This window comes from Cervus elaphus, chromosome 5 (genome assembly GCF_910594005.1).
Source record: "Cervus elaphus chromosome 5, mCerEla1.1, whole genome shotgun sequence".
Lineage (NCBI taxonomy): Eukaryota > Metazoa > Chordata > Mammalia > Artiodactyla > Cervidae > Cervus > Cervus elaphus.
The window spans coordinates 100,797,233-101,879,181 of record NC_057819.1 but is presented as its reverse complement, the minus strand read 5'-3'; the positions used below and the strand labels follow the sequence as shown (position 1 = coordinate 101,879,181).

Sequence of the window (1,081,949 nt, the reverse complement as noted above, 5' to 3'; positions counted from 1 at the left end):
TTTAAAGAACCAAAATAAGACAAACATTTCACTAAAGAAGATATACAGAGAGCAGACAGGCACATGAAAAATGCCCAACATCATCGGTCATCAGGAGAATAATAATTAAAACATAATGAGATATCACCGATACACCTATTACAATGGCTAAAAATCCAAGTGTTAACCAAGGGGTGGAGGAACTGGACCTCTCACACCTGCTAGTGATCATGTAAAACAGCACAATCACTTTGGAAAACAGTTTGCCAGTCTCTTAAAAAGTTAAGAAATTATCCATTTGTTCCAATAATTTCACTTTGATGTATTTACTCAAGAGAAATGAAAACATATGTCCACACAAAAACCTGAACACAAATATTCACAGCATATTTATCTGTAACAGCCCCAAACTGGAAACAATCCAAATAAGCATCAACAGGTGAATGGGCTAACACATCATGGTAAATTCACATAATGTACAGTAGCTAAGTTGTGTCTGACTCTGTGACCCCATGGACTATAGCAAGCTAGGCTCTTCTCTCCATGGGATTTCCTAGGCAAGAATACCGAAGTGGGTTGCCATTTCCTTCCTGTTCTAAAGAACAGGTGGGGTTCTTTAGCACTGAGCTACCAGGGAAGATTAAAATAAACTATTAACAAACACACACACACCACACACAAATGGATGGATTTCAAAATAATTTTGCTGAGTGAAAGCAGTCAGACCACAAAGTGTGTGGACTCCATTATTCCATTCATACAAAATTCTAGAAGCTAAAAATGAATCTATAATGGCTGAAAGCTGACCAATACAGAGATAGGGATAGGGAGGCAGGATTTATGGGAGGTACAGAAGGACAGTAGGACATATTACAAAGGCCCAGGAGAAAACTTTGGAAGACAAGGCACATGTCCATCATCTTGATTCAGATGATGGTGTCACAGTGTACACATATGTCAAGACTCTTTAAATATATATAATTTGTTATACATCAATTATAAACCCATAAGGTGTTTAAAATTTTTTACTGTGGGGGAATTCCCTGGCAATCCAGTGGTTAGGACTCCACTCTCTCACCGCCGAGGGCTCCAGTTTAATCCCTAGTCAGGGAACTAAACTCCCTAACATGTGAGGTAGGGATGGAGGGGAGCAAAAGAAGGAAATTTCATTATGGAAATACTGCAATTACAGTGCTTTGCAAAAATAACAATTAGGACACTCTATGTCTAACTTTAAAGCCAGGGTTAAAATTTTGGATAGGAATTGCATGTATTTACCAGTTTGGGGAAAACTGACTTATTTACTATGTTGATTCTGCCAATTCATGAATAAGTTCTGTTTTTCCATCTATTTATTCTTTGATTTCTTTCTTTCTTGTTTTATAGTTTCCAGTATACAAGTCCTGTACATGTTTTGTTAGATTTACATCTAAATTTTTCTTTAACTTTCTTTTTGTTTTTAAGCAATTGTAAATGGTATTGTACTTCCAATTTGGGGGCTCACATGCTTATTGCTAGCTTAAAGAAATAAAACTGATATTTGTGTGTGTATCTTATATCCGGAAACCCTACTGAACTCACTTCATAGTTCTGAGTTTGGGGGGAAGGAAGTTCTTTGGGATTTTCTACATAGACAATCACGTGCCTCAGAAAACAACCACTTAAAGTGAATCTAAATGAAAACTAAGTCCAAAATTACACAGTAAATTATGAGGAAAAAGTCTGATTGGGGTTTTATCTTAAAATCAAGACAAGACTTCACTGGTGGCGCAGCGGATAAGAATCTGCCTGCCAATGCAGGGAACATGGGCTCCATCTATGGTCTGTGAAGATTATACATGCCTCGAAGCAACTAAGCCTGTTCGCCACAATGCCTGAAGCCCACAAGCCTAGAGCCTCTGCAATAAGAGAATCCATCATGGTGAGAAAGCCAAGCAAAGCAATGGAGACCCAGCAAACCCAAAAATATATAATAAAAATAAAGTCAGAAGTATTGAAATAAATTTATTTGCTCTTGTACTTCACAGGATTTCTCCTGTAACTGCATCTCTGCTAACTCTTATAACAGAGTGAACCAGTGTTGGAGTCAGGAGGAAAGGGACATAGTTCCCACAATCTTGTATGATATGGCACCCTTTATGTTTGATTTTTGCAATCCATCATAAAGAATGTCTTTTGCAGCAACAACAACAACAAAAAGTGTGATGCCTTCATTGCCTTCCTAATCCTTTGACCCTAAACTTACTCTCTCCTGAAACACTTATTGGATCATCACCTTTGTCCATTTTCAGATCTTTAATCATTAACTAGTTCAACGCTGCTGCAACACACTGGAATTGTTTTGCAAAATTCAAGCAGATTTCTAATACCACTTTTATCAACTTCAGGAAATTCTGTAAGTTTTGCCGTATTTGTCATTTTATTTTGCAATCATGCTGCATTGACTATTGTATGTTTCCAACACCTGATGATCAGCATGATCACATACCACAATGAGGAACACAAATCTGACTCTATATTAGATCTGTTTCTTTTACTTCAACATTTTGTATTCTATAGGTTTTGCTACAAGATAAGAATGTTTCCTGTAGCTTGAAATATATAAGATAGCCCACTCTCAAGGCTCTGACCTTCAAGGGTATAATACTTTTCCTTTTGTATAGAGATGAAAAGTTGCAAAACAGAGAATAACATTTGTCTTTTGGAGGTTGACAGGAACATCATGACCTGACCTACGTGGACAGCTGCAAGAACAAAGAATTCCAACACCAAGAAGTTTGCAGCAACCAACACACTCCCTCCCCTTTTAGTATAAAAGAAGCCCAAATTCTAACTCAGGTAAGATTGTTCTTTGCAGTACTAGTCCACTACCTTCTCAGTTTGCTGACTTTCTGAATAAAGTCACTATTCGTTGCCCCAACAACTGTCTCTCAATTTATGGGCCTGTCACGTGACAAGTAATATGAGCTTGGACTTGGGACAATCATTAATGAATACATTTTATCTATGCAATATCATTACAGTGGAGATAGTAATGACAGGCACTGCACTACAACAAGCCTGAAAACATCCAGAGCCTTTGCTCAGGAAGTCTATTATATGAATTTCATAAACACATGTGCACAAGTTTACTAGAATACTATGATGTAGAACAAGAGTTAATATCATGATAAGAATTTCCATAATCTAATAAGCTGTAAAGTCAGAACACAAAACCATGCTTACAGGCTGATATCCCAACTGTGTATTTATTTAAAAACATGTTTTTTTAATCTAAAAAAATGTTTGTGTTTACAAACATAGGGGGAAGAAGTGTAAAAGGACTTACACCCAATCTAGGTAGAGATTACCTCTATGTTAAAATCTTAGGAGTGATTTAAATTTTTCCTTCAGTAAATTTGATTATATTTTTCCATCATTCTACAATATGTACCTTAGTTTTGAAATTGTTTTAAAGGTTCTTTAAAAAAAATACAATAAATAAAAGGAACTTGCTTCTTAAGATGTCTTCATATCAAGTTCTCATCAAAGACATGGGTATAACTGACAAAAGAAAGGTGAAGAGGAGTGGGTCATTTGATGGATGAGACCATTAACACAACTGCTAAAAGCTGCTGCCTTTCATCCACACTCTCGCTGAGGATTAACATTCCAGGGCTAACACAACAGCTGTCAGTGAGCAAACTTAAATTCTACCTCCTGGCTGTGACAGAGGTTTGGATGCATGTTACACACACCAGTGTCCCCAGGCACCTTCACTGTGGACTTAAGTGGGTCACATTTTCCTAAGTAGGAAGCAGAAGAATCAACTGTGGGCAGATGGAAAGAACCTTACTTAAGGGTGGAATTTACCAGCCTGATTCCTCCCTCCTGGCTCCAAGCCCCACCAAGATGCTGCTTCCGGAGCCCACAGAGAGAAAAAGAAAACCTCTTTGCTGATGAAGAAGAAAAATATCCCCCTTGGGGAACACACACCAAACATGACTTTTCTTAGATTACAGTAGCCTGACCTTCACAAGAGGTTGCACTACTTTCTCAGCTCCTCACAGAAACTATGGCTTATGGCTTTCACTCTGGGAAACTGAGGAACAACACAGTGGGAGCCCTCAAATTATTAAAAAAAAAAAAATCATTAAGAGCTTGGATGGGAAAGGTGGTACCTTCTGAGAAACAGATTCAAAAGTTTTTTTCTAGCATATTCAGAAAAGTAATTCAATTGACACCCACAATATTTAGTACCCCAAAATGGATTTAGCTTATCCTAGGTATATGGATAAGCAATGTAATAACATGCCTATAAATTCACTGAAAAACTTCAAATGGAATTTGACGATTTGAGAATGTTCAAAAATCTCCTTGAGTCCCAGTCACCAAGATCCAGGAGTTCGAATTCCCTCGCTACGTCTGATTTCACACCCTCCTCTTACCACACACAGTTACTCTCTGGAATCACAGAGAGAATGATGAAGGCCTACTCTCTCACATACTCGCAAATACAACACTCACCAGCCAAGTTCCACCACAGGTTCCAGGCTGGTTCCAACAATGGCAGCATTGCTTCAGCCTTTCCAGAAGACGTCCTGGAATGCGAAGTCAAGTGGGCCTTAGGAAGCATCACTACAAACAAAACCAGTGGAGGTAAAGGAATTCCAGTTGAGCTATTTCAAATCCTAAAAGATGATTGGATGGCATCACAGACTCAATGGACATGAGTTTGAGTAAACTCCGAGAGTTGGAGATGGACAGGGAGGCCTGGCATGCTGCAATTCATGGGGTCGCAAAGAGTCAGACACGAATAAGCAACTGAACTGAACTTCAGCCTTTCCTTCCTCCCAGGATGCCCTCGTGCGCACTGGAAATGAACTCCTCACTTCTCTGGGAAATTGAAACCTGATTTCTCCCCAGATATTATTGAGGGCTTCTCTCCAAGTCCAGGGCTGCTGATTTTTTCATGTGTTTTCAATGCTGTGTTCCACTCACCTACCCCTCACTAGATCTTAAGCTTTCTGAGAGAACAAAGTGTTAATCCCTGATGCCTGGAGCAGCGTCTTTATAAGCCATTTGTTAAATGAAGAGCAGGTGTTAAATTGTTGTTTGAAAGAATGAAGCAAAGCTGAGTAGAAAAGGAGCAGATGAGAAAGAATAAAGAGATGGAGCCAAAGCAAAATCAATACCCAGTTGTGGATGAGACTGGTGATGGCAGCAAGGTCTGATGCTGTAAAGAGAGCAATATCGCAAAGGAACCTGGAATATTAGGTTCATGAATCAAAGCAAATGGAGTGAACATTGACATTTTAGGAATCAGTGAAATAAAATGGACTGGAATTTAACTCAGATGACCATTATATCTACTACTGTGAGCAAGAACCCCTTAGAAGAAATGGAGTAGCCCTCATAGTCAATAAAAGACTCTGAAATGCAGTACTTGGATGCATTCTCAAAAGTGATAGAATGCTGTTTATTTCCAAGGCAAACCGTTCAACATCGCAGTAAACCAAGGCTATGCGCCGACCAGTAATGCTGAAGAATCTGAAGTTGAACAGGTCTATGAAGACCTACAAGACCTTCTAGAACTAACACCCAAAAAAGATGTTCTTTTCATTATAGGGGACTGGAATGCAAAAGTAGGAAGTCAAGAAACAACTGGAGTAACAGGCAAATTTGGCCTTGGAGTACAGAATGAAGCAGGGCAAAGGCTAAAAGAGTTTCGCCAAGAGAACACACTAGTCATAGGAAACACCCTCTTCCAACAACACAAGAGAAGACTCTAAACATGGACATCACCAGTCAATTCTGAAATCAGATTGATTATATTCTTTGCAGCCAAAGATAGAGAAGTTCTATACAGTCAGAAAAAACAAGAATGGGAGCTGACTGTGGCTCAGATCATGAACTCCTTATTGCCAAATTCAGACTTAAATTGAAGACAGTAGGGAACACCACTAGACCATTCAGGTATGATCTAAATCAAATCCCTTACGATTTTACAGTAGAAGTAAGAAATAGATTTAAGGGACTAGATCTGATAGACAGAGTGCCTGATGAACTATGGACAGAGGTTCATGACATTGTACAGGAGACAGGGATCAAGACCATCCCCAAGAAAAAGAAATGCAAAAAAGCAAAATGGCTGTCTGAGGAGGCCTTACAAATAGCTGTGGAAAGAAGAGAAGCGAAAGGCAAAGGAGAAAAGGAAAGATATACCTATTTGAATGCAGAGTTCCAAAGAATAGCAAGGAGAGATAAGAAAGCCTTCCTCAGTGATCAGTGCAAAGAAATAGAGGAAAACAATAGAATGGGAAAGACTAGAGATTTCTCCAAGAAAATGAGAGATACCAAGGGAACATTTCATGCAAAGATGGGCTCAATAAAGGACAGAAATGGTATGGACCTAGTAAAAGCAGAAGATATTAAGAAGAGGTGGCAAGAATACACAGAAGAGCTATACAAAAAAATCTTCATGACCCAGATAATCCTGATGGTGTGATCACTCACCTAGAGGCAGACATCCTGAAATGTGAAATCAAGTGGGCATTAGGAAGCATCACTATGAATAAAGCTAGTGGAGGTGATAGAATTCCAGTTGAACTATTTCAAATCCTAAAAGATGATGCTGTGAAAGTGCTGCACTCAATATGCCAGCAAATTTGGAAAACTCAGCAGTGGCCACAGGACTGGAAAAGGTCAGTTTTCATTCCAATCCCTAAGAAAGGCAATGCCAAAGAATGCTCAAACTACCTCACAGTTGCACTCATCTCACACACTAGTAAAGCAATGCTCAAAATTCTCCAAGCCAGGCTTCAACAGTACGTGAACCATGAACTTCCAGATGTTCAAGCTGGTTTTAGAAAAGGCAGAGGAAGCAGAGATCAAATTGCCAACATCCAATGGATCATCGAAAAAGCAAGAGAGTTCCAGAAAAACATCTACTTCTGCTTTGTTGACTATGCCAAAGCCTTTGACTGTGTGGATCACAACAAACTGTGGAAAATTCTGAAAGAGATGGGAATACCAGGCCACCTAACCTGCCTCTTGAGAAATCTGTATGCAGGTCAGGAAGCAACAGTTAGAACTGGACATGAAACAACAGACTGGTTCCAAATAGGGACAGGAGTACGTCAAGGCTGTGTATTGTCACCCTGCTAATTTAACTTATATGCAGAGCACATCATGAGAAACGCTGGGCTGGATAAAGCACAAGCTAGAGTCAAGATTGCCAGGAGAAATATCAATAACCTCAGATGTGCAGATAACACCACCCTTATGGCAGAAAGTGAAGAAGAACTAAAGAGCCTCTTGATGAAAGTGAAAGAGGAGAGTGAAGAAGTTGGCTTAAAACTCAACATTCAGAAAACTAAGATCACGGCATCTGGTCACATAAGATCATCCCATCACTTCATGGCAAGTAGACACAGCAACCCTGACAGACTATTTTTGGGGGCTCTAAAATGACTGCAGATGGTGACTGCAGCCATGAAATTAAAAAACACTTGCTTCTTGGAAGAAAAGTTATGACCACACTAGAGAGCATATTAAAAAGCAGAGACATTACTTTGCCAGCAAAGGTCCATCTAGTCAAAGCTCTGATTTTTTCTAGTAGTCATGTATGGATGTGAGAGTTGGACTATAAAGAAAGTTGAGCACCAAAGAATTGATGCTTTTGAACTGTGGTGTTGGAGAAGGCTCTTGAGAGTCCCTTGGACTGCAAGGAGATCCAACCAATCCATCCTAAAGGAAATCAGTCCTGAATGTTCATTGGGAGGACTGATGCTGAAGCTGAAACTCCAATACTTTGGCCACCTGATGCGAAGAATTGATTCATTTGAAAAGACCCTGATGGGACTTCCCTGGTGGCCCAGTGGTTAAGAATCTGCCTTGCAATGCAGAGGATGTGGGTTCAATCCCTGGTTGGGGAAGTAAGATCCTACATGCCCCAGGGCAAGGAAGTCCATGTACTATGAGGAGCAACAAAAGAGCCCATGTGCTGCAAGCAAGACCCTACACAGCCAAATAAATAAATTAAAAAAAAAAAAATTCTTTAAAAAAATAAAAAAAATAAAAAAAAAGAAAAGACCCTGATGCTGGGAAAGATTGAAGGCAGGAGAAGGGGACAACAGAGGATGAGATGGTTGGATGGCATCACCAACTCAATGGACATGAGCTTGAGTAAACTCCGGGAGTTGGTGATAGACAGGGAGGCCTGGCGTGCTGCAGTCCATGGGGTCACAAAGAGTCGGACACAAATGAGCGACTGAACTGAACTGAACTGAGAGGGCCAGCCCTCAACAGAGAATAAGGAAGAATGCATGGGTGCATGCTTAATCACTCAGTTGTGTGCAATTATTTATCACTGCATGGACTGTAGCCTGCCATGCTCACTATCCATGGGATCTTCCAGGTAAGATACCTGAGGAAATGGTTGCCATTTCCTTCTTCAGGAAATCTTCCTGACCCAGGGATTGAACCCACATCTCCTGCATTTGCAGGTGGATTCTTTACCACTAAGGCACTTGAGAAGCCCTATAGGAAGAATAAAGCTAGCTTCATAGTAACAGCTGGCATTTAAAACCCTATATCCTTAACTGCATTTGCAAGACTAACTATCTGGCCCCTAGCCACTTCTGCCACTTCCTTCCTTACTACAGTATCCCTGGTTCCTTTCCTTCCTTCCCCACTGACCTTTATTCTGTTCCTGTGCAGCCCAGCTCCCTTCCCACAGAGCTTGCATTTGTTTCCTCTGCCTGAAATACTGTGCCTGGTTGAAATTCTCCTGGCCTGCTCCTTCAATAAGTGTCTGCTCAAATATCACATCTTCAGAGAAACCTTCCCTGATTGATCTATTTAGACACCACACAGCTACTGTTTCCTTATCCTAATTTTTCTTTCCTTCAGAGATTTTATCACTAATTGACACTTGATAGCTGTTGTCCCCACATACACACACTAGAATAGAATTTCGAGGAGGGCAGACTTTGCCTGTTCTGTTCCCTAGCACTTAAAATCTTCTCAGCGTGTGGTAAGTCCTCAGTGATGGTTTGAGGAATAAACAATTGAATGAGCATGTTATAGTTTTAAAATTAGCAGTTCCACATGTGATTTTTATCACTATCCTGGCTTGGTGACAGATCTCAGCTGGTTTCATTCAACCTCATCTTTAGTATCATACCCTCAACAACCTTTTGGGTAGGGTGATAAATTTATCTGAGTTTGCCAAGGACTGTCCTGATTTTAAAACTGAAAGTCTCAGGAATCTCTTCAAATCCAAGCAAATTAGGAGAGAGGGTCACCCTGCTTGGAGGTATCCAGGCTTCATCTTCCTTCTTTTGATTTATTGTTGTATGTGGTGTTGAGGGGGAAGGGGTAATTTAAGAATGTTCTGAGGGGATTCCTTGATGGTCCAGTGGCTAGGATTCTGCACTTCCATTGAAGGGGATGTGGGTTTGATCCTTGGTCGGGTAACTAAGATCCCGCATGCTGCACAGAAGAGAGAAAAAAAAAAAAAAAGATGTTCTGTGCCATATGAAGAGGAAATTGGGTGGGATTGGAGGACTGAGCTAATGAATGCATCATAGGCTACTTTTTGGAAGTGACACAGAGTGGGTGAAACCATGTCAACAGGCAAGCCTGAGACTCAGAAGCCAGGAGCTTTCTATAGAGAATGTACCCAGTCAGCCCTGGAAGTCAGGACAAGGTCTTCTATGTTGTTCTTTCATGTCTTTTTTGTTGTTGTCTGGTAAGGCTCACCAGCTGTGGTCAGCTGTGTCACTTCCAAAAAGTAGCCTATGATGCATTCATTAACTCAGCTGTCACAAGAAGCCCATGAGTTAGGTATTATTATTAGCCCCATTTTATAGATGAAGAAACTGAGGCCCAGAAAAGTAGAATAAGTTTTGCCTTATTGCCCAAATGCACACAGTTTAAATGGTGAAGTCAGGATGTGAACCCCAGCATTCTGACTCTCAAAGTCCACTCTAAGTCACTAAATTATCATGCAGATTTTAACAATGTAAATATACATTTGGGCTATGCCCAGCAAAGTTTTTGATCATGGTTTAGAAAAATGTTTTTATTATAGAATAAAATGGTATGAATTTTTAAGAAAAAAAGTTATTAATCATGAACAACAAGGTTCTACTGTATAGCACAGGGAACTATATTCAATCCTGTGATAAACAATAACAGAAAAGAACATGAAAAAGAATGTATGTGTAACTGAATCGTGTTACTGTACAGCAGAAATTAACACACTGTAAGTCAAGTACAATTTTAATCAAATAAAAATTTTAAAAAGTAATCAATCATGCTTTCCTTTGTTCTAATGAGGCTGTAAGCAACTGAAGTAATCAAAGCACAACTAATAGACATAAAAGGTCAAATGGTGGAGACCCTAAACTCTCACAGCCATCAGTCAAGGTTATGAGGCCAGACTGAGGGAGGTCTTCAGTTTACTGAGCTGACTAATTGGTAGAATTTCTTCTCTGGACACAATGTTCCCAGGCCATGAACACATGCTCTCCAGGATGTTTTTGGAGAAGGATGCCTGGTTTGTGTGTAATTCTGAGAAGTGTGCATAATTCTGAGAATGTTCGTGTCTTACAGGATCTTGCAAAGCCAGAAGCAGCTGTCTTGTAGTGAAAACACAAACTGGACTTGTTCTAGTTCCCACTCTGCCACTTACTAGCTGTATGACTAGTCACTTAATCTTGCCAAGCCTCAGTTTTCCCACCTGTAGAACTGATAAATCTATGTCCTCATTGACTAAAGGAAAATCAATTTAAACAATTCTCTGGATAATCTCCTATCAACTTTTTGTTTTGCAAAATTGAAGTGCGTAAATGCTAGCAGGCAGAAGGTAATGTATTACACTGGGCTTCCCGGGCGGCACTAGTGGTAACGAACCTGACTGCCAATGCAGCAGACCTGAGAGATGTGGGTTTGATCCCTGAGTCAGGAAGATACCCTGGAGAAGGAAATGGCAACCCGCTATAATATTCTTGCCTGGAAAATTCCATGGACAGAGGAGCCTGGTGGGCTACAGTCCTTGGAGTTGCAAAGAGTTGGGCACAACTGAGCACACATACACACACTGGATAATCTCCTATCAACTTTTTGCTTTGCAAAATTGAAGTGCATAAATTCTAGCAGTGCGGAAGATTATGTGTTGCACTTGAAAGTGTTCTGAACTAGCACTCTTGAATCTGAGAGTTGAATGGGAAAAGTTCTGTTTAGTTAATTAAGATTAATTAGGTAACCTGTCCGGAACCTCAGTTTCTGAATCTGTAATGTCAGGGTTCAATTAGGTAATATTCAAGGCCCCCTCTAGGTCTGCAAGCTAATATTCTCACTCAGTGTTTTTAATTAGGTGATTAAATATAAATTTGTATCCTTCACAAATGTACCTGTACTGTGACTTTTGCCCAGAAATTTCTGTTCCCGGCGGCAGGGGATCTTCTCACTGCTTTGTGAAATTTCATCTGTTACATAAGCTTTTAGATGGTTGTGAGGGGTGAGGGTGATCCTCATATTAGGACAATTAATTGCCCTTTCTTCTCAAGTAGCCCTCCAAGCAACGACCTTGATTACACTTGCTTCCTGGGCCTCTCTAATTGGCCCTGCTACTGCTTTCTCCATCCAAATCTGCTTTCCTCTGAATGCACCTCCTATAGTGATTGGTGGAGAGATTTGCTCCCAGGGAAATCAGGAAAACTTTTTCCTCCTCCTTGACACCTGTCATTCCTTAATCCTAGCCTTCAGAGCTTCCACCCCCACCATCCTGCTGACATTCATGTCAGGATCACCTCTGTGACCAACCCAATGCCCTTTTCATGATCCTCCTTTTCACCATCTTGCCTGTAGAGCTTTTTATTATATCCTCTCTCTTGAAAACACCACTTCCCTTGAGTTATTTTGACACAAATAAAGTCCCTGTCACTTTAGAGTTGACAAAATGATTTTGTAACAAGACTAGAGAAAACCCTCATGGACAGAAGAGTCTTGAAGTTGGGAGAGATGGAATGATGCTGTGGGTGTGAGCTATGGACTGCTCCAATTTAAAAAATAAATTCGTATTTCCCCCCTTCAGTGGTTTGCCATTTCCTTCTCAAGGCAAATAGATATTACTTGTATGTTTAATATGGACTTCCCAGGTGGCACTAGTGACAAAGAACCCACCTGCCAATGCAGGAGACATAAGGGACGTGGGTTCCATCCCTGGGTCAGGAAGATCCCCTAAAGAAGGAAATGGCAGCCCACTCCAGTATTCTGGCCTGGAGAATCCCATGGACAGAGGAACCTGGCAGGCTACAGTCCATAGGATCACAAAGAGTCAGACACAACTGAAATAACCTAACAGATAGGCATGTTTAATAAATATATTGAGTGGATTTTAAGATATTAATATAATGTGGGGTAGGGCCTCAAGAAATAAGTCTTGAGCTCAGAGAGGTCTTATATTGGCAAACATATTCCTTTCACCTCCTAGGGTTCTCTTTTATTATTTTTTTTGGCCTGGCCTACGTGTACGTGTGTGTGTGTGTGTGTGTGTGTGTGTATTTACTTTCCTGCTTAAAAACCTTGAAACATTCTCCAGTCATCTCAGAATAATACCCTGGTTCCTTCCAGGGGCATCAGAAACCCATCACAGACAAGCCCAGCGCACTTCTCCAGCCTCACCTCCGTGTTACCCCCAACACTTCCCTCTAGGCTTGCCCAGTCCACCTTCCTGAAACACCTTTCCTGAAACCTTGTTTCTAACCACAGTCCCTGCAATCCCCCACGATCCCTAAGCCTGCAACCTCCTCCCTGTGCTCTAAAATCTCCCTCCTCTAAGAGAGTAGAGGATAGAAGAAAAAGTCAGGCCTTGGAATCAGCCACCAGGGATGCCACTTCTGGCTCCATTGTGTACAAGCTGTGGGGCCTTTTGGTCAATCGCTTAACCCCCTTAGGCCTCAGTTTTCCATGTGGACAATGGGAATAATAATGATTATTAGTAGTACTTAATAATATAAGTAATATAACACCGTAAGGCTTACAGAGAAAAATAAACATAATAAAGCATACAAAATTTGTGACCCTATGGACTATAGCCCACCAAGCTCCTCTGTCCCTGGGATTCTCCAGGCAAGAATATTGGAATGGGTAGCCATTCCCTTCTCCAGGAGATCTTCCTGACCCAGGGATTGAAGCCGGGTCTCCAGCATTACAGGCAGATTCTTTACCATCTGAGTTACCAGGGAAGCCACTGTAAATTGGAAATAATTATAAAAAGTATTATTATCATCATCTCCACAGTCACCAGCCCCTTCGGATCTCTCTCCTCTTCCAAAGTGGTATCGTATCATTAGTAACAACTCTGATAATATTTTACATACACAACACACCTTATGGATTTCAAACACCTTGTCCATACATCTAATCCACTGGGCAGCCCACTCATCTTGGCTCTAAAGTTTACCTTGGAAAAATAAATTGTCCTTTTGTGTCTCTGTCCTCTCTTCCCATGTCCGTTACCAACCATCTCCTTTGGGCAGAGTCCCCGTTTCATGTCTCCATTCCTCAGTACGCCAGCACTCAAAAGTGCTGGGCTTGCAAAAGTGAAAGGTTATAGGCATTGGCTCTACAGCCGGAGAGGATTTGAATCCCATTTCTGCCACTTGCTAGTTGCATGGCCTCAGGCAGGTTACTGAAACTCTCAATGGCCCAATTTCTTCAGCCATAAAATGGGGATGATGTTAGCACCTACCCCCCAAAACTATTACGAAGCGTAAGTGAACCAATATGGATAAAGCCTGGGTGCGTAGTGAGTTCTTAATAAATATAAACTCTTACTCTTAAGTGAGACTCAGTCTGATTCCATTCTTTTCCACTTTATCACTCCAGCCCTCTTTCAACACAGATTCCCCATGAATTGTCTTGATTGGTTTATTCACAGGAACATTTACTGAGCATCTGCTACATACAAAAGAGGCTGTCCCTTGAATAAAAGCAGCTGTGTTTTTGCCTGATCGCTCTCTGTTGCTTTGTTCTGGGCTAAATGTTGCTAAGAAACAGAGACAACTCTATGGACTGCAGTCTTCAGCCTTCTGTTCTCGTTTTCTTGAGCAGGGAGTAAGAAGGTGTTCCAACAGTACATCACTAGTTAGAAGGTTCTTCATGATTCTTTACTGGTAGGCCTCTCAGATTTCTTACCATGCTAATATTTATGGTGAATTTCCAATAGCAGGGAATAGAGTTGGCCACATTTCCCAAACTCATTTAGCCATAGAACCTTTTATTTCACAGTTTCTCTCAGAATCAGCATTCTGTCAAATCTGCTTTAGAAAATGCTTTGTGGAAGTTTTATTCCTATCTGCTTCTTCCTCTGCCTACAGTTTCATTTTCATTAATGCACACTGTCATTTGGAAATGCCTTACTTACATGAGACTACCCACTGGAAAACTCGGAGAAGGTGATGGCACCCCACTCCAGTTCTCTTGCCTGGAAAATCCCATGGATGGAGGAGCCTGGTAGGCTGCAGTCCATGGGGTAGCAAAGAGTCAGACATGACTGAGCGACTTCACTTTCACTTTTCACTTTCCTACATTGGAGAAGGAAATGGCAACCCACTCCAGTACTCTTGCCTGGAGAATCCCAGAGACGGGGGATCCTGGTGGGCTGCCATCTATGGGGTCGCACAGAGTCGGACACGACTGAAGCGACTTAGCAGCAGAAGCAGCAACCCACTGGAAAACTAGATAATTTTTTTTTTTAATTTAAGTATAGTCGATTTGGGCTTCCCCAGTGGCTCAGGGGTAAAGAATACGCCTGCAATGTAGGAGTCACAGAAGATGCAGGTTCAATCCATGGGTTGGAAAGATCCCCTGGAGGAGGGCATGGCAACTCACTCCAATATTCTTGCCTGGAGAATCCCATGGACAGAGGAGACTGGCCAGCTACAGTTCACAGAGTCGCAAAAAGTCGGACACAACTGAAGCAACTTAGCACACAGGCACGCATAGTTGATTTACAATATTGTTTTAGTTTGGGCTATATGGCAAAGTGATTCAGTTATTTTATTTCAGATTACATTACAGTATAGGTTATTACAAAATATTGAATATAATTCAATACACATTGATCATATACAACATAAACAAGTCAGACTGTATTACTGCAAATGGCTCTAACTTCTAAAATGTATGGTTATTCCTACATATTCAAGCATCACTTCTGTTTCAGCCAAAAAAAAAACCCATGCAAACATAAGAGTTGTCACATAGACTACACATTTTCATTAGAACTTTACAACTTTTTTTTTTTAATTTAAGCCTGCTCTTAATTTTGTAATGGGGGGCTTCCCAGGTGGCTCAGTGGTAAAGAATCCGCCTGCCAATGCAGGAGCCACAGGAGATGCAGGCTCAATTCCCAGGTCGGGAAGATCCTCTTAAGAAGGAAATGGCAACTCCCTCCAGAATGCTTGCCTTGGAAATCCTATGGACAGAGGAGTCTGATGGGCTACAGTTCATGGAGTCACAGAGTTGGATATGACTGAGAGGCTAAGCACAGCACAGCAGAAATCATCACATTAAGTTGGAGTAAGCCAGACAAACATCATGTGATATGGCATGTACGTGAGATCTAAAAAAAAAAAAATGGATACATACGAACTTATACACAAAACAGAAATAGACCCACAGACCTAGGAAACAAATTTATGGCTACCAAAGAGGGGAATGGAGGGAGAAAAGAATAAATTAGGAATTTGGGATTAACAGATATACACTACTATATAGAAAATAGATAAACAAGGATCTACTATACAGCACAAGGAACTATACTCAATATTTTGTGATATAAGGGAAACAAATTTGAAATATAAATACACATATGTGTGTATATATGTATGTGTGTATGTATATATATATATAAAACTGAAACACTTTGCTATATACCTGAAACTAACACAATATTGTAAATCAACTATACCTCAATTGTTTTAATGTTAAAAAAAAAAAAAAAAAAGAATGGATGTGTTAAATGGCCAATATTATGTTTTGTGGAAATTTCTGAGAAGAGATACACACTATCTCATTTACAGTCCTTGGTAAAGGAGACGTAGTTAGTATCCATGCTATCGATCACCCATTGCTTGACAAATCATCCTGTATCTTTGCCCTTCACTGACCTTCTCAGCACACTCTGCCCCAGTTCTACTCAGCCCCTAGTACTCTCTAAGTCTCAAAGATCTGTGTCCAACGTCAAAATCCCTACGCAGCTGACTTGGCATTACACAGCCTCCGCTGGTCATTTATCCAAGTAACTTAACAAGAGTGAGAGATCAGTGCTACGACGCATTTACATCTAACGAGTAAATGGTGATCCCCAAATATAGCCAAGCTAGAGCGCTGGGCTTGCAGATTTGGGGGTATAAAGGGAGCCTGGGGGGGTCACGCTTCTGAAACCACTTTGACCACAGCATCGCGAGGTAAGTGCTCGCAAGTGCCCACTTTTTTACTCTATGTCACTCTGATTATACCTGATTAGGTTACCTGGAGAGAAGAAGAGAAAGCAACACAGTAGCCTTTGCTGAGGACCTAGTAAGTGCAAGGAACTGTGTTAAGGGCAGTACAGAAGACAAGATGACAAAGCCTTTCGAGAAGTTCTACAAGGAGTAAAAAGACAAGAATATAAGCAATTATGAGACCAAAAAAATTAACTTTCAGGATATGAAGCTTAACACAATGCGTACTTACCCCTCTAATTGTTTAGGTCAATATTATAACATGCAGTCAGCAAATAAACATGCTTATTTGTGATATCTCTTCTGCAATTGCCTTGAACTATTATTTGAAATTTTTTTGATCATTTAAATGTTTTTCTTATGTCAGGATTTCTGGCAGATAATTGTGGGAAGAAATCCTCTCATGCATTTTACCCATCTCAGAATGCATACTTAGTCTGCTTATGAATGACTGGTTTCCAGATTGCTCTTGCACGGTGTGCCGGTGGACTTTGGGCTGGGTCATGTCTGACCCTGCAGGAGCATCCCTCAGAAGAGACTTGTGAGGCTTTGATTTCTGGTCACCATCTTCACCAGAAAGCCTCCTGTCATACATTCACAGAGCTAAGAGGAATCTTGAGATTTTCTGGTCTGTCTCATTTGACAGAAGGAAACCAAAGCCCAAAGAAATTACAACAGCTACTTTACAGAACTGGCATTAGAAACCTAAGGTTCTGCCTCCAAGTCTGGTTTCTTTTGAACTGAGGATTCAAAATAAAATACTTAATCATTTAATTGTTTCCGGGAAAATGTGGGAGAATTTTAGGACATAGCTGGAAATCTTTAAAGACTCATAAAAGAAAAAGATAAAAGGAGGCAACCAAAGTAGTAAAGCAAGTGTTGAAATGTCTCTTTCTACCTAAATGGTATTTCATGACATGATTCCCTGATTCTATAGAAGCACTCTATGGTAAATGGGAAGTGGAAGTCAGATTTTATATGGAAAATTATTCAGACTCTTAACGATACCTTGAGATCTTCATGTAGGTTATAAACTTGTGGACTGAGATTCCTTAGTCCCAAATAAGTTATCAGCTGATGTACCTGCATCTTCTTCAAGGGAATATAGGATATTTAAGAGAGTGCCCTTCCTAGACCTCTTAAAGAAGTCTTGCCTATAATTCACAACTTTTCTCCCATTGATAAAGAACTCAACTAACTGATCTAAAGATTCAGGTAACAATCTGGATGATTCTTCCTCTTCCTTTCTTCACTGATCCCTCACAGGCCCCTATTCTCAGCCAGAAGCATCATCTCTGTAAATCCTCTAACATTTCATTTAGACTCTTACAGAATTTGCATTATTCTTCCTTGTTCAAGGATTTATTTAATCACTTCTCTTACTCCTTACCATATTTTGCATTCTTTTAGAGTAGAGACTGTCTTTATCCTTTTTTATACCTGCTTAAGGTGCTAACTCCTGGAGAAAGAAATGGCAACCCACTCCAGTATTCTTGCCTGGGAAATCCCATGGACAGAGGAGCCTGGGTGGGCTACATTCCCTGGACTTGCAAGAGTCAGACATGACTTAGTGATTAAACCACCAAGGAGCTAACATGGTACTTGGCACACAGAAACGATACTCAAAAAAATTGTTAATCAATATTGTAATTAACCAATTATTTAAAGAATGATGACTTAACCAAAAGGAAAATGGAAAATTTATTTCCATCCAACACCATCCACTGTGTACCTACTTAAAAGTAGCTAAACTTAGAACAAGTACAGTTTCTAGATTTATTTAAACTCTTTGTAGTTCATTTTTCTTTGTTTTTGTTTGGTTTTGATTTCTGGAACCACTCCCCAAGAAGATACTGCATTCCTGAAGGACACTGACCATTACTTTGGGAACCAAGAAGGTAAGAGTTACTTTCATCTCAATTGGGAATACAATAATTGATTGAAATTAGCAAATGTTTTATACATTCTCATCCTTGTCACACTCATAAGAAGCTAAAAATGGTGGTGAAATTAAAATCAGTTACTTAAGTATTTCTAAACGCAGATTACAAATGTGTAAATTGTATCTAAGGATGAATGGCTTCCCAAATTTGCCCATCACACTGAGAATAATAAAATACACTGCAGAACTCTGACATGTAAGCTCCAGGCCAATATACTTAGTTGGCCCTGAGCATGATGTTCATAGGCTCAAGATTCAGACTTCACACAAGTCTAACTTTGCTGTTTTTTGAGCAGGGTCCACACCCCTGAGTCCACTCAGCTATGCCTTTACTCACAAATAATGCAGAGAGAATAAGGAGAAATAGATTCAACCTTATGTTCACTATAGTAATAAAAACACTTCCCCCTTCAAAATCTGCATTTTTTGGAGGTAACTCTAGATGAATCAGGACCAAGGAAAGCAAAGCATAATTAAGTCATGATCACACCGCTGTTGACAAGATACAGTAGCTGAGAAATCCCCAGGAGAAGGATGAAAGTTGAGATCACTGTCATGTACACTGACAGCAGAAAGAGGGGGTGGGGAGCAGTAAAAAGGTGGTGACAGAGGTTAGGTAGACCGGAATGACTATCTCCATTGGAAGACTGAAGGCTGGAACAGAGTGGATGGTTGAAGGGACACAGCTGTGTAGGCTTGGAAGTAGGTCAAGATCTTAAAACTGAGGAGAAGCTAATTAGGAGACTTTCTGGGGGTAGAGCCTCCAGGGACACCACAAGTCATGCCAAGGGAGTCGGATCAGACCTAACAAGGATAAGTTTATCAGCCAAGCATAAATGGTTTTAGCCCTGGGCCCCAGAGTACAGTTGTATAAATATGGGGACAAGATCTGACTTAGCAACCACACGTAGGCAGCGGATTGAGGGGCTTTGCTGGACAGTGACTAGTGAGTCAGCGGTGCGATGAGACTGCCAGAAGGCAGTCACCACCTCGGGCATGACACCTAGGTCAGGAGAGGTGAGCGCACATGCTGACGGAGAATGACACGTGGTCTGGATGCCGCACCTCAAGAGATTAACAGGAGTGAGTTCACCGTGACTGTAAACGAGGTGCCAAAGCAACAGAGGAAGATGGAGATGGTCCTGGGGTTATTTAGCCTGGAAAAGAAAAAGCTAAGGGGAACCCAGAGTAGCCATCAGATTGGTGTAGAGTTGTCTCCTAGGAAGAAGATTTGAATTCTTTTTGTTTTTACCAAGAACGGGAATGAGGATGGAATATCCTGAAGTCACAGAAACCCAGATTTTAGTTTAAAGCAAGAAGAATCTTTGGCCTGAGAAACCTCTCCCAAATAATTTTCAAAAATTTCCAAAATTTTTCCAAAATGGAAAATAGTCATCCTGGAAGGTGTTCGAGTAGCCTGGACAACACATTTGCCAGAATATCACTGAGACGATTCATGCATCATCTACGCAGTGAAATGAAAAGATACTGGATTTTCAGTCACAGTTGGAGTTGTGGATGGAAAAAGAGAAATCTCCACCTTAACACTGGTCATGACCTGAATCCCAGATGGAAAGTCTTATTTTTCTAGGAGGCCTAAAGACATAGCTTGACCATGAACTAAGCTTGACCACACACCTTCAGACTTCATTCTTATACAATCATCACAAAGTTTGTAATATTCACGTAATACCAGTACTATCAATTCATTTAGTATTTTGACTTGTTTCCTTTTTTTTCTTAGATGTGTTTTTCAAAGCTACCTTATATGCTTGCTATGAAAGTGTGAACTATCTATATGAGTGTCAGCTGAGATATTTAGATATTCACAGTCTCAAACTGTACTCCATACCTGCTGAATCACAATATCCATTTCAACAAGACTCCCAGTTGGATTCCTACACACCAAAGAAGAGAAGCACTGCTTTCTATCACTGTATAAACAGATACTTCACAGTCATATTACCCTATGTTTTTTCTTTAGTGTCGTATCTTTTTGCCTTTTCATACTGTTCATGGGGTTCTCAAGGCAAGAATACTGAAGTGGTTTGCCATTCCCTTTGCCAGTGGACCACATTTTGTCAGAACTCTCCACCATGACCTGTCCATCTTAGGTGGCCCTACACAGCATGGCTCATAGTTTCATTGAGTTAGACAAGGCTGTAGTCCATGTAAGGAGTCAGTTCTTCTGATACAAAGAACTGACTCATTGGAAAAGACCCTGATGCTAGGAAAGATTAAAGGCAGGGGGGATAAGGGGGAGGCAGAGGGTGAGATGGCTGGATGGCATCACTGACTTGATAGACATGAGTTTGAGCAAGCTCCGGGAGTTAGTGATGGACAGGGAAGCCTGGCATGCTACAGTCCATGGGGTCACAAAGAGTCGGCCATGACTAAACTGACTGACTAACTGACTGACCCTATTCTATCAGTTCTAATTTTCTTCATATTTTTCACAGAATATTATCTCTACACTTGGGATGCATCTTAGAAGCAATGAAAAAAGTATCATAATAGACAAGGTTTTATCCTGTATTTATGGGATGTAAAATCATTCATGGCATTGTAGATTTTGATAGAATAAGGTAATAAACTTTAAAATAAACATATCACTATTAAAATTAAGAAATAGTTGCCTAAATCACTTTGTGTATGACCATTGGGACTATGCCATGGTTTTAGAAAAGCAAAATAATGTTCCCAAACATCACTGTGTTTGAGGCCCCTGGGAAAAATTCGGTTTCCTCAGTGCCAACCACAGAGATTCTGTGGCAGGTGATTTTGATATGGATCAGCTTTCAACACTTTGGGTACCAGGCTGAAGTCAAGCAGCCTGATGAGATTTCTTCATGCTCTGGTGCAACCATTCTCAAAATGTGACCCATGGGGACTTCCCTGGTGGCCCAGTGGTTAAGAGTCTGCCTGCCAATGTAGTAGACATGGCTTAGATCCCTGGTCCAGGAAGGTCCCACAACTGCAGAACAACTAAACCCACACACCGCAACTACCGAGTCGAGCTCTAGGGTCCATGTGCTGCAACTACTGAAGCCCAAGCACCCAGAGCCTGTGCTCCACAACAAGGGAAGCCACCGCAATGAGAATGGCAGCTAGGGAAAAGCACTCACACAGCAACAAAGACACATCATGGCCAATTAATTAATTTTTTAAAAAGAAAAAAATGTGACCCATGGATCCTTGGAGATCCCTAAGAACTTTTCAAGAGGTACATGAGGTCAAAAAAATTTTAATATAATACCCAGACACCATTTGTCTTCTTCACTGTGTGGACTTAATGAAGCAAAAGCAAGGATGTATAAAAGTTCTAGTGCTTTATTACAAATCAAGACATGGCACCAAGCTGTGCTAGTAGTCATAGCAATCTTCACTGCCATATACTGACACTAAAAGAAAAATTTTTTTTAATTTAAAAAGCCAACTTCATTGAAAAAATGACAGATTTTGCAGTGGAAATGTATTGGTTTTGTTACATCTCAACTTTATCCACGTCTTTATAATATTCTACGTAATAGAACAGGAAGTCCGCATGAAAAGCTCTCCAGCTGCACACTGGACTCTGAGGGTTGTCTTGAGGAAAAGCACATGTGCAGTTGTCTCAGTTGCAAGATGAACCAGCCACTTGATTCATGAAGCATCATTTTTACTGGAAAGAATGACTAGTGGACAAACTATGGTTTCCCAGACTGGGATATTTGGTAGACATTTTCTCAAAGAACAATGAAGTGTGCTTATCCTTTCAAGGAAAACAAGAGACAGTATTTGTTACTAATGATAGAACTGAACTTTCAAGCAAAAATTAAAATTTTGGAAGATTTGTGTCTACCACTATTAGTTTGACAATGTCCTAATATCTGAATTTCCTAATAAGATCAGTGCTGATACTAATGATTGTGATTTTTTTATATTGTGTAATGAAATATGTTGATATTTGGAAGTGTTGTAGAATTCAGTGGACAAGATTTCTCAAATGATCAATGTATGATGTTTATACATAGGTAAAAGTTTCATTCAAAGTTCAACACAGACTAACAGATTATAAGGTAACAGGTATCAACTGTTTGTTGATGTGGTTTCAGATTCTATGCTGCAACTAGCCTTTAAGAAACTACCACAGAAACTATCATGTGTAAGTTTTAGTACAGTATCTAAAAAGAATATCCACAATCATTTGAAAGGACAATTAAAATACTCTTTCCTTTTCCAAATTACATAATTGTGATAATTTTCGCCAGGAATTATCAACATTCCAGTCATTCTTCTCAGACACCTTTAAGATTTGGGAATGACACAGAGATCATGAGGCTCAAATATGATGAGGAATTAAGGAAGCATTTTCTGAGTTCTCTTTTATTGGGCTCAGCTTAGATTCCTCTAATTGGTTCAGACTTCCACACCTGGAGCTGGACTTAGAGCTGCTCCAAAATCAACACTCAGAGTTGAAAGCAACCCCTCAAAATTTTTTCTTGGAGTAAAATATCCCCTTTAGCTTACCCCCACTTGCCTGCTCTAGGCCCCTAAACCTGGGCCTAGATTCCGCAGGAACTGGGTTAATCCCAGGAGCATTTGAATCTGGCCCCTGTTTGAATGGAGATAATAGGCTGGGCCCCTCAGAGTCAAGAGCCCCTTAGCCCCCACCTCAGCAGCCCTGGTCTCCCCAGCCCCTGCAGCCATGAGTTCTGATGCGGAGATGGCCATTTTTGGAGAAGCAGCTCCCTACCTGCGGAAATCAGAGAAGGAAAGAATCGAGGCTCAGAACCGCCCATTTGACTCCAAGAAAGCCTGCTTTGCAGTGGATGATAAGGAATTGTACGTGAAGGGTATGATCCAGGGCAGGGAAAACGACAAAGTCACAGTCAAGACTCTCGATGACCGGGTAAGTGTTGATCTCAGACGTTCTTGCTAACGTGGGCATCCTCCTTTATCCTCTGGAGTAGAATATTAGAAATTGCATGCTGATCCATAGCAACCTGATAACAGAACAAGACTTCCATTGATCTACTTTATGGTGACATCACAGGTGAAAACTGCCTTGGCACGCACCTTTGCTCCTGTCTCTTTCTTTCTCCAAGGACTGGAGCTTTGAGAGTTTTTGTGATGTTTGCTCTGGGGAATGGGGAAGGTGGTGGTGAAAGAGGTTGGACTATTGAAGGGAGAGATGGATGAAGACTGCTGCTGGATGGGTGAATATTCCACACAGAACTCTCTAGGCTTCAGTGTGACTTAAGGAGCTCCAGAGGCAACGCCTGGTTTACTACAGAGAATTACAGAGCACCATCAGGGTGGCTCAGAGGGTAAAGAATCTGCCTGCAGTACAGGAGACCCAGGTTCAATCCCTGGACTGAGAAGATCCCCTGGAGAAGGGAATGGCTACCCACTCAGTATTCTTGCCTGGAGAATTCCATAAAGAAGAGCCTGGCAAGCACATGTGTCCATGGGGTTACACAGAGTCAGACATGACTGAGTGACTAACACTTTCACTATTCAGTTCAGTACTTACTGGACACCTACCACATCTAGGTCACAGCGTCCATCACTTTGCAAAGATGAGAAAATCTCAGTAACCATTTCCCCAAAGTTTATCATCTAGGATAGGTATCAAGAGTACATGATGGGTACGAATCACAGTTCACAAATTACTATTATTGTTGTTATCATTGTTGTTGTTTGACTTAGCCTCTGATGTTAGTCTCTTTAAATAGGGCCAGAAATAAATTTTCTTGAGCTACTACTGGGGTCCACTTCCGAGAGTTGTGCCACATTTTCAGTAATACCATACTGGGTCTCACTGTCCCCCTAAAGGATCTGCTAAGAAGCAAGCCCTGAATCTTCAAGACTCACAGACTTTTCCATCTCCCTTGTGCTACTTTGGGTGTCTCTCTCTTTGGTGTAGGGCAGTAGGGCAGAAGGGCCTCATTTCCTCTAGAGATGTGGCCTTTACCAGCAAATCTCCTTTTGTCGGTAAAACCCTCAAAGCTTTCTAAGGATACAGGCTTATGGCAAAGACTAGAAAGGCTTACTGGTTGTTTCCCTTTTACGCACTAGTTTCTACCTCTTCTGAGTAATGGAGTGCCAGCTATATGCTTAAAAGGAGGGAGAAACAGAGACGGGAAAGTTAGGCATTAGTCTCAAAATACTGCTTGGCCATGGACCATACTCCGAGTCCAAATGTTTGAACTATTAGAGCAGAGGTGCAAGGAACTCTGGAAGCCTTGAAAAGACAGGGGAAAGCAGACAGGTCATGGATAAGGTAGCACCTAAGAAGAGCTTTGATGGAGAAGGCAATGGCACCCCACTCCAATACGCCTGGAAGGCTGCAGTCCATGGGGTCGCTGAGTCAGACACAACTGAACAACTTCACTTTCACTTTTCACTTTCATGCATTGGAGAAGGAAACGGCAACCCACTCCACTGTTCTTGCCTGGAGAATCCCAGGCATGGGGGAGCCTGGTGGGCTGCCATCTATGGTGTCGCAGAGAGTCAGACTGAAGTGAGTTAGCAGCAGCAGCAGCAGCAAGAAGAGCTTTGAAGGTAGCTAGACATAATTTCAATGCAGATATTCCAGACAAAGGGACCCATGTGAATAGAGATACTGAGGTGGAGATGCACAAAATATGCTGGAAGAGTTCTTTCCAGTATTCCAAGCTTGATTTCACTGTAGCATTCACAGCAAACGGGGTACACAGAGACAAGCTGCTCTGGCCTTGGCCATCCTGAGTACCCCCTGGCGACCCTGAGGTTGCAGGGCTCTACAGCTTTGCATAGGTGTAACCCACTCCTGGCGCAGAATGGTACACTGACTTGGGGGCATCAGACCAGAGCTGGTTACACAGTTTGACCAGACTTAGATTCAACAAGAACAGGTATTTATAGACCATCTCTGGGCACAGACATGATCCATGATGTTATCCATGGTAATGGGGTCATCACACCACAATACCTCACCATTTTCTCCACACTGGTAGCATGGATACTGAGCATCAGCTCTCCCACTCATCACCTGCCTTTCCTCTCAATATCCAGACACTCACTCTCAACAGTGAACAGGTGTTCCCCATGAACCCTCCCAAGTTTGACAAGATCGAGGACATGGCCATGATGACCCACCTGCACGAGCCTGCTGTGCTGTACAACCTCAAAGAACGTTATGCAGCCTGGATGATCTACGTGAGTTTGTTCTCATGGCCCCTGTTCATGCAGGCAGTTAACATTCTGAAAACCAGTATTAGTGTCCTCATGAAACAATTATATTCCTTTTTTTTATGGTGCAGACTTACTCAGGCCTCTTCTGTGTCACCGTCAACCCCTACAAGTGGCTGCCCGTGTACAACCCCGAGGTGGTGGCGGCCTACAGGGGCAAAAAGCGCCAGGAAGCCCCGCCCCACATCTTCTCCATCTCTGACAACGCCTATCAGTTCATGCTGACTGGTAATTTCTTTTTTATTATGTATTTATTTTTGCCTGTGCTGGGTCTTCATTGCTGCACACTGGCTTTCCCTAGTTGCTGCGAGCAGGGGTCATTCTCTAGTTGTGGTGCTCAGGCTTCTCATTACAGAGGTTTCTCACCTACTCCAGTATGATTGCATCTTTAAAGACATCTGCAATGACCCCATTTCCAAATAAGGTCACATTTTGAGGTATTAAGGGTTAGGACCTCAACCTGTGAATTTTGCAATTCAACCTATTATAAATGGAAAACCATTGTCACTTTCCACAAGTAAAAGGGAAAGGTAAAAGAAAAATGCAGTGACAACAAATAAGCATCCATAAATCTAATTATTAATAAAAGCTATGGCTTCTTACAAGTTCTGGGTCTGAGACTTGTATTTTTGCTGTTGCTATTGTTGTTAAAAAGGGAGATAAGAAAGTGCTAGCGAGGAGATAAAGATCTGTGAACGTGAAGAACTTTCACATCATGGGGCTCACTGTTCACATCCCATGCTGCCCACATTACACATCTTATGTTTGGGAAATCTGCACAAATTGTCTCAAAGAAGATTCTGTATGTTTAGTCGCTCAGACATGTCTGACTTTTTGCAACCCCATGGACTGTAGCCCACCAGGCTCCTCTGTCCATGGGATTTCCCTGGCAAGAATACTGGAGTGGGTTGTCAACCCAAGGATCAAACCCACATCTCCTGCTTGGCAGGTGGATTCTTTACTGCTGAGCCACTGGGGAAGCCCTAAAGATTAGATATACCCAAATCATCACACCGCTAGTTATGGCAAACTCAGAACTGGAACTCAGGGGCTCTACCCACCCCTACCCACCCCCACCCAGTGTTGCCTTATTTGTACATCCTGCCTATTGGTTGGTCATTGATTCTGTTCTGCTTCCCTCTGTATTTCTAGATCGAGACAACCAGTCCATCCTCATCACGTGAGTAACCCATGTCTGCTCTAGGATGACTTGGGAAGAGGGCCATCCATCCCTTCCACTCTCCTTTATCTCACTTATTTTTTTAAAAAATATATTTTATTCGAGTATAGTTGATTTACAATGTTGTGTTAACTTCTCCTGTACATCAATGTGATTCAGGTATATATGTGTATATATTCTTATATATACAATAAGAATATATACAATATATGTGTATATATTCTTATATATACAATTCTTATACATGCAGTTGTGTATATACAATATATTTTCATATTCTTTTCCATCATGGTTCATCACATATTGAATATGGTCCCCTGTGCTACACAGTAGGACCCAGTTGCTTATCCAATCTACATATAATAGCTTGCGTCTTCTAATCCAAAGCTTCCAGTGCATCCATCTTTCATCTCCCCTCTCCTGTTGGGCCTCTTTCCACCCATGGGTCTGTTCCCTATGTCTGCATATCTCCCTTTTAAATCAACAGTGGAGAATCTGGGGCTGGGAAGACGGTGAACACCAAGCGTGTCATCCAGTACTTTGCAACAATTGCAGTCACTGGGGACAAGAGGAAGGAGCAGCAGCCAGGCAAGATGCAGGTGAGCAGCCTCCTGTGCCTGGGAGGCTTCTGCAATCAGTACAACTGCAATCTTGGGTGAGCACTAGGTGTTTGCAGGGCTCTGTGCTCAGCAGAGATGCACAGTAAGAGGTCTTGCCTGGGAGTACTTAGGGGACAAGACAAGAAATGGCTCCACCTCGTGGACTCAGGCTCTAGCACAGGCCCCATCAGCAACAGCCCAGTGACCTTGACCATCTCCACATCCTCCTCTGGAGCAGGAGTGGTTTAGGCCAGAGGTTGTCAAAGAATTGCTAGGCTCCCAGTCCAGAATTTCTGCTTGAAATTCCTATCTCACCTTCACAGTCCTAACAGGTTGCATTTCTCTCACGTTCCCACTCTTCATACTGCTGGTCTAGGGACCACACTTTGAGAACCACAGGGCTGGACAATAGTTTCCAGAGAGCCAGAAAGATAAGCAATCATGTATGGAAGGGGGAGAGTGAAAACTCTGTTTTCCATAAGAGGATTTTTTAGTAATAATTCTCATGAAATATTTTATGCAACTTAAAAATATTTTCGAGAACCACTGTTTCTATCATATGGGTCACTTTTGTTGCTCACAGTCTAAATTCTACTTCTGAACCCAGATATCTATATAAATGGGTCCTGGTGCAAGCAGTAACACAGATACATACTCTAAAAATCTGTATTTTATAATGAAATGTTGTCAGAGAAAAAAGGCAGTCTGGGAAATCAAGATGGAGTGGATAGTACCCCAAACAGGAATCTGGTGTGGGCCAGAAGTCACTGTGATGCTATGCTAAGACCCCCTCTAGGATGAGACCTTGAAGCTTCCTTCAGTAGAGTAGAGATGGGCTTCTGGGTACTTCCACATTCTGCACCGGCCACCATCCTGGACTGTGTGACATCTCTCCCAGAGATGTCTTAATATCTTCCCAGAGCAAGCATACTTTTGAGTCACCAAGAAATTACTTCAGAAGATGTCCAAAGTCCTCCCTTTTCCTCTTCTCCTATTTTTAGGGCACCCTGGAAGATCAGATCATCCAGGCCAATCCCCTCCTGGAGGCTTTTGGAAATGCCAAGACTGTGAGGAATGACAACTCCTCGAGATTTGTAAGACTCATTCCAACTGTCAACAGCCCCCAGAAACCAAACCCTCTCCTCCAGTGCTGGATGTGAAAAAATGGCCACACAAACTAGGATATTCCTGGTCTCACCTACCGGGGCTTCCCAGGTGGCACTAGTGGTAAAGAATCCACCTGACAATGCAGAAGACACAAGAGAAGTGGGTTCGATCCCTGGGTTGGCAAGATCCCCTGGAGGAAGGCAGAGCGACCCACTCCAGTGTGCTTTCCTGGAGAATCCCATGAACAGAGGAGCAGGCAGGCTACAGTCCATGGGGGTCACAAACAGTCAGACACAGCTGAAGCTACTTAGCACACAAATACATGCACAAGAGCATCCTGAAGTCACAATGATTCAAATTCCACAAGTACAGAGCAATTTCTTTATGCAAAAATTGGTCTTTTGGAGTGGAATCATTTTAAAATGCAGAAGTCTGTTGAGCAACATCCACTGACTTACTAGCCATGAAAACCTTAGTGTGAAGTTAGTTAGCAGAACTGACCTCCTCTGAGTCAAGAGGAGGAAAAACCTGGTGAAGGCAGCAGAGCTCAAAAATTGGGAAAAAGTTTAAGTTGAAAGCTATGTCCCATCCTTCAACATTTCACTTAGGATTAGCTCAACCAAAGAGGCATTTACCTCTGACATTGGCAAATAAACAAATATACAGTCTTCTACCTAATTTCACTGGCCAGTAGAGCAAGTGCCCAGAAGCACTTCCATTAAGGGACTAAAACTCCTGAGAACCCAACACATAATTCACATAAACCTTGGCTGATCCTTCATTAGCTCTGCTTTAGGCTTCATTCAGAAAATACTGAGAATATCACTGAGTACAGTAGATTCCAGAGTCTGTGGGTGAACAAGCAAGACAGTATTTTTGCCCTCGAATCTGCTCACAGAATGGTAGACACAAATTAAATGAACAGTGTAAGGAGGGAATATACACACACATACACATACATACATACACACACACATATATATACTATATGTAATTTCACTGCTGACTACCGCAAACTGAGTGAACCCAGGTGATGAGTGGGTCTTTAGGGAGCCAGCTCCTCCTGAGAGCTAGGTTTGCCTGTAGTAAACAGTAAGGGGATATGAGGCAAGAAATCTCAGAAGTAGCACCCAGAGGCAAAAAAGAAGTCAGTTAGTCCAACCAGGTTATCAGTGCAAAGATGCTATGGAGAGTTTGAGCAAGACAGAGACCAAGGAGACAGTCAGGTGAGAGGTGGTCCCAAGTGAGAGTTGAGAGGGAGCTCACAGGCATCCTCAGAGCTAAAGGGACAGAGCCGTGGGCTTTGGGCAGAGCTATCTGAGACTTGGCTGAGCTGGTGTGGGGACCGGATGCCAAGCAAATGGAGAGAAGGAAGTCCTCAGGCTTCTGGCGTCACTCTTGTTGACCCTACATGCCCCACCCTCCATAGTCACACCTAACAGAGGCCGCGACAGTACCATGCAAATAGAATAGCCACATGTCAGTCGCTCAGCCATTCTCTTTGTGACCCCTTGGACTGTAGCCTATCAGGCTCCTCTGTCCATGGAATTCTCCAGGCAAGAATACTGGAGTGGGTAGCCCTTCCCTTCTACAAGGGATCTTCCCGACCCAAGGATCGAGCCCAGGTCTCCCGCATTGCAGACAGATTCTTTACTGTCTGAGCCACAGGGAAGCCCAGAATAACCATGGTGTTCGTCAATCTGTCGTTGGACAGGGGAAGTTCATTCGGATTCACTTTGGAGCCACAGGAAAGCTGGCGTCAGCAGACATTGAAACCTGTGAGTCCAAACACACACCTTGAATTTGGCCCCAAGGTCATCTCCTGGGGAACATAAAAATCACATTGCTTTTTGTTACCTTAGATCTCTTAGAAAAATCCAGGGTGACATTTCAATTATCCAGTGAGAGAAGCTATCATATTTTTTACCAAATCATGTCCAACAAGAAGCCAGAACTCATTGGTAAGTTTCCTTGGTTACCATTCTCATCTTCCAAACCAGTCTCATTGGAAAAATCCCAGAGTCAATTTTGCATAAGATGCTAAAGGGATCTTCCTGCTCCACAGACCTGCTTCTCATTTCAACCAACCCCTTTGACTTCCCCTTCGTGAGCCAGGGAGAGGTCACCGTGGCCAGTATTGATGACAGTGAGGAGCTGTTGGCCACTGATGTAAGTATTCTGTGTGTTTATTTACTTTAAATGAGGAATTGTTGAATTTATGCACTGGGAGGCATCCATGATCTCCCAAAGAAGCTGGGACAGAAAGATGTTCAGTGATTAGACCCAAGATCTTGGAGAATTTGTACAGATGGCACCCCGCCCCCACTCCAGAAAACTCCAGAAATGGGAATAACAGAAAGTTCTCCAAAACAGGCCTTCAGTTCCATTCTGCAGCCTTTCAAGGTATAACATTTGCAAGGATAATGGATAAGATATTGGTCAAAGTCTTCAGAATACAAGACCATCTACATGGTTCTTTAAGAAAATCTAGAAAACACAGAAAAGTCTAAAGCAGGAAAATTAAGCCCCACTCTGCAGTAGCTGCCCCATTTCCCCGTCTACCTGCCCTCAGGCTCACAGGAAGCACCTCTGGCCTCTGGCCTTTAGCCCTGGGGAGCATCTTCAGAGTCAATTATAACTAAGTGCATTGAGCACTTACATGTGCTAGGAACTGAAAAAAGAGCTTTGCCTGCATCATCTCCTTTAAGCATCAACAAAATCTCTAGGATTGGCCCCACTGTTGCCCCCATTTCATAAAGATAGAAGCTGAGTCTTGGGGAAAAAACTCACAATTTGCCTGAAGACAGTTTGTAAACAACTGTCTGAACCCAGATCTGCCTAGCCCTGAACTTACATTTTTAACTAAAATATATCTCAGTGCAGTTCATCTCTACCCCTGGGTGGCTCCACCCTCTCAGAAGCTGTAAGAGCTTTTGGAGAAGGGTCTCATCTAATACCCCCAGGGGCCCTGTCCAGGGCCCAGCTCCCTGGCCTTCATTTTCTGCTATTTCCAGGTGATGCTGATTGTTTTAAGGCAAGGAGAAAATGCTCATGATCAAATAAACTTCAGTTAATGTCAGTCTGGCTATCGTATATTTTTAACCAGGTTTCCTCCCCAGGTTTCTCCAGCCTTTACCACTTGGGGAGGAAGGTTAGTGACTGACGCAAGGCCTCTCGGCACCCCGCCACCTCCCGAAAGTCCCTCCTGTTGGTGTTGGTCACTCAGTCTTGTCCTCTTTGTGATCCCATGAACTGTAGCCCGCCAGGCTCCTCTATCCATATGATTTTCCAGGCAAGAATACTGGAGTGGGTGGCCATTCCCTTTTTCAGGTGATCTTCCTGACCCAGGGATCAAACCTGGGGCTTCTGCGTTGCAGGTGGATTCTTTACCGTCTGAGCCACCAGAGAAGCCAAGGCCCTCCTAAGGAATTCTAAAAATTCCCAAAGTAATATCTTGGGTCCCACAGGCGACCCTAGCTGTCAGGGGCTGCTGTTTCTCCCCCCTCCCAAGGAGAGTCTTCAGGGCAGTGGTTTACCTATGGTCAGAACAGAGGGGGACAGGTGTCTCCAAGAGACTACATTCTCCAGTAATGCTTTCACCGGCATCCTTTTAGCTTTTAGCAAAAGTTCCTTCTCTCTTTATCTGTAGCCACCCACTCCTAGGCCACAGACATGCGCCAGCTGGGGTGGGACACAGATTCCAGGGCCGCAGACTCTCCCCTCCCTCAGTTTCTGATGCAGACTCTCCCTCCTCACAAGGGGGTGCCACCCCGGAGCGCCTCCCTCTGCAATACCATCCTACTGACACAGACCTACCTGGTCTGTACCATCAGCTCCCCAGACACATCCAGCCCTGTTTCAAATCCATCCCTGCACATTGCTGCAAACTCTCTTAGAATCTCAGTTCTTCACCTGGTTCAGTTCAGTTCAGTTCAGTCGCTCAGTCGTGTCCTTCTCTTTGCAACCCCATGGACTGCAGCATGCCAGGCCTCCCTCTCTGTCACCAACTCCCAGAGCTTACTCAAACTCATGTCTATTGAGTCGGTGATGCCATCCAGCTATCTCATCCTCTGTCGACCCCTTCTTCTCTTGCCTTCAATTTTTCCCAGCATCAGGGTCTTTTCAAATGAGTCAGGTGGCCAATATTGGAGCTTCAGCTTCAACATCAGTTGTTCCAATGAACATTCAGAACTGATTTCCTTTAGGACTAACTGGTTGGATCCCCTGTAGTCCAAAGGACTCTCAAGAGTCTTCTCCAACACCACAGTTCAGAAGCATCAATTCTTCAGCACTCAGCTTTCTTTGTAGTCCAACTCTCACATCCAAACATGACTACTGGAAAAACCATAGCTTTGACTAGATGAACCTTTGTTGGCAAAGTAATGTCTCTGCTTTTTAACAAGCTATAGTCTAGGTTGGTCATAACTTTTCTTTGAAGGGGCAAGTGTCTTTTAATTTCATGGCTGCAGTCACCATCTGCAGTGATTTTGGAGCCCCAAAAAATAAAGTCTGACACTGTTTCCATTGTTTCCTCTCTATTTGCCATGAAGTGATGGGACCAGATGCCATGATCTTAGTTTTCTGAATGTTGAGCCAACTTTTTCACTCTCCTCTTTCATTTTTATTAAGAGGCTCTTTAGTTCTTCACCTTCTGCCATAAGGGTGATGTCATCTGCATATCTGAGGTTGTTGATACTTCTCCCAGTAATCTTGATTCCAGCTTGTGCTTCACCCAGCCCAGTGTTTCTCATGATGTTCTCTGCAAATAAGTTAAATAAGCAAGGTGACGATGTACAGCCTTGACATAATCCCTTCCCAATTTGGAACCAGTCTGTTGTTCCATGTCCAGTTCTAACTGTTGCTTCCTGACCTGCATACAGTTTTCTCAGGAGATAGGTCAGGTGGTTTGGTATATCCATCTCTTGAAGAATTTTCCAGTTTGTTGTGATCCACACAGTCAAAGGCTTTGGCATAGTCAATAAAGCAGAATAGATGTTTTCTGGAACTCTCTCGCTTTTTCGATGATCCAATGGATATTAGCAATTTGATCTCTGCTTCCTCTGCCTTTTCTAAAACCAACTTGAACATCTGGAAGTTCACAGTTCATGCACTGTTGAAGCCTGGCTTGGAGAATTTTGAGCATTACTTTACTAGCATGTGAGATGAGTGTAATTGTGTGGTAGTTTGAGCATTCTTTGGCATTGCCTTTCTTAGGGATTTGAATGAAAACTGACCTTTTCCAGTCCTGTTCTCAGCCACTGCTGAGTTTTCCAAATTTGCTGACATATTGGGTGCAGTACTTTCACAGCATCATCTTTTAGGATTTGAAATAGCTCAACTAGAATTCTATCACCTCCACTAGCTTTGTTCATAGTGATGCTTCCTAATGCCCACTTGATTTCGCATGTCAGGATGTCTGCCTCTAGGTGAGTGATCACACCATCATGATTATCTGGGTCATGAAGAGGGCTGCAATCTCTGATGGCTATGATATCTTTTGCTTACTGATACCACAGGAAATATTCCATTTATCGGTGCCTAGTGCCCTCCCTAGCTTCTTTCGCATTTGAAAAATTGTATCCTCCCTTCCAGTTCTAATATTCTATGATGCCATGTCATTGCTATTCTGAACAACAGTTGAATTCCTAGATGGCAACGCCAAGCTCACAAGCTCTTGGATAGCGTCCATGAGCCTGCCTCCTCCCAGAGTCACACAATCATTCCCAATGGCCTCATCCAGAAAACAGCCCCAAATCTATGCACACTGGAACAGGACTCAAATCAGTGCTCACTGGATGGAAGCAAACAGATAATTCACATTTTCTTCCCATAATCTCCACCCACACACACAAACACGTTCAATGAAAGAAATGGTTTTTAACCCCTAACTTACCATACGCCACCTGTCATCCACTTATTGGGGTAATGCCATCTCTTGTGCTCTACAAAATGCCAGGAAAGAGCTGCATTAGGATCCCTGAGGTCTTCTGTGACAGCTGTCCTTCTCTCTAATTCCCAGAATGCCATTGACATCCTGGGCTTCAGCTCAGAGGAGAAGGTCGGGATCTACAAGCTGACGGGCGCCGTGATGCACTACGGGAACATGAAGTTCAAGCAGAAGCAGCGGGAGGAGCAGGCAGAGCCGGATGGCACGGAAGGTATCACACATGGGAAGGGGGTGAGGTTCAACTCTCCACCTGGTTCACATGTGGACTAGGTCATTGGAGATAAACGTGGTATTCATCTCAAGAGCTGCTCTTGGAAAACTGTACAGACTGAATTTGGGTTGTCCATGTGGTTACTGTCACTGTCCCCCGCTTGACAAATGAAAAGACTGAGGCATAAAGAGGGATTCCCAGGTGGTGCAGTGGTAAAAGAATCCATCTGCTAATGAGGCAAAAGAGAAGCAGGTTCGATCCCTGGGTCGGGAAGATCTCCTGGAGAAGGAAATGGCACCCACTCCAATATTCTTGCCCGGAAAATTCGATGGACAGAGGAGCCTGGAGGGCTACAGTTCATGGGTCTCAGAGTCGGACACAACTGAGCATGGGCACACAAAAGAGCAAAGCCCGAATTTGAACCCAGGCTCTTTGCCGTCAAACTATTCCACATCTCTTGGAAACGAGACACGTGAACCATTTTGAAGGTAAAACAAGCAGGACTTGGTGCCTGTCTCAACACAGCATGTCAGGGGTGAAAAAAATAATGTATCATCCCAAGCTTTAACTGAAGAATAATGGTAGGATCCATGTAAATGAGCAAAAGGAGAAGGGATAATTTGAGCAAAGAGTAAAACACGCAGTTGGTCTTTTAGTAAGTCCTTAACACTGCCCTGAGTTTTTATTAATGTGACTCCCCAACCAGCCCCAAGCAAGGAGGAGCTTGGGAAGCAGCATGCCTCTACTTCTCAATGAGCTCAAGGCAAGCGGCCAGGCCCATTCCAAAGTCCACCAAACTAGTGAACTTTGTGAAATTGCCAGTATTCAACTGAACTTGACCATCTCCAAATACTTGCAGGCAAGGTTTTGTACTTCTCTCTCAAGTATCTGCATGGCACCTTGAGCTTCCCTAGTGGCTCAGACAGTGAAGAATCTGCCTGCAATGCAGGAGGCCCGGGTTCGATACCTGGGTTGGGAAGATCACCTGGAGAAGAGAATGGCAACCCACTCCAGTATTCTTGCCCGAAGAATTCCATGGACAGAGGAGCCTGATGGGCTACAGTCTATGAGGCTGTAAAGAGTCAGACACAACTGATGATTAACACTTGTAGAAATTAGGAATGTGTTCAACTTAAATTAATTATCCAGATGATGCTTCCTTTACTTATATACCATGTTGTTGTATTATCAGATTCCAACAGTATTAAGTAGCTATATGTTTTCTAATGAAATTTAAATTTCAAGTTTGTCAAAACTGACCTATTACTAAAGACTATCTATTATAGAAAGCAAAATGAAAGTTCTTGAAAACCCAGGACCCTGGATTATGGGGTCAAAACTCCATGAGATGAGTGCAGGCCTGGGGCTTGTAGGAAAATATAAAAACATCCAAAAGGATCATAAACAATACTTCTGGGAGGACCCAAGGCCCGACTGGATGTTTTAGCAGCTGCTATCTGTGTGACACCAATTCTTCTTTTCCTTCAGTGGCTGATAAGGCTGGGTACCTGATGGGTCTGAATTCCGCAGAAATGCTGAAAGGCCTATGCTGTCCAAGGGTGAAGGTTGGGAACGAATATGTCACGAAGGGGCAAAACGTCCAGCAGGTATATGGAAATACTCTGAATCCAATCAACTCGAGTGTTTTTCTATTTTCAGTCTCATCCTGAAGTTCTTTCAGTTGCAGGGATCAGAAAAACATATGCAACTGTCTACAGCATGGAAAAGGAATTCATTCTTCAGGCTCAGGGTAACTCACTGAGCACCTTGGTGCTATGAGGGCCTGGAATCAGGGAGTGAAAAGCCCTCTGGAGCCAGGCAGCCTCCTTCTCAGGGACTCTAGACTGTCTTCTCTCTCCTGCTCTGTGTTCTCACTAGGCAGATAAGCTTGACTTACCTCCCCTACCCGTGACCACCCCAGAACTCCCAAGTTTACATCTTCGTGATTCCATCCTCATCCTGAGACCAACATCTTTTTGATCCCAATACCAAATTCTCAGGAGAGACACTCTGTGTCTGGTTCAATTAGGTGTGGCCAGGGCTAGAGTTATGTGTTATATCCATGCTTGGCAGAAAATGAGCTTTGTAAATGGAATTGACCTCGTGAACTGAGAAGATGCCTTGAGATAGATTTAATGTCAGGTTAAACTGTATGAAATTGCCAGTATCCTGCTGCCTTTGACTTTCAAGGCCTCCACTTTGTAGGTTTCAAAAAAAATACTAATCTGAGGGTTGAGTGGCTGATCCTTTTTCAAGGTGACCAATTCGGTGGGTGCTCTGGCCAAAGCCGTCTATGAGAAGATGTTCCTGTGGATGGTCACCCGCATCAACCAGCAGCTAGACACCAAGCAGCCCAGGCAGTACTTCATCGGGGTCTTGGACATTGCTGGCTTTGAGATCTTTGACGTGAGTTGTTTGGATAAATGACAGACCTCAAATGGCCCTTCTGCTTTGTGTCTGCTTTGTTGAATCACCCCAGGATTTTCCAGACTCATTTAAATTATTTGGTATCTAAAATACCCAGTTCAACAGCCTGGAGCAGCTGTGCATCAACTTCACCAATGAGAAACTGCAACAGTTTTTCAACCACCACATGTTCGTGCTGGAGCAGGAGGAGTACAAGAAGGAAGGCATCGAGTGGGAGTTCATCGACTTCGGGATGGACCTGGCCGCCTGCATCGAGCTCATCGAGAAGGTAAGAAACACTGCTCCCCGGGGCAGCTCCTCATCGGCTGGGCCACCCCCTCTTTGCTCTAACACTTCTCTGCTAACATACTGGCTCCCTAAACCTATGTCCCCAGGCTCTGAACCTTCAGAGAGCTGAATTCCCAGTGCAGAAAGGGTAAATGTTTGGAAAGCTCCCAGAATCTGTTCAGACAATTGATGTATGTGAGTGATTAAGATCCAAGGGCTCAGTGATCCCCAAGAATGTGAATGAAGCCCAGGGGTGACTGGGCAGTTCACACATACCTGACTTGTCCAAAGGCCCAAGGAGAAGGGACCATGGAGCAGTGGGCTTCTTCGAGAAATGTTACTATGAAAAGAGAGGATGATATTAACTTTTTAAAAAAGAATTCTCATCACATTTTGAGCACTGGTTGTGTTGGAAGCCTGTCTTCCTAAGGCGGCTACTGAAAAACCCAGATTTTATTGCTTAAAATATTACTCATATGATTTTTATGCCTATGTGTGGAAGGAAATGGCAACCCACTCCAGTATTCTTGCCTGGAGAATTCCATGGACAAAGGAGCCTGGCAGGCCACAATCCATGAGGTTGCAAAGAGTTGGACATGACTCAGCAACTATCACTCACTCACTCATGCAACTTTACATTTTTTGTAAATTTGTTCCTAAAAGGGAGTAAGTTAGGGAAACAAAGCTTTTTTTTTTTTTCCTTCCTATGTAGGGAAAAACTTAGTTCTTCCCTACTGTATGTTTCTCTTCTATGAATTTGCTTTACTACTCACACAGAGCACTTCATTTCTTATGTTTCTGGTCACCAAACATATGGAGGTTTTTCCTCATGACAGCAAGCAATCCTCTGCAACATTAACTGGTCGTCCTACAATTTAACTCAATTCTGGCACTCTCTACTCAGAGATGCCAAGTTCAAGCAGTAGGCCCCCAGGTGTCCTACAACTTCTGACCTAGTTGGCTATAAATCAACGTTTCTCACAACCCTGTCCTCAGGTTTAATTAATTTACTAGAGGGGTTCACAGAGCTCAGGAAAACAGTTACATTTACCAGTTTATTAAAGGATTTGATAAAGAAAACAGATGAGGGACTTCCCTCGTGGTCCAGGGGTTAAGACTCTGTGCTTCCAATCCTGGGTACCCGGATTTGATCCCTGGTTGGGGAACTAAGATCCCACATGCCACATATTGTGGCCAAAAAAATAAAATAAAATAAAAAGTAAATTAAAAAAAATTTTTTAAGTGTACAGATGAACAGCCAGATGAAGAGACATATGGAACAAGATCTGGGAGAGTCCCAAATGCAAGCGCTTCTGTCCCCAAAGCTTGGATTGTGTCACCCTCCCAGTGTGGACATGTTTGCCAACCTGGAAGTTCTCAAAATCACCTACAACTAGGATTTTATGGAGGCTTCCTCATGTAGGGACAATCGATCATTTGCTGCATTTCCAGCCCCTCTCCCCTCTCTGGTGGATGGGGGAGGGGATGAAAATCCCAAGCTTCTCATCATGGCTTAGTCTTTCTGGTGACCAGCCCTCAGCCAGGGGCCCCCAGCCCAGAGTCACCTCAAGACAATAGATGCTCTAGTACTCTTATCACTAGGACATTACAAAGGCTTTAGAAGCTCTTTGCCAGGAACCAGGGACAGAGACCGGTATATATATTTTCTATTATCTCACGAAGAGCTGCACTTACATATGTGCAATCTCATCCCATGCTTTTTTGTTCAGCAAACATTAAATAAGCACCTACTGTGCTGCCGTGCTTAACGTCAAGCACTATTCTGCCATGGCACCGAGCGGACCGGCAGCCTTGCTCTCGCAGCACTGACATCCCAGTGTTCCTAGTTACAGCGCAGCACCAAAGTTGCCCCTGGCTCCTTCAGAAGACGGAGTCACTGGGGATGTACTACTGAACACTGAGGACAGTCTATTATCCTCCCTCCAGCCTATGGGCATCTTCTCCATACTGGAAGAGGAGTGCATGTTCCCCAAGGCCACGGACACCTCCTTCAAGAACAAGCTGTATGACCAGCACCTGGGCAAGTCCAACAACTTCCAGAAGCCCAAACCTGCCAAGGGCAAGGCTGAGGCCCACTTCTCCCTGGTGCACTATGCGGGCACCGTGGACTACAACATTGCCGGCTGGCTGGACAAGAACAAGGACCCCCTGAATGAGACGGTGGTCGGGCTGTACCAGAAGTCTTCGCTGAAGCTGCTGTCCTTTCTTTTTTCCAACTATGCTGGTGCAGAAGCAGGTGACATCCTTTTTTAAAATCCCCCCTTGTGGAAACTATGTAATCACTCACAGCTCATGAAGAACCAATAATTGGACATGAGCTTCAGGATGACTTTGATTTGTCCATTTCTGTTCTTCTTTCTCCTACTTCTATTCTTCCTCTTCCTTAAGAGATTGAGTTCTAATCATATGACCCACAATTCTACTCCTGGGTATACATCCCCCCCAAAAAACCCACTAATTTGAAACGCTATATGCACCCCAATATTTATAGCAGCATTATTAGAATTACCAAGGTATGGAAGCAACCTGTGTCTATCACCAGATAAATAGATAAAGAAGATGTGGTAATATCTTGTATATGTGTATACACACACATATAATGGAATATTACTAAGCCATATACAAGAATGAAATGCTGCCATTGCAACAACAAGGATGGAGTTGGAGGGTCTTAAGCTAAGAGAAATAAGTCAGACAGAGAAAGACAAATGCTGTATGATATCACTGATTTGTGGAATCTTAAAAAACCAAAATCATAGAAACAGAGATCTGATTTGTGGTTGCCAGAGGTAGGAGGTGAGAGCTGGGGAAGAATTGGGTGAAGGGGGTTAAAAGGTGCATACTTATGATTATAACATAAATAAGTTCTGTGGTTGTAATGTACAGTGTGGCAATGATAGTTAATAATGCTGTATTGTATATTTGAAAGCTGCTAAGATAGTAGATTTTAAAAGCGCTCAACACAAGAAAAAAAACTAATTATGGAGGTGATAGACGTTAAGTAGCAGTGATCATTTTGCAGTATATACAAATATCAAATCATCCCTTTGTACACTTTAAATTTATACAATGTTATATGTCAGTTACAGCTCAATAAAATGGGTGGGGGATGGGTAGGAAGGCCACCACTGTGTCCTCAGGACTCACCAGACATACCCTCTGTGTCTGTCTCCAGGCGACTCCGGGGCAAGCAAGAAGGGTGGGAAGAAGAAGGGCTCCTCTTTCCAGACCGTGTCTGCTGTGTTCAGGGTTTGTTTTTTCACACCTTCCACATTCAATTGTTTTTCTGCCCAGTGAAACAGCATTTGGAAAGGTAAATGTGCTTCTTCTGGTTTGTGCCCCAGGAAAATTTAAACAAGTTGATGACCAACTTAAGAAGCACTCACCCTCACTTTGTGCGATGTCTGATTCCCAATGAGACTAAGACACCTGGTGAGTAAGAATCCACCAGAACAGGACTCCCTGAAACATGAGCAAAATTCTGTGGGAGGTGTGCACACATGTGTGTATGCATGTGTCGGCGAGTCTGTGTGCATGTGCGTGTGTGCTTCCCTGAAGACGGGGTCATGATAGCCTTTATCTCTTTTCAGTCTATGAAATAGGGCTCCCAGATTTAACAGATTAAAAATATGAGACCCCTCCCCATTAAATTCAAATTTCAGATAAGACAGTGAAAATTTTCTTAGTATAACCATGACCCGTGCAATATTTGGGATATACTTACACTGAAATAATTATTTTACTATTTCTCTGAAATTCAAGTTCAACTGGGCATCTTTTATTTCACCTATATCCCTACTATGAGATTATTTCCAAAATATTATGTATTGGGTTGGCCAAAAAGTTTGTTCAAGTATTCCATAAGATGTTATATACGAACTCTTTGGCCAGCCCATCATCAACTCAGTGGACATAAATTTGAGCAAACTCTGGGAGATAGTGAAGGACAGAGAAGCCTGGCATGCTGCAGTCCGTGGGGTCACAAAGAGTTGGACATGACTGGGTGACTGAACAACGACAACACATATATAGGTACACTAGATTCATGACTTTCATAAGGTTATGAAAAAAAAAACTCCCCCCTCCCCCAAAAAATTAGGAGCCACTATATTTGGCAAATAATCAACTTAGGTCTTCCATAATATAAACAGAATCAATAACAACTGTTTTCTGAGCCCACTACAGTCACATTATTATGTTATGTGTTGTAACATTATTATGTTGCTGCTTATAACAGTTCACTGCAAGATGAGGGTGCTTATCTCCATTTCATAAGTGAGGAAATCGAGACTCAGACACCAGATATACAGACATAGCACACTGCAGTACAGTAGACCTTTAACCATCCCCAGTCTTGGATTCACAAATATTCTTGGAGTAGGGCTGAGATTCAGGGCTCACAAAGAAAAGAACAGACCATCACATACACTGTGGCTACGAGGCAGCTCATTGATCAGCCAAGCTGTTCCATCCCAAAGACTGGGCTTCTGGCATCAAGCCCTGCTTCAGCAGCGCTACAGGAGAGCAGATGATGCAGGAAAACAGCCCAGCTCCACCTGTGACTGCTCAAGGGACCGCAGCCGAGTCCTTTAGCTTTCTAGTCTATAAAAGGAGGATCAGATGTCATTTTATTGATTCATTCACTTAGTTATTTACTCATTTATTTACTGAGTGAAAGTGATAGTCACTCAGTCGTGTCCAACTCTTTACAGTCCCATGGACTATTGCCTGCCAGGCTCCTCTGTCCATGGGATTCTCCAGGCAAGAATACTGGAGTGGGTAGCCATTCCCTTCTCCAGGGGATCTTCCCGACCCAGGGATCAAATCCAGGTCTCCTACCTTGCAGGCAAATTCTTTACCCTATGAGCCACCAGAGAAACCCTATTAGTGAGTACTTACAAATGTTGACTCATCTTGTAAATATTAACCCCCTTCACCCTCCTTAGAGGGTTGTTGTGAGAATTAAATAAGCTAGTACATGCATAGCATTTAAAACAGCACCAATCATAAGAGAAAAAATTGTAACTGTGTATGGTGATGGGGGTTAACTGGACTTCTTGCAGCAATCATTTCATAATATATACAAATATGGTTGTACACCTGAAACTAATAAAATGTTATATGTGAATGATACCTCAATTTTTAAAAAATGCTAGTAGATAGCACTACAACAGTAGTTGTAGGTGAATTTAAATAAACTCTGTCAGTTCATGATTGATGATGCAGACAAAAATATGTAAGAGTGCATGCAATATAATAAATTATATGGTCAACTTCGTCAAAATATCAAACACAGTAATGACAGAGGAGGCTTCTTCTTTGCATATTCTCATGAAACCCTTGCACCTGATTATTTACTAGGCCACCAAGGAAAATAATAAAAACAAAACAATATAGGGCCAAACACATTATGAACACTCTGCAAATGTTGGCTGTCAATTATAGTAATAATAAAAACTGTTGTTATTATGAGAATAATAATGATGAGAGACATTTCTAGATCAAGACAACTATTCTGTCCTCATCAGAGTCAAGAGCAATGAACAGGGCAAAGATTAATATTTTGGCTTTTAGTCCCATGGTTGTGGGGTGCTAGAGTCTCCCCAGAATGTTGAGATTATTTCTACTGGCACCAAACCTTCCCATTCGAGTCTGGGTATCCAGGGGTCTCACGGTGCCCAGAACATCAGAGAAAACAGCGGAAAGGCCGCCAACAGGCCCCGGCCTCCCCTCTCTCCAGGCGTGATGGACCACCAGCTGGTCCTGCACCAGCTGCGCTGTAACGGGGTGCTGGAGGGCATTCGCATCTGCAGGAAGGGCTTCCCCAGCCGGATCCTCTACGGGGACTTCAAACAGCGGTAGGTCGCCTGCCGTTCCATCTCTCTCCTTTGGAGGTACCTTCTGCATCCCCCAAAGGCACTCCTGCAGCTGGGTGTTGGGTGAGCTCCCAAGGTTTCCATAGGATTCTTCTGCTGGGGCGACGAGCCTTTGCACAGAGCAAGGGCTGGACCACCCCAAAGCAATCCCAAGATCAGAGCCCAGACCACTCGAGCCTGACTGTGACTCCAGACCAGGGTTTCTCAACCCCTGCGCTGTGGACATTTAGGGCTAGATAATTCTTTATTGTGAGGACTGTCCTGTGTGTTACATGATTTTAGCAGCACCCCTGGCCTCAACCCACAGTTGCTGGTAGCAACCACACCACCTCAGTCTCAGACATTGCCCAGTGTCCCCCAGTTGAGATTCCCTGCTCTAGACCAATGCTCTCCTCCCGACTGCCATCTGGGCCCACAAGTCCGGGCCTTGCCCAGGGGGACAGGTGGGAAGAGGACACTCTAGAATGACCACTAGCCTGCAGGTCACAGCTGATTTCAAGGTTCTTTAAAGTCAGATAAGAGTCATCTCCTCTGAAAGCACCATCCCAGCCATGCACTCAGCTGGCCTTGCTTCCATATGTTTCTCTCCCTCCTGTCACAGCCCGCTTGCCTAAAATCAACCCCTAGATTCCCCTCTGCCAGACCAGTCACTGTATAATATTCCATTTCCTTCTATGGCTAGAGCAGGAAAAGGTTCTAGAAGGCCTGGCCTCAGGCACAGAGCCTTTTGTAGGAGTTGAATCCATTGGGAAATTTTGCCCCTCAACTGAAACCTCCACCCTCCCCAGAACTGCCCAGTTGGTGGGGGGATGTAGGTAGGTGCCCGTCCTGACCTGGCCTCCAGCACAGGTGAGGCGTCTCCTGGGCTCACGTGTGCTGGGCCAGCTGCTGGCATGGCCTTGTCCCCTCAGCAGCAGTGGTTCCCTGGATTCTGCCTCCCAGACTCCACCCTGGGTACGGGGGACACCACCTCTTCCTGTCCCAGAGAAACCGGGCTGGGACCCCACTGGGCTCCGTGGCCCCGGGGCCTGAGCAGGGAGGGGCAGGAAACAGCAGCCCCTCAGGAAGCAGCAGGGCCCAGCACCCTCCCGGCTCCACCCAGGGCTGTGTCACCAGAGGCCCTTCTCCAGACCATTCACACCCAGGCCCCACGCTGACCCCTCACTCTCCCTCATCAGGTACCGGATCCTCAATGCCAGTGCCATCCCAGAGGGGCAGTTCATTGACAGCAAAAATGCTTCCGAGAAGCTTCTGAACTCCATCGACGTGGACCGGGAGCAGTATAGGTTCGGCCACACCAAGGTGAGCACAGGTGGGGCAGGGATGACCCCCACCCTAGGTAACCCCCAGGCCAATGGGGTTAACCCCCACCCCCTTTTGAACTGTGGTGTTAGAGAAGACTCTCGAGAGTCCTTTGGACTGCAAAGAGATCCTACCAGTCAATCATAAAGGAAATCAGTCCTAAATATTCATTGGAAGGACTGATGCTGAAGCTGAAACTCCAGTACTAAACTCCAGCGAAGAACTAACTCATTGGAAGAGACCCTGATGCTGGGAAAGATTAAAGTCAGGAGGAGAAGGGGATGACAGAGGATGGGATGTTTGGATGGCATCACCAACTTGGACATGAGTTTGAGCAAGCTCCGGGACTTGGTGATGGGCAGGAAGGCCTGGCGTGCCATGGAATCACAAAGAATCAGACACAACTGAGCGACTGAACTGAACTGGGCTGCTTGTGAGCTGATGGGAGGAAAGGTGTCTCTTTCCCCTTCCGGGCAGCCTGACCGTCCCTTGCCCAGAAGCCCAGGCCAAGGGAACTCTGCCCAGGTATAGGAAGGTCTCTCTATGCTGATTTTAAGTGTCTAGAGGCTTAATTGGAAGCCCCAGCCCCAGCAGCAATAGAAGAAATCGACAGGAGCAGAGAATGAGTGCCCCTAAAGGGGAGGAGCCAAAGAGATCAGAGAACACAGAATTCCAGGGACCGTGAGGCCCTGAGAAGAATTATAACCAATAAAAATGATCACCATTATTGAGCACATGTGCATTGAGACCTGTGACATGCCTTCTATACACATTTTACCGAATCTTCCAGATCACCTGATGGTGATAAGGGTGGTACTTACCTCATGGGGTTATTGGGAGGCTCCCAGAGGACAAAAGACTTGTTCGAGGTCGCGTGGGGAGTGGGTGACAAAGGCCAGCTGCAGATCCTGGCCTGACTCCAAAGTTCTGTGTCCTGAAAGGGGCCAGGGGACCATCAACCCGATTAGGGAAAAGCCCGTGGCCCCCACAGGTACCCTGCTTCCTGGGAACATCACAGGGGCAGAGGAAGCCCTGCAGGTGTGGGCAGTGCTGGGAGGGGCCCCCAGGGTGGGACCCACCTCCTCAGCTGGGCAGAGAGATAGGAGGATGAGGATGGGAGGCGGGGCAGAGGCGTCTGTGAGTCCCTCCTGGTCTGCATCTGTGATTCTATTTCTGCCCCATCCTTGCTTCCTGCACGTGAACTCCATCAGAATCTGTCCACCTGAGCTGGCGGGGCCTGGAACATACCTTGGAACAGGACACAGAGCGGCTCCTGCAGAGAATACAGCCCCCAAAAACAGAGTCTTGGGAGGCAGATGGCTGCTGGTCCCAAGCCAGGGCTCCAAGTCCAGGGCTAGGGCTAGACAGAGACAGCCCCCGTTGAGTGCACAGGCTGTGGATGAAGCAGGACCCATCTCTCCTTTCACACAGGTATTCTTCAAAGCTGGGCTCCTGGGCCTCTTGGAGGAGATGAGGGACGAGAAGCTGGTGACCCTGATGACACGCACGCAGGCCTTATGCCGGGGCTACCTGATGCGGGTGGAGTTCAAGAAGATGATGGAGAGGAGGTGATGCAAGCCCTCGCCTCCCCGCCCTCCTCCCTGGAGCTGATCATCGCTTTGTGTTTTAGTCTTAAGATGTTCACTTATTTGTCCCACATTTACTGAGCCACAGTTCTGTGCTGGGGCCTCTGCTTGACACTGGGGATGCAGAAAAAAAGTCCTGGCCCCCAGGAGCCCACAGAAGAGTGGGAAGCAGACAACTGCTTGGCTAGTTTTCATGTTTGCGACGAGCGTAGTGTCAGTTGTATTCAGGGCCAGGTGGACGGATTGGGGGCTGGAGTTGGCATGAAAGGGCAGCAAAAAAGAAAGAGCTTTCCAAAGGAGGCCTTGCACAGCTGGAGGAAGGGTGGCCTGGGGGTTGGGGGGAGCAAAGGCAGGTCACTTGACTGGAGCGAGGAGAGGTTGGCAGTGGAGCTCCCCACCTGCCACCTTGAGGAGCCCAGGTTAACTCTTCCACTTGATGGGGGGCCATGGAGGAGACGAGTGAGAGGATTGGCTTTGTTTCAATATCTCAGACAGGTCACCTGGGGGACCTTCCTGGCAGGCCAGTGGTTAAGACACCACGCTTCCACTGCAGAAGGCACAGGTTTGATCCCTGTTCCAGGAAGTAAGATCCCACTTGCCACACAGCGTGGCCATAAACCAAAAAGCACACACACTCAAAGAGGTCACTGGCAGCCGCAAGAAGAGCAGGCCTGAAGGCACAGGACGGGCCAAGGCCAGGCTGTAGCAGAAGTCCAAGTAGAAGATGACAGGACCTGAATTAGGAAACAGATGATGGGGGAGAGAGGACGGAAGGGAGTGAATGAAGCTTGAAGGGCCTTAGTCCTTCAGTAATGCAATAGGAGGCATAGCAGCACTGTGGCCAGTCCTGTGTGGGGATTCCCTGGAAGCCCTTCTCCCTGGTTCCCTGTCCTTCACTGCCTCCCGGAGTTTGCTCAGACTGACCACCTGAGGGTGAGCATTTTCAGGAGGGTGGTGGAGGTGGAAGCCAGCTGGATGGAGCCTCTCTCACCTCCCAAATTTGCACATGCTGTTTCCTCTCCTCTTCATTTGCAGAACAGACTCTGGAGCTCATGGGATGGGTACGGCCAAGCTGTACCTCCTTCCCTCCCACCTGACCGATAAGGGTGAAGGTCTTGGGGCTCATGGGGGCAGGGGGTGGAGACTGCCCCTTGCTGTGGTCCATTAACCCTCATCCTAACAATACACAGGGACTCTATCTTCTGTATCCAGTACAACATCCGATCTTTCATGAACGTCAAGCACTGGCCCTGGATGAACCTGTTCTTCAAGATCAAGCCCCTGCTGAAGAGCGCGGAGGCCGAGAAGGAGATAGCCACCATGAAGGAAGACTTTGAGAGAGCCAAGGAAGAACTGGCCAGATCTGAGGCTCGCCGAAAGGAGCTGGAGGAGAAAATGGTGTCCCTGCTGCAGGAGAAGAATGACCTCCAGTTGCAGGTCCAGTCTGTAAGTATCTCCCGGAGGCCAGAAGGAGCCATCAGAGTTTAATCAAGAGATAGTGGTGCCACCCAGTGGGCTCGTGGGGTATTACATCACTACCCTGCTAGTTAAAGGAGGCCAGCCCGGGCTTGTGGACTCAATACACTGCAAAATACATCTGCAAAGTGAATTTTGGCTCACTTTATTTCTCCCTGATTCTACAGCAGAGTCAGATGTATTTTGCTGTGGGCATGAGGGGGATGTGTTTGTCATAATAAAAGATCTGTCAGTGATGTACCAAGTCTTTTTAAAAATCATGTAACTAAATCACTGGGAGTTCCCTGGTGACCTAGTGGTTAGGATTCCAGATTTTCACTGCCATGGCCTAGGTTCAATTCCTGGTCAGGGAACTAAGGTCCTGTAGGCTGAGTGGTTCAACCAACAAGTTTAAAGAGAAAAACATTTTTAAAAATTAAAGATATGCATATTTTCAAAGATATAGGGAAAATGAAGCTGTATATCTAGTACATAACACTCTAGCAGCGTAATGGTCTCATTTCAGAGTCAAGACATTTAGTGTTTGCTCTTTTTAATAAACTCCCAATACATTTACCCTTTGCCTTAAGTGCACAGCACATCCTCCTCCCCTTCACTTTCCCAAGCACAGTGAACACAAGAACAAGTTTTGGAACCAGATATCTGGGTTTACAGCCCAGATCCTCCACTTGGCAGTTGTGTGACCTCAGGCAGCTGACTTATCTTCTTTGTGCCTCAGTTTTCTCAACTGTGAAATGGGCACAGCAATAGCCCCTCACCTCTTAGGGTAGGGTAGCTGGGAGGCTCAGATGAATTCATGCATGTAACAGGACATGTTCAGTAAACACAGAAGGCTATTCTTGCCAGACTCTTTTTATCCATTACCTTGAAATGCGTGTCCAGTTCTCACAACACTGAGAAGTAAGTAAGAGAGGGTATAATCTGTTTACATTTAACAACATAATCAGCTAATCATGGCCATTCCAAGAGACTCACTGCAGAGCCTTCTGGGGAATGTACATATTTAATCACTTGTTTCTGTCTATTTGGGGTTTTCTGTTCTGTGGCTTAAGCAGGCCTCAGGAGTCGTAAGAAGCACTTTGCTGTGGAGAGTTTTAAAAGGTGGTCAAGTTTGGGAAATATTAGTTAGCATGTAAAAGCACAGAGTGGATGAGTTGATCTTCAACTTGTGTAGGAGGAAGAGGGAGATAGCTGGGTGTCCAAATGTGGCAAATTTGCAGAGGCTTTATGCATGCTACACGTGCCTTGGCTTGAGAATTTCTCTTAAGTAGCTGACACCATTAGTGGCTAAAAAAAAGTATTTGGATGATATACATGAGTATGTGCATGCATGTGTGCACACATGTGCACATATGCGTGTGTATGTGTGTGTTTGTGGCGATGACCCATTCCTTGACTTGGGTCCAGATAATGGGCTTCTGGAGGGTAAAGCCCTTCCCTCTGGGGTTGGTCAAGAGGCTGATTAAAAGACAACAGTCTGTAAATAACACGGTCCTACTGTATAGCACAAGGAACTCTACTTCACATCCTGTGATAAACTGTAATGGAAAAGAATATGAAAAAGAATGTGAATCTGTGTATAAATGAATCACTTGGCTGCACAGCAGAGATTAACACAACACTGTAAATCAACTATTCTTCAAAAAATAAATTAGAAAAAACAATGATCTGCTTGGTTTGTTTTTGTTTTTGTTTTTTAAGGAAACAGAAAACCTGATGGATGCCGAGGAGCGGTGTGAGGGACTCATCAAAAGCAAGATTCAGCTGGAGGCCAAAGTGAAGGAGCTGAACGAGAGGCTGGAAGAGGAGGAGGAGATGAATTCTGAAATGGTTGCCAAGAAGAGGAACCTGGAAGATAAATGCTCCTCCCTCAAAAGAGACATTGACGACCTGGAGCTGACCCTGACCAAGGTGGAAAAGGAGAAGCATGCCACGGAGAATAAGGTGGGCATCCCCAACCCTCCTCCCAGGAGGAGACATGTGGGGAAGGAATTGCCTGGAAGCAGGAGGGGAATGAATCTGCCTCCGCCCTGTTCTTAAACCCATGGGCTTTTCCCCGGCCCCTGCTACCTGCGTGGTCCCACCACAAGCTTCTAGCCCCAACCCTTCCTCCACAAAGCAAGAGATCCTTCAGGAGAAGCACTTGGCACAGGGAAGCCAAGAATCGTGCCCACAGAGCCAGGCAGATGATCAGGGAGGCAGGTGGTGAAGGAAACAGAAAACTGAACCACACCAAGGACTGGCAGGAAGGTTAGAGGTACAGGGACCCTCGTGCATTACTGGTAAAATGTAGACTAATGCAGCCTACGGGAAAGCCATCTGGAAATTCTTAGCCGAGTTAAGAATCCATGCATCCTTCAACCCAGTGATTCTGCTTCTGGGTATACAGACCAAGGAGTTCTTCTGCCAGGTCCACAAGGGGACGTGTATGAGGAGGCTCATGGCAGCATTTCTTGTGGTGGGGGGGGATGGATGCTGGAGGCAGGATCAGGGTCCATCTGGGGGGATGGAGAGGTGAGATGTGGAGGACATACAACAGGGTGTACCACACAGCCACTGGGACAACGAGATGGATGTAAAAGACCTAGTGCTGAGTGTGGGGACAAAGGAAGAAAATGAAATATACAGCATGAAACCATTTATGTAGACTAAAATTACATGCACACAAAATAACACATACTTCACAAAAATACATGGAAAGTACAATCCATGATTCACATCATCTTTGTTCCCAGGGAGGTAGAGATGACTCAAGGCAGTGTTGAATGGACAACTGGGCATCGATAGGGAGGTGATAGGCAGGGATGGGGACTGGCAAACTGGAGAGCACTTGCCCTGCCCCCAGGTGGCAGCCAGGACCCAGTGCCAGCCAATTGTTGCCAGGTGGGGATGTGAACACCACATGGCCAAAGTTTCTGATTTTCCTTGAGAAATCAGACATCCAGATTTCAGGTGAAATCTCAATTTTTCCCCCAATGTTTACAACTTATTCAAAAGTTGTAAACTATTATGTGGCCAGATTTGGCCCACAGGTCAGGAATTAACAACCTCTGACCTGGATGAGTGTTGCACATGGGAAACAGTCAATTTAACGCTTTAAAGCTCCATGGTTGGTGCTTTAAATGCTTGCACCCCCTGACACAGGGGACTTCCCATTCTGGATTTTCTTATATAGCACCTCCTGCCTATTCCTCTTCCCCTTCCTGACTCATTCTAAACCCTGGCCAGCTAATAAACAAATTCCCATGGGTATAATCTGATGAGTATAAGTTGATGTGTGGTTTTTTGGAGGCAGCATATTTGCATTGACAATGTCCTTCTGTGTACCATATGATGTCCTCTTTAAAAAAAAATTATCCTAAAGGGCCCTGTGATAGGCCAGTGAGGACTGAAAAACACTAGAGGCTGCCAATTTCAGGATGATGCAGCCAACACCATGGGCACCTGCTGGAGAGGCAAAGAAGCAGTAACCAAAACAGAGAAAGTCAAAGAAAAAAAAAGAATCAATAGCCTTTGCTGGGAGCTTCTGGTTTAATTGTTTGAACTGGTTTCAACTGGTGATGATACTCTCTTAGGTAAAGAATCTTTCAGAAGAAATGACAGCGCTTGAAGAAAACATTTCCAAACTGACCAGAGAGAAGAAATCTCTGCAGGAAGCCCACCAGCAAACACTGGATGATCTTCAGGTTGAAGAAGACAAAGTCAATGGTCTGATCAAAATAAACGCCAAGCTGGAGCAGCAAATAGATGACGTGAGGATATTTCATTACTATGCCCTAACATTGATGACTTGCAGAAGCAAAGACAAGATGAGGTCTACACAGGATGCAGGGGTTGAGGGTTCTGACTCTGGGGTCAGAATCTCAGCCCCTTCCAAATAAATGTGGAATGCTGAATGAGCCACTTAAACTTGTGAAGCCTCAGTTTCTGCCTTGTGAAATGGGGATTCAATTAGCTTTATCTCCAAGAGTTTTCATGGAAAGCTTAGCACACAGAGCATGTTCAGTAAAATGTTAGCTGCTAATATCACCACCACCATCATCATCACTATCATCCTCACCACCACCATCACCACAATCATCACCATCAACACCATCATCACCATCATCGTCACTGTCACCATCATCACCACCATCATCACCATCATCACCACTATTATCCCATCACCATCACTATCAGCATCACCAACAGCATCATCACCACCACCATCACCATCAGCATCACCACCACCATCACCACCATCATTATCACCAGCATCATCACCATCAGCAGCAGCATCACTATCATCATCATTATTAGCATCCACTTGTAGGTCCTTGGGTTCCAACAGCTCCAATCCTGTTCTAACTTTGTTAAAAATTAGTTTCATTGGTGGCCTGAAAAATTACCATCCATCCCCTCCCTACCCCCACACCAGGTTACACTTTGTTCTTGATATAAGAGCCAGGTTTGAAGATTTAAGGTTTCACTCCCAGTCGTGGTTAGAATGTTTCCAGATTGCTGCAACTGTCCTGAGGCCAGAGCGGGTGTCCTCCTCCCCAACAACTCCTTTCCCTCACCGCCATCGTCCCCCCAAACACACACATTCTTTGCCTAAATCTCCCCACAGCTGCATGGTGCAGATAGGGGAGAAGATTGATAGTATATAATCTAGACCTTCACAGGCACAGCTGGTGCAGTGCCCTCCCACAGATGCCCCATTTGTTCTGTCTGGGTAAGAGTATGCATCCCCCAGCACCATGTTTCCATCATGGTGCATGGGATAGGCCAAATGGGCATCGACTGAAAGAGGCACTGGGAGGCCTCTGAGGGGATCCAGCCTTTGCCAGAGGAGAGAAGAGGGAGGAGGCAGGGGACCATGCTCCCTCCTGGGGCAGAGGTGAAGGCTCACGCCTGCAGGATCCCAGGGACACTGCGCTTGGCTAAGAGGCAAGCTCAGTTCCCAGGAAATCTCAACCCTCCCCCACCATGTCTTCTCAGCTGGAGGGCTGCTTAGAGCAGGAGAAGAAACTGCGGGCTGACCTGGAGCGAGCCAAGCGGAAGCTGGAAGGAGACCTGAAGATGTGCCAGGAGTCCATCATGGACCTAGAAAACAACAAGCAGCAAGTGGAAGAGAAACTGAAGAAGTAGCTCTTTCATGTTCAACTCTGTGTTTGAGCCCGAAAGCCAACTTCTGCCTTTGAAGGGCTCATAATTCAGGTATTTAAATATATTTATGTATCTATTTGCAGGAAGGAGTTTGATATCAGTCAGTTACAGACCAAAATTGAAGACGAACAAGTTCACAGTCTGCAGTTACAAAAGAAGATTAAAGAACTGCAGGTAATGTGTGGACACCTTTCCCCGACTGGAAATCCCTGTATCAGGGACCTCCTTGCTCTTTCCCCTAGGTTTCTCTTTTGTTAGTATTTATATATTTGGCTGCACTGGGTGTTAGTTGCAGCAAATGAAATCTTGTGTTGCGTCGTGTGGGCTTAGTTGCCCCACAGCATGTGGGATCTTAGTTCCCAGACCAGGGATTGAACCTGAGCCCTCTGCATTGCAAGGCACATTCTTAACCATTGGACCACCGAGGAAGTCTCATCCCCAGGTTTCTTTTGCTGCTTTTTTGTCTTAGTCCTGTTGGAGCTGGAGAGAATCTCCTTCCATTTTTTTTGAAGTTAATATTCAAATTGCTTAAGTTGAATATAAATAGATTTTCTTGAAGATAATTAAAAATATTACCCATAGACTAAATATTATTGATAAGTGTGCTCTAAGCACCACCCTTAAGTCCAGGGTCCTCCCATTTTCTCAGAAATCCAATGCATCCTCTGAATCTTTTGTACACAAGGATCTATGTACATAGACACAAAGCAAAATATATAGGAGATGCGTGCATGCATGCTAAGTCACTTCAGTCATGTCAACTCTTTGCAACCCCATAGACTGTAGCCTGCCAGGTTCCTATATCCATGGGATTCTCCAGGCAGAATACTGGAATGGATCTGCAATGCCCTTCTCCAGGGGATCTCCCTAAAGGGAACAAGAATATTAAATAAATATGTATATATATATGTATATATATATATATATATATATAAACTTCTACATAATATATATGTATATGGGGACTTCCCTAGCAGTCCAGTGGTTACAACTCAGTGCTTCTACTGCTGTGGGCCCATGTTTGATGCCTGGTCAGGGAACTAAGATTATCCAAGCCGTGTAGCATGGCCAAATATATATATACACACACACACACATATATATATATACAAAAAATATATACACTTAAAATATTATATAGAGACTATCATTATGCAAGTCACTCTCTTCATGTAGCAATGCATTCTGCAGAGCTGTCCATGGTAGACAAGAGTGGACATCTTACTACTTTGTGGTCTCCTGGACCATGGGATCCATCACGGTTGATCTGACCATTCCCCTACTGATGGGCACTTAGATTGTGGCCAAGTTTTCTTCCGAGGATTTAATGTTATAATGTATTCTTGACTTAATGAAGCCCACCCCCATTCCTCCCCACCATGTCCTCCCCAAAGTGGGGCTGTTGCCCAACCCCCCGTGATCTTCCTGACCCAGTGACCCTTCCAGGCCCGCACTGAAGAACTGGAGGAGGAGGTGGAAGCAGAACACACGCTCAGAGGCAAGATCGAGAAGCAGCGCGCAGACCTCTCCCGGGAACTGGAGGAGATCAGCGAGCGACTGGAAGAAGCCAGCGGGGCCACTTCAGTCCAGATCGAGATGAACAAGAAGTGGGAGGCTGAGTTCCAGAAGATGCGCCGGGACCTGGAGGAGGCCACGCTGCAGCACGAGGCCACGGCGGCCGCTCTTCGCAAGAAGCACGCGGACAGTGTGGCCGAGCTGGGGGAGCAGATCGACAACCTGCAGAGGGTCAAGCAGAAGCTGGAGAAGGAGAAGAGCGAGATGAAGATGGAGATCGACGACATGGCCAGTAACATCGAGACCGTCTCCAAGTCAAAGGTACCTGATGCTTCTGCTCTCTGCAAAGGCGAGGCAGCATCCACCTTCTGGGTGAGCGGGTACAGTTCCATGCCTGCAACTCACTGCATGTTCTGAATGGTAACACTCTCTCCACTTCCATCTGCTCCTGGCTCCCCAAATTCATTCAGGTCACCAGAACCCTGATCCAAAGATCTGCTACAATTCAAGATCTCACCATTCATCCAGTCTTTCCCAAATGCTTCCAATCCATCTCCCATTTTCTTCTTTATTTGTGCATTCATGCCTGCTAAGTCATTCAGTTGCATCTGACTCTTTGTGACCCTTTGGACTATAGCCTGCCAGGCTCCTCTGTCCATGGGATTCTCTAGGCAAGAATACTGGAGTGGGCTGCCATGTCCTCCTCCAGGGGATCTTCCCAACCCAGGCATCGAACCCAGGTCTCTTATGTCTCCTGTAGATGGGTTCTTTACTACTAGTGCCACCTGGGAAGCCCATTTATTTATTCACTTATTATTTATTTGACTGTGTTGAGTCTTAGCTGTGATGCACAAAGTCTTGTTGTGATGCTCAGACTCCAGTTGCAGCACACGGGCTTAATTTCCCCACAGCATGTAAGAGCTTAGTTCCCCAACCAGGGATCAAACCCGAGTCCCTTCCATTGCAAGGCAGATTCTTCAAAGTGGCAACCCCACTTTGAAGCTAAACTATCAAATGATTTGATACTGGGAACCCAGGATCCATTTTTCCCGTTCATGTTGGCTTTTTTTTTTTTTCCAAGAGTAATGTGGAAAGGATGTGCCGGACTGTGGAAGACCAGTTTAATGAGATCAAGGCCAAGGATGACCAACAGACACAGTTAATCCATGACCTGAACATGCAGAAGGCGAGGCTGCAGACCCAAAATGGTGAGGATGGGCAGGGTCCCAGGGTCCCACTGCACCATGGGAGAGGGTGGTCCAAACCTTGACGTGGGCCCACATCTGTTTGCTAGGGGAGCTGAGCCACCAAGTGGAAGAGAAGGCCGCTCTGATCTCACAGCTAACCAAAGGCAAGCAGGTCCTCACCCAGCAGCTGGAGGATCTTAAGAGGCAGCTGGAGGAAGAAACCAAGGTAAGGATGGATGCCTCCATCTAGAAAGGTAGAGTCGGGTAGGACCTGAGAGGCCATGGAGCTGGCTGAGGGCAGTGCTGTGTCATGAAGTCTGATGCTGCTCCTCTCTTCCTTGTAGTAGGACAGGAACATGTTCTTGGAGGTTCCAGAACCTTGGCATTGGATCTTCTTCTTCAGAGCTAGAAAACTCTATCAGGGCGCTCCATCCTCGGAGCCCCTCTGTTCCCCAGTGGAGGGGCTGATAAACTCCCCTCCCCTACCACTATACTAGCTGGGCCATCTCTGCCTCTGTGCATCTTCCCACTCTGCCCAGCAATCATTCCACCCCCTTGAAACGCCCTCCTTTCCTCCATCACTCTTTGTGTATCACCAGCTACAGCACCTACATTTAAGAACCCCCCTCCTCCAAAAGGCTGGGTGGTTTGGGGGCACCCTTGGGACATTTGCATAAACACAAACACCATCATCATGTTCTTGAAATCAATATCAAGATATTTATAATTCACATCCCCCAACTAATCTGTCAACTCCTAGAGGGCAAAAATTATTTTTCCCCACTGTAGCAGTTAGCATTAGTTACAGCACACAGTAGAACAGTGCACACAGTAGGTGCTTAGTAAATGTTGTCGATGCGTGTTCAAAAACTAAAAGAGAAAACCAAGAGTCCCCAAAACTGCATATATGTAGTTCTGAGGTTGCCATGTGCCAGCTAAAACTTACAGGGCACTTTTCTGGAATTCCAGCAAACTCCATCCGCCTCTCCTAAAAAGCAAGAAAAGTGCTGTATTTGTCTCCCATCTTTCTAGTATATGGTTGGGGTCCCTGGGGAACTTGCGGGGCAGAGGGAGTGGAGAGAATCAGAGCCTGAGAAGGTCCCTTCCAGGAGCAAGGCTGTCCTTCGGCCAGGATACAGAAAGAGCTAAGCTTTCCTTCCTGGGAAAAGTTTGTTGTTTATTTGTGTCTTTGTTGTTGTTGTTCAGCCGCTAAGTTGTGTCCTACTCTCTGTGAACCCACGGACTGTAGTCCATCAGGCTCCACTGTCCATGGGGTTCTCCTGGCAAGAACACTGGAGTGGTTGCCATCTCCTTCTCCAATTTGTGCCTTTAAAAGCATGCAAATATATGAGTTACTGCACTGGGCCAACCAGAAAGTGTTCTGTGACCATTATGATGAGAGCTCCAATGTCCTCCCAACCAGGTGGAAGTGAGTGATGGAGGCCTCAGACATGTCCCCCTTCTGCTTGGGAAGAGGTGGCAGAGCTGTGGAAACCACACAGCTCACGTCAGAATTCTCGGGTGGGGACACAACCCCCTGATGACACCAGAATATACTTTTGGGGTTTTCAAGGTCATGGTATTCCGAAACACTGCATTAAGTAGTGAGAAGATTAATCCCTTTCTGATTCTCCTCCAATTATTCTGATTAAATAAGGAAAAGGTCTCAATTTGGATGCTGTTGTTTAGTCACTGAGTCGTGTCTGATTACTTCGTAACCCCATGTGACCCCGCCAGGCTGCTTAGTCCATGGGATTTCCCAGGCAAGAATACTGGAGGGGGCTGCCATTTCCTCTTCCAGGGGATCTTCCCAACTCAGGGATCAAACCCAAGGCTCCTGAATTGGCAGGCGGGTTCTTTACCACTGAACCACCAGGGAAGCCCCTCAATTTGGATACCATCTCTCTAACACTGGTGCATCCTCCTCATCAAAACACAAGAGAGTAGGACTAGGACACAGGGCCACAGATGCAAATTACTTAGCTAGAAGGTGGTAACATTGTCTTACCTCCACTGCATTTATTCGGTTACCTTCTGTTTATGGCAAATGTTAATGACTTTTCACTTCAATATAATAGTCTACTTTTTAAAAAGTGAAGTAAATAAAACAGGAGCTGCGCTGCTCCAGCTAAGTTTGTGAAGGCAGCAAGTGAATGATTCAAGTTGGGAAACACTGGTTGAAACAAAATTACTTACCCTGGAAAATGACCAAACGGTTCTGCAATTTGTCATCACGGTGATTCCGCAGGCCAAGAACGCCCTGGCCCACGCCCTGCAGTCCTCCCGCCACAACTGTGACCTGCTGCGGGAACAGTACGAGGAGGAGCAGGAGGGCAAGGCCGAGCTGCAGAGGGCGCTGTCCAAGGCCAACAGCGAGGTGGCCCAGTGGAGGACCAAGTACGAGACAGACGCCATCCAGCGCACGGAGGAGCTGGAGGAGGCCAAGTAGGGGCTCCCAGGTTACGGTAGGAGAGATGGCCTTAAGACACAAGGAAGAGACAGGGGACAGGCCCTGTCTTCCTCCCTAGGCCTTCGAGTTTTCTTAAGCACACAGACCCGGTCTCCATGACCTTCCCCCTGGGTCCTGTCCATTCATTCCACCTGGTCCCCTTGGCACCTCCTAGGTAACTGCTTTGCCACCAAACATTTTGGGATTCTTCAGGTGATACTTAGATCCTATCCAATCATCAAACTCTAGGCCTTGGTCTTGTCAAAGTCCAGTCCTTTATAGATGGCTCCACTCCCTCCTGATCTGACAGTTACTTCTGAAAGAGTCCACCCTTCCCAGCAACAGTAGGTCTGATCCTCTTAGGAAAAAACTGGCCCAGAGGCTCCAGGAAGCAGAGGAGAACACAGAGGCCGTGAGCTCCAAGTGTGCGTCCTTGGAGAAAACCAAGCAGAGGCTCCAGGGAGAGGTGGACGACCTGATGCTGGACTTGCAGCGGGCCAACACCGCCTGTGCCTGCCTGGACAAGAAGCAGAGGAACTTCGATAAGGTCCTTCCTCATCTCTCGATGCAAGAGACGTGTGAACGCACATACCTTGGGGGAGGGGGAGGTGTGCAGAGCATCAAGTCCAGAGTGGAGAGTCTGGGGCTTTGCACTGTCTCTGGATTTTGTGACAGTGCCTCTGAAAGGAATTTTATTCTTCATCAAAGTTAATTCAGATTACTTTGAGACCAGCATATCTTTCAGAATACAGCAGATCTCTGTAGAGATATCAGAGTTTGGAACCCCTGAGTTTGGGGAGTCCCGCTGTTTCTTTGGTCTCTAAAGATGGGAGGGTCCCACTTTGGCATTGCTGACATGACTCACTGTTAACAAGACTCAGTTCCTGGCCTTCTCGGCTCCTCACAGGTCCCTCTGTCACCTCCTAGGTCTTCTCAGAGTGGAAACAAAAACTGGATGAGAGTCAAGCTGAGTTGGAAGCGGCTCAGAAAGAGTCCAGGTCTCATAGTACTGAAGTCTTCAAAATGCGCAACGCCTACGAGGAGGTGGTAGATCAGTTAGAGACAATGAGACGGGAGAATAAAAATCTGCAAGGTGAGCACTGCCCATCGCAGGGGTAAGAGAGCCCCCGCTCTCTCCCCCACTCACAGGGCTGTGACAGTCCCCCTTCTCTTCCAGCCATCTCTCCCCCACTTAGCCACAGCCTCCTCCTTCTCACTGCCCCACAAAATCCTCACAGCTACTCAGTGACCCCAAGACCCAAACTCCCCCAATGGGAGGCATAGTGGCAGCCAAGCCTCGTTCTCAAGAACAGAGGGCTCATGGGCTGCCAAGCTCCCTACACTGCTAGAAAACAGATCTTTCGTGGATTCTGTCTCTACGTGGCTTTGTGTCCTCGGGTCTGACACTAAATCCCTTAGGGTTTCAGACTCCTGATCTACAAAATCAGACCAGACCCAATGCCCCCGAAAGCCCCTTCTATTTCCAAGGCTCTGATTCTATGCATACTCTCCATGATTTCCTCCCTGGTCCTTTCCATGACCACTTTGTAGACCCTGTGAAGGTGCAGGGTCACAGTGTTCTGCTGTTCCTCCCTCTGCCCCTCCAGGTGAGGCCACACACCTGTGTCTTACCAACACCTCCCCCAAAAGGCTACACTGTATTTGTTCTCTCCTGTATGAATGTCATGAATGAATTGCCAGTCCCTCAGTTCCCTGGCAAAATTTGATCCTGTGTGATCAAACAGAACCTGCAGAAATAGCCTAAATCAAGCCTGTCCTTTGCAGAAGAGATTTCCGACTTAACCATGCAGATTGCGGAAACAAACAAGAATCTTCAGGAAATGGAGAAGACCAAGAAGCAGGTGGAGCAAGAAAAGTCAGACCTCCAGGCTGCCCTAGAAGAGGTGGAGGTAAGTGCCTGGGATGTGATGGAGAAGCACAGAGCACTGCGGAAGGGGGGCTAGACCATGTTCCCTGGGCGCCCTTCCTGCCAGGAGGCACTGGAGCTTTGCTGGAAAGAACAATCAGCTGCCCCCACCCCACGGTGGGGCTGGGGAGGGCAGCCGTGTCCTGCAGCTTCATCTCCTCCATGTCCTTGTATAATATTTTCCCTCTTGAATAAATAAACGTGTTCTTTATGTCTTCAACATCTCAGAAAGCAAGAACTCCATCACCAAACATCCTGAAAGCCAGCTCAGAATGCCTTAGCTTCAGCAAAGAGATATGTATAGTCATATTTGGCCACTGGGAATTCCATGTGGCCCATAGAGTGCAACGTCCTGATTTAATCATCCATGGTGGCCAGTGCAGGCCAGATGGTTGAGACGTTCCCAGGGAAATTTCCATTACTCAAGGTAACAGGAGAGCAATTTCTCTTTCTCTGTCTTTTTAGAGACAAGGTAGGCTCCTGATTTATGGTCACTATTTTTTTACAAAGACACAGTTATCAAATTTTTACTAATTCAAAGCGATGCTCTGTCCTCAAGACATAAGGCTGTTTTGTTCATAACAAAGTTTCAGTTCCAGTTTCAGCACTCATCACAATTTGGGAGTGAACCGTTTGACCTCTTTGAGCATGGTTCTAGTCATTTGTAAAACGAGCCTAATAGCACCCATTTTATCACGATGGGGATGAAAAACCTCATTCCAGAAGGTGGCTGCCCCAGCACTCCCAATCTCTCCTTTGCTTTTATCAGGGTTCCTTGGAGCATGAAGAGAGCAAGATTTTGCGTGTCCAGCTAGAGCTGAACCAGGTGAAATCTGAACTCGACCGCAGGCTCACTGAGAAGGATGAAGAAATCGAGCAGCTGAAAAGAAACAGTCAGCGGGCAGCAGAGGCCACGCAGAGCATACTGGATGCTGAGATCCGGAGCAGGAATGATGCTCTGAGGCTGAAGAAGAAGATGGAGGGAGACCTCAATGAGATGGAGATTCAGCTGGGCCACTCCAACCGCCAGGTGGCCGAGACCCAGAAACACCTGCGCTCAGTCCAGGGCCAGCTCAAGGTGAGTGGGCGGCCCATGGGGGACCTGGCGGGACCTCAGCCTGCCCTGGGCTCCCGTCTCACCTGTGGCTTCCCGTGAAGGACTCCCAGCTGCACCTGGATGATGCCCTGAGGAGCAACGAGGACCTCAAGGAGCAGCTGGCCATGGTGGAGCGCAGGAACAGCCTCTTGCAGGAGGAGCTGGAGGAGATGAAGGTGGCCTTGGAGCAGACGGAGCGGACCCGCAAGCTGTCGGAGCAGGAGCTTCTGGATGCCAGTGACCGCGTGCAGCTTCTTCACTCCCAAGTGAGTCCATTCTCGCTGCACTCAGGGTCCACCCTGGGGGTCAGGAGGGATCCAGGCTCTGTGGAATGGAGTTCCCACCGCTCCTCCCAGGCTAGTGGTCAAGACCAACTTTCATAAGGCTTAGTTCTTGGGATAACATTGCCTCTAGATGGAAGATGGCTGAGCTTTCTTTTATCCAAAGATAAAGAAGGACAAATTATTGCATAAAGGGGCTGGAGAAGGCTGCACAGATGCAGTAACAATTAAGCTGCAAGCTTAGATAATTAGGGCTTCCGTGTGGCTCAGACAGTAAAATATCTGCCTGCAATGCAGGAGACCTGGGTTCGATCCTTCGGTCAGGAAGATCCCCCGGAGGAGGGAATGGCAACCCACTCCAGTATTCTTGCTTGGAGAATTCAACAGACACAGGAGCCTGGTGGGCTACAGTTCACGGGATTACAAACAGTCGGACATGACTGAGCAACTAACACTTACACACACTTAGATAACTAGGATCGTCTTTTGAAATAATTATTTTTAAGAAAGTTACAAAATTCTTGTTTTATTTATTTATTTTTGTCCATACCACACGGCATGTGGGTTCTTAGTTCCCCAAGAAAGTGAAAGTGAAAGTGAAAGTCGCTCGGTTGTGTCTGACTCTTTGCCACCCAATGGACTATGCAGTCCATGGAATTCTCCAGGCCCGAATACCAGAGTGGGTAGCCGTTCCCGTCTCCAGTGGATCTTCCCAACCCAGGGAAGGAACCAGGTCTCACACATGGCAGGCAGATTCTTTACCAGTTGAGCCATCAGGGAAGCCCCAAGCAGGGATCAAACCCTTGCCCCCTACAGTGGAAGCTCGAAGCCCTAATCATTGGACCATCAGGGAATTCCAAAAAAAAATTCCTTGCTTTGAAAACTAGAGAATACAAGCCAAAAAACAGAAAAATACCAACCATATTGTTAGCACTTGGGGATCTTTTATTCTAGACTCTTGTTTCTATACATAAATATGATTTTTTTTTGGTAAATGTCATCAATCCTTTTGCAACTTTTTTTCATTTAACAATGTCATAAGCACATTTCTATATTTTAAAATAATTTTCTATGATACGTTTTTTTTAATGGCAGAAAAGTAGTCTATTTTAGTTGTGTATTATGACACTTTTATATAATCAGTCTTCTATGGTTTGGTATTTTTAGATTGCTCTCAATAAAAATTTTTATGATTAGAAGATTGCTATGACAAACTTCTTCATATACATCCATGATTACTATTTCCTTAATATTCCTAGAAGTAAATAAACTCCTGAAAGCCCAATTTCATGGTCAAAACAGTAAAAGCATTTATATGCTATAAACTGCTCTTTAACAAAGTTGTCCCAATTTTTATTCCCATTGGGAAAATATGTGAGAGTGCTTAGTTATTATTTGTTTTAATCTTCACTAATGTTTATGGTTGAAAATGCCTCACTTTAAAATTTCATATTTCTTTGATTACTAATGAGGTAGAACATTTTGTCATATTTGTGGGTTATTTGTATTTCGTCTGATGTGTCTTAGCTATTTGTACTTTTGCCCTTTTTTCTTAATGGTTTATCTTATTTACATATTAAGGAAGGAAATTTTTTTTAGCAATGCACACTGCAAATGCTTTCTCATTTGTCATCACATTTACAACCCTATGTATAATGTTTGGATCATCGGAATTATTTTTCATTTCATATAGTGAAATCAACCATTTCCTTGTTCCAACACCATTAATTAAATAATCTATCCTTCCTCAAATATTTGAAAACCTACCTTCATTGTTTATTCAGTTCTTTTACCAACACTTCTTGAATCTGATTTGGGCCTTTCCGTCTGATCAAGAGTCTTTTTAAATATTTTTCACCCTCATGAAAAATAAGAACCGGAATATCCTCAACATTAGACTTCCTTCCCCACCCAGCTCTCTCCCTTCCAATCACTGTAAGTGTCCATATGTAGCCTGAACTTCTGGTATCTAATTTTTCTTGTAGAACACGAGCCTGATAAATACCAAGAAAAAACTGGAAGCTGACATAGCCCAATGCCAGGCAGAGGTGGAGAACTCTATCCAGGAGTCCAAAAATGCAGAGGAGAAGGCCAAGAAAGCCATCACAGATGTGAGCGCCATTCTTTCCTCTCAGAGATGCTGTCTGGAGATAAGAAAGGGGCTTCTAAGCCAGGGCCTGGCGAGTAGGTCTCCTCTCCTCAGCCCTGCAGTCAGTCAGTGGTTTCCTGGAGAGATGGAGGAGATGGGAGGCTCAGCAGAGGCAAAGTGGGAGGGGAGCTGAGGGAGGGAGGAGAGCAGCTCGCCCAGAACCAGCCTCGCAGAATCCTCTGTGTGCCCGGGGAGGAGGGCGGGGTCCCACAGACGCTTCCTGTGAACTCAACCAGGCGGCCATGATGGCCGAGGAGCTGAAGAAGGAGCAGGACACCAGCGCCCACCTGGAGCGGATGAAGAAGAACCTGGAGCAGACGGTGAAGGACCTGCAGCACCGCCTGGACGAGGCTGAGCAGCTGGCCCTGAAGGGCGGGAAGAAGCAGATCCAGAAGCTGGAGAACCGGGTAGGGTGGCCAGAGGGGACTCTCCTTCCCAGAGTGACAGAGGTTCGGCTGCCTCTGGCAGAACCATAGTCCCGAAACTTAGGTGGCGGGGAAGTGGGCACTGAGTCAACTGCAGGTGCAGTTTGAGGACCACATGTGAAACTCCCTGTGAGCCAGATGTCCCCCCAACTCCTCCCCCTCTGGTCCCTACACCCCAAGACATATACAGACCCACTTCAGAAAGGGTATCCCTCAATACTTACAGTGTAACGACATATCACATGTTCTCATTCTATCTTTATTTAGATTCAGATCTATATAACTGGGGGTGGGGGAAACATACTTTGCAGCCATAAGGTTATACACTTGGGTGTAATTCATCAGGCTGCACTTTGATAAGGGGCTTCTCTGGCTGCTCAGTGGTAAAGAATCCACCTGCCAGTGCAGGAGACTCAGATTCAATCCCTGGGTTGGGAAGATCCCCTGGAGAAGGAAATGGCAACCCACTCCAGTATTCTTGCCTGGAGAACCCCATGGACAGAGGAGCCTGGCAGACTACAGTCCATGGGGTCGCAAAGAGTTGGACATGATTTGGTGACTAAACAACAATAAGCACTTTCATAAACAACGGCCCATCTTACGTAAAATCTGCTGCTTTGTCTTCCATTCCCAGGTCTCATTCCCTTCCTGGATTTCCTAAGGTCAATTTCCGACTGTCAAAATACAACTTGCGATTCTGGTGTCTTTCTCTCTCCATCCAAAATGCAGGGTGATTGGCACTTCCCCCAAGCTAACTCTCCAGCAACTTGCAATTCACACACAGAACAATCCTGCTTTTCTTGATCTGGGAGCATATTTTGTAGTTTTCAGTTTCTTTCCTGATGATTCCCTTTGTTTCCTGTACCCTTTGCTTTTCCCTTTCGAACTGAGATGGTTCATTTTATTTGCTTTTTAAACCGGGCTGCATTACCTGTTGGCAGTTTGGAGGAGGGCTTGGAGAAGGATGTGAAACTGTCTCTGTTGTCCTCGAGAGAAGGGACATGAAAGAGGCTGACAGGATGAAGAGGCGGCGAAGAGAAGGAAACCACTTCTCCCACAGGAAAGACCCAAACGCATTCTTGATGCCAGCCTCCCAAAGATGTGGTCACTACACTTGTACACTATAAATGTGAAGCCATTTTTTTAGCTAAAAACTACAAGGCCACAGACACACGAGTAACAAAAGTAAACACCAGGGAACTTAGAGCTCCCCGCTCCCCCGCCAGAATTCTTGAAATGCTTATTTTTAATTATTCCCACTCCTCTTCTATTAAAACAAACTTGGGCTTGGCCTTCCCATGGACCCCCTCCCTGGTGGGAGGAATTAGATCCCATGCCACCCTCCCCTGGTTCTTTGATTCTGGGCTGGCAGGAAACCCTCTACAAGCCTCCCCAGGGCATGGTAAGGCACCTGGCCTGTCCTCCAATCCAGTGCTGCCCAGTTACTCAGCTCCATGAACCTTATAGCAGCCCAGAGGGAATTCCTATAGAAGCAAATGTTTTATAGAACCTGATGGGAGACAGCTTCCCGGGGTCTTTTCTTTTCCAGTGTTCAGAGTTGCCGGTTTCACAGGTGGATTTCGAGGTTGACTCAGGGAGCCTGCAGGCCCAGAGCTGCCCTCTCTATGGCCACTGGGATTCCCAGGGATTGGCTGCCACCGCCACCACGGGAACCCCTCTGGGTTGAGGAATCAGGCCACAAGCGGTGACCTGCATTCTCAGTGGCTACACTACTCCCTCACAGCTTCAGGAAAGGCAGACACAGCTATGAAATCGATCATACCTGTGTAGTGCTATATCATCAAAAGATACTTTCATAGACTTTGTCTCATTTGATCCCCACATTCGAGATAGGTTGACAGGAATTATCTCTATTCTGAATACACAGAAATTCAAGAATTTCCCTAGCAGTCCAATGGTTAGGACTCCACACTTCCAATGCAAGGGCCATGCATTCAATCTTTGATTGGGGAACAAAGATCCCACAGGTCATGCAGTACAGCCAAAAAATTTTTTTAAATAAATAAATAAGTAGAAACTCATTTGAGTTTCTACTCAGTGACGACAACTGACCTGCTCTGGATTCATCAGCTGGACCTGGGGCTTAAACACACCTTCGATTCTCCCTGGCCCACTGCCTTCCTCAATCAGGAATCCAGGCCCACATGATAGCCCTCACCCAGCTGCTTAGCCCCCGAGGAAGGGGGCATCTTTTGCAAAGCTCCGTCCGCTAGCCAAGCCACCTGCACCTGGGGCTGCTTCTGCCCAAAGAAGGCATCTTGCCATTTGTACAAAGCCACAGCATGGACTAGTGGCGGCCTTGAGAATAAAATGTGTTCTGAGCCTGAGAAGACAGCTTTGCAAAAATAAACTTAGAGGATCTTGAGTTCACCCTAAAAACAACCAGCACACGAGTGGTGGGAAAGGCCTGGGAAATGTGGCCTGACCCCTGTGCTCTCTTCTGGGTGCAGGTAAGGGAGTTAGAAAGCGAGCTGGATGCTGAGCAGAAGAGGGGGGCCGAGGCTCTGAAGGGTGCCCACAGATACGAGCGAAAGGTCAAGGAGATGACTTACCAGGTAGGCAGTGACTCTCCTGAAACCCCAGCGGGCGCCCCCTGGATCCCACCTGCAGATGCAGCAGAGAATGGGTCTGGCATGGACCCTGTGTTTGCAGGCAGAGGAGGACCGCAAGAACATCCTCAGGCTCCAGGACTTGGTGGACAAGCTGCAGGCCAAAGTGAAGGCTTACAAGAGGCAGGCGGAGGAGGCTGTGAGTATGGGGTCCATCCTGGTCCATAGGGTCCATGGCAGCTGAGGCCTGCGTTTTCATTTGCAGGCTATAAACGCGAGCTCAGGAAGCCTGCCCTCTCCCTCCCCTATTCTCCTCTCCCTCCCGCATTCTCCTCCCCTTCTCCCTATTCTCCTCCCCCTCCCCCAGGAACCACCAGTCCTGGCCCATACCCCTCCATCCCTCCACTCTGCCTCAACCCACCTGACTTTATCCCACCCACCCTGACTCACTCAGAACTCCCTGTCCCTGTGAGCTGACCTCAAATACCTGGTCTTAATTCATGTCATCCCATCTTACCCCTGGCCCTGGCCCCCACCACCTCCATCCTTCCTCGGCCTCCCTAACTCCCCAGTTCATGCTTTTGGATCTACTCTTGAACAAACAGTGGAACCAACAGAGAGGAAATGGTTTGGGCTGAATGAGAACTTTCCAAATACCTTCTGGGGACCCTAGGTCTGAAGGACTTTAATAGCAGGAAGCTGGGGTGGCAGGGAGGAAAGGGGTGGAGTCTTTTTCTTTGATAGATGAGAAATCCTTTAGGAAATTCTGGGTTCCATAAAGTTGGAGGGTTGCTTTATTTCAAGGGTTTCTCAGATTTTGCAGGTAACGTGGGATGGACCTCATAGTGGAAGAGATGTTCTGAGTTGCAGCATTTCTCACCCTTGATGGAACGTGGCATCTCTTTTTTGTAAACAGAGCATCTCATAGGACTTGCATCCTGAGAGACAAAATCTGGGGGAGCCTGCTCCAGATAAATGATTGAATATGAGGCTTCTCTCCCTGCCCTTTGTCCGCCCTGTTCAAGAGGCTGTGGCTTCTGTCCTGACCTCTGGGAAGCAGGTCTGGACTGGTTAAATGGGGGAGGATTAGCACAGCTGCAGCAGGACTAGCCAGGGCCCAGCAGGCCACCTTCATTAGAAACCCTTGGATGGTCCTCAACCAGACCCAGCCTGGCCATGGGCAGACGGCATTGGGAGCAGGCAAGGGGCAGGGGGCATGGACCATGGGTCTCTGACACCTCCATGTGCCTTGGGAGACTTAGTTTCCTCTAAGAGCTCTGAGGGATGGAGATGGCATAGAGGAGGGGCACAGGGGAACAGGCAAGCATCCTAGGGGCAAAGTGATGTGTTAGTCACTCAGTCATGTCTGACTCTGCAATCCCACAGACTGTAGCCCGCTAGGCTCCTCTGTCTATGGGATTCTCCAGGCAACAATACTGGAGTGAGTTGCCATTCCCTTCTCCAGGGTATCTTCCCCACCCAGGGATTGAGCCTAGGTCTCCTGCATTACAGGCAGATTCTTTATCATCTGATCCACCGGGGAAGCCCAGGAAACCCTGTCCTGGGGGCAGCGGACCTCCCAGTTGACTGGGCGGTGCACATGGTCAGGAGCCGGGGGCATTGTCCTCACTGCTGGAGAGCTTAGCTCTCCCTCCTCTGACCTCAGGGAATTGGGGCCCAAGCTCTCCTGGTTCCCCAGTTCCCACAGAGGCCGTCAGGGACCCAGGGCCTCAGAGCCAGAGGGAGGGACTTCCTCAGCCTCCTGCCCCCTCGGCCTTCCCTTCAGGAGCAGCAGGCCAACACTCAGTTGTCCAGATGCCGGAGGGTCCAGCACGAGCTGGAGGAGGCTGAGGAACGCGCCGACATCGCCGAATCCCAGGTCAACAAGCTGCGGGCCAAGAGCCGAGATGTGGGAGCCCAGGTGAGAGCAGACTCCCCGCTCCAGACACCCTGAGACTCAGGACCAGGCGGCAGCCGCAGGGCTCAGAGCGCGCTTGTCAGTGTCCCTCCCGGCTGCCGGCCATGCCTTCACTGAGGGACTGCTTTAGCCAGGTCCCCGGGGGCTCCAGGCTCACAGGAGTAGTGAGGGGCCAGGAGCCAGGCGCCCTACTATCCCTGCTCCTCCCTCCCTGTTGCAAAAGGCGGTGTCCAAGAAGTCCCTGCTTTTGGGGGGATTCGCCCCAACTCCAGGGGCTCGACTGGTTTGCTTTTACAATATACAAAGGGAGACAAAGCCACATCTTAATGTTTTTCTGAGACTCCAGCCTCTCCAGTTGCCCCACTTGAACACGAGGCCCGGCCTCACCTTTGCTTTGACTCATTTCCTGACTCATTTCCTGTGTACGATTCTTTTTCTCCCCCAGAAGATGGAAGAATGAGCCCCTCCCGATACCTGTTGCCATGGGACATCTTGGGAGAGCAGAGGGAAGGTGTCCTGAGAAATAAATTCTCCTGGCAACTCAGATCTCCGGCTCTGCTATGTTTATTATCGCTGTCTGTTCTTCCTCCGTGGGGTGGTTCTCAGATTCTTGCCAGGTCTATTGTATAAACCATAAAGAAAGAGATGTGAAAGTGGACCCTCCTGGCCCTGAGTAGGAAAGGAGGAAAATCAACTCACTGCAAGATAGACCACCAGCTCCCCAGCAGTTAAAAATAACTTTCAGATACCTGTGGGCCATTTTCTACTAAGAATTCATTACTTTTTCCAGCTCAGTTCCCCTGAATTTACAGACAGGGAAACTGGACCCAGATGGATTAAGCACTCTGTAGTTATCCAGGTTGGAGGAGCCCAGACCTCCGAGATCCCAGACCCCCCAGGCTAGACCCGCCCCCCCCACCCCCCGGCCGACGACCTCAGGGCTCTTTTCCCCAAGCACCTCTGCTTTTCCATCCCATCTCTCCTGGAGCGGTGTCTCCACTCCTCTCACACCACCCAAGCTCCCAGAACATCTTCAGAGGTAGTAGGCGCTCCTGAACACAGGATTCATTCCTAGGAGGACAGTTCCTTTGGGAAGGACTGCCCATAAGCTGGTCTGCCAGCCCTGCTTGTTCCTCCTTCCCATTTTCCTCCACATGCACGGATCCTCTTACGGTGCTCTGACCAAGGATGAAGAGTGTGGCTAGTCTTATGGTCGCTCCCAAAGCCCCCTGACTCTGATTAAGTTGGATTTCTTGCCCTGAAAGGATAGAAATGGAGCAGCATGAACAAGGACAGGATCAGGAGCCAAGACTAAACCTGAGCCTCAGATTGAGCACTTAGTAGCAACAGCTGCGTGGCCTGGGTTGGCCATGTACTTTCTCTGAACCTGAGTTGCTCAATGGTCAGACTGAGCTGTGTGGCCAGGGGCATGGACTTTGGATTCCATCAAACCTGGATGGAATCCCAATATTATCACATACCAACTGTGTGGCCTTAAGCAACTTAAGACTAACTCCTTGGGCCTCATTTTCCTTATTCTGTAAGGCAGAGATAACAATAAAAATCATAGCTTCTCTGGGACAGATGGAGGGTTGGGGTGATGGCAAGGGGTGCAGGGTTTCTGGCTTACTATGTACCAGGCACTACAACGCACTCTCCTCTAACATCTTAGACAGTCCCTTCTCTCTGGCCTCTAGATCCCTCTTTGCATCTCATCACCAGCTCACCCCTCATGCCTTTGACACAGGGATTGGCAGCATTGGTGGTGGCAGGAAATGATTCTGAGGTCAGGTGACCTCAGATGTCTGACATCACCATCCCCACCATCATCATCACCATCCTCAATATCATTATCACCATCACCACCATCACTGTCCTCACCATCATCATCACCATCATCTTCACCATCTTCACCATCACCATCATCCTCACCATCCTCACCATCACCATCCTCACCATCACCATCATCATCCTCACCACCCTCACCATCATCATCAGTATCATCACCATCCTTGGCACCATAATGCCTAAACTTAAGGACTGAAAAGGTCCATAAAAAATTATCTACTTCAATCTTCTCAATACCATACACAAGGAAACTGAGGCCATTCTCAAAGTCCCCAGACACCAGATCGTAGTCCTACACTCCTGCCACCCCACTGCACCACCCTCCCAATTAGAATGATAATACAATTTCAACTCTGCAGAACTATTCTGTAAGATGCTGAGGATCCATGTGCCCCATTTTCGTCTTTTCCACAAGGGTCTCCCAACAATCCTGTCGGGAGGTCAGGCAGGTACTAACACCCCCATTTTCTAGCAGATGGGCTGTGGCTTTTCTGATGTTGATAAGGAGCTGAGCTGGAAGCCCTTCAGACTCACCATACAGCAGAGTCTCACACGGCGGCCTTTCCCTGTGTGTGTTGAAAGCCCTGGGGCTGACCTTCTGGGTCCCAGTCCCACCCTACCACTCACAGCTGTGCGATTTGGAACAAGTTACTTCATGACTTTGAGCCTTTGCTGCCACGTGTAAAATGGGATGTAACGATGTGCTTTAGAGGGTTATTCCGAGAAGTAACTAAGAATGTGCAAGAAATGCCCTTGGTCTGGAGCCAGACACATAGTTTATACTCTGGTAATGTGTCATCACAGTGGGCAGGGGTGACACATGACCTCAGAGGGCAGGTGGAATGTAAGACAGGTTCAGAGGGGGCTGGGGTTTGGCTGTGTCTCCATGGGGATTCCTCTGGTTTAAGGAGCTAACATACCATGCTCTTGAGGGGCATCAAAAAAATTTCCTGTGGAATCACTTCTTTCTGACATTCCAAAAAAAAGCAGATATGAATTCCATCTGCTCCAACACTCCCCAGTTCACCTGGAGCTGCCTGGCATCTCTGCATTCGCCCCACCCTGGTTCCCCAGATCTCTAGCACGTCACACTTTCCAGAAGGCCTTGGGAAAGTCAGGGAGTGTCTCTGAGCCTCAATGTGGAGCAGGAAGTCCTGGAATTTCCTACATCAGGACAGAACTGTTGAAAGATTCACACCTGATGCATGTAAGAGATTTTCCTAGCAACTACCCAAATTGGAGATGTTTTACTAACAAGAATGATAATAATAACGATTTTGTTGGCTGCTGCTGCTGCTGCTGTTGTTAGTTTAAAACCTAGCCACCAAACCTGGGCTTCAAGTTCTGGGGGGCCTTGGACAACAGAGCCTACCCTGACCTACTGGCCTCTTCAAAACAGAGCTTTGCTGCCACCTCCTGGCGGTGGAAAGACAGGCTTTTCATTATACAAATGACCCAGAGATCTAGTCTCGACACTAGACATTCAGAGTCGGAGGTGTCCTTGGGAAACAGGATCATCCCATCCAGGGATGGGTGTCTCTGAGATGAAGGTGGCCTGTGGAGGTTCCAAAGGTAAGTCTGTTGGTCCTTCTCCTAGGCCCCAGACAAAGGGAACACCCAGGTCCACAGTGAGATACTCAGGTCAAGACCTTTGCCATCTGACCCTTCAGACCCCTCCCACTTTTCTCCTGTCCCAAAAGAGGTCAAAGAAACAATGCTTTTCCTTGCCCTCTGGACTTTGGGTGGGTCCAGCCAACAGGGAGCTGAGACAGAAAAGCAGAGAGAAGAACATGAAGAGGGCATTTATTCCCTGCATCCTCCCTGTAGGCAAAGGCCCCACTCTACCTGGTAGCCCACTCCCTAGCCTGCTCTGTCGCCATCTTCAGTGACCAGTCCCCTCCCCCTGTTTGCACCTGGAGCACTGCCTCATCCCCGTGGCCTCCCTGAACCTGCCTACATCTCCGGGCAGAGTCTCTTCCTCAACACCCCACATGATATGCTGATCTGGGTGTGGCATCTGCTTCCAGCCAGAGCCCAGCTGGCACACGCCCCGCCCTGCTCCACGGCCCTTCTATGCGGTGGGGTCAGCTGACCACACAAAGCACTGCTTCACTGCGCTGTGTGTACCTCTCCAGGTCATAAATCCCATTCCGATCGCTAATGACCCATTCAGTTTCATTGCACACTTCAACTATGGCACAGGCCTCCTGCCAGATCAAGCTTTTAGGGGCTCATCCAGGTCCCTCTTTTCATTTAAACCTGGGCTCACACCAATAGCTCTTGAACCCAGGAAGACGCAGTCGTTTCCTGCTGAGATCTAAGTGGCATCAGTGGTATCCTGGAAACAGCTTGCACCAGCTCACAAGAGCCAGTTATGAAACTTTTAGGAATTTTGTGAGCCAGTTCTTAAAATTTAAATTTTATAATTTACTTATTATTAAACTTAAATTTTATAATTTTACAATGAGATAAATTACAGCTCTTCCTCAACTTTCATCATAAATTGGAAATACCGTTTATTTAGAAATGCAGTTGTTACATCAAACCTACCAAACCATTATCATTTAGTTCAGCCTACCTTGAATGTGCTCAGAACACTTACATTAGTCTACAGCTAGGCAAAATCATCTAACACCGAGCCCATTTGAGAGTAAAGTGTTGGCTATCTCATGTAATGTATTGAATACGCTACTGAAAGTGAAAAACAGAATGACTGTCTGGGTGCAGAAAGGCTGTAAGTATATCAGTTGTTTCCCCTCATGACTGCATTGCTGACGGGAGCTGTGGCTGGCTGCCCTGCCCAGCATCAACAGAGGATCAGACTGCATATCTCTAGGCCAGGGAAAAGATCCAAATGCAAAATTCAAAGCACAGTTTCTACTAAATGCATATTGCTTTTCTAAAGTTGAAAAATTGTGAATCGAACCATCAAAAGCCCAGGAGTATCTGTATATTAAAAAAAAAAAAAGGTAATAAAAAATCAACATGGAGACTTCCCTGGCAGTCCAGTGGTTATGACTCTGTGCTTCCAATGTAGGAGGCGTGAGTTTGATCCCTGGTAGGGGAACTAAGATCCTGCATGAAGCTCAGTGTAGCCAAAAAAAAAATTAAAAATCAATACATAATACTGCAAAAGATTGAAGGAGGAAAGGATGGCAGAGGATGAAATGCCCATCACTTACTCAATGGGCATGAATATGAGCAAACTCCAGGAGATAGTGAAGGACAGGGAAGCCTGGTATGGTGCAGTCCATGAGGTTGCAAAGAGTCGGACACGACTTAGCACCTGAACAACAACATAACTATTGCATTTTATTACGATCTGTGATTTACAACTAATAAATCTGCATAATGGACATACTCTCCAGTGGTTTGCTACTTACATCTCTTTCTATCTCCACATTTAGGGACATCATGGGGGATTCCAAAACCGGCCGAGGTGGAAATATTTACACCATAGAAACTGGCAAACACTTTAGTGCAGGGCTTTTTATCTCTTTGCTTGTTAAAGTTACCAGCACACCACTATGTGGAACCAATGAACCCAAGTAAAGACAAAGCTGGAATTTGTATATAGAGATACTGGAGGATGTAGTGGGTGGGCCAAGCCCACCCTCTGTGTTTCCACCAGTCCTACCAGGCCAGCTGATTCAAGGCAGCAGATTGAGAGAATTTCTCAAAGCCAAGAATTTCCTCCTTCAGAGAATGGGAAGGTGGGGAAGACAGGAAGGAAATGTGGGCCAGGCCATCCTAGTCCCAATTCCACAGCTATACCCTGGGTGTAGGAACTCATTCATCTGTGACAGAGTCAGCTTCAATGTCTAGGCAAGAAGGAAGATTTACTGGTTCACCTAAATGAACATTTCAAGGGTAGTCAATCTTCAGGCTGACTGGGCCCACAGAAGTGTCATTGGATCTAGGATTTCAGACAGTTTCTTATTTTTCTCTTTCTTTCCCTCTCTCCATTCTGCTTTCCTCAAAATTAACTTTATTCCCCGGGAAGCCTGCTCCTTTGTGATTACAACATGGCCAGGGTTGTATCCTGTATCTTCCCATCTTATGCTAGTGGCCTAGGAGCATCTTTTTTTCCAGGAGTTCCTGCAAAAGCCGAAGGGCTGGGCTTCCCTGCTGGCTCAGTGGTAAAGAATCTGCCTACCAATGCAAGAGCCACGGGTTCGATCCCTGCTCCGGAAGATCCGACATGCCTCGGAGCAACTAAACCCATGTGCCACAGCCATTGAGCCTGTGTTCTAGAGCCTGGGAGCTGAAACTAGTGAGCCCACATGCCACAACTACTGAAGCCCTTGTACCCTAGAGCCTGTGCTCCACGACAAGAGAAGCCACTGCAATGAGAAGCCAGTGCCCCGCGACTAGAGAATAGCGCCTGCTCACTGAAACTAGAGAAAAAGCCAGCACAGCAACTAGGACACAGCACAGACAAAAAATAAAAATAAAAACAAATAAATAAATATATATTTTTTAAGCTGAAGGGCTGGTTCTCATTGGCCTGGATGGTCAGGCCTGACGTCAGGAGATGGCAGGAGGATGGAGGGTTTTGACTGGTCAGTTCTAAGTCATGATGGTCCAGCTATACCCAAATCCAAAGTCAAGAGGGATGTCTCCTATTCCTCCTACGAGGTCAAGTTCCTACTCCCAGAAGAAGCAGTATAGATCACCTCAATTTGCTACTCATGACCAGGGCTCACAAGCAAGGGGCCATGGGCTTTGCTGAGTCTGATTTCGGTTTTAGAATTGGACTGCCTTCCCACACGGTCACTGTGAGGACAAATCCATACACAGCAGTCAACCCCCTGGCACAAAGCAGGCTTCTGAATGCCAGTTGGCATTTCCCTTTCTTCTTTGTTTGTCCCCACGAAAGAGGCACCATGGCCGACAAAAGGTTCTCCATCTCAGAGTCTAAACAGGAGATCTCTCTTGGACCCAGCCGGCACACAGACCCAGCAGACATCCCTCGTCCTTCAACACTCCTGCTAAGAGTGTAACTTCTCATAACATCACATCATTTCCTCCCCCGCCAGTGACCTGAATTCCACGGTGGGCCTCTCACCACTGTCAGGAGGAGGAAGAGACTGTAGCTCAGAGGCACTGCCCCGAGGCCAGGGGCTTCCTGTCCCATGAGTCAGGAGGGAGAGGTCTGAGTGGGGCCAGACAAAACATCTGGACCCCGATCAGGACCCGGCTGGGATCTGGACCAGGCTGGTGGCCCTGCCGGGGCGTAACTCCCAGAGAGCAAGCAGACGAGGCTTCCAGCCAACAGTGGACGGACGGATGGAGGGACTCTCACACACTGGGAGCTGTTATAAGCTTTGGGAGTAAGTTACAGTAATAAATAATAAGGCTTACAAGTGCCTTTCTCTCATCTCAGATCTCAACCACTCCACTGAGCGCCTCCCAACATTCGCCTGCCTCACGGCCCTCGACTGTTCCTCTCCGGGGCCCTTGGGTTTTCATAATCACCCACTTCCTGTTTCTCTCCATCACTAAACTGCCACCTCTTCAAGAGCCAGCACCCTCTTCATCATCTTAGAATCCTCCAGGGCAGGTGACGCAGTCCACAGAGGTTGCCAGAATGGATCAATGTTCATAACAGCATTTTCATAACAATAAAATACTTGCAGGGCTTGTCAGAATTCTCTTATTGTCTTTATTAAGCTTGTTCTTTTATGGTATTCTCTGATAAAAGCTTTATTAGATGAATTTTCATTATACCTCAAAAAAAAAAAAAAAATTGCAGGCCTTCCCTGGTGGTTCAGTGATGAAGAATCCACCTGCCAATGCAGGAACCATGGGTTTGAGCCCTGATCTGGAAAGATCTCACATGCCATAGAGCAACTAAGCCTGTATGCCACAGCCTGTGCTCTAGAGCCCAGGAACCACAACTACTGAAGCCCACACACCCTGGAGCCTGTGCTCTGCAACAAGAGAAGCCACCACAGGGAGCAGCCCAAACACTACAACTAGAGAGTAGCCCCCACTCACAACTGGAGAAAAAAGCCGGCACAGCAACGAAGACCCAGCACAGCCAAAAATTAATTAATTAATTAATTAATTTTAAAAAATCTTTTTACATGACTATTTTTAAAATTAAACAATCACAAATAACCTAAAATGCTTAGTAACTGAGGGCTATCTGAATACCTTATGTCATAGTTATAAGAGCAGCTGATGTTGACTGAGCACTCTTCATGCGCTAGCTACTGTTTTAAGAACTTAACACGCAGCATCTCATTTAATATTCACAAAACTTCTCTACTGTAGGCTCCTATTTTCTCATTTTACAAGGGTGGCTCAGAGAGGTTAAGAATTTGCTTAATAACATAAATAAAAAAAAAAAAAAAAAAGAATTTGCTTAATGTCACACAGCCAGTGAATGGTAGGGCTCGAGCTTGCAGTCACCATGCTAGTCTAGGATTACTCGGAGGGTTATGTATCCTTTAAGAGAGAACAGCACAAACAACATTTGAATCCATCAAGATGCAGATATTAATGTACTTACTAAAAGAAGTTAAATGAAAGAAGTTTAAGTTAATATATACATGCCGATGACAGCCCTGTGTCAGACAAGCCTACAATCAGGATGATGAAATACAGTTTCTCATCTCTTTGAGGTTTCATTTCTCTATAAAGCTGTGCATAATTTTCTAAAGTTATCTTTAAACTTTAAGATAAGATTTATGCCCTGGGGGCTGGGCAAACTACTTCCTAATTTGATAGAAGAATCCTGGCTGAGATGTTAGGACTTGAGGCTGACTCAATTCTGCTCCTTCTCAGCAAACACATTTTACAGGGATCTTTCAAAACGAAGCCTTGACTGACGCCTGGTTTTGGGGGAGTCCTGAGAAATGGAGGAGGGGGCTTCAGGGTGGTGGGGATAGGGGATCCTTGTAAAGAGGGTCACAAAAGTGTCAACGTAGTCACAGAAGCTCCTGTGTCTTGGTGTGGTCAGAGAGTCCCCTGTCCCCAGCAAAAGGAAAGCCCCCCTGTTATCTCCTCGCGGCCCTTCAAGTGAACTCAGTGCTTCAAGGGGCGATGCAGACAGGAAAGCCCAGGTCACCAGTGTTGAATTGAGGTGACTCTGGAGGGCAGACAGGAGACCCTGGAGAGGGCAGGGGTCAGGAGGCTCACCAGGGCATCAGTCCAGGGGGGCAGATGGACACTGCACTTCCCGGCTCTAGTGCAACTTCCTTCCTCCAGCCTGAAGAGCTTCCCAGAAGCATGAGAGATCCAAAAATCCCCCCAGGCCTGGAGCCAACCTAGGAATGACTGAAGGAAATAACTTCCCTGGTGGCTCAGACAGTGAAGAATCTGCCTGCAATGCAGGGAACCCAGGTTGGATCCCTGGGTTGGGAAGATCTCCTGGAGAAGGGAATGGTTACCCACTCCAGTATTCTTGCCTGGAGAATTCCATGGACAGAGAAGTCTGGCAGGCTACAGTCCATGGAGTCACAGGAAGTCGGACATAACTGAATGACTAACACAAGGTGCTCTACACAAGATGTCAGGAGGACAGGAAGAGAAAAGAGGAGGCAGGGGCTGAGGGGTGGGGGTGGGGGGGATGGATGCCATCCACAGGTGCAGCCCGAATGGGGGTAGGAGTACGGGGGTGTGCAAACTGCTGCCTGAATAGCAGTTGGGGGAACTAGTCCTCTTTAGTCCAGAGAAGAAGCTCGGGGGATGGAAGCACAGTTGTCAGTTTCAAATATTTGCGTAGCTGCTCATGACAAAAGAGACAGAACATGCCGTAGTCCAGAGCCTTGTTACTCTGAAGTGTGATGCAGCAGCAGCAGCAGCCCCGGGCGTTTAGAAACACAGACTCCAGGCCCCTCCCAGACACAGCGAATTCAAACATGGCCCTGAACCTGAGCTCCAGGCCGTCTGTGAGCACATCCAGTTCAAGAAGCACAGATCTGGAGTGATGCTATTCACACCGTGGTTCAGAGGCCAGTGCCCGTCTCTGGATGGCTTGTTAATGGTCTCCCGCAGATAAGTACAGACACTGAGAGTGTTTGGAAGCTTTTACAGCCATACGGTGCAGTGGTAAGGAATCTGCCGTGCATGAGACTCAAGAGATGCGGGTTCGATCCCTGGGTCAAGAAGATCCCCTGGATGAGAGCCTGGCACTCCACTCCAGTATTCTTGCCTGAAGAATCCCATGGACAGAGAAGGTTGGCGGGCTACAATCCATGGGGTCGCAAAGAGTTGGATGCAATTTAGTGACTAAACAACAACAGCAAACATCCTGGATTGGATTCTGGAACCAAAAAAGGGACACTATTAGATCTAAATACAGTGTGGAGTTTAACTAGTAATGCACAATGTTGGTTTTAGTTTTGAGAAGTGTACCATGGTTATGTGAGACATAAACAGTAGGGAGAACTGGGGAACTCCCTGGCAGTCCAGTGGTTAGGATTTGGTGTTCTCCCTGCCAGGACCTGAGTTGGATCCTTGGTCAGGGAATTAAGATCCTGCAAGCCTTGTAGCATGGCCAAAAATAACAAAACAACTTTCAGTTCAGTTCAGTTCAGTTGCTCAGTCGTGTCCGACTCTTTACGACCCCTTGAACCGCAGCACACCAGGCCTCCCCTGTCCATCACCAACTAGGGAAAACTGAACGAGGGATGTACTGGAACTCTGTCCTATCTTTGCAACCTTTCTATATGTCTAAAATTAATCCAAAATTTAAAATTTATTTATAAAAATTTAAAAATCAACATGCAAAGATAAATTATACTTGTTTATTCCAGCACTGAACAGGTAGAAAATGATTTTTTTAATTACGCTGCTTATAATTGAATTTTTAAAAATCAATTTCCTAACAGTGAATAAAACACATACAAGACCTCTAGAGAAAATTACAGAACTATTAAATTTTAGATCCTTAAGAACTACTAAAAAAAATTTCATAAAACAAAGATACAGCATGTGAATTGATAGAAGATGTTACAAAATAAAGGCATGATTTCTTCTCAAATCTGTTTACAGACTCAGTACAATCCAGATCAAACATTTCTACAGTCCCCTATCTTCCTTCCCCCTCACACACCCTTCCCCTCTCTCCCTTTTTCTCTCTTTCTTTCTTTTGGCAAAAGTTAACAAGTTAATCCTACATTTTATAAGAAAATGCAAAAGATGAAGCATCATTAAAGCATTCTTGAAGAAGAAAAACAAGGTGGGAAGAAGGAGAGAGAAAAAAAGTTTTTTAAAAAAGAAAAACAAGATGGAAAGATTTGCTTGTATGTGTTCAGTCGCTCAGTCATGTCCAACTCTCTGTGGCATCATGCATTATAGCCAGCTAGGCTTGGCTAGCTGTCCATGGAGTTTTCCAGGCCCTGGAGTGGGTTGCCATTTCCTACTGCAAGGGATCTTCCCAACCCAAGGATCAAACCTGCATCTCTTTTATCTACCTGCATTGGCAGGTAGATTATTTACCACTAGCACCACCTGGGAAGCCCCTAAGATTTGCTTGCTATACCGAAAAGAATCTCTGGGGCGTAGAAAAGGATGGATTAGTGTTTTCTATCTATTCATTCTATTAATTTTTGAGAGCTTGGTATTGAAACTCCAGTTTAAAATCTTAATTTAGCTACTTAAAAATAACTAATATAGAGTAGAACTATATTTAACTTTGTTTGTATTTTCCAAGTCTCCTGTAAATGTTAATATCATACTTTCATAATTCAAAAAATTAAAAAAAATAAAAAGAAAAAGGTGGACTATTTTCAAAAAGAATCAATTTACTTTTAGCAAATACTATGCTACAGAAAATAGCTTAAGATTTGAGGACTCTTCTGTGCCAGGTGCTATTCTAAGCTTTTTTTGTATATATGCTCATTTAATACCCACAATAGTTCAAACAGGTGATTACTGTCCTTACCCCAGGTACCATCTGGCTACCAACACAGTTCCAAGAGATCTGGACACACATGGAGCTGCCCATCTGAGTACATCTGCCCAACTCACATTATCTCCAGCGGTGAACCCACAGGTACCACCTGGGACCTCTAGAAAAAGACTTGTTTCAGCCTCCAACCAGCCCCAGGTACTTACTCACAAAGCTCCTGAAAGTGTTAGGAGGAAGAGGGGGAAGGGGTACTAGGGTGCCAGAAAAACTTCCCAGAGAACTAAGATTCCTACTGATGCCAAGAACTAACTGGGAATTCCCAGAATGTTTCCTTTTGTTTTTTCCTCTTTAGCCTCTGTGCCCTTCACAGGACCCCTGGCATCTAATAAAAGCTGCCACAATTCTGTTTTCAAATGTTATGCAAATCACCCTCCCCCAGGGTCAAGGAGAAACTTAAGCAGAGAGCCAGAAAAAGAGGTGAGGGCTGCCCTGGTAGGGCTGTCTATTAATAGAAGGCCGTGTGGTGGGGGCAGGGGCCCCAGAACAATCACAATGTCTCCTTAAGACAGTACAACCTTGGGTGGCGGGGGGAAGCTGAAGTTCAGATCGTTCGGCTCCTATCATCAGCTATCAGAACTTCTGGGGAGGACTGATGACCGGGCTTGTGTGTGTTTCCAGGCTGGCTTCCCGGCTGTTCTTAAGCCGAGGTCACACCACCCTGGAAGGCTTCATCACCACTGCCTACTGCTCTGGGCAGAGCAGAGAAGTAACAGCTAAGGGGTCTGGGACCTCATTTAAAGTTTGTCTTTAGACTTCACCTTGGACTGAAAAATGCTGGTTGCCCTTGAAGCTAAGGACCAAGGAGAAGTGGTATATTCCAAAAAGTATGTGCCTTTCCATTGCCAAACTCCCAAAGGCAATAAATAAAACAACAGCAACAATTTTTTATAGAGTGCCTACTAGGGGCTTTTCAGATGGCGCAGTGGTAAAGAGTCCACCTGCCAAGGCAGGAGGGGTTCAGTTCCTGAGGTGGGAAGAGCCCCTGGAGAAGGAAGTGGCAACCAGCTCCAGTATTCTTGCCTATGAAATCCCACGGACAGAGGAGCCTGGGGGCTACCGTCCACGGGGTCACAGAGAGTCGGACCTGACTGAGCGACGGAGCTCAGTGTGAGTGCCTGCTATGTCCTACGCACTTTCTAAGCTTTCACTCCCCTTTAGCCCCTGAGGGAGGAACCACTGTGCCCATTTTGTAGATGCAAAAACAGGTTAAAATTTGCCCAAAGCCACCCTGGAGCCGGGATTTAACCCTGAGGGTGACCCCGGAGCCCACACTCTCCTACATCTCAGTGCATGGCTCCTCTGATGTAAGGAAGGCAGAAAATTCCAGCCTGGGGTTCTCTGCAGGCCTCTGGTCACTCTCCAGACTCAGTTGGAGGCAGACTCTGAGCCAGACAATAGGACCCACCTAACCCTTGGGGTCACAGCGGGCGCTCCTTCGAGGGCAGCTGTGATCCTGCATTGACGGGTTCTCTGTCTCACCCAGAGGCCCTGGGGGCAGGTTCTCAGGGCTGCAGTCAGTCCCACAGCGGAGTCATGCTGATTCACAGAAAGTCATGTGCTCTGACTCCGACACACAGCAACATCTCTGTCTTCCTACCCCAGGGCCTGACTGCATCGCATCTCCATGGGGATAGCTCTAGCCCTCCTCTCAGGCAGGTGTAAGATACTGAATAGCCACTGACAGTCACTGTGCATTTGGGGTTAGAGACTGCCCCTCAACCCCCCGTCTCAGCCACACACACACCAGAGCACCTCACTTCCTACGAACCACAATAGCGCTCCTTGTGCCACAGAAGAACAAAACCTTTTTAAGCCGTCATCTGTACAGTCCTCGGCAGCCTATTTCCAGGCACTTATGAGAATCCCTTTCATTACTCCTCTGTCTGCCCTGACAGAGTTTCAAGGGTTTTCTTTAACCACCTCTTCTCTGCCTGCAGCTGGATACGAGCCCCTCAGACCCCCACGGCTTCTCTGCTTTGCTCTCCCTCGTTCGTTCTCTCTTTCATGAAGATTGATCTCTGCCCTGTAGGTGTTGTGAAGCTCCCTGCTACGGCTCTTTCATCTTTAGCCTGCCTCGTCTGCGGTATTTTAACAGGAGCACCCTATAGGAGTGTATACCCCTTCTCCCTCCTCAGACCTGGAAATTTCTTTTCTGATTCGCTGGGCCTGCTCATTTTCGGTCAATATTGGTCCAACCATTTCTGTTCTTCTTTGTTGATTTTACCCTCCCTGGGACCAGGCTGTCAAGCTTGTGAGGACAGGCATCCACCGTTTCATGTTTGAAACTACATCCCTGGGACCTGGGATAGCATCAGGCAAACAGTGCTCAGTCGATCAGTCATTTCGAGCTCTTTTATGACCCCATGGACTGTAGCCCACCAGGTTCCTCTGTCCGTGGGATTCTCCAGGCAAGAATACTGGAATGGGTAGTCATTCCCTTCTCCAAAGGATCTTCCTGACCCAGGGATCAAACCTGTGTCACCTGCATTGGCAAGCAGATTCTTTACCAATGAGCCACCAGTCAGGCACACAGTGGAGGTTCAGAAGTATCTGCAGAATTTGTTCAGCCCACCAATCCAACTTCCTTAACTGTTCAAGTCATATCTCAACATAAATGCATTCAAGATGGGGAAAAGGAGAGAAAGGTGACATCCCAGAGCATCTCAGCTTGTCTTTCCTATAAGGAAGAAAAATTTTCCCAGAAGCCCCAGCTAGACTTCTTCTTCTTCTCACAGGCCCAAATCAGATTACATGGCCACATGTGGGAAATTCTGTACTTGGTTTTCCAGCTTCTGTAATTGGAGGCAGCTGGAGGGAAAAGGGGGGCCAGAAATGACTTGTGTAGTTAAACAACAGTGTCTTCCAGAAAAGCCTTCACAGAGAAACCACAAGACATCTGAATGAAGGCTGCTCAAGCCATCTTAGGCTGAGAAATTTTTAAAAACTGAGAAGAAAGGCACATTTCAGATTGAGTCCAAACATTCTGACTTAGACTACAGCTAGACCTATCCTAGGAAAAACCCTCGGCTGGAAAGCACCTCTGCTGGAGGAAAAGCCCCTGTGTCCAATGTCCCCTTGGCTCTGGTGTGCAGCCAGAAATTCCGTACCAGGAACCCAGATGATGGGTTATACTGTGGAGCAGGCAGAAATGTGGCCATATTATGCTAGTAATGTGGCTTCATCAGTAGTTAGGGATCAAAAGCTAGTGGAGAGGGCAACTCTCATCTCAAGTTAATCACATAAGCCCATCAACCTTGGATGTGATTACATCAGGAGTAAGGATGGAACAAAGGGACCAAGCCTACTTTCCCATCAAAAATATCCTTTTCCCAAACAAGCTGAACTGTATCCTTTACCCAAGTTATGTAAACACTTGCTACCACCATTATTATGGGTCCAAGTGTCTCATTTATGCTGACTCATGGGGCTTTGGGCTCCCACACACGGGAAGTTGGAAAGTGACAATTCAGTCAAAACAAAAATTTGGCATAATGCAGTAAAAAGGAAAAGAAAAATCTCAAACAAAGTCTTGTGTGTGTCTCCACACATGTGTTTGGAGAAAACACACCCATGCATAATGTTAAAAGGCTATCCTAGCCTGATGACATCCTAAGCCCAGGCCCATCCGTGTACCTCTGACCCCATTCAAATATTTCAAATCAGCAAGTGATTTTGGACACCCACAGTGTCTTTCTTTCATCTGGACGAGTTAAACCAAGTTACTTTGGGGTTTTGTTTGTTTGTTTTTGGTCACACTGCACGGCATGCAAGATCTTAGTTTTCCAACCAGGGATCAAACCTGTGCCCACTGCAGTGGAAGCACAGAGTTTTAACCACTGGACTGCCAGGGAAGGCCCTAGACCAAGTTACTTTGTGAAGAGAACAGAATTCCTCATCGTGCTGCTGTGTTTGGAGACATTTTCTGCAAAATGAGGGCCAGCCTCTGCGACCTGAAATTTCATCCATCTATTCATCCAGTCATACACTCAGCCACCCAGCCACCTATCTACCTATCTTTCCAAGCTGTGTATCTATCTATTCATCCATCCATACACCCATCCATTCATCCATCCATTCATTCAACAAACCTTCATCCATTTCCATGGGACTTTCACTACCTGCTCTTCTTCCTTGCCTCCTAAAGACGTACTTTCTCCGTGTTAGCCTTCCCTTTCAACAGCGAATGCCTTTCCCCTTCCTCATTTTGTGAAATCCCACTGATCCCGACAGTCCAGGTACAATCTCTTTTGGAAGATGCTTCAAGGACTTTCACTGTAAGCCCCAGAGTTATCTTAATTCTTATGGTTCAGTTCAGTCACTCAGTCGTGTTCAGCTCTTTTCCACCCCATGGACTGCAGCACACCAGGCTTCCCTGTCCTTCACGAACTCCTGGAGCTTGCTCAAACTCATGTCCATCGAATCAGTGATGCCATCCAAACATCTAATCCTCTGTTGTCCCCTTATCCTCCTGCCTTCAATCTTTCCCAGCATCAGGGTCTTTTCTAACGAGTCAATTCTTCATATCAGGTGGCCAAGATATTGGCGCTTCAGCTTCAGCATCAGTCCTCCCAATGAATATTCAGGACTGATCTCCTTCAGGATTGCCTGGTTTGCTCTCCTTGCAGTCCAAGGGACTATCAAAAGTCCTATCCAACACCACAGTTCAAAAACATCAATTCTTGGCGTTTAACTTTCTTTATGGTCCAACTCTCACATCCATACAGGACTACTGGAAAAACCATAGCTTTGACTAGACAGACTTTTGTTGGCAAAGTAATGTCTCTGCTTTTTAATGTGCTGTCTAGGTTGGTCACAGCCTTTCTTCCAAGGAGCAAGCATCTTTTAATTTCAAGACTGCAGTCACCATCTGCAGTGATTTTAGAGCTCAAGAAAATAATGTCACTGTTTCCATTGTTTCCCCATCTGTTTGCCATGAAGTGATGGGACCAGATGCCATGATCTTAGTTTTTTGGATGTTGAGTTTTAAGCCAACTTTTTCACTCTCCTCTTTCACTTTCATCAAGAGGCTCTTCCGTTCCTCTTCACTTTCCGCCATAAGGGTGGTGTCATCTGCATAACAGAGGTTATTGATATTTCTCCCAGCAATCTTGATTCCATCTTGTGCTTCATCTGGCCCAGCATTTTGCATGATATACTCTACATATAAGTTAAATAAGCAAGGCAACAATATACAGCCTTGACGTACTCCTTTCCCAATTTGGAACCAGCCCGTTGTTCCATGTCTGGTTCTAACTGATGCTTCTTGACCTGCATCAGATTTCTCAGGAGGCAGGTAAGGTGGTCTGGAGTTTCTGTCTCTTTAAGAATTTTCCACAGTTTGTTGTGATCCACATAGTCAAAGGATTTAGTGTAGTCAATGACGCAGAAGTAGATGTTTTTCTGAAAGTCTTTTGCTTCTTCTATGATCCAGCAGATGTTGGTAATTTGATCTCCGGTTCCTCTGCCTTTTCTAAATCCAGCTTGAATATCTGGAAGTTTTCAGTTCACGTATTATTGAAGCCCAGCTTGGAGAATTTTCAACATTACTTTGCTAGCATGTGAGATGAGTGCAATTGTGCAGTAGTTTGAACATTCTTTGACATTGCCTTTCTTTGGGATTGGAATGAAAACTAACCTTTTCCAGTCCTGTGGCCACTGCTGAGTTTTCCAAATTTGCTGACATAGTGAGTACAGTACTTGCATAGCATCATCTTTTAGGATTTGAAATAGCTCAGCTGGAATTCCATCACCTCCACTAGCTTTGTTCATAGTGATGCTTCCTAAGGCCCACTTGACTTCACATTCCAGGATGTCTGGCTCTAGGTGAATGATCACATCATCATGATTATCTGGGTCATGAAGATCTTTTTTGTATAGTTCTTCTGTGTATTCTTGCCATCTCTTCTTAATATCTTTTGCTTCTGTTAGGTCCATACCATTTCTGTCCTTTATTGTGCCCATCTGTGCATGAAATGCTCCCTTGGTATCTCTAATTTTCTTGAAGAGATCTCTAGTCTTTCCCATTCTATTGTTTTCCTCTATTTCTTTGCACTGATCACTGAGGAAGGCTTTCTTATCTCTCCTTGCTATTCTTTGGAACTCTGCATTCAGATGGATATATCTTTCCTATTCTCCTTTCTTATGCTAATTCTTGTGGTACTTATGTCTTATATTCCTCTCTTACTAGGTAATAAATTATTGCCTTCAACATTTTTGCACTGTGGGATGGGGCTGGGTGGGAGGGAGGTTCCAGAGGGAGGGAATATGTGTACACATATAGCTGATTCACTCTGTTGTACAGCATAAACTAATACAACATTGTAAAGCAATTATCCTCCAATTAAAAATAAATGGAAAAAAATTTCTGCACTGCTGTATTGCAGTGCCCTTGTCCCTTGTGATTGACACATTTGTTTTATTTTTTTATCTCCCCGAGTAAATTGTAAACCCTGTGAGAAGAGAGACCATGGTTTTTACTTCTCTGCCACCTCCCTCCACAGCTGGCTTTTTGCATAGCATTATGCAAATTGTAGGCACTCAACAAATATACTTTGATTGGTTACGCAGTTTCATCTGTGAAGTGGGGATAATGTTTGTGTTACAGGAATTCTGGGAGGGTTAATTGAGACAGTGTGTATTAAAGAGCTTCTTAAACTGCAAAGTCCAAAAGACATTATTACTGATAATAATCACTTTATTTTTAATAAAATAGTAAGTTAATAGCCATATGCTAGGTTATCTACAATCTGAATGACCAAGGATGTACTCTGTAAACATTTCGTTAGTACTTATAGAATCATTAGGTCCTACGCAAGATACAAGAGCTACAAGGAGGATGGAACATAGTAGTAGCCTTCAAGAAATTCTTATTTTAGCAAAGGAGCAAAAACAGAAGCGCCTGCCATTGTGTGTGAGGCTACAGAAAGCTCTATAATACAGACACAAAGTGTTTGGAGGCACTTAAAGGAATCATTTATCCTGCCTGGGGCATTAAGAAAAACTTCGAAGATGAGCCGTCACTTGAGCTGACCCTGGGAGGTGAATAAAAGTCCAGTAGATGGAGAAAGAGGACAAGAACATCCTAGGGAAGAAAAAGAGTAGAAGTGTGGGGTGTTTGTGGAAGAGGACACAAGATTATCTGATTACAACCTAAGAACTTTGTGAACCGTGTTAAGGAACATGAACTTGATTTCAAAGGCAATGCAAAAACCACAGAGAAGGGAAATGATTAGGCTTGTATCCTGGCTAAATGACTATCAGGGACAATGCTTTCCACTGCAAATAACAGACATTCAATGAAAACTAACTTAAACAATAAGGACATTGATCATCTTACTGGAAATAAAGGGCAGGCAAGCTACAGGCCTGGTACAACCAGCCCCACAAACACCCCAGAATCTCTCCAAGTCTCCACTGTGCAAACACTAGTTATTGCCTTTCCCTGGGGTGGCTGCAAAAAGGCAATGCCAGTAACACATTCAGGCACAAACAAACCCTAAAGCATCTTCCCTACAGGTACCCCTCCCCTCATCTCCTTGGGTCACATGGCCCTGTCAGAGGAGAGAGGCACATGCCATGCCTGGCTTGGACCAATCATCTGAGCTGGAATGATACTGGAGCACCCACCATGATGTCCACCACAAAGAGCCTTGCTGCCAGCTTGCAGATAAGCTCCAAGTGGAGACTGAAAACAGCGAGACCCATTGAGGAGCAGTGCAAGATGGAAATTATACTATTTTATAATAACCTATGAGGAAAAAGAATCTGAAAAATAATACATACATGTATATATATACATATAGATACATAACTGAATCACTATACTATACACCTGAAACTAACATGACGCTGCAAATCAACTTAAACTTCAAGAAAAAGGGAGACAGAAAGAAAGGAAGGAAAAAAAATATGTCAAATGCTAAAGTGGACTTTGGTGTTTTTTGGCTGCTCAAATGTGAGGCAGAGTCCTACAGTAACTAGGTAAGTAGAAAATTCTGGATCTTCCTCTCCCAGCCTCCCATGAAGCTCAAGCGTGGCTGGTGACCTAGACTGTCAATCAGATACACATGCTCCTAGGCTTTGAAATGAGGGGAGGGAGGGGAGTTGAAGCTAGGAAAGAGGAACGGAGTGGGGCAGGGGTGTCAGTCTTGACTTCCAGTGTCCAGGCCAGAGGGCTCAGCAGTACAGGCTCTGATCTCAGGAATTTAGGGGTGCTGACAGCATTCTGTTTTTACTGAATTAGTTCTGTGTCATGATCCACTTTTGCTGTTCTCTGACTGCAATGGCTTGCTTTATTCCTGTCTATTTGTCTATATATTTAATTAAAACTAATTTTTAAAAATCATTGCTTCTCCACCATACAAGCAACACATAACCTTGGAAAATGAGAAAATACAAATAAACAAAAGATAAATTTAAAAACTCTCACAACCCACCACCCAGTCATAATCATTGTAAACATATTCTTCCAGACTATTTTATCTGCTTATTATACTGTCTTTTCTATCAGTTGTTTAATAGTCCACGTATGGTATATATCTAGCCAGTACCGCCGGATGGGTTCTGTACAGCTGTGTTTTGTTTTGCTATTATAAACAATGCTTTGATAAACCTCCTTATACATCTGTCTCTGCACATTCCTCTGATGGTTTCTTTTATTTCCAGCTTTATTGAGATATAAATAGACATATAACATTGTGTGAGTCTAAGGTGTTCAACATGTTGATTTTCATTTGCTACACTTAAATATTGCAAAATGATGATCACCATAGTATTGACTGACACCTCCATCCCATCACATAGTTACCATTTCTTTTTTGTGGGGAGAGAATTTCCAATCTGCTTTTCTTGGCAACTTTCAAGTATGTGACACAGTATCACCAGCTATAATCACCATGCTGTTTATGAGATCCCCAGAACTTGGTAATCTTATAACTGGATGTTTGTACCCTTTAATCAATATCTTCCTGTTCCCCACACCTCCCACCAGCCCCTGGGAACCACCACTCTACTCTGATTCCCTGAGTTCAGTTTTCTTAGGTTCTCTGTGTCAGTGAGATCAAGCAGTATTTGTCTTTCTCTATCTGACTTATTTCACTTAGCATATTTGATGATTTCTTAATAATTCCTAGAGGTTGAACTGCTGGATCAAAAGACATGCATTTCCTTGTGAGGCTTTTCATCACTTATCACCAACTTACCCTCCAGAACCCATGTATGCTCCTATTGGCAGATTACAAAAGGTTTTAAGGCTCCTGGAATTTTCACATGCGATCCTGACAAGCCAGGTGGCTACAAGTAGTCATTGGTTTTAAGCTCAATGAAGTACTGTCTTTATATTTCTATAACTGTGTTTCATTGACTCTAGTTTCTCTTTTCCACCTGTTGAGATGATTACGTTAGAGATCCCATCTTGACTCCTGAGCATCAGGGATCTTGAGATTGAGTCAAGTTCGGGATCTCTCATGAATCCTGCTTTCACATCACCTGCAAATCTGACTGTGTCCCTGCTGTGTTTTCACCTGAGTTATAGATAACATTGTTGGGTAGGACAGAGCCAAGAGCTGGCAGTCTGCTGATGTGCCTCCAGCCCAAGATAATCATCTACAAACCTCCCCAAAAGCTCTGGTGACAGCTTGTATCATGCCTGGTCTTTCTCAAGGACCCGCCCACAATCCAGCAACAGACAAGGTATAATGGCTCACACAGAAGGATGAGACCCAGCCCTGCAGGTAGAGTCTCTTCTGGTCAGACCCCAGGTGTGTCAGTAGTTAAATGTTATTAATACCATTCTTGCATCCATGTTCTCACTACCATGATGAAACGGATGTTTGCCATATTTGTCTCAGAAAATTTTCTTGAGGAAACAAGGTGTCTCAAACACAGCTGAAACCCCACTTCCATCCCCAGAAGAAGGAGCAATATAATTCCTTTGCATTATGTATTTTTAGTACACTTATATGTATCCATAGACAATACACATTACTGACTCTTTTTTAATCTGAAAATTTTGTAAATCGGTGCAGCCACGATGGAAGTCAGTATAGAGATTCCTTTAAAAAGATTAAGAATAGAACTACTGCATGATACAACTATCCCACTTCTGGGTATTTATCCCAAGGATGCAGAAACACTAATTTGAAAAGATATATGTGCACCAATGTTCATCGAAGCATTGTTTACTATAGTCAAGATAAGGAAACAATTTAAGTGTCCATCACATGAATGGAGGAAGAAGATACACATACACTTCCTCCATCACATGAATGGAGGAAGAAGAGTGGTACACATACACTATGGAATACTACTGGGCCATAAAAAAGATAAAAATTTTAAAAAAAGATAAAAATCCTGCCAGTTGTGACAACACAAGTGGACCTTGAGGTATTATACTAAGTAAACTAAGTCAGATGGAGAAAGACAAATACCATATGATTTCACTTTTATATGGAATATAGCAAAGAAAAAAAACAAAGTGAACAAACCAAACAAAAGCAAACAGATAAATTCAGAGAACAGAGTAGCCCTTATCAGAGGGGAAGGGGCAGCAGGGAGGGAAAAGTGCATAAAGAAAGTTAACTGTATGGAAACTAAAGTTTTGGTGGTAAGCATGCTGTAGGGTATAAAGAACTAAAAACATAATGTTGGACACTTGAAACATACAATGTTACCTCAATAAAGAAAATTAATTGTACAGCAGAAACCAACACAACATTGTAAAGCAATTATCTCCCAATTAAAAATAAATTTTAATAATTTTAAAATGCTAAAAAAAATTTAAAAGAGAATTTGTTGTGCATTTTTCAGTTTGAAGACTTTGTTCTTGTTCCTGACAAAGGCCGGGGGAAAATGATCATCAATACTGCTGACACAATGACCTTATCCCTAAATGCCTCTTTGATTGCTCTAAATGTTGGAATAGGACGTAGACACCAGTCATTCCTCTGGGTGGGTCAGCATCTGGACCATTTCTCTAGGTCTTGAGAACCCCACAGCCCCATAAATCAGCACAGAGCTGATCACTGCTGACATCCACTCCCCAGCCTCCTCTGAAGCAAGGATATAGGCACGTGACCCAGAGCCTGCCGATCAGACACATGCCTCTTAGACTTCGGATGCAAAGAATCACCACCAACTACTGAGAGTGCTTCTCAAATCTTAGTCTCTTCAAGAATTACCCTGAAGTCCTGCTGAGATGCAGATGGCTGGGTCCCACCCTGAGAGAGTCTGACTCAGTAGGTCTGGCATAGAACCTAGGAATCTGCATTTCTAACGCTCCCAGGAACACAGCAGTGTCTTGAGTTTGAGCACCCTCTGTAATGAGGGCTGTGGTTCCCAGGGGAGAGTTCAGGTCCCAGGGCAGGAGAATGGACCCTGCACCCAGCATCAGCAGGGAAAACTGGGCTAGTTCTGCAGTGGAATTCGAGCATTGTTTCTCTCTGGGGGACTGCTGCCACGGTCCTCCAGTCCTCCTGGCAATTCTATGAGCTGCTCTGGTCCCTTTAAATAGACTGTCTTGCTGCTCAAACTGGCCAGAGTTAGTTTCTGGTTAGCTGCAACTAAGACCGTTAACTGATCTAGTAGCCATTTTATTGTCTTTTAAAATTTTCTTTGAACCCTAAACCAGGGGTTCCCAACCTCTAGGATCTAATGTTTGATGACCTGAGGTAGAACTCATGTGATAATAATGGAAATAAAGTGCACAATAAATGTAATGCTCTTGAATCATCCCCAAAATACTCCCCCGCCTCAGTTTGTGGAAAAATTGTCTTTCATGGGACCAGTCCCTCATGCCAGAAAGGTTGGGGACCACTGCCCTAAACCACTCCCAGCTTTAGCCTTCCTGACGTTATTGTTCCGGATCTGTACTAACATCCCCGGGATCTATGCCACTTAATGCATCTTTGGTACACATCTGTTAAAAATTACAATTTTCTTATTTCCAGAATAATGTATGTTTATTATAAACATATTTGGAAAACACCGAGAAGCTCAAAGAAGCAAATTCACAATTATCTTTAATCCCACCACCAGAGACAACCATTATGAGTGTTTTGTTATATTACTTTCAGTTTTTTTCTATATACACACAGTTTTTATACATTTGAGATTATACAGTACACACAGTTTTTTGTAATTTTTTCATTCCAACAATATAAGTAAACATTTCCCCAGTCAAAAAATATTGCACAATATAATTTGCAATAGCAACATAGCATTCCAGCATATGATGTGCTGTAATTTATTCAACTAACCCTTGCTGTTTGACCTACATATATAGGTTGATACAAATTTTTCACTAATATAAGTAACACTGCCAACTTCTGATTCAAAATAGCACATGGTGAGCAATTCTGACTATAACCTCTCCAAATTCTCAAAATTTCATTCATCCAACAAATATTTCTTGGGTGTGTACCATGTGTCATGCACTGTTCTAGTTGCTAAGGATAAAGAAATGAACAAAAATGGACAAAATTATCTTACCTTTACTGTAGCTTTCATTCCAGTAGGATGAATAGTAATGATACTACATGTCAATAATATACACACAAATATACAATACACTAGTAATATGCCAACAATAAAATATGAGGGCAGCTACCACTTATTAAATGTTTCCCATCTGTCAAACACAATGCTAAGTCCTTTCTGTGTAATAAATTCACAGATGCTATTATCATCTCCATTTTTCAGAAAAGTCCATGGGCATTCTAACTTTCTCCTGCCTGCCCCCTCCCTTAACCTAGGAAGACCTGGTATTAAATCAGTTAAATCGGACCCCCTCCTCAAAGGGGAGCGAGAGGAAGATGCCACCCCACAGAGCTGTGAAATCCCAAGTGAAAGCCTGTTTTAATCAAAGAGATGCACCAGTATCTGCATTGATCAAGCCTCACTTCAGCTATAGCTGGGGTAGGAAAAGGGACCAGCATCTCCCATGAGACCACAGGTGATTTGCCTTCTAACTGCTGACAAGTATTAGATCATGTGTTATTCACAGCAACAAAACCAGAGACTTCCCTAGTGGTCCATTGGTTAACAATTCACCTTCCAATTCAGGGGACGCAGGTTTGATACCTGGTCAGGGAACTAAGATCCCACTTCCAGCTCTTCTACTGAGCCCACGTCACAACAAAAGATCCCGCATGCATGCCACAACTAAGACCCAACACAGCCAGATATTTTAAAAAAAGAGAGCGAGAACAAAATCAGCATGGGGTCCACGAAAAAATCCAGTGGGGAACAACAATGACAAAGAAACCAGATGCATTATTAGAAGGCCTAGAGGAAGAGCAAGCCACTGATAACCATCCACTGCTGCATCAGTAGGAAAATGCCAGGAAATTTTTTGTATCCACCAGAGGATACAAGAAGACATGACCTTTCTAAAATATAAGATTACAAGGAAAAACAGACTCAGGTGAAAAGAACAGAGCAAGATAAATAAAAGTAGCATTAAAGGATTGATAAAGGAGGAATATAAGGAAACTAAAAACAATAGCAGATTAAAACTCATATCCCCACTCCCATTGCAAATGGTAGAATTGATGCTACCAAAAATGTTCATTAATCAGACAATACCACATACTGATGAAAACCTGAAGTGATTGGAATTTTCCCACATTCCTCATTAGAAAATCTGTAGGACAGAAGATGCACATAGCCTACAACCTGGCAATTCCACTGCCAGGCAGACACACGAGGGTAATGGTTCCAAACCCGCTTTCTAACACCCAGATGCCAGTCAGACCCTATACCAGTTAAGCCAGAATGCCTTGGGTGGTGGTGAGGGGCAATGAGCCACACATCAACAGGCTGTTATTGTGTTAATTCCCACGTGATTCCAATGTGCAGTCAAGTTTGGGAAAGACTGTTCTAGAGAAATCCTTATATGTGTGTGCAGAGGATGGCATATACCAGAATGTGCACTGCAGCATTCTTTGTAATCACAAGAATCCAGAAATTTCCCACTGTCCATGGGCAGAATTGATACAATGGGGTGCATTCACACAAGGAAACACTACAGCACCATAAAAACTAATTACAGCCAAATCCATAAGCGTGGATGACTCTCACAGACGTGGACATGGGAAGGGAGGAGAAGCAATGCACAGAAGAGCATGTGTAACTTGACTGCATTTGCATAAGAAAAAATGCATTAACTGGACATGTAAAAAGATACGCACGTTCATTGTGTCAATAAGACTACAAAGAAATGCAAGGGAATGATAACCATAGGCTTCAGGATAGAGGTGCCCAGGGAGGAGCATCTAAGATACTGTTCAATTTTAAACTGATGATGGTAGCCTATATGTTATATGTATGTTGTGAGTATTATTTTGTCTGCTTTAATTATTTAGTTAATTTTTTTATTTTAAAAATTAAAAAAGGGGAATATTCATGTGTAGGGACCAACCTGAAAATTTTTTTCAAAATTCAGAGAAAAAGGACAAAGAAACAAAAAAATGATGAGAGAAAAGTGTATCTGTGGAGGACACTGGATGGTCATAATTATACCTTTTTTATTATTATTATTTTGTAACATTCCCAGGTGGCTCAGCAGTAAAGAACCTGCCTACCAATGCAGGAGATGCAGGTTCAATTCCTGGGTCAGGAAGATACCTTGGAGAAAGAAATGGGAACCCACTCCAGTATTCTTGCTTGGAAAATCCCATGGACAGAGGAACCTGGAGGGCGACAGTCCATGGGTTTGCAAAGAGTCAGACATGACTGAGCCATGGAGCACACATGAATGCACAGCATCTTACATAAAAGCAGGAATTTTTTGGTGAACCCAACATAATGCAAAGAAAGTGGAAACATTTTCTTAAGATCTCACCACTCAAAAATGAGATTTTCATAAACAGATGAGGATAAGAACTCCCAGAATCAGAAACTATGAAGAAAAAGATTTTCCTAAGTACAAATACAAGTACAAACATAAAACAACATTAAGATTATTGGGTAAATGTGTTGGAATAAGTTGACTGTATCTAACTCTTTGCTCCTGGCCTTGAATTCTTCCTTAGGTAAACTCCTGGAAGTACAATTACTGACACATAAATAGATGTTCAAAAAATAGTTGTTAAAAGCATAAATGGACAGAGAAGATTCCATAAAAGTAACACTCATACAGAAGAAAATTCTGTAAAACCATAGTGTCAAAGTTTAATTTTGAAGGGTGGACTAAGAGATGCCTTTTATATGACTTTTCACTTAGTCTGTGTTTTTTTTTCCTTTCCAACAATGAATACATGTTACTTATATAATAAAAACAAAATGTGATTTTATAAGCAGGTGTATCAAGGGTAATTGCAGCAAGGACCTTTCCTGGGTCTTTCCCGGAAAAGCTCATGTGGTAAAAGCAACCTGCCTAATTTTAAAAGACTAAGATAAAAGAGAGCTTGATTTTCAGCCAGATCCTCACAGTGGATAAACCTCATCATAGTAACCAGCCTCCCTCCATCCTAACATCCATGTCTCTGGGTATTCTCGCCCTTAGGTAGTTCCCCTCCCAATTATATGAGAGTTGGTCTATGAAACCCACAGAATATGACAGAAGAGATGTTACTAGGTTTTAAAAGACACTTCCATCTTGGTCATTCTCTCTCTTTTGAATCAGTTGGTCTGGGGGAACCAGCTGCCAGGTCATGAGCAGCCCTGTGGAGAGGCCCATGTGGCAAAGAACTGAGCCTCTTGCCAATGGGTATGCAGGCACACCATCTTGGAAGTGGCGCCCCAGCCCCAGTCAAGCCTTCAGGTGATGAAGCTCAGCTGAGATTCTGACAGGGCCCACACGAGACACCTGGAGTCAGAACCACCCAGTTAACCCTCAAAAACGATGTGGAATAATAATGGTTTATTGTTTTCAGCCACTGCATTTTGGGGTCATTTGATCTGCAGCAATGGATAAGCAATGTACCCTTTATAAACGGAGTTAGTAACTTTCAGCACCAGGGAGAAGTAAGGGAGAGGGTGTGGGGTGGAGAAAGGGAGGTGAACGGGCCTCGGCTGCACCAAGCCTCAAGGCCGAATCCTACCTGGTACCCCATGTTGGTGGGGCCAGCCAAGTACACAGGCGCCAGTGGACGTGAGGGCTAGTCAAGCAGAGAAGCATAGCCTGACAGAGAAAGGAGGGGTCCTCCTTCTCCACTTTCCACGGGAGACCCTCAGAGCTGGCACGAGGGGCTGCAGGGAGGAGGGAAAGAGGCGTTAATAAACAAAGTCATCTTCTGCTCCCCGAACCCAGGGCAAGGAAGCTCTCAACTGACATGTGATGAAAAATGACAACATCTGAACATGATGGCACATTTCCTCGAAATGAAACTATTTTAAACTGGAAGTGGCTGGGCAGAGCTGATATTTATAAGATTGGGCTAACTTCAGTTTTTCCACTACTGAGTATGAATAGGGTTTGGTTCTTTTGTTTGTTTGCTTTTTTGAGAAAAAGGGAAGTAAGTTATAAAAATAAAACCAACCTCACTGGTACATGGCTAAGTGGTTCAATCAGAGCAGGGAAGTAAATGAATGATGAGACCTGAGATACATATGCTGCTTCCTCTTGAGTGATATAAGCTGGTCAAGGTCCCCATGCAGATGTGCGGCACACTTTCAAGACCTTCCACCATTACCAATGCAGATATTTTTTAATTGCTTAGATTCTCCTGCCCTTATAAATAATGTTCCTTCCTAGACTAGCTGCCCAACAAAACTTTCTGTGATGATGGACAAAGTCCTCTATCCACACTATCCAATAAGAAGGCCACTAACCACACAGTTATCTATAGAACCAGTTATCTTAATAGCCACTACCACATCTGTGCTCAGTTGTGTCTGACTCTTTGCAAACACATGAACTGTAGTTCACCAGGCTCCTTTCTCCATGGGATTTTCCAGGCAAGAATACTGGAGTGGGTTGCCATTTACCTCCTCCAGGAGATCTTCCTGACCCAGGGATCAAACCCATGTCTCCTGCATTAGCAGGCAGATTCTTTATCATTGAGCCACCTGGGAAGCTCCTTGATAGCCACTAACCAAGGGCTATCAACCGCTTGAAAGGTGGCCATCAACTGAGGGAGGGACATCCAAATTGTATTTAATTTTAATGAATGTAAATATAAATAGCCACAAGGGCTTAGTGGTCCTTCACTGACAATGCAGTTTGAGATGATGCAAACAATTTTTTTTTTTTTTAACTTTTTGGTTGCATTGGGTCTTCATCGCTGTGCACAGGATTTCTCTAGTTGCAGTGAGTGGGGGCTACTCTTCATTGTGGTGCTCAGGCTTCTCGCTGCCATGGCTTCTCTTGTAGCAGAACATGGGCTCTAGGTGCATGTGTTTCAGTAGTTGCAGCACGAAGGCTCAGTAGTTTGGCTGACCCAGGTCTTAGTTGCAGCATGCGCAGGATCTTCAGTCCTGGTTGGGGCATGTGGGATCTAGCTCCCTGACCAGAGACTGAACGTAGGCCCACTGCATTGGGAGCTCAAATCTCAGCCACTGGACCACCAGGGACGTCCCAGAATCAAATTTACAAAGTATTTACAATAATATTTACACCAGGAAATTTTGAGCATAAACTGGATATCTGATACTCCTTAGGAATTACTAAAATTTCATACTGAAGTATTTACAGATAAAATAATGTGATTCTAATTTTGGAGAAGGAGATAGCAACCCACTCCAGTATTCTTGCCTGGGAAATCCCATGGACAGAGGAGCCTGACAGGCTACAATTCATGGGGTCACAGAGTCGGATACAACTTAATGATTAAACAACAACAACATCTGCAACTTGCTTTAGATAAGGGAGTGGGGAGTGGATGGAGGAAACAAGGTGGGTTAAAAATTGGGGTGTTTTTTAGTTTAAGGAGGGTTGGTGTTTGGTTGATATTAACAACTGTAGAAGCTGGGCAATGGGTGTACAGACCTCCCTTAGATTAGTCTCATTACTTTTTTTTTTTAATTTTGAAAACTTTAAGAGTTTTCACTAATAAACACTGAATTGTGCACTTAAAAAAGAAGTTTTTAACAAAATGGGAAAGTGCTCTCATCATAATATCCAGTGGAAGGAAAAAAGCAATCTACAAAAGGATAAATATACCATCAAATGGAGAATTTATACCTATGGAATGAAAGATGCAGCACAGTGCAGTGGCTAGGATCCCGATGGCCGAGTTCAGATTCTATGATACCCACTTGGCTTAGCAAATTTTTTTAGTTTTGATAAACCTCAGTCTCCTCATCTACAAAAATGAGGCTCATGCAAGAATGGATCTCTTAAAACTGCTGCAGAGATTAAATGAGCCTATTGATGAGATAATTAGCCAGTATCTGGCACACAAGTCCCATCATTACATCTGGAAATAGATTGATCAGCCGTTGCCATTAGACCCCTGTATTATCCAATTTTCCATAAAAGGGACACCTTCCCTTTATAGTCAAGGGGGAAAATACTTTAACAGAACAGCTTCTTCTGTTATTACGCCTGTGTTCTGAGAAACTGTTAGCAAGTGTAAGCTGATAATTTATCAGATGCTCTAAACAACAGCAAAAGGAGAATTCCGGTTTATGTTTCAATAAGTGGAATTCCCTGTGAACACTGTTTTGTGGCCTTTACCACAAGACTAATTAGCAAAAGCATATTATGGAAGTTTCCTCTGGTCTAGGGTGGGGGTGGAAAGAGGAGTGTGGACTTGTTTCTGTGGTTCTCCTCATTCTTGACCACAAAGCTCTCCACACTGGTGGAAAGACCTTCTTTGCTAATAATGTATACATAATTTTCCCTTTCTATTAGATTTGCATTTTTAAAGCAGTATATATCCTTCCGTTGTCACTTTCTAGTTAGGAATCCCCTCCAAACCGAGAGTGCTTCTTATGAAATTTTATTTATCTTCTTCCGGTAACATGAAAATCTTGCCTTTATCCATTGCCTGTACCCTTCACATTGGGAGATAGACAAGCAAGGCCATAAATAAAGTCTGGACCAGCTGTCTTTATTTTTGCTCAAGAATAATAGCACTGTCTCTGTTACCCTGTTTCTATCTATATCACAAAGGCTGTTTTCCATTTTCTCCTATCAGTGGTAACAAGTTCACAGAAATATACTAAACCGGAGACAGAGCAGGAGAGAGAATATTGGCTCATATAACTGAGAAGTCCAAGGGGTAGGGTTAGCTGCAAACATGGTTAAATCCAGGGGTTCTAATGTTTTCAGGAATTTCTCTCCATCATGAGGCTCCACTTTCTGCTATATTGACTTCCCTCTCAGATTCATTAAGATAGGTAGCATTCAGCAGCTCCAAGTTTATAATCTATCATCTCAGCCACTCTAAGCAAGAAAGACTTCCCTGGTGGTGCAGTGGTTAAGACGCCATGCTTCCAATGCAGGGGAAAGCTCTCCACACTGGTCAATCCCTCGTCAGGGAACCAAGATCCCACAAGCTGTGCAGCAAGACTAAAATTTTTTTAAAAAAAAGAAAATGTAAAGTCAAAGTGTCAGCCGCTCAGTCCTGTCCAACTGTTTGCGACCCCGTGGACTGTAGCTTTCCAGCCTCCTCTGTCCATGAGATTCTCCAGGCAAGAATACTGTAGTGGGTTGCCATTCCTTCTCCAGGGGATCTTCCTGACCCAGGGACTGAATCTGGGTCTCCTGCATTGCAGGCAGATTCCTTACTGTCTGACCCACCAGGAAAGCCCTAAAAAAAGAAGGCCTACCCCATTCCCAATCATTTGAGTGAAGTCCTGGTGACAACTCTCATTGATCCAGATCCGGTGACATAGCCAAGCTCCAAAACAGTCTAAGATTTTGATTGACTATTTCTGGAAGCAAAGGAAGGAATCAACCCCCTTTAGCCAAATGGACTACGAGTTGAAGATGGAAGGTTTCCCTTTAAGATAAAGAAGCTGGTAAGAGAAGATGGCAAATGGATGCTGAGCAGACAAAAACAGCAGCTGTCCACTCCATATCCCATAACAATATTTTTAAATGGCCTTTGATGGCACTGGGAAATCTCCTGCCAAACACATTCTTCCCTGTCTCTGCGACTCTCTGTCCTTTGCCAGGAGCCTTCTGTTCCAATATCTTGGGCTTTTTGCCCAGGAAATGAAACCCTCATCAACACCATCAACATCACCAGCTGTTCACTCCCAGAATCCTCTCCTTTCTCTTCCAAAGTCCAGTCATCAGCTGGATGAAAAGATGCAATACCACCCATAGCCTCAAATCCTTCCAAGTCCTCAGAACTTTAAACTTCCAGAGACATAATTCAGATTTCTTGTGACCGCATCATTCATCTACATATGAATCAGAAGAGGTAGGTAATGGTTGGAGATCCTAAGCAAATACTCCATCGTATCTTCTTATCTGTGCTCCAGATTAAATCCTGTATCTTGGAAATTCCCTGGTGGTCCAATGGTTAGGACTTGGTGCTCTCTGGGAACACACAAGTTTTGTCTGTTTCTTCAATACATGTACTACAGGACAGTACTTGACAGGATGCTGAGGACACACTAGATGATACATGTCCTGTTTCTACTCTTGCCCTTTCCAAGTGCCCTTAAAAAAAAGAAATACTAAGCTGAAGATAGCAGTAGGAAGGGAACACCGAGGACTTTGTCTGTGATATATTTTTCGAGCTCAGATGCGGGTATGTGAGTGCTCATTGTATGACTGGCTGGTCTTCTGAAGTACTTCATAAATTTAAAAATTTGTAGGTTCCAGCTCAAGCTGACAGATTGAAAAGCTAACCTGATCATATCACTCCCCAGTTTGGCTCCCCACAGTCCACAGGATGGCATCCAAGTTTCTCTCAAGGCACACAAGGTCCAAGCTGTGGCCCAGTCTTCCTTCCTTCCACCTGTGATGGTCTGAATGTTTGTGCCCCCTTCCCCCATTCATGAAGATCTAACTCCCAATAAGATAGTATTTGGAGGTGGGGCCTTTGGGAAATGACTAGGGTTAGATGAGGTCATGAGGGTGGAGCCCCTATGATGGGATGAGTGTCATTATGAGAGGAGGAGGAGAGACCAGAGCTCCCTCTCCACACCATGTGAAACCACAACAAGAAGGCAACCTTCTGCAAGCCAGGGAGAGCTCTCACCAGGCACTGAATCTACAGGCCCCTTGCTCTTAGACTTCCCTGCCTCCAGAACTGTGAGAAATAAATGTCTGAGATATCATATTATTATAGCAGCCCTTTCACAGCCACTGCTTCATGCATCTCGAAGTGCAATGCTCTCTCTTGACTGGATGCTTTGAAATCTGTCTCTTTCCATTTCTCCATGTGGCTAACTCCTATAAACTCACTGTATTTGGTAGAGTAGGCTAACATAGATCCCAGAATGCAATGGCTTAAAGAATATATTTCTTTCTGTTCATGTAGCAGTTGTGAGATGAACAGTCCAGGTGAATGAAGCTTTGCTCCTCATAGTTATTCAGAAACTCAGGTTCCTTCCAGTCTCTGTTCTGCCGACCTCCTGGTCCTCAAGATCATCTGCATGATGGAAGCTGGGTCACCATCACGTGCAGATTCCATCTGCAGGGAGGAGGAAGAGAGGTTGGAGAAGGCACACTGAGATGTTTTTTGCAGCCCAGACCCTGAAGTGGTCCACTTCATTTTCACTCATGCTATTGGTGATAATGTAGTCACATGACAACAACTAACTGCCAGGGATGCTGGGAAATGTAGTCCTTCGTTAAGCAGCCATGTCTCTGACTACAGTTCTCTTATAATAGAAGAATGATTTTCAACAAACAACAGAAGTTCAGAGCTTGAGTCCTCTGAAGAGGCTTCTCTGTTTCCAACCTCTCTGTCTGGGTGATGTTCCCTCTTACAGTGTGCTCCACAGGAGCTATCGCAGCAGTTTCTTACCACTCAGCTTTTCCCATCCCCCTGCTCCCAAGTGGACTATGAACACAGTGGGTGTTGCTCTATATCCTCATTGCCTGGCATTTGCTAGACAATGAACACATTTTGAGTAAAAGTATGGAGGACCAGCTACTTAATTTGCAGGGCCCAGTTCAATGTAGGGTCCCTTGTTCCAAAAGGATTAGAATTTTAAGGAAAAGGCATCAGGAACTTCTCTGGCAGTTCAGTGGCTAAGATATTGTCTTTCAAGGCAGGGACCACTGGTTTGATCCCTGGTTGTGGAGCTAATATCCCACATGCCTCTGGCCAAAAGTCCAAAACACAAAACAGAAGGCATACTGTAACAAATTCAATGAGGACTTCAAAAATGGTCCACATCAAAAAAAATCTTTGAAAAAAGATTGTTTGGCCCAGGCAAGACCACAATCATAGGGTCCTCCTGAATGCAGGTCCCTATACACCTACATAGGTCACATGCCCATAAAGCCAGCACTGAAAATTTGAATAAATAAATAGAATTGAATAGCCTGAATCATCCTCTGTAAGAAAAGCCACATATCTATTGTATACCGTGCAATGAGTGGAGATGAATCACGCTTGTCCATATTTGGGAAGCCAACCTTTGCTCTCTCTATGGGGAAAACTGACTAGAGGCCATCTTGATGGAGAGGGCATATTCCTTGTCATTGAGGGGGTGGGGACACAGCAGCTGGGGGGCTGCAAGCTCCCTGACAATCCAGATGCAGAACCTCTCGCCTTCTTTTTGTCTCCTTTCAAACAAGTCACTGCAGCAGCAGTAATCATCATGGAAATTTTCAGAGACTCCTGGGGCTGGGGAGACCTTAGAAGTCATTGCCAAGCAGTTCTCCAGCATCTGCTCAAACACCTCCAACGACAGGGAACTTCCTACCTCCCCAGGCAGCTCCTTCTGTTTCTGACAGCTCTGCGGATGGAGCTCTTCCTAACAGGGGAGACAAAACCTCCTAGCTCGTGACTTCCATGCACTGGCTCAGAGCCACACAGAGGAAGTGTAATCCAGCTCCCATGCCCTTCAGGTGTTTAAAGGGCTCTGACATTCACCAGAAAGCAGGGGTTGCCAACAAGCAAAAGAGAGATGGGATATGGGCCACAGATGTATTGTGTTTGGCCCAGGCAAGATTAAATATTGGTTTTGGCTGGTTGCCAACATTGAAAAATCTGGAGGGCTCATATAAAATGGAGAATCTAAGCATCTAAAACTTGGAAGCTCCAGCAATACTGAGCTCATCCCTCAATCCTACTTGCCACTAAGGATGTTGAAGAATAGATATTGGGTAGGTGACTGCCAGTCTCCACCATGGCCTGTTGCTTGGGCTACTTGATATCGGTGCATATGCTCTTGACCTACTTTCAGAATCCTTGATATTAATGTGCCCAGACTCGCTACTCTAGGAATCAACAATGAGATGTAAAACCAAGCTTTTTAATTGGTTTTAGGTAAAGTTACTTGAAGAGGCTTTCATGCCTTTTTTTTTCCTTCCTCCTCAGAATGTAGAGGTGTACCTTGTGACCATGAGGTAATATTGAAGATGGAGACCACATATAGCAATGTTTGTTGAAACAAACAGATAAAGCAGAACCTTGGTTCAACAATGATTATAGAACAGCCATGTCAGCACTATCTACTTCTGAACTTTTTTATTAACCAAAAATGAATAATTTTAAAAAACCAAACCAAAACCAAAAAGCCAATTAAAAAAAAAAACAAAACCAAAAAGTCAATTTAAAAAAAATTGGCTTTTTTCAAATTAAGCTTTTATTGTGGCAAACTCTCTATATATACCAACATAGACTAATATCTACATGTAAAAGAATTAATTGAGACCTCTTACCTCACATCATATCTAAAAATTAACTCAAAATAGATCATACACCTAAACTTAAGGCTGAAACTATAAAACTCGTAGGCGAAAACATAACAGTGAATCTTCATGAAGTTGGCTCAAGCGATGATTTCTTAAATATCACACAAAAAGGCATAAGCAAAAGGAGAAAAAATAAACTGGACTTCATCAAAATTTTAAAACTTTTTGCTTCAAACAACACCTTCAAGAAAGTTAAAAGACAGCCCACAGTATGGGGGAAAATATTTGCCAATCCTTTTTCTGACAAGAGACTTATATATAAAGAAGTATTACAACCAGAATATATAAAGAGGTATAAAATTTAAAATATTTTTTAAACATGATTTTAAAATGTGCAAAGGATTTGGAGAGACATTTCTCCCAAAGGAGATATACAAATGGCCAATAAGCACATGAAAAGATGCTCAACATCATTAGCCATCAGGGAAATGCAAATCAAAACCACAATAAGATACCCACTTCACACCCACTAGGATGGCTAGAATAAAAAATAACAAGTGTTGGCAAGGATGTGGAGAAATTGGAACCCTTGTACATTGCTGGTGGGAATGTAAAATGGTGCAGCTGCTGTGGAAAACAGTTTGGCAGCCCCTCAAAAAGTTAAACATAGAATTACCATATGATCCAGCAATTCCACTCCTAGGTATATATCCAAAAGAAAGCAGAAACACAGGTATTTTTATACCAATATTCAAAGCAGCATTATTAACAATAGCCAAATGGTGAAAAATAACCCAAGTGCCCATCAACAGATGAATGCATAAACAAAATGTAATGTATACATACAATGGAATATTATTCACAATAAAAAAAGAATGAAGAACTGGACTTCCCCAGTGGTCTAGCAATTAAGAATCCACCTGCCAATGCCAGGGACACAGGTCCCTGGTCCAGGGAGATGCCACATGCCTCGGAGCACCACTAAGCCAGTGCTAAGCCCGTGCCCCCAAGTAGAGCCCTTGTGTCACAACTACTGAAGCCCATGTGCTCTAGGGCCCATGAGCCACAACAAGAGAAGTCACCACAGTGAGAAGCCCAAGCATCACAACTAGAGAAAGCCCATGCACAGCAAGACCCAGCACAGCCAAGAGATATATAAATAGTTTTTTAAAATGAAGTACTGATACATGCTACAAACAGATGAACCTAGAAAACGCTATGTTAGGTGAAAGAAGCCAAATTAAGGATCACATATTATATGAATCCATTTATATAAAATGTCCAGAACATGCAAATCTATGGAGACAGAATGGAAACTGCAGGTTGCCAGGAGCTGCGAAGAGGAAGAAAGGGGAGTGACAGTTAATGGTAAGGGACTTCTTTGGGAGTTGATAAGAATGTTCTAAATTTATTTATTTATTTATTTATTTATTTTTTAGAATGTTCTAAATTTAGATTGTGGTGATGATTACTCAACTCTCCAAACTAAAAATCACCGCACTGTACATTCAAAACAGGTGAATTTTATGGTATGTAGATTATGTCTGATTCTTGTTAACTTCATGTTCTTCAGCAACATATTGGATCTTTCTGACTCTCTTTTACTTCACCTCTGAAATGGGAATAATAACCCATCAGTTATGTGAATTGAAAAGATGGCATAAAGATAGATTTATAAGGTACCTCACTCAATGTCTGACATGGAATAGCCACTCCACAGCTCCACAGTGGTTCCCATCCTACCGGCCATGCTTTATTAGTAAATATGAAATTGTGTTAATCTTGAATCAGCATCTTCTTAATCATAAAAGATTCAGCTCTTTTCGTTATTATTGTTTTGATTTTAAGGAATGGACTCATTTCCCTAAGTGTACTATCTTTATATAGTAGTGATAATAACAATCACTAACATAAATAATAACATTTCACACAAAGATGGGCTCAGTAAAGGACAGAAATGGTATGAACCTAACAGAAGCAAAAGATATTAAGAAGAGGTGGCAAGAATACACAGAAGAACTATACAAAAAAGACCTTCATGACCAAGATGATCACGATGGTGTGCTCACTCACCTAGAACCAGACATCATGGAATGTGAAGTCAAGTGGGCCTTAGGAAGCATCACTACGAACAAAGCTAGTGGAGGTGATGGAATTCCAGTTGAGCTATTTCAAATCCTAAAAGATGATGCTGTGAAAGTGCTGCACTCTATATGCCATCAAATTTGGAAAACTCAGCAGTGGCCACAGGACTGGAAAAGGTCAGTTTTCATTCCAATCCGTAAGAAAGGCAATGCCAAAAATGCTCAAACTACCGCACAATTGCACTCATCTCACACGCTAGTGAAGTAATGCTCAAAATTCTCCAAGCCAGGCTTCAATAATATGTGAACCATGAACTTCCAGATGTTCAAGCTGGTTTTAGAAAAGGCAGAGGAACCAGAGATCAAGTTGCCAACATCTACTGAATCATGGAAAAAGCAAGAGAGTTCCAGAAAAACATCTATTTCTGCTTTATTGACTATACCAAAGCCTTTGACTGTGTGGATCTCAATAAACTGTGGGAAATTCTTCAAGAGAAGGGAAGACCAGACCATCTGACCCGCCTCTTGAGAAATCTGTATGCAGGTCAGAAAGCAACAGTTAGAACTGGACATGGAACAACAGATTGGTTCCAAATAGGAAAAGGAGTACGTCAAGGCTGTATATTGTCACCCTGCTTATTTAACTTATATGCAGAGTACATCATGAGAAACACTGGGCTGGAGGAAGCACACGTTGGAATCAAGATTGCCGGGAGAAATATCAATAACCTCAGATATGCAGATGACATCACCCTTATGGCAGAAAGTGAAGAACTAAAGAGCCTCTTGATAAAAGTGAAAGAGAAGACTGAAAAAGTTGGCTTAAAGCTCAACATTCAGAAAACAAAGATCATGGCATCTGGTCCCATCACTTCATGGCAAATAGATGGGGAAACAGTAGAAACATTGGCAGACTTTATTTTTTTAGGCCCCAAAATCACTGCAGATAGTGACTGCAGCCATGAAATTAAAAGACGCTTACTCCTTGGAAGAAAAGTTATGACCAACCTAGACAGCATATTAAAAAGCAGAGACATAACTTTGCCAACAAAGGTCCGTCTAGTCAAGGTTATGGTTTTTCCAGTAGTCATGTATAGATGTGAGAGCTGGACTATAAAGAAAGCTGAGCGCTGAAGAATTGATGCTTTTGAACTGTGGTGTTGGAGAAGACTCTTGAGAGTCCCTTGGACTGCAAGGAGATCCCAACCAGTCAATCCTAAAGGAAATCAGTCCTGAATATTCATTGGAAGGACTGATGCTGAAGCTGAAACTCCAATACTTTGGCCACCTGATGTGAAGAACTGACTCATTTGAAAATACCCTGATGCTGGGAAAAATTGAAGGCGAGAGGAGAAGGGGACGATAGAGGATGAGATGGTTGGATGGCATCACCGACTCAGTGGACAGGAATTTGAGTAATCTCCGGGAGTTGGTGATGGAGGCCTGCCGTGCTGCAGTCCATGGGGTCGCAGAGTCGGACACAACTGAGCGACTGAGCTGAACTGAACTGATGATAACAATAATGAACATTTATTGAGTGCTAATAACAATAATGAACATTTATTGAATGCTAACTCTGCAACAGATACTGTACTAAGTGTTTTTAGTATCTCATTTCATCTTCTCAGCCTCATTGTGTGTTAGGGATTATCTTAGAGAAGAGAAAACTCAGGTTGACGTCAATTTACTCCCTACAAGGTCCCACAACAAGCAAATGGCTGGGCTGGGATGCTAGGCCCACAGGCTTAGTTCCAGAGCCTTTCCTGTCTGCCTTCCCTATCTACTCGATGCTCTGCCTCTAGCCCACCTAGTCCCTCTCTTTCCTAAAGAGCACCACTGCCCCGCCTTCAGGGCAGCTTGTAACTTGGGAGGCAGGGGTTAGGGGTGGGGCAAGAGAGGAAGGGGGCAGGGGGAGGAACAGAGAGAGTTGGGGAGAGGGCAAGCAAGAGAGAGGGTAGAAGCAGAACAGAAGTCACAGTCTTCTGTAACCTGATCTCAGGAGTGAGGACCTTCACTCCCCCTCTTTTTCTTTAGAGTCATCCGGTGGGGCTTAGGAGGCAGGAGATGCAAGAGACAAGGGTTTGACCCCTGGGTCGAGAAGATCCCCTGGAGAAGGAGATGGCAACCACTTCCAGTATTTTTTGTCTGGAGAATCCCATGGACAGAGAGAGGAGCCTAGCGGGCTGCAGCCCAGGGGGTCACAAAAGCATCGGACATGACAGAGCACACACATCGCACACAGTGAGCTTGGGAACAGACCCTTCCCCGGTTGAGCCTGAAATGACTGGCCTGAGCCAGGGAACCTTGCTAAGTCTCACCAGGATTCCTAATTCACAGAAGCTGAAAAATAATGTGTGTCTTGAGTTGCTTCATTTCAGAGTAATTATTATGGAAAAACAGATAACTAATCCAACCACTGACTATAGAGAGTTCCCTAAATATACCCTTCATCTGTGCCTTTAACTTCCAGCACCAGATTAAAGAGCTCTTCCAGTAAACACCCCTCAGGGAAGACCAAAGGGCTTCAGGCAAGATACCCTGGAGCAGAGCCAAGGACCATTGTATTGCCAATCCGTGGGAAGGAGGCTTATTCTTTGAGGAAGTATGTTCTCAACCAGGGTCAAAAACTGGTTCTCAGGAGGTAGAAGAATCTTACCCTCTGTACATATAAAGCACAGATATGTGTACAATACATAAGCAGACATACAATATATCCATGGTATTAACATTTCACGGGATTGGGGAGGGGTGGATAATGGTAATAAAAAGTTGAGAAAACACTGCTTTGGGATGACAAATCTGGCTGCCCTGTGCAGGCTGGTATACTGCGGTGAAAAATAGGACAGCAGAAGCAGGAGGAAGCAGGACAGGAGATCTAGAAAGCCCTAATAAGAAGACTTCTAGAAGGCTGCTTGGGGCCTGCCCCTGCCGGGGTGCTTATGACATCCTGACCTTCTCCATCGTGGAATTTAGAACACTGTTTTAATTTCCTTTTCACTTGTCGGTAAATCTGTAGAAGATATGGACTGAGCCAGCCCGGGCCTGGCATGTAAGAGGAGGTCAAAGAAAGACTGTCCACAGCTGGTGGTGCCCTGGGCTGTATCTTCCCAGGCTCAGGACTCCCCACAAGGCACCTGCATCCCCCCAACCCCCACCCCCAGTGGGGGTTGCTGACCTCACAGACCCAGCAAATCTGACCACCACAATGTAAATTCTGCAATTTCTGGACAATGTGAAAGATCCCATTGCTTTATGGTAATACTTCATGAACAGGATCAACTCAAAGGTAAATAGATAATCAAACAACCACATGACAACTCAAATCCACTTAAACTTGGGGTGAGAACCAGGTTAGAGGTGAGTTGAGCATCCATCTTGGTCTTCCTCTGAAGATTCAACCTGCTATGACTCAGATCAATATCTTGGCCCCAACACTCATGGGTTGGGGAGCCTTAAGAAAGTTTATTAACTTCGCTATGCCTCAGTTTTCATATTTATAAAACAAGAGTAATTATAATTCATCCTCATAGGATTGTTGAGAAACAAAATGAAGTGATGCATGTAAAACACTTTGAATGCTGCCTAGTATACAGTAAGTGAAAGTGAAAGTGAAGTCGCTCAGTCATGTCTGACTCTTTGCGACCCCATGGGCTGTAGCCTACCAGGCTCCTCCCTCCATGGGATTCTCCAGGCAAGAGTACTGGAGTGGATTACCAATTCCTTCTCCAGGGGATCTTCCAAACTCAGGGATCAAACCCAGGTATCCCGCACTCCAGGCAGACACTTTAACCTCTGAGCCACCAGGGAAGTATACAGTAAGTGCTCCATAAATGTTACCTCCAGGCTTCCCTGGTGGCTCAGCAGTAAAGAAGCTGCCTGCCAATGCAGAAGACATGGGTTCAATCCCTGATCCAGGAAGATCCCACATGTCACGGAGCAACTAAGTTTGTGAGCTGCAACTACTGACGCTCGTGTGCCCTAGAGCCTGTGCTCCACAAAAAAAGAAAAGCTAGCGCAATGGGACACCCTTGCAACACAACTAGAGAGTAGCCTTCACAGCAACAAAGACCGAGCATAACCAAAAATAAAAAGAAATAAAATTTTATTTTAAAAAGATCAGATTATTTTCAAAAAAAATGTTACCTCCATTGATTAATGGGTCCCCTCATAGTAAGTGCTCTCACATGTTATGGTGGCAGGCTTAGAGTGTATATTTCCTACCCCAAAGTTATTCTTTCCTTTCTTCCTTGCTGGTAGAAATGGCTTCCCATGTTAGCTTTCGGAAATGCTGGACACTCATTTCCCCAGATTCCCTTCTAGCAAGAGACAGCCATGGGTCAGTTCTAACCAATGAGATATGAAGGGAATCTATTAGAAGTGTCTGAGAAATGTTTCCTCCTTGATAAGAGAGACATTTGAAAATATTCCTCTTCTTTCATGCTTTGAATGATCTGGTATAAAGATGTGATGCTTGGCACTGAAGCAGTCATTTTGTCACCATGAGGGGAGAGTCACATGAATAGCAAAGACTTGGACTCATGCTGATATTATTGATCCTACCCTGGAACTACCTACCTCCCACCTTCTGTTTAACTAGGACAATTCAAAACCTTTCATTTTAAAGCTGCTATGTCTCACTTTCTGTTATTTATAACCAAAAGTGTCTTACATGTCTTGCAAGTTTCTTACTTGTCTTACAAGTAGCTTAAGTAATATCGCAAGTTAAGGAATCCTTATAACATAACTCGACCCTGTGACAGACGTATTGTTCCTATGTCATAGGTGAAGGAGCTAAAAGCAACATGGCAGGAGTCTCAAAGATAAATTACTTAACTTAATCCTTATAAAAACGCTGTGAGGTAAGTCTTATTTCTATTGATAGATTTCTTCACAGATTCAGAATGTTTGAAAAGTGCCAATTTCACACAATTAATAATGAAGAGTCAAGACTTAAAAACCCAAATGTAAATACAACATTCTTCCCAATGTTCCTTGGGGCTACTGCTCAGCACCCACATCTTTTTGGACATTGTATTCCACTGCCAGTGCTGAATAAGTAAAAATTCAGTAACACTAATTCAGGTCATGTCAACCTGAACATAATTATGTTCATCGCTTAGAAAAGAGTGTTTGCTAACTAAATATTAGCCATAATAAAGAAATATGGTGGTGACAGCTAGATGAAATTCACAGTCTGAAGACCCATGTGCCAATGTATATTTCTGTCGTTAGGCTCTTGGAGAATTTATATTCCTGATCCACACTTCAATTGGTAATTGCCCAGCGTCTGTTCTTTTTAAATCTTTATTATTTTTTATTCTCTCCCAGATGTTGATTTGAGCGGTAGTGATTTCAGAATTTCAGTGAGAGGTCCAGCTGCTGGGTTTGGGAAGTGTCCATGTTTTGTTTCTTTTCAATCCTTCAACTTGAATTTATGATGAGGTTTTGATGAATAGTACCCTTCTCTAGCCCTGCCCTCTTTGCATGTGTCTGAGTCTGCGATATCGTTGGTCTAATTATGCGGATGTGTCTCTTGCTGGAAAATTTATGTGATGACTGTTGCCAAGAACTAGAAGCCAGAACCAGGGATTTGTGGTCTAAACATCCTTGATTCTACTCTTGGCAGTATATTCAAAGTCAAGTCAGGGAGACCAGGTAGCTAGTTAATTGAGGGCGCTAGCAGCTGAGAGTTTGAGAAAGTGTCAGCCCTTCAGGGAACTGCAAACTTATGATAGAAATCAAGGATCTGGAAGGTCAATCAAGATAGGAGCAAAGGAAGGGACTGGGTATAGGAATGGAGGGAGAGAAAAGGTGGGATGTGTGGGTGTGGGTGTGTGCTCAGTTGGGTCCAACTCTTTGCAGTGCCTCTGTCCATAGGATATTCCAGGCAAGAATACTGGAGTGGATTGCCATTTCCTCCTCCAGGGGATCTTTCCAATCCAGGGATCGATCCCTTGCCTCTTGCATCTCCTGCATTGGTAGGCAGATTCTTTACCACTGTGCCACCTGGGAAGCCCCAGTGGGTGGGCATATTTACTATATTTACATAGATAGTGCTTTACAGTTTGGGCCTTGGTCACCCTGAGACAGCTGGCACTATCTAATAAACTTGGCTAGGTTCACTCACTTCTTGGCTTTCCAACTCATTTTTAAGTTCCTTGAAGTCAGAATCTATTCTAGTGATCTCTTGCTGTATAACAAATCACTCCAATATTCAGTGGCTTAAAATAAAGACAGTCATTTCTATGAGTCAGGAATTCAGGATGTTCTCAGTTGGGTAGATCTGGCTTCACCCCTTCCTCCACTATCCTTGCGGTCCAAGGGACTCTCAAGAGTCTTCTGTAGCACCACTATTTGAAAGCATCAATTTTTGGCTTCATTAAGAGCTGTTTTGGCCACCTGATGCGAAGAACTGACTCACTGGAAAAGACCCTGATGCTGGGAAAGATGGAAGGCAGGAAGAGAAGGGGACGACAGATGATGAGATGGTTGGATGGCATCATCGACTCGATGGACATGAGTCTGAGCAAGCTCTGGGAGCTGGTGATGGACAGGGAAGCCTGGCATGCTGCAGTCCATGGGGTCACAAAGAGTTGGACGGGACTGAACTGAACTGAACTGTTCCTCTCTCCCCTCCCCCACCAGGCAATAAACTCCATGAGGGCAGGGATTTTTGCTTCTTTTGTAAACTGTCCTCACCATTGTTGCCAGGCAGAAGCCCAAGTTCAGTGTTGCCAATGCTTCTGATTTTTCAAGAGAAATTACGTAGCGGATTTTTATGTCAAATATGATCCGTAGCGGATTTTTATGTCAAATATGATGTTTCGGTATTGGTATGTAATAAATATTTTCAACAATACTGCACTGGCCAAGTAAATTAGAACCATGAATCTCTAGTTTATAGTCTCTGGCCTTGTGTAAAGAGGCAGTAGCCAGGTTTGGAAAGCAGGCTCAGACAGGACAAAGCTCTTGTCCTTTCTGAAGGTGGGATGGGATGGGGCTCGGTGGGCCCCCCGCCCCCCCACCCGCGAAGGCCCCGGGTTGACAAGTTTAATGATGGCCACTAGGGGGAGCTCCCCACTACCTCCTTCAGATCACACCCGCCCTGTCTCCACTCCCAGGGAGGAAACCCTTTGATGGAACCCAAGCAGGAAAACATTGGCAGGAGGTCCCCAAAGGGAGGCACATCTGGTGTGACAAGCAAAGTGGTCCAAGGTTCTGGGGTCCACGTGGCTGGATCTGTTCAGTCTTCTCTTGGGACCTCTCTTGCGCCCTCCCTGTTTTAGAATTTTTCTGGCTCTTCAGGTTGGATTCCAGCTTCTCAAGCGCTAAGTGCCCAGATGTGCCTGGGCAGTGTCCACCTGCAACACTGCGCAGGGGTAAGGTGAGGCCAGTTATGGAAGAGACAGGAAGGCCCAAGCTGGCACTGGACACAAGCTTCAGTGAGCAAACTAGAGGGACTGAATAGCTTCTTCATGAACCACCATCAAGGGCACAGGCTGCTGGTCAAGAAGAGCTGGACTCAGGGACTTGGCCTAAGGTCCTTCTGTCTCGTAATTACCAACAACCTCATGAGGGACATGCTATCTCCATTTTTACAGACAGGACAAGTGACCAGAGAAGTGACAAACCCAAGACCACACAGCTGTAGTGGTGGGCTTTGATTCAAACCCAGTGCTGTCTGACACCAGAGCCCAGCTTCTGTCCATCCCACACCTCTGCCCAGGAGAGAGGTGTGAGTGGTTCAGGAAGCAATCAGACTCCAAGGACCAGAGGGACCTATAAAGCCCCTGAGTCCATCACTCCACTGGGCTTGGGACTTTTTTTTTTAATATTCTAAGACAGAAAATCAATTTATTTTATTTAACTATTGCTTGTTATAAACATGATAGTTTAGGGAACATTTAGCAAAAAAATTGAGGCAAATTCTATATGCTTCCAGTGGTGCTGAGTAAGTTGGACAGCTGTATGTAGATCAATGAAGTTAGGCTACACCCTCACACCATATTCAAAAGTAAACTCTTAATGGCTTAAAGATTTCAAAGCAAGACATGACACCATAAAACTCCTAGACAAGAACATAGACAAAACATTCCCTGACATAAATCGTACCTAGGTTTTCTTAGGTCAGTCTCCCAAGGCAATAGAAATAAAAGCAGAAATAAACAAATGAGACCTAATCAAACGTACAAGCTTTTGTACAGCAGAAGAAACCATAAACAAAATGAAAAGACAACCTACAGATCAGGAGAAAATATTTGCAAATGATGCAACCAACAAAGGCTTAATTTCCAAAATATACAAGCAGCTCCTAAAATTCAATAACAAAAAAAAAAACCACTCAATCGAAAAATGGGCAGAAGACCTACATAGACATTTCTCCAAAGAAAACATTGAGCTTAGTCAGCTCAGTCATATCCGACTCCTCTTTGTGACCCTTTGGACTGCAGCCCGCCAGGCTCCTCTGTAGATGGGATTTTTCAGGCAAGAATACTAGAGTAGGTTGCTATTTCCGCCTCCAGGGGATCTTCCTGACTCAGGGATCAAACCTGTGTCTCCTGCATTGCAGGCGGATTCTTTACTCACTGAACCAGTGGGGAAGCCCCAAAGAAAGCATACAAACAGCCAAAAGTCACATGAAAAGATGCTCAACATCACTAATTATCAGGAAATGTACATTAAAGCTACAGTGAGGTACTATTTCACACCATTCAAAAGGCCATCATTAAAAAGTCTACAAACTAAAAATGCTGGCAAAGGCGTGGTGAGAAGGGAACCCTCCTACACCGTTGGTGGGTATGTAAGTAGGTGCAGCCACTGTGGAGAACATATGGAGGTTCCTTAAAAACTAAAAATAGAACTACCATATGATTCAGCAATGCCATTCCTGGGCATATATCTAGGCAAAATTATAACTCAAAATGATACATGCATCCCTATGTTCACAGCCACACTATGTGCAATAGCCAAGACATGGAAGCAACCTAAAAGATTGTCGATAGATGAATGGATAAAGAAGACATAAATAAATAAAGAAGATACATATATATACAATGGAATACTACTCAGCCATAAAAAAGAATGAAATCATGCCATTTTCAGCAACATAGATAGGCCTAGAGATTATCATACTAAAAAAGTAAGTCAGAAAGAGACATTTAAATACCGTATGATATTACTTATATGTGAAATCTAAAATACGCCACAAGTGAACCTATGTTTGAAACAGACACAAACTCACAGACATAGAGAACAGACTGCCAAGCAGAGGGGGTCTGGATTGGGAGTTTAGGATTAGCAGATGCAAACTATTATATATAGAATGAATAAAACAGGGTCCTACTGTATAGCACAAGGAACTATAGTCAAAGTCCTGTGACAAACCATAATGGAGAAGAATATGAAAAAGGGTGTGTATACATGTTATTACTGAGTCACTTTGCTGTGCGGCAGAAATTAACACAACACTGCAAATCAACTATAGTTTAATAAGAAGTTCTATATGCTTCTTGCATAATATATAGTGAGATCAATCCCACTTATCATATGTAAATGTATATAATGTTCAAGCTTCTTTTTTATTTTATCTTTTGAGACCAATCTTTATTGTTTCTAACTACTGGTCACCAGTGAAAGGTCCTGGAATAAATCCAGCATGATATCCCTCCCCACGTGTCTCTGACCAGCTCTGATCAGAACTTTGTCTCCCTGTAAGCTCACACACCAGCTTCTGCACCACTTAATCCTCTTTCCCTGAGGAGGTCTCCTGCGTTTGACTGAAGTCCTCAGTGCAGGAACCAAGCCCTCCTATCTTCCTAAACAGCACATCTTTCACTTAAAAGCACCGGGGTGTAGAGAAAGGAGTTTCCCAGGTGGTGCTAGTGGTAAAGAACCTGCTTACCAATGCAGGAGACATTAGAGATGGGTGTTCAATCCCTGAGTCAGGAAGATCCCCCGGAAGAGGACATGGCAACCCACTCCAGTATTCTTGCCTGGAGAATCCCATGAACAGAGGAGCCTGGTGGACTACAGTCTATGGGGTCTCAAAGGAGTCAGACACAACTGAAGCAATATAGTATGCATGCATTATAGAGAAAAGACTGGGACTTAAATCAGGATCAGTGGGCGCCAGGAGGTGAGCGGGAAATGGGGGGGGGGCGGTTTGTCCAGTGCCAGCATCTCTCACCTGGTGAGCCCCAAGAAGATCAAGGTCAAAGAAAGTTCTTCAGGGGAGTTCCCTGGTAGCCTAGTGGCCAGGATTCCGTGCTTTCACTGCTATGACACAGGTTCAATCTCTGGTTGGAGACCTGAGATCCTGTAAGCCTTGGGGCTAGGCCAGAAAAAAAGAAAAAGGAAAGGTCATCAAGCCTCATCTTTGCAGGCATTTTGAACAAGCTTGCCTGCCAAGGTTCTCAGCCTTTGCTCTGGAGCAAGAGCTAACACTGGTCTGGCTTCCTTCAGGCCAGCTGCAGACCATCAGGCAGGCCTCTCCTCCAGAGCTCCCTAGCTCCTCTGGTCTGCTCTTGTCCGCTCGGCCAAAGGAGACATCACTTGCTGGTGCCACTGGAATCAGAGCAATTACAGGCCCTTGCAGATGTGCTGGGGGTGCGGTGGGCGTGGGGGTGGGGAGCAGGCCGGATGGGATCAAAGCTGATGGAGACAGAGTCTGTCTCGCCCACTCACCCCGCCTGCACACTTTCACTCCCTCGCGGAGTTACACGAGTTCAGTTGACAAACCCTCCTTCCAGAAAGTCTCCCAAGAGAACGCACTAATCAGATCCCAAGAGAAGTTGTTCCAGCACCTTTCTTCCCTGAAACGCCATCATCCTGGGTCTAATGTACTGATTATGCAATAAGAAAATGTCTTCATTAATTTCGTAAGGAAAGCACATTAGCCTACTTTGGAACTCATGCTTCCTTGTGAAATCATGAATAATATCAGTTCCTGTTCCTAAATGGAACCCATAAGGAAAATCAAGAATAATTACTGTGTTTATTAACATTCGGTGATTAACATTTCAAAAGCAATTTAAATAAATACAGTGCAAATCTGAGAGGGGACCCGGTGGTAGGGATCTGTGTGGAGTAGAACAACGTTCATTGGAACCTGGGAAATTTAAAATTAGTGTTTTTCAAGGTGGCTGTCACTGACCTAGGCATCAAGGAATCTGTCCAAGGATCTCAGGTTGTGGCGGATAAGATGGGTCCAGGGTGGCTCCCAGCCGTTTCTTCTCCAAACGCGACGGGAGCCTGGAGACAACAGTCCTTCCCCCACATGTCCCCCTCCTCTGTATCCTTAGTGAGAGGCAGACGCAGCAGACGGCAACAGCGACTGCAGCAGGGGGAGTCCCTCATGTGGGTGTATAAAAAGGCTGCAGGTAGGAAGTTTCATTTCTCAACTGGCTCTGTCCCAAATTTCCTATGCCACTGTGATAGCCTGAATAACAGTCCCTTCTTCCTAAAGATAACCACACCCTGATCCCTGATGCTTGTGAATATGTTGCCTTGTGTGGGGGAGTGGGGGTGGAAAAAAAGAAGACGACTTTTTTTTCTGGTCTTGCCACATGACTTGTGGGTTCTTAGTTCCCTGACCAGTGATCAAGCCTCCGGCAGCCCTAACCACTAGAACACCAGGGAATTCCCAAAAGAAAACTCTGTAGATGTGATTAAACTCAAGATTTATTTTCAATTGAGGTATAGTTGATTTATAATGTCTTAGTTTCTTGTGTACAGAAAAGTGATTCGATTATACATACCTCTTTTTCATATTCTCTTCCATTATGTTATTTTTTCTTTTTTTTGGCTGCACTGGGTCTTAGTTGCGGCACGTGAGGTCTTCCTTGCATTGCACAGGCTACAGAGCACACAGGCTCTCTAGTTGAAGGGTTTGGGCTCAGTTGCACCTAGGCATGTGGGATCTTAGTTCCCTGACCAGGGATCGAACTCTCATACCCTGCATTGCAAGACAGATTTTTAACTATCGGATCACCATAATAAAACGTTATGTTTTATTGCAGGATGTTGAATATAGTTCCCTGTGCTATACAGCAGGGCCTTATTGTCGATCCTAAACTCAGGATCTGGAGATGGGGAGAGTATCCTGGATTAGCCAGGTGGGTCCTCAAGGCCATCACATGCATCCTCATAAAGGAGAGGCAAAGGGAGATATACTACATGCAGAAGACAAAGAGGTGATGTGACCAGAGAGGCAGAGACTGCAGTGATGAGGCCACAAGCCAGGGAGTATCCACAGCCACCAGAGAGGCCAGGAACAAAACCTCCCCTACAGCCCTTGAGGCTGCAGAGCTGGGCCAGTGAAACTGATTCCGGACTTCTAGCCTCCACAACAGTGAGAGAATAAAGGTATGTTCTTGTAAGCCACCAGGTTTGTAGTAATTTGTTACAGCAGCCATGGGAACTAATAGAGTCACCTTCATGACTTCTGCCAAGTCTGCACACGTACAGGTTAATTGTTTACTAACATTTGTCTTCAAATCAATTCTGAACTAATAATAGAACTTTCTACCTTTACTTTGTGTTAGAAAAAATTTCATGAAATTCTAAGCTTGAATATTCATAAAATTTCAACAACATCATTTTAAATGCTCACTCTTGTGCTCCCTACAATTACCTGTTAAATCAGCAGACCACCAATAGAAGTGCCCCTCACTTAGGAAACACTGACCTAGCTCTGCACAGCATAGGAAGGATCCACGGTGCAGCTGGGCTTTCAAAACTGCTCGGTTAAGTTCAAATTTCACTTGAAAATAATCAGAAAAAAAGAAGGAATCAGCCCCTTTAAAAATAGAAGCCACTTCTCCAGCAAATTTTCGCAGAGTCAGATTTTAAAATGCAGAATTTAGCAGAATCTTAAATCATCCTTTGTAGAGTTACGAACATATAGACAAGGACCCTTAAAGGAGGGAGCCATAGAATGTGCTAGCAGGAGGCTGGATCTGATAGCAGCATCTGGCTAACAGGAATCTTGTTTCCCCAGCTCAAACCGGAACTGCAGATCTCCTTGTGTTTCCCTGTCTTCTCTGCCTCAGGACAGACGGATATGTAGTAAACCAGGAATTGCTGTGCAAGGGAAGGGACTAGGATTTTTAAGGCTGAGGGAGGGTGAGGTGGTAGAATTGATAAGGTTCCCAACTAGAGAAGAATATGCCAATTACTGAAGTTTCCTACGACTCAAGCAGGAGAATGGGCAAAGAAGGAACTTTATTTTTTAAAAATTTATTATTATTATTATTATTATCTGGCTGCACAGGTTCCTCATTGCAGCACATGGGCTTAGCTGCCCCGTGAGGGCTTCCCTGGTGGCTCAGAGGTAAAGAATCCACCTGCAATGCAGGAGACTTGGGTCTGATCCCTGGGTTGGGAAGATCCCCTGGAGAAAGAAATGGCTACCCACTCGAATATTTTTGCCTGGGAAATCCCATGGACAGAGAAGCCCAGCAGGCTGCGGACCATGGGGTCGCTAGAGGTGGACACAATTTAGTGACTAAACCACCACCACGTGGAATCTCAGTTCCCTGACCAGGGATTGAACCAAGATCCCCTGCATTGCAAGGTGGATTCTTAACCACTAGACCACCAGGGAAGTCTCCAAAGCAGGAAACTTTCATCCACAGAGTTGGAACTGCCCAGCTGGGCATACCTGGGGAGGTCTCAATCTCCAAAAGGAGAGTCAGGTTAGTGTAGCTCATGCCTGGGAATAGATACGAATAAGTAGTGAATACTGACAGTTAAGGGCTTCCCAGGTGGTAAAGAACCCACCCGCCTGCCAATGAAGGAGACATAAGAGATGAGGGTTCAGTCCCTGGGTTGGGAAGATCCCCTGCAGGACGGCATGGCAACCCTCTCCAGTATTCTTGTCTAGAGAATACCACAGACAGAGGAGGCTGGCAGGCTATGGTCCATAGGGTCGCAAAGAGTTGGACGCAACTGAAGTGTCTTAGCACATACATGCACGCACTGACAGTTAAATTCTAAAAGTGGTCAGTACTGGATCTGCATCTGTATTTCCCCAATTTTTTTTTTTTAAACATTGTTTCATCACAAGGCATCATGGCAAGGAGGAAGTACTTCAAACGTGTTTGATGGGAAAACAGATAAGTGAATAGATTCTCTCTTTTAGTTTATACATTACTGCTGAGAAAAGTAATCTGAAAACAAAATTCTGCTTTTTAGTTCAAAAAGGTCTGTAGCTTAGGTTATCCAGGCTTCCACCAACCAAGCCTGGAAGAAACCGGGGCCTCTGGCCTCACTTAAATGAACAGTCACATGTTTCCTCCTTTGCCCCTGAAACTCAGCACTGATCTGGCCCATCCTCTGATCACTAGCATCACTCCAGGGCTCCAGGAGGAACTCTCTCCCTTCAGATCCAGTCAAATACTGCCTTGGAGCTATGGAGGACCTTCCCAGCATTATCCCTCCTTTTTCTGACACAGCATCCAGGACCTCTCCTTGGGAAGGTTTCTTTGAGATTACTGGATGGAGCTGAGCCAGCCCCCTTAGTTTCTTGGGGTGGCCCTAAATCAGATTAAGCCAATCACCATATCCCATCTCTTTGCCCCCAGAGAATGTTCAAGGGAGGGGTCAAAGAACGTCAGGGTCAGAAATTTTATTTCAGATGCTAGAAGAATCGCCATACCTAGGCTGAATCTGAGAGCCAGTAGGACTGGAGATGCTGTCTGCCATGATAATGAAAAGGCTTTAAAGAATAAAGTTGATGAGGTTACATCAAATCAAAAGAAAGCAGAGCTAAGATACAGAGAGGTCAGGACATTGTTTGAGACCCTGGATCCAGCCATTCCTGAAACATCATATCCCTGCATCCTTCACTTATAGAAATAATACGGGACTTCCCTGTGGCCCACTGATAAAGAATCTGGAACACACAGGCTTGATCACTGGTCCGGGAAGACCCCACATGCCACGGACCAGTGCAACGAAGCCAGTGCACCACAACTATTGAGGCTGTGCTCTAGAGCCCAAGAACCACAACTATCAAACCCACGTGCCCTAGAACCTGTGTTCCACAACAAAAGAAGCCACTGCAATGAGAAGCCTGAGCACTGCAACAAAGATTAACCCCCTGTCACTGCAACTAGAGAAAAGCCTACACAGCAACGAAGACCCAGCCAAGCCAAAAATGAATTAAAAGAAATAATGCAATACATTCTTTTTTTTTCTCTTTGGTTGGATTTTCTATTATTTACATTTTAAAGTGTCCTGAGGCACAAGCTATACCTTTGTACAAACAGGGCATGTTCCTCTTCTAGAGAGGCACATCACAAACAGGTGTACCTGTTTTCTCAGGCTGGGGCATGGCCAGCCTACCTGAGTTCAGCCTGGACTGTAATCCCCACTTGTCCCATATGCCTGGTGTTCTTGCAAAGCGATTAACCTGCCCACCATACTCCATGACAACACAGACATGACTCAGAGGCATTTCCTCCTGGTTGTAGCCAGCCTCCAACATGGCCTCCAGTGAGCCTCACTGCCTGGTATTCACGCTCTTATATAATCCCTCTGAGCTCCATGTAAGGCTGTGTAACCACTAAGACATTGTGGAAATAAGATGAATCACTTTTAAAGCTAGGTCACAAAAATGACTGCAGCTCTGTCTTGCTGGCTCTTGAATCACTGTCTCTGGGGAAACAAGCTGCCATGCCAGGAAGACACTCAAGCAGCCCTTTGGAGAGGCTCCATGTGTTGAGAACAGAGGCCTCCTACCAATAGCCACCACCAGCTGACCAATCACGTGAGTGAGCCATCTTGGAAGTAAGTCCTCCAGCCCCAGTCAAGCCTTCAGATGATGCAGCCCCTGCTGGTATCGCAATTGCAATCTCATGAGCAACCCCAAGCCAGAAGCACCCAGCTCAGTCACTCCTGAATGACCCACACAAACTGCGAGATAATAGACATTTAACGTTGTTTTAAGATGCTACATTTTGCAGGAATTGTCCCAGAACAACAGGTAGTTAGAGCATGCTTCTTCATCCAACTTCTCTTCCCTGATCCATCTCTTCCTCCTGGCTAAAGCCCCTGATTTCCTTACCAGGCTACCCACCCCTGCTCCATGCAGCCCTTCAATCTCATCCTTTTTCCTCAGTTGTGGTTTTCTCTCCAAAGATCACCGTTCAGTACAGCCTCATGACCCCTCTCCTCTCCCTCCGACCCTGCCTTCCTCCTCCACCTGAAGAAACGGCTCTTTCTCCTTCCTACATGCCCACTCACTCTCCTCTCGACAAACTTCTCAACAGCAATTATGGTTGACAATACTTGCTATAAGAAAGTAGATTTCTTCATGTGTCCCAACAGACTGGGTAACTTGAGGGGACTGTTTTGAGACTGCTGTCCCCTCTTTCACCCCATCTCCCCAAAGCTCAGAGAGGAAAAATCTCCCACATCCCCTTCCGGTGGACAAGTCCAGGCAGATTGAAAAGCCCTGTGAATTCTGATTTTCACGGGGCTTTTGCAGTGGCAGAAGGGGGTTGGGAAGAAGTATGCCACGATTGTCATGGCAACACACTCCCTGGTGGGTCCTGGGCTGCACTCCCAGGCAGGGGAAGCAGTCCCAAGTGTGCCTCTCGCTATGGGCATCAGACGACGAGCTGCCCAGGAACAGAGGGGGCTGAGGCTTAGCAGGTGTCCCATCTCCAGAGGCAGCCAGCCAGGTAACAGAGCCAGCAAGTCTGGCACTAGAGGAACAGGTAAGCTCGACCTGGGGTCTCACCAGAGCCCCACATAGACAGGTTTCTGTCCTCCCTGTGCTGTTTTTACTCCTTGAGGAGTGGTCAGTTCTGGGCTGCGGGTGACTCTTGCCTCTGGAAATAAAGGTCAGCAAAATCCATCCTTCAGTGTCAGTGGTTCCCAAACTTAGGTGTTCATTGGCATCTCCTGGAGGTCTTTACAAAATGCTGACACCTAGTTCCCAGGCCCAGGTACTGGCTTACTGAGTATGGAGTACTGCCTGGCCATCAGGATATTTTTAGATCTCCAGGTGAATCTAATGCATAGCAAAGGGTGGGAAGTCTTGCACTAAGCCGAGTCTCAGCCAGGTCTGTGCTGAAAATTTAAGCATGCACACATCCAACAACTCCTCAATCAAATTTTCCATGGTTAATCCCAGGTATTGGAACTTGTCACAAGCTCACTATTGGTGTTTCATATCATGAATCCAGCATAACATTAGGCAGAGCTTTGTAGAATGGCTGGTCAACAAGGAATGTGAGAGGAATGGGGTGGGTTGGAGACTTCTGAGGGCCTCTTGAAGGTAGATCTGGATGGGGATGTTGCATCAAAACTGTGATGTTAAAACTGTTATTTGTATAGACCAAAAATGGTCTGTGGTTATTGTTTTTGTATGGTTCAATCTAATACCAACTCACTAGGAGGCAGCTGTTTCCAGAGGCTTCTGTAAGAAGGCAGGCGTGGTGGGGAATTAGGGAGAGGGTCAGAGTTCAAGGTTCCAATAGCTCTACAGGGTTATTGGCATGTGATATACATGCAATTATGGCATCAGCTGGCGTTATCTTCCCGATATCAATTGTTGATCCCCTACCCTGACCTGCATTGACCTGATTCCCCACCTCAACAGCTGTTTTCTCAAAACATCAAGGCCTGATGCCCCTGCTCAGGAGGCTACCAATTCCCATTCTATAAGGACAGTGTTGCTGGAAGGTGGGACTCACCATGGGCTAAAGTGTCCCGATCCCCGACCTGACTTGGTGAAGGGCCACAGGTACAAAATTTCTTTTCATTATTACCTTGCTTATTATGCATATTTAATTTTTTACTTTTTTTTTTTTAGCTTTAGTTTATAGAAGTTTAGAGTTTATGTGCTCATTTTAACTAAAGAAATGATTCCAAGATTTATAAAGGGTCATCTCCTCCCACCCTCACCTCCATTTCCACTGCTTTTTCCTCCAAGTGACCAATGCTGGCAGCCACCTCATTTATTTTTGTTGTTAGGAAATGAGTTGTTCCACATCAATGAATTTGCCCACAAATCGAAAGTGTCCCTTTCTGTGAACCCTCCTACACTGTTGGTGGGAATGTAAATTGGTGCAGCCACTATGAAAAACAGTATGGAGGTTCCTTAAAAGACTAAAAATGGAGTTACCATATGATCCAGCAATCCCACTCTTGGGCTTATGTCTGGAAAAGATGAAAATGCTAATTCAAAAAGATACATGCTCCCCAATGTTTCATGGAAACACTATTTACAATATCCAAGATATGGAAGCAACCTAAATGTCTATTCACAGATGAATAGATTAAAAAGATGCAGTGCACATACATAATGGAATATTACTCAGCCATACAAAAGAATGAAATATTTCCATTTGCAGCAACATGGATGAAGCTAGAGATTAATATACGAAGTGAAGTAAGTCAAATAAAAAAAGACAAATATTATGTGACATCACTGCTGTGTTCAATCTAAAAAAAATAAAATAAAAATGAACTTATTTGCAAACCAGAAACAGACTTACAAACCTAGGAAAAAACACCTTATGGTTACCAAAAGAGAAAGGGTGGTAGGGGGAGGGATAAATTAAGAGTATGGGATTAATAGATACACACTATTAGATATAAACCAAGAAGGATTAAACATGTAGTACAGGGAACTATACTCAATATCTTGTAATAACCTATAACAGAAAAGAACCAGGAAAAAGAATGTATGAATATCTGAATCACTTGGCTGTATACCTGAAACTACCACAATATTGTGGATCAACTATACTTCAATAAAAAAAAAAAACAAAAAACCTGTCCCTTATACTTGCAAATACTTGAAAACTTGGGGGTAGTTTAAGCACTGTGGATGAAGCTGGCCATAGATTGAACGTGTTCCCTCCCCCCAAATTCATATGTTGTAACCTGCCCCCCAGTGTGATGGTGTTAGGAGGCAGGACCTTGGGGAGGTGAGACAGGAGGATGGAGCTCTCACCAAAGGGATTAGTGCACTTACCAGAGAGACCCCACAGAGCTGTCTTGTCCATTATGTCCTGTGAGGAATATGGTGAGAAGACAGCCATCTATGAACAAAGAAGCAGGTCCTCACCAGACACTGAACCTGCTGGCACCTTGATCTTGGACCTCAGCCTCTAGAACTGTGAGAAATAAATTTCTGATTACAAGCCACCCAGTCTAGAGTATTCTGTTATAGCAGCCCAAGTGAACTAAGATAAAGATCATTCTGAAAGGTATTACCCAGTGCCTTGGCTTTTAAAATGGAGGGGCACAGAGTCATTGTCACTCTTATAAAACTTTACATTGGACAATGTTTAATAGTTCACAAGCCATCATTCAATGCATGAAACCTACTTTGGTTTTTCCAGTGGGCCTGTAGAATAAGGCAGACACGTTAGCTCCTGTTGCACAAATGAGGAAACTGAGGCTCTGGATAGAAGAGCAAAACCCCAGGCTGGCATCCACACAGCCTCCTTTTCAAGGCTTAGTTCAGGATCGGTTTACTCAGCTCTGCCCCCAGGTCAGTGCTGCTCTGTGTGTTAATGAACGTCCATAACCAACCTCTGGGTAAGACTATTTTATTTTCTTGTGTCTTTTTTAGTGATCCTCCCATATTCCTCTCCTCACCAGTGTCAACTGTCAGCTGGCTCTTCCTCCTGCTTCAAGATACCTTGCCCCACATAGTTTGGACTGAAAAATAAGCTAAGGAAAATTAGTTTGTTAGAATGGTTTGAAAGCAGAGTGAATAGGCTTTCAGTGAGATTCTGAAGGACTTTCCTAGGTATATGGAAGAGGCTCAGGGGCACATACTTCCTTTTTTACTATGGAAAATTTGAGTCCTGTGAAAAAGGAAGACTGATGCTGAAGCGGAAACTTCAATACTTTGGCCACCTGCTGCAAAAAACTGACTCCTTAGGAAAAACCCTGATGCTGGGAAAGACTGAAGGCAGGAGGAGAAGGGGATGACAGAGAATGAGATGGTTGGATGGCATCACTGACTCAATGGACATGAGTCTGAGCAATCTCTGGGAGCTGGTGATGCACAGGGAAGCCTGCATGCTGCAGTCCATCAGGTAGCAAAGAGTCAGACACCACTGAGTGACTGAACTGAACTGAAAAAAGGAGAGAGAATAGAATAATGAATCCTTCCGTGCAACCCCTGGTTGAAGTAGACCACCTTCAACAATTAACATGGTTACACATTTCTTGTTCAAAATGCATTTTTGCTCAGCTCTTATTGAATTCCAGATCCCTGAGGGGTGTGGATATTCCTGCACCATTACTATCAAGTTTGAATACCCAGGAAGGACTCCCCCCATCATGCACCCTTTTCTTTCTTGTGAGTGAGTGAAAGTCGCTCAGTCTTGTCCAACTCTTTGCGACCTTGACTATATAGTCCATGGAATTCTTTAGGCCAGAATACTAAAGTGGGTAGCCGTCCCTTTCTCCAGGGAATCTTCCCAACCCAGGGATTGAACCCAGGTCTCCAGCATTGCAGGCAGATTCTTTACCAGCTGAGCCACAAGGGAAGTGGTCACTCAAGATGCCGGCATGGGCGAATCCGAAGGGCAGTTTGCTACAAAGTTATCAGGAAGCACCTAGTGTTCAGCCCCATCTCCAGGACCCACAGTGAGTAGCTCATGCTTCTCAAACTCTGACCTTCAGGTGACCGAGGAAGAGCATTTGCCTGACCCGGGAGATCCTGCTGGGGAAGTCAGGGGGAATGTAAACCTGTGTTGTTTCCTCGCCAAGGTTGTTCTGGAAGGCTCTGGAAGGAATTTTTATTAGTCCAGAGAGTAAATAAGGATAAATTCCACCCGTTTATGACACCAAGCCTGGAAGTTTCCACATACCACTCTTGGGCTTCTCAAATCCCAGATTTGAGTCAAGTCTCTTCCATTATGATAGCAGCCCAGGGCACAGTCACTAGAGCTGGATTCTTGACCAAGAGGATTCGGGAGATGACCCCCGGTGAGCCAATCCTTCCCATGGTCTCTTCTGAAACAGGTGCACCACCGTCCCCCACCCTCAAACCCCTGTTTCTGAAGATGAGGAAGTAGAGCTTCCAGGAGGTGAAGCCACTTGTCCCACACGTGTAATTAGTAAGCAGAAAAGTTGGGACTCAGATGAGCCTAATAATTTGAGTCTTCATTAATAAATGGAGAGCTAATTATAGTCATTGAAGAGCCTGTTCCTTTTCTGTTGTGATTAATTATGAATTTATTTTTAGTCTTCAGAAGAACGGAGACTCGTGGTGGGGTTTTGTTCTGAGCCAGAAACGTGCTATTCCTGACAGTTCTCCCTGGCTGGCCCCCTTTCCCTCGGGGACAACAATGACCTGCAGCAAGGTTGCCTGTGTGCATTTTTTTCAAGGCTCAAGATTCCCCAGGGATCTGGGTCCACTTAAGCAACTTTGGAGAACTATTTGCACACCTTGATAAGAGGGGTGCCACCTCAGCCACACTGTTGGGAATAGGAATGAGGGTCTGATTTGTATTGAGGGTAAGAGAAGCAGGCTGGATGGTAATCAAAAACCCATCTTGTGTGTCTGTGTGGACTTCAAAAACAGCAGGGACCAGGAGCATTGGCAGTTCTCTGAAATTTGTAAACTTCCATGGAAAGATTGAGGAGAAGGGGGTGACGGAGGATGAGATGGTTGGATGGCATCACCAACTCAATGGACATGAGTTTGAGCAAACTCCAGGAGATGGTGAAGGACCAGGAAGCCTGGCGCTCTGTACTCCTTGGGGTCACAAAGAGTTAGGCCTGACTTAGCAACTGAACAACTAAGCTTCCAGACAGCCCAGCCCTGACAGAGAGGATTTTTCCAGGCTTTATATATGTTAACAGCCGCCATCAAGCTAGAGGTGGGGGTTGGCCCTGGAGACTTGCTGTCTCTTTAATGTGGCTTTGTCTATCTTTGTTGGGTTTCTCAATGGCTATTTTGTTGCTAGTTACTCCCAAAGGGGAATCTCACTTCCTTACTTCCTGTTGCTGCCAGGGTTGGAGTGGGAATGGGGCAGACACTCCTCTGCTACCCACTGCCAAGGACCCTTGTAAAGATACAGTTCTATTTCTAAATGCTATTTTTGGTGCCACAACTGACAATTTCTCCAAGGCCATTCTTTTCTTTTCTGTTCCTCTTTCTCTTCTCTTCTTGCTTCTTTTGCAAATGAATTTCACTGGGGAAGTGAGGATCTGGCAGGATTCTGCTCTGGCTTCAGAGCCTGGTGGGTGGCTAGGAGGGTGAATGGGATGGGAGAAAGAAGGGCTGTCTTTTCTCTTTCCTCCTCCCACCCCGGTTTCTCATCTCCTTCCCTTTTCACTCTATCCCATCTCCACTCTCTTCTTCTATAGTCTCTGTCTCTCTTACTCCCCACGATGGCTTCCTCTCCATATTTAACTATTCCATCTTTGCCTCCCACTTTCTGCCTGCCTCGGGCTCTTCTGCTTCCCTCAATAACATCTTTTTAAGCTGTGGTGGCCTGGCCAAATAGGATGCAAATTCAAACTCTTGCTACTTATAACATACAACATTCTGTGATGGTACAAAGATTACCTGAAAATGTCTGGCAATCTTAGTGTTGAGGGTGGTGTTTCTCAAAGTATGGTGCAAGGACTCCAGTAGAATAATCCAGACGTTTTATTCAAAACACAGAGTCCTGGGCCCTATTGTAGACCCACGAAATCTGAATCTCCAGGAAGAGGCATCATTTTATTTTTTTTAATGGCTGTGCTGGGTCCTTGTTGCACAGGTTTTTCCTAGTTGCGGTGAGAGGAGCTACTCTTCTGGTGGTGTGAGGGCTTCTCATAGCGGTGGCTTCTCTTGAGGAGCAGAGGCTCTAGGCGCTTAGGCTCAGTAGTTGCAGCTCACAGGCTCTGGAACACGGGCTCAGTAGTTGGGGTACACATGCTTAGCTGCTCCAAGGTATGTGGGATCTTCCCAGACCAGGGATCAAGCCCGTGACCCCTGCATCAGCAGGCAGAGTCTTAACTATTGGATCACCAGGGAAGCGCCTCCATGATTCTTACACACTGAAGCTTCAGGATCTTTGGCTGCACCTCTAGCTCAGATTCTAGATGGGAGAAGAGGGGAGAGGGTGGATGGAGCTCTGAATGTTATCTCTTCCTTGGAGGCCCAAATGCCAGGCTTTCCCCAGACTCCAAGAGAACTGGACCCAAAGTCCAGGCTTATTTTCAGTACACTAACTTCTTTTTCCTTCCCACTGTCTTCTTAAAGCTGACTCTCAAGATCACTGATTTCCCAGAAATCCACAAAATATCCACAAGACAATGCAGGGAGACAGTGTTAGAACCTCTAGTTAATATAACCCTTTTAAAATTTTAATCTTGTGTATTTTAAGATACTTATTAGCTTAGTGGTTCATGTATCTAATTTATAAATAATAGAAATATATATATATATTGGGGAGTTTTACTGATAGAGGTGCACAGTCAAGGTTTGGAGAACATAACTCTAGAATCAATATATTATATATTCTTTGAGGTCAGGGACTATATTATTTTCTTTAACACACTATATTGAAGCATAGCATTTATACAGAAAAGTGCCCAAGGACGTATACAGCCTGGAGAATAGCCCTTGTAACTTGCATCCAGATCAAAAAGTAGATTATTACCAGGATCCCAGATCCTCGGCCCCCTGCTCTCAATACCCTTTCCTCAAATAACGATTCTCCTCACTTCTAGGAATTTCATAAAACGGAGTCATGCTATATATGTACTCTTTAGTGCTTTGTTGTTGTTGTTTTGCTGTTATTTTGTTTGCTTGTTTGTTTGCCCAAAAGTACATCCGTGGGATGTTCATTCTTTTTTAGGGGAGGGGATGTTCATTCTTAAAGTGTAAAATTTTCCATTGTATAAATGTCATCATTTTATCCATTCTCCTGTAGATGAACTCATAATAGTGTGGGGCTATTATGAATAGTAATAGTTTCCCTGGTAGCTCAGTTGGTAAAGAATCTGCTTGCAGTGCAGGAGACCTGGGTTTGATCCCTTGGTGGGGAAGATCCCCTGGAGAAGGAACACTCCAGTATTCTTGCCTGGAAAAGCCCATGGACAGAGGGGCCTGGTGGGCTACAGTCCATGGGGTTGTAAGAGTCAGACACAACTTAGCGACTAAACCACCAACCATTATGAACAGTGCTGCTGTGCACACTTTATATATCTTTCTTTGAGTATATGAACACACCTCAGGCAGCTCTACACCTAGACAGGGAATGGATGGGCCACACAGCTTTGCTAAATATCATGTTTTCCAACAGGTTCCTCTCAGCCATGGACGAGTGCTCCAGCACCTCAAAATATCAATACCTGGTATTTTCTGTTTTGCTTTTATACTTACCACCTGATGAGTATATATTGTTACCTCTTTATGATTAAAATAAAAGTATTTGGTTGTGTTGGGTCCTCATTATGGCATGTGGAGTATTTTGCTGCAGTGCATGAGCTCTCTAGTTGTGGCACATGGGCTTTTAGTTGCTCCATAGCATGTGGGGTCCTAGTTCCCTGACAAGGGATCAAACCTGAGTCCCCTGCATTGCAAGGTGGATGCTTAATCACTGGACCACTAGGGAAGTCCCCCTCCCTTCGATTTTGATTTGCTCTTCTGATGGTTGATGAGGCTGAACACTTTTTAATGTTATTGGCTATTTGACTATCTTCTTTCATGAAATGCCTGTTCAAATCTTTTGCCCTTTTTTCTATTGTGTCATCTGTCTTTTTCATCTCGATCAATAGGAATGCTCTATATATTCTCCACACTTCTCTCCCTATTCCAGGCCCAACACACTGTCCGTTTTATAGCGTGGGCTTAATAGCTTTTCAGGTTGGTGCTGAATCAACTAGCACATGGGTGGGGAAGAGCACCCTTGTTGAGTGAATGAGGCCTTTATACATTTTTGTGTGTTTTTTGGCTTATGTTAGCAGCTTTCCTGAAATGTAGTTTACATACCAAAATATTTACTTGTTTTAAGTGTACAATTCAATGATTTCTGGAATTGTGCAGAGCCAATTGCCACAACTCAATTTCAGAATGTTGTCATTACCCCCAAAAGAAACCTCCTGCCTCTTTGTTTATCCCCTATTCCGACTTTCAGCTTTAGGAAACTGCATATATATAAACTGTCTCTATAGATTCTGGATATTTCTGGATATTTTATATAAATGCAATCATACAACACTGGCTTCTTTCACTTAGCACAATGGATATCTTTGAGGTGCATCCATGTTGCAGCATGTATCAGTACTCTGTTCCTTTTTGCAGGTGAATGAGTAATCCATTGCATGGGTGTACCACATCATCTCTATCTGTTCATCAGTTGATGATTGCTGTTGTTTAGTCGCTAAGTTGTGTTTGACTCTGTGATCCCATGGCCTGTAGCACACCTGGCTCCTTTGTCCGTGGAATTGCCCAGGCAAAGATACTGGAGTGGGCTGCCATTTCCATCTCCAGGGAATCTTCCTGAACCAGGGATCAAATCTGCCTCTCCTGCAGTGGCAGATGCTTTTTTTTTTTTAAACCACTGAGCCACCCAGGAGCCTCAAGATGTACCACATCTTCTCTATCTATTCATCAACTGATGATGGGCATTTGGATTATTTCCACCTTTTGGCTCTTAGAAATAGTGCTGCTGTGGATATTCACTGCAAGTTTTGTGTGGCTGTTTGTCTTCATTTCTTTAACCTAGGAGTACTGTTGGGTCCTATGGCAAATTTATGTTTAATTTTTTAAGAAACTGAAACTCATATTTCTCTGCCATCCATAGGCTGATGATGGAAAGGCATATGAGGCTGTCTCAAGTAGAAAAGAAATACCTGCCAGCACACAGCTATCAAGTGCATAGTGTTGAGAGAAAAGCTACAAAAGATGGAGTGGAGCCTGCTCTTAGGAGTTTATAGGCTAATCCAGATGTTCTAACACATGTGTTTATAGAGTAACTTGGCAGTATGGAAAATCTGAATCTGAACAGAGGTCCCAACAATCTGTGCAAAATGAATTCAGGAAATACTGGATGCTTACTTTTTGCAAGTTAGGCTTTAGGAAAGATAGATAGAAATTTAAAACAAACACATTATCCCTCCCCTGAGTTACCAAGCAACTAATTAGTAAAATAAGACCTAGTTATCAAAGAAGTTAAATAATTAGAGATTTAAATACAAATTCAAGATAATACTAGAAGATGTGGGGTGTGGTGGGAATGGAGGGAGGAAGGTAAGAAGGAAAATAGATAAACTTGTCTGTCCTTTGAGATCTTGTGAGAAAACAGAAACCCAGAGTGTGTTCCTTTAAAATTGTTGCCTTTCCAAAGATGTAAGGGTTTCCAGTTCTATCACTGCCCTGGAAATCTTAGTTCAAAAAGAAGTGTTGGATAACAAATAATCAGAACCATTGAGCTAGATCAATAATAATGACTGCTAATATTTGAGTAATTAATGTGCCAGGGAGAAATATCAATAACCTCAGATATGCAGATGACACCACCCTTATGGCAGAAAGTGAAGAAGAACTAAAGAGCCTCTTGATGAAAGTGAAAGAGGACAGTGAGAAAGTTGGCTTAGAGCTCAACATGCAGAAAACTAAGATCATGGCTTCCGGTCCCATCACTTCATGGCAAATAGATGGGGAAACAGTGGAAACAGTGGCAGACTTTATTTTTCTGGGCTCCAAAATCACTGCAGATGGTGACTGCAGCCATGAAATTAAAAGACACTTGCCCCCTGGAAGAAAAGTTATGACCAACCTAGACAGCATATTAAAAAGCAGAGACATTACTTTGCCAATAAAGGCCCATCTAGTCCAGGCTACGCTTTTTCCAGTGGTCATGTATGGATGTGAGAGTTGGACTACAAAGAAAGCTGAACACCGAAGAATTGATGCTTTTGAACTATAGTGTTGGAGAAGATTCTTGAGAGTCCTTTGGACTGCAAGGAGATCCAACCAGTTCATCCTAAAGGAGATCAGTCCTGTGTGTTCATTGGAAGGACTGATGTTGAAGCTGAAACTCCAATGCTTTGGCCACCTGATGCGAAGAGCTGACTCATTTGAAAAGACCCTGATGCTGGGAAAGATTGAGGGCAGGAGGAGAAGGGGATGACAGAGGATGAGATGGTTGGATGGCACCACCAACTCGATGGACATGGGGGTTTGGGTGGACTCCGGGAGTTGGTGATGGATAGGGAGGCCTGGTGTGCTGTGGTTCATGGGGTCGCAAAGAGTCGGACACAACTGAGCGACTGAACTGAACTGAATGTGCCAGGTGTTGCTCTCAACAGTTTACATTTTTACTCATTTAATCCTCTTAATAACTTTATGAAAGAAATACTACTATCATCCTCTAATGATAAGGAAAATGAGACTCAGAGAGGTTAAGTACATTGCCCAAGGGCACACAGCTAGAAAACAGCAAAACTGGAGTTTGGATACAGGGAATCCAGAGCCAACATAGTTAATCACCTCAAGTCCTGTAGTACAGTTATAGGACTCAGTCTCCAAATGCAGATGGGGAAGTAGATCCAGAGGTGTCTGGAGATTTATCTGAGATCAGGAATAGGAGTTGCACTCACTGCTAGTCCAGTCTTACTTCTATCAAGAGTGACACTGGGTATCACCAGAGAGCCCTTTATTAAGATGCCATTTGTGGATGAGCCACAGGACGCACAGGTTTCCTGACTTTAGTAGAGTGGACCCGAGAAAGCAGTGCTTCATGTACAATATGCCAGGTCTGACCTCTGCTGTTGACCCGCCACATGAGGGTGGGCAAGTTACACCCTCAGAGCCCAGCTTTTCTACTTGTAAACTGGGGGTAGTAGCCATACTAGCTCATAGGATTACAGGAATGAAATGAAAGAATGGAAGAAATTGACAGCCATTGCCAATTTTGGTGCTGCAGAACTGTTTGGGGCAGGTCATTTGGAACTGAAGAGTATAGGATGCTGTATAGGCTGATATTTCTCAAGTCCAAACTGGATAACAGGTTGTTTTTAGGTATCCCACAGGATTCTGTGTTGCAGGAAGGCTCTGGACCAGTTGTCCTGACTTGATCTGGGTTATATCATCAGATGTCATATCTTTTTGCCTTTTCATACTGTTCAACTGCTACATTTTTTTTAGTAGTCATGTATGGATGTGAGAGTTGGACCATAAAGAAGGCTGAATGCTGAAGAACTGATGCTTTTGAACTGTTGTGCTGGAGAAGACTCTTGAGGTAGCAAGTCTCTTAGACAGCAAGAAGATCAAACCAGTCAATCCTAAAGGAAATCAACCCTGAATATTCATTAGAGGAACTGATGCTGAAGTTGATACTTTGGCCACCTGATGCGAAGAGCCAACTCATTGAAAAAGACACTGATGATGGGAAAGATTGAAGGCAGGAGGAGAAGGGGGAGACAGAGGATGATATAGTTGGATGGTATCATCAACTCAATGGACATGAGCTTGAGCAAACTCCGGGAGATGGTGAAGGGCAGGAAGGCAGCGAGGTGTGCTGCAGTCCATAGGTCATAAAGAGTCAGACACGGGCTGAGCAACTGAACAACAACATATCATCAGATATGAAACCTGAGGTCAGTCTGCACTTATACCCCTGATACAACATTTTAGTCCCTTTTATGACTCGCTTAGGTCAATTTCTTTTAGTGACTGTTTTCTGCACCAAATTTTGCAGCTCTGCTTCAAGGGACTCTTAGTGGTAGCCACAGTCAAGAGTTTGTTTCCCCACGATTGTAGACATGCAAGGGTTGGTAAATTTGCAATCGATGGAATATTGTAAACCATCTGCATTTGTCAACCTGCCCTGGCCAGAGGCCAGGCTGAGGCTGCTCTTCCAGGGAGATAGCTTTAATGCAGAATTTGGCTCTACACCGATTTTCAAAGCTAGGGTGGGCCTGGACCTGAGCATTTAAAAGTAGCTCGGGTGACTCTAAAGAGAACCACTGATTCTCTCTAGAAAAATGTGTGAGATCTCAAGGTTCTTATAGCCCAGCTGGACAGGTTTTGTAAAGGGTATCTAGGCAAGCATGAGTTTCCCTGGTGGCTCAGACGATCTGCCTGCAAGGTGGGAGACCTGGGTTCGATCCCTGGGTTGGGAAGATCCCCTGGAGGAGGGCATGGCAACCTACTCTAGTATTCTTGCTTGGAGAATCCCCATGGACAGAGGAGCTTGGCAGGTGAGATGGGGTCACAAAAAGTCGGACACGACTAAGCGACTAAGCACACAGGCAAGCATAGTGAGTGATGAGGCTGGGGGAGGTATTGTGTAGAGGGCCAGAAATGCACAGGCTGAGACTATCGGCACTCAATATAAAAGGTTACTGAGTAGGATGCAAGGGTGGGTAATTAGAAGTATACATAGAGATGAAGGGGTTCAGCTATTCACAGTTTAGGAAATGGAATTTAATTTTCCTATAGAGTAGGCTAATGAAGCTTTCTTTTACTTCTATACCTCTCAGTTCAAACAAAGCTCAGCTTCCTTCAGCACCCAGGTCCATTGGTCCCAGCAGAGCAGAGCCTGTCCAAACGAATTTTGTATGTCCCTGGCACATTGCTTGGATCGTAGTAGTTCTCCCACTAATGTCTGTTGACTGAGTAAACGAGTGTAGACTTCTCGGCTTGGCGCATCTCGGTTTCAGGAGAGGTGGTACGGTGGGCCAGCCTCGCTTAGGCATGTAAAGCGATAGGGGCTTATCGGTAATGACCTGATTCCAATTCTACTTAAACTCCGTCGCCGCCTCACTCGGTCCTACCCGCTGCTACCTCGCTCAGGCGTCGGGCTTCAAATCTGCCTCTCACCCCTTGTCCAGTTTCCGGTGAGTCAAGTTCAACCCCAGGTTCAACCCTGACAGTGACGACCACAAACACATTCCCTCACCGGCACCTCGGAGGAGGCGCACGCCCACCACCGGCCAACAGGCCGTGCAAAGAGGGGCGTTTCTAACCCCGCGGCTTTCCGGGTTGGGGGTGTGAGCCGGGATACCCCTCCCCAGTAACCCGCCTGCTTTGCGAGGGAGCGCCCGGGCCTCAGCGGGCGTGGCCGCCCTGGCCCAGCCCCCGCCCAGTCCCGCCCCCGCGCGCCGAGAGGGCCCCCGCCCGGCCGCCAGCCCCTCTCCACGTCCGCGGCCCCTCCCTCGCCGCGGAGCCGGGCCGAGGGGGATGCTCCGGGTCCCACCTCCCCTGGGAGCTGCGCATTTCCGCGCGCCAGGGCGGCCTCGGCTGCGGCCGGCCCTCGCGGCGGCTGCCCGCGTTCCGCGTCCCCGGGAAGTTGTCTCCGGAGCCCGCGGCGCCTGGGTCTCCTCCCCCTGAGCCCCGCCCCCCCGCCCCGAGCTGGGAGCCGCGAGCCGCCCGGCCGGGGGCGTCGCCGCTCGCTCTCCGAAGCCAGCGAGTCTCCGTTTCCCTGCGCGGGGTGCACGTCCCTCGCCTGCCCGGGGACCCCCGCTCACCCCCGAGACGGCGCGCGCCCAGAGCGCGGGAGCCCGGAGCGCCGGGCGCCTCGGACCCCGCGGAGCCGCTGCCCAGCCCGCGGGGCTCGGCAGGGATGCAGGCTGCTGTGTGAGCCCCGGCGCCAAGGCCATGTCCGGCGCCCGCTGCCGGACCCTGTACCCCTTTTCCGGGGAGCGGCATGGCCAGGGGCTGCGCTTCGCCGCGGGCGAGCTCATCACGCTGCTGCAGGTCCCGGACGGCGGCTGGTGGGAAGGCGAGAAGGAGGACGGACTCCGCGGCTGGTTCCCGGCGAGCTACGTGCAGTTGTTGGAGGTAAGCGGTGAGGGCGGGGGCTGGGAGGCCGGCGCGCTCGCGTACCTGTTGCCTGCCCCGGGGAGGCCGGAGCCGCCCCTGCTGGAGGGGAGTCCTGGGGCCCGCCTCTGTGTGCTGGACCCAGAGCCGCGCTCTCCTGAGGGCGGGGGAGGCGGCGGGCGCCCTCGGGGCGTGGGCAGTGCGGGGTTCGCCCCCCGAGCGCTCCCCGTGCCGGGCCTCCCGAGCACATCGTGGCCGCCCTGAGGAAGCGAGAACTTGTTGCCAGTGTAAGCTCGGGAGCGGGCGGGCGCGTTCCGGCGGTGGCCGGGGCCGCCTGAGGGCTGCGGAGTCCGGCGGTCTAGGGAAGACGTGAGGACGATCGGGGTGTGAAAAGTGGCCCCGGCACCCCGAGCCTGCCGAGCGGTGGACAGTCGTGCTGCGGCGGGTCAGCTCCCCGGCCGCCTCCGGGCCGTCCACTAACTGGTCAGCTGAGCCCTGCTGGCTATCAGCCCGAGCCCCGTCAGCAGGCTTGATCCCGGGGTGCCGCAGCCCCCAGCCAGCGCCCCCTCCCCTGGCCCAGCTCCCCCAGGTCAAGGTTCAGAACCTGGAAAGTGGCTTGTCCTGCGGTTCTGGCCTGGCCCCAGGTTTCACAGGACCTGCTGAGCCAAGTCGACTGGCTGTTTATTGTCTGGGTGACAGTTGGGAGACCTCGCTGTCCTCTAATCGCTGAGCTCATGGTCACAGCCTGAGTGGGATCCGAAGTTTCTAAAGTCCTTTGCTGGGGGGTGGGAGGTGGTTTTACAGGACGTCCCCTTCGGCCTGACCCCAGGATTGCTGCAAAGACTAACTGTGAGTCATCGGAAATATTCTGGCAAAATACTGTCCAAATCATAGAGATTGTATTGATTAATAATTTAACCCCCCCTCCCCCGACCTAGTTCACAAAGAACAAAGTAGCAAATTTTGACTGAAAATGCTCTGTGCAACTCAAAAAAGACAAAAAGCCAGATTGGTGTGGAATAGTTATGGGTGAGTTTGCCTGAGAAAAACCCTCTGGAAACATTATCAGAAATCAAGCCTGGCCTCATAGAGAGATAGTGATGTTTCTTTCAGATCCAGAGAACAAAATCCCTCCTATGTGGATTTAGTAGCCTTTGAGCAAAGTTGAGGCTGGAAGGAGCTTTCATGGGCTGTCCACAGAGGCTATTTGGAAATCTTGGTTGTGTAATTTGAGAGCCCAGCAGCATAGGGGAGGCGCAGGTGTTTCTCAGCTTTCCTAACTCCCTTCCTGAGATTCAGGTGTGAAAGAAAGCAAGTGAATGTCTCCTTATGAAGATCGGGAGCCTCCTTGTTTCTATTCCAGAAGCCCTGGGAGAGCCTTCTGTGGTAGAGTCCTCTGGTGGCCACACTTTTCCAGGAAACACTGATGTGGAAATCTGGCTGTTGGATGTCCGGTGAGGAGCGTCCTGGCTGGACTGAGCCAGCTGTGTGCTGGGTGGGGAGTGAGGTTGGAGGGTTTGTCCACTGTGTTAGCAAGAGTGAAGTGGCTCTGCTTTTCCTTCCTGGGAGGAAAGGGAGGGTGAATCAGACCCAGGGGACAAACAGAACGATAGGATGGGACAGTTGTGGGTGTGTTGGTCACAGTTTGTGTATATACATTGAGACTCTCCTATCTCCTAAAGGGCTTTCAGACCGGTACCCATCTGAGGGAGCAGTAACCCCGAGAGGGGCTCCCGTTTGTTAAGCACCTGCTAGGCGCCAGGCATGATCCATGCCTTGTCACCAATTCCCCTGTCAGGCCTGGGACGGGGAAGGAGCTATCCCCATTTTTGTAGGCAGGCAAACTGAATGAAATAGGTGAAGGCAGTCAGCCAAGGAGTAGTTGGTTAGCAGCTTAGCTGGCTGAATATTACCCTTTGGGCCTCTGTCTCTTTTAAACTCAATATCCTGGGTCACACTGTACCAGAAGACAAGTGAAGGGTCTAGATCCTTGTGGGAAAGGGACTGTGTAGCTCCTGAGGTCAGCCTGCTAGAGACAGCGTCCCTAAGGGGAGGCAGAGATGCTGGGGCTACAATGAGGGCAGCTGCTCCTACCCACTTGAGCATCTCTTCTGCAAACCCTGATGTTTGATTTCACTCCGAGCCACCTGTGTTTGCCACAGGTGGAGGTAGGAGTGGGCCTGAGTCCTAGGACTCTTTTCAGGGAAAAACAGATGCAGCTTTGACAGGGAGGGTCTTTGTATCTGGGAACCTCATACATGAGCAGGCTGGACCTCGAGGCTGAGGTTAGTAGGGATGGAGGATATGCAGGTAGGTTCCCCTTGGTTGCGGTGAGTCCCCAAAGATAGGCTGGGGTAGGGAATGCAGAACTCGCAAGGGGGTCGCAGGTGGTGGACTGGCCAGCATAGGGAATCATGGATCTGGAGGACTGCCAGCCAGGTGTTGGTGCTGAAACCAGGTGGCCAGAGAAGGAGCCTATAGGTACTAGAGGTGGTAAACCTCTGCTAGAGGGATGCCTGGCACTGAGCTTGCAGAGGGGCATGGAGTTCAGAAGGCCAGGGGAGCTGTTGGGAATATAAGTACAGACAGAAGGGGCTACACTAGGCTCCTTAGGCAGCAGTCAGATGGGGGGATGCACAGCATAGCCCCCACCCCAGTGCATCATTTGTTTCTGATAGAGTGATGTCAGGAAACCCCATCTTGACAAAAATGTGTCAAAGATCGAGAGCCGTCTGTGCAAGATAGACACGCCTCAAGGATTTCCGCCTTGTTCATGTGAAAAAAAAGGGGAAGCATACCCTGTTGAGAGGAGTTGAGAGCTGACAGGGAGGTCAAAAGACCCACCCTGGTGGCCAGCGAGCCCCTGAGCAGAGGCCAGTTTGACAGAGGTCCTGGTTCCTGGGGAAATCCTTTTGATCAAGACCCCAAGGAAATGAGGGGACGGGCTGCACATACTTGGCTTCCAAAGGGTGGCTTCCAGGAAAACCTCTGCCAAGCAGAGATGGGGGGCCCTGGTAGGCAGGGACTGGTCACAGGGATCCTGCTCTTCAGTGGATGGGGCAGCCTTCCAGAGGGTGACAGGCAGAGGGAGCCAATTTTCCCAGAAAAGGGAGGAGGCCTAAAAGATAAGACCCACAGCTGCCTAGGAATTATCAAGGCCCTTAGATAAAAGCAAGCAGAAACATCTTTCTTGAGGGTCTGATCCACCACAAAGAGGTCGAGGAGCTTAGAGAGACATGGTTGAGGAGGAGCTGAGATGATGCTCTTACCTCCAATGCAGAGATTAAGGATCTGGAAGGTACTGTAAGGCATCTGCAGAAACCTCTAGAGGTTTGGGGGATTAATTCTAGGGGTTGGGGGGATGGTAATAAGATTGGAATGCACACACAGTAGAGCTTTACTTCAGCGAGGTGCTGTTTTCAGCATCCACAATCTGGCTGCAAGGCCTGGACTTCATAGATAGTAACGGAATATGAGACTTTGCTGGCCAAACTAGTTGGCTGCAGAGGGTCACCCTTGCACCTCCTTCTCTCCAAGTCCTGTTCTCCCATTTTGGGTTCAGGTGATTGTATTGCAGAAGTTTACAGAATGTCGCTGGGGGAGAGAGATGCTGGGCTGGGGAAGCGGGCTGTGCTGTGGATCTTGAGGGATATTTTATCCATTGCTGTGAAATAAGCCCCCTCAAAACTTAGTGTCATAAAACAGCTATTTGTTACTATGGCACATGTTTCTGTGGATTGACGGGCTCAGCTGGGTGGTTCTTCTGCTGGTCTCTCTTGGCATCTCACATGCATTTGCAGTCAGATGGTGGCCAGAGTTGGGCTCCTGGAGGCTCCACTGGGCTGGAACCTCCAGAAGGGCATATTCACTCACGCATCTGGTGCCTTTCATGTGGCTTCTCATGTGGTGTCTCATCCTCTGGTGCCTTTCTGCATGGCCGTTCTCTGCAGCAGAGCAGCTGGAGTTTTAATATATGACTTCCAAGAAAGCAAAAGTGCAAACTTCCAGGCCTTCTTAAGACTCAGGTTCAGACCTGGTGCATCGTTTCTGCCAGGTTCCATGGGCAAAGTGAGTCCCTGATTCAGTGTGGGAGGGAGGCTCATACAGGTGTGGGTCCCAGTGTGACACTGAAGCAAGGTTCATTGAGGGCCCTTTTGCAGACTGGCTACCTCACAAGGCTAGGGAGATGATCCATTAGAGGGGAAGGTGTACCAGGCCATATGGATGAGAGAGCTTCAGGGAGGTAAAATGAACAGATTTGGTCATTCTGCTAGGAAATTCTCCATCTTCATCCTTTTATGTTTTGTTTTGTTTTGTTTTTTTTTTTCTTTAAAGATGCCAGGGATTTCTTTGTAATGGTGATTAATGATGCAGCAGAATTTGAAACCAGAGTTTTCAGTGCCTGGAGCCTGGGTCTGTCCCCTGAGCCACAGACAAACCAACTTTTTCAAGTTGGGGCTATTTGGTGCTGGTTGTTAATGGACATCATGCATCCGAACTGCCTGACATCTAGTAGATGCTCCATATGTTACACAGATTGGATTTAATACAGGGCCTTTCTTTTTGTAACATGGAGATTACCTAAAATGGGTGTGACCTTGTTCCTCGTGCCTGTATTTTTCAAGGCAGTCATAAGCTCTGTCCACAAAAGAAATAATTAGGGCTGGTGGTTTGCGGAGCATGTAATTGTGACTGAAAAGATTAAGGTGCTTTCTGCCATCTTCACAAAGTCATCCTGCCCTTTGATTTGGGGGCTGTGGCCAGCATTTGTGGCTCCCGCTGTGTGAAACTCTACCTACGGCCCACCCTCCGTCTGCCTCTGCTCCTGAGCAGCGTCCCCCCCTTCACTGCTGTGTGCGGGTCTGGTCAAGTGGCCACTCCCTCAGGACTTCAAAGCAGTGGGCAGGGTTTGTGGAGTCTCTGAATTCGGGGCATCTTCACAAAAGTTCCCTTAGCAACAAGTCGGCAGGAATCCCTGACATCTGTTAACCAACACATGAATCCCCGCAGTCCATTACCAGTTAGAAACATGAATGAGATACTGACCTGCTTGTACTCTTCCCAGCCTGAAAAAGCCCAGCTTTTATCTCACAGCCAGGTTGACCTTGTCTACGAGCACGGATGCTGGGCCCTACCTGGCTGGTGAAAGAAAAGGTTTGGTAAACCAGGAAGGCTTGGATGTAAGTTAGGTGTTAGGATTTTTATCCGGAGGTTGGGGTTCTCCCAGCTTGCCCTCTTATTACTCCCAGCAGCCACATGACAAGCTAACAGAATGTCAGCGCGGGTCCCCAGCACTGAATTGCAGAATAAGTAGATTCTGCTCTGCCTGCAATGGCAAGGCTGCTGGATAGTGTTCCCTGCCCCCACCTGTTTGTGGTTGAACTGTATATGGGATCTGAGTACCTCAACCAGGGATCGAACCCATGGCCCCTGCATTGAAAGCGTGGAATCTTAACCACTGGACCACCAGGGAAGTGCCTGGGTGGTGCTTATTCCCATGGAGAGAAGTAGAAATGGTAGCCAGCTGATCGGTTTGGCTTGTCCCTTGGAGCATCAAAGCATGGGTGACACTGTGATGGTTCAGCTACTACACGTTTGTGGTACCAGGTTTGCATGGATTCCTCAGAGGACTCACCCACCTCCTGCCTTCGCATTTAGTGTTTCTCCTGTCTCCCATCTGATAAAGATCAATTTTGTTAGGTTAACTTCCTGGTTCACTGCATTCCCCTCATTTCTTGAGCTGGTAGCCAGACTCAGTCCCCAGGGACTCACATGTCACGTGTCCGTACTACACTTTTAATCTCTCTCCTCCTTTAAGTGCCTTATCCCCCCGCCCTCTGAACCCATGTGCATGTCACCGTCATCTCTCCAGTGTCACCTGACTCTACCCCCTCTTACCTTTTCTCTCCTGTTCGGTTGAGTGCAAGCCTGGTCTGATCTCCCTTAGAAACGTTCCTCAGAGCCTTCTCCTTCTTCACTTGTGTTGGCAGACTTTTTCTGAAAAGGGCCAGGAAACATTTTCGGCTTTGTGGGCCAAGCGGCACCAAGTTATAGCTGCAGCACTGTGATGTGCAGTGCGCCGGAGACAGCGAGAAGCTGTGAGAGCACCCATATGGTCCCTGTCACCGCCACTCAGCCCTGTCTGTGCAGCACGAAGCAGCTCAAGAGAGGAGCCCTGAACCAGCAGGTGTGGCTGTGTGCCGATAAAACTTTATTTATGGACGCTGGGATTTCAATTTGTGCCATGCAGTATTTTTCTTCTTTTGCTTCGTTTTCAACTATTTAAAGATGGATAGGCCAGGGACTTCCCTGGTGGTCTGGTGGTTCCCCTGGTTGAGGAACTAAGATCCCACATGCCAAGGAGCAACTAAGCCCTCATGCCACAGCTACTGATCCCTTGAGCCACAGCTAGAGAGTCTGTGCGCTGCAGTGAAGATTCCCTGTGCTGTAACTAAGACCTACACAGGAAAAAAAAGATGGATAGGCCCTTCCTTAGCTCATGGATTGTGTGTGGTTTGCCAATCCCTGTTCAGAAGTTGATCATTCATTCAACAATCCCTAACAATAGGCTGTGAATGCTACTGTAGGTGAAGCAATGAAAGGCATAGAAAAGAAACTTACCTTTTAGTTGGGGAGATGGTAAACTAGCTATATATATATATATATATATGATTTTAAAGTAGCATGGGGCCAAAAAAGCAGGGTACTGTGATAAGTTAGGGGTGCAGGATATAGGAAGAGGGGTTCCAGAAACTGTCAGAGAAAGCTTCTGCAAGGAGGGGATATCTGAGCAGAGAGCTGAGTGTGAGCCAGCCACATGAGGATCTGGAGCGTGAGTGTTTGTTCTACAAATTCAGATAACCTTAAAGAGGGGAGTATGTTTGATAGATATGAGAGAACCAGAATATTCCAGAATGGTTAGAGAGCAAGAACAAGCTTGATATGTGGCAGAAAGGGAGGCAGGTAAGTTGGATAGTTACTTTCCTTTCCCCTACAGTATATGAAACTTGATTTTTCTCTATGAATTTATATTTTAAGTTCCTATTCTGCACAGTGAAAGAAAGGTACTGTCAAGTATTTGAGGTTTCTTGCCTTTCCCTAGGTTTGCATTTATGTTCTGGGGAACTTAGCTGCAAACAGCGTCATTCCAAGGGCCCAGCTGTTCCTCCATGTCCTTTGGGCCTCTGCTGACCTGTGCTTTCCTGTGTGGTTCCCTGTTTGTCCATCCATACTCTTTTTGCCAGAGACAGTCTCCTGTCTGAAGGGTCCCTCTATCTGGAGCCCCCCTCCCCTCCTTCTCATCAGTTTTTGGGTGGACCAAATTGGAGTATCATTCTGTGACACTCTCTGAAGCTTCTTCTGCCTCCAGTGATGTGCTGGTAAATGTTTATTGATCAACTTTGGGAGATGGAGGGTGGGAAGTTCTGATTTGTAGCATCTGCCAACTTCTGTGATGTAAACACTCCTGCCATGGCCGATTTCAAGCTACAGATGGTTTCTTTTCATTGAATATATTGGACCTATCATCTTGTGTAAAATTAAGGTATACAGCCTGTTCATCTGATACATGTAGATATTGTAATATGATAGCAACATTTAGCACCTCTATCACATTCCCTAATTATCCTTTCTTTTTCAATGGTTGGTAGCTTTCATTTGATTGACAGGTTAGTATGCTCTGATTTGTTTTGGAAAGCTCACCTGGGCTGTAGTGTGGAGGATGGATTTTAAAGGGCAGGAACAGGAGCAAGCAGATGAGTTCAAAAGCTGGAAGCAGGTTGGTGGGAGTGGAGGTTCTGAGAGAGAAGGGGATGGATTTGGAATATGTCTTGCAGGTTGAGTCAGAATTTGCCAGTGGATTGACTGGGGAGGGTGAGGGGCCTTACCTCTGCAGGCCAATTGTGATGTACTCTATGGCATTTTCCTCATCCGTGAACCGTCTGCTCTGTCACCAGAGACCTCTTCCTTCAAAAATGAGCTAAAAGGCAAATAAAAATTGGGGGAAAGTTAATGTCCTTAATGCAGGAAGTACTTTTATAATTTTTTTTCAAAAAGCAGAAACAGGAACACATCAGTGTGCAAATGGGCAGGGAACTTGGATAGACACTTCATAATAAAAGATGTGCACAGTCATCAGCATATTCAGTCTCAAGTAATCAAAGAATTGTAATTTTTTTTGGAAAAGGTAGCTTTAACGAAAAGCATCTACATAAAAACATAATGAGTCTTCGCAAGAGTGTAGGAAGATTGTCATATGCTTCCCAGAGTGTAATTTGGCAATATATCTTAAAACCGTAACAATGTATGTGCCCTCTGTCCCAGAAATTCCACATATAGAAATTTGGACTCAGGAAGAATCAAGCCATAAGCCTCAGAATACCCGTTGCAGCCTGTTTCTGTTATAGCTCAATTGGCCACACCCGACCTGCCCACCTGGAGGAACTGGTTAAAACAAGGTTCACCTGTGCTTCACACAGGCCACCCATGCAAAAGGGGTTCAGCTGAATTTGAAAAATAAAACATTTTTGTCAGTGATGTAAGTGTTTTTAATGGAGTTAGCGTGGTTCAGATTTCACCTGATGACAAGGCAAAATGAGCTGGTGTTTCCAAGAATGAATTGCTTTTTAAAAGCAGAGACTATTCTCTGACATATCCTTTTGTGCAAAGATCCAGCTGAAGGAGTACTTGCCTGGCCCAAGTTTCTTTTAGATACCCTTAGTAACAGCAAATCTTTGTCTTTCAAGGGGTGCGTTTGATTTTTTTGGCAACAGCCAGATTTTATTTGGAGCCAAGTCTGGTGTGTCTGTATGTGTGACTGTCTGTCTGTCACCTTGTTGAAAAAAGGATGTAAAGCAGCTTACCAAAAAGCATACGGTACAGTAAGATAGAAGCATAAATACATGGGGAAATCTGGGGAAAGGAGAAAATAAGATGATGGAGTGAAGTCTAAAGAGTGTAGAAGGTGACTGAGTTAAGTAATGCTCTTCAGGGTTTAAAAAGAGGTCCTCAAGTCACGATGTGTTTGAACTGTTCTCAACAGGGAGAAACAGATGTTCTGAAGATGGCAGCATTGGGGGCTTAGGTGCTGTGTCAGTCAGGATGGGTTAGGAAGTGCTGCCATTAACAAACAGTCCCCAAATCTCAGTGCTTAAAAACAATATAGGTTCGCCTCTTCTCACACTGCCAGTCTATAGCAAGTCAGTTGGTGGCAGTGAGACCCTCCAGGAAGGACCCAGGATGAGGGAGCAACCACGGTCTGGAATCTTGCTGGGTGACCAGCAGCACCTGGTTCTTAAAGCTTCTTCCCAGAAGTGACACATGGCATTGGTGCTCAGATGCCATTGACGAAAGCCCAGCCACACCTAACGTCACGTGGGTGGGGTGGTATAGTCCTGCCATGTGCGCAGAAGGAGAGGAGTGAGCTGAATGTATATGGATGGCTCTGGTGACCATCGGGTGTGTCCTCACTCAGGGGGATACCTGTTTCTGTTCCAGTTCAGTCTCCGTATTTTATGGCCATACCTAGAGTGGTGCTTCTCAGGTTGATTTTGATACCTCTAGAGCAAAGTTTCTGGATGTTGTTGGATGCAGATTCTGACTCAGTAGGTCTGGGGTTAGGCTGGGGACTCTGCATGTCTGACAAGCTCCCTTGGAGTTCAGCCCCAGCAGGTGCCCATAGCTCCTGAGACCAGGATGAACTCTTACTGTTCTTTCAAATCAGCTCCCCCTCCACCAAGCTCTCCTGGCATCTGCCATGCTCCTGGGCACACCAGTGATACTTGGCCTGATCCCAGACTTCTGTGATTTTTTTTTTCCTTTGCGGTAAATACATCTGTCAACGTTTGGTTCAACAAAAACAAATATTTATATTTGAGCACCTACTGTGTATGCCATGCTCTCCCCAAGGCTCGGTGGATACAGTCGAGGCCTGGAGCCAAGGTCTTCTCTGGGAGCCCTCAGGGGTGTGCCAGCCCCCCTAGGTGACTCTGGCAGGTGATTTCTCTAAAAAACTTCAGTTTCATACTTGTTCTACTGGAACGAAAGCCTTTCCAGAAGTTTTGCATCCATTGTTCTTTCTCAAATGCCTTCATTTCTCCACCCTTCTTATTTGCTTGTCAGATGCACAGAGAACTCCCAGATTCATCAACAAAAAAACTAAGTTGTAAAAACTCTTCAGAGATGATATTTTTAAAATTCTACAGAAATGAATCCTTGTCCTAATTTAAACATGACAGAGGCTCCTTATTTTAGCGATGGCGCATGGAAGAGTGTCATTTGTTTTTGATTCATAATATAAAGTAGAAATAGGAATAGGAAGTTGGAGGCCACTCTTCTCATTTAGCAAGTGTTTTACTGATAAATAGCTACAAGCTTTTGTTGTGTTTGAAGTGAAAAATGAAACTGTTGAGTTCTGGATAATCAAGGACATACTTCACAGAAAATCTGCTAATCTGATGATGGTGGTGTTCAGTCCTTAAATTGTGTCTGATTCTTTGTACCTCATGGACTGCAGCATGCCAAGCTTCTCTGTCCCTCACTATCTCCCGGAGTTTGCCCAAGTTCATGTTCATTGACTCGGTGATGCTATCCAACCATCTCATCCTCTGCTGCCCCCTTCTTCTTTTGCCTTCAGTCTTCCCCAGCACTTCTACCAGCTAATATGGTACTCAGACTAATATTTTCATATTTATAAGAAGGTTTTGGATGCCTGGGGCCTCCTACTTGCTGTGGGCACATGGAATCCACCTGTGCAACATACCATGTAGAACATTAAGCCAGCACTTATATTAATGTGCATGAAAATCACAGGGGGCTTTTGTTCACATGCAGATCTGGCTTCAGTAAGCCTGGGGTGGGGCCTGAGAATCTGCATTGTCTAACAAGCTTCCAGGTGCTGCTGGCCTCTGAGCTTCAATTTGAGTAGGAAAACATTTGAGTACCCTAAGGGGTTTTTAAGTATGCAAGCCATGATTAAATTCTGGAATTAGATTGGATTTAGTTTACTTTCTTTTTTCTTCATGGGTTATGTAAGACTACACAGGGTCATGAAAAGAACACAGGTTTTGGAATTAGACCTCAATTTGAGTCTGTTTAATCTGAGAGGTTTGGAGATGGTAAAAAGGTAGGATGGTGGTAGCTGGTGTTCCTGTTTGCCCAGAGTGGTCTCTTGATCACTATCACGGGTTGGAGGTGGGGTTTGGGAATGTTTCACTGGGCTAGATAAGAAAGAGAGGTGGCTGGGGGCTGAATGGCAGGTCCAGGGTCTTAACTACAGTATGAATGAACCTGACAGCAGAGAGCCCAGGGTGGTCTTGCCAGATACCTATGTGTTAGAAAAAACATGCCCCCACATCTCAAGGCACTTGATCCTGTTCCCAGGCATTGTGTGGTTTGGTTTGTGGGCTGGAATGTGAGTCCTGTGGCTACCACCAGTGTGGACACTCTGCTCAGGGGCAGGGACAGAACCTCCTCCAGCTGGCTGAAGAGTGCAGGGTAAAGGTCTGGCAGCTCTGGGTTCAAATCCTGCCTGTGAGACCCTGGGCCAGTTGCAGAATCTACGTTAAGTTTCACCCTGCCTAAGTTTTCTGCGTAAGTTTTCCTAGGGCTCCTGTGAGGGTAGCCAGGCATCTTGTACACACTGTTAGTGGAGTCTACACCCCACATGTTCTGGGGATCATGCCAAGACCAATACTGAGAGCTACCGCTTCACCGGACTTCCATTGATGAGGATGCTGCTCGGGTGAGAGGAAACTCCCCTTTCCCTGGGCTCCTCTGAGATCAAGTACAGGGCTCCCTGGTTGCAGCCCTGTGGTCAGGGCCTTCTGACCGACAGGCACAAGTCACCAGAGCCTCTTACTGAATGCAGATTTGGATTCTGAGGGTCTGGGGTGGGACCTGAGAGTCTGCATTTTTAAAAAGGTCTAACAAGGAGATGTTGCTCGTCTGGGACCCACACTCTTAGAAGCACTGCTGGAGAGCACTTCGGATTTTTCAGGACCCAGATCCTACTATTTAAAGCAAGTGAGGCTGCAGGCGCTGGCCAGTTCTGGTTTATTGGAAACTGCTGCATGATGGTTGTTGCTGCTCAGGCTGGGTTAATTAGTCTTAATTGCTTCTTACCTGGGTCTGATGGGCCTCTGGCTGCCCAGACGTTCCCCGAAGAGGCTCTTATAATGAGAAAAATGTCAGGAGAGGTGACGTGTAGGAGTTTGCTAAAGGATTTAGGCATTCCTTTTCATCTTTGCTGGTCCTGGGCCCACAGAAAGATTTGTTTCAAGGGCCTGGATGGGAAATTCTCTTCTGAAGGTGTTGCTGTGGGGCTTAGAACAACTGGTGTTCTCAGGCTCAGAACTGGAGATGGAGTTAGTGCCGCAAAGCTGGCGTCTCCCGCAGCCCCTGGATGCGGCCCTCAGGTCTACGTGGCTCTGCACTTGGCCTGCCTCATCTTGCTTGGATTACTGCCCTTGCCCCTAACCGCAGTGGCTCTGCCTTTGGTCCCTTGGTGATGTCCAGTCTCTGTAGAAATGCCGTGGTGATTTTTCTAGCCATTTTGGCCAAGGAACGCTCCTGCTTAAGACTTTCCTTGGGTTTTTTTGTCTTCATGATATAATATGACTTATCTTTGCTTATGCGTCCCCTCACTACCTGGCTTCTGCCTCCCTGCCTAGTCACGTTTTTAGCCACTTCTCCGTATAGGCAAAGCTGGGAAATAGGGTTGTCACCTTATATGTAATGCACAGCAAGCCATACCAGGCCCTCCTGACAGGAGGGAAGAGGGCAGGCACAGTCTTTAAAAGAGTGATATAGCCGTTGAGGATGTGAGGTAGAAGAGTCAGAACCTACTAGACCCAAGATGGCGGAGGATTCCACTTCCGGTACAAGATGGTGGATGACTTGACTTCCGGGTCAGAGACCTCAAGCCTTATTATATGCTCATTGTAATATATTAGCCTCTTAATAACATGCCGTCAGACGCCATGACAGTTCTGAGGCAGACCATAAAAAGCCAAGGTGGGCAGTGCCCCAGTGCCTGGAAATCCCTGCCCCTTCTCCAAGATAGTTAGAATATTCTTCCCACTCGTTAGCATACTAAATTATCCAGCCCATAAAAACTAACAACCCCCGTACTCTGGGGCCTGTTTCACTTTCCAAGACAACCCTATTTTCCTGCAGCAGTTCTGGAATCTTAGAATGGGAGTGTCCTCAGTTTGTAGACAGTCTGGTGTGTTGGTGTTCAGGGCTGATCTGACCTGTGTTTGGGTACTGGCTGTGCGAAACTTTGGGCCAGTCGCTTTCCTGTCCTTGGACCTTAGTTTCTATGTCTTTAAGACCCATGTCAGGCTTCCCTGGTGGCTCAGTGGTAAAGAATCCGTCTGCCAATGCAGGAGAGGTAGGTTCAATCCCTGGGTTGGGAAGACCCCCTGGAGAAGGAAATGGCAACCTACTCCAGTATTCTTGCTTGGGAAATCCCATGGACAGAGGAGCCTGGCAGGCTACAGTACAGATCGCAAAGAAGTCAGACACGGCTAGCGAATGAACAACAGCAAGACCGATATCAGAGGATCCTTGTGAAAGTTAGAATTGTCTGCTTTGATGTCAGTGCTCTGCAGAGAGCCTGGTGTTAGGGAGCCGGATGTGCTTGTGGCCATCTATCACTCAGGGTTCTGGCCATTATTTTCTTAGTAAAAGAAACCTGCTTCCCTGAGCATCAGTTCAAACCACTTGGTCACCATTTCTGGTGGAGACCTTGTGTCTCTGGCTCTTATCACCTTAACTCAGTTTCCATCTTGGTTCTTCCAAATAAGTCTCTCTCCGTCAGATTTCAGGTCATCATTGAAGATGTGTTTACAGGAGGATCACTGCCCTTCTGTGGATGGACCCTTTGTCATGGTGCATTTCCACCACAAACTTAAGCCAGAAATTCCTTTCTTGAAATGTCAGTTGTCTGAATATCCTCCCATCCGGATTCTCTCTGAATGTGATAAACCTGCCTGGGAGTGACCAAGATTAGAATCTTAGCTGGAGGTCAGCAGTAGAGGGGAATTTTATCTTAGAGCCTGTAGCAGATAAACCCACTTATAAGGGCAGGTTTTTTTTGCAGAAGATTGCCTCCTGAGGCCTGTGGGTAGGGTCCTGCTCAGAGTGAGGGGGTCACAGGACCCGTGGATGTTTTCAAGTTGATGTGTTTGCTATGTGGCCCTCGATTTCTTCTTTCAGCCAGCCAGCTGCCGAACTTCTAAGCATGGCTGCTGTAGGTTCTTTGGGGGTAGAAGGGAAGCAAAGTAGTGGGAAATTCTGCCTGTGCCCTGTACCCCTCCACCCTGACTCCATAATATGATTTTTGGCAGCACTTGTAGGGCTTTCTGCTCATCTTTGTCCCCTCTTTGCATTCCCCCATTAACACAGGGAAAGCCTGCTTTCTGGGCTCACAACAGCTCCCTCCCCCCCACCTGCCGCAGAGGTGAGGGCAGGGAGGGTTTGTTTTTTTTTTTAACCTTTATTTATTTATTTATTTTTGACCACTCTGAGCAGCATACAAGATCTTAGTTCCCTGACCAGGAATTGAACCTGTGCTCCCTGCAGTTGGAAGCACAGAGTCTTAACCGCTGGACCACTAGGGAAATCCCTGTCTTCCCACTTCTGACTTTTCTTTTGAAAAGAGGAGGTAATCTGATCTTCAGGGGAAAAAGGAGTATCAGTGTGGATCTTTTAATTGTTCACTTGCCACTCGGGCCAGATGACTGATGCACACCAATTGGGAATTTGGGATCAGAGAGATAGGGAGCTAAGGTTTGTGGGGGTTCATACGGACAGCTGTGGGTTGAGACCTGATCTGTGCGTGCCCTCAAGGAGCCCTGTGGTGGGCGTGGCTGTGGAGAGCCTGGTTATGTTGAGAATTTCACACCCACCTCCTCTACCTCCCCCAAGAGAAAACAGTCCGAATTAAATTGTAGCCAGGCCTCTTCCTCTTCTGTGTAGGGTCCTCTGTGGAGCCATTTCGAGTGTGTTCAGAAGGTGGGGAGGGACTAGCCTGGCCAAAGCAATATCAGACATTCCAGGGAGATTGTGGAGCCAGCTCTGGCCTGAGCCCTTTGCCCTTTGCCCCGGCTATGCCCCTGGTCCAAGAAGATGGCTGTGCTGGTGCATGAATGGAGGCAGGGGAGCTGGAGCTGGCCTGAAGTCTCCCAGTCTCCCAGACCTGGGGTTCTGTGGTGCTGGGTCCTGGGCACATCTGACACTGTGCTGCTCTTCGAGGACTCTGGCTTGATCACTCTCCTGTTCAAGTGACTCCCAGGATTCCTCCAAGAAACCTGAGCACTCTGAGGGACACAGTTTAAAAGCCCAGTCTCTTGGTCCACTAAATGCCAACCCTCTTCTCTGCCCATCAGGATCACTTTCAGTTCAGTTCAGCTGCTCAGTCATGTCTGACTCTTTGCGACCCCATGGAATGCAGCACGCCAGGGCTCCCTGTCCATTGCCAACTCCCAGAGTTTACTCAAACTCATGTCCATTCAGTGGGTGATGCCATCCAGCCATCTCATCCTCTGTTGTCCCCTTCTCCTCCTGCCTTCAATCTTTCCCAGCATCAGGGTTTTTTCAAATGAGTCAGTTCTTCACATCAGGTGGCCAAAGTATTATAGGATCACTTTAGAGGATGCCAACTCGAGTGCCATTCTGCTGTGCTTCTGAATTGAGTGCCAGGGCGTGGTCATGGTGCTCTGTTACTCTAGGTGGCTGGTCTGCTTTTTTATCAGTCCTGGGGAGATGATTTCTCAAGGAAGCAGCAGAAGGTGTAAATTACGTTTCACTGAAAATCATCAAGACTACATATATATATTCAGCTACAGCAGCAAGTCTCTTGCAAATAAGGACTGATGTGAGATGCAGGCAGGTTGAAAAGAGTCACAGTGAGGACCTGCAGCTGGCTTGGTTGATGGTCACAGAGGCACCTGCACTTGGCTTTCTCCTGGTTTATAGGGGAGGGGGATGGAAGAGCAACAGTTATTCTCAGCTGTACCCCAAGGGGGACGGTTTTAAAGTGACTGACATCCACCTGGGAGTGGACGAGTTTTCTGTTAACCTGCTTCTTAGTAAATATTCCTTGTATTTCCACTGAGCCAGGAACCCCAGGCTTAGGACCGGTGTCCCCACTCTGCCCTAGCCTTTTGTTGCCGTCCACAATGTCCTTCTGAGTCCAACAGAACCCTCTCCACTGGCTCCCTGCCATCCTTGTGTGAGGGTGCTCCTTGTGGGGATGAGCACGGGGCTTCATAAACCTACCCCCGCCTCCTCACTTGCCCTCTCCTGGCACACAACTCTGCACCCCCCTGCCTTTGCATGGCTGGGGTCTCTCTGGGGTCCCTTCCCCCTCCCGCCTGTCTGGGGAATGATAATCCCCCTCCAGACCCAGCCCAAGTGTGGCCTTTGACCTCTCCCCAGGCGAGCAGGTCATTCTTCCCTGGCTTCCGAAGGGCTTCCTGCTGTGGTGGCCCTGACCACACTAGGTTGCAGTCACTCCCGTCCTGCACTCTGAGCTCCTCCGGTGCAGGAAACCTGCGCCTCCATTGTCCTGAATCTCTGTGATGCCCAGCTTGACACAGTGCTTGGCATCTGTGAGGTCTGGCTGGGTGACTGTTGGATGACTAGCTGGGTAGACAGATGAACTAAAGAGTTTGAAGAGAGAGTTTGCCAAATAACAATTTTTTTTTTTTAAAAAAAAGGTGATGAGTTAAGTGAAGTCAGTAGAGTGACTTTAGAAGAAGAGGAGGTCGGGACACAGACACAAAGAGGAAGGCCCAGGAAGGAGATAGCTGTCTGCAAGCCAAGGAGACAGGCCTTAGGAGAAACCAGCCCTGCTGACACCTTGATCTTGAACTTCAACCCTCCAGAACAGTAGATTTCTGCTGTTTGAGGCTCTCGGCCTACAGTTCTGGCCACCATAGCTGACTCTTTTTTTTTTTTTACTTTTTTTTTTTTTATTAGTTGGAGGCTAATTACTTCACAACATTTCAGTGGGTTTTGTCATACATTGATATGAATCAGCCATAGATTTACACGTATTCCCCATCCCGATCCCCCCTCCCACCTCCCTCTCCACCCGATTCCTCTGGGTCTTCCCAGTGCCATAGCTGACTCTTATAAGGGTCCTAAACCTGTATTTGGGTGGGAGATTTATTTATGTAATTCTGTGTGGGATTGACATATAACAAGGCTGAGCACCAAAGAATTGTTGCCTTTGAACTGTGGTGCTGGAGAAGACTCTTGAGAGTTTCTTGGACCGCAAGGAGGTCAAACCAGTCAATCCTAAAGGAAGTCAACCCTGAATATTCATTGGAAGGACTGATGCTGAAACTGAAGCTCCAATACTTTGGCCACCTGATGTGAAGAGCTGACTCACTGGAAAAGACCGTGATGCTGGGGAATATTGAAGGCAGGAGGAGAAGGGGACGACAGAGGATGAGATGGTTGGATGGCATCACTGACTCAATGGATGTGAGTTTGAACAAGCTCCAGGAAGTGGTGAAGGACGGGGAAGCCTGATGTGCTGCAATCCATGGGGTTGCAAAGAGTCAGATACAACTGAGCAACTGAACAATAACATATGGGATCAACACTTTGGACGTGGCGGTTGTCCTGGTTTTCTCCTTCACACGTGTCCCCTTGTGAACACATGATATGTTTCAGATCCTACACTAGAATATGAGCCCCACGAGGACAGAGCTGTGCATCAGGTTTGTTCGCTGTAGGGTCCCTAAAACCCAGAACACATGAGGGCTCGTATAGAAGCTGGAATGTCTTTTGGATGAATTTTGTCTGAACCAATGGCCTGAAAGTCAAATACCTCACTCTGGGTCTAAATCCAGAGTTTTTAATTAAACTTGCTGGTTTTCTGTGTTCAGCTCTCTGCTTCAGGCTCATGCCGCAAGGTGGCTTCCTGCGCTGTGCCCTCTGTCTCTCTAATCTCTACCCAGCCACCAAAGGTGATTAAAATGTATTACAAATCAGAGAAGAGTTCATTTATTAGTTCTTTACTCTCGGTGGGCTGAGCCACAGATTATATTAAGCTGGGTCGTATCAGTCAATGAGTTTGAGTGCTGCGACCTTCCCAAGGGTTAACTCAGTGAGGCCAGGGATTTGCTTACATGCCTGACACCGGTGACAGTGGCTGGTCCAGACATGGGGACCTACTCATATTTAGGAAATCAGCGATTCCATCAGTATCAAGGTGAAGTGAAGGTGTTAGTCTCTCAGTCGTATCTGACTCTTGCACGTGCCTCATGGACTGTAGCCCACCAGGCTCCTCTGTCCATGGGACTTCCCAGGCAAGAATACTAGAGTGGGTTGCCATTCCCTTCTCCAGGTGATCTTCCTGACCCAGGGATTGAACCTAGGTCTCCTGCCTTGCAGGCAGATTCTTTACCATCTGAGCCACCAATATAAAGGGCAGATAGGTAAATGCTTGGCATTTCCTGGTGAGGTCAGCTGGGGTCTTTTCTGCAGGAAAGCCACCCCGTGCCTCAAAGCTCCCATTGTCCCTGATTACTGGCCTGTTTTCCTCTTCAGGCTACTGCTGGTGGCCCCTTGTCTGCAGCCCCTTGATGAAGGCACCCTTACCTCCTCAGAGTAAGAGGAGAGGTCTGCTTCTATACAGCACAGCTTGGTTGGTTTGATGTGTGGAGAGGGTCCCTGATTTGGAGAAACTCATGACTTGCCTGGGAATTTTTGACTCCTTTATCTTCTTCCTCTGCATCTGGTTTTCTCATTTTTCTTTTTATCCCTGACTGCCTTTAAAAAAGTGTGGTTAAAGTCACATACCACATCACAGTTTACCATTTTAAAGTATACAGTTCAGTGGCATTTAATACATCTGCAGTGTTGTGCAGCCACTGCTGTCCTGTTCCAGAACATTCTCATAATCCCCTAAAGAAACCCTGTACCCATTAAGCGGTCATTTCCCATCCCCCTACACTCGCCAGTCCCTGCCAACCACCCACCTATCTCTTTTCTGTCTATGGATTTGCCTATTCTAGGCATTTCATATCAATGGAATCAAACAATGTGTGATCTTCTTGTGTCTCGTCTATTTCACTTATCATGATGTCTTTGTGGTTCATACATGTTTCAGCATGTGTCAGGACTTCATTCCTTTTCATGGCTGAATAATATTACATCGTAAGGATTCACCACATTTGCATATCATCAGCTGATGGTCGTGTGGGTTGTTTCCACATTTTGGCTGTCATGACTACTACCATTCACTACTACTTTCTCTGGTTCTGCTTCCAAATGCTCTTTAATTTTATGTCCAGAATGCATAAGTTACCTCTGGTGGCAAAAGCTTTGTAAAATGAGAAGGCAGAGTCCTGGTGCTCTGTTCTTGCTCCATCTCTGAGATTTTGTCAAGCCTCTGTTTGCTCATTTCCAAAATGGGTATAGGATTCTCAGCCTTCCTTACTCAGCCAGAATGTTGTATGAGGCACACGTCGTAGAATGTGAGTTTAAGCCTTTTCCAAGCTGGGAAGTCAGATGTCAAATGAGAGTCACTGATGTTCCTCATTTTTTCCTATGCTTTTTCTCACTTTCTGTTTTTCCCTCTGCTTCCTCTTTTTTCTTCTTTTTTTTTTTTTTTTTGCTAATGGCTGCCCTTGGATTCCCTCTTCCTTTCTTCTCATTTCCTCTTTCTTCAGCTGGCTAGGGATGTAGGAGGTGGTCTTCTGTCCAGTGATGTGCTGGAGATGAACAAGATGATGGATGTAATATGGGCATCCTTGGAAAGTGAGGGTGGTGGGTGGCAGAAGCTGGCAATTAGCAGAACTGGCTGGGTGATGGGGCGAAGTCAGCCACGGCTGGACCCAGTGGTAGAACATGGGCTGAGACATCCCTGCCAGTCCCTTGGCCATGGCTTTAGAGACTCCATTTAGAGGCAGTTTTGAGGCCTTTTGCAGTCCAGAAAGTAGCCGGTTTGATGGATACTTGGGCAGATATTAGAATCCAAATAAGCAGACTCAAGGGACACTTGGAGGAAAGCTGCAGATGGAGGTTGTGCTTTTCATGGTGTTTTACTTTGCAAATACTACATCTTCTGCAGTCCTGCATGTGTTGTTTTCCCCACTGAAGTTTAAGCTTCTTGAAGGCAAGGGTGATGGTCCTTTTTTATTTCTATCCCCTGCGCTTGCACATGGTGTCCTTCAGAGATTCTGGACATAAGTGGTGTTGAATGTATGTGATAAGAACTTTGTTTAGTCCTACAATGGTTGCAGGGGGTTTCTACACAAAAATTTTCGTGTATGTTTTCTCAACAGCCTGGCAAGGTGAAATCTGTTTCTTAAATCTACAAACTTAAGGCTCAGAGAGGTTATGGAACTTGCTCTGGATACACAGCCAGCTGGAGAGGCAGTTGGCTCCCTGCTTGCAGCAGCAGGGAGGTTTTACATCGGATAAGAACCATGTGGCAGCCCTTATTTGGGGAGATGGGAAATCAAATCCTTGTGCAGTTAGACCCCATTCATTTTGGAGATCTTTTTTTTTTTTTAATATCTTAGAATTTCCAAGTCCAGAAGAAGTTCTGTTAGAGTTGCAGGTGGCCTCCTCTATCACTCAGTCAGTACGGATTCCTCTTTTCTCAACAAACTTTAGAGACACCTCAAGGAAAGCTGATATCTTGCTACCTTGGTGTGTTCCTCATTTGCTACCAGCGGGGCTGATTTAAGGAACTGTTGTCATTCCTGGTGACAGCCGTGGAGCCAGCTCTCGATGACGTTGTCATTTGGAACAGGGTTCCGAGGTCACTGTCGGCATGCTGGGTTGGATGAAGTCGCTGAGAAGTCTGGCTCCGATGGGGTCTTGCAAGAGGGATGAGTGTTTTGGAGTGAGAGAGCCCATGGGGAGAGCGTGCCTGGAGGAAATTGGGTCAAGATGTTCGGTTTTAACACCTCTGATTTTCTTCCAAATTGGAGAAGGAAAAGATTCTGACTTAAGGGATGAAGGGAGATTTAGGGTTTTCTGTGAATAGAGCTCAGAGCTACATGAAGCCTAGGTTCTTCATGGCTCAGGCGAAGCTGCAAAGGGAAAAACCATACCTGGCATTTAGGGGAGCCGTGCGCTTGGCTGGGCAAATTGCTGAGCTTAGAAACCACATGAACTGGTAGGGTTCATGCTCAGCCACAGAAAGTGCCACTGCCTTTGAGTTGTTCAGGAGCCTGTGTGTATGTATTGTTGGGGAAGTGGAATTTTTAAGCTTAGAGATCTTCCCCAAGGTGACAGAAGAACTGGGTATAATTAAAGGGGACTTCCTGCCCATTGGAATCCTTAGGCATGTTAACACGATAAATTCATTCAGTGAGTGAGAGCTGAACACCTACAGTGTTCAAGGTGCCATCCTTGAAGCTGGAAGTACAGTAGTAAACAAGGCAGCAGAGAGTCTGCATTCTAGTTGAAGGCAACAGGCCATAAACAAAACTAAGCTGTGTAGTGACTAAGAAGATTTAAACGGGATGCGCAAGGAAGGTCTTATTAGGAGAGGACATTTGAGCAAAAGGCTCTAGAAGAGGGAGTAAGACTTTGGATTTCTGGGAGAAGACTGTTCTAGCCAGAAGGCAGAGGGGAACAGCCAGTGCAAAGGCCCTGTGGCCTGAGCATACTTTGAGTTCGGAGCAGCAAGGTCAGTGTGGCTGGGCCAGGTGAGGAGCTGGGTGTGGGGTAGAGAGTATTGAAGGGGGAGGACACTAGGGCAGGCGGACCTTGGAGACCCTCAGGAGGTCCTAATTTTTACTTTGAGTTGTTCAAAGTAAAAGGGGGTACTGTTAAGCAGAGATTTGATGTGACCTGATTTATTTATTTTTCCCCCCATTTTATTTATTTATTTTTGACTGTGCTGGGTCTTCATTGCTACATGAGCTTTTCTCCAGTTGTGGCGAGTGGGACCACTCTCTGGTTGTGGTGTTTGGACTTCTCATTGCCGTGGCTTCTCTTGTGGAGCATGGGTTCGAGGGCATGCAAGCTTCAGTAATGGCGGAGCACAGGCTCACTAGTTGTGGCTCCCAGGCCCTAGAGCACAGGCTCTAGTTGTGCACAGGCTTAGTTGCTCTGAGGCACCTGGGATCTTCCCAGACCAAGGATTGAACCCATGTCTTCTGCATTGGCAGGCGGGTTCTTTACCACTCAGCCACCAGGGAAGGCCTGCTTTTCTGTTTACAAGGGTCACTGCTGCTTTAAGCATGGGTGTGGGGGATGCAGATGGAATGGGGGGAGAGAGTGAAAGGAAGGAGATGAGTAAAGACATCATCGCAGCAACACAAGTGAGAGGTGATGACGGCTTTGACCAGGGTTGTGTAGTTGGATTTTGGCTGTAGTTTGAAGGCAAAACCAGTGGGATCTGGTGACAGACTGGATGTGTAAGGTTTGAAGAGAGCTTAAAGATGATGTCAAGGGTTTTGGCTTAAGTGACGGGATGGAAGGAGCTGGTACTAAATGAGAAGGTGAGGACTGGAAGACGTGGATGGTGGGAGGATATCAAGAGTTTGGGCATGTCAGGTTTCAGATTCCTATGTATAGTCGAGTCATAATAGTGAGTAGGCGTTTGGAAAGAGGATGCTTGAATTCAGGGGAGAAGTTGGCTGCTGTTGTGACTTTGAAGTCTTTCTGGTGTAGATGGTCTTCAAGTTGCTGTTCTGAATGAGGTCGCTTGGGGAGTTCGGTGGATAGAGAAGCAGGCCAGGGGTGGGGCCCAGAGACACCCTAAAGGCGGTGAGGAGGAAACCAACCTCAAAGGAGAAGGTTCAGCCATGGGGAAGATGGGAGGGAAACCAGAAGACCAGAGCAGCCTCCCTGAGCTCTGAAACTGCAGCTCGGGGTCCTTGAGACTTGGGGCTCTCAACTAGGTAGCATTAAGTACAGTGCATGTGTGCACCTGCTCAGTCGTGTTTGACCCTTTGCGACCCCGTGGACTGTAGCCTGCCTGGCTCCTCTGTCCATGAGATTTCCCAGGCAAGAATACTGGAGCTGGTTGCCATTTCCTTCTCTAGGGCATCTTTTTGACCTAGGGATCAAACCCACACCTCCTGCATTGGTAGGCAGATTCTTTGCCTCTGAGCCACTTGGGAAGCCCATTAAGTACACCAGGCACACCCCAAACAGTGTTTGAGATGAGGTTTGCAGGTTATAGGATGACTAGAATTTTCTTCTGATTTTCGCATCCTTTGGGGTCAAACACAGACGTCTTAGCATGGCTTTAGTCATATTTGCATTTCCTGTAACCCCCACCCTCACTGCTAGGCCTCACTGGCAGCCTCATCCACAAATAGTTTGGGGAAGGAGCTTTTAATTATTAAGTTTTAATCACACAAATCACGTATGAATTAAACTTTACATCCACAACGGGTGGGCTTCCCAGGCGGCGCAGTGGTAAAGAATCCACCTGCCAATGCAGGAGATGTGGGTTTGATCCCTGAGTCAGGAAGATCCCCTGGAGGGGGTAATGGCAACCCACTCCAGTGTTCTTGAGTGGAAAATTCCGTGGGCAGAGGAGTCTGGCGGGCTACAGTCCATGGAGTTGCAAAGAGTCCCGACGCAACTGAGCATGCACACATACTCCACAATGGGTGGAAGGGAATTATATTTGGGATGGCAAGGATGTTCCAGGTCTTATTTGTGATTTGTGACCATCCAAAGGCTATTTTTTGAGGAAGGCATTTTCAAGTAAGCTGAGAACATCAGTACGCCTAACCCTAAACACCTCAGCATACTGAGGTGGTTAGTAACACTAACCACAGTACAGTGTTGGGAGTTATTTTATTCTTTTGAGGTTAAATTTGCATACTGTCAAGTGCATATATTTTAAGAATCATTTGTTGAGTTTTGACAACTGCCTACACCCATGCAGCCCCAGACCCTATCAAGTTCCAGAACATGACTGTCACCCACAGGCCCCTTCCTCTCTTGGCCCTCACCCATACCCACCAGAAGCAACCTTGGCTCTGATTTTTTTTTTTTCTACTCTAGAATCTCACTGTGGTTTTAATTTGCATCTTCCTGATGACTAATGATGCTGCTCACCTTTTAAGATACTTACAGGCCATTAGGGTTCCCTCTCCCGTTAACATGTCTAAGGATGACTTTTAATTTGAGGGTGGGGGGCCCATGAGGGAAGGAGTCCAGTTGATTGGCGGGGGTTCCAAGAATATATTCCTGTAACAATATGATTCCAAGGTGTCTGCCATTAATCGAAAGTCGACTCACACGCTATGAGACTTTCCAACAAGGAAATGCTGATATGTTAAGAAATCATCCAAAAACCGGGTGGAGGAGTGAAAATTTGAAGCGTGTCGCTCGAAGCCTTATCTTCTAATCATTTCCAGTTACAGAACTTTGCTTCCAATGAGTGTCAGCCTAGCAGAAGGACTCAAAATCATTAGCAGATTCATAAAGAGATTTGACCAGCAGCTGCTAGAGGAAGTGTGGCTTTGAGTTCCCCATGCTGGTGTCAAGACTGGTCCTTGTATTGTCAGGCGAGGATGCTGGCGCAGGCGTGGAGGTTCTCAAGGCAGTTGACAGAAAGGGATTAAAAAAAAAATTTCCCTGATCAACTGCAAGTTTGGCTTATCTTGCATTTTAGGGCTTCGGGTCTCGTCCCATCCTTCGTGGGCAAGGATTCTGGTTTTGCTGCAGGCTTATAAGTGATGGGTACTGGGTTGGCCAAACAGTCCATTAGGGTTTTTCCATACATCTGATGGAAAAACCTGAATGAACTTTTTGGCCCACCAGTTATTTCCTCCTCCTCCTTGGGCCCCATCTGTCTGATCACGCAGCTGGACATATGTGGCCTTGTGACAAAGAGTGGGCTGGATGGGGGGGCGGGGAAGTGAGGTCATCCACATCCTCACTTAGTTGTGTGTCTTATCAGCTGTCATTTTGTAAAGGAGCTATTGGTTGGGGGGTGGGGGAAGGGAAGGTGGTCACCAGAATATTCTTCCAAGGAACCTGTCCTCAGTGACAGCCGTGTCTGAATTGCACCACTGAAAGGTGTATCCGTCAGAGTGTGGAGGGCAAAGAAACCTCTAATTGTGAAGGCAGTAAGGAGTTTAAAGAAGGGACTTTTCTCAGAGATGTAGGTGGACTAGGGGATGGTGAAACAGGCCCTGAGAGGCAAGGGGAAGGAGTGGTAACAGGAAGCTGGAGAGAGGTCTGCAGGTGGAGGGGCGAACTGATGGAAAGATGCTGCAGCCAACCACAGCCCGCGGAGAGGGAGCAGGTGGAAATGCCCAGATCTTGTCCTCCTCCTGAACCCTCACCTCGCACCTGTCTACCCCGCTGGCTGACCCCTCCTTGTTAACCAGTGGACAAGGGAGTCCTTAGCTGCAGTTTACACAGTCCGGCCTCCCAGTGCGCAGAGCAGGGAGGAGAAGGGGCAGGTGCAGATGCCAACATGCAGGTGGAGAGTCACCAGCCAGAGGTGTTTTCCACACCTTTGTCTCATGTTAGAATGGCACTTACTTGCTTTTGGAGAAGGACATTTAAAACCTTCTTGGAGAATTCGGAAGAGAGCCTGGAAACTGATGTAAATGCAAATATGGAGTATGTGGATCTTGAACATAGAGATCTTCCTCAGCTTGCTTTTAAGCCAGGAAACATGGCAGAGGGGTCCTGTGGGTCGTGTTGTCGAGGGGCTGGATGGAGCAGAGGCACCTTGGAGGGATTGTGGGTCTAGGAGGTGGGGGGAGCCAGAAGGACCTCGCTGGGCTGGAGGTACCTGGCAAGTCCACTCTTGTTGTTCAGTTGCTAAGTCATGTCTGACTCCTTGCCACCCCATGGACTGTAGCCTGCCAACTTCCTCTGTCCATGGGGTTCTCCAGGCAAGAATATTGGAGTGGGTTGCCATTTTCTCCTCCAGGGGATCTTCCTGACCCAGGAATCGAACCTGAGTTTCTTGCATTAGCACGTGGGTTCTTAACCACTGAGCCACCCAGGAAGCCTGGGAAGTCTGTTTACTAGGGAAATATGATTACATATCAAAAAGAGATGGAGAGGGACGTCCCCGGCGGTCCAGGGGTAGGACTTAGTGCTTTCACTGCTGAGGGTGCATGTTCAATCCCTGGTCAAGGAACGAAGATCCCACAAGTTGCACAGTATGGCTGAAGCAAAACAAAAGCGATGGTGAGAGAGGAAGGCCGTGGCAGAGCCTAGGTTGTACTGAACAAGAAGGAAAAGTCAACTCAGGGTGGAGAAGCAGTCAGCCAGGTCAAAGGTCAAGAACTCAGTCTCTAGACTGGCTTGTGGAACATGAAATACAAGGGCCAGGAGCGGGGAGGCTGTGAAGTGAGCTGAGCTTAAGTCAGTTCCTGGTGGGAGAGGTTATTCCATGGAATCTCCACTTCAGGTGATGCTTAGCCATGGCTGTGGAGGATAATGGTCCAGAGTGCTGGGTTCTGCTGCCACGTAATAGCTGTGGGACCACAGGCAGGTTACTTAACTTTTGTATCTCAGATTTCTCATCTGGAAATGAGACCATTTTAATACCCATCTCATAGGGTTGTATTAAAGTTTTAGTGAGTCAGCAGACATGAACCTTAAAATTATGCCCAGCATGGAGTAATTGGGCTTCCCTGGTAGCTCAGTTGGTAAAGAATCTGCCTGCAATGCAGGAGACCTCGGTTTGATGCCTGGGTGAGGAAGATCCTTTAGAGAGGGAAATGGCAACCCAGTCCAATATTCTTGCCTGGAAAATGCCATGGACAGGGGAGCCTGGCAGGCTACAAGTCCATGGGGTTGCCGGGAGTCAGACATGACTTAGCAACTAAACCACCACCATCACCACCACGGAGTAATTAGGCAATTAGTGTTATCTGTTAACATGATTGTCATTTGAAAAAATATTGCTCCAGCCTCAGGAATTAAACCAGCATCCCCTGGAGGTAGGGCTTAAGCATTATGCTATTTTTAAAGCTCCCTGGTGAGTCGCTGGAAACCACAAGCCATTGCTTTGTGGTTTAACCTTCAGGTTTTCTGAAGGCTGCCTCTGAACTGGAAAGGACCAGGTGGAACAGTTTTGGGGACAGGGAGAAAGGGAAGAGAGGTCCCACCAGGGAGGAGAAAGTGGAAAGAAGCTGAGATCCAAACTAATCTTTGAGATTAATTGGAATCCTTGAGATCACAGCAGAAAGTGAGCCAGAGAAATTGGCTTGAGTTAGCATCTATTTGGAGGCTGCCTTTTGTCACAGAGGTGGCTGTTTGAAGTGCAGCAGTCGTTTACACTTCAGTATGAACAGGTACTAGGATTCTCTGGTTTTGAATAGGGTGCAGTTGGGGGACTTTAGGAGGGCACAGGTATCAGAAGGAAGAGTGTTGGGGAAAGGGAGGTGGAGGAAGAGGAGAACTTTTTATGTCAATGTTTTCTCATCTTGAAGAGTCATTGGTAGGTAGGATTTAGGACTGGAGGTTCCATGAAGCTTTGTGGAGATGAGTTTTAGGGGTGTTTATGTGTGTATGTGGAGAAGGCAACGGCACCCCACTCCAGTACTCTTGCCTGGAAAAATCCCATGGGCGGAGGAGCCTGGTAGGCTGCAGTCCATGGGGTCGCTAGGAGTCAGACATGACTGAGAGACTTCACTTTCACTTTTCATTATCATGCATTGGAGAAGGAAATGGCAACCCACTCCAGTGTTTTTGCCTGGAGAATCCCTGGGACGGGGGAGCCTGGTGGGCTGCCGTCTATGGGGTCGCACAGAGTCAAACACGACTGAAGTGACTTAGCAGCAGCAGCAGCATATGTGTATGGCTTAGGTAGGGGTTGATGGTGGCGCCCCTTTTATGAAAAACTTCTACAGGGTAGGTTTCCCAGAACACAGTGCAATGCAATGAACATCTTTTTTCAACTGTAATGAAGATATTGTCCAGGTGGCTTGGAGCATCACAGATCGGTGGCATCTTGGAAAGTATGCAAGAAGCACCTGACATACACCTCCCTGAACTGGCACTGTTAAAGCACATATGTTAAGAGAGAGAGGTCCTTGAAGGCAGGGACTATCTCTCTTTCTTCTGTGATTTTTATTTATTTTTTTAACTTGAAAATTATTAATTTATTTATTTTGGCCACCGTTCGGGATCTTAGTTCCCGGATGAGGGATCAAACCTGCACCCCCTGCAGCGGAAGTGCAGAGTCTTAACCACTGGACAGCCAGGGAAGCCCGTCTTCTGTGATTTTTAATATGGTCTCTTGTACCTGGGTACTGAGAGTTGAGGAATTTATACTTGAGTTTACATCTTGACTGCGTGACCTTGACTGAGTCACTTGGTCTAGGTGGACCTGATTTTGTCAGGTGTAAAATTAAGCTATCAATAATGAGAGCTGTAAGGGTTATGAGATCAATGTACGTGAAACCACCTCTGCACTGCCAAGTGAAATCACAGAAACTCAGGGTATTGTTAGTCATCCTCATGTATCCCACCAGGATGTCTTAGCCAGTGCTGAGCACATAATTGTTTCCTGATAAAATGTCTTTGGGCAGCTGATTGCTTTCCAAAGTGTGTTGCTATAGATTTGGTTTTAAACCACCTATTATGATGTTCTATGTCTCATCTTTTGAAGGGACTCACCCCTCTTCTCTTTATCCCCAACCCTGTAGTCCTGGTGGGGCTTATACAGCAAGGTAAGTTGCTAAGCTGGGAGGAAGTTACCAATTGCCTCCTAAATTGGGGAGATGCCACCTGCAGAGGACAGCCAATCAGAGGGGAGAAATGGTGCCCTGTTGACATTGTGTGAGCCCTGGAGCCAGTCGTCCCTGAACTGCACCAAGTAATAGGTGTTTATAAACCCCTCCTTCTACCCCCTCCCCATCCCTTTTGGCTTAAACTTGTGGATTACTGAAAGCCTTGGCTCTCTTTCCCTTCCATCCTGGAAGGCAGCAATGGTCTCTTTTGTCCTGTTAGCAAAAGGGAAAGAGGATGTCACAGGTAAAAAGTCAAAACTGGAAGATCTTATTTAACATATACATGCAGTATCTTCCTGTAAGCAAATGCTATGCTGCCACTGAATGATGTAGAAGAATATTTAATCAGGAAAAGTCTCACCAAAGAACAATGAACATGTGTTAGTTTTGCAGTTAGAAAACAGTCTTTGAAAGAAGCTTTGCATTAGGAAGAAGGCCTGCCCGTCAGGTCTGAGGAACCTTAGAGCCAGCCCTCACTAACAAGTTTCTTTCATTTTCTTATTTATCAAGCACTCGTAGAGCACTTGCTACATGCCAACTGTTGTTCTAACTTCTCTAATCCTCCCAGTGACTTCATGAAGTAGTTTCTACCACTGTCCCCATTTTACAGTAAGGAAACTGAGGCCCAGGAGTAAAATGGCTCATCTATAGTCACCACAGTGGCTGGATTCAAGCCCAACAGCCACTCCCCGCAAGTCATGCTCCAAACGACCCCAGGATGCTGCCTTTCACAGGCACATATTAGCCACTGTCTGAAAGGAAAGAAGTTATTTTTTAAACACAGAGAGGGATAGACATGCATAGAGAGAAGACAATGTGAAGAGATAGAGATCAGTAAAATAATTCTTTTTTTTTTTTTTCTGTTGCATTTTGCATGTGTGCTAAGTAGCTTCAGTTGTGTCTGACTCTTTGCAATCCTATGGACTGTAGCCCGCCAGGCTCCTCTGTCTGTGAGATTCTTCAGGCTAGAATACTGGAGTGGGTTGCCATTTCCTTCTCCGGGGATCTTCCTGACCCAGGGGTTGACCTTTAATCCACTTTAAATTTACCCATTCTTTGTTTTAGTTACTATATTTTTTTCGGTTTTCACATTTCAGGTGTCCTCTTTTTCTGATATATTGTCTCTGTTTACAGTTTCTGATTACCTCCTGAGATTTTTATGCTTGTCTTTAACTCCTTGAGCATAACATGCCTAATAATTTCACGAAATATATCTTCTAATTGCAAAAAAAGAGAAAAAGCCCACTACCACCTGAACTGTGTTCAGTCATTCATTTTATTTTTCCTTAAGGATATAAACCAGTTAAGGGAAAGAAAGAAAGAAAACAGAGAAAGGAAGGAAAAGTCAGATGCAGGAGGGGGAAGGGGTGGGAGGGAGAAAGGGAAAGAAAAAGTTAAACCATACCCAGAAACATGTGGGGTTGAAGGTAAGATGATGTCAGCTGTCCATGTCACTCCTGATTTTCTCTTGGGCGGTAGTGAAGTGAGTAACCCCTGTTAGGGCTTCCCTGTTCCTCTTAATGAGTTGACAAATCACCATTCCTAGCTCTTTGTTTTTATAGTACATTTTTAAAATTAAGATAAAATTCACATACAATACAATTCACCCTTTTCAAGTATGCACTTCAGTGTATATTCACTATTTAACCCTAGGACATTTCTGTCACCCCAAAAAGAAACCCTCTACCCATTAACAGTTACCACCTTCTTCTTCCCTCCCTCATTCCTGACCACTGTTAATCTGCTATCTACCTCTATGGATTTGCCTGTGTTAGGCATTTCATATAAATGGAATCACACACAACATGCCTTTCTGTGTTCGGCTTTTTCTTAGCATGATGTCTTCAAGGTTCATCAGTGTTGTAGCATGTGTCAGCAGTTCACTCCTTTTTATGGCTGAATAGTATTCCACTGTGAATAGAGAACATTTTATGTATCCATCCTTCAGCTGATGGACAGTTGGGTTGTTTTTGATTTTTGGCTACTTTGAATAATGCTGATGCACACAGCTTGTGTGCACATTTTTGTGTGGACAGTTTTCATCTTCTCTTGGGTGTATACTCAGGAGTGGAATTGTGGGGTCACATGGTAAGTCTGGGCTTAACTTTTTGAGGAACTGCCAACCTATTCCCAGCTCTTTAACCTCTAGTCCTTGAATGTCATTTATGGAAGGTTGTAAAAATATAACATGCTGCTTCAGTCTTTGGCTGCAGTATCTTAAGTTCTCTGAGATGGGATGTGGCTTGCCCTTAAAAATGGCCCCTCTTCTGTTGAAGCTGACGTGCCAAGTGCCAGCCTTCTGCAGCAGGGGATTGGTTTGTGGTTCCTCCAGGCCAACGGTGATTCATGACCAGCAGAAAAGAGTCACCAGAAGAATGGTGTAGAGAAAGACCTAGGTTAACCTGAACCAACAGAGCCACTCCCCATCGCACAAAAGTGACTCCCCCAAAGCCAATATGCAACTAAGACATTTTTAAAAAATTCCCTAAAACAGGTGATCCTGACTCTTTCCTGAGCCTCTCAGTCAACAATGCCTGCTGTTGGCAATAATTAAGGTTTGCATGAGCTTGAAGGTCCGTTGTGTTCTCACATGTAACTCATGGTGGGACGGTGAACTTGGGTGAGTGGTGACCCCTCCTATCCTCCTGATTTTCCAGCTGAGGACTTGGGGGAGGTGTGTCATTTGTGATTTGCTCCAGGTTAGGAAGTGGATATTGGTCAAGCACAGACTGAGCATTCAGACTCTTTGATGCAGAGTTCTGTGCTCATTTATTTCCAACTCTTGGCAGCGCTCACACTCGTTTTAAAATCTAGATAAAGGTACTCTGGTTTTCTTTTTGAAATCATCGAGTTAGAGAGTTGGAGCTTGGTTTGGGCACGCTTTGATAAAATTGTGGTTGGATCTTTCCGAGGGAGGAGGTGGCCATGTGTACCCCCGACCCCATCCTGTGTGTACAAAGGCAGTTTACCCAGTATATTTTTACGAGTATGTTTTCTGTGTTTATGTGTGAGGTTACTTTACCGTGCTTGGCTGGTCTTAGACTCTCACTTTGAGCTCTAAGAGGAAATAGAAGGATGTTCCTGTTATTTTAATAGCTTGTAAATTCCAAACTGCTAGATAGGTTCAGCTGGGATCAAACGTCGTTTACAGAAACTTTCAGGATGTTTCCTTTTGTCTGAGTGTTTTAAAAATCTACCTAATTGATGTTGTCTGGAAATTTTTGCAAGTTTTAGAGACACAGCTATATATTTATACTTCACTGTGATTAAACACAGGGACACATACATTCCTCTCCCCCCAACCCCCCCCCCCAAAAAAAAAAACCCAAACTTCACTGCTTGGTTTTGCCTGAAATCATGAAAACAACTATTCATGAGCCAACACCCAGACACATAGAGGACCTTGTGCAAGTAGGATGAACAAAATACTTTCAAATGTTAAGTGAATTGGGAAGGTATGAATAAGAATATTGCCATTAACAAAAAATGTAAACTGGGTGACTAAGCATTTGAAGAGGGCTTTTGGATTTCTTCTTAGCTTGTTGAAATTTTTGACTTAATAGGTAAATCTCAATTTAGCGTGCCCAAAGGAGCACAGATTCTGAAATAGTAGGTCCTAGAGGAAGGAGTTTTTACCGTCTCGCTGCAGGAAAGGAGTGCCCTATTTTAAGCCGTCATCCCCTGACGATGATGTAGCCTGTTACATTCTGAGGTGGTCAGTTTCCAGCTGCAGTGCATCAGTAAAGAACAGGGGTCTCAGAGCCCCCCTGGGAGGGCCTGGGAGTCTGCATTTCCGGCAAGTTCCTAGTGATGCTGGTCCGTGGCCCACACTTTGAGTAGCAGGGCCCTAGAGAACTCGCCTTCTGTCTTTTGAGAGGATTTTGCTTTGTAAGGAAAGATGTGAAGGTCCGTCACAGTGTGAGAGACTCAGCCAGAACTTGGTCCTGGGGCATCTTTTCTTGGATTGATCTGGGAGGTGGGCTGGACTGGGTAGAACATTCCATTTCTTATCCATTCTTTCTGTTTGATACTGGTTTTGGTCACAAAACCTGTTGATTCAAAGGATGTGTGACTCATGCCCTGGATCCTTCCCACGAGGCTCCTGCCTTTGGATCAGCAGGAGCAAGTTTCATCATTGAAGTGGTTGCTCTTAGCCCCACGGAGACAAAATAATGTATCTCTCCAGCTCACTGAGCCCCTGGGCTTTGCTCTAGGATTATGCCCCTCTGGGAGCTGGGAGATAGCCCTCATTGCTGGGGGTCTCAGGGGGCGTTGCTGTCACGCCATCTCTCCCTGAGCGCCAGTCACTCAGTGACTCCCCAGCTGCTTGTCCTGACCCGGTCATTCTGTCTCCCCAGATGCAGGTGTGATGGTGTCCCAAGCAGAGACAGAGGACCCATGGGTGCCCCTTCGCCCCACACCAGGACCAGGCCACCAATTAGGCTGCCGCACCTGTAGGAACTTGGAACCTGATCCTGGGGACCCGGCTCTGCTTAACCTCAATGCTGCATATATGACAGACTGCCAAGGCCAGGGTGGGGCTTCAGCATCTAGTTTTAGGACCTGACAGTGTCTCCCCAGGCTCCGCTACCTCCTCCTTTAACTACATTTTTTAATGATGGCATTGGGGGCCCTTCTGGTCTTAGGTGCCACCTGCACTTGCCTGGGCATCTTTTCTTTGGACCAACCTGAGCATGACTCTCTCCAGAGGAACCTGGGGGTTCTGTCCTTTCTGCACCCCTTTTCCAGCGCTTCTCTGAAACACAGTTTGTTTTCTTGCTTTTGCGTGTACATTGGAGCGTTCTTTTTCAAAAATTTTATTTACTTATTTTTGGCTGTGCTGGGTCTTTGTTGGGCTTCCCTTGTGGCTCAGCTGGTAAAGAATCCGCCCACAATGCAGGAGACCAGGGTTCGATCCCTGGGTTGGGAAGATCCCCTGGAGAAGGGAAAGGCTCCCTACTCTAGTATTCTGACCTGGAGAATTCCATTTGACCCTGCACATGGGCTTTTCTCTAGTTGTGGCCAGCAGGGACTACTCTTCATTGCCGTGGCTGCTCTTGTTGCAGAGCACAGGCTCTAGGCTCACGGGCTTCAGTAGTTGTGGCACACAGGCTTAGTTAGTTGCCCCAGGGATCCAGCCTGCGTCCCCTGCGTTGGCAGGTGGATTCTCAACTACTGGACCTCCAGGGAAGCCCCACTTGAGCATAGTGCCTTCATCAATACCTGTTGCCATGCCGCTGGCAGATGGCTCTGGACACCAGGGTGTTTGCAGACTCAAGCTGAGCGATGCTGTCCACCAGGGGTGGGATGTGTTTTTTTCTATGGTCTCCCCCCTCTGCCTGGGACAGCCAGTCTTTCTTGCACCATCTTGGTGGAATGGCCCAGCCATAGTTGAGAATTCCTTTTCGAGACCTCACTGCATCTACAGAAAACACTCCTTGTCTTTGGTCCCAAGTGGCTTCTGTCATGTGCTTTCCCCTTAGCCTCCCCCCATGCTTGTCTCTGATTAGCGATTTGATATCCAGAGGATTCTAGTCAAGAGACAGGCAGGGGCTATTGATCCCAAAAGTTGTATCTGATATATAGTTTTCTTCTAGTTGAAAGTCTGTATGTTTTCTTAGAAACTCGATGTCTGTAGATACCGATTTACATAGTCATTTCCCAGACCCTTTCTTATCTGATATTAGGGGTCCTGCAGAGATTGGCCACCTTGGGGCTGATTTCACAGCTTTGCATGGGATTCACTCTGGTCTGATAGATTCAGAATCACCAAGTGCATCCTGAGGTCTGGCATGCTGTACACACTCATTCTCTTTCACCTGGGGATGGTTCAGTCCCTGGGCCCAGCACTGCCCATAAGCGGCAGAGGTCCATCTGTCTTCTGGGCACATTTGGTGAGCACTTTGGCAGCCATGGTCAGGACACACTCCTTGCTTTATTTTAAGGCAATGAGGAGTGTAAATGGGCCCAGCAGCAGATTCCTCAGCTTGACACAGGGCCCCAAATGGAACCAATCACCAGCCTCACCCCCCTCAGCTGTTGGGAGTCTTGTGGTCACATCTCGGTGGGCTGCTGGTTGACCATTCTCTGTCTTCTTCCTCCAAGCTGTTGGAGTGTGGAATTTACCACCTGACTTGGGCCCTGACTGTTCCTAGCCCTGGCAGGGTCTGAGTTGGGCTAGGGCTGGGCCCTGAGCCCTCTCCAATGGGCTCCTTTTCCCCCCACGCTCACCAACTCGAGCTGTAACGCACACCTGACCCAGGAGTCCTAGATGCTGAAGGAGGGCCTGGAGGGGGGTGGTGGACCAATTGCTGATGAAGGAGAATGGTGTAGGGGGTGGAGAGTTGTGGTCTGGCTGCTGCTTCGTGTCTGTGACGTGTCAGTGCATCCCCTACAAGGTGTGTGAACTGCAAGGTGACTGTCACTTCTCTTTTACCCTCCGACCTCCCAAGATTTTTCCTATGGTCCACCCTGACCAGAACATACAGGAAAATGGGTTCTGAGAGCTGAAGGTCAGCCTAGCCAAGGTGACCCATTAGAAATCCATGACACCACCAGAAGGCTGGCTGAGCTGATGGGCAGACGGCACATTTGGGAGTCAGAATGATCTAAAGTTAGGTAAATGGTTTGATCTGTGCCTCTTCCTTGAAGGGGGAATAATAGTACTAGTACTATTCTTTGTGGACTTCCCTGGTGGCTCAGTGGTAAAGAATCCACCTACAATGGAGGAGACTCAGGTTCGATCCCCAGGTCAGGAAGATCCCCTGGAGAAAGAAATGGCAACCCACTCCAGTATTCTTGCCTGAAAAATCCCATGGACAGAGGAGCCTGGTGGACTACAGTCCATGGGGTCACAAGGAGTCAGACACGACTGAGTGACTAAGCAATCAACTGACATTCTTTGTAGAGGGTTACTAATTGTAAGGATTATATCAATCAAGGGTGTCAGCGGTCTCACTTTGTTCCTGGATGCAGAGGAAGAAGTCTTGAGACCTTTTCACAGTTCTGGACACTATCCACGGACATAATATCCCCACATAATTAAGTTTCACTTGGTCCCCTCCATAAATGGCTTCTTCATATCGGGCTTGTGTATTCCTTGCGTTAAGTTCATTCCTAGGAAGCTGCTATTCTTGTTATTGTGAATGAAATTTAATTATATTTTTAAATTGGTTATTGATGATATATGGCTCCAGAAGGCTGTTAATAAATAATCATGTTCTGTCTTTAATGGGAATTCCTCTGGGGTGTCCTCCTAACTCTCTAATCCTGGTCATTGGCTTTTAGATAGCATGTATTATATTTTCTATTTAGCATTTTAATATCTTTTTAATGTGTGTTTTTCTCTGTCCTCATGGAGAGTATACGATCAGGCTGCTCCTAACATGAAGAAGAGGTATTTTTGGAGCCACAAATAGATGTGGAATTTTATCAAACGATGCCTTATCTGCATCTCTCAAGATACTCGTAGATTTTAAAAGCCTTTTTGAAATTTTAATACCATTGATGATATTAGTAGATTTTCTAGCAGGACAGTGTTGACATCAGAGGCAATGGAAAGAGTATAGAACAGAGTGTCTGAAAAGCCAGATTCCAGCTCTAGTTTGGTTCTCGGTTACAAATTTGACCTTGGACCAGCCTGTATGCTTCCCTTTTTTTCCCCTTTAACGATAGCTCGCATCCGTGTTCCCTTGTCTTCATGTGGACATAGTTCTGCTTTCCCTCCCTTTCTTGTTAGTGAGTTGGAAGGATCACAATGAATCAGTAGTTCTTTCCTCTACATTTGTTTAAATGCTTTCTCATCTGAACAGTGACAAAAGTGCAAAATGAGGGGCGTTACCATGTTCCTTATTGGACCATCGTCAACGAGGAATCCATATGTCCATTCAGTTATTCCTCCAACAAATATTTATGGAGCAACTGCAATGTGTCAAGAATTGTTCCAGACACTGGGAATACAGCCGTCAGTGGAGCAGACCAGTTCACTTTGCAGTGGAGCTGACATCCTGATAAACACACACTTTCACACATATGTCAGCTAAGTGATACATAATATGAAGGTCTGTAAAGCAGGGGAAAAGGGTGGAGAATGAGGCGGATGTGGGGAGGTTTACTTTAAGTGAAGTGGTCAGCAGAGGCCTTTCCGAGGTGACATTTGAGCAGAGAAAGAAATGAAGACAGAGAACGAGCCACGTGGAGATCTGGGGAAGGATAGCTATGCCCTGAGTTGGGTGAGCTGGCGGGAGGAGGGGATTTGAGTCCTAGCAGGTCAAGAAAGGTAGATGATGTGGTACCTTGTGGACCTATCACAGGTGCTCTTTCTGTGTTTTTTATTTTCAGTATGAAGGGAAGTCCTTGGGGATGAGCGGGTGCGTTGTGAACTGTGAGTGACATGGTAGGGCTTTGCATCCTAGAGGGTCTCTCTGGCTGCCCGATGGATTGAAGCCGGTTGTGAGTTGAGGTGGGCAGACCCGAGGGGATGGTGATCCAGCCTGGGATGATACACGGAGGTGGCGATGAGTGTTGGATTTGGGGTCCATGTCCAAGGAGGCGCTGACGGGATTTGTTGATGAATTGCGAGCCTCATCTTAGAGACAGCTCCTTGGCTTTTCCTGCGAGAAGGCAATGCATCAAGCTCCTCTTTACTGAGATGGGAACTCTGGCCCACATTTCCCACGGCATCATTGTGCTGAGTTGGGAGAAACCCCGAGGACCCCCAGCAACTCTCCAAACCTCTGGCTGGACCGAGAAATGAAGATAAATCACCAAGGGGTTTGGACGTCCTGGGAAGAAATCCCCTTCCAAGGCCAAGCTTAGAAACACAGTTTGATCAGATCCACGGAGGAAGCCCCTCTCCTCCTGAAGGTCATGGGAGCTTCGTTTGGAAAGGAAGATGGCACCTGCCCCAAGTTACAGTTGGCAGTAGTCACAAGGTACTCTGCCACGGGTGACATCATGATTAGTAAAAGACCGTGCATGGGAGGCATCTGCTTTAATTCGGGGCGTCTAGTCTTTCTGCAGACAGCCCTTTGTGCTGCGCTGGCTGTAGTCACCACATGCTCCTCTGGGGCCAAGTTGCTAATTTATGTCTTTGCCCTTTCAACTCTCCCTCCAACTCTGAACCAGAAAAAGTCTCATCTCTCCTCAAATGTTACGGCTTCAAGTCTTCCCCCATGGTTTTCTGCTGGTGTTCCTTCCTTTGATCTTCTGCTGGAAACTTATTTCCTTCCCAGAGCTGAGACATGCAGCTCTGAGCAGTGCAGACGCCCTCCCCCACCTTGGCTGGTGGGCACCCAGTTCTGAGCCTGTATTATGTGTGCTGGTGGGGCACGGAGCTCAGAAGGTGGTACCAGAACTGTGGACGGACAGGAAAGAAAAAGGCATCATGCCTGCACTGTTGGGGTCGTTCCCTCCACGTGGAGATGGGAGAGCACAAGTTAAAAATAATCTTAAAAGGCAAAGTTGGAAATATAACCAAACATAAACCGACAGGGTGTGATGGAATGTTGGTAGCCGCCCCCCGCCCAAACTTTTATTAGTTTAGGAGCAGTCTGGCCAGCTCAGTTCCTTGCCTTCATTGTGGAGATCCAATCTGAGTGATAAGCAAGGAGGGGCAGAGTTAGAGCAATCTGGAAATCTAGTTTCAAGAAGAAAAGAGGAAGGACTGATCTTGAGGATGTGTGTATGAGCATCTCTTGGTCTGTCTTTCAGAGAAGAATGTCTGCTGGGGAGAAAGACCCAAGCCATGGGGACACGGGAGGAATTTAAAGTTTTCTGAAGCAGGAGGAAGATATGGTCTTTGGCTGATGCCTGCAAGTCAGATTGAAAGAGAAGAGGTAAAAAAAAAAAGAGAGAAGAGGTGATGAAGGTTTTAAGTTTTGCTCTGTGCTGTGAATGGACCCCTTTTCCTCCTTTTAAGAAGACTCCGTGTAAAGATCAAGTTGCTTTTATAACAGTTTTTGGTTGCCTGAGTGATGTTTCTCTGAATGTGATACCATGGGGAGGCTGAGTCATGGCTGTGTAGACAAGGAATTCGATGATGTGAGGCGATTATCTGTGTGTGCATGCGAGCATGTACACAGATGCACATATGCAGAGTGGGTGGGGTTGAAGATAGGGAATCCAGAATTGCTGGATTCGATGGTAACGGTGCTTAACCTTCTGAAGAACTGCCTGAGGATTTTCCAAAGCTGGGGCACAGTTTACATTCCTGTGTATGAGGGTCTTCCCATCCCTGCCAACACTTGTTATCTATTTGATTACAGCTGTTCTAGAGGGTGGAAGTGGCACCTTGTGGTTTTGATTTGCATTTCCCTGAATGCTAATGATGTTGAAGATCTTTTCAAGTGCTTATAGGCTATTCATGTATCTTCTCTGGAGAAAGGTCTTGTCAAAGCCTTTGCCCCTTATATTGAGTTAAATAACAAATATCTTTTTATTATTGAATTGTGAGTGTTCATATACTCCAGATTGACATCCTTTATCAGATACATGATTTACAGAAACTTTCTCCCACTCTGTGGATTGTCTTTTCACTTTCTTGAAACATAAAAAATTTAAAATTTTGATGACATTTCCCCCCCTCCATTGTCTCTCGTGCCTTTATTGTTTAAGAAGCTGATGTCTAATCCGACGTCATGAAGATTTACACAGTATTTTCTTCTATGAGTTTTATAGCTATAGTTCTTACCTTTGAAACTTAGATCTATTTTGAGTTAATTTTTGTAAATGATGAGATAAAAACGTCAGTTTCCTTCTTTTGCATGGGGTCCGGACATGACTAAGCAACTAACACACACACTCTTGTTCCAGCACTGTTGGTTGGAAAGACTGTCCTCTCTCGTCTTATGGGCTTGGCACTTTTGTCATCAAGACATCTTTTAACTATGTTAAGTATTTAAGTCATTGGGCAAGGAAACATCTCATGTATGATGGTTGCCCAGAGTGAGAAATCAAATCAGTCAAGGATCATTTATGTTAAAAGATGACCTTTGTTGGAATTTTAAACAAGATTTTGATGAACACTTTCACCATGAGTGAAAATAGGCAGCAGATGATGCTGTTGATTAAATATAAGTCACGAAACACAGAGTTTTATATTTTGGCCCGCTTAAGGGGGATTAGGGGAGGCACTTGGCCTCGATTCACTCTGGAATTCAGTCATCAAAATGGCCTGAAAATCAGAGCTGAGTGCATCAAGTGTGGGTTCGTGAGCACAAGGAGCCCCATGTCATATGTCACCCCAAGCCCCTTCCTCAGAGGCTCCTTAGCTAAGAGGTAAATGCAGTGACAGAGGGCAGCAGTCGTCTGGGGGACTCTGCACAAGTTGTTTCTTGGCCTTGATTTAGGAAAGGGATTAGGGAATTATTTCCTCTCAAAGCCTCCACCACAGAATGGAATCCTGGACCGCCGAGGCCTCTGCCTCCCACGTGTGGGCTGGGTGGTGGAGCTGCCCCGGAACCACGGGTGTGGGCCAGGGGGAGGCATGCATGGCCTCGTGGGGGTACCCGGGACCCCAGCCAGGCCAGGGCCATGTGCTGGGCTCCCAGGCCTGGCCTGGCTTCCTGGAAATCGGACCTGAATCCCCCTCCGGCTCGGCTGTTTCTGGCAGTCCACCCAAGCTGAACGCCCCAGAGCCGAGGGTTAGCTAAGCCCCAGATGTTTAGAACCCTGACTCAGTGTTTGTGTGTGCTCCGTCGAGAGCTTATGTGGCCCCGGAGGTGGTCCTGGAATTGCTCAGATCTTTATGTGGTTCTCGGGTTTCATCCCCATTTCCAGGGAGAGGCTTGGGGTTCCAGCATTTGCTCAGGGCTCTTTGTCTTGGTCTGCTGAGCCTGTGGGAACTTGCCCAGACTCAGGGGCTTCGGGGAAGGGTGGTGGGGGGCAGTTCAGGTCTTGAAGGGGAATCTGGTCAGAGCTCTGGGCTTAGAAGGCTTCTCTGCCCAGGTCCAGTGTTTCCTGAGGTCAGCTTAGTGTCTTTAAAGTCAAAGTTTTCAAGTAAGCGGTGTGTCCTCCAGCCCTGACTCTGTCCCTCTGTGCACGTGCTAAGTCACTTCAGTCGTGTCCAACTCTTTGCGACGCCTTGGACTGTACCTGCCAGGCTCTTCTGTCCGTGGGATTCTCCAGGCAGGAGTACTGGAGTGGGTTGCTGTGCCCTCCTCCAGGAGATCTTCCCGACCCAGGGATCGAACTCATGTCTCTTAAGTCTCCTGCATCAACTGGTGGGTTCTTTACCACTAGTGTCACCTGGGAAGCCCATCCCCCTATGAGCCAACAGTTGAAATGCTTCTGGGAAACTGGATGGAGCTATTGAGACGAAGGTTCTGGAACAAAAAAAAGTGAGCCTTTCATGCAGTACCTCAAGCCCGGATTTCCTCCCGACCACAAAGCCAGTAGCAGGAGCCCCCCCCCCCCCCCCCCCCCCCCCCCGCTGCCAGGCCCCAGCAGCGCCCAACTGCAGACTTTGCAAAAAGTCTGTGTGGTACCCTCAGAGAAACCAGGAGTCCCCCTGATGTAAACTGGAGCTGGGTCTAGAAAGGGGCTTATGGAGGGGAAGGCGAGGGGGAGTCTAGTGCTGCCTTCTTTCCAAGGCTCCCCAAGTCCCTGCTTCTTAGCTAACCCTAGCATTCAGAACAGAGAGTCACCCAGTCACAGAATGTTGTGTCATCTCGAACAGGGATGATGGATTCAGATGCCAGGCGCCAGGTGGCTGGGCTCCGAGGAACAACGTGCCACTGGCAACAGGCAGCCTCTGCCAATTGTGGGGAACCTTTGCCCAGCTGGAAATTTGAAATCACCCCATCCTGTAATGTTGGTAATTGATTGAGACTGAAGATAACAGCCAGCAACACAGTGTGTTGGCCAGGACTTACCAACCTCTGTCTGTGGGCAATCTCTTCCTGCAGAGGGCATTGGGTTCTAGGCACAGGGTAACTCACCCGAGGTTGCCAAGCCGGTCAGCAGTGTGCACTTGCTTGGATCTAGATGTCCCCTGGGCTCTGGTGCTGTGTCCAGCCAACTGTATGAAACCCAGTGTGGTTACAGAAGGAGCATCCAGCTTAGGGAAGGTGCCGGGCTGGGGTTTGAACCCAGAAGTGGGGCTCTGGCTGTTCTGCTCTCACTGGGAAGGGGGTCAGGGTCTGTTGGTTCCAGATCATGTTCTCTCCCCACACCCAGCCCGGAATTGGTCCTGACCCTCAAAATAGGGCTGCTGTTCGACCAGCAAGCAGCTTCCCCAAATTCCGTGGGCTTTTCAGGAATGAGAGGCGATCTTGTGGGTGTGTGCACGCGCCCTGTTCTTTTCCTCTCCTCCCTCACACCCATTTATTGTGGCTGGGTTTTCTTTTTCGGCCGCATCTTGCAGCACATGGGCCCTTACTTCCTCGACTGAGAATCAAACCTGTGCCCTCTCCCTTGGAATGGAAGCTCGACATCTTAGCCACTGTACCACCAGGCAAGTCCTGTTTCTGGGTTTTCTCCCTGAACTCCAAGGAGTTCCCCAGGAGGCAGAGAACCAGAGAGTTGAAAGGAGATACGGGCGCACCTTATTTTATTGCACTTTGAAGATACTGCATTTTTTTTTTAAAAAAACAAAGGTTTGTGGACACCCTACATTGTCAGATGATGGTTAGCATTAGCAATGAAGCATCTTTAAATTAACGTATGTATTTTTTTCATATATAATACTATTGCACACTTAATAGTCTATAGTAAAGTGTAAACATCTTTTATGTACACTGGAAAACAAACAAAAAATTTCTCATGATGCACTTTGTTGTGGTGGCCTGGGACTGAACCCACTGTATCTTCAGGGTCTGCCTGTACTTTTCTCTGCCTGGAAAGTGGCTCCCCATTGGTAGGAAAGACCTGTTTAACCCATGCCCTCCCTGCGTCACTAGGTCGGGTCATTGCTGGCAGGTTGGTGTCAAGGAACCTGAGCAATGCTGCCAGGCCTAGCGTCTGCTGAAGGTCCCCTGCAGCTGAGGGGGCTGCTCTGAAGGGTGCAGTGGTAAAGAGTCCACCTAGCAATGCAGGAGACCTGGGTTTGATCCCTGGGTTGGGAAGATCTCCTGGAGAAGGAAATGGCAACCCACTCCAGTACTCTTGCCTGGAGAAGTCCATGGACAGCAGAGTCTGGTGGGCTTCAGTCCATGGGGTCACAGTCAGATACAACTAATCATGCAGAGTAAGTACTGAGAGGAGAGCAGGTGTCACGTGAGTCCAGGCCATAGACTAGCAGCGTCCTCAGTGGACAGAGTCTAGGAGCTCACTGCTTCCACCTGGTCCAGGCCCCTCTGACTCCCTGATGGGAATTGACATGAAGTGTCAGGAGTGGGAGAAGGGGTATGACGGGAAGTTTTAATAAATAAAGCAGGGGGCGTGCATGCTTAGTAGCCTCAGTCATGTCTGTCTTTGCAACCTTTTGGACTAGAGCCTGCCAGGCTCCTCTGTTCATGGGATTTTTCAGGCAAGAATACTGGAGTGGGTAGTCATTTCCTCCTCCGGGGGAGGGTCTTCCTGACCCAGGGATTGAACCTGAGTTCCTTGTGTCTCCTGCATTGCAGGCAGATTCTTTACCCACTGAGTGATCAGCTGAGTGTTCTCTCGCTGTTTCCTACTCCTTTAAGGCTGGCCCAGAAGAAGGCCAAGCAGGAGTTTGTCTACGTTATCCACTGGCTCTCACCCTCAGTGGACCCCTCACCCCAGCCTTGTTCCCAGCATCACCCTGACCCCACCCCCATCACCCTGTCACCATTCACCCCCTTTTTCCATCCTCCTGGGAAAGAAAGAACAATCTTCTTTGTTTTCTCCCTTTTAATCATACGATATATGCAGCTTTGCAAGTTGCTTTTTTTTTTAAATTTAATATATGTTAAATGTCTTTCTGTGTGTGTAGATGCATCTGTTGTTGCTCAGTCATCAAGTGATGTCCGACTCTTTGTGACCCCAAGGACTGACTGTAGCCCGCCAGCCTCTTCTTTCCTTCAGTATTTCCTGGAGTTTTCTCAAATTCATGTCCATTGAGTCAGTGATGCTGTCAAACCACCTCATCCTCTGTTGCCCCTTCTTCTCCTGCCCTCAGTCTTTCCCAGCATCAGGGTCTTTTCCAGTGAGTTGGCTCTTCACATCAGATGGCAAAAATATTGGAGCTTCAGCATCAGTCCTTCCCATGAATATTCAGAGTTATTTCCTTTAGGATTGACTGGTTTGATCTGCTTCCAGTCCAAGGGACTCTCAAGAGTCTTCTAAAGCATTATTCTTAGTGTTTGCTTTTAGTTCATTGTTTAGATAAATTATATATTACTTCTAATCCCCTACTGATGGACACTGAGGTTACCTTCTTTTTCTTTTTTTCCTATTATTAAGATCACTGAGGTCAGCATACCTCTTGAGGCATCTTTTCCTGGTAGTTTCCAGTTAGGCCTCTGGTGTGTATTTTTTTTTTCTTTAAAGTCTTTATTGAATTTGTTATAATGTTGCTTCTGTTTTATGTTTTGGTTTTTTGGCTGTGAGGCATGTGGGATGCCAGCTCCCTGAGCAGGGATTGAACCCACACCTTCTGCATTGGAAGGTGAAGTCTTAGCCACGGGACCCCCAGGAAAGTCCCTCTATGGTGTACGTTTTGACTCATGCTGTCATTACTCTTCAGAAAGGTGGTGCCAATTTACAGCCCTCGTGAGTGCCTGCTGCCCCATTCACTGACCAAGACTGGAATTTGCAGGCCTAAAGGAGAAAAATGTCAAAGGGAAACTAGTGGCAGTGTGTTATGCCAACACCCTTATGCCCGAGACGCCTGCTCCCTCTCCAACATCAATCTCTCTCCTCCATGTTTGCTTCTGCCCATCCTTCAAGACCCAGTTAGCACCCTGCCACTCCCAGGAAGTGGGCTGCTATCATGGAAGGAAGGCTAGACTTGAAGGCTGAAGTCTAGATCTTGGCCCTGCGCTTCATTACTGTTCAGTCAGGGCTGACTCGTTGTGACCCCATGCACTGCAGCACGCCTGGCTTCCCTGCCCTTAATTACCTACGAAAAATCTCTTGTCTTCTCAGTGATTCTTATCTCCTAGTCTTTAAAATGGGAACGGTAATACTTACCTCACAGAATTATATACTTGGCACATAGTGGGTGATGAGTAAATATCCATTTCTTTTTTTTTTTTTTAATTGGAGCATAGTTAACCCACTCCAGTATTCTTGCCTGGAGAATCCCCATAGAGAGAGGAGCCTGGTGGGCACTATGGTCCATGGGGTTGCAAAGAGTTGGACATGACTGAGTAACCAATCACACACATAATTGCTTTAATTATAATTGTTGTGTTGGTCTCTGCTGTACAGCACAGTGAATCAGCTGTATATATACATATATCCCCTCCCTCTAGAGCCTCCTTCCCACCCCTCTCCATCCCACCCATCTAGGTCTTTATTTTCAGGTCTCCCTCGGTTTTTCCAGCGCATGTAACTTCTCTCCCATCTCCGTGAGCCCTGGCACCACACCCACCATGGGGCACCTTTGTACTTGCAGACTTGACCTATGAGTGATGTGAGTCTTTGAGTCCATGGCGGTAACCTAGGCTCTTCAGTGAGTTGTTCTTCACCCCTCAGACACCTGGAAGTTTGAATGAATGTGTGTCAGAATCACTGTGGTTTCTTCTGTCAGACTAAAGGGAGGTCTTAATGAGATCTATTGCCACCTTCAAGTGATGCTGTGGGTTAGGTGAGCAGGACCCATATCTGCCAATAGGATTCGTGCCTGAGGCGGGGGCGGCGGCGGGGCATAGGATATCTGGGCCCTTTCCTTTGGGATTTGGTCAGTAACTGTATCCTGGAGGCTGTGTTTCTTACTTCTGGGACCTGTCCTGTTGAGTCTCACTTCCCCAAATCCCCATACTTAGATGCTCAGTTGTGTCTGACTCTTTGAGACCCTGTGGACCATAGCCCGCCAGGCTCCTCCGTCCATAGGCTTTTCCAGGCAAGAATGCTCAAGTGGGTTGCCATTTCCTACTCCAGGGGATCTTACTGACCCAGGGATTGAACCTGAGTGTCTTACGTCTTCTGCACTGGAGGCGGTTTCTCACCACTAACACCACCCCAGAAGCCCAGATCTCACTTAGGACCCGTGTATGCGGTTTTCCGAGTCTTGCAGTGGGTGAGGGCCAGTCTTCTCCGGGCTGTGCCCCTCCTTGTCCACCTTCAGCCTGGCCTGGCCTGTCCTTGTTGGCGGCTCGTGCCAGACCCTGGCACCAGGGGCCAGTCAGAGCTGGGGGCGCCAAATGGGGAGCCTTCTCGGGCACAGTGAGGGCCCTGTTTTCCTCCCCCACCTCGCCGGGGGCCCCCGTTCACTGCAAGGAGAGTCACGCTTTCCCCCTTGAGATAAGAATAGAGCCTGCCTGTGCCCCAGGACAGAGTCCAGCTTCTTCAGCCGGGCCTCCGAGGCCTGGCAAGGGCTCCCAGATGGTACTGGCATGAGTGGGCCCTGGCCGCCTGCCCCGCCTGGCCCTTGTGCATTGTGTGGCAGGGACACTGGTGCAGTGTGCGTGCCTGCCTTGCCCTCCACCCACTGCCCAGAGCCCTCTGTCTCCAGGCTCTGCTCAGGATGGAGGCGCCTGGCCTGGATCAGCTCCCCCAGGCTCTGTGGTGCTCCTCGCCTTCCCCAGGGCCTCTCACTCCACCCTCCCAGCTGTGAGACCTCCTGTGAGCAGCCAGGCCTGCCTTTTCCTGGAAGGGAGGGCTGGAGCTGTGGCTCGGAGCAGAGAGCAAGAAGAGGCCATCCAGAAGGCTGACCGTTGAAGGCAGGGGTCCCAGGGGACTCTTTCTGCCACCCCAAGGGACAGGAAGCTTCCAGCAGGGGCCTCAGATAGAATGGTGACAGGGTGCTGGGGCCTACACCTTTGTTATTGTCGTTCGGTCATGTTGACCCCATGGGCTGCAGCATGCCAGGCTTCCCTGTCCTTCACCACTTCCCGGAGCTCACTCAAACTCATGTCCATTGAGTCGGTGATGCTGTCTAACCGTCTCATCCTCTACTGCCCACTTTTCCTTTTGCCTTCCATCTGTCCCAGCATCAGGGTCTTTTCCAGTGACTTGGCTCTTCACATCAGGTGGCCAAAGTGATGGAGCTTCAGCTTCAGCATCAGTCCTTCCAATGAAATTCAGGGTTGATTTCCTTTAGGATTGACTGGTTTGCTTTCCTTACTGTCCGAAGGACTCTCAAGAGTCTTCTCCAGCACTGCCTGTGTCTGAGGTGGGACCCGGAACAACCTTGCATCACGCCGACAGCAGGACCGAACCAGGAGCTGCTAACCAGGCACAGAGCATGGAGTGTCCCCTGGCTCTTCTTGTGATCATGTTGGGGGATTCCTGGTGCCCTTTCTAGCCTTCAAATTCTAAGGCCAGGCGTCTCAAACTATGGTCCTTGTACCAGCATCAGCCATAGACCTGCTCAATCAGAAAGCAGTGGGGCCCTGAAATCTGTGTTGAGCATGTTCTCCAGGGACTTCTGTTGAGCGTGGGAACCCTGGGACCATGCTGATTTTGAATATAGTTTTCAGTGCTTTTTCCAGAGTCCAACAGGTGACTCATGAGTGCTGAGGCTGTGGCAACCTTGAGGGCCCCATCTAAAGACATTCAGGTAAAGAGATATTAAAATACGTGTTTGAATATGGGGTCCCCCATTTAATCTTAAAAAAACAGAGATCTCAGCCTGCACATTTACATGTATTTCAGTTAATTTGACAGCATGTCCAGTCATGTTTGGGGTTTATGGGGTGAGAAAAGCCAAGGTTCAAGGGTGTCAGTAACTGGTTTGTGCAGTGTAGGTGTGGTTGGGAGCCAGGGTTTTCCACTTTGCACTGGGGGCTTTTCAGCCTTGCTCCCATGGTTGTTGACCAAACCTGCCACACACATCAACCCAGGTGTTTGGGGGCGATGTGCTGCTAGTGAAGGATGACTGGGTCCCTCCAAGAAATGCTGGCATAGACGCTAGTTCCTCTCCCAAGAAGAAAGCACTGTTTGTGAGTCTTCAGTGGGAGGGCGGGCTGAAGGCAGATGCAACGGCTGACTGCTTGAGTTTCCGAAGCACCATCCCCGGGTTGGGTCTGGGAGAGGCAGAGGACCATGTTCACAGATGGGAGAGTCCACTCTCAAGGTTTGGGTCATAGAGCTCATCAGTAAGTCATGTCCTCTGATGTTCTTTTCCTTCCACTTTGCCAGCTGCAAGGGCTATGGTGCTGATGGCCCTTGGGGCATGGGGTTTGATGGTGCTAATGAGAGTGGATGTTGTGTGACCTTTAGTGAGAGGTCAGGCTCTTGCCACGTGCTTTGGGGGCCTTGTGTCAGGGGCCTACAGGGCTCCAGGCAGCCCTCAGCCCACCACTTCCTGAGTCTTCCCCTGCAAGAATGGGTCTCAGTGAATTTTGAGATGGCTGTGCTGCGCCCTAGGTAGGAGGGTTGCCAAGTTCTTTACTGGGGTGCTGGAGGCCCCCAGGAAGCACCTGGAATTCTGAGATTTCACTAGAAATCCTGGGATTGGAGAAGCAGGGGAGAGGTTGATGAGGAAGAAGCAAGCAGTCTCAGTGGCACACAGTTAGATCTTCAATACTCCAATACTCTTAACTAAGTAACAAGCCTGTGGCCTCACCAATGGGTGCGTGCATGTTTGCTAAGTCGCTTCAGTCCTGTCTGACTCTTTACGACCCCTTGGACTGTAGCCTACCAGGCTCCTCTGTCCATGGGATTCTCCAGGCAAGAATAATGGAGTGGGTTGTCCTGCCCTCTTCCAGGGGATCTTCCTTTCCCAGGGATCAAACTGGTGTCCCTTACCTCTCCAACACTGGCAGCCAGGTTACACAAGTGGCTAGGCTATTTTAAAACAGATCTGTCCAAAAAAAAGAAAAAAAAAACAGATCTGTCCAATCAAAAATATTTAAATAGGGACTTCCCTGGTGGTCCAGTGGTTAGGACTCTGCATTTCCGCTGCAAGGGGGCACCAATTCAATCCCTGGTTGGGGGACTAAGATCAATATGCCACACAGTGTGGCCAAAACATAAAATAAAATTTAAAAAAATTTAATAATACTATGACAGCATTGACATAGCACTAGTTGTTTTTCAGGTGCTGTTCTAGAGACTGTACATTTATTTATTCACTCATTTCATCCTTGCAATAAACCTATGAGTACTACCAGGCCCGTTTTATGGGGAAATTGAGTCACAGAGCAGTGAAATCATTTCTTCAGGGTCCCCCAATCAGCGACAGGATTTGTACCCATGCCATCTCTCTCCAGAGTGTGTGACCTGAACGACTGGTTGCTGTATTGATTTTGTATGTGCCTGCCACAGAGGGGCATGGAGCCCCCACAACTCAATGCATCTGTAAGGTGTGGAGCTCAGAGCATCTTTGCCGAGAGTCATCACCAGGGTCTGGGGATTGAGTCCTGGTCTAGCTGAACCATTTAGGGGAAACTCAATAACAGGGCTTCCCAGTGGTAAAGAACCCACCTGCCTATGTAGGAGACGTAAGAGATGCAGGTTCAGTTCCTGCTCCCGGAAGATCCCCTGGAGGTGGGCATGGCAACCCACTCCAGTATTCTTGGCTGGAGAATCCCATGGACAGAGGAGCCTGGCGGGCTACAGTTCATTGGGTTGCAGAGTCAGACATGAATGAAGTGACTTAGCGCACACACACGCAATAACAGGGCAGGATGGGAAAGTAATGGTGCCCTATCTTCTCAAGTCTCCTCCAGTTCTGGAGAGAAATGAGACTGGAGGGTTTATGGCAGGGAAGAGGGAGCCTGGGGCCTGCCCTGGTCCCACTGGATGAATAGTGGAAGGAGATGGATGATCCGGAGACCCCAAGACTGTCAAGGGTGTGCATCAAAGGCCAGTCTTGAGTTTCCTTCACACAGGAAGAGTCTTCGTGCTCCGTTCACTTGCAGTCTCCCAGTGGTTAGTGCCACTGATAAGAGAGTTCCAAATTGTGGTCAGAGACTTGAGCTGTCAAATGCTTTTGGTCCCCAGATGGCCTAAGTGCAACATCCTCCATGTCATCCTCTGCCCCCGGGCTGCTGTGGGCTGGGGAGTGAGCACAGCTGGGCAAGAGGAGTCAGAACCTGCTCGACAGAGATGCTCAGAGTGGAGGGGAGGGGATGGTGCTCCTTGGGAACATGTTGGTCTGCAACATGGAACGAACAAGTGCTTCCAGGGGCCCTAAAACCAGTTGATGCTTTGGGATGGTAACCAGGCAGGGTGTAAGAACAGTCTGTGGGCAATTTCCGTAGAGACCACTGAGTTGTGACTTCTGCTAATCCAGGTCCGGGTGGTGATGGGGGCATGAAGTGGGAGAGAGAACATGGGCCAGGCCCTTTGACCAACAATCCAACACTCTTGAGGGGAGGGGAGGTCTCCACTGTGATTGGCATGCTTGCAAGAATCCTGTGGATGGTGAGCTTCTGCTCTTTCGTCACCCTTCTGGAATTACTGTCTTTAACTTCTGTCTCCTTGGATAAAATGTGTAATAAAATATAATAAACTGTAAAAGAAAGCATCTTCATGAAAGCGGGGCTGTGCCCGGGGCTGACCTCTGGTGAGCACTCAGTGACTGTTTGAGGGAGGGTGGGAGGAAAGGAGGAGACTGAACAGCTAGACAGTTCTTCCTGGAAAGAAGGTGTTTCTTCTTGAAAACAACTGTAATATTTTGAACCAATTAGAATTGCTGCCCACCATCCCAGTCTGCTCTGAACTCCTGATTCCCCTTGTTCTATTTGTTTTCTTCCATTACCTTCTTCTTTTTAAAAATAATTTTATTTATTTTTGGCTGTGCTGTGTCTTCATTGCTGCTCAGGCTTTTCTCTAGTTGCAGCGAGAAGGGGCTCCTCTCTAGTTGCGGTGCTTGGGCTCCTCATTGTGGTGGCTTCTCTTGTCGGAGCCGGGCTCTAGGGTGCACAGGCTCCCAGGCCCTGGAGCACAGGCTTAGTAGCTGTGGCGCACACACTTAGTTGCTCCGTAGCATATGCGATCTTCTCGGATCAGGGATTGAACCCTGGCAGGCAAATTCTTCACCACTGAGCCACCAGGGAAGCCCCTTCATCACCATTCTAATATTCTTTATAGTTTATTTATTGAGTTGGCCAAAAAGCATCTGAACAACTTGGCCAGCTCAGTATTTATTGTTTTTTATTGTCTGCTCCCTCTACCCCCATGCAGAAGTCAGTGGTCCACGCAGACAGGGTTTTCCCCCTTCTGTTTGATCACTGACATGCCCCAGATGTCTAGGAGCAGTGCCTGACCCTGGGTAGGTACTCCCTAAATATTTGTCAAATGAATGAATGGACGAAAGTGCCAGGGAACACTAAATATTTGTCAAATGAATGAATGGATGAAAGTGCCAGAGAAGGGCTTGGCTTGTGCTGTCTGTCCCTGAGGATCCGCTTGCCTTTGATGTTGGAACATGTTGTCCTCAGGGAGGGGCAGACCTGCATCACCTGGGAGGGGCCCACACAGTCTGGCCACCTGCCCTTGGCCCTCTTTGTCCTCCTGATTTCCTGGGCCCCTCGGGTAGGACCATGTTGATACTGTCCAGCAGCTCAGACACAGAAAGGCTTTCCAGGACTCGTGGGCTGGACAGTGAGGACCCATGGGGGCCAGCCAGAGCCAGACCAGTAGTGAGGTGAGCTCTCCTCAATTGAGGATCCTGGAGTCTGCGGTCAGACCGCATTCCTGAATCCCACCTAACTCCCCCACTTCCCCCCGCCGCCCCGGCCCCCCTTTCCCCACAACTCAGATTCCGCCCTCTGGGCTGTGAGAAGTCAAAAAATTCCAGATTGAGCAATGGTAGGCTGAGACAAAATCCCTGTTGACTCAGCCTCTGTCTTCTTGTCTTGCAACTGGTGCCTGACCCAAAGGATTAACCGTGGTCATCCTGGCTGGCCCCACACTCCAGGCCGCCACAGGGCCCAGGCATGTCCCATTCCTCTCAGGGTCAAACCCAGACCCCAGTCTTAGCCTGGTGGTTGGGCCCAGTCCGGATCCGTGGCAGCACCCCTGTGAGAGCCTTCAGCTGTGGCCAGCAAGCCCATTTCCAGCCTGAGCTCATCGGTTTTGCCCCTGACCTCCTGACCGATATCCAGTCAGCATTGCCATTCCGCCTGTCCACGCCACCCGAAGCCTGTCCTGCTCCATGAACTCCAAGTCTGTCGCTTCAGCTGCTCTGGCCAAAAACCTTGACAGCCCCCTCCCCTCGCTTTCTCTCACATCTCGTATTTGGTTTGTCAGGTAAGCATGTGAGCTCCTCCTTCCAGGTACAACTTTTAAAAAAAAAATTCCAACCACTCCTCACCACCCCCATCACTGTCATTTTGCTCCCAGCCACAAGCACCAGCATCGTACCCTTTGATTTGAACGGTTGCCTCCTGACTAAGAACATCTGGGTAGGCCCCCACGATAGCAGAGTAAATGCTGAAGAGGTCCCCACCGCAGCTGACAAGGAGCTACACAGTCAGACACGTGACTGCCCTGACTCTGGGGCCTCTCCTCCCCCTCACTCGCTCGCCTCCCTCACCCTGCCTCTCTGGCCTTCCTGCAGATGTTCCAGGCACACTTCCTCCTCAGGGCCCTGGCAGCCCGCGTGGCTCACTCCCTGCAGTGGGCTGAGTAATGGTCTCCACGGATGTCCATGGCCTAGTCCCCAGAGCCTGTGGGGACGTTACCTTACAAGGCAGACGGGATTCTGCAGGTGTGAGTAAATTAAGGCTCTTGTGATGAGGAGGTGGTTCTGGATTATTCCGATGGGTCCAGTGTAAGGACAAGGACCTGTAGAAGAGGGAGGCGGGAGGATCAGGTCTGGAGTAGATATGACAGCAGAAGCTAGAGATTCAGGATGTGGGGAAGGGGCCTCAAGCCAAGGAATGCGGGCAGCGTCTAGAAGCTGAGAGGAGAGGCATGGAAGCAGGTTCTTTTTAGGATCTCTCGAAGGAACTGCCTTGCCAGTACCTTGACCCTTTTCTAGGCCTCTGACTCCAGAACTGGAAGGCAACGCATTTATATTGTAACTTTAAGCTGCTTTGTTGTTGTTGTTTAGTCACTGAGTTGTGTCCGACTCTTTTGCAACCCCCAAGGACTGTAGCCCACCAGGCTCCTCTGTCCATGGGATTTCCCAGGCAAGAATACTGGAGTGGGTTGCCATTTCCTTCTCCAGGGGATCTTCCTGACCCAGGGATCAAACCCACATCTCTTGCATTGACAGGCGGATTCTTTAGCACTGAGCCACCTGGGAAGCCAATTCAGTTCAGTTCAGTTCAGTTGCTCAGTCGTGTCTGACTCTTTGTGACCTCATGAATCACAGCACGCCAGGCCTCCCTGTCCATCACAAACTCCCAGAGTTTACTCAAACTCATGTCCATTGAGTCAGTGATGCCGTCCAGCCATCTCATCTTCTGTCGTCCCCTTCTCCTCCTGCCCCCAATCGCTCCCAGCATCAGGGTCGTTTCTAATGAGTCAACTCTTCGCATGAGGTGGCCAAAGTATTAGGGTTTCAGCTTCAGCATCAGTCCTTCCAATGAACACCCAGGACTGAACTCCTTTAGGATGGACTGGTTGGATCTCCTTGCAGTCCAAGGGACTCTCAGGAGTCTTCTCCAACACCACAGTTGAAAAGCATCATTTTTTTTGCGCTCAGCTTTCTTCACAGTCCAGCTCTCACATCCATACATGACCACTGGGCAGCCAATTAGTTTGTGTTAATTTGGTGCAGCAGCCACCAGAAACTCACCCACTCTTTCATCTCTTTTGAGTCTCTTGCTCACCCCACTATGCCCACCCCTTTACCCTACTCTGTTCTTTTTCTCCATCACTTGTCACCTTTCAACAAAACAGTCATTTACTCATCTATCCAGCTGTCTTGTGTCTCTACTCACAGGGGTGTAAGTTCTATTAATGTTACGACATTGCTGTCAGAGTCTAAGAGATCTTGTTGATCTCTAAACACAACCTTATTTCATCAGAGTGAGATGAGGAGGGGTCCTGCTAAAAGCTATGGTGTTGCCATGGTAATTTCTAGAGCCCTGAGGGCTCAGACCTCCCAGTGCTTCCACTCTCCCAATGTTCTCTCTTTAGGGCTCCTCCTTCCTGAGGCCACACCCAGGGGCAGCAGGGCCTGCTCAGAGCAGGTGCTTAGAGCTTGAAGGCTGGGAATCAGTCTTGGCAGAGTATTCTCCAGGCAAGAATACAGGAGTGGATAGCCACTCCCTTCTCCAGGGGATCTTCCCCACCCAGGGATCACACCCGTGTCTCCTGCATTGCAAGCCGATTCTTTACCATCTGAGCCACCAGAGAAGCCCCCCTTTCACTTGGCAGGGGAGTTGGTGGGTGAGGCAGGGTCTTACAGGAAGCCTGGAGATTGTCTCCAGGGAGTAGGGATGGGGAAGCTGATGGTCTTGTCCCCAGTTGCTTGGGTGGAAGATGGAGTGTTTGGAAGAAGGAAAGGAAGAGAAGATATGAAACAGTAGTGATGGGCAAGCAGGCAGGACAAGAGTTGTGTACCCACGATGGGCATCTCGGCTTGAGGACCCCAAAATGACATGGCACATGGCCAGGAAGGAGCAAAGAAGGATACAGAGACCTTCTTTTTAGAGGGCCTGAGGTTTGCTTCCCCAGGACACAGCTGCAGGGTGCAAAGGGTGACCGGTTGGCTGTGGGAAGACTCCTTCCTGCTGTCTCCTCCAGGGAGGACATGGTTTGAAAGGCTTCCTGGATTGGGGAGGAGAGGTGACATTTTTGCCCCCCTCCCCTCAGGCTGCTGATGAAGTGCAGTTAGTGATGAGCCTACAGCTGTGTTTTTGCACCGCTCCACCCTCCCGTCCACCCGCCCATCCCACAGGGCTCCCCTCCCTCCTCCCTCCCTGGTCCTCCCCCTGCTGGCGGGTGACTCACTCTGCTCTTGTGCAACAGCCCAGGCTCTCTGAGCAGAGTTGTTTTCCTCGGTGCCATCAGCTCCGCTCCTGATTTATGTCTTTCCATTTGGGTTAATGCTTTCCACATTTGGGTCTGAAGATTAGCGTGTGGCTCAGGGCTGCAGCCACCAAAACCCCAGCGCCCCGCTTGGGTCTGGCGTGGGGAAGCCAGCTAGCCAGCCAAACAGAGAGCCGGACAGACAGAGGGCAGCTTGGAGCTTTACCTGGAGGCCATCCTGCCTCTGGCCAGCCTCCTTGTCTCCCGGAGGAGGCAGAAGGAGGGAGGCTCACAGCCCCCACACCCAGCTTGCCTGGGACTCGTGCTGTTTCCTGTGAAGGGCTCACAGCGTGGAGGGTGTGAAGAGGTAATTGCCCGAGCCAGTGACTTCCCATCAGAGGAGCTGCATCGTCGTCGGGAAGTGAGAGGCACAAGTCAAAGGGTGTGGGGAAGTGATATCTCTGTGGCTGCGAAAGCTGCCATACAACACATGTGTGTGTGTGTGTGAGTTTCTCTGTCTCTTCGTGGAACAATAATATTACCTTTGTTGCCATGGCGTTGTTGTGGGGGTGGCTAGTTGGACGCAGACCTGCCACGGGCTGGTGTCCATAGTGATTATCAGACGCAGCCATGGAACCCACTTGGATTTGCTGCCCTAGCTTGAGAGGCTGGCAGGGCATCATCGCCGTGGCGGTGGGTGCCCTGGGGTGGGGTGGCACCCTAGTCAGAAATGGACCCAGAAACCAGGATTTAGGCAGGAGCAGGAGCAACCCTGATCACTTCCAGGGTTGGAACACAGCCTGGGTTTGCTGAGGACCAGGGTTTAAGGAACTCCTCCTCCTCCTCCTCCTCCTTGGAGGCCCTGGACCACAGGGGAGCAGACGGGGCGTTTGTGGCACCGGGAGGGCCGGGGTTGACTTGAGGCTGCTTGCTGTGCAACTGGTCCCCTAGGCCTACTCACCTGGCAGGTGACGTCTTCCCACCGAGGCTGTAGCCTCCATGCAAAAGGAGGTGCATGGGGTAGGTTTTAAACTCTTTGTTGAGTGCAGATCCCAGGAATGTATCTTTGTTAGTTTTATTCTCACTGAATATGTCATATCCAGTTGAATTCTGACATTTGATGAGCACTAAGAAATACAGAGGGCTTCCCAGGTGGTGCTAGTGGTAAAGAACCCGCCTGTTAATGCAGGAGACATAAGAGATACAGGTTAGATCCCTGGTTCAGGAAGATCTGCCAGAGGAGGGCATGGCAACCCACTCCAGTACTCTTGCCTGGAGAATCCCATGGACAGAGGAGCCTGGAGGGCTACAGTCCATGGGGTCGCAGAGAGTCAGACGTGACTCAAGTGACGTGAGCACATTCTTACCAACTAGGTAATATATAGATGAATTCTGACATTTGATAAGCACTAAAAATAGAGTGAACGTTGGCCCACCTCTTACCCCTGTCCTTTATCTCTCAGTTCACCTCCCAGAAGTGAGCAAGTTATCACTTTCTTGTGGGTGTGGAGGAAATCATGCAGATGTTTGCAAATGTACATGTGTTTTTACTTCCCTTCATACTGTGATGGCTTTCTCTTCTTCACCTTGCGGCTGCTGCTGTTTTTTTTAAACCCTGTAACAATAAATCAATGGAAAGAGCATCTTTTTGTTTGTTTGTTTTCTGAAACACCTTCCTGCCTCATTTCACCGATGGGCCTTCCTTGAGGAATTTCGATGTCCACAGATGTCCGTGGCAGACCCTGACCTGGGCCTTGTGGACACAGGCGTGAACAGAGCAAGCCAGCCCTGTTCGAATGGAGCATCTCGTGTTGTCTTTTCAGTAATGAAATAAGAGGAAAATCATGATCCTTAGGCACTTAGAACTTTACCTCGCCCAGTTACAGAAAAGGAAGTGTTAGTTTTCTCTTGCCGCAAATGTAGTAGTTTCACATCCCTTCCATAGATCTGAAGAGCCAAAGTCTGAGATGAGTCATGAGGTTAAAATCAGTGTCCCAAGACTGGCTTCTCCTGGGGAACCCTGGGTGGGGGGGCGTTCATCCATTCCTTTCTTTTTCCATCTTCTAAAAGCTCCTTCCAGGACTCAGGGCTGCATGTCCTACTGCTTTTTCTCCCCATTTCTGGCCTGGTGTTGGCTTCCTTCCCTCTTTGACCTTGTCTCCTTATAAGGACCCTTGTGAGTGTATTTAGGGTCTGGCCAGATAACCTTCTCATCTCAAATTCCTTAGCTCAATTATACCTGGCATGTCCTTTTTTTCTTTTTAAGGTAACATTTGCAGGTTCCAGAGATTAAGATGTGGCTCCATTTGGGGGCCCATTTTTCAGCCTGCTCCAGGGGGTAGCTTTCAGTACTTGTAAAAGAGCAAGTTTGTGTGAGAGAACGTCATTAACCAAGTCGGGCCTTTCCCAGTTGTTCCCTATTGGTGGAAATGGACAAGACTTGAATCACTCCTTGAAGTTCTGATGTTCTAAATCAGTGCAGCTCACTGTTTAAAGTGGCCAAGACATGAAAACCTGAATGTCTGTCGACAGATGAGTGAATAAAGATGTAGTACATATATACAATTAAATATGACTCAGCCATAAAAAAGAATAAAATCATGCCATTTGCAGCAACATGGATGGACTCAGTTCAGTTCAGTCGCTCAGTCCTATCCGATGTTTCACGACCCCATGGACTGCAGCATGCCAGGCTTCCCTGTCCTTCACCAACTCCTGGAGCTTGCTCAAACTCATGTCCATTGAGTCAGTGATGCCATCCAGCCATCTCATCCTCTGTCATCCCCTTCTTCTCGTTCCTGCCTTTAGTCTTTCCCAGCATCAGGATCTTTTCCAATGAGTCAGTTCTTTGCATCAGGTGGCCAAAGTATTGGAGCTTCGGCTTCAGCATCAGTTCTTCCAATGAATATTCAGGACTGATTTCCTTTAGGATTGACTGGTTTGATCACCTTTTACGGTCCAAGGAACTCTCAAGGATGGATTAGAGGTTATCATACTAAGTGAAGAAAGTCAGAGAAAGACAAATACCATATGTCACTTATATGTGGAATCTAGAATAGGACACAAATGAGTTTATCTACGAAAGAGAAACAGACTCACAGACATTCAGAACAGACAAGTGGTTGCTAAGGAGTGGGGTGGGAGAGGGGTGGATTGGGAATTTAGGGTTAGCAAATGCAAACTATTATATATAAGCTGGACAAGCAACAAGGTCCTACTCTATCATGTAGGAGACTATTCAATATCCTATGATAAACTATAATGGAAAAGAGTATGAAAGAAAATGTTTATGTATGTACAACTACATCACTTTGGTGTACAGCAGAAATTAACACAACATTGTAAGTCAAATATACATTAAAAAAAAAAAAAGAAAAGAAAGTGGTACAGCTTACAGTTGTGTCTCTGCATCACCTGGGGATTGTGGGGAAAGCCCAGAAGCCCAGATCTTATCCTGTGTCCACAAGCCTTGACCTTGTGTCTTTGTGAACCCTTCATTGACTCTGCTCCTCAGTGAAGTTTGAGAAGCACCCCTCTCAGGAGTCCTCTCGGGGATGATAATGTGTGTGGGGGTGGGGGGGGTATGTGTGGGAGGTGGAACGTCTTGTCTTCTGTGAGTAAGCACCGAAGCAGGGCTGCAGACAGGAAGCGCTGGAGGAGACCAGAGGAGGGGCCGGTGTCTGCAGAAGCAGCCGCCACCTGAGCCACACCTGGGAGGCAGGCGAAGGTGCGGCTGCATGGAGAAGCCGGGAGGTTACTCCAAGCAGAGCGGAAGGCTTGACGGCAGCGCAGAGGTAGGAACAGGCATGCAGCCTGTGGGGACGCGGAGGCTGTTTGGGGCCAGAAGGGACAGGAACAGGGGACTGGGCTGACAGGAGGAGCACTTGACAAGATTCATCTGCGAGTGTTTGCGGGCTTAGGATAGGACAGAGGCAGGATTCTGTCCGCAGGTGGGGATGAAGGCTGGGCGGTGGCGGGGAAGGTGGAGAAAGGGTGATTTAAGAGGAAATCTGAGTGGCGTAGGTCTAACAATCAGCTAATACTAATTGAGCAGGTGTGTTGGGCGCCGGAATGCTGTGAGCCAGCCGGACAAGGTCCCTGATGCTGGAAGTCTGCTTCGGGGTGAGGAGGCGTGGGTGGAGTTGGGCAATAAGCAGACAAACCCAAATAAACAAGGAGGGCCTCAGCCCATGGTAAATGCTCTGCAGGATTAAATTGGTTCCTGTGGTTGGAAGTGACTAAACAGTGGCTTCTTTAGATCGGTGCTTGTGGGGGAACCTCCCACTTAAGCCGATGTCTGGATCCAGCCATGGGAACAAATTGCTGGGGGAAAGGCAGAGGCAACAGCCCCATGCCAAAGCCATGAGGAAGGACTGAACTTTTCCCAAGGAGCAGCTAGGACAGCGATGACCAAGCTTCATCTGCAGCGATGGAAATGTTCTGGTCATTTCCTGGTCATCTGTTCTGGTCATGTGGCCACCAGCCCCATGTGACAGCTCAGTACTTGAAAGGTGTCTGCGAATACTTAGGAACCGAATTTCACATTTTATTTTAGTTGTCACTGTTTTAACTTTAAAAAAGCAACATGCGGCTGGGAACCACACTGCATTGAATGGCACAGGGCAAAGAAGGTTGGTGTGGCTAGAGGGGATGTGGTATAAAATGATGAGGGATCGGGTAAGTAGAAGGGCAGACTTTATTGCTTTGTGAATTAGGCGAAGTAGTTTGGATTTCTTTTTTCAAAGAGCAGTGCAAAATCTTTGGATGACTTTGGTTGAGGGGCTTGATGTAATCTGATGACTGTGTTCTAAGTTCTCTCTGGCTGCCCTGTAGAGAATAGGTTGGAGGGGATGGAGAATCAGTTTGAAGCTCATTGTGATGATACAGGGAGTGGTGTTGGTGCCCTGGGAACGGGGTGGCAGCACTGGGTGGATGATGGATGAACTTTGGAGGTGGATTGACCGGAGTTGAGAGGGATTAGATTGGGAAGGTGGAGAACTTGACCCTGGGTAGCAGCATTGTGAGAAGTCTGCTCAGAAGGCTGGCTAAGTCTCAAAGTCTGGGTAAACTGTACCCAGATCCCTGACCTACAGAAACTGAGACCGCATGTCTGTTGTTTGAAACCACTGAGTTTTGGTTTAATTTGGTACACAGTGGGCTTTCCTGGTGGCTCACTGGTAAAGAATCTGCCTGCCAGTGCAGGAGACGTGGGTTCGATCCCTGAGTTGGGACGATCCCTGGAGAAGGGAATGGCAACCCACTCCAGTCTTCTTGCCAAGATAATCCCCTGGACAGGGGTGCCTGGTGGGCTACAGTCCATGGAATTGCAGAGAGTCGGACATGACTGAGCACACAATACTCTGATATGTGGTAATATTAATTATTATTATTTGCTTATTTGCTAGTAATTCTATTCGTAAAATAACTAGTAGAAGAGGCAAAGGCAGTGTCCTCAAAATCCTTCATCTCCTGGCTTTACTTTCCTCTATGTTGGTGGCATTTTCTAGCTTAGTCACCTCTTCAGAAAGATGCTAAAAACTCTTAGTAATTCCAAGGAAAGAGGAAAATCACTGGGCAGCTTTCCAGTGGAGCCTAGGATGGCATAGTTGAGAGGTGGGGTCATCCTAACCCCCCGGACTGTGGAAGGAATAAGAATGGTACCCAGAGGAAAATTAAGGTCAGCTGATTCCAGTGGGAGAAGAATGGAAATCTACCCGACATGGTGACCAATGAGACGTGGCAGTGATGGAATCCTTGATGTGAGCCTGGAAGGCATTTGAGGGGAGAGGTCCAACTCTCAGGCAGAGAGGGAACTGAATGGCTCGTGTCATCAACGTCAAGGGAAAAGTCTCATGGTGTAAAGGCAACAGCTGCAAGGAGCTTGGGGGAATGAGGTCGTGGGAAGTGGTGATCCCCATGTTAACTGTGTGTGAGATTTTGTGTGCCTGTGTCCATGCAAGGGCATTAAGAAGAGAACGTGGCAGTGAGGTGCCAGGCTGGCAGATAGGGACCATTCTTTTGAAAAGTCCAGCAGCCAGATTTTGTTCCTCTGTGCTAATATGCGAGGCTGCCAGTTGCAGGCCTAGAAATATAATGAAATTAATCACAAAAAGGCAAGGCTGCCAGGAACCATATACATCACTCGTTTCATCATCTGTTAAACCTGAATTATCCCCCCAAGACTTCTTTTAACCTAAAGTTTCCGTTTCCTCCTTCTGAGCCTTCAAAAGTCCTAACAAGGAGTGGGATAGCTGCCTCTTTTCTTCCCTCTTTCCTGATTGCCTGTGAAGGTGCTAAGGAGCTGGACTAATAATAAGCTGGAAATATTCCTCCAGCCCAACAGGAGCGAAGAGAGAAGTCCTGGCCCTGTCCTGTCCCCATCATGTGCCTTTTGGTATGAAGTAGAGCCTGACTGTGAGTTTGGGAGGAAGTTAGCTGTCAGGTTTGAGCAATGTTTGGTTTGTGAGAGAACAAAGATTTCTCAGGAAATAAAATTGGGCAGAGGCATCACACGGACTGGTCACAGGGCGACTAATCTTGTAAAAGTCATGAAGATACAACTTTTTTTTTCTTTAACATTTTATTTTGTGTTGGGGTATAGCTAATTAACACTGTTGTGGTAGTTTTAGGTGCACAGCGGAAAGAGTCATACACAGACGTGTATCCATTGTCCCCCACAATCCCCTCCCGTCCAGTCTGCCTCATAACACTGAACAGAGTTCCTTGTGCTATACAGTAGGTCCTTGTTGGTTATCCATTTTAAATATAGCTGTGTGTAGATGTCCATCCCAAACTCCCCTAACTATCCCATTCACCCCATTCTCCCCCGCCCCACAACTGTAACTTCTTTCTCTAAGTCTGTAAGTGTGTTTTGTAAGGAAGTTCATCTTTGTATCATTTCTTTTTAGATTCCACATATGAGGGATGTCATATAATATTTCTCCTTCTGTGACTTACTTCACTCAATATGACAATGTCTAGGTCCATCCACGTAGATGAAGCTTTCTTTTCAAGACCAAGTGTTATATGCAGGCACAATGGCACTGTTGTAACTGCCTGGGATGGCTCACTTCCCTGTGATATCAGGTGTATTCCATAGAGCAAGCGTGCGGAGTGTTAGAGGATTCACTTCATGCCTGACCATCCAACTTGGTCACCTGAGCAAGAATACTAGGGGAGAAATAAATTGGAAGAGGAATTAAGAATTCCAGTTCGTCCCTCACTTCCAGCCTCCACATGGAGAGAGGCTGGCTGCCTCTGCCAAATCCACTCCAGGCCAGTGGAAAGATGCCCCTCTCAGGTCACTTGACACTGTGACCCAGTTTAAACTTCTCACCAGCCAGAGACGCAAAGTCCCCGCCTGCTCCGGCTGCCCCCTTCAGCCTGTGTAGTGGTTGGATGCAGGGCTTTCTGCATCACCTTTCCTGGAGCTCCGCGGGAATGCGTCCTGGCTTTGCAGGGGCTGGTGGGGCAGGCACTGTTTGGTAAACAGGGGTGGGACTGGGGGAGAGGGGGAACTGGACGGGCGGGTCCCTGACTCCCTCTGCCTTTTTCCAATGACTCATGGCCTGTGATGCTGGAAGGGGCCTCTGGGATAGATCATCTGCTCCAGCAGGCTTATTTCACAAGCGCGATTTCAGAAACAGGCTCAGGGGCAGTCCCAGAGCAGTGTAGGGGGAAGGGGACCCGTCACTCATGCCCACTCCCGGGGCCACGTGTGCCCCTCAAGGGCCCCACGTGTGCCCACATTTATTAAGACCCTGATGCTGGGAAAGATTGAAGGCAGAAGGAGAAGAGAGCGGCAGAGGATGAGATGGTTAGATAGCATCACCTACTCAATGGACATGAATTTGGGCAAACTCCAGGAGACAGTGGGGGACAGAGGAGTCTGGTGTGCTGCCGTTCACGGGGTCACAGAGTCGGACACAACTTAGCGATTGGACAACATCAGCATACGTATATATGGCAGGGATGGGGTGGGAATGGAGTTTGGTTTTGGACATGTTGAACTTGAGGTGTCAGTGGCCTGTGTTTCTGAAGCAAAATGTGGCTTATCAGACTTCCCTGGTAGTCCAGTGGTTGAGAATCTGCCTGCCAGTGCAGGAGACTTGGGTTCAATCCCTGGGTCAAGAAGATCCCCTGGAGGAGAAAATGGCAACCCACTCCAGTGTTCTTGCCTGGAAAAGCGCATGGACAGAGGACCCTGGCAGGTCTACAGTCCATGGGGTCGCAGAGAGTCGGACACGATTTAGCGACTAAACAACAACAACGAGGTTCTATATTCTCAGAATAGAGGGTAATAGGAGTTGCTATTTTCATGAGGTCGACAGGAAGGACCTCCAGTTCCAAACGTTTGAACAGAGGCCCGAATAAAATCAGGGAACAAACCTGTGGGGTCTGAGAAGTGTATGTCTGTGGGGTGGGGAGGAGAACACATGGGCCAAGAGTGGACCTCCATTGGGTCTGGAATAGAGGGAGATAAGAAGGTGGGAAAGAATTGACTGGAGGCATGACATGATTTCTTTTAAAGACTGAGATGAAATTCACCCAACCTAAAATTAACCTTTTAAACTGTAAAATTCACTCATACTTAAGTGTATTTGCAATATTGTGTGACCATCTCTTCAGTCTAGTCCCAAAACATCTTTAGCAACCCCAAAGGAGACCTTGTACCCTTTAACACTCATTGCCCATCCCCCCATCCTTCCCTCCCTGGCCCCCCCCCCCGCCGCCCTGCTTGAAGCTCATGGTCTTTAAAGATTTTTTTTTTTTTTTAAACTATCTTCTTTTTCTGTCTGGTGGGAGGAATTTCTTTGGCTTTAAGGTAGGAATGGTGCTTGCCTTGAGCAGGTGGCTTGTTTTATCCTAAGGACACGGAGGACCCTTTAGCCAAACACATTTCCCTCTTTGCCCTGGCTGCAAAGCTCCAGGCCAGATTTGGGGGCCACCCCTTCTAGTGTGGAGAGATTGGACTGGAGAGGTCCCTGACCACAGCCAGACCTCATCTCATTTTTCCTGCTACAATTTTCTCCATCCACTATGGCACTCCCAGGGTCTGGATCAGGGAAACGGGTCATGGGAACTCTCACTAATTCTCTCCCCTCCACTCCATCCTCCCAGCTTCTCCCCGCGCTGAAATCCGACGTGCTGCACTTGACCTCCCTGCTCCGGGGTTTTGTGCCCACACCACGTGTCCCCCCACTGCCAGCATGGAAATCAATGGCTCCAGAAATAGCATGCGTGGCAGCCCGCCCTGGGTCATTAAGGGTGATTTATCTTTCTGTTAGAGACGCCGGACTGGGTGAGGATTTACCTTGAGTCCCTCATTGCGCTGGGCTGACTGAGCCTTGTGAAAAGAGGCTCGGTAATTAGGCCCGCGTGGAGCTTCCCTCAGCCCGGCCTGTGCGGGTTTAATGAGAGTCGGCCAGAGGCCAGGGAACTTCCTGTTGGCACGCGTGGTCCCCTTCTCCTGAACCCTCATTGACTCAACTTAGGGGCCCAGAATACTGGACGGTTGGGAGATGAGGAGGTTGCCGGCAGCTGGGTTCCCTGGGATCTTGTACCCCTGCTCCGTCCTCCTCCTGACCCCAGCCCACCTTCTTGGTGCCCCTAATAGAACCTCAGTTTCACTGGCTCGGTAATGTATTTTCCCCCACCTCTTTTTTTTTTTCTTTTTAAAGACACACAGGCCTCTCCTTCACCCTCTTTAATGTTACTGAAATTGTACCTGGTGCAGTTGTACCCTGACAGTGAGGTTGGGAACATCTGCTCTGGGTGAAGCCCCAGCCTCCCTTTTGACCTAACCCATCAGGATTTTATTCTCTCCCCTCCTTCTGGCTATACTCCCTAACAGGTGGATGCATTTCTTATTTTCAATTATTTTCTTATTAAAGGATGCTTAGGGGCCTGGGGGGTTGGGCTTCCCTGGTGCCTCAGGAGTAAAGAATCCGCCTGTCAATGCAGGAGACAGGGGTTCAATCCCTGGGTCAGGAAGATCCCCTGGAGGAGGAAATGGCAACCCACTCCAGTATTCTTGCCTGGGAAATCACATGGACAGAGGAGCCTGGTAGGCTACAGTCCATGGGGTCGCAAAGAGTCAGACACATCTGAGCGACTGAACGCCATCACATCATCAGGGGCCTGTGGATTTCATTTTTTTTTTTTTTTTTTTTGGATTTCAGAACTTCGGGGGCCTCCGACTTCAGCCCTTCTTCCATTTCTGAGCTGTAAAGGGGTCATTGTTTCTGAGCTCAGCGGTGGTGGGCTGACTGCCTTCTGAGACCTTAGGCTTGCTGAGTCCATCCTTTTCACAGTGATGAAGGCTTCAGAACTGTTTGAGGGAGCTGTTCAGAAAGGCCTCTTCATTGTTTCATTCATTCATCATCCATCATGATTCAGTGAATCTTTATTGAATGTCTTCAGTGTGCAAGGCATGTCTGCTGGGTGCAGTGTAGACACCCGGCATGGGCACCTGGCCCCCTGCATCCCAGGGACCGACAAGCTCATTGCCAAGCAGGGCCAAGTCCATGCCAAGCTCCAGCGTCAGCCTTTTCTGGCATGTGTTGTTGACATGGTGATGATGCTTACTGCCTCTCAAAAAGCATCCTGGCCCACATCTTCCCTGGTGATCCCATCTTCCGGGAGACATGTGCCTGCTCAGTGGAAATTGAGGCAGTTTGTGTATACAACACCCGCCCCACACACAAACACACGCCACCCGGGGAGGCCAGGCCCAGCTCCCTCTGCAGTCTGGGTGGGTGGGATGTTTCCTTCAAGGATAGTTTTTTTTTGTGAGTTTTCCCATGCACACCTGAACCTCTTAATGAACTCTCCTAAAACTAAGTGGGAATCACAGTTGTTCCCTCTGTTTAGAGGGCAGGGGGCCGGAGGAGGGAACCTTTCGTGTAACTGTTCCCTGTATCTGCCGGTGCCTTGGGGAGGTCCTTTGTTAAATTGACAGAACCATTTTTAGTTACTTGGGAGCCACTGAAGGTTTTCCAGGTTGGTCTGAGGGGATCCTTGTAGCTTCTAGGCCTCCTCTGCCTGCAAAGGCCTCTGGAACTGGGATCTCTTGGGAATCTATGCTACAGCTCTTAATCACTCACTCCATGCCCCCATCTGTTCTATAGTTCAAGTAGCTTCGATACATGCCTGAGATCATGCCTGACACCCCAGCAGATCTCTTAGCGCACCCATCAGGATCCATGAAGAAGCTTTGGTCTGAAACTGGATTTCTGCACTGACTGCAGTTATTACCGATTTCATCAGCTTGTGCAACCTGAGTTGATTCGCTTTTCCCATCATGTTTAATGGGCTTCCCTGGTGACTCAGATGATAAAAAATCTGCCTGCCATGTGGGAGACCCAGGTTCGATCCCTGGGTTGGGAAGATCCCCTAGAGAAGGGAATGGCAACCCACCCCAGTATTTTTGCCTGGAGAATTCCATGGACAGAGGAGCCTGGCAGGCTGCAGGCCATGGGGTCACAAAGAGTCAGACACGACTGAGCATCTAACACTTGGTTTTAACTGAAACTCTGCTCCTATCCCCTCTGTTTAGAGAGCCCAGAACAAACTCGGGTTCCTTATGATGGTTTGAGAGCAGGGACTGCGCCAGGTATTGCAAATGTTGTGCCAAAGCCAAGGAAACGTGATCTCTGCTCTCAGAGCCTCAGAGGGACACGCTGAGACCCTGTTTACCCGTCCTCCCTGCTGCAGAGTGTAAGCATTCTCAGCTGATTAGCTAATGACTTAGGACTGGGCTAGTGCGATGCCAAAAACGTGAGTCACTCACTTACAGGTATGGGCAGCAGTGCGCATGCTCCGTTGCCATGGGAATGTGAACATGTATTCATCTCCAAGCAGAAAGAATTTACTTCCACTCCTCAGGGATGTGGATGGTTCCCACATTGTTCCCTGGGCACGTCTGTTCTCCCTAAGGCTGCAGCATCTTCACCCCATCACCCCATCCACTGTGACACTTCCCTGGGTGAGTGTCCTGACCCAGTGTATGCATTGCCCCACCCCCAACCCTTCTACTTTGTGGGTGCAGCCAACATCCCATTGTGCCTCTGATACCCAAGTTGAAGTCCCAGTGACCTAATTGTGAAGCAGGAATGTTTTCTTGAGGCCAGGCAGCCTGATGAGGTGACAGGAGCCAGACTTTAAAGTTTGAACAGATTTGGCTCAGGTTCTGGCGCTGTCACTTATGAGCTGTGTAACCTTGAAAAAATATTTTTCTTCCTCTTTAGTGTCCTCATAGATAAAGGGGGGTTAATCCCTATGTTGGACTTCCTGGGTGGCTCAGTGGTAAAGAATCTGCCTGTAGTTCAGGAGGCATGGGGTTCGATCCCTGGGTCAGGAAGATCCCCTGGAGAAGGGAATGGCTACCCATTCCAGTATTCTTGCCTAGAGAATTCCATGGACAGAGGAGCCTGGCAGGCTGCAGTCCATGGGATCACTAAGGGTCGGACACAACTTAGCAACTAAACACCACCACCGCCATCAACAAATCCCTGTATTACCAGGTTGTGGGAAGGATGAAATTAAAACATGTCAGTGTGCTTCATGCGTCACCAAGTACATTTTCTTATTCTGTGCCCCAGCACCCTGGGTTGAAGCAGTGACGCTGAGCACCCTGAGGCATTACCTCTGACTTCCCAGGTGGCGCTCGTGGTAAAGAACCCATCTGCCAGTGCAGGAGACTTGAGAGGCGCAGGTTCAATCCTGGGTCAGGAAGATCCCCTGGAGAAGGAAATGGCAACCCACTCCAGTATTCTTGCCTAGAGAATCCAGTGGACAGTGGAGCCTGGCAGGCTGTAATCCATAGGGTTGCACAGAGTCGGACACTGCTAAAGTGACCAGGCATGCCACACCCAGGGACATCCTGGAGAATTCAGAACTCTGGACTGTGGGCTTCGCCTGCCTTATGCTGCTTGGGTGATGTGTCACATGGGGTTCTTTGGTCACAAACTTCAGAAACCATTTCTTCGATGTCAGCAAAGTGAAATTTATTACAAGGATTCTGGAAGCTCACAGAATGGACAGGAGGCTGGGGATATCTTCTGAAAGCAGATAGAAACCAAAATGCTCAGCTGTGTGGGGCCAGGAGGTAGGACTGATAGGAATAATCTTGCAGCGAACAGAGTGTGGTCAGGTATGCTTGGTTGTTAAAGGAGGAAACCCCATACGTCTCTCCAGGTGTCAGCAGAGAGCGTCTGGCGGCAAGCACAACTTTGCCCTGTGAAAGAGGAAGGAAACTCCCCCTGGCATCCCTTAGGGCTTATAGAGGGAGGGCTGGCACCTGGATTCAGAGATCCATGGAGAACGTACCTAGTAGGAGTGCCTTTTTTTCCTAAAAAAAAAAAAAGGTGCAGTGGTGTTAAGCAAGGTTTGGGTAAAGGATGCTTGGCAGCTTAAGCAAGAAATGTCTGCAGCAGTGATCTTGGACAGATTTCACTGCTTTCCTGAAAATGAGAGACTTGAACTTGATAATCTCAAAGGACCCTTGGGTTTCTAATAGGACTGCTGCAGTGATGAAACAGCTTTCCACTGGAAAGGATAGGATTTAGCATTAGGCGCATTCTTAGTTCTTTGTTTTTCTCCTGAAGCCTCCTGCTCTGCAAGATATGCAGTTAATGCATATGCAATTATTTTCTAAAAATATGCAATATTTTCTAAAACCCACTTAGTTTTAACTAAAAAAAGAAGTTATATGTATCTACTCTATCGCTATTTTAAAAATCAACTATAATTTATATATTTTACAATAAAGTATATAATTTCCCATAAGTGTATCATGAAAAAAGTGTTAGTTGCTCAGTCATGTCCAAGTCTTTACAACCCCATGGAATGTAGCACGCCAGGCTCCTCTGTGTATGGAATTCTCTAGGCAAGAATACTGGAGTGGGTTGCCATGCCCTTCTCCAGGGGATCTTCCCAACCCAGGGATGGAACCCGGGTCTCCTGCCTTGCTTCTCCTAACTTTCCTGGTGGCTCTGACGGTAAAGAGTCCACCTGCAATGTGGGTGTTCCATCCCTGGGTCGGGAAGATCCCCTGGAGGAGGAAATGGCAACCCACTTCAGTGGTCTTGACTGGAGAATCCCATGGACAGAGGAACCTGGAGGTCTACAGTCCATTGGGGTCACAAAGAGTGAGACACGACTGAGCAACTAAGTACAGCATTGCAGGCAGATCGTTTACCGTCTGAGCCACCAGAGAAGCCCAAATGTATTATAATTTACCATAAATAAATAAAATGTACTGTAAGCTATTATTTACCATAAAATTCACCCATTCTCACGGTATAGGTCAGTGACTTGACAAATATATACACCTGTGTAGCTGCCACTCCAATTGACATCTGGAACATGGTTCTGAAAAGTTCTCTCTTACCCATTTGCAGCCAGTTTCTCTCCTATTCATCTCCTCAGGTCACCTCTACTTTCTACCCCATAGGTTAGTTTTGCCTATTCTAGGATTTCATAGAAATGGATCATGCGGTTTGTACCCTTGAATCTTGGCTTTGTACCCTTGAAGTTAGGCTTCCTGGAATAGGATAAAGTCTGAGCTTTAGCCATATTGTATCAGTTGTTGATTCCATTTTATTGCTTAGTAGAATTTCATTGGTTGACCATACTCCTAGAACCAAACTTAACCCATTTGTCAATTGATGGACATTTGGGATGTTTCCAGCTTTTAGCTATTATGAGTAATTCTCCGGACTTTTGTATGTAAGTCTTTCAGACATGTTTTCATTTCTCTGGTGTAAATACCTAGGAGTGAAATTGTTGGATCATATGATAAGTGTATGTTTATATAAGAAATGGCAAAACTAGTTTCTGCACTTCACTCGTCACTCACAGCAACATAGGAGCTTTCAATTGTCCTAGTTCCTTGCCAAGATTTTTTTTTTAACATTCTAGTGAGTATGAAGTAGTTTCTGATTGCATTTTCAACTTGTGTTTTCCTGAGGGTTAATGATGTTGAACATTTTTCCTGTGCTTATCACCATCTCTGGATTTGACAGGTATCAACACTTGCCAAATGTCAGTTAGAAATACCACATTTAGTTCAGTCACTCAGTCATGTCCAACTCTATGTGACCCCATGGACTGCAGCATGCCAGGCTTCCCTGTCCATCACCATCTCCCGGAGCTTGCTCAAACTCAAGTCCATCAAGTCGATGATGCCATCCAACCGTCTCATTCTCTGCCATCCTCTTCTCCTCCCACCTTCAATCTTTCCAAGCATCAGGGTCTTTTCCAAGGAGTCATCAGGTGGCCAAAATATGGAGTTTCAGCTTCAACATCAGTCCTTCCAATGAGTATTCAGGACTGATCTCCTTTAGGATGGACTGGTTGGATCTCCTTGCAGTCCAAGGGGCTCTCGAGAGTCTTCTCCAGCACCACAGTTCAAAAGCATCAATTCTTCTGCGCTCAGCTTTCTTTATAGTCCAACTCTCACATCCATACATGACTCCTGGAAAAGCCATAACTCTGACTAGATGGACCTTTGTCGGCACACTAATGTCTCTGCCTTTTAACATGCTATCTAGGTTGGCCGTAGCTTTTCTTCCAGGGAGCGAGCATCTTTTAATTTCTTGGCTGCAGTCACCATCTGCAGTGATTTTGGAGCCCAAGAAAATAAAGTCTGTCACTGTTTCCATTGTTTCTCCATCTGTCTGCCATGGAGTGATGGGACCGGATGCCATGATCTTCATTTTTTGAATGTTGAGTTTTAAGTCAGCTTTTTCACTCTCCTGTTTCACTTTCATCAAGAGATTCTTTAGTTCCTTTTCACTTTCTGCCATAAGGGTGGTGTCATCTGCGTATCTGAGGGTATTGAAATCTCTCCCGGCAATCTTGATTCCAGCTTGCGCTTCCTCCAATCCGGCATTTCGCATGATGTACTCTGCAGGGTGACAACATACAGGGTGACAATAACACATTACTCGGCATTAAAAAAAGAAATCCCATGTGTTCCTCCAGTTCTGTTCCCCTTTCTCCTTGTCTCTGCAGAGGTAACCACTCTTCTGTGGTTGGTGCCTCATGAACATGTTTAAAATTTTTATTACCATGTATGCATCTACAGGGGCTTCCCTGGTGGCTCAGCAGTAAAGAATCCGCCTGCCAATGCAGAAGACACGGATTCAATCCCTGGGTCAGGAAGATCCCTCTGGAGAAGGAAATGGCAACCCACTCCAGTATTCTTGCCTGGGAGATCCCATGGATAGAGGAACGTGGTGGGCTACAACCCATGCGGTCACAAAGAATTGGACATGACTGAGTGACTAAACCACAACAGCATGCATCTGCAGTAAACATTTACTAATGTCTTATGTCTTTTGAAACGTACATTAAATATAGTTCTCTTGGTGGAATTGGCTTTCTTCACGCATGTTTTTGAAGTTTATCCAGGTCAGTGTATGTAGACCTGGTTCATTTTTCTAGCACATGCATATCTCATAGTTGATTCCTGTGGGTAGACTTTTTAGACTATTAGAAACAACTGTACATCTCTCCTTGTGTGAGTATTCTGTGAGTATTCCTCTGAAGCAGATAAATACCTAGTAGATTATCTGGGTCTTAGTATGTACCTTGGGATTTTGCCACTTGGGATTTTGTTTTTTTTCAAAGAGGTTTTGCAAATATACACGTAATGCTACCCACAGAGTATACAATATCCTCTCCCCTAGCCAAGACAGCACACTTATTTTTGCCATCTGAACATGTGAAATATTGCACCTCAGATTTAACTTGTGTTTGTTTTCCCTTCATTGCTAGTAAGGTTGTGTATATTTTCATATGTGTATTTGCTTTCAGATTTCCTCTCCTGTGCATATCCTATTCACACCCTGCTCACTTTTCCATCACACTGTCATTTAAGCCTTGCTTTTTCATATTTTTTAAACAGTATATTTTGTCATGTGGCATTTTTAAATTGTAATCTAGTCAAATACATGTATTAACTGCGTAGACTGTTTATTTAAGAAAACTTTTCTTTATTGAGGGCATAAGATGGTCCTCCCATCCCCAGAATTTCCTAATGTGTATTTAGGATTTTTATACCTGTGCTCTGTGAGGTTAAGAGGTAGGCTTTTAATTCTTATATTGTTTTTCTTTGAAGATTGGTATCAGAGTATTCTAAAAGGAATTGATTGTTTTTCTCTCTCTGGTAGAGATGGTGTAAGTGTTGCCTTTTCCTTAAAGGTTTAAGAGAACTTCGTCAGTAAAACCACATAAACCTATTATTGTTTTTTAATGTAGATTGTAGACCGCAGAATCGATTCCTTTGAAGGTTATAGATCTACTCAGGTTTTCTATTTCCTCTTGAGTCAATTTGAAATTTTTCTGAAAAATGATCAGTGGCAGGAGATAGCAAAAAGGTTCCAGGACTTGTGAGAAAACAGCACCTTCTGCCGACTCAAATTCCAGACACCAAGGTCAGCTGAGGAGATCAAAGTGAAAGCACTGCAGAGTTTTGTATTACTCAGAAGCAGAAAAGAGTTATCGATTAACTGTATGCTTGAAGTCAAGTGTACGTGTAAAAAATGTCAGTGTAACCACCTAAGTAGTACAAACAGACTCTATAAATACCAAGTTTGTGGGGTTGGAAGGAAAATAAAGAAAATGCAGTCCATCCAACAGAATGCAAGCAGGAGGGAGCAGAAACTGCAAAGCAAAAAGCCTGGTGAATAGAAAACATGTTGTTAGGATGGCCTGCAGGCAGCATCTCCTCCTAAGATGCCTTTCTGGACCCCTCGGTTTTTCTGCTTAGCACTGCACCCGTCCGTTCTGCGCCATGACTGTCCGTCTGCCATCTTTCCCTCTTTACAGAAGGCAGACTCTTCCCAGAAGCTGACTGGGCCGTATATCTGCTGCTTCTCGGTGCCTGACATATAGTAGGTACCCACTCGGTGTTTGAACGAGCCTGGCAAACAATTTAATAAGGAAGTGAACAGATGGGCAAATATATCTGGAAAGGTTACTCTATCAAGTTTAGTGGCTGTGGGGAGACATTTTAATCAGCGATTGCCTTGGTTGGTCTGTGAATGGGGAACCGAGAAAGTAGCGGGAGCCATGGATTTGACCGGGGAGCAGGGGTGGGAGTCAGCGTGAGATGCCTAAACGGGGAACAAGGTGAAAGTGTTACTTGCTCAGTTGTGTCCAATTGTTTGTGACCCCATAGCCTGCCATGGAATTCTCCAGGCAAGAATACTGGATTGGGTAGTCATTCCCTCCTGTAGAGGATCTTCCCAATTCAGGGATCGAACCTGGATGTCTTACATTGCAGGTGGTTTCTTTACTGTCTGAGCCTAAATTGAAACCACCTCTGAAGTCTTCACTCAGCTGTCTGTGTGGCTGTTACATGCTTCAGTATGTGGTTAGTTCCTTGTGCAGCCGACAAAGAGCCTCTGCTGCAAATAAGAGCTTCCCAAACATGAACCAGAGCACGGATCACCTGGGGCGCTTAGCAGAAAGCAGATTTTGATGCAGGAGGTCAGGGGAGGGTCCTGGATGCTGTGTTCCTAACCAGCTCACTGTGGCTGGTGTGTGGACTGGGCTTTTTGGAGCAAGGGTTCATGCTGTCATCTTGTCATCTACATTTTGGCTTTCCCCAGAGCCTCGGGAACAGCAGAGGAACTCTAGACTTAGAGAACAGGCTCAAATGAAAACCATTCTGACTTCCAGGATTGTTACCAGTGACCGTGAAAGAGCCCAGCCCACGCTGGCTGGGGAGGGGTATCAGCTAGCCTCAAGCTGTGTTTCATCCTTTTCCCCATTTTCCTGTTTCTCAGGCTGAGCCACAGGGCCTGCTAGGACACGTCGGATCCTGGGAAGCCCTCGTCTTTGTGATTCACATGTCACTTGTCACTGTTCTCCAGCCCTGCCACACTTAATCTGAGCAATCAAAATCCCATTTCCTTGCCTCATTCCTGCGAGCCTTCGCCTTGCCGTCACTCGGGTCCCCGGCCAGGGAGGGTCTCCTAAATCTCCCTTTTGCTGCCCACCCTGGGCGTCAAGAGTGACATAGTCACTTGGACTCATAACACAGACTGGGAACTGTGACACCCTGACAACCAACTCACTTCTTTTCAGCCCTCTCCCCCTTTTTAGAGAAATGGCACAAAACTAGTGGGCAGGTAAGCCAGTAATGCACCAGTCCTAGGGCCAGACAATCCATGCACGTTGGTCCGTCCCCAAGCCTCTGTCTGTAGTCTCCCCACCCAGAAACAGTGTTGGCAAGCGGTCCGCTCTTTTCTTTGCCTTATGCTCATTATCTGCTCCCATGGATCCAGGAGGCTGGTGGACAGAAGGATCATTCTATCAGTAAGTGATGGAACCTGGGGTTTCTCTGGGCATGGGCTAGCTCCAGGACTTTACAGCAAGGGTATTTAAAGCCAGAAGAACCTCTTATACCCAGCAGGAAAATCAAAACTTGAATGCCTTTGGGGCTGTTCCCAGACTGTGGGCAGAAGAACCCTCGCCACCTGCTTCTCTAGCGCACTCCTGGCCCTCAGTGAGCTTTGGCCTTTGGCTTTTCCTAGGATGGGCAGAGATGATGCTGCCCTGAGAGGAGGCCCAGGATGACCACGCTGGCCAGCATCGCTGCTGTGGAACAGATGATGGTCAGAGCAGGCTGCATACTGGCTTTGTGTCCCAGGGCCCCAACCTTTCCTCTTATTAACCTTGGCTGAACAAGCTGTAGACCAGGTCGTGTCTGCTACCGGCCCCCGTGAGGCAGGTGGTGGCCACAGAGACAGCCAAGCAGCTCTATTGGCTGCGTGTTAGAATCACCTTTGAGCTTGCAGGGCAGCCATCTCCAGGTGTCTCCCTGAGACATCCTGTTTCACGGGCCAGGGGATTCCTGGGCATGCAGGTATCTATAAAGCTCCCAGATAGGGAATTCCTTGGTGGCCACTCAGTGCCATGACCCTGGTTGAGGAACCAAGATCCCACAAGCTGTGTGGCACAGCCAAAAATAAATAAATTTAAAAAAAACAACAAAACAACCTCCCAGGTAATTTTCATGGGCAGCCAGGCTGAAAACCACTGCTTTCGAGGATGACGGGGAAGATGGCAACGTTTGTCTTCATCTTGTCAGGACAGTTTTTGTACGGCCCTGTTGAGTTTTCATGAGATGACTGCAGTCTTTATTTTTCTCATGGGACATTTCCTGGCTTTTATAGGTAGGCCCCTGACCTGCAGGCTAAGCCCTCACCTCTCTGACAGAAACACCTGTTGGGCTGGGCCCCACCTCTCCAGCTGTTCTCTGTTCACAGGCTGTTCTCTGCACATGTGGGGGAGTAATCTGCCTTCGGCTGTTTCCTATTCTTGTTCTTGGCTTCACACTCAGGGCCCAGCTCCACAGAAATAATGTTACTGAGCCCAGTCTCTGGGCGCTTCCCACTACCCCACAACAACCCTACGGGGTTTGTATGACTTTTGATCCTGTGCCTCAGATGTGGACAGTCATTTGGCCAGGGGGATGGTGGAGCCAGGACTTGAATCTGGGTCAGTTTTTCTCATCAGCCTGGCCTCTCAGCCATCCCACTGCCTTTCTATGCTTGGGGTTCCTTGGTGCCTTCCTGCCTGCTGCCTCTGGATGGTTTCTGAGTGGGTCCCTCTGTTTCTGATTGGATGGCTCCTTAAAGCCAGTGGTTGGGTTGGACCGGAAGATCATGTGGTGTTGGGGAAGTGGGAATCGGGGATGTCGTCCCCTGTTTGAGAAGAAAGGCACATTTCCAACTTCAGAATGCTCCCCTCATCCCGGACCAACCCCCACATCCCAGATCATGACTTGCCTGTGAGAGACCCTCTGCCTCTCCCAGCCCCTCTTGATTTAGGAAATTGGCTAGAGGCACAGCATCTGTGGTGGCATTTTCTCTCCCCAGGATCAGGCCAGTAGCCAAGGCCAGCCGAATGGAGCCCAGGGGAGCAGAAACTGGGGATGAGGGAGAACAGGGGCCCAGGCTGGGAGCAGAAGGGGCACCTGCCCCAAGCGGGTGCTGGTGTTGTGTTACTCCTGGGCACAGTGGCCGCAGAGGCCGGCGAACAGATGAGCCAGCGGGGCAGGGAGGAGCTGGGAAATGCCTTGGATGTGGGATGGGGCATGGGGCAGACAGGGAACCACCCAGCAGCGCCTTCTTCCCTGCTGCCTGACAGTGAGCCAGACAGGGCAGGTTCCTATAGCACATGGGGTAACCGTGTAGTGTGTTCCAGAAGACTGGGCAAAGGTGGGTCTCAGCGGTCCACAGGCAAGACTTTCCGAACCATTAAATCACAAAATAAGTGTTTTTTCCTTTTGCAGTGCTCTCAGTTAAGGAGAGTTTGGGGCGGTGCTGGGTGAGAACAGGCCTCGGCAGGCAGAACTGTCTAGTTACGACTGAGTAGCATTGCTTGTTTTTTTTGTTGCAGTTATTCTTGTGCTGTAGATTTCTGGCAGATGTTACTAGTTTTCCATTCAGAGAATACTGTTAAGATTTTCTGAGAAATAAAATGTGTTTGTTTGTTTGTTTAAGTAAAGAAAGGAGTCAACTAAAAATATTAAGTAAACAAGAGTGGTATGATGTCATGCCAAAAATGATAGTGAAAGATGAGCTCCCAAGGTAAGCTGGATATAGTGGGTTCAACGTCACCAGCTGTAGGGTCAAATAGACCAGGGCTCACACCCTTTAAAATGGGATCTTGGGCAAGTCATTGCATGCCTGTAAGCTATAGTTGACACCATTGTAAACCATGAATATTATATTAAATAAGCTCACGTGTGTTGCATGCTGGGCCCAGTGCCTGACAGAGAGAGTGATAGTAAGTGGTGGTGATTATAAGAAGTGCTCATCAGTGTGAGAGATTGCAGTTGCAGGCCAGTGTTCCTGAGTGAAAAGTGCTGTCAATGAGCACAGGCCAACCACGGGCCAGCACGCTTTGTGAGGAGTGAGCTCTGCATCAGCACAAGGGTTTTAGAGGCCTGTCGCCTGCCTAGGGGTCAGTGGCAGATTCCTGCCACTGAATGGGCCAGCCAGACAGCAGGGGAGGTCCCTTTTAAGGAACATTCTATATCCAGTGTGGAGAAACTGTTAACAGAGCCAGCCCAGGACTGCTGTCCTTACAGAGTTTGCTTGCAGTGTTGGTCTTCGGCTGATGTCACTTGGATCTAGGGAGGGTTCCCACCATTCCAGAAACGATCAGGATGGCTCTTATGGAAACTGTTCTTTCAAACATTGTGATTCATACTGAGCACCTGCTTTCCTTCTGGGAGTCTGGGGTTTTGCTGTGTATCAGGCAGAGGATGCCTGTGGGACCATGGGTGTGTGCTCAGTCACTCGGTTGTCTCTGACTTGTTGTGACCCCGTGGACTGTAGCCCACCAGGCTCCTCTGTCCATGGGATTTCCCAGGCAAGAATACTGGAGTCCTGTTTCCTTCTCCAGGGGATCTTGCTGACCCACAGATCAAACCTACGTCTCCTGCATTGGCAGGTGGATTCTTTACCACTGAGCCACCAGGGAAGCCCGCCTATGGGACCAGCCCCTGACCAAGCCCCAGAGTTCTGAGTCTCTGAGCATCCCTGGTAGACACACTTCCTACCCATCACAGCTGGACAAATTCAGTGCATCTCGCATGGCTGCTCTGGGAGGAGACTCCTGCAAGCTTATACCTGGTTTCCTCAGGGCCTGGCCCCAGACACCTTTTCCCTTTATTGATTTTCCTTTTTTTTTTTGTATCTTTGTGTTATAATAAATCATGGCTACATACTGGTTCTGTGAGTCCTCCTAGTGAATAACCAGACCTGGGTGGTCTAGGGAACCCTGACACAGCTGGTCTCTGCCTTCCAGTCAGAGGAGAACCCAGGCTCCTTCGGCCCTTGAGGGAAGGGGTGTGGGGGTGCTGATGCTGCTTCTGGGATGAACTTGCCTATCAAGAGTGTGTTGGGGGGCTGCCCCTCTCAGCACTGGTGTGATTTCACCTAGCTTCTCACGAAGCAGCTTAAGAGGTTTGGGAGGAGCTGGTGGGTCTTTTCACGTGCGGCCTCAGTCTCAGCCGTGGGGTGTATGACATTCTGAAGGACAGATCGCAGGCCCAGACTAGTTTGTGCAGAAGTGTCCAAGGTCAAAACCAAGTGACCAAGGTTGTTTGGTATAGATGGTGTCAGAGCCACCATGCCCCAGCTCTTTACAGAATGTGAGGTGACCACACCTCCGAGTCAAGATTATGGGGTATTGCTATCAGCTTCTCTCAGTTACAGAGTTAGCCGTCTCCTAGTTGGAGGTCTCTCTAACAACTTCTAGGGGATGGTTTCTTATCTCTGATCAAGGCCCCCACCCCCAGCCAGGGCAGAGCAGGGTGTGCAGTCTCCAAGCTGTATTCTCTAAGAACTGTCACCAGCTGGAGAATGACCGACATTCTGGCTTGGTGCTGGTTGGGCGGGTGGCCTGGTTATTCTGTGTGGGTCTCCAGGGAGCTTTTCAGCCAGAAGTAAGCTGGTGGGGGTGGGGGTAGTAGCCTGCATGGAGGAGTGAAGGAGAGGCATTTGGTGACCTGCAAGGAGCCAAAGTGGATCATGGCTGCCCATGCAGAATGACAGGGACCACGCAGTCCTTATGTGCTAGCTGTGTGTGGGTTTCCATAACAGGCCTTAAAATGAGTGTGGTGCTGTTTAGAAACGGGTCTCTTAGCCTGCCCGAGCCATCCTGGGCACCCTGTAAGGGACCACCTTGAGTGTTGTCAGTGCTACAGGAATGCCTGTGATTTGGGGAGCTTCCCTGGTGGCTCATTGGTAAAGAATCTGCCTGCCAAGCAGGAGTTTCAGTTTCAATCCCTGGATTGGGAAGAACCCCTAGAAGAGGGCGTGGCAACCCACTCCAGTATCTTGCTTGGAGAATCCCATGAACAGAGGAGCCTGGTGGGCTACAGTCCATGGGGTCATGAAGAGTCAGACATAGCTTAGCGACTAAACAACAACAACGCTTTGGGGAACCCCACCTTGCCTCACCAGCCAGATCAGCAGACCGCAAAGGAAGCTCAAAAATTTGGTTTTGATATGGGCGTTTCCGTGGAGATGTGGGCGTGTCCTGACCCAGCTCCCCACATTGTGGGGGCAGCTTCCAGTTGGGAGGGGGGACCTTCCCCAGTTGCTCGAGTCCTCTTGGGGGCTGGCAGCGGCCGGACACCCCACTTAGATCCGAGTCCACCCACATACTCTTGTAGGTGTGACCAGCCTCTGTCCTCCCCACAGTGGGGGTGGGGGGATCACTCCAGAGGCAAGCCTCCCCAAGCCGGCCGGGGAGCACCTGTGATCTACAGTTCTGGTTCTTTCCAGTGGGTGGTCTTTCCCTTCCTTTTCTCTGGTGCCAGGGCCCCCTTGACAGCAAGTCCAGGCCAGAATCACCACAGCTGTAAGAAACAGCCCAGCTGGACATGATTTCCTTCACACATCACACTCTCATTTTCCCTCCTTTCTTCCTGGTTCCAGTACCAAGGGGATTCCTTCCCCCATCCTACCCCAACCTTCCCACTCACTGGGGACATTATGGTGCATGTAGGGGCATGTTCTAATTAGCCTTACCTTGATCTGAGGTCATATTGCATTTTATCCCTCAGCAGACAGCCCCCTGACCCCAGCTCCCCAAAATGTCCCTGAACAGACCTCATCTAGGGGTGCAAGCCACACTGGGCCATGCCTGGCACTCTGCTCCCTGCGGGTCTCCTACTCTGACTCTCTTTTAAAGACTCTGCGGTTATTTCTTCTCCTAGTGCCACTCGGCCTGCCCAGAAGTTCCCCGCCATTCTGTGGAGCCCAGCCGGGCAGGCCCTGTGAGGCCTAGGAGGTGTGAACCGTGACGTGTCTTGTCCACGTTCACGTGATAACTCTGACTCGGCCAGAATGAGGGGAGACGGCTGAGAATGGCTCCCAAAGGTGTGTCCACATTCTAATCCCCAGACTCTGGGAATGTTACCTGATTTGGGAGAAGGGTCTTTGCAGATGTGACTAAGTTAAGGATTTTAGGTTGAGGAGATTATCCCAGATTATCCAGATGGCCCTAAATGCAGTGCTGGATGTCCTTATTAGAAGGTGGGTGAAGGAGATGCTACTGTGCCCGGAAGAGGAGGAATCTGACCAGGAAGGCAGAGACTGGAGTGATGTGGCCACAAGCCAAGGGAGGCTGGCAGCCACCAGGTGCTGGAAGAGGCAAGGACGTGGTTCTTCCCCAGAACCTCCAGAGGGAACATGGCCTTGCCAGAAACCTTGATTTCAGTTCAGTCATACAGATTTTGGACTCCTGGCCTCCAGAACTGAGAGAATATATATATATACTTCTGAGAGAAGTCTATATTTTGAGAGAATATATATATATATATAGACTTGGTTTTATGCTACCAAGTCTATGGTAATTTTTTTCAGTGGCCATAGGAAACTAATACGGAGGATATTTGGCATTGCATGCCTCATTGGAAGAAGACTTTACCTTGATAGAAGGGGCTGAATCACTCATACTATCTGTGCTATGTTCTTTAGATCTTGCTGCTGTTGATATTATGCCCTGGCCTGTGCTGAGAGGATGTGAGGCACAAATCTTTCTATTTCATCTTATATAAATGCCTTTCAAATTGGCTTCAGACAAAAAGGGGATTTATAGTTTGGTGTAACTGAAAAAGTCCCAGAGTGTCAGCTTCAGGCATGGTTTGATCAAGCAACTTACACAATATCAGCAATCTGATGTCTCTCTCTCCCTACTCCCCCATCTCTTCTCTCTGTCCCTCACCAGCTCTTTCTTTTCTTCTGTGTAGCTTCCATACTCAGGAGGTTTTTCCCATAGGGTGTCAAGATAACCATCAGTGGCTTCACGTTTACTTTAATTCCAACTAAAATCCAGGAATTGAGCACCTGGGTCACTTGCCCACTCCAAAGCTAGACACTGTGGCCTGGGGAATAGGCCAGGGATAGACTGGAATAGACTATGCTCCTTAGAGAGGTGAGGGCCACCTGTCTCCACAAACCATGATGACGGGGTGTGGGAAAGATGCACCCCCTAAAGAAAATCAGGGCACTCTGAGCAGAAGTAGGGGTGTGTTGGGGGAAGGCGCACTGAGCAGATAACTGTCACAAGTTGCTTCTGGCTTGCTGTTTCCTGGAGATGTAGGATGCTGTTGGAGCCCAGGGTGGTTTCCAGGCCCCCAGATCACTGTGCTTGGAGATACCAGGTCATGCCTTTGAGGCTTTCCCTCTGCCACAAAAATCCAAGTGTGAAAACAGACAGCCACATCCCCACATGTCACAGGAGATGGAGATGCTGACCCCAGAGGTCCCAAAAGGGGGGGATTGGATGAGGGAGCCAAGAGGTTTGTGTCCAGCAGCGGCAGCTGCTTGCATTAGAAAATCCCATTATCAAAGCGTCTTTGAACTTCTGTTGGCATTTACATGACTAATGTTCGATCTGGTGAAAGCCGCGCTTGGAAAAGGGAAGTGGGGGTGGGTGCTCCCACCACAATGGGGCTCTCTCTTTGGAAACGGTCCATGGAGGGAGGTGACTCACTGTGGGGACTGAACCACGGCGGGGTTCCTGCAGCTGCATGAAGACAGCATCCCCCTGCCCCTTCTCTGCCCCTCGGAGGTGGGAGCCCTGGGGCCCGGGTCCAGAAGGAGGCATTTGGCAGGGGGAACGCTCAGTGGTTGAGCTGTGCTGGGTGGCGGTCAGGAAGATGCCACACCGACAGGTGAGAGGAGAGGTGACTTACTAAGAGGTCCGGAGCCAGCTGTGCAAGTTCATCAAGTTCCTACTGAATGCATAGAGCTCTTGGACCATCGCAGAGTCAAGAAATCATAAGTCGAAGTCAACAAAAGTCACCATAAGCCAGGGACCATCTGTGCTTCTAGAACCTACCTCCAGGCTTGTGGTAGAGATCAAAGGAGTGAACGTACATAAACTGATGGGGACATTGAGCCACACTGTGTCATGTTACGTGTTTATGGTTGTGGTTGTAATCATCTGAAAATGAAGATGGTTTTTCACCTGCCTCCAGTGGTGGTTTGCCTGTTAAATGAGAGAATATTCATCCATGTTTAGAGCCGAGCCTGATTGTTCTCCCTTCGATAGAGTTAAGCTCCTCGTGGACAAGGTCCTTCTGTCTTGGCTGCTATGGTTTCCAGGTCTAGATGGTGTCTCGAGCATAGCAGAAGCATGACAAGTGTTTGCAGGACAGACAGGTGGACATGCATATTGTGCTGTGTGGCCAATACCTTGGCACAAGGGGTCCTGAGCGCCAGGGCATCTCGCTCACGGGGCTGGCTTCACTAGAGCTGGTGTTTGGCGTGCTTTGGGGCAGAGATGGTGGCTTTGGTAGAAAATGCTGGATAATTGCCACAGAGAAGTTAAATAAGCACTAGGTATGGAGCAGAGAGCAAGGGGTTGTCTGGGCTGCAGGACATGGGGACACATGTGTGGACACACGTACTCACGCCAGGTGCCACCGTGCCTCTGCTCATCATTTTGATGGAGGTGGGAGGGAGTAGGTTCTCCTTTGTCTGAATGACAAAAAAGTGGGGTTCACAGGTCCTGCCTGTCCCTGCCAGGGAATTGCCAGGAAACCATCACCTACTTGGTGTTTGCTGCTGCTTCTTGACCCACTCTGGGAGACCCAGCCAGTGAATGGCCCAGGGGGTAGGACGGAAGTTGCCTGTGCGGGGGAGCATCCTTTCTGACCCTTTCCGTCTGCAGGGCTGGACGGGGCCTCCTGCACAGCCCTCCCCTCCCCAGGCTGCCCCAGCAATTGCGGCTTCACCCATGCCAGGTTCCCCCTGGCTACCCACAGGAGCCCAGGGGCTGGAGGGCTTTTGGTGTGGGGACTGAGACCTCTGGGTCATTAAGTATTCTCATCAGCTGCTGGTGGCTCAGCCCTCCTGGGAGAGAGGAGAGAGGACATGGGGGTGTGAGCACTTCTGGATTGTTAATTCAGGGATTTCTGAGACCAACCAGCACACCAGACAGCAAAACAGAATTAGTCATGTTATTTGAAGTTGTTTATGTAGAGATTTAAATGATCTATGTCCACTGTGTTCTTGGGCCTTCAGTGGGCAGGATGCATTTTGTTTTTAAAGCCTGTATGTATTGCAAAAAAGAATCATTTGAGGATGATTTTGGAACACAGAATCTACTTTAAAATACTTGATATACTCGTAAGTGTTGTCCCTTCACTGTGAGTCACAGCTTCCCTGTGACCTCCTAAGGTCCGATGGCTGGTCTCTCCATGGAAATGGACTTGAGTCAGGGTCACTGGAAACCTGGTCAATGTTAGGCTGTACCAGAGTTTCTCAGCCTTGCCACTACTGGCATTTGGGGACTTAGGGATGTGGGCTGCGGGGTCCTGTGCATTGTAGGATGTTTAGTAGCATCGCTGGCCTCTACTCACTGGATGCCAGTGGTTGACACAATCACGCCACCCACCAGATGTCCACAGCCCCCATTGCTGGAACCTGTGAATGCATTAGGTCACATGGTCCAGGGAATTGAAGTTGCAGATGGAACTAAGATCGCAAATCACACCTTGTCTTATGTCCCTGGATATGTTCCAGTGTCTCCTAGTTTATAGTCTGTGGGAACTTGTAGGATAGAATTTGTATCCCACTACCATGTTTAAATTGTTTAAATCTTGATTATGTTGAATTGGTTCTCAGTACTTTTCAGGTCTACTGTACTTCTCTGTCCATTCTATTAATTTTTGAGAGTTTGATGTTGAAATGCCAACTTAAAAATCTTAATTTATCTACTTAAAATAACTATTATATATAGTGGAACTATATATAACCTTGTTCTGTATTTTTCCAAGTCTCCTGTACATGTGTTATCATATTTTCATAATTTAAAAAAATTAAAGCAAGGAAAAAAAAAGATTGCACAGCAGTTGACCTGGAGGTGAGTAGTTTGGATTATCTAGGTAGGCCCCAATATAATCACTAGGGTCCTTATCAGTGGAAGAGGACAAAAGAGAGAAAAACCAGGGAACTCCCCTGGCGGTCCAGTGGTTAAAACTCTGTACTTCCAATGCAGGGGGTGAGGGTTGGATCCTTGTTCAGGGAACTGAGATCCCATAAACTCACTACCTGCCCCCCCATCAAAAAAAAAAGAAACCAAAGAGATCAGGGGCTTCCCTGGTGGCTCAGATGGTAAAGAATTTTCTAGCAATGTGGGAGACATACGGATGTGAGTTCAATCCTTGGGTTGGGAAGGTCCCCTGGAGAATGGCATGGCTACCCACTCTGGTACTCTCATCTGAAGAATTCCGTGGAGAGAGGAGCCTGGCGTTCTATAGTCCATAGGGTCGCAAAGAGTTGGACATGACTGAGCAACTAACACTTTCATTTTTCAGAGAGGTAAAAGCAGCATGAAGAAGACTCGATTCACCATTACTAGCTTTGAAAATGGAGGAAGAGGCCAGGAGCCACGAAATACAAGTGGCTTCTAGAAGCTGAAAATTGAGACAAGGAGAGAGATTCTTCCCTAAAACCTCCATAAGGAACATGGTCCTGCTGACACTCTGGCTCTAGCCCAGTGAGACCCATTTCTGAAATTCAGAACTCTAAGAAATTTGTGTCGCCTTAAGCTACGGAATTTGTGGGCATTTGTCAGGATAGCAATAGGGAAACCACACTCCTGCCGATTGCTCCTACCGCCATCATGACAGCCAGTAAATGTCCCCAAACATTGCCAGATGTTCCCAAAATTGCCCCAGTTCAGAAACACTGGCTACGCAAACCACCATGCTGTTTCCCTAGAAACTGGGGAAGAGCTTCTCTGCTCTGTGAGAGAATGAGGCTGGGAGTGGGTGCACCCAGCATGATTGGCTGTATACCCAGTACGGTTCTGTCTGGGAGGAAGGGACCAGTGGTGTAAAAGAGGGCACCTGGGGTGAGGCTTCCCAGGTAGCTCAGCTGGTAAAGAACCCATCTGCAATGTGGGAGACCTGGGTTCGATCCCTGGGTTGGGAAGATCCCCTGCAGGAGGGCATGGCAACCCACTCCAGAATTCTTGCCTGGAGAATCCCCACGGACAGAGGAGCCTGGGGGGGCTACAGTGCGTGGGGTCACAAAAAGTCGGACACAACTGAATGACTAAGCACAGTGGGGGGCCACAGCTGCCCCCCCAACCCCTCCCCGAGGCTCCTGGTGCTGTCACCAGTGGCAGAGTGTGCTTTGCATATTGGTACAAAACTGGAAAAGAAGTTACACTATCTTCAAGTGCACCATAAAAGAGAATATAAAAACTCAGTAAATGTCAGCTGAAGCAGCCTTACTCATGGAGTCCTCGGTGAGGAGGACCAGCACGCCGGGTGCCCCTAGCACTGTTTGTGGGCATTGTGGGCGGGGAGGAGAGGCCAGGGAGCCCAGCCCGTGCTGGGGGCCACCAAACCCGGGCTCTGAGCCAGACACTCAGACCCCGGTTTCCTTCTCCCCAACCCTAATGCTGTAATTCTGTTTATTTTGCCGACTACGAAGTCCATATGGTTCTGATTTTGCCTTTATGATCCGTCATCTCTGTGTGGCTTCGGGGCTAGGGTCCATGTGAAGCAGCTTTGAAGTTATCCTTTTGGGGTAAGCGGGATGTGGTGCCTTTCCAGGGTTTGATTGGGGCGGTGCTCCAGGAGTTGAGAGTAGGAGGGGGGCGGCCAGGTCAGAAGGTCAGTGTTTGCAGAGCCTGCAATAATGTGTGCAGCCCAGGACCCCTCCCTGGTCCTCCCAGCTCCTCCCAAGACTGAGGTCACAGTGACTCTTCCTTCCAGGCATCCCAACAGGACACGTGATTCAATGTCAGTTAGAGCTATAGCCCCTGCTTCTCCCTACAAGGCAGCAGCTGGCCTGGGGGGCAGAATAAAGGCAGAGAAGGGGAGAGAGGGGAAAAGAGGAAGAGTCTGCGAGCAAGGAGGAGATGAAAAAAGACGTTATCTGCATCTGTACTTTAGACATTAAAGGGCCGGACGGATCTGTGATGGACTGGCCTTAGATGGATCTAATGGATGTGTGGAGGCCAGTGGTCCCCAAATTTCAGCATGCTTTGGAATCATTCACCCCAAAGCCTTGTCAGAAATGGACTATGGGACCCCACCCCCAGAATTTCTGATTCAGGAGGGCTGGGTTGATGCCCCAAGTTTCTCCTTCTAATCAGATTCCCAGGTGATGCTGCTGCTCCTGGTCCAAGGTGGAGAACCATTCATCTAGAACAAGAGGCTCTTTGTCATTAAAAGCGGTATCAGTAACTAATAGTTCTCAGGACTTTATAGTTTATTGGTGAGGGCCCCTCCCTTTTTAAAATTATAGTTTATTTATAAAGGATAATTTTCAGGTATACAACATACTGATTCAATATTTTTATAGATATAAATATTCCATTTGAAGTTAATACAAAATAATGGCCATATGTCCCTATGCTGTACACTATGTCTTTGTTGCTTGGGAGGAGCCCACAGATGATCTCTTCTATAAGGAGACAGCATCATTGTCTGTGTTGTTGTTGTTGTTTTTTTCCCCAAGGTGAAAGTAGCATGTATTTTAGTTTTTTCTAGACAATAAGATTGACCTTTTTAGGTATACAGTTCTGTGAATTTTAACACATATTATAGACTTATGTAACCACCACCTGAGCCAGTTTATAGAAGAGCTTCATCACTCTAAGATCTTCCCTGCTACCCTCCCTTTGCATTCATACCCCCTCTGACCTAACCCTTCATGGGTCATTCACCCTTGTACAGTAGTTTTATCTTTTTGAGAATATCATACAAATGAAATCATACAACAGGTAACCTTTTGAGACTGGCTTCTTACTATCTTATGAGATGGATCCAGGTTGTGGCATATGTCAATAGTTTGTTCCTTTGTGTTGGTGAGTAATATTCCATTGCATGGATGTTCCATAGTTTGTTCTTCAGTACCTGTTGAGATCTTTTGGGTTGTTGCCAGTTTGGGGTTCTTATGAATAAAGCTGCTATGAACATTTGTGTGTGGACACACACACAAGACTTGGTGTGGACCTATATTTCAATTTCTTTGGGGTACATGCCTAGGAGTGAAATTGCCAGGTCATCTGGTAAGTATGTTTAATTTTATAGGAAATTGCTGAACTGCTCTCCAGAGTGGCTGTACCATTTTGCATTCCCACCAGCAATGGATGAGATTTCCATCTGCTGTACATCCATGCCAGCACTTGATATTGTCCATCTTTTAAATTTTAGTCATTGCAGATCATGTATGATTTTGAAATACGTAATCGAGTTTCAGGAAAGGCTCAGAGAGTTGTCTAAGGCCCCTCGGCTCTTGGTGGCTCCTTGAATAACAGAATCCATACCTTTGACTTCATGGCTGTGAGTATTCTGGGTGGTGGCTGTGCTGGACAGCACTGGTGGAGGGTTATTCCACACGCCATACCCGGAACCAGGAGCTCCTGCTCCTATCAGGGCTTATGTGGCAGGGTTAAGGCATGTGTCCAGGGACAAAGGAAACAAGGAAAGTAAAAATAGGAAGTGAGAAAGGAGACAAGACGCACATCCTAGAATTGCAGAGGTAGGAGGGACTAAGCTGCTTCTCCAGTTCCTTATCCCCCCCTTATTTTTTCTTTTTGATTTTTATGGTAGCTCAGTGGTAAAGAATCCACCTACCAATTCAGGAGACACAGGAGACACGAGTTTGATCCCTGGGTCAGGAAGATCCCTGGAGGAGGAATTGACAACCCACCAGTATTCTTGCCTGAAAAATCCCATGGACAGAGGAGCCTGGTGGGCTACATTCCATGGAGTCACAGAGTCAAACTCTACTGAGGACACACATAATTGACTCATAGTGGTGTGTTAGATTCTGGTGTACAGTAAAGGGAACCAGTTATACATATACTTCCGTCCACTCTATTTTATCCATATAGACCATTACAGAATATTGAGTAGAATTCCCAGTGTTATACAATAGGTCCTTATTAGTTATCAATTTTACATATAGTAGTGTGCCCCCTTATTTTTACACTGAGGCTCAGAGAGGGGAAGCTGCCTGCCAAATGTCACTCAGCTAACTGGTGCCTCTTGATTGCATGTGGCCGACAGGTGACAGAGGCCACCTTTGTTTCCAGAAGCTTCCTTGGGAGTAACACAGGCTGCTTCCCCTTGGTCCTTAAGGAGTAGAGCTGCAGATGGCACACCTGGTCAGGGTCACCATACCCCTTCGGTGTCTTGGCCTCAGGTCTGTTCTGGGTAAGGAGTTGGCTTCAAGAAGGAGCTTGTGCAGAGGGCCACAGCCACAGCTGAAAGCAGAGGGGTGACTTCACAGGGAGGAGGTTGTTGGAGGACCAGGCCCTTCTGCTGAGCTGTCCCACCCACCCTCGCGGGGGAAACGGCGCAGCTGTCCTGGAAGGCTGTGGACATGCTTACCCGATTGCAGAATACTTACTTTCGTTTTGAATATCATTTGTTTGGTTGCCACGGCAACGTCAAGTCTCTATTTTAATGCTAACCTGCGTGGCTGCAACTTTCTATATATAAATGCTGCTTTGCACAGTGAATTAGCTGATGCCACAGGGAAGCAGCGGATGTGGAGACGGTGGCAGAAAATGACCAGTGGGTCAGCTTTGCAGGAGGAGGGTCTGCGGGGCTGAGGTGAGTGGGCACCCAGGGTGGTGCCACTGGTCTGCGGGGCAGGCGCTCGAAGCTCATTGGAGCAGGGTGAGAGCAGAGCCCGGGAGGCAGCCCCCACACCTGCCACACCTGCAAGTCCTTGGACGGCCTCCTGCTGGGTGAGGGTGTGTGAGTCTTCAGTTTCCCACAAATTCCCTCTTCCTCTTTCCTTCACTGAGTCTGGGCCACCGGGGCACCTGAGGCTCCTGAAAGAGGAGCCAGCCCCTGGGCAGGGTGGTGTCTGCAGTGAGTGCCACATCAGTTTTCCTTGTTTTAACTTTAACTTGGTTCCCTCGTCTGGAACTTCGCCTCCTCTGTTTAGCCTTTTCTTCTTTCCCTGTTGGGGCTGGGTGGCTCCACGTGGGCAGGTAGAATAGTCAGGAGAAGCCTGGAAGGGACCTTGGGAGTCAGCTGGTTCAACTCCCTCGCCTCTAGATGAGGGCGAAGCTCAGAGAGGTATATGCTCTGCCCGTGTCACACAGCCAGCCAGAGAGACTGGGACGGGAACCAGGTCCCCCAGGATCTTCTGACTTGGGTACCTGTGCCTCCTGTGGGCACTCTGTCATGGGGTCAGGATGGCTGAGTGTATACACACCAGGCTGCAAAGAGGGGGCCCATTACTTGCTGGTGCTCCTTTTTAAGTCACAAGTTGGGGGGGCATGTAAGGAACCCAGGATTACATAACAGGATCAGAAGCCATTAAGGCTTCAGGAAAGAGCATGGAAGTTGGAGTCCGGAAAACTGGGATTCAATGGATTCAGCCACTTCCCGTGTGACAACTGTGTCCACTCTTCTGAGGCTGGATTTCCCCAGGGAGTACGGGCATCTCTTCCCCAGCACTGTTGTGGAGGGTCAGTTTCCCAGCTGGTGTGAACCTGTCAACGACAGCACTGGGGCCCAGATGGGGGTACAGTGCCTCTGAGGACAGAGGGAGTTGGAAACCACGAGCATCCACACGGCTCCGTTCCCCCGTGATAGGGAGAGGCTGCCGCCAGCAGCAGGGAGCTTTGCTGGAGATTGGGTTTCGGGTATGCCCTGAAATGCACTACAATTTTATCATCATTTAGAAAGTGTCATCCGGGCACCCTCTTCCCTGATATCAAACATTCAACCAATATTTTAAGTGCGCTGGATCCAAAGACTCGGACCCTGTTCTTTTTTTCTTTCTTTATTTTTCCTTGGCCATACCTTGTGGTTTGTGGGATCTTAGTTCCCCAGTCAGGGATCAAACCCGGGCTTATAGCAGTGAGAACACAGTCATAACCACTGGACAGCTAGGGAATTCCCAACCCTGTTCTTTTTATTATTTTTTAAAAGATTTTATTGGAGTATAGTTGCTTTACAATGCTGTTATTTTCTACTGTATAGCAAAGCACCAACTCTGTTCTTGAAAAGAGGAAACGTGTACAGTCGTAATCCTGGGTGCCCACAAGTGGTGTACAGTCTAGGGCCGAGAGTTTGGAAATGAAGAGCTTGCACGTCTCTCTGGGAGGCCCAGGAAAGTACAAAGTGAGGGAATTCCTTGCAGGAATTTATGATGGAGAGTTGGGGGTGGGTGTCAAGGGGGGAATTTAAAAAGAGGAGCTGTCGAGAGCAGATAAAGCAGTGTTTCCTAAAGCAGGCATCACTAGCCACCCTGTGTCTATAACCTGTATTAACCAGCATGGAAAAGGGGGAAACAGCAGAGCGTGTTGTGTGTGGTAAAAGCAAGTATTGCTTCGTGAAACTTTTGCTTTGCATATATATTGGGTTGTGAAATAAAATGCGCTTATTACTGTGGGTCAAACTTTCAAAACAAAAAGATGACAACTGCTGGCCTGGAGTGGTGACCCAGTGAGCCTGAAGTCTCCTGTGGGTGGCTGGGAGGGGATGTCCTTTTCAAGGAAGAGCTAGAAGGAGGAAGGATGGGTTCTCAGTGGGGAGAACCCCACGCAAGCATCATCTTAAGAAGCTGAGGTGATGCAGTGGGCAGTTCAGACAGGGACAAGCAGACCAACTGGGAGGCGTGAAGTCAGGGAACCAGAGGTGGCATCCCCTTCTCCCAGGACCTGAGGGCAGAGTTCCCTTTGGGCAGATTGAGAAGGATACCTGTGATCCTTGCCCGCTCCCCCTGCACCCTCCCCAGCAGTCCCAAAACACGCATTCCCCTGCCCCGGAGCCTTGCAGAGCTCTGCACTGCTTACACGAGGAATGGACTCAGCCGTCCTCACCCCCAGGCACCATGCTTAAAGAGTGCTGGCTCCCAGCTGCTCAGCGTGTGATCCCATGGAGGAGGTGGCTCTGTGCTCACTCTCACAGCTGTGTCATCCACCTTTATACCCGATGGATGCGCGTCTGTCCTCCCCAAGGCTGTGGTACCTGTCTTCACTTTCTCCTCCTCCTGCTCCATGCTTGGCTTTGCCTCTGAACGCCTTTTCTGCCTCCCTGCCCAGCTGGTGGTGCATGCCTCTCTCCTTAACCTGTATATCAGCTTCCTTACTCACTGCCTCCCCTCCAAACCTTCTCATCAGCTGTTGAGGCACCATTTTTCCATAGAGTAGTGTGGAGTTTCCAGGGTCCACCCTTCTGGTTCCCAAACCTCATCCCATGCCTGTCTTCCAAAGAAGGTTGGAGCCAGGCTGGGGTGCTCAGCTCTGGGTGGGACGGAGTTGGTCACACGTTTTCAGCCCTTGGAAGCTGTGTCCTGATACCCCGGAAGTTGGTATGAAATTCACCCACCAGGTGTGTTAGTAGTAAGAGGTCTTAGCAAGAGGGTGATTAATACAGGGTTTTGCTGTTCAGTCACTCAGTTGTGTCTGACTCCCTTGCTGCCCCATGGACTGTAGCCAGCCAGGCTCCTCTGTCCATGGGATTTTCTTCCCAGGCAAGAATACTGGAGAGGGTTGCCATTTCCTCCTCCAGGGGATCTTCCAAACGCCGGGATGGAACTCATGTCTCCTGTGTTGGCAGGTGAAATCTTTACCACTGAGCCACCTGGGAAGTCCTAATACAGGGTAAAAGTGCTACTTATACCTTTAGTCTAGGATGGTGGTATTCAGTTCTTTAACACAAGGGCACCTTCTCTTCAAATGACTGTTTAGGCAGGTCCACAACAATTACAACCAGGAGCTATACCCTGGTGGCCAGTGGGAAAACTCAAGTGCAGAACTCCAGGGGCTTTTGGTGGTGGTTTTTTGTTTCTGCCCATGGTTTCATTTAAAAGTTTTTGAGTTGGTTACCAACCTCCAAAAATCTACTAGGAAGAATTCAAATCTCCAGCCTCTCTTGCAAAAAAACTGACTAGTTTTGATGACACTGAGCCCGCTGTCCTGCATGGCATCAATATGCTGCTGCTGATGGAGGGTGTGTCAGTTTGACCTAGTCCCCACCCTGCCCTATTGATCGCCAGCGCTGAAAGCTATAATGAAACAGTTGCCAGTATTTGTCTGATGTTTTTCTTAGGGTTAGGAAATATGAAATAGACCCTGCACCCATGTGTATGAAAAGAAGGAAAAGTGAGAGTGCCAGTGGTTTCCAAGAAGGAACTAAAGAATCTTATTTTGAAAGTGAATTTATCAGTCTCCTAAAGATGAATTTTTAAGGAATAGACTTAGAACAGGTGCTTTTTTTTTTTTTTTGCCTTGGAATCAGTGGTTCTCAAAGTGTGATGCCTGAACTAGTAGTCGTACCCCTTAGGATTTTGTTCAGAAATGCAGGTCATTAATGGTGCTGCCCAGACCTGCTGATTCAGAAACGCTGAGGGTGGAGCCCAGCAGTCTGTGTTCTGATGGCCCTACTGAAGAAGCTGAAGGCTGAGGACCACTGCTCTGAGGCTCAACACAGACAGGCTTCCAGCACCCTGTGTTGTCACTTTCCATCCTTTTAAGACCCAGAAGGGAGGAAAGGCAGGGATCCCTGACCGAAGAGAAAGATTCGAAGGTTTCACCCGACGCCACTCCAGGCAGAGTTCTGTGCATGTCTTGAGGGCAGGAGGGGATCCTCTGGCTACAGAATCTCCCACAGATCAGTTTCCTTTTGTCCAGCACTTCCGTCTCTGCATCCCATTGGGGGCAATCGTAGTGAGGAGCCCTGATGCCTTTGACCATCCTGGGGAGATGCATAGTCACCAGGCTGTCTTCCCAGGGAAATAGCAGTGTGTGACCCCAACAAACAAGGCCCGGGAATGAAGGACATGGCACGGGCCCAGATTGGCTGAAACTTATCATAGATGACCAGGCATTCACAGGCTGGGAGTCCTTAGGTGGAAATGTTAATAATATACCAGTTCTTTTGACACTCAGAGGTAAGAGCCCATCACAGATGTATATTTCAGCTCTCTCCTTGGTAACTCAGGCTGCTGTCATCATAGCTGATCACTTGGCTTCTGTCCACTTTCTCTCTGGTTAAAGGCTTTAATGACTTCAGTGGACAGCCTAAGTGAGCCAAGAGAGTACATTTTTTCCCGAGTGCCTTTACTTGAAGGGCACTAGGCCTGTGAGATGCTTGTTTCAGAGACCCTGACTGAGTCATTGATGACTTCTTTGCCCCCGAGGCATTTTGTTCGTTTATGATTTGGGGGCCCCTGCAGCTTGTGGTATGTAAGGGCCCTCCCAGCAGAAAATAGGTAAACACATGGGCTGTGCATCTGCCTCTGCCTTCCTCCTTTCTCTCTTCCCCTTCCCCTCCCCTTCATGCCTTGGTGACCCTGGAAAATTAAGAAACCCACTTTGTTAGTGGGCTGACAGTCTTACTCGGAGACTGAAGGAGCTCCATTGATTCAGCAGTACTTGTTGGTGCATTTTCTTTGTCTGGGGACAGATTTGAGTAGGACTCTGTTCATGTTGTCAGGAACCTCGGGTGAATAAGCCATGAAGACCACTCATCATCAACCCCTGAATAAGGCATCCATGGCAGTGATGAGAGGACCAGCCCAGGGGGAGGGAAGGTGGGGCTGATGGTATGGAGGTTGGGGGGGACAGCAAGAAGTGAGAACGCTGGCCCTCCAGACAGAGCAAGATGGATCTCCATGCTGGCTGGAGCATTGAAGCCAGGCTGAGCCTTAATTCAAGGAGGAACCGGGGAGATGACTTGGAGTCTGGTGGGCAAGCATCGACCTTGGAGACAGGACACTGGGCTCAAACCAGTTCTGTGTCTTATTAGTGGTAAGACCTTGGTTTATTTGATTCTAAAATGAAAATGATTTGATTCTAAAATGAATACTTCTCTCCCAGGATTCTTGTAAAGGTCACATAAGCCACAATAGATATGTTACTGACCCACAATTGACAGCTACTTCAGCAAGGAAGAGCTCCAGAGAAGATAAGGACAAATGGTGAAGTGCAGTCAGGGGGAATCGATTCTGTGGGGGGAAAAGAGACCTGGTCCTTTGTGCTCCTTGTTATCCAACATGTATGCTCAGTCATGTCTGACTCTTTGCAACCCCATGGACTGTAGCCCGCCAGGCTCCTCTGTCCATGGAATTTCCCAGGCAAGAATACTGGAATGAGTAGCCATTTCCTTCTCCAGGGGATCTTCCCAACCTAGGGATCAAACTGGCATCTCCTGCATTGCAGCCAGATTCTTTACCACTGTGCCACCTGGGAAGCCCAACCTGTCTCATTTTTAGAAGCTTGAAGTCAGGGTTGGAAGCACTCTCTCCAGGTGTCCTGGCTGGCGGCAAGAATTCAAATGAAGACGCACACAGGCCCCTTTGGGAAGGTTGTCAGGCCCTTGTGTAGGTGGATTCACAGCTCTTGTGCACGGCCATGTCTGTTTCTTGATCTGGTTTGCTGGCAGTCACCAGCTTCCCAGGAACCCTGATGATGTAGGTGTTTCCAGGCCCCACAGATTTTACTGGCCCCTTCTGCTGGTCCCCAAAATCCTAGCCTTGCCCCATGGAGCGTGCTGATTCCCTGTCCCGTGCTGTTCCTCTTTCTCCTTCAGTGAGCTTGGTCTGTGTCAGGAAGGTCGTATGGTGTCCCTCTGAGAGGTTAGCCTGCAGGCTGTGCAGCAGCAGTGACTCAGCATTGGGGACCTCAGCTGATGAGTTTCCTAAAGGTTGCTCAGTGATTTCACGGGGATAGGACAGTATGGAAGCACAGCTGATACTTAACAAAGTTTCTTCCATCGCTTCAGCCCTCTTACTCAGTCTTTGCAAGAATTTTGTGCAGGGGGTGGTGGCATTTCTGTTTTTGCTGAAAGAAAAAGAGGTTCAAAGAGGTGAAGTGACTTGCCTGAGGTTATATGGCTGGTACACTGTAGAACTTACACTTGAACTTCCTCTGCCCTGGCTGAAGGTTAGAAGCTAGCTTTAAGGACAAACAGAGGCATGTCTGTGGGCATCCAAGTGGTTTGTGGGGGTTGCCTCTTGTCTTGCTTATCCGTGTCCACAGCCCAGACATCATGCATAACCTTCTTTAGGGAGCCCCCGTCGCGGAGCGGAGGCTGTGGTTCCTCGAAGCCTCTGGAATCTTCCAGGCCTCCTTGTTGGAATGGAGCTTTGCATTTCAATGAGTGGAAAAAAAATAAGCAGAAGAGGCTTTGCCAAAAGGGAAAATCAAGTGCGTTTATGACTCCTCTTTGTGTGCACAGATGTTTCCTCCCGGTTCACCCCCCCTTCGCGGGGGCTCACTGGCCACAAACAGATGGGAAGTGGCTCATGGTTGATCTGAGAGCCAGACTTGTTGGCAAAGGTGGTCTTGCATGGAGCCGTGTGGGGGTCAGCCTGGGGAGGGGTCCTACATGGGGTTTGGCTTCTGCCATGCCATCTGGCCAGCCCCAGTTCTCCAGCCATGATGGCAACATTAGCACCAAGGCTTAGGGCCAATGATCAAGGAGGAGGAGGCTTGGCGTCCAACCTCCTTCTGCCTCTGAGCCTCAGTTTCCCCGTCTGTAAAATGGCAACATGAGATTAAGTGATCTCTACAGTCCTTCTGATCTCTTAATTTTTGTGTCAGCCCTGCATTGGTTGAGTAAGTTCTTTACTGTTGCTCATTTTGTCTTAGTTCATTTTCTTAAAAATAAAGACACCCCCCCCCAAATCTCCTTGTCATTTGAAAGGTAACACTATGAACCCCAATCTGATAAAGAGTTTTCCTTTTAGGGGATGGCAAATGAGGTGGGACATGTCAAGGGGGATTTTATTAGCAAATGTTATCTAAATATTTTGTATTCCCTGGTGGCTCAGTGGTAAAGAACCTGCCTGTCAATGTAGGAAGTGCGAGTTTGATCCCTGGGTTGGGACGATCTCCTGGAGAAGGAAATGGCAACCCACTCCAGTATTCTTGCCTGGGAAATCCCATGGACAGAGGAGCCTGGTGGGCTGCAGTTCATGGGGTCGCAAAAGAGTCAGATACGACTTAGCGACTAAAACAACAAAAACAAGTGAGATGGGATATATCGAGGGAGATTTTATCAGCAAATATTTTCTAAATATTCTGCATAAGGCTATATGCATGCATTAACTCATAATGTAATAAGTTAAAGAGTTTTTTTTAATGCACTTAAAATGAATATGCTCATTATAGAAAACTTGGAAAATGAAGAAATAAGAAAAAATAGTTAGCATTCTTCTCTCTTTTTTTTCTTTGCTGTGCATATTTGTCTACATAATTGGGATCATATGGTACATTTAACATTGTATATGCTGATTTTTGGGGGAAAGGCACTGTTTTCGAATACATCTTTAAAATAAAGAGGAATTTTTAATTTTTAAAATTAAGAACTCAAAAATTTGAACGTGATAAAATAAATTGCAACAGCCAGAGGAATCCCACAAAACAAAGAAAGTCTTTGTAACGTTTTCATGTGTTTCCTTTGTGCTCGGCTTGGAGTTGGGGGGAGCGCTATTTTCCGTAGTTGAGATCATGCTGCATACTCTCATTTCTAAAACTGGAACCACTCAGAGAAGATGATATAAAAGAGGGTTTGATGGCAGAAAGCATTGGCTATTGGGGGGTTTACGAGTCTTTCCTGTTTAAGGGTGTGGAGGAAGATTTGGTTCATTCAGTGTGAGTTTTAAATGTGCAGAAGATCATCACCCAAATTCTTTGGCAGAGAAAATGGCCCCTATGATGCTCCCACATCACTTGGACCATGGTGAATGAAGAAACATACTTTTCGTTGGGTGTGTCTCCCAGCGCAGCATCCACAAAGCTTCAGTAGTTCCCCCCGGCCATCGGCTTGTGCTTGGACAGAAAAGGTGGCATCAGTTACCAATGCACCCCACACGTGGCCAGAGGCTTCGTCTGTACTGGCCTTAAAGGATGTTGCAGGAGAAACTTGTATCATGGTTCCAGGATGGGAGGGAAGCCGCAGAGGAGGACCAAGGGAAATACTCGGTACCAAACCTCACAGCTGGACAGTCCCCCAGACTGCACAGTTTGCTGGATTTCTGAGTTGGGGGGCGATGCACTAAGAAGTGCATCCAGGAGGTTTCCCTGGTGATCCAGTGGTTAAGACTTCGCCTTCCAATGCACAGGTGGAGGTTTGATCCCTGGTCGGGGAGCTGGGATCCCACATGCCTCGTGACCAAAAAGCCAAGGCATAAAACAGAAGCAGCATTGTAACAAATTCAACAGACTTCAAAAATGGTTCACATATGAAAAAAAAAGCATCTATATGGTTATTCCCCTGGCAGCAGCATCTTAATTTTGGTTTCTCCCTCAATGTCTGGAGAGTAAGTGGGTGATGTCTTCAACTTGCATGTCTACAGGAACATTCCTGTTTCTTTCATAACAAATATTAATATAACTCAGCTGGATATGTACATCTTGGATGTCTAACTTTTTGGACAGAAACACTTACAGCTCAGTCTTTTCTGTCATTCAACAAATGTTTATTAGACACCCACAGGGATGAACAAAACCATGGTCATGCCCATGAAACTTTGACCTCAGTAGGATGTGTCTTCTAGCACTTTCAGATGGTCCATGCCAGGCCCTGATGAGCTGTGAGCGAAACAAAGCCTTCACCACATGGAGCTTTTTTTCTAGTGGGAAGTGTTCTCTAACTGTGAGTAGGAGCAGAGGAAAAGTCTAGAGAAGGACTGATTTCCTAAATAGCATTTCTCTTGTGCTTGTTTGTGTGCATGACTTTTTATTATGTTTTATTATTTTTGTCATTGATTGTTTATTTTAATATATTTGTTCTGGTGTTTTCTAATGGGATACTACTTAAACCTACATTGATTCATTATATCCTTGCTTTTTTTGCTTTTCAATTTTGGGTGATCCTTTTAAGTTTACTTTGCACTTTACTGATTTAACTTTTAATATCTTTATTTATCCACAGCTGCCAATGTGGCTTTAAATGAGCAGTTTTTATATAGTCATTTCCTCATCCCTTTTCTTCATTATGTCATCCTTTCTGTTTTGCCTGTTTTTTTCCATTACAGTTTTTCTGTTCCTCTCTAAGAGGTCACTACTTCTTACATTCTAGCAGTTTCCTGCCATTTTAAATTACTTTTTGAATTACTTTCTGAGATGTGCCCTTCCTTTGAGCCTTTGAGATGGTGTTTCCTCACTCATTTCCCATGTGTTTTCCCTCCGTTTAAACTTTCTTAATAAGGCAGGATCTATGTAGACTCTGCATTATACCAACAGAGTATAGGTCGTCTGTCACAGGCTTTGGCACTCTGTAAACTTGGGGGAGGGTTGAATCCCTTTTCACATTTGTTCATCTGTAGGTTCAGTGATATACATACATCTCCCAGCCTGGTTCTTGTTTTCAGATTGGCTGTCACCTGCTGCATTGTTTCTGTACTGCCTGGTTCTCTGCTCTTGCGAATGGGTGGAGTGCGTGAGAAACCCATCCTGGCCCCATCCTGGCCCCATCCCCCTGCACCGTGCCAGGGCACCCTCCAGACTTGACCTGTGGGATCCATACTTCTCCCAATAACCGACACCCCTCCCAGGCCCTGCACCTGCCTGCACTGCCCGCTGGCTCGTGTTCCGGGAATCTCTGTGCCAAAGCGGGTGGTGGAGAAGGAGGAGCAGCTCTCAGGCTGCTTCTGAGCCGCAGGGGCTGGCTGTTCAGTGCTCGAGTGGGCACAGATCCTGTGTATCACAGCAGGGCCCCAGAACGATGAGGGTGCCAAGTGCATCTCAGATTATACACAGAGCAGTGAAGGTGTGAAGGTCTGTTTCCCCTTTCACAATTAGTCTGTGCTTTGTAAGATTTTCTCCATTCACTCCACTGGCCTTAAAGGTTGTTGTTGTCAGCCACTAAGATGAGGTCAGGTGTCAGGTGTCTGACTCTTTGCAACCCCATGAACTGCAGCACACCAGGTTTCTTGGTCCTTCACTATCTCCTGGAGTTTGTTCAAACTCATGTCTGTTGAGTTGATGATACCATCCAACCATCTCATCCATCGTTTCTTGGTCCTTCACTATCTCCCGGAGTTTGTTCAAACTCATGTCTGTTGAGTTGATGATACCGTCCAACCATCTCATCCATCTTATTCTCACCCTTCTTCTCCTGCCCTCAATCTCTCCCAGCATCTGGGTCTTTTCCAATGAGTCAGCTCTTCACATCAGGTGGCCAAAGTATTGGAGCTTCAGCTTCAGCATCAATCCTTCCAGTGAATATTCAGGACTGATTTCCTTTAGGATTCACTGGTTTGATCTCCTTGCAGAGATCAAGGGACTCTGCAAAAAGGGACTCTCAAGAGTCTTCTCCAACATCACAGTTTGAAGACATCATTTCTTTGGTGCTCAGCCTTCATGGTCCAACTCTCACATCTGTACATGACTACTGGAAAGCCCATAACTTTGACTATACAGACCCTTGTCAGAAAAGTGATGTATCTGCTTTTTAATACACTGTCTAGGTTTGTCATAGCTTTTCTTCCAAGGAGCAAGCATCTTAAAGGTTCTGGAGGATTTTTTCCTTGGATTCTGATTGCCACTATTTTTGGATTTTTCGTAACTTGGGTGGGTTTTATCTTTTCCTCTTATTGCCACTTTAGCCCAAGGTTGACACAGGTGTTCACAGGGCTCCTGCTGATGCCCCTTCCCACAGGAAGTCTCCTGCATCCCTCTGCTGTCCTCTTGGTCCTCCCCGTGGTGATTCAGGCCCACACCAGGGCCCTCATTCCTGTAGTTGTGGTTATGTGGTCACTAAAGAATTCCAGTTTGGTTTTCTGGGATTCAAAAAAGAACCTCCTAAACCACTGCCTGGATGCTGCGTACTGGTTTTACACATAGCCTGAGAATATGTTTCTCCAACTGGGCTGAGTTTACAACTAAGGATATACAAAATGATCTTAGATGATGATCATTTCTTATCTCCTAAGAAAACTTAGGAGATAAGTTTTTAAGTTCCACTGATTTCACTGTGTAATATAAAAAAGAATCCAAACCCAATCAAATCCATGTTTTTTAGATATTATTGCTTCAGACCAGGCTAAATTCAGGTTCCATGTAAGTCTGTAAAAAAGCAATTAAGGAGGGAATGTCCATGGCGGTCCAGTGTTTAAGAATCCACCTTCCAATGCAGGGGACCAGGGTTTGAGTCTTGGTCAAGGGAACTAAGATCCCACTTGCTGCAACTACTGAGCCCACACGATCTAGAGCCCATCCTCCACAGTAAGAGAAGCCTGCGTGCTGCAGTGAAGACTCTGCAGCCAAAACAACACCACCCACCAATTAAGTAAATCATAGTGTAGCTGATGCATGATGATGGAAAAGATTTGATAGCAAAATGTGAGTGACTGAGGGGTCTGGGAGATGCTGAGTGGGGGATCCCATAGGTCTAGAACTGGATCTGTTAGGAGGCCTTTTAGACAAACCAGGTGCCATTTCTGATTATGTCCACCTGATGTGGGGACTCCTTTATGATGGGGACACATCTCCCTTACGAGGGGCCTTGGACCCCACCATGTTGAATACAAGGAACTGGCTGCCAGTCATTTCACAGGAGCCATCGTGTGTCCAGGTAGGCTGGGCTGGCCACTATCTACATACAGCCATGTCCTCGTTCTTGTTTTTTTTCTGAGCGACATCTCTCTGAATGTCTTCCCTCGCTTCTCTGCGTGCTCAGGCTCACTGACACCTTGTGTGCCCCTGTTCAGATTTCCATGCCCACCTTACTTCCATATTCTGAAGTAAAGTAACTTCTCTCTTAGTTACATTACATTAGTAATGTAACTAATCCTCTTTCTGAGATTAGCAGGGGCAATAGCCTCTCTGTAGTCAGCAAGCACTTTTTTCATTTTCTCACGTGGACACTTAACTCCACATTTCTTCTTAAGATCCCCTCCACATCACTTCCTGTGACTCTGATTCTCAGAACCTGCATCTGTTCATTCCCCATCTTGTAGCCCCTGCATGTGAGGCACTGGGCTGGTTTGGAGGGGAAACAGATTAAGACCTGGGTTTTTTCTTTGCCTTTAAGAGTCCTGAGAGAGGCCCATGGAGATGGAGGGCATGGAGGTGGAATGGATGCATTCTCCTGCTACTTAAATGTGACACCCCCTTCTCCCACCCCAGTAGGTTCCCCTGTGCATCCTTTCTACATGAACTCAGCATTGACCTGGAGCAGCAGTGCCCAGTCATTTTGGCACAGAGTTTCCTGGAAGACAGTTTTTCCACAGACTGGAGTAAGGAGTGGTTTGGGGATGATTCAAGTGCATTACATTTATTGCGCACTTCACTTCTATTATTATTACATTGGCTCTGCCTCAAATCATCAGGCTTTAGATCCTGGAGGTTGGGGACCCCTGACCTATAGGATTTCACCATCATTTCCATGCAGGTGCTCCAGTTCCATGTGCCGAGGGCTGGACTCACCACGGCTGCCCAGTGATCACTTTGAACTTGGACGTGTCAACAACAGACTCCACCACAGCCCCCCAAATGGCTCTTAATGGGTGGATCACTGGGCGACTGGTTCTAGCTTCCCTTGCTCCCTTTGGAGTCGACTTTTACTACTTATCCTTCCCCTGACGTCTCATTAGTTACCGAAGCTTATTCTACTTCTTACTTTGTGTCTTCCTGCTCTGGTCAAGCCCTTCTTTTCATCCCTGCTGTCTGGCAAATTCTGTATCTTCTGAGGAGCCGCCCCTCTGCCTCCCAGATGAAAGTGCTCTGCCCTCCTCTGGATTCTGAAAGATCCTATTGTCCACCAACTTATCAGTTGGTGCTCCTTACAGACTCCTCTGTACGGTTCTTCTTCTTTTTTATTTTTTTTTTAACACTTGTGTTTGTCTGTGGCTTATTACCTTCCAAACTTTTAGAAGTCAGGTTCTACGTATAATACTTGCCTACGTCATCCACAGCATTCTGGAAGTGGTCGTTAGTAACTTGATTACTTATGAGCTTGATTAGTTATTAGTAGCTTGATGGATCAGGGGCTGCATATGGGGTGAGTGGGTGTCTTTGAGACCCTGTACTGTAGAGACTCCATGGGCTGGTGAATAATTTCTCCCTTCATCACGCTGAAGCATTTAGAAAAAGTGAGTCATCACCATCCCCAGATGTTCTTTCTTATTAATTATCATTACAAGACAACACGATTTGTCCAACAGGGGTCCTGCAGCAAACATGGCCTATTTTGGTTGACAGCGTTCAGCTTGACTGAAACAAGAATAATTACAGGAGGATTGGTTGCATCCGACTCCATTCAACTTGGGGAAAATGAAGCTTGGTGGAAATGATTGTGGGTCTTTTTGCTTTTGGATCATAGGGCTCCATAGGTAGAGACATACTTATTTTCAGGGACCAAAAGGAGATGAACAATTTGTTCTTTTTCACAGCCAGCTGTAATGGTAGAGGACTATTCATAAAGCAAAAGAAATATGACTTCTGGATTGAATGCTAGGATAACCCCAAACAGGAAGCCTATTAGAATGTGTATATGAGTAAATGTTAACTTGGGTGAATCCTAAGACCAAAATCTCTGCAGAACTTTTATTTCTGCTCTAGTTCAGGTCAGAGCAGATCAACCTCCTGGATTATAATGGTCCAAAAGGGCCCCTTGCCTCTGGCTGGAGAACCACCATGACGGTGATTTCTGTGTTGCCTTCAGTAGGGCATTATTGTCTGTGGTTGTATCTGCTCGTCTTTGTGGTGCAAGGCCAGAGCCACATCGGGGCTGAATGTCCTGAAAAGGGTCCCCTCTTTGCTGTTATAAAAACAAGAAGTCATGGGCTGTAAAAACTTCCATTGCCATTTTAATTGCAGAAAACCAGAGGACTGGCACTTCCCTGGTGGTCCAGTGGCTAAGAATCCACCTTCCAATGTAGGGGGCCCAGGTTCTATCCTTGATCAGAGAACTAGATCCCACATGCTGCAACGAGGAGTTTGCATGCTGCAACTAAAGATCCTGCATACTGCAATGAAGATGGAAGATACTGAATGCCGCAACTAAGTCCTGGTATGCTGGAGGGGGTTGCCATGCCTTCCTCCAGGGGATATTCCCACCCCAGGGATGAACCCAGGTCTCCCTCATTGCAGGCAGATTCTTTACCATCTGAGCCACCAGGGAAACCCAGCCAAATAAATAAATACATGTATTTTAAAAAATCAACCTCAGAGGGCTTGAAGATAAGGATCTTGGCTGTCTAGGTGCAAATGAAGTTTGCTCTCATCTTCTCCTGGGTGGGAGCCCATTTCCAGAAGCAGAGAAGGACCTTGCTTTGTATTCCAGGGCATGGCTGGTCCCACAGCTCAAGGTGTGGGTTTGCGCCTGGTCTTCCCTCCCAGCCACAGAAAGGAGATAATCCAGCAGCCAGGGGAGGACCCTCACCTCTGGATATGTGCTCACTTCTGTTAGTGGCTGGTTTGGGACCATTTTACAAATGTAGATATAAGCCTATATATAGACTGCATGCATGCATGTGCTCAGTAGTGTCTGACTCTTTGCGACCCCATGGGCTGTAGCCTGCCAGGCTCCTCTGTCTAGGGGATGCTCCAGGCAAGAATACTGGAGTGTTTTGCCATTTCCTTCTCCAGGGGAATCTTCCTCTCCCAGGGATTGAACCCAGATCTCCCACATTACAGGCAGATTCTTTACCATCTGAGCCACCAGGGAAGTCCAACAGATGTTATCTTATTGTGATTTGAATTTGCATTTCCCTGTTTCCCTAATGACTAGAGACATGAATGTCGTTTCACTCACTTACTGGCCATTTGTGTATCTTCTTCAGAGAAATATCCTTGTAAAATAGCGTTGTTTGTTTTTTGTTGTTGAGTCTAAACTTTTTGTGTCCAGGGAAGCTGTAGCACTGACTCCTTCAGCCCCTGCTAATGATAACAACATCAACAGTAATAACTCACATATCCCCCGCACTGTGCCAAGTATTTACATGGATTCTCTCCCACTTTTAATCCTCACAACAACCTTTTGGGAGAGGTACTCTCTTTTACAGTTGAAGGAACCGAAGCTTAGAGGTCTTGCCCTGTGTGTCACAGCTAGTAAGCAGTGAACCAGAAAAGACATGACCTTGATCGGACTGTGTCCCTAGTCAATAGTACTGATGGCCCAGCCCCAACCAAGCACTGGCATTGAAACCTTCCTACTTAGATACTTCATTCATGTGTTTGAGAGAAGTGATGATTTATAGGAAACCACCCAGTCCTTGGGACCTCAGTCCCTCCAGAAAACCATATTTACTTCAATATCAAGAATCAGTTTCTGAAATCCCTAAGATTCGCATCTGAAAGCGAACCCAGAAAGGCAGGGCACTTGTAAGTGCTAACTTCAGCTGTTCCAAAAAGCTTTGTACGTGGAGTGACAGGATAGATTCACCAAGGTGCCAAGTACTTGCCCAACTCATGTCGTTGTTGGAGGCAGTGTTGCTCTTGGAGTCCGGTCCTTTCTTCACATGAAACCAACGGATCTGTGATCCCCTGGTTGTTTTTGTCTGAGATGCCTGGCATCGCCTCCTCTTTTATCCTCTATCTGTCCAGGTTTAGGAGTGACAAGGGCAGAGTGAAGACAGAGGACCCTCGTCTTGTTCCTCTGGGAGCTGAAGCTTTTCAGCCCTGGACGGGTCTAATACGATGGTTCTTTGGGAGGGCGTTCTCCATCCTTTTTACGTTGGTTTTTCTCTGGCCTTGGGTTTGCACAGCTGGGGCCGGAGCTGGGGCCAGAGCCGTGACTTCGGTTTGGGAAGAAGTTGGCGGAACATTCCCTTGCAGGGCCTGGGCAGACCCAGGGAGTCCCGCCTAAAATACAGTGGACAAAGGAGCTCTTGTCCACAGGCCTGGGGGTGGGAGGCAACTGGTCAGTGACACAGGCTTGGCCATTGTGTGTCCTGACCTCAGCCAACTTTTTTTTAACTGAGAAAGGGGAAAAAGAGAGAGTGCAAAAAAAGAAGAAAGCAAGCCTCCAGACCCTTTGCATCTGGAAAGTCCAGAATGCGTCGTTGATTTCCTCACAAGAGCTGGAGCAGATTTGGAAGGAACTGTGCAATGTAGTGGGTTCTTTGTGAAAGAACAGCGGTGTGAAAAGCCACAGGAACATCCTCTGGGCTGCCCGGAGCCCTGACCCTGGGGTAGCTGCCCGCCTGGGCCTCATTTCCCGCAGAGGGGGCCATGGTGAGGAAGCTGGCAGCCCAGAGACCTCACACAGGATCCTGAGTTAGCAGCCCCCCGAGAAGATGAGCTCGCCTCCGATGGTAAGACTCGATCCCGCTCATCTGCCGACGTGTAGGCAGCTGGCTTTCCTCTGCGTGTTTCCGGGATGAGTTTGTCATTGCAGAGAGGCAGTTCTAAGAACCCTCTGAGATACAGGCTCCCAAATGCTGAGCTTACAAAGTCTGGAGTGTCAGGGGCACCTTTCATGGGTCTGAGGCCAGAGCGATGGGGGGAAGGGAAGGTATGGGCTGATGTTTGAGAAAGCAGGGAAGGAGGGGAAAAAGACGGAAAAGGGAATGTTTGTTGGGGGGAAAGGGGGTCTTGGCTCCCTCTTGCTACCTGGGAAGGCAGTTTAGTTCAGTATGGCGGAGAAACAGTGTGGTGATGTGTGGGTTTTTCTATGATGGGGATTAGAGTTCAGGTCTTGCCTCCCCTGCCTAACTTCTCCCACATCCTGGTTTCTGCCCACCCCCCTACCCTCTACTCCATGACCCAGTTCCAGCTGGGGCAGTGGGCAATAAAAGTCTATTAAAGGACACAGGTCCCCAGAAGGTAGTTGGGTGTCTGCCCAGTTAATCCAGTATCGACACTGGGGTTCCAGTCTGGGCTCGTTGCTTCTGTCCAGCTTGGGGACGGCAGCAGTGACCACCCTAAAGATGATGGATGCTCTCCTGAGGCTTAGGAGGAAAACAGTCTTCTTTTGCCAACCTTCCTGCCTCTGGAAGTTAGATACACCCTGCTTTCTCTGGAAAGAGGGACCTCTTACCATCTAAGACCTTAGTGACCACTGTGTTGAGGCTCTGGACAGCTGAGGATGAAGGCGTCCAGCTTCTGTGGAAAGGCTCGCCTAAGGGAAAAAACGTTCCTTCCATACTTTCTACCCCCCTGGCTGTGTCAGAACCAGTGTCTCTGATTTTGGCATGGCTTCTGATAGGGTCCTGCACCTGTAAGGAGGAGGAGAGGTGGTACTTGTTGACCTCTGATTGGTCATGTGACCTACTTTCAAAAGTGCATCTGAATTGCCCCAGGACCTTTGCCATGGAGAGCCTGCCTCTAGCGTGGGGCCTGGGACCCTGCGTTTCTAACCAGCTCGCAGGGGACTCCCTGGCTGCTGGCCGAGGGACCACACTTGGAGAAGGACCGTTGTAAAGAACCCAGACACTGTCAGTCCAGGGCCGACAGTTACCGTTGCTCAGGGCCTGGCTGCAGAGCGCTGGGCGGGTCTGGCCGTGGCTGTGGGTGGCCGCAGGGAGGTTTACAGGGAAGAAGGGATTAGCAAGGAGATGAACACTGAGGGGCATTCAGGGAGCAGGGAGGAGCCCGGTGAGGCTCTTGGCAAGAGAACAAGGTGTGTGGGGCACCAGCCATTGGCGGGTTACTGAGTGAGTGGTGAGCAGAGGCCACTGTCTGCCGGCAGGTTCAGAACAGTTTTTCCAGAGCCTGCCTTGGATGCGGGGCAGATTTTAACTTCGGATGTCTAGAATCTCAGAACACCAGGTGGATGTCTGGTTCTAGGCAAAACAGAGAGCAACCATGTGTGGCTGTGGGAGTGACAGGGAAGGGGCGGACATGGGCCGTGAGGACATAACTCACTAGAAAGTCCCATGGTGAGAGGCAGAGCCACTGAGGCACAAATGCAGGTGTTTGAGGTTAAGGCAGCGTTCCAGGCTGTCTATACCTCTGAATCCCATGTCTGCCCTTGAACATGACTTCTTTTCCTCCTACAAATACGGCATATCCCTCAAAGAGTTACACTAACATCTAGGATTGTTGAGCATCATGCTGTCTATTTCAAGCAGAAACAAACTCAACCCTGGAGACCATCTCGTCCAACTTCCGTATTCTTGAAATGAGGAAATTCCGTACCAGCAGAGATGAAGTGTGTTGCTCAAGACCTCACAGCAAGACAGTGGCCACGCTAGGTCCGTATTCTCTTCACGATGCCCCGAGAGTTGGTGGTAGACCCCAAACCTCCACAGCTGTGTCCTCGGATGTCCCACTTGTCTAGTTTCATAGGCATCAGGAGCTGAGACTCCAAACATGGCAGCTGACTTGGGTTGGTTGGAATCGCACCCCTTCTGACGCATAGTAACAGTCCCAGCCCCTGTCAGCCTTAATCTCCCTCTGGTGCTCATGGTTCTGAGCCCATTAGGAATCACCGGGAGCAAGTTCACAGAGTTGGACGTGTTTGATTGGAATCATTGGGAGCACATGTCGTTGGCACTGCAGAGTAACGAATGCATCCCTATGGGGAGAAGACTGGTCACCCCAGGTTCCTTTTGGTCCCTTTGGTCCTGAGAGCAGCTTCCATGAAGCTGGATCGTTTGGATCTCAGCCGCAGCCAGAGCATCAGAGACCCTCACCTCTGTGCCCTGGTGAGCTCTACTCTGCCTCCCTTTCAAACAGTACCAGCTCTCCCGGAGGAAGCCTGCTTTTGCCCCCGGAGCAGCTGTGGGCAGCAACTGTGTCACCTGTCTTTGAAGCTCCTTTTCTGGCAGGCAGGCTGCTTTCCATGAGGTTCCCAAGCTTCTGACTGCCCAGACTAGCGACTTTCAACCCCCTGACTTACTTCTGAGCTTCTAAAATCTGTTTTGAACAGAACAGAATGCTTGGGAAACTTGATTATGGGGTTTTCTTTAGAGTCATAACAACTTATGAGAGTGCCAGGAATGGCATGAAGCATTTTGGGGTTTTGCACCTTAATACTGAAGGAAGGCTGTATTTCTTTTTCTTCTTTATTTTTTTCCCCTTCCAATACTAAGTGTTGGCAAAAATTCTCATTTTCACAGGCTTTTTACTTTGCGAAGGGAAATTGGACTTGGAATCATCTAGAAGGGCCTTCACCCTACTAGGAGCTCCCTAGGGAGGGTGTTGCTTGTGGATGAGTCTCAAATGTCCTGCAGAAGTACCTTCTAGAATGGGATAATTGATGTCTTTATAAAGTAGTATAGAAAATCTGGGATGATTTTTTTTTTTTTTTTTTTTACCTTTCCCCCTCCTCCTGGATCTTCTTCTAGGATGCATTTTGAGATCCTTTACAACTATGTTGTTCAGTCCCTAAGTCATGTCCAACTCTTCGCGACCCCATGGATTACAGCCACAGTTCCCTCTCCTCCACTATCTCCCAGAGTTTGCTCAAAGTCATATCCATTGGGTTGATAATGCTATCCAACCATCTCATCTAAGGGAAGTGTTAAACTTTACCCCAACTCCTTCCTCTGACATGTAGAGACATTACAGCCATGAAGAGGCTGGCACAGTGACCTGTGGCAGAAAAGGGAGAATTCAGTGTTCAGTCTCCCCATAGAGGTTTCGGGTATGTTGCCCACAATTCAGTTATCCAACTGCTGCTGTTGAGTCACTAAGTTGTGTCTGACTCTCTGCGACCTGGTGGACTGCAGCCCGCCAGGCTCCTCTGTCAGTGGGATCTCCCAGGCAAGAATACTGGAGTGGGTTGCCATTTCCTTCTCCAGGGGATCTTCCCCACCCAGGGATCAAACTCACATCTCTTGTGTCTCCTGCTAGGCAGGAAGATTCTTTACCACTGAGTCCCCTGGGAAGTTTGAGCATAATTTTTTTTTTTTTAAGAATTTTTTAATGTGGATGATTTTAAAAGTGTTGTTGATTCCCCCCCGCCCCACGAGGTATTTGGGATCTTAACCTTCCGATCCGGGATCAAACCCATACTCCCTGCATTGGAAGGTGAAGTCTTAACCACTGGACCACCATGGAAGTCCCAGGCATAAATTTAATGATTTCCAATTGCTGTTAATCACTTCACTGTTCTCTTTCCCACCAATCCCCAGTCTGCAATGAATGAAGCAGTAGTTCTAGATCAAAGGAGTTTCAGATCTCTGCCTCTGGAGCCCAGAGGAGTTTGGGGGGAAATTGTGCATAAAAAGAGGGGGGGAAGTTTCATGAACATTTATTTTCCTCATCAGGAGGTTTCTGCCATCTCTTTTGTTGATGTGGTGGAGGCTTTTGCAAGTTTGCGCCAGTCATTTAAATGCCTTGAGATTTCCCTCATGGTAGTTTTGGGCTCTGTTATGAAAGATGCTCCTTGGGGTGTAGAACCCCAGTGTTTGAGGGCTCACAACCCCTGGTTTCACAGATGAAGAGACAGAAGTCCAGGGAGGCAAAGGGAACCACGTGAATTACAGCTCGTTGCCTGGGAACGCAGCCTCTCTAAGCCTGGACCCCTGTGTTTTCTGCCAGTGCTCCCAAAGTGGAGGTAGGATGTCAGAACAGCCCCTGCTATTTTTAATCTGCCAGGGGAGGGAGGGGTGGGAGGAAGGGAGCCGACATTCTCACCAGCCCATCAGGAAGCTGAGTTTGAATAAAATGTCTCTGTGAATCACAAGCTGGGGAGCAGAATCATTTGGGTTTTTCCTGCTTAGAAGTTGGAACCGGCTGCCAGGAGCTCAGCACGTTGCCCTTTAGAGCACGGAAACATCAGGATGAGACACACCTGAGACACGGGACAGACGGGAGGGGCTTTCTCCGGGGTTCCCCAAGCCCCTCCAGACTCCGAGGTGGGGGTACAGCTGTGGGTCCTGGCTTACTCCTGGAGCGTTCTCCATATTTCAGGAGCACCCACAGGAACCCCCATCCCCCTCCCCCCACCACGTGGCCCTCAGCATGGCCACGAGGACTCTGGTTTCCTGCTCCCAAACTCATCTGTAAGCAGCAAGAGTGATTGTGATATTCAGCAGCACGTTGATGCTGTTTAGTCAATGTGGAGATTCTCCCAGGAGACTCTGAGGAGTGAGCCCCTCTCAAATCCCAGCCATGCTGGATGGTGCCCCAGGAAAAATACCAGCCACTCAGAATTCCCCATCTCTTGAATTGTCTTCTCTAAAACCCTGTTAATTGACTCTTCTGGTTTATATCTGTATGGAAGGTGCAAGAATAATAAAATGTCTTTCCTCCAGGGTCAGTTAAGTGGGGCTCATGTAAGAATGTGTACTGGGCTGGCACAGAAGCCATTTCCAACACTATCTATTCCTTCTTATTCTCCACTGCTTGGCCCCCTGACACTGAAAGGCCATGAAGTGGCCTCTGAACCTGGAAGGTTCATTCATCCAAGCCATTCTCATAATTTGTGGTATTGCTTGCAAAGCTTTTCATCCATCCTTGCCCCGCTGGAGACCCCATGGTTTCCAATTGAGCAAGTTTTCCTGTGAGAGTTGACTTCTGTACCCTTGCATGGGCTACATTGTAATTGTGTTCATCAAAATTCCTGGTTCACCAGATCACTCCCTTCCTTTTCAGGGTCAGAAAATACAGAGTTGATTGTTCTGTGTCCTCTGCCTATTCAGTCCTAAGAAACATGCCCAGTGAATTGATGGGCCCCCAGGGAGGCACTGGGTGGAGGGCGGGGTGGGGGCTTGCTGGTGGATATTCAGAGTCCCCGGGACCCTCACTGAGTCTTTAGGAGCCAGACACATTTGCAATGCTCAAAGTAGTTCAGCGTCTGGGCCCAGGGCTGGCAGCTTTGTGGGTGCCGGGGAGAGAACCCCCATGGCACTGATGTTCACTTCTCAGAGTGGGTACCAGTCTCACCCACGGTGTGAGGCTTCCTCTAGCAGCGTCGTGGATGGAGAACAGTGCCGGGTTCAGTGGGGGGCGGATTGTGGAAGGTAGCTGATGTAGACAAGAAGTTGGAGTGCATCTTTTAAGCACTTAATTGGTAAGTATCCTGAGCCCTTATTGGTAGAGCAGTGTATTTTGAGCGATTTCATTCATGAAAGACAAAGTGACATAGTGAAAGACATGTGACATAGTGGCCACATAGAATGGCCTCAGCATTTTCTATATAACTATCCAGAGGTGTCTTTGGAATCGTGGTCACAGAGGAGCTGAGGGCCACTTTATTTATGCTCCTTATCTGGAGGGAGACACCCTCCTCCCACTTAAAGGTTGTAGGACTTGATCCTTTCGTTGCTGCGTAAATGTGTTGTTAGAGGGTGTCAGCTTGTTGTTGGGCTTTGAAATCCCAAAGACCTTCCTGTGTGTCTTCTTTGAGCTGAGGAAAGTTCCCCCCACCCCAGAAATCTTTGTTTATAGTTCCTTTTGTGTTTTGACTTTTCTTCTAGTTTCTTCTTCGGGAATACCTAGCACCTTGGCCTGCTCTTCTGTTGATTCCACTTTCAAGTTTTCCCATTTCCTTTTGCATTCCAGGGGGGAAAAAAAATCTTCAGTTTGTTTTGTCCATAACTGATTCTTTTTTTTTTTTTTTCTTTTTGCAATACTGATTTTATATTCTGTTGTAACCAGTGTGGCTGTTCCTTCTGTCACTATCTTTTAAGTTTCCCTACAGTTTTGAGCACATTCTGTCCCTTTTTTATATCACTTTTTTAAACCAATTTGCCTTTTCTTCATTAGTTTGTTCTCTCCTTATGACTTTTGTAGCATAAATGCTGTATATTCCTGCCCTCTTTTGAGGTCACTCAATGATTTCCTGGAATTTTTCTTCTGGAGATCAGATGAGCTTGTGAGTAGAAATTTGTGCTGCTCCTGAGGCTTCCGGATGCTGTTTCTCAGTTTATTTCCTACACTTGGAAAAACACTGTATTATCTCATCTCCCCACCTCCCTGTACTTGAACAGTCTGTTCAGTCAGCTCCATGAAGAGCTGGGATGTGTTCATTGGGGGTGTGTGTGTGTGTGTGTGTGTGTGCATGCATGCATGCACGTGCTCAGTTATGTCCCAATCTTTGTGACCCCATGGTCTGTAGCCTGCCAGGCTCCTCTGGAGTGGGTTGGCATTCCCTTCTCTAGAGGATCTTCCCAACTCAGGGTTCGAACCCAGATCTCTTGCATCTCCTGCGTTGGCAGGCGGATTCTTTACTGCTGGCACATATATTGCTTGGACTGCTGTTCTCTGTCTACTTGTTCAGTGAGATAGCCTCCCAAATCTGTTTGAAGCCTAGTTTCTGTTACACTTCCCAGTTTCCATTCATTCATCCATCTGTCCATCCATCCAATATTCTGAATACTGAGCTTAGAGTAAAGGTAAGAACAAGATGGACATGGCCTTGCCTTCCTGAATGTTTCTCTCTTGTGTGGCCTCTCTTCTGCTTCCACCTGCTTCCCCTCTGCCTCCTCCTCCTCCACCTCCCCTTCTGCCTCTTCCTCCTCCTCCCCTTCACTCTGGCCAGGTCTCCAAATCTCTAACCCCTAGAAGACCCACTGGAAGACCATGAGCATGCTGTCAGCATCCATCCTCTTCCCACCAGCCTATAAAAGTACTACGAGGACTACACTTCCCAGAATGCCCTGTGCTGTTGTCATGGGTCCCCCTTCCCTCCCCAGTTAATGTCTGTGAGTTGCTCTCCATGGATAGAAAGGCTGCCAGAGCCAGAGAGAACAATACTTTCACCTGTGAGATAGAGGCAAGGTGCCCAGAATTCCCGTAGACACAGGCCTGCAGGCCAGCGCCATCAGTGTGGGAGGTGGGGCCCCACTTCATGCCTGGTCTCTTAGCCCGTAGCCAAAGATGCTCTTTCCTTGGGTAGCCGTTCCCAGCTTTGTGTGGGGCTCTGTCCAGCCTGACATGTTGGCAGAAAGCATGGGTTGGACTTGACTCTCCAGTCTCTGGCCCAGCGGGGTTGGTCTTCTTGGTGGCGCCTTTGCAGCCCTGTCTCTAATTGGTTGGCCCATGTTGAGTGACAGTAGAGGCCGCTCTGGGCCGTTGGGTCCAGGACTGCTCTGGGTGCACCTGTAACAAAGTGGTTCCCCAGGACCCATGGCTCCCAGGCAACCCTAGCCACATCCTGGCTGCCCCCAGGTGTCCCAGCTGACCGTGTGGTTGGGAAAGGAGAACTTGCTGGAGAGTTTTTTGTGGAGAAGCCTTCAGGCGGTGCCAATCACAGCCCTGGGCTCATTAGCAGTCATTGCCATGGCAACGGGTCTGCCAGAAAGTGGCTCGTTAGGCTGACAACTTCAGCGCTGTTATATATAGATCTGGGTGTGGGGGGGTGTGGGGGCTCCTGGATATGCCTTTCTTTAGCTCCTCTATTGCTTCTGGGTTTGGGGTGTGAGAAGACGTGGAATGGGGGGACCTTAAACCTGTCCTATCCGACTGCGAAATTGAGTGTCTGACGACCACCCGTTACCACCAGCGAGGACCGTCTGCTCACATCTGTGGGAGGTAAGAGCCAGGTGCTCCTGGAAGTCTCCTGAAGGGCGAGGAGTCCCGGGTTGAACTTGAAGAGGCTACCGGGAGCTGAGAGTTGGGGTTTGGACTGCCTGGAGGCTGCAGAGGGAGACTGGGTCTCTCTTAAAATAGTCTTTCTGAAGGGTCTGGGCTAGGGGCTAGGAGTCTTTTCTTTCATACATAGCCAGGAAGCCAAACACTGTCTTTTTATAAATTGTTAATTTTCTGTTCCCAGTTTTGATTTCAGAAGTGATCGTTTCTCTCCATCACTCCCTCTCAGGAAAGCTGCAGACCCTGTCTTCTGAGTTCATTGAGCATGAGACTTAAGGATAACATGTTAAAAGGCAGCTTCCCAGGCTCAAGGTTGATTTGAAGTCAGAACCCTGGCATCTGTACTTTAACCCACATCCCAGGTGATGGATGGAGTGTCCTAGGGACCACACTTTGAGAAACACTGCTGTCGAGGGGATTTTTTTTTTTAATCTCTGGGTGACTTCCCTTTGTTCACCTGCTCTTCTCCACCCCTCCCCCTTCCACCCCAAGGGGGAATCAGTAGCCATTACTAAGAGGAAAATTTTCTTCGGTTGTGTGTCCTTCTAAGTAAGGAGACAAGGAAGTCAGCCCACAGACAGGGAACGTGACTGCTTGCACGTGGGTGGTGATATTTCTGCACGTCTCCTGGGGAGGCATATGTTCGTTTGGAGGCCGTGAGACAGGCAGGGGGATCAGGCTGGGGTGCCATCCTCCTTGGGTGGGATCTGGGATGTCAGGTGGTCCAGGTGAAGATTCAGAGCTGATCACAGACAGCTGGGGAGAGATGGGCTGAGGGTAGCCAGGATTTGAGTAACCGGATGGAAATCTCTTGAACAAAGCTAATATTTTAAAGTTTGGTTTCACCAGTTAATTAGCTGTGCAGCTTTGGGTGAGATATTAAACTCTCTGAGTCTCAGATTCCTCCTTTTAAAATGGGGGAAGAAAATGGCATCTCTGCAGCAGGCTTGTGGTGACAATTAAAGATGAGTGTGTGAGGCACCTGACCCAGGCCTTGGTGCACGGTAAACATTTGGTAAGCAGTGGAAATCATTATCGGTGATTGCTAACGGGGTCCGAGCTCAGATGTTTCTTGAGGACCTTCTAGACTGGGCTTCTGAAGTTGTCTGGAACCTCTGCATGTTCCATTGGAAATAGGGTGAGTGAGTAGGTGGACACATGTCTCCATTTGAAGGGTGGGGGGCAGAAGAGCCAGAATTTTCTTTAGATTCTCAGAGGATGGGCTGTCATATACAGTTGAGCAGGTTCTATACTGAACAAGGGGGCCCAGATTGGGAGGAGGTGAGGTCAAGGGAGGCCAAACCCAGCCATGCACTCAGGTGCCCAGCCCATGTGGAGAAGAGGCAATATTTTCTGATTCCCACAAAGGTGTGCTGTGCATGAGGTTAACAGTTTCTGAGTCGGAGGAAACTGGTTTTGTCTCCCCTGATTCCCACTTCTGATCCTCTTCATTGTAGGTGTGGCCCCCAACCTCACTGTTCACCCCTGCTTCTAGTTCCTATTCCCATGGGAAAAAGCTGCTGAAATGGAAGGGGAGAAGCCACAGGACTAGGGAAGGGAAGGGAAGGGAGGATTTAAGTTGGAAGGAAACTAATTAGAAGTATAGGTTTGGCAGAGACCTTAATTACTGGGTCGTTCCTCATGCTGAATCCTCTTGATTGCTCTGGGGCAGCTCTCCCAGGAGGCCTGGCCCTCCACAACCACAAGAAGGAAGATGATGGTGGTTTGGGCCTCTTAGATGAGGGCCTGCAGGTGGCGAGGCCAACTGTGTGTGTGTGTGTGTGTGTGTGTTAAAATACACCTGTACCTGTGTGCGTGCCTGCTAAGTCGATTCAGTCATGTCCGACTCTTTGCAACCCTATGGACCATAGCCCACCAGGCTCCTCTGTCCATGGAATTCTCCAGGCAAGAATACTGGGGTGGGTTGCCATGCCCTCCTCCAGGGGATCTTCCCGACCAAGGGATCAAGCCTGTGTCTCTTTCATTGGCAGGCGGGTTCTTTACCGCTAAGCGCCACCTGGATAAAGCACAGGGAGCTCAGCTGGGTGCTCTGTGATGACCTAGAGCGGTGGGCTTGAGTTGGAGGGAGGTCCCAGAGGGAGGAAATGTATGTATACGTATGGCTGGTTCACTTCGGTGTACAGCAGAAACACAACTCTGTAATACAAGTATACTCCAATTAAAAGAAAAAATGAACCTAACATAAAATTTATCATCAGTGACACATTATGCATTCTCAGTTTTGTGCAGCCATCACCGCTGTCTTCCAGAACATTCTCATCACGCCCAAAAAGGAGTCCCTGTACCTGTTTTCCCCTCCCCCCAGGCCCTGGCAACCAGTCCTCTGCTTTCTGTCTCTAATTATTTTTCTATTCTGGATGTTTTTATGTAAATAGGGTACAGTATGTGGCCTTTTGTGGCTGGCTTATTTCACATGGCATCATTTCAAGGGTCATCTGTGTTGTCATGTATATCAATACTTTATTCCTCTGGATGACCGAATATTCCTTTTTATGGATACACATGGGCTTCCCCGGTGGCTCAGATGGTCAAGAATCCCGCCTGCAGTGCGGGAGACCTAGGTTCAATCCCTGGGTCAGTAAGATCCCCTGGAGAAGGGAATGGCAACCCACTCCAGTATTCTTGCCTGGAGAATCCCATGGACAGAGGAGTATTTGTTGACCCGTTCGTCAGTTGACAGACACTTGGGTTGTTTTCTACCAGTCGTCGATTGTAGATGCTGCTGCTGTGAACGTGTATACAAGTCTGTGTTTGAGCGCTGTTTTCAGTTCTCTTGATATACCCAGTTGTCCGCACATCTTTGATTCCTGACTTGCTTTAAGCCAGCCAACAGGAGGGACTTCTCTCTGAAAGAAGGGAGACAACAAGGGGACTGTGGCTGCCGTGTGGGTGGGAGGTGGAAGCAGAACATAGCCAGATGGCGTGCCGAGCGGGGCCCCGTGGCCATGTTGGAGGGGAGGTGGAGACAGTCTTTGCCATGTTGGCCCAGGTGCCCCCCGCCTCCACTCTTTCAGCACCCCTACCTTCTGGGCTTAGCATCCGGGAGGCCTCCCCCAGGTACCTTCTGCAGGGCCCTGCATCTCCTGCATGGGGGCGACCTCAGAGCAGTCATGGCCCCTCCTTGGTCGTCGGTGTCTTCAGATGGAAACTTGAGCTTCTTCTGACCCTACAGAGTTAGGCGAGTTCACTAGTCATAAAGAGAACAGCACCAGGCAGCTGTGGAGACAGGACAGGCGTCACTGATGCTGTTTCACAGGTGGGGCCCAGAGGCACGGAAGGTTCAATTCACTCACCCCACCAGCCCAGCGCGGGAGAGGTTGTCTCACCAGAGTGTATGAGTCAGCATCTTAACCCGCCAGCCTCCCCTGCAGATCTGTGTTTTACCTTTTAAGTTGAGTAATCCTAGAAATAGAAACCTCAGGGAAATGACTGTGAATGGTGACATTCCATCTGCGGTGACGGTGGGGCAGAGGCCAGGTATATGCCCCCTGAACTACACATCACAGGAGGCAGAGGTTCTGTGAAGGTTGGTCTTGGTCAGCATTGAATGGTTCCCCTTTCCTCTGGGAACCCCCGTTTATTGAGCACAGCTGGTGACAGGCACGGTCCTTGGTGGCTAGTGTGGTTATTAATTTCCATAGCACCTTCCACAACCTGGCTAATATTGTCACCCTGCATTTCACAGATGTGGCAACAGACAGCTGGTTGAGTCATTTCCCCAGGTCACGTGGCTGCTAAGAGGCTGAGTCAGGATGGAGTGAGCCAGAGACCAGAGCACTAGTTTTCACTGTGCTTCTGGGTCCATCTCTCCTCTGCAATGTATTTCTGACAACGTCCATCTCTGATACCCCTTAACAATCTCTCATTGTTTTATCAGGTTTTACTAAATATAGATAAGCTTCAATCTGGCCTTTCCTTCATGGATTCTTATAAGTAACCTGGGGTCAAGCAGAAGCAATGTGGTTCTAGAAGGCTTCTCTCTTGGGACTTCCCTTGTGGTCCAGTTTTCAAGACTCTGTACTTTCAATGCAGGGGATGTGGGTTCAATCCCTGGCCAGGGAACTAAGATCCCACCTGCTGCATGGTGTGGCCCCCCCTCACAAAACAATGTTTCTCTCCTCAGCCAACCCTCTGACCTCCCTCCTCTTGTTTTACCCCCACCTCCACTCAGCCAAAATGTCCATCTCCTGCAAGTGAGATATTTTATACACAAAACACGATACTCATCATAGGGTTTGCATGTGTTTTGACCACTTTGCAATCTGGGAGGAGCTGGAGCAGTGCCTGGATGCCCAGGTAAACATCCACAGCTGTATGCTTGGGCTCAGTGGACGTTTTCTGCTGAGGAGGAGGCCTCCTGGCGGCTGTCCAGCCCTGGGTGGTTCTTCTAGAAGCCAATCTTCCGCACAGTCAGAGGTGCTGTGAGTTAACAGGTGTGGGAGTCGGAAGCCACCAGGGCATAGGGGAAGGCTTTTAATTAAACTGTGAACATTTGTAATGAAACATACACCACCGCTCCACGGAGGGACACGGGGAGGCTGTGTTTACCCCAAGTCCCAGGAGCAGCTACGATTGATCCCATCCCGATGAGGGTGTGCAGGGCACCACAGGAAGCAGAAGCCTGAGGCTTTGCAGCTTCAGAGAAGCTGAGAGCAGTCTGGGAAATGAGTGTCTCTGCTGCTCAATTTCAGTCTCTTATTTTCCCAAACAGTGGTCATTAGTGACCAGAACCTGCCTCTTCGGGTATGGCCGGAGGATTCTGAGGGCACTTAAAAGCTGATGAGTTTTAATATTTCTGAACAGGATCCAACTTTGCTGAGAAATTCACCGCACCTCTCCTCATGTGGCTGGAATTCTGATTTTAGTCAATTTACTTTCTTCACAAGGAATAGCAATTGTCTGAGGGGCTAACTCGAACCCTCTTTCCTTATTTTTCAATGTTCTTTATTTAGCTCACAACTTTTTTGGTGTGTATGTATTAACAAAAATTTAGATGCGAGAGATAAGCAAAAAGAAAAGAATAAGAATTCCTCATAATCTCACCACTACAAATCACCTCTGTTTAGCCTTTGTGTCTTTTCTTGTTTTTCTGTTATGTACTTTTTTCTCTGACCTTTTTTATTTATTTATTTATTTTTAAAGAAAAGTACTGTCATGCTTAGTTAGAAGAATTAAACTGCACATCAGTGCATACTATGGAAAGGAAGAAGCCTGTTTAAACTCAGCTTCCCAGTTCTGTTTGCCATTTAGACATTTGGCTAGAAAAAACCCAGCTATACTTTGTTGATTCTATGCTTTATTATGGAAAGTTTAACATCTCAGTCTGCCGAAACATGTGTTAATGACTTCTGGTCAGTTCCCACAGCAGTCCCTGGGCCTTGTCTGCTGTTGTATTTGGTGGTCCCAGAGTTTCAGATTCCAGTGACCCCCCCACGCCAACCCCAGGCAGGTGAAGCATCCCTGTGAGTGGTTTCCTAGGGGCCCAGGAGAGAAACCCCAGCCATGTTCATTGAGCAGCATCTCCACCCACCATCCTCTGGGGGGATCTGTCCCTTCTGCAGTGGTTCTGAAAATCTAAGGGCTGCTCACCCCTCGTGCTCAGGCAACCCTCATCATCACATCTGCAGCTTGCTGCATCCCCCGGGAGGCCTGTAGGCCCCCATACCACTCCCCACCCCACCCAGAGTCGAGCCATGCTAGGGAGACTTCATCTGCCTCTCACTTCCCAGTTGAGAGACAGTTGCAAAAATGCCACATGTGTGTGACCTTCTCTTTCCTCCTCCACAGAAGCCTGGAATGGTCCCCCCTCCGCCGGGAGAGGAAAGCCAGACCGTCGTCCTTCCACCAGGCTGGCAAAGCTACTTGTCCCCTCAGGGCCGGCGCTACTATGTCAACACGGCCACCAATGGTGAGTCCTGCTCCGGGCAGCTTCCTCCAGCAGCCCCTGGGGTCCTGTCCATCTGGAGAGGCACCTCTCTCCTCTACCTCCTGGGCTTTTAGACCTTTTCTTTGAACTCTCCCTCAGAGGCTGCCGGGAAATCTTTCCTTCCCCCAGGACTGGGTGGCAGGAGGTCAAACCGGGGTGAGGAAGGCTGACCTTCAAGGTTGGGGGTCATCTTTGGAAGCCGGCATCTTTGTGGAACCCAACCTCATGGTCTGGGACCGTATTTTCCAAACTGGGATCTTGTAAGGATCTGTGGTCCACAGCTGGTTTAAATCAAATTAAACAGGTTAAGCCACTGCATGCTTTCTGGGAGCTTGGAATGTGCTGATTGATACCCAATCAGGGGTTACAAGAGTGGGGTTTTCCTGATTTCATCACAACATGGCATTCTTCCCTGAAGTATCTCACTGGCTGGTGTTTCTTAGGGTGTTCTTTGGGAAAGGCTGGGGCTACTTACGGGTTTATTCTAACCAGTAAGAGAGGTCCACATGCATTTCTGAGTTTAGTCAAGATCACATCTCTTTGTCCCAATAATTGTGGGCATCCTGAGACTTCAGAATGACTCCAAGATCCTAGTCCATTGCTGTAGAATGACCTGCAAGAAGGATCGTAGAAGGAGAAGCAGTAGGACCTGTATAACAAGGTGGGCAGAGCAATGTATAGGTTGTCGTCTTGGGCCAGGCAGAGCAAAGCCAGCCATCAGCTCTGTCTCTTAACCCCAGGGCAGTTGCTACAAGAAAACAGAGAGGATGGAAACCCAGAAAATTAGATTTGATGGGAATCTGTGCCAAGGCAGAATGTGAAATCTTACCTGAATCCACCTGTTGACACCTCACTCCCCTCATCTGTGCCTACCTGACTTACGGCCACCTCCTCCCACCTGGCGGGACCATGGATATGGTTTATGTTTATGAACCTGCAGTTGGGACCTGCTGAGAGAAGAACCAGCTGCTGTTTCCAGGGAGCAACAGAGAAAGCAGCTGAAAACTGCCGCTTGGGGTGTTTGGTTTGTTTGTATCCCCTGGCAACCTGGCCTTCCGCTCAAGGGGGTGTTCTAGTTAGAAGATTTAACTGGGGTTTCTAGAAAAAGGGAAGTGGAACTCCTTCTGACCATTCTAATCAGAAAGAGTCTTCCTCAAAATAAACATGTGAGCAGCTTTGTACTGTTATCAGACTATCAGACTTTGAAGTTTCGGAGGAGAGTGTGTTTATGTGCAGTTCCCCATCTCTCAAATACAGAAATTGAACCATATGACCCTGAGATCATCAAGAATTTGGCTCTGTCCTTGTCCTGAATTAGCTCCTGTTGCAAAGGGGCAGAGGGGTAAAAGTCGCTTTCTAAAAATCGCAACTCATTTTTAAAAAACAACCGTGTAACAAACAATTCACTGCTGATATATGCTCTCCCTCATTCAACTACCCCTCTCTTTATTAAGGGGATAGTTAGGTCCCATTTTACATTACCAGGCAGGGCAGACAGCTTTTTTCTGAAGCCCAGATGTCATGCCACTGGGTCCTGGAATATAGTGGTTGCAAGAGATTCTAGACGAAGGTCAAACACTTTTTCTCTAATGGTCCAGGTGGTAGATACTTTAGGCTCTGAGGCCCATGGGGTCAATGTCACAGCTACTCAACTCCACCACTGTCCTGTGAAAGCAGCCTCAGATGATGGTAAACCCATGGGGCCAGCTGTGTTCTGATAAAACTTTACTTAGACCCTGAAATGTGAATTTTCAATAATTTGCATGTCATGAAATAGGCTTCTTTTTTCAACCATTTAAAAATGTAAAAACTGGGACGACCCAAAGGGATGGGATGGGGAGGGAGGTGGGAGGGGGGGTTCAGGATGGGGAACACCTGTACACCCGTGGTGGATTCATGTCAGTGTATGACAAAACCAATACAACATTGTAAAGTAATTAGCCTCCAAAAAATAATTCATTAATTTTAAAAAATAAAATGAAAATGTAAAAACTGATCTTAGCTAAGGAGTTCCCAAGCTGTATGATGACATAACGTATATTGGCCCACAGGCCATACTGGCTGATGACACCTCTCTGGGCTCTCTGTCATTCCCAGTATGACCTGTCCTGCTCACCCTTCCCCACTCTCTCCCAAATGCTTGCAGTAATCCAATAATTACATTTATTGTGTACATATTACGTGTCAAAATGTTTGTTAAATTAGCCATAAATAATTTTATTTAACCTACTCAACAATTCAGGAAAACGGGGGCTCTCAATAGGGACAGTTTTGTTCCCCAGAGAGCAAGTCTGGAAAGAATTTTTATTGTTCCAACTGGGGAATGTCCTGGCATCTAGTGAGTAGAGGCCACGGATGCTGAAAAACACCCTGCGATGCCCTAGACACATGCCAGTTTAATTCATTCGTTATTTCATTCATTCTTCATTTGTGTGGTTGATTGAATTGTTCATGCAACAAGCATGTATTGGGCCTCACATATGTTCCAAGCAGAGTGTTGGATACTGGGATATAAGAATAAAAAACAGCCTTGACTCTCAAAATGCTAATCTTCTTATAGTAGTAACAGATTTTATTTAATTTATTTTTATTTTTTGGCTGTCAACTTGCAGGATCTTAATTCCCTGACTGGGGGATTGAACCCGGGCCCCGGCAGTGAAAGCCCCGAGTTCCCTCGACTGACAGGGAATTCCCAGAAGCAGGTTTTAAATGAACCGATATTTGATTACAATTGTGAGCAGGGTTGTGAAGGGGAGGAGTCCATGGTGTTTTGAGAACATGTCCCAGAGATACCGCGGGAAGTCAGGGGAGGCTTCCTGGAGGAGGAGGCACCCTTCAGCTGAGATGGGACGCATGATGACCACATTAGCCATGTTTGGAGGGATCGTGCGGACCCTCAGGGTCATGTTAAAAGTTGTGCTCTTTAGTTTTAAGGGACTGGGAAGACCAGATGTCATTCTAATTGTCTCTGGGACCTCAGCCCTGTTTTGTCTGGCTGCTAGACTACTTGGTAAAGCTTTGAATCTGACCTCCTTTTCTGCAGGAAGGTACTGAAAGCAGCCTCTTGGTCTTCTCACACCTACGTTTATCTGACCCCCTCACTCCTGGAGGCATTTGTGTATGCTCACGGCCAAACCGGCTGCACCCACCTTTCTGCCCCAACGCTTGGATCTCTGCTGGCATATGACTTGGGCCAGAGGCAGGCACCACCGCCAGGGAAGCAGAGCCCCTGTGCTCAGCCGTCATGAACCATTTCCCTCTCCTTCCTGTCTGTATGCCTTTGCGCCAAGCTCTCCTAGTCCCTGTAATCCCTAATCACTTCTTTCCCAGGGGGTGCTGGTGTACAATAGACATGCTGTCCCTGTTTTTACAACACATACAAATGTAAGGAGTTTAAAGCCCAATTTACATTTGTATTGCCTTGCTCTGGCTAATCTACTTATTTTCAAATCCATTTAGGATTTTTCTGCCTGGGAATTGTCACAGGGAATTGTCATAGCTGCTGTGCTATGCTGGGCTATGGGGATACAAAATCAGGGCAGAGGCCGTCTCCGCCTTCAAAGATGGAAGGTCTGATGAAGTCAGAGAAATCCGGAAACCAATAAGTGTTGCGGGTGTTAGCATGGAAATCTGGGCGCTTGAGGAAGGGGGCCGCCAGCTTTTTCTGGGCATCAGACCCATCTTTGAAAGGACGAGGGTACTTGACTTAGGTGTTCCTAGCTGTGGTGTCAGCCAGGGGAAGGCTGATGTGTTGGAGCAGAGAGAGAGGGACTTGAGAGTCTGATTCACTAAAGACCACCTCTGGGTAAGGAGGAATTGGGACTTTGCCCTGTGGGCATGGCATGGAAGGATTCAGAGTGCTGGCTTGACATCTCAGAATGTTGTGGAAGGCTTGCTTGTTGCTGCAGAGTGAGGGGTCAGAGGATGGCGAGCAGAGACCTTGCAGATTCGATGAGAAGTGATGAGGTCAGCTCCACAGTAGCAGCTGTGGCCGGAGAAGAGGAGGTGGGATATGTCAGGTGGGACGTGGCAGGTCCAGGAAGGTAGAATGCACAGGTTCCTCTTCTGTGTTGTGTGCTGGAGCCGTGGGATTTGAACAGGGGACTCGAGGGAGGAATGGCCTTGGAAGAAAGAAGTCCTGTTGAGCATGCAGTTCCCGGGGAACATTCAGGGAGAGATGACTGGCGTATGTTGGATGGATGGGTCATGACTCAGGGATCATCTGGGCTAACGATGCGACTCTGGGGAGTCTTGTGGATGCACAGCATGCTGGGCAGAGAGCAGGATGGATTTCACCCCTAATTGCCCCTTGGCCTGACCTTGTTTTTCTGGGACCAACCTGCACAAGCATGGGTGCAGCCCAGAATTTGCATTTCATCAGCAAAGAACTAAAATCAGGAGTTCCCTCCCAGGGCAAGCCTCCAGGAGAAAGAGCCCTGAAGAACCATACTCAAGGGAGGGACAGAGGGGGCTTGAAAAGAATTGTCAGAGATGGGAGGCATCCTTGAGCAGGCAATGTCATGAAAGGCAAAGGAGAAAAGATTGTCAAGACAGACTGAAATACAGATCAGATTTACGGTGGAGGGATATTTTAAATCCTTAGAGAAAGCACAAACTATTTAATAAATGGTGTTGAGCCAGATGGCTAACTTTTGATGGGTAAGTTAATGCTCTTGTTTTCATATAAACAAACTCAGCTTAAACTTGGGTTTCCCTGGTGGCTCATTTGGTAAAGAATCTACCTGCAATGCAGGAAACCCAGGTTGATACCTGGGTTGGAAAGATCCCCTAGAGGAAGGCATTGCAGCCCATTGCAGTGTTCTTACCTGGGAAGTCCCATGGACAGAGGAGCCTGGCAGGCTACAGTTCATGGGGTTGCACGAGTTGGACACAACTTAGTGACTAAACCACCACCAAACTCAGCAAGACCTTCAGAGCATGAGACTTAGGGAAGCCCCCATCTCCCCTCATCTTCTCACAGTTTATGGCTCCCAAGAGCATTTTGTCAAGCTGGGTGGTCCTGTGCTCAGGCCCTGGAACCCTGGGGGTTCTGGTGTCAGGAAGCTGTTCATGCTATGCTGTTCTGGAAAGTGCTCCATTCCACCCAGAGTTGACTCAGTTGCCAAAAATGAGGGTTGTGTTTAATTTCTGGATGTTGACTTGTTAATAACTAGCCTGCTCAAGAATCTAAACTAGTGTGAAGGGAGACCTCTTATTTGTATAATGGATAGTTGCATTTCAAGAAATATAGCACAAAGTTGTTTTGTTCCGTGCATAATTGGAAGGCCAGATATGCATGTTTAATCACTTCACAGTGATACCATCATAGGTATTCAGGTCTTCTTTTTGGAGAGATGCTGACTTTTTAGATATTGTATGGGATATATTTTACCACTTGGATCTTGAAGGGGTATTTCCAGCCAGTAATGAAGGCCAAAGGCTTCCCCAGTGGCTCAGCAGTAAAGAATCTGACTGCAGTGCAGGAGACTCAGGTTCAATCCCTGGGTCGGGAAGATCCCTTGGAGGTAGGCATGATAACCCACTCTAGTATTCTTGCCAGGAAAATCCCATGGACAGAGGAACCTGGTGGGCTATGGTCCAAGGGGTCGCAAAGAGTTGGACACAACTGAAGTGACTTAGCACACATGCACACAATGAAGGCCAAGATTAGTTTTGCTTAGTGTATGTCAGTATTTTACTTCTCATTTCTGTATACTCTAAATCTGATAGTTACAACTCTTCTGTTGTCTTTCATTTCTAAAGAGGATCTTTTGGGCGGGAGGCACCTTAGCCCTGTTTCTCTAGAAAGCAGAGCCTGAGGCAAAGATTAAGTGTTAACACCTTATTTAGGAGGTATAAGCCCAAAGGTGAGGATGGGAGAGAAGGGGAAGGGAGGCAAAAGAAGATGCCCTGTGATGCTGGCTTCCCTAGTAGCTCAGATGGTTAAGAATCTGTGTGCAGTGCAGGAGACCTGGGTTCGATCCTTGGGTTGGGAAGATCCCCTGGAGAAGGGAATAGCTACCCACTCCAGAATTCTTGCCTGGAGAACCCCATGGACAGACCATGGGGTCACACAGAGTCAGACATGACTGAGCAGCTAACACTCTTCACTTTCAAGGCCAAAATGGTGAGGATGGGTGAGAAGGGGAAGAGAGGCAAAAGAAGATGCCCCATGTGATGCTAGCCTTGACATTGAACTGACAGTGAACTGGTTGCTCATCAGATATGTTCACGTCTCTGGGAGGGAAAGTAAGGGGTTTTATCTGTTCACCTTCTTAGCTCCTGTCCCCCATGGGCCATCCTTCTCCACCTGGGAGAGCTATTTCTGCCCCTCCCCCCAACTTTGGGGTTGTATTATCTGTCCCCCAGCAGCCTCTCGGAAAGCTTCATTCCACCCCCATGGAGTGGTGCTTCTGCTAAGCCCAAGGCAGTTGGTCAGTGGAGCATGGGTGAAGTTCTAACCACAATAAGAGGAGATAGTTAATGAAAATGTGAGGAAGAGCCCCATGTCAGTCCCAACCTGCAGGATCCTGCAGCATTACCCATCTCTCCACTGTCAGAGCTGGATGACTTGATTATTTAGTCTTTCTGTGACCAATGACTTCTACTCCACAGGCATCCTAGGGGGATCCTTCCAAATCATTGGACACAGTGATCGGCAACCTATAGCCCTTGTTCAGCTTGCACAGGGCTTGTACAGCTTGCAGCTTTTTTTGTTAAAGTTTTACTGGAACACAGCTGTGCTCTCTTATTGCCTAAGGCTATTTGTTATTACCTGAGGATGGCAGAGTTGAGTATGGTTCACACAGCTCACAAAAACCAAAAATATTTACTCTCCGGCCTTTAAAAGAAAACGTTTGAGATTCCCCAGCCTAACAAATAGAGCCCATCCATTTTACACATGAAGAAGGGGGTCCCCCATGGGGTAAAGGGATTGGTCACAGTTACCTGGCCAACCTATGCCTACATCTTCTGTCTTGTAGTCTTTTCCTTTTTGCCTCAATATCCAAGAGAATGAACATGGGCAGTGGTGACTTAATTTGCAAAAAGGACAACTGAGTTCATGGAGTAGTAGAAAAACAATCTGAAATAACTTTTATTTTTAAGAGAAATGCCACTGTCTTTTGAGAGTGTCAACTGAAACCCAGGAGAGCTGGGAGTTGTTTTTAAGCTCTTTTGACAAAGAATTCATATGTTATAAACGTTTTATTACGTTTGCAAGCCCAGCTTGGAGGATTAAACCAGGATTTGAGCTTTTGGATTCATTTGCCAAATAGTCGGCACTTTTCTTGATTTCTGGTTTTAATTTTTCTTTAAATGAGTAGATTCCCACTTAACTTTATTACACCAGGAGCTAATGTGAGTTTCCGGATCAGTTTTCCAGTAGAACACTTTTAAAAAGCATTCTTTGTAGCTTTTCTTTGTTACAAATAATTGGGTACTTTTCTAACTCCCCAGAGAGAGCATCTCTGATAATTCTCAGTTAATAAAAGTTGCCCGAAGAAACTTCTACACCCGAAAACATTAGTCTGTTTTCATCTATCCATCTGTGTTGAACAAATGTGAGATTAAAAAGGTGCTTTTATTTGGTACATTCGGTTGATTGAATTAGTTGTGTGTGTGTTTTCATGTGTTTTATTTTGGCTGTATAATTTTTCTTTAACAGACCCTCTCTTAATGGAAGGGTTGTTGTTACTGTTCAGTCTCTCGATTGTGTCTGACTCTGTGACCCCATGGACTGCAGCACGCCTGGCTTCCCTGTCCTCCACCGTCTTCTGGAGTTTGCTCAAGTTCATGTCCATTGAGTTGGTGATGCTATCTAACCATCTCATTCTCTGCCTCCCTCTTCTCCTGCCTTCAGCCTTTCCCAGTGTCAGGGTCTTTTCCAATAAGTCAGCTCTTCACATCAGGTGGCCAAAGTATTGCAGCTTCAGCATCAGTCCTTCCAGTGAATATTGAGACCTGATTTCTTTTAGGATTGACTGGTTTGATAAAGGCTGTTGATCAAGACTGCAAATCTTACTATTAATCTATTTCTGTGGGGGTTGTGTTTTTTCCTTTCCAAGAATTCATTTTAATTTGTAATGTTAATGTAATACTTTATTACACAACACATCTTATTTCTCAGCAGGTTTTCATACCGGCAGTCTCTTAGAACTTTGGCAAATGCCAAGTGGGTTAGATAGTCATTCACACTGCCAGTAAGTTGAAGTCCCATAAAAATCAAAAGACAAAGGAGACGGGAAGACAAAATGTTACTTTGAAGACGTTGACTTATTGGCTGTTAGGTGGAACCACCAATTAGCAGCAAATGGTTCAGGTAGGAAATAAAAAAGAATGTGTGGCACATGACCCAGCAATTCCACACCTAGATGCCTATCCAAGAGTGCTGAAAACATGTCCACACAAAAACTTATACATGAATGTTCATAGCAGCATTATTCATAATGGCCAGAAACAACCCAAATAATATCCCCCCAAAAAAATCTGGTCTTATCCTTGCACTAGTAAGTTATTCAGCTGTAAAAAGGGATGCAGTGCCAATGGGTATATGCCCTATCCAAGGGTAAACCTTGAAAGTATCATGCTAGGTAAAAGAAACCAGACACGAAAAGCTGTATCTTATATGATTCCATTTATATGAAATGCTTAGAACAGCAAACACATAGACCCAGGAAATAGATGTGTGGCTTCTAGGGTCTAGGAGGGAAGAGGTGACTTCTCATGGGTGTCCTTTTGAGGTGATGAAAATGTTCTAAAATTAGATAGTCAGGGTAGTTGAACATCTCTGTGAATACACTAAAAGCCCCTGTGAAGTATGCTTTTAGAAAGTGAGTTTCTTGGTCTGTGAGCTGTATCATAATAAAAACAGGTGTATTGGAGAGGGGGCAAGTTGGTAACTTTCCTGGTGTCCTTCCAAAACAAGCCCTTAGATGCCCCAGTTGGACATTCCCTTTGCCTGATTCCCAGACTTTGGCAGACACAGAATCACAGAAGGAATTTGTGTCTAGAAATATCAATACACCGGTCCTGCTGCTGACCTACTGACTTGGAATCTATTATTTGGAAAGAGTGAAAATTTCTGCTTTATATTTTTAAGTGTTTTCTCGTAGTCACCATCTCTTTTTGACTTGTAAGGTGACAACCAGATCGATGACAGCGTGGCCAGTGGATCAGATATTCTAAACCTGGGGAGTGAGTGTATTTATTTAGGTACTTGTGTTTTTTAAATAAATTTATTCAATTTTGGCTGTGCTGGGTGTTCGTTGGCGTGCGAGCTTGTCTCTATTGCTGCGAGTAGGGGGATGACTTTAGTTGCACACGTGGGCTTCTCATCCTCATTGTTTCTCTTGTGTTGGAGCACAGAGCCCTAGGCACAAGGGCTTCTGTAGATGTAGTGTGTGGAGTCAGTATTGCAGCACATGGGCCTAGCCACTCCATGGCATGTGAGATCCCCCTGGGGCAGGGATCCAACCCATGTTCCCTGCATTGGCAGGCGAATTATTACCCACTGGGCCACCAGGGAAGTCCTGCGGAGTCAGTTTAAATCCAATTTTCTCTTTCGGAAATTCATTGAGAAAACACAGCTTTGTTCAAACAAGTAAACATGCGTTGTCATCCCAAGGTTAAAGATTATGTAAGTGTAAGCTATTGTAATTAAAGTAGAATCTCATGGAAAAGCTACTTGAAAACAACTCCGTTTTATAGTGACAGGGACCAAATGAGTGTGAAACTACCAGGAAAGGCCCTTCACCTGGCTAGTGTCTATGTTCTTATGTGTTGTCAGGGTAGCGAACTTGAGGCTATTTCTAGCCTTTACACTTATCCTCAGAACAGGATGTAGTGGCAGGTCTTATAATTTCAAAGCTTTTGAGTCAATAGCTCAGAAATAATTTTTTTTTTAATCTCTGTGTTTTTGTCATTAAAAAAAAAAAAAAAAAGACTCATGGTCTCTAGTTTCAACTTTGTTCCTAGCTGCAACTGAGTCAAAGAATTTGGGGCTTCTATTTTCATTTTCCCATTCTGTGTAGCACTCTGACATCTAGACAGAATGAACACCATCCTTGCCTTCAAGGAAGGACAGATCTATGATGACTCCATTTCTCGGGCAGTGGTGTTGTAGTGCCTCTGGGTGTGGTGGCAGGCAGCAAGACAAGGTCAGAACCTCACCTCCATCCAGGTGAGCTGTCCTGCAGAGATTCAGGTAGACTCAGTGTCTCACGGTGGGTTGTCCTGAGGCCAGAGGCTGTCCACAGAAGCATTTCATTCTGTATGCGCCACCCTTAGAGTTGTTGAATGAACTGCCAACATTGAACAATTGGGAGGTTTTTCATAAGCACCCAGATACTTGTCTCCTTTTGAAGAATCATGAGGATTTTCAACCCACCTTCCTGCCTGAGCACAACTGGGTGAATCTGAGCAAGTTGCCATCGCTCCTGACTTCTCTTAGACTCGAGAGTCTGCTTCCTTCAAGCATTTATGTGTCCATAAGCTTGTGTGGGCTTGAGCTTTGACCTACGTTTGGACGTAGCCTCATGGATTTACAATGAGTGTTGCAGGGGAGAACTGGTATTAGACATAAAGTCAGGAAGTTATAAATACAGTTGGAAATCAGAGATTATGAAAGACGACCAGGCAAGAGATTAAAGAATCTGGAGAGAAAGGACTGACTGGTCCACTTCCACAAGGAACTGTCAGACTCATCCCACACTCTGTCTTATACCTGGAGCTTTTGTGCGCACCTGACGTGTTAGTGCAGGAAGCATTGCCTTCGGGGTCTTCCGTAAGGCCCACGTGTGTATGTTGGGGGGGTCAGGTGGGAGCATGTGGCTGCAGCAGGAAGTTGGGGTCCGCAGGGAGGGGCAGTCTGGACACAGATAGCCATCAATGCTCTTTAAAGGTTTAGGTCCCTTGGAGTCAGTGGGATTCTTGGCAAAAATGGAAATTATCCATAGCTTATTTCTGATGAGCAAGTGGGCCAGGACCACGTGGATTGGTTATCAAGCCACAAGTGTTTATTCAGTGCTGCCTCTGTGCCCATCTCCAATTATGCACTTGGACCGCTCCTTGCAGGGGCGGTGTGGGCGAACACAATGCAGAGGACTTCGTGAGTGCTTCCTGGTGGAGATGAGATCATTGACAGAGACTTTCCTCGTGGGTTGCAGGCCATTCTCTTTCCTGCCTAAGTAGACCCCTGAAGGTCCCTTCCAGCTCCGAAATCCTATGCAACCAGGAATTGCCAAACCACTGTGTTCATCACCCACCTGAAATTTGGGGGTGTGCCTCTGTATGGAGAGTTGGAGTGGCTCCCGGCGATCAGACCTTCATCACTGGAGGAAGATCTTGGAGTTTAGGAACAGCTTCTTGTTGTTTCGGTCCAAGTTGGACTCCAGAGTAGGCAATGCTCTTCCAGGAGGCATGGGAGGAGAATAGGCTGAGAAGTTAGTCGAACGGGATGAGTGTTGTTTGCCCGTGCTCTCCAGGAGCGGGGTGCTGGGCTGGGCATGGGCTCTGGGAGCCTCCACTGAAGGATCTTGCTGTCCTTGGACAGATCATGGGCTGGGCCTTGCCCCTAGTGGGCCTCCTGGACCTTCCTGTCAAATGAGATGCTACCCTCCTGCCGGCTGTGGTTATTGCCTATCTATGCGTCCAGCCTGGCATAACATCCCGCCTTCCTCGGTTCCTGTGCAGAGGTGGTTTTGTGTTCCGGGGAGCCTTCTGGGGCTGAGATGCACAACTGGAGCTTGAACGGGGCCTGGTCTTTTTTGTATGGTGCAAGAAGCATCCAAGAATGCCAGGCCCCATGATCTGTGCCATGGAAGGAGGTGTGTGCTAGGCAGGAGTCAAGGACCCCGTCCCCTCCTCCTGCTCCATTTCTCCCTCCTCCCCCTTCTTTTCTCCCTCCTCCCCATCCCTTTGTTCTGCCCCCCTCCTCCCCTGCTACAGATAAAGACTTCAGTTGCTTTCAGCTGCTGCTGTATAAAATTCACATGTGCTAATGGGGGAGACGCTGCAGAAAAAGGTACAGATTGGACAGAGCAGGACAGCCTTGAGAAGCAGGACAGGAGGAGCCTAAGGAGCACACAGCACTTTTGGATATAATATCCCACCCAGCTGGCTCAACTCTTTGATGAATAGGAAGCATGAATTCCTATTGCATGCTCAGTTGTGTCCAACTCTGCGACCCCATGGACTGCAGCACATCCGGCTCCTCTGTCTATGGGATTTCTCAGGCAAGAACACTGGAGTGGGTTGCCATTTCCTCCTCTAGGGTATCTTCCTGACCCAGGGATCAAACCCATGTCTCCTGCATTGATAGGCAGATTCTTTATCACCGAGCCCCCAGGGAAGCCCCACCCCCACCCCCAGCAGGTGTGCAAGTGCAAAGCCACCTTAACTAGCAGGCTTTAAGGATGCAGTGGAAATCCTTAAGAGGCTTCCACGACAACCTGAACATCTGTGATCCTGACAGATTTCTTCTTTGCTTTCAGAGCATCTTCGCAGTGAGACTCACTTTTTCTTTCTCTGAATCTCTCAGGCCAACTACACTATTTGTTGTGGTTTTCAGCAACATACTTGTTTGAGGGGAGAGGGTAAGCAGTGGATGCTTTCAAGTCAGAAGTAATTTGTGAGTTGGCTTGATTGTTGTACTTTTTAAAACAATTTTTTTTTCTCCCCCCACAGCTTTATTTGCAACCCCTGTAGACAGGGTGTGAACTGTGGCAGAGGACTCTGTTCCTCCTTGTCTTAGTCTACGTCTGTGGTTCTCAAAGTGGGGTCCCCGGACCAGCAGCATCAGCATCACCTGGGCATTTGTTAGAAACGCAGTGTCTCAGGCCTCCCCTCAGCCCCCCTGAATCAGACCCTCTGGGGTGGCCCTGCGATCTTGGGCTTAACCAACCCTCCAGGTGATGCTCAGATGCTCTAAAGTTGGAGGAGGCTGCCCCTTTCCCCAGCGTTTTAGCATCTCCCTTATTGGATGAGGAAACTCCCCTTGGTAGCTCAGCGGTAACGAATCTACCTGCCAGTGCAGGAGACATGGGTTCGATCCCTGGGTCCGGAAGATCCCTTGGAGGAGGGTGTGGCAACCCACTCCAGTATTCTTGCCTGGAGAATCCCATGGACAGAGGAGCCTGGAGGACTACAGTCCCTGGGGTCACACAGAGCCGGACATGATTCAGTGACTAAACAACAATAACTAGATGTGCCTTTTAAGGCTTCTTTGCAGAGAGGGGTTTTTTTGTGTGTATGTGTGTGTTTTAACCTGCTCATGCAATTTCCTGAGGAATCTTGTTTCCTTCAGCTCTGCCCATTTCTTCCTCATTTTGTTTGTGTCATCCTCTCCACCCTGAATGCCCTTGCTTGATGTTTGAGAAGAGCTCATTTCGCCCGGAATTTCTATACCTGTTGTGCAGTGGTGGTTCATGATAAGGACCATGCGCCTGAAGGTGCTTCGGGGCCCTTTGTGCCTTGGGGGCTGGCCCGCCTGTCCCAGGAGCCCAGCAGCCTTCGAAGTGTCTTCGTGGCTACACCTCACGGAGATGATTGCTGATTCCTTTTTCCCGAAATAACCACAGCTCTTTCTGACAGTTTCCTCCAGCTTGCGAAAAGCAACACTCTCAGTGGTTCTGAGCATTATTTATAAAATGTAAAGTCACACCTTTTACTGGAAAGTCTTCTAAATCTGCATCAGCAAAGCAGAGCAAGGGGAGTCCATAGATGTTGAGTTTCTCAGAAAACAAAGCAAAAAGATGATGTTTGAGTGGAAAATACCAATTTGTGGGTAGAGAAGCTTCTGAATAGTTGAATAGTGTGGCTTTTTCCCCCCCCTGGAGAGGTTATGGAAGCCCTACTTGAGGACACCTTAAGATATCACAATTTAGCCTGATCACAGAAGGAGGTTCCAGATGTGGATCTAATGGCCCTGGGGCTGGTGTTGGTTGTTACAGGGCAGTGCCGTTTGGGGATTGTAGGTGGGCAGAGACTGTCTTGTATAGAAATAGAAGCCCACCCCAACAGTTTATGGAGGAAAAAAAAAAAAGACCTTTATTAGAAGGACATGGGGTATCTCATAGAAGCCCCCACTTAAGGACCTAAAGATCAGCTGCATTGTTTGTCCTGGGTCTCTGGGATCTCATGATGCCCATTTCTGGGTTGATTTCATACATATTTTTCTGTGCAGACTCGCCTTTTCTCTTTAGCAGCCATTTAGCAGAAAAAGATCCAATGGGTGGGGGGGGAAAAAGTGTCTTAGACTGCACTTCTCCAATTTTGACTGAGAAGAAGCATCTTTTCTTCCCTACAGGTCATTTGTAATTGCTTTCCTGTGACCCACCTGTGTACATTCTGGGCTCTTTTTGGATTGGGCAGCTGGCTTGATTTGTGCTTCATAGTCTGCAAGGGGAATTGGTGCTCTCTCTGCTCTCCATATGGGTGGTTCAGAGGGTAAAGACTCTCCATGCAATGCAGGAGATGTGGGTTCAATCCCTGGGTCAGGAAGATCCCCTAGAGGAGGGCATAGCAACCCACTCCAGTATTCTTGCCTGGAGAATCCCATGGACAGGCGAGCCAGGCGGGCTACAGTCCGTGGGGTCACAAAGAGTTGGACACGACTGAACAACTAACACTTTGAATTTCACTTTCTGCTCTCCATGGCCCTTCTTTGTTTCTGTCCTCTGTGTATCTTTTTATCTACACACACATCTGTGCACTTACTCACTTTTAAAATCAGCCACTGGCAGTGTAACTGGACTGACTTCTAACAGTGCTTTGAACTGAGTCTTCATTCATTCATCAAACATCTATTGGCTGCCTGCATACCAGGGACCAGGGAAACAGCAATGCATTTGTTTGACACAGTCCCAGCCCTCGGAGCACACCTCTGGGCGGACTGGATTTGAAAGCAAGTGTCGCAGCTGAGATAGGAAGAGCTCATCCAAGTCCCCGAGGGCAGGGGCGATACTGTGAGCTCTCAGCGCCCCTTCCCAGTCTGCTGCCTGTTCACAGGGTTCAGAAAGCCTGAGTGATGTTGGTGAGGAGCACACAGGACCATGAGTGTCCCAGCCAGGATGAGAACATCCCACTAGCCCTGACCTGTCAGCTCCATCCACGCCAAGCACCTGGGACCAGGATTGTGTAAAACTCATCTTTCCTGTTCAGGCTTTGCCCCAGAAGCTTAAGATAAGGCTTTCTGGGGAAGGCCAGGCCCTGTTGGAGTGCTTCCTCCTGCAGCCTGCCCACACACTAGAACCTTCTCCTGACACGTTTTCCCTCGGGCTTCCTTCTCTGCCATGCTTTCTCCCCTCTCCTCTTTATCGGCTCCTCTTCTAGGAAAAACCCTAAGGACTCAGTCATGCTACAGGGTTTGTGATGATCTGTGTGATTCATAAGGCTCCCCCAGAAGCTAAAATAGATAATAAAGCCACAGGCCAAAGCAGAGGCTTTTGGGCACAGATGTCATAACCCTGATGTTTTTAGAACATCGGGGTGGACATGGCATTTCCGAGGGTTCCTTAAGTTACCCTACATTGCTGTCACACGTCTTGCTTCATGGTGGTGTTTTTTTCAGTCACTGAGTCATGTCCGACTCTTTTTGACCACATGGACTGCAGCACACCAGGCTTCCCTGTCCTTCACCATCTCCTGGAGCTTGCTCAAATTCATGTCCATTGAGTCAGTGATGCCACCCAACCATCTCATCCTCTGTCACCCCCTTCTCCTCCTGCCCTCAATCTTTCCCAGCATCAGGGTCTTTTCCAATGAGTGGGCTCTTTGCATCAGGTGGCTGAAGTATTGGGACTTCAGCTTCAGTATCAGTCCTTCCAATGAATATTATAGGTTTATTTCCTTTAGGATGGACTGGTTTGATCTCCTTGCTGTCCAAGAAACTCTCAAGAGTCTTCTCCAGCACCACAGTTGGATAGGATCAATTCTTCAGTCTTCTTCACAGTCCAACTCCCACATCTGTAGCTGACTACTAGAAAAATGGTAGCTGTGACTATATGGACCTTTGTGGGCAAAGTGATGTCTCTGCTTTGTAATACACTATCTAGGTTTGTCACAGCTTTTTTCCCATCTTTTAATTTTGTGACTGCAGTCACCATCTGCAGTGATCATGCCTGGCCCCTCCCCTGGGGTTTATGTCTCATCCCTGTACCTCCCAGCCTGTGGCTGGTTCCTGTCATGTTTTTACTATGGACTCTACCCCGTTTTTCCCACATCTGATTAATCCCTGAGACTACTTGTTAAAATGCTAACTTCTGGGTTCCACCCAAGATCTGCTAAACCAGAACCTTTGGGCACAGGGTCTGGGAATCTGTAGCTTCAGCAGGTGGCCCCAGTGATCCTGATAAGAGGCCAAGTTTGGGAAACAAGCCTGGAGATTTACCAAATCGCTGTGCTGAGGGCCTGGATCCTGAGTGTCCAGGCTTTGATTTGATGCGATGTCCTTTTCAGGACCCATCTACAGTTTTCTCAGTCACAGAGCAGGGATCGTAATATCTGTGAGCTGGCAGTCGGCTGCCCACAGCTGTTGGTTCAGTGACCAGACACCCTTTTTCCTGTGTGGCATCAGCCCTCATCACTGCCAGCTCAAGTTCAGGAATTCCTGCTGTGTTTGCCTGAGTCCATGCTCTATGAGGAGGTTGGGGATCCTAAAGGGATTGAAGGACAGGCTTGGAGTATTCCAGGTGGGCCTCCCATCCCCTCCCACTAGAATTTCTCTGGCAGCTCCCGACCCTGCTCTTGCAGGACTGTGCCAACTGGAGCCAGTCCAGAGCTTGGCTCAGGCCAGTATCAAAGGGCCAGGGCACTGCGGGGGCCACTGCTTCATCCACTGGCCTCTGTATCACCTATGAAGTGTGCATAAGGGCCCCTGCCCCGCCCGGATCACAGGGTTGCATAAGGAGCCTGTGGGCTGCCATGTGGAGGCAAGTTTCTCTGGTTAACTCAGGGAACCCCTTCAGCTCTGACATGCGTTACTCACACCTCTAACCCATCAGCATCACAGAGGGAGCCTGCCCTTGCTCTCCCTTTGGGAGATGTGCTCTGTGAAGGTGGGTGGGGCGGGAGGAGCTGGTGGGGTGGAAGCTGGGAGGCGGAGGGAGGGAACGAAGGGAAGAATGGACAGGGGTTTGTTTTATTCTTATCATTAAAGTCTTTGAAGGCTTCCTCTCTCTCAGAGACTGTGCTATATGTGCTCATTGGCTGCTCATCACAGGACCATGAGACTACAATCGCGTTATCCCCACTTTGTGTCCTCAGCTGTGTCCAACTCTTTGTGACCCCATGCACTGCACCCCTCCAGGTTCCTCTGCCCATGTGATTTCCCAGTCAAGAATACTGGAGTGGGTTGCCATTGCCTACTCCAGGAGATCTTTCCAACCCAGGGATTGAACCCAGGTCTCCCTCATTGCAGGAGGATTCTTTACCAGTTGAGCCACAAGGGAAACCCAAGAATACTGGAGTGGATAGTCTGTCCCTCCTCCAGCGGATCTTCCTGACTCAAGAATCGAACCAGGGTCTTCTGCATGGCAGGCGGATTCTTTACCAACTGAGCTATCAGGGAAGTTCTTGGCTGGTACCTATGGTTATTTCACCTGATAGCCAGTGGGGGCAGCAGAGAGCCACTACCCGCCAAGAAAATGAACCAATCATGAACCAGGAGTCTACTGGTGGGTGGGGCAGAGGGTGGGCGGTTCAGGGCGAGCAGGGGAGGTACAGATCCACCATAGGCCAATCACCAAGACCAGTGGTCTAGGTCCAGGGGCTCACTGACTCTCCCAATACCTGTAATGCATGCAGGAAGCGACCTTAACAAAGGGAGGTAAAGTTTAGAGGTGACTTTAAAGTTAATAATTCCTGCTTGCTTTTTTTTTTTTTCATAATCATCGTAATAATAGTTATGATGATTATTTTAAGGAGGGGACATCTGTGCAAGATAATACATCACTTTCCACCTTTCAATTATACTCTCTCTTTAAAAGTTTTATTCTACACAGAGCAGCTGCTGTAATCCACTAATGGGGAAGTGGAAATTTCTGGCTTGTCACGTGGTTGGCTAGAATAGCAACCTCCCTTGGTCTGATTTGATCCACACTCAGCAGTCAGCTCATTTGTGTGTGTCTGGATCCCCTGCCTGGTTTCAGCGGGAAAGGTTCAAGTTGAGTTAGAGTTGCCTTTAGAAATCAAACATGTTTTCTCATGAATTGGATGGTCAGAAGCTTTCCAAGTGAGGGTCTCGCTCCTTCCATTCTGCCTTCACTGATTTCCCTGCGTGGAAGCAACTATTAGGAGTCTGGGTGGTCACCTGGAATGACCTAGAGCCCCAGGATAGAAGCCCAGAGGACGCAAAGGGGCCCCAGTCCAGGGTAACTTGAGCCCCAAGCTGCCACTTCAGTTTTGCTTTGGTGCTTTGGCTCTATCAAGGAGCCTGGTGCACTGTAAATAGATTAAGGAGTCTCTTAGTGGAAAAGACCTGGGAATGGCTTCCTCCCTATGGGTGGTGTGGTCATCTAGGGCAATTTTTCCTGCTGCGGATGAGATCATTCAGCTAGAGCCCCAGGGACTCTCTCCAGATGTCCGCCCGGGCTGGCCCTGTTCCTGCCCCAGGCTCGAAGTGGCTTTGTGTTTTGTGTTGACCTGAGCTGGCCAAGACCAGGAGGTGGACTGGGTGGAATCCTTCAGGCATCTGCGTTGTCCCTGATGGAGCCCTGGCAGAGGTTGGGCAGAGAGATTCAGTCCTTACAGGGATAAGGGTCTCCAGCCTCTGGGGGCCAGGTGAGTGACCCAGGCCAGTGAGTGCAGGGCACAGGGCCTTCCTTCTGAACCCAGCATCTAGAGTGGGATTCTGACTGTAGGCAGCATCTTCCTGTGATTTCAGAGCCTCCTCTCGCAGGCCCCTGGGAGGGCTGCAAGGAGGGAGAGGCATTGTTGTTGGGACTTGACAAATGGACACGATTCTGACACCCAGAGTAGGGGAAGGCGGTGATGGGGGTGTGTGAACAGCTACGGCAAAGACGTTCTGAGACCAGTGAGCGTGTTACCTGGGCTGGAGTGAGGTCAGCGTGGGTCCATCTGGACAGACAGACAAGGTGCCTGTGCTAGAGCCTTGCTGGCTGAGAGGTGGGGCGGTGGGTGAGGGCAGAGGCAAAGTTTGGACTTCATTCTCTGTGCCATGTTGGAAAAGGCTCCACAAGGGACTCTCCAGGTAAGCGCTGACCCCCAAGTGAGGAGACACGTTAGGGGTGAGATGGAATGAGGAATGTGATGGAGTGGGGTGCCTCCAGGCTCCAGGAGCTGATTGGAGATGGGTGGAGGGACCCTGGAGGAGCTGGTGAAGCCATGCAGGTTGGTCCCCAGAGCTGCGGGGGGCCAGGTTGGAGGAGAGAGCCTGAGCTGAGTGCTGTGTGCATGCGGGCAACAGTGTAGTCAGGCCGATCTGGCAGCAGAAAAGAAGGTCTCTTTGGAAACAAGACTGAGGCTTCAGGCTACGTCTGGTCTCAAGGGGAGCCCACCTCACGTTGTAGGGAGGCTGTTTTCTCATCTGAATTTCCCCCACATTTTCACATCCAGCCTCCATGATCTGTTTGCTTTACTCAACTCTGATGAGGCACCTACTGTGTGCCCCTGTCACATGCTATTACAGCCTTGCTTAGGTACCATCTTCATCCCCATTTTACAGTAGAGAAAAGCAAAACACAGGTGGCTTCCAAAGGTCACAGGTCACGAGTGGCCAGGCCTAGAACACTTTGCACTTCCCTCGACCTCCAAGCAGGCTTGTGGTCTTCACATAGTCTCCAAGGCATGGTGCTCTCAGCTCCAGCCCAAGTGTTCCTCCTCCTCCAGGAAGGCCACTGAGCCTGCCCTCTGGTTATCCCTCCTGGAAGACCCCTCTGCTCTCTTGTTCCTGGTCACATTCTCCCGGCGGCTTCCCTTGCTCACCCATTTTCTCTCCCTTAAGACGTGAAAGAGCCATATTATCGCCCAACTGCTAGAGCCATAAAACCCTAAAGCCCAAACAATGGGTCTCAAGGTTTTGATCAAAGTCTGGGGGCAAGACTCTTGGGGCCTAAAAGACCAGTCAGCCCAACCCTTTCATTTTAGGTAAAGAATCAGAGGACCAGAGAGGTAGCGTGACTTGCCCAGGGCTGCCCAGCAGATGAGATGCAGAACAGAGGCAAACACCCCAGTTCTCTCGAATCTCCACTGAGAGAAGCCATTGGAAGGTTGTGCTTGTTTTTGTTTTTAGTATTTGAAACAATTGGATTTTCAGTAATAGAATTTTGAATTCAATAATGTCATATCAATATATTAGATTAACTTTAACAATAACTTGACACTAAATACTTGTAAATGGGCTTTTGGCATGAACACAGCGGCTGTCTTGGGTGGATGCCATTCTTGGTCTTGTTTACAGAGGAGGAAACTAAGGCACCAGGGGGACAATGAGCTTGGTGGAGATCAAACTGGTGATGAGAGGCAGAGCTAGTTCAGACCCAGGCATCTGGTTCTAGACTCACTGCTTTTACTCGGTGGCTCAGATGGTAAAGAATCTGCCTGCAATGCAGGAGACCCAGGTTCAATCCCTGGGTCAGGAAGATCCCCTGGAGAAGGAAACAGCAACCCACTCCAGTATTCTTGCCTAGGAAATCGCTTTGACAGAGGAGCCCAGCCGGCTACAGTCCACGGAGGTCGCAGAGTCAGACACAACTGACTCACAACCGCTGTGCTGTCAGGCCTTTTCACTGTTTTGGAAAGATGCCCACAGAAGTCCAGTTCCGTAGTTGCAGAGTTCAGGGTTCACTGCAGCATGTGGGGGTCTTAGTTCCCCGACCAGGGATTGAACCCGTGTCCCCTGCATTGGAAGGCAGATTCTTAACCACTGGACCTCCAGGGAAGTCCCAAGAAGGCATTGCTTTTATCAGTAGATAACTTAATAAGAAGTCTCCGCTCACAGCTGTGAAATGGGTGAAGTAGCATTTGGGAGCTGATCATATAGCTGCAATATTAGCTTTATTCCTGGCTGGGCATCGGAGGAGAGAGAAGTGTGTGATCAAACACAGCAGCTATAATTCGTACAAGGTATGGAATTGGAGAAGCAGGAAGGGAGTCACCTTCGTGGGACACAGAACCTGGGTCTCTGTCCAGACCCAAGGCTCCTTCCTCTGGGCTTTGGGGTTTCAGATGACAGTGGGCATCTGGGGAGTGATGAGCAGTTGGCAGCTGGGGTTCCAGGATAAGGAACTGAAGTGGAGATGTGTGAGGGGGGAAGGGAGGGGCATTGGGGACTGTTTCAGAGGGTCCCAACCAGAAGGCCACCTTCTGGTCCCCGCTTCATGGAGAAGGGTCCCCAATAAAGAGAAGCTTTGTTGCCCTGGGGGGCAGGAGAGGCAATTATATGGGAGCAGAAGGCAGACTCCAGCTTCCTGGAGTCAGAGAGGCAGGTGATCCATTGCTGCTCTGCGACACTCAGAGCTTCTGCCCTAGGAAATTCTCAATACGATTTTCTTTTTTCTTCTTTCTTTGACCAGAGACCACCTGGGAGCGTCCCAGCAGTTCTTCTGGGATTCCAGCCAGCCCTGGCCCTCACAGGAGCTCTCTGCCTCCAACAGGTACTGTCCATGTGCTATCTCAGGGCATCGGGATGGACCACACCCACACACAGCTTCACGGGAGAGGCCAAGCCTCTGGAGCCTGGATCTGAAACCCGGCTGTGGATCTCATGGGCCAAACCTGGGAGGGGTGTTGAGGGCTCGGAGGCCCCGTAGGCTGTTGCCCTGTGGGATGGTTTCACCCTGGCAGTGCCAGCGGCAGCTCTGGTGTCTCTCACTCCCCTTGGGTGCTTAGAGGAGGGGGATGGCTGGGTGAGGTGAGGCAGCAGAGCTCTTACCTGTCTGCCAGCGTGGGGACCTGAGCAGCGGCAGACTCGCTCCACATCAAGGGGTAGAAGTTAAGGAGGCAGATGTTTACTCCTATCGGGGCGTCTTTAGGTCTTCTCCACCACTGAGAAATAAAAATGTGATGCCAGCGCATTATTTTGTGAAGATTGCTGGGCTTCCCTGTTGGCGCTCGTGGTAAAGAACCCACCTGCCAGTGCAGGAGACGTGAGAGACACAGGTTCGATCCCTGGGTCTGGAAGATCCCTTGGAGAAGGGCATGGCCACCCACTCCAGTATTGTTGCCTAGAGGAGCCTAGTGGGCTATATAGTCCATGGGGTTGCAGACTCGGACATGACTGAGCAACCTAGCAGGCACACAGGTAAAGATTACCATCAGCAGAATGCAGAACCGAAGTGGTGGCAGAATAGACCTGGAGAATCAACTGAGGCCTGAGAGAAGGGATGGGGGGCTGCTTTTCATGGAAAGTTCTTCTAGGCTTTTAAAATGTTTTTATTTATAACTTTGTGTATATATGCCTGTATACACACACACACTTTTTTTTTTTAACCTAAAAAATTTAAGAAGGAACCCCCTGTGGGGCAGGAAAATGGGGCATTTCCTCCTGGTTTCCTGGGGATGCAACCAGGGCTACGTTCTCAGACTGAGTCCCCAGAAATGGGGCCAGTTAGCCTTCCTAGTGGTCATATGATGGTAGGCATTTCCCGGCATGGTGCCTCGTCTTTTGTTACTGTTCTTGTGTTTTTTTAACAATAGAAATGCTGGTGTGAATACTGTGAGGTGTGGCCCTCTATCCTGGCTGGCTCCAGGCCACCCAGACACTAGAGAGAAAACCCAGCTGTCTTTTCCGACCACGGTGGGGGTCCCCGGAGCAGGACAGGGACGTGCCACCGGCAGGGAGAGGCCGGGGTGTGTAAGTGACAGGTGATGGCCCTGCCCAGCCAGCTACACGGGGCTGCCAGAGCCGGTGTGGGAAGCTTGCCCTTTAGGTCAGTGCGGTCAGCTCTCCGAAGCCTGCTGCCCCTGGCACCGCGCTCAGAAGCATCCTGTCCCCTCTTTGCTGTGGACAGAGCCATCCCCCAGAAGGAGGGTTGGGAGGAGCACTGGGCTCTGAGGGACCCAGAACGGTGGGAGAGGCTCAGATCCAGGAAGAATCGCCAGGGTGGGCAGGGCTTTAGACAGTGTGGTCCCCGACTTCCCTCCTCTGCCTCAACCCCCGGGGACCCGGGGCACCTCCTTCCCATGTCCCTGGGATCCCAGGTCTCTGCGAGAAAGGGCTTTTTAGAGTTGGAAATCCTGCCTCCTCTCCCCACCTTTGGAGATCACACATCAGCTTGGAGAATGCCTGGACTGGACCCCGTTTAACTTGGTGTTTCTGTCCTTGTGTGTGTTTGTCCACATCATACTTAAGCTTCTCTGGCTCTGGCTGCTTCTCTGGTTTCTCTTCTCTGGCTCCGTAGTGGTGCTCACCTCAGGGGTGATTTTGCCTTCCAGGGGACATTCTTGGGTGTCACCAGTAGGGGGCGGTGCTACAGACATCTAATGGGGAGAGGCCAGGGATGCCGCTCAACCAAAGGGCTGTGCAGCCATGCATGTCAGCAGTACCGGGCTCAGAAGCTCTGTTCTAGAAGGACTCAGAACCTCAGCTCAGCACCACTCGGGGGTCAGATGATGGACCACAGCCTGTGACAATGAAAAGCAGCCACAAAACATGCAGGACCCCAGCTCTGGATTCTCAGACCCACATTTTTGGGTTGGTTTGGTTTTGTTTTTAAGATTTGTTTGAAGATAGCAGTTTTATTTATTTAATTAATTGTTTTGACCGTGGCGTGTGGGATCTTCCTGACCAAGGATGAAACCCTCATCCCCTGCAGTGGGAGTGCGGAGTATTAGCCACTAGACCACCAGAGAAGTCCTCAGACCCACGTTTTATTTCCCAGTTTTAATATCTTGGAAATCAATGATGTGTCCTAGTCTAACTGGAAGCATCCTTTTTTTTTTTTCTTTCTCACTAGTACTTAAAATAAGGGTGTCTCTAACAACCAGTGATATCTTAGATTTGTGACATTGCAACTCCTTAGATTGAGGCCTCAGGCACATCCCTGCTCCTTGCCAGGCCTCACTTTGCCCACTCATAAACAGGAGGAAGACGTGGCTGAGGTCCTGTCCAGCCCTCCATGGTTGTGGTTTGTGGTCCTCTCTACCCTGGGGCATGAACACATGCGTCAAATCTCCATCCGGCCTCTGGGGTGGAAGAGAAGAGAACCCACCAGTGAGGCTAGGGGAGGATCTGTGATAACCTGACATCTTCTCTTCTGGTTTTTAAATAGAATCTTGAAAAATAAAGGAATAGCTAGGTTGGTATTTCTCCCTACAGGGGAGCAGCACCAGGATTTTCCCAGCCATTCTTTCCTTCAGTTTTATAAGCAGCTTTCAGGAGACTGAATTTTATTGTGGAGAGAGAAATAGACTTGATGAAGACATGAGGTTGCTTCAAAAGCTGACCATCCCCATCCTCGGGTTCCTGGGGCTGTGGGCGCCTCGCCTGGAGACCACTCAGGGCCCTGGATTGAAGCCCCTTTTGTTCTGCTCCTGCTTCTGCAGGGCAGCAGTGATGGAGCTGAAGCCTTTCCATTCAAAAAGTGTGCAGACGTTGTTTTCAGTACTGGGGGTACATCCTCAGGCAAGCCAGACTTGTGGGGTCCCTGGTTCCAGGAGCTACATTCTAATGGGAAAGTTGGATAAACCAGCAAACATGAACTTGATCAGATGTTCATTCACAGACATCTTGATCAAATGGTGCAACTTGATCAGATGGTCAGCAGGACAGAGCATATGACTGGGGCATCAGGGGCAGCCTCACTTTAGGTCAAGCTTTAAAGACGTGGAGACAGCATGTGTGGAGGGTGGTGGTTGTGGATTGTTCTGGGCCAGGGGACAGCTGGTGCAAAGGCCCTGGGGTGGAAGTGACCTTGGCATATTTGTGAATGGAAAGCAGACCAGTGTGGCTGGAGGATGGGGGACAAGAAGAAGGGTGGTAGGTGATGGGGGAGGGGAGTCAGGGTCCAGAGGAAGGTGTTGTTGGGATTTCCTTCTGAGTGTGAGGGTTGGGATGGGGGTGAAAAGCAGTGAGGTGTCTTGTCTTTCTAGGAAGCTGCCTACTTGAAGCCACTGGGCAGCTCTTGGTTAGCAGTGATGGGGTTGGGGGTTACCTGCAAGGTGGGTGGGGGCATAAGGATGATGTAGAAGGAAAACATATTCAGGTTTACTGACTACAAGCATCCCATATGGTTGTTCCTGAAGATTGTGGAAAAACAGGAAGAATATAGGTGGGAACCACAAGTGAACCCAGCCAAGCCAAGCTTAGATAATGCCCCTTCAAGGAGGCAGAGGGGTGGAGGCGACCATGGGGCTCAGGTTTACTTTTTTTCTTTTGGCCACACCACTTGGTTTGCAGGATGTTATATCCTCGACCAGGGATCGAACCCATGCCCCCGGCAGTGAAAGCCCAGAATCCTAACCACTGGAATTGCCAGGGGATTCCCTCAGGTTTACCCTTGAGTTGAGCTTCTAAAGAGGATTGGAAGGACCACTCTGGACAGGGCCAGTTCGTTCTTCTTAGTGCAGGTTTGTCAGATGCCTGAAGCACAGCCAGGTTATAGCTGGGGAGAGAGGCCTGAAACACATCCAGTACCCACCCCCCACAGTCTGGGCTCCACCCTTGGAATGTTGGGGGCCACTTTGAGTCAGCGCCGGACCCAGGACTTTCGCTGTGTGGCCTCCTCTCAGATCACAGTGGGAGCTGTGTTTATTCAGTAACTATTAGAAGCATTTAATGCCAGGGTTTCCCAGTGGGGTCCATGTAAGTCAGCTTGAAACCCCAACAGAATACCGAAGGCTCTGTTCAGTAACTACTGCATGTATTAAAAACCATCTTTGGGCTGGTTTAACATGCCATGCAGCAGTAATGATTTATATGGAGAGAAATAGTAATAGGCAGATGGAAAGAAAAACGCGAGTGAAAAATGAAGTTCTGGGAATTTCAGGTATGAGTTGCTGGGTCCAATGGATGCCAGCACAGACTAGTTCTGTCCTCTAGAACTTTCTGCACTAACGGAAATGTTCTGTCTCTACCCTGCCCAGGATGGTAGCCGTTGACCACATGCGGCTCCCGAATACTTGAAATGTATCTGCTCTGCTTGAAGAATGAAGTTTTCATTTTATTTAACTTAGTACTTTTCAAGTTCTAGAATAATTTTAGGCTTACAAAAGAAAATTGTGAAGACAGTACAGAGAGTTATTATATAGCCTGTACTCAGTTTCCCATAATTTTTATTTTTTATTTTTTGTGGTCACACTGCATGGCATGTGGGATCTTAGATCCCCAACCAGGGATGGAACCCACGCACCCTGCATTGGAAGGCGGAGTCTTAACCACTGAACTTCTGGGGAAGTCCCTCCCCTAATGTTAATGTCACATTACATAACCGCAGTCCATTTATCAAAACTAAGAAATCAAGGTAGTACAGTGTTATTAACTAGTCTGAATTTCATTTGACTTCACCAACTTTTTCAGTGTTGTCCTCCTCCTGTTCTGGGATCCCATCCTGGGTACCACCCTGCATTTGGATTATATTTAAACTTAACGTGTTAGAATTTGAATAGCCACCTGTGACTGGTGGCTGCCCTGTCAGATGACAGAGCAGGCAGGCATGGAGAGTAAATTCCTTTCTGAGCTTCTAGGCCTGGACAGACATGGGTTGAACTTGCATTGTGTTTCCCTTCAGGATGGAGGAAATCTGTCTCTTATTGAGCTGCCCTGGGAGTGGGGGTATTGGGAAGCCTGGGTTCAGATGCTGGCTTTGCCCTATCTGGGGCTTGACTCTGCTAAGGAGTCATGCTTGGACAAGCAGCTTGCCTCCAGCAGCCAAGGAAAGCCAGATTGCAGGGGAGGGAGTGAGGTCTGTTGTTGATCAGGGAGGGCCCATCTTTGAGTCTGGAGTACATGCAGACAGCTGTGCACCCCGTGAGCAGAGCGCCCCAGGAAAGGGGCTTCAGAACCCAGGCCTCACCCCCAACACATCTTCTCCAGATCAGGAAGCCCCAGCCAGCCATTTCCTCCCACAGAAGCGCAAGCAGAGACCCTGGCCCACTGCAGAATTATAAGCTGCCAGACCCAGCGCGCTTCCATGGCTCTCAACTAGGGATCACTGTTGACCCCAGGGGAAGGGCATGGGGCGCCACCTTGAGAAACACACTCCTGTTGGCGTTCCTTTCCTGGGGGCACTTGCAAAGGCCTGTTTAACCTTTGATAACCAGGACAATAGACTCAAATTTCCAACCTTTCACGTCCATAGACACATAGATGTGAGTTCTCTTTGGGCGAATACAGTTTACATCTTAGACAACCAGGGACACAATGGGGACTGGGTAGTCAGAGAGAAATGTCAAGAACAGAAGGATTTCCAGACCAGAGGGCTATACATGTAAAACCTCTCCCCTAGGCAGACCTGGCCGATGGGCACACACCTGGGAAGGTGAATACGATGAAGAGCATCCTTTTAAGGCCACACAGGGCATAGTGGGGCAACGAGGCAGGGATGGTACCCACCCATCTGGCACGGGTGTTTGCCTTGGTAACCTGACTTAAAACCTACTTTCCCACAGCCCCAGCTTCGTTTCCCAAAGTGGGTTCCATGGCAGCACCTCTGCTTTCCTGGCACCTCCCCCCCATCCTGGTTCTTTGACCTTGTAAGCTTGGGATTGCCATGCTGCTGCCTTGATTGAGATTCACAGAGCACATCGGCATATTTTTAAAAGGCCTACCGTCAGATCCTGCCCTTACTTTCACTGCAGGTCACTTACAAAGAATGTCCTGCAGAATTGGTTGTTGTCACCTGCCTGGGTAGATACCTCGTTCCTCCAGGTTCAGATGTCATAGGAGTGAGGCAAGGATTTCCAGAACAGGGGCTTCCCAGATGTCTTTACATTGGGGAAAGAAGTTACTTGTTTATTCCAGAGAAAAGGGAGATGAGCCACACCCGCAGGAGGTGTCCAGGGCTGGTTTTCTTGTTTGGAAGAATTAAGTCTTACCTTTAGGGTGTTTTAGAGAATAGGACCTGGGCATTGGGGCTTGGAGGATAAACCATCTTACATGGCAAATTGGAATTGGGGAATGGAGTCAGAGTTATAGGGAGGGGGTGAGTTCTGGGCAGCAGACGATGCTGGCAATTCTCTGTTGGTCTTATTTCTGTTTCTTTATCCACCCCTCCACTAGCAAATGACTTCTCCTTTCTACAAATTATATGCCCCCTTCTCTCATTGTTTATCTCCCAGCGGCTCGCTTTGTTTAACTTCCCATAAAGAGGAATGAAATGTGTGTGTGTGTTTCTATTTTATTTGAAGTTACTAAAGTTACTAGATAGAGCTTTCTGTTCCCTTTTCTTTAAAACAGCTGAATTTGGTATTTTATATATGTTTTTTCTTGTATCCCCAACTGAATTATGGTCCTTATGGTTATGAGTGATCCTGGACTATATTTTATTTCATTTTTACCCCTGGGAGGCTGGAGGCCTCTAAAGCACCCACCTCTGGCCGTGTTCAGCTTTGCCCTCACCCTCAGTAAGCCGGGGGGCCCAGCGGCATGGGGGTTGCCCATCGGGACCATCTCGGGCAAGCTGTAACGGTTCAGGTCCCCAAGGATGACTTTTCCAAAGGTGCGGGGACCGTTGGAATAAAATGCAGTGAGACAGGGTGTCAGGGGAGAGGTGCTGTATGGGGAGAAATGGTTGAATGGAAAATTAGTTTTTCTTTCCCAGTAATTGTTTTGACATGAGCGGTAATTAGCCAACCGCTGACAAGCCAGAACTGAAGTGAGAACAAGGGGATGGATTAGGGGCAAATGCCATTGCATTAGATGGTTCCCGGCTGCTGTTAGCGTGGGGGCCACCAGTCTGGGGGAGGCTACAGGCAGGAGAATGGCATGTTGAGGGTGCACTTTTGGGGGTGCTGTGGTGGGAGAAAGCGGGGATCAGAAAGACTGCCCTCAAGAAGATGGGGACCACCTTGGGTTACAAGGACCCGGTAGCATTAAAGGTAGTGACTGCTTCTAAACTAAGGCCTGCTCAGGTAAGAGCTTTCATATTCATTTTCGTAGTCAACTGAACAGTGGTTCCATTTTTGTTCTTGTCCTTAGGGGATTTTAGGATCAGGGCAATGCTGTCTTTGTAGAATAAACTGAGAAAGTCACCAGGTATATCTATACTGTGCAGTGTGGGCCTATATATTTCTTTCATGAGTTTGAATGACTTTGCCTATAAAACCATCTGGATCTGATGTCTTTTGACAGGGAGGTCCTTTTTCAAATGTTTTACTCATTTTGGTGTTTCTGGTATCCTTTGAAATCATTTTGATCATTTGAATCTTACGGAAAGTTTTATATTTATTAGCATAGAACTATAGATCAAATCTCTTGCATTAAAAAAAAGTTTCTGTTTGCCGTCTAATTCCCGATTCTAGGCATTTGTGTCTTCTTTCACTCTCAAATTAGGCTGATCTGCCTTTTTTATCTTTGTCATTCTCTACCCCTCAACCCCTCAAACAACCAGAGTTGCTAATATTATCCTGTCTCCTAGCTTACTAATTTCTCGTACCATATTTATATCCTTTTCTCATGTTTTCCTTGGATTAATTTTATTGGCTTTTAAATTTTTTTTCTAAATTCTTGAGTTGAATGTTTAGTCCATTTATTTTTATTCTCTTGGCCTTGGTAATGCAATAATTAAGGCTATGAATTTTCCTCCAAATATAATTCAGGCCCTTTCCCATTTGTTTTGATATGTTCTTTTTCATTATTTTTAAAATATTGTGTAATTATAGTTTGAAATTGCTCTTTGACCTGAGATTATTTTTTAAGAGGGCATTCTCTTAAATGTCCAAGCTTCTGGGGTCAGGTTAGGGGGAGAGATAGGGACCTTGTCTATTTGTTCTTTCATTATTTCTATCTACTTTTATTGCTTTCCAGTCAAAGAATATGTCTTGTGTTATTTATGCCTTTTGCAATTTATTGATACTTTATTTATGGGTTAAGTAGGCCCAACATTTTTAATGTACCATGGCTTCTCAGTAAAAAGAGATTATCTCTGTTTATAGGGTATGATGTTTAATCCATCTAGTTCAATCAGCCTTTTAAATTAAATCACTGAGACATTCCACTTCCTGACTTTTGTCCACGAAATCAGTCTTAGACTGAAAGCAGTCTTAAGGTTTCCTACTGTTGTCTTCAAATTCTCCAGCATTTGCGTTTTGTCCATTTCGGTGCTGTGCTCCTTGAGAAGTTACGTTTCTTGAGTGTTATGACTGCCTCACAAGTAGTATTTATCTATCCAGTTTACTGTGCCATTGCTACCACGGCCTGTGCCAACCTGAGTAGGTTCTCCTCTGAGGCCTCAGTGTTCAGTGATGCCCTTGGACTCCTACCCCCAACCCCTGCCTTTTACCTAGAGGACTCTTGGGTAGAATCAGCAGCTTCTTGAGGGCCCTGAGTATAGACCAGGAGCATGGTTGGCCATGTGAAACTAACTTGTTTCTTCTTGTGTCCTAAGCCACTGCCCTGGGCCCCAGCTGTGTGGCCAGTGTTTCGTTGTCCTGGTGCATCTGTGCCCACCCTTCTTCCAGAGTTTCCAGCCAACTCTCAGATCAGGAGAGACCCAGTTACCCCAGAGGTGCTGGGTGCACCTCTGCTCACAGGTGCCCTGAATTTTCCCCTGCAGTTGGTGGAGAATGGGGGACACACCCCCGGCATGAAAAGGGCTCTCCATGGCGTGGCCTTCACACCCCATTGCTTGCCCCTGGCCCTTGCCCTGAGAATGGGCAAAAGGTAATAACTTTAGTCCCTCCTCCTTTACCTCCTCCCTCTCTGTTGGGTGCTGGCGACAAGACCCACGAGTGGACATCACTGTGTCCATCCTTCTTCAGGCCGACCTGCAGTGTGTGTGTTGTAGCAAATCCTCCAAAGCCTGGGGCGTCAGGAAGATGGCTTTCCTGGTGTCCAGAGATCATACAAGCTTGGGGCTCAAGGCCACTAGATTAAGGAACTTCGTGAAAAGAGAATTCATCCATTCTCTTCATGAAGTGCTTTATAATTTAACAGATCCTTGCTGCAGGTGTGGGTTTTCATCCCAACAGAGTAGGTTTGGAGACTAGGTAGAAGTGGTCCCATTTTACAGATGGAGAAGCTGAGGCTTCACTAACTGTATCCATGAGAGGGCAAGGCTGCCTCTGGGAACTGAGGATGCGTGGACCTCAGTGCGTATGTGTGATGTCAGGACCAGGCAGCAGTGTTGGGGGCTTCAATAGGCGCCCCCTGGGAGCCTTGAGGCCATAGAAATTGGCAAATACTACAGACCGGGACTCTCCATCCTCGAGTATCAGCTCATGTTGGGAGCATGAGTGAGTGTCATAGGGATAGACTTTTAGAGCCTTGAATATTTTTTTGTCTTAATTTTAGCAAAACCAGGACTCATGAAGGCTGTCATATGATCCCCTGACTCTTAATTAGCAAAGCCAAATTTCCTAGAAACCCGTGAGGCCAGTTCTCTTGTCATTAAACTGACATTCCAGTGGGTGAGGGGGAGGAGGCCCTCAGGGAGGAAGTCCTTGGGTGGGGAGTTGTTGGGGGGGGCGGGGCAGTGATTTGCAGGAGGGTGGGGGTGTCCCCACCTGACTCTAGAGAGAGATTGGGCCCTTGATCTGCACCAGTGACCACGGCTGATGAGGTTATTTTTGGCGATGATTGTTGGACTGTGATGCCTCTCTTCCTACTGAGCATCTTTCTTTTCTTTGGTTCAAAAAGGTCCCCCAGGAGATTGGTTAGTTGGGGGCTGGGGCTTGGGAGATGCTCTCAACCCATCTCCAGCCCCGCAGATAGGAGTGAGATCCAGAGAGGTGGTCCTGGCTGTGCAAGACCCCTCAGAGGCAGACAATGAGGTGGGAGAAGGGGCCCAGCTGCCCCTGTGGTCTGCAAGGTCGGAGGGGCCTGTCTGTGGCCAGCACAGCAGCATCTGAGCGGTGTTTCTGTCCCCGCAGTGAATGGATACCACACGTCAGGGACCCCAGCGCACCCTCCCGAGACTGCCCACATGAGTGTCCGAAAATCCACCGGTGATTCCCAGGTAAGGGGCCCTGTTCCGGGAGGTAGGGGCAGCCCTTAGGTCGGTCCAGGGAGGCGTCATTAGAATGGGGACACTGTAGGGGTCCAGGTAGCTACAGCCCAGTCCTGCCTCAGGTAGGAAGAGGTTGGTATCCAGGTCATTCCAATGTACCATGATTGCAAGAGAGCTGGTGTGATTATGGTTTGGTTTTCTCTAGAAGTTGAAGATAGTCGGTTTTTTCTTTTTTCCTTTGACCCAAGCCACACGGCTTGAGGGATCTTAGTACACCAACCAGGGATTGAACCCGAACCTCCTGCAGTGGATATATGGAGTCTTAACCACTGGACTGCCTTGGAAGTCTCTGGAAATTGAGGATGCTTTTGATGGGTTGACAGTAATGAGATTATAACCTCTCTGTGTTGGGGCAGAAGGTTCCATCCTGCTGTCTGGATTCCTAATGAGTCCAGATTTCCCAACACTTTAAGAATACGGGTGAGTCCAGGCCATTTTCCTTCTCTGCTTTGCGCTTTCCCACCCCCAGACTTCACCCAGAGTGGAACTGAGTCAAACATTTTGTCACATCTGATCATCCAGAGAGGGGCAGCTGCGGAGTAGAAGGACATGGGAGTGTGTTTTAAGATTCCCATCCTGTGTTCCCATGTGTCATCTCAGCCGAAACTTGTGCAAACGTAGGCAAGAGGTGTCAGTACTATTCCCGTGTTACAGATGCGGTCATAGAGTCCCAGACCAGATAAGTGACTCGAGCAGGTTGACACGATTACCAGGTGGTCAGACCAGACTCGATGCCAGATTCTTCCAGTGGCCTTAAGCTCTGTCTAAGGAACCGGGGACAGGTCTTATGTGGTCCATCCATGAATTATCACAAGATGTCCTTAAGTAGGAGCCTCCAAACCAGCCCTTTCAGGAGTTAAGATGCCAGGCCCCAAGGATGGTGGTGGCAGTGATGTGATAACAGTAGTTGCTTGTTGTCAACAGCAGTGGGTTCTGTGTGCTGGTCCCTAAAGGAAAGACCTTGTGGTCACAGCGGCTCCAATGTGACACTTAGCTGAAATGCAGGCGAGAGGGGCATGAGAGCACGTGTTAGGACCCAAAACATGGTGAGCTATGCCTGGGCGGGGCGAAGCCAGAGGAAACTCCAGTGGAGGCCCGTAGCGGTCCTGGTGTGCAAATCGGTCGTCCGACCTGGGTATATGGGGCAAGAAACCTCAGAAACCTAATTATGTTCTTGTGTTAGGAGGCTGAGCCTTGGGCTCAGGTCCATTCAGTTCAAACTCTGGAGGAGAATTAGGACATCGGGGTGAGGCGAGGCCCCATACGTATTGATGGATGGACGAATCACCCCAGGCCTCCTGTTAGAATGCAGATTCTGATTCAGGAGGTCTGGGGAGGGGCCTGAGGTTCTCTGTTTTAACGAGCCCCCAGGGGCTGCTGCTGCCTCAGGTGGGGGACCGTGTCATGACAGGCGTGACAGGCGAGCATCCGGGCACAGTTAGCTGTAGCAGCACATGTGTGTCCCCTTCATCCTCTGCTCACAGCACACACCACAGCCCTGGCCCTGTGTGTTTCCTGCAGAGCCCCCCTCTCAACACAGCCTGTCGGTCTGTTCGAAATGAAGCTCATATGCCACCCAACTGCAGAGTGTTTTCTTGAGACATCAGCCCAAGTTCTGCTGTGGTTTCTCAGCAACTAGAGAGGCACCAAGGAAGGATATTGGAAACAGTCCCCTCTGCCCCTCCCCCATCATTCTTCTTTCCTTCTCTAATGACACATGACTCCCCCATCCCGAAACACTCTCAAGTTGTTACTTAATCATTTAAAGCAACATGTATCCTGATCCCTATAACCTCCTGGGAAGCTGGTTGGACATTGTGTTGCTGTAAGACCTTGACCCAGGAATTTCCCTCCAGGCATCTGTTCTTGGAATACACGCAGGGATTCTGATCTGTGTAAAGCTGTTCACTCAAGCATACAGCCCTTGACCCAGCCTAACTGTCCAGTAACAGGGGATGGGTAAAATGGATAATGGCCTTGAACGTCTGTCTGGCCAACAGTGCCATGCAGCCATGGAAACACATTCTTCTGGAGAAAATGTACTGATTTAAGAAAATGCAGAGACCATAATAGTGAATGCAAAAAGCAGAACGAAACTGCATGTATGTATGTATGTTCAGTCGGTCAGTCGTGTCCAACTCTTTGGAGAGCCCATGGACTGTAGCCCACCAGGCTCCTCTATCAATGGGGTTTCCCAGGCAAAAGTACTGGGGTGGGTTGCCATTTCGTCCTCCAGGGGATCTTCCCAACCCAGGGATCGAACCCACGTCTCCTGCCTGTCTCCTACATTACAGGTGGATTCTTTACCTGCTGAGCCATCCGGGAAGTCCCAAAGCTGCATTTATGGTCCATCTTGTTTGGGAGAAGGAAATCTACCCATACATGAAGACATGTGACTGGATGAAAAAATAAACCCAAACATTGGTATTTCTGTCCAGTTCTCGATCAGGGGACATTTGCCAATGTTTGGATATTTTGGTTGTCACAGCTGGGCAGGGGGTGTCACTGGCATCTGGTCAGTGGGACCAGAGCTATTACTAAGTAAGGTTCAGGGCAGCCCCACAACAAAGAATTACCCAGATTGAAAAGATGAAGGGTGCTGAGGTTGAGAAACTTCAGTCGAAGGTGATGTTTATTTTCTTTAGACTTTTAAGTATTTTTAAAATTTTCTAAAATAAACACATTTTACTTTTATAGACAGCAGATACAATGAGACCTAAGAAACAAAGAGTTAGAGGTGAGGTGTTGGGGATGAAGGAAAGGTCAGCTCCGGAGACCCTGGCCTGAGTGCTGCTTCAGGACAGGTGGAGTCCCATGTATTCCTTTTTTGGATGGTAACATTCAGAAGGTGAGCTATCATCAGAGTAACAAAAATAACTAGTGCAGCACGTGGAGAGAACAAAATACGTGTGTCCACCAGTTTGCAGCACGGTAAGGTAGAATGTTAGCCTGTTAGGCTGTGAAAGTGTTCATGTTCCTGCAGAGCTGGCTGTCCACAGAGGCACCAGAGAACAGTCATAGAAATAGGTTAAGAAGGGTTGGTATTTACAGAGAGCACTACCGATAAATGGTCCTCAGAATATGTATAAGCGCGCTTCAGCAAGCTCAGTGTTTACTCCCCCATCCCAGGCTGTCAACTATAATTAGTGACAATTATCACCTAATAATATTACAGGTGGTGAAGAATCTACCTGCCGATGCAGGAGAGGCTAGAGATGTGGGTTCGATCCCTGAGTCAGAAAGATCCCCTGGAAGAGGGCATGGCAACCCACTCCAGTATTCTTGCCTGGAATATTCCATGGACAGAGAAGCCTGATGGGTTACAGTCAGTGGGGTCACAAAGAGTTGGACGCGACTGAGTGGCTTTGATAGATAGAGCACGCTGCAATACTGAAAGAGTGAATGAATGAATGAGTGAGTGAGTAAATGAAGGAATGAACACATGGCCATTTGAGATGTTGGGTCAGGGTAGATACAGTACCTTGTCACACCTCTCTTGTGCCCTTTTACTACTGCCTGTTGGCTGCCCCTCCTTGAGAAAGTTAAGAAAATTAGAATGTTGGGCAGGTGGGGGGCATGTGTAATCTTCATGGAAACCAGAAATGTGTCTGTACCATCATGGGTGGAACTGAGTGGCTGGGTGACCTGCAGCCCCCGAGGGTGCCCACCCTCTCCTCCCACCCCTAGCTCCACGAGACCTGGAAGGCTGGGCATAGGTGGTGGTAATCTGGTGCCACCCGGTGGAGGTTTGCAAGTGTGCAGCCCTGGGGCGAGCTACGTGGGTGATGGATGCAGGGGACCCACTTGATGGGAGGTTAGGGGATCAGAGACTGGGAATAGTCATGCTGGCCTTGGCAGAAGCACATCCGAGCCTGTCCCCTGCCTGCCTGCCTGCCAGGGCTACAGTGATTTTAGCCCCCTCTGATCCCTGTGCAGGAAGGCAAGGAACATGCCCACTAGAGCCTAGACTCTTGTGACTCACTTTCCAACTGTTTTAGCTTTCCATGAACTGTTCCCCAGGAAGGTTGTCTTTAGATGCAGAAGAGAGGAAAGGGAGTGGGACCAAGAACTTGAAAACTTAAGGGACCTGTTGGAGGAGACAGTGTCTGATGAAGGGAGAGGTGAGATTCTGAGAGCTCATTTACTCAATGGGTCTCTTCCTTCCCTACTTGGTAAATAGCTCATGTTCTATTGAACATGTATTTCTTTGCCAGGCACTGAGTCATAGACAGATAAAGCCCTTATCTTGTCAAGGTTAGGGCTTCCCTGGTGTCTCAGATGGTAAAGAATCTGCCTGCAATGCAGGAGACCCAGGTTCAATCCCTGGGTTAAGAAGATCCCCTGGAGAAGGGAATGGTTACACACTCCTGTATTCTTGCCTGAAAAATCCCACGGACGGAGGAACTGGGTGGGCTATAGTCTGGGGGGGGTCACAAAGAGTCAAACATGACGGGTGACTAGCACTTCCACTTGATAGAGGTTAGTAGCTGGGGCTGGAGAGAGACAAATGTTGATTTCATATTGGCAGTGATGGGGCTGGAGGGGAGTGTGTGCTCTAAAGACCTGACCAAGTGGTGGTGGAAATGTTTGGAGATGGGCTCTTTAATAAAAGCTGAGACTGGAAAAATCAGCAGAGGTTTAGCTTGGTCGAGAATGATGGTAGGGGAACAGCAATCCAGGTGGAGGGAACAGCATATGTGGATGCTTAGAGGCAATGATTTTGAAAAAGCCATTGAGGCCAAGCAGGACTATGGTTCATTGTGTTAGCAAGCGTGGGGAAGACAGAAGAGGAGGCCAGAGAAGTCCTCAAGGCTGTTTTTAGGAGCTTGGGTTTTGTCTTAATAGTGCTAGAGCCCCTGAGAGGTTTCACACTGGGTTCTACCAGCTGAGGGTGTGGGAGCCAGATTCTTCACATGCAAGGAGATCAGGCTCAGAAGACATCACAGAGCCACGGGCCCATGGAGTCAGCTGGGAATGACCAGCCATGGTCTCACAGGCACTGCCTCATCTGTCACCACCCTTGATGGGTCCTTACAGTGCCAGCCAAGCAGCCCAGGTGAGGCCAGGAAACCGGGCTGGGGAGAGGTTTAAAAAAAAGAGGAGAAAAACCTTCTAGAAGCATAGGAAAGAGAAATTAAAAAAAAAAAAAAAAACACTTTTGTTATGGACATTTATAAGCATTTGTAAGAGCAGAATGAATATTATAAAGGAACAATGGACCAATCATTTAACTTAAGCAGGAGACCTGGGTTTAATCCCTGGGTCAGAAAGATCCCCTGGAGGAGGAAATGGCAACCCATTCCAGTATTCTTGCCTGGAGAATCCCATGAACAGAGGAGCCTGGCGGGCTACAGTCCATGGGGTCACAAAGAGTCAGACGCAACTTGGCAACGAAACAGCAGCAGCAAATACAGGCATATACACATACACATATATGTAAGATCTGTGGGGTGATAGTGTCAGGCCACGTGCATGCTCTGTCTCTTACCAGCCTTTTCTCTCAGCCTTTTCAAGCATCCATGTTGACTGTGGCCTGAGTCTTTGACATTGAGGTTTGCCAGTGGTGATGTTTGAATTCCTTGCACACGTTTTATAGACCTTCTTCTGTTTAAAAAAAAAAAAAAAATGCTGCCCCTCCTCCATCCACATTTTGGAGTAATCCACATTACTCCAAAATGGATGGTCCTCTTTACTCCAAATGAGGTTATTATTCATAGTAATGCTTCAGTGGTCCCAGATTTGGGGGTGGAAGCCCCTTTGAGCTGGTGTCTGTGTCCTTTTGTTATATCACACCATTCATCAAACCCTTTTTTTTACCTCCTGGCACAGGAGTTCCAGGTCCACCTGGCCTTTGGAACTAGTCGATTCTCCAAGGAGCCTGGGTTCCTTTTAGCGGGGCATCGTGTTAAAAACCACTTCTGGTTTTTAATACAACTATGCCACCCTGAATGCATCTGATCTCGGAAGCTAAGCAGGGTTGGGCCTAGTTAGTACTTGAATGAGAGAAACCACTTCGTTATAGCAGGTATTCTCAGCGTGGCTGAGATGTCGTTCCACCTGGGCCCTTTCAGTGGAGGGCTGCAGGGTGTATGTGTCTGTGTGTGAGTATGTGTGTATATATGCTTGTATGTGATGTTTATGTAGTATGACATTCAGATAATGGGCACAGGTCACCAGCAGCAAAGACAGAACACGAGACCGCCCGGAGGACCCTGTGACCCCCGTGTGCAGCACTAGCCAAAACCGCATAGCTAGGAGGGCAGAGACCCGCACCCACGCTTAGAACATCCCCACCCCTGCCTCACAGTGCTATTACTTGCCCTCGGAGTAAGGTCACCCACCGGAGGAGGGTGACCTCTGTGTCCAGCATCGTCCCAGACAGCCTTGGACACAACGGTCCCCAAGTCAGTGTGTGTGGATGACAGAGATGTTTCTTTGGCCCCTGCAGAGACACCTGGAGAGATTGTCCCAGATCTCTAAGTGGAGGGATGGGGAGGCAGGAAAGGGTCATTCAGGCTTGGGTGTCAGTTTGCTCTGTTTACCTGCCTTGTGTCCTGGGACACATTGATGTCTGCAAACCTCGGTGTCCTCATCTGTACAATGATGGTGATGCCAGTAACCTCCTGGGGTCAGGAGGACTCAGGGGGCAGGTCCTCAGCTAATCAGATGCCTCCAGAGCTTAAGGACCATTGGCAACAGGTAAAACTGAGGCTCAGAGCCAAGTTAACTTGACGGGATATCAAGGGCAGTGAGTTCATCTTCTCATCTATGAAACGACGATGTTTGCTGAACAGTCCAGGGATGTCAGTTTTCAGTAGTGGACTTCACTTACCGGACATGGTAGATCTGGGTGGGAGTGAGGGGCTGAGGGTGGGTCTAGCGGGGAAGAGTCCAGGAGTAAGGGGACCATGGGTAGGAACTCCCTTAAGCTCCTTATTTTGCCTGATGAGCAGTTGGGTTCCTGAGGCAGGGGCTGGCTTCCCCCCACCCCGACAAGACACTCATCTTGCTGGGTGATCCAGGGCTGTGCTGGATGTGGGGATGGGAGCTGTTGGTTCCCTGGGGCTTGCTAGAGAAGCCCTTCCATGCTTTTTCTGGGCCTTTCCCTGTAAAGGCCTAGCAGGTACTTTCTTCCGTCCCACTAGAGACAGAATAAGGCTGTGAGTCCCGGGATACACATGATGCTGCCGCAGTGCCTTAGGGGCCAGCCTGCTTCCCAGCCCGACGCGTGGCTCAGGACAGGAGTGCTTGCTCAGGGACCCTACTGAGTCCCTAATGTAACAGCTGATGGGACAGCAAAGACCCAGACTTGACCTCCCCCGTCAGGGCCATAGACTCTTAGGATCATTGTGGTGTTTTCAGCTGGCAATCCTGAATTTTCCATTCCAGGGCCATCCAGGGACTAGAGGCAAGCTACTGAGTTCCTGTGGGCCCAGTGGTCCTTGGGACGAGGGTCTTCTTGCCGGCAAAGGAAAGACCTAAAAAGGCAACCCCAAAGTCTGAGGGGAAGCTGAAACACAGCCTTCCTGCTCTTGGGGTAGGGAGGGTGACAAGTCACGGAGGTGTGGCCGAGCACCCCAGTCCACAGTGCATGGATCCGGGGTGTAATATGTTGCACAAGGTGGGGAATTTGGAATAAGATGTCTTGTTCTGAATCCCATACCAGCAGATGGTGGCCCACAGTCCACCTTAACTCTCTACTCCAGGGTAGATTCTGCAGGTGGAGACAGTGCTCAGAACTGCTTACCAGCAGAGGGCAGCTGAAGGGTTAACGCTCCCAGCCACCGATGGGGAGATGAGGAGGCAGACCTGCTTTGGAGCAGTTTTCTCAGAGCTCGTGTTGGAGGTTTCCTCCCATTCGCCTTCAAGCCGGGGCATGGAAGGCTCCTGCCTGCCCCTTCCCAGAACATGGTGACTTAGGGCTTAACAGCAACTGAAGGAGCATCCTCGAACTTCCCTGGCACAGGGCTTTTAACCCATCCCTCCACCTTCAGGGAACCCAAAGGGAAAGGATGTCCAATATGGAGAACAGCTCTGACGATGTTTCTTGCCTCTCTCCCCAGAACCTGGGATCCTCGTCACCAAGCAAAAAGCAGAGCAAGGAAAACACCATCACAGTAAGTGGCTCCCGCGTGGCAGGTGGGGTGGCAGGCTGGGACTCTGGTCCACGGCTGGGCTGTTGCCATGGCAATGTGGACCTCTGAGTGGAAGCGATGCCCAGCCTAGAATCTGGGAAGTTCCAAAGCTTGGATGTAGCTGAAGTTTCCTACCCGCCCCTGCTGCCTTGCCCCAGCCCTTCTTCTGTTGATTTCTTATTTCACTTTTTCTCTCCGGGCAAACAAGTGGAAGGATGGTGCTCAGAATGATGCCAGAAACCATTTTTCGCAGGGCGGGCAAGGGAAGGTGGTGTGCAGGAGTGGGTGGGAGGGGGTGGACTGTGCTCTGAGCAAGTGACATGACGTGTAAATTACAGCCATGGCAGGGTGGCTTTTGTGCGGGGTAACTTCTGGAAGACGTCAAAGTTAAAAGCAAGAGAAAGCGCCCTAAGAATAGAGTTCCTGATGGGGAAGCAGGCAGCCTCTGCCTAGAGCAGCCACACAGTCTCCCAGGGCTCTTCGGAAAGCCTGCCAAGACTCACCGCCCCCCCTCCACCCCGTGGAGGCTAAAGAGGACCTCCCCCCATTTGCCTCCCCCCTGCCCCGACCCCACATCAGCCTTGTGCTTGGGGAAAGCTGGCACTGAATGTCAACGTCCCTCCACGTAGAGAAACAACTTGTCTATCTGCTCAGATAGCCCAGAACTTGGAGACGGGAGAAGTGTGGTCCTGGGTATGTGGTTTTGACCAAGTGCTGCAGAGCTGGGGCTGGGGGATGGGTCCCTCGGGCCCCATCACACAGTCCTTGCCCTGATGCCCACCCCCACGGAGATGGAAGTGAGAGGGAGACCCTTGCCCCGGCTCATGCAGGCTGCACATCCACTTTGGAAGAAGCAGTGGGCAAGCAGTGACAGCAACAATCATAATTGCTGCCACTGCGTGTGCATTTATTATGCACCAGTAGGATTCTGAGCACCCATTCTAGTCTCCAGTCACTGAGGGAGGGAGCGGGTGATTGGACCAAGGTGGGTGTGGGGACGGGGAACCTAGACTCTGAAGCCAGGGTATCAGTCACAGCACTTCTGAGCTGGGCAGCGACCTGGGGACACTTTCCTGGCCTCTCTGTGTCTCGGTGTCCCCATCTGCACAATGGGGAGATGGTGGGCATGTGCGCGCTAGGGATGGTGTAAGGACTGAGTGAGTTCATACCTGGAAAGCCCTTAGAACAGCCTGGCACACAGTAGGTGCTCAGTTCACACTAGCCTCCTCATCGCCCTATTTACAGATGAGGAAACTGAGGCACAGAACAGGACCTCACCCAAGGTCACACAGCTAGGAAGCATCAGGGCTTGAGACCTGTGCCCCCACCCTTTTTTTTTTAATTAATTTTTATTTGAGTAGAGTTGGTTTACAATGTCGAGTTAAGTTTCTGCTGAACAGTGAAGTAAATCGGCTATATGTATATATACATCCCCTCTTTTTTGGATTTCCTTCCCATTTAGGACAGCACAGGGCATTGAATAGAGTTCTCTGAGCTCTACACGAGGCTCTTACCAGTCATCTACTCTATCCATAGTATCAGTAGTGTATATATGTCAATCTGTACCTCCCAATTCCTTCCACCCTTCCCCTTCCCCCTTGGTATCCATACATTTGTTCTCTATTTCTGCTTTACAAATAAGACCGCCTATACTAGTTTTTTTAGATTCCACAAGCATGCGTTAATATACAATGTAAACAAATACTGTATATTAAAGCATATATCTGAGACCTGAACTCTTACCACCGGCAGTCTCCCCCTGGAAGTTGCCCTCTGAGGTGGGGGACCAAGTGACTCAGTGTGGGGCAAGCAACAGCTTCCTTGTTACTGGAGCTGATGAGCAGGGCATGGGAGACCCCCACCCCACCCCACCTCCCAGGCAAACCTCCCGTGGGTGCATCTTTGCAAAAAGCCCCTAGGGTGCTAGGGCAAAGTAGGAGCTCCTTAAGTTTTCTGAAATCGGGAGAAGAAAGTGCCAGAGGGGGAATATGTTAGCATTGTAGAAGGATAGTGAATAGAGAAGTGAAAAGGGGGAAGCAGAGGGTTACGCCTCCCTTGGGTGATGGTGCACCTCTCACGGGGTGGGGCCTGGGTCACCTGCCTTGGTCTGCCTTTCCATCAGAGCTTAGGGCCTTTCCATCAGAGCTTAGGGCTTTGCGTGGGCTGGGTGTGGCCCTGGGTCTCCTAGCAACTCACCTCCTCCATCCCTGCCTCACCATCTTCCCTCCTTCCCACTGCCCTGCATCACTGCTTCTCATCCAGAGCCTCAGGGGTACTTGTTTAAAATGCGGGTTCCTAGGTTGGTCCCTCCAGGGTGAGGCTATAAAGTTCGGGTTGTAACCAACATCCCCCAGGGGTTTAAAATAAACACTCAAGCCTTATGGACTTTTTGCTGGGGAGACTGAGGAGGGGTACAGAGTGAGTGAGGAGCAGAGCCCCCTGGCTGTGAACCTGGGTCTGCCGGCTGCCAGCCCAGGTGGCCCTGCTCATCTCCAGACTGGAGGTCGGTGTCCTCGCTGGCTGGCCGGTGGAGCTGAAGACCTCTGTACCTCGGCTCTCTCCCTCCCGGGGACTACTCTCTCTCCACCCGCAGCTCCTTCCTCTGAGTCCTGATCCTGCAGAGCTCATGGTTTCCCTGGGAGGCGATGTTGCAGGGGTGGGGCTGAGGGGGGAGCATGGAGCTGGGGCCCAAGTTTCCCTCCTGCTGGCATGTGGGATTGGGGAGAGGACCTCTCGCACGGTCTGACTGAAGGAGCAGAGATTTGCAGGCCTGTGTGGCAATGATGGATACAACCAGGCATCTGAGTCTGGCTACCAATGTGACTGAGATGCAAGGACCCAGGTTCATTCTGATTCTCTGGCTTGTCCCCCCCACCCCACAACACCCTGGCCCACTGGGTCTGGAAGAAGTTTTGAAGAGGCAGACACGTGTGCTGCTTGACAGCAGTGGAGCCCCGGGTAGGGCTGGCGGTGAGTGGGCTTGATTGGAAGTGACGGGCGGTGATGGCAGTTCACAGCCCTCGGCACCAACGTCATGCATCAAAATCTAGAGCATTCAAGAACAGATGACAGCCAAGCCAGCCAGCCACACTCCTGCCCTAGAAAGAGGAGTCTGGGCTCCTCTGGTCCTTGGCCTTGGGTTCCTGGTGTGGTCCCCTGGGGCCCGGGACCCTGGGTGGGAGCTTAGAGGCCAGACGTGTGTGCACTAGGGGGCATTTCTATTCTGCTTTCGTAGGTCCGGCTCTGGCTTCTGCCTCTGCCTTCTGCCTCTGCCATACCCTCCCCGTTAGCCTCTCCCCAGGAGGAAATTCTGTAGAGCAAGATCAAAGCAGTCCATCCTAAAGGAAATCAACCCTGAATATTCACTGGAAGGACTGATGAAGCTGAAGCTCCAATCCTTTGGCCATCTGATGGGAAGAGCCAACTCATTGGAAAAAACCCGAATGCTGGGAAAGATTGAGGGCAGGAGAAGAGAGTGACAGAGGATGAGATGGTTGGATGGCGTCACCAACTCAATAGGCTTGAGTTTGAGCAAACTCCGGGAGATGGTGGAGGACAGGGAAGCCTGGTGTGCATGCTGCAGTCCATGGGGTGTGAAGAATGGGACAGGACTGACTAAACAACAACAAAGGAGGAAGTTCAAGGCCCATTTAGATGTAAAACCACCGTCTTTACTGTGCCCTTCATGAGGCCCTTTGGCTGGGTTGCCCTTGTATTCAACAACTCTCACACCATGGTTGGATGCCTTTGTGGGGGCTGTAGCCCCCTTAAGACGCCCCCCAGAGAGATTCTGGGGGCTGCCCTTGTGGTTCTGGTGGAACCCCAGCTGTTCAGTGGGCCCATTGGGAGCAGAGCAGGTGTTAAGTTACTACGTTTACTGCGGGCTGGAGTCGGTCCCCGAGCGAAGATGCTGCTGGTTGAGGGTGATGATCTTGGGAGCAGGAGTGGGAGGGACCCCTGGAACTTTCCCCAGACCGTACAGGGTAGAAGGCATCTTCTTCTGCTCCCCCATCCAGCACCCCTTCCTACTTGCACCCCTGCCTTGGATGGGGACATGGCATAGTTACATCTAAGCGTGTTAGAAGGTCGTGTGACACAGGTTAAGGGCCAGGTTAACCTGGCTGGCTTCTGATCCTGGCTCCACCATTACAGACGAAGTTTGCAATTACTCATTATTTCCTTGTTTGCCTTCCTCATCAGGCTGTAAAACTGTTGAGGGCAGAGACGACCCCTCCTGTCTGTAGCCTCTATTCATTGTACTGACAAACACTGACAGCTCCTGTCCCGTGGCTGTGCTGGGACACAGCGGGGAGCAGGGCAGTTTCTCCTCTCCTGGTTCAGACTCTCTGGCAAAGGAAGAGAGATGCTACATAAGCAGTCAGGAGAAATACAAACGGACATGTGCAAAGTGCTGGAAAGATCTAGCCTAGTGCGCAGCACCAGGTAGCCGTTCAACAAAGGTTTGCATGAACCGCGGACGAGCAAGTGTTCCTGGTACAGCCTCATGGATGCAAATACTTCTGTGACCCTCAGTTAATCAAATGAGGCTAGTGTGACCCAGCTCGTGGGGTTCCTGGGAGGATGAAGTGAAGATCCACCAAAGCTCTTGGCAGGAATTCTCCCAGGAATTCCACGCGTTTTACTAGTGCCTCCCATGGTGGGGTCGGTGAGGTGCAGTTCTGGAGATGACCACCAGGGGGGTGCAGGGCTCTGTGAGGATTCAGGAAAATTCCTGTGAGATTCCTGGGCCCGAAAAACGCCAAAATCAGGGTTGACTGAGTGGAGACGGGCACTCTGGGGCCACTGGCCAGTCCCTCTGAGGGCTGGTGCCCTCAGAGTGGCAGAAGCCACAAGCCCTCCCCCAAGCCCTCTCCCCCAGCCCCATTAGCTTTCCTTCAGTGATGGTTACAGGGCCACTTGTGGTACCCCCCTGCCTTCTAGACCCTGGACAGCACCTTCTAGAAGACGCTTATATCCCCTCTTCAGTACCTTCAACTTCCTACTCCCTGATTCTTAATGCCCAGTGTAATGTCATAGTTTGTCATTATTACATTTGCTTGCAACTGCCATGGGCTACATAATGAAACAAAATAAAGATGGGCTGTAATCATCATTATTTGTTGAGGCAAGAAAAGCTGGAACGTGAAATAAGGACCATGTGAGGCTGTGGAATCCGGCCCTGCTTTCCAGAAGGAGACTCCCCTCTGGACATTCTCTGGGGTGTCAGCCTGAAAAGAGGATTGGGGAAGACCATTGCCTGAGCTGGGCATTGAGAGGCTGGCTGTCCCCCGAGACTGCAGGCCAGTGATGCCTCGGGTGGCTGTGGGATGGGCACTGGGGGGAGACTCCCCACCCCAGGGTTGCCTTGGGCACCCACCTGGGCCTTGGTGGAATTCCGTGCTCCCCATGTCCAGGGCTCTCTGGGTCACCCCTGGCCATGGTCCTGCCTCCTGCATAATGTTTCCTTCCAGAACAGGACTCTCTGCCCTTACCAGATACCAGATGCTAGTATCTGGGAAGAGGTGGCTTTTTCCTCGGCTGGAATTTCTTCTGTATTCTCCCCCCACCCAGACTGAAGGAGGGCTATTTACTGGACTTACTTCCAGCCACCCCCGAGCCCCTGAACCAGAGGCTGTGGCTGGGGACCCGTGGACCTGACTCGACTGGCAGAGGAGTTACTTTGACTTGCAAGGGGTTGTTGTTGCTGTTATTAACCATGAGTGAATTGGCAACATTGGAGAAGGGACTGGCAACCCACTCCAGTATTCTTGCCTAGAGAATTCCCTGGACAGAGCAGCTGGGCAGGCTACAGTCCATGGGTCACAAAGAGTTGGACGTGACTGAGCAACTAACACTTTCCCTTTCAAGCACTGAGATACTTCACGTATAAATCCTGATTCTCCACTACTGTCAAGTCATCACATGAGTTGACAGCCCTGGACTCTTCATTCTAACTTGACAGCAGTTGGCGGGAGCTGAGAGGAATCTGCTCCCCGCCCCCACAGACAGACCCTCCCCACCCTACCCCATTCTGAATGTGGAGGCTGGTCACCCCCCACAACCTGAGCTGCAGTTCCCATGACATGCAGCCCCACACTTGTTTGCATGGCTTTCTAGCAATGGAGTTTGTGGCTTCTATTCAGAACCTCGGGGATTTTCTGCACTGTTCTCCCCCTGAACGTCTGACGACTCCCACTTCAGCAGTTGCTGGGATTGTGATGAGGGTTAAAGACTGCCGGGGCTTAGGCCTTGCCTTCCTGAGGCCTTGCAGCTCCCAGAACAAATTAGCAGACTCTCCAGGAGCAGACGCAGGGCTCGAAGCAGCATCAGCAGGGTCAGCGGCGAAGGCACAGCTGCCAAGCCGGGAAAGCCAGGAGTGCTGCAGACGGGCTCGGGCAGAAAAGTCTGAGACAGAGCCCAGACATCTCCGCACTGCTCTCTCCTGGGCCAGCTAGCCCCAGGCACACACCCGGGATCCTCATTTCAGCTCTCTTGGTTCACAGAATGTATGTTGTTGTTCAGTTGCTAAGTCGTGTCTGACTCTTAGCGACTCCATGGACTGTAGCACACCAGGCTCCCTTCTCCTCCACTGTCTCCCAGAGTTTGCTCAGATTCATGTCCATTGAATCAGTGATGCCATCCAACTATCTCATCCTCTGTCGCCCCCTTCTCCTCCTGCCCTCAGTCTTTCTCAGCACCAGGGTCTTTTCCAGTGAACTGACTTTTTGCATCAGGTGACCAAAGGATTCAGCATCAGTCCTTCCAATGAATATTCAGGGTTGATTTCCTTTAGGATTGACTGGTTTGATTTCCTTGCTGTCCCAGGGACTTTCAAGAGCCTTCTCCAGCCCTGTAATTCGAAAGCATCAATTCTCCAGTGCTCAGCCTTCTGTATGATCCAGCCCTCATATCTGTACATGACTACTAGAAAAACCATAGCTTTGACTATACTCATCTTTGTTAGCAAATTGTTATCTCTGCTTTTGAATATGCTGTCTAGGTTTGTCATAGCTTTTCTGCTAAGGAGCAGTTGTCTTTTAATTTGATATATTTATAGAATATATATCCTGAGATAAAATTCACAAGATAACCTCTCACCCAGGATGCTCAGCCACTTAATTCCTTTCCCTAGAAGCAAAAGATGTCATCAGTTTCCTCCCAGAAATATGCCAAATTGATATCTATTCCTACCTCCTTTTTTTTTTTTTTCTTAACACTAAGACAACAAACTGTAAAATACTATTCCACCTCTTCTCCCCAGCCACCCACCCATGTAACACTATCCTCTACCTTCCTTATCAATACAGAAGAACGTCTTGCTGGGCCTTTCACCATGGATATGATTCCTGTCTGTGTCTGTCTCATACTTTCTAATGATTCTCTTGCCAATGGACAGTAGAGTTGGGTTCTAGCCTTTTGCTATGTAGACAGAGCTGTGGTGAAAACCGTGTACTTAAGTCCCTGTAACCATGTGCCAGGAGTAGGGGAGAATCCTACAAGTAAGAGTCACTAGTGGAGGGCTCTGAATATCTGCTGTGTTGTTAAGTCCCGTTGCACTGCTCTCTAAGACAGTTTGGACTGATGCCAGCCCCTGTGGGATGGGGGTGAATGCCAATCACCCCTCATTTGAATGCTGACCACCGCATGATACCAGTGCATGTTCTCTACCAAGCTGGCCCTGTAGGGAGACTTCTTGAGTGCTGTATCCTGGGACCAAAGCCTCCCCAGCTTGTCCCAAGCCTCTAGCCAAGCCGTGTTCTCTGGTGTTCTGTGCCTTCCAGATAAACTGCGTGACGTTCCCTCACCCAGACACAATGCCGGAGCAGCAACTGCTGAAACCAACCGAGTGGAGCTACTGTGACTACTTCTGGGTAAGTGGTGCCCCGTGTTCCCTGTACTGTGGTCCCAGGGGCCGGGGGTGAGCACCCGAGAGGGGCGGGAGGAGCCTGGAGCTCAAAGCAAAGCAACTTCTCCAGATGAAGCCTAGCAGCTGGCAGTCAGTTGAGCACTGGAGGCCGGAAACGTAAGACCCACTTGGAGTCTAGATTATTCAGTAAACCTCAGAGAGTCCACAGGGCAAAAATGGAAACTCCAGCCAGAATGCAGGTAAGCTGGAGGGTCACCTTGCCGCTCAGTGGTGACAGGAGATGAAAATCAACTCCATGAAAGGAACCTGGGCTCCAGCCTAATCTGTTGCTCTTGAAGGTGATCTTGGACAGTGCTTCTCCACCAGCCTTCCTGTCTCTATCAACGTCACCAGGAGTTTGGGCATGATATGTAGGGAGCTCCAGCGTGAGCAACTCTGTGGTTCCAGAGCTTTTGTGTTACATGTGGGAACCTCCAGTTTTGCAAGATGAGCAAGTTCTGGAAGGGGATAATGATGATGGTTGCCCAACACTGCAAGTATATTCAATGCCATTGAACTGTGAACTTAAAAATGGTTAAGATGATACATTTTATGTGTAGTTTTCCAGAATTAAACATCTTTTGACATATGCCAAGTCCTCCTCGGAAACTCTGGGAGTCCTCCTGGACATTTGTATTTTAAAGTTAACAAGGGCTTTAAAAATGAAATCACCCCATTCTGGAATCAGACAGTGGTGATGATTGTATGACCTTTGTATATATTAAAAACCAGTACCAAATCGTACAGAGGGGCTTCCTTGGTGGCTCAGCAGTAAAATATCTGCCTGCAATGCAGGAGCCACAGGTTCAGTCCCTGAGTCTGGAGGATCCCCTGGAGAAGGAAATGGCAACCGACTCCAGTGTTTTTGCCTGGGAAATCCCATGGACAGAGGAACCTAGCAGGCCACAGACCATGGGGTCACAGAGTCGGACATGACTGAGCAACTTAATCACCATCACCAATGGTACACCTAAAAAAATAAAGTTTTGCAAAGGCCCTAAGGAATCAGAAATTAAAAAAAAAAAAAAAAAAACTTTATAAAATTTCAACCACCATGCAGAATGAATTATCTACCCTTTTTTAGATTTGCTAACCAAGTGTATGTTAAACAAAATCACTTTTGTCTTCCTACCAAACCTCTTGCACTTTAGAAGCTAGCCAGGGATTCCTGTTGCCCCATCTGTGTTTCTTCTAGATCTTCTGAGATGAGTACGGGGTGGGGATATTGTAGGAAGAACTCTGGCTCTGGCGACAGACACACCTGGAGGTGGTGAAGAAAGAGCCCAGGGGCGTGGATGAGCAGGGACCAGAGTGTACGATACCTCATAGGCTCCATCAGTGTGTTGTATTTTATTCTGTTTGCGGTATAAACAGATGGTGGAGGGTTCAAACAGGTGGTGGAGGATTGAAACAGGAACAGGATGTGATCTGATTTGTATGTGTCTTAGAACATACGTGCATGTTATGTCGTTTCAGTCATGTCCAACTCTGTGCAACCCTATGGCTCCTCAGTTCATGGGATTCTCCAGGCAAGAATAATGGAGTGGGTTGCCGTGCCCTCCTGCAGGGGACCTCCCAGGCCCAGGGATTCAACCTGCATCTCTTACATCTCCTGCATTGGCAGGCGGATTTTCTTTACCACTGGCACATGGGAAGCCCCATGTGTCATGTAGGGAAGGCAGGAGTGCCCATTAACCTCTGAGAGGCCAGGAAAGGTGGTGGCAGCTGCAGAGATGGAGGGGAGGAGCTGAATTTGGAGATGTCATCCAAAAAGAAGAGAGCAGGAAACAGAGCATGGGGAGTGGACCAGCTTAGACCCCAGGAATGGGTACCCTGGGAGCCAGAGGTCAGTGGAGGGAGGCGGGGTTGGAGAGTGAGGAGGAGTGGGAGAGCCTGCTGTCCCGCTTCCATCTCGATTCAGGCTCTCCTGGGACTCTGATACCTACCCCAGAGCTTTATCTCCCTGATCATCAAGACCTTTTCCTCTCACAGAAATTTCTCTGCTGACACAATCCTTAAAGCCCACTTCTTTGGGCCGGTTTTCCCAGTGTGGACAAATTGCTCGGCCTGTCCATCCTCTCTGGGAGGTGGATTGGGGCTCAGCGTTTTGAATAATTTTTCTGTGACTTTTTCATGAAGATGTAGCATTCATACAATGGAGTACACACATCTTAAATGTCCTTGGAGTAAGTTTCCAATGGCCAGAGCAGCTGCACTGTGATGTGGCTGAGATGTCAACCCTGGAAACCTGCCCTTTTCCACTCCAGCAGCAGCCCTTCCGTCTAGCTTCTCCCCAGAAGTCATGGTGATCTTTTAGGCATGTGCAGTGAGAAAGAGGATGGCAAGGCTCAGGGTTGGGGGTACCTGCCCCGGAGGTTATCCACTGTCTCGCAGCTCAATCAAGAAGCTAAAACTCTGCAGAGGATCTAGGCAGCCCCAGCAGCCACCTGGTGCCTGTGTTCCTGGCCACCTGCCCTTCCTTCTCTTCATTTCCAGGTTGAGGGGTTGAGAGGCACGGACGTGGGGCAGCAGCAGTGGTCAGGACACAAGCATCCGGGAGCACTTGGGGGTGAGGGCACCGGGAGGGGCGTGAGTTGGGGGTGCCGAGACTACCAGCCTCATGCTCCTCCTCAGGCTGAGGTCAGGGTTATTAGCAGAGGCCTTGGGGCCTCTTGAGAGTCCCTTGGACAGCAAGAAGATCAAACCAGTCAATAAAAGGAGATCAACCCTGAGTATTCACTGGAAGGACTAATGCTGAAGCTCCAATACTTTGGCCACCTGATGCGAGGAGCATTTGGGAAAAACCCTAATGCTGGGAAAGATTAAGGGCAGGTGGAGAGGGGTGTGGCAGAAGCTGAGATGGTTGGATGGCATCACTGACTCAGTGGACATGAGTTTGAGCCAACTCCAGGAGATGGTGATGGATGGGAAGCCTGGCATGCTGCAGTCCATGGGGTCACAAAGAGTTGGACGAGACTGAGCGACTGAACGACAACAGGGTCTTTTCTGGGGTCTGTCTTCCCTATACTCCATTCCTCCCAGCTCCAGACACTGGTGTCACCTAAGCGCTCCTGCCTCTCTCTCCTTCCTAGGCTGACAAGAAGGACTCCCAAGGCAACGGCACGGTGGCTGGGTTTGAACTGCTGCTGCAGAAACAGCTGAAGGGCAAGCAGATGCAGAAGGAAATGTCGGAGTTCATCCGAGAAAGGTGAGTCCTGGGCCCTCCCCGCTCCAGGGCTGGTGATGGCACCCAACATGGTCCCTGAGCCCAGGGTGAGCCCCACACACCCAGCTCTGCCCTAAGGAAAGTACAAGACGGGAGTCAGACTCACGGGCCTTGGGACAAGTCTGGCCAGCAGGTGTGTTGCTTTCGCCTCTGTAGTGCTTTCAAAGATTTGAACCAACATTAAAAAAGATTGGTGGATTTCACATTAAAGTCTGCATATCTGGCATCTCTGGGGAGAGCAGAAAGTCTGACTCCATGGCTGTGCATCCCTCACGCAACAGTTGGCTGGAGGTGGGGAGCAGCTGCCCCTGTGCTGGGAGCCTGTGCTTCCAGCTTGCCACAGTCCCCACCACTGCCTAATATATCGCCATGAAGACTGCTTGGCTCCTTTGCTTATCTGTGCATGCACAGCTGCTGTTCTTTAATGTAACAAAAAAGGATGTTACCTTTCTGTTCATCTTTGAGTCAAAACTGTGTCCCAGCCCTGGGCATCCAGAAACACCCACCCCTACCCCCATCTCTGCCTTTAGGGAATTCAGTCTAATGGGAGAGGTAAGGTCATTATGATAAGAGCAGAGAGTATAATAGTGGTTTGCCTGTGTGTAGATGAGGAAGCAATGCATGCCTGCTCAGTCATGTCTGACTCTTTTGCAACCCCCGGACTGTGGCCCGCCAGGCTCCTCTGTCCATGGAATTCTCCAGGCAAGAATACTAGACTGGGTTGCCATTTCCTCCTCCAGGAGATCTTCCCCACCCAGGGATCAAACCTGCGTCTCCTGCGTTAGCAGGCGGATTCTTTACCGCTTGAGCCATCAGCAAAGCCAAGGGAGATGAATTCAACCTAATGGAAGTGGGGAAAGTTACAAGTGAAAAGCTCCTTCTCCATCTCCCTCCCTCCCCAGGCTCTCCAAGTTATGAGACTCTGTTAAGCCAGCATTCACCTGTACACTCACACACATACGCATACCCACCTTCCTCACACACCTACATACACACAACTTCAAATCTGGAATTTCAAAGGCACACTGGAAATATTTATGGTAAATGGCAATGTATTTTTGAAAATTTTTTTTTTTTTTGGCCATGCTGAGAGGCATATGGGATGTTGGTTCCCCAACCAGGGTTCAAACCCACACCCCCTGTATTGGAAGCACAGAGTCTCAGCCACTAGACAGCCAGGGAAGTTCCTCATTGTTTCCTTTTTTATTTATAGCAACAATAATCCAGTAACAATTCTATGGTACACTAAAGCACCTGCTTTCCTTTAGGAGGCCTATTTTCTATAGGTATAATCAAATCTTTGCTTCATGACCTGTGAAACAGGTAGGAAATTGAGAGATTGCGTACTTCAGGTGTCAGAAAACAATAGTAGAAAGCAGGCCAAGAGGAAAACGGCTAGAAAAGCCAAGTTTGAACACACTTGCGGTTTATGCTTTCATAAAGATGTCACATTAACAGATGGAACCATACCTGCGAGAACCCTGGTCTTCCCTGGGACAGGTGGCCTCCTGAGACTTTCCTCAGTCCACCTAGGGTTTCGCAAGGGCACCTTTCAGAGCCAGGAGGGGTGGGACCTGAGGTGCAGAGACAAGAGCTGGGCCAGGGTGGGAGGCCAGCCGTCCAGTGAACCACGTGACCTCAGCTTAGGGGAGCGAGGCCGGCACCAGCCCTGGAGAGGAGAGGTCTCGTGCCGGTGCACGCAGTTGGCATTGCTGAACCTTTGAAGCTGAGAGTGTGACATGGTTTTGACATGGTTAGATCTGCTTTCTCGAGAGATCTCCTGGCTGGAGGCTGCAGGCTGACTGTCCATGTCCTCCTGGGGAGAGGAGGGACTAAAGACTCGGTGGATGGAGAGGAAGCGAGGCAGGCAGGCTCGAGAGGATGTGGAGATAGCAGAGGTGGTGGTGAGAGAAGGACAGACTGGGCCTCTCAGCACTGACATGGGAAGTGATCATGACCCCCGAATGCTGCCCGGAGACTCGATCAGGTCGCTCTCTTTACATCCTTTCACGCTTCAGCTCCTGAGAAGCCAAGAAGCAAATGCTGCAGCTCTGGGAGCATCTCTGGATTTGTTTCATTTGCCAGATGATGGACTAGGGGCCTCTCTGAGGCCCCAGCCGTTGGGGCAGCTCTGGTCGTCACAAGCATGGCTCCTCAGGGGACCGCTTAGACAATGACTAATACCATGACAACACGTTTTACACAGTTGTGGCAGATAATACAGACCCCTCCCCAGAGAGCTGCCTTGAAAGTGTGTCAAGGGCCTGCTGGAAGTGAAATCCAAGGCAACTTCCCTCTCCAGGGATGTGGCCTCCGCTGTGCACCACTGGTTTCCATGGAGATACTTGCACCCTGCAGGCTGGGAAGTTGGCAGCCTCAAGGGCTGGGAGAACATGGACAGGGTCCTATTCCTGCTTCTTAGACACTGTGGCTGCCTTGCAGGCCCTCATGCCAGAGCACTCACCAGGGGGCAGGGCAGCCGTGGTCCATGACCAGTTACGTCTCTTCAGTTAAGTGTTTGCCGTGTGTCCAGCCCTGTGCTGGGAGCTATGCAGATGACCACTTTTCATCCTCACACAGGCAGCAATGCCCCACTCTACAGATGGAGGTTCAATTTCATTCTTTCATTCAGCTCATATTAAGCACCTACTGTGAGTTGAGTGGAAAGACAAGAGCCACGTACTTGCAGAGCTTATGGTCTTTACACTGTTAATAAGCAGCAAAGCTGCAGGTCGGATCCACAGTCTAGCTCTAAGGAGCTGATATGTTGGGTTTTCTCCCTTTGCAGGATAAAGATTGAAGAGGAATATGCAAAGAACTTAGCTAAGCTCTCTCAGAACTCCTTGGCCGCACAGGAGGAGGGGTGAGTAGGAGGAACAGTGATGGGGGTAGGGAGGGAGAGGGGCACTCAGGAAAGAGGGGGGGAATCCCTTTTCACTGATCATTGGTCATTGCCATGGTCCCATATGGACAGGGGGGTCTCCATACACCTGGCTGAAGGTGGGTGCCTGTGATGCAAAGTGGGCATTCATGGTTCATGGTGAACATTCTTGGTTCAGGTGGGCATTCGCAGCTCCAGCTGCTCAGCCATGACTCCAGGTGTGGACATCCCTGCTCAAGGTTGCACTTCCACATTACTGACTCGTTATTGGCCAAGGGCCTCCTGCCACATGCTGGAGTATTCCAGGACCCCCTCTGCCCTTTCCCCGATAGCTGGGAACCAGCCTCCAGACTCCCACCGCTGCTCTCCTGTCTCTGAGAGCAGGCTGGCAGGAAACTAGATGTAGGGGGAGTCCACACCTGGCTCCTTGGTTGGCATTCTCTCCTGTGAGTCTGGGTCCAGGCTTCCCTCACCCTATAGCTGCGACCATCCGGACCTCCTTGGGTGGGACCTGGGCTGGGGGAGGCCCAGCCCTACCCTCCTGGCCACAGAAGGGTCCCTAGTTGAGGGAAGACTGCTGCCTTCTCCATTCTGTATGTTAACAGAGTTTCAGCCTGCTGGTGGTAATGCAGAATGGCACAGCTGCTATGGAAAACAGTTTGGCAATGTCTCAGAGAACTAGTCAGAACTCCCATAGGACCCAACAAATTCCACTCCTAGGTTTATATCCAGAAGAACTGAAAGCAGATATTCAAATATATGTACATGCATGTTCATATCAGCATGATTCATTATAGCCACCAAGTAGAAATAACTGTCCATCAAGGATGAATGCATAAGCAAATTTTAGTCTGTCCACATTGGCTATATGGATATACAAAGGAATATTATTCAGCCATAAAAAGGAATAAAGTACTGATCCTCGTTACCATGTGGATAAACCTCAGACACATTATACTAAGTGAAAGAGGCAAGATGCAAAGGTTGTATGTTGTAGGATTCCATTTAGAAATATCCAGAATGGACAGATCCATGGTGGTTATCAGGGGTTGGGGGAAAAGGAACTGGAAACAACTGTTTAATAGGTACAAGGTTTCCTTCTGGGGTGTGTGTTCATCTCCTCAGGTTACTATAATAGAATACCATAGGCTGAGTGACTTAAGCCATATGACTTAAGCCTTAAAAATGTAATTAATTCCAATTCTGGAGGCTGGGAAGTCTAAGGTCAAGGGGCCGGCAGGTTTAGTGTCCTGTAAGAGCTCTCTCCTGTGTTGCAGGTGTCTTTCCCTTGGTGAGGGGAGAGAAAGAAACTCTCCAGTATCTCTTCCTATGAGGACACAAATTCTATCAGATCAGGGCCCCACCCTTATGACCTCATTTAACCCTAATTGCTTCCTTAGAGTAACAGATAAATGTCCAAATAACAGTCACACTGTGGGCTAGAGTTTCAACCTATGGATTTGGGGAACACAGGCTTTCAGTCCATCACAGGGTGATATTGATAAAAAATGCTTTGGAACTAGATAGAGGTAGTAGTTGCCCAGGATGGCGAATGTAGTAAATGCTTGTTGTCTTTGAAGTGGTTAATTTTTTAAAAATATTTCTCTGGCTGTGCTGGATCTTAGTTGTGGCATGTGGGATCTAGTTCTCTGATCAGGGGTCAAACCCAGGGCTCCCCTGCATTGGGAGCACTGAGTCTTAGCCATCAGGCCACCAGGGAAGTCCCTGGTTACATTTGTGTTAAGTGAATTTTCCCTCAATCATAAAGCCAGAATCTCAGGAAGTAAGAGATGAAAGGCCTCCCGAGGTCCTCTCTCTAGTCTGACCTCCCTGCAGTGCAGTCTCTATTTGAATCCCTCCTATGAAGGGAAGTGAGCCCCTGGGGATGGAAGATACTCTGTCATAGTCATTGGAGAGCCGTGGTGTTGAACAAGCCTGAATCTGCCTGCATGGCTTGAATCATCCAGGGAACAGGGCTTTGATTAGAGCCTCTTCATGGGCTCACCATGCAGCCAAGAGGTTGAAATGGTTTTCACTGACCCAGCAGGCCACAAGCCACAAGATCGCCCTGCATGGCCAGTGTCCCTTCCAGGGACATCAGTGAAGCTGACTCCAGCCTCCTCCTACTCCATATACCCAGCCTGAGACCAGGGCAGGAGGGGACCCGTGAGGGAGTCTCCCCTCTGAACTGAGGATGGAGCTTTCTTAAGTGTTCCCATGCCCTGCAGTGCAGCACTGCTGCCCCAAAGAAATTCCACCTCCTTGGCCTGGGCCGCTGCCAGAGACACTCTGTCCTGCCCACACGCATGGCATATGCTCTGGGCTGCACAAGTCCAGAGTCAGGCCTCACCAGCATGCTGTACACGTATGCAGCCGCAAACCCAGGCAATCCACCACACACTCACAGTCGTGGATCGGTATTGCTCACCTGCAACACAGCCATGAACACATACCCCATCAGCCCTGTACCCACATCCCACACCCACACACACGCTTCTTCCAGGAGGCACATGGGCCCCCGTTCACAACCTGCAGCCCCACCACTTCGCATTCACACATGGCTTTGGACATCACCTGAAGCTTTCAGAGCATGACGCTGGGGCCTAGAGACGTGGGGTAGCCTGGGAAGATGCTGATGGGGAGACTTGAGTTGCCCTCAGATTCCACAGGGTGTGTGCAGAATAAACAGAATCAGGAGATGTATCCTGACTTCAGTTTTGCTCTCCTGTGTGGAAAGGATTTTGGTCTTTCCTGGTTGGTAATTGTGACAGTAACATGGATTTTGATTTAGCAGGCCCCAGATGGTGTTCTGGAACAGAAATTACGTCTTGGGGTTTTTGTTTGTTTGTTTTTTTCCCATCAACCTCTTATCACTGTCTTCAGTGAGAGAATTTCTAAAAGGCTTTTATCCTAAGTTGTGATGTGGCTCCAAGGCTGGCTAGGATATTGCAAGGGGGCCGGACCAGCTCAGATAGGCCCGTCCGCGTGTTTGGAGTGATGTCCTCCTGCCTGCGGGGGCCCAACCTGGCAGTGGGGCCAAGGACTTGGTCCTAAGTGTAAAACTGGGGCCTTTCCTCCCAGTAGTCCAGATGACAGTCTCAGGCCACTGTCACCATCCCTGGACCAGTTATTGACCGTGTGCTTTGCTGACAGCTGACTTACAGACACTCAGCACCAGCAGGGCTTCTGGGCTCTTGTTCAAATCTCCCGCAGGCTGGCAAGTAGCTTAGCTGCAGGGAGAAATGCCCCCTTTGACCCCACTGTCATGGAGCTCCTGCTTCTCCCCAGGACTGCTTCTGTGAGCAGTTGACTTTTATCCTAGCTGTGCAATCCATCTGGAGGTTACCTGTGTGCATGGCGTGGGGTCAGGGGCAGGATTTCTTTTTCCCTATGGATGTAGAGTTGCCTCTGCACCAGGTGTTGAAAGGCTGTCCATTTCTCCATGAAGATGCTTGGCATCTTTATTGCACAAACATCACCCGTATTTGGATAAATCTTTTTCTGGACCTGGTATTCTGATCCCATATCTGTATGACTCTCATGACTCCTTCCACTCCCTCCTTATCCCCACCCCAGGCCCTCTACCCATCTGCCCAGTCAGGTGAGGGGACAAGCCACCCAACATGGCCCCAACCCAGCTCCCAGGAGCTCAGGCCCTTCAGACCAAGACAGACGTCAGCAGCTTGCATCATCCCAATTTCCCATCCCTTCTCGGGTGGGCCCCCCAGCCAGGATCACCCAAAGGGACCTTTGTTTGCTGTCTGACTCCTAGATAAAATCAGTCAGGCACTTCCCCTAAACACCCACCCTGGCCTAAGCTAGCACCACCACCAGACAGGCCTGGAGTCTGATCAGAGGGGTCCCTTCTGTTCTGTTGGGTAATTTTCAGCTGCTGGCTGCTCGGCTCAGAACCCAGAAGCCTCGCAGCAGGCTGTCTTTTAATCAGGTTTTGCCACTCGAGTTTAATGAATTCTCTGGGGGAAATGGTTTTTTGATGAAAGGAAATCAACTGACCATTCAGCCCTGGTATACTGGCTGGGTGAAGAGGTCTCGAGCAAGAATGCAGGGGTATCAGTGGGAAGATCAGAGAGGTTCAAGAGTTCTCAATCAGGGAGATGGGAGTGTGGGGGCATGCGTTCAAAAGTCCAGGGGATTTTAGGAGATTGCTTGTACTTGGAACATCTCTTTCAAGTGGAAAAGCGATTTAGCTTGGAGGACTCTGCCATTCTCTGGTTGGCTGTGGGCAGTGCTGGGACTCACTGTCCCGAATCGGTTCTAGAGCGTGGGTGGGGAGGCCATGTTCCTGAAGATGGGGATGGCGAGCCTTCTCAGCTGTGTGGGCGGCCCTAAGAGGTCCCTAGACCCAGGTGGTCCATCTTTGCCGCCCCCACCCAGAAGTCAGGCCGCTGGAGGTTTGCCTGCAAGCAGGGCTGTGTGATAACCTTCTGTTAGAGAAGGGCTTCTCCTGGAAAGGCATCCATTGTCCTTTCTTGTTTGCCAGCAGGTATTTGCACCCCTCAAGAATAAACCAGGGAGGGTGATGGGAAGGCAGGGGACAGTCATGGGACAGGTATCAGGGCCCTTATGACACTTAACCCCCCACCACCCCCATCTCCCTCATCCTCTGGGCTTCTGGACATTTCCCAGGCACTCAACTGGCTGCTTCAGTCAGTTCTCTCAGCTCCAAGATGCTCAGCTCATTTCGGGATGGCTTTTCTGGTCCCATACACGGGTCAAGGCGTGGTACTCATGTTTGTCTTGTGCCTGACCTCCTCCTCACCCAAGTCCATAGTCTCGGGCGTCGTACGTTCCCCAGGGACTCGGAGTCAAGACCCACCATCCCGCCTCATGGGGGGAGGGCTGTGGCCTCTGACCTGAGGTCAGTGCATCCGTCCGTGAGCCTCACCGTCTCCTTGGTGTTGCAGCTCCCTGGGAGAAGCGTGGGCGCAGGTGAAGAAGAGCCTTGCGGATGAGGCTGAAGTTCACCTCAAGTTCTCTGCCAAGGTAACCCCTCCCTGGGTTGGTCTTACACACCCATGTGCAGCTGCCTCTGTTGTTGTTGTGTTGCCCAGTTTCCATGGTATAAATTTCAAGAGTCAGGAAGAGATGCTAGCATTAGATGTACCAACAAAATAGCATTGAAAGCCATACACATCCATCAAGAGTTCAGGTAATAGTCAGATGTCATTATTAAGAGGGTATGAGGGTATGTGTTACCTTTGTTTTTTGTTTTTTTGTTTTGTTTTGTTTTTGTTTTACCTTTGTTTTTAATACAGTTTGTTCATTTTAAGTTTAGACCATTTAATTTTTAATACTGGTTGTTCTTTACTCATCAACTCACAAAATTCCTCCAAGTTTAACACTGGGCTATGGTGAGCCTTGTGCTTCCCTGGTAACTTCAGACAGTAAAGAATCCTCCTTGCATTGCAGGAGACCCAGGTTCGATCCCTGGGTTGGAAAGATCCCCCTAGAGAAGGGAATGGCTTCCCACTCCAGTCTTGTTCCTTGGAGAAATTCCATGGACAGAGCAGCCTGGCAGGCTACAGTCCAAGGGGTCGCAAAGAGTCAGACGCGACTTCGTGACTTAGCACAACACATGGTTGGTTTACAGTGCCGTGCTGATCTCTGCTGTGTAGCAGAGTGACTCAGTTATATACATATAGACATTCTTTTTTTTTAGGACTTCCCTGATAGCTCAGCTGGTAAAGAATCCACCTGTAATGCAGGAGACCCTGATTTGATTCTTGGGCTGGGAAGATCCCGCTGGAGAAAGGATAGGCTACCCACTCCAGTATTATTGGGCTTCCCTTGTGGCTCAGCTGGTAAAGAATCCGCCTGCAGTGAAGGAGACCTGGGTTCGATCCGTAGGTTGGGAAGATCCCTTGGAGAAGGGAAAGGCTACCACTCCAGTATTCTGGCCTGGAGAATTCCATGGCCTGTATAGTCCATAGAGTTGCAAAGAGTCGGATGTGACTGAGCGACTTTCACTTTCAAAGACCTTTTTAAATTTTCTTTTCCATTGTGGCTTAGCACAGGATATTAAGTAGAATTGCCTGTAAGCCCACACTTTAAAATTGAGGGGTACACCACCTCCTTTACTACTTGAAGGTGGCATCCCCCAAGATGGCTGCTCTTTCCGAGATTTCCATGCTCAGCCCTCACTCGTCCTATCTCTTTTCTGGTGCTTTTCCCACAGCAGTTGCATTTCTGGGCTTTGAGCACTGTTGGAGGACAGTTTCCAGGTCTCCCCACTCTGCCCCATGATGTTTCTCTGCACACTACGGGCAGAATGAATGACTCATACAGCTGAGATGTGCGAAGGCGATTTATAAAGAGCTGAGGTGGAAGGAGAAACAGTGCCATTACCAGCTCCCTGCTCCTGAAGGTTGCTGGTGCCCCGAGAGGGAGTTGACACCCAAATGTGAGTGAGAACTCCTGGACCAACAAGGGCACACTAACCTTAAACACCAAGCATTTCACAAGGAAATTGCCTCTCGAGCACTGGGAGAGAAAGGAGCCCCATAAATGAGTCGCCTTTGAACCTTGTATACAGAGCAGTGAGTTGTTTTTAAGCTGAAGATCACAGCAATGTTCCCTCTAGGTCTCCCTCCTGCTCTCCTAACCCCCGGCAGCTCCAATCTCTGCAATTGTAGAAACCTCCACTGACCGTGAGATGAATGGTAAGGGTGTGTTGTGAGCATCGAGGCTGGGAGCCGGGTCTGCAGGCTTCTAAATGGTCACCTGCTGGATCCCCGGGGATCCTGGTGGCCTCTACTCCCCATCAGCAGGCCCCCTATTCTCAGTCATTTGTGAAGTACTCAATGGGTGACAGAGCCCTCCCCCATACAGTTTTCCTATAATCTTACTTTTTACTACTGCTACTCACAGTGCTGGTGGCTCAGATGGGTAAAGAGTCCGCCTGCAATGCAGGAGACCTGGATTCGATCCCTGGGTCGGGAAGATCCCTTGGAGAAGGGAACGGCTACCCACTCCAGTATTCTGGCCGAGAGAATTCCATGGACAGAGGAGCCTGGCAGGCTACAGTTCATGGGGTTGCAAAGAGTCGGACACGACTGAGCAAATTCTTATACATTCTCACAGCACTACTTCTAGTCACCAAATGTCTGGGTTTTTCCCACACTGACCAATTCCCTGACCCCAGCTGGGGGTCCTACAATGTAATTCACTTCTGACACTTAACTGCCCGGAGCTCAGCGTCAGATCCTACAGGTTAAGGACTCAGTCCCACAGGGCCACGCTTGCTTCAGACGGCTGTTTTAAGTAGTGGGTCACTGGGTTACTCACAACTTCTGTCCCGCTTGGCTGCAAATCAGGGTTTCGAGTGATCCCCTCGTCAGGTTTGATAACTTATTAGAAGAGCTCACAAAACTCAGGGAGATGCTTATGAGGTTCATCAGTTTATTATATATTAAAGGGAATGATAAAAGCCAAAGATGAAGAGATGCTCAGGGTCAGGTAAGAAAGGGTCCCGAGTGCAGGAGTGTCTGTCCCCATGGTGCTGGGGTGCACATCCCAGCACGTGGGTGTGTTCACCAACTCAGAACCTCTTGGACCCTGTGATTTTTCAGACTTTTGTGGAGGTTTCATCACATGTGCTGTGTGTTAGTCGCTCAGTTGTGTCTGACTCTTTGCGACCCCATGGGCTGTAGCCCACCAGGCTCCTTGTCCATGGGGATTCTCTAGGCAAGAATACTGGAGTCGGGTTGCCATGCCCTCCTCCAGGGGATCTTCCCAACCCAGGGACCAAATCCAGGTCTCCTGCATTGCAGGCGGATTCTTGACCAGCTGAGCTACCAAGAAAGCCCTTCGTCACATAGGCATAATTATCAACTCAGTCTCCATCTCCTTTCCTCTCCCTCCAGGGGATCGGAGAAGGTGGCTGAAAGTTCCAATCATGGCCAGGTCTTTTTGGTGACAAACCCCCATCCAGGACCCCACCCAGACTCGTCTCATAAGAAATTCTAAGAAATGTAGGAGTTTGGTGCCAGAACTGGGCTCAAAGACCAAATATTAAACCAGAAAATGTTCTCCTAGCACCTTTGTTGTTTAGGAAATTGTGAAGGCTCTAGGAGTTCCAGCCAGGAGCTAGGGATGAAGACCAAAATAAATATGTTATCATTTGGTTGGCCAAAAAGTTCATTCTGAGTTTTCTGTACCATGGGAAAATCCTAACATACTTTTCGGCCAACCCCATATATCACAGTATCACGGTTATGTGAGCGTCATGGGCAGGACGTAACTTGTCTCCCTCAGTTGTATCAGCCATCATGCAAGACAGCATCGCCATTTCACAAATGAGAAGGAACAAAGAGGTCAAGTCACAGCCCATGGTCACACAGCCAAGTGGGCTCAGCTACTGAGCAAACAGAGGAGGAGACTGAGTGGGTTGGAGTCTTGACCCCTGGACCTTTCCTCTGGGCAGACCAGTGGCGTTTAAAATCCAGAACTCTGTTCTGAAGCACGCTGCCCTCTCTTAGGGGCTGTCCGCAGTGGTACAGGCTGATCTTCCAAATGCCGGGATGTTTTAATTCAGAGCGGACTTCTTCTAGCTGATGGGAGGCTTCTGAAAAATATTCACACAAAATTCACACATAGACTTTTCCATAAGAATATCTGCTGCCTCCAGCCCATCAGTCAGCGTTGGTGGCCTCAGGCAGTCATGGTAGCAGCCCAGTGGTTGTATGACAATTCCTTAAAAAGAAAAGACTATCCATCCACCATAGATAAATATAGCTCCACATGTGCAAAATCCATTTTAACATCTGCTCCAAAAGGCTCCTTGAAAATGTCTTTCCTGAGTGTTCTGTGTTGAAGGGCAAGAGCTCTTTAAGAAATGCAATTTCATTCCAGGAATCTTAGGCTTTTCGAAGTCTCCTAGCTTGAGCCATTGTTCATAGCAACAGACTATTAAAGAAATAAGATTGCTCTATATAAAAGAAGTTATACCTGCTTCTGGGTGAGGAAGAGAGAATAGAAAAATTCCTGGTGATGGGAGAAAATTTAATCATGTAGTCAAGGCCATGTATTCAGCAGCAGATTTTTGGGGAGCACAGAGGGCATCAAGAGAACAATAAAAAATGATTTTTTATCAGTGCTATCCCTCACAAGCTTTGTGATCTTGGGGGAAGCCACTTAGCATCCCTGGGCTTCCAATTTTTTTCAAGTGTGAAATGAAGTGTTTGGACCAAATCAGTGAGACTTGAAACTGACTTGACTGTGACCTAGTTATACATTTTCCATGGCCACCCGGAACACACATGTATCCACACCTAGATAATCACATACAGATACCCCCATATGTGGCTAAAACATCTCTGATGTTTCCTCTTCATGTCTGGGCTATGTTCATCAAAAAGCTGGTCCTGATCCACTAACCATTTCACAACTCTTAGCAATGCACTGTTTGAAAAATATGGGACCAGATACAGGCATCCTTGTTCTATATAGTACTTTGCTTTAGTGTGTCTTTTTTACAAATTGAAGATGTGTGGCAACCCTGCATTGTCAGATGATGGTTAGCATTTTTTAGAAATAAATATTTTTATTTTGACCATACCCACAGCATGCAAGATCTTAGCTCCCCGACCAGGGATTGAACCTGTACCCCCTGCCTTGGCAGCACAGAGTCTTAACCACTGGACCACCAGGGAAATCCAAGCAATAAGTATTTTTAAAATTAAGGCATGAACATTTTTAAGACATAATAATAAACTACATGCGTGCATGCTCAGTCGTGTCCGACTCTTTTTGACTCTATCAACCATAGCCTGCAGGCTCCTCAGTCCATGGGATTTTCCAGGCAAGAATACTGGAGTCCATTGCCATTGCCTCCTCCAGGGGGTCTTCCTGACCCACATCTCCTGCGTCTCCTGCATTGGCAGGTGAATTCTTTACCACTGAGCCACCTGGGAAGCCCTAATAGACTACAGTATAGTATAAAAACATTGCTTCCATGTACACTGGGAAACCAAAACATCCATGTGACCTGCTCTATTGCAAAACTCACTTTTTTGTGACATTCACTTTGTTGTGGTGGTCTGTCACCCAACCCACAGTTTCTCCGAGGTCTCCCTGTGGTGTCTGAAATTCCTTCTGACCTGAGACTTCTCTTGCTCTCTTCTGATGAGTGACGTGGAAGGAAGAGGCAGAAATTCTGAAAGGCAAACTGAATGGCTTCAATGGCCTATTGCAACCAAGCCAGGCCAGTTGAAGTTTATAAGGACAAGCTTCTGTGGAGGACTTTGGCCTCCTGGTTAGCCAGATATGCTTAAAACTTAAGAATGAGCATAAAGACATCTAGCCAACTTTCTTAAAAAATTAGCCTTTTTGTAAAAGTACTTAAAATATAGGGGGAGACTCTGCGGGTCTTCAATCCATGGGATTGAATCACTTCTAACAGTCAGTAATGTGATGTTTCCAGAATGTCATTTGGAATTTGGGGAGAGCCTTGGGGGGTCCTGGCAGGATTTGGTCCCTCCCCAGACCACACAGTCTGGGGCCAGGACCCAGAAATCCTGAGTATTGACAAGTCTCTGCAAGTCACTTCTGGGCATATGAATATATGGAAATCACTTGCTTTCCAGGTCCTCAGAAAGAAAGCTCAGAGTTACTGGGTCAACAAGCTGAGTTAACCCACATAGACCCACAACCAGGAGCAAGTTCCCAAGGCAGCCAACTATGCAGCCCTCCCCCTCCTCCCCCAGTGCCTAATCTGTGTGGGGAAGGGTTTCTCTAGGTCTCAGAAGCACTTAAGTTTATAACATTTTACAGATTGCCACCAGATGGGGGTGTTTTCCTGTGCAAGGAATCTTCCCAGGGCTCAAACACATGATAGCAGACATTACAACCAACATGAGGGGAGGGGTGTTAGTGCAGCCCCCGCTCCATTAGTCTTTGAAGGTCACCCACCAGCAAAGCATCATCTTGTCACCCAGAGCATTGGGTCCCGAAAATCTTGTCATTTTTCCAAGTAGTGCAGGAGGGCCCACTGTGTACCTGCTGCAGCCAAGCACTGTGGATACAGCAGGGGCCAAGCCAGCTTGGCCTTCACCCTCCTAGAGTTCAGAGTCAACGTGTAATCAGTGGTTTGGTACAGGGAACCCCTCCATCCTTGAGGCCTCTGGGAAAAAGGTAATGTAGCAAGAAAGAGCCTGGTGAGGAAGGGGAGAAGTCCGAGTCCCAGAGCTGGGATGTCATCCATCCAGGGAGGTTCAGATCTGATTCCCAGCAGGAAGGGTGGAGGTTGAGAGACCCTGGAAGGCCAAGTGAGGGGCCCTAGGAGGCCAGTAAGGAGGTTCTAGAGGTTGTGTTGGGGGCCTTAGGAGCCGAGACAGGGTCGGTGAGGCTCTGAGAGGCTGAGTCAGGGGCAGGGAGGCTGCTAGACTGTGCCTTTGACCACAGCAGGTCCATATTTATCTGTTATCACATACATCTTATGTTCATACCACCCAAAAAAAGTTTTAAGTAAAAGTTCTCCTTCCAAAGAGAGTGGGGTGGGAAAGAGGAAAGGAATGAAAGAAAAGAAAGCTGGAAAACCTGACACCACCCAGAGCCTCTCAGAGCATTAAAGGGCCCTTCTCTGGCCCTAGAGGTGCAAGGCTGGTCCACTCTGGTGGCATGGGGGTGCGCCAGCCTCCATGCAGACCAGCAGGCACGGCTCAGGAAGGGTCCCTGTGAGCTCCCACCATGGCTTCCTGGAGATTCGGACCACGTGCACATCATCTGTGGTCTTTGTACCTGGCATGAGGTAGATGATCAATAAGTAGAACTGACCCAAGATCACCTGGTGAAATGTCACCTTTGTGATAGTTGCTGAGTGTTTGGGGTCACAGGGATGGTCCCCAAAGCTCCCAGTTTAGAAAGTAAGGGAGATTACATCTGAGCAAAGCCCCGGAGGAGGCTCTACGGGCTTCACACCAGAAGAGGGTGCCCACAGGGACTTGGTGGGCTCCAGGGAGTAACCCATCCATTGGTGTGAACCCTGGGCCTGGCCAGTGAAGGCCAGTATCCTGGCCTGCATACACAGGCAGGCCTGTGTATCCGTGAGGCAGTATCCTCGACTGCATACACAACTACTTGTCTCTGACCTCCCTGTGAGATGGTATCCATTCTCACCCACTGGGTGGGAGAGGCACCCCCTCCCTCCTCTCATAGCTGGTGCCCCCCGGGTCCTGAGTGTGTCTCCCCCATCAACAGCTGCACAGCGAGGTGGAGAAGCCCCTGATGAACTTCCGCGAGAACTTCAAGAAGGACATGAAGAAGTGTGACCACCACATCGCAGACCTCCGCAAGCAGCTTGCCAGCCGCTATGCCGCGGTGGAGAAGGTGAGGGCCCAGGTTGCAGAGTGGGGGGGTCATGCTGGAGGGAGCAGTGCCTGGGGGCCAGCAGGGGGGCTCCGCGTGCCCTGGCAGGGGCGTTTGTCCCCCCTGCAGCCAGATCTGGGGGTGGGGGTTAGTATGAGAATCCCCTCCCCTGGCCAGAGGTTAAGTGTGTGCTTCCCCCAGTGCTCAGATTCCCAGTTGGGGTGGGAGAGGCTGCACCTGCCTTGGGGTTGTAGGGGGCTTCCATCTGGAATGTGAGACAAGGTACACCCTAATTTTGAGGATCCTGAAGCCTGGATGTACTGCCAGTCCACACAGGGCCCCTTTGTCTGGGTCTCACTTGGCAGATTCCCTCCTGACTGAACCACCCCCCCCTCCCAGAGGCCGAGGTGGTCTGACCTTGCTGGGAGCTCTGATGGTCAGTTATGGAGCAGAGAGAGGTCTCCCCCCGGGGCTGACCCCAGCGCCTTTGCGAGGGGTGTGGGAGAAAAGGGGAGTATTACTGCTGCGGGCACCCTAGACCCTGCCAGAGGCCAGCACTGAAAGGCGCATGCCACCCCAGAATGGGGAGGCTGGTGTTGCCAGCTGCTGACCACTGTTAGGAGGTGACCTTGATGACCTCTGTGGTCCCTGCTGCCCCAGAGAAGCTGTGGTCTCAGGACTGCCTGGGTCCCCAGAACATGTACATGTGCCAGTGAAAGCATGCTCTGGGGGCCTTGCTCTAGGCCAAGGATAAAAGGATACTTTGCAGCCTCAGTGTGGTCCCCAGCTGGCTGGGTGATGCTGGTCTCACCGCTTAGCCTGATGGAGCCCCTGTAGCCTCATTTACCAAAGCAGGGAAAAGAAAGAACTTACCTAGGAAAGACCCTGATGCTGGGAAAGATTAAAGGCAGGAGTAGAAGGGGGTGGCAGAGAGCGAGATGGTTGGATGGCATCACCAACTCAATGGACATGATGAGCAAACTCCAGATGGTGACAGGGGAGTGTGGCGTGCTGCAGTCCGTGGGGTTGCAAAGAGTCAGACACAACTTAGCAAGTGAACAACAACCTAAAAAGGGGGGCCAGGCCCAGTGGGCCCTTGCTGTCTCTGAGCCTGTGGTTAACTCCACGTCCTTGGACCCCAGGCCCGAAAAGCCCTCACGGAGCGGCAGAGAGACTTGGAGATGAAGACCCAGCAGCTGGAGATCAAGCTGAGCAACAAGACAGAGGAGGACATCAAGAAAGCTCGGAGGAAGTCCACGCAGGCGGGTGAGTGCGGCCCTGTCACCTGCTGCCCCGTCTGTCCTCACCCGGTCCCAGAGGCATGGACAGGAGAGGCCGGGAGATGGGGTGCCTGGGAACATGCATTCCACGGGGTGAGACTGGGGCTGCAGGCTGTGGCGTGGGAAGCAGTGGTGAGGGAGGGGTCTCCCCACACCCTACCCAGAGACGGCTGCTTCTGACCCAAGCCCAGGGTCTCTGGTCAGGTGGTGGGCAGACTCCTCCAGGGACCTGGAATTGAGGGGTCCTGTGGCTGCCTGGAGTTCCTTGAAGTGCAAACCCCACCCACCCTCCAAGTTGCCCCACCTCCCTGGGTAATAGTTCTCCAAAGGTTCTCCTCTAGTGATGGACGACTGACCCAGAATAGAGGCTGACATTTTGTTGAAAGAAATAATCGCATTTCAGGGACTTTTCTGGCAATTCAGCGGTTAAGACTACTTGCTTCCAATGCAAGGGGTGCAGGTTTGACACCTGGTTGGATAACTGAGAACCCACATGCCTTGCAGTACGGCCAAGAAAATATGTTTTAAAAAGAAAGGAAAGAACCATATTTCAGATTCTCTCCAAAATATTCCTCAGTGAGTCAGCATCTGCTTCCACCTAGAGGTAAAGATTAGCTAATACACAAGGGAAGGGGAGAAAAGTCAGCAAGAAACAGTTGTTGTTTTTTTTAATTTCAATATTTCTTAACAACCAGTTTCACAGTATACAAAGGCAATGCATTTTGCTTTCTGGGATTAGAATATGTGCTGTGAGATAAGGTTTGGATTAGATGGTTTGGTCTCTAAATCTTTTTCACCCCAACTTCTGGTGGACCTGGTGTAATTAGTTCATTAAAGGATGAAAAACAGCCATCTTAGGGACATTTTGAAATAAGGTGGTGTAAAGATATCATAACAGAAAAATGTAAAAAATGCAGCATTTATATAAAGATCTTTAATAGCACAGTAGTAGAAACAGAAGCCATGCTCTACACTTGTTGGGAGTGGGAAAGAAAACCCAAGGAGAGGAGAGGCGCATTTAAATTAGCTTAACTAAAGAAACTGTTAAATAATTATATTACAGAAACAATATTGCTGTTTGGCAAAATATTTTAATCAACACAGAAGAATATAAAATCTTATTCCCCAGATATAGTCCCTGTCAACACACCCTAATTTTTAAAATGTTTTTAATATTTAAATTTATATACATATCATATTATACTGTTCTGAACTTATATTTTAATAGATGTATCTTAGAGATAGGTCTATTTTATCATCAGTTTATTTACCCATCCATTTCTGTACATCAGATTTCCTAAATAGTTGAATAATGTGCAAGTATATGATTGTGTCCAGATTTATTTCATCATTCCCCTAATGGACTTTTGTAGGACTTTCGAATTGTTCAGAGTATTTGTCAGTGCCAACGATGCTGTTACTATAAATGCCTCTCTGTGGGGGGTGGGGGTCTGCATGTCAATGGGATGTTGGGGCGTATAACTGGGTCAGAGGCTTGTATTCATTTTGATGGATGTTTCCAAGTTGCTTCGCAGATGGGTGTGCCTACTCTCTATGAATGCCTGTTCCCTAAACTCTTGTCAACACTGTATGCTGTCTCATTTTGATATCGTAGCTATCTGGTGAAAAATAGTATTTTGTTTCTAATTTAACTTACACTGCTTTTTGAGTGGAGTCAAGCATTTTAAAAATAGACTTTTAAATCATCTGTGACTTTTGTTTTTAAAATGATTCACTCATATTCTCTTCCCATTTTCTTGTCAGATGGCTGGTCTTGTTCTCATTGATTGATTGACAGGGATTAAGTTAGGAACATCAACATTTTGTCATTTGAATTGCAAATATTTTTCATAAGTGGTTTATTTTTTTATTTTGTTCTTTATATTTCTTTTTCACTTTTTTTCTTAGTTTGTTTAATCTTCACTGTGGCTCTCTGAAAGTACTGTTATTATCCCCATTTTACAGATGAGGAAACTGAGGCACAGGCAGATGAATCAACTTGGTCCAAGGCTGCACAGCTAGTAAACAGTGGAGCTATATGACACCCCAATAGTCTGGTTCCAGAATCCATGTCCTTAACCCATACTGTTCAGAAGGGTCTGATTTCAAACCCTTGGACTACATAGAGAAGAGACACACCTGCCTTCATCTACATTATTTCCTGATGTTGCAGAAGTTCGTGAAGCATGTTCTCAACATCAGAATCAACAAATAAAGCTTTGGGAATTTCATGTTGTGTTTATAAGGGTGACCTTACCCACGGTCAGGCACAGGCTTTTGGTGGGACTATGACTGCAGTAAAATATCCACTTTCTTCCCTCCAGTTCAGTCCTTCTTGGGATCAAGGGCTCACCCATTGGCCTTGGACCAAGAGCAAAATGAACCAAGCCCTTGATGTGGGTTCTGTTCCTCAAGGCTTCAGTTCAGTTCAGTCACTCAGTCGTGTCCGACTCTTTGCAACCCCATGAATCGCAGCACGCCAGGCCACCCTGTCCATCACCAACTCCCGGAGTTTACTCAAACTCATGTCTATCGAGTTGGTGATGCCATCCAGCCATCTCATCCTCTGTCGTCCCCTTCTCCTCCTGCCCCTAGTCCCTCCCAGCATCAGGGTCTTTTCCAATGAGTCAACTCTTCTCATGAGGTGGCCAAAGTATTGAGAGTTTCAGCTTCAGCACCAGTCCTTCCAATGAACACCCAGGACTGATCTCCTTTACGATGGACTGGTTGGATCTCCTTGCAGTCCAAGGGACTCCCAAGAGTCTTATCCAACACCGCAGTTCAAAAGCATCAATTTTTCGGCGCTCAGCTTTCTTCACAGTCCAATTCTCACATCCATACATGACCACTGGAAAAACCATAGCCTTGACTAGATGGACCTTTGTTGGCAAAGTACTGTCTCTGCTTTTTAATATGCTATCTAGGTTGGTCATAACTTTCCTTCCAAGGAGTAAGAGTCTTTTAATTTCATGGCTGCAGTCACCATCTGCAGATATTTTGGAGTCCAATAGAATAAAGTCTGACACTGTTTCCACTATTTCCCCATCTATTTGCCATGAAGTGATGGGACTGGATGCCATGATCTTAGTTTTCTGAATGTTGAGCTTTTTTTTTTTTGTTTTTAGTTTTATTAGTTGGAGGCTAATTCCTTTACAATATTGTAGTGGTTTTTGCCATACATTGACATGAATCAGCCATGGATTTGCATGTGCTCCCCATCCTGATCCCCCTTGCCACCTAGGAGGATGGGATCCTCCCCATCCCATCCCTCTGGGTCTTCCCAGTGCACCAGCCCTGAGCACTTGTCTCATGCATCCAACCTGGGCTGGCGATCTGTTTCACACTTGATAATATACATGTTTCAATGCTATTCTCTCAGATCATCCCACCCTCGCCTTCTCCCACAGAGTCCAAAAGTCTGTTCTATACATCTGTGTCTCTTTTTCTGTCCTGCGTATAGGGTTATCGTTAAATCTTTTTAAATTCCATATATATGCGTTAGTATACTGGATTGGTGTTTATCTTTCTGGCTTACTTCACTCTATAATGGGCTCCAGTTTCATCCATCTCATTAGAACTGATTCAAATATAGTCTTTTTTAATGGCTGAGTAATATTCCATTGTGTATATGTACCATAGCTTTCTTATCCATTCGTCTGCTGATGGGCATCTAGGTTGCTTCCATGTCCTGGCTATTATAAACAGTGCTGCGATGGTGAGCTTTGAGCCAACTAAAGCAAGAATACACAGAAGAACTCAAGGCTTAGCTCCCAGATAATGGTATAGCTCACTGGGGAGGAGACCCTGAGCCAGGCCCTGGGCATAACTCTCCCCCTCTTCCCTTCACTTTCATGTCTGAATACACGTGAGCAAGTGGTGCCATTCCAGGGATCCCTTTGAAGGGTTAATCCGTTATCTTTGGGTTCACTCGTGAGTTTTCCCATCATGAGCCGGGTCCCTGGTGTCTTCCTTTCTCTGGAACCCTGTGATGATCAGGAAGCTCTGTGCACACCGACCTGTGCTCCTCCAACTGTGATGTGCACATGGACCACCCAAGGAGCTTGTGGAAATAGTTTCTGATTCACCCTGTCTGGGAAATATCATGAGATCACCTTTGGAGCAAATATCCAGGGTGTACCAATGCTTCTGGTCCAGGAATTGTATTCTTTGTAGCAAGTCTAGGGTACCAGGACCTTAGTAACACTTTCAGTTTGCTTTCTTTCAAACTATAAACTGTCTCAAACATATATACAATTACATAAAAGAATACACTGGCCATCAAGATAGAATAGTTTGTTTCAGATGTCTCTCTTAAGAAATAAAATGCTATCAAAAGAGCCCATCCCTTCCCACCCCCACCCTTTCTCTGATTCCCAAGGTAGCCAATATCCTGGAATTGGTGTGTTAAACTCTGGTGCCTGTTTTTATACCATTACTGCACATGAATGAGCCATAAAGCATCAGACACATTCTTTTGTGTTTCAGAATGACAGCCTGCTGCCTGTACATACACAGACACACACATACAGACACACAACCACAGAGACACACACAAGACAAACCATTGAACAGACGTGATGTGCAAACTTCCCTTCTGTAACTAGTACCAAGTTGCTTGAGACACATGTTCAACCAAGCAGGACTTGCCAGTGTGAAATAAAACTGCCATCTCTAGAGAAGGAAGCATTTCTGGGGCTCATGATAGACTTGAGGGGTCCCCGGAGTACCCCCACCCACACCATACATAGACTCTTACTGAGAAACTCCCTTCCTGAGTTTTTGGCATCTGGACTTAAGTTCAGGTGGACGCTATGAAGCCAGTCTTTCATAATGCTGGGTTGCCCCTTCTTTGCCTCCATCACCCTGGCCATGGGGTGGGAGTGGCAGAGGGCAGCCCTGGTGAGGAGTGACAGAGTGACAGTGGCCTTGGCCCTTTGCAGGAGATGACCTCATGCGCTGTGTGGACCTCTACAACCAGGCCCAGTCCAAGTGGTTTGAAGAGATGGTGACCACCACGTTGGTGAGTGACCGGAGATGCGGAAGCATGTCCCCGCAGGGGTGGGCGCTCAGGAAGCTGTGGGTGGATGCTGGTGGACATGAGGGCGATGGGGTGGAGGTGAGAGATGGTCATTAGATCTGCTCTAATGTTGAGACTGAGACCCTATCTCCAGGCCAGGTGATGTGGATTCATACCCTTGCTCTGGCACTTCCTACTGTGTGAACACAGGCAACTGTAGGTTCTTGCCATATCCTCCTGAGGGGTCAGGGTCAAACGAACAGAGAGTGGTCCATTTAGGAAAAATAGCCAAGTTGTAGTAAATGTGGGCCTTCCTACCCCCAGAATAACTAAGGGTCTAAGATCGCAGGGCCTTGCAAGACGTGTGGATGGGTGAAGTTGGGGCAGTGGGGGAGGCCTGCCCAGGGGCCGGGGAACAGGCATCAGACCACTTCTTTGCTCTCCTGAGTATTTCTGTGAAGTCAGCACCTGCTGAGTAGATGGTGAGATGGGTTGGCACTTGGGCCACTGGGCCAGGTGAGAAAGGAGGTGTCCTGCCAAGTGCTTATCACACCATCCCTCTGCCCCAAGCCACCCCCCATCCATCTGCCTATCCAGCACGGGACTAACCCTCTGCCTTCCCCAGGCACCAGCGCACCAGAGCAGATTAGAGGCCTCCCCCAGGGACAGTGACCTAGATTTCCTCCTGGTTAATCTCCTAATTAAGCTTCCTGCTTACTCCCCCCACTCCCCAGCTAATCACCTGGGCAGTGACCTAGTTGTACACAGAACAGTGGCCAGATCCCCTAAATTCCAAAGATGCAGAGCCATCTAGGAGCCAAATTTCTGCTCTTCTTTTGGCCTTGGCCACCCCGCTCCTGGCCCTCCTGCCTCCTCTGCCTGTCCCTCAGCACTCAGGTGGACAGAGGAGACGAGGCCACTCAGCAGAGGTCCAAGGACAAAGCCCCAAGAGTTTGAAGGGCAGAAGCTCCTGCATGTGTTTCATTTCTCAACCCCGTCAGGGCCTGGGGCTGCAGTGGTGCAGAAGTTTGATTAAAGGCAAAACGGGGGGCTTCCCTGGTAGCCCAGTGGCTAAGACTCCACACTCCCAGTGTAGGTGGCCTGTGTTCAAACCCTGGTCAGGGAACTACATCCCACGTGCTGCAACTAAGATCCTGTGCCCACTGCTCCCATAATTGCCTGTCACTTTGGGCAAGCGATGTTACCTCTCGAGGTGTTCATTCCCTTGTTTGGAAAAGGTAAGAACAGAACCTGTATCTCTTAACATTGTGATGAGGACAATTAAGCGATGTGCAGAAAGCTCGTAGCACCTACCATGCCTGGCAGAAGGAGATTCAGGAAACAGCAGCTACTGCATCTTTGGCTATACCTTCACCCCCAGATACGGGGTGGGTGCCTCGCCAGACCCCAGGGAGCCGGGCAGCATCTGTGTTTTGCCTCTAGGATGGTCTAGGACCCATGTAGGGGGAAGGTCCCCAGGTTGGAGGAACACCCCCCAGAGGTCTCTGTGGGTTTCCTCCTCTGCAGGAGCTGGAGCGGCTGGAGGTCGAGAGGGTGGAGATGATACGGCAGCACCTCTGCCAGTACACGCAGCTGCGGCACGAGACGGACATGTTCAACCAAAGCGTGAGTTCTCCGCCCTAGGTCGAGGCCAGCGGTACCGGGGGACGCTGGGCCGGGGGAGCCATGGCCTTTGTGCCATGGTGGCAGGTTACATAACTGCTACGGAGAAGTCTGTCCTGAGGGTGGGCAGGGACTCGGGCCTGTGGGCGACCTCTTGGGATGGACCTGTCAGTTACCCTGGACAGCCACGTGACTCCATCCCAAGCGCACCCCATAGACGCGTCATGATGGTTAAAATAGCTGGAGGTGACCTTGCCTCCTCTGTTGGGTTCCTTACAATGCTGGAGCTATTCAAAACCTCTCAAGCTAAAGTTCAGTAAACCTGTTTTCAGGTGGTAAATGGGGGGACACATGGAGAGAGGAACGGGTCACAGACTCTTGAACCCGCCTGCTCTTTCACCCACCCTGTGGTCTGGAGGTCGCGTGCATGAGGGGAAGCAGAGCAGAGGCCAGAGCTCTGCGCCCCCCGACCCCCGGTTCTCCCAGCCCCCACATCTGTCCCTCGCACAGGCCTTCCCAGGACCCCTGCTGCAGCCACAACCCTCTAAAGGAGCTGCTCTGTCAGGCGCCAGGGTGTGAGTGGCATGGCTCAGAGGACACGCCCCTGGCTCCTCCTCCACCTCTGACTGCATCCTCTCTTCTCTGTCCCTTGCAGACAGTCGAGCCTGTGGACCAACTGCTTCGAAAAGTAGACCCAGCCAAAGACAGGGAGCTGTGGGTCAGAGAGCACAAGACGGGCAACATCCGCCCTGTGGACATGGAGATCTAGACGCACGGCCCCGGGGGTCCTACCGAGGAGGGGCTGGGGGGTCCCACGGAGAGGAGGTGGCGCTCCCGCTGGGGGAGCCGGGTGTCGGGAATGGCGCTGCCCTCCCCCGCTCTCCTGGTCCACTGAGGCGAGGGGACAGTGATGCCGGAAGGGCGGCCCAGATGGCCCCACGGGGAGCTCCCCGGTGTTCCCAGGCCGAGAAGCTGGATCCACAGCCCTGCCCTTGTCTCTGAGGCTGAAGCCCCCTGAGTCCCGTGCTGCGCTTGCCACTCCAAGGACAAACCGAGACTGGAACTTTGTGGTCCCTGTTGAGTACCAGAGGGGTCCCCTCCCCACCCAGAGCAATTGTGTCCCATGCTCATGCCCTTCTTCCAACTGACCTCCTTATCTCCAGGGCTTTGGAGGGGCAGGGGAGGGAGGTCTCTGTCTCCAAGCCGAGTGTCAGGATCAGAGTCGTGGAGAGAAGGCCACCATTCAGCACAGCAGCCCGCACCCAGAATCCTTTGCAGCAGCCCTCCCTCTTGATTTTTTTTTCCCCTCCTTGAATATTCTGAGGGCCTACATCCTGGCTCTTCTCTGCTACTTTTCACCAATGGGAGTCTTGGGAAGAAGGTCTGGCTCCAGTTTTCCCAGACTGACCCTGCCTGAAGAGGTCAGGATGAAACTACCTCATTCAGCAAATTCACCCCCAGTTGGAGCAGCAAATTGTGTGCCTGTTAGATCAGGCCTCCATGCCACGTGCTCTTTCCAGACATCCCAGTCCACCCAACCTGCAGCCGCTTCCTCGGGGAAGCCCCCTGCTCCACCCTCGCGCATCCCAGGGAGCTGAGTCGGTCTCATGTCAGGGAGGGGTTGGGACAAGTCTCTGTCACCCCCCCAGGTTGTTCCACCTGCCCGTGCACAGTGGAATTGGGAGTGCTGTTCTATGTCTGGCTCTCATTGGCGGGCACCGTGCAGACATTGCAGACTGTCGTGCCCACAGTACATGTCACCATCCAGGCAGTCGGGTACCTTGGCCTCTCAGCTCCTTCTGCACGTTCCCAAGCCCTGCATGGAGCCCCTGCTTGGGGCTGGTACCCCCTTGCCCCTTTGCCATCTCCTCTTTCCTGAGAAAGCCTGGTCTGAGCATGACCTGGGAAGCCATCTGGTCCTCACTCATCGTTTTCTCCCTTACATACTAAATCTTGAGAATTGGCTTGAGGGGATTGGAAGAAGAAAAGGGCTGGAGGAGGTCAGACAGCTTGCAAGGGGCACATTCCAGCCTGGAGCCCACACCCTAAGAACCCATATTTCTTCACTTTTCCCATTGATTACTTTGAATTCACAGGACTTATGTCTCATAAGGGCAGCCGTCTGAGAGGGCAACTCACTGGTCTTTCTCTCCATCGTCCAGGCTGGTAACTGATGACTTGTTTTTCTTGTATCTCTTGGTACCCCTTTCTCTGAGTCAGTATGGCGCCCTCATAGTGATAGTAGAAAGATGCTGAATATCCTAAAGCAAACCAAGCTTTGCCACTTTTCTTATCAAAACATCCCAACCAGAAAGGTCAGTGTGAAGGCCTTTACCAACATACAGGCCACCAAGATGGATCTGTGTCTGGTGTGGAGAACTACTCCTTCCAGTCTGGGGTTGGGCTGTGACACCAGCTGCCCATTTGGGGCTATCATTTCTTGGTTTCTTGATTAAAAAAAAAAAAAGATGGGTGCTAGCAGTAATTGCTTTGTGGCTTAGTCAACTAATTTGTGGATGATTTTCCAACATTGAAAGCCAATAGCCTTGTTATTAACATAGGTACTTTCATGTGTGATGTGGCTCATTGACTTTGTTTTCTCATCCCCATCTGAGGATTCCAGAGTCTTCTGTTATTCCCTGGGGCTCTCGCCTCTTTTAGAGTAGCCTGAGTTGGCCTCACGTAGGCCAGTCTATTTTCTGAAGTCACGCTTTCCCCCTTTTCCCTCGGTCTCATTAGACACCCCCATATACTTCTTTTCCTTTTTCCTTCCCTCCTTTGTTCATTCATCAAGCATTTAGGTAAGCCTGGGCGATGTGCAAAGATCTCGGAACAAGATATAGCCCTGTCATCAGGGAAACCCATGATCTGTTCTTTTGTGTAAACTCGTCTTTTCTCCTAGGGTCTTGCAGGTCAGTAACCTTGGCATTCACCTACAGATACTCTCTGCAGAGTTTAGGTTTGCAGAGATACCATCTGTTGTACTGATAGCTCTTCACTCATTCATTCATTCATTGAATCAGCAGATGCTTGGGGCAAGCTAGGTATTATGCCAGTACTACAGATGTAGCTTCGTACCAGCTAAGAACTCTGCTCCATCCCCACCCCCTGTATTCTCCATGTGGACAAGGGCATGTTTTCAGACCTTTCTGGGAAACGAGAGCCTTGCACCTCTTCCACATTTAACCCACTGGGAGCCTGTAATAAGCCATGTGGTGTTTACCCAAGGACGGAAGAGCCAGACGGCACCAAGAGTATGATCATGGGGTCACCAGACACTCACGGCTCATATCCAACTCAAATTTCAGAGATTTGTTTGTTGCAAATAATTCTTGCTTTACATAGAGGAAGAATGAAGCCCAAGGACAGCCAGTGAGAGCTGTGAATTGAACAGTGAATCACGAGCAGGGCTGCAGCTGAGAGTCCAGACCTCTGTCCCTATAGTCAGGATGAAGTCTGGAATGTCTGAAAGTCGTCTTCAGAGTGGCGCTCTGCCCTAGTGGTTGGTTTGATTTGGGTTTGGGTATTTAGGTTATAAGAGGATTTGCTTGGCTTTTATCAGGGTGAGTGATTCCAGGTTATTCTTGAGCACATCCAGTGTTCCATTTCTGAAAACAGGTGACCCCCTTCTGCCTGGGAGACATGGAGGCACTTTGTCTGTGAAAGCCTGACTTTTAGAATAGAATCTCTAAGACAAACATAAGTTGCCAAGGCAACTTCCAGGATAAGCTGCTTGTCCCTCTTTTTTTTTTTTTTTCCTATTGCTTCTGATCAGCGTTGGAAAGCACTGGCCAGCTGACCCCTCGGGGATGGCTGACCTGAGGTTCTGCCCATCGGACCACCTTGGGTCTCCTTTTATTCTACCCAACACCTGTGTCAGCTCGGGGGCAGGGAAGGGTAGGTTGGATTTCTTTGGGGAGAGACACTTCTCCCCTCACTGAGGCTGATTAACAACCAAAGCAAATAGAAAAACCCTGTATATACTCAGAATCAGGGGTTTGTATTCCCTTTGTGAAAACCAATCAATTACTAGATTAGGAGATGGAAGCAAAGAAATCTTGGCAGAGCCAAAGTCCCTTCTTGGAAATGCAAGCCATAAGATTCCGAGGACATCAAAGACCTCGGCTTGTTTAAGTGATTTTACTTCCAGCGGTGAATGGCCTTGACACGGAGAATTTATACAGGATTCTGCAGACCTACTGGCGATTATGTAGATAGGGAAAGTTCCTGGACCAGTGTTAAGTGGGGCACAGATCAGAAGCACACTTCCTTAGCCAGCATACCATCATTTCCATAAACCTCCCTGTCCCCACAGGTCCCACTGCCTTTTCTTTTTCCAAGTTTATTGAAATATTTGACATTTGAAATTGGGGGTTCATGAGCATACAGGAAAATTCACCCTTTTGAAGGATACAGCTCAATGAATTTTGACAAACTTACACCGTCTTATGGGGCTTCCCTGGTAGCTCAGACAATAAAGAATCCGCCTGGAATGCAAGAGACCCAGGTTCAATCCCTGGATCAGGAAGATCCCCTGGAGAAGGGAATGGCTACCCACTCCAGCATTCTTGCCTGGAGAATCCCATGGACAGAGGAACCTGGTGGACACATAGGGTCCATGGGGTCACAAAGAGTTGGGACACAACTAAGCAACTAACACTTTCATTTTGACACGGTCTTGTAACCACTGCTGAGATCAACGTAGTATTTCCATCACTCCAAAAACATCCCCTCAGGCTCCTTTGATGTCCATCCACTCTTCCCATCCCCAGCACCTGGCAACCACTGATGGATTTTCTAACCATGCAGATCTGCCTTCTGTAGTGTATCGTAGAAATAGGCAGGAGCCTTTGATTCTGGCCTCCTCGCTCAGCTTGATGCCTCTGAGTCACCTTGTCGTAGGATGTCACTAGCTTGTTCCCCTGCAACGCCGAGTAGCCGTCCGTTGAATGGATGCACCCCACTGCTTCCTTGCTGTTAAAACCAGTTGTCTGCCTGGAAGCTGCTGACCTGGAGTCTTCAGCTTGTTTGCACAGCTGTTTCCAGCCAGCTGCATCCAGTGGTTCTTGGGACTCACACTTGGCTTTTTATGAGTGATTTTAGGTTTGGGGGCATCTAACACTTAGGTTTTTTGAAATGCAGAGAGCTGCTGGGGGTGGAGGCAGGGATGGCGGACAGGGTTTCTGCTGCCCCCTGAAGCTGGAATCTCAGCTGGCAAATCCACTTGCTCCTTGGGACCCTCCCTTCACCTCGCCCAGTCCCTGCCATTTGGTGAGAGTTGGGGGGTGTGGGAGGTGGGTGGAGAGGGTGTGGGTGAGAAAGCAGGGGGCTGGCCACGGGCTCAGCACCAGCCTTCTCTGGATCTTGCTTCACCTGCAAACTGAAGGTGTTGATTCTAGAACGTTCTCCCAGGCCTCCTCCAGCTGCTGCATTCTGTCTCCCCTTCCCTTCTCATTTCCAGTTTTGTGCCCAATGCACATGTCACACCTCATCTGAGTCCGCTTGCCACAGCTGTGCGTGCTGTCACCTCACCCCCTCCTGAGAGGGGTCCCTGGGTGCTGAGAAATCTAAAAAGAGATTTTTAGACACAAAAACTTAGTTTCATGAGCTGTTGAGAATGAGGTAGTTCCTCCTCCTTGGACTCCTAAAGAAAGCAGAAGCCATTACCTTTCAGCCACTGATGTTTGACACCATGTCCTGCAGGTCACTTCCAAGGAGCAAAACCAGGCATGGAGTCAGAGCCCCCTCCCTTCAGGTTCTTGTCAATGCCCGAGCCTTGCTTACCTGGCCTGTGCCTCCACCCTCCTGGGTGGTGGCAGAGAGAAAACCACACCAAACTGCTGATGCTTGTCAGCTCTGGGCAAGACCGCCAAAGTAAGGACTCCTCCAGCCACATTTTAATTGTGCCCTGCTCAGTGAAAGCTGAGCCCCTGAAAACAACCAGGTACCTCTCCCAGCCAACAGAAGACATCCTTGGGTCCAGCCAGGTGACAGTGTGGGCTGTGGAGCCCACAACACAGGGTCCCCCACTGCCAGGATACCTTTTTTTGGGGGGGGAGGGGGCCTGGGGGCTCTCAAAATCATCCCCACCCCACCCCACCCCCACTGGAGTCATTTCTATTGGGCCCTTTGTGAAGGTGGAGGACCCAACCCCTCTTTCCTGGCTTGGTGAGACTAAGGTGACAAAAACCAATGTTTGGCTCCCCCTGAACCTTTTAGATGCTGGGGTGTGGCTACTGGAGGGCCTTGTTGGGAGGTGTCTCCCAGGGAGAGGGGCTGTGATGGCCTTTGGATCTGCACTCTTTAGGGGAACTTGGCCCTTTATGTTTCAGGGGTACCCCTAATGGGCTTGCAGTGGTGGGAGGCAGAGGGTCAGGCACACGGATGCTCTGATGGGGACGGTGTGACGTGGTGACAAGGAAGGAACACATAAGGAACCAGGGCAAGAGCAGCAGACCCGCCCCGCTCTGCTGTCTTGTTCGTCCCGTAATCTGTCATTGTCACATCCCCTTCCTGGGACCTGGGCATTTGTTGTCTGTTGAGTGGAGGTGCTTTCCAACCGGCATCACATGCAGCAAGAGGCCACCTCTCAGGACAGGGGCCTCCAGGCAGCCGTGTGGACCCAGGGACAGTCATTCAAAGGGACACCTGCCATCCTCGGGGACGGGGCCGCAAATTGGTATATCTGCCCTTCCCTCAGGAAGGGGACGATGGGGCAGGAACAAGCCCCTTCACAGACAGGAGCACATCAGCAAAGCCCATGAAAGCGGGATTTTCTAACAAAATAAACGTGCTTGTTTGCTCTGTTTTCTGTAACTTTTGCTAAATACTTTATACATTTTTAATGTTAAAAAGCTGTGTCTCCTCCAGCATTCCTCATCCCGGTATGAATGTGTTTATTCCACGTTGTATATCCTTCCATCCCCTGGCTGCCTAGATCAGTAAATAAAGTTGATGTACTATAATTTATAAGTAACACTGTTGAAACTCTGATCCCTATGGAGGCTGTAATCCACCCTTCCCACACCACCCCCGTAATAGCATTTGTGTGTATTAATGCTGAAAAATTAAATGTTTAAATTTTGAAGGCGTTTGCTATATATAATTGTTCTGCATTATTATAAAGCATTTTCAGGAAGTTAAATGCTCTCATTTTTTCCCCCTTCGGCTCTGTGTGTACACTTGAGATGCTTAGATTTCATCCTGTGTAAAATAAACTATCCAGAGACACCGTGTTGTCCCACTGGGTGACCCTCTTTCCTGGAGGGCTCCCACCCTCTTCTTTGTACAAATGGGCTCAGTGTCCCTCCCGAGCTGGGTGATCATTTTACCCCCAATTACTTAGCAGAGGGACCACACCCCTGGCCCCAGTCCCCTTCCCTGGAGACTTCTGTCCCTGTGAACACAAGGGGCTCCTGGCTATTATTTCCTTTCTCCACCCATCCATCCCATCCACTCATCCATGCAATAATTAGTGAACACCACTGTATGCCAGGGTCTTTCCAGGTGGTGCTAGTGGTAAAGAACCCACCTGCGAAATGCAGGAAACTTAATATGAGACACAAGTTTGATCCCTAGGTCGGGAAACTCCCCTGGAGAAGAGCATAGCAACCCACTCCAGTATTCTTGCCTGGAGAATCCCATGGACAGAGGAGCCTGGTGGGCTACAGTCTATAGGGTCACAAAGAGTCGGACACGGCTGAAACGACTTAGCACACACGCACAGAATGCCAAATATTGCTCTCAGTACTGGGAGCACATTGGTGATGGAAACAGATCAAGAATCTTGACCTCACGGAACTTATTTTCCAGCAGAAAGAGACAGGCTAACAAAATGATATATAGAGTGTATGCAGAAAATGATAGGTGTTATGACAAGAGGGCAGGGGGAGGAGGAGGGTCTCAGGGGTGATGGTGGGTAAGTGGCAACATGAAATAGGGTGATTGGAGTGGCCTCATTGAGAAGGTGGCATTTGACCAAAGTCAAGGGCGCCTGGGAGGGAGCCCAGCAGGTAGCTGGGGAGGGGAGGACATTCCAGGCAGAGGAGGTGGCCCTGTTAAAGGCTGGAGGCACCTCACTGAGGCCAGTTGGCTTGAACAGACACGGCGATGGGGAGGGGGCAGCTTCTGCAGAGCTTTGCAGGCTTTGGAAAGCCTGTGATTTTGCTCTGGGGGCCGTCCAAGCTGAGGGTGCACAGCCCGATTTCCTTGCTGGGGAGCTCACTGTAGTTACAGGGGAGCAAGGCAGCCAGAACGCAGGGACAGGGGACGCTGCCTGCAGGGGTGGCCACGTGGAGGTGGGGACAACGGTCAGATTCTGGAAGTGCTTTTAAAGTGGAACCAATGTGATTTCGAGCCAGTTTGGAGTGGGGTGTGATAGAAAAAGGGGCACAGGGGATGACTCCAAGGATTTTGGTTCAGGCAAGCAAAAGGACAGATTGCTATTTACTGTGATGGGGACAGCCATAGGAGAGGCGTTCCTTCCATTCTCTGCCTCCCACTCATGCTCTCTGAGCCCTCTTTCCCCTCTGCTTCCAGACCAGGATCAAAGGGTTCTCTTGTCTTCCTGCTCACAGCAAGGGAAGGTGGGGGAGGGTGGCAGGGGCTCCAGGGCTCCCAGCTTAGGGAGAGGACGGGGCCAGCCTCTGGGAAGAGTCTGTGTCTTTCAGTCAAGGCCAGGCTGGGAGGGGGAGACACAAACAGATTCACTGGCCAGGGACGAGGGCTTCTCCCCAAGTGGTCTTTGGAGCTCGGGGAGAGTTTATGGCCCAGCTCAGACTTAACAAATCCCCTCACAATACATCATCTCCAACAACTTGTTTGGCTAAGGAACATAAACTCTCCCTCTGATAGAAGATGTTTATGCAGGTTTTCAAACAAACCTCCAGGTCATGACCCCTCTCTCAGCAGCATCTACACAGCTGCCTATGGTCCCCTCCCAGGGTCGGGCCCCTCCTGGGCACAGCAAGCTGAAGAGTATGGGCAGCACCTGCTCCTTGCTCTTGAGAGGGGCAGAGGGACTGGGGGCTCTGGCTGCCTTCTTTGTTAACCCGGGGTCCTGTCTCCTGGCCCATAGCCTCTTTGTTGTCATGGCAACCCAGCTCCTCACCTTCAGAAACACAGCTCCTTGCCCACTCTGCTCACTCCTTGAGAACAAGAGCTTGGTTTCTTCCTGTGACATTGGCCTTGTCTTACCTGCAAGCTCAGTGTGGACACCCAGGAAGCACTTCTAATCACCTCGCACACCAGGTTCAGAGGCAAGGGTGGAGGCATCTGACTTCGTTTTCATGGCTTGGGTTTTGTTTGTTTGATGACTGTCCTGTTTCTAACTGCTCTTGAGAACAAATGCCTTGCTGCGGGCTAGTGAAAGCCTAGAAAAGGAGAAACGGCTCCTTTTAAGAAAGAATATGCTATCACAAACTGATGGAAAAAATAGTAAGTATACAGACACACACACCCGTGACATTAAGGCCTCCTGAGAAGCACTCTGGATCCGCAGTAGGTGGGGCGACCAGGAGGAATGGGTCAGCACATCTGAGCCTGAACTTCTGGGTCCTTCCTGCATAATATTAGCGGGGCCTGGCGGGTGTCTTTCCCCCAGCAGCAGGGACCCGTCATTAGCCTCTTATGAAATAGGATACAAACCCCAAGTCACCCGCCTACACACTATGTGTTTTATTCTTTGTAGTTACTGTGTGTGCATGCTAAGTTGCTTCAGTTGCGTCTGACTCTATGTGGCCCTATGGACTGTGGCCAGCCAGGCTCCTCTGTCCATGAGATGCTCCAGGCAAGAGTACTGGAGTGGGTGGCCCTTTCTTCCTTCAGGGGATCTTCTTGACCCAGGGATCCAACCCACATCTTCGGCTCCTGCATTGGCAGGTGGGTTCTTTACCACTAGCGCCCCCTACAAAGCCCTTTGTAGTAACCACCCCTGGATAAAGCCGAGACTTCGCTCCCATTCTAGATGGCGATTCTGGGGTTCCAGGTGTGACGCTCAGCCAAGCAAGGGCACCAGCAGCCTCTCCTTCGGGTGCTGAGATTTCAGGTACAAGCCTACTCACGAGGGCTCTCCCCTGTGGCCCACACTGGGTACTGAGTTGACCACAGGGGTGGAAGCCTCCCCTGGCAGAGCTCCTTCTTGTCCATTCATTCACTCAGCAAACACATACTACTGTCTGCCAGCTGCCGGCACCAGGCTTGGTTGCCAACCAACAATCTACAGCTGAAATCAAGCCACAGATAAGTTGTATTTATCCCACACCATGTTTCTGAAAAATTTGGAAATCAGTCCCACAGTTTGGAAACTGCATCTGGAAATCTGATTTCTGATTTCTCTTGGGTTACCAAAAAATCTAGTAACACCGGGCCATAATCCCATCTGACTACATTCTAATGGAGGCAGCCCCTGCCATGTGTGACACAGGCCTACCCACTCCCTTATTGCCTTCCTAATTTCCTGGCTTCACAAACATTCCACATGCTGGCCCCTGTATGCAGTGCAGTTCTTGAACCCTGTCATAGAAGAATATTGATAAAAGGTAACATGCGTTCGGAGCTTCCCTGATAGCTCAGTTGGTAAAGATTCCGCCCACAGTGTGGGAGACCTGGGTTTGATCCCTGGGTTGGGAAGATCCTCTGGAGAAGGGAAAGGCTACCTGCTCCAGTATTCTGGCCTGGAGAATTCCATGGACAGTCCATGGGGTCTCAAAGAGTCGGACATGACTGAGCAACTTTCACTTTCACTATTCAGTTTCTTTTTTTTTTTTTAAACAGCAAAAACAGTTCTTTTACTGGTGCCAGAGCAGGTGAAGATTATTACTGCAGGAATCGCTCCAGTCGAGGAAACCTCCTACACAAGCATCCATTTTTACTGAACCAGATAATTTGGAGATGGCTGATGTATTCTAAGAGTATGACACAGAAATTCATCTTTTACATAGCAAACATTTCTAATGACTTTTCTGGGGTTTTTTTTTCCATTTATTTTTATTAGTTGGAGGCTAATTACTTTACACACTATTCAATTTCAACATGTGTTCAGCTCTTACTACTGCCAGGCTCTATTGTAAATGCATTGCACCTATTAACTCATTTCAGGCTTACAATAACAGTGAGGGAGATGCTCTTATAATGCCCATTTAGTCAAGGAATAGTCACTGAGGGCCCAAAGCTGGAAGGTACCCTTCATGCAAAAGAAATGCAGTGGGGAGCAAAACAGACAGAATCCCTGCCTTCAGGGTGCTTTCATTCTGATGCCATCCCAGGCAGCATGTGCAATAAACAAACACTAAGTCAGAAGGTGTACTCGAGAGGGAGACCAACCACGCAGGATGAACAGTTGGGGCTTGCTGGTGGTTGGGGTGGGGGTGCTGCTGTTACTGAGAAGGCGACATTTAAGGAAAGCCATGAAGGAGGTGAAAGATTAGAAGAGAACTCCAGGCAGAGACCAATTAAGAAGCATGCCTGAAGCTGCCGTATAGCTCAGGGAGCTCAGCTCGGTGATGACCTAGAGGGGTGGGACGGGGGAGGGCGGTGGAGGGAGGCTTGAGAAGGAGGGGATGTATGTATACTTATAGACACACGCTACTGTACAGAAGAAACTAACGCAGTGTTGTAAATCAATTATACTCCAATTTTTTTTTTTCTTTTAATGAAAGAAAAAGGAATGCGCCAGAGGGTCACACAGCTAGTAAATTGCAAAGCTGAGGTTTGAACCCGTACTGGTTCCAGAGCCTGACTCCTCACCCAGCATTACAGGACCACCCCTGCCGCAGAGACTCTCAGAGTTAGGGCAACGGAAGACAGGCAGGGAGCATCCTTGCTCTTGGAGAGCTAGAGCTGGCAGTGGGGTGATGGGGGGGTAGGGATGGCCCAGTGGGTGAGGCCTCAGGTCCCAAATTCTGTTCTACTGTCCCGTCTTCCCAGAAGGCCAAGATGGATTGAGCTCCTGCTGTCAGCTCTTTATTTTAATCTCAGGGGGCTTCTGGGAGCTCGCCTCCCTCCCCCAACCCCAAGCTCCAGGCCCCTCCTCCCTCCAAGTCCTGGAATGAACCAGCCACAAATCCTCCTAATCCGTCAGCATCTCAGGGTGTGACTGTCTCCAGGGGCAAACCCAGCCCGGCAGCCAGGAGACCCCATTGCTCCCACCCACCCAGCGGTGACAGCCCAGGTGGGCCCACGCCACCTCACCCATGGGGAACAGCAAGAGCGGGGCCCTGTCCAAGGAGATCCTGGAGGAGCTGCAGCTGAACACCAAGTTCACGGAGGAGGAGTTGAGCACCTGGTACCAGTCCTTCCTGAAGGAGTGCCCCAGCGGCCGCATCACCCGGCAGGAGTTCCAGACCATCTACTCCAAGTTCTTCCCCGAGGCCGACCCCAAGGCCTACGCCCAGCATGTGTTCCGCAGCTTCGATGCCAACAGCGATGGCACCTTGGACTTCAAGGAGTACGTCATCGCCCTGCACATGACCAGCGCGGGCAAGACCAACCAGAAGCTGGAGTGGGCCTTCTCCCTCTACGACGTGGATGGCAACGGGACCATCAGCAAGAACGAGGTGCTGGAGATTGTCTCGGTCAGTGTCAGCCTCCTCATCTCCGGCTGAGAGGGACGGGGGTCTCGAGGAATCGGGCTGCCACTCATTCCTCATGGGGGCCTGTCTGGGAGGAGCGAGTGGACACCCGAGGTTGCTGACTCAGTGGTTCTGAGAATGTGGTCAGGAGGGGTCTCCAACAAACCGATGTTAATGGAGGGCTGGAGAATCCCCATAGACAGAGGAGCCTGGCCGGCGACAGTCCATGGGGTTGCAAAGAGTCAGACACGACTGAGTGACTAAGCACAGCACAGGGCACCTTCCCACAGCTTCATTTTCCTCCTAGAGAAGAAGAGTCTGGGTAATTTCCATTATTTACCTTTACTGTTTCCTTCTTTCCCTCCCATCTTTCTTGCTTTCTTCATTAAAGCGTTCTTCAGGGACTTCCCTGGTAGTCCAGTGGTTCCAGTGCGAGGGTGGTCTATGCTTCCAATGCAAGGGGTGCATTTTCCATCCCTGGTCAGGGAACTAAGATCCCACCTGCTGTGCAGTGCAGTTAAGAAAATATAAATAAATAAGTAGGTGTTAAAAAAAATAAAACCTCCTTCAAAACCTCCAATAGGACACACTCGGATTTTTTTTTTTTTTAATTGTTTATTTGGCTGCTGGGGGGTTTCTTAGTTGAGGCACATGAGGTCTAGTTCCCTGACCAGAGGTGGAACACCAACCCCACCCCCAGCATTGGGAGCCCAAAACTCTTAGCCACTGGACCACCAGGGAAGTCCCTTTCATAAAATCTTTTTTTTTTTCCTTTCATAAAATCTTATGGACAAACCCTAACGAGCTTTTTGGCCAACCCAAAATATTTATGTATTTATTTTATTTTTATTTTGGTCCTGTGGCTTTTGGGATCTTACTCCCCCAAACAGGGACTGAACCAGGGGCCATAGACACTGCAGTGAAAGCCCCAAGTCCTAACCACTGGAAAGCCAAGGAAGTCCCTTGTGAGTCATTTTAGAGACATAACATGTTTCAAATATGTTGGCCCAGGATCAGATCATCTGCCAAGATTTTTAGGTGTTTGAAAAGTAGTTTTATTTAATATAAAATGCATGCAGTTTAGAAACCTATGCAAAAGAAAATGAAAATTGCCTTTAATTTCATCCAGAGAAAACTACTATCAACAAATGGGCATGTATCTTTCCAGTCTTTTATCTATATATTTAAAAATAACTTTAGAATTAAGACATATCCACATATGGCTTTATCATACTTTTCTTCAGCCACTATTTTATTATGAATATTTTCAATATCAAATTGTTTTTAACAGCGGCTTAGAACTCCATCTTATAGATATGTCATAAAATTATTTAACCATTCCTATATTTTTGGACAATGAAGATGCGTCTATTTTTTCCCTATTATATCATTTTTATTTCCCTTCATTTAGTATCATTTTACTGAATTTTTTTGCCCCCCATCCCCACCCCATACCACTTGCTTTCTCTAATCCCATTCCTGTAAAGAGAGAATATTTTTCATCTTTTATATAATTTTTGAGGCATTTGTAATCCCTCTTTCATTCACCCAATTCTTCCACCCTTGTTAGGCAAAACCATAGATCAAACAGCCAAGGATGCAGCTGTGGTCAGCCACTCCTTCTTGGACCTAACGTTAGTGGCAGGTGTGTGTAGAAACCTCACTGGTCTCTGGGTGGGGCCTGCAGAGCAAGCTCCCTGGATTAACAGGTGGCCTGCGGCAGGGACCACCTCCTCAGAACCACCTAAAGGATGCCAGGCCCAGCAGAGGCCTCTGAGTTGGTGCTTCTTCAGAGAAAGGAGGAGGACGGAGATGAAGGGGTAGGGGGGAAGGGAAGGAGGAAGGAGAGGGTGGGGAGGCGTGGGGAGGCAGAGAGAGACGGGCACGTCCACAGGTGAGGCTATGCAAGAGCATGCCAAGCCTCTGCTGTTCACCATGTCCAAGGTCACTGGCCTGGGAGTCAGTCATCTGTTGTGGGTTCTGACGCACCACCACCAGGCTGCAGCGCCTCCAGAAAACCACAGAAGCTCCCACCCCCCAGGGTGGGGATGTAATGGTTCTTTCTTGGTCCATTTCCAGAGACCCTGACAGTGTGCCTTTGGTTTTAGAAGCAGGGTGATGGGCAGCCAGTCACTCCCAGCCTTTAGCCTTCCGGCCTGCCCATGGGTCCCTGGCTCAGGAACTTAAGGGAGCCCTTACTTCAGTGCCGGGTACCTCGGGGCTCTGAGCGCTGTCAGTGAGGCAGCTGCCCCAGCTGCGGGTTTTGACTTCCTTGCTTCTCTTGCTGCAGCACAGGGAGCTGAAAGGGAGTTTCTAAAGCCACTGCTCTTCCCTCCAGGTAAATTTCATAGGCATTACTACCCCTGCCCGGCTGGTTCCCCGGTGTCTCCACGGCATCCCAGTCCCAACACTTAGGTCGCAAGCTGGGACACTCAAGATGGGGGAGCCACAACCTGAGCATCCACTCTGGGTCTGGCCAGCCTGCTGGAATCCTAGTAACCTGGAGCTGAAAGGGCACATCAAGACTACCCTGTCCCTTTCCCTGATCACATGTCGGAAGGCACTTCCTGCTTTGCTGGACATTGTCTACTCAGCTCCTGTATTAGGTAGAGGAGAGGAAAGTGAGAAGGACCCTTGAGCTTTACCCTCCCTAAGCAGAGGGGTAAAGGAGGGGCTTCCAGAGGCCTTACCCAGCCCCTACCATGCTCCCCAAGACATTCCAGGAATAGCATGAGATGCAAGCACAGGGGTTCTAGAACCAAACTTGCCAGGGGGTTAGAATCTCCAGTCTTCTGCTTTTGGTTGGCTGAATTCTAGCAAGTTAGCTGATTCAGTTTCTCCATCTGTGAAATGGGCCAATAACACCCACCTCATAAAGCTGTCATGAGTTTACATGGAAAGACACCTAGAAATGTGGCACATGTTAATCACTTAACAAACATTAGCCCTTATTACCATAAGCAATCCATGTGGCGCTACTGTTGAAGAACCCACCTGCCAATGCAGGAGATGTAAGAGACACAGGTTCGAGCCCTGGATGGGGAACATCCCCTGGAGGAGGGCATGGCAACCCACTCCAGTATTCTTGTCTGGAGTCGGACACAACTGAAGTGACTTAGCACACATGTACCATAAACCAGCCTGCTAGGCAAACAAAATATCACTTGGATTCAGAAAAATCCATCTGATGTTCTAAAACTTCCGGGCAGTGAGGTTAAAGGTACCAGTTTTCAAAATGCAGCCTTCAGGAAGCTTTTTATTTCTTATTTTCATTTTTTAATACAATGAAAGCACTATGTCTGCATGGTCAGGAAATTCAGACTGTGCGAAAAGGGACAAAATAAGAAGGGAAAGTCATCCTCACCCTTCCTCCGCATTCCCTTCCCCTTCTTAAAAGTACAGATGCCCCCTCCCCACTCTCAGGAGCTAGGATTCAGTTGGGGCTGGTGGGTTGAGGGGGGACCTGGGCATCTACATTTTAACCTCGGCATCCTACTCATCCATGTGGGTTCCCCCAGGATCACTTCTTCTGACCGGTGCTCCCCCTCAATTTGGTGCAGGCTATCTTCAAAATGATCAGTCCTGAAGATGCAAAGCGTCTCCCAGAAGACGAGAACACCCCAGAGAAGCGAGCAGAGAAGATCTGGGGGTTCTTTGGCAAGAAGGATGATGGTGAGTGACTTCTCCTTCCCAGCCCTTGATTCACAGTCCCGGGCTATGTCCTAGAGACCCCAGTGAGATTGACCCTTCCCAGTCCAGAGACCAAGTGGGACGGAGGAGCCCTCCTCCCACTGCAAGGTGGTCAGCAGAAGAACGGTCAGCCCTTCTGGAGCTGACTGAAAATGTCACCACCTCCCATCACTCATAATCTCCATCACTGCCTGAGATTCTCTGGGGGCGAAGGCAGGCTCTAAATGATGGGGTGCTTTGGTTTTGTTTGGACAGAGTTAACCCACTTTGAAGAAAAAATAAAAAATTAAGGCAACAGCCCATCATTTTGTATACAAATGGCAAGTTTTGAGGCTTTGCAAGCATACCACTTTCTTTTTGAATGGAGTGCCCAGTTTTTTGTTGTTGTTTTAGGACACTTTGGTTTACTTGTTAAAACCAAACAAGTAGCCTTCTGCATGACTGGGATGGGGTAAAGCTCACTTCAGAATTAGCATGGCGTCCCAAGTAAGCAGGATCTCAATTTATATGGTGTTACTTTAGGAAATTAGTTTGGGTCCCCTCTCCCAACCCCCACGCTCCATCAGATGGAATTAGACTTCAATTCAATTTCAAGAGATTGATGGGGGTGGGGGGGTTGCTATGAGGGGAAATGAGGAGAGATCTTCAGGAGGCTGGGAAAGCCATCAGACTGCAAAGCAGATGAACGGCTTAAGGGCAGATGCAAGAAAAGTCTTAAACTGCAGGGCTGGGCTAAGAAAGTCTTGGTGAAGCTGAGGGTGTGTCCTCGGGTCCCCTTCTGCCAGGAGCTCACCTGTCTTGGCTCCCTCCCCTGTTCAGTCTGGCCAAGAGCAGCCAGTGGGGAGCGCGAGCTTGTACTGAAAGCGGTGATGGATTCCAGAAATGGGCGGTGGGGGCTGCTGGTGCCTGAGGCCCACATCCAACTCGGGAAGGACACAGGAGAGGGGTTGATGTCAGACGGGGACTGCAAACTTGAATGACCGCTGGGGCCAGGATGATGAATGTGAGAGAAGTGGACAGTGGCCCAATGAAGCAATAGGGACTGGCAAACAGTGGGGCATGAGGTTCTGCCTGGTTTTATGGCCTCTGGTCAATTGTTACCACATAGGAATACAGAGCTGTTGGGGCCTCATCATCTGTTTTTTTGTTTTTGTTGTTTTTTTAAGAGAAGCCAGCAATCGACATTTTTAAAATCTGAAATGCCTCCACTGATGAAACACTACATGGTCCACACACATCTGAGGAGCTGGTATTGGCCCATTTGTGATCTCCGGGCCAGTCTCTTACCACGCTTCCAGGTCACACGCCCAAGCAGGATGTTAAAGAAGGCCCCTACTAATCTGCAGTCCAGGGAGAAGGTAGATTAGCAACCAGATCTGTGATGTTAGGGTCAGAATTAGGGTGAGGCATGTGAGGTGCCCTGGCACAAGATTTAAGGAGACCCCCTTCTCAGGTGCCAGCCCTGTGCCCATACAATGCTGAAAGTGAGAGCCTCCTTAAATGTTGAAGGGTAGGTACCTCCCTTTCCTCACCCAGACATCACCTCCCCTTTGAACACCTTCTCCTGGCGGCTTCAGGTGCCTCCCAGTGGCACGTCACCCCTCTGGCTTTAACCCCCACCCTGACATCCTGCTGGGTCTGCGAGGTGCTGAGTCCCTTGTTCTGCTACTTGCTGACCTGAACACTGACCCCAGTGAATGTCCCAGGAGGCGGTGGTATTCCTGCCAGGTGACTTGTGTTTTCACATGGTCCATCTGAAGACCAGGCTTCACTCCACAATCAGCTTCTGACAGTAGGAGTTTCAAGCTATGAGGCTCATAGGGCACCTGGGACCTTAAAACCCACATTTCATCACCCTGACCTGCACAAGGAACCTACGTCCTAATCCAGGAAGGATTAAGGTCACCCCAAAGGCCTGGAACATAAAAAGCCAATGGAAACCCAGTTCAGCTAAGCTAAGCTTTATTGAGCACTTGGTACATCAGGACTATGAGCCTCTCCATAAGCAGGGAGGAACATCTGCCTCATTCTAGAGTCATTTCTGGGCTTCCCTGGTGGCTCAGACAGTAAAGAATCCGCCTGCAATGCAGGAGACCTGGGTTTGATCCCTGGGTTGGGAAGCTCCCCTGGCGGAGGGCTTGGCAACTCACTCCAGTATTCTTGTCTGGAGAGTCCCCATAGACAGAGGAGCCTGGCGGGCTAAAGTCCATGGAGTTGCAAAAAGTCAGACACAACTGAGCAACTAAGCAAGCACAGCACAGAGTCATTTCTACAGGTGACTGTCTCCCCATCAGACCAAGTTTCCCAGGCCAGGGGCATTATCTCACTCCCTTCCATGCCACAGCCTGCCCTCTGCCCCATGCAATGACCTCAGCCCCACATACAGTGACTCTGGCACAGAGGAAGGGCTTAGTGAGTTCATCTAACTGGAGAGAACTGAATTCAATAGTTGGGGCAAAACCCTTTCTTGTCCCAAATGGGGAGGTAGATTAGGGATGCAGAGATGCCTAAGAAAGGATCGCCAACCAATCAGAAGAGGCACAGCACCAGCCCAGCCTCCTGGAGACACTGCAGGGCCTGTCATTAACCCTCTCATTGCAGGTTCACCAGGAGGTCCAGGGGTCCTAGGAAAGAGTTGGAGGGTGGGGTTACCCTCAGGGGCAAGGAGATCAGTATTTTCATAATAGAGCCATCCACTCCGGGTATGCTTGCAAAGATCAGCTTCATCGCAGCTGGAAACAGCCTATCCTGACTGTATTATTTTTTCCTCTTGCAGATAAACTTACAGAGAAAGACTTCATCGAAGGGACCCTGGCCAATAAGGAAATTCTACGACTGATTCAATTCGAGCCTCAAAAAGTGAAGGAGAAACTGAAGGAAAAGAAACCCTGATGTCAACCGCTCAGGTCTCCTCCCTGCCCACCCCTCTCAAATAAACACGCGTGTGCACGCACACACACAAACACAAACACACACCGCCCCCGGGGCCTGGAGGGCCTCCAACCCACAGCACATTAAACCCTCCTGCACACCTCCCTGCCAAACCAAAGTGTCGTTAAGCAAGTCACCAAGTCCCGCCCACTACACTGCCCGCCTCCCCACCCCTCAGCCAGCCAGCCCAGGCCTCCGTAATATTTCCAGGATTAGGTCACAGGAGCCCTAAATATAGGTCACTGGAGCCCTAAATACCCCCCGCCCCCATGTAAGCTCCTTTGTGAATTGTTAGGTAAGCAGGTTCCAATAAATGCAAGAGGAGCCGGGCACTCAGCTGACTGGTCATTCTCCAACTGGAAAAGGAAATGATTTCTGTCGGTTCAGCCTCACGGACAAGGCTGTGTCGCCGTCCCAGTCACAGACCAAGGTGCGGGGACTGTGGTGCTGGAGGAAAGAGACACGGCCCTGTTCTGGTACAGCTCAGGGTGCAGAGGGGACCATAAACCTTGAAGAAGCCGGCGTGGGTGGCGAGGTTACCATGGATACACGCAAAGCATTGTGGGAAGATACAGTGGGCGGGGCCGACTTGTCCAGAGATGGGGAAGGTGTTCTCGATGAAGAGGCGTTTCAACCAAGACCCAGGGGACTGGAGTGGGGAAAAAGTGAGGGTGGAAAAGTGATGTGTCTCAGAGACCCTGAGTCTGGATTGAGCAGTTCAAGTTCCAGGACCCTGAGAAGGCCAGTGTAGCCCGAGAGCAGAGGGAGGAGGAGGGGAGAGCAAACTGTGAGTTAAACTTCCAAAGTAGGCGGGGTGGGGGGCGGGAGGGGGGTGGTGTGGATGGCGGAGCAGACCATGCAAGGACTTCCCTGCAGGCCAGGGGAAGACCCAGGGTTCACCGTGGGGATAGTGGGGGCTGTGTGGGGTTGGAAGTAGGAAGGATTTATGTTTGTAAGAGAACTTCCCCCCCCCCCCACCCCCCGCAGGGTAGAAATAAATTAGGCAAGACTGGGGCCTGGACATCACACTTCTATAATCGCCCAGGTGGCCTGGGCCAGGGGAACAGCAGTGGGGTGGAGAGAACATGACCTGCTCGGAGATATTTAGAAGGTAGGGTCCACCTGACTGGTTCAGGGGAAGAAGGAGGAGCAAGGATGGTCAGCAGCCAGGTTTGCGGCTTGGGTGCCCAGTGTAATCTGTTTGATTACACCAGGATGCCTCAATAGTTTTCACCTGGTTTTCATTGGCTTGTCAATAGATTTCACTGGTGACAGCCACCAAGGTGGGGATCAGCAGGGAGAGATGCTGATTTCGGGGGAGGATGACAAGTTCAGTTCTGATCCACTGCAAGGTGAAGACAGATGTCCCCACAGCCCCTACTTTTTAGGGGCAAGGAAAAGGAGCCACAGAGTCAGCAAGTGGCTTGGCTAGCTAGGGTCAGCTAATGAGTGGAAGCCAGCCCAGCGCTGCCCATTGGCCCACACTCCCTTATCAGAGCTCCACCCGTGGGTTCTCAAGATCATTGTGTTCATTGTTTTGAAAGCTCTTTTATTCTTCAGCCTTAAATTCCAAGACAAGGTCAGAAAAATATGTAGGTGTCCCGGACACTTGAGCAACCTGTGTCCAACCCTCTGGGGCTATGGAGTCTCCATCTGCTGGTGTGGGGGGGATCACCCCCGCTTTAGCAACAGCAACGGCTCAATCACTGCCACCAGACAGTGCTGCTCTTGGTGGAGGACGGCCTTGAGAATCATCATCATACTTAAGGATGCAGTGTTTCCTATGAGCCAGGCATTCTGCTGGATACTGGGCATTATTTCACTGATGGAGGTGTAATTATTAATATCCCCAGAGTATGGATGAGGACACTGAGGCCACAAAGTAAGAGTAGGGTTAGTACTCGAACCAGAGTCCCTTTGATTACACCAGAATGCCTCAAGTTTTGACCTGGACCTGGACCTGATAGGACCTGATAGGATCTGATAGGACCTATAGGACAGAGAATTCTGGGATCGCACAGCATCAGAGCATCTAGTCCAGCAGTTTTGGCAGGAGGAGAGAAGCTAGCTGCCCAAGATGCCCCTCCAGCATCAGACATAGAGGCCACCCAGGAGCCATCTCAGAGAGAGAAGAAAGGCCCAGGGTGGCCTAGGGGAAGAAGCAAAGGGCTCAAGGCCTCACTCCAGTGCTCTTTCCCAAGCTGTGTGCTGGGCTGCTGCTGTGCCTCCTGGGCTCACTAGCCATCGGTGTTTCTAGAATTGCAATGTTCCAGTGATTGCAAAGCCAGAATAGAGGCCCACTAGGTGGGATTTTTTTTTTAATTTAGGCTGTGCTGGGTCTTCATTGCAGTGCACAGGCTTTCTCTAGTTGCAGCAAGCAGGGGCTACTCTTCATTGCTGGGAGAGGGCGTCTCACTGTGGTGGCTTCTCTTGTTGTGGAGCACAGGCTTTATGGTACCCACGGTAGTTGTGGTGCCTGGGCCTAGTTTCCCCTCTGCATGTGGAATCTTCTAGGCCCAGGGATCAAATCCGTGTCCCCTGCACTGGCAGGCGAATTCTTCACTGGACCACTTTAAAACAACAGCAAAGTGAATGATCTAGGGAGCAGTCTAGAAGAAGGCAGACACCTGCCTTCTACTCTTTTGACACCTGACCTCTACTTCTCTCCCCTACCCTTCTGTCCACTCCTCTTAGTCCCTGAGACAATGGACCACCAAGGCTTATTATCCCCAGGCTTATTACTGCAGTTCTTTTTCCCATTTCTGGCGAGGAGCAGTGCACCAGGTTCTCAAGGGGTGGAAACCTTCAGTTCCAGTGAGAAAACCAATGGAAAAGAATAGACAAAACACATATCAAATTTAAAAACTTATTTTAATCATTAGCATAACAATAGCAAGCAGTCTGATGTGTGTGGCACCCCATTTGTGGAGTGAGTGGGGATCACTTAATTACAAACACTTTTAAAAAGTCCCTTTTATAAATGGCAGGGCCCTGAATAACTGACTCTCAATAGCATCCAGTGCTCCTGAGACATTTCTTTGTTTCCTTTGATGGATGTGTTCTGAACCTGTTCTCAACCAGCTATGCTGGGAACCAGCTAGGAATTCACACAGCCCAACTTTCTAGGTGCTAATAAGCCAGTGAGAAACAAGAGACTTTTACAGAACAAAATAACTAGGGCATATATCTTAGTGATTGAATTGTGGATAATCTGGACACAAAAAAGAAACCTTTGTTATGTACTTGCCTAAGGTCATTGCTTCAGTTTCCTCTGGTGCAGAGCAGAGCCAGGACTCGGGGGAGGGGAAGACGGGCACTTCAGGTGCAAAATTTAAGGTGGGTGACCAAAAGCTCAGTAATCAACATAAATAATACTTTGATGTAATCATTTCAAAATAAAAATTAATGTTAAAATGTCCATTATGAGCAAAATATTTTTTTTAAAAAATTTCTTTCTGGCTGCTTTCTGCATCATGCAGGATTTTTAGTTCCCCAACCAGGATAGAACCCACACGCCCTGCAGTGGAAGCATGGAGTCTTAACCACTGGACCACCAGGGAAGTTCCTCAAAAAATTTTTAAAGTCAGCACCAGACTGCATTTCTATCTCATGGTCCCATGTACTCCACCCTCATCCTGGCCTGGTTCCAATAAAATATCCTTTTAATGAATGGGCCATGGGCTGTAGCTCACGGAATTGTTGTTGCTTTTTTTATCGCATTAAAATAGTACTTGACGATTGTGGAGTATTGTTGTTTTTATTTTTAGTTCTCTCTCCCATTTTGCACCTGAACTGAGTTCCTCACTTGCCTCACCCTGGTCCCTGTCCTGCTGCCAAGTGTCCTTGACCATGGAGTTGCCAGGTGACATACCAGATGTGCAGTTAGACTTGAATTTCACATAAAATATATCCCATGGGATATACTTAGACAATACTATTATTCATTGATCCAAAATTCAAATTTAATTGAGGATTGTATATTTTTAATTGCTGAATCTGGCAACCATACTTGATAAGCATCATACCTCCGTCCCCCTAAAATAAGGCAGGATTTGGCCCAACAGCAATATATCCTGCCCACCCACTCACGTACAGTTCACATATTATAAAAGCAACACTCCTAAACACCAACACCATATGCTCTGTGTTTCCATAGAGCATTCCTCCTTTGACCTTCCTCAGCCTCTCGTCTTACAGTTTCAGTCACTGAACTTGTCCCTAAGCCTGGGCCCTCCTCTGCCTCCAGAAACATCCTCCACTCAGGGCCTGCAGCACAACTCATTCCCCATCAGCATACCGGATTCCCTAGCCCTTGCCCCCTCAGCACCCCCTTGACATGTCCAGATCACCCACAGTCCTCTCATTTCAGCTGGGTACCCTCCAGCTCTTAGCATAATTTCCATAGGAGAAGTAGAATTCTTATCAGTGGGGACTTGGGCCAGGGAGAGCAGTGGGTAAACCTCCCAGGGAAGCAGGTACAGCCATTGATGGCAAACCAACCATGGCAGAGAACAATAGACAAGTGAGGCTTGAAGAAGTCAAGCTCAGAAAGGCAGGTAGGGCCAGAAAGGTGAGAAAACCACCAATGGCAACTTTGAGAGGGGCCCTGGGAGCTGGGGCCAACACTCCAAGGAAGGATGGGCTTGTCTCGGGTCAAACAGAACTTCCATGGAGTGGGATCCGCACTGTCAGAGGAGGAGGGCAGGCAGGTCACAGCCTAACCGCTGAATGCAGAATGCCGCAGGCCTCACTGGACCAGTGGCCAGCTCAGAGGGGCTTCTAGTTCCAGTGCATCCTGCCCTGGATTTTCAAAATGTAGGCTTGCAGCAGAATTACCTGGGCTGCTTGTTATACAAATCCCATCACCAGCCATCTAAGTGCTCAGGTGCATCTCTCAGTATCTTTGCCATGAATGAGTCAGACTCTGCATGTGAAACACTTGGCAGGTGGTCCTGGGACACCCTGTTCCTGACTTCAGGTGGACACCTGGTGCCACGAAGGGGAAAGGAAGGGAAGCGCTGGCCTCTGTTTCCGAGCAGACATCTCTCTGAGTCCTCAGGTTCCAGGCACTCGAATTTGGGGTCAGCCTGGGAGGCTGGTGGTCATTCCGGAAAACACACCTGCGGGGGTGATGAGGATGACAAGGGCAGGCAGAAGTGGTGAGGGTATGCAGCCTCTGTCTATGGAGCATGGAAAGCCTGGAAAGAGTCGTGGCATCAGGAGAGAGCTGGGTGCGCTGGAAGGATGCTCAGCCTGCATCATCCAGCTTGGCTGCTGCCCCCCTCAAGTGCTCAGGAGTCCCCGGGAACTGGTGCAGTGGGCTCCTGCCTAGATCTCACTCTCTTCGAAGATCTCCTCCATGGTGTGCACCAGGGTGAAGTCGCCCTCGCTGCTCTCCGACAGGCTGCTGCCGCGGGGCCAGGCTACGTGGCCTTGACGGGGCGGGGCGCCCACCACCCCTAGGCCCTCCCGGGTCAAGTGCAGGAGCCGCCCACCACCGGGCGAGGGCTGTGCCTTCTGCAGCGACCCAGAGTTGGTCCCCTCCGAGAGCTTCTTGGGACATTTCCCCAGGAATCGGAAGTTCTTCCCTAGGACCCAGGCTCTGCAGCCTGAGTGGTGGGCTAGCAAGAACCGGGCCCACTGCTTCCGCAGCTCGGCCTTTACCTGCCGGGTGAGAAGAGAGCAGGGTTACTGCCTGGGAATCATTGAATCCTGCATCCACTCAGCAAATGTGTGTTGAGTGGCTACTCAGGACCACCCTTTGGAAACCTGCGTTCTCACTAGGGGAAGGGAACAGAGAAGCAGACACCTGTGAGCAGAGCAGAGGGTAGTAACACCTGATGCTGTTAGGCAGGACCATGGGAGGAGGCCACAAAAATATGAGACACAGTGTTTAGAAAAGGACTGTGTCAAGGTGGCATTTGAGACCTGCCTGGTGAATCAAGGGACCCTGTGTGAAGATACAGAAAAGGCAGCAGTGAGCAAGACAGACGAGGTTTTGCTGTCAAGCAGCTTAGATTCTAGTGGAAGGAGTCAGAGATCAATATTTAAACCTGGGATGGGGAGAGGGGAGGATGAAAGGGAGCTAGAAATCCCACCAGCTCCTAAGTCAGGAGCAAACTGCTCCAGCCTGGGCCCTTCCCCCTTTCAAGCCTCTTTCCAAGTGAGCAGAGAGCTGACTGGTGCTCTGCAATAATGATAAATATAACCATTGTTACGAGGCAGAGGACCTTTACCACACACACCCCAGGGTAACACTGCAGGGTAGGGACTGTTGCTACTCCCATTTTACAGGCTAAGGTTCCAAGAGCCATGGTGACCTAACGCAGAGCTCCTAAACGGGTGAGTCTTCACAGCTTGATGCAAACTTTTGGACTCTAGACTTGCAGCTGGTTTCCTCTATCACACTTTGATCCTCCTGGCATAGCTCCAGCGGGGCCACGGTTGGGTTCTGTAAAGAAAACTCACCCCAACACCTTGCCCCTGGAGTCTAAGCTACCTCTTCTTCTCTCCACGGAACACCCAAGGTGCCCATTTGTCCCAACACATGCTGGCCACTGCAGGTCTCCCCATGGCACTGTCATATAAACTGAACCCTCCAGGGGGCAGCAGGATGCCAGCCCCAGCCTCGCAGGAAGCTAGAAGTCAGCATGGAAAACTTACCTCTCCATTAGCAAAGCAATACTGCCAGGCCACCAGTAGCCCCTGGAATGAAAGGAAGAGGTGGTGTGAAGTTCACCTCGGTAGAAGATGTGTCTGAGGGTCACTTGGAATGTCTGCAGGCCGGCCCTAGTCTCAGCAGCTTCTACAACAGACAGGCAGCTACTTGCTTGTGCTAACTAGAGTTAGTCTAGTTAGTACGTACTGGTGATGTTAACTCTGATTTCCATGGAGTCTCTTCTTACTTTGACACCCACCACCCACATCAGCCAAGGCATTTGCTTAGGTGGTCATAGGTCAATGATGTGTGTGTGTGTGTGTGAGTCGCTCAGTTATGTCCAACTCTTTGCAACCCCATGGACTGTAGCCTGCCAGGCTCTTCTATCCATGTGATTCTCCTGGCAAGAATACTGGAGTGGGTTGTCATTCCCTTCTCCAGGGGATCTTCCTGACCCAGGGATCAAACCCAGGTCTTCTGCATTGCAGGCAGATTCTTTACCATCTGAGTCACCAGGGGAAGCCCAGCACCATTTATTCAATTATACAAATACTGAAAAAGGCAACTGTCCCATTTCTACTTGTCCATAGTGGGCAATTAAGCTATTTTTGTATTTTGCCTGACTTGCATCCTTTCCTGACCCTCCCCCACTCCCTGAGCGTCTGGCAGGGCTGTCAATCATGCTGTCCTCATGTTCTGTGAAAGCTATCACCACCATAAGCTGCTCAAATGGTCGTGTGACCCTAGCAGGGCCAATCACAATTCTTTTCACCAACAAAGAAGGCTTTGTCTTTTCCCCGCATTGGCCAAGTTCAGAGTCAAAGTCAGTCTGGAGACACTCAAGGGCATCTCTCCTAGCCACACGGAGTGAGCCCCTCTGAGGATAAAGCCAACAAAGAGAAAAGCTGAGGCTGGAGATCATCAGGAGATGGGTTTCGGCGGTACTGCTATGGCTTTCCCAGAGACACAAGGGTCTCTGGGACTTAGGCTGTGTGTCTGATACACTGGAGCTCAATATGCGTGCAGGACCCAAGGGCTTGAGTGTTTATGGGAAGAACATCATAAAACGCCAGGACTCACAAGGAAAGGACACGTTTCCAAACAGAGAGTGAAGGTCATGGTGTAGGCTGACTCTTCCATCCCTCTTGATAACATTTCTCTCATCTGCTGTTGCTAGGGTGGGAGGTTTGGTGCTGGGAACAGAGTTGGAATTGAAAAGGAATTATAAAATGTTGCTGGGTTGGGGGGGGTTGATTTTTATGCTCGTCCTCATGGAAGCCAGAGATCGCCATGCGGGCTGATACGACATCAGTCACGTGTTTGGATTCTGCCCAGGGGCGGGGAATTTTCCTTCTCCTGGGCACCTTTATTCCATGGCTACAGAATGGCTCTGCTCTAGGGCTCCTAAAGGGGGCACAGTGCAACTAATTTTACCATTCTCACACACTCAGCCTCCTTGGAAGCTCAGAGCTGCTTTGTGCAGTTGGCAGGGCAGGTGTTATTTGCCCCTGGGTCTAGGATATTAGAATAGGGTGCTGGAACTCTCATGAATCAGTTGGCTAAAATAGGATTCCACATCACAAGCATCTCTTTCACTTCTTCGCGTTCCTGAGTCACGATTGGAGGAACATGCTGGCGTCTGGTTAATTCTCGTTTTGGATGAAGCAGGTGTGAAGGGCTCGGCCCCACGAGCAGATGGCTCTCACCCCGTATGTCGCACCATGTGGCAGTCTCTCCAGAGATCCTTTGAGAGCAGCGGGGGGCTGATGAAATCCTCTAAGTAATAAGACCTTGGGAGAGCGAAGCCCCCCCCCCACCAAAGCAGTTCAGTTCAGTTGCTCAGTCGTGTCTGACTCTTTGCGACCCCATGAACCGCAGCACACCAGGCTTCCCTGTCCATCACCAACTCCCGGAGTCCACCCAAACCCATGTCCATTGAGTCGGTGATGCCATCCAACCATCTCATCCTCTGTCGTCCCCTTCTCTTCCTGCCCTCAATCCCTCCCAGCATCAGGATCTTTTCCAATGAGTCAGCTCTTCGCATCACGTGGCCAAAGTATTGGAGTTTCAGCTTCAACATCAGTCCTTCCAATGAACACCCAGGACTGATTTCCTTTACGATGGACTGGTTGGATCTCCTTGCAGTCCAAGGGACTCTCAAGAGTCTTCTCCAACACTGCAGTTCAAAAGCATCAATTCTTCGGCACTCAGCTTTCTTTATAGTTCAACTCTCACATCCCATACATGACTACTGGAAAAACCATAGCCTTGACTAGATGGACCTTTGTTGGCAAAGTAATGTCTCTGCTTTTTAATATGCTATCTAGGTTGGTCATAACTTTCCTTCCAAGGAGTAAGTGTCTTTTAATTTCATGGCTGCAATCACCATCTGCAGTGAATTTGGAGCCTCCCAAAAATAAAGTCAGCCACTGTTTCCACTGTTTCCCCACCTATTTGCCATGAAGTGATGGGACCAGATGCCATGATCTTAGTTTTCTGAATGCCAAAGCAGTAAGGAAAGGAAACTGTTGGGTCCAGTGCTGACTCCTGTGGCGGAGCCGCTAAGACACAGCCCACTGATTCTGCACCTGCTCACGTGCCCACCTGAGCTCCCACCCCTGCCGGTGGACAGGAGGGAGGAGCACAGGGGTGTTCAGAAGGAGGGCAGCCTCTGCCCCAGCACGAGGCTCTCGGTGTGCTTCTGGCTCTCTCTGGAGAGCCTGTCTGATTCCTCACCCTCCTCGGCAGTGCTCTGGGGGAGCAGGGCTGCAGGACCAAGTGATCAGTGTGGTAGCTGGTCTCCAGAGACCACCCCAAGGTTTTCTCCCCTCCCTTTATGTGACTCCGAACATCAAGAGGTGGATCTTATCTTCCCTCCCTTCGAGGCTGGGATGATCTTGTGACTCCTCCTGTGAGCACAATGTGGTGGGAAGTGACATTCTGGGAATTCTGACCCTCCCTCTTAGAACACTTGCTCTGGGGATTTTCTGGGAGTCCAGCTGCCACGCTTCAAGGCATACAAGATACATGGAGAAGCCACGTGGAGGAGGATGGAGGTTCTCTGATCCATATCCTCAGCGGCACTCCCAGACGACAGCCCATGGCAACGTCCAGCGTGTGAATGAGCCGTCTTGGATGTTCCAGCTCAGTCCAGCCTTCAGATGTTTGCTCAGTTCAGTTCAGTTCAGTTGCTCAGTCATATCCAATTCTTTGCGACCCCATAAATCGCAGCACGCCAGGCCTCCCTGTCCATCACCAACTCCCAGAGTTTACTCAAACTCATGTCCATCGAGTCAGTGATGCCATCCAGCCATCTCATCCTCTGTCATCCCCTTCTCCTCCTGCCCCCAATCCCTCCCAGCATCAGGATCTTTTCAAATGAGTCAACTCTTCGCATCAGGTGGCGAAAGTATTGGAGTTTCAGCTTCAGCATCAGTCCTTCCAATGAACACCCAGGACTGATCTCCTTTACGATGGACTGGTTGGATCTCCTTGCAGTCCAAGGGACTCTCAAGAGTCTTCTCCAACACTGCAGTTCAAAAGCATCAGTTTTTCAGCACTCAGCCTTCTTCACAGTCCAACTCTCACATCCATACATGACCACTGGAAAAACCATAGCCTTGACTAGATGGACCTTTGTTGGCAAAGTAATGTCTCTGCTTTTTAATATGCTATCTAGGTTGGTCATAACTTTCCTTCCAAGGAGTAAGTGTCTTTTAATTTCATGGCTGCAATCACCATCTGCAGTGATTTTGGAGCCCAAATAAATAAAGTCTGACACTGCCTCACTGTTTCCCCATCTATTTGCCATGAAGTGATGGGACCAGATGCCATGATCTTCGTTTTCTGAATGTTGAGCTTTAAGCCAACTTTTTCACTCTCCTCTTTCACTTTCATCAAGAAGCTTTTTAGTTCCTCTTCACTTTCTGCCATGAGGGTGGTGTCATCTGCATATCTGAGGTTATTGATATTTCTCCTGGCAATCTTGATTCCAGCTTGTGCTTCTTCCAGCCCAGCATTTCTCATGATGTACTCTGCATATAAGTTAAATAAGCAGGGTGACAATATACAGCCTTGACATACTCCTTTTCCTATTTGGAACCAGTCTGTTGTTCCATGTCCAGTTCTAACTGTTGCTTCCTGACCTGCCTATAGGTTTCTCAAGAGGCAGGTCAGGTGGTATGGTGTTCCCATCTCTTCGAGAATTTTCCACAGTTTATTGTGATCCACACAGTCAAAGGCTTTGGCATAGTCAATAAAGCAGAAATAGATGTTTTTCTGGAACTCTCTTGCTTTTTTGATGATCCAGCAGATGTTGGCAATTTGATCTCTGGTCCCTCTGCCTTTTCTAGAACCAGATTGAACATCTGGAAGTTCACGGTTCACATATTGCTGAAGCCTGGCTTGGAGAATTTTGAGCATTACTTTACTAGCATGTGAGATGAGAGCAATTGTGCGGTAATTTGAGCATTCTTTGGCATAGCGTTTCTTTGGGATTGGAATGAAAACTGACCTTTTCCAGTCCTGTGGCCACTGCTGAGTTTTCCAAATTTGCTGGCATATTGCATGCAACACTTTCACAGCATCATCTTTTAAGATTTGAAATAGCTCAACTGGAATTCCATCATCTCCACTAGATTTGTTCGTAGTGATGCTTTCTAAGGCCCACTTGACTTCACATTCCAGGATGTCTGGCTCTAGCTGAGTGATCACACCATCGTGATTATCTGGGTTGTGATGATCTTTTTTGTACAGTTCTTCTGTGTATTCTTGCCACCTCTTCTTAATATCTTCTGCTTCTGTTAGGTCCATACCATTTCTGTCCTTAATCGAACCCATCTTTGCATGAAATGTTCCCTTGGTGTCTCTAATTTTCTTGAAGAGATCTCTACTCTTTCCCATTCTGTTGTTTTCCTCTATTTCTTTGCATTGATCCCTGAGAAAGGCTTTCTTATCTCTCCTTGCTATTCTTTGGAACTCTGCATTCAAATGGGAATATCTTTCCTTTTCTCCTTTGCTTTTCACTTCTCTTCTTTTCACAGCTATTTGTAAGGCCTCCTCAGACAACCATTTTGCCTTTTTGCATGTCTTTTCCATGGGGATGGTCTTGATCCCTGTCTCCTGTACAGTGTCACGAACTTCTGTCCGTAGTTCATCAGGCACTCTGTCTATCAGATCTAGACCCTTAAATCTATTTCTCACTTCCACTCAGATGTTTCCAGCCTCATTCAAAGATGACATGTATCAAAAGGATCACTCTGACAGCCCAGCTCATAGAATCATTCAGGATAATAACATAGTTACTGCTGCAAGCTATGACTTTTGGGGCTAGTTTGTTACACAATAATGGGTGACCCAAACATGCTTCCAGTCACCAGAGAGTTTGATAGGCTAGGATTCTTTCTCAGAAATCTGACCCACAGATTCCACATGAGTGTCTGATCTTCAGCTGGCTTTGGGTACGTGAAATCAGGTGATCCAGGGGTCACTTGACGGATCAAGCTTTCTGAGGAAAAAAGGGCACCAAATACTTCTGACAGAACAGCTGTAGGCTTTTGTTTTGTTGTTGCTGTTTCTCATTTAGGATTACTTTTTAAAGAAGATTAAGACCAAGCAACATAGGAAACCCAAATGACTAAACTATAGCCTTTGAAATCCCCCAAAAGATTGAAATAAACATGGTTTCAAAATGAAAAAAAATTATCAGTGTGTGCTCTGTCTCTGCTCAAAACCACATGCCATTCAGCTGTAACAGAAGGAAAAAAGAGCCGTCATCCAGTGACCCCTACCATACCTCAGGCTCTGTCTCCCTGGCCTCTGGTGAGTGTGCAGTGGTCAGGTGCATTTTCTCACTCTGCCCACAGAATCTCAGTAGCTGACAGTGTCTGCTGGTAGTGGCTTCAGGACTCTGGCGTAGGGACTTCCCTGGTGGTCCAGTGGCTAAGACTCCATGCTCCCAATGCAGGGAATCCAGGTTCAATCCCTGGTTAGAGGACTAGGTCCCACATACAGCAACTACAGTTTACATGGTACAACTAAAAGATTCTGCATGCCTCCACTAAGACAAGGTGCAGCCAAATACATAAATAAAAATAAATATTAAAAGAAGGACTCTGATGTAGGAAGCTTGGTTCTGACCTTCACAGAGCACCTCAGAAGCCCTATTGCATAGTGGCTACAAGCAAGGCTTAATCTCTGAATGCAAATCTCATCTCTGCTACTTGTTGGCATATGCAAAAGTTCCTCTGAGCCACAGGTCTTTCAACTATAAAACGATAGAATAATCACTCCCTCACAGTGAGAATGTGAGGATTCAATGACATCTATTTTGACCCAAACAAAACCACTTCTGGTGGCAAAGAATTCCCCTGCCAATGCAGGAGATGCAGGAGACGTGGGTTTGATCCCTGGACCAGGAAGATCTCCTGGAGAAGGAAATGGCAATCCACTCCAGTATTCTTGCCTGGAGAATCCCATGGACAGAGGAACCTGGTTGGCTACAGTCCATGGGGTCGCAAAGGGTCAGACATGACTGAGCACAGCACAGAAAATCACTTCAGCTAGCCTCAGCCATCCGAGCCTTCAAAGCTTAGGCTCTAGATGAGTGGGGAAGTCATCTAGAAAGTTCAGCCCATGAATCCCATGGAAGAGAGGTGACAGACCTACTATGTCCTACCTGGATTCCTGACCCCTAGAGTCATGAGAAATAATAAAGATGACTGTCATTTTAATCTGCTAAGTAATGGATGACAATTTAAGCGATGGATGAGCAAAATGCCTAGGTACGTCAGCCACAGCTGGCCTCTTGTTTCTAGTTTCAGCTCCCACACAACTGTCAAGGTTCAAGAGCCTCCTGGTCTCTACTCACTGTTCATTTTGCCCAAGCTCTGCGGAGAACCCAGCAAAAATAGGCATTTGATAAAAGACTCCATACTGACACTTGCAGAGAAAATGACTGTGAGTCACACCAACTATTACAGAGCAGGAAACAAACCACTTTTCCTTTCATAGTCACCAAGTCATGCTGGCAGGATTAAAGCAACATTTCCCTCTCCACACCCTCCTAATTTGAAAGGCCCTTGCTGATCAATCCTGCCGTTACTTGAACCCTTTTTGCACCTGCAGGCTCTCAAAATTCTGAGTCTGTCTGGATCAAAGGCATTAGGCTTTCTACAAAGGTAAGAAGTCCTTGTTCAGACATCTACTTACATGGAAGGAGCCCAGGGTCAATTGAATGTAGAGTCGTATAAGTCTTGGAAATCCTTCAACTTGATCGTCAGTGATGAAAGAGAAGAGAATCTCATGAACACCCAATAGAGGGACGAGAACCAGTGTGGACTTGGCCAATCTGCAAATAACAACCGAACAGGTGTCATGAAAGCCACCCTGGGAACAAGCAACATTTCCTGCTCTTCTGTGTACCGATTGTGCTTAGTCGTTCAGTCATGTCTGACTCTTTGTGACCCCATGAACTGCAGCCCGCCAATCTCCTCTGTCCATAGGGGTTCTCCAGGCAAGAATACTGGAGTGGGGTTGCCATTCCCTCCTCCAGGGGGTCTTCCCAACCCAGGGATTGAACCCAGGTCTCTCGCATTGTAGGCGGATTCTTTACCATCTGAGCCACCAGGGAAGCCCAAGAATACTAGAGTGGGTAGCCTATCCCTTCTCCAGGGGGAATTTCTCAACCCAGGAATTGAACTGGGGTCTCCTGCACTGCAGGGGGATTCTTTACCAGCTGCGCTACCAGGGAAGCCCTTTAGTGTAGCTCTAATCGTATTGATAAATAGTTGGGTTTTGTTTGTCTCCTTGGGTACCTACACATTGAATGCTCTAAGAGCCAGTATGGTCTTGTTCACAGATGCATCCCCACACCTGACTCATGGAAGATGCTCAGAAAACATGAATTAGATGGATGAATGAATGAATGGATTCCCCCATACAGATTATGATATGCCTACATTTTTTTTAATATTTATTTATTTATTTGACTACAACAGGTCTTCATTGTGGATGCAGCTTCTTTAGTTGTGGCATGCAACTTCTTGGTTGCAGCATGTGGAGTCTAGTTCCCTGACCAGGGATCGAACTCTGGCCTCCTGCATTGAGGGCACGGAGTCTTAGCCACTGGACCACCAGGGAAGTCCCATACCTACAGATCTTAACATTTTGTTTGATGGGTATATTTACATGTACATGGTTGTCCCCCTGGGACATTACACAAGTTTCCTATTACCTGGCTAGCAAGTGCCTCTACTTCTTCCTCTATTCAGGACTTCCAATGTCAATGCCTTACAGAGCCTGAGAAGGGAAAGAAAATGACTTGCCCAGGGTCACACAGCCACTAAGTGGTACCTCCCAGCCTGGAAGCGGGGTGTCTGACCTCACACTCAGGCCTTGCACACTACAAGCAGGATTTCACCATCTGTCCCCATGCTGCTCCCAACCCGACAGCAAGGGCAGCAGGAAATGAGAAACTGATCCTTCTCGTAAAAAGCACCGTGTGGACACTTGCTGTTGTATACACTCTACACAAAAAAGACAAACATTCCTTTGTACCACCCACGTGCAAATGCACAGCTGGGGCCCAGACATTCCGTACCGCATACCGGCGGTTCCCAAATGGGCTATTAGAACTCCTACAAAGCTTTGAAAATATATATATATATATATATAAAATATATATATATATATATTTTTTTTTTTATTGGTTGGCTCTCAATACAGCTTCCTGGGCCCCGTGTCAACCCCCTGAGTCTCTGGACGTTGGGTCCAGGGAATGAGGATTTGTAAAGGACTCTCCATGGGATATCAAGCAGCCACATTTGGAAACAACTGCTCTTCACTGTTGAGCAGCTTCTTAATTTCAAACTGACTACATGAGCAAAGGTGACTCACATTTGGGGCATAAACAAAGCTACTGTCTGATACACATTTGGGGAAAAAAAGAGCTTAAATGTAATGATTTTTTTTTTTTTTTGCCCAAGTCACTTGTCTTAAAGGGCCAGACTAGAAGAAGATTCCTTTCTCCTCACTGAATAAAAACCCCGTGGAGTTAAAGATGTGGAGGGACTTCCCTGGCAGTCCAGTGGTTAAGACTTTGCACTTCTGCTGCAGGGGGTGAGGGTTCAATCCCTGGTCAGGGAACTAAGATTCCACATGCTGCATCTTGAAATAAAAAAAAAAAAAAAAGATGTGGGAACAGAGAGAGTCAGCAGCCCTCATGCGCAGTATCTTCAGGGAGATTTAATTTTATCTAAGAGAAAGCATCTACTATGAATCTTGTGTTTGAATGTTATCAATGAAATAAAAACCCTCACCTTTGTACCCTGAAAGGACCTACAGCCAATGAGAGTTGAGCAGGAGTCACCAAGCAGGGGGACACCTCCCAACCCTAGCACGTGGGCTGAGCGTCCCAGGACCAAGCACCGGGACTGAGGAGTAGAGAATCTGAGATGCAGCCACCGGTTACGTGGTCCTCCTGAGCCGAGCTCACGCCTACTAGCGCTCCCACACCTACCTGTGCACACTCACTTAGCTGAGCCACATTAATGTATTCCCAAGCAGAGACTATGTCAAGAGTTTCGGGGTTTGCTTGTTTCTCTAATTTCCAGGAGTGGTTTAAATCCCTTTAGCTCAGAGATTGCAAATTGGCATCCATGGGTTATATTTGACCTGCTGACAGCTTTTGCTTATGCTAGGTAGTGATCTTTGCTATTGCAGCTGCCCTTAAACAATGAGATTTCAAGCAAAGAGGTCCAGACGTTCAGCTTCTTTTGAAAAGTGGGGAGATCTGGCCAGGCTGGGCCCCAATTCCTTGTTGCCAATCGTCATCTACAGCCTTTAGAGGGAACACGGTTTCTCCAATCCAAACAGACTGGCCCTTGTAAGCGTGTGAGTCTTTGACCCTTGCTCTGAGTTATTTTAAAAATATGTATTTATTTATAAAAATATTAAAATATGTATTTATTTATTTATGGGTTATTTAAAAAAAGATTTATTTAGCTGTATTGAGTCTTAGTTGTGGCACATAGGATCTAGTTCCCAGACCAGGGATCAAACCCACACCTCCCTGCATGAGGAGCTCAGAGTCTTAGTCACTGGACTACCATGGCAGTCCCTATTTTGGATTTTAATAACACATACTTTCATGCATGTCTTATCATCAACTTATTCTCAGGGTTATGCTATGACATTATGTTTTTTAAATAAACTGTTCATCTTGAAGTACTTTTAGATCTACAGAAAAGTAGCAAAGATCGCACAGAGGATTCCCACATACCCTTCACTGTTTCCCCTAATGTTAAAATCTTACAGACCCATGGGACCTTTGGCAGCATTAAGAAACCAGTGTTGGCACATGGCCAATAACTATCCTCCAGACTTTACCCAGATTTCACCAGCTTTTCCAATAATGTCCTTTTCACATTCCAGAATCCAATCCAAAGTCCCCACACTTAGCATGGAAGAATTGTTAAGGAATGATCATCTTCAAATGACTTTTTGGGTCAGTTTAGTAACTGCTATCTCTCTGTGCATATTCCAAAGAAATTTCCCATTCCTCATATGATTCTGAGTTCTCTTTGGACAAAAGACTATTTACGTCTCTGTTTGGATGAAAATTCATAAACACCTATAGCAGCTCCTCTTATGAACTGTGTTTATGCCCCTTTTTCATCTACAGTCATTTGTTTATTTTAATGGCTTAGTTTATTGCAATCGGTTAGCTCTTCAACTGGAGAAGCAAATGGCAACCCACTCCAGTATTCTTGCTTGGAGAATCCCAGGGACAGAGGAGCATGGTAGGCTGCCGCCTATGGGGTTGCACAGAGTCAGATACAACTGAAGCGACTTAGCAGCAGCAGCAGCTGCAGCTCTTCATCAAATGTTTATTAGGCATCTGTTCTGAACATGTGAGCGAGTACAGAGAGGAGGAGCTGGGGTCAAAGGCAGTGGGACACGAAGACAGTACCTGGGACCGGGGTTTGAATCCCAGTACCGCCGATTACCAGCGATGTGGCCCTGGGCAAATTATTTAACCTCTCTACCTGTAAAAAATGAGGATTATACTACTACTAATATCATATGAAATGCTAAAATAATAAAAATATTATTATTAATAATAATTCCTAACATTGCCATTTTAAGGACTAAATAACATGGGGCCAACCTTCAGACTAAACCATACCCGATATGTGATGCATGATCAATAACATTTAGTTGTCACTATTTTTAAAGAAGCCATCTCTCCCTCAGGTTGCTCACAATCTCAGTGACTCGGATCAATTTTTCTTCCATTTGTGACATTTTTCTGAAAGTCCTTTATAAGTTCACTAAGAAATGGTTCTGGGCTTCCCTGGTGTTCCTGTGATTAAGAATTTGCCTTGCAATGCAAGGGACACCAGTTTGATCGCTGGTGCAGGAAGATGTCATATGCGGGAGGGCAACTAAGGCCACCACAACTTTTGAGCCTGAACTCTGGAGCAACTACGGGAGCCCGTGCTCCACAACAAGAGAAGCCACTGCAATGAGAAGCCCACGCACCGTAACTAGAGGGTAATCCTGTTCTCCACAACTAGAGAAAATCTGCAGGCACAGCAACGAAGACCCATCACAACCAAAGACAGATAAATATATTTTTTAAAGATATGTACTTTAAAAACTAAAATAAAAATAAATGTTAAAAAAGACATGATTCTCCTTTTCAAGTTCATTAAGAATCCTGCCCCATGCATCACACGGAAAGTTAAGATCATTTATCTAGGAGGAGCGTGCCACCTCCGTGCTGGGAACCACAAGGAACAGAGAACTCCCTCCAGGCTGAGGGTCTGCTGGGGTCTGTCCACAATCCAGAGACACTGCTCCCTCTCCGGGTCTGCCTCAGCTGTCCCTTGCCAGACCATGCAGCTGGGCTGGTTACAGTTTACTGCTTGAATGATGGAAGCCAGGGAATGAGGGATAGGATTACAGAAGGTTCTGGAGTCCTAGCAACTTGCCTCTTTGGTGAGTCTCAAGTGTGTCTAATTTAAACTTTCCTAAAATATACTCCTGGAGGGGATCCAAATCTTGAGAACTACATTCTGAAAGTTCTCGAAAACCTGGGAGAGTTGGAGGCCAGACTGTTCCTACCAGAGTTTGGACAAAATGCATTGGCTTCGTCGCCCCCTTCTCCTCATCCTAGCAGGGGCCCCAGTAGAGGGGGACGTGGAAGAGGAGGACCTTCCAACATGGGGGAGGGCAGTATGAGCTGGATGTGCTCATGGCCCCTTGAGGTGACAGGAAGCAGCCTTCCCAGAACTTAGAAATGAGGGAGTTAGCACTGCTCAGACAGAAAGATGGGCAAATGCATGATTCCCTGGACCAGGTGGTAAAATAAGGTGGCCTAAGAGACAGGCCCCTAGAGACTCCCCTGGTAGTCCAGTGGTTAAGAATCCACCTTGCCATGAAGGGGCTGCAGGTTCGATCCCTGCTCAGGGAACTAAGACTCCATATGCCACAGGGCAACTAAGCTCAAGCACCACAACTATGGAACCTGTGTACGCTAGAGCCCACAAGCCACAACTAGAGAGTTCTCATGCTACAATGGAAGATCCCATATGATGTAACAAAGATTCGTGTGCCTCAACTAAGACCCGACGCAGTCAACAGATAAAAATAAGTTTTCAGATCTGGTTTCCTCAGTGTGTATGCCCAGAAGTGGTATTGCTGGGTCGTATGGCAGTTCTATTTCCAGTTTTTTAAGGAATCTCCACACTGTTTTCCATAGTGGCTGTACTAGTTTGCATTCCCACCAACAGTGTAAGAGGGTTCCCTTTTCTCCACACCCTCTCCAGCATTTATTGCTTGTAGACTTTTGGATAGCAGCCATCCTGACTGGCGTGTAATGGTACCTCATTGTGGTTTTGATTTGCATTTCTCTAATAATGAGTGATGTTGAGCATCTTTTCATGTGTTTGTTAGCCATCTGTATGTCTTCTTTGGAGAAATGTCTGTTTAGTTCTCTGGCCCATTTTTTGATTGGGTTATTTATTTTTCTGGAATTGAGCTGCAGGAGTTGCTTGTATATTTTTGAGATTAATCCTTTGTCTGTTTCTTCATTTGCTATGGAAGCAACCTAGATGCCCAGCAGCAGATGAATGGATAAGGAAGCTGTGGTACATATACACCATGGAATATTACTCAGCCGTCAAAAAGAATTAATTTGAACCAGTCCTAATGAGATGGATGAAACTGGAGCCCCTTATACAGAGTGAAGTAAGCCAGAAAGATAAAGAACATTACAGCATACTAACACATATATATGGAATTTAGAAAGATGGTAACGATAACCCTATATGCAAAACAGAAAAAGAGACACAGAAATACAGAACAGACTTTTGAACTCTGTGGGAGAAGGTGAGGGTGGGATGTTTCGAAAGAACAGCATGTATACTATCTATGGTGAAACAGATCACCAGCCCAGGTGGGATGCATGAGACAAGTGCTCGGGCCTGGTGCACTGGGAAGACCCAGAGGAATCGGGTGGAGAGGGAGGTGGGAGGAGGGATCGGGATGGGGAATAAGTGTAAATCTATGGCTGATTCATATCAATGTATGACAAAACCCACTGAAATGTTGTGAAGTAATTAGCCTCCAACTAATAAAAAAATTAAAAAAAAAAAAAGTTTTTTTTTTTAAAAAAAAAGAAAGACTTTCGAGAGCCATTGTCTTGGATAACTCTGGAGAAGAGCCTGGACGAGGATGTCAGGTTGCTTAGAAACATACTTGCCATGGTCCAACCAGAAAATTCTATGCATCTGGTCCCATGGTCTGTGTATTCTGACTGTGTATCAGATTCTTCTAGGAACCCTCCTGCAAGAAGTCCATGGGTGGGGAACACTGGTGGTCCAGTGGTTAAAAATCTGTCTGCCAGTGCAGGGGACACAGGTTCCATCCCTGGTTGCGGATCTAAGATCCCACATGCCATGGGGTAACTAAGCGCCCGCAATCTAGAACCTGTGCTCACAACAAGAGAAGCCCCCGCGCACACAACTAGAGAAAGCCCGTACACCACAACAAAGACCCAGCAAAACACCCCCCGCCAACCCACAAGAAGTCCATGTGCTGGGGCTCCATCCCTCGATACTGAATCGAATACCCAGTGGAGGGGTTCACGAGTCAGGGCTTTGGGGCCGGCTATCTGGTGATGCTTAACATAGCCAGGATGGAAAGCTATCATAGGGCCACTGAGGGTCCGCAACTCGGGGACAGCCCAGTGGTCCATGGTGGGCTTTGGCAGGGTTTAGGCACTCTGTCTGTGTGGAAGGTGGTGCCTTGACATTTGTCTACCCCTGTTTCTGCCTCTTGGGAGTGCTGTTCTCTGATGGGTTTTCACGGTAACTGGGTTCCCTGGGTGCCTGGTTAGTGAGAGGATTCCCCAGTGAATGGACCCAGGCAGGGTAGGAGGGAGAAGCCCTGCTCTTGGTCTTGGACCTCCGCCCTCAGAGAGGGGTGAGAGACTTAGCCTTGGGAAAAGGGCCAGAGAGGCTGTCAGCCACTTACAGGCTCGGCAAGAGGCGCCCAGAAAGACACATAGCTCTGTGTGGTCCAGGCCAGCCCAAGTACCCCTGGGCAATGGGGGTTTGCATAATATCTGAGCCAACAACTGTATATAATTGCCTGGTCCTGAACTGTATGTGTTTATGCTTCTGGAACTCTTGAGGATAGGGGGTTACGCTGATAGGATTTGGGGTCTGAAAACCCCAGGCAAATACTATTCATTTAATCCAATTAGATTACAACACATGTAACTAGGACCTCCTTTAACCCTCATCAGAAGTTGAGGATGGGTCTGGGGTGACTCTCCCGGGTAACACACCATAAAGCAGACCTGGGGGCCAAGCAACTTGCCGAAGGTCAACTCAGGGTGAAAGCCAGCATCGGCCCTCCTGATTCACTCTACACCCACATCCTCACCCTTGGTGAGTTGGAATGTGTGCTCCTCACAGATGGGGTCCCCATCCTATTTTCCTTTTATTTGAAAAACAGTGACAGCACATCATAGACCCTCATTGAATGTCTGTTGGAAAAATGAAAAACTACCTTCCTAGCGTACCTGGCTCAGGGTGGCTTCTGGCCTTAGAGAGGGAGAAGCCCAGCTATATAGCCACTCTCACGCACACCCCTGCCCCTGATCTGCCACGTGGACTAAAATCTCTAAGTTTTGAGCAAAACTTTGGGTTAAAACACTGCATCCCCAAGAAGCACACACATGCTACAGAAAGCAGAATAACTGGGAAAAGAGGAGGGGAGGGGGACCTTTGTCTTGGATTCATTCAGCATTTGATTGACAGCAACGCAAAGGTAAATAAACACCCATGATCTGACACTGTGAGATGGGACCTCGGTCACCATGGAAGCAGAACAAGGGATACAGCAAAAGTCAGTCCCAGAGAAAGCATGACTGTGTTAAAAATGTACTTCTTTGGGCTCCAAAAGTTTGTGGTCATATTACTCGAGGTCTTAAAAATACCCAAATACTCTCTTCTGAGTTGTTTCATTGTTGTTCAGCTGCTATGTCATGACCGACTCTTGTGATCCCATAGACTGTAGCCTGCCAGGCTTTTCTGTCCATGGGATTCTCCAGGCACAGACACTGGGGTGGGTTGCCATTTCCTTCTCCAGGGCCTTCTGAGTTACGCTATGTCCTTTATTCTGTTACCTCAAATAAGGCAACTGTCCAACTCCCCTTCATGTGATTCCTTCCTATCCCTATAAACCACCCATTCTTAGGGGCATTTTTCAGTTTCCTCCTGGGAATGTGTGTGCCCTTGATTACTCACCACTGACTTCATTTTCATGGGACCAGAAGGTCCTCGAACTTTAGCAAAAGCCTTACATGACACCCTGATGCTTTTTCCCCGAGGTGCTCTCGCAGACAACCTCATCTCAGGAGAGAAACATACGAATGCCATTTTCCCCCTTCCTGGGACATTAGCCAGAATAGCCAGAAGGGGTCAAAATAAACTTTGACTGTTCGGTACTGACCTCAGGCCACTCACCTGTATTTATAATCTCTGAAGCACATTTGATGAGCTCTGAGCTTAGAAATGAGAAGCTTGAGAATTTTCAGGAAGATGAAGAAATTGACCTTGAAAAAAAAAGCAGATATAAATAAGTGATGGACTCTATGTGGCTATGAATATCAAGGTCATCCTGGACCCGGCCATCAGATCCTTGTCCATGGAAATCAGGGGCAGGTTGGCAGTCAGCCAGTCAGGTAGTAATGGTCAGGGTAATCACCTTTCTCCCAAAGGCCATCTCAACTGAGAGCCTGGAGAGGATTCTAAAGAGTCACTTATCCTTCTGGTTCTTGGAGACCCACCGCAATAGCCATCTGAGAAAGGCAAATAGACATTTACATTACTATTTTTAATTAAAATTATTGAGGGACTTTCCTGGTGGTCCAGTGGTTAAGAATCCACCTTGCAATTCATGGGACACAGGTTTGATCCCTGGTGGGGGAACTAAGACCCCCACATGCCACAAGGCCTTGACAAAATTTTTTTTAAATAAAAATAAGTAAAATAGAAAAGACTTTAAAATGCCTCTATGCAATGGAGAAAGAGCCCATAGAGATGGTGATCGGGTTACAGTTAATGGAATAAAGTCCTATAGACATTGAGCCAACACAATACTGATGTCCTTGTCTCAAACCACAGATTGAAACACAAGCTGAAGAATCCAACATGTACCTGTTATTACTTGTCTTATTGGCCTGGGGAAAATTGATACTCAAAGCTAAGAGGACAGGGTTTCAGGCAAGAGGCTATGTAACCAATCTGCAAGCCAACAGGGAAAAGGGAAATTCCCGGCCAAGGAATATTTAGCAACAGAACACTTAAAGGCAAACTAAGTGTAACCAAGTAATTTATCCCATTTAATGGGATATCTGTTTTTCATCACAAAGAGAAAACGTTGTGTCCTTGGCTTAGTGGCTTGTTGAACTTGGGCATTTTTCTTACAAAGTAAGCCTAACAGGGAAAGGCATATATTTCAGGGCATTAATTTCAACCAGGACTGTCTCTTAGGAAATGAAGGTTTGTGATGAGTGTGTTGATTCATTGTTCTTTGGGTCTTCCAGAGACCAGACAAGAGAAAATGGGCATCGACCAGTGACACAGAATGAATCACCAGCCTGGTGGACCGCAGAACCTCCATCCATCCAGGTGCCCCAGAACTCAGGGCTCAGCAGTCACAGTGGGATGGGATGGTTTGTCATCTGTACACCATCTGGAAAGGGGCTGAAGGAGGACATTTTTTTTTAAACAAGTTTTTTTTTTTTTGTCTGCACTGGGTCTCCATTGCTGTGTGCGGGCTTTCCCAAGCCACAGGGAGCGGGGGCTCCTTTGCGTCTTGGTGCACAGGCTTCTCACTGCGGTGGCTTCTGTCCCTCAGAGCACAGGCTCCAGGGCACATGGGCCCAGCAGTCATGGCTCCCAGGCTCTCGAGTGCAGGCTTCCATAGTTATGGCACACGGGCTTAGTTGCTGCTCCGTGGCATGTGGACTCTTCCCAGATCAGGGATTGAACCTGTGTCCCCTGCATTGGTCGGCGGATTCTTACCCACTCTGCCACCAAGGTCCTGAAGGAGGACATTTTTGAAGAACCAAGCCAACTCCTGTTGGATTCTGTGACCAGATGTGGGACACTTAGGATCCCAAACATATAAGGCTCTTTTTCCAGCCCTAGACAATATAGAATGCATTCAATTCAGTTCAGTTCCGTTGCTTAGTCGTGTCCCACTCTTTGTAACCCCATGGACTGCAGCACGCCAGGCTTCCCTGTCCATTACCAACTCCCGGAGCTTACTCAAACTCATGTCCATCGAGTCGGTGATGCCATCCAACCATCTCATCCTCTGTCATCCCCTTCTCCTCCTGCCTTCAATCTTTCCCAGCATCAGGGTCTTTTCCAATGAGTCAGTTCTTCGCATGAGGTGGTCAAAGTATTGGAGTTTCAGCTTCAGCATCAATCTTTCCAATGAATATTCAGGACTGATATCTTTTAGGATTGACTGGTTTGATCTCCTTGCTGTCCAGGGGACTCTCAAATGTCTTCTCCAACACCGCAGTTCAAAAGCATCAATTCTTCAGTGCTCAGCCTTCTTTATGGTCCAACTCTCATATCCATACATGACTACTGGAAAAACCATAGCTTTGACTAGACGGACCTTTGTCGGTAAAGTGATGTCACTGCTTTTTAATATGCTGTCTGGGTTGGTCATAGCTTTTCTTTCAAGGAACAACTGTCTTTTAATTTCAGGGCTGCAGTCACCACCTGCAGTGATTTTTGGAGCCCAGGAAAATAAGGCCTCTCACAGAATGCATACGGTCAGATGTACTGTTCTCGGTGACATTTCTTTGGCACCACCCAGCTGCCACGCTCAGATCTGGGTCTACAGGTTGGCAGGGGTGGTTGCAGCAAGGTGGGGGCTCAGAGTTTGATCTCATGGAACCCCAAACTCATCTGCCTCCCCGCCACCCTGTCAACCCCGCCTCCCCTCAACCCTCTCTGCTCCTGTTGCCTGGACTAAAATGCCTACATTAGAACTACTCCTTTGGGTTAAAACACTCCATCCCTAAGAGCGCTGCTGAAGGAAGGGCACACCAAAGGTGGATGGCTGGAGGGGGATTTCTCTTTCTTACCTGCTCACTCGTTCATTCTTTCAACAAGGAAGGATTCAATAAATACCTATGATCTGACTTGCTCTCATCATGAGAAGGAGAAGATGGGATACAGCAAAGGAAAACAACCCATGTGCTGCAACCACTGAAGCCCAAGCACCTAGATCCTGAGCCAAGAAGACCCACCCCAATGAGAAGCCAGCGCACTGCAACAAAGAGTAGCCCCACTCACTGCAACTAGAGAAAGCCCATGCTCAGCAATGAAGTGCAGCCAAAAATAATAAGTAAATATATGCTTTTTTAAAGGAATAAAGGCCCTTCCTCTGCAAGGTCTCAGAGTAGTGTCACCAAGTGACTCTAACCCTCAGCGCAGCTTTGGGTTAATAACGATTGATTGTATTTTTTTTTTCCCCTCTAAAAGAAGCTTCCTTAGTCTCCCCTCTCTCCTGCTAATGGTGTTGAAATCCAGGCCCTTTGCTTTGCTGTCCCTGGACTTGTCCATGACTGAAGACCCTGCAGGCCCAGGGTTTGTCCACATCGAAGACAGTTGCTAGGGGGGTCACTGAGCTGACTACGGGTTTCTTTACAGAGTCTGAAAACCCAGAGAGAAGGAGGCTTAGGGTGTGAGCCTAGATTTAGGTCCTGAATCAAAACAAGAAGCTTCTTTCTTGTGGGAGAGGGGATTATATTACTTCTGCCACGACACAACACCCAAGAGGACTTTCTTACTTGTTTCTTCTCATTCAACAGATCCAAACCACGGCTCAGCATCTTCATCTCGAGGGATCTGGCCCAGGTTCTTTCTGAGCCAGAGAATTTGATGGGAGGCTGGGAAGGGGGTGGGGTCCTCCACAGCTGCTGAGCTCAGAGAGGGTAAAGGGTGGGTGGGGTGGTCCTCACCGTTACACAAAGCATCATGGGTCCTCGGATGATCCACCAGATTTTCTTATTCTTATTGTTTCCCCAGCACCTAAGGCAAAGAGTGGGCAGTAAAAGACTTACAGTTGAGACAGTAAAGACCCCGAGCTCCCTGGAAGAAGGCTCACTTGGTGTGGGGAGGGAGGACTCAAATCCCTTCTTATTAGGTTGATACTGTCAACTTTTATTTTTTTTTGGCAAACCAAGAAAGTGGTCTTCATGCTAACAGCTCGCACTATATCCTTCTACATATTTTTCATGTTCACACAAACATAAACTCTTCATTATGTGGGCACACCTCATTTTCCTGTGCTTCACTTTGTTGCACTTTACAGATACTGCATTTTTTACAAATCGAAGGTTTATGGCAAGCTTGCATCGGGCAAGTTTATCGGCGCCATTTTTTCCAACAGCATTTGCTGTTGTGTGACATTCATGTGCGTCTCTGAGTCACATTTTGGTAATTCTCACAATATTTCAAACTTTTTCATTGTTGTTACATTTGTTACGGTGATCTGTGATCAGTGGTCTTTGATGTCACCGTGGTCATTGTTTTGGGGTGCTGTGAACTGTGCCCATATAAAACGTTGAACTTTATAAATGTGTGTGTTCTGACTGCTCCACCAACTGCCCATTCCCCCATCTCTCTCCCTCTCCTCAGGCCTTCCTATTCCCCAAGACACAAATAGTGAAATTAGTCCAATTAGCAATCCTACAAAGGCCTCTAAGTGTTCAAGTGAAAGAAAGAGACATATCTCTCACTTGAAGTCAAATGTTAAAACCGCTGAAGGTTAGTGAGGAAGGCATGTCACAAGCTGAGACTGGCTGAAAGTTAGGGTTCTTGCCCCAAACAGTTAGCGAAGCTGTGAACACAAAGGAAAAGTTCTTGAAGGAAATTAGAAGTGCTACTCCAGTGAATGCATAAATGATAAGAAAGCAAAACAGCTTTCTGGCTGATATGGAGACAGTCAGAGTCTAGAGAGAAAATCAAACCAGCCACAGCATTCCCTTCAGCCAAAGGCTGATCCAAGCAAGGTCCTAACTCTCTTCAATTCTATGAAGGCTGAGAGAGCTGAGGAAGTTGCAGGAAAAAACAATATGAAACTAGCTGACGTGGGTTAATGAGCTTTAGGAAAGAAGCCATCTCTATGACATGAAAGTGCCAGGGGAAGCAGCAAGTGCTAGGTGCAGAAGCTACAGTGAGTTATCCGGAAGATCTAGCTAAGACCACTAATGAAGGTGGCTACACTGAACAACAGATTTTCAAGATAGACTAAGCAATCTTCTATCGGAAGAAGATTCCATCCAGGATTTTCATAGCTAGAGAGGAGAAGTCAATGCCTGGTTTCAAAGCTTCAAGGGACAGGCTGACTCTCTAGTTAGGGGGCTAATGCAACTGGTGACTTTAAGTTGAAACCAGTGCTCATTTACATTCCAAAAATCCTAACTTGTACTAGATCTACCCTGCCTGTGATCTATACATAGAACAACAAAGCATGGATGACAGCACATCCATTTACGATGTGGGTTACTAAAAATTTTAAGCTCACTGTTGGAAACTATTCAGAAAAAAAAAAAAATTCCTTTCAAAAATATTACTGCTCATTAACAATCCACCTGGTCACACAAGAGCAGTATAGGAGAATATATGATCTTAGTTTCCGGACCAGGGATCAAGTTTACATACCCTGCATTGCAAGGCTGATTCTTAACCACTGAATCACCAGGGAAGTCCCTGTTTTGTTTTTAACTTCTGAACTTCTTTTTGTGTGTCTCCTCTCTTCAATCTCATTTGAGACATAAGAATCAGGGACACACTTTTCTTGTTCTTATATTTCTATCTTTACACATACCATTTTTTCAGTCTTCACCCAAGAGCTCCGATGAAGATGTACAATGGGATTAACATTGTTTTCATGCCTACTAGCATAAGGTCCATTCTGCAGTCCATAGATCAAGGAGTAACAGATGAATTACTACAAATCTTTGATTCTTTTATCTATATTCTTAAGTATATTCTAGAAGGGCCAAGTGGAAGGGAGTGGACACTCTCTTTGGGAAAATGATGCATTTCCTTATATTGGGGCCTATCTTGGAATGAGGCTTCCCAGGTGGCTCAGTGGTAAAGAACCTGCCTGCCAATGCAGGAGATGCAGGAGATGTGGGTTCGATCGCTGGGTCAGGAAGATCCCCTGGAGAAGGACATGGCAACCCACTCCAGTCTTCTTGCCTGTGAAATCCCACGGACAGAGGGAGCCTGGTGGGCTGTAGTCCACGGGGTCGCAAAGAGTCGGACACGGCTGAGCGCACAGCATAGCACAGCACATCTTGGACTAACTAGCTCACAGAAGTGTAAGAAGAGGCGAGGTACCTACCCTGTATTCTCCAGCCAGGCACGGACAATGCTCCAGGGCACAACGAAGAGCACCGGGAAGGCTGGGAGAAAACGTGGAAATGGAGTCAAGGGCTGGTTGGCCAAATTTGCCTACCGTCCACCCCACCCTGATGGGCCAAGCACACCTGGTTAAAATTACAAAAACCCAGACATCATAGAATCGTGGACTGTGAGAGCTGGGGAGACCTACAGATGGCACAGAGCCATCCAATTTTTGGGAAATTCAGGAGGCAGACAGGAGCTACCTGTCACAAAGTAGCTTAGAGTAAATCCAAAGACATTCATCAAGCCTCCTGAATCTCAGGCCAGAGTTAGGCCCTCTGAATACTGCAGCCTCACCTTCCCCGAGAATCTATGGCAGCAGAGGCTCCAGATCTCATCCTGGAGACTTGGTTGGCCCATGGACTGAATGTTTGTGTCCCCCAAATTCATACATTGAAGTCCTAACTCCCAATGTGAGAGAATTTGAAGAAGGGACCTTTGGAGGTAATTTGGTTTAGATGGCATGTGTGTAGGGGCTGGTCATCATGATGGGATTACTGTCCTTATCAGAAGAGACCAGAGACCTTGCTTTCTCTTTCTCTCTCTCTACAATGATATGAGGCTGCAGCAAGAAGGCAGCTGTCTGCAAGCGAAGAATAGGACCTTCATCGGAACTCAACCATCCTGGTACCACAATCTCACACTTCTCAGCCTCCAGAACCTTGAGAAATAAACGTCTGCATTTTAAGCCACACAGTCTATAGCATCTGTTATGGCAGCCCTAGTAGATACTACAGTTGGGGACAGGTTAGGAGGAATGTCATCTGATTCTACCAAAAGCCTTCCCAAATTTTTAATGTTTGCATTGGGTCTACAGCACTTATATCTACATGCATGTACATGCGGGTGTGTGTGTACACACACACACTACCCCTCTCTTCAGAGTCTCTGGTCATTGAGGAATTATCTGTCCCAGAAACCTCCTTCCAAATCTATCCAAAAGCTCTACTGGGCTCCCATGTTCAGACAGATCCCCAGTTCAGGTCACTCACCCCAACCCACCAGCAGGTATCTGGGCCACAGCCGCCTTTCTGAAAATACTATGGGCTCCAGCAGGGTGTGAAGGTAAAGGCCTTCGACCAGCAGCCATGAATAATTGGTGCCCACAAAGTAGTGTAAAAGGATCTGGGCCGAGCGGCAGGAGGCAGAAATCTGGAAAAGACAGAGCATCTGGGGGTGAGTGCAGGCTCCTCAGCATCTGGCCCACAGCGGAGGGGAGAAAGGCCTCCCCACACAAGTCCCTCCCTCCGGACTCCCCTCTCTCTAGGACAAGTAGATTTTTAGACACAGTGCTATGGCACGCTTTATTAATAGACTACAGCACACTGTAATACACCATGTTCAGTGTTCTTGTTATATGCACTCCCTGCTCTGCTTGGTCGCTCAGTCATGTCCAACTCTTTGCGACCCATTCTTGGGACAGTGGCTTTTAAAAAAAAAATCAGGTGATGTATCTCTTACCAGAAAGACTGACACCCCTTTCTCTCTCTCATCCACTCCCCAGCCTCATCTTCCTGCTCTCTGATTCCCAGGACTGATCCAGGCAGAGCCCAGGGATAAGGAAGCACATACCTCCGACATGTAGGACAGCCACCCTTTCTCACTGTTGGGCTTCTTGGAGTAAGATTTGTATAAGATGACGTCTTTCACCAGCACAGCCAGGGCTTTCAGGATGAAAGAGGCAAACAAGTTCATGTGGATGTAATTACGTGTGCAGTGGAGTTTTCTGGGCAGGGAGAAAACCAAGGATCTTCCCTCAGAAAAGAAAGGCTCAGACCAACAGGCGTGTGCCTGAAACCTGTGTATGTGCCACCGAATGGCACAGGTTCAGAGTGTAGGCTGCAGAACTGGATGGGTGGCGTAAAGGATCTTACCTCTCTCTGCCTCACTCTCCTCAGCTGTAAGATGGGGAGAATAACAGGTACCATTTTTACAACATGTTCAACATGCCAGGCTACATTCCAAGCTATTTGCATGTGGATGTACTTAAGGGCATCCTTACTCCTTACAACCACTGGAGGAAGAGGTAGGCTCACTACCTGATATTCCAAATGGGGAAAATGGGGCAGAAAGTTTAAGTCCAGAGTCCCAGAGCAGTAAGTGGCAGAGGTGAGATTTAGATTCAGAAACTCTGAGGTCCGTATTTGACTCTCCAAGACTCTCCTCCCTGTAAGGACAAGGGCACTCACAGCAAAGGCTGTAGGAGGAATCAACCAGTTAATGGGTGAAAAGTGCTCACACAGCACCTGGCACATAAGAAGTGCCCAGAAAATGTCAACTCATGACCTCCCTCACCCACCTGGAGCCTCCAGCACCAGCCGAAGTAAAACTGCATCCTTGGTCTCTCTAGGCAAAAGGGCCCTTTTCCATCACTGTGTCCTCAGAGCCCCGCCTATGCCCCTGTGTGGCTCATGTCCAGCCCTGCCTCTCTCTAGAGCTATTATTACTTTTTTAGTTTCCAAAAAGATTTGAGCAGGTCTTTGTGTTTCATGATTCATGCATTCTTCTCCCTAGACTGGGCAGGGACTGGGTCTTGCTCTCCTCAGAGCCAGAGACAAAAATGAAGACATGGTCGACCCAGGCTCTGCTCAAGTTACTTCTTCTGGGGCTGGGCAGTTATCTTCTCCTGGCCTTGTTCTGAGACTTTGGGAATGTGAGTGGAGGTGGTCACTGACAGCAGTGGGCACAGGCTATGGAATTCTCTCCTGTTATTCAATGATTGCTCTCCCACTGGGTCAGGTGGTCATGACTCCGCTCTCTGCTCCAGGAGCTAAAGAACATCATGGGATTGAGGGGGCGGGGGGGAGCCAGAACTGGACCTTGCAGAGCCCAGGTGGGAGCGGCTCTGGAACCAGCATCCAGGGTCCCCCCATCCAGGTCTCTGCATCTGTGTTGAATGCTCAGAGACAGCCTTGGAGGGTTCCTTAAGGGGTCTATAAGTATCTCACTTGAGTGACTTGTAAAATGACTTAGTAAAATGCACTCCAGTTTTGGATTCTGAAAAACACTACGATAAAGGAATGAAAGTGCTCAGCCTCTGGACCACCTGCTTATGATCTTGGCTCCATCACTCACCAGCTGTGTGACTGTGGGCAAGTCACTTCATCTTCCTGTGTTTCAGTTAACTCACTCATAAAATGGGGGTGATAATAAGGCTAATCTCCAGGGATTAGAATTCATCTTAATTCTGATTAGAAATAGACTTAAATGACTTAATACATGTAACATGCTTTAGAACAGGGACCGGCATCCTCAAATGGTTAATGGCTAATTGGAGTCCAAGGGTCCTGGGTTAAAACCCCAGCTCTCCCACTCACTAATATGCTTGGGGGAAGTTCCTTAATCTTGTCCATAAAAATAGTGCATCCAGTGGAGCTATGGTGAGAATGGGCTGTGGCAGTCATGGGCATGTACGATTAGGAGTTTAGAGCAGGAGTTTAGAGCATGCGTATGTACAACTAGGACTTTAGAGCAGGGACTAGGAGTTTGGGCAGAGCTCAACTAATCCAAAGAGACAAAGGCAGAGTTGGGAGGCCCAGATTCCAGTCCGAGCTGTGCTTGGCAACCCAGGGTAGCTCAGTACCTCCCCCGAGACCTCCCAGATCCCTTCCCTTTGCCTACAAAAATGGGATGGATGGACTGGAGACTGTCTCAAATCCCCTCCAGCTCTGACGAGCCATGAAATCACCCAGCCTGGTCTCCTGTCTTCTCAAGGGAGCCAGTGAGCACATGCCTGGATTCCTGCCTGAGCACGTGCAGGCAGCAGCTCCACTCACCGAAGAAACAAGAGGAGGGTGAGAGCCAGGAAGAGCGAGACGATGGAGAGAGAGTAGCCCACCGTGTACAACAGCTGCAGTATCGACAGCAAGGTGCGGTGTTCAACCTGAATGCAGAGGAAGAGCAGACATGACCGGTCAGCCAGGCAGCTATGGTGTCCAGCCCCTGGATCCATGCCCCCAACCACCGAGGATCTAGGTTTGAACCCGAGGAGACGTGTTGACACCATAGCCCTCTGGCACATCTCAGAGCTCAAGGAACCTTCATGAGTGAAGAACCCACCATGGGTCTCACCTCCGTGGTTGGTCCCACCACCCAGCAGTGATGCACCAAGATGCACGATATCCTAAGAAAAACTGTGTCCAGGACCAGAGGGTGCCTTGGGAATGAAGACAGATTCTTTGCCCCTGGATGTGCTGTTCCTAGAGTGTAGGGGCCTCTCTTTCTGGAAGACAGGGCCAGGCTTCCATCTAGATGTCTCCCTCCTAAAGTAACTCTTCATAGATGATCCTTTAAACAAAGACCCAGTTAAACACTGGAATATTTTCTGAGTCCCAGGATAACCCGATGTTGAACAGAGGATAGTTTACTTGAAATTCTGTGGGATTTCCTAATGGAACACCTTCTCACTCAATCTTGTGCATATAGCCATCAAGATTATGTTTCTGAATAAATTTTTGCACAAGAACCCACAGTTAATACATATTATCTGCTAGATTATGCCTAAACTTGTCTGCATAACCTTAACAGAAGTTCATCAGCTTCACAGAAGTATAATTGGGATACAGCAAACTGCACATATTGAAAGTATAAACCTTGGGGAATTTGGACATGACTATATTTCTGATGTCATCACCACGTTCAAGATAATGAACATTTCCATCACCTCCCCAGAGTTTCCTTGTGACCCTTTGTAATTCATCTCCTCTCATTGTTTCTTGCCCTTAGAGACTAGTTTGCATTTTCTAAAATGTTTATAAATGGAACCTTGTAAGTGTTCAATTTTCTGTCAGGCTTATTTCCCTCGGAGTAATTATTTAGAGATTCATCCTTGTCATAGCGTGTATTTTAGCTCATTCCTTTGTTGTTGTTCAGTTACTCGGTCGTGTCCGACTCTGCAACCCCATGAACTGCAGCACGCCAGGCTCCTCTGTCCTTCACCATCTCTCAGAGATTGCTCAAACTCATGTCCATTGAGTCAGTGATGCCATCCGACCTTCTCATCCTCCCCTTATCCCCCTGCCCTCAATTTTTCCCAGCATCAGGGTCTTTTCCAATGAGTCATCTCTTCACATCAGGTGGCCGAAGTATTTGAGCTTCAGCTTCAGCATCAGTCCTTCCAATGAGTATTCAGGGTTGATTTCCTTTAGGACTGACTGGTTTGATCTCCCTGCTGTTCAAGGGACACTCAAGAGTACTACTCAGCCAGCATTTTTTGACAACATGGATGAACCTCGAGGGTATTATGCCAAGTGAAATAAGTCAGACAGAGAAAGATAAATACTGTATGATTTCACTCGTATGTGGAATATTAAAAATGAACAATCAAAAGCAAACAAAAAATAAATGATCAAACCAAACAAAAACAAACATGTATACACAGAGAACAGAGTGGTGGTTATCAGAGGGGGAGTGGCAGGGGGAAGGGTGAATTGGGTAAAGAAGATCAACTCTATGGTGATAGATGGAAAGCAAACTTGTGGTGGTGAGCATGCTGTAGGGTTTACAGAGGTAGCAATACAAAGTCGTTCACATGAAACTTAAATAATGTTATAAACCAGGATTACTGTTGAGTAGTATTCTATTATGAATATACCACGATTTACTTATGCAGTCACCCATTGATGGACTTTTGGATTGCTTTCAGAGTTTAACTTTCACAAATAAAGTTGCTCTGAAAACTTCTGTACAAGATTTTATGTGGACACAGGTTTTCATTTCTCTCAGATAAATGTCTAGAAATAGAATTACAGGGGAGCATGGTATATGCTTTAACTTCTTAAGAAGCTGCCAGACTGTTTTCTAAATAAGTTGTATCAGTTTACATTCCAACCAGAGTGCCAGCTGCTCAAGAATCGACTAACATTTCCTGCAGTCAGTCTTTTACATTTCTGTCATTCTAATGGGTGTGTCCTAGCGTCTTATGGCGGTTTTATTTGCACTTCGCTAATGATTAATGATGTTGAGAATCACTTCATGTGCTTATTTGCCATCTGTATGTTTTATTTGGTAAAGAATCTGTTCAAATATTTGGCTGTCTTTTAAACTGGATCATTGGTCTTAATTTTGAATTGTAAATCTTTATATATTCTAGACATAAACCCATCAGATACATGTTTTGCAAGTATTTTCTCCCACTTTGTGGCTTGCCTTTTTATTTTTTTCAGTTCAGTTCATTCGCTCAGTTGTGTCTGACTCTTTGTGATCCCATCGACTGCAGCACACCAGGCTTCTCTGTCCTTCACCAACTCCTGGGGCTTGCTCAAACTCATGGCCATTGAGTCGGTGATGCCATCCAATTACCTCAACCTTTTCTCCTCCTGCCCACAATCTTTCCCAGCATCAGGGTCTTTTCCAATGAGTTCTTCACATCAGGTGCCAAAGTATTGGAGCTTCAACTTCATCATCAGTCCTTCCAATGAATATTCAGGACGGATTTCCTTTAATTGACTGTCTTGATCTCCTTGCAGTCCAAGGGACTCTCAAGAGTCTTCTCCAACACCACAGATCAAAAGCATCAATTCTTCAGTGCTCAACTTTCTTTATGGTCCAACTCTCACATCCATACATGACTACTAAAAACACCATAGCTTTAACTAGATGGACCTTTGTTGGCAAAGTAATGTCTCTGCTTTTTAATATGCTGTCTAGGTTTGTCTAAGTTTATTTTTTTTAAGTGTCTTTAAAAGAGCCTAAGTTTTCAATTTTGATAAAGTCCAATTTATCAACTTTTCTTTGGTCACTTGGTAGCCCTCTCAGTTATTAGCTAGACTGTCTTGGTACAGCAGAGTTTGTGTTTTAAGTGACCCTTATTCTACTTAATTTGTTGTTGTTTAGTTGCTAAGTTGTGTCCGATTCTTTGTGACCCCATGGACTGTAGCCTGCCAGGCTCCTCTGTCCATGGGATTTCAGGCAAGAATACTAGAGTGGGTTACCGTGCCCTCCTCCAGAGGATCTACCTGACCCAGTCATCGAACCCATGTCTCTTCTGTCTCTTGCATTAGCAGGTGGGTTCTTTACCACTGAGCCACCTGGGAAGCCCCATTCTACCTAATAATGGCCCCCCAGAGTAGTGATGCTGGCAATTTGGATGTGCCAAAGAGGTCATAAAGTGCTTCCTTTAAGTGAAGAGATGAAAGCTCTTGAGTTAATAAGGAAAGAAAAAAAAAAATCACATGCTGAGGTTGCTAAGATCTATGATAAGAACCAATCTTCTATCTGTGAAACTTTAGAGAATCAGTGGCACTTGTTGTCACACTTCAAACTGTAAAAGTTACAGCCACCATGCATGATGAGTGCACAGCTAAGACGGAAAAGGTATTAAGTGAGTACAGTTTTGAAAGACACTCACAGACACACACACAATATCCTTAAAAAGCACCAATTACTATGCATAAGGCCCCCCAGCGTGTTGTTAGTTGGAAGAACATAACACATCTCATTTTCCAAAACCCCAAAGGGCAAAGATTTACTAACACTAGCCTTGTTTGGGCAAAAATTCAACCCTCTACTAGAAACACAGGTAAACATGGCCAGAAACTTTTTGTTAAGTGTTTGATTTCTTAGAAATATGACCATTTGCAGAGAGGAGGAGGCAATGCCTGTGTCCTCACTGCTCTAAAGAGAGAACCTTTACTTCCTGTCTTGGAAAGTTCACCTTTTCAATCTTGTTTTGCAGTCCTAGTTGCCTGACCTGAGCCCAAAGCAAGTGGCAGGCATTTCACACCAGCTGGTGAATTCGTCATCACCACGTCCCTTCACAGTCACCTGGGGAACCTTCCCATCAGTATGGACGCCTCGACCCCACCACATCCCCACTGACTCAGAATCTTTGGAACCATTCAATATTTATTAAGTACCCACTGTATGTGAAGGTTCTGTGCACTTTTACCAGCACTGTGCCAGAGGGTGGCAGCTATTCAGATATGACTATGACTTTGCTATTTTTCTCAAGCAGCTTTGTCCAGGAGGGAAGATAAGAAATGTATACAGTTTGCCCAAATCACAGCATGAAGTTAACAAGAGCATGGTGCTGTGACAAAAGTCAGACAGAACCTTGAGATAAACTGAATCAAACCCAACCACAGGCATGATTTTAATACCTTTAAGAGGTGTGGCCTGTTACATGGTCTAGGGACAGGGAATTCTGCCAATTCCAGTCAAGGGATAAAGTTAAAGAGAGGTTTAGAAAAAATTCCCTGCAGATAGAGAGGATGTGACAGAAGGCTTTTCATGCCTGATGGGAAGATGTGATAGACTTGAGAGTCAAGGACTGGCCAGTTCCCACTGGGGGAAGAAGTGAACCACAAACACGATGATTCACTGCCCAGCGACCCGGCTGGATCCTAGGGGTGGAGCCGGCACTCTTACTTTACGTCTGGTGACAAGGGGTCAGGCTCTATCCAGAGACTCGTATGTCTGTCAGCTCTTTAAACCCTTGTGTGGTCATGGGCAGTAAATGTGCTCTTCTGGGGCATGGATGGGGAAGCAGAGGCCCAGCGCAGTGAAGGGTGAGGTAAGAAGAGCTAGAAAGCAAATGGACTTCCCTGGTGGCCCAGGGGTTAAGAATCCACCTACCAGTGCCAAAGACATGGATTCGATCCCTGATCCAGGAAGATCACACATGCCTCGGAGCAACTAAGCCCATGCACCACAGCTATTGAGCCTGTGCTCTAGAGCCTGGGAGTAGCAACCGCTGAAGCCTGAGTGCCTAGAGCCCAGGCTCCACAACAAGACAAGCCACAGGAACCAGAAGCTGGCTCATGGCAACTAGAGAGCAACTCCCACTCACCTCAACTAGGGAAAGCCTGCATAGCAACAAAGACCCAGCACAGCCAAAAACAAATAAATAATTTTTTTTTTTTTTTTAAGAATTAGAAATAGGGCTTCCCTGGTGGTTCAGTGATAAAGAGTCTGCCTGCTAATGCAGGAGACACAGGTTCGATCCCTGGTCCGGGAAGATCCCACATGTCGAGGAACCACTAAGCCCATGGGCCACAACTATTGAGCCTGTGCTCTAGAGCCCAGGAACTGCAACTACTGAGCCCACATGCCACAACTATTGAAGCCCGAGCGCCCTAGAGCTCTTGCTATGCAATGAGAGAAGCCACCACAATGAGAAGCCTGTGCACAGCAACTAGAGAGTAGCCCCTGCTTGCCACCACTAGAGATGAGCCCGCTCAGCAATGAAGACCCACAGAGCCAAAGTAAATAAATAAATAAAATTTTTTTTAAAAAAAAAGAATTAGAAACAGTAAAAGAAAGAAAGAAATGGAAATTCCACATTAAAAAAAAAAAAACAAAAACACAAGAGCTAGGAAGCAAGGACTCTGGACATGAAGGTGGGCTGCCTGGGCCCTTGACCTTGAGCTCATAACCAGAAGCTAGGTGTGTTCCCTCAGGACACAGTCTCCTGTCACCACCCGTCCACATTCTAGGAGGGGGAGGATACGGGAGACTGTCGGAGAGTGACAGGTGCTGTCAAGGCTGGAGAGACCATTCTCCATGGGGTGGCCTTGGAAGACTTTGCTTGAAAGGAGACATTGACTTTGAAATGTGACTTTGGAGAAGGAGAAGCCAAAGAAGAGCTGGGGAAACATGGGCCAGGTGGTAGGAGCAGCAAGCACAGACGCTGGTTGTCTTTCCTTAGGGGTTCATGTCTCGGCCCAGCAGCAGAAGACGTGCTGTGTCTGCCATTGGAGTTGTGGTTTGGGGTGACCAAGGACCTTGCCAAGTGAGTCTGGGGCCGATGCGCTGGGGCAGGCTCCTTGTGTGGAGCCCCGGCACAGGGTGGTTTGGGCCCCGAGGTCCGCCCTCACCGAGCCCAGCCAACTCACTTTTTGTTTGAAGCTGTGATCCTCGGCGCATTCAGAGTTGTCCTGCCAAACAGCCGTGGAGTTCTCCAGTGTCTGCCAAGCACCCCGAGACAGGCAGTATCTGTAGGCCCTTCCTGAGTTCTCTGAAAGTAAACACAGCTCTGGGGGAAAGGTCAGAGCACGCAGCTCGCTCTCCGAGCACGTGGGAAGGCCCTCATTCTCACCGCAAAGCTGTGGAAAAATCCCAGGGAAGAGGAATTTTCACTTCCCCTTCGGGGGACTCGTTAGCATCCTCACTGTTTATTTGGGATGGAAGGAAAAACACGGAAGCCTCTACATTTTGTAGCAAACCACAACCCATTAATGTCTGCTGTGTTTACCCGAGGTCCCTGGTGACTCAGATGTGACAGCCCTCCAAGGTGCAGCCCAGCTGGGAGACACAGACCTGGGGCTTCCTGATGCCCAAGAAGCCATGCCATGGAGAAGAAAGGGCACTGGACCAAGCCAGCTCCACCTCCTACAAGTTCTGTGGCCTTGGGTGGGGCCCTATCCCACTCAGTCCCTCAGTTCCCACTTCTGATGACAAGTCTTGACTGTTCCACCTCCAGTTTTTTTTCTTTCCTCTTCTTCCCAACCTATCGCCTCTGCCTGAATCCACATCCTCATCCTCTCTTTTTCTGGACCACTGCAGGAGCTTCCAGACTTGTCCTTGTGATCTCCCTCTGTCCCTCGGTCCATCAGCCACAGGCTACCCACGTCAGCTCCCCCAAACCACCTCCTCATGCCTTAACACCTTCAGTGGCTCCACATCTCTACAGAGGGGAGTTTAAAGCCCGAATCATAAAGCACAGGTCCGGCCTCATTGCTTGGTCTTTTTGTGCCGGTATATTCTCTCCCTTGGGCTTCCCTTGTAACTCAGTCGGTAAAGAATCTATCTGCAGTGCAGGAGACCTGGGTTCAATCCCTGGGTCGGGAAGATCCCCTGGAGAAGGAAAGGGCAACCCACTCCAGTATCCTTGCCTAGAAAATCTCATGGACACAGGAGCCTGGTAAGCTGCAGTCACTGGGGTCACAAGGAGTCAAGCATGACTAAGCAACTAACACTCACTTACTTATTCTCTCCCTTCTTACATTCTAATGCTTCTTCCTCTAAGCTCATCTCGTGAGAACTATGCAGCCAAGTCTGTGGTAACCAGGCCTGGACTCTCAAATCTTCAAAGGAGAGAGGACCAGGATACAAGCAGAGCCTCCAGGCACAGAAGACTTGAGGGAAGACAGGAGAAGCAGCAGAGAGGAAAAGGAGGATGTGCTGCTGACAGCTTAGGAGGAGACCTTTTATGGGAGAAGAGGGCTGGAGAAAACAATCTGATTGGAGCCCCCTCCTAACCAAACCCTGGCTGCTCTACCCAGGGAAGCCTTAAAGGAAAAGTTAGATATTGGTAAAATAAGACTTCTTACCTTCACGCCACCAAGGTAAGTAGGAAGGGCAGGGGACAGAGACATTTCCAGGAGTGGAATGAGGCCAGCACACATACTGATCGAAGGTCCCATTACAGACTGCGCCTGCAGAGAAAAGTGGGCAAAATAAACCGAGGGAGCCCAGAACCCATCTCACTGGCACTGAAGCTGGTGTGGCCCGGGTAGGGACCAGCCAGGGCATCCCACTCTCTGGCGTCAGATCAAGGATGAGGAACCATGTGGGGAGGACAGGAATGCTTCACACAGCCCAACATGTGGCTCTGTCTACCCAACCTGACCCCTGGCGGTGGTCCAGTCTTTCATGTCAACACGCACGTCACACTGGTGTTGGTTTACTTTACATGGGCTGAACTCTCACAGAAACTCAGGGTCAGGAGAACACTTAGAAGTTCAGCCAGCATCTTCTGTCCTGTAAATAACTGTCAAACCCTCACCAGTTATATCTATGAAATGTGCAAAATGACCGGTGGATGGAAGGGCATCTGCAAGGTTGAGGTTCTTAGTCACATGTACCTGAGTCAAGCACTACCTGGTCAGATTTCTCTGTTTGAAGATGAATCCGATAATCATGAAATATCTGGGACTCTCAAGCAGCTCAGGGGATGAGCTGGTGCTTGGCAATGAGATGCTATAACATAAGCATCAGCTTTATGAGCCCCCAGGATCAAATGAAGGGGCTTCAGGCTGGAACCCAAACATCCATATTGCAAGCTCCTCACTCCTGGTTACCAAACATCATTTCCTACCATGGGCTCCCTATTAGGCTAGAACTCAGGGGCCACTCGGAGTGAAGAGTCAGGTCACTGGTATCAGGACCGAGCCGCAGGTCTGGAGCTTGGGGCACCCTGTAGACCTGGCTGCCAGGTCAGCACCCAGTCAGCACCTAGCCTGCGTGAACTCATCGAGATGAGCTGCCCTCAGGGAGCCTCCAGATCAAGAAGGCCTCCTTACTTTTACCTCAGAAAGCAGTTTTCCTCAAGATGGAAGTGGTTCCTATAATGAATCAAGCCTTGGTGGCCACCTGCTTAGCTAAAGGATATTTGAAAGGAAGGAGGCATGGCTGGGAGACTGAACTGCCTTTGGGTCAGGAAAAGGCAGAGAGAGTTTCTAGTGTCCTGTCAACCTCCAGGTCCCTGAGTGAAGTCATCTGAAAGAAGCCAGGAGATGAAGGAGGGGGCAACTTTCATCCACAGCTGACCAGTCTCAGAGGCAGGGGGCCAAGGCTTATTTCTTTCTTTTCTTGACAAAAAAAGAATCTGGATACACCCAGAGACCCAGCATCGAGACAGGAGAGGCTGTGGTCTGGCCAAACTATTAACATATTTGCTAGAATGCGCTCAACCTAGTGCAGTCCTAGATGAAAGTTAGCACCATGGGAGACTGAAGGACACCCGTCCGCACACACACACGTATAATAGATTCCTCGGTTAATCTATGACAGTGGCTCATGTCATGTGATTAGGTGGTCAAAGTACTATGACACATGGCTTATATCAAACACGGTCACATGCATGTATATTCCATCTTGCATGCTCTTTTACATAGGAAGTGGGTAGCCTTTGTAACTGTCTGACCCAACTGAACACAGCAGAAGTGACTTCCAAGGCTAGGTCACGAAAGGCAACCCAGCCAGTGTGCTGTGAGGAAGCCCAGGCCATCTGGAGAGGCCGCGTGGATGGGGCCCAGCCAACAGCCCAGCATAACTCCCAGCATCAACCAGCAGATGTGGGCATGAACCAGACTTCAGATGATTCCAACCTCTGGTCTTAGAATCTTTCAGCTAAACTCCAGACATTGCAGAGCAGATATAAGTCCTCCCCAATATTCTCTGTCTGAATTCCTGACACATAGAAACTGTGATAGTAATGTGTGCACTCAAAGTCATTTCAGTCATGTCTAACTCTTTGCAACCCTGTGGACTGTGTAGCCCACCAGGCTCCTCTGTCCATGGGATTCTCTAGGCAAGAATACTGGAGTGGGTTGTCATGCCCTCCTCCAGGGGATATTCCTGACCAAGGGATCGAACTTGCATCCCTTACGTCTCCTGCATTGGCAGGCAGGTTCTTTACCACTAGCGCCACCTGGGAAGGCCCATGAAAGATAATAAATCATTGTTATTACTGTTCTGAGCCATTAAGCTTTGGGGCTATTTGTTACACAGCCATAGATAACTGATACATGTGCTTACCAGAAGTTTCCTTGAGTAAGTCTCTCAGACACTTCTCTTTGTACTGAGCCCACTTCCGAGTTGTCTCCTCAAGGAGAGATCCTGTAACCTGAGCAGAAAAAACTCCAGTTACCAGCAAGCACATGTTATCACATTTAATCACAGGTTATCACCTCACACCATGATTCTCAAACCTTCCCACTGATAAGCCCATAATCGCTTGCACCACAGAACAATTTCTTTTGTATCTTATGTCCTATCTTAAATATTGCTGCTGTTGTTTAGTCACTAAGTTGCGTCCAACTCTTTTGTGACCCCATGGACTGTAGCCTGCCAGGCTCCTCTGTCCACTGGGATTTTCCAGGAAAGAATACTGGAGTGGGTTGCCATTTCCTTCTCCAGGGGATCTTCCCGACCCAGGGATCAAACCTGCATCTCTTGCATTGGCAGGAAGGTTCTTTATCACTGAGCCACCTGGGAAGCCAGATGTGGGGGAGACTATTGTAAATTGCAGAGATATTCTATTGAAAGGCATTCAAACACACACATAGACAAAGAGAACAAAACAAGCAAAACCCATCCATGAGCCCTACAGGAAGCCAGTTTTCACCTCCTGCGTAATTAGTCCAATCTACCTCACCCCCAACGCTCACCACTGCCCAGCATGCCCCAGACCCAATCCCATGGCATCCACAGGGTCTGTGAGTAGTTCCTTTGCAATTTTTCCAGGGAATGACACAGACAGCTTTCTGAAGACAAGCAAGGATGGTCATCATTAGACTAGAGGTTCCCAAACTTTCTCAATTCTTGCTGCCTTTCCAGTCTTAATAATTTTTCCACAGCACCCCCAGGCCAGTAGAAATACCATATCTAAAGTTCCATTAATCAGACTTCCCTGGAGGTCCAGTGGTTAAGAATTCGCCTGCCAATGCAGGGGACCTGGGTTTGATCCCTGGTCTGGGAGGATTCAATTTGCCGCAGGACAACCAAGCCCACATGCCCCAAGTACCGAAGCCCACACACCTAGAGCCTGTGCTCTACAACAATAGGAGCCTCCTCAAGGAGACACCCATGTGCCACAACTAAAGAAAGCCTGTGTATAGCAGAGAGACCCAGCGCAGCCAAAAAATAAACACAGTGCCATTAATTAAGTGGAGAAGGCAATGGCAACCCACTCCAGTACTCTTGCCTGGGAAATCCCATGGACGGAGGAGCCTGGTAGGCTGCAGTCCATGGGGTTGTGAAGAGTCGGACACGACTGAACAACTTCACTTTCATGCATTGGAGAAGGAGATGGCAACCCACTCCAGTGTTCTTGCCTGGAAAATCCCAGGGACGGGGGAGCCTGGTGGGCTGCCGTCTATGGGGTCACACAGAGTCAGACACGACTGAAGTAACTCAGCAGCAGCAGCAGCATTAATTAAGTAGATAGGCTGAACAACTTATTAAATATTTACCTCCTAACGACTTGGTACCTACGGGGGATGATGCATGCTTGTGCTTAGTCACTCAGTTGTTCCGAATCTCTGTGACCCCGTGGACTGCAGCCGGCCAGCCTCCTCTGTCCATGGGGATTCTCCAGGCGAGAATATTGGAGTGGGTGGCTATGCCCTCCTCCAGGGGATCTCCCCAACCCAGGATCGAACCCATATCTCCTGCATTGCAGGCGGATTCTTTACCATCTGAGCTACCAGGGAAGCCCAGTGGGGATGGTAAAACATCTCAAATCTAACAGTCAGATGGACCACTACCACCTGTGTTCCTGTTCCACCCTGATATTTGCAGTGTTTGCTTTTTATCACAGCAGCTGCAAAGAAGCCCAGCTTTGCAATGAAACATCAACCAAGGGAAAGTAGTGCCATATAATGTTGAAACCATGGACTACCTTGAGTTCATCATTCGCAGATGGAATGTATCCCTGCTTCCCTCAAAAAATTAAAATTAAAAAAAAAAATTATAATTCCTAACAGTACCCCTGCCAGTTCACAGCAGGGGTGCCCTAGGACATGTTAGCACACAATTTGGGAACCATGGGATGAGCCAATAAGTAGTTATCATGATAATAATGATGATGAAATAATTGGTATTTATCCCTTGGTTTCTGTTTCCAGTGCGTTTTAAATCTCCGTTAATAATCTCTCTTTTCTCTGTTATGGCCCAAGAGGCACGATGGTACATTAGCAACACACTGTTTAAAGAAATACATGTCCTAATGGGAACATAACTGACTATGTCAATTTTACAAATTCGGCAGAGATGTTGGTAACCAAATGATCAGCTTCCAGAATCCTCCAAGTCACGCAAGGGAAGACCTTTCCTTGGATAAAGCGCCGTTTATATGCATCAGGACTTAACAGAGGGAGAGACAATGAAATCAATCGTGCATGTGAGCTGTCCATGGGCTAACATTCTCTTATCCCCCGCTCTCTGCCACGACTGACGGCCATGGTCAAAAGGAAAAATAAAACCAAAGCAGCTCTGAATCTGATCCGTCTAGAAAAGCTGGACAAACTCTGATCATCTTCCCAGGTTCTTGTCCTAAGGACCCCAACAACATGAAAGGCTAATCTAAGTTCAATCACAGCCAAATCTTAATCAAGTAGTGGTGAGTGGATATTTTCTAGCTGGAAAAATCCAGCTCGATCCTGATTCCTCTTTCTCTTGCAAGGGTAACCAGCACCAACTCACTCGACCGAGAAGGGATTAAGAAAAAGGGGAAAAAAGCCTCTGTTGACTTGCTTTCAACAACACCTCTATTATTCTTTCATACCAAAGGAATAGACTTCACTGTAGATAAAATAAAAAAATGAAGACAAGCAGAAAGGGGAGAAGAAATGAAATCTTAATCTTTTTACCCAGAAATAACTATCTCCCTCCAGACTCTTCTCTCTGTACTCACATACAATCCTTTTTCTTTTTTCTTTCCTCTTTCATTTTAACCCAAAAGAAAATCATATTGTTGTGTAGTCTCTTTTTCCACTAGAATATACACTGTGACTATATTTCCATTTCAAAAACTATACTTCTAAAACACCATTTTAAGAGCTCTGTAAATCTACGGATGAGTGTGATACAATTTATTTCTCAAATCCTCTAGCAAATTGAACACCTACATTGTTCTAGATGTTTGGTAATATAAATGATGCTGTAATGAAAATATTCACAGCTAAACACTAGAGCACATCTTTGTTTTCTTAGGGAAAATTCTTTGAGTTGGAATTTCTGGGTCATCAACTATACATTTTTAAAAAGCTTTTGACAATATACTGCCAAATGATCCTAGCCAGAAAGAATTTTTTTTATTTAAAAATATGCACCTTTTTACACTCTCATCAGCAAAGTATGAAAGATCCACACATTCACTTCTTTAAAAGCCTGAGAGAGTTTATATTTTTTGACACCAAAGCAACTGCTAATTAACTCAGCTGAGCTGTGGGAAGGGGGAGGAGGCATGAGGATACAGCACTGTTTCCCAACTTGAATTTAGAATCTAAACTATCCCTGAGAATTTCTCATTAAGGGAATTTTACGGTGACTTCCTGCCAAAAAAACACGCCATGGTCATTTATATCCATGCAGGGCGAACGTCTACGAGCAAAAGTCATTGTGGAAATGTACGCCAAGGCTCGTATAACATAAACATCTGGAGAAAGAAGATGGGTTTGAAGATGGGTGACCCAGAGGACGGTCTTCAGGATTTTATACACATAACACAGGGCAGACAGAGGGAAGAGGTTCTGAAAACAGACTGGGTGGTGGAGGCGGGGAAGAGAGACTGCCCATAGGCACATTATCGATTATAAAAATACCAAGGTGTGGCTTGGTCAGCGTCATCCGCCAGCCTGACTCACTGCAGATTTGGCTGTTGTCACATAGAAATATTCGTATGTCAACAGCTTCTAAGGAATGCTGGGGAAGAAAGAACACAGGACTTTCAAGTACCCTGGGGGTAGGCGCAATGTCTCCACTGCTCACAAGCTACATCATCGCAGGTGATCGGACAAGATCCTATGAATCTTGGTGGTCAGTGACAGTCACCTTCTCAGAGGCTCGTTGTGGGATTTGGGCAAGACCATTATGACAAAATGCCAAGCGCTGCAGCAGAACTTGGCACCTAAGAGACAGCTGACCCATGGTTGTGGAGAGGAGATGAACAAAACCAGAGAGTCAGCTGAACATATACTCCATTTTTTGAATATGAGACAGAGAACTGGAGCAAGGGTGAGAGATCTGTATCAACTCTTCCAACAACGGCTCCGCCACTAAGTCCCAGGCCACCTGCCCCCAGGAACGTTATGGTCACTCGCCAAGAGGCAGCCACCATGGCAAGAATCCCAGGCAACCCTGAACTGGGTTCACATCTACTGTCTGAGGGTTTGAAGCCAGCCTCTGGGAGGACGTGGATGTAGAGAATTTGGTGCGGGTTTTCTGCCTGTCTGGTTCTGGACCAACATCAGAGAAAGTCTGATAAGGTGAGCACTGATGAGACCCAGCACCCCAGCCCTCCCTCTATAGGGGCAGGAGGGATGCAGATTTCCAAGGCTGCAAGCAGAGATGAACTCTGCCCATGGACCAAAGAAAGAAAAGCATTGAATTCTCAAAGTACTTCCTCACTCAGGTGAATGGAACTGAAGCTCCTTCACATCATGGCCCAGAATAAAGAAGAAACCTTGAGGGACCTCCCTGATGGTCCAGTGGCTAAGAATCCTCACTCCCATTGCAGGCAGCCCAGGTTCCATCCCTGGTCAGGATACTAGACCCCACATGCTGCAACTAAGAGTCCTCAGCTTGTTGGATGGCATCATCAACTCAATGGACATAAGTTTGAGCAAACTCCAGAAGATAGTGAAAAACAGGGAATCCTGCAGTCCATGGGGTCACAAAGAGTCAGACACGACTTAGCAACTGAACAACAAATGCTGCAACTAAGACCCGGCACAACCAAATACATTTTTAAAAATTGGGAAAAAAAGGAATCTTGCAAAGCGAAGGGGCAAATGTCTCGTCTCCTTGGATAAGAAAAAACAAGCTACCAGAATGCCCAACTAAAGAAGATAGTTACAAACAAACATGATTTACCCCTGAAGTCCTTAAACACCAGGCCATGGAGCTCAATTTTCTGACAGAAAAACGTTCAACTTCCTTGAGCTTCAGTTTTATCATCTGTAAAGGGGGTTAACAGGAAAACCTCTCGCCTAGGTTTGCTGAGAGCATGAAATAAGATAAAGAGCCCCAGACCTGGCACCAGACCTGGAGCATAGTAAGTGTTCAACAAAAATGTTAGCCTGGGTTAATAAGTATTTTGTTAAGGAAAAACGCAGATTGCAAGAAAATATTTATAGTATAAGCCTCTGTTGTTTTTCTTTTAAACTATATGTAAATAAATGGTAGAAAAGTGTGAGTGTAAGCCAAAAAATGTGAATAAAGGTGATCTCTAGGTTGTGGGAGTACAGTAATTTGTAGTTTGTATTTATACATCTCCAGATTTTATGAGTTTATTTTTGTAAATAAACATTCTGTATTTTTATAATAGGAAGGAAGGAAAAAAAGGAAGATAGGAAGGAAAGAAAAAAAAAATCCACTTATTCAATCTAAATACTTAAACCTGGAAGAATGATGAAAGCGAACAGAGGAAACATGCAGGAATTTTTTTAATGTTATTTGCAGAGTTCACGCTGACATGCGAAAATGCTTATCATCTGATGTAAAGGGGAGACCAGGATACAAAATGTTTTCTACATCCTAATTCCAGCTGGAGAAGAAAAAATGCATAGAAAAAGGATTTGAGGAACATATGCCAAAATATCAACAGTGATTACCTCTGAAGCTTGGATTATGGTTGATTGTCATTGCCTTAATACCATTTTACATTTTCCAAATTGCCTACAAGAGGCCTGAAGTGCTTCTATCATCAGAAAATACATACGCCTGATAACAATAACAATAACAATAATAATACAAACGGCTCTTACTTGTTTGATGGAAACCAGAAACAGCAGGGCCAGGAAGGGCCTCGCAGGGGTCCAGCGAGCCGGCTTGCGAGGGGAGGAGAGAGGCCCAGCCCCCCGGGTGGCAGGGGTGTCCATGAATAGCACGTGGGCTCCGGGCAGGGGGCTCACTGCCCTCCTCCGGGACCCTGCCCAGCTCGGCTCTGGCCTCATCTTTCTCACTGTGGGTCACAAGTGTCAGCACATCCTTCGAACGGTCCAAGATGTACCGCAGGCGGCCGCCTCTTGCATTCCTTTTCCTCCGGCGAGAAGATGTTTGCACAAACCCTCTGCACGCCGCCCCTGAGAGTGTCTGGCCCAGTCTAGAGCCATCTACCGAATCGCCAAAGTTTCTCATCCCCCGTCCCGCCTCCCCCTCAAAAGGCAGGGAGATTTTTCCTAGACCTCCCCCCAGTGCTGGGACTTCCTGGGCAGAGGCCGCCCAGGAGAAAAGGCAAGGCATCCAGTAGGTTCCACCCCTGAAGCCCTACTAGCTGCAAAGGACCAGGGTGGGACTGACCTGGATTCCAGGCCCTGAGGACCAGTGGTGGGAGGATGGGCCTCCAGGTCTGAGGTGGGCATCTTCATCATGGGGGACACTTGTTATTGAGGCTTTAAGTTTGTCCAGGATGGGCTGAGCCCACCTACCAAGGCCGGGTCTCCTCTGGGCCCTGTTTATGCCAAGACTTCCAGCAAGACAGCTTTTCTGCCCAGGAGACAGCAGCTCCTGCCCCAGAGCCTGAAGCAAAACCCCCATCAGTGGGCTTCGCTGGGGGTCCAGTGGTTGGGAATCCACCTGGCCAGGCAGGGGACGTGGGTTCAGTCCCTGGCCAGGGAAAATAGGATTCCACATGTCGTGGAGCAGCTAAGCCTGGGCGCCACAACTACTGAAGTCTGAGCGTGCTAGAGCCTGTGCTGCACAAAAGAAGCTACCGCAATGAGAAGCTCAGGCACCACAATCACAGAGCAGCCCTCACTCTTTGCAGCTCGAGAAAGCCGGCGGGCAGCCACAAAGACCCAGAACAGCCAAATAAATACTTAAAACAAAGCAAAACAAAACCCCATCACCGACTTGAGCTCCTGCTACATAGCAGCCAACCAACATGCTGAAAAGTCAAAAACGTGCTCACCTCTAGATGGCTCTCACCTGTGAGCAAAGGTCGCTCAGTCCACCAGGCAGATCCTTTGTCAGAACCCATGATCCATTATTGCCAACTAACAGGTGTGTAGTTTTCCACCACAACTCACATGGACAAAACCTTCTCACCTGGCGTCCTACTTCATTCGTCCTTACAATAACCCTGTGAGGGGATGGTTAGTTCTCTGCTTGATGGCTGCAACATTGAGGTTCAGAGAGGTTAAGTGGCTTTCCCAAGGTCACACAGCAAGTTAAAGGTGGAGCCAAGATACCCAGGTCTTCTGACCAGTCACCTGACCACAGAAGCTTGGTAAGGTCCCACATCTGACCCTAACCTTCTAGGTGAGTTCCTTTTTTCTAGTAGGTTCAGCACTGTGTCTCTGAGACACTCTGCTTGGCCCTTCTCATCCACCCCTCCCTGTTCAGCCCCTTCCAAGCCTTTCCTGAACTTGAGATTCCACAAAAGACGTCCTGATTTTATGAAATGCAGATCAGCAAGAGACAGGAACACCATGTTCCCATTTAGGCTTTTTTTCCCCCCATAAGCTGTACCAGAGGCTCTCATGCTGTTTAACTTACTCAAGTGAGTGAATTTTGAACAGTTGGGGCAAAATAGTTGAGCATCCCTTAATAGAAATCCTTGGACATCTTTAAAAAAGACAAAAAACCCACATGGCAAGATTTTAAATACCAGCAGTAAAACATTCAAAATGAACACAGACCCCCCTATCCCAAGATGGACTCACATAATGATGTGACCTCTGGAATCCATGTGGTCATCCCTTTGGGATAGCAGAGAGAAGAATGAAGTGACCCAGAGGGAGAAAACTGCCCACATGATGGTTCTGATCCTTCGATGTGGCTGTAAAGCTAGTCTGTGATGCACTTAACAGATTCTCTCCCCAATCGCCTACTGGCAAAAACAGTGCTGCCTGCTTGGTAAGAATATTCTATCAAGCCTCTCTGAACTTTTTCTCAAAAACAGCCTTTTTCTAAAGGGACAGGGGTTGTGGGGAGGGGACGGCTACACACGACTTCTCCACTTGTTGGATGGATGCCATCTAGTGATAAAATGAGGTAACTCCTCTTCCCACAAGACTGGTTGGCAACCACACAGACACAGCTCACAACACAGTCCTCGGTCTTTGCCAGCCGGAAAATCCAGGCTAAGCGATGTGGACCCAAATAACACCGGCCTTTTCTCCTACCTGCCCAGGTTGATTCTCTGTCATGATGGGGGAGGGGGGTTTGTCTTCGGGAGGTGTCTAACATAGGATGGAGAACATTTGTGATCCAGATGGCACGTGGAACCCTTGAGGACATCATGCTATGTGAAATAAGTCAGTCACAAAAAGACAAATTCCACGTATAACTCGAGTGACCAAATTCATGGAGAGTATCATAGGGGCTGGGGGAAGAGGAATGGGGAATTGGCATTTAATGGGGACAGAATTTCGGTTTTTGCAAGATAAAAAGAGTTCTGGAGCTTTGTGGCAGACCCAAATGTACTTAAGAGTTCACTTAAAAATGATTAAGACAGTAAACTCTGTATTATGTATATTTCATCACAATTTAAAAAGAGCAAAAATGGCATCTCTGCTCAGTGTTTCACAGCAGCCTGGATGGGAAGGGAGTTTAGGGGAGAATGGATACATGTATATGGACGGCTGAGAACCTTCACTGTTCACCTAAAACTATCACAATATTGTTAATCAGCTATACTCCAATACAAAATAAAAAGTTTTTTAGAAAGTGATGGTGAAAGTGTGAATAACACGAATCAAATTTAAGAGCATTTCGAGTTGGATCTGTAGCTATTCCATTGTGCCTAACACAAAGTGGAAGGACATTTTCTTCCAGTATCTAAAAACAGTCATCCAGTTCGACAAAAGAGTTGCTCACATCATCACATGGGAATAAATGAAGTTCTGCCCTTGCAAAAAAAAAAATAATAATAATAACAAAAACAGAAAATCAGCACCTCTATATCGTGGGGAGGACTGAAGGGCTGACAGTGTTGAAGGGAGCATGACCCAGCTCTGTGGCTCCTTCGGGCACAGATGTCACACCCTGGAGAGCACCACTTCCCCAGGGGGACATGCGGGGAGAGGTAAGGATGCCAGATGGTGGACCGAGGTGGGGCGGGTACCAGGATGAGGCAGGCGAGGGGGGCCCCACTGCTCATCCTGCCGCCGCACCCCGCATTCAGCCATGGACCGGCGGGCCAGGCAGCAGCGGGCTCTGGCCCTCCTCCCGGTCTGCCTGGCCCTCGCCTTCTCCCTCACGGCCGTGTGCAGCAGCTACTGGTGCGAGGGCACGCGGCGGGTGGCAAAGCCACTGTGCCAGGATCGTCCGGGGGCGCTGCATTGCATCCACTACAGCCGTGGCAGCAGCGACAACCGGAGCCAGGCCGTCCAGTACATTTGGGAGATGGGAGACGACAAGTTCGCCCAGCGCAGGTTCCACGTGGGGCTCTGGCAGTCATGCGAGGAAACCCTCGGGAGCACAGGTGAGCTCAGCATCCACGGGTCCTCTGGTGGTTCGGGGACATAAGCTCTCTGGCTTTCCACGTGAAAACATCGCCCAGACCCAAGAGAGCCTGCCTGGGGAGACTGCAGCCGAGGGCCCCTGCGGGGAGATTGCTCCACACACACATTTTCTAGTCAGTCTAATTTAGCACAAATGCCTGGGCGAGCTGATGCATAAGAAAAGGAGCAGATTACAACTGGAGGCGGATGGTGGCGCCCACAGAGAGGGACCGGAGGGACGAGGGGGGCTACGGAGACCTGGCCGCAAGGACTCCAGCCTGGGGAGTATGCTCCTGGGCCCTGGACAGGCACAAGAAAGGGATCTCAGGGTGTCTGGTCACCCCCAGCTCTGCTGCCCACTGCAGCTTCCTGGGTATTTCCCTTCTTAATCAGCTTCATCTGCATCCCCCTAAAAGTTGACCCTCCTTTGGACCCCCTAATAAAGTCCTCCTGGGGACCCCCTGGAATGCTATGTGGTGACCCCCTACCTGGAGGTCATCTTCTAAATAGCTCTGCATCTTCTTCCCAATGCCTCTAAAGAGAGAACGCACCATTTGAAATGAAGATGTAAAACAAAAACTCCTCTTAGAGAACGAACTTATGGTAGGGAGCCAGGCAGAAGGATAGTTAGGGAGCTTGGGGTGGACATGTACACTCTGCTGTATTTAAAATGGATAACCAACAAGGACTAGTATAGAGCACAAGGAACTCTGCTCAATGTTATGTGGCAGCCTGGATGGGAGAGGGGTCAGGGGAGAATGGATCCATGTATATGTATGACCAAGTCCCTTTGCTGGTCACCTGAAACTATCATAACACTGTTAATCAACTCTACCCCAATACAAAATAAAAAGTTTAAAAAAAAAAAAGAAATAGAAAAAAACAAAAATTCCTGGTTGGGGCGGCTTTTCAACTCAATGTTCTTTCTCTTGGGTGAATGAATTAGTCAGCAGAATGTGTTGATTCCCGACTCTGTGCGGTTCTGCTGAACCAAGAAATTCAAGGACGGAGGGTCCTGGGCACACCATAGTGGGTGGGAGTTTGGGGAGAAAAAGCAGACGGAGTGCCACAGTCCATCCCCAGGACTCTGACACTGTTTCCCAGGCTGGCTGGCTGTACCGCTTGGCTGGCGAACCTCTGTTCAGCTATGTAACACCCGCCTGTCTGGCTTCATGGGATTTATAAAGATTTTTCCTTTTAATCCTGCTGGACCTATTCAAAAGGAACATCATTTCTGAGGATTCATATTAATCAAGGGGTCACTGTGGTCTGACCCACGCTAAACTCACCCTTCTAAGCTATTGTGAATTCTCTTAATCTCCTTGGCTGGTCCCATTTTCACTCTGCCCAGCCCCTGGCTCTGGACTTGCCTCCTCTTTACCCCCTGTTGAGATAAGGCAGCCCTCTCTAGAAGGCTAGTTAGACATTCAGTCCTCCATGCATTAAGCAGAAAGACAGCAGTAGGGTTTAAGTGCATATTAACCAGGAGAGAAGCTTTCCTAAGTGTTAGTTGCTCAGTCATGTCCGACTCTTCAACCCCGTGGACTGCAGCCCACCAGGCTCCTCTATCCATGGGATTTCTTAGGCAAGAATACTGGAGTGGGTAGCTATTCCCTTCTCCAGGGGATCTTCCTGACCCAGGGACCCAAGTCTCCTGCATTGGCAGGAGGATTCTTCCTATCTAGGATCTCATTTAATCTTCAAAGCAAGGCTAATGTGGGGACTATTAAACCAATTTTAGGAATAGGAAAGCCGTTCCTCTGAAGAGTCAATAACGAGTGGGATGGGAGGGAATCTCAAGACGGTAGGGATATATGTTACGGATGGCTGATTCACATTGTTGTACGACAGAAACCAACACAACATTGTAAAGCCATTATCCTCCAATTAAAGCAAAAACAAAAAAAAAAGAAAGAAAGAAAGAAAAAAAAGAGTCAATGATCTATGCCCCTAACATTCGCCTCTTTTAGCTCCTAGCAGCCCAGACTGGGAGCTGCAGGGTGTGTCTTCCTGGCACCTTCCCTACAGCCCCTGGGTTGAATCCCTGATGTGGCAGGACAGTCTTGGGACAGTACTGGGCCCCTGCAAGCCCAGTTCTAATGCTGAAACTGCCTCCACCCATGTTTTCCCTACCACGTTTTCCCCTCAGAGGTCCTCAGACACACTCTTCCTAACTGTGCAGAGACAAATCAGGCAATGTCCCTGGCTCCTCCCACTCCACCATCTATGATTCAATTCAGGGCTGATGTGTTCATGGAGCAAGATGGGGGTACCCACCTGGGACACAGCATCCCAGAGGGTGATTCGCCCTGGTGTCAAACCCTCCACCCATTACTCATCCCCAAACCGAAATTTGGTGACATCGGTATACTCAGTAGATAACCAAGGACTCATATCCTTCAAAGGGACTACACCTCACAGCGGGCAGCACAAGCTTTTCTAGCCAATATGTGCAACATGACCAATGGTACGGGCAAAGCACACCCCCTGGAGCACAGAATAAGTCTGGGGGTGGGTTCTGCCCATTACCTGGTACTCACACACATAACTCTTCCCTTTCCTCTCCCACTCCAGGAAGCAGGATGGAGTGCAAGTAACTGACTCACTTCATAGCAGAGATAGTTCTGAATCTGCTCTATTTCATTTATTAAAATGATTACAAACATTGTCACTTTCCCCTCTACCCAGAAAGAAATTATTTGAGACTCACGTCATCCTGGATGCTGTTTGGGAAGTCCAGCATCAAGTCTTGCAGCGTCAGTCCAGATGGGCTAGGGTATGCTGTAATAACAAACAACATCCAAGTCCCACAGGTTTAAACCACCAAATTCATTTCTAGCTCTTGCTATTTGTATTTTGCCGGTTGGCAAGCGGTGTCTCCTCACTGGAGCCACTCAGGGATCTAGGCAGAGAGAGGCTCCACCTGGACATATGCTTCTGTGATCTCAGAGGCAAGAAAATGAGAACTTTTAGACAAAACTCTGACTCGTAAAGCTTCTGACGGGAAGTGATTCCCCCCACCCACCCCATAATTTCCACCCCCAGTCCTCGGCCATAACAAGGCATATGACCCAGCCTGGATTCACTGGGGCAGGATTGTATCATGATGCTCCAGGGAGGGGCACCACCTCTCTGGGAACAATAAAGCCACACTCCCCAGTCCTTGTTCAAAATGATGTGGATGCACTCAAGGGGGGCTGGAAACACAGCTTGTCCCTTGTTGTCAAAGTTCACCCTACTTGATTCTATCTTCTTTTACTTCCAGGTGAAAACTGCAGAAGTTTCCAGAGTGTAATACCAGCTGAAGAACAAGGTAAACCCCTTCCTCATGTTCTGTCTACCAGCCCTTCTCACCATTTGGACAATGTCTATGGTTTTGGTTGGGCTAGGGGGAAAACATGAAAGAGTTATTTATAGTTTTTCCATGAATTCAAGTCCCACAGAGCCACTGGCTCTTTTCATGGGCCCTGTAGGCAGTAATGCCAGAAAATGTTAAACCACCAACTCTGCAGGGAGGAGGGGATGCCCTGATGGGTGGTATTTGCAGCTTTTTGGAGTGTGAATACTCCCACCAAGGCCAATTTCAAACTATCAAGGCAAGGTGACCACAGAGCAGGAAAAAAGATGAGTCTAGTTCATCACTGCCAATAGCATTTTCCCTCTCTATAACACTCATCAAAGTTAAACTTACTTTCCTAGTATCGTTTCCCCAGCAAGAATATAGCTTTTGTGATGGCATGGACCATGTATCTTTCATTCATTGCTGTGTCCTCAGGACCAAACTGCCTTATAGGAGGCTTTTTGCAAATAACAGTTTCACTCCCTGCCCCTTTTATTCACTCCTTTCCACATCCAACCTATTTTCTTGAAGCAGCAGGAGGGGTCCCACCGACAGGGTAAATTGTAGGTTGACATGGAAACGAATGAGACTTTGGCATCTCGAATCAGGGGGCCTCAATTCTCTGACTCCTTCGTCCGCCCTGGTGAAGTTTATCCTCTCCTTTAAAAAATGAAGATAGTGTCTTATGGTGGAATCAAAATAACATGGTAACTTCTGAACTGGGGAACGGGACCTCCAGCATCCTTCAGGCCCTCGCAGAATTTTGCTTAGTCTTTTTTTCCCTCCCAGCTAATGACAATCTTCCCAAAGCTTCTCTTTCAAGCCCCAGGACTCCCCTTGCATTGTCAACTTTCCAAGACTCAGCAGAGGTTTTTGTGGTTTTCACCCCATGGTGGTTTTTATTTATTTATTTTTGTTTTAGAAGTGACCCGAATCACATGATTGAATATCCCAGTATTTCTAAGGGGCTGTCCTGGTGGCTCAGACGGTAAAAAATCTGTATTTCTGAGTCCCAGCATCTCTTTTATCCTTACATTTGCAGGTGTCTTGTGGCTGTCTATCGGGGCTGAGGTCCTGAATATCCTACTGACATTGACAAGTGCAGTCCTCCTGGGCTCCAGAGTGAGGCATCACTCTGGGTTCCACTGGCTCAAGGTGGATGCCTCAGTAGCCATCCTCATGGTGCTTGCAGGTACTTGCCAAGAGCATCATCAGAACAGGCAAATTCCCTACAGCCTGCCCCCAAGGGAACTGGCAGAGCTCCAGGCTGGCTCTTCCTATCACTGGCCCATTCAGTGGGACAACGGGTCCACTGGAGAAGTTACCAAATTAATCCCGTTGGTGGAAGCAATGGGGGGGCTGATGAAAAAAGCAGGGATAGGCACAAATAGACAGCAAAATCTATCAGCATGTCTTTGTCACAACTGTGGGGAAGAAGTCCACTGGCTTTGAGAACAGAGACTGCCCTATTTGAACAATTGTTAAGCATGAGTCTGGAGAAATACTGCCTGGATTCAGAGATCTCCAACTTGCTGGCTGTGTGATTCTGGGCCGGTGGCTTCACTTCTCTAACTAGCTGCCTCAAAAAGCTGTGATAGGACTTCCCTGGCGGTCTGGTGGCTAAGGATTTGCGCTTCCACTACAGGGAGCATGGATCTGATCCTGGTCAGGGAAGATCTTGCATGCCAGTGCAGCCAAAACATACAAAAACAAAGAAACAAAATGCTATGGTGATGACTAAATAAGAATGCACATAGTATATAGTAAGTACTCAAAAATGGCAGCTTGTTAAAAATTATCCAAGTGGGGTCAATAGCCCTATGAGTAAAGAACTCCTCTTCTTGGTCTTCTGAGTTGTCCAAGTAATTTTTCTGGTTGTTGTTGTTCAGTTGCTAAGTTGTGTCTGACTCTTTGAGACCCCATGAACTGTAGTTAGCCAGGCTCCTCTGTCCATGGGATTCTCCAGCAACAGTACTGGAGTGTGTTGCCATTCCCTTCTCCAGGGGCTCTTTCTGAGTCAGGGATGGAACCCGGGTCTCCTGCATTGCAGGCAGATTCTTTACTGTCTGAACCCATAGACCAGGAAAGCCCATAGACCACTAGAGAAGTCCCCAAACTACTTTCTACTTGACCACTGAAGCCACAGTTGGTCACTCCCTGTCATACATTTATTAAATTAAAACATAGCCCTGTAATGGGAGCCCCTGAAAAAGAAAGGCAAAATAACTAATATTTAAAAGTAATATTCAAAGAAACTTTCTGGAACAAAAGACCACAATCTATGCATATAAAACTCTAACACCTGGGGGAAAAAGTGATACAGTACATTCAAGTCCTAGACATATCCCACTAAAACTGTTAAAGGAAAAGAAAATCATCTGGGTCCTCAGGCAAAAAGATCAATTCAGTTACAGAGAACAGAAAATCACACTGGGAACTGACCAGTTCCTACTGTGAAAGTCTACTGTGGCCAGAACCTATTCCGATTTTTATGCAAAGTTTTTCTGTGTTAGCAAACAATCCGCATTCAAAAAAAAAAGTGACAGAACTTCGTAAAGTATGGCTTCAGGCTAAATGTAGCTCAAGGACCTCTTCCCTGTTCTGGAAAACGGAGGATATAAAATCGGTGCCTCTGGGGACTTCACTTGTGAAACAGTAGTTAAGACTCCGAGCTTCTAATGCAAGGGGTGCAGGTTCCATCCCTGGTCAGGAAACAAAGATCCCACATGCTGCGCTGTATGAATTTAAAAAAAAAAACCCACAGCAACATGATAAAATAGAAAAAGGAGGTGGTCTTGAGACAGATGACATGGCAAGGGAACATTCACCACTGTGTAGACTGGTGACTCTAAGAAATCAGTAGACGTGTAAAACATGAAGGCTGCTTGGAAGGGCTCAAGGAGGATGTTAGTGGGTTAGGACAGCCAACTCATGTGCCGTAGAAAAGTACATTCTTTACTGTGGCTCACAAGTTTTCCTTGTGCAGGGCTTCTAGCCATGGTGGCCCACATGATGTACACAACCATTTTTCAAATCACTGTGAACCTGGGACCGGAAGATTGGAAGCCTCAGACGTGGGACTATGGCTGGTCATACTGGTGAGTTGCTGGCCACGGTGGACCAGCAGAGATGCACACAGGTTTTCTAGGAGCACCACCGCCCTTGGTCACAGCTCCACCACCTGCTACTCCTGGGACTTTGAGTTAGTTTCTTAATCTTTCTGTAGCTCAGATTCCTCATCTCTAAAATGATAATACCCATCTTAGATATTTTTATGAGAATGTAAGGAGGTTATGTTTATAAAATTCTTGGCACAGAGTGAAGCGCTGAAGAAATAGAGATAGTGCTGTTGTTACTTTCTTGAACACAGTTTAAGGAGAAAAGTCCTATTATAATTCCTAAAAAATATTTCAGTGAGGAGAGACCCAGTCCCCGATTCTAATGGAAAGGCAGGCCATGACACAGAAGTTCTGTCTCTACTAGAAAGACTTGATGCAGAATTGGATACAGAAAGGTGAAGTCACCAGCTCAGGGTTGCACAGTTAGCAAGAGATGTGTGCAAACCCACAGGGCATGGGTGACTCCCGGGTCTGGTTCTCTCCACCATTCACATATTCCCGACAAAAACACGTTGACTGCTCTCTGAGATCTGTGATCCAAAGCATTAGTCGCTCCGTCATGTCCAGCGCTTTGTGATGCCATGGACTGTAGCCCGTCAGGCTCCTCTGTCTATGGAATTCTCCAGGCCTGAATACTGGAGCAGGTAGCTGTTCCCTTCTCCAGGGGATCTTCCCAACCCAGTGATCGAACTCAGGTCTTCTGCACTGCAGGCAGATTCTTTACTGTCTGAGCCACCAGGACGCCCAAACCCAGGTCCAAATTGGGTAGAACCGGGAGTTGACATTCCATCCCAGCAGGAAGCCCTGGAGTCAGCCCCTCACTCTTTGCTAACCGTGCCTTTTGTTGACAGCCTCGCCTGGGGTTCCTTTGCTCTGTGCATGGTTGCATCGGTCATGGCCACAAGCAGATACACAGCAGCCCGCCGGGAACTCGCAGAGAAAAAAAGTGGACAGAAGGGCAGTCAGCACTCTCCACAAGACTTCCAGAAACCCAAGGCTTCAGACAGTGTTTGGGAAACAGAAGCTGCTCCCAGCCCTGCGGGGTGTGCCCTTATCAGTGTATCTAAGCACCTGCCACCAAAGGCTCCAGGCAAGGTGTCCATGTGCTAGCCAGGGTTCATGGCTGACAGATCTGCACAGGCAGACAAACCAGACACTAGTCTACAAGGAGCATTTCTGGAGTGGGCTTCACAAGGCTGTGAAGTAAACCTTCCACCTGCCATCTTACCCTTCACTAAACACCTTTGCCTTCAACTCCTGATTCCTGTTATAATGCCAGTATTTTTAAATGAGATAACTCCTACAAAAAATATCACCCATTGACACTCTAGTATAAATGAGCATCCCAAGCTTTCCTGACAGTTTAATAAGGGTGACAGTAGGAACATGTGAGTGCTAAGAGTAAGAGCTAAAGAAAGGGGGAAAACAAGGCTTTGACTACAAACAATGTAGATTTGTTGCCCATACAGTTATGTTGACAGAAGAGTCCAGAATGTCTTTTTCCTTAATTGACACACACAAATTAATAGTACATGTGACTACCCTATATTTTTTTTCTGTTTTAATCAGGAAGAAATGAATTTAAAAATCAGTTTTGTGTTATTTTTAAAATACATTTTCTTCTAAATTTTCTACTTTCCACCTATAGGAAAATCAGTTTGGAAGGATAATCAAATGATAAAACAAAATAAGAAGGGTTGAATGGAATGACATCTTGTCACAGCTAAGTGGAACAAATGTTTGAATTGTTGTGCTTAAATTAAATTGCCAGGCACTTCTGCTTCTAAAAATAAACATGGTGAAACCTGCAAGTCTTGTTTGAAACAGTGGTATGCTGCGTGTTTCCTAACTTGTTCAGTTACAATATTATATACCTCTCTTTCGCATTTCAAACTAACATGCTATTGAGGTTACCAGTTGTTAAACACATAACTTGGGTTTTAAAGGGGAAAAAGAACTGCCATATCCTAATAACCCTAAATGCATCCTAGCTTAGATTCATTTTTAAAAATATATTTATGTGTGTAGTGAATGTATCATTTCTGAAAAAAATGTCTGAATGTTTTCAAATAAAATCACTCAATCTATTTATGCTGAACTGTACCATTTATACTGTCAGAGAATAAGGGGCAGTTCAGCTAACTTCTTCTTAGTTGTGGATCTGCCTAATGACTGATGGGCCTATGGAATTTTGAGCTATGTTGAACCAAGCGTATTTGAAGTGGTATTAAATGGCTTTTTACTGGAATGAGTCCAACACAAGGAAGGCGTGCTGGGGTCCTCTGGAGCAGAAGAGTTCATACTCAATGGCCCCTGCCCTCCCCAGTGTGCATGTTCTTTTATAGGATTTGTCACCCCTGTGCGTCTGTGTAGGTAAATCCTGTGTCAGTGTCACAACATTGAGATAGAGTCTGATACTAGAGAAAAGGAAATCCGAAAGAAAAGTCCCCAAAGAGACACTCAGTTCTTTTTTAAAAAAAAAAAAAAACACAAAAAAACTTATGCCTGAAGATTCCAAGGAAGAAATGAATGTTCTGGAGTCATGTGAGAGAAGCTGACATCAGCAAATAGCACATGCGGCATCTGGGGAAAGGAATCAGTGATGAACGAGATACCAGGCAGGACAAGAGGTGACTGGTCCCCAAGGCTCAGGTCAAATCTGACTTTGCTGCATTCTCTGAGTTTCCAAGGCCCTCTGCTTCCTTTTATTTTTTTATTTTTGGCCACACCACGTGGCATGTGGGATCTAGTTCCCTGTCTAGGGACTGAACCCATGCCACCTGCATTGGAAACACAGGTTCTTAACCACAGGAACCCCAGGGAAGTTCCCCTTTTATATTTTTTAAGTGTTGATTTTATTCAAGTACAACATACCTACAAAAAATTACCCAAACCCAAAGTGTACAGCTTAGGGATTTTCAGACAATGAACACGGCCCCTCAGATCAAGGTATCTCATCTCCATCTGTCTATCTTTGCTATAAAACAAATTCAGGTTGGATTTTAATTCCTCCATATATTGCAATAATCTGTTTGCAGGTCTATTCCCCTCTTATGAACTGTCAATTATTTCCCTATAGCACAAACTGTCCTCTGTACCTCCCAGCATTGAAAACAATCATTGGCAAATAGAACTCTCCAACACACACATACATATATATATGTATATACACACATATATACACATATAAACACATACACATGTATGTTTATACAAGTATATGCACACAGATTGCCTGACTGAGCCCTGGCATCTCTCACCTCTCAAGCCTGTCCAGGGTCCTGAGGAATGAGCCCTGATATGCATTAAGGAAAGGCAACCAGGAAACCAATGCAGACTAGGAAAAAAATTGCCAGAGAGAAGGGAGAAACCGAAGCCCACAGGCACAGCAATGGACCAGACCCATTCTGGGAGTGGGACACAGTCACCTCCTACATTCTTTCTTTCTTTCTTTCATTATTTTTGGCTGTTCTGGGTTTTCACTGCGGTTTGCCGGCTTTCTCTAGTTGCAGTGCACGGGCTTCTCACTGTGGTGGTTTCTCTTGTGATAGAGCATGGGCTCTAGGCACACAGGCATTAGTAACGGTAGCGCTCGGGCTCAGTAGCTGCAGCACAGGGGCTCATTAGCTGTAGCTCACGGGCCCTAGAACATGCAGGCTTAATCACTAAAGAGAACAGAGCGATCTTCTCAGAGTCTGTTACTAAGCTGCAACATCTTAGTCTCCCAACAGTCCTGCAAGATGAGACTATTGTGCCCACTTTACAGATGAGGAGACTGAGGCTACAAGAGCCGGAAGCACTCGAAAGAGGAACAGCCCCAAACTGCCCTTTCCCACAGTTCATGTCGCACCTTCAAGTGGTTCATCCGTTCTGTTTAACAGATTTTCTGTGCTTTTTCACCTCCAACCAGAAAGTTCTCTTGCTGCCACCAGAGTCTGAGCTACCTGGAAGCTACCTGATAGGAGAGTTAGGAAGTGAGGGTGGGGACGTTTGTGCTGAAATCCCAGGTCCTGATCCCTAAGGTGCATCCCTGAACTGCAGAGGAACCTCTACTAGAGAGGCACCCAGGAGAGCTTTATTTATTTATTTTTTTTCCAGGAGAGCTTTAAAAGGTTTGGCAGGGACTCTGAAATCAGACCCAGCCAGCATGTGTTCCTGAATATCAGCAGAGACACTATATTTACCCTGAAAGCCCTTTAGTGCACTGACAGCTATAAATAGCCATTAGGGCCCAAGCAAGTGGCCTTAACGCATGGCTTTCCTTCCAAAAATGCAGACACATTTTAATTAAATTCGTAATTAACCTCTGGGAGGGCAGGTCCCCGGATTCCATCTGCTTCTGAAGACACTGTGAGTAATTCCCTCTTCATGACCATTTGGGGATTAGCACCAGGCCAGGAGCTCTGGAAGCAGCACTCAGGGGGTTTGCACAGAGCCTGGCTCCTGGAGAGGGCTCCGGGCTCAGGGCGTGAGTGTGCCCTGCAGCCTCGGGCCTCCTCTGCCCCGGGTTCCAAGTCCCTGTGTCAAGCGAGTTCCTTTCCCCCATTTTCCCCAGAACAAGATGGGGGTCACCGCGGTGCTCATGCTGCCCCTGCTGCTCTTAGGAATCAGCGGTCTCCTCTTCATCTACCAGGAGGTGTCCCGGCTGTGGTCCAAGTCAGTCGTGCAGAACAAGGTGGTGGTCATCACCGATGCCATCTCAGGACTGGGCAAGGGTAAGCGCGCTTCGGGCATCCCCGACGGCTCAGTGGTAAAGAATCTGCCTGCCAACGCAGGAGACTCGGGTTCGATCCCTGGGTCGGGAAGATCCCCTGCAGAAGGGAATGGCAACCCACTCCAGTATCCTTGCCTGGGAAATCCCATGGACAGAGGAACCTGATGGGCTACAGAGTCGGACACGACTGAGCATGCATGCACAAATGAGTTTCACAGCCTCTTGTGCCCACTTCTTCCCTAAAGGATGAGAGGCCATAGGGTGGGGTGTGGGTGAGCCCTCTGGGCAGGAGGGCGTGGGTCAAGGCTGAGTTCTCTCCCAGCATCTGTCATTAATCAGCCAGTGTCTTCTTTCTTGGAGGCTAAAGCTTGCCTGCCTGAGAAATGAGGGGATTGGAATACTTAGGGTTGCAAATGCACAGCTTACAGGCCAAAACCAGTCTGCAGAAGTGATTTGCTTTGCCTGCAGGGAGTTTCTAGAAATTTTGACGCTCAAAGCCAAAGTCAGCTGGGGCAGTGAACTGGTGATGAGGCCAGACCTGTGAGCTGGGTTCAATTCTTGGTTCCACCAATTACTAACTGGTGATGCATTGCTCCGCCTTGGATTTCTCATCTGAAAGCAAGGATGCTAATACTCTGTGCCTCATAATGTGGTTGTGATGACTAAATGAATCAAGAAATGGAAAGCCCTTAGGACAGTGCCTGGCGCTGTCGTGGGCACGTCTCAAATGTTAGCAGTGGCGATAAGAATGAATAAATCATACAGAGCATGCAAACGCCAGCGTGCCACACGCCCCATTATCCCTGCTGTCTTACAATTGGCCTGATTTAACCACACCACTTCCCTGTCTTGAAGGCATTTAGAAGTAACTTGAGAAGCTGGGAGTGGGGGTGTGACCTTCAGTAAATTATGTTGGCTTTAACATGCTGCTGACCACAGCGATTCTGGGTTCAAAGTGCTCCGTTTCTCAGGTTCCAGGCAAAAAAAAAAAAATAGTGAGGGGCACTGAGCGGATGAGGTAAGTGACACATAGCCCACAGCACACACCCGGTCCCACAGAACCTGACCGAACCCAGTGGGTAACACTGGAGAGCAGCAAGGGGGCCAGAGCCAAGCTTTCTCCTAGAGAAACCAGGCAGACAGAGATGTCAGGACTTCTAACCTTTGCCCCAAACCCACACAATTCAGCCAAGTCAGGAATAAAGTCATCTTGTACCCACTGTGTCTGCAGCAAGAATGATCTTCAAAATACTTAACCACAGCACTTAAACTGTTTCAGAGAACACAAACCTTGCCTGTGTTTCATCACCTCTAAGACACACCATTTTCTTCCTTTAACCATTCCTGAAATTGAGCTGGTGGTGGTGGTTTAGTCGCTAAATGGTGTCCGACTCTTGTGACCCCGTGGACTGTAGCCTGCCAGGCTCTTCTGTCCATGGGATTCTCCCAGCAAGAATATTGGAGTGGGTTGCCAGAAATTGAGCTAACTGTCTCTTAATCAACGGTTTCTTACGATGGCCCTGGGCCATCTTTGTGCATTTTAATATCGCTGAAATAAAATAGTCTCTTTCAGACTAATGGCCTCTGGTCTGTGAAACACGACCTCCAGGGCTGCCCACACCCAGCGCAGCTGCCGCCGCCACTGAGAATTACAGCCCAAACTCGGGGAGACTAGCCATTCTCCCTCCAAATGGTTTCCTTTAGTGAATTCTCTTATTATAAAAACCACATATATTTAAAATGATCTTTCAGGAAAAAAGAACTGAGGGACTTCCCTGGTGGTCCAGTGGCTAAAACCCTGTAGGTTCTGTTTCTAGGGAACCCAACATAACAAACCACTGCGTGGGATGACTGTGAGAATAAAATAAGCTAATACGTGTAAACCTCTTTCAATAGCCACTCAAGCAAGTAAACTGTCAAAGTCTGTTAGCTTTTATTGTTTCATTTGTTGGCTGTGCTGGGTCTTCCTTGCTGCGCTGGGCTTTCTCTAGCTGCAGCAAACAGGGGCTACTTTTTCAGTGCGTGGGCTTCTCGTTGCAGGGCATGGGCTATTTTGTGGTGCATGGGCTTCTCGTTGCAGGGCTTCTCTTGTTGCAGAGCACAGGCTCTAGGGCATGCGGGCTTCAGTAGCTGTAGCACGTGGGCTCAGTAATTGTGGCACATGGGCTTTAGTTGCTCCACTGACTGTGGGACATTCCTGGACCAGGGATCAAACTTGCGTCCCCTGCAATGGCAGGTGGAATCTTCTCCATTGCTCCACCAGGAAAGTCCAGCTTTTATTGTTCTTAAATATCAACGTTACTGCCACATAAAAATACTTGTATCTACCAATCACTGCCCAGTTGAGAACTTTGAGCAAGCAAGAAATTCACCTAGAAAAAAATTAACTAGACAGAAGACAGCTTTACTTTTTTTTTTTTTTTTTTTAATAAAAAGAGCCCTAGCTGGGGCATCAGCCCACAACGGAAATGTAGAGGAAACTAGTGACATTTGATCTGGGAAAAAAAAAAAAAAAAAGGCAACTGTCTCCGATATCCTCAGACTGAGATATACTGAACACTGTGCTTCTGGGGGTCTTATTGGACAGAGTCATCCTTCTGGCCAGTTTAAGAAAGAATATATCAGGATTTCCCTGGTGGTTCAGTGGTTAAGACTCCACTCTCCCAATGCAGGGGGCACAGGTTCAATCCCTGGTGAGGAAACTAAGATCCCGTAGGCCACACAGCATGATCAAAAAGAAAGAAAGAGTGTCCCAGAAATCAGAACTGCCTAATGAAAGAGGGGCTATTTCATGCCCCCGTGAGGTGTCCTTCACAGAAGGCGGCCATGCTGAAGCTGGAAGCAAGAAGAAATTCCAGAAAATTGCATGCAATGTCCTCTAAAGGAACTCATAGTTCTAAGACTTCTGAATTCTTTGAATCCTTGAATTTGTAACCACCGCCCCTCCGCCCCAAGCAGTTTCATCCACACAGTGCGTCCTGTCCTCCTTCCTTCTTCCCCACAGAGTGTGCTCGGGTGTTCCATACTGGCGGGGCCAGGCTGGTGTTGTGTGGAAAGAACTGGGAGAGGCTTCAGAGTCTATATGATGCCCTGATCAGTGTGGCTGATCCCAGCAAGGTAAGGCCTTCGGGCAGCCAGCCTGGGCAACCCCTGGGCACCCTTAAGTCTTCGTGCTTGTCACAGAGCAGCTCTGGGTGAAATTTGGTGATAGCTTTGGGGAAATGTAATCTTGATACAGCCGACTTGGGGGTTGATTCATTTTGACCCCTCACCACGCCAAAAATTTCTTCTCTAGCCTCTGAGCCCCACCCCATTCTATTTAAGTCAGACTCAGAGGACCCAGAAGATACGGTATGTCACAGATATCACTCTGTTTATAAATTCTCATGCTGACTTTTTAAATAATACTTCAAATAATATCTCCTTCAAAGAGGGACTTTCCTGGTGGTCCAGTGGTTAGGACTCAGTGCGGTCACTGCTGGGGCCATGTTCAATCTCTGGCCGGAAAACTAAGATTCCTCAAGCCACGATGTTTTTTATTTCCTTGAAAGAAATCAGGGAAATGATGTCCCCGTCCATGAAGTTATATAGCAGGCAAACACATTTCAATGAAGCTAGGGTTTTCAAGGCATTTCTGGATCATTGTTTAAGAAATTGCTTTCAGAGTTCTCTTTAGTATTTTTTTTTTTGCCTCTCTGCATGGCATGTGGAACTACCCAACCAAGGATCAAATCCATGCTGCCTGCATTGGAAACAGAGTCTTAACCACTGGACCACCAGGGAAGTGTCAAGAATTGTTTTTTTTTAAATAATCTTTGCCCTTAATGTTGAATTTGATTTTGGATAAAGCCAAAAATAATTCAGAACTAAGTCTGGTATTTGAGGAGATGGAGCAAAAGGATAACACCACAACCCCAAAGCATGTTTCTTGGGATTTTATCAGGTATTGGTCGTGAGGTAGTAAAAAAGAGGGTCTGAGGTCAACTGTGTGGGAAATACTGAGTTAGAGAAAGCTTCTCTGATGGATTTCTTTACTGCAGGACTTTTCAGAACCTTTGTTATGTAAATATTCATTGTGTTATCTCCAAGAAGAATGTATAGCAGTCTATATTTCCAAAATATATTGAACCAGAGAACATGCTTTTTTAAGGGCATATCTCAAGACTCATATTTGTGAAATACCGGGATTGTATCTGTCACGTGGCATCATCAATTTTTCCACCTGTACTCCTTCTAAATCATGAAAATCTTGATGACAGCATGTTTAGGGCTGAACACAATGCCTTGTACCTATACAGATGGTGTTTCAAAAAATTATATCGAGTATATGATTTTGGCCAAAAAACAAATGTGGCTACAAAGTACTGGGCAGATTCTCCTGTGGCTTAGAAGCCAGTCTGAAAGCCATTTCCAAAGAGGAGTTCAGAAATGTTATTTAAAAAATGACATCAGAGAATCTATGCACAGTCTCCATTTGGATTTCTCAGTTCTGGCCCCTTGACCAGAAGATCAAACTTTGCAGTGCATGTTTGCGTGTTGGGAATGTTATTGTTGCCTTGGTCCCCAAGGATGCATTTTCTCCATCAGTTTCCTTTCTCCCAGTTATCTCTGCTTCATTTCATCTGTTTGTAGTCATTCCACAAGCTCTGAGTTTCAAAAGGGGCGACTCTTAGATGGAAGGGCCACAAGGTCTGTGGGGATGTTCCCACATGTGCCTTGACTTTCTCATTGGTCCAGCAGACATTCACCCCGAAGCTGGTCCTCTTGGATCTCTCAGACATCAGCTGTGTCCAGGATGTGGCCAAAGAGGTCCTGGATTGCTATGGCTGCGTGGACATCCTCATCAACAACGCCAGCGTGAAGGTGAAGGGACCTGCCCATAAGATTTCTCTGGAGCTCGACAAAAAGATCATGGATGCCAATTACTTTGGACCCATCATACTGACCAAAGGTCTCGTGAGTTTGACCATCCCGTGGAATTCTGGGTCACTGGGCTGCTCAAGAGGTCTCTGATATGTCTCCAGATAGTCATCTACTTCTGGATGGAGCCTCTAGTCCTCTTCAGAAAAATCCCTGCCTGTTTGGTGAAAGCTTTTGGCTTTCGACTATAAAAGTTGATGAAAGAAAAGGGATTGTAAAAGTCTCCTAATGGTATATTCCTACCTGCCTCTCTGTGTAGTCCCCTTCCCAAACCCTGCCCTTGACTCCTCTTTTCTTACTCACATCCTTGGCTCCCCTCCCATCCCATTCCACATCTCTGGACCATTGTCTTCATCCCCTGCAAACCTTCTACTATATCCACCTTGTGGTTGATCTGCTCCTAATAATGACAGTTGGTCCAGTGTTGAAATTCTGTCCTCAGTCATGAAGAGTTTACCCCAAACTACAGAAGACCCAGAATACTGTCAATCTCTTTTCAGAAATAGGAAAGTGTTAGTCGCTCAGTCGTGGCCGACTCATTGTGACCTCATGGACTGTAGCCCACCAGGCTCCTCTGTCCCTGGGATTTTTTAGGCAAGAGTACTGGAGTGGGTAGCCATTTCCTTCTCCAGGGGATTTCCCTACCCAGGGATCGAACCTGCATCTCCTGCATTCCAGGCAGATTCTTTACCGTCTGAGCCACTAGGGTAAAATGATGGTCCCTTTGTGGAGATTCTAACAACCAAGTTCAAATGTAGGTCTGAAGCTAGGGTGAGGGGTGTGGAGTAGCTAGAGATGACATGGAATAGAACCCAAGAGTTAAAGCCCTCCACCCACCCAAAATAGAGTTTATCAAAGCAGAATCACAAAAGGAAGAACATAAGGATGTATAAGAATATAAATTTAGGGAGCAGGGTGCACTGGCAGGGCTGAAAGAGCAGGATCTTTGAGCTTCCTTCTGTACAGCCAGAATCTCTACAAAAATGGGATTCTGAGAACTGTGACAGATGAAGGCAAAGCAGCATTGGGAGCAGAAAGATGACTCCCAGAGCTTCCAGAGATGAGAGTGCCCCAGAGACCACAGTTTCCTCCAGCCCAGTCACTATGGACACACCCAGCAGGCCAGCCAAGGTGTGTCCTCCCCTCAACCTCTGAGAGCTCCAGTTCCCTGGCAACAAAGTGAGGCATGCTAAGTTGAATCTTGATTTTTTGCCATCTCCTTATTGCACCTATGCTATCATTGCTCCATAGCTTTTTCTAAATTTCCTCATTTGTCAATTAATTCTACTTAAGAGGAACTTTTTTTTTAACCATAAATTAAAAACTCCTTTCCTCTCCATAAGTGGAAGAAAACCTGAAATCAAAACAAAGTCTTAAGTTTTCCCAAGACACAGAGCTGAGGTCTTTCCTCTTTTTTTTTTTTTTTAAAGATTAGCACATGCAAGAGAGGTTTTAAAGACCCGCCTGAACCAACCTTCCTCCTGGAGGAATAGTGAAATTGGAAAGGGAGCTATCTTTCTCACTACTGAAATCAGTGTAACTTCAAGGATATGGATGGGTCATTGAAAATCACCCAGGGTTGGGGACTTCCCTGAAGGTCCAGTGGTTAAGACTTCACCTTCCAATGCAAGAGGTGTGGGTTGGATTCCTGGTAGGGGAGCTAAGGTCTCACATGCCTAGTGGCCAAAAAACCAAAACATAAAACAGAAGCAATACTGTAACAAATTCAATAAAGATTTAAAAAATGGTTCCCATTAAAAAAAAAAAAAAAGCTTTAAAAAATATAATAAAATCACCCAGGGTTAGGGCTAGTGGTTAGCACTTCAAACTTCAACTGCAGGGGGCCTGGGAATTAAGATCCTGCATGACACAAAAATAATAATAAAATAAAATAACCCAGCAATTCACTGGTTGAGCCCAGCCCACTCATAGGCAACAATGGATAAATGGTGGCTGGGATCCATTCCACCTGTGTCCCACTGTAATCCAGTTAGCAGGGAGGCAGAGGAGCCTGTGTGATGAGGGGTCTGGGGAAGGGGTCTGCCGGCTGCTGCCTGACTCCATCTCGGGTTTGTAACCATGAGTCTTCGTTCTATGCTTTCCAGCCCTGCTCCCCAACATGATCTCCCGGAGGACTGGACAAATCGTGTTAGTGAACAACATCCAGGGGAAGCTTGGAATCCCCTTCCGTACAGCCTGTAAGTTGCTAGGACAAGTTTCACCTTAAGTTATATGTCTTATAAGACAAGAGATGTGGTGTCTAGAACAAAGCATATCGTTACTGGGGGAAGTGGGTCCAGAGACGAAAGCATCCTTTGGCTTTTCTTTCATCCCTTCAGCTCCTATTTTTGAGCACCTACAGCACGCAGGTGACTGAGAGAGATAAAGATAAGTCCTTCCCTCTGACCCCAGAAGCTCCTCTTGTTCTATGCTCACAGCAGTTATATCTGTTATTTATACACCTCACCATATCCTCATTCTACGAGCCAGTCATCTGAGCTCCGGCACCTGCATTCTTAACCCTGATGGCCTCAGGACCCTGAGAAAACAGTCTTACGTGGGGAATCAGGCTTCCCAGGAAGGAAATGGGAATTCACACCCGTGTCAGGCATTTTACATACATTTTCTCACTTGGCAGGAATGATACTATCCTTAATTGATTAATTAATTACCTCTATTTTATTATTTATTTTTACCTGACATGGTTTAATATTAATCTTTTTAAAAAAATTGTTTAATATTGGAGTATGATTGATTTCTGGGCTTCCCAGGTGGCACTACTGGTAAAGAACCAGTAAACTGCCAATGCAGGAGACGTAAGAGGCATGGGTTTGATCCAGGGTTGGGAAGATCCCATGGATGAGGGCATAGCAACCCACTCCAGTATTCTTGCCTGGAGAATCCCATGGACAGAGGAGCCTGGTGGGCTACAGTCCATAGGGATGTGAAGAGTCAGACACGACTAAAGTGACTTAGCACACAGGGATGACTTACAACAGTATGCTAGTTTCACTTGTACAACAAAGTGACTCACTTATACATATACAGACATTCATTCTTTTTCAGATTCTCCTCCTGTAATGGTTATTACAGAATATTGAGTAAAGTTCCCTGTGCCATACAATAGGTCCTTACTCATTATCTCTTTTATATATAGTAGTGTGTCTATGTCAATCCCAAACTCCTAACTTATCCCTTCCCTCCCTCCTTTCCCCTTTGGTAATCATAAACGTTTTCGAAGTCTGTGAGCCTGTTTCTGTTTTGTAAATAAGTTGATTTGTATCATTTTTTTTAGATTCCACATATAAGTGGGATCATATGATATTTGAGAACACCAGCACCTGACCTGCCTCTTGAGAAATCTGTATGCAGGTCAGGAAGCAACAGTTAGAAATGGACATGGAACAACAGACTGGTTCCAAATAAAAAAAGGAGTATGTCAAGGCTATATAGTGTCACCCTGCTTATTTAACTTATATGCAGAGTACATCATGAGAAACGCTGGGCTGGAGGAAGCACAAGCTGGAATCAAGATTGCCGGGAGAAATATCAATAACCTCAGATATGCAGATGACACCACCCTTCTGGCAGAAAGTGAAGAAGAACTAATGAGCCTCTTGATGAAAGTGAAAGAGGAGAGTGAAAAAATTGGCTTAAAGCTCAACATTCAGAAAACTAAGATCATGGCACCTGGTCCCATCACTTCATGGCAAATAGATGGGGAAACAGTGGAAACAGTGGCTGACTTTATTTTGGGGGGCTCCAAAATCACTGCAGATGGTGATGGCAGCCATGAAATTAAAAGACACTTACTCCTTGGAAAGAAAGTTATGACCAACCTAGACAGCATATTAAAAAGCAGAAACATTACTTTGCCAACAAAGGTCTGTCTAGTCAAGGCTATGGTTTTTCCAGTAGTCATGTATGGATGTGAGAGTTGGACTAGAAAGAAAGCTGAGTGCTGAAGAATTGATGCTTTTGAACTGTGGTGTTGGAGAAGACTCTTGAGAGTCCCTTGGACTGCAAGGAGATCCAACCAGTCCATCCTAAAGGAGATTAGTCCTGAATATTCATTGGAAGGACTGATGCTGAAGCTGAAACTCCAATATTTTGGCCACCTGATGTGAAGAACCAACTCATATGAACAGACCCTGATGCTGGAAAAGATTGAAGGGGGAAGGAGAGGGGGAAGACAGAGGATGAGATGGTTGGATGGCACCGCCAACTCAATGGACATGAGTTTGAGTAAACTCTGGGTGTCGGTGATAGGAAGGCCTGGCGTTCTGCAGTCCATGGGGTCACAAAGAGTCGGACAGACCGAGCGACTGAACTGAACTGAATTGTCTGAACTGAACTGATTTGTCTCTGACTTATTTCACTTAGTATGATAATCTCTAGATCCATCTGTGTTGCTGCCAATGGCATGATTTTATTCTTTTCATGGCTGAGTAAGATTCCAGTGTGGGGCATCCCAGGTGGCTCAGCGGTCAAGAATCTGCCTGCCAAATGCAGGAGACGTGAGTTCGATTCTTGGAAAGGTGCCCTAGAGAAGGAAATGGCAACCGGCTCAAGTATTCTTGCCTGGTAAACCCCATTGATAGAAGGACCTGGCAGGCTACAGTCCACAGGGTCGCAAAGAGCTGGACAGGATGAGTTACTGAGTATGCACACACAATATTCCAGTGTATATATGTACCACATTCTCTTTATCCATTCATCTGTTGGTTGGAATTTTGGTTGCTTCCATACCTTGCCTACTCTAAACTGTGCTGCAAGTGGACATTTTAAAGACAAGAAAACTGAATCTCTGAAGGTAAAAAACTGGTCACTTGCCCAAAGTCACCCAGTGGAATAGTAGCTAAACTGAACTGGGTCCCGTCTCTGCATCTGTCCACTGCTTCACAAGGGCTCTCTGTCCGCATCTATGAAGCGAAGGGCAAGGCTGGGGATTTTGCAGCCTCACCCAGCAGAGCCTGTAGAGATATGTGTCGCCAGCCCCCTCCTGGGAGGCACAGCGGGACCCGCGCCCACCCTCGGGCTGGTTTCTCTTGCAGACGCCGCCTCAAAGCACGCGGCACTCGGCTTCTTCGACTGCCTGCGGGCGGAAGTGGAGGAATACGACGTGGTCGTCAGCACCGTGAGTCCCACCTTCATCCGCTCCTACCACGTTGATCCAGGCCAAGGAAACTGGGAGGCCTCCATCTGGAAATGTGAGCCTTCAGAGCGCAGCTGGAGGGAATGGGGCTGGGGAGGGCTTGTGGAGGAGTGGGGTATGCCCAGGGTGGCGGGGGTGGGGTTGGGGTACCGTGGGGGTGGGGTGTTCCTGAAGCCTGAGACTGAGGAGATGGGTGTTTGCACCCAGCTGACAGCGGGGAGGGGCCCCAAAACTTCAGTCCCAAGGCGCCAGGTAGAGGGAACCCTAAGCCACAGCCAGCAGACCAAGGCCGGTCTGGGCTCCACCACTCACAGGCTGTGTGACCTTGGTCCCAGACTTCCCGTCTCTGGGCCTCAGTTTCCCATGTGGAACAGCCAGGATTTGGTTTTGGAGAACCTTCTGCTCCCCTTGCCTAGGTGGCAGCACAGAGAGAAGCTCAGAGTCTGGCCCCGAGAGCCTCTGTCTCATATTAAGTATTGGAACAGTAGCTACTCCCTTCATCTGTTTCCCCTTTGTAAAATGAGAGATGACAGTGAATACCGACCTGGTAGAGTCCTAGAAAGCAAAGTTCCAGCCCAGAGTTTGGAACAGCAACCAGCACATCCTGAGTGCTCTGTAAGTGCACCTGTGATCTCTATTCTAGAATGCTCTACACGGAGCGGCTACCTCACAAGGCTCAGTGGTAAAGAAGCCACCTGCCAATGCAGGAGACGTGGGTTCAGTTTCTGGGTGGGGAAGATCCCCTGGAGAAGGCAATGGCAACCCACTCCTGGGAAATCCCATGGCTATAGGAGCCTGTCAAGCCACTCATGAGGTCGCAAAAGAGTCGGATGCCACTTAGTGACTGAACAACAACGAAGACGTGGGCAACCGGTTTCAGGAGGCACTGGACGAGGACAGCCTGGCAACAATCATGAACAGCAGCCCCATCATACATCTGACACCTTCTTACCTTCTAAGCTCTTTCTCATCCCTTCCACCACTCATAACCACCCTGGGTTGTTAAAGGGCCGGAAACTGCACCCACTTTACAGATGCGGAAGCTAAGGCACGACGGGTAAAGTGCCTGCTCATGGCGCATGGCCAGCGGCCAGCACGTGCAGGGGTGGCCCTGAGGCTGGGACTCCAGCACCGCACACCCCTCCCCACCTTGGAGGGGGGTGGGCTCTGACCACCTCCCCCCTCCCAAGGCTATGAGCCCCGCCCCTTCCTGGGGGGCTTTTCAGTCTTTTTCAGGAAGCTGACCTACGGGGCGCACCCTGTGGACGTGGCGGAGGAGGTGATGCGCACTGTGAGACGCAAGAAGCAAGAGGTCTTCCTGGCCAACCCCATCCCCAAGGCCGCCGTGTACATCCGCACCTTGTTCCCCGAGCTGTTTTTCGCCGTGGTGGCCTATGGGGTGAAGGAGAGACTCAGCGTCCCCGAGGAGGGTTAACTGCCGGGCTTCAAACGGGTCTCCTCGAGGGGAATAAAGGTTTTGCTGGTAGGTGGTGGGTCCTTGCATCTTCTCAACACAGGGGTGGGGGTGGAGAGGAAACAGTTCCCCCAGCTGCATTCCACGTGGGAGATAGTCACCATCACAGTAAGGGTGGCCCGAGACCAGTCCAGTCGCTCCAGGCCTCTGGGTGCCTCCCAATTGACATTCCCGGGACAGATTTCCCGAGAAGCGTCTCGACTCTATAAGGTGACAATCCAGCAGAAAAACAGGACCCGTAATGGGCTCAACACGTACACATACATACACACACACACACACACGCCATCAGCCTGCCCAGGCACTCAGAAAATCACCTCCATTTTACATAAGGGTGACCTATCCAGTCAGCCCCTAACCGTAGAAGCTGGACTTGCCAGCTCCTTAGGGAAGCGCTGCTAAATAGAACTTTCTGGAATGGTGGAAATATTGTACCATCTGCTGTGTCCATTGTGGCAACCACCAGCCACGTGTGGCTGTTAGGTACTTAAAATGTGGCCTGTGCAACTGAGAAACAAAGTTTTTAATTTTATTTAATTTGCATTAATTTAAATGTAAATAGCTGCGTGGGGCTAGCGGCTCCCAGGTTGGCAATAGAGCAGAGCTGTAATCCTTGGTCTTGGCAGCAGAATCAGCCCTTTTCCCTGGATTTCATTTGTCCCAAGAGGAGCCCAGGCACAGATGTTTAAATTTTTTTTCCAGTGGATTCTAAATTGCAACAGATCTTGAGAACTTCTGCCTTGGGGCATCCAGCTCATTCCAGCCTTTTCTTACATTCTCAAAGCAAAATTCATTTAAAACTGCCATCGTTATTATTGATGGGTGTTTCTCTTAGTTTAGTTTTTCTTAAACACAACAGTTAATGATTCTTCAGATCTTGGGAAGTGTAGGATATATTTTTTGCACTAATTTTGTAACTACTGCTTCAAACTTTTTCTAATATTTATAGTTGAAAGAGGGCCCAAATTTCCTTCGTGAACCCAAGCCATTTACAAAATTAACACACGTGGTACACATCCACAAGTACATCTGCCTCAATTTATAAGGAAAATGTCAGGGACTTACTTCCCTGGTGGTCCACCTTCCAAGGCAGGCAACGCAGGTTTGATCCCTGGTTGGGGAACTAAGATCCCATATGCTGCAGGGCAACTAAACCAGAGAGTTGCAAACGAAGACCTAGCGCAGCCAAAAAAAAAAAAAAGGCACAGTGTCCAGACCATAGGATCACCAAGGAACCCAGGCAGCCCCAGGATAAGGTTGCAGGCCAGGATGTGTCTCCAGAATTTAGGACTCTTTAAGTCAGGGCAGGCCTAGAATCAGCAAGATGACCTTCTGTGTTATTATTGTTGCTGGGTGTCAGGGTGCTAGAAGCTGCCTAGGCCAGAACGATGGAGGGTCAGTAGGGGCTGGGAGGCAGGGGAGGGACAGCACCATTGAGAAAATGACTGATGTGATTGGTGACCAGAGACAGAGAAGGCAGCTTCAGGACACGAAGGCCTGGAGCCAGCCCTGCAGGCAGCCTTGGTGTTGCCCCAGGACTGGGCTCCAGGTCAAGCTTGGCCACCACCCAGCCCCGGACCTGGGGTCCTGACCTGCTCTCTTTAGGGTTCTGCCTCCTCTCAGGGTGGAGTACAGCTAAGGGGCCCCTCCTTTGGTGGTGGGGGGTGGGGTGGATGGGTGGGGAGGGGCTGCATCTGGGAAGTGTCCACGCTGGCCCTGATCAACATTCTGGGCTAGCAAAGACTCTAGGACTCCAAGGTAAGGGAAGACCTCAGTCCCTGGGGTTCCTCAAAGGAAGCCACGTTGAATGACAGCTCAGGAAGAAAATCCGTGTCAGTGGGTCTGCTCCACTGTCCCTGCAGCCAAAGCGGTCAGAGACCTATGGGTGGACGCATCCTCAGCCGGACTGCCTGGCCGGCACCCCAAGCTCCCTGAAGTTGAATTTCCTGTCCAGGGACTTTGGTCTCCCTCTAACTGTATGCCTCCACCCCATTACCTTCCAGATGTCCCTGTGTCCACGCAGGCCCTGCTGCCTTCTCAGGATGGGATATCTCACCAGTCTAGCTAATGAAAACTCACAACCCTTAGGCTGAAACAAGGGAGAAAAAATGTTTTTTAAGTTGTTAAGGGGAAAGCTTCATGCAAGAAGAGGAATGGCCACCAGGTGTCACTGTGGCTCCAAACCTATTTTATAGCTGCTTTGTTCTGTTCAGTTCAGTTGCTCATTCGTGTCTTGACTCTTTGCGACCCCATGGACTGCAGCACGCCATCACTATCACCTGTCCATCACCAACTCCTGGAGTTTACTCAAACTCATGTCTGTTGAGTCGGTGATGCCATCCAGCCATCTCATCCTCTGTCGTCCCCTTCTCCTCCCCCCTTCAGTCTTTTCCAGCATCAGGGTCTTTTCAAATGAGTCTGTTCTTCACATCGGGTGGCCAAAGTATTGGAGTTTCAGCTTCAGCATCAGTCCTTCCAATGAATATTCAGGACTAATCTGCTTTAGTATGGACTGGTTAGATCTCCTTGCAGTCCAAGGGACTCTTAAGAGTCTTCTCCAACACCACAGTTCAAAAGCATCAATTCTTCAGCACTCAGCTTTCTTTCTAGTCCAACTCTCACATCCATACATGACTATTGGAAAAACCATAGCCTTGACTAGACAGACCTTTGTTGGCAAAGTAATGTCTCTGCTTTTTAATATGCTGTCTAGGTTAGTCATAACTTTTCTTCCAAGGAGTAAGCGTCTTTTAATTTCATGGCTGCAGTGATTTTGGAGCCCCAAAAAATAAAGTTTGTTACTGTTTCCCCATCTATTTGCCATGAAGTGATGGGACCAGGTGCCATGATCTTAGTTTTCTGAATGTTGAGCTTTAAGCCAATTTTTTCACTCTCCTCTTTCACTTTCATCAAGAGGCTCTTTAGTTCCTCTTCACTTTCTGCCATAAGGGTGGTGTCATCTGCATATCTGAGATTATTGATATTTCTCCCAGCAATCTTGATTCCCGTTTGTGCTTCCTCCAGCCCAGCGTTTCTCATGATGTACTCTGCATATAAGTTAAATAAGCAGGGTGACACTATACAGCCTTGACGTATTCTTTTCCCTATTTGGAACCAGTCTATTGTTCCATGTCCAGTTCTAACTGTTGCTTCCTGACCTGCATACAGATTTCTCAAGAGGCAGGTCTGGTATTCCCATCTCTTTCAGAATTTTCCAAGGTTTGTGGTGATCTACACAGTCAAAGGCTTTGGCATAGTCAATAAAGCAGAAATAGATGTTTTTCTGGAATTCACTTGCTTTTTCGATGATCCAACGGATGTTGGCAATTTGATCTCTGGTTCCTCTGCTTTTTCTAAATCCAGCATGAACATATGGAAGCTCACAGTTCACATACTGTTGAAGTCTGGCTTAGAGAATTTTGAACATTTCTTTACTAGCATGTGAGATGAGTGCAATTGTGCGGTAGTTTGAGCATTCTTTGCATTGCCTTTCTTTGGGATTGGAATGAAAACTGACCTTTTCCCGTCTTGTGGCCACTGCTGAGTTTTCCAAATTTGCTGGCATATTGAGTGCAGCACTTTCACAGCATCATCTTTTAGGATTTGAAATAGCTCAACTGGAATTCCATCACCTCCACTAGCTTTGTTTGTAGTGATGCTTCCTAATGCCCACTTGACTTCACATTCCCAGATGTCAGGCTCTAGGTCAGTGATCACACCATTGTGATTATCTGGATCATGAAGATCTTTTTTGTATAGTTCTTCTGTGTATTCTTGCCACCTCTTCTTAATATCTTCTCCTTCTGTTAGGTCCATACTATTTCTGTCCTTTATTGAGCCCATCTTTGCATGAAATGTTCCCTTGGTATCTCTAATTTTCTTGAAGAGATCTCTAGTCTTTCCCATTCTATTGTTTTCCTCTGTTTCTTGGCACTGATCACTGAGGAAGTCTTTCTTATCTTTCCTTGCTATTCTTTGGAACTCTGCATTCAAATGGGTATATCTTTCCTTTTCTCCTTTGCTTTTCACTTCTCTTCTTTTCACAGCTATTTGTAAGGCCTCTTCAGACAGCCATTTTGCTTTTTTGCATTTCTTTTTCTTGGAGATGGTCTTGATTCCTATCTCCTATACAATGTCACCAACCTCTGTCCATAGTTTATCAGGCACTCTATCTATCAGATCTAATCCCTTGAATCTATTTGTCACTTCCACTATATAATCATAAGGGATTTGATTTAGGTCATACCTGATTGGTCTAGTGGTTTTCCTTACTTTCTTCAATTTAAGTCTGAATTTGGCAATAAGGAGTTCATGATCTGAGCCACAGTCAGCTCCTGGTCTTGTTTTTGCTGACTGCATAGAGCTTCTCCATCGTTGGCTGCAAAGAATATAATCAATCTGATTTCGGTATTGACCATCTGGTGATGTCCATGTGTAGAGTCTTCTCTTGTGTTGTTGGAAGAGGGTGTTTGCTATGACCAGTGTGTTCTCTTGGCAGAACTCTATTAGCCTTTGCCCTGCTTCATTCTGTACTCCAAGGCCAAATTTGCCTGTTACTCCAGGTGTTTCCTGACTTCCTACTTTTGCATTCCAGTCCCCTATAATGAAAAGGACATCTTTTTTGGGTATTAGTTCTAGAAGGTCCTGTAGGTCTTCATAGAACTGTTCAACTTCAGCTTCTTCAGCATTACTGGCCGGGGCATAGACTTGGATTACCGTGATATTGAACGGTTTGCCTTGGAAACGAACAGAGATCATTCTGTTGTTTTTTAGATTGCATCCAAGTACTGCATTTCGGACTCTTGTTGACTATGATGGCTACTCCATTTCTTCTAAGGGATTCTTGCCCACAGTAGTAGATACAACGTTCATCTGAGTTAAACTCACCCATTCCAGTCCATTTTAGTTCTCTGGTTCTAAAATGTCAACATTCACTCTTGCCATCTCCTATTTGACCACTTCCAATTTGCCTTGATTCATGGACTTAACCTTCCAGGTTCCTATGCAATATTGCTTTACAGCGTTGGACTTTGCTTCTATCACAAGTCACGTTCACAACTGGATGTTGTTTTTGCTTTGGCTCCATCTCGTCATTCTTTCTGGAGTTATTTCTCTGCTGATCTCCAGTAGCATATTGGGCACCTACCAGCCTGGGGAGTTCATCTTTCAGTGTCTTATCTTTTTGCGTTTTCATACTGTTCATGGGGTTCTCTGTAGAGCAGAGCCATAACAAGTCCACAAAATTGCATGCGGTTCACCATCTCCAATGAGCAGCACCTCCACTCCCCTCGCCAAAGACTCCATTTAGTCTTCACACCAACACTGAGTCACTGGAACAGCTGAAAAATCCATTTCACCAATGACAGAACTGAGGGTGGTCCTGCTGTTTCCGATAGTCTCGGCCTCCAATCTGGGCAGAAATCTGACCCAATCCTTTCCCATGCCCTGTTCTCCCAGCCTTCCCTACCAGGTCCCTCTAGATGGGAAAGTGATACAAGGGAACTTGGGCATCCTTGCTAAAGATGTGGCGTGGCAGATATAAGCACAGGGTCCAAGTGTAATTTCCTCTTCCTATTCCAAATCTATAGCCTTGGGCAAGTGCTCCCACCTGTGGTGTATTACAGAGAAAACTGCTAACAACTGGGCCCTGCTCATGATATCCAAGGGTGTTCAAAAGGGAGAAGCCTGGGTCACATGTGGGTCACAACCCAACCCCTTAGAGGACAAAGGAAGTGAAGCTGGGCTTAGGAAGAGCTTGGGAGTGAGAGATGATAAATGAGTGTCAACAGAGGAGCAAGAACCAGCAGGAGGACTCCTAGACTCCCGAAACCTGGGAGGACAACTGTGTCTTCCCCATCACCCGAGAGCACGTGGATTAAGACTTGAAGAAAACACAGACTTCTTTTGAAATGCACTCTGGTCCACTGATAACATACATCTCTCTCTGGTATCAGGTAGTGGACCACCCCACCCCCCCCACCCCCGCCGCTCATTTCCTCTGTCATCTCAGTTCTGTCTTGGAAATGGTGCTCAAAAGTACATCGTCTCTACAAATGACCCAATTTCATTCATTCTTATGCTATGGCTGAGTAATATTTCATTGTAAATGTGTTCCACATCGTCTCTGTCCATTCATCTGTCGATGGACATTTAGGTTGACTTCCATGTCCTGGCTATTGGAATCTAGAACCATGGTACAGATGAACCTATTTCATCAGGGCAGATGTAGAGAATGGACACAAGGACACAGCAGGGGAAGGGGAGGGTGGGATGAACCGGGAGATTAGGGTTGACATTCGCTACTATGTGTAAAACAGCTAGTAAAATAGATGATCTGTGTAGCACCGGGAGCTGAGCTCAGAGCTCTGTGATGACCGAGAGGGGTGGGGTGGAGGGGTGGGTGTCAGGGAGGCCCAAGAGGGAGGGGATGTAAGTAAACATATAGCGGATTCACTTCTTGTACAGCTGAAACGAATACAATATTGTAATTATACTCCAATTTTTCAAAACTACATAGTCTTTCTTATGGGGAAGAAAAAGAACAGTAGCAGAGACAGACAATGAGTCATGCTGAGTGTATGAGGAAAGACTTAATTTGAGTCGGGTGTCTTAAACAGAAAGGAAGTATTTCTGGAAAATGACTGTTGAAATAGAGACTCTCCAGTCACCTCACCTGTCAAGCCCTCTGTCTGATATCATTGCTGATATCAACAGCTATGAGCTTAGACAACCAATAAGGAACGATGCTCAATATTTTTAATAACTTAAAAGGGAATCTGGAAAAGGATTTCTCTATCAGTCAGGTTTAGCAGCTTCCCCATAAGTGAGGCAATATTTGTTAAAACAGCTACTGAAAAGTGTGCAAAGTTCTAGGAAACAAGAGGACAGTCGCCTTGAGACAGGCTGGGACCTGGGACCCTTTGCAGTGCTTGCACCTGGACAAACGTCCCAGAGGAACAGATACAAAGAAACTATCAGGGTACTAAAAATAACTGCACATATGGGCAGTCGGCCCAAATTATAAACAAGAAGATGCAGAAAGGCCAAAACCCAGCTGCCATTTCTGAGGGGCAGGGAGCAATAGCAGGGTCCTGCCCGTGATCCCTGCACACAGCACCACCAAGGGGGTGGGCAGACTACCCAAGCCGCCCCTCAGACCCAACCACCCTCACCCCATTTAAGGGACCAGCCTGCCCTCTGCAGGGAGGGAACAAGGGCACCTGATGCTTGCCTTCACTCCCTCCTGCTGCAGCACAAGTCCCAGTAAAACCTTGCCTGAATTCCTCCTCTGGCCTGTCGTCAATTTCTATCATTAAGGAGTCCAAGGACCCTGGTGATGCTCCATCAAGACAGGCTCAGACTCTGGTCCTTGAAAGTACATGTTCTCCAGAGAGAGACCTGGGGAGACTTCTGTTTCCTTAGCAAACAGCAAGTCGTTTTAATTAAAAGTACTTAAAATTTTCAGAAACAACACAATCAATGACTTTCTGGTATCAACAGCAATGAGCTTAGATAACCAACAAGGAACTATACTCAATATTTTTAATAACCTATAAGGGGAAAGAATCTGAAAAAGGATCCATCTATCTATAACTGAATCATTGTGCTGTACACCTAAAATGAACATGACATTGGAAGTCACCTTTTTTTTTTTTTTTTTTTTTTTTACTGTGCCATGTGGCATGCAGATCTTAGTTCCCTGACCAGGGATCAAACCTGTGTCCCATGCATTGGAAGTGCAGAGTTTTAACCACTGGACTGCCAGGGAAGTCCAGTTATACTTCATTTTTTAAAAAATGGTTAAATGGGGGAAGAAAAGCAATGAGCTAAGTTTATGCAGCAGAAACAAGAGCGTTTGTCTCACTTGAATAATTCAGAGAGCTATTTGCATGTTTCATGGATGAACTTTTATTAAAATTGTACATAGATCTCACAGTTAATTTTTTTAAAAAACAAGAACTTCCTTTTCCCCCTAGTATCAAAATAGTTATCTTTTTTAAATACCTTGAAAAACCTTAATACAATTGTTATATATTAAATACTCTCCTAAAATCTCAGTCATTTCTCTCCCATTCATTCTAGAATCCTGCTTTAGTGTTGCTAACCACTTTCTTTTTTGGCATCCTTAATGCTTCATCCCAGAGAAACATCAAGAGGAAAAGATTTTCCTGTTAAGTCCATTATTTAAAAAAAAAAAAAGTTTAGGAGAAGCCAATGACAATATTTGATTTGGTACTGAAGATTTTTATGAATCATTCCTTAATACAAGTATGCAGGCCCTGGAATTACTTAAAACAGCAGTTCTTGCCCTGAAATGATTATACTGACCAACCAGCACCCTCTGGTGGTCTGGAAACATACAAACAGCTAACAACACAGGAAGGTCTTTTCAGATGTTTGGTGTTGGAAATACAGACGCAGAGACCAGAAGTTTTTATTTTCAGGGGTCAAGACAACTGGCTTCCCCCAATCCCAGTCTCAACACAGATCGCCCACAGGTGCTTGGTGCAGAGCCGAGAGGATGGCAGCTGCCCCCCAGGATGCAAAATCAGAAGCTGGACTCAGGCAAGGTTTTCTTCCGACGTAAGGACAGCGTGTGGTACTTCACCTTTGGCAAGGTACCGAAAGACGTCTGCTCCCCGGAGACACTCCTCTGTGATGTGCCCAGGGCGCTGGCCCTCGGGGGCCTGCCAGTCTTGCGAGGGAGGAGCAGAGAGCTGGGCGCTGACCGGACGTCCCTCTCTCTTTCCAGGTGGCCGGCTGGGCCCCTGGCCAGGCTCTCTCGAATCCTGAGGGATGGAGACAAGCCTCGAGCCTCCCCATCCACAGCCGGGCTCTGCCTGCCGCTCACCAGGGAGACGGGGGCCGCCTGGGGGGCTGCCTCTGGCCTGTCCCTCTTCCTGATCTCCTTCTTCCAAAACACAGACCTCAGAAGGGTGAGGGTCCCTTGTGGGAATCTGTCTGTCTCGGGGTCCCTTCTCTCCCCATTACCTCTCATCTTGCCCGAGCTGTTTGGGCGACTGTCTGCACTCTTTCTAGGTAACGTCGCAGCATTGGGACCCTCCTTGGGGGAGGGTGCTTGGCCACTGCTCCCGGTTAGGCCACTTCCCTTACAGCTTGTGGTCCTTTGGCCCTCAGGCCGGGCTCGTCTCCCATCGTCTTCTGTTGAGGACATCACCGTGAGGGGCAAGTCAAACTGTTTGGGCAGCCTAATGTCCTGACTTGAGTTTTCCTTGAGCTTCCTGGCTGCATTCGGGCCATCTGAGTTTCCAGGGGCCACGCAGTGGCCAGGATGGCCAGAGGGGCAGGGCGCTGTGGCCAGCACCGTGTCGCTGGTTCGCCTACTGTCTTCACTCTCCACAGAGAGGGTGGCGTGTGACTTCTGGTGACCGCCAGCAGGGCCCGTCAGCAGCTGCACGATGGACTGGCTCGTGGACCGAGGTCTCCGTCTGGACTCCAAGTACTCCACCAGCTCGATGGATGCACCCAGCGGTTTCTCCCTGGGGCCAAAAGACCAGCGGAGGGGCATGGTCTTGAAGGCCCCCTGCTTGGCTCGGGAAGGCGTGGGCACCTTCATGCTGATGCTGCGGCCTTGGATGCCCCGTGCCAAAGGCCTGGACTCCAAGCCTCCTGAAAGAGACAGCAAGAGCATCAGTACCTGACTTCCCCTCCAGCTGCGGTAAGAGTGGGGGCTTCCCTCATGGCTCAGACGGTAAAGAATCCGCCTGCAATGTGGGAGACCCAAGTTCCATCCCTAGGTTGGGAAGATCCCCTGGAGAAGGGCATGGCAACCCACTCCAGTATTCTTGCCTGGAGAATCCCATGGACAGAGGAGCCTGGCGGGCTACAGTCCATGGGGTTGCAAACAAGTCAGACACAACTGAAGCAACTTAGCACCCAAGCAGTAAGAGTAGCCACATCCAACAAGCACTGACCGAGCACCTCTGATGATCAGGCACCATCCTGAGTGCTGGGGACATAGCGGTGAACAAGACTATGGCTCCTGCCCTTGGGAACATCAGTGTTTTCACTCACTGTTTCATGGGCTCCATTTATATATTTGAAGCCACAGGGAAAGCCAGGGCCAACAGAGGTAGCTATGTGCCAGGCAGTGCAGACTCCCGAGAAAGCTCAGTCTCTGAGGCCACGGGCCTAAGATTTAAGATTCTTTTCATTCATCTTAAATATGGCCATGGAACAAAATGCTCAGCAAAAATCCCTGCTTTTTCAGGTCAAATTAGGTGCTTGTACCTTTCAAATGCACCAATCTCCCTTAGGCTTAAAAAAAAAGAAGAAAAGAGGATCATGTGTTTAATTTTATCAGAATTGCCAGATTCTCCATTGTGCGTTTTGTGACATAGAAAGATGCTTTTGATATGTACTATTAAGGATGATACAGAGTCTAGAAAAAGAGTAATCCAATTTGCAAAAAAATATATATATACACAGGTATAAGTATAGATCTGTGCATATGTACATATGAAAACATACAAAGTATGGAGAAATAAATACTAAAATGACAAGGTGTTGAAGGAACCACGGGGGTGCTGTTTTTTATTTTCTTCTCAATTCTTTCTTTACTCTCATCATTTCTAAAGGGAACATACATATACCCAAGACTGTGTATCTTTCCTGAAGACATAGTCAATCAGTGTCAGAAAAAAACCCTTAGGCACTAACTTAAGCAAAGAGGTGACTTGTACACTGAAAACTGAAAAACATTGCTGAAAGAAATGAAAGATGACATAAATAAATGAAAAACGGATCTTGTGTTCATGGATTTGAAGATTTAATATTGTTAAAATGTCAGGACTTCCCTGGTGGTCCATGGTTAAGACTCTGCACTTCCAAGGCAGGGGGCACAGGTTCAATTCCTGGTCTGGGAACTAAGATTCCACATGCCTCATGGCATGGCAAAAAAATAAAAATAAAATAGCAATAAGAACAATAAAAAATTTTTTTTAATCTTCAAAAAAATTGTCAATGTTACCCAAAGCGATATATGGACTTAGTGCAATCCCTATCAAAATACCCATGAGAAAACTCATCCTAAAATTCATATGGAATCTCACGGGACCCCAAATAGCCAGTCACTGGAAAGACACACACTGTATGATTACACCCTAAGAAGGGCTCTGAGCAGCCAAAAGCAGAGACACAGAAAGTATAATGGTGGCTGCCAGGGGCTGGGGGAGGAGGGAACAGGGAATTAGTGTTTAACAGGTTCAGGGGTTCAAATTTACAAGATGAGACGAGTTATAGGGGTGGTTTTTGGTGGCCGTACAACAATGTGAGTGTGCTTAATACCACCAAACCGTACACTTACAGATGGTCAAGATGGCAAAGCCGGTTATGTGTGTGTGTGTTTTTTTTCCTGGTTTGTGGGATCTTAGTTTCCCAACCAGGGATTGAACCCAGGAACCTTGACGGTGAAGTCCGGTAGTCCTAACCACTGGACCACCAAGGAAGTCCCTGTTATATGTGTTTAACACAATTTTTAGAAGTTAAAAAGTCATTGGTCATCGTACCGTTAAGATGCCTTGATTTATGAGATGCCTGTCACCACTGAGAAAGGACTCTTCAGCTAAGCCCACGTGGCACAAGGACAGTTACCCTGGGCCAGGGCACCAGCCTCTTGCCCACAGTCTTCCACTCTCACCACAGGGCACAGTCCGCAGCTCCCAAAATAAGCAGGACTGCAGCCACCAAAGCAAACCTCTGAGTTGTATGAAGAGGGCCCAGGGGGCGGGGGGTGCTCAGGAGGTCAGAGGAGCAGGTACAAGGGGTCCCCAAGCCTCCAGCCGAGAAAACGCACAAGCAGGTAAGCCAGCTGAGGTGCACAGACAGTCCGTCCACCCCACAATCTGTCTGACAGCCATCTCCGAGGTTCTGGAGAGCTTGCCTTTCAGGTTTTCCACAGATAATCTTTGGTATTTTTTATTTTTCTTTAAAGCACTTTAGATTAGCTAGCGATGGACACAACATCACTCCCAAATACTTTGTAATTCCAGTCCTAAATGATGATGTTGTTCCATCATTGAATTCCCACACCTTGGAGGGAAAATAAATAAACAAAACAGTTCTGGGGGCTGAGATGTGTGGGAAGGTTTTGTTCCTGGTCCACAGCCCAGGGTAAGGGCAGAAAGAGAAGCTTTGTATTAGGAGTCACAGAGCGGTGACTTTCAGCCTTTCAAAAAGGGAGGAGCCCTGGCAGGCGGCGGAGCCTGCTCTCCATCCTTCCCCCCACCCCACCCCCCGATCGAGGGGCGCGGGCACCCCGCATCCTGTCACGGGAACCGCAGGTGTCCACAAAGAACTCAGCTCCTCTTTCTCAAGACGCAGTGAGAAAGCACCTTGCCGATCAGGATTTGATTTCATTCTGTTTGTTGGATGTGAGAAGGAGCCAGAGCTTTGGCGGAGGGGAGAAATAAATGCGAAAGCACCCACTGGGAGCTAGCGCTTCCTGTTCACCAAAGACCTCGCTTTCGGGGAAGGTGGGCGGGGGCGGGGGGGGGGGGGGGAGGGGGGGTGGCGAGTGCTCCCCAACAAGAGAAGCCCCAGCACCACAACGAAGAGTAGCCCCTGATCCCCGAAACTAGAGGAAAGCTCACGGGCAGCAATGAAGACTTAGTTCAGCTCAGTCGCTCAGTCATGTCTGACTCTTTGCAACCCCATGAATCGTGACACACCAGGCCTCCCTGTCCATCACCAGCTCCCAAAGTTTACTCAAACTCATGCCCATCGAGTCAGTGATGCCATCCAGCCATCTCTTCCTCTGTCGTGCCCTTCTCCTCCTGCCCCCAATCCCTCCCAGCATCAGGGTCTTTTCCAATGAGTCAACTCTTCTCATGAGGTGGCCAAAGTACTGGAGTTTCGGCTTCAGCGTCAGTCCTTCCAATGAACACCCAGGACTGATCTCCTTCAGGATGGACTGGTTGGATCTCCTTGCAGTCCAAAGGACTCTCAAGAGTCTTCTCCAACACCACAGTTCATATAAATAAAAATAAACAAGTAAATAAAAGAAAGGCTCTCTCAGGAGCCAAGGCCACCGGCCCTGTCCATCACTCCAAGAACCACCCACCACTCAGAAGAGGGTGGAGGGAAGCCTCTGTGTGCAGAAACAGAAAAGTAAAAACACACTTAACACGGGGTCTGGCTGGAGAAGGACATGGTAATCTACTCTGGTATTTGTGCCTGGGAAATCCCACAGAGAGAGGAGCCTGGCAGGCTACAGTCCATGGGGCTGCAAAAGACTCAGACATGACTGAAGGGACTAAAGCGCAAACAAAGGGGGTCTGGAGGTCAGAGAATATGAATAAACAGAACCATCAGAACAGGCTCTTTTGAGCCATCAAAGAAAACAGACAAAGGCTATCAATGAGACTCCAGGGTAGAAAAACAGGAGACTGAAATATGTGACTTTCAGGTTTTAAATTTCAGTAAATGAACTGAAGGCATTCAGGGTCACTGTTAAGACTCAGATTAGTGCCCTGAAGTGATCTTGAAATTTATGACATTTGGTACATTTCACAAATTCTATAATTGTGAAAGAAGCATTTCAAGCCACAGAGCAAAATGGCAGAGATAGAAATTGCAGGGCAAAGCTAGGAGACTTTTGAGGACGGATGTAGGAGAGTCAAGAGGCAAATAACAGGAATTTGAAAAGTAGGCAAGACAATAATTAAACAAAAAGAGCATTTCCTTAAAGAAAAGCCTGCACCTGGAGAAGGAGCGTTGCGAGTTCCAGACAGGGTTGAGGAACAAACACAGACCCAGGCATATTCTGGTAGGATTTCTAAACTCCAAGGTCAAAGCTTCCAGCCAGAAAGAACAAGTGACTCTCAATGAAAAAAAAAAGAACTTCTCACCTGCAACCTTAGGGCCTCATAGACCGTGGGAAAACGTCCACAGATGCCTGAGAGAAAAACAACTGTAACCTCAGAGCCCTTCACCACCAAGCTACCATATACTTCCCGGAGAAAGAAAACATTTGCGGCTTTGCTGAGAGTAAAACAGCATATCACGCATACCTAAAAAGAACTCTGAGCAAACATTGAAGGTCAGCACCACGACCGCAAGACAGAGGGTGATGAAGACAGACAGCGGCGTCCCAGTGGACCCTGCAATCAGGTACCATCCACCCTCCCAGGGAACAGGTGGTCTTAGGATGTGTTACATGAGGTTAAGTTGGTGTGTTTGGGACAGGAAAGGGACAGCAAGAGGAATTCTGATGACAATCTGGAACAGAGTAGGAAACCATCTCAGCCAAATCTAAGAGCTGGGGAATGACATGGGGGAGCTCCAGAAACAGACCGGAAGGAATGTGTGAGAACATTTCTAAGCTCTCAACTGGGGGGAATGGCATGGAAGCATTATACAGGTCATCTTATGAGGGAAAGAGAGAAGGCAGTGCTGAAACAGGATGACTCACAGGAAACAGCAGGCTTCTCATATCCGTATAATAACAGGACAATACATTTGATTACAAATATTGGGAAGCATGAAGTAACAATAAGATGTTAAAGAACAGCACTTCCAAGTGAAGGAGGAGAAAAAGGGAACACATTGCAACATGATCAGATCACTAAAAATAAGAAAAAAAGAATGAGTAATAGAAAACATTTTTAAATGAAAATTCACTATATATAAAATAGGTAACCAACAAGGACCTACTATATAGCACAGGGAACTATATCAATATTTTGCAGTAACCTTCGAGGGAAAAGAATCTGAACAAGAATATATAATATATATATATTATATGTGCATATATGGTAAGTGGCTTAGTCATGTCCAACTTTTTGCAACCCTATGGACTGTAGCCAGCCAGGCTCCTCTGTCCATGGGATTCTCCAGGCAAGAATACTGGAGTGGGTTGCCCTCCTCCAGGGCATCTTCCCAACCCAGGGATCAAATCCATGTCTCTTACGCCTCCTGCAGTGGCAGGCAGGTCCAGGAAATCACTTTGCTATGCACCAGAAGCTAACACAACATTGTAAATCAACTATACTTCAATTTTAAAAAAGGACATGGTGAAATTGAATACAACAATCGACTCACCTAACTGAATACTTAAGATATGAAGCTCACATTCCTCAGACAATGTACATTATTGTGTACATTGTGTACACAGAACACTGACAAATAACAAATAACACTGACAAAATAATCATCGTGTACTTACTTGATCACAAAAAGGGAATCATTTTTGAAAACAACATTCTTGGATCACGATCCATAAAATCAGATATCAAGAATAAAAAAGTGACTAAAAACTCTTAAACAATTGAAACACCCTGATAACCTTAAGATCAAAGAGGAAATCGAAACTGAAATAACATACTATTTGGAAAGCACTGAAAAAGAGACAATAAAACCTTTGAGGCTTAATAAAAGCCATAGAGGAAATTCACCATCAGGAGCATCGACACTGAAATGCTTTAGTCCTGGGGCCCCTCCTCTGAAAGGACCTCAGCAATTTTTTCACATGGTCATGTTTATATACACAATTACACAAGTAAAGTGTTTCTATGTCCTTTTCTTTTTAACAGAGCCTCTCCTAACGTTCATCCACAATTATATAAGTTGTGGTCCCCATAAGTTTGGATCTGTTCATTTTCCTTTAAATTGCTTTCATTATTATGAGGTCCCATAACCAGAGCTATCGGAAGGATCAAACTGCCAAGCTATCAGTGTTTCTCTGCAGGGGAACTGCTGGCACTCGGGAAGGACAAGTCTGTGCTGCGTGGAGCCATTCCCGAGCATTGCAAGACATTTAGCACCCTTGCCCCCCAGGGACTAAATGCCAGTTGTCCCCTCTACTCATTTTGACAGTAAAAAAAATTCTCCCACATACCCATAGGGAGAGGAGGTGGTACTAAGTGAAACTGTTAGTCCCTCAGTCGTGTCTGACTCTTTGCAATCCCATAGACCGTAGCCCACCAAGTCCTCCATCCATGAAATTCTCCAAGCAAAAAAACTGGAGTGGGTTACCATTCCCTTCTAAGGGATCTTCCCAACCCAGGGATTGAACCTGAGTCTCCTGCATTGCAGGCAGATTCTTTACTATCTGACCCACCAGGGAAGCCCAACCACTGTTGAAAACCTATGGGCTGGATTTTGTTTTTTTTGTTTTTTTTTTTAAATAAATTTATTTATTTTAATTGAAGCCTAATTACTTTACAATATTGTAGTGGTTTTCATACATTGACATGAATCCATCACGGGTGTGCATGTATTCCCCATCCTGATCCCCCCTCCCACCTCCCTCCCCATCCCATCCCTCTGGGTCATCCCAGTGCACCAGTCCCGAGCACCCTGTCTCATGCATCAAACCTGGACTGGTGATCCATTTCACATATGATAATATACATGTTTCAATGTATGGGCTGGATTTTGATCTTGCCCCAGGCTTAGTACTCACAGGAAAATAAGCATGGATATTTAACCATCTCAGGGCTTTTCAAACAGGTTCCAAATCTATCACCATTGTATTGAAACTCCAAGAGGGAACACTCCTTTTGAAGCAAGGCTCTGACCCATGTCCTAACTTGAAACTTGAATTTGGAATTCACCAATTCACACCTAAGAGCCACAGAGCCAGGATTCTGGCAGCCAGAAGGAGCAGGTCTTCCTGCAGCCCAGCTACTTTACAGCTGAGCTTGTGACTGGTTATGTCTGAGGTTCAGCTTTCTCTTTTGTAAAAGGGCGATTATCTCACTTCTCCCAGAGAGCTGGATGAGGAGATGAGTTACGTAACGTGCCTGCAAGGGTGTGGAGGTCAGTGACTCTCCAATACTATTTCTCCTTCCACCCCACCCCTCTCTGTCTCTCTGGGGAGTTTTCTAGAGCTATGCCAGACCCCTGTCTGAGTACTATGTTGGAAAGTTGGCTGTCTTTTGAAGTTGCCTCCTTAAGCAATATGAAACACCCTTTTTCTTGGGAGAACTGAGAAATGGCCCAAGGCCCTAAACCTCTGGACAGATCTGGGGTGAATTTATGAGCTTGTCAGAGGCTCATGCTAATGGGGAATGGACAAGCTTGGGAAAGAATGCCTTTTGTTTTTTGTTCAACAGACACTACCCTAAAATGTGCAGTCATAAAAAAATGTGCACAGATGAAAAATGTGAAGAGAAAAGAAAAGCCCTGATAGGGTGAGTCAGAATATAATGCACTGGGACTTCCCTGGTGGTCCAGAGGCTAAGACCTGCACTCCCAATGCAGAGGGCCCAGATTCCATTCCTGATCAGGGAACTAGATCCCACATGCCCCAACTAAAAGTTTGTAATGTTGCAACTAAAGATCCTGCGTGCCACAGCCAAGACCCAACACAGCCAAATAAATAGACAAATATTCTAAAAAAAAAGAAAAGAAAATGAAAATAAGATCAGCAAATTTAACCGACATGATGAAACGTACCCTTCTCCTGCCTGGGCAGGCTGTTGGTGCAGAAGGCAGACTCGGGCAACCGGGGCCGTGCAGGGCCAGGGGCAGAGCTCCAGGACAACAGGCTGCCCCTTGTGCTGCCGTTACTGCTCCCGAGCCGGAGGAGCCAGTGGTCAGACAAGGAGGAGCTGGTGGAACCTGCAGAGGGAACACAGAGAGGGTGGGCTGGACCATCCTTCGGGGCCCCCAGAACACTTCTCATCGCTAGATTCCCATCTCCGAGCCCGGAACTACAGAACCAAAGCAGAGCTACAGAAACGAAAGTGAATTGCTAGAGGAGAACCTATAACTGATGAACCATAGCTTCCCTGGTGGCTCAGAAGGTCAAAAATCCGCCTGCAAAGTGGGAGACCCAGCTTCGATCCTTGGGTCAGGAAGATCCCCTGTAGAAGGGCATGGCAACCCACCCAAGTATTCTGGCCTAGAGAATCCCATGGACAGAGGAACCTAGTGGGCTACAGTCCATGGGGTCGCAAAGAGTCGGACACGACTGAGCAACTACACTTTCACTTTCGTCTTTAATAAACATAGCTCTCAGGTTGGGTTAAGCGATTATTTCCTATTAAAGACCCACATCCCTTATAACTGCCTCTCCCTTTCTAATGGGACTAATGCAGGGTTATACTACACAACCTTAACACATTATTGACCTGAGATGTATTAATGTGTCTTTTGTTACCTGAATGTTACTGACTGGCAACACATCAATACATTTGTAGAGAGTGATACAATTAACATCACCCTGAGAATTTGTTAGAGCTTAAAATTGATCAAGGGTTTATTATGCAACTTATGAACGTCATTATCATTCACATTTTCCTCCCTTAGGTTTTTCTTCCAACCTTGTGTGTAGTCTAAACTTAAAATTTTCAAAAATGACACATCGCAAAATTTTGAGTGAAAAAGAATTTTTCAGTAAATTCTATGCTGATTGTCCAAGTGACATATATACTAGTGTCTCAGAAGATAATAGTTCTTCAGAATATAGTTCTGAGTCAAACAATGTAAATATTAGGCCAACAAAAAATGGAAAGTGAAAATGAAACTCATGATGCTAAAGAAGGCTCCTTTGCTTCTACAGGAGAACGAAAGACAACATTTTATGAAAATCAGAAAACTACAGTTGTGTCAGATGTAACAATTGAACATCATAACTCTCAAAGTGTTAATAAAATAACAGAACTAATTTTTGGCTGACCAAAATAAAAATCGGTGGCCACGGCAATAGTTTCTGCAAAAATCCCTCAGTCAATAATGAGCTAATTAAGATCAAGCTCATATGAGCAAGAAAGAAAATATAGAATGCCACGCTCCCAAGAGTCACCTGTCACAGGAAAAAAATGTTATTCCTTTTCCCATTCTTGGATCTCATTGTGTCCCGCCCACATCTTTACAAACGGAACACAGTTCTGTAGGGCTGGACATGCTCTGGAAAGTGAAAGTCGCTCAGTCATGACTGAGTCATGGACTCCCCAAACAGTCCGTGGAATTCTCCAGGCCAGAATACTGGAGCGGGTAGCCGTTCCCTTCTCCAGTGGATCTTCCCAACCCAGGGATTGAACCCAGGTATCTCACACTGCAGGCAGATTATTTACCAGCTAAGCCAGCAGAGAAGCCCAAGAATACTGGAGTGAGTGGCCTATCCCTTCTCCAGCAGATCTTCCTGACCCAGGAATCAAACCAGGGTCTCCTGCATGGCAGGCAGATTCTTTACCAGCTGAGCTACCAGGAAAGCAGACAAAGCTTCCTCTTTCAGACCCTTGCCGGACCTATCCTGGTCCTTGATGTGACTGAGCATCTTGAATTTGTCCAGTCCCCCCCTCTTCCGGGAGAAGCGGCAGTACCTACCTCTCATGGAGCTGCTGGCTGACCACGGAGGGATGCTATTCCTCTTCTGATAAAACAAGATGTAAGCCCCTCGTGTATTGACCTCATCTTCTAGAAGCGGCTCCACCGTGCTGTCATCGTAACTGTACCACTGGCCGTCCAGAGAGTTCCGGCAGTAGGCTGCGAAGGTCCAAACCCCAAGTCCCCATTAATTGGAGCCCCCCAAAGCAGGAAGAGATTTCCCACTGGCATGGCTGAAAAACAGATATTTGTCATAGAATGAGAAACATCGGTTCATTTTTAGCCAGAAAGGAATTTGGTGGAATCAGAAAGGATCAACCAGTTATACATCCAGATGCTCACTGATAAAAAGTGGGTTGTTACCACACAAGCTGAATCCTTATGTTGTAGAGATTGTTCAAGCAAAATTTCTAATAAAAGCATGTCCTGAGTTATTTATGGTGGGCTTCCCTGGTGGCTCAGATGGTAAAGAATCTTCCTGCAATGCATGAGACCCAAGTTTGATCCCTGGGTCAGGAAGATCCCCTGAAGAAGGGAACGGCTACTCATTTCAGTATTCTTGCCTGGGAAATCCCACGGACAGAGAAGCCTGGTGGGCTACAGTCCATAGAGTCGCTAAAGAGTCAGACGTGACTGAGCATCTAACACTCACTTTTTTCAGGTAATAATGCTAACGGTCATCCTGGTTCTTTTGAGAAGCTTCAAAATGCACATCTCTGATTCAGTATGCAAGGAAAATATGCAGTTGGGATTATAATTCACTTCTTCCCTACCTAAGAACTGTAGTCAAACATCTAAGAAAATGATCATAGATAAGATTCTCACCACCTTCCAAACAAATATAAGAAATATTCCTCTCCTTTCCCTACACATCTCAGTAATTGGTACCATAACATACTAATTCAGGAGTGAAAGCCAGCTTTTTTCTGCAATGGGCCAAATAGCCCATCTGGCCAATTTTAGGCTCTGCAGGTCACCTTTGGCCATCTACGGTCTCTGTCATATATTCTTCTTGCCATTATTTGGTTTGTTTTTTGTTTTGCTTTTTTACCCCCTTTTAAAATGTAAAAACCATTTTTAACTCGTGGACCGAATGAATACAGGTGCCAGACTGGATCTGACCCACGAGCCACACTTGGCTGGCTTTTTTTTTTTTTTTTTTGGCTGAAACTCATGGCATGTGGGATCTTAGTTCCCTGACCAGGGACTGAACCCACATCCCCTGCTGTGGAAGTACAGTTGACTGATTTGCACTGGCTCAAACCAGGCACGAAAAGTTCATCTTTGCTCCTGCCTCTCTTCCATCCCATGCTGAGTCCAAAAGCCAGTCTGACCAATTCTCTTTCCCAAATGTGTCTTGAATACCCTATCATCACCCAAGTCCCAGCCAACACCATCTCCCACTTGAGGCCCAGAAACACCCTCCTAACTGCAATTCCAGCTTACATTCTTGCTCCACCCAATTCTCTGCTCGAGCTAAGACCTCACTTTGTGAACTCGATTATGTCTTTATTCCTCTGCTGAAAACCTTTTAATGACTTTTCCCACCACGGTTTGGAAAAATGCAATCTCTTTTCCATGGCCTCCAGAGTCTTGGCATCCAGCCCCATCTTGACTTACTTCCCCGTTAAGTCACAGCAGCCTTTCATCAATTCTTAAACCACAAACTCTGCCTCTGAACCTTTGCACATGCTAGCAGCACTGCCCATAATGCTTTCCTACCATTATTCACATGGCTAGTTCCACATCATCTTTCCTAAAGGTAACATGCTCAGGCAGGCTTTATCTATATCTCAGACACATCAACCAATCATCTTTTCACGATGCCAAGTAGTGAAAGTGTTAAAGGGACAAGCACCTTTTTATTTCTGTGTCTGAAATTAGTCCCATGAGGGCAGGACTCCTATTTATCTTGTTCATCACTTAGGCTCCAGCACCTAGCCCAGGATTTGCCATAGAATGGGGACTTCATAAATATTTGCTCAATGAACAAATGAGTGATGATCCTGGTTGTTTATACAGTGTTTTCCAAATTGCAGGTTCATAAGTATACTAGGAGTAGCACACTTTTCAAAAAACAAAATATTTCCAAGAATTTTTTCCAGAAATGACCTAATTTATATTAGTGTAGAACAGACCAAGGTATGCAATTATGAACTGAGCGGGCTGCCAAGCTCTTTGTTTCTGTCCTTCCATCCTTCATTCACTTCAAGTTCCTAGGAGGCAGTAACAATTGAATGTACCCCATAGAAATAAATACCAAATCTGATAAGTGAGAGACTTTGGGCTGAATCACAGATGAGAACAAATGAGAAACTCTTTGGGTTTCACCTGATATGGTGAAAACTTGGGCTGTAACTAACTTTCTATCCCAGCCACCCTCCTAACCCTGCCCCATGCTTGGACCAGCACCCTCTACCCTCTGGCAGGTTCCAGGCATGCAGCGGGTGAGGGGTCAGCTGGTGCTGAGTGCCCGAGTGAACTTGGCATCCCATGGGTGTCCCTTCCCATGGTATCTGGAGGCCCAGGCCACGGCCACGAATGTGGCCATAGCAGCAGCAGCCACAGGCCGCGAGGCAGGCTCACCTGTGTAATGCCCACCTTGCAAACTGCCGTGGTGGTTGCAGACGGCGTAGAGGTCGTACAGGAAGTCCAGCGGGTAGCTGGTGGGCAGGCAGGCCGGCTGCTTCCAGGAAGGAGGCCAGGCGCCTGGCATGGCCTTGGGGCTGGTGCTCCTCTGGGCCACGTGGGGAGCCATGTCGAGCCCGGCGAGCGGGAACTTCACCAGCGTGGAGAGCTTGTTCCTCCTCTCGCCCACCTGGCAGAAGCGCTTGAGGTGGATGATAAGGATGTCGGGCAGGGTCCAGAGGCTCAGCTTCACCACCCCCTGCTGCAGGGCCTGGCAGTGCGGGCACCGCCACGCGTCATCCTGGGCCAGCTGGAAGGGAAGCCACCAGGACTGTGAGCCCACCCACTGACGGGCCCTGGCACCCCCCCATCCCCGCCCAGCCGGGGCGCAGACCCCCAGGGCGGGACCTGCTCCTCCTTGGTGTAGAACTGGAAACACTCGTCCAGGGTGCAGCTGTGCTGCTGGTGGGCCTGCTGCTGCCGCCTCACACTGTCCGCGTCCTGCACCCGCTCCTCCTGGGGGCTCCCGAACAGGCTGTGGGGGGAGCAGACAGAGGCCGTGTGGGTGTCTCACCTCCCCGCCCTGCCCGCCCCACCCAGGGGTCTCTACTCCCAGCTAATGGGGTGCAAAGCATCTCCTGTGGAGTCAAAGGCCCCTTTCCTTGGGCTTCTGGAGCGCCCACTCTCTCTTACTGGAATTCTCAGTCTCCCCCACCAGCCCTGACAAGGACCAAGCCCTTGGCTTATACATCTTTGTTTCATGTGAGGCACGGCCTGGCACCTAGTTGAGATTAATAAACCCTCGCCAGGCTGAACAGTGTCCTTTCCCAATGTTGGAAGATGCCCTCAGGGTTAGAGATGCAGCCACGCTGAGTGACTAAGAGTGTGCACTTGAGCCTGACGGCCCGAGTTCAAAGTTCACCTCTGCCAGGCAGGGGAGCAACCGTTTAACCTCTCTGCGCCTTGGTTTCCTCATCTGACAAGGTGGATTCGAGTCGGCCCTACCTTACAGAAAGTGATGCATGAAATATCCTACATGGATGAAAAGTGCTCAGAGCAGTGACTGGCCAAGTGTCACCTCACCATTTACAACTGTGACCATGACCACCACGGCCATCACCCACCAACATCATTATACTAGTCCTACTGCTGTTGTTTATAGGCAGACAATTGCCACTGGGGCTTCTTGGAAGAATGGGTCACAGTGCATCCGGGAAGCTTCATACACCCCACGGTGGCATCAGGGGAACTGGCACAGGAAGGTCCATTATGCACGAACAGGCTTTGTCTCCTCTGCATGAGCTGGGCTCTGCTGGACTCACCGCTCCTTGGTGTCAATGTCCCACTCCACGGCCAGTTTGATGTGCGGGGGGCCTCCTGGCCTCCTAAGATGCAGAGCCCTGATGAGAGAATAGAGGGCCCATCCAAGGCATGGGGGCGGCTTCCCACTCTCCCCACCCTCTCCACCCCCAGGACCGATGTTCCCAACAGAAACGTCCAGAGCTGCATGGAAACCGAGGTTGGGGGCCTGGGGAGGCGCTATCTGTGGAAGGCTTGGTCCTTCATCTACCCTGAAGCCTCTGTCCTCCCTGCCCTGGGAGCTGGCGAGCTCTGAGGGTCTGGTGGCTGCCCGGTCATGGCTCAGCGCTCCCACTGCAGTCTCAGCCACCTGCTCAATGTCAATAGGTCTGTTCTGTTTGAACATCTTACACACACACCCAATTCTGATGATGCCCAAAATGAGCTGCTGGGTTTTCCTCCACTGTGAAGTGAAAGGAGCACCTTCGAGCCCACCTCTATGACCTAAAAGGTCTTCCCCTTCCAGAGCTGTCCAGACCCAGAAAATCTCATCAGCCCATCACTCTTTCCAGCTGTTTTCACTCAGCCCATTTCAGAAGAAACTGGCTGGCCTTAATGCAGAAGAAAGTGGAAGACATGAAATCAACAAGACACATATAGATAAGCAATGGGAGGGTCTGCCCCTTAAAAGAAGGTTTTGAATGTATTGCAAGAAAAAAGTGGAGATGTCACAAGAGTCCCCAGCTGTCACCAAGATGATTTTGAGGGACTTCCCTGGGAGTCCATGGTTAAGACTCTGCGCTTCCAATGCAGAGGGCATAGGGTTACATCCCTAGTCAGGGAACTAAGATCCTGCATGTCATATATCATGGCCAAAAAATAAAAATAACTAAAATAAAATAAAATTGAAACTATTAAAAAAAAAAAAACAACCCAGGGTTTGAGTTCATGGAAGGTATACAATCCTTAACTAGCCATGTGAGTGTGAATAAGTCCTCATCTTTGGGAACCCCAGTGTCCCCCTCCATCTCTGAAGTGGCCATCAGTCCTGCTTAGACATAAGGACTGGAAGCACAGAATGTATACAAGGACCTAACCCAGTCGCTAGTGCTGAAGACCAAGGGCAACTGATTGTCATCAGTTTTACTGATACACAGCCTTGAAGGAGTCTAGTCAGACAAGAATGTATTCATTCTCTTACCAGGTCTGGAACATCCCCTTACCTGTCAACTGCCCAGTGACAGAGGGGCCGACTGTCCTGTGGGGACAAGTAGCTGCAGGCCAGGGAGAGTCCCACGACCCGGATGGAGAATAGTGACCCCAGGTTCTGCCAAGCCAAGAACAGGAAGCAGGTCAATGTGCATGTTGGTGTGAATCAGATGGTTATGTGCAAAGAAGTTACTCAAAAAATGCAATTTTCTGATTAAAGGGTATTTTGAATATGTCCTTAAATAATTGTTTTCTAAACCTGGAGATATAAAGGCTTTAGTTTTTTTAGAAGATATACCCTATACCTTTTAACATAGTAATCTAACACCATGTAACATTAAATTTTCTGAAACAGTGAACATAGTGATTTAAAATAATATTTAAAAAAATAAAATAACACATGGTTAATTGAAGCAAATGTTGGCACAATAAATGGGAAATTAAATCAATTCTGTTCATTAATTATTAATAGGCAATTTATCAAGATGATTATCATCATCACCAGATTATCAAAGTGAGGCAATTATCTAAAAGCAAGCTAGTGTACATTTTACTTATCAAATGCTAAGTATTTGTACACACTGAAATAAGCCACATAAAAGAAATGTCACCCATGTTTTTATTCTAAGATGTACATTTTTTTCATATTCTAACTGTTCTGAACTGAAGCGAACCTTGAAAGTAAAAAGTGAAAGTGGAAGTCGCTCAGTCGTATCGACTCTTTGCAACTCCATGGAATTCTCCATGGAACCCCATGGAATTCTCCAGGCCAGAATACTGGAGTGGGTAGCCTTTCCCTTCTCCAGGGGATCTTCCCAACCCAGGGATGGAACCCTGGTCTCCCACATTGCAGGTGGATTCTTTACTGTCTGAGCCACCAGGAAAGCCAAGTGAACCTTAAACAGCATTATTTGCAATAGTCAACCGGTAGTAGTAACCCAAGAATCCATCAACATACGAATGAATAAACCAGATATGGTATTATATACACACAAGGGATTCCCTGACAGCTCAGCTGATAAGAATCCGCCTGCAATGCAGGAGATTTCAGTTCGATTCCTGGGTCAGAAAGATCCCCTGGGGAAAGGATAGGCTACCCACTCCAGTGTTCTTGGGCTTCCCTAGTGGCTCAGCTGGTAAAGAGTCTGCCTGCAATGCGGGAGACCTGGGTTCAATCCCTGCATTGGAAAGATCCCCTGGAGAAGGGAATGGCTACTCACTCCAGTATTCTGGGCTGGAGAATTCCATGGACTATACAGTCCATGGAGTCTCAAAGACACACACAATGGAATATTACTCAGCCTTAAACAAGTAAATTCAATGCATGCTGCAACATGAATGGATCCTGAAAACATTTTGCTTAGTGAAATAAGCCAGATGCAGAAGGGCAAATATTGTATAGTTCTGTTTATATGAGATACACAGAGGGGTCAAATTCATAAAGACAGGAAGTAAAATGGAGGTTCCCACAGGCTAGGTGCTGCGGGAACAGGGAGTTGTTAATAGGTATAGTTTTTGTGGGTATGATGAAAAATTTAGGGGGTATAGTGGCGATGGCTATGCATCATGAGGAATACAATTAATGCACACTTGTGAATGGTTAAAATTAATGTTATATGCGTTTTACCACAATGTTTTAAAAAAATCAAGTCAGGGGTTACCTGTATCAGAATTTTGCAGGCCCCACTGACTGCTTGATTGGTTTCTAAAACTGAAATGGCTGTAGAGGTGCAGAGGCAAAAGTACATGGGAGACCAGGGGGAGACTAAGAACAGCTGAGTTCAGTGTTTGTATGAAAGCAGTTCTGTCCACTTTCAACAGCAAGGAGCACAGGGTTTGGGGAAGGCCAAAGCTATTACTAGATATTCTGACCTACTTAGGGAGAAATTCGAGTTTCTAATTTGGGCAGATCTGCCGGGCAGTTCATGCAGCAAAAACCCTTTGGAGATAAAGATTTGATACAAAGGTAGAAAAGGTCATTAACAAACTGATATTTGGGGTAAATCCTGAGTCAATGTATGGTTTTCCCTGGGAAGGAAAGCACATGAATTATGAATAATTATGAAGAAATCCCTTTGAAATGTTTGGGACATCCTCCAAATGGGAAGTTTGTACTTAGAGAATAATTGGGGGAAAACGAAATTCTGAGGCTACTGAACTGTCCCTAAAAATGTTAAAGTCTTCTGTGCCAAGCAGCCATCAGAACAACTTCTGATACTATTGGGGCTAAAAGGAATGGTTTTAGGGAATTCCCTCACGGTCCAGTGGTTAAGACTTCGTGTTTCCAATGCAGGGGGTGGGAGTTCTATCCCTGGTTGGGGAACAAAGATCCTACATACCCCATGGCATGGCCAAAAAATAAGAAATGGTTTTAAAATGTGTTGCTTTTATTTGGAAACTACCAGATTCTACACATGGACATCACCAGATGGTCAATACTGAAATCAGATTGATTATACTCTTTGCAGCCAAAGATGGAAAAGCTCTATACAGTCTGCAAAAACATACCTAGAGCAGACTGTGGCTCAGATCATGGGCTCCTTATTGCCAAATTCAGACTTAAATAGAAGAAAGTAGGGAAAACCACTAGACCATTCAGGTATAACCTAAGTCAAATCCCTTACGATTATACAGTAGAAGTGACAAATAGATTAGATCTGATAAACAGAGTGCCTGAAGAACAATGGATGGAGGTTCGTGACCTTGTACAAGAGGCAGGGATCAAGACCATCCCCAAGAAAAAGAAATGCAAAAAGGCAAAATAGTTGTCTGAGGAGGCCTTACAAATAGCTGAGAAAAGAAGAGAAGTGAAAAGCAAAGGAGAAAAGGAAAGATACACCCATTTGAATGCAGAGTTCCAAAGAATAGCAATGAGAAATAAGAAAGCCTTCCTCAGTGATCAATGCAAAGAAATAGAGGAAAACAATAGAATGGAAAAGACTAGAGATCTCGTCAAGAAAATTAGAGATACCAAGGGAATACTTCATGCAAAGATGGGCACAATAAAGGACAGAAATGGTATGGACCTAACAGAAGCAGTATTAAGAAGAGGTAGCAAGAATACACAGAAGAACTATAAAAAAAAAACATCTTCAGGACCCAGATAACCATGATGGTGTGATCACTCACCTAGAGCCAGACATCCTGGAATGTGAAGTCAAGTGGGCCTGAGGAAGCATCACTATGAACAAAGCTAGTGGAGGTGATGGAATTCCAGTTGAGCTATTTCAAATCCTAAAAGATGATGCCGTGAAAGTGCTACACTCGATATGCCAGCAAATTTGGAAAACTCAGCAGTAGTCACAGGACTGGAAAAGGTCAGTTTTCATTCCAATCCCAAAGAAAGGAAATGCCAAAGAATATTCAAACTACCACATAATTGTACTCATCTCACACACAAGCAAAGTAATGCTCAGAATTCTCTAAGCGAGGCTTCAACAGTACGTGAACTGTGAACTTCCAGATGTTCAAGCTGGGTTTAGAAAAGGCAGAGAAACCAGAGATTAAATTGCCAATATCTGTTGGATTATCAAAAAAACAAGAGAGTTCAAAAAAAACATCTACTTCTGCTTTATTGATTATGCCAAAGCCTTTAACTCTGTGGATCACAACAAACTGTGGAAAATTCTGAAAGATATGGGAATACCAGACCACCTGACCTGCCTCCTGAGAAATCTGTGTGCAGGTCAGGAAGCAACAGTTAAAACTGGAAATGGAACAACAGACTGGCTCCAAATAGAAAAAGGAGTATGTCAAGGCTGTATATTGTCACCCTGCTTATTTAATTTATATGCAGAGTACATCATGCAAAATGATGGGCTGGATGAAGCACAAGCTGGAATCAAGATTGCTGGGAGAAATATCAATAACCTCAGGTATGCAGATGACACCACTCATGGCAGAAAGCGAAGAACTAAAGAGCCTCTTGATGAAAGTGAAAGAGGAGAGTGAAAAAGTTGGCTTAAAGCTCAACATTCAGAAAAAGAAGATCATGGCATCTGGTCCCATTACTTCATGGCAAATAGAAACAGTGGAAACAGTGACAGACTTTATTTTGGGGGGCTCCAAAATCACTGCAGATGGTGACTGCAGTCGTGAAATTAAAAGATGCTTGTTCCTTGGAAGAAAAGCTATGACCAACCTAGAGAGCATATTAAAAAGCAGAGATATTACTTTGCCAACAAAGGTCCATCTAGTCAAAGCTATGGTCTTTTCAGTAGTCATGTATGAATGTGAGAATTGGACTATAAGGAAAGCTGAGTGTTGAAGAATTGATGCTTTTGAACTGTGGTGTTGGAGAAGACTCTTGAGAGTCCCTTGGACTGCAAGGAGATACAACCAGTCAATCCTAAAGGAAATCAGTCCTGAATATTCATTGGAAGGACTGTTGCTGAAGCTGAAACTCCAATACTTTGGCCACCTGATGAGAAGAACCGACTCATTGGAAAAGACCCTGATGCTGGGGAAGATTGAAGGTGGGAGAAGAAGGGGATGACAGAGGATGAGATGGTTGGATGGCATCACTGACTCTTTGGACATGAGTTTGAGTAAGCTCCAGGAGTTGGTGATGGACAGGGAAGCCTGGCATACTGCAGTCCATGGGGTCGCAAAGAGTGGGACATGACTGAGCGACTGAACTGAACTGAACCAGTCTGAGAATCAATAAATGAGCAAGGCATAAAGGTGTTCCTTCTTGGAGTTTTTCATGTGTTTTTCAAAAATTGGACAAAATTATTTGAATATTTATATTCTCATATATGGACATAAATATCAATTTTAGTTTTCCACAGAAGTAATACTTCAAATCCCTTAAAACTGTTTTCTCATTTCTTTTTTTACATTGGCGTATAGCCGATTAACAATGTTATGATAGTTTTAGGTGGAGAGCAACAGGAAACAAGTCCATTGAAACTTTTGGTTCAAATGTCTACATTACAGTTTATTACAAGTTTCCCTCCAAGAAGAACTATGGGAAGCCACAAACGAATGATGTGAATTCCACTCTTTCTTCCAGTTTAAAAAAAAAAAAAAATTTACTTGTTTGGCTGCACTGGGTTTCAATGGGATCTTTTCTCCTGGTTGAGGCATGCTAGATCTTCTGCTTCAGTATGGGAACAATTAGCTGTGGCACGTAGGATCTAGTTCCCTGACCAGGGATCGAACCTGTTGCCCCCTGCATTGGGAGAATGGATCCTTAGACACTGAATCAGCAGGGAAGGCCCCAGTGGTGTTTTGAAAGATTTAACAAGCAAAAGCTCCATCTATGAAATGTCTTTGGTAATGTGACAAAGAGAGGGATGGCACAGGTCATGAAATGGTGATTTTTCTTGCATAAAAATTAAAGTTGTTTGATATGACAATGTGAATGTTGTCACTGATGCCAAATTCTTATCTCTCCTTTGCTACCACTAGATTCCTACCCCCCCCCCCACACACACACACACTACACACACACACACACACTGACCTGTATGGGGACCTCGCTCTTCATGAGGTATCGGACTTTGCTGAGAATGCACTGCTGGAGCTGGATCCATGAGATGGCTCTGTCTTCCCTTACCAAGAAAGGAGGCCCAAACCTGGAAATCCAAGTATATGAGGTTATTTCAGCAAAACAAAAACCAACAATACCCAAGAGTCAACAGTGTTGACTCTACTCATTGGCTTCACTCAATTGGATCCCACACACCATGCACCACAGCCAATAAATTAAAAAAAAAAAAAAATAGTGATGAAAGCAGTTATCATTGTTCCTAAAACCAACAGGAAAACCTCTGATACTTAATTGTTAAGGATGGTGTTAGCCATCTGCTGAGGGCCATCACTTCTGATCCTTTGATCAGCAAGCACCTTACACCCTACTCCTTGTGGATCAACCTTAAGAATGGATATTTAATCTTTTTCAAATTAGAATTATTCCAGCTCAAATTCCAAGTACATGTAGACATACCCTAGAAATCATGTGAAAGAAAGACAAAGTTAAACATACCTGCTGGCCTGCTGCCCCGAGCCCACCAAATTACAGAAGAGGATTAGCACTGTGGTCTCATTGTGGACAGGCAGGGATAATCGCTGACCCTCACGGGCTGCCAAGCGTGGGGAGACCAGCAGACCAGATGGACGAGCTGAAAATCAAGAATTACATTTGTGTTCTTAAACGAGCTACTATGCTGGGTCAGAACGCTGGCTTCTAGCCCCTCTTCTCTTTGAGCATCTATTAACCACCCATGGGAGACACTGGAGGGCTTCAGGGAAAGCAATATTAAATAAAGCTCATGGTACATGTGCCACTGGACATCTGGTGCAAAAAGAGGATCTACATGGTAGTGAACTTGCTGCTGTATTCAGCCAATTTTAAAATACAGGGATTTTAATCAACACTTTTCAAAGCCAATCTGAAAAATACACCAAAATGATTTTGGTTGCGTGTATGCTTTGATCAGAGAGCTGTAGAGTTTCTGCTCTCTTAGAAAGCCAACATAAGAACCGAGGGAATGCAAAAATCTTTGCCATTAAGAAAGTAGAAGAATTGGACCATCCTCAATTTCCAATCAGCTTTGAAATTTTACTTTTAAGGCACAGACGTGTGACCTGTGATTAAATTTGAAATGAGGGCTTGTTTCACTGAGTTATTAAGTAATCAGGGCCTGTCAATGTTTTGTTTCAGGTTCCACACCCAGAGTCTCTCCAGTGACTCAGAGTGACTGCAGATACTTGGTTTGCACAGCCAGTCTGCCACCTAGGCTGGCCAAGGATCCAGCCTGGGGCAGAGAACTTATCTGCAGAACATGGTGACGCTGGCACAAGGTGCTCTAACATGAGTCTTCTTGACCGGTTAACTGGACCAAAATGTATACTGACCTACAATGAAAGGCTGCCAGAAACTGACCATCTTTGCCTATCCAAAGTTTAGGAAAAGTAAACACAGGAAAGTGAGACTGTTAACAAAATGTCATTTAATAACCTCTTTGACCATCTACTACTCTGGTTTATAAGCTTTCTTTTAAATTAATTTATTTTTTATTGAAGGATAATTGCTTTACAGAATTTTGTTATTTTCTATCAAACCTCAACTCAACATGAATCAGCCATATATAAACATACCTCCTCCCTTCTGAACCTCCCTCCCATCTCCTTCCCCATCCCACTCCTCTAGGTTGATACAGAGCCCCTGTTTCAGCTACCTGAGTCCTAGGGCAAATTCCCGTTGGCTATCTATTTTACATATGGTAATGTAAGTTTTCATGTTACTCTTTCCATAGATCTCACCCTCTCCCCATGCTCATAAGTCTATTCTCTATGTCTGCTTCTTCACTGTTGCCCTGTTAATAAATTCTTCAGTACCATTTTTCTAGATTCTGTATATAGGCATTATAATACAATATTTATCTTTCTCTTTCTGACTTACTTCACTCTGTATAATAGGTTTTAGGTTCATCCACCTCATTAGAACAGACTCAAAGGTGTTCCATTTTATGGCTGAGTAATATTCCATTGTGTATGTATACCACAACTTCTTCATCCATTCATCTGCCAATGCACATCTAGGTTGCTATAACAGTTTTACTTCAAGCACTGACCTTGAACCATAAGACTCCTGAAGACAAAGATTACTCCAGTACCCATTCTGAATGAAAGTGAGTTGCTCAATTGTGTCTGACTCTTTGTGACCCCATGGACTGTAGCCTACCAGGCTCCTCCATCCATGGGATTTTCCAGGCAAGAGCACTGGAGTGGGTTGCCATTTCCTTCTCCAGAGGATCTTCCCGACCCAGGGATCGAACTCAGGTCTCCTGCATTGTAGGCAGATGCTTTACCATCTAAGCCACAAGGCAAGTCCCATTATGAATAGTGGTTCTCAAAACATGGTCCCAGGACCATTATCACCAGAGTTTATCAGACAAGTAATTTCTCAGGCCCCACCCCTGGCCTACTGAGTCAAAAGCCCTGTGGGTAGGGTTCAGAAATCTGCTTAAACAAGCTCTCCAGATGATTCTGATACTAAGGTTTTGAAAATTCCTGTATTAGTTGATTGATTTTTAATAATGAATCATCTGTAAAACAAATATCAGAGAAAATAAGCCTGATATTTCCAAGTACTAAAACTGAATGTCTTATGCCTTAGCACCCAACAGGTATTCTCTCAAACCTATAATTCATAATATCCAAATAAAATTTTGCAAAGCACTACTGTACCTGAGAGCATCTCCTGCCCAGGTGATGGGGGAGCTTGGAAGGCATAGACATTATCTCCTTCTGCAATAGTATTCAGGTCCTCTTCATCAAAGAAAGACCGCTGGAGTCCACTGGGATACAGTTCAACCAAGATCACCTGGAATGAAAAGGATCATTTTCCCTTTTGTTTCTCAAAGGGAACTTAACAAAGAAGCAGTCTAAAAATGACCAATTGCCTGAAACCTCTCTTCTACATTTTCCTTCCAAGTGGTTACTTATTTTTAGTAATAAAACACTAGGTGCAACAGTCAGACTAACACAGACTTGGATCTCAACCACAACAACAGAATTATCAAAGTGCCAAAGGAAGAGTCGGGAGAAGAAAATTGAAAAGCTAAAGTTTTATACCCAGCTAAACTATCCTGACAGAATGAGCCTAAAATGAAGCCCACTTCAGATAAACAAAAATTGAGAGTGTTTCCCACTAACCAATCTCCACTTAAAAAACTTCCAAATAGTATTGCCAACTTTTTTCACATTGTATCATACATGGGAAATATTTTTACGGAACACTGAGGTGAGCGGAAAAGGCTGGTTTTGTAGTGGAGGAGATGGGTGACTACTGCTTTGAGGGTCCTGGCTGCCCCCAGATCCAACTCTGCCCCCTCAAAGGTGGAAGGAATCAACAACTGAGCACACAGACACACATCTTTCCCTTCAACTGAGATCTTTATTAAAATAGTGAGAAAGGTCAGAGGAATTGATTGGGTAGAAGCAGGAAGGCGCCCACTGGGGTGATAGAAAAGTTCTATTATCATGGTGGTTACACAGATATACACACATGTAAAAAGTCAACAGGTTAAGTTATAACCTTAAGATGGAAACTTTCTTATATCCATTCCCTTCTAAAATATTCCTTAATTAGAAAAAAAAAAATCTCATGAGGTCACCAAGTCACCAGTTTTATACCAATGGATGTATAAAATTTCCATTTTACAGTTAAAGAAACAGAGGACCAGGACTTCCCTGGAGGTCCAGTGGTTAAGGTTCTGTGCTTCCAAGACAGGAGGCGTGGGTATGAGCCCTAGTCAGGAACTAAGATCCCAAATGCTGCACAGTGTGGCAACAAATTTTTTTAATTAAAAAAAAAAAAAACACAAACTAAAGAAAGAAACAGGGGACTGATTACCTTGTCCAAGGTCTGAAAACTAGAAAGGGACTGAATTACAATTAGAACCCCATTTTGAAGCCTTCCCTTGCTGCTTTTCACCACCATCCCTTCTACTCCGTCCTTTCATGGGGGACCCTATTATGAGTCTGCTCACCAAAGTCACAGTGAGTCCAAACTCTTTACCAAGACACTCAAAAAAAAAATAAGCAGAGCACAACCATCCCACTGTCCCCAAATCGCCTCTCTCATGTACTCATCCCAAGTTCCTCTTCAGTCTCCTGGTTTATATTCTCAGCAGTGAAAATATAGAATAGTGGTTCAGGTTCTGAAATCACTATCTGCATTCAAATCCTGGCCCAGTCACTGAGCTTGTGTCACACTTGCCTAGTGCTCACTGGTAAAATGAGGATAATTGTAATATCTGCCTCACAGGATGATGGTGGGGAGAAACTAGCTATAAAGTTCATAGAGTCGTGCTCAGCACTTAAGAAGTACTACTGAGAATCAGCTATTGTTGAAAGGATGATGATCGTCATCATCGTCACCTTTTTGGAAGACAAAGGTGATTTCCTCTCCGGGTTACTCTGTGAAAAAGCAGGGAGCGGTCTAGGCCCAGTCATCACAGACACCAGGGACTATTAATCAAACAGTAACTCATGAGTCACATTGGAGTCACTGAGAGCCAAAAATTAGCCTAAACAGCCTAGAGGGCTGGCGCAGTTAGTATCCCTCATCCCATGCCCAGGTCCCCCATCACACCTCCTCTGGAGAGAGGCCGCCTTCCTCTGCAACCATCTTCCTCAGGGCTGCCACTGTGCTCAGGATTGGCACGGCCAGGCCAACCCGCAGGAACCGCTGGCTCTTGGAGGGGAAGACCAAGGTGACGCTCAAGAATCTGGAAAATAGGAAGGAGGCCACATCCTTGAAGGATGGACATGGGCTGTCACCAACATCACTGACACTAGACCAAGTTTAGCACTTGGGCAAATCTCGACTTCCTGGTCGGGTTATTGCCCTTTAAGTATGTTGTCACCAGGTGGCAGTGGAGAGCCAATTCCCCAAGGGTCTCAGTTCCGTGTACTTTTCCTGCGACTTATAAATAAAAGACATTTGATTAAGAATCACAACACACACACACACAGAAAAAAGAATCACAATACAGGTCTTCCTCAACTTACGATGGGATTATGTCATTGTAGCTTAAAGTATCTTAAGTCAAAAATGCATTTAATACACCTAACCTATCAAATAGCATAGCTTAGCCCTCCCCACCTTAAACATTCTCAGAACACTTACATTTGCCCACAGTTGGGCAAAATCATCTAACATAGAGCCTTCATGATAATAAAGTTTTGAATTGCCCCTGTAATTTACTGAATACTGTGCTGAAGGTGAAAAACAGAGAGGTTTTAAGTGTATGGTTGTTTACCCTCATGATCACCAGGCGGGACTGGGAGCTGTGGTGCTGCCCTGCCCAGAGAGGACCATACCTCACATTGCTTGGCTGGGAAAAGATCAAAATTCAAAATGAAAAGCACAGTTTCTACTGAATGCACATCACTTTCATACCATTGTAAAATCAAAATATTGTACATGGAACCATCGTAAGTCAGGGACCATCTGTTCCAACCTATGGTCTCAAGATTCTACTTGCTATATAGATAATCTAAAGCAAAAAGAAACTTTGAAGTCTGAAAAGTAGAGCAGTCAAGCTTCTTCCTCCAGGACAACTCAACACTACTGACAAGGCTCCCCTTTTCCTCCTGAAGTTCTTTCTCCTTTGTGATGGAGTACAGCCCTTTTGCTCCCCAACTTCTTTAGACTCTCTCTAGTTCCACTGTCTGCTACACCCAGCAGCACACCAGGGCTTACCCCTCCAACACCTGTTTCCCCTGCTCTCTGCTACAGTAATAATCTAATCCATATAAATAATTAGCAGAGCTGGGACTTGAACCCAGGCAGTCTGGCCCCAGAGTCAGTGGTCCTAACCATTGTGCTATGCTGCATCTGACCAGGAATCACAGCTCATATCTATCAGTGGCCATCATATCACGATAGGATAAGCCAGTTACTAATATATTTATGGCATTGACAATCAGCAGCACAGGAATTCAGAGCAGGAAGGGGGGTTCAGTTGCCAGGAAACATATTATAAATCCATCAGTCTTCACCACATCCTAAAGATGGAGGATATCAACAGACAGAAGGCAAGAGATAAGATTTTGCAAAGCGGGGGAACCCAGAGAAGAAATGCCCCATATAGGAATTCACTAAGCTTCCATGTGGCTGACATTGGCGGTGGCCTTAACAGTCCCTGCCAAGACCTGGGCTTCTGGGATGCTTGTGCTATATGCTTCTTCCTTTTGCAGAGCCAAGCTTCATCATGTCTCCTACCTAATCCTGCCTCCTCTTTTCTTTTTTTCTCATATCTCCCAACAGTCCTTTTTCCTTTTCCTTTGCTCCTTAAATAAACCTTTTTCTACACCTTCCCCAAGAAGAGAAAGGATTTGGAAATAAAGCTGGGGAAAGCAGAGGATGATAAGTTTTCTCTGGTTCACCTCTGTCTGTTTGAATGGTATAAACTGGCCCATACCAGCTTCTAAATGGGCCAAAGATGGAAGCCGGGCAATGGGGCAGATAAACAAAAGCATGTTTATAATTCCTTCTTCAGCTAAAGAAGGAACTCAGTAACCTTTCATGTCAATCATCCCATTAGGTCACTGGATGTCCCCAAGAAGCAAGGCTTGGCTGAGAAGCAAAAGAGAACTTTGCAGCTGCAGGGCCCAGAGGTTCCAAAGGATGGACGTCAAGTTCACCAGCATGATGCTCACGTACCTCGTCTGGCGCAGAGGGATGGGCAGGGACACGCACAGGAAAGGGTCGAAGGTGTTGCTCTGTTTCAGGCAGTGGGGACAGGTTAAGGAAGATCTGTGAGGGTGGAGGATACACATTAAAGTTGAATCACAATTTGAACAGTTGGGCAGTTCCTCGAAGAGTTACAGTCACCATTGCAATTTCTCTGCTAGGGCCATACCACAAAGAATTGAAGACAGGTATTCAAATCTTTGTGCACAAAGGTTCAGACAATGTTATTCACAATATCCAAAGGGCGGATACAATTCATGTGTCCATCAATGGATAAATGGATAAACAGAATGTGTTATAGACACGCAATGGATTATTACTCAGTCCTAAGGTCCTCATACTTGCTACATAAATGAACCTTGACAACATCATGTGAGTAAAAGAAGCCAGACACCAAAGGCTACATAATTTATGATTCCATGTATATGAAATACCAGAGTGAGTAAAGCCACAGGGAGAGAATGCAGATTGGTGGTTGCCAGGTGACGAGAGGAGAGAGACCTGGAGAGTGGCTGCTTCATGAGTACCAGGTTTTCTTTTAGGGGTGAAGAAAATGGTTACCAACTAGAAAAAAATCAGTGGTTGCACAACATAGTGGGTGTACATGCTGCTGAACTACAACTTTAAAATGCTTAATTTTATGTTATGTGGCTCTCAACTCAATTTCTTAAAAAGGAAAAAGTTTAATCATATGTATGGGGATTTCCCTGGTGGTACAAAGGCTAAGACTCTGCTCCCGATGCAGGAGGGTGGGCCTGTGTTCAATCTGGTCAGGGAACTATATGCCACATGCTGCAACCAAGACCCAGCACAGCCAAATAAATAAATAAATCTTAAAAAAAGAAAAAACAGACCAGAGCACAGACAGGAGTATTTAATGTTCAATCACTCTCTGCCTCTGGTAAATTTCCCTTTGGGAAAACCATGGCAATGCTGTAGTAAAAAAGATGCACCAGGCATAGAGCGCCAGCCAGCAGGGGGACCTGACATTTGTGGGGACTCCTCTGCCACACTGTTTCTCTCCCTCCCTCCTCCCAACCTCACCCATCACATACTGTGGCATAACATAGACCTGAAAGATGTACTTTGTCACTGGGAAATTTCCAAACCCGTTTCACATTTAAGCAGACCAATGAGAGGGAATGTTTTTCTTTGACTTACTCATTTTTTTAAAATCTACTAAAACTAAGCGAGGCCGAATTTTTCTTGCAGATGCGCCCTAGTCAACCAATCCAGGGACATGGCCTTTAGATGGAGCCGTGAATCTCTGGCAGGGAGCAAGAGATGCATAGTTTGGCAAAAACATAGAACAGCCTAATTTTGTATTTAAAGAATAAAGAAAGCATATTGTTTTCATAATAAACCAGAGAGAGGACGTGAGAGGCACCTGTTCCTCAAAGGATGAGAAATGAGGATGATGAGTATGACCAACAGATCGGGGGAGAGGGTAGCATCACTTTCACAGAAAACTCCAAGGGTTACGAGGCTCCAGCTACACCTCAGATGTGGCCTGAAGGGGTCCTTTCGTCCTTGCCATCCCCTCCAGTGCATCATGGTCCTGTCCTACCGTCTCCCAGGCACTCACAGGAGAAAGGACAGAAAATCACCCCAACGCCCTTCACTGTTCACTCGCCCATTTTCCCCAAGCTATTCAACCTCTCTGTCCAATTGCTTCTGTTCCAAAACCAGCCTCTCATCTGCCGCTGGAACTCAGAACTGCTGTCTGCTCTCCATGGGTTACAAATGCCCCGAAACAACACTGCTTGTTTCACACCCTGGCCTCTCGCTGCCACTGAATATCCATCTGACACCTCCCACCTAGCCAGCTTCACCTGCTCGCTAGCTGGTGAGACGGATGTTCGCACTGGCAATGGTAATTAAGACAATGCACAATTAAGATGTCACCTCTCCAAATCTTCGATCTGAAAAACGCTTCTAAAACATACTCTGCCCAAAAGGGAATGCCACCTATAATGGGAACCAGATTAGGATTTCCGTGAACAAAAGCTCTGAATGCCATGGAGAGAGGAATGCGCGCGCGCGCGCACGCGCACACACACACACACACACACACACACACACACACGCTGCCTCCTCTAGCCAAAACTCCAACATAGCAACAATCCTTGACTATTAAACTTGCAGATGTTTTCAAGCCATGATAATAATTGTATAGAATAACCAATTATTTGTCCTCCAGTCCAGCGGTCCTGGACCTTTTTGGCACCAGGGACCAATTTTGTGGAAAACAATTTTTCCAAGGGAAAGGGGTGAGGGGGGGGATGGTTTGGGAATGATTCAAGAGCATTACATTCACTGTGCACTTTATTTCTATTCTTATTATATCAGCTCCATCTCAGATCAGCAGGGATTAGATCCCGGAGGTTGGGGTTCCCCTGCTCTAGCCTACAACCTCCAGCACCCTAATACTATTCTCCCTTTCCTCCTCCAGCCAAAGGCAAAACCTCAGCCCCCCTAAAAAGGGGAGAGCAAGGGGAGATATAGGGAGAATCTCAGTGAGCAGGGGGCCTCTGGACTAACCCGTAATAGCACTTCCGGCTTTCGGTTTCACAAAGAAGACTGATACCAGAGGGCATCCTCCCCAGGAAAGGAGACTGAAGAGGGTCCAGATCAGCAAGGACCACACCCAGGGATTCCAGCCTGGAACTGGCATCCACTGATGGCTGCAGAAAACCACTGCTCAGACCTCAAAAGCTCTAACCTAGATGGATGTCCCTAACAATATTTTTTTTCTTTACTCTGGACCAGAAGGCAGAAAGCAGCTATTTTTAGCAGTTACCAATCCTTTTTTTTTAGCATGACTATCTTGCTTCTTACTCATCCTTCTACAGCAATTGACCCAAAGGGTGCTTACAGTCCTTAGTATCGAATCAGCTCAAATGTCACTTCTTCAGGAATCTGTCCCTGACTCACCTTTTACCTTGTGACACTGTGATTTATAATAAGAAATATATATTTATGTTGAAAAGTATGTATATTCCTGGCACAGAGCTCCTAAAACCCTTGGAATTTCCTAAGTGATGAGAGCAGAAATAAAGGTAAAATGAGCATCTTTTGCTATTCATAAAAAATCCCATACAACCACTCCTGAGTTTATGCTAAAACCACAGGATGGGGGCTGGTTTTCAAAGGAACCCAGCACAGGATGAGGACTTTCAGCTTCACGTGCTAGCTCCACGCTAGGACTCTAAGCTCAGCTAAGAGCCCATATGCTGCAGGGGCGTGGCCAAAAAGAAAAGAAAAAAAAGAAAGTAATGTAAAGGGAAACAAGAGATTTTTTTTCCTCTTTCACACTCATAACATGCACTTCAAAAATCCCCCAATTTTTCCTTCAAAGCACCTGCCAGTTATACAACTATGTAAAACCCCAGGAGTCACCCTAGATGTTCACAGTTCCCTTGGTCCCTCCCCCTCTTACCCTTAAACCCACTGGCAAGTCCTGTTGACTCTACATCCCAAACCTGTTCCCCATCTACCCACCCTTTTCCCTCCATCTCCATCACTACCAGTCTCCATCATTCTCCCACTGGGAGGACATCACATCAGCTGCTATCCAGCTCTCAGTGCTGCCTCCCTTCATCACCAAAACAAGTAATTTCTTTCTTTCTTTGTTTTTTTGGCTGCAGGCCATGGCAGGTGGGATCAGATCCCCTATCAGGGATCGAACTCGTGCCAAGTTCAGTGGAAGCTCAGATTCTTAACCACTGGACAGCCAGGGAAGTCCCAAGCAGCCAGTTTCTTAAATGGATCATTAGACCACACGCAGCCATAAACTTCGAACTGGTTCCCTGTGGCCCTTAGGTCACATACAACCCACACTACCAGGTGCCTGTTCACCTCTCCAGACTCACCTCTCCCCACCCTTCACTACTTGGCAGCTCTCTGGTCCTTGAACTTGGATCGTCTCCACCCCAGACCCTTTGCTGCTTTTTCTGCCTGGAATACCCTGTCCCCAAGTTATCTGAATGGCCAGCTTCTCGTCACTCAGCTCGCAGCTCGAATGTCCCCTCTGAAAATAAGCCTCACCTGATCGCCTTATCTAAGGTCGACTGCCTCCCCAACCTCCCAGGTTATCATTTCACTCATTGTTATCACAGATTGTTGCACCTTATGTGTGTATTAAGTCCCTTCCCAGGTGGCGCTAGTGGTAAAGAACCCGCCTGCCAATGCAGGATACGTAAGAGACGTGGGTTTGATCCCTGGGTTGGGAAGATCCCCTGGAGAAGTGCATGGCAACACACTTCATTATTCTTGCCTGAAGAATCCCATGGACAGAGGAGCCTGGCCAGCTACATTCCAAGGATCGCATGGAGTCGGACCCAACTGAAGTGACTTAGCAGGCACATATGTGTTCTATCTAACACCTCCCCCGATAGATGCTTTCAAACTGTGGTGTTGGAGAAGACTCTTGAGTCCTTGGACTGCAAGGAGATCAAACCAGTCAATCCTAAAGGAAATCAACACTGAATATTCACTGGAAGGACTGATACTGAAACTAAAGCTCCAATACTTTGGCCACCCGATGCAAAGAGCTGATTCTTTGGAAAAGACCTTGATGCTGGGAAAGATTGAGGGCAGGAGAAGAAGGGGATGACAGAGGATGCGATGGTTGGGTAGCATCACTGACTCAATGGACATGAATTTGAGCAAGCTCCAGGAGACAGTGGAGGACAGAGGAACCTGGCGTGCTACAGTCCATGGGGTCACAAAGAGTTGAACATGACTTAGCATCTGAACAATAACAACTCCCAATAGAACTGTTATTTGATAAAAACAGTGGCTGGGGTGTGTTCACAGCTCAAGTCTCAGCACCTAGAAGGGGGCCTGGCAGAGTCTATATAAGTTTATATTTTTTATATCCTTCATTATGCTGGGAAATCTTGAACTCCAAATAATGTGTTAGACTCAGCTCTCTGGTAATAAAGAACAAATCAGAAAGATGTCACCCACTTCTCAATAATGGCCTGGGGAGATCCTAGGCCTTCACATTCATGTTATACAGAACCATCTTCACCAACAGCCCTCCTTCAAGGTGGGGTGGGAGGCCCAGGATCCAGCAAGAAAGGAAAGAAATACTGAAGGTCGGAAACAACAGGAGTAAGTGCTTAACTGTGATTAATAATGGGGAAGACAAGGGAGCTTATGGTTTCTGTTGTTTTACAATCTCAGGGTAAACCTAACAATGGGAGGCTGGTTACCAACATACAAGTTTGCTGAAGGCTTAGGCAACACATTTTAAACATACCCCATTCTTACCTGTATTGTGCTTGGAAGTGGCTTTGCACAAAGCTTTGGCCCACAGAAAGCTGAGCCGATGGCGACAGAAGGTTCTCAGAGGTCCTCCTGACTTCAGGTTGAAGCTGCAAAGAAATGAGGGGAGGAAACAAAATTAGCCATGCCTCCCATCACTCCACTGCATCCAGGCCAACGAGACTGCACCTCCTCCTGGGTCCACAGCATCCCTTTCTGGGGCTAGACCTGCAGAACCAGGCTTTCCATGTCGCTGACCATCATCTACTGCTCCTTCAATCCCTGGACCTCCCCAGTTCCCTGAAAGAGTGACAGAGAAAGGAAAGAGACAGAGGTAATGTGTGTGTGTGTGTGAACATGAGTATGTGTGTGTGTGTGTGTGTGTGTGTGTGTGTTGAAAGAGCATGAACCTTGGCGAACACTCACACATACTACCCCAGCCCCAACCTTTACCTCTGGATTAACAAACCCATTCTTCACCCCCATGCGTCTAGGAACCCTGTGTCTAAATGTTTCCTGTACATTTCACTTGGATGGGCTGTCATCATTTCAAACACACCCACAAAAATCTGACCATCTCCCACCTCCTAAACAGTTCCTGAACATATTTTCCAGTGAGCCAGTCTTCACGTAAACATCATCTTTCTCAGACAAAACAGGTTTGTATCTCAGAATAATGAATGCGTCAGCCTCCTCCCACCACACTCTGTCCTACTGTATCCTCCTGTGAATTGCCTTACGTATGAGTGTCCCACTGCGGCTGTAATAAATGGCCACAAATGAGTGGCTTGAAACAACAGAAATGTGTCCTCTCGTAGATTTCAAGACCAGACATCCAAAATCAGGGACTTCCCTGGTGGTCCGGTGGCTAAGACTCTGAGCTCCTGATGCAGGACACCCGGGTTCAATCCCTGGTCAGGGAACTAGACCCCATATACTACAACTAAAAGATTCCACGTGCTGCAACTAAGACCTGGTGCAGCCAAATAAATAGATATTTAAAAAATAAAAAGGAGGGAGGGACTCAATCAAGGCACCTTGCGTGACACCCTGTGTGCACAGCTCATAACTGAGCAGCTGATGGAGGAGGAGAGGAGACAGAGGAAGGGGTACATAGGGTCAACTCCAAGCTTCCGATCTGGTGCCTGGAGAGCCCCTGATCCATTAACAGAAGTGTGTGCGTGCTCAGGGGTGTCCCATTCTTTGCGACTCCATGGACTGTAACCTGCCAGGCTCCTCTGTCCATGGGATTTCCCAGGCAAGAATACTGGAGTGGGCTGCCATTTCCTTCTCCATGGACGCTTCCCGGCCCAGGGACCGAACCCTTGTCTCCTGCATTCGGAGGCAGATTCTTTATCACTGAGCCACCAGGGAACCCCATTAACAGAAGAGGAAATAGCAACAGGAGAAAGGGGAAGTTGAGAGAGGGGAGAGCAAGCCAAGTTCCAGGAAGAGACACTGAAGGACAAGGGAATGAAGGGCTCGGAGAAGAGAGAACGTGGATACAGAGCAGACACGGGCATCTGGGGCTGCCCAGGACTGTCTCCTCTTCACTGAGAGTAGCCCTCACTTTGGGAACATTGAATTCAGTCCAGGGGTAGGGGGCAAGGCTCTTTCATTGGGGGTCCCGTCCTTCCTCACCAAAGAGACAGGCACGTGACTGAAGCAAGATGGATGAGATGCGATGTTCCTGCCCTGCATGTTGATCACAGGCAGACTCACCCACAGGCTGAAAACTGCAACTTCGGCAGAAGTGTCCAGGCCAGAGGATTGAGCCGTTCCTGCCACTGACACCCCTACCCCAGAGCTGTCTGGTTTGGGACAGTTCCCAGCCTGGTCTTCAGCCTTCATTTCCATTCCACCCTTCACCTTTCACCTCCATTCTCCACTCTTCTGCCCTTGGCCTCCCCCTTTTTGTTTGATTGGCTGATTGGCTGATTGGCTGCCAGTCCTCACAACCAAAGACCTCTCAGTGACCCAGGCTGCTTCTCCATCAGGATGATGGGGCAGTGGGACTGACAATCCGGTGGTTAAGACCTTCCAATGCAGGGGGTTCGGATTCGATCCCTGGTTGGGGAGCTAAGATCCCACATGCCTCACGGCCAAAATAACTAAAACAGAAGCAATACTTTGAAAATGGTCCACATTAAAAAAAAAAAAATCTAAAAAAGATGATAAGGCAGCATGCAATGGAAGCGGCTGCAGACAGGACCGTCCAAGGATGGGTATGTAAAGAGAAAATTCCAAATGAGGCTGGGGTGAGAGGCAATGGAGGATCACTCATAAAGCATGGTCTACCAGCCCAGTCGGACCAGGCTGGGGCTACCCTGCTAGCCGAGCGATCCTGACTGTCTCCCTGAGCCTTGTTCCACACCTAAAAGGAACAGGAGCTCAGGGAGTCATCGTTTAAATAAAAAGAGACGAGGGTATCCTGCCTGGCACATAGTAGGTGCTTAATAGATGTTAGGTTCCTGGTCCTCTTCCCAGCCTCAGCCCTTTCTTAATCCTGTAAGACTGGCGTTTTCTGTGAGATAAACTGCCTGAAAGATTGCTGGTGTCACACTGTCCACGGGATAGTAAAAAGACGCCCTATTCACCAGATGAAAACATTTATTGTTACATTAACAGAGAAGAAAGTGGTCCTCATGTTTCCTATTCTGGTTTCAAATAAATTGAGCTACATGGCTTTCATATGTTTGAAACAGAAATAGCCTCAGAAAGAAAAATTGTTCAGAGGTACACAGGGGACAGTCCCTTTCCTTCTTGGAAAGCGAAAATGAAGTTTGTGCCAGATAGTCCAACAGCTCTGCTCTTTTACCTTCAAGCATTCACAGCCAGCCCTCTGCAGGCAGCCCGATTTTCTGAGAGCAAGTTTCAGGAGGGGCTTTGACTCCAGACAGAGAAAAGATCTTTCCTGGTTTCAATCAGGTCAGATGAAGAGCAGGCCAAGCTCCTCTCTCCAGCCAACAGCCAGCCATGGTCTTGTTGGGTCGTGGGTGCCTTCTTGACACCCTTGGCCATTAAAGGAACAGAAATAGCCAGCGTGACTGAGAATCATGAGTGAGGGGCAGAGGGGCCTGAAACTAGGCAGAGCTGTTGGTGGGTCAGCCAGTTAGGGCCCCGTCAGCTGTATAGGAGTCTGGATTCTGTTATAAGCGAAATAGGGAGCTGCTGAGGGAATTAAAGCAGGAGGGTGTTGCGATCTTATTTCCCTTCTGAAAAGATCCCTCTGGCTGCAGCATGAGGAACACACAGTAGTGGGGCACACTGGAAAATGGAAGACCAGTTAGGGCTGCTTTTATGTGGGTCTTGAAATTGTAACAAGTTATTGACTTAAATAAACTCACTGTCATCATAAAGAAAGGTGTGAGGTGGTGCACTGTGGTTGGGACCAAGGCTCCAGAGCGGAGTTCTCAATGAGGGGGATGCTTTCGCCTCTCCTCCAGGGGACACGTGGCCGTGTCTGGAGACAGTTTTGGTAATCAATCACAATTATGGATGCCACCGGCAGCTGCTAGGTAAAGAAATGCTACAAATGCTACAATGCACAGGAGAAACCCCCACTCCCCTAGAATTACCTGGTCTTCTGTCAAAAGTGCTGAGGCTAAGAAGCCCTGTTCTAAGAGTCGAATTTTCTAGCTTTGCATCCTGGCTCTCCTACTGGCTTGCTGTGTGACTTGGGGCAAGTTACTTAACCTCTCTGTGCTCTCCCCAACCTCTATGGGATGCTTTGCCTGCCACCAAAGGACAAGAGAAGGATCGAAAGGTAACTGGGAAGGCTGTTTATCCCTCTTACTTGCCAGGTAGGAAGTGCTGACTGGCATAGGCAGGGAGTGGGGAGAAGGAGGGGAAAAATGGGACAAGCCTTTTCTTTTTTTCTTTTTTGGCCACGTGCCTTGCAGAATCTTAGTTCCCCGACTAGGGATCGAACCTGTGCCCCTGCAGTGGAAGCACAGAGTCTAAACCACTTGACTGCCAGGGAAGCCCCAGGATGGTTCTTTTTAAAATAAGAAAACAGGCTTTCAAGCTAGACTCCCCTTGGACTTGAATCCTGACTCTGTCACTTCTTAAGCTGTGCTGCTTCGGGAAGGTTACACAGCCTGTCTGATTCTTGGTTTACCCATATGTCAAATGGGGATAATAACTCTCGTAACACTCCACAAATGACAGTAGCTATTAATACTGTGTATAACACTCCAAGATGTGCTCTGAAAAGTACAGAACAGGGTACAATCACTATCTTCCCCGTCCCATGCATTTGGCAACCTGCTGTCTCAGACAGAAGAACTCTTTCTGCAGCTCTGTCAAGTTCTTAGCTTCTACATTATACTGTGGTTTAAAAGAGTTTATTCAAGACATATATGGTGATGCTCTCCTTAAAGCTGCAACTTGTCATTTTAAAAAAAAAAGAAACAGAGACAACAATCGGCTGTGCAGGCAAGTTAAAGGAAAAAGCTGACTCGGCTTCTTGAGCCATTTTATTTTTAAATAAACACTGTATGTATTTGAGGAGTGCAACATGATGATTTGATACACACTGAGGTAGTGAAATAATTACTTCAGTCAAACCAATAAACATATCCATCTCATCACATAGTTACCTTCTTGTGTGTGTGGTGAGAGGACCTAACATCTACTCCTAGCAGATTTCTAGCACTCAATACGGTGTTGTTAATTACAGTCACCATGCTGCATGCTAGGTATCTAGATTCATTCACCCTACAAAACTGACTGCCATTCAATCTCTCCCTCATTTATTTATTCATTTTAGTAAGTATAGTTTATTTACAATGTTGTGTTAATTTCTACTGTACAGCAAAGTGATTCAGTTATATATATATATATATATACATACATACACATATTCTTTATTGTATTCTTTTCCCTCATGGTTTATCACGGGATATTGAATACAGGTCCCTGTGTTATACAGTAGGACCTTGTTGTTTATCCATCTGCTAATCCCAAACTCCCAATCCATCCTTTCCCCAGCCCCCCTCCCCCTGTCTGTTCTCTATGTCTGGGAGTCTGTCTGTTTCGTCAATAGGTCCATTTGTGTCACATTTTAGCATCCCATCTTTATTACTCTAGAATAATAGTCTCTGAGCAGGTAGTGTAAAGATGGGAGAGTAACAGGTGAAAGATCGAAACACTTACAAAGGGCTTTTTAATTGATTCACAAGAGGGATGGGAAAAAATGGTCCAGACATCAAACAAACAAAACAAGTAAAGCAGTTCTTGTAGCTGGTTCTGATCTGGATCAGTTTTGAGACACATCAAAAGTAATGTGTGACTGATTCATTGCCAAAGCTTGTAAAGCATTTTTTAAATTATAATGGATTATTCATGGATATTGTTTTGATAACTTTGCTCACTCATGGTATAATAAATTTACTCACTTTTCCTTTCTTAAGTGAGAGATAAAAGGATAGAACCCAATATTGATCTTTATTTAGCAAAGCCATAGAGACTATAACTGATGTATCAACAGACTGTAGCTATTACAAATGACCATAGGGCTTTCTTACTCCCAAAGGTTTGAGGTTTCATCCAAATCTGGGAATGCTGAGGGCACACATGAAAAGATCATCCATCCTGCGTCTTGAGAAAAATGATTGGGAATCACTTGCTCTGCAGGATAAGTAACTGAGAAAGCAGAGCTAAAATGGTAGCATTTGAAAATAATAAGCAATACCACCAATGGCCTCAGAGGACCATACTAAGGCATAGGATACTGATGAAAAGGAAAAAAATTTTTTTTGAACTTTAAACCAAACAGAAACCCTATTCACTGAATCACTGGGATTAGAGAGGATGAGGAACAGCAATGGGAGGAAACGTCTGGTCTAAAACAAACGGGGCAAAGAGGAAGGCGCAGGGAATAGTACTGTGTGAGCAGCAGCCAGAATACACAAAGATCTACGGAGCTGAATCTCAAGATTTAGTTTTGAGTTGAATAAATGTTCAAGGGAAAAAACTAAAATTGAACACAATGTGTTTTTCGAGGGTGACTGACCTTGTCAGACTCCGGCCCTCGGGAGGAACCCTCCAAGTCCTCGTGTACGCGATCCAACAACCAGAGCAGGAACTCCAGAGCATCGTGCTGGGCATTGCCTTGGAACTGAGTGCCGTACTTGGAGACTGCATTCTGAAGGAACAGAGAAAAACCAGAGGGGCAATGTGGCCTTTCCAACAGCCAACTACATATATCTCCACTCTTTGGAACATTCTTTTCCCATAAAGGTCATTACAGGGTATTGAGTAGAGTTCCCTGTGCTATACATTTCTGTTCTGTATATAGATTCATTTGTATAACCTTTTAGATTCCACATATACGTGATATTATATAGGATTTGTCTTTACATTTCAAGAAGCCCACTCACTCAGTCATCTCTGACTTTGTGGCCCCCATGGACTGTAGCCCCCAGGCTTCTCTGTCCATGGGTTTCTCCAGGCAAGAATCCTGGAGTGGGTTGCCATTCCCTTCTCCAGAGGGTCTTCCCGACTTGGGGATGGAACCCGGGTCTCCTACATTGCAGGGAGATTCTTTACCATTTAAGCCAAGGAAATTCACTAACACATAAGTGATATCATATAGTATTTTCTTTGTCTGACTTATTTTACTAAGCATAATATTCTCCAGGTCCATCCCTGTTGCTGCAAATGGCAGTATTTCATTCTTTTGGTTTTTTGGCTCAGTAATATTCCATTGTCTGTTTCTATTACATCTTTTTCTATTTACTTATTTTATCACACTGGTCTTCACTGGGGCACGTGAACTCTTAGTTGGAGCATATGCAATCTAGTTCCCTGACCAGGGATCGAACCTGGGCCACCTGCATTGGGGGTGGGGAATCTCAGCCACTGAACCACCAGGGAAGTCCCCGTACCATATCTTCTTAATCCAATTGTCTGTTGATGGGCACTTAGTTTACTACCATGTGTTGGCTATTGTAAATAGTGCTGCTATGAACAATGGGGTGAGTGTATCTTTTCAAACTAGTGTTTTCATTTTTTTTCTGGAAACAGACCCAGGAGTGGAATTGCTGTATCATGTGGTAGAATGTTTTTATATACATGATTCTCTCTCTTGCCTGAAGCTCTGGTCCTTGTAGTGCTGCAGCCCACGCTCCCCTGCCCCCATTAGTCTATTTCCGCGCTGTCTCTCTCTGCTCATCCCATAGATGGACAGCTTCTGGCCCTGCTCTCTCAGCAGTTGCTTCCTTCATTCCCAAGGTGTCAACTCTCCTCTTGAGATTGACCACGTGACCCAGTGAAGTGGAATTCCTTAAATACCACCCCTGTGGTTCCTTCACTGCCTCTTCCTAAAATGAATGGAATTTGAGAAGTCCGAACTTCTGTGGTTAGATCACAAAATGTGAGAGCCAATCCTCCATCCATCCCTTTAATAAATAAGTGTTTGTTGAGTGCCTACCACAGGCCAAGCACTAGTCTAGGGCCTGGGGTTCCAAGGGGGAGCGGGGCAGACGAGACTTCCTGCCCTCTTGGCACTCATATTCCCGCACCCTTCACTTTGTCCTGTTAAAGGATGTGGCAACTTCATCATTTCCTAGGTACAGGCAGGTTGCAGCTTTTAAAAAGTTCACTTCAAAGGGTAATATATATACCTACCTTTTTAAATAAAGAATTCAAAATATAAAAAGAGCAGTAATGAAAAGTCTTCCCTTGCCTGGGTGCCCCTCACGAAAAGAAAGAAGATACTGAATATTTTCTTACTTAAGCATCCTTCCATGGTATTCTTTGTGCAAGCAAGAGCATTTGAGTGTAAGCAATCCCCCTTGTCTGTGTACAGGGCACATCCTGTATATGTCCCCTGCAGGTCTGTCCTCTGCTCATGCCCACCCCAGGGAGCAATGTGAGCAAAGCTGTGGACCCAGCCGATCTCACCACGTCCAATCAAATCAAAGGTGTGCCATGTGCTCAGTCTTGTCCAACTTTTTGTGACCCCATGGAGGACCCCACCAGGCTCCTCTATCCATGGGATTTCCCAGGCAATACAGGAATGGGTTGCAATTTCCTTCTCCCGAGGATCTTCCCGACCCAGGGACTGAACCCACATCTCTTGCATCACCTGCACTGACAGGCAGATTTTTTACCACTGAGCCACCTGGGAAGCCCTAATGAAAGGGCCTGGGCTTTTTCTCTTTTAAATCTTCCTTTGGGATTTAAAGGCAACTTTAGGAGGAGGTGAAGCAAAATTCAAGATTTGATTAACTGAAATGCTGGTTCTGAGTTTATTATTTGAAGCACGCTAGCTTGGGTGCATTGGAGGGTCTAGATTTCTCTATACTTTGACCCCCCCCCCCCACACACACACAAGCAAGGCTGCCCAATAAGCAATTAAAAAGAAGCATGAATAAGTAATAAACAATGAGTAATGTTTGTGGTATAAGTATTCATATGCCCGTCATGTATGGATGTGAGAGTTGGACTGTAAAGAAAGCTGAGCGCCGAAAAATTGATGCTTTCGAACTGTGGTATTGGAGAAGACTCTTCAGAGTCCCTTGGACTGCTAGGAGATCCAACCAGTCCATCCTAAAGGAGATCAGTCCTGGGTGTTCATTGTAAGGACTGATGATGAAGCTGAAACTCCAGTACTTTGGCCACCTCATGCGAAGAGCTGACTCATTGGAAAAGACCCGGATGCTAGGAGGGATTGGGGGCAGGAGGAGAAGGGGACGACAGAGGATGAGATGACTGGATGGCATCACCAACTCGATGGACATGAGTTTGAGTAAACTCCCGGAGTTTGTGATGGACAGGGAAGCCTGGCGTGCTGCGGTTCATGGGGTCGCAAAGAGTCGGACACAACTGAGCAACTGAACTGAACTGACTGACTGATGCCCCAGGCAATACTGGGGATATATTTTGACTAACAAGTTATTGTTAATCTGAAATTCAAATGGAGCCGGGCATCATGTATTTTGCCCGGCGACTGTACCCCCCAGTCATCCTCAAACCTGTATCCTTAGTACCAACATTCCCTCCCGGGGGAGCAGCCAGCACCCCCCAGCTGGAAATCTCTAAAATCAGCTCTTTAATGTCAGGGTCCTCTTTCCAGTTCCCTCTCACACCCACATCAGTCAAGAGTTCTGATTCTGGCTTCCTGACTGCACTTTCCACAGTCCCAGTCCCACTGTTGAGTCCTAATTCCTGACAACCCAGATGACAATACCCACCTAGAGGGAAGTCCGGCCCCCAGCAGCTCCCCCTGCCCACCTACTGCCTGCAGGACAGGACAGAACCTTCTTCCACAACCCTGCTGGTAAGGTCAGGCCCCCACCCCAAACCCTTCCTAACTGCATTAAAGCTATATCCTAACATGGGAGGGATGAATGGCAATATTTGGTATTTCTACCCTGCAATACGGCATAGCTCTACCCATGAGTGTGTTTCTCCCTCTCATCACTGATAATTTATAACATGTTTAAGCAGTATTCCTAGTTATTTCATATTTCTGGTTTTTAGAAATGAAATCTCATTTTTATGTTTCTAAAAGGGTCTTGCTTTTGACTCTCTAGTACCTGACCCCGTTAGTGACAGTGATAATTCTAAAACGTGGATTCCCAGAACCATTCAGTAGTTTTTCTTCTGGAAAAAAAAAAAAGTTGAATTTTAATCCAGTTTCCTTTTCATGTCTTACTGTTTTCTCCAGAACTTCCAAAACATACAAGTGATGAAGGTATCCTTGTTTTTTTAAAAAGCAATGCCTCTGGTATATCACTTGAGGCATACTGCATTTCTAAAATTGTTGGTCTAAAATTGATCCTCAAACACATACGCTAAGATAAATTCCAGATGGCTGAAATCCTTAAATAGCCATAGAAAAATCAGAAGTACATAACATAGAATGTTTATCAAAAGGTATGAAACAAATAAATCTAAAATTTTCTGTAGGGAGAAGAAGGATTGAGTTTGGAGGAAATACTTGCAGCAAGTATGACAAGAGTTAAAGAATTTAAAGAAACAAGAAAAAACAACATTATGACCAAGGCAGAATATTTAGACAAACCACATGAACAGACAATTCCAGGAGCAGTCTCACAACCATTCATAGTGAAAAAGCACAGAAAGATTCAACACTTGACTCCAAACAAACAATTGTTAAAAACAAGATGCTATTTCTATTTGTTCAACATATTAATGAGAGACTATTTAATACTCAGGAAAACATGCATTGCTGGTGTATCTACAACTTGATATCATTTTTGGAAATTTGTCAATGTGGGCACTAAAAATAATCAAGCCCAATAAAGTTGATCTAAAAACTAAAAAGCAATAAACACTTAAAATTGGGAAGATGATTTATATAGATCTCAAAACTCATCAGATGCTACTTAAAATTTTTACTCAGCCCTGAGAAGAAATTCTGCCATTTGTAGCAACATGGATGGACCATGAGGACATTATGCTGAGTGAAATAAAAAGACAGAAGAAATTGGTGTATGATACCTTTTATATGTAGAATCTAAAAATATCAAAATTGAAAAGCAGAAAATAGTGGTTATGAGGGGCTGAGGGTGGAGGGATGGGAGAGGTGTTGTGTAAGGTACATACTTGTAACCAGTAGATATTTAAGTCCTGGAGACTAGTACATGGTACAAGCAGACATCAGGTATTGTGGGTTCAGTTCCAGACCACCATAATAAAGCAAATATTTCAATAAAGCAGGTCACGTGAACTTTTTGGTTTCTCAGTGCATATAAAAGTGATATTTACAGTCTTCTGTGGTCTCTTAATAATACAATATTAAACATACAATAATATTATGTCTAAAAAACAACATATGGACCTTAATTTTCTTAAAAATTTATTGCTAAAAAATGCTAACCATCATCTGAGCCTTCAGCGACTCTTAATCTGCTGGTGGAAAGTCTGGCCTTGATGCTGATGGCTGCTGACTGGTCAGGGTGATGGCTGCTGAAGCCTAGGATGGCTGCGGCAATTTCTTAAAATAAGACAACAGTGACTGACATCTGCGCTTGGGTTGATTTTTCCTTTCACTTGAACCCTTAGAGGTCACTGCAGGGTTATTCATTGGCCTAATTTCAATGTTGTGTGTCTCAGGGAAGAGGAAGGCCTGGGGAGAGACAGATGGGCAGAATGGAAAGCTGGTGGAGCGGTCAGCACACACACATTTATTGATTAAGTTCATCTTATATGGGTGCAATTCACAGCACCCCCAAAACAATGGCAATAGTAACATCAAAGATCACTGATCACAGATCATCGTAACAAATATGGTAAAAATGAAACAGTTGGAAATACTGTGAAAATTACCAAAATGCAACACAGAGACACAAAGTGAGCAAATACTGTTGGAAAAAGGGCACTGATAGACTTGCCCTACACAGGGTTGTCACAGACCTTCAATTTGTAAAGAACACAGTCTCCGCGAAGTACAATACAATGAAATGTACCTATACAGTGATTACAGACAACAAAACTGTATTATAAATACTAAAGTCACTAGAGACTAAACCTTAAATGTTCCCAGCACTAGAAGAAATACAATTACATGATGAGATGGAGGAATTAATCAATGCTACTACTGGCAATCATAATTGCCAGTACACAATCAGTAATACAAACATACCAGATCAATATATTATCAATATAAACCCTACACAGGGTTGTATCTCACATATAACTCAATTTTTAAAAATGGGTGCATTTCATTGTACATAATTTATACCTCAAAAAAGTTGATTTAAAAAGCAAGAAACAAAAAAAACCCAACAAAACAGTCATCTTTGCTTTGACTGTGTCATTTCACTCAAGGAATTAAGTGTATGGAAATGATCAGAGCTGAGGACAATGATTTAAACATAAGAATTTTCAATGCAGCATGATAGTTGGAAAATTGTACAGTATAAAAATGTCTCCCTAGCTTAGGGCAGTGGCAGTATCGTAGCCAATGAGGTTTATCCGAGGCTCGATTATTGCTAATTGAAAAAAAAAAAAAAGTCTCCCTAGCAATTGGATCATTTAGTGAAATAGTATACAATCATTATTAATAAAAACTGTTTCACGGAACATTTTAATGACCAGGAGAAAGTCTTACGTTGCTACTTACATGAAAACAGCAGGATACAAAACTAGAATTTCCAATTGTTTGTACATGATTTGAAACACATCAACACATTAATGATGGTTATTTCTAGAGGGTGGAATTCCAGATCTTTTTTTTAAAACACATTTTAGCATTTTTCATTTTTTTTTAAGTTATACATATTTAATTACATTATCAAAGAAATCAAAGTATTTTGGAACAAGATGTTTTTAATGTATTTATTCATTTGCTGTTAAAACAAAGAGTAGTCCTACTGTCAGTGGGAGGCTGGGTGACTCAGGGACCGAGGAAGGGGACCCCCACAAACCCATCCCATTTGTGTGCCTGGGCTGGAGTCACACACTACAGCATGCTGGCTTCTTAACTTCCTCTCTTCCTCAGTCCAAAGCTAATAATCCCTCTTAAAGACCAAACTCCTTTGTACAACCTTCTGTGGCTTGTCCCCAACCAATTCTCCAGCCCCTCCCCCCAGCCACATAGGATTTCTTGGACAGAGGAGCCTGGCTGGCTACAGTCCACGGGGTAGCAAGACATGACTTAGTGACGAAACCACCACCACCAATTCATTTTACGAAGCATTTATCCCGTCCAGCCCCACTCCACTCAGTGACTGGCAGTTTCAGTCTTACGGACTATAATGCACTTCTTCCCACCCTCCTCTGTCCTTAGTTGACCCTTCATCCCTCAAAACTCAGCTCAAAGATTCACACTCCTGGGAAGCCTCCCTGCCCCGCCTCCTCACCCCACCTCTCCAGAGCAATCACATCCTTCTAGCACAATTGCCTGGTGTCTCAGACTGTTAAGAATCTGTCAGGTTTGATCCCTGGGTCAGGAGGATCCCCTGGAGAAGGAAATGGCTACCCACTCCAGTGTTCTTGCCTGCAGAATTCCATGGATAGAGGAGCCTGGCGGGCTACAGTCCCTGGGGTCGCAAAGAGTAGACGACCATTGAGCAACTCACACTTTCACACAGCAGAATTGCCAGAGAACATCTTTATTTTGTAGTTCTTGTCACCAGTTCTAATCATGGGCCCGTGGGATTACTTCACTCATCTCCATCTCTCCTGCTGGACCGTAAGCTCCCAGGATTTGCATTCATCCCCCCACGTGTGTTCCATGCTCCTTGTATAGTGTCTGGACACAGTATTTGTTGAATGAATGAATGTTTCCTCATCTGGAAAATCAGAGGAGCCCACCTAGATTTCAATCCACAAGGTTTAAAAGCCCCTGTTCTGGACTCCTCCACTGTCTCCAAGACTGCCTGCCTGAAAAGTCCCAAGAAAATTTGGACCATATCACCTTTATTAACATATTAACAGTTTGATTATCTTTCAATTCCCCCAAGACTCACAAGGAGTTTCTTGGCTCTAGGGATTTGAGGCAGAAGAGAAATAGGAAATCCTGGTGAGTCACAGATTACTAATTCAGAAGACTTTTCAATTACTCCTGCCTCTCCATGGCTGCAGTAACTGGATGAGAATGCAAAGACCAAGAGAAAAGGTACACAGAGCTTACCTCCCTCCTTCCTCTTGGTCTCTGCAGGTGAGGAGATATTAATATAATTAACTCATTTTATCATCACAACATCCCTGTAATAACGTAAGTACTGCTAGAGTCCCATTTTACAGATGAGGAAAGCTGAGGCACAACTGAGTTTTTAGTAACTTGCTCAAGGTCACAGAGGTGGTATCCTTAACCACCATAGAACACTGCCTCTCACATTTAAAAAATGAATGCTGCCAAAAGGGCTATTACTGACACCCATTTGACTCCCTGACGCCTGTAGAACAGTGCTTCCCTGGTGGAAGCAGGAGAGAGGAAGGTGAGGGTTGGCACCCTTGTGGGTCACATGGCAAGGATTGCTTTCTCGGGCAGAAACTCAAGAGTGGTGATGCTTGTGGAATGAACACTGACAAGTTCCCCCTCTCCCAAGAACAACAATCCCTAGTCTTCAGGGAGCTTCCGCTCTCTGCCCAGAACTGTGGGGTTGTTTTTTTGTTTTTTGGTTTTTTTGCAGGAAGCCAGCCATGTGTGTCAATTATCAGGACTCTTTCATCCAACTGGGACCCCAAACAAACACTGGGTTTTAATCCTGGACGAAGTGAGACACAAAACTTCCAAAGCCTCTTGACCCTGCAGCATCCCCAGTAAGTAGATGATGACCCCAGGGAAAAAGGATACAAACCCAGGCTAACGCATCCTTGGGGATTTGATTCACACTAAACAAAAGGATGCCATCTCTGATGTAGCAGATCCACTCCGTCTCCCCTGCCCTCAGTGCTGTACCTGGCACACAGGTTCTCAGCTTGCGTTGGGCTTAGACTGAAATCCAAACTCCTTACCACTGTCTCCGAAACCTTACATGATCTGGTCAACTTCATCTCCACCCCACTCTACTCTCCTGGGCAACAGCCACCCTAGTTTTCTTTCATGCCTCCAACTCTCAGCTCCTTTAAGGCCTCTGGTGTTGATAGTTGCTGTTCCCTCTCCCTGGATTATTCCTAGATCTTGACCTGGCTGCGTCCTTCTCGTCATTCACCTCCTTCCTCCCAGGCCCTGGCCTTGAAAGTCTGACTCCCCGCACCGCACTGGAAACTCCGTGCCTGGCGTGAGAACCAACCCTCCGAGGCTTCATCTAGCGTTTGCTGAACACAGAAATGCTGTATACACTCAAACCTACCAGCTCCCGGCACTACCCCCTCAAGCGCTAACACACTAGTCAGCTCAAAACAAAAGCGATAATTCCAGGCTGAACTGGTAACTGTCATCTCGAGAAGTCCCCAAGAAGCCCCCATCCTGATGGAGCACCCACTTGTCCAGAAGGGAAACGCGAAGGGCCGGAGCGCGGCTGCCGCCGAGCGGCGAGGACTGGAGGCCGCCGGGCGCTGCCTACCTTGAACTCGGCGGAAAGTTGGGGCGTGTATTCGCGCGTCCAGAGCGCGCGCACCAGCGCCGCCAGCTGCTCGGTGACCTCGGCGCGGCCGGGCACAGCCCGGTAGCGCCCCAGCGCCAGGAACTCGGCCAGCAGGTCGGTGTTGCTCAGACACTGCACCACGGCGTTCATGAAACAGGTGTTGCCGTGGTTCTTCAAGCCCTGCGCTCCCGGGGGCCGCGCCCCGTCGCCGGCGGGGAGTCCGGGCCGGCGCTCCTCCCCGGGGCTTCCGGGCGCGGCTGGATCCGGGCCCTCAAAGCCCCCCTCCCCGTCGCCATCGCCGTGTCCTGATTGGGGCTGGGGTCGGGGCCGGGGCGGCGAGTCCCCGGGGCGGGAGCGACTGCCCAGCGCCAGCAGGAAGCGGCCGAACAGGCGGCGCAGGGAGCGGCGGCGGCGGGGCCGGGGCGCGGGCGGCCCCTCTCCGGCCGCGGCCCCCGCGCCTGGGTCCATGGCTCCTGCCGGCGCCCCTCCCGGAACCAAGCCTCCACCCCCCCGGGGGCCCCAGGCGGACGAGCCGCCGGCAGGCCCCTCCAGACTCGGAAAGGTGCCCAGGCGCCGGCTACCTGCGGGCCAGGTGTGCCGGGACCGGGCGGAGGCGGAGCTAAGGGCGGGGCCGCCCCGCCCCGCGCGGGAATCCGGCTGCAGAGACCGCCCCGGGCAGCGCCCCACCGCCCGCACCCGCCTCCGGGTCCCGCCCCCGCCGCTCGGACCGGGAATCAAAGCACTGGGGCTTGGCTTTCAGCTTCCCTCCCCTTTCCTTATCTCTCCTAAACCTACCGGCCCAAATTTAACCTCTGCTCTTAGTCCTCTCCCAGCCTTCAAGCCTTGAAAATAATAGAGGAATGATAAATATGAACGCCCTCGTAAATTGCAAAGCCCTGGCTCTTGCTAAGTTTCTTGGAATGACGTCCGGGCGAAGGTGAAGCCTTCCCGAAAGGGTAGCCGCGGGCGTAGCGAGAGACGCGCACAGAGAGCGGCGACGGGGTGGGGAGCGCTTTGGGACCGCTGGCTCCTTCGCAGGCTCAGGTGTGTGCGGACGAGTAGCACCACCTCCTTTCCAGCCTGTCTGCGCAGCCGGGGAGGCAGAGTCTTTGCGGGACCCGCCATCCTGGGACCAGAACTGGGAGGCGTGTGTAGAAACACCCGGGGTGGCCGTGGTTTGCTTGTTTAAATTACAGACCAGGTTAGAGATGATCAAAACTTGCAAGCGAGACCTTATCATCCTCAGTTTAGGTTGGTGAAGAAACGCGCTCAGAGAGGTTAACGCCATGGGCTGAGGCCACAGACCCGTAAACAGAGAGACCGGAACTGAAGCCGGGTTCTGCCAACCCCGCAGCTTAGCTCTTTTCCAACCTCAGTATTTGCTTACGAGGAAGTTTTCCGGCTCCCTGGCGCGCCCCCTACGCGGTCGCACTTTCACTCCTTAAAGCAAAATCCTAACTGGATTGCTACCCAATAGGAATTGACTTGGCATAGCCTCGCCCTGGATTCGCTGGGGGACTCCGCTCACCTGTCCTGTAACTGTCAGGTTTATAATTAATCTGGTGAAGTCTTGCAAAGTGAATTTCTCATCCATTTCTAGCTCAACAAGAGATCAGCAGGATGCGTTATTACATCAGTGCCCTGAAATGTTATTTATTGTTTGATGAATATGTGGTCATCATTTATTAAATATCCACCTTGACATAGCAAATAGGGCAGCAGCAGGTTACCTGATAAAAGCAAAAAAAAAAGAAGCAGCAGCAGCAGCATTAAAGGACAAAGAATATGCCCAGAACAAAAGACTGTTCTGTGAATTAGAAACGACCTGTTTCTGAAAAAATGCCTTCGTCTACCTTCCCTGGAAAAGGATACTGGCTTGGACCGTCAATAAACAAGTTCCATCACCTTTCTAATAGTAAGCAGAGGAGAAAGATTTTATGTTCGATTCCAGAAAAACACCTATCAAATTTCACCTTTGGTAATCACCCTCAATGTTCCCAACTCACATTTTTATTTTCAAAAGCACAATTCATATTTAACTTTCTGTTCTGTGTCATGAACTCTGTTGATGCTTTATTATTTCACTCAATTATAGCAATAATTTTGGGGGCAGATATTCTTGCTTTGGGGTTTTCCCTGGTGCCTCAGATGGTAAAGAATCCCCTTGCAATGCAGGAGACCCGGGTTTGATCCCTGGGTTGGGAAGATCCCCTGGAGAAGGAAATGGCTACCCACCCCAGTGTTCTTACAGAAAGTTAAAACAAAACAAAAACCCTACCCAAGATCTGGACTCAAACCCACATCTTGCCCCAGGCAGCTTGACCAATGAAATGCTGATTAAGAAGGTAAAGTCATATGTATACCTATGACTGATTCATGTTGACATATGGCAGAAATCAACAAAATATTGGAAAGCAATTATCCTTCAATTCAAAATAAATAAATTTTTTTAAAAAGAAAGTAAACTCACCTTCTTTCTTTTTAGAGAATAACAGCAATGATTATCTGCGGACAAATTGTGAGGAAGGGTTCTGCAGACTCATGGAAGAGAGATTAGGATAGGAAACCAACGACTGGGAATTTAGTCATAATAAAAAAAATAATAAACCAGTCTAGACTAATTATTCTTGAACATATCTCAATTTTAATATACAATTCAAGAATGTGCAATGCATCCTATAAAGAAAAGGAGAAACATGTAGATAAAATACTTTGGTCAAAGAACAAAAACACAGATGTGAGAAAGCAAGATTAATCTAGGAGTCTCAGGCTTCTTCAACAAGATGGTAATCGATGCTGTGAATCCAGGAGATCTCTGCTGCTTCATGAGGGAAATGGGTATTTCCACCTCAAAATGGCCCCGTCGGCACTCACGCTAACGATATACTGATTTCCTGGACTTATCCGGATGCGGGTGATGTTGCCACTGTGTCCCACCCCAACATGGGTCACTTCACCCTCATTGTAATCCCAAACCTTGACCAGATGGTCATTTCCACCTGAAAAAGACAAACATTTATATGGCATGGCTGCAACAGGAGAGAGAGAAAATAGTCCTGACTTAAAAAAACAATCATTTTCAATCATTCCCTATGTGATGATTTAAAGGAAGAAAAACCTATCTTTATAAACACTCTTCCTTGACTGGGAAAAATTCTAGATCTGTTGCAGTAAATTTAAGGGAAAAAAAAGTAAAGATATTACCCTTGACCCCACCATCCAGAGATAACAATTAGTAACTTCTTGGTTTAGTTCCTTCTCGTCTTTTCTCAATAAGTTACACAGATACACAGCTGAATATGTGATTGGGGTCACACTGTGTCTAATTTTATATCCTGCTTTACCTAAATGTATTTGTGAAACTTTCATTGATTTAGAACATTAATTGGTTACTGTCTTGAAGACTCAAAGAGGCTGCAAGAAATAAGACTGATGCTGTTGCCATGGGCATATTGTGTGGCAAACGCCCCCTGGACATGCTGATTGAAAAGCCTGGCATTGAAGACTTCAGTAGGAAATAGCACAGCAAGGCAGCTAGATAGCCCAGTCTATGTAAAGGCCTATTTCCATCTTTTTTTAAATTGAAGTAGGGCTTCCCAGGTAGCGCTAGTGGTAAAGAACCCGCCTGCCAATGCAGGAGACCTAAGAGACTAAGGGTTTGATCCCTGGGTTGGGAAGATTCCCTGGAGGAGGGAATGGCAACCCACTCCAGTATTCTTTTCTGGAGAATCCTATGGACAGAGGAGCCTGGCAGGCTACGGTCCATGGGGTTGCAAAGAGTCGGACATGACTGAAGTGACTTAGCATATGTTGTTGCTGCCCATCACAAAGAAAAAGCAAACAGTGGAAGCTTAGTTTTTATTTGTGCCCCTCAAGCTCATGGGCACATGTGTCTTCTCGTTGCAATGTGACTTCTGAATTTTTCTTTCCCAACCACACGGGCTGCAGTGTGGCCTGAATCTAACCACGTTGCCCCTTAGACCCTTCTGGGGTCACTTCCAGTTGCCCCCCAGCCAGGGAGTTCCAGGTTTACATTTAAATAAGCTAAGCCTGGCTTTCTTCTCTGATCCCAGGACTGACCTGTGACAAAGTGCACCCCTTCCACTGTGATATCCATGCCGTTGACAGCCCCGGACAAGGAACCGTCCAACTCTCTGATGACTGAGCCGTCGAACACTTCCCAGTAAGCAATCTGGAATTGGAGCACGAAGCATGGGGCAGGATTCAGCTCAGTGGAATCATCCAAGCACACGCCAACAAAAGAAGGTTCTACTTTATATAGCAGGCAGCAGAAATATACCCAGGGATGATGTATCGGCTGACATTATAAATAGGCTAAGGCAGGGGGTGGAGAAATCATTTTAATATTTTTAGGAGTGGCTTTTACATTTGCATTCTATTTAAAGAGATGTTGATATGCTGGTAAACCGGATTGAGACAGAGAGTGCTTTTTGGTTAGAAGGAGCAGATTGAGCCTGGAGGAAGCTGTAACGGGAAGAAGCCGGCCAGTGCATCCACTTTCCCAATTCTGCACTTACAGGGGGAGAGCAAAGCTTTCTTTAGGCTTGGCAGGAGGGGAAATGAAATTTCTTTAGGGCCTTCAGCTTGGAGAATGAGCAGTTCTGCAAAATTCTGGAGACGGGGCCTTACAAAGTCAGCTCCCACTGTGGCTGGCCCTCCTTCTTCCTCACCCCACACTTATCCCCACCTTCTCTTCAGACTCAAAGCAACAGAAGACTTTGCAAGGACGGGTTTAAACAGAAACTGATTATATTACCCACCCCCCCTCCACCGCCACCTTCCTGGGCCATGAAACTAGGTTAGGGGTGAAAAGGAGACAGGAGCTCAAAGAGGGATGGCTTTTCTCTGAATATACTGCTTTTATACTTTTTTGAACTTTGAACCTTGTCAATGTACAACCTGTTCAAAAATAAAATTTCTTGCTAAACAAAAGAGCCCTTGACTGGAAATTGGGAGTGGGAACTTAGATATGTATTATATCCGAAACTTTCTTTGTCTTTCGTGTTGATGGAAACTTGCTATATTTCAGTCATGAACACCAGGAATCTATGTCCCTCTGAATTTAGCTAGAAATTGTGTATGCTATTTTAAACTTTTTTCTTTTCTTTTTTTGTAATTTCTATTGATGCTGGATCACTTTAACAATAAATTTCTGTTTTCAGACTAAAAGCATAAAGAAGTGTAAAAGCATGCTGAGGGGACTTCCCCGGTAGTCAGTCCAGTGGTTAAGACTCTGTGCTTCCACTGCAGGGGGCACAGGTTCAATCCCTGGTTGGAGAACTAAGATCCCACATGCCACATAGTGAGAACAAAAAAGCAAGGGGGCGATGGGGAGGCATGCCAAAAATCTTTGTTTCTCAGGAATCACATCTATGTAAGTCCTTGGTGCTTGACTACCAGTTTCCTTGACCAAGGAAGTCAAAGTGATCTTCAGCTGGGCTTTCCTGAGGGTCCTCTGCCAGAAGTGGTCTTCCCTGAGATCAAAGTATGGCTACGTCCCCCTAGCACTGAGGCCTCAGCTCCAGTGTCACCGCCTTAAGGAGGCCTCACTGACCAGCCTCCCTAAAGCAGTTTCCTTCTCTCAGCCAGCATCCTATAACTGGATCTATGTATTTTCAGCTCGTTCACCATCTTGTATCATCTTGTTCACTTATTACTCATTGCTCATTCATGGACTCTGTCACATGTGTACTGTTCAAGTCCATCCCCTCCCACCCAAAATTAATACAGAAAGTAAGTTACCTCCATGACAGCAGGAGTACTGTCATGTCCCCAGGGCTTAGTTTGACAGATTTGTGATTTATGGCCAAAATTCAAGTAAGAGGGAAATGGACTGTTTCAAGTCTCATAAGCTGAAACCTAGAATACAGCAGATATCACCCTAATTTAGAAATGATACGAACCGTATAGCAGAGCATTTATAATGACACTGTGATTAGCTCCTTAATATCCATTCATCCTAGTTCCCAGAGGAAGTCCACTTAGACCACAAGTCAAGCATGGGTTAGGGGATGGGCAGGTGGGGGCCAATTGGGACAGATGAGACACAAAGAAACTACATAGAGTCTGGAAAGAAGCCAGCTCTCCATGCCTCCCCAGAACACCCTGTCTGATTGGTTCAGGCAGCATTCCTTGGGTTTTTATGACAAAGTTGTTGAATCCTGCCCCCGGATCGCAGATGCAAGGCCTTGTACCAAGGCCATGGAAGTACAGCCCAGAACCAAGGACACCTCTGAAGTTGAGCCCCTTTATAACCATTGCCAAAAGCCCCTGATTATCACTAACAAGCTTCTTGACTCCCGATTAGACAAAGATGCCCACTCCAGTAAACACCCTATAGTGCCCCAACCAACCACCTGACGCTAGCTTTCCCCCAAGAATTTTATTTGTCTTGAGGCTATAAAAATTGGCTATTAACTCATGAAAACTGTTGACTCTCCTGGGCCTGTTGTGAGGTTGGCCTGCTGCACTCACAGTGCCCACCGTATCTGTGCTTTGTTCTTGATAAACTCACTCCCTTCTGAAATGCTCTATGTCTGGAAATTCTTTTCCAACCCGTGCTAGGACTGCCTCAATGAAAGGGTCTTCAGGCTATAGTTCCCACTCACCTGGGAAGCTTAAAGGGGAAAAATCCCCACTCCTGGATTCAAATTTATGGGCATGGGGGTGGGGAGGGCAAGTCCCTTTAGAACTTTTCCCATGCTATTTTTATACTTTTCACTCCATTATCTCAGCCTGCAGCTGACCAAACAACAAATAGGCAACCTCTTCTTCAATTATCTCAAAGGCATCTCAAAGACTAAATTAGGGGGATCCAAACCCAATTCCTGGATTGGCAGGGAATGAGGCCAAGATCTGACTGATCTGATGTGGCTGGCAGGATGGGAGACCACCCCCCACCCCCAGCCCCAGCTTCCTTGTCCCTCTCTCCTGAAGCCTCTTGCTCACTCTGAGGGGGAAATGTTCCCCCCAAAAGAAGGGCCAATTTCCACCCAAGGACATGGACCCCCCCCAGCTAAATAGATTTTTAAACATATTGATGAAGTAGGGTGATGAGGGCTTCCCAGGTAGCTCAGTGGATAAAGAATCTGCCTTCAATGCAGGAGACACGGGTTCGAGCCCTGGATCAGGAAGATGCCCTGGAGGAGGAAATGGCCACCCACTCCAGTATGCTTGCCTGGAGAATCCCATGGACAGAGGAGCCTGGTGGGCTACAGTCCATGGGGTCGCACAGAGTCCGACACAACTGAGTGCTCACTCACAGCAGGAAGCGTTGAGAGAGGAGCTCCATTGTCATTCAATTTGAATTTAATCACATGGCAACTGCTTTGGACATGGCACTTCTGTTCCAGCCCTAAAACTTTCCTCATAATCAAAACCAGTACTTACTGAGTGCCTGGTCTGTGCCAGCCCCCACTCTCAGCTTTTAGCATTGTGGCTCAGCTGGTAAAGAATCTGCCTGCGATGCAGGAGACCTGGATTCAATCCCTGGGTTGGGAAGATCCCCTGGAGAAAGGAAAGGCTACCCACTCCACATTCTGGCCTGGAGAATTCCATGGACTGTATAGTCCATGGGGTCACAAAGAGTCGGACACGACTGAGCAACTTTCACTTTCTCACTACATGAAAACAAGCTTGATTAAAGTCAAGCGTGGCTGTAATCCATGAGGTCAGCAGTGTCATCACGCCCATTTTGCAGACAATGAAGCAAAGGCACCCAAGAAAGTGACTCAGAGGATCACCGGCACTCCCATCCTCCAAATTGGCGTGGCGTGGCTCCAGAGCCTCACCCGTGGCCTCGAGGCACCAGGCTCTTCTCTTGTACCAGAAGGGTCCCAACCCTCACCTTTCTGTCTGTGCCGCTGGTGATGATCTGGAACTCCTCCGGGTGGTAACAGACACACTGGAATAAGGTGTTAGCCAGGATCATCTGATTCCTCCTAAGACGCCTGAAAAACAGATCCGAAAGCTGTGAAATCATTTTTCTCTTCCTGAGAAATCTTATTTACCAGTAGAGTGTGGCCTGTGACATGGCCACCCAGCCATCTGGTCTATGGAAGGAGAATCAATATATACACATTTCTTAGGGAGTTGCATTATTGTTACTTAGTTGCTAAGTCATGTCCAACTCCTTGCAACCCTGTGGACCACAGTCCACCAGGCTCCTCTATTCATGGGATTCTCCAGGCAAGAATACTGAAGTGGTTGCCATTTCCTTCTCTGGGAGATCTTCCTGACCCAGGGATCGAACCAGTGTTTCCTGCTTGGAAGGCAGATCCTTTACCACTGAGCCAGGGAGCTGCATTAGTGTAAGTTAAACCATGTTTTGCTTTGTGTGTCTAGAGAGCTACTTCCCTATCCATCCAGAAACTTCTAAGGTCCAGCTCTTCCTGGAAGCTGTGCCCTTTCCACCGGTATCTGTGAACCCTCAACCGTCATGGAGATGAATGGCTTCTGAGGTGCATCCCTCTCCTGTTGCCCAGGGTCAGGTTTCTGCCCTTTGTTTGAGTCTTCCCTTGAGTTCAATAGCTGGGACTGCATTCTGCATCCATGGTCCTCCCCATCACTGGTACCTACACGAGGTCCCAGATGATGCAGGTGCCGTCCGTGCTGGCTGTGACGCACTCCTCGTTGCTCTTCTTCACCCGGATGCAGGACACAGAGGACTTGTGCTCTTTCAGTGCCTCCTCTAGCTTCTGGGTCTGGTGGCCTATATGCCACACCCTCACCTGGAAGCCATAAAGCACAGGCTCTCAGTTCCAACTTGGGACTTTCTGATGAAAAACAGATCTCAAGAGTGTTCTCACCTCCTGGGCCTGATTTGTTTTTCTAATTCCCTGTTCTCATCTTGGTTGAGTGGGGTGGGGATATCAAGTTGCAGGATGGGAATATTCTTCCATGGAGCCAGGAAGACGCCTACCAGGAGCCTACATCCATTTTTACTTTTAGGGCTGAGAAATTTACCAGGACCTCGCTGCTAAAACCAGTGATGCAAGGGCTGCTGCTGAACCGAGTGAAATAATAATGTCTGCTTGTTTCTGCTGAGCACTGCTATCAAATTTCTGGTGCCATCAGGGAATCTCTTAGGTACCCAGAGCCACATTTAAACTTTCACATAAGCTGCTCAGTTTCAATCATTTAAAATCAGTGGTTCTCAACCCCATCGAAGTCAATACCCACTTTCAATAACAAATATTGTCTGATACCCCTCTGTCAACTTGAAATGAAATGCAGAGGTGATACAACTACCTATACCCAAAATTTCACAACTGATGCCCTAACTGTAATAATTTTAAAAAAAAGGGTAAGTAAAAATGAAAGCTATTTGGTTATAACAGTGGGTCCTGTAATGGATAAACATGCTGTCATAGCTAGACCAGAAAACATTATCATGTAGCCAGATGCTCATAGTCAGATGCTTCCTATAATGAATGTGTAGGACTTGGGAAAAACAAGGAAAGCAGAAATCATTTTGTGTAACTGATACAAGACAATGAAAGAGCCGTAGTCTAGCTGAACACTAAACAGAAAACTAGGGTCTTCACAACTCAGGTAATGGCCATTTACCAATGAAAATGCAAGTAAAATACTCAAGTGTATCTTAGCAACCACTGCATTCAGACCGGTGCACACCTGCGGACCAGCAGCCTTGGCCTCCCATACCTAAAAAGACCTTAAAAACTATGTCTCTTGGAAGGAAGGGTCTTTAGTAGCCATGGGATATGGGAGGGGGGACTGTGGAAAGATTGCTAAACAGGGTCGGGGGCAACCAATTTATAATGTGTAAGTTCCTCCAGTAGCCCTCCTCAGCCAGGCGGGTGCATGTGCGTGCTCAGTCATGTCTGACTCTGCCACCCCATGGACTGCAGCCCACTGGGCTCCTCTGTCCATGGGATTCTCCAGGCAAGAATACTGGAGTGGCCTGCCGTTCCTTCTCCAGGGGGATCTTCCCAACCCAGGAATCGAACCCACGTCTCCTGCATTGGCAGGCGGATTCTTTACCACTGAGCCACCTGGGAAGCCCTCCTCAGCAAGGCAGATGCCCCCCAAAGGCTGAGGGAGCAAGCAAGGATGCGTGTGTGTTAGCAACAGCTAGGCTGTAGGAATGATGGAAGGGAATGGAGCCGCAAGGTTCCAGAGAGGAGGGAGATGGCCCAGGGCTGGGTGGGTCTGTGGAGCATCTGCAGGGTCTTGTCCAGATGAAGACGTGCTCTGACCATGAAAGTCACACCAGGCTCTGAAGACATAGTGCAAAATAAAGGGTGTAAAGTATCTCATTAATATCAGAATTGCTATCTTCACGTTACACTTTACTTTTACAGGACACTGAAACACAGAGAGGTTAAAGCACACAGCCCAGGTCACACAGTTTGGAAGTGGTGGGAGTGAAATTTGAGACCAGGCAGTGTGACTCCAGAACTCAAACACTCAGACACTAACTGGTTTGGTCTGATCTCTGCCAGGGGCTATGTGAAGATGCTGTCTCTTTCTTCTCCCTAGGTTATTCCTATGATAGCATGGAGAAAGGAAAGGAAAATGAAATGTCCTATGTTGAGAGAAGGAAGGCTTTGGGATGGAAAAATAAATCTGGGGAGTAGGGGGAAGGGAGACACTGAGATGTATGAAAAGATATTTTAGGCTCCTTGAAATGATGCAAGAAAATGATTGAGTGTAATAATTTTAAAATGATGGTCAAAGTGTATGGGTAGATTAAAGAATTGAGTCCAAAAATGGCATTTCCTTTAAAAGACAAGATAAAGACAATTTATATAACTATGGTTTTTGAAGGAAAAAAAAGGTATTCTAAACCTCTGGCAAAACACCAACTTGGATCCCTAGCTCGATTCCATATAGAATGCTTTCATGTCTGTATCCTAAATGTCCTTTCTGGGAACAAATATATTGAAATGTGTATTTATATTATTAGAACTTTAATGTATGATGGATTTCAGAGTTTCATCAAAATCTTAATTTGGTCTTGCCTGACTCCTAGTACAGATGAAAAAAATCAAATTAGTGGCCTGTTATGGGGCAGTTGAAAGATTGAAGGCAGAAGGAGAAGAGGGCTACAGAGGATGATATGATTGGATAGCATCTCCAATTCAATGGACATGAACTTGGGCAAACTCCAGGAGATGGTGAGGGACGGGGAAACCTGGCGTGCTGCAGTCCATGGGGTCACGAAGAGTCAGACACAACTTGCTGACTGAACAACAATAACAAATGGGGCATTTGCTCTAAATATGCGGCTATTTTTAAAAGATTCTGCCCTGGAGAACAGTACCTCCCCTTCTCCTCCACCGCTGATGATCCTTTTACAGTCGCTGGTGGTGGCGATGGCGGTCACGCCAATCCTGTGGGCATTGTTAATAACGTACATCAGTCGGCCTGTCTCCGGGGCGAAGGCTCGGATTCTACCATCATCCCACGCTGGCATGAAAGGGAAAGAGAGGGCAGGCAGGATGAGCATACTCTAAATCCTAAACGAGAGACAGGATGTGAGGGGACAGTGGTGGTGATAGAGGGAAGAGGCCAGTCCCCCACCCACTGCCAGGAATCACAGCCCCCTTTTCCTTGATTCCCCAAACTGGTCACACCTCCCAAAGGAGATGAACAGCTCACCTTAGTTAAGCCTGCCTCCAGGTGCACCCCATCCCAGGAGACACAGGTGGGGAGGCCAACCCCCACCTCTCCCATGAGCTGTAAAACTCGCACATTCAGCTAGATGGTTGATATTACAACTGGGATGTCAACCAGAGATCAGAAGTCAGCTTCCAGAAGAGTTCTGTTTAAAAGCATGTCAGCCCTAGGGACTTCCCTAGCCATCTAGTGGTTAAGACTTCACCTCCTAATGCAGGGGTTGCAGGTTCAATCCCTCATTAGGGAGCTAACATCAAGATGCCACATGCCTCCTGGCCAAAAACCAAAACATAAAACAAAGCAATATTGTAACAAATTCAATAAAGACTTTAAAATGGTCCACATTAAAAAAAAAATTCTTAAAAGAAAAAGGAAAAAACCTTTGAGTACTAGAAATGGCATAGTCTTACAAATTAAAGATTTTCCTGGCTTCTGTGTTGAGAGCAGATCACAGAAGAAGGGTGACAGGTGAGGGTAGGAGCAGGGAGTCCTGATAGGAAGCTACTAGAATAATCTAGGAGAGAGATGGTGGTAGCGACCGAGATGTGGGTGGAGATGATAAGATGCATGGAATCTTGGATATACTCTGAAGAGGGAGCCATTGGAGCAGGATAAATGGGGTTTTGGTATAAGACGAAAAGAGAAGTGGTGATGATGCCAAGATTTTTGACCCCAGGATTTGTTAGCTCTAAGTGTAATGCAAGCCAAGAGCTACTGGGGACCACTATGTGGAGAAGACATGCCCCAAGGTAGAAGCAGCACAAGGAGACAAAGCCAAGAAGAGAGGGCAGTGAGATGGGTCCTGATATCACCATTTCATATTATTATTATGATTGTTTTGGCTGCATCCAGGCACACACAATCTTAGTTCCCTGACTAGGGATCAAACCAGTGCCTCCTGCAGTGGAAGTATATAGTCCTAATGGCTGAACTTCCAGGGAATTCCCCTGATATCACCATTTTAACACCTGCCCCTAAAGACTCACTTGACTTTTCATTGATGTGAACCAGTAATTCACTTTTGACCGCTGGGGAAACTTATACATGGATTGAACATAGACAATATTAAGAAATTATTATTTTATAGGAAAATATCTTCAGAGATGCATACTTAAGTCTTCAGAAATAGAATATCATGGTGTCTGTAATTCATGTTAAAATATTTTGGCACGACATAATCAACTGAATTAAAAATAAATTCCCTTGGAGCTATAACTTAAAGTCAGGTTTTTAATCTCTCGAGCAACAAAAAGAGTTCTCACCCAAGAACCCTGGACTCGCTAAGGCCTCAAATCCACCCTGTGAAGTGAATTTTCCGGGCCAGAAAGAAAGCGACATGCTATATGCAGCAACGCGCGGGAAGAGAAATTGCTGCTTGGTAATTTCTAGCTCAGAAAGAATCCTAGCTGGAAGGGAATTGCAAAGACAGGCTAGATGAGAAGCAAGCAGGAGGCGATGCCAGGTCATCCACACACGGAGCCTGGTAGGAAAAGACTGACAAGAACCAAAGCCACAGCCGGAACCGGAAGTCAAGCCTGGCATGCCGACCTTACCGGAAATGATGCTTTTGCCGTCCCGCATGAAATCGATGCCATGGCAGGTCATGTTGGGCACGGTGATCCGCAGCAGCTCCCTGTTGGTCAGCGTGTGCCACACTCGAATGTCCTTCTTGGCGCAGGTGGCGAAGAGCTCGGCGGTGCCGCTGCAGAGAAGGCACCAGGAGGGTGAGACATGCAGCTGCGCAAGACTTGCACAGTGTTTCTCAGATGCAGGTTTGACGCTAAAATGGGCTTGTTGAGGATGTAGGGAAGGATGCTTTTTGAAAGTGTGAATCGCACAGTTGTGTCTGACTCTTTGCGACCCCATGGACCCCATGGATAACCCCTATGGGATTATCCAGGCAAGAATACTGGAGTGGGTTGCCATTTCCTTCTCCAGGGGATCTTCCCAATCCAGGGATTGAACCCGGGTCTCCCACATTGCAGGCAGATTCTTTACCATCTGAGCCACCAGGGAAGCCACCAGGATGCTTTTAGATACCTATTGACTCAGGCTTAATGGCTTTACAGATTCCTTGTGCAGAATGGTATTTGATGGGGAGTTCCCTGGTGGCCCAGTTATTAGGACTGGGGGCTTTCACTGCTGGGGGCCCAGGTTCAATCCCTGGCTGGGGAACTAAGATCCCACAAGGCGCACTGCTAGGCCAAAATTGAGCGGTGAAATCGTCACACAAACCTTCCCACAGATAACAATTATAAAACCCAGATAAAATGAACACAATAACAAGACTGCCAAATCCCGAAGACACTGAAAATATTTTAAAATAGATAGAAATCAAGAAGAGCTTGCTCTTGCGAAAGTGTAACTGCGGGACTTCCCTGGTGGTTCAGTGGCTAAGACCACACTCCCGATGCAGAGGGCCTGGGTTCAGTCCCTGGTCAGGGAACTGGATCCCACATGCCACAACTTAAAAAAAGAAAAATCCTGAATGAAGCAACAAAGATCAACTAAGACCTGGCACAGCCAAATAAATAAATAAATACCTTTTTTTAAGTGCAACTAGAAAGGGTTAAGAGTCATTAGTGTGTGATTTTCTAACCAGAGATGCCCCAAACTCCCTAGGTATGGTGACCACAGAAAAAAAGTAGCAGAAAAACCACAGCCTCACTGACTAAAGGTGCCAGCCATCAGAATAAGGGGCTGGAAAATTCATCTGGAATTTAAAGGGAAAATCCTGGCAGCAAGAGAATCATAAGAGGAAGACCTAAATTCTGATTATTAAAAACTGCCCCAATTCCTGTGTGCCAGCTGAATTCTACACATGGGGGGTACAGGGAACCTTGAGAGGAAAAACAAAAAAAAAAAAAACACAAACGAAAAACAGGAGGCAGAGACCAGAGAGGACACTACTTTTCTTTTTAAAATTCTATTTTTTTTCTTTCTTTTAAAAAAATTTTAAGATTCTGTTTTTGAGGTCAGCACTATATGGATCAATCTGAGAGCTTTTTTTTTGCTTTTTTTTTTCTTTTTTTTTTTTAACCTTTTTTAACTGACTACATTCACCAACTGTGCTCAGTTTGGGTGGCTGAAAGCTGAACCTTAGAGGCTTAAAGTGACTGCTAGGATGTTTCTTTCAGGGGATATAAAATGTTCTAAAATTAGATGATGATAATGGTTGCAAAACTCTGTTAATATGTCCCTAAGAAAGCCATTGAATTGTATTGTGGGTGAATTTTATGATATGTAAATTATATTTCAATAGAGCTGTTAAAAAGAAAGGGGTACGAAACCTGAATAGATTAAACACTGCATAAGAAATTGAAAAGACATTTAAAAACGTATGCTTACAAAAGACACCAGGACCAAATATTTTACAGATTGATTCTACCAAGCTCCTTAGAAAAAGAGAGGAAAAATGACACAAAAAGGAAATGACCAATTTTCAAATAAAAATTCGCCTGATGGGAGACACCAGCCATTTTCACTATTAGAAATAGGAGGGACCTAATCACAAGGGTTCAGGAAACCAAAACTACATTTGGTGACCTCAAGGACCAAGTGATCAAAGAGCCTTGCTGCCTATAAAATGACCTTGAGTTTTGTAAATTCAAATGAATTACTGAAGAAGTTCAGAGCAAAAACTGTGACCAACTTTATGGGACAAATCTCACCAAAGACAAATAGGCTTCATAATCAAATAATGACAAACTCTGATGACAGCTCTGTTTGACATTAAAACTGCTCATGGTTATATGTTTCACTGTTTTGTGAGGGATTTACCGATATATATAGCAACTAGATTCAGAAGAACTCTTAATCTTATGGCCACTGCCATCAGGCAAGCCAGATCTGGAAGACACAAGAGGTGCAAACAAATGACTTGAAAGATGTTTGAAAAAAGGCACTACTAAGTCTTGCTCCAGACAGCAGTGGAAAAACAGAAAAGTTTTTAATCTGTTCATCCTTTCCATAATGAATTTACTAGAAAAGCCAACATTCTAAAGAGGTCCAAATTTGAATTATAAAATGAATGTAGCTGCTTGATAAAGGGCAAAGAAAATCTATTAACATAATTCACTACAGTAGAAAAATTTATGGAGAAAAAGTAATAATTTATTATTGTAGGTAGTTAGAATAGAAAAAAGGAGTCAAAAATGGTGGTGGCTAAAAGACAAAGAAAGGAAAAAGCCCTCGAAAATGGAACAAAAGAATATCCATGGACTGGAGTGAGACCGTCAGATGAAACAAACACACCCCCTTCTTGGCTAGCCCAACTGCATAGAGCAGCTCAGCAGGGAGGAGACAAATAAATAAATGGAGGAATAAAGCCAAGAAGGATTGAGGCCTCTCCTTTGGGTTCGGCCCACCCTCATGCCTTGAAGATGTACTATCCTTTGCTTCCTGAATAAAACTCTTGAGTTATAACCAAGCTGTAACACTGGTTTGCTGTTTCAAGTCTTTGCTGTGGCGAGACAGAACTGAGTAAATTACATTATGATTTATCATGATTGATTATGTTAGTAGATGAAAATGTGTTAATAAAATTAAATTTCCTTGCACATGGCATCAAATCTCTACACTCTTATCACTTTTATGCTCTTCTACTTACAATGGGAAGACAATGTCCTCAACAGATTCAAAGTGACAAGTTGTGATGAGAGTCTCTTTGAAATTAGTGAAGTTGACACGATAAATGTGTGATTCTTCTGTTCCTACAAAGAACTGGTGTCCTTCCCCTCGAAGTGTGATAGAGGTGACCCCACCTTGTAACTGGATTTTCCTTTAAGGAGAAGCAAAAGGTGAAGATTTACGCAATTGATGAGCATTTATTAACTGTCTGAGGTGTTATAGAGGATATATATCAGGCATAAGAACCTGAGTCCTGCCTTCAAGGAGGTTACACAGTTGGAAAGGCAGGAGTTAACAATATCAAGTGCCCATGCTCAGCAAAGGGGGAAGCCCACGTGGGTTATGATAATCAAGGAAGTTTACAGTGAGATGTCCCCCTAAATGGGTGGTAGAACACAAGTAGGATTTAGATTCAGGGAACATTCCAGGCAAATAAATGGGTACAATGACCATGGCCAATAAACACTTCATTCACTCCATGTCTAACAAGTAGAATCTTTTCATTGGCAAAAACCACCATCTATTGTGTTTCCAACTACTCATTTTAACAGCAAGATGAGATTTATTTTAAACCAAATATCACCTTGTCCACATCACTTAATTGCCGACTTTAAGCAAACCTGTCTCTAGAGGGTCTCTCCTCATCCAAACCCTGTGGGGTAACTTACTTGATGGGTTTGTAGCTGGGGCTTTTACAGAAGACCAGCAATCCATCTCCAGAGCCCACCAACAAACCCCCCATCTGCAGGCAACTGATAGCTGATACTCCCTAGGGAGAGAGAAAGCATCAAGGGAAAAAAGACCAAATGGTTTAATCATTAGGAATATATGCATCTCTATTTTTGCTTTGCAAATAAGATCATCTGTCCCATTTTTCTAGATTCCACATATATATATATTAATATACAATTTTTGTTTTTCTGACTTAACTTTACTCTGTATGACACATATACACTATTGATACTATGTATAAAATAGATAACTAATGAAAACCTACGGCATAGAGCTCAGGGAACTCAGTGCTCTGTGCTGACCCAAATAGGAAGGAAATTCAAAAGAGAGGGGATATATGTATATGTACGTGTGCATGCATGCTCAGTTGTGTCTGACTCTTTGTGGACCCATAGAGTGCAACCCATCAGATTCCTCTGTCCATGGAATTTTCCAGGCAAGGAATACTGGAGGGGGTTGCCATTTCCTCTTCTAGAGGAATCTTCCTGACCCATGGATGGAACCCATGTCTCCTACTTGGCAAGCAGATTTTTTTTACCGCTGAGCAACAAAGGAAGCCCTCTTGCTCTATATATTGTAAGTTAATTATGTTGGTTTGTCCATAAAATTCATTTGGTGTTTTCTGTGAGATGTATGGAAAACCCAAATGAACTTTTTGGCCAACTGAATACTTCAATAAAAAACAAAAATCTAAATTTAAAAAGTTGGCTGTATGGTTAGAAAGATAAAGAATTATTTGATATTCAAACCAACTGTCTTGATATTCAAACCAAATACCTCCAATCCCTTTGCCCTAAAAGAATTACATCTTTCCACTTGTGTAACAGGCATCTTGGAAACATTGCTTTATTGAATTTACTTTTACACCTGAATTAAGCACTAAAGCATCCATGGGAGAAACTTAAGTGTCACAGGTTTGAAGAACACTGAGACAGTCAGCATCATTTCTGAAGAGGCACCGACATTCCAAGTACTCAGCAAAAATATCCAAATCAGAATTTTCACCAACTGTTTCATGGAGCCCTTCATAGGTGTCCAGGAGTCAGAATTGGCAAGACTCTCAACCTTGCCCTCCTTTAGCCTGATCTGATTTGGTTTCAACTGCTAAATATATTGGAATCCCTCTCCTAAAAATCATTTGAAAAACATTGATTTGGCCTGTGCCTATGACCAGACTCTGCTTTTGTTAGACTCTTCTTTACCTATACTGTAGCTTTCTCCCATTCTTACCCATCTCCTTAAAAGCTTGAATAATAAGTGGTTATGTGACTAAGAAAACTCTAACACCTTCCCAGGAACATGGTGCAATACTTCAAAGCTTCTTGGGGCCATCAGCTAAGTGGAAAATTATCTAAGCTTGAACCATCTGTTCCATTATCAGACATGAGATAGACAGGTGCAGAACCTGGAAGAAGCTTTCAAATCCAAAGTTTAGTAGAAACAGTTCTTGTAACTTTCTGGGGGCACTGGAAATAATAGCACTTATTCTGTCCAATTACCCTCTGATTGTAGGCTTTTTATTTTGGTTTAGAGACCAAAGTCTCTTACTGGACTTTTAACCTGAATTATTAGGAATTCTGCAAATATAAACAATGAACAATTTCTACATCTTGCTCATGACTTAAAATGTCAGCTGAGGCTAAAGTTTAAGATCTAGTTATTAGATTAGAAAGAAATGACAGATAATCTTGTAAATCAAAGAGCACATGTCACTTACACATGGCAACTGGACTGCCCAAATGCTGGAATGGATGTGATTACACATCACAAAGTCACAGGCCTTGAGCTTTGAAGATGAAAAAAAAAAGTGTGATTTTTGACCCCTAATTGAGGACACCTGGGGTATCCTGAATATACACCAGTGATGAGGGTTTGAGCGAACTAGTCAATGAACATTGCAAATTGCAGTGTGGCCTTGGGTGCATCATAGATGTGTTGTTTCTCCCCACAAACCCTTGATGGACGTCTGTGCTGGCAGTGGCAGGAAGAAATCACTATAAAACAGCAGGGCAAGCAGACTTTGATGGTCTCTACTCACCAGACTGAACTTGTCCTTGGCAGGCCCTGTGTCTGCCAGCAGCTTTGTCCTGGGGTTCATTTTTAAAATATCTCCAGTGGTGGTGCCAAGGTAGAAAAAGCTATCGTCATTGGCCATCTGGGGATGAGAGAGACAAGGAAACCTGAAGACCTGGTTTGCCCAGTGATGCCCAGGTGCCCCTGATCAGGGAGGGGATGAGCCTTCTCTGAACCCTATAAAGACCTCCAAAAGTCCTCAAGGTGACTTCTATCTCCTCAGAGATAGAAGGATGGGTAAGAACACCTTCAAGGGGAGCAGAATCAGGGCCAAAATCAGAACTGTATGAAACATCATACTCCAATCAGGCGTGAATTTCACTGAAATGGACTTGTGTCTGCTATTGGCATGCACTCCCTGAGGCATCTCCGAAGAGCTCCTAGGGTGAAGGTGTGCTCCTCTAGAGAGAATATGTATTTGCTTTATCTCCTATTTCCCAAAGTCTACATTCATAAAACGAGTGGAGAATGGGGTTATATGCATGAATATCTGAATCCACATTAAAGACACATGAATAATTCCTCTTTGTGAAGGAGACTGCATTTCAACAAGGAGTTTCATTGTTAGAAACTTTATTTCTTGTGCAGAAATAACATGCGTGGCAATGGGAGATGCTTTGGGCTCTGAGCACCTCCTGGCTACACTGTTTTTCCCACCAGGTGAGGCAGATTCCTAGGGTCTGATGGCAGTTCAGGTCCACTGAAACAGATTCCCCCAGAGCTGTGTCTCAGCAGCCTCTCGATCTTCCCACAGGAGCTGAAGTGAGACTCCCTCACCTATGCCTCCCCAGTCAGTGCCCCTCATGTCCAGGGCTCCCTTCCCCACCCCCAGCCCAAAGAACACGTACCTACATACATGTACACACACACACACACACACACCCCTGCCTGGCTCAGTACTGTTAACAAGGACTTGCACTAACATTTACGTAAAAAACAGAGTAATTCTTACTGAGATGCTCATGACTATTCTTTTCATCTGTCCTGTTTGGCACTCGGTTGGCCAGATCTTTCTGTTTGGGAGATCCAGTTCCCATACTCGAATTGTCCCGCTAGAGAAAAGAAACAATCAACTGGAGACCCATTTAATAAATGCTTCATCTCTTCTGTTTTCTGCAGTCTCTTGAAGGAGAAGCTGAAAGGAAGAGAGCTAGGTATTTTTGAGGATTTGTTATGGCCTGGTGATCTCCCCAAGATAACAGTTGTCATTTGGATGCTGAAGTACTAGAATCTGCAGGCTTTTTCATTTGGTTTGGTATAATGAATACCTGAAGTTGGAATCGTCACAGAGAATCCAGTATAGTTGGGTACCAAACCAGAAATCTTATTGAAGAGCGATAACTTTTTCTTCCTGGGTTAGGAAGACCCTCTGGAGAAGGAAATGGCAACCCACTCCAGTATCCTTGCATGGGAAATCTCATGGACAGAGGAGCCTAGTGGGCTACAGTCCATGGTATTGCAAAAAGTCAGACATGACTAAGTTACCGAGTGTGCACACATGCCCTGAGTGTGAGCACAGATTGTGGGCAGTGTGTTATCAGTAACAGATAAACCAGAGGCAGAAATGGATTTAGCCAATCAGCAGAACTTTTTTCAGTAGGAAGCACAGAATGATCAAATAACTGTATTTAATAGGACTTCCAGCCAAAATAATTTTTACATGCGTGCTAAGTCGCTCCTGCATTGGCAGGTAGGTTCTTTACTGATAGCACAGCTGGGATTTTTAGTGACTCCCAAATTATGAAAATTATGATGGAATCTCTTTTTTCAGGATGAAAACCACGTTCCCCCTAATTGGAATGACCGTGTTTTCTTTGTAAGCAAGTAGGGTGATTTACATGTTCTGGAAACCTTGACAGCAGACACGCACTTTCCAGCAGTGACAAACATCTCGTCCCGGCACTTGGAGAAGATGACTGTGGTGGCGTTCCCGACATTGAGGCCGGCTGCAGGGCTGCCACAGATGGCCTCTCTCTTGTCTATGCTCCAGACCACCACACTGCCCGGACGAAAGGACAAAGAGAGTCAGGGGGAGATGGACTTTCAAAATAAGAAATGGCTCTTTTAGTGGTTCTAGAAGGAAAGAAATGCAAAAGATTACTCACAAAGGAATGAAAGAATTATATTGACCATCCCCCCCAATCCCTAGACATCTAAGTCTCTTGCTAAAATAAAGAGATTTTTGAGACAGGCAGGGCATAAACATTTACCACTCATTTATCCCTTGTAAAAAATTTCCTTGGAGAAATACTCCAGCAAAAAAAAAAAAAATTGTTAATTAGAAGCAATAAAAGAGAATGACATAGGCATGTTTTCAAACTTGACCATGCCATGTAGCTGATTCAGTTGGAGGACTTGCCAAAGCAGGAAGTGCTAGGACATGCCCCCAGACATTCTGATTCAGTAGGTCTGGGGTGGAGTTTGAGAATCTGCTTTGCTAAAAAGTCTCTGGTGATGCTTTGGTCTGGGGACCACACTTAGAGCAGTTCTGTTGTAGCTTAGGGCTTCCCAGGTGGCTAAGTGGTAAAGAGCAGCAAATGCAAGAAACACAGAAGACGTAGGTTCAATACCTGAGTCAGGAAGATTCCCTGGAGTAGGAAATGGCAACCCACTCCAGTATTCTGGTCTGGGATATCCATGGACAGAGGAGCCTGGCAGGCCCCATTCCTTGGGGCTGCTAAAGAGTCGGACACGACTGAGCACGCACACAAACATGTTGTAGCTTACCTTTGCATCTTTCTGGGTGTAATCATACAGTTTAGTCCTAAATTGATAGTGCTTGGTTAATGATATCAAGAATGCAGGGGAGGGGGTATTACGTTAAACACTGGAATCATTGCAGAGATGTGGATGGACCTAAAGATTGTCACATGGAGTGAAGTGAGTCAGAAAGACACAAACAAATACTGTATAATATTGCTTATATGTGGAATCTAGAAAAACGGTAGAGACAAACTTATTTGCCAAGCAAAGCAGAAATAGAGTCGCAGATGTAGAGAACGAACTTACGGTTCCGAGCAGAGGTGAGATGGATTGGGAGACTGACATGGACATATATGCCTGTTGTTGTTCACTCTCTCAGTCATGTCCGATTCTTTGCAACCCCATGGGCTGCAGCTTGCCAGGCTCCTCTGTTCTCCACTATCTCCCAGAGTTTGCTCAAAGTCATGTCCACTGAGTCAGTGATGCTACCTAACCACCTCATCCTCTGCTGCCCCCTTCTCCTTTTGCCTTCAGGCTTTCTGAGCATCCGGGTCTTTTCCACATACACACTGTGCTGTCCTATGCTTAGTTGCTCAGTCTTGTCTGACTCTTTGCGACCCTGTGGACTGTAGCCCGCCAGGCTCCTCTGCCCATGGGGATTCTCCAGGCAAGAATCCTGGAGTGGGTTGCCATGCCCTCCTCCAGGGGATCCCACACTGCAGGCAGATTCTTTACTATCTATGTCACCAGGGAAGCCCATGAATACTGAAGTGGGTAGCCTATCCCTTCTCCAGGGGATCTTCCTGACCCAGGAATCAACCCGCGGCCTATATACACTACTATGTATAAAATAGGTAACTAGTGAGAATCTACTGTATCGCACAGGGAAGTCTACTCAGTGATTTTGTGGTGACCTAAATGGGAAGGAAATCCAAAAAAGAACGGGTATATATCTCCATTTAACTGACTCACTTTGCTACACAGAAAGAACTAACACAACAGGAATGGGAGGTGACTGCTAATGGGCACTGGTTTCTTTTTGAGGTTGAAAATGGTCTAAAATTGATGGTGGCAAAGGTTGCACAACACGACATGTAAACAATGTCCTTGGGGAAGTATTCTGGCAAAAATGATTCCTCAGGAGATTTCAATGTGTACCCAAGATTGAGAACAACTACCATAAGTTAAAAATAGTAATAGACTGCTGGATGCATTTCTATTGAGGAAAAAAACAGTCAAATAGGGATGGGCCAGGGACATGTGACTACTTCGCTATATACTGAGAACTATCAATATATAACTACACTTGAATATAAATTTCCATTGCAATTAAGCTTTGCAGCTCAAACAAGAAAATATCTATAAAAGTGCACCGAAGTATTAAGTCCTACACAAACCTCGGGTGTTCCTTTAGCACTTACACAGGAATATGCACTGCATTGATTGTTCTTCCTAATATAATGCTTTGAAATACTTTTCGCCCAATATCATTTGTATGTACTCTCTCCCTACTAACCTTGACTGTGAGATCCTTGAGGGCAAAGATCACGCCTTAGTGAGGGAAGTTAAAAATGCCACCTCTGAAGTTACACTTCAGGGTTTGTCCGTCAGCTCTGCTACTTAGCAGCTGGTGACTCAAGTTCCTCATTTGTCATATAGCCCCAGAGCACCACCTCGTGGAGTTGCCATAAGGCTTAAATAAGATAATGCAGTTAAGATGCTCGGCACACATCTGATCTGTAGTAAGTGCTCAAAAAAAAAAAAAAAAAAATCAGCTATGGTTGATGATGAAAAGGATGATGTCATCTTTTCCAGCAATGATTCTCGATTTAGCTGCAAATTAGGATCACATGGGAAGTCTTTAGAACTCCTAAAACTGAGGCCAATTAATCAAAGTCTCTGAAGGTGGACCCAACCACCAGTAATTTTCTAAAGCTCACAGTTGATTTCAGTGCACTGCCAGGCTTGAGAGTCAGCATCCTATGGTATTTTCCTCACAGGCTTTTAAAATTTTTTTCTTTTGATGCTTAATATTTCAGAATATTTAATTTTCACCATTTTTCTTTGCAGTCTTTTCATAAGATGAAGTTTCATGTAAGTAGAATTCTTTATTCTGTGCTTTATCTTAATATAGGGCATATAAATTCCCCAACTCATTGGGGGACTCTTTATAAGCACTTTAAGTCTTTTTTCTCCCATTTATTTTTATTAGTTGGAGGATAATTACTTTACAATATTGTAGTGGTTTTTGCCATACATTGACATGAATCAGCCATGGATTTACATGTGTTCCCCATCCCGATTCCCCCTCCTGCCTCCCTCTCCATCCCGTCCCTCTGGGTCTTCCCAGTGCACCAGCCCTGAGCACTTGTCTGATGCATCCAACCTGGGCTGGTGATCTGTTTCACGCTTGATAGTATACTTGTTTCAATGCTACTTTAAGTCTTAAAAAATTTATAAATATTATGAATTATCAATGGCCACTAAAAGTTAACATGTGTTTTTTATAACATTTCCCCCAGTTTTTGTTTGGTTCTACATATATATGCAGGTACTTTACTTTCACAGTTACATTATTTTCTTTGTTATTTGTTTCTGTCTTTTCAGCTTAATTCGAACTCTTTCACCAAAAATTTATAATTTCCCAAATTCATATGAGCTTCATAAGCTTTTCACATCACACATGCTTAAATACAGATAGGCAAACAGAGAATGCTAGAAAGGGGACAGTTGTTAACATGTCTAGAAACACGCCTAGTAGAAAAGAAGTAAGTGTGTTTAGTTCATTACCTTCCATCGTCTGGGCCTCCTAGTGATACCAAGTATATATCATTTGGTGAAAAGGCCAGAGCTTCAATTTTGCCCTTGTGAAGTGACAGCCGAGCCATCAGCTCCCTTTTCTTATAATCCCACAAAATGATATCTGCCTGGGGGCAAGAATACACAGTCAGACCATAGACAGGCTTTGAAAGAACCAGAGGAGAGAGCTACCCCTCTGTGTGAAAAATAATCATTCATCACTTTTCTAGAAATGAGAGCACATCTTCCGAACATGACAGCAACAGAACAGAAACAGGTGTAAGTGGGGACTTTTGTTTCTAGGTATTACCAGTCACAAGCTGCTGCATTGGGTATAAAACCACCGGGTTCCTTTACTTTCAGCCTCACAGAGCGAAAATGAGTTCTAAGAGAGGTCAAGGGAAGAGGAGGAAGGGTGTAAACAGGACAGCACAGAGCTATTCTGAAGTGAGGCAGTTTTTCTTGGGAGGCACCTCTAAATCAATACACAGTGGATGATATTTTAGGGTATTCACCTTAAAGCCCATGAATGTGACTTGTCCAGATGCAATGTAAAGTCCACTCTTGGAGATGGCCACACAGGAGACGTTGTTGCCGTGACCGTGTAGGAAATTCTGTTCTTGAGTATTTATTGCCTGGATGAGGATGGTGCAACCCAGAGGGTAGACCAGATGCTCCTGGTCAGGATGGCATTTTAGACCAGTGGGGACATGCCCTAAAAGAGAGATTGAAAATAATAAAAGTCAAGGGCAGAAGTGGCTAGTTGTTTTTATTTAGACTGAGCATAAGGCTTTTAAAATAAGCCTTAGTTCAACTAAAATAAGTGTGTGCGTTTGGGGGTTGGGCAGTATTAGGCAATTTTACTCTGCTGACAAGGCTGGTATAGAATATACTCACTGCTAAGGCAAGATTTTCAGGGCATCCTAGGTAGAAAAAAGTCTGGTTATAAGGGAATATATGCAGCATGAATCCACTTTTATTAAAAAATTATATGTCAGTGTATATTTGAAAGGATCATACCAAAAGCTTAACAGAGATATCTTTGGGACAAGTAATAATGGTTGATTTTTCCTTGGGCTTCACTGTATTTTTCCACTTTTCTAAGCTCTTGTTCTTAAGTATGACTGTGGAGTTACCCCCTGTATTACTCTATATTCTCAGTGCATAGCATACTATTTGCACGTGTGCGTGTGTGCTCAGTCGTGTCCAACCTTGCGACCTCATGGACTGTAGCCTGCTAGGTTCCTCTGTCAATGGGATTATCCAGGCAAGAATATTGGAGTGAGTTGCAATTTCCTCCTCCAGGATACTTTCCCAACCCAGGATGGGACTCACATCTGGTGTCTCCTACATTGACAGGTGTGTTCTTTACCAGTGAGGCACCTGGGAAGCCCACCATACTACTTGGCATTCAGTAATTTTAGATAAATGCATATTTGACTATATGAAAGAATATAAATTGTCACAAAACCAAGAAGGCAAAAACAACTCAATTTTATTGAATTTTAAAAGGCCAAGATAATTGGAGACACTGAGATATAACTGACCATACTCTCTGAGCACTACAAAATAGTATGAATTCAGTAGCAGGGCTCTCTACTGGTCACCAGTGATCCTTTGCCTTCATAGCAGATCACTCACTTTGTTTACCAATTATCTGGTGACCAGCTCTAAAGATGGCCAGTATCTAGGATGTACTAAGTGCCCAATTTCTATCAGAGATCATTAACATAAAACAAAGAGAAGACTCAAGAGCCAAGTCCTAGAATGTGCTAAAGCTTTAGTTATTGATTGTTCTGTGTCTACATTACTACAATTTTAAAGCTTTCAGGCATCACAATGCACTTTCTTTAAAAGTTGGCTTTTTCTAAAATGCAATCCATTGCTTGTTTTCATCCTTTTCAAAACCCAAACAGCATTTCCCCCTCTTCATGTTACAGACTGGAGGTGGTCATAAGGCAGATTCAAGCAGAACAACCAGGCCCCTCTGATCAAAGCACCTCTCCTGTCCAGTTCCCCCTGGTGTCAATCTGGTCTGAAATCCTCACCTTCCTTCTGGTTAGAAGACAAATCATCCCCTAAAGTGCTTACTCAAAACACAAGTTCCCCACTCCCTCCAGCCCCTTCTCATTAGTACATCAGCTGGGATTTTAGAGGTTACTTGGTCCAAGGGACCTACAAGTATTCTGTAATCCGATACTGAGGGGCAAGCAGTTTTGCTGGCTGTGTGGGGCTTAGAGTCAGGGGAGAGCCGGCTAGTGGGAGAAGGGTTTCCGATCACACACAAAGATTTTATCCTTATGGCCTAGTGAGGGGGCATTTGGTTCCTTTCAGAGGTTTGCAAAACCCATCCCGTTCTTTAAGGCCTGGAGCGAGGACATGACTCTGAGATGTTTGGGGAGGAGAGGCTGTCTGGGTCCCCAATGCCTGACTCATGCCAGCGTCCCAGGCTGCCTTCCAGGTGCCACCTGGTGTCACTCTCCCTGGTTGCACCCCAGAGCCTCTGGGGCCCCTAAACCACCTAGCCCAGACACGCTCGAGGTCTCACCATTGAATCCGATCACGGCCTCAAGCTCCAGCTCCGCTGCCTCAGCCACCTCATCCTTGGGCGAAGTTTGGGTCTCCATTACTTGGAGACTCCGCTGACTTTCCTATCAGCCTACCGAGGCGTAGCGTCTTCTGGTCGTTATGGTAACGGACTTGCGCATGCGCGCCAGATCCACGGTCGCGCTGGAAGCCGGCCTACCGAGTCCGTATCCTTTTGCCCCCGTGAAAATCAAGAGAGGGCTTTTTCTTTTTTTTTTTTTTTTAACTTTCTAGTATTTCTCTGGAAATTTAAGGGGCACGAAATGCAGACTAATTCCCTCCTCCCCCATGTAAAGAGTCTGTGGCCTTTTGGGTAACGATATAATCAAGTACTTGATGGCATTTAAAAATTAAATATAAAGGAGTACCTCTGCTGGGAAGGCTGCTATAATATATAATTGACACTTCTTTGGGTCCCTTGAAGCAGGATTAAAAAAATAATTAAACTTGAGGTATAAATTACATATCCTAAAATTTACTTGTGAGTTTTAGTAAATTTATACAATTTGTGCAACTATCACCACAATCCAGTTTTTTTTTGTTTGTTTGTTTGTTTTAAGCAGAATAAAATGTTAACTGCTAGAGGTCTTAAGCGGCTCCCACCTTCCGGGAAAAATGCTTGGATTTTGTTCGAAAACAATTTTATTTTAATTGCACCCAGCTGTTTGCGTCTCTTAAAGGAGGCAAACTGGTCCGGCCCTCAGTCCCCGGGGAAGCGCTTTCCTTTTTCTCTTATCAATAGATTGGAGGCCTTAGGGTATGTATATTGCAAACTCCGGGTTCCGGGCGCGCACGGGTCGAGCCGCGGGGTGTGAGCCGCGCGGGCCGCCGTAGTCAGCTGCTGCGAGCAGGAAGTGTCCGAGCTGCGGGTGGAGACTGCACCATGGCCCCGGACCCCTGGTGAGCCCCGGTTGAGGGCGGCAGCGAGCGGACGGTCTCGGGGGAGACCAGGCTTCCGGGGAGCGGGCGATCGCTAGGCATTGGGGCCGGGGGCCTTTCGGAATGAGGGGTGGGGGAGCAGGGATTCTCCTGCCGCCGAGAGCCAGGGGTTGAGGGGTTGCGCTCCGCCGCATCCCGCCGACACTCTCGGTCCTGCAGGGGTGGCTGGGGTGGGAGACGCGGTGGACCCTTGGGGGAGTTCCAACGCGGAATCTCTGAGCCGCATCTCCATCCTGGTGGTGGAGCTGGCTGCTGCAGGCTTCCCCGGGACTCCTGTGAAAGTGAAATCAGAGTAACCTTTTTTGTGGAACGCCAGTCCCTCTGGTGATTTCCTTATTTCGCCGGTAGCGAAACGGAGGTTCAGAATTCACGGGAGTCAGAGAGTTAGTAACCAGTTGACGCTGGGGTCTAGATCTTGTGAGCCCTTCAAAAAAATCTTACAGGAATCTGGGAAGGAAATTATGCCGGTTGTTGATAAGGTATTTTATCCTCACCTCAGTATCATGAAGACTGTCTACAGCAGCAACTTATGCAGTAAAACAATAGCTGATAAGGAAGGGTCTTTTATTCAACAGTCAAGTCCCTAGGACTGAATGATGAAAGACAAATTCCTTTCCAAGGAACCTATTGCAATAGCATATTCACTTTAGCTTTTTGTTTACTAATTAAAAACCCTCTACCTCTACACGGTTCTTTTTGGAGAATATGTCTCACATTAGTACTTCTAACATAGTTTGTAGTTAAGTTGCAGAGAGTCTGGATATTAAGAGATTAACTTTGCAAGATCAAAGTTAATCTACCTAGGATCTGGATTGTCTGGACCAATGGCTTAACTGATTCCGTACTATTTTTTTGTCACCTAATTTTAACACCCTGATAGAAAAATTTAGAAAATACTGAATATTTGCAGAGGGGAAAAAAAAGAAACATCTTTAATTCTATCATCTGGAATAATTGCCATTGTTGACTTCTTAAGTGAATTTTTTATTTTGTATAATATATGTGTGTATATAATGTATTTTATAGAAACAGGGACCATTTCTCTATATCATTAATATTCACCAAAAACAATCTTTATGTTGCTTAATAGTGTATCATGTGAATAACCATGATGCAGTATGATTTAATCATTTCCCTCTTTGTATCTTTTAAAAAAATACTAGGGTTTTTTTTGCTTTTATTTTTTTTAATTGGGAAGATGGCCCCTTGGTACCATCTCTCACTTCTTTGACTTACTTCCTAGAAGTGGAGCTACTGGGTCCAAGAGTATGAACATCTTTAAGGCCCTTGATACAGATGACTAAGTTGCCCTCCCACTTCATGGAGGCTAATTCCCTCTTTTACACATAAAGTAGGATATAAAGCTCAGAAATAAGGTAGAGGTCCCAGGGTATCCGTTTAGGTGGGTGGAAACTATCCCCAAACCCCTAGGCCTCTTCCACGGTTAATGCGGAAAAGCACTGATAATTTCTCCTCCTCCTCTCAAGTAGTTTAACTTAGCAGCTTTCTCATGTTTGTTGAAAGTGAAACATTGGGGGACTCTGCTGTGCTCAGTCAACTTCCTTGCAAAGTGGGCTGCTGATCAGGAGAGCAGAAAGGAGTAGGGGATAGAACTTAGAAAAATCTAGAAAAACAGACTTGATTACAGCTTAGCCCTCCTGCTGTCGAGAATCATGGCAGTGATGCTTTACTCATGTTTAGAAGTAGAATGTGACTGTTACTCTTTTAATGGCATATCAAAGCAAATGGTAAGCTCACTGTGTAATAGAAATATCGCATGGTGACTGTCTCTGATCAGGCTCTTTGATAAAAGTTAATCAGCTTTACCACTTTTTCCCTCTCCATTCCAGTTCCTCAGCCTCTGTCATGGTGTCACCATCCTCTTAGTCTCTTAGATCTAAAAAACTCCAATCATCTACTTTTTCTTCATTCCTCCTATCAGATTATTGACTCATCTCCACTATTTTTATTTTTTTCTTTTCTGCTGTCGTCCAATCCTTTATAGCCTTATGGCTTACAGAAAGTAAATGTTGGTGGCTGGTTATGGAGTTGAATAGCTGAAGAAGTCATCTACTGGTCTCCTGCCACTCTTCTTTCATTCCCAATGATTTGTGTACGTGGAGTTCAGGTTACTTTTCCTAAACTAGCACTTTAGGCACCTGTGTGCTTGATTCCATCATGAGGTTGCCCATTACCACTAGGCTAGTGGTTCCCAAGCTGTGCTATAGATTGGAATCTCCTGGGGAGCTTTACAACTCCTCACATCTAGGGCAAGCCCCCTGCCAACTCAGTCAGAATGCTTGGGGTATGAGGACGCTTTAAAAACGTCCCCAGTGATTCAAGGGGCTTCCCAGGTAGCTCAGTGGTAAAGGATCTGCCTGTCGATGCCGGAGATGCAGCTTGGATCCCTGGGTGGAAAGATCCTTTGGAGAAGGAAAAGGCAACCTACTCCAGTATTATTGCCGGGAAATCCTGTGGACAGAGGAGCCTGGCAAGCTACAACCCATGGGACACAAAAGAGTTGGACACAGCCAAGCACATGCAGACCAGACAGTGATTCACATGTGCAGCAGAACTTGAGAACCAGTTTGTAGAGCTCAGGTGAGAACACAAGGATTAGGAGCAAGACAACTGGGGTTTTGGCCACAAGTGTTTCCCATAACCTCTTCAAGGCCTCACTTTCTCTGTAAAGGTATACCCCACAGTTCTCAGATTCCTTTCAAACCTTATTATCATGCTACTCAAGGCTCTGCAGAAACTGACTTCAACTCCTTTCTGCCATTTTGTTCTTCACTCTCCTACCCAGGACTACCCCTCAGCCGACCATGCCAGGCTCTTTCCCTTCCTTTCATCTTTGCTTGCTTCCTGTGCCTCTCACGTCATCTCCAAGGTGCTCCTCCCTCTTGCTGGAGTGAGAGGCCTGCTTTGACCTTGTGGTTCAGCCCAAGGTATAAGCTCTTGGCCCAGCCTTATCAGGTCCAAGTGTCTGGGCCACTGATTTCTCTCACTTCCAAATTCCGGAAATACGCACTTGTCATTTCTACTCCTCATCTGTCAGGAGGTGTGTTAGACCTTATTAATTATTGATTTGTATTTATGTGGTCTGGGACTGCAGAGTCAGACCTAAGAACCTCTCTTCATTGATGACGGCATGGAGGGGAAATGGGGGAAATGTGGCAAAGTTGCACCCAATTTTCCTTATCAGCTTCCTGTTTCCTTAATTATGTATTGGCTTATATCACCTGCTCACTTTTGGTGTACATGAATATATATGTGAGTTAATCCTGTTACAGAACCGAGTTTGCTCACCAGCACACAGTAAAGCCAATCTACTGACCCCTGGTGGTGGTGAAGGGAAGTGCAGCGTTTATCACTGCCAAGCAAGGAGTCCTGGTAGCCACTGCTCCAAACACATCCAAATTTCTTCCCCACCTCTCCGGCCCCCACACCCCCCCATGCCCCATGGCGGGCCAAGGGGTCTCAAAGAGTCGGGCAGGACTGAGGCACTAACGCTTTCATTTCCAGGGAAAGATTTTTAAAGACGGGATGAGGGAGGGAGGTTGTGGGGTGCGTGATCAGCTCGTGGACATTCTTCCGATTAGGTGGTGGTGAGGTAATCAAGAATCGGCATCATCAACCTTGTGGTTTCGAAACCGTATGGGTTCTACAGGCTTGGTGGGGGGCGAGGCGGGGGAAAGTTAAAGTCTGCCTGGTGGGGGATTCAGTATCTGCAAGACGACTTGAAGGACACGGCTCAGAATATTGTCTACCACCCTTGAGGAGGAAGTAAAGGTCCTTGACTTTGCTTAATGGCTAAACTATTCTTATTTTGTCTTGCTTGACTGTTTTCCTTTCTTTCTGCATTTTCTTACTTCTCAAAATTCACTCTTTGAAACTCAAGGAAGGCCTAGGAGGCTAAAGCTTTTCTATAGACAAGAGGCAGGTGGAAGACATGGAGGTGGGGTCTATTCCAGGAAGGCCCCATAGGTTACACTACCTCTGCTGCTGAGTCACTTCAGTCATGTCCGACTCTGTGCGACTCCATAGACGGCAGCCCACCAGGCTCCCCCTTCCCTGGGATTCTCCAGGCAAGAACACCGGAGTGGGTTGCCATTTCCTTCTCCAATGCATGAAAGTGAAAAGTGAAAGTGAAGTTGCTCAGTTGTGTCTGACTCTTTGCTACCCCATGGACTGCAACCTGCCAGGCTCCTCTCCATGGGATTTTCCAGGCAAGAGTACTGGAGTGGGGTGCCATTGCCTTTTCCTACATTACCTCATTGGATCCTTATTAAATTTAAAATGTAAAGCTCTTAGCATAGAACCTGGCCCAGATCAGGTACTCAGTTGTTAGCCATAGTTATAATTACTATAGTTAAGATTCCTCAGGGAAAGGACTGGAAATTGTTTTTTTCTCTTTGTTCGAAAAGACATTTGCCAGGTCCCCTCAGTGTTCAGGTGACACATGGGAATTCAAAGATTTTAAGAAATGGCTTGTTTACTTTTTTCAGACAAAAATTGGAACATTAGATTCCACAGCAGATCTAAATATTGTTTACTGGCACAGTCTTGGAAAACATATCTGTCATGTATTCATAGTCTCCACCCTTTAGAAGAGATGAAATGTGTATACACACTTAGATATTTTCCAAAACAGATAAAAAGTGAAAAGGCTGTTAGCAAAGGAAAAATTAAGGGACTGTTAGAGATTCATTGTGAACCCATCAAAGCCCCCACCCTTGTTAAATAGCAAATAGAAGCTCAGGATATGTTTTGAGAGAATTCTGGTGTCAGGTGGGTGTGTGTCCTTTGTCCTCAGAGCATTATGTTACCTGTTGTTCTGTAGGGCTCTTCCCTAAATAGCTGCTCTCCTGGCCTCTCACTCTACATCCTTTTATCCTGCCTTATTTACTTTCTTCAGTTTAGTCCAGTTGCTCAGTCTTGTCTTACTCTTTGCTACCCCATGACTGCAGCATGCGAGGCTTCCCTGTCCATCACCAACTCCTGGAGTTTACTCAAACTCATGTCCATTGAGTCAGTGATGCCATCCATCTCATCCTCTCTGGTCCCCTTCTCCTCCTGCCTTCAATCTTCCCCAGCAACAGGGTCTTTTCCAATGAGTCAGTTCTTTGCATCAGGTAGCGAAAGTACTGGAGTTTCAGCTTCAGCATCAGTCCTTCCAGTGAATATTCAGGACTGATTTCCTTTAGGATTGACTGGTTGGATCTCCTTTCAGTCCAAGGGACTCTCAAGAGTCTTCTCCAACACCGCAGTTTAAAAGCATCAATTCTTCGGTGCTCAGCTTTCTTTATAGTCCAACTCTCACATTCATACATGACTACTGGAAAAACCATAGCCTTGACTAGACAGACCTTTGTTGGCAAAGTAATGTCTCTGCTTTTTGTTATGCTGTCTAGGTGGTCATAACTTTTCTTCCAAGGAGTCTTAATTTCATGGCCGCAGTCACCATCTGCAGTGATTTTGGAGCCCCCAAAAATAAAGTCTCTCACTATTTCCATTATTTCCCCATCTATTTGCCATGAAGTGATGGGGCCAGATGCCATGATCTTTGTTTTCTGAATGTTGAGCTTTAAGCCAACTTTTTCACTTTCCTCTTTCACTTTCATCAAGAGGCTCTTTAGTTCTTCGCTTTCTGACATAAGGGTGGTGTCATCTGCATGTCTGAGGTTATTGATATTTGATATTTCTCCCGGCAATCTTGATTCCAGCTTGTGCTTCATCTAGCCCAGCGTTTCTCATGATGTATTCTGAGACGTATAAGTTTAATAAACAGGGTGACAATACACAGCCTTGACGTAGTCCTTTCCCTATTTGGAACCAGTCTGTTGTTCTATGTCCAGTTCTAACTGTTGCTTCCTGACCTGCATACAGATTTCTCAACAGGCACATCAGGTGGTCTGGTCTTCCTGTCTCTTGAAGAATTTTTCCAGTTTGTTGTGATCCACACAGTCAAAGGCTTTGGCATAGTCAATAAAGCAGAAATAGATGTTTTTCTGGAATTCTCTTGCTTTTTCGAGAGGATGTGCCAACGGATGTTGGCAATTTGATCTCTGGTTCTTCTGCCTTTTCTAAATCCAGCTTGAACATCTGGAAGTTTACGGTTCATGTACTGTTGAAGCCTGGCTTGGAGAATTTTGAGCATTACTTTACTAGCATGTGAGATGAGTGCAATTGTGCAGTAGTTTGAGCATTTTTGGCATTGCCCTTCTTTGGGATTGGAATGAAAACTGACCTTTTCCAGTCCTGTGGCCACTGCTGAGTTTTCCAAATTTGCTGGCATATTGAGTGTAGCACTTTCACAGCATCATCTTTTAGGATTTGAAATAGCTTAACTGGAATTCCATCACCTCCACTAGCTTTGTTCATAGTGATGCTTCCTAATGCCCACTTGACTTCGCATTCCAGGATGTCTGGCTCTAGGTGAGTGATCACACCATCATGCTTATCTGGGTCGTGAAGATCATTTTTGTATAGGTTCTTCTGTGTAGTCTTGCTACCTCTTCTTAATATCTTCTGCTTCTATTAAGTCCGTACCATTTCTGTCCTTTATTGAGCCCATCTTTGCATGAAATGTTCCCTTGGTATCTCTAATTTTCTTGAAGAGATCTCTAGTCTTTCCCATTCTATTGTTTTCCTCTATTTCTTGGCACTGATCACTGAGGAAGGCTTTCTTATCTCTCCTTGCTATTCTTTGGAACTCTGCATTCAAATGGATGTATCTTTCCTTTTCTCCCTTGCTTTTCACTTCTCTTCTTTTCTCAGCTATATGTAAGGCCTCCTCAGACAACCATTTTGCCTTTTTGCATTTCTTTTTCTTGGGGATGGTCTTGATCCCTGTTTCCTGTACAGTGTCACGATCCTCTGTTCATGGTTCATCAAGCACTCTGTCTATCAGATCTAATCCTTTGAATCTTTTTCTCACTTCCACTGTATAATTGTAAGGGATTTCATTTAGGTCATACCTGAATGGTCTAGTGGCTTCCCTGAATGGTCTAGTGGTTTTCCCTACTTTCTTCAATTGAAATCTGAATTTGGCAATAAGTTCATGATCTGAGCCACAGTTAGCTCCCGGTCTTGTTTTTGCTGACTGTATAGAGCTTCTCCATCTTTGGCTGCAAATAATATAATCAGTCTGATTTTGGTATTGACTGTCTGGTGATGTCCATGTGTAGAGTCTTCTCTTATGTTGTTGGAAGAGGGTGTTTGCTATGACCAGTGCGTTCTCTTGGCAAAACGCTATTAGCCTTTGCCCTGCTTCATTCTGTACTCCAAGGCCAAATTTGCCTGTTAATCCAGGTGTTTCTTGACTTCCTACTTTTGCATTCCAGTCCCCTGTAATGAAAAGGACATTTTTTTGGGGGGGGGTGTTAGTTCTAGAAGGTCTTGTAGGTCTTCACAGAACCATTCAGCTTCTGCTTCTTCAGCATTACTGGTCAGGGCATAGACTTGAATTACTGTGATATTGAATGGTTTGCCTTGGAAACGAACAGAGATCATGCCGTCATTTCTGAGATTGCATCCCAGTACTGCATTTCAGACTCTAGTTGACTATGATGGCTACTCCATTTCTCCTAAGGGATTCTTGCCCACAGTAGTAGATATAATGTTCATCTGAGTTAAGTTCACCCATTCCACTCCATTTTAGTTTGCTGATTCCTAAAATGTCAACATTCACTCTTGCCATCTCCTGTTTGCCTTGATTCATGGACCCAACATTCCAGGTTCCTATGCATTATTGCTCTTTACAGCATCGGACTTGACTTCTATCTCCAGTCACATCCACAACTGGGTGTTGTTTTTGCTTTGGCTCCATCTCTTCATTCTGGTGTTATTTCTCCACTGATCTCCAGTAGCATATTGGGCACCTACTGACCTGGGGAGTTCATCTTTCAGTGTCCTGTCTTTATGCCTTTTCATACTGTTCATGGGTTCTCAAAGCAAGAATACTGAAGTGGTTTGCCATTCCCTTCTCCAGTGGACCACGTTTTGCTTCTGTGATTGTGGTTTTCAGTCTGCCTGCCATCTGATGGAGGATAAGAGGCTGATGGAAGCTTCCTGATGGGATAGACTGAGGGGGAAACTGGGTCTTGTTCTGATGGGCGGGGCCATGCTCAGTAAATCTTTAACCCAATTTTCTGTTGATGGGTGGAGCTGTGTTCCCTCCCGGTTATTTACCTGGGGCCAAACTATGGTGGAGGTAATGAGGATAATGGCGACCTCCTTCAAAAGGTCCCATGCTACGCTGCCACACTCGGTGCCCCCAGCCCTGCAGCAGGCCGATCTCCGCCCCCGCCAGAGACGTCTGGGTCAGTCTCTTCTGGGGTCACTGCTCCTTTCTCCTGGGTCCTGGTGAGGTTCTGGTGTAAGGTTCTGTTTGTACCCTCCAAGAGTCTATTTTCCTAGTCCTGTGTAAGTTCTGGCAGCTCTATGTTGGATTTAATGGCGACCTCCTCCAGTAGGGCTTATGCCATACGCAGGTCTGCTGCACCCAGAGCCTCTGCCCCTGGCCCCTGCGGCAGGCCACTGCTGACCTGTACCTCCACGGGAGACACTCAGACACAGTTCTGTCTCAGTCTCTGTGGGGTCTCTTGAGTTCATTGTTCATTGCTGTGTTCTCCCATGCCTGGAGCCCTGCTAGGCCTCCAGAAATGTTTGCTGAATGTTTTGTGAATGAATGCATTGGGATGCTTGATCAGCGGCCAGAGAGCACAGTGGTTAGGAGCACAGACAGGCTCGGGGCCAGGCAGCCGGGGTTTGCAGCTGGAGGTACCAGCTGGGCAAGTGGCTCTACCTCCCTGTGCCTGATTTTTCTCAAGTATATGCTGGAGATGGGGACCCGGCTCGCAGCGTTCTTGTGTGGGTGGGGTGAGTTATTACAAAGGAAGAGTTGAGAATGGAACCCATCCCATAATGAGTTAACATTCACCACGTGTATGCCTTTACTGCCCCTCTGATCATCCTCCCTTCCTGTTCGCTGTCATGACTAGAATTACAAACTGCAACTTTAGATTACGCTGAAATTTCCTTTAAGGAATTTTCAACGCGTCTCTCTCTTTATGACTCTGATGCAGGTTCTCCACCTACGATTCTACCTGCCAAATTGCACAAGAGATTGCTGAGAAAGTTCAGCAGCGAAATCAGTATGAAAGAAATGGTGAAAATACAACCAAGGTAAGGCCAGGAGAGACTGGGCCCTTCAGAGGATTTGTTTGAGCTCTGAGGTCTGAAAACCCTCCCCTTTCAGAGGCTGTATGTGTAACAACCTGTGTGTGTTAGTCACTCAGTCATGTCTGACTCTTTGTGACTCCATGCGCTGTAGGCCCACCAGACTCCTCTGTCCATGGAATTCTCCAGGCAAGAATACTGGAATGGGTTGCCATAGGTCAAATGGACATTACAACCAGTCCATTCATGGTTAACTTCATCACTGAGACCAAATGAAGCAGGGCATCTCTTTAATTTCTCCTATTTTATCTTAAAAGCTGCTAACAGTTTTATAGTCTAGTTCCAGAATTGGTACACTCTCCCCCAGGTGGTAAATCTATCAGGCTCTGCAGAACAAGAGGCAAGTTCTCACCTCTTTGAGTAACCATTCTCAACAAAACGATGATAGTCTTTTTTTTTTTTTTTGTACATTTTACATTTAAACATGATCATCCTTCGCTTTCGGGCTGTAAAAAAGACAGTGGTGGGATTTGGCAAGGTTTTTTTTCAGCAAATCCTGAGTCCATGCCAGTTCCTTTGATTCTAATCCAGCATCACAGGTTTCTTTGTAACTTCCCCATTCCAAGTTAGTGTTTTCCTTTTCCTGCAGTGAGAACCCAGGTTTCCAAAAGCATTGATATGTTCTTGCTCATTTGGTCTCTGGTATGAGTGAAAGTTGCTCAGTCATGTCCGACTCTTTGTGACCTCATAGACTATACAGTCCATGGAATTCTCCAGGCCAAAAACTGGAGTGGGTAGCCTTTCCCTTCTCTGTGGGAGCTTCCAAACCTAGGGATTGAACCCAGGTCTCCCACATTCTGAGCAGATTCTTTACCAGCTGAGCCACCAGGGAAGCCCAGGAATACTGGAGTGGGTAGCCTATCCCTTCTCCAGTGGATCTTCCTGACCCAGGGATCAAACCGGAGTCTTCTGCGTTGCAGGTGGATTCTTTACCCACTGAGCTACATGGGAAGCCTGGTCTCTCTCATAGTTTATACAAAAAAGTTTTCAGAATCATTACACAAGCGCCACTACATATACTAAGTGTAGTTTGAGTCTCTTTATGGTTATTTTTTAAATTTAGAATATCCCACTAAGATTACTAAGGTTATTCTGTTCTAAAGATATGAGAATTGATTATTTTTTTCTGTATCTTATGCTCTTCTCTGTATCTATTGATGTCCATTTTCAGGGTTTGCTTTTTTCCCTGCCCTTAAATTTTAAATATGTAAAACATTTATATGGTACAGAAGTCAGTATTATATACAAAGGTATACTCAAAGACTTGTCTCCATTCCACCCTTTTTCATGCCTTCTTCAACTTCTTCTTAGAGTAATCCTTTTTTTTTTTTTTTAACTTAATTTAACTTAATTTCTCATTTATTCTTCCTGGGTTACTTCTTGTGGAAATAAGCATCCAGGGTGCTTTGTGTGTGTGTGTGTGTGTGTGTGTGTGTGTGTGTGTATTCTCATTTCTCTTCCTTGTTACTCTTTTGTATCTTGCTCTTTTCACTTAACAGTAGCATCATAGAAATATTAATTCGTTGAGATCTTTTTGGTTTTTCTTAGGACTTTATAGTGCTCTATTGTGTGTTGTTGTTTAGTCACTAACTTGTGTCTGATTCCTTTGCTTCCCCATGAACTGCAGCACACCAGGTTCCTCTGTTCATGGGGTTTCCCAGGCAAGAATACTAGAGTGGGTTGCCATTTCCTTCTCCAGGAGATCTTTCCAACCCAGGAAACTAACCCAAGTCTCCTGCATTGGTAGGCAGATTCTTTTCCACGGAACCACCAAGGAAACCCCTATTGTATGTACTGTAGTTCATTAACCTGTCTCCTAAGCATAGGCATTTAGATTGTTTCCTGTATTTTGCTCTTAAGAATAATGCTGCAATAAATAGCTTTGTGATTTTTTGTGTGTGTGAGATTCTTTTAAGAGTGAATTCTCAGAACCAGGGCATTTGTGATTTCTTTTTTTTTTTTTAACCTGTTGCCAAATTACCCTCCACAGGGGTTGTCACCTTTGACTTCCCAGGTTGGCCAGCAGAGGGCGTTGTCAATTTCCTGAATTTTTGCCAACCGAAGTGAGATAAAATTTTAGTTGTAATTTTATTTTATTTATTTTTTAAATTGAGGCATAATTGAATTATAATATTATATTGGTTTCAGGTATGCAGCGTAGGGATTTGATATTTTTGTGCATTACAGTGATCACCAGATAAGTCTAGTTACCATCTTACCATATGAAATTATTACAATATTATTGACTATATTCCCTATGCTGTACATTATATTCCCTTGACTTCCTTACTTTATAACTGGAAGTTTGTACCTCTTAATCTCCTTCACCTTCCAGTGTAGTTTTAAATTTGCATTTTTCATGATATGAAGTATGTTTTCACATTCTTAAGCACTATATTCTGTAAATTAATTCCCTGTCTTTTGCCCATTTTTTTCTATTGGATTATTGTTTGTTTGTTTTTTAATTTTTAAAAGCTCTTTATGTATTAGGGAGATTAGCTCTTTCTGATATATTGTAATTATTTCCTCTCCTTTATCATTTGTTGCTTGACTTTATCCATGGTAGCTTCTGTCATATGGAAGTTTTAGTTTTGTTTTGTTTTTTTAAATAAAATTGACTATCAATTTTTAATTGCCTCTCCTTTTTCACTCATTGCTTTTGCTACTTGTAGATTATAAAGGAATTTGTTCCTGATTTCTTCTAGCAAATTCATGGTGTCATTTTTTACATTTAGATCCCTGATCCATTCAGCCAGTATCATCTTCTGATGATAAACCATTCTGCTAACTCACTTCAGTCGTGTCCGACTCTGTACAACCTTATGGACTGTAGTCCACCAGGTTCCCCTGTCCATGGGATTCTCCAAGCATGAATACTGGAGTGGGTTGCCATGCCCTTCTCCAGGGGATCTTCCCAACCCAGGGATCTATCCTGCCTCTCTTACGTCTCCTGAATTGGCAGGTGGGTTCTTTACCACTAGCACCACCTGGGAAGCCCAATAAACCACTTGACTAAGGGCTGGATGAAGCACAATCTGGAATCAAGATTGCCTGGAGAAATATCAAGTATCGATAACCTCAGATATGCAGATGACACCACCCTTATGGCAGAAGACGAAGAAGAACTAAAGAGCCTCTTGATGAAAGTGAAAGAAGAGAGTGAAAAAGCTGGCTTAAAACTCAACGTTCAGAAAACGAAGATCATGGCATCTGGTCCCATCACTTCATGGCAAATAGATGGACAAACAATGGAAACAGTGAGAGACTTTATTTTGGGGGCGGGGGGGCTCCAAAATCACTGCATGTTGTGATTGCAGCCATGAAATTAAAAGACACTTGCTCCTTGGAAGGAAAGCTATGACCAACCTAGACAGCACATTAAAAAGCAGAGACATTACTTTACCAGTAAAGGTCCGTCTAGTCAAGGCTATGGTTTTTCTAGTAGTCATGTATGGATGTGAGAGTTGGACTAGAAAGAAAGCTGAGCACTGAAGAATTGATGCTTTTGAACTGTGGTGTTGGAGAAGACTCTTGAGAGTCCCTTGGACTGCAAGGAGATCCAACCAGTCCATCCTAGAGAATATCCTGAATATTCATTGGAAGGACTGATGTTGAAGCTGAAACTGCAATACTTTGGCCACGTGATGCAAAGAACAGACTCATTGGAAAAGACCCTGATGCTGGGAAAGATTGAAGGTGGGAGGAGAAGGGACAACAGAGGCTGAGATGGTTGGATGGCATCACTGACTCAATGGACAAGACTTTGAGTAGGATCTGAGAGTTGGTGATGGACAGGGAAGCCTGGCATGCTGCAGTCCATGGGGTTGCAAAGAGTCAGACACGACTGAGCAACTGAACTGAACTGAACTGAATTATAAAAATGAGTTTTCCGTATGACTGAATTATTGCCCAGGTTAGATTAAATTCCTCAATGTAGGCTTTCTGGATTTAGGTTGTATAAAATTTTAAGCATTTTAAAAATGTCTCAGATTCATATATCTATACCAATTCTGATGAACTTTAAAAAAATCTTTCTCTGTTAAGTATACAGTGGTTTAATATACATTTTAAAAGTTACTTATGCCATTGAGCATCTTTTAATATATTTTTTGGATGTTTTTTACTTCTTCCTTTATGAATTGCCTGTTACATTCCTATACATGTTCTTAACCTAGCTTATTATTTCTTAATTTCCAAGTGTTTCTTACCTATTTGTTAACTCAAGTTTGATTAAGCTTTGATCTGGCACATTTGGTACAAATATTTTTTCTATTAATTTGGATTTTGATTTTATAAATGACTTTAAAAATATACATACTTGTTAAATTTAGTTGAAATTATCACTGTTTTTATTCATGGCCTTTTCTTATAGGAGAAAGGGAGATAATAGAAAGGCTTTTCATACTCAGGGATTATATTAACAGAAATACTTTGTCTAATTACCTAAATTTTCTTTAAACTTTCCTCTTCTTTTTTAATCTTTTTTAGAGCACAGAAATCTTTACAATATTTGGAATTTGTTTTGTGTGTTGTGATTTTTTTCTCCATTTGCTAAATTATTAATCCCCACCCAAGTATGAAATGTTTCCTATTTCATTCACTGAATTTTTACACAGTTGCACTCTTTCTGGACCTTCTGTTCTTCTGCACTAATGAAGCCTTTGATAACTGCTAGCATCATACTCTTGTAGTTTTTTAAATAAAGATTTAACGTCTGGTTGCTTAAGGCCCCCTGTGTAACACATACCCTTGATCTTTCTGTATTTCCCTTCATTTATCCTCTTCTAACCGCAGTTTTGCATAGCTTTACTTACTTACTTAGTTTACTTGGGCGGGGGGTGTTGTGCTGGGTCTTCATTGCTACACAGGCTTTTCTCTAGCTGTGGAGAGCGGGAGCTGCTCTCTAGTTTTGGTAGGTGGGCGTCTCATTTCAGTGGCTTCTCTTGTGGAGCACAGGCTCTAGGATGCTCTAGTAGTTGCAGTGCCCAGATCTAGAGCAGAGGCTCAGCAGTTGTACACAGGCATTGTTGCTCCATGTACGGCATGTGGGATCTGCCCAGATCAGGAATCAAACCCGTGTCTCCTGCACTGGCCGACAGACTCTTCACCTATTCAGGGAAGCCCTGCATAGCTTTATTAAAAAGAATCTTGTGCGGTGCCTCATCTACCACTTCCTCTCTAGTAAAAGCACTGCACACGGGATTTTGGGTAGATGTGTAGTATATTTATAGATTAAATTGGGGAGCATTGACATTTTTGCGGTGTTGATTCTTTCCCTTCACTCATTCCTTCAGCAGTATTTCCTGCAGTTACTATAGGCCAGGCACTGTGCTAGATATGTTTTAGATTTCGTTGGTATTGTTAATGATGTTTAAAAATAATTTTTAGAAGAGTTCTTCCTACTGGAATTTAGGAATGCCCTGGATTTTTTCATTTTGTGATTGATCTCCACCATGAATTCTTTACCTTTTTCTAGTCATTGTTCAGTTGATCCTCTTAACTTTGCCAAATAGACTATTTTTAACCTGCAAATAATGATAATTTCATTTCCTTCTTTTCAGCCCTTATGTACTTCTTTAACTTGTCTTATTGCATTGGTTAGAACTCTAGACCAAAGTTAAATAATATTGCAGTTAAGGCAGCACTGACCCATTCTGAGTTTTCTTTCCTTGTTTTTGTCCTGTTTTTAATTAATTTCCCCTGTGTTGTATTAATCATATGTTTTTTCTATTTTTAGTTATTAATACTACTAATAACTTTAGTTGTTAATACTACTACTAACTTTAGTTATTAATACTATTAGCTATACTATTAGATCTTCTAACATCAAAGTATTTTTCAATTACTCAGATAAATTCTGCTTGGTGATGGCATACTGTCATTTTTAATGTAATTCTGAATTTGCTTTGCTAATATTTTTTAGAGGCTTTTACATTTATAATCCTTAGGGGAGATTGGCAAGTGGCTTATTTTTTTCCTCTTATCTCCTGTCAGTGCTTGTTACCAATGTTGTGTTAGCTTAAAATATGAATTAGGCTTTCATCCTTTTCTGTGCTTTGGAAAGCTTCTGTTAAATTCTCATAACAGAATTTTTTTTCCTGAAAATAATAGTTTTCTTATAAAATATTAAGAAATCCCGCTACTTAGAGATAACCACACTTGATGTTTTGATGTCTTTAGTTCCTGGGTTGTTTTTTCTCTATGTGAGTGACATTGCATTTTATGACTTGATTTCTTTTTCTTTTAATAAATTACGATGGCTATCTTCCTATGTTAACAAATTTAGATGTCATTCATACTTTTTAATGACTATGTACTTTTTCATCCGCTAAATGCTTTTGATCTTTAATTTTGTAGACTCTTAGACCTGATGTGTGTGTGTGTGTGTTCATTGTTCTTTTGTTTGCCTGTTTTGCTCTTTATTTCTTGAATGAGGAAGGATCTGCCTTCCTTGGCATTTCCCCATAGACATTGTGGGTGGTTTTTCTGTGGTTCCCAGAGGTATTAGAACAGTTACGGTTAGATTTTTCTTGGCTGCTGACACCTTTGAGGGCTGCTTGATGTATGTCGTCCTTAGCCAGCCTCTGCTGTCTGCTGTGTTTTCCTTGTGTGACCCCACTAATCTAAGGAGAGAGCCCCCACTTCACTGCAGTTGTATAATTGTTCCTTTTAACAAGGTAGCAAATGAAACTTGTGACAATCTTGTCTTTCTAAACATACCCCCGATTATATCCGTGGTTGACTATGTTTACTTTACAGAGTTGATTTTATTTTTCATATTTTAACATTCCTGAGAGGCTTTCTCACCACCTCTCCAACCATCCTTTAAGGCAACACTTAAGAGTCACAAACAAAACTTGACTCTGGGTTTGTAAATGGGAGAAAATTCACATACTCCTGGAAAAAAGAGTCATATGTGGTTAACATTCCTCCTGTAAAGAAAGGCCACGCTGCTATAAAACTTTTAATGGGTTGTAAGGATACTAGTGTGTTTAGGGAAGACTGTCCAGGATGGCCATGGGACTTGACATCTTGTTCTTTGCAGTGTGGGTGAGGGAACTGTGGGGTTTTTGCTGGTGAGCAAAGATGGGGTACATGCAATTTCCTTTGTGGCTCCTGGTAGACAAATAGGATCAGAAGATAGATGTTCAAGGGCCAGAATTCAACTGATTGTGAAAGCAAAGTCAGGGTTCATAGATGGACCGACTTACCACCTGGTCAGGTCATAGGATTGGGTATAAGTGTTAGATGGGTGGCTGGCCCAGGCAACCATTAAGATTCCATACAATCTTGAGGTTATCATTGGGAGGCTTGATGTCTCTTCCAGCCTTCCCCTGATGGAATCAGTTTGTAAAGCAGCATTTACATGATATTTTTAGGAGATTCCACACCTCTGGACTAGCATACTTAGGCTGTGTTCTTTTCTTTTCAGCTTACCGTGACAATCAGAGCTTTGTTGCAGAAACTGAAGGAAAAGATCGCCCTTTTGAAGGACTTATTGCTAAGAGCTGTGGCAACACATCAGATGTATCCATGTAAACATTTCCACCTCTTGCTAGAGTGGGAGGACAAGCAGTCTTATTTTAAGAAAGGAAGGAATCTGGGCCACCCAGATTTTTTCCACAGCTTGAGGAAGACCTGGTTTCCAAAATATTGCCTATAATCTCGATTTCTATTTTAAGGGTCCGTTATATGTTTTACAGTGAATATGCTGGGGAAGCAAGACGCACAGCAAGAACTTACTTAGTTGGGTGTAACCTTGACCATGCAGGCAGCTCGTGTTTTCTGTTAGCGCTGTGTTTATACCGAGCCCCGCGTTGCTACCTGTCTAGTCTGCGGTGAAAGTAGTCCAGCAGAACTTCTATGATGCTCTTGAGCCATGATTCTGCTCAGTGCAGTTCCCAGAGTTTTGAACAATTCCTTTTCTTTTCCGAGAGGCCTGTACCAGTAGAAACCGTACTTTTTTCCTCCCCGATTATGTAGGTTATTGAGATGTGACTTCTTCACCTTATGGTTCTAGAAGTGACAGTACCCCTGGTTTGGGAGGTTTTTTAGGTGGGGGTGTAGGAGGCACCTGTGTGAAGTCAGTTGTGACATCACCTCTACTTCCTACCAACCATGTCAAGTATTAAAATCTTTTTATTTTTTTAGAAATTCATGATCTGATCAATTTAGGAAAATATGTGTGACCTGTTACATAAACTAATCCCTTAAATCTGAGTTTACAACTGACCTCAAACTGGGCTTCTCTTACCATCCCTTTCCTTTATCCGTAGTTCATACCAAAGACCCAGACTTTGGTATCTCAGGAAATGGGTTGTTACTGCTCAATTTTAAGCATGGTGAAAATGTAGCTTTTTAGATAAAACAATTGGAGAAGGCAATGGCACCCCACTCCAGTACTCTTGCCTGGAAAATCCCATGGATGGAGGAGCCTGGTGGGCTGCAGTCCATGGGGTCGCTAAGAGTCAGACACAACTGAAGCGACTTAGCAGCAGCAGCAGAAGATAAAACAATAGAAGATGTTGTAAAATTGTATTTTTCTCCAAGTATCATCCTTATATGTCACCAGAGAGGTTGGTTTAGATAGTTGCATGATTTCTAGTATTCAGTTATTTACCCAGTAAGGTTTCAAATAAAAATTTAATTTCAGTGAACAATTGAGCCCTTATTTTTAACACAATTAGAGCATTCTGATATGTTTAGTTTGTAACTTTACCCTCTGTCTGGTATTATTTGTTACTGCCCAATTAGTTTATTATGTAAGGAATTTTTATTTTATCAAAATCCACACGTTTTAATACATTGACCTCAAGTTAGCAGAGCTGTTTTCTCTACCAAGTGCTTGGAAGTCTGCACATGGGATCAAGGTGTGCAAACTCATTTTAGTATTACCTAAATCGTATATTAGAAACATAGCTGAATATTGTTTCCTGATCTAATAATAACTGTATTTGTTAATAGGTAACTGATTATTCCTCACCTTATAATGTTTGTGTGTGTGCTAAGTCGCTTCAGTTGTGTCCAAATCCGTGCAGCCCTATGAACTGTAGCCTGCCAGGCTCCTCTGTCTATGGGAATTCTCCAGGCAAGAATACTGAAGTGGGTTGCCATGCTCTCCTCCAGGGGATCTTCCAACTCAGGGATTGAACCTGTGTCTCTGATGTCTCCTGGATTGCAGGTGGATTCTTTACCATTAGCGACACCTGGGAAACCCCCAGACATAGCACATCTTATAATATTTATGTGCTAAACCTATGGTGCAAGAAGATGTAAATTAACTTTACTTTCTTCTATTAATAATATCTGCTAGTTATTAATTATAAGGTGTACCAAGCATGGTACAGTAATAATTTACTTTGTTCTTCTAAATGCTTGCAGTCTAACCATATTTTGAAATCTTGTGGCCTCTGGTTTCGTGGTGATCTCAGAATTTGCTGAATTAAGCACCAGACATTTAAAAACACCAAACCGAGTTATTAAATATATTATGAAAGTATTTAAGGACCATCCTGTGAATAATTTAGACTTTCCTAGGAGAAATCACTCAACTGGAATATAACAACTTTCTTGAAGATTCTGTTTTGTTTTTAAATAATTGGGCCTCTTTCTACTGGAACGGCAACCGAAGCTAGGGATGGAATTTAGAGAATCGCCCTATGGGAAAGTAAAAGTGTTAGTCACTCAGTCATGTCCCACTCTTAGTGCCCCCATGGACCGTAGCCCGCCGGGCTAATCTGCCCATGGAATTCTCCAGGCAAGAATACTAGAGTGGGTTGCCGTTTCCTTCTCCAGGGGATCGTTCCAAACCGCGTCTGAGCCACCAGGGGGCGCTCATTAACCTCTCAATTTTCAGGGAGACTGTTTCTTAGAAGGGAAGGAGGAGGTAACTTCTGTACTCCTAAGGCCTCTATTTAATTACTGTCTGGTTTCTCACATCTTCCCTCTCCCTGACCTTCCTCTTACCAAACATTTAAGATAATTCTATGGCGGTTATCTGAGTTAATCGTAGGGCAGTTATCATCCAGATTTAAGATGTATCTAATAACCACTTGTCAGGCCTGGTAGCCTCGTATTATTAGACTGTTTGGGTGGGTTCTTTCCCTTCTTTACAAAAAAGGTACTGAGGCCAAGGCCAGCTTGTGCCTCAAGTCACTGATGTAAATTAATAACTTTTACTTTCAGCATTCCAGCAGAGGAATTTTCTTCACACCCAGGAGAAGAATCTTTAAGAGCTTAAGTAACTTGCCTAAGTCCCCTCCGCTGAGAAATGGAAAGCCAAGATTCCAATGCAGGGCTGTCTGGACCCAAAGCCAGTTGTTTAAAAGCTGAATTCTACTTTAGTGATAGAATACAGTCCACCGTCACATGACCTGTCTTCAGTGAGAATTCCCCTATTACTTGGCGTGTTGCTGTAATGCCAAGACAAATCTTGTTTATAATGCAAATCCTCAAGACCCTTCTTAATCATCAGAAAGATTAAACAGTCTTCACTGTGGTTTATTAGGTATACTTTATGATGTTGTAATTCTTAGAAAAATGTGTGTCCATAAATCGCCAAGAGAGTGACTTTTTAATCCTTTTTCTTGAGGCATAATTAATGTGGGGTGACTTTTTTAATGTGAATATTTGGAAACCACATTTCCTTACTGTGTTGGGCAGTCGAGAGTTTCTGGTACCTGACTTAAGAAATTTATGCCTCTCTGCATTCGTGAAGTTTTCCAAGGAACACTAGGAGTTGCCAGAAAGATAAGTCCTATGAAATGCCTTCCAAACAATTAAATTCTGGGATGTTAGGCATAAGATGTTACTGCTCTTTCCTGAAAAAGTATTTTTCTCTGGCAAGAATAAATGTGAAATTAAAATGAAAGTGGCATGCTTTCGAATCGTTTAGCTTGCAATTCATAATCCAAAGTCCTGCAGCCAGAGAGTTGAAAATTGCTGAAAAGCATTAACTTCTATTCACAGTTCTTCTTGGAGACGGTGATTATAATGGTCTCACCAGTTGAGAAAAGCTATGTGCAACAGGAGGTCGCATAGGAAATTTCAGGTAGCACTGAGGTTATTCTTAGAATTAGCTTTACATGAAGCTTGTCTTTTTGTTGGGTTTTTCAAAGGCAGCACTTTTAGTACTTTGAAAGGAATTTTTAGAAAATCACTTTACAAAGGAGTTCAGTATCAAAAGCTATTTTGGTCTCGTGAGAAGTCCTGGAGAAATAATTTTGTAAGAATCGATAAAAAGGGGACTTTCCTGGCAGTCCAGTGGTTAAGATTTTGTCTTCTAATAGTGGGGATGCAGGTTCAAACCCTAAGATCCCACATGCCTTGCAACCAATAAAAGCAAAAAAAAAAAAAGCAGTATTGTAACAAATTCAATAAAGGCTTTAAAAAATGGTCCACATAGAAAAAATAATCTTTTTTTAAAAATGGATACATAACCCTGTTCCACTTTGTTTTTTGGGGGGAAGAAAGATGAGTAGACAGGTAGCTGGCTGGAGAGATGCCCCATGTAACAAACCTGGATCAATGGATACATGTAGGTGTGGAGGAGCTCACTGGATAGGTTTTAAGAATAGCCTCTGGGTGCCCCAGTAGTGGGGAAGTGGTTCTAAAACACTTCACCTGGCCATGACAGTTTTCACTGGTGTCTGCTATTGTGAGAAAATTAAGGACAAGGTCATTTTTATTTCAGTAGGAATTTTCTGATTTATAGTCTGTTACATGGTTCTCTCTGGTTTCGAGTGTTAACATCTTGCTTTTTCACCATGGTAGTAAAAGCAGATGAGAGTTTTGTCTGTTGTGGTTTTTAGAATGTCCACATAAATGGCAACGTGTATAATCAGTCTATATAAATCCCCCCTCCCCACCCCCACAGTTTGTTTGGAAATACTTCTGCTCCATGAAACCCCTAAGTCTGGGCACTGTTGGAACACTGGGAACAACACTGGCTTTGGTGGCAAACAGAACTGAGATAGAAGACCACCTCCACTGCTGCCTCAAGGCCAGAGAGCAACGTGGCCTTTCTTGACCTCAGTTTCATTATCTACAGAGTAGAAATAATCAGACTTGCTTTGCAGGCAGTTGTGAAAGTTGAAGAAGATGCTATATTTAAAGCATCTCACAGGACAAGTTCCCCCATAATCGTTGGTGTTGAATAAAAGTTTTTAACTCTTCGAGGGCAAGTTACTTAACTTCATTGTGCCTTGTTTTCTTAATTTGTGAAAAAAGGATAAAGTACATCCAGCTTATAGCATTGTTGGGAGGATTAAATTATATGCATAGAAGGTGCTTTGCATAAAGTAAGCCCTCCTCGAGGATTAACTGCTGCTTACCATATTATCACTGTTAAAATTACAGCTAATGTGGAGAATTTACAGGTACCCTTTTATGGAGTTTATAACACATAAGGAGGGTACATCCAGGCATGCAGATAATGATAGTATTAAAATACTACTTGCAAAATGTGATCAGTGCTTTGAGGAAGGTAGGCACCTGGGCTGGTCCATAATAGACACTCAGTAGAGTTTGTTAACTTTGGAGGATCTTCCCATCCCAGGGATTGAACTCAGGTCTCCTGCGTTACAGGCAGATTCCTTACCATCTGAGCCACCAGGGACTCCCCCTGAAAGCAAATAATAAATAAAAATGAAAGAGTTGAAGTGCTATGTGAGCCAGAAAAATCTTCTGGCCTCTGGGACCTCAAACTGTCTCTGTGCAGTTCTTCTTGTGGCTCTGGGAGTAATTATCCTTCTCCAAAGCAATTAATTTGCACGGAAGACTTGCTTAAATTCTTATGCCTTCTACCAATAAGGAGAAATTCCAGGAGCTGGAGGTGGGGGAGGGAATGGGGTGTTCCCTGGGTCCAGCCCCATCTTCACCCCTCTCCATCCTAGGTTGGAAGTGCTTCACAGGTTACAGCAGAGAAGCTGGACTCTGAAGCACAGTGATGCAAAATCAGGATCTAGTTTCATTTGCAACCTTGCATGAACTGGTTATAATTACATGTAAATTCAGTCTGGCCAATGACAGAGTACTATGGCGGTTAGATCTTCTGTTTCCTTGTCTGTTCTCTGATCTCCTCCTTGGTTATTCACCAAGTTGCTGGAGGAGAGGGTCCCAGCACTGGCCTCTGACCATCTGCCCTGTTTTCTGCTTGTCCTTCCTTAGCCTGTACCCGCTCCCCCCAGCTACCATGAGCCCACATCCATGGAGTGTCATTACCTTCTAGATGATTCTCTGACCTCTCGTTAGCAACCACTTCCATTATAGTAAGTGTGCCATGCAGAAGGACTGTGCATCCTTTTATTCTCTTCAGCTCCCTCTGTCCCCCATCTCCTTATGCTCTGTTCTCTCAATAGATTAAAATAAAAACAAAACCAGGAGGTAGAGTGAGTGTTCCTGATTCATTTTCCAGGTGTTCCAGATTTACAGGGGATCTCTGGAATATTCTGAATTAATATTACCAGTATTGTTATTAACAGGATGCTAAGAAGTGGCAAAGTTAAGTGAGCAGTACTGGGGGCCTCAGGGCAGAGAAGCCCTACACGAGGTGGAGAGAAAGAGCTGGGCTCTCACCCACTGTTGCCATGGTTTCTGGTCGGGTGAACAAGAAATTCGATTTACCTGTCCCAGCATCAACTGTCTGTGATTCTGTTCTCCAGTTACTCCTCCTCTTCAAAACATAACCACCAAGTTTTACTGCTCTTAAAATTGCTGTGCTTTGTTGGTTAATTAATAGTTTAAATTCAGTGTCTGCTAAATTTTAAAACTTACCTTTTTCTATAAAAGGTACTCTCTACCTGTCAATTTCCTTTTTTAAAAAATATCTTTTGGGTCTGTTGGATCTTAGTTGTGATCCATGGGCTCAGCACACAGGCTGCAGTAGTTTCAGCATGTGGGATCTTAATTCCCCAACCAGGGCTCGAACCTGAATCCCCTACCTTGCAAGGCAGATTCTCAGCCACGGGAATCACGAGGGCAGTCCCTCTATCCATACATTTTCTGTTGTTAGTTTCTACCAGTGACTCTTCTCTCACTTCCGCATCCCCATCCTGTTCTAGCTCATTCTTCCACAGTTAACAGTGTTGGTGGTTTGTTCCTATTATCACAGACTTTTCTAGGCATGAACAGATATGTGTACATGTAAATATAAAATGCTTTTGACTACAGAAGGATCATATCATATATTTCATTTGGAAACTTTTTGTTAGTTAGCATTTAATAGAGTCAAACAGTCCAAAACAATACCCAGTGGATAGGAAGTCTCCCTTACACCCTGAGTCCCCGGTTCCCTTTCCTTAGAGGCAATTGTTTCTATATCCTTTGAGAAATGTTCTGTGTTTACCAACATATGTTTTTAATGCATGCAGTGGGAGCATACTATTCTCTATTTAGCTCTTTGCTGACTTTTGTTTTTGTTTAACACTTTATTTTGAAGATTGTTCCACATCAAATAATTTATGTAGCACTTAGTAAGTGCTCATAAATGTTAATTTTCATTATCATCGATACATACAGGGCTTTCCTATTCTGTTTGTGGGGGAGGCGGCTACAAAACATGCCATTGTCGAGGTGTGCTGTTTCCTTATTGACAGACCTTAGAATGTTTCCAGTGTTTGGCTATTATAAACAATGCTTCAGTGAACATCCTTTCTTTTTTTCTGGCTGCACTAAGTGGTGGCCTGTGGGATCTTAGTTCCCCAACCAGGGATTGAACCCAGACCTTGGGCAGTGAAAGCACGGAGTCCTAGCCACTGGACTACTAGGGAATTCCCTGCTCCTACATCTTTGTATAGTCTTGTGACTGTATCTGTAGGAGAAATTCCTGTTAAAAGAATGTGCCTTTTAAATTTTGTTAGGTGTGTAGAAGACAGTCTGGCAACTGGTTGACCCCATCGCCATCCCCACCTAGGATGTCTGAGAGTGCTCAGTTCCTTAGTCCTTTCCGGAGCCTTCTGTCACGGTTTCTTATCTGGTCGGCAAAAATGACAGTATGTTTCAATTTGCATTTCTTTCACTAATGTAAAACTGCATTTTTTTTCAGTTATTAGCATAATTCTTGTTTTTTTTCCCCCAATGCCCTGTTATATCCTTTGCTGTTTTAAAATTTGCCACTATTAATTTGCCACTTGTACTTTTTATTTTGCAGATAGTTAAAATTTTTATACAGATTTATAGTTTCCTTCATGACTTCTGGGTTGACATTCTCGACTAGGAAGATTTTCCTTACTCTAGAGTATTAGAAAGTTCTCCAAAGGCGTTTTCTAATGATACTTCTGTAATTTTATTTCTTATGTTTAAACCCCTGAGCCAGTCAGATCTGCAATCTGCTTAATTGTAATATTGGATTATCGTTGAGTTTCTACTCACTCGGAAGGTTGGATAACTGAAGTCCCAGCAAAACCACAGGTTGCCAGAGTCGGTTGAGCATAGAATGGAAGACAAGGCTAATCAGCACTGTGGTATAATTAGTAATTTCCACAATTAAGATTCCTGTTTTGTCCTGTATAATTTATGCCATAGCTTCTGTCCCTTCTCCTCCCTACTCCTCTTCCCCTCCCCAGGGGCCCCTTCTGCTTTATTGACAATTTACCACTGATTTGAAACACACTGGTATTTATTTTTGATGTTGCACTGATCGGAAGGCTAATATTTGGCCCGTTTGTTAGTACAGAGGAAGGACTTGCTCACTGTTTCTTAGTTACAGTTGCTGCTTCACTGTTTCCAAGATGGGTTCTTAGAGACCGTAGTCAAGTAGGAGATGGAAAAGCCATAGTAGTCATTTTTCTCAGGAAATCGGGGCATTCTGGAATGTTGAGAGAATGTATCCATTATTATTTTATAAATGTCCAGAGTCAGTAACACTGCTTAGTTACATTGCTTTAGGGGGGATTTATGATTTTTCTAGCTAATATCTGTTACCGGAGAACATTTTTTTATGGGTTTATTTGCTTTTTTTGCTAGCTATCCAGCTCTTTCTATTCAAAATTATCAACAAAAGTAGATTCACTGGGCCGTGGTTTTCCCACCCAGGGAAAACTACTATATTCTGCCAAGTTCTCAAACTTTTGAGGCCTAAATGCAGGATTTAATATCCCTCTCAAAAGGAGAAGTATCTGTAAATCCATAAATCCAAAGCAGTAGTCCCACTCTTTAACTAGAACTGGGAAAACCATGGCCATGAGTTGTGTTGGAGAAGGTATGAGAGATTACCTGGGTGACATCTGAAGAAACAGATCCAAAACACTGAGGTAATTGGTCAAGACCATGGATAATGATCAAAACAGAACTAGTAGGCTTTTGGACCCCTAGTCTAGCACAGATCATAGATTAACACGTTAAAATATGGTTATTTCTTTGTAATTTTGTTTAGAGTTATTAAAGATCATGCAAAGTATTTAGTGAGCTGATGGTAACAGCTTTTTTTAGAGCAAATCTGCTGTATAAAGTAGCACTTTACAACATATATTGCAGGTGTATTAATAGGTGTTAATAATATGAAAGAAAGAGGACAACAAAGAAAGCTCTCTTTTTTCCTTTTTCCTTTTTTTCCTTTTTAACAAAGTATCTTAGGTATTAATGTCTAGGAAAAACCCTTGACCACTGTGACCAGCAGTCAGAACTTGATTCCCTGAACCACAGTGTGCTGTAGAGAAGAACATTTCAGGGTTGGCCACTGGGAGGAAAATCATTTTTACCAACTGTGTTTCTCAGTGAACGATCTCACATGGTGGATCTGGTTCAGTGTTTGTAAGTCCTCTGCGATGGTTCTGTCCAGGTCCTTTACCGGAAGGGTCGGTGAAGGCTGAGATCAGAGCAGGAGAGCACTGCCTCAGGCCTCTTTGGGGTAGGGTTGATTCAAGTCTGTAACAGTCCCCTCTGACTTGGAGAGCTCGGTTAATAACGTAATAGATCAAATGAGGTAATTCACCTACTCTTGGACCTTAACGAGTCGCCTGCAGAACACAGCTCGAAGGAGACCGAAGACAGAACCTCTTGGATGATCTTGTAACTCGAGAGAGACTACTTCTGGCCTCCTTTAAGAACGAGGGTGCAGAACCCGATCTTATCAGGTATGATGCTTTCCTTTACAGGGATTAAGCAGTGGGCGAAACTTACTTGCAGAGATTACAATTGTTTCCTGAAGGGCTTAATTTCTTTATCTGGTAAAATACATCCTGTCTGTTCATTTGTAGTGCTTGACTATCATTTTCTGTTCAGCATGGTTTTCATTAAGTTTCTGGGTTTGAGTAAACCAGTACATTCGCCTGAATCCCATTTTGGAAGATGGTTATTTGGATAGAATACAGACGAAGTCAGAAAATGTCTTTTCATTCCCTGGTTGAGCTTTTGCTGTGTTAGCTGCCTTTTAAACTCTGGACGTCATGTTCTTATCTGTGTTGGATAATGATTTTTTTTTTTTTTAATTGACTTGTAGAAATGTGTCCTAAAGGCTGTGTAGTCCATGGCTTATAGGACTATAGGAGTGGGGGCCCTTGGCTTCTTCTCTGATCTTTGCCAGAGCGTGATTCACACTCGATGGAGTTTGTCAGCTGCTCTGCACCTGACTTTGGTGGAAGACTCAGACAGAGGAGGAGGTCCAGCTTTCCAGGTTGAGGTTAATAAAGTATGAACTGTGACATCTTTAGAACTGGCCTCCACGGCTGCCTCTAGAACCCCCTTCACCACATTAAGGGACCCATCACAAATGAGATCAGGATGAAACCTGCCTCTCCCAGCCTTCCCCACGAGGGATGGGGTTTTCATTGTAGGGGCAGCAGCTTGTTCCTGGTTAGACATACTATGGCTTCCCAAGGGTAATGGTTTGTTTTTTTATTTTAATGGAGGGCGGGGCATGGAGGGCGTGGTCCTAGAGTGGTCCTAGGTGACTCTGGTCTGCAGTCAGAGGCTGGAGAACCCCTGCCAGAGGGTGACCCAAAGAGGATGAAGCAGCCTCTTGTCCGTTCCAGTCTTCTCAGGAGCTTGGGATTCTAGGTTTGTAGAGAGGAAGTGATGAAATTCCAGGAAGCTAGAGGAAATCTTAGCGTTGTTTCTTTGACCTAAGGCCTAAAGTCAGGGAAGGAGGAGTTGGGTGCTGGGCAGGGTTTGTAAATGGACGGGGAGGCCTCCAGTGAGCGGGGCTGATCCATCATGGTGCCCGAGCCTTCTCGGGTGGATGCAGGAGTAGAAGTTTGAGAATGAAAGCGGTGATTCAGGGTTGGTGAAAAAGAACCCATGAGCGAGAAGGTCTTGCAAGGTGAGGAGAGAGTATCGTCTGCGGGCATGGACCTTTACCTTGAAGTTCAGAAACGCACTCAAAGTATCATGGCGAGGGAGGAAGTTTCCTGGGTGAGGAAGGGCCCGGTAGAGAGAGGTGATGGTGGGAGGAGAAGACATGGAAATCTTCCTCCTCTGTCGTGGAGGTGACTGTGTGGTGAGAGCCTTCCATGTGTTAGGTTCTGCTTCTCTTCCCTGTCATTTAATGATGTCGAGGGGCCAGTTTAGGCCTTAGGTCTTTGTGGGGTGGGGTGGGGGGATGTATGGTTGATTTTTGGTTCCTCTCTCCCTTGTTGACGAAAATAATAAACAGTAATAAGAGTAGAAAAGTTTCATTTGAGCCAAACTGAGGATTAGCCCCCAAGCCAGCTTCCCAGGTTATTCTGAGAAACTGTCCAGAGATGCAGGGTTTTTTTTTTTAGCACAATTTTATATCTTGCAAGAACAAAGAACACTAAAAGAGCCAGGGATACATTTCTTCAAGGTTAAAAAAAAAAGACCAGAACATACACAGGGAGTCAGCATGGCCTTGGCACCTGGGAAGGGAATCGCTTATCCTCAAAGGAGGACCATCATTGGTATCCCAGGAAGAGGGGCATTACATCTTTATTTTTAACATGGACATTCTTTACTTCAGGTCAGTGTGCCCTTTTCTTTAATAAATGGAGCAGATGTACAATGGGTGTTAGATCAGCCACAAACAGGCTGTTTTAGCATAAAATTCAAGTTAACTCATCTTTATCCGCCCCCCCCCCCCCCATGAAAATCTGTAGGCCAGAATGACTTCCCTAACTCTCAGTATATAAAAATTTCTTTTATCACTTGTCACCTCCTTCTCTTTTTTGTTTTTGGTCACTCCTCTTCTCTCCTGTGATAATCTTTCTTTGCTGTTTAAAGCACTGTTTGCTCGCGAGTCGGGTCATCTTCACCTGGGTGCCTGTTAGAAACGCAGGGTCTCAGACCCCACCTCTGCCCTCCTGAGTGGAATCTGTATTTTAACAAGATCCTCAGTTTGGTTTGAATGCCCCTTCCAGCTCAAATACTGTTTTGTATCACTTATTCTTAATTATGGCACTCAATCACCCACAAGGCTTATAAAAAAATATTTTTAAAGAAAAAAAAAATGTCCAGACAATATACTTGCAGAGTCTGAATGAGTGAGTAGTCTGGGGGGAGCTCCGGTGGGGGTGAGAACGGTTACAAACTGCTGAAACCATTTCTTTCCCTCATGGGGTCTGATGAGCACTGATAGCTACCATCTGCTGTGGGTTTCTCTATGCCAGGCCCCATGCCAGGCTATAGGTGCCTGTGCTTAGGAGATCTTTATAACATCCCACCTTATAGAAGAGAAACTGAGGCTCAGAGGGGTCAAGTAACTTGCACTAGATCCTAAGGCTAATCAGTTTCAGAGTTTGATAGTACGTGTGTGGGTGAGTGAATGCATGAACACTAACACTTAACACTCGTTAAGGTCAAGTAGGTTGATGGAAGCAGATTGTCTCAGATTTGAGGCCAGAGTTTCTAGTCTTTGATTTCACTCACCTGCCCATACCTGAGTGTTATTTTTGCCTTTTTTCCCTACTCCATGAATCTCCGGGTCAGGACGATCCCCTGGAGAAGGAAATGGCACCCCACTCCAGTATTCTTGCGTGGAGAATTCCATGGACAGAGGAGCCTGGCAGATTACAGTCCATGGGAATCGCAGAGTCAGACACGACTGAATGACTAACACCCCTGAATCCCCACTTCCTTCCCCAGCTTCCCATACCTGAATAACTCTTCTGCTTGGATCTGTCCTTCTGAGGGTCTGAATTCAGTTGTAGAGGTGACCAGTTTAGGTTCCTGATTCAACCTTGCTCTCCTGCCTCCTGACTGTCCAGTCATTTCTGAGACCTCATCAGGGACCTGTCAGCTCTGTCCCTGGAGAAACCTCATTGTCCCCCCTGCTCTGATGTCTCCAGTGACTCACAGAGGTTTCTTCAGTCCTCCTGTAGGTCAGTTCCTAGTTCTGGGCTCCTCCAACATCTTTGATTGCTTGTCTAATCTCTGGATTCCTCCAGCATTTTTGATGGCTTCTGTTCTTCTTGATATCAACATGGGTTGCCTTGTCACTAGGGGGATAGGCAGATGGGTGGCTCATGTCTTTCCTTTAGGTCACGACTCACAGGCATCAGAAAGCCTCACCAGACCTTGAAAATGTTCTGGACCTACTCTCTCTGGTACCTTTTGTCATTCGTGCTAGACTATCACCAACCATGTACTGTTGGAGAACTGGCGGTAATCTGCTCATTGGGCGTTCAAAGCCCCATAATAACTGGCAGCAGCACTGCAAGAGTTGACCCAGCCAGGACTCCCTGAGAACTGGGTGAGCCTCTCTGTCCTCCTGAGCTCTTCCATCTTCCTCTCCTGTTTCCTCAGTGTCCTCCTCCTCTCTCACCCCTAACCTTTGCGCTCTTTCTCTTCCCCATCCTTCATTTCCTGGGGTCCTTTTCCCCTCCCTTTCCTCCTCTTTTCTCTCCCTCCTCATATGTGGCCTTATTAAAGAGGAGAGTATTGTCAAACTTCACTTCAGATTAGCATTTCCCTTAAACAGACACAAGTGTAGCAATCCCATAATTGAATGTGTAGCTGTCATGTGATGGAATCTGAGTTTTTACCTTACGGATTACTGATCATTATTCTCACCCAGTAAGCCTTGATGTGAGACTCAGGTCTAAATAAGCAGTGGTTGACTAATTGAGGGTATTTGGAAACTTGTTAAAGAAGTCTCTGTGTAACAATGTCTCTTAGAAGCAGATAAGCCCTAACTTTATAAAGCGGTGACACAGCTTCTGATTGAAAACCCAACTGCCCTTTCTATTCGAGAGAGTCGCTAAGTCTCACAATTAGTTAAATCTTTGTAAAGAGAGAGAAAAAAAAATCATTGCATCCCCCACGCTCCCTGACCATCTCGAAGATTATGTGATTAACTGGCTGTAGTGGGTGGCTAATTGGCTAAGCTTTAATCTTCACACCACCAGCTATATGGAGGATTATAGGAAATAGGAAGTTGAGGTTTTAGAGGTTGAGATGGTAGTCATGGGTCAGGAGTGCTATATTTACAAGCAGATCAACTGCTCAAATCAAAGAATTGAAGATGATAATGAAATATTCACATTTCCTTAGAGTGTAAGCTTTACATTTAATTTCATATATTTTTTCTTGGAGCTGCTTTTTTTAACGAAAGTATGATCCTTCGAATTTATATTTCATAGCACTATATTGGCAGCCAAGGGAGACAAATTAACGTTGAATATTCCATTAAAAGTGTTCCCCCTCTACCATTTTAGATCATTGAATGTTTTCTTTCAATTTAAAACTTGGTTTGTAAGAAGGATGATTTCTATTTGATAGTATTGAGATTTCCTAAAAACTATTAATTTATACTCTCTATTGCCTGAAGTTATGAACACATGACCAGCCTACTCTTCCAGAAGTAGGAAAGGGCCGAGGAATAAACAAACTGCATCATTACCTGCGAGACAATGGATAAGCCATAATTATTTATCTCTTTTACTTATGTCCCAGAAATACACTAATTTCCTAGGTCATCTGACATGTAAAGGATGTGCTAAAATCAGTAAAGATATGCTTTTCTCTATATTTCGGTGAACCCAAGAATAGTTGAATCAAGGTGGTATTAAGTGCAGTCGAGAATATTAAATATCTGCAGTAACTTAGTGAAAAAAAACTTAGAGTAAGAAAGTGTGGTAAACAGAAAATTTTTGAGTGTCTACAACATGCCAAGCACTGGTAAAGGGAGTGTGGGGGCATAAAGCTCCAAACAACAAAAAATATCTAATTTTTGCCTTTGAGCTCTCTACAGTTCAGTGAGAGAGACAGACATGAATTGAAGATTCATTCATTCAAATAAGTAAAATAAGTTAAGAAAAATATATTGTGCTTTGAGGGGGTATTAGTGGGGAAATGATTTAGGTAGGAAAGTCATGTGATTTAATATTTATTTTGCAAATGTATATTTTGTTTCTCCATCTAAATTTTAAATACCTTGAGGATGGGGACCAAAACCTAGCACAATGCTTAATAGATACTTGCTCACTTAATGAAAGTCTTTGTTTTTTCCTGTATCTTTTATAGATACTTAGCAGATTTTGGTATATAGTAGACGCTCAGCAGATTTCTGTTGATTGAAAGGTTGACTAAGTCAGAATAGAGTTCTGTAACTAAAAAAATCTGGGACCCTTACAGGATTACCAGATGAAAAAGGTTTTTTTGCCTGCCTCATACAATCTGGTGGTTCTCTGGGACAGCTCCCTTCAAATGGTGATGCAGGTTTTCCCATCTTAGAGCTGTGCTGTTTTCACACAGGACCTCCATGTTCACTGTGAGAGGAGAAGAGAGAAGGTATAGAGTTCTCACACCCCTCCTATATGCTGTCCCCTACATGTCATATGTAGCATCCCATTGGCTGTAACCAGTCACATGGTCCCGATCTGCCTGCAAGGGAGGATGGGAAATGTAGTCTTGTCTAGACACACAAGAAAATGAAATGGGACTTGCGGCAACACATTGCTTGTCTCTACCTCACTATTATCTTGGGTGGTTTGCTGAAGAGATAAATAACTTTGGGACATGGTCTGCCTACTTAATTAGCAGAGATTAGAATCAGAAGTTAATAAAGGCACGTGAGGCGGGCTGAGAGGTGGCCGTGGTGGGGCGTGTTCACCTTTTGTACAGTCATACTTGTTCTAAAAGGGTTCTCTCAGGGGTAACACACACAGGACAGAGAAATTAAGCTCAAATGGGCATGTACAACGAAGCTAGAAGCGGAGGTTGTGTCTGCAGCAGTCAGAGGAGGAGGCCCAAGTAAAGCACCTGCAAGGTCTGGAGAAGATGGTGCTTGTTGTTCTTGCCTTCAGACAAAGGGGCGCCTGGTTTCGCTCAGGCACTGATACCCCAATTACGATGCCCTCAGCCACGAGGAACCAATGATTCTATTCAAAACCGCTTACATAAGGAAAAGTAGCTCCGTATAATAAGTTCCAACTTAGAGAATTGAGGGAGGTGGTTAATTCTACAGCCAGTGGTGATCCAGACTCTGCTGTCTTTGTTGTGTCTTTATCTTCAGACAGACTCTTCTTGTGGTTGAGAATGCTTGTAGAAAGTTCCCAGACAGATGGGAGTGGGAGGAGAGGTTCAAGAGGGAGGAGACATACGTATACCTATGACTGATTCATGTTGATATATGGCAGAAACCAACACAGTATTGTAAAGCAGTTGTCCTCCATTTAAAAATAATTTTTTAAAAAAAGCTCCCAGACTCTAAATGGCCATAGGAGAGGAAGGAGGGTGTATCTTGCTTAAGTCATGTGTTCACATAGCTGAGATGTTTTAAAAGCACTTAACAGTGTTCAGCGGAGAAGGCGATGGCACCCCACTCTGGTACTCTTGCCTGGAGAATCCCATGGACAGGGGAGCCTGGTGGGCTGCAGTCCTGGGGTCGCACAGAGTCAGATACGGCTGAAGCGGCAGCAGCAGCAACAATGTTCAGTGAGAAGCCTCCCTCCCTCTGTGTCCCACCCCCAACAGAAATATCAGTGTTAATAATCTTTGGTCTATCTTTCCAGCGTTTTCTTAAGTATATGCCAACAGATAAGAATATATTTTCTTATTTCCCCCCCATCTTTTACACAAATGGTTGTATACTACACAAATTATCCTACAATGTTCTTTTATCATCTAAATATACTGGAGATGGTCCCAAACCAACACAAAGTCTTGTCATTGATTTTTGTAGCCTTATAATATTTCATTGTATGTGCTACCATAGTTTATTGAATTAGTCTCCTATTAATATGTGTGTTGTTTCCACTCTGTTACATTGTGTATATATGTATGTACTTAATACCTGTACTTTTTTTTTCTGTTACAAAAATGCATTGGTAAATATCCTTATACGTAAGGAGTTTCATAGTGTGAAAGTCTTATCTCTAGTTAAGTTCTTAGAAGGTCAAAGAGTATTTACATTTATAATTTTTATATGTCTTAGAGCTTTTTTTTTTTTTTTTTACAGACTTCATTTTTAAAAATTGTATTTATTTTTGGCTGTGCTGGTTTCACTACTGTGAGGGCTTTCACTAGTTGTAGCGAGTAGGAGCTACTGTCTAGTTGCAGTGTGTGGACTTCTTATTGCAGTGGTTTCTCCTGGTGCAGAGCATGGGCTCAATAGTTGTGGTACACAGGCCTAGTTGCCCTGCAGCATGTGAGATCTTCCCAGACCAAGGGTTGAACCTGTGTCCTCTGCTTTGGCAGGTGGATTCTTAACCACTGGAGTATCAGGGAAGTCCTAATGTGGAGCTTGCGAAGTAGGATGTTTCAATAGCTCTCTTAAATATCTTAAAATTGTCTCAAACTTGAAAGCTTAGTCCTTTGAGATTTTTCAGGTAGATGTTACTTGTAAGACTGATTATCACTTGAAGGCATCTCTGTAGTCACTTAGTCCAATTATTTTTTTTTCTCCATGGGTTAGGAAAGGAAAACCCCCTGTTAGCCAAATAGATAATCCTTCATTACCATTAGTATTGATTTGGATGGTTGATCAAGGGAGTCAACCCAGAGACCTTGAGATCTAAGTAAATCTTAAGACGTTGCAGCCCCGTGTTGCTCAAGTCAGTGAAGGTGCCCAGTTACTGCTGTGTGGATGTGGTACAATGTAGTCTGTCCGTGAGCTGGCAGCAGCAACCTGGTAGTTCCTCTCCTCAGAAAGTCTTGAAAGCCAGGCAGCAAAGAACTACCAAGTGAAAACAAATTTAAAATGCTATTTATAAATAGTATTTTAAAAACAGGCTATAGAGGAATAAGTCAAATGAAACAAGTATGAAACCTCTACACTCAAAACATTATTTAGAGAAATGAAGGAAAGCCATATTCCACATATCACTGACTTTCCCTCTTTCTGTTTCTAAACATACTTTCAAGACTGCGCTGTGTTACAAAGCAAGGAGCTGCTTGTAATACGTGGTAATCTTTGGATTGCTTTTCATTTTGTAGTCGAACTTCAATTGCTCACCAGCAGATGGCGCTCAGCCACCAGACATTAGCTGGCAGAGCAGCTAATTCCTCTTAAACTTAGAATTCTTACGTTTTGTGTGTTATCCCTTCCTGTCCTCCTCCTACTTTTCAGGTACCATGACATTCACTCTTAAGGCAAAAGAATTGTTCCCTTTGGTTTTATTTGCTTGATTTTAGATTGCCTGGATGATTCAAAAATTTCTCATTTCAAATTGAGAAATGAGGCCAAAATGATTTCTGATGGATTTTTTGACCCTCCATTTGTGTTCTTCTGTAAACTGTTCCTCAGTTATGTCCAACCTTTTGTGACTCCATGAACTGTAGCCCACCAGGCTCCTCTGTCCCTGGAATTCTCCAGACAAGAATACTGGAGCAGGTTGCTATTCCCTTCTCCAGGGAATCTTCCTGACTCAGGGATGGAACTCACATCTCCTGCATTGCAGGTAGATTTTTTTTTTTTTTTTTTTTACTGTCTGAGCCACCAAGTTAACCAACTGTTTTATTAAATTGTAAATATAATATTAAAGCTTCTTACTGATACACTTGGCCAACAGTGAATAGGGGAAAACTGAGAGTGGTTTAAAATTAGCAAATTGTTTGATTGCAGTAGATCTTCAGGTTCTGCGGTGAGTCTTTGCTTGGATGATGTGTAGGCGATTTTTTCTTGTTTGAGTTCTTATTGTTCTGAACTAATACTAATTAGTTTAAACTAACTGAATAAAGATTATTCAGTTTAACCAAAAAGAAAAATGAGTATTTACTTTTCAGAAGTCATAGTGTTAGGCATTTATTCTCCCTGGAATGCCAGCTCTCTGAAGTCAGGTCTCTCTTGTTCTCTGCCAAGCCCCTAGATTGATGCTGGCACATAGAAGGGCCTCAGTATTTGTGTGTGGGAGGAATGGATGGATGGATGAATAGGTAGATGATATAGAAAGAACTGGACAGAGTACCAGACCTAAAAAAGTCAGCTGTCTGGCAAATAGGTCTACAAGTAGCTCGTGGACTTTCTTCTGATCACTTAGTGTTGAAGTAACAAGGGTGATGTTCGATTATCTTCATCATCAGCCTGCTAGTTTCAACCAGCATGGAGTCTGTGTGCTTGTGGTCAGCATGTTGTTACCATCTTACACCTGGGTGGGGTGTTTTGGTTTCTGCTGAAAAGCTCATAGGTATGTGTCAGATTGTAGTTCTGTGTATCCCTTGAGGAGGAACTAGGGCTCTTGTTTTATTGCTGAGCTGTTGTTTAAGCTGGGCTTCCCCAGTGGTAAAGAATCTGCCTGCCAAGCAGGAGATGAGGGTTTAATCCCTCGGTCAGGAAGATCCCCTGGAGAAGAAAATGGCAACGCACGGCACTATTCTTGCCTGGGAAACCCCATGGACAGAGGAGCCTGTTGGGCTAAGACAGACCCGACTTAGTGACTAAACAGCCACAGCAGCTGTGGATCCACAGCTCATGATCGTGACGGAACAGTTTTACTTTGGGGCTGTTATTGGGAGTTACATTGCAATTGGAGAAAATCCCTAAAGGAAATGAAACATATCCACAAGTTGTGTCGATTCTCCAAGTCACCCAGTTTGGAAATCTTGATCCTCTGTAGTCATTCTACTCACCAGCACTTGTAGAGCTTTCCTTTGAATGACTGGGTGAATTATCCCATCCCTGTTGTCCCATCCCATCACTTCCCTCATCCTGACCCCCATCTCCTTCTGCCTACATTGCACTAGCCTTCTGGTCTACCTCCCTGACTGTGGCCCCTCCTCAGTGTAAGCCAGCCTGGATATTGCTACCAGATTTTTGCCTCCAAAGAATTTATACCAGAGAAACTATTTCTGATTGAATTTGAGCCTCTGTACATCTTTATATTCATGGAAAGAAACTAACTGAAAAAGCCTTGAGGAAGGAATTGCCCTTTCATACCACGGTAGCATTTTCACACCTACAGGCAAGTCTAGTTACAAAGCTCTGCAGATTGAATTCAATTCGCTGACACCCTAGAAATACCATCTCTAGTCCTGACTGCAAACCTCTCTGTGGTCTGTGAATACTCAAACACTTTTTTTTCCAGACAAAACAAACATTTTATGTAGTCACTTTGACATCTTTTGGAAAGCTGCTTCTTGGAATTCACTGCTTTTTCAATGCTTCATTTGGTTGATAAGAACATCCTCCTTGTGAACTCTGACGAGCTTCAGCAACATGTGTCAGCAGAAAAATGTGTATCATCTGCACCTCCCCCATATTAACTTAATAAGGTGCATCGTTCACTTTTGGGGAGAAAAATGAAATATTTTTATAGGATCAGAAAGGACTATGAAACCTTTTGGTAAAATCTTTTTTTAAGACAGATATCTAATGTATTTAGTAATGTGGCATTTATTTAACATGTTCCCTTTATTAGATAAGTTCCATCTTGAAAGACTATAGAATAAAAATGATGGATTTATTTTTAAAAACATTTCAATCCTAATCTGGGGAGCATGGTAGTTAGCATTTCCTTTCTTTTTTATTTATTTGACTGTGCCCACTCTTAGTTGTGTCGTGTGGGATCTAGTTCCCTGACCAGGGATCTAACCTGGGCCTCCTGTACTGAAAGGGTGGAGTCTTAGCCCCTTGACCACCAGGGAAGTCCCAGCGTTTTCCTTCTATAACTTACTTTTCAAAGGAGAAACACTCCTTCATTGTCCTTCCAAGAAGGGGCTTGAGCTGCAAGGTGTCTTAGTGACAGAATTCCCTTTCAGGTTAAAATTCCCTCCATCTGCTTGAACAGCATCTGTTTCTGCTGCTAAACTCTTGAAGGTAGGTAGCAGTTGTTTCCTTTTGCTTTCTTCTTTTTTTTTTTTCTTTTAATCTCTCAAGATAAATGTTAAATACCCCTCTCTTTTTGTCTCCGTTGCTTAAAGAGCTCAGCAGGATTCCTAGTTCTGTTTCACAAACAGATTCTGAATGCTTCTTCTCCAGCATACTCAGAGGAACCGTCTTTCTGGTCCTGGGGATAGAAACATGACTGTCATGTGGCCTCTTGCCTTCCAGAGTTCATAATTTAGGAAGGGAGACAGATGAGTAAATAACTAACTACAATCCTGCTTGATAAATGCCACATCGGAGGTTTTGCGCGAGGTGCCATGGGAGCACCCTGGAGTGATTGATTCAAGGGAAGACGGGAGTGAGGATGGGAATCAGGAAAGACTAAACAGCAGAAGTGACATTTGAGTTGAGCCTTAGGGGATGAACAGAATTTTGCCAGATGGACAAAGGGGTGGGGGTGGGGACCCTCCAGACTCATACAAAAACATGAGAGTGTGGAAGTTTGTGCCTTTGTCTGGAGACCTGGTGAGCAGTCCATAGGTGTGGAAGGGGGTTTTGGGAGGTGACATAGCTGATATATCACTGGGGCCATATTGTAAAGCTTAAACTTAACCTGTAGCTTCTAGGAAGCAGTGATAGTTTTAAAATAGGCGAGATCTTGGGACTTCCCTTGGTGGTCCAGTGGTTAAGACTCCACACTTCCAATGCAGGGGGCACTGGTTTGATCCTTGGCTGGGGAACTAAGATCCCCCGTGCCAAGTGGTGCGGCCAAAAATAAAAAATAGGAGAAATCTGTTTTAGAAAGATCGTTGTGGCAGCAGAGGGTAAGATGATTTGAATGGGGGTGACTGGGAGCAAGGGGGCCAGTCAGAGGCCGTGAGCATCTTCTACGGGAGAGATGATGCTTTTCCGAGCTGAGGCAGCACCCACACGGATGGACACAGGACATGGACTTGAGCACCACCTCCTGCAGAGGCCTTGGGAGTTGATGAAACGTGGCCAAGGGTGGGAAGAAAGGAAAAATGGTCCAGATGACTCGGGAATGCAGCGATGCTGCTAAATAGAGAGGATGGAAGAAGAAACTGCTTATGGGGTGAAAGGAGTGGATTTGACTTTGGGTGTGTTGAATTTGGAGCAGAATTTGGGTGTGTTGAATTTGGAGCAGAGTTCTCAGCTGGAGAGTCCTAAAGGAAAACCGTAAATGCAGAGAATGCGAGCTGATAGGGAGTTGCTGTGGGTACAGAGAAATTTGAAAGGATGAGCAGTTGGGGGACCTGCCTTGCCTGGATTTTGATATGTGTTTGGTTTGGATATGTATGTACCATTGATATGTACCAATGATATGTACCATTCCTTCCCCACCCCCAGATTCTGATTGTGTCCTGCTAGGGCAGGGGGCCCCCAGGTAAGAATCCACCACCATGATGACTAGAGAGAACCATGACTTACTGCGTTTGTGTTGGGGTAGAAACATGGTCCAAGCACTACTAGTGTCTGTCCTTAAAGCCCGAAACCATAGGAACAGATAACACGGCCCAGAGAGAGAGAGTGCAGCCAGAAGAGAAGATCTAAATAGAATCCCTGAGGCACACCACTCTTTAAAGGGCAGATGGAAGAAGAGTTACCTGCAAGTTAGAGGACATGCTGTGGGAGAGAGGGGTGTGAAAGGAGCCAAGGGAGGAGGGCTTTCCGGGTCAAGGAAGAAGGTCAGCAGTGACCAGGGGGGCCTGGAGGACAAGCAAAGTGAAAGCTGGGACGAGGCTTTGGCAGTCAGGAGGTTACGGGTGAGAAGAATCTTAGCAGAGTGACGGAGGTGGAGTCGGATTATGGGCTGAAGAGTGAATCCTGAGGGTCAGGAAGCAAAGCTGGTGAGCGCAGACCATTCCTGAAGGAAGTCTGGCTGTGAACAGGAAAGAAGGCCTGAGGATTTATAGGATAGGGAACAGCCAGTGGAAAGCTAAGAAAGCTAAGATTGTGGAAGTGTGAGGATGGAAGACATAGAGGCTCACTCTGGCTGCCTACCTTGGAATCAATTCTACTAAACCCAGGCCCCTTTCTTCCGTATCTCACCCCCTCCCTACTTTTATCCCAGGCATGTAGAATGGCACATGTTTTCTTCTGAGAAATCATTTATTCATGATATCCTTTCCTGGGGTGTGTTTCCATGTCTTCCTCATAAAACTCAACCTTACCTGTTTGGGGTCTCCTTACCCATCATGAAACCTTCGCTGAGATGGTAGAAAGAAAGGGCTTTGAATTTGGAGTCAGAAGATATGGGTTGAACTTTAGCTCTGCCATGAAGCATGTGACCTTGAGAAAGTGACTTGATGTCTCTTTACCTTGGTTTTTCTTGTCAGTAATACCTGCTCTGACTTATACACAGGCTTGTTCACGATTTGAATGAGATCATGTTTGTGAAATGCCATTGAAATGACGGCACACAGAGCCACTGTGTTAGGTTACACTTTCCTAGCTTCTCTTCTTACTGATTTCATTCATTCAGTTGTGGGTTTTGCTGAATAAATTAACTCATTCAACTTTTTTGTTTGTTTGTTTTTCTCCAGTGCCTATTCTGCCAGGCACTGAGGATATAGTGATGAATAAGACAGTCCCTGCTCTTGTGGAGCTTACAGTGCAGAGTGGGAGACAGAAAAATAAATGTGTAGCATACAATTGCTGGCTGTTTCAGTGCTGTAAAGAAAAATAGGGCAGGCTGAGGAGGAGAGCCCAGAAGTTACAGGGCAGGGTTCTGTTTTAGAGGGAGCAGTCGGGGCAGCTTCTCTGAGGACATGACATTCGAGCAGGGTAGAATGAGCAAGGGAACGAGCCCACATGACCATTGAGGGTGACAAGAGCCTTCGCCATGGGGGGAGGGGCGGCAGCAGGTAGCAGGTGCAAAGGCCCTGAGGTAGGAATGTGCTCAGTGTGTGCTAGAAACAACAAAGAGGCTAATGTCGTGGGTTAAAGATGTTGCATTTTACACTAAAGGTGATGGGAAGATAGCGAGAGGTTGCGGCAGAAGAAACATTATCTTTTCCGTGGTGGCTCTGGCAGCTGGTGGGGTGTAGCTTGTGGAAGGCGGGAGCAGAAGCAGGAGACAGGAGTGCCAGGGGTGGAAGCGGTGGAGCAGAGGAGAAGCGGGTGGATTTTAGGTATGTTTCCAAGGATTTGCTAATGGACTCAATGCTGTGAAGGCACCCCAGAGTCAAAGTTGATTCCGAGGGTTTGGGCCTGAGCTGATGATTCTGTGGTTGTCTTGAACTGAAATTGGGAAGAGTGGGGGAGAGGAGAATGGGCTTTGTGGGGAAATTGTCTTTTTTCCTCTGTTCTTTGTGGAATTTAGCTCATAATGAGAAAAACTTCCAGTAAAACTGAAAGGATCTTAAAGATCTTCAAATTCAGTGATTTCCAAAGATATAAAGACATCTGCAGGATTATGAAGAATACCTGTCTCCGCCTCCAACACGAGTCTTCCCCACTCACCTGCCAACCCCACCATTAATGAGGGTGGTGTGCTTCTCCAGAGTGGGGCTGGAGTGGAGGCTGAAAACCACTGACCCACTTGGTTTGCTTGTCTTGTGGCTGAGAAAACCAGGCTGAAGAGGTTATTGGAATTGCCCAGGGATGCAGGGCTGGCTGTTGTCTTATTTCATTTGAGAGTTCCTTCACGTGTGGTTAGTTTCTCTTTTCCATTTGATTGTAAACTCCTTGAACTGTTAAGAATTATATCTTAAGATTTCTCATAGACTTTCTTTCTTACCCAGAACAGTACTAATAGGCATCCATCCTAAATATTAGGTTTTAGCGCCTGATAATGAAAAGAAAATCAAGTCTCCTGCCCACAGTGGCACCTGCGATTTTACCTGCTCTTGTTAGTAAAGTCATATCCATCATTCGTTGAGTTTCCTGACAGATTTAAGGCATCAGCAAAGTACAGACACACAGGGAGAGGGCAAAAGGGGAGGGGAAGAGGGAGATAGTGATAGTTCAGCCTCAAAAAGCTGAACCAAAAATTTGGAATCAGCTGAGAAAGAAGGCATTAGGGACGAATTACCACTTTGGGAAACCACTGTACTTTACTATTGCTTTTACATTGAACTATGTGAAAGTGAGATCAAAACAGTTCTTCTAGCATTTAGGACTTCTGCAGGGCTGAATTTAGCCCTGGGAAATCTTTCCTGTATGTCTAGTGGTTGATGTGTGTTTGATATTAATATTAAATTGTGCCTGTGTTGTACTTTTATTCTCTTAGGTTTTTAAAACTTTTTTTCAAGTACCTAATTTTATTTATTCGTTTTTGGTTGTGCTGGGTCATCGTTGCTTCAAGAGCTTTCTCGAGTTGCAGAGAGTGGGGACTACTCTAGTTCCAGCGTGTGGGCTTCTTTTTCTTTTTTATTTTAATTAATTAATTAATTTTACTTTACAATATTGTATTGGTTTTGCCATACATTGACTTGAATCCTCCATGGGCGTACATGTATTCCCCATCCTGAACCCCCGTCCCACCTCCCTCCCCATCCCATCCTGGCAGAGGACATCAGACACCCTGGGCTTCTTAACTGCAGTGGCTTCTCCTGTTGTGGAGCACCAGCTCTGGAGTGCCCGGGCTTCAGTAGTTGCACCTTTAGGCTCTCTCAGAGCACAGGCTCAGTGGCTCTGGCGCCCGGGCTTAATTGCCCCCGTGGGTCTGTGGGATCTTCTGGGATCAGGAATCAAACCCATGTCTCCTGCATTAGCAGGCAGATTCTTTACCACTGAGCCACCAAGGAAACCCCTCTAATAGGTATTTTAAAAGTATATTTTAACTACTGAAGGCTCTGATTCAAATTTTCTGTCTTTTGAGAGTACTAAGACAATTTTCTTAGATTTTTTTCCCCCGCAAGAATTTTTAAAATTATGCTCTATGTGTGGCAAGGGCTACAAGTGGAACATTCCAGCATTAACTTTTGAGGCGTCTACTGACTACTCGGGTGCAGCATGCTAATTTGAAAGGAAGAGCATGGTGATAAATGCACTTTCAAGTTTACTTTATTCACCTCTGACCCGCCATCCTGGTTTTTGGCACTCGTGTTTGCAACGGTTCATACATAATATCCCAGGGGCCATGTGGGTTACGAGAGAGAGTCAAGATTAAGACAGATAATTCAGAATTTGTGTTATAAATGCTCGGTTGTATTCATTGAATTGGTTTTGAAACCTACATGTGTTTCTCTCTGTAAGTAGCAAGATTCCCTCTAATAAGGAATTCAGTGGTAATTTTTTGTGCTATAAGCCGTCGCGGCAACATTATATCTTCTTGAGAAATAATATTTGTGCCTTTGGTGCCACCTAGCCCGTGAGACAAATTTTGTCTCAATAGAAAGGCCACTTCCATTTGGCCTTGCGTTTCTGAAATTTAAGACCCTCACTTATGATTATTGACTCAAATATATCATGGAGGATTAGTAAGAGTATTAAGTGTCGCCACAGTCTCCTTCACAAGCTGTAATTCTCCTGGGGACCAGGCTCGGGCCTTATTCATCCTCGTATCTCTTCCAGCCCTGAACACAGTTGCTGGCATAAACCAAGGATGCAATAAATTGCGGTCGAAATGAATTTTCAAAGCATGCGAGGCTGGCCCCCTCTGCCCCCGTGGGAGCGATTTGCGGCCGAGCTGGATTTTTTGAGCTATGTAACGCATTCAATCTTGTTCTTAGGTCCAGCCTGATGACTGGAGGGGCCAAGCGAGGAGCACCCAACCCTTGGCTCTTGGAGGAGCCAGAGGAGACCAGAGGCTTGGGTTTTGATGAAATCCGGCAACAGCAGCAGAAAATTATCCAAGGTACTAAATACCCCAAGGGCGTGGGCTCAGAAACCTCGACGGGTTTTTTTACCATAGCCTCGGATGTTCCCAATACCCATTGAAAATTGGAGGGAAAACAGTTGGTCTCAGAGCTCTTGGCGCTTCTGTGCCTCAGGGTACCTGGGGATTAAACAGATGCTGTCATTGGTCCAGGTAGCTGGTGGAAGTTGGGATTCTCTCCTGGGAGAGGGACATAGTGCAGCTCGGGGTCTGGTCATCCCAGGTGACTCGAGGCGTGGGCCTCTTTCTCCTCTCCATGATTAGGACTCATTCTCCAATGAAAAGGCTCCATTTTTTTTTTTTTTTTTTTTTCCATATAAGTCAGTTTGGCTTTTACCTTCAGGTTCATCTTACCCAGCTGGCTCTTAAACCTGCTAATTTCTTCTGTTAATTTCAGAAGTAATGCATGATTGTTATACAACGATACAACGTTCAAACAATATAGGGGTATATAAAATGAAAAATATTTTCTGTATTGTTCCTCTGATCTCAAACTGTAAACAGATTAACAATGTATATTGCCTCAGGCTTTTTTCTGTACGTACATGCATGCATACTGTATATTCAGTATAAGCACTTGTATGTTTTGCATAAGTGAGATCATAATATAGATATTCCTACAGCTTTTTTTTTTACTTAATATGTGTGATAGACATTTTTTTATGTCAGTGTTGCAGATGTTACTCCTGCTAATTCTCCTGTTTGAAACACAGCTTTATGTAGGTCTAGTTGACATCATAAATAGCACATATGTGAAGTGTATGATTCAATAAGCTTTGACATATGCATACACCTTTGAAACCATCTCTACAATCCGGATCATAAGCATAATCATTACTCCTGATAGTTTTCATCATATCTGTTGGTAATTCTTACTGTTGTCCTCCCCACATACCCAGATAGCTGCTGATCTGCTTTCTGTTGCTATAAAATCGCTTCTGTTTTCTCTAATTCTGTATAAATGGACTCACGATATGGGCTCTTTGCGAGTTCAGGGGTGGGATGGTCTGGCTTCTTTATCTCAGGGTAATTATCTCAAGATTCATCCACATTGTTTCATGGGTCAGTATTTTGTTCTCTTACATCACAGAGTAGTAATCCCTTGTATAAATTGACAACAGTCTGCATATACATTTACCTGTTGATTTATGTTTTGCTCTGCATGTGTGGGGAAAAGGGCTATATGGGAACTCTTTGTACCCTCCTCTCAATTTTGCTGTGTACTTAAAACTGCTGTAAAAAACAAAAGTCTCTTTAAAAAAAAAAAAAGGTGAAACCTTTTTTATCCACAGATGGCATTGACCATTTGTATAGAAAATCCTACAGAGTCTACCCAAGTATAGAGAATCCTACAGATTCTACTGCAAAGCTATTAATTAGTGAGTTTAGCAAGGTTGCATGATCCAGGATCAGTATAAAAAAATCATTTGTATTTTTATATACTAGCCACAGCCAGGAGTAGGAATGTATAAATGCCGTGAATAAGAGAACAAAAAAACATGAACTGGGGGTAAATCTGGTGTTGAGTTTAACTCTCTGCCAGATCTGTCCATTTCTGAGAGGGGTGTAGAAGTCTCCCAACTATGATAGTAGGTTCAGTCACTCAGTTGTGTCCAACTCTTTGCGACCCCATGGACTGCAGCATGCCAGGCCTCCCTGTCCATCACCAACTCCCAGAGCTGGCTCAGACTCATGTCCATTGAGTCAGTGATTCCATCTAGCCTTCTCATCCTCTGTCGTCCCTTCTCCTCCCACCTTCAATCTTTCCCAGCATCAGGGTCTTTTCCAATGAGTCAGCTCTTTGCATCAGGTGGCCAAACTATTGGAACTTCAGCATCAGTCCTTCCAATGAATATTCAGAACTGATTTCCTTTAGGATTGACTGGTTTGATTTCCTTGCTGTCCAAGGGTCTCTCAAGAGTCTTCTCTGACACCATAGTTCAAAAGCATCAATTCTTCAGCACTCAGCTTTCTTTATGGCCCAAATCTCACATCCATATTATAACTACTGGAAAAACCACAGCTTTGACTAGATGGACCTTTGTTGGCAAAGTGATGTCTCTGCTTTTTAATATGCTGTCTAGGCTGGTCGTAGCTTTTCTTCCAAGGAGCAAGCATCTTTTAATTTCATGGCTGCAGTCACCATCTGCAGTGATTTTGGAGCCCAAGAAAATAAAGTCTGTTGCTGTTTCCATTGTTTCCCCATCTATTTGTCATGAAGTGATGGGACCAGATTCCATGATCTTAGTTTCTTGAATGTTGAGTTTTCAGCCAGCTTTTTCACTGGCTTTATCTGTTTCTCTTTGTATTTCTATCAGGTTTTTTTTTTTTTTTTTTTTTTTGCTTCATGTAGTGTGATGCTCTGTTTTAGGTACGTACACATTAAGGATTGCTATGTTGTCTTAGAGAATTGACCCCCTTATTATGTAATACCCTTTTTTATCCTTGATAACTTTACTTGCTTTGAAGTCTGCTCTGTCTGAAATTAATGTAGCAACTCCTGGTTTCTTTTGATGACTATTACTGTGGTTTATCTTTCTCCATTCATTTGCTTTTAATCCATATTTAAAGTGAGGTTTCTTTATATTTAAAGTGAGGTTCTTCAAGGCCACACGTAGTTGAATTTTTGATCTACCCTGTCTTTGTCTTTTAATTGGTGTAGCTTTACATCTTTATTTCGATCTGGATGCCTTTTATTTTTCTTTCTTGCCTTATTACACTTGCTACAACCTCCAGTACAGTGTAGGAATGATGAGAGCAGACATTCTTGCCTTGTTTCTGATCTTATGGAGGAAATAATTCATTTGAAAGCCAGATGTGAGTTTTTCTTGGTTTGGTTACTGGATATTTCTTTCTAAAAATATTCTTGAGATTTTTTTTCCCCCTCCTGGGATGCAGTTGTTCGGGTCTTGCTTTGTCAGGTGGACCAGAGCAGTGTTTATTTTAGAGCGTGGGTCAGCAAACCATGGCCTGTGGACCGCATCTGGCCCACCACCTGGTTTTGTATGGTCTGCAAGCTAAAAATGGTTTTTCCATTTTTAAACGATTGAAAGGAGCCCCAAAAAGAATATTTCGTGACTTGTTAAAAAAAAAAACAAACAAACTGTGTAATACTCAAAAGTGTAGTGTTCATAAATAAAGTTTTATGGGAGCACAACCATGCTCATTCATTTATGTATTACTGATGGATGCTTTCCTATGACGAAAACAGGGTTGGGGCAGCTGCAACAGAGATCATACGAACCACAAAGCCTAAAATATTTGCTGTCTGGCCCTTTGTAGAAAACGTTTGCAGACTCCAGTCCAGAGGATATTTCCCTTATTTCTGTGCCAGAATGGTTTTGTGTACTCTCTGTGAATTACGCAGTGACCTGGTGAGTGGGGATTAGGAATTTCGTCTTTTGATTGGTTATGTCTTATGTCCAGGTCCTGTGAACTCAGAGGGTTATTCCCTCTAAGGTTTTCAGGTGGTTCTCTCCCCAGCCTCAGTCAATTTCCTCACTCACATGTCCTGACCAACACTTGCCTGAAGTCTCAGTTTGGATCCCATGCAAATCTCCCATTTTCTCCCTGCACAACTCTCTGCTTTCTGGTACTGTGCCCTACATACTTGAGCTACCTTGACCTGTTTTTTTTTTTTTTTTTTTGAATCTCATCAATCTGGGAAGACTACTGGGCGCCACCTGAGATCCACCTTCCCCACGCCATGGCCTGGGACTCTCAAGCCAAAGATCTGGGACTGAGAGCTCATCTCGTTTGTCTCCCAGATCTCAGGGATCACCGCCCTTCATTTCCTGACATCTGCATCTTGAAACTGTTGTTTTGTATATTTTGCCTGTGGTTTTGTGTATTGTTTTGTTTTCTCTTTGTTTGGGGCCAGAAGTCAGTCTGCTCCGTCTCAGCCCCTCTTGTCCAGAAGCAGAAGTCTAACTCTATTTTGAACTCCTTTTTCACAGTGAAATTATCTATCACATGAAGTCCTAGTCCTCCTGAATCACTTTACTTCCATGGTATTTCACCCCTTATCGTGTCTGAAGCAAAGTGAAAAAGCTGAGAACAGTGCAGCCTTGCACGTAGCCCAGCTGTTCCTGTGCAGTGATTTACTTTTCGGGATTCATGGTTCCTGAAAGGAATGTCTTGATAGCTAATACTCATGAAGTTTCTGGGCATCGTTGCTTTTTTTTTTTTTTTTTTGCCAAGAAAAGCTGTTTTCAGTCAAGAGGAGTATCTCTGCCACTGACAAGGTGCCTCATTCAGAGATCGCTGTGGGCTGGGTGTGAGAGGATGCCGCATGTAAGTGTTTGTGTTGAGTCTCCCACACTTGAGAGCATCCTCACTAAGATGCCCACCCTTTGGAAGCCGGCTGGCCTTTGGAGTTTGTGGGGTGGGGTTGGGGAGTGAAGGAATGGAGGAGAGGAGCACTTATTACAGGTCAGAATGTTTTTCTGCTCTTCCTTTTGTGTTTTGAAATGCTCTATCCTTCCTTGCTTTCCGATCAAGCTGTCTTTTCAAGGATGAACGCAAAAGCAGTTCTCTTTACATGAAACCGTCATTACTCTTTTCTCTGCTTCAAGAACCTTGGTGATATGTGTGCTGAGATTGCCATGGCCGTGCTTCCTGGCCAGGTCCTGCACTACAGAACCACGAAGGGTCATTTCTAACTTTGCCTGTGGCATCTGTTAGCCTTTCTGTACTTCTGTTGACCTTTACAAAACACTTGGAAAATCATCCTAAAATAACAGGTTTCTGGTGGAGCTTAGACTCAAGGCAATGAATGCCTTCCTTTCCTGATCTGGAGGCTAAGCCTCCTTACTGCCAGTTAGATGGCCTCAGTTTCTATGCTTCCCATGCTGTAATTTGAAGCACAAATCGGCATTCGCCAGAAGATGGGTGAGGTGATGACGGTAACTGGATCGTTCCTGGTGGTCCAGAGGTTAGGACTTGGTGCTTTCGCTGCCAGGGTCCAAGTTCCATCCCTGGCTAGGGAACTAAGACCCTGCAAGTTACGTGGCACAGCACCCCTCCACCATGCCCATCGCCCCCAAATCCCTGAGATAAAACAAGGGAAACTGCCTTTTTGGTCGGTAAAGACCTTTGTCTCTGAGTCAGGGGGTGGATGGCGGACCTGGAAGAAGGTGTATCACTTAGCCTTTCCCCAGGAGGTCTCTGTTGCTGGGGCTTTTAATTAGCTCCAGTTCTTCTTACCATAGTCTATAGATGCTGTTTCTAGATTCTAGCAGAAGACTGTGGATTAGTTCTGGGTTTCTGTGTTTTTAGGTCTTGTAAGTATTTCCGTTGAAATAGTGGTGGGGAAAGTGACTGGCAGGGCTGCGGTGTACCTTGGCATCATCCAAGTGGCTCATCTTTGAACCCCTGGATTCATAACATCACAGACAGCTCTCCTTCAAGATACCCTTTCTTACAGCTGCCACCTAGACCAAGATTCCTTCCCCCAAAATCTTAAAGCAAAAACATCTGTTCTTAGAACTTGCTCTAAGAGTCTTTCCAATGTAGTGATTAACTTTACCCAGCTTGACCTCATCTTCTCCTCATTCGTTCCTTACTTCCCCTTCTCCAGGGAAAGTTCCTGTGTGTCAGATGTGGGAATTTCCATCGCTCCTCTCTGGGCACTGGACAACACAACCTCAGCTACTTTTTCTGCTTTCTAAACTCAGAGGGCTAGCTAGTGTTGACCACAAGTTGCTCCATATATGTGTAGCAGAGATTGTCTTTATTTCTTCTACAGACCTAGAGGGCCCTCTGTGGTCATTCCTTGGTTTAAACACATTGATCAAATACGTGATCTGTACTACCAGTTGGGCTCAGAAGTGGGGCAAAACCATAGGAAAAGAAGACACAGCCTCAGCCCTCGGGGCTCTTGTCATGTACTCAGTCAAGGGGCCCAAGATTGCCATTCTTAAGAATGTTCCTTGACTTTATTTGCTTGCTAAATGTTGGTAACTTGTTGCTGTTGACAGTTTCAAACATATGAAAGTGAGAGAGTAGGCTAATGATTCCATCTGACCCATCAGTTGTTTCACCAGTTATCAACTCATGGCCCATCTTGTTTCATGTATATGTCTACCCACCTTCCCATCCCCGGGATTATTTCTGAAGCAAATCCTAGACATTATACCATTTCATTGGTGAATATTCCAGAATATATCTCTAAAGCATGTTTGTAAAAGATTCTCGTTGTCCAGTCACTAAGTTGTGTCGGACTCTTTGCAACCCCATAGACTGCAGCATGCCTGGCTTCCCTGTCCCTTGCTATCTCCTGGAGTTTGCCCAAGTTCATATGCATTGAATCAGTGATGCTATCCAACCATCTCATCCTCTGTTGCCCCGTCTCCTCCTGCCCTCAATCTTTCCCAGCATCAGGGTCTTTTCCAATGAGTCGGCTGTTCGCATCAGGTGGCCCACATATTGCATCTTCAGCTTCAGCATCAGTTCTTCCACTGAATATTCTAGTCAATTAAAATTGACTGGTGTGATCTCCTTGCTGTCCAGGGGACTCTTGAGAGTCAGCACCACAGTTTGAAAGCATCAATTCTTTGGCATGCAGCCTCCTTTATGGTCCAGTTCTCACATCTGTATATAACTACTGGAAAAACCATAGCTTTGACTAGATGGATCTTTATCAGCAAAGTGATGTCTCTCCTCTTTAATACACTGTCTAGGTTTGTCATAGCTTTATTCCTTAATCAAATAATCCAGTCAGATTATTTGATGTTCAGATTTCTCTGATTGTCCAATGATTTTTTTTCTTTTTAGATTGTTCAGTTCAGGATATGAATATGGTCTGTACATTGCAACTAATTGATATGTCCCCTAAGTTTCTTTAATCAATATATGTGTTTGCCAACTCTTTTTTCTTCACAGTTTGTTGACAAAACAAGGGCTTTTGCCCTGTAGTTTCCCACCATCTAGACTTGCTATTTGTTTCCCCATGTGCTGTTTAATGTATTCTTCTGTCCTGCATATTTTCTGTAAATTGGTAGTTAGATTTAGTGGCTTGATCAGAGTCATGTCTGTCATTTTTGGCAGCAATACATTATGATGACCTTCCCTTTATTTTTAATCTGCAGCCACCAGATCGTCCTCCCACAATTATATGACATTTAGTTAGAAGATGGGTTTTCTGCATGTCTTAAGACAGGAAGTGTTCAAACACCTAACCATTCTGAAGGGATTTTTAAAAAAATGATTTTATTAATTTTCTGTTACTGCTGTAATAAATTAGCACAAACTTGATGACTTAACCAACCTAGACAGCATGCTAAAAAGCAAAGACATTACTTTGCCAACAAAGGTATGTCTAGTCAAAGCTATGGTTTTTTCAGTGGTCATGTATGGATGTGAGAGTTGGACTGTAAGGAAAGCTGAGCACCAAAGAATTGATGGTTTTGAACTGTGGTGTTGGAGAAGACTCTTGAGAGTCCCTTTGGCTGCAAGGAGATCCAACCAGTCAATCCTAAAATAAATCAGTCCTGAATATTCATTGGAAGAACTGATGCTGAAGCTTAAACTCCAATACTTTGGCCCCATAATGTGAAGAACTGACTCATTGGAAAAGACCCTGATTCTGGGAAAGATTGAAGGTGGGAGGAGAAGGAGATGACAGAAGATGAGATGGTTGGATGGCATCACCAACTCGATGGACAAGAGTTTGAGCACGCTCCAGGAGTTGGTGATGGACAGGGAAGCCTGTTGTGCTGCAGTCCATGAAGCCACAAAGAGTCGGACATGACTGAGTGACTAAACTGAACTGATGACTTAAAATACAGGTTTATCATCTTACAGTCTGTAGCTCAGAAGTTCAATACAGATCTTACTGGGCCAAGATCAAGCCCTGGAGCAGGGCTGGGTTCTCTTCTGGAGGCTCCAGGGGAGAATTCATTCCCTTGCCTTTTCCAGCTTCCTGAGGCTACCCACATCCCTTGGCTCACGGATGCCTTCTTCATCTTCAGTGCCAGCACGTTGCATCTCTCTGACTCTTCCTCATAGCTCTCTCTGTCCACAGCTGGAAAAAATTCTGTTTTTAAGGACTCATGTGGTTACATTGGGTCCACTTGGATAATCCAGAATAATCTCCTATCTCAAATCCCTTAACTTTAATCACACCTGCAAAGTTTCTTTTGCCCTGTAAGGTCATACATTCACAGGTTCCTGGAATTAGGAGGTGGACATCTTCAGGGTGTAATTATTCTGTGTAGTGCAATGGTCGTTCCATTTTTTAAAGTTAATACCATAGTAACATTGAATTGTGATCAAGAGAGTATGGTGTGTTACAGATGATCTGTTGTGATATAAAAATAAAGCCTTGGGCTGTACATTGGGTAGGGCAGATTATAGTAAGGAACTGTCGTTATGATATCATAATAGTTTGCGTGGTTCCAGATTAACTGTCTGCATGGGTCTTGATAATTGTTGATATTTTTGCAAATAGCAGCATTTTATTTTCCTTGTCTCTAAGATGACTGTACCACCTCCGTTTAAGAAATGCTGCTTTAAGACTTGTAGAAGCTCAGGTCATCATGGTCATTACTACATGCACAGCATCTCTGTTATCTGGGCCCTCTGTGTTTCTGAATTATGGGATGAAACTGTACTGTAGCACTTAAACTTTGAGAGGAAGTACTAGGTTCTTACAGAAATGATTTGAATCGCTTCTCGGCCTTTTGGCTAAGATCAAGTGTAGAAATGATGTGAGCGGAGCAGAATTTTTAGCCCTCTTTCTGTTTCTCATTAGCAAGATAACCTGTAGGTGGTTGAGGCAGGTAATGAGTCGAGGTTAAGTGAAAAGAGTGTAATGTAGGTATTTTTCATTCATAATCTGTGTCTATGCTAGGTAAAGCAGCTCCAGGGCTTTGATGATTTTTTTTTCCTAATTGAAGATCATAGAGGAATCTCCTTTTCTCTTCTTATATATTGTTTTACCTTTTAATTCACACTGACACTTGACCCTCGGTTGTATATATAGATTATTTGGGAGATGCATTTGGAGTTTTCCAGTAACATTGGTCATCCTATAGCAGCACTAAGTTGATGATAGATTTTTCTTGGAGTCCATCCAAGAGGTTGTTACTGAAGACCAAAAGGACCTCATTATAAAGTGATTTTGCTATAAAATGGTCCCATGGAATGATCCTTAGAGACAGCAGGTCATTTGTATTGTTAAAAAAAAGCACATCGTGTCAAAAAATGTTACCAAAGGGGTCCTTACCACACACCATTAGTTTAAATAAATTCCAGATGAATTAACAAGTTAAGTGTAATGGCTTAATTCTGTAAAAAAAAAAAAAAATTAGTAGGAAAAACTGTGCAAGGAAATGTTAATGTGATTTTGGGCAGAAAGACCTTTGTGATTTCTGCTTTTATAGATGGGCCATCATGTGAAACAGACATTTTAAAAACCCAACAACAAGTGAGGCCACAAATGGCAGAGTGATTGGTGGAAAGAGTCATCTGACTCGGCCTTTGAGTGTTCTTTCCAGTGTACCTGCAAGCAAAGGAAAAAAGTACAAAGAGATGGAGACTGCCTAGAGTTAAAAAAAAATTATTTTTTGAAGAAAAGATCTTGAGTAACTTGAGTGCTTTTCTCTTTGAAAATCTTAAAATCTAGAAAAATAACTCATTTAAACAAGATTTTTTGGCCACCCAATGTAGCATGCAGGATCTTAGTTCTCCAAGCAGGGATCAAACCCATGGCCCTTGAAATGGAAGCAGAGAGTCTTAACCACTAGACCGCCAGGGAGATCCCAAAACGTAACATGTTTTTTAAAAGCAAAAATACTCTTTTGCTATTGTATATATTGTTTTGTATTCTACTTAAAAATTTTTTTTCTTAATATTGTTATCATGAACTTCTTTTGAAATCAAAATATACTTGTAAAATATCACTTTTCATGGCCATTTAGTGTTTTACTCTTGACTGTACTAAATCTCTGTATTTGGGCATTAGGTAGTTTGTAATTTTTCACTGTTGCGGATGTATCCATCTGGGCCCAGTCAGGAGAGAGAAATTTGAACATGGGAAATTTAGTGTACAGAATTATTAACTATAACAGGGGGGCTAGAGTAAAGAGGGGTTAGCCAGCAAGAAGTGAAAAGAGAGAACTAGCAGGTAGACGGTGTCGTCAGTCCTGTCCGGGGACAGGGCACCCCCCACCACCCCAGGGCCGAGGTGCAGATCAGGTTGAAGAGGGTGCAGCTGGGGTTCACTGGGTTGCAGAGAAGTTGCTTGTCTTGGTGCCAAGCTGGTTGGACTGTCCTTAGGGGACCAGGAAATAATGTGTACAGGGAGGTATCTAACTGGTGGCCCTCTGTTCTAAACCTGCCCCAGGAGGGGGTGTGTTGGGAGAAGTTGCTTGCCTTGGGGTGCTGCTGGTTACTGCACACCGAAGGAACTGTCAGCACCCAGAAGCCTGTCAGGAGGGCAGGCTGGAGCCAGGAAGCAAAATTCGTTTCCTCCTGCAGTGTCTCTGCAGTTTCCTCCACTGACAAAGCTGGCGAAGGAAAAATTATTTAAAGGACCCAGACCCGTTTTCGCACAGCCATCAAAATGAGGGTGAACTTGGAGCTAAGAAGCATTAAGTTGAAAAGCAGCAGGGGAAGCAGTATTTCAAGGAATGGCCTTGTGTATATTGGGTTGGCAAAGAAGTTCACCTGGGTTCTTCTGTGCCACCTTGTAGAAAAACCAGAATTAACTTTTCGGCCAACCCAATTCATCATTGCATACCATCCAGATGTTTTCTTGCATACATTCCTAGACACAGAATTGGTAGATATAGAAATTAGCACAGTTCACTCTCTAGAAAGATGTATTAACTATCCCCCCATGACTTAGTACTTAGGAGCTTCTTCATACTTTGCTTAACCCGGGGTGTTAGCAGTCTTCTTAATGCTTACAAGTCTGGAAAGTCAGAAAAAAGCTTCATTATTCTTTGATATCTTTAAAAAATTAGTAGTGATATTGGAACTTTTATGTCTTTTTCTTTTTTATTCTTCTGTGTATTTCCTGTCTATATCCTTTGCCCATTAAAAAAAAAAAAAAGGAAGCTTGTTTTATTGATTTCTACATGCTCTTTATTATCCGAAAGTGTAAACATTTGTGTAGTCAAATCTTACTCATTTACAATATTTAAAATTTAATTCATCTGGAAATCATTTTCGTTTAAGATCTGAGGTGTAGGTATATAACTTTTTTCTTTATTTTGTTCCAGTACTATTAACTCTTTTTTTCTTACTGATTTCAAATATTACTTTGATCATGTATTGAATTCTGTTCCATGCCTGGGTCTGTTTCTGGACCTAAATTGTTTTCCTTAGGTTTTTAGTGAGTTAACTGCCTTACTTTTTCTTTCAGAACAGGATGCAGGCCTCGATGCCCTTTCCTCGATCATAAGTCGCCAGAAACAAATGGGGCAGGAAATTGGGAACGAGCTGGATGAGCAAAACGGTAAGAATGTGTCTGACATTGATCAGATTTGCCACTGGGTACTCGTGCTGAAGGCTTGACTGTTTGTTAAATGACTCATACTACAGGACACCTAAAGTAGTTTAAAGTCTATGGATTATTATAGTTTAATGCAATTGAGGGTGGTCTGCGGCCGATTTAGATTGTAGTTACTAAACACTAGGTTAAGAAACTTAATAAAAAATCTCCAGTTTTTGAAGCTGCTTTGAAAAGTGCTTTGTTCTGTGATCGAGTTATCCCCTGGGCCCTCCTCATGTGGCCACGGGGTGAGGTGGCTCAATGCTTTTCAAGGATGCAGGGACAGGGCAAATGGAGGCTACAGGGACATGTCCTCTGCACACCCAGAGAGTTGGCTCCTCTTCCATCATACATATCAGGCTAGGGGACAGAAAAGTCGTACTTGAAGCCTTTTTATTTCAGGGCTCGGTGTGATGAACCTGGCTAGAGAAAGATCAGTTTTCAAACCTACAAGCAAGGTGGCTTGGGAGAGATGGAGCATTAAGTTTGGAGCCTACCTGGCAGGCTCTGGTGCTTAAAGTGTGTGGCTGAGGGTACAGGGGCTGGAATGGAAGGTGCAGCGGTAGGATTATGTGGGGAAAAGGGAGCAGAGGCAGGGGACTGATGGCACTTTTACTGAGTAGTCTTGGTCAGGGGAGTGGGGAAGGGGGAAGTCACTAGTTTGGAGCGGACGTCCTAAGTCCAGTGTGGACACATTCAGTGAGAGATGCCGGTGAGAAATCTGAGTCACAGCATCCAGTGGACAGTGGCGGATAAGGTACCGCAAGAGGACAGGACCACAGGGAAGAGAAGTGAGAAGCTTCAGTGTAGAGGCGATGGGTAAAAGCATAAGAATAGTTGAGTTTCAGTGAGGCTGGTGTTGATCAAAGGCCTCTGCTGGGCGCTAAGCCCTTTAATCTGCGTCATTTCATTTAATCAGCACACAGCATCGTGAAGGCGACATTATCTCTGATTGCTTGTCAGAGACGAAGCCCAGAGTGGCCGAGGTGCCCTGTTATATCACCTCACTTGTCAGCAACAGAAATGAAATTTCTCTCCAGCTTCCTCTCTAAGAAGACAAAGTAAGGAGGAAAAGCAAAAGGTTCTAAGGTGCTAGCTTGTGATCATAGTGTCATGGAGGTTCATGGTGGAATGGCTTTCAAGAAAGGTTACCCTGTATGGAGCCCTGGGAGTCAGTGGTTGCTCGCTCCAAATGGGGGCTGCACCTGTCAGACCATACAAGCTCCACTTTTCTTCATCTCTCTAAGCAGTGAGTTCATTTGTTGCTATATTACTATTCCATTTATCTATTATAAATGAACAAATAAGTTAATTCCATCTGTCTGCCATCTGTCATAAATAAATAGGTCAGCAAAGCAAATGGAGAAGTCCTCTAGCGTTACCATCCTCGTGTTAGTCGCTCAGTCATGTCCAACTCTTTTCGACCCCATGGACTCTAGCCCGCCAGTCTCCTCTGTCCATGAAATTCTCCAGGCAGACATACTGGAGTGGTTAGCCATTCCCTTCTTCAGGGGATATTCCCCAGGGATAGAACCTGGGACTCCTGCATTGCAGGCAGATTCTTTACTGTCTGAGTCACCACAAAAGCCCTCATCCTACTAGCCTAATAGAGGTTCTTAATGGTTTAAGCACAGAGGGGAGGACAGTTCAGTCATTTGCTATTTGTGCTGACATGAACGTACTAATTCATGTATTTGCATTTAACTCAATTACGGGCCAGTTCCTTCCCTGAAAGATAGTATTTGTAAGCAAATTGGCACTATAGAAAGTCTGCCTATCATAGGTATAACTGTTCTTTATCCCAGGGAAGTTTAGCTTGTTCACTGGGTCAGAAAGAACACTGGCCACACGCTGATAAAGCATGTCCATCCTGTGATGTGCTCGGATTAGCCATGTCCAGTGACCAAGGTCCATGGTCAAGCTGGATGGTGCGTACCTTGGTGAGGTTGACTTGCTGGCTTCACAGATGAAATTGCCGTGTATTTTATTTTATTTTATTTTATTTATTTATTTTTGGCTGTGCTGGGTCTGTGTTGCTATGTGGGCTTTTTGTCTAATTGTGACAGCCAAGGGCTCCTCTATAGTAGCAGTGCATGGGCTTCTCACTGTCGTGGCTTCCTGAATCAGCAGGCAGATTCTTAACCACTGAGCCATCAGGGAAACCCACCAGGCATGTCCTTACCTTGTCTTTCCTCCTGTTCAGTAGTTGTCATGCCTTGCTGCATATTAGAATCATCTGTGAACCTTCTAAATCTTCAAAGCCCAGGCCATACCCGAGTTGGTTTTCTATTGTTGCTATAACACATCACTGCAGACTCCGTGGCTTTAAGCAATGAAAACTCCTTATGTTATGGTTCTGGAGATCATAAGTCTGCCATGGTCTCCCTAGAGGAGGTGTTGGCTGGGCTGTACTCTTTCCTGGAGGCTCTAGGGGAGAATTCGTTTCCCTGCCTTATCCAGTGTCTGGAGGCTGTCTGCATTCCTTGGCTTGTGGCCCCCTTCTCCATCTTCAAAGCCAGCAATGTGGACTGAGTTCTTCTCACATTGCATCACTCTGACCTCTAACTCCTGCCCCTCTCTTCCTCTTTTAAGGGCCTTTGTGATGACACTGGGCCCATCCAGATAATCCAGAAGGGTTTCCTAGTTAAAGTCAATCTTAATCCCTCTGCAACCTCGATGCCCACTTGCCGTGTAACCTAACATATTCTCAGGTTTGGGGACCTAGATGTCTTTAGGGGGCCGCTGTCTGCCCAACGCAGTACTTGATGCCAGTTAAGGCAGAATCTCTAGGGCAAGGCCCAAGCAGGAGTGCTTTGTAAAGCTCCACAGATGGTTTCAGCGGGCTGCCAGGTTTGGGAACCAGTGCTGTTGTTGAATGGGGTTCCCAGGTGGCTCAGTGGTAAAGAATCTGCCTAGCAATGCAGGAGATACAGGTTCCATCTCTGGGTTGGGAAGATCTCCTAGAGAAGAAAATGGCAACCCACTCCAGTACTCTTGCCTAGAGAATCCCATGGACAGAGAAGCCTGGCAGGCTACAGTCCATCGGGTCGCAAAGTCAGATGCAGCTGAGCACAAGCCCTCGTTGAATATGTTGAGAGAATGTGTCTTGTACTGTACTCTTCTCTTTGTTTGCTCACATGGCAGATGTAAAGCCTACATGTGCGCAGACCGTTCACATGGTTACATGTTACACGTCTGCTGTCCTAGTCAGACAGACTGTCTTCCCATCGTAGTGCTTTACCCGCACCCCTCTCACCTCTTCCTCCGCACCTCCACAGTCCTCATCTCCGTCCCAGGCCCGGGTACATACATGTGTACATGGACAAACATGAGGTATTTTCCCACGAGTTGCCAAAACAAGCTGGGTTTTTCTCTGCGGTGGCCTCCCACTGAGCTTGCAGCTATGCTGGTGGTTTTCCAATGTGCACGCTCACTCCTCAGAAATAGGGCAGAGTCAGCCGTTCTCTTTCAGAGGGATGGAGAGGCGCCGTGAGGGTAAAAGGTGATACCCCTGCTAGGACCGTGGTCAGCCTTCGTTCCTTTCATCACAGTCAAGGCCATTCTGCAGTCGAGGTGTTGCACAGGGTTGCAGCCCCATCTGGGGTTTTACTGTGACCCACGTGTGTCACGAGGCATCTGGGACCCTGGAGAAGGTTACCACTTTTGGTTGTAAATATCTCTCCATGGTTTATGGGCCTACTGAATTGTTCTTTTGGTTTTCACTGAATGAGCGAAATAATAGGCTAAGATCATGGCCAGCCAGGCCAGGCTGGAGTCGGGTATCCGACCCTTAACTAAGAAAATACACGGTACTGAGAACGTAACCACAAAGCTGAAGGGCGGAATCGTCATCACTGCAGGAATTAAGATTCCAGTCTCCTCATAGAGTTCAAAAGGGCCTGACCCACACCAGTAATTATACCCTGTTCACTTGCCAGGGACCCAGCCTAATGAGGAAGGGGACTGGCAGTTCAGTGACAAGCCGGGTAATGGGAGACCTGGATGTCTGGTGGGTGTGGGCATTGGCAGCTGGTGAAGGTGAGGGGATGCAGGAGAGAGAGGGGCGGAGGCCTGAGGTCACCAGGGAGACCCCCACGAGGGACCAGGTCCCAGTGAACTGCTTGGACGACCCGGGGGAAGAGGGCTCGTGTTGGGCTGATTCCCCAGATGCTGTTACAAGGTGAAGCTGTGAAAAAGTCTTACAGAAAAGTCCTTTAAAGTTCATGCTCAAATTAAAATTCGTGTTCAAGAGGACAGGGCCTTTTGAAAGGAACACTAAAACAAGAAAATGAACAGGACTGACTTGACTAAAGCGGGTATTTCTGATACCTGGTTTGGCCGTTGGCCAAGCTTTGAAGTCAGTGCCCAGAAGAACCCCAGAGGCCTGGTTCCGAGAGAGGGAACAGCACCAAGAACAGGCTGTGTCACCAACCTCTGCCGGCGTGTGCCAGGTTCATTTTGATGTTAAAATATGCCAAATTCAGCCAGCCCTTTCATTGTTTCTCTGTCAACCTATGAGCACTTCCTTGCCTTCTGGAAGAAACCACGGTCACAAGGAAGGTGACTTGTGTCTGTTGGCAGCCTCAATACTGGGGTTGAGGAGACCAGGGTGTGCTTTGAAAGAAGACCTAGACAAAATGATAAAAGATTTCATGTACATATCAATGAATTACCATCTCATTCATAAAGAGATTTGTGAGTTCCTCAGGCTCTGAAACTCAGAGGATGGAGAGGCGTTTCTGAGGTCACTCCCTTCCCGCATCCCCTGCCATCTTTTCATCTTTGGGAAGAATTCCACTCTGTCACCATTGCCTTTGGTCATCGGTGCTTCCCTCTGACACCCCCTGGAGGCGTCGTTAAGCTCTCTGGCCATGCAGAAGCAGCACATTCGTATGTTGCGTGTGCTTGTTCTACTGACTAGCTCCATAATCTGCCTGTGTCTATGAAATCATTTATTTTCTATTTCATAAAAGTTTATCAAATAAAATTTTTATTAACCTAACAAGAAAAGGCCTCATTAAACCTGGTAAGATCTTTCCCGAAGCACAGACCTATTCTTTTCCTTCCTTAGTACATCCTCCATCCATTCAGCACCAGCTCCGTGCTAGAACCTGCAACGCCCATCAGGTGTGGGGAGACTCGGCTTCTGCCCTCAGGGAGCTTCTGCTCTGGAGCGGGAGGCAGAGGTTAGACAGACAACTGTACAGACGCCCAGCTGTAGGCCATGGCAGTGCCGTCCCAGGGCGCCATGAGAAGACAGAGCAGAGAAGATTAACACGGCTTAGGACTGAGAAAGCCTGCCCCTGAGGAGATGATACCTGTGCTGAGATTTATAGGGAAGACCGCTTCTGTCTCACTGTGACTATGTATTTTTTCCTTTTCCCGTATATTTCTTACGGTTTTTGTTTTATGTATCTTTGTTTCTTTGTTGTTAAGGTGTCTAATGGTTTACGATGTCTATCTTCTTTGTGAATTGTACCTTCTATTGTTAAAAAAAAGTAATAATAAAAAATACAGGGAAGACCATTGCCAACAGCAGGAACGGCATATGCAAAAAGCCCTTTCATGGAAAGGAGGGTAACATGGGTGAGAAACGAGGGCAAAAGCCTGCTGATCCCAGAGTCCAGGGAGGCCCAGGGAAATGTTAGAACGGTGAGCAGGGGTAGTCGGAAATCAGAGTAGTGTTTCTGTGATTAACGTTTTATTCGCAATTGTTGTTGTTTAGTTGCTAGGTGTGTCTGACTGTTTTGCAGCCCCATGGACTGTAGCCTGCCAGGCTCCTCTGTCCATAGGATTCTCCAGGCAAGATTACTGGAGTGGGTTGCCATTTGCTTCTCCAGGGGATCTTCCCGACCCAGGGATCGAACCCGAGTCTCCTGCGTTGTCAGGCGGATTCTTTACTGATGAGCCACATGGAACGGTACAGGTTGTCAAAAATGGTAGACTGAGCTGATGGGGGAGCCTCTCACTGCCTTCCCGAAACACGTGGAAATGTTCGATGAGACATCTTTAAAAACTGATTTATACTTCTCAACTGAACTTGAGCCCAAGAAAGAGTTTCTCCAGGTGTCAGAAAGGAAAGTGGTACCCGACAGCAGTGAGTGCAGGGGAAGCCCCGTGGTCCTCAGAGATAACAGCGGATATACACGCCAGGGACTAGTGCTTTAGTATCCACACAGACGTGAGAGCGGGGCGGTAGTCCCTGGCATTGTGAGGGGCTGAGAGAGGCTCTGCATGCAAAGCCAGGAGCTGAGAAATGACCGTTTTATGGGAAAACGAATTTCCCCTACCCCCACCCAGGAATGAGATACTCAGAGAGGCCACCCACCTTGGGCCACAGCCTCTCGTACATTTTTAGCGTGTAGGCTTCAGTTTACGTTTTTCTAACAAAGTCTGAAGCAAATATACCTCTCTGAATAAATCCAGATTAGAATTCTTAAACTTTCCTTCAGACACCTCCTCTTTCATGTTTTAAACCGAAGTCCTCTTTTATTTTCTACTGTACTTTATTTAGATTAACCAACATGTTTTTACTGATTTCTATTTCTACTCTCTTTTCTATTACTCGGCTGTAAGTTTTAACGCTCATGATTGTATGTTTTTAAGATTGTAAAAGTCCTTTAAACCTTTGAATGGTACCAGTCAGAACTCTGCATCTTCCTTCTGCTTTTTGCACTTTCTGTGTCCTCCAGGTGCGTTTTGGTTTGTTCATCTCCGTCTTAATGCTGTTATAGGCTGAATTATGTCTTCTCAACATTTACAGGTTGAAAGTCCTAACTCCCAGAAACTCAGAATCTGATTGTATTTGGAATTAGGGTCTTGCTTTCATTCTTTTTCTAGCTTTTTATTTAATATTGGCGTATAGCTGGTTAACAACGGTGTGATAGTTTCAGGTGGATAGCAAAGGGATTCAGCTGTGCATATACACGTATCCATCCTCCCCCAAGCTCCCCTCCCATCCAGGCTGCCAGATGACATTGAGCAGAGTTCCCAGTGCCATACAGTAGGTCCTTGTTGGTTATCCATTTTAAATATAGCTGTGTGTACATGACCATCCCAAACTCCCTAACTATCCCTTCATCCCATCCTCCCCCCACCACAACCATAAGTTTGTTGTCTAAGTCTGTGAGTCTGTCTCTGTTTTGTAAATAAGTTCATTTGTATCATGGAAATAGGGTGTTTAAAGAGGTGATTGAATTAAAATGAGGTCATTAGGTTGGGCCCTGATCCTATATAATTGGTGTCCTTATAAGTAGAGGAAATTAGGACATAGATGGAAGACCACGTGAGGACACAGGGAGAAGACAGTCTGCAGGTCAAGGAGAGAGGCCTCCTCAGAAACCTATTCTGCTGACACCTTGATCTCCTACTTCTAGCCTCTAGGATTGTGAGAAAATAAACGTCTGTTGTTGAAGCCCTCAGGCTTGGACTTTGTTAAGGCAGGTCCATTAGTCAAGGACCATGTTGATGAGTATAGGAAACTGACATAGGCTTGGTTGGTATTTTGGTACATTTTGCTATTGTTGTTCAGTTGCTAAGTTGTGTGTGACTCGTTATGACCCTATGGGCTGCAGCACACCAGGCTCCTCTGTCCTTCACTGTCTCCCTAAGTTTGCTCAAATTCATTTCCTGTAAGTCAGTGATGCTATCTGACCATCTCATCCCCTGCTGCCCCCTTCTTTTGCCTTCAGTCTTTCCAACCATCAGGATCTTTTCCAGTGAGTCAGGTCTTCACGTCAGGTGGCCAAAGTATTGGAGCTTCAGTTTCAGCATCAGTCCTTCCAATGCATATTCAGGGTTGCTGTCCTTTAGGATTGACTGGTTGGATCTCTTTACAGTCCAAGGGACTCTCAAGAGTCTTCTCCAACACCACAGTTCAAAAGCATCATTTCTTTTGTGCTCAGCCTTCTTTATGGTCCAGCTCTCACAGCCATACCTGACTACTGGAAAGACCATAGCTTTGATTATGTGAACCTTGCATAAGCAAAGTGATGTCTCTGCTTTTTAATACAATGTCTAGGTTTGTCGTAGCTTTCCTTCCAAGGAGCATATGTCTTTTAATTTTGTGGCTGCAGTCACTGTCCTCAGTGATTTTGGACCCTAACAAGGTAAAATCTGTCACTGCTTTTTCCCCTTGTATTTGCTATGAAGCGATGGGACCAGATGCCATGATCTTAGTTTTGGTAGGTTTGTTTACCCCCAAACCTTTCTTGAGTGTCCTCTGTGTGGGCAGGCAGGTGTGCCAGCAGGCACCTTCCCAGGACCCTTGGCTGCAGCCCTTACCCCCACATCACTAAGGGAAGGAAAACTTTAACCTCAGGGTGACATTCTTTTATGTGTCTTTTTCTTTTCACTTCTGTCTATCCTAGAGGCTCCTGTTCAACTCATTCCTAGCCTGAACCCCAACCCTGTGGGCTCCCCAGGCAACCTCTCTTCTCTAGAGAGAGTGGTCCTGGGGGCTCCAGCTGGGAGGCAGTGCTGCAGACTCCAGGCTCCACCGAACAGGGTGGAGGACCGCCCGGCTCAGCTGTTCCCTAGACACCCCTCCCCTCAGATGCCCCGTCCCTGCCTCCCGGCCTCTTCTCTGTAGGCCTTTCTTTGGCTCCTAATAGCTATTGATGGCAAGCTTGGAGCTTCTCCAGGGTTCTATCAGGAAGAAAGAGCTCCTATCTGTAGCTCTGATCATGTATTTCAAATTGTTGCCCACCACCCCCCCCCGCCCCGGTTTTGGTTTATTTGTCAATACAGTCCCAACTATCTTCTTCTTTTTTTTTTTTTTAAAGAAAGCCTTTCAAATGACTTATTCACTGACAGCATTTCTTCGTGTTTTCAGGGCCACCATGGATTGACTCTCTCAAAAAATATTTTTACTGGCATTTCATTGTGCCCTTGGGAAGGAAGGGGACAGCCATGTGTGCTGGCTCTTCTGTCCTGAGCTCAGAGTCTCGCTCTTATATTTTGGACAAGGTCTTAGTATCTATAGAAATCGTTTTCCTCAAACAGCTAGTGTTGTGGAAGCTCTGGTTAAACATGTTTTTAAATACAGTCTGTGAAAGTTGTTTTCTGGGGCTTCTGTGATTGGAGCGATACTTCGAAGTTCTGTCAGTCAGTCTGTTTATAGACGGATTTGCTCAGAGATAAGACATTTAGAGATATGGATGGGAGGTGATTATTTTCCATGTACTTAGGGCTTCCCTGGTGGCTCAGATGATAAAGAATCTGCCCACAAAGCAGGAGACCCAGGTTCAATCCCTGAGTCAGGAAGATCTCCTGCAGAAGGGAATGGCGGCCCACTCCAGTATTCTTACCTGGAGAATCCCATAGACAGAGGAGCCTGGCGGGCTCCACTCCATGGGGTCACAAAGAGTCGGACACAACTGAGCGACTAACACATTGACTTATGGTATTAAGTACTTGGTGAATATAAAAGTAGTTCTTTATCAAAACATTCATTGTTAATCTCTCAGAAGGGGTTTTATTATTATTGTTTAGTTGCTATGTCGTGTCTGACTCTTTTGTGACCCTATGGACTGTAGCCTGCTAGGCTCCTCTGTCCATGGGATTTGTCAGGCAAGAATACTGGAGTGGGTTGCCATTTCCTTCTCCAGAGGATCTTACCAGCCCAGGGATCAGACCTTCATCTCCTGCATTGCAAGGCAGATTCTTTACCACTGAGCCACAAGGGAAGTCCTAAGCAGGAGCTAGTTTATAATAACGGGGCTAGTGGGGGTGAGGGGAGAGAGAGAGAGAATTCCTCAAGCCTCATTGTTCAAGGTTGTTTTTTTTTTTTTTAATCACGCTTCATTATACAGAGTCTTCATTATATTGGTGTGATTGATTAAACCTTTGGCTACATGAGGAACCCAGATTCTTGGAATTTGCTGGCTCTGTTAAAAAGATTCTCAGACCCGTGCCTGATGTTTGTCACTGGGAACTTCAACTCTGGTGACCTGGACTGGACCTACTTTGGGTCCCAAGACTTATTTTGTCCTTTAGTCTAGCGCTTTCTTTATCCTTTTTTTTTCTAGGCCAATGTCTTGGTCTTTACCCTGGCCCATGTAGCCGGCTGAGAGATCATCTAATAAGAGAGGCAAGGATTTTCCAAAGGAAAAGCTGTGGAAACAGTTGTCAGGGGGAAAGGTCATTTATCTTCAGGCCCCGGGACAGCTGGCCCAGGCGATTCATCGGGCTTCCGTCCCCCTGGGCTGCACCGGAGTCCCTAGTTGACTTCCAGGGGGGAGGCAGTCAGGCCAGTACCAGCAGCTGGAGTGGAGAGTGAAGGACAGAGGAGCCGGCCAAAACCAGAGACCGGAGAGACTCTCAAGGGGAGGGTCAGAGCAGTCACAGATACAGGGGCAGGTCAAGCTGGGGGCGCTGCCTTCTGCCGCCTTGACCCCGCGATGGTGCTCTTCCTCATCCTTGGTGCCTTTGCAGGAAGGGGAGACCCGGAGCTCCCCTTGGAGGTCATGTCGGGGTCTCCAAGGCCACCTCCGGGTTTGGTGCTTTGTTGAAAGGGCTCGCAGGACTCAGCAGATACTTGCCTCCTTGCTGAAAATCTGTGTCTACCCTCAAATCAGTACTTGTACTGCTTTTGCAGTTATTCACGGACATGTGTAAAGGGGATAATTCTGGGTTATCTGATGAGCACATTCCCAGCCAAGGTCAAATCAGGTGATGGTCTGCCGTTTTATTTCTGCTTGCGTACAGAGGTGGCCAAAGGAGGAGACTCTGGCTGTGGGGCCAGTTGGATGGGGTTTTCGTCCCAACTCTGGCTCCTAATTGGGGTGGGCCAGCCTCAGGCAAGTCACTTAATAGCTTTGAACCTCATTTTCTCTTTTTTACTGAAGTATAATTGATTGATAATATGTTGTTAGTTTTAGGTGTACAGCAAAATGATTCAGATATATGTACGTGTGTATGCATGTAAACATAAACACATATATTCTTTTTCAGATTCTTTTCCCTTATAGGTTGTTACAAAGTATCGAGTTTAGTTCTTAGTGCTATACAGTAGGTCCTTGTTGGTTATCTGTTTCATTTTTTTTACTGAAGAATAAAATAGAATTCACCAGGATTCTACTGTTTGTTGTTAGGTTTGAAGGTACGATCTATATCTCCATAAAATGTAGACATACAGTGGTTCCATATTTGCGAATTCCATGTTGATGGGGACTGTGTAGAACAGAACTACTGTGAATAACAAGAATCGATTCTAGTTGTACTCATGGTTATCGTGATCGATTACAGTGAAAGAGCACAAAGCGAAGTCAGAGCAAGAAAAAGCAGAAGGGGAAACCAGACACATGCTTCCCACGCCCTCTTCCAACAGGTGGAGTCTCACGGGATGGGCCCTCACCCCACAGCAGTTGAGTTATAACAACACCTGTAAAGTGTTGCCAACCAGGGAAGCTCATGAGAGACTCAGGGCCCAGGGGTTATTATTATTATATATATATTTTTAGGGAATTGCTATGTTCCCAGATTCCAGAAGGAAAGCTGGCATTGAGCGTAAACCAGACTATTTATATGGTTTTGAACTAGTGACCACGCTTACCAGTAATCAGTGGGAACCCTCCCCAAATCCAGGTTCCCAAACACCAGGCAGTTTTGTGAGCAGGCCTTCTTCCTAAGAGAAGCAGTCAGGCCTGACATGTTCACTGTTTTCCACACAGAGGCCTCCACCCAGTGTGGTTTGTTTATCATATCTCTGTGCTTCTCTGTGACTGGAGGATCCGGGGAGAGTCCTGAGATGGGGTAGGCGTGGGCTCTGCAGAAGGGAAGGGGTCCAGGAAGCTGCCAGGGACCCGTGCCCACCCCTCAGCTGCACCTAGAATGTGCGAGGCCAGCTCCATTAAGCAAGACCTTCCGCTGAGCTCGGTCTGTTTAGGAGCCGCAGAGAATGTGCTTTTCAAAGTGGAAGTTCTTTAGCATCTGGGGTGGTGAAAAGGATTGAAGGACTTGGGTAATAAAAACCAAAGCAGCAGGAAGGAAGTGGTCTGATTAGAACCAAGTGCTTAGGCCGGGGGAGACCGCGTGGGAAAGGAACTGGGGTGTCTGGGCGGTCCTTTCAGGTGGTTCAGGATTGTTAAGGGACCTGGAGCATGAAGGTAGCTTGTCCTACCGTGCGTTTTGGGGAGGAACACCGTGTTCTCTTTGCAGGCTGACAGTCCTGTCCCTCCAGGAGAGAGGAATCTTAGAGGAAACAATCAATTCTTTTTAACTATTTTTAAAAAATAGTTTAGGAACTGGGTTGACATCAAAGGTAGAGTTCTCTCAGTTTGGTTAGTTTGAAATCCATAAACACAACTTTAAAAAATTTTTCTGTTGTGTACTAAAAAATTAACCAGGTAGACTTCCCTGGTGGGCCAATGGCTAAGTCTCTGAGCTCCCAATGCAGGAGGCCTGGGTTCAAATCCTGGTCAGGAAACTAGATCCCACATGCTGCAACTAAAGATCTCACATGCCACAATGGAGATCAAAGATCCTGAGTGCCACCGTTAAGACCCATGTATAAATAAATTGTAAATATTATTATTTTTCTAAAAAAAACAGGCTTTGAAAAGTGTGCTTCAGTGTTAAGTGTTGTGTACCCACCAGTAAGTGGGCTGAAGGAGGCCCCAGTGTGTTTCTGTACCCTGGGGTTCCTTCAGGTAGGATCATTTGAGGTCCCATGTTCTGTTTCTGGCTTCACTCCTGACTCCTGTAGGATCTGTTCTATTAGCCCCAGCCAGAGCTTGGTGGGTCTTAGGGGTGGGAGTAAGGTGAATACTTATTGACTGTTTTCTTTCATCATCCAATCAAAAAGCATAAGAGTAGCCATTTTTGTTGTGTTTTGTTTTAAAAGTAATTTTAAAAACTTGCTCTTGTACTTTTCCTTGCTAGAAATGGACAGAGTCTGGGGCGTGGTAGGTCGTTGTGATTGTGAGAGATGTTTCAGGTGGCTTGTGGAGAGACTGGGCTTGAGATGGTGGTCTGGGATATAAATTGATGAGATGAACATATTTGCTTTTCACCTTCTGTCCTTGTGTGCGTGCTCAGTCATGTCCGACTCTTTGCGACCCCATGGACTGTAGCCCTCCAGGTACCTCTGTCCATGGGCTTTTTCAGGCAAGAATACTGGAGTGGATTGCCATTTCCTCCTCCAGGGGATCTTCGCAACCCAGGGATCGAACCTGTATCTCCTGCATTGGCAGGTGGATTCTTTACCACTGAGCCACCTGGAAAGCACCTTCTATCACTTATGTATTAATACATGTAGCCTGACATCAGTACAATTAGGCCTCTGTTTTCCCTGTGAAGGAAGAAAAAGAGGCCCGAAGCATCTTTGTGTGTGTGTGTGTGTGTGTGTGTGTGTGTGTGTGTGTGTGTGTTGTGTACAAGAGAGACAGAAGGACACAGGTGGGCTTAGATTCAGATGTGAATAGGAATACATCTGAAGCTCTGGGAGTTCACAGTCCTGCTCACCCTGCTCAAGTCCTTCTCACTTGCCTCACTGAGAATTCTGTTGTGCTCCTTTGTCTGACTGGAATAATGCAAAGACCAACCCAGGTGGAGCTGCTCAGTCTCTCTCTAAGTTGAGTTTTAAAGGCCTGTGGAGTATAGGTCATAGAGAGGAGGAAAGACACCAAGATGATTATGAAGGCTTTTTTTTTTTTTTCCCAGCATCTTAAGTTGTGTCACTTAACCTTGAAAACTGATTATCTTTTCTTATCCACAGAGGTGTTGAGTCACAGGTTGGATTCTCTTGGGAGCAGCCTCAGGAGGGAGTTTACTAAGCAGGATGTATATCAGGGAGTTCCCGGCAGGGGGGTGGGGGTGGGGGTGGTCAGCCCCTGTGGAAGGGAGGCCATGGAGGCAGGATGGGCAGAAGAAGAAGCTGAGCTCAAAGCCAGCCTCAGCCAAGCCCACAGGAAGCCTTGGCGCCAAAATGGCCTGTCAGAGTGGGCCCATGTTGAATTCACATGCCAGGGCCTCTTGACCCCCATCGTGATCGGTCATTGGATGTGGAAGAGCATGTCACTGGGCAGCCCAGCTCTGTGCCCTTGAGACGATCCCAAGGAAGCTGATGGCCAAAGGCCACCTGGTGAAGGCGCTCTCAGTAGCTGGGGCACCGAGTCCTTCCTTGAAGGAGGGCCCAGGTGGTACGTCTCTGTTGGGTCCACCCCACACTGGATCAGTTTTACATATTTGAGAACTGTTAGGTCTATAGAGTAAGAACTCAGCAGGTCAGATGGGATGTGTGTTAACTAGAACGCCAAGTCTCTGAAAATGATTGACCCATACCTGACGTTTTCAAGAGACATTTATAAATCTTTGGAATTAAACCAGTATATTGCTTCCACCCCATTTCTAACCATAGCTCTGTTCATAGTTGGGATAAAAATAAGGAACATTGTGTCTTTTCACCTTTTATAGTTAAATGTGTATCATTATGGGGGCTGTGTATTTTAGGGCTTTCTGTCTTTAAAAACTGTTACTCAGTTATAGCTTGTTCAAAAATAACTGGAATCTGTCAGCAGATATAAAGGGTTCTCTTCAGAAACTCGAAGTAAGAATAATAAAAAAATCACAGCCAGTAGAAACGATAATTAGCTTGTTTTATCCACACCAATGTCCTACTAATTGCATGTTCAGGCTCATGCCTCTTCTACTTAATAAAAGAAAACTAGTTCCAGGCTTTTTTATTCTTTTAAAGATTTCGTACTTCATGGGTAATTTCTTAGAATTAATTTATTTGGCTGCTCTGGGTCTGGGTTGCCGCACACAGGCTTTCTCTAGTTGCAGTGAGCGGGGGCTCCTGGAGTCGTGGTAGTTGGGGTGCACGGGCTTCTCGCCGCAGTGGTTTCTCTTATTGTGGAGCACAGGCTCTGGGGCATGTGGGCTCAGTAGCTGTGGCACATGGGCTTAGTTGCTCTGTGGCATGCGGGATCTTCAAGGACTGGGAGTCAAACCTGTGACCCCTGTTTGGCAGGCAGATTCTTAACCATTGGACCACCAGGGAAGTCCTGGTAATTCTTACTGTTAACTAGTTAATTAAGGGAAAGATGAAATAGGGAGATTTTTGATTGGAGACAGAAATCACTTAACCCAACTGTCTGAATTCAGCGGGTTTTCCCTTGGGAATCAGCTTGTATGCTCTCTCTACCTTTCATGGGTTTGTTTTGTTTTTGGTGGAGACTTGGGGGATCTACCTTTTATTTTTATTTTTTTTTCCCTTTATTTATTTATTTATTTTTTCAGTGGGTTTTGTCATACGGGATCTACCTTTTAAAATAGAACAAAGTAAAAACTCCTTCCCAAGAAGTGTTTCTCTGTATCTCACCTCAACTCAAGTTCCATTCTGAATTAACGTTGGTTAAAAGCATAAGGGGTGGTAATGACCATGCTGGTTGAAAGGCCTGGACGTGTCTGGGATGGCTGGGAGGGTCAGGACGGGTGACCCCTGGACTCTGCGACCTGGAGCCTTCCAATGCCCCAAGCCCCTCTGGAGAATGGGCTGAGCACTCTGACTTTCTCCTTCTCGGCGGGAGGTTGGGGGGGTCCTGCATTTCAGGGAAAGAGGAGGGAATGGAGCCTCTGTCTTTATCTTCGAGTGACAGTCATATCTGGAAGGGTGGGCACTGTGTTTCACCCTCATAGCCTGTGGCGTTGGCCTCAGTGATCAGTCCTGAGACTTGGGCACGGGACTTAACTGCCTCTGTATGCCTGGGTCATCTCATTTTTAAAGCAGGGAGATGTTTCCACCCCATAGGGTTTCTGTGAGAGTTAAATGGGATAAAACACATAACGGGCACCCCATCTTGGATAGAGCAAGCTCTCAACAGCTGTTCATTGTGGTCATCATCATGATGCCTCGTGCTTCCTAGGTGGTCAGTGAAGTTGGTTGAAATGAGGTTCCCAGGGTTCTCATGGAACCACCGGGCCACCCCACTTGTTGTCCCCATTATGCCTCAAGCCAAGGGAGATGGGCCGGGGGAGTGTACTGGACACAGGTTGGTGTCTCTTTGTTGGAAACAGTCGTGGGGGATTTAATCCCGATCCCTTTTTAGGGTGAAACTGGCTAGGAGTCTGCCATAACCCTTTGAGCTTTCATTGTTTTCCTTAGAAAGGGAAGAGCTGGCTGGCGTCCGTGCATCTCTGCAATGCTTGTTTCCCTGCTCTCTCTCTGTTGAAAGGTCAGTGTTAAGTCCTTTCCAGCAGCCATCAGGTCTTTCATCTTGGAAATGGTACTTATTTGGTTGCCCAAGGTGATTAATGTACTATAGTCCCTCCATCCTTTGGAAACAGTTGCTCCCCATGTATTTCCAGGACCATCTTGTACAGCCTCAGTCTTGCCAGGTTTTAATTTTTCTTCCATCTATCCAATTCTCCAAAAAGTTCGTTCAAACTTTTCTGTAACAGCTTACAGAAAAGCATGAACAAACTTTTTGGCCAACCTGATAGTTTTTCAAGGTTCTCTGCCTCCGTTTTCTACCAGCACCGGGGCATGAGGAAGGGGGAAGGACTGTTGCAGAGAACAGTAGTTAAGGACAAAGACTTTGGAATCAGAGAGGACCTCTTCCCACCCCACCCCCCTTCTCTCTAGCTGTGGGACCAAGAACCATTTTCTTAATCTTTCCAAGCTTTGTCTCCATATGAGATGATAACACCTACCTTATGGGCCGTGGGGATTAAACTGAATAGCATCCTGCCGCTGGGTGATGGCCCCAGGCTCAGCCCTGGAAGCCCTCAGTCAAGGGCGGCCTTGTTGCCCCAACAGCCCTCAGATAGCTCTGAGCACCGCTCAGTTTTTCATCCGTGGTGATGACAGGCATGCAGCCCGAAGAAATGTTTGAACTCGCGTTCTTGAAAGTTCAGTTTCTGCAGGTGAGCCGGCACACCTGTGATACGGCTGCTCTCAGGGTATAAATTTCTCCAGCCCACAGAATTTCCTTTTCACCACGCCCGGCTCATTCTCAATATTAGTTCACCAAACTCAGAGCCTTCTGGTTTTGATTGGCCACTCAAGGTTCACGGAGGCAAATTCTTTCCTGAGATGGGCCCATATGTTCTGGAAAGGGAGTGTTTGAGAGCCGCCCAGGCGGTCACGGAGACGCAAAGCCAGAAGACAGCATTGTGTTGCCATTTTCAGCAACTCCCGGTGGACAGCCAAGCGGGATGATTAATATTTGAGCATCTTTGTTCTTGCTGTTCCGTTAGAACACCAGCGCTGTTTAAATCACTCTGAAAATAACACGCCTGACATTTCCACGGTTTAAAAAAGAAAAACAACCTGGGGAAGTAATCCACCCGCCTATTACCGAGGAAGTGTTTTCAGTGAGAAAGGAGAGAAAATTGTCTGACTTGGGGGAGAAGGCTAATTCTGAAGAGCTTCATGGCAGAGAATACATTAAAACCTATGAAGCTCAGAGGCGTGACCCAGCGTGTATATTTAAGAGGCTGAGATTGGCCTCGGGAGGCACTTAAGCTCCATCGCTGGTCCTTGCATCCGGCCACCGAGCTTGTGTTGAACATTTATTATGCGCCCACTTCTGACACCCTTTGCTGAAGACATGCACTTGAGATTTTTCAGCCCATAGAGCCATTCGGGAATGTGTATTATATTGAAGCAGTACCAGAGGCCAGAGAACACAGTTTAATTTCATGCTTAAGAACTTTTGTTTCCTTCTGGTGTTGCTTTGTAAGTCTAAAGGGAAAGTATGACCTACTCAGGTGTTGTAAGACACGCAGCTAAGTTTGAGACCCGCATTTAGGGATCACACTGAGCTGTGGACTTGGAGGCACTAACCATTTGCCTCCTGTCGTAGCTGTGTTCTTAAAATAGTTGCATGTCATAATTGAAAGATCATAATTACGGATCTCAATTTAGATTCCCCCCAGTGTATCGTTCTATTTATAAGGATGCCTTCATTGCTTCAGAAAATGAGCTTTGACTCTTTTTGATAATTGCCTCTTGCAGCTGGTGATTTTTAGGAATCAGATTTAAGGAAGCTACACAGCCTATATGACAACTGTCTCCAAGCAACATGTTTCAGTGCCATGATAAATAAAATATCTAATTTTGGGGAGTTAACATTATTTTGATTCAGAGGAGAAAATTAATACCAAAAAAAGTGTCTCTTAATGAAATAGATTCCAGTGATGTCTTATTTTCAGTAATTCTGTAGTAAGACACATAATTGTTCTTGTGTGTTGGATGCCTGCTCTGTTCCTGGAACTGTCTTCCTGGTTTGGGTAAAGCTCTGTGTTTAATGCTAGTCCCATTTAAGGGGTGGGAAAACTGACACTAAGAGAATCGAACACTTGCCTAGGATCCCGCAGCAGTAAAATGGCAGCATCCTCTTAAAGCCCTGTACCCATAGACCAGACACGGGGGTGTGTTCCTACATTGGGAGTTCTCCAACATGACTCCTGCGAGATTCTCTTCTATCTTCCTGGAAGACCAGGGAGGTCTCGCTTCACACCCTTTAGGGCCCAGGTTGAACTCCTGGGCTCTTCTTCTTTGAACTCCAAGGGCTGCAACCTAAGTACAGCACCTCCTCCCCCCTCACCCCCAGCCCGTCTTCTGATGCCTGGGGAGCAGGGCCGGTCCCTCTGTGGGCAGTGTCCCCAGCTTGTTCTCAGACTCTCCTCTTCAGCTCACGTTGCCCCAGCATAGAGGATTCAAGAAGGTGCCCCCAAACAGTCCTTCCTTGTGCAGACTCACTTTATCAAAAGGAACCAGTGATGGCTCTTTAAGGTTTCCTTGTACATTTTATCATTCCACATGTTGTTTTTTTGTTTTTCCCTGATAGAAATCCATGAAAGGAAGGAGAACTCCGGGTTGAAATGAGGTTTTGTTCTCAGATCCATCACAAACAAGCTCAGCCTCTGTTGGCTTAAGACTACTGTTAAGCCCCTAGGGTGGGGTCTTCATTAAGCACCCCCAGGCCCCCCTGCTGCTCTCTCTGATTTTCAGGTTTCCTCCTGTAAAGACCTAAGCCCTGGATGCTCTCTGTGTAATATATTTGTGTTGCTCCTTTGCTGGAACTGGTCATGTGGTCTCGCCCACCCGCCTCCCGCCACCCCTTACCCATGTACTCACCCACTTCCCACAGTGGGAAGAACTCCCACTGCCTCCTTGTGTCTGGGTACCTGGCTGTCCTTTGGGCTTATTGTGAATCACTCTTACTGAGAAGGTCAGGCTTCTTCTTCTTCACCTTCTGCTGGCTTCTGACTTAGCCCAGCTACCAAAGGAGTGATATAGTAGGAATTTTCTAAGGGAGGTGAGCCAGAATCTAGGGTGCTGGCAGGTAGGGGGTTGTGTACTCTTAGGAAAAGTTCCAGGTGATTCTGATACACATTCTTTCAGCATCCTCCCCCCTCACAAGATCACTTCTCCTCACACTGACTTTCTGCCTTGCCCATATACCCTCCAGGGTGGGATCTGTGGATAAGCCTGTAGTTTGGAGCGGTCCATTATTCAGATCTGTCAGGAAGGAGAATTTTTTTTTTTCAGGAACCATGTTGTTGAGTCGCTAAGTCGTGTCCAACCCTTTGCAACCCCGTGGACTGTAGCAGGCCAGGCTCCCCTGACCTCCACTATCTCTCAGAATTTGCTCAGATTCATGTCCAGTGAGTTGGTGATACCATCCGACTATCTCATCCTTTGTCGCTCCCTTCTCCTTTTGCCTTCAGTCTTTCCCAGCATCAGGGTTTTTTCCAGTGAGTCACCTCTTTGCATCAGGTGGCCAAAGTATTGGAGCCTCAGTATCAGTCCTTCCAATGAGTAGTCAGGGTTGATTTCCTGTCAGATTGACTGGTTTGATCAGGAGCCACATATGTGGTGAAAAATAGGCAGTTTTACTTAGGAACTCTAATTTTAGTTGGAAAGATGATTAGTTATTAAAAAATAATCCTAGGTGATTATTGAGATCAGAGCTGTCACAGAATGATGTGGAAAACCTACAAAGCAGTTTTCTCAGAAGGTACGGAAGGGGACAACAGAGGATGAGACGGTTGGATGGTGTTAGCGACTCAATGGACATGAACTTGAGCAAGCTCCGGGCGTTGGTGATGGACAGGGAAGCCTAGTGTGCTGCAGTCCATGGGGTCGCAAAGAGTAGGACATGACTGAGCGACTGAACTGACTGATGCATGGACAGTATTTTTCTTTCCTAGGTTGTACATTCAGAGGGAGGGAGAAAGTTGTTGGCCAACTTAATAAGTTTTTATGATGGTAATTAATTAAATCTCCATGACAACCTTATGAGGTAAACACCATGTATACTCTGAAGCCCATTCACCTCCATCTTTCCCAAAGATACACCACTTAACTACGCAAGAGGCAGCATGGCTACTGCCGTCACATGACGGTTGTTTACTGTGCTCTTCATAAGCCAGTGTCTCCCAGCTCCAAACACACCCTCCCGGGCTCTCCTTTGCGATGCTGGAGCTGGCACTCTGTGAGCCACATTCTGTCTTGCCAGCTGGCTTCCCTTTGAGCTCTGCCAACAGGAAGTGCTAGAAGGATGCTGCGGGGTTGGGGGACACAGAGTGGCAGGCACCTTCTACTTACTTCGTGTCTGCCTGCATCACACGAGCTCTGCCTCTTCACCCTGGTAGCAGCAGCAGCAGTGCCTTCCTGAAGCAGCAGCCGAATGCAGTTTGCAATTTTCTGGTAGTCTCAGGATCAGCCTCTTCGGGTGCCCACCAGACACTAACGCCATCTGAGCGGCACCCCCTCCATAGAACTTTGAGTTCATTTCCATAGAGCCCACCTTTAGGTTCCCAGTTTCAGTAATCTCCACTTACTCGTTTTGCTACGAATACTGCCTAGCATGCTGCAGTCCATGGGGTTGCAAAGAGTTGGACACGGCTGAGCAACTGAACAGCCACCACCGATACTGCTTCCTTGATGTCTTAGGGTTGTGCTTCTACCGTTTCAAGTACCTAGTTCACAGCTTTCTAGTTAACAGTTCTCTATGTTAAATTCTGTCTCTTAAAATAACTACTGTGGTTACTGCCTCCTGATTGGACCCTGACTGATACAGCTATACAACTTGGACTGATACACCGATAGAACATCTGACAGAAGTGAGAACTTAGCCCCAGAAATCTAAGTTTAGCTTCGCTAGGTTTCTTGTTCTCATAAGCCATTGTCTTCATCTGCGAGAGCCGTCCTCTAAGCAGCCTCTAAAGTACACTCATACTGCTTTGGAAAATTCTGACCGCCTTCGAGCAGCGAGAGCAGAACAGACTTGAAATTAGGACCTGGAGTCTGTTTTCTAGCAAGCCGTAGGCTGAGCTTCTTAAAGTTTTGATTACTTTGGACAATGCTGTCATAGTATCAGAGGGTGTCCTATGGTAGAAAACAACAGATTTCAACTCAACTCTCCTGCCCTTAATAGAAGAATCTGTAGCTACATCTCTATATAAAACAGTATAAACAGAAATAACTACAGCTAGAATAAACAGTAAAATTCAAGCTGGGCCTTGGTTTTCTTGGTAAGATTGAGTTACTGTCTACCCCACAGGATTGATGTGAGATTAAGACAGATGACATGTAAAAACATCCAGCACCATGCTGGACCTTTAGTTCTAAGTATCTGTAAACAGTAATTATCTCCCCTTCTTGGTGTTTGCTGCACTGTGGGGAATCTGATGGCTGACTCTGACAGCGGTCCCAAATTGTCAGTCTGTGCCAATTACAGTGCACCCATTCCCCTTGTCAGAGATCGGATGGATAACGGGCAGGTGTCCCATCTCAGACCATCAAACATGAAGGAGAAGGCCTCCTAGGGCCTCTGGCAAAGGTTTTCTCTCCCTTCTAGGACAGAAGCGGCTCAGTCTTTTCTTCCTCTGGAAGGTGTATCTGGACGTGACTCTCAGAACCTCTCTAATGACCATTCTGTGACTTTAGGAGGCTGAAGCCCTTGCTGAGGCTGGAAGGACAGAGATTTTTCAGGCTGAGTAACGGCCCCAAGTTCATGTCCTGGTCCTTGGAACCTATGACTCTCCTACTTTACCCAGAAAAGGGGGACTTGGAGGTGTGACTAGGGATACAGGCCCCGAGATGAGATTATTTTGGATGATCTGCATGGGTCCGACATACCAAGGGTCCTTAAAAGTGGGAGAGGGAGGTGGAGAGCCAGTGTCAGAGTGATGTGAGAAGGACTCCGCCAGCCATTGCTGGACTTGAAGGTGGAAGGGGCCATGAGCCACGGCGTGTAGGCAGCCTCTAGACACTGGCAAAGCAAGGAGATAGGCTCTTCCCTGGGGCTTTCAGAAGAAGCTGCAGCCCTACCAACACACTGATTTCAACCCAGCGAGGCCCAGCTCAGACTTCCGACCTCCAGCTCTGTAAGATAACATGGTGTTTGAAGCCAGTAAGTCTCTGGTCCCTTGTTACAGCAGAGATAGGAGACTGGTACAGAGGTGGAAGGAACCTGGTTACTAGATGACTTTGCGAACCTCTAATCAGCTGCCCCCTGGAGCTACTCCTGAATTTTTCCTCACATGAGACAAGTTTCTACTTTTAAATCCAGTTGGAGTCAGACTTTCTGCTTCAGGCAGCCCAAGGTGTCCTGACTGACACACACATGCTTCACAGAACACTGTATGTATCAGGTCAACTCTTAAGTGAGCATTTGTTGAATTGTGAAAAAGTGCTGGAGAAAACCCCTCAGAGTCCACAGCTGAAGAAGCAGGGCTGTTTTCTGATTCATACTAAGTAATAACTTAGAACTCTTTTTTTTTTTTTTTTAAATAAAAGACACAAAAGATGTTTGGGAGGATGGATGAATTATTTTAACACTGAGAGGGCCTGGAACTTCAGCAGGTGCACTTTCAAATTGCCAGATTCATTTCCTCCTGTGACCTCCGGGCATCCAAATTCTCGTTTCCGAAATAACATTTCAACAGACTCCAAGAACACGCCAAGAAGTGATTATTTTTACAAATCCAGATGACTTCCTCATTTAGGATAGCCCCGGCAGAGGTAGAAACGAAGGGAAACATGGACTCTTTTTCCACCTCCGCAGAGAGGGAACAGCCCCATCCCTGGCTCTAACCGAATACTGCTGACAACTCTGAAAGCCGTTATCATCCGGACAGCTGTTCAGTGGCCTTCGTGAACTCAGCTGGGGGCGCGGCCCAGTTTAAGATCAGAGAGGCCAAAGATCAAACGCTATTTCAGTTGGTTTCCCAGCCTTCCCCCACCACTTCTGGGTTTCAAATTAGCATTTGCAATTGCTGCCCCAAAGACCATCATAAGACCCACAACCCTCTGTACTCGCTACATCTCCCACCCCGCAAGTACACAATGTTTAGTCTCTCTACCTCCTCCTCCCCTTCACCATCAAACTGGTTTTCTAAAGCAGATAAATCTCATGTCCACCAGAAAACAATACTTCTTGTATCATGGTGCCCAGCTCTGCCTGTCTAGCCAGGGCCTTCTCTGAAGGTCGTTTGTTTAAGACGCTTAACATCCTTGGTCGTGACAGTTCTTCCCAGGATCTGCCCGGTTGTCCATTTCTTTGCTTGCACTTCATGTGGCTCAGCATCATCCCCCAAAGGTGGGTATTTCCTCCCACCCATCTGAACCTTTCAGAACTACAGTGTTTTTTAAAGCACTGATTCCTTCTCCCAGGAAGCATGATGATCAAGAACCAGGGTTTTGAAATAGAAACATTTATACTTAACTCTTCTAGTTAAGCAGAGATTTTCTTCTTCTTCTGTATTTGGTATCTAAATTCCATTCAAGATTGAAGAGAATTTTTTCCCCTCTTACCCCACCTTTCTGCAGCATCAGTTTTCTTCCCCACAAGCACTCTTGTGTTTGAAAGAACAGAAAATAGAGCTAATCGTTTCAGGTATTTCTCAGCAAGACAAAGGCTCCACCAAGAAGCTCTCAGATACAGGAATGTCTGAGGTAAAAATGAACCAAGATACTTAGAATAAAACATCAAAGAAGACACAAGATTGCGTTATAGTTACTGCCGAGTAACTAGGATTTGAGTCACATACCAGCTGGGTCAGAATAATGATGAAATTGCCATTAGGGCACGTCTGATTGTTTGACCCCAATAGAACAATTCATGCCCCTAGTGTTCAGAGAGATTTTGGTAAGTGCTTCAATATTTTAAAGGTAAATCATCAAGGTAGCTTAATTGGATTAAGAGAAAAGCATCCATCCAGATACAGCTTGAATTAAATCACATAAGAAAAAAGAAGCAAACTATCAAACTCAAATCTTCTAAACAGCGAAACTTTAGTTTTTTTAAGAATCCAGGGACAGTGTGTGTGTCTGTGAGTATATCTATGTATTTGTATATTTAAATCATGCATTTATTTCTTAAGGAATCAAAAGTCAGTGAACTTTTGGGGGGAAAAAACACAACACCTTGGGTATTTTTCCATTCTTCCTTAAATACTCATTTTTCATTGAAAGGAAAACTTAGAGATGGATTTGTTTATAGAATTATAAAATAATTTGGACATCTGTATTGTGGGAACTAAATTATAACTCTTGGAATAGGGATTTTAGTTACTTTTACCTGACACAAAGTATATAATATTTCAAGTTCTACAAGCCACTAGAAACCATGAACTCTGGTAGGGGCCAGATCTGTGTCAACGGGCCCATTTTATTTAGAGAAATTATGAAAACCATTGCACCCAAAGGGAATTCATGCTTAGTTTGGAAGATTCCACCAAACACTGAAATGATGCCTTGTGTAAGTTCTCAAACTGGAACTGTCTGTCTCCATAGACAGCAGACTTAGGGACCAAGTGTGAGATGAAAAGATGAGATAACATTGACTTTTGTGACCCTGTTTATTCTTCCCCCAACAAGAAGATGAATTTAAGCAGAATCAGCTCTAAGCTAAACTTTAAGAAGTTAATGGGATTACAATGAGAATTAGACCTGGGAAAAGTGAATAAATCAGAAGATACATGTTGGGAGAGATAGTATAAACAAAGGAGCGATTTCTAAACTCTCATTCCAGGAGTCTTGAGGGATGAAGGTCACCATTGCTTTAAGATGGAGGGAGGAAGTGAAAGAGGCGGGCTGTCTGATTCATCCTTTTCTCCCCCGTTCTGAGTCCAGGGCCTGGTACGCAGCCTATGCTTCCAAACGTTTCTTCTGTTGTTGAAGGCAGAGAGAAGGGTCCTCTCCTAGAAGAAGGCCGCTAAGAGGCCTTGTTTCAGGATGTCAGTTGGACATCCTCCATTGGTTAAGAGCAGATACATGCACAAAGTATGAAACCACCAAGAAATAGAAGTGCTTCGTGAGAAGTGGTGCTATACAAGCTTACAAGAGATGTTGATTTGAAGCTGATGAACGGTTCTCACCTCACCAAATCATCATGCTGGTCTTGGCTGGAGTGGCAAAATGCATTCAATTAAAAAAAAAAAATCATCCATTTACCAGCTAAAGTGTGCCTGTGAATTTTGGTAAAAATCAGAGGCGAATTTTAAGGAATGTCTAATGTTAAAGCATTACTGTCTTTTGTTACTTTTGTGTGTCTGTTAGGTTTATTGAGTCATAATTTGCATATACATAATTTTGTTGTTTTGGGCACAATGGTTACCCTGAGTTTTGATAAACAGGTACAGTCATGACACGAAGCAGGTCCATCACCCCAGATCGTTCTCTCACGTCCCTTTATGGTCAGCTCCCCCTCCCGTCCCAGCCCCTGGTCATCACTAGTGTGTTTTATGTCCTTATAGTGTTGCCTTTTCCAAACTGGAATATAAAGGAGTCATGCTGCATGTAGCTTCTGTTATCTGCCACTTCCACAGAGCAATAAAGGCATTTGAGCTTCATCCATTCCGTTGCTCATATCAGTAGTTTGTTCCTTTTCACTGCTAAAGAGTAGTTCATTGTATCCCATTGTATCATTGTACCACAATTTCTTTTTTAAAAAAATTTATTTTTTTTTTGAAGTGTCATTGATTTGCAAGAGTATGTGAGTTTCAGGTGTGCGGCAGTGATTCAGCCTTTCTCAGATTATTTTCCATTATAGGTTATTATGAGATAATTGAATATAGTTCCCTGTGCTAAACAGTAGGTCCTTGTTGTTTTATATACAGTAGTGTGTATCTGTTAATCCCAAAGTCCTGATTTATCCCTCCCCTCCCCTTTCCCCTTTGGTAACCATAACTTTTGTTTTCTGTGTGTTTCTGTTTTGTAAGTAACATATAGAAAAATGTATCATTTTTTAAGATTGCACATATAAAGTGATATCATGTGGTATTTGTCTTGCTCTGATTTACTTCACTAAGTATGATAATCTCTAGGTCTGTTCATGTTGCTGCAAGTAGCATTATTTTTTATCTTTTTTATGGCTAAGTAGTATTCCATTGTATATTTGTATCTCATCTTTATCCATTCATCTTTGATGGGCATTTAGGGTGCTTCCGTGTCTTGACTATTATAAATAATGCTGCTATAAACACAGGATATGTTTCTTCATTCGCCAGTTGGAGGACGTTGGGTTGGTTTGGCAGCTTTGAATCAAGCCACTGCAAATATTTGCGTTTAGGTTTTCCTGTGAATAACTGTTTCTGCTTCTCTTGGTTAAACACCCAGGAGTAGGATTTCTGTTTTTTACAGTAAGCATATGTTTAGTTTTCAAAGAAACTGACAAGTTGTTTTCCAAAATGACTGAATTTGCATTTCCACCCGCAGTGTATGAGAATTTCCATTGCACCAAATTCTTGCCAGCACTTGGTATTGTCACTTTATAAAAAATTTTAATCATTTTTAATCTCTCTTTAAAAGTTGGTTTTGGTTTCGTTAGTACTTTTTATAATGTAGAGTGCTTACCCTTGCCCTTCAAAGGCAAAATCTATCTTTCTCTAAAGAGTGAAAATTTTGTATTAAGGTCATTTAAAACAAATAGTCATTTCTCATGACTGTCTTTATGATGTTTGTGGTCTACAAAGTCACTGTGAACGCTGAATAGTAGTTACAGAACCGTTGCTCCTGCGGGAAATACCAAGTAAGGTGCCCAGGAGACTCTGGTCTTGACACTTGTGTCAGCTGATCAATGTGTAATCTTAAGTGTGTTTCTGTTTAAAGACACATCATTTAATATGTTTTGTAGATTCATTAACATTGAACTCATGGTCAATAGCTCGAACAAAGCTGATCTAATGCATGCATTTTCTCCATAAAGCACATCACAGCCCACGCTTGGGGGCCATTCCAGACAAGCAAAATCACCAACAGAAAGTGCAAAAATGTGGAGAATGTGGCCATAGGTAGACCAGGATGCGCTTGTTTGAGGTATGACAGCTGAAACAAGAAGGCAGACTGTCATCTTGTTTCACCTCGCCTGGGAGCATGCACATCCCCTGATTCAAATGTTTCATTCTGTACTTGTCCAGGAATGACTGGTGATGTGCTCCAAACATTGTTTTTAGCAGGGTTACAAGTAAATTTTAGCAAGTGGGCAGATTTACTTATGTTTTTCTATCAGGCTTCGCTGATAGTTCAGTTGGCAAAGAATCCGCCTGCAAGGCAGGAGACCCTGGTTCGATTCCTGGGTCAGGAAGATCCCCTGGAGAAGGGAAAGGCTACCCACTCCAGTATTCTTGGGCTTCCCTTGTGGCTCAGCTGGTAAAGAACCCACCTGCAATGAGGGAGACCTGGGTTTGATCCTTGGGTTGGGAAGATCCCCTGGAGAAGGGAAAGGTTACCCACTCCAGTTTTTGGCCTGGAGAATTCCATGGACTGTGTAGTCCATGAGGTTGCAAAGAGTCGGACACGACTGAACAACTGTCACTTTCTACTCTAAAAAGTGCTGAAACTTAGTTTAGTTTAAATAACGATTTGTAGTAATTTGGTTCTGTGCCAAACACAATTAAATACTGTTTTAATAGTTAATTCACCAAACCAGGACCAGGCAGCATGAAGACTGTTTTAAAAACACCTCAAGACCTTCCTAAGATTTCTACTCCCATCGCAAAGACATACTCCTGATTTATGTTAGGTTCTGTACACCGTTCAGACATACTAAGCACCCACTTCATTCCTGAAAAGTAACATAAACTGTTCAACTCTGAGTTTTATCATAGGAATAGCTATAGGGTATGTGTTTAAATTCACAGAGACAGGTTAATGCGCTTACCAAACCCCCATTGCCTAAAAGTAATTATAAGTTTTCTAGATTGACTGCCAATATGATATAGGTCCCAAAGAAATCACCCCCCTCTTTACTGAGACAGAACAATAAATTGGTTTTCCTGAATACAGTGGGTAAAGAATCCAAGTTCCTGACCTTGAATATTTCACTGGTTGTGTTCTGTGCAGTAGGGAACAATCAGGATGACATTTGCTGAAATGTTTGAGATTTATAACATAATAGCTTGAGCATATGTGCCAAAAAATAAAAATCTTAAAGCCCATCCAATCAAGATTAATTACCTATTAAAATGCTAACAAATAGTACGGTACAGGTGGTGTAATAAGCTGTCTCTCTTCATATATTGTTACAAAACAAACTATTTGGCGGTGACATGAGACATCATGTATCTTCTATCTCACTCTCAGTGGGAAAACGGGGGGAAAAAGTGGCTACTCGGTCATTCTCGGTGTGGATTTTGGCATTTCGTTAGGAAGTGCTATCACAAACCTTCTCACTGAAAAGCATATGTAGCACTCTGGAAACTGCTAAATTTCCTGGCTTTGTACTCCTGCCAAAAAGCTGTTGCTTCTTCCCGTCATTAGCTACTACATATTTATTCCTCTCTATCTTTGTGGAGAGTAAACCCATGCAGCACTCCCATGAAAAGGAAAACAGTAGTGCGCTTCTTCCCTCTCTCTCACTTTGCAGAAATTAACCCCATGGGCTAAATGTCTTCTTTATATTCAGCTTGAATTCAATAGTTTCAGCGGTGGACCAAGTGGTAATAGCCTCAACAGTACAGTCGTGATGCGGTTTCTTGACTGAGATGGTTTTCGAAATTGGTGGGAAAATTGCTGATGGAACTGTGTCAGTGACCTTCTGTTAGGAATAATGGTGTTGCTAAGCTGGCTCCCAATGAATAGTCAGTCAGCAAATATTCTGTAAGGACCCGTGACATGCCAGGCATGCTTCTAGGCTTCAGCAAGACTCTGGTGAACAAGATAGTCCCTACCAGCGTAATGTCCTTGTGCAGATCGTCTTGGGTTAAAATGTCTGTTATTGGAAGGTGATGGAAAACAAGTGCAGGAAACAATGGTTGAAATATTAAGGTACCTAAAGTGTCATCATGGTTTGAAAAGTATTAATAGTAGGTGGGAAGATGTTACAGCTTTTACTTTTTTGATGTGGATCCATTTTTTTTTTAATGTATTTATTTTTAATTGAAGGATAATTGCTTTGCAATATTGGTTTGGTCTCTGCCATGCATCAACATGAATTAACCATAGGTGTACACATGTCCCCTCCCTCTTGAAGCTCCCTCCCATCTCCATTTTTAAAGTCTTTACTTGATTTGTTACAATATCATTTCTATTTTATGTATTGGTGTTTTGGCCACGAGGCATGTGGTATGGGATCTTGGTTCCCTGACCAGGATTCGAACTCTCTCCTCCTGCATTGGAAGGTGAAGTCTTAACCACTGGATAGCAAGGAAAGTCCCTACAGTTTTTAAAAAGTGCAAGATAATTGGAAAAGTTAATAACTCAAAGCACATCAGCAGGTCACTCAGGTATGAATTTTCTTAAAGGAGTAAATATGCCTTGCCTGCTTGCGTGCTGCTCGAAAGTGTTTCTTTAAAGAAGGAGAGATGTTTGGCCCTCCACCCCATCCATGAAGAATGCCAGTGCTGTCCTTTTTCTGAGACCCTCACTAGGAAGGGTGTAACAAGCCATACTTCTTCATTTGTTTTTGCAGAACAAACTCTTTAGCAGAGACATGAAGTATCGTGTCTCTTCTTTCTCACTCGCAGTGGGAAAAGAATAGAGGGGGGGAAAAAAAAACTTCTTGATCATTTTCTCTTTGTGGACTTTGGCATCTCATTGGAAAGTGCCAGTAGGTCTTCAGCTGTTATGTTGCTCTGGAAAGCCACAGCCGCCTTCCAAGTCACAAAGCAAGCCGTGGTCCCTCCAGGTTCTCCAAGCCCAGGTCAGAAAGGTGGGAGACTGTTATTTTTCCAGGCAGGGAGTTCTTGAATAATACACTTGCGACCTGCGTAGCATCCTCGTGTGCTCTGTGGTCAGCTTCTCCGCCCTAAGAGCCACACATCAATCTGATGCTGATGGTCAGCAGAGCAGCAAAGAGCCAATGTTTTTGTGAAGCCACAGCGAAATGACTTGCTTCCAGCTGGTGATCAGTCTGTGCTGGCCGGCAACGTGTTTGCCTCTACAAATGAGCTGGACCCCTCTGCCACATAGCTCTGCCAACTTTTGAAAGAAAGAGTCTGTTTCCATTCTCTCTGGAGGGGGAAAGACAAAAAGTCTGTCTCCCTTGACACAACCAGCTATTGAAAACTCCATGCAGATGTCCACAGCCGGTATCCTAAGGAAATCGTTTTGCGAGGTCAGGAAGTTGCCCTAAAAAGAATATGGATGGGTTCACACACACCAATGCAAGAAGTATCTTTGTTTGCCTTTTGTCAAGATGATGTGCGCATGGTACCTGTCACACCATCTCTGCAGAATTCTCGCTTCAGTATTTAAAGATCCTAGGGTTTACGATTTTAATTAACTTCCCCAGGCTCCAGGTGAAGACAGCATTGTGCTAATGCTATGAAAATTGCCACAAAACTTTTAACTGAGGTTTTTTATTATTACTAATTAAAGTGCCCTGACTGGGTCTAGGCTGGAAATAATTCCATGGAACCTGTGCTAATTGAAACACACAATGTGTGTTAGTAGTTGTGAACTTTTGAAAACTTCAAGTTCAAAGAGTCGGACACGACTGAGCATCCACACACACATTCTTCAGGTTCACTGTATAGTGATACAGAAAAGCTGTATATCATTTGGGGAGGGAGTTAGTAACACACACGTGAGTGTGCATGCTAAGTCACTTCAGTCATGTCCAACTCTTTGGGACCCTGTGGACTAGCCTGTCAGGCTCCTCTGTCCATGGGATTCTCCTCTGTCCGTGGCATGGAGTGGGTTGCCATGCCTTCCTCCAGGGGATCTTCCTGACCCAGGGATGGAACCCACATCTCTTACGTCTTCTGCATACTGTTGTTCTTTCTTGACTGTGATCACATTAGCCCACTGCATAAACAGATCCTTTGGTCATTAGTGCAAAAGTATAAAGAAGGAATGGGAATTGTGCATGCACGCAGGGTAGGTGGGGTGTCTCATCTCTCAATAGAGAGTAGGGCCCTCCCTGGAGGAGCTAGTGAAAATAAGGTAGATGGGGGACTTACCTGGTGGTCCAGTGGTTAAGATTCTGCACCTCCAATACAGGGGCTCTGATTCAATCCCTGATTGGCGAACTAAGATTTCACATGCCATATGGCACAGCCAAAAAAAAAAAAAAGAGGTAGATGGGCTAAAAGGAAGGGAACTCTGAAAAGAGTAGAGATCACTTTGGCTTCATTGATTCTCAGTTGGGCCATTCTCCTTGAGGCATTGCAGGGATTTCCAGTTTAGTCAGCAGTTGTTCTAGATGCACTGAATGGTGCGTTCCAGCAGCACATTCCACATGAAACTGAACCGGAGGGTACCACATTGCTGGATTTCAGGTTCCTTTCAGGTAGAGACTGTGTGTGACCATCTTTGTGCTCTCTCCACACCCACAAGTAGGTGCCCAGTAAGATACATGATGAATAAGCGAATCAATCTTTAGTTCTGTTTTGGCAAAGAGTAAAGAATCTAAGACCCTATAGCTGCCTTCAGTAGTTGATTTAATTATTTGAATGTGAATATTCCCAACTCATAAGAAGAATCTCATGGAACAACTCAGGTTGGGAAGCCACTAGATTGTGAAGGTAACTCTCAGCTCTCTCCTTCCAGAGGTCCCTTCTCTCTGTCTCTTTCTTAGAGAGGTTTTCCACAGTTCTGGACATGGGCTAGTTTTTGTCTCCAGCATATGTAGTCTCCAGCTTTCCCTTACCCATTCTGACCAAGGTTTGAAAACTCTCACGTGGAGTGGAACTTAATAACAGAACACATTTTATTTACCATGTGTTTTTTTTTTTATTTTTCACAAACACTTGGGGACACTTTAATGAGAATTTTTCTTTCATGGTACTGTATGGCAGTACGTCCCACCTCCAGACCTCCCTCTCAACCCATCAGGAGGGAATATCGGCAGTGCTTTCCTGATAAAAATTACAGAATTTATGTGGAAGAAAGTACAGTAGTGATAGGAACCATTAATTATTTACTGTACCATGAGAGGATACAGTCATTGAAGATAAAAGCGCATCTTGCAGAACGATAAAAAGCTTTTATCCTCCCTGTAGTATATTGCTAAGTTAATATATTGTGTTAAGCACTGGCCTGCGTTAAAATGAATACCGTGTTAGCCTCAAAAGAAAGAACGGTCTTGCTCTACTTTGTATTGTTGAAAAACCATTCATTGTGTTGATTGTTATGCGTGTCACATTAAGGAATTGAAATGCATTACCTAGAGTTGCAGAATTGGCAAATAATCTCTTGCAAAGCATCAGGGCATAGAGCAGAGTTCAGCAAATTAAGGCCGACTGCCTGTTCTTGTACAGTACATAAGCTGAGAATGTAGTGAAAAGTGAAAATGTTAGTTGCTCAGTCGTGTCCGACTCTTTGCAACCCCATGGACTATAGCCTGCCAGACTCCTCTGTCCATGAAATTCTCCAGACAAGAATACTGGAGTGGGTTGCCATTCCCTTCTCCAGAGGATCTTCCTGACCCAGGGATCAAACCAGAGTCTCCTGAATTACAGGCGGATTCTTTACCAGCCTGAGCCACCAGGGAAGCCCCTTAACAGTGTAGGTTTTTATATTATTTAATATTTTCAAATGGTCATAAAGACCCAAAAGTAGAGTGCTATTTCATGACATGTGAAAATTATGTGAAATTCAATGTCTATAAAGTCTTTTTTATTTTGAATATAGCCTTGATTGTTTGTGGTTGCTTTTGTACTGTTAACAGCAGAGTTGAGTGGTTCTGATAGAAACATATGGCCTGCAGAGCCTAAATTATTTACCATCTGCCCCATTGCAGATAATGTTGACCAACCCCTGGGCTAAGGCAGTGGATCCTCAACCTGAACATGCATGTGAATTACCCGGGAATCCTGTTAAAATTCAGAGTCCCAGTCTGGGGGTCTGGGGTGGGGCCTGAGAAACTGCATCTCTGACCAGCTTCCAGAGATGCCAATGCTACCGGTTCCTGGATCACACTTTGATGTGCCAGGGCCCAGGTATTTAAGGGTGGAAGAAGTGAATTGTAAAGGAGGCATTGTCAGCTTTTAAAAATTGAAGCAGACTTGTTTTTCGTCTATTCCAGAAGCCAGAGCCAGGACCCGAGGGCACCAGCTTTGGTTTATGCGTTAGGAAGCACTTTCTGATGACCTAAGGGAATCAGAATCACTGCAGTGGTTGCAGGTGAAAAGAAAGCTGGGACAGTAGAGAGAAAATTCCCGGGCAAGTGGCCGGACTTTCCCCAAAGTGGTAACTCAGAGCTCTTCTAGCTGAGTTTCTTTGATTGACAACGAAAAGGTTTAGAGAGAATATGAAATCGGGAAGCCAGAACTGATTTCTCCTCGATACAAGGCCAAGGTCTAACAGGCATAGCATTAATTGGCTTAATCTTTCTTAAGGGGCACAAGCGCTACCTTACCTGTGTAACAGGTGTAACCAACTATTGAGGTCTCATGTAAACTCATGAGGAGTAGTTGTTGAGCTGTGATTTTTATAACTTGTACTTAATATTTACAAGCCAGCCCTGATGTGCGCTGAAAAGGCTGAATTGTCAGACTCATACAGTTTTATTCGTTCACTAATGAAGCAATTAAAGGGTAATCCCCGCCCTGTTACTCTCCCCGCGGGCCCCTTTCTCCCCACACCCCTTCCTTGCAATCTTGAATACCTTATGCATGAATCCAGGCTTGCAGTTGAATCTCCCAGCTGCAAGTCATTTGAGGCCCTGACGAGTGAATCCTCTTGTTAATGGCTCCTCTAAAGAAGTACTTAAAAAAAAAAATAAGGAAAGAAACTAGCCATTTTGAGCCAGCCGATCAATGTTGGCGTCTGTAGCGCATTTAGACCGATGAGTGAGTCATGGAGTCCTTAAGCAACCTGATATGTAGCTATTGAGGAATACCTTCAAAACCGTAAAACTCATTAGGTTAATAGTACAGCTATCTGCACAAAATTCAGTGCAGGGCCGTCCTAGTGGCCTCATTGTATTCTTCAACCTCGAACGCTTTTCACGGACCTTTACAGACATGATTTATGCTGCCTAATACCCTGGGGAGGTTAAGTATTTTCATATTTATTGCACAGAGGAGCATTCTGTGTTTGCTCGCCCGTCCTAAAATCGGTTTGGCTGGAAGAGGACCCAAGAATTCTGACCTCAGCTCTATATCCAAACCAGGAGTCAGCCCTTGAAAAATGTGAATCAATATCTTGCCCAGAGAGTGCGTTTCATTTCTGCTAACCTGGGGGAGGAACAGCTGGTGGGGGGAGGCAGCGTCCATACAATGCTGGCTTTTTCTTTCGCAAATCCACCCGTATATACCCTCACGTCCCAGAGCTCGACCACGGTGACACAGGCCAAACATCTTTCAGCTCTCAGATTTTTCAGACAGTTCTTCCTCATCCACTGTATTGTGTACATCGCCATCATAATTGTTATCCTGACAATTAAAACCTGTGTAGCACAGAGAGTCTAGATTCTGTCCTAAGCAGGTTGATGATCTTACCCTCAACAGATGTGTGTGTGTGTGTGTTGGGTGGTGGGGGGGGGGGGTGATACTTTTCAAAATCATAATCATTTTCAGTGCCGACTCCCTCTTCTTGTTATACACGTGTGTACCAGGTCTCTTTCCACTTTTACAACCAAACAGTTATCTTGGCCTTGTCTTCCGTTCTTGTTCACCTTTCATGCAGTCCTTGGGTTTATTGTGGCTGTCTCTTTTTTGGCAGGTCAGAGGCGGATATGTTATAAGAGACACATTTTGGGACCCATGCATGTCGTTCCATGCAGTTAACTGGATGGATGATAATCCCATTTGGCTCTGGTGTTCTCCCAGGACCAGTGGCTCAGTTCCCACAGTTAATTCCTAATGAGTTCCATTGCTGCAGAATCTCTATTTTTCCTCCACTCTGTGTACCACTGCCTCATAAATCTTTTAAAGATACTATTTTTGTTGCATGACTTCAATACTCAGAAAACTTCATTTTCTTGCTGTCTGATGGATGACATTAAAATTCCTTAGGTCAGTATTTAAGGCCCCTTTTAATCCAAGCCTAATTTTCTTCAACTGTGTGTAAGTTTCTTCTATTTCCATAAGTGTCTTTTACATACCTGTTGCTGTTCTTAGGTGCTCCTTAGGCAGTGAGTAGGAAGCATTATGTTCTTAATCAACTTGGGGAGACAGTATGTTCTCACAACGCCAGTAAATAAGGATAGAAGGGAGCATATAATTAAGAACATACTTACTCTTAAAGATAACCATCACTTGAGTCCTGGCCTCTTAAGTGCCCTGTCTTTGGTTCTGTCTTACTCTGCATGCTCTCGTTGAGCTCTTCTCTTATTCTGATGGGTTAAATCTATACCCTCATCCACTCTCGTACCTTCTGCCTTGCAAAGGCACCAAGCTCGTTTCAGTCTCTCTCTCCCTGCAATCCTAGACCCCATTTCCAACTTCACCCAGAGTCTTCACCAAAGAAGGTGCTTCTGATGCAGGATGTCTGCAGCACAATCCATTTTCCTCCCCCACAAACCTCTTCCACTCCTTCCATTCTGTCTTGGTTATTGGTGTCACCATCTAGCGTACATTCAGGGTTAGACATCTGCAGCCAGTCACTAAATTCAGTCAGTTTCTCCTTCCCACCTCTACTGTCTCTGCTTTCCTCTGAGGCCCATCTTCTCCCCTTTGAGAAGACAAGGGCAGCCCAGCAGGTTTTCCTGCCCCCCAGTCTTTGTGTGTTCCAGTCCACCTTCCCCCTGCTGCTGGATTGGCTCTTTAAAAGCAAGTGTAAGCGTGTTATTTTCCTGCTAAAAAATCTCTAGTGGTTCCTCGTCACATTTAGGATAAAATAGCCACTTTGAGAGGCTGGCACACTCCAGCCCATCCCATGCCCCAGGCTGCCTCACCTGTGGACACCCACAGTGGCCGCAGCAGTCACACCTCCGCCCTCTCACACGTTGTTCCCTCTGCCCATGGTGTGGTTCCTGCCTTTCTTAGCTAAAGGACACGGTCCTAGTACAGACGTCATCTTCTTCATAAAACTCGGCCCCACTGGCAGCTTTCTTTGGGCCCCGGCAATGACTCCATGTACTGACTAAAGAATTCACCATTTTGGATTTTCCCCCATTTTATTTATATTTTATTTTTTAAATATCCGTTCGTTCATTCAGCTAGCCAGCTGTGCCAGGTCTTAGTTGCAGCACGCAGAATCTTCAGTCCTCATTGCAGTATGCCAGATCTTTTAGCTGCAGCATGTGGGATCTAGTTCCCTGACCAGGGATGGAACCGGGGCCCTGCATTGGGAGTGCAGAGTCTCAGCCGCTTGACCACCATGGAATCCCCAAGTAGTCACTATCTTGGGTTTTCCCCTTCATTTGCAGAGATGAAGCCTCGAGTTAAATGATTTTATTGAGACTATGTAGCTAAGAATGGTTGTACCACTTCATTCCCACCAGGCTTGTACAACAATTCCAGCTGCCTCAGATCCTTGCCAACACTCAGTATCCGTAGTTTTAGCCATTATGGTGGGTGTCTGATGGTACCTCATTGTGGCTTTCATTTGCATTTCCTCCATGACACAAAAGATGTTGAGCATCTTTTGTGTGATTTTTTTTTTTTTTTTTGGCTATTCGCATATCTTCTGTGAAGTCACTGTCAAGCTTTTTGCTCGTTTTCAGTTGAATTGTTTGCCTTATTGAATTGGGTATTCTAAATGTATATTTGTGTATTCAAAATAAGTCTTTCATAACGTTAAAAGAAAAGAAAAAAACCAAAATTGTGTAGCTAATATGCAAAGGAGCCATGCCTTGAACCCAGATTGGTCCTGGGTCCAAGCTTATGCCTTGTTTTCCCGCGTCAAAATGCTAGTGTCAAGAAAAAAACCTCAAGAGCACGTTCTGAGACCCCCCACGAGGATAGTGGCTCTGTGATTATAAAGCCCTGGGAGCTTGTGAAGGAAGCCCGTGGTTTTGTAAAGGACTAGCACTCTCTCTTTTTTTTTTTTTTTTTTTACAAGTGGTTTCCCTGACTGCATCCATATCTGTGTGGCCCGAATATTGTTTGACTCCCAAAGTAAAATTGTTGATCCAGAGTGAACCAGTTCCATGTTTCTCCTCCTCCCTCTCAAGAGTATTCCAGGGAGGCAAATGTTTAAAACCGCACCTGAGCTATAAACAATTTATTCTGAAGGTAACAGTGTTAGCATTGCAGTATGTAAACTTTTAGCTAATAAAAATCAAAGTAGTCTCATTTGGAAAGTACACAGAAGGTTAGAGGGAAAGCTTGTAAATGTTTTCAAAGACTCTGTATTTAATTCTATCACCAGCTAGCAAAATAAATAGTCCAGCTGCTCGCTCTGAATCCGACACGTGTTGGAAATGAAATGTTAATAGTTTAAATGCATCGGTCATTAGAAATCAAAAGGAACACGAAGTACACTTTCTAGTTTATGAGAAACAAGGTGAAAGTTCCCAAAACACATTTGTGGTAACTGGGTTTAAAATTGCTTCCTCATTTTGTATTTTAGTGGCTAATACTCACCAGGGTGTAGGTGTGACTGCAGGGCATTATCCCTTCATCCTGCCCCCGCCATTTTGACGCAAAGGTTTGGAAATAAATGGAGAATGGAAATCAGGAGATGTTAAATTCCAGTTTTCCTCGCGTCCGAGCTGTTTGCCGTAGGTTGCAAGCTGCGTGCCAGACTCTTCTGAGGAACGGAAGGTTACTCTCAATAATGTGCTCAGATTGACCTGAAATATTTAGCCAACACATCTGCTTGCAAGCACTGGCCTTGTGTGAGAAGGTTATACTGGAATTAATTACCCCTGTTCAGTTCTCTGACATGTTTTCTCCACATCTCGTTTTACCGTCATAAAACTTACAAAAATCAATTGGAACTTCTTTATTTTTCCTTGAACTTTAAAAAAAAAAAATTGGTGAAAAAAGTGATCTGTAAAGCAATGTTTCCTTGCTTGCAGCAGATGTTCAAGAAAAGCATTAAAATTTGAATTTTGTTTCTTCAAAGCTTTGTTTTTAACTTAAAATTAGGATGGGGTTGTATGCCTCTCATCCATTACAGCCATGGCACCTTTAAAATGTTTTATGTTATTGTTAGAAAACCAAGAGAGTGAGTCAAGGGGCAGGCTGTGTGCTGAGGTGCTCACAACCTTACAGAACTCTTGGGGAAACCTGATGTTAGCTTAGGAACTTTCCAGCATCAGGAAGGGGAAGACAGGGAGGATGCTGGGAAATTCCTGCGTTCTAACACTGTGGTGGTCATGCCAGCATGTTTGCCATTAGTATTGCTGTTCACTTGTTCAGTCTTAACTCGGCCTTAACAGTTTTCTCAGTAAAATTGAGAGGAGAGCTGCCTTCAAGGTGTTGCATAGTTAGAGCTTCTGTTTGAGGTGATGAAAAAGTTTTAGAAGTAGATAGTGGTGAAAGTTTTCTCACATTGTGAAATATAATTATTGCCACCAAACTGTACCCCTAAAAATGGTTAAACGTGGCAAATTTTACATTATACATGTTTTGCTAGTTTAAGAAAATGAACAATGGGATATATCAAAACCCACTGAATTGTACCTTTTAAAAAGATGAATTTACAGTTTATAAATTATATCTCAGTGGGGCTGTTAAAAAACAAAAACCTGTGTATCAAGAGTAGAATGTTTTGATTAACTGAATATTTGAGGTAAATAAGGACTGGTACAATGAAACTCACAAGTGAAAAGTACTTTTTCGTGGGATGTAAGAGTGTGAACGTGAGGGAATTCCCTGGCAGTCCAGTGGTTTAGACTCCACACTTCTACTGCAGGGGGCATAGGTTCAACCCCTTGTGGGGGAACAAAGATCCTGCAAGCCTCGTGGCACAGCTGAAAAAAAAAAAAAAGAATATGAACTTGAAAAACACTTTTGTGCCTTAATGGGTTGTATATTCTTTTAATTATCTAAATTATCTATCTTTAGAATTATGTTCTTTAAAAAATTTTTTTGTTTATTAAAATTTGTTTTTTTTTTTCTGTATCTTTAGAAACATGACATTTTACTGTCAACAGAGCATCCAGTTAGAACTGTGATGTCCAATGCAGTGGCCACTGGCTACAGATGGCCATTGAGCACTCTGTATGTGACTAGTCTTAACTGAGATGTGCAATGTGAGCAAAAACAACACTGAATTTTGAAGCTTGGATACAAAGAAAAGAAGGCACAGTATCTTGTGAATAGTTTTTACATTGATTACGTTGAAATTACAATTGTTTTTTACATATTAGGCTATGTAAAATGTACTATTAAGTATATTTATGTTTCTTTTTACTTTTTTAATGTGGCTGCCTTTTTTTTTTTTTTTTTAATGTGAATTGCCTTTGTGGCTTATATTATATTTCGATGGGACAGGCTGGTCTGAAAATCAGGCCCATCTACCCAGGGATTCACATGCTTTGAGATGAAGACTCACTTCTGATGACCAAGTAGAAGGCAGAAACATTCCCTGAATTGGCATGGACGTGGAGGGAATTTACCTCCCAAAGAGTGGCTTCCCCGTCTTCTCCTATGCAGAGGGTTCCAGAAATGGGCAACCTAAGAAAGGTCCTTCCCCAACCAGGAGGAGCGCTCCGGGGATTGGTGCATCCCTGGCCCTAGGGGTACAGTTGCTCTGCTCCAGCTCATGGATCCATAACACAGGTTTGCTCAGTTGAAGAGGAGCAAGGTCAATCCACCCTGGAGGTCGGATTGGTTCAGAGGCAGTTTTTCTTGGGCCAGAGGAGCAGGAATTGCAGGAGTAGAATCACAGCCTTCGACAAGAGGGGAAAGAGCCCTCACAGGCTGTGGGCGCCTCTCAGGTCAATTTTCAGAAAATAATGAGCACCTGCACTCAGGACCCCCTCCCTCAGGAAGGGCACACCCTGAACCTTGAAGGACTCTGGGCTCCTGGCAGGGGTATCCCCTGGCTTCAGCCTTCACTGTGTCCTCAAGCCAGCCTCGCCACTCTGTTGTCCTGCATGGGTTTAACATCCGCCGAGGCAGCAGCAGCCATGGCCAGCTCATCTCTCTAGGCATTCATTCTCCTTCTTGGTTGTGCTCTGGTTACAAAGTGCCGTAGGTTTCAGAGGGTCTGCCCCAGTGGTGTTTCCCACCATCTATCCTGTTATTATTATTAACTGCTTAACTTTCCATTTCTTACCCAACATTTTTAATTTCTCAGATTTCTACATATGGTGTTTGTTTTCCTTGCCAAAGAGCTTACGAGTAAATATTTGGTTGTGCTGGGTGTTAGTTGCATGCTGCAGGGTCTGTTCTTGCAGCGCATGGACTCTCTAGTTGTGGCACATGGGCTCAATAGTTGCAGTGTGCAGACCCAGTTGTTCCGAGGCACACGGGATCTTAGTTCCCTTACCAGGGATCGAACCCGAGTCCCCTGCATTGCACTGGACCACTGGGGAAGCACTGGACCACCAGGGAAGTCCCAACCCTGTTATTTTTAGAGGGTGATTTTGCAGGATGCGAGGTTTTTCAGGAACGTGCCTATCACATTATAGCAGAAACACCCACATGGATTTTGTCCTGCTTCTTTGGTGGGCGAGTCTTATACCAGGTAACCACCGCTGCCACACTGGAAAGGTGTGTTCCTGGCATTTCACGTAGATACAGGTCGAGACCATTGTACCTGGCGATCAAGTATGGAGCGGTTAGTACTGTTCCTCTTGAGATGTGGTGAGTGTAAGTCTGTGGGCTGCCTGGGAACAGGTCTGCCTTAGCGGCATTATCTCTGTGGGCACCCTTGACTTCTGTGCAACCAATCTGCTAATACACTTTGGGAATTCATTCTGTCTGCAAGTTGGTGAATGCCTGCAAGCGTCTAGAAAACAACCCTCACCTTCCACCACCAGTGAGAGAGGAGAAAACAGGACGTTGGAACTTAGGGAAGCTGAAGGGAGTTGTGAACGTCACAGACATTAGAAGGCAATTAGTGGTAAAATAGGAATTTCAGACTACCTTTCCAGCTCCTCACATCAAGACATCACTTTCATTGAATTATTTTGTTTTCTCAGGTCACAACCTCTGAAAATCTTCAGAGAATAGATATCTTCCTCCCCAGTTCTTTACTAGCATAGGAGAAATCTTTTGGAATGTCAAAATTCAGAATATGGGGCGCTTCTGGCATTTTATCAACTTAAATGACAGCTTGTCTGCGTTCTGCTCAGGGTGGATTTCAGTGGCTGCCTGATCCTACTTGAGAGTGGTAACAAGTATTACAGGATGAAGCCTGAGACTTTGAAGCTGTATTTCAGAGGGGTGTGTGTGTGTGTGTGTGTGTGTGTAAGCTGTATTTCAGAGGGGTGTGTGTGTGTGTGTGTGTCCCTATCCCTTCTGCAGGGGATGTTCCCAACCCATATTGCAGGCAGATTCTTTACCAGCTGAGCCACAAGGAAAGCCCAAGAGGGAGGGGCAGAGATTGAGACTGACTTGTCCAGAGATGTGCAGGCCCTTGGGCTTGTGTATGAGCCTTCCTGCAGGGGCCGACCTCCATCACCAGGGGATGCTGAGGATCTGGGCTAATGGCATCAGCACACCATCTCAGGAAGGCTTCCGGGCTTAGTAGAGCTCGCGAAGCTGTACCATTTACCTGTCACTTAACCAGAAGGAACAATGAAATCCTGCACTGCAATTATTTTTGCAAGTATTACTGAAGGTAACAGCTTAATAAATTTAAAAGTTTGATCATAATGGATGGTAATGACGTTTTGAAAAATGGTTTACTTTTCACTGTGAAAACCTTTAGGTGGTAATGTTTAGCTGGCAGCTATTATCATTATTAAATGCAGTTATTAAATGTAGAGTCCCCTCCCCTCCCCGCCCCATTTCAGGAGCACATCTTTGTTTTCATGACAGGTGGAGGAATCATGGCATTTATCATACAGATATTAATAGTGTTCATAATTTAAAAATACAATGCATCTATGAAATATGGTTAATTAGGCTATTGAAAAGAAAGAACCCAGACGGGGGAGTGTGTGATAAATTAAGTTTGGAGATTTTGTAAAAGGTTGAATGCCAACTCCCTAAGAGATATTGTTTTCCTCTGCACAACTTGGGATGATAGAGCATTTCAGACAGAAAGCTGGCTGATTAGAAAGAACATATTGACAAGAGGCCAGATTCGCTCGTTACTTATACATGGGATTTGAAAAATAGACTTTCTCCTAGTCTAGTTTTCAGAATTCCTTAGTCGGAAACGACGGCCTCCATCCCACCCCATAGAAATCTGGCTCATCTGTCAGCATCAAACCCAGATGCTGCCTCATCCATGGGTCCCTTCCTGCGCTCTCCGCCCTGAGATGATCTTCGTCCTTTACACCCCATGGCACTTTGTCCTTCTCTCCTGTCCTAGAGTATGCTTTGTGTTGGGTCATTTACAGTTGTTTCTGAATTTGTTTCTCTGCTGAATCTCCTCACCTTCTTAAGGGAATAGGACTATCACATATTTATATCTTTAGAAAGAGATACAAAGTGCCTTGTGCAGACTCAGCAGATAGGAAGATACTGTTATCCAGGTGGTGTTGGTTCCTGGTTTTATTTGTAGCTTTGTAGAAGATACACCACAAGTATCTGTGGAGCCCTAGTGAGCTGTCCAGAATGCTTCTGTGAGCAAGCTGGTACTGGCATTAGGACTTGATCCGTGATCAGCCAGGCCTGACCCAGAGGTAGAAGGAATATCATTGTGAGAGGGGAAGGGAGCTTCTAGCTGTGAGCCAAGAGAAGAAGTCTGGCCACTCAGCTCGAGGCCTCTAAAAGGGGGCGCCGGGCCCAGAGATCCTGGGAGGCAGGGGGAGTGCAGTGTTGGTCTCCGTGTGCAGTGTTGGCATCTGTAATAGGTTAATAGTTGGCAGGGGGCTTCAGCAGCAAGTTATGAGGACCTGACCAAGGGGAGCAGACTGGCTGGGAAACCAGGCACAGCCCCCATCTTGCAGAGATCCGGAACAAGCATGGGGCAGGCTGCCAGCACCAGGGCACAAGCAGCCAGGGCACGGCAGGTGCAAGAATGCCCCGCTGCTGAGCTCTCTGCTCATTGTTCTCTTGTCTAGGCACAGGCCTGGCACCCAGTTATCTTCAGCAAGTAGAGGGCTCCCCAGCCCAGGAGCCCAGGAGGCATGGCTGTAGGGATGGGAAGAATACAGGCATGGAGCACTTCTTTCACAGCTGTGGTAGGTGGCGGTTTTATGAGGTCAGCACATCTGGAAAACGTTTAGGGCCCTTCACTGTTCAGAGATAAACCCTGCCAGCCCACCTGTCAGGGCTGAGCTGTGTGCGGAAGCCCAGGTCACCGCCGTCCCAAGCTCGGTGGCCGTAGATGATTTGCAGTGGTCCTGTGTCCGACATATACGATATGCTTTTCAATAACAATCAGTGGAAAACTTGGATCAAAACTCATCCGTGACTGACACGGACGGCATCTGCAAAGATCATCTCTTCCATCATCTAGCTTCCTGGGATATAAAAACCCAACCTGTAGTGAGGGTTTTTTTCTTGTTTTTTTGGAGGGTCACTGACTTGCAAGGGAAGAAAAAAGTGATATCTCATTAAAAAAAAAGAAGTAGCTCGTCAGGTTTTAAAGTAGTTTTTGTTTTGATTTTTTTTTTAAATTCCCTGTTTAAAAGCACCGTGTTCATTTGATTGCTCTTTCATTATTACATGTACATACTGATTTGTAAAGAATAAAAATGATATAAATAAATAGACCGTAGTTTCCTCATTTAGTTAACATCTTTTGACAATGATGATAAATGTAAGTAAAAGGTTGGAAATTTCACACAGTACAGAAAGGTGTACTATGGTAACTGAGAGTTCCCTGTGATTCTCAGAAGTTTTATAGAGAGATATATACAGATATATATATATGTAAATATATATAACCTATAAATAAGGGTGTGTGTGTCGGGGTGGGTGTGTGATACAGCAAATTCCCACTGGCTATCTGTTTTACCTATCATAATGTATATGTTTCAGTGCTACTCTCTCAATTTGTCCCACCCTCTCCTTCTCCCCTGGAGCCAAAGGTATTGTTTTTTTTGGCAGGGTGGGAGGGGGAGGGTGGTGCTGGGGGGGAACATGTCATGTAGGTTGCCTAAAGATAAAATGCACTTAAACTAAAAAAAAAGGAGGGGGGGTGGTATGTGCTCAGCATACCATAATTCTTTGCTTTTTAACCTAATCAAACCCAGAGGTCTTACTTATCCTATCAGCATGTACACATTTTTCTGATTCTTCTGAGGAGGTGTGTTGTATAATGTAATATGGGTTCACCATGATCACGCTAGTCCTCTTAGTGATAGACATTTTGTTTCCAGCATTTTTCTGTTCCATACGGTACTGCGGTGACCATTAGCAAGCTGACTCTCCAAATTACTTCTGAAGGTCAGGGCATGTATAATCCAGGGGCTGGCAGGTTTTTCCTGTTAAAGAGCCAGATAACGTTTTCAGCTTTGCAGCAGGCCATCCACTCTCTTGTCACTCCTTGCCTTTGCAGTTGTACTGCACCAGCAGCTCTAGTTAGAGAAACAGATGATAGTGTGTGCAGTGGAGTACTACTCAGCCATAAAAAGGAACAGAGTTATAACCTAGAAAAGGTAGAGATTAAATCCACCTTATTAGTAGAAGTTTTAGTTTTTCCTTTCTCCATTCTAATGAATCATCTTGTGAGCCCCAGTTTGTAGATTATTGGCTTCAGTTACAGTCCTGGCTTAAATTTCTCCCTCTTTCCAACAGAAATGGAACCCAGGGAGAAGGCAATGTGGTTATGTATATTGTTTTAACATTGATTATCTGGGACTGTGTAATGTAGGAATTTTCTGGTGTGCAGTTTGGAAACAGCTGAACCGCTTCTGAGAACTGCACAAACCAAGTTAACTTGAGACCTTTGTGATTAATAAGATAGAACTATTTCTCTTAAAGCAAAGCCAGGGATTAAGCCTTTCTTAGGGTTAAGAGAACATTCGTCTTGCAACCAGGGATTTCAGTGTCTTTCTACCGGAACAAATGCTTTTTTTCAGATCTAGACACAGTATGAAAAATAAGACCCTTTGCAAGGTGCTTGGGAAAGTTCTAAGTGGTTCCCAAGTGGGGAGGCCTTTGTTCTGGAGGAACAGGCCTGACTTGAGGGGTGAATCGGAGGGGCGCTGGGCCCATCATTCACGGCTCGAGTAGGTCAGAGAGAAAAGTTCACATCTGGGTGTTACTGACCACCAAGCCCTTTCTCGTGGTCCTTTCAGAAGTGATATATTGTCAAGCTTACCAAGAGCACAGACCTCTAGTGTAGATTTATTGGGGGAAAATACCCCTTGTCCACATGATAAAGTTATATATTTATTTTCTTTGAAACTCGGGGTAGGTAACACATAAGGACTTTGTGCTAGTTATTCAAAGAAATATGCTAGCAAGTAATACTAGCTAAAGTGTTTAAATTTGCACATCACACAGTGCCCGGCATATAGTTTGTCAATTGCCTGGTTGAATGAGAGACTTTGCGTTTTTCCAAGGTTGGTGGCTATCGTATTATGTGAATGTGTGAAGGTGGTACAGTTTTTGCTTTGTAGCTGTCTGTTAAACTGTCTGTGTAAGTCAATGGCTTTTTTCTCTTTGTATGTGGCCTTTCAGGATAAAAATGTTTTTAAACATTGTAGGAGAAAATGTAAATGAAGTAAATACCATACATGGACTTTGTTTTTTTTCAAGGTTTCTGGGTAATATGCTTCAGTTTCCCTTGTCAAGTGGAAGCATAAACTTGAGAGTGTTTGCTTGTCAACACATGGAATTTGGTAATTAATTTATATTTAGAAAACCTTTTCCAATTCTGAACATTTTAGGAAACAGGGTTTCCAAGTACATCTCGCTAACAACCGGGAACAGCTGCATCTATGCAGTTTTCAGACGGCTTCTCTGTGCATCTGTGAAAACAGACATCTTCAGTAACTGAGCACGCCTCACTCACATGGCATGGAACAGCGTTTGTGCTGTAAGGGGGCCAGAGCACCCCTGGAGTCGGCCAGTATGCCGACCTGTACAAAAATACTTACTTGACTTCCACCTGAATTCTACATGTACCTGTAACATCACCAGTGGCTCAGTGGTAAAGAATTTGCCTACCAGTGTAGTAGATGTGGGTTCAGTCCCTGAGTTGGGAAGATCCCCTGGAGAAGGAAATGGCAACTGCCACAGTCTTCTTGCCTGGGAAATCCCATGGACAGAGGAGCCTGGTGGGCTATAGTCCATGGGGTTGCAAGAGAGTCAGACACGACTTAGTGACTAAACAACACCACAAGGGTGGAAAGTTGCACTTTCACAAGAAGTGTAAACTGTTGACACAGCACTTCAGTTTGATTGGTACCTGCTTTGCATTGGAGAATAAAAAGGTGATTCCTTATCAATAAATCTGATTTGGAGTGGGTGTTTACAAATCTGGAATAAACAATGACGGCTTACCTGGCAGCGTTGTTATGACCATTATTAGTCAGAAATACAAGGGAAGTTCAGAGTCTGTGCCTGTCATGCAAACGTGGAATAGAACTGAGTGTGTTTGGGTGGGATGGGGTTGGGGAGGGGGGCTGGGAGCAGCATCTTCACACCAACCACTTGGGTCTGTTCTCTCGCCAAAGTGTTTCCTGGATTTCTTTCACTCCCTCCCCCAACTCCAATCCTTCTGGGTCTACATTTCACAGGAAAAGACAAGATCAGTCTTTTAAAAATCAGCCAGTTAATTAAGGGCAATCATGGGACAGTTTCTTGTTCCGTAGCTGTTCAGATTAAATGTGGCAAAGGGGATTCTCTTTGACTCTTGTAAAACTCTTCTTAGTTTTTCCTAATAAAAAGCATTCGCTGGAGAGAAACCACGGACCCGGTTTTCCTTCCCTCAGTGCTTCCAATTAGGGATCTATTATCTCATTCCAGATAATTGGAAAAGGATATTCAGAATACTGCTCCGTGTAAATATGGCTTTTGCCTGCATTCTATTACTTAGGAGTTCCGAACACATCTGGAGCAAGGGCGGCCCCAAGGGCATTGAAGTGCGCTGTTTGGGTTGGCAGGGTGACATTAAAGTATATGCCAATTTGTAATGGCTTTTGGAAGCAGGCAGTTTTAAACTCTCCCTGAACTATTCCCCCGAGAAATTATTCAATTAAGTACAACTAAAATTAATGTTTAGCATTTTTTGTTTAAATAAAAGAGGCAGCTATAAAGGGAAATCTGTGGTTCATGCTTGTGGATTTTTTTTTTTTTTTTTTTTTTTTTGCTCTCAAATCCGGCGCTTGAGAAATAATTGAGTGGCCTGGAATTGGTGCATTTTCTAGAAGAGACCTAGTTGCTGGGTCCTCGTTACCGCTTTCACTCTGAACACATGTCTCCATAGCTGCCTGGGCAGGTTTAGACACCTGGATGATTATTCAGTTTCCACATGTCCAGCACCAGCTGGGGAACCTTGGGGAACATAAAGCCAGAAGGACTCCTCCCTCTGTCTTCCTCATTGCTTCCCAGGCTTGAAATAGGCAGAAGTGCATCACCTGAGGGTCTTGTTAAAATGCAGATTTGGATTCATTAGTTGTGAGGTGGGACCTGAGCTTCTGCAGGTCTGGTAGGTTCCCAGGAAATGATGCTCTGGCTGCTGGCCTGAGGGCCACACTTGGAGTAGCCAGGTTCTAAGCAGTAGTGGGGTATACTTTGGGGGTTTGGTACCTAGACTTGACTTTGATTTCTAATTGATGGCTTGTTGCATAGGTATGACTCTTGCTGTTCTTCTCAGTATATTCTTACTTATTTCTCAGAAGCTCTGAGTCTCCTGAACCTTCTTAGGGCCCCCCTCCCTCCACCACCCAAAGACTGTTTTGGGAAATAAAAACAACCACTTCTGATTGATTCATCGCAGGAGATAGTAGCTTTGGTTCTTCTGTCACGAGTCTTCCTGGAGTCCAGAAGCATTGTCTGCCTGGCTTTCTCTGGCCCATCTCTTTGCAGTCATGTTATAAAGAAGGTGGGGAAAAGCTGACCTGATCTTCTTTAGTCTGTGTCCCTAAACACAGAGGCCAGAACCCTGGTGTGTGAAAGGGTACATAAGTTAAGTGTGGCTTTGCGATTTTTATCCAAGCATTGTTACTTTCAAGGTTTGGCCCCTCAGGCCTTGAAGCCCAGGACCTTGGTGGTCAACTTTCAAGGGCGGTCTGATTGGGACATGGTTAAAATCCACCCTGGGTGAAATCTCCTGAAAGACTGATTCGTAACCCGAGGTGGTTCTTTGTCCTCATATGAGAGGATGCTCTAGGAAAGACTACAATATTTACATCTACTGGACTGGTTCATCCCTTCCTTGTGTTGAATGCCAATTTATAGTCAGAACTGCCAGATAGAAAAAGATTGAGACGTCCTTGTAGTGGCCACTACATAACCCTGCTGATTGTCCCACCCAGAGTGTTGTCTCCTCCACCACTATGGTGTCCACTAGGAATTCCTCACTCTTTTTTTTTTTTACTTTAAAACTCTCTGGCAATCTATTCTTTGTTCCTTCTCACTTTTTTTTTTTTTTACCTTAAAGCTATCCTTCTGTCAGTCTAGCCTTTGTTTTTTCTATCTCAAAAAATCTCTCTGTAGAGTACAATTCTGATCATGTCACTTGCTTGCAAAAACTCTCCAGTGGTTCTTCTTTGCCTAAGCAGTGTTTCCAAGACCTTCTGAAATTTTGTCTTATTTACCTATAGTGTTACTCATTTAAAGTTCTTCTTTGGACTTAATTTTTTTAATTTAATTTTTTATTTTTACCAAAGTAATATACTTTGATTAAAAAATCAGAAATTTAAAAAAAATCACCCATCAGCAGATGAATGGATAAGGAAGCTGTGGTACATACACACCATGGAATATTACTCAGCTGTTAAAAAGAATTCATTTGAACCAGTTCTAATGAGATGGATGAAACTGGAGCCCATTATACAGAGTGAAGTAAGCCAGAAAGATAAAGAACATTACAGCATACTAACACATATATATGGAATTTAGAAAGATGGTAACGACAACCCTATATGCAAAACAGAAAAAGAGACACAGAAGTACAGAACAGACTTTTGAACTCTGTGGGAGAAGGTGAGGGTGGGATGTTTCGAAAGAACAGCATGTATACTATCTATGGTGAAACAGATCACCAGCCCAGGTGGGATGCATGAGACAAGTGCTCGGGCCTGGTGCACTGGGAAGACCCAGAGGAGTCGGGTGGAGAGGGAGGTGGGAGGGGGGATCGGGATGGGGAATACGTGTAAATCTATGGCTGATTCATATCAATGTATGACAAAACACACTGAAAAAAATAAATAAATAAATAAAGGGGAAAAAAATTTTTTAAAAATCAAAATTATAAGGCTTAGAAGAAGCAAGTCTTTTCCCCATCAGCCCTGCTCGCCTGAAAGCTCTATCAGTCAGAGGCAGTGCTTCTAATTGTCTTAGTGATTTGTGTGTCAATCTCTGTAGTACAATATCTATATTTCAAAGTAATTTGCTCCTGTTTCTTTATGTTTTCGATCTTAGTCTCTGTAGACTGCCTCCTAAGGAAGATGTTAACTTAACCCACAGCAACCCCATACATACACACTTCCCCTCTTCCCCGTTGCTCACACATTTTTGTTAAATCAGTGTTGATGGAATCGTGACTACATAAAGGTTGTTCATGACCGAGCCACAGTGGGAACTAGAATTAGACATTATTTGATTATATCCTTTTCCTCTAAAGTCACTAATTGCCTCTCTCTCTCTTTTTCTTTTTTTGGTTTACTTAGTTGTCTTTATTGATGCTTTTTCATCTTCCCCTCACCTCCACCGCTGACAGAATTGTGAAATTCCTTTCAATATGGACAAACTCTGTCGGTAGCTATCTTAGTCTGTCCCGGCTACTGTAACAGGAATCAGAACTGTTATTGCTGTCTTAATTTCTGAAGGCTTTTATATTTTCTGAAAGTTTCTATCCTACCTTGGTACAGTTTCATAGATGGATTGCCTTCTAACTTTCTAAGGTATGTGATCTTGTTTCATTTGCTCCAAGAATAAAATAGAATGCAGAGTCTATCAACATTGTATAAAATTGGGACATTTTCAATTTTCAACAGTTCTATAATTGATGGGACTCCCCCACCCCCAATTTTTAGTTGTTCTGTGCTTCATAAAGGACTTTGCACTTGGATTTCTTTTCTATACTTCAAGAGTTTAAAAATACATATAAAATAAAACACAAAGTTTATTTAAAGTGCATGTATAATCAGATAGCAAAGATACATGGGCGAACTGTGGCTCCAGGTGACCTGTCTGTAGGTACCTGCCTAGAACCTTTACACCCCCTTTTAAGAATGGAGACACATGCTTCAGATAGATCCAGAGTGTGAAAACTGGTTGGAATAAAGGGAGGTAGCTTTTTTTGCAAAGGAGGAATATTCCCTTCTAAAGGGGAAATATGTTTCTTCAAGTTATTTGTTTCTTTTAAAACAAGAGTGTGTGGTTAACTTCAGTTTTCTGATTGATAGGTGTCATGGCACCAGATCTCTCAGACTCTATGTCTTAATCCACTCTCTGGGCTTCATCAGATATCTCCTATGAGAAAGGGAAATACAGAGAAATCAAGGTGATGTTCCTTTGGAATGGGAAAAATGCAGACTATGTTTAGTCTGGAGGTAGACATAGACCTGAAATTTGAGACATAGGAGGCCTGAGCTACCAAGCAAAGCTTTCGAATTGAAATGTAGAGACCCGTCTCTGTGTCCTACTGCTTATTCATAAGGTAACTTAGACAAGTTGCATTATCTGTGTGGGCCTGTTTGGACATCTATAAAATACTCTGTTTCCCTGTCTATCTTCTAGGATTGTCAGGAGGATTGGATGAGATAATAAATGATTACAGTACATTAAAACTGTATTACCCTCATCATAAGTATTTTTAGAACACTTCATTTATAGGAAATCAGACTGAAACAGGGAATGGAAGCCCTAACTTAGAAGTAATGCCACTTTATGGATTTCATAAAAAGCTTTTCTCTTTTGTTGAGCTCTCAGAGCAAGAACCAAGGATGTTTAAGACTTTCTCCATCTCTCCCGTTTTCTTTTTGGACTTATCTGCTTTGTTCTTACTGTGTTCTAAGAACTTCAGCATGCTCTGAATATTCAGCAGCTGGGGCAGATATGGACACATAAGGCTGTGATCCTATTAGCAGTTTTGAGTCTAAGAGGAAAAATAACTGCTCAGGCAGGCAGATCCTACTGGATTTGAGATGTAGGCTCTTTCTCAAAGGGAGCAAAAGTCTAATGGTTTGGGTCTAGATATTTCATGAGAGACTGTCTAGATGCTTAAGTGACAGAATGGAGCTAGGTGAAAAATGTCCATGATCCTCTGTAATCACTTGTAAGAGGGGAAATGTTGGCAGTGACCTTGGCTCACTGTTGGAAGTTATATTCTTGACCAAAGTTGTGACATTAGACGATCATGATTATGACCAACATACAGCATCACAACAAGTAAGAACGGTACATTTTTATAACAGTTACAAAATAAGATTACATAGTTTTATAGCATTTAAATAATTCCACGGACTACGCAAGAAGCCATAAGTTACTACAAGGTATATACACAGCATAAAGAAACACTCAACTGGATCATGGATTTGGCTCAAGGAACTCATATATTCATTGTACTAAGTAATAAACATTTACTTAACCATAGTTTAGAAGACATTTATAGGAAAAACTTGAATGATCTCATCTTCAAACAAAGCAAAACAAAACAAAACAGTCTTGGAACTTTTGCTCTGCTGTCCCCTTTTCATTTCTGAATGTTAGGAAAAAGTCTCTGGAATGGGGTAGATTACAAGTAAGGCATGTTGCTTCCTACATTTACAGTACAGCTAGATGCTCACAGTCTAGAATCCCCAGCCTCCTACATGATTCTTTTTTTCTGTTCCATTTATTAAGGTTCACTGTTTGTTTATTTGGCTATGCCAGATCCTAGTTGAGGCATGCGGCATCTTTAGTTACAGCAAGTGAGATCTGTTTTGAGTTGCATAATGCGATCTCTTATCACCTCAAGAGAACTCAAGCCCCCTGCACTGGGAGGCACTGGACCACCAGGGAAGGCCTTGAGGTTCACTGTTTGTGCTGTGAAGTTCTGTGGGTCTCGACAAATGCATAATGTCACATATCCATCATTACAGTTTCATACAGAATTTTGTACTCCCTAAGAATCCTCTACGCTTTGCCTGTTCATCCTTCTCCTCTTCCTCCCAAACTCCTGACCAACACTGATCATTGTATTCTGTTTATAGTTTTACCTTTTCCAGGATGTCATATAATTGGATTCATACAGCCTGTAGCCTTTTTATTCGAGGTGCACAAAAACATATTGATTATTTTGAAATCATTTAGTCAGAGCTGAACCAGATTGTCACCAGGATTCCAGTTTTCTGAAATAATAGGAAGTGTATTTTTATTGTCACTTAATTTGCTATAGCAAAGATTCTGATACAGCTTAACTTCTTTTTTTTTTTTTTAAAGTACTTTTTTTTTTCCCTTGAAGGGCTAGGAAAATGGGTGAGGTCTATGTTTTTAGCCCTATTCTAGAGTTGTTTAATGCCTAACTTAAGGTAAGATGTTACGCTTTTAGCATCATGTCTTCAAATTAGGACTGATGGCATCTTCTTGGAACTCTGTGGTTTTTTTTTTCTTTAGTGACTTCAAATTTCATATCTCTCTACTATTGATGATATTTAAAAATTAAAAAAATTTTCTGGATTATCAGGATGACCAATGTATTGTTTTGCCATGCAATTCTAGCTCACATTTGTTGGTGACTGTCTTAGTAGTCCTTGGCTGGTGAGAAAAAGACAGTATACTTAATATGTAGTGATATATTTGCTTCCAAGAAAAGGCCAAAGGCTGTCACTGTGCTGTGTCTAAAGGATGTCTCCACCGCTGGAATAAAGAACAGCAGGACAACCCCAAAGGACCTATACTTTAGTCTGTATCATCTTCACGTTTCAAGCAGTAATTTACTACTCACAAAACAAGCTTCCTCTGTCAGCATGAACTTAATGGTTGTTAAAATAGAATTTTAGTTTTCTATTTTTAATATGAATATATATTTTTGGAACTGTGGAACAGAGAGCTATAAACATGAAGAATATATCCCATCATTGATGTTTATAGTTAAATAATTTAAATAGAATAAACGTATTAATACTGTGGGGTATAGAAGAATTTTTTTAATTTTCTAACAAACTAGATACAACTCAAAATTAGAAAACAGTGACTTACAGCACCTGGCAAGTTTTCGGTAAATATTAGGCGTTGTCATTTTGGTTTCAGATAATAGGAACCCGCAGTGACAGACTAGTGTCTTCTGGCTGTCTTCTCTTGCCCACACTTGAGCTGCACTCGGTCCTGCAACTCAGGCAGGTTGCCCCCTTCCTTCCCTTCCCTCCACCACCCAAAGTGCGTCTCAGCACAACCCACAGCAGTGGACTGTGCCAATCCGTAGACAGGGTAGATGCCACCTTCTTTCCCGAAGCACTGCCTTGTGGGACTGCATTCTCTTCTAGGCGTTCTTTTTTGTTTTTGTTCTTGCCTTCTCCTTTGCTTTTAGTTTTCGTTCCTCTTGTTCTTTAAATACTGACGTTCTTGAATATTGTTCCTCCTTTACCTATACTTCTCTTCATGTTCATTATGCCTTGTTTAATTTGAATTTTTCAGTTAATGTTACAGAAAAGCCATGAATGCTTGTGCAGTGCTGTACTTTTAACACACGTATGGATGAGTCTGACCGCCACCACAGACAGGGGACCCGGAGCGGCTCCCACATTCGCTTGTCCCCTCCGCCATCCCTCACCCTTGGTGATGAGCAGCTGCTCTGTTCCCCATCCGTATAGTTTTATCTTTTGGAGACTGTCATATAAATGGAATCATACATATGAACTTCTGTAGTATTCCACCGTACTGTTGAGCCCATCCAATGAGTTGTTCTAATTTGATTCTTGTCTTTTTCAGCTTCACAGTTCACATTTGGCTCTTCTCTGATTTCTGGGGTTTAAAAAAAAAATTTTTTTTTCCCCGTAAAACCATATCTTCATTTGATTCAAGAGTGTTCACCTTTACTCGTTGGGTCATTTTTATTGTAACTGCTTTAAAGTTTTTGTCAGATAATTCCAGTGGCCGTGTCATCTCAGCACTGCATCTGCGGACTGTCTTTTCTCATGCATCTTCAGATTTTCTGGTACTTCACAGGCTGAGTGATTTTGGATTTGATCTTGGACATTTTGACTATTATATGATGAGACTCTGGTTCTTGTTTAAAAGGAAAATTTATTATTTACTTGGTTATTGTTTCTTCCTTTCCTGTATCTTTGCCCTTCTTATTTTTTTTCCCCCATGTTTTGCCCTCTTTAACCTTTTCCTGTGACTCCTGGAAGATTGTTCCAGTTTGTTTTCCAACTAAATCTTTTACTTAGGTTACAGTCTGTTTAACTGCTTCACTGTGGGTTTTTAATTTGACAAGTGTGTCTCTACCTGGAGCACTGTCTCTAGTAACTTAGGTCAGTCCCTCATTGTGGCTCTCTGTTGTGTTGTATTGATTTAGTGTCTTTTTGAATCTTGTTTTTAAAAGGAGAAACCTCAAGAAACTGGTTTCTCTTTTTCTGGAAGGAATTCTCTTTCCTAGCACAGAAGGGGAGAGGATGCTCCTCCTGTTATTACACCTGTTGGCCGTTAGCTCGTCTTCACACACAGGTCAGTGGCTTTTGTTAGAAGTTGGGAAGGGTCCTAATCTTGGCATAGGCCTCTGTCACACATGTTACAGCCCAGCTGAAGGACGACTCAAAGGTCATGGGGTTGATGGTGGGGAGGAAGAAGGAAGGGAGCCTGTCCCTTCTGCCCAGCCTGGCCCACCTGTCCCAGCTTAAGATGCGAGCAGGTGCAGCCAGGGAGCTTTCTCCCAGGCCTCCAAGGCCGAATTTTCCCCAGCGGCTCCGTGTGGGTGGGCAGTAACTCCCCACTCTAGGGTGCCATGGCCGATGTGTTACTTTTCTTTTGCTATGTCACAGGTTGATCTCTCCTTCTGTTCTGTTTCCCTAACCCCTTTCCTAGGGTTAGGGTAGGGTTAGGGTTTCCTAGTGTACAGAAAAGTGTACTATTAGATGTTGTCATCCACCCCATGTTTAGTTTCCATGGTAGGAATAAAGGGAGTTAAATTAATGCCCTCAAGAAAAGCTCTTTATTCACTGTTTGTTGTGTTTTTTTTTAGTGCTTGTCTTGAAATGTTATTAGCGATATAAGCTAAAGGCATAACACAATGACTTTGCAAGTGCCAGCATCCACTATGAGTTCCAAAAGGTACCATACTTATCTGAAAGTATGTAACACACTTCTGGCACTAATATGGAATTTACTGAGACTGTAACTGAGTATAGAAAAATTAAATATAATTAGACTCAGCTATGTTGGCATTGTATAGTATTTCTTACTGCTCTTTGGTTCAGTTTTGCGTCACACTTCCTATTGTCCATTTTTTCCCATTCTGTGTTGGAATGGCACTTGGTATCTCGAGTTAATACACAATAGCAACATAAGTTCCTTCTTGAAACCAAATGCAAATAATTACCAGGAATCAAAATATCAGTTGCCATTTGGAGGCCGTACTGTCAGGAATCTGAAAGAGTCAGCTGGTTGTTTCTTAACCTGTGTTCTGAAACCTGTATTTAATTTGCTCGTAACAGTCTGTGGTTGGGGAAATTCCCCCCTTCGAAGCTGCTAGCCTGCAAGGTGGGAATTCCCCCAGGCTCCTTGCCCTTGGAAATCTCCTTCTGAGGTCATATTAAGGAGTGAGTTCAATTAAATCAACCCACAGTGGCAGTGCAGACCTTTTAAAAACTAACTTGGCAGTGTGTTTCAAAGTCCATGGGGCAGTCATGATCACACTTAATTAACTTAAGGAAACAATAGAGAAGAAAGAAGATGATCATGGAGGAAAGAATTCATTGACTCATGATGTAGAAATACAGAAGCATTCTCAGTATCCCACAATAGGCTATTTTTAATGAATGTTTATTTTAATGGAATGAATATTTTGTAACCATTAGAAATTATAACCATGAAGACTGTGTAACAACATGAAAGCATACAAATGATATGTTAACAGGGGGCAGAAGGCTCATATATTGCAATTATATAAAAGTATGTATGTTTATGTCAAATCTTAGAAGGGAATCCATAGAAGTGATTACTTGGATGTTTGGATAATCTTATACTTTTCCATCTCTCATTTATAAACTTGCTATTATATAATTTTTATCAGTTAAAAATAAAGGGTTTTCTTTTCTTTTTTTTTTTTTTGGAAAGCAAACAAACTAGTAATCAGATGAGGTTTACCAGCCAAGATGTCTGGTCTAAGATGAAAACATTAACCCATTCAGTGTTGACTACTGGTTTTTGTTTAGTTAATCTTCTACTGGTTTTTTTATTTACCTCTAAGTTATTAATATTTATAAATCTAATGAGAGCTCTGTCCAGAAACCCAGTTAACATATAACAACTGACATATTTAGAATTTGACAAGGAATATTTTCACTTGACTTTCTTATGGTGCTATATGCTTATTAAGTCTGAATTTTATAATATTTTATATTATTGCAACTTTAAAACATATCATGCAGGGACTTCCCTGGTGGTCCAGTGTTAAGACTCCATGCTTCCAATGCAAGGGGTTCAGGTTCAATCCCTGGTCAGGGAACTAAGGTCCCACAAACAATAAATAAATAAATCTTTTTGCTTTTTTCCCCCTGTCTTACTAAATAGTGTGGGATTTATAATAAAATGTTCAATAGAAGTTACCAGAGAAGATATTTTTGCCTTTTTTTGTTATATAGGTTATTTAGGAGTGGTTTCCTTAGCATTCAAATATGGTTTTTTTTTTCCATCTTCTGTCACATGTTCTTTCATCCTGATGAAAGATTCCTTTTTATCTCTGATCATACTCCCTGACTTGAAATTGATCTGATCCATATTAATACAACTGTGCCAGCTTTATCATGCAGATACTTTCTGTGCTTTATATTTGAAGTTATTGTGAAGGCATATAGTTGAGCACTGTGGTTTATTATTATTTTTGAATCTTGCCTGACATTCTTTATCTTTCAGTTGAGAAGTTGGTCCATTTATATTTAATATGATGATCGACACAATTGGGTTTAAGTCTGCCATCTAGGTACTTACGGCCTTTTGTCCTGTCTGTTCTCTGTATCTCCTTTCTTGCCTTCTTTTGAGTGAATCATGCATATTTGGTATTCAATTTTATTCCCTCTATTGATTTTTTTTTAAGCTATTCCTCTTGGTGGTGGTTATATGGTTGGTGGGTGTGTGTTTGGTTTTCTTTATTTTTTTTTTTTTAAGTTATTGCTTTAGAAGTCTGTTGTTTAACACATTATTGATGAGAGACATATTAATACATCTTTTTTTACCCAACCATTATTGATGTGTCAATATCATTTACATAACAAATTGCTGGCCACAGGTATTAATTCCTTAAAAAAAGTCCCCTCGTCAATAATGAGTTAATATAATAATCACTAGTCACATATGGCTATTTAAATTAATTGAAATATTAAAAAAATAAGTCCCTGACTAGAGTACGGAGAATGGATTGAAGGGACGGAGGAACAGAAACAGGAAGGTAAGTTAGGACAGTTTTAGAAACACTGGAAACTTTTTGTGAGGTATTACTAACAGAGTTTAAGGGAAATGGTAGGATTGAAAGATAATGGAGAGGTAGAATCAACAAGATTGGCTAACAAATGGAATGTCAAGTGAAGGAGAAGGGAGAAGTTCATGTGACTCCTAAGATTTCCTTCTTAGGCAAGCAAATTAATGATGGTACCATTCATTAATTGAGACAGGGAAGAGAGGGGAGTCAGATTTGGGGGAAGATGAGGAGTTTTGTTTTGGAGACCTAGTGAGACAGATATTTGTAGGAATTTCAAGGAATTTCAAGTAGTAAGCAGTTGGCTCTGTGAGTCAAGGGTTTTTGGAGAGCTGTGTAGAGCAGACATTTTCTTTTTAAAAAAATTTAAATATTTCAAAAATTAAATCAATTTAAATAGTTTCGAATGAAAATAGAATAGAAATATACAGAACTCTGGGGATCACCAACATTTAAGAGGAAGAGGAGGACTCCTCTGGTGGCCTGCCTGCACCAGTGTGGGGGACAGGTTCGATCCCGGGTCCAGGAAGATTCCACATACCTTGGGGCAGTTAAAGCCTGTGTGCCACAACTACTGAAGCCCACCTGTGTGCCTAGAGCCTGTGCGCCACAGCAAGAGAAGGCACCGCAATGAGAATCCCTAGAGAGTAACAATTAGAGCGTAGCCCCCGATCACCACAACTAGAGAAAGCCCGCACACAGCAGCTAAGACCCAGTGCAGACAAAAATAAATAAACACATATTTAAAAAAAATAAAGAGGAAACTCTAGACAGAGCTTATAGATAGTTGAAACAAAACTAGGAGAGAATATATCCTTGAATACAAGGAAATAGTTGTGAATGGATGGTTAAATAATAGTGACTGGTTTACTAGGCAAATGTTGTGTAGGTAATATTTGACAAAATTGGCTTAGATCCACTTTTCTAAGAAGCAGCAAGTTATTCAGTGCATTGAAATTATTCAGTGCTTTTATCATTTATACTCAAATCATTCATTCCCTTTATCTTTTAGTATTTATCCTATCTTGCTGTGTATTAGGCACTCTCCTAGGGATAGGAGCTACAGAGATAAGAGTTAGTGTCCATCATCCTCTTCCTGTAAAAGAAAGACATGCAAACAGATACCTGTTGTTTATTTGCTAAATCGTGTCCGCAACCACAAAGAGGAAGAGAGGGAAGGAGGGAAGAAGGAGAACCAAAATTGGAAAAAAAAAAAATAGCATATAGAGTTCATCATAAGAAACTCAAGCAATTCAGAAAATACAGGCAAGATCACCAAGGACCCCACCACTGAGAAATAATCATTATTAACATCAGGTTAACACTGTCTGGATGCATCTTTAAAGGTTGGTACATATAAAAGGAGGGATGGAAATAATTTTACCTAATTAAGGTTATACTATATGTGCTATTTAAATGTTAAGTGCTTAATTTCACTTTTAAAAGATAAGCATAAAACATAAACTTCACATGAAGAATTCTTTCTAAGAGGTGGTAATTGCTAAAAGATCCATTTAAGGTTAACAGAAAAATAGCATAAAACATTGAAACCTTGGTTATTTTTACAAAGCTGTGAGTGTATGTCTTAATTTTCAGCAGCCTGATATGACTCTAATGTCAGTGATGAAGAAATTAACACCTTAGTTTCTTTTCACCTTTCTCCCCATGTTCCTCCCCTACCAACTGCTTCTTGAATCTTCACCTTTAATTCCATTGTCACTGTTTATAACATTTGTCTACTCCTCTGTAACCTGATCCATATATTTGTTTATTCTCAGCTCCACATATTTGATTCAGTTTTTACCATCATTTCTTGTGTCATGGCCTCTGGCTTCTCCAGCCCAGAGTTGTGTATTTTTTTTCACCTCTCGGTCAGCTAGATTTCATCATCAAGCAGCTTTCTTAAGAAGGAGCCCAGTGGTCCCCAAAGTCCTCTATACCGTCTGTCTGTCACCTTTATACTCAGATGACAACTTGGCCGGGCATAAATTTGTTGGGTCATGCTTTCTTTCCCCTGAACTTTTGACACTTCTCCTCTGTCTCCTGGAATTATGTTGAACTTTTTTTTTCTTTACTACTCCTTCCCTCTCTAACTCCCCCTGACCATCAGTGAATCAGAACTGCAGTTTTCAAAGAAATGTAAGTTCTTTAAAACCATCTCACACACTGCAGTTGAGAGAATTATTACTAGGAGGGCCCACCACAGCTATGAGACTCTGATGTGAGCCAAGGTATTTTTGGAGTGTTAACCACGCATCTTTGTTTTCCTTTATAGAGATAATTGATGACCTTGCCAACCTGGTGGAGAATACCGATGAGAAACTTCGCACTGAAACCAGGCGTGTGAATCTGGTGGACAGGAAGTCCACGTCTTGTGGTAAGAGATCGCTGTAGTACAGCTCTTGCTTCTCTCATCGCTTGCGGATAAGCTTCCCACGTTTGGTCTGATTTTACTGCAGGGATCCGCTTGCTCTTCGAATACATTCAGTTTCATGTGATGAAGTGTTGAAATTTCTAGAAGATCCCTACATCTTGGTGAAAACGAAGTGAATTGTTAGGAGTGCAGGGAAAGTAGAATGCATTGTTAATTTTTTTTTTTTTTAAATTTAAAATAAGAAACTCTCCTCCGTGCTTACCGAGAATAATAGTTTGGGAAATTGACAGTGTCATGCAGACGGTGGTGGTAGATCTCATGGGTTTTACAGGCCACCTTGCTTGTCTGGGGCCTTGTTTTTTAGTCACAAGTGTCCTTGCTGAAGCTGGAGCCATAGAGCAGTTAGAGCATAGAGTCTACAGTCCAGCTGAGTTTATATCCTGTATTTAGTGATGTTGTCTTTGGCAGTTCTTTTACTTCTTAATACCTTGTGCATGAAATGAGGAAACATAGGTCAAAATAAGAATCCCCAGGAATGATGCTGAGAGTGCTGATTCCCTGGCTGTCCCCTTGAGACTGAGTAGAGTGAGGCTGGAGGCTGGAGTTCCAGAGGGTTCATCACTTAACAGGTGTGCCAGGCACTCCTGATGCAGGTCCTTGCTCTTGGGCAGACATTCCGATGCAGATGCTTGTCGGGCTTCAGTGATCTGTTGCCCAGGCACAGTGCCTTGCCCACAGGTAAGTGACGATGAATGGTGCTGACAGCCGCAGTCATTACACTCATGGTTATTTGGTGTTTCATCTCACAAAGGTGCACCAGGTTTATAAAGCTAAGACTTTTGTTATGCATAACAACGCAATAGCACTACCAAAAAAAGAAAAAAATCTAATGAGCTGAACTTTTTGCTTTTAGCCTGATTTTAGCCCTTTCACTATGAAGAACATAGTGGATCCCTCTGATCTGTCCAGTTTTAGAAGAAGAACCTCTATGTGAGGGTCACCTGTGATGCACAGTTTGAGAAGTGCTACCTCCCTTGCCTGTGTGTGTGATCAAATAGAAATCTAGAACAACCAGGTGATGGAGGGCCAGGTAGATATATAGACTCTGGAATCTCAGAGGAAGTGGAACTTGGGGGCACCCGCCTGCTTCCCTTTCATCACCTGTCTGCTCCTCTCAACCTGCCAGTTCTCATCCACCGGATACCAAGCCAGATACTCTGCGCTCCTCCTCCTATAATAGGGCATGTGCTTCTTTCTGCTTCCTGCCCAAAGCAAAGCCTTCTTGATTTTGCTTTAACAGCCTTCTCATAACTTCCCACCATGCTGTTCTTTGCATCAGATCCTGAGTCTCTGGCAACAGAGATACATGGGTTCACTCCCACCTCCATCTGTTGTTATCTTCAATTCTCATATAAACTTAATCTTTCTGAACTTGCGTTTCCTTGGCTGTTTAAAAAAAAAAAACAAGTAGATAGCCTGGATATCAAAATGAAATTATATAAACCATGTAAACTATCCAACACTGGCCATTGTCCATGAATTTCCGTATTTTGTGCAGAGCGCGGCGACAGCCTGATAGTGAAGAGTGTGGGGTCCAGAGGTTGGACTCACATCCCAGCTTCACCATTCACCGGCCGTGTGACCTTGGGAAATCCCCTGTGCCTTGATTTTCCCATCTCCAAAATGGGAATAATAATGGTACATATCTGAGAGGGTTGTTATAAGGAATACATGATTTAATAGAGATAAAGATATAGATGATACGTCGATAGACAGATAGGGATATATAGCACTTAGAACAGTGGTTAGCACATAGTAAGCAGTGAGGAAGAGTAAGTATTAACTGTTATCATTATATGTCAGTCTGTTTTGCATTTACAACATAGCGGTCCTTAGCATGTGCCATTCATGACATCACAATGAAGAATATTGATTCTACTGTTGCTAGTTTTTTATTTTATAGTTTTACCTGGTATTGATGTTTGTATCTAGAAATGTCCATAAAAATATTCTGAGCTGAGCTGTTTAATTTTTCTGTCTCTACAAATATGACCACTTCCTGTCTCTACAACTGTGACTACTCTAGGTATCTCACATAAATGAAACCATACAGTATTTGTCCCTTTGTATCTGGCTTATTTCACTTAGCATAATGTCTTCAGTATTCCCCTATGTTGTACCATGCATCTGGAATTCTTTCCTTTTTTTAAGCTGAATAATATTCCGTTGTTAATATTTATACCACATTTTGTTTACCCATTTATCTGTCAGAGGACTCCTGGGTTGTTGCCACCTTTTAGCTACTATGAATAGTGCTGCAATGTGCATGAATGTATAAGTATGAGTTCAAGCCACTGCTTTTTGGTGTAAATGCCCAGAAGTGAAAAGTGAAAGCGTTGACCACTCAGTCGTGTCCAACTTTTTGTGACTCTGTGGATTATAGCCAACCTGGCTCCTCTGTCCATGGGATTTTCCAGGCAAGAATACTGGAGTGGGTTTCCATTCCCTTCTCCGGGGGATCTTCCTGACCCAGGGATTGAACCTGGTCTCCTGCATTGCAAGAAGATTCTTTACCATCTGAGCCATCAGGGAAGCCCCATCTGAAGTAGAATCACTGAATCAAACTGTAATTCAGTGTTGAATTTGGAGAAGGCTCTGCCACACTGGCCTGACCTTTTGTTTTGCTTTCAACCTTTAAACTCTTAGTTACTTTCTACTAGTTTTGTTTTGTTCTTGTTTTTTTTTCAGTCTGGTAAAAGTCCAGTTGCAGGGAGGAGTCAGGGACTTCTGTAACCTGAGAGGGGCAGGCAAGTGGGGTTAGAGGGTAAGGTCCTGGGCCTGCCTAGTTGGAAAGTATAAGAGGAGACCCTTTCCCCATTAAAGTGGGGCCCTAAAGAGCTATACCCTGGGGGAAAAAGTGAACCAGAACCAAACTTGCCTTTGGGGACTGTGGAGAAGGCAGCCTTGGCCCTGAACAGATTAGGAGAAGAAAAGGAAGAAAGACTATTTTTTCTGACAAATTGTGGTCACAGAAAGGCCCTCGTGTGCATTTGTATCCTGAGTAGCCACACTCATCTGTTGTAGCTCCAGGTGCCTGGCAAAAGCAATGAAATACCTCTCTGGAGGAGAGAATATTATCCTTGGTCTCTAGGAGTCAACCAGAAATAAAATGTGCAGGGCAATGACCAGCACCCACTCGAAGATAATCTGGCATACACAGAGACAGCACAACACGAGCAGGGACCAGCAACAGACTGCAGAAACCAACCTGCACACACTTGCCGTGTTAGAATTTTCAGATGTAAATGATGAAATCAATTATTATATTTAAAGAAAGGCATGACAGGCTTGAAAGTATCTTCAGAGAATAGGAAGCTATAAAGAGTAACTTAGAAAATCAAAAGGGATCAAATAGAACTTCTAGAAATAAAAAGTAACTGAAGTTTAAGACTCTGTGGACATATTTGGTACCTGGCAGAAGAGGGACTCAACTAGAGGACAGATGGAAAAAAAAAAACCATATTCTCTTTCTGTAAATGCAGACATTTACAAAAAGCTATCCAGACACCATGGAAGTTAAATTATGATCTTAATAAAAAAGGTGTTTAGTGGGGTAAGGGCTTGGTCTAAGAGCCTCAGGACATAGCAAAGAGTTAATCATTTGCTTTCCCCAAGTGCAGGGCCAGGTTGATCATTGATATGTAAACACATACACATAGTACATGAAACTGCAAGTAGGGCATATTTTAACTGTTTGGGGGTGGGGGTGGTTGGGAATTAAGCCTCTCAGGGTAAGTTAGTTACTGTTAACTTGGTGACTGTTTAAGAGGGCTTGAGTGAGCTAAGAATAGCAGTGACGCCTCATCATTTTACTTAAGGGAGTGCAAAAAAAAAGGCTGTGAACCGTGAAATGGTCTTTTGTTTTCCTACCGCCAGCATATCGCCCTACTGATCTGATATAATATCAGTCATAGATGCTTTCCCAATGAGGAAATTTCTGATTGTATAGACAGACCCGATTGCAAGGGGGCCTGCACAGAAGGGCCCGATGATGAATCTGTTTGTTCAGTTGTTAACAAAGGATTCAGACGCCTCTTTATGAACCTTTCACTCGGCAGCCTGGGCTTTAACATTTTTTTTACTGGGATCTTTGGGTGGTTTTTTTCCCCACCTCCCTTTTCTTCACCCACCCTCACCCCAATAACAACAGCATCAAGTATAAAACAATATTGTCTCTCTCCAGCTTCTAAACGCAAACGAGACTGGTATTTTTCATTGGCACCTACATGTCCGTTCAGATCTGTTATGTGTGCTAAGGACACCCACATAAAAGCAGCATCTTTGTAATTGCAGTTTAAATATTCATTGTGCCCTGTCCTCATTAGAATTCAAAATAGAGCCTCGTCTGAGTCTGACGGACGCAGCCAATTGTGAAAGGCCAGGCTCAGAGTTCTGAATGACCCGGGTCGAGGGACAGTGTTGCTTCTCAGCATATGGACTATTACGTAATGTTGTCTAAGCACAGCCATTGTGAGTTTAGCAGCGTCTCGGGGATGTGGTTAGAAATCAGCCCTGCTGGCACTGTGTTAACACTATCTCAATCTGGAACCACTGGATTTGCCTTCCACTCCCCAGAAATGGGGTGGCTTGAAGGAGGTGGATCAGTTCAGTCATTCAGAAAGGATAGTCCACCATGGGTGTGAGCCCAGGCAGACCCAGGTCACCACCTGGGTGACTCGGAGAGTGGCTTGCCCTCTCTAGGGCTCAAAACGGGGCTTCCATGGTTATTCTGCGGACTACACAAGAGTGAGTGGGTGGCATCATGCCTATGCTACTGAGTCCTCAGTCAATGCCAGTGATGTTAAAATGTGGCTGTAATTTGGTCAAGAGCCACCTTGACAAATAAGACTCAGAAGCTCTTACCTCTCTTTGAAGTCAGCTTAGAATGGTCTTTAAGGAAAATAGTGATGATTCAAGAAAGTTATGCTGGGATATTATGGAGCTAGGAAGTTTGCATCCTCATTTAATCAGAAATGGAGTCATTTCCCCGCCCCCAGTTAAGCTGCAACTTATAATCTTGTGGCTGAAGACATTTCCAGTCATGAAATTAGCGAAAGCCACCTGTAGGGCATATTCAGGTGGCATGGCTTTACTTTTGTATAGTGCAGAAATGACTTCTTTTATTAGCACGTTATTATTACTTATTACAGATTTACTTATTACGGACTTATTCCCATATAGACTTATTTAGACCCAGGGTAGGAGCAGCATTAAGCCTTTTAGAATACAGGCATACATCGTTATATTGCACTTTGCTTTTATTGTACATCACAGATGTGGGGTTTTATTTGTGTTTTACAAATTTAGGGTTTGTGGCAACCCTGTCCTGTCAGATGATGGTTGGCGTTTTTTGGAGATTATTTTTAAATTAAGATATGTACTTTTTTTTTTTTTTTTAAGACATAATACTGTCACACACTTAGTAGACTACAGTATGGTGTAAATGTAGCTTATATGCACTGGGAAACCAGAAATTTGTGTGATTTGCTTTATTGTGATATTCCCTAGAATAGCTACTCAGCCAGCCTGAAACCAGCCCCTGGAGAGCCAAGGGGGCTCATTCAGTCTTTTTAGTCTCCGTACGCTCCCCTTCCCCTTTTTAATTTGGCTTTGCTGAGTCTTAGTTATGGCATGTAGGCTCTAGTTCCCTGACCAGGGATCGAACCCAGGCTCCCTGCATTGGGAACTCGGAGTCTTAACCCCTGGACCACCAGGGAAGTCCCTCGGCCTCCCTTTGTCTTTCTTTTTTCCCTCTTCCATCTTCCATGGAAAACATACTTAGGACTCAGTCCTTTATTCTTTCTTCCTTGGCACTTCTTCCTTAAGCTCCTCTTTTGACTCTTGGATGGTTTCACAGGCACCTCACAGCTCTGCATCCCAGACCCCAGCCTCACCTGAATCTCAGGGTCCGTGTCTTCATCCACTGCCACCCACTTTCTCCTGACGCCCCCACCCCACCATCCCCCAGAACGCTCTCAGTCCCTGTATGCTCATCGTAGACTCATTGTCTTTAGCCCCAAATAAGCTTCCTCTTCCGTTGCTCCCCATTTCTTCAGGCTCAGAACTTCCTTCGTTCCCTCAGAGGCTTTCAGAGGCCAGACAGCAAGTCTCCTTGAAGGAAGTGGGCCCTCGTTGTTCTCTCTGGTGGCAAATGAGGGAGTAAATAGCAGAGTTTTGCCACGTGGGAATGCCACGCCGGATCGTCTGTGTGTTTATTTTTTTTTTATGGGGAGCCTGAAATCTGGATCTTTAAGTGAAATTTCCTAATAGTTTAGTGTTGACAGTAAATGAACATTTAAAAATATTCCATGTGGGCCAAACAAAATGTGGCAAAGCCCTACCCTTTGGGGCCCCTCTCTCACTTCTGTTTGGTCAACCCCTGGGCCTGTCTGAGAATAACTCTGAAGTATCTGTCTTCCCCGTTCATCACTTTGGGTTCTCACCACTCTGTTTCTGGGTCTTGTCACATTAAAAATAATAACGAAAGGATTTCCCTGGCAGTCCAATGGTTAAGAATCTGAGCTTCCATCCCAGGGTGTGCAGGTTTGATCCCTGGTTGGGGAACTAAGATCCCGCATGCTCTTAAGGTGCAGCCGAAAAAGTAAAAAGTAAGTAAATAAAACTTTAAATAATAATGGTAATGAAGAATTCTGTTTACTGGGTACAGAAAAATGTGCATGATTACAGCATTGGTCGTATTTATAGAAACTGTGGCCTGCCATTTTGTGAATTTGGTGTCTGAATACAGGAGACATCTACCTGGCTACCAGTGTTACCAGGATAAACCAGATGAATGCTTCTCTTAAGAGTTCCCTTATTTTGTTAATGTGCCCTTTTCAGTTGATTTAAAACTGTTTCTCTCCCTAGACGTATCAGCTGTATATTTTAGAGAAATGACTTTTCTCCATCATGGAGATAATAGATACCAGGAAGTGAAACTACAGAGCGTAAAATTCTTAGGACACCTGCTTCTAAAGTCCAAGCAAATACTGGGGCACTCCAATGAATATATTGGAATTGCTTGATACTCATTTTAGGAGCTGAAATGTATAAGTCGCAGTCCTGCCCTTCTCTGGGCACTTCTGAATACTCCCCTCCTGGGCCCCATGGGTGCATGTGGCATTGGTGTCATGTACGCGTGACATGTTTGTAATCAGGTGTCTTTTATATGTGACCACACCACTGTTGTCTGCTTTGGTTTTGAATTCCTACTGTGGAAAAGCCTGGTTTTTCTGCTAACAACATTTATTTTAGGGGAGCGAGAAAAGGAGCAGGCTGTTTAAATGTTGATGCTTTGGCTTAATCCAGGCAAAGTGAAGCCTTTGAGAGAAGCGCCAAATTGGAAAACCCCTACTTAATGGAAGGTGATTGATAAGGGCTGACAGCCCCAGAGCTGTCACCATGACTGCCTGCGAGGCCGCCACGCTTTTCTAATCTGTTACGAGGCAGTGACTTTTGCTATCATCAAGGGGTCAGAAATGATCACAAAGTAGAATCATTTTTTGATTATTGTTTTTGCTCGGTGTGGTTTGGAAAGATAAGGTGTGATTTCCAAGGGCGGCTTCTGTTGTGATGGAGTAATAACCACAGTGCACGGGCTTGGCTGATACCCCTCCCCTGGGCATGTTCGTGCGAGTTTTCTGGTTATGTCTGTTCACCAGTGAATTCGTCTTTTCAGCCTGCTCTATGGGACCGGCAAGTACTGGCTGGGTTTAGAAGGATGATCATGGCCTGGGACAGAGCATGTTTTGCTCACTCAAAGTGTATCTCACCTCTATCATGTGTCTACCGCTTATGGGAGGCAGAGCCCCAATGCCTACTCAAGGTACTTGTGTGCCTGCAACCTGACTTTTCAGGAGTTTACCATTACACGCCAGTGCTTCTCATTCTTACACTGATGTTATTTTATATTTGTAAATTGAAATGAAGAATTGGATTCTCTTTGTGACCAAAATTAATCCAAACTGGGAAGTCTTGGTATCTTTGATGTCTTTCTTTTACCTATAAAGTCAATGGCTAAAAAAAAAAAAAAAAAAAAGTCAATGGCTTAGTGACACTGTGTTGCAATCACTCATTGGTGTCTGACTCTTTGCAGCCCCATGGACTACAGCCCATCAGGCTTCTCTGTCCATGGGATTTTCCTAGGCAAGAATACTTGAGTGGGTTGCCATCTCCTTCTCCAGGGGATCTTCCCGACCCAGGGATTGAATCCAAGTCTCCTGTGTCTCCTACATTGGAAGGCAGATTCTCTAACATTGAGCCACCTAGGAAGCCTGGTTAGTAACGTTGACTATAAGCTAACGGTCAACATTACAAGGGTTTATTATTGGACTCTAATCCAGTTATAATTGGATTTCCTCAAAAGAAATTGGCTGCTTTCCTTATAGCTAGATTCATCCAAATCTTCATGAGGTCAGTATGGGGGGGCGGGGTGGGGTAGTCAGTGCCTTAGACTAAATGGTCTTTGAGTTGATCCAACTTTGTTATCCTCTTTCCATACCCCTTTGAGGAGAATTAGACACTTTCAACCTGCTCGTGCACACACACGTGCACACACACACACCACATACACATACACACACACACACACATGTCGTCAGATGTGAGCCAGGGGTCTTGGCCAGAACTTTGCTGATCTCATTTCATATAGGGTGGTTGGCACCAGGTTAGATACTTTCAGAGTTAAATCCTACCTGAACAGGGACTTTGACTTTTGATGTTATGCATTCCTACTTGAGGGAAAAAATTTAACAATTATATATCAGAATAAAACCAAGGGAGATAGGGTAATTTTTAAATGGAAGATATAGAGACCATCTGTTGTAGTATGTGTTTGTATTGGAAAATAAAGCACTGGGCTTATTGAGCGTAACTCCTGGGTTCTGTGTTATAAGTAGTTGGAAGAGCTGCCTCACACGTTTCTCTCAATTTGGCTGTTATAACTCTAGGGTATTTTTAGTAAATTAAATTTTTTTTAAAAAGAAGCTGTAATTTTTGAAAAACATCCCCCAAATTTAAGTTTTGGGTTCAGGTTTTCATGCCGCTCTCCCTCAAAAATTGTCACTATGAAATGGAGTAAATGGACATGTAGCTGATTTTAGGGTTATTTAAAGTCACAGTGATTGACAAGTGGATTATCTTCTCTCTGTATTATCCAAAGGGAAATTCAGATATCAGACGACCTCCCTGACTTTCTGGTTCTTGCCGCTCTGTTGAGGCTCTCTAGCCAAGGCCAGTTACCAGTGTGTACTCAGAGAACGTCGTTTTACTACTGCATCAGCCACGATGCCCAACGTGGATGCTTCTGAGAAAGAGTTGTTCAGTCCTTCAGTTGTGTTCGACTCTTTGCGACCCCATGGACTGTAGCCTGCCAGGCCTCCCTGTCCTTCACCATCTCCCTGAGCTTGCTCAAACTCATATCCATCGAGTCAGTGATGCCATCCAACCATCTCATCCTCTGTCATCCCCTTCTCCTCCTGCCTTCAGTCTTTCCCAGCATCAGGGTCTTTTCCAGTGAATCAGTTCTTTGCATCAGGTGGCCAAAGTATTGGAGTTTCAGCTTCAGCATCAGTCCTTCCAATGAACACCCAGGACTGATCTCCTTTAGGATGGACTGGTTGGATCTCCTTGCAGTCCAAGGGACTCTCAAGAGTCTTCTCCAACACCACAGTTCAAAAGCATCAATTCTTCGGTGCTCAGCTTTCTTTATGGTCCAACTCTCACATCCATACATGACTACTGGAAAAACCATAGCTTTGACTAGATGAAACTTTGTTGGCAAAGTGATCTCTGCTTTTTAATATGCTGTCTAGGTTTGTCATAGCTTTTCTTCCAAAGAGCAAATGTCTTTTAATTTCATGGCTACAGTTACAATCTGCAGTGATTTTGGAGCCCAGGTAATTTTGGAGAAAAGAGTAACCACTGGTAAAGTTGAATAGAAACAAGCAAAATTAAAGGAGTTGTCATACCGTCAGAAGTCATAATAATTAATACCTGGCTGCAGTCATTTCTTACTATGCAGAGCGTCTCTGTCACCCTCTTCTGCTGCCTGTCCAGGACTAAGTCCCAGCCGCCACTTTTCACTGAGAAGCAGGCTTCACAGCGGTGCCCATGTGAAAAGTGATTCAATTTCAGGGCAGTGCTTCCAGTCCAGAGCCCTGACATTAATTTTTTTTTTTTTAAGTCTTTGTTGAATTTGTTACAATACTGCTTCTGTTTTATATTTTAGTTTTTGGCCCTGAGGCATGTGGGATCTTAGCTCCCCCACCAGGGATCAAACCCACGCTTCTGCACTGGAAGGCAAAGTCCTAACCACTAGACTGCCAGGAAAGCCCCCAACATTATTATTATTATTATTTTTTAAATAACTTGCCTCTAGACCTTGTTGCATTCATAAAAGTTTTTTTTTTTTTTTTTAATTTAGCCCTAGGGATCCATTCATCTGCTCCAAGAGAACCTCACCAGCGTCGCACTTTTTAGTTTTCTGCTCACCTTTTTGTTTTTCGTTTTCTGCTCACCTTTTCTATCTCAGAGCCAGGCAGTCATGACACTTTCCAGTCATTGAACCGGTGTTAAATTCCTGAGAAAAATTGATTTGGAGCTCATTTGAAATCACTGTTGGGTTTTCTCTGTCCAAGAGTGTGAGCACCGAGATCAATTTCTCCGGATTAGCAGCAAAATGATCTTTGTATTGGACTCTGGCATCAGCGGTCCATGACGCGGCCCTCCGCGCATGCGCATTATCGAGGACTCCTGTATCTCGCTTTGTGCTGCTCGGCGCTGACTGCGGCCGCGAAGTGAGACTCGGTGGCCTTGGGAGGGCAGGTGTCCACTGAGCGGCTCCCTACCTCACCACTCCACATTCTTCCCCAGGTTGATTTATGGTGATAAGAGCCCTTCTTTCTTTTGGCCCTCCAAGCACTCACTCCTTTCAAAATGACTTTTGCATTTCTTGTCTTATTTAAAAAAAAAAAATATTTTTTTTTGTTGCAAGTTTGGAGCTAAGATTCTTCATCATTGTGTTGGCATTTGTCTGATATAACTTCTTACCTATAAACCAACAGAGCAGTAATGTGAGTCCATATTTAACCCCCTGAACTGTACACTTAAAAATGGTTAAGGTGGTAAATTTTGTGTTACATGTTTTTTACCATAGTAAAACAATTTTTCTGTTTAAAAAATGAGTAAATACTTGGTGTACCCCATTCCAGGAAATTATGGCAAAGTGAGAATAAAATTCCTTGTTATCTTTGTAAAATTATTTGTAATATTGTTCCATACAGCCATTTGTTATATGATGTGCTAACAGAATCTTAGTTATATCTATATAGATTTGCCTAAGCAAAATAGAAGTAGGAACAGAAATGGCTTCAAAAACTAGAGGGCATCTTGAAAATAAATATAAGTGAATTAAGCATTGTGGTTGTTATATCTTCTTCTTGCCATTCTTAGTAATACAAAAAAAGAGACATAATTGTAATGCATTACTGGGTGTGTGTGGGGGTGTGTGTGTGTGCACTTAGTCATGTCCAACTCTTTGTGACTTCATGGACTGTAACCCACCATAGACATATACATAGTCATAATAATGTAGACATTAGCTGTTACTTTAGAATTATTTGAATAAAAAATTTTACTTGTGCATGAATCATTTTGATGCAACAATTTCTTTAATGTTGAGGTCTTTAGGTTTACAGGGCCTTTAAAAACTTGAGGGACAAGCTTCTAAAAAGTAAACAAAAATCTGTTAATTAAAATAATAGAAAGCTTATCCAGTAACAAAAAATTCAGGTAACTTTTAAAGAGTCCTTTGTATCTCCTTAGCTGGATATATTCCCAGAATGATGAACTGCAGACTCCTCAAATGTTACTGTTGTTGTTGGGAATGGTATTAGTAGAGTAAATCAGAATCTACTGCATGTGTTAGTAGAAGAGAATAAGTTAGTAAATATATTGATGTTCTTAGGAGCAAAACAGAGATAGCAAATGGAAAAAGTAAGAATGAACTTTATGGTGTTAGACTTGAATTAGAAGTATCACTGTAGACTCATGATTTAAAAATAAGGAAAAAATTTTTAAAAATAATACATTTCTTTTAACTATTTGAAGAGGCTAGAAGCAGTGATACTCCAGTATTTGAGGACAGTTAGTGCCTAGATCTTTTGGGGTTGGCCAATAAGATCTTTGGGAAAAATTCAAACAAACTTTATGACCAATCCAGAAGTTTCTAAATAGTATTTAACCTCCCCCCTGCCAACCCCCACCCCTCACACACACATGCAAACCAAGTTTTTCTTGTAAAAACAACTAGGTTTGTTGTTCTCTGCTTCCAGGTTTGGAGCAGAGAAATTATAAGTCAAGGCTGGAACTTCTTGGGTCAGAAGTCAAGGAAATGCACTAACAATGATGAGGGCTTGGAGCTGGCTTAAAGTGACTCTTGTTGGTCAAATTTGGGCAATGGAAATAGTAAAAATAATGATGGGAATAAATATTGGATTTTTAAAAAATGTATTCATGAGTCCACATCAGTAGTCAAAAAAGGCAGAGGTGAGGCTGAGGGTCATCTTGCCAGTAAATGTAGAAGAATGATAAAATTATAAAATCATCATTTTGCAACCACCAGTATAATCATTTCAGAATTGTCAATGGATGCCAAATTGTTAGGTGAGAAGGTTGTGGGAAGTAGGATGTTCACAGTCTCAAATGACCAAATTATTAATTACAAAAGAAGAAAGAAACTTGAACAGAGTGACCACACTTAGCATCACCAGGGTGAGTGCCAACCTCACATTGTGCGGCTCCAAATGTGACACAGATGGAAGTAACGCAGCATCGTTGCCAGATCTAATTGAGAGAAACAGACTAGTTCAGATTGGTGGACAGTCTATAAGACAACCATCCTGGGTCCTTTACAAGTGTCTTGGAAGAAAGAAAAAGATGGGAGCGCTGCTGTAGGCTAGAGGAGACTGAAGAGAGATGACAATTAAATGCAGTCTGTGGTTTTGATTGGATTCTGGATCAAAATTCACACAGCCTCTAGAGGTATAATTGGGATAATTAAGGGTATTTTTTTTTCCCTTTTCTGTAAGTTTTAAATCTTTCAAAATAATAGGTCAGGGTGGGGGAAAACGGAAAATATAAACAGTGAAGTTTCCCCTGGACTACTGTCTTGGTTCACATTTACTACATTTTTTTAGGAAGGGATGAATACATGGTGAAGCATCTGGGTGTACCCCAGTAGGTGGTGCTTTCCAGTCAAGTCTGAAACCATAGGAAGATCTCGAAAGATGAAGGCATCTTAATATGAGCAGGATTAGGCGAACATGGTAGGTGCTGCACACATAGGGTTATGAGGCTCTGGCTATGCAAGAAAGAAACCCTGATCTCTTTGGGGCTTTTCACTGAAGACCTAGGCCATCAAGAAGGTAAGAAGCGAAACTGAAGGATGGCCTGCCTGCACATTCAGCTTATATGCTTCCTCAGCTGGAATACTTGGTGAACTTGAACCCTCACAGTTTAGATTCCCGTCCTGAAAGTCATCCCGCTGTGAGGAAGTTGTCTGGATGTTTATCTTCCCACTAGACCTTGAGCTTCCTGAGGTCTTTCGGCTATGTCTTTCAATTCTGATTCCTAGCAAATGATGGACTTTGAATGATGGACTTTGAATGAGATTTATTTGAGAGGCAGCTGAAGTCCAGTGGGTGACGGTTTTCTTTCTTTTCTTTTCTTTTTTATTATAGTTGATTTACCATGTTGTGTTAGTTTCTGGTGTACAGAAAAGTGGTTCCACTTTATATGTATATATGTGTGTGTGTGTATATATATTCTCTTTCATATTCTTTTCAATTACGGTTAATTACAGGATTTTGAATACAGTTCCCTGTGCTGTACAGTAGGACATTATTTATCTGTTTTACATGTAATCGATTGTATCTTAGATGGGGGTTTTCTGAGTCTTCAGGCTTTTTTAAGGACTTGTCAGTCTGGAAACATAAAAATCTGAGTATGGCTAGAAAGTTTATTACATTATGAATGACATAGATAGGGATCATTTGGATTTGTTTCTCATAGTCGACAATATTCTAATGTCTAGGGCCATTAAAAAAAAAAGCCACCTGTCGCATCAGTAAATTCCTTAATTAAGTTTAGTAGCTTGCAGCCACAGGCTACCCAGCCACCATCATCCATTTTGCAAAGGCGCGCGCACACGCACGCACACACACACACACACACACACACACAGAGGAATATTACTCAACCAGAAACAGGAGTGAAGTGCTGATACATACTACTCTGTGGATGAACCTTGAAGCATTACATTAAGGGAAAGAAGCCAGACCCCAAAGACCACGTATATGAAATGTCTAGAAGAGTCAATTATATGGAGACAGACAGCAGATTAGCGGTTGCCATGGGTTTAGGAGGAAGCTGGGGGGGTCTTGCTTAGTGGGTATGAGGTTTCCTTCTGGGGTGATGAAAAGGTTCTGGAATAAGATAGTGGCAGTGGTTGTAGGACTTTGTGAATGTAAGTCATGCCAATGAATATACATGTTAAAATGGTAACTTATTATGTTATGTGTAATTTACCACAATTAAAAAAAAAAGAAAACCATGAAAAATAAGGAGTAATTTCTCTAGGATCCTGTGGTGTCAAGCAGCACAGGCAATTTGGGAAGGCTGAGGGTTTCCTGGTTTTATATAAAATGATGGGTTATTAAACTAAGGTAAGTTGGGGGCATATTTGACTCTTGAAGCTGCTCACAAGGAGAGATGTTTCTGTGTCCCTCCTTGTCAATCATAAAACCAGCAAAAGACAGAACATTGGATCCAACTCAACAAGACCATTCCTATGGTGTCACCAGTGCCACTCAGTGCGTTAGAAGCTCCAGGGAGCCTGCTTACTTCCCTGCCTCCTGATTTCTGAGTTTGTTTTATTTTTCGTGAATTCCTGGATTTGGAGGGCTGTGAAATCCACCCTTAGACCCGCACTAGCTAGAAATACCCTCCCCTGCCCCCCCTATTGAGTATGTGATAAAGTTTTTGAGTTTTGTAAGGAGCGGTGACCAAGTGCGGCCAGTGTTAGTGGTTTGTGGTCGTCTCTTGCTAAACTTTTTCTTCCTGTGGTACCTCTCACAAGTTCTTCATTTTCCATGACATGCTGAGGTTGAGGTTCAAGAGGATGGATGGGCAGACTGGCAAAATGTGTGCTCCTGGGGCGATGCAGGCTCGAGTCGAGGAGAGAGAGAGAGATGGGGGAGGGCAGAGTAGAGTGAGGGGTGGTAGAAAGGAAATTTAAGAGATGGGAGAGGAAACCTAGGGAAGAGTGGTTTTGAAAGGTCAAGAAGAGAGGTCCCCTGTGCTCCCCTATGGAATCTGCTTCCTGACTGTGATTCCTTTTCTTGGTCTTCACAGTGGAGGGCTTCCCTGGTGGCTCAGACAGGCCACTTGCCCGCAATGTGGGAGACCCAGGTTTGATCCCTGGGTTGGGAAGATCCCCTGGAGAAGGGCATGGCCACCCACTCCAGTATTCTTGCCTGGAGAATTCCAAGGACAGAGGAGCCTGGAGGGCTACAGTCCAAGGTGTTAAGAGTCGGACATGAGTGAGCGACTAACACTAAGTAATACTGGAGGAAGCATGCAAAGAATCGGACACAACTAAGTGACTAACACTAACAAACAGTGGAGGGAACAGCAGCTGTTTCTTGATTCCCCAAATTATTTATAAATGTGAAAAATATGGCTGTTCGGATGAGGCATGGCAGATGGCTAGGTCTGTAGCAGAAAGCTAGGAGAGACCCATGCCTCAAAATATTGCTTCTCCCCACTTTCTAAGAAATGCTTTATTTAGTTGTACCATCATTTAGAGAGCCATGTAGGCCAGATGTCATAGATCCAAGCACCAGGAAGGTGAGGAACCTGAGAGCTGCAGACCAGACATGGAACATTTGGGCGTGCTGGGTACCCCCAGGAGCTAGAGCACATGTGCCCACCTGGATGGCATGCCTGCCCTTCAGCCCCTAGAACTGGGGGCCCTGCGTGCCCAAGTCAGCTGCCACCTTCTCTCTCTCTCTCTCTCTTTTAAAGAGAAGTCTGATTTTACATGGAATTGGCCAATTTTTAAAACTCTGCCCAGGTCAAAACATAACTGTAGACCAGACCTGGCTCCCTGGCTGCTGAATTATGACCAGTGATTTAAGTCCACAAATTACTAATATTATCAGATACAGAGAGTGAATATAGTGAGGGGCATACATACGGTGGGGAGGGGGCGGTGAGAGGAGGTCAAAGTGTTTGTTACTCACCTTTCAGAATAACATAATTTGATTTGGAAAACTCACCAGGGAATCATCCATGTTAGGGAAGTTAGTGCTTTGATGGAGAAATAATTTTGTACTCTGGGTGAAGGAGGATTGGCGGGATGGACAGGCCTGGATGTGGTCGGATGCTATGGACCATGACAGGTCCAGGGGTGGTAGCATGGGATCTCAGGGTGTCTGGGTGCTGGTGAAGGAGGACCAGAGCAGAAAGAAAAAAGTTTAGTTTCAAAGACAGACTGTCGGTGGGAGGGGGGATCGGGATTGGGAATACATGTAAATCCATGGCTGATTCATATCAATGTATAACAAAACCCACTGGAAAAAAAAAATAATAATTAAAAAAAAACAAAAAACAAAGACAGACTGTCCAACTTCTGCATTTTACCCAGAACTCCCTCATCATCCAGATCCCTGCTCTCCTATCCCACAGGTCAAATGGGAAACACCCACTTTGCTTAAAGGTGAAACCTATGCAGAAATACAAGGATGAGTCCTATACCTGTGTGACACAAATCCTGGAATGTGAACAGGTTGCTCATGTATATTTATCTGCTCCTTAAAAAAAAAATTTTTTTAAGGAACCTGGGTGAACATTAACTTCATTTTTAAATAAGTAGCACTAATGGTGATATTGTTCAAAAAAGAACCCAAACCAAGATGAAACAAGAGTGGAAGCCTGGTTCCCCTAGCACAGCAGTGAGCAGAGCAAGAAGCCGGTAAAGAGGCCAGGAGCTGGCAGATGGGGGGCCTGGGAGGCGGGAGTAGGGAGGGTCTCGGGGTGAGTGAGAATCTGTGATTCGCGTGCTTATCTGTTCCCAGGCAGGAACCACACTTCACCCTCCCCACCCCTGGTCTGACATCCATCACCACTAGGCCCGCCTTCCCTGATCTGAAGGCAGAATTTATGGTTAAGTTCCGAAAATGTGGAAAGGGCATGGAAAGGGGGATGATGCATGCATGGGAGCCAGTTGTGAAATGATAAATCACAGCCTCTTAAGGTCTAGGATTGTTTTTGGCATCTTTCACTTATGGCTTCTTTATAGGACAGTCTTTGAGAAATAGGAATACAGCTTAAAAATGTGTAGAATTTTGTTGGGTTTTTTTTTCCCCTCAAGACAAAAAAATTACAGTGATAAATTTGGCTGTTTAAATAGTCGAAGCTTCATCATGGCCTCATAGAGGCTGTTTTGCACCCAGCAGTTGGAGGACAGCTGTCATGGACCCCTTTCATCTGATTTTACCATCTCCGGGTAAACTGAGATAAACTCTAGTGGTAAAAACCTAGAGTGGTTGGGAATCTCCAAGCGAACAATTTGGTCTGGTTTCGGAGGCTGCGTGTGGAAGAATCAAGTCTCCAGTTTCCTTGAAACAGGGCAGAAACATTTCACGGTCAGTGCTGTGGACTGTCCCCAGACCTCCGATCTCCTTTCTCAGAAATTGCCTCCGCCCCTCTGTCCCAGTGGTCCTGGCCATGCCGTGCCTCCCGTGTGTGGCTCTTATCCACGCATCCCTCTCTCGACCACCCTGTCATTTCTCGGCACTTCTCACGTCTCCTACCACACTCATCATTTACAACCTCCCACCCACCACCTTCAGTCCATACACAAGACACACACATGTACTGAGGTACACTTGACACCAAAACAAACAGCCGGCCTCTCTCCCGTATTTGTTTCTTTCATCACTGCTCTTCAGCGACTCCAGCGGACAGTAGCTTTCTTACTTGACCCTTTCCTCTTTCTCCAGGACTGTCTGTCCCCCAAGCCACAGCCTTTCTCGTGTGCTCTGTCTCTCCCTCGTCGTCATCACCACTGGCCTCCAGGCCGAGCTGCTGCCGCTGTACATTCGTGCAGGGCTGCCAGCGTCCCTACCTCTGGTCTCAGCTCTCTCCCGTGCATCTTGATCGCTCTGAGACACCACTCTCATTTTGCCCGGTGCTTTCCAGAGCTCCAGGCTGCCTGACCATCGTCACCTCTGGCCCCTGGATCCTCTGCAGTCTGTCTGCCCTTCCTGTTCCCCCGTGGGAACCTTCCACTCCAGCCAAGCCAGTTACCTCCCCTCCTCTAAGCCTCACTTTTCCTTTTCTTCCTCTGCACATTTGCTCGCATTGGTGGCCTTCCCTCGGGTGCTGTTCTCCCTCCAAGCATCTTCCTCCAGCTCCACTTAAGAGTTAAGTACTCTCATTCCCCTCTAGGGCACGCAGGTATTTTTACTCTTCAATTTATGACCATAGTGAATCTAAGTCTCTCTTGGGGAGGAGCCGGGCCTTCCTCTGTGTGGTCACCACAGGCTGGTGCAGAAGCGAGTGCCCTGGGCTGCGGGGGCGTTGAATCCAACCCTCTTCTTGGAGAGCTCGGCCCCAGGTGAGCCTTGAGGTAGCCAGCTAGGTCCACCTTGATTTTTTTTTCCCCAAGGAAAGCCAGAAGCTCCCATTTCCCTGTGAAATTGCTTAATTAACATTTTTTTCATATTATACTTCAAGGTGGTAACTCCCAGGAGAACACAGTTCCTTAAAATGACAATTGAAAGACTATTTCATTTGCATTTTGGATATGAAATAGCAGTACATTCTGTGTACCAATACAAAATGCAGTTAACAACGCTGCTTTTCGGGGTGGCTTCTGGATCTGTAAAAGTAGATTTTTCTGGGAAGTCAGGAATTGAAGGCTCATTCAGTGAACCTGGGATTTAAATGGTAGGATAATCTGGCAGTGATCACTGTTTACAGACGAATTTAGTAATATAACATCTCTGTTAGTTAATGTAACCTGATGCCTCTAAGAGCCCCTGGTTATTTCATTTTTATGGAAATATTCCAGTGAAATAAATTTTTACATGGAATTTTTTTAGATTGACGTTAAAGGCGGCCGGTCTGTTGAGCGGGGTTATTTGGTGCAGAGGGTGCCTGTGTGCTGGGGAGGATGCCGGCCCTTTCCAGGTTAGACAAGTGAGAGAAGGTCATGGGCGGGGATGAACCGGCCGCCCCCTCTCACAGGCTAAGAAGACACAAGCAGGCAGCCTTGGCAGGTGTGTGGAGAATTCCCACACAGGTGCCAATTCCAGATGAACTGTGGTTTATTGCCCCCCCACCCTGGGCTCCTGTGACATAGTCGTCTGTCATCTGCCCATCCCATTTTTATTGAGTCTCTTCAGCCATGCCGAGGATCCCAAAATATATGAGCTGTAATCCCGCCTGCAAGTTGCTTCAAGTCTGGTGGGATAGAGAGAAAGAACCCTCATGACCACAGTAGTAACGGAGATGGGGTGATGAGTGTTTCTCAGTTCCTGAACGACCAGCTCAAAAAGTTAGTAGTAACAAGAGGAAGCAGTTTGCTTTCAAAGCCGCATAATTGTATTCCTCATGTCACCTCTGTATTCCTCATGTCACCTCTGTGGGGAACTTTGATTCCAGTCTTGTCTCTCTCTCTCTCTTTTTTAAATTTTTATTGGTGTATGGTTGTTTCACAATGTTATGTTAGTTTATGGTGTACAGCAAAGTGAATCAGCTATATGTGTGTACATTATAAATCTCCCCTCTTTTTTGGATTTCCTTCCCATTCAAGTCACCACAGAACATTGAGTAGACTTCCCTGTGTTAAGACAGTCTGTTCTTAACTAGTTACTTATTTTATACACTTCTTGTTGTTTAGTCGCTAACACGTGTCCAACTCTTTGCAACCCCATGGACTGCAGCACTCCAGGCTCTTCTGTCCTTCACTATCTCCCGGAATTTGCTCAGACTCATGTTCACTGAGTCAATGATGCCATCCAACCATCTCAACAGTAGTGTATATATGTCAATCCCAATCCAGCCCACCCCCTCTTTCCCCCTTGGTGTCTATACATGTGTTCTCTAGATCTGTGTCTCTATTTTTGCTTTGCAAATGGGTTCATCTGTACCACTTTTCCAGATTCCACATATATTCATTAATATATAATATTTGTTTTTCTCTTGCTGATGTACTTCACTTTTATGTGACAGTCTTTGGGTCCATCCATATCTCTGCCAATAGTAAAATTACATTTCTCTTAATGAATGAATAATACTCTGTTGTATATATGTTCCAGTCTTGTCTCTCATATCCATGAGGAGAGAACCCAGACACCTTCCTGGCTCCTGGGAGAAAAGCCGTTTCTGAGTACTGACCAGTAGAATGGGTACGAATCAGGAAGGAGGGGGAGTACCTTTCTACTGTATATAATTAAGTTATGGTAAGTTTTCTTGGTTTGTTTATGGAAGCACCTTGATTTGTTATTTAATTGTGGACGAGCAGACAAAGGAGGTGAAGACACCTTGTTTGCTCGCCCTCTTGAGTTGTGGTGTACCCAGGTTGCACGCAGAGGTACAATGTCAGGTGCTTGGATCCCTGGGGTGACAGCAGTCTTGGACCCCGATTCTCACTCCCGATGTCCTAAAGTAGGTGGTCCTTGGGAGCTGTCCTTTGAAAAGCTGAAAAGCTTGGGTTCACAATTAGGAGAGCGAAAATGGCAGACAAGACAGAACTGCAGAAACAGGCTGTGATGAGGCCCATCTGGGGGTCCGTCCGCAGTGCTGTAGAAGGTGAGCGTGGGGAGAGCTCGTGTCCAGCCTCGGTGCCGAGAAGGCATTTGAGTTAGTGCAGACAAGATGGGCGGGACACGGATGATTGGCACTGGGTTAAGAAACTTCAGGCTGAGGGAGTGGAGTGGAGTGGATGGAGCACAAGCGGAGAGAACGGTGGGTCTTCAAGGGAATCTGATCAAGTCTCTCCCCAGCTTATGATCCTTCAGGGGATAAAGTCCAGAGCCCGGAGCGTGGTTTCGTAGCCTAGCAAATCTAGTCCCTGACCTTCTGGCATACTGCCCCCCAACATGCATACATGCAGTATACACACACACACAGGCTCTGTCTCCCCCACTCACACACATACACACATGCATACTTGCTCAATACACTGCCCCCCAGCATGCATACGTGCAATATACACACACACACACTCTCTCACACACACACACACACACACACACACACTTGCTTGATGCACTGCCCCCCAGCATGCACATGTGCAGTGTACACACACACACACTCTCGCTCTCTCTCCCCACAGAACACAAGCTGCTTTCTGTTCTTCATTCCCCTCTGCTGGCTTTCTAGGCCTTCAGCATTCATTGTGGATAGGACATCCCCCAGAGCAGTTCATACGTGGCCCCTGGGAAGCTCATCAAAATGCAGATTATGATTCTGAGGGTCTGGAGTAGGGCTCTAGTTTCTGCATGTCTGACTCACTCCCAGAAAGTGTGGACACTGCTGCTCCAAGGACCACACACCGAGCAGGAACAATCTAGAACAGCAGTTCCAGACAAATCAGAGAGTTTTTTTTTTTAATTCCTGTTGCCTGGATTCCCCTTCCCTCCAAATTCTGATTTCATTGCTCTGGAATACAGAACATTGGGATTTTAAAGTTTTCCAGGTGATTCTGATGTTCAAGTTGAGAACCTGGGTGACTAAGTCTTCCCTGACTCCCCAGGTCTGGGCTGTGATGGACACCCACAGGGCACTGGACCTCAGCCTCATGCCTACCATGTTCCTCTCCGAGGGGGCGTCTCTTCTGTGCTCTGGGGAACTGTGCAAGGTTCCCAGGATGTACAATAGACATGGTCCCTGGGCTCAGAGAATCTATAGTATAGAAGGAGAACCTTCACTCAGCATAGTGCTGGGGTGGGGGGGGGGGGGGGGGGAGGACACAGGTGCAAGGCTTAGTAGGTGTTTATTGAATGAATGAAGAAGGAGGGAAGGGAAGGAAGAATGGAAAGAAGGATGGTGGGGGATGGGGTGCCTGATTTAAAGTAGACATTTCATTATTCTGGATCCATCTCCCCGCCTCACCGTTTCTAGCCATGACCTTGTAGGAATGAGTGGAAATGAATAAACAAGTGATTCTGAAGGGGAAAAACCTTGACAAGCAAGTATTACCATATATCCCATTTCGCCCTCACACTCTTTGCACCAGGTATGGTCAATACTGCTCAAAGTGCCCACTTAAACACTTAAAGCAGTGCTCTTCCTCCTTCCTGATGCGGCAGTGTTGGGCCTATAGGTCTGTGAAGTTATGTTCGACAGCTGGGTCTTTAACATCTCTTTGGTGAACACTTCCTGACGGAAAGGGTTTTAACCCTGGTTTGCACTCAGCCTTCCCATCTCTGCAACGTGCTGAATGCGCTAGTGAAAAAGTCAGAAGGGTTTTGAAATGCTAATGCACAGCTGTTGACAGGTATGAATCCCCATCAGCCTGGAATGTCACACCTGTTCAAAGTAATTGAGCATCCTTGAGGATCATCTCCTTTAAAAACCCAGAAATGTGACACCAGGTTGCTTCCAGCTGAGAGAGAAAACTTCCCCCAGACTTCAGCAGCAATTTTGTCTCCTAAATTAAAAAAGAAGTAATCACAGGATTCCCCCACCAACAATGTTTCTGTATAGCTTTAGGCATGTGTGTCTAGGGTGTGTGTGTGTGTAAGACACATCCGTTGGGTGCCTCCTCTCTCATGCTAAGTCACTTCAGTTGTGTTCAACTCTGCTACCCCATGAACTGTAGCCCGCCAGGCTCCTCTGTCCATGGGATTCTCCAGGCAAGAATACTGGAGTGGGTTGCTAGTTAATCTTAATAATTTTTTGAAACTCTTCAGGCACATTTAGCTCATTTACTAATATATCACTTTAAAAAATGCTTATTGAAGGTTTCTTCTGATTTTAAATATAATAGATTTCCTGTAGCAAAATAGAGAATACTAAGCACAAAAGAACGCACCACCCGTAATCAATATTAACATTTTGGTTATGTCTTTCTAGTCTTTTCTCTGTGCATACGTGTAATATGTCTATATGCATTACTTTTTAAAAACTATTTGGGATGATATTTTATATGCCACACAACTTGCTTTCTACTTCCTGGAGTCTGAAAGGTTTCTCTGTCTTTACAGAGTTCCCAAAACAATGACTCTGATGACTGTATAACTTTTTCAAAAACTGTGTATTATTATCTTTTTACATGATCTCTTGCTTTAAGCAAAAGTAAGAATTTCTAGCATTTATATTATTATATATTATCCTATTTATATTGTATTTATTATAAGATATATTTGGAATTTGGGAACCAAAGGAAACAAATCTTTCTTTTTTTTTTTTTTTTGGTTGCAAGGCACATGGAATCTTATTTTCCCGACCAGGGGTCATCGAACCCATGCCCAGAAGTGCACAGTCTTAATCACTGAGTCTTTAAGGAAGTCCAAGGAAACAAACTCTCATATTCATTTTCAGTGGAGAAATACCACACTTGAGGAAGATTTGCAGGTCATTCCTTTGGGGAGTGGCAGCTGAAAGCTTTTTAAAGATATTGTGTATTTTCCCAAAGGCAGGCAAAAATTATCACCACCTCGTTTGGCAAGTGCATCTTGGGTTCTGGGTGCCATGCTGGATGAGACAGGATAGTACAGTAGCCCTGGCCTCGAGGGAGCTTATGTGGCGGTTGGAGGGGTGAAGAAGACAGTAAATAGTCAACAGGCACATACATGTCATAACTACTAGGTGTGACAGTCTAGACAGCCAGAAGGCCCTCTGGATCTAATGGCTCTGAAAAAGCATGCAGTTCTGCATTACTTGGGGCTCCCCTGGTAACTCAGCTGGTAAAGAATCCGCGCAATGCAGGAGACCCAGGTTCGACTCCTGGGTTGGGAAGATCCCCTGAAGAAGGGGTAGGCTACCCACTCCAGTATTCTGGCCCGGAGAATTCCATGGACTGTATAGTTCATGGGGTCACAAAGAGTCAGACACCACTGAGCGACTTTTTTTTCTGCATTACTTATTTTATTCATATCACTAAGATTGTCACCAGAGAGAGAGTGACTTGGATAACACAAGCACGTTTAGGTATTATAATTATAGCAGACAAATGAAATCCAATACCATTAGCACCATGAATGTGTCATAAACCAGTCTCCAGTTCCTCATCCATGTGGGCTCAGTGATATATCACTGAAGATACAGAAGGAGAAGAGCTAGTGGAAGACAGCTGCAATTTTTGTTGTTCCCTTCTGTGAGCCTCATTCCCCTTCTGTCGTGGAGGATGCTGGTGAAGGTCACCAAAGCCAGCACCTCGAGCTGACGATGGATAACCAGTCCTCGTTGTCCCTCGGTGCTTTGGATGAAGGAAAGATGATGCAGTTTCTGATTCTCAGTCACCCTCCCTGACTCCAGCCCAACCCGCATTCCAGTTCACCCTGTCCCCATTATGAAGCAGAAAAGACTGCCTAAGGCCTGGTTTATTTACCTAATAAACTGGCTCTTGTATGGCCTGGGAAATGCTAAAATTTTTCAGCCAAGAAATCCTAGTAACAAGCAAACAGAGGTCCAGCAGTCAGGTTTCTGAAGAAACAACAAAATGAAGGTCAGCTAATATGGCCATTATTCCCCTTCCTGGTGGCCATGACAGCGCTGGGGTTTATTTGAAGATCCCAGACTTCGAATCCTTGCTCGCATTGTTCGCTGCCCAAGTATTTCAGGCTGTGCCAACAGCTTCAGATATTAATGTATTCGAGAGATCAGTGAATGAAGAATTCCTCTGCACTTTTTTTCCCCCCTTTTTAATTTTTTTTCTCCCTTTGCCATACACTTTGTTTGTAGTGTTCTTTGTCTGCCAGACGTTGCCGGGCATTTCTAATGAGGGAGCAAAGAATTGCAGAAGGAAAAAGGCAAGGGGCGGGGGGCAGTGTAGGGAGAAGAAAACAGGCGAGGAAACACAGGGCGTGTTTAGCACGTTAACCGTAAGGTGACGTTTTTACAAGCTAGTCAGGTGCACGGGACACGCTGGGGACCGCAGAGTCCAGGATGCTGATGCAGAGAGCACGGTTCTCTGGGAACGGCCAACTCATTGCTTAGCTTCTCGCCGCAATAAATGCACTTTTATTTTTGAGCACCATTTTCCCTGCAGGACAGCCGGCCTCGATGCTGCTCTAAGTGTTCATCTTAGCTTGCGTGATTGCAGCCACTACACTAACCCACCCCGGGTGGCCGCTACAAGGGGGAAAAAATTAAAGCGTTTCCTACTCCTGGTAACGTCCTGCTGCAGGATAATTGGTGGCTGGTTGTGAAGAACATTAGCACTGCAAAACCCAGAAAGGTCTGTCTGAGAGCCGGTTGCTGGAGCTAGGCAAAGTGGGGAGGGCTCTGAAAATCACATTTCTGCAAGGGCAATGAGCTAGTAATTAATTTTTTAGCATCACTCGATCCTCGGACTCGTCCTTCCGTGCTGTACGCACAGGGGGCTGGTTTTGCAGACTGTCCTTTGATACCACATGGAAATGTTAATGAGACGAAACCAACCAGCTAAAGGGTTCTTTAGACAGCAGTGCTCGGGGGAAGGCCGAATGAAATGCAGACCCTCCGAAGGCTTCTCCTCTGCACAAGAAGTCCCTTTGTTTCCCATCTTATAAACCAGAGGCATGTCTGAAATTGCAGGGAAAGTGAGAGGGACTGGAGAGTGGGCGCCCGGGGCTCCACTTTCTGTATTTTTTAAAAGGGAAGGGGGAAACGATTCTCTGGTTATTCGTGCTTGAGTTTGGTAGGCAAGCGCAGGGTGTTTTTGAAGTTCCGAAGGAAGGTTCTCTGAAGATGCGAGGGGGATCTGTCTTTCACTTGGACTTAATTAAGAAACTTGCTGGCTTTGTCTGTAGGGGGCCCATTACGTGCAAGCTGCAGCCCCCTCTGAATAGGGGCTCAGCCTGGAAAGTGTATACATTCCACACCGCCTTTGTGTCGTGTTGCCAAACTGGAGGCAGAGGCGAGTGGGGACGGGGCTCTGCCAGAGGCCATCCCGTGCTGCCCCCAGCCCCAAACAGAGCCGCCGCCAGTGCACGGCTGTCCCTTGGGGGCCTGGACCGAGTGGGCCTTTTACAGGATGAATCTCGTAAACACACAGGTGGTTGGGAGTCGGAGTCCTGCTTTGGAGCCCCGATCACCGACTGGAGAATGGACCCAGGAGGCACTCAGCGTCCTGGGAACAACCGTTTGGTCTCTAAACCCGGGGTGGCGGGAGCCCAGCTTCGGGCACTGTCTCCGCCGCTTCCCCCTCACCACCCCCACACCCACCCCCTGAAAGCCCAGGGAGAAAGTTTGCCTGGTCACTGTTCTCGTAACCTTGAGAATAATTTCCCCCTGGTGGGCTACTGTGGCCTACCCTATTTAGAACAAAGTTGCTGAATGCTGGAGGATAAAGAACAGTGGGAAGGCTGTGAGCAGTGGTTAATCAGCTAATTCGCATTTCAAAAGACACTAATAAGAGGTGATCAATTCAAATAAAGCCCCGGGTATGAGTACTTTCCTCACCCTGCAAAGCCTGCGGAGAGCGGCTCTCAGCCCCTCCTCCTTCTCTCCCTCTGCCCGGCTCCTCCCTTCCCCTTTGATGCTGTCGGGACCTCCCAGGGTACCTGCGCCTCCCAGGGTACCGAGCCCGGCAGACCTTCACCTTCCTCAGGGCTGAGACCAGCTGCTCCCAGCAGCCCCGGCCCTGGCCCTTGTTTGCCTGGACTCTCTGTTCCCCTCCTTCACCCGCCCCCACACCTGATCAGCTTGATGAGCAATGCCAATCTCTTCTCTCCCAAATGTGTGGTAACTGTCTCTGTCTTTCCAGCTCTGGGACACCCGACAGCCTCTGGTCACCTCTGTCCATTGCCCCTGGCTTGGCTGTGATGAGAGGAACCCTCCTCGTTAGTCTGGCGTTAAGTGTCCTGCCCCCCGGACCCCCTTGTGACGGCCTGAGTGCTCTGATGGGCCTCGAAGTGGCCTCACGACATCTCTGTCCCTGCCTCCTCTCTACCCCTGCTCCACGCCTGCTGTCCACACAGAGTCTGGTGGGCCGCGTCTCGAGCTTTTCCAGCAGGACTCCTCATAATTGGGTCTTTCTGCAGTTCCAGGCTAATGGGCCTGTCCTGGAACTAGTGTCACTCACCCAGTGCCTGGAAAATCACCCTGCTGGCCAAGTGGCACTGTAGAAATATAAAACCGTAAATGCCAGCAATCAAGTGATTTTGTTCCAGCCAGGAGTTCAGTTCAAGTGTTGGGAAATGAGCTTGTCAGAGCTTTCTTTCCGCCTCCTCTCCCAACCCTTGGCAAAAAGTAAAATATTGTCACCATTGATAGAACACGCCTATAAAAGGGAGTGGGAGGAGGGCGGAGTCCTGGAGCATCCTTGACCCGGATGCAGAAGCCACATCACCGTGTTCGACACCTCTGGCTTTTTCTGTGGCGCTGATGTATGTGAAGCGTCTTTTGAGTGTGGTCCTTGGTGTTCAGAATCCCAGAGCACTTCAGCCCCACCATGCCCCAGAACTCCCATCAGGAATTCCACTGCCAGCTTAATTACATACTCTGAATGAAAGACATCTCATCTTCTCGCCGCGAGCGACATGGAATGTCCCTGAACTCCATTCCTGACAACCTGACGACAGTTGGGGATGTCCTCGAAAGCCCCAAGCTGACCGCTGACCTGGAGGGGAGAGGAGATGGCCAGTCTCCAGGTCTGTCACCCACAGTAAAGGCCTTCTGCTTAGTGTACCCTCTGGCTATCAGAAGCATCTTTATCTGCGTCTTATTTTGACCCTGAATCATCCCGGAAGGAGTCCCACTTTCAGAAGGAGTGTGGACCGCGTGACCTGCCAGGTCCACGTCCACATGGGCAGGCACCAGCACTCCAGTCACCACCAGGGCCTCGTGGCCCAACAGGCTCTCCCTTGGGATGCAGGGCTCCTTTGCTGTCTGTCAGCTGAAGGAGAATCAGGCTCCGTAACACAGTCCAGCTTTATATCAGAACAGGCTCTTTTCTATGAACAGAAAGCATCCCTGATGACTGAAGTACAGAAGAAAGGTGTTAGTGGATATGTTAGTGGTTTGAAAAATCACTCACGGAGAAGGCTGGAGAATCAAACTAGAACATGGGGAGAAACCACAGGTGGCTGGGTCATCCCCACAACCCCATCACAGAACCATCTTGTAGGAGATCTCATTGCCATGACTACTGAATGCTCCCCGGACCCACCATCCGCTAACCCCACTGGTGCTGACCAGCCAGCAGTGTAGCCAGCAGAGGGCTGCCTCTGATGTCCCTAGAGAACCACTGTTGTCTGGCTGTTCTGATGCTTGTGGGGAGGCAGGGGGCTGCCAGTGTTTGGCCCTTCTGGCCCTGCCTCCTAACTAAGACTCATAGCTAAGAATTCCTCCCTTGTTAAAGGAAAGAAAAAAAAGGGGGGGGGGTTCAGATGCTGAGCAGCTGAGAAACTAACTAGTGTCCACTTCAGGCCTGCAGCTCACATGGGAAAAAAGCGTTAGTTGCGTCCAATTCTTTTGCAGCCCCATGGATAGAGAAGCCTGGTGGGTGACAGCCGCAAACTGTAGCCAGCCAGGCTTCTCTGTCCATGTGTTTCTCTGGGCAAGAATACTGGAGTGGGTAGCCATTCCCTTCTCCAGGGGACCTTCCTGACCCAGGGATCAGACCCCAGTCTCCTGCATTGCAGGTGGATTCTTTACCATCTGAGCCACCAGGGAAGCCCACACGAGAGTTATTTGCCAAAGATGGACATCTTCTCCAAGACTCGTCTCATTGAGCCACGGAGCGTTTACCCAAGATGAACTATGTAATTTGTGAGGTCCAGTGAGAAATGAAAATGCAGTTGTTTAGAAGTTATTAAGACTATCACGATGGTGACAGCATAGGACTTCTAAGCATGGGACCCTGTGTCACTGCTCAGGTGGCTTTTCCGAAACAGGGCCATTGGCTTATCGTTGGGTCTTGGGGCCCTTGTCAGGTCTTATAAGTGGATTTCGGTAGGTCAGTGTTATTTCACTGTTTCCTGCCCACAACTTGAGGTGTGATTACGATTTCCCCCATTTTACAGAGATAGGGCAGATGGGGCTGGAAACAGTGGAGCTGTGTATTCCAAGCTACGTCTTCTGACCCCGAAGTTCCTCTTTGTCTACACCATGTCACACCATGTACCAGGAGCTTAGAGAGCAAGAGCTGTGTGATGCTCCCTGGAAGGTTTGCTTATGGGGCATCATCTCCAGAATTGTTAATGTTGTGGGAAAAAGACTCCACCTGCAATGCATGAGACCTGGGTTCAAACCCTGGGTTGGGAAGATCCCCTGGAGGAGGGCGTGGCAACCCACTCCAGTATTCTTGCCTGGAGAATCCCATGGACAGAGGAGCCTGGGGGGCTACAGTCCATGGGGCTCACAAAGAGTCAGACACAACTGAGCACACAAGTGTGTATGTGTGTGTGTGAGATTGGTGCCCTCAGACCTTGAGCAAGTCATTTACTCAACTTCCCAGGGCTTCAGTTTTCTCATCTATGAAAATCCTTGGCCTTCTGTCATAAGGTAGGGTTGACGCCTCTCTGCCCTGCTCGCTCGCCCGGCAGGCACATCTCATTCTTGTGATCAGTGCACACTCCGGGGCCCACATGCATTCCCACTCTTCCAGCTCCGCTTCTGCCACTTGCTCTGGCCTTCAGTGTCCCCCTTGGATTCAACCCCTTGAATGTCCAGCTTGCACCACCTGCTAGCTTCTACCCATACCACCCCAACACCCCTTCTGTCCACAAAATGTTCCTATAAGCTTCCTGTGTTCACAGTCCTAATGACCAGGGTATCTTCCTGCTTCCTCCGCCTTCTCCTTTTCTCTCTGGTGTTTGTGTGTGTGTCCTTTCCCCCTCCTGCTTCCCAGAGAGCCCACCTCGGGTGGTGCCTTCTACAGAGTGGGGTCTATTAATCCCACCTGGCTTATTGATGTCTCTGGACTGTCTGATGTCTCTCGACTATCTCTTTCTCCTTTTCTGTTTTTTTCCTACCCTTTTCTCAATTCTCTTGACACTGTATGAGATTAAGGCTTTTTTTTAAAAATAAAATTTATTATATTTATAAAATACAAGATTATTTGACATTTTTAATTTAAAAACCATAGCTCTCAAACAAAATATAGCTTTCTTTAAAAAGCTATTATGATGAATTTGTTTTTATTGCTATGTAGTCTTTAACTGATTATTTTTTCCCCTTAAAGATTTTTTTTTTTTTCATTTTAAACCCACGGAAGGAGAAATTTCCAAAGGTTATTAGTTCATTAGCTGTTAGAAGGAATAATTGATCTGTCAACTCAAAGGATTTATAAGGATTTGGCTCACAGGATTCATGAAAGCAGTGGCATACGTTTAAGTTCTGCCTCAAAGAAAACATTTCAGAAGGGGCTTCCCTTACTTTCCTGGAGATAAAAATTAGCATCTCTGTAGTGATGAAAAGCCCCCCCGATTTTTTTTTTTTAAAAGCCTCTCTATCTTATGGCGCTACAGCTGCGGCATGCGCACCTATACCTGAGATAATTGGATGCGTATTTCAACCTCAAGGATGGATTATAAATAAATATTATAAAGTTTTGAGTTTCTTCTACTGTTGTTTTCTTTTTTTTTACTCCTATTAAAAGGAATGGAACACAACTAACATTTCTTCAACCTCAAATGGGGTTTTGCTTTTTGTTTTTTGTTTTTTTTTTTTAAGCAAATGCACCCAGATTGGGTTTGGTTCACAAAGGAGAGCCTGAGTGCAGAGTTAACAGACCCATCATTAGCCACTCCTGCCCTCTCCAATGGCCTGTCCATTCCCCCGCGCACAATATGGGCGAAGGCCGTAAACAAGGGATCCCAGAGCGCTCCGGACAAGAAACATACAATGGAGTGGGATAAATTTCTTTAGCATAAATAGCAGTCTCCAAGGGTGACTGGTGTGAATGGATTCCCGCTGTGAGGGTCTCTGTGCCTACAGAGGAGATCTGTGGCTTTAAGAGCTATGGTCCCACCCCCTGGGCTGTGGAAGTGCTCAGCCTCCCCCGCTGGGCTTGGTCCGAAGGCCCCCTGTGGGCCTCCTCTTTCCTTTCAAGCTGTGAGTCCTAAGGAACTCTGTGACAGCTCCTCTTTCATTCTGCTGTGCAAATCCTTGAGCTGTTCCTAGTGCTTTCAAAAGGGAAATATAGGACATTTTACTTATTCTGTCCGGCAGGAGCATTGGAAGCCTGGTAAGACCCAGGATTATTCTGGCAGTAGCATTGGAAGCCTGGTAAAACCCAGGATTATTCCGGCAGTAAGCCTGGCAGAGATCTTCCTCTTTGCAATGACTCGAAATTCCCTAAGATGACCACTAACCCAGTTTATACCTCCTACTTCCGTTACGTCATGCCCTGTGGGCTGCCATCTGTCTGAAGACGTGCTTCCTGCTGGCCAGTGTCTGGATACCCAGACAGAAACTATACCAGTAGAATTAGGTGCATCCAGGGGTACATGTCAAAGGTTAATTTCTTCAGAGCCATGAGCCAAAATATTCAGGTTCTAGAGTAAATCATTACTTGAGAAGAATTAAACAGTGCATGTTCGTGGCTCAAAACAAAACAGTGCCCTGATTTATCCATCCCGATCATGATCCCAAGAGTCAATCACTTTGAGCCATTTTTGCTTGTCCTTCTTCAAGTGATTCCTTGCATATTAACACATCATTTTTTATTTCTGAACTTTAGACATTACCTGTTGACTTCCTGGTCTGATACCTAGGGTTTCATTCACTGGGTACTCAGCCTTTGTTTCTAAGATGGTGGTTTTTATTCCCCTGTGTATTACTATTGTAACTAACAGTAAAACTTAAATCTCTATTTCCAGTTCCACTGGTGGTACACAGCATATTTGCCTCACATTTTTTCCCAACCTCTTCTCATCTCACAGCCCTTCCCTTGTGTCAGGTGTTGATAATTTGCATTCTATTTTGACCACGATTAAGATTTCTAAACTGTGGTAGTTTCCAAGTTCAAAGCCAATAAATAGCTTTCAGATTATTGTATCTGTGTGAATGCTGTGCACTGAGAAACCAAGAAGTGCACTGTGGTTGATTATATTTCCATCTGTGTAATTCCTAACTCATAATCCCTGTGTTAGGCAAAGGAGAATGTTGAGATCTATTCTTTTTTTAAATTCCATCATTGGTTTAAAACCATGCCACATTTTGGTTTTCTAAAATTTTTTTCAGATTTCTTTTTGTTGTTGTTGTTATTGTTATTTTAAAATTCTTCTGATTGTTTTTTCTTGTTGTGAGAAGAAGTTTGTCTTTTTCACCATACCTGATATCTTTTGAACCCATTTCATTCTCCTAGAAGCCTGTGAACTTCCTGTTTTAATTTGCTTATTCTAAGTTATTTATTACTTATGCCATACAAAACTTACCCTGCCCTTTATATTTCCTGGGTTTTTGATTGCCTTCGATTTCCCATATATTCATGCCCCTTATTTGTCTGGAAGTTTTTCTAAACTGAATCTCCCTTTTTTCCTGGAAACCTACATCCTCAAGCCCTCAGGCTTTCTGTTCCAATCTGAGTGGGATTATGGCTCTGTGAATAGTGTTTATTGCTAAATCAATTGATAAGCCACTGCTCTATTTTCTATTTTCTATCACTTTTTCCCCCCCAGATAATTGGTTATTCCCTTTTTTCTTTTGTTCACTTTTCCATGCACTTGTGGATAATTCTTTCCAGTATATCGACATGTCTTTAAAATGCCTCACAATGCTAATTTCTCTGTGAGAAAATTCATCAGATAATCTCAGTGTTTTTATTTATCTTTTGGTTTGTTTGTTGTTTGCTTTTTGTTTATTGGTTTTCCTAGAAGTTTTCTTTCTAGATGCCTTTTCTTCTTTAAGCTACGTTATTTTGGGTCCCCCCACCTGGGGTTTTTGGACTGTTTGTCACCGTGGTATTTCTATTTGTTGTTATATGTGCTTATGCTGTTTCTCTGATCTCTCTTTCTCAAAAGTTTTAGTCCTTATTTTGCTGAACAACATCCTTTCTAAGAAAAGGGGCAAGAATGGTATGCCTTATGAATTCTCACATGTAAAAATGCTTTATTCCATCTTCATGCTCAATTGGTAGCTTGTCTGAGTATAGTGAATTATAAATTACTTCAGATTTTGCTTTAATATCTAGTGTTGCTGATGACAGGTCTACCCAAACTGATTCTTCTTCCTTTGTTTGTGACCTGTTTTTATTTATCATTGACATACTGTTTCTTATTCAGAAAGCTTTTAGAATCTTTTATTGTTGCTGTCAGAACAACAGAACAATGCATTTTGTTGTGGGTCTTTTAATTTGCAGAGGCTCTTATTCTTGATTGTTCTTTATTTGTTGGATTCTGTTCTTGCTTTTATAGATGCAACATTTCCCCAAGTCTCTTCAAGAATACTAGAGTCTTTCATCATGTTGTGTTTTATTTTTAAGTTCTCTTCTTTTATCAGAATTATCTCTGCATCCTCTATGGTCAGTTTTTCTATTTGTTTACTGATGCTTTCTTGGTCATGATACGGACTTTGCTTAACTGCTTTGCTGAATCCTCGGGATGAGTTTGTATGCATGAACCTGGAAGTAGAAAGGCTGCAGAAGCTCTGTGTATACAGATGGATCTGGTTGACTGATAGGCCTCATCTCCAGGTTGCGGAGGACCCCCTTCCCACCCCTCACAATATGCCATAGGCGGAGGACTCATCTCTAGGACAGAAGCACCCACACTGGCAGCTCGAGCGCCCCAGGGAGCTTTCGCCCAATTTCCTTAGAGAAAACACTCCTCTTTTTTACACAGGTGTCAACACTTGGTTTTGCTGCTTGGTAGGTGGGAAGGTTCATATAAAGACCTTCAGTGAGTCCTTCCTCAGGTCCATTTCTCTCACTCTCTTGCTTGGTGTCTCTCAGTTTGGAGCCTCCCGAGAACCGTGCTTATTATTATGAGCAAGTTGGCACCCTCTTCAGTGGTTTCTCAGCCACTGCTTCCTCCTCACTTTGCATAGTCAGCCCTTCCCCATTTGTCTTCTGTCCTCTGGAAATCTGGGGAAAGCTGTCTTTCACCAGTGGTTCCTCTCCAGTTCTGTTCATTGTGGTGGAGCTGTGCCTCTTCTTCTATGCCCCTCTGCTTTATCTCCTCTCAAACAGTTTCTTTCAGAGCAAATCTGATCTTATGTCTGTTACTGCTATTCATCTGCCCAAATACTCACACAGAGATCTTAGTAGGTAGATATCCTTAGTAAGATAAAGTTCAGGGCCCATCCATGCCTGGGATTTAGGCCAGCAAGTATTATTTGAGTGTATACTACAGCAGGGATTATGGGATGCATAAAGATGTAAATGATACATTCCCAATCTCACAATCTAGCGGGAAGCCCATAGCTTAGGTAGAGCCAGGCCCAGAATTATGGGCATTTTTAGACGTTTTGTGTTTTGGTTGAAAGGAACCTCGAAGGCTTGCCAAGAGCAAACCTGGCAGTACATCTCCAGGAATTGATTCAGTGAAAAGCCACGTGATAGCTCATTCATTCTTCATTCATCAGAGATTTTAGGATTGTAAGGAACTGTACTAGAAGTTCATCAGATGCATACCCTGCCTCAAGGAGAGGTAGGACATGGATCTAAATATTTCAGTAGAGGAGATAAGACACATATCTAAGTATCTCTTCAATACAAGGCAAAATGAGATAAAAAGTATAAGAGGAATACAGGTAAAATGTTACAGGAATTTAAAGAGTGAAGAGGTGACTTCATGCAAGCGTGCATGTGGAATAAAGGAAATTAAAACAGACTCATTCGAAGACAGCAGACTTAGACAACCTAGATGAAGGGGAGGAGAGGGCGTTACTCAGATGATCCAGGGTACAAGGAGAAATTTGTCTCGACTGGAGCCAGAATTTCCAAGATGCTCATCATGTATCATCATGAAGTGATACTCCTTGCTTAGAACTTTGCTTCATAATTGAAGCATAAGTTTTCTCTGACCACTCGTTGCTCAGCTGAGGGTCTTTATTCTTCCACCAGTTTTTGTATCTCAGAACCACAAAAACATAGCTCCCCCATTCCTGCCCTCTTGTTATTCCACCCAGAGAAGCCCATGCCACATGAAGTCAGCCTCTCCTTTCCAGCCTCCTCTGGCAGATAGTTTCTGGTTTTCTTTTTTAAGATTTTTTCATTGTGGTCTATTTTTAAGTCTTCATTGAACTTGTTACAATATTGCTTCTCTGTTTTATGTCTTGGGGTTTTTTTGGCTTGTGGGATCCTAGCTCCCGACCAGGGATCGAACTCACGCCCCCTGCTTTGAAAGACAAAGTCTTCCCCATGATACCACCAGGGAAATCCCAGGCAGAGAGTTTTGATCGACTCTCTCACCACCAACTTCAGCCCCCTCCTAACTCTCTTCCCTGAATTACAGAGGTTGGAAAGTTACAAGGTACATTTCTCAGACTCCTTGCTGCTGAGATTCCACACCTTTCCTGGTTCCACCTTAAAGATGTGAAAACAGCAGTGACCACCATGAAGTGTCAGCAAAACCCTAAGAGACTGGGGTCTTCTGGTGGGCATGGGGGTTGGGAACCTTTGGCTGTTTTCGAGGAGCCCAGCAAAGATTGCAGGGCCAGTTCTTCTTGTCCCGTGTATCACGTGACTGCCTGCTGCCGCAGTGGTGCCCGGCTGTCACCTCGTGTGGTCGGCCCTCTTGATCCCAGTTATACATCCTCCAAATCTGGTTTTTGGGTTGTGCTGAAGATCTGGTGCTCCTTTTTTTTTTTTTTAAATCCCCCTTTGCCCAACCTAGCTAGAGTGACTCTTGTCATCAGCAACTAAAACCCCATTGATATGGTATGTTTTGACCTTCCAGTCACCCACCCTTGTTCCTTGAGGATTTGGGTGTGCAATCCCCAATTCTCTCTCTCTCTGCTTCCTGCCAACCTGCAGTGGGATGACCCATCCACCTCTGCCTTGGTGACCCATCCACCATTCTAGCTTCATCCTTCCTCTGTCTCCATGGCTACAGCCTGGCGTCTGTATATCCGGAGTTGAATCACCTGTAAAAGTTTCTCTGCCTCCTCTCATCCCTCTTTCCCACTCCACTCAGAGCGACCTTCAGCCTCACCATCCCTCTCTCTTCTGACATGTCAGTGAAGCTTCCTTTCCCTGTAAGCCCCGACCGAACGAGTATTCATCTCAGCCACACTCCTGCCAGCACTCAAGTGTCTCACCCTTTGGACCTACGTATGCATTTATTGTCTCTCTTTTTTTTTTTTCATTTATTGTCTCTTATGATAACCTTGAAAATGTGCCAGGCTTGTATAGGCTCCCACCGCATACTTATTACTAAGGATATCATATGAGTTAATGCTTAGAAAGTGCGTACTATGTTCCCAGTGCTGTTCTAAGCACTTGATTAACTTGCTGAATTCATACAACAGTCCAAGGAGATGGAGACATTTTATGTCCACGTTGTACAGATGAAGAAACTGAAGCCCAGAAAGGTTGAATGATTTGCACAAGGCCACACAGCTTGTCAGTGGCTGAGCTGGGATTCAAACCATACCCTATCTGCATTCCCTTAGTCTGTTTTAAAGGATGCCAAGATACCTGGGCATCTTTACGTGGATATTAAGAACATTTTTTCTATGTAACCATAAGTGTGATTAGTATCTCAATGCTAATACCACAGCTTGTGGTTTCTAAAAGCTGCATCCCATTAATATATCTGCCAGCCTTTTTTTTTTTTTAATGAAAAAATATCTTTTTTATCTTCCATGTTATTTCCTCACTGTGCATGCCAAATCTCAATTCTGTTGTGAAATTTGGTGTCATACTATCACAGATAAAAGTTTCAGGCAGCTGTTGAATAGCTAGGGTGATGGATGTCCCATGCTACCTACTGAGTCTTCTTCTTTCAGTATCAATCCTGTTACCCCCCAGTAGTGCACTCTTTTCTAAAGAAAGTCTGTCAACTAGGAAAGGATATCAATTAGTACTTTTATCTTCTACTGTCTTCCAGGATAAGTCTAGTGTAGTAGAGTCGTTCTTTAACTTCAAAGCTCAGACGATGGAGACTTGAACGCCAGCTCCAGGATTGAGACATGGGACAGGAGACTTAACCTCTCTAAGCTCCAGGCATCCCATCTATAAAAGTGAGGGTAGCCCTGTTGTAAATTGCACGAGAGCAGATCGCCAGGGTACACCACCCCCTCCCGCCCCCCTCCCCCATCCACAGACTTAATCCCATCACATTACACTACACTCTCTTCCCACAACAAGCACATAACCCATCACCACGCCCATAACAACTCCAAAAATTTTAATAAATTAAAGAATTTACAGAAGGTTTCACACTGAGACAGAACAGGTTACAATGTATTTGTACAAAGCAGATCTTCCCTTTAAATTAAAAATTTTTTTTTAAAGTGCTGCTTTGTCATCCACTACCCTTTCCCCAGAAGCACCCTCGGGCTTCGTGGTCACCCTCCTGGCCCACCCTGTCCCAGGCAGAATCTCTGCAGGTCCTCTGCCCTGTCAGACAGGTGCGGGGAAGCCTAAATTCCTGGGAGTCAATGAGTATCCATTTAAAAGAGAAGCAGCAGAAGTATTTCACTCTGTTCAATTATTCCACGCAAAGCTTGACTTAGAGAGTTCATGGTTCCTTGACTTGTTTCCAAGAGTGAAGATGAGCGAGGGCTCCGCTCTGGTTTGGAATGCCTCCGGTCGCCGCTGTGCTCCTCAAAGGGAAATGTCATGCCTGTTTATACCGGCTGTTCACAATTCAGTTACTGGAAGCAGAAAGTCAGCACTGATACTAACAGCCTCCTCCGCCAAGTTCTCTTATTTAGATTCTGGTTATCAGAGCTCCCTGTCGGCTTGTCCTTGGGTTGGTTTCTCCCTCCTGCCAGAGAAACAAGGGTTTGTTTTCTGCCTGTAGATCACTTGCATTTATTTCCATTCCTTTCCTGGACATTTTTTTTTTCTCTCTCTGAAACATCATTTCAGGCTTTTCGTCAATTTGACTAATAATAGTCAATTTGATTATTGACTAGTATATGCTACAAGGAATACTTCCAACAGGGAAGATGTATTTTGTCACAATAGGCTTGAACACGGCTATTGGTGGCTATTAATCGGATATGAAATAACTTCTATCTACATGGAGTTTAAGGGCTTCCCAGACGGCGCAGTGGTAAAGAATCAGCCTGCCAAATGCAGAAGACAGAGAGATGTGGGTTCAGTCCCTGGGTAGGGAAGGTCCCCTGGAGTAGGAAATGGCAACCCGCTCCAATATTCTCAGCTGGAAAATTCCACGGACAGAGGAGCCTGGTGGGCTACAGTCCATGGGGTCGCAAAGAGTCAGACATGACTGAGCACACACACACAGCACATAAAAGAGTTTATGGAGTTAATGCAAGGAGGTTAGGGAAGCCCCATATTTTCCTAGAGTAATCATTTTATTGGCATCAGTGTCTGTACCTCTACTATTTGAGAAAATTTTTTAAATCTTAAAAGTCTGATAACCTTCACCCCGCCGCCTTTCCTTTCATTTGCTTCCTACAGGGTGAACCTCACCCATCAGAACTAAAGAACTGTTTGGTAAGTTAAATGAAAATTCGTCAGAGTCCGAGTATTTATTGCTTCCCGAGAAGGTTCTTCATTGTAGATCATCCAGGATCCAGTAATGAATGTGTACTGTCAGGGGCCAGGGATTTTGGGGGATGAATTTCCCAGGGTTTAATCATTTCATAAGGCCTCTGAGTGTGACTTTTTCCCCAATAATCTACTTATCTCAGTAATTTACCCCTCCTACTGCCTTGCAAGGAAAATGAGTCTCCCAGGTTGTTTGCATGATAAGTAGCTGGGAATTGTGCGAGCCTTTCAACAAGCAGCCCTGAGTTAATTGTAGCAGCCTGAGCTAATGGTTTCCCATGTTAGTTGGCAGGTTAAGTGAAGAAGAGGGCTTGAAAACACCCTTTATCACAAGTACCACGCATTTGAAAAGCTTCAATCTTAAAAAATGTTTGCTTCGTGGAAGATATTTTTCCCTTGCAGCATAAATGGGTGAGAAAAATGTCCTTCCAAAGATAGGACCAGCAGTTTTGCAAATAGCTCTGAATGTGGGCTCCCTGGAGGGGTTGGGAGGTTTTTGTTTTTGTTTCTCCAATGGATCATGCTAATTTACCCCCACCTCCTCTTCTTTTTTTAGTCAAGTCAGAATTGAAGAATAACCTTGCTCACTGCAAGAAAAAAATCACTTGAAAAAAAAAAATACACTTCCTAATACTTTCTGGTTGTACTTTTTTAGGTATATTTCACATGAATCCTTGACGTTGTTAGTACAGCCACACACCATCCATCAAGGACAAAATGGATTTTCTATTCAGGAAAAAAGTTAGAATACAGTTTGCTTTGAGAGGAGGGGGCCAGGGGAGATTCTGCTGGGTATCCTCTGAAGGCAGAGAGTGCTGCATGCCCTTGTCGACTGAAGACAGGCCCTGAAGAGGGAAGAACCAGAAACTCCTGCTCTGCTTGGTCAGTGCCCTCCCATCCTTCTGATCTCTGGCTCACTCATCCTTCCTCTAGGAAGCCCTTCCTAATCCCCGGGCTGGGGACTCTTGTGTGCTCTTCTGTCTTTCTTTCATACAATTTTCACAGTTGTTGTTTAGTCACTAAGTCGTGTCTGACTCTTTGCAGCCCCATGGACTGTAGCCTTCCAGGCCCCTCTGCCCATGGGATTTTCCAGGCAAGAATACTGGAGTCGGTTGCCATTTCCTCCTCCAGGGGATCTTCCCAACCCAGGGATCAAACCCTGCATTGGCAGGTGCATTCTTTACCATCAAGCCACCAGGGAAGCCCATTCATTGTTGTAACTGCACGTTTTTTTTTTTTTTCGGTATGGTCTTTTTCTCCTCAAAGTTGTACCTTCTATGCATACATAAGGATCTTGTCTGTCTTTCACATACCATTTTACGCTCAGTATCTAAATTCTTAAAAAATATTTCCTGCATGAATGGCTGGATGAATGAGAGTACAGTCGTTAGAGATACTTCAGTGAACACTATTAAGGTGAGTTAATAGTTAAGGGTTAACTGATGACCATGCGGGAAGAATTTAAGAGACTTGTTAAGAGAAAGAGAGGAAGAAAAGAGTCACAAACCTCAAAAGCAGAAGGATACTTGGGAGCAAAAAAAGAATGTGTATGTGACATTCCCTGAATAAACTGACCTTGGGATTTAAAAAGGAGAAAAGAACAAATGTGAGTGGTCTAAAAAGCAGATGACTGAATAGATCAGCCAGGTTTCCAGTGTAAAATAGATGGCATGTTCTTCCGGGTGATTTCCAGGGATTGTGGGCGGGGATGTGGGACCAGCTAAGAGATGCTGGGGCACCAGGGATCAGCCACAGTGGGAAACTATTACTCACTCCTGTCAACTCCCATCCCAAAGGAGCACAAGGGAAAAAAACTGTGTTTCTGAAGCTGACTTAGAGCTAGAACCAGAGAAGAGGGCAGCAGACAGGATGTGTGGATATAATGGGGTACAGAACCACAGTGCTGACACGAGAGGAAATAAACCAGCCTTTCCCTCTCCTGACCTGGGATCCAGCCAGTGCCTCTGTTGGCCAACCCAGCAGGAAGCTAGAAAGCATGAGGGCCCAGGTGATTTAGTGTGTGGAGATCAGCCACCTGTATCCCCAATCCAGAGTGCAGAGAAGAGGGGGAAAGGATCGAGAGGGGCAAATGGAAAATAACCAGCCCAAAGAGAGAATTGAGACTCATGTTTTTTTTGTTCATTTTGTTGGTAATGATAAGGATCTTTGTAAGTACCTAATTGACGCTTTCCTGGTGGCTCAGTGGTAGAGAATCCACTGGCCACTACAGGAGATGTGGGTTCGATCCCTGGGTCAGGAAGATCCCCTGGAAGAGGAAATGGCAACCCACTCCAGTGTTCTTGCCTGGGAAATCCCGTGGATAGAGGAGCCTGGTGGACTACATACAGTCCATGGGGTTGCAAAGAGTCAGACACACATGACTAAGCGACTAAACAGCAGCAAAGTATGTAATTATATGCTGTAGTGATACTGATTATTTAAGACTGGCAAATGAGTTGTTTTTAAAAGGCCAGTTTTTCCAAATACCTACCTGTAACTTTACTTTTTAACTTTTCAATTTACTTTTTCTTTTGAATGTATATTTTAATGAACAAGATGGACTTTGGGAATTTCACTCCTTTCCTGTCTGCTTCACTTCCTCCTTCCACACATAGTAACCAATTTTACCAGCTTCTCATGTCTCCTCCTAGTGTGTCTTTTTTGCAGATACAAGCAAATATGAAAATCCCTACCCCCCTCATACTATCTCCTGCACCTAGCACATATGTTATTTTAGGTGCCTGTGGGTGTGTGATATAGCTGTAGGAAGACTCCCACATGTGGCAGTTTTGATCAGTTTTGCCAGATTGCCCTCTGTAGTGTTCATTCCTTCCATTGGTATTGTATGGAAGCATTTCTCCACAGCCTTGCTGAAAGTGTGTTGCTCAGCTTTTGGAATTTTGCCAATCTGATGGATTGGGGGGAAAATTCATTGTATTAGATTGAACCAAGTGAAACTGCAACGGGTTTCAATCAGTAACATATGATTTTCAAAGCTCCTAGGACTCTTTCCCTTAGGACTGCAGGGTTCAGTTGTTCAGAGTGTGCACTGAGCAAGTCTAAACCTCAAGGCTTGCTGTTCGCAGGCTGTCATCATAGATCTATTGAAGACAGCAGATTTATGGCATATTGTCATAGGAAGGAGCACTTGTTTCTAGCACACACAAAGTCACCGGGTTAGTGGTGGGGTTGCATCCTCCACTCCTTCATCTCTGCTTTGGCTTCATCTTTCCTGCCTCAAGCTGGCTTTGTCTCCCTGGTGGAGAACATGACCACTGGCAGCCTTGCATTCAAGTCCCCCTTGCTCTATAGAAGGGATGCTTCTTAAGAACAGTGAGGAAAGTCATAGGGAGATCTTCTCTCTGACCTGGCTGCAATCAGTTCAGTTCAGTCGCTCAGTCGTGTCCAACTCTTTGCGACCCCATGAATTGCAGCACGCCAGGCCTCCCTGTCCATCACCAACTCCCGGAGTTGACTCAAATTCATGTCCATCAAATCAATGATGCCATCCAGCCATCTCATCCTCTGTTGTCCCATTCTCCTCCTGTCCGCAATCCCTCCCAGGATCAGGGTCTTTTCCAATGAGTCAACTCTTCGCATGAGGTGGCCAAAGTATTGGAGTTTCAGCTTCAGCATCAGTCCTTCCAATGAACACCCGGGACTGATCTCCTTTAGGATGGACTGGTTGGATCTCCTTGCAGTCCAAGGGACCCTCAAGAGTCTTCTCCAACACACAGTTCAAAAACATCAATTCTTTGGCGCTGAGCTTTCTTCACAGTCCAACTCTCACATCCATACATGACCACTGGAAAAACCATAGTCTTGACTAGATGGACCTTTGTTGGCAAAGTAATGTCTCTGCTTTTTAATAGGCTATCTAGGTTGGTCATAACTTTCCTTCCAAGGAGTAAGCATCTTTTAATTTCATGGCTGCAAGCACCATATGCAGTGACTTTGGAGCCCAAAAAAATAAAGTCAGCCACTGTTTCTACTGTTTCCTCATCTATTTCCCATGAAGTGATGGGACCAGATGCCATGATCTTCGTTTTCTGAATGTTGAGCTTTAAGCCAACTTTTTCACTCTCCTCTTTCACTTTCATCAAGAGACTCTTTAGTTCCTCTTCACTTTCTGCCCTAAGGGTGGTTGGTGTCATCTGCATATCTGAGGTTATTTATATTTCTCCCAGCAATCTTGATTCCAGCTTCTGCTTCTTTCAGCCCAGCGTTTCTCATGATGTACTCTGCATATAAGTTAAATAAGCAGGGTGACAATATACAGCCTTGATGTACTCCTTTTCCTATTTGGAACCAGTCTGTTGTTCCATGTCCAGTTCTAACTGTTGCTTCCTGACCTGCATACAGATTTCTCAAGAGGCAGGTCAGGTGGTCTGGTATTCCCATCTCTTTCAGAATTTTCCACAGTTTATTGTGATCCACACAGTCAAAGGCTTTGGCACAGTCAATAAAGCAAAAATACATATTTTTCTGGAACTCTCCTGCTTTTTCGATGATCCAGCGGATGTTGGCAATTTGATCTCTGGTTCCTCTGCCTTTTTTAGAACCAGCTTGAACATCTGGAAGTTCACGGTTCACGTATTGCTGAAGCCTGGCTTGGAGAATTTTGAGCATTACTTTACTAGCGTGTGAGATGAGTGCAATTGTGTGGTAGTTTGAGCATTCTTTGGCATTGCCTTTCTTTGTAATTGGAATGAAAACTGACCTTTTCCAGTCCTGTGGCCACTGCTGAGTTTTCCAAATTTGCTGGCATGTTGAGTGCAGCACTTTCACAGCATCATCTTTCAGGATTTGAAACAGCTCAACTGGAATTCCATCACATCCACTAGCTTTGTTCGTAGTGATGCTTTCTGAGGCCCACTTGACTTCACATTCCTAGATGTCTGGCTCTAGGTGAGTGATCACACCATTGTGGAATCTTGTATCTATCCCCAAAATGTGGGTTATTATGTTCAGCTTAGCCTGTGGTCCAGGGCACAGGCTGGCTGTTTCCTCTGAAGAGTGTGGAGGTTGGTTGGGGTGACAGTTGCTAGGCAAGAAAAATTATAGCTACAGACAAGGAAGATTTGACTAAGTGTAGGAATATGCTATAGTCCCAGATCAGCTGGCTTCAGTTAAATTGCAGAGATGTAACTTTTTCCCCAAGTTGATATATAAATTTCACATAATCTGATTCAGAATTCCAAAGGGAGTTTTGGGGGGCTACTTGACATCATGATTCTAAAGTTCATCTGGAAAAACAGACATACGTGATGAGAATAGCTCGGAAAAATTTTGCCCAGTGAAAAGGAATCAGCTTAATTTGTACTATTTTCATCAGTATTATTTTATCATCTATCCTGGGCTTAAAATATGATCCAGTGTTGACACCAAATTTTTTAAGCTTTCCTCCCTGAACAATTTTTATATAACCCAAGGAACTCTGAATTAGGTATCCAGAGATCTAATATCTGATAGTCTTACATCACTCAAATTATTCTGTGTATCCGTTGTGCACAAGATGCTGTAGAGTTACATTAGATGCAGAAGGCATACTCCCTTCCCATCCATCACTCCTTCTGTGTTAGTCTTTTCCAGCCAAAGATGGGTAACAGACCTTTTAAGTTTGTCATTCCTACATATGATTCAGAGAATACGTTTGCCAAAATGAAAAGAGCAGAAATGCAAAAGATCCGAGCTGCAATTACACGGATACAAAAAATCTTGGCGGGGACTCCCCTGGTGGTCCAGTGGCTAAGATTCCATGCTCCCAATGCAGAGAGCCTGGGCTGGATCCCTGATCAGGGAACTAGATCCTGCATGCCTCAACTGAAGATGGCATGCCACACCTAAGACCTGGTGCAGCCAAATAAGTAAAAATATTTGGTTAAAAAAGACTTCTTTGGTTGGTGAAGAGCTTTAGCTCCTGCACACTGTTGAGGGGGATGGTGGATAACATGCATTTTAAACATAAGGATATTTGTGGAATAGCAGTAAGAAAATTGCAGTTGTGCAGAATTTTCCAAAATGCCGGAGCTGACTTGAGCAGGAAAGCATGCATTGACTGCCCTAGCCAAAGGAGGGACAGAGGAGGGGAGAGGAAACATCGGTTCAAAGAATGTTTGCCTGGGAAATAAATGCTGGTCAGAAAACCTGACATTTGTGATTCTGTTTTGCGTTTACAAATGGCGCTCTTCTTGGGAAAGTAAACCCATGATTGAAAAAGAAAGCGGATGTGTAATGCATGAAAATGCCTTTGTAAATACAAGTCAGGTCTCATTTCTTTGGCTTTTGAAGCAATTGGGGGCTTTTCAACTCTGGAAATTTGTTAAAAAAAATAGGCAGGATAAATGTTTATCTTCTGTGATGTATGTTCATACCATGCCCAGGTTCAAAGTTCTCAACGAGATAACCGCTTCGGGTTCTCTTCATCTCCAGGTGTTGGCAGCGTTAATTGATGGAGACAAACCTGAACTTAAAAGTAAAGGAGTTTACATTACATTCAGAGAAACAGAGAGCTTGAAAGGAGGGCTTCTAGAAAAGTCACCATGCTCCATTGCCTGGAAGCACAAGTAGTGTAATCAGCGTTCAATAGCATTAAGAATGAATGCAGAAACAGGCAGTCCCCTCCTCCTCCCAGATCCTGGGGGTTTCGTGGCTCAAACTCAGCCCCCCCAGTTGGCTTTGTACAGGAAGGGCAGATATGGTAAGATTCTGCATTTCTAAGGAACATATGTTTGGAATTAATCAAACCACATTTGCCCTAGCTGAAGCTGGAGTTCAGGAAAACGTGGACAACCCTGGTGAGATCTGAATTCAGGAGGAAAGGTCATGGGGCCCGTGCTAAAACCCACATTGGAGAAAGCTCATCCCGGCCACTAGGTCACCTGAAGCCCCAGAGCAGATGTGAACCCAAGCTGGCCTCAGACGGCCAACCCCCAGGCCAAAGGGAAGTGACCTTCTTCAGCTAACGGGGAGGGAATGAAAGTGAGAGAGAGCCCGCGGAACACGGACCAGAGAAAAACCAGGTGGGGAGGTGAGCCCATCTGGCTAATTGGTCACAGGCTGTAAATCCACCCTGCCCCCCCAGACCTGCGAGCATCTTTCTTTTAAGCCACATCTGCTGTGGCTCCTGAGAAGGACCTCGGTCTTCAGAGGAGAGGCAGATGGACATTTGTAGGGGTGGACGCACCTCAGTTTTGGGGGGCTTTCCGGTTTGTTTGTTTTTTTCCCCCAACATTTATTTGTTTGGCAGCACTGAGTCTTAGTTGTGGCTCACGGGATCTCTGTCGTGGTGCTGAGACTTAACTGCCTTGCGGCATATGCAGGATCTTAGTTCCCTGACCAGGGATCAACCTGTCCCTGGTACCCTTACTCTGCTGGCTAAGCAGTCACGTATACTGAAATCGGAAGGGTTTTTCCTCTTCCTCTCTCAGGTACCAAGGAAGCTTTTCCAAGCCTATTTCATTGCCTCCTTCAGCCCTGCTTTAAAACGACAAGCTTGTCTGGCATTTTAAGTAGATGAAGAATCTCTCCATTAAACTGAAGTGGCGAGCAGGGTGGCAGGAATGAGATACATCCATCCTTCAGAAGTGTTTTGTCATTAAACCCTCACACCCACCCAATGCAATAGACACTATCATTATCTCCACTTACAAACTAGAACAATTAGGAAATTCATTGAGTTCTTGACGACTTGTGTGCTCTTCTGTATGTGTGTTATGCTTCAGCAAAATTTATGTTTAAGAAAATGAGGCCATTTCAGCCCAAAGAAGTGAAGTAACGAGCCCCCCAAGGTCACCTAACTGGCATTAACCCTGATGTGAGGGTTTGGCCGTCCCATCCATGTCACAGTAGAGTCCACACTGTACATTTCATGGTAAATAATTCACGTAAGTAACTGGTATTTGCAAGCTCTTACACAGCTAATCCTTCATTTTGTCACTTCTTCATTATCTAAGAAATGTCTCTTCTTTCAAGGGGGTTTCAGAGTCTAGTAGGGACAGACTTTTTTTTTTTTTAAGTCAATAAAGTGTTACAGGGTTCTAAGATATAATCTCTTTATGGATGGGGCACGTCAAGGAGGAAGTGGCCAGGGTAGAAGAGAATGACCTCACGGAAGAGGTTACTTAGAGTGTTGAAAGGTGAATAAGAGGGCCAAGGGGTAGCAAGGTCAAGGCTCCCAGGGTCGGTCTGCTCTGGCCGCCATAACAAAGGGCTGCAGACCGACAGGCTTTAGGCAACTAGAATGTATCATCTCGTGGTTCTGGAGAAAGGAGGTCCAAGGTCACGGTGCCAGCAGAGGTGGCCTCTGGGCAGACCTGTCTCCTGGAGTTGCAGATGGCTGCCTTCTTGCTGTGTCCTCACATGGCCTTTTCTCTGTGAGTGCACAGAGAGAGAGAGTGAAGTCCTCTTCTAAGGACATCAGTTCAGTTCACTTCAGTCCCTCAGTCGTGTCTGACTCTTTGCGACCCCATGGACTGCAGCATACCAGGCTTCCTTGTCCTTCCTGTGTCTAAGGACCTATCAGATTAGGTCCCCACCTATGACCTCACTCAACCTTCATTACGTTCTTCCATTGGTTGGTTGTTGTTCAGTCACTAAGTCATGTCCGACCCCGTGGACTGTAGCATGCCAGGCTTCCCTGTCCATCACCAATTCCCAGAGTGAATTCACCAACTCAAATCCATTGAGTTGATGATGCCATCCAACCATTTCATCCTCTGTCATCCCCTTCTCCTGCCTTCAATCTTTCCCAGCATCAGGGTCTTTTCCAATGAGTTGGCTTTTCGCATCAGGTGGCCAAAGTACTGGAGTTTCAGCTTTAGCATGAGTCCTTCCAATGAATATCCAGGGTGATTTCCTTTAAGACTGACTGGTTTGATCTCTTTGCAGCCTGAGGGACTCTCGAGAGTCAAGCTATCAGACATGCATGTTTGGTTCCACTGTCTGTCAGATTATTTTCATCTGCCTTGAAAATAGTCTCCAGGGAGTTGACTTGCCAGCCAGGTGGAAGGCCTGTGCTTAGGGAGGGGGTCGGCAGCTGTGACCTTTGAATACCTAGCGGTGTCTGAGGACTTAGCACAGGAGCTGAAGAGCATATTCTGAAAAAGGAGCCCAAGGATGGCCAGCTCAGAAGAAAATTCTGCCGTTTTCAAAGGCAGGTCCCCACCAGCCGGGGGTAGTTAGGCGAGGTGATGTTGCAAGCCCTGGTCAACCGAAGCCAGCAGTGAGAGCTGCACTCCCAAGGGGCTCAGTGTGCAAGTGAAAAAGGGGGATTCTCTTTCGGGGGGTGGTGAAAGGAGGAAACCTCATCCTACAGGCCTCACTGGAGCTCAGCCCTTCGCAGGTAGCTCGTGAAACCTCTGAGTGCTTTTTTTCCTCTTTATTTTGTCTGCCATATGATTATTTTCTGAAATCTGTGTCGTGTTATGAAAGAGACAAGTCGAATAAACAGATTCTATTTTCGTCCAGAGCCGTGGCTCCGGCAAGCGTTCCAAGTCTGAACCAGGAGGAGCCCTCTGGGTCCTGCGCGCCTGTTAGTCTCTCTCAGGCCACACGGTGGCGACACACCTAAGCCGCAGGGGTGGGTCTCAAAGTCAGCTGAACAGGGACGCCCCAGCACCCAGCACCAAGGTTGGGAGTGTGTCCCTGACTTTCTCTTGCCCTTGTAAGAGTCATGTTTCAGTGTCCACTTACTTGTCATGTTTTTCCTTTGACCACAAAGAGGAGTTGCCCAGTGGACGGTGGGCAGCATCCATGCCCCGCTGGCCTGGTCCTCCTGGTTTCACACAGCTTCTGCCCGCAGCTCTAAGGCCCGTTCCCAGATGCGGGTCCTGGTCCGCTTGGCTGCATCCAGCCTGCACTCCGGAACACACAGACATGTGAGGAGAACAGCTCTGCTTCCCTTTAGTTCAACTAAGGCAAGGCTGGAGGACTGCAAAGAGAACTTTTGCTTGGAAATAGCAGCAAAATATACACAACAGCTTAAATTAGACGGATACGTTCACGGAGATTGGCTTGCAGACCAAGATTTGGGGATAAAATAGCAAAACAGTGAGCAGTGAAGACCAGCTGGCAAGGCTTGTGGACCATCCAAAGCCACTTTAGGGTCTGAGGATCTCATAGGGCAAACTTAAAGATAGCCCAACTTCTGTCCCAGGGTAGATTTTATTTATAACTTGTAACCTCTGTGTCACAAAGATGTGGAGTAGCTTAGAATAAGACGGGGTGTGCGTCTGTGTCAAGTCTCAAAGCTGTTAAAGGAAGAAATTTAAATAGAATTTACAAGAATGTGCATAGAATTTATCAAACCAATAAACTGAGACCACGTTGAAAGTGCAGGTTGCTTAGTCGTGTCTGACTCTGTGACCCCATGGACTATACAGTCCACGGAATTCTCCAGTGGCTGGAGAATTCCCTTCTCCATTTTCCCAACCCAGGGATCGAACTCAGGTCTCCCGCATTGCAAGCAGAGTCTTTGCCAGCTAAGCCACTAGGGAAGCCCACATTGGAGCCTCAAATTTAGCACCAAGACTAGAATCCAGGGAAACAGAACACAACAAGGGAGACAGGATATGTGACACAAAGACGCCGTCTAATAGGAAAGAAACAAACTTTTTCCCAAGAAAGGCAATCTTGCTCCTGGTACCAAATATTTATCGCTGTAACTGGAGCGTATAATTCAACAGTGATTTTGTAGAGCTCACAGAAGCTCTTCCATTCATTTGATAGCAATATTTTGTTTGGGTTGATACTCCATTTAGATCTGACGAAATCCCTGTCTTCCCGGAATTTGTCTCCACACCCACCATGCTGTGTAACATCCCCTTCTTCTTTATTTATTTGGCTGCGTCAGTGGGATTAGTTGTGGCACGTGGGATCTTGGTTGCGGTGCCTGGACTCCCTAGCTGTGGCTCACAGCCTCCAGAGTGGGAGGACTCAGTAATTACTCTACAGCAGGTGGGATCTTAGTCGCCTGACCAGGGATCAAACCCACGACCCCTGCGTTGTAAGTCTTGCACCTCCCAGGAAGGCTTAGCACAGCCGGACAAGGATATGTTTTCTGGACTGTTCCCCACCTCTCCTTTCCCAAATGGGAGCTTTTGGTAGCATGGTCAAGGTGTTGATCTACAAGTGTATATATGTTGGGCATATGGGAGGTGATTAATTACGAATCATAATATAGAGAACCGTGTGTGGCCTGGATTGAGAAGATGGCCATCAACTGAAAATCCAGGACTTAACAGAGCAGAGCTTCCATGACTGTTCCTCTGTGTCCAGTAGCAGGCTGTGATGCGAAGTTTCTCCGCCTTTGGGGAGGAGGTGAATGCAGTTTGGTTTGCACTTGGGAGAGATGTATTAGGATGCATGAGTTGTTAGGTTATTGCAATTTTTCTCGGGTGTGTGCTTGCTGAGCAGCCCAGGGGAGGCGGTCATGGGCCTGTGCTTCACTTCTCTTCTCTGGAGCCCAATGCCGTGTTTATTCCACGTGGTCCCCATTCCATCCACACTTGGCCCTCGCTTCCTGTGCCACGCCATAGTGGTAGGCATTTCACCCGGACCCCAGCCTGGCGATGAGTCAGAATAACACCTCAACATGGTTTACAAAGACAGATGGTGGTCCAGGGTGCCTTTCCCAACAGAAAAGGGAGACCAGACATCACCTGCCCTGCTAGGCCTCCCACTCTGAAAGGGAAGTCCCCTTTTCCCCCTGTTTCTTCTGGATTTTGCTCCTTGTTCCTAAATAATGTGCTTGTACTAATATTACTTGATTGGATTGCAGTTCTGGGTGTTGTCTGTGAACTTCCTGCCGTGGAAGACGTTGCACTTACTCTTTTCCTCTGTGCCATCAACAGCATTAAATCACAGTTGTTAGTTAAATCACTACTCATTATTTTCATCTCAGCTGTATTAAATTTTTTTTTGGCAGTGATGCCACGGAGCAAACTCAGAATGTATTCATGTTTTTAGCTGAGCCACGTAGCTTACTATAATCAGATTTCCTTTCTTACACACTGTTTCATTCTTCCTCAACTTACTGTTATTTTTTCCTCCTTTGCTGTTCATAATGCTTGCCCTAAATTACTTCAGCGCTGAGAAATCCCTATGGGTATGGTGAAAAGCACATCAAATGACCTATCTTTTTAATGTTTTCCTTGGGGCTCAGCCCTTCTGTAGCTGAAAAATATCTTTATTCTGCTCCTTGCAGTTGAGCGATTGACCACATCTACAGAACTTTAGGTTGGAGGCAGTTTGTGACTGGAATTTTGAAGGCGTTTTTCATTGTCTTCTATCTTGCCTTGTTGATTCTTGAGCCAGGTTGACTGCTGAACTTTGTCACGTGCCCTGTTTTGCTCTCAAGAACTTCCCTTTAGCCTGAGTCATTTGGATTTCACACGGAAGGGCTTCCAGTATGGTCTCCCCTTGTCTAACACTGTTGTGTTGGGTACTCGGCCGACCCTTCAGTTTGGAATTCATTCCTTCAGTTCTGGGCATTTTTCATTATATTAAAGTCTTGATCATTACCCCCTTGTTTTTTTTCCTTTTTCTTTCCTTCTGATATATTCATTAGATGGAAAATGGGCTTTCTCATTTCCTTATTATCAGGTTGGTCAAGAAGTTCATTAGGGTTTTTCATAAGCTATGAAAAAACCCAAATGAATTTTTATGCCAACTCAATATTTTCTCTCCTCTTTTTCCTTTCTTTGCTTTTTGTTCATCTTGGGGGTGTTTCTTCAAAACTTTCTCCTGAAATTTCTTTTTTTGCTGCTGTTTTTTAAACTCTCAAGTTTCCTGATTTCGTAAATGTGACTGTGTCCTAGTGTTACAGATACAAAGCATTTTATATTTCTGAGCATATTAATTATTGTTTCTTTGCTATTTTCTTCTGTTCTTTGCATTGTATCTTTTTACTGAATTCTTTTTTCTGTTTTTTTGGGGGGTATGTTTGGAGTCTCATTTTTCTCCTTGGTCAGATATCTAGTGATTCTTGTCTACCCATTAATATTTAAGAATGACGCACTAAGACATCTGAAAGCTCTGTATGCATGGGTGGGGCGTGTAGAGTTGTAGGTCTCACACAAGATTATCAGACAGGGAAGAACCTGTTCCCGGGCTCCCCACATGCTGGTGTCTGTAGGTCTTTTCTCTTTGGTTAGTCCCTTTCTGCTGAGAAGGGGCCCTGTGGTCTCCTGCCTGGTGAATAGAGGCTTAGCTGTTAGTGTCGGGGAGCCTAATATGGGTTCGGGGGGCAGCGTGCTCTCACCCTCCCATGTGAAAATGTGTATTTATCTCCTGTTTTCAGCCTCTCGACTTCTCCCTTCCTCCTCCTGCACCTGTTGCCTCATGTTAAGAACCCCTCTGGTCCCATCCCTCCACTGGCCCTCTTTTCTAAGAGGATAATCCAGAGGTTGGTTGTACAGGGGGATGGAGGGATGTGAGGTAGAGTGGGTCCTCATGTAATCTTTGACCCCGTTTTTGGCTCTGTCTTCAGGAGTACATGGTACTACTATCCCCTAGCCTTGACAGGGGTCTAGCCCCATAGCCACCGTCCTCTTCCCACCCCCATCCCTACTCACTTGTTTGTTTTAGCATCTCCTCTCAGTCCTTCATCACTTGCCCATGTGCTTTCCGTCATCCAACACCGGGTTGATACATCTGATTGGATGTCATTTTCTCCCTTATTATTTTGGATCATGGGTTCATGCCATTTCTCCCCCTAGAGATGGAGTCCTGGGGCAGGGCAGAGGTAGCTGTGGGTGTTTGATTGGCCGCGTTGAACGGAACCAGCCCATCGCACGCCTTGCGCCCTCCAGTCTTCATTACAGCCCCTGCTGTAGGTAGAGGTACTCCCACACTGCAGATAAGGAACCAGGAGTCCCCCACCCCCACCCAGAGGCAAGGCCCTTTGTCAAGGTCACTAGCTAATCAGTCACAGAGCCAAGACTTGGACCCAGGTGTGTCTCTGAAACTCACACTTTTCCATCCACATCACACTTCTGATTCTCCAGGGCTGCTCAAGGATCCCTTCTTAGCACACTGCACAATATCCATCAGGACCACATACCACAGGCAATCCCAAGGGGCCATGTCTTCAGCTCACGGGCCTTTTTTCCCCCTTCTTCCCTTTGTTTCCTGAAGCAATTATTTCTCTATTTCATTTAAAGACCTGGCCTCTGCAGCTGCTGCGGACAGCTTAACGTTGTCTCAAGGTTGAAGACGAGAACCAAGCCGTGAGCTTATGAGCCATCAAACTTGAAAGATGTATTGAGGTGAAATACCACTGCAAAGCCTCCCCACCAAACCTTTTCTTTTTTTTCCCTTAAGTGCCTTTTTTCTTTCCAAAATGAAAAAAAGAACCATTTGTACTATACATGCATAATAAAATCCCTCCAGCTCACACACATAAAAATCTTCGGTTCTGGCGCTGCTCAAGACAAGATTTTTTTGGTAACTGCCCACCCCACCCCAACACAGCAGACAGTATAGTCTTCCGAAGCCAAAATAATTGCGTGTCTTACAGCGATACTTCGAGTCAAAGATCAGCGTATGTGTGTGGGCTTAAACACGTGCCTTTCCTTCTCCCCTCCAGAGAAGAATCCTGTCAAATAACATTGTTTTCATACCGAATATTTAAGTTGCAAATGTGAGCCATGTGGGCAGGGGTTTGAAATCAAGACAACTAAACTGTGAGGTGCTTATGGAGTTCAACCGTTTGCAAGAAACATAGACTGACTTCACGGGGAAGCATGCAAGAGGAGTTTTTCATCCCCTGTATGATCTTGCCTTATTTTTTTCCTTCTTCCTAGCCTTCCCAAGCCCGGTATTTCCCTTGGCATTCTCCAAGAGGTCCGTATAGTTATTGGCAAATGCGAAGCGCAGTGATGCGAGGCTTCCAGAAGTTTGTTGCAGCTTTTCAGCACTGAGCAAATCAGTCACTTTTGAAGGGAAAATGTGAAGGTATTGTTTGTGTTTAAAGTGTTTGTTTTTCTAAGCACAAGTGCCTTAGCAACTGTATGTGAAGACAGGTTTATTTGAGCAGAATTTGTAGTAAACAGGGTGTGTGGTTATGACCCGGCGATGGTACACCGAAGTGTCTCATTTGCGATTTGCAGGCATGCTGTAACCGGCCATGACCTTTCCCAGAGACAGTTTGCCGCTTCGTGTTTCCCAAAGGTGATTCTTGCTTCAGAGGACCAGAGGTCCACCCTTAAGTGTCCTAGATCTGTCCCATATAGGGTCAGGCGGGCACCCTATGGTCCACGGTGCTTTGGACTGAGCCCTGGCCTCCTGGAGGCAGATCTTTGAGAAACAGCCCATCCAGTGTAGATCCAGGAAGCAGTTGGGCCTGGGAAGACCAAGGTGTCCCTGATTCCCCGCTTTGGATTATGAAAGAAAGTGAAAGTGATGTCACTCAGTCGTGTCCGACATTTTGCAACCCCATGGACTGTAGCCCGCCACGCTCCTCCGTTCATGGGATTTTCCAGGCAAGAGTACTGGAGTGGGTTGCCATTTCCTTCTCCAGGGGATCTTCCCGACCCAGGGATCGAACCCAGGTCTCCTGCATTGCAGGCAGACACTCTACCTTCTGAGCCACCGGGGAAGCCCCATTATTTATTTTTTCTTGGCCATACCACATGGCCTGTGGGATCTCAGTTCCCTGACCAGGGACCCTGCATTGGAAGCTCAGAGTCTTAACCACTGGACCGCCAGGGAAGTCCCGTGGATCATGACTTCAGTTTTTCCTGGTTCTGTTATTTTAAGTCCAACCAGAGTCAAGTTTGGCCACTCATCAACAAGCAGAGAGATGTTTCTTATGACCAGATGTCACCTGAGGCACTCACTAAAAATGCAGATTCCCCGGGGGCTTCCCTGGTGGCTAAGTGGTAAAGAATCTTCCTGCCAGTACAGGAGACACACATTCAATCCCTGATCCAGGAAGATCCCACATGCGGAGGGGCAACTAAGCCCAGGTGTCACAAACTATTGAGCCTGTGAGCTGCAACTGCTGAAGGCCACATGCCCTAGAGCCCATGCTCCGCAACAAGAGAAGCCACGGCTATGAGAAGCCCGTGCACCGCAACCAAGAGGAGCCCCCGCTTGCTACAACTAGAGAAAGATTGTGCTTCAACAAAAGACCTAGCACAGCCAAAAAAAAAAAAAAAAGTAAATAAAATTATTTTTAAAAATGCAGATTCCCGAGTCCAGCCCCAGGCTTTACTGAAGCTGGCTGTCCGGATCCTGAGGCCTGGAAATCGACCTTTCCCTCCCAGCTCCAATGACTTCCCCATGCGTCCAGCCCCCGCCCCTGCCCCCATCCACCCGGACCCCATGCTTAGGCAAATCATATTATCCAGGACCATATGTTTTCCTTGTTGATAAGTTTCACATGATGCTATTATTAAAAATACAGATTCTTGGGCCACATCTCAGAACCAGTGAATCAGGATTGTGAGGGTGGAGGGGAAGGGGGGCTGAGAAGCAAGGAGAGTGGAACCTAGTATTCCAGAAAACTTCAGATCCTAAGGTTGCCTGCTGGAAACCATCAAAGGGAGGAAACCAAACCCCATTCGCGCCTTTGAAAGACTTTGCATCTATTAATTAAAGCACAAGACCAATGCGGGGGATTCCCTGGAGGGCCAGTGGTTAGGACTCGACACTTTCACTGTCAAGGTCCAAGTTCAATCCCTGATCAGGGAACTAAGATTCTGCAAGCCACACAGCTCAGCAAAAAAAAAAAAAAAAGTGAATGACAGGATAACCCAGGTAACCAGGGTCTTTGGGCCCCTGACAAATCACATCAGAACTTCTCATAAGTTACTTTAACCTGTTCCATTTCTAAGAACTTTTGAAGCTTTCTAATTCTGCTAAGTTGAAGTCAGAATATAAAATCAGCCCTTATTCTGCTGGTTAAAAAATTAGTGGTGGTGGTTTAGTTGCTAAGTCATGTCTGACACTTGGGACCCATGGACTGTGGCCCACCAGGCTCCTCTCTCCATGGTATTTCCCAGACAAAAGTACTGGTGTGGATAGCCATTTCCTACTCCAGGGGATCTTCCCAACCCAGGGATCAAACCTGGGTTTCCTGCATTGCAGGCAGATTTTTTACCTACCGACTGAGCCACCAGGGAAGCCCTAATTAAAAAGTTAGAGGCCCTAATGAAAAGGGTAAAGGCAACTTTAAATTTATTTTCTTTTCACTAATTATTTCAAAAAGTACATTTCATTTGCCTTGATTCTTCAAAAGCAAGTGTTGGTTTTTATGCTTTTGAAGGAAAAAAAATTTTAACACCCGTCCTTTCTGGTATCATTTGAAGTTTTCGACTCCATCTGTATGTAAACCATGAGTGTCTAAGATCCCAAAACTGTGTACCGTTTGTCTGTGTGGCCCCTGGGTGCAGATTGATGCCTTGTGTGTTAAATGACTGCTTCATGGAGGAGAGAAATATATTTTATTTTACTCACTAAGTTGATTTTCTTTAACTAATACTATCACAATTAAGCTTAATCTCTGTTTCTTTGGTGAGGCCTCTGACATGTGGTTGATCATTGGCTTATTAATTTGAAGATTTATGGGCGGGAAAATGCTGATTTTTCTTTTTCTTTTTATTTTTTAAATGTAAAACTGAGAGACAAAACATACAATTGTACATACCTGAAAAAGAGATGTCCAGATCCCCTATATCCTGCTGGGGAAATTTCATTGCATAAATGGGTTACTATTCGTTGATGGAAAAATTAAGTTAACTGGAATCCCCAATTCACCAATCGTGCCAGTTAACTGAGGTATTAGTGTCCTGGGTAAGCTCTCAGAGCTATTAAATTAAATGGTCATGACATGAAACCTCAGAAAAGTCTCATTGTGTCTAGAAAGATTGTGTACAGGTGTTGCTAGCCTGCTTTAGAATAAGAAAAGGCTTCAGTATTCTCAAAAATCATTTCCTCTCCTGAGGGAGTGCACCATAGTTTAAAAAAAAAAAGCTTTTTCCAGTGTGGTAATTGCAGGCTTTCTGCTTCAAAAGAAAAAAATCCTTGAATATTATTCAAGTTAGTTTCCATCAGGCTTTTCTGAATAGATGATAATACTTTGGTGTTTGATTAATAAATTCCAGAAAATGAACTGGAATCCCTACAGACAGAAGTTGTGGGAAACATCTAGTTGCTTAAGAACATTGTTTTTCATTTCAAAAGATGCTTACAGTTTAAGCTCAGGAAGTAAAAAGGGTATCTTCCATCTATTGGAAAAGCTCTGTGTTCGAGTACTTTTCTCGGGTTTGTACTCTGACCCCATGAAATGAAAACCCTGAGAATTCTGTTTGAAACACAGAAAGTTGACTGTTGATCAAAAGGAAAAAGCCTCCTTCATTTAAGGAAAGACATTTCTAATTATCTACAGCCTCTTGTCAGAGTAAAAGATATTATGTGATGGTGGAGGGTTCAGAAGTTACTACAGGCAGTCCTGAGGGCTCCACAAAATACATTCTCTCAGATGCTGATAGCCTGGAGTCACATTCCATTTGGGGGGGTCTGTCCCTGTGAACCCCCGTTTTTCCTATACCTGTCTGATTTCCTGGACTGCCTTATCCTCCAGCATCCCTAGCGAGGCTCTGCAACAAGCACCTAAGGTCTCTCGCTTCCACCTGTGCTGGTGGGTGTCTTAGACATCCAGTAGGTACATACGGTTCTTCGTTTGGTTGAAGGAAGGCAGATTCATCCCCGGAAAGCCACTGTCTCATTTCACATATTTGAATTTGCAGATTCAACTCTTGGCTCTCAGAAAGGCCAGTTTCCTCTCAGAATCCCTCTTTCAGCTGGGTAGGCTGCCACAGGTGAGCCAGGGAAGCTCAATTCTGCTTCTCTTGCCGAGAGAGGTTGACCAGAGGCGTGTGGAATAGAGGAGACCGCCAGCTTTCCTCTGGCTGACCTTTCCCCACTCTCTGATCAACAGCTCAGTCTAAGGATCAGGGTACATGGGGGATCCTTATAAGTTAAGAAAACAGACACCTGGAGACACTGTTTCATTAATGAAAAAGGATGGCTTCCAATTACATGCCTTTCTGTTGAAACTTTCTTACCAGACAGTAAAACAGTGTCATGTTTGGAGGAAATCAGGGAGTGAATGCATGTAGCCTAGGATGTCAAAGAGGAGGGATTCTGGTAAGAAAATATCATCAGGGACCAACCAAAATATTATCACATGTACAAGAACATAAAGTGAGTATCTGGGAGTCTTGGGAGAGAAGGGAGGAGAGAAAATGGGGAGGCGGTGTGGGGCGTAGCTTCTAAGAGGAGCATGGAGCATGGGCAGGATTCCCCAAGGGCCTTGCAGGGTGGGGGTCTCTATCAGCCATCTGCTAGACCAGTACCCCAGCCCTTTACCACTCTGACAACCGCTCCAACAAGCCATGCCTGCTTCACACTTGGGATCCTTAAAGTAGATTGTTGGCTGCCTCCAAACCCCCACCAAAATAGGAAAATTTCCCCAATGGCTGGCTAGCCCAACAGACAAGTTTTATATAATCCCAGTGGAAGAAAAGCAAATACCAGGCTGTCAAAACTTGCTCGAAATAAAACCCAAAATGTCCAGAGTCAGGCTCGTGATCTTCTCCAGCCCTGCTCTTCTTTCTTTATTTGCTGATTTGATGAGCAAGACCACCAAGCACTCGGTTTTTCCAGCCAAATCCTCAGGAGTCGTTTCTGGCTTTCCCCTTGCTCTCGGCCCCTGCTTCCATTCCGATGCCCATCCCTGTGGATCCTGCTTCCTGAGTGGCTCTGAAAAAGCCTCGCGGGTTTCCTCCAGGTGCCTGCCATCTTCTGGGTCCCTCCTGGCATCTCCTGACCCGGCTCCCTGTCTCCCTTCCAACCCACCCTCCTCACAGAAGCCAGGGCATTCTTGGGGAAAGCATGAATTTGCTTTTAACAACCTTTTTCCTCTTTGCCACCATTTCTCTCTGCGGAAACCTGTCCGACACCTGTCCGCTTGGTGACAACACTCAAGGCCCTCTGTAACCTACTCTCCTCCTTATCCCTGCGCACACATGTGCACATATGCATGCATACACATGTACACACATACAAGCACACGTGTGCACGAGTATGTGGATACCCATGCATGCGTGCATACACACATACACACATGCGCGCACACACACACACAGCTCTGTGGCAGCAAAGGTCCAGTGGTGAGTGTTTGTGTCTCCACACCGATTGTCTTAGACGTATTTCATTTTATTCACCTCTCTAGGCTCTGGTTTCCTTATCTGCAGAATACGGGGATCTCCCTGGCAGAGGCACAGTCAGATTCCCGCACCCCCGTGGCAGTTTTCATTACAGCTGAGTTCAGTGTTTCTGCTGGTTTGGAGAGCAGGGACTTGTGCCCAGTGTGGGATCCTCCCGTCCAGGCATGTGAGTCTGGCTGTCTTTTTCTTCAGACTTATTCATCAATGTCCCTTCAGTATTATGGCATTTTCAAACTATCAGTGCTGCCCATTTTTATTAAGTTCTTTGTTCTCTGTTTATTAGCTTAGTTATGAGTCAGATTTTTTCATTATGTTTTCTAATGGCTTGTGACCAGTTCATTAAGAAAGGGTTTGTAGCATTCTGTTTGTTAACCACCCTCTTTACTTCAGTTCATATAGGTTTTTCTGTTGACTGTTCAGTTATTTGCAGGTTAGATGTTCTCATTTTCTGCAAGCAGTAATTGTCTCCTTTAGTTCTTGAAGAGAAACCAAGGACTAGATACGGTTAGGCTTTGAATTCAGTTAAGAGGAGGGTTGACTTGAGCAGCAGAGGGCAACTGTTGACCCTTGGTGGTCCTGGAACAGGAAGACAGAGTTGTCCATAGTAGGTTCATCTTGAACCAGGCAACTGGCAGTGGAAGCAGAGAAGGTGGTTCGGAAGGTGTGTTGTTGGTATTCTTAGGACCTCCTGTACCTCTGTACAGTCTTCAGTTCAGTCACTCAGTCGTGTCCTGACTCTGCGACCCCATGGACTGCAGCACGCCAGGCTTCCCTGTCCATCACCAACTCCCGGAGCTAACTCAATGTCCTGTCGATAGAGTCAGTGATGCCATCCAACCATACATCTGTACAGTCTTAATGTTACTGCAAAGTTTTGACCATGACTGTTGAAATTGGTGAAACCCAGGTTCATATCCAAGGCCCAACACAAAAGAACTTTGAAACCTTAGGTAAATTGCTTCACTTCTCTGAGCTTCGGGTTCCATCACCGACATGACATCATCATTGTCACGATCATACTGTCAGTTTGCAGGGTTGTTACGGGGCTTCGAGATGATGTACGGAAGACGGTGAGCAGAGTGCCCAGCACGTGGTACACTCTCAGCTTCTCTCGTGACTGAATCCTAACTTCTAGGTCGCCAGGAGGAGGCACTCCATCAAAGCAGCTCTGATCATAGCCCCTTGTTTGTCTCCTTCGCACTTACCCATGATTTGTGATTGTCATATTGTGTGGTAATTGGGATCTCTCTCTTATTAGCATGGCAGTTCCTTGGGGCGAGGGGTCACATCCATCTTGTCTGTGGTTGCAGTCCCAGCCTCTGATGTTGTACCCGGCACAGGGTTGGTTAGTGATGGATGGAGGATGCCTGGCTTCTCCTCTGCCCAGCGTAGACCCCATCCTGACCCATGTACATCCTGCCCTCAGTGACCTTCCCTAGCTCTCATCTCTGGCTCTTCCTTCTCTCCTGGCTCCACCCTGTGCTCCAGAAAGCTCCATGATTTCTCATTGGAGACACGTGATTAGGGACGTTCTCCAGAGTGACAAGGACATTAACCGGAAAAGAGTTTGCTCTTCATTCACCTTCAGTCATGAAGACATTGGTCCTGATTATACCTGCAGACCCTGAGAATCTGGACTTGAAAAGGGGGTGGATGTTAAAAGGTGACTCTGACAAAAACCAGTTTTGTTCATGTCTTAGTTATCCCGCTGATGGCCTAAAAAGTCTGATTCCACAGGTGACAGAAAGCCTCCCTGCCATCTTGCTGATGACCCAAAATGTTGAAACTAGAAATGTATTCCTTCCATCCAACTCTGTCATTTAAAGTGCATATATCTGTAGCACGACACACATGGTAATTAAACCTTTGTTCTTCGGGAGATCTTTAGGGCTTCCCTGGTGGCTCAGAGGGTAAAGTGTCTGCCTGCAATGTGGGAGACCTGGGTTCGATCCCTGGGTCGGGAAGATCCCCTGGAGAAGGAAATGGTAACCCACTCCAGGACTCTTGCCTGGAAAATTCCATGGACAGAGGAGCCTAGTAGGCTACAGTCTATGGGGTCGCAAAGAGTCGGTTACAACAGAGCGACTTCACTTTCTTTCTTTCTTTCTTTCTTTCTTTGGTTGGAGACAAAACTAGAATCACTCACGTTATCACAGTAATAAGCTCAGATGGGTTTATCCTAAGGACCTGGTTACTGTTGTTAGGGAACATGGTGGACCTGGGGAGCACAGCAGACCTGGGGAGCCTGCATTGCTCCCAATTCCCTGGTTTAGCTCCAGAACAAAGAACCTATTTACCCAACTCAGCCTCATGTGCTGGGCTGAGATGGGCCAGGTGGGCTGGCTGATCTCTCTGTGTGCCCCCGTCACCGTGGCTTGATGGGCAGCGTCATGGGGTATAAATGGCCACTGTCTTGGGCCACCCTCCACCAGAGCCTTTGTCTAAACAGATCCCACTGGAAGGGGCTATTGAAACACCAGGAAACGTGTCTGGTAAATGCTTAAGAAGAGGAAAAGGCAGTGTTTATTGTGCACTTAAGGTATTACAGATTCTGTTTCTAGGACATTTTATACAGTACTCTTATCAGTTTACAGATGAGACCAAGACAGGTTAAACAGCTTGCCCATAGTCACACAGACGGGAAGTGGAGTGGCCAGAATTTGAACCCAAGCAGTGTGGCTCTAGAGCCTTCCATGTCACTGTCACCGTGGGTAAAGACAAGGCGACAGGGCGCATAAACAGGGAAGGGTGGGGAGGGCAGAGCAACCAGGGAGAGGACACGAGGGGAGGGAGATGGGGAGCACTGGTGGGCCCATGTCGTGGGGCCTCTACTGAGTGACGGTGGAGGGGTTCAACCCGGGGGTCAGTGCCGAGAGAAGAGGCCCCTGCGATGCTTGTGGGAAAGAGTGGGCACCCTGGGGTCTGGGTCAGCCACTCAGCCCTTATACGCTGGAGTAAGAGGAGGTCTGATCATCAGAAGCTGAAGAAGTGAACCACTGACTGTAGTAGTTAAGTGATGACGATTTGGGTGGTTCCTGACCCAGGGACCTTGAAAATAAATTGTTGTGCTTTAGAGGGACTTTGTTTAAACAATGTGGATCTTACCCATAAATTCGGTTGCTTTCCCTTTGGGCACTTACTGGTAGAAGTGACGAACAAAAGTCAAGCTGGTGTCAGAACCCTTCTAGAATGTTGGTCAAGACCTTCACCACCACCCTGTCCAGCAAATGGGTGACATGTCTGAACAGGAATGCGTGTCTGTCCTATAACCTAGTTAGGCTGAAATGCAAAATGGGAGGGTGGCGAAGTGACATCCGTTGGCAAGTTGGACAATTTTAATGAGAAAAGTTACTTGCCTGCCCGATTTTCTGGCACCAGAGTCTCACGTGCGGTTACTCACAGTCATTTCCCCAGAAGCAAGGTGAGACCGTGATGATGGACGTGTGGGCTGTGACTCAGTTACTCTGATCTTCCATTTGATACCCGAGTTCGGCCTGGACAGAAGAACAGCATCTTATATCCAGAAAGCTGCTCAAGGGGACCACTTGGAGCCAATGGCAGAGGCTGCCCCAGGACCCACAGGCCTGGAGCCGCTACCTTGAGGTCCAGGCCTGGTAACCCCTGCTGGCTCCGGGGCGAGGATGACCCGCCAAGGTTTCCAGAGTGAGATGCGGGCTGAGCAGGGCCTCGCCAGAGCAGAGGCCTCAGGCCAGTAACACAACTAGCCAACAGCCTGTGCCAGCCTCCGCGTTTGTTTAAATAAAATTTGAAATAGTCAGAGAGCTCTTAAGCCAGAGTCTGCCTCTGTGAGGAAAAGTCAGACTGTGTACACCTGCCTAACACCACGCAGCGTGACCCAGGAGGAGTTCCGGTCTCCCCCGCCGCCCCACCAGGAGCAGCGGCATCCCAGAGAGACCTCAGGCTGTGTGTGGCCTGGCGTGGTCCTTGCTGGTGGGGAGAAGGGGCACCCTGAGGTGGCCACCAGAGTTAGCACCCAGTGCCCAGGCCGCCTTCGTCACACTGCCTGCCCAGGCCCAGCCCCACCCCCACATCAGGGCTTGCACACACACCCCCACCACCACACACACACACACACACACTGGAGCCTGTAGAGGGGTTGCTGGTTAGCAGAGACTGGAGCTCGGGGGTGTGGGAAGGGGGGACTGCTACCTCTCCGTTCCAAGATGACCTTTTTTTAGACCCAGAAGGGGAAACTGGGCTCCAGTCGACTACCTTTATCCGAGGCACTCGGAGTGCTTCCCACGTATCTCGTTTATCCTCACGACACCCCTGAGAGGTACGTTTGTTTGAGATTTCTACACAGTTATGATTATGCCTATAGACTGGAGTTCCTGACTCCGCGTCATTCTAAACCCAGAGTCTCATCTCATCTCACTTTTCCTAACACAGCTAAACCCTTTGGGGAATGAAACGTCTCAGGCCTTAGCCTAGTCAAAGGGTGATTTCCACCCCCCCTCCCCTTCCTTCTTTTTTCTGTTGTTGTTAAGTTTGATTTATTACTTTGCCTTCTAGCCAGGCTCGATGGATGGTCAGAATATTATAAATAATGTGGATTGAAAAGATTGTGCTGAAATGTTTATTGCATTCTTAGAAAGAGAACAGGAGATGGCGTGGAGAGCGTGGCCGTGGGGAAGGAGGGGCGTGGGGGGTTGGGGGGAGGCAAGTCTCGCCCCGAGGCCATGTCGGTGGGTCCATAAAAGACAGCACTCGGAAAGGAAGGCTCATATATTGCAGCCCCACAATCAAGAATGCAGGAGTGTTCCAGCGGGTGTAAAGAATATACTTCAAGAATGCCAGGACCATAAGGAACTAATCATTAGCCATCCCCCATCTCGTTTCCCCACCCACAGTGCTCGAAGGAGACGGCTAAAGGAGTGGCCGCCATGCTTTATGACTGGCTCCCCAGCATCCTGGCTTTGGGGAACTCTCTGGGATGGGGCGGCCGTGTGTGTGTGTGTGTGTGTGTGAGCAAGTGCCTCCTTTGACTGACCCAGCACCCAGCGCTTTAGCATCGTGAATCTCTGTTCTTTGGGTGCACCACTAGAAATGCACATATTCTCCAGGATCAGCACCCCCACCCACGTACACGGTGTGGGAAGTAAATGTCACATTGGCCCACTGGCAATCAGTCATCACCTGTGAAGCTGGAATCACACCAGGCTCTTCTTCCTCTCTTAGGGCCTTCCTTCTGGAAGGAAGAAGGGTCAAAGTTCCTTAGCAGCTAAGGCCACCTGGGTCAGCCTGATGCTTGATGGAAAAGTCTGGCAACCCAGTGGAGACGGTTCTCTGTTGTTCATTCACTAAGTCATGTCCGACTCTTTGTGACCCTGTGGACTGTAGCACACCAGGCTCCTCTGTCCTCCGTTCTCTCCTGGAGTTTGCTCAAATTCATGTGTGTTGAGGCATTGCTTCTGTCCAACCATCTCATCCTCTGCCACCCCCTTCTCCTTTTCCCTTCAATCTTTCTCAGTCTTTCTCAGCATCAGGGTCTTTTCCAATGAGTCAGCTCTTCGCATCAGGTAGCCAAAGGACTGGAGTTTCAGCTTCAGCATCAGTCCTTCCAATGAATAGTCAGGGTTGATTTTCTTTAGGATTGACTGATGTGATCTCCTTGCAGTCCAAGGGACTCTCAAGTGTCTTCTCCAACACCACAGTTTGAAAGCCTCCATTCTTCATCACTCAGCCTTCTTTATGGCCCAACTCTTACGTTTGTACATGACTACCAGAAAAACCATAGCATCGGTTCTTTGAGTCATTCTCTATTCTAAGCAGGGGTCATCTTTGGGCCACTCTAGGTGTTGGTTTGGTCCTGCAGATCTCAGAACATAGCTCTCTCAGTCAAGAGGAAAGGAGGCCGAGGTGATATTGATGTGGGTCTGGGGGCAGGTGGGACTGGTGTGTCAGATACAGGCTGCTTGCCTTCCTCACTGTGTGTATCGTCAGCTGGGACGGCAACTTTCTTCCTGGCTGGGGACCCCGAGCATCATCTATCTAGTACCCAGAGAAAGCTGTGGCTCTTCTTGTGCTGTTAACAGATTCTATTTGATCTTGTGGTGTGGAGAACCACCAGCGAGCTTTGATCCTGACCTCTAATCCAGTGGTTCTCAAACGTAAGCGCCAGAAGGATCACGAGCAGGGCTTGTTAACACCCAGCTTCTGGGAGGCCCCTCCACCCCCAGAGACCCAGACTCAGTAGGCATGAGTGGGGCCCTTGAAACTGCATTTCTAACCAGCTCTCAGGTGATGCTCCTGAGACCACACCATGAGCAGTACTGCTCTGAACCATAAGCATAGCGTTGGTAGCATCAGGTAGTTTTCGGTAATAACCTTCTCAGGAATATCAGCAAATGGCAACTGAATAAAAATTCCAGGGAATGAAGGAAATGTAAACAGGAACTGTTCAATGTGATACAAAGAGGGTCCCTTGGCTGAAAATTCTGTGTCTGAATTGTGTGTTAGAAGGAAGCCCATGAGCAAAAATCCTAGCATTTCACCAAAATTTAACTGTTCATTTACCTGAAAGATATATAGAATCTGTTCTCTCCTAGGATTTGATACCAGGTCACTAACCACTAATGGGCAATGTATTGATTTTGAATTTGGCAACACCAACTTACTTTACCTGTACCCACTTATAGTTTTTCAGAGCCAATATTTTATGATAACCTCTTTTATTGATAGTTTATGCTCTTTCATACTGTTCATGGGGTTCTCAAGGCAAGAATACTGAAGTGGGTTGCCATTCCCTTCGCCAGTGGACCACATTTTGTCAGAACTCTCCACCATGACCCATACATCTTGGGCGGCCCTACACAGCATGGCTCATAGTTTCATTGAGTTAGACAAGGCTGTGGTCCATGTGATTGGTTTGATTAGTTGTGAGAGTTGGACTATAAGAAAGCTGAGCGCTGAAGAATTAATGCTTTTGAATTGTGGTGTTGGAGGAGACTTGAGAGTCCCTTGGACTGCACGGAGATCAAACCAGGCCATTGTAAAGGAAATCAGTCCTGAGTATTCATTGGAAGGACTGATGCTGAAGCTGAAGCTCCAATATTTTGGCCACCTGATGCAAAGAACAGACTCATTGGAAAAGACCTTGATGCTGGGAAAGATTGAAGGCAGGAGGAGAAGGGTTCGACAGAGGATGAGATGGTTAGATGGCATCACCAACTCGATGGACATGAATTTGAGCAAGCTGCTGCAGTTGGTGATGGACAGGGAAGCCTGGCGTGCTACAGTCCAAGGGGTCACAAGGATCAGACACAATTGAGCAAATGAACTGAACTGATGCTCTTTCATGTGTTCACTCATTCATTTATTTCCACATACATTGATCACTTATTATGCGCCAAGTGCTGTCCCAGAAGCTAAAATATCCACACGAACTACTACCAAGTTATAATGCATTTGAAATCCATACTGTTGTTGTTTAGTCAGTAAGTCCTGTCCCTCTCTTTCACAACCCCGTGGGCTGTAGCCAGCCAGGCTCCTCTGTCCATGTGATTTCCCAGGCAGGAATATTGGAGTGGGTTGCCATTTCCTTCTCCAGGGGATCCTCCCAACCCAGGAATCCAACCTGCGTCTCCTGCATTGGCAGGCAGATTCTTTACCCCTGAGCCACCAAGGAAGCCCGAAATCCATTCTACTGACTCTTAATATCCCAAACAGTATTTGAATCTAAACAAAGAGTTGCTATTTAATCAACCAAAACAAAAATACGTATGTATTGAACAGACATTAAGTGACATCTGTCCTGGTCACCTGTGGATAACATGTTGGAGACACAGACACGGAAACACAAGGTCTGCCCTCTCAAAGAATTTTCTGGCCATTAGGGAAGTAAAGCCTGAACCCAGTCAGTCATTAATTTCCCCAAGTGTTAAGTCAGTTTCTCTTTCGTGCATGTTCGGTATGCAGAACCCGCCCAGAAAAAGTGGTTCAGAGACTGCCTTGGGCACATGGGAGGAGGTGTCCCTGGGGCAGGGGATGTTTTTGAGCTGAGACCCCAAGCCAGTGTCCTGGTGCTGGCTGTAGAAGCTGGCAGGGGGCTCAGAATTGGTGCAAACAGTCCCTGCCAAGGCGCCAAGGTGTGAGAGAGGGTACATCTGAGTGAGAGGCTGGGGTGGGAAAGCTGGATTGTTTCTTTGGGACTGTGTCAGAATTCCACTTTTTGTATTTTGCTTTGAAATGATTTCTGAAATATCTGACAGACCATTTTTCCATGTAAGCCAACAGATATTTCAAAGCCAAACCTGACATCCTGAAATCGTCTCTTCGACTTTTTTTCAGGGGAGTGGAAGAGGAGACGTTAGTGACGTCATTTTAATATTATCCTCAGACACCTGTATCATCTGCCTTCACAGCTCACATCTGAAAGGCAGACTCTCCATGTGTTTTGCACAGCGTGTCAGAGGCAAACCCCCATCATCAACTTGAACAGGCTCATAACATGTGACCCCTGACACCCTTTGGCCATCAGCGTGCCTTTCTGTGACTGTGCTTCTGTGGTCTCTTTAAGCCCCTTACACACTGACCACCTTCAGAGGCAGGAGGAGGACGAGGACGTCTTTTTTTTTTTTTTTTTTTTTTTTCAACAGTTTTTAGGCTACCGTATTCTAGAACATCTGATTGGAGATCTCACCCATTTGGGTATTTTTTTTTTTTTTCAGTCAGCTCTTTGGTGACATCATTTACCCTGAGCACCTGTCAGAGCCACACTGGGGCTTGGAGGGATCAGTGTCCACCCTGAGTGTCCACATAGGAACCCACGCTCTGCTGCTTCACTAGTTGGTGCTGCCGAAAGGGCACCTTCCCTCTGTGAAGGTCAGGGTTAATGGATCCTCGCTGTTCATAGAAGGATGTCTTTGTGGGTAGTGAAGAGCCTTAGAGAATGTCGTTTTGGAGGGGGCGTCGTTGCAGGGGTCCACACAAGATGGGCACCTTCACTCCACAGCATGAATAATCCTGCGGTGAGACCACGCGTGGGGTGTGCGCTCTGCAGCCTGACCCGTCAAGGGTTTCCTTTACTGAACTGCAAGCCTGCTGCTGCTCTGAGAAAGGGGCCCTTTTCCATGACCCAGTGCAGAGCAGCTTCTAAATCTTTGTGATCCTCCCCCAACCCATCTTGACGGTGCCCAAGGGCTCACAACTCTCCGCACTGCTCACAGGAAGCTAGCCCCTCATCAGGGTGCTGGAAGGTTGTCAGTCCATCCTTGCAGCCAAGCATCTCACTGCAGCGGTGTCATTAAATTCGTGTCCGAAAGCAGAAAGAGGAGGCCATCGGGGCCCTCCGGGTAGAAGATTGCATGTCCTTTCTGATGGAGCAAATATGAATTGCATTTATTGATGTGCTCTTAATTTATGATACATTAAGAAGTGTATTTTAATTTTTGTACATACTGGCATACAGGCTGTTGGAGAATTTTGCATGAGCATGAATTTCAGAATCTGTTTTCCTGGTAGAGTCTTTGAGGAGTGACAGAGAAGATTTTCAAGAACAGTGTGGCAGTCGTATCTGGGTTGCTCTGAGTGGTCACACCTGAGGGCAGGTGGCTGGCCACATACCCCTCGCAGGACCCTTTCTCCTGGGTGTTGGTGGTGTAGCTGGAGGGGGCTAGGCAGCATTGGAGGCTTCAGGGGGTCACAGATCAAAGTGTCTTTGGTTAAGGAGGCTTAAGATGGGGGACGGATCAAAGTGTCTCCTGGCCAAAGGTTGAGGGCCCTGAGTGCCGCGTTCGTAGCCACACCGGCTACAGGAGGTGGCAACAGCAGCCACTGTCAGGCAAGTACGTGCCGTGGGCCAGGTCATGTGCTCAGTGCCAGGCCTTTTACCTCGTGGCATCTCCCTGTCAACCGTGGGAGTTCAGGGTTAGAATTCTCCCGATTTGGGGCTCAGAGGATTGGTTCCTTCCCTGAGTGACAAAGTTGTGATTTGAATACGAGCCATCTGGCATCTCCACCCACGGTGCAGCTCTGGCTCTTCTGCTCTGCGGCCTCCCAAGGAGGGAAGGCGTGTGTCCACACCCGTCCCCCATCCCTCTGCTGCACGTTTGGGAAGTGCCACGTCCGGTGCTGGGAGGTGGTGGGACAGAGAACTTGCAGTCACTTAATGGCTATGGCTCGAAAGCCAGAGTGACCTCCGGCTCACAGTAGGGCTCATTGGGCTGCCTCGGTGATGGGGACGGGCTGCACAGACAAGCTGAGGGACCAGGCATCGTTCTGGTTCTCTGGTAAAAGACTCGGCTCTTCAAGTGAGAGGACCACTCCTGGCTGCTCACCCCAGCCCTCATTTTTTCTTTTCTCCCACAGCTCTTAGCGTTTATCCTTCTTCTGTCCTCCCCACTGTGGCTCTTGGTTATATATAGTCCCTGTCACCTTGGAGGCGACAGAGGAAAACAGAGATTAGGTGGGGGGCCAGTATGACTTCCAAGATGACAGAGGGACCCAAAGTACCAGGAACGCGCTAACCAGTCCCACATCAGCTGAAACGCATTTACCCAAATTCGCCCAAACTTTGGGTGACGTCTTGTGTCTGCTCTGTCATCTGACTTCTACCTCCACCCCACACACCCGCCCCCTGCCCCTGCCCCACTTCCTCTCGACTGAAGCCCCCAGCTTGTGGCCAGCACTCTGTAAAGTGAGAGGCCCCTGGTCAAGGCAACAGCCCTCAGTTTAAGAAGCACACTTTTCACCAGGGCATGGAACTGCAAACCCAGCCACCCGAGGACACACGGCCTGTATCCCCGCAGGCCAAGCGGCCCCGGAGTGTGCGGGCCAGGGTCCCCCTGCATTGGCCAGGGCTGGCCCCCACTGGCAAGTCCTTCCTCTCTGGCCCACCTTTTCTACACTCCATAATAAGTCCCCCTTCTGTTTCCACTTGTCATTACATCACCCTTCATTCCAGCAAACTCTCGTCATGTGTTATTTCTAAGCTTACATATTATTAGCATTCAAGGATGGCAGTTCTCTGATGCCTTGTAGGAAGGCACCCTAATTTCACCCGCAGTGTGTTTCCAGGTCCCGCTGTGGGGCGACCGGATTCTGGAAAGAATTAGTGCCCCCTCCCCTCCACATGCCCCTGGAACTTGAGTAAGAGGAGAGCATGCTTCAGACCAACCCCCGCCCACAAGCTGCACACTAGGACGACACAGGCTATGTTCGCTCCTCTTTATTATTCCCCATCTGGCACACGATTTGGCTTCCCTGGTGGCCCAGCAGTAAAGAATCTGCCTGCCAATTCAGGAGACGGGAGTTCAATCCCTGGGTCAGGAAGATCCCCTGGAGAAAGGAATGGCAACCCATTCCAGTGTCCTTGCCTGGGAAATCCCATGGACAGAGGAGCCTGGCGGGCTACAGTCTATGGGGTCACAAAGAGTCGGACTTGTCTGAGCAACCACAAAAGCACATGGTTTACTTATTTTGGGTTTTGTCTGTTTTCATCCGCTGCACCCCCAACACACACACACACACACACACACACACACACAAATAACAACTTGGTGAGGCAAGTGATTTGTCTGTTTTGCTTATTGCTGATATAACCAGTGCCTAGAATGGTGCCTGGTGCCCTGGACATGTTCTGTCGATGTTTGTGAAATAAATCAGAAGCCGAGAGAGAGAGAACCCAGAGGGTATCGGCGCTGTTTCTGCATTCCCAACCACACTGGCAGTGGGGACCATCTGTTTCATTTCTGGATTAAACACTGATTGAGCGACTCCATGTGAATGTGTGTTTAAGAATCTACATGCCCAACAGCGCCAACGGCACTGGTGGCTCATTAGGACTGTGGTGGCAGGAACAGTGGGACTTGCTGGATCCAGGCGCCCCATGGGCATACATGGTGCGTCCTGGGGAGGAGGGGACCCCAACGGGGAGGCTCTGAATGGCTAGTTCATGCCATCCAGGTGTCCTCATCAGCACTGTTTATAGAGGGGGCTCTGCTGCCCTGATCTTTGCTCCAAATACCTCTTGCCCGAAAACTGGAGGGCAGCTTTTCTTCACTTTGATGCTTCAGGACATCTCTGGCAAATCAGAAAATACTTTAAAAATAATAGGAGGTGTGTGTGTTTGTGTGTTAGTCGCTCAGTTGTGTCTGACTCTTTGTGATCTCATGGACTGTAATGATAGGATATGTAAATGTAAAAAAGAGTTTGGTCTCTGAGAAGGTTTCTTAATGGCGACAGCTATTCAAGTGGGACCTTAGTTCAGACTAAGGTGCGAGGTGCAGCCCAAGACCGTAGGTGCCTTCGAACTCTGCTTTCAGCGCTCAACCAGTAAAGCAGAGTTGTCCTCATGTGACTCTCATGTTTTCCCAAATAATTCGAGACAAATAATTGTTTCTGCTGACGGTGTCTTTACTGAAGAATCTTAGTTACAAGTAAGAAGAAATGACTCTGGCTCCTTTAGGTTAAAGAACAAGTAATTTATCTGAATGATGTTGGGTCACCTGTGAGGCTCTCTAAGTGTTGGTGGGGCCAGACAAGTCTCAGGAAGAGTTGGAAGACAGCCGGCCTACATGTTTGGAGCACCCTTCTGGTGTGTCCCTTGGACTGTGGCTGAGCCCCACCTCTGTCCATCCAAACTCACAAAGTTCCTGGAGAAGCAAGCCTCATTGTCTTCATATGGGCTTTACTACTAGACCTGCCAACTGTGACTTTAGGGACAGGGTCGAGTTGAACAGACATGGCCACTGCCTCCTCCCCTGCCAGAGATGTGTTCTTTCGAGGTTTGGGACTCTGAGACTCAGTTCAGATCTACCACCCAGTAGCCTTTTGCATCTTGGTCAAATGATTTGCTTTAAACAAAACAGAATAGATGGGTAAGCGTCTGGTGTGTTGAGAAAGCATGCCACAGATGGCCAGTCCTCCCTGCCTGTCTCTACCTGAGCCAGAACTTTGGCCTGAGTGCCTTCGTGTCAGCTTGCTTGTCTCCCTAATTAACCCCAGGTGATGTTTCCTGGCCCACAGGGCCCAAACGAAGGGGTGAATAACGGTGAATCCACAGCCTGGCCGGAGCCATCCAGAAATCATCTGACACTTCGTCAAGAGGGAACTGTCAGAACAAGATATCCATAACCAAGCTCCTGACGGTTGTGCTTGGAGACACTTGAATTTCTGCCAGACTCCAGCCAGAGTTCCATTCCCCGGGGTGACGTGCAGCACAGTGAGGGGATATTGCTCAGCAAATATTGACGCGCCAGGGAATTGGCATTCAATTACTGACTTGACAACTCATCATAAGCTGCCTTGGACAGCTGATATGAAGGATTACCTATTCACAATTGGATCCTGTTGTTGAATTGCGGCGATCGCCAGGCTGAACTTATTTCAGGGAAGGGAAATGAATGACACTTTAAGAACACAGATGGAGACTAGCAACGAGTCAGCACTCTCTGTGCAGGAAGCAGCACTAATGGCTGGGTTTTCGCACGCTTCCTCCAAGGAATGGTGTCTTCTGTGGGATGTTTTGTCTTGTTTTGGGGAGGTGGGGATGGGTTGATTTTCCGCCTCTCCCATGAGGCCTGTAAAAAGACGAACCGTATCTTCACTCCATCACACCTGGCCCACAGTAGGCACTTGGTCCATTGTGTGGAGTGTGGTTCTGGTGTGGGTCAGTCTAACGCCCTGGGGCACGTCTTACCCAGGGCTGTGCCCTCAGTCAGGGCACTCGACCAGTACGTCTGGCCCCTCCATCAGAACCTCGTTTGCCCTGGGCCAGCGCAGTGAGCTCTCAGGTCTTCACGTTGGGCTCCATGGGCCAAGGGTCAGCTCGCCAGCCGGCAGCTGTGACAGGGCCACCTGACGTCCAGCAAGGCCCTGGTTCCTGGAGCCCAGACTCCGGGAGCCTGCCTTTTGCTCGGCCTCCATCCAGCTCCTCTGCCCCGTCTCGCGCAGTCTTAATTCCTTTTAATTTCCTGTTTCTAGGCAAGTCCTTTTTTCCTCGCCTCCCACCCCCAACCCCTCCCGGGTCACCCTCCCTGCTTCCTGCTGAGAACCACGCTGTCTCTGGCCCCCAGATGTCCCCCGCACCGCCCTCCCCACCCCCAGTCTGCAGAGTTGCTTCCTGGTGAGTTTTTCTGTTTACACAGAGGAGGACTTCCTGTCCACATTGAAACAGGGTGCCCGCTGGGGCGGGGGTGGGCGCTCCCCACGGAGTGGACCTTCAGAGCACAGGGGTGAGTGGCCAGTGTCACCTCAGCACAGATCCAGCCCAGCCACACTCGGGGACACCGGGCTCATCCCTCCAGAGATTCACTCTGCAGAAGACCTGAGAGCCTCAACCTCAGGGATCTGGCACCTTCCAGAATGGAGTCAGTACCAGCATGTGCCAGCCCCCGCCCCCGAGGAGGAGGGGGTCTGGGAATGTCACGTGACCTTCCCATGCTGGGGACACGTGTGTCACCTCTGTCAGCCCCGGGGACCAGAGGTGTGGGGCAGCCGGCTCACACAGGCCAGCACGGGGCTGGGCTGGGGTCTGCAGGTCCTCCGCGTGCTCTGCGCCAGGAGCCTAAGCTGTGACCTTGGCTGAGGTCAGACGCTCATCCAGTCGGTGTGACGTGAAGCCATGGGAATGTTAAGATCCGCGTGATTCCAGTTTTCTTTATTTTCAGTCAGAACCAAAGCATAGGCACCTTCCAAGTCCATTCTTTGCCTTCTGATGTGTTTCTTGGTATTTCTCCAGGGGCCGTGCCGTCACTTCTGGGTCCCAAGCCCCGACTTTTCACTCCTTCACCCCCTGGACCTCCGCGGGCCCCCAGGCCACCTCCTCCCCACCTGACACTCCATCCCAGCCAGTCCTGTGACTGCTCCTGCCCTCCCCGGCTCTCAGAAGGGCCACACGAGGCAGATGGCCCCTGAGCCCCCACTTTCTCACCCAGAAATGGGGGAAAGTTACTGCTCTGTCAGCTCATTGCCCGAAGGTGAGACTATGACTGGGATGTGGGCCCTGGAGAGCTTTCAGAGCACGTGTGCCCCATGGCAGAACAGGAGCCCTGACATTTGTGCTTCTTGTCACACTGTCATTTTCATGGTCATTGCCATCGTGAGTGGCCCCCTGAGTCCCGCTCTGCCCATCCTCCCTCGTGATCGGACGCGTCCCGGATGCCGGGCACACCTGCCAGGTGCCCTTTAGGTTTGCTTTCACTGTCTCCCTCTGCCGCCTGCAGCTCCATCCTCAGCACGCCCCGCCCTGCCCTTCCCCAAAGGCCTTTCCCATTTCACTTTTCCACGGTTTCTCTCACCTGGTGTCCACTTGGCTGGGCTCCGCCTGCCTTCTGACCTCAGCCAGCGCCTCGCCCGGCACAGCTGCCCTTCCTGTGGCTAATAATGGATGCTGCCAGATATTCCACTCTGAGCAGCCAACCTTTCCTGGATGCCCGTCATCACCGCTGGGCCTCAGCTAGGATTGGGCTGTTGCTCAGCTAAATGCCACCCAGGTGTTCCTCTGTTTTTGTTCCTCTTCCTTCTCCTCTGGAGTGAGTGACGTTTGATTTCTGTCATTAAGCCGAGAGGCCGGCTCACTCATCTGCTGTACACAGGCACCGTTCTCGGGCCGTGGGTCACACAAGGAGTCGAGATTACTGTCATCATAGCTGCCATTTATGGAGTGCCAGTTACGATCTCGAGGTTTTATATACTTCCTTTTATTGAATCCTTACAGCAAGCCTATGAAGTCGATACTTTCAGGCTTGTTCTGCAGATGGTGGACCCGAACTCAGTGTCAAGGAACTTTCCCAACATTTCATAGCTGGAAAGTAGGCATGCTGGAAGTCAGGTCTCCCTGGCTCCCCCAACCAGTGCCCCTTCCGCCTATGGTCCCTGCTTTTGGAGAGCCTGTGACCTGGGGAAAGAAGTGTTAACAAGATAAGAATTGAAAGATGGGAGGCCAGTTGGTGGAGAGCAGTGGCCTGGCTCTGAGTGTGTCTCTGACTTCAGGGAGGTGGGGGTCTCTGTGGGTGGAGAGGTCTTCATGGAGAAGTGGGGTGAGAAAGGACTGGTAAAAGAAAGGTGAGAAAGGGTGGCCAATGAGGAGGGCAGACACAGCTCCTGAGTAGGCAGGTCTGGGCCAAGGGGTGAGCTAGAGGGGAACTGCCACACTTCAGCCCTTCAGGCTGAAAATCAGAATGTCAATACATTCACCGTCTCTGTACTGTGTCTACTCTTTTCATAGCTTATTTGCCTAGTAACAGGATTAAAGGGGATATTTACATGAACTTTTGAAAACAAATATCCAGTTTTGTCTTTCCTCCTGCTTATTGCCCACCCCCAACTCAGGAGGCTGCTGCTGCAAAAAAAAAAACAAACCCTGTTTGATCAGTGAGAACCCCGTGGTTAATACATAAGCAAATGTCACCTATTGGGGGAGGGGACAACTAGAGGAGTCCTCCATAAATGTCCTCTGTGACTCTTCAGCGGCTGCATGAGGGCTGTTTGTGGGGCCTGATCCTTCCTGCGAGAAGAACAAAGCAAATCGGCTAAGATTCGTTTTGGTTCCAACCAGCCAACCACAGCCAGCAGCCAGTATGGCTTTCCTTGTGATGAGCAAGAACCAGACAAAAAGACTTCCAGATAAAATTGGGCTTTGTGGCGCCCCCACCTGCTACACGTCTCCCCTGCATTCCCCCATCCCCTCCCCTCTAATGGCTCCCCCCGCCCCATACTGACCACTTGAGTTTTCTTGCAGTTTCCTAAGAGGCATGCCTGTGTGCTCAGTCGCTCAGTCATATCTGATTCTTTTGCGACCAATGGACGGTAAGCCCACCAGGCTCCTCTGTCCATGGGATTTCCCAGGCTAGAATACTGGAGTGGGTTGCCACTTCCTCCTTCAGGGGATCGTCCCCACCCAGGAATCGAACCCTCATTGGCAGGCGGATTCTTGACCCCTGAGCCACCTGGGAAGCCCTTCCTAAGGGGAGAACTGACCAGCCCAGGGGCCTGCTCCCGTGCTGTTAAGAAAAGCCAGGCTCCACGCCCCGCCTGTCCTCGTCCTCCTTATCCATAAGCACTCGGACCCGTTGCCCTCATTCCACTGTGGCAGCGGTGTTAGCCTCACAGCCGCCATAGTTTGCTGGTTTCCAGTGTTTCACTGGAAAAAAACCATGGCCCCTGAATCCCAATGAACAATCTCCAGCGAACACACAGCACTGTTCCTGAGAGACCGTGTTTCATATCCTTTCCCTGTCTGCAAAGGACTTTTTCTCACATCTTTTTGGTAATTGCCATGAGCTGGACTTGTAAATATTAGATGTGGTTGAGTAATACTCATCTGGTGAACTGACCAGAGGAAACGGACGTTTTTTTTCCACTCTTGGAATTCTGGCACCCCAGGCCTGCCCCCCGAAAAGGGGCACTTGGGGATTGGAAGGGAAAGTCTGCCTCTCCCGGTGCCAGCAGGCCCCGCGCGGGGCGGAGTGACGTGTGGGCAAAGGCTCCCGGCGCCCGCAGCCTCGCCAGGTGTTCCTGTGCCGGGCTCAGGGGCAAAGAGCGTTCATTGTTTCGGAAATTGGCAGGTTCCCAGAAGTTCCACTGTCTTTCCTCGGTCTGAAATGTCAAACATTTCCTCAGCGGGGTGGGGGATGGATGACGGGACCCCCTGAGGTTCGAGCCCTGCTCTGAGGCAAGAGAAGGGAGTTCTGTCTCTCACATGTGGCTGAACGCCGTTCCCGTCCTTCCCGTGGCCAGTGGCCAGCAGAGGCTCAGCCTCCCTCGTCCTCTGAACTGGAACTTCCCTCCTACGTCTGAAGTGTTTGGGAGCTCCCCATTGCCTTTGTCTTTAAGAAATAGCAATCTCTCTAATGTTCTGCTTGGTGGTGGTGGTAGCGGCGGCAAGTTTTCTAATAATGCCTTTTGGTGATACTTCCTGACGTTTCTGTAGATGAAATATGTTTAGGATTTTCTTCCAAAAAATACGCCAGGGGAGGGTATGGGTGAGAGATGCACCAGGGGTGAAACCAGGTGGGCCTCAGATTGACCTTTGTTAAAGCCAGGTGATGAATTCATCACAGTTCCATGGACTCTTCTGTCTGTTCTTATGTTTGTTTCCATTTTCCCACTATAAAAAATTATAAGAAGGAAGAAAGGGGGAACAAAGGGGAAACTCTTTATCTCGGTTTTTCAGCCCAAAGACATCCGGGCCTCTCTCTCTGATGAACCCTGTGCTGTATCTGGGATCAGGATCCCCCCGGACGGGCCCCCCCTGGTGCAGGAAAAGGGTAGGAGCATGGCTGAGGGGTCCCTGCCCCCTGGATTCCAGTCCCAGCTCTTCCTCTCATCAGCTCTGGGGCCTTGGGTGACAGAGTGAGCCTCCCGGAACCTCAGCCTCCTCATAGAAAACAGAGATGAGACTTACCGATTGCTGAGACTCGAGCGAGGTGACCTGGCCCATGTGAATAATCCATGCACGCTGTGGCCTAGCTCTCCCTGGCTTTCCAGAGGCCCTCAATTTCTCTTTCTGAAACATCCTTCAGGGGAAAAAGACTCCATTCAAGGAAGGTGCCAGAGTTGTATCCGCATTCCAGAAAAGCCCGAGTCCTTAAAGAGAAAGCATTGCAGCGATAAGGTTTGTAAACATCTACTCTTTGACCCTAAAGAATCCACGAGGCTGCAGTTGGCTTATCACTGTCACTCGCCACCTTAGAATGACTTCCTCCAAACACGCTGGGTGCACCCCAGTTTACTTAGGCCTGCTGGAAGCCTCCTATCCGGAGGAGCCCTGTTTTGCCCTGAAAGGGTTGGACATGTCAGCATCTTATTTGTCGTTGCTCTCCAAGTCCCCCTTTTCATCTTTGGATTAGAACCCAGTGTATCATGTCTTATCGAATTGCCATCTATGCTGTCAGCCGGCGAAGCCCGTTTTCTTTCTTCACGGGCCTTAGGGAAGCTTGTCGCACCTGTCCTGTGGCACCATCTGTAGAACCCGGTTTCTGTGAGAGAATAAGTGGCAGCTGACAGAGGAATCGCTGTGTTGGTGATGGTTCTGACAGCTCCCGCCCTCTGCTCCCGCTGCGCTGTGAACTGTCTCCAAGGCCCCAGGGACGGGCTCTCTCCTCCACCCTCCTGGTGTGGTCGCAGAGTTTGCAATTGGGGTCAAGCATTTTTGGGAGTTTGTCTCTTGGCCTCCTTGACACGTCTTACTAGCTCCTCTCTCCCTGTTGTCTGTCCCTTCAGTGTCCTTCTCATTGGCTCTTGTTCCTTCCAGATACTCAATGCGTTTATTCATTAAAAAAAAAATATTTAGTTGTTGTTCAGTTGCTCAGTCATGTCCAACTCTTTGCAACCCCGCGGACTGCAGCACGCCAGGCTTCTCTGTCCTTCACCGTCTCTCAGAGTTTGCTCAAACCCATATCTGTTGAGTTGATGATGCCATCCAGCCGTCTCATCCTTTGCTACCCCCTTCTTCTCCTGCCCTCAGCCTTTCCCAGCATCAGAGTCTTTTCCAGTGAGTCGGCTCTTTGCATCAGGTGGCCAAAGTTTTGGAGCTTCAGCTTCAGCATCAGTCCTTCCAAAGAATATTTGGTATTGATTTCCTTTAGGATGGATTGATTTGATCTCCTTGCTATCCAAGGGACTCTCAAGAGTCTTCTCCAGCACCACAGTGTGAAAACATCAATTCTTCAGCACTCAGCCTTCTTTATGGTCCAACTCTCAAATCCATACATGACTACTGGAAAACCATAGCTTTGACTAGACAGACCTTTGTCAGCAAAATGATGTCTCTGCTTTTTAATACACTGTCTAGGTTTGTCATAGCTTTTCTTCCCAGAAGCAAGTGTCTTTTGGTTTCGTGAAAATATTTATTTTTATTTATTTGTCTGTGCTGGGTCTTCATTGTGGCATACAGGATCTTTAGTTGTGGCATGTGGTGGGGTCTAATTCCCTCACCTGGGATTGAACCCAGGCCGCCTGCTTTGGGAGCGCAGAGTCCTAGCCACCAGACCACCAGGGAGGTCCCCATTTATTCATTTATAGAAAGAAGAACCTCTCGTGCCTCTTCCGTGTGCCAGGCCCTGCTCCAGGCACTGGGGATGTGGTGATGAACCCACTGGGCAAAGGCCCTGCCATGGATGCTCTTGTGTTGATGGTGGCGGCAAAGAGTAACTAACCGAGGACCTAAATCATAGTTGAAGAAGGTTCACTGCAGAGACAGAGGACAAGGTCCACTGCAGGTCTCAAAGCGGCTCCTTGAGGCCCAGAAACTGATGCTGAGTTTTGGAAGACGAGCAGGGATTCACTAGGCCACGGGTGCCGGGAGAGAGCACCCTCTGGACAGCAGGGGTACAGGCCAGGAGGCAGGGCACAGGGCCTGTGGGAGGACCCGGAGGCCGGGGTGGCCTGAGGACAGGTACGGGGTGTATCTTCAGGGGCCCTGGGGCAGATGGCCCAGGGCCTTCAAACACCATGAAGTGTGTGGATTTTAATCCACTAGACAGTTTTGAGCCAGGAAGCAGCCTGATCTGATTTCCATTCCAGTTCACTCGAGGGAAAGGATCAGGTAAAAGGAGCAGCAGGTCAGTTCCCGCAGTGACCCAAGCAGGAGATGCTGCTGACTACGGATGCCCGAGGCCGCTCCCCTTGGACTGCAGGCTTCACGCGTGGAAACTCAAACCAGATGTATGCTTTCTCCTTCCCAGCCTGTTATTGTTCTTGACTCCTTGGTCTTCATCACTTGTTCTGCTTTTCCCATAATCACCCTGATTTGAAAATTCAGGGCCATTTGTGAGCCTCTCCTCTGGGCCATCGCAGCCTCAGTCCAGATCAGAGCCCCAGGGGCAGCCTGTCAGGCCCACGTGGCCTCCCAGCTCAGATCCTGGCTGAGTGTCGGGGGCATGGCTTCTTCCTCAGCTACCACTCAGCCCATTTTCTACTCTTTCCTCAAAAAATGCAGTCCTCCCCTTGTCTTCAGGGTGAGCCCGGGCTTGGGAGGGCCAGAAACTGTCCTGCCGCTGCTTCCCATCGGTCCGTCTGCTTCCTCCATTTCCATTATTTCTTAAGGAAAGATATTGCACAATATAAACCTTTTCCTCAGCCAAGAAGTAGTGGGATTCCTGCCCAAGTGGAGGCTTTGGTCAACCTGAAGATGTTTCTGGAGGGAGAAATGAATGAAAAAATGTGTTCTTCTGGTTCTGGCGAGATGAACTGAGATAATAGTCACACATACGTACATACATACACACACCCACCCACCCTTACTGCAAGCATCTTGAAATGCTAGATGAACTATTACACCACCCCCTCGAGTGTTAATGGATGTCTGTGTTTATTAATACAAGGAAGAAGGGAAATCCACAGATGAAAGAAGTGGAGAGAGAACCAGAGCCCAGCCCCTGAGGTCATTGTCGGCCTCAGCGACACAGAGCAGGGTCTGCAGACAGTAAACGCGTTAGGCTTTGCAGACCCCAGACAATGTGTCGCATCTCCTGTTTCTTTTTTGACAACCCTTTCAAAATTTGAAAACCACTCTTAGCTCATGGGTTGTACAAAAACAGGCCAGAAGCCAGATATGGCCCGTGGGCCACAGTTTGCTGACCCCTAACGTAGAGTCTTGGTTTTTATGAAGACAGGAGAAAAAAAAATCGTAGGTCCTCAAGAGGAGGTGCTCTCCTCTTGGTTCAGTCTCCTCTTGGTTCGTTGGAGAGAGATGGCATGTTAGAAAAAGTGCACCCGCTGTCGCAGGGAGGTGACAGGGAAGCTTGCCATGAACTTTTTACTCCTTCCTCAGTATTTAAAACCATGAGCAAGCTGTGCTTACTTGGGTTGGGTTTAAAATTTACCCAGCCTGAATTACATCGAACCCTGGGCACCTCTGGATAGAATTCAGGGAGTCCATGAACTTGGATGAGAAATCTACATTCTTATCTTCACAAACCTCTAGTTGAGCTTTAGCATTTCTTTTCTTCAATGAAGAACGTAGGCAGCAAACCACGGCGGGGCTAATCATGCTTGCGATTTGGTCACTCACAGAAATCACAAATGTTTTCACACCAAAATATAGTACATGTATCGTTGTCAGAGGAACCTGGCAGGCTACATTCCATGGGGTCTCATGAGCCGGCCACAACTCAGCAACTAAAACCACCACAATTCTGTCATTGTCTCAGAATTTTTAAGAAGTGTATTTCGATAAGCTTGTTTCAGTAAAATTGGAAATCTTAAAATCATTTCTAAATAACACTGGGCCAAAGAAGACATTGTTGAAAATTTTTAAATATTTTTTAGAATTTAGAGGGAATTCCCTGGTGGTTCAGTGATTTAAGACTCCGTGCTTCCACTGCAGGGGACCCAGGTTTGATCTCTGCTGAGAACTAAGATCTCACATGCCCACAGGGCAGCAGATAAATAAATAATAGAATTTAGAAACTAGCAACATTAAAATTATTTTATATCAAAACTTGTAGGTTTAGAGTGGTACTGTTTAGAGGAAAGTGGAAAATGAATTAACTGTCAAGTAAAGAAGTTCAAGGAAAAAAAAAAAACAACAAACTAAATCCAAAGAAAGGCTGAATTTTAGTATTAATAAAAGTAAATGGAGAAATTAATAAATGAGAAGTGATCAGCAAAGTCAAACTTGTTCTTGGAAAAGGTTCATAAAAAGGCTCATTTGTGGCAAGGTTGGGGGAGAAAAGCACAAGCAGGTGGTGTGAGAAATAAAAAGGACTGAGACACGGTGTAGTGCTAAAATTATAGGAGAATCTAAGGAATAGCCTTAGGCCAGTAATTTTGGATACTCAGGAAAAACTGGGCAATTTCCCCCCAAAATATAATTTAACAACACCAACTCAAGAAGAAAGCAGAATTCCCCACTTGGGGAGCTGTCCAAGTGTGGCATGAGTGTTGAAAACACATTGAGCAGATATTCATTCGTTCCTCAGTTCAGCAGTTGTGTGTGGAAATAAATGGCAGTAAATAAAATAATCAGAACTCCACACAGTATGTCCATTTTGCCCAATGGGACTTGCCACAATGATGGAGATGTCTGTCCTGTATTGTCTTTGTCCGGTGAAGTAGCCATCAGCCACATGTAGCTCTTTAGCTGCTGAAGCCAGATGTGGCCAGTGGTTATTCTAGCTAATAAGATCAAGAACGTGTTAGTGGCTTCCTTCGAGAGAATAAGTTGCTAAAACCTTGGGACCCTGACCTTGGCCAAGACAGCTCCTCAGCCTGCGGCGGGCAGTCCTGGTGGGCCAGATGGCCATGTGACCCCTGACTCCCCAACAGATTGTAGAGCATTTTCTCATGCTTCATCTCATCTGCTCCTCACTCCCCTCTCGGAGCCTCAGTGGCTCAGGGATCCTTCATTTCTCAGAGCTTGCTCTGTCATAGCCATGCCGTGTCTCTGGCATGCCACCACCATGCTGGCCTCCAGGTTGAAGGCACACCTATTACCCACCAGAGAAGTCGGCAAGGAAGGTGATGAGGGCGTCAGGTAAACGAGCTGAGTCCTCCTGGCCCCTCGCTCTTCATCTGCTTTGAAGGAATGGGCAGTGGTAGGTCCAGATGTGTGAACCAAGGGAGACGGGGTGGCCTTGGCTGGACGCAGGGAGCAGACTGGCCGGGAGTACATTGTGGTCCCCAGCCAAAAAGTTGAAGTAAAACTAGAGAACGTTAATATTAAAAAAAAAAAAAAAGTAAAGCAAAGGTCCCTCTCTTAGAATTCTTTCCAGATGGAAGACATAAGTTTCTTCGGCCCAAGAAGAAAAGGCCAAGCCGTGTGGATGGGGAGAAAATGGATTCTAGAATCACTATTTCTTTGTGAACTCTAAAGCCCTTCGCTTTATCACACCGTCATTAATGAGGACACAAAACATGGCCAAGTTGCACACAAAAGCCAGAGCAAGGGGGGCTGAACGGGGAGGCCCTATCAGGTCAGGAGCATGGGCACTTTGCCGGCACAACTCTTCAAGTAGCGAGATGGCAACCCTTTGGGGTCCCTGGAGTCCCTCCCTCCTGCCTGTCTGCTGACACCCCTGACACACGCTGGGGCTCCCTGGAGAACTGCCCCGCTGTCTCAGAAGATACTTCACGGGAGAGGCAATGTTCTGCTGGTGGAAAGCATCACAGGGGGTCTTGTATGCTTCTGTTTTTCAGGGATGATAATGGTGATTTTACTGCTACTCGTGGCCATCGTGGTGGTTGCAGTCTGGCCGACCAACTAGTGGCCATCCAGGGACCACCAACCAGGACACCTGCCAGTGATGGAGTAAAGCCGAGCATCCTCTTGGTACCCGAAAGCTGCTCTCAATAAATTCCCCCAAAGTTCTCACCTCGCTGTGCCTTGCTTCAGCAAAAACAAACTGGGTGGTGCCTCTGCTGAGGTATCGAGCGGGGTGGCCCTTTGGGGTTCTGCCTTGGTCATTGGGGTGCCCGCCCAAGGTCCCTCAGCGGTCACTGCCCCTTGGCCGCCAGTGGATTCCGGCCACCCCTGCAGTGTCCCGGGCCACCTGTGGGATGATGCTGAATTCCAACTGAATTCTTGGCGTTTGTGACCTGGAGTGTCTGGTCTGATCCGGGCAGTCACATGCCCACGTGGGAGACCAGCGAGCAGCCAAGGCCATGTGTGTCTTGGAGGGAGGAAGGCGCTGTGATGCAGATAGGGCTCTGTGTAACTGCCCCCCTTCCCCCCCAAGCTTGCCACTCCTAGTGGTGAAGTATCTCTGGACTCTACTTTGGGAACTACCTTTGGACCTAGAAGCATGTGCTTTTTTCCTCCCTTGACATAGTAAACCACTTTTCCAAAGCTGATGCATCTCTATCAGCAGCGGAATCAAATCTGATGAACCAGGCGGGGAGATGGGAACAATCAGGCAGGAAAGTACCATGTGGAGTTCAAAGAAAGGTGTGATTCTGCAGGCAGAACAGGGCCTTTCTCTGGCTTCTAAACTGGCCCTGACCTGATGCAGAGAGTCGACCCATTGGAAAAGACCCTGATGTTGGGAAAGATTGAGGGCAGAGGAAAAGGGGGTGACAGAGGATGAGATGTTTGGATGGCATCACTGACTCAATGGACATGAGTTTGAGAAAATTCAGGGAGGTAGTGAAGGACAGAGAAGCCTGGCGTGCTGCAGTCCTGGGGTTGCAAAGAGTCGGACACAACTTAGCAATTGAACAACAGCAAACCAGCTGTGACAGTCTTGCGTGTGTATGAGTGTGCACTGCACGCATTGCACACAAGTATGCGTATGTGATGATGAGGGCAGACAGATGGGCTAGACCTTGAGTGGGGTGCCAGGCCCTCAAAGGCGGCGGTGGATCCGGGTGGGAAGGGGCGGAGGGCCAAACTTCGTGCCCTCCTCCTTGGCCGTCAGAAGGCAGGCCGGGCTGCCAGGCCTTGCTTTGCCATCCATGGCTCAAGGAGAAAGAATTGGGGTTGGTGATAGAAAAATTAGGGTGGTTTCCAAGCACAAAATTTCACTGGAAGAGGCGAGATTGGGTGTGTGGGAGGGGAATTTTGGGGTGGGAGAGTCTCCTGGGGATACCCTAGAGACTACAAGATGGGCATGGGAGGGCTGTGTGCCCCTGGCACATCTCCTGGGACCCCGAGACCTGAAATGGCAGTGAGCAGGGAAGACCTGGGTCCAGACCGCGGGCCTCTGTCAGGGGAGCCCTGGCTCCAAGCTCGGTTTCTTCTAAGTTACTGCAAAGTGTGGGTGACCTTCTTTCTGACAGCTCTCCCCTCAAGGGGCTGGGTCACTTCCAGGCCACCTGGGCAGTCCCACTTCCACCTGCTGTGTGTGTGATGGTGACACACGGCGTTCTCCCCGGAGGCAGTCTAGCCCTGGGCCTGGCCTGGCCTGCCCAGGTCGTACCTGGTCGTAACTCGGCTCCGTGTTAGCCAGGACAGTGTTGCAGTCACAACCCCCCCAAATCCTGACGACCTAGATCCGTCCCAGTGTCAGGGCCTTCCCGCTGCTGCTCGTCCACGCAGGTCAGCTGGGGGCCCAGACCTAGGCACAGGGGACAGCCCCACGGCTCTGGCAGAAGAAAGGGGACTGTGGACATCCTCATGCCAGCCGTGGAACGCTCTGCCCAGCAGGGAAGCCGTCAGCTCTGCTCACAGCTCACTGGCTGGACTGTCACCTGCCCTGCTCAATGAGGGGACCAGGAAGTGCCCAGAAGACCGAGAGCCTGAACTGGGCAGTGACGGCCCCAGTGACCAGCACACTGCTCGTTAGCTGTGTGACCACGGGCCAGGTGCCCTGCCTGGGCCTGCGTTTCCTCCTCTAGGAAATGGAGAGAAGACGGTCTCCTGCCTCCAGGGCTGCCGTGAGGACCAGGTGAGTCAGCCCGTGTCGGCACAGAGCAGCCAGAGCGGCGGCTCAGCATAGTCTACACCCTCTGGGCCAGGCGGTCACCACGTCCAGGGCTCAGGCCTCCTCTCCAACCCAGTGCCAGCTGTCGTGAGGATGTGAGAGAGCTGGGGCACAGCAGTGGTGCCCGCTGACCCCCCGGGCGGCCAGCCTGTGCGGACCTGGCAAGGCCCTGGAAGCCGTGTTCAGACCGGGGACTGGAGGGTGGGGAGCAGGGCAGCCGTGAGCAGGAGCCCCACTGTAGGGATCAGGTCAGGGTAGCAGAGGACAGGACATGGAAGTGCGCTTGTGTCAAGGCCAAGACACCAGCAGAGGGGCCAGGCTGGACAGTGGGGGCGGGGGGCAGTTTGGACCTTAAGGCGCTCTGGAGGCATTTTCCCTGTGGGCAGGGGGCGGGACAATTGCCAATGGATGCCCCAATGGAAGAGCAAGAATCCACCCATCTTGTCGTGCAAAACCCCAACTCTGTATAAACAGCGTCTCCTTGGAGTCCCCCACTTCCGGGCTCATGGGAGGTGGCACTGAAGGCCTGTTTGACTTTCTCACCTCCTCCTGACTTGCTCAGCGTGGAGCCCCGGCAACTCGTAAGGCATCTTTGAGCCAGAGCCCCGGCGGCCTGGCTCAGCCATGCGGGGAAGGCCTTTCTGAGCCAAATGTAGAGCCTGGGTCCTCACACCCCAGCCTCTGTCCTCCCGGCTGAGCGTGCTCAAGGCCTGGCCCGCGCACTGCTGTCATGGGACCAGTGGCTTCACTTCTTGGACCCAGGGACAGGGTGGGCGGAAGAAGCTAGTTGGTCCAGACTGTGGGATCTGTCATCCAGTCCTGGAGCAGTGCCAGGCAGGGAGGCTCCCCTGTACCCCAGCTTCCTCGGGGTGGGCTTCTCACAGGAGACACCTGGCCCACTCTGAGCGGAAGGGTGGCCTGAAACTGGCAAGTTCGAGTGGCTGGGCGGAGCCTCTGAGGGTCTGCTGCATCAGGGCACATGGTGCAGTCATGTGGCCTTTTCCAGCTGGGTTTGGCCAGACCTGGTTTCCCATCCCCCACACCCCACAGAAGCATCAGGACCAGGGTCCCAGGGTGGCTCAAAATCTCTGGACAGGTGGCGTGAACAGCCACAACTCTAAGCATAGAAAGCAGCGAGACCCCATCACCTTGGGTGCATTTTCAATGAAAGTAACTTTATTAAAACAACATCATAAGTATTGTTGAACTGATTATTTACTAATCATAAGCATTTAAAGTCTCTTGTTATTTAGTCGCTCAGTTGTGTCCGATTCTTTGTGACCCCATGGACTGTAGACAGCCAGGCTCCTTTGTCCATGGAATTCTCGAGGCAAGGTGTACCATGTCAAGGAATCCGGGTACCTGGTTACAACTGGTGCTTTTGTTCTGTTGAAGCCTCGTGATTATCAACAACTGTAACTAAAGCTTAGTTTTCAGTAGCCCCAGGACACCTGCTCCTGGCAAAGCCCTGGACCCTCCTTCCACCGGGCTCCTGCAGGACTCCAGACCGTCCTTCTGCTTTGAAATGTGTTGGGTTCTCTCCTGACCCCGTCCGTCCTCTGAGAACTGCCAGCTGACCTGTGGCTGGTACTCCCTGCCTCTTGGCATAGACTCGTTCAAGGTCATCTTTTATCTAGCTGGGTTTTCTAACCTAGCCCTGCTGAAGGTAAGTGTGGTTTTCCCCACCTTTTTTTTGAAAAGTGGGCCAAGGCTCCTCTTTCCTTCATTGCTTCTTATGGCCTCAGAGTTCCTCCCAACTGCCTGCAGTAACAGAAGGCATCTGCATCTTTGCAGACCAGACTTGCTGGCCTGTAGAGTCTCCACTTTTTTTTTTTCCCCAAACACTGACAGACTTTATTGTGTTGGGGGTTCCCACCTGTGATCCCACCCCCTTAAGTAAAAAAGTGCATAGAAAGAAGGGATTTAGAAACTTTTGTACAATATCTACATCCTGGGCCCCCAGGACAAGAAGGGGGCGATTGCTGGGTGGGTTGGAGGGCTGGAGGCAGGGCCCTCGCCACCTGCATCTACCCTGACATGAGGGTGGGGGTGAGATGCTCGGGTTGAGTCTCCACTTTGATAGTTTTTGGGTGGATTAATTCATTGCTGTATTTCTCACATGGGCTGTCTGTCCTTTCACACCTAGGTTTTCTTGGTGTATTTTTTATACATCTTTATTTAGTCTTAACATGGACAGAGCTGTGTTCAGCAGAGTCTGAAACCCAGGTGTGTCTCTACCATGAGCGGGCGGCCCCCATCCACAGTGCTGTCTCAGGCCCTGGCAGGTGGAGGCATGGGGGAGGCCTTTAGAAATGTGGGCACCTCCTTGGCCAGACCCTGGGGAGCTCTCACCCAGCAGGGTCTGGGCTTCTGACTGAACTCTGCTGGCCCCCAAGTCCCTGATGGGAATCTGTTTTCTTGTGCCTCAGCATTCCAGTCTCTAAAATGGACTTCTCCAACCACCCTGGGTCAGTGCTCCACAGGGAGCCGGCTGATTTCCTGCACTGAGTTTGGCAGATGTCTAAAATCCGGCAAATGGTCCAGCTGGGTCTGAACTGGCTTTGAGGGGAGCCCAAAGCTGCAGAAAAGCCTCGCTTTCCCCTTGGCCTGTCCGGCCACTTGGGACCTGTATCCCGTCTCTGCCACGGGCTGTCAGTGCTCCCTTGTGACGGAGCTTACACCGGGAACCACCCCTACATCCACCTGTGCTGGCTTTGACCCCTGGTTCTGAGAGCACAGCTCCCGTGCCTACAGCCCTTGAGGAGGCAGGATGGGCCTTACTCCTTCCTGCATGTGTGCTAAGTTGCTTCAGACCCATGGACTGCAGCCCTCCAGGCTCCTCTGTCCATGGGATTCTCCAGTCAAGAGTACCGGAGTGGGTTGCCATGCCCTCCTCCAGGGGATCATCCCAACCCAGGGATTGAACCCGTGTCTCATATGTCTCCTGCATTGGCAGGAGGGTCTTTACCACTGGCGCACCCTGGGAAGCCCTTAGTCCTTCCTGAGCAGCAGCTCATGGCTTCCCAGCCTGATCACACAGTGGGAAGGGCCTTCCGTGCCACACAGGGGAAGGATGAATCTGTGTCGTTGAGACTTGTCTTCGAAACAGCTGGGTGCAGAAATTATAGCTTCCTGGTGACGATCGGTTCCACTTTGCATGGCAACACAACATGTTCCTAATGACTGAATTGCTTATTTAATAGAGAAATCGCAACCATTCGGAAGTTTAAATATAGTCTCCCAGAAACCCAATGAGCTCAGTTCCTGGTGGCGCTGGCCCCGGCCCCATCCCTGCACCTCACGAAGTGTTAGCGACATGACGGCTTGAGAACATTCTCCAGTGTCACTGACCCTGCTGTCTTTGCCGGTGAGTCTCCCCTCTACTTGAATAGAAGAAACTGGTTACATGAAGGGCAATAACTCTACTTGCAGGTTCTGAGTCAGATGGGGAAGAGCAAAGGCAGGCTCTGGCTTATCCCCGGGGCCCCCAGTCTCCAGGATCTAATGCCTGATGATCTTGAGGTGGAGCTGATGTAATAATAAAGTGCACAATAGATGTAATGCACTTGAATCCCCCTGAAACCATCCACCATCTCCCCAGCCTGTAGAGAAACTGTCTTCCATGAAACCAGTCCCTGGTGCCAAAAAGTTTGGGCACCATTGCTCCAGAGCATCACGGGGCCTTGGTCTCAGGTTTGTCTTGCTGGGAGTTCTTAGACCAGAAGCCATATTCCTTAAATGGCCTCAAGACTCACCAGCCTCTCACCCAGCAGGCTGACCACCCCCTAGCTCAGGCCACCAATAAAGACTGGGAGACAGAGAACAGTGTACAAGAGTTTATTTAATTGATATCTGAATTTAGTTCTATCATGTGGGGCCCACGTTACAAGTTCCATCTGGGTCCATTACAACTCTAACCAAAAAAAAGAAAAAACTTAAAAAATCCACAACTTTTTCCATGTCATTAAATATATTCATATATAATAACCATAATATATTAGTATGCATTGGAAAGGAACACTGACCCAAACAATATGTCATGGTCACAACTAAACATTTACAATTCTGAGTGAACAGAACTCCGGAACGCAGGGGGGAGTGGGGAGGTGCAGAGGGGAGGGGGAGCCACGTCCAAGGACGCGGGGAGCAGGACTGGCTTGATTCTGACAGGGGCGAGGCCCTACAAGTACACACTTCGATACCCTTAGGGTACGACTTGGCTATGGCCATGAACCATGGCCCAGTAACCCTATCCATGGGTCTAGTTCATCCACTCTGCAGTCTTCCTTTGTGCGGTGAGACCCAAACATTTTTCAGTTGCCTAAAGGGACCATCTCCTGACCCTCGAGGGGTCTCTCCTTGATTTCAGTCTCCAGCCTGGGGTTAACCCAAGACAGGCTGTACCCATTTCCTGCGGTTACTCTGGGGGCAGAGTGCTAGGTGGGTACCAGAGGCCTGGGGGCAGCTCCCAGCCCCCCCCAGCTTGGACTGCGGGAGTCCCTCCCACTTTACCACCAGGACCTGCCTCACCCTCCTTTGCTCAGGACGGAAGCCAAGCTGCAGGTGAGTCCAGGGGGCAGTCCCCTCATCCTTCTTCCTTCCCTCCACCCCAATCCTTAGCATTACTATGTGTCAGAAAAGCAGGGACCCCACTGTCAGGGGCTCCAGACCCCCCAGCAGGTAAGAAAAAGGACAACTTGGAAATTTCTTTAAAAAAAAGAAAGACTAATCTGGTATGTTTGTCTTCAAACACCTACATATCACAACTCTGGTTAATACACTCTTCAAAATCTAGTTCCATTTTACATCCTTTCCTAACTGTACAAACCGGAACCTCAATTCCTATTTCCATTTCCACCCGGGGTGGGTGGGCGAGGGAAGAAGAGGGGTGCTTTCCCAAGGGGGAGGGTCCTCCTGAATTGGTGGCTGGATTCAGAGGAGCGGTGGGCTGGGTTCTGGCTGGGTGGGGAAGGCCACCTGCCAGAACTGAGCCCCTCCCCGCCCCGAGTTCCTCTCCCCCCTAGTTGACTGGTGGCCCTGACATTCCCCAGAGGCCAGGCTGCTCTGCTCTCGGGGTGCTGAGCCAGAGGGTGAGACTGGCTGAATTTAAAGCAAGATGCATTGCTGCCTGGCGGGCTGCTGGCCACGGAGACCACCAGTGCAAGCCCCCCTCGCGACGGGGGCTGAGACTTGGGCCTGGGGTGGGAGCTGGCGGGGCTGCCATGCCCTCCTGGGCAAAGCAGAGAAGCCAGGCTGGTGCGAACAGAAAGAGGACGACTTCCCACACAGGACAGAGCCTCTCATAGACTGTGAGCCAACAAAACACACCCAAACCACACGGGCGGCGGGGTGGGGGCTGACTGCGTGCAGAGGGCCCTACACTTCCAGCCTAGGGCTCAGAGTCAGGCAGGTCAGTGACCCCTTCCCAGGCCCATTCTGTCCTTCCCCTGCCCCTGGGGGCATCTCTGGAACCCCTCCAGGCAGCCAGACATCCTTTCTGCCTACACCTTAGGACCAGCCACGGCCTGCCTGCCTGGAACCTGGAATGAGTGTACACCGGCCTCATGCACTGCCCTGGCTGTCACCTCTCAAGATATGACTGTGCCCATCCCAGCCCCCAGTTCCTGACATCTGTTCTCCAGGCCAGATGCCATCACCAGGGTCAGCGTCTCAGGGGTGACTCACCCAGAAGCACCCCCTGCAGCCTGCGAGGGAACCAAAGAGGGGTTATAGTACCCAGTGAGGACCCCTGTCTCACGGGGCTGTCATGAAGATAGTGTGAGGTTACGGGGGTAAAGTGCCTGGCACAGAGCAGGTGCTCGGTAAATGGTGGCGGTGGCGATGCGGGAGGAAGCAGAGGAAAGCCAAACCAGGAGGGCCCGAGCTTCATACTTGGTGTGACCCTTCTGAGCAGCCAAACTCCAGCAGGGAAGATGAAACCAATTTCCTGACTGAGAGAGGAGCCAGGCCTCGAATTCAGAGTGCCGGCTAGGGGGGTGGGGGCCCCTGGGCACAGGTCTGACCCCACTAGGGGGCCCGGGAGGCATCCACAGAGGGGGCCGCCAGAGGGGGTGAGGTGCCACCCAGGCCGTACCAGGATGGTGGTAGGAAGCCTCCTCTGTCCGCTCCTTGGGGAGTCAGCAGTGAGGGCCCAGCAGGAAGTGGTCACGGCTTCCCTGGTACCTGGGACCCTAATGGTTCCAGCCCTGCCAGCCTGCGACTTGGGCACTCCCGCGCCTCCCTGAGCCAGCGGAGCGGGTCCCCACTCCAGCCAGCCCACTCCCACCCCAACTGCCTTAGCAGCCTGCCTTCCAGGCCCTTCCCAGCTGTTGACACTGCTGAGGGGCCTTGTGGGAGCTGATGTCATTACACAAATAGTGTCGCTGCCGTAAGCCCAGCCAGTGCCCCCTCCCCCTCCCCTGGAAAATGTCATAAAGGGGCTGCTTCCAACTTTCCAGAAAGGAAACTCTCTGGGAGGTTTTTCATTGGCAATGCCTCCTCCATCAGACAGCTCCGGCGTGAGCAGTGACCGACCACCCGGCGTGGGCTTCTTGGGGGTGTCCCTGGTCCAGAAGCCTGGCCAAGCACCCACCCACCCCAAGCCCGGCCAGGGCAGGACCAGGAGGGGCGTCACTGCTCCGGCTGCACAGACTGGAACCCCTCCGCACCCCCACCACCAGGAGGATGGCAGGGGCAGGTGGAGACCACAGACCGCACGGGGAGGGCTGGCTGGACAGGCCACTTCCGCCTCCCCCGGGTGCCCCCAGACCAATGCAGACGGGAGCCCGAGTTGTCACAGCCAGGGTTCCTGTGGCAATCCCCCAAGAAGGGTCAGGGGAACCAAACGGGGTTTTCTGTTTGGGGCTACGGGCCTGGGGGTTCACAGTTCTCCTCCTCAAGTGCCCTTCTCTACCCATCGCTGCGGCCCACCTGCCCCTGCCCCGGCCACCCTCCCGCCCCAGGGAAACGCATCTCTGCTCTGGAGGGAGCCCGTGAGGTAGCTAAGTCTCGGTCCTCAATTCTCCGGGGCCTGGCCGCCCAGGGGGCTGGGGGCGGGGCCACCGAGGGCCCCGGCCCCGCCCCCACCCTCCCCCCAGCTGGGAAAGCCCCGCGGGCCAAGTCCACGCCGCGGTGGCCGGCCCGCGCCCAGCCCGCCGGCGCGCCGCTGCCTCCGCGCTAGGCCTTCTTGCACTTGCCCTTCTTCTCGCGCTGCTGGAACTTGCGCAGCCGCCGCGCCCACGTGTCCCGCCACTGGATCACCAGGCTGCTCTTGTCCGCCACGATGCCGCTCTGGTCGGGCGAGTCCTCCGCGTTGCCCAGCAGCAGGTACTTCTTGAGGGGCTTGATTTTCGGGCACTTGCAGGCGATGTCCCGCGAGCGGATCCACAGGTTCTGGTCACCGCGGCGGATGCGGCTGGTGCCCTGCTTGTACACGGAGATGATGTTCACCGTGAACTTCCACCAGTCCCCCGCCTTGTCCGCCTTCAGGATGTGGATCTGGACGGCTGCAAGGAAGCACAGGTAGGGCGTGGGCCTCGGCTGCCGCCTGGGCGCCCTGGCTCCTGCCGCCGAGAGGGCCCACGATGGGGCGGCCTGTTTGGTGAAGAAGGAATAGGAGACCCAGTGCTGGGAAGTGACCGCAGAGGGAGCCCCACTGGGGGAATAGGTGTGTGGAGGCAAAGCTGATCCTAGAACCCTGCCTGCTGATACATCTGCCAAGGCCACTGCTCTGAGAAGTCTTACTTCCTGCCTGTGTTGAAGGTGCCACCCAGCCTTGTCTTTGGGGACAATCCCCCTTAGAGTCCAGGAAGACACTATAGGAACTGACCACACCCCCCTGAATTCCGGGCAGAATCCAGCTGTTCAGGCAAGTGCCCTCCATGAGCACAGTGCTGGCCACTGGGGGCGGACCAACGTGGGCAGTACCTCCTGGCCATTTCCAGAGGCCCCACCACCTAACATCAAGCCTCGTGACACCCCCAGCCACACAACCTTGCTCTTAATCTAATCTCAGACTGGGGTCTCAGTGCCCAGGGGCCATGCATCCTGAGCAGCCCTTGAAGGCAGCCACAGCACCTCTTCTGGAGTCCAGGGTCCTTGTACTATCCCCTCCCATCCCTGCCAGGCCGCCCTGTCCTCTGGACCCTCCCCAAGCCCCCAGGCCATTCCCCTCCCTTTCAGTTCTCTGCTACTATTTCCCTGAGTATGGGGGCTCTCTAGCTGAGGCAGGTATCAGAATCCCCTCGACAGCTTGTCACACACACATTGCTGGCCTCGCCCCAACTTCTGATTCACCAGGTGTGGAGTGGGGCCCAGAAAGGCACACTTCTGACAAACTCCAGATGGTGCTGATCCAGGGAACACAGTTTGAGAATCAGTGCCCTAGTGAATGTCAACAGATGCTATTTCTTCAGGATATAAGGTATGTTACAAGAGAAAAAACATTTTTAAGGGGGAGGGGGTAATAGATTTTGTTCAAACCACTAGATGAAATAGTGGTTAAAGTCAAAAAGTTTTCTTACTGCGGGACTTTTCAGAGCCTTTAATCTACAAATTGTGTGTGCCGGCACAGCTGTGGTTTTCCCAAACAACTCTGACTGCAGGGCCCTTTGGGTGGTTATCTCAAGTCACCAGAGCCCCCACAGGGCCTATTCTGGGTATAGGGGACACATACCGTTCCAGGGGCTAAGTGCAGAAGTCTACGCTGTACTAGCTTCCAGCCAAAGGAAACTTGCGCTCCTCCTCCATCCCCACGGTCAGAACCCGGCACCTTCCCCTCCACCCCTGGTCAGGCTGAAGGTTCTCCTAGCAGCTGTGTAGACCTGAGCCCTCCTGAGAAAGGGGCTTGTCTCGACAAGTGAAGACACCAAGACAGGGTGGGCTCAGTGGCTCCAGGAGCCACGCAGACGTGCACCCAAGGAGGGGCCGACAGTCTCACCTGCCCTCTTAGCTCCGGGCGCTGGGCCCACTCACCATGCTGGCCCGCCTCTCTCATGGTCTCAGGGGGCTACTCTCCGGGCCCTCCCCACGCCCCTTCTGTGCCCATGCTTGGCCCAGGACAACGGGAAGGGGCACGGATGGCCAGGCCCTCCGTTGAATCCCACCCTTCTGGGGTGAAGCAAGTGGCGGATTTTCCCATATTTTCATTTCAGCTGTTCCTGGGCATCCTGAACTTTGCACTCCAGTCTGAGGGCTCCAAAGAATGGCTGCCATGGCAACCGTTTCCATGTTTTCGTCACCAAGGGACTCAACACTCAGTGTGAACTCGGAGGAGGGGGTGGGGAGCCCTCCAGCCTGGAGCAGTGGCTGGGCTGTGTGTGTTTGACTGTGCAGACAGAGGTCACCGTGGCAACTGAGTGCCCCTCAGCTAAGCAAAGGAGGGGAGCCTCCCCCAGCATCCCCGGGAGCCCCAGCTTCCTCTCCTCAGGACTGAGCTGAATGCAGAATGAGCCTCCCCCAGGGTGCAGCTGCCGCCTGTGCGGGACCTCAGACCCCTGGCCCAGTCGCGGTGTCCCGCCCTGCAGCCAGGGTGGGCTGTGGCGGCCCAACAAGGATGATGCCGAAGGCACCCCGGAGAAGGTGGCTTTGCTCATCTACTGGTGTTACGAGCTGAACTGAGTATCACTCCCTGCCAGTAAATTAATACACTGAAGTCCTAACCCCCAGTAGCTCAGAACGTGGCAGTGTTTGGAGATAAGGTCTTTAAGAGGTAGTTAAGAGGAAGTTCGAAGGGTGGGCCCCAACCCAATGTGACCGGTGTCCTCAGAAGACGAGGACACAGAGATCAGGACACAGAAACGCACGGAGGGAAGACCACATGGAGACAGAACAAGACAACCGCCTCCAGGTGAGGGAGAGAGCCTCGGGTAACCACTCCCGACAACCCCTTGAGCTGGCACTTCCAACCGGCGAGACTGGGAGAAAGCAAATTCCTGTTGTTTGAGCCCCTCAGTGGTACTTGGTTCTGGCAGGGCCGGCAAACTCATAACCACTGGAATTGAAGATTCAGGATCCGGGGCCTCAGCTCATGGCCAGGTGGGAGGGGAGGGCTGGATGGCCCTCCAGGCCCCAGGGGCCCATCTCTCCGCGGACCTGCAGGGATGACGCCTGGAGACCCCTGCCCCACCTTCCCTGGTCTGCACCCCCTCTCTCCGGGGCAGCCTGCTTCCCCAGCCTGGAGGGGGACCTGGCGGTGGACACAGCTCGATGGGGACGAAGCGCTGGCCCTCGTCCTCCTCCTACCCCAGCAGCACCCTGGTAGCGGGTGGGACGGGCTGGGGGCAGGGCAGGGGCGGGTGGTGGTAGATTCATGTGATTATGCTGGACAGAGTCCACATTTCCGCTGCCCTTGGCAACGCCTCCACATATTACACAGCCCACCAAGTATGAGCTGCACACGCAGTGCACAGGCCAAGTCCCCGCGGTGCACACACGGCTGAAAGTACTCAAAATACACATTGAAACAGTGACCTCAGGCAGACCAACTCGGCCCCCTCGGGGAGCGTGCGGGGCTCAAGACAGTGCCAGGCCGCCACCACCTCTGACGCCGTGCTGGCTGGGGGCCAGGAACAACCGCATCCCCTGGGGGCCCACAGCACCGCCCAATTGGGTCGGGGCGGGGCCAGGGGCAGCTTCTTGTCCACCCTGGTTGCACAGAAAAAACTAGGCGTTGGAAAAGACCCTGATGCTGGGAAAGATTGAAGGCAGGAGAAGGGGACAGTAGAAGATGAGATGGTTGGATGGCATTACCGACTCGATGGACATGAGTTTGAGTAAACTCCAGGAGTTGGTGATGGACAGGGAAGCCTGGCATGCTGCAGTCCATGGGGTCACAAAAAGGATATGACTGAGTGACTGAACTGACTGAGGGGCACGGTCCCCAAGGCTATGTCCCTTACACTCACATGACACTCCCTCCAGGCTAACTAGCCTCAGCTCCTGGGACGTCTAAGCTCCACGTCCATGTGCCGATGTCCTAAACTGGCCAGAAAAAGGGGCTCCAGGGAGGATCCCCCACCCCTTATTCAGAAAGGAGGCAGGTGAGATGACCCTCAGAAAGGCAGATGATGAGATCAGGCCGGGGTAATAAGAGGCTTGCCAAGACACCCCCCACGCCTAAGAAAGAGGGAGGGTCCTGGCACTGAGCTGGGGGTGGGGGGCAGGACTCTAAAGCACAAACAAGGGAGTGGCTAAAGCAGACTGGCTGGAACAGGAGCCTGCCCCACCTGCCGGTGTCTGCCTGCTCCCAGGCTGGGCCACAGTGCAGGTGAGCTGCATAGGTCCCACAGCTCTGCTCCTGTACAGTCAGCAGGCATCAGGTGTAGGGAGGAACCCCCGAGGAGACACAGGTGAGGCTGGCTCCAGAAGGTCCCCCCACCCACGGAAGCGGGGACCTGCAGGATGGAGCAAGTGCCCACAGGAAAAGCAGGGGAAGAGTGCGGCCCCGAGAGAGTAGAGTCGGCCTCCGGGTCCCAGAGGCCAGGCTACACCTGATCTTCTGGCTTCCGAATCCCCAGGGCCCCAGAGCTTTGCTGGTGAGGCTGCAGGCAGGCTGGAACAGGGCCCCCTCAGCAACTCCGGGGCTCATGGGAGGGCCTTGCGCACCAGGAGCCATCCCCAGCCACCAGGGCAGGGCATAAGAGGGTCGGTCTCCTCTGCCGGCCCGTGAGTCTGCCGCCCGGCTACTGGGCACATGGCTCTCCGGCCCTCAGTAGAGGCCCGCCCCTGGCCCTCAAGGGCGGGCTGTGGCTCTGAGAGGGAGAGCAGGGCAGTGAGCACCAGCCCAGGGAGGCAGGGGTCAGCACTGGGCTGGTCCGAGCCATGGGGCCTCGGGCTAGGAGGCAGGCCAGGGGCCTTGTCCAGGCCCATTCCTGGCTCAGCCCGAGGCCCCCAGATGTCCTTCCGGAGGCGCAGCCCTCTGGCTCTCCTTCCCCGGGGCCTCCACCTCCGCAGCGTCCCAGCGAGGCCGGCCACGGTGAGCTGAGAAGTGGAGCTCTGGGCCCCACCTCGAGCTCACGCTCGTATTCCTCCAAAGGGAACCGTGCCCCAAGGCAGCCCCTGGTTCCTTCAAAGCCTTGCTCCATACCCAGCTCCCGCCCTGACCCTGGAGACCAAGCATGGGTCAGCTCCGGACCCCCCGAGGACCTGGCCCTGCCAGCACCTTGGACTGTCAGTGGTAGGAGGCAGCACTAGGCTGACTGCCGCCCCCACTCACAGGTTCGGGGGATGTCTGGCTGGGGTCAAAGCCCCCAGCCAGGCCAGGTTCTAGGACCCAGAACGGCTGCTGGGTCAGCGACGAGCACACAGTTAGTGCCAGCCCAGCCCAGATGGACGACCTGCTGGGTGGGGCCTGGGGCTGTGGCTCTGGGTGGGGTGGGGTGGGGTGGGGGGGTCGCTTCCTCCTCTCCTCAGCAGCTTGGGACACCTCTGCACAGAGGCTTCCTGTCTCCTGGAGGTCTCCTCGATTTATGGGCTGCTCAGATGGGGGTCCCAAGGGGCTTCCCAGCAGCTGTCTCTCCCAAGGAGGCTTGGGTGGGCAGCCCCGGCCTTCCCCACCCCACCGTGCCCTCCTGATGGGCCAGGCCAGCTCGGGACCCATCTGCCTCCAAGACGGCGGCCAGGACGAAGGGGGGAAGGACACCGGCCCCGCAGAAGCCATTAAAAGCACGCGGCCCCATAAATCTCCCGGTATGGAAAGCGTGTCAGGAGCTGCAGCTGCTCTCATAAAGCACAGCTCTGACCACATGTTTCCCAGCACCACCACCTCCCCCCACCCCGCCCTGTGAAGGTCAGAAGCAGTCAAGCAGGGCCAGCCTTGTTCTCGGAGATGCTAACCTGCGGCAGGGGCGGGAGAGCGGAAGGGGTGTGGGTGGGGTGTCACAGCAGCCCCCCCAGTTTTCATCCCATCAGGTGGAGGGCTGGAGGTGCGCTGTGGTCAGAAAAACCCCGGGGCTGCCACCTCCTGCCACACCCACCAAGGCCCCACCTCAGACCTGGAATAAAACGGGGACCTCCCAACTTGGGGTTAGGGAAGGTTCCATCCTCCCCGCCCTCAGCAGAAGTAACAGTGCAACCCTCTCTCTCAGACCAACACAGAGGTGGCCTCAGTTTCCCCTGCCAGGTCCTAGTGTTTTTAGGCTCTGTTCTTGGGAAGCGAGAGGGGTGAGGGGGCCTGAGATGAGCCGACTGCCCGGGGCTCCCTGGAGGAGGGGACATCAGGAGATCTGGGTTCAAAAGACCAGACTCTGGGGATGCTAGAGGCCCTGTTCCCCAGGGAGACGGCCTGGCACCCCCATCCCACAGGCGAGACGAACTCAGGAGACTGGCCACCCTCGTCTGCAAGAGGCTCAGACAGGACAGTGGACTCGGCCCTGGCCCTACATCCCCCAAAGCTGCCCCCCTCCCCATCAGAGGAGCTCTAACAGCCCAGCCCACCCCATCACAGCACAGCCCCAGCTGTCAGAGTGTGATCCCGGAGGACAGCAGAAACCCGCCCCCTGCCCCCCAGGGCCTCACACAGCCTCAGGAGATGCCCCACCACCCACACCTTCCCCCCAGGCTGGCTGCAGCAGTCCAACCCACCCACCACACACACACACACACACGGCAACAGTGGGGCGCTCACTGCCTGCAGTAAGTTCCCCTACGTCGGTTCCCATCATCACTGGGGCTCCAGCCTCTGGGGGAAGAGGCACGCTCACATCCTGGCTGCAAATGCCTACCTGCTCCTCAGAGGGGCCCACCTAAGAGCCCCCCACCACGAGTCCTGCCACAGTCACCTCAAGCAAACCCCACTGCACCAAGCAGCGCCCCTACCCCAGGCTGCCCTCTGGCCATGCCCAGGACACTGCGGAGAGCCCTGTCCTGGAGGGTGGGCGTCCAGCAGGGACTTGAGTCCCCTGTCACCCTGTGAACACCACACTCGCTCAGCTCCTAAAAATCAAACCACCCTCGAAGGACGGAACCTGGAATGACACCCAGAGAAAGGGCCTTGTTGCCTGAAACAGGGACCAAAGCAGATCCTGACCAGAGCTTTGCCGGGGAGGAGCCCACCCTGGGGGTGACCCTTAGGAGCCTTTGAGAAACTACTGTTTTTAAGGCCTCAGCTGCCTCCCCGCAGGTAACCCAGGCTGCTCAGAGGGTGTGTACCCCCGGGGCGCACCCCCTCCCATCGCAGCCTGGGCTTCGCAAAAGCAGGTAGAGCAGCAGGTGGGGGTGGACCCCAGGAACAGCAATGGTGCTGGGGTCCTCGTGCCAAGGCTCTGACCCCGGGGAAGGGGGGCGTCAAGACTCACAAGATCCATCCCCCCTGGGGAGAGCTGCCCATCCCAGCCCTGCCTGGGAGGCGGGGGACGGGGGGTGGAGGGACATGCTCTGTGAGCCTGGACACGGGTCACTGGGGAGTGGGGAGAAGTGAAGTGCTGCCTGTCTGTAGGGGAAGCTGGCTGGTGTCCCCAGGCACCTTGGACAGATCTCCACCTTTCCCCACCCCCACCCTGACCCTCGGTCTCCTCATCTGTGAAATGGGAGGAGACATCTTTCATTAGGTGCCCTTCCCTACCCACACTTCCTTCCTAAAAACAGGACCTTCAGAGGAAAGGAAGCGCCAGGCCTCGGCACCCACAGCTGTGGGGGCGGCAGAGGTGGGCGCCCAGGCTCTGGGCCCGTGGGGAGGGGAGTCGCTGTGGTGGGCAGGGCTGTGCCCACTCCTGCCCCCACGGCGCATGGCAGGGGGCCCCGGCCAGTGCAGCACCCTGCGGGCTCAGGGGCTTCTTGTCGAGCTGTCACTGGGGCCTGCTGCCCGCCCAGCCCAACCCAGTGGTCACCCGCATTCTGCGACCTCAGGCTGACTCATGCTGACCCAGCTCCACATCTGGCCTCCATATGGGGCTGGCACTCCAAGGGGGGAGGTCACATCTGGCTGGGGAAATCGGAGGATCCCCAGGGGGCCAGTGACCCGCGCCCCCGGGAAGGGTCAGCAAGCCTCTGAAACTCCATGCCATGTGCTGCTGGCTGGGCTGCGTCCGACTCTCCAAGCGGGGACAGTACTGGGGCAGGGTGGAGAGGACTGGTCTCTCCCAGCCATCACCACCAGCTGCCACCCGGACCCGGCCAACCACCCTCGGGGACAGCCCCCAGGGTGCTCCTCTAACATCTGTACCCCCACTCCAAGCCCTGAAGTCACAGTCTGCTGCAGACACGGGAACCTGGCCCCCAGAACAGGGTTGATAACCTGCTCCATGTTCTGCCCTTGAAGGGACTGACCCTGATCAGGAACAGCCACTGACCCCAAGGTCAAGAAGAGGAAGGGCAGGGGGTGTGAAGAGGGGGACAGGCCATCATTTGCCAAGAGGCCCCGTGTCCCTCACGAGGCCTCCCTATCACCCCGCTCATCTCATCCCTGGCCTGGGTAGAGGCGCCCCCTCTAATCTATGCCAGCTCCACGGGCATCTGCAGTCCCTCCACCACCAGCATCGTCTCCACTGCTAGCTCGGTCTCGCCCCTCCTCCATCATGGAGCTGCCCGTGACCTCCCTCCGCCATACAGCCAAGCCCACCACCGAGTGGTCATACCCACCCTGCCTCTGCCAGAATCACCGACATCCTTGCCCATCATCTTGACTCCATCGTCTCCAACAGCCCCCCCGCCATGGTGACAATCACCCCAGCACCACAGTGACCACTCCTGCTGTTCCCCCACAGAAACACCTTTGTGGCTTATCAGGAGTGAGAGAGTCAGGGGTCCCATGGGGGGAACCAGCCTTTGACCCTCAAGCAGGGGCAGCACCCATTCTGTTGACAAAGGCTTGGCGTCCTGACATGGGGGGTGCAGGCAGGGCACATAAAGATCTCAGGCCTCAGGGGCCCCAGTCTTGGGCATGCTCCTTATCTTGCTGAATCTTAGCATTCCATCGGCCGGAAGAAAAGGCCTTCCCCTCCTTAGGTGTTTTTGAGGACTCACCCAGGGTGAGAATGAAGACTGTGAGGTGCCCATCCAGGGCCTGCAGAGGAGGAACAGTCACCGGCTTGACAAGGCCTCATCTCTGGGGTTTCTGCCGCCCCAGGAGAGACAAGGTATCAATACTTGGGGGAGGAGGGGTCCACTTAGGTCCCCAGGCTTTCCTCTGCCGGGGGCCCATAAGACAGCACATGTGTGCACACACATGCACACACACACAGCCTCACAAACCCAGTTCCTCCCCACAGATGCCAAGAGGACTTCCGCTTCAAGCTGTTATCCTCAGAAATCATCCTTGAGGGATGGCGGGAGGAAGGCGCGAGACCGATCATCTCATGAAAAGCATTCTGATTTTTCCATCCGTTGGTGCCAAAATGTCTTTCAACAAAGGGGGTGACTAATAGACATTTCTGGGAACGAATCATTTTTCCAAGAACTGGCAAAAGTGAGATGATCTCACCTTTCAGAATACGGGCTGTCTGTCCTCTCCCTCTGCCTCTGCATCCCAGGGAAGCAGAGGTGGGTGGCAGCCCGCTGTGTGCCAGTGTGAGTGGGGCTGGCTCTCTGGTGGCCTCTGAGTGGCTTCTGCACGCGGACATGAACCCTCACCAGCCTCCCAGCCTCCCTGGCCTCCGCCCCTGCACCCCCATGTGCCCTCTCCTCCCATCTCCCCAGCCTGCTCCTGTCTCTGTGTTCAAACACTTTGCTCCCTCTGCCTGGGAGCCTTGCCTTGCCCAGTGAGCACCGACTACCTGGGCTGCCTCCTCCAGGAAGCCCTCCCTCCACACCCTCTCTCTGGAGGATGGGCCAGGTCCCGCTTATGCCCACTGCAGGCTAGACCCTGGCCAAGGAGTCTGTGATCTAGACTGGATGCGGAGGGTGGCGTGACAGGGGCAGGCAGGCCCCCCTTCCATGTGACTCTGGGGGTAGAAGCTGAGGGGTGTCTTGGCCTGAAGTCACTGTCAAGAGGTGGCCTTTCCCAAGAACCCCCACAGTAAATGCCCCAGGGACAGCATCATCCGGCCATCCTGTCTCCACAGACCGAGGTTCTGGAGCCCGGGCTTCTGGATGGACAGGCTCTGCCCATGTGGGAGCTGCTGAGCAAATGCAGGCTTCTTGGTGAATGCTCATGGGTGCACACAGGCACGTGTGCACACATCTCCACACACATGCACACATCTCCACGCACTCACTGGGAGCGTTCTACACAAAAGAAGGGCCCCTCTCGGCTAGGTTTTCCTGAAAAGTTGACGGGAAATGCTACTATACTCGAAAGTAATAAAAAAAACCCCATTTTTGTGCACAACCGCCCCACCCTGAGCCTGCCCACGAGTGCCTTCTCAGCATTTGCAAGGTGAGCCGATTCCCCTAGAGGGCAACAGAGGACTGAGGTGGTCCCGGGACAGGGGGCCAGCGATGCCAGTGGGTGCCATGAACCCCTCCCTGTTCCCTGGAGATGGCACAACAGGGCCGCTCTCCTGCCACACCTGGAAGGACAGCGCATCCCTTCATCGACCTCCACTGGCCAGACCAGGAAACTGAGGCCCAGCCTGGTCCGAAGTCACACAGCGAATGTGGAGTCTTCCTCAGGTTCTGTGGCCAGTGGCCCTTCCCTACCTACAGATGGGAATGGAACCGCCATCCTTCTGGTCCTGGGGTCTCTCCAGACCAGAAAGGCACGGGGCTTGGCCCTCAGGCCTCCCCGACCCCAATTCCTGCCTGCTTCATGTGGCGCCCACCCCCACCTGCTGGGCCCTCTCTCACCAGGAACACGGGCAGGACCAGCAGACCCCAGCCAGCCCAGGCCACTGCTCCAGCCCCCTTCCCCACCACCTCCTGCCCACTGACCACTGCCCGGGTCAGCGGAGACCCAGATCCGGGCGTTCCGGCCACACAATGTCAAGAATCTCCTCAGAGGAGGAAGGGGGCCTGGGGCTGCCCTTCACTGACTCCCACCCCACCCACCCTGCTGAGGTTCTAATTAGCAGCTTCTGGAACATCCCAGCGCCCTAGCTGGAAAGCTGCAAAGTGGAGGAAATGTGTTTCCTAATTGGCTCCCCGCAGGGGTGTCAGTCAGAGACGGGGTAGGGATTATGCAGCCCCCTCCCTGACCCTCCTGGGCCCCCTGCCCTGCTCCAGGCCAGCCAGTTCCCCCTCCTCCTGCTCACCTGGCCCAGGTCTGCGGGTGTGGAAGGGACCCCTCCTCCAGGGGCCCGGCCGGGTGCACAGAGCCCAGAGGGAGACCTGGCCCCCAGCCTCAGAGCAAGGCCTGCAGCTGCAGCCCGGCTGCCCCCTGCCCAGCCACCCTGGATACCACTCACTCTGCCCTCCACAAGCCTCTCCCAGTCCGCCCCCCGCCTGCTGGGGTCTCCCTCCCCAGAAGCCCCTGCAACCCCCCTCTGGACACTTCCTTGTCCTGCCTCCTGCCTGAACACACAGGCCTGGGTGTCGAGCTGGGCGGGCTGCTCCCCGCTCTCAGGTAGCCCCAAGACTGTCATGGACAATGCCGGGGACCCTTTGGGGGATGGGCGGAGCAGCACCAGTCCGGGCCTCCAGGACAGAGTGTGGGGATGAGGACCTTAAAGGCAGGATGAGGGCACCACGCTCCAGACCTCGTCAGCACCCTGAGGGGGCACCCTGCTTCTCTCCTGACTCTGTGGCTCCTCAAATCTTGCCCGGCAGCAGAAATGTGGACACCTGGGCAGTGGGCTGGCAGCAGTGTGGGGCCAGGAGCCGGGGTGGCCGAGGTGAAGTCTGGGAAGACCTGGGTTCGATCCCTGGGTTGGGAAGAGCCCCTGAAGAATGGCTATCTACTCCAGTATTCTGGCCTGGAGAATTCCATGGACTGTATAGTCCATGGGGTCGCAAAGAGTTGGACACAACTGAGTGACTTTCACTTTCTTGGTTTTGGGACGGATGGGGTCCAGGGGATAAACGTGATGAGCGGGCAGGAGGGAGGCTGGGGCTCTGCTGGGCCAGTCAGCCAGCTGGACTGGGGCCCCACCTAGGACACCAGCTTCCCTCAGACAATCCAGGAGGAAGTCCAGGGCGAGGAAGGGAGGACCGACTCAGGGAGCAAAAGGCAAGAGGAGCCCAGAGACTGAGTCCCCGCTCCCCACACACGGCCCTGTTGCCCAGCGTTGGGAGGGTGGCGCACAGCTAAGGCAGGGGTCAGGGAGGGCCCCCCTGGGTCTATAACAAGAGGGAGCCAGGCCCCGTTCTGCAGAGATAGGGGCCTGCCTGCTGCCAAGGGGTGGGCAGGAGAGTCAGAGGGAGCCAAAGTGCCCCCGGAAGTCTCAGGGATGGGGGAGGCAGAATTCAATGGAGGAAAAGAAGTCGGAAAAGAACAAAACAAGTCCAAGAGAACCAGGTGGAAAACAGACCCATTGGGTAATTTTAAACAGAAGTCCAAATTTTCCCTTTTCTCATTGGAGGAACAGAACAGGGGCGGTGGTTAACCCTTCACAGAAAGTCTCCCCAGCATCTCTCTGCTCAAAGGATGCTCCAAACTGAAACCAAACCCACCCTTCCCCCAGGTGGCCGAGCTGTTCCTTCCTCCTGTTCTCTGGGTGGGAGGGAGATAAGGGGTGGCGGAGCGACAGGCCGGGGGTCTCTCCTGTGACCCTAGCTCTCTGGCCCTGGGCATCCGTACTTGGCCCCCAGCCTTAAGTCTGGGACACCACAGGACCTCGGGCCTTCTTCCCCATGTCCCACCTTGCCGTCCTCAGCAGCCGCTGACAGCTCGGGGTTGGGAGCACGGGGTCACCCAAGCCTCACCCCAAACCACCGGGGCCTCTGGTGGCTACTGTCACCCTGGGTCAGAGACAGCACTCTCTTTATCCTTAAATCACCCCAAAGTTTGTTTTCAAAATCAAGGTTGGCTTTTCCCATAAAAGATGCTTTGGGATACAAGTACTTTAAAGGGGCTTTTTTCAGAAATTTGCTATGGACCCAGGGCCTGGCCGCTTCGGAACAGGACGCACAAAACCTACCAGCTGCTCCAGTAATATCATGTACTGGGATACCGTGTGGGATGTGTGTGCACCTACCTGTGTGCACACGTGTGCCTGGGTATATGTGCACACACATGTGTGTGCACAATAAAATGAGGACATTTCAGAAGTTCTCAGGATTCCTTTGGGCCTCACCTTTCTCTTCCCTTTGCTAAAAGGTCCTGACCATTGTCCTCATAAAAGGACACCTTGCATTTGGTTCAAGCATCTGCCCCAATGAGACACCAAAGGCCTGGTGTTCAGGCCAGGTTACCAGAACCCCTGGGGTCTGGGAGGGACGCCATGCAGGTTGTAGACGAGGTCTCAGCACCGGGTCACTGTTCCCTCCCCAGTCCACTTCTTCCTGCCCTGCCACCCGGCTTCCAGGGGACCAGCCAGAGCCACTCTTTACCAGGAGCCCACCAAGCACCTGGCCCCATGCTGAGTGCTTCCATATGACACAGTCGGGCATCACCCCCACATGACAAGGAAACCACAGCTCAGAGACACAACTGGACTCGCCCCAGATCCCTTGCAAGGCACCCGAACAGGGCAGACTAGGAAAGATGGGCAGAAAACACAGGTCGCTGACCCTTCCCCAGAGGTGGCCAGGTGGTGCTAGAAGGGGCAGGGCCGCTGAGAACAGAGCAGGCAAGACCAGGAACACCCAACTGGAGTGGGGAGGTGGGCAGAGGGGGATGGGCAGAGTGGACTTTCGGGTCCAGGAAGCAGGGACCCAGCCTCAGCCCAAAATAGCCAGGCCCACCGGGTCAGGAGGAGGGCCCCAGAGTGGAAAGACCAGGCCCCTGGGTGGGTGCCCAGGCTGCAGCTGGAGTGTCGAACACCTTGGCCTCCACACTTTGGCCTCCCCATCCTGGGTCTCCCTAGCTCCGCCAGCAGACAGCTGGACCATCTCCTCAGGATTTCTGTTTGCCTCTCAGCTATTTGCAGACACCTGCCCGGGGGCTGTGAGGGGCCCCCCTTCTCCCGCAGGCCCCCACCCACCCTGAAGTCAGCCTTGACCCTGAGTCCTGTGAGGTCTGGCCAGCCCAGGCCTCCAGCCAGCTCAGGGACCAGAAACCACAGAGCCGGCGCCCCCCTCCTACGGGCAGAGCTGACGGAAGGCGGCAGAGGAGCGCCTGACAAAGGAGAGGTGCAAGGCCCCCACCTCCAGGGTGCTGGGGTAGATGCTGCAGGAGAGACTGGCAGCTGGGATACTCTTCCCGGGAAGAGAGCCTGAGGTCTGCAGTGCAGAGAGTCTGTGCAGACCCCAGCTCTCGACTGAAAAGGCCCTCAGTGATCCCCGAGGCTCTGGTCAAACTTCCGGTGCCTGAAAATTACCAGCGAGCAGCTTAAAATGCAGATTCTTCACCCAGCCCGGTAGGTTCGTTTTGTGGAGTCAACCCTCAAATCGGCATTTTAAACAGACCACGGAGTTCTCTCCCTTTCTCTGATGCCTGGAAGACTTCTCTTTGAGTTACAGAGCCTCAGGCTGAATGCCCATGAGTACGGATGAGGGCACAGAAGACCAGAGAGGTAAAGCGACTGATTTGCAGCCACACAGCCCCTCAGGGGCAGAGTGAAGCCCAGGAGCCCCCAGTGGCCAGGATGTAGGGCCAGGGGGAGAATGCAGTCCCCACACCTGTGGCCACACACACCCCCTGCCTCTGTGGAGGAAGAGCTGGGAAATTCCCAGGCACAAGATCCATCCCCCTTGGCTCCCGGCTGGTCACAGGGACTCTGGGACCAACACCCACACGGGGCCCCCTGCACCCCACTGGTCACATAGTGCCCTCCCCCTCCCCGGACAAGGGGGCTCTCACTCACCATAGTCCTTCTTGCAGTATTTTTTCATGTTAATCTTCAGCTTCCCTTTGGAGGCCTTGCAGTAGGAATCACAGTCTGCAGGAGACGGGAGAGCACAGACAAAACTTAATTAGGCGAAGAATAGGCTGGCGGTCGGGGTGGGCAGCTGCCTCCCTAAATACCCAGAGGCCACTGATACCCACAGGCCGGGAAGCCCGGTCGGCCATTCAGGGAGGGTCTGGCCCTCTCCAGTAGTGCTGGGACAAAGAGGTCCCCGCCTGACCCACCCCCCGCTGGCCCCCCTGGCCTCCGCACGGGGACTCTGCGGGCTCCTGCATTGTGCCACCCAGGGCTTCGGAGCGCCACACAAATTCCCCCGTTCTTAAGATGCACCCGGAGCCTGATTAAAGCCGATAGAGGCCTCATTGTCGCCCCGCGCCCTGGGTCTGTGTCAGGCGCTAGCTTCCATGGCGAGCAGCCTCTGGCTGGGGTCAGGCCCCAACAATAGAGGTCACAGAGAAAATTAGCAGCCCATGAAGCAGGAGAAAACCCTTTTGGTGTCCACGCTACTGGAGTGTGCAAATAAAATGCCCCACGAAGAAGAGTTCAGTTCTAATGAGCCCCGCCACTGCTGAGAGGCAGGGCTGCTGGGCCTGAGTCTGCAGGGTATCACTTCGGGGGCGTCCTAGCGTCAACCAGGCAGGATGTGGGGGGGCCCCAGGGCCTGCTTCCCCTAGGGGTGGCCTGTGTCCTCCCAGCAGAGGCAGACCTCCAACACCAGCCCCACCAGGCCCTCTCCCCACCAGCTCTTCAGTTGAAAGTGAAAGTCAAAGTTGCTCAGTCATGTCCGACTCTGGGACCCCATGGACTATACAGTCCAGGGAATTCTACAGGCCAGAATACTGGAGTGGGTAGCCGTTCCCTTCTCCAGGGTATCTTCCCAAACCAGGGATTGAGCCCAGGTCTCCTGCATTGCAGGTGAATTCTTTGCCAGCTGAGCCACCAGGGAAGACCAAGAATACTGGAGTGGGTAGCCGATCCCTTTTCTAGGAACTCTTCCCGACCCAGGAATTGAACTGGGGTCTCCTGCACTGCAGGCGAATTCTTTACCAGATAAGGTGATACAGTTCCTCTGCCTGATCCGTGTTCACACATCAGCTGTTGGCATGATGGCCAGCCCACCATGGAGTCCCAATACATCACTCCAGCTCCCCCTGCACAACCACTCAACACGCTAGCTCTCACTGGCTTCTCACAACCCTTCTTTGAGCTGTGGGGGTTACTCCCATTCTACAGATTAGGTATCAGAGGCCACCTGCCAGTGCATCCCAGACAGCTAGCAAGTCAAGGCTGGGCCTTGAACTTGGGTCTGAGATGGAAGGTCACTGTACTCGCTGGAATTGGGCTGGGTGTGTGTCCTGGCGAGGGAACTAGAAAGGTGAAGGGGAAACACACACGACTGCTCCAGAAGCAGGTGGCAGCCCCTCATACTCTAAGGGGGAAAACCCAGGCCAGGGTGGAGTAAGGAGTGATTTGTGTGGGAGCACAGGACAAGGCCAGGCCTCCTGGGGCCCCTGTCACCCCAAACCATCACTTAGATCTGCAGGAATATTCAGAGAGCACCCCAGAGTCAGCCTTTGGTCCCGTGGGAGATGGCTGCCTCCTTCAGGGTCCTGACTAAAGTTGAAAGAGCTCTATCCTGATGCCCTGGGAGCCATGGGCCTGGCAGCTCCCTCCTGCCATTAGGGCACTCAATTAGGAACCAGTCTCAGGAAATGAGAAAAACAGCCCCTTTTCCTGCTCCCCAGGGTGTGAGTCCTTGGACCACCCCCTGTCCATCAGCATGCCCTGCCCGGGGGCCCCAGAGTCCACAGTGTCAGCCCCTCCTGCCACCTGATGGCTGGGTGGCTACTAGAGTCAGGACCTCTCAGAAGGTGGGGTGTGGCGCATCCTGAGAGAGGCCTGCAGTCCACCGGGGACGTTGAGACGCAAGGTGACAGTGACCAAAACCCACAGTCAGCGCCACTGACACCCCCTCCCTCACCCCGTGGCACCGTACCTCACCGCTGGGAAGAGCCACTCTCGGCCACGTCTCTGCCAACTCAGGGGCAGGTGATGCTCATGGCAAAGCCACTGCTGGGGCTGAACCCAGGTCGTGCACTAGTAGCTTGCGTTTCCAGCGAGCTGGATGGAATCCCCGCCTGCTTGCTCCACTCGGGAAAGCACTGAAATGCCAGCAGTGCTGATGATGTCACTGCATGGATGGCCTTGAACCCACTCATCGCTTTTTCATTATTATTTTTTTGGCCCACATCATCAGTACTTGCATTCTGGTCAACCATCTGCCATGCCTCCTCTGTAGGGTGGAATCTCAGCAGCCCCCAGACCCCCACTTCCCATCATGGCCCTGGAGGCAGCCCCTGACAGCACGCCAGCTCCTCCGAGCCTCTGGGCAGTCCCTCGAGGGAGGGACCATGACTCTCATTCTATAGGCAAGACAGTTGAGTTCAGCAAGGCACCATGGTGCTGATTCCAAGTGCGCCCTGCACTGCAGGCAGGAGGGCAGGTGGCCCCTGGGACGACCTTGCCGGGCACCTCCAGCTTCCCCTCCTCCCTTCGCTCCCTCCTGGCAGCATCTACAGCTCTTCTCTTCAAAGCCAAGTATCCACCTGGGCCAGAGGTTGTCCTCGAAGTGTGTGGCATCCATTACTGCCTGATTAGATCCAGCTCTGGACCCCGTGAGACCAATCACAGCCACCCTCGTGAACATCAAAAGTCCGTCCCCCAGTAACCACAGCCACCCACGGGCACTAACCAGGCATGCGGCACTGCTCTCAGCCCTGCCTGTGATTCTAACCGCCTGGTTCCCTACCTGGCTACACAGTAGAATGGCCCAGAAGCTTTTAGGAAAACACTGATGCCTGGGTTCCCCCCAAGACATTCTGATTTCACTGGCTTAAAGGATAACCTGCGTGTCCAGATTTTTAAAGTTCCCCAGGTAAGGCCAATGTGAAGTCAGGGTTAGAACCATGGTCTGAACCGTCTGCAGCTGTGGGAGGTGGGACAGGGCCTCTGCACTCGAGACTTGTAAGGAGGACCCAGGCTGGAAGAGGAAAGGCTCAGAGGAGTGACTGTTGACTCAAACCAGAGTCAGAGGACCACATCGGGCCACTATGCCCTTATAGGAAATGGTGCCAGCCTCAACATGTGCAGATTTATAGCTGTATCTGGTTTGCTGTTGTTTATTTTTTGTGGATCATATGTCCTTCCTTTCTGTCAGCCAGAAATTCTCATCAGGTCAGTGTGTTTGTCGTTGTCAAAGTACCCTCGTTACTGTTGTTCAGTTCCTAAGTCATGTCTCATCCTTTTGTGACCCCACAGACTGCAGCCTGCCAGGCTCCTCTGTCCATGGGATTTTCCAGCCCAGAATACTGGTGTGAGTTGCCATCTCCTTCTCCATGGGATCTTTCCGACTCAGGGATCGAACCCACGTCTCCTGCATTGGCAGGTGAGTTCTTTGCCACTTAGCCACCAAGGTAGCCCCCACATGTCCGCTACTCCCTACAGATTTGCTGATTCTGATTTGGCTGTGAGCTAGGAAAGCAGAAAGACCAAGCATGTTAGAACTGTATGCAAAGCATGGGTCAACAGGCCTGGAGTGAGAGATGGAACTGCTGTCCTCTAGGTACGGTGAACAACCTTCAGAGCACTGACATCGCAGCAGCTCTCTGGCTGCGTGCAGACTGTCTGGGTGTGTGCCAGAGAACTGAGGTCAGTCGACAAAAGGTCCTCAGATAAGGGAAGTGTTCCTGCATTTTCTTCTTTTATCAAATACACACAAAGCTACAGAGACTGCCTCAAGATGGACCAGACATAGCTTTGAAATGCATCTTTGACTCCTTCAAAATGGCATCTACTTGGCAGTTACCCACGTTTCCTCTCCTTGTTTTGTTCCAAAATAGCTATAAAAACAATGAAAAAAAATGAAAATTCACACTAATGCCAAGAACTAAACTGACAGATGACCCAACACTGGAATCTGGGAGCAATCTCTATTAATTAAAGACAGATGGTGGTAGAACAAGGAAAACCTGTCCAGGTTTTACCTCAAGACATAGCTCTTTGTCTGATGAACAGAAAAATCCTGAAAAATAGGGAAGATGACAAGGAGCCAACAACCAGGAAACAAATGGGCAGGAAGTGGGTGGGAGTGGGGGGGCCATGGAGGTGCCCCTGTCCAGAGAGACCTTAAGGAAGGGGAGGGACAGACAGGAAGGACAGTGTTTGCAGTGTGGACGTGAACTCGTGTTTTTACCTAAATCACTGATGCAGGGAATGCGAAAGGCTGGCAGTGGAGACAGAAGATCACCACCTCCACAGAGCAGAAGCAAATTGAGAGAAAAGGCTGTAGGGACTAGGAACTGAAGGAGCTGGAGGCATTCCCTGCCATCCAGCTTGGGGCTGGAATGGGAATCTGGCTGTCACGCCAGGCCAGGGATCTGCAAAATTTGTTTGCGAAGTGCCAAACAGTAAATATTTTTGGCTTTGTGGGCCATACGGTCTCTGTCACAACTATGCGAACTGTCGCCATAGCTCAAAAACAGCCATAGGCAACGTGTAATTGAATGGGTGTGTCAGACTTCAGTTCAGTTCAGTTGCTCAGTTGTGTCCGACTCTTTGCGACCCCATGAATCGCAGCACGCCAGGCCTCCCTGTCCATCACCAACTCCCGGAGTCTACCCAAACCCATGCCTAACAAGTCAGTGATGCCATCCAGCCATCTCATCGTCTGTCATCCCCTTCTCCTCCTGCCCCCAATCCCTCCCAGCACCAGGGTCTTTTCCAATGAGTCAGCTCTTCCCATGAGGTGGCCAAAGTACTGGAGTTTCAGCTTCAGCATCAGTCCTTCCAATGAACACCCAGGACTGATCTCCTTCAGGATGGACTGGTTGGATCTCCTTGCAGTCCAAGGGACTTTCAAGAGTCTTCTCCAACACCACAGTTCAAAAGCATCAATTTTTTGGCGCTCAGCTTTCTTCACAGTCCAACTCTCACATCCATACATGACCACTGGAAAAAACAGCCTTGACCAGACGGACCTTTGTTGGCAAAGTAATATCTCTGCTTTTTAATAGGCTATCTAGATTGGTCATAACTTTCCTTCCAAGGAGTAAGCATCTTTTACTTTCATGGCTGCAGTCACCATCTGCAGTCATTTTGGAGCCCCCAAAAATAAAGTCTGACACTGTTTCCACTGTCTCCCCATCTGTTTCCCATGAGGTGATGGGACCAGATGCCATGATTTTAGTTTTCTGAACGTTAAGCTTTAAGACAACCTTTTCACTCTCCTCTTTCACTTTCATCAAGAGGCTTTTTAGTTCCTCTTCACTCTCTAACATAAGGGTGGTGTCATCTGCATATCTGAGGTTATTGATATTTCTCCCAGCAATCTTGATTCCAGCTTCTGCTTCATCCAACCCAGCATTTCCCATGATGTCTCTGCATATAAGTTAAATAAACAGGGTGACAATATACAGCCTTGACATACTCCTTTTCCTATTTAGAACCAGTCTGCTGGTCCATGTCCAGTTCTAACTGTTACTTCCTGATCTGCATACAGGTTTCTCAAGAGGCAGGTCAGGTGGTCTGGTATTCCCATCTCTTTCAGAATTTTCCACAGTTTATTGTGATCCACACAGTCGAAGGCTTTGGCATAGTCAATAAAGCAGAAATAGATGGTTTTTCTGGAACTCTCTTGCTTTTTCGATGATCCAGCGGATGTTGGCAATTTGATCTCTGGTTCCTCTGCCTTTTCTAAAACCAGCTTAAACATCTGGAAGTTCACGGTCCACGTATTGCTGAAGCCTGGCTTGGAGAATTTTGAGCATTACTTTACTAGCGTGCGAGATGAGTGTAATTGTGCAGTAGTTTGATCATTCTTTGGGATTGCCTTTCTTAGGGATTGGAATGAAAACTGACCTTTTCCAGTCCTGTGGCCACTGCTGAGTTCTTCAAATTTGCTGGCATATTGAGTGCAGCACTTTCACAGCATCATCTTTCAGGATTTGAAATAGCTCAACTGGAATTCCATCACATCCACTAGCTTTGTTCATAGTAATGCTTTCTAAGGCCCACTTGACTTCACATTCCAGGATGTCTGGCTTTAGGTGAGTGATCACACCATTGTGATTATCTGGGTCATGAAATATTCTAAAAAACACAGCCTCTATGAAGTAGGAAGAAAAAAGATATGAGGGAAGGCGAGGTCATGCTGAAAAGGCCACATGATGATACAAAAAGGGTGACACGTGAGAAAAAGAAGAGCTAGAAAAACCCACACCCAAAAGCCCAGGAGCACAATGAAAATCAACTTTGGAAGCAATCAAGAAAAATAACACTGTAGGAAATGGATTCAGAAACATGGAGTGAATTGTGGAGAGATTCTCACAAAAAGAATAAAGATGTGGAAACTGTGAAAGAGAAAATAATAGGGACAGAAGAGGGAAACTGGACAGATGGCAGATGCCTGGGAGAAAACTGTAGCAGAAACCAAATAGAACAGAAATGAGAACCAAAGAGACTGAACCAAAATGAGAACTCCTGAGCTTGAAGGCCAACCTACATATGAAGGAAAGGATGAACTTAATTTCTGGAAAAAAAGAGACAAACACATCCACATACATCTTTGCAAAACATATGAAATACCGGTAAAGAAAATATATATATATACAGATTTAACATCAACAAAAAGCTCCAGATGACCATGGAACAATGTCTATAGTTGAGAGGAGGGAAAACTTTGAGGCCCAAGACTTTTATACCTAGCTATACTCTCCTCTGTGTGTGCAGGCCATAATAAACCAAAAACATTCTCTAGTATGCAATATTCTAACCATGTATCCTTTTTGAGAGGAATATCTGGGAATGTTTTTCAACCAACTATGAAATGGATCAAAAATAAGAATTTAAGAGGGGAAAGTCATGGAATAAACACACTGGTGATATGCAAAGAAACCAGCAAATAAAGAGGGTTCCAATATGGTTCTAAAAGTGAAGGCGAAGGTTAGAATAATTTTAAAATGTTTGAAAGGGAGCATCAGACAATGTATAGGTATATATAAATAACTATAAAATCTAGTCTGCAACTTTTGATCATATTAACAAAAACTAAGAATGAGGTGGGTAATACAACTCTTTTGTCTTCAGTAAGTAGAACACCAAAGATGCTATTGCATGCTTGACCCTGATAAATAAGAGCTATTAGATCAAGCAGTGCTTTTGAAAACCCCCAAAATAACCACAAAACACTAGAGAAGAGAAGAAATGGGTATAAGTAATAAGACAGGAGAAAACACAAACTGGAAAATATAAACGGCAACTGTGATAAATTCAGATCACAGAAGAGCCACTATGTAAAGGCAAAACAATGACTGTAAACAGATTCAACACCCCTACTGAAAAACTAATTTTGAAACATTAAATGATTGTTGAAAAGAGACTTGAACAAAATTAAAGCAGTTCTTTAAAAGCTTACAACTGTTAAAGAAGTTGTAAGTTTGTCACTAGGTGACAAAGAAGTTCAAAAGTAATAGAAAGTTTTTGTTTTTTATTATGTCTTATTGAAATATGTAAAACCTTGAGAAATACAAAAAGGAACAGACAGAAATACATAACTAGTAAAAGAATGCTAAATTAATTCCAAAGAGCTGAAACTGCAGAGGCCACATTTCCTGACCACAATGTAATAAATATTATTATTAAACAAAAAAGAATGAAAATAAATGAAGTGCTTTCAATTCTAGAAGTTAGAATATAAGGAAAATAAAACCCAAAGAAGGCATGGGGAAATAATTATTAACAGGAGTAGAAATTAATACAGTAGGATACTGAAAAAGCTTCAAATTTATAAATATACCCAAGAATTGAACCTCAGTTAAGCCCCCAAACCAACAAATACATACACATACACACACACACAGACAAAACACCGTTATGTCTAATAATGAATAAAAGAGAAAATAGACTCACTAGGAAGTAATGAGAAAGGGGTATAACTACAACCTAAAGAAGATTTTATAAATTACAAGGCTATCGTATACAGCTTTGGGCTGAAATCTTGGCCATCTGAATGAAACGCATTCCTTGTTAGGGAAACATAAGGGACCAAAGTGAACTAAAGAAGCAATACCCAATCTGAATAGATAAAGAATCTTAAGAAATCTCTGGATCCAGATGGTTTCAGAGGCTGACTCCAAGCAAACATTTAAAGGATGTTTCACGCTCTTTGGTTAGAAAACAGAAAAAGAGGGAACGCTAATAAGATGAACCACATAAAAGTGCCTAAAAATCGATCATTCCTCAACTTTAAAAGAAAAAAGCAGTTTCGTATGGTTTGATCTTAAGTAAGCACGGCCGTGAGCTTAGATGCACACAGAACTTGCAGACCCGTTGGTCGGCCTCACTGATTAATCAGGTCTGATATTTTATGCCCTGAAGGCCCCCATTCTCTCTGGACCCAAGGCCCCGCCCCCTGCTCTGCACGGGAGGAAGAAGGGAGCAGGGAGCCGCCCCCCACCCTCCGAGGGATCCTGCGGGGCTAGAATCAAGGGTGTGCAGGGAATACTGGAAGGTCTGCCAGGGCCGCTGCACCAGGGTCACCCTTCACTGCACCCTCCTCCCCAAGCAGAGGGGAGCTGCCAGGAAGGAGAGCTGGCACCGCCCATCTCCACCCGGACGTGCTCTGTCCCAGGGAGAGTGCAGAGACCCAGGGCCGCCATCTGTGGCTCACAGCAGGCCCATCCTGGCTCCTCCTGAGAGCAGCCAACCCTCCCTTTATTCCCCCCACCTGCTCCCCTGACCGACCGGCAGCCAAGAGCGGAGCAGGGAGCCCCCGCCGCCCCACGCAGGCCCTATCCCAGTGGCTGGGCCCCTCCCTCCTCTTCCTCCACCTTGGGTAGCTCGCCCTCTGCCCTGCCTCCTGTGCCCCAGGTGCCAAAAGTCCCGCTGGGCAGGGCTGCTCGCCGGATCGAGGCTCAACTCTGAGCATATGGCAGGCGGCACCCGGCATCCTGCCGTCGGAGCCAGGGGCGCTGCAGCTGGTACTGCCCCTGGAGCAGGGCGGGGAGCTGGCCAGGTTCTCACTCCTGGCAGCACCCCGGTTCCCCTGCTTCTGGGCTGTCGGCTCGGGAAGGTGGGTGGCGGGAGCAAAAAGCGAGAGACATCCAGCCACTGGGGTCTATCCCAGGCAGAGGCCTGGAGGCGGGGGCAGTTTTAGATTCTGCTGGCTGGGTGCTGGGGAGGGGCTCCTGGAACCCCCACCCCCACCCCCCCTTCCACTCCCAACCCTGCTGGGGATAGAGCTCAAGGGGGCAGGGCCACTCTGCCCACCAACAGGTGACAGAAGACAGGTGAGGCCAGTCTGCCCAGAGAGAGTCTTGGCTCTGACTGACCTGGATCCACAAAGCCACCTGGAACTCTGCAGGCCAGAGAGACCGGCTGTCTGTGTGTGTCACTTTCCCATGCAGAGGGTATCTGTAGGTTTCATAATGACTGGAGAAGGCCCTTCCCTCCAAACCAGCCTTCACCCTCTGGGTCCTAGGTTGCAGGTGACTGACCCACTCCCCCTGGGGAGACCACCTTCTGAGCACCCCCACCACAAGCACTTTGCCCGGGAGACAGCCGGAGCCCACAGACAGCTCCCAAGCACCCATAGGTCTCTCCTGGCCTATACTGGTCTCTTACGCCCCCTCCATCACCTCCCAGCCCTGCATGCCTCCACAGCATGACGTCCATTGAACTTTGGGGCAGAAAGGCCAAGGTCACCCCAAATGAGGCAGTCCCAAGTAACGGACTGGCATGAGGTGACTTGTAAAGCTTTGGGGAGAAAACCAAAACTATTTGCAACATAGAGAGCAAAGCGTGGGTGTCTTTAATATATAAAGAACTCTTCTGAATCAATAAGAAAAGACAAGCACCCTCACACTCCAAGAAGAGGAACAGGCAATTCACAAAAGAGGGGAGAAAGCAGAAAAGGAGATGTTAATAACGCTTATCCTCAAATAATCAAAGAAACACAACTTTAATCAACAGAAATGTAAGGCCTTTGCCTAGGGAGGTGTCAAAGCAAACACACAGACTGAGATAATGTGGTTGGGGTGCAAATCAGTACCGACTTCCCTGAGTGTAACTGCCATAGAAAGTCAAAACCCTGGAGAGCATAGCCCCTTGATTGCAGCAGCCCCATTTCTAAGAACGTATCATTCCTTCATCCACTTCAAAGTCTGGCTAAGAGACTTCCACATGGCTGGCTCTGGGAGGCGCTAGGTGTGGCTCATGGAATGGTCAGGGTGGCCTTACAGCGGGAGAGAACATGTCAGTGACATGAGTGTAACCACAGTCTGAAGAGTGACGCTCACAAAATGAAGACAATGCCCAGCGTGCATGCCTTAGCAGAGGATGGAGGTCGGGGTGCAGGTGGAGACCACGCTGGATGTGAAGCCACTGCGAGAAGTTACATCTAGGAGGACGAGGGAGGAGCTCTGTGATGCAGCCAGGCCAGGAAAGGGCTGGGCAGGCCTGAAGAACCAACAGAAGATGGGTCTGAAGCTTGGGGTGGGGGAGCTGGGCAGCCCGAGATGAGACTGCACGGTTCATGGGGGTCCCGAGGTTCCTCTCAACCATGGCAGGGGTTTGAATTCTATTCTAGAAGAAGAATACACTGCGCACCAAAATGCAGGGCGGCGGGATCGTGGCTGGTTTCTGTATATTCCTGCTTCATCTTATCTGTATGTTTATCTTTACGATAATGAATATACCATTTTGGTATTAGAAGAAAAACGCTAAACAGCATTCTGAGGTGAGTCTCTTCTTCAGTGAGGATGGGGACTGACTGGGAGGAATCCCATAATGACATTACAATTCCTATTCAGCGAGGTGCTATTTCTATTCCTTTTTTAAAATGCTCTTTATTTATTTTTGGCTGTGCTGGGTCTTCGCTGCTGGATGCAGACTTCCTCTAGTTGCAGCAAGCAGGGGCCACTCTAAGTTGCGGCATTCAGGCTTCTCATTGCAGTAACTTCTCTTGTTTCACAGTAGGGGCTCTGGGGCGTGCAGACTTCAGGAGTTGTGGTACATGGGCTTAGTTACCCTGCAGCATGTGTAATCTTCCCAGATCAGGGATCATACCCGTGTTCCCTGGCATTGGCAAATGGACCCTTAACCAACAGAACACCAGGGAAGTCCTTAACTTTTTAAATTAAAAAAAAAAAAAATTTTTGGCCACGCCACTTGGCATATGGGATCTTAGCTCTCTGACCAGGGACTGAATCCTTGGCCTAGGGCTTCTACTGCTGGGTGGGGGTGTATGTCTGTCTTGTCTTTCCCTCACGAGGAGTGAGTGGTGGCTGGGACAGAGGGTCAGGGAAAGCTCCCTGAGAAGGTAACGTGGCACTGAGACCCAGACAGTGTGAGGGAGGCAGGGACAACAAGGTCTGGGGAAGACGGTTTCCAGCAGGAAGGACAGTTTGTGCAAAGGCCCTGAGGCAGGATCAAGCCTGGCTGAGTCCAGGTCTGAATGAAAGCCAGGAAGTTTCACACAGTGAGCGAGGGGAGGAGCAGAGAAGAAAAGTCAGGCCGGCTGGATGGGCAGGGCAGGGCTGGATAAGGTTTGGATTCTGTGTAAATATAATGCAAAGCCACCGGAGGGTTCCAGCCTTCCTCTTGGGCCCTCAAGCACAGCAGGGTGCCCTCTATGCTCTCAGCACTCTTGACGTGGTCTAGAATTATCTGTCTGCCTCCTCACCCAGCGGGGAATTGGAATCTTGGTTCCTAGCACCTGGTGCGGGGAGGTCACCACTGAACTCCCACGGAACACATGGGAACCGTAAACTCTGGGTCCCCTCTAATCCCGTGTCCACATAGTGCAAAACAAGGTGAATGCATTGTAAAGCAACTTTCTTCCAATTAAAAAAAATTTTTTTTAAAGCTGAATGCAGTTGCTCCTGTGAGATACCAAGACTGCTCAGACAAACTTCCAAATCAGGCTCCCCAAACAAAAGACAAGCATCCTTCTCGATTATTCTGGTGACACCCATGAGAAAGCCTGGGCATTCAGGCATCTTTTAAATCTGCTAAGCTCTTTGACAACAAAGAGGGCATGATTTGGGCTGGCGAGGGCTTGAGTGACTCCAGAAATCGGGGCCGGGGGGGGGGTGGTCCTGATGCCTCTGCCAGGAGGCGCAGCTGATACCGGAAGCAGCACCCTAAGCTCTGGATGTGCGGGCTTTGCCCGTTCTCTTTGGGAGGTAGAGTGTCCGTAGGACAGACTGCCTCTGCCTGCACCCCAGGATACAACCTGGTGCACGGGTAGGAAGGGCCTATCTCAGAATGTGTATGTATGTATGGGTGTGTGCTCAGTTGTGTCCAACTCGTTGCGACCCCACAGACTGCAACCCACCAGGCTCCTCTGTCCAGGCAAGAATACTGGAGTGGGTTGCCATTTCCTCCTCCAGGGGATCTTCCCAACCCAGGGATTGAACCCACAGCTCCAGAGACTCCTGCATTGGCAGGCAGGTTCTTTACCACTGAACCACCTGGGAAGCCCTATCTCAAAATACAGATGGGAAAACAGATGGGGATCAGGGCCATGGGATGGAGGAGCAGTCAGCAGGTAGGCTACGGAGGAACTCCAAACATTGGCTTCTCAACTCTTAAGCTGTGTGTCCTTGGGCTTGTGACTGCATATCTCTGAACCTCAGAGTCCTCATTTATTTTTTATTATCCTCCTGTATTTTTTTTTTTTGTTGGAGTATAGTTCATTTACAATGTTGTGCTAGTTTCAAGTGTATAGCAAAGTGAATCAGCTATACATATACCCACTCTTTTTTGGATTCCTTCCCCATATACCTTATTTATTAAATAGGGTAAGAGCATGTAATCCTTTGAGGTGCTAACAAGATGAAGCCTAACAAACTCTTTAAAATGGTACCTGTTATTATTTTTCTATAATTCGGAAGCCACAAGAAAACCAATCTTACATTCTTGGCACATCCTATTAAAAAAAAATTTTTTTTTAATTTCTCACTCTGTGTGTCACATGTACTGACTGATATTTGGCTGCCCCCAAAAGCAAACCCATCTTGAGAGGATCTGGTCTCCCACCCCCAGGACTTGTCACAGTGTAGTCTCCCACTTTTTCAACATGGTTTGTTTATTGTCTGCCTCCCTCCCTGAAGGCAGGGGCCACTGCCCCATCCACTGCCCTCCCCAGGGCCTGGGACACTTACAAGCTCTCAATAAATATTTGTTGAATAAGAAGGGGACTCAGCCGCCCCCACCATGTGGCAAAGTGACCCTCGGCCCCAGCAGTCCCCACACAGTCCCAGTCCAAGGGCAAAGACCCCAGGCCTGCCGGGGAAGAAGCCGCCCAGAGGACAGAGTCTGTGTAAACAGCAGGAGAGCAAAGGCCTGAAGCAGGATTCTGAAGGGCGGAAAAAGACAATTCTGGAAAACGCTGTGAAACACAAAAAGCCGCAGCTTGGCGAGAGCAGCTCCTCGCCTGGGCAGGACAGCGGGAGCCGGCAAGCCTTCCCTCTCCAGGGACTTTGGAAGGGCTTTGGTGTTTTGTTTGGACTTTAATAACAGAGATTCAAAACCCGCTGCCTTATGATGAAAGTATTGAACATCCCAGGCCTGGGATTAGGAGGGCAGCCCTGGTAGGAGGGGCCAGGGAGGGTGGGAGCTGGGTGGGACTTTCCTCGTGGGAAGGTGCAGCCCCTTCCCAGGCCGCTGCCTTGGAAGCCTGTCCTGCCTGGAGTACTGGGACCCCCAAAGGGCATAGGCAGGGAGTAGCTGATGGAACAGACAAGCTGGGCTGGGCCTTCAGGAGGGGGGACCAGCAAGCCAGGTTTTTACCCCTTCTGCAGCCCAGACTGTGAAAGGGGTCAACCTGCCCCAGTCCCATTCCTGCCGGGCAGGGTGGCCTGCAGTCTGGTTTGGGGGTGGGGTGACCAGGCTGGACGAGGTCGGGGGGCTGCATCAGCCTCATGAGGCGGGGAGCAGCCCCTCTTCCCCACTTGGAACAAGAGGGTGCCAGGAGTCCCCAGCATGCTCTTTCTTCTTGCTGAACAAGATGGATTGGAAAACAAATTGGCTCAAATAAAGCATGTAATTAGATTAAAGCCTCTTGCCCAGAGCCTGGGGGACTGCAAAAGCCTTCCCAACTAGAGGCGGGAGACCTCGACAAGCTCAACCAGTGCCTGGACATCGAGAATTTTCTCTCAGCCCTCAGCTGCCCATGCCCAGTCCTTCCCAGCTGGGGTGAACTACACCGAGAGGCTTCATTCTATCCCAGAGGTGGTCCCCGGTCCTGCTCTGCCACCAGCCCCACAGGCCTGAGGTCCCCTCTCTCCTGCCTGCAGAGCCCACCGCAGCCTCAGAGGGCAGCCCCACGGGAGCTCAGCTGAATAGCTGAGTGGGTGACTATACCTGGACAGTACCCCCCAGAGTACTTTCCACCCACGACCCCATTTGAGCTGTACAATGACCGGTAAGGGAGTCAGGCAGGTGGCCTTAGGACCACCATTTCTACTACACACAAGAACACAGGCCCACAATGTTCTGTATCCCAGGTCACGTCCACTGGGGACACTTGCCCTGTCACCAACTGCCCCTCACTCCAGGTTAGGGCCACCCAGAGGGGTCTTTGTTCCCAAAGCCTTGGGCAACCTGATGACTGAGCAATGACCCTTAACCTCCCCCACCTCTGATGCAGGGGACATCCCTTTCTCAAGGGACCACCCTCTTGGCTTCCTGTCCTCAGGCAGAATCCCTCTGCCCACACCCCCCACCCTCAGACATCCTATCACAGCCCTTCCCATAGGGCCAGCTTCCATCACCACGCTCAGTCCTTCCTCCCACCAGCCATGCCCTTAAGAAACACAACCTGGGGCTGTGATCACAGGTTGCCAGGGGAAGGCAGGAGCAGGTAGACCAAGTCAAGAAGCTGCTGCACCCAGGGGGTAGATTTCTTTTCCCATAACTGCTTCTGATGTAGTTCCCCATCAAAATAGCAGATGAGCTTCTGGCCCTTAGAAGCGAATGAAAGCCTTGGCAGAGAAAGCAGGTAGGACACTCTGGAGTCCTAGTTTGAAAAGGCTTGATGAGGAGCAACTTATCTCTAGAATACACACAACGGCGGCCCAAGAAGATACTGATTGGGAGCAAGCATGGAAGTAGGAAAAGCAATCAGACAGCATACGTGCTTAATTTCCACGTCCAAGCTCATGGCAGACATTACTAATCAACCTCAGAACCCAGAGGCCCAGAACTCAATCAGGTGCTTTTTGCTGCTCAGTGAGAAAGCTGTCACAGTTCTACCAGGCGGCGCTAGTGGTAAAGAACCCGCCTGCCAAAGCAAGAGACGCGGGTTTGATCCCTGAATTGGAAAGATCCCCTGGAGAAGGAAATGGCAACCCTCTCCAGTATTCTGGCCTGGAGAATCTCATGGATAGAGAAGCCTGGCAGGCTACAGTCCATGGGGAAGCAAAGAGTCAGACATGACTGAGCAACTGAGCACTCCTGCCATTCCTGGTTTATTCTGCCAGTTGTCACCGACTGACAGACTGGAGACAGGCCACGGAATCCACCTTACGGGAGCTCAAAGTGGGATCTTAGAAGGCGGTTCACCCTTGCACCTCCTGGTTCCATCCTACCGTCTGAATCTGCCTCGCCTCTGACCCTAGGGTTGTATAGGATGTTCACCACCTGAGTTCCACCTATTCTGTAACTGCCCCCCACCCCAATCCTTAGTTCCACCTTCTGGAACAGCCCAGCACAAGCCTACCTATCACCTGTTTAACCAACAGATCAGCCCTCAAGACTTCAGGGAAAGCACCCTGCCCTCCCAAGCTTCTTGGTTTCTTCAAACTCCGAAAACATGGCATCCTGAACCCTCATCATGCTGGTCTTTCTTAACCTCTCTGTCCCTCAGCTGTCTGATGTGAGAACTGAAGGGGCTGATCCTGTCTCTGTCTACATTGGGTGTGGAAACGCTTCCAGACTGTGAAACCCTACCTGCCTGGAGGCCACCTCTCTGTTTCTCTCAGTTCTCTGGGATACAGGTGAGAACACGGAAGAGTTTGGAAGCAGCCAAATTACAAATTACTAGGGGACAACAGAGGATGAGATGGTTAGATGGCATTACCAACTCAATGGACGTGAGTTTGAGCAAGCTCCAGGAGTCGGTGATGGACAAGGAAGCCTGGCATGCTGCAGTCCACGGGGTCACAAAGAGTCGGACACAACTGAGCAACTGAACTGAAATTACTATCACAAAAGAAATCCCTCTAGATCTTCATTCAGAGCTTAACCATCCTTAATTCACAAACACTGATAATAAATGTCATTATCAGAGGAGATGGTTGGATGGCATCACTAATTCAATGGACATGAGTTTAAGCAAACTCCGGGAGATGGTGAAGGACAGGGAAGCCTGGTGTGCTGCAGTCCATGCAGCTGGGTCGCAAAGAGTTGGATGCAACTGAGTGACTGAACAACAACCGCCATTCCCAGAACACAGGACCCTGGGATCTACCTATTGAAAGGGTGGGGAGAACTTTCTGGAGATTTACCCACTGGCAGGAGGAAGGAATGGCTAGCAGAGAGCAAGAAAGAGACAGAAAACTGTGAAACTATGAACAGCAGATGTAGAATACCTAAGGGCCATTTTGAATAGAGGCCAACACTCCTAAACGGCTGAAAAAGCCTCTTTACAGTATAATCCCTTTTTTGCAATGGCTGTATCATCCTGAGACATTAAATCATGTTCAATGTGCATTGCTGAATATGGCAGGAAAGCTGGCAATATACTTGGGAAAGATTTCCACGCAAAATGGTTTTAAAAAAAAGTTACAGGGCATTTCAACGAATTATGGCATCTGAAAGCCGTATTTATGGGGGCTGCTCATTCCACAAAAATGCAAGAACCATGGCAGATACTGAAACCCTCCCTTGTCAAGACCAGACTCCGCTACCCTCTCAAGTGGAGAATGGAGAGACTACGTTTGCTTTGGGGAAGGAAAGGATTCTGGTTATACTTCAGGTCACCAGCACAGACCCCATGCCTCCCATGGAAGGTGCTAGAATCTTCACATTCCAGGCAGAGGCATGGCTGTCCTCCCCAAGAGCCACTGCAGAGCCTAGAGGGTGATGATCACCAAGAGGCCAGTGGACTTCACCCTTGCCCTGCCTTCCCCTCCTGGACACATCCAGGTTTAATAAGATAGCTAAAGTCATCTTTTATAGCAGGCTTCTGTTTCTTACCCATCTCTTCTGCCCCAGGAGCCCTGCAGACATGTAATTCCCAGCCAAGAGCCCCACATGTGTCTCCCTGTTGTCCAGGGCACCCTCTGAGCCTCTGCTGCTCCACTCCCACCCACAGACCAGAGGGTACTGGAACCAGAGGATGGTGTGTCTCGGACGTCCAAGCATGGCTGTGGACCCCACAGACCCCCCAGGGCTGCCCTGACCCACTGCTGGGAAGTTCATACTGGGAGAAGCACCCAGTGCGATTCTGGTAGCCAACAGACTAACTGGCTTTCACCCACTGGCAAGGCCAGATGTGTAGGAGGTACCCCTTAGTTCTGTTCCTATACTCCCAAGCACCAGCTCCCATTAGAAGCCAGGAAATATCTATCTGGGCCCTGGGACAAGCTAACTGAGACCCTCCTGATTTCAGACGCCTCCACCCTCTGAAGTCAGGCTTCACGAAAGCCCTGAGGTCCCAACCACCCTCCTTCCCTCCCCTCCCCACGACAACACACGCATTGAAGCTCTGAGCCACGGAACAGGTTCCAACATCTTTTGTCAAAGATCCAACACCTGCACGAGGGGGGCACTGTGAAGCCCGGCAGAGAGCTCAGGTAAGAGATTCCTACTTGCTTGAAGATGCACTTGCCTGTTGGATGAGGGAAGTCTGATTGCAGCAGACGGCAGCAGGGTCCCCCCTTCTAGGAGGGAAAGACATGGAAGCCAAATCCATATCAGAGCCAGAGGAATACAGCACCCCCATCCTGGTCTTTTTCCAAGATGCAAATTCTGCCACATGAGACAGACCTTCCAGAGGTTTTGCTTGAAGACCCCAAACTTCTCGCTCTGCCACAGGCTCTCATCTGCCGTCAGTGCCATGGGGAAAGAGCAGGCAACCGAGGGGTGACAAGCCACCTGGGACTGGAGGCTTTGAGTGAGTGCAGAACAGAGCCTGACACTGGGAGGCCCAGACACGGCCACGGGGGTATCTGCTGACGTGTAAGTCCTTGGTTCAGCTCTAACATTCTGACTGAGAGTCATCTATCTGTGCATCTTTCTCACATAAACCACAGTCCTCTGAATTCGAGACTCCATGTTCCATCATCTCTGGAACCCCATCCCCTAATACAGGCCCTCAATAAATGTGTCTCTGATGAATGAATTAAAAGAAAATGAATCGACAGACAAGTGCACAAATCCTTGGCTTGGCATTCCTAAGGAGTGCTGAGAGTTGGCGGTGGGGTGGGGTGGGAGACTCAAAACCACTCCCAAGCCTGGCTGGACAAGAAATCCCCATTTTTCAGGCTATAGCCCAGATGAGGCCAAGGGAAGGATTTATAGAGCGAGGGATCAGTATTTCATAAACCTTTCCGAACTGCAGAAAAGGCTGCACCTGCCTCCGTCCGTCTGCGGCCGCTAATCCCCTGTAACAGCTCCGCGCCCTCCTTTCTGTCTGCTGCATGGAGGGCAGGGCCAGCCTGTGTATTGGCCTTTAACAAGCTGAAGCCATCGGGGCCCTGCATTCACTGCTGTCTGCTCCCACAGGGCCAGCCCCACGGGGTCTCCTTGTTGGCTCTGCGAGTGAACAGGGGATTTTGTGTTCAGCCGGGGAAACAAAGCTGTCCCAACGGGGATCCAGTTGGCCGTGGACATGCTTCTCCAGTGAGAGCCAGCGGTGGACACAGCCTGGAGCTGCCGTCCGTCGGCGCTGAAGGGTGATTCAGTGGCACAGGGGAGGGAGGCGAAGCTGGGCTCCCTGAGAAGGTCAGGAAAGAGCACGAAGCTGGTGCCCCGGCGGTATTCACCCTGCTAGTTGGCTGGCTGGCTGGTGAGCCCAGCTAGTTAGGCCAATGCCAATGCGGTCACACCTCTGCTGAGTTCCCTGGGTGGGCTACACCCCAACCTGGGCATCTGTGCAGGCAGGATGTCCACCCCTTGGCCAAGACTGGGCTAACCTGCTTCCTACACAGAGAAAAGGCCCTCAAAGCTCACCATCACTTTCTCATGCCAATAACTGTGGCACCCTGACAACAGGTGGCCACAGTCGCCCCAAAGTCAGCAGAGTGAACAAAAAAAAGTCTACAGGGAAGACTGTATATAGTTTCCAAACACCTTTTTAGTTGCCTCCTGGGCTTAGAGACTACATTACCCAGCATCCCTTGCAGTTAGGTGTGGTCACGTGACTGAGTCCAGCTCTGGGACTTGGATGGAAGTGATGCAGATATTTTCAGGCCTGGCCTGGAAAGTGACCCCATAGTACTCTCTTTTCCAAACCAATGACTCTGAGGCTTCAGGGGATGGCAGAGCCACGTGACAGAAGGAGACTGGACCTTGGATTCACTGCTTAGAAGGGAGCCGCCCAGCCAGGAACACCTGCGATGGACTGTTGGGGCGCTTGTTACAGCACAAAGCCCGCTCTGACCAACACACCATCGGTGAGAAGTAAACAGAGTCTGAATCAGGATGGTAGCAGCTGTTTGTGTGTGGCAGAGGGGAGAGATTTGAGGGAGATTGCAAGACTGTACTGAGTGACTGGTCAGGTGGCAAAAGGGAGGGCACAGGCCCCAGAGAATAACTGCCAGGCCTTTCCACAGTAGAGCTGTTGGAGAGTTAACAAAACAGAAATTCACTGATGAGACCCCCTTTCCTGGGCCAGTGCACCCACCTCCAGCTGCTGCAGGAGCTGGTGGCCACAAGCTCACACTTGCACTTTCTCTGAAGATTTGCCCTCGGCTGATGGAAACTGCTCTGCTTGGAAATATCCATATACCCCATCCCAGGAAGCAGTCTACAGCCAACTGCCAGCATTGTGGGCAGGTATAACAAACGAGTCAATCCTAAAGGAAATCAACCCTGAATATTCACTGGAAGAACTGAAGCTGAAGCTCCAATACTTTGGCCACCTGATGCAAAGAGCCGACTCATTGGAAAAGGCATTGATGCTGGGAAAGATTGAAGGCAAAAGGAGAAGGGGGCGGCAGAGGATGAGATGGTTAGACAGCATTGCCAACTTAATGGACATGAATTTAAGCAAACTCTGGGAGATAGTGAAGGACAGAGAAGCCTGGCATGCTGCAGTCCATGGGGTTGCAAAGAGTCAGACATGACTTAGTGACTGAACAACATAACTACCCAGCCCTTTTGCTTGTATGCAGGACAACTTCTTTGGGTTCTCTGGGGTGACTCACCGTCCAGAGCTCCCATGGAAACAGGCTGAGGCCAGTCTTCTGAACCCACACGTTTTCCTAGCTTCTTCCCCCACCGTCCTGCTCCCCTCACTCTGTTACTGGTTTCTCCTGAGAACATCCCCTCAATAAATCGCTAGCACAAGAATCCCTGTCGTAGGGCCCCTGACAGCCCAAAAGAGCAGCTGGCACTGTGCCTTGTCCCTGTCCACAGCAGTATATTACCACAAAAGAGGAAGAAGGTCAGGAATGAAGTGCAGAGCCAGGACAATCCTGGATTATCAGCCCTAAAAGGATGGCCACTTTCTCAGCGCTCTCTCCATCTGGTGAAGATGTCCTCGCCTGCAGGGAGGTTTCAGATGCTAAACTCTGACTTCTCCACACTGGGACTGAAGGAGGTGACCTCAGGGGACAGAAGGAAGGCTTGGCCAGGAAACTAGGGCCATGGACCACCTGCTGGGGGAGGGGGATAAGAGGGCAGTGAGTGAAAATCTAACCTGGCTCGAAGGAAATTTTAAAGCAGCTTCCACTAAATCTGCTGCCCCAAACCCTTAAGAATTTCTCACCTCTCTTCAGCAAGAGGAATCTTCCAAGGCCCCATGCTGATTTCTCTCTACAGTTTGAAAGGGTGCTGGCTTGAGACAGTATGGTACATGGAGAGATGGGAGACCTGGGACCTCACCTGGGTTCTGCCATCAACCCACTGTGTAACCTCAACCAAGTCACTGTCCTCTGGGGCTCAGTTTTCCCACTTGTCAAATGGGGAGGCCAGATTGGATGTGCAAAGTCCAGATTTCATACTGCTATCAAGGGGCAAAATTCCAGTCTCTGGAGGTTTCTGGGAAGAAATGCTGAGAAATGTGTAATGCCCAGCTCCCTGGGAAGAAAAAGCCTTGATTCACAGCTTGTGCCAATTTCCAAGGTGTAAATATTCCCACCACAGCCAATTTCAAACTGCCAGCACGATGCCCTGAATGCAGAGTTGGAAGAGATGCCATCAGTCGGCTCTTGTGAGCAGGTGTGTGCCAGTTCCAGCACACCACCAATTCTCAGACACGTCTTTGCACAAAATAAATTTGTTTCAGACCCTGATTCATTTCTAACCTCTGCAAACAGAACAGCTCTCTCCTTTCCTTGATCCTACAACACACTTTACTCTTAAGCAGAGCCCACAAAACAATGCAAGTCACACAGGCCACCACCTCCCCTGGGAAGCAGCTGGCCTCTCCTTTGGAAAGAACTGGAAGGGGGCAGGGGTCCCCAGAGCCTCCTCAGATTCAGGTCCATGGCTCTAACTGAACTAAAGCTCTGAAGGCCCCTGATCTGTGTGGGTATGTCTTGGGGTAGAGTGGGACCAGTTTCATAAGCCCTGCCCACAGGTTTAGAAGCAGTGGGACAAGCAGCAGAAAGAGTCCTGCTCGATAGGAGGTGGGGGGTGGGGGGCGGACAGTCCCTCATGCATCAGATGGTAGGGGGCAGCTGGTAGCCTCTCCCACCTCAAGACCATACTGGTCCTTCCAGTACTGAAGCTCTACGTCCACAGCCAGGGAGGATGCTCGATAATGGGCAGAAGATGTCCCCTGTCCATTCTCCTCTTCACCTTCCTTCCCCTAGGTCTGGGCACACTTCCTGGTCCAAATTCCCCAGGATCCCCTCAACACAACCTTGAAAGAGCCCCCAAGGCAACCACTTGTGACCAAAAGGCCCCAGAATCACTGTCTGCCAACCAGCCAGGACGTGGAAATACTGAGTGGGAGGGGGCTGAATCGATCATCAGCCCAACGGCTTCATTTCAATGACAAGACAGATCCCAGAGCTATCAAGTGGTCTGCAGGACACGGTCATTGAATCACTGGTGTGGGGGAGGGTCACAGAATACTCCAAATCTCTGTTTTACAGTAAATGATGGCACTTAAGAATGCTGTCATCACCGCTTGCCATGGACTGAACTGTGTCCTACCCACACTCCCGTGGTGAAGTCTGAACCCCCAAAGTGATGGTATTTGGAGGTGGGGCCTTTGGGGAGTAATTAGGGTTTGATAAGGTCATGAGGGTGGAATTAGGGCTCTTATAAGAAGAGACATCAGAGAGCTCTCTCCCCGCCAGGTGAGCATGCAGCAAGCAGTCGGCAGTCTGTAAGCCAGGAAGAGGCTCTTTGCCAAAACTGGACCATGTCAGCACCCTGAACATGATCTTCCAGTCTCTGGAACTTTGAGAAAATTAAACTTCTGTTGCTTAAGACACCCAGTCTATGGTGTTTTCTTAGGGCAGCCCAACTGAACTAATACACTACTACTATTATTATTATTGCTTTAGGTCTGGAGTAGCTTTTTTTCCCCTTGGCTTTGCAGGCTTTTCTTTAGTTGCAGTGAATGGGGGCTACTCCTCATGGGGTGCACAGGCTTCCCAGGCTTCAGTAGTTGTGGCATAGGGACTTAGTTGCCCTGTGGCATCTGGAATATTCCTGGACCAGGGATCAAACCCCTGTCCCTTGCATTGGCAGGCAGATTCTTAACCACTGGACCACCAGCAAAGTCCAAGTCTGGAGTAGATTGAAACCTGGCAGGGTATTTAAGAAATCAGAGGGACCACTTCTGGGGTTGGTGGGGTAGGGGGAGGCTTTACTAACTTCAGTAGCAAGAGAGGTTTCACAGGGGACAAACCCAAGAGCAAGCAGAGAGGGGACCGACTATGATGCCTGATACCAGAGCCCAGCCCCCGGCCACTACAGGAATCCCAAGGGAGGTTCCAGGCACAGCTCTGTGCAGGGGCCGCCCCTCGGGGTGAGGGTGGGGGTGTCTCAGCCTCCGCCCCACCTCAGCCAGCTCTGCAGCCTGCACGCCCCCAACCCCCCAGCCTCAGCAACAAGGACCCTGTGACATCCGCGTGACACAGGGGCGGGCCCCGGGGATTCCAAGCCTCTCTCTCACTGACACCTGTCACTTGTCCCATCCCCACCAGCCACCCGCCTTGAGTCGCCAGTGGGAAGAGCCCCCAGAAAGGCTGAATATTCCACCCCCACGTGCTCCCCTGGCCTCTCGGGGCTCATCCCTTTATCTTCCTCCAAGGCTGGTGGCAGCTCCACCTGCAAAGGCCTGGTCAAAGAGGAACAATGAGGGTCCCGAAACCCCCCAGGCCAAGGGGCTTCTTTTGTGCTCCCCAGGGTGACTGAGGCCCCCGGTGGTGGGATGGGGGCGGCGCGATCTCCCAGCCCTGCTCACCCCAGCCTGACCTCTGCCCTCGGCCCTTTGTGCAAGCCCTAAAAAGGGGGGAAAGGGAGGGGGAGGAGATGGAGGGAAAGTGAAGGAATAGGAAGGTGGCAGAGAAGAGAGGCAGAGACAAAGGCAGAGAAAAGTCTCAGAGACAGACTGACAGAGAAAGTCTGTCAAGCAGGCTGACCGCCTCTGCTGGCCAAAAGGACGCAAGAAGTAAGTTGAGCCGTGTGAATTGCCACTTCTGTGGGTCACAAATGCTCAAAGAAAATGGCAATTCCATTCGGTCCAACCTAACACATACAGATCGGTCTGGTCTCCAGCCAGGGCAAGAGGAGTGGGCGGGTGCTGCTGGAGAGAAAGGGGCCTCAGGGCCTCTGCTTCCTTTCCCAGAGTGTTTTAGGGAACGGCACTGATGTCTGGAAATCTGGGCTTAACCAGAACCCAGCAGTTCTTAACCAGAAGCTGTTCTGCCACCAGAGGATACTGGATGGTCACAACCGTTCAGAGATGCTGAACCAAACGGGAAATGCAGGGGACAGCCCCACACCCAAGAATTCTCCAGCCCCGCTTGGCACCTGAAGCCACTGATGAACAGCTTTTAGCTCCAGCCCTCAGCTCCCATCACAGAGGGAAGTGACAAGGATTTATGATGGTGGCTGGCTCCCTTGTCCCTTCAGCTGTGCAGGTGCCCATTCCTCAGGGACACGCCTGAAGGAAGCTCAGAGCTCTCACCCCACCCCTGTCCCCAAAGCCCACGACCCTATGGCCAGATGTGGCCATGCCCCTTAAGATCATGAAGTTAACAATGATGACAGGTAACACGCAGGTAGCACTTTTCATTTGACATGGCACTTCACACACATTCTACCCTCAAAAACAGAACGCTGATGCACTTCTAAATATAATACTTTTTGTGTAGCACACGATTGCATAATGTTGTAATCATTAAACCACTGAGTAGACCAGCTGTAAAAGACATTTGGGGGAGAACCAAGAAAGCTGGAAGGTGGACTGGGAATCAGATGATATTAAAGAATTATTGTTACTTTTGTTAGGTGTAATAAAACTATTGAGAAGATGTAAGAAATGTTCTTTTTCAGAAGGAGGGGTTCTGAAATATAAAGGGGTGAAATGTCATAATGTCTAAGCTTTTCTCGGAACATCTTTTGGCAAAAAAAAAAATCATTGAAGCAAATGGGGCATGATGTTAAGTGTTAAATCAATGTGATGGGAACATGGAAGTCTAACTCTGTTCTGGCCACTGCTCCGAGATTTTTCATCATAAAAATTTTAACAATCAGTTAAATCACATTAATTCAAAATACAGTAGTACATAGTAAAGCTCAGAACTTTGGATAAATTTCATATTTGGTTGGGCTAAAATTCACCATGGAAAAAGGATCAGGCAAACACTTGCCTATGTGAGCATAGCATTACCTATGATTTCCGAAATCACAGCTACCTGATTTCCAAAAACTTCATTTTAGAGACTCCCTTGGTGGTCCAGTAACGGTTGAGGATCCATCTTACAATGGAAGGGACTGCATTCAATCCCTGGTCACAGAAGTAAGACTCCAGATGCCCTGGGGCAACTAAGCCCGCCTGCTACAACTACTGAGCCTGCGCACCACAACTAAGACCCGATGTGCCCAAATAAATAAATATTATAAAAGGAAGAAAAAGAGAAAAACTTCACTTTCTAAAGCTTCATGCATGTGCGTGCGTGCTCAGTTATGTCTGTGCAACACCATGGGCTGCAGCCCCCCAGGCTCCTGGGTCCATGGGATTTTCCAGGGAAGAACACAGGAGTGGGTTGCCATTTCCTACTCCAGGGGTCTTTCTGACCCAGGGATCAAATCTGAGTTTCCTGCATTGGCAGGCAGATTCTTTACCACTGAGCCACCTAGGAAGTCCCGTTCTAAACCCTCAGCTGCATCTGTTTCAATTTGACGAGTAACTAAGAAATCACCAGCAGCACCCTGCCTCAGTACTTCTGGAGAGAGCACGTGGATGCTATCTTGCGAAAATACACCCACCTTCTCAACCTCGGCACTCCTATCAGCTTTTGGGGCTGGAGAATCCACCGAAGAGGGGGCTGTCCTGTGTGATACAGGATGTCCAGCAGCATCCCTGGCCCCAACCCACTAGATGCCAGTACCACTCCCCTACTGACAACCAAAAATGTCTCCAGTAATGTCCAAATATCCCCTGGGGGCGAAACAGTCCCAGGCTGGGAACTATGTGAATATATGAGCACAAGCGAAATAATTTCTCTGAAATGCTGTGTAAGCAAGTCTTTTCACCAATCCAAGTTGACCCTCCGCATGTAATTAGATATGTAACCTACTTTAGCGGGTATACTATATCATCTTTTCATTTCATATTCAAATATTCTCCTACAAGTATCTCCAACGAGAATACAAATATTCTCGTACATAACTGTACGAATATTTCATAACGGAGTCACTAAAACACTACTGAAAGACATTTGGTCCTTGTAGCTAAGTCTTGCCACACATCACTACTTCCTTAGGCTAAACTCCTACGAGGGAAAGGATGGGGTCAAAAATACATTTTGATATATGATGCTAAATCACCCTTCATAAAAGTGGTACCAAGTTACCTTCCCATCACCAGAGCAGGTGAGTGCCTGTTTCCCTAACTCTTTTAACATTAGGAATTACTTTTTGTTTACTAGTGTCAATTTAATAAGGTTTTTTAAATGGTATTCTTTTTTCAGTATTTATTTGTTTGGCTGTGCCAGGTCTCTTAGTTGCAGCATGTGGGATCTAGTTTCTTGACCAGGGATCTAACCCAGGCCCCATGCATTGGGAGCTCGAAATCTTAGCCACTGGACCACCAGGAAAGTCCCTAAAATGTATTCTGGCTAATATTATTTCTTTATTAAGCAAATACTTGTTAAATAAAAATATTTATTAACTAAAGTGTAATACTTCAGATACAACAAACTGTGGAAAATTCTTAAAGAGATGGGAATACAAGACCACCTTTCCTGCCTCCTGAGAAATTTGTATGCAGGTAAAGAAGCAACAGCTAGAACTGGACATGGAACAACGGACTGGTTCCAAATTGGGAAAGGAGTACATCAAAGCTGTATATTGTCACCCTGCTTATTTAACTTATATGCATCATGTGAAATGCTGGGCAGGATGAAGCACAAGCTGGAATCAAGATTGCCAGGAGAAATATCAGTAACCTCAGATATACAGATGACACCACCCTTATGGCAGAAAGCAAAGAGGGACTGAAGTCTCTTGATGAAAGTGAAAGAGGAGAGTGAAAAAGCCGGTTTAAAACTCAACATTCAAAAAACGAAGATTATGGCATCCAGTCCCATGACTTCATGGCAAACATATGGGGAAACAGTAGAAACAGTGACAGACTTTATTCTGGGGGGGCTCCAAAATCACTGCAGATGGTGATTGCAGCCATGAAATTAAAAGACGCTTACTCCTTGGAAGAAAAGCTATGACCAACCTAGACAGCATATTAAAAAAAAAAAAAAAGCAGAAACACTACTTTGCAAACAAAGGTTCATCTAATCAAAGCTATTGTCTTTCCAGCAGTTATGTATGGATGTGAGAGTTGGATCAAAAAGAAAGCTGAGCGTTGAGGAATTGATGCTTTTGAACTATGGTGTTGGAGAAGACTCTTGAGAATCCCTTGAACTGCAAGGAGATCTAACCAGTCCCCCTAAAGGAAATCAGTCCTGATTTCATATTCATTGGAAGGACTGATGCTGAAGCTCCAATACTTTGGCCACCTGATGCGAAGAACCGACTCCTTGGAAAAGACTCTGATGCTGGGAAAGATTGAAGGCAGGAGGAGAAGGGGACAACAGAGGATGGGATGATTGGATAGCATCATTGACTCAATGGACATGAATTTGAGCAAGCTCCAGGGATGGACAGGGAGGCCTGGCATACTGCAGTCCACGGGGTTGCAAAGAGTCAGACACGACTGATCAACTGAACTGAGCTCTTCAGATACTTATTGCCATTTGAATAAACTCTCTGAATTTCTAGTTCATTTTTTCAGCTCAATTTTGTATTAGGATCTCTTTTTTGGTGACTTGAAAAAGCTATTTACTGAGGATATTAGTATTTTGTCATTCACGTTAAAAACTGATGTTTCTCAGCTTTTCGTTTGCCTTATGTTGGTTAGAGATTTCTGAGGTACAGATGTTTTCTATTTTTATCTACTTAAAATCTTTCCCTTTATGATTTCTGACTTTTGTATATCAAAGAAGCCTTCTTTAGTCAAAGATTACATAATACTAACAATGCTTTATCCTAGAATTTTTAAGATTTTAAAAATAAATTTCATCCACTGGAATTTATGTGGGTTCACAGCATGAAGCAGAAATTTAACTTTATTATTATTTAGAAATAAACAGCCAGTTTTCCCAGCACCATTTACTGACCGATTCATCCTTTTCCTCACTGATTTATAATCACAGCTTGATCATATACAAGTTCTTATGTTTATATTCAAGTCTATTTCTGGACTTTCTACTCAGTTTTTGTGATTTCTGTTCCTATGCCAGGATGACACTAAAGAAAATATCCTGTTTACAATATTCAAAAAATCTGGTAGGACAAGCACCTGTCATCACTCTTCTTTTTTAAAACACTCATGGCTATTCTCACTCATTAATTTTCCTACCTGAACTTAAGAATCACATTCTATCCAGTTGGAATTTTGGCTAGAATGATGCTAAACTTATAGATTTCAGGGAGAACTGACATTTTACAGTATTGAGTCTTGCCCTCCCAGAACATGGTACGATCTTCCAGTTTTTTCTTTAGTGTCCCTTGGGAAATAACCTCTTTTTTATTTCTTTTTAAAAAATTTTTAAGTTCAATTTTTATTTTTGGTCACACTGCACTGCATGTGGGATCTTAGTTCCCTGACAAGGGATTGAACCCAGGTCCTTGGCAGTGAAAAGGCAGAGTCCTAACCACTGGACCATGGGCAAATTTCCAGTTTTACCCTCTTTTTTTAAAAAAAAATATATACTCTGTATTTTTACTGCTACTTTTATTGCTGTGTATTTGATATTTTCGTTGCTATTCTAATTGGGAGATTGTTTCCATTATCATTAAAAAAAAAAGGTATATTTAGTAAACAGTTTCTACAGGCCATTATATGCTTTTCACTGGCTCTGACACAGTTTGTAACTAGGTATCGCTGATATAAGAAAAGTTACTGACCTTTGCATGTTAATTCTGTAATGGCTTCCCTGGGTTAGTCTTAGCAGTTTTAACAATTTTCAGCTGACTCTCTGCAGACACTTTCTAGGACACAGGCTGTGAGGAAGTCACCAAGGCCCTGCCCACCCCGACTCCCAACCTATAAGCTGATCCACATGCCCGTCTCACTCAGCTGCCTTGTGACCAAAGGGACAGGTCACTGCTAAGTGGTTCTCCCAAGCCCAGACCCTGTGGCCTCAGGCACGCCAGCCACCCCAGCGCCCCACACTGACCAACCACACTCCCAAGGGGCACTTTAACTGGCACCTGTGGGAGAAAGTGGCTTTTAACTGGCTGCACCTCCATCTCGACCTTGATTTAAGGTCCCCTGTAGACACACAAGACCAGGAGCTGACTGTGGCTCAGATCGTGAACTCCTTATTGCCAAATTCAGACTAAAACTGAAGAAAGTAGGGAAAATCACTAGACCATTCAGGTATGACCTAAATCAAATCCCTTATGACTATACAGTGGAAGTGAGAAATAGATTTAAGGGACTAGATCTGATAGACAGAGAGCCTGATGAACTATGGACGGAGGTTCGTGACACGTACAGGAGACAGGGAACAAGACCATCCCCATGGAAAAGAAATGCAAAAAGGCAAAATGGTTGTCTGAGGCGGCCTTACAAATAGCTGTGAGAAGAAGAGAAGCGAAGAGCAAAGGAGAAAAGGAAAGATATTCCCATTTGAACGCAGAGTTCCAAAGAATAGCCAGGAGAGATAAGAAAGCCTTCCTCAGTGATCAATGCAAAAAAATAGAGGAAAACAACAGAATGGGAAAGAGTAGAGATCTCTTCAAGAAAATTAGAGATACCAAGGGAACATTTCAGGCAAAGATGGGTTTGATAAAGGACAGAAATGGTATGGACCTAACAGAAGCAGAAGATATTAAGAAGAGGTGGCAAGAATACACAAAAGAACTGTACAAAAAAGATCTTCATGACCCAGATAATCACAATGGTGTGATCACTGACCTAGAGCCAGACATCCTGGAATGTGAAGTCAGGTGGGCCTCAGAAAGCATCACTATGAACAAAGCTAGTGGATGTGATGGAATTCCAGTTGAGCTATTTCAAATCCTGAAAGATGATGCTGTGAAAGTGCTGCACTCAATATGCCAGCAAATTTGGAAACCTCAGCAGTGGCCACAGGACTGGAAAAGGTCCGTTTTCATTCCAATCCCAAAGAAAGGCAATGCCAAAGAATGCTCAAACTACCGCACAATTGCACTCATCTCACACGCTAGTAAAGTAATGCTCAAAATTCTCCAAGCCAGGCTTTAGCAATACGTGGACCGAGAAATTCCAGATGTTCAAGCTGGTTTTAGAAAAGGCAGAGGAACCAGAGATCAAATTGCCGATATCCACTGGATCATCGAAAAAGCAAGAGAGTTCCAGAAAAACATCTATTTCTGCTTTACTGACTACACCAAAGCCTTCGACTGTGTGGATCACAATAAACTGTGGAAAATTCTGAAAGAGATGGGAATACCAGACCACCTGACCTGCCTCTTGAGAAACCTGTATGCAGATCAGGTAGTAACAGTTAGAACTGGACATGGAACAACAGACTGGTTCCAAATAGGAAAAGGAGTATGTCAAGGCTGTATATTGTCACCCTGTTTATTTAACTTATATGCAGAGACATCATGGGAAATGCTGGGTTGGTAGAAGCACAAGCTGGAATCAAGACTGCTGCGAGAAATATCAATAACTTCAGATATGCAGATGACACTAACCTTATGGCAGAGAGTGAAGAGGAACTAAAAAGCCTCTTGATGAAAGTGAAAGAGGAGAGTGAAAAAGTTGGCTTAAAGATTAACATTCAGAAAACTAAGATCATGGCATCTGGTCCCATCACCTCATGGGAAACAGATGGGGAGACAGTGGAAACAGTGTCAGACTATTTTTCTGGGCTCCAAAATCACTGCAGATGGTGACTGCAGCCATGAAGTTAAAAGACACTTACTCCTTGGAAGGAAAGTTACGACCAACCTGGGCAGCATATTAAAAAGCAGAGACATGGGAAATGCGTGTGCTAGCTTTCTGTGTGCTTAGATGCCCGAGCTACTGAGGGTCTAGGTCCGGGCAGCCGAAGAGTGTGGTAGGTAACGGTCATCCCCGCAAGGGTCATTTCGTCGCTGGGAAGGGATGGCCCTCGCCCGCGGTGATGGTGGTTAGCAAGATGAACAAAGATGCGCAGATGAGAGCAACGATTAACCAGAAGTTGATAGAAACTGGAGAAAGAGAACGCCTCAAAGAGTTGCTGAGAGCTAAATGTGGCTGGAAGGATCAGTTGAAGGCACACTGTAAAGAGGTAATTAAAGAAAAGGGACTAGAACACGTTACTGTTGATGACTTGGTGGCTGAAATCACACCAAAAGGCAGAGCCCTGGTACCTGACAGTGTAAACAAGGAACTCCTACAAAGAATAAGAACATTCCTTGCTCAGCATGCCAGCCTTTAAGATTGAATTAGATTGCGTTGTTTCGTGGTTTTATTTCTAAAGTAAAACTTGCCATAAATTAGGAATCGACTTCCCAAAATAAAATCCTTTTTTGTATGATGGTAAAAAAAAAAAATAAAAATAAAAATAAAAAAAATAAAATAAAATAAAAAGCAGAGACATTACTTTGCCAACAAAGGTCCATCTAGTCAAAGCTACAGTTTTTCCAGTGGTCATGTATGGATGTGAGAGTTGGACTGTGAAGAAAGCTGAGCACCAAAAAATTGATGCTTTTGAACTATGGCGTTGGAGAAGACTCTTGAGAGTCCCTTGGACTGCAAGGAGATCCAACCAGTCCATCCTAAAGGAGATCAGTCCTGGGTGTTCATTGGAAGGACTGATGCTGAAGCTGAAACTCCAGTACTTTGGCCACCTCATGAGAAGAGCTGACTCATTGGAAAAGACCCTGATGCTGGGAGGGATTGGGGGCAGGAGGAGAAGGGGATGACAGAGGATGAGATGGCTGAATGGCATCACTGACTCGATGGGCGTGAGTTTGAGTCAACTCCGGGAGTTGGTGATGGACAGGGAGGCCTGGCATGCTGCAATTCATGGGGTCGCAAAGAGTTGGACACAACTGAGCGACTGAACTGAACTGTGGACACACAAGTTTGTCTTCTCTCTTGGTAGCATGTTACCACAAGGTCATGTGTGTGTGGCTACATGTGTTCATATATATATATATATTCATATATACGTGTTTATATATTTTTTAAAAAATTTTTAAATTACCCTACACTGGCCAACTAGCATGGCTACAGAGAGGTCAAATGACATGGAGGTTAATGCCACTCACAGGGACTCCCCTGGTGGTCCAGCGGTTAAGAACCCACCTGCAGAAGCAGGCAACACCAGTCCAATCCTTGGTCCAGGAGGACCCCACACGCCACAGGGCAACTAAGCCCAGGCGCCACAACCACTGAGCCCTCACTCTAGAGCCCACGAGATGCAACCACTGAAGCCCGCACACCCTAGAGCCCACGCTCCACAAGAAGAGAAGACGCCGCAAAGTGAAGCCCGAGCCCCGTGACGAGTAGCTCCACTCACTGCAACTAGAGAAAGCCCAAGGCATCAATGAAGACCCAGCACAGCCGTAAATACCACCACTCACAGACCTTGAGGCTGGAATCTCAGCTCGCTGACCTCTCTGAGCCTCAGTTTCTCCTACGTAAAATGGGGTAATAACAGTACTTACTTCACCTAGGTAAATGAGGTGATTAAACGGCCAAGATTTGGGAAGACTGCTGAGCACAGAGCAGGCATTCTATAAATGTCATCTCCTTCTCTTAGCCAGAATTGCTTTATCTTCACTCCTGAGTCTGGACCAACCTCTTCAAGGGGCAATACTTATCTGATGGCCATTTACTCAAATGGCTGATCCTGGACAGCCCTACATCCTGTTTCACTCCATCTCTTGAAATCCAATTAGCAATCAATTAACAGACCTTGTCCTTACAAGTAGCCAGAGCTGCTTACAGGTGATTGTGGTCGGGGATCCCAGCTCCCCACTCCCCCCCCGACAAACTCACAGGTCCCTTTCTCCTATACCAGGAGGAACAATGGCTCCCTTACTGGGACCCAGGGAACCACATCCTTCTCAGACAACCCTAAAAGGAGAAAAGGACGCGGGCTGTGCGGGCAGATCTTTTCAGCATAACACTAAGCCACACAGCCACTGCTGTACGTCCAGAAGGTCACAGAGGATGTCCACCATTTTCCCCGTGTTGGTTGAGCTATTTCTGCTTGGGGATGAAGTGGGGAGGTACTAAGAAGCCCCCCAACCTCAGAAGTCTCCCAGTGAACAAGGGGTCAGGAAGGCAAGCATGTTCCCCCACTGCTGCCTGAGCCCCAGCACCCCATCCCCAGGGCTCCGGCTCTCCAGTCAGCCCACCCCAAACAAACCAGATCCACTGCACCCTTGCACTCTGACCTCAAAAATTCAACTTAAAAAAAAAAACCTCTGGTAAGAACTTCCCTGGGAGTCCAGTGGCTAAGACTCCATGCTCCAAATGCAGGGGGCTTGGGTTCGATCCCTGGTCAGGGAACTAGATCCCACATGTTGCAACTAAGAGTTCACATAGCCGTGACTAAAGAGCAAAGACCCTGCATGTCGCAACCAAGACCTGGCACAAACAAAAAAAAATTTTTTTAATTGTGATAAAGCACACATACAATTTACCATTTTTAAATGTACAATTCAGTGGCATTAAGTACATTCACAGTGTTACTCATCACCACTCTCTAGTTCCAGAATCTTCCATCACCCCAAAAGGAATTCCTGCACCCATCAGTCACTCACTCCCCATCTCTCCCTGCTCCCACTCCATGGCAACCACAAATCTACTTTTTATCCCTGGATTTGCTTACTCTGGGCATTTTGTATAAACAGAATCATAGACTGTGTGGCCTTTTTAGTCTGGTTTCTTTCACTCAGCATAGTATTTTCAAGGTTTTAGCATTTAAATTCTAGCATTCAAGGTACTAGCATTCATACTTTCTTCTAGTATTTTCAACAGGTCTAGCTCATGCTGGTACTCCATCCCTTTTTATGGCTGCATGATATTCCATCATATGGACACAACACATGGAGTTTACCGGCTCTGCCACTTGTCCCAGTAAACAGCCAAGGGGCTGTTTCCACCTTTTGGCTATTGTGAAGTCAAGCCCTTTAACTGGTTTCCAGTCTTTAAGAAGGTCTTATGGTCTGTGAGGAGGCCACCTGGCTTCTGTCTTGGGCAGCCCCACCTGCTTCCAATCAAGGTCTTCCCAAGAGCCCTCCCTCTGGCTGACTCTCTGCACCCGTCCTCAAGTAAACCCACACTCCTGGTGAGGAATGGAGAGACTTTAGCCCAGCTCAGCCCCTCCCTCCATCATCTTGTTGTTTAGTCACTAATTTGTGTCTGACTCTCCTGCGAACCCAAGGACTGTAGCTCCCAGGCTCCTCTGTCCATGGGATTCTCCAGGCAAGAATACTGGAGTGGGTTGCCACTTCCTTCTCCAGAGGATCTTCCTGACCCAGGGATCAACACCCCGCCCCTCCACCTCCTGCATCAGCAGGCGGATTCTTTACCACTGAGCCACCAGGGAAGCATCTGTATTTTCCATGGCATTCCATTGCCTTTTTTTTTTTTTTTTTTTACTGAGCACTTATAAGCCCACTGTCGAACCAGAGTCTTTACCCCGATCATCTCATTTAGTCCCCACAATAACCATACTCAACAGTGTTATCACTACCCAATTTCACAGCAGAGGAAATAAGCTCAGGCAAAACTCCCAATTCGGTGCCCTTCACTCCCCCATCCCACCCCACCCCCACCCAAACACCAGCCAATGCCACGTTCAAGTCTTAACCCCTCCCCTGGAAAACCAAAGTCTAAAGTGAGAATAATCCAACCCTATCCAGCTACAGGTCTAGAAAAACCAAATTGTCTTCCAGGAAAAAACAGAGGTGCTGCTGGGTCACCAGAGGTGACATCTCTAAGCCCACCCCTACCCCTCACACACACACCCCCTTAAACACCCCCACACCTGGGAGCACCTGAGTTGGGGGGGTTGCTGGCTCATGTAGATTCAGCTGTCTGGCTCCCATGAAGGGCTGCTGGGGGTGGGGGGCCTTGGAAGTTACCTCTACCCCCAGGCTGGGCCACTGGAGCAGTTGGCAGCAGGCACCATGTGGGGCCCCAAAAGGGGTAAGTGCAGCTGGGCTGCAGGGAGGACCCAAGACCAGCTGGGAGGTGGTGGGGGCCCAGGCGTTGGTTGTTCGCTCTCCTACCTCCATCCAGGGTCCAGCTTCCACTCGGACGACAGCCATGTCCCTTCAGACCCAGAGGCCAGCCCAAGCCAACAGCGCCTGGCCTTCTCAGAGGCCGCCCTGCCTCTCTCTGGTTTTCTGGTTCCCAAGGCGTCTACATTCTATTTCCAGTGGGGAGGCTCACCTGGGCTTGGTTTACACCAGGGAGAGCAGCAAAGGCTAGAAATCAGGCCGCACCTCCAGCCAGGTGTTAACTATTTACCTGAACCCTCTGCCCACGGGGGCCTGCGAGGCTCGTGGGAGAAGCAGATCACCAGAGTGAGCAGGTGTTAGACACGGAAGAAGAAAGCTTAGCAGTTCATTCCTCCCAGGAGACGCAGGGCAGGGAGACCCAGGACCAGTGGTCCCATCCTTTCATCCTTCAAGAAGGCAGAAGACAGCAGTCTTTGCTCTGTTCAAGGCTTCACAGTCAGTGCTGGATCAACCCCAGATCTCCTGGCTTTGCTACTGCTACTGCTAAGTCACTTCAGTTGTGTCCGACTCTGTACGACCCCACAGACAGCAGCCCACCAGGCTCCTCCGTCCATGGGATTTTCCAGGCAAGAGTATTGGAGTGGGCTGCCATTGCCTTCTCCATCCTGGCTTTGAGACAGCGCTTACTCCGCTAAACCCAGGGGCCTCTACAAACCAAACATGCAGATGGACCGATACCTTGGAGCTGATGCATGGTGAGGGGACGCAGGGGTAGAGGTCTCTACAACTACAAATCGGTGGGTTCAAAGTGGGTGGTCTTTATCTCCCTCCCAGCCCCAGGTCTCCCACAGGCACACGGTTACTTGCCTCCCTTCCCCCCAAAATGGGGTACCAGCTGGCTCAGCAAGCAGGTGGACAACATTCCCGGAGAGAACTGGCCCTTCAAGGGGATGGGTGAGTTCAGGGTGAGGTTATGTCCATCAGCTTTCAGGACAAATTCTCGGCTTTATTAATTCTCCTTCGTTCCGCAGGCAAAAGTAAACAAGCTTTTCTCAGGCAGCCCAGCATGGAGGCCTTCCCTATTCAAACACTGCAAGAATCGACAGGCTTGGATGGACTGAGCTCCCAGGCCCTGCTTCCCAGGGGGCCCCCTGGCCTCCTGCCCACAACTTCCCTCCTGCTGAGAAGAGGCAAGCAAGGCCTTTGTGGAGGCAGACCCCAGAGTCCCAGAGCCCATGATCCGGATCTGGCCCAAGCTCCCTGGGGAGAGCATGAGAGATCCTGGGCATCCGGAGACCCAGAGAAGGTCACAACGGGTCTGGCCAAGGACCCAGCATCTCAACAGCCATCACACCTGCTCACCTAGCCCCTTGATGGAGGAAGCGCTCTGTTCAGGGTGTTTGTTGACTGTTTGCTTCCACTGAAATCATGTTTTCCAAGGTCCAGAAGAAAGAAAGGAAATAAACAGTAACAAAACTAAAAGGAATGAGAAAACTTAACTGAGAATTGGTAAAGTTTTTTCAAAGGAAGATGCTACAACTTAGTTGCCCAGGAATCTTTTGTCTGGTTGAGCTTTATACCAGCTTCTCGTGGCCTGTAGAGAAATCTCATGAGTTGTTTTTTGCTTCTCCTCTATTCCATTTGCACATTTCTAATTTGGAAGGAAAAAGTCAAAAACCACCATGAGAAACCTAAAGTCAAGATTCCAAGGACCAGAAAAGTGGGAGACAAGAGTGAGAGAGCATGAAGATCTGCCTTGACCTTGGATGGGCTGTGTTCTCAGCCCGAGGAGCTCATCCTAGCGAGCTTTGCTGGGGCTCATGTCACAGCAAAAGCAAGAAGCAGGACTCCATGACCTGAAAGTGTCTTCTCACTTCTCAACTGCTCTGAAAGGGAAAGTTGCTCAAAGAGTCGTGTCTGACTCTTTGCGACCCCATGGACTATACAGTCCATGGAATTCTCCAGGCCAGAATGCTGGAGTGGGTAGCCTATCCCTTCTCCAGGGGCTCTTCCCGACCCAGGAATCAAACCGGAATCTCCTGCATCGCAGGAGGATTGTTTACCAACTGAGCTATCAGGGATGCCCAGGAGCTGGATGAACTGGGGTTGTCCCTCTGAATCTGTTTTTTATCAAAGAGTGCCCTCCCAGGCACCCATGATGCTGTTTCCTCCAGCCCCTTCCCAGCACAATTTCTCCTGTAAGTGTCCCTGAGACTCAACCAAAGGTGCTGAAGACCCAGCAACCTAAGTCCACTATGTGTTTGGTTCTCCCCAGTGAGGCCTCCAGCACTCCCTGAAATTTTCTGTCCTTTCCTCTTTGAGGGCCATTTGGTGACTATGAATATCCAAGTCCTGAATCCATTTTCTCAAGTTCCCAGGGACTGGCCGACACTCCAAACAATCCAGTCTATTCTAAAGCATTCAGGTGACCACGTGGGTACCCAGGCCTCCCCCACAGGCCAGCCAGGAGAGGAGCAAAGGGGGCCCCCGAGTTGGCTTTGATGTCCCCTGGGGGCCCCACTGTCACCATTCCTGCCCCCCATGCCCATTCCTACTCCAAGTTGTTTTAGTCACTAAGTCATATCCAACTCTTTTGAGACCCCACGGACTACAGCCTGCCAGGCTCCTCTGTCCGTGGGATTTCCCAGACAAGAATACTGGAGTCGGTTGCCATTTCCCTCTCCAGGGGAGCTTCCAGACCCAGGGACTGAACCCGTGCGTCCTGGGCCTCCTGCACTGGCAGGCGAATTCTCTACCACTGAGCCACCTGGAAAGCTCCCTATTCCAAGTACCAGGACACAAAAGCCCCATGTGACCCCAGGCCCACGGCACTGGGTACAGCCTGACCTGCTTTCCACCCGGTGCCCCCTCCAGCCAGGCTCTGAGTCCTCTCTGTGCCCAAAGCCAGGGTTGGGTAACCCTTCTTGTACCAAGGATTGGTGATGTCCATGGGTCCTTTCTCATAGTAATATTTCTAAATGCAGAAATAAAATCCACAGGACTACAAAGGAAACTAATCAATACTGAAATAGACTTACCCAAATATTTTCAAAACCCCAGATTTATGGCACAGTGATGTAATGTATGTGTTTCTTTATTAATGATTATAAATCAAGATCCCACAGCGGGGCTGGTAACTTTCATCATTTTTAAGCAATTAGCAAGCATAAATAATATTTCATGATACCTGCACCAACTCTAACATGATGTGGAAATGGCTGGGATTTCTGCAGGTGGCCAAATCTCCGATGTTGCTGACCCAGCTGTGGTTTGTGGTCCACCTTTGCAATGGAGGAAACTTTCTTTTTTTTTGGGCCACACAGCATGCGAGATTTTAGTTCCCATCCGGGGATAGAACCCATGTCCCCTGCAGTACAAGTGCAGAGTCCAAACCACTGGACCACCAGGGAAGTTCTTCTTTTTTTTTTTTTTCTTTTTGGAAACTCTTGATTTCGGTTAGAGGAAACGGACAATGAGAGCAAGTTTCTTCCTGTCCCGATTCACACCCCTCCTCATTCTGTTTGTGGACCCCAGTGCTCTAAGAATGTCCTTTCCATCCCCACCACCCATCTCCTTCCCTCTCTGCAAGAAGGAATTTACAGGCCCCTGCTTGGAAGACAGCTTCTTCCCCTCACTGGCTGAGCAGGAGGACCGTGGCTTTGAGGGTCCCAGGCTTGGAAGAGAAGCTAGCCCAAGGCACTAATAAAGCCTCCTCCCCTTTATTCTTAGAAGGGACATCATCGCAGCAAAATGCCATGTGGCTCCATCTTGCTCAGTGCAGCCCAGGGGAACCACTGATACCAGCCCGCGCCCCAGTGGTGGTTCAGAGGAGTCTGGCCCCTCTAACCCCACCTCCCCAGCCCCCAGCGCACCCCACAGCAAAAGCAGGAAAGCAGCAAAGGGACCGCTTACCTTCGGGCTCCTCCACGCTGCTGGCTGCAGTGGTCGGCGGTGCCACAGGGATCTCTTTACGGGGTTCAAGATGGAGGGAAAGGGAAACGAGGTCAGAACATGTTATTTTTGACCTTAGAGAAGAAAGAGCACAGTGCAGATTCCTCCCAACGTCCCTGGGCCCTCCCTCCTGGTCCCACTCTTCACCCCGGGAGATGACAGTCAGGTACGAAGGGAAAGCCTGGTGTAGGGGCCAGGCCACCCTATTCTCGGCTGGAAGCCGCCCCTCCACCTGGCAGAGACTGGAGGAGGGGAAGGCAGGACTCTGCCTGCTCTGCTGTCTGTGTGCCATCTACTCGCCTCGGGGCCGGGGACAGAGAGGGGTCCTTAGGTCCCCCTTCCTCATCCTCAACAGACTCTGAGCTCAGGCTGACCTTGACTCGTGGGTGGGGAAGGTGTCCATGGCAGGGGTGGCATGTGAGGGTGCTAGGGGGTGTCTTCCACATGCAGAGAGGGGCCTGCACTCTGGCCTAGGTTCCCACGGGCTCACACCTCAAGAGCTAAGGTGTCTTCTCAGCAGGGAGAACAGACTGACAATGCGGAAGATCACAGGGCCAGACAGAAGTGTGCTCTATTGGGACCATTCCTCTCCTACTGAGAACAGCAACGAGTTCCTACAAGCTCCGGTCCTGGGCTCAGAAAAGGTGAAGAGCTTCAGCCAGTCTCTAGGAAAGACCGAGATTTCACGGCTCCAGCTTCTCTTTCTAGCCGGGGCCAAACCACGAACCCAAACTCCCTGAGTGGCAGGGAGTCACCTCCCCTGCTGAGTGACCATATGAATGTGGGGTCACAGACACCTCCACAAACCCCGCTGGCTTTGGCCACCATCTGACTGCTAGGGGTTAAGATCTCCCTTGGACCCCCAGACTTTAGATCAGCTGCCACCTGGGCCCTGGGGGACTGTCAAGATGGAAAACTCGGGCCTGGGGGCAAACCTGAGGGTCGCCCGCAGAAGCCAGCTCTGCACCTTCAGAAGGAACAGGCAGAGGGCTCCCTCGATATGGAGCCGAAAGTCCACTCTCAAGTTGTTTTATCATCGACAGCAAGCTACAGGTGCCCTGTTACAGCAGCTCATTAAGAAGCTGGGCTCCCTCTGAGTCTTCATGAGCTTCTTGGTCCCAGCAGGAACATTCCAGAGGGAAATCCAGACAGCCCACCCTAATCCTGCAAGTCCAGGAAAGGGGCTGGGGCCAGTGGCCATGGAGGCACTCTGGCAGCCTGAGCCCCGCTCCTCAGGCCTGGCTCTGGGACTGAGCAGAGGGCCCCGTGGCTCCCAGAGCTGTGATCAAACAGACACAAGCGTCCAAGGTCCTGTCTGGACACCTGAAACCTGGTGCCAGCAGGAAGAGCTCACAGAAATCCCAGGAGGGAGATCCTGGGTCTCTAGGTGGTTGACAGTGACGCTCACCCCCAGCATCAGCCCGCCCTTTTCAACAGGAAGGGAAAAGGTACAGAGCGTGTTGAAAAGTGAGATGCTTTCCCATCTCCCAAGGTTTCCATCCCTAATTCTGAAACATCAGCTCCACTTCCAGGTCTTTCCCCTCAGGGATTTGAATGTTGCTTCCAGCCATTCTGGGAACTCGACAGCTCCCGACCCCCTCACAGGGAGATCTCGTTTGCTTCCCGTATGTTTTCACAAGCTCGGAGGGTGGGGCTGATCTCCTCCCAGCTTTCTAAAAACGTTCAGCTTTCTGGAGGGCTGGAAGAGAAAGATCCTCGCAAGCTGTGAGACCCGGACAATTAGACGTTGTGAAAACCATCTCAACCTGCTCCACCCTGGATGGACACAGGTTCAATTTCCCGTGGTTCAGATTTGCATTATCCTCTGTTACCACGGCAACATCTCCTGGTCATAAGATCTGCTGGAAGCCACGCAGCCAGGAGTGCCCTGGACGTGCGGCCACACTCAAGTCAGGTGGGTGAGGTGTGGGATGTCAAAGACTCCGGCCCAGTGTGTTGCCGGGGGTGGGGGAGCGGATTCCCCGCAAGATCCAGGGGTCCGCTCCAAGGACTCCAAGCAGCTGCCTGGCCCCCAGCCTCCTGCTCTGCTTCAGGTTGTTTGTTCCCAGACCCTGGTATCTGACCTGAGAAGCTGGTGCCCACCCAGAGCTACAGGACACTGAAAACCATAAAGCAGGGGTGGGCCGACTGCTCCAGCAAAGGACAAGCTAGGAAACATTTCGGGCCCTGCAGGTCACAGGGACTCTGTCACCACTACTCGGTTCTGACGTCACAGCCCCAAAGTGGCCACAGGCCACGTGAACAAGTGAGCCCGGCTGGGTCCCATTAAACTTTATTTACAGACGCTGAACTTTTCCTTTCATATCATTTTCACAAGTCGTAAATTAGTAATCTTTTAATTTTTGTTTCAATCATTTTTAAAAGGTTTTTTTAAAAAAAAAAACCCAGCCAACCACACAAAACCAGGCAGTGAGCCAAATCCCCAGGCAGGGTGTGCTAAGCCCTGCTCCGGAGAGGCAGCCTCGTGCCTGGGGTCTGCCTCAGAGGCTGGGGTTCGCTCCTCCTTCGTCCTCCCTTCTGGGTTCAGGTCAGCCCTGTATTCAGAATCAAACAGGCTAAGGCCAGGGGCCAGTGCCCAGCCAGGCCCCTGGCGTCCACCAGGGCTAAACCTCTGCTCATGACACCTGTGCGGTTTTAACATGTTAAAACTCTCCCGAGCCAAGGCGCTGAGCCACTCCTGTTCCTTCCCCAAGTTCCAGCAACTAAGGGGCTGACCACTAGCCTGCAGGGGCCTCTGGAATCCTCAGAGATGCTGCCATCCTTCCTAAAGGCCGTGGGTGCCCAGCCCAGAGTCCGTTCTTTCTGCTCCGAATCTGCCGGGGCAGAGGGGCCTGGAATTCCCACAGCAGCAGCCCCTGATCCAGACCTCACTCCCAGCCCAGGCCCAGGGCCAAGGTGGATACGGGAAGAGGTGGATGTGCTTCCCCTGGCACCCCCACCCTGGGAGCAGGAGACTGTCAGAACAGAGCCATGGACAGGCTGGCTCTGCTGAGACTCCCATAGGCTTGGGGGTCTCACACAGGTCCCCACTGAGTGCAGAGATCCACCTCAATGAGAGCTACCCCCGCTGACCCCCAGACATGGGTGACCCTGAGCCCCCGCACGACCGGGAGGAGAGGCCCCCCGCGTACTTATGCAGGGGGCGATGGGTGAGCGGCTCTGCTGGTAGCCCTTGGCACAGCGGTTGCAGGTGATGCCGGTCACGCCGTCCTTGCAGGGACACTGGCCTGTGGTCTGGTTGCAGGTCTTGCCAGCAGCGCCCACAGGGTGGCAATCGCAGGCTGTGGGGGACACAAAACAGGGGGGGTGAAAGGGTGGGAGTGACCAGAGCCCACCCTCTTCCGAGGCCCTCCCCATCTAGCGGCAGTCCCCTCCCCCAGACCCCACCTTAGGGGAAGAGCTGAGCGGGGCGTGGGGAGCCAACCCACACACATTCCAGAAGCTCTGATCACTGACCACCTGCCTACCTGGAGACGGGAAATGAAAATCAGAATGGACCAACCAGAAAGGACAGTCCGGGCAGAGGAATCAAGTCAGGGTGCCCTTCTGAAGGTCCAGGAGGAACACCTCATAGCCAGTGGCTGAGTGGGAGGGCAGGAGTCAGATTTGGGGGTACACCTGCCCTTGACAGGCTGCTTTGTGCCCTCTTGCTCCTCTGCCCCCAGCCAGCTCCTAGCGCCCAGGCATCCTTGCTGACCTCTGAGTGGGAGGGACAGGGTTTGGGGCCGGATGGAGCCCTGGGGTTTGCCAGCTCAGAGGGAGTCAGCAAGGAGTGTCCCTTCCAGGGCTGCTGCCCCCACTCTGCTCTATCCACCCAACTGGACTGGCAGGCAGGCAGTCTGAGACTCAGGCTTCTGGATCACAAAACCCATCAACTGTAGCTCTAGGAAGAGTCATCTTAACTATCCTTCAGTTAAAAGCCGTGATGAAAAAAAAAAAAAAAAAAAGCCCTGATGAAATTTAAAGACTTGGAGGTGAAGGAACCCCCCAGGGCCTTGCAGAAAAGGACTGGCCAAGCTGGGAAATGCCACGAGGCCCTGGTTCTCAGATCAAGGGCTGCTGCACCCCACAGCCCTCCTCCAGGTTTGCAATGGGCTAAAGAGCTGCAGTTGCCCACCCCGTCACACTGCACCCCAAGGTTCCCTCCCTATTTCCAGGACCCAGTGACAAAATGACCAGAGGAGTTTAAGGGGATATGCCCCCTATTATGGACTGAATGACTGCGTACCCCCTGCACATTCGTATGTTGAAAGCTAACCCCCAATGTGATGGCATTAGGAAGCAGAGCCTTTGGGAGGTAATCAGGTAGATGAGGTCATGTGGGTGGGACCCTCATGGTGCGATCAGCACCCTCAGAAGACGAGGAAGAGAGAAAGAGCTCTCGGTACGAGCACACAGCAAGAAGGTTGTTGTCAGAAAATCAGGAAGAACCTGCATCTGACACTAGATCAGCAGGCACCTCCATCCTGGGCTTCTCTGCCTCCAAAGTCCTGATAAGTATCTGTGGTTTAAGTCACCCCATCTACAGTGTTTGGCTACAGGGGACTAGCGTATCATGCTATAGGTACTCAGTTTGTCTGACTCTGTGTGGCCCCGTGGACTGTAGCCCAGCAGACTCCTTTGTCCATGGGATTCTCCAGGCAAACACACTAGAGTGGGTTGCCATGCCCTTCTGTAGGGGGTTTTCCCAACCCAGGGATTGAACCCACGTCTCTTACGTCTCCTGCATGAGCATGCAGGTTCTTTACCACTAGTGTCAGCTGGGAACTCGATGCCCATTAACTCCACGAGGCTTGAGCAAGAACTGCGGTATCTGCACACACAGGACACCTGCCTCCCTGGACCGAGGCAGTGGACTCAGCGTGGGCAGAGAAGGGGAGGCAGGAGGGAGGCCAATGCTCTCGCCCACTCCCCTGGGGTCTCCCTGGCCCTCCCCCCAGGGAAGAGGAGCCTGGAGAGGATGAGGAGTTGTCTGCAGGAGGGCGACCTGCGGCAAGTTCACTTGGTGCCAGAGCTGCTCTGTTTCTATTCCAAATGGGAAAAAAGTATCCAAGGGAATAAGTGAGAGCAGCGCTCCCCAAAGAGCTACCTCCCCAGCGGGTGCCGCTCAGCATGAGGGCGCCAGGCCGCGGGTGAAGACCCGGCCTCTCCCAGCTGGCCAGCCTCGGGCCCAGGAGGGGCTCAGGAGGAGAATTAGGAAGAGGAAGGCAGAGGGGCGAGGGTGCAGAAAGGACAGGAATGTGAGGAATTGCTTGTTGAAGTTGTGTCTGGACACGTGAGAGCTTCTGGAAACCCTGGGAGTACGGGTCTAGGGGAGGAGGGGGCATGGGGCAGGGTGCTCCAAGCCAGGTGAGGGGAGGGCAGGGGACAAGGTCTAGGGGAAGAAATGGAACTGTCCCAATCCCGCCCCTGTGCTGCCCACCGGTTAAACAGGAGACTCCGGCCCTGGTCCTTAGAGAAAGAAAGCCAAAGGGATTGTGCTGTATTCCCCAAAACCCGAAACACACCCAGACACACAAACACACACAGATTCCTACAACTCTCAGACACACAGGCGCACACAGCACCACAGGGGGCAAGGAGAGGATGAGGGCAGGCTGAGCTGGGAGGATATGGACGTGAGCGAGAAGAAGTCTTCTCCTTGGCAGGGGGTCTGGTTAAAGGGACAAAGTAAGAGCCTCCCGGATTCTTCCGAGAACAGGCTCTGGGTCAGAATGTCTTCTCCTGCAGGAAGCCCGGTTCGGTGACTCCCGTTTCCCTGGATGTCAGCCACTCCGCTCGGAGGAGGTCAGGCCCTTCCCCGGCAAGTCATCATCTGCACGCAGCAGGCAGAACCTGGCCCTGGGAAACAATCCACCAGAGAGTTTTTCCATGAAGAGGAAGGTGAGACTAGGAGGAAGCCCAAGGCCCTGAGAAGGTGGCCGGATCAGGTTTCTCATGAACACATGGGTTGGATGGTAGCCCGATGGCGCAGAGGAGAAGCCAGACTGTCCTTGCTTGGGGTCATCAGCCAGATACGAACAGCTTAGGACACACAGATGGTTTCAGATGGGTGTCAAGAGACCCAGGTCTGATCCTGCCCTGCCAGTAATGTGCTGTGACCCTGGGCTAGTGCCTCGCTCTCTCTGAGTCTCAGGTAGCTCATCTCTAAGACCAGAAGTTTATACGTGCACTAAAGTTGCTTCCAACTAAACAGGCTAACATCCAGGGCAGTGTCCTGGCCCCTGGGACCGTTACCCCCACTGCTGCAGTCCACTGCCATGTCCCAGCTCAGGGGACCAGGAACACGCTCCTGCTGCAAGGCATACCAGGCCCTCACTCCACACCCATGGGGCACCCTGTCCAACACCATGAACTGCTGCACTGGGCTGGACTCTCGTCTCTGAGATCTGTGTTGCCAGCTACGAGAAGTGCACGGGGGTTACTGAGGGTCCTCACAAAGCTGACCAGGAAGGCAGGCAGCCCTGATCCTCCTCTGCGGTGAGGCCCCTGTCCTGATGCCTGGCAACCCCGGATCTGTTCTCAGACCCTAGGGCTTTGCCTTTTCAGAATATCTTATTCTGGGATTTATGGACTGTAAAGTGCATGGAGGTGCAGGATGTATGGTGGATGGACTCATATGGCAGGTAATCTTTTGAAATTGGCCTCCTTTATGCTCAGGGTGTCTTCCCAGGTGGCGCTAGTGGTAAAGAACCGAGCTGCCAATGCAGGAGATGTAAGAGACATGGGTTTGTTCCATCCCTGGGTTCAGAAGATTCCCTGGAGCAGGAAATGGCAATCCATTCCAGTATTCTTGCCTGGAGAATCCCACGGACAGAGGAGCCTCAAGGGCTATGCTCCATAAGGTCGCAAAGAGTCAGACGCGACTGACGCAACTTATCGCACACACATGCCCAGTGCGTTTGCAATGCATCCGTGTTGCCAAGTCAGTCAACAGCGTGTCCATTTGCATCACTGAGTCGGATTTCACAGTACGCACGTACCACTGGTTGTTTGACCATTCACCCGCCAAAGCACAGTTGGGCTGTTTCCAGTTTTTGCCAGTTGTGAATAATGCTTTTATCAACATCCATGTGCTGTTTTTTGTGTGAACACAGATTTCATTTCTCTGGGATAAACATCAGGAGGGAGCATTGCTTGGTATTATGGCAGCTCTATGCTTCACTTCTCCCTGGGGGCTCAGCAGTGAAAAATCCACCTGCCAATGCAGGAGACACAGGTTCAATTCCTGGGTTGGGAAAATCTCCTGGAGAAGGAAATGGCAACCCACTCCAGTATTCTTGCCTGGGAAAATCCAAGGACAGAGAAGCCTGGATATCTACAGTCCATGGGGTCACAAAGAGTTGGGCACGACTTAGCAACTGAACAATAGGTGGGTGGTGGCATCTCGCCATGGTTCTAGTCTACATTTCCCTAATGCAGAAGAATGATGGTTGAGGTATTTATCCGCCATCCTTGTATCTTCACCAAGTATCTGTTCAAGTATTCTGCCCATCTCTAGCTGAGTGGTTGGTATTGCCCTATTGTGCAGTTTTGAGAGTTCTCCACATAAGCTGGATTCAAGTCCTTGGTAGGATATGGGATGCACAAATACTTCTCCCTGTCTGCTCCTTCACAGCAGAAGCTTCTTACGAGGCAAGCCATGAGCATCAGTCTGGTCACTGATCCTTAGCCTTCCTGGTGGCTTCCGTGGCTCTCAGAACTGGCCCCTTCCTTTACCTCCCTTCTGACCCAGAGCCCTCCAGCCCTTTCCTGCTTTCAGGCATGGGTCCTGCTCCTCGGTGTCCCCATGGCTGTTTGCCCCTGAACCCCAGGTCTCATCTCAAAGTCCATCCCATCCTCAGACAGGTCCTCACAGGATGCCCTGCAAAGCAGCCCCCCCTCCCCACTGCCAGTTACACTATTTCCAGCTTATTTATTTCCTCCATGTAACTCACCACAATCTGTAACAATCCTCTGCTTACTTTTTCTTCTTTATCATCAACCTCCCTCCAGAACACAAGTTCCAGAGGAACCTGTCTGTGCTGGTCACCACTCGACCCCCAGTTCCCATGTGGGGCAGGAGATCCATGGACACGGGTTCAATCAATGCAAACGCTCAGGGCCACCGTGCCGCCCACCCTGTGGGAAGAGGCTGTTTCATGGACCCTGAATCTGGAGGAGAGGAGGAGGGACACACAGGAAAGACCCTCCCCTCACATCTGAGATCACTGGCAACCGCAACAACGGACACTCCCCACTTCCAAATCCTCCGTGCTAATGAGGGACGAGAATAATTTAAATCCACAGGTAATCCGCAAACTTCATCTCAGCTGTTTGTCTGCTCCTCCTAGGCTCTGCTTTTCTTTCTCCCAGCAGTTGCTAAGGAGGCACAAAAGAAGACATGGTTCAAGTTGCAGGCCTCTCTTTCCCCCGCCACTTTCGGATGAAGGTGCGGACAGCAGGAAGTGGAAGGGGGAGCCCTGGCGTCCCAAACTGGGTTATTTAACCCTCCATGATCTATTAATAGTTAACTACAGTCTTCCTGCAGCTGATTTACAGGCAAAAGGTTCAGGTCCTACAGATGTGTGTGTGTGTGTGTGTGTGTATACAGATGTGTGTGTGTGTGTATACAGATGTGTGTGCGTGTGTACAGATGTGTGTGTATGTGTGTACAGATGTGTGTGTGTGTATACAGATGTGTGTGTATGTGTACAGATGTGTGTGTGTGTGTGTGTATAGATGGGTATGTGTGTGTGTGCGTGTTGTCTGCACACACTGGATGCACAGAGCCAGCAGGCAAGCAGGGGCTGGATGGTGGGGGAGGTGCCAGAGCACCCGGGTGACTGAGTGGGGACCAGCTCAGGCCTTGCATCCGACTTTCAGCCCGAGGGCCCTCAGATGCCGCGGGTCTTTCTTAGTGGCACCTTCAGAACTGCACCTGGACACACCCAACCCATCCCCATCTTGTCCGCTGAGACCCCCACCCCCAACCCTGGCTGCAGCTGCCAGGATCCCAGCTCTGCTGTTCCAGCTGTTCATCAGTTTTGCCCTCAATATTGAGGATGTGCAACAGCATTAGGGCAAATTCCTCAGGCCCTGTGCAGTCTGGTGGGAATCAACTTTCAGGTCTACATGAGGGTTGAGCCCCTCAAGTGAGAGGGGCCAGCTGTCCCAGGCACCATGCTCACGGAAAGAAGTAAGGCCTCGGGGAGCCTGAGCAATGGTCTCCATGTGGTGTGCACGCTGGCAGTAACGGTGGCTCTGGTTACTCAGTTTTCCTCTGCTTGTACCAGTGATTGTAACAGTTCCTGGTGTGGCGTGCACGCCCTGTGCCAGACACCTCCTCTACATCATCTCATTTAATCAACACTGTAACACTTGGGATGAGGGATTATTATTATTATTGTTGTTGTTGTTAAGTTGCTCAGTCATGTCCGACTCTTTGCTAACCCATGGACTGTAGCACACCAGGCTTCCCTGTTCTTCACTATCTCCCAGTGTTTGCTCAAACTCATGTCAATTGCATTGATGATGCCATCCAACTATCTCATCCTCTGTTGTCCCCTTCTTCTCCTGCCCTCAATCTTTCCCAGCATCAAGGTCTTTTCCAATGAATCGGTTCTTCGCATCAGGTGGCCAAAGTATTGGAGCTTCAGCATCAGTCCTTCTAATGAATATTCAGGGTTGATTTCCTTTAGGATTGATTAGTCTTGCTGTCCAAGGGACTCAAAAGTCTTGTCTAGCACAATTCGAAACCATCAATTCTTTGGTGCTCAGCCTTCTTTATGGTCCAACTCTCACATCCATACATGGCCACTGGAAAAACCATAGCCTTGACTAGATGGACCTTTGTTGCCAAAGTGATGTCTCTTCTCTAATATTATTTTAATATGTATTTATTTGGCTGTGCTGGGTCTTAGCTGCATTGCTCAGGATCTTGGATCTTCTCTGGCAGCATGCAGAATCTTTAGTGTCAGCATGTGAACTCTTAGTCGCAGCATGTGGGATCTAGATCCCTGACCTGGGATTTAACCTGGAACCCTGCATTGGGAGCAGGGAGTTTTACCCACTGGGCCACCAGGAAAGTTCCAAGAAGGGACTGTTATTATCCCCATTTTCAGATGGGAAAATTCCTAGCCTGGGGCTGGGGACCACCTGCAGCTCTTCTGGTAGCAGAAGCTCCTTCCCAAGTAATGTCCCTGTTAAGGGGGGCTGTGGGGGAGAAGCACAAACATCAGGAAGTTTTTCTGCTCAGACTGGGGTCCCCTGGGGGGCTACAGGCCCACTGTTGCCCACAGCTTCCGAGGACTCAGGCACATTCTCAGCGGCTTGCGATGAGCCACGGTGACTGTGAAGGGCGCAGGGCAATGGCGGCAAGAAACAGGCCGCTCTGAGCTGGGCGGGCGATGGATGCGGCGGGTAATTTCTCCGTTCTCATCACAATTCAGTTCACGGGAGACTCCCGGAATGTCTTTATCCATCACAGATGGTTTGAGGAGATGATAAATTAATATCGTTTAAAGGGAGGCCCGGCTGAAATGGTTAAATGGTAACGTCTTCTTTGCTGGCTCTAAAGAGAAAGAGCCCCCGAGTCCATAAAGAAGACAAATGGTAAACAAAACCGCCTATCCCTCTTGACAGATTCCAGGACGAGTATCACTCACACACCCTTCTGCAGAGAAAGGGGAGAAACTCATCTCGTCTGACTTTGTATAGGACAACAGCCCAGGCCATAATGAGGCCTTCCCAGGGCTGTGAAATCGCGCTGAATAGCAGAGAGTGCAGCCGCCTGCTCCCTGGGCATGTTGACTACAGCCCTTTGTATGCACTAGCGCTGCCAGCCCCCGTCTGGTTCCAAACTAGGGGAGGGGAGAAAGAACCCAACAAATTTGTTGCTATGAAACTTCCCTTGGGAGGATGGCATAATGATGCTTGGGACGGAATGCCCTTGCTCCAAGCTGTTCTTGTCTGGGTCCACCCCTGCTCTCAACTGAACAAGGTCAGGCGTCAGCCCATCACCAGCAGTGTATGGGTGGCCTCAGCCCCCTGCTCGGGGCTCCTCCCAGGCCCTGGGAAGTCAGGGGCTCAAGGGGCCCCCATGACTATTTCCAGGCACCCTTACGTCAATGGCCAAGTTGAGTCAAGAGGCACTGCTGGCTGTCCCATTTTCCCCATGAAATGCATTTGAGACAGAGCAAAGAAGTACAGCTTTCACCCCAGGGCTACAATCTACATGATTCTGGAAGCCTCTGAAAGTGAACCATCGGGGATCAAAATACTGGGATCAAATGCTGCCACCAAGGGAACCATTTCCTTAAACCATCCAGCCTTGGGAAGACAAAACAGTGGAATTCTCCGAAGGTGATGAGAGAGACCCCTGTCTGAAGATCTCAAGGGTACACATTCCCCTGCCAGCATCTGAACTATAGCTGGTTCCCCCCAAATCTCAGGGTCTTTCTTTGGTGGGGGAACTGTGGACTGCAAATTCCCACATCTCTAAGGGGGTAACATCAGGGAAAAAAAAAAGCTAAGGGGAAAGATGGGGAACTTTCAAGAGACGTCTTTCCTCACAGTGAAATGGCAGGACCTTTCAGGCCACATTCTTCTTTTCACCAATCAGACAGCATATCTTCCACATGTTGTCTCTTCTCACCAATCACAAAGCAGAGCCCTTCAGGCCATGCTCTTCCTCACCAATCAGGAGGCAGGATCCTTGAAACACTATCTTCCCTCACCAATTAGGAGGCAGGATCCTTGAGACATTGTCCTCCCCTGCCAATCAGGAGGCACTGAGAATCTCACTTTTCCTAACACATTTCCCCAGAAGGATAAGCAAGTATTCTTTTGAGCAGATTCCATCCTTACATTTTTTCCTCTTCCATGGGTCCTTCTCTGAGTTAACATCAAAGCGGTTGCTGTCCAGGGCTGGGAGGAAAGACAAAGCCATCCAGGCTGACCAGAGCATTTGAAAGAAGACAGGACCCCACCCTCGCCTGCCTGTATCTGTTCCTCCTGGAAAGCAGCACAGGAAGCCTGCAGCTCCACACCACTGAACCAGAGTGGCAGAGCCCCAGAAGATGGTCTGCAGGCTCCCAGGACCCTGTGGCCTTCTGAGATCTCACTCTGAGCAGTGTCAGGCCACACACGGCCCTTGTCCCTCCCCACAGCAACAAAGGAAAGGGAGGGGATGCAGATAGCAAAATGACCAAGGCCTTGCTCCTTCCTGACTCTCCAGGGGACATGCCTTTCCTTCTCTGACAGCTGAAACTGGCACTACAGGAAGTGACCACTGCCCTTCCAAGCAGAGCTCAGATCTTCTCATTCAAGGGCACAGGGCTGCCCACCTGACTGGTCCCCGTTGAGTAAAATTTTTTGGCCAAATCCCCAAGAAATCTATGTGCAACCAGTTGTTTACAAGACCCTGACTTCAATTTCTTCTGTAGAAAAAAGACAACAAAACACTTGGGTACAAGGCACTGGCTACCTTCCAACTACTTTCTCTGAAAACCCAAAGCCCTCCTTCCCTGGTGCCCCTGCCTTCCTGCTACTGTGGCTATTTCTTGGGTACCTTTTCCCAGGTCAGCTTTCTCAATTCCTGGTCAAACTCTCCTGGGGCTTTCTCACCTGGATCAGTGGTTTCTAACATGGAAAACAGCCCAGCTACCTTAATGCTTAAATTTCTCTCGGCAACCACCAGAGGCAGCCTTAGGTCCACAGAACTGGAGAGAGACCTTGTGTGAGGGAAGCCACCCTCTGCTCATTTGGAATCTCAGGGATTTCTCTGGGAGAAGACAGACTGGGAATCTGTTTTTTAGAGAAAAGCATTCTGCACCAGCAGGGCAGGCTGCATGGGCCCCACACTTAGAAGGGCACAAGCTAGGCTGAAACTCTGCTTGCCATTTTGAAATTCTTAGCAATTTCTGAACCAGAAGAAGTCCCATATTTTCATTTTGCACCAGGGCCCACAAATTATGTAATCGGTCCTGCACACAAGTGCCCAACATCTGGTGGATTTCCTGTTAAGAAGATGATACTCTGGCTTCATCCAGGGCTAAGCAGTAGCCATAGAAGGACTTCTCTGCTGCAGCTTCTCATCCAGGCCTAGGTTGGCTTGGGTCTCTCCTGCCTCAGGGTCCTTACAGGCCCATGTGAGGATGCCAGCCACACTGGCTTGTGGCCCAAGAGCCCTCGGAGATGAATATCTTCCCAGGAAGTCAGGCTCTTGGCAAGCAATGTCTTTAGGCCCCAAGATTTGGACCCAGAGAGCCTTGGTTCCAGGAATTCCCAAAACCAAATGCATGTAGAGGAGTTGGGAGGAGGAGAGGAGCACTTCTCCCCTCCCCCATTGTCACTAAATTCCCTGGCATTTCATCAACTCCTTGGAGTCATCTGATCACGGCTTCATTTTTGTTAGTGGGAGAAAACAAACAGCACAAAGTTAAAACATTACCACTTGCTTCAGTGAAAGAAAATAGAGACCCCTGTCTCCCTTTAATTTTTTGTCCTGAGAAGTGAAACTATTTGCAGGTGGATTAAATGCTGCTTCTGAGCCCCTGCCTCTCACCCCACTTTCCCCCTCCCCAAGTTGCCGACATCTGTGAAGGTGCGCATCTGTGTGAGTGTTGGGGGCTGGAGGAGGTGGGGATGGGCGCACACCTCCAAAGAAATGCATCTGCAAGGTTTTGGTGAAAGAGAGTCCTTTGTGCCGAGAGTAAGCCGGGCGAACATGACCCCCGCCCTGCGGTATGCGGCACACCTGTGCGGACAGAGGGGGCGGGGCGGGGCCTGGGAGCCCTGCACCCTCGCCGGGATTACCACCCCCCTTTCTTCTCCCGGAGTCGCGTCTCCACCGCCCCTTTGTTCTGGCTTACACCTCCAAAAGGCGTGCATGCATGCAATGATCTCAGCGTGGGGATAAGAATAAAAGAGAGAGAGGGGGAGACAAATAGATAGACAGACAGACAGACAGATATAGATAGATAGATATAGAGAGATAGAGGTGGCGCCCGGGCCTCGCCCCGCCTACCTTTGCAGGCCTTGCGGTGGGTGATGGGCTTGCCCAGGTCGCGGTAGTAGCCCTCCTTGCAGTAGTGGCAGTGACGGCCGGCCGTGTTGTGGCGACAGTTAAGGCAGACGCCCCCGCTCTTGCGCCCCGACAGCTTGTAAAGCTCCATGTTGAAGCGGCACCGCCGGGCATGCAGGTTGCAGTTACAGGCTGTGGGAAGCAGGGACACGGGTCAGAAGGGGGCCACCGAAGACCCTGGACATCCCCTCCAGTTCCCCCTCCTCCACAGTCTGACCTCAAAGCAGCCTTTCCTCTGGAAGCTTTTCCTAGGCTCCCCTGTTTGCATCCATCACCCCTATGGACCACCTGACTGTGCCTGACCCATCGCCAGGCACCTGCTTCCCTCCCCATGGAGATGGTTCAGTTCCTGCAAAGGATCCCCACCCCCACCCTCTATCTATCCCCAGTCAGAGTTGGGAGGTGCAGCTGGCATCCTTCTTATGCCCAAATCCTGCTTGTTATGGGCTGAACTGTGCCCCTCTCCCATCCCCTATTCATGTGCTGAAGCCCTAACCCCAGAATCTCCAAATGTGACTTCTATTTGGAGACATCCTGGCAGACAGAGGGCTTCCCTGATAGCTCAGTTGGTAAAGAATCTGCCTGCAATGCAGGAGACCCTGGTTCCTGGGTCGGGAAGATCCGCTGGAGAAGGGATAGGCTACCCACTCCAGTATTCTTGGGCTTCCCTGATGGCTCAGCTGGTAAAAAGAATCTGCTCATAATGCGGGAGACCTGGGTTCGATCCCTGGGTTGGGAAGATCCCCTGGAGAAGGGAAAGGCTACCCACTCCAGTATTCTGGCCTGGAGAATCCCATGGACTGTATAGTCAGACACCACTGAGCGACTTTCACTTCACTGGCAGACAGAGGACCTACCCTAGAGATGGGGCCTTTAAGGAGATGATTATACTAAAACGAGGACATTAGGGTGGGCCCTAGTCCAACCACTGCTGTCCTCTTCTTATAGAGAGGAAGTCTGGACACACAGAGAGGTGGCAGAGGTGCAAGCCAAGGAGAGAGGTCTCAGGAGAAACCGGACCCGCCCACACTTTGATCTTGACTCCAGCCTCCAAATTATGAGAAGTACACGTGTGTTGGTTTAAGTGCCCCAATGGGAGGCATTTTATCACGGCAGCCCAAGCAGATGCATGTACTGCTTCTGAGCATCACTTCTACCCGTGCACACTCTGCACGTCCTTGAGCTCCAGACACTGGCCTGGACTCTCCTTTTCCCCACCTCCTCCTGCACCATCTCCCCTCCTGCCATCAACTTGCAGAACTTCCTCCCACAGCGTCGTGGCCACATTCCTGGCAGCCAGGTCCTCTGGACAGGCCCTCAGCATCCCGCCCCTGGCCTTCACAATCCTGCCTAATCCTGCTTTCCTCCGCCTGTTCCCCACACTAGTGCTCCTGTGGACTTTTCCCCTCCGCTCTGATGCTCTCCCGGGTCTGCCTGGTTCACCCCTCACAGCAGTGACCACCTCTGTGCTCCTGACCTGCAAATCCACATTTCCGGCTTCCGCTTGGAGGTCTTCATGTGGACCCAGAGGCACCTCCCCCAGACCCATTCACTGCTCTCCATTCATCAGACCTCAGACACCGACCTCCCCCTACCCCTGCCCCACTGAACCCTTCAGGCTCCCAACACTATAACCCGAGCAGGAGTTCTGAACCCCTGTCTGAGGATGTCCAGCAGTTACTTAAAATTTTTCAGTGGCTCCCCACTGAATAAAACCAAAATCATTTAACACTGCCTCCAGGGCTCTGTATAAACTGGTTCAGCTCCTCTCTCCCACTGTAGCTCTGCTCAGCCCCCTCTTAGGCTTTCAGCCTTTCAGTTTCTGGAGCAGGCCGCATGTGAGGACCCCTCACCTGTCCCCTCTGTGGGGACAGGCATGTGCTGCTCCTTCCCTCCTGGGACTCTCTGCTCTCAAGCCCCCTTCTCATCTGACGGCTTCCTTCCATCAGCCCTTTCTTGGTTTCAATGTCACTTCCAGGCTCATCTTCACCTTCCGCCAGCCCGGCTTACACACGAAGGCTCTGAGCTCCCCAGGCAGCCAGCAGGGGCCCCCCCAATCAGCATGTTACCCTGTGACACTGTTACCTGGTTCTTCTTTAGGCTTCTAACTCGGAGGCATCTCCAGCTTAAATCTGGCCTAATCTTGCACACTCTACAACGTGACTTGCCTTTGCTTTTGTGCTAAGCTTGTTTTAAATAGTTTTTTCTTTTTTCCCCCTGACTGCACCACGTGGCATGTGGCATCTTAGTCCCCTGATCAGGGATTGAACCCATGCCCCTTGCATTGGGAGCAGAGTCTTAACCACTGGACCACCAGGGAAGTCCTAAATCACCTTTTATGTAATTGTTAAATATATGTTTAATACCAGACACTTGAAAAACAAAAGCAGAAAGGTTAAAAAAAAAATGCACTCAAATTTCCACCAACTGCTGTTAATACCGGGTCTTTCCCTGCAGGCTTTAATTAACATTTACTCAGCTGTGGAGCTCTTTCTTTCTGACAGACATGGATCATCCATGTACCTCTAGCTTCCCAGCCTATTTTCGCATGATGATGAATATTTTTTAATGTCAGATAATGTCCTTCATAATTTTGAAAGTCCTCCACCGTGTGAATACACGAAATGGATTCCTTGGAAACAGAAGTTGATGCAGTGAAAAGCTGGGCCTTGGGACTTCCCTGGTGGTCCAGTGGTTAAGACTCTGGCCTCCAATGCAGGGGGTGTGGGTTCAAGCCTTTGTTGAGGAAGATTCCACATGTGGCGAGGTGTGGACAAAATTTCAAAATAAAAAGCAGAGCCTTCCCAGGTTGGGCAGTTATTTCCAGCTTTTCACTATTATAAACAACACAGTGGTAACCACCTTTGAACACGCATGTGTGCACTCTGCTCTGATGACTGTCATACAGTAAATTTCTCACAGCAGAATTGCTATGTTAAATTTTGGTGTTTTTAACTTGAGATCCCAAATGCCTAATTGCCCTCAAGAAAGGCTGTCCTGGTTTACTCTCCCATGAGCAGGATGTGAAAGCTCCTACTTCCTATTCTCCATACTGCTGAAAAGAAAAACAATATGCATTTGGTATCAGCGTTCCTTTTTTTTTTTTTTTTTTTAACCTTTGCCAATTCATCTGGAAAACACACATGCACACAATTTTTATTTGTATGTCTTTGATGACCAGTGAGGCTGGACGTTTCTCTGGATGTTTGTTTTTCTATTTATATTTCGTTTTTTGTGTATGCACTGCCTGTTCATGTCTTTTGCCCAGTTTTCAAATAAGGTGGGTTTTTTTCTGATGACATCTATTGAATTTGTATGTTTTATATACCAGTTGCAAGTATTTTTACCAGTTTCTTATTCACATACTACTTTGGTGATTTAAAAAATTTTGCCTCTTTCATTTTTCTCTCTGATGTTATGATAAACTTCTTTAAATATTCTTCCTAGAGTCACTCTCCAAATGACACACAATTTACAAGTAGAGACGGATGAGGGCTTTTGAGGACGTGCTGTGTGTGATACAAAAGACCTCAGCTTAAGCCTGAAGTCTGGAAGAAGCATCTAGAAGCCAAATTAGGCCAAAGAATGACTCCCAAGAGCTTTACAAGTATCCCCTCATCACCTCCAGCCCTCAGGGCCGAGTTCAACTACATACAAAGAAACCTATTCAGCCCTGCCCTGCCCATGAGCACAGGGAATGATACAAGTTCACTGTCACTGGGGACTCACTCAACCAGACTTGTGGAGAGGGTGCTGCTCTGAGGGGTTAAGCAAATTACCAGCCTAGGACCACTGAGCCAGGAAATGGGGGCCCAAGACTAGAGCCCAGGTCTCTCGGTTCCTGGCCAATTGCCCCAAAGGAAAGGACCCAGGTCCCTGGAAGAAATAGCTCATCCTAGATCAAGGGTCAGAATCCAGATCTTTTCTACTAGGACAGAAGTCACAGGGCCTGGCAGAGGGATCTGGAAGGATCTCCAGGGTGACACTTCCTCAGGCCTCTGGGCTAGGAGAAAGGCCTCAGGAGCAGCATCTTCTGGTCCATCTCAGAGGCAGATGCTAAGCTGGTATTCACATCTGCAAAGTCAGCCCAGCTGTCCCTCGTGACCTCCTGGGAGCTCATCACCCCGCTTCCCCACTCCAAGGGAAACCTCTGGCTGGTATCTCTCTTCTACCTTCCACACACCTTCCACCAACCGAAGCTCTTCCCAAACAACTGGTCACACAAAAGAAAGCTCAGAGACTGAACATCAAAAGGCAGGGGTCCCCCGCCCCCTGCCCAGTCCCCCCTCCTCCTGGAGTTGTCAGGGGACATCAGTGACCATTGCCCACACTCAGGCTTCTGCAAAGCATTTGACGGCTTGTTTTCTTTTCTCTTTGTTTTATTTTCTCTGCACAAATGGAAAAATGCGTCGGGCCAAGCAGCTCACATCTGGAGCCCTCGGCTGCACACAGGGATGTCGCCCGGCTGCCAGCCTGTCCCCTGCCCCTTCCCTGGAAAGACACCTTAATCCCTCACGCCTTCCTGTTTATCTCCTGCCTCTCCTGGAGGCAAAAATATAGGGTATTAGTTCTGTTATCAGATTTCAAGGCGGGAAGGAAAGGGGAGGTTTGTGAGAACGGAGAGGTCAGCCCGGGAGACCAGGGAGGGCAGAGGGCAGCAAGCACCGCTGCACCCTGTCCAGGGGGTCCCCTGGCCACCCAAGGGAGCTGGTCTGGCCTGCACCCCAAGCACCATGCCCTCCTTCAGCTGTTGCGTGGAGATCGCCAAGGACACTTCACGGACAGCTGCATTTCAGACCCAGAGGCATGACATGGGGACATCGGGAAGGAAGAAGGAGGAAGCGAGCTCCTCACCCACCACCCAGCAGGGAAAGAGGCCCAGGAGATGGGGTCCCATTTTCCTCTCCCATCGAAAGGTCCTCTAAGCCTCTTCACACATACCTGTCACCACCATTCCTTAAGCTTCTATGAACTTCTCTCACCAACCTGAACTGTCTAATCCCTCTCCACCTCCAGGTGGTTCAATCAACACATTGGTAGGTGCTCCAGCTTTGTGCCAGGTTCTGCGCCACAGGCCCTGAGGGCGACAGGAGCTCCTGGTAGCATAGATGGATGGGGCAGACGAGCAAGCTCTTACATAAAGTAGGACAAATGCTCCCCTCAGTGGGGTTGGTTCCTGGAGGATGGGGACAATGTTCATCCTTATATCTTCCAGCCCAGAGCAGACCTCGATATACTTTCATTGTACAAATGAGAAAAAGAGAGAGCAAAAATAAGAAAGCAAGAGGGAAGATGGATGGATGAATGGATGGATGGACGGATGGATGAATGGGTGGGTAGATGGATGGATGAGTGGGTGGCTGAGTAGATGGACACATGGATGATGGATGGGCTGGTGGGTGGGTGGGTAGGTGGATGGATGGATGATGGGTGGATGAATGGATGAGTGTATGGGTAGACGGGTAGGTGGGTGGATATATGGATGGGTGGGTGGATGAGTAGACAGATTAGGTAAGTAGATAGGTAGAAATATAGAATAGGTGGGGGACTGACACCCTCCACCAAGGCATAGCCTTGTGGCATTTGTGATATTTCTTGTGGCTTTGAACTCCTTTAAACTTGTCCTGCTGCTTTAACTCATTGATTTTGCTCCTGTCTGCTCAAGTGGACTGCAGTGCTCCAAGAAGAAAAACCTGCATTAGGCTGCCCTGGACTCCTCCTGGGACTCCAAGGAAGGCCTAGTAAGACCTCACACACCATGGCGACTGAATCTGCACCTGTTGGCTTGCTAACAAACCTGTTGGTTTGTTGGCTTTACCAGTCACAGGAGCTGGCCCTCTCCTGAAAGCGTGATGTGCTAAGCCCAGTCCCCCCACGGCTCTCCCAGGCCCTGGGAGAACCCAGCACCCATTGCTAAGCTGGATCCTGGCCCTGTCTCTCAGAGACTCAGGTCCTGGCTCCCCTGAACACCATGTGGCTCAGGGGCGCTCGTGGAACAGGATGGGCCTTGTTCAATGGGCCCTCTCGGAGTTCTGAGCGCAGGGTCCTCCCCACCCTCCCCACACACAGGGTCCATCCTAGCATTTTCCCCTGCCTTCCAGGTCAGTACTTCTGAGAAAAGTTGCCCAGGTTAGTCTGGCAGCACAGCAGGGCACTCTGGACTCATGTATCTGCAACTAAACTGCCCCAAATAACCAGCCCCTGTGTGTTCCACCCACAGGCTGGGGGCTTTGTATGCAGGAAACAGTCCCCAGCTCTGGGCCGCCTGAGTGCCCATGGAAGCACAGCTCTCAGACCTGCCATGAGACCTCTCACTCATTACTAGTGAGACCAGCCCCCTAACTGTCTGATCCAGCTGTCCCTCCATCCGTGGACCATTCCACGAGCAAAAATGGAGCAAAGGACAGTCACCACTTTCGCTGGTTAAGCATCTTTCTGATCAAAGATTTCAACATTACTATCATTTTAGACCTGTTGCTTAAGTCACCTGCTTCAAATTCGAACATCTCAGGTGTCTCTTCAGCTCAGCTGAGCGCCTGACACCTTTAAGCAACCTGATGTCAACATTTCAACAACTTAAACAGGATGGACGCATTTCCACACGTCCAGGCTACTAGGGCAGGTGGGGACATGATGGGCACTGACGGGGTTGTGGGGGGAGGGGCTGCCTCCATCATCAGTCCCTTTGCTAATCTGGTCTGTGGCTGCCAGGTGAGGCCCACAAGACCTCCTCAACCACACACGAAATGTCCAGAACATTCCAGGTTGGGGATTAGAGCCGTGGTTCTCAACCACAGGCCATTCTGTCCCCCAGCAGACGTCGGACAACGTTTCTACAGACATTTTTTGGATGTCACAACTGCCAAAGGAGCTGCTAATCAGCATCTTGAGGACAGACACCAAAGTCCTACCCAGGACAGAGCAGGCACAGCCAAGTCATCTCGCCCCAAATGCTAGTACTGCCAAGTGTGAGAAAGCCTGGGTTAGAGAGATGGTGAATCCCTCAGCCCAAGGGTAGGGGAAGCTTTACATCCTTGGCTGCTGCCTCTAACAGCCAACTCTGCAGCTTCAAATGCCACCCAGGGAGCGGCAGCCGTTTCTTCCTTCAACACATGCCAACTGAAGCCTTTAAAAGGACCAGATTGTGGTGTGAGCAGACAAGACAGAGATCTGCCCTCAGGGCGCTTCTGTCTCAGAAGAGAGCCAGACAGCAGTCTGGTAACCATACCGTAGGCCTGGAATTTCCAACTGTGCCTAGAGCTATGGGAGCTTCAAGGCTAGTTCAGAGGTAAAGAATCCACATGCCACTGCAGGGGAAGCGGGGTTGATTCCTGGGTCGGGAAGATCCCCTGGAGGAGGAAATGGCAACCCACTCCAGTGTTCTTGCCTGGAGAATCCCATGGACAGAGGAGCCTGGCAGGCTGTAGCTGAAAGGATCGCAAAGAGTCAGACACAACTGAGTATGCATGCTAGAGCTATAGGGGTACTGATGCTCAGGGAGGCCCTTCTGCTGAGACCAGATAGAGAAAGCATGACCTGAAAAAAAAATCAGAGGACAGACAAGTGTTCTTAGCAGCTTCACAGCCTCTTGGGCTCACCCCAGCTGGGCACCACCGTGTCGCATTGGCAGCTGATGTCCGGGTGACAAGCTTTAAGCCCTGTATTCAGAGGGAAGGGGTAGTCCTCAATAGTGAGCTGACAGCAGGACTTGTTGTTCAGTAGGCTGCAGGTGGGGCATGACCACCTGTGCTGCTAACACCATCCCAGGTGGTGCTGATGCTGCCCATCCCAGGGCCACACCATGAGGACCACTGGTTCAGAATATGCAGAGGCAAAAAAAAGATGTGTGAAGGCAAAGACAGGACCTAGAACCTCACACTTGAGTGGAGTTATGATTGTTGTTGTTATTGTTGTTTAGCCACTAAGTTGTGTCCGACTCTTTGAGACCCCATGGACTACAGCCCACCAGGCTCCTCTGTCTATGGAATTCTCCAGGCAAGAATACTGGAGAGGGTTGCATTTCCTCCTCCAGGGGATCCTCCCAACCCAGGGATCGAACCCGTGTCTCCTGCAGTGGCAGGCGAACTCTTTACCACTGAGCCATCGTGATTAAGTAAACTCAAAATGGTACACAACGAATACAACATCACAAGGCTGCAAGGATGAGAGGCAAGAGAACTGGAGCTGATTTGGGAGAGCGGCGACCTGAGTGCTGGTCCTGGCTCTGCAGCTCACCCAGGTGTCCATCATTGGAAAGCCCCCTGGCCTCTCTGAGCCTCTGTGTTCCCATCGGAAAAATGAGGACATTGGGCCTGATGGTCTCCAAGTTCTTTCCCGGCCCTGAAAGTCTATGGCTGTGGGACACCAAGACTCTTGGAGGTTAAGGGGCAGGTTCTACCTGGCAGGGATGCTTCTGGGAGTTCAGGAGGAGTGTGCTCCAGCTGCAAACAAGCCACAGGGGTGGGACTGAGTGGGTCAGGTGGCAGGAAGACCATTTTCAGCCTGCAGGTAGGTCAGAGATGAGGCACAATGGTACCATGGCCCTGAGGGGGCTCCTGCAGACTGTGACCTTGACCTTGTGGAGGTGATGGGGCGTTCAGCACGGGAGCAGCCTCAGAAGGGGACTGGTCGACAAGAATGGTAACCACCTGCTCCATAAGGGCGGACTCTCCAGGGCTCTGGGCAGAGAAAACCATTCTGAGGGAGAAGGTTGGGTGGAGAGTTGATGCAGGAATCTTGGTGAAAGGATTTCCAAGAGGGCTGTCAGCAGTGAGGAACTTCCCTGGATGGGGGGCCCGAGAACCCCCTTCAAGCTGAGTTCTCACAGCAGGGAGTCCACCGAGCTTTCTGGAAATCTCTTTGACACCTTCTCTTAGGAGACAGAAGGCCTGCCAAGCCACAAAGCTTTTCTCTTTTTTTAAAGCTCCAACTTGAAAACAAAATCTCTGACCCCAAACCTGTGCTTTATCTCTGATATCAGAAACAGAACGAACAAGAGGTGGATCAAGGTGTAAGAAAAAAGAAAAAGAAAAAAAAAAACTAGAAAATGCTTTCAAAACCCAGTCCTCAGTGTCCCGTCCAGGAGGCTGGAGTTCCCAGCGGCCAAGGCGGGCTTTAGATAGTTCCTGATAAAGTCCCGGGAGAGAAGTGGCCTGTGTTTGTCGAGGGCTTAGAGAGCTTTAGCCGCGTCTGCACACAAAGGGGCCCTCTGTCAACAGTCCTTCAGGCCACTAATAGGGCTGAACAAACACCAGGGTAACAAGCTCTTCACACCTGTGGGGCTTGGGAAAGGCCGGGTCCCTTTGTCAAGACAGCGAACAAAAGAGCTGCTGGAAGCTCTCGCCCCCACCCAGCCAGACCCTCCAGGGCTTCTGAAGCAGGGCCTGGGGTGGGGTGGGCGGGGTGCAGACATCTGAGATCTGCGAGCAGAAATGTGAACTCCATTCGGGCAGGGAGACAGTGGATTAACGCGATTCCCGGGTACGGACAGACAGCGAGCGGACTAGAGGGGGCCTTTCGAGGGCTGGGGCCATGGCAGCGGGATGCGGGGTCGCAGGGTGAGAGACCAAGTGGCTTTCTCCCCCGAGGTCTGTGAGGGCGACCGGCCCCTCCCCAGGGGACCGCACAGAGCCATCCCTCGAATGGGCTTGACCTCCCCGTCACTTTTTCCACTGACTTTTTTTTTCTCTGTAAACATCGGAGCTTTTCCTTTCCCCTGCCCTTTTTTGGCTGCTGCGCCTCCCCCGAAGGCTTTGAAACGATCCTTCCTAACGTCTCCCAGGCTTTTTTTTTTTTTTTTTGCTGCCGAGGAATAACTCAGGGCTCCTGCCGCACAAACATCCTCCTCTCGGAAATGCCGGGGAGGCTTCGGTGAGCCCTGAGGAGCCGTCTCAGTTCTTTGTCTGCAGTTCAGTTCCTCACACCCTCGCTTCCCAGGGCCCCACCCAGGCCCCTCCCTCGGAGACCTCAGCCCCGGGCCACTGTGTGTACTTCCCAACTCTGGTTGGGCCCCCCCACCCCAATTCCCTCTTCCAACCCTCCTCTCACCTTGTCACTACCCTGTTCTGCAGCCTTTCTCGGCCACCCACTGACTACAAGATGCCAATTCCCCTGCCCTCAAGGGTATTGGTTTCAAAAGAGAGGTCCAGAGCCTAAGAGTCTTTGCTTCTCACTTATAACAGGACCCACCCTGTGTGAACACCCCCGCCCACCCCCGGTCACGCCCAATAGGAAAATGGCACATCATCCTCCAAGGGCACAAACAGCATCTCAGGCTGCTGGGGGCTTCCAAGTTTTTCTAGTTTACCCTCTTGTCACAGAAGAAAGGAGAAAAAACGAGGCCCCGACCGGCAGAGAGACCTTGCCAAGGACCTGGAACTCGTTAGGGAGCTCTTTCCAGACCTCCAGCACAGTGAGGTGGCACGGCCGTGGGCAGGAAGAAGCTCGATAAACCCCGTGGTTGCTGGAATTCATTTCCCAAGGCCGAGAGTTTTCAAAGGCGAAGAGATGGTCAGAGCAAAACTGCCCCCACCCCCCAAGCTCCGCTCCCCATGAGATGCTGTTTCCTCCCAGCCTCTCCACCCTGCCCAGATGCCTTGTCTAGCAGCGGCGGGGGCGGGGGGCGGGGGGGGGCTGCCTTCCAGCCTCTGCTCCCCAGAGGTGGAGCACACGGTCCCCAGGCTTTATTAACAGACAGAGGAGAGCTGATTTGCCAGTTGGCCAAGTCTGGCCCCTGGCTCCCCCCACCCCGGAGTCATTTCCCATCTGTACCGGGTCCCGTAGCCGAGTCTGGCACATGCCAGGAGGCAGCCTCCAGCAGCAATGGGAGAGGCTGGCCGTGAGGCGCTTTAATGACTTGCAGTCGATTCTGTTCCCCTGACACCAGGCAGGAAAACATGCGACATTCAGTTCCCCGGATACCTTCCCCCACGGTGCCACGACCCTGCGCTTCTCTGCTGTACCAGTTAATTGAATTCGACTCTGCAGGTAACTTTGACGCAGGCTGGAAGCCTGGAGACCAGCCTTGGGTGCACCCTACACTGCTCCGGGGGATGTGACCCCACATGCAGGACCATGGAGGTTCCGGCTCATGGACAGGGCCAGACTGAAGCCGGGGTCCCCACAGACCCTCTCCTGGTCAACACCAACATGCCTTCTGGTTTCCTAATGTGCTCTCCAACAAGGGTTGCCAGACTTCACAAATAAAAACACAGGACGCCCAGTTCAATTGGAATTTCAACAAGCCCTTGTGAGTGAAGGTCTATGCCAAGTACTGCAGGGTGGTCCTATCTCCGTCACCCTCCAGATCCCCATCAAACTTGTGCTTCGCCCAAGACGTGATCTGGCACGACAAGCTTTTATCAAAGGTGGCTCTGATCTTCTCGGCACCTGAAAACCCCCAAGAGGTTAAGAGGGTCCCCCAATTCGTCAGGACCGGGGTGGGGGGCATTCGGGCTTTTCTGAACTTCAAGGGCTGTCTGATTCTCCAGTTCCTGTGTGGTCCATGCCAGCCTGTCCTGCCCTAATCACTTCCTCTTCTGCATCGGCTCCATAAGAACAGAAATCCCTGGCCTGAGACCAGGAAGAGAAGTGAGAGAAGGGAAAGACCCTATCCATGGGATTGCTAGCAACCGGGTTTCTGGGACTCCCTAGTCAATAGAAATTGATAAAGAGACCAGACAAGAAATTCACACAAGGATTTACTGGGACTGGAGCTGCAACACAAGGGGCTGAAATCAAGTAACTAGTGCTCTTATTCGCTCTTTGGGGGGAGCTTGTTCCTTATATGCGGTGAGGGTAGGGTGGGTCCAGGGATCAGGCTAGAACACCTTTTGGTGGATGTGAAGGGGGCACGTGCAGTGCCCTGCTTTTGCTTCCGGCTCTTCAGAAGTTGCCTCAGGAGTGGCCGTTTGGGTTCTTTTGGTCTTTTTGTATCTTCCTGTCCATAATCTGCACCAACTGCACATAAACGCAGTTATTTTTAGTGCCTTATGATTTCCTTATATTTTGTTGCTGGAAGAGACATCTGTCCAGGTGCAAGCACTGCGGCAAAGGGTTTCAGGTCCCAGCCCGTCTCATGATGACCCAAAAAGTGTTTTGGATGGACACCACAACCAATGTTGAACAGACAGGCCACTGATCTGTCTCCACCAGGCTCTCCAGGGACCCAGTGGTTCCCAGCATGCCCCAGTATCACATGCAAACAGCCCCCATGGAATCTTACCCCAGTCCAGGAAAAAACAGGAGAAGGAAGGCAGTTATAATCAGAATGGTCCAAACTTTTTATCCAAAAAAAGGTCATTTTCATCGGGACACGATTAAACTCAGGGCTGATTAAACCCTGTACCCCAAACCTGAATCCAGTTATTTCAATCAAACCAGTTGGAATAGTTTATTTAGATGGATTGGTCACGTGTGGATGCTATCCAATCAAAGACTTTTAATACCAGCTCACTGCAGAATGTGGGTGGCCTACCACAGGACAGACAGAAGGACTGGGAACAGATGATTCCAGCTGACCTGGAATGGGCCGCCCCCAGGAGAGTGATCTTGCCGTTCTGGAGGCATTCAAGAACACGGACACAGTACAGGAGATTCTGGCTCTGAGAGGGAGGGTGAACCAGATAAAGTCCCTTCCTACTCAACGAGTCTAAGAGGAGACATGGATCCACTGCTGGGCTGGGAGGTCCTTCCAGGTTTGAGACTCTAGCTGGAGTCATAAACATTCTTATACATGATTTAGTGGAAGGGGTGCCCTGAGAAGTCCTCCAGCCTGTAAATGACCCTGAGTGAGGAGGAGACAGCAGAAGAATTTCCCTGTGGGCAAGCCTTGGGGAGTTAACTTACAGAAAATAAGTCCAAATGGTCCTTCTGGAATGAGGTCCCGTGTTATCAGCCATAGCTAGGGAAAACGGCCTGGGGACATGGCCACCTCTCCCTCATAGGCAGAAGATAGCTCGGCAGCTGAGCATCTTCTAAAAGGGCTCTTAGACACTGTGTTGGTAAATTGGTACAGTCACTATGGAGAATAGTATGGAGGTTCCTTAAAAAACTAAAAACAGAGCTACCATATGACCCTGCATTCCCACTCCTGAGCATATATTTGGGGGAGAAAAAAAAACATGATCCGAAAGGATACATGCACCCCAATGTTCACTGCAGCACTCTTTACAACAGCCATGGCATGGAAGCTACCTAAATATCCATCAACAGAGGAATGGATAAAGAAGATGTGGGACATATATATGATGGAGTATCACTCAGCCATTGAAAAGAATGAAATAACCCAATCTGCAGTAACATGGATGGACTTAGTATCATACTGAGTAAAGTAAGTCAGACAGAGAAGGAGAAACAGCCTATGGCATCCCTTATATGTGGAATCTAAAGAGAAATGATACAGATGAACTTACAAAACAGAAAGAGACTCACAGACTTAGAGAACAAACTTATGGTTGCCAGCGGGAAGGGCCAGTTAGGGAGTTTGGGATGGGCATGTACACACCTCTATATGTAAACTGGATAACCAACAAGGATCTACTGTATGGCACATGGAACTCTGCTCAATGTCATGTGGCAGTCTGGATGGGAGGAGGGCTTGGGGGAGAATGGATACATGTTTATGTGTGGTTGAGTCCCTCTGCGGGTTCACCTAAAACTATCACAACATTGTTAATCGGCTATACCCCAGCACAAAATAAAAAGTTCAAAAGGAAAAAGAAATAAATAAAAGGGTTCTCAGATCAGCACAGCAACAGCAGGACAGCGATGGTGTGGCTACAAAACCAGCCACTTTTTCAGGGCCTCAAAGGCTTTCGGATAGACCGATCTTCTGCAGAAATGCACCAATGCAGCCATATGCAGCTGGGATCTCCGTGACGGCTGGTGCCAGGAAGTTCTGGTTGCTGGGCATTCTAAGCATCTCCCCTGGATTATTCCTAAATTATTCCATCCCAGTGGCTTGTTGGCTGGCTCTCTTGTACTAAAGCTCCAAGCCAGAATCCCACAAGAGATTGGCCCTTACAGGCAAAGAGAGGGTCCTGTGATGGGGGAGCCCCTTCGCTCTCCTCCTCCAAATTGTTTTGAGCATCAATAGTGTGGCCAAATGCCTAGCTCACGAACAAGCTGAGATTTTCTGCTGCACTTCTCTGTCTCAGCACACAGGGGGTAAGGCTGCTGAGGGTACCCAGGGGTGTCCAAACCCCACGGAGTTCCCAGCCCCCTAACCAGCAGGATTTGGGGGCAGGAGACAGCTGAGCTCTTTAGCTGCTGGCTTTAAGACCAGGTCCCAGAGTGTTAATATGAAAGTCCGTCCCCTCCTTGAGACTCACCTGCAAGCAGGCAGGAACATCAGTGCTAGAGTGCTTCTAGAAGGGGTGAGGAACCCCTGAGGGTTACAGGAAGAGGAAGACAGGCCTCCATGCCTGGCTGTGGCCTGAAGGATGAGGTTTAGGTAGGGGAGCAGAGGGCAGGAGGTCAGAGTTGAGGTCAGTACCCCAAAGGTAGGGTGGGGACTTCCATGATGGTCCAGTGGTTAAGGATCCACCACGTAATGCAGGTGACAAGGGTTCGATCTTTGGTCAGGGAACTAAGATCCCACAGGCCATGGAACAACTAAGGCCACGTACCATAGCTACTGAGCCTGCACGCTCCAGAGCCTGCGTGCCACAACTACAGAGTCCACGTGCCACAAGACCCGATGCAGCCAAATAAATATTAAAAAAAGAAAAAGATGGAGCGGCTTCTACCTGGCCATCGAGATATACTTCAGTCACTAGACAGTGACAAGTGAGTCTCTATGCACCAGGGTAGCACCAGACACCCACAGTCTTGACTCTTTCTTTCCTCCCTGTAGGCAGGGATCGTGAAGTCCTTCCTGGCACCTTATACTAAGTGGGATCCTCCCTCACTTCTTCATCTGTGAAGCAGCACAACCCTCAAGGCATGCCATGAAGGTGAGGGATCCATGTGCAAGAGTACGGAGGCCTCCAGAAGGGTCCCCAACCCTGCACAGCCCAAGCTGCCTGACCAGTGACTTCAGAAACCATCTTTCTGAAAAAGGGACCCTCCTACACTGTTGGTGGGAACATAAATTGGTGCAGCCATGAAGGAAAACAGTATGGAGGTTCCTCAAAAAACTAAAAATTGAGTTGCCAAATAATGCAGCAATTCCACTCCTAGGCAAACATCCAGAGAAAACTCTAATTTGAAAAGATACATGCACCCCCTTGGTCATAGCAGCACTATTTACAGTAGCCAAGACACTCCAAAATCACTGCAGACGGTGACTGCAGCCATGAAATTAAAAGACGCTTACTCCTTGGAAGAAAAGTTATGACCAACCTAGAGAGCATATTAAAAAGCAGAGATATTACTTTGCCAACAAAGGTCCATCTAGTCAAGGCTATGGTTTTTCCAGTAGTCATGTAGGGATGTGAGAGTTGGACTATAAAGAAAGCTGAGTGCCAAAGAATTGATGCTTTTGAACTGTGGTGTTGGAGAAGACTCTTGAGAGTCCCTTGGACTGCAAGGAGATCCAACCAGTCCATCCTAAAGGAAATCATTCCTGAATATTCACTGGAAGGACTGATGCTGAAGCTGAAACTCCAATACTTTGGCCACCTGATTTGAAGAACTGACTCGTTGGAAAAGACCCTGATGCTGAGAAAGATTGAAGGCGGGAAGAGAAGGGGACGACAGAGGATGAGATGGTTGGATGGCATCACCGACTCAATGGACATGAATTTGAGTAAACTCTGGGAGTTGGTGATGGACAGGGAGGCCTGGCGTGCTGCAGTCCATGGGGTCACAAAGAGTTGGACACAACTGAGCGACTGAACTGAACCGAACTGAACTGAAGACACGGAAGCAACCTATATGTCCATCAACAGATGAATGGGTAAAGAAGATGCAGTACACGTATACATGGAATGCTTCATTGCTGTTCAGTCACTAAGTAGATTGGACATCCAATCTACAACCCCATGGACTGCAGTACACCAAGCTCCTCTGTTCTTTACTATCTCCCAGAGTTTGCTCAAGTTCATGTCCAGTGAGTCAGTGATGCTGTCAAACCATCTCATCCTCTGCTGCCCTCTTCTCCTTTTGCCTTCAGTCTTTCCGAGCATCAGGGTCTTTTTTCCAATGAGTTGACTCTTTGCACCAGGTGGCCAAAATATTGTAGCTTCAGCTTTGGCAATAGTCCTTCCAATGAATATTCAGGGATTTCCTTTAGGATCGACTGGTTTGATCTTCTTGTTGGTCAAGGGACTCTCTTGAGTCTTCTTCAGCACCACAATTCAAATGCATCAATTCTTTGGCGTTCAGCCTTCTTTATGGACTAACACTCACACTCATAAATGACTACTCAGCCATAATAAAAGAATGAAATCATGCCATTTGCAGCAACATGGATGGACCTAGAGATTACCAAGATGAGTGAAGTCAGAGAAAGACAAATACCATATAATATCATTTGTATGTGGAATTTAAAATATGACACAAATGAGCTTATTTACAAAACAGAAACAGACTCGCAGACATAGTGATCAGACTTGTGGTTGCCAAGGGGGAGTGGGGTGGGAGAGGGAAGGACTGAGAATTTGGAATTAGTAGATGCAAACTAGTATATTCAGGAGGGATAAACAACAAGGCCCTACTGTATAGCACAGGGAACTATATTCAATATCTTGTGATAAATCATAATGGAAAAGAATATGAAACTGCATGTATATACGTATATATATACGTATATATATAAATACAGCAGAAATTAACACAACATTGTAAATCAACTACAGGCTTCCCAGGTGGCACTAGTGGTAAAGAACATGCCTGCCAATGCAGGAGACATAAGATGCAGGTTTGATCCCTGAATCGGGAAAATACCCTGGAGGAGGCATGGCAACCCACTTCAGTATTCTTGCCCGGAGAATCCCACGGACAGAGAAGCCTGGTGGGCCACAGTCCATAGGATCGAAAAGGGTCAGACACAACTGAAGCAACTTAGCATTCATGCACGCACATAGAACAACTATACTTCAATCAATTTTTTTTTTTTTAGAAACCATCTTTTTACGCCTCTTCCTCTTCACTAGCGACATGAAGAGAAAGCTAGCACAAACTTCCTTGCTCTTCAAAACACCCCAGAATGTATAATTTATTTATCTTCATCTCACTAAAGGAAAGCACAGAATAAAAAAAGGTGGAGGACCAGGGCCCTAATCTTATATACTTTACTCACTCGACGTTTCACAGAGAGCGGGTCAGGCAGGCACCCTTGTGCCCATTTTCCAGATGAGGATGCCGAAGCCCCAGGCTTAGCCTCCATGGCTTGCAGAGGAGACTGGATGGAACCCTGCTTGGCTCCAGCTCGGAATCCTGGCATCGTCCTGCTTCCCCAGCAGCAAACTGTGGGGTTTGGCCCGGCCTCCCGGACCTCCGCCGGTGACTTGATTGGCTTTATAATCAGAAAAGAATGATTTAAGGCACAAGTGGGGCTGGGCTGGCTGGGCTGGCTTGGTGACAACAGTTCTCTCAGGTGAAGCCTCTGGATGTCTTCCCTTGCCTTAAAATTAGGGGGTTTGGGAACCAGACAGGTTCCTCATACAAGTGGGGGAATGGACCCGCGTGTAAACGCCCCACGTTTCTTGGCCTTGGTGCTTCTGGCTGCTTTGGATTTGGCTAATTCCCCGGGCGTCCTCTGTAATTCCACAGTAATGTGGCTTTAATTGTCCCCAAAGCGGGCCATTCTTCCTTTATTGTGCAGTAAATTTCCCTCCAGAGTTCGGATTTCATGTGCCTGCTCCAGCCGGGGAGCCGGGCGCCCCACCGGCCCCGAGGGTGGGGAGGCAGCTGTCCTCACCTCACACAGGCCCCTCGTGCTGGCTGCCGGCCCTTCTCTGGCCTCGGCCGGGCCAGGGGGCTCGAGGTGGCCTGGGGCTGCCGTCAGGCCCCCGGGGCGGGCACACTGGCAGGGAGGCGGGGGCACTGGTCTGTGGTTCTGTCTGGAAAACGAATTAACTAACAAATGCAAACAAGCTGCCTCGCCAGGATTCATTAGGCCAGAGTTGAGACTGGGTTTCATCCGTTTGTCTCATCAGCACAGAGGCAGGAGCTCAGGGGTGCTCAGAAGGGGGTGCAGGGCCTGCTCAAATCATCCACCTGGGCCACCTGGGCCAGACACCTGCCTCCCTCCCAGCCAGCTTTGCCCATCTGGAGTGAAGAGTAATTACAAGCATCCCCTTATCAGATGAGATAAGGCTTGTAAAACACAGTGAGGAGGGTGAGACACAAGAGGTGCAATCCTGTCTGTCACACATGAACACGTGTACTTGACCTTGGATGTGTTTGTTAAGCTCTCTGGGTCTCAGTTTCCTTACCTGGATGAGGCCAATAAAGGTGCCCACCTGTTAACAGCAGCTAACACAGGAGAACAATACTGAAGTTAACATGATGGTTCTGGTAACATCCTTCCAGGCACCCGTGGAAGGTCCGGATTCAGGGACACAATGCTAAGAGATGGTCGGAGCCCTGGGTGGATTCCTCATGGGGAGACAGAGGCAGAAAGCAGTATGCTCACAAACGGGGTCCCCTCAGGGGAGAGACCCTGTCCCTTGAGAAGCAAGGCCCGCTCTTCTCCAAGGGCCCCTGAGGTTTAAGGTACACTGTCCTAGCAGTGGACTGACATGGTTTGTGCTCAGAGGGTTTTTTGTTTTGTTTTCTTTGCTGTTTTCTTTTTGGGGCTACGTAGGTCTTAGTTGCAGCACTCAGGACCTTTCACTGGGGCACACAGGCTTCGTTACCACGCAGCATGCAGGATCTTAGTTCCCCAACCAGAGATGGAACCTGTGCTGTGGTCTCAGCACTGGAAGGCAGGTTTTAACCACTAGACCACCAGGGAAGTCCATGTGCCCAGGGTTTTAAGGGATTCTCACTGTGACCATTTTTCCTCTCTGGAACATAAACCATCTAGAACAGAGTCAAGAACAACACAAAAGGAAAAAAAAAAATCTCTAAGCAGTCAAAACGGTGGTCACCACTTTTCTCCACTAAGATGGATGCTCTTTAGTCCCAGAAGGTCCCCTCTCCAGATTCTCCTCTCTGTTCAAACAGAATCCTAACACAGCAAGAAAGGGGAGCAGGAGTTTGACAGGGAGGCAGAAAACAGAACAACAGGCAAGGTAAGAGCCCAAAGCAGCTTGAGATGTGAGGGTAACAGAGCAGGGGCTGTTGTATAAACAATGCCACCTCTTCTTTATCCATTCATGTCAGCGGACATTCAGGTTGCTTCCGTATCTTGCAGTCAGAGGGTAAGCTGCTATTTCACTCATACCTGACATTGATGGCACAGAGTCTGGGCATGAAATAAAGATACTGTCTTCCCGTACTCTGGGTTTCCTAGGTGCCTTAGGGGTAAAGAATCTGTCTGCCAATGCAAGAGACATGACTTCAATCCCTGGGTCCGGAAGCTCCCCTGGAGAAGGAAATGGCAACCCATTCCGGTATTCCTGCCTGGAGAATCCCACAGAGGAGCCTGGCGGGCCACAGTCCATATGGTCGAAAAGAGTCAGACATGCCACAGCAACTTTAACAAAAGCAAACAACTACTGCACTCTATACAGTACTGTACAGAAAAGTGCAGAAGATGCACACACGTGACAACATACACCAGACACATGGACCAACGTGATTGTACGTGGATGTCCACATCTTCGGAAGTTCGCAACTTGAAGGTTCACGTGTGGGGGACTTACTGTAGTCTCTAGTGAAAGTGTTAGTCCCTCTGCCGTGTCCAACTCTTTGTGACCCCCTGGACTGTACCTCTGTCCGTGGCATTTTCCAGGCAAGAACACTGGAGTGGGTTGCCATTCCCTTCTCCAGGGGATCTTCCCAACCCAGGGATTGAACCCGGGTCTCCTGTATTGCAGGCAGATTCTTTACTGTCTGGGCCACCAGGAAAGCCTCTTGACAGCTCAGTGGTGCATTTTTTAAAAGTTTGTGTTTTTGTTCCTTTAAAAAATATTCTGTCCTATGCTCGGTTTCATCACCTTCAGAGGCAGGGCGTCCATTCCGCCGTATGCAGTGCAGATACGTCGACGGATGAAATGCCACCATGTGCCCATGCTCCCCTTTCCTGGTGATCCAGAGCACACACAGCCCTCCCTGCCAGACTGATCCTTTAAGGAGCACTCAGCTCTCCTAGATGCCCGCCAACACATGTTAAGTGTGCTGCTTTCCAATCCCCAGTGTGGCCAGCGCTTAACACACTGAGATAACAACCCCTTTGCGGGTCACGAGATGGGCTTAGCGGGTTGTGGGACAGGGTTAGAAAAACAGAAGGGAACAGAAAATATCAGGGTGGACCACTCTGAGCCAGGGTTCATTAAAGTTTTATTTTGGGTGGATGGATGGATAGAGGTATTGGGTCATGATTCATATGGTAAATGTATTTTTACTGTGTGTCACGGTCCAAAAATGCTTCATTGAAATTCCACTGGATGTGGTTATGCTTCGTCCTTGAGGACGGGGGGCCGTGTTTTCCTTCTTTGCTATTCTCTCGCAGGACACGACCATGTGCAGGACTCGCTGGAGGCTCTTGGCAAACATGGAGAGACAAGGGATTGAGTGAGTTTCTGGATAAGCCAGGGAACCACTGGGAAGCTTATGCCCTGAGGTGTAACACAGGCCCTTTCTCTTGGAACAGGAATCTGTTTGGTTCCAGCATACCCCGTACCTGGCCCTTGCCAGGTGAAGGCCAAGTCCATCCTTGACAGCCTCACCTTTGACCCCCAAAGCCAGGGTTCCCTGAAAACTGAACCCTGGGGAGGGTGATAAATGTGGGCGTAGGTGGCAAGTCTGAGAAGTCAGGGTGGCAAATGCGGGGGGTCTCCCTGTGCCCTCACTGCCCACTTCCCACCCACATGGCGTCAGGCCTGGGCTTCTGCCACTGCCCTTCCTCCTGCCCCCACACCACTGCCTGGCAGACAGGTCTAAAGTGGCCTTTTTATTAGGCCCCTTGTGTGTTCAGAAGGCTGCCCAGCTCCTCAGAGCCTAAAGGATGTGTCTAGATTCCTTGGTCTGGCATTCAAGGCTCCATGCAAACTCCCTGATCCCTGGGCCAGTGTCACCCACGATTCCCCTCCACTCCCCAGCCCTGCCCACCTACTCACTCCCTGCAAAGACTCCTCTGACTAAACCCCTTCTCTGTGATGTGATGGCCACAGACTTGACCCAGAGCAGCCTCCCAACTTCTTCCACCGCATGCCACATGAAGCAACAGGATAGTTGGGTACTGGAGCCTGGACATGTCTGCCCACCTGCTCCCTGTGGGAGACTGGCCTGAGCTCCCAACCACCTGGGGCAAACCTGGTGGGAAAAACAGTGCTAGAGGCTTCCTGGCTTTCCAACCTTCACAGCCCTCTTCCAGTCCCCATCTTCACCCCCCAGGTCCCAAGTTCTCTTCCTCCAACTCCCCATCCCCCCGCCAGAGCTCCAATGGCCTGGGACCTAACATAGCTGCCCCGTCTTGTCCACACTGCCCCCCGCATGAGGGGCTTACCTCCTCGAGTCTTTCGCTCCCCCATCTCCCCGCGGCAGTACCCAGCGCCCGGCTATCAATGTGACAGCTCTCAATAAGTTGGTGTGGACGGATTGACTGATGGTGGGGGGGTTACCACAGCCCAGGTGGGAGCTAGGGTTCTTCTTGCCTCCGTCTCCCGCCCGGGCAGGGCCCTGGGTGACAACGCGCTAGGGGTGGGGGCAGGCCAAGGTCAGGGACAGGTGGGGCTGGATTTCACGGCTGAGCCTTCTCCTGGGGCTGCTCTTGCAGGAGCTGGCGCCGAGGACAGGGCCCGAGAAAATCGGAGACACGCGTCTCAGCCGGACTGAGGCCCTGCCACCGTCTCGGCCGCCCCATTACAAGGTCTGTTGGAGCTTCCTCAGCCTGGGGCAATATCTCACCACTAACATTTATGCAAATAAAATAATGAGCAATTTGGGGAAAGGAATGAAATGCAGAGCGGGATCCAAACCACCCCAGACACCCGCCTGCGGGGGTTTGCGAGTTGAGCAATCATTTTAAAGACGATTTAAAGTCACTTGCTGGGAAAAAAACACACCGGGATTCCTGCAAGCCAGCAGGCCCTGCGGCTTCAGGGGGCACTGGCCTCACCGCGGGAGGTGGAGGAGGTTGGGCAGGGAGGGGATGGGGAGCTGAGCTTCAGGGGGGCTGGCCATGAGCAAACCACAGGGACACGGCCCCTGACCTGGGCACTGTGTAACACCCACCTCCTTCCAGAATCAGATCCTGGGAAAGATCCCGGTCTAGCCCCGAATGCCAGAAATGCTCACCAGCTCTTACTGGTGGAGATGAGCCTGTCCCAGGGGTAGGACGCTCTGAGTATTCATTCATTCATTCATTCACTCACTCACTCAACAAATCTTCATGGGACTTCCCTGGTGGTCTAGTGGTTAAGAATCCACCTGTCAATGCAGAGGACACAGGTTCAATCCCTGGTCTGGGATGATCCCACATGCCTCGAAGCAACTAAGCCCCTGTGCCACAACTACTGAGCCGCACACTCTGGAGCCTGCACTCGGGAACAAGAGAAGCCACCTCAATGAGAAGCCCACAAACCGCAATGAAGAGTAGCCTCCCGTTTGCCACAACCAGAGAAAGCCCGCACACAGCAACAGAGACCCAGCATGGCCAAAAATACATAAATAAATGAATAAATACATAATTTAAAAAAATTCTTCATGCAGTGCCCACCACATGCAGGATCTGCTCTTGATGATGGATTCCCTCCCTCCCCCAACCCCTGCCAGGAACCAAATATTCACTCAGCAAACACTGCCTGCACTCCAGCTTCACGTCGTAACTGACCTGGGCAATGGGGAAGTGGGGGTGGGGGGTGGGGTGGGATACAATGTGGACAGGAGGCATTGTCTCTGGCATCCAGCAGCTTACAGTCGGATGGGAAAGGGACAAAGTGTGGATGAAACTCAGGTTCCTGGCACTGACTGTGCACAAGCAGGGTTTAGAAAACGCAGAGGTCATTTCTGACGGGGCCAGCAGAGAGATCTTCCTGGAGGAGGTGTCATCTGAGCGAGGTCTTAAGGAAGGGATAGGAGCTGGGTGTCTGAGGGAGGGGAGGAAAGCTCTCCAGGCAGAGGAAATTGGACTGGAAAACTAGACCAACATGGGGACACAGGCTCTCTCCTGAGCCCTGAAGTAGAGAATTAGCCCAAGTGGGCAGTCACTGTGTTTTTTTTCTTACTGTCCATGTACATTCCTTTTAGGACACTAAAGAGATTGGAATCTCCCATTGCCCTCATCCTGCCCACTTTCTGCCCATAAATGAGGAGCAGGGCAGGGATGAGCTGGGGAGGGAGGGTTAGAGGGGCCAGGCTGACACTGCAGAAGGACCTTAACTTCTATAAGGACTAGAGGGCAGGGTCTGCCTGCTGGTTCTAGGCCCTCACCTTCTCACCACAGTGCATGCTCCTACTACTCAAGACTGGAGTGTGGGATGAGATGGGGGCTTCATAAAGACCAATTTCTAAAAAAAAGAAAAAAGAGAGCGAGAAGTTGGGAGAGGAGCACAATGTTTCAACTTGGTAAAGTTGGAGGATGGGGACATAAGCATTTACCCCAGCATCCTTTTTTCTTGCTGCTGCTGCTTAGTCACTAAGTCATGTCTGACTCTCTGTGACCCTATGGACTGCAGCTCGCCAGGCTCCTCTGTCCATGGGATTCTCCGGGCAAGAATACTGGAGTGGGTTGCCGTGCCCTCCTTCCGGTGATCTTCCAGACCCAAGGATTGAACCCACATCTCTTATGTCTCCTGCATTAACAGGCGGGTTCTTTACCACTAGCACCACCTGGGAAGCCCTTACAGAAGGAATAACTGGGTTTTAATTAAAATACTTCAGAAGTTGGATTGGACCACAATCCTGTTGACCCTCAGTCACATGGAGCTTTGTGTTACCAGTGTGGATACATCATTTATTTCTTCATTGATTCACTAAACGTGCAGGTTGGCCTCACACCAGACACTGTGCCAGGCCCAAGGGCACGAAGGGGCACGGGATGAGATAGCTGGCTTGAAGAGTTCATCTTCAAGCAAAGGAAGGAGGCACGACTTAGGGGGTGGGCCCCCACTGGAGGGGAGGGACACACCTGAAAGAAGGGTTCAAGGGAAGTGAGGGATGATTAGGGTTTTGTCAGGCGCCCAAGGGCAAGGGCATTCTCAGCAGGTGGGACAGCAGGTGAACACCAGGAGCCAAAGCCTGGAGATGGAAATGCATCACATTCACGAAAGCACAGGGCTTTTTAGAGGGCAGTACTGTTGTTTAGTTGCTACGTCACGTCTGATTCTTTTGCAACCCCACGGACTGTAGCCCGCCAGGCTCCTCTGGCCATGGGATTTCCCAGGCAAGAATACTGGAGTGGGTTGCCATTTCCTATTCCAGGGGATCTTCCCAACTCAGGGATCCAACTTGCATCTCCTGCATTGGCAAGCAGATTCTTCACCACTAAGCCATCAGGGAGGGCAAAATGAGAACATAAGGAGTGAGAGTGTGGGATGCTGGGGGCACAGAGGAAAGCAGGTACCCAGCTGTGGCTAGGTGACAAGGGATTAGATGTTAAAGGATTCAGTGACAAGGGGATTGGGTGAATATACAGAATCTACCCAAAAAGACAGCCTTTCAGAGGCCAAAGTGACATGCTCAGAATTCTATTCAGAGAGCGAATCCGACAGAGGCTGAGACAATCATTCATTCACCAAAAAGGCATCGAGGAAATACGATGGCCAAAACAAACAGAACAAGGCCCTGCCCTCCAGGAGGCCAGTATCGAGTAGAGAAACTAAAATGAACCATTTAATCATGGGGAAAATGCACGTCATTCATTCATTCAGCAGCTATTTATTGAAAATCCACGTGCCAGGCACCGTGCCCGGCACAGGAGAATCAGCCGGGAACAGACAAAAATCTCTGCCGCCACCGATTAAGGACAATCAACAAGGCACGGGAAGGGATCACAGGGCGTGCGAGAGGATGACGAGTGTTACGAAGGAAAATAAATCAGGATAGGAGGACAGTGTCTGAGAGGCGTGCTGTGAGTGTCACAGAGGTGGTAAGCCGGTAGGTGACCTGCGAGTGAAGACCTTAAAACAGCTGAGGTGCAAGCCAGGTAGATACACACAGGGGAGGAGCACTGCAGGAGAAGGAACAGCCAGTGCAAAGTCCCTGTGGCAGGAATGTGCCTGGCAGTCTGGAGGAAGAGCATGGAGGTCACTGTTAGAAAGGGCTTCCCTGGTAACTCAGCTGGTAAAGAATCTGCCTGCAATGCAGAAGACCCCGGTTCAATTCCTGGGTCAGGGAAGATCCCCTGGAGAAGGGATAGGCTGCTCACTCCAGTATTCTTGGAATTCCCTGGTGGCTCAGACGGTAAAGAATTCGCCTGCAATGCGGGAGACCTGGGTTTGATCCCTGAGTTGGGAAGATCTCCTGGAGGAGGGCATGGCAACCCACTCCAGTATACTTGCCTGGAGAATCCCCATGGACAGAAAAGCCTGGCAGGCTACAGTCCACAGGGTTGTAAAGAGTCGGACACGACTGAGCGACTCAGCACAGCACTATTGGAAAACACACAGGAAATACGGGTAGAGCCAAAAAAAGTTCAAGACACTAAGCTAATCAGAACATCACTCTCATGATAGATAAGAATAACCACTGTGCCACAAGGCTGCAAACTTGGGTGGGATGGTGTGGACTGGGGACTTGAATCAGAATGGTACAGCCACTGGAGGTGTTTAGGCAGAGGTTAAACACCAGCTTCAACCTTGAGGTTGGACACCAGCTCATGAAGAAGAGGGAGACATCTGAGATGCCCTGAGGTCTTTAGGGTCCAAGAGGTTTCAAGGACCAAGGGGAAACCCGCAGTGGGGACAGGTCTGGGGGAGCAGATGGATTCAGGCCAGGGTGGTTGAGTTTGAAGGGCAGCCAGTGGGAGGCCTGCCCAGGGGGCAGGTGGCCACCACAGTTATAACTCTTGGGGACAGAGATCTCCAAATAAGATCAGAAACTCCTGGGGCTTCCCCGGTGGCTCAGTGGTAAAGTATTTGCCTGGCAACTTAGGAAACACAGGTTCGATCCCTGGTCCAGAAAGATCCCACATGCTTCAGAGCAACTAAGCCCGAGTGCTGTAACTATTGAGCCTGTGATCGAGAGCCTGGGAACCACAACTACTGAGCCCATGTACCACGCTGATTGAAACCCGCGCACCCTAGAGCCCATGCTCCACAACAGGACAAGCCACTGCAAGAAGCAGCCCACACACCCCAAGTAGAGAAAAGTCTATGGGTCACAACAAAGACCGAGTGCAGCCAAAAAATAAAATTAAAAAAAAAAAAGTCACAGGCCACATGTGAGCGATCAAACGTGCTTCACAGGAGGTGACAGTATAAATAATGTGGACGCTAAAGATCTGGAGTCATCAGAGATTGGGGAAGATGTACCCTGAGAGGCACGCAGTTTGGCTCCTGATTTCACTTGGCGTTTTCCTTTTAACTTATGCACAAACCTTAGAACCAAGAGAACCGTAGGCGTGATGAAATTCACAAGGTCGCTCAATGCTGGGGCCAGACGGGACTACTTCCTCCCAGAGAGGAAAAGTGATGGGGACAATGAAAATAACCAGAAAGCAGCAGCCATGAGGGGACCAGGAGGCACACCTGAAACTAACAATTCTAACTCGCGTTCCATCCACTGCGCCCTGTGGAGGCTCCACCTCCCTTTCTGACTGCCCCTCCCTCAAGAACAGGCTTTCTGGGATCTTCCAGGAGAAAATGCCTTTTAATAAGGTCCAGGTTCCCCAGCCACTCTGGAGCCTCGCAAGTCATGATGCCCTGAACGAAGTCTCCAATGGACCCACTGTAAACCCAAGCCCACAGTGCCTGGAGCGTGTTTCAATTTCCTCAGGTCTGAGTTCTCAGCTCTCGATTTATGCTGCTGTAGCTAACAAGAGAGGGGAACCACTTCGAGCCATGTTACTACTCCCAGAAGGGGCTAGGGGATTATACAGCCAGCATTCTAATTCCATGAGCGAAAAAACCAAGCCCCTGGCCAGGGTCACACAGGGCAGCGTCCAAGATGGGACTGCAGGCCCTTGGTTAAGTTGTAGATTCTCTTTCTTCTGGTCCAGAGCATCTCTGAAAATGTCAAATGGGATTTGGGGAATTTTTTATTTTTTTACTCGAGGGATCATTTCTTTCTGTTCTCTCAGTGCCTAGAAATTCCAGGAAGATTTTTATTTTGGTCACAACTCTCCACTCGGGTTTAGGTAAACGTCAGCCACACAAGCCTTGGGAAGAGGGTGGAGATGGAACATTCTAGAGGCCCTGTGGGATGGGTAAGAGGACTCCCTGGTGGTGTACCAAAGGGACCAGGCATGCCAAGGTCTCTGGGTTCCACCTCCTCCCAAGACTTGAATCCAAGGAAAACAACCAGGTGCAGCCTTGGGTTCAGATGGAGAAAATGAGTCCAAAAGCAAGAGTCTAAGGGGGCGGTGCGGGGGTGGTGCAAAGAAGGAGGATGTAAGAGAGGATGAGGAACACTCCCTCTGCCTTGCACTGAGGACAAGGAGAAAATTCATGGGCCAAGTTTAGGTGCCAGACTGGGGAGCCACCTTCGCCTCCACATCCCTCCAGCTGGCTGCCTCAGTCCAGGGCTGATAGCCAGGAGCATCGTGGTCACAGCCCACTCTCCACTAGCCTCCCACTCCATCAGTGAGCCGCAGGAACAGTTCTGAGGTGGGTGGATTGGATCAGAAGTCCCATCTGCTGGACCGCAGAGGCCAGGGTAGCCTGGGATACCCTTAGACGAACTTGGACTTTCTCCTCCTGATTCCCAAGATTAACTCTGCCCTGAACTACTCAGGTCTCACGCATCAGTGAAATCATTGGTGGTTTCCACCGTTTCCCAGCGCCGAGCTGCAGGAGGCCTGGGGTCCCTGATACTCGTATCTCCAGCCCCCAGAGCCCATAGTGGTTTCTAAGGTCAAGTGTGCCCAGTGGAGGCTAAGTATTCAATACAACCAGAGAAGTCAGGTGACAGGGTCTGGTCTTTCTCCTCTATATCTACTGCCCCTCTGAACATCCTGCTCCCTAGTCCATGGAAGCAACTTAAATGTCCATCGACAGATGAAAGGATAAAGAAGCTGTGGCATATCTAAACAATGGAATACTACTCAGCCACAAAAGAGAATGAAATAATGCCATTTGCAGCAACACAGATGGACCTGCTGCTGCTAAGTTGCTTCAGTCGTGTCCGACTCTGTGTGACCCCATAGATGGGAGCCCACCAGGCTCCGCTGTCCCTGGGATTCTCCAGGCAAGAACACTGGAGTGGGTTGCCCTTCCCTTCTCCAATGCATGAAAGTGAAAAGTGAAAGTGAAGCCGCTGGGTCATTTCCGACTCTTCGCGACCTCATGGACTGCAGCCTACCAGGCTCCTCCGTCCATGGGATTTTCCAGGCAAGAGGACTGGAGTGGGGTGCCACTGCCTTCTCCGATAGATGGACCTAGAGATCATCAAATTAAGCAAAGTAAGTTAGAAAGAGAAAGATAAATATCATATGATATCACTTATACCTGAAATGTAAAATAATGACACAAACAAACTTACACACGGAACAGAAACAGACTCACAGACACAGAGAACAGATTGGTGGCTGCCTAGAGGGAGAAGGCTTCCGGGAGGGATGGATTAGGAGTTTGGTATTAGAAGGTGCAAGCTATTACACACAGGATGGATAAACAACAAGGTCCAACAGTATAGCACAAAGAATTATATTCATTATCCTGTAATAAACCAGTATGAAAAAGAATATATATATAACTGAATCAGGGCTTCCTTGATGGCTCAGTCGTAAAGAATCAACCTGCCAATGCAGGAGACGCAGGTTCGATCCTTGATCAGGAAGATCCCCCAGATAAGGAAACAGCAACCCTACTCCAGTATTCTTGCCTGGGAAACCTCATGGACAGAGAAGCCTGGCGGGTTACAGTCCATGGGGTTGCAAAACAATCAGATTCAACTCAGCAGCTAAGCAACAACAATAATGGAATCATCACGCTGCACAGCAGAATTAACACAACACTGTTGATCAACTATACTTCAATAATTTTTTAAATTAAAAAAAAAAGGACAGATAAATAAATAAAGCTCTCACAGAGCTTCCAGTAGCTAGAAGTGTAGGAAAAATAGGCACATACACGGCAACCACAATAATGCTAACCACAAACACGAAGCATGTGCCAGGCGCCAGAAGATGTCCACACAGACCAACTCACTTAATCCTCACATCATCCCTGTTTTATATCCCCACTTTACAGATAAGGAAACTGAGACACAGAAACGTGAAGTCATCTGTCCATGTATCATGGGAGAAAGCAGAGTCAGGGTTCAGACGGAAACAGCCAGGTGCCAGGGTTTGACATCTCAACCACTCAGCTCTACATACTGTCAGGCTCCTCTGTCCATGGGATTCTCCAGGAAAGGATATTGGAGTGGTTTGCCCTTTCCTTCTCCAGGGGATCTTCCCGACCCAGGGATTGAACCTGGGTCTCCTGCACTGCAGGCAGATTCTTGGTACCAACTGAATTACCAGGGAAGCCAGGTACTAGGATGAGGCATTTTAAAAGCAGGTTTCTCTAACTGCCCACAGCATCTCCCACTGTTCAGGGCACAGGGTGGTGCTCAGTCATTAAACTATGATCTGCGAACAGGAGGCCTCTACAGGATCTCCTCTTCAGCATCCAGCTACTGCCTGGTCATCACCAAAGTCACTGTCATCGTCAGCATCGTTGTCAGAAAGGAAAGCGTTACTGAGTGTGGCCCAGGCCATATTAGGCCCTGCCCAAGGTGTGGCTACAGAGCTCTTGGGAGTCTGGGCAGACCACCCAGCAGGCTTCCACCCACAAGTTCCCTAAAGCTCAGGAAGTGGAATCCAGAGACAAGCTCCCTGGAGGAGGGCACCGGAGGACGGTCTGTCTTAGAGACTGTCATGGCAATAGCCCAGGGAGGAGAGCAGGGAAGGGGCGTCCCTTACTCGCTGGACCTTGGTGTCCTCCCCCACATTTCCACCCTGGATTTCCCACCTCGGGAAGGAAAAAGCAAGGATGGTGCCAGGCACTCCCAATTATGGAAGAAAAGCATCTGGGAGTCAGAGAACATGAGTCAGCAGAACAGGACTGCTGATTTTTTAAGAAAAATGGATATGACTGTGAGATGTGGGAATGGAGGGACCTGGGCTGATCCAGGCCTGCCTTTCTGGGGGCTCGGGCACTGTGCGAGGCTGAGGGGCAAGGGACAAGCCCAGCGCTGCCCACAGACCTGAGCTCTTGATAGCTCAGAAGACAAAGTCATTGGACTCAGGATCCTGAGAAACAAGCTTTAAAAAACTACAGTGAGTCCCATACATACAAACCTTCAAGTTGCGAACTTTCAAAGAAGCAAACGTGCGTTCTCTCATATCCAATCACGTGAGTTAGTTCACGTGTCAGGCGTACACTGTCACTCGAGGGCATCCTCTACAAGATGTTGTGCTTTTCTGTACTTTACAGTACTGTACAGAGTCCTAAGGGAAATCAACCCTGAGTAGTCATTGGAAGGACTGTTGCTGAAGTCAAAGCTCCAATACTTTGGCCACCTGATTCGAAGAGCCGACACATTGGAAAAGACCCTGATGCTGGGGGAAATTGAGGGCAGGAGGAGAAAAGGGAGACAGAGGATGAGGTGGTTGGATGGCATCACTGACTCAACGGACATGAATCTGAGCAAACTCCAGGAGATAGTGGAGGACAGGGAAGCCTGGTGTGCTGCAGTCCATGGGGTCACAGAGTCAGATACATTTTAGCGACTGAACAACAGCACTGTATAGAGTACAGAAGTATGGCATCTTTATTTCAAGCCCAGGATGTCTGGAAGCAAGTATAAAAGCAGCAGTATATAGCTGATTATGTTAGGTGGGTACTTAGGCTAACTTTGTTGTATTTACGAACAAATGGACTTAACGAATGCGCTCTAGGAACACAACTCCTTCGTATGTAGGGGACTTACTGTACAGATGGGTCACTCTCACCAGGGAGGCCGGTGATTATAACTATATTCAAAAACTTGGTATAGCAACATGAATACTCCTTTGCTGGTGTACAGATCACCAAGCCTCCCAAAGTTTTACAGTGTATCCTGAGCGCCAAGAGTCAAAACAGTATGAACTGGCATAAGAATAGACACAAAACCTAATCAAACAGGAAGTCTAAAATAAGATTTGCTTATATCCAGAAAGTATAGGGCAAAAGTTGAGGCAAAAAAGTCGAGGAGGAAAAGTCGAGACAAAAAAAACAGATTAAGTAATAAGTGGTGTTGAGGCAACTGGTTGACTACCCAGGAAGTTTACTGGCTACACTCTACTTCCTTCCTTCTTCCAAGGTAACTCAGATAGACTTAAAGTCTACATGGAAGAAATGGGAACTTTCCCAGTCATCCAGTGGTTAAAACTCTCCCTTTCCAGTGCAGGGGGCGCAGGAATGATTTCTGGTTGGGAAACTGAGATCCTCATGCTATGCAGGGTGGGCAAAAATAAATTAAAAAATAAATTTAAAAAAGTAAGTCTACCTGTAAGAAATGAGGCTGCAAAAATTACTGGAAGAAAAAGCAAGTAGCTATATAATCTTGAGGTCTAGATCACTTTTCTAAAGGATGATACCAAAAGCAAAAACTACAAAATGTGTATCTCACTTCAGGACCATTTTAAATTTTTTTGATATGTCAAAAAGCACCAAAAATTTTAAAGTTTCAATAATAAAATCAATTATAACCCAAGAGAAAGATCTATAAGACCAAAGATAGACTAAAAGTTACAATCTTTCACAGAGTTCCTTAAGGAGAAAGATGAACTCTTACTAGAAGAATGTACTGATATACCATTAGGTAATCCACAAAACATAAACTTAGAGAAAATGTTCAACCTTTCTTGTAAGTTCTCAAAGACACACAAATTAAAACAATCAAATACTACTTTTCATCTTCCAGGTTAGCCAATATTTTTTAGAGTAATTAGTGCCTGGTATACATGAGTGGCTTTCCTGGTAGCTCAGCTGGTAAAGGATCCACCCACAATGCAGAAAACCCCGGTTCTCTTACTGGATCGGGAAGATCTGTTGGGAGAAGGGATAGGCTACCCACTCCAGTATTCTTGGGCTTCCCTGGTGGCTCAGCTGGTAAAGAATCTGCCCTGCAATGCGGGAAACCTGGGTTCGATCCCTGGGTTGGGAAGGTCCCCTGGGGAAGGGAATGACTACCCATTCCAGTATTCTGGTTGGACAACTCCATGGACTATTCCATGGGGTTGCAAAGAGTCAGACATGACTGACTGACTTTCACTTTCTTTCTTTCTTTCTTTCATACATGAGAAGAAGGGCCTCCACCCATCGCTCAGTGTAAAGAATCCACTTGCAATTCAGGCGACGCGGAAGTGGGCTTGATCCCTGGGTTGGGAAGATCCCCTGAAGGAGGGCATGGCAACCCACAACCCACTCCAGTATTCTTGCCTAGAGAATTCCATGGACAGAGGAGCCCAGCGGGCTACAGTCCATGGGGTCGCAGAGTCGGACATGACTTGAAGCGACTGAGCATGTACACACATCCGTGGGAAAATGGGGACAAGCACTCCATACACTGTAAATTGGGATGATTTGGGGGGAAAGCAACGATACGACATACATTAAAATTTTGTCTTCAACATGTGCTCACTCTGACCCAGCAGATTCACATCTGGGAATTTATCCTAAAGGAACACAATGTTCCTTTCAGATCCATTCAGAAGGATATTCAACGCAGCAAAGCTTAGAGTGCAAAAAATCTGAAAGCAGACCCAAAGTCCAACTTAAGGCCTGATGAAGTAAGCCGAGGCACATCCACAGATACGAAACTATGCAGCCGCACAAAACTCCAGAGCACAAGACTATTCCACAACACAGAAAGACGGCAACGATATTTTAAGTGAAAAGCAGTATGACTGTGTGTGACAGAAACAAACACTAGTAGACAAAGGTCTGCAAGGTGACAGATACTCTGGGGTGTTAGCAGTCACTCAGGCTGGTGGGATTAACTGTTACTTGCATTTTCTTCTTTTTTTTTCCCCTAGTCTATTCTTCCAAGTTTTTCACAATGAATAAGCATTGGCTTTGTAACATGAAAAGTAAAACAATAGGACAGTTTAATTGGCTTCCCAGGTGGCTCAAAAAAGAATCTGCCTGCCAATGCAGGAGATGCAAGAGATGCAGGTTCGACCCCTGGGTTGGGAAGATCCTCCGGAGTAGAAAATGGCAAACCACTCCAGTATTCTTGCCTGGAAAATTCCATGGACAGAGGAGTCTGGCAGGTTACAGTCTATGGGGTCGCAAAGAGTCAGACATGACTGAGCACACACATACACAACTGGAAACAACAGTGCAAGACTTGGGGGCTGAGGTCATGCCTTGGCAACCTAACCACTGCTTGGGATATAAGGCTCCCCTAGACCCACTCTTCTGCTCTTCAACAGGGGTCAAGGCATCCTCGTAGAGTGATCAGCAGGATCACTGGGAAATAAAAGTCATTGCTCCATCAGAGTCACCATTTGCTAGTTATGAGTCAAATTTGAGAGGACTTCTGGGTGTGTGGGGACTGACTGAGTGTTGCTGCTAAAAAAAAAAAAAAAAAAAAAAGGTAATTCTGGAACTTTAACTCCTCAGAACCCCAAATGCATACAGACCAGGAAAGACTGCGCTCCCTTGACCCTGACTGGGTTGTATTCCAGTTCTGCCATACCAACAGAGGCACTGACAAATTAGGAGCTGTCAGGGGAAGGTGACTGAGACCATGAGAGGTCCGGAAATGGTCACACATGGGAGAATTGGGAGAACTGGCTAAAGTAGGTGTGATGGGGGGTGGGCAGAAAAGCCTGGGGTGGCCAGTGGAGGGGAGGATGCTTTGTGAAAGCAGGAGGCAGCTGTTCTGGAGTGTCCAGGGAAAAACTGTTCCTGGCCAGAACTGCCAGCCCTGGGCTGGGCCCTGATGCAGCTGACCAAGGGGTGTGGGGTGGTGGGCAGCTGGGGGGAGATGCTGCAGACCACATTCCTATAAGGGGGTGACACGGGGCGGGGGGCAGGGAGGGAGCTGGCTGAATGACTCACGGGCACAAGAAGGGGTGGGGGGAGGCAGAAAAGCTTCTGGAGAGCACACGTGAGCGAGCACAGATTATCCCAGTGCCAGAAAGATCGTCATCATAAAAATGCCGAGAGGTCCCAGAGAGAATGCGAGGGCCTGAGCAGAGCGGGGGAAGTCACGGAGGAAGCACGCTTGCAGCAGGCATGGATTAACAGAGAAGCAGGGGGAGGAATCCAAAATTAGGGTGAGGCACTGTTGCCAGATATCATACTGCGGGATGAAAAATTAACTCTCCGCGGCACAGCGCAGGGAGGGAGCGGCTGGGGAGGGGCTGTTTGAGGGGAGAAGGAGTGAATGCCTCCCCCTCCTCCTCCGGGAACAAGAATCTGAATATAAATGGCCTCGAGGAAAAGGAGGAGGAAATTGTCCTTTGGAGCAGACGGGAGTTTTATCACCAGTGGGGTCATTAACAAGCTGTCTGCGGGGACCCGGGTCTCTCCTGGGAATTTTAATTATGACTACCAGCTCTCTGCCCGTGTCCATCTGGACCATAGGTGTCCTCATTTTTCCTCGCCCCACCTGGCCCTGTACTGAAACAGGGCCGGCCTCCCTCTTGGTCCCACCACGAGGAGAGTGATGTATAGGCCGGGGCTTAATCCTCAAGCTCTCAGATGGGCTCCTCCCCTGAGGCTCACACAGGTCTCCAGTAAGGCACATTAGATGATGCACTTGGAGGTGCTGAGGTCAAAGCAAACCTGAATTCAATCCTCAGCAAGCACTGCTCAAAACTCTTGGAAAAACCTGAGTATTTTTAGGCAAGAAGAAAAGGAAAAGGAAAGCGTATACAGAGTCTATGAGCCAGCTGAGCAACCGGCAGCTGGTGCAAAAATGGTTGGAGGTGGTGTGTGATGGAGGTGGGGGTGTGGCAGGGGCATCTTGATGGGGCTCCCATTGCTGCCGACACCCCCACTAGCAGCCTCTTGGGGGGCCTGAGGATGAACAGAATCCAAAACCTGAGCAGCAAGGAAGTCACGGCCACAGGCAGCAGGTGTGGACAGCCCAGCCAGAGGGAGGCGGAAAAACCAAATTGCAAAGGTGCAGGTGGGCGTTTGGCCCGTGGTGGGTTGCAAACGTTCCAGCCTCTCCTCGAGTTGGGGGTATATTTGAAGAAAATAGAAAGACACCCACTCCTGCATGCCTGGTCATTTATGCAGCATCACCAGCCCCACCTCCATCCCCAAATCCTGCGCACAGGCAGGAGTCTGGCATGCACGGGTAGGTGAGGAGTCTGGCATGCCTAATCCAGGGGTCTCTCCCTAACGGTGACTTCCATAAGCTTCTCATGGGGAAGGCATTCCTCTCAAGCACATCTAAGAACTAACATAACTAATTAAAATGGTAAAGGATCTGAACAAACACTTCTCCAAAGAAAATGTACAAATGACCAACAAGCCCATGAGAGGAGGCTTAATATTGCTGGCCATCAGGGAAATGCAAACCAAAGCCATAATGATACCCACCCACTGCATACCCGCCCAGATGAGACAAATATTAACAAGTGCTGGCAAGGGTAAGGAGAAAGTGGAAGCCTCACACATTCCTCCCAGTGCAGCCACGTTGGAAAACAGTCTGGCAGTTCTTCCAACAGTTACACAGAGAGTTAATCACGTGACCCAGCAATTCCACTCCTGGGTATATACCCCAGAGAAATGAAAACATACATCCACACAAAAACCTATACACCAATGTTCATAGCTATACTATTCACAACAGCCAAGAAAGCACAAACAATGCAAAGGCCCATTGACTGATGAATGGATAAATAAAATATGGTGTGTTCATACAGTGGAATTTTACCCGGCCATAAGAGAGAATGAAGTTCTAACACGCTACTACACAGATGAACCTGGAAATCAGGATGCGAAATGAAAGAGGCCAATCACAAAAGACCACATAGTATATAATTCCATTCATATGAAATCTGTCCAGAACAGGGAAGTAGACTGGTAGTTTCCTAGGGTTGGGAAAAGGGGTGGTTGGGAGAAAATTAGAAGTGACAGCTGGTGAGTATGGTACTTTTTTGGGGGGGAGGGTGACAAAAGTCTCCACTGTGGTGATGGCTGCACAATTCTGAATATACTAGAAGCCACTGAACTGTTAATATATCCTTCAAGTGGCTGTGTTTATGGTATGTGAATCATGCCTCCGTAAAGCTGTTTTTAAGAAAGAATTATTTAAACCTCACATCCTTTTGAAGGGGGCACGAATATTAACACCCTTCTACAGGTGAGGAGGGTTTCTCTGGTGGCTCAGACAGTAAAGAATCCATCTGCCAACGCAAGAGACATGAGTTCGATCCCTGGGTTGGGAAGATCTCCTGCAGAAGGGAATGGCTACCCACTCCAGTATTCTTACCTGGAGAACCCCATGGACAGAGGAGCCTGGTGGGATTACAGTCCATGGGGTCGCAAAGAGTCGGACACGACTGAGCAGCTAACACTTTTTTCGTAGGTGAGGAAACTGAGGCACGAAGATGAACCTGCCTTCCCCCACCCCACCCCAGGTCACTTGGCAAGTGACAGGGACAGGATTTGGAGCCGGAGGTGTGACCCATGGTCTCTGTTCTCAAACACACTGGAAGCTGCTTGGAGCCCAAGATGGGACGGGACACCTGCCCGCCTTCACCCGCAACATGGGAGGGGACAGAGGGAGGCAGAGTTTACCTCGCTCCGTCCTTTCCAAAGCGGGTGCTGGGCCAGATGGCTCCCTTTCCCTTCTGTGGACCCTGTTCCTCACTCACCCCAAAGTTTTGGGGGTCTGGGCGGGTGGGCAACAAGCCCCCGATAGGGAAGCTTCCCAAGCCGACAGTCACTCCTCTGGGCACAGACCAAGGGCCAGCGGCTCGTGTGAGGCTCTGCCTGTCCTCATGCTCCAAAAAGGTGCAGCCGGACTCCTGGCATCACCAGCCATTCCGTAACCACTCCACCCCATGCCCGGCCTTCCCTCCAGGAGCAGGGCATCCTTTCCTGTTTCCCCTCCAGGGAGCCGCCCAGCCCCTTAGGCCAGGCAGCCCCTTGCTCTAGCTCCCGCTGACAGTCTGCTTTACATCCTCCCTGCGTTGTCCCCTGGCTTCCTCTCGATTCACGCGCTGTTTCCTTAGACGCTGCAGTTTTTCCTATAACATCATGTCTGACCCAGACTTTCCTAAAAGCACCCTTTCACGCCTCGCAGCTTCCCCAGAGTGGCTCCTGGCTGGGCTGGACAGAGGCCCATAGAGGCCACCCCAGCCGCTGTGCCTCACTCCATTCAGGGAGTCACAATACACATTTTCATATCAAAAGCCACCCTGTGTACTTCGGGCCACAAACCCTTCCAAGCAAAAGCAGACAAGATATCCTCCATCAAGAAGAAATACAATCAACAGGATGCACTCAACATTTAAAAATACTTACATCCCAAAAAAAAAAAAAAAAACACCTTATATCCCATACTTGTATCTTAACATACTGGAATGTTCTCCCACCTACAACTGCTTGTCTAGCTTCAAAAGAATACATTTCTTATCAATTTTTCTGGGGAGGACAAGAGGTATTTTTTCATGTATTTTGTGAAAAGCCAGACCCCCCAGGCAATACAAATAAGACTGTCCTGAGGGGTGACTGGAAGCTGACCTTTGGGGACCTTCCACAGTGACAACAAGAGTGTGATGGATGGGAGGGTTTTCTGGCCCTGGGTTTTGAGCTGAGGCAGGCATCCTCGTCCTCGCCTTCACAGAAGAGCCTGGGGTTTCAGCTTTGGAAATAAAGTAGGGGGAAGTCAGAGAGATGAGATAGAGAAAGGGGGCAGGGGAGGGGGAGGGGGGGGGAACCCCCACCATCTAGGGTCTCCTGCAATCAACGGTTCACAGAAGAAGCAAAGAGCCAGCAGAGATGCCAGAGACCATCCAGCTGTTCCTCGTGGAGCGAACGTGGGCCCGCCAAGGCCTAGCGACGTGAATGCCTGTGGAGGCCACACAGCTGCTCAGTGGGCGGGCAGCCTGGGGTCTGGTGGGGGGGAGGGCCAAAGTCACAATTCAGGGATGTTCCCGACCCCAGGGGGGCCCTGCCCACCGCACCACACTGCCTGCCCTCCCCGAAGAGCACCTGCTCCCTCACTCTGCGCTCTTCAGGGCCGACTGCCCGTGCGGACAAGGGTCTGAGAGGCTCGCAGCCTCGTTTCCAAGAACAACAGAGCCCTCGCCAGCACCGAGAGGCCACAGCGTTCGGTTAACCAAATAAGATGATGAGATCCACAGGCGGCTTTCCGGGCCTCCGAGAAGCTTCCACGGTCTGTCCCCTGGAGAAATAAATGCCGAGGTTGACGGAAGAGCCACCCAGCCAGTCCCTGGGGCCTCCGCCCGTCAGCCCCCCTTTGTTTTGTTTGCAAGAGGAAAATGCTCCGACTGTCCAGAAAGAGAGGGCAAGAGGAGGTCCCTCCAGGGCTTGGAGGCCAGTGGGTACCTGGCCCCCATTGCTCTGCTCCACCGGTGGCTGCCAGGCCCAGGACCTCAGCGCGGCCAGGCCTGCTGTCCCTGGAGGCTGAGGCCAGGGGAAATGTCAGAGCCGTGTGTCACCGGCCCTGGGGGCACATGAGTCAGCATGCAGATCTCGCTCCCGCCTGCCTTCTTTCCCTCAGAGGCCTCCTGATTGTGTTTGTAAAGCTGGTTTTTAGGTGAACTCCAGAACACACACAAGTGGGAGCATTTCAAGCATTTATCAAACCCTGTTCCAGATTTCAGCGGGATCTGTCCAGCTCCAGGAACCTCTGTGGACAAGGACAGCCTTTCAGCAGAGCCATGGATTTCTCTTCCTGAAGCAAGCTCTGCGACCGTTGAGCCGGCTGCCGGGTACCTGGGGAGACGTGCTGAGCATATGTCAACACACGGGACCTTCAGACAATTCCAACACACCACCTCCAATTCCCACACTCCAGCCAAAGCTCCAAAGGTTTTCTCAAAAGCCTTGAAGGAGCCTCGACACACCTTCTGGTCATCAGAATGAATGAACTTGAGGTCATTAGTTCTTTTCTTATCTTTGAATAGTTGTTTATTTATTTAGGCTGTGCTGGGTCTTAGCTGTAGCTTGCGGGGTCTTCGCCGCAGCATGCAGACTTCTTAGATGCGGCAAGTGGGATCTAGTTCCCAGACCAGGGATTCAACCCGGGCCCCCTGCATTGGGAGCTCAGAGTCTTACATCTTCCACTTTCACTGGATCCACCCAGATGCTCCCATATGGAAGAAGCTGGGGCTGGTGGAGGGAGAAGGGCTATGAGGCTGGAGCATCCAGAGAATGGGGTATGGCAGGGGCTCCCTGCTTTACCCTCCTCACTAATGAAGGAGATGGGCACAGACACAAAAGGCTCAGCCATGGGATAAGTGATGGGCAAGTCAGTGGGGAACGAGGAACCAGGAGAGGACAGAGGAGGAACTGCTTCTCAGCAGCTTACACTGTAAGGTTTTTTCCTCTTTTATTGTTGTTGTTCAGTCACCAAGTAGTGTCCAACTCTCCGTGACCCGGTGGACTGTGGTCAGGCTCCTCTGTCCTCCACTATCTCCCAGAGTTTTCTCAAATTCACGTCCATTGAATCGGTGATGCCATTCAACCATTTCATCCTCTGTCACCCCCTTCTCCTCCTGCCCTCAATCTTTCCCATCATCAAGGTCTTTTCCAATGAGTATCCTCTTCACAACAGGTGGCCAAAGTACTGGAGCTTCAGCTTCAGCATCAGTCCTTCCAATGAATATTTAAGACTGATTTCCTTCAGGATTGACTGGTTTGATCTCCTTGCAGTCCAAGGGACTCTCAAGAGTCTTCTCCAATACCACAGTTTGAAAGAATCAATTCTTGGGTGCTAAGCCTTCTTTATGGACCAACTCTCACATCTGTACATGACTACTAGAAAAATCATAGCCTTGACTATACAGACCTGTATTGGCAAAGTTACATCTCTGCTTTTTAATGTGCTAAGTTTGTCATAGTTTTCCTTCCAGGAAGCAAGCATCTTTTAATTTCATGGCTACAGTCACCATCCCCAGTGATTCTGGAGCCCAAGAGAAAAAAATCTGTCACTGCTTCCATTTTTTTCCCTTCTATTTGCCATGAAGTGATGGGACTGGATGCCATGATCTTACTTTTCTAATACGGAGCTTCAAGTCAGCTTTTTCACTCTCCTTTTACCCTCATCAGAGACTCTTTAGTTCCTCTTCACTTTCCTCTTTACCCTTACTTTAATTTTTTAACCCAAGTAATAACATCAATATATTTCTTTGCAAAAACTCAAAACACTACAGAAACATATGCCTATTATCTACTAAAAGTAACCTTATCCCACTCTAAATACCTTAATATAGTCATCCAGACCTTTATAAGTAAGCACATATACATCTTAAAAAAAAGAAATTAAAAACATCATATGCTCACACTATTTTAAATACTCTTTTCCTTACACCTTGTAAGTCAATAAATAATATGATACAGTCATATAAGTATATTCTATATAATATTATATAAACAATACCTTAATAGCTGAATCATATACATTTCACTTTATAGTCAGATGAGTTTTTTAACTCATCTACTGTTGGGCACATTTTTTGCTCCTTACTGCCTGCAAAATGGATTTTGATTCTGCAGTTAATGTTTCAGTTTTCCTGTAACCTTTCCCTATATTTCCATTCCATGGACTCCATGTCCATTTTATCCTGCTGTTAACCTCAGATCCCTTTAATCTCAGACTGTCCTCAACTGAGGAATGTTGGCTTTGGTTGCACAGAGAATATCTTCTTACTATTGAGGATGCCAACTTCCTGACATTTGCTCCTAGATCTTTGTCGTTTGATCCCTTCACAGGTGGGCTTTTTTAGATGCAACTGACTCTCTTCTTCACGGTGGTCACAGTCTGCATGGTTGCGGGAACACTCAGTGTGCACATATTGAACCTCTGCTCCTACGTGAAATGCAGCGTCAGATTCACTCTTGCCGCAGCGCTGTCGCAGACTGGTCAATGCTTAGCCTTGCTGCACGTGTGTATCTGTTTAAAGACACCCTATTTAATATACAGTTGAGTCATGAGCATGGAACTCACAGCCAACGGCACCATAACTCATGCCTGAAGGAAGCTTATTCAACACACAGATTTTCTCCATGAAGCTCATCTTCTTGCACATCTTCTTGCACTTGGGACACTAGACAGCACTTCAGCCCTACACGTGGGGGCCATTTTAAACAGTGAAATCATCAACAAAAAGCACAAAAATTCCAAAAATGTGGCACCCAGTAGACCGCAAGAAGGAGGCTTGTTTACAGCATGAGCTGAGACAGGAAGGCTGTGCATCGCCTTGCACGACCTCAGCTGGGAATGTGCCCTTGAGGGGTGACTCAGAGTGCTCGCAGCGATACTCTTCCCCGGGTGACTGTGAAAGGGCCGCGAGGACTGTTTCTGGGGGTACAAACGAATTCCAGTGAGTAGGTAGCTTCACTAGTATGGAATCCACAAAAAACGAGGGTAGGTCGATGGTACTAATTTTTTCCTTGGTTCTGCTCTATTGTTTTCCTATGGGTCCTGTTTGTTTTCCTTTATCAGTAAAAGGCAAGATTTGTGAATGGATGGAGTAGGCTGCACTGGGTCCCGTCTTGGCCTACTTTTGCAGGGATGCGGTCGCCTGCTCAGCTCCATAGAGGCCAGGGGGATGCTCAGCCAGGGGGCGTCCTCCCTTGTACCCACTGCCTGTTTTCTGGGGCTCTGCACAAATGGAAAATGTGATGAACTACTATGTCAAACTACACGCACAGCCACTACAAACTACATGAACTTCATGCACTGCCACTCTTCTCTGGGGAATGGCACCTCCCAGAATAGACTGCTCCTCTGGGCATGTACTTCTCCTCTTCTATGTCCTCCAGTGTTGCACACTTTTACACACACACATACATACACACGTACTTCTCTTCCTCTACATCCTCCAATGCTGCACCCTCTTACACACACACTTCTCAGCTACATCCTCCACTGCTGCACCCTCTTACACACACACATACTTCTCCTCTTACACACACACTCACACACACGTGCTTCTCCTCTACATCCTCCAAGGCTGTGCCCTCTTACACACACACACACACACACACTTCTTCTCCACATCCTCCAATGCTGCACCCTCTTTTACACACACACACACGTACTTCTCCTCTACATCCTTCAAGGCTGTGCCCTCTTACACACACATATACACACACACACAACACACACACACAAAACATACATACGCACACACAACACATACATACACACAACACACATATACATACTTCTCCTCCTCTATGTCCTCCCAAGACTGCACCCTCTTACACACACACACACACCCTGATCTCAGCCCAGTTGTTCTCTGAGATTAACACCATGGGTTGAACAGCCACCCAAAGATATGACCATATCCTAATTGCCAGTCCCTGTGAATATAACCTTATTTAGACACAGAGTCTTTACAAATGTAATGAAGTTAAGGATCTTGATGTAAGATCATCCTGGATTTAGGGTGGGCCCTAAATCCAGTGACAGGTGTCCTAAGAAGAAACAGAAAAGGGAAAGACACAGAGACATGCAGAAGAGAAGGTCATGTGAGACAGAGGCAGAAATCAGAATGTTGCATCTATAAGTCAAGGCTGCCAGCAGCCACCAGAAGGGAGCAGAAAGTCATGAACTGAATTCTCCCTCAGAGGTTCTAGAAGAAACCAACCCTGACAACACTTTTTTAAAAAATTCATTTATTTTTAATTGAAGGATAATTTCTTTACAATGTTGTGCTGGTTTTTGCCATACATCAACACAAATCAGCCATAGGTATCCATACGTCTCCCACCTCTTGAACCTCCTTCCCACCTCCCACCCCATCCCATCCCTCTAGGTTGTTACAGAGCCCCAGTTTGAGTTCCCTGAGTGATACAGCAAATTCCCACTGGCTATTTTACATACGGTGTGTATGTAAAATACACACCATTCATCTCCATTCATCCCACTCTCTCCTCTCTGCCCCCCAGGCCCTTGCCTGTGTCCGTAAGTCTGTTCTCTATGCCTGCATTGCCACTGCTGCCCTGCAACTAGGTTCATCAGTATCATCTTTCTAGATTCCATACATAGGGTTTCCCTGGTGGCTCAGACAGTAAAGAATCTGCCTGCAATACAGGAAACACAGGTTCAATCCCTGGGTCAGGAAGATCCTCTGGAGAAGGGAATGACAACACACTCCAGTATTCTTGCCTGGAGAATCCCATGGACAGAGGAGCCTATCACAAGTCCATGAAGTCACAAAGAGTCAGACACAACTGAGTGATTCCATATATGTGCATTATACATGATATTTGTTTTTCTTTTTTTGACTTACTTCACTTGGTATAATAGGCTCTAGGTTCATCCACCTCATTAGAACTGATATGTTCCTTTTTATGGCTGAGTAATATTCCATTGTACATATGTACCACAGCTTCTTTATTCATTCATCTATTGATAGACATCTAGGTTGCTTCCATACCCTAGCTACTGTAAGTAGTGCTGCAATGAACACTGGGGTACATGTGTCTTTTTTAATTTTGGTTTCCTCAAGCCAACCTTGCCAACACTTTGATTTCAGACCTCTGGCTTCCTCAACCGTGAGAAAATAAATTTCTGCTGCTCTAAGTCATCCAGTTAGTGGTGATTTGTTACGAGAGTCCTAAAAAACAAACACACTGAGACAGAGAAAGCTGTAGGAGGTGAGAAGGAGGAAAAGGAATCCTGCCTTTCCCACTGCAGGGGGTGGCCCCGAAAGTGGTTTCAGGTTTTCTCACTGACGTGGGTGCTGAGGTGCTGAGTCAGACAGCATCCGGAGTGGGGAAGCATGCTCTGCCCTCACTCAAGCATCTGCATGGGAGGATACAAAGGACAGGAGGGGGAAAGGACCATGACGGACTGGGGGAAAATAATGGCAGCATGTAAAACAAAGAACTGGTAGCCAGAATATACAAAGAACTCAACAGGGACTTCCCTGGGGGTCCAGCGGTTAAGAATCTGCCTTCCAGTGCAGAGGACACAGGTTTAATCACCAGTTGGAGAACTAAGATCCCAGGTGCCTAAACTCACCTGCAGCAACCAAGACCTGATCCAGCCACATGAATAAATATGAAAAAAAAGAACAGATAAATAAGAGAAAGACAAACCAAGACATCCTATACAGATACACAATAGCTATGAATATGACTGTTAGAGAAAAGGCAACCTGAAAAGCCAATAAATATATGGAAAGATGCTCAACCTCACTAATAAACAGGCCATGCAAGTGCAAACTGAAACAATATTCCCATTGGACTAGCAAAATTATACAAACCTGACAATACTGAGTGTTAGAGATGGCAGGGAGAAACAAAATCCTCCCTGTAGAGCTGGTGGAAATTGGTACAGTCATCTTGGACAGCAATTGGGCAGCATCTAACAGTACTGGAAAGAGCCAAACAATTATGGGTTTTGGTGTCCATCCTAGAAAAATCCCACACATGACCCGCAGGAAGGACAGACAAAGCTGCTTATTGCAGCAATGTCTGCAATAAGAAAACACCAGGAAAAAGGCTAAATGGCCATCAATAGGAAATGGATAAATGAACTGTAGCTTGCTTTTACAATGTCATATCATATAATCCTTAAAATGAATGAAGTACAGCCCAATGAAGCCACATGGATCCATCACAAAAACACAAGCTATAAAATGATACATCTGGTGGCAATAGCATTTAGATGAAGTCATTAACTCATAAAGCAACTCTCTGCATTGTGTGTAGATATTTCTATGCAGTAAAAGTTGAAAAAATACAGAAGGATAAATTGACTGTACTACTTGTATCTGGGAGGAAGGGAATTTAATGGAACTAAATAAGAGAATGAAAGGTACTTCAAAGGTACTGTATCAGCAATGCTCTCTTATTAAAAAAAAAAGTCAAAAAGAAAGACATGGAAGAAAAAACTTGGATGCACATAACCATCAGTGAAGGAGAGTATAAAAGATTCCTAGAGAGTAAGCAGATGAAGTGTTCTGAGAAGGCAGATGATAGAGTTCTCCACCTTGAGATGAAGGCTCCCTGAAGGAGGTGGCATGGAGCCTTGAAAGATGGATGGCTGAGATTTGGAGACGGGTCTGAGAATGCTTTCTGTACCACCTTAGACCTGCTCTCTTGCTATGTTTCCTGAATAATGTCTTAAATTCTCAAATTTTAATTAAAAAAGTGACAGACTCAGACACTTTCTGTTTATCTTTTAAGGCAAAGCTACCAAAGTGTGGCTATAATGATCTGATCTACATCCAGGGCCTGGAGGGCTGGTACTCTTCCCCGACTCCCTTGCAGCTAGGCCTGTGTGTGATTTGGGCTCTGACAGTTAGGCTCCTGTGTGAATCTGCAGGAAGAGAGCCATGGCAGGGGGCATCCTTCCCTGCATCCTTCTTGTGCAGGCAGGATGGACCCTTCCTGCACCCTTCCAGTGCAGGGAAGTTGTGGTTCTGGGGCTGCAGTAATGCCTCCACTGCCTGGTTCTGCAACTTCCCAATTATGGCAGAGACAGCAGCTCCCAGGTGGCTTGTTCTGGCAGACATTTGGGATCTTTGATCCTGAAAGTCCACTTAACAGTCTTTCCTTCAGCCCTCTCAACAATTCTGAGAGTTATCTACTCTTCAATGAATCCCTTTGTGCTTGAGTAGCAGATTCTATTATTTGCAACTAAGAATCCTGACCAATGCAAGTTCACAGAATGTTTCTCTGATTCAAACCTGAAGTCTTAGTTTGCAAACCAACCACACCATAGGCTAAAAATACACTAAACCCATCAGCCCAACCTGTAGAGAAGTTGGGAGAAGTCAGTCTTACCCCAGGCATTGACGTCCAGCTGAACATGTAAATCTAATCCAATGTCTCCACGTTCATACAAAGCTTTCATCACCCCCCAACACCCCGAACTTTCTCTTTCTCTTAAAATGTATAATCTGGAAACTATCATAACTAGGAATATAGTATCCTCAAGTCCTTCACATTTTTTGGGCAACAAAAATCACATTTTATTTGAGCATTTAGGATTCTTTTCTCTTAATTGGCTGAGATACATAGAATTTCCATTTCAGTATATAATTAAAATGCATTTGGAAACTTAAATTGACATAGACATTCATGTTTATATTATAAAATTCCTTGATACACTTTAACATATGGTAATAATAACTAAACAAATTTGGCACTTACAGGATAACTTCTGTCCCAGAATCATAGAATTTGGAGTGTGTCACAAACACAAAACATACTACAGTTTTACCTAACCACCCAAGTTTTGTAAATAAGTGTAATGCTGGAATCACATGGGCCCCAATGCAAATTCCATCTCTTCTATCATCCACAATGAGTGACCACGAGCACCTTACGTATTTATTTTTCTGAGCCTCAGTTCCCTCAGTTTTATTTTATTTTTTTTATTTTAGTTTTTTTTTATCTTGGGTGCCAAGTCAAAGGGATGGAGCTTAACTCTTGCTCTCTAATGTACGCAGTGTTCATCTAGGGACCTTTTACCAAATTTTTCAGCAGACTTCCCGAAATTAATCTGTTTAAAGCTGTAACAAATTTTGGGCCACTCAAAATGTAAACTCAGTAGTACTGTAGATGCTAGAATTTCAGTGCTATTAATAAAAGCAAAAAGCCCGCTTTCAGAAAACCGGAATAGGAGACCTCTCTCTTTCTGCATTAGGCAACACTGGACTATGGAATGTATTCTCGAGAAGAAGAACTATTACGGGAAAGAAAACGCATTGGAACAGTTGGAATTGCTTCTTATGATTATCACCAAGGAAGTGGAACATTTCTATTTCAAGCTGGTAGTGGAATTTACCATGTAAAAGATGGAGGGCCACAAGGATTTACTGTAAGTTGATTTTACTACTTGATAAACTGTTAGGTGTCTTAAAATTATTTGTGTCCAAATCAGAAAGATAGTTAAACTAAAAAGTTCTGCTTACCAGTTATTTACCACTAACTTAGTAGTAAAGAAAATAGGAAATATGGGTATTAATTTCCAAGTTTTAGCTAATAATTTTTCAGTGACATTAGTTATATAATTTTTAAAATACTGAAAACATTTGTTATGTAGGAAGAGTTAGTAAAGGGAATCCGTGTGCCATTTTTTCTGTAATTGCTAAGCTGGATTTTCAAAGATGATGGTATCACAAGACAATCCCTTTTTGGTTCTTCTAAAAGCTTAATTCATCCCAATAAATAGTTTTATTTTTTTAATTTTTTGTGTAATAAAGTTTTATTAAAGTATAAAGGAGATAGAGAAAGCTTCTGACATAGGCATCAGAAGGGGGCAAGAGAGGACCCCTCCCTCAGTTTTAAATGAGATTAGTATGTGGCTGGTGTGAGATGAGACAACCTGCATATTAAGCACAAGTCATGGATCCCAGTAAGTGCTTGCTTAATAAAGGGTCAGTGCTGTGATGATGCCAGTGGTGGTGGCAGTGATGATGGTGAGGATAACAGTGATAGTGATGATGGTAATGATGATGATGTTAGCATAATGGTGATGATGATGGTGATGACGACCACGGTGATGATGATAATGGTGATGGTGGTGTTACTGTAATGGAGATGATGATGGTAGTGGTGGTGATGTTGACACTAGTCGTGATGATGATGATGGTGGGAATGATGGTGACGGGGCTGGTGGTGAAGATTATGACAGTGTGATGATAATGGCGATGGCAGTAATGATGATGATGTTAATGTAATGGTGATGATGATGGGATGGTAATGATGGTGATAACAATGATAGTAGTGATAATGATGATGGTGGTGAGGATAAGAGTGATGGTGATGATGGTAGTGGTGGTGGTAATGATGATGATGACAGAACAAAGTATGTTTTGAAATATCAGTGACCAGATGGCAAGTCAAGGATCAAAACCAAGTTCATAGCACTGAGAGTTTCCAGCCTTGTGTGTTAAGTCAGAGGCAGTTCTGCAACTTCAAAACTTTTGTTCCCAAGATACACAGTGCAAAGGGATTCATCCAGGCATAAATCCTTACCATCAAACATGAGAGACTACTGTCCCATCTCATCTATACAGCAGGGGCAAAGTCCCAAGTCTATAATTGACTACCTGCAGGATCACAGACAAGCCACTTCACAGTGGCTTTCTGGGACAGAAAATGTGAGCCAGTTGGTGCTCCCTGCAGACTTCAAGGTTCAGATTAATCACCTGGACGATTCTGTTAAAATAAAGTAGTTCTGAGGAGGGCCCAGTACTTTGCATCACTACCAAGTATCTAGGTGCTGCTTCTGCAGCCTGAGACCACGCTTTGGGAAACAATGGCCTAGAAGATTTCTCCGTTCCTCCACCCCTGGTCTAGCAAGCTTTGATCAAAACACAAGGGCTCATCTGCTCACAATTCATTCTTTCCTTTTTCCTTCTCTTCAACCCACTCTGCTCTATCTTTGGGCTGCCCCCTTTTCTACCCCACCCATGGGTTTGGGGGTGAGGGGAGGAGTCCCAGAGTTCCTAAATAATCAGAGATCTGTTCTCTATCAACAGCATGAATAGAAAGAGAGAGAGAGTCAGAGAGATCCCAAGGAAACCCCTCCAAAATTTTTAAGGTGCAAATCCTGTTTCTCTTTAGCATGGAGCCTTCACCCCAACCCAGTCTCCACACAGAAGCCAGGGATAATATCACAATTATTGAGGGCCTCCCACATCCCCACAGATTTGTAACAAAACTGTCTCAGCAGGAAAAAGTAATCTGGATTAATGCCTTCTACATCCACCTGCCAGCTAAGAGCATTCTTTTCTAGTCCAGAAATGTTCCTAAACCTTTCCAGGCCACCAATCCCACACCCCTGGCTCCAGAGACCCCCAGACAAGGCCCTGAAGAGGCAGCTGTCCCAGGACTGGAAGGGTGGCCTGAGTTGATCGGCTGGGCTGGCCCCAGAAATCCAGGTGTCAGGACACAGCTCTTCTGGAAACCCTGTCTCTGCTGGAAACAGAGTTATCACCATGCCTTCCCATTGCAGAGCAGACACTCAGAACAAAACCTGCCCACACTTCTCCAGGATTCTGGCCCAGATGGGAAGTTCTGCTCTCAGTAAGCCTCCAGCTCAGGATGCTTCCCCAGGTCCCCTGAGGCTGGGTCTCTTGCCGCCCACGTGGTTAGCAGGGCCTCTGCCCCACAATGAATCCCAATGATAGGTCACCCCAGCCCTGCCCCACTTGGAGACGCTAACTGTGACCGGAGCCTGGGCCTGGCACATTCTAGCCCTTGAGTGGAAGAACTTGACTCTGAAATGTCCTGTGGGCAGCGGGCCCTGGCTGTCAGGTCAGGATTGTGGTTCCAACCTCTCGATCCACCAAATAAAGCCCATGTGGGAAATCTTGCCCTGCCATGGGCCAGATTGCCTCCTCTGAGGGCTCCTGGCCTCCAGGATCTGCCCGGAACACTGCACAGAGGTCAGAACTCAGCCAGACCTGGGTGCTACAGGGCCAACGCTGGCCTGGAATGCCAGCCAGAGAGAAGTTTCACTCGGGCTGGCATGAGCACTCTTAAGCGAGCCAGTTTCGACATACTGGCCTGTGTACCCGGCCGCTCTGACCCTACCGCCACCTCCAAGGTCATGACAGGCTTTCCCTACTCTGGGAGAGGTTTCTGAAGCCCGTCTGTGCTCAGAGCTCCCTTTCTGGGCTTCTCATGGTCCCCCAGCTGAGCCGGCTTTGCCCTGTCAGTTGTTATTTGCAGTCATATATTCTATTGTAAAATACACACCAGGCTTCCCAGGTGGAGTTAGGGTAAAGAAACCACCTGCCAAAGCAGAAGACACAAGAGATGTGGATTCGATTCCTGGGTCAGAAAGATCCCCTGGTAGGAAATGGCAACCCACTCCAGTATTCTTGCCTGGGAATACTCTATTGGCAGAGGAGCCTGGTGGACTGAAGTGCATGGGGCCACAGAGTTGGGCATGATTGAGCACAAAATAACCAATAACCAAAATACACACCACATAAAGTTTACCACCTTAACCATCTTTGAGCATGCAGTTCAGTGGCAATAAATACATTCATAATATTGTGCAACCATTACCAATGATCTGTCTCTGGAATGTTTTCACCTTCCCAAACTGAAACTCAATACCCATGAAACAGTAACCCCCGCAAACCCCCCTTTCCCCCCACCTCCAGCTTCTGGCAACCACCATTCTACCTTCAGATTTTATGAATCTGATTATTCTAGGTACCTCAAATAAGTGCAACTATACAGTATTTGTCCTCTTGGGTCTGGCTTATTTTACTGAGGATAATGTCTTCAACCTTCCTCCAAGCTGTAGCATGTGTCACAACTGTCTTGTTGAATGGGCTTCCCCAGCGGTTCAGTGGTAAAGAATCCACCTGCAATGCAGGAGACTTGGGTTCAATCCCTGGGTCGGGAAGATCCCCTGGAGAAGGAAATGGCAACCCTCTCCAGTATTCTTGCCTGGAAAATCCCATGGACAGAGGAGCTTGATGGGCTGCAGACCATAGGGTACTGAGCATACATGCACTAAGACTAACACACGCACTCATTCTACATACACAGTCACATTTTGTCTCTCCATCCATCCACTGATGGACACTGGAGTTGCTCTTCCTTTTGGCCGTTGTAATACCAGTACGAACATGAGTGCACAGATATCTGAGTCCCTGCTTTCAATTCTTTGGGGTACATACCCTCTTCGATTACTTTTTTTTTCCGACTGTGCCAGGTCTTCACTGTAGTATACAGGATCTTCACTGCGGCATGAAAACTCTTAGCTGCGGCATGTGGGACCTAGTTCTGTTACCTGGGATCAAACCCAGGCCCCATGCACTGGAAGCACGGAGTCTTAGCCACTGGACCACCTGGGAAGACCCTCTTGTCAACTACTTTTTAACTTGATATACAATATCTGTCAAAAGATTACTCAGATAATGTACTACTCATGGAATTTTCACAAACTGGAGACTCATGTAATCAGTACCTAGATGAAGAACTAGAATACCACCTGCCTCCTTAGAACTGCCCCCCAAGTTGCTCCCCCTCGCACAGGCACTACCCTCCACCCAACCAAGGTAACCAATATCCTAACAGTATAATTAGCCTCCCCTGTCTTTTCACTTGGCACAAGAGGAATCACACAGCACGTGTGTGACTTATGCAACACTGTGTTCATAGTACTCATGCATGTATTTGTGAGCTATTCACATTCACTCTTGTATGGCATTCTACTGTATGATATATCACAATTGATTTTTCTATTTCATTGTTGATGGGGTTTTATGGCTAGTGTCCAGATTGGGGCTATCAGAGATAGTGTTGTGATAGAATGTAAACATTCTAACACATGTCTCTGGTGAACATACATACACATGTCTGATCAGTATATACCTAGGAGCAGAACTGCCAGGTCAGAGGATACATACATATCAGCTTTAGCAGACAAAACCAAACAGTTTTCCAAAATGATTGGTCCAGGTTACACTCCTGCCATCAGAGTGCTTTTCACCAACACTTGGTAGTCTCTTTTTCATTTTAGCCATTCTGGTGAATATGCAGGGGGAGTGTCTTGTGGCTTTAAGTTGCTTTTCCCTGATAACTGATGATGCCGAGCACCTTGTCGTGTATATTATTCCCTCTTAGGGACAGGTCACAACCCTCAACAAGAAGACATAGCAGGACTCTCAACGTCTTACGTGGCTGGGTCTCCAAGTCTCCCATCTAGCCAGGACTCATGATGAAATCCAGGCTTGACCTTTGTTACACAAGATAATGCTGAGTTCTCTACTCACCTGGCCGAGTTGCTATCATGGACCCTGGGCTGGATTAGACACAGTCAGCCTGGTCCTCAATCACTGTTTGTTCATAACTGTGTCCCAGGGCCCAGGCTTCTTGCCAAAAGTGCCAGATGTCACTGGGTTGGCACTGGCCGATGCCAAAAGCCAACAAACATAAATGTGCAATTCTTAGGAACAATGCGTTCCTCTTTGGAACGCACACCACAAATATGGAGAATTCCGCAATCAGAACTAAGAGTAACCCATGTCTGGTCTTGCTTAAGAGTCATGCCAACCAACTCCCTGAGCTAGACCTGCTCTGCTGGTCCACTCAAATTCAACTTGATTCACTCTAGCAAGTATTACTGAGGCACTACTGTGAACCAAGCAGTGAGACAGATGATGCTAGGGTCACAGACATGGAAGATAATCCCACCCCTCAGACAGTCTACAGGAACGTGACTATATCACAAGGCAGAATGTGATAAGTGTCCTAAGTAAGGTATGCACATACTGCAGTCAGAACATCATGAATTTAATAGAGAGAAAATGTCTGGTTACAGAGAATCAAAGAGACTTCATGAAGAACGAGGAGTTTTTGAGATAAACTCTGAACAACAGGTAGGGTACCTCAACAGCTGGAAACTGATAGGGAAGGCCCTCTGGATGGAAGAACAGCATGACTAAAACAAGGCGATTGGGGTGGTAGAGGTAGGCTAGAGGAAGTTTTACTTTGGTAACAGAATGATGAAGGGGAAAACTCATGAAAGAAAAAATACTGATATGACAAAAATTAACCTTTTTATTTAAAAAACCCACACATATAATTAAAAGGCAAATATCACACTAGAAAAAGTCATTTGAGTCATAACATAGACCAACGGGGTTGTTTACATGAATTCTACCAATCCACGCAGTAAGTTGTTAAAATGATGATGTAGAGATACTTTCTGACCAGTTCAGATATTGACATATTGCTGAGTAGAAAAAGCAGACTACTAAGGACTTCCCAGGTGAAGAAAGTGGTTAAGAATCCACCTTCCAATGCAGGGGGCTGGGGTTCAATCCTGGTTAGGGAACTAAAACCCACATGCCTTGGGGGAGCTAAGTCCACACACTGCAAACTACAGAGCCCATGTGTCCTGGGGCCAGGCGCTGCAGCTAAGACCTGACACAGCCAGAAATAAATAAATAAATAATAGGTTACTAAATGACACGGAGCAAAATGCATGCAAAATTACACACAGCAAGATCTCTGGCAAAACTTTTGTCAAAATGTTAGTGCTGATTAGTTCCAGGTGGAAAAGGATTACTCAGTAACTTTTTCATATCCGTTATTTCTCTACATTGTTTAACTTTTTAAAAAAATACAGATTATTTTAAATTCAGAAAAAAATGTATTCAACTCTTAAAAATATAATACACAGTAATTATTTTGCCTAATACATAGGCAAAGATATTTTAAAATAATAATTCAAATGACAAAGAAAATGTGACAACTCAAAACCAATGGGATGCAGTCAAAGCAGTTCTAAGAGGGAAGTTTATAGCAATACAATCCTACCTCAAGAAACAAGAAAAACATCGAATAGACAACCTAATTTTACATTTAAAACAACTGGAAAAAGAAGAAGAAAAACAACAACAAAACCAAGTAGAAGGAAAGAAATCATAAAGATCCGAGAAGAAATAAATGAAAAATAAATGACAGAAACAATAGTAAAGATTAATCGATTAATAAAACTAAAAGCTGGTTCCTTGAGAAGATAAACAAAATTGACAAGCCTTTAGCCACCCTCAAGAAAAAAAGAGAAGAATCAAATCAACAAAATTAGAAGTGAAAAAGGAGAGGTTACAACAGACAATGCAGAAATACAAAGGATTATAAGACACTATTATGAACAACTATCTGGCAACAAAATGGATAACCTGAAAGAAATGCACAGATTCTTAGAAAAGTTCAATCTTCCAAGACTGAACCAGGAAGAAATAGAAATTATGAACAACCCAATTATAAGTACTGAAATTAATCTGTGATAAAGAAAATCTCCCAAAGAAAAAAAAAAAAAAAAACTCCCCCAAAATAAAAGCCCAGGACCAGATAGCTTCACAGGAGAATTCTATCAAACATTTAGAGAAGAGCTAATGCCTATCCTTCTAAAACTCTTTTCAAAAAATCGCAGAGGAAGGAACACTTCCAAACTCTTTCTACAAGGCCACCATCACCCTGATACCAAAACCAGACAAAGACAACACAAAAAAGAAAACTATAGGCCAATACCACTGATGAACATAGATGCAAAAATCGTCAACAAAATTTTAACAAACAGAATTCAGCAACACATCAAAAAGCTCATACACTATGATCAAGTTGGATTTATTCCAGGAATGCAAGGATTCTTCAGTATATACAAATCAATCAATGTGAAACACTATATTAACAAATTGAAAGGTAAAAACCATATGATAATCTCAATACATGCAGAAAAAGCCTTTGACAAAATTTATGATTTTCACCTCTGACCCATTTATGATTAAAACTCTTCAAAAAATGGGCACAGAAGGAATCTACCTCAACACAGTAAAGGCCATATATGATCAGCCTACAGCAAACATTCTCAATGATGAAAAACTGAAAGCATTCCCCTTAAGATTAAGAACAAGACAAGAGTGTCCACTTTCACCACTATTATTCAACATAGTCCTGGAACTTCTAGCTACAGCAATCAGAGAGGAAAAAGAAAGAAAAGGAATCCAGATCAGAAAAGAAGTAAAACTCTCACTGTTTGAAGACGACATGATACTGTACCTAGAGAACACTAAAGACAGTATCAGAAAACTGATTTACTGACAGTTAATCAGTGAATTTAGAGAAGTTACAGGATACAAAATCAATACACAGAAATCACTTGCATTTCTATATACAAACAATGAAAAATCAGTGGCTACCCACTGCAGAAATAAAGGAATCAATCCCATTCACCATTGCAACAAAAAGAATTAAATATCTAGGAATAAATTTACCTATGGAGACAAAAGAACTGTACACAGAAAATTAAAAGACACTAATGAAAGCAATCAAAGATGACATAAACAGATAAAGAGATATTCCATGTTCCTGGGTAGGAAGAATCAATACTGTGAAAATGACTAAACTACCAAATGCAATCTACAGATTCAATGCAATCCCTATCAAATTACCAATGGCATTTTTCACAGAATCAGAACAAAAATTTCACAATTCATATGGAAACACAAAAGACCCCAAATAGCCAAAGAAGTCTTGAGAAAGAAGAATGGAATTGGAGGAATCAACCTCCTGACTTCAGATTATACTACAAAGCTACAGTCATCAAGACAGTATGGTACTGGCACAAAAATAGAAATATAGATATTTCTGAAAGATAGAAAGATAGAAAGCCCAGAAATAAACCCATGCACCTACGGGTACCTTATTTTAGATAAAGAAGGCAAGCATATACAACGGGGCAAAGACAGCCTCTTCAATAAATGGTGCTGGGAAAGCTGGACAGCTACATGTAAAAGAATGAAATTAGGACACTTCCTAACACCATACACAAAGATAAACTCAAAATGGATTAAAGACCTAAATGTAAGACCAGAAACTATAAAACTCTTAGAGGGAAAACAGGCAGAACACCCGATGACAGAAATCAAAGAAAGATCCTCTCTGACCCACCTCCTAGAGTAATGGAAAAAAAACAAAAGTAAACAAGTGGGACCTGATTAAACTTAAAAGCTTTTGCACAGCAAAGGAAACTATAAACAAGGTGAAAAGATAACCCTCAGGATGGGAGAAAATAATAGCAAATAAAACAACCGACAAATGATTAATTTCCAAATATATATGCAGCTCATACAACTCAGGGGTTTCCCTGATAGCTCAGTTCGTAAAGAATCTGCTTGCAATGCAGGAGACCCTGGTTCAATCCCTGGGTTGGGAAAATCCACTGGAGAAGGGATAGGCTACCCACTCCAGTATTCTTGGGGTTCCCTGTGGCTTAGCTGGTAAAGAATTTGCCTGCAATGTGGGAGACCTGAATTCGATCCCTGGGCTGGATCTCCAAGATCCCCTGGAGAAGGAAAAGGCTACCCACTTCAGTGTTCTGGCCTGGAGAATTCCACAGACTGTATAGTCCATGGGGTCACAAAGAGTCAGACACGACTGAGTGACTTTCACTTTTACTTTCACTTTTTCATACAACTCAATGCCAGAAAAACAAACAACCCAATCAAAAAGTGGGGAAAAGATTTAAACAGACATTTCTCCAAAGAAGACATACACATAGCTAACAAACACCTGAAAAGATGCTCAACATCACTCATTATTAGAGAAATGCAAATCAAAACTACAATGAGATATCACCTCACACAGGTCAGAGGCCATCATCAAAAAGTCTACAAACAACAGATGCTGGAGAAGGTGTAGAGAAAAGTGAACCCTCTTGCACTGTTAGTGGGAATGTAAACTGATACAGCCACTATGGAAGACAGCATGGAGATTCCCTAAAAAACTAGGAATAAAACCACCATATGGCCCAGCAATCCTACTCCTAGGCATATACCTTGAGGAAACCAAAACTGAAAAAAACACATGTATCCCGTTGTTCATTGCAACACTATTTACAATAGCTAAAACATGGAAGCAACCTAGATGTCCATCAACAGATGAATGGATAAAGAAGTTGTGGTATACATACACAATGGAATATTACTCAGCCATTAAAAGGAACATATTTGAGTCAGTTCTGATGAGGCGGATGAACCTAGAACCTATTATACAGAGTGAAGTGAGTCAGAAAGAGAAAGATAAATATCATATTCTAACACATATATACAGAATCTAGAAAAATGGTACTGAAGAATTTATTTACAGGGCAGCAGTGAAGACACAGACATAGAGAATAGACTTATGGACATGGGGAGAGGGGAGGATAGGGTGAGATGTATGGAAAGAGTAACAAGGAAACTTACATTACCATATGTAAAATAGATAGCCAATGGGAATTTGCTGTATGGCTCAGGAAACTCAAACAGGGATTCTGTATCAATCCAGAAGGGTGGGTTGGGGCCAGAGATGGGAGGGAGGTTCAAAAGGGAGGTGATATATGTATACCTATGGCTGATTCATGTTGAGGTTTGACAGAAAACAACAAAATTCTGTAAAGCAATTATCCTTCAATAAAAAAATAAATTAAAAAAAGAAAACTTCAAAAAAATAATAATAACTGCTATGGGTAAGAGGTTAAGGCATTCTTGGATAAAGAAGATGTGAAATATATATATTTCAATATTACATAATGAAAATTACTTAGCCATAAAAAATGAAGTAATGCCCTTTGCAGCAACATGGATGGACCTAGAGATTATTATACTAAGTGAAGTAAGCCAGACAGAGAAAGACAAATATCATATGATATCACTTATATGTGAAATCTAAAAAATACAGATATACAAATGAACTTATTTACAAAACAAAAAGAGACTCACAGACATAGGAAACAACTTGATGGTTACCAAAGGGAAAGAGGGGATGAAGGGACAAATTAGGAGACCGAGATTAACGTATATACACTACTATCTAGAAAATATTAATAGATAACCAACAGGGACATAATACACACACAGCACAAGGAACTATACTCCCTATTTTGTAATAACCTGTAAGGGAAAAGAATCTGAAAAAAATCATATATATGTGTGTGTGTATATGTGTTCACATATATATATAACTGAATCATTGTTATACACCTGAAACTAATGTGATACTGTAAATAAACTATACTTCAATAAAAAAATTTTAAGATTTTATGACATCTTCATATATTTCTGGTAGAACTATGATTGCTTTGATCATTTTAGAGAGCAAATTTAAAATATTCTTATCCCTTGGCCCAGAAATTTCACCTCTAGGAATTTATTATAAGGAAATTAGGAATTTACACAAGTATACACCTAAGATATCGACTGCAGAATCTTTTCAAAGAAAGGAAGAAAGGGAAAACCTGGTTGGCACAAAGCAAGATTATATGAGACAACTGAAATAATGTTACAAAATATCTGTTAACATGGAAAATATTTCCAATGAAGCAAGTAAAAAGCCCCAACTACAAAACAGTATATGTATAATTCCATTCTACTTAAAGATTCATGTATAAAGGAATAGGAAGAAATACCAGAAAAATATATGCCAAAATGTTATTTGTTTTTCCTCTAGATAATAGGATTTCCAATTCTTTTTTTCCTTTGTATTTTTCTGTATTTTCTTAAATTTCTCCAATTAGCACTCACTGCTTTTAGAATAAGAAAGAAATGAGTATTAGTGGTCAACAAAAGCTATCCCGACAAAGGGAAAAGTGAGAGAAGAATTGCTCATCAACCTGAAAACCTTCATCTCCCCCAAGCCCTCGATCTCCAGCAGCATCTCGGTAACCTCCCTGGTCCACATCCCAGTGATGGATGCTGCTTATTTTCTCCATGTGCAGGTGTGGCTGGAACACACAGCATCATCTCCTGACTTGCTCCAGCCCAGGTCCTGTGAAGACATCTTCCTGCCCCAGGGTCCTCATAGATGAGATTCCTGCCTGATGCTCTGGCTCCACCCGAGTCTGTTTGCACCTGCTGCATCAAGTAGGATGCTCTGCAATGATTCTTCTCACATCCTTTAGGACCTACTCCACAGCTTCCCCTGCATCCCTCACTCCTCAAAGTTCAGCTCACTGTGATTACAATTCTTCAACTGCACAGGTGCCTCCCAGGGTACCCAGCTGCATCGCTGGGGATACCGCATGGCCACATAAGGCTCGCCTTGCCCATACACGATTTTGATGAAACTGAACGAACATAAGGGACAGCTATAGTAGATGCAGGTCACATCCTCGTCGGGCCAGGTGGCATCAACTTCATCTTTGGGGATGGGAGTGGGAGGAATCATTTAACTGGCAAACTCAGAAGTGAACAATGGCAGGTGACAAGGAAAAAATGAGTAAAACATCCATTTCATAGTCAAATAAACAATACAAAATACGTAAGATCTAGTCACGTTGCTCGACAGACTTGTTAAGACTCTCATTCAGAACCTATTTATTCTCAGTTTACATTCAGTGTTGAATAGCTCATTTATTTCCTTTCTTGAAGAGGTCAGAGTAAGTCGATTAGGAGCAGAAAATCAAGAAAGGAGAGAAGAGGCTTATATTATTACAGATGTTCACTGTAGCTGTTTTTGGTATAGCAAAAGACTGGGAAAATCTAGGTACATCGGGGACCATATAAATAAATTATATCACCTGCATTCAATGGCATAATAAAGAATCCATATGTGCTGATTTGGAAATACTGTAACAACATATTAAGTAAAACATGTACTTAACTGTATGAATAGTGTGCTTCTACTTGTGTTTAAAATACAAAGATATGTATTCATATATCTCCTGGTACACGCATCAAACCAATCTGCAAGGATACAAAACATTACCTTTTTTGGAGTGAATAAGCATTTGGTATGAGAGGGAGACGCTTTTCACTGCAGTGTTTAAAATTTTTGCTTTTGAATTTTTACTTATGCAGTGCTTGGAATGTTTTCCATGCTCATGGATTATGACTTCAATTAAAACAATGGTTTAAAAAAAGAAAGAAGGGGCGAGGGATAACTTTTGGAAGTATACCCAGTGACAGCAGAAATAATTGATAACAGACAGCTTGGGAACAAGGGAAGAGATCCAAGGAAAGTTTCAGTAAGTCAATAAAGCAAAAGAAAGAGAAAGAAGGTCAGAGAAAAACAGAAGTTTGGGACTCACAAGTCAGGTAGATACATAAGATTCATGGATCCCAGGTGAGATTACTGTATTACAGGATGATTTTTAATTATTACTAACAATGCCTCTCAAATACCAAAAGAAGATTAGGTTGCACTTAACACAAAGAGGGCAGAGAAATTTGAAACACTGGAGACATTCCCATTTATATCAGAATTAAAACAAGGATGTCTGCTGTCATCCTTACTATTTAAAGTTGTTTGGGCTAGTGTAGCCAATGCAACAAGACAAGAAAAGAGACTGAACAGCACAAATGCTGTAAAGAAAGAGACAAAAGACGCTCAGCAGTAAAGAATCCACCTACAACGCAGGAGATGTCGGTTTGATCCCTGGGTTGGGAAGATCCCCTGGAGGAGGAAATGACAACCCACTCTGGTATTCTTGCCTGGGAAACCCCATGGACAGAGGAGCCTGGAGGGCTACAGTGCATAGGTGCCATGATGATTCACCCATAAAACCCAGGAAGAGAGACCCTCTGTTCAGTGAACAGACTAATTACTATATAAACATATGAAAAATCAATTTTTTTAATATATACCAGCAGCCAACAGTTAGAAAACAACTGAAAATTGACACCACTCACCTTTCCTGCAAACAATTCATCATACTCAAGGACACACTTATGAAACGTGCAGGGACCTATGTGAGGAAACTATGTGAACAGCTGACAGACAAACTGAAGCTCCTGAGGAGATCCAATATTACAAAGATTCCAATTCCCTCAGCATTCACCTATAAATTCAATGCAATTTCAATCAGAATCACAGAGGAATTTTTTTTCCAAGTTGACCAAATCCTTCTAAAGTTCATTTGGAAACAAAATGCTAGAGCACAGCCAAGAAATTCTGTAATTGCGGGAACCAGGCCCTGGAATAATTAAAATATTAAAGCAGTGTGGAACTGGCAAAAGAACATAGATTCCTATCATTGGACAGAAAAGTCCAGAAACAGAACCAAGAATATGCGAGAATTAACACATGTCAAAGGTAGCGCACTGAACCAACAGGAAAAGGACAATGTCAGGATAACGTAAGGCTGGGTTCTTTAACTCACATTAGACATCTGATCATTTTAGGGATGGATTCAAGATTTAATCCATTAAAAAATTTTTTTTAATCCACGTGAAAAATTAAGCTATAGAAGTACTATAGAAACCAAAATGTAGATGAGTATCTATAACACAGTAGGTTGCTAAGAATGACACCAAAGACAGCAGTTAAAAACAAAACACTGAGACATATCTCTACAAGGAAATATAAAGCTTTTTATTTTTTTAGTACCCACAAGCACCAAAAACCAAACCTAGAGCCAAAGGGCAAACTGGAGTGAAACTGCTTGCAACTGATATAACAAACAGTTTACATCTTTGGTATACAAAGATTCTTACAAATGAATAGGACAATATTAATCCCCCATGGAAAAAATACACAAAGGCCATGAGTCAGCAATCCCCCGAAGAAGAAACACAAATGGCTAACAGACATAGAAATGAAAAATGTTCATAGAAATGCATACTTTTTAACCAAGATCCTGTTTTTCACCATTCAGATTGACAAAGATATTTTTAAATAACGATACTCAGTGTCAGGGAGGGTATGGGGAAAACCTCTTCAGTGCTGTTGATGAAAATATGAATAACTAAGCAAAACAAATCTGACAAGCAATTTGCCAATACAAGTAAAAGACACAAAAGATTAAACAATGTGCACACTCTCTAACCCACCAACTGTGGTTGTTAAGAATCTATACCAAAGAAAGAAGAAACTAATGTACAAAGGTCTGGCTCCAAGGATGCACTTTCCAGGTGGCTCAGTGGTAAAGAATCCGCCTGTCAATGCAAGAGACTTGGGTTTGATCCCTGGATCAGAAAAGATCCCCTGGAGGAGGAAATGGCAACCCATTCCAGTATTCCTGCCTGGGAAACTCCATGGACAGAGAAGCCTGGAGGGCTACAGTCCACGGGGTTGCAAAAGAGTCAGACACGACTTAGTGACTAAACAACCACCACTGTGCATTTCAAGCACTGTTGGTAACGGGAAAATTGGAAAGGTAGCAAGTAACTGGTTGGATTCTACGGCATATTCATGTACTAAAACGCTAAGCAATCATGAAATTCTGCAGCCAGAGTCAAGATAGCAGTAGGTTTGAAAAAAGCAAGTTATGAAATAGTTTGTGTTTGAATATAAAATCCTGTCTTTGGAAACTGAATGTGTTAATAAATGAAACAGAAGTACATATACCACAATGTACACAGATATGCTGGTGGTTTACGTACAAGAGTGGTCCAATTCACAGAGACAGAAAGGAGAGCGGTGGATGCCAGGGGCTGGGGAGGGGAATGAGGAGTTACTGGTTAACGAGGACAGGGTTTCTGCTTGGGGCGGTGACAAAACTTCTGGAGAGAGACAGAGGTGACTGTTGCACAGCAATGTGAATGTCCTCAACACTACTGAAAAGCATACTTTAAAACAGGGAAGATGGTAAATTTTATGTGATGTGTATTTTACAATTCTTTAAAAAAATAAAGTTTGACGTACAGCTTATGGAAAAACCCGAATGAACTTTGTGGCCAACCCAATAAAGTTTTAAAGTCTGGGGGAGGCGCTTCCGTGCTTTAGAAAAATCGCTCAGGAGGAACACCTCACGCTCTGATAATGCCAAATAAAGGAGGTGTTATTATAGAAAGTGAGACATAACCAACACTCCAGAGACCTTTCATTTGGCACCGCTGACTCCTCTGCCTGGCATCCAGTACCCTGCTGGGGCTGGCGTTTTCTCAACCCTCCTCCCTGAAGTCAGCCCTGCCCCGCTGGACTAGGGCTGAGAGGTCCCACTGGAGAGTGGGAACCCCTGTCCCCTTTCCTGCAGCAGCCTCAGGATGAGCAACCCTCCCCGCGAGATGGGCAAGCGCCCCCCCCCCACCCCCACCCCCATTGTGGCCCCAAGCCTCCTCCAGGCCCCGCCAGCCTCCCTGCCCCCTTCTCTTGGCTCCCAGTCCATAGCAGCATTTGACTTTCTAATTCTTCCCTCCTCACAACAAAAAGCTAAATGTTCCCCAGGCACTTGGCCTGGTTTCTGTCCCTGGGCAGAGATGGCCGGAGAAGGCAGGCAGCAAGAAGCCAGTCCCAGCAAGTTCCCAAGAACAGCTGCCTTGAACACCGTCCGGCTTCATAAACCAGCACCGGATTGGCCCATATTCCTGCTCATCAACAGCTGAAGACGTGAAGCGACTTCCTTGCTCAGGGACCCACAGTGAGTCCTGCCCTGCTTGGGGAACTGAGAGAAATCAAGTCAGCCCAGGGGAGAAGCCCCAAGTTTCCCATGAGAAGACGAAGCAGTGCCTGAAGTTGGGAGGAGGCAGGTGTCACCCCCACCCTCTGCTCACAACCCTGGCGGGTCCCAGTGCCCCGGCCTGTCCCCGCCATGTCCTCAAGTGCCCGTCTCCTCGCTGGGCCTCAAAAGGACGGGCAGGCACGTGGGCTACAGGACTTCTCAGCACAGAAGGAAGCGGTGTTCGTTTGCTTAGTAACTGGTGGCTGTGTCCAGATACTTTGTTAGTGTTTAAAAAAAAAAAAAAACTCTTTGGCCACTCTAACAAGTGCTCGCCAGAAACAGCAGGAGGCCGGTGGTAGCAGCCAGATCCTAAAAGGGAGATGAAACCCCCCGACTGGAAAAAGACGATCACAGGAGAGCGGCTTGCAGCTGTGCACACAGGCCCCGTCTCCAGTCCCTGTGGCGCTGGAGGTGAGTGGAGGGAAAGGATCCTGGTGTGGCTGAGGCAGGGGGCTGACACAGCAGGGCTTCTCAGAGGGGGCAATTAACACTTAGGGTCAATCAGCAGCGTGCAACCCACCCGGGAATCGGAAGGAGAAGCATCTAAGAAGGATTTAGACGAAACTTTTATTACAGTGACGAGGAGTTACCCTCATCAGAACTGGCTGCGGCAATGTGTTCATCAAGGCATAAAACATAGAAACCAGAGAGGAACCAAAATAAGTGTGTTCATTCAATGATAGAGAATGGGGAGTGCAAACCGGGCTCCTCAAGCCTGGTTCTCAGTCCTCTGCAATGGAGAAGAGCCTGTCTCCTGGCCTCGGGCGCCCTGACTCCATGTCCATCACCACCGTTCGGGGTTGGGGGGTCACCCAGGAGCCAGGCATGGTGCTCGTGGAGAAATTAATCAGTAAACCCAACCATTTAAAATAATTCAGATGCAACACGTGCTGCAGGGTGAACAGGTGTGACAGAGGGTTTTCGTGACGGCTGGCCACACAGAACCTGGAGAGAGGTTGTTGATCTGGATCGTTTAAACTCTTAGAAGGACCAGAACAGATCTGCAACCCCAAGGTCCTCCACTCTGCTCCCAGCCAGCTCGGAAACAGTCACCAGGACTCAGCCAAGCTGCCAGCCAGGTCTGAAAACCCAAAACCCACAAAGAGGGTTAACCGAAGCAGAAAAAGCCTCCATCTGTGACACTGAATGTGGTCCAGGCTTCCAGGCCCGCCCTGAGGTCTCCATCCTTAAATGCAGCACCCCTCCCCGGAAGTTAGAGAGGGGTCCAACCAGGAGTCTGTCCACCCATCTGTCTGGGGGCACCTACCTATATGGTAAATGGGGTTGCTGGGATCTCCAGAGAGCCTCCGAGGACTTCTACAGACAACCCCTTGTTTCTTAAAAAGGAGGCTGAGGCCCAGAGAGTGCAAGGGTTGGCCCAGTATTTCCCAATAAGCTGGGAATATAGCCAGGGTTGGACCCAGAACTCATGACCCTGACTCACTAGGGATCCCTCCAAATCTTCAAGGGCAGGATGATGGGGAGTTTCAAGTGGTAGAACAGGTGGCTTTTGAGACTGGCCTGCAGATGGATACCCACCTGGGCGCCTGTGAGGCCCCCTTGGCTTGGCCTTCGGCTGCCCCCTCTCCCCCCGCCTCCCACTGCGGCTGCCTTTTCAGCACGGACGATGCCAGCCTGATGGAGCTGGGGTCCTGCTCACTCACCCAGCGTGCTGTGCCACGCTCGACTCCGGATGTGGCAGCCCCACCCCCCCTCTCCCGGGTTCATACAAAGTGAGGCAAAGACATGCTGCAACCTCAGAGGAAGAGGGGACAATGGCAGAGAGCATGGGACAAAGTGGCTTCGTGTAGCCTCCTGGTGCGTCTGGGGCTGCTACTCCTGCTCCTGGGCAGAAGATGTGTTCCCTGGGGCAGGATGCCCAAGGAGTGTCCTTATTACCTGGGACCTCAGGGACTCCTCTGGCTGCTTCCGGGCCAGACCCTTCAGCCTTGAGAGGAGTGGATCTGATGGACTGCCCTGTCCCTGGACCAGGTTCAAGGGTCAAGCGACCACGGCACAGGAGAAGCTTGGGGAGATCTCGGATCTAAACCCTCCTATTCCCCATCCTCAAAACTGTCCGCTCTATAGGAAGCATAAGTCTGGCTCAGTGTGGACCCTTTCCTCAGCCTTCACGAAGAAGTGACATAAAAGGCCAGCACTATGGCTTCCTGCATCAGATGGTGACTCCATTGGTAAGTTTATTGGGCAAACGGGCACTGGCCCAGAGCCCCACACAGAGGGAGGGGGTCACTGCCCCGAGGAAGGAGAGTGGTGACTGGGCCTCCCGAGAAAGGGGAAGGACGCCTGGAGGGACTTAGAATGACCGCCTGCTCAGAGGGCGACCCCCTTTTCCAGCCCCAGGACTCTCACGTGTGGGAGGTAGGTAACTTCAGACGGCCCCCGCCCCAGTGTCCCCATCCTCCACTTTGTGACCAGGGTGGTCCTTCCACAGCTTTACAAAACCAGCTGTGGCTCCCTCTTGTTTAAAATTCTTCAGTATCTTCCTCCTACTGGCATCAGATAAAGTCCAAACGCCAGACACAGCCAAGAAGGACTTGGGGACTGGACCCTGCCCTTTGTCCAGCCCCATCTCTCAGCCAGCCACATAAGTTTATGTGGGCCCTCACTGCCCCCAGCTCTCCGTCACCTCTGCACCCTGTGCGCGGGATTCCCTCTCTCTGGAATGCTCCCCACCTGGCCAACGCCCACTCGTCCTCCGAGCATGGATGCTAAGATGAGGCCCCAAGGCAGACAGCCTGAGCCTGAAACTGACAACCTTACTGTGATTAAACTGCCTAACTTGCATGGGTCTCGTTTTCTTCACCTCTTAAGTGAGAATAATAACTTTTGAGCATGATGTTAGGCACAAAATGGGACAACATGTGCAAAGAGCACAGTGCCGGGCACACAGGGGGTATGCCAGCTACCATGGTGACGGTGATGGACAATGATGGTGACGCTGGTGACGCTGACAGTGACGTGGTGATGGTGGCAGCGATGGCGATGATCTGTTTCAAAATGCTTTCACTTCCTCCAGGAAGTCTTCCCTGATCCTGCCCCACACATCTGGGCCAGGTGCCTCTTCTTCCTACTTCCTCAGTGCCTGTTCTAACCCTCCTGTGACACTGACCACCCCCTCCTGGAACTGCTGGTGTGCATGCCCCTCTAGAGTGTGACTCCCTCGAGGGCAGGACCCATGTGGTGGTCTCCACTGTATCCCCACCACTTAGGGCAGAGACTAGCATGAGACAGATGCTCCAGAAATACTAACCGAATGATTTTAAAGCTTGTTTATGGAGGTACCATGACGACTTATCTCCCTATACCTACTTTCTCTTGCTACATTAAAAAAATACAAATAGCTCTCATAAAAAGAACAAGAGAAAGAGTGATCTTTTTTTTTTGTTTTGTTTTTAAGAGTGATCTTTTAAATGAACACAAATGGGATGCTACCTGGTTTTTATGAAGTGGTTTTAATAAACAGCAGAAATCCATCTTATGTAGGCTCTAGTGAAACTGTTAGTCACTCAGTCGTGTCTGACTTTTTGTGACCCTGTGGAATGTAGCCCACCAGGTCCCTCTGACCATGGAATTCTCCAGGCAAGAACACTGGAGTGGGTTGCCATTTCCTTCTCCAGGGGAGCTTCCCGACGCAGGGATTGAACCCAGGTCTCCTTCACTGCAGGCAGATTCTTTACCATCTGAGCCACCAGGGAAGCCCAGGCTCTATTACTAATTACAAAAAGCCAACTGGAAGATTCTTACAAGGAGCCCTGACTTGGATACCCCATATTCGGTATCAGTGAGGCCCAGGAAAGAGAGTGGTTAGAAGAGCTGACAATTCTTCCCGAGTGGGTACCACTGTCTCCCCACTAGAATGTGAGTTCCCAAGGACTGAGCTTGTCTGGTTTTTCACTGCTGACTCCCCACTACCTGGAACAGAGAGAAGGCACTCCACACCTATTTGCTGACTGATTGAATGAACACAGCCAAAATGGCAGCTCTTTTTAAAAAATTATTTATCTATTTGGCTGCCTCAGGTCTCATTTGTGGCACGTAGGCTTTGTTGCATCATGCAGGATCTTTGGTTACGGCACACGGACTTAGTTGCTCCGTGGTATGTGGGATCTTAGTTCCCCAACCAAGGGATCAAACACACATTCCCTGCATTGCCAGGCGGATTCTTAATCACTGGACCATCAGGGAAGTACCCAGCAGCTCCCTTTTGAGCACCCAACTATGTGTGAGGGTCACACAGCTCTTCCCTCTCGCATATTTCCACAGCACCCTGGTACACGCAGCCACACTGCTCTAAGTATTAGAAGGAAGCATCAGTGTGCAAAGAATAAGACCAAAGCCACAGATGCCCACAGGAATCCTGGGGAATGAGCTGCAGGACATTTAGAAGTCTCCTTCCACCAGAATGTCCCTGGTGGTCTAGTGACTAAGACTGCAAGTTCCCAATGGAGGGGGCCCAAGTTCGATCCCTGGTCAGGAACTAGATTCAACGTGCTGCAACTAAGAGTTCCCAGGCCTGCCATGAAAGATCCCGCACGCCACAATGAAGATCAAAGATTCCATGTGCCACAACTAAAGACCTGGCACAGCCAAATAAAGACATATTTTTTAAAATGAAGAAGAAAGTATCTTCCTACCAATAGTCTGTATCATGGCAGGAAGAGGATTCAGTGGTCCAGGGATGCTGCTCCCCAGATGGAAATCTCCGGGAACTCCCCGCTCCCTCAAGGGCCACTCTGTGACAACATCTTGTGAAAGCAACACTCCAGTGGCTGTTTCAATACTAGAATGATGACAGTTTGGGGTTTGGGCTTCCCCTCCCACAAAATGATGAGACAAAACAGTTTCTTCTCATTTGAATCATCCTGTGCCTCTGTGGAAATGTTCTCTTGCTATTCCCGGCATGTTCACAGAAGTCGCGAGTACATCTCATCTCATGCAACACAGGTGCTCCCAAAATGCTAACAATTCCAGGTTACTATAAAACCTTATCCTTTCAAAAAAATGTATGCAGTGAGCTTTCCATTCAAAGAAGTGCTGTTAGGCATCTACACATAAAAGTGGACTGTCACCACTCTTGTATGTGCTCTTTAAACCTGGATTCCATACCCCTTCCCCAGCCTAGAGCTCTTTACCAGCCACTCTGCAGTTCCTCAATGCACCTCAAAAAGACCACGGCCCAGAAGCCAATGAAGTATCCCACACATACATGTCACCCCCATAGGAAGCAAAAAAGGATCTCATCTCCATGGCAGCTGAGATTCTCCATGTGCCAAGTAACAGAAAACTGAACTCAAAAGGCTTAAGAGAATGCTATGGGTCCATGTAACTGAAAAGTTGTGGGGTAGAGCTGGTCTCATTAAGAGAGGTCATCAAGGACTGTTTTCCTCCATCTGTTTCCTTGGCCTTTGTGGTATCAGTATCAACCCTGGGTGGGTTTCTCTCATGGTGGCAAAAAGGCTGCAGTAATTCCAGTCTTCACATCCACACAGCACACCATCCAAGGTAAGAGAGAGGGCTGGAATCTCTCTCTAGAAAAGGACAGGAGATTCCAAAATCTCCTCCAGAAGAGGATAGGAGAATCAGCAGCACTTTATTTTACAAATGTCTCCAGTCAATGTGTTCTCATGCCTCATTAAGCCAAACTGGGTCACCCGTATGTTCTTGAACCAATTCCTGTAGGCAGGGAAATTCTGTATGTTGATGGATCACACCCATAGGAAGAAGGATGGAGTCACTCAGATTGGATTAGACAACTCATGGACGACACCCCTGGGGCCACATGGCTATAAAGGGAGGAGGAGGGATGGACAGGAACTGGGGAGATGGTCAGTGACTGAAGACGACATTAGCTTCTGTGGGCAGCCACATTCCATGGGTGACTCACATAAACCTTTCATTCTACTGAAATCCTTATACTGAAATCCTGTCTCCCGGATGACATAAGTATTCATCACAACGTAAGGGTGTCATTCATTTTTTTGGACCTATGGCAAAGACTTTAGATTTCTATCCCAGATTTGACATCTGATTAGATTGTCTCAGTTGACTGTGATCCAAACTTAAAACAGAAAACCCCTCCTGACCCATCCTGACGCAGTGCACTGACCAGCGTAGCTTACACGTTGCACCCTCTGTGCAGCCCTCCGACACTGTCCAAGGTGAGCACTGCTCATGGTGGTTGAGCTCTCACCGGCCAAATGTGCAGGCTCTCGTCCCACTGAGAACAGCCAGAGAAGGGCCCTTGTTTCTATGAAAACTCCACTGGAAAGCCTCAACAAAAGTAAGCCGCTAAACTTTCAAAAGAAGGGCTGTCAACGGAGCTGTAGAGGAGCTATCTGGAGAGGACCCGGGAGAGGTTATAAAAAACAGGAGATGCTAAACCCAGATAACTTCCCAAGCTTCTCTAAGGAATCACTTCACTTTAATGAAACTGAAGATGATGTACCGCGGGCAAGGTTCATGCAAGAAAGAACACAGAACCAGCAGACGCACACTCAAAGAAAATGCCTTGGCCCCGCATCAAAAGCTTGGCAGACGGATGCACATCTACATGTCTGAAGTTAAAATCAAATATTTAAATGTTTATCTGACTTATTTGATTATCCAGCCAACTCTGGCCTTCCCACCCCCACCCCGGCTTCCTGCCATTCATAACTTTACTGGCCTGTCATTCATCTCCTCCTCAAAGGAGTAAAAACGTTGAGAAAGGCAGGCTGAGCCTAGAACTTGGTGCCAGCACGTCTGCTTCCTCGTTGACGTGATGGAAGAAGATGCTTTATAACGAAGAATGTGGGTGTGGAGCCGGTGGGATTTGTCGGGATCGGGGCGGGCAGGGAAAGAGACTAGTCAGGGGAAGGGCAGTCACGTCTCCAGGTGAGCAGAGCTTGGGTGTTGGCAGTGTGACAGGAGAGGAATAGGTGCAGAAGGACATTACAAAAAGATAATCAACAAGATCAGGAGATTGCTTGAGAGGTCATAGACCAAGATGGCACTCCTGGGTAACTCGCAACACCATAAACAGAGAAGACCATAGAGGAAGTACATTTTGGTTTATGGATGAGATCTCAAACATTCCAAGGTTGAGACAGCAATATTGTACGTTTCAAGAGAAACCTTGATTCATGGACCTAACATTCCAGGTTCCTATGTAATATTGTTCTTTATAGCATCGGACTTTACTTCCAACAAACAAAGCTAGTGGAGGTGATGTAATTTCACTTGAGGTATTTCAAATCCTAAAAGATGATGCTGTTAAAGTGCTGCACTCAATATGACAACAAATTTGGAAAGCTCAGCAGTGGCCACAGGATTGGAAAAATTCAGTTTTCGTTCCAAACCCAAAGAAAGGCAATGCCAAAGAATGTTCAAACTACCGCACAGCTGCACTCATCTCACACGCTAGCAAAGTAATGCTCAAAATTCTCCAAGCCAGGATTCAACAGTACATGAACCATGAACTTCCAGATGTTCAAGCTGGATTTAGGAAAGGCAGAAGAACCAGAGATCAGATTGCCAACATCCACTGGATCATCGAAAAAGCAAGAGAGTTCCAGAAAAACATCTACTTCTGCTTTATTGACTATGCCAAAGCCTTTGACTGTGTGGATCACAGCAAACTGTGGAAAATTCTTAAAGAGATGGGAATACCAGACCACCTTGCCTACCTCCTGAGAAATCTGAATGCAAGTCAAGAAGCAATAGTTAGAACTGGACATGGAACAACAGACTAGGGAAAGGCTGTATATTGTCACCCTGCTTATTTAACTTATATGCAGAGTACATCATGCAAAATGCCGGGCTGGATGAAGCACAAGGTGGAATCAAGATTGCCAGGAGAAATATCAATAACCTCAGATATGCAAATGACACCACGCTTACGGTGGAAAGTGAAGAAGAACTAAAGAGCCTCTTGATGAAAGTGAAAGAGGAGAGTGAAAAAGTTGGCTTAAAACTCAACATTCAGAAAACCAAGATTATGGCATCTGGTCTCATCACTTCATGGCAAATAAATGGGGAAACAATGGAAACAATGACAGACTATTTTTGGGAGCTCCAAAATCACTGCAGATGGTGACTGCAGCCATGAAATTAAAAGATGCTGATTCCTTAGAAGAAAAGCTATGACCAAACTAGACAGCATATTAAAAAGCAGAGATATTACTTTGCCAAAAAAGGTCCAAAGCTAATCAAAGCTATGATTTTTCCAGGAGTCATGTATGGATGTGAGAGTTGGACTATAAATAAAGCTGAGCACCAAAGAATGGATGGTTTTGAACTGTGGTGTTAGAGAAGACTCTTGAGAGTCCCTTGGGCAGCAAGGAGATCCAACCAGTCCATCCTAAAGGAAATCAGTCCTGAATATTCATTGGAAGGACTGATGCTGAAGCTGAAGCTCCAATACTTTGGCCACCTGATTTGAAGAACTGACTCTTTGGAAAAGACTCTAATGGCTGGGAAAGATTGAAGGCAGGAGGAGAAGGGGACAACAGAAGATGAGATGGTTGGATGGCATCACCGACTCGATGGACATGAGTTTGAGCAAGCTCCAGGAATTGGTGATGGACAGGGAGGCCTGGCGTGCTGCCGTCCATGGGGTCACAAAGAGTCGGACACAACTGAGAGACTGAACTGAACTGAACTGAAGAGAAACCAGAAGATGGATGAATAATCTAGAACCATTTCTGTCTTAGCTCTATAGATGGAGTCTTTGAGACAAGGCAGTTAAGTGGGAGTCAGGACTCACCTCAGGCTTCTCTGGTGGCTCAGATGGTAAAGAATCTGCTGGCAATGCATAAGACCCGGGTTTGATTCCTGGGTTGGGAAGATCCCCTGAGAAGGGAATGGCAACCTACTCCAGTATTCTTGTCTGGAGAATCCCCATGGACAGAGGAGCCTGGCGGGCTACAGTTCATGGAGTTGCAGAGAGTCAGACATGACTGAGCTATTAACACAACACAACAACAGGGCTCACCTCAGTACACACCCATGTTTGGGGGGTTGGGGGCTGGGTAGAGAAAGACAGCCCTGAGCAGATACGTCAGGAGAGACCTGGGTTGTCAGGCCAAGTGTGGGGAGTTTCAAAGGGGTCAGAGAGGTCACACAGGGCCACTTGGTTTCGATCCAGGAGTCATGGTTGCCTGGGGGAACGACTCCTTCACTGCCCAGAAACAGCCAGAAGGTGTGAGGGAAGAGGGTGGTGTTCACAGAAAAAGACACATTGCTTACCCCTGCCACCATCAACACGGTGGGGAGAAGCCACGCTCCCCAGCCAACCTCACTGTGCAGGACGCTCTTCAGAGGCCTCGGAACAAGCCCAGAGATCAGGAAGAAGCATCACAGACACTGTAGAGGCAGCTGGGGTGGGGGTGGGGGTGTAGGTGGAGCCCAGCCCCCCTCCCCCAGGATGACGACCCTGCCGTTCTCCAGCAGGACTCCACCCCTCCAGTGAGGCGGTGAGGGTCTACACGGGAGGGCCAGCCATGAGGACCTAGCTTCCAGCAGCACAAAGGATTCTGGGAGCTGCTTTGCCATTCCAGGCTCTGCTTTGGGGGGGTGGGTCTCCTCTCCCAGGGCCAGGGGCTGGCACAGGGGTTGGGGGATGCTGGAGAGTCAAGATGACCACGGAAGCCACAGTGAGCTTCCCTACATGTACAATTTCTTTCCAGCCAGATGTACCATGCGTGTGTGTCTGTGTGTGTGTTAGTCGCTCAGTCATGTCCCACTCTTTGCCACCCCATGGACTGTAGCTCTCCAGGCTCTTCTGTCCATGGGGACTCTGGAGGCAAGAATACCGGAGTGGGTTGCCATTCCCTTCTCCAGGGGATCTTCCCAACCCAGGGATCGAAACCCAGTCTCCTGCATTGCAGGCGGATTCTCTGCCGTCTGAGCCACCAGGGAAGCCCTGAATGTACCCCAGACCTCCTATGTTGGTTGCTATGTACCCCCAAGGAAGCGTTCATGGGAAAACAGGAAGGGAGGCAAGGGCAAGAGAACAAACAGAATCCTGAGTGTTGACAAGGAGAGCCTGACCACTGTCTGGGAATGGGCACACGGAGCTGAGTAAGGATAATAAAACCTGTTATTGAAAACATCTTCCCTGGGATGACTTTCACACTCCCCACATGGAGCCCAGGAACCCGAAAGCCTCCACAAATACTGACCGCCAGGCAGCCCGTGGCCAGGCGGCTGCAGACTTGTCACACCCTCTCTCCTCTATGGGGGAGGTTGGATGCCCTAAGATCAGAGAAATGTGTGGTTTATACATCATTCCTTCTGCCTTAAATTTCCACCAATGATCCCTCCGCCATCTTTCCAATCTTCCTGGATATTTCACTAACCATTAAATCTCATCTTCCCAAACATTCCCTCCTTTGTTTCTACCAGATCACGTCATGCATCATGAGTGTGTGCTCCGTCTTGTCTGACTCTTTCTGACCCAATGGACTTCAGCCCGCCAGGCTCCTCTGCCCATGGGATTTTCCAGGGAAGAATACTGGAGTAGGTTGCCAAACTCCTCCAGGGGATCTTCCCTGACCCAGGGATCAAACCCACGTCTCCTGCATTGACAGGCAGGTTCTTTACCACTGAGCCACCTGGGAAGCCTACCAGATACATCATCTTTACTATTATCATTATTGCTATTATTATTCACATATCACCTTAAAAATAAAGTGTGTCATCTCTGGCTGAGCTCATCTGGTCTTCTCCTGCCCGGGAGGGAGCTGGGAATTATCATCTCCATCTTACAGGTGAGACCACTGACGCTCACAAGGCTGAGGTGACCTGCTCACAATGCTACAACGAACTGATGGTATGGCCTGAATCAGAAGCTGAATCTTCTGTCTTTCCCAGCCCAGGGCTCCACCTCCAACATCTTGTTGCCTCTGGATGCCCGCCCTGTCACCTCAAACGCATCTGAACTTATGTTCTCCTGGGCCTGCTCCTCAAACAACACGTAGCCCAAACCTTGTCCCCCTTCCTAGCCAAAATCTACATCATCTCTTCCACTTCTGTCCTTTTCTTTTTTAAATTTTTCCATCATTTCCAACGGGAGAGCTGGGGCTGGGTGCCCACATTTTGGAGACAATTTATCTCCAGCTGTTATCGAGTCTTTCCTCTCATCTCTCCCTTTGTTCATCCCAAGATGCCCCAAACAGGAAAGAAAATGATAACACGGCTGATCCTCTGTTCACCCAACTGTCTGGCCATTACCTGCAGCAGAAGGGAGCAGGGCACGTTTCCAGGAAAGAGGGGGAGAAGCAGCAGTGTGACCAGGGTTTCAGCTTCAAAAATGCCACCCCTCTCCCCAACCTGACTTCTATGCAGAGAGTGAAACACTGAGATCCACACCAGGACTTGGTACTCGAGTTCTCAAAATCATCATCATTCAAGAAAATATGACGGGTTCACACTGGATCTCCCAGAACAAATGCAGGGGAGCTCCCCCACCTCCTTAGCAGGAAAGCACCTCTGACAACGTGAAGCCAGGATGCCCGAGCCCTCGCTCAGGAAAGCCCTGCCGTGGATGGCAGCAGGTGGTTGATAAAGTCACACAGGAGGTGAAAATAACTGATTGTCAAAATAACCTAAAAAAATCACTTGAATCACCAATAATAGCACAAAATGCACACTGCTGTGTATTCATTTTCACTCTTGTTTATCAGACATGTCGGAGGATGAGAAACTGTGAACTAGTACAAATGTCTCAGCATTCCCATCACTATACCTGGAAGGAATTCCCAGTGCATGTGCATGGGGGGCGATCAGAGGACTCTGCAAGCTTCTCGCCAGGGCTGAGTCTGCCCCACTTTGACATGAGGGCCCCTTTCATTCATAGAGGAGGTGACCCTTGAGAGGATCAACGCACACAGTGGGGTCAGGCGTCATCCATGGGGTCAGGCTCTCCCATCAACTCCCATGAACAAGGCCAGCTGAGTGACCCTGGGGATCGTTTCATCTCCTCAACCAGCAATTTCTAAAATACCTCCAGGGGCCCCAGGATTTGCTGGCATCACCTTGAGGGCTACTCTGGGGTTGAGGGGTGGCCTAGCCCTTGGGGCCTCTTTAACTTCAACCCAAGGAATTCACCTACCAAGGACAACTAACCCTAATACCAACCAGGTAAGACTCTTCTTCTTGTTCAGTTGCCCAGTCGTGTCCGACTCTCTGCAAACTCATGAACTGCATCACGCCAGGCTTCCCTGTCCTTCACCATCTCCCGGAATTTGCCCAAACTCATGTCCATTAAGTCAGTGATGCCATCCAACCATCTCATCCTCTGTCGCCCCCTTCTCCTCCTGCCCTCAATCTTTTCCAGCATCAAGGTCTTTCCCAATGAGTCGGCTTGTCCCATCAGGTGGCCAAAGTATCGGAGCTTCAGCTTCAGCATCAGTCTTTCCAATGAATATTCAGTGTTGATTTCCTTTAGGATGGACGGGTTGGATCTCCATGCTGTCCAAGGGACTCTCAAGAGTCTTCTCCAACACCACGGTTCAAAAGCATCTCTTACGGAGCCTCATTTTTACACGATGGGAAAACTAAGGCACAGAGAGAGTAGGTAAATTGCCCAAGGTCACGACCATCATTAAGGGATGGGCCTGGGATTTGAATTCAGGCTGTCCAGCTCTGGAGCCCTGTCTTTAATCACTGTGCAACACTGCCCCTCAAGGAGAGCCTTGGTGCACAAACCCCCTAGGCTTGACCACAACCCAGCAAGGCCTTTTTAACAACCCAGAACATTCTGCAACCACACATTCCTTTGAGTCAGACCCTTGCATGTTGGGGGTGGCAGGGTGAGGACTGTTCATTTACTCCAATACTTGTCTTGGGGCACTGCCCTTGTGGTTTCTGAATATCCAGGTGGCTTCAACCCACGGGTCTGGACAACACTTTCACATCCAGCCCTGAGCTCTGGGTGTCATATCTGGTGAACGGGCTCAGGGATCAAGCTCGGGTGATGTTGTTCTTGGATGAAAACTATCTGTGGCCGTACAGGCACGAATCTGGCCATGCCCCATGGGGCTGGTAAACGGCACTCCAGGCCAGTGGAAGAAGTGTATCTCCTCCCGAAGGGACCACTCCAGTGGACAGAACGCATCTCTGAACCTACCAGCTCGGGTCTGTTCGGTGAAAAACAAAAAAGTCGGCTCCCTCCTCAACAGTCACACCTCTGAGGCCAACGAGTCATGAACTTGGAGTTGTTTTTCCAACTCTGGACATGAATTTCCACTGATGTGCACAGCCGCTCACCCGCTCCAGGGCTCACCCTCATAAGGAATGACACACATTTTCGAGAAGGCTGGCCAGGTGAGGGGTTCAGCCCAAGGCCGCGCGGAGAGACGCTCGGTGACCCCTGATGGGAATGAGTCACAGCCCCGAGCTCCAACCCCAGCGAGCTGGCCGAGGCCCATCCCTAGTCCTCCTGAAAAATGCAACCACTGAACTCACACGCCACCCTCGCCAGCCTCCTTCCTTCCTGCGCTGGTTCAGTGTCAACACCGCGAGCGGCCAGCACCGCTGCCTTCTCTCCGATGCTCCCTTTGGGGCCTAAGTGGCTGCGCTCTGGCTCTCTGCGCCAGCAGCCCAATCTCCCCAAGTCTTCACTCAACCTTTCCACCAATTCCTGGGCCTCTTGTGCTGGTCACTGTCCCCAGACCGAGAGCCTAGGGTGCTGGGCCCCTGGCAACAAGAATCGGGCGTCTTCTAGGTACTACTTCCAAATGACTTCCCTCTTCCCTGTTTCCCTTGCAAGACAGTTGAAAAACTGGCGGGGCAGGGAGGAGACCAGCTTAGGAAAATAGCCAGGGTGGGGAGTCGGGGAGCTGAAACCAGTGCACCAAGGAAAGCCGAGAACCCTGGTAGGCTGCCACCAGGAAAGAAAGCCACGGCCGCAGTCACAGCAAACACCAGCTTTCCAAGGATCTACTTAGTGTCCATCCCTGACCGTGCTGGACTGCTGCTGCCCGTGTTCCCGGAAGCCACTTCCAAACCAGCAGGTGTAATTCCCAGAATCTCTCTCTAAGAACCGGCCCTGTGAGAGGGCAGACACCAGCCCCTGGAGGGGATGAGCGTTCCCTGTCAGGGTTAACACGAAGGGGATTCCTGCACCAAGTGCCAGGTCAGATGCTGGGTCATCAAGAGCATCCTTCCACCCCTGAAATGTCACAAGTCTGTGACAATCTAACCCAGGGAGAGACACACACGTGCCCCAGGCCTATCACAGACATCGATGCCTTCCTGGAGAAGACTGAGAATTTTCCATCCCGGGCTATTCTGGTGGGAGAGCTGCCCTCGAGTCTGTGCCCTGATCTAATGAACTCCCAAGGCAGGAGGTGACGGAGCAGCCTCTGGGGGGGGTTGCTGGCTATAAGAGTCCAACGTCTTCCCAGATGACTCACTCTCGGCTCCAGCCCTCCAAGCCACCCCGCACACTCCTTCAGCCTCCCCCATCCCTGATCCCTGTGCTCAGGAGGCAGGTGCTGGGGACCCAGGTGGGGACCCAGCTCCCCCAGGCCACCGTTTGCGGAGTTGGGCCCCCCTGCCCCCCCATCCCATCACCACCACCTCCTCCTCCTCGCCCAGCCTCCCGAGTGAAGCGCCGCTGCCAGCCTGCTTTCAATATCCGCTCGTCCCTCGCTGGCCTACCAGCCAGACGGTCGCCTCCCCACCCCTTTCTCTTTGAAGAAAAGTGATTTAATTTCATGAGACTTTGGGGTAATCATGTTATGATCTTCAACATTAACCAGAACCAACTCCCTGCTACAGGAGGGTGGGGAAGGAAAGGGGAAGAAAAAAGTAAACAGTCCCACTCGGGATTGCCAGAAATGAGAGGAAAAAGAAAATCACAACAGCTGCTCCGCTGGTTCCCCTGATGAGGACGGGCTTCTGCCAGAAACGGGGCCTCTGTGCCAAGGTTTCTGGAAACAAGGAAGTTGGGCTTGGCAGGGCCTCTATTTCTACAGGTTAATCAGCTCAATTCTGGGGGCGGATTGAGGGAGGGAGGAGAGATTGGTTTTCACTCCTTAACCTTCCTCTCATTCCCACCCCACCCCCTAACCTCCACTCATTCCATGGCATTCCACACTGCCCCCTCCCCTGAAGCTACCTGACCTCCTTCTTTGCCCATGCTCAGGCCTCCCTGCCTCCTCGGAGGCCAGTGGGGCTTTGGGGACCAGGTCAAGCAGCCACTTGAGGTTTCGCTGCAGGGCTTCACCTCCACACCTCTGCTGGTCTCTCAAAGCTTTCTGAAGAACAAAAGATGAGATGGTCGGGTTGGGAGAAGGCAAGAATAAGTCAGAAAGAGCAGGGCTTAGGAAAAGACAAGGATTAATTCAGGGCCCAACCCCAGAACAGTGCATCTAAGGGTTAGCTGGAACTCGCAAGGAATTCTCATGAACAATGGTCCTTCTTGGCAGTCAGTCCCAGGGTGTGGTGCTAGCTTGAAAAAACAGCAAATAACCCAGGCTCCAGGGCCACTGGAAGGGGGCTGGCGTGAGGTGGGAGAACTGGAAAGCTGCAGTGAGGTGCAGACACCCAGGAAGTGACATCCACACTGGGAGGTGCAACCCTCGGGGCCAAGGGACACAGACTTTGGCCAGGTAAAGAACAGACAGCTCCGGGTCTGCCTTGGCCTCTCTCCCATCGCTCAGGGTCGCATGTCTGCTCAGACCACCACCATCCCCCATCACCAAGGCCTCTCCAGGACCCTCAAGGCTCTGGACCCTCCTTGAGGATGCTGAAACAGTAACATCTTCCAGGGGCTGTGACACAGAGGGACCACATAAGACATCACTTGGTCAGACCCCAGCATCCATTCAGATTCCAAGCCAGGGCTGAGTGTCTTAGGAATTCTGGAGGGAAACAAGGTCCGGACATGGCTTTGGAGACATATGTTTGCAGTTTAAGTACTTTTCTAGGGAAAACAATACAAGTGAAATTGGCCCCCATGTGACTGCCACATCACCCCCAAACCTCCCTACCAGGTTGCTGGCTGAAGGGCATGCGTGGGGGTCTTCCTCCACCTGGGCAAATAGGTGAGCACATCCTTAGACCCAGGGCGGGGGTCTAAGCGAGGTCCTTTGTGCCCCCCGCCCCATGAGGCATGTCGATCATTCATTTTAATAGGTTTTTGTCTTTGCAAGCACGTTTGAGGGGCTTTGTTTTTCTACCTCACAGAAAAATTTTAATTTAAGATAAAGGTCAAACAGAGTAGAACAGAGGGATTACGAAGTCTAATTAGTGGGAATGTGAAGAGATATCGTTATATTAGAAAAGTGATCAAAACAGGCTTAGAACAAGCCTTGGACCGCGTCCGGAGCTTAAAGTGCTGGTTCCAGAGGCTGCCCTTCTCACGCTGGAGAAATGCTCACGGAAGCCACTCCGTCCGAGGGTGTCGGTGTTGTCGATCCACGTTACGTCAGACTTGGGTCTGTGTCCCCAGAGAAGGCAGACTCCTTCGGGCAGCTGACGGAGGTGGAAAAGCGCTGGGTTCACGAGCCCTGCAGCCTTCGTGGTTTGTGGCGACTCTCTCCATACGGAAAGTTCCAAGAGGCTGGAGGAGCTGAGGTCTGTGGGGTGTGGGGCAGGCTGGGGACCACAGGAGGGCTCCCGGGGGAAGCCGTGTGGCCGTCACATACGGCAGGAACATTCTGCAACAGGGCACCCCAGAAGTCTGGGGAAGCCCCGACTGCGGGCTGAGCCCCCACCAAGTGATACAAAAAGCACATCGCTCTTCAAAGTGAACTCCTAATCCCTGGCAGCTTAGATTACTGCTAAACGTGCTGGACGAGGAGGTAAGAGATTTAGGTTCTAATTCCATCTTTTCATCACATTGCACTTTTCCAAAGTTTCAGAGGGTCAGGCTAAAGGGGCCGGGACTGCTCTGTGTTCATTCTCCCGTCTCTAGGACCTCTCTAAATAGTGAAGTGAGTTTAGACAAAACCTCCTTTCTGAAAAAGGGGAGAAACAACCACAGATGAAACTATCTGAATCGTTCTAACCAGCAGCTTAAGAAAAATCCACCCAGAAGTCTCACCACCACCATTTTTTTTTTTTTGAGCTTTTCTTCCCTTAATTTTATTTATTTATTGTTGGCTGCACTGGGTCTTCGTTGCTACGTGGGCTTTCTCTAGTTGCCCACAGGAGCAGGGGCTACTCTCTAGTTTTGGCACACAGGTTCAGTTGATCCTTGACGTGGGATCTTCCTGGACCTGGGCTGGAACCCACGTCCCCTGTATTGGCAGGCAAATGGCTGACCCCTGGGCCACCCAGGGAAGTCCATCCACCAACATTTATTAAGCACTTGCTGGGAACCAAATACTGTCCCAAGCACTGGCTCACAGAACTCACAGCCGTCAATCGAGGGAGGCATTACTACCACCCCTGAGACAGAAGGAGGACCTGAGACACAGCGAGGCTGCGACACCTGCTCAGCATCGCAGGGCAAGTACGTGAGCGATGTGGGGCTCAAGCCTAGACATTCCACCACAGAAGTCCTAGCTCTAAGCCCACGAGACCACACCGCCTACAAGAACAACATTCCCAATGTGCTCTGGCCAAAAAAGCTCTCAACCACGTGTCTGGGAACACAGTCAGACTAGCTCACTCTTTTCTCCTAAAAGGGTGCCCACTCGTATCTGGATTACCCACCAATCTCTTCCCAGAAGGATGGTCCATAGGTAGTTCCTTTAGCTCTAGACTCGGGATCTTGTCACACTCAGTCAGGGAGGCAAAGGTGGAATATATTAGGGTCACAAACAGGGATGAAGAAAAGTGAAAGGTGCTCAGTCATGTCCAACTCTTTGCGACCCCACAGACTATACACCATGAAATTCTCCAGGCCACAATACTAGTGAGTAGCCTTTCCCTTCTCCAGGAGACCTTCCCAACCCAGGGATCAAACCCAGGTCTCCTGTTTTGCAGGTGGATTCTTTACCACCTGAGCCACAAGGGAAGACCAAGAATACAGGAGTGGGTAGCCCATCCCTTCTCCAGAGGATCTTCCCAACCCAGGAATCGAACTGGAGTCTTCTGCATTGCTGATTCACCAACTGAGCTATCAGGGAAGCCCAACAAATGTACAAACGGGAGCAAACTTCAAACATTTTCTTAATATAGGGAGTCAACCCCACCAAACTTTCTTTCTCAGGTGTAACTGGGAGCCCCGGGTAATAGCTCTGCTCTGATTCTTAAGACACTCTTTCTTTTTTTCTACTTTAAGTCATTTATTTAAGACCATCTGTAAAGAAAATCAAAATATTCAACCTCCAGTACCTATCTTAGCCTTATTCTTTTCCTACAGATATTGACATTTTTACAAACCAGTTCCAGCTTAAGAGTTAATACCTTAATTATTTTGGCTTTTCAACAGTTGATGTATTTGTTTCTTTTTTTCTGTTAATATGTTGATTAATATTCCAAAAAGTAAAAAGAATCTGCTATGAGCAACACATTAAGCCTCATTAAGTCATTTATGTCACTATCCTTAATATGGGCGGGTTGCATTCATGTTAGTAGTTAAGAGCAGTATTTTTCTTTAATTTTTTTCATTTCATACTGCTAAAAAATTTATTTTTCTTGAAGTATAGTTAATTTACAATGTGTTAGTTTCAAGCATACAGCAAAGTGATTCAGTTATGTATGTGTGTATGTATACACATACACATATATACATTTTTTCAGATTCTTTTCCATTATAGATATTCTTTTTTTTTTGGCTGCACTGAGTCTTCATCACTGTGTGTAGGCTTTCTGTAGTTGCAGCCAGCAGGGGCTACTCTCTAGTGGTGGTGTGCAGGCTTCTCATTTTGGGGGCTTCTCTTGTTGTGGAGCATGGGGTCAACAGTTGTGGTAGAGTACACACTCAGTAGAGTAAGCGGGCTCAGTAGTCGCAGCTTACGGGCTCAGCTGAACCACAGCACATGGAATCTTCCCAGACCAGGGATCGAACACATGTCCCCTGCATCTGCAGGTGGATTCTTAACCACTGGACCACCAGGGAAGCTCCCCATTGTAGACATTCTTACTTCAAGATGCCTTCTGGGGACTTCCCTAGCAGTCCAGTGGTTAAGATTCCACGCTTCCACTGCAGAGGGCACAGGTTCAGCCCCTGATCAGGGAAGTTCCACACGCTACATGGTGAAGCCAAAAAACTTCTTAAAAGATGCCTTTTGGTTCTCCTGTCCCCAAATCCCTGTTGGTGATGAGAAGCTAGGTCCCCAAGATGCAGACAAGGCAAGACCTCCAACGTGGAGAACGCAAGACGCTTCAGGAAGAATGCCATGTAGAAGATTCAAACTCTTCTCAAAAAGGAAATGACCTCCTTGGCTCCATTATTTTGTTTGTCACAAAGTGAAAGTGATTAATCCATCCTCAAACCAAAACAGTTTATACAAAGAGTCTGCTGAGGGCTTTTTAATTATGAAATATGAAAGAAAAAGAATGTTCTTCTTCTGCTCTGGAATAACAACGAGTCAGTAAAGTGGAAATTCAACTGATCTTTCAGGAAGACCAGAAAGAAATGTCCCTAAAACTTAATTTCCACTCACTTTTTTTTTTTTTAATTCCCATAACTATAAAGTAGTTGAACACTCCTTTCAAATGTTTTAATAGGAAAATTCCTGGGAGAGGAAGTGAGATCTTGGTGTCTAAAAGGTTCAAATTCAACAGTTGAGAAAAGTGTCTCATCAGCCCACAATTCCCACAGGATTGTGAAATCCATCAACGTGGAGCTCTCAGTACTGGGTCTTCACAAACAGTGGGAGAGGCCAGGCTGGGAAGCCGGAGGCTGTTTGTTTGTTTGTTTGTTTGAATCTGTTTTATTGAAGTACAGGCTTCTCAGGTGGCACTAGTGGTAAAAGAACCTACCTGCCAATGCAGGAGACATAAGAGATGCGCGTTCGATCTCTGGGTCGGAAAGGTCCCCTGGAAGAGGACATGGCAACCCACTCCAGTATTCTTGCCTGGAGAGTCCCATGAACAGAGGAGCCTGGCAGGCTCTGGTCCACAGGGTCGCAAAGAGCTGGACACGACTGAAGCAGCTGAGCACACACGCATGCATGCACACATATATGTCCATATACATACTTATCCATTCTGCTCCGTTGTGGCTTATCGCAGGATACTGACTATAGTTCTTTGTGCTCTACAGTAGAACCTTGCTGTCAGAGGCTGTTTCTGAAGATAGGAAAAGCCAGTGTCGGGCTCTGAAAGGCAGACGAGCTTATTCCTAGAGTCACGGAGGGGTGGGTGTGGGTGCACACGCAGGGCGGCCGTCAGGAGGGCTGGGAGCCTGTCTGCATTGCTGCCCTGTGATCTGGGAACCAACCACTCTGTTCCTGCATCTCAGGTCACCCGCTGAAAACCTGGGGTTGGCACACTGCTCTTTACCAAGGGTTTAAGAGTGAGAAAGGCCTCAACTAGGGGGATATAATCTGACTCTATTCACACCACGAGGTACTTCCATAAGCTTAAGCAATACGCCTTTATGACGTGTCTCTGGTAAGATACTAAGATTTTGCACTGAGAGATGCGACCTAAGCTCCATGGAGGCAGAAGCAACCATGTGGGTCTGCCCTAAAGGATTCGGCACCTGAGCAAGAGCGTCCAGGGAGGCAGGGAGATGGACTCCATGTTCATCCCCCTCCCCCATCTCGTCTTAGGGAGGGGCTGGCCAGGCAGAGCCACCTGGAAGCACTCCAGACCCAGGACTAAGGGGGCTTGTACAGCACAAGCTCAGTGGGACACAGGAGGTAACTGAACAAGTTAGAAAGATAGGCATTCCATGCAAAGGACTTTGGACTAGATTCTGTAAGAGACAAGGATGAAGAATCAGAATCACAGAAGAAGGCAACTCAGGTGGCAGTGTACCAGGACACAGCATGAGTGTGAATGAAGGCACACAGCATGTGGTTCAATGGAATGTGCCTTATGCCACTGACAAACGTCTTTATTATAATGAAAACCTTAAGAGTCACTGCCATTCCATCTGCAACCCTACCAACACTCCATTTTCCAGACTGCTAACTTACACGATCCACGGATTTGATCTGACCATTCTGAATACATGCTGTTGCATTTCCTCTCTTTGAGCCACAAAGAATGCAACCAACATCAGTATCAGCTTAGGATGTCTTTAATATAATGAGTGATCTTCTTAACCAGACAATAAACTATATCATGGCATTTTACTCATTTTTAAGGTCTAATGAATACATCCACACAAACGTGTCCATTCTACGGTATTCCTCTCCAGGTGTGTATTTTTCGTCTTTCTCCAGACACAGACAAATGTACATAATCTCGGGCTAAAGGCAGATATTCAAGCAGAGATGCTGGGATTAGCAAAATGATAAATGAGGAGTTTGTGCATTTACAGTCAACACTGACTCTTGTAATGATTTGTTTAAATCAAGCTTTCCTGCCTTTCTTGGAAAGTGAAAGTGTTAGTCACTCAGTTATGTCTGACTCTTTGTGACCCTATGGACTGTAGCCCACCAGACTCCTCTGTCCCTAGCATTTCCCAGGCAAGAATACTGGAGTGGGTAGCCATTCCCTTCTCTAGGGGATCTTCCCCACCCAGGGATCAAACCTGGGTGTCCTGCATTGCAGGCAGATTCTTTGCCATCTGAGCCACCAGGGAAGCCCCAGGATACTCTGTGAAAGTGAAAGTGTCAGTCACTCAGCCACATCCAGCTCCTTGTGACCCCTTGGACTGTAGCCCACCAGGCTCCTCTGTCCATGGAATTCTCCAGGCGAGAATACTAGAGTGGGTTGCCATTTCCCTCTCCAGGGGATCTTCCCGACTCAGGGATTGAACCTGGGTCTCCCACATTGCTGACAGACTCTTTACCGACTGAGTCACCAGGGAAGACCTAGGATACTCTGTATAACATCCAATTAATGATGGGGAAAAAAATACAGAAATCATACTGGAAAGCCCTGGGCAAAGTGATCAAATGGATTTCTCTCATTCCTATAAGCCCTGGGCTATGAGAATTGCTCCTTCAGTCTTGGCTAAAAGAGAATCTTTACTAAACATGCATGCTAACTTCCTTCACAGCAAAGTACGGAACCTTTGGATTACGGACTAAATCCCACCTTGGAGTTCAGGCCACGGAGAAACACCATTTTCTGCTTATTATGGCAAAAATATCACAAAGCTTTAAAAGTCACTAATGATATCTATAAAAGGCTACAGGATGCATGGAGATTAGAGTCTTTCCTTTAAAAAAAAAAAAAAGCATTGATAGGCTCATCTCTGAAACAGGATTTCTCTGTGGAAATGGAAAAGTACAAGTTCAAAAAGATGTGCTTTCAGATTTTAGACAGGCACGGAATAAATGCTGGAAAGGTTTGTAACAACCCCGAATCTTTTTTCTAACATAAAGGCGACACTGGCAAGTCTATTAGATTTTACTATGAGTTGACATTGTCACACCTACGGATACACTGAGTGTCAGATATCCTCATCACGTGATCCATAAAATGTAATGCCTGCACATAATTTCATGTGCTATTTTCCTGAGCTTTCTCATGAAAAGCAGGGTGACTTCTTGGGTAGCAGCAATTTATCTTTCATACTTCTGTAAGGAATCAAGGTGCCTGATTGCCTTGAATAACATTCCAGGCTGTCAGAATATTTCAGGGCTATGAATTAGCATTTCAAAACCTTTTGAAACCAAGGGTAGGAGGGCTTTTCCCCTAACTACAGGCTCAGGCTGGCTGGCTGCAAGAAACCAGTGTTAGGTGCATACCTGGAGGAGCTATATTTCTGTAGGAGGATATTGGATGAGGGTCTTAAATATGTGTCCAAAAGTTAAAGAAACATTCTGGCTCAATAATCATTGACATTTCCAGGAATGATCTGAGTTCAAATGTCTCAACACTTTAGGCACAGAAACAACATTTTCTAGATGGTATGTCCAGTCCCAGAAGGGGCATTAAAATCGCTTGTGAGGCTACAGCCCTTAGTGCGGAGTTGGGGAGACTTCATATCAAGAAAGTCATCAAAATATAACAATGGACTCGAAGATTTTTTTGTTAGCAGGTTGGACATCTGGGACTAAAGATACACTGAGATTTTCCTCAATCTGAACCTACCTCGTTCTCCCAGGATTATCTGTAGGCAGGAACAACACCTCAGACACCTTCATATTCTACTCAGTGGGGCCTAGGCCTGCCAAAAAGTAGGCAGGCAATACCAGGTGCAAAGTGTATTGCTAACTGCTTTACGTACATCACCTAAGTTAATGCTCACAATAGGCCTGTAAGGTAGGCACTATTGTTGCCCTCATTTTTCAGATTGGCAAACTGAGAGGCAGAGAAATTAAGAAATCTGCTCAAAGCCATACAACTAGAAAGTGGAAAAGCCAGGATTAGAACTCAGGCAGTGTGGGCTCTTAAGTCACTACACCATCAGCCTCTCTCATGATCACTTCCCTTGAACTCCTTAAAAAGAAACACTTTGGGGTTGGAGTGGGGTTCCTGAAACCTAGGGTTCCAAAAGCAAAATCAGGTCAAACATGGTAAAATGGAACACCAGTAAATTAGCTTACAACCGAAAACGTCTAGCCTCCTTAGCATCTACTGCCATTTTTTATCCTTTTCTTTAAGCTACCTTTTTTTTTCTTTAGTGCCTACCACTGGTCAAAGCCATGACAAACCTAGACAGCATATTAAAAACAGGAAACGTCACTTTGCCAACAGCCCATGTTTTTTTTGTTCAGTCGCTAAGTCATATCTGACTCTTTGCAACCCCATGAACTACAGTACACCAGCCTTCCTTGTCCTTCACCATCTCTCAGAGTTTGCTGAAGCTCAGGTTCATTTAGTCAGTGATGCCGTCTAACCATCTCATCCTCTGCCACCTCCTTCTCCTCCTACCCTCAATCTTCCCCAGCATCAGGCTCTTTTCCAGTGAGTAGGCTCTTCACATCAGGTGGTCAAAGTACTGGAGCTTCAGCATCAGTATCAGTCCTTCCAGTGAATATTCAGGGTTGATTTACTTTAGGATTGACAGGTTTGACCTTGCTATACAAGGGACTCTCAAGTCTTCTTCAGCACCACAGTTCGAAAGCATCAGTTCTTTGGTGCTCAGTCTTCTTTATGGTCCAACTATCACATCTATACATGACTCCTGGAAAAAACGTACCTTTGACTAGGTGGACCTTTGCTGGCAAAGTAACATCTCTGCTTTGTTGGCAAAGCGATGTTTCTCCTTTTTAATATGCTGTCTAGGTTTTTCATAGCTTTGACTAATGGTGGAAAAGGAGTACGTCAAGGCTGTATATTGTCACCCTGCTTATTTAACTTATATGCAGAGTACATCATGAGAAACGCTGGGCTGGAAGAAGCACAAGCTGGAATCAAGATTGCCAGGAGAAATATCAATAACCTCAGATATGCAGATGACACCACCCTTATGGCAGAAAGTGAAGAGGAACTAAAAAGCCTCTTGATGAAAGTGAAAGAGGAGAGTGAAAAACTTGGCTTAAAGCTCAACATTCAGAAAACGAAGATCATGGCATCTGGTCCCATCACTTCATGGGAAATAGATGGGGAAACAGTGGAAACAGTGTCAGACTTTACTTTTGGGCTCCAAAATCACTGCAGATGGTGATTGCAGCCATGAAATTAAAAGACGCTTACTCACTGGAAGGAAAGTTATGACCAACCTGGATAGCATATTAAAAAGCAGAGACATTACTTTGCCAACAAAGGTCCATCTAGTCAAGGTTATGGTTTTTCCAGTAGTCATGTATGGATGTGAGAGTTGGACTGTGAAGAATGCTGAGCACCGAAGAATTGACGCTTTTGAACTGTGGTGTTGGAGAAGACTCTTGAGAGTCCCTTGGACTGCAAGGAGATCCAACCAGTCCATCCTAAAGGAGATCAGTCCTGGGTGTTCTTTGGAAGGACTGATGCTGAAGCTGAAACTCCAATACTTTGGCCACCTCATGGGAAGAGTTGACTGATTGGAAAAGACCCTGATGCTGGGAGGAATTGGAGGCAGGAGGAGAAGGGGATGACAGAGGATGAGATGGCTGGATGGCATCACCAACTCGATGGACATGAGTTTGAGTAAACTCCAGGAGTTGGTGACGGACAGAGAGGCCTGGCATGCTGCAATTCATGGGGTCGCAAAGAGTGGGACACAACTGAGCAACTGAACTGAACTGAGGAACTCAAAAAAAAAAAATGGTAGCTTAAAGAAAAGAATAAAAAATGGCAATAGATGCTAAGGAGGCTAGACATTACTTTGCCAACAAAGGTCTGTATAGTCAAAGCTATGGTTTTTCCAGGAGTCATGTATAGATGTGATAGTTGGACCATGAAGACTGAGCACCAAAGAACTGATGCTTTCGAACTGTGGTGTTGAAAAAGACTCTTAAGAGTCCCTTGGACAGCAAGATCAAACCTGTCAATCCTAAAGTAAATCCAGTCAACTGGAAAGACTGATGCTGATGCTGAAGCTCCAATACTTTGACCACCTGATGTGAAGAGCCTACTCACTGGAAAAGAGCCTGATGCTGGGAAAGATTGAGGGTAGGAGGAGGAGGTGGCAGAGGATGAGATGGTTAGATGGCATCACTGACTAAATGAACATTAGCTTCAGCAAACTGTGAGAGACAGTGAAGGACAAGGAAGGCTGGTGTACTGTAGTTCATGGGGTTGCAAAGAGTCAGATATGACTTAACAACTGAACAAGAACAACATGGGTGAAAAATGCTATGGGACCACTAATTCTCATAGAAATCCTGTAAGACAGGCATTAATATACCCATTTTATGGGTCAGAAAAGTGAGGCTTTTAACACACAGCCCTAACTCTTAAGACTTGGCCATCTGGGATCTTTTAAGGCCAGGACACAGAGTCCAACACGGTCCCATACATTGCATTTAACCTAAAGCAACAAATAACATTCGTGCAGATGACCTGAGCTATTAAGAAAAAGATAGGTTATGTCTGAATCACTCTGTTCAAGAAGACAGATGAGTATAAAATGCATTTCAGAAAGACTGTTATTCAAAATGATGAAAATGAAATTAGAAGTGTTGCACTTAAAGCGGCTGTTCATAATTTTCTGGAAAATGTTTCTACATGGATCTTCTCAAACCTGATCTTGGAAGGCTGGTCCTGAGCCTACCCACTCACCTGATGGCTTCATGGAGATGTTTTGCAAACTGCAATCAGCAGGTGAACTATAAAAACAAGGAAGGAACAGCAAGCCAAATATTACTGAATGGAAAATACCCGTGAAATCAACGAAGGCGGGGAGATGAAGGAAGATGTGCTGAGCAAAGTGAAAACAGGTCACACACAGAGAGGCAAGCAGGTCACATCACTGCCCTTGGAAAGCAGATCCTACCCTAGCCAGCAAAGCAAAAAGGAAGCAAGACAGTGACAACCCTGGGAAATCACTAGGAAATAGACTCGAAGGTCGGCAGGGATCTGTGTGCAATCAACATGTCAAATTGAGGATCAAGTGATAAAATTATTTCAGTCAACACAGCCCAGGACCTGTTATTTACACAGTACAATCAGTGGGTCGAAAAACAAACTGTTGTCCAAGCTGGTCCCAGGTCTCTCTTTACAAACTGCATTGCCCAGGGCCCTATGGGTCCTCTGTCCTTTGGGAGGGGGAATGGCAGGGAGAGGTAGCCAGGGAGATGAGGATGGTACACTCCAGCACCCTCCCTTCACCAACACCTCCTTCAACCAGAGCAGGTCAACCCTTCCAAGTTTTCCACAGTTTCCACATAAAATTTTGTACAAAGAAAGAATCCTGGGGAATTCCCTGGCCATCCAGTGGTTAGGACTCTGTGCTTTCACTGGTGAGGGCCCAGGTTCAAACCGTGATCGGAGAACTAAGATCCCTCAAGCCGTGTGGCGCAGCCAAAAACAGGTGGGAAATGTGGAACCTATCACATCTCAGAGGGTCTTTGCGTGACCAGCCCAGTGGCTGTTGCCACAGTAGCACCCTGTGTGATTCAAGTTCTCTAGACTTTCTGTCTTGCCAGCTTCTCTATCCTTGGTACTGGTGGTTGTGGTAGTAGTCATCAAGTTATATCCGACTCTTTGCAACCCTATGATTGTAGCCCATCAGGCTCCTCTGTCCATGGAATTTTCCAGGCAAGAATACTGGAGTCAGTTGCCAGTTCCTTCTCCCAATCCAGGGATCAAACTCAGGTGTCCTGGATTCCAAGTCGATTCCTTATCAACTGAGACACCAGGAAAGTCCATCACTGCTACTAGACTGACCGTCAATCCTAGCAGTGTTTCTTCAAAAACCTGACATCTCTTCCACCCCTTTGGCCACTGACCCAGGTCAGTCTGCCCCATCCCCTCGATCCCAACCTTCCTGCTGCCAGCTCTCCCAGCCGCCCGTCTACCCTCCACCCTTCTCAACTGCCTGAAGCAAGCCTTCCTGACGTCACCACTGATCCAAAGGGTCAAAGCACCCTCACTGATCCGAGAGGGTCCCAAGGCACTCGGACCACGCTGATTCCTCACAACCAAGAGGACCATTCAGAGTACTCCCACATCTCAGAGAGCTAAGCATTTTCTTTCTCTCCGGTGCCCCACACCAAAACTGATGAAAGGCCAGCAAAGAATGTGTCCAAGATGCACCCTGAGTCTCCATGAGGTGCTCCGAGCCCCTCCCCACTTGCCCGTGTGGGTGCCCCGTAGGGCACAGGGTGTTTGACAGAACCAGGAGCTGAGATGTGAAGAGGCTACAGCCTGCGCCTTCAGGTGGGATCACCTTGACCTTCACTTTCAGCAAAAGGGTTCCCTACGTCACTGCCCAATAACTGCTCCTACCAAGTTCGGCCTGCAGGCTCTGGCCCTGGAGGCTGCTTCTCACGGGGTTGTTGTTCTTGCTATTGTGCAGTCACCAAGTCATGTCAGACTCTTTGCAACCCCATGGACTGCAGCACGCCAGATTTCCCTGTCCTTCACTACTTCCAGGAGTTTGTTCAAACTCATGTCCTTTGAGTCGATGATGCCATCCAACCATCTCATCCTCTGTCACCCCCTTCTCCTCCTACCCTCAATCTTTCCCAGTGTCAGGGTCTTTTCCAGTGAGTCAGCTCTTCGCATCAGGTAGTCAAAGTACTGAAGCTTCAGCTTTAGCACCAGTCCTTCCAATGAGTATTCAGGGTTGATTTCCTTTAAGACTGACTAGTTTGATCTCCTTGCTGTCCAAGAGACTCTCAAGAGTCTTCTACAGCACCACAGTTCGAAAGCATCAATTCTTCAGCGCTCTGCCTTCTTATGGTCCAGCTCTCACATTCATTCATAGCCTCTCACAGGGTGTAAATCCTATTTCTGGACTCTGAGCAGAATGGAGGAAAGCTGGGCTAAGTGCTCTCCTGTTCAGACTCCATGACCATGTTCACAATGAGCAGGCTCATGGCCTCATTCATCCTCTGGACTGTGCCTTGAGCCATGAAAATGCCCTTCCTTGGCCCCAAGCTGGTCCCAGAATCACATGGCACCCCACATTCTCCCCCTCCCCAGGCTGAGCAGCTCCCAGTTCAGAGCCGTCAGGTCATCCGGCCCAGGTCCCTTCCCTGCTTCTCCTTTGCCCTCATCCTCGCCCAGCAGCCAGACAGGTCACCAGCCTACCTGAAACCCCGAGAGTCTCCGGCAGTCCTCAGAATAAAATCCAAGCTTCCAACCATAAAGCCCATCTGATGGTGGCCCTCCTGCCTTCCTCTCTACCCACCAGCCTTTGCTCTGTTCCTCAAACATGGCAAGCTCCCTCCCTCATATTCTCTTTTTATTTTTGGTTGCCCTGGGTCTTTGTTGGTGTGCAGGGTTTCTCTAGTTGCGGCAAGTGGGGACTACTCTCTAGATGTGGTGCGTGGGCTTCTCATTGCAGTGGCTCCTCTCGTTGTGGAGCACGGGCTCTAGGGCGTGCAGGCTAGGGAGCTGTGGCGCTTGGGCTTAGCTGCCCTTCGATCTTCCCAGAGCAGCGGTTGAACTTGTGTCCCCTGCACTGGCAGGTGGATGTTTAACCACTGGACCACCGAGGAAGCCCGCGTCTTCTTCTCTTGACCTGAGATGCTCCTCCATCCAATCTCTGCAAAACTGCCTCCTCTCACTCAGGCCTCAGCTCAAAGGCACCGGCTCAGGAGGCCTCCCCGGCTCGAACTCTAATGCTGCCCTCCCCACACACACTCCCTGCCACGTGCTTAGTCAGTCAGTAATGTCCGACTCTTTGTGAGCCCGTGGACTGTAGCCCGCCAGGCTCCTCTGTCGATGGGAATTCTCCAAGCAAGAATACTGGATCCCCCATCATTTACTCCTTTACTAGCTGCCTCCCCTACAGACCACCCGCTCCACAAGGGCAGAAACCCTGCTCGTCCACTGTGGTATGTGCAGCCTTCAGAACCCTCTGAACATCGTCTGAACTCAGCAACTAATCATTGGCTGAATAAGTGAATGAGCGGATGAAGGAATGAATGAATGAATGAGAAAATGAATAAGTGAAGGCATGGCCCGAACAAAAGCTTGTCAAGAATGAGCGCATGCACGGGTGGCGGGTGGCATGAACGCAGGGAGGCAGGCATCCAACCAGGGGTCCTCAGATCCATCCCCTGCCCTTTGCCCGGGGTCGGGGAGGGGGCCCCGACACCCAGCAAACTTGGGCCCAGCCTTGGCTGATCTACTTGGGTACTCATTTAGCCCAACCAAGATGCTGCCAAGAAGACATGTGCACTTGATTCTTCTTTCTATTACCACAGATCAAACTTGCACACACCGTCCATTTAAACCCCCATTGTTTGGCCCTCCCCTAAGGAAACTTCAAACCTAAAAATTTCTTTCTCTCCTCATTTTGCCTCTTTGTGGAGAACGAAATGCTCCATTTAGCATTCCTAAAGGGCCATTAGCATCCCAAAGCTCTTGTGTGCGGCCCGGCTGGAGGTGGTTCCCGGCGGAGGTGCTGTGAGCTGCTGCCTGGGGCCCAGCCTGCCACTCTGGGCAGCCTCCTGAATCCCCAGCCACTTGGTAGAATCTCCCTCCTCCCTCGCCAAACTCTGCTGGTCCTCTCATTTCAGATATTCAGCGCGTACCTCCCTTCTCCTTCTCCGACTCTAGTTCCGAAGCATTTCTCCCTCTCCTCCTTTCTTTTGATAAATGCTGCACAGGGGAACTTTTTAATTCCAATAAAAGAGCCACCCTCCCGCCCCAACAAGGCAAGATGAATATCCTCATTATAAAACAAACAGGGGAGGGGGTTAATCCTCCCCGCGCTGGCCCCGCTTCCTGCGCCCTCCATCCTTGTTCAAAGAGAAAGCCGAAGCTGTGTCCCCACAAGGCAGGTGGGGCAGACCTGGGCGCGAGGCACACACAGCAGTGTCTCCAGACTCCAGAGAGGCCTGAAGAAGTGACTCCCCGAGTTCGCGTGTCAGCTTGCCAGGGACGTTGCTCGGTGTGGTACATTGTTCTGGATAATCACCTGCTGTTGAAATTAGCCTGGGAATCAGACAAAAATCCTTCTGGAAAGGGTAATCCAGTTGGCCAGGTTCTCAGGGAGAGAAACTCATGGTTGGCCTTTTACCTTCCATCGGAGAGGATTCTCCTTTCTCATAGCAGCCTTGCATTTTCTGTATCCGGTCTAAAACTTGAGGATGCCCACCCCCAACAGGGATCCCTGCCAAAGCAACAGGATGACCACTGGTCCCCGGAGACAGCGCAGCAGCCTTGAAGACCATGATGGCCTGTGTGTCCTGGACCTGGTGGGGACCTTGCTGACCTTCGCCTTCATCAGCCCCTGGGGAGGGGAGGCAAGACACTTCTTTTTCATCTGGGAAGTACTAGCCCGGTGAGCCATTTGCACAACTAGTATTTCATTTAGGTGAACCAATTTCCTTAATTTTTGCTGAATGAGGTCAGCATAGGCTGCCGGAGAGGCAAGAGATTGGAGATGATTCTTTTTAAAAAAATACTTTTCACTGATGTATTTATCCACTGTATGTATGTGTGTGTGTGTATATATATATATATGTATGTGTGTACATGTGTGTGTGTGTGTATGTATACACACACATATATGTATATATATACACACATATACAGTGGATAAATACATCAATGAAAAGTATTTTTTAAATCTATACATGTATTATATATATACACACACACACACACACATATATATACATACAGCCAAATTTAAAATATAAAAATACATACTAAATATATATATTTTTTTAATTGGGCTGCACCAGCTCTTAGCTGTGGCTCACAGGATCTTTTCTCTGTGGCATGCAAACTCTTAGTTGCAGCATGTGGAATCTAGTTTTGTGACCGGGGATCAAATCTGGGCCCCTGCACTGGGACTGTGGAGTCTTAGCCACTGGACCCCCTGGGAAGTCCCTTCACTGTATACTTAATAAGCACCTACTATGTGCCAGCATCCTGCTGGACCCTGAGGACACAAAGATAACAGCCAAAGGACTGTCCTTGGGGGGATCAAGTCTGCTTCCAGGGGCTACTTCGGAAAGTGTGTAATTCTGAAGTGCTGGGGTTAACACCCACAGAGGACCTACAGTGGAAAAGGCATTGCTCCAGGGCTGTGTGAGCTGGAGAGGGAGGGGATGCAGTGACTTTCATAATGATTAATTCATAAAGAAGTATCCATCCATCGGGGGTTTTACAAACAGCTCTTCCAAACTCCACTGAAGTATACAGCATGAAATTCTCCAGGCCAGAATACTGCAGTGGGTAGCCTTTCCCTTCTCCAGGGGATCTTCCCAACCCAGGAATCGAACCCAGGTCTTCCACATTGCAGGCAGATTCTTTACCAGCTGAGCCATAAGGGAAGCCCAAGAATACTGGAGTGGGTAGCCTATCCCTTCTCCAGGGGATCTTCCCGACCCAGCTATCGAACCAGGGTCTCCTGCATTACAGGTGGATTCTTTACCAACTGAGTTACCAGGGAAGCCCCACAGCAGCAACAGGAAGGGTAAAATTCTTTCAACATCCCCCAGACAGTGGAAGAAATGGGGTGGTCTGGGAGAAGGGTCTAAGATATGTTTTGTGTGTGAAACAGCCAGACAATAATTATTTGAGGCTTGGCGGGTTGCAAGGTCTCTGGTGCAACTACTCAAACCCTGCTGTTGTACCGAAAGCAGTCACACACAGCCTCTAAACAACAGACATGGCTGTGTTCCAATGAGTATTTACAAAACAGGCAACAGGCAGAACTTGGCCCACAAGCTGTAGTTTGCAAAGACATTGTCTAGTTCAGCACCAAGAAAGAACCCACTCCAGGCCTAGTTCTTCATTAATTTAATAAATCAATGATCCACCTAATAACAACAAACTCACGCGAGTTACAAATTTCCTGAAACCAATGCTATTCCCAAAGCACCAGAGCTAAGACTGGCTAGGGAGAGGTGGAGGAGTAGGAAGTACATCCTGCTCAGGGGAGCACTTCAGTGACAGATGAGGCAGGATCTTGTTTTGATATGTGAGTGGTATTATACCATGTATTATGGAGTTCTGTTCCTAGGCGCACACATATATTTATGATTTTAACTGCAGCATTATATTTTAGGGTGTGAACAGGCCAGCTTATTTAGCCATTTCCTTACTGATAAGGCACAGAGGAATATCCATCTGTCTGTCTATTGTCTCTACTGTCTTCATCACAGAGGGACACAACTTTGTGATATCGATCTAGATAAATTTGGGACAAACACTTGTTGATACCTTTCTATGTGCCCTGTGTATTTCTTCAGGGTCAGAAGAAATTGTGTATTGTCTGTCTACTGTCTCTACTGTCTTCATCACAGAGGGACACAACTTTGTGATATCGATCTAGATAAATTTGGGACAAACACTTGTTGATACCTTTCTATGTGCCCTGTGTATTTCTTCAGGGTCAGAAGAAATTGTGTATTGTCTGTCTACTGTCTCTACTGTCTTCATCACAGAGGGACACAACTTTGTGATATCGATCTAGATAAATTTGGGACAAACACCTGTTGATACCTTTCTATGTGCCCTGTGTATTTCTTCAGGGTCAGAAGAAATTGTGTATTGCTGGGTCAGAAGGAAAACCCACTTACGTGCACACTTAAATGCACTCAGTCCTTCCAACGTTCTCTAATGGTGCCTTTAACCATGTGTGGCTCACCTCTTTGTGTCCTTCTGGCCTCATGGGGGAGGCAAGTGACAGACCACCGAGGGGTCCATATAAAAACAGGGACTGAAGGACTTCCCTGGTGGTCCAGTGGTTAAGACTCCACACTTCCACTGCAGGGGGCACGGGTCTGACCCCAGGTCGGGCAACTAAGATCCCACACGCCACGTAGTGTGGCCAGAAAAAAGGGGGGCGTACTGAAAAACTACCTAAAGTACTTGACCCAATGGGAAGCCAACATGAACTGCTCTGTTTTATTATTTAAAATCATCCAAAAGAAAACCAGGCCAGCACAGCCACCCACATGCTGCAAAGCAGGGAGAGCTGGACACGGCGGCAGGTGGAAGGGCACCACCTTCGGGCCCGTGGCCGAGTCTCAGCTGTCTGCAGAATAAACGCCGGCAGGGAACCGGCGCTGACTTTACTCTAATTAATTTGGACCCGGGGTCAAGGATGGGAGCAGGCCCAGGAGGGGAGCTCTCCTGAAGGTTCTTGGCATTCTCGGAGTGGGGGCAGAGCTACCGGGATGGTCTGGCCTGCCTGTGAGCTCCAAGGACTTGGATTTCTGAATTCAAATGCCAAGCCAGGCCTGGCACCGGCCAGGTTGAGCCCTCCTTTGTGTCTGAAAACCCTTTTTGTTTGAAGTTGGTGTAACTTTAAGCGGCCTGCCAAGGAGAGCCTGTGAGAAAGCTCCCCAGGCCAGACTCCTTTCCCATCTCAACCTCATCGAACCCCCGCCTTCTCCCGTGATGCAACTTTTCTCAGCTGCCCAGCCCAAGTGCTTAGACAGTTCCCCGCCAGGCCAAACACCCCAGCCCAGAGGAACCATCCGCTGATCCTCTGGCTCCAAGGCCTGAGAGGGACCTGAGGCTGATTGAGTGGGAGAATAACTCTGAACCTCGGGGGAGGGCTGGCATTTCCTGAGCAGCTGATACAAGCAGGGGGCTGTACTTAGTATCTCGCTTACATCCTTTCACTGAACTTTCCAACAATTCCAGGGCACAGAGGTGGATGAATCCCATTTCTCAGATGACAGGCTGAGGCTGAGAGGCTCAGGAACTAGATGGAGAGGGTGTTCAGTTCAGGCCTGTCTGATTCCCAAAGCCAGAAATCTTCCTGCTACACCACTGGCTTTCAAACTGGGAATCGTGACACTCTAGGATGGCGGTTTCTTGTTAATTTCATCGTTCAGACAGTAAAAGATCTGTCTACAATGCAGGAGACTGGAGTTCAATCCCTGGGTTGGGAAGATCCCCTGGAGAAGGGAATGGCTACCCACTCCAGTATTCTTGCCTGGAAAATCCCATGGACAGAAGAGCCTGGCAGGCTACAATTTGAAATAATTTCAGACTTAACAAAAGAGTTGTGAAACAGTGCAAAGAAGCCCTGTGTCCCCCTCACCCAGCTTGCCCAAATGTTAATGTCTTCTACCCATCCCATAATGATCAAAACCAGGAAACTGAAATCTTATCTAAAAACATTATTCAAACTTTACCAACTGTCCCACTAATGCCCCTTTCTGGTCCAGGATGGATCTGATCCAGCATCTGATATTGCACATAAGCCTCTTTTCTTTTTCTCCGCCACGCTGTGACAGTCCCCCAGTCTTAATAACTCTGATACTCTTTGGGGGGGGGGGGGGTGGCTACATCAAGTCTTAATTGGTTCATGGCATATGACGTCTTAGTTTCTAGAACTTACCCCCAAGAGATGTGACTTCATTAAGCCAGAAAAATGCTCAGAAACACACATTTTAATAAACATTTCCTTCCCCACACAATTTTTTAAATTAAAATATCATTCCCATACTATAGAGTTTATCTTTTATAAGTGTACAATTCCATGATTTTTAGTACATTCACAAAGTTATACATCATCACTAATTCTAGAACATTTTCATCACCCCAGCAAGAACCCCATAATTTAGCAGTCCCTCCCCACTCAGCCCCCCTTCAATCTCTGGTAACCATAAATATGCTTCCTAGATGGATCTGCTTATTCTGGATATTTCATGTAAGCAGAACCATACAGTATGTGGCCTTCTATGACTGGCTTTCAACTATCATGAAGATTTTTTTTTTTTATTAAGTTTTTAAGGTCTACCCGTGTATGAGCATATACAGTACTCTATTCCTTTATATGGCTGAATAATGTTCTATTATTAGGATGAGATGGTTGGATAGCATCACCGACTCAATTGACATGAGTTTGAGCAAGCTCAGGGAGATGGTGAAGTACAGGGAAGCCTGGTGTGCTGCAGTCCACGGGGCTGCAATGAGTCGGACATGACTGAGTCACTGAACAACAATACTCTATTCTGTGGATATGCCAAACTTTATCCATTCATCTGTTGAAGGATATTTGGGTTGTTTCCACTTTCTGGCTATTATGAATAATGCCATTATGAACATTTGTGTTCAGTGTTTTATGTGGATATGTATTTTTATTTCTATTGAGTATATACCTAAGAGTAGAATTGCTGGGTCATATGGTAACTCTATAGGATTCCCAGGTGGCTCAGTAGTAAAGAATCCACCTGCAATGTAGGAGACCAGGGTTCAATCCCTGGATTGGGACGATCCCCTGGAGAAGAGAACGGCTATCAACTCCAGTATTCTTGCCTGGAGGATTCCATGGACAGAGGAGCCTTGCAGGCTCCTCTATGGGGTCTATGGGGTCGCAAGGAGCCGGACACGACTGAGCAACTAACTATACTATGCGTGGTAACTCTACATTTAGCATTTTCAGGAACTATTTTCTAAAGCAGTTATATCACTTTACGTTCCCACAAACAGGGTACCCACGAACGTTCCAATTTCTCCACATTCTTTTCAACACTTGTTATTATTTTATTGATTGTAGCCAATCCACCTACAATGCAGGAAACCCCAGTTCAATTCCTAGATCGGGAAGATCTGCTGGAGAAGGGATAGGCTATTCATTCCAATATTCTTGGGCTTCCCTTGTGGCTCAGCTGGTAAAGAATCCACCTGCAATGTGGGAGACCTAGGTTCGATCCCTGGGTTGGGAAGATCCCCTGGAGAAGGGAAAGGCTACCCACTCCAGTATTCTGGCCTGGAGAATTCCCTGGACTGTATAGTCCATGGGGTCGCAAAGAGTCGGACACGACTGAGTGACTTTCACTTTCACTAACGATCCTAGTAGATGTGAACTGGCACGATTTATATTTATCCAATGGCTAATGATGTTGACATCTTTTCACGTGCTTATTGGCCATGTGTATAGCTTCTTTGGAGAAATATCTATTCAAATTCTTGGCCTGTTTTTAAATTTATTTTGTCTTTTTGTTGTTGAGTTGTAAGGTTTCTTTATATATTCTGAAACCTTTTCAGGTAGTTGATTTGTAAATATTTTCTCCTATTCTGTGGGTTGTCCTTTCTTTTGCTTGAAAATGTCCTCCAAACCACAAGTTTTCACTTTGATGAAATCCATTGTTTCTGTTTGTTTCTTGGTTCCACAGAAGACTGTGAAGTAGGTCATCTATTTATAATCTTATGACACACTCCAAGGGGTTGATCAAGATGCTAGAGGTCATATAGAGTTACCTTTTGACCCAGTAATTCCACTCCTAGCAATTCCACTTTTTAAATTTATTAGCATAAAGTTGTTCACAGTATTACCTTATTTTCTGTCTCTGTAAGATCTCTAGTTATAGCTCTTTTTCACTCCTAATGTTATTTATTTGTGCCTTCTCTTTTTTTTTTCCCCCCTCTACCAGTCTTCCAGATATTTGCTTATTTTACTAATCTTCCCAAACAACCAACTTTTGGCTTTGGTCTTCTCTGTTGAGTTTTTGTTTTCTAGTTCATTGATTTCTGCTCTTATTTTTTTATCTCCTCAGCCCCCACTTTGTTCTGGCTTATTCTGTTCATTTTTTCCCCCTAACTTCTTAAATTAGATACTTAGGTCATTAACGTTCAGCCTTTCTCATGGTTCTGGTATCCTGTGAAAGACATGCCTCTCTTCAGCATCTCCTCTTTCTTCAATGAATTAATCACTTCTTGGCAAGAGAATGAGAGGGCACAGAGGCCAGCATGGAGCTGAGTAACCTGTAAGTAAGTAGCCGCCTATGGGAGTCGAGGGGCGGGGGGGAGCTGTATTCCAGAGCCAAACTCAGCCGTCAGGGTCATATTTCATTACAGGAGGTGGCACCCCATGTCAGGGAGTTCTTGTGGCCTCACCAGCTTGTCCTTGCAGACTGACTTCTATTTCAGCACATCTCCTTTGCCAGGCCAAGAGGCAATGAGGCAGATGCTCCTGTAAAGACAGGAATGAGCCAAAGCAATAAACCCAACCCCAGCTGTCGGCTCAAACTGCTCCAATCTCAATTAGGAATCATCCTGTCCTATTCTTTGCTTCTAATCCTTACTCCCAGTTAATTCCCTTCCTGGAACCACTTGGGAGGGAACCCCAAAACCATCCTCATGGAATGGGAACACTGGAAGGGATCAGGAAGCATCTGCCAACTCCCTCTTTTCACCATGGAGACCAAGGTCCTAGTGACTTCCATTCACATTCATGATATGGTGCAGCTCTTCTGAAATCAGCTGCTGCTGCTGCTGCTGCTGAATCACTTCAGTCATGTCCGACTCTTTGCGACCCTATGGACTGTAGCTTGTTAGGCTCCTCTGTCCATGGGATTATCCAGGCAAGAGTCCTGGAGTGGGTTGCCACACACTTTGCCAGGGGACCTTCCTGACCCAGGAATCAAATCCTCGTCTCCTGTGGTTCCTGCACTGCAGGCAGACTCGTTACTGCTGAGCCACCAGGGAAGCCCTTTCTGATACCAGTGTAATATAAAATAACCACCTTTGCCCTATTTAATGCAGTCTGCTCTGAACTCTACATTTCAGATACTATTTTGTGACCCCTGCTTTTACTTTGGGTTCAAGCATCATATGGCTTTGCACCTCTCTTAATTTTTAAAAGGTTGGAAGACTCGGTCACTTTGTAAACACAAATTAAGAGAGTGATATGTTACAGTCTACTGTTAATACGGTCTTTTTGCTCGTTTTGTAGGCAAAAATAAAACAAAGATACAGAGTATCTGAAAAATATAATTAGTAAAATTGATTTTGATAAATACATTGAACTCTGTACCCTGAAAACAAGAGCTCTCTTTCGGTTCCCATGGACTAGCAACACAAGTGACCTTATATACACACATGAGATTATTTAAAAACAAAACAAAAATGTATTCGTTGCAATGAAATGGAATTGTACACTAATAAAATGTATACTTTGAGGAGTTAATACCCTAGAAATGAAAACCCAATTCATAAATAACTCCAGAAATGAAAAGAATGTCAAAACTACAACACAGTCATTGGAAAGACAGTGACAATGAGAGCAGTACAAATCAAAACTAAGGGCAAGTGGTCAAAGCTACTCTAGAAAGGAAAAATCTTTGCCTTAAATAGCTGTACTGCTAAATATGAACAAGGGAAAAAAGTGATATTAGTTGAACTGAGCATTCAACTAGAAATGTTAGTAGGACCACAAAAGCCTAAATAAGAAATTAATGAAGATAAAACAGAAATTATAAAATTAGAATGAATTAAAAAACATCAAAAAATAAGTGGCAGGACTTCCCTGATGATCCAGTGGTAAAGAATTCGCCTACTAGTGCAGGGGACATGGATTCGATTCCCGGTCCAGGAAGATCCCACATGCCACGGAGCAACTAAGCCCGTGGGCCGCAACTATTGAGGCTGTGCTCTAGAGCCGGGAACCGCAACTACTGAAGCCCCTTAGCCATAGAGCCCGTGCTTCTCAACAAGAGCAGCCACTGCTAAGTCCACACGCTGCAACTAGAGAATGCCCCCGCTCACCACAACCGGAGAAAAAAGCCCTCACAGCAACGAAGACCCAGTGCAGCCAAAAAGTAAGTGGCAGACTAAAATAGTATGTAAGGGCTCTGACTCTGAGAACAGAGAGATCCTGTTTGAGTTACACCTCTGGGCTTTGTAGCTGTGTCTCAGGCAAGTTACATGTCTGAACTTCTCAACCACCTGTAAATGTGAATAGTACTCAGCTGACAAAGTTGTTGAGATTCTGAAAAGCAGACAGTACATACAAAATACTTAGCACAGGGCCTGGCACACACTGACCGTTCAACAGATATTATCAGGTGTTATTATCATCACTTTCAAAAATGTCAAACAAACAAACTGAGGCAAAAAGAGAGTGAGAATATTCACTATTAGAAATTAGAAGAGTGATACAGCCATATTTGAAAGTTAAAAAAAAAATTCTTAGTGATTGGGAATGGAAAGTGATTACTATACACAACTATGCTTAAAAAATGAAAATCTGGGTAAATCATTATTTTCTTGGAAAATAAATTACCAAATTTGACTCAGAAAGCAGTTGAGAAATTCCTGAATAAACATATAAGCATGGAAGAAATTGAAATGGTTATCAAATAACTTTTCCCAAAATGGCACAGGGCCCAGATGGGCTAATTCTAGCAAATCTTCAAGGAAAAGTTCTTTCTCATGCTACTTAAATTATTCCAGAGCATAGAAAAGAACAGAAACTTCTCACTTCATTTTATAAGGTTAGAACAGCCCTGATACAAAAGACAATAAAAAGAGAAAAAAGTTCAGATAAATTACATGTTTGAACAGATACAAAAAAAAAAATCAAACATAAAACATCACTAAAGAATAATACAACCAAATAAACTTTATTCCAAGAACACTAGAAAGGCTCCCATTTAGAAAATCACAAAACCACAATAAGATACTATCTCACCATCACCAGAACGACTATCATTGAAAAGAAAGAATAGAAATATTGATGAGGATGTGGAGACACTGGAATCTTCATACATTACAGGTAAGACTTTAAAATGGAACGGCTGCTTTGGTAAACAGTCTGGCAGCTCCTCAAAAAGTTAAATATGAAGTTACCATATGACCCAGCATTTCCACTCTGAGGTACAGACCCAAGAGAAATCAAAACACATATCCATACAAAAACCTGTATACCAGTGCTCATGGGAGCATTACTCCTAGCTGCCAAAAGGTAGAAACAATCCAAATGTCCACTAGCTTAAGGATGAATAAATAAAATGTGACATATCTAGACAATGAAATACTATTCAGCCATAAAAAGGAATGAAGTATTGACACATGCTACAAAACGGATGAACCATGAAAACATTATTCTAATTATGCTAATTATTTAGCATTAAACATTATGCTAAACATTGAAGTCAGTAACAAAAGGCCCCAGGTTATATGATCCTATTTATATAAAATGTACAGAACAAACAAGTCCATAGAGATCAAAAATAAATTAATGTTTTCCTGGGGCTGGGACAGAAACACAAGAGAAAAGGACTGGGAAGCGACTGCTATGGGTAAAAGGTTTCTTCTGGTGATGATGAAACTGATCTTTAATAGATGGTTGCACCATTCTAGGGCTTTCCTGGTGGCTCAGCAGTAAAAAATCTGCCTGCAATGCAGGGGCCACAGGATAGATCCCAGGGTCAGGTAGATTACCTGGATGAGGACATGGCAACTCACTCCAGTATCCTTGCCTGGAGAATCGCATGGACAGAGAAGCCTTGCAGGCTACAGTCCATGCGGTCACAGAGCCAGACGCCCCTGAAGTGACTTAGCATGCATGTACACATCACTCTATAAACATACTAAAATCCATTGAGTTGTATGCTTTAAATGGGTGAAGCATATAGTATGAGAATTATATCTCAGTGAAGCTATTAAAATTTTATCAAACCAATTAATATAATTCATTATTTAATATGCTTAAGCAGAAATATTATATGATCACTTCAGTTGATATCTAAAGGATTAACATTCTAAAGGAACCACATATTCTTTTTTTTTTTTGGAACCACATATTCTTAATTTAAAACAACAGCAAAAAGGAGCAAACCTCCGGTAAGCCAGGAACCAAGGTCATTCCTTTGAGCACAATAAAAAAGATCTATCTGAAACTAGGAACAAATGACATACTTAATAATAAAACTCTAGAAACATTCTCACTCAAATCAAGATCAACATAAAGGTGTCTTACCATTATTCTATACCGTTGCTTTCCAGTTCTATTCAATGCAGTAAGGCAAGAAAAATAAAAGTCCAAACACTGGAAAAGAAGAGCTAAAATATTCGTGATTTGTGGGTTCTGATTGAATAGAGAAGAGAATTAACTGAAACACTATGAGAATTAATTTTAAGAGAGTTCAGTAAAAATGCAGGTTGCAAAGTACTAATATAAAAATCAACGACTTTCCTATATGTCAGCAGTGTCCAGTTAGAAAATACAGTAAGGGTTTCCCTGCTGGTCCAGCAGTTAAGAACCTGCCTTGCCTTGCGATGCAGGGGACACTGGCTCCACCCCTAGTCTGGGAAGATCTCACATGGGACAAAGATCTCACAGGATAGACTGAGCTTGCTCTCTGGAGCCCAGGAGCTGCAGCTACTGAGCCCACGTAGCAACTACCGAGCCCGAGCACCCTAGAGCCCATATTCCATTCCAAAGAGGAAATGCCAATGGCCAACAGGTACATGAAAAGATGCTCAACAGCCTTAATCATCAGGGAAATGCCAATCAAAACCCCAACGGGATACCCCTCACATCTGTCAGAATAGTTATTATCAAAAAGAACATAAATAACAAATGTTGGTGAGGATGTGGCAAAAAGAGAATGCCAGTGCACTGTTGGTGGGAATGTACATTGGGTCTGTCACTTATGGAGGTGTCTCAAACAACTAAAGACAGCTACCCTAGGATCCCAACAATTCTACTCCCAGGGATATATCCCCAAAAATGAAAACACGAATTCAGAAAGGTACAGGTACCCCACTGTTCACAACAGCATTATTTACAAATGCCCAGATATGGAAGCAAACTAAGTGTTCATAAGCAGAAGAATGAATAAAGAAGATACACACATACTAATACATACACACACAATGAAATATTACTCAGTCACAGAAAAGAGTGAAACTTTGCCACCAGCAGCAACATGGATGGACTCGGAAGGCATTATGCTAAAGTGAAATAAGCCAGATAGAAAAAGACAAATACTGTACGAAATATCACTTATATGTGGAACCTAAAAAAATACAACCCATGGTGAACACAACAACAAAAGCAGACTCAGAGATACAGAGGACAAACTAGTGGTTACCACTGGGGGCAGAAGGAGGGACAATATAGGGGTGAGGGATTAAGAGGCACAAACGATTAGGTATAAAATAAGCTACAAGGATATATTACACAACATGGGGAATTTAGCCAATATTTTATAATAACTATAAATGGAGTATAACCTTTAAAAATTCTGAATCACTATACTATACACCTGTAATTTATATAATATTGTACAGCAACTATGCTTCAATTAAAAACTTTTTTACAAAAGAAAGTTCAAGTCTAGAAGCAGCACTCCACCTCAGGGTCTCTTATCTATGAGCCTCCTCTAAGCCCCCTCCTCGGGGGTGCGCCCCCTCACTTCCTACCCTACTCCATATACCAGGGAGATCTGCAGCAGAGTCCCCAGGACCTGCAGGCATTGAAAGCCCAGAGAACTTCAATAACATGCCCAAGGTCATGCTGCGAGCCTAGACCCAGGACTTCAACCCAGGCAGTCTGAAGCTGGAGACAGGTTCTCTCAACCATAACCCCTAACACACATCTTGGTATTTCAGACACTATTACACAGAACCCTGTGCTCTCTGGTCTTGATTTTAAAACTGAAGTGTTTCTATATAGTTGGAATATCAGAACTTGCTTTTCACTGAGGGTTGAATTCTTCTGCAGATACCTTCGGTTCAAAACAACAAACAGGGACTTCTGTGACAAGGAGTCGCGTGATTAACTCTGCACTTCCAATGCAGGAGGCGTGGGTTCCATCCCTAGTCTGGGAACTAAGATCCTACATGCCACAGAGCATGGCCAAAAAAATATAAGAAGAAAAATCAAACAACAAAGAGGTCTCTCATCTTGGTTCCGACAACACACTGGGGTGAAGAACACAGAGGACATCCAGTCCCGGTCTTCCCTGGCGAGTCTGAGCAGCACCGACAGCTGATCTGCCCCTAAACATGGCTTAAGTTTCTGTGGATTGGAGTGAGAAGCAGTTTCCTTCCTTGTGGCAGCTGGGCAGGCCGAGTACTTTCTCACCATGAGTTCTCCCCGGGTCTGAGCCGAGGAGTGAGACAGGGCTGGGTCTGGGAAGAAAGACTTGGCTGCGATGGACCTGCCCACCTCTGAGGTCTGGCTGCGGGAAGAGGAAACGCGTTGGCCGCACGACTCAGAGCAGGGGAGCCGCTGTCCAACAGCCCTGCCCTGGGGCGCCCGACCCAAAGGTACTTTCATGTTTTGGAGGCCAAGCTCTATGTCTGTAAACACAATGTGTTTCCTTTTTCATGCTGGGGTTGAGACTGTTATTGTTCGGCACTTTTTCTGCTTCAGCCCAAATGCAAGCAGAGCACTTGCCCTGGGCAGAGTCCTGTCTCCCCATGTCACACAGACCTAATTTGGGGTCCTGGGTCTGACTTCTCAGGTGGGAAGAGCCCCAGGTCCCCAACCCAGGTTGGGGCATAATTTCCTTCGCGTTTCGGGGTAGTTCTAGAGTTTTCTCAGTCCAGGGAACGTTGCATGGGAACTTCAGGGCTGACTCTCCTGGGGAGGCCACTCTTCTCAGGGCCCCGCGATCTCTCAAACTGTTGGGGCAGGAGGAAACTAAAATGCCACGACAGAGCAGATGCAGGAGGAAAATGTGAAGTGGACCACAGTGCTGTTCCTGCCTAGAATAGGAACCAAACCCAAAACTCACTTCCTCTCAAGACCTACAGCATCTTCCCTGTGTCCTAGGCACTGAGCAAAGCTCCTCACTTGGAGGCCCACCCTGGTGTATGGTTCAGTACAAGTGCTCACCACTCACAAGCACACCCTCCTCGAAGAGACCGCTTCCCACCTACATGGAGGGCACCATTTCCCCCTTCTTCACATCCCCAGACCCAACAGAGCCACCTGACCACTGACTGCTCCAGAAACGTCCACTTAAGGCTACTTCTTCTTTTTTTTTAAAAAAAATACTTATTTGGCTGCGCCAGGTCTTAGTTGCAGCACGGGGGATCTTTTTTTAGTTGCAGCACACGGGATCTAGTTCCCTGACCAGGTATTGAACCCTCATTCCCTGCACTGGGAGCGCAGATTCCTAGCCACTGGACCATCAAGGAAGTCCCCTACAGGCTACTTCTTTGTCTGCAGGCTGGGGGAGCAGCGGAAGGTCTTCTGGGACCAAAACTGTCTTACAGTTTTCATCTCCTAGGCTAATTCTGACTAAACAGTAATGGCTGCCTAGGATATTATACCGAAGTGTGTGTCAGTTGCTCAGTCATGTCCAACTCTTTGCAACCCCATGGACAGTAGCCCGCCAGGCTCCTCTGTCCATGGAATTCTCCAGGCAGGAATACTGGAATAGGTAGCCATTCCCTTCTCCAGGGAATCTTCCCAACTGAGGGATCGAACTTGGGTCTCTGACATTGTAGGCATAATTCTTTACCATCTGAGCCATCAGGGAAGCCAAGGATCTAATACCCTAAGACCATCTCTGGACTTAGAAAAATGAGCGCTGTGACTGACTAGTGATGTCTGCCGTGGTTTCAGAATTTGGAAGAGAGGCATTGCTAAGAACTCACCACAGCCACTCCAAACAGGAAGAGATGAAATCAGAAGTCCCAACAAACGTAATGAGACAGCAGAAAGTGTCCATCCCTTTGGGACAGTCCATCCGTGGAATATAATGTAACATACAGGCATTCAGGAAACTAAAAGAGGTCTACCTCATTTTACTGTTACCTCCATCCTAAAGGAGATGAGTCCTGGGTGTTCATTGGAAGGACTGATGCTGAAGCTGAAACTCCAGTACTTTGGCCACCTCATGCAGAGTTGACTCACTGGAAAAGACCCTGATGCTGGGAGGGATTGGGGGCAGGAGGAGAAGGGGACGACAGAGGATGAGATGGCTGGATGGCATCACCGACTCGATGGGCATGAGTTTGAGTAAACTCCGGGAGTTGGTGATGGACAGGGAGGCCTGGCGTGCTGCGATTCATGCGGTCGCAAAGAGTTGGACACAACTGAGCGACTGAACCGAACTGAACTGAAGACTCATTTATTCAAACTCAGCTCCTTCAAAGGTGACTATGGTCCTACAGAGCATCTAACTTAGGTGTGGAGCCTCTGGAATGTGTGCAAAATCGTACATGATGACTAATACTCTCTATTATCTGGAGGCAGTAAAGGAGTGGGGAAAATCTAGAAAATCTAGCAATAACACGGCCAGGAAGGAGCATGAATGGCTCTCAACTAAAGCTGGACCCTGCAGAGAGGCTGGTACCTCACACGCCTTATACAGGCTAGTCCCAAACCGTTCACAGAGACTGAGTTCTAGAGCCTCCATCCAGGCTGGGTTGGGAGGATTCATTGATTATCAGGTGATATAGTGAACTTTCTGTCCCTCTTATTGTTACTTTCTGCCCTTCAGGTTCTCACTGAACAAATGTACTTTGACCTCTAAAAAAACCACTCATCCTTCCCCTTTTTTTGGCAACACCAGACTGCATGCATTATCTTAAGTTCCCCAGCCAGGGATCAAACCCGCAGCCCCTGCAGCGGAAGTATGTGTGCACATGTGTGTATGCTCAGTCACTTCAGCTGTGTCTAACTCTGCAACCCTACGGACTGTAACCCAGCAGGCTCCTCTGACCATGGGATTCTCCAGGCAAGAATACTGGAGCAGATTGCCATTTCTTCCTCCAGGGGATCTTCCCATCCCAGGGACTGAACTCATGTCTCTTGCATCTCCTGCACTGACAGGTAGATTCTTTACCACTAGCACTGCAGTGGAAGTGCAGAGTCTTAACGACTGGACCGCCAGTCGTCCCCACTCACCGCTTTAAATAACCCAGAGGCCTGGTATACCGACTGAGAAATCTTTCTTCTGTATCGTCTTTATATGCATAAAAGCACTGCAAGGGGATTACAGCCTCAGCACCAGCTAATACACTGACCCTAACGGCAAAAGGCTCAGGACCTCTAGGAATGACCCCAACAGAGGCAGAGGCGGTGTACACTTCTCCACTCCTTGGCAGCACTCCTGAACCACTGGTACACCTGTCTCCTTGCTGACATAGTCCCTTGTTCCCTGAGGGCCAGTGGATGCATTGGCTAGAAACATCCAACACAAAGGAGGCTTGGAGCAGGCGCTTCAATGCTGGATGAGAAAGGCTCAGATGGAAAGCATCTCACATTCCATCCATCCCATGACCACAGTCCCTTCTCTCTGTCAGAGGGCAGAACTGGCACAAAAATAACAACATCAGGGCTGAACACACACCCAGTCACAGACTCCCAGGAACTGGGGATAGAAAGGAAATATTATCTCGAGAAGCAAAGAGCTGACCAGCTGATGGGTCTCTGCCTTCTGACCTGGGGGAAACTCACATTATATAATCATAAAACATTATGTCATTAAATCATTACATTTTATGTAAATCATATAACGTTCCAAGGCAAAGGAAAATCTAATTCCAAGTTTATAATAGGGCTACATTTTCTGGAATACAAATACAGAAATGCAACCTGGAACTCCCTACATGGTGCTATACACATCGAACCGGACTGAGACAACAGACAGACTGGCGGCGAACGACCCTATGTCCAAGGACTCTCGCAGGCAGTTCCCTTATTCCAGGTGCTGTTCAGAACCATCCCTGGGAGCTGATTACAACAGAACGTGGATTTTATGTGATCAGCCTTTGAGACAAGTACCACTGATGCCCGCCCGCTCTCTGTGTCTGCAATGGCATCACTGAACAAGCCAAGATGAGCCCTGTCCACACTCAGGTTGGTTTGTGCAAAACCTCCCTGCTGGTGGCCAGGACATCTGGTTTTGAAAGGCTTCCGTTTCTCATGGCAATCTGATTCACTGACATAAAGCACATGTAAAGCACCGAGTACGATGCCTGGCACTTAGTAGGGGGTTTTCAGTCTGTCTTCAGCATGCAACCTGACCCACCCCTGGGACAGATACTTTAAACTCCCTGGCCACCTAAACCAAAGCTGCATCTTCCGAGACTGCAGAGACCACATGGGCTGACGTGTGTCTCTTCAGACCGACAAGCAAAATGCTGTCGGCCACTCTGTAAGTATTAACCTTAAATCTTGAGCATTTCAAAAGCCCCCCTGAGACCTCCGGTCTCCCACTAATGAAAGGCACTGCAGAAACTCAAGGTATGATGATCATTTCTGAAAGGAAGCAAAAAAAAAAAAAATACCGGCTCACAAAATACCCGCACTACAGCATCAAGAGATAAGACCGTTTTATTATCCAGTTCCCTAGAGAGCCATTTATTTTGGTGAAGCCAGTGTGCAGAGCAGACGCCGTAGAAGCCATCAAGATAACACGAATAACAACCCGGTGGACTTTTGAAGTGTAAACATAAAAGTCTATTAAGAATACAATGTTGGTTTAATCCCAAGACAAAAAATTTACTTAATGAAAAGCACAACTCATTTCCAGAAGGAAATTATCGATACCAGCTGTGAGCAGACAATGAGGGGGTTCCTTCCAGGGAACATCTGAATTGCAACCCACTGCCTTTCCAGTATTTACCCTGGACCTGAAGTCTCAAATACTTTTCCGAGGATCTCATTTTTCTACGGGAGGAGGAGGTCAGAGAGAAATCTGGGCAGGGCAAAAGGACAGCTTGGCAAAGACTTGGAAAGAAACAGACTCTCCCCAGAAAGTGTGTCTTGATTAGGCTCTGTCTCACTTCTCTGGGTCAAGCAGTGAGCAGCCTCTTGGCCCACCTCAGCAGTGACCCTCACTCCAGCTGCCAGGGGCCCAAAGCGATAAACGATAGCTCCATGCCACTGACACACGTGCCCTGCATGTACCAGCACCCCGCCAGCGACCTGGATACACCATTAAACTCCCCTCTTTATTTTTAAGACTTTTCTTTTTGATGTGGACCATTTTTAAAGTCTTTATTGAATTTGTTACTGTCTATGTTTACTGTTTATATTGCTTCTGTTTTATGATTTTTTGGTCTTCTCGCTGCAAGGCATGTAGGGTCTTAGCTTCCCGAGCAGGTATCAAACCTGCACCCCTGGCATTGGAAGGTGAGGTCTTAACCACTGGACCACTAGGGAAGTCCCTAAACTCCCTTCTTTGGTAACAATACTTCTTAGCCACGTCCTGTTCTTTTTCCAATATGTTCCAGAGAAGCAACCAGCTACTGAGCACTAGGGAGAAAGGAGAAGGCCTGGTTAAAAAAGGAATTTCTGATCACGAGCTCTGTTCCACAACCTCTGAGAGAGATCACGGGCCCTGAAATCAAAACTCAGCCATGAGCGACACCTATGCACGCTGAACACTCACACAAAGGTGTTTAAACACTCTGCGGTTACATTCCTAAAAGCTCCCAGCTCCCACAAGGCCTAAAGGCTAACATCAAAGACAACTTTTTATATACAATTTCATATGCAAGCATTCAAACATGTATGAACATAGTAAATATGATCTATGGCATCATATGACATACTATCACATTATACACCACAACTAGGGAACCACCTTTAATTCCAGCAAGAGGCAACAGGTTGTTCCAACTATTGTCCTCTACACGCAGACTTCGCTTGACTGTACTGTGCCTTACTGAACTTTGGAGACATTGTGTTTCTTACAGGTTGAAGCAAGTCTACGGGCACTCCTCTGGGTCACATTTTGGTAATTCTTAGCAATTTCAAACTTTTTATTATTGTCTGTGTTACAGTAATCCATCATCAGTGATCTTTGATGTTACTACTATTAATATTAACATGACTCATGAAAGGCTCAGAGGATGGTAAGCATTTTTAGCAATGAAGTGTTTTTTTAATTTTATTGAAATATAGTTGATTTATGATGTGTTAATTTCTGCTGTGCAGCAATATGTTTCAGTTATACATATATATATATATATAATTTTGCAGATTCTTTTCCATTATGACTCATCATAAGATATTGCATATAGCTTCCTGAAATGAAGTATTTTTATTAAACTGAGATATGTAGATTGCTATTTTTTTAAGCCATAATGCTATTGCACACTTGATAAACTACAGTACAGTGTAAACAACTTTTACAGACACTGGGAAACTGAGAAATTCATGTGACTTGCTTTATCGCAACATCTGCTTGTGGTCTGTAAATGAACCTACACTATCTCTCTGAGTTCTGCCTGTACACGAACTGTTCATTCATCCAGCCATCCAGCCATTCATTCATTCTATGGGAAGGCAGCACAGAAGATGCAGTAAAACAAAGCCTAAACGTCAGGCTGGAGACCCAGCTCCACCACCTACTAGCTATATGACTTTGGGTAAAGCCTTTACCCTAAGGTTATGGTTTATTACTCTGTAAAATAAGAACAATAATGGGGCCTACTATTAGCTTAATTATAAGCCTGATTAAATAACTAAATATGAGTGTTGGGCAAAAAAAAGCCCTCCAGGGTCAGTCATATAAAGATAAAAATTATAATAAATGTTGTTGGTGATGGTTAGTCGCTAAGTCATGCCCAACTCTTTGCAGCTCTATGGACTAGCCCGCCAGGTTCCTCTGTCCATGGGACTTCCCAGATAAGAAAACTGGAGTGGATTGCCAGTTCCTTCTCCAGGGGAGCTTCCCAACCCAGGAATTGAACCCGTGTCTCCTGCATTGGCAGGTGGATTCTTTACCGCTGACCCACAGGGAAGCCCATGATAATTACTAGGACTATAAGAATATTCACATATCTACAGCTATATACCAGACTGAACAGCAGATCATTTTAGCCTTCTGATTTTGCAAGAGTGTTTATCAGGGCATTAGATTTCTCACAGCAACACCTCCCATATAACCTCCCTCTCCTGCCAGGAATGACGGCAGGCCCAGAGCCATTTACAGCCTGAGGACCCCCTCCCAAAGCCATGTTTAAACAATTACAAGCTTTATGGTGCAGGTACCCATGACCATAGGAGGCCAGCCCAGCACAATGCTCATCTTGCAGAGACGTCTTTTGTGTGGGTTTTGGGTTTCAGCAGGGCAACGCCAAGCCAAGGTGTGAGTCGCAAAACGAGTTTTCATAAATTCACCCTGTCACAAACCAGGCAGGGGTTCATGCTGACATCCCCGCAGTAAGATTAACCAGCATGCTTCATCAGGCACTAAATACTAACACAGCTCCGACGTCAGGGGGACACTGATTAAAACTGATGTCAATAATTTATGGAAACACAATATGGTCTTCAGATGCTCTTTTTTGAAAAAAAAAAAAGGAAGGGGGGGAGGGTCTAGCAACCCAGGTGGTTTAAAACTGTTCATGCATTTTCTCTTGAATGTATACTCCCCCCCCATGCATGGATGCTCCTTTACACGATGAATATAAATGCACATGTGTATTAAGAGCATGTGAACACTGCTGATACATATGGGCGGAAGAAAGTATTTAGCTATTCCACGGAGAGATGTCGAGGCCGTAACATTATACACAGTCTTGTCTTCCATATTGTTTTGGGTTTTCTTTTCCGGAAGAAATCCAAAATTGCGTTTAAAATAAAATTGGACCTTATAAAAACTCACGTTTACTTCATAGAGAACTCAACCTTGAAACAACCCTGAAAAGAAAGCTGGACCAAAGAAAAACCTGTAAGATATAATATTTTCTTGGCCCTATATAGAACTATTTAGAAAAATAATAATATCGATGTTTTCTTAAAGTTTTAGGATGAGGGGGCGGTGAGACAGTTAACTGAGGGAACGACGTCAGTTTATTATGTCATGTCTCATTATTTTAGAAAGGCAAAGACAGACAGTGATAATGTTTCATTTTTTTATCAAAACATTTTTAGAGTAGAAAATATACTTCTTTGCCTTAGCTGTAAATAATCTGGGTAGCCTGACTTTCTATGTCAACAGTGTGAAATTCACAAGATAGGATTATGTTGGGGGGGGTGGATCTGAGCCGCTGATAGTACAAAAGTTAGCGTTTGAAGGATTTATTAATGCCTTTTCCTAGTACAGTGCCCTGTAGTGTCTCAGAACACCTGTCAAATACTAATTCATTCACGTATCTCCACTTCAGGGCCTTTTCATAAAAAGCTCGACCTTTAATTGTAAATCACTTCTAAATTGTCTTTGCTGGCTTTCTCTTTTGCGAAATGATGGAAAAATCACTAAGACTTCAATTAAGACTTTATGGGAACTTCAACCTGACATTCCCGAGGCTATATCTACAAGGTATCAGAACATCTATTCAAAAAGGAAACTATAAATAACTTTAACATCATTGAATTGGCTTGGCTTTTATGAGATGACTGAATAATTGGCAAGATTTAAAGATACTTTAACTACTGAGAATTAAAATAACTTCGGTGAAACCCAGAAAATATTGTCAGCCGATTATTTGTCATGTAGATTATGTACTTATTAGGCCTAATTAAACTTTTTGAACAAAAAGGCTTACTAATTACGTTAGTTAATATGTTGATTGCTCAATTTGGCTTAAAAAAAAACAACCCCCAATCAATCCAATTTGTGCACAGAGTTAGCGCTTTGGTCAAAAGACAAAATCCTCAACTATGGAGATTATTTCAAGCGCATGGCCACTGTTAAAACAATTGCGGGTTACTTCTCTATATACAAAGTGACGGAGAGCTAGAGGTGGGTGGTATCGGAACAATACCACCACGGCTAAGAGGAATCTTCAAGCCAGGAAAACGTTACCATCATAGCCAGCTTATGTGCCTCCATGTATTCACTTGCGTGTTTTCCAATCAGACCCTGCTGGTGACGATGAGACGTTATCTTTCATATGCACATACAAGCTAACACAGATAGCCAAACCCTGGGAGGCCTTTTAAATATCAATAAAGGGTTTTCACTCACAAAAGAAAGAAAAGAAAAGAGGAAAGGCGAGAAGAAAGAGAAGAGATGGGAAAAACTAACATTTCTGAAGGAATGGAGCAGATCAAAGGCGTTCTATTCTCAAAGACGACTAAGTCGGGGAGTAACCACTGTCTCACCACCAGAATCCTGAAAAGTCTCTTCCGACCGGCCAGCAGTGGCGTCCCTTACAGGAGGGGGAAGGACAATGAGATCTGCAGAAATGGACCCTTGGATAGAGTGCAAAAATGGAGATCGGGCCATGCAACAGGAGAACCGCCCTCTGCAGATCAGGACGCCCGCGTGGGCCTCAGAGCCGACCAGGCTTCTCCAAAACATGTTTTCCATTCCGAGAAAGTCTGCATCCACAAGTCATGAGGCACAAACTATTCGACAACAACATGACACAATTAATCAGAACCAGACCTCAAGACGTGTGTTTGTGGGGCCCAGCAAACTTTGTAATGTGCCTCAGAGGCGGAGGCAACTGAAGAGACTCACACTGGCTGTGTGGAAGGGGGAGGGAATGACTCTATTTCACCCAAGGGCAGATGGCCGAACTGAATGATTTTCCTTAAAATAAAGCGCGGGATTTGTACCTGTACATCTCACACTGGAAGAGCTGAGTATGGTCTCCCTACCTACCTTTCCTCTACTTTTCTTCTTTTTCTCCTCCTGAGGAGAAACTGAGGGCTCAGAGTTTCTACAGCAGCAAAGCTGTATGATCCAGAAACAGAATGGATTTCTTCTTTTTTTTTTTCAAGACTCATTTCAGACACAACAGTATCCACCAGTACAGGGTTTTGTGAGACTTCCCTTTCAGGACCTGAAACCCCATAAAATCAAGAATCTGGGCCCTTAGTTAATTCGTCGGAATTGTTTAATTTCACCCCAACACACCCACCCACCCACCCCACCCCCCACCATGCTAACAACAACAACGAAAATCTGGTACACTTCTTTTTTGGACCGGGACTGAATTAGTTTAAAATAATTAGTGAACTCTCTTTTGTAATCTGCAGATAATAATTAATTTAAATCACATCATTCTTTTGCTAGCCCAAACACGCTATCCAAAAGAAAAACTTTATCTATTTTCAAACTGTAAGATAAATGGAGGACGCAGGAGTGACGTTCATCGTGCACCGAATTAGCCCCAAATTGCAAATCCCTTTGCCACCTCCCAAGGGATTTGTGGCCGTGGAGCTGGAACTTCCTGGGAACCGGGCCGGGGTCCCCAACAGCGAGACCAGCTGCTGCCCTGGGGCGGGGGGCGGGGGGTGGGTGTGGATCCCAGAGTCCCGCCAAACTGAGGAGAAGGCAATCAGTGTCTGCCTTGGATCTGGGATTAGGGGGACTGACCGCTAAATTTTCCGCAAACCAAGCAGCTTGTCTCAGCTCAGCGCACAGGAGGCCAACCCAATCGGCCATCGTCAGGCGCGCGAGTGGACCGGCTCTCCCGGCCCCACCGGCCCCACAGCCCAGGATTTCCCGGAACGCGCCTCCCACCATCTCCACCACATCCACGCAGCGGGAAATGCTCAGGAACCCTCGATCGCTAGGCCCGGGAGCAGCCGCCCGGGTCCCGCCCGCGTCCGCGTGGCGCCCCACTCACCCACGCACTCGTTGGCCTCGCGGGCGGTGGCGCGCTGCCAGGGCCGGTCGTAGTGGAAGGGCTTGCAGCGGTCACACTCCGGGCCGGCCGTGTTGTGCCTGCAGTCGCACACCAAGCTGTCGTCGCGGTCGCGCACGCAGCGGGCCGCGTGGCCGTTGCACTTGCAGCGGCCGCCCACCTGCAGGTCGGACACGGCGTAGAAGTACGAGTCGCGCGCCAGCTCCGAGTCGTCCTCGTTCTCGTCGCCGAACGTGTGCAGGCGGCTGAAAGCCACGCGGATGTCGGTGGCTGTAACCCAGTCCTGCAGCACAGGCGAGTTGTCGAAGTCGTGCGCCGATGGTCGCCCGTCCAGCGTGCTGAAGGCGATGAGGCCGCCCGAGAGTGGGCGCATGTCGGTGTGTGAGTCGGTGCACACGGCCTCCTGCTCGTTCTGTTTGGTGATGGGCGCGCGGTGCGGCCGGTTGTACATCTTGCGGCACTGCGTGGAGTAGAACTGAAAGGGCACCCACGTGCGCCCGTAGTCCATGGACTTGTAGATGGCCATGGACTCGGGCCGGGGCGAGCAGAACTGCAGGCTCACGTAGGTCACCTCGAACTTCTTGCCGAGCGACAGCGTGAGCGTGACGTTGTGCGGGAACTGCAGGTAGTTCTCCGACTGCCAGCACGTCAGGTTGTGCGGGTTGTTGAGATCGGTGAGGAAGGCGGGCGGGTGCGCCTTCTTGGGGTCCGACGCGTTGCAGAGGTGGCAGGAGCGCAGCCGTTCCTCGCCGCGCTCGCTCACCACGCAGTAGCGCGCCGGGGGCCGGCCGCAGGTGCTGGACACGCGCACGTCCTTGCCGAAGGCCGCGTTGACAAAGTCCGGGATGCAGCGGCGCGGGTGGCCGTTCTCGTCCGAGCAGGGGTCGGGCTGCGCCGCCTGGCCGGCGAACATGCTGAGCCCCGGCCCGCCGCGCGCCGCGCCCACCAGGCACGCCACGGCCGCCAGCGCCGCCAACGCCTCCCACACTGCGCGCATCGTGCTGCGTCCAGCCTGCCCCGGCCCCGCCGCGCCGAGGAGTCGGTCCGCCCGCCGCAGAAGGCGCCTGCGGAGAGAGGGGAGCCGCGCTCAGCCAGCCTGCCCCGCGCCCTCCAACCCCGCGGCGGGGCGGCGAGCGGGGACGCGGGCGAACGCCCGGCTTCCCCCGCACCGAACGCCCGCCTCGGTCCCCCGCGTCCCAGGGGCAGGCGAATCCGGGGACCCCCGGCCCCGCACTGCCCGCGCCTCCTCTTCCCCGCCGGCGGCGAGCCGGGGCCGCGGGCAATCTCTCGGATTCCCCGCCACCGCCACGCCGCCCGAGGGTCCTGCCCGCGCCCGTCTGCTCGTCCGCCGCCGCCCCGCCCGCACCCCTCAATTCGGGCGCGGGACAACTCATAGAGCCCCTGAGCTCGCACGGCCCGCGCCCCCTCCTCCAGCAGCCCGGGCTTCCCGCTCAGCTGGCCCAGATCGCACCCCCGGCCGGCGAGTCCGCGTTCGGGACTTTACCTCAGGAGAGGGCAAAAGAGAAAGAAAAGTTTGCCCGGCCCCGGCCGGGGAGCCCGCGCGCCGGACGGCGGAGAGCCTCTCGCTGGCTGCTAGCAGGCGCGTCCTGCCTCAGCGCGGGCTTGCCAGCTCCATGCCCGGCGCGGCCGCCGCTGCCCCAGCCCCGGCCCGGCCCGGCCCGGCCGCCGCCGCCGCCTCTCCCGCCCGAATGACGACGCGGCCGCCCGGCTCCCGCCGCTGCCGCCGCGGTGCGAGTGCCGCCCAGCCCGCGCCCGGGGCGCACACACTCCCGCTGGCTGGCGCGCACTCACACACGCACGCACGCCCCCGAAGGCTCCGCCGCCGCCGCCGCCGCCGCCACTCGCGCAGGGAGTCGGGGGCGGAGGGGAGCGCGGGGGCGGGGGGCGGGGCCGCCGGGCGGGGCGCCGGCCAATAACGTCGGCTGGCAGCCGCCGACTCCCGAGCCAAGTTTTCACCCCGGGAAAGAAGAAAGTTAAAGGGAAGCGGCCGGGGACCCGGAGAGAGCGAGGGTACGAGCGGGTGGGAACCGGGGCGCCCGAGAAGGAGAAGCGGAGACAAAGGGAAGCGAGGAGAGCGCCCGGGGAAACCCCGGAGAGGGGGCTGGGCCCGGCGCGCACCCCGCGGAGGGAGGAGGGGCGGGTCGGGGACCGTCCGCGTCGCCCGGCTCCTCGCTGCCCCGGGAGCCCAGCAGGTTTCCGCCGGCCCCACGCCCCGGGGGAGCGCGCAGGCGAGGGAGAGGGGGCGATTTTTCTCCCTCCTGGTCCCGGGCAAACACATCTGTGTTTGTTTTCTTTGCTGAGCCGGGGTCGGGCCTTCCTCTAACCCAGCGTGATGGCCCTCGTGGCACCGCGTCCAGGGCCGTGCCCCGTGGGCAGACAGCCCGGAATCGTGAGGAAGAGGGAGCCTCTGCTGGCTCGCCCCTCCTACCCGCAGCCCCTGGCATCTGGAGGGAAAGAGCTGCTCTCACGTCCCCTCAGAGTTGTCACTGTTCGGTGGGCCTGTCTGTAGAGAAAGCAGCCCCTTTCCTACCTGGGGAGTTCTGGTGGGCTGGAGGCTGAAGGGGGACAAAACTAGACAGCACCTGGACACTGGCCAGCACCCCCCAGGCCTCGGGCTGGCGGTGGCCTAGCCCTCCCCGGATCCACAGGCAGCCTGATAAGGTGCTTACTGGCTCAGGGTGCAAAGGTGCTGTAGCCCATACTATCTGCTAGGAACCCATAACTGCTTTGCAGAGTTGGTGTGAAAGTCCATTTTGCAGATGAGGGAGGAAACAGTTCTCAGGAGGTGAAGAGAGTTGCCTAAGATCTTCCAGCCATAGAAAGCTGGCTCCTTCCTCTCCTCACATTTGTCAAACGGATCATCCCACCCAATTCTAGTCTAGTGGGACATCCTTGTGGCCACCCAGCTTCTTGCCTCCTTCTCTGCCACCTTAACTGAAGGGCCGAAGACAGTGACGGTATTCTTTGACCGTCTTCCAGCAGCAGCCAAAGCACTTCAGGGGAAAAAATACACTGGGCTGAGAGTTTTGAACTGAACTGCCAGTTGTTAACTTTTAGATGAGTGAGCTGGTAACAGGCCTGGCTTGAAAACTTGGGATACTGGTTCTGGCCCAACAGCTGGCTTGCTGCATTAGCCCCATTGAGTGTCTCGTTTTGTCTTATTGGTATTTTCATAAACTCTGGGAGTCTAAGAAGGGGCCTCAGGGCTAGTCTGGCCCAGCTCAGTCTGTTTGGAAGACTGCCTACCCCAGCCTCCCTGAGAGATGGCCACCCAAGCCAGCTCTTCTAGGGATGGAAGTTCACTGCAGCCCAAGGAAATAAATCCACTTCATTGCAGGACTGGCTGGATTCATCCTCTGCCCTGGGGTAGAATTTTAACTTTGTCTTCTTGTGCCGGGTACCACTCTCTGCACTGTTTGTTTATGCCATGGCAGAGGAGGATTTCAGGTGACTTACAAGGGTACTTAAAACAAGGCAAAATAACATAAATTAAAAAGTGAGGTGGAAGAAGAGAAACGTTTCTTTTTTTCTGTTTAACCCCGTGGACTGTGAAATCTCAATGGCGTCCTGAAAGGCAACGTGGTGGTTTGGAGTTCCAACACCCTTTGGAGTCAGAGTGTGACCTTGGCAACTTTTGCATCTTTCTGTGCCTTGGTTTCTTCATTTATAAAAGGGGGACAATAAGCTCTACCTCATAGGGTTGTGAGCATCAGATGAGTTAACACATGTGAATGTTATAGCTTCTAATATGTGTACACAAATATTGTCCTTAGATCATCTCCGTGGGTGTACTTTCATATACATGTATATGTGACTGTACATAAAGCCAGGCACCCAAGTGGATGTAGACATGTTAGTTGGTAGTATGACATTACTAGATCTTCATAGAAATTTTAAGTTATTTAAAGAAGAACATTTAATTACATGGAAAGATATTGGTGACATATTATAAAATAAAAAAAGCAAATTACGAAACACTACACCCCCCCAAAAGTTAAGCATGGTATCCTCTCATTTTTATTTTTTTAAAATATGCATAAAAGGACAACATTGATAATTGTGGGTATCTCTGGATAGTGAGGTTACAGGCGATTTTGGTTTATTTTTGCTTGCCTCTTCTTGATTGTGTATGATAAAATAAGGAGAGCTAAGAGAAGAAAGAAAAACCACAAGGGAAGACAAAGCAGAGGTGGGAATAAAGGTAAAATGGCTCTGGGGCTGCCCTATTCACTTCCTGGGGGTGGGCCACAAATTTGTCCTGAAGCTTTTCCAAAGCCCAAGTGAAAAGGAGAGAATGTCAGTCACACAATTTCCAGTGCCTGTGAGATAAAAACAGACCTATTACTCAAAAGAATTACAACTATTCTTAGTACTAAAATCAGTCAGGAATTTGTCCTGGAGGGCCTCCTAAAGAGACCACAGTGTGAGGTAACGAGCAGACACCCTCAGCATCCCCAAACTTCACGGAGGATTTCTGTGATGGGCCATCGTGTAAGCTGATAGCATCACACCAGAACGTGAGTCAAGAAGATGGCCTGACAAGGACAGGTCTGAAAAAGGCACGCCGGGCTACCCCACTCCCTTCCTACCCAACATGGTCTAGTTTGGAATATCTTTAGGACCAGATTGGCTAGGGCTCTGAAGCCTTCCTTTGGCTATGTTGTTTCTGTCCCAGAGGTTTTTTAAAAATATCTATTTATTTGTTTGGCTGTGCTAGGTCTTCGTTGTGGCATGCAGAAAAGCTCTAGTTCCCTGACCAGGGATCGAACCTGGGCCCTCTGCAGGGGAAGCGTGGAGTCTTCACCATCGGACTGCCAGGGAAGTCCCCCAGTTCTTTCAGTGAGTTCTCACAGGACACTTTGCTGACCACCCACCGTGTAGCCTCTCCTGACGTCCTCTTAATTTGTCAGTGTCCCTATAGCATACTGTCCTTTGAGGAGGCAAATGAAAAAAACAGATGTCCAAGTGTTGTGAGAGCCTCTCAAAGTGACAGTTATAAATACACACCCAAAAAGGCGTGTCAGGCTCTGAGCAATGGGATTTACAATACAAACTGATGTTCAGAACACCACAGTGAGTTTCTTGGGTGAGAAAACATATTCCCAGGTGTTTGGGCCAGGAATGCAGTCAGGGGGTGGGGTGGGGGGTGGAGGGCAGCACACCATTCTTGACACCTAAGCCTTACCTGAGAAGCCTGAGAATCACCCTAGGAAGATGAGAATGTGGAAGTTTCAGAAAACTTAGAAGTAGCCAGAGTAGTGGTAGTGGTGGTGTTTAGTCACTAAGTCGTGTCTGACTCTTTTGTGACCCCATGAATTGTAGCCCACCAGGCTCCTCTGTCCATGGGATTTCCCAGGCAAGAATACTGGAGTGGGTTGCCATCCTCCAGGGATCTTCCCGACTCAGGGATCAAACCCATGTCTCCTTCATTGTCAGATGGATTCTTTAACGCTGAACCACCAAGGAACACCATACCCAGAATAAGAGGAAGAAAAGCAGGAGACTCAGGTGTCCTAGAAACCAGTGGGCAAGTTTCAAGCAAGGAGGAGTGTGAGCAGTGTCACATGCCTTCAAGGTCAAGATAAGATCTGAAAGAGTCCTTTGGATTGAATGACAAGGAAGTCCTTGGTGACCTTGACTCGTAGTGGCAGAAGAGTGATGGGGACACAAGCCAGACCGCCCCAGGTTATGGAGTGAATGGGAGGTGAGAAAGTGCAGATAGCCAGTGAAGACAAGTTTCCAGAAGTGTGAAAACAAGTGGCAGGAAAGAGATAGGGTGATTGGAAGGTGACATGGGATTGAAGGAAGCTTGAGATTTTTTATTGTTGTTTATAAGATAAGGCTATTTGAACGTGCCTAAATGTTGATAGGAAGGAGAAGAAGGAGGTTGAAGACAGATAAAACTAGCCTCGTAAAAGGGGTGGTCAGGTGGTCTGAAAGCGTCTCTTGTTTCAAAGACATAAGAAGTAACGCCACCTGCTGAGAGCAAGGGAGATTTGGAAAGGCAGGAAGTCTTGATTGGGTCATTAATGAGAAGGGGACAATGCAGGCCGGTCAGAATTCAAAGACCTATTGAGGTTGGTGACCATCCAGGAGAAAGAATGCCACCCAGGACAGTCATGCCCCAGCAATGCTCAGTGGCCACTGTGTAGACCTGGGGAAAGCAGAATGACCCGATTAATCCATAGTTGAAGGTTTTTTGTTTTGTTTTTTTTCCAGGAGGTGGGGCAGAGGGACAAAGGGAAGAAGTTGGCTGATGTGATGGACAACAGAAACAAAACTCAAGAGAGAAGGTAGTGAAGACAGGCCACCAACGGCAGAGGAAACAGAAAGGCCAGGATCTATAGCCGTGCTGGTGGCTCAGACAGTTAAAAAAAAATCTGTCTGCAATGCAGGAGACCTGGGTTTGATCCCTGGGTTGGGAAGATCCCTGGAGAAGGAATTGGCAACTCACTCCAGTATTCTTACCTGGAGAATTCCATGGACAGAGGAGCCTTGTGGGCTACAGTCCATGGGGTCACAGAGTCGGACAAAACTGAGCAACTAACACGTTCACTTTTCAAGACAGTAACCAGGGGACTTTCCTGGTGGTCCAGTGGCTGAGACTCTATGCTCCCAAGGCAGGGGGTACAGGTTTGATCTCTGGTCGGGGAACTAGATCCCACAGGCCACAACCAAGAATTCAAATGCTGAAACGAAAAGATACTGCATGCCACAGCTAAGACTCGGTATGGACAAATAAATAAATATTAAAAAAAAAAAAAAGATAGCAACCAGTAATCACACATGGCTCATTTCATTTCAATTTGAATGAGCTAAAATGCATTAAAATTTAAAGCTCAGTTCCTCTGTTGCCCTGAATTGGAGAGAGAGAGCATCGATAAAGAACATTGCTATCGTCACAGAAAGTTCTATTGGACAGAGCTGGTCGGGAAGCTCAGGAAGATAGACGACATGAGTTGGGAATAACTGAGGAGACCATGGTCTAAAACTGGATGCCTACAGCAAGAATTCCAGAGGTGGAATAGCTCTAGGTGATGACAAGGCCCACAGTGGATGAGGTGAGTTTCCGCTGGGAAGCAGAGAAAGTTAATGGAGATGAAGAAGGTGACCAGACAGGCTGTCCACCCAGGGATGGAAGATCCTCAGGACTGGCACCAGGGCTCGCTGACCTAAATGCTGCTGCGGAAACTGAGCAGGACCCTGTAGGGCTCCTGGGCATGGGACCCTTTCTGTTCAGCCTCCTGACCTTCCAAAGGGCAGGTTCACCTAGTTGCTAAGCAGGGGAGGGGGGGAAATGCAGAGACAAGGGGGGAGCAGTCAAGAAACAGCAGAAGCCTTGGGAGAGGATCCTGGTTCCACCTCAAGTGACGCACAGAACAATAGCTTTGAGCTTTTCTGCAGAACTAAAACCCCCAACAAATGGAAGAAGAGGAAGCATTCACTTGAGGAAGTATTCTTCAGAGATTAGGAGATCAGCTGAGGCCAGATGAAAGGAATCCAGGTTCTGTACACAGCCTGATCATATCAGCAACCCCACCCTTGAACCATTGCTATAAAACTCACCAAATTCCACTAGGTCAGGACACACAGTTTTTGAAGGGCACAAACCCACTGTGTCCCACTTTGCCTAGCAAAGCAATAAAGCTATCCCCTTGTGAAAAGAAAAGCGAAAATGTTAGTCACTCAGACTCTTTGTGACCCCATGGACTGCAGCCCACCAGGCTTCTTTGTCCATGGAATTCTCCAGGCAAGAATACTGGAGAATTTCCTCCTCCGGGGATCTTCCCACTCCAGGGATTGAACGAAGGTCTCCTGCATTGCAGGCAGACTCTTTACTGACTGAGCCACCAGGGGATCCCCTTTTACTTCACCCAAAACTCTTGTCTCCGAGATTCAATGCGGCACCAGTGCACAGAGGCTGAGCTTCTGGCATCAATGTTTTCAAAGAAAGAGAAGAGTGACCTCGGTAGGGAGGAGTCAGCATGGACAAGATGTGGATGGGGGAACAGCTGTGTGGTTCTGGCCTTAGAGGAGCAGGGGTTTGCTGTCAGTTTCATGAAGATCACAACGATGGAGATTGAGGAGGACAAGAGCTCCCCCTGTCTGGGTGCTGGGTGCCTCTGGTGTGGACAAGAACAAGAACAGCTCCTCTGAACCGGGTGAGTGGGGCCTGGGGGAGGGCCAGACTTAGGGGTCAGCATAAAGGTGGGGTGAGAGGAGCAACCAGAGAACAGGGTGAGGATGCAGGGAGGGAACATCCCATAACAGGAGGGGGGTGCTCAGGCCAGTGGTTCACAAGGAAGGACGACAGGAAAAGAGGGCTTCGGAGAAACGAGATGACCCAAGGGACCTTCACCTTGGGCATGACTAAGGGTTTTACTTTTGAAGTCAAACATTTATATAACGTTTGCCATGTGCCAAGTCCTCTTCTGAGCACTCTGTCAGTCATGAACTCATAATCCTTGTAAGAATCTTATGAGATGGGGTAGTCCTAGCTCCATCTTACAGAGACTCGGGAAAGTTGCTGAAGCTCATATCACTGATGAGTAGAAGAGCAGAAATTTGAATTGAAATGGTCTGGTTGCAGGGTTCAGAGTTCTTAGTCGGCACCTGTGGGCAAGATGGGATTAGTTGACGTTATCTGACACAAATGGGTCTCAGCTGTGTCTAGACAAGAGAAGGGGTCCAGGTGGACCAGAAGTTTGAGCTGTGACCTGGCTTGACTGTGCTTCTGAGCACGTCCGGTCCAGTTAAGAGAACACACATTAAATGAAGTGGTTTCCATAGACTGGAAATTATAGCAGTGGAGGATTTTGATGCAGTTACCTGGCCTCCCCAGAAAAGTCAGTGGGGTCTGAATTGATTGTATTACTTTTGGAAACAGAAAGAACTTGACTCAAACAAACCTTGATTCCAACTCACAACTTCATTGTGTGACCCTGAGCAAGTTGCTTCACCCATCAAGTCCCCAGCAAAATGGGGACCATCACACTTACCTTATCAAGTGATTAAAAATGCACCTGTAAAAGGAAAGAAGCTGGCAGACTGAGTATATGACAGTTGAGGGTGTTTGGGGTTTGTTTGTTTTTTAACTATTCATAATCCTCAGATCACTCACCCTGGACGAAGTTAGGGGCCTCCTCTCATTTTGAAGCTTTGAGAGCCCAGCTCACCTGGTCAGCCTCGTGGAGACACTCAAGGGATCACAGGCCCCTGGACTTGACACCAGGAGATCTGGCTGTTCTGGAAAGAGTGCGGGAGGGCACGTGGGTCTAGAGCGTAGGTTTCCCTGAGTTTGTCCAGGCCTCAGTGCTGTCGATCAGCTTCTTCAGTTGCCCACCCCTACTGCCGGCTTCTTGGCTGAGGATTCCGGAGTTGGGCAAAGAAGCCCATACAAACCCCAAACCCGCCAAATCCCTTAATCTACCGGAGCTCTTTGAAGGGGTGAAAACCGCCTGTGGATAAGGGGAACCAGCAGATGTAATTTATTCTCATTTGCAAAAAAAAGCTTTTGACAGGTCCCACCCTGAATGCTATTACAATGAAGAAAATGGGTCACCATCCGGGGAAGCTTTGTCAAGGGTGGAAGTCTGGCCGTGAAGGAAGGAAACAAAGGGTGCACATAAAAGAACAGTTCTCTGGGGAGGGGGAAAATTATGGGGAACCTCTGGACCCAGAGCTGGTGCTCGGCTCACTGAATACCCACACACAGTCTGAAGGAGGGGATCCCCTCACAGGTAGAGGTGACACTCGAGCAACATAAGGCAGAAGAAGGTAAACTGGAGGATCTTTAGAAGTTGTCTGAATGGCTCATGGGACACAGACAGGTTCAGCAGAAGGTGATGTGTTGGGGACAAGATCATCTGAAGGATTTGTTTAAAGGGTGAAAGATTATCAAATGCACTTGAAAATACTATTTTCGGACTGTAGTACAAACTCCTTCCTTAAGATAAGTACTCCGTGGAGGTGCTATTGGCATTTGGGGCCAGACAGTTCTCTGGGCACAGTAGTGCTGTGTCCACTACAGGATGTCAGTGTCCCTGACTCCTGTCTACTAAAAGCTTCTAGGTCCCACTCCCCACATATGCACGTCACTGTGACAACTGACAAATGGGTCCTCTCATTTATAAGTCCCCCTAGAAGAGCCCCCACTCCAATCCCATCTTAGCTCAGGGTCTTCCTAAGGCCAAAAAGGTAAGAGAACTGGAAATAAAAACAGAATGCATTTGGGTTTAGGATCTTCTGGGAAGTTCTAGTCATCACATCTCAAAATGATTGCGATAAGTGCTAGAAACACAAATAAAGCAGAGGAAGGGGGCACAGTGCCAGGAGAGGAGGTGGATTTTAGACAAGGTACTTGGGGTAGGAGAGGCTCTGAGAGGGATCCAGTAGAGCTAAGTGAAGAAGGGAGCTGGGGGGATATGCTGGTGGCAGGGGGACAGTGGGAGTGTGCATTCCAGTGGAAGGAAACGGCAAGTGCAAAGGTCCTGAGGCAGAGCTTGACTTGTGTAAGGAACACGAGCAAGGGGCTTGGTGAGCAAGATGGGAGTGCTGGGAGGTGAGCTCAAAGAAGTCGCCATGCAGGCCGGAAAACACAGGGCTTTGCAGATTTTGAGAAGGAATTTGAGCACTCAGTGATGAATTCTGGGTACCTCCAAGGCTTTGGAGGCTCTTCCCATGGCTCTTCATATCATAATGCTTCTCTGACTAATCCATCAACTTCTCGAGAGAGGAATCGGGTCTTTACTGTTTGAATCCCCATGATTTAACCGATTGCCTGGCACAGGATGGAAATGTACTACAAACTCACTAAAATCAATCAAAGCCCAACATTATGGACAAGTGATGTCACCAACTGAGGTAGGTTGAAAAATGTCCTCCACCCCCACCCTCAGAGATATCTGTGTTAATTCCTGGAACCTGTGAATGTTACCTTATGTGGCAGAAAATGAGTTTCAGCAGATGTGATGAAGGTAAAGGATCCTGGGATGGGAAGATCATCCTGGATTATTTGAGTGGGCCCTAAATGCCATCATGTGTCCTTATAAGAGGGAGGGTGGGGGAGATCCAACAAAATGGAAAAGGGAAGGCAAAGACAGAGGCAGGAATCAGAGTGATGTGGCCACAAGCCAAGGAATATTGGCAGCTACCAGAAGCTGAAAGAGACAAGGAACTGATTCTCCTCCAGAGCCTCTGTAGAAAGCACAGCCCTTGGTTTTAGTCCAGTGACACCAATTTCAAATTTCTGGCCTCCAGAATTGTGAGAAAATAAATTGCTGTTGTTTTAAGCCTCCAAATTTGTGGGAATTTGGTACAGTAGCCATCAGAACTAATACACCACCAAATAGTAGAAATGCCAGGCTTCAGCAGGTCCCTTGCAAATCTTATGAGGCAAGCTTGGGGTAAATGAAAGGAACAAAAAGAGGGAGCATTAACACTCTGGCTTTGGAATGTTTCCGAAGTCTTCCTTTGGGTCTTCTTATGGGCTGTGTGGCCATGTCCCCCTGTTCCTTACTTCCTGTAATGCTGAGTTCAGGGCCTCCAACATTAGCTTGCCAGGTGCCTGCCAGGTGCTCCCTCTTTCTGGAGGCCAGGGTCTCAGCATCCTTTACGATTCAAAACACAGTTCAGAAACAAGTTAATAGTCTCCTGGGCCTTTCAGAGAAAAATCACCATGATATCCAGGGATTTCAGTTTGCATGGAGGCCAGAATTCTTCACTTAGAAGTGTTTATGAGGTCAGGCATCTTCTGTTCTTCCAGGGCCACAGAGAATCACAGATCAAGACCCTAGGGGAATAGGTGACTGGGGGACAGTGACAGGCTGAAAAGTGACCGCTGATGGGAGTATCCATTCCAGCCACCACCCAGGGATCAGGGCAGGTCTTGCAACCACCCAGCTTTCCAAGGGCATTACTGTCTGAGAACCCAAAGGAGCTAGGAAAGTATAGGAGCAGCCCTTAGTGAGCATCCATTGAGTCAGGGCTCCCCTTTAACAATGAGGAGCCTGAGGCAGGGAGGCTGAGTGAATTGCCCAGAAGCTGATGTTCTGGGAGATGGCTTCAGAATGACTCCTTGGAATGACTGTGGGTCACCCATTCAACCACACCTAGGGAATACCTGCTATATTCAATTCTGCTAAATTAGGTAGAGGAAAAAAATCATGATTCTGGAGGGGCAAATGATTACATAAAAAGTTTCTATGCTTCGAAAAGTAAGCTTCAGTTAACTGCAAAAATCAATTACGTGGAACACCTTATGTTCCCCAAATGTCAGTAAAATGAGGTATTACGGGTCTACACATCACATGAGGGGAAGACTTAGGGGACCAATTCCAAGAGGTGGTGCAAGATGAGAACAGCCATGGACCATTGACTCCAAATAGATTGAGTAAGTGTGTGGATAATAAGGTATTAAGGGAAAGTAGGAGTGGGGGGGAGGGGAACCTCTCCCTCACTGATGCTACCATCAGGCAGGGGGTACCACTGTGCTAGCCCCCCCAGAATGATGCCAGAAACTAGTCACAAGGCTGAATGGACGTGACCTAGCCTAGGGAGCTACCTCTTTGTCTCTGGCTGAGCACCCTGTTTATGAGGCCTCCCAGGGGTCCCAGGTCTCTGGGACTGGAGGGACCTGGGACACCTGGGTTTGCCAGGAGCTGCCTGGGTGGGCGGCAGGATAGTACAGGCCTGGATCATGCTCCAGGCATACACACTTCCTGATCTTCACACCTCTGCGACCGTGGGTACCAAGGACTGAATGACTGTGTCCCTCCCCCAAATTCATTTGAAGAGCCAATCCCCAACACAGTAGTATTTGGAGCTGGGGCCTTTGTGAGTGACTAACACAACACTAGGTCTTGAAGGTGGAGCCCTCGTGATAGGATTAGTGCCCTTATAAAGGAGACATGAAACTAATAGAATGTGACATATTCATTATATCTAAATTTTTAAAGTTAAATTAATTGTTTTTTAAAGACACATGACAAACAAGACCTTTCTGTCTACCATATGAGGACACAGCCGTCTGCAAACCAGGAAGAGAGCTGTCACCAGTTACCGAATCAGCCAGCACCTTTATCTTGGACTTCCCAGCCTCCAGAACCATGAGAAATGAACATCTGTTGCCCCAGTTGCCCAGTCTATGGTGTTCTGTTAGAGCGGCCTGGACTGACAGTGGGCAAATCATTTCACCTCTCTGAGCATCAGCTTCCTCTTCTGAAAAATGTGGATGGTATTATCATTTGTCCCCTTCCTTTTTTCCTTCCTCCCTCCCTTCCTTCCATAGATATCAGGAGTATAGAGTAAAAAAAAGGCATGTACAAAAGATCCTGAGATGTCCGAAGTCTGAAGCCCTAAAGAAATATAATTTTAATAATGTCATGTGGAACCAGTTAACCCAGTGCCTCTACCATCACCATGGTTACCACAAGGATGCTACCCTCTTGAGAGGATGACAAACTGCCCCAGGCAACAGAAACTCATATACAGGACAGTGCCCCTTGCACTGCAGAAAGACTGGACTTTGGTGTTAATAATGCATGTCAATAATCCTATCCTAATTACCAATTGATAGTCATAATAAGTCAACAAGCATGAATAATAAGTAAATCAAAAGTATCCGATTCAGCTTGGCGTCAAGGTAGATCTGTCAAGAGTGGAGCCTCAGAGCAGCAACCACAGTCATAAACACAACCATAATCACAGCCACAGCCGGAATCACAATCACAACCATCGTCACAACCACAGTCATAATCAAGATCATCATGGCAGCTCACACTTACAGAATGCTGCACTCACTGCCAGGCCTGGTCTGGGAATGGGTCTGCTGGATTTCAGCCAGGAAGCTTGTTGAGGCAAGGGCAGTGGTGGAGAGGCTGGAAGGGAATTTGTGAGAACTTTCTCTTCTTGGAGAAGAGAGGCAGGGGGAGGGTAAGGCAGACCTTAAGCCCCATGACTGGGGGCAGCATCATTCTTGCTCACTAGTATTTGCCCAACACCCAGCACAGAGCTTGGCACATATTAGGCACTCAAAAAAATGTTTACTAGGGACTTCCCTGGAGGTCCAGTGGGTAAGACACCATGCTTACACTGCAGGGGGCACAGGTTCAATTCCTGGTTGGGAAACTAAGATCCCACATGCCATGTGGGATGGCATGGCCAAAAAATAGGAAAAACAACAAAAGCAAACAAAAAAAAATTTTTTATAATGTTTTCTAAATGAACAGCAAGGGGCCTGGCCAGGATGTCCCTAGGGAAGGAGCAGAGGTTTCCTGGTGTCCAGGAGCACATCTGGGCTTGAGGTTAGTGAATCAAATTCTGTTTCCCTGGGTCTTTGATTCCCAGTAACTTCACGTACTTGAAGACCATTCATGCTGTAGGTCACATTGGCCTTGCTTGGAGAACTGGATAATCCTGGCATCATCAACATCTCCTAACCTATGACACAGGCACACATGTACACACACATGTCTCCAGGCTGCAGAGTGGAAGCCTGCCCTTGTCAGCAGGAGCCAAGGACCCTCCCTGGGCTGGGTGCCCTCACCCCAGATCCAAAGGGCTCAGGAGGCGGCTGCCTTCTGCCTGGGCCCCCTCCACTAGGATCTGATTTTCTCATCATCTGGATAGTCTCAGCAACTCACAGCAAAGGGATGAACCAGCCTGACCTTTCTGGAGGTTTGTTTAAAGCAGAACAATGTTTGTCTTGTCCAAACACTATGAATTACTCCAGAGAATCCTGCCCAGTTTTACAATCCGCAGCTACAAACGGCTTACATAAATAGGGACTCGTCCCCTCCCCGTCCCCGCTCTGTTCCTAACAGCATCTCCCTACATCCCAACTTCCCTCCACTCTTCCAGACCTCCCCCTGTGCCCCCTCACCCTTCCTCTCTTCTGAGCCCCAGCCTGGTGAAGGGCAGGTGTCCGTGGTTCCAGGCGATGGCTCGCACCTGGGTTATTGCTGGCACAGATCCCGCCGGTGGGCTGCTCTCCCCAGCGTGGGCCAGGTTTGCCTGGCTCACAGGGAGGGGAGGTGGGGGCGCCCTCTGGGCACATTTGTACTGTCTGTGTGGGGCCTGCAGTGCACAGAGTTAGATCCAGCTGGGAAAGTGTGCTGGGAAGAGGAGGCCCCTAGGTTTGGGGGCAAAACACCCAGTCACCCTGCAACCCACTTGGACCATTCCTTGTCTGACAGGATGCTCAGCACCCCCACAGTTGCTGCTTCATAGGCTGTACATTCAGGGGATCTGAGGTTTCTTCTTAGAAGTGCACCCCACCCACTGCGGGCCTCCAATGGTGGTGGGTAACAGTAAATGTCGTTCTGCCCATCGAATACGGGCCACAAAAAGCAAGAAGGGCCATGCTCCCACTAGGGAAGGGACTGCTGGGGAAAGAGTTCAGTTTGGGCTGGGCTTCCTTAAGTATAGTTTCAGTCCCACATGCATTGAAAGGCTTTGGGGAGCTTGTTTAAAATGTAGATTTCTGGGGATTTCCCTGGTGGTACAGTGGCTAAAACGCTGCCTTCCCAATGCAGGGGACCAGGGTTTGATCCCTGGGCAGGAAACTAGACCCCACCTGCCATAACCAAGAGTTTGCATGTTGCAACTAAAGATCCTTTGAGCCACAACTGGAAAGAAAAAAAAAAAAAAGATTTCTGGGCCCCTCCCCGGCCTAGAGAAGCCTGGAGGGTTGAGGGGAGGAGATAACGTTCAGGTCTGAGATTCACCTCCCTGCATGAAATCCTCTCCAGGCAAGTCCCCGGATTAACTAGCTGGATGACACGCGCCAGCCAACCACTTTGAGTCTCAGTTTCCTCATCTGTACAAAGCCCGGAGAATCTTTAAAAGGCCCCTTCCAGTTCTTAGAATGTGGTTTCAAGGAGAACTGGCTACCAGAACCCAGAAGCAGCAAGGCTGGATGGAAGCAGCAGGAGAAAAAAATCAAGGGAGTCCTTAAACTCCGAGGAGAGGTGTTGGTGAAGACTTGGGGAGTTGCCGGGGAGGGTGCTGCTGGTTGGGGGTGTGAGTGGTATGTGGACTCCTTCCACCGAGGGCCCCACGCTTAGAGCCAAGTGTGACCTCATTTCATCCTTGTTTTGCAGGCAAGGAAACTGAGACTCAGAAGGGAGGAGGGACTTCTGCTCGGAAGTTGGTGAGTGGCGGGGATTCCATCACCGACACACCCTGGAACACCCATCTGGCCATTCCAGAAACGCCCCTTCCAGCCAGCTAGTTCCCTTGTTCCAGCCTCTCTGCGGAGCACGGGTGTGTGTGTGTGTGTGTGTGTGTGATTTAATCGCTCAGTCGTGTCAGACTCTGTGACCCCATTGACTGTAGCCCACCAGGCTCCTCTGTCCAGGGAATTCTCCAGGCAAGAATAGGGTAGTGGCCTGCCATTTCCCTCTCCAGGGGATCTTCCCCACCCAGAGATCCAACCCAGGTCTCCTGCATTATAGGCAGATTCTTTACCGTCTGAGCCACCAGGGAAGCCTATCGCATCTTAGGGATAGAGCTCCTTCTCTTCCCCCAACGGGAGGGTGCCACTGGGCGGGAGGGCCTTGGGCCAAATCTGTCCCACGAAGTGGGTGCTCGGTGAGCCTCCACGGCAGGAAAATCAAGTGCCTGGAGCTTCACCCTGGAGAGAGCCAAGCCGGTCTTACCCACCCCCAAGCTCCGCAGCCGGGCTGGGGGCGCCCTCGGGGCGAGGTCGTCCCGGTTAGGGCAGCGGCTGCAGCGCGCGATCCTCCTTCGCCCGAGGACAGGGAGCGCTGCCAAGGAGAGGCCCCAGCTCTCAGAGCCCTCAGACCGTTCGTGCCCAACACTCGGGGCGACCCGAGGTCAGAAGATAAAGCCGCCGCCCCTCTCTCCACTGATGCTCCGGGGTACACCCTGAGCTGGCAGGAATGGCAAGCCGGAGGCCCCGAAAGGCACGCTGTCAGCTCCCCAGCCCCGCTGCTGGCAAAGACCTGGTGTCGCGGGAACTCGGGATCGAACGTCTGGTGCGGGTCGGGACAGTATCAGCGCGTCCTGCCTCTACGATCTCTGAGTGTGCACTGGGATCGCGTTTCCACTTTGGAGATCCAGAAGCTTACCGAGCGACCGCGGGCAGCCGCGCGCGGCTTGCACTCCCCGGCCCAGCTCCAAAGTCCGCGCCTCGGATTAGCTGCGCCTCCCTTCCAGTTCAGCATTTGATTTTCTAATCAAGCTCTTTGTCCCCTGCGGCCTGAACCCGAGCCCCCTGCTTCCCCATTTCCCCTTGGGCCCCGCCTGGGTCTCGCTCTCGCCCGACTTTCCCGTCGAAGGCAGTCGAGTGAGTGATTCGGGAGCCGAGGCCGAGGCCGGCGGGTCCGCGGCGCGGGCCGGACTGTATGGAAATGGCCCGAGGAGCCGGCGGGCGCGGCGGCGATTTATTCTGGGAGTGACAGCCCCTTTGAGCGCTCAGCGAATGGCATTTTCTGTCTGTGAAAGCCTTTCTTCCCACCTCTGTTCAGATTAGCCCGGGGGATGAATGCGCCCATTATCCAGCCCGCTGACCATTCTGAAACGCCAAATTAATTACTAAGCACTGAATCAGGCGCCGGGGCCGGGGCACCGGGAGGTGTGAAAATAGCGAGCGACTGGAGCTGGGGAAGGCGAGGGGCGCAGCGCCGAGAGGCCGGGCGGGGTGGCCTGGGGCGCGGGCGCGGGCGCGGCGGGTCTGGGGGCGGGCTTGGCCGGCCGCCGAGCGCGACCTGCCGGCGTGACCGGGCGCGACCGCGGGGCGAGCGGGCTGCCGGGGCCCCGAGCGGGCGGCAAGGCGCGGAGCCGGGTGGCGGCTCCCGCGGGTTGGGCTAGCCGGGGGTGCGGCCGGAGCGCGCCAAGTGCGCGGGGCGCGGGGCCGAGGCTGGAGCGTGCGCGGGGCGCCGGTGCCTCCCGGGCATCACCGCCCGGGACAGCTGCCCCCAGACGGCCCCAGTCCGCGGGCGCCCCGCCGTCCCCTCCCAGGCGCTCGCCGCTCCAGCTGCCCTCCGAGGCCTTCAAACTTGCGCGCTGCCCGGCCATCACGACCCCCGGCTCGAGCTCCCCGAGAGCGGGGCCGCCCGGAGGCCGCCTCCCCGGGCCCGGATTCCGGCTCGGCGGACCGCACTTACCTCCCGAGGCGCCGGGCGGGAGAGGGAGGCGAGCTCTCGGCGGCTCCCGCTGGAGTGCGCTGGGCGCAGGGAGCGCGCGCCTTTAAGACTCTTCCCCGAGACTCCGCCAGGTGGTGTCAGGCCGGCCGGGCCCTCTCGGCTCGGCACCCCCGCGGCCACCCTGCTCCCCAGCCCGCCCCGGGCGGAACCCGGCCGCTCGCTCCCCCCTCGGCGCCCCGCCGAGCCCGCGCCAGCGGAGTGGAGCCCGAAGCTCGGGGGGACAGGATGGGCGGTGATTTGGGGACACACGGATGCTCAAGAGGAAGGCATCCATCCTACCCACTCTAGCTTAGGCGGATGGAGGAATTTCTCTTTGGCCGGATGCTGGGGGTGGGGGAAGAAGAGGCGAGGATCGAGAAGTCTAGTCCGAGGACGTGCGGTTCGGTCCTCACTGTCATCACCCCGGGACGCGCCTGAAGTCCGCGCTAAACTGGTCCTCTCGTCCTTGATCCAAGATGGCGAGTGACACGCCTCCCCCAGTCACCGCTGACATGACCGAAGCGTTAGAGAACTGTCGCCACTTAAAACTGGGGCTATAGGAGATTCACACTTCCGAAACAAAAGTTTTAGAGGACCCATGGGAAGGTTGAAGTAACTCCACCTTGGACAGGCGAGAAGCCGGGGTCGGCCTGGGATGCGCAAAGAGCACCCCTCTCTCCTGATGCCCCTAGGAGCCCAGGGGAGAGAGCTCGCGAGCCGCCGGCATCTGGGGACCCTCCGCAAAGCTCACCGCCGGCTGCAGCGCACACGTTTGCAGGCATAAACTGTGATTCTAGCTTCAGGCCATTATTAAAATTTTATATGTGTCTTCTCTTTCAAAAATAATTTTTTTACATTTGTTGACATTTCAAACTGCACTAATAGTTAACTCAGTTTTTCTGTCTTCATCGTTCACTGCTATTTCTTTTATATAAACGTATTCCTCATCCCCGAGTTCCTTATTTTGAGTAATCTCTCACATAACTGAAACTTACTTTTGAGTAACGGGGGAGGGGGTGGGGGAGGGCATGTGGGTGGTGGACTTTTTTAGTCTGTTTATGTCAACAGATGTCTCTCTTAACTTCTACAGACACTAGTCGGATATAGGATCCTATAGGATATAGGCTCCATACTTTATTTACACTTATGACACTGCAAGATAGGGATGTCTTAGCATAAAGCAGGTGGAAAGTACTTACTCTGATCTGTGACCCATGATCTGGGGGAATCCATGAAGTGACTGTTTGTGACTATTATTGATTCATCCATCTTCTGATTTTTATAATCACAGAAATTTCTCCCAGGTTCTAGAGAATAACATCATTTGAAGTCTTTCATCTTTTGGGGGCCATCTGGCTTCAGTGTACTTTGTTAAAAGAAAAAAATATATGTGTTCTGTTACTGCCTCCTTTACTAATTGTCCCCCAGGGCTAGTCCCATCTCTCTTCACATTCAGTGCTTCTCCCATAAAAATGAACAAATTGGGCTGCCTGACTGCTGTGGTCCTATCTAGCGTCAATGGTCTGGGAGCCTAAAAAGCAATGACCCAGCCTAGGGAGAGACCACTTCACACCAACAAGGATGCTATAATAGAAAAGACAGATAATTACAAGTGTGGGTGAGGGTGTGGAGAAATTGGAACCCTCCTGCGTACCTGGTGGGAATGGGGGGAAAAAAGGTATGGCCACTAGAAAAGACTGGCAGTTCCTCAAAAGGTTAAACATACAGTTTTCATAGGATCCAGCAATTCAACTCCTAGGTATATACTCAAGAGAAAGGAAAACATATGTCCACACAAAAACACCTGTACACAAATATTCATAGTAGCACTAATCACAGTAGCCTCAAAGTGGAAACATCCCACATGGCCATCAATCAATGAATCAACAAATAAAATCTGGCATATCCAAATAATACAATATCATTCAGCCATAAAAAGAATGAAGTACTAATACATGCTATGACGTGGATGAATCTTGAAGACACTATGTCAAGTGAAAGAAACGAGTCACCAAAAGTCCTATATTGTATGGTTCCATTTACTATGAAATGTCTTTAGAATAGGCAAATCCATAAAAGGCAGAAAATAGATTCTTGGTTGCCTAGGGCTGGGGCTGGAGGGAGTGCGGAATGAGTGCTAAAGGGAGTGGGCTTTCTTTTAGGGGTGATCAAAACTGATTGTGGTATGTGTGTGCTCAGTCGTTCGCTCATGCCCGACTCTCTTTTTGCAACCCCATGGACTGTATAGCCTGCCAGGCTCCTGTGTTCATAGGATCCATCTCCTGTGTTGGCAGGCAGATTTTTTACCACTGAGCCACCTGGGAAGCCAAAATATATAGAGAAATACTACATTCTGTGTGCGTGCTCATGCTCAGTTGACTCCATGAACTGTCGCCCTCTGGGCTTCTCTGTCTATGGAATTTTCCAGGCAAGAATGCTGGAGTGAGTTGCCATTTCCTACTCCAGGTGATCTTCCCAGTCCAGGGATTGAACCTGCATCTCTTTCATCTCCTGCATTAGCTAGAGGATTCTTTTACCACTGGGCCACCTGGGAATCCCTACTGGGTTACACAACTCTGTGAGTATACTAAAAGCATTGTATTGTACACTTTAAGAGGATGAATTGTATGGTATGTGAATTGTGTCTCAATACAGATATTATATTAAAAAATATTTACCATGTCTGTGTTCTCACAAAGCCACAGGATAACTGGGGGATTAGCCAGTTCAGGACCCTATGACCTGCCCAAGGAATCAAGTGCCCTCCTCACACTTACGCACAAAGGTTTCCATGGCCCATACAAAAGCAAGACTTTTCTGGATCTTGTTGTTCAGTCGCTAAGTCACATCCGACTCTTTTCTGCATCTTACCATATCCTAATACTTAGGTGTAAACTTTCTATTCTTCTTCCTCTCTGTTGGAAATCCTCCAACTGGCTGTAGGTAGCCCTGCAGACTCAGTAATCTGATTCCCAGAACAGGGTCTCACAAGATAGCAGCCACTTGCAAGACTATAGCACAGTTATTAAGAGTACCAACCATGGAGCCAGACCTCCAGAGTTCAAATCCCAGACCTGTCTCTCACTAGCTACCTGACATGGTCCAGTCATTTACTTTCTCTTTTCCTCATTTCCCCATGTGCAAAATGAGGATAACAGTGCCTGTTTCATAGAGATTATGTCAGGATTAAATGAGTTAATATACCTAAAATGATAGCATCTGGTGGACTATCCTAAGTGTTGCTGTGCTGTGCTGGGCAAATCGCTCAGTCGTGTCAGACTCTGTGCCGCCCCATGGACTGCAGCCCACCAGACTCTTCTGTCCATGGGATTCTCCAGGCAAGAGTACTGGAGGGGGTTGCCATGCCCTCCTCCAGAGGATCTTCTTAAGGGTTAGCTGACGGTATTCCTCAGAGATGCAGGTTAAAGCACAGACCTGCTACTTTCCCATGTCCCACTAGGTGGCGCAATGGCACCACTTTGGGTAATGAAAATGGCCCCCGGGGTCCCTTGCACAGTTAACTCTGGACTTTGATAAACCATGCAAATAGTGTTAACTTTGCATAAAGAGTGTCACAGTAGTTCCACCTGTGAACTACATGCAGTAATACCACCTACGGTGCGGCAAATTTCTCTCACTGGGGCCATTCACTGGGAAAAAAGTTCTCTCCAATCCGGAGAAACTAGTATATATGTACAAATAACATGCATGGTCTAAGTAAAATGTTAGCTCCGCTACCAGCTCAGGTGCAGCCACACAACCAAGGTTGTGAGGCCTTTGTGTATGTAACACACATAATTTCTCCCTGTAACAATACAATGTCCTGGTGGTAATATTAGGAAGAAATCAAGAGTTATGCAAAGTAAAATAACTGCATTTCAATATGCAAATACTATGAACAGAATTACCAAGATGACCCTGAGAACAATGATCACTGGTAGGTGTCTTGTACCTCTGGTGGTTCAAACACCTTGAGTGACGTTGCCCTGGGCAACATGATTTTCCAAAGTGTTACCAATTTTTGGTCAAGTTGCCTTCCTGGAAAACACTAGCATGTGTTAAGACTGTGAATCAATCAAAACAAAACAAATGCTTTGTGTTCACAGACAAAATCAAATCAGGCTCCAGGCATAGAGGGTTTCTCATCATTATGAACATCCAGTGGGACATTTAAAAGTTGTAGAGGAAGCTGTGTTGTAGCATCCCCTATACGCAGTGCAGACGTCTGGCACCTCTGGTTTCTGACTGCTAAAATAGTAGTAGTGGCCCCAACAGCGTGGCAGCCAAGACTACTTCACCACAGATTTTCAGTTGAACAATAGCATCTCTGCTGAGAGCCCCTGGTCCAGGGTCAAAATGGCTTTGGGCATTTCCAGCAAAGCTGGCACTCAATCCGCTTTGGACTCAACTTGTAAAAGGCATGGCTTTTCTCTAGTCTACACAAATACGCTTGTCTGGGACCAGAGCCGGGACTTGAAGGGGGTTCCAGAGAGAGGGAGGCTGTGGCTTTCCTCTAAGTATCTCCTTTCTTTGTCCAGGAAGAGGAGGCCAGAGGAGGCAGGCTGGTCTCGCCTGCCAATCTTGGGCACAACCCAGTGGTCTGTTTGAGACTTTTCCTAAAACCCAGCTGGGAAGTAAATCAGCACAGACATAATCCTGATTTTAGCCACAGGGGCCAGGGCCTCTGAGCAAACCCCTGGCTTATGAGAATTTCCTGCTGTACATTTGCTTGGCATGTCAATCTCAAAGCTATTCTTGCTCTGCTTTCTCAAGGATGGGGCCAGCAGGTCCAGGGCTCCTGGGGACAAGGTTTTGACACACTGGCATGTACAGACTTGCTCGCTGGCTCCATTAATTATGTCCACCTCCACCTGCTATGGGGCATTTTCCGGTCCTTGCATCTGGTCCCTCCTTTCTCTCAGCAGTTATGGGACCAGTTCCCCGCTCCCCGCCCCAACTTTCAGCTTGCTTGTCTTGAGAAGCAGGTATGACACGACCCCCCCACCCCCCCCGCCACACACATACTCCCGCTGGTATTCCTGGAATTCAGCTGGTTTAGTAAAGCAAGACTGGATCTCTCCTGAGCAGGGCAGCTGCATCTTTCTGTACACATTCCATCACTGCTGCCAATTGATGTCTCGGGGCCAGCTGGTCATCTACGACCCAGGTTTTGACGCCTCAAGAATTCCCTCCCAGACTCTCTGGTCTAAAAAGGGCAGCTGAAGGGCCCAGGAGCCTTCCTGTCATCAGACAAAAGGGTCAGAAGCCTGCGACTCTGTGCATTTCTGTTCTGCCGACAACAGTCCAGATGGTTCCTTGCCGAGGCATCCATGCACCTGCAGTTGTGGGCCTACACAGTGCATCCAGTGACCAGACATTCAGGGACTGCCTCTGGTACCCCAGGTGCTCCGGGCACACTGGGGACCTGGCAGACACAGTGCCTGTTCTCCTAGGATGGACAGCCTATGGGAACAAGATAGTCACTCAGTAAACAATAATACAAACAGACATGTGATTGCAGCTAAGATGAGCAGTACAAGGAATACAAAAGCAAAGAAGTATCTACAAAGGCTGTGGTGGAACAGGGGGCTAGAGCATCCCAGAGGAGGCAACATTATGTTGAAACCTGAGAGGACTGGTCTAGTGATTAAGAATCCACCTGCCAGCACAGAGGACTGGGGTTCGATCCCAGTGGTGGGAACAGCTTGGAGTGGTCAGAAAATCATAACAATAGTCAACATTTATGGATCATTCACCATGTGCCCAGCCTGTTCTACTGTCAGCCCCATTTCACAAAGGAGGACACCAAGGCACAGAGAGGTTAAGTAATGATCCTAAAGTTCCCCAGCTACAAAGTGGCAGAGCCAGCTTTTGGACTCAGGTCAACCTACACAGGAGACGGTATCCTTTTTTATTCTTTAAAATGTTCGTTCATTTGGCTGAGTTAGGTCATAGTTTCAGCATGCACAATCTTAGATCTTTCTTTCTTTAGCTGCAGCACGTGGGATCTATTTCCCTGACCAGGGATCAAACCTGGGCCCCCTGAGTTGGGGGCACAGAGTCTTAGCCACTGGACCACCAGGGAAGTCCCCCTATGGGTTGTTTTAGGTCCTGCTGACCTGGAGTCAGGACTGTCATTACAGCCAAGGACCTAGACCTGGGTAACCTTGAATAGCCCCCACTGTGTTGGCAAAGCCCTCCAAGTGCTGGTTGGTAGGTGGTTCATGACCAGGAAGCCTCCGTGTCTGTCACAGACAATTACACCAAAAATTATACCTCCACTGTCAACAGAGCATGCCTGTGAGGGTTTGGAGGTGGGTGGGAAGTGAGCAGAAGACGATCTGAAGCTGTGAGGTCTGAGGCTGGCCTGTGAAAAGGGCAGGAGACAGTTGTGGGTAGTTTACTCTGCCTCAGCTAGAGGCATAAACGCCTCTTTCTAAAATACCAGCACCCCCTAGTGGGAGTAAGTCTCCATTCACAATGAGTGTTTTTAACCAGGAGTTGCTGCATTTAGAAGGGAAGAACAAACATCTCACAGCACCAACTGAAACGGAGCATCTCCTTCAATAGCGGATGTATGTAATACACCACAGGGGTGCCAATGAACAGGACCTGTGATTTTATCACCAATACATTAACAGGTCTTTTTATATCACATTACAGTTGTTGCAGATAACCTGAAATATCATTTCCATTTATCACTACTTTGAAATTATGCCCCTTTTATCTCTTCCCCTGGAGCATGTTATTTAGCACATTAATAAAGAAGCACATTAATAAAGAAGCACATATGTTAGCAGATTTCCAATTTGTTTTTATTTGTATTAAAGCTGTAATACAATGTAATTATTTCCTTTTGAGTCTTATGTTTTTTATTTTATTTTTTTTTATTTTTTATTTTTTTAAAATATTTATTATTTGGCTGCTTGTGGAGGTGGGCACACAGAATCTTTGTTCTTCGTTGTGGCATGTGGGAAATTTTAGTTGTGGCACACGGGATCTAGTTCCCTGAACAGGGATCGAACCCTGGCCCCTGCACTGGGAGTGCAGGGTCCTAGCCACTGGACCACCAGGGAAGTCCCTGTTTTTTATTTTAGGCATTGAAAGCACTATCTTGAAATGGGGTCCATAGGCTTCACTGGGCGGCAAAAAGGGTCCACTTTTTTGCAGATTATATTCCATTATAGGTTATTACAAGATATTGGTTACAATTCCCTGTGCTGTACATTATATCCTTGTAGCTCATCTATACCTGATCCTTTTTGTGAATCCAGATGTTTTTATTCCAAATTTATTGCTCTTGGTAACGTCCCACAACTCATTAACTACTCTTTCAAAAGCAGCATTATTAAGATAAAGTTCACATGCTAGACAACTCACCTATGTAAAGTATACAATTAAATGGTTTTCTGTATATTCAGAGTGGGGCAACCGTGACTAAAATAGACATTTTCACCACTCCCATCAGCAATCACTCCCCATTTTCCCTTCCCCTTTTCCTTCTCAGCATCCAATCAAATAAATTACACATCTCACCCTTAAGTAACCCACCAATTTACTATTTTCTGTCTCTGTGAATTTGCCTGTTCTGACCCTTTTTCATATAAATAGGATTACACAATACAGGGTCCTCTGTAAATGGTTTCTTTCACTTAGAACAAAGTTTTCAAGGTTCATCTATGTTGTCGCTTGTGCCTGATTTCAAAGAGGATGCCAGGGACTTCCCTGTTGGTCCAGTGGCTAAGAAAGACGTGGCACTCTCAATGCAAGGGGTCCAGGTTCGATCCCTGGTCAGGGAACTATATCCAATGTGCTGCAACCAACAGCTGGCACAGCCAAATAAATAAATAAAATGATAAAGAGGATACCTTCAATAATTCCTTATTAAAACTATTTGTGCACTCCAGTATTTTTGCCTGGAAAATTCCATGGACAGAGGAGCCTGGTGGGCTACAGTCCATGGGGTTGCAGAGTCAGACACGACTGAACACACACACACCATGCCCCCACCCCCGTCTACTTTTATTCCTGATCAGACTCTTAGCCTCTGCAGGGACTACTTTTGGAACCTCATCCTCAGGTTCCTCAGGTCTGCCTTGGAGGTGTTGCTGGTGCCCGCTTGGGAACCCGGATGCCGCTGCTTCGCTGCGCTCTCCTGGCAGGGCACAGGGAAGCAGCAGGTGGCCACGCACTTGGTTTCCTCCTTGACTGGCTCCCATCTGATTACTACGTCCTCTCCATGTCACCTTCAGTGTGGAAGCCTCCTCAGCCCTTCCTCTAAGCTGAGGTTCACCTCTCTGAAAGAGGAGCTTGGGCATTGCTGAGCTATGTTGATCTCTGCAAAAGCAAGATGCATTTTCTCCTGAGGTCTGTGGCAGTCAGCTCCCAAATGAAGCTTATTTAATAAAGGAATTAGTTCCAATTGAATTCTCAAAAAAAAAAAAAAAAACTATTTGTGTATTATAGGTATTTGATAGAGATCCTATTTCAGGTTAAGGAAGTTTCTATTCCTAGTTTTCTGAGAGGTTTTTTAATCTGTTCAAAAATTTGAGAATTTAACCAAATGTCTTCTCAGCATCCAATCAGATAATTGTACAATGTTTCTCCTTTTACACTGCTTATATGATGAAGGACACCACAGAATTTCTAGTGTCAAATTACCCTTACATTCCTGGGATAAACCCAAGTGGTCGTAATACTTATTTTCACCCTCTTAATACTTCTGCGTCTAGAGTCACAAACAAGTTTGACCTGTAGTTTTCCTTTTTTCTACTATCTTTATTAAGTTTGGATATCAGGGTCATGGTGGCCTCATAAAATGACTTGGGGACTCTTTTTTTCTTCTTTTTCAGTCATCTGAAACAGTTAGTACATGATTGGAATGAACTGTTCCTTGGAAGTTTGCTAGAATTCATCTGTAAAATGGCCTGCATTTGGGATTGCCTTTGTGAAAAGATTTTAAATTACTGCTTCAATGTTTTAATAAGTTTTGGAATCATAGGCATTCTATTTCTTCTTGAGTTAGTTTTATTGTTATTTTTTCTGGGAAAAAAATTCCTATTTCATCTAAGTTTTAAAATGCATTCACATGAAGGTACAGAACAATTGTATTATAATATCATAACCTTCACTGTATCTACAGCTACATCTCCTTTTACATTCCTATTATTATTTATTTGTGCTTTCTATTTCTCTTCTATCTTGCCAGATATGTGTTTGCCTTTCCAAAGAACCATCTTTCGGTTTATTTGGTTCTCTCTGATTTGTATTTGAATTTGGCTTTTATTTATAAAAGCCCTTTTGCGGGGCAGGGTGGGAACTTACTCTATTATCCTTTGTCTAACTTCTTAGAAACTCAGCTAATTAATTTCAGCCTTTCTTGTTTTCAGATTAGCATTTAAGAGGCCATATATTTCCTTCTATTTGCCACTTTTATTGTATCTCACAAGTTTTGAAATGTAATATTATTATAATTCAGTTCTAAATATTAAAAAAAACTTCCCATTGTGATTTTTTTTTTTCTGACCAAGAGTCTATTCAGAAACATCAAGGTTTATGGTAATTTTAAACTATTTGTTGACATCTAATTTAATGGCAGTGCGGTCTGGGAAAGTGGTCTGCATGACATCAGTTCTTTGAAATTTGTGAAGACTTGCTTTGTGGTCTTGCAAGTGATGACTCCGGTCATGGCTGCATGTGTGCTTGAGAAGAATGTGAATTTTAAATTATTGAGTGCAAGGTTCCGTGTTCATCAAATCCAGCTTGGTTTTGATCAAATCTTCTACAGTTATTACATTTTATCTTTTGAAGTAGTACTAACTCTGGGAGGCTTGTTGGAATTTCTCACAATGATGGTGCCTTTCTCAATTTCTCCATGTCCTCCAATTCATTACTGCTTTATACATATTTTAGATTTTTAAGATTAGTTTTATACAGGCTTATATGTATATTTTTTATCAATGTATCACTCTAATAATGCCTATTTTAATCTGAATTTAAGACAACTAACCACCTTTATTTTAGTTACGATTTGCTTTTTTTTTTCATCCTTTTACTTTCAACTTTGGTGTCTTAATACCTCAGATATTATTATAGGCTACAAGTAACTGGATTTCATTTTCTCTAATCCAACAGTCTCTATTAATAATCACATTATTTCACTTACCTTCATTATGATTATTGGTATCTTTTGGCTTGTTTCTACCACTTTATCTTGGTTTCTATTTGTCTCACTTTTTCCATGTTGTTCCCCCTTTCTTGCTGTTTCTTGTTTGTTTTTTTTTGTAGTGTGTGTTTTATATTTTATATGCTTGTTCATTTGGGAGATTTCACTTCATTGGTCTTTAGTCTGGCTTTGTATTTAAATTGTTTGCTGTTAGATTTTATCCAGTATTTCTGCACTATTAAAAAAGGGAGGGACAACTTCCTTTATCAGTACTGTCTGCCATTTGTATGTATGCACACACACACACTTTCTCTTTCTCTCATAAACAAAAATTTTTGTGAAGCCAATTCCCAGAAATGTAATCTCTAGCTCAAAAGGTTATGCACTATTTTTAAACTATTCAACTTTTAATAGTATTATATAAAGATATTCCATGACGTGAAAGTGTCCTTGAAATATTATTTAATTGTTCACAATATTTCACTATTGTAAAATTAACCATATTTGAAAATGAATTCTCTATTTTTAAACACTAGTTTTGCTTATAATTTATCACTGCTTATACTTATAAGCAAACTGATGACTGATATTCTTGGGCATATTTAATTACTGAATTAATTCAGAATTACTGCATACTCTTTAGAGTACATGTACTTTTGCAACCCCATAACTGTAGCCCACCAGGCTCCTCTGTTTATGGAATTTTCCAAGCAAGAATACTGGAGTAGGTAGCCATTCCCTTCTCCAGGGGATCTTCCCGACCCAGGGAATGAACCTGGATCTGCATTGCAGGCAGATACTTTACCATCTGAAACACCAGGAAGCCCATATGTTTCCATACACAATACCAAACATATACTTACAGTCAGAGTTTATGAGAATTTGGTGTCTCCAAATGTTTGAAAATTCTGGGTAATATAATTTCTCTTATCTTTGCCTGGCTGTCAGATGGACGTTTATATCTCACTGTTTAAATTTACATTTTTTCCTTATAAAGTTAAACATTTCTCACGTGCTTATGGCTACTTGTATATCTTTGGTGAACTGTCTAATCTGCTAAGACCACTTTTATTTGGGATATGTACTTTCTTATGTAAAAAATGTATTTTACATTAAGGATGGCATGCTTAATACTCACTGCAAACATTTTGCCTTATATACCATTTCCCTTCTCATTTAATGTTTATGTGATTTTTCATGGACAGAAGTTATTTTACTTTTCTATACACAAATCAGTCTTTTCCTTCATAATTTCTGATTTTGGCCTCACACTTTAAAAGGCCAGCTACAATTCCAATGTTATATACACATTTCCTTTTTTGCTTCTGCACTTCCCTTATTTTAACTTGTATGTATGAATCTATAATTAGTCAGGATTAGGGGTGGGATATAAGATTTGAGGTAGAAACCACACTTGGTTTCTTTCTCCTAGTGGCTGTCCTAGCCTATTTGTTGGATGATCGATCCTATCTTCTTCATCATATATTAAATTCCTTCAGATACTTGTGTTTCTTTCTGACTAATCAACTTAACCCCACTGATCTTTTTATAAGCTGCAAGCAACTGGATTTCATTTTTTCCAATCCAACAGTCTCTATTAATAGTCACATTGTTTTCACTTACATTCATTATGATTGTTGATATCTTTTGGCTTGTTTCTACCATTTTAGCTTGGTTTCTAGTTGTCTCATTTTTTCTGTTTCTTTTCTCCTCTTTCTTGCTGTTTTTGTTTTTTGTAGTGTGTGTTTTATTTATTTTCTTTGCATGTTTATCAGTCTGGGAGATTTCATTTTATTGGTTTTTAGTTTGGCTTTGTATTTAAATTGTTTGCTGTTATATTTTATCCAATATTTCCACATTATTAAAAAGAAAGGGACTATTTCCTTTATCAGTACCATCTGCCATTTTTATCTGGAAGGCTATGTATGTATGTATACTCTCTCTCTCACACATACTGTACAAGAATTTTTGTGAAAACCCTAACCAATATTTTGTGACAACCTATGTGAGAAAAGAATCTGAAAAAGAATGAATATATGAGTATGTATAACTGAATCACTTTGCTGCACACCTGAAACTAACATTATAAATCAACTCTATCCAATAAAATTGAAATTAAAAAAATAATTTTTATGAGACAAAGTCCCAGAAATGTAATGTTTTCACTCTGTGGTACATGGAACATTTTCATATGTCAGATGGAAACTTCTACCTCATCACTAAACTTTTTTTTTTTTTAATGGCTAAACTTTTGAGGGAGTTTCTTGGCTATTCTCACATAATTATTTTTCATGATGAAATGTGAAGTCATTTTGTCAATCTCCTTCTCCTCTTCCTACCAGAAGCCTTCTTTGGCTTTTGATTGAAACTATATCACATTTACATACTCCACTGCTAAGAATGGATATTTTTTATAATATCACTTTTCAATCCCAGAACATAAAGTGTTTTTCTATTAATCAAGGCTTCCTTTGTATCCCATAATAAAGTTTATCATTTAAAAAAATAACAGCTTTTGTTCACTTGAAACTATCACAACATTGTTAATTGGCTATACCTCAATACAAAATAAAAAGTTTAAAAAAAATAGAGATGACCAAAAAAATAAAAAATGACCACTTTATTGAGACATGGTTCACATTCACCATTTTAAACTGCTCACTTCGGCAGCACATATACTAAAATTGGAACGATAACAGAGAAGATTAGCATGGCCCCTGCGCAAGGATGACACGCAAATTCGTGAAGCGTTCCATATTTAAAAAAAAAAAATAAAGTGAATGGCGGGACTTTCCTGGTGGTCCAATGGTTAAGAATCCACCTCGCAATGCAAAGAAGGTGGGTCCGATTCCTGGTCAGGAAACTAAGATCCCACATGCCATGGAGCAACTACGCTCGAGTGCCACAACAAAAATCCAGTATCCTCAATTAAGACCTGACAGAGCCAAATAAAAAAAAATAGTTAAAATAAATAAATAAATAAAGTGAATGGCTTTTAGTATATGCAGAATTGTGCAATCATCATTACAGTCAATTTTTTTAGAATTTAAAAAATATTTATTTACTTATTTATTTAGGCTGTGCCAGGTCGTAGTTGCAGCATGTGGGCTCTAGTTCCCTGACCAGGGATTGAACCTCGGGCCCCCTGCATTCAGACTGGAGTCTTAGCCACTGGACCACCAGGGGACTCCCTGCAGTCAATTTTTAAACATTTTTTTCCCCACCACAACAAAGAAATCCCATGCCCATTAGCATTCACTCCCCATTTCCTCCAATATCCCAGTGCTGGGCAACCACCAATTTGCTTTGTCTGTATGGATTTGCTTATTCCGAACATTTCACATAAAAGGAATTATACAGTATGAAGACTTTGTAACTGGTTTCTTCCACCTAGCATCATGTTTTCAAGGTTCATTCATCCTGTAACATGTCAGTCCCTCATTTCTCTTTATGGTCAAATAATATTACATGGTGTGAATATACAATATGTTATTTATCCATTCATCAGTTGATAAGACATTTGTGTTGTTTCTACCTTTTGGCTAATAAATAATGCTGCTATAGATATTTGTATATAAGTTTTTGTGTGCACATGTTTTAACTCCTCTTTGGTATACACCCAGGAGTAGAATTGTTGGATCATATGGTAACTTGGACAGAGGAGCCTAGCAGGCTACAGTCCATAGAGTTGCAAAAGGTTGGACACAACTGAAGCAACTTAGCACACACAACACACATGGTAACTCTATGTTTACCTTTTGAGGAACTGACAAACTGTTTTCCAAAGCATCAGCACCATTTTACATTCCCATCAGCAGTGTATGTATGTATGTTGCTCAGTCCCTCAGTCGTGTCCAGCTCTTTGTGACCCCATGGACTGCAGCACACCAGGCTTCCCTGTCCTTCACCATCTCCCAGAGTTTGCTCAAACTCCTGTCTATTGAGTCGGTGATGCCATCCAACCATCTCATCCTGGGTCATCAGGTTCTCCTCTTACCTTCAATCTTTCCCACTGAGTCAGCTCTTCACATCAGGTGGCCAAAGTACTGGAGCTTCAGCTTCAGCATCAGTCCTTCCAATAAATATTCAGGATTGATTTCCTTTAGGATTGACTGCTTTGATCTCCTTGCTGTCCAAGGGACTCTCAAATGTTTTCTCTAACACCACAGTTTGAAAGCATCAATTCTTTGGCGCTCAGCCTTCTTTACAGTCCAACTCTCAGATCCATTCATGTATGTACGAGGTCTCCAAATTCTCCACATTCCTGTCGACACTTGTTATAATCTTTTTATTCAGTGGATGTGGTGTTTCCACTGTGGTTTTGAGTTGCCTTTCTCTGATAACTAATGATGTTGAGCATTTTTTTCATATGCTTGTTGGTCATTTATAGATCTTTTTGAAGAAATACCTGTTCATATCCTTTGCTTATTTTTCAATTGGCTTTTATTATTCATTTAAAGTAATTCTTTATATATTCTAGATTAAAGTCTGTATCATATATATATGATTTGCAAAAATTTTCTCCCATTCTGTGGGTTGTCTTTTATTTCTTGATGGGGTCCTTGAAGCACAAAAGTTTAAAATTTTGACGATGTTCGCCTTATCTGTTTTTTCCTTTGGTCATTTGTCCTTTTGATGTTATATCTTAAAAACCATTGCCAGGTCCAAGGTCATGAAAAATTACACCTATATTTTCTCCTAGTGGTTTTATAGCTTTAACACTTATATTTAGGGTTTTTATTCCTTTTTGAGTTAATTTCCATGTGTAACGAGAAGTAGGGATTCAGTTTCTTTCTTTTTTTTTTGGATATGGTTATCCAACTGTCTTAGGATCATTTTTGAAAATAGTTCTTTCCCCCTTCGAATTGTTTTGGCAGCCTCATCAAAAACAGTGCATGCATGTATTCTCAGTCGCTAAGGCACATCTGTGACCCCATGGACTGTAGCCAGCCAGGTTCCTCTGCCCGTGGGATCTCCCAGGCAAGAATACTGGATTAGGTTGCCATTTCCTTCTCCAAGGGATCTTCCTTGGAGGATCGAAACCATGTCTCCTGCATCGGTAGGTGGGTTCTTTACCACTGAGGGCCCAAGGAGGGTGTTGCCTCCCCCCTGGGGAATTGAATCCTAGTCTCCCATGTGACAGGCAGGGATACTCACCACTATATTAACAAGAATCAATTGATTGTAAATGTGAGAGTTTATTTCTGGATTCTCAACTTTATTCCATTGATCTATAAATCTATCTATAGCTCTGTGGCAAGTTTTGAAATCAGGGAGCTTGAATCCGCCAACTTTATTCTTCTTTTTCACAGTAGTTTTAGCTATTCTGGGGCCCTTGAATTTCCTTTTCTTAGGCTTTTTTGTTGCTAGGATGAATGAGCTCTCTTTTCTATTTCGTCACTGCTCTGTATAGAAAACTATTGAAAGTCATATATTTATTTTTGTGTCCAGTTACTTTACTTTGCTTGCACATAAGTTCTAAATATTCCCCAATCCATTAGACAGGCATTCTTAGCTAGACAATCTTATCTCTTGCAAATCATAAGCTTGTCTCTTCCTTCCCAAATTCACATCTATTTTTTCTTCTCATTGTTTTTCCTTGAATTTCACACTCTTCACAGTGTGACATCCTTGTTTTGCTCCTTGTTTTCATAGGATTGTCTTTGTTATCAAGGACTATATTATCCATACCGGGTCATCACTGAGGTGTCACATTGTCTGTTGCATTGAAATAAATACATTTATCATCTTGACAAAGTCTTTTTTATTCCCAGTCACTAAGAGTTTTCATCAGGGTTCATCTTATTAGGATAATTATGTGGTTTTTCTCCTGTGTCCTATTCATGTGATGAACAATATTAATAAACTCTTAACATTCACACCCCTCCCCCAGCCCCGTGCATAAACTGTCTCTCCTGAGTCAGTGGGAACAAATTAGCTCACATTAACAGGAATACCTGAGGTCTCATGGTGCAGCTCCCACCTGTATAATATAGAACAGATGTCACAAACTGAAAATTGGCAGGTCACGTCTGGTTTGGCTTGCAAGGTGGGGTGGGGGGGTGGGTAAAATACTGTGTTGAATTAGTTTCCAGCATTTAAAAATCAGGAGATTTCAGACTAAGAGCTCCAATTTTTTGTTTCTCTTTACAAATGATAAAATCTGACCACGTGAGTCCTGCATTTTCACAGGGTGACAGAGAGCTAAAGTTGCCCCCTGGGTGAGGGGGACTACTGTAAAAGACTCCTCATTTACATCTTTTTCACGTCCTATTGTCTCCATACCATATTGTTCCCAGACATCAAGGTCAAGGGCCAGCTGTCAGACTTTATAATTGTGTAGTTATTTTTCTTATAATGGAATTAGGTGAAAGTGTGTAATCACGTCCCTAGCAAATTCGGAAAAACAAAAGAGACCAAGAGAGATATGAGCTTCGGGGGAAATGGAAGCACACATAATTCTCAGGGGAAGTGAAGAATATTCCTATAATGCTTAATACACAAAGTGTGCCTGTTGAAAAGATACAATGTGAGATGCCACCGGCTAAAAAACTAGTAAGAAGAATATGAAAAAGATATGTAGGGGAAAGAAAACCTTATTGAACTGGAAAAAAAAGGGGGGAACCTCTGACACGTTCATTGGGCTTGTTTCAGGAGGCACAGAGTATCCACAATGCTATCGTGAAATGCCATACTCTAGCAAACCAACACCATCTCGCCAGTTCTGTCCTTGAATCTGAGCTGTTTAGCTCTTGAACCTGCTCCGGTCCTGGGTGGCTGTAGTTGGAAGTCCTGGCCAATAGGTGTCAAGTGCTGATCAGATCTCTTGGCTGTTCTGCCCTCTTGGGATGGGGAGACACAGACAGAGCTGAGGGGGAGAGTGGGGATGGTTAACAGGCAAGCTGGATCCGCTGCTGCTTTTTTCAGTTTATTTGGCTGCACCCAGTCTTAGCTGTGGCATGGGAATTCTTAGTTGTGGTATGCAGGATATAGTTCCCCAACCTAGGCACCCTGTATTGGGAGTGAGAAGTCTTAACCACTGGACCACTACAGAAGTCCCCCTGATGTGGGATGGGGCCAAGTGGGCTTCATGAGATGCTCAGCTCCCTGACAGTGAACCCTAGTGGACAATTCTGTTTCAGCCTTCCTCCACCTCCGGTTCCAGGGACATCAAGGACATGGAAAAAGTCAAGGACGCCATAACTTCTCCTGTAGCTTTCAAAGCGTTCTCAGGATCCACCATGTCAATCCCGCTCATGCTGTATCATTCTTGCTACTCACTTCCCACTTCCAGAGCCCTTCCACCCCTTCCTCCCGACCTGGCCACCTCTGGGCTGCCTCCCTCTTCCCCCTTCTTTTTTTTTTTTTTTTTGTGGTGGAAAAAGTAAGGACTGGGGAGACCAGAGTCCTTGTTTACCCTTCTCAAGATGAAAGACCTCCAGGATGTCTTCTCGCAGACTTCATGGCTCTGGTTCCTTGTTTGTAAAACGGTGGGGGTCCATGCAAGAGTAGAAGTGCTGGACGGTTCTGAGCGCCTTCCCATCTCTAATAGAGGCTGGGACCAGTTCTCTGTGCCCATCCACGAGTACTTTCTGTTTCTGTGTTTTTGGGGAAGTTGCTTTTTCTTGGTATTGAGTGAGTCAGGAGAAGAAAAACCATTGGCAGTCCCATCTCTCAAAGCCTCAGGTAGGGCTGTGGCTTCTGACAACACTAACGGCTGATCTTGTGGCCGATTTCGAACGCCTCTAACAGATATTGTGACACAAGTCCCATTCAAGAGTGAAAATGGAAATTCCAGCCTCGTCCTTTGTGACCTCTGAAATAAATTGCTATCCTTTCGTCGCCAGAGCTGCTCGCACAACACAGCAGCCAACTTTCTCCTTCCTAATTTGTAACGAGGAAACGGAGGCATGGGGAAGAGTAGTGATTTCCGGGATCCCTAAGAGTTCTTCCAGCTCCGGGTAAAAAAACACATCTGCCCGCGTGGCCTGTGGGGAGAACGGGCGGGGGAGGGCGCCAGAAGAGGGCCTGGACCCTGGAGACGACCCCTCCTCGCCTTCAGGAGAAACGCTGCAGTCACAGCCACTGGTGATGGAAGGTGAGGAAGTCAGACCAGAGGCTGGGGCAACCGGGCCGAAAGTCTGGATGGGCTGGTATTTCTGGAAAGATTTCTGCCCAAGGACGAAGGGCGAGGGTCGCGGGGCCCGTGTGCACAGCAGGGGTGCGGGCATTTTAAAGGTTAAGAGCACCCGTAGAAAATAGAAGTAGGAGGAGGAAGTGGAGCGCTGGGGCGCAGTGCGAGAAGGAAGCAGCTCGTCGGAGCTTCCCCTTTTTCCTCCTTCCCCGAAGCCCCCACCCCAGGCCCCTCGCCCGCTCCGCCCACCCATCCCGCCCTGCCAAGCCGCGCTTCCGCTCCCCCGGGTCCAGCCTCACCTTACTCCTGGGAACGGCCCGGGGCGGGGGAGGGTCGCCGGTACTAGGCACTGGCGTCCCTCCGGCCTTGGCCAGCCTCCGGCCAGGACCTATTCCTCCCGAGGGCAGACGAGCTCGGAGATGGGCGGCTCCTTAAACACGCGGCGGGCTCGGGCCGGACTCCGAGGATGCTTGGGGTCAGGCTGGCGCCCGGCCGACGCCGCCCGGCCACCAGGTGGCGCGAGAGTCCGGCTGGGCGGCCTGCCCCGCCCGGCCCCGAGCAGGCCCCGCCCCGGCATGGCCCCGCCCCCAGCCCGCCGTCGGAGCAGAGCCCTGATCGATGCTGGGACTCGCCGCGCGGGTCCCCAGCTCCCGCGCGGTGGTCGCGACGGTACCCAGAGTCGCAGGGAGTCGCCTCTGGAGGGGGACTCGGCGCCCAGCGGGGACTGCAGGTGTGTGGCCGGGGCTCGGGGGCGCGGAGTGCACGCGTAGGGGCTTGAGGCCGAGCCAGAGCTGCCCGCGGACATTGGAGAGCGGTGCGCTGGACAGATCCTGCTGTCTTCTGTCTCTAAGAATAGGGCCCCACTGCCGGGGACACGACCCGCACACACGCGTACCCAGTAATCTCACAGACAGAAAGGTATGCCGGCGACTGTCCATCCTTACCTAAGTAGCCACTGATGGAGGCGTCTGTGCGGTCCGAGTGTGACCGCAGCCTCCTGCTGCCTCTTTCGAGGCTGCCTTGTGTCTTCGGGTCAAGGAGTCTGCTCTCCCGTCTGGGAGCGCTCTCTCTCTCTTTGGGAGCCTTGGCATCAGGGGTCCTTAGCCACCAGGACCTCCAGCGAGCGTGGGCCCCCAGACAGTGGCTGCTTTTCTTCAGAAGCGCCCTCTTGGCACTGTCTGCTTATCCGTGTTTACACCCCTCGGTGTCCCTGCGTGACTCTTGTGTGCGCGTGTGCATGGGTGTGCGCGTGCGCGCTGGCCCATCCCAGGCCTTGGGTAAATAAAGTTCTTTAGGTCAGTAGGAGGAAGGAGATTGTTCAGAGGGAAAAGGAAGGCGAGATGAAAGCAGCAGGATGTGGTATCAAGTGAGTTACAAGCCTCTTGCAGAGAGGAGTGGGTTTGGGCGAAATGAGGGCCGGAACTGGGCCAGGTCTAGTGCGTCCAGGGTTCTGTCTGGGTCCCCCGTCCTTCCCTCCCTGCAGCGGTCACTCTGCCTTCCCTCCTCCTGGCCTGGGACCACCCAGAAAGGCACTGGTTCCCAGAACTTGTTAAAACACACCTTCTCCAGGCACCCTCTACAGCACAGCTTTCCAAGGGTGGGGACTGGAATCTGTATTTTTCTAAAATTTGAATAAGATCCGTTAAGTGATGAGGCTGGCGCCATTGCTTGGGAACCCTGGATGCTGCGGAAAGGAGGCCAAGGCTCCAGCTGTGCCCAGCAGTGTGACCCTGAGCCTCATGAACATCACACTGCCCCCTCCCAGCCTGCTTCCCCATCTGCAAAATGGGCCCTAACGTGCAACCTCAGGGAGCAAATCAAATGAGAAAAGTGTGAGCAGGGCGCCTGCACAGGGAGCTGCCCTGGGTATTTGCAGAACAAGGGAGTGGGCGTCTCGGGCTTACCTGCTTCCTCAGCGGGGACACTGCGGTGTGGCTCCAGGAAGACAGTTTTGAATGATCTACTCTCTCTTCCTGCTCAGAAGACCCTCCCCTGCTTCTTGGAGAATAACTAGCCAGGATGGTAATTCTGGGGACAGCGCAGAGGCTTTGTGTGCCCGGGCCTCATTGTTTTTTTGTTTGTTGTTTTTAAATTTTGGTTTCGAGGGCTCTTTGTGGCTGCAGCTCCGTTGCCATTGCCGGGGACCTGTGGGATCTTAGTTCCCTGACCGGGGATTGAATGTGCATCCCCTGCATTAAGAGGGGGATTCTTAACCTCTGGACCACCAGGGAAGGCCCCTCATCAGGGTTTTAAGACCGTTGCCAGTCTCTTAGGTGAGGGATAACTAACTGTCTTCTCTTTACAAGCTGTAGTGGACAGAGAGACCTCTGTCTTCTTTGCCTGCCTCTCCCCAGCATGCGCCCCCCCCCCCCTTTTTTTTTTCTTTCAAGAAGAATCAAGTGGAAGCTAACCTGGTAACCAGTGTGTTTGGGGTTACTGCAGGGGTCATAATGTGGAGGAGGAGGCTGGCTGTTGGAGGCTGCTCCATGGCCCCAGGTTAGTCATTGATCACCGGCCTTCTGGCAGAGAAGTGGAAAAAGGAGAGGCAATCACCTTTGCCTGGGCAGCCCAGTGTCAGAGGCTCCAGCTTGGGTTCAGAGGAACCCTCAAAGAGAGCTGACTTGGTCTTTGTTCAGAGAGCCTCACCCCCAAAGGACTGAGCTGGCCAGACTACTGTGGGACCTCTGGGAACTAGAAGACTTGTTTGCCTCAGCTGTGGGTGGACTGAAAGCCTGGATCAGCTTCTTAAGCAAGGAAGTATCTAGAGGGGCAAGATGGAGTGATTGTCATCAGCTCAAGGAAGAGGTTTGAGGTTCTAGCATAGATGGGGTGGGGGGTGGACAAAGAAAGACTATGTCTGACTTCTGCCCGGAGGCAAGCTGAGACACTTGCACAGCAAACATATATTACTTATTAGGGTATTCCGTTGATGTGAAGATGTATGCATTTTCACATTTTAACAACTCTGAAATCATCTTACCATCCATGGTATCTTACCATTATAATAGGCGGCAATATTTCTTTCTTTCTTACTGGCACACAAAATAATGATGTGGTGGTGGTGGTGGTGGTGTAGTCGTGAGGTCATTTGCCACCTCTTGTAGCCCGCCAGGCTCCTCTGTCCATAGGGTTTTCCCAGGCAAGAATATTGGAGCGGGTTGTCATTTCCTTGTCCAGAGGATCTTTCTGACCCAGGGATCAAACCCGTATCTCCTACATTGCAGGAGGATTCTTTACCACTGAGTGACTAAGGAAGCCCAAAATAATGGCGCATCTTACAATTGATGGCATCTTTTTCAATTCTGTGAAATATGATGTGTATTTTACAAATATGGGGGGTGTTTTCGATGTACAGGGGTACACACAGAACTACATCATTCTCGTAAGTGAAATTGCACGTATCACTTTTTCTACCAGCTCTACCTTGTAAACACCAAAACTTTTCTTGGTATCCAGTTTTTAAAAGAAATCCTTATAAAATATGTTGCTTGCCTTTATAAATCTAGCACATGGTGTGTGATTTAATAATTTCTTGAAAATGTTAAACGGTTCTACCTGCCATTTTGTGCATACCTTGGGTCTGCTCAGGACAAAATTTTTGTCATCTTTCTTTTTGTCCTTTTCCCCTTTAGCTATCATTTCATGGTCCTCGGCAGTGGGCTAAGTATTTCTCCACTTCCTTTTCATCTTCACTGCCATACTCAGGTTGCTACCACTATTATCCACATTTCATGCAGGAAGAAACTAAGGACCAGGACGATACTGCTAGGAAGCGCCAGGGCTGGGTGGATGACCAGAGATGACCCAGCCCAAGAGGCATTCTGCCTGTGCCTGTGGGCATGGAGAGTATGGCTTGTGGAACTGACTTTGGGAGCCTGAATGTGGCCGTATATAGGTCTTTTCTGTTTGCTTCCAGGCTAGTGGCTGGAAGGTTCTGGATAGTTGGGTTATCAGCCAAGTGGCTTCCGGATAAGTGAGGTATAACTGTAGCCAAGTGCACAAGATTGGAGGGGAGGGCTAATGAATGGGAAGAAGTGGGTGACCAGTGGCACCAAGCAGATATTGGGTCCTTCTTGAGTCTACCGCACCTAGCACTCGGGGTGCGTGGCTTTGAGCTTTAGGGTTTGTCCTTAGTGGGAGACACCTGCCTCCAGCTTTCCCCAACTCCCAGTCCAGCTTCTCTCATGTTGCCATGGGGATATAAGACAACAAAGCTGAACAGGTCACTTTCCAGCTGTAAATCCTCCCGAGCTGCCCTGGCCCTCTGGGGAAGGTCCATACCCTTTAGCATGCCTAGCAAGGCCTCTGCCACCCAGGTCAGGTCACCCTGCCTTCTTCATCTCCTGAAACTGGGGCACACCTCTGCCTTTGCACGTGCTGCTCCTTCCCGCCACATTGCCCTTCGCGTCCACTGCCTGCCCGGCAGACCATGAATTCATCCTTGGATGCACAGCTCCAACCTCATCATCTTTGAAGTCTTCCCCAACCCCCTCCTCACTCCACAGCACTGGCCACGCCATCCTTCCGTCCTCGTGCCTTTCGTATCCTACCGGAGCACTGGCCCCTCTGACCTGCAGAGTCTGACCAGTGACATGGTGGCTGGGTCATCAGGGCCTTCTGATGCTCAGCACAGCCGTTCAGCTGTCACCATCAAACTCCCCAGGATTTCTTAGAAAGCCACGAACAGCAATAGTGGGGGCTGCCAAGGGGGCTGCCAAGTGCAGGGTGTTGTGGGGGGCAGAAGGGTGGGGTCTAGAGGGAGCGGTATGCTTTTCATTTTCATGTCCTCAAGAGTCTTGCTGCTGTTGTTGTTGACCTAGGCAAATGAGTCTGTGTGGTTTCCTTGTGGGGGGCAGGGCTGGGGTGTGACAGCTGAAGGCAGCTTCTGCCTCCTGTGGAGTCAGGGGGGCTGTGTTTCTGCCTGACTCCCCTACTCCCAGCCCTGTGACCCTGGGTGAGTCCACATACATCAGAAGTGTCAGTTTCCCCATCTCCCTGGAAGAGTGCATGGATGCTTTCTACGGCCCCTTCCTCATCTCCAACAGTCCATTCCTTGGCTCAGCACCTCTGCACAGAGCACCTTCCGTGTGCTAGGTATGTGCTGGGGCTCTGAGGCCCCTGTGGGAGACAGATAACATTCCTGGAAATTTTTCATTTTGGCTGCATTGGGTCTTCATTGCGGGCTTTTCTCTGGTTGCAGTACTTGGGCTTAGTTACCCTGTGGAATATGGGATCTTAGCTCCCCGACCAGGGATAAAACCTACATCCCCTACATGGGAAGGCACATTCTTAACCACTGGACCACCAGGGAAGCCCCCCTCTCCTGGTGGAAATTAGTCTAGTGGGCAGGACACTAGACACCTATCATGTAATTTCCATCGTGAGAACGATGAGGTCCCGGGGGACTATGGAAAGGGAGCCCCATATAGTTTGAGGATTAAGGAGAGGCTTCCCTGAAGAAGTCACGTTTGAGTTGAGAATTGAGAGATACAAAATAGAAGAAAATACCAGTGGTAATAAAAATGATCCCAACACTGAGCAGACATGTGCTAAGCCCTCTCTGGGTGCACCCTCTCAGGAATTCCTTTCAGTATCTCTGTGGGGTGTGGGGGCCTCCTCTCCTGCAAAAACCAAGTGAGATAACTCTGGCATAAACCAGAGACCCATCCCCTGTGCCCCGTCTCCCCCCGTCCTTGCCTCTCCCCCTCCTCCGAGGTCGCATGAAGGTCATAAACACTATTAGGGGGCGCCTCCCTTTTCTTCTGTTCTGATCATCACCAGAGAGTAGTTCCTTTGCTGCTGAGGGGCTCCTTGCAGGAGTCCCTTGCATTTGCTCTCACATTGGCCATCCACAGCGAAAGGAGCCTCCATCCACAGAAAACCACCGTGTCGCCCGTTGGCCTTTCGTTCCATCCCTCTCGGAGTTGCTGTCCTTACAGCCCAGATTTTGTGTATTTCTTAGAAGTCATCCTCTCAGCACCCACATCCTTCTTCTTCCTTCCAAGTTTTCTTCCCAGGACCCCAAGGTCTCTGTGGATGTACCTCTGGCTTTTGGGTCTGAGCGTTTGTTCCTGAGTGACTTCGTGGTTTTGACTCTCATCAGGCAAATCTCCCCACAGCCACTTACATGCAGCCTGGCTGAGGCTACCCTCCTCCTCAGTGCATTTTCTGGGTGAGATTACATCTACACCTGCTGCTCTTACAGGAGACTTTCGAACTCAGTCTCAATAATGGGCCTCTTTGAGAAGCTGATAAAGCCATAGATCATCCCCTCCATCTCCCCACAAAAGGCACACGTGTGCACGCACACACATGCTCTTTCAAAGTTTTGCAGAAAACCTCTGGGTCTTCTCAGACCTCTGCTGTCCACCAGGGAACCCACGTGAGTAACCTCTGATCTGGAAAACAGACTTTCTATACACCGATTTCTTTGGCTCCATGCAGGAGTCAGCTGTTGTCAGAGAGATGGATCTCTCCCTGGGGAGATCTCAGGGCTCGGCGTAGGGACCACTCCCAAGCCGTGCGCACACTTCCTGGGTTTATTATCAAGTCTTGAATTCAATCCATTTCCAAGATGATTGAAGAACATTACTTTAGCTAGTTGTTGTTGTTGTTTAGTCACTAAGTCGTGTCCAACTCTCCGACCCCACGGACTGCAGCCCATCCCCATGGACTGTAGCCCGACCCCACGGACTGTAGCCTATCGGGCTCCTCTTCCCATGGGATTTCCTAGGCAAGAATACTAGACTAGATCTTCCCAACCCAGGGATCGAACCCATGTCTCCTGCATTGACAGGTGGGTTCTTTACCGCTGATCCACCAGGGAAACCCTTACTTTGGCTAGTGGTATCCTTAAAAGAAGCCCTCTGCTCTGGTTCCCCTACCCCCAGCCAGGGAGCAAGACTTAAGGCTAGAAATGAGACCAGAGAAGGTGCGTGTTGGTGGCTATTCTCATGAATAGAGACGATCCAGGAAGCAGAGAGGCAGCCACTGCTGGTGTTTTTGCTGCAAATATTCTCACGGCCTCCCTTGTTCTCAGGGACTGGCGTGAGTGTGGGGCTTTATTTCTCTGATGTGGTTGTAGTTCTTTAGAGCTGATGCCTTGAAGTCGAGTGCCACGTGTGAAGGAAGTTTTCTTCAATTCCTCATTTCTAAGGATTTGTTAAAGCATGGATGGAAGTTAGGTTTGTCGGTTACAACTGGAAGCATCCACTAGGAAAGCCTTGTATTCTTTCACCTTGAGGTAGGTTTGTGTGATGTGTTATATCATTAACTTCCTTCTCTTCAGCCCTGCTTGCCCTTCTGGAGTAAACTCTGCTTAGTCAAGGAGTTTTGTTCTTTCAGAACAGTGCTAGGTTTGATTTGTTGCGATGCCTTTGAGAATTCTTGCAGCCGTGCTCACAGGTGAGGTCGGCCCATATTTTCTCCTCTTTTGTACTGCTGTTGTCATGTTTTGATGTGCTGCTTATGCAAAGTGATTTTGGAGGCATTTCATCTCCTCCTGGGGCTTCCCTGGTGGCTTGGTGGTAAAGAACCCGCTTGCCAAGGCAGATGAGGGTTCGATCCCTGGGTCAGGAAGATCCCCTGGAGGAGGAAATGGCAACCCACTCCAATATTCTTGCCTGGAGAATCCCATGGACAGAGGAGCCTGGTGGGCTATAGTCCACAGGATCTCAGAGTTGGACACAACTGAGTGAGTGAACATGAGCATCTTCTCCTGCACCCTGGGGACAGCTGGCAGAGCACGACATGATCTGTGTCTCCAAAGTTGGAAGAACAGCTTGATCTTAGGTTTCCCACTACTGGATTCTTGCTTTCCCATTTCCCAAGCCTTCCTTTCCTCTTCTCTCTTCCTTAGTCCTCCCAGGTACACACCTAGCACCTCAGTGCTCCCAAGCTGGAACCTCAGAGTCATCTTTGATTCTTGAGCCTTCAACAGTTCTCCACTGATTCCCATGAGTATTTCCTTTCCCTGTCCTTCAGCTAAGGGAAGGCTCATTTCCACTCTTGGATGCTTCCATCCATCTGGAGAGTGGTGCAAGGCCAGGTGCCGTGTTTAGTGGGGATGCAGATAAACTATCTTATACCCAGAGAAAGGTAACCACGGTAGTGATGGCACAATATTGCATGTTTACAGAAGGGGAGGTGTTTTTCTATATGAAGAGGACATAAAGGAGAAGTCATATCCACTTTTAGATATTTGAAGGGCAGCAGCCTTTCCCAATGGCTCAGTGGGTAAAGAATCCACCTGCAATGCAGGAGACATGGGATTAATCCCTGGGTCAGGAAGAACCGCTGGAGAAGGAAATGGCAACCCAGTATTCTTATCTGAAAAATCCCATGGACAGAAGAGCCTGGCAGGCTGCAGTCTGTGGGGTCACAAAGAGTTGGACATGACTAAGCGACTAACACTCTACTTCGGGACTAAGTACAATTCTTTGGAAAAGGTGAAGACCTGCCCTGTAGAGGTCGTTCTCCTAGGAGGAGAGGGACCCATGAAGGGAATTGTGAGGAAATAGATCTCAGCTCACCACAGGGAAGATCTTAGAGAAGTTCAGAGCAGAATAACAATGGAATGGTCAGACTTGTGGTAGTGAGTTCCCCATTGGGAAAAACATTCAAGGAAAACACATATCAGATGTAGAAACGAAAGCTGTGAGAATGGAGACAGATCACTTCATTTCTAAGCATCTCTAATTCTCCAAATCTTGGTGACGGTGTCCTACTGGCTGTAGGAAAGTTGGTTGTTCTGATAACATAATTTGAATTTAAGAAATTCAGTGGCCTTGAATAAACAAATCCCAAAGCTGGGCAGTTCCCTCACAAATCCTGCAGCCCGTCTTCAGAGCCCATCCTCCCAGAGCAGGAGCTCAGTGGTAGTTAGAAAACCAGAGCCATGCGTGGTAAGACCCTGGAGCCACAGTTGGACATGGGGATGCTTGCCCACCTCCTGTGCTGGAGATGGACTTTTTTTGGGTGGGGGGCAGGGGGGAGTCTCTTGTTCTTGGCTCCTTCTGAAGCAATCTGATAAAATGGACTACTTCAGAAACACCTTCCTCTGTGGCTGTCCCGAGAAACTCTCAGCGCCAACCTGATCCACCTCCAGGTCACGTGGGGGAATTAATGGCCTCTTGTTCTTGGGGTTTTTGAGCCAACGTTTAATGGGCCTTTGCTTTTTGCATTCACTTCTGTACTGACATCTTGAGAGTTTCATTTTGAGAAAACCCACAACTCAGAGCTCTCCTTCGCCTGTTTTTGTGCTTAAGTGAACACAGGGGGGTTGTGGTGTGATGTTCAGACTACTGAATGGGAGTAGGAGCTGAGATCTCTAGTCCTAGCTGTTCCCCACTCAGCTGCTCATCTCCCTAAGCCTGTTCCCTCTTGGCTCAAGGGGCTCTTTAGTCTGACAGCCTATGAGTTTTACAAAAAGTCTTCTTTCCAAGAGTAGACTGATAAGAGCTGCTCTGATGGGCTGAGCAGAGAGGGGACCCACTCCTTCCCTCATGGTACCCATGTCACGGCAGGACTCCCAGAGGCTAAAGTCCTTCTGACCACAGTGGTGCCCTGCCTCCCTCCACCCAGGCTTCTCTACTGGAAGTTTTCCTTTAAAGTCATTGGTGGCCTTATAATGGCAGATTCCAATGGCTTTCTGCTAGTTTGCATCTCTTTGCAGTTTCTGTAGCATTTGATGCCCAGCACCCCTTGCTAGAGAGCTTCCCATGTGGCTCAGTGGTAAAGAATCCATCTGCCAATGCAGGAGATGCAGGAGACGCAGTTTCGATCTTTGGATCAGGAAGATCCCCTGGAGAAGGAAATGGCAACCCACTCCAGTGTTCCTGCCTGGGAAATCCCATGGGCAGAGGAGACTGGAGGGCTACAGTCCATGGGGTCACAGAGTCAGACACAACTGAGCGACTGAGCACACACACACACCCTGACCTAGAGCCTCTTCCTCACCATATGCACCTCCTGGCATTCCTCTGCACCGTCCTCTTCTTGCTGTCCCAGATCATGCTTAGCTCCTTCACCCAGACCCTCATCTCCAAGTCCATGCTGGTCGATTTTACCATTTCGACGTCAACACACAAGTCTGGAGCCCAGCTCTTCATCCACGTCGCAGGCTTCCTCTCCAGACTTCCCCATTTGGGGATCTCTAGTGAAACCAGACTCCTGGTCTGGAGTGGAGACATTGCAGTCACCTCTGAGTGCTCCCTCCCTCTTCCTGTCCCCCACTCTCCAGCCAGCTTTGATGGCGCTTCCTTTGGTTCTTGCTTCTTTTCACTTCCCCATAGTACTCCCTGTCACCCAACTCAGCTTTCGTCACCAGCATCCTAGGCTTGCTCATGGGCCTTCTGGACCCTGCTCTCTTCCTCGCTTCCCCCAGGAGATTCTTCTAATGAAACTTTTTGTCACCACGCTCAGAAGCCTTTGGTGCCACCTGCCTCCTAGAGAAAGTCCAAAGTCCAAGGTCTTGTGTTTGGAGTTTCAAAGCCGAGTCTTGTTCTTCGAATCTTTTCCGTGAATCCACACTCTCTCCTCCAGCCAGATGGCCTGACTCAGTTTCCTCTCCAAGACCTGATGGGTATTCTTATTTCTCCCTTCTCCTCCCGGTGAGGAAAACTTTCCAACCATCTTGTACAGCGCCAGCTCCCCGCTGAGGGGCCAGAGTCTGGCGGTGCTCAGTTCATGTTCGGTGAACGAATGTTTGCCTGGTGGAGCACCCAGCACACAGGAAGTCTGGGTCAGCCCCGGTGGCTGATGATCAGGCATCTGAGTGCCTTGTGGGATTCAGTCAACCTCTGAGAATGCATTCTCAGGCATCTCCCTGGATTCTGTGGGTCCCATCTGAGGTAAGGGTACCCTTTTGGTTTTCCTTGGTGGCTCACATGATAAAGAATCTGCCTGCAATCCAGGAGACCTGGGTTGGAAAAATCCCCTGGAGAAGAGAATGGCAACTCACTCTGGTATTCTTGCCTGGAGAATTCCATGGACGGAGGAGCCTGGTGGCCTGCAGTACATGGATTCACAAAGAGTCAGACATGACTGAGTAACTAACACTTTTCGCTTTCAAAGGGGCAAAGTCCTGGGCCTCTGCACTCCAGTATGGGCAAGACAGGCTGGTGGAGGGGACGGGTGGGCAGGTGGGGTTCAGACGGGTTAAGCCCCTGGTAAACTCCAGCTGCTAAGCCCCTCATCCTTGGGAAACTGTTCCACCCTCCAAGTTATGCAGATTCAAGACAGCAGCTGGGCACCCCTGGTAAGCCCAAACAAGCCACTCCCAGCTGGTGACCCCACCTTAGAGGAGCCTGGGGAAGTGTCTGTTTGCAACACTGGTGTTTACAAGGCAGAGGGGCTTCCTGTCCCGCCTACCAGGCTGACTGTGGGGCAATCAGGAGCTGTGTCTTCAGGGGCACTGGGGCAAAGAAATGCTTGGAGGATTTCTTGGGATTCTTCAGACATACCAAGGTGGGGTGTCTGGCTATACTGACCCTCGAGGAAGCCAAGGGCAAAACATGGAACGAGCTCAGGTTTTTGAACCGGGAGAAAATTAAATGTGACTGATAATTAATTTGCACATCGCCCTTTACAACTTCTAAGGCATTGTTCGTAAGTGCAGCCCAGCTAGTCTAAGGTAGAACCTTTTAGAGGGAAAAGAAATTCCCTTGGTCACGCCCAAGCAGGGTAAACAAGGACAAGGTTCTCTTTTTCTTTACTGCTTTGGTGAGGAAAGAAGGCTTTCTGGGACTTCTCTGGTGATCCAGTGGTTAAGAATCTGCCTGTCAATGCAGGGGACACAGGTTGGATCCCTGGTCCAGGAAGATTCCACATGCCGTGGAGCAACTCAGCCCGGGTGCCACAACTACTGAGCCTGTGCGCCTAGAGCCTGTGTGTGCTCTGCGAGAAGCCACTGCAATGAAGAGTAGCCCCTGTTCTCCCCAGCTAGAGAAAGACCCTGCCCAGAAACGAAGACCCAGCACAGCCAAAAAAAGTAAATATTTTTTAAAAAGAAGAAGGCGGCGGCTTTCTGGGGTAAGGAGAGAGTAGTGGAAAGGCCTCCCCAGGAGAGAGAAGCTTCCAGTTGTGCTTCCGAGTTCATTCAACATGGCAAGTGACGCCCCTCTCCTCACCCACCAGAGAAATGGGCCGAGGGGGCCGAAGCTGCTCCCTCCCCCCACCGCCATGGCACCCACAAGAACAGGGGCTTGTGTCCAGGGCCCCCGTCTCTGGGTTCCGACATAGGCGCCTGGAAAGGTCTGGGAACGTGCCTTGCGCTCTTTTGGGCCTGGGGACAGGGGGACCCTGTGTCCTCTCTCTAGTGAGCAGGCGATCCAAAGATGGTGTTCACCCCACCAGGTGACTTCTGATGCCCTGAGGCTGTCCTCTCTGGTGACTGCTTTGTCCGAACCCAGTAGAGAGAAGATGCGAAACAGAAGCTGCACCCCAGCAGGGCAGAGGTGCTAGGGCCGCCCGCGCCGTCAACACGTGGGCCTGCGCATCACGGTGCGATAATTCTGGTCTGTGTAGGGAGGTTTACCTAAAGCGCGAAGCAAGAAAAACAAGCGCACACAGCCCTCGAAGAATCTGATACTCAAACCTCCTACTTGAAAGTGGCAGAGGTCGGCCTGAGGGGTGGGGCTGAGAAGGGAGGTGAGAGGTTGTGTTGAGCGAGGACGAGGTTTATGTGGCATCAAGAAAAACAACGTATTTCTGAACGAGTGAGGCTGCCGACCTCAGGTCCAAGGCATGGGAGGTAACGTTTGGGGGTTGGGAGAGGAGGTCGTTCTAGGAGGCACCCTAGTGGGCCAGAAAAACAAGATGGTGGAGCTCTGCGGAAACTGCCAGAAGGAAGCCCTCAATACTGGGCCGAGTACTGGGTGCAATGGAGACAGAAGGAGATGCCACCAATTTCCCATTCCCTTTAGGTGCTCTCATGGTCTTGCGTCCCCCCTGAGATGGATGTAGTGGCTGAGAATGCCCCTTCTTGCACCAAGCCTCAACTCTGCTGGTTTCCCTTCAAGGCTCCTGTGGAGGGACTGTGGAAGGATTGGGCTGGCACCATGGCTGAGTCCAGGATGCAGTCCTCTCAGAGACTCCGGTTTTCCTCCTCCCCCTACCCACCCATCATTTTCCGAGATGAGATTACTTCTCATTGACTGCTTGCTCCTAAGACCTATTCAGTAGTTGGAGGTGGGAACGTTATTATTATTGTTAATTAAAGGCTTAATTTTTTAGATCGTTTAACGTTACAACAAAACTGAGAGGAAGGTACAGAGATTTGTCATATTACCCCCACCCCCTGCCCCGCACATCATCAACATCACTCATCAGATGGGCACATGTTGGTTTACACCAAGGATGAATGTACATTTAAAAAATTTTTTTTATTTATTCGGTTGGCCAGAAGATTCATTTGGGTTTTTTCATAACACATTATGAAATATTGGAACATTATGGAATATACTCAAGACATTATGGAATATACTCAATATTCTATATTGGAGTATAGTTTTTTTCTTTTTCTTTTTTTTCCATCCTATCATTTTGGAGTATAGTTGATTAACAATGATGTGTTAGTTACAAGTATACAGCAAGGTGATTTAGTAACACCCATGCAATTATCCATTCTTTTTCAAATTGTTTTCCCATTCCAGTTATTACAGAATATAGAGCCAAGCTCCCCATGCTATACAATAGATCTTGGTTGGCTATCTGTTTTAAATATAGTAGTGTGTACATGTCAATCTCAAGCTCCTATCCCCACTCCCACCCTTGCCCCCATCCCAGCCATAATGGATACACCTACATTGACACATCATAATCACCCAAAGTCCATAGTTTACCTTTGGTTTCACTCGATGTTTTTACACTCTATGAATTTTATGAATGTAATGACATATATCTATTATTATAATATTATACAGAGTATTGCATGCGTGCATGTGTGCTCAGTCATGTGTGACTGTGACCTCAAGGACTGTAGCCCACCAGGCTCCTCTGTCCATGGGATTTCCCAGGCAAGAATACTGGAACAGGTTGCCATTTTCTTCTCCAGGGGATCTTCCCGACCCTGGGATCGAACCCGCATCGCTTGCATCTCCTACATGCTAGCAAGTTGGTTCTTTACCAGCTGAGCAACCAGGGACACCCCATACAGAGTATTGTCAATGCCCTAAAATTTCTCTGTGCCTTGTCTAGTCTTCTCCCCCTACTCCCGGGAAATCAATGATCTTTGTGTTATCTCCATAGTTTTGTTTGGAGGACATAATTTTTCACTAAACTGTTTGATCTTGTCTAGGGAGGAAGAGTTTTGTGACACCTATACTTTATTCTCGGGATACCTTCTTATCACCAGGAAGAGATTATCTCTAATCATTTACCAAAACAATACCCTCTCAACTTGAGTTGCTTTAGTACTAGCTAGTTAAGCCAATTTGCTCTGAAGAATGTCTGACCTTTAAATAACTCAATTACTGCTGCTCCCCCTAGAGTGGGATACACAGAGGTGGGCACACTGTATGGGAAATCAGTGCTATTTCTCAGGAGGATGACTTCAGCTTTTATGATATGTCCTTTTATAAGGGAATTTTGGGTACATCGTGTGGTCTCTATTTAAGGTCAGACCTTAAAACATGGCCTACAAATTTGGGGAAAATCCCACCAGCTGTATCTAAATGACACAGTAATGGACAAACAAATACAATTGTGCTTCTTAGATAACTGTGTGGTGACTGAACTATTAGTTAGTATATTGGTTTCTTTGTTATTTCAGAGAGACGTAAGATGATAGTGGCTTAAACATGATAGAGCTTTGTTTCTCCTTCATGTAAAAGTCTGAGCGTAAGTGGTCCAGTCTTTACACAACAACTTCATAGATCACCTACATTCCTTCTATCTTGTTGCTTTTTGTCTTCCTCAACATGTAGCTTTCATCTCATGGCGCATGATGGCTGCTCTAGCAATTGCCATTGGGTTTGCATTCCAGCTAGCAAGAGGAAGAAAGAGGAAGAAGGAGACACGCCTGTCCCTTTTAAAAGCATGATTTGGAAATTGTACTTATCAACATCTATTTATATTCCATTGGCCAGAATGTAAGCAAATGGCCACAATTAGCTACAAGAGAATCTGGGAAATATAATCTAAATTTTCTAAAAGTTACATTACTATAGAAGAAGGGAGAATGGATATGGAAAGACAGTTATGAGTCTCAATCCACATCTGAACTTTACTAGTTTGAGATCTTTCTGACTCTTCAATGTTATATAAAAGTTCTTTATCCCTTCCATTGTACAAAAGCCTACCTTCAAAGCCTTGTTGAAAACCATTAATAATAAAATGGCATACTATTCTAAAAGATGGAGTAAACAAAATGACATCTCTACGTACAATGAAATAGTACTTAGCCTCAAAAAGGAATGAAATTCTGATGTATGTTATAATATGGATGAACCTTGAGGACTTTATGCTAAGTGAAAGAAACCCATCAGAAAAAGACAATATTGTCTGATTCGACCTTTGTGATGTTCGTAGTGCAGTCAAACTCATAGAGACAGAAAGTAGAATGGTGATTATCAGGGGCTAGGAAAGAGTGGAGTGGGGAACTAGTGTTCAGTGGGAAAGAATTTAAGTTTGTGAAGATGGAAAAGTTCTGGAGGTGATGGTGTTGATGGTCTCACAGTAATGTGAATGTACCAAATGCCATTCAGCTGTATAGTTTAAAATGGTTAAAATGGTAACTTTTATGTTGTTTATATTTACCACAGTTTTTACCATGACATGCTATAAAGCAGGGGTCTCCAACCTCCGGGATCTAATGCCTGATAATCTGAGGTGGAGCTGATGTAATAATAATAGAAATAAAGCACACAATAAATGTAACGCACTTGAATCATCCTGAAACCATCCCCACCTCACACACTCCTGGTCCATGGAAAAATTGTCCCTGGAGCCGAAAAGGCTGGGGACCACTGCTATAAAGGACCAAAAGCAGAGTTCTCTGGCATTTTAGGAGAGGTGACCCCACAAATGAAGACCCTTGGCTCTCTTGGGTGAGGTTCTTAAGCCAGAGGTGAGTCCATTTATCTTGTGATTATTGTACTTGCTTTTTTTTTACACAGTCATGAGCCTATAGCAGAACTTGCTGAAATTCAGATAGGCTGTTTTTGTGCATCTTCTTGAGTCACCCCCTTTTAGTGAATCCATTTCCTTGTGGTCCCTGGATCCTTCCCTGAATGTTGTTCACAAACTACCTCTTAACAACACATAACACCTCTTAACACATAGAGAATGATGTCATGGGGGCTGGCAGACTCTGAGACTGTAGTTTCCAAGATTCTACTTCTGTTAAGTTCTCCAAAACTGTGACAGCCTTTTCTTGTGTCTGTCCTGTCTTTCTCTATCTCATCCTGTCCTTCTCTCGTACATCTTTCATTTTCTCTGATCCTTCAAAGAGTATCAGTAGCAGTTCCCTTTCACAACCTCAAGTTTCTTTATGACTCTGAGAGGTATTTATACTCATCTGCCATCCTCAACTCATTTTAAGCAGTGGCTTTTGACTTTAGAGCCCTTTGTGTCAGCCGACCCGTCTCCCCACAGGCTCCCCTTTATCCCCTTGCTGGTGTGATCATTTAAATTCCAAGGTCAGTGAGACATTCACCCATTGAAAATTTGGCCATAGTTCCACGTGGCACTGGACTAAACCCTTAAGCACTTTCCCTGACATTTAAGGCCATTCACAGGCTGCCACCCAGCCTGGGCATCTTTATCTCCCCATACCTGTGTCACCCTTTACTCTCCAGTAGTTCTGAATGCCTGGGCATTCCCTGCAGAAACCAAGCTGTCTATACTTCTTGATTCTGTCCATTTCCTCACCCTGTGCCTGAATCCCAAGGCAGCTTCTTCCGTAGACTTATCTCGGAAGTTACCTTCTCTTTTAAAATTTTTATTTTTTGGCCATGCTGTGCGGCATGCAGGATCTTAGTTCCCCAACCGGGGATTGAACCTGAGCCCCCCTGCAGTGGAAACTTGGAGTCTTAGCCACTGGGAGTTACCTTCTTGGAGAAGCTTTGCTAATTGACCTTGTCCCTCCTCCACCGTACCTGTGTCTTATAAACCTACACGGAGATGCCCTACCTCCAAGGGTCTACTTGGAGGTTCTTTTGAATGGTGCCTCTCTGAACTTTCTGGTGTGTATCTTCTGAGCATGTACCCGAAGGGTGGAATTGCCATGTTATACGGCAGGTGCAGGTCGTATGTGGCAGGTGCAGGTCGTGCCGTGGTAGGTAGTGCTTTCCATTTGGAAAGTGGCTGGACCAGTTCACACCCCACCTGCAGTTGTGAGGGGTCAGGTGCTTCACCTCCTGAAGGGCACGCCCATCTTATTTGTTTCAGCCATTCAGGTGGGTCTGGTGGCATCACATCATGGTCTGAATTTGCATTTCTCTGGTGACTGATGAAATTGAGCACCTTGGCATATTTACTAACTACTTGGTGATCCTCTTTGGGGGAAGGGTCTATTCAAGTCTTTTGCCCATTTTTCTATCAAGTTATCCTGTCTTTTTAATAATTTTTTTTTCTTGGTGGTGGTCCTACCACGTTGCCTGGTGACCTTTGGACCTCATCTTCTCCTCTGATCGTGAACGCCTTGAGATTTCTGGAACCCCTCCCCTCCTCAGTGCCTAGTAAGACCCTCAAATAGTAGACAATACATACTTGCTGTTGACTGAACAAGCCATCTTTGATCCATCCTTTCTGGTAGGATACTATTCTCCTTGAGAAAAAAAATGGAGGAACTAGCCATGGAGCAGTTCTGTTTTCTCTCCAGCATCTGTAACTATGCCCCAATCTGTCCTGAATGGCCAGGCTAATCTCTTTGGATTTAGGTTCTAAACACAACTCTCCAGGCCATTCTTGATGTCTTCTGTGTTTTTCTCCAGCCTCCCTTTTGTGACATGCTCACTCTCGATCTTCAGTGTTCCATCTTACTTGGGGTCCTCACTTCCCCGTTTTATGTATGCCCCAAGAGGTCACACTGGCCCCTGACATCCCCCTCTTTGTTTTCGTGAGACTCTGTGACTTGCCTCCAATTTAATTTTCAGAATTTTCTTCCTGCTAAGCCATTCTCTTGGGTTCCTGACCTCTTAGGAGCCTGCTTCCTTAAAGTCTAAGATGTGGGTCTGACTCTCCAGCATTTTCTGCTAGGATTAGTCCACACTTTGAGATGATGTGGTCATTTCCCCCCGTGTTCCCTGCTGTCTTCTATTTTACAAACCTCCCGTTATTCTTGGTCAGAATTAAAGACACAAGACACACTATTATTTTTCCTCATTGCTTCCTTGCCCTTCTAAGAGATGAGATGATCAGAGGAGCAAGGCTTTCTCAGATGGCCTGGTTTTAACCCAAGGAAGTTTGGGTTAAAGTTGATGTTAAAGTTGGGTTAAAGTTGGGTTAAAGTCCAGTTGATGCCCTTGGCCGTCCTTGGCCTTGTGATGACCCAGTTCTGTTATTCATACAAGGAAAGCAGCATCCTTGTCTCAGTCAGGCTAGATGTGTGTGATCCCACATGCTTCTCTCTTCTGTTACCTTTCTTGAAACCTCTTGGTCATTCACTTATTCATTTGTTATTTGTTCATTGACTCAGCAAATATGTGCCGGGCACTCTTCCTAGTCCTCATGGAGTGACATTCTAATGGGGCTGGAGGAGAGACACAAACAATAAGCCCATTATGGTTTATTATTTATATACTAAGTAACATGAATAGTGTGTCAGGTGGTGATAAGAGAGGTGGAAAAATGAAGCACCAGGTGCCAGAGGTGGGGTTTACCAGAAGTCCAAATTAAGACCGTACCATAAAGACCAGGAGGAGTGAGAATTAGCCAAGTAGACATCTGGGAGCAGAGCACTCCAGGCAGAGGGAATAGCAGGTGTCAAGGTCCTGAAGCTGCTGTGTGCCTGGCAAGTTGCCCTGGTCATTCTGGTTCACAGAATGTGGCCACCTCCATGCTGGCCTCAACAAGAGTCCGTATCTAAAAGGGCAATGTATCAGTGATGTTTGTATCTACCATAGCATCCAGCAAAGCATTGGGTTGACAAAAAAGTTTGTTTGGGTTTTCTGTAAGATATGATGGAAAAACCTGAACGAACTTTTTGGTCAGCCCAACATCCTGTGGTCATCTGCACTCCATAAGAGGAGTTTATTTGAGTAAGTGAATTTAGGTTGAACACCACTATGGGCCTTGCACCTCTGAATTGCTGTGATTGTCTGAGCTGCCTGGCAGATGGCACCCATGTCTGAGTAATGTTCTTTCCAGTTGTTCCAGCTGGGCTCTTCTGAACACATAGTCCAGTGCCTTCTGGTCATGTGGCATGGTCTCTACCAGGGTGTGGGGCCTATGCCAGATATATATGTTCCAGATACTATTGCTTGTAATGTGCAAACATGCTCAGTCACTAAGTCATGTCCAAGTCTTTTGTGACCCCATGCCCACATGCCACCAGGCTCCTCTGTCCATGGGATTTCCCAGGCAAGAATACTGGAGTGGGTTGCCATTTCCTCCTACAGGGGATCTTCCTGACCCAGGGATTGAACCACATCTTTTATGTCTCCTGCATTGGCAGGTGGGTTCTTTACCACCACCTGGGAAGCCCTCTTCCTTGGTGGTCCAGTGGCTAATACTCTGTCCTCCCAATGCAGGTGGCTTAGGTTTGATCCCTGGTCAGGAAACTATAGATCCCACATGCTGCAACTAAGAGTTCACATGCTGCAACTAAAGATCCTGAAACTTTAGTGTGCTAAAACTAAGATCCAGCATAGCCAAATAAATACATATTAAAAAATAAAAAACCAACACCTGGATGGGCTTGTGGCCACTTCAACTGATAGATGACAGTGGAGGTGAAGGGAAGCAATGAAGCTGATGCAGCTACTGCCTCATTTCCTAGAAGACTTGCATCTAGAGCTCTGAGTCGTGGAGTAAGAAATCTGACTACCCATTTGGAAGTCGCCATTTTGTGAGGAAGCCCAAGCCACATGGGGAGGCCACTTGCAGGCACTTCTGACTTGTAATTCTAGTCCCCAGCTGTTCAGGTCTTACCAGCTGAAGCCTCAGACATCACTGAACACAGACAAGCCATCCCCAGTAGCCCAGCCCAAACTCCTGGTCCACAGAATCCATGAGCATATTAAAATGGTTAGCCTCAGGCTTCCCTGGTGGTCCAGTGGCTAAGAATCTGCCTTGCATGCAGGGGACACCAGTTCGATTGCTGGTCTGGTAAGATCCCACATGCCACAGGCTAAGCCTGTATACCACAATTACTTAAGCCATGCACCTAGAGCCTGTGCTCCACAACAAGAAAAGCCACCACAATGAGAAGCCCACACACGGCAACTAGAGAAAGCCCATGTGCAGTAACAAAGACCCAGGGCAGACATAAATAAATGTTTTTTTTAAAAAATGGTTAACATCTTCCACCACTACTTTTGGGGTAGTTTGTTACCCAAAAGCAATAGGGTGAGCCCCAGTGGCTCAGCAGTAAAGAATCTGCCTGCAATGCAGGAGACTTGCAGGAGACATGGGTTCTCTCTTGCCTGGAGAATCCAATGGACAGAGGAACCTGGCAGGCTACGGTCCATGGGGTCACAAAGAGTCAGACACGACTGAAGTGACTCAGCACGCACGCACACAGCAGGGAAGTCCCCCACCCAGGTTTAAGGAGAGGGAATTAGACTCCATCTCTTGTTTGGGGAAGTGTCAGGGCTACGTTGTAGAAGAAGCCATGGGATGGGAGGTGCCGTGACAGTCTTTGGGAAATAAGCCTCATGACTTGTCTTCTGTTTCCCTGGGGAGGAATTCTCATTTTATGTTGTCACCGGGCTGTGGTGGATTTTCAGATGTCTGCTTTGTACCCTGTCCAGCATCAGCTCCCAGGGTAAGACGGTTGCTAGGACTAGCAGCACACTCTCCTCCCAATGCTTGGCCTCTGAATGGAGGTGGTTCCCCAAGATGCAGGGCAGGTGGGCAGTCAGGCACAGAGCTGGTGCTCTGCAAGTATATTCACACCCCTGGGGCATAGCAGATGGCATTATGTAACGTCATTCTTTTGCTCAGTGTGATAATGGTCTCAGGTCAGAGAATGTCCTTGTCCTTAAGGGATGCATGGTAAAATATTAGATTGAACCATATACATGTTTCAATGTTATTCTCTCAAATCTTCCCACCCTCGCCTTCTCCCACAGAGTCCAAAAGTCTGTTCTTTATATCTGTGTCTCTTTTGCTGTCTTGCCTATAGGGTCATCATTACCATCTTTCTAAATTCCATATATGTGCCTTAATATACTGTATTGGTGTTTTTCTCTCTGACTTACTTCACTCTGTATAACAGGCTCCAGTTTCATCCACCTTATTAGAACTGATTCAAATGCATTCTTTTTAATAGCTGAGTAATATTCCATTGTGTATATGTACCACAACTTTCTCATCCATTCGTCTGCCGATGGATAGTAGATTGAGCCATATGATCATGTTGATATCTGTTCCTATTTAATATGGTTCAATATGATGTTAAGGAGTGACTTGTCATGATGTTACAACCTGCAACTGAGTTTTTTTTTTTCCTAAGATTTATTTATTTTTGATTATGCTAAGTCTTAGTTGCTGCACGTCGGTGTTCTCTAAATGCAGAGACCCGGGGCTGCTCATGCGGAACATGAACTTCTCAACAGCGGCTTCTCTTTTTGCAGATCACAGGCTTTAGGGCATGTGGGCTTCAGTAGTTGTGGCACATGGGCTTAGTTGCTCCACGGCCCAGGGATCGAACCTGGGTAGCAGCCAAGTAGGAATAAAGCCTGAGGGCAGATGCAGGCTGGCGCACTTCTGTCTCCCTCCCTGCATCCACAGCTCCTACCCAGCCCTGCCTGTAGGGGAGTGAGGGAGGGGAGGTTTGCTGGCGGGGCTCAGTGGGGTCTCTGCAGGGTTGGGGAGAGATGGTGGCCTGGGGTTCTTGGGTTGTCTGCTCCCTGGAGCCCCCACACGCTCCTGACCAGACTCAGGAATTCAGACGAGCATGGCACAGCCCATCTACGTGCATCCTCCGAAAGGGTCCTCTCAGCCCCTTGGACCTTCTGCTTCCCTGTCTCCCAGGCAGCGTCCCGCCTCTGAGCATCCTCGAGCTGCAGATCTCTGGGGCGGCTCTGCCACATCCTGTGCCCGGGACCGCTCTCGAAGCACAGGCCAGATGTGCAAATTCTGCGGCTGTGCCCAGGGCCGAGTGTAGCACAGCTCGCTTTTCTTGGAAGTCACTGGTGATTTGTTAGAAAAACAGGAAACATTGGGGCTGCCGGTGTACATTTTGACTTTTTTGTTTTTGTTTTCGAGCCGCCTTCATCCGTCTCAGTCTCAGGACGTTTTAAGGGTATTTCTGCTCCACCCAGCCTTTCAAGCCTTCCCCTTGACCTTCCTCCCCCCTGTCCCAGTCCAGTGCATCCTCTTTCTCCCTCCCTCTTGCCTTCTGCCACCTCCCCCCACCCCCAATCACTGTTGCAGGGAGGAAGCGGGTCCAGGGAACCACGGACACAGGTGCCGCATCTTAGTGATGTTGTAACTTCAGGCACGTGCTTCTGGGCAGTCTGGCTCCCCTGCACCTGCCATTCTGCTCCTACCCCGTCCCCCAGCTTTATCGTGGTGGTTAGACAGAAAGCAGAGTGGGCTCTGCCCACGGGGACCTGCTGGGGCAGCTGTCCTCCTGCTGACACTGGGGGGCGATGTGGCTGGGACAGGAAGTCCTTCATTCCCCATGGATCAGACTAGGGCTGGAGGGGTCCTCAGAAGTCATTTTATCTATGGAGATACAGAGGCTGGGAGGGACCTCTCCAGGGCCCCCAGGTTGGATGCCTTGATTAAACAGGAAGAACGGGGAGGGGATGAGGAGGCCTGGGTCCCGCTCTTCCCCAGGTCATCCCCTCCCTGACTGTGTCTCAGAAATGCAGGGGCAGGGGCTGTGGTCATTCTGTAAATTGTGTTTGCATGCTAAGTTGCTTCAGTTGTGTCCGACTCTTTCTGACCCCATGGACTATAGCTGGCCAGGCTCCTCTGTTCATGGGATTCTCCAGTCAAGAATACTGGAGTAGGTTGCCATGACCTTCTCCAAAGGATCTTCCCGACCCAGGGATTGAACTGGGTGTCTCTTATGTCTCCTGCATTGGCAGGTGGGTTCTTTATCACTAGTGCCACCTGGGAAGCCCAGTTTGTACATTGAGAGATGGTTAAAGCACCAGAAAGCGTTTCTGCTTCCCAGTGTCCCTTGGTGAGTTTTTTTTCCAGGCCTCATCTTGGCAGAGGTGAGCTTCTGAGCATGCCTGGTTCTTGGTTTAGAGGTGTACTTGAACGTTCTTGCTCTCCGTTCCTCATCCCTTAAGGTACCATGATGGAGAGGCCTGTCTCCTATTTTATGGTTGAAGAAACTGAGGTCCAGAAAGGTTATGTAACTTGACCACTGTCCTCCACTCTGCAGGCAGCCCCTCGAGGCGAGACCTTTCTGCCCTGGGAGGCGCCCCCCTCCCCCACCATTGCTGGACTTTGCCCTGGGTTCTCACCTTTGCACCACGCCTGCAGTGGGGCCTCCCCTTCTCCGGGGGCTGCCCTTCTGAAGTCATATGAGAAGTGTGATATGAGAGATGAGAAACTCCCCAAACCTCTCAGGGGTGTTGTTTGAAAAGGCATTAAACTGTCCAGAGAGAGATAAGAATGGTAAAACAGAGACTAAGATGGGAACCAGTCTGAGAAACTGAAAGACTATTTAGGGAGCTTCCCAGAAGAGAAGCGGTTTTGAGGAATTCTGGAGCTCAGGAAGGACAGTGGACAGGAACGTGGCCCCTCCTCACACGGGGACTCCTGATCATCCTGGGGCTACAGCTGACTCCGTGGGGAAGGGGGGCCCTTCCCTTCCCCTCCCTCCTCTGTTGCCCACATTCCCATTCCCCCTGGTCCCATAGCTGCTGGGGAGCAGAGACTCTTATCCAGGGGTCTGTGAATTGGGATGAGAAAAATGAGACATCCTTATTGTCACCCGCCTCTAACTGAAGTTGAGTGTTTCCTGCCGTGATGAATGTAGGCAGCAAACTAGAGTCATATTAGTAGCTCCCGTGACTTGGTCACCAGTAGAAATCCAGATGTTTTCATATCGCTTTGCAGTTCTTATAGGTACCGCAAACATCGTTTACACCTTTTACTACTTCAAAGTGATACTAATGATTTGACCCACTGTTGGATCTTGTTATTTAATGTGCAATGAGAAGAACAAATATAATCCTGTCTGATTACTAAAAGTCTGATTACTGAAAACAATTGACAATTATATTTCCATGCAGTTCATTTCCTTTGCAGTCCCATGTATTTTATTTTGTGTGTTTAAAACATTATTGTGAAGGGGGATGTCTGTGGACCTCTGCAAATTGCCAAATGGCTCTAGGGTGTAACACAGTTAAGGAGTCCCACTATCAGAGCATTTAGGTAAAAAATTCTAGGTGTTGGGGACTCCCTGGGTATCCAGTGGTTAAGACCTCACCTTCCAATGCAGGAGCTAAGATCCTGTATGCCTGGTGGAAAAAAAAAACACACACAAAAAATATAAAGCAGAAGCAATATTGTAATAAATTCAATAAAAGACTTCAAAAATGGTCCACATCAAAAAATCATAAAAAAAAAAAAATTCTAGGTGTTACCTGACAGCTAAGGAGGGCTTTGGTGTTCTGCAGACATGATTTGGCATCCTTGCTGTAGACCCTGAGAAAGTCACTTTATCTCTCAGAGTCATAGTTTCCTTATTGTAAATGGAGGTAGAAGAAAGTCTACCTTGAAGGATTGTTTTACGTGCAAATGCCAGGCAGGCAGTGGGAAGCATGATGGGTAGTAGCTGGGGACAGTGGCAGTGGTTGATTCAAGCCCATAAGACGCAAGCAGGATTCTCTTTTATTACAGAGGAAATTCCAAGCTAAGTTCACTTCTTCTTATCTCTCATACAGAAGGGAAAACTTTACACCTGGCTAATGCCTTTCATCTTTTTCTTTTGCTCTGGACTGGGAGCAGGTAGTCCTCAGGTATCCAATATGAATCCTGGTCCCTAAATTGAAGTATTCAAGAAATAACCGTGATACATCCCTGCAATGGAATATTTTTCAGTCATGAAAAGAAATAAGTACTCTTACATGCTGCAACATAGATGCACTTAGAAAACATGCTAAGTAAGTGGAAAAAAGTCAGATGCCGAAGAGCACATACTGGGAACTTCCCTGGTGGTCCAGTGGTTAAAGATTCTGTGCTTCCAATGCAGGGGACACAGGTTCGATCCTTGGTTGGGGAACTGGGATCCCACATGCTACATGGCACGGTCAAAAATAAAAAGGACTGCATACTGTATGATTACGTTTCTATGAAAAGTCTAGAATTCCAGAATAAGGAAGCTCATAGATACAGAGAGTGGATGAGTGATTGTCAGATGATAGGGGAGCAGAGAATGGGGAGTGATTGCTAATAGACATGCGGTTTCTTTTTGCAACGTTGAAAATTTTCTAGATTTAGATCGTGTTGATGGGTGTACGACATGGTGAATATACTGAAAACCACTGAAGTGTGCCCTTTAAAATGATGAATTTTATGTTATGTAAATTATATACTGTGACTCAGTGGAATTTATTCCTTGTATGCAGGCTGGTTCAATGTGTGAAAATCAGTTAATGTAATCCATTACATCAATAGGCTAAAGAAGAAAAATCATATGATTATCAATAGATACAGAAAAAGTACTCAACAAAATCTAACATCCATTCACGATCAGTTCTCTCAGCAAACTAGGAATAGAGGGGAATTGTTCTCAACTAGGTAAAGAATATTTACAAAAACTCTACATCTAACTTCATACTTAAAGGTAAAAAGCTAGTTCTCTCCCTAATATTAGAAATGAGGTAAGGCTCTCCCTTCTTATTCTTTTTATTCACTAAAAGTCATAGCTAATGCAGTAAGACATAAAAGGAAATAAAAGCTACACAGAATGGGAAGAAAGAAATAAAACTGTCTTTGTTTACATGTGACATGATTGTCTATGCAGATAATCCCAAAGAATTAACAAACTCTTGGAACTAATAAGCTACTGTGGGAAAGTTACAGGATACAAGATTTATCCAAAGAAATCTATTGTTTTCCTGTGTGCCAGCAATGAGCTACTAGAATTTGAAACTAAAAATAGAATGCTGTTTACATTTAGCACCAAAAAATTTGCACAAGATCTACATGAGGGAAACTACAAAAGTCTGATGAATGAAGTAAAGGAAGATCTAAATAAATGGAAAGATAATCCATGTTCATGGATAGGCAGACTCAATATGCCAGTTCTTCCCAACTTAATCTATAGATTTAATGCCATCCCCATCAAAATTCGAAAAATTTACTGATTCTAAAGTTTATATGGAAAGGTAGTGTAAAACAAACTAACAAATCAGCATATACAGGTGAAAGAACAGGCAGACAGATCAATGAAACAGAATAGAGAGCCTAAAATATAACAACTGATTTCTGACAAAGAAACAAAGGCAATTCAATGGAGAAAGGATAGTTTTAAAACAAATGGTGCTGGAACAATTGGACATGCACATACAAAAAAAGAAAAATAATCTGTATATGTACCTTGTTGTTGCATAGTCCCTCAGTCATGTCTGACTCCTGCAACCCCATGGACTGTAACCCACCAGGCTCCTCTGTCCATGGGATTTTCCAGGCAAGAATACTGGAGTAGGTTGCCATTTCCTTCTCCAGGGGATCTTCCTGACCCAGGGATTGAACTGCTGTCTCCTGCTTTGGCAGGCCGATTCTTTACCACGGAGTCCCTGGTGAAGCCGATATACATACCTTAAACCTTTCAAAAAAATTAACTCAAAATGGATCATAAACCTCAAGGCAAAATGAAAAACTATAAAACTCCTAAATGATAACAAGAGAAAACCTAGATTACCTTGGCAATGAGTTTTTAGATATAATACAAAAAGCATGATACATAAAAAAAAAATTTGATGAGCTGGACCTCTTGAAAATTAAAAACTTCTGCTGTGTGAAAGACAGTGTTAAGAGAAGGAAGAGACTAGCCACAGACCGGGAGAAAGTATTTGCAAAACATTTATCTGATAAAGGACTTATATCTAAAATATACAAAGAATTCTTAAAACTCAACAATAAGAAAATAAACAGCTCAATTGAAAAGTAGGCAAAAGATCGCAACTGCTCACAAGAAGATAGACAGATGTCAAATACGCATATAAAAAAATGCTCAACATCGTATATCATTGGGGCTTCCCAGGTGACTCAGACAGTAAAGAAACTGCCTGCAATGCAGGACACCTGGGTTCCATCCCCTGGAGAAGGGAATGACTACCCACTCCAGCATTCTTGCCTGGCTAATTCCATGGACAGACGAGCCTGGTGGGCTACAGTCCATGGGATCGCAAAGAGTCAGAGACAACTGAGCGACTAACACTTTCACTTTTTCTTTTCGTATATCATTAGGGGATTGGAAGTTAAAACAACGAGGAGATACAAGTACATACCTATTAGAATGGCTAAAAAAAACCCAAAAAACTGATCCCACTATATGCTAGTAAGGATTTAGAACAATAGGAACTCTGAATCATTTCTGGTAGGAATGCAGAATGGCACAGCTACTTTGAAAGACAGTTTGGCGGTTTCTTAGAAAGCAAGCTAAGCCTTGCCGTCGTGCTTCTAGATATTTACTCGAGTTGAAAACTTACGTCCACACACAAACTTGCAAGTAAATGTTTATAACAGCTTTATTCTGATTGCCAAAAATTGGCAAGGTGTCCTTTGGCGAGTGAATAGATAGACAAACCAGGAAACATTCATAGAATGGAATATCTTTTTAGTAATAGAAAGAAATGAAAGAAAATGAAAAGAAATAGAAAGAAATGAGCTATGAAGCCATGAAAAGACGTGGAGAAAACTCAGATGCATGTTGCTATGTAAAAGAAGCCAGTCTGAAAAGTCTACGTAAGATAAAAGGCCAACAGCATGACCTTCTGGAAAAGGCAAAACTCTAGAGACAGTAAAAAGATCAGTGGTTGCCACGGGGTGGGGGGGGGGGAGGATGAGAGCTGGGGATTTCTAGGGCAATGAAACTATTCTGTGTGATACTGTAATGGTGGATACATGACCTTTTGTGTTTGGCAAAATCGTAGAATGTACAACACCAAGAGTGAACCCTAATGTAACTAACCTGTGGACTTTAGTTATTATAATACTGTTGGATAAATACAGGTTCATCAGTTGTAACAAATATACTGCACTAATGGGAGATATTAATAATAGGGGAAGCCCTGGGGAGAGGTGGGGCAGACAGGGGGATATATGTGAAGTCTCTACTTTCTGTTCAATTTTCCTGTAAACCTCAAACTCCTCTAAGAAAGTTAAAGTTTATAGAAAGAAAAAAAAATTAAAAAATTTTATTGGAATACAGTTGCTTTACAATGTTGGGTTACTTTCGCTATACAGCACAGTGAATCAGCTATAGGTGTACGTATCAGTTCAGTTCATTCACTCAGTCGTGTCCAACTCTTTGCGACCCCATGGACTGCAGCACACCAGTCTTCCCTGTCCATCACCAGCTCCTGGAGCTTGCTCAGACTCTTGTCCATCAAGTCGGTGATGCCATCCAACCAGCTCATCCTCTGTCATCCCCTTTTCCTGCCTTCAGTCTTTCCCAGCATCAGGGTCTTTTTCAATGAATCAGTTCTTCGCATCAGGTGGTCAAAGTATTGGAGCTTCAGCCTCTGCATCAGTCCTTCCAATGAATATTCAGGACTGATTTCCTTTAGGATTGTCTGGTTGGATCTCCAGGTGTACATATATCCCCTCTATTTTTTTTGCCATTTCTTGATCTTCAACTGAAACCCAGCTGTGAGCCCCACTCCTCCTGCCAGGAACTGTCCAGTAGCTCAGAGTTTTTACGCTTTCCTGCTGCAAACCTTCCCCAAGGGGGTTACCTTTTTAGCATGGGGACAGAGCCCGGGGAGGGAACCGTGTCCAGAAGGAAAGATATCAATAGTGGTGTAATATCAAACACAGCCCTGTGTTAGTAATTTGTGGCCTTAGGAACAGCTCCTGGAAAGCCTGGGTTCTGACCCGAATCTCTCCCTTTAGCCTCTGTTAGAGGAAATACTGGAGGAAGCAGGTTTCCTAGGCAACCTGCCCCGCATCGTGGGTGGCCAGTATGACTCAATCCACACCACCCTCCCAGTACTGACTCATTGAGAAGTTACAAGAGGTGTGATTTCCCCTCCAGGCCTGAGGAATATCCCGGGTGTCTCTGGTGTCTCGTAGGGTCACAGCTTCAGGATTACATATTTGGGGTGGGGCCTTAGGTGTCTTGCACACTCACCCAACTGTCCTGGGAGACTCCGCCCCGGTCTTGCACCAGGAGCTGGGGTTAGAACCGTGTGCATGAAGGACGGGCCACTGTCGGAGGAAGCGCAGACGATGGGGAAGCAGAGGGGGAGGGGATGGGCACCCAAACCAGCCTGACGTCTAGAGGCAAAGCGACCTTGTAAGAGGAAGACAGAAGAATGTCTGTTAAGAGCCACATTGTAATGGAAAGGAGTCTGAACAAGAATAGACGCATATGTATGTATCACTGAGTCACTTAGCGTGCACCTGCAGCTAACATAACATTGTAAATCGACTAGACTTCAGTTAAAAAAAGAAAGGAATCTCAGGGTTTGGGGGAAGGTACAGTAAAAAAAAAAAAAGCCACATCAAAAGCAGGGAAGATGGTGGAAATGTTTTGAGTGGAGGGAACACAGGCAGGAAGAAGTCTCTAAGGGAGAAGAAAGGTGGGGGTGTGAGACTGGCCCAGGAGGAAGGGCCCAGACCCCTCAGAGGCTTGTAAGCAGGGTTGGGGGTTAAACTTTGCTTTAAGGCAGCGGAAAACCATTCAAAAGCTTAGGCAGCAGGGAGGGAATGATAGTTAGATATGCAATTCTGCTCTGATTCTGTGAGTTTAAGAAGAAAATGTGGAGGGTGGGAAAGGGTGTGTTATATAGGTGTGTAAATGCATCAACCAGACTGGAAGGATAACAGGCCACCCTGAGCAGAGAGTGTGTATCTTTGAAAAGGAAAAGTGGGGTGCAGATGTTGTAGCCACGTGTTCTGGGAAACAAACTCACTCAGAAGGACAATGCAGATAGTGGAGTGCAGATTATTACACCGGCGGGCCCAAGGCAGAGTCTCTTCTTAGCCAAGGACCCCGACCAGTTTTTGTGAAAACCTTATATACCCTAAGTATATAAGGTTCCCTGAAACTAGTCTGAACAAAGGAAAAAGAAAGATACAATCAAAGTTAACCCATGATCATATGCCGTAAGCCTAGGTAGTTAACATTGGACAACAGTTATCAATAGGTCTGTGGTCATACCCCAATAAGCATAATAGAATGTATGCTTCTATTCGGTTACATAGATAATTAGGGTATTCTTTTAGCAAAGGAGAGCCCTGGGGCTCTTCCTTCCCGGGGCCTGGTTTTCCAGTTGGTATGTCCTTTCCATAGGTACTGGGCATAAAGCTCAAAGTCCATAGTCCAGCCCAAAATGGGAGTCCTGCTTTCAAGATAGAGCCTGTTCTGTTTCCTCCTTCACAGGTAGCTGGTCAGGCTAAGAAAGCTTTCTAGATTTATTCTAGACACTTATATATAGTGTGAGTTTTAAACTATTTTTATTGAGGTACTTTAAAAAAAAATGTCATTTATTTATTTGGTTGTGCCAGCACACGGGATCTTTGATCTCTCTTTAGGCATGTGAGATCTTTAGTTGTGGCATACGAACTCTTCTTTGCAGCATGTGGAATCTAGTTCCCTGACCAGGGCTGGAACCCAGGGCCCCTGCATTGGGAGCTCGGAGTCTTAAGCCACTGGACCACCAGAGAAGTCCCTGGGGTTTGGTTTATCATATAGTGAAATGCACAAGTTTTATTGTACAGTTTGATGGGTTACAGAAAATATGTACACCTATGTAACCTGTACTCCTGTCAAAATACAGAACATTTTCATCATCCCAGGAAGTTCTCTCATGCCCATTCCTGGTCATCTCTCCTTACGCCTTCCAGGGACAACTACTATTTTGATTTATTTCACTACAGATTAGTTTTGCCTGTTCTAAAACTTAAATGGAACCATAGAACATCTATTTTGTGTGTGTGTCCAGATTATTTGCACATTTTTATTATTCATCCATGTTGTTACACACATTCGTAATTTGCTCTTTTTAATTCCTTCCCTCACCAAGTAGTAATGGATCATATAAATGTATCAAATGATTGGTTTATCCATTCTCTTCCTGGTGGATCTGGTTGTTTTTAGTTTGAGACTATCATGATTTATCTATATTTTTTAAATAAAGAGTTTTTATTTAATTACTTAGTACCCATTCATTCGTTCATTTGGCTGTGGTGAGTCTTAGTTGCGTCATGCGGAATCTTTGGTTGCAAGACACAGATTCTCTTATATGTGGTGCCCAAGCTCAATAGCTGTGGTGCACTGGCTTAGTTGCTCCGTGGCATGTGGGCTCTTCCTGGACCAGGGATCGAACCCATGTCTCGTGCATTGGCAGGCGGATTCTTTGCCACTGAGCCACCAGGGAAGCCCAGAAATCCACTGTCTTTTGAATTATTTTTCTTTTCAGAGAAGGTGGTGTTCCTCTCTTGCTGCTTTTAAGACTTTTCTTTTCTCTTCAGTTTTTCAGAGTTTGATTGTGTTGGGTCTTGGTGTGTATTTCTTGGCTCTGTTTGTTTGGGATTCACACAGTTTTTTGAATCTGTTGTTTTATGTATTTTGCCAAATTTGCCAAGTTTTCAGCCATTATTTCTTGGCGTACTTTTTTAGCTCTGTCCTCTACCACTGGGACTCAGATGATAAGAATGTTAGATCTGTTTGTATAGCCACATTTCCTTGAGGCTCTGTCCATTTTTCATTTGATTTCCTGTCTGTCGGTCAGATCGGATAACGTTATTGTTCTGTATTCAAGTTCATCGGTTCTTTCCTTTATCCCCTCCATTCTGATGTTGAACTCATCCACTGAGCTTTTTTATTTCAGTTATTATATATTTTCAGTTCCATTTGGTACTTAATTTACCTCTTGTATTTCTTTGCTGAGACTTCTAGTTTTCATGTGTTTATAATCATTCATGGAAGCATTTTAAATGATGATTGCTTTAAAATCTTTTTCAGATATTTTTAATGTCTGTCGTTTTGGGGTTGGCATCTACTGATTGCCTTTTCTTATTCATTTTAAGATCTTCCTTATTCTTTATGTGACTAGTTACTTTGTATCGCAATCTGGACATTTGGGGTATTTTGTTATAAGAGTTATAAGGTGCTGGATCTTATTTAAACATCTGCTTTGTTGACTTTCTCTCCAACATGTTCCTGAAAGGGAAAGAGGGGCAGGGCTGGGGGGTGGGGTGAAGGAACCACCTTTTTACTGCCAGGTGAGAGTATAAATCCAGGTTCCATGCTTAGCTTCCATTAACATTGAGGAGGTGCGCCCTTATTACCACTGGCTGCTGCTGCTGCTGCTAAGTCACTTCAGTCGTGTCCAACTCTGTGCGACCCCATAGACGGCAGCCCACCAGGCACCTCTGTCCCTGGGATTCTCCAGGCAAGAATACTGGAGTGGGTTGCCATTTCCTTCTCCAGTGCATGCATGCATGCTAAGTCGCTTCAGTCGTGTCCAACTCTGTGCGACCCTACAGACAGCAGCCCACCAGGCGCCCCTGTCCACAGGATTCTCTAGGCGAGAATACTGGAGTGGGTTGCCATTTCCTTCTCTACTGGGTGGAGTGGGAATTCTGGCTTCACAATTAGGCCTCCACTGATACCTCCCTTGCTGGGCGGGGCAAGGGTGCATCATTACTACTCCACTGATACCAAATGGGCTTCCCAGGTGGCGCTAGTGGTAAAGAACCTGCCCACCAATGCAGGAGACCTAAGAGACACGGCTTCGATCCCTGGATCAAGAAGATCCCCTGGAGAAGGGCATGACAAATCCACTCCAGTATTCTTGCCTGGAGAAATGAAGGTGGAGGGGGCTTATTACTACCAGTGTGGATACAAGACCTGGCTCCCTACTTGGCTTTCTCAGATACCACCTGTGGTTGGGGAGGGGTTGGGGTACCTCATGACAGTCTGGCCAGAACTAACAAATCATATTCTGGTAGCTCACTCAGTAAAGAATCCGCCTGCTAATGCAGGATACCTGGATTCGATCCCTAGGTTGGGAAGATCCCCTGGAAAAGGAAATGGCAACCCACTCCAGTCTTCTTGCCTGGAAAGTCCTTTGTACAGAGAAGCCTGGCGGGCTCAGTTCCATGGGGTCACAAGAGTCAGACACAACTTAGCAATTAAACCACTACCACCATTTATGAATGGGATAGAGAGAGAAGGACAGAGCTTTTTCATATATAATTGGGCAAAAGTTGAAAGAGCATAAAAAGAAGGCAGAAGAAGATGAGCATGCTGGTGACTGAGAACAATCACCTGCTGGTGATTAATGGAGAGAAGATTGGTAGTAAGTGGTCTTGGTTCTGAGAGGGAAGAAAAGATGTTCAAGGGATGATATAATGAATTAGACAATCTGTCTCAAATTTATTCCAATAGCAGAGCATCTGGAGGTCTCAGTGTTCCGTAAAATCTTCTCTGCCCAAAACTATGAAATATTTGTGTCTGTTTTACAAAGTGGAAATGGTTTTGCAGAAAGTGAGCAGCTGTAATGAATGCGATTTGTCACAACCACAATCTTTTTCCACATCCAAAAAAAATCAGAAATCTGCCAGTATATGTGTAATTGGCCTTTCTGGAGTCTCTACATTTGCATTCATTTGCTGTTTTATTACTCCTTGAGTATTTGCTGGCAAACAAGACAGGCTCTGAATTTGAAAGGCGGCAGGATTAAACAGGGGCTTCCCACATGGTGCTAGTGGTAAAGAACCCTCCTGCATTAGCAGGAGATGTAATGAGATGCAGGTTTGATCCCTGGGTTGGGAAGAGGGCATGGCAGGAGGGCATGGCAACCCACTTCAGTGTTTTTGTGTGAAGAATCCAATGGACAAAGAAGCTTGGCAGGCTACAGTCCATAGGGTCACAAAGAGTCGGACACAAACTGAAGCAACTTAGCATGCACGCAGGATTAAACAGTCTCCAAGGCCAGGTGCCCATGGTTTAGCCCAGGAATCCATAGAATTTGGTTGCTGCCTGGAGTCTATGCCTTGGTACATTCTTATAGTCTGTTTCTGGTTCCCCATCTTGGCAGTAATTTCTGTTTGCCCGTCTCCAGCTCCTTTATGTATACAGAGAAGGTAAATTGCCTAGATCATGCCAAGAAAAGACAAGCCTCACTTACCAGGGAGAGAAAGCTCTGTGCCTCAGTCTCCTCATCTGTAAAATGGGAAAATGGGGGAAAGAGTATATCTACCTCAAACAGATTCAGTGAATTAATTTACTGAAAGCACCTAGACAGTGCTGGCACATAGTAAGCCCTCAGTTAGCATTAGCTGCTGTTATAATTATTACATACAAAGGCAATATAATGCATCTTACTGTCTTTCAGTATTCTTCCAGATGATTACTTGGGTAGAAGGGAGTCAGATAGACCTGGTTTCAAATTCTGCCTGAACTGCTTGCAGTTGTATGATCATGGGAAGGTCATTTAGCCACCAGGGACTGCATTTGCCTCCTCCTTGTATGTTCAGAGTTTTATGAGGTTATTCAGAGTAAATGAACTCAAGGCTTCAAGCCCTAAGCACAGTATCTGTCATGGAGTCACTGCTGCAACCTGTGAGCATCTTTCTTCTTCCCTCCTCCATTCCTCATTCCATCTCTTCTTGGTCTGAACCACAACTCGGTCTTCCTGGAAATCCTTGTGCCCTTTCCTTGGTAAAGAAGAGTGTGAGCGAAGCTGGGAAGTAGCAAAGGCTTATCTCTGCCCTCTTGGCCATTCTCCCCTTTTTGCACACTTCCCCTTCATCCGGCCCCTGCCCTCCCACGGCACCACCGCCTACCTTTTCACACGTCCTCCCTCTCCCGGCCCTAGAGCCATTCTGCTGCCCACTGTCCACCGTCACTGCCGTCACAGGCCCATTTGTTGGCTAAATGTCCCTTCAGGAATCTTACATTCTTGAAAAATAAGTGAGGACAGAGGAAGTGAGCCACCGCCCTAACCAAGGGAGAATGAATCACTGACAGGATTTAGGCAATTTTTGTGCAAGATGGCTTCCAGGGAAGCCTCAGATGATAACACCGAGGTGAAACCATGTACCCAGCCCGTTGGGTGTCTAGAGCACAGTAGAGATAACTTCCTGCGAACACGGTGTAGGCGCTGGCGTGGGCTCTGGAGTACGGCCAAGGTGGGCTGTGCTTACAGCTCAGGCTATAAGAACGATGACCACGGGAATGTGTCCACGTAAACAGCTCACCCTCCCTGAACTGCAGGAATTGTACCTAACTGTGAGTATGCCGTGGGGTCACTGTGATCATTAAACTAGATAGTCACGGGGAAGTACCAAGCCTGGGACCTGACATGGAACAGCCGCTCCGTGGTAGGCAGTCTGTTCTCTTTCCTTCTCTCCTGTTCTCTAGGCTGAAACTGATCGACAGTTGACGTTCCTATGTGATATCACAAAAATGTCGATTAATTCTTCTTTTTTCCTCACTCTTTTTAAAAATTGCAGTAAAATGCTATGACATAAACTTTACTACTGTAACTGTTTTTAAGTGTATGGTTTCATAGTGTTTTTTCACATTGCTGTGCAACTGACCTACAGAACTCTCTTCATCTCGTAAAACTAAAACTCTGTACCCATTAAATAACCACCACCCCGTGCCCTCTCCCCGAACACCTGGAAACCACCATTGAACTTTCTGTCTCTACAAATTTGACTACTCTAGAGCCTCACAGAAGTGGAACCATACAGTGTTTGTTTTTTTGTGACTGGCTTATTTCACTTGGCGTGATGTCCTCAAGACTCATCCGTGATGGAGCACATGACAGAGCTTCCTTCCTTTTTAAGCCTGAATACTACCCCATTGTATGTGTGGACCACACATAACGTCTGATATCCATTTGTCTGTCCATGGATGTATGGGTGGCTTCTACATTTGGCTATTGTAAATACTGCTTCAGTGAACATGGGTGTACAATAATATGTTCCGGTCTCTGCTTTCAGTTCTTTTGGGTATATGCCAAGAAGTAGAATTGCTGGATCATGTGATAATTCTATTTTCAATTTTTTGAGCAATCAGCATGCCATTTTCTATAGTGGCTGCCCCATTTTACTTTCCCACCAACAGTGCACAAGGGTTCCAATTGCTCCACATCCTCACTAACACTTATTTTTGTTTTTCATAATGACATGCTAATGGGTGTGCAGTGGTACTCACTGTGGCTTTGATGTGGATTTCCCTAATGGTTAGTAATGTTGAGCATCTTTTCATGTGCTCATTGGCCAATTGTGTATTTTTGGAGAAATGTTTATTCAAGACCTTTGACCATTTTTAATTGAGTTTTTTGTTTGTGTTGAGTTGCAGGAGTTCTTTGTATATTTTGGATATCACCTCCTTGTTAGACATACAATTTGCAAATATCCTCTCCCTCTCTGTAGGCTGCCTTTTTTACGCTCTTGATTTTTTCCTTTGATGCAAGAGTTTTAAATTTTAATGTAGTCAAGTTTATCTATTTTTCCCTTTTATTGCCTGTGCTGTGGTGTCTTTTCCAAGAACTCATTGACAAAGCTAATGTGATGCAGTGTTCCTCCTGTTTTCTTCCGAGTTTTGCAGTTTAAGCTCTTTATATTTAATTCTCTGATTCATTTTGAATTAATTCTTTATGATACTGAATTTTCCTATCTACCGAAAGATTATGCATTTCTGTTTATTTGCCTTCCTTTATGTTCCTCAAAAGTTTTACTTCACTGAATTCCTGCAGATTTTAAAAGCTTATTTTCTCTTATTTTATTCTTTTTGTTGCTGTGTATGTGGGTCTCTTTCCAACACCATTTCTGTTTCTTATGTGTCTGAATGATATTAACTTCAACTTTAATTTGTATCCAGCCACCTTATCTGATTCTCTTATTTGTGGTAGCCATTTTTCATTTCATTATTTTGGCTTTCTATAAACATTTTGAGGGTGAAAAACTATAAATTATGCCAGTTCTATAGTCGGCAAAGCTGTAATTCGTAGTAAGCCTCCATGAATGACACAAAACACATACAGCCTCAGAAAGTTCCTCGCCCACACACTCTTCCTGGAGTTACTCAAAATACCCTGGCTGAGCAACAAATGAATTAAAATAAAGAACTCGTAGATAGGGATAGCATGGTACAAAACAAAACAGCAAGCAATGAAATAAACCGAACTTAAAGTCACTGTTCAGGAAAAAAAAAAACCATGATTATTGTAATTATTATGTTTACTATAAATTTCAAAAATAATTCTTTCAGGAATTGTTATGTTGTGTGAAAATTTTTAACACAAATCTGGATCCCTGTTTTAAGAGAAAACAATATTACAACATTCAGATTAAGAGAGGAGCTAAAATTGCAAGATTCAAAAATAATTTTTAAAAGTATATAGGAATTCTAGATCTAGATCCTTGCTAAGAAAGTTAAAAATCTGACTAAGATGAATGATACCATCAGAAAATCTAAATTTGCAAAATTGACCCATGAAGTAGTTGAATATCTACACAGCCCAAAAACTCTGGAATAAATTTGAAAAAGAATTCTAAAATTAACCTTGAGGAGAGGAGCAGAGGTCACTCACTGCCAGACAATAGTGTCTGATTCTCACTCAATCCGGAGGGTTCCATGACTGTCCTAGGGTTCTGGACTCAAATTCTAGTTATAGATTCACCGCTTTCTTCTTTAAAAAATTTATTGATGAATAGTTGATTTACAGTGTTGTATTGATTTCTGCTGAAGAGCAGAATGATTCTGTTATATACATACACATATATGTATACAAATTCTTTTTCATATTCCTTTCCATTATGGCTTATCACAGAATATTGAATATAGTTCCCTGCGCTCTACAGTAGGACCTCCTTGTTTATCTATTCTCTGTATAATAGTTTGCATCTACTGATCCCAAACTCCCAATCCATCCCTCCCTGACTCCGCTTTCCTTTGGCAACCACAAATCTATTTTCTGTATCCGTGAGTCTGTTTCTGTTTCATTGATAAGTTCATTTGTGTCATAGTTTAGAGTCCACATGTAAGTGAGATACCATATGGCATTTATTTGTCTTTCTCTTTCTGACTTTCTTCACTTAGTAGGGTAATCTATAGTTCCATCCATGTTACTGAAAAGGGCATGATTTCATTCTTTGTTATGACTGAGCGGTATCCCGTTGTGTATATGTGCTACATCTTCTTTATCCATTCATCCGCAGATGGACATCTGGGTTGTTTCCATGTCTTGGCTATTGTGAACAGCTCTGCTATGAACATAGGGGTGCGTGCATCCTTTCAAATTATAGTTTTGTCTGGATATATGCCCATGAGAGGGATTGCTGGATCATATGAGATTGGCCACTCTCTAATCTGAGCAAGTCCTTCATTGCTCAGAGCCCCCATTTTCTTGTGATGTTGTGTGAAAATTTTTAACACAAATCTGGATCCCTATTTTAAGAGAAAACAATATTACAACATTCAGATTAAGAGAGGAGCTAAAATCGCAAGATTTTGTAGAATGGGAGAGTCGCACTAGGTGGTCTCTAAGGTGGCTTTCTAGTATGATGCATTGTGTGGTGGGGATGTGGGTTTGAGTGTATTTGTAAAATAGAAAATGTTACTGTACATCAGAGTCATCCAGGGAGTGTTTTCTTAGCCTGATCTCAAAGCCACCTGGAGTTGAAATGTGTATACTGAGAAAGCACCCTGATAGCTAATTGATCACATTTATTGAATATTTATTATGTACCAGGCACTGTTCTAAATATTTTTCATTTGTTAACCTGTTATGCACAACCTTGAGCTCTCCCAGACACTAACAACACTGTCCTTTTAGGGGACACCATATTGATGATAGAAACAAATGCATCAACCTTTTATGGTAATATTTGGTCATAGTGTTATCAAGATATTCTAGAATATATTAATGTTGTTATTGTTCAGTCACTAAGTAGTGTCTGACTCTATAACCCCACAGACTACAGCACGCCAGGCTCCTTTGTTCTCCACTATCTCCCAGAGTTTGCTCAAATTCACACCCACTGAGTCGGTGATGCTATCTATCTCATCCTCTGCTGCCCCCCTTTCCTCCTGCCCTCAATCTTTCCCAACATCAGGGTCTGTCCCATGAATCTTTCCCATCAGGGTCTTTCCCTTCGCATCAGATGGCCAAAGTATTGGAGCTTCAGCTTCAGCATTGTATTAACTATTAAATACTAATTTTTCCTAATTGCCATCAAAATGAAAATACGGTTTAAGCATTCTTCCAGAAAGGCCTCAGAGACCCTCTAAACCCCCAGAGATTCTCAACTCCAGTTTAGGAACGTGAGATTAGGGGATTTTGAGGCAGCCAGTTCTGCATTGGCCCACCCACAAGTAATTAGGACCTGTGACTGTTCATTAAATCTAATCAAGTTCATGAAGGGCAGTGAAGCTTTGGATAACCACTTGGAAAGATATATAAAGGGTATGTAAAGCCTATGTAACTATGAAAGGGTTGTATAGACCCAGGTATACCCTTCACCAGGGCTTCCCAGATGGCTCAGTGGTAAAGAATCCTCCTGCCAAGGAGACGTGGGTTTGATCCCTGGGTCAGGAAGGTCCCCTGGAGAATGGCAACCCTCTCCAGTATTCTTGCCTGGGAAATCTCATGGACAAAGGAACCTGGCGGGCTACAGTCCATGGGGTCATAAAGAGTCGGACACGATTTAGCGAATAAACAACAACAGCAACAACATACTCTTCACCAAGCTTCCCTTAATGTTAGCAGTTTATATGACGTGGTGCAATTATCCAAACCAGGAAATGATAATGATCCAAATCCTTACTTGAATTCTAGCCAGTGTCCCCTAACATCCCCTTTCAGTTCCAGAATCTAGTCCAGGATCCCACATCACATTTAGCTTTTGCGTCTCCTTAGTCTCCTCCAGTCTGCAACAGTTACTAAGTCTTGCCTTATATTTTATGACCTTGACTCTTTGGTGAATTATCTTATAGAATTTGTCTGCATTCAGTTCTTTTGTTTTGTTTGTTTTGGCCACACTGTGAGGCATGTGAGATCTTAACTACCCCAATCAGGGCTCGAACCTGTGCCCCATGCCTTAGAAGTGTCTTAGACCCTTAACCACTGGACCGCCAGGGAAGTCCCTACATTTGGTTTTGAATGGTTACTCATGATTTGGTTTGTGTGGTTGGGAATTTTTGGCAAGAATCCCACAGAAGTGATGTTGTGTCTCTCTTAGTGACTCGAATCAGGATATGGGAGGATACCTGATGTTGACGTGTGTTATTATTGGTGATATTAAATTTAGTCATGAAGTTAAAGCAGGGCTGGATTTCTCTACTGTGATGTTATTTTTTCTTGTAATTGATCAGTTTATTGGGGAAAATACTCAAAAGACTATGCACATATCTTGTTTTCTCTCAGATTTTCACTCACAGATTTTAGCATCTATTAGTGGTTCTTGCCTGTAATAATTAGAACTGTGGTGTTGGTCTAATGGTCATTTTGTATTTCTCTCATTCCTGTCACATTTATTAACTGGAATTCTTTTGTGAAGAAGACCTGTCCTTTCTCTTCCATTTATTGATTGTTTTACTTTATAATTTATGACATTAGTGTAGACTCATGGGTATTTATTTCATCCTGTGAATTATTATCCAACACTTTCATTATTTAGTTGTTCAGACTATCCTGGCTTTGACCATTGGCAGCCCCTTTAAGTTGGCTCCTATGCCTTTTAACATTCCCCATCAGTGGCTCAGTGGTAAAGAATCTGCCTGCCAATGCAGGAGCCGCAGGAGCTGCAAGTTCGATCCCTGGGTCAAGAAGATCCCCTGAAGGGGGAATTGGCAACCCACTCCAGTATTCTTGCCTAGAGAATCCATGGAGAGAGGAACCTGGTGGGCTGTAGTCCATGGGGTCACAAAGAGTCAGACACAACTGAGCATGCACACATCTTTTTCTAAATATTGATTTATTTTCTGGTTCTACAAGATGTACCAAGCCTCCAGCTTTATCCTGCCCCAGTCCTAAAATCAGCTGTTTGTCTAGGAAGCCTTGGTTCCTTTGATGGGAAAATGATATTTAGAAACCAAAGTCTGGTTCCTGGGGGTGCTTATCATTACTGGGAAGTCATTGTTTCTAGGCTCTCTCAACAGACAGAGCTAGAAAATACAGATACGCATATTAATTCATAGTCCACACAAATGGTTTTTTCACTTCTATATGTATCCATCTGTTGTTGTTGCTCCAATACTTTGGCCACCTGATGTGAAGAGCTGACTCACTGGAAAAGACCCTGGTGCTGGGAAAGATTGAGGTCTGGAAGAGAAGGGGATGACAGAGATGGATGGCATCACTGACTCAATGGACATGAGTTTGAGCAAGCTCTGGGAGATGGTGAAGGACAGAGAAGCTCGGCATGCTGCAGTCCATGGGGTCGCAAAGAGTCAGACACGACTGAGCAACTGAACAGATATGCATCTATCTGAGTAGACATTAAAAACCATGAGTTGATACTGATTTCTCCAATTCCAGTCCAACACCAGGAGATGGCTCATTCTAGACTTGTCCCTTTCCTTATCTGTAACTTCTTTTTCTAACAGTAAGAAACTGGCTCTCATTATCTGTGATCTGTTTGCTAATTTGTTCAGTCCTAGCATACAGGCGCTAGTGGTAAAGAATCCACCTGTAATGCAGGAATGCAGGAGACACAGGTTTGATCCCTGGGTCGGGCATATCCCCTGGAGAAGGAAACAGCAACCCACTCCAATATTGTTGTTTGGGAGATTCCATGGACAAAGCAGTGGGCTACAGTAGTAGGAGGTGGGTTCAGTCAGTCAAACATGACTGAGCACACACACAACCAACATACACATGAAGGAGTTTCAGGATTTATAACCCACATCTCTTTTTTTTTAATACAAATTTATTTATTTTAATTGGAGGCTAATCACTTTACAATATTATAGTGGTTTTTCCATACATTGACATGAATCCACCACGGATGTACATATGTTCCCCATCCTGAACCCCTCTCCCACCTCCCTCCCCATCCCATCCCTCTGGGTCATCCCAGTGCACCCGCTCCGAGCACCCTATCTCATGCATCGAACCTGGACTGGCGATTCATTTCACATATGATAATATACATGTTTCAATGCCATTCTCCCAAATCATCCCACCCTTGCCCTCTCCCACAGAGTCCAAAAGACTGTTCTGTACATCTGTGTCTCTTTTGCTGTCTCACATGTAGGGTTGTCGTTACCATCTTTCTAAATTCCATATATATGCGTTAGTATACTGTATTGGTGTTTTTCTTTCTGGCTTACTTCACTCTGTATAACAGGCTTCAGTTTCATCCACCTCATTAGAACTGATTCAGATCTTTTCTTTTTAATGGCTCAGTAATATTCCATTGTGTATATGTACCACAGCTTTCTTATCCATTTGTCTGCTGATGGACATCTAGGTTGCTTCCATGTCCTGGCTATTATAAACAGTGCTGCAATGAACATTGGGGTACACGTGTCTCTTTCAATTCTGGTATAACCCACATCTCTATAAGAAGCAAGTTTAGTAACTAGAACGCAGTATTCATATGTGGTTCTTTTTGTCTTTAGCCTTACAGTATGCAGTGGAAGTACTATTTTCCAGTTACTCAGGTTAGTTTCTATATTCCCCGTTCCTTACAGTGTAGTTCTGCTAATCATTTAATAGTACAATGAAGGTAATTTGTTGTTTGGTTCCTACTTTTTCCCCCCGTGCCTCCCCGGATCCTGGTTGATTTATTTCATTTTTTAAATTTTTAAAATTTATGTATGTATTTGGCTGCACCAAGTCTTAGTTGCAGCATATGGGATCTAGTTCCCTGACCAGGGGTCAGACCTGGGCCCCCCGCACTGGGAGCGCAGAGTCTTAGCCACTGGACCAGCAGGGAAGTCCTCTATTTATTTCATTTGAGATATGTAAAATACCGCTATGGTTCCACAAGTTGAAGCCATATATGAAGGTCTCCCCAGAGAAGAGCTACACTTTCTCACCCCACCCCACTGCCTGCCCCGTCTCATTCCCTTATCCCTTCCATCTCACCCCAGTCTCTTCGGTTTCTGGCATATCCTTTCTGCATTGCAAATGAAATTTTTACAAATTAGTTCGAAGAAGAGATTGTACCCTACGAAGAGACATGAGGAGGAAACTGGTGACACAGTAGGGAGATGAAGCCTCAGAGGACCGTAGGAAGGGGGAGAGGAAGGGGTGACCCAGGACCGAAGCAGTGGGATCAGCCCAGCACCAGAGGCCTTGTTGTTTCTCATATGACCACCTGTGGGACTAAGTCTTCAAAACGTGGGCCTGGAATATTTCAGAATACAAAGGAAGCAGTGTGGGGTGTTGCCAGAGCCTGGAGGCCCATACTTCCCTCTCTGGGAGATGTAGACTCCACAATTCTGCTGTTTTCCACTAAATTCCTCAAGAAAAGAACCTCTCTTCCTAGCCGCATGCGGGGCTGCATCAGGAAACCAGGCCGACCCTGCCCATGAGGGGAAGTGCCTCCTGTCTTGCATCACGGGGTCATGTCATCATGAGAAGAGGCAGTCTCCCTCTGCCCTCCAGCACCCGCTCCCCACACTCCCGAGCCACCAGGCCTCCCTGGCCTCATTGTCTTGTTCATGTCTCCAATGAGGACTCATCCTTACTGGCTCAGAAGAGGAACTCGGAGGTGGAGGCAGTCCCTGCTGTTGAGTGTTTCAACACTACCCCACTGAGGGCAAAAGAGGCGGGCAATTCCCATTCCTGGCAGTAGCTGGAATTTCACAACTTGACCTCCTGGTAGTAAAGCGGCAGGGCTGGGGGCTGGGGGGCTGGGAGGGGGATGCCAAGGGAAGCCAGGCCTTGCCCACGAAGCCTTTGAGAAAAGTCATCCTCAGGAGGGAGAGGTACCCCCTCTTCCCCTTTCATCTCCGCCCCAAAGCCACTGGAGTTCTGCTGACAAGTCACCAAAGGCGGCTGATGACTGACTCATCAGACGGAAGTGAGCATGCCAGAGGGCTGGGCTGCGAACCGCAGTGTGCTGGGCTAACCCCCCGGGGCAGCCAGGATCTCCGACCCGGCTCCCGTCCCTCGGCTCCCAGGACCCAGCACCTCAGGGAGGTCCTGCCTCTGTGAAGAGCCGGGTCAAGCTCGAGATGGCCTCAGGGTACCAGGGAGACTGCCCAGTGCCCTGAGGGTAAGGTCTTGGTTGTCTTCGAATGAGCAGCGGAGGACACAGGCCAGGAGATGGGAAAGTCGCTCAGGGCCCAGAGACGGGGAGAAGCCTGGCCCCGCGGCACTGGATGGGGTGCTGGGGAGCAGCTTTTAGCGTCCGTGCTGTCCACTGTCAGCAGCCCCAGGACACTGCTCTAAGGACAGGGTGGCGGCAGACGTGATGTCGGCTGAGGATGTGCATTTGCATCCTGCCTTTGCATCAGATATGCTGGGACACTGGAGGGCACCCATTCCTGCCTTCTGAAGCAGCCAGCTTGTCTGTTGCAGCAGGGATTGGACGGAGGGACCTTTAAACTTAGTTCACTGGGATGGCTCAGTGATAAAGAATCCACCTGCCAATGCAGGAGACACAAGTTTGATCCTGGATCAGGAAGATCCCCGGGAGGAGGAAATGGCAACCCAGTATTCTTACCTGGAGAATCCCATAGACAGAGAAGTCTGGCAGGCTACAGTCTGTGGGGTCACAAAGAGTCAGACATGACTGAACGAAGGGAATGGGAACACACCAGGTTCTGCCTTCGCTCTGAGCCAGAGAACACCTGGGCCCCTCGAGCCATCGTGGTCATTGCTCAGTCCAGCCGAGGTTGTTGCTTCTGGGGGCCCTGGTCCTCTTCCTGGAGCAGGCAGGGCTGCGGTAGGCAGCCATGTGGTGGGAATGGAGGTCTCCTAAAGCAAGATCATGTTAGTTAACTTAGTCTACACTCGCTGCGGTAGATACACGTGTTAATTTTATTTTTCTCCCAGTAACTGTATCTGACTGGGCCAAAGAGCCAGACTGTCTGGATTGCCACCCCCTAGCTGTGTGACCTTAGGCAAGTTGTTTAACCTCTCTGTGCTACAGAGTGCCCACGCTCCCTCTGGCTTCCCCCCAAAGTGTCCAGTCTTCAGCCTCTTACTGCTGTTTCCCTTACCAGGCTGGAGGCCCTCCAGGTGAAGAACCAACAAAATAGCTCCAGTCCATCCTAGTATCCTAGATTGAACCCGTGTCTCTTGTGTCTCCCGCATTGGCAGGTGAATTCTTTACCCCTAGCGCAGGGCCATCCTTAGTGCCTGGGGTTAGTAAATCCCTGGAGGAAAGACCGTTCAAGCATTGCGGGCCCCACGCCATCCCAGGGACATCGCTAAAGTGAGGTGATGCTGAGCCGCTCACAAAGGGCTTCTGTTTCCCTCGATGTCTCATTCCTCCCCAGCTGGGGAAGTGGGAGGGTTTGCCTGCTGGGCTTCTGTGAGCTGACCACTGGGTCCAGGCCAGGATGTCCTGCGTCTTTGCATGTCATTTGCATGGCTCAGCTCCGAGCTTTGTGCTTCTGCTTGTGGTTTCCGGGTCCTTCCCCTGTTCCGCAGAGCTGGACAATGCTTCCTCAGCTTCCCTCTGTGACCTGGCCTGACTGGCCAGCTGTGGGGTCAGCCTGGATGGGGTGAATGCAGGGAAATTCCCTAGGAAAGAGGGATTGCAGAAAAGACTGTAGCAGGAAAGTTTTCCTGTCTTGAAAGCTTGCTCAGTGCATGCACCCTGGCATTCAATTTCCCCAACAGCCCTGGAGGCTTAGTACCCTCATCATACCTATTTTACAGCTAGGTAAACTGAGGTACAGAGAAGTGAAAGACATTGCCTAGTGCGTGGCTAAAAATACTAGACTGGAGATTTGAGTCCAAGTCTGTTGATGCCAAACACCAAGCTTATTCCCTGCACTAGGTGACCTGTCACAGTTTCCCTGGGGACCCAGGAGCCCATGCTTCAGTGTGAAGCTGGCCCTGCTGCAGGCTTTCAGAATGTGGCCCTTGGCACTGTTCCCCATCTGGTGCTAAAACCCCTTCTTAGATCTCCTCCTCAGCAGCCCTCCAGCCTGAGCTCAGTACCCCTGTCCCTCCTCAGCAGGAGAGAAGAGGTGATTCGCTGAAAGACTAAGCCAAGGAAGGTCTTTGAGTAACTGGTAACTTTGCTAAGCCTCAGAGAAAGCAAAGAAAAACAGCCAAAGTGGAGGTGAGGGCAGGAAAGGACCGGGTGCCTGGGGCCTGGGCACCTGAGCAGGGGGTGTGGTTGGGGGGGGGCGGCGCCTGTGAAGGCGGGAGGCCCCTGACACACCGAGGGGGATCTCTGCAATGTGGTCATCAGGAACAGACTCCCTGCCTGCCCGTCCCTGGGGGTTGGGGGACTCAAGCCTGGAAATTCAGAAGAAAGTCCCCCAAGTGATGCTGGTTTTTCCTTTGAGGTCCTCCTGCCCAGCAATGGGGCTGGCCATGTCCCAGGCATTCCCCAGGCTCTTGGAGACACTCACCCCTACCTGTGGGGCCCGCACCTCTCCACTCCCCTCCTCCCCCGACCCCTCACTTCCCTAGGCTGTGCTGTCGGGTGGCCCGAAAGCGACCTGTCTTGCCTCTCTGAGCAGCACAGCCGGGGGCCAGCCCAGCCCTGGAGGCAGCCAACTGACGGCTGTGAGTGCCCGCTGTCTCCACTGGCTGCCCTGCTCGGCCTTGTACTCCTCAAGCCTGGGGGTCTCCAGACTGACCAGCGTCTGTCTCCCACGCAGGCGATGACTCAGGATGCAGCAAGGGGCCACAACATGCACAGAGGACCGCATCCAGCACGCCCTGGAGCGCTGCTTGCATGGGCTCAGCCTCAGCCGCCGCTCCACCTCCTGGTCAGGTAGGTTCCCAGGGACCCGGGGAGGAGGCGCATTGAGGGGCTGCAGGGAACACTGGGCCAGGCTCGGGGCCAGCAGATTTTGGTTCCAACCCTGTCTGCGTGACTCGGACCTCACATAGGCAGGTGCTTGGCACCTGATGGAGAGTTGCCCTGGGTCAGGGGGTGGCCGTTTCTCCCCTCCCCCATGCTGTCTTCTTCATCCTCCTCGGGTGCTGGAAGTCTGCCTCCCTAAGGTCTGCTTAGAAACTCAGCTGCTGATTTCAGAAGGGCAGTTGAGACTCCATGAACAGCCCTCCCCAGAATTCTCCCATTTTACCTGATTTCTAGTTCTCTCCATAGCCTCATCCTCCTCTTCCCCATAAGACAATGGAGAATCTCGGCAGACCTTCGGAAAGTAGGAGTTCTCCATGTCATGTGACCCCCAGGACTGAGAAGCGGGGGTATCTGTAGACTGGGGCAGTTGTGTCTCCAAGGCTGGTGCCTAACTGTAATAACTCCTTATGCTCTTAAAGATTTTCCCTATCTCACTTGCCTCCCTAACTACCCTATGAGATAGATATGCATGTGCCTTGAACATACCTGGTTCCTTCTTACCTCAGGACCTTTGCACTTGCTGCCTGGGATTTTTCTCTCTCAGGCTCCCTCTCATTCGAGTCTCAGCTCACACGTCACCTTCTCAGAGAGGCTTTCCTTGGCCTTTGGAATTAAGCAGATCTGACTTACAGATGACTCTCATGGGCTACAGGAACTTACGCAAGTCCCTTAGCCTCTCAGGGCCTATAAAACGGGAATAATAATAGCAGGAACCACCTTCCCAAGGAGAGGATGGGAGACTCAATGGAGGTGATGTATGAAAATCCTGGCGACTTATAGGTACAGTTTTTGTTGTCCAGTTGCTCCGTTGTGTCCTACTCTTCACAGCCCCATGGACTGCAGCAGACCAGGCTTTCCTGTCCTTCACTATCTCCTGGAACTTGCTGAAACTCATGTCTATTGAGTCAGTGATGCTATCTAACCACCTCATCCTCTGCTGACCCCCTTCTCCTCTTGCCTTCAGTCTTTCCCAGCATCAGGATCTTTTCCAGTGAGTTGGCTCTTTGCATCAGGTGGCCAAAGTATTGGAGCATCAACATCAATCCTTCCAATGAATATTCAGGATTGATTCCCTTTAGGATTGACTGGTTTGATCTTATTGTCTTAGGGACTCTCAAGAGTCTTCTCCAGCACCATCAATTCTTTGGTGCTCAGCCTTCTTTATGGTCCAACTCTCCCATCTGTACATGACTAAAGGTACACAGTAGGTGCTCAATAAATGGCAGTTTTCTTCCTTCTGGCCTCCCACCCAGATTTTAAGGAGACTAAGTTTGAGGGGCCATTGTGAAGTTAAAGAATGTAAAGATATCCGACTTTGGCAAATGTTACCAAAACCTGTGACCCTAGGAATGCAGTGTTCAGGGCCTTCAGGACTTTGGAAGGAGCTCAGACACAAGAGGGGGCCACTTACACCCCCACTGCTCTCACCCCCCTATCTCACACACACACACAGACCTCCATGACCACCTCTTTAACTTGGGGGTTTACCCTTACTGATTGCAGGGAAGCAGATTGACAACTAATAAAGTCTGGGGGAGTTACAGGGTGACAGAATGCTAATTGTCACTTTTAAAACAGAAATGAATGGTGCTTCCCCTTCCCAGGCTCCACCGCCCGGCAGTCCCGGGAGGTCCCGTGGCCGTCACAGACTCAGCCTCATGTCCTGGGATGGAGCTTGTGGGGCACCTGTCTTTGTTCCTCCACCCATCTCTGCTCCTGTCCCCCTTCCCTGAATCTCAGAGGTTGTGGGCAGGCTGGTCCTCTCTGGAGGGACAGGGAGCAGAGTTGTGGCCTGTTCCTTGGCCTGTAAGGGGGATCCCAGCCCCTCTGTGTTACTTGAACCTCCTGTCTCAGTGGGAAGAAGCTTACTGTTATCTGGATGGTGCCTGACAGGGTCCAGTGTGTTGGTCTAGAATTTTCTGAGACTCTTCCATCAGAAGGTAATGCCCCAGTGCAGCCCCGGGAATGCCCAATTCTCTCCAACCCTGAGCTGACCCCTGGCCTTTCCTCTCTTTCCAGCTGGGTTGTGTCTGAACTGCTGGAGCTTGCAGGAGCTGGTGAGCAGGGACCCGGGCCACTTCCTTATCCTCCTGGAGCAGATCCTGCAGAAGACCCGAGAGGTGAGGGCTCAGCCTGGCTTTGAAGGGTGGCACTGGGTTCAGCCTTGTAGAGTCGAGAAATAGGTCCCCATAAGGCTTCCCTGGTAGCTCAGTGGTAAAAAAAAAAAAACCCGCCTGCCAATGCAGGAGACGTAAGAGATGCGGGTTCAGTTGCTGGGTCAGGAAGATCCCCTGGAGGAGTGAATGGCAACCCACTCCAGTATTCTGGCCTGGAGAATCCAATGGACAGAGAAGTCTGGCAGGCTATAGTCCATAGGGTCGCACAGAGTCGGACATGACTGAAGTGACTTAGAACGCACGTTCTGAAGGTCTGTTCGAGAGTGCCTGGACTGCCAGGGGGCTTGGCGGAGGCACTAGAAGCCTGAGTTCTCTGCTTCAGCGGTGCTTGTGGATCTAAGTCCTCAGGGGAGGGACATGGTACTTTCACTAAGAACGCGTGCTATATGAGCCAGGGGCCCAAGTTTACGCTGCTCCTTAAGACAGTGCTTTTATGCCACAGGTGGCCCTAGTGATAAAGAACTCGCCTGCCAGTGTAGGAGACATAAGAGACGCCAGTCCAATCCCTGGGTCGAGAAGATCTCCTGGAGAAGGAAATGGCAACCCACTCCAGTATTCTTGCCTGGAGAGTTCTATGGACAGAGGAGCCTGGCAGGCTACAGTCCATGGGGTCACAAAGAGTTAGACATGACTGAAGTGACTTGGCCCACCCGCTCCTTATAAGTCAAAGGATTGACTACGAAGGAGAGAGGAATCTCTGCCGAATTCCTTTCCTCGAAAAGTCCCATGAGAACAAAAACACAAAAGTGAAAACTGATCTGATCGGAGAAGTAACCTGAGACCTCCTCTAACTGTTCCTTGTGCGTGCATGCTCAGTTGCTTGTCAGTCGTATCCGATTCTTTGCAACCCCACGGACTGCAGCCAGCCAGGCTCCTCTGTCCATGGGGATTCTTCAGGTGAGAACACTGGAGGGGGTTGCATTTCCTCCTCCAGGGGATCTTCCCAATCCAGGGACTGAACCCACGTCTCCTGCATTGCAGGCGGATTCTTTACCACTTGAGCCGCCAGAGAAGCCCAACAGTTCAATAAATAGGCTTTTATGACTTAAAGAAGAGTAGGTTTAAAGCTGGTTTGGGCTAGGCTTCCAGAACAGCCACAAGTCCCTACAGAGACTGACTTTTTTATAAGAGTTTTCTTTTAAGTTTTCCTTTCATTCTTTCTTCTTTCTGTTTTAATACATGACTACGTTAGAAAACACGTGTCTTTCTCAGCTGATTTTTTACCTGTAAGAAGAGAGTCTTGGTTCATCAAGACAGCCAAGGCCAGTTCTGACATCACCATTTACCTGATGCTTTTCCTGGTCACAAGCAGACCAGCTTCGAAGGGCTAAACCACCTCGAGGCTGCTTATCTTATGAACCCAAATATAAAGGAACAACTACTGTGTAGCAATAAGGGACAGTTTTATATTGGATTGACCAAAAAGTTCATGTGGGTTTTTACAGAAAATCCCAAGTGAACTTTTTAACTAACCCAACAGAAGGGGCCAGCTGAGCAGCAGATGTGCTGGACACATAGTCTCTTCGGGGTAAAAGAGAAGGAGAATTCTAAATTTCATCCTGCTGACTTCACCGGCCACAGCAGAGGTGGCGTGCCTTTCTCTGCCTCTTCAACCCCCATGAATTCCACAGTGAGTGGGGAGACCACAAACATTTTAACCAAAGAATTCCAAATCATGTGTATATATGTGTGTTTATGATGGAGTGGGTGAGCTCTATCAAATAGACCACTCACAAAAGAAGAAACAGAACTTGTAAATAATATGGAAAATGTTGCCTCAGTTATAATAAAATAAATGCAAATGAAAACCATAACAACACAGCTTTTGCCTAGCAAATTTGCAAAAACTTTGAAATAACCCTTGCAGGGAAAGGCGTGGTGAAACTGGTACTTTCATACATACAAGGTATTATAAATGGCAAAATTCTTTGGGAAAGCAGTTTGGCAATATATTTCCAAGATCATAAATATGGTTATAGTCTTTGAACCATTGATTCTACTTCTTGAACTCTGTCATAGGTAGATAATCCAAATTATAGAAGTGTGCACAAAAGTTTTCATTGCATGAGTACTTATAATAGCAAGAAATAATTTCAAGTGTATAAAACAAAGCTAATAAATTATGGAGATCTACCAGAAGGAGTATTAGACAGCTAATAAAAATGAGAATAGTACCCAAGAGTAGAAACAAAATTTAATACATTATAAAATTTTAGGGATTTCCCTGATGGTCCAGTCGTTAGAACTCAATGCTTTCACTGTTGTTGCCTGGGTTCAATCCCTGGCTGGGGAACTAAGATTCTGCAAGTTGCAGGATGTGGCCAAAGAACATGGAAAAAAAAAATTTTTTTTAACTTTTTTTAATCCAGAAAGGAAAAAGTTAACATTTGTAATTTATATACATCAAAAAAAAAAAAATCCATTAAAATGGGACTTCCCTGGTAGTCCAGTGGTTAGGACTTTGCCTTCCAATGCGGGGGATGCGGGTTTGATCCCTGATCGGTGAGCTTAGATCCCACATGCCTCGTGACCCAAAAAACAAAACATAAAAAATAAATCAGAAATAGTAATATTATAACAAATTCAATAAAGACTTTTTAAAAACTCCACAAAATTAAAAGTTCAACAACAAACTGGAAAACATATATACAACGCAAATAATAGATAACCGTATAACCAGGAGGGGGAAAAAGGTGGTCTTAGAGATGATGTAGCAAGACAGAAATCCATTTATGATACTGTATGTAAAAGACATGAAGTGTAAAAATACACACCCAATGATTACAGCTTTGCAAAGGAAAATACATAGAGAAACGTGTAGGGAGCAGTAAGTTGAAATATTAGCAGTGGCTAAGTTTGGAAGGAGGATATTGAGGGGCTTTTCTAACTTTTATTTTCCACAAGTTTGTCCTGTGATTACTTTTCACTTAACAAAAAAAAGAAAAGAAAGAAATAAAAGAAATAAGAGAAGAGAGCAGTGTTGGGTTGTGCACCCCATGAGCGAGCCCCTCCCCCTCCTGTCCCCTACACAGGTCCAAGAGAAGGGCACCTATGACCTCCTGGCCCCCCTGGCCCTGCTGTTCTACTCCACTGTCCTCTGTGTAAGTTCCCAGATGGGCCAGCCCGGGGGCGGCGGGGGAGGGAAGGGAAGAACAGCCTCCATGGGGGATGGGGGCAGAGCCGTCACAGCTCAGAGGATAAAGGCACAGTGAGAGGAACTGTCCACCAATGACACTGCAGATGGGTGTCAGCCCTCTGATGGCTTCAGATGACCATTTGAGAGACCTCCAGTGACTCCCCATGGACACCATCCTGCTGGGACTATCTGGGGACCCATGGAAGGGATGCAGTCACAGCCTGGTCACAGTCACAGAGAGATTCTGCTAAGAGATGTGGTGTCCACCTCCTTTTGTACCCCCAGTGGTCAGCTCCCCCAATGTGGTCACCCCCTGTTCACCAGACCAGTGGCACCAGATGACTCCATGTAGATTGAGTCAATCCACTTCAAAAAGAATAAACATTTGCCTCTCATGAGGATATTTAAATAAAGACGATTTAGCCCTGAAGACCATTCCGTGGCAGCAGTGGCCCCATTTAGGATGACCTCCGAGGGGACAGCTTTTCAGAATTTGGTAAATTGTTATGTTTAGTGAAAGCCAGGCCCCTGTCATAGAGACGTACTTGGGCACCATCTCACCCAGCCATCTGTAACTCACTTCTTGTGGGTAACTTTCAATTCTGCCCACCTTCTCCCTGGGACACACTGCTGCCAGGAAAGGTGTGCCCTTTGTGGAACATTCCCGAAAGAAGCCAGGCCTGCCCTGGAATATCAGTGAACTTTTTCTCACCTGGACTTCTCCTGCCTGCTACTCCCTCTCCACCCCAGACGCCACACTTCCCGCCAGACTCAGACCTCCTTCTGAAGGCATCTAAAACCTACCACCGATTCCTGACCTGGCCCGTTCCTTACTGCAGCATCTGCCAGGAACTGCTCACCTTCATCGATGCTGAACTGAAGGCCCCAGGTGAGTGTGGAGGGGGCCAGCACGTGAGGCAGGGACCCTGCAGGTCAGGAGATTTCCCGCCCTTCTGAAACTGGGCTTTGGCTAGGACCCTCCTCACCTCGCATCCCTCAGCTCTTCTCTGTCCGTGGCCCGCCTCACAACCTTGGAGTCCCTCTTCATACCGCGCTCATGCTCCATGTCTGCATCAACACCAGAAGAATGAGAGCAGGGAACACCAGCAGTAACTCCAGGAGGAATTCTCAGGGGAAGCTGAGCGGAGGCTCAGGTTAAGGAGACCCCATCTCATGGCTTGTGCCTCTGCTCTGGTTTGCCAAGGAATTGGTCTCTGAGGCTGTCCAGGTCAGACAGAGAAGCCCCCACAGTGTTGACAAGAGGCCCTTGTTTGTTCTCTTTTACCCCAGAGCAGATAGGGGGATGCATGTGTGGATGGACTTGGTTGTGGCCGGGGAAGGTGGCTGGTGCCAGGAATGAACAGGTAGATGGACACCATGACAGGTGTGGGCGAGTGGTATTCAGGGTTCTTGAGAAACTGCAGGCGCCATAACACAGGGGTCCCCAGCCTCCAGGATCTAATGCCTGATGATCTGAGGTGGAGCTGATGTAATAATAATAGAAATAGAGCACACAGTAAACGTAATATGCTTGAATCATCCTGGAACTATCCCCCCCAATCTGTGAAAAAATTGTCTTCCATGAGACCAGACCCTGGTGCCAAAAAAGGTTGAAAAGGGAAAGTGTTAGTCACTCAGTCATGTCCGACTCTATGCGACCCCATGGACTATAGCCCACCAGGCTCCTCTGTCCATGGCATTCTCCAGGCAAGAATGCTGGAGTGGGTTGCCATTCCTTCTCCAGGGGATCATCCCAACCCAGGGATTGAACCCAGGTCTCCTGCATTTCAGGCAGATTCTTTACCATCTGAGCTACCAGGGAAGTTCAAAAAGAGTTGGGACTACTGCTTTAACCAACATGGAAACAAGGTCTAACAAAGCTATTGTAAGAGCAAGGAAAACATAATCAAGTACAATTTACTGACAGGTGGCCCCTCATTTGAGTAATTCCTCATATCAGTGGCTCAAAGGAATAAAATCACTTAAGCATCCTAGTAGATGCCTCTGAAACATTTGATAAAATTCAGTATCTATTCTGAATAAAAATATCTCGGTTAAAAAAAAAATTCAACATCCAATCCTGATATTCAAAGCCCCTCCAATATGTGGAAACTATTAATATATGGAAGGGTCCTTAATAAGGTAACAACCCATAGTGAAATACTAGAATACATTTCCATTATTAACAACCTTCCTCTTTGTGCTTATACAATTTTGCTTATGCAAAAAGACAAAAGTAAAGAACATTTCCTCTTCCAGAGAAGATAAAATTTTAATTTCACAGAGTTCAAACAATTGCTTATCTATCAAGACTATGAGAATCACCCAAAGCAGTGTCAAACTAATAATCAGGGAGCTAAGAGCTTTTTCATATGATAGCATCAACTCATAAGAAAACATAATTGGGAAAAATAATTTACAATAGCAACTAAAAATATAAAATAAATAAAGAAATGTGAATAACCTACACAGAGACAACAAACTTTACTGAAGGATGAATTTAAGAGACTTTGTTGGATTGAATCAATATTGTAATAACATCCAGTATTATGGAAATAAATGTAACTGTGATCAAAAATCGGAGAAGGCAATGGCACCCCACTCCAGTACTCTTGCCTGGAAAACCCCATAGACGGAGGAGCCTGGTAGGCTGCAGCCCATAGGGTCGCGAAGAGTCGGACATGGCTGAGCGACTTCACTTTCACTTTTCACTTTTATGCATTGGAGAAGGAAATGGCAACCCACTCCAGTGTTCTTGCCTGGAGAATCCCAGGGATGGGGTCACAGAGAGTCAGACATGACTGAAGTGATTTAGCAGTAGCAGCAGTGATCAAAAATACCAATATCTTTTAAATTTTGACAAAATAAAGTCTATTGAACAGAATAAATGCTCTACAGTGGCATTTATTTATGTATTTATTTATGTATTCTAGGGAAAAGTAAGAAAGGAATATTTCCCTACTAGGTCTTTAAAAGTACTGTAAGGCTATGGTTATTAAAATAGTACAGTATTGTTATAGAATAGATAAATAAATGGAATGAAATAGAATGTCTCAGAATAGATTAACTGTATAAAAATGTATTATATGACAAAGAAGCATCCACAAGTCAGTAATGAAAAAATTGGTCGTTTAATAAATGGTATTAGGATAATTGACAGACTGAAAATTGACAGGTTAAAATTCTATCTCAAAAAGCATTGAGTGCTAATGCAAGCATAAAAATATCTTTCAGATGGATTCAATGTTTAAGTGTGGAAATCAAGACCATGAAAGTAATGGAAGAAAAATAGGTTACATGAGCCTGGAGTGGAGAACAGATGGCAAAAGTGTCCTCCCACCCAAGGCACAGATAATAAAAGGCTGACAGATTTGAGAGCATGAAATTAAAGCTTCTCTATAGCAGAACCCACCATTTACTTTCCACCATAAGTGGAAAGTAAATAACCAACTAAGAAAAATATTTGCAACGAACAATATATCAAGCCCATGAAGAGTTCTTTTGTCAATTGAAAAAATAAGCAAACACACCAATGGAAGTATCAATACAAGGATATGATTCAAGCACATCCAGAAAGAACCGTTAACAGCTGAGCAACACCCCTCCAAAATATTCACCCTCACTAGTAGTAAAGAAAATGCAGAACTAAATGATGAGACACCTTTTCCCCCATCAAATTGGTAAACCTAAAAATAGAACAAAAATACCAGTGTTACTCAGGAAGTGGGGCGGGAGGGTGTTCGCTAAAGCATTAAAAATAATTATCTTTTCTCCCAGAAATTCCATTCCTGGAAGTTTATAACCTATGAATAATTATGGATGTGCAAATGTTTAGCTACAAGGGTGTTCATTGATGTATTCTTTTTAATAATCTGCCAATTCCAAAAAGCTTAAATATTGTACATAGTAATAGTTGAATATATTGTACCAGAGTCATTTGGTGGAATCCTACTCAGTCATTAAAAATGAGATCATAGGGCTTCCCTGATGGTTCAGTGGTTAAGAATCTGCCTACCAATGCAGGAAATGGGTTTGACCCCTGATCTGGAAAGATCCCGTGCTGTGGAACAACTAAACCTGTGCGGCACAACCACTGAGCCTGTGCTCTAGAGCCGGGGAACTGCAACTACTGAAGCCCATGCTCTGCAACAAGAGAGGCTACTGCAAGGAGAAGCCAGCACAGCGCAACTTGAGAGTAGCTTCTGCTTGCTGCAACTAGAGAAAGCCAGAGTAGCAACAAAGACCCGGCGGAGCCAAAAATAAGCAACTGAGTAAAATGACATCATAGAAATGAGGTTACTGAGATGAAAAGACGTTTAGTAACTTGTTGAGTAAAAAACGCAGGCCCCCAAATACTATGTGTGTTGTAATCCCACTTTTGTTTTATTCTTTTAAATGTGTATATGCCCCAGGCTCTGTTTAGTACCCTGAGTATCTAAGTGTCTGATCACGGGCATTAAATGCACACAGAACAGATGTGCCGAATCTTATTCCCTAGTAATTAACGGACCCTAGAAAGCTCCAGACTGAAGTGCTTTGGAGAAATTTATGACTTTCCTTCCCAGTTGATCATCTGATTTGTCTCCCCCCAGCCAATCAGGTTGGGCTTGATTCCACCACAGGGCTTCCCTGGTGGCTCAGACGGTAAAGCATCTGCCTGCAATGCAGACAGACCTGGATTCGATCCCTGGGTGGGGAAGATCCCCTGGAGAGGAAATGGCAACCCACTCCAGTATTCTTGCCTGGAAAATCCCATGGACGGAGGGGCCTGGCAGGTTACAGCCCATGGGGTCTCAGAGTTGGACAGACTAAGCAACTTCATTCACAACCAGTCAGGGGCTTCCTAGGTGGTGCCGGCGGTAAAGAACCCTCCTGCTAATGCAGGGGATGTAAGAGAAGCGGGGCTCCATCCCTCGTTTGGGATTATCCCCTGGAAGAGGGCATGGCAACCCACTCCAGTATTCATGTCTGAAGAATCCCATGGACAGAAGAGCCTAGAGCCTGGCAGGCTACTCCGTAGGGTCACAAAGAGTAACACCACTGAAGCAAGATAACACATAGCACAATCAGCTTCACTGTCTGCCCAACCAATCAGCTGATCTGTCTTCCTCCAACCTATCTGCTGATCTGTCTGCCCAACCAATCAGCTGTCGCTACAATCACTAAGGGCCTGGATAGGTACAGGCTAGGTGTCCTTCAGTCAAAGGCTCCCCACTACATGAGCCTCACTTCCTGGCAGAGGCTTGGGTGGAAGAATCAAAAAATCAGGGAGGCTCTCAGGAGAAGGGTTGGATGAAGATAGGTGCTGAGGCACATGATAAATAGACAAGTAGGCCAACCTTGCTTTCCAAGGCACCCTGAATGAACAAACCAATTTAATCTCTTTCATTCCCTTCCTCCTCACTATCCCCCCAAACAAACAGATCTAGATTGCTTCTGGGCTTCTTGGTGGTGACCAGAATCCCTTTAACGAGAAGGCAAAGCTTTTCTTCCTTTCTGTAACAGGACAGAAAGGATTTAAAATGCAAATGTCTTGGCAGGACCTTCAGTCTCTGCTTAAGATCAAAATGACATTCCTTTTGAAATGGGTCTGGGGGAGGGCTGTCACCTGCATGCAGGGAGACCGCTTCCCAATTTCAAGTAGAACCAGCTGGCTGCCCTCTGCCACACGCACGCTATGCTTTGAGATGTTTTTGTGGGCAACTGAGCAGAACTCAGCTCCCAGCAGCCCCCAGGGAACAGATGTGGAGCTGAGTGAGGGGCGGGCTGTGGGGAGGCCCAGACACTGGGACTCAGGGTTCTATTGGGGAGACGAGAGCCAAGCAGAGCAGCAGCTGGAGATGGAAATGGAGTGAGGGTCCTTGAACTCAGAGCAGTGAGGGCTCATGGAACACTAGTCACTCACTGCTGAGGATCTTCCCCTGGATCTTGCCCCTGGGACCATGTGAGGGCTCAGGTATGCTGGGGACCAAGCAAGTGCTGGAGGGGGATGTTCAGGCCAGGCTGCCCATGCCAGCAACGCCTCCTCTTCCAGGGAAAGCAGAACCGAAATAGGAAACTGCTTGCTCGTGCCAGACAATCTTTTTCAAACAGTTAAAAAGCCTCAAACTCAAACAGATATAGTGAGCCTGTGTCAAAGACGCATTCCAACTCGTTACTGAGGGAACCAGCCAGGAAGGTGGGAGAGGCGGTTTAAAGAAGGGTATCAGAAACTAAAATAAATTTCTCATCTAAGCCACGAAAAGATGGCAGAATTAGATACAAAATTAGTCAACATCACATAGGGGAATGAAACATCATACAGTGGGGGAAAAACCTTTGCCATTACCTTTTTTAAAAAATGTTTTATTGGAAGATAATTGCTTGACAATATTGTGCTGGTTTCTGCCTTACGTCATCATGAATCAGCCACAGGGATACATCTGTCCCCTCCCTCGTGATCCTCCCTCCCACCTCCCACCTCCCACTCCATCCCGCCCCTCTAGGTTGTTTGTCACAGATTGAGTGCCCTGTGCCACACAGCAAATTCCCACTGGCTATCCATTTTACATATAGTATGTATTTACATGTAATGTATATACTTCCATGCTACTCTCTCCATTCGTCCCTCCCTTTTCTTCCTACAAGACTGTTTCCACAAGTCTGCTCTCTATGTCTGCATCTCCACTGATGCTCTGCAAATAGGTTCATCAGTACCATCTTTCTAGATTCCACACACACACGTTAATATACAACATTTGTCTTCCTCTTTCTGACTTACTTCACTCTGTACAGCAAGCTCTAGGTTCCTCCACCTCATTAGGACTGACAACTGTGTTCTTTTATATAGCTGAGTAATATTCCATTGTATTTATGTACCACAATTCCTGTATCAATTCATCTGTTGATGGACATCTAGGTTGCTTCCATGACAGTATCTTTTATAGTGAACAAAAAGCACTCATCTCACATCCACAAGTAAGCCTCTAATTTCATAGAACCTGACCCCTCATTAATATTAACAGCAAGTAGTAAATTCAACCACAGTAGCTCCTTCTCAACCCTTAGGTGGGCTAGTTAGAAAGTGCTGTGCTGTACTATGCTGACTCACTTCAGTGGTGTCTGACTCTGCCACCCCGTGGACTGTAACCCACCAGGCGCCTCTGTCCACAGGACTCTCCAGGCAAGAACACTGGAGTGAGTTGCCCTACCCTCCTCCAGGGGATCTTCCTGACCCAGGGAGTGAACCAACGTCTCCTGCAGCTCTCACACTGTAGGCAGATTCTTTACCACTGAGCCACCGGGGAAGTCCAGTTAGGAAGTACTTTGGTGTAGTTTGGTAAAGGCAGGCGGGTAATAGTTTTGCCTCATTGCTGAGTGGCTCCACCCCCAGTAACCCAGCTGAGGGAGACAGTAGGGGGAAGGGGAGACCAGGCACTGAGCTCTGTGGGGGAGGCTGAGGCTGCATCACTCCGTGGTTACCAGTACTTAGTACTAGACCGTTGTGGGGTCCCCACAACCCTGGGGCTGTGGGGCCTTTGGGAAGACATTTCATGCCATAGGAGCCTCAGTTTCCTCATCTGTAAAATGGGAGTATAGTTGTGTCTCCCTCTCAGCATTCTGCAAGGATAATGCTGGCCTACTTTGATTTCCTATTGCTGGGGGTAGGAGGGTTCAGGGTGGCCTTATCTTAGTAGGTGGATCCTGGCAAGGTCACAGGGAGAAGATGACAGGGACTTGGGGAGCTGGGCCCTCCACCCATGCAGCCTTGTGGAGTCAGTTGCCATGGAGATGAGTAAAACAGTTTATCCCACTTTGATGTGGCTGGGTGGCAGAGGAAGTGGGCAGGTTATCAAGCCTGCGGACCTCCCCCTTCTTCCTGACTCCACCCCCGCCATAGGGTCACCCACTGCCTCCATCTGGGTGGCAGGAAGCCTCACGTCAGTGCTTCTGGGTCCTGCCCACCACAGCCCCCTTAGGTTCAGCCCGCATGTTTGTTGAGTATTTACTCTGTGCCTGCCTGGCTGTGCAGATCACAGCACTTGCCTGCTGAGAGTTGGTCTGTCATCCCGACGGGCGACAGTGGGCATCATATATGTGAGTCACGCCTCAGTTTTCAAAGCACCCAGACCTCCACGATTGCATCACCCAGAGCACAGCCCTGCAGAGTATGAGGGAAAAGCAGCATTGCTCCCATTTTGTACATGAGACAACTAGGACTCAGAAAAGTTTGGTGATTATTGCTTTAGCTATGAAGTCAAATGTGAGAGTAGGAACACGGGCTTTTGGATAACAAAGAACTCTGCTCTGTCACTTATTAGCTGATGACGTTGGACAGGTTACAGAAGCTCTCTGAGCCTCCTGATCAAAAGTAGGACTGTGTTCATAGCAGCTCTGTTTAGAGTAGCCAAGACACGGAAGCAGCCTAAGTGTCCATCAACAGATGAACGGATAAAGGAGATGTGTGTGTGTGTGTGTGTGTGTGAGAGAGAGAGAGAGTTCCATGGCTGCTGTCCAGGGGACCCCAGAAGGAAGGAAAGCATAAGAGAAAGCCAGCAGCCAGGAGTGTTCGTGTCGGGGTACGATGTGGGTCAGGAGGAGGAAGCCAGGATCGTCTCCTGGGATGGCCGTGCAGCTAAGGCTGATCCTTCCCTGCCTCGTGTCAGCCCTGGGGATTCTGCCTCACGATGACCAGGCACCGCGTCGTGTCCTCAGCATGGACGTTCCATAAGAATGTCATTAACGTGGAGCCAGTTCCTGCTTGGTGACACCAGCAGTGATTGTCACTCATCCTCTGTCTTCTTTGTCAGCTGTCCTGTGCAGAGTGGCCATTTCCAGTTAGCACTTTAGAAAGGGAAGGGGGTGGTGGAGGGATAATTCAGGAGTTTGGGATTAACAGTTAACACACCACTTTATATAAAACAGATAAACAGCAAAGACCTAATGTAGCACAGGGGACCATATTCAATATCTTGTAATAACCTATAATGGAAAAGAACCTGAAAAAAAAAATATATATATATAAAAAACTGAATCACTTTGCTGTACACTTAAAACTAACTTAGTGTTGTAAATCAACTACTTCAATCAAAAATAAGATAAATAAGTTTTTAAAAAATTAAAAGAGGGAAAGCTCAGTTGGGTAAACAAAGCTCAGTTATGAGGGCACTCCCGTGCCTGGACAAGGCATTTGCACTTCACCATGGCCGCCCACCATGAGCTCCCACTCACCAGGACACATCCCTTGCCCATATAGGGGGGGCCCTTTGGATTTTCTACATGTTAAGACTAGACACAGAACCACCTAGGTGGGTTTTTTTGTTCAGCCCTTGAGCCAGTCTTGGTCTAAGTAAGCCGGTTTCAGAAAGTTGTTCATGTCTGCTGAGGTGCCCAGGGAAGATGGGTACAGGTCAAAGAGGAGAAGCACTCATTGCCATGAGGCTCCCCGATAAGGGGAGGTTCGTTATCAAGAGAAGCCAAGGAAGGGGGATTTGATGGGTGTCTTTGGGGGACGGGTAGAGAGTTTCAGCTGATGCTGTTGGAATCTGGGCTCTTCAGCACCTACCAATCACTCTGGAAACAGCACCCACTAATAGAACATCATCAGCCAACAGCAGCTCCCAGCTAATGATGCTGCAATTCCCAAACGTGATTGTTGTTTATTCACTAAGTCATATCTGACTCTTTGCAACCCCATAGACTGTAGCCCGCCAGGCTTCTCTGTCCATGGGGTTTGCCAGGCAAGAATACTGGAGTGGGTTACCATTTCTTTCTCCAGGGGATCTTCCCAACTCAGGGATTGAACCCACGTCTCCTTCTTTGGCAGGCATTGGCAGGCGGATTCTTTACCGCTGAGCCACCAGGAAAGCCCCTAAGATGAGCAGATGGAGAAACAGGATGTTAGAGAATGCTCCTTGTCCTGTAGACTAAAGAGAACAGCAGGCTTCAGGGATAAAGTGGCCCACAGTACCTCCTGGACTGTGGCCCCAGCCTGGCCTGAGTCTACAGGGGCAGAACAGGGTGGTGGGGGTGTGGCATGACAGATCAGTGGGGTGCAGGTTGCCTGTTAAGAACACTATATGGTATTTTAAAAAGAAGTGTGGACAGAGAAGATCCAGAGAAGACTTTGATGTCTGTGTGTTTTGGAGTCTGGTAGACTGGGGGGCAGGGAAACCTGGGATGGCCAGGGACATTGTTGGGTTGGAAGGGGCAAAGAGGGGACTTTTCTCTGTCATGTCTGTAAGCGGCCACTAGGTGGCGTCCTGAGTCCTGATCGTCATCACCTCTGTTTCAGGGACTTGCCTGTCCAAGTAGACATAGCATTAACATCTAAACATGTGACAATTACATAAAAGACACAGCAAACAAAAGGCACCGAAATCAAAGAAATCAGGTCTCAAGTTGGAATAGCACAAATTGGAAATGTTTGACCACTTACAAAAGTCACAACCCTCTGCTTACAGCCGTCTCTAACCCCAGTCGTGGCTTTGACTCCCCCAAGAGTCTGCCTTCTGCTCCAAATTCTCACCCAGTCCACACCCAGCAGCGTCCCTGTGAGGATGCTCAAGCTCTAGTGAGGGGGACTGCCTGTCCCCGCCCACTGCTGCCGATTCCCAGCCCTCTCAGTGAGAAGAACCAGGTGTTGCGGAGTCTCTTCGCCGTGGTTGACACGGCAGCGAGTACCTACTTTCCAGCTACAGAACTAAGTTTCAGGGGAAAGGGGGTAACCTTGGCTCGTTTCTTCTCAGCATCTTTGAATCAGAGGAGATGGAGAATGGATGATGCCATAAAGGAAGGCTGGGATGGGATCCGTGGTGCAGAGACTCAGCCGTATAGGAGGGCAACGCCAGGCAGGACCGCGGAATACTGAGGGTCCCCCGAGGCAGGGCCAGGATGCTGAGGGGAAGGCTAGGGGGCTGGTTGGGGCTAAGGCTGAGCTGCCGGAGGACACCTGGATCTGGAGAGGTGACAGAATCAGTACCAGGTGGACAGCAGGAGTCTGTCCAGCCACTTCGGGGTCCCCAGTCTCCTCCCTGGGTGCCCTGCCCCTCAGTCTCTAAAAAGTGAAGCTTTGTGGGGTGGGTGGGGCCACGGAGGGGGCTGGGAGTCAGACTGTTAAAGACCCTGGAGGCCAGGGGTCTAATCTTCCCCATGATCTGACCTTCATCCGGGAACTCCCAGTGCGGGCAACTCCAAGGAGCAGGGCTAAGCCTCCTGAAGGAACAGGTAAATTCATGAACTGCTGTTTTGGGTTTTTTGGCCACAGGAATCTCCTACCAGCGACTGGTGAGGGCCGAGCAGGGCCTGTCCACTAGGAGTCACCGCAGCTCCACTGTGTGAGTGCTCTTGGGGAGGAAGGAATGGCGGGGTGGGGGTGGGGGTGATGTTTTGTGCACTGGCTCATTTTTCTGGGCTAAGGGTCTTTCAGATTCCTAAATGGGTCTGAGACTTTAAAACAAAAAACAAAAATTACCTGCTTTGATTATGCTGAACAAGCACACATTACCTTTCTTTACCCCTACTTTTCAGATGAGGAAGCCACAGGTCAGAGAGGGCAAGTAACTTCCCCAAGGTCACACAGCTAGTAAATGTCTGAGCCAGGATTTGAGCCTCAGTCTTACTCAAAAGCCCAGGCTCCTTGCATAATGTCTTTCTGCCTGTCAGTAAAATGGCATTTTCCAAACTTTCCTGACCAGGACCTATAGTTTAAAAATGTGTTTTGTATGAAAACCTGATACACACACATATAGAGCTGAGACAAGTTTTAGGAAAGAAAAGTCACCTTCTCCCAAGCATGAGCTCTGATCTGTTCTAGTTCAATTTCATTTCAAAGGCAGTTCTGGTTAGGACTCCCTGAGCTGATTTCATTACCCATAGCCTGCAGCTGGAAAAGCATTTGAGAGGAAGCCTCTATTCTGAGGGCCCTCCAGCAAGCCTCCAAGCACATGGATGCCTGGAAACCCCAGCCTCCACTGGCTCAGAAATTCCAGTCACCCCAGCCCCTTCCCACCCTCAGTCCCAGGGGTTCACAGCACATTCACTGAGCAGATATCATTTGAGGTCCTTCTTGGTAAAAACAAACAGAAAAGCAAGTGGTAGATTTTGAGAGAGATAGAAAGGGCAGAAAAAAATGTCTTGTAAAGGTTGGTTGGTTAATAAGCAAGCAAAATTCTGCCAGGGGGACTGAGGCAGGTGGATGATGGATAATCACCAACAGCTTCAAGGCGCTTCCTGAACCCCAGGTAGTGCTGCAGGCGTCCCTCCATCATCCAGTCCTCCTGTTAAGTAACCCTGTGAGGAGAGGTGTGCTTTAGATCCAGGAACTGAGGCACAGAGAGAGGTTTGTAGAAAGAGCTTACAGCCGAGTCAGTCTCACTTTGGTTAACAAGCGTGCAGAGGAGGTGCAAGTGGTGAGGCCTTAGGGTGGCTGGCCTGGTCCTGTATACAGTGATGCTTAATGCATGTCCACAAGGGGATGATCCAGCAGTCAGTAAAGGAGGACGACTCAGTGAGGGACTACTTACTTGAGCCTGACCCCTTTTTTTTACACGGAGAGAAATCAAAATGAGTTTCTCCCTAAACCCTGGGGAATCTGACACAGCCCCATCCCGTCCCTGAGTTCTGACCCCTGGGCCGGCTCTGGGACAGTCGTCCATAGACACTGGCAGGAAGGCCACCTGCCTGGTGCTTCTTTGTGCTGTGTTTAAACACTGCAGGACTTGTGAGGGAACAAGCGTGAGCAGTTCACACTCACAGCCTTCACAGGAGTAACACTGCTATGGCTGGTGTGTGCTCAGTCCTTCAGTTGTGTCTGACTCTTTGTGCCACTGTGGACTGTAGCCTGCCAGGCTCCTCTACCCGTGGGATTTTCCAGGCAAGAATACTGGAGTGGAGTACCTTAGGGAAAACACAGTGATTGGGGGTTGTCGTGGGTGAAGCTCAAACAGTCATGTGTTAACTGAGTGATTGATCCTTGAGGTTCATGATTCTCTTAATATTTGGGTATGTTCAAAATGTCCATAATGCAGACATTTAAACACTGGCATCAGGAGGGAACCCAGGGGCCAATCTCACCTCCTGAGATGGACCACATTCTGCCGGTGGGATGTGTATATTTCTCAATATACCTGCTTTCTGGGTGCTTTCACTCAAAAAAAAAACAAAAAGAGAGAGAGAGAGACAGGGTCCAGGGGAAGGGAGGTGAGGGGGTTGGTGACTGGATGCACGCTACCTCTCCCAGCCCAATGCTGGCCTTCATGATGGCTTTGGTGGTCCAGTGGCTGAGACCCTTGAGCTCTCAATGCAGGGGCCCAGGTTCAATCCCTGGTCAGGGAACTAGATCCCACATGGAACCAAATAAATATTTTTGAAAAGAAAGAAAGGGCACCCTCTGCCAGAAGAGGAGTCAGATGCAGCCCTGACTTGCTCCCCTTCCTCCTGGCAGAAGCCACCTCACACCCGACCCTTGACTTAAGTGCACGGGCTGAAATTTCAGGCCACATCGCACAGCATGTGGTTGCCTTGCTGCCCCCTCCCCAAAATGATCACCTGGCCTCCAGTCACCTCCCCTAAAATACAATCCTTTATTGTGTCATTTTGCATCTGTTCACATGTCTTGTAGGAAAAATTTTTTTATTAAAGAAAAACGAAGGTAGAATTTATTTGTGGAAACGAAGTTCAGTTTTTAAAAGGTCTTTGTAAAGCCCAGCTGAGAACTGGTCATAAGTAGGCAGTGAGCTTTCCCCTTGGAACTGGGACCCCCCAAGCCACCGGCTCTCCCCTGGCCTCAGGCCCCACCTGGGCTGTGAGAAGGCCTGGGTGTCAGAGGGGCTGGCCCCCAGCCCGAGTGGGCTCTGTGGCGGCCCCACCCCTGTCCCCCAGTGCCCATGGCCGGTCCTCTGTGTCCCCAGCACTGTGCTCTTGCTGAACCCAGTGGAGGTGCAGGCCGAGTTCCTCGCCGTGGCCAACCAGCTGAGCACGCCCGGGCATTCGCCACACAGCACCTACACCACCCTGCTCCTGCACGCCTTCCAGGCCACCTTTGGGCCCCACTGCGACCTGCCGGGTTTGCACTGCAGGCTGCAGGTATGTCCCCGGGGCCCTGAGCTCAGCACCGCCCCCTCCCGCGGGTTCAACACCGCTCCCTCCCTGCAGAGGGTCTCTCTGCAAAGGCAGGGTCCGCCCTGGGCTCAGCAGCGCCCCCTCCCTGCAGAGGTTCTCTCTACAAAGGCAGGGTCCGCCCTGGGCTCAGCAGCGCCCCCTCCCTGCAGAGGTTCTCGCTACAAAGGCAGGGTCCGCCCTGGGCTCAGCAGCGCCCCCTCCCGGCAGAGGTTCTCACTGCTCCCTTTTGGAGCCCGCCCGGATACACTGGTCCCCCTCACCTTGAGTGAGGTCACTGGAGCACTGACCTCATTGAGAGGTCTCTGTTCTGCTGGTTCCTAACCCGGATGGGTGGAACCGGGACCGAGGGACTGAACGCAGCCTCCGAGGGTGGCATGAGCTGGGTGGCACAGGCATGAGCTTTACACTGAAGCTGGCACCCTGGAGTCTAGGCCGAGCTCTGGGACCTGCTGGCTGTGTGGCTCCCCGTCTCTGAGCACTGAGATCCACCCCCCCCCCCAGCTCTGCAAGGCTCTGGGCTTTTCTTTCTGACCATTTGTGGAGAAGAGGGGCTGAGGGGGACCTTGGCTCGGTGGTCAGTTGTGGGTGGAGGTGGTGGCAAGGCCAGGGAGAGACAGGTCACTGGGAGTTTGAAAAGTTGGGTGGCCAGGCCGAGGTTCACGGGCAAGCCTGCCTACCCCCCTCCCCCCGCCCCGGCTTTCAGTCCAAGACCCTGGCTGAGCTTGAAGACATCTTTGCGGAGACAGCGGAGGCTCAGGAGCTGGCATCAGGCATCGGGGATGCTGCCGAGGCCCGCCAGTGGCTCAGGACCAAACTGCAGGCAGTGGGAGAGAAAGCCGGCTTCCCCGGTGTCCTAGGTGAGGCACTGGGGGTGAGGCCCCGTCCCTCTGTGGCTCCACAGCTCCCCAGGCGAGCAGCCCGGCTGGGCCTGCTCCGTATAATCATTCAGGGACCCAGGTTCTCCGACACCTCCTGCTCTGCCATCCTGAGGGCATGGTTCCCCTCTGCAGGGTTCGGGTTCGGCTACAGATTGGCACGGGGGTGGTGGCGGGAGGAGGAAAAGGGAGGACTGATCGAGGGCACCGGGCTGCATTTGAAGACAACACAGAAGCTGCACATACCCCTCTGGGCCCCCTTTGTCACATGGCTCGCCTTGCCCCAGCGGCTCTGGGGAAGGTTTGTTACAGAAGAAGGGACTCCTGGTGAGCTGGTGCCCTCCTTCTCCTGTTTGAACCGGAGGCTCAGAGCCTGAGACTTGGCCACATTCCCACGGCTCACAGAAGGGTGTGGCTTCTACCCCGTGGGCTTGAGAAAAGTCCCCTGACTGCGGGTCAGGCGTTTCAGCTTCCAGCTCAGCCCCAGCCCACCTGGCTGTTGGTCCCTCTCCCCACTCTGGTCTCTGCTCCAAGACAAAGAGGGGTCTGGGCTGGCCAGTCTCAAGGCGCCAGCCCAGCCCTCACCTCCTGCCCCTCCCTCCCTGGCTCCTCCAGACACCGCCAAACCCGGCAAGCTGCGCACCATCCCCATGCCCGTGGCCAGGTGCTATACCTACAGCTGGAACCAGGACAGCTTCGGTGAGCGACCCGCTGGGGTCCCCCTGGTGTCCACCCCCCCCAAACATCCGGGGCTCTCTTCCTCTGCAGTGGGCCTCCCCCACACCCACCCCCGCCCGCCCTCCCACCTGAGCAGAGCAGAGGGCAGGGCTCTGAGTCCGGGGCTGGCCCTTACCCTCTCCCCCCCAGTGTCGTTCTGTCTGAGTCTGTCGACCCTCCCAGGGTTGTGCAGGAGGGGTTCCAGGGCCTGACGCCCAGATGGTGTCCCTCATTGCTCCCGGCAGACATCCTGCAGGAAATCCTGCTGAAGGAACAGGAGCTGCTCCAACCGGGCATCCTGGGGGACGACGAGGATGAGGACGGGGAGGAGGAGGACGAGGACGAGGAAGAGGAGGAGGAGGACTTGGACAGCGACAGGCACTGTGCTGAGAGGGACTCTCTGCTCTCCACCAGCTCCGCGGCCTCCCGCGACTCCACCCTGTCCCTTGCCTCGTCCCAGGCCTCAGGACCCACCCTCCACCGCCAGCTGCTGACCTCCTTCGTGTCGGGCCTGTCGGACGGCATCGACAGTGGCTATGTGGAGGACAGTGAGGAGAGCTCCTTCGAGAGGCCCAAAAGGCCTGGCAGCCAGGAACGCCGGGGCCACCGCAGGTCCGGACAGAAGTTCAACAGGATCTATAAACTCTTCAAGAGCACCAGCCAGCTCGTGCTGCGAAGGGACTCCCGGGCCCTAGAGGGCAGCCCGGACGGTGCCGTGCCCCTGCGGCGTGCCGGCAGCCTCTGCAGCCCTGTGAGCCCCGTGGACGGCCCGCGGCCCGCCTCCCGGGCCCAGCGCTCTCGCTCCCTGCCTCAGGCCAAGCTCAGCCCCCCGCTGCCCGGCTGGCTCCTAGCCCCTGCCTCCCGCCATCAGCGCCGCCGCCCCTTCCTGAGTGGGGATGAGGACCCCAAGGCCTCCACGCTGCGAGTCGTGGTCTTCGGCTCTGATCGGATCTCGGGGAAGGTGGCCCGGGCGTACAGCAAACTGCGGTGAGAGCTGGCGCTGGGCCTCCGTCTGCCCCTCTTCAGAGGGGTGGTGCTGGCGGCATCTGGGCTCGAGGACTGGGGTCCCCCAGGAGCCCAGGGACTCCCTTCTCACCATCTTCTTCTCTGCAGGCGTCTGGAGAGCAACCGTCCACTCCTCACACGGTTCTTTAAGCTCCAGTTCTTCTACGTGCCCGTGAAGCGGAGCCAAGGAACTGGGGGCTGCACCAGCCCAGCTTCTCCATGCCAGACGTCCCCCCTCCCCACAGACTCCCCGAGGCACCCCGGCCCTGCGGTAGGTCCCCAGCCCTGGGCCCAGCAGGGTGGCAAAGCAAGGAGACATGAGCGGGTCCCAGATCCCTGGAAGGGGGCTGGTCGGAAGTCAGGAGCAGCAGCTACCCCTGTTTATGACGCACGTCCTCCTGGGTGGGCCTGGCTCCCGGGCGTGCTCCCTGCCCTGCGTGTGGTGGTGGGGTGGAGGGGGGCATGGACTGAGGGTCGTTAGACCTCTCCAAGGGCAAGGGAGAAGCTCAGAATGGGGCAGCAGGTGCCATGCAGGGCCCGCAGCGAGGGTGGCAGGGCCAGGGTGCTGGGCATGACTGTCGCCCCCTCTCTAGGAGCTGGGCGCGGCCCCCTGGGGGGAGAGCACCAACGACATCTCCCACTACCTCGGCATGCTTGACCCCTGGTATGAGCGCAACGTGCTGGGCCTCATGCACCTGCCCCCCGAAGTTCTGTGCCAGGTGAGCCGCCCCTTTCTGGGGTGCAGGGGCTAGGGGGGGCGCCTGGCTGCAGGCATCCAGTCTTGCTTTGAAGGCCCTGGCTTAGGGGGCCCAGCTGGAGGCCCCCCATGGAGGGCCAGAGCTCACTCAGGATCGAGCAGGGAGGCTGGCTGGAAGCAGGACTGAGCTGAACCTGGGGCTCCGAGGCCCAGGGAGGGGTCTCTGTGCTGGGAGGGAGGGAGGGGCCCCAGAAGGATCCAGGCGTCTTGGGCCTCAGCCCCCTCTCCTCAACTCCCAGCTTCGACCAGTTCGGAGGCTGGAGAGGAGGGATGGAGGCTGGGCCGTGGGTCCTTCCCCGACCCTTCTGTTTCCTGCCCCCATCTCACCGCCCCCCTCCCTGGCCCTGCCTGCCTCTGGATCTGTCTCCTTTGTGTGTCGTCCTCTCATCCTCCCCGTTCTCTCTCCATCTCGGGGCTTCCCCCCACCCCCAGCAGTCTCTGAAGGCGGAGTCCCGGCCCCTGGAGGGCTCCCCTGCCCGGCTGCCCATCCTGGCTGACATGCTGCTCTATTACTGCCGCTTCGCTGCCCGCCCGGTGCTGCTGCAGGTCTATCAGACCGAGGTAAGGCTTGTCCTGCCGCTGCAGACTGGCTGCAGGGTCCCCCTCCGCCCGTCCCCGGCGGCCTTGTGCTGTGGGGGGGTACCTGGGAGTCCCTCTGGGAAGTCCACGCTGATGCCCGCGCTCCTGCCCACTGCAGCTGACCTTCGTCACCGGGGAGAAGACGACAGAGATCTTCATCCACTCCCTGGAGCTGGGTCACTGCGCTGCCACACGTGCCATCAAGGCTTCAGGTGGGTCCTGCCTGAGCCCCCGTGGAGGTGGGCCGGGACCCAGGGGCCCCTTGGGGAGGAGGGGTCGCAGGGTACTGGGGCAGGAGGGACAAGAAAGGGGCAGGGAGGCAGGGCCCCTGGTCTGTGAGGGCCTGGAAGGGAGAGGAGCAGAGGGTCTGTTTGTGTGCACAGGTCCTGGCAGCAAGCGGCTGGGCATCGACGGTGACCGGGAGGCTGTCCCGCTAACACTACAGATTATCTACAGCAAGGTAAGCCTGCTGCGGGCCTGCCCTTCACCTCAGTCGGCCAGCTTCTTCACCGCCTCCCCGGAGCCGGCCTCCTGTGTACTGGACCCCAGTCTGTAAGCTGGAAGGCCGCGGCAGGCTGCCAAGGTGCTCCAGGATGCTGAGAGAACGGGGAAGGAGAGGCAGTGGACCTTCCCCTTCCCCTCTGCCTCCAAAGCTGCCCTCCCCCTGGGCAGTCCCCCTCCTCAGGGTGCTCGGGGGCCCGGATTCCAGGCTGGGTGTGAAGATGGAGCTGAGTTCTCGACCCGGTCATCACGCTGGCCTGTGGACCAAACCAGTGACCTGATAGCTCCTTCTGGGGTTCACCAGGTCTTTATAGAGATCAAGGGGGCTCTTAGTGAAGAAGCTGGCCGACTGGGGTGGAGAGAGAGCTGCCTGGGTGTGCTGGTGGCAGGTGGCACCCTGTTGCTGGCGGGTCTGGAGCTGAAGGCACCAGGCACCAGGGGCCTGGGGCTCAGATAGTGTGGCTCTGCTCCCTTCCCAGGGGGCCATCAGTGGGCGCAGTCGCTGGAGTAACATGGAGAAGGTCTGCACCTCCGTCAACCTCAGCAAGGCCTGCCGGCAGCAGGAGGAGTTAGGTGAGGGGGTGAGAGTGGGGGCACGTGTAGCCAGGAGGTGGGGTGGGGCAGCGGTACAGTAGGGATGAGGACAGGGAAGTGGAGGGAAGTGGAGGTGGGGGGCAGGGGGTGAGGGTGGGGGTGGAGACAGGGGTAGGGGAGACAGAGGTAGGAGGGGACCAGGTAGGGTAGGGGTGAGGACAGGAAGGTCGGGGGACAGGGGGTGGGGGGACAGGGAGGTGGAGAGAAGTGAAGTTGAGGGACGGGGAGGTGGAGATGGGGGCAGGGGGTGAGGGAGGGAGTAGGGACAGAGGTGGTCCTGAGCCTGGCCTGAGCCACCCCTGCCCTTCAGACTCAAGCACAGAGGCCCTGACGCTAAACCTAACAGAAGTGGTGAAAAGGCAGAACCCTAAATCTAAGAAGGGCTTCAACCAGGTAAGGATGCCCCCTCCTCCCTGCCGCCCCCTCAGGAGACATACTGGGCACGTGTATGTATGCGTGTGTGTGTCTGTGCATGTCTGTGTATGTGTGTGTATCTGTGCGTATGGGGGTGGCGTGTCCAAGGGCTGTGCTGGGCCGTGTGGGTGAGAGGAGAGGCAGGTAAGGGGTGTGCACACGTGTGGGGGCCCTGGGAGGAGGAGGTACCCTTGCGCCTGCAGAAAGGCTCCGTGGTGGCTGCCAGGGGAACCCCGAGTGGGCTGCGTGTCAGAGTGGACTCTGCGTCAGGGAACCCAGGCTCTCGTGGCGCAGGCAGTGGGGTTTTCCTCCCAGAACAATGCTCCTTCTAGACTCGGGAAAGGGCAGAGGCTGGGAGGGAGTCAGGGCCTGATGGAGGCCGTGGGACCACCCCCTGTGTGCCCCCACCCCTTGGACCCAGGTGGATGGTTCCAAGGGGAGAGGTTGCTGAGGGCTGGCAGCTCCGGAGGAGGGGAGGGGCAGGCAGGGCTCCAGGTGACCCGGGCGCTCTTTCCAGATTACCACGTCGCAGGTCAAAGTGGACAAGGTGCAGATCATCGGCTCTAACAGCTGTCCCTTTGCCGTGTGCCTGGACCAGGACGAGCGGAAGATCCTGCAGAGTGTGGTCAGGTAGGAAAGTGGGGGCCCCCAGCCCTGCTTCAGCGCCCCTGCCCCCAACCCTGAGGCCTGGAAGGAGCTGGAAGGGTGGGAGCCTGCCCTGACACCCACCCTGCCCCACAGGTGTGAGGTTTCACCCTGCTACAAGCCCGAGAAGAGCAGCCTCTGCCCCCAGCCCCAGAGGCCGTCCTACCCGCCGGCACAGGGGCAGACCACGCCCGACCTCTGCTCCCTGCTCTGCCTGCCCATCATGACCTTCAGCGGAGCTCTGCCCTAGCCGTGCGGCCCCAGCCTGGACAGGAAGCCCGGGGGCAGCCTTTTCGGGGCCCCCTTCTCCTGGGAGGGCCTGGCTCCTGGTGGACAGCTGAATGGCCCTGTGCTGGGTCAGGGTCCCCGCTGTGGGCTCTGCCACAGACAGGGGATTAATGGTGCCTCTGAAACTCTGTTTGGGAAAAAAAAAACAACAACCAGGCATTAGGGGGAGGAACCTGGCCTACAGCCCCTCAGATTCCTCAGGTAGAGAGGAGAGGGATGGGTGAGCTGATCTGTGGAGGCCCTGCCTTCTAGATGGCCTAGGATCCTCTCTAGAAGGAAGATCTGAGGCTCTGGTGCTCTGGGGGGTGGAGGGGTTAGGCCTCTCCCTTGGCCAGTCCCTCCCCTTACTGTGTCAGAGACTTGCGGGGTCGGGGGGGGTGCCTTTGAGTCTGGAGTTCAGCCCCCCTACCTGGGGTTCAGGTAGGAGAAACATGGGTGTTATTTTTCTGACCTCAGTGCTGCCCTCCTACCTCCTTCTCCATCTATCTTTCTATCACATACACACACACTTTCTCTCTCTCAAATTCCCTGGATCTTCTGAGAAACAGCGCCAGCACTTGACCTGTTTGCTGTCAGGACTCAGAGCACACTCTTTCTGGAGCCCTTTCCTGGAGATTCTTGGAGGAGACAGGACAAGCCTAGATTCAGTGGCAGCTCAGGGACCTTCTGGCTAAATGGCCAGAAGGAAATGAATTCGCATCTTCAGGCCTCTCTTTGCTGAGCGCTAAAGGGGGCAATAAGGCCTCCTTAGGGGGTTGAGACAAGACTGCAAGGCACCTGGCCCAGCGCCTCTGACAGGTGCTCAGGAAAAGTCAGCAGCCTCGCCCCCTAAGCGCTGAGTCCCTGGTCTGGTAGGGGAGGGGAGGGAATGTTCTTCATTGCCTCTTTGCCAATTCGCTGCTGAGGCAGGACCCAGATGAGAGGGGAAGGGACGCTCAGCTCTACCCTCTGAAGGAGGAATTGCCTTGGTCCGGGTAAGAAGACAGTCCACAGCTGCACCAGCCTTCACCTCTGCCTCTCCCAGGCTGGCCCGCATCACCCCGCCTCCCAACACAGTCCATCACGTGTGGAATCTTCCAGCCCCAAAGTTCACGGGCACCATTGTGCCTGGGCAAGTTCCCAGAGGAGCAGAGGGTGGAGAGCTGACCTTGAGCAGCTTAGAGCCTGCCTGGGGGCAAATGGCTGATAGAACACAAGAGCCAAAAATTGGTAACTGCCAGGTGGCACTGGTTTGAGAATCTGAACACTGATGTGTGGGCTGGGGTGGTCGGATGCAGGGCCGGGCTGGGGCCCGGGGTTTGGACTGGGAGAGGTGGAGAATTAACCATGGATGCAGACAGTTATATCCTCACAGAACCCCTCCCACTCCTGATTCATCTGTGCCAAAGGCTGTGGGCTCATGGGAGCCCGTGAAGCCCCAGCCCAGGGTACTCAGGACCTGAGAGAAGTGGGCAGAGCGGCCCCATCTCCCCGCACCTCGGTATTACCATCCCTCCCCTGTCCAGGCCATCTGTCCTTGCTCCAGGCCCCAGACAGTGGTTGGCAATACACCTTTAATATTTTTTGTCATGTGAGTTATTTGTCCTCTGACATGATTGACATGTTCAAGAATAAATGAGTGGAATTTAATATTATTGTCAAATAAAATTTGGTTTCTCTTGGATTTGATGATCTACAGTTATTTTCCTGCCAGGTTTAGTTCATGTAAGTCATTTCACATAGAATGGAAATAAGATTCTTAAGGGATTGCTTTGTTTATCTTTTTGTAATTTTCCTCTCTATAAAAAATAACGTTTTATACCCAAGTCTTCCTTCCCTATATCCCTCACTGTGTTGCTGAGCAGAAGGGAAGTGAGCTTCGTGCTGGACCTCACGAATTCATTTGGCAATTTCGATAAAACGGAGAAATTTCTCAAAATTACAGTTTGCCAGTCTGACAAAGGAAATGGATATCCCAAATAGGGTAATATCGTTTTTTAAATGGGAAACATTACTTAATTAGACTGGCAACCAGTCATCTTTTTACTGTCTCCCTAGTTACAAATTTTCCAGAATACCATAAGTTGGCACCATACAGTATCACAGACTCAATGGGCATGAGTTTGAGCAAACTCCAGGAGATACTGAAGGACAGGGAAGCCTGGCATGCTGCAGTCCCTAGGGTCGAAAAGTCAGACACAACTTAGCAACTGAACAACCTGTAGTATAGAGCTTTTTCATGTTGGTTCCTTTCGCTTAGCAACATGCACTGAGGATTCCTCCATGTCTTCATAGCTCATTTGTTTTTGTTGCTGAATGGTATTTCAATTTATTGAGGTACCAGGGTTTATTTATACATTCATCTACTAAAGGACATCTTGGTTGATGCAAATTTGGGGCAATTATGAATAAAGCTGCCATAAACATACAGTGCTGGTTTTTGTTCAGACATACACACGTTTTCCACTCATCTGGATAAATATTAAAGAACATAGTTGCTTGATCATATAGTACAAATACAGTATAGTTAGGCTCTTCTATTTTTTCATTCTCACCAGCAATGCATGCGTTCCTGTACCTGCACACCCTTATTAGCATTTCGTGTTGTCGGTGCTTTGAGTTTTATCCATTCTAATGGGTGTGTAGTGATACCTTCTTGTTGTTTTCTTTTGCAGTTCCCTAAAGACTGATGTTGAGCATCTTTTCATGTGTTTATTTGCCATATGTCTATTTTCTTTTTTTTTAATGCTTAACATAGACTTTATTTTTAGAGCAGTTTAAAGTTCAAAGCAGAATTAAGCAGAGGATATGGAAATTTCCCACGTACTCCACCTCCTTCCACTATTAACGAGTACATTTGTTACAACTGATGAACCTACATGGATCCATTATTGCTCAAAGTCTGTTGTTTGCCTTAGGGCTCACTGTTGGCATTGTATAATACATTCTATGGATTTGGAAATATATATCCACCATTATATCACACAAAGTAGTCTCACTGCCCTGAAAACCTCTGTGCTCCCCTGTTCACCCATTCCTCCCCTACCCCCTTCCAACCACTGATCTTTTCACCATTTCTGTAGTTTTTCCTTTTCCAGAATGTTATGTAGTTGTAATTGTATGTGGCCTTTTTTTTGCATTGGCTTTTTCTCTTTTCTTTGCTAAGGTATCTGTTCAGATCTTTTGCCCTTGTTTTAATTGGGTTGTTTGTTTTCTTATTGTTGAATGTTAAAAAGACTATTTGGAGCACAAAATTTGGATACCAGTCCTTTATCAGATACATGTTTTGCAAATATTTTCTTCCAATCTGTGACTTATGTTTTCATTCTCTTAACACTGCCTTTTGCAGAGCAGATGATCTTAATTTTAATGAAGTCCAATTTATCCATTTGTTCTGCTCTGGAGGCTTGTAACTTCCTCTGGGGCCCAGAACACAGTGGTCTGAGACCTCTTCCTGTGGTCCCTGACATCCAAGTCATCCCTCTTCCAGAGGGATGGCTCTCCCACAACCCCTGGGGCAGGGAACGCTTAGCCCCTCTCAGTCTGCTCAAAGGAAAGGCATCAGAGAGATTTCCAGATCCTACAGCTTCTCCCACGCAGGAGATGCACGTGGACATGGACCGCTTGGCACCTGCCCTGGGACTTCAGACTTCCCTTCCCCCAACTGCCACACCCATCACACCCTCTAGCACTGGGATGTCAGTCGCTGCCCTGGAAGTGGGGCTTCTGGGTTTTCTTGGGGAAGAAACTACTCTTCTCTTTTTGCCCAATCTCTAAATCCTTCTATTTGCTCCCCCAGCCCTACCAGTACAATCAGGGTAAAGGAAGCCAGCTCTCCGGGGAAAGAGTGCCCTCCCTGGGGCAAAGACAGGCAGGTGGCAAGTCGTCCCCATCTGCAGCAGGCACACCTGTGTCCTGGTCAGATCCCAGGCCCAGGATCTCAGTCTGCTTGGGCTCCTATAACAAAATACCAGAGAGTGAGTGATTTAAACAGCAGACATTTACTTCTCAAGAGATGTGTGTTCGATCCCTGGGTCAGCAAGATGCCTTGGAGAAGGGAATGGCAACCCATTCCAGCATTCTTGCTGGACAATTCCGTGGACAGAGGAGGCTGGTGGACTATAGTCCATGGGGTCGCCAAGAGTCGGACACGACTGAGCACACAACCTTTCTTTTGTGCTGTGCTGTGCTAAGTCACTTAAGTCTTGTCTGACTCTTTGCAACCCCCTGGACTGTAGCCCACCAGACTCCTCTGTCCATGGGATTCTTCAGGCAAGAATACTGGAGTGGATTGCCATGCCCTCCTCCAGGGGATCTTCCTGACCCAGGGATCGAACCTGCGTCTCATGTCTGCTGCATTTGCAGGTGGATTCTTTACCATTAGCGCCACCTGGGAAACCCTACCTTTCTTTTACTTCTCATAATTCTGGAGGTTGGGAGGTCCAGGGTCAGGGTGCTGACAGATTTATGTTTGGTGAAAGCTCTCTTCTTGGGTTGCAGATGGCTGTCTCTCACTACATCTTCACAAGGTAGAGGAAGCACTGGTGTCTCTTCTTAGGACACTAATCCCATCATGGCAGCTCCACCCTCACGACTTCATCTAAACCTACTCGCCTCCCAAAGGTCCCATCTCCTCACACCATCGCATTGGGGTTCAACATATGAATCTGGGGTCGACAAGACATTCAGTCCACACTACTCGGCCATTCTGAATGTGTAGTCCCTGGAGGGGGCAGCTGTGGTCACAGCAGCCACACATGTGTGCCCCTTTCTGCACAGGGCAAGGGAAAAGAAAAAGGGCCCATTCGGGGAATCTCAGACATTTAGAGCTGGAACGTGGAGCCTTGGAGTCACTGAAACCTGACCAGAGCATCTCCCCTGAACATCAAGGTTGTAAACCTAGATATTAGCAAATGCTGTGCATGGGCCCAGCATGGTCCACACACTTGATGTGTTTACATCATCTCACACCTGCCCTCCAATGACACCACTGTTAACACCCAGGGTGCCTGGACTCCTTACTCAGTAGAACTTGATGAGAGGCCAGATGAGGAATTTAGGTAGGTCTTTATTGGGACTCTGCTGCAGCACAAGGGATTGAAAACAAGCAGCAGCTATCCTGGCTCGCTCCCTGAGGTGGGGTGAGCTGGCCCCTCAAAGAGGGTGAGGGTGGGTTGGGGCGGAGGGGCAGCTTAAGTGGTCTGCCCGCCCCTGGGTGGTGCTGTGTGCAGTGGTCTTGCTCATGCACTGGACCTTGCTTTTGCTCCTGGAAGCTCAGAAGTGGCCGTTGGATTTTGAACTTTTTGTATCTCATTCATAATTGGCCCCAACTGCTGCAGGTAATATGCCTGCAGTTAATTTTAGTCCCTTATAGTTTCTCTGTATTCTGTTGCTCCAAGATATTTGTCCAGGTGCAAGCACTGCAGCAAAGGGTCCCAAGTCCCAGCCTGTCTCACCGTGAGGTAGGTACTATTGTGCCCCATTTTACAGATGAGGAAACTGAGGCAGAGAACTAAGGAACTTGTCCAAGGTCACAGAGACTGTGAAAAGGGGAAGCCAGGGCTCAGCGCCGCCCCAGAGTCCCTGCCCTTACTGCTACTCTCCCTCAACCCACTCGGGTGAGCTGTAGGGAAACTGAAGCCCAGAAAAGTAAAGTTCCCATGAATCTGAGAGGGATGGCTTCATCATAAGGGCATTCCAGAGGAGTCCAGCCAGTTTCACAGCTACCCTCTTCACTCTCCCTGGGGACCGGCTAGGAGTGGGCTGCGGGGGAGAAGTGGAAGTAGGGGCGCAGGTAGACAGGAAACGGTTGGCAAGGCTCCAGGCAAGTCCAGAGCGGCCACTACTGGGGCGGGAGCAGGGAGAGGGGGCAGAATCAGGAAGGAAGCCCTCGGTGAATGAATGTCGCTCCATCCCCCAAAGCTGGTACTGGCCCAAGGGGATCCCCTGGGACCTCTGGAGAGAGGAAAGTGGGCGCAGCAAAGCAGCCTTACCCCCCACCCCAAGGAAGAGGCCTCTCATCTGAGGGGCCAGAGGCCCGCTCTGAGCAAAACTAACCGCAGGGCTCTAAGGCCAGAACCAGGACTGTCCAGAGAAGAAGCTGGAGAGAGCTGACGAGGGCTGTGCAAACACACTCTCCAATCGCTGGGTCACAGGTGAAAACTGAGACCCGGAGAGGAGGGGTCGACAAGCAGAAGCAGCTAGGACCAGAGTGTGGGGGCCAGGACGCGCTGTGTGCGCGGGCCAGGCACCTTGCGCAGGGAACAGAGGACTGGGCTCAGCTTTCTCCCTGATGTCCTCGTCCATTCTCTGCCTTCTCAGTGCAAATTTCACACAGACAAGCGCCTCCTCCGCACCCTGGGAAGCTTGCAGACCTGTCCCGGAGGACCTGCCTAATAGGAAGGTAAAGAGGGTTGGGCGTGCCGTGAAGGACAGGCGACCTGAGAACAGGCAGAGGAAGGGCATCCCAGGCTCTGCCCTCCAGGGAAACCCCAAGTTCTCTCCGCCCTTGACCCGGTCTCAGAGGAACCTAAGGGTCCTCAGGAGTTTGGAAGGGGAACAGGTGTGAAGGGAGGCCTGGGCAAAGTTTTCCTCACCAACTTGAAAGATGGCTTGTACAAGAGAGAATGAACTGGGTTTCTATCTTTCCCATCTCTCTCTCTCTCTCTTTTTTTAAATAGCCAAACCTAGATTTTTAAAAAATTATTTATTTATTTTTGGCTGTGCTGGGTCTTTCTTGCTACGCTGGCTTTTCCCCAGTTGTGGAGAACAGGGATTAATCTCTAGTTGCGGTGAGCAGGCTGCACATTGCGGTGGTGTCTCTTGTTGCGGAGCATGGGCTCTGGGGCTCATGGCCTCAGTAGTTGTGGTTCCCAGGCTCCAGAGCACAGGCTCAATAGCTGCTCCAAGGCACGTGGGATCCTCCCAGACCAGGGACCGAACCCGTGTCTCCTGCATTGGCGTGTGTGCATGCTGTTGCTTCAGTCAGGTCCGGCTCTGCAATCCCATGGATTGTAACCTGCCAGGCCCCTCTGTCCATGGGATTCTCCAGGCAAGAATACTGGAGTGGGTTGCCATGCCCTCCTCCAGGGGATCTTTCCCACCCAGGGATGGAACCTGCATCTCCTCTTATGTGTCTTCAGCATTTGCAGGCAGATTTTTTACCACGAGCCAACAGGGAAGCCCTGTATCTTTCTGGTCTTGATCCATTTAAATGTGTTACTAGTGCAGAAAATATGGACATTTAAGAAAAGAATGTGGTTGGTCCTTAGATACTAATAATGATTTCTAAAAAACAAAGCAAGCCAAAAAACAACTTGTATAAATTACTCCAAGCAATGGAAAATGGTGATCACTGAATGGAGAGGGAAAAGAAGCTGGGAAGGAGGAAGAGAAGGCTCACTTTTTAATTCTATAATATATATGTATATATATATAATGTATAGTTTATATATTAAATATAAACAATAAATTTATATTATTTATATATTTATACTTATATATTTAAGATAAAATTATATATATTTAATTTAATCTAATTAAATATAATATAAACATATATGTGTACTGTAGTATAATGTTTGTTTTTACAATGAAAACATATTTGTGAATTGTTAGAACAATTTTTTAAACACTAAAATTTTTTTAAAAGGTAATGATGTTTAAAATAAAAATTCTGGATTTCTCCTGAAGTCCAATGTTTAAGACTCTGTACTTCCAATGCCAGGGGTGTGGGCTTAATCTCTGATGAGAGAACTAAGATCCCACATGATGCATGGCCAAAAATAAATAAAATAAAAATTCTTTCTCCTCCCACATAAGAATGCCTGAAAGGGTAAGTGAATAGACTAAAAAAAAAAAAGATAAAAGCATAAATCTGCTTCTTACAATTGTCACCCCATTAGCCCTAAGTCTAGGTTCTCACACACCCCACAAAACAACACTGCAGGAAGTGAAGTCTGGAAAATTCCCGATACATGTACTGTTCCTCCTTTTACACACCCACACCAGACAGTTCAAGTTACTAACAAGTTACTAACAGATGCCTCTGATGCTGCTGATCCATCCAGGAATCGCGTCTGTGAAACCCTGGTTTAGAGCCTGACTGCTGCCCCTGCTTCCCTGGGCCACCAGTGTGAGCGCCGGAGGGAATTCACTAGAAGCAGAGATGTCCACCAGGAGAGCAGCCTTGCCACTGCCTCAGTCTCCCTTGAGCAGAGTCGAGAGCAAGGAGCACAGGCCAGGCTTCAGGCTGGCTCAGCCTGCGGGTCCTCTCTGTGGGCCCGCAGTGAACTCCCTGGACTAGATGTTTCCCGGTTCAAGTCCCACCACTTGCCAGTTACGTGAGCCTGTTTTTTGTTTTTTTTTTTTAATTGTTTTCCATGATAACATCTCTTTACTTTATTTATTTACCTTGGCCACACTGTGCAGCATGCAGGATCTTAGCTCCCTGTTGCCTGAGCAGGGATTGAACCGGTGTCCCCTGCATTGGGAGCATGGAGTCTTAGCCACTGGACCACCAGGGAGATCCCTGCATGAGACTTTAAAGTGAAGTTTGCTGTAATTGTCCTAACTCATAAAGTGATTGCATATTTCTATAACAGCTATCTTCTGGTTTATTCTCTCAGCTTTCTAAGAATAGGTCCTTAAAAAAAAAAAAAAGAATAGGTCCTACCAACCAGAGAACCATTTGATTTTTGGGTTGTTGTTAATGAGTTCGGGATATAAAGACTGGGAGACAAGGATTAGAATGGAGTTGAGGTGCTCTGAATGCACTTCAAAAGGACTTTGAGATGTTTGTGAAAAACTCTGGGTAAGAGGAGCCAAGAGTTAGTGAGCTGGGATCACTTGGGGAGAAAAGAGAGGGAAAAAAGCTCCATAGCATGGCCTGGAAGTGGACAAAAGAAATATCCACCAAAGATTTTTTTTTTAAGTTTAGGTGTTTTTTTTGTTTGTTTGTTTTTAATTTGGCTGTGCCAAGTCTTAGTTGTGGCATATGGGATCTAGTTCCCTGACCAGAGACCAAACCTGGGCCCCCTGCGCTGGGAGCATGGAGTCTTAGCCCACTGGACCACCAGGGAAGTCTCTCATGGAAGATTTTTAGATAGCTTGTTAAGACATGATTAATATCGACTTCTTTTCCATCCTCCCTATGTAATCTTCGGGGAAATCTACATTGCCTTTTAGGATTTTCTGTGAGTGAATTCCTTAGAAAACTCAATGAAATGATGGATTCTGCATCGGCTACTGAATGATCCCAGAGACAGTTCCCACAGAAGGTGGGGCTGGAGGAACACACAGATGGCCCTGGGTTTCCTGTCCCCAAAGCAAATGTTAACAATTCTTACTGGACTCCCATACCATGGTGCTCCAGAGTGTCCTGATCCCAGCACTCATCTACCTGCTGCCACATTTACAAGAGGATTTTAATTTGTTTAGAAATTAAGTTTCATTTGCTTTGTAATAGACAGGAAAATAGGTCAATATTTTTCTGAATAGAGGGGCTTGGAAAGAGGAATAAGGAGGGAACAGAAGTGGTGGATTCTCTGCCGGAAAGCTAAATAACTTGGCAGCCCCAAGTGAGTTAGTGAGCAGACTTCCACACACCCAGGAAGGTGGAGGGATACAGGAGCCTGAGGAGAAGTCACCTTGGCTGTGGCTGGAGGAGCCACAGTGAGTCTCAGCTTCTGTGTCTTGGGTACCCGCCGTCCAGAGCGGCTTTGCTGCCCTTGGCTCACTGATGATCGGGAAGCCAGGGCGGTAAGTGCAGGCAAGCCTAGCTCTCTGGATTCTGGTGCTGATGGATCATGTGGTCTGTGCATGGTTTGGAAAAGAATTTCCAGACATGAGGCAGAAGGAGAGGAGAACAGAGTTTATTAGAACGGGAGATGCTGTCAAAACAGCAGGATGGCTCCTTTCGCAGGCCAGTAGCCAATTTTACAGCCTTAATAGGAAGAAAATTCCTACTGAAAGGAGTGCATTAGGTGAGGATGCTATGCGCGTACCTGAGTGCCGACTCTTTGTGACCTGTGAACTGTAGCCCGCCAGGCTCCCCTGTCCATGGGATTGTCCAGGCAAGAATACTAGAGTGGGTTTCTATTTCCATCTGCAGGGGATCTTCCTAACCCAGGGACAGAACACGTGTCTCCACGTCTTGTCTCCTGCATTGCAGGTGGATTTTTTACCACTAAGCCACCAGACTGGTCAGGATGCTATAGAGTAGATATTTTACCTGTGAAGTCAGGGAATTGGCCAGTTTAGATCAGGAGGCTCGTGGCAACTGTTGCTATGAGGCTTGGTTAATTGCGGAGATTTTTGTCCTGTGACGTTGGTATAAGGCTCCACAGTCTTGTTGGGGGCTGTTCCTGGAAGACTGGTGCAGACGGGGAAGTTGGCAACAGATGGCCTGAGAAGCCCAGGTTAAACAAACCCTAGAGCGACAGGGAGCCACTAGGATCAATCAGAGAGGCAGTGCCACCTGCCTTGCTGATGGTACATATGGTGAGCTGGGGGCAACCAGGAGTCTCAGTCCTTCATCCTTGTACCTCCTTTTCACCCTCTCTTTGTCCCTGGCTGGCCCTCGGCTGCTTGCCCTTACAACAAGGTTGCAAGGGACTTCCCTCTCGGTCCAGTGGTTAAGAATCGACTTCCACTGCAGGGGGCACAAGTTCAATCATCGGTCGGGCAGTTAAGATTTCCACATGCCACACGGTGTGGCCAAAATAAATAAATGACAATAAATTCAAAATGAGGGCGCCTCAGCTCATCCTTGCCGGGGACAGCTCTGGGGCTGTCCACGGTCACCAAGCAGCCCCTTTGGTGGCCACCACACCCAGGGTAGTTGCAGAGACAGCAGCCCATGATAAGAGGAGTGGAGCAGCCACAGGAGGCTGACATTAACTTGTGATTTCCGATCAGTTAGGCCAGAACTGATAAGAAGACTCTGCCCACGATGGCCACACTGCCGGCTGCTGCTGAGTGCTGAACCTGCAAGGGCTCCATTCTTGGCCCTTTATCTTGTCCTGAACTTTTTCACTTCACTCGTTCATTCCCTCCTTCATTCCTTCATCCATTCATCCATTTGTTTTATTTACTGAGCTCAACTGTCTTTCCACATTCTCTTGTCTTGTGATGGATAGAATAATGAATAAGACCTAGCTGCTTCTTTCTCAGAACTTATTGGGGGAGGGCAGAGGGATGAGGCAGACATGTGATCTAAGAATACAAAGATGCTTGATAAAATTGAGTCCACTCACACGAGTGGGACAGAAAAGAGGTGGCTATAAGGGACTTGCCTGGTGGTCAAATGGCTAAGCCTCTTTGCTCTCAATGCAGGGAGCCTAGGTTTGATCCCTGGTCAGTGAACTAGATTCTGCAGCCAAATAAAAAAAAATTTTTTTTTAAAGAAATAACTATAAAAGGGAAGCTGAGCTATAAAGCAGATGGTTTAAATTTCTGGTCTTTTTTTTTTTTTTCAAATGGCCTCTTCTCCAAAATGAAGAGATGGAACCAACCCACTCAGTCTTTTCAGAGAAAGGTCAGTGACTTCTCCTTTGGTTGCAAAGGAGAAACCCAAGTACCAGAAACCGAATGCAAACAGTCTTAACAGAAAAGGAAGGGGCCATTTATCAGATCACATAGTTGAACAATTAAGAGAAGATCTAGGCCTCAGGGTTTCAGGCACAGCTGAATCCAGGCATTCATTTGGTCAGCAATCTGCCTCTCTCCAGAGCCATTTAGCCATTAGGCCAAATCTGATGACAACACAGAGTCTCTGAGTTTTTTTCAAAGGTCTAGAAATGTGTTGGAGAGGCCCCTAAATATTTCTTGGCTTCCAAATGTGAGAAGAAGAAAGAATATGAAAACTAGCGAGTGCATCGCCTTGGAGGTGATCTGCTCCCCAGCACTGCTCTCTCCTAATCACCAAGGTCAGCAGATGATTCTTCCTGCTCTGCATCCATGTCCTCTCTGCAGGCATGGACAGCGTTGACTGTCATGTCCTTGACACTGTCCTCACTCCCACTTCCACAGCACTCCACTTCTCCTCCTGCCTCTCTGACCTGTTTTTCCCTCTTCCGTTCTGAAGGAATGATGGTTAGGAGTGAGCCAGGAGAAGGGTTGGGAAGATAATCCCACTGCCCACATGAAGGCCTGGAGGTGGGAGATGGCCTGGATCTTTAAGGAACTACAGTCGTTCAGGACTTCTGGGAGGTGTCAGAGCGAGAGGATAAAGCCCGAGGTTGGGGATCAAGGAAGGACCAAATTACTCCTTGCAAATCACGTGAAGGAATTTGGCTGTTCTCTTGAAAGTAATAGGGTGCTATTGGGGGTTGTAACAAAGGTGTAACAGGATCAGATTCATGTTTCAGTCTAAGAAAGAGACCTTCGTCTGTGAGGTGGAGGCAGGTAGACAGCGGTCTAATCTATTACAGGTGGTCGTAATAATTTAGGAGAAAGACGATAGTGACCTCATGACTGCCATGGAGATGGGAAAAAAAGGGGACAATTCATGAGACAGCGATAAGACTTGGTGCCATTGAGGTGTAACAGGTGAGGGAGAGGGAGGTGTAAAAGGTGAAACCCAGGTTTCTGGTTCTGAGATGAGCAGCAGAGAAGTGGGTTTTGAGGGTGAAATGATGAACTGGGTTTGTACCAACTGAGCTGGAAGGGCTTGGGGGCATTTAGCCAGTAGTGTCTGGGGTGGGAGGTGCTTGATGTGTCTGGAGCTCCAAAAAGAATCCTCGGCTCCCTGCATCCAGCCAGCACCAGAGGGGGCCCCCGGGAGGTGCCACCTCCCACCTGATCAGAATAAAGAATGTCAGCAGAACTTCCCTGGGAGTCCAGTGGTTAAGACTCCACACTTCCGCTGCAGGAGGTGCTGGTTCGACCCGTGGTCGGGGAACTAAGATACAGCATGCCTTGCGGCACAGCCAAAAAAAAAGATCCAGTGGCTGTGGCTGACCACAGACACTTCTCTAGAAAGAGACCTCGCAGCAGGATGTGCTCTGGGAGGAGCTTTGAGAGCCATGGGTAAGGGGAAGGAAGAGGAGGGGACAGAGCCAGGCCTTTGTGACCCTGGGCTTTTCTCTGCAGGGCTAGAGGCTGCAGAGACACCCATCGTCTGGGACTGGTGGCCTCCCTGGGCAAGACTGTGGACCTCTGAGTTGCTGCTGAGTCAAGGTAGGTGATGGCTGGGGACAGGGTTTCCAGGGAGGGAGCTGGGAGGAGCAGATGGAGGGTCCCGGAGGAGGGATGTTGGAAGGGGGAGCCCATGAGGGGCCAAGACATCCCCAGCCCTTATGAACACACACCCAGCATTTCTGAGACAGGTCACCCAGGTATGGTGGCTACTAGGACCGCTCTGCCAGGTTAAGATTACTCAACCCATTTTCACAAGAAGAAAGGATGCAGAACCCTGTGAGAAGACCTCTCCTTTCTTCTCCAGACCCTGTAAATGCCCATAATGAAGGACTAATCATTCCTCCCTGGTGCTGCAGAGTACATTCATTAGTCTGTTGGATTCCTACAGGCAATTGGAGGAAGGCTGGATATGTGTTAATACTGCCCGTCTATAGATCAGGAGACAGAGGCTTAGAGGGATGAAGCAACTTGCCAAAGATTGTAGAGTGGGGAAGCAAGACACAGGACTCCGAGAGAATCTTCTGGGCCCCCATCTGCGCCCCTCATGGGACATCATCTGTCCCTGTCTGTCCCGGCTCTTAGCTATTCTCTGTACACACACACACGCATACACACACACACACACGAAGAGGCCCAGCTGGCGTGGGGTTGAGACACGACTGTGCATGACCAACACAGACAGTAACAGGTGCCGGGGCCCCTGGCAGAGTGAGGTGTGGGCCCCAGTGGAGATAGCCCGCCAGGGGTGGGGTCAGGGAAGGCTCTGCTCAAAGTGTCAACTGGGCCTTGAGGCAGACAGACGGCTGGTGTGCAGAGATGGGGCTGCGGGCATCTCGGTGAGGGGGACAAATGGCAAACACAGAGGAGAAAGGTGGTGTGATGGCAGAAAGAATAGCTAGAGGTTCGGTTTGGCTGCTAATGCACGCTTTTGTGGAGGACCGACCAGCAGGGGCCTGTCCTGTTTATTTATCTGTAAATAAGTGGCTTTTGAATATCATCATTTTGAGTCCTCACAGAAACCCTATAGGTCAGGTGCTATTATTAGGTCTCATTTAAAGATAGAGAAACTGAGGCACAAAGGCTCTAAGCAACATGTTGCCATAGCAACAGAGAGATTTGGTACCCAGCAGTCTAGCACCCAGTGCTACCTGTCCCAACACTCTGTGGCTCCCCTGTTACCTCCTTGGCTCCCAGGGTGGGCGTGAATGCCAGGCTGGCTGGTGGCCGCCCGGTCCTCGGGCCTTCCTGGTCTGCATCCAGGCCCCGTCACCTTCCTCCTAGGCTCCCTGCCCCCAGGAACAATGCTCTCCTGCCTCTAGACTGGCTCTCTCACATCCAGATGTTTCCTTCGCAGCCAGGAGCAGACACAACAGAGGAAGCAGGCCTGCCCAGTCCTCGGGGACAGCTAGGAAATAAAGCCCTTGGGAATCTGGAAAACCCAGTGGGGTTTGCGGGATGAGGGTTGATGGGGTCCACTCAGAACCCCAAGTTCTGCCTTTCCACCCCCGCTAATCACATGCTCTGAATCAAAGAACTGGGTGTGTCACCTGGCAAGTCCGTGTCTTTGGAGAGTAAAAATCCAAGCCCTGGAAATGGCATCTGCCAGATACCCTGGGGGCGGGAGGGAGCGTGGGTGGGAGGAGAAGGAAGTGGCTCCGCGGTGGGATGGTCCCCCCTCTGTGCCAAAGCAGCAGCCAGAGGACAGGAGGGGGCAGAAGTTTGGTCCTGGGAAGTTCCACGCCTTTCTTCCCAGCGGGTGGCATAGGTGGGCTGGGTGGTGGCTTCTTCTGGCTGAATAGTCTGGCCAAGGAGCCAGCAGTGGGGGTGGGAGACCAGGGTAAGCAGGGCGTCAGCTGGAAACTTCATGGTGAAACAGTGACCCAGAGCCTGGCCGCCTCAGACCCTCTCAGTCCTGCTGTCTGCAGCCCTTCCTCTGGCCAAGAAGTCTTTCCCACAATCTCCTGCACAGAAAGAATGGGCCGAGGCTGCTGCCAACGCGGTCCCACCCGCTTCTTGCTGCTGTGTGTCATGGAGCCACCTCTGGTTCTGTGGCTAGTCCTGTGTCCTGTGTTACCCCCCGAGGCAGTGAACAGCTATGCGTTCAGTTCGCACCCTCCCTGAGGACTGTTCATTGTTAATGTTCTGTGTTTAAGGAGGAATGTCCTCTGAATCCCGATTCATTCAGCCACCTGTTCATCCTTTGTCTCTGGTCCCATCCCTCTGACAAGAGCTGTAAGGGTCTAAAATTTTACCCTACTGGTAACTAAGAAGTTGAGGCTTCCCAGATGGTTCAATGGTAAAGAATCCACCTGCCAATGCAGGAGAAACAGGTTCAATCCCTGGTCAGGAAGATCCCCTGGAGACGGAAATGGCAACCCACTCCAATATTCTTGCCGGGGAAATCCCTGGACAGAGAAGCCTGGTGGTCTACAGTCCACGGGGCTGTAAAGAGTTGGACACGACTTAGTGACTAAGCAACAACAACCACTAACAAGTTAGTCTGCCCAGTTTTATGGTCGCTGGCAGAAAACACGAGACTCTAGAGTCACAGATCTTTATCACTCGCAGTGAAACAAGCAGCATGAGCGTCCTGCCCTCAAATCCCCTGGGGAGAGCGAAGAGGTGGCCCCAAGAGGTTGCTGTGCATCATTGCTGAGGAGCTCAGAGCTTAGGAAACCCCCCAGTGCTCACGGGGTGGGGTGGGGGCTGCCAGCAAACCTGCCACCTCTGCCCTGGAAGGAAACATTGTCTCTATTCCACTGGTGGGCAAAGAAATCTGTTCTTGACGCTGGGGAGGGCAGACTCTCTGTTCCAAGGTTGTTTGTGATACAGAACTTGAAGAAGTGATCTGGAATGAAAGCTCACGAGGCATGCACAAACCCATGGAGGATTGTCTGCCAGAGTTCTCCTACTGACTGCACCCCGGCTGCACTGTCCCCTGAGATGCCTCCAGCACCCCCTCCTCAGTGCTTGGCTGGCCATTCCCTTCGTTTGGAACGTGTTTTCTGCAGACTTTGCCTGGATCGCTCCCTTCCTCCTGCAAGTTTCTACTTAGAGGTCACCCCCTCGGAGAGACCTTCTCATACTGCACCCCAATCGCTGGAACCTCACTATCCCCTTCTCAGCCGTATTTCTCTAGCACCTCTCAGATGTATAATTAATATACAATTTAATTATGGCATTTTTGTTTGCATCAACCGCCCCCCCTCCCCACACACACACACATAGGGCTTCCCTTGTAGTTCAGTTGGTAAAGAATCCACCTGCAATGCAGGAAACCCGGATTCGATTCCTCGGTCAGGCAGATCCCTTGGAGAAGGAAATGGCAGCCCACTCCGGTATTCTTGCCTGGAGAATTCCATAGACAGAGGAGCCTGGTAGGTTCCCAGTCCATGGGGTCGCAAGAATCGGACATGACTTAGCGACTAAGTCACCGCCCCCTCCCAAAACAAAATACTTGTGTGAATGAATGAATCCATCCACTTATCTGATCTTCAGCGGAAAACCTGGTTCTCCTCACTTGAGTCTGTGGGACATGTCACTATTGAGCAAGTGAGACGAGGAATGGGTAGCTCAGGCTGGGAGTTGGGGTGGGGGTGAGAGGCCACAGCGGGGTGAGAGGCCTTGGTGCTGTGACCTTGGGGATGCTCCCAGGTTGTTGGAATTTGCCCCTCGACCACTTCCCATGCTCTTGGTACCCGCTGCTGGGAATCTTCCGGATTGGTGGCCAAGGCTGGTGTGTTTCTGTCCTATGGTGTCGTATTCTTGCTGTGATTTAGAGAACTGGGAGAGGGCAGGGGCTTGCAAGCTGAGCTCAGATGTGCTGTTTGCTAGGTCAGCGATGCATAAAAAGAGCCACAGTCCAAGATGGAGCCCGAGACCAGTCCCTCCCACAGAGGGTGAGCACAGTGTCCTTACCACTGCATCCGGGTCCCCCTTCCCACGGGAAGGCTCTTTACCGGGATTCTGAGCATCAGTCTCATCTCTGTGACCTGTGCCATCTGTCGTGCCAACCGTGCCAAACAGACTGGCTTCCGCTCCCTAACTTGAGAACGGTTTAGAGACAGGGACCCTGTGTTGTCTTCACATGAGTGCCTGACAGTCACGATACAATGAATCTGCAGCTATGAGGAGTAGAGAGGTGTACCATAAACGTTTATCGAGTGACTCACATGGCACCTCGGGGCAACTCCAATGCCCAGCTCACGTCAGGCACGTTTGTAACGAACTCTTTTCTCTTAGAACTGGGGCCTGGGTGGAAGTGGACAGTCCCCGGCTTACGATAGTTGGACTTAAGATTTTTCGACCTTACAGTGGTGGAAAAGCAAGATGCATTGAGTCGAAACCATGCTTGAATTTGTTATCTTTTCCTGAGCTAGCATATGGGGTATGATGCTCTCTCGTGTTGCTGGCAGGGCAGGTCCTAGCCAGCTGCACGATCACAAGGGTCAACAACTAGTACACTCATAACCATTCTGCATCCAGACAAGCATTCTGTTTCTCACTTTCATTACAGTATTCAGTCCATTACATGAGATTGTCAATACATAGGCTTTGTGTTAGATGGTTTTGCCCAACTGTAGGCTCATGGAAGAGTTCTGCGCATGTTTAAGGTGGGCAGGGCCAAGCTGTGATGTCCTGTAAGGGTAGATGTGTTCAAGGCATTTCAACATGAGATATTTTCAACCTACGATGGGTTTGTGTGTGTTAGTTGCTCAGTTGTTTCTGACCCTTTGTGACCCCAGGCTGAATCCTGAGGCTGGACCCTGAAGCCCCCCAGTCTCCTCTGTCCATGGGATTTTTCAGGCGAGAATTCTGCAGTGGGGTGCCTTTCCCTTCTCTAGGGGATCGTCCTGGCCTAGGAGTTGAACCTGGGTCTCCTGCATGGTAAGCAGAGTCTTTAACATCTGTGCCACCAGGGAAGCTCCAACGATGAGTTTGTCGGGATATAACCCCATTGCACAGCACCTAGAGGGCAGGCCCTGCTCATTGCAACTAGAGAAAAGCCCGTGAGCAGCAACAAAGACCCAGCACAGCCAAAAAATAAACAGATATATAGATGCATAATTTTTAAAAAGATGAGGCATGGAGAAAGGTGATGGGGATAAGAAAAAGGTGAGGCAATCATTCTTCACTAGTACAGCTGAGCTACAGGCTCCTTCATGGGATGCATGCTCAGAAAATGATGAAATTAGCACAGACCACTTATTATTTATTAATGACTCACGGATAACTGCCCTCGGTCTCTGTGAAATAGGTGTGTTCTCATGTCTGTTGTGCGGTCATTGTGCCAATTGTGGGCTGAGAATGTGACGAGTAGGGTCGCACCGCAGTCAGTAAGAAGTCACGCACTGGTAGACCCCCAGCTCCTAAGGGTAAGGAACTGTGTCTCATTTATTTATCTCTAAACACTAGGGCCTGGCACAATTTCCGCCATGTGGACAGTGTCCCATAGGTGCACTTTGGTTTACTCAGCAATCTCAGCCCCTAGAATCACTGCCAGGAGCTAGGAAGGAGCACCCTTGGGCCTCGGAACAGCCCAAATAGATGTTCTAAGCCCACTGCTGAAACAGCATTCACACCAGAGAAAAGACGCCTTTCAGTGTGGGATGGAGGCTTCCTTTAGCTACCAACAGCCCCTGAAATCTTCACCATGTTACGGCCTAGTGCATGCAATCAGCTCCCATGACATTCATCCAGAATACCTCAGAAGTGTGTTCAGGTGCCTAAAAGGGCAAGCTTTATTTCCTGAGAAGTTCACATCACCCTGAACTGAAGCAAATGCAATGTTGATGTGTTCCAAGAAATGACCTGGGTTTTGCATATTTCCTGTCTGATGCAGACTTGACCCCGAGGGCTCTGCCCCACACGGGTGTGGTCAGCAGCCCAAAGGACAGGAAACAGATTACACAGGTCCCCTCAGAGGAATAAGGGGTGGCACAGAGAATCCCCAGGTCCCACACAAATATATATGGACACTGGATAAATGTTTGATGAGTGAACGAGTGAATGAAGAATGAATAAGCAGGCTTTCTGACAGTGACTGTTGAAGCTTCTTAGAATTTTACTTGCAAGATAAAAATCAGCCCAGGGCTTCTCTGGTGGTTCAGTGGATAAGAGTCCACCTGCTAGTGCAGGGGACACAGGTTCGATCCCTGGTCTGGGAAGATTCCATCTGCCACAGGGCAGCTAAGCCTGTGAACCACAACTACTGAACCTATGTGCTACAACTACTGAAGCCCGCAAGCCCTGGAGCTCATGCTCCACAAGAGAGGCCACCTCGGGGAGAAGCCCGAGCACCACAACCAAGAGTAGTCACTGCTTGCCGCAACTAGAGAAAGCCTGAGCGTCAGTGACGACCCAGCAATAAATACATAAACGTTAAAAATCAACCCACATCACCCACAGCTTTCTAAGTAGAGTTGATTTACAATATCATTTAAGTTTCAGGTATACAGCATAGCAATTCAGTTTATGTGTATATATATATACACATATATATATATATATATATAGGGCTTCCCTGGTGGCTCAGATGGTCAAGAATCTGCCTGCCATGCAGGATACCCGGGTTCAATCCCTGGGTCCCGAAAAGATCCCCTGGGGAAGGGAATGGCTACCCACTGTAGTATTCATGCCTAGAGAATCCAATGGACAGAGGAGTCTGGTGGGCTACAGTCCTTGGGGTCGCAGAGAGTCAGACATGACTAAGCGACTAACACTTTCACTTTCAAGAATAAATATATGCATATATTTATTTACTCTTTTTCAGATTCTTTTCCCTTATATGTTATTATATAGTTATAATAATATATATTATAATACATATACATTATAATGTATATATATAGTATAATAATAAAATATAATATTGAATTTAGTTCCCTGTGCTATACAGCAGGTCCTTGTTGGTTATCTTTTTTCAAATTTTTATTTATTTATTTATTTTTGGCTGTGCTGGGTCTTCATTGCTGTGTGAGGGCTTTCTCTAGTTGTGGTGAGTGGGGGCTACTCTTCACTGTAATGGATGGACTTCTCATTTCAGTGGCTTCTCTTGTTGTGGCACATGGGTTTAGTTGCCCCGTGGCATGTGGATTCCTCCCAGACCAGGAATCAAACCCATGTCCCCTGCATTGGCAGGCAGATTCCTAACCACTAGACCACCGGGGAAGTCCCCCAATTTCCATTCTTGCCAGCTGAATATGACAGAACAAATTTCTCATGTCCTCCCCAATAGTTGATGTTACTCTTTTTTCTAATCTCGGCCAATGGTTTGTCACATTTTTGCATTCATTTTGATGATTATCATTCAATTCAGTCGCTAAGTCGTGTCTGACTCTTTGCGACCCCATGGACTGTAGCACACTAGGCTTCCCTGTCCATCACCAACTCCCAGAGCCTACTCAAACTCATGTCCATAGAATCGGTGATGCCATCAAACCATCTCATCCTCTGTTATCCCCTTCTCCTCCTGCTTTCAATCTTTCCCAGCATCAGGGTTTTTTCTAAGGAGTCAGTTCTTCCCATCAGGTGGCCAAAGTATTGGAGTTTCAGCTTCAGCGTCAGTCCTTCCAATGAATATTCAGGACTGATTTCCTTTAGGATGGACTGGTTGGATCTCCTTGCAGTCCAAGGGACTCAAGAGTCTTCTCCAACACCACAGTTCAAAAGCATCAGTTCTTCAGTGCTCAGCTTTCTTTATAGTCCAACTGTCACATCCATGATTATTATTAGACTAAAATTATTCAGACAGAGTACATTATAATTTTAGTACTTTGAATTCAACTGTTTGATATTTATTTTATAATTTTACATCTGTATTTATAAGTGAGCCAGATCTATTTTTCTGTTGTGGTGAAATATACATATCATGAAATACCTTAAAGTGTACAGTTCTGTGGCATTAAGTATCTTTACAATGTTGTACAATCATGACTACTATCCATTTTCAGAAGCTTTTCATCATCCCAAATAGAAACTCTGTGCCCATTAAACAGTAACTTCCCATTCCTACCTCCCCCTAGCCCCTGGTCACCACCATTATATTTCGTCTTTGTGAATTTGCCTATTTAGGTGCATCATGTAAGTGGAATCATATAATATTTGTCCTTGTGTGTCTGACTCATTTCATTTAGCATGATGTTTCCAAGGTTTATCTTCATTGTAGCATGTATCAGAATTTCATTCTTTTTTAAGGCTGCATAATTTTCTGCATACACCACATTTTGTGTGAACACTTGGGGTCTTTCCACCTTTTGGCAATTTTTAAATAATTGTGCTATGAACATTTGTGTACAAATATCTGTTAGTCCCTATCTGCAATTCTTTTGGGTGTTTACCTAGGAGTGGAATTGCTGGTAAACCATACGGTGAATCTCTGTTTAACTTTCTGAGGAATCACCTTACTGTTTCCCATGGCAGGTGCTCAGTTTTACATTCCAGCCAGCCATGAACCCAAGTTCTCATTTCTCCACACCCTTGCCAACACTTGTTGTTTTCTGTTGTATTTATTTTTTTAAATAGCTATCCCAGTGGATGCAAAGTGTTTCCTCTATTTTTGTAAACTATCCTCATTAGATTTTCATATCAAGGGTAGGCTGCCTTCTTCAGAGAATCTTTTCTTCTTTCTGTATGCTTTGGAACACTTTTTGCTTTACTCTGCATATTTGAGATGACTTATCAGAGGAGCCATCTGAGCCAGATACCACTTTTTAAGAGCTTGTTCTTTGAGGGCTTTCTCTGTTTCCTCACTGGTTATCAATATAAGCAGTTTCTCTGAGTCTTCTAGAACCTTCTGAGCTATTTTTATTTTCCTAGAAAACTGTGTGATATCGAGGATTCAGGGCTTTCTTTGTATAGATCAATGTCCTATGGATGTTTATCATTCCTAATATTGTCTCTTTTTTCTCTCTTGATTAGTTGCCCCGTGTGTGTAGTTTTTTTTTTTTTTTTTTTCTTCTTCTAAGAACAAGCGCTTGGATCCTTTCAGAGTTCCTCTGCTTCTCACTTTGGGAGTGTATTGCTCTGGGAAGCCAACTCTGAGAGTCCTTCCCTCTGGGGTCCCAGTGGGGCAGCTTGTGGTCATGATGGAGGGCTTGAGCTCTGGAGCCAGATGGTCTGAGTTCAAGTGCTCATTCTTCTACTTACTAACTATCTGACCTTGAATCGATATTTAACCTCTGTGCTTCAATTCCCCCATCTGTAGAATGGGGAGAAAAGAGTACCTACCTGACTCATTGGAAAAGACCCTGACTCTGGGAAAGATTGAGGGCAGAAGGAGAAGGAGGCAACAGAAGATGAGATGGTTGGATGACATCACCGACTCAATGGACATGAGTTTGAGCAAACTGTGGGAGATAGTGAAGGACAGAGAAGACTTGCGTGCCATGGTCCGTGGGGTCACAAAGAGTTGGACCCGACTTGGCAACTGAACAGCAACAACATAAGGCTAATATTAAAGACTGGAAGTTTGAAATTCCCTGAAGGTTTAATGGTTAAGACCCTGCATTTCCACTGCCGGGGTGGGTGGGAGGGGCATGGATGTGATCCCTGGTCAGGGAACTAAGGTCTCACAGGCCAAAGAGTGTGACCAAAAACAAACAAAACACCGAGAGTGAAGAGTTGACAGTTTTTAAATTTTTGGAAGAGTACCTGGCATGTAGCAAGCATCATAGAAGCACTTCTTAAATAAATCTAAACTCCCCTTCCATATGGGAGAAGCCTCGGTCCCCTGGTCCCCTCTCCATTCCACACACAGACTTTCTGCACTTTCTCACCACTTACACTGTCTCTTATTTTGCAGAACTGCCTCTTTGCAGAAAAACAACCAATTTACTTTCCATTCTGCTGCCTGAGACAACCATATCCTCCTCTTACGCACACCCCAGCCTCCCATGGAGAGCTCAGGTCAGTATGGTTGTGGGGAGAGGGGTCTGCAGGGTGGGGGAGGCCCCTTTTGAAGGTGAGAATGCCCCCAAGGCTGGCAGGGCCACCTCCACCCAGCCCGGCTGGGAGATCCCCACTCAGCTGCCCAAATGTGACAACATTGTTGAGAGATGGACATCCATGCACTTGTACAAGTCCCAGCTGCTGGCAGATCACTGAGCTGGACATTGGGAGTAATGATAGTAAAAGCCAGTATGTATTGCCAAATACTTGCATTTATTTAACAAAAATCTCCATGGCATTTACAATAAATCAAGTAGTAGAAAAAGCACCTGACAAATATTAACTTGTTGAGTCTTCACAAAGACCCCACAAGACAGATAGCATTATTGCCTTCATTTTACAGAATAGGAAAGTGACAGAGAACATGTAGATAGTATGTGGTCCAAACAGGATTTGAGATGGTGGCATCACTGACTCAATGAACATGAGTCTGAGCAAACTCTGGGAGATAGTGAAGGACAGGGAAGTCTTGTGTGCTGCAGTCCATGGGGCTGCAAGGAGTCGGACATGACTTAGCCACTAAACAACAACAGCAACCAGGATTTGAACCCAGCAATCTAGCTCCAGCATCCAGGCTGTGAATGACTTCACTGTGGGCTGCCTCATGCAAACATCAGAAGGATTCTGCGAAGTAGGGATATCAGTACAATTGTCCTCATCTTACTGAAAGAGAAATAGGCTCAGAGAGGTTAGGTAATTTGCTGGAAGCTACACAGCTGGTTGGTGGCAGAGCCAGGATTGGAACCTAGGCCTGGCTTATTCCAAGACCCAGACTCTTCTCCCTGCACCATCCTGGGATAACAAGCAGAGATGACCCTACCTCCAAGATGTATATCAACTAATGTTCGTCCAGCAAGTAAGAAACCACTCCTCCCCCGACCAGGCATAGACTCTACTGTCATTGAAGACCCCTGTCTCGGAGAATGGTAGGGGACACCCCGAGGCAGGCACAGCTACCAGTTTGTTATCACTCCTAAGACAAGCATCCTTTCCACACCCGGCTTACCCTCAAAGAGCTTCATCCAATCAGAAGACGCTTCAAACAATGACTCCTCCAATGAGAAGACGCTTCAACCAGTGAATCACCCAATGAGATGAAACTTCAACCAGTGAATCCCCCAATGAGATGAAACTTCAACCAGTGAATCCCCCAATGAGATGAAACTTCAACCAGTGAATCCCCCAATGAGAAGAAACTTCAACCAGTGAATCCCCCAATAAGAAGAAACTTCAACCAGTGAATCGCCCAATGAGAAGAAGCCTCACCAGTGAATCTTGGTGTCTCAGTATTCCTGGTTGTCTTTAACCAGCTGGGATTTGGGCTGGGAGGATAGGGGTAGGGGAGCACTGTGAAAGTCTCCTAAATATTTCAGAATCAACTTACTTTGCACTCATTTGAATTACAGTTAAGACCCACTGTGCTGTGTTTTAGGAAGAGAGGTGTACCGATAAACTTCCTTTGGATGTGAGCAATAGAAACCCATATGGTTCATTTAATTTTCAAAAATATAGCGGAGCATGGAAGGAACGACTGAAGCACCAGACAGCAGAAAAGACAAGGAACAGAGTGGATCTGCCACCAGGATAGGAAAAGGGAGGTTTTCTCCACTCCAGTCCATCATCCACACCAGGGTCACCCAGAGGGCGAGAGCCTGTTGGCCAACTTGGTTCTGTGCCACCTCAAGGCCAGTCTCACTGCGATTACAGTGAGTAAAGAAGTCTGCTGGGCAGGCAGGACCACCAGCATCCACTCTCAAAGATGTGACAGATGGTCCCCACCCTCCCAAAGTTCGGTGGGTGAGAGAAACATCCCCAAATTAGGATGCTTGTTTGGGAGCGTGGAAAGGGAGTTTTCTCATCATGACCAGGACTACAGTTGTCCTGGCTGGCTTCCCAAATTACAGTTGTTTTTTATATTGCCCCACCTTCCTACAGTCCTCAGAGTTCTCTCATCCTAGGGTCAAGACGAGGGGCTCCGGAAAAGGAAGATGTCTATTTTGAGGGCAAAAGAGCAGTGTTTCAAGGGCACCAAAGATATTGCTGTTTTGTCATTCCTGCAAACAGGAGCAAGATTGCAAACCTTTTTAGAGCCTTTATTCCACATGCAGGGAAGGTGGAGGTCAGGCACAGGATGGAAGAGGCGCATGAACTGTATTACTCCAGTCAATGGAGTGTCTGGGTGCTGAGTACATAAGTGTCAGTGAACAACTGAGGGGCTTCCTTGTGGTCCAGTGGTTAAGACTCCCGGCTTCCACTGCAGGGGACGCAGCTTTGATCCCTGACCTTCCTGACCCTGGGAGCTTCGTTCTGTGTTGCATCATGTGGGATCTTTTCTTGAGGCCCGCAAGCTCTGGATCTTGTGTGCTCAGTCGTCCCACAACATGTGGGTTCTTAGTTCCTCGACCAGGGATCAAACCCAGCTCCCTTGCATTGCAAGGTGGATTCTTAATTGCTGGACCACCAGGGAAGTTGCAACCTTCATTCTTAATTCAGGGATGATTGTCCTCTGTGAACTCTGAGCACCTTGTCATTTCACTCCTTCCCTTACAGATCAGTTATCAGATCTCCAGACTAAGACAGTAATTCTCATTAGAATTGGGTGAATTCTGTAATCCTACACATCAGAGTCTCCTGGGGAGCTATTTTTTAAAAATTGATTATTAGTCTCCACCCTCAGTATCTGATTGTTTTTGGTTTGGGGTCGGCTGTGCATTGGTAGTTTTGAAAGCTCTCCAGGTACTTCTGATGTGCAGCCAAGGCTGGGAACTAGGGGAAAGGACAACACCCAAGAGTACGTTGGGGAGAGATTTGATTGTCTAGGATCGCGGGGCAACAGAGAGCTGGCACTGCTGTCCTAGGTCAGCTCTGAATGGCCGGAAATTGAGGAGCAGACCCCAGACTAGGGGGTCCCGCCATGGTCAGCACCCTGTCAGCTTTTCTTCTCCTTTCCTTCCTCCCTATTGTCTCTTTAGCTGTGATAACATCTTCGCTGGTGGGCGAGCTGGGAACCTGTGTGTATGCGTGTGTGTGGTTTGTCTCTCCACTTTCTTTTCTATTTATTTAACTTTTTAATTTTTTGGCCATGCTGCATGGTACTCGGGATCTTAGTTCCCCAACCAAGGTTCGAACCCAAGGGTCGACCAAGGGTCAAGCCCCCTGCAGTGGAAGCTTGGATTCTTAACCACTGGACCACCAGGGAGATTCCATGGGAAATTTTTTTCAGGCAACTTCATCAGGGGCATTTATTTGTGCATTCAAACCCCAGGCACACAAAAGTAGACACATGCCCAAAGTCTCACCTGGGTACATCCTCTTCTCTTTCCCCAGTGAAGAGGTGAATGGTCACACATAAGATGACAGCTTTAAAGGAAGATTGGCAAAACAGAAAGCTCTGCTTCAGCTGCTCTGTGACCTTGCAAAAATTGCCTCTCCCCTCTGAGCCTCATTTCCTCATCTGTGAAATGGGAAGAGAGTTAGCTCCAGGGTCCCTCTGGGTCTGGCCTTCTGCAGTTGGGGAGGTGACGGGGGCAAGAGTCAGGTCTGTCCCTCTAGATTGCTCAAAACAGGGAGATTAGTATTTGTTCTGTCAAACTCACAGGTCTCTGCCCAGAACCCAATGAGATAACACACCAGAGAACACTTTGTATGTTCCTGAGTCAGAGAACAGTAGCTGCTATAACAAATGACCCCAGTGTCTGTGGATCAACACAACAAATGCTTATTTCTCACTTGTGTGGCTACTCAATACGGGTTACAGTCTTTCAGGGACTGAGATTTCTTTCCCCTTAGGGACCATCATCATTTCTTCCAAGCTCATGGAGGACAGGGCAGAGGGTTTTATGGCCACACCTGAAAATGCCGCATACCACGCCCACCACATGCCATTGGCCAGAAATGGCATGGCCAGTCACATAGCCCCCATCGAGCCACCACAAGAGAGTCTGGGAAATGTAGTCTTCTCATCTAGCCGTGACAAAAATAAAATTGGTTTAACATGTACCATTTCTTGCTACATCTACACAAGACTTTCTACGTGTCTACCTTTCAAGTGCTATTTAAATGTTAGGTATGAATAGTAATCTGGATACCTGATAGTTATATCCTACTCCTGAGTGGAGGGGAGGATAAGGAATGTTGTTTATTTAGTGGCTGTCCTGGATCAAGAATGATGTCAGAGGGAGTCCTGTGGTGGTTCAGTGGTTAAGACTCTGTGCTTCCAACGCAGAAATGCAGGGGGCATGGGTTCAATCCCCGATTGGGGGACTAAGATCCCTTATACTGTGTGGTAGGGCCAAAAAAAGAGAAAGAAGAATGATGACCCTGAGATATTTGAGACATGAGAAATACTTTCGTGGGCTTAATCAAATCCAGTCCAGCTTCCAGCTCTAGTTTTCCGAGGTCAGGACAGATTCCTGTGTCATTCACTTGGGGCACCACCCCCAGCTCTTTGGGATCCTGTGAGAAGCCCAGAGGTCACACAGTCTGGATGATGGAAACATCTGTGGGTCTTCAGTCCATGGTGGCTGCAGCCCCCAGAACAGTCAGGTCAGGCTTGCGTGGTCCAAGAGGAGACAAGGGGCTCCTCTGGGGACTTCCCTGCGCCCTGGCCAAGGTGGCCCAGGAGACCACACCAGTGGCTCTCAGATGCACAGAGTTTAGTGCGTAGCTCCACCCATCTGAGATCTCTGCCACCACCCATTAGCCTTGTCCCAGCCAGCCCTGGTCTTCCTCCTTCCTGGGGTCCCCACAATCCTCGTGCCCTCACAGTCTCGGAGAATCTGACCTCCTACCCTCAAATTACCACCTTCTCTCTCTCTCTTTTTTTTTTAATTGGAGAATAATTGCTTTACAGTGGTGTGTTAGCTTCTTCTGTACAGCATGAATCAGATGCAAGTATACATAACATCCCCCTTGCTCTTAAGTCTCCCTCCCACCGCTCCCCCCCATCCCACCCCTCTAGGTCATCACAGAGTACCAAGTTGAGCTCCCTGTATTATATAGTAGATTCTCACTAGCTATCTGTTTTGAAACATGGTAGTGTACAATTCAAAACGACACATGTACCCCAGTGTTCACGGCAGCATTATTTACGATAGCCAGGACAGGGAAGCAACCTAGACATCCATCAACAGATTAATGGATACAACAATTGTGGTACATATATACAGTAGAATATTACTCAGCCATTAAAAGGAATGAAATTGGGTTATTTGCAATGATGTGGATGAACCTAGTAAACTCTGTTATATGGAGTGAAGTAAGTCAGAAAGAGAAAAACAAGTATCATATATTAACACATATATATGGAAGCTAGAAGAATGGTACTGATGAGCCTATTGGCAGGGCGGGAATAGAGACATAAAGGTAGAGAATGGACTTGTGGACCCAGTGGGCGGAAGGAGAGGATGGGTCGAATTGAGAGAGTAGCATTAACGTCTACATGCCAGTCTTCTCTTTAAGAAAAAGCAGCAGCCTTCAACCCATCCCTCTGAGACAATCCAGCTTGATTGTCTCAATCAGACAGCCAGAGATCTCAAGGTCAAGGGGCTGAGGAAAGGATGTAAGTAAAGGAAACAAGGAGAGTCACCACTCTGAAGCCCTGGAGGAGCCATGCCCTGTCTCAGGAGGGCAGCTGCTCCCCAGCCCCTGTCATTGGCACCTGGGAAAAGAATGCATGCCCAGTGTTGACAGCCTTTCCAGAGATGCCAGGAATTCAAGCTTTTATGCAAAATCTCCTCATTTGTGAATGTTGGCAGCTAGTTCCATTTTTTTCCCCCAAAGACACTCTGCAAGCCTAAACAAGACATGTCTGCAAACCAGATGTGGACCAAAGCCTGAGTTTGTTCTGGCTGCCCAGACTTTCGAAAACAGGGTTTATTTAGGGGTTTTCTCCCCAGGCTACTGGCAGAGTTTGTTTTTTTTTTAAACTTCTCTATTTTTCTCTGAAACATAAAAACATAACTCCCTGTGCAAAACAGCAGGGGAACCTAGGGCTCCAAAGACAAAGGTTTGGCTACCCTTTTAATGAGTGAGGAAAACACAGTTATTAATATCACAGTTTTAAGTCTCTTGTGTGGTCCAAGTTGGGGTGGCGGGGAGAAGGAAGAAAGAAGAAATAGAACGTAGCATATTTTTAAAATAATACACCCTGTGCTCAGTCGCTTCAGTCATGTCTGACTCTTTGGGACCCCCACGCCTCCTCCATGGACCTCCCTCCACCAGGCTCCATGGAATTTCCCAGGCAAGACTACTGGAGTGGATTGCCATTGCCTTCTCCAAGGGATCTTCCCGACCCGGGGTTCAAACCATGGTCTCTTGCATTGCGGGCAGATTCTTTACCACTGAGCCACCGTGGGAAGCTTAACTCACCCTGCATGAACTCATTCATCTTCATGCCAGGTGGAACTAGGTAGATGCAAGGACGGCTTGGGACGAGCCTTCTTGCCAGGCGAAATAATTTCCTTGCCAGTTTGGGGAGAGGCTGCACTGCCCAGCAGGGTGGCCAGGTGGGCTAATGTGGACTGGAACACCTGCCCACTTCCTACTCAGAGCCCAAAGGAGACTCAGACCTGGACCTGCCCTGGGCAGGGGGGCGAATGAGAGGCCAGAGGAAAGTGAGAGTATCAGAGATGCTTGGCAGCCCCAGACTTGCAAGGGTCCATGCCAGAGTCATGGAAGAGTGGGTCCATGACCATGAGAGCATCGGGTGCCTTGACCTAAACAAACTCTGACTCCTGGGCAGCAACCTGCTGGTTTTTTAGATTTGTCCTCTCTATCTACCCTGGTGGCTCAGATGGCAAAGAGTCCGCCATCAGTGTGGGAGACCTGGGTTTGATCCCTCGGTCAGGAAGATGCCCTGAAGCAGGGCATGGCTACCCACTCCAGTATGCTTGCCTGGAGAATTCCACAGACAGAGGAGCTTGGTGGGCTTCATACAGTCCATGAGGTCTCCAAGAATCGGACACAACTGAGCCCCTAACACTTTCACTTTCACACCTTCGTCCTACCTACTTCCAAAGGAAACTGAGGAGATTAAAATAAATGTTTGTAAAGCAGGAGCACCCCAAAAGGAGCAAAGGAAAGAAATCTCCATCTCTTGAGATGAGCAGGTTTTTGAGGCAGGGCCTCCACGTGGCTGTTAGTTTCCTGACAGCTCAGGCAAAAGCGGAACCTGTGGGGCGTGTGGTTTGTACTGACAACCAGAGACTGCACCCCTGTCTGTAGAGACAGCCCCTCGGTTGGAGCTGATTACGAAGGGGAATTGATGGCACAGGGGGTGTCTGCCATACTTGCTGTGTTGGTCCCGGTCCTCTAAGAAGCAGACAGGGGAGACAAGATTGGACACGCCAGGCTTCATGTGGGGAAACGCCTGTGGGACAGAAAACGGACAGGGAGCCGGTGAGGGCTGGAGGAGCAAGTGCTCAGACTGTGCGGCAAGCCCAACTCTGAAAGAAGGAGAAAGGGAGGAAGGGCTAGGTGGAAATGTACTAGTCTGACCACAGGCTGGGGAACCCCTGACTCAGAGTCAACCGTCCACAAAGCTTCCTGAGGACGAGCTGGCTTTAGAAGCCCTGCTGCTCTCCGTATTGGCTGGAAAGTGACGGATTTCACAGCCCAACAGCCCCAAGCTCCTGGATCCCTTAAACTCCTTGTAGTGGGAGATGAGTTAGGTGCATTTTCGCAGCTACCACGCTTTCCAAAGCTCAGTTACCATCTCCAGAGTTTTGCCATGTCAGCACACTGCTGTTAAAGGAAAAAACAATTATCTTGACACTTGTTAAAATTCTAACGGGGGCTTCCCTGGTGGCTCAGTGGTAAAGAATCCACCTGCCAGTGCAGGAGACTGGGGTTCGATTTCTGCTCTGGGAAGATCCCACGTGCCAAGGAGCAACCATGCTCAAGCGTCGCAGCTACTGAGCCTGCGCTCTGGAGCCCTTGAGTCCGCAGCTTCTGAGTCTGCACGCCGCAAGTACTGAAGCCGCATACCCTAGAGCCCATGCTCTGCAATCAGAGAGTAGTCCCCTGGTCGCCACAACTGGAGAAAAGCCCACAGCAACAACGAAGGCCCAGCACAGCCAAAATTAAATAAATAAATAAAATTATATATGTATTTTTTAAAAAACCCTAAGGAAGACTTTATTCAAGATGGTTGCAGTAGAGGAGGGGGATGAGGTTCAGCTCTGAATAAGGCAAAGACAGAAGGGGATTTGCAGTCAACACAGAGGGAGGGATCGGTGGGTGGCAAACTACTAAGAAAGGATCTGAGGGCTGGAGGATTCTCAGTAAAAGGTCCTAACAGGACTCTTGCTGGAGGCAGGTTGAGGAGTTACCCATCAAAGGTGGGGAATAGAGAACTTGATCATTGAGCCGGGGATTCTTGAATGACTGGCAGCAGGATGCTAAAACTGGGCTGGGAGACCAGGGACAGGACAGGGGCTGTGCTTAGAGCCTAGTGGAGAACAAGGCTTCGAGGATCCCGAGTTTGGTCAGGGAGAGAGTCTTTGTCATATCCTGCCATTTATCTCATGTGTTTCTTTAAGTTGACTTTAAATTTTAGCTTCTTCATACTAGTTGAGGAACTAGTTACATAATTTTTCTATATATTAAAATCAGTGTAGAATTACTCAGATTTGGGGATCACCTGAAAAGTGTCTTATGGGACTTCCCTGGCAGTCCAGTGGTTAGCGCTCTGCACTTCCACTGCAGGGGACATAGATTTGATCCCTGGTAAGGGAACTAAGATCCCTCATGCCTTGTGGTACAACCAAAAAGAAACAAATGGGATTGTCCCACATATCTCTGGCAGTAAATATACCTCACCCTGAGATACTCTGGTTGTACAAAGAACACAGACATGCCAATCAAAAGGCTGTTTTCCAGCCCTGGCCAGGATGCAGGCTGCCAGCTCTAAGTTGATTGCTTCTGGGCTCCTTTTGAGGCTCGAAGAAGAGGCTAAAGACATTCTCAGGGAAAGAGGAGGTGGGGAGGGGAGGGTAAGGCTGGGGCAGCTGAGCCTCAGAGCTCCCAGCCTGAAAGCCTCCCCGCCCCCGCCCCCTCCACCCCCCACCCCAGATGTGGAGCTGGATCTCCAGCGGAGCGTGCAGGCTGTGCTCCGAGAGCTCAGCGCCCAGGCCCCCGCCTTGCAGAGCAACCGAGGTAAGAACCAGCAGGCATCCTCCGTGCGCTCTGTTGGCTCCCCTCCTACCCCGTCATCACCTCAGCCAGCTCTGCCCATGCGTTCTCGGGAAAGGGCCCCGACCCGGAGCTCAAAGGATGAGGGGGGCTTCCAGCCCTTGGCCCCCACCCTGCTGGAAGTCCCTAGGGCCTGAATGACCCAGATGCCTTCTCTGCCCGCTGGCTCACCCTCTCAGAGACCATGGCAGAGCCCATCGGGGGTCTGTCGTCCTCTTTCTTAACCACCTTCTCCAACTCCCCTTGCAAATAAGATTCCCCTGGCACTCCAGGCCTGCAGGACTCCCCGGCACGTGGCTGAGCTCCAGAAGCCACATGCACACACCTGTCCCCACTAGCACCCCACCTCTGTCCTTTCTGCCCTGGGAATTCACCGCCCACTGGGGTGAAGATCAGAGTTCCCCCACATGTGAGAAGCCCACCCACGGGCTCAGAGCCTGGCACCCAAGGCGGTGGGGGGCAGGGTCAGACCTCGGGCTCTGGGGCTCCAGGTCTCAGGGTCCTGCCCAGCACCGCGCCCACTCTCTCCTGGCCCAGGCATGTGGAGGTGGTCCCTGCACAAGAAGGTTGAGCGGGATCCTGGGAAGAGCCCGGCGCTGGTCCGCATCCTGCTCAGAGAGTTGGAGAAGGTGGGTTCTCACTCAGAGTTGGGGAAGGTGGGTTCTTACTCAGAGAGAGGGTGGGTTCTCGCTCAGAGAGCTGGAGAAGGTAGGTTTTCGGGCTTCCGGGAGGGGATGAGAGGAAGAAGGGCCATGTCTGCCCATCAGCCCCTTGTTCCCCGCACTCCGGTCTTTTGGTTTCTACCATATTTCTCCCTCTCCTGTACTTTCCCGTGAGCAATAGTAGCTGCACATTGATTCCCTCTGTTTGACCTGAGTTAACATCTTTCAGAAAGAATCTCCAGAACACCACCATAAATGGAAAACCCATGTCACTCGACAGAAACAAAAAGCTCCTGTAAACATAAATGCATAACTGCTAAGAATTGTCAAAGTTATAATTATCCTTCTCACCACCCAGTGCTCTACCTCCGGGAAACGCTGTGTTCAAGGGGGCCTCCAGGTTGGGACTCGCCTGTCCTTTGCTGCCAGCTGCTGCCCCTCCCCCATGGAGGGCCCTCTTCCCCTCCCCCCACACCTGGGCTCCTGCCCCTGTGCACCCTCCCCGCCCCCACTGCTCTTCTTCTGCCAGGGCAGGCTCCGGCCCCTTTCCCACACCCCTTGGCCTGGTGGGACACTGCCTTCCACCCCCTCTCCCACTGGGACGAGGAGAGTCCCCCATAACCTCCGGCCCCCCTCCACGCCCTGCTCTCTCTCCTGTCTTCCAGGCAGAAAGTGAGGATGCCCGCCACATCATCATTCCCTTGCTGCACACTCTAATGTACGTGCTCACTAAGGTGAGCTGGGGCTGAGGGTCTGGGTGGTCGTGGTGACCCGCAAGTGACTGGGCTAGACACCCAGGAGACACCGGGTCTCTGCCTGGCAAGCCTGGAAGAACTCTAGTTCCTCCCTTAGCCCTGTCCTTGCCCTGAGACACAAAGAGATGAAACTGGGGAGGTGGGGGGCAGGGGGTAAAGGTGCATCCGCAACAGAGCAGAAGGGTTGGGAGGAGAGTTGATTTAAATGCTGGAGGAACAGGATGGGGATGAATTTCCATCTTGATAATGACGAGAATGGAGTGTCTTGCACGCGTGCATACTAAGTTGCTTCAGTCGTGTCCGACTCTTTGCAACCCCATGGACTGTAGCCCACCAGGCTCCTCTGGTCCATGGGATTCTCCAGGCAAGAACACCTGCGTGGATTGTCATGCCCTCCTCCAGGGGATCTTCCCAACCCAAGGACTGAACCCATGTCTTTTATAGCTCCTGCATTGGCAGGTGGATTCTTTATCACTAGTGCCACCTGGGAAAGCTGAATGGGGAGGGGAGGAGTCTTAGAGATGATGGGAGAAGAAGCTAAAGGTGTAGACTTGGGAGGGAAGTGTGAGCCCAGGACTGGGTCTTCTCCCATCCCATCAGCCCACCCCAGCCAGGGCCCTTTGTGACCCAGGGCTCTGGCCACCCTGACCCCTCCCTCTCACCCAGGCCACGGGCATCACAGAAGAGCTCCACCGGAGAACCTACACCTTTTGCACGAGGTTGCTGACCCTGCCCGCCCCCTACTGCACGATCGCCCTGGACTGCGCCATCAGGCTGAAAACGGAGACAGCCGTCCCAGGTGAGAGCACTCCCAGCTCCACCTGAGGTCTCGCCTTCCTCTCAGGATTCCAGGCAGCTCGAAAGCTCCAGCAGCTTCTGGGAAAGTGGGGAACAGGGGCCAGAGACTCGGGGACTGGTTGGCTGAAGCAGTTGCTCTGCAGGGACGCTGTACCAGAGGCTGGTCATTGCCGAGCAGAACCTGACGAGCGAGCTGTACCCCTACCGGGAGAGGTGAGTGGCCCCAGCCAGCGTGCTACTGCCGGGAGGACGAGCCAGGAGGCTGGACGGAGAGGAGCCCCAGCAGAGCTTCTCATTTGTCCAGCCATGGGGGACGTCCTCTGGGGGGAAGGGGCGTCCTCCAGGGGGGGTGGGGTGTGTCCTTCCCTGGAGGTCCCGGAGAGCAGTCAGGTCTTTCTTCTTGGGCTGGATTCAGAGCTCCCCCGCTCACATGCAGAACGTGGATGGAGCCCTGGGCCACGCTCCGGCTCCGTGGCTCCGCCTCCAGCCTGCCGGTGGCTGTGATGTAGCATCAGGCAGCCGGAGGTGGCTCCAGAATTTCAGTAGTTTGGGCCACAATCACACCATGAGGTCTGGGCTGTGTGTGTAGCCCCTTTTAATAAGATTGAGGACACATCTGTTGGTCGTGCTGGAGAGAGGAGCGGATGGGGTTGGGGGTGGGGCAGGGGGTGCAGAGCCTCCTCCCCGCGGGTACCTCTGCTGACCTGGTACTGTAAAGGGCAGCCTGAGGCTCAGTGTTGATGGAGATGTGGGGAGTGGAAGGCACCCAGAGGACCTGGCATCAGAGAGCCTGGGTGACAGCTGGGTACGGAGGAGAGAGCGGGAGGATTGAGTACGGAGGAAAGGGTGGGTGAGGCTGGTTTTCTGGTGTGATGAAGGTGGTGAGCGACGGGGCTCACTTAGGGTTCAGAGCTCCAGTTTCGGTGAGAAGGATGTAGGGTCCCTCCTGGAGGATATCGGGGTCACTGGGGCATGACGCTGAGACGGAGAGCAACATTTCTGTTGGAATTTCCCTAGACAGGAGACTAGAGGTCCCCAGAGGGACCAGGTGCCCCCACAAAGGACTGCGCCTGCTCTTCTTTGCCACAGTCCCCACCACTCCCTGTTATCCCCCCGCAGACCTTTGAACTCGAAGCTCCTATTATTGGAGGAAGTAAATAACTTGGGGGGGGGAGGTCTGCAAGGCTCTGAGGGTGCCCCTCCAGTGGCCCTCCTCCCCATGGTCATCCTCATCAGCCCCCGGTCCCCCCACCTCTGCCCTCAGAGTGTTCCTCTTCGTGGATCCTGAGCTGGTGTCTCCCTCCGTGTGCAGTGCCCTGCTGCTGGAGATCGAGGCGGCCCAGGGGCAGCAGACACCGGAGGCCTGCATGCGCCACGTGGTCTCCCACGCCCTGCAGGCGGCTCTGGGGGAGGCCTGCCACGCAGGCGCACTGCAGAGGAAGCTGCTGGTAAGATCACTGCCCTGCTCACCCACATCCGTTCTCCTCTGTCCCGACCACCTTTTCCCCCTTAAGCCAAAAATAAATACACATTCACTAAAGAAAATTTGGGGGGAAAATGCAGATGAGCCAAGAAAGAAAATAAAAATCACTCATACCCCTCTACTCAGTCATGTTAGCAATTAACATTTGGTATATTTCATGAATAATAACGATGGTGGCCATCATAAAAAACATGGTTTTTGTTCTCAAAAAATATTTATGTATTCATTTGGCTGCATCGGGTCTCAGTTGCAGCACACAGGATCTTTTAGTCGGGGCATGTGGGATCTAGTTCCCTGACCAGGGATGGAACCCAGGCCCCCTGCTTTGGGAGCAAAAGAGTCTTAGCCACTGGCCCACCAAAGGAATCTCAGAACCAGTTTTTTGAACATCTCTTGGGTTCCAGGTACCATGTTAGACATTTTACATGTATCACCTTAAAATAGCACGACACTGTGAAATGGATGTACTTATCAAAACAAAGGCGCAGAGAAGCCAATCGCCTACCTGCAATGACACAGATAAGAAGTGGCTATGCCTGGATGTGAACCCAGGTCTATCTGACTTCAAGCCTGTGTTTGGCTGCCTTCCAGCTCCACCCCTCCCACATCCTTTTTAACACTGACATATGCTATATGGAAATATTTTCCTTGGAAACCTATGCTCCTAATGAGGAAGAGAATTCTCTCTCGTGAACATGCTGTCATTCCTTTAACTAGTTTAACTAGTCCCTTGTTCCTCTTGTGGGCATTTAGTTTGTTTCCTAGCTTTCCTTTCTGACTCCACCTCTCTGATAGCTCAGTTGGTAAAGAATCCTCCTGCAATGCAGGAGACCCAAGTTCGATTCCTGGGTCGGGAAGATCCCCTGGAGAAGGGCAAAGGCTACCCACTGCAGTATTCTTGGGCTTCCCTTGTGGCTCAGTTGGTAAAGAATCCACCTGTAATGGGGGAGACCTGGGTTCGATCCCTGGGTTGGGAAGATCTGCTGGAGAAGGAAAAGGCTACCCACTCCAGTATTCTGACCTGGAGAATTCCATGGGATCCCAAAGAGTCAGACATGACTGAGCCACTTTCACTTTTCATTAGCTTTTCTCTCTGACTCAGCCTCAGCCCCTATCCACAGCCAAGACCATAGCCTGTAGAGAGGTTCTCTGGCCAGGGTGGCCCCAGGTGCTGGATTTCGTGGGCAGGGGAGGATGCCAGAAGGGCCGGTCGGAGTCTGCGCTGGCTGGGGCAACGTGCCAGCCCTGGGGAAGGTGGGTTGGCAGGTGGCTCTGTGGTGCGGCGCTGCCGCTGCAGGAGAGGCCGGCTCCAGAAGAGGGGTTGCCCTCGAGGGGTCCGCGATCCACTGCTTGTCCTGCCCCAGGAAGTGGGTGTCTGTTCTTTCTTTGCCCATCAAAAGACACTGGAGGCATTACTCTTTCTCCTCTTGTTTTCCATCTGGGATTCTCCGTATCCTGAGCCCTACATCTTGGATCCTTCCTTTGATGGGTGTCTTTTGTGTACTACTGTTCAGTTCAGCCGCTCAGTCATGTCTGACTTTTTGCAAACCCATGGGCTGCAGCACTCCAGGCTTCCCTGTCCATCACCAACTCCCGAAGCTTGCTCAAACTCCTGTCCATCGAGTCGGTGATGCCATCCAATCATCTCATCCTCTGTCGTCCCCTTCTCCTCCTGTCTTCATTCTTTCCCAGTATCAGGGTCTTTTCCAAGAAGTCAGCTCTTCACATCAGATGGCCAAAGTATTGGAGCTTCAGCTTCAACATCAGTCCTTCCAATGAGTAATCAGTGTCGATTTGCTTCAGGATTGACTGGTTTGATATCCTTGCAGTCCAAGGGACTCCCAAGAGTCTTTTCCAACACCATAGTTCAAAAGTATCCATTCTTCAGCACTCAGCTTTCTTTATGGTTCAACTCTCATGTCCATACATGATTACTGGAAAAACCATAGCTTTGACTCGACAGACCTTTATTGGTAAAGTAATGTCTTTGCTTCTTAGTATGCTGTCTAGGTCAGTCATAGCTTTTCTTCCAAGGAGCAAGCATCTTTTAATTTAGTAGCTGCAGTCACCATCTGCAGTGATTTTGGAGACCCCAAAAATAAAGTCTGACACTGTTTCCATTGTTTTCCCATCTATTTCCCATGAAGTGATGGGATCAGATGCCATGATCTTAGTTTTCTGAATATTGAGTTTTAAGCCAACTTTTTCACTGTCCTCTTTCACTTTCATCAAGAGGCTCTTCAGTTCTTCACTTTCTGCCATAAGGGTGGTGTCATCTGCATATCTGAGGTTATTGATATTTCTCCCGGCAATCTTGATTCCAGCTTGTGCTTCATCCAGCCTGGCATTTCTCATGATGTATTCTGCATATAAGTTAAATAAGCAGGGTGACAATATACAGCCTTGACGTACTCCTTTCCCAATTTGGAACTAGTCTGTTGTTCCATGTCCGGTTCTAACTGTTGCTTCTTGACCTGCATACAGATTTCTCAGGAGGCAGGTAAGGTGGTCTGGGATTCCCATCTCTTCAAGAATTCTCCACAGTTTGTCATGATCCATGCAGTCAAAGGCTTTAGCGTAATCAATGAAGGAGAAGTAGATATTTTTGTGGGATTCTCTTTCTTTTTCTATGATCCAATGGCTGTTGGCAATTTGATCTCTGGTTCCTCTGCCTTTTCTAAATTCAGCTTGAACATCTGGAAGTTCTTGGTTCATGTACTGTTGAAACCAGGCTTGGAGAATTTTCAGCATTACTTCGCTAGCATGTGAGATGAGTTCAGTTGTGTGGTAGTTTGAGTATTCTTTGGCATTGCCTTTCTTTGGGATTGGAATGAAAACTGACCTTTTCCAGTCCTGTGGCCACTGCTGAGTTTTCCAAATTTGCTGGCATATTGAGTGCAGCACTTTAACAGCATCATCTTTTAGGATTTGAAATAAACCTTAAACTCTGTCGGTTGTTTTCTGTCATACCTTTTCCCTAAAAGCACCATCCACACCATTCCTTTGTGGTTGCCCACCTGCTTGGACCCACTGAGAGTTCTTGACTCACGCCTCCTACCTCACCATCCTGGACATCTCTCTTTCCATAACAGTCCTTTTGGGGGTTCACTGCACACAGCCACATGATGGAGGAAAGTCCCCCCAACTTGTACCTAAGCCCCAGGCTGGTTTTCTTTATTTATTTAGCTGTGCTTGATTTTAGCTGTGGCATGTGGGATCTACTTCCCTGACCAGAGATTGAACCCGGACCACCTGCATTGGGAGCGGGGAGCCTTAGCCACTAGACCACCAGGAAAGTCTCCCCAGGCTGGTTTTAGCACAAATACCTAAGGCCCCCAATGTGGGCTGCTGTCCTCTCTCCCTGCACTTGGCCGTGGCTCTTGGGGAGAGGGGAGGGGCACTCTGACCAGCCTTCCTGACCAGAGTTTGTCACCTGACCCGGCAGTCCCCCCGGCCACCTGCGGCTCTGCAGATGGTTTCTGGCCACCAAACAGGCCATGGTCAAGTCGCCATTTTGACACAACAACGTCAGATACGTCAGTGTTGCAGGAAGCGGGATCCCTTCCAGGGTCCAAGAGTGGACTCCTGTCCAACGCTGGGAAATGAGTAGTCCAAGGAGACACACATGCTTACCCAGCAAGAGACTCTTGGGCAGGCACCCAGGTGGAGAGCGGTAGGTCAAGGGAACCCGGGAGGACTGCTCTGCCGCGTGGTGAGGGGGTTAGTTTCGGGATTGTCTCTGGCCAGTCAGCTTGCTTGGCCCATAGTCTGACTCAGGGTCCTTCCTGGTGGCACACCCATCTCTCAGCCAAGATGGACCCCAGTGCAAAGGATTCTGGGAGGTTGGTTGTTTCCACCCTGTTTTGGCCTCTCCTGAATTCTCTCGGATAGTTTTATTGGGACCTCCTGCTGTGAGACCACTCTCATCCTGCCTGGCCAAGGCAGGTTGTTTCAGCCCATGGTTCCCTAACATAAGAACATTGGTTTTTGTTTCTCAGTGATGGCAGGCAATAGAGCATTTCAGGCCTCACTCCATCCCTGAATCAGATGCACCTGGGGTTCAGGGGTAATCGGCTTAGGAGTGAGGGTGGGCAGAGTTTGAGGGCATCGGGATGTGGAAGGATTGGGAGGTGCCCGGTCAAGAATGGGGTGGGGTTCAGAGCTGGACTTAATGGGTGCCTGCACTATTTTGCTACAGAAAAAGTAAGCTGAAAATGAAAGCTGTATTTTTTTTAAGCACAGTCAGCCTGTTATGCCCTCTTCCTCACTTTATCTGAGTGTCCATTTTAGGAAATAGAGAATGGGGGGAGGGGCCAAAGAAGTGCCAAGAGAGACACAGGGACTGCATCATCTATCTGAAGTGAGAGACCCTAAAAAGCTTGGAGTTAAGGGGTCCTCAAGGGTCCCCTGGCACCCCCTGCCCATTCTGGATGCACCCAGACTGAGGCCTGGCCTGGGGCGGCCCACTCCCTGAGACCCCAGCCTCCTTACCTGGAATTCTGCTCCTAAGGAAGCTGTAGGGATCCCATGTCCAGTCATATCTGCCGGCTGGAGGACAAGTGGGGCCTGGGAGAGGTGGCTCAGCCAGCCACGGTCTGGTGGCTAGGCCATATCTGGCCAGCAGACCACATCCTGTCTGCAGAGGGCCTGGTCCAACCCTCAGGTAGGGAGTGGGGGAAGTAGACTGGTCTCCCCGCATGTCCACAGAATCAGCTGACAAGGCCTCGAGGCTTGAAGATCAGCTTGGGACAACAGTCTGTCTCTCTGCACACTGCACTGTGTTCTGCCTACCGGAGATGGGTGTCCATGTGGGGCTGCCCCGTGGCAGGTATCCACAAGGCTCGATCCTTCACTTCCTTTAAGCCTTTACTCAGAAATCACCGTTCACTGAGGCTCCTCTGGTCACACTATCTAAAACTTTAGCCCCTCCCCCAAATTTCACATCCACTCCCTGTTTTATTCTCTTTTCATTACTGTTACTCATCATACTGTACATTTCACTAATCTTTTTTATTATTTCCCCACCCCCACTCATGCACACATACAAAGAGATGCACTATAATGTAAGCTGGGCTTCCCGGGTGGCTCAGATGGTAAAGAATAAGCCTGCAATGTAGGAGACCCAGGTTCAATCCCTGGGTTGAGAGGATCCCCTAGAGAAGAAAATGGCAGCCCACTCCAGTCTTGCCTGGAGAATTCCATGGACAGAAGAGCCTGGCAGGCTACACAGTCCATGGGGTCACAAAGAGTTGGACACGACCAACAGACTAACACTTTCACTATAAGCTTTCACTTTCAACATAAGCTACATGGAGACAGGAATTTTTTAAATATTTGTTTGGCTGTACCGGGTCTTAGTTGCCACAAATGGGATCTAGTTCTCTGACCAGGGATCGAACCCAGGCCTGCCGTATTGAGAGCTTGGAGTCTTAGCCACTGGACCACCAGGGAAGTCCCCAAGACAGGAATTTTTGTCTGTTTTGTTTACTGCTGTACCCTGGCACTTAGAACAGTGCCTGGCACCTAGTGGGTACTTGGTAAATATTTAATTAATTCACTTATAATCAATTTGTAAGATGAAGCAACAAGATGAGATTGTCCCCAAGGTCCCTTCCAGCTCTGATTCCGTGTCTCTGTCATCACTTGTGTTCATTCAGTTGATTATTCAGTAGGTGTTTATTGGAGCCCTCAATAGTCAGAAAGACCCTCTCTCCCTTAGCCCAGGAAGTTAAGACTTTGCTCAGCAGACCCTAGCACAGAAGAGAAAGCAAGTCCTGCAGTGCCCACCTGTGTCACTTCTTTGGGTCCTGCATCCTCAGTGATGAGCTGGGAATAGTTGGGGAGTAGGGAGTAGGGACACAGCCTGAGAATGGTGATCCAGGGTGGTTGTCAGATCAGGGTGGCAAGACTGTGTCCCTGGAGACGAAGCCTGCAGTGCTGAAGAGCGTGGTGCCACTCTTTGAAAGAGGAAGGGACTCTTTCAAAACCTATTTCTATTAAGGGGAAAGGCTCTGGTGCTTTACCCTTAGCCTTTTTTTTTTTAAGAATTTTTTTTGATGTGGGCCATTTTTATAAAGTCTTCATTTAATTTGTTACACTATTGCTTTTATTTTATGTTCTGGTTTTCTGGCCCCAAGGCATGTGGAATCATAGCTCCCCAACCAGAGATGGAACCCCCACCGCCTGCTTTGGAAGGCGAAGCCTTAACCACTGGACTGCCAGGGAAATCCTACCCTTCACCTCTTTAGCACTCACTAATCTACCTTTTTCAAAAGAGAAAGCAAGCTTCCAGCTCTGAAGCCTTGGCAGCCCATAGTACCTGGCTAGAATTTAATAACAGAACTTTGTGATCATTCCCTGGTGGCTCAGATGGTAAAGAGTGCTTGCAATGCAGGAGAGCCGGGTTCGACCCCTGGTTCAGGAAGATCCCCTGGAGAAGGGAATGGCAACCCAATCCGTGGTTTTTGCTTGAAGAATCCAATGGACAGAGGAGCCTGGTGGGCTACAGTCCATGCGACCATAGGGCCACAAACAGTCAGACATAACAGAGCGCCTAAACTTGTGATCACTATATTCAGCTTACTTATTTCCTATTTATGAGAAGTGACTGTAGCATTTTTACTTAAAGCAGCAATATGAAGTTTCCTTTTGAAATAATTTTGAACCAAAAAAAAAAGTACACCGATTTAAAGAAAAGTAATGATTATAGGTGGTATGTCAAGACAGTATAGGAGTGACATGTTTAGGAAATATGCAGCAAATAATGTATTGAGCACCTCCTGTGCCAGCAGATGTCATAGGGATTGGGGATGCAGCTGTAAACGAAACAGACAAAACTGCCACCTTCCTGGAGTTTACATCCTAGTGGTGGCAGAACATGATCCAGATGCTTGGTGACATTCCGAGGAGGGTGGGCGTCAGTGTCATCCCTGCCCCTCTGGGTTCCCGGTAGCCAGCCATCCCCTCACAACAGGAAGTGAGGGGCCGAGGAGACCACCCCAGCTGCAGGAAGCATCAGGCAACAGCGGGTTCCTGGATGTGGGGAGCAGAAGCTTTCCTGGGGAAGCCCCTGCTGGTGTCCGGGGCAGAGGGGAGGTGCCACCGGGCTGTCGGTGCACCTGTGGACTGGGCGGAGCAGGAGTGGGTGAGTGCTGGGCCAAGGCTTAAGCTCCGATGCTCTTTCTCGGCAGGCCAGCTCCCGCCCCGCCTTGGAGCGCTATTTCCACGCCGTGGTGACAGCCGTGGAGCAGATGGCCAGAGAGCCAAGCCCTAGCCGAGAGGGCCACCTGGAGAGGCTGGAGGAGATTTACTGCTCGCTGCTGGGGCCGGCGGCGACCGCCAGGGGGCGCTGCGGCGGTAAGCGGCAGGCGCGGTGGGCTGCTATCCGGGCACCTGCAGGGGGCGCCAGAGAGCAACTCTAAACCAGCCCGGAGTCGGCCAGTGTGGCTGAAGCGGGGGTGGGACACACAGCAACTCCCAGGAGCCTAGGGCCTGAGGATGCTCAAGAACTTGAAGGTCTTGGGTTAATATGAAGGTGGGTAATTTGGGCATGATAACAGCTGACACCTACTTGGCACATCCCTACACCCCATTTGCTGTTCTCAGCAATTTACATAGGTTAAATCAATTAATCCTCACAATAAACTACTTATGAAATAGAAGGCATTATCCCCATTTTACAGACGAGAAAACTGTGTTAGAAAGAGGCTATAAATCTTGCCCAAGGTCACCCACCTCCTAAGTAGCAGAGTTGAGATTCAAACACAGGCTGTCTGGTTCTTAGGTATGTGGTGTTAGTTGCTCAGTCGTGTCTGACTCTTTGCAACCCCTTGGACTGTAACCCACCAGGCTCCTCTGTCTATGAAATTCTCCAGGCAGGAATACTGAAGTGGGTAGTCATTCCCTTCTCCAGGGGATCTTCATGACCCGGGGATCAAACCCAGGTCTCCTGCATTACAGGCAAATTTTTTTTACCATCTGAGCCACCAGGGAAACCCATCAGTATTTTATAATAACCAATGTGCTTCCCATGCGGGGGTCACAGGTTCAATTCCTGGTCAGGGTACTAAAACCCCGCATACCTCTCGGTGCAGCAAAAAAAAAAAATAAGTATTCTATAGTGCTTCTGATTACCACATGGGCCAAACCCTGGAGCAAACCTGGCTTTGCTTTTCTTGGGTACCACTTGCTAACTCAGCAGTAACTCTGCATGGGCAGGACAAGACCTGTCTGAACTGCGCCCACCACCTCTGCCATATCCAGACGCCTGCTTCCCACCCAGACTTGCCCAGCACATCTTACTGACCAGCGAGCATCCCCGTTGACCCGTTGCTTCTAGGGGGCAGCATGAGACAGTGGTTATGGGCACCACGTCACGGGTAAAAGCATGGACTCTGAAGCCAGATTGCCTGGATTTAAATTCTGGCTCTGCCCCTTCCTGTGTGACCTCAGGCCACTTACTTAACCTCTCTGTGCCCCTGCCTCCTCCTCTGTAGTGAAGATACTATTCCCTGTGACCCTGGGTCGCTGGTAGGACCTGGTGAGATGATAAGCAAGTTAAGAACAGTAGTAAGTGTTCCGTGACTGGGGGTTGCTCTCCCCTGAGGAAGCCTGCAGCCTCGTTCTGGAGGGAGCCATGCTCTGGGGAAGTTAAACCCTAAGGCTGCCCATTAGGTGTGCCCGGTGTGCAGCCAATAAGGTCTGGGGAGGGAATGACTCCCAGGGCTGGAGTGTCAAGAAGATTCTGGAAGGAGGAGTGGGGATCAGCTGGCCCTGGTCTCATCCCTGGATGCAGGCTTCCCACTGCACTTAGTTCCTGGCCGTGAGTCTGTAACCTCCCCTATAGGAGCAAACGTTAATGGAGCGTCTACTGCGCCCAAGCTCCTAGAGAAGGCCCTGCGAAATCCAGAGGCCTCTCCCCATGGTCTGCTCATGGACAGTGGGAAGGGCAGCGTGGTGGCAGCGGAGCTGGGGGTGGGACCGCAGTGGGAGGGACCAACAGCGGGGGGAAAAGGTTGGGAAGGATAAAGTGGGCTGGCTTGAGAAGGGTCCTACGGTTCCAGCTAGGAGGTTTGCAGGAAGCAGGAGCTGCTAGGCGTGCTTGGGTCATGAGGGGACCAGCAGTGTTAGCTCCAATGAGCTGATGGTGGCAGAGAGGCAGGGGAACTCAGCAAGGCCAGACGGGAGAGGGAGAGGGGCTCTGCCATTTCCTCTGGGCCCCCGGACAGGAGCTGGGGGCGGGGGAGGGGCAGAAAAGACTCCCACAACCCTCTCCTCCATGGTCTCCGCAGCCTGCTCCTTCCTTCAGGTGACCCCCTCCAGGACCGGCCGCTGAGTGTCCCTCTGCCCAGCCCCCGCATCACCTTCCACCTGTGGACCGACGAGGAGCAGCTCTGTAAGTGCCTTGGACCTCCCTGGGGAGCGGGCTGGAAACAATGCGGGATATGCGCGTATGTGCGTGTGTGTGCATCTGTGTGTTTATGTGTACGTCTCTCGGTGTGCGTGCAGGTGTCTTTGTGTGTCTGTGTGTCCATTGTGTGTGTGTCTGTCTCTGTGTACACCTGTCATGTATGTGTCTATATGTATGTTTATGCGCATGTGTGCCTGTGGGTATCTTTGTCTGTGTGCCTCTGTGCATGTGTCTGTGTGATCGCTGAGTGTCTGCTTGTGCATCTGTTGTGTGTGCCTGTGTGCACCTTTGTATGTCTGTTTGCGTGTGTGTGTGTGTGTATCTGTTGTGTCTGTCTGTGAGTGTGCTCCTTGTCCCTTGAGTTGTCTGCAGCATCCGAAAAGCATTTTCTCTGTGTCAGGGCAGCCCTGTGCGTTAGCCTCTGGTCACGTGTGTCCAGAAAGCGCCACATACCATGTTGATGCCCACAGACGGTGCATGCCCCTAAGAAGGAGGCAGGCACCAGAGCTGTGGTTCCCGGCGCAGGAGGGGGCCCGCACTTCCCCTCCGTGCTGGGGTCGGTCCCCAGTCCCCCACCCCAGCCCCTGCTCTTCTCAAGGCAGGGGGAAGTCAGAGGGCCAGGTTGTGGTGGGAGGTGCCAGACTGGTGAAGCGAGTTCCAGGTCCACACAACCTTTCATGTGCTGGGTCCCCCTAGACGGGCTCGGTGCGCTCGGGCCCTCAGTTCCTCATGAGCAACAAAATGAAAGGCAACTGGAAAAGCCTGGAGGTCTCTCCAGGAGCTGATGCTCTGTTGTCTGTGTCCCGGGGGAAGCTGCAGGGGAGTGGGAGCACGGGAGGGTGCTCGTGAGCCCATGGGGAAGAGGGCTCCAGAGTCCAGAGGCAGTGAGTGAGGCTGATGTCTTTGTGGCAGGACTTCTCAGCGCCTTTTAAGCTGATGTCTTTGCAGCAGGACTTCTCAGCACCATTTAAGCTGATGTCTTTGCAGCAGGACTTCTCAGCGCCTTTTAAGCTGATGTCTTTGCAGCAGGACTTCTCAGCGCCTTTTAAGCTGATGTCTTTGCAGCAGGACTTCTCAGCGCCTTTTAAGCTGATGTCTTTGCAGCAGGACTTCTCAGCGCCTTTTAAGCTGATGTCTTTGCAGCAGGACTTCTCAGCGCCTTTTAAGCTGATGTCTTTGCAGCAGGACTTCTCAGCGCCTCTAGGATGTTTACTTGTGGTCTGAGTATGTGCGGTTCTCAGTCTCTCTTTGCCACATAACCTCTGTTCCTCCTCAAAGCATCTCATGGGGCTTCTGTTCAGCTAACAAGTGTGTGGGAAACATGGAACCACCAGCCTCGCTGGGTGAGGCCCAGCCAGCCTGGTGTCCCCTCTCCACCCTGACGGTCCCCTTGGTCTCACATCCCAGGGAAGGAACTGGTGCTCTTCCTGCGCCCGCAAACCCAGCTGCGCCTCAGTGCAGACCTGGAGGCCTTGGATCTTCAGGGCCTCCTGCCAGACTGGGAGTTGGCCTGGGCGTCCATGCTGTCCACTGACAGCGGCATCGAGCGGGACCTTCCTCCGGGGGCCGACGAGCTGCTGGCCCCTGGCAGCCCCGAGGCAGAGCGAGCCGGGCTGCAGCGCAAAGGGGGCATCAAGAAGCGGGTGTGGCCCGCAGACATCGTGATGCCCAGCAGCTGGGATGGGCCCCCAGGGCTGCACCGCAGGACGGGCAGACCCAGCGGGGACGGGGAGCTGCTGCCCGGCGTCTCCCGGCTGCACACAGCGCGGGTGCTGGTGCTGGGGGATGACAGGATGCTGGGGCGCCTGGCCCGGGCCTACCACAACCTCAGGTAGGGCCTCAAGGGGCGGCTGGGGACAGTTGGGACACAGGTGGGCCTGGCCTGGGCTGCTGAAGGATGGAGAAGTGGGCTGGGGGAGGCCAAGACCAGGATGGAATGGGGGGCGGTGGTACCCTGTGTTCCCCCCAAACCCCACACCCGGCCACCGTGGAGCACCATGCTCCCTGCTTTACTGCACCCATTCTACAGATGAGAAAGCAGAGGCTCAGAGTGAGCAGGCCAATTGCCCAGAGTCGAAAAGATAGGTAACAGAGCCAGGGGGTGGAACCAAGTCTGTGGGAAGCCCAAACCCTGCTCACGCCTGCGCTCTGCTCCCCCTGCCAGGAAGCGAGAAACCCAGAGGTTCTGCCTCACCCCCCGACTCAGCCTGCAGCTCTACTACATCCCCCTGGTGGCTCCCCAGGTGCTGGGCTGGGGGGAGTGGGGAGAGGGGGGACCCAGGGGAAGGGGTGGAGGGCAGGGCTGGGGGTGAGCCCTGGGGAAGGGGTCGAGGGTGTCAGGAGCAGGAACTGGGGTCAGTCTTCCTTAGGATGTGGAGCTGGGGGAGACCTGGAGGTTTCTGTCCCAGAAGCCACAGGCATGGGTCCTGGGGGTGGCAGAGATGCCTTTTCACTGTGGCAGCCTGCTCATGACCCCACACCCCATGGCTGATTTCCTTTTGCTTGTCTGATGGAATCAGTGGCAAGCTGATGCTTAAACAGGAGGGCCTCGCTCTCTTAAACACACACACATACACTCCTACCTCTTCCAAGGGGAGACGAAGCTGCACTGGCAATATTTCCTTTCTGTTTCCCCCTCTGCTTCTGATTGGGGAGCCTTAAATTCAAGACGCTGCTTGTCTGTCCCCTTTAAGGCTAATGACCACTCTTTAGCGTCCCTGGCAGGCGTCCTCGGGAAAGGGGGTTCCAGCTTCACCTCAGGTGTGAGACCTGTCTTCACGTGGTGCAGAAATCCAGGCCCCAAGAGCTTGAATAATTTGACCCATTCCCAAAGCTAGTTTGTCTCAGACTGGTACCTGGGGGCCCGCTCCCCCCACCCCCCACCGAGCAGGAAGAAAGTGCCAGAATGGGCCTGACCCGTCCACCCCGACCCCTTGTTCACAGACATCTGCAGCATCCAGGCATTCGGAGCTGGGAGAGTTGGCCGCGTTCCTGGGCCGCATGGACCCGTGGTATGAGAGCATCGTCAACACCCTGTGCCCCACCATCCACAAGCTGGCAGAGATGGTAGGGGGGTGAGGGTGGGAGGTAGCGGGGGGCGTTTTCTTGAATTTTGACCCCAAGAGTCAGCCCCAAGGGGCCCCACAAGGGATAAGGCAGAAGAGGGGCCCTAAGGAGCTAGTGGCTAGAATTTATTACGTACCAGGTACCTTCCTGTTTGGACAGGACCACTGTGTGGAGAGGACAAGGGAAACATTCTTTATTCTTTATTAATGTGTGTGGGCCAATGATATGCTTCTCATTGGAAACTTGTGAGTTTGCTGGGCTGCTTTGCAATGGTTGCAACAGTTCCTGAGCACAGCTCCATGCCAGGCACTGTTCTAAGCACTCCCGCCCGCAGCCCTACCAGCTGGGCACGCGTGCTGTTGTCACCATATCCCCATTTTACAGATCAGGCAGCTGAGGCACAAAGAGATTAGGTCTCTTGCCCAGAGTAACAGGATGAGTCCCACTCGGAATAAGGCAGCTTCATTCCAAAGCATGTTCTCTGAGCCAAAAGCCATTGTGCAGTCCCCAGGCCCAGGCAATGGTGAGGACAGGCAGGGAAGTGGCTCATCTTTCACCGATTTGAAAGGCCTTCTGCTGTCATATGTGCTACAGACATTTTTTTCCCAGCTTTTCTCATTTCAGTCTTGTCAGAAGTGGGGTTTGTTTCAACCTACAGAATTTCAAATGCTTTATGGTTTCTGCCTTTGCAGCCATGCTTTGAAAGACCTTCTCCATTCCAAGATTAAATTCACTGATAATATACTCTAACACTTTTAGCATCTCATTTTTTACATTTAGATAACCTGTCCGCAATTAATTTCAGTATGTAATTTTATTTTTTCCAAGTGTTTAGGCTGTTGTCGTAAAGCTATTTATTGGGTATACCATCAGCTTGAAATGCCACTTTTATCATTTATTAAAATTCTTACATATGCTGGAGTGTATTCTTTCTCAGTGATCTATTCATTTATGTATAAATTTGCACTTTTATATTTTAATATCTGGCATGATACATGTACCATTACTCTTCTTTTGCAAAACTTTTCAGACTGTGTTTATTTATCTTTCCATATAAATTTTAGAATTCCATTGTTGAGTTTGTCTGTTTGTTTTTGGATTTTTCTTTTCTTTTTTTTGTGCCACACTGCAAGGCATTGGGATCTTAGTTCCCCAACCAGGAATTGAACCCATGCCCCCTGAAGTGGAAGCATACAGTCCTAGTCACTGGACAGCCAGGGAATTCCTGTCAAGTTTTATTTTTAATCCCCTGGAGATTTTGATTGAGTTTTGGAGAATGAACTTCTTTAGCACATTAAGTAACCCTCTGGGGGTGCGGTATAACTCTTCACTTCTTAAAGTCTTTATTTCCCTCAGGATTGGTGTTCAGTTTTCGTTTGTATTATTTTTTTAGATTCCACATATAAGTAAAATTATATGATATTTGTCTTTCTCTGTCTGACGTACTTCCCTTAGTATGATAATCTCTAGGTCCATCTATGTTGCTGTACGTGGCATCATTTCATTCTTTTTTATGGCTGAGTAACATTCCATTGTATATATGTGCTACATCTTCTTTATCCATTCATCTGTTGATGGACATTTAGGTTGCTTCCATGTCTTGACTATTGTAAATAGTGCTGTTATGAACACTGGGGTGCTGGATGGGTGTCTTTTGATTAGGGGTAGAAATCAGCTGGCAGGAAAGGCTTGGACAGTGCTGAAGAAATAGCCGGGTTAGTGCAGAGCAGGGGGCACTTTTGGAGTTTCTCTGTTAAGAAAATGGCAGCTCCCACAACAGTGTGGAGGGAGCTGGCTGAAGACAGTCTCCCTCCCTCCCTCACAGCCTCTCTCCCTGGACACATCCCAGACCGTAGACCCCTTCATCCTGGATGCCATCACCTACTATGTTCGCATGGGCACCCAGCCCATCTATTTCCAGATCTACACGGTCAAGGTAAGCTTCCCACCTGGGGCTCCAAGGAGACCATGGCAGCCTGTTGGACCCCAGGACCCTGCAACCTAAATACCCTGGCTCCAGGGAAATGGGACCAGGATGCAAGTCATAAACTCATCCAGACATTCTTTTTTTCTTTTTTTCCTATATTTATTTATTTTATTTCTTTGGCCATATCGGGTCTTCCTTGCTGCACACGGGATCTTTAGTTGCGGTTCACGGACCCTCTAGTTGTCGCCCATGGGCTTAGTAGCTCCTCGGCATGTGGGATCTTAGTTCCCCAACCAGGGACTGAACCCATGTCCTTTGCATTGCAAGGTGGGTTCTTAACCACTGGACCACCAGAAAAGTCCCCCATCCAGACTTTCTTGGTTGTTCACTTTGTCTTCTTCCTCTCTGGATACGTAAGAGAATCATTAACTTCTAACACCTCAAGCTCAAGCAGAAGCAGACTTCTTCACGTGGAAGGGCTCTCTGTCCTTACATCCTCCCCATCACCCTTGCTAACCTCACCTCTTGCAGCAACTGCCCTCATCTCTGCTCTGCTCACCGCATTACACGACCAAGTGCTTCTCCAGGGTGTTCCTGCGATGCTCCGGGCCTCGCTCTGGCACCTCACTGCCACTTTGTCATGTACCTGCCGAAGCCAGTGCCTTCCCACCAAGACTCTGAGTCCCCTGAGATGAGACTATACTTTGTTCCTCTTGAGTCTCCTGCTAGTAGCACAATAAAGTATGTGTGTATGTGTATCAGAGGATGGGTCAGTGTGGGACTGGCTGTGTGCAGTGGGTATAGAGTTAGAGGCAGTGTGAGGTAGTGAGAAGTTCATGGCTTTGCCTCCTGGTCCCTCTGCATGCTCGCTGTGTGATCACAGCTACCTTCACCTCCCTGACATTGATTCTCCCCACCTTTTAAAAAAAATAAATTTATTTATTTATAGGCTGTGCTGGGTCTTTGTAGCTGTGCTGGCTTTTCTTGAGTTGCAGTGATCTCTGGTTGCAGTTTGCAGGCCCCTCACCATGGCTTCTCTTTTTGCAGAGCACAGGCTCTAGGGTGTATGGGCTCAATAGCCCTGGCTCATGGGCTCTAGAGCTCAGGCTCAGTAGTTGTGGCTCACAGGCTTAGTTGCTCTGTGGCATGTGGGATCTTCCCAGACCAGGGATCGAACCCATGTCTTCGGCATTGGCAGGTGAATTCTTTACCACTGAGCCACCGGGGAAGCCCCATTTTCCCCGTCTTTAAAATGGGGAGAGCAATCTTCATCACAGGGTTTTTGTGAGAATTTAAATGAGTAGAAAAATGTATTAAACGATTGATGGGGGAAGATGATGGCAAGGCGGTCGGCACATGGAAGATTCCAGGACAGTGGTGCGAGGATCAAAATCCCACATCCCGGGACTTCCCTGCTGGTCCAGTGGCTAAGACTCTACACAGTGGGCCTGAGTTCAACCCCTGGTCAGGGAACTAGATCCCACATGCTGCAACTAAGACCCAGTGCAGCCAAATAAATAAGTAAATATTTTAAAAAACATCCTGGGCTATGGGGTTCCTGGGAGCTGCCCCTGGCAGGGACGACCTCCCCTAGCCTCCCTCCCTCCCCCCGGCCTCCCTCCAGATCTTCTCTGGTGACCTGAGCCAAGACCCTGCCGAGGACATTTTCCTCACCGAGCTGAAGGTCAAGATCCAAGACTCCAAGTTCCCCAAAGGTGAGCATCTGTCTCCCCTTTCCCAAAGCTCAGCCGACTCAGTTTCCTCAAGGCCCACTTCCAGAAAGCCCTCCCACCTCTCACGGCCCCGTCCCACCTGCTCCTCCCCACCTCTGAGGAGCACCAGGGTGCCCTGTCCCTTGCAGGCTTCGCCCAGCCCTAAGGGCAGCCTGGCGCCCCCTGAGATGCAGCCTTTCCGCTCTGGAACAGAGGCGGCTTCACCTGGGCCTCGATGAGGGAGGGACGGAGGGACGGGGCCTCGCACCTTCATTCAGCCTTCTCTTCCCACAGATAGTTTTTCACCGCGGAGGAGGGGCGTGGCCGAGGGCCCAGGGGCTGAGCTGTCCATCTGCTACCAGAAGGTCAGTGGGCGTGACGCCGTCAGGAGGTGGCCGGAGGTACCGCTGGAGGGAGGCAGGTGTCAGGGACATGGGGGGCAGCAGGCAGCAGACAGAGGGACCTTCTGCCCTTCCCTTGACACAGCCCCCAGTTTCCCGACCTCCAGAGCATTTTGCAGGGATGGGGGCAGGTTATGACTGGCTTTACACATGAACGAGGAGGCCATCTGATGTGAGGAACAGGATGCTGTCCCTTTGTTCAAAAATACCCTCCTCCCTAGCTGACCAGATGCATCGGAGTACAGTCCTCAGTCTGGAGGGCGGAACGTGCCCCCGAGACTGAGTGCTCTGGGCCTTCGTCCTCTGGTTCCTTACTGGACGTTAGCCTAACCGGGGCTCAGGGCAGCAGCGGGAAGCGGAGAAGGAGGGCTGGGGGGACAAGCAGACTGTTGCTGTGGCGATGTGTGCCCTGTCCTGAAGACCCCATCTGTCCCTGCGTCCCCCTCCCCAGGCCCTGCTCAGCCACCGGACCCGGGAGGTCACCGTCTCCCTGCGGGCCACTGGGCTGGTCCTGAAGACCCTTCCAGCCAGTGACACTGAAGGTGAGGAGCTGGGCAAGCAGAGAAGCTGGGGCCGGAGGAGGAGAGAGGGTGGAGGACCAGAGACAGAGGGAGCAGGGGAAGGCAGCCTCCCTCCCTGTCCCTGGGAGAGCAGGAAGATGGCCCAGCTCCCACTCGTGCCAGGCCCAGGACTGGGCACCAGGCTGCTTGGCAAGGCCCAGCCTGGCCCTCAGGTGTGTCATCATCGAGCAGCCCAGGGTGACGCTCTCCTGCCTGAGCAGGTATGGGAAGGGGTTAAAACAGAAAGGGGTGGTGGTCACAGTGGGTTCATGTCCTTCTTAGGACATAGCATCCCCAGCTGCCCTCCTACCCTGGAGGCCCATTTACAACCCCGCATCTCACCCTTCCCAGTTTCAGGGCCCACCCACTGCACCCCCACTGCTGCTCCCGACACAGACCACACGTGCCTGAAAGTTAGTGTGACAGAGATTGTGAAGACCTCCAACTTGGCGGGAAGGTCCTTCTCTGTAAGTCCTTGGGAGGACGGGAACTGGGGAGATTCACACAGGGTAGGGTGAATCAGAGAAGAGAGCCTGGGGAGGGTGTGCAGAGAAGAGGGAGTGAACCCCGAGCCTTTGTGAGACCCTGCTGTTGAAACCAGTCTTCCTGTTGGGAAGAACCTGATTTCCAGTCTGTTTGAAATATTGAGCACCCACTGGCATAAGTAGGGCCCTGGAAAAGGTAAGGCCCCACCCCTACCTCCACCTGGACCATCTGAGGACCTGCGATGTACACAGATAAGTACAAAATGCACCCGAGTACTGTATCCGCTGCTCACAGCAGCCAAAACCACAGCGGCCCAGCCTTTGTGTGTGTTTTTGTTTGTTTTTGGCTGCATTGGGTCTTCATTGCTGTGCTTGGGCTTTCTCTAGTTGCAGCGAACAGGGGCTACTCTTTCTTGTGGTGCTTGGTTTCTCACTGTGGGGGCTTCTCTTGTCGCAGGGCACAGGCTCTAGGGCACATGGGCTCAGTAATTGTGACCCACAGGCTCAGTTGCTCCACAGCATGTGGAATCCTCCCAGACCAGTGATCAAACCTGTGTCCCCTGCATTGGCAGACAGATTCTTAGCGACTGTGGCATCTGAGAAGTCCCAGCCTTTGACCAAATAAAACCTGCCCTTTCAACCCCACGGCCCTACCGCTGCCCTTTGCCCTTTGCTCTTATTGATACTCATAGAGATACAGACATAGGTCCTGCCCATTTTCTCCTTATCTGATAGCCACTCTGGATGTCACTGCCCTACTCAGCTGGGCTTGGAGTGTATGATCACACCTGAACCGTGTTGTCAGAAAGCCTGGACTCCCCCTCTCACCTACCAGGCAGATGCTCCCTTTAGGTCAAGCTGCCTACGAGGTCTGATGCCCGAGTGTCTTGAGTGCTTCTGTGACATCCTGCATCCACGCAGGTCAGGGCCGCCACACTCTTATCACCTCCTACCTCATTCCAGCCCTGGGCATCTGCCTGGTAGGTGAGAGGGGGAGAGTGATTCAGGGACTCTTTTTCCTAAAGCAGCTCCTTAAATAGATAGTGTTCTCCACTTTGGTCCATGACCCACTTCTTTTCTTAGTCCCTGGGCTCTCAAAGGCTTTAGTCCAAGTTGTTAAGGGCACCCACATCTTTATCTCCTGCTCTGACATTCACCCCTGAGTGTCTGACCCGTAAGTTAGCATGAGCTGGGTGTCCCATGACACCCCAAACTCAAGATACTCAAAACCAAAGCCAGTGCTTTCCAGTAGTGGAGTTCTCTAGAGCCAGACTGCCTAGACTCAGATCTTGGGGCTCTCATTTACCAGCTATGTGACTTCAGGCAAGAGTCTCCAGTTTTCTGCGCCTCAGTCTCACCGTCTGGAAAATGAGGATAATAATGGTAGCTACCTTATCTGGTTGTTGTGAGGAGTGAAGGATGATGACATGTAAAGGTTCTAGAAGAGCACTTATCCAAGTCAGAGCTGTATATGTATTGTTTAGTCACTCAGTCGTGTCAGACTCACTGCGGTCCCATGGACTCTGGCCCGCCAGGCTCCTCTGACCATGGGATTTCCCAGGCAAGAATACTAGAGTTGGGTTGCCATTTCCTTCTCCAGGGGATCTTCTAGAGCCAGGGATCGAACCAGTGTCTCTTACATCTCCTGTATTGGCAGGTGGATTCTTTACCACTGAGCCACCTGTGAAGTCCCATATACATATTAGCGGCTGTTGTTATTTCATGCCCTCCTCCGCTGTGTCCATCTCCTGTCCATTGAGGCCATCGTTAACCAGTCACCTTTCCCGGAAACCTGGGAGTCAGCTCAGATGCCTCCTCTTCCTTACTTCCTATTGTCTGCTGGTGTTCTCTCTCAAACACTCTCATATCCCTCCCTTCCTCTCCATCCTCCTGGTCCAGTGAGGTTGACCAGCTGTCCCAGTTTGCCTGGGACTGGAGGGTTTCCTAGGACCTGGGGTTCTTGGTGCTAAAACTAGGAAAAGTTCTAGGCAAACCAGAGCAAACTGGTCATTCTTGGGCCAGATTTTTCATCTACCTCCTTCTGGACAAACTCAACAGCCCCCCGTCGTCACACCAGTGCTCCTTCAGTCCACCCTCCACATGTCTGCCCGTGTGATCTTTCTAAAACAGACACATCACTCCGTGCTTAAAACCCCTTGGTCATTTTCCTCTCTCCAGGCAGAAGGGTGGAAGAACTTCAGCGTTGCATAGCTTGGTTCCTCTTCCTCTCTATTTGCAATCCCAGCCAGCCCTGCACGCCCTTAACACTGGGTTATTTGTAATACCAAACCAAACCTGGGTCCTCTCGTCCAGGTGCAGTAAAGCCAGTCTTCTGACACTGGGTTGTGGTGAAGCAAAGTGTAGCTTTTATTGCAGGTGCCAAACAAGGAGTCCAGGGCAGCTGATGCTCAAAACCACTGAACTCCCCAAGGAGTTTCAGCAAAACACTTTTAAAAGCCAGATGAGGGAGGGGCTCCCTAGGGTATGCGATCAGCTGGTATACAATTCTATGATTGGTTGGTGGCAAAGGAACGGAGTGATGTCATAGGCGTTAACACCATCAATCCTTAGGTGCCAGTGGGTCTGGGGCCTACCTGCTCATGATTATGTAATTAATAATTATCATTTTTATAATTAATAATTATCATGTAGTTAATTTCTTCCATTGGTGGTGGTTTTAGCATCTGTAATAAAACAACTCGGGAAATATGCTTCAGATACTGTGAATTAAGTACAGGAGGAGAGGAGCTGAAGCAGAGGATATGAGGGAGAGGCCTGTTCCGGGGAAGGCCCCATAGCACCCTGCTCAGTTATGCTTGGAAGTGTGCTGGCCGTCTTTCCTCTGTGCCTCGCTTGGCCTGAAACTCCCTTTCTCTTCCCTGTCCTCCTCTGTTTCTCTTTCAAGATTAAACTCAGGTGTCATCTCCCCCAGGAGGCCCTTCCCTGCACATCCTCCACCCTCTCTCCAGAGAGCTAGGGCCTCATGTCTGTGACCGCCTGCTGCCTGCCCCCCCCGCCCCGTCCCCAAATCCTGGGGACATGGCCATGGCAGCATTTGCAAAACTATCAGTGATGTGATCTCAACGTCTCTGTAGGGCTCAGGCCCTTCTCCATCCTCCCATCATTCAGCATGGGAACCACTCACAGCAGGAGCTCTCCAGATGTCTCCTGATCTTCTCATCCAGCCTCCACCTCTGCAGGATCTCACCCCTAACCAGAGCTCCCTTTTTCTGGGGCAGCCTCTGCCCTGGAGGAGCCCTCTATGGGCTGAGAGCTCTGTACTGAGCTGAGATTTCCAGACAGGATGCTCTGTGTTTGAGCTTCGAGCTCCAGGGTGGACCTATTTCCTTTTCATGTATTTCCTCTTTCAAAGTCAGTTCCTTACGACAGTTTCTATTTTGAATGACCTCTTTAAATAACCTGGTTGTGGGATTTTTGAAAATCTAAACACCCCAGTGAGTTCCCTTTTACCTACAAGGTAGTTGCTAATAGTAACATATTTTTGTTCTCAATAGGTCAGAAACAAAAAGCACAGAGAGATTAAGAATCATGTCCAAGGTCACACAACTAATATGTGGCAGAGCCAGGATAGGAACCCAGGTGCTCTGGGTGTGGAGTCTGTGCTTTGACTCTCTTCCTGGAAGATTCTTGTACACCCTGCCCAGAGACTTCTGGCAGCCAGCCCTCCCAGTCCACAAAAGTCCAGCAGAAATGCCCAGATGTGCTTGACCTCCTCAGGTTTAGTCTCTGTTTGCATGCATACATGCTCAGTCATGTCTGACTCTTCGCAATCCTACGGAATGTTGCCCACCAGGCTCCTCTCTCCTTGGGATTTTCCAGGCAAGAATACTGGAGTGGGTTGCCATTTCCTCCTCCAGGGGATCTTCCCGACCCCGGGATCGAACGTGGGTCTCCTTCATCTCCTGCATTGGCAGGCAGATTCTTACCACTAGGCCACCTGGGAAGCCCTTTGGGGCTGTTGTGAAAGTGAAAGTCGCTCGGTCATGTCTGACTGTTTGTGACCCCATGGATTATACAGTCCCTGGAATTCTCCAGGCCAGAATACTGGAGTAGGTAGCCTTTGCCCTTCTTCAGGGGATCTTCCCAACCCAGGGATCAAACCCTGGTCTCCTGCATTGCAGGCGGATTCTTTACCAGCTGAGCCACCAGGGAAGCCCAAGAATACTGGAGTGGGGAGCCTTTGCCCTTCTCCAGGGGATCTTCCCGACCCAGGAATCGAACCAGGGTCTCCTGCATTGCAGGCGGATTCTTTACCAACTGAGCTATCAGGGAAGCAGTTCCCTGCAGTTTGACAGCAGGAAGGTGGATCAGCCCTGCCTACAGTGGTGACCTTATCAAAAATGCCCAGGCCTGAGCTGGACTCCAGACCACTTAGATCAGAATCTCTAATTTTATGTTTGGGAAAGGTGGTTCTATGCTTGAAAGAGGTAGAGACTAAGGCTCTAGAAACTAGTGCTCTGTGGTAGTGGATCACCCAAAGCTGCTGTCCACATGTGGAAGTGGCCAGTGACCAGAAAGTCCCTCAGGGCCCCATCGGGAACCCAAGATGCTCCACCTTCTCTGTCTAGGGGGAGGGGCCTCTCAGGAGCAGCAACCCCCCGCCCCCCGCCTCCGTGCTCCCCAGGTCATGGGTTGGAGGGCTGCCTCAGGGCTGTTTTCCTTTGGTCCTGGGTGCATTCTGGAGAAGCCACAGGGCTTTGGGTTTGGAAGGTGGGGTTTCCCAAGCAGAGGATGGATCCCTCCTGCCTGTCACCGGTCCCCTGGTACAAACTGATACAGGCCTGGTCTGACTCACAGGAGTAAGTTGCCACTTTCTAGACCTTCTGTCTCTGCCCCAGGGAAATGATCTTGTATGCAATCCAACTAATAACTGGGGTCAGGGCTTATAAAAACCTGGAAGTATCCCCCAATTCCACACATAACACGCCTGTCATACGGGAGGTGCTCAGGTCACTGGAGCACCTGGTAGGATCCAGCCGCAGCATCCCAGGTTGTTTTTGAAATTAAGGACAACAGGTTGGAAAAAAGAACTGCACAAATGATGGGCAAGTCAAGGGCCCGGGCAGCCTAGAAGCACTTTCTGCGGGGCTGTCACTGCTCAAGAGTCACTTGCAGAAAGAGAGACGGGGGCCCCCATGAACTGGGCAGGAGGTGTTGGCTGGGCTGTCTGTTACCAAGGTGACGCTCCCTGAGCTGTCTCTGTTGCAGGTGGTGACAAACACCTTCCGGACAGCCCACATCCAGATCCAGAGCCAGGACCGGAGGCTGCTGACCCTGTCGCTGGACAAGGACAGCTGCCACACATACAAGGATGTGGTCAGGTGAGGTTGGGCTCCACAGCAGCCAGCCCCTCCCCCTCCTGCCTGGAGCCCTGAACACCTTGAAGGGGGTTTGGATCCTGTGCCAGGCAGGTGTCCCTGATGAGTATGGACTCAGGTGATGACTTAAATCCAGGCAAAAGAGCACTTGAGTGGCTGAAGGTGGGTAGCAGCTGAGATTACACTGTCCCAAATCTCCTCTGCAGACGCTCAACCTGCAGCCCTTGACCCATCCCCGGGGCTGGCACTGTGCCCCACCCCCCACAAACACACACACACGTACATACACAGGCTGCCCTTCTGAGGCAGCTATGCTGCAGTTAATGTGACACTTACTGGTGTCACCTGGGAGGTGTATTTGGGTCAGGCAGGCGCACAGAGTGACCCACATGGGCACATCCTCTCCCTGTGTTCACCCCAGGCTGCTCTTTCTCTTTTTGACTCTTCCTCAGCTCTCATCGGCCCCTCGCCCTTGTCTATACCCGACAATAAAGGGTATATTTTAAAGGTTTATTGTCTATACCTTTAAAATGCCCAGGCAGATCTGACCCCTGAGATGGGTCTCCTGAGCTGGCCTCTCTCTGCCCATAGGTTCGAGGTTGCTCCCTGCCCAGAGCCGTGTTCCGGGACCCACAAATCCAAGGTGCTGGGGCTCAGCTCCCACCGGCAGGAGATGGAAAGGAACAAAGCCAAGGCTAAGCCTCTTCTGATGCCCATCAACACGTTCTCTGGCATCGTCCAGTGAACCCGAAGTGGAGTCCGAGAGTGGCGGGCTTGAGAGAAAGGATTCACTACCCGTCCTGCCGCAAACACCCGCCCCAGTGGCTAGAACAAGGTTCCAGCCGCATCTAGAAGCCAGCAAGTGCGACGGAGCACAGGGTGGGTGTGGTGGAGCAGCACCCACACAAAGGCCTGAGAAGGCCGTGACCAAGCTGTGTACACAGAACCCAGCTCCTCAAGCCCGCGTCCACTCCTGCATGAATTTCCAGTTCCCGCCTCTCCCGCTATCTTCTCCCACTCAGGCTGAAACCAAGATGAGAGCTGCGGTCTGGGCCAGGGCCCGGCAGCCTGGGGAAAACAAGAAGCAGGCAGCGGCAGCCACAACCCTCCCTTCCCGCCCAGGCTGTTCCTTCAGCCTTGCGACCACTCCTAGGCGGGCGTCTCTCCCAGGTGAGAGGACGTGTCAGATTCAGTAAATGCACACTAAAGTCTTTCTGCTTTCATCTAATATCCAGCAATACTTGTATTTTATTTCATTTAAATTTTTTCTTTTTGGCCACCCTGCATGACACGTGGGATCTTAGTTTGCCAACCAGGAATCGAACCTGCGCCCCCTGTAGTGGAAGCACAGTCTTAACCACTGGACCACCAGGGAATTCTCAATATGTGTTATTTTAACAGACAGCGGAGGCACGACTTAGTCTAACCTGATGAATCCGTTTAGCTAGGTGAGAGCTTGGTGAAACGCTCACTGGTGTGTTCTGTCCACCTGCCCAGCTCCCTCCTCATTCACGTTCACTGAGGGCCTCCTGACCAGTGCTATTGCCAAAGCAGAGGTGGGAAGGCAAGTTCATTTCAGAGGAGCCAGAGATAAAACACATCAGATTTCTTGGCTTTGAGTTCAGCAGTGTATATCCAGATGTTAAGTCCATACCTATCACCCGGGCATGGTGCCTCTGGGATAGAAGAGTCCCTTCCAAGTTTGGGACCCAAAAGTAAAGAAGTAGGCACTTCTCTTGTGGCCTCAGTGCCCCAGGACTGGGGGGCAAGTCTGAGCACATTCTCAGAGCCTAAGGAGATGGTGTAAGAGGGGGCGCCTGGGGTGCTTAGGCAGATGGGCCCAAGAGTAGCCTTAAAGAGAGCCCCTGTGTCTCTGTGGGCATGGGAGACCAGTTAGGTTTTTCCCAGGTAGCTGATTGCAGACAAGCCCCAGGGGTCTCACTGTGAAAGGGGAGAGGTGCAGCCGTGAGGTGGCAGCAGGGACCCCAGGACCTGATGCCCGGATATGGACTGTGGATATCTTGATGGACACCACGTGGCGAAGGCCCTGCTCCTCATTGGCAGTCGACCTTAAACAGCTAAGATGGAGAGGTCAGTGAATGTGCAGTCCTCCACTGAAGCTGCCCCATGAGGAGCCCAGGGAAGAGGGGGGAACTAGGAACAGCCCTGAATGTGACTAAGGTGACTTTAAACTGGAAATGACTGGCATCACTGAACATCACTAGATTTTCTTCTTCTGTCATTGGGGTGATGTTAATTGATTCATACCAATTTGGGCAACAAGTACTAGATTCTTGAACTAAATGTTTGCAGGGTTTACTCAGAGTTAAGGAGTGCTCCGAGCCTTCCCCCAACAGTATCCCCACCAGCTTACAAAGAAAGCATGTGGTAGACAAAATTCTGCTGCACATTTAGGTGTGCATTGGCAAGTAGCCCCTTCCTCCTCACCCCCAGCCAAATTAGGTGCTCTGAACAAATCTTGCTTGAAAAGTTCACCAAACAGCTGTTGTTGAACACTGGGCCTTCCCGGAGTAAAGGCTGCTATTCCAAAGGGTTTGGGCTGCTGGAATCTCTGGATTCTAATACCCTGTTCACAAAGGGAGGAAATGCCTCCAAAAAAATTTATAAACAATCCATGTGACATGTGAAATTTTGCCAATATCTATCGGGATAATTAATAAATCCACTTCCGTTGATCTAAGATTGTTCATGTGCTAGTATTAATGCCTCTGGAGTATGACTTTTGGATGAAATGTCAGCTAGCCACCTCTGGCGTGTGTATCCCCAAACTGGACAAAAGTCACTCTTAGGGATAATTTAAAACCATCCAGGGACTTCCCTGGCGGTCCAGTGGTTAAGACTCTGTGCTTCCAATGCAGGGGGCACAGTTGGATCCCTGGTTGGGGAACCAAGATCACACATGTGGCCCAAAATAAAAACCGACCCAGGACATGCAAAATGTTGGTGGGGTCGGGGTGTGCTGGAGGGCTGCCTGGAGGAGCTGCCACCTCAAATCCTCCCTCGGCTGTCAGTCCCTCTCAGGGGATGTCTCCACTGGAGAAAATTGTGTTGCCTAAAGTCATGCCTCTTCCAGGGGCAGCTCACATCCAATCAGACGGTTCTAGGCCCTGGGGACAAAAATAGCACTTTGATTCTGATGGGAGAGAGACAGTCAACAAGATAAACCCCTGAAATAGAAGCCAGTAGTGTGTCTGACAGGGACTCTGCCGTGGAGGAAAATAAGCAGGAAGGTGAGCGGGTGAGCCTGGGGAGGGGGCAGGATTTGTCAGTGAGGGTGACAGGGACGGTTCCTGAGGGGGAACTGGATGGTCCTTAATCAGGGGGCCAGTGAGTAAACACCTTAAGAGTATGAAAGGGGGGGCGGGGTGTCGTATCACGACTTCCATTCTCGCTCCCCAAGTTTTCCTTGCCTCTAGCAGTTCAGGGAGGTAACTCAGCCTCGCGGGCGACGTGGGGCCCTGAGGGGCGGCCTGGAGCGCACCCCGCAGGCCCCAGCCCGGGAGCCTCCCGCACCTGCGCACGTCCCGCAGGTGTGTGCGGCGGAGGAGGCTCCGTGGGACGTGGCAGGTGCGCCCCACAGGTGCGCAGCCCCCGCCCCCGAGGTGCCGCGTCCTCCGGGCGGGGCCACTTCCGGGCCGGTGGCCGGACGTGGGGGCGGGGGCGGCCGTTGACCCGGTGACCGCGGCGCCGCCGGAGGCTGGAGGCGCCCTGCGGCTCGCTCCCCCGCCTCCCTCCGGGGGACAGGACGCGGCGGCCGCCGCCCGCCCGGGTCTGAGGGAGCCGGGCAGCCATGAGCGCCAACCCCCAGTGGGACATCAGCAGGGCGCTGAGGGTAGCCAGGCTCTTTCACCTGGTGTGTGGAGTCCGGGATGCCTGCGTGACCCCGTTCCTGACCCTCTACCTGCGACAGCTGGGCCTGGCCGCGCCCTGGGTGGGCATCCTCATGGGAATCAAGCACCTCATCGCGGCCTCCTGGGCTCCTTTCTGTGCCTTCCTGGCCAGAAGCCACCAGAAGCGGAGGGTGCTCCTGACAGCCTCGCTGCTGGGCTCGGCGGGGGCCAGCCTGTTTATGGTCCTGGTGCCGCCCCTGGACAGAGACCCAGGGGACCGCCGGTGTAATGGAAGCCACAGCTTGACCGCCGAGGGCCCACCACCGGGGGTCGCACTAACTGTGATTGTCACCTTGGCCTCAGAGCCAGCCTCCAACTCCGCAGCAGGGGTGCTCAGCCTCCCACGGGAGAGGAGTTCTGAGGTCGCTGGAACCCGTGGCTTCGGAGAAGGGCCTGGGGAAAGTGGCCAAGAACCTTTCAGTTATCCACCGACCTCCTCCTTGGGCTCCACCCAAGGAGCCAGGAACAGACCCGGAGTTCTCCATCCTGACACTCCAGGAGTGACAGGTTCTCCCCGCAAAGGTGCTTTTAGAGTGGTCAGTCCGCCACTCCCTCTGTTTGCTGGGGGCACGGCGCTGGCAAGTCCAGCCAACCAGTCAGCAGCCAAGGGGGACGGCAGAGACCTTGGCCTCTCCTTGGAAGGGCTGCAGTGGACTTTCATCCTCTCGCTGGGCTCCGTGGTGTTCTGGGAGCTGCTGACGTCCCCTCTGGAGCAGGTGGCTGACGACAGCCTCTACGAATACTTGGATTTCGTGGACGCCACCGACCGCTACAGAAGCCTATGGGTGTGGAGGCTGCTGGGCACATCAGTCGGCGTGTGTGGCATCGCGGCTTTGGTGGGGCCGCTGGACTGTTTCCTGGCGGCCAGTGGCCCTCAAGGCGTGGTGCACTTCTATGGCTACTCCCTGGTCAGCGCCCTGGCTTTACTGGTGAGCATCGTCTTTCCCGTCCCTGTCTGCCGGCGGCAGGAGCCCAGCTACAGGACAGTCAAAGCCCTGTCCCTAGTGGTCGGCGACCCCCACCTCACCATCCTGGCCCTCACCATCTTCTTGACAGGAGGTGCCACCAGCGCGGTGCAGAACTTCCTTTTCTGGCAGATGAAAGACCACGGGAGCAGCGAGCTGATCATGGGTTTCTCGGTGGCCCTGGGCCTGCTGGGGGAAATTCTGCTTCATCCTTTCAAAGCTCCGCTGCTTAGGAAGCTGTCCAGGGTGGGCACAGTGGGGCTGGGGCTGGGCTGCCTGGCGGGGCAGCTGCTGTATTACTCATTTCTCTGGAGCTGGTGGTCCGTGCTGCCCGCTCAGATCTTGAGCGCCCTCAGCCACGGGGCTCTGTGGTGGGCAGTCACCACCTCCATAGAGCACCTGGCCACTCCTGGAACAGAGAGACCCCTGAGCGCCCTGTTCCGAGGCCACGTTTGTGAGAGTGGGGCCAGCCTGGGCAGCTTTGTGGGGGGCTTCGTGGTGATGCGCTTCAGCCTGCCTGTGCTCTACCAGGCCTGCTGCGTCCTCCTGTTGCTCTGGCTGGCCTTGTTCCTGTCCATCCAGCCCAGACTGCCCCAGGAGCGGAAAATCAACTACTCCAAGCTGCTGGCTGTGGAGGCCAGTGACACAAGTGACTCTGAGCAGGGGACCGAACGGGACTGGCTAGTGAAGGCCATGAGGGAGGACCACTCTGACTGGAGGGGCTGAGAGACAGAGCCCGGATGCACACTGGTCCGGGAAGGAGCCGGATGGATGGACAAGACTCAGTCTGCTGAGGGCAAAGCCCACGAGTCCCGCAGGGCTGCAGGAAGCCCTGGGAGAGAGAAGCATGTCTGTGCTGAAGCTCCACGGGGTCATTTCACTGCATGATTTTCTTTACTTTTGTAGTAAAAGGAGATTCATCTTTTGGCCATTCAATCTTTTGAAAATAATGGTGCAAGAATACATTTGCTATAAAACAAAAAATGTTCCCTCTGTAGTCACTCTGTTGGTGATGGGGTTTGGAAAAGCTTTGCATGGTTTGTTGTTGATTTCAGCTGTGGCTGAAGTGCTCAGATGAAGCTGATGGGGCCGGGAAGGCGATGGGACCTGCAGGATTCAGTTGGCAGAGGAGGCCACGACTTTGGTAAGTCACGTGCATTCCTGTAGATCCTAAGGCATGAGCCCTATCCTATAGGGCAGGTCAGGATGGTAATGAAACCAAAACTCTTCTCTTTGCCTGTCTCTCTCTGCATTGATATACAAGTGCCATACTCACACCCAGATACTTAAGTCTCCAATAAGAGAAGGTGATGGGAAGTGTAATGTGTATTGGATGGATGTGGAGGTGAATAGGTTTTCATTCTTTCTCTCCAGTGTGTGTGTCACCAGGAGTAGGATCCTAAACTTGTCTCCCATATTTTGGTCAGAGCAAAAGTCATTTCACGTCCTTTGGACCCAATTTTGCAGACTCTACCACGTAAGAGCACGTGGAGATTTTTTGCATCTTCTTTGATGAGGGTGCGGCAGCCTCCTTACGGCCAGGATGCTACAGATGGTCTATACTACCCCCAGAGCCAGGATGCTACAGGTGGTCCACATGCTACCTGTGCCATTGGACCGCCCACAACAGCCTTATGAATCAATCAGAATCATCCACTGCATCTTTTAAAAATTTTACTTGACTACATCAGGTCTTAGGATCGGTACACAGGATCTTCAGTGTTCATTGGGACATGTGGAATCTTTTAGTTGCAGCATGTGGGATCTAGTTCCCCGACCAGGGATCGAACCCAGGCCCCCTGCATTGGGAGTGCTGTCATCTTAGCCACTGGATCACCAGGGAAGTTCCTAGAATGTACCCTTTTATGTCCAATTCCTTGCATTCAGCATAATTGCAATGGTTTCTGACACTAGCTACTGCTAGTAGCTAGTGAAGTCACACTGCAGGTTAAGAAGCACACAGCTGCCCTCAATTCAGACACCAGCCACAAATTTGGGGGTCCTCAGGATCACTCTCACTTCTGACCAACTGGCTACAAAATTTGGGGTTCCTACTTTCCTCCTCAGGTTCAATAATTCACTAGAATGACTCCCAGAACCTAGGAAAGCACTGCATGAATGATTACAGTTTTACTGTAGACAAAAGATACAATTCAGAACAGCCAAGAGAAGAGACTCATAGGGTGAGGTTCAGAGAGTCCCAAAGGTGAAGTGGCCAAGTCCTGTCCCCATGGAATCAGGACCCCTCACCTCTGAGCACACCAATATCCACTGGGGAGACTCCAGCATCTGTGGTTTTTACCAGGACTCCATTATAGCTGCATGGTTCATTGAGTCATTTAGCCACTGTCCACTTCCCAGAAATCAGGCTGATGTCACAGGACTCAAAGCCCCAAACTTCTCTTCCAGCTGTGGTTGGTCTATCTGGCATGGCAGCTTTCTGAGTCATCTTATTAGCATTAGGGTCCCTCATTTGTCACTCCATTAACATAAGTCAGAGGCCCGTCCTGAGTCATCTCATTAGCATAAACCAGGGCCTATCTTTAGTTACTTCATTAACATAAACCAGGGGCCCTCCCAGAGCCACCTCATTACCATAAATACAGGTGTGGTCCAGAGAGACCCACCAAGAGTAACAATGACACTCATACCTTAGGAAATTTCAAGAATTTAGAGGCTGTCTTCCAGAAACCAGAAATAAAGGCCAGCTGGCAGGCCCAACAGAAAACATCGATACACAGGGATCAAGACAAGTCAAGCTGAATGTCAAGTGAGAAGTTCAAATAGTATTTCAGGAAGAGCAGGGTAGGCATGATGGTTGAGTGCAGGGAGAAAAAGGAATGGAGATGATCAAATAGGCTTGCATATTGAAGGAATGATCAAGTCACAAAGACTTAGACCCAAGATGTATGACTTTTACTCTAGAAAAGCCATTCAATCAGTTCAGCTTCATACCGTTAAAAGTAAATGAAATTCTTAGCTGGCAGCCAGCCTCGTGGCTATCAGAGATACTGAGTTCTAGCACATGTTTGTTCCAGCTCAGAGGAAAGTGAAAATTGGAGGAGCCATTAACCTTTCTGCCCAGGCTGACTTAAACCATCATTTCCCAGGGGAGTTTTACAGAACACTTGATTTTAGCGGGATGGGGGGTGGGGGGTAGGGGCATTAAAAAAGAATTCTGGGCTAAACAATTTAAGAAATGACGTAAATGATGTCACCTCTTAGAAACTTATAATACATATGAGCATTTAAAGACTCTGGAAAGCCCCGTAGCCAACAAATTTGTTTAGCTTTGTCGGCCCTGTAATTCCCCTGACGTAACAGATACCACAACCTGCTTCAAGGTGCACAGATCACTACCTTGCAGAACTAGTGTTCCCTAGAGGGTACTTGGGAAACACCAGTTTTGGTAGTTTTCTGTGTGACCTTTTGTTTTTTTCCCAACAATTTTGTTTATTTTTGGGTGTGCTGGGTCTTCGTTGCTGCGTGGACTCTTCTCTAGTTTCAGCGAGCAGGGGCTACTCTCTAGTTGTAGTGCTCTGGCTTCTCATTGCAGTGGCTTTTCTTGTTGCAGAGCACAGGCTCTAGGGTATATGGGCTTCAATAGTTGCGGCTCCCGGGTTCTAGAGCACAGGCTTAATAGTTGTGGCATGTGGGCTTAGCTGCTCCCAGGCATGTTGTATCTTCCTAGACCAGGGATTGAACCTGTTTTCCCTTCATTGGTAGGCAGATTCTTTACCACTGAGCCACCAAGGAAGTGAGCTTTTGGACTCAGGGAGAAATCTGGGCCCCAACCTGAGTGGCAAAAATCTGGGGTATCCATGCTAAGACAAAGCCATCTCATTAAGTCAGAGCATCCACTCATTTTACAGGTGAAGCAATTAAGGCTCAGAAGGTTAAAATTCAAAACCAGCCTTCCAGCCTCCAGAATTGTGAGAAAACATCTATGGTTTAAACCACCCAGCCCATGGTGTTTTATTATGGCAGCTGGAGAAAACTAATACAGTATGCAAAGGAGTGTCAGAGATGGAATCAATAATATAGCTCCTGGTTATTGATTAATAATAAAGTAGAGGTCAGAGAAGAAGGAGGTACCAAGGATCATGGATGACTTTGCAATTCTGAACCCAGGTGATGAGGGAAAAGGTCTGTAGAAATGGCAGAGTCCAGAGTGATAGAAAACCAGCGCCTAAATCATAAAAATGGAAGACAATATAGCAAAAACACTCCTAGGCCTGCCAGCTCCCTTCTACAACAGATGACTGTCACTGAGCCCAGGGATACGGCTGTTTAGTGATACTTGTGATGTGGGGCAGAGCAGAAGGCATTCATAATATCCAAAGGCTTTTCCAGAGCTAAGTTCAGGAAACCTGACTCTCTTTTCAGCTCTGTTAGGGAAATAGCTTGGAGACATGAGTTTGGACTGGATTGAAGGTCATCTGGATCCTGGCAGTCTGTGGTCTGTGATGGGAGGGTGATGTGGTGAGGTGGCTTCTGCTACAGAAGCAAAGCTTAACATATGACCCCTCGGGCAAATCACTTACCTGTTGGTCTCATCTTCCAAGTCTGAAAAACAAGATCTTGATCTCTATGATCTTTTAAGTTGTGCCATCTGATGACATGATCCCTTCCTTTGAGCCAACGTCACGCTGCTTTGGCCCTTCTTACCCAGCAAAGCTGCATGGTGTCCTGGAACCCAAGGGATGTGGGTTCTGGATGTTTATTTTCATTTCTGAGTCTGGCAAGGAGCCCCTGGTCTGCTGTGCAGCTTGGCCACATGGAGCCCCAAGCCCCAGCCCTAGATGACCCCCCTGCCCTCAGAGCCAGGGTCCCAGGGCATGAACCCAAAGGCAGTCCCTGGGGGCTAGAACTGCATGCCTATGGGTAGGGGATCCAGGGCAGGGGTTTGGGGGGGCAGGTCTGAGATGTAAGGGGGAGGCCCAAGCAGGCATCTTCAGTGCAGGAAACTTCATCCTTGGTTTGTTTGTTCAGTCGTCAAGTCATGTCCAACTCTTTGCAACCCAGCACGCCAGGCTTCCCTGTCCCTCACCATCTCCCAGAGTTTGCCCAAGTTCATGTCCATTGATGCCATCCAACCATCTCATCCTCTGTCATCTCCATAGCCTCCTGTCCTCAATCCTTCCCAGCATCAGGGTCTTTTCCACTGAGTTGGCTCTTTGCATCAGGTAGTCAAAGTAGTGGAGCTTCAGCATCAGTCCTTCCAATGAGTGTTCAGGGTTAATTTCCTTTACAACCGACTGGTCCTTGCTGTCCAAGCGACTCTCAAGAGTCTTCGCCAGCACCCCAGTTTGAAAGCATCAATTCTTGGCCCTCTGCCTTCTTTATGGTCCAGCTCTCACATCTGTACATGACTACTGGAAAGACCATAGCCTTGTCTATACTAATGTCATCGAAATTCTAGCTTTGCACCATCATAGGCTGCAGCCCCAGGCTCCTGTGTCACCTCTGCCCTGTGCAAGGGGCGAGGGCATCCTCTCAGGCCAGAGAGGCCATTTTCTAGCTCCACATGGAGTATGTGCAAGAGGTGTAGGCCGAGGGCCATAAGCGGAGGGCTGCTGACCCAAACCAAGACTAGAAGTGAGGGGGAGGGGGTCAGCGCACAGTTCAGAAGTATTCCACCAGGGGGCACCAAACTCACGGGGAAATGCCTCCACTGGCTTCCTTGGGCAAACCCAGTCCCAGCTCGTCCCAAAGCTCCAACTCAGGGTGAGGCCGGCTTCCTGAGGACCCTGTAGCTCCTGGAGCTGGAAAGACAGAAAAAAAAAACCCGAGCATCAGGTGCCACTGCTGCTGTCACTGATACTGAGCTAGCTCTGAGTGAGACAGGACACCTCCAGGAGACGGGGTGCAAACACAGGTACCAGCAGCGCTGCCAGCCCAGAGCAGCCCCACAGTTATCTCTTCCTGAGACAGGCTACCCTTCTGTTCCTTCAGCCTTGATCAGGGTGGGCGACAGTCAGTGTTAAGTGTGACAGAAACAGGGCAAGCAGCTGCATGGCCCACTTGAAGATCCAAGGGTTCATATCTAGAATATAGAAAGAACTATATTTAGAAAGATGGTAACGATAACCCTATATGCAAAACAGAAAAAGAGACACAGAAGTACAGAACAGACTTTTGAACTCTGTGGGAGAAGGTGAGGGTGGGATGTTTCGAAAGAACAGCATGTATATTATCTATGGTGAAACAGATCACCAGCCCAGGTGGGATGCATGAGACAAGTGCTCGGGCCTGGTGCACTGGGAAGACCCAGAGGGATCAGGTGGAGAGGGAGGTGGGAGGGGGGATCGGGATGGGGAATACGTGTAACTCTATGGCTGATTCATATCAATGTATGACAAAACCCACTGAAATGTTGTGAAGTAATTAGCCTCCAACTAATAAAAAAAAAAGAAAGAACTAGAACAACAAAATCAAACAACCTGATTAGAAACATAGGCAAAGGACTCAAATAGACATTTTGCCTTAGACTATATACAAGTGGCCAACAAGTACCCTAAAAGATGCTTTACTTCAATAACCATTTCGTAGTTGTTCAGTCGCCCAGTCGTGTTCAACTCTTCGCAACCCCATGGACTGCAGCACGCCAGGCCTCTCTGTCCCTCACTATCTCCCAGAGTTTGCCCAAGTTCATGTCCATTGCGTCTGTGTTGCCGTCCAACCATCTCATCCTCTGTCGCCCTCTTCTCCGTCTCCAACAACCATTCAGTCAGTCAGTCAGTTCAGTCGCTTAGTCACATCCGACTCTTTGCAACCCCATGAACCGCAGCACGACAGGCCTCCCTGTCCATCACCAACTCCCAGAGTCCACCCAAACTCATGTCCATCGAGTCAGTAATGTCATCCAGCCTTCTCATCCTCTGTCATCCCCTTCTCCTCCTGCCCCCAACCCCTCCCAGCATCAGGGTCTTTTCCAATAACCATTAGGGAAATGCAAACTGAAACGTGAGACACCGCTTCATATGCATTAGGATGGCTGCTATTAAAAATAAAGCAAAAACGAGAAAACCCAGACAATAGCAAGTGTTGACAAAGATGTGGAGAAATTGAAACCCTTGTGCCCTGTTGAGGGAAACAAAAAATGCTGCCTTTTTCTGAACATAGGTCCGGTGAGGAAGCC

General features: G+C 47.3%; 14 protein-coding genes, 2 long non-coding RNA genes, 1 other non-coding gene and 1 pseudogene across 38 annotated transcripts; 13 read left to right on the top strand and 5 right to left on the bottom strand.

Moving 5' to 3' along the window:
* The first annotated feature begins 23,107 nt into the window (after positions 1-23,107).
* MYH13 (myosin heavy chain 13) lies at positions 23,108-68,350 on the top strand. Of its 2 annotated transcripts, XM_043903857.1 has the most exons (39): positions 23,108-23,311; positions 25,459-25,602; positions 25,707-25,863; positions 26,788-26,815; positions 27,303-27,414; positions 28,416-28,508; positions 30,236-30,299; positions 30,384-30,482; positions 30,587-30,690; positions 34,541-34,679; positions 36,168-36,286; positions 36,936-37,085; positions 37,204-37,374; positions 39,321-39,630; positions 39,783-39,789; positions 40,586-40,643; positions 40,739-40,826; positions 43,135-43,252; positions 44,449-44,572; positions 46,004-46,140; positions 47,349-47,604; positions 49,336-49,578; positions 51,210-51,386; positions 52,615-52,760; positions 52,866-52,956; positions 54,229-54,618; positions 55,379-55,505; positions 55,592-55,710; positions 57,733-57,929; positions 58,297-58,480; positions 58,861-59,026; positions 59,719-59,843; positions 60,630-60,938; positions 61,019-61,222; positions 63,223-63,348; positions 63,623-63,793; positions 66,283-66,387; positions 66,485-66,580; positions 68,168-68,350. In XM_043903857.1, the coding sequence occupies exons 1-39, from the start codon at positions 23,108-23,110 to the stop codon at positions 68,333-68,335; spliced, it is 5,826 nt and encodes a 1,941-aa protein (XP_043759792.1). In that variant the 3' UTR covers positions 68,336-68,350. The 2 variants fall into 2 exon arrangements, with proteins under 2 accessions (XP_043759792.1, XP_043759791.1); XM_043903856.1 differs by lacking the exon at positions 39,783-39,789 and having other exon boundaries at positions 40,570-40,643.
* A 67,996-nt stretch (positions 68,351-136,346) lies between these two features.
* Positions 136,347-337,256, top strand: GAS7 (growth arrest specific 7). 8 transcript variants are annotated; one of them, XM_043903840.1, is made up of 14 exons: positions 136,347-136,623; positions 255,462-255,582; positions 277,131-277,211; positions 287,584-287,669; positions 295,784-295,837; positions 303,637-303,726; positions 306,854-306,969; positions 309,776-309,850; positions 314,794-314,872; positions 322,085-322,213; positions 323,335-323,458; positions 328,413-328,492; positions 330,017-330,115; positions 330,768-337,256. In XM_043903840.1, the coding sequence occupies exons 1-14, from the start codon at positions 136,441-136,443 to the stop codon at positions 330,879-330,881; spliced, it is 1,431 nt and encodes a 476-aa protein (XP_043759775.1). In that variant the 5' UTR covers positions 136,347-136,440; the 3' UTR covers positions 330,882-337,256. The 8 variants fall into 8 exon arrangements, with proteins under 8 accessions (XP_043759775.1, XP_043759777.1, XP_043759783.1 ...); XM_043903841.1 differs by lacking the exon at positions 136,347-136,623 and adding an exon at positions 195,021-195,040; XM_043903844.1 differs by lacking the exon at positions 136,347-136,623 and adding an exon at positions 224,745-224,871.
* A 4,967-nt stretch (positions 337,257-342,223) lies between these two features.
* On the top strand, positions 342,224-349,634 carry RCVRN (recoverin). The gene is made up of 3 exons (XM_043900937.1): positions 342,224-342,684; positions 346,242-346,353; positions 349,148-349,634. The coding sequence occupies exons 1-3, from the start codon at positions 342,304-342,306 to the stop codon at positions 349,261-349,263; spliced, it is 609 nt and encodes a 202-aa protein (XP_043756872.1). The 5' UTR covers positions 342,224-342,303; the 3' UTR covers positions 349,264-349,634.
* A 2,488-nt stretch (positions 349,635-352,122) lies between these two features.
* On the bottom strand, positions 352,123-403,873 carry GLP2R (glucagon like peptide 2 receptor). Of its 3 annotated transcripts, XM_043903836.1 has the most exons (14): positions 398,569-398,971; positions 397,407-398,217; positions 391,456-391,543; positions 389,247-389,351; positions 387,810-387,949; positions 381,753-381,859; positions 379,549-379,702; positions 378,969-379,128; positions 377,915-377,975; positions 375,522-375,591; positions 371,998-372,086; positions 363,170-363,308; positions 355,966-356,007; positions 352,123-354,966 (listed from the first exon to the last, which is right to left on the bottom strand). In XM_043903836.1, exons 2-14 carry the CDS (start codon positions 397,593-397,595, stop codon positions 354,631-354,633), a joined length of 1,680 nt encoding a protein of 559 aa, XP_043759771.1. In that variant the 5' UTR covers positions 397,596-398,217; positions 398,569-398,971; the 3' UTR covers positions 352,123-354,630. The 3 variants fall into 3 exon arrangements, with proteins under 3 accessions (XP_043759771.1, XP_043759773.1, XP_043759772.1); XM_043903838.1 differs by lacking the exons at positions 397,407-398,217; positions 398,569-398,971 and adding an exon at positions 403,798-403,873 and having other exon boundaries at positions 352,124-354,966; XM_043903837.1 differs by having other exon boundaries at positions 352,125-354,966; positions 387,810-387,931; positions 397,407-398,968.
* Positions 400,771-409,350, top strand: GSG1L2 (GSG1 like 2). Its single transcript, XM_043903839.1, has 5 exons — positions 400,771-401,068; positions 404,353-404,400; positions 405,470-405,619; positions 407,414-407,525; positions 408,398-409,350. The coding sequence occupies exons 1-5, from the start codon at positions 400,771-400,773 to the stop codon at positions 408,654-408,656; spliced, it is 867 nt and encodes a 288-aa protein (XP_043759774.1). The 3' UTR covers positions 408,657-409,350.
* A 2,394-nt stretch (positions 409,351-411,744) lies between these two features.
* Positions 411,745-423,821, top strand: DHRS7C (dehydrogenase/reductase 7C). Of its 2 annotated transcripts, none has more exons than XM_043903834.1 (7): positions 411,745-411,896; positions 412,102-412,261; positions 415,265-415,377; positions 417,001-417,211; positions 419,286-419,378; positions 422,235-422,390; positions 423,562-423,821. In XM_043903834.1, the coding sequence occupies exons 2-7, from the start codon at positions 412,108-412,110 to the stop codon at positions 423,768-423,770; spliced, it is 936 nt and encodes a 311-aa protein (XP_043759769.1). In that variant the 5' UTR covers positions 411,745-411,896; positions 412,102-412,107; the 3' UTR covers positions 423,771-423,821. The 2 variants fall into 2 exon arrangements, with proteins under 2 accessions (XP_043759769.1, XP_043759768.1); XM_043903833.1 differs by having other exon boundaries at positions 416,998-417,211.
* A 7,817-nt stretch (positions 423,822-431,638) lies between these two features.
* On the bottom strand, positions 431,639-481,375 carry USP43 (ubiquitin specific peptidase 43). 2 transcript variants are annotated; one of them, XM_043903831.1, is made up of 15 exons: positions 480,708-481,375; positions 471,737-471,868; positions 465,727-465,830; positions 460,420-460,512; positions 458,344-458,479; positions 456,435-456,570; positions 454,228-454,363; positions 453,706-453,817; positions 448,253-448,356; positions 447,053-447,130; positions 446,139-446,265; positions 445,689-446,040; positions 443,103-443,261; positions 441,228-441,392; positions 431,639-433,439 (listed from the first exon to the last, which is right to left on the bottom strand). In XM_043903831.1, exons 1-15 carry the CDS (start codon positions 481,194-481,196, stop codon positions 432,358-432,360), a joined length of 3,405 nt encoding a protein of 1,134 aa, XP_043759766.1. In that variant the 5' UTR covers positions 481,197-481,375; the 3' UTR covers positions 431,639-432,357. The 2 variants fall into 2 exon arrangements, with proteins under 2 accessions (XP_043759766.1, XP_043759767.1); XM_043903832.1 differs by having other exon boundaries at positions 445,704-446,040.
* Positions 477,630-477,739, top strand: LOC122695711 (annotated as a pseudogene).
* Positions 481,376-483,351: 1,976 nt separating the features above from the next.
* CFAP52 (cilia and flagella associated protein 52) lies at positions 483,352-506,724 on the bottom strand. The gene is made up of 14 exons (XM_043900778.1): positions 506,709-506,724; positions 505,841-506,040; positions 505,317-505,453; positions 501,694-501,822; positions 500,776-500,875; positions 499,789-499,905; positions 497,687-497,787; positions 496,999-497,169; positions 493,943-494,091; positions 492,034-492,179; positions 489,327-489,478; positions 488,596-488,698; positions 484,809-484,920; positions 483,352-483,727 (listed from the first exon to the last, which is right to left on the bottom strand). Exons 1-14 carry the CDS (start codon positions 506,722-506,724, stop codon positions 483,552-483,554), a joined length of 1,809 nt encoding a protein of 602 aa, XP_043756713.1. The 3' UTR covers positions 483,352-483,551.
* Positions 506,725-508,654: 1,930 nt separating this feature from the next.
* On the top strand, positions 508,655-707,465 carry STX8 (syntaxin 8). Of its 3 annotated transcripts, XM_043903826.1 has the most exons (9): positions 508,663-508,811; positions 517,940-518,039; positions 525,526-525,620; positions 535,055-535,165; positions 551,943-552,067; positions 563,457-563,549; positions 623,951-624,052; positions 625,608-625,747; positions 677,759-677,890. In XM_043903826.1, exons 1-9 carry the CDS (start codon positions 508,795-508,797, stop codon positions 677,873-677,875), a joined length of 900 nt encoding a protein of 299 aa, XP_043759761.1. In that variant the 5' UTR covers positions 508,663-508,794; the 3' UTR covers positions 677,876-677,890. The 3 variants fall into 3 exon arrangements, with proteins under 3 accessions (XP_043759762.1, XP_043759761.1, XP_043759764.1); XM_043903827.1 differs by lacking the exons at positions 625,608-625,747; positions 677,759-677,890 and adding an exon at positions 707,291-707,465 and having other exon boundaries at positions 508,655-508,811; XM_043903829.1 differs by lacking the exons at positions 517,940-518,039; positions 525,526-525,620; positions 535,055-535,165 and having other exon boundaries at positions 508,723-508,811.
* On the bottom strand, positions 698,915-701,690 carry LOC122694727. The gene is made up of 3 exons (XR_006341227.1): positions 701,556-701,690; positions 699,561-699,656; positions 698,915-699,047 (listed from the first exon to the last, which is right to left on the bottom strand). It is a non-coding gene; the product is annotated as an uncharacterized LOC122694727 (long non-coding RNA).
* A 5,868-nt stretch (positions 707,466-713,333) lies between the features above and the next one.
* NTN1 (netrin 1) lies at positions 713,334-919,853 on the bottom strand. Of its 3 annotated transcripts, none has more exons than XM_043903824.1 (7): positions 919,701-919,853; positions 901,534-902,615; positions 784,456-784,644; positions 773,579-773,728; positions 770,388-770,441; positions 731,289-731,363; positions 713,334-717,017 (listed from the first exon to the last, which is right to left on the bottom strand). In XM_043903824.1, exons 2-7 carry the CDS (start codon positions 902,546-902,548, stop codon positions 716,689-716,691), a joined length of 1,812 nt encoding a protein of 603 aa, XP_043759759.1. In that variant the 5' UTR covers positions 902,549-902,615; positions 919,701-919,853; the 3' UTR covers positions 713,334-716,688. The 3 variants fall into 3 exon arrangements, with proteins under 3 accessions (XP_043759759.1, XP_043759758.1, XP_043759760.1); XM_043903823.1 differs by lacking the exon at positions 919,701-919,853 and adding an exon at positions 903,056-903,411; XM_043903825.1 differs by lacking the exon at positions 919,701-919,853 and adding an exon at positions 903,364-903,401.
* LOC122694726 lies at positions 716,908-719,790 on the top strand. Its single transcript, XR_006341226.1, has 3 exons — positions 716,908-717,033; positions 717,811-717,934; positions 718,665-719,790. It is a non-coding gene; the product is annotated as an uncharacterized LOC122694726 (long non-coding RNA).
* Positions 762,313-762,815, top strand: LOC122694725 (transcription and mRNA export factor ENY2-like). Its single transcript, XM_043903830.1, has one exon. The coding sequence runs from the start codon at positions 762,416-762,418 to the stop codon at positions 762,710-762,712; it is 297 nt and encodes a 98-aa protein (XP_043759765.1). The 5' UTR covers positions 762,313-762,415; the 3' UTR covers positions 762,713-762,815.
* Positions 919,854-932,537: 12,684 nt separating the features above from the next.
* On the top strand, positions 932,538-932,645 carry LOC122695797. The gene has a single exon (XR_006341550.1). It is a non-coding gene; the product is annotated as a U6 spliceosomal RNA (small nuclear RNA).
* A 5,191-nt stretch (positions 932,646-937,836) lies between these two features.
* PIK3R5 (phosphoinositide-3-kinase regulatory subunit 5) lies at positions 937,837-1,012,739 on the top strand. Of its 4 annotated transcripts, none has more exons than XM_043903820.1 (19): positions 937,837-937,981; positions 985,080-985,195; positions 987,308-987,408; positions 990,498-990,566; positions 991,352-991,490; positions 1,001,847-1,001,916; positions 1,004,491-1,004,665; positions 1,005,405-1,005,558; positions 1,006,192-1,006,275; positions 1,006,539-1,007,280; positions 1,007,407-1,007,569; positions 1,007,892-1,008,017; positions 1,008,488-1,008,616; positions 1,008,753-1,008,846; positions 1,009,018-1,009,094; positions 1,009,615-1,009,708; positions 1,010,040-1,010,122; positions 1,010,661-1,010,773; positions 1,010,885-1,012,739. In XM_043903820.1, the coding sequence occupies exons 2-19, from the start codon at positions 985,093-985,095 to the stop codon at positions 1,011,036-1,011,038; spliced, it is 2,670 nt and encodes an 889-aa protein (XP_043759755.1). In that variant the 5' UTR covers positions 937,837-937,981; positions 985,080-985,092; the 3' UTR covers positions 1,011,039-1,012,739. The 4 variants fall into 4 exon arrangements, with proteins under 4 accessions (XP_043759755.1, XP_043759757.1, XP_043759754.1 ...); XM_043903822.1 differs by lacking the exon at positions 937,837-937,981 and adding an exon at positions 938,613-938,747 and having other exon boundaries at positions 1,008,491-1,008,616; XM_043903819.1 differs by lacking the exon at positions 937,837-937,981 and adding an exon at positions 938,613-938,747.
* An 11,364-nt stretch (positions 1,012,740-1,024,103) lies between these two features.
* Positions 1,024,104-1,071,160, top strand: PIK3R6 (phosphoinositide-3-kinase regulatory subunit 6). Of its 3 annotated transcripts, none has more exons than XM_043903815.1 (20): positions 1,024,104-1,024,234; positions 1,033,998-1,034,101; positions 1,043,216-1,043,299; positions 1,043,873-1,043,964; positions 1,044,663-1,044,731; positions 1,045,419-1,045,551; positions 1,045,694-1,045,763; positions 1,046,863-1,046,998; positions 1,054,224-1,054,389; positions 1,056,341-1,056,427; positions 1,057,850-1,058,273; positions 1,058,607-1,058,685; positions 1,059,386-1,059,508; positions 1,061,334-1,061,444; positions 1,063,060-1,063,150; positions 1,063,442-1,063,512; positions 1,064,000-1,064,090; positions 1,064,460-1,064,575; positions 1,069,823-1,069,935; positions 1,070,524-1,071,160. In XM_043903815.1, the coding sequence occupies exons 2-20, from the start codon at positions 1,034,089-1,034,091 to the stop codon at positions 1,070,675-1,070,677; spliced, it is 2,223 nt and encodes a 740-aa protein (XP_043759750.1). In that variant the 5' UTR covers positions 1,024,104-1,024,234; positions 1,033,998-1,034,088; the 3' UTR covers positions 1,070,678-1,071,160. The 3 variants fall into 3 exon arrangements, with proteins under 3 accessions (XP_043759750.1, XP_043759749.1, XP_043759751.1); XM_043903814.1 differs by having other exon boundaries at positions 1,046,815-1,046,998; XM_043903816.1 differs by lacking the exons at positions 1,063,060-1,063,150; positions 1,063,442-1,063,512; positions 1,064,000-1,064,090; ... (1 more) ...; positions 1,069,823-1,069,935; positions 1,070,524-1,071,160 and adding an exon at positions 1,061,654-1,063,044 and having other exon boundaries at positions 1,046,815-1,046,998.
* A 1,613-nt stretch (positions 1,071,161-1,072,773) lies between these two features.
* Positions 1,072,774-1,075,792, top strand: MFSD6L (major facilitator superfamily domain containing 6 like). The gene has a single exon (XM_043903817.1). It carries the CDS (start codon positions 1,073,744-1,073,746, stop codon positions 1,075,532-1,075,534), a length of 1,791 nt encoding a protein of 596 aa, XP_043759752.1. The 5' UTR covers positions 1,072,774-1,073,743; the 3' UTR covers positions 1,075,535-1,075,792.
* The last annotated feature ends 6,157 nt before the right edge of the window (positions 1,075,793-1,081,949 follow it).

What these genes read in the sequence shown, in the direction of transcription:
- MYH13 (XM_043903856.1), top strand. Translation starts at nt 23,108, where the DNA reads ATGAGTTCTGATGCGGAGATGGCCATTTTTGGAGAAGCAGCTCCCTAC. An exon ending in GTCAGCAGACATTGAAACCT is followed by an intron (nt 30,300 to 30,383) that starts GTGAGTCCAAAC and finishes TTGTTACCTTAG; the next exon opens with ATCTCTTAGAAAAATCCAGG. An exon ending in CTGGCTTTGAGATCTTTGAC is followed by an intron (nt 37,086 to 37,203) that starts GTGAGTTGTTTG and finishes TAAAATACCCAG; the next exon opens with TTCAACAGCCTGGAGCAGCT.
- GAS7 (XM_043903840.1), top strand. Translation starts at nt 136,441, where the DNA reads ATGTCCGGCGCCCGCTGCCGGACCCTGTACCCCTTTTCCGGGGAGCGG. An exon ending in ACCTCAAGTTCTCTGCCAAG is followed by an intron (nt 314,873 to 322,084) that starts GTAACCCCTCCC and finishes CCCCATCAACAG; the next exon opens with CTGCACAGCGAGGTGGAGAA. An exon ending in CGGACATGTTCAACCAAAGC is followed by an intron (nt 330,116 to 330,767) that starts GTGAGTTCTCCG and finishes TGTCCCTTGCAG; the next exon opens with ACAGTCGAGCCTGTGGACCA.
- RCVRN (XM_043900937.1), top strand. Translation starts at nt 342,304, where the DNA reads ATGGGGAACAGCAAGAGCGGGGCCCTGTCCAAGGAGATCCTGGAGGAG. An exon ending in AGGTGCTGGAGATTGTCTCG is followed by an intron (nt 342,685 to 346,241) that starts GTCAGTGTCAGC and finishes AATTTGGTGCAG; the next exon opens with GCTATCTTCAAAATGATCAG. An exon ending in CTTTGGCAAGAAGGATGATG is followed by an intron (nt 346,354 to 349,147) that starts GTGAGTGACTTC and finishes TTCCTCTTGCAG; the next exon opens with ATAAACTTACAGAGAAAGAC.
- GLP2R (XM_043903836.1), bottom strand. Translation starts at nt 397,595, where the DNA reads ATGAGGCCAGAGCCGAGCTGGGCAGGGTCCCGGAGGAGGGCAGTGAGC. An exon ending in ATCACAGCTTCAAACAAAAA is followed by an intron (nt 381,860 to 387,809) that starts GTGAGTTGGCTG and finishes CTCTGCATTCAG; the next exon opens with GTTGAACACCGCACCTTGCT. An exon ending in ACCCTCCTCTTGTTTCTTCG is followed by an intron (nt 379,703 to 381,752) that starts GTGAGTGGAGCT and finishes CTCCCTGCCCAG; the next exon opens with AAAACTCCACTGCACACGTA.
- GSG1L2 (XM_043903839.1), top strand. Translation starts at nt 400,771, where the DNA reads ATGGACCGGCGGGCCAGGCAGCAGCGGGCTCTGGCCCTCCTCCCGGTC. An exon ending in GGAAACCCTCGGGAGCACAG is followed by an intron (nt 401,069 to 404,352) that starts GTGAGCTCAGCA and finishes TTTTACTTCCAG; the next exon opens with GTGAAAACTGCAGAAGTTTC. An exon ending in GACTATGGCTGGTCATACTG is followed by an intron (nt 407,526 to 408,397) that starts GTGAGTTGCTGG and finishes TTTTGTTGACAG; the next exon opens with CCTCGCCTGGGGTTCCTTTG.
- DHRS7C (XM_043903833.1), top strand. Translation starts at nt 412,108, where the DNA reads ATGGGGGTCACCGCGGTGCTCATGCTGCCCCTGCTGCTCTTAGGAATC. An exon ending in CATCTCAGGACTGGGCAAGG is followed by an intron (nt 412,262 to 415,264) that starts GTAAGCGCGCTT and finishes TCTTCCCCACAG; the next exon opens with AGTGTGCTCGGGTGTTCCAT. An exon ending in GGAGGCCTCCATCTGGAAAT is followed by an intron (nt 422,391 to 423,561) that starts GTGAGCCTTCAG and finishes GGGGCTTTTCAG; the next exon opens with TCTTTTTCAGGAAGCTGACC.
- USP43 (XM_043903831.1), bottom strand. Translation starts at nt 481,196, where the DNA reads ATGGACCCAGGCGCGGGGGCCGCGGCCGGAGAGGGGCCGCCCGCGCCC. An exon ending in CACTTCCAAGCACAATACAG is followed by an intron (nt 460,513 to 465,726) that starts GTAAGAATGGGG and finishes CCACCCTCACAG; the next exon opens with ATCTTCCTTAACCTGTCCCC. An exon ending in CCTGCCCAGGCAGGAGAAGG is followed by an intron (nt 433,440 to 441,227) that starts GTACGTTTCATC and finishes TGTCTCTTTCAG; the next exon opens with GAGGCTTGGAGTCCAGGCCT.
- CFAP52 (XM_043900778.1), bottom strand. An exon ending in TCACATTCATGGGCTTTAAG is followed by an intron (nt 505,454 to 505,840) that starts GTGAATACCCTA and finishes TCTTGCCCCCAG; the next exon opens with GCAGATATCATTTTGTGGGA. An exon ending in AGGGGTGCACTTTGTCACAG is followed by an intron (nt 483,728 to 484,808) that starts GTCAGTCCTGGG and finishes TGTCTTTTTCAG; the next exon opens with GTGGAAATGACCATCTGGTC.
- STX8 (XM_043903826.1), top strand. An exon ending in ATGGTGAAAATACAACCAAG is followed by an intron (nt 518,040 to 525,525) that starts GTAAGGCCAGGA and finishes TTTTCTTTTCAG; the next exon opens with CTTACCGTGACAATCAGAGC. An exon ending in CGAGCTGGATGAGCAAAACG is followed by an intron (nt 563,550 to 623,950) that starts GTAAGAATGTGT and finishes TTTCCTTTATAG; the next exon opens with AGATAATTGATGACCTTGCC.
- LOC122694725 (XM_043903830.1), top strand. Translation starts at nt 762,416, where the DNA reads ATGGTGGTTAGCAAGATGAACAAAGATGCGCAGATGAGAGCAACGATT.
- NTN1 (XM_043903824.1), bottom strand. Translation starts at nt 902,548, where the DNA reads ATGCGCGCAGTGTGGGAGGCGTTGGCGGCGCTGGCGGCCGTGGCGTGC. An exon ending in CGAGGCCAACGAGTGCGTGG is followed by an intron (nt 784,645 to 901,533) that starts GTGAGTGGGGCG and finishes TGCTTCCCACAG; the next exon opens with CCTGTAACTGCAACCTGCAT. An exon ending in ACCCATCGCCCCCTGCATAA is followed by an intron (nt 770,442 to 773,578) that starts GTACGCGGGGGG and finishes AACCCCGTAAAG; the next exon opens with AGATCCCTGTGGCACCGCCG.
- PIK3R5 (XM_043903820.1), top strand. Translation starts at nt 985,093, where the DNA reads ATGCAGCAAGGGGCCACAACATGCACAGAGGACCGCATCCAGCACGCC. An exon ending in TACAGATTATCTACAGCAAG is followed by an intron (nt 1,009,095 to 1,009,614) that starts GTAAGCCTGCTG and finishes CTCCCTTCCCAG; the next exon opens with GGGGCCATCAGTGGGCGCAG. An exon ending in CCGGCAGCAGGAGGAGTTAG is followed by an intron (nt 1,009,709 to 1,010,039) that starts GTGAGGGGGTGA and finishes CCTGCCCTTCAG; the next exon opens with ACTCAAGCACAGAGGCCCTG.
- PIK3R6 (XM_043903814.1), top strand. An exon ending in CGGGCCTACCACAACCTCAG is followed by an intron (nt 1,058,274 to 1,058,606) that starts GTAGGGCCTCAA and finishes TCCCCCTGCCAG; the next exon opens with GAAGCGAGAAACCCAGAGGT. An exon ending in TCCCCCTGGTGGCTCCCCAG is followed by an intron (nt 1,058,686 to 1,059,385) that starts GTGCTGGGCTGG and finishes CCTTGTTCACAG; the next exon opens with ACATCTGCAGCATCCAGGCA.
- MFSD6L (XM_043903817.1), top strand. Translation starts at nt 1,073,744, where the DNA reads ATGAGCGCCAACCCCCAGTGGGACATCAGCAGGGCGCTGAGGGTAGCC.